Genomic DNA, 1,153,433 nt, shown 5'->3' with positions numbered 1-1,153,433 from the left:
TCGGGCACATGATTGTCGACACCCCACTTATGACAGTCTGTCACATGGTGGCGCTGCTAATCTAATTTAGAAATGAGCAAAACAACGGTTGTTTATGATTACAATAAACATTGAGAATGACTAACCCCTTCTGTGCCACGCCCATTCCCCCTCCTGTGCCGGGCGTTACATTAGTGGGTGGGGTTCATGACGAGATAGTCTCGTCATGGGCACAGCGCGACCGTGCTCCATGACGAGACTATCTCGTCATGGGCACTGAAGAGGCTAATACAAGCCTCCCAAGCCATTCCTTTAGCTTTGGGGACCTGGAATAATCTGAACTGCCGCACTTGCAGGAGAGAGAGAGATGGTTAGTAGTTGTTTTGGTACCCACATTTGCAGCCATGACAGGGGCAATGGGTGCTGAAGCTGCAGAGGCCTCCGGGCCAGGGTCCCGGGCACTTATTATTTAACAAATTAAGCTGTAATGTGTGATCCAGCCTAGGCACCCTTGATATCTGAAAAGCTTGGCATTGGCTGTGCTGGCAAGCATCTCCTCAAAAAAGCTTTGGGCCCCTCCACTTAATATGCACCTGGGAAATTAGGAAGTGATGTGACCTTTTTGAAATGTGTGTACCAGAATGGCTTTGAAAACAGAATACCAGGTGACTTTCGACAGATGTTCACCAAGGGAAACAGATGTAGCGTGCACCATGGGATCCTTCAACAGGTGTAGGCCGGAGTGACTTGGGGGCATATTATCAAGGTCTTGCTCCAGACTTATCGCCACTTTAAGGGTCTGTTTTCGGGCGAATAGCGGCGATAATTCTATCGCACTATTATCAAATAAGCACTAAACTGCTTTAGCGCTTGCTTGATAATGTTAGCGACCGTTTTCAATTATGCCTTGCATGTCATCACTAATGACATGCAAGGTAGGCGTTCCTGACTTAAAGTCCATGAAAACGGTCGGTAACACAACATTGCCCTATTACCAATGCGGCCCGAATCGAGCGACGCGATATAAAAAGTGCGCTAAGCGCGTTTATCGCATTTCCCCAACGCCTAAATGAAATATGACTTAGCCATACATTACATGGGAGGTGGATAGTCAGGTTACGACCACGCTTGCCTATTAGCAAGCTTTTTTTTATTGCTCTGGGTTTATCGCAGGATTTCTCCCGCTAAAACCGCTATCGCTGGCTTTCACATTGCATCTTAGCAGCGCCTTGATAATAGACCGCTAATGATGCGATGTGAACCAGCGATAAAAAAAAATGTGCCTAACGCGCTTTGCGATATTTATCGCATTTTGTTGATAATATCCCCCTTGGTGTTTATGTAACTGATGTCTTGTAATGCAACTGGTAATACATACACATCAATAAGAGAAATTCACCAGCATCCATGTTTCACAATTTTCTAACGCCACTTCATTCATGATTTCTCATGCATAGTTCAACTCATTACTCATCTAATTTTCAATATCCCTTTTATTTGATGGAGTATTGAAAAGCAAGAGGCTTCTGGCACGCCAAATAATGCTTTAGTGGCTGCTTCCATCCTATAGCCCCTCAAATCTATTCTGTCATACATTATAGAATCAGATTAGTCATTCTGTGCATTAGGGGCCATACTGACCCAGATATATAGCGGCCCAACATCCAGTGGTTGCTCTTCCTGGCATTTGTTCCTTGCAAAACTATCCAACCTATAATCTTGAACTTCAGGCTATTCACATCCGATTTCTGCATTGGAGACATTATCTGGAGGGAGCAGCACACCTTACCACCATAGGGACTGATCATAAGAACTTAGAGTTTCTTAAATCACTGGCTTATACCAATGCTAGGCTTCCCTTGAGTTGTTTTTCTCCAGTTTAAAAACAAACTGAACCTATCGACCTGGAATGAGGTTTGGTAAAGCTGATGCCTTTTCAGGACAAGAAGCCCCCGACCCACAGGAAGAAAAGGCCACTTGCATCGTGGCCCTCGACCAAGATAGGATGGAAGATGTTGATCAGTTTCCAAAAGTTAGGACAAGATGTTCAGTCATTGCACCAGCAAGAATGAATCCTGGGAATTCCACCAGACAGGACTCCATTTTTAGCGGCTTCTCTGTATAACTGAGGGTTCAGCACGATATCAAGTTTTATTTTTGTATCATGAACTGCCTGGCAAGTCACCCTGGCGTAAAGGAGACCCAAGACGCGGTTGCAAGACAGTTTTGGTGGCTTGAGTACAAAACACATGCACAAGAGTATAAAACAGCATGTAAAATTTGATAACTCATGAAGACAGTGCATGTAAAATTGGTTGGTTACTGAATCTGTAGGTCTATCGAGAATTTGCGCTAGTGCGTCCTTCAACTCGTCTCTTATACCCCTGTAGAAGATTGCAGCTCTTTTTTCTTCCGGCCACTCCGTTTCAACTATTAGCTTATTGAATTGGGCCAGGTAAGAAATTAAATCTCGATTTCCCTGCTTCAAGTCAAGCAGCTCGTTATCCGTAGCCTGTGAAATTGCTCGACGGTCAAAAATACGAAGAAATTCCTTTTTAAAATCCTCAAAGTTATATAGCACTGGGTCATTGCGGGAGGCAATAGGCAATGACCAGGATGCTGCGTCACCACTCAAGTAAGACAATACAAAAGCTGTTTTAGACTGGTCATCGGCAAAAATAACCGGCCTACAAAGAAAATGCAATGAACATTGGGTCAGGAATATTTGCGCCTTTTGAGGGTCCCCTATGAAGCGTTCAGGATGGGCTAAAGGAATTACTGGGGAAATAGAGTGTACTACTTGTGTAGCTATTTCAGAATTTGAACTAGGAAACTCCTTTCGTTCTGGTCCTCTTGCCTGGAATGAGGAACTCGAAGTTAGGATGTTTATTTTCTGTATTAGTTGTTGGTTCTCTACTTGGGATCTTTTCATACCCTCTTTTAATTCTTTATTCTCCTCCATTGCAAGCGTTAATTTACCCTGCATGTTATGAACTAGGAGTGCTAAAGCGTTAAGATCTAGCCCTTCTGCCATCCTGCTTGGGTGGAAATAAACGGCACTTCAATCTGTCAGGATTCTTACCTTGGTGCCAAGATTTCTTCCACAGAAGCAGATGACAAGTCCCAAATCTCCAGCGCTGTTGCCGAGACAGAATAATTCTGTATCGACACCCACGGGAGGGAAAGGGGAATGGGAAAAGAAAGAGAGACTGCCTGCGACCTCAGGAGCTGCCACCTTCTCTATTCTGAATCTTCTGTATTACGTTTTCTCCTCAGTTTTCTAGATTCTGGAAGGATCTGGCTGGCCTGCAGAAGGGGGGAAAAGAATAACTTACAATTCTAAATCCTCCCTATTATCTGGGATTCCTCTCTCCCTCCCATATTCGAACATTGTCTACCTGATGTAGACACAGTTTTGCCTCTCTCTTGATGGTAGTGAGGTTGGTGTTCCTGTAGTGCTGCGATTCTAAGTTTACAACCTGGAGTGAGAAGAGAAAAATTATGTCATTGAACTAAACCTTAACCCCCACTCTAACTCCCTCACAGGGATTTGACTTTAATACCTGGAGTAGCTGCACTAAGCCTAACTCACTTGGAATGCTGAAGAACAATGGAGCTCTTTTCAGTAGTCTAAGAAAGGTGATGCTCTTGCTCTCAGATAAACTGTAAAAGTATATGTATATCTCTTCTGTCTCCTGAACCAATAACGAGAAGTATCTGCCTTACTTGGTCTCGTTGTGTGCTTGGATGCTCTCTGGACTCACGGTCATGAACTCTGACTGGGATCGGAAAAACTGCCACAGAAGTCGACGAAGTCTCTTCACTTGAAATTCTCACTCTGGAACTCTGGCGGAAAACTATTAGACGTACGCTCAACCCAGCACGTCTAATAACATCTGAACTCAGGACACGGAAAAACACTAGAGTACTCTATACTGGGGAACGAGTTCCCGGTGTGCACACCCTATGAAAACTAACGGAAAAAATTAAGGGGGAACTCTGACTGGAATTAAGTCTCTTCAATGTAACTGCTGAGAGAAGCAGCTGTCGACGCGGATTTCCTCAATTGAATTGCGCGGCTCACCGGGCGCTCGCGCAGCAGATCGGCTTGAGCTCGAGCCTTTCTCCAGAAGACTAGAGCGTGTCACATTGAATAAACGGCGGCTGCCATCTTGGATGGAGTTCGAGCCGGTTTGCGCAATTAACAGGAGCAATTTGTTAAACAGAAGCCACAGATGGGGATGCAACCTTCTAAGCTTAAGGTGCCGAATCAACATAGTCTTTTTTGGAACAGACGCGGTAAGTGTGCAAGCAATTGAGTTCCTGACACTTTCACTAATAGTATTTTCAGGGCTCTCTGTGTCACTGTTGCTGTGCGCTCATTTTTACATTGCGCTGGATGCTTTTTCACTGCGATAGATGCTTTTTCTGCTTCTATCATTTATTTGCCTGCTACACATGGACAATTGTCACCGTTCTTGAGAGGATAATTTTTGGTACCATTGGCCTCGTTCATCAGAAGGGTCCTTTGCTTATTCTACTAACTGAAGATCTTATTCTCTATGGGCAAATTGCGTCATCCGAAGTTCATTTTTATACCTTCGAAGAGCGCTCCTACGTCAACATCTTCCTTCTCCTCTACTTCAGGTTCTCCTCCTAACACAAGCCAAATGGCGTGAGCTGCTCCTAATCTCTCTTCTTCCACACAGCTCACTTCAAGTAAACCTTCTCCACCTACTGCGTCAACTAAACGCCTGAAACACGACCCGCCATCTCCAGACAAAACACCATCTCCCATCTCCATGGAACTACTTTTAAAGGAGATTCGCGCTTTACGCCTGTTTAAAGAGAAGGACCAATAACAAAATGCAGTTTCTTGAGGAGAAATGGTCATCAATGGATAACAGAGTGAAGTCTGTAGAGCAGCAAGTTTCAGACCAACAAGTTAATTCTCAACGCATCTCCTCTTTGGAAAAGTCGGTCCTTGCTCTTCAGCAGCACACTGAGGACTTAGAAAACAGGAATAGGAGGAATAATCTACGCATTTATGGACTACCGGAGTCTGTGGAAGGTGACGACCCTGTGACGTTCTTTTCCTCTTTTCTTCCGAAACTTCTAGACATGCCAACTACCACTTCTCTCAACATCCAGAGGGCGCACCGGCTCGGTCCCCGTTCATCTGCCTCAACTAAACCACGTGGTGTCATCATTCTCTTCTTGAGATTCACGGATCTTTATTCAGTTCTTTCTGCAGCTAGATCTAAGCGTCAAGTTTCCTGGATGGGTCAGAGAGTGTTTCTGTCTCAAGATGTTTCCAATGCTACTGCCTCTAGTCTAGAAGAAAAGAATTTCTGAACCTCCGTGCTCCTTTACGTTCTATTGGTGCTAGATATGGTTTATTTCACCCATGTATTTTCAAAGTTACTCACCAGAACCAAACATGGACTTTTCTAGATCCAACAGAACTTAAAAACTTTATTCATATTCAAACTAACAGTGGCATGGATACTTCCACTTCTCCTTGTGGTTGATTGCTTAATTTTCTTCTTCCTTACAGGATTTCTTTTTGGGACTATTTTGCATTTATTTTTATCTGTTATATATCTGTTATATTGTAGTTCTCGACTTTTGTTGTTCTTTTAAACATATTTACTATGGTTCCTTTCTTTATATACTTCTTCTTTTATGTTTGTTCTCCCTGACATCTCAGTCTTTTCCAGACCTTGTATTTCTTTAAGTTGCTTGTTGCTTGGTTTGTTTTATATACCCTTATATATTTCGCTGCTGTTAACTGCTTTTTGTATTTATTTATATAGATTGGTCGATATGCTTACCTTCTACTCATATGGTTCCCCTTCTGCGTCTTCCCATTATGCCCCATCTCATTGGCAAGGAACAATGTGGCTTTGTTAAAGGTAGGCTTACATCTGATAACTCTCGCCTTTTTCTTAATGTTTTGAATAAAGCCTCATCTCTTTCAATTCCTTTAGCCGCTATCTCTGTTGATCCAGAAAATGCTTTTGACAGGGTTGATTGGTCTTTTTTGGTTGCTTCATTACGTTGGCATGGCTTTGGTCCCAAATTCATATCCCTTATCTCTCTGTTATATTCTACACCCAAGGCCTTAGTGCTCTCTTCGCCCTTTACTCTTCGGCGGGGTGTTCGTCAGGGCTGGCCTTTATCCCCACTTCTTTTTGTCCTGGCACTTGAACCATTTTTATCCTCTATTCGTAGCAATAAATCTATTTCTGGTTTTCCGTATGGTAACAATCAATTGAAACTTTCTGCATATGCAGACGATATTCTCTTGTTTATTTCCGATCCAGAAGTATCTGTTCCCCCCTTATTATCTGAATTCGATTCATTCTCTCTGGTCTCAGGATATAAGGTTAATTCAGATAAGACTGAAATCCTTCCTCTCACCAAAACCTGTCTTCCTCATCTTTTCTCCTCTACTGGCTTTGCTTGGAATAGCTCAAAGATTAAATATCTAGGTATTTGGTTCTCTAACTCTATTTCTTCTTCAATTAAATTAAATATGTCCGCAGTTTTATCCAGAATTGAACAATTGTCCTCCGCCTGGAATCCTCTTTTTCTTTCCTGGTGGGGTCGATTGGACTCAATTAAGATGATAGCCCCTATTCTAATTTATATCTTTTCCATGTTACCTGTTCATGTTCCTGCACTCTACTTTAACTGTATCGATTCATTCCTTTCGAAATTTCTCTGGAAAAATAAAAATCTAGAATTTCTCTTGCAACTCTTCATAAGCCCAAACCTAATGGTGAAGTTAACTTTCCAGATTTCCGTCTCTACCATAAGTCCTTTTCTTTATGTCAGGCCTCGAGATTACTTTTATCAGGTCCTTCCCCTTTTACTCCTCTTTGGCTCCTCATTGAACAAACATTATTATTACCCTTTTCCTTCGGTGAAGTGGTACGCTTCTCTGCCAAGACTCCCTATACTTAATTTCCCTTATTCAAACATACTTCTTCTCTTTTAAGACCCTTGGTTCACCCTACTACCAATACACGTGAATCCTTTTTAAATACCCCCATTTGGTATAATTCACTTATCCTTTTAAATAATAGGCCCATCTTTTGGAACTCTTGGAGATTAAGGGGTATCATGCGGGTTAACCAACTCTTTGATGGATCATTACCTTGCTCCTTTCCCCAATTTCAACTCTTATTTCAATGTCCCCGATCTTCTTTGCAGAAATTTACTACTCTCATGGCAATAATTCTTGACCATTATTATTCTCTTCCCTCTTCATCATCATTATTGCCTCCATCTCCTCTTCTTAGAATTCTTACTACCCTCCCTAAAGCATCTCTTATCTATAAATGTTTCGCCTCTTCTAATCCAGATCGCGCCAAAACTAAATTGGAGCTTTCCTGGGAAGCGGATTTTGGCTGTACTTGGTCTGCTGCTCTCTGGGATAAGCTTTGGTCCTGATCCTTAAAAATTTCTCGTTCTGCTTCTCTTACTCAATCTTTATTTTATCTGTATCATAGACTTTATCTTTCTCCTCTTTCCTTGTGTCGTTTCATACCCTCTTCTGATTCTAAATGTTAGACGTGTGGTACTTCTAATGCTGATCTTCTTCATCTGTTCTTTTTCTGTCCTGTTGTTTCTGCTTTCTGGGGAAAAGTTTGGTTATACCTTTCTCGCATTTTTACACTTTCTGCTACTTTCTCAATCACTTTTCTCTTTCTGGGTAGTCTTTCTGATTCTTTAAAACTACCTGCACACTCACATGGTCTTTTCGATCTCATGCTTGCTCTTGCATTCCTGCACATCTCATCTAATTGGAAATCCCTCACAAACATCTCCATACAAGGCTGGTGGAACACTTTATGTCACTTTCACAGACTTGATGTTGCCTTTGCCTCCTCCTGAAAACCAATACATAATGCTGAACTTTTCTGGTTACCCCTCACTACATACCTGGATCGATTGGCTCTGAAGAAATCTACACATATCAATTCAGCAAATTTTAAACCTCCTTGAAGGACTTCAACTCTCTCTTTCTTGTTATTTTTTACAGGTTTCTCATGTTATATCACTTTTTATGCTGATCATTTTGTATTGTTCATTTATATCATTTGATTATATGCCGTAATTATTTTTAGTATTTATATTTTGTAATGTTACTTTCTTTCCCCTCCTCCTTCCTTCCATTCCTATCTTTCTCCTTTTCTCTCCTTCTCCTTATCTTTAAAATTCCAATAAAATGCTTTTTGTCTCTTTAACATCGATATTAGCATTGTTAATGATCTATACTATTTTTGAGCATATTTCCTGTTTATGCTGATTTATCAATAAAGCTTTTCAAACACAAACAAAAATTAATTACATGGATCGCATCGTGGATTTACCCAACTCACAGGGAAATATCACTATTTTGACATAGTAGATTATGTCATAAATATGCTTATTTCTCATACACATTTCTGCATTAGCCCTGTTGTTTAGAAGTAGTAAGATTGCATGTGCTCCAGTCCATCATCATCATCACTGACAAGGGGTTGGGATTTTGTAATTCAACTCTAGATTCTGGACTCTATTGTTGAAGCAAATCCATGAGTCATAATCCACAGGCCGATGGTCCGACAGGATGCATGAATCAGGCTTTGAAAGACAGCGACACTGTTCCCACCGTGTTCCTACTATGAATAGTCATGAACAATGAGCATCCTGGAACCATCGAGTACAACTTGCAAATAATAAGTTCCTGTAAGCAAAACAGCAGTAAAAACTCAAATGTAGCTCATCATAACGGTGAACCTAGTATGAGGTGGGTACCAAAATATAATAATGCAGTTTTTTCAATGTATCTGTTCCCATGACTACCATTTGCAGCAGCTGCATGCGTTGACCCCAGTCTCTACATTGCCATCTGTCGCTGCTAACTATTCACTATTACTAAGTTCTAGAAGGTCTACTTGTCCCAACTTCGCAGGGTTATATCGGAAGATAAGTGTTAGGGAGATTAATACCATTCTCAAGCTTCAGTATACTAAGGGGGCAGGGAATATGTTTTGGCTATCAACAAAATGTTTATTCTTGCCCGGGTTCCAAGTTAATTCCTCGGCATCTGGGTCAATTTCCAATATATCTGCTATTGGGCTTTGGGGCAGTTCATTTGGCCTTACTCCAGTCTTGAAGTATTCAGTCTGTTTTTCACTATTCATGGGGCAAACTGCACTATCTTTTAGTCCAGCTCCCCTTCCACCAGCTCTTGTGGGTAGATTTCCAGAACGTATAGAGAAGGCCATTGCTGAGTCTAAGGGGTCCATTAGGATAACGGGCAGATCGCCACCGCCCGTATGGCGGTGGCGATCTGCCCGCCAAAAACCTCCGCCCGCTGCAAATTTCCCCCCGCCACATTACCATGGCGGGGGGTCCTCGGCGGAAAGACCGTCTGCCGGTTTTCTGCCGGTAGGCAATCCTCCTGATTGCCTACCGACGGAAAAGCATTTTATATGGTGGCGGTGTCTGGTAGACACCGCCATCCATATTATTATGCAGGCAGGCGGTGTTTGCCATTGGGGTCCCATAGCGGGCCCCCAGGGGTCCTGGGGTGTGGGGGGTGCCCATGGGGGGTACCTATGGTACCCCCTTGCAGTTCCATGCACAACATGGCAGGCACCACACGGTGCCTGCCATGTTGTGCATGGAAGTGCACAACATGCCTCCTTGGCATTGTGGCGGGCGGTGCTGAGAGCACCGCCCGCCGCAATGTCAAATATGCAGGATGCACCCGCCAGTGTGGCGGGCACATCCTAATGTCTGCAACGGGACCGCCTCACCAATGGCGGGCGGTCCCATTCTCCGAGAGGATGGTGGCTGGACAAAGTCCACCCGCCATCCTAATGACCCTCTATGTGTTCAGGGTTCCTCTGAAGTATTTGGTGCCCAGAAAGGGTCATGATGCCTCTAAATGTTTGTGATCCTGCCTTCTTTTTCCATGCTCCTCAAATGTTGGCCTATTTTCACAGTTAGTTCCCTGCCAGGCCTTGGCCAGGAGAGTTGCACTGGGAAGTACATTTTCCAAGAGGGGGAAGGAGTACTGTTAGGATTCTATATCTGAGATGACAAATGACATGCCTTGACCAGCAGAGGTGGAGTGTCGGTTATTGATGATAGCATTGGCAGACTGGCCTGTGGTCATTAGGGGATTGGCAATGCCTTGCCTGTTTCCTGGATCACCGCAATGTTTTCCGGGCAACTTTAGAAAGGCAGATTCAGGACACAGCCTCCTTCAGCATTTTGCCTCACAGCTCTTAGTCTTTATTGTTTTAATTCTTTTTCAATCCCTCTGTATTTCTAGGGTTCGAGTTTGGGCTCAAAGACAGGCTTTCCATTTCAAGTAAGTCTCTTACCCCAGTCCCAACCAACTTCACGTCTTCTGAAAGCCTCGTTCCATCAAATGAAACCAGAGGTTAGGTCCACACTCCAATATCTCAAGAAACTGTTTAGTGCTGAATGCAAAGTAACCTGTGTTTATTAAAGCGATTCTCATTTTCTGTGTTTCCTCCCTGTGTTAATCACGGTAACTAGTCACAATATAGAGAAAAAAAATATTGACTGGACAGAATATCGAGTTTTTTTATATAGAATGGACAGAATATCGAATTGCCAAAATCTAGTGGTGCAGAATATCGAAATTCAGATAAGAAATATCGATTGTCATACTATCGAAGTTAGTAATATCGACAGTCATAATATAGTTGTTAAAAGTATCGAATTTGTTTATAGTGTTTTAAGTGTTAGTATATGTGTTAAACGTATTTATAGGGGAATTGAGTGTGTAGTAATTTAATTAAAGTAAATTAAGTATACATTTTTAGGAATTATTAATTATTTTTAATTTAATTTTGCGTTTTAGTTCTGTAGCGGGCTGTGGGTTTATAGGGGAATAAGGTGGGAAGTAATTTAATTGTAATTAAGTAATTATTTATTTTATTTATTGGTATTGATAAATAATATATTGTTAATTAATTATTAATTGGTAATTCATTTTTATTAATTTATTAATTGATAATTATATAAATTGTATTAATTTATTATTCGGAGCGGGTTGTGGGTTTATAGGGGAATAGGGTGGGAAGTAATTTAATTAATTTAATTAGAACATTGGAATGTTGGGAGCTCCATTGAAAACAATGGAGTGCTCCGGGCTTATAATGGCTGGTATAAGCCCGGAGCACCAACATTCCAATGTGTCTTTGTTCACAGCTCTGGCTGTGAACAAAGGCTTCAGGGAGCCTGAGGGGTTTTGAATCCCCTCGCGTTCCCTGAAGGCTTGTTTTATTAGTTAGAACATTCTGCCCTCTAGTGGCAGAATGTTCTAATAGCCTCATAGTCCTTCGTAGCAGGGCTATACCGGCTTTTAAAGTCCCTCTGCTTTGTTAAAGTCCCTCGCCTTCGGCTCGGGCCTTTAATGATGCAGCGGGCCTTTAACAGCCGGTATAGCCCGCTACGGCGGGCTATAAGGCTATAGTAAGTAATTATTTATTTTTATTTATTGGTATTGATAATTAATTTATTGTTAATTATTTATTAATTGTTAATTATTGTTATTCATTGTTGATTAACATATGGGCAGATCTCTTTTGCGCCCCTTGGGGTAGGCTTCTCATACAGTCTCTCAGAAGAGGAACAACCACTGCCCTAAGTAGAGTCGCTAAGCATTTGGAACACCGGTTAAAGGCCCTATGCAAAAAAGAGGTGCATGGCTTAATAGTGTTTCTAGTAAGCAAAATGGCAATGGCAACTAAATTTAGCTAGTTGTAACAGGGAACCAAGTGTAGGGTGGGTACCAAAATATGATAATGCAACCTTCGCAGACAATCTCATATCAATTGCAGCCTCCACAGAAAACCTCAGACCAACAGCAGCTTCCACCGACGCTCTCATCCCGACTGCTTACCTCTGTCACCCCTAGATTCAAAGATCTCCTGTATTCACTACTAGGCTGTGAAAATAATGTTATATATATAGTTGATTCCATGTACATGTGTACAGATTGGACAGGCATATGTTGCTAGTTGTGAAGTCCACATTTTGTGGGCCCAATGTAAATATTGAGTACAGTGTTGGCTGCAATACACACAAAAATATATTTATAAAATCCTCAACATTCAGGGCCAAAACCAACCCTTGCAAAAAATCATGACATACCTAAACTGCAGCGAGTGAGCATAGTGAGTAATCTTGGCCCTCTCCATGAGAAATGTATTTGGGAGTGGCGGAAGTGGGTATTGATTAGGAGTCAATGTGATCCTCGGACAAACAACAAACTATGCATTCTGGACCCCACAAAAATTGTGAGTGTCTTATGCCTGAAGTCCTCCCCTCTGATAAACTGGAAAGGCCGCAGCTAGAACATCCACCATTTGAGGGTCAGGAATACAAACTCTCTGACTGGAAAATGACCTCCTTCTGTCCCCCAAATCAACAACTAAAAACCATGTCCTTTGATGGACTGAAATAGTCTGATCCCATGAGACACAGGAAGTTCCAACCACAGAAGAACTCTAAAAATCGTACCCCAACTATCCTATCTCTGAGTTACATAAATAATAACTTTATTTCGATCACCAAGGATCATAAAAGTACAGATAAAAACATAATAAAATCACAACATCAATCTACATAAGAAGAAACTATTTAAAACATTGAGGAGTATGATCCTCTTACACTATGGGCAAATTGTTCAGATGCAAATAACTCATTAATTTCCTTTTCAATTACTTCTGTGACCATGACCCAATAGGCAATACATACATTTTTGTCACAGATCCCTGACTTACAAAAACTGAAACCCTCTGAAAAATCAAATAAATTCCCACTAAAAGGAGTGTAAAGATATGTCTCTGAGATCCATCCGATTGGGAGTAAGGAAATGTTCTACCAAGGAAGTCCCACCACAAAAGGGATCAAAAATATTTCAGCTTTTTTTGAAACGCTGACTACCTGAATTCAACTTCAGACCATTGACAGAGGTAATAGCTTTCCCTTTTATATAGAGCATGCAGATAGACATGCAGTATTCATGCACACATTGATTGACGCGTGAGAAGCAACAAACAGACATACGTGCAAATAGTAACATATTTACAGACATTCACACATCTATCAGGATAAGAATGTTGTTCTACTGTGCTAATTTTCTTCATAAATCCTGCCTGAAGATGTAAGGCGACATTATTTTCTGCGATTCATGTTTCAGTCTGGTAAGGACTAATTTTCTAATGACCTGGTGCATGCCATCAATAAGACTGATTGAGTGATAGTTCATTGGGTCTTTCCAAAATCCTTTTTAAAGGTTGGTATGATTTCAGCGATTTCAACCGCCAACCGGGTGAAAGGTATTTTGTCTCCACGCAGAACGGCTTTAGCAAGGATCAGAAAAAAGTGATTTATGTAGATCTACTTGCATTTTATTGTGTCCTGGATCATACCAACATTTTTGTAGCTGGATCACACTTAAAACTTCATCTAAATTAAATGAATCAATGTTAGAGTCAGTAACTTAACAGATTGATACTTTACTATACAATACTATAAAATATTGTAAACAATTTGTTGGGGAAAATTCAGTAATTTATGGATTCACACAATGTAGCAGAATAAGTGTACCTCAGGGCACAGTGTGTTGTCCTTATTACTTCAAGCGATTTTTGTCTAGTCTTTCTGCTGCTATGAGGTTTTTGAAACCCTCTGCTGCTTTTCCTTCCATGCCTTTTTCATATTTTCTATTAACACCTTATGTTCCCAGGGTACTGTGGGCATGGCGTCCCGCCTACCCATTTTAATTGAACAGAGAAGCTTTTCTTTGAGAGCTCTGCAATCCTGAAATGGGAAGTTTCACAGGTGGTATTGCCACTAACTTGGATTTGATGACCGTGGGCACGATTTATATCAGGAAGTCTGTTTTTCTGGCAGGGGGATGGAGTATACTACTCTATCCCCCTGGTGGAGGGACCTTCCAGTGAATTCATAAATGACTGCCCAAGGTAGCCGCCATTTATAATGCATTGGCAGGAACCGCTGTCATGGCCGTTCCTGTCAATGCTCTTCGATGCTTGGTGCAGGGCTTCATCAATACGATGGAGCCCTGCACCTGTTTTCTTTTCAAAAAGAATGGGTGTTCTTTTGCTCATAATGAGATTGCACAATCGGAATTATGCAAAAATAAGACTGGGACAAAATGAAGAGATAGCAAACCCCTTTGAAGTGACACAGAGTGCTAGACAAGGGTATGTGTGTTGGCCCCTCCCTTTTTGTAAATCAGCGGTGTTAGGGCACATTTGGAGAGTTGTAATAATGATGCGCCTTCACCAACTTGGCAAAAGATAAGCGCCGTATTTTTCTCTGATGACGCAGCACTAGTATTGTGCCCTTCAATGGTTATACAAAATCTGTTAAATGGCTTTTTGGAATTATGTTTTTCAGTTCATGGTGTACAATCCACATAACGGGTTCAGAAATAAGCCTTAGTTCAACAAGTGCTGGCTCGAATGGGTTACAAAGAGAAATGATCAGGGTGTCAGGTTAAGCTTGGATGCTCCCGCAGCAAACAACTCACCAAAAGTAGCATCTTTTTACCACAGTTAACTGTGGCTATTGTCAGGATCTTTAAGTATTTATGGTGGACTGTTTCCATAGTCTAAGAAGTATATTTGGTCTTTGCGCAGTCGGTGGCCTCTTGTGTTCTGAACTTTGGGGTTTCTTAAATGTTTCTACTCTCAAGAACACTGATATGCAACTTTTCCAAGATCTTTTAGGAATTCCCCTGGGTACCCCTAATATAACTCTGTTATTGGATGTGAGCATCAGGGATATGGAATCCATCTAGAGCTGAAGCCCTCCCTTCATTAGGTAAGAAGTGGGGCATTGATGAGCTGGATCCTTGCTGAGCTGCCATGCTGGAAGTCCTAGGGCTTGAAGAAGGACGAAAAACTATGATATCTTCAATATGTCCAGCATCAGGACCATGTTTGGTGTTGAGTGGGAAATATTTGTATAAAAGAGAACGTCACGATTGCTTTTCATATATGTGGTGACACAACAAGCTTTGAAATCGAAAAATGTTTATTGTTTAAACGTGTTCTCTTTGTGAATCTTTTTAGACCTCATTGAATCTGAAGATGCTAATAAATTGTATATCACATTTAGATATGCTATTTTTACCATTAGAAACTTTTACTGAAACATGGGAAACAGCTTCTTCCCCAGATTTGCATTGTTATATGTAGGACTGGGCCTTTTTGGCTAAAGTTCCCTAAACATTTTGCTTTCCCCCTAGACCGTTTTCCTGACATTGAGTTGCCAATTTAGATGCTTTGGATACTTTGCCACTGCTGATCAGTGTCAAAGTACAAGTGTTCCCTATGTAAAGTGTAATGGTAATTGGTTGGCCATGATTGGGATGTTTGCCTTACTAGTAAAGTCCTTAGTGATGTGCACTGTGTGTGCCAGGGCTAGTAATGCAAAGGGGCGCGGAGAAGGGAATTCAGGCCTGCAGTATAAGGCCTGCGCGCAGAGTGCTAAGTTAGCATGTTGTCCTGACAAGTGCAACCACTTGTCAGGCCTTACTTTCCCTTTTGCATACACATAGGGAACACCTCTGGTAGGTCCCAGGTAACCCCTGGGCAGGGTGCAGTGTAGGTAAAAGGCAGGACATCTACTGAGGTGTGTGTTATGTCCTGACAGAGAAAAACACTCCCATTTCGTTTTTCACTGGTGAAAGGCCACTCTGCCCATAGGATAGAATGGGGGAGGCTGGGTATTGTGTTTGTTAGCCTAGTTTCCTGTAAATTTATAATGGAGAGGTGAAGTTTAGTATGTATAAACTCACAGTGTCATAACACATCTTTCTATGAAAGTGGTTTTGTCACTGTGGGTTCATAAGCCATTCTTTTAGAACGTGGCTGAGTTTGTGCTTTAGGCATTTCTGTGTGTCTCTGCTGAATGTGGATTGACTGTCTGGATCTGTGAGGTGAGAGGAGCTGGGAGAGGTCTTCACCCAGAGAGGGGTGAAGATGGCACCAGGCTGCCCTGTATCTGGAGAGTAGGGGGAGGAGAAGTCTGGGAGGTGAAAAGGCCTGGGCTGGTGCTATAAACCAATTGACCCATCTCCTGCTGAGTGATTAAGGATCCAGACCCCCAGTATCAAAGGGAAAAGGGTGACACTGGGAGGGAGACACCCAGAACTGAGTTAGGGAGTTGTCAGGGACCCCTGAGCACAAACGAACTTCACAGACATTAAGGGGTATAACTATGAGAGCTGAAACCCCTGAACGTTGGAGTGAAACAGAAATGGATTGAGACTGAAAAGGTTTAGACCCATTCTGAGGTCAAGAGGAACCTCTGCTAAAGAAGGAACAACTGAAGAGAGTGCTGTGGAAAGACCAATCCTTCCTTCATGATCTGGGGCTGGTCTGCAGTTTGCTGTTCTAACCAAGGGAAAGGCTGTTGGGACGGTGCTTGGAGGCGCTGGGTCCCCCTGCTTGAATAACACTGTGCTTTGTGCTGTGTCTTGAACCCCAAGGGCCCAAGGTGAGCTGGCTCCCCTTTTGGAAACACAGGTACATAAATGTTTCCGGAGAAGTCCCAAGCAACGTGGTGTGCGCGTGCTTTTGCAGCTTGAGACCCTCAGAAGTTGTGCCTTGTGATCGTGGGCACGCAGGAGTAAGCTGAGTCTTGGACGTGCAGGGTGCGTGTCATGGGTGCAGGCCAAGGCATTGGTCAGGAGCCCCTGGTCGTTGTGTGCACGGGGAGACGAGGTGAAACACGGACGCGCAGGGTGCCTGTCGTGGTGGAGGCCAGGGCATTGGTGAGGAGCTCCTGGTCGTTGTGTGCACCGAACGAAGAAGTGAGTCTCGGACGCACAGAGTGCGTGTCGTGGTGCAGCCAGGGCATTGGTGAAGAGCGCCTGGTCATCGTGTGCACCGGGAGGAAAGGTGAGACTCGGACACGCAGAGTGCGTGTCGAGGTGCAACCAGAGGTGCTGGTGTGGAGTGCCTGGGTAGTATGTGCACCGAATTCGAAGTAAGTCTCCACAGTGCTGAGGGCGGGTCTCGGTGTTCACTGAGACCGCCAAAAGCTGGGCCAGGTCATTGGGCTCACAGAGTGAAACAGCAGCGGCCTGGACCGGCAGCCCCGGAGGAGCTGAGCCTCCGGCCCGAGCCCGCCGTACCCATTGATGGAGTTTTGGATCAAGGCCCAAGTCACTGAAGTAGGAGAGGAGACTGGGGTTGCGCCCCCCCCCAAGTAACGTGGATCACCACCTGGGGTGGGGTGCGGGCCCGGAGGGACACTCTCTTTGCCTCCCGCTTCTGTCAGCTGACAGATCTAGGCCTGTGCTGGCCCAAGGAGGGGCAGAACTGGGGCTGGAGTGAGAAGCAGTACTTTTGTGTCATCATTGATCCATATTGGGGGCACTGTTAACGGAGCACCTAAACTGTCGTATTACACTTTACCTTATTGCTGCTAACAAACTATCGAAATGTCGTATGACGCCTGACCTCATTTGTGCCTGACAAACTACATGCTTGGTGCGCTATGCACTGCGTTATTTTCCCTTGCAGAGTACGGGATTGTAACGTGGCGCACAGCATTATTTCTTCATCACACAGTATCTGATTATAACGTGGCGCAGTTCATTATGTCTTCATTGCACAATGCACAGTACATGATTGTAGTGTGACACATTGCTTTGTTTCTTCCTGGTACAGGGCATGCTGGTAGTGATACGCATTGCATTATTCCTTCTATTGCAATGTACATGAATGTGGCGCTACGCATGGCATTGTTTCTCTGTTGCATAGTACAAGAGAATATCGTTACGCATTGCAGTATTTCTTATCTTTTGCAACGTTTGTGATTCTAGCAATACGACTTGCCTAAACTTTTGGAAACGGTTAGAAGTGAGCTTCACTGTTGGTTAGAAGTGGTAGTTGGGGATTAGAACCTACCAACTAACCGGAAGGAATTCCACCCATTCTTATATGTTGGTTTTGTATCCCGTGGTCATATCGTATAACGTATTATATAAATATTATACTCATGTTATAAAAACTCGGGTGGAGTCTATTTGTGGTGACATCATTGGGTTGCTGTGAGTGTGGTTGCACATATTGCACACTCGTACCTTGGAGATAAGCCTGGCTGCTCGTGCCAAGCTACTAATGGGGTGAGCAGGGCTATCTCAGACTGTGTCCTTACTTAGTCTAATGTTGAAACGAGGGGTCAGGGACTCCCGCCTCCAGCATTTGGTGGCGGCGGTGGGGGATAAGGGCCCCCACTTCTAATATTATCATTGTGAGAACTTTGTTTTATCTGAAACCCCTTTGTTTTTCTGCCCACTTAACCAAGGCCCTAGAAACAAATGGCCACTCTAGTACTGGGAAAGGAATTGAGGCTTCCTATGATGTTCTTAAAGTCTGCGCATTTTAGGTATCTCAATGACCAGGGAGTTTCATCTCTCCAGATTCTTGCTCGCTGCATGGTTTATCTGAGACAAGTTAATTAAAAAGAGTTTGCAATAGAATCTATGTGTACCACTGTAATGTAGACAAAAATGTAAATATCATAGCAAATATTTTGAGTGGACCCCTCATCTGTGTGATGCCACACCAGCAAAATTTACTCATAGATTTTGCCATGGGTTGACCCATCGGGTATCCAGCACTGATGGTGCTGTGGTGCAGTATAGAGCCAGAGCTTTTGAGGTATAGACAGTACAAATATAAGGTTGTATTCAAATTTTTCACTGGACAGCATGAGGTATTTACCGATCAGTGGATAGTTTTTTCCTTTGGGAAATAAATGCACTTTATGAGAGTTTCTTGAATAATTGATGTTTTAAATATATATGTTTTATGTTGCTCAGATGTGGAAAACTGTACAGTCATTGGTATTGTATATGTTCTTGTTTTTATAAAGGTTTGATGGATTAAGGAATGTGAAATAAATGTATTTGTACCAAAGCATTCACATATATTCACTGCAAAACACACACATCACCAGACCTATGTGCACCCATGCACACAGCTCAGCAGGTATGCAGGCAGTCATTCACACAGATTACCAAACAGCTGCTATTGCATCTCTGGAATACTCCTATAAATGTAGCGCTGCAATGCAGAACCCATGTCGCTATCACTAACCCATGTCACATTTGCCGGATCTCTCCATGTACACAGTACGACTGGACAATAAACGTCTTACAATATTTTTAAATAAATAGACAAAACGTGTTTTTTCACTGTGATAGGCTATGGGATGCTTGCATTATCTAGTGCCTGTCTACATTCACTTATGAGGATGGGCTGCATGGCCCAAATCTTCGTAATTAGAATATGGGGGATGAAAGAGAGCTTTGAAATGCATCACTCGTTACTATGCTCAAGCAAGTGCACTGATATATCAAGACAGAACCTGGATTCTAGGTGTTCTGGACCAAAGGAAACAGCAGATGCCTTAAGAATGAGGTGCACTTGCCAACCTCCAGCCAAGGCATGATGGCTACCTACCTCTTTGGCTTAGACAATTGCATAGCCATACATTCCACATACATTACCCAAGTTCCCTATTCTCATTATCACCAAACCAATGGATTTTGTGTGTGAATGCGGAAAGTGGCTTTCATAAAAGAGGTTCGAGCGCGGTAATTATTTCAGCAGCCTGTTGTATGGGTAAAGCGCGGTAATTATTTCAGCTGCCTGTTGTATGGGTTAGAGTCAGCTTGTGTGGTCTTTTCAGTCATTATGCTTTTATCATTTGCGCTCGAGCTGCCTTGTATATGGTATTTCTGTCTAACGCTGGGTTAAAAGTTATCCAAAGGCACAGTTCTTGTTTTCAGCATAAACAGCTGGTACTGGGCTCCTTCGCACATTCTGGGGTGTGTCAGGTCTGTCTTTGATGAAGGGAGGAGCTATGGACGCTGAGCCTGGCAGCTGTGGAAGCATTACATTTCTCCAGATACCTGCAAGCAGTGCTTAATTTGAGCCGGTGTTTGCAGGTGGGGTCAACTTGCAATCATATATAGGTACCAGCACTTAGTTTTACTCCTCAGGCTTAGAGCAAGAGAGAGCCAACCACAAAAGAGGGAAAGGAGAAGAAGGAGAAAGACAGAACAGTAGCAAAGGCAGAATGCAGCACCGTAAAGAACCTGCAATAGTGAGAGAAAGGGACAAGGAGTGTCTGGTGGTAATGAAAGCAGCATGAGATGGAATCAAGACTAAGCAACCTTGGCATTCACACCCCTTAATCAATCAATCAGGTATTTGTGAAGCGCACTACTCACCCGTGAGAGTCTCAAGGCGCTGGGGGAAGAGGGGGTTTGCACAGGTCCGCCTGACATTCTGTTACACTGGCTGAGGGCCTCCCAGGCAAACTCTGGGCCCTGGCACCCCATCGGCTGTGGTGCATTTTGGTTTTACTGATTCCATATTCATGATATCTAAGGCAGGACAGCATCAAACTTTACATAACTGCAGGATTGTTCAATTTTCTTTCCTTTCATCTGCCTAAGAAAATTCCTATCACTTTTTCCAAATGACATAGGGCTTCATTTAGAGTTTTGCAGAGCTGGAACCCCTACGTAAACCAGCCTGCTCCCGCCCCACCAAACTCCTGTCTCCATTTCAAGGTGAGGGTAGCACCTGGCTTCAAGTGTGGGAGCCTCTGTTGGTTTACTGCTGTAAATGCCTGCCTGGGCATGCCTCAGTCTTCTGGCTGCCAAGTCACAGTGACAGTCACCCCACTCTATTTAGGGTGTGGTGACAATTCAGTTGATTTCGCTGCTCGGAACAGCGATATGAGGTGGACCGACCAGGGAATCAAACAATGATCCTGACGCGCTTCACCTCAGGTGCTATCACCATTAGCGCCCTCATATTGTTGATTAATTCATGACTTGCCTTGATACCTGTTTGCAACAAATGGATAATTTCAAGTTCTTGAGCACTCAGCTAAAATGTTCTCCTCAGAATTGAGCAAGGCGATGAGACGTATGGGCATATTTACAATAAACTGGCGGAGCGCGGTGTAGCTCCAAAATTGCTAAAGCCACGCTCCGTCAGTTTAGAAACGCAGATATCCGCCGGATTCACAAGGATGCGATGCACCCCTGCGTTTCCCCTAGCGTTGGCGTTAAATCTAGCTTCCTATTGCCAGGACAGGAACCCTTCCACCATAGTGCAAGGGTGCCTGTGTTGCAGGGAATGATTGTTCATGTGCAGGAAGGTGTCCATTCCTGCACATAGACAATCCATAATGGCGATCTGTAACTTCTATGTGTGTTGCTTTGTGCAGCACACATAGAATTTGCAACTTGTCATTTTTAAATGATTGTTTATGTGCAGGAAGGGACACCTTCCTGCACATGAAGAATCCCTAATGGTGATTTGCTGTTTCTATTTATGCGGCATAAGACAGCACATACAGAAACAACAAAAACAAGAAGAAATCAATAATATCTCCTCGTTTCGCCAGGTTAAGACCAGCTTTTCCCTGGTCTTATTCTTGGTGCTGCCCCATATTTACGCAACCCTTGTAAATAGGGGGCAATGTTAAAAGCAATGGGTGTTCTGGCAGAACACCCACAGCAACACCCATTGCCCGCTTCTTTCATGCTAAGTGCTGCGTGTAAAGGGGCCTTATTGACAAGGCTGCGTTAGGCCACATTAAAGGGGTTAATGCCACCTTGTAAAAGGTGAGGGGCTTATCGCCACCAGAACGCCATCAAAAGTGATGTTCTGGTGGCGATAAGCCCTTGTAAATAATGTCTTTGGGTCCGATTTCCACCACTTTTTTAAATATAAGTGGCCAGCATTATCTCAGCCACTCTTCTGGTGTGCAAGCAGTTCGTAAAATATAATTTAAAAAGGAATCAGATATCCGTGCCCAGAGCTGTGGATTCAATTTGAATGTTAATTGGGATTCTGTTTGTCCCCGGGGCCCTTGAAGACAGAACATTGCGAATTACATTTTCTATATCCATCTTAGATAATAAATGATTCTTTTTTTTTTACAAGATAAAATGCGACAAGCTCACAGTTTCCGATTCTTAACCCATGTACTGAATTGAGGTGGTTCAGCGTCGCTGCCTCTTTTATATCTAGCACACAAGAACTGCTTTCTCTCATTTGTTCACTGTAACACAGGATTATTTCTCAGAGATTACTCATTCAGACGCAGTTTCCTTTCCTCAGTGTGGGGTGTGCCAAACTTGATGCACAGTTCCAAGTAGATTCTAATTCATTTTCTCAGTGTGGGGCATAATAACATAACCCATCTTTAGTGCATTTATCTTGCATCCATATGGGACCTAGAAGTCAGACAGTTCCAGTGTTGCTCTATGCAGTAAGAAGGTTTTCTGGCACTATCTTCAAAGTCTCCCACTCAAAAGCGCATATTAGAACGCTACCTTTCTTTTTCTTTAGATATAATCGTTAAAATTGTTTTGTCTTCGAAGTTCTTAAAAAGCATCATGTGGGGGGGTGAGGAGCAGTGACATCTTAATGATTGATTATGTGGCCCCCTTCAGAAAAAAGAGATGCATTTTATTACCCACTTTCTGCTAATTCAACCCTCATGATTCCAAACAATATTGAATAATATGATAGAGGCGGGATAGAAAATAAGACCGGTAATTCAGAAAAATGTCACTTTGCCAGGGGCCCCTTGGAAGGTGGAGTCCCTCGGCAACTGCCCACTTTGCCCATGTCTTAAAACGTCTCTGGTAGGTGCCAGAATGATTCTGATTCTGGTTACCCCCCAATGGAACTGTTTCTGTATGATGTAAGCAATGGTCAGTTTATGATGGTGTAAAGGCCTCTTCTACGTCCTCGCTATTGCTTACTTGACCAATGGCCATTGCCTTGAATAGTCATACACAAATCTATATACCAGTAGAAGGTCCATCATCAATAAATCTGTGGTTGAGGATTTGTGGAATATCTCGTAGTAGCTCTTTGCTCAGAAATAATGAAGTCCTACAATGCTAGAATGTCCAGACTGAGTTTTTTGGTGTGACATCCGCTTCTGTGCCATGAAGACCTGAGCACACATATTGTGCGCTATACGAGTATACCACGCTGACCCTGAGGTTCCAAGTAAGAAAAGGTATTCTCCTACACCTCCACTTAGTATATTCTTGAAACGTTTTCTTGCATGTCCAATATTAATAGAATGTGTATTCATTTATAGGTGTACATCTTCCCCGGTGACACGTTTTCACTCTGGCAGATCAGCCAATAACCTTTCTCAAAGCTGTACAGAAAGATAACATTGAACATGAACTTAGTGCCTGATTTAGGGAAACCTGTCACAAATGTGATGGATATCCCGTCTGCCTTATTACACGTGCCTTATATCCTAATACCCATCTGCCACACTCCAAATGAGGCCCTTCATTCTTAGTCAGTGTTAAGTACAATGTAATGGTATCAGTGCTCACGCGAAGGGCCTCGTGATGAATATGCAGCGGGCGAGTCTGTAGTGATATTATCCAGCCCAGGTATGGCATTGATGAAGTAAGAGAGGGCTAGCAAAGTAGACAGATGCAGAGAGTGAAGAGGCGTGGCCTGTGTCTACTTGGGGGGCATGGACACGTAGAGAAAGAGGTAAACCGACATTAAAAGAGACAAAAACGACACTGTGTAATAATAGGTGTTCTGTAAAAGATAATGGCTAATTGCCATACTAATATTGGTCTGTGTAATGGGCCCAGATGTTACTCTCAAATAAATACCTGGAACCACGATGCAACCAGTAATTAAATTAGCAGTTTAGTGTGGCATGGTGGTGCGAATGCAAACAGTAATATGTGAAGAGTGCTAATTTGTCAAAGTTAGGTGTATATATATAGATGAATTCTCTTTGAGGTTCCACCTACTTAGACCAACGAGCAAAAACAGTTTTTGTGGAAGTCACACTGGCTTATATTGAGCATGTTATATCAAAATCTAAACATATTTTCTTTGGTGAATTTAACATTGATGCAGCATTGAGAGAAATAACCATTGCCTACACTGAGTTGCAAACACTGACCAGGCGATTATCACCCTCAGTGGTCATCTAGCCTGTATTGCACGTACATAGGAAAGATTCAATGTTAGTGACATGCCACAGTTTTCAGCCTTCTCATGTGGATCTCCTTTACACTAAGGTTGGTCGATATACTCGCCTCAGGTGGCGAAATTGGCGGAATTTGGGCCACTGCGCATTACACTTATAACCCAGAGTTTTGGCCAAATTCCACCAACGGCCGCATGGCTGGTTATTTTTTCTCAATCACAGATCGAAAACAGTACGTTGGTGAGCGTTAGTGATATTTGGCATCCCCAAGCATGATTTTCGGTCCTAACAGTGCACCCAATGGGATTTCTTTGAAGCGGGCAGTTGGAGGTGGTCACGACTGTTCGCTGTTAGAAAGCTGCTGCTCGACTAGAAAATCTACTCGAGCGGTAGCAAAAATCATCTCGAGAAACAGTGCTCTCTGGCGCACGCCATTCTCGCTGATTTTCCAGCACAGATAGACCTCCCAGTGCTAAATCACAGCACGAGCACCACAACAAGTCTATTTCTGACCATTTTCAGAATTCTGTGGAATCTCTGTCACGACATAGCTGAATGTGTTGAGAGTGAAGAGGAGAGTGGAGATACCTTACCCCTTTTATCTCTCCTAACGTCTGTTTCCAGTCTTTAGACACGACGCTGGATAACGTTGACGATATCTTGAAGAATACAAACTTCCGGAAGACAGAGGCACATCACTTGATGACATCACGTGAACCTAGCAGGATTCCAGAGAGAACAACGGAGGCCTATTTAGCCTGTTCTCTGCTGAATAGACGGCGTTCAGGAAACCCGGAAGACGACACGAGGGAGGCTGATGAAGAACTGGCACTTGAAGGTCCTGCTGCTGTCGCTGTCCTGGTCACATCCGTACCTGAGAAGGCCGAGGAACAAGACGGAAGATCCAGCGGTCGCAAAGAAGAAACAAAGCAGGAGCCGGACCGATTCCGGCAAAATGAGGATTCCAGCCACGGTCCAGGAGGAGCGTGACTTACTAAGGTGCGTACTCATTTTCATACCCTATTTTCCAAACGAGACCCGCATCCTGGGATCCCCCGATCCAAATATAAAGAAAGGAAGGGAAGAGGGCATTCGCGGTGATAACACCCTGACGTAGCATGACTTAAAAAAACAAGCATTTGCAATGCAATAGGTCTTGCATTATAAAAGTGTGAGCAGTTGGCATTGCTAATAATAATGCAACCCTAGCCATTGTAAATGATGCCATTTATATATGTGTTTAAAATAGATAAAAAGGCATTGTCATGAACAATGACAATAGCTGAAACTTTAGCAAATGCGAGACCTATTGCATTGCAAATGCTTGTTTTGAGAGGGGGGTTGAAAGAGCCCCATACGTACTTTCACTTTAATGGTAGCCGAGCCCCTTTCTGTATATGCGGCTCGTTGTAACCTGTAAACAGCAAGCAGCGTCTAAAGAAAGGGGCACGGACACCATTAAACTGGTCCCACATTTGCGAGAGTTTGAGCTATTGGCATTATAAATGACAATGCCTTTTATATGAGTGTTGGTTTTCAAAACACAAATAAAAGGTATTGTCACTTATAATGCCAATAGCTTAAATTCTAGAAAATTGAAGACCTATTGTATTCCAAATGCTTGTTGTGTAATGGGATCAGTGTTCTCCACTGTCTCGGAGAGTAACATCTGTTGCGTATTTTGTGACTCCAGTCAGAAATGACTAATAATAATAAGCAGCGAAATAGGCTTGACTATTCAACCGGACGAGTAATTCTGCAATTGTTATGGTTCTCTAAACCACAACGCTCCGGAAGTACTGTTCCTGACGTTGGGCTACCAGCCCTCTGACGTCTTGATAGGTGGGCTGCCTGAATATCGACCCCTTTCACCACCTCACTGCCAGAGTACTGGCCCAACACAGACCTGCAACCTGATCTGTAGTCCCCTGCTCGAAAACGGCTGACATGAATAAACGCCGGTGACCCCACCAGAGTGTTTTTTTGCCATTAGATCGTGTCAGACTGTGAAGAAGCTTCTCTGTAGGGCTTGTTTTCATGCCCTCGTCTCAATTTTATTCAGATCTCTAGCGTCACAGGGAGAGACCCCAATCTGTTACACAGATGAGCTGGTAAGGAAGATAGGCCCATGGGGAAAATCAGCTCGCCCTGTGCTTCTTAAGGCCAGAGTGCAGAGGGCAGCGTAACTCGTACAAACAGCCGATAGGGAAAGCAGGAAATAATGATCTGAAAGGCAATGGTCACTGAATGCTTGGAAGGGCTGGAAAATGGGGAATTTCACACACACAAGCCACTATACAAAGCCCAAAAGTTCCCATCAGATCTATGCCTCTGAAATGCTGCGGGAAAATGAAGGTGGGCATTAAATCTTACTGCAGGAAGTCACTTGCAAATTACTAGGGAAACCTCTCAAAGTAAAACAAGCATTGGCCGCACGCGCGCCTCGCGCTTAAAGTTAAAAAAAAAATAACTCTCAAACAAGTCTGTTTTTTATAAGCACCCTAGACGAGAAAGGGAGGCTATTTCCGTCATTTGTGAGTGGAATGTCACTCTGCAGGAACCTCCATCGCTTTACCAGAAGCTGCACGAATATCATCTTTGTCACCAAGCCCTTCAGCGAGCTTCATGCTGGCAGGGAAGGACAAGCACGCAAACAGCACACACAGCAGAAAGGAATGAAGGTGGGCAACTCGCGCTGAATAACGCAAAACGATGAGGGAATGTACAATCAGAGACGCTGACGGGAACGAAACACTGAGAGAAGAGAGAAGAGAGAAGAGAGAAAAAAAACATAAAAAAGGAGTCACATAGTGTGGAGGACTGACTGTCAATGTAACACGAGGAAGTAAGATAACATGCAAACACTGAGTAGACAAGACAAGCCCGGCGGAGCGTGGCGCGCGTGCGCTTGGGGGCGGGGGAGCGCATTCCAGACGGGGGAGCGGACCCTTTGAAGTGCTCCCAAAAGGCGGATTGCATGGCGGCACGATGCGCGTGATTGTGCGCGTGCTAGCCATGCAATCCGCTTTTTGGGAGCACTTTTCAAACCCCCTTACAATAGTCTCGCTTTGCGATCGCATACGAGATAGCAAGGTCGAGACCTAAAAAGAGAAAATAAAAACAAAAGCGCTGAATATACCTATGCGACACTGGTGGTGGTACATTTGGGTATTTGTAGCCAACCCCCTCACCCCTATACCCACAAAAATCGTGTCCTCAAAAGGCTGTAATCCTAAAGCCTGGTTTTCTTTTCCTTTCTTGTTTTCTTCCTTTCTTGTTTTCTTTTGAGAACGGTTTTCGTCAAGGATCAAGAGGCGGAGTGAGCAAACTGGAAACATCTTAAGAATCCTTTATTGGCCCGAAGACTCCCGAACTCGTACAGCCAAAAGAGTAAAGACCTAAGAAGAGGACAATATTGTATGTCTATAACCCTTGGATAAATAAATTAAGAACTAAATACAGTATCCCGCCTAATCATTTGTGGTCTATATCACACGTGGTGGAGAATGCGGGCAAACTCTCCATAGAAAGACTAAATGTAGACCATGATACAGCAATTAGTCAGGGGGAAAGGAAAATTAGAATGGGCTATAGAGCGGCAAATGACAGCAGCCCAGGAGCACCGGGATCTGTTTAGGGACACCGTAGCACAACAGCTGGAATGTATCCATAAAGTCACTGAAGAACAGGGTCGGGTAACTTCCCATATCCCCACCCGACAAGGAAACCTGCTTTCATACCCCAACGTAGCCCTACAGAAATATTCTCCAGGAGACGACCCGGATGCTTTCTTGTTGAATTTTGAAAGGGCAGCCAGGGCATCTGGTTGGCCAGGACAGAAATGGCCTTTCTTTTAAGCCCCCTTATTAACAGGAGAAGCACAGGCAGCCTATCAAGTGGCAAATCCTTCAGGGAACACTCCCTATAATGAAATTAAAGAAATAATATTGGACCATTTGGGTATGGATGCTGAAGCCTACCGGATAAAGTTCAGAAAAGAAAAAGGGGCACCCAGAGATAACCCCAAGACCCTCTTCTTTAAATTAAAAACAGCAGCAGATAAGTGGTTGAAACCACAAGAACGAACCAAAGAGGAAATTATGTCCTTAATATATATGTAGCAATATATGGAGGCACTAACCCTCTCAACACAGCGCTGGTTAAGACAGCATACAGGACTTACAGTCGAACAAGCCATAGAAGTGGCCACTACCTTTTCCATAGTGCAACCCAGACCCCTAATCTAGGAAAACAACAAAGCCTACCGACCTCAAATAAAGCCTGAAAAAAATACAGCAGAACCGTGGTGGATCCTATAAAAACACGCTCCCTAAAACCCAAAACGGTCCCGTCAAGAGGACCTTAATACTTTGACTGTGGGGAGTGGGGACACATCACACGGGTTTGCCCCCACAAAAAGACCGGCGAAGAGCCAATGAATGTCAGCTACCTCCCCAAAACTGTACTTTATACAAAAGAACTAGGATTGTGCTTTTATGTAAGACTGGAGGTAAATGGCGGCCTAGTAAAAGCATTGCTAGATTATGGCTCACGCCAGTCAGTGATACAAAAACCCCTTGTAAAGTAGGGACAGATCCTTAAAAACCAAAAGGTACCCATAAGATGTGTACATGGGGATGTGAAATCTTATCCTATGGCGCTTATACCAGTACAAACACCTAGTGGGGAGACACTGACAGGTAAGGTAGCAGTATTGCCCACCCTGCCAGAGAAGCTCATACTAGGTCTCGATAACCCCAACTTCCTTGAGCTTCTGAAAAGAGGTATAGGAATTATATGGGAAATACCCTCTCAAGATGATATCCTCCTAACACAGGCTCCCTGGCTTGGTGATAAGAACTTTCAATATGCTCAAACCCACAATCCCACCCTCCAGTTTGCCTGGAACGTGTTTAACCCCCCCTTCCTCTAATCTCTCCTCCCCCATTTTCACAGTGGAGAAAGGTCTGCTTTATAGAATGAGAAAACCGTCTGCCCCTCCACAGATATTGGTACCGCAAAGCTTTCGGGAGCAGGTACTTTCCTTTGCACATTTCCACTTACTAGCCAGACACATAAAACTAGTCAATCCATTTTAGAACAGTTCTATTGGCCATATATATATACATAGACGCAGACCAGCAAGTATTGCCAAGAGTGTGACATCTGCCGAAAAAAGAATCCGTACAGACACCCTCCAGTCGCGCTTCAACCCCTTCCCGTCATCGGAAAACCGCTCGAAAGAGTGGGGATGGACGTAATTGGCCCTCTTCCAAAGACTAGAAATGGGAACCAGTATGCCTTGTTTGTGGTGGATTATGCTACCCAGTATTCGGAAGCATTTCCCCTACGGACACCTACCACCTCCAATATTAGTGATAAACTACTAGAGTTGTTCTCCCTTGTAGGGTTTTCTCGTGAAATCCTGACCGACCAAGGCACCCCATTTGTAGCCCGTTTGATGAGCCAAATCTGTAAGACCCTGGATATTTCTCATATAAAAACCTCAGTGTACCATCCCCAGACGGATGGATTGTGTGGGAGGTATAATGGCACACTCAAGTTAACTCTGCAGAAGATGATGACAGCAGAAGGCAGGGATTGGGACATGCTACTCCCCTTAGCACTCTTCCTTATCAGGTGTCAAAAACAAAGTAGCCTAGGCTGTTCCCCTTTTGAACTGCTCTATAGGAGACAGCCCCGTACCGTGTTAGAGATGACAAAAGAGACATGGGAACGGGAACAACCAGACAAATGTAAAACCTTCTATAAATACTCCAAGAATTTGAAGTTCTGTATAGCCAAATTAAGCCCCCTCATCCCTATACCCACAAAAACTGTGTCCTCAAAAGGCTGTAATCCTAAAGTCATGTTTATTTTCCTTTTCTTTGTTTTCTTTTGAGAACTGTTGTCGTAAAGGATCAAGAGGTAGAGTGAGGAAACTGGAAACATCTTAAGAATCCTTTATTGGCCCGAAGTCTCCTGAACTCGCACAGCCAAAAGAGTAAAGACCTAAGAAGAGGACAATATTGTCTGTCTACAACCCTTGGATAAATAAAATAAGAACTGAATTACAGTATCCAGCCTAATCATTTGTGGTCTATATCACATAACATTGAGGTTTTTTGTAAGTCCGCTGAGTGAAACTCTGTGAGTTCTCACCAGGCATACTTTACACCACAAAAAGACATCATTGATTGGGACGAACACAGCTTGAAGAAGAGCCCTCCAAGGGTTTACAGAGACATACCTTCAGTCCCAAACCCTTAAACTAACAGGCGATCTGAGTTCGACTTGCAAGAAAAACCTCATGGTACTAAGACTGAACACTGAAAAGAAGTATGAGGCGAGGAAAACATTAGACAGGCCCCCACTAACCTACAGAAAATGCTGAAGACAACTTCCTTTCAGTGAATGTGTACAAGACCTCTTCTTCTCTCTGTCTATCTGAGTGGTCAAATTACCCCTTATGCCAATAGATATCTAATGTGTAGGAATTTGTATCAAAACAGAAAACATGGCATAGCACACTGAGATCTCCTCCAGCCTTCAGATTGCACCTCAATGCTCTAGGATACCCAATCAGGTAGAATGATTCTGAGGAACAGGAAACACAACAGCATCTCAAGAAGGGGAGGCCATTTTCCAGAGCTCCCAGAGGGCCATTAGATCTCCACTCTGGGACCCTCAGCTAGTAGAATGCTGTTAAGAACACTGAGCAAAGCATAGGGCAGCTTCTCTAGAAAGAGAGGAAGTTCTCAAGAGCTCAGTGAAAGACCTCAGTTCTCGATCAAACACTTGAATACTCAAGGGCTAGGGTGCTGATGTATAAAAACAGGAGATACGAATAAAATGATAAATGGTACGCTTGAATTGATCTTAGCCGTTGGTAATTACTCACAGCCGCATTCTAGTCCATCGTTTTTTGTTCACAATGCTGCCTCATATTAGACACAGACATATTCAAATCAGCTTTGATCCTGCTCCTATAGGACCAGCCCAGCCCAAACTGCCAAGCCAGGTCCTCTCTGAACCAGAATACAAGCAACCCAAGACCTGTTTAGCCCAAGTTGGGGCTTATCAGTCAGCTGCAGCTTGGTTCCAGTGGCAAAGTGAGCACAGCACCCACATCTTGGCATACCCGTTCACTTGGGGCATCACACTGAACTTTGAAAGAAATGATGGTTGGTATGTTGTGCAAAATAACAATGGACTGGGAAGTGTAATTAACAGTGGTTGAGATTAATTTAAGAATTCCATCCATCACTTTTCTGTATAATTTTTTGTATACTTCAGTGTGACACCCTAAGTGTGACAGGTGTGCTCCGGCATAGGTCCTGTGTTCACTATGACACTGGAACCAGACTGCACCCGACTAATGAGACCTAATCAGAGAGAAACAGGTCTTGGGTTGCAGAGGGAGGACTTGACCTGGCAGTTCGGGCTGGACTGTTTATTTTGGTGCAAGGTCAAGCCTGATTTGAATATGGCTTGGTCCAAACTGAGGCGGCATGATGTACAAAATAACGATGGAGAGTCAGTGTGGAAAAGTGGTCCCCCTAGGGCCAGAATCTAGGAAGCATCATGGTTGACTCTCTGTAGGGGGCCAGGGGAGAGAAGTAGATGCCTTCTCGAAAGCAAGGAGGGGACACATTTTCAGGGCCTCTTGGGCAGAGTGACAAAGTAGTAATGAAGTCGAAAAGAACACAAGTCAAGCAGATGCCGATGTAAACTTGTTGGGTTAAAGCAGTCACTACAGAGATCAATGTGCCAATGTGGAGGGTATTTGTTCATTCCTGGTGGGTTACATTAGTTTTTACCATTCATTGTTTCAAGGTCAATAAAATAAGTGTCTTTGAACTGAGTAATGTAACATAACAATTGTTCACCAGTTGGTACCCTTCAAGAGAAACCTACCCTTCTGTGTCTAGCTTTCCCTTGTAGCGATCGTCCTTACGACATTTGAACATGATGGTCCAGAACAGTCTTTTGACTTGATAATGATCTTTTGTCCACGCAAGATCCTAAGCTGCTGCATAATGAGGGATATGATATTGCCACGGTCAACGGAGGATGTTTTTACTGAGTACCTCTAAGATGGGTCTTAGTAACACCCGTTTCTGTTCAAAGCCATACAAAACTGCCACACTATGGCATCAAGTACTACATATGATAAGCCCACAACTCTGCTCCCGATGATATGTTAGGTAGGGTGACCACCTCACACTTGTCATTATAGGCTGTTTCTAGTCCAGGACTTTTCACCTGCAAATAATTGCCACCAGGTGTGGTAGTCAAATTAGTCCAATGGATGAAAACCAAGACTGCAATTGAAAGATTGTATTAGGTGGTAACACAAAAGCCCAGGAAAGGAAAGTCACTAACCATGTACGCCACAAATACTCTTCTCTTCCATTCATATTCAGCATTCCCTCAGTAAAGTGAGGGATCCTGGAATTTTTAGACCCATCTGCAATTCAACTACAGGGCCTTGCTAGGGGTTTGAAACGCTACATACAATGAAAATACAAAACATTACAACAAAAACAGCTATAATAAATCAGATCACATCTCATGTTCAAGAAGTCCTTCTCAGCGGAACCATGTAATCTGCTGCGATGAACAATTAGAATGAGAAAACACAGAACCCAACACCCTTTCGTCCAGCCACCACTAAAGGCTAAAGGCAAAACACGTCTCATTGGTAACAGCAGCCACAGGGTGATTCCTGGCCCCCAGGGCCGGGTCTAGGGTGGTGTGACGGGTGCTGGTGTCACCACACCGGGGGTGCCGTGTTTACAAGTTTATTTTGGTTTTAAAAGTACCTGCTGCTGTGTTCCTTGCCTCCAGCACTTTCCAGGCAACAATAACAATGTCAACATAACTCCTGTGATTAAAGTTCTTCTTGGAGAGAATTTTGCCTAGTTGAGGTTTTGACTGATCATAAAATAGCACAGAGGATTAATATGCCTGCTGCAATGAACGTGCACCTTGCAGATCCCGAAGTGCATATAATGTAAATAGGTCAGTGGGTTGCTGCTTTTATAAAAGACATCCTTTTGGTACTTGCACTTTATAAGTTAAAAGCCTAATATAGAACAGGGAATTATTAACTGTGTTCAAAGAACTGCATGCACACTGCAAAGTATAGATTAGAGCAAAGATTAATGTTGCAAAAAGGGTTCATTTGGGTAGAAATTGATTCCTATTGTTAAAGAGAACAGCCTAACTATAGTGTTCCGTTTTCAGTTCTGAGTTGGGGCTTCTCCAGACTGAGCACTCTTAAACTATACTACCTTCCAGTATGGATGATATGTCACTCCCACACCTTTGAGTCCTCTGGCTTATGTAACATTTCCTATACGCTGATTCACACACCTATGATTGATTGTCTCTGTGTAATATGTGTGTGATTAAAAGTGCTCTGACACCCTACACTTATCTGAGTGGCGCTGTATAATGAATACAATGCATCTGAAAGTGAGTGGTTTTGGAGACTTGAGGGTCGCTGTTAAAAGGTGGTGGTGAGGGAATCCGTGGTGGAGGTGGTCACCATCACCACCTTCACCATGGATGGGGGGCGCCAACACACATTGTCGCACTGGGTGCCACCAGCACTAAAGCTCGCCCTGCTGGCTCCTTAGCAGTTGAGATCAGCGGACACCATAAAATGGACATTTACAGGGTTGGAAAACAGAAGTCGGGAGGAAAATAGCAAGTTGCCCTGGTCTTCCTGCTCTGGATTCCACTACTTCCTGTTCTTGGGCTAACAAAAGACCCAGGTAAAGAAACGTGATTAAACTATGAAGTACAAAAGAGAAGGCATCAAGAGTGTCCTAAACAGAGGGTGCAAAAGCTGACATGCATATAACTATAATGTCAGTACAGAAAATATTACACATAACGATGCACATAGCTAGAATTTTAGGACTATTCCTGACACTTTCAGAGCAAGCAAATTATCTTGTGCATATTTTTTTCTGAACAGGGCAAAAAATGTGTAAAACGTGTTTGTTTCCCCAAGGGTATCCCGAGTAAGTCCTACTCTGTAACACTCACCCTCTCTTTGTGTCTACAGTAAAGCGCTGGGCCTGGGCCTGCGCCACTTGCGGCTTGCTACAAACCACGGGCAATGCAACTTAACATGGCTTCAGGTGAGGCAGGCTGTAGTGTTCGGAACTATGTACGAATCATTTCTGTCGGCCAGTTTGTCAAATGGTTTTTTGGGGATTCCTTTGCGGGTTCCTTGGTTTTATAATGGCTAACACATAACCAATGGAATTAAGGAATTTAGCTGGTAAATTAAAAGACGAATTAAAACCAATACACACCAATAGAGACAATTAGAAAAGTAAAAATCTATGATAACTGAAGACAGATACATGATGCAAATAGAATCGAAACTAAATTCTACAGGGGTGTAGCAGGAGAGCTCTTGGACCGAGTCCTGAGAACGTACGCTGAGGTGAAAACCAGAAAATCTGAGGGTAGAGCACATTGGTATACAGGAGTGCAGTTTGCTGAGGAAAAACCTTATTCCTGCTCTGAGATATGAGCAGAGCAGGTAGAAGTCCCTCTCAGGGATAGTGCAACATCCATTAAATATTTATAAGACTCTGCCTCATAATCACTGGCTCAGATGCGGACCTGCATTGCGGTGACGGCGCGCGCCTCCAAATGCAGGGTCTATTAAAGGGCCATGTAAGCTGATTGCAGGACAGACGTCTGTGCAGTGTCAGTCTCTATAGGCTGCAGGAAGTGCAGTGTCAGCCCCCTAAAGCAGCAGAAATTAGGATAGCCTTTATAGCTATACCATATCTGACCACAGTCATCCTTATTCGGTGCCATCTCATGCCATCGCCAAAATCTCCATCCTTCGACATGCCCACCTTCTGCCATCTCTAACACCTCCATCCTTCACCACTGCTTTTCCATGGTGTCCTCCGGCATTGCCATTGTTCAACAAGCCCTTTCACAGGGCCATCCCTTTTTTACCAACAGCACTGCCGTCATTCAGCATTACAATCCTTCCACAAACCCACCTTGACCCCTACAACACAGCATTCTTCAACACTGCCTTTCTTCAACACTGTCACTCCCCAAAACAGGCATCCTTGAAGCGTGCACCGCTCTGCCATCTTTCAATGCCTCTGCCATGGACGTCGAATCATCAAAATGCCATGGGAAGGGAAAGTGACATCACATGCCATGTAACCCACCCCGATGATGTCACAGGAAGTGACATCACGCAAATGTTGACCTGATGACATCACAGGAAGTGACATAACCTGCCCTTTGACCCACCCGTTGATATCACAGGACGTGACATCACGCAAACTTTGACCTGGTAACGTCAGAAGAAGTGACATCACCTGCCCTTTGGACCCCCATGAAATTAAAGGAAGCGACATTGCATAACCTTTGACTTGGTGCTATCACAGGAAGTGATGCATCTAACTTTTTGTTACTTACACACAGATACAACAGAAGTACCCTATAAACAGAAATACGTCACATCCTATTGAAAATGCAGCTGCATACATTGTTGCAGGTAGTATCTTCAGATGTATAATTAAGATAATGCAGCATTGATTAAGAACCTATCAAATAGTGCACGACATTTGAGAATACACTAGTCAAGTTCAAATCAGCCATTATCAATATCAAATAACTTACAAAACGAGAAGCTTGATGGGCCTATTATGTTCAAAACAAGTACACTTTATCATTTCTTTTAGAAACTAAGAGTACCATGTAATTAAATCTAAGTCTTGGGACGTATATAACAGTGCTATTTAATGCAGGTCAAGTTCTCCCAGCAACCTTCCTTTCCATGACATGGTATACATACGTCTAAACCTGTGGAGCCATTGAACCTTTCCAGGTTTACTATCATTTGTTTCTTCCTCAGTAGAAATGCACATCACTGGTACAATACGTGGGTTTTTCAATAATATACTTGTTCTGCATTAACATGTTTAAAAAGTGTTAAGAAAATGTTGGCAGATTTTACTCACATGGACGAAGATACTGGCTTTCATGTTGATACTGCACTACTGATAAGAAGAAAAGCTGCTGGTCAGTTTCCTTGAAAAGAAGAAGGCACTGACTGGGCGGATAGAAAGAGGCCAACAGTTCACATGTCCCCATCTAGAATTGTATCTGCTGGTATAAGCAGCAGCTGGTGCTAGTGATGGTTGGGGCATCATCCTATGTAGAGGCTGACTTGAGGGTAAGTTGATGAGCCCTCTAATAGAAATCCAGAATCAGCTGACAGTGTCACAGATATTGTAACCAGATCCCGGAATAGGATACTGGCTGGTACAAAGAATAGTTGCTGTACTGATAATTGCCAGTCTTGATGAGAGAACAAATAGGTGGACAGGTAGTGCGTGGCTGCTGGAAATCAAGATGGCTAACAGGGATTTATAATACTGTTTCCATATTGCTACTCATGACAAGCTGATAAGATGAGGCTGCATATCCACTGTAACAGAAAGAAACTAAATGGACAGGAAGTTTGTGCTTTTTCCAATAATGCTTAGAAGCGTGGTGGGTGCTCTCTTCTTGCCCCTGCATAGGTTACTGACTTCTGCGACCACTGGCAGGTATCTTCAAGTGGCATAGACCTCAGAGGGAATAGAGACTGATTGAGGAGTAACTGTTGTTTGCATGGCCATCAGGAGAAGGCTGATACTGTTTGGCGGAGTCGTAGCTTCTATCTGTTTGATCCTGCACAGGGAACAGGCTCCTGAGATTTTACTGGCAGATTTCTTCAGGTGATATAGGCCTCAAGGGGGATAGAGACTGATTGAGGAGTAACTGTTGTTTGCCTGGCCATCAGGACAAGGCCGATACTGCATGACAGCATGCTATATCTTCCGAAAACCAATACAAATTTGATAAAAAAATAAAAATGACAGGATGGTATATGCTGTCTTCTTGCCCCTGCAGAGGGTACTTTCTTCTGTGATCACTGGCTGATGTTGTTTCACAGCAAATGGGCTCGCAAATTGCAAAAGGCTCATTAATATTAATGAGCCTCGCAATTTGCGACCCCATTGTGAATCGCAAAGCAGTGTAATAACACTGTTGTACATTTCATTTAGTGCCTCGCAATTTGCGAGGCGCTAAATGAAAGGGTCGTACATCTGGCCCTGAGTCTATTGTCTCCACCTTAATTGCACAAATCATATTTTACCCTTTTCATAGAGGAGAAGAATCTCTTATTTGTAGCAGTAGTAAGCAATAAGTAATGAAAGAACTAGATGTAAAAGATCAAAATCCTGAGGAAATATTCCTGGTAGACACATGAGATAGTGCCTGACAGAATGACTACCTGGTACATTTTTGTCTGAAAGTTACGATTTTGCAGTTTCTAGTTCGGACTGTAGAGGACTTCGGTCTACTGCAGCCTCTTGATATTTGTCAACAATAACTGGTGCAGAGGAAAAGTCCAAACAATTTGAAGCTTTTGAATTGAACATTCTGACATCAGCCCATGTTGTTTGTAAATCGAGCATCAACCTCCTTTACAAATCTATCCAAAGTAGAGAAATACATTTCCTGCTTAAATCACTCAGAGAGTGGAGTTTGACTTTCTGAGACATCAACATGACTGGATCTTTTCCCTACAGAGGTACTGAGAAAATAATCTGTCAGTTTGTGACTCAATATTCAATTTACAGTGTCTCAAAGGTGGAGCCCTTAAATTGGATTTTTCTTGCATCTCAATTCCACACTGCTCTGCTAAGTCCTTTGCCTGACTTAACAATTCGGTCCACAGTCTGTCGTGATGGAGTTTTACTTAATCACTTCTTGTTGACTTAATTAGATCACATGCTCTCTGCAAGTCATTGTCTTTGCTCTGTAGTACTTCGAATAAACTGTGAATCTTTCAGAGAATGAGTTCCATACACTGCAATGTGAGCAAGAAGCCAAAGTTTTCAATGTTATTAAGTAGTCCTTTTTCTGTCTGAACTACGCTCCTTGTCACATTGTTGTGATTTTATTACACGGAGAACAACAATAATAGACTCATATCACATCTGTACTTTTCTAACACAGTGGTACCAGTAAAACCACATTGTACCTGAGAGTCTTTATAGCTCCATGACATACAGGTTACTCTATTTCTGAGCTTTCACAAAGAGCTCATGATTTGGTGAACTTTGTAAAAGAAAAACATAAACTACTTGCAATATTGAAATTAAATGTTTGAATGTTTTTATGTTAGTTACGGTTTAGACGATGGGCATGGCAGTGTATATAAACGGCTTGTCATGCTATCGCTCTTATTTTTGCTTGGACACAATTAAAACAGCCACTCATAACAGATGCTCCATTGTAGCACTGTGCAACATATTTCTTCCAGTCAAGTCCAGCTTTCTGTACTGCTTCAACAATGGCTGCAGCAAGGCTAGAGTCCTATAAATTCCCCATATGGTATCACCCTAGTGCATTTCAATCACCATCAACAAAGCAGACAATAAAACTTAGTTGCTCTTTATGCGAGACATCTTTGGTTTAATAAACTAGCACCACCAAATATTTTGTCACTTTTTTGACAATACGCTCATAGTTAAGCACCGCCACCACAGATATCATGTCATTTTGGGAATTAGGGAAGGTATAGTGATGTACCTCCTGGACATTTTTTCCTTTTAACCTCTCATCTTTATCAGAAATCATCTCTAACAATTCAAAGAAATGTCTCCTATTGTGAGAATGCTCAGTTTCATCCGTGGCACGGAATGCAAGCCCTTGACAACCCAAGAAACATACAACCTTAAGCAGCTGCTCCACGTTATCTATTCTCCTCAATTTCCTGCTCTGCACCTCTTACTATCATGGAAGAAACTGACTGATGATGGTTTGTAGGCTGCTGTAATCTTTTGAAGTTGATCTAAGCAATAACTGCTGATTTATGCTTCTCTGACTGTGAATGTTTGGAGAAAGAATGAGTAAGCTTTTCCCACTTACGGAAGCCAATATCAACCAATGCAGCATTGCAGGTTCATGTCTTCCTCCTTCCACAGAAACAGCACTAAAATACCTGTATGCAAAACAATAAATAGCATCTTTAAGGACTGAATACTCAGCCCAAGGATGGGCATTGTAATCTCCATCAAACCTATGGCATGCAGTTAAGGGGATTGTTTGAAGTTTTGGTTGCACTGGGCCAATATAATGATTCAGTGAAAAAGTGTCTGTCAAGAATTCACTTGCCGGATGACATTTTGATGTTGGTGTCTGACTAGTTTCTTTGATTTGAGGTGTCTCCATTACGTCACTCCTCAAAAAGAGCTGGCTCTATTGTCATCACAGGATGATGAACAGTCAGCAAGGCCAGCCAGGGAAGTACTACCGTCTAAGCTGCCATTATAAGAAGATTAATCTTTAACCTCAGTGTGAAATGAACACTCAGCGCTGATAACATGTGAAGAAATATCAGTAGTTTAAAAAAAGGCAGGACTATCATCAACACAGGGAGAAGCGGCTGCAAAGGGAGCAGATGATGCTTCTGGGATGTCAGAAGAATGTGAGCATATGCCTGCTCTGATAGACAGAGCAGCATCAGACAACTATTTTGTTCTCTTGCCTCCATTAGTACCTGTAGGAGGGTCTTCAGTAAACAAATCCAATTGATCTTTGTTTTGTATCTTTGGGTTTTCAAGTAGGGAAACACATATTTTATTTTGTTCCTTTGTTTGTAGCTGAACTCAGCAATCCTACTGCTAAAATGTCAAACATACAGGAAAAATGGTTAGGGCATGGCATGGTACACTGCATGTAACAGTGAGGAAGCACAGACAGCCTTTCACACTCATGCATGTGATTTTTTTATCGGCCATTTTGTAAATAAACAGTATACAAGAGATGTTTTATTGCAGAGATATTATTTTCCGTATGTTAACATTGTTTATTATTGTATACACAACCATGAGAATTAACCTTTACTACAATAAATTACTAATCACACACCTTGAGAGGGATTGATAAAAGAAATGAGATCAGCTATAGAAAATACCTAGAAAACGCTTGCACTGGTAGGGATGGGGAGTTTAAGGATGATGGATTGATTATGGTGGACACAGATGGTTTAAGGTAATCAAGGGTGAGTATTTCATATGACCAATACAAAACAGTTTCAGTAAAAAGCTTTCGGGTTGCTCTAGCATGTCCTTCACAACATGTGGGATTATGCAGCACCTACAACACCAGGTACCCTGGGGGAAAAGAAGTCTCATGTGGGGGGCTGCCTAGTGGAACATGAACTCTCTTTCATTCAGTTATGTAGGTAAAAAGAACTGTTCCTCTGAAAATGTAATCCTCTGTCATCAACATTCAGTATTTATATAGTCTATTATGTGGAATTATTTTACAGTCTTTACTATAAGTAGGGGATGGGTGTACACGTTGTGTGCTTCAAAGCTGCAGACACTTTGTAATGTTCTATATAGGAAAAAGAGCAACTTTTTAGAACTCTTAAATTGTCCAACGGTAGAACAAACAAGGCCGGACAATGTTAAAACATGGGAGAAAAAGCATTGCTAAGCCCTGGGACGTTTTCACGTTCTCTTTTCGTGTTCCACTAATCAGCTGCTGATTCTCTCCCTCTCTCTATCTCCCTTGCTTAATTTCTCTTGTCCGCTCTTTTTTCTATCTTCCTTTTGCGGCTCTTATTTTCCTCTGATATATTTCTTCTCTCTTCTCTCTGCCTCTCTTTATCTTGATCTATTTTAGTCTAGTTTTCTCTTTTGCTGTCCATCGCTGTCTCTGACTCTTTCACGTCACTCTTCTGTTTATTTCCTTCTGTAATGATGTCTTCCCCTTTTTAATTTTACAATTAAACACCCTTCACTTGAGTTGAGATGGCTTGCTTATTAATTTGTTTTCTGGGCTGATGAAGTTTTACAGTTTCTCCTTTTTACTCCTATTTATCCTCTCTGTCACATTCTATTCTCTCTCTCTCGCGATCTCTATGTCTTTCATTCTCCTTCTGTGTTTCTCTGCAACACAGGGTCATGAATTTAAGTTAAACTGTAGCTCATGGTAATCTACAACTTAACGTGTATGACATTGTGTTAGACTCAGACAATTTACATTTATATTTTATCTAGCTAATCCAATTGTGAACAAAGGGTACATTTAATGGTGAATGTTGTGAGCAGATTGCTGGTCACTCTGAGACAGTCTGACCAAAGGGATGACCATTTAGGACAGCACTCCATCTTGGTCTTTTCAGTTAGGCAGCAGACTGGGAAGCCTAAAAAGTCAAATGAGCCATGCTCTGTTTCCATGACCATAGGATTCATTCATGTAATAGTGGCCAGAACTGCAGAACTTGTCTAGTGTTTCACTGCAACCCTCCGTGTTTACAAATAGTATAGATTTATTTGGGTGACCCCTGTGAAACACTCCATGGCATGTTAGTGGGGTGAGAGGGAAACGGCATAGTTAGTATCCCCTATACTCTGACTCTACTCACCTCTCACTGATGTCATGCATAATTGATGATCAATTTACAGCAAGGCAGTGTTGTATGCCACCCAAGGTGCCATCAGCAGTGTGATGTCAGATTGTCCCAGTGGTGGCTGTTATTACTGCTTAGTGGTGAGGCGGGGGAAGAAATAAAATCAAAATGAAATGAACAAATACAAAATATTTAAAATCCCACTTACCTGCAGCTCCGACGTCCACCGCCTTCCTACTCACCTCAAATCCTGGACTCCAACTGCGCAGGCTCCCAGATGCAAACTCTCATGCTGGGAACACTATTCCCAGCATGAGAGAAGCGCTGGGATTGGTCTGAGCGGCTTTGTTTGTCACTTAGACAGTGCATTGGAGCCTGGGGTGTTTTTCCAAACTGGCAGTGCAACACAGTTGGAGAAAATTAAGTGTGCATTTGTGTTTGGCTGGCCTAGGCCGGCCGGCCAAACACACATGCACACTTAAAAGTACCCATCACGCCTCCCCCTGCCATGCCTCTCCAACAGGATTGCCTGGCCCCGCTCCGCCCTGCCCCGGTGAAGACTCTGCCATCAGCAGTTAGTAAAAAAACAAAATAATAATAAAATGCTTTTATTATCATTTTATTTTTCCTCTTTTAGCAGGGGGGTGGCGCTCCTCCATCATTACGGAACAGCCGCCCCTGGATTGTCCCCTGAACACACCGAATAGGACTCACTTACATGGAGAAACAGGCAGAAAAATGACTCTTTCCATAGGGTGACAAAAAACCTAGGAGCTTATGTACTAGCCCCTTACTTATTGTGATTCACCAGTGGCGCATTTTGGTGCCCTATATTTATAAGGACATGAAAAGTCACCCTGAGTGGCGTTTCCTGCCCTTGTAAATACGGCACCTTTACTCTCAGCACTTTCCGTGAAAGGGGCTTTCCATGGGTGTTCCTGTTGGTGTTCCCATCCAACACCCATGGAACCTGACACATTCCCAGATTTACGAGAAATCGTAAACCTAGGAATATCTCTGAATGCTACGCCTCCCCAATGTTTTAATTTCTCCTTGTTTGTTTCCTCTTTCTATGAGTGCTGCATTCTGCAGCACACATAGGAAGAAAAAATCACCTCTTGTGATTGTTTTTGTGCAGGAAGGTGTCCCTTGAAAAAATGCAGTCTTTCAATTCCTATGTGTGCTGCATTAAGCAGCACACATAGAAGGTTAAAAACACAATTTCAGATTGTTTATGTGCAAGAAGGGACACCTTCCTGCACATACACAATCATTCCCCTCAACGTAGGCATCTTTGCACTATGATGCAAGGGTTTCTGCATCAGTGTATGGTAGCAAATTGTGTGACAGCACAGGGGAGAACAAAGGGATCCGTCATATTGTTGCAGATATGATGCATCCTTGTGTTTCGGAATTAACACAGCGCGGCACAGCCAAATGGCTTGCGGCACCACGGTGCGTTAATTCCTTGTAAATGAGGCCCTAAGTATGGGTCAATGCAGGTGAATCCATCTGTTATAGACGTTATCTGACCTGACCTATCGTTCTCTGGTTCTCAGCCTCTTTCGTTCTTACTCACACTCAACTGTGCCATTTTAATTTTTCTCTTTAAGGCACAGGCTGGATGTGTTTGGTCGTGAGCCACAGGGGTGGTTGCTGCAGTTTGAAAGCATTGCACAGAAAGCATGATTTGTTTCCCAATCTGCTCTAGCACAGATGCATTGAGTGCACACACTAATAGGGAAAAAGAACATTGTGCACTTGCACAGATTGTGCTGCAATGGTTTCAAAAGCTTTGCACACAAAGATCTACTCCAGTGCAAATTCTGCAGTCAGGGACGTAACAGTGGGTGGGTATAGCTGGTTAAGATTTCACCCCGTTCCTCATTAGTAGTTTACAGAAATCTGCGCCCGTAGGGAGGAATATAACAGATGAGACATAAGTTGCCTCTGCTCTGGTAATAATGGTGCCATCCGTGTGATGACACTTCTGGTATAAAAGGTAAATGGGCCTTGGGTGCGTTAGCCAATAACACAACGATGTCTGTCTCATATGTGTTCAGCATATGATTTCTGTCACTGGAATCCTGGGCACAATCCACTCTAAACGGTGCCCATAGCTCTTGCCCCACTGCCACCTCTGTCAGTCCACGAGAACAGCCCAGCCATCGCTCATTGGCCACGCCCACCTGCCTTGGCCTTATAGTGCATCCTCTGATTCTCAGTAGAAAAGACAGCAAGCAGCTGCCTCCAGGACCCTTGAAACCCCGCCCGCCTCACCCATTCCGGGCACCCTGGATGATGGCACACCAGTGAGTAGAGCTACTGACAGTGGGCACTAAAAAGGATCCTGCAGGTCTGCCCTCAACACGCCAGTGCAAGGGCTCTCTGCACAGACATCAAATCGGCAGCATTTGAAACCAGCTCTGGATTTACTGAGAGCTTGACTTAATACGAATTTCTTACAGCAGTATGCTGAAATGCATAAGAATGGTGTCAGGGCTTTCAGTGGACTGAAAAAACAGGGCTGTCTCATAAAGGGGCGTGGCCAATGTAATTAAGGGCGTGGCTTAAGACACAAGTTGAAAATCTGTGTTTAGCATAGTGTGCGGTCCGACTTGTATTTTGAGGTTTATGTCAGTGCATCCGGATATGATACAACAAGTAACATCATATCTACAAGTCAGGACTATTGCTTTGTCAATGGTTGTTAGTTGCATAAGATAAATAAGCAGCAACTATGGCTTCTACATAATATTGAAGAAGCTTCCACTTATAGCCCTGGTGACACCAGGACAATGTTGCTCCTCCTGGGTTTCAAAAAGAGAAGGAAATTCCAGAGGAAATGACTCATTTTAAAGGATTCCCCTTCCCCTAGAACGCTCACCTGGCATGACGTCATGCCGTAACTTCTCCACTGTGAGAAGTAAGCAGTGTGAGCACGCGCACATGATGTTCCTGCTGTCATTGCAGTCCGGCAAAAAGACGGACCTCCTGTGCCAGGGCACAAAACAGAGCCCAATAGAGACCCATTTCGAGGCCCCTTTAAAAATCTGCCGGTGCTCAGCACCAGTGAGACCCGGCCCACTGAAAGCCCTGAATGGTGTTCAACTTTACTGTGAAGCAGAGGCGTCAACCTGTGTGCGCATTAGCAGTGCGATGCCGACCTCTGGGGCTGGATGGGCACTCTTACAAGTCAGGATGGGACACACATGCCACATCAGGGTTGCGACTGTGCTCCAGCTCTAACAGAGAGCAAATAAAAAATGCAGGGCCTTGGGCAACAGCTTGGTGCACACTTGATGAAGTCGGTCCGACGTCCACCATGCCCGTGCAGGTACATGCCCACAAGTAAGCACATTCGTCAAAGCCAGTCCATGGTGCAGGCGCCACTGAATTCATGCAGGCAAGACTGCTGCCCTCCGAGTCCCAGGCCATCCCACCATCAACTATTTTGTTTACGCAAAGAAGCGTAATGCAGATTTTTTTAAGGAAGCCAGTACATTTCTCAGTATTCTTCTAAAGGTAATTTTGGAGCTAGGTGTCGCAAGCAGGGCATCGGGTTGCTAATTAGGTGTCCCCTAATTGACGTCCATGGCCTCTGCCCATCAACACTGACATTATCTTCCAACCCTACCATCCTTCAGTCCTTCCATCCTTCAGCACCACAGTTCTTCAACACTGCTGTCCTTCAACACACCCGTCCTTCAACCATGCCATCTTAGGCCATCTTATAGAGCTTCCATCCTTCAATACTGCCGTTATCTGCCGTCCTACAACCCTGCTACCCTCCAGCCATTCTCCAACCTTGCCTTCTTGTACCACCAAGATTCTTCACGCTGCAGTCCTCCATAGCACCAGCAGGAGGCATCACTCCCCACCCCCCCACAATTGCAGCATGTTCTACACATAAATAAAATACATCACACAAATTTTGTTTGGGTAAAAAACTGCTGCAGGTTTATTACATACACCTTTATGTAATATGGTGGGTTATCTTACGGGCGATCCAAGGGCAGGCAACCATCTGGGCCGCCTGCCCGCCTGATGAGCCAAGCAGCACCGGGGCGAACCCCATCTGTGCTGCCCCTTCGGTGATCCTCTTCCCGGATCACAGTCCCTTATTACTCACGCCCCTTTCAGGGCAGAGCGTAGCAAGGCAAGCCCCTGGTTGTTCAGGCTCACAACCGCCCGAAGGACTAACGGGGCGCCAACACGGTTTTCCAGGAACCTCTCATGAGGCTCCTGGCCTCTGGCTCTGGCACCCTCTATGGTGCCGCGCAGAGGTACCCTTCGGTACCCATTTGCTTCCAGATCGCCCTGTAACTCCGCCACAGCTCTGGAGGCGGCCACCGTCACCGCCAGAGCCCCCCACCAAAATAGCTATAGTCTTGCCCGCTAACTCTCCTGTCTAGAGCCTCCTGCAAATCTAGATGGAAGGGAACATCCCTATTGGTTATCGATACCCCATCCATATCCCAATAGCCCTAGACGTTAGCTTAGGTCAGCTAGTGTCTGAAGAAACAAACACGCCCTATATGCCTGTGAAGTTGTGCCAAGCACATACACCTCACGCCGCAAAGTTCCACTGCATCACATGACTCAGCCCCATCCCACTCAGGGCGGGACAGTTTCAGACACCCTGGCTCACGATGCCTCACCTATTTTCTTCTAGCACCGTGTGTGACTGGACACCAGTGTCTCCCATCTCTGGGACAGCAGCTCACTTGTTAGGAGACCGTTCCTACCCCCGCTAGCCAACTAGGCTATTAGGGCGAGAAGGATTGTACTTGACCTTGACACCGTCCCTTTACTTGCTAAATCAATGCGCACAGAGATAACAGGCGTATGAACATTGAGCACGGCTGCACCCCAACACTTGCCCTGCATCCCATATTCTTTATAGGAATTTCGACCCGCTCAGCTCCCTCTGGTGAAGCCCCCTAGGCATACCCGCTTAGAGAATCTGTCTGATTCGATACAGCGCGCACTGTCTGTAATCTAGTGCCTAACATTTGATGTGGGAGATGCCACACGCCGCTTAGGTCATGGGAACCTAAAGGAGCACACCATTTTTCCCCAGGCGTACCTCTAAATGGGACTGGCTCCACCCAGCTGTAACGCCAGAGACACACCTCTTAAACCTCTTTACTGGTTATGCCACTTGGCACCCTTTTGGTTGCAGCTTTGTGTATTTGTAAAGCGTGCATCCCCCCGGGGTACGAAGTCGCTGACTAGCCAGTATATGTTACCCACTTGCTGATACTCATCTGTCGCTAACTGCCCTTACTTGGATTGAAGGGTTGCTGGATGCTACCCCAGGACTGAAGACTTAATGCTCCCACCCAGTTTGACCCCAGAACATGGGGGCAACCCCAGTAGTGACCATGACTTTCATGGTACATCTACCCCAGCGCTTGACTATCCATGTGTTAGGGACCCCAGTCCCAAAAGATGCCCCTTCTATTGTCTGGTTCTAGCCCGCAGAAGGATAACCCAGGGGGGGCAGACAAGTCTGTGGAAACAGAGGGGAAAGATGTGTGCAAATACCTGCCCTTTCCTGAATTTTGGGACGCCCAAAGGTCAAAAATACCCTGTCGCCATTGGCACTAATGCAGTGTTTACCAAACTTTTTCGCGCCACAGCACACTTGTTAGCTGACAACTACCACCACCCACCTGCTGCCCTGGTTAAAGCGCGGGTGGATATGTCTTAACTGAAGCTACCTGATACCGGCCCTTGGCTGCAGGGGAATGCCCACCCAATGTACATGGTACCTGCTTCTATATTGTCCCCGGAGGTGGTCCCCATGAAGGCCCTCGTAGCCAATTGCACAATGCAGTCTCGGTATTTCGCAGTGCCTCTCTTTGCGTTGGAATTCCTTGAGTAAGTGTAAAATCATACTTTCTCACCATTGGGCCGTTAACCAGTGGCAAAGGCAGACTGTTATTTTGCGGCTTCTGACATTGCCTCCGGATATATACTACAAAACCACAGTACCAACTGCACGCCAGTACCCTTGGCTTTAACAATGCTTGTTAGTTGTATAAGATAACTGAAGCCGCAATTCTGGCTTTCCTGCGTAGCATATTAAAAATGCTTCCATTCTGAACTGGTGGGACTGTCACCTTAACGTGTTGAACATTCATTAAATGTCTTCCTTCGATGAATAGCAAGCTCAAACGCAAATGGGACCATTACACTAACCAACTTCTGCAATAGCCAGACAGGTCACCTGCACATAATCCAGGTGCCGAAAGCGGAAAGCGGGAGCCCTTTGGAAACGGAATAGTGGCGCACAATCCCCGCGTTGGAGACAAAACTGACCTCGCTGTACTGCGAAAGAGGCACATGCGGAAACAAAATAACTATTCTTTGCAAAACAGAGCCTGTCCGTAACTTTTGATTATATATGGACAAAGGATGAACCATGATAATATCACTGATCACGTCTGTGATGTCATATACGCTACCTCTGGCATATTTCTCAGAGTTCGCCATATATGACTGACACCGCACTCTCCTCCTGTGCATTGTGTGATCTTGGCCCTTTTCGGTGTGAGCAGAGCCCTGTGAAGTATACTTGGCTTCTAAGCCGATAATGCACAAGTGTTAGCTGAGAAAGATGAAACCATACTTGCCAAGCCCCGGCCAAAACTGACCACCATTTTACCATTTGTCATCAGTAGCACATACATCAATAAGACATTGATTAGGGCCACATGCATAACTCCTGGTGGCCAAAGGACCTTGCTGGCCAAGCAGCAAAATATTCGCTCAATGCAATAATACGAAACAAAATTGTCACGGCGCACGCCAACCAGGCGCCAAATAGGACATCGAGGTATACACCGAACATCCCAACTCCAAAGGAAAGGCCCCACAAACCCAACCCCCTGCGCAAGTCATTCACCAAGGCACCGCTGAAGGATCCACCCCTGAACAACGACTTCAATGAATAGCAAGCTCAACCGCAAGTGGGACCATTACACTAAGCAACACCACCAATCAACGGAAATCAACCATACCCCCCTGTAAAACAGGTAAGTGTGTGTGAAACCCAGCCATAGCCAGACAAAACCATAGAAGCTGTTTATCTGGGGCTTTGTAGAGACGTAACCGATACTAGACAACCTGCCACTTCTATCTGAAACTCGATAATCATGACAGAATGCCAAGTGACTTAAAAGGAGGCATATCAACTGTAACAGCTCCCTGCAGTGCAAAGGCTCTTGCTATAAGAGGGAACCTCAAATAAGGGGCTTTCTTTACCTGCCTTTGCATAATCTGCGGTAATGTGACCTTAAATGGTGGCGTGCTATAGCTTAACTTAACGGAAAATGAAAACTCTGGAACTGCAGCCATGAAAGTTAATTAAATGAGGACCAATGAACCGAGGCAACTCCTCAGGAGTTTATACTCGCAAAGCTGAAGTCATGGGACAATCGACACCTTTAGGGGTACCAGAGCATGTTGAAAATGATCCCTTAATAGCCTTCTTGAATGCTTTAACCAAGAACTATTTTCTTTTTATTCCTCTCAACCTGTGGGAGCGAAACTAACATCAACGGTCGCACTACCGACCCACAGCGCTCTGGCTACCGACCCCGGTATGCCTACCTGCAAAGCTGCACCATGCGCTGCTTGGGCCAGGTGTTCCACACTTACAACATCACTAAAAGGTTTCTTTTTGCTCAAAAAAGAACCTCCTATATGCTAAGTGGAAGAGTCACCAATTATTTTCAGTAATAATAGTGAGCTGCTGCTGTGTTGTAGTGTTGAAAACATGCCACCATCCCTGAATATTGTATGCAAACTCATTTAGAAATTGGAAGGGTGTGTCCGTGCACTGTCAGTAACCTCCCCAAAGTGGGCATAAAAGAGCTGGACTGTATCAAATTCAACGCTGTTCCAAACAGGGGCCCCCAAAGAAGTTTCTACCAAGGGCAGCTGCTAATACTACCGCATGTGCTGTTGTGCCCGAGTAGGCTCTCCTGACCTCAAACCTTCAAAATGCTGTGTTAAACGCGCCAGAGCCCCCCACGCATCCTAAAGAAGGCTGTGCATTGCCCACAGAGAGAAGGTGTTAATCAAAGATTGTGCCCCCCGGCACCATCAGGCGCGTCTGTGTTTCCCCAGCCGACCATCAACCTTTGCTGTGCTACGATAACTAAACATCAAAAGCCCCTCGGAGGCAGTAACTGCAAAAACCTTCTCTCCTCTGAACGAGGGTAAAGGGTATGGCTAACCCGTGCAAGCAAAAATCTTTGCATAGCAGCTGTGTCGCCCGACTAGTATGCTGCTGTTTCTGCCCTTGCATTCCAGGTATATGATAAAGCCAGAACATCGATAAAGCAAGAATATCATACCTGCACATGTCAGGGTTCTTGGCTTTGTCGCAAGTTGCTGGTTGCCTAAGGTAAATAGGCAGCACTGTGGATTGTGTATAATATTGAAAAGCTTTCACTTAACCCGCCGACACCATGACAGTGTTGCTGCACTGCCCTAAACATCATTCTCAACAGAACAATGCAACGGAGGACTCGATATGTAGGACATATCTGGGGAGGCGCTCGGGTGAACAGTGCAGCTTGCCAGTTGTAATTCCTAAACAGATTAGGAAACACTTTCCTTCCTCGATACACCTGTTTAATAAATACCAAATTGTGTTCTAATGATCAAGTCCTCTGTTTTAAGGAATCAAAGTGATTCCCAACCTGGACCCAATCCTACATACTATCCGACTCATAACTATGCAGCAGAGCAAGCCAAATCAAACGAACACATACACAAGCTCACATACACGGAATCGAGTGGTGTGAAACAAGCATGCCTATTCACACATAAGTGAAATTGTGAATCGTAGACCAGCCGTGTGGCTGTTCACACGAGTCTGTGAAGGGCTACAGACCTGATGTCAGCACCTGATTTCTGTATTCGCACGCCGGCGCCTGCCTGAATAATAGGAGAGTTCAAAGACAAAAAAGGCTGGAGATCAGACTGCTATCGGTGTGTCTCACTCGGATGCTACCCATAACCTCCTCGTTAGTCTTCCTCGCCACATGACTAACAAAGTGAGCTTCAGTTCCACACCAGAACCCTCCAAAGTCAGCCTTCCATGCCTCCAATCCCTTCCCAATATGGCCGACCCAGTACACCCATGACCTCTAAAAGAGGTGGGCCGGCCCAACCCATCAGCCTGTTTTTTTAGTTCTGCGCTGCAGATTCTCCAGAGCGTCTGATCAGGTAAGTTGGGCTGAGGTCCTGCTCCAGCAGGTCCCAGTGCCAGTTCCCTGGGGGGAGGCCCTGCTCCAGCAGGCTCGCTCTCTGGTTCCCCTACCTTCTAGCCCTCGCACTGTCCCTTTGGGTTCGCCGCTCTGCTCTAGCGGGCTTCTGGTGCTTGCGGGCTCTTGGGAGTTTTTGCCCTGCGCCCTCTCCATTCCTTGCTTTGTGCCCTGCTTTAGCGGGCTTTGTTTTGGGCCCTGCTGTCACGGAGTCGCTGTGGCCTAATGGTTAGGGCCTGTGACTCTTACTCTCATGGTTATATGTACGGCTGCCGGGGTTCCTCACTTGAGGGCCTTCCTGCCTCTCATGCCTCGCGGGGCTTCCTCATAACCTACGACCGGCTTCGAAGCATGTGTGTCGCCTTGGCCGGCCTGCCCATTGGGTTTTCTTTCCCTGGCATGCTCTACCCCGACCCGTCTCAGTTGGATGCGGCAGGGGGGGGGGTGGGGTTGCTGCCTGCTGTCGGGCTTGGATGCCCTGCGCTTTCCCTCACTTTGCTTTTCGCTGCATGCGATCGAAACTCATTGGGGGGAGGAGTTGGCCTAACGCTAGGGGTATCCCCCTCAATCCCATGGACCCGGGTCCTCTCCACCTGTGGGCCTCCGTCCGTTCTTGCGGACGCGCCCCCGTGTCCCGGTCTCCCCCATTATGATTCACGTGTTTGTTTGTCCGGGGCTGCTGCCCCAGGCTGGGCTTACCTTCGGGTGCCGGGGCTGGTGCATTCCTCGGCGCTTCGGGGTCTGCTCGGGGTTTCGCGGGGGTCTGCGACTCCGTTGGTTGGGTCCGGGCTGCTGCCTTCTCCTCCTAGTTTCCGGCGGGCGTTCTCTGGTCCGCCTCCACGGGGCAGGTCCTAGCTCCCCCGACTTCAGTCTCTGTGCGCTATGTTTCGGGCTGTTTTCATCTGGTGCGGCGGGTCCGGCTGCCGGGCTACCTCCTTTGTGGCTGCTGTGGTGGTGTGCGGGGACCCCACGGTTACGTTGTTATTCGGGTCGTTGTGGCCCTGTGTTGGACGGGGGGAACATTTCCTCTGATGAGTGTTCTGTGTTGGTTCCTCCTTTCCCTCCGGGGTTTCCGGTTGCCTTTTTTGTCTTTGTGTAGTGGCGCTCGTCCTCTTGTGGTTCAGGGCATTTCGCTGCTTCGCCCTGGGCTGGTGTGCTGCGCTTGTTGCCTTCGGATGGCTGTCCTCTGTTTTCCGGTTCGCGCTGTTTGGCACTGCTGGACGGGAGTGGTTCACTGCTCTTTTTTCCGGTGACTGAGCCTCGCTCATTTATTGTGTGGGAGCCGCTCTGGCCTGATGGTTCATGTGTTCGACTCTTACTCTGTGGTTTAGGTGTTTCGGTCCCTGGTCTTTCAATGTCACTGTTTGCTAACTCTATTGTAGCCTATGTTGGTGGGAAGTATTTTATGGCTGCATTGGACGTCCTTATCGCTGTGTGTTAAGAGTCACTCTGGCCTCATGGTTGGGGTCTTGGACTCTTACTCTGCAGATTGGTCTTGCAGTGTGACTGGGTGCCTTCATCTATAGTGTAGGCAATGGTCTATCCTTCAGTGAGGTTGGGAAATATTTTTCCTGTTTGGGTGGCTGAGGTTTTCTGTGGCAGCGTCTCTCTGGCCTACCTACTGGTTGGGGTCTTTGACTCTTACTCTGTGGATGGGGTGTTCGATCCCTGGTCTTTCATTGTCACTGTTTGCTCGGTCTACAGTGTAGGGATTGGTATTCCCTTTGGGACGGTTGGGGCCTATTTCGACGTCGGTTCCCGGTTTCCTTTTGGGTGTCTGTGCTCGTTGGGTCCCTGGGTTCTCTACTTGTCGCGGTGTTTGTCCCTTCCAGGGCGGTCTGTCTCTCCTCCGTGGCCCTGCGGCCATTCCTCCCTGTAGCCCCTGCTCTCGTCTTTTCTCAGGTGTTGATCGTAGTCGGGGCTGGTTGGTTCCTGGATGGCTGACCGCCTGGGTGTGCCTGGTGCTGTGGACAAGGTGTTGGGCCTTTCGCCCGGTGGGGTGTGTGTTCCCGTTCCCGGGTTTCGCTTCGGGTTTTGGCAAGGTGGTCCTTCCTTCCTATGTTCTCTTGTTCCCGCCTGCTCCCCGCTGTTGTCCTTGGCCGGTCCTGGTTGGTGTGGCCTTCGGGGTTTTCGGGAGCTGTGGGCGCCGGCTTGTCTGCTGGGGACGGTCCTCTGTTTGCCCCTGTTCTTCATTCTCGGGCTGCTTCTCTGGTCTCCGAGTGGGCTTTTTGGCTTCTGCTCCGGTTGTTGCAGTTTGGCTTGTCTTCCTTGGGCCTCAGCGGTGGTGTCCCCTCCTCCTCCTGCTCCATGGCCCGGTGGGCGTCCCTTGCGCCTTCCTCCTCGTCGTTGCCTGTGTGTGCGGTGTTGGGTTCCCTCCGCGCTCCCGTGCTCAAGTTGTGGCAGGAGTCACGGTTCTCGGTTGGTGCCTGTGGTGCGTGTTGACTTCTCCTGCATCCCTCTGTGGGCTCTGGTGGTGGTGTTTTTACAGTTCCTCGCTGGAGTGGCGTGGTGTGCTATGGTGTCCAGTGGATGGGTTTCATTCTGCTTTCTGCCCGTCATCCGTGCGCTCCTTGCCGCTGGTTTCCTGCTTTCTTGGCTGTATGGGTCTGGTCCCACGTGCTGTGGCTCTGTGGTTGATCTCCTACCTTGGGTGGCTGTCCCCCTTCGTCTGGTTTGGTGTGGCCCCCCGGCTGTTCACGTCTGGGTTGTCTACCCGGCTGCTGTTCTTCCGTGGGGTCGGTTTTGGGCTCCTTGTGCCTTGTCTGTCGGTGCTTGCCTGGTCTGTCCGTTGGGGGTCCTCCCCGTCTGGTTGGTCCTGGTGCTCTGTGGGGTTTCCCACTTTCGCCTGTTCCCGTGGGTGTCCCTTCTGGTAGGGCGTTTGGCTGCGGATCCGGGTATCCCCGGTTCGGTTCCGGGTGTCCCCTGCCTCTGGGGATGGCTCCCCTTCCGCCCTGTCTGCCTGTGTGGCCGGGGGTCATTGTGTTCTGGTCTCCCCTTCCCAGGTGTTGGCGTCCTCTCCGCCTATGGGGCGTGCTTTGGTCTCTGCTGGGTCGATTGTTCCATTTTTGGCAGTGTCTCGTCTGCCTTCTGTTGGCCGTTTCCTGGCTTGGTTTTGCCCCTGCCTCGCGGGGGGGCTTCTTGGGGCTCTTGCCTCAGTCACTCTCTGCCTGTGTCCCGGGTGCTGGCTTTTCCTTCCTTCTTGTCCGGCCTCCCTGCTTCGCGCCTGGGCTTGTTGGCCTGGCCGGGATGTTTCTCCTGTTGGTGGGGCGCGCCTGGGTGCTTCCCGATTCTGCTCCTGCGGCTTGTGGTTTCATATCCTGCCTCGGTTTTTTTTGTTGCCCCTTGGGGTTTTTTTCCTCACGCTATGCTTGTGATTGTCCGAGGCTGCTGGTTTTCCCGGTTCTCTTCCCTGGTTGGGGCCCGACGCTCCCTGTGCGGATTGGATCCTGTTCTTCTTTGTCCCTGGTGGGGGTGCTGGGTCCTTCCGGCTCGGGTTTTATCCCTGGGGGTATGACCATTCTCGGGCTCGTTCCGCCCGGCTCTTCTGTCTTTCTCGCCTTTGGTGGCTTGCTGCCTGTGGCCTTGCCCCTGTGTTCGCTCCAGTCCCTGTTGGGTCTCCGCTTTTTGGCTGGGGCGGTCCTCGGGGTTGGTATTTGTTGCTGTGGCCTTGTGGGCTCTTCCTCCTATGGTCTTGAGTTTGTGTCCCGGGGTTGGTTGGTTTTGCCTCCTGGGTGCTCGCCTCGGCGGCCCCTTTGTTGCGTGTGGACTGTTGCTGGGGCATTTTGCTTGTCCTCTACGCTGGGCTGTTTTGCTCGTTCGTTCTGCATTCCCCTTCCTTCTGGGTCCGTGGTGCTTTCTTGTGCTTGGGTCCCCTGGTGGGTGTTTGCCTTCATGTTTGGGGTTTGGCCTTGGTCTTCTTTGGTGGCCTTGATAACGGGGATGCTTTGCTGTGGTTTCCTGTGGCCCCCCGGGGTCTGTTTTGCCTTGCACCTGCCTGGGCTCTCTCGTTGCTGTCGCGCTCCCGTCCGGGGATCCTTTGGGCGGCTGTGGTCCATGTCCCTCCTGCCTCTCCTTGCAGGTGGGGCTTGGGTGCCCTTCATTTTGTTGTTCGGGTGGGGTGCTGGTTTCCTTTTCTGTGCCTCCATCCGTTCTTGCGGCTCCAGCTGGTCTGGGTTCCCCCTGGTTCCTTTTGCTTCTGTCCCTGATTGCCGCCGGGTCTGGTGGCTTTTGTTTTCTTCTCCCCTCCGGTCCTTGGTTTGGGGTGGTTCGTCTCTCTCACTGTTGGTGGTCCACCATGCTTGTGGCTGGGCTTTGGTTGGCCTGGGTCTCTTGCTGCTGTGGCCTTTTTTGTTGGGTCTCTGTGGTGTGGCTGCCCTCTGTTTCTACGATCCCTGTGGGGCTCCGGTGGCTCATGGGCTGTTTGGGTCCCCTCTCGCTTTGGGCTGTCCGTTTTGCGGTCTTGGCGTTTTGGACCGGCTTGCTGCTTTCTGTTTGAGGGTCTGTTTTCGGTTGCCTTTTGGATCCGTGTGGTCTGGTGCCGTGCCTTCTCTGTCCTCCTTCGGTCTTGGTTGGGCGGATTTTCTGGTGGCACTTCTTGTCTGGGTGGGTCCGGGGTTTTCGGCCCTTCCGGTGTTTTTCTGTCCCGGGCTGGTTCTTCCTGCCCGTGGTTGCCTCTCTCTTGGGTGGTTTTCTCCGCTCGTTTGGTCTGTTGGGTTTGCCCTCTCTCGTGGGTTTCCCTTCTGGTCCATTGGTTTCTTGTGAGTTTCCATGAAGCCGCTTGGCTTTGGTATGTGCTCACTTTGTTAGTCATGTGGCGAGGAAGACTAACAAGGAGGTAATGCCCCGATTACTTACCGGTAATCTTCATTACTCCGAGTATAGTCTTCCTTGCCACATGAGTTCCCATCCCTCCCTCCCTGTCTGGCTATCGGCTTCATGTTTATGCTTGGTAGTTTCAGGCTGATGGGTTGGGCCGGCCCGCCTCTTATAGAGGTCATGGGTGTACTGGGTCGGCCATATTGGGAAGGGATGGGAGGCATGGGAGGCTGACTTTTTTTGCTTTGGAGGGTTCTGGTGTGGAGCTGAAGCTCACTTTGTTAGTCATGTGGCGAGGAAGACTATACTCGGAGTAATGAAGATTACCGGTAAGCAATCGGGGCATGTACCGATACCAGATGTAACACAACATACCACGCAGTTTGTTTCACTGTAGAAGCAACGTGTAAACTTTAACAAGACGCAACAGGATGTGTTTCCGCTCAGCAGTCTGTTATATTTTAATATTTGCATCATGCTTTCGAAAAGAAAATATAAGCACACAGAAGGGCTGGATTATGTTCGCTTAACAGGGCATTTAAGCATGGCTAGGGAAAAGAACAGGTACAATTATCGACTCCTTGTTAATATCCATGTTAACCTTATTAACATTCCAGGTGCCCGTGACCAAGCCTGCAGCTCGCCGGGTAACTTCTCAAGATGGCGCTCCCATCCCGCAGATGTTCATAGTGCTAAAATGTCTGTGCAAATAGCTCTGTGGCAATGGGAAATATAAGCTAGTAGCTGTGACACCGGCAGAAAGCCAGGAAGTAGTACAGCAGCATAACCTCGATGTTTACTAAAGGAGGTAAACAGCCAAAGTTTAGATGCAACTTCCAGTTGAGTGAGATTGGAGATACCCAGGCAGTTTTTATGTTTGCCAAAAAAGCTCCCAGGAGGCGCTGTAAAAGGAGAAATTAGTTCGCCATTTCCTTTTAAGCGCTGGTGGGGGTCTCAATAAAGATAGGATGCCGGGCATATACTGCCCAGTGGGAAGCAAACAGACTCTTAGGAAAACTGGAATTATGCAGCAGGGGAGGACACAATTATGTGGCAAGGTTTTCCATCGTATTCGGAAAGAAAAGGCAATATACGCTGCATTTTATGATAGTATTAACTCTATTTTGTTATTTTTAGACATGTTAACACTTTAAGGACAAAATGTTTTACCCTCACTAGTACCAGACTGACACAAATACAGCAATAAACAACAGAAAGATGACCGGTCAACTTTAAGGAGGGTGTTTTAATACCTTTTGATCTATTTGAGCTAGAAACAACATGTTTGTTTAAATCTATTGATTATGCAGAAGATGATGGATTATGGGGTAATTACATAATTAAGTAGAAAATACCACTACGCAAAGTCAGCTAATACCAGTGGCCCTGGTAATTCTCTGTTCTCCTACCAAGATACACTGTGATGCCTCCTCGGGGGTCCAGCGCAGGGCTGGGAGTGACTGCGTTGCCTTTTTTTTGTTTATTTTTGTAAATTCTACCAGGCCTACTGGAAAAAGCCTCGCCGGCGCACCACGTGGTGACTGGGGGAGTCTAAGGCCAGCCATTGGCCCGGGTGACTCCGGAGGGGGAGGGGCACGCCGCGCGAGCTCCAACCCGGGGCGCGCGCTCGCCTACCTTCGATGCGAGCAGGTACCAAGGCTGCTTGCGCAAGATACGGCCTCCCGCCCAGCAAACCCCACAGGACGTGTCCCCCCACGCAGCATCTCCGGGGGGTGGCGCATGCCCCTGTCACACAGCGCCCTGCCGCACGGCCACGGGAGCACCACCGGGATCCCGCGGTGCATGGCGGACCCCCCGGTGCTGGAGGCGCACCGCGCGGGCCCCGCCTCCTGACCGCCGCACCCACGAGCCACCACCGCGGCGTCAGCACCAGCAGCGGCAGCCCGGAGAGCGAGGGGCCCTGGGCAGCGGCAATTGCCCCGACCTTGGTGAGTATTCGAACGTGAAGCTTGGACGAGAGGGCCCAGGGGGGAGGGGGTGCACACAGGCACCTCGATAAGGTGGGCAGGCGGGGGGCGCCACGCGCAAACATGATGCATTCAGGCACGGGGAAAAGTTACAAGCCGGATATGAACCAGCGACGTAAGGATGTCCGTCACTCCACAAAAATACTCCATTTAGCCAACTGAGCTGCTGAAGGCTCAAAATATTTCCCAACCTTACTGATGAAAATACCATTGACTTCACTTTTGACTGAGCACACAGTGACATTGAAAGACCATGGGTAAACACCTAGGGGCTGATTCACAGAATTAACTTAAGACAAAATCCTAAACTTACTACTTTTGGTATTCACAGAAGTTAGGATTTTGTCTTAAGTTTGTCTTAAGACAAACTTAAGACAGACTTAAGACAGACTTAAGACAGACTTAAGACAAACTTAAGACAAAATCCTAACTTAAGTCTGTCTTAAGTCTGTCTTAAGTCTGTCTTAAGTCTGTCTTAAGTTTGTCTTAAGTCTGTCTTAAGTCTGTCTTAAGTTTGTCTTAAGTCTGTCTTAAGTCTGTCTTAAGACAAACTTAAGACAAAATCCTAACTTCTGTGAATACCAAAAGTAGTAAGTTTAGGATTTTGTCTTAAGTTAGTTCTGTGAATCGGGCCCCTAATCCTCAGAGTGAGAGTCTAACACCTTAACCATTAGGCCAGAGTGACGCTTTAGATTCAGTGCTTTGCCCAGCATCACAAGATGTGGACGCGACCCCGCACATATAACTACGCAATCTAGCCTTCCGTGCAGCAATCTAGATCACAGGATGGGCGCAGGCTGAGTGCCCCGGCGGACACCCGCCCCCACCCCCGAGGCTGCACCCAGCTCCCCCCCATCTCAGGCAGCCACCAGCCTAGGCTGGGCCACCCCGCCATATGTGAAACCCCAGATGGGGAGCTCAGGCATGGGGGGAGCAAAGCAGGCACTCACCGTGCAAAATGGTGAACAGGAAATGATCAGGGATTCCGCCCGGCTGACTAAGACTAGGGCCGTGCAGAGCTACACGTCTCCATTCCAGCCAGACATGTCGCATTAACCAATGTGGCTAAAAACTTTCAAGGCCCATATGACCACGGCACCCGCCTCTGCTCCCCGCCAGCCTCCAAGCCCCCGTCATACCCACTACCGCCGGGGTATCAAGTCGAACACTGCCCATAAACCGACCCCCGCACAACATGGGGCAAGGTCTGGGGGAGGGGAGAACCCTGAGGGGCACCCACATCATCACAAAACTGCAACTAAAAGCTCAAAGAACTTCCTCAATGTGCCCTGACTCACCGCTGAAAACACCGACTCGACCTGCGACAACCCACGCCAGACCAGAGACAAGACGGCGGGAACCGCGTGTCCAGCAGAGGACAAAACGGCAGCAACTTGGTGCGACCAGATGACGGCTTGACCAGGGCGCAAAAGAGGAAGGACAAAGTGTGGGGGAGGCCTATATAGCCCCCCCGTTCCTCGCGCCCCAGAAGTGACGCGCCCTGCGCGCCGCAGCCCCTGGCTGCCAGAGTAGGGGGACTCCTCCCCGAGGGGTCCCCATGCTTAGAAGAAGGGGGGGTGGGCTGGTGCCTTGCTGGCACTAGAGGCCCGCCCTTCTAGGGCACCCTGGGGGCACCAGGGCAGCCGCAATACCACCATTCTTCAACATTGGCATCCTCTGCAGTTCACCCACAGCCCATCCTTCAACACTGTCTTCTGCACAGACAATACTCAAGCAATGACTTTCTTCCACTTTCAGGTATGTGGTTCTTCTGCCATGCTTCCAATCTCTGTTCCAGGTCATGAACATGAACTTGTATTGGGCATTGCCTCCGACTGCTACCAACAAACACCGTCTCACAGTGCACACCACAGGCACTAGGTTCCTGCTACCTCTGGGCGCTCTCTATGCCAAGTAAGAGATTTAATGCAAAGGCTCCCATAAGCATGTTGGGCAGATGGTCCTGGCTATGCGTATGGAACTGGTGTGGAACGTTTGGTTGCCTTGTTGGTGTACTTTAGGAATACATATTTCAAATAAGGTTCCTTATGTTAACCCCAAAGCTCTACTGTTAGAATCCGGGTTCTCTGGTTGGCACAGGTAGGTACTTGTGTCAAGCAGGGAACCTTTCCTCTAGTCAGGGAAGGGGGGTGCACTCCAACAGTAACCCCTGCTCACCCTCTAGGTAGCTTGGCGCGAGCAGACAAGGCTTATCTCAGAGCGTTATAGGTTCAGCATTTGTGAACACATACAGTAACCCAGTAACAACACTACAAATGGACACCACACAGGTTTTATATTAAAAATAAGGATTTTTTATATAGAGTTACCACAAGACCATTAAACGACAAATATACACAATACTGCTACTTTAGACGGTAGAATTTTGCTTAGTTCTCTTGAGTTCTTAAATGCGACACATTAAGTCAATGTACCTTTTAGATGCGACACGCAGGGCAACGAACGTGTTGCAACGATGTTGATGCGATGAAGTTTTTGGTACAAAGAAATGAAGAGTGAAGATCTTCCAGATGCGTTACGCTTCTCCGATGTTGCGAGAAGACTCGACTCGATGCGTCAGCAACAGCGGCGTCACCCTTTACGCGATGCGATGACAGTGGCCTTGGCAGCAGCACTCTTCTCCGATGTTTGCGAGACGCTTCCGCTCGATGCGATGTTGCAGCTGCGACACCCCTTTACGTGATGTGTCGACAACAGCTCCGACGGCGGCACACTTCTCAGTGAATGCGCGGCGCTTTTCTTGATGCGCTGCGATGTGACAGCTGCGATGGCTGCGATGGTGACACGCTTCTTCCTCGATGCGAGACTCTTCTCTTGAAGCGGTGCGATGCGTCAGCTATGATGGCTGCGATGGCGACACGCTTCTTCAGCGTTGCGAGACACTTCCTGGATGATGCGAGACGCTTCTGTTCGATGCGATGCTGCAGCAGCGACACACTTTACGAGATGCGACGACAGCAGCTCCGAGGGCGGCACGCAGCTCCGAGGGCGGCACGCTTCCAGCTCCTTGCGACACGCAGTCCCTCAGAAGGCCCAACAACAGCAGCAGGCACTTCCAAAGACTCTGGGGAGCTGGGGGGTGAAGTTTGTTGTTCCTCAGACTTCAGCAGAAGGCAAGCTCTATTCCAAGCCCTTGGAGATCTTTTTAAGCACAAGTTGAAATAAAGTCTTTTGTAGTCTTTCTCCTCTCCTTCAGCAGCAAGGCAACCACTGCAGGCCAATCCCCCAGGTCAGGGACAGTACTCCTCCTTACAGCTTTCCCAGTTCCTTCTCCTCAGGCAGAGGTTCTTCTTGTCAAGCAGGATCTAATTTCTTGGGAGCAGGGTCCCAATACTTATACCCATAATTCCTTTGTTCCTCTGGGGTAGAGGGGCCTTTGCCCAGTCCAAACCAGTTCCTGAGCACTTTGTTGACATGACTCTGACTTTCTATTCAGGGTGCAGGGCAGAGACATCAGCCGCTCAACAGGAGGTGGAGCCATCATTGTGGTGGCAGAGCACAGCCATATTCAGAGTCCAGGTGCACTCCTCCCACCCATCGGGATGTCAATCTCTCTATTCACCACCAGGCTACCTAGCCCTGCCCCTCTGGGTTTCCCCAGCCCTGTCACTCACACAAACCAAGCAAAACCAAAGGAAATGATGGACGGAGTGTTGAACATTGCAAGCACTCACCCCCAGTCAACTGATCTGGGTTTAATCCATCACCGTTCTTTAGCCCACTCTGCCACCCCAGTCCATATGCAAATCAGTCTGACCCTGTGCCTCATGGGAACAGTCCAGCCCGAACTGCCAAGCCATGTCTTCCCTGGACCGGAAACAAGCTTCCTAGGACCGGTTTCTGGCATTTCAGCCGTCTTTAGCCAGGCTTGCTTGAATCCAGTGGCAAAGTGAGCAAGGGACTCACGTCTGAGCATACCCTGCCAACTTTTTGCGAGCAAAGCAAAACCAAAGGAAATGATGGACGGAGTGTTGAACATTGCAAGCACTCACCCCCAGTCAACTGATCTGGGTTTAATCCATCACCGTTCTTTAGCCCACTCTGCCACCCCAGTTCAGACATGGCCATATGCAAATCAGTCTGACCCTGTGCCTCATGGGAACAGTCCAGCCCGAACTGCCAAGCCATGTCTTCCCTGGACCGGAAACAAGCTTCCTAGGACTGGTTTCTGGCATTTCAGCCGTCTTCAGCCAGGCTTGCTTGAATCCAGTGGCAAAGTGAGCAAGGGACTCACGTCTGAGCATACCCTGCCAACTTATGGTGAACAAAGCAAAACCAAAGGAAATGATGGACGGAATGTTGAACATTGCAAGCACTCACCCCCAGTCAACTCACACAAACCAGACAGGCAGATACACATCATAGCAGAGGCGGGCTGAAATGGTTAGGCAAGCAAATACCAACTTTCTAAAAGTGGTATTTGCAAACACAGAACATTAAAATAAACTTTACTAAAAGATGTATTTTATTATTCTGAGTTCAGGCATACTAAACTCGATGTTCTACCATGTTCCTTGGGTCTGGTAGGATCATAGGATGTAACAATTCTAACAGCCCATTCTGGCCTATGGGAACAGGTAGCCTTGCAATAGTGAAAAACGAAAATGGCTGTAATGCCACACACATCAGGGCTTGTCCTGCCTTATGCTTACAACGCACCCTGCCCTTGGGCCTACCATAGGGGTGACTTATATGGAGTTAAGGGGAGGTTTAGTGACTGGGAAGTGGGTGCACTTGCCCAGTCAGCATGACAGTACCAGACTGCACGCAGGTTCTGCAATGGCAGACCTTAGACACATGTTTCTAGGCCACTTCTGTGGGTGACACAACCAGTGCTGCAAGCCCACCAGCAGCATTTGTATTTACAAGCCCTGGGCACTCCTGGTGCACTTTACTGGGGTCTGACAGTAAACCAAATAATCCAAACATGGAATCCAACCAACATATACATTTTAAATAGGGAGCACTTGCACGGTGGCACTGGTTGGCAGTGGTACAGTGCTCTAAGCAGCTAACACCAGCAAAACACATGAGGCACAGCGACAAAAAGCGGAAGGGAGACTCACGTCAAGGTGCTAGGTCTAACACATGTCCCCTCCAGCTGAAAAGTGGGGAGAACTACCCTACCCCAGGGAGTTCCTCATCACTAAGGCGGAAAAATCTGGACAGACCGTCAGCATTGGCATGATCTGTACCAGTGCGATGTTCCACCGTGAAATCCATACCCTGTAGGGAAATGGACCACCTCAACAGCTTCGGGTTCTCACCCCTCATATGCATCAACCATCTGAGGGGCCTGTGGTCTGTCTGAACCCGGAAGTGAGACCCAAACAGGTAGGGTCTTAGCTTCTTCATCACCCAGACCACAGCAAATGCTCACGCTCAATAGCACTCCATCTCTGTTCCCGGGGAAGTAACCTCCTGCTAAGGAAGGCTACAGGTTGATCTAGGCCCTATTCATTAATCTGTAAAAGAACAGCCCCCACACCATGCTCTGAAGCGTCTGTCTGAACGATAAACTCTTTGGAGAAGTTGGGAGCCAAGAGCACGGGCGCCGTGCACATAGCAGCTTTCAGGGCCTCAAAAGCTTTCTGACAGGTGTCAGTCCAAATCACTTTCCTGGGCTGCTTCCTAGAAGTCAGCGCTGTCGAGGGGGCAACAATGTTGCCATACCCCTTGACAAACATCCTGTAGTACCCGGTGAGACCTAGGAAGGCTCTCACCTCTGTCGCGGTTTTGGGCGACTCCCAATTCAGGATGGTTTCTATCTTGGGTTGAAGGGGTGCCACCTGGCCGCTCCCAACCTGGTGCCCCAACTACACCACGGAACCCTGCCCGATCTGGCACTTACTCGCCTTGATCGTGAGGCCTGCCCTCCGCAGCGCCATCAACACTTCCCAGAGGTGGCGCAGGTGTTCTTCCCAAGTGGAGCTGAACACTGCGATGTCATCCAGGTAGGCTGCACTGAACGAGTTCAGTCCAACCAACACCTGGTTGATCAACCTCTGGAAGGTGGCAGGGGCATTCTTCATCCCAAAGGGCATAACCCGGAACTGGTAGTGCCCATCTGGGGTGGAAAATGCTGACCTCTCTTTGGCCCCCTCGGTCAAGGCGATCTGCCAGTACCCAGACGTTAAATCAAACGTGCTGAGGTAGTTGGCAGCCCCTAGCCGATCTATGAGCTCATCGGGTGTGGCTCCCGGCGCTGCAGCCTTTGGGACCAAGACCACTGGGCTGGCCCAAGGACTGCTGGAGGACTCAATTACCCCGAGTGCAAACATCTTGGAGACCTCCTCCTTGATGCAGGCCCTCACCCTGTCAGTCACCCTGTAGGCCTTGTGCCTCACAGGTGTACTAGCCCCAGTTTCCACATCATGGACGCACCAATCAGTGACACCGGGAACCAGGGAAAACAGATCAGAAAATTGTCCCGGCAGCTGGCGACAATCATTCTGTTGCTCAGGGGTCAGGGCGGAAGAGAGGATGACACCATCCACTGACCCATCTTGCTCCTGGGCTGACAGGAGGTCAGGAGGAGGCTCGGTCTCCTCTTCCATCCCAGCATCTGTTGCCAAGAGCATGCCTATTTGAGACCTCCCCAAGTGGGGCTTGTGGCGGTTGACATGAAGGACCCTTTAGGGGTTCCTTGGAGACCGCAAGTCCACCAAATAGGTAACTGGACTCTTGCGCTCCACAACCTCAAAGGGACCGGTCCACTTATCCTGGAGCACACAAGGCTCCACGGGGGCCAAGACCCACACCTTTTGTCCAGGCTGAAGCTCTACCAGAGTGGCATTCTGGTCGTACCACCGCTTCATCTCCTCCTGGCTGGCTTCCAGATTTGCCTCAGCAAGTTGCCTGAATCGCCCAGTCTGATTCCTGAAGGCCAGCATGGGAGCACTTGCACTGTGGCACTGGTTGGCAGTGGCACAGTGCTCTGAGCAGCTAACACCAGCAAATCACATGAGGCACAGCGACAAAAAGCGGAAGGGAGACTCACGCCAAGGTGCCAGGTCTAACATCTACTAATTATAGAGCTCGCACTGTAAGTTTCCCTCTGAACTATCTCGCTGTCAATAGATTCCGTGACCTATAAGTTACGCTCAAATGTCTGCAGTAAGTGCATTAATATTGGGATCAGAAACTGTGATCTGCATTCTGCGTGCAAATCTCTGCAGCAGGTGCATTTATACACAATTTTACCATTGAGATTGCAGCACATAACCTGCAGGATGCACACAAACAACCACACATACTGTTCATATCTGCTGTAAGAATATATCCATCTGAACCATCTTACAAGAAGCTCTGCAGTAGGGGTGTTATGTCATGGGCATCTGTAAAGCTTTCCATTCAAATGGTCCATATTCCATGCGATATCCCACTTTCTTTTTAACTTACAAAATACAGCTTTTAAAAAATATTTCTGCTACTTTTTATGTTGTAACACCCTTTCTGTTTTGCATTTCCTCACGTTTCAAACTCTGGATACTTTCACTTATTTTGCTTTTTTAGGCTTTGCAAATTTTTCTCTTTTCTCAAAATGCGTCTTTCACTAAATTATTGTCTGTTTCACATTTCGGCCCAGATTCTGAAAGGATTAGCTTTACTTTTTAACGCTAACCCAATACTAAACCCGTTTTGGGAATCACAAACCAATGCAAATAAATATTTGAGTTGGTTTGCACTGGATAAGTAACGCAAAGCAGCGAGAAACGGTGCTTTGCATTACTGTCCGTTATGGGGTGTTGCATGAGTGGTACATGGGCGTTCCCATGCAACCACCCATTCTTTTTGACGCTAAACCCGATTCACTAACTTTAGTGGAAAGGGTTTAGTGCCAAAATATAACACAGCTGAAAAGCAGGAGTTAAATGTAGAAATCCTTTCCAACTTTGCATGTGCGCTGCACTGTGCAGCACACATACAACATAGGAAATGCTTTTGGACATGTCTAGGCATAGAGGTTTATTTACAAGCCCCTTGTGCCGCCTGTGTGTCACTTTTTTGACGCACAGGCTACGCTGTGTGGTGCTCAACATTTACAAGGCACGTAAAGCCACGCTGGGGGCTTTTCATGGCTTTGTAAATACGGCCCCTTTTCACGCAGCACTTTAAATGAAAGGAGCATTCCATGAGTGTTGCTGTGGGTGTTCCCACGCAACACTCATTGATTCCGCTGCATTCCCAGATATACAACCTTTTGTAAACCTGGGAATGCAGCAGAATCCTACGCCTCCCCAGGGGAGGAGTAAGGAGGCGCAACGAGGAGAAATAATTGTATTTCTCCCCATTGTTTCTTCTTTCTATGCGTGCTCCATTTTGTAGGATGCATAGAAAGAGGAAAACACTTCTTGTGATTGTTTTTGTGCAGAAAGGTGTCCGTTCCTGCACAAAAACTGGTATCTCTGCAATGCAGGCACCCTTGCATGTGTTGACGCATGGCAGCCAATTGTGCGCCAGCACAGGAGAGAGCTCAGGGATACGTCATATTTTTGTAAATATGACGCATCCCTGTGCTTTGAAAGTGACGCAGCATGGCACAGCCAAATGGCTTGTGGCACCGCACTGCATTACATTCTGGTAATTAAGGCCCATGGTATTTTGTATCCCCGTGCTTTGAAAGTGACGCAGCATGGCACAGCCAAATGGCTTGTGGCACAGCGCTACATTACTTTCTGGTAAATAAGGCCCATGGTATTTTGTACCGGTACAAAACCTATTCTAGATCTAGCATCTTGGCGGTAAGGTGTGTACTTGGCACTTGGCAACTGAAATCAGCACCGGTGCTAGGGAGAGGGGAGGAGAGGGCCATTTGTCTGTGAATATGGCGCTCTCCTTCTCTCTCCCTGTCACTCAACGCAGTGCAGCCTCTTATGAGACTACACTGCGTTGCATGACAGTGTTCAGAATCTGGGCCCTCATCTCTTTGACTTTGTATGTGCTTCTGCTGTTTTCTGTCTTGTCTCGTTGTTTTCCTCTTCTCCTTTTTTGTACCCCTATCTAGCTGGATCGTTTTCCTAAAGTTTAATAAACTTTCTCCTAGCACATGTACATGCACACACTCACCTTATTTAACATATATCTTGTACCTGTAGCTAGGATAATTAACAGTAATACATTTTACAATATACTTGCAGACTTCATAGCTCTTTATAAGTAAAACAGAAAAGGCAGCTGTGACCCTCCCTTATAGTTGGACATACCTGCCATGTCGTAATGAAACAGAAATTAAGGAATGAAGAGATTGTGTTAGGAAGCTATATACTCATGTTATTATTGTTTTCCTTCTAAATTCATCAAGTTGAAATCCAGAATACATTTTAAAAAGTGGCTTTGCCATAGCATTCGAGTTTTGCGATCACGTTTGTATTAGCGCTTTTACGCAGCCTCCTTATTCCGCGAACTCTACAAAAAGCAAAAAAACACTAAATAATGCCAGCAATTTTTTTGTTCTTCAAAAACAAATCCTTATAGAAGATTTTGATTTCTGACAAACTAAAAACAAATGGCTGTAATGTTCTTGGGGGCCTATTCTCAAGGAGTTATTGGCACTTTATCGCAGCCAAAGTCGCGATACATTTTTCGCCCCATTCACAAGCTGGTGCTAACAGCCCATATCACCAGTTTACCCGCAATAGCAGCCGCAAAAAACATCACCACAGATGACCCCGGCAACTAACGCTAATGAGATGCAGAGTAGGCGTTCCTGTGCAAAAAGCTGCGACAACACCACTTCACAACATTCTCAACGACCAGCCAGATCTGCGAGAAGATCACAAAACAGGTGATAAGGCGCGTTAGCAGCAGGAATTTAACACCTGCTCTGACCTGGTGCAAAGTTGGACGGCTACCGGCACCAGAAAAGGGAGCCCAGCCCAGAGCCACACCTGAAGAACAACAGATGCCATGGAGCCAACGATCATGCAGCTCGGACCCCCAAGAGGGCCACAACACTCCGCATCCCCCCTGGGAGATGTGCAAGAGATTGCACATCAACGTCCCAAAATCATGAACAAAATCATTCGCCTGATGTCACTCAATTAAAACAAATAACATTCATGTGAGTACAGGAAAAGCAGAATCAATCATTCACCATTGAAAGTCCAAACAAAATATCAAAATCAAATTTGTCTCCAAACAACTATTTGGAAGAGTCATGGCAGGTCATCCCTGGACAATCTGTAAGTGACAGCCTGCAAGACAATATCCAAGATAAGAAGGTGTGTCAGGCACTCAACAAAGGACAGAGTGAGAGAGAAAGAGAGAGAGAGATAGAAAGAAAGAGAGAAAGAAAGAAAGAGAGAGAAAGAGAGAGACTGAACAAGGAGCGCAAGGCCAATCGGACCCTTGGCTCATACATGCCAACTGTTGCTTGTGTTTCGCAATTGGTGAACCCTAAATCTAAGGCCTGGCATCAATTTCAGCGCGAAGGCCACATCACATTTCAGAAATGCAAGCAGTAGTCAGACTAAAATTAGGCATGAAAGCTCCTTTGTCTCAATGCACAAGGCGGAAGGACATCCAAACCTCTGACCTTGGTCTTAAAAGCGGCCGGCAACCCCTGAGTGGGATACCAGACCAGACTCTGACGACTCCCAAACCACGAATTGCGCTAATGAAAGACCAACACCCCACACACACTTGTCCCTGCTCGAGGTACACCTGCATGGCATGCCCCTGACACATTGATAAAAAACAACCCATACGTCCAAACGTTGAACACATATACGACTCATTGCTCCGTGCTGTGGCATATCGTCCAGAGAACTGACGCTGGTCTGAGGAGTGCCGGTGGTACGAGAACAACAAACGCAATGGCATGCAATCCCGGGCACATGCACAACCCCTGTCACATGGAACTGTACCGTGCACGAATGCCGCATCTGTTGGGATCACTGCCACTGGCAGTTTTGCAAATAAGTTACCGTCTGAGTTTCCGTCTTGCGTACGTCACATGTGTCCAGCACTGGTTCCACTGTCAATCATGCACATTCGAGTGGCCCATGGGGGTCTGCCTCTCCAACACACAGGTAGCTGAACTGGATTATGACTTGTGTGTGTGCCCCCTGTTGGCCCACGAACAGGAGTGCAACCGGAATACCCGTGCATGGGATGCCTTGATCTGTGGCTTATGTGCTGGCAATAGTGGATGGGGGATTGCATAAGTCATCGTGTGCAGTGACCACATCGAGGTGCCCCCCTATTGGGCTGTACTGCGGATTGGTGAAACTGTGTGAACGGAGCACATCTGTTCGGACCACTTAATGGATTGGCTCTCCATCGTGTTCCTTGAACTCGAGAATGACGTACTTCTGGAACTGATTGCCTATGAAGCTGCGCTCACATTCATGGACGAGTAATTACGTTCCTGCAGCCACAACTGATTTACATCCAGAGCACAGGTCCCAACACCTTGTTGCATCGTGAAGGAATGGTCACATATCCCAGAACAACAGTGGACATGTCTTCATTCGCCCGGACTCAGAATGCATGTGCGTGCACCTACGCCTGTGGTTACACACCTGTGCAAGGTGATGCAGCCCCATGGGCGGAGCTGCACAGCGTCTTTTAGCAACGTTCCTAAATCTGACATACTGCTGGAGGGAGACTACACACATGGCAATGTAGCACGACAAGTGACCTTGTTGGTCCCTTTCACCTGCTCACTGTCAGCAGAGCACACAGTCGGCGCAGTCTGGTGGTACAACTCCATGCAGATTCCATGGGCTGTGAGACATGTCCCCTGACACGGGGCACTGAGCAGAAGCCTAACATCACATGACTCATCCAGCAAGGCAAGGTGGGCTGAGACCGTTGCCATCCGTAATGATTTGTGTTCATTTTTGCCTCCCCATTTCTTGCACCTCGACATGTTCCCATGCTGCAGGTAAGTGTCTTAAGCATTTGTCTGCATGTTGTGGCCCTTTCCTTGCCCATACTGACATGCACATGCTAATAAAGTCTACGCAACTTCACTAGTGTACAAATGTGATGACTGTTGATTAGTATGACAAATCGTGTGCCTCGATGAGCATTGTCCATACACAGGGAGGGACAGACTGCCGCAAGTACATTGGTGGTGAGTCTCTATTGGCAGCTTCACCTCTGTGAGCCAGACATTATGTTTGGGATAGTTGCTGGTGGACCTGTGCTCTTACGTGTCTTCAGCAATGTGAGAATGGTGTCCAACTTCTTGCCATGTGGATCAATGTGATCCATCAAAACAGGCTGTGTCCACCCTGATGTGTGTGAGTAGGTCATGCAAAGAGAGGTTCTGTAGCCACATGCAATGGGGGACACTACTTCAGGCATGCTACCGATTTTGACATTTCTACAAACAGCACTAATTAATACATGGACTTGGGGCTACGTTGGGGGGTTGCGAAATAGTTGTTCATGTGCAATGAGGTCACAGCTAGTTCACAGCTTCACAGTCATCTAATTGGCCATGTGGGTCAGGGTCAAACATGCGCATCAATGACATTAACCAGGGTGTACCTTTCTATGCAATCAATGTCCCTACATTCATCCATACCTTTATACGTGAGTGAACATAGACATGAGTCATGACACATCTGTGTGATTTGGAATGTTTTATTCACATTCTGGGAAGTGTCGGAGCTGGAGCAGTACAAGGCCATTTCAAGCCCAAATAACATGGTTGCCCAGTGGTGGGCCAACCAGAGTCCTTGGGAGAATGCAAAGTTAATCTTAAGAGGAAGAGCCCAGTCGGCAACCGGATTGCTGTGTCATTGGTACCAGAGCAGATATGGCAGGCCATGTCGGGGTCTAGGTGAATCTCGCAGAGTGTTTCGGGGGACAGTGGGAGGTGTTGTTCCAGGGCATGATGCATAGAGTGAACCAGGCAGGGACAGGCCATGTGGCGGGGGTGGATGCTACTACTTCCTACCTCACACAGTCATTACCCTACACGTCTTACTCCTCTGAGACGTCTTCTGTGTTCGGTGTGTCAGGTTTGTGTGGTGGTGTTATGACTGCATCACTGGGTGCCACTGACACATCAGGGTGCAAAGGTGATAGGGCTGCATCACTGTGTGCCAATGACATGTCAGAGGGCGGAGATGTGTGTGTCGATGTTCCTGCAGCACTCATCTGGTACCGGCTCAGTGGCAGCAATGGCAAGATGAGGATCTGCAAGGCTTGGAAGATCCCAGCTACATCTCGCTGGTGTTCAGCCATGGCAGCCATACTTCCAGGCTGCATGGGCTCCATGGTCTCCATTGTCCTCCGCATCTGTGCCTACTCTTTGCTCCAATCGCTGTAGCCTGTCTGACTAGACACTTCTTGTATCTGAGTAATGGCCCCAGCGAGGTCAGCCAAGGATTGTTGGTGAGCATGGTGCGGACAGTGGGTGTCCATTAGGAACTGTAGGTGGTCCCTGACGGAACTCAGATACCCACGTATGGCATTGGGTTTGGCTGCCATGAGGTCGAACCCCACCCGCAGCTGATCAGCCATCTTCTCCTGGCACCCTAACACACGGCGTTGGAATTCCATGTGTTCGTCGTGGGGGTCCTGGGAGCCAGCCGTGGTGGCGTGTGCTTCCTGCTGTGTGGTCTGTGCAGGGTGTGGGTTAACTGCGATGCAGCTAGGCTGCCCTTCTCCTGGGGTGGGGTGCGGAGGCTGTCCATTAGCCGTTGGAGGGTGTCTGAGCAAATGTGAAGGGTGTCCTCTTCATCATCACTGTAGAGATGTGTGGTCTAATCTGCAGGAGGTTTTGATTGTCCCTCTGCAATGTAACGGGGAGACGCAGGTTAACAGTGTGTTTCATGTATGTTGACGCATTGTAGCTGTTTACATTCAGACTGCATGATAATGTACATTGTGATTGTTTTGGTGAAGCTGCCTATTTGATGTGAGACAGTGGACATTTCAAGTACATGATGGATGTGTGGTTGTACTCGTACATTATCATCTCACAGTGTCATGCAATGCAAGATGTGATTGGCCAGTTTCTATGCACGAGCGGCACTAGTTGTGTCCCCTGTCCTGTGGTGTAAGGGATGCACTTTGTACCACATTGTCGTCAATGTTCATTTACTGTGATTGCAATGTGTGTTTTCTGCATTGTTGGCGTGTCGCCCCTGCAGCTCTGATTTGGCGGCCCCTTATCCCTTTGAGTCAGTGTGCCTTTGACTTGTGTGCTTTTTGGGTGCTGGGATGTTTGCGATTTGGGTAATTTGTGCTCTTGGACAAATGTTGTACTCTTGTGCATTGTTTGTCTGCAGGTGTGTTTTTGACGTCATGGTTTGTAGGTGCACGTGGATGTGTCAGAGTGTCACCTGCTCCGGTGCGGATGTGGTCCATACTCAACCACCTCAATGTCATCTTGTGCACCATGTAATGTATTGTGACTGCAGCCATGCTATCTGTCATGCAGTGTCACTTGCATTGTCAGTGTGGCTCACAGAGCGACTGCTTTTCTGGATTCAGCACATGTGCATGGGTAGGTTGTGGCATTGGTGATATGGAGGGGGCCCATTTGTGCACATTGTGGACGGAGGTCTACTTGGTGTTTCTATGTGTGCTGCAGTGTGCCAAGGGTATCAGGGACATGTTCCACACACATTGTGGGTGTGTAGTGTGCTGCACATGATTGTGCATGTGTGCCATTGTCCCCATCTCCCTCCGTCCCCCCAGTCTCTGGTCATTATTCACCCTTTTGCTGTTGGGTCTGGTCATATCGAGCTGTGTCCAGACCCCCAACTCCTTGCACCATCTCCACACTGATGACTGTGGCCACCATTTCCTCCAGCTCATCCAGCTACTCCTGTGATGCAGGACTCCCACCTCCAGTCGCTTTTGCTGCTTTCCTGTTGGCAGCGAGGTTCTCCTTGGTTTGGCTGTGCACTTCATGCCAGCGCCTCTTGACCTCCTCCATTGACCTTGTCGATACTCTGACTGTATTCAAGTTGATGACGATGGACTGCCATTTTTCTGTTTGTGTTGAAAATGACGCAGTGGGGGTGACGAACAGTTGTTGGTAGTGTTCATATCACTTCCGTGACGATGATCCGGTCTTCCTGCTGACTAAACCCCGTCTTCCTCTTCTCCTTGCTCTTCCCCGAACACGGGGTTCCTGACTGGTCGTCGATGGGGTTTGTGGGGTTCGGCTTGTCCTCTGCACTCGGTCTGGGTGCTTCCATGGTGCTATGCAGTTTGATTTGGTTTTGGTGCATTTTATTTTTTGCTTTTATAGTGCATTTTCCCGCAAGACGTGTGGGAATTGCAGGCCTGTAGCTTGTTGTCGCTGATTTTTGTATTGCGATTTGGGGCATTGCAACTTTGTTCACGTTGGTGTTTCGCATTTTTGCGGCGTCACGTTGATTTTAGCGCGGTCATTTGAGGCGTTATAATGGGTCTATCGCAGGGTGCCGCCAGGTTGAGAATACAACGTTAACACAGTGTTATTTTCCGGCGATAGACTGCAATATGCAAAGTTGCGGTAAGCTAATTTTGCGATGATTATCACACGTTCTTGAGAATATCCCTCTTGAAGTCTTTTCCCGACGACCAGGGTAGTTTATGTTTATTTTCCTGAGCAGGCCTGGTTAGGGTTCAAAGCATAGGCGTAGCCTCCATCCATATGCACCACACCAGTGTCATGCAGGGATGTGGCTAATAGGAACCACAGAGATTTTTTAGGCCATTCACAGTGGCCTACAACGCTGCCTACTTCCATGACGATGCCAAAAGTTAATAAGACAAACATCCCCGCCAAGCATCAGAGGTTAGACTAACTCATTTTAATACTGGTGTCCTCATCACCACTCACAAATGCTAAGGTTGCATACAAATTCTAGCTCCTCTTTGTGCGACGAGGTGCTATAGTTCGGTGGGGTTAGATAAAATCATCAGTCACTTTCTCTCCTGAGGCACAGCCGGGAGCCACGCTACTCTGTTCGATTTTAAACTGCTTATTTCTGTGATTTTAATACATTGTTTACCTACCTGTGTGTAACGAAGGATTCATCTTGGCCACTCCCAGACCCCCTAAACAGCCGATTCAGCGCTGCAGCGGGCGGGCGAGACCAGCCTTGATTGTAATTGCCGCCTCTCTCGCCTGAGCAGGCCATGCCCACTTATTTAGGCCACGCCCCCTTTGCCAAGCGTATTTAAGCGCTGAGAGCTAGCGCTCGCTTGAATCACTTTCTCTCCTGAGGCACAGCCGGGAGCCACGCTACTCTGTTCGATTTTAAACTGCTTATTTGTGTGATTTTAATACACTGTTTACCTACCTGTGTGTAACGAAGGATTCATCTTGGCCACTCCCAGACCCCCTAAACAGCCGATTCAGCGCTGCAGCGGGCGGGCGAGACCAGCCTTGATTGTAATTGCCGCCTCTCTCGCCTGAGCAGGCCACGTCCACTTATTTAGGCCACGCCCCCTTCGCCAAGCGTATTTAAGCACTGAGAGCTAGCGCTCGCTTGAATCACTTTCTCTCCTGAGGCACAGCCGGAAGCCACGCTACTCTGTTCGATTTTAAACTGCTTATTTGTGTGATTTTAATACACTGTTTACCTACCTGTGTGTAACGAAGGATTCATCTTGGCCACTCCCAGACCCCCTAAACAGCCGATTCAGCGCTGCAGCGGGCGGGCGAGACCAGCCTTGATTGTAATTGCCGCCTCTCTCGCCTGAGCAGGCCACGCCCACTTATTTAGGCCACGCCCCTTTCCAAGCTCCCTTTCACCTGTATATAGGATGTGTCCATACCGGAAGCGCAGCGGACGTGCGCAGCGGGCGCGCCGTTTGCGCGCAGAAGGCGCGCCGTTTGCGCGCAGAAGGCGCGCCTAAGGCAAGCCCGTCTGCGCCCGTCCGCGGCCGGATGGGGCCCGGGCCATGTCACTCTGCCCAAACTACTACTTTCACTCCCAGGGACCTGATTGCTCTACACTCACTGAGGTCACTGGACACCACCAGCTCCACATGCCTGCAACAACTAGGTATTTATCAACCTCGGAGTACCTTTCCTGAGTTACAGTCCCTCCCGTCCCTTCTCACTTCTGAACCCTCAGTTCTTCCTCCTCCTCCTAAACCCCCACTCGCTGAGGTACCCGCTAATATGGAATTAGCGGTTATCTACCTTAATACTCGTTCACTTGTCAGACACCAACTTGACATCTTCCACCTCCTAGACTCGGACCGACCCGACGTTCTTCTCCTAACCGAGACTTGGCTGAATGAGGATTCCTCCCCCGACATTCTAGCAGCCATCCCTCCGGGGTATTATATACTCCACGCCAATAGGCCCGCTGGCAAACTAGGAGGCGGCGTAGCCGCCATTATCAATCTCTCCCTCAGGTTCACTTCCCTCTCCCTCCTCACCATCCCTCAGGTGGACTGTCTGGGAATTAGACTAGAATCTTCTGTCTCCCCTCTTACCTGTGTTCTGGTATACCGTCCCCCACAATCTATGCCTAATTTCTATTCGAATTTTGGTGACCTACTCTCTCAGCTTACCATCAACAATTCTAAACTCCTAGTCCTGGGAGACTTCAATTGCTGGCTGTCAGATACCCATGAAAGCCCCCAATCCCTGGCTTTCACTGATCTTCTAACTGGGCTTAATGGTATCCAACACATTCATCTACCCACTCACCCCAAGGGCCATATCCTTGACCAGGTGTGGACCTACAACCTCGAAATCAAGTCGCTCATGATCTCACCCTGCCACTGGTCCGACCACCATTTAATTTCTTTTCTCCTTCTGGTCCCTCCCCCGCCCCCTCGCAGCCGAGGCCCCAGCCTCCATGCTCGCAACTGGAACAAAGCCGACCTTGATTTATTCATCACTTCTTTAACATCTTCGGTCTCGGCCACTCTTGGCCCCATCGATTCCCAAGAAGCTGCACTAGTCGACTGGCTAGAACATGCCAGCGACAAGGTTGCCCCCCTTAAATTAATATGATCCAAGCGCCACTACGACGCACACCGATGGTTTTCTGATAGTCTCAAAACCTTAAAACTAGGTCTCCGCCAGGCCGAGCGTCGCTGGCGCAGAAGCTACGATTCTGCAAAGAAACTACTCTTTCTAAAATTATTGGGAGAGTACAAACTAGCTAAATCAGCTGCTAAAACCGCCTACTTTTCCACCAAAATCCTCAACTCTGCGCAGAAATCTAAAGATATCTTTGCAATCGTAGACGAGCTCTCACACCCGGACAGGGTAACTCTTAAACCTCTTCCGTCTCAAGCACTCTGCGACTCCCTCAACTGTTTTTTTATAGAAAAAATTATCAAAATCAAAAATAGCATCTCCTCCACTCCCCCGGCTATACCCTTCACTGAGGCTGCACCTTCTGTCAACCCTCATCTTCTGATTCAGTTCCCCCGATATCAGAAGAAGTCTTCATCAGTCTGCTTAACAAAGTCTCCTCTGGTTCCCCCACAGTTTGCTGCCCCCCGCGATTCTCCGGGCTGCCTTCTCAGCCTGCCCCTTCCCTTCACTGGCCCTCCTGAACAACTCCCTTCTGCTCGGTGAGGTTCCCAGTCAGTTTAAGAACGCGGAAGTAGTACCTATCTTGAAGAAACCCAGCGCCGACCCTACGATCATGGCCAACTTCCGTCCCATTTCCCTCCTTCCCTACCTTAGCAAAGTACTTGAGTCATATGTCACCAGCATCCTCAGTTCCTTTATTGAGGACTCCAACTTCCTGGACCCTCAACAGGCTGGGTTTAGACCAGCCCACTCAACCGAGGCGGTCATTCTCTCTGTAATGGAGGAACTCCGCAGAGGCGCTGACTCTAACACCAGCCAAGCCTTAATCCTTTTGGACTTGTCGGCAGCCTTTGACACGGTCGACCATTCCATCTTGGTCGACCGTATCAAGGAGGCTGGTATTGGAGGGACGGCCCTTGACTGGGTTCGCTCCTTCCTGACGAACCGCCACCAATCTGTTCGAATCTCCCAATTCTCGGCGGATAGGATGAAACTCACCTGCGGAGTCCCGCAGGGCTCGTCTCTGTCTCCGCTCCTTTTTAATTTATACCTTACCCCCCTGATCCGCTCCCTCCGGGGAAGGAATGTCACTGCATTTAACTATGCAGATGACATTCAGCTCATCTTCAACCTTGACTCGCAGGAAGCGGCCCAGGACTTCCAGTTCACCCTTTGTCATATCAGCGACTGGATGGGCGCTCACCACCTCAAGCTTAACCCCGACAAGACGGAGCTCGTTCTTGCCGGAGGCCCAGCCAATCCCTGGAACTCCACCTTCTGGCCCCTTTCCCTTGGCCCCCCCCCTAGTCCCGCTGATAAAGTAAAAAGCCTAGGGGTCTACATCTCACAGGATCTTTCCATGAATCATCAGATCAGCGCCACAGTTTCCTCCTGCTTCCATCAGCTCAGAAAAATCCGAAAAATAGCTCACTTCCTGACCACTGAAGCTCTCACCTTGACGTTGTTGGCGCTAGTCATCTCCCGGATTGACTACGCCAACGCCCTATACGCAGGCATTCCGCAATACCAAATAAAGAGACTTCAGTTAATCCAGAATCAGGCCGCCCGTCTAATCTACCGTCAGCCAAAACATCACCACGTCCGTCCCCTCCTCAAAGCCCTTCATTGGCTTCCTGTGTCGGAACGCTGCAAGTTCAAACTTGGCTGCCTAACCCATAAATCCCTGGTCGGCATCGGCCCCTCTTTCATCTCCTCTCTTCTCCATCCGTACGCCCCCCCCAGACACCTCCGTTCCTCCCGTCACGCCCTCCTCCAGACACCTAGGTTCAGGCGTAAAAAGCACGGAGGCCTTAGATTCTCCTTTCTGGCCCCCTCACTCTGGAACTCTCTACCTTTGGACCTCAGACTCTCCTCTTCCTACCCTCACTTTAGGTCTCTCCTAAAAACTCACCTTTTCCGCGGTGTCTATACATAAAGTTCCTCTTTCTCCCCTCTCTGCCTCCTCCTGGGTTAGTGATCAGCGCCAAGAAACCGTCCGGTGAACGCAGCGCTCTACAAATCCTTTTTACATTACATTACATTACATTACATTACATTACAGTGCGGTGGCAATGCTGCCCCAGGCAGCTATTATGAGCCGGCCCCAGGTTGAAGAAAGGTGGTGCTTTTCTATGGAAGTCTGCCTGGGCCCGGCTAAGTTGTTTACTTTACTTTCACTGAAGTCAGTAAGAGTTTCTCACATTATCTTTCGCAGGGTAATTGAGCTGTTTCCATTAATTGCTCATCCAATCTGTAGCCTCTTGGTAGAGCGCGGGGAACAGTTCTAACGCATATGCCACTTGTAATTACCCTTTCGTGTGAAGGAGGTAAACCACTGTCAAAATACTGAAAACACCAAACTAAGGAAAAGGAAATTATGTATTTACAGGTGAGGAGAGAGAGAGAGAGAGAGCTAGAAAGAAAGCACAGTGAAGGGGGAACTTCAGGAAGTACATGCAGAGAGTGAAAAAACAGTAACAATAATATTTTATTGTACTTAGACGATCAAAACTACTTTAAATATGCAACTGAATATGTGTTAACAATGAGAAACAGTAGCATAGCCATTTCAATTCCCAGTTAGGTAATAAAGTTTTAAAAGCAGCCCTGGGCGTAGTGGGCGTAGTGAGGCTACGTGAAGCATTACGGAGTGGGGGCAAATCTACGCCCACCCGCACACTTCGCGTAGTCCCACTACGCGCCGCCCGCATCCCTCCCGCCCTAATTTTACAATTACTCAGAAACTTTAGATAAAGAAATTTACTTACCTGAGCTGCCGCGTCCCGGGGCTCCATCTTGCTGCTTTCTGGATAACTTCTTCCTCATGAATGCGCATGCACGGACGCCCGTGCATGCACATTCGTGAGGAAGAAGTTATCCAGGAAGCAGCAAGATGGAGCCCCGGGACGTGGCAGCTCAGGTAAGTAATTTTCTTTATCTAATGTTTCTGAGTAATTGTAAAATGAGGGCGGGAGGGAGGCGGGTGGCGGGCAACTCTGCTCCGCCGTGGGGTGTACGTAGTCTGCCCCTGCTATGCCTACTTTGCGCAGCGTGAAGTGGGCAGTACTACGCACACTCCGTGGGCGGAGCGGAGCACTGCGCCCACCCTTATTTAAAAGTTTCAAAATACACTACTTTTTACTGCAATTACAAAAAAATTCATGATCTCTCTTTAATGCTTTTTAACACTCTGGGTAGTTCCCAAGTTTGGGTGGAGAGTAGCGCCTGTATAGAGCACCCGACAACACCAGCGACAAAAAAGCATTTTGATATGTATCAAACTCTAACTGCAATTCGGTAGAACACGTCCCTTCCAAATACCAAATCGGAATGGTATATATTTAAGGAAATGGGTTGAATTTTAAATAAAAGACTGCTTTATTTAAAAGCAATCACTGACATGGTGGTCTGTTGTCCTCAGTGGTTCCGTTGGGTGAAAGAATTACTTTACACATTAGGCATAGTCAAGCGGTATTCAGAAAATATACGATATTCCACTATAAGCAACACACAAGACAGTTCATTATGCAAATCAAATTCTTTATATATAAATTACGTCATTCATATATGTATGCATTGATATTTCATGAAAGGCCGTCAAGCAATAGTGTGATGATACAAGTGACACAGTGAATAAGTGCTCGGTGACAGTGTGCGTGATATGTACAGTTGTTTAAAATCGAGGATATTCGAAAGTGGCCAGAAGGTTCAATAGTAAAGCTGCGTAATGGAAGAGTTCCTTTTTGGCGCAGATCCTATGTAAAGGTCCACATAATAGTCGACGTTTCAACCCTAGTACTGCACTCTTGATAGGTCAGTGCGGGTCTTCATCAGGACTTGGATAAAGGGTGACGGCCTGTTAGTGACAAAAGGGACTTGGTCAGGTGTGTTGACATAAGTGAAAGGACAAAAGTACTAAGGGTGGCAGGTGACTCACCTTAGTAAGAGAGAAACTCAATTCAAAATAGTCTGGGCCTGTGGAGTAGACGATCACCGGATGGGGTCCACTTAGTTGTCAAGGGGCCTGTAAATAATTCGGGGTAAATTAAATTCATCCCAAACAAAGAGGTGAACGATGATCAACGTGAAGGGGGAGCCTGACTTTGCTCACCTTTGTTGATACAATGGTCCCGTCGCATTCGGGGCTCCACAGTAGTATTTAAAAGGTCGCATCTAGAGAACAAAAATTAGTGCGTTTGAGTAAAAGACCACTGCAAATCGACCGGTAACTGGAACGAATATTATAGGGTTGGCACTCACCTAAGTTTATGCGCAGTGCTGTCTAAAATCCAGGCGCTTCTAATCCCTTAGTGTGGGTGATGTTGGCTCCTCAAACAAAGTTAACTGTAAAGAAGCCAAAATCAGGTTTAAAATTTAAAAGCCTGAGACCCAATTGGGAATATAGACTAAAAGTATATACGGGTCGCTTGGGGAATCCAAATTACCTCATTCGGAAGATCGAACGGCAGGCCTGGGGGTCCTGGCTCATCTGATTGAATCGGCAGTAACGTCTGCAGTGAGTCTGCATAAAAAGCCGAGAGTAACGTGCGCGTGTACGCCAAACTTTGTGGGTTGCTAGGCAACGAGTTGTGCTGGCGCCAACGAACGTAACTAATCATCATGTGTTACCATGGTAACGAAGTAAACAAATACGTCATGTGGGAAGAACGGCTCCGTGGAGATTCATGCACCAATTGCTGTGCAACGAGTGACGCGTGGCGCGGGCGCCAACGAAAGTGACTAGTCATCATATGTTACTAAGGTAACGAAGTAAACAGTTACGTAGCAAGAGGGGAAGAATCGATGATACCCAGTGCAGGAAACCTGATTTAGTGAGAGCTCCATAACTTGCAAGAATGGTACCAAACGAACACATATTATAGAGGTCAGCATAAGATTCAGGTTCAAGGTTTTCAATGTGCTCGGGTAGCCGAGGTACAAGTAACAAGATAACAATAATTCGTGCTACATGGTACAGGTTCACAACAGTAATTCATATAACATAAAAAACGTAATATTCATATAAAAAAATAGAGATTAGAAAATTCAGATAGTGCAAATTCGTACATAAGTGAAAGATTGTTCTATGTTAATCAAAAGCTCATGTATGCTAGAGAAGGGGGTCTGACTGAGTGGGCATCGGGGGGCTCATCAAAGTAGACCCAGAGTAGGATTCAGAAAGTGCAAGTTCATACTCAAGTAATGTATTTCAGACATATCGGTGTTTATAGTCAAAAAACCGTATACTGCAATGGGTCTATCTGGGGGCTGATCAAAGTAGGCCCATTTGTTTCGAGATCTCCTCCATCTCGTTCAACCCGTTCTGGACCGAGTTAAGTAAATGGATCCATCTACACTCCTTGTAGTTCAGTATCCTCGCAATCGACCCACCTCTGCTACTAGGGATGATTTTCTCTAGTACCCACCATGTGATGTTGTTGGGAGAGTGATTGTGTGATGCATAATGGTCAACCATAGGTGCTCCGTGTACCTTACATCTTATCCTACTCATGTGCTGCAAAATTCTGACTTTCACTTTCTGAGTAGTTTGTCCGACATATGTGAGTCCACAGGGACATTGGATAGCATATATAACATTCATGCTATTGCAATTAGTAAACTGGGAAAGTTTGAATGTTCTACCAGTATAAGTGAATGTAGTTCCTTCATAGCATAAGTCACATGCCTTGCATTGACCACATTTGTGGTGTCCAGATACAGGTGCCAAACCCAGGAGATCCCTAAGGTCAGGTTGTTTAGGTGTGTCCAGGTATGCATTAACCACCGAATCCTTAATGTTCTTGCCTCTTTTGAAAGCGAATGTGGGATTCTGCGATATCTGTAGTTCGCTCGCGACTAGGTTCCAGTATTTTTTAACGACTTTCTTTATTTCATTGCTTTTGCTGTTGAATGTAGTCACACAGACTATCTTGTCTGTCTCCAGTTGTTTTTGGTTAATCTCTAACAATTGTTCCCGGGGGCAATACCATGCCCGTTTCTTTGCCCGCTTGAGTAGACCTGTAGGGTAGCCTCTCTCTCTGAGTCTAGAAACGAATATTTCAGATTCCCTGAAATAGTCTGTCCTTCTTGTCACTTTCGTTGGCGCCCGCGCCACGCGTCACTCGTTGCACAGCAATTGGTGCATGAATCTCCACGGAGCCGTTCTTCCCACATGACGTATTTGTTTACTTCGTTACCATGGTAACTCATGATGATTAGTTACGTTCGTTGGCGCCAGCACAACTCGTTGCCTAGCAACCCACAAAGTTTGGCGTACACGCGCACGTTACTCTCGGCTTTTTATGCAGACTCACTGCAGACGTTACTGCCGATTCAATCAGATGAGCCAGGACCCCCAGGCCTGCCGTTCGATCCTCCGAATGAGGTAATTTGGAATTCCCCAAGCGACCTGTATATACTTTTAGTCTATATTCCCAATTGGGTCTCAGGCTTTTAAATTTTAAACCTGGTTTTGGCTTCTTTACAGTTAACTTCGTTTGAGGAGCCAACATCACCCACACTAAGGGATTAGAAGCGCCTGGATTTTAGACAGCACTGCGCATAAACTTAGGTGAGCGCCAACCCTATAATATTCGTTCCAGTTACCGGTCGATTTGCAGTGGTCTTTTACTCAAACGCACTAATTTTTGTTCTCTAGATGCGACCTTTTAAATACTACTGTGGAGCCCCGAATGCGACGGGACCATTGTATCAACATAGGTGAGCAAAGTCAGGCTCCCCCTTCACGTTGATCATCGTTCACCTCTTTGTTTGGGATGAATTTAATTTACCCCGAATTATTTACAGGCCCCTTGACAACTAAGTGGACCCCATCCGGTGATCGTCTACTCCACAGGCCCAGACTATTTTGAATTGAGTTTCTCTCTTACTAAGGTGAGTCACCTGCCACCCTTAGTACTTTTGTCCTTTCACTTATGTCAACACACCTGACCAAGTCCCTTTTGTCACTAACAGGCCGTCACCCTTTATCCAAGTCCTGATGAAGACCCGCACTGACCTATCAAGAGTGCAGTACTAGGGTTGAAACGTCGACTATTATGTGGACCTTTACATAGGATCTGCGCCAAAAAGGAGCTCTTCCATTACGCAGCTTTACTATTGAACCTTCTGGCCACTTTCGAATATCCTCGATTTTAAACAACTGTACATATCACGCACACTGTCACCGAGCACTTATTCACTGTGTCACTTGTATCATCACACTATTGCTTGACGGCCTTTCATGAAATATCAATGCATACATATATGAATGACGTAATTTATATATAAAGAATTTGATTTGCATAATGAACTGTCTTGTGTGTTGCTTACAGTGGAATATCGTATATTTTCTGAATAACGCTTGACTATGCCTAATGTGTAAAGTAATTCTTTCACCCAACGGAACCACTGTTTACCTTATAACTTACTGCCCAGGTTCTGAGGGATACTGGGTTACCCCATTATTTGTTTAACTATGGTCTGTTGTCCTCAGCAGGCCACCATCCCCGTGATTACTTAGATTCCTAGTAGGTATATGTATAGATATGCTAAAAAAAAGGGGACAACTCTGGGTAGTTCCCAAATTAGGTGGAGAGTAGCTCTTGTATGGAGCACACTACAACACCAGCGACATTCTGAATCTGCTCACCTCAAATGTCTATTTTTCTAGAAATGTTTTTATGCATAGGATTAGCACTGTGCCATCCACACCAAGCTAGAAAGGGACTTTAGGGCACCTGTCTCAAGCTATTTTTGTGGTCGCAAACAGGCCGATTCGATGAATTGGCCCGTTTGCGACTGCAAAAAGGCATTTTGGTATGTTTCAAACCTAAACTGCGATTCGGTAGCACGCATGCCTTCAAATACCAAATCAGAATAGTATGTATTGAAGTTTTTCAACCTTATTCAGGTTGTAAAGCATTAATATACTACCGACTACCAAAGTATAGTGGTAATGCATTTGCAAATGGGAAGAGGGTCCCCTCGTGACCCCTTTCCATTTGTAAATATAAAAAAAGTTTGTTTGAGAAGGCAGTGGTAGTGCTTCTTTTTTAACAAACACAGTTAATAAAAAAGAAGCTTTTCTTTTTAAATGCATCTCATTTTCCTTTAAGGAAAACAGGTTGCATCTAAAAAAAAAAAGACTGCTTTATTTAAAAGGAATTGGACAACATCACTATGATGGCATAGATTTCTAGGGGGTCGTAAATTGCGATCTACCTCATTAATATTCGTGGGGCAGGTTGATTTGTGACCCACTAGTAATCAATAAATTAAACTCCATGTGCCGTATTATGAGACTGGTGATCCACGGACTGCCAGACTCACGGTGGCGGTCTCCTGACTGCCCTATTATTACTAGTGTGGTCGAGCTGCCCTGGGACCACAGCAACCACCGCAACCAACAGGGAACCACAATTCCGTGGCGGTTGAGCGGTGTTCCTTAGACCGCAATATGCTTGGCGGAGCCACTGCGGCCACACTAAGCATATTACAAGTTTCCTCACTGCTACACTTTTCATGGCGGTGTGACTGCCACGGAAAGTGTGGTGGTGAGTAAACAGAGGAGGCCCTATAGGGCCCGCTGGTGCCTCACACCATGTGGATGCACACAGGGGGCACAACATGTGCCTCCTATGTGCATGCACACCAGCACCGGCACATCATGGACTGCAGCACTCCATGTGTGCAGGTACTGATTTTGATGTTTCCATGTCGGTGCCTATTTCATAGGCACTGCCAAATAACCACCCGCCAGGCAGGAGAAAATTCCTAATCTGGCAGGCACTTCAGACATGGGTTTGGCAGTGCGGTCCTGCACTGCCAATCTCATAAAAAGACCGTATGAGTTTCATACATTAGGAATAGGAATTTCCTAATTGCAATTGGCACAAAATATGGAAACATCTGGCCAAAAGTCTTTTGCCATTCTACAGCGAAGTCTTTATGCATAGATTTAGCAAGTGCCATCCACAGCGAGCTGTAAAATGACAAAAACCTTTTACCACTCCAGGTCTCTGAGTGGGTGCCTGAGTGTCTGAGAGGGTCTGTGACTAGGTGCATGAGTGAGTGGGTCTGTGAGTGGTTGCATGAGAGTCTGAGTGGGCCTTTGAGTGGTTGTGTGAGTGTCTGATTGTGTCTGTGAGTGGGTGTGTCAGTCTCTGAGTGGGTTGGGGAGCATGTGCAGGAGTCTCTGAGTGGGTCTGTGAGTGGGTGTATGAGTGCCTGAGTGGGTCTGTGAGTGTGTGCATGAGTGTCTGAGAGGGTCTGTGGGTGGGTACATGAGTGTCTGAGTGGGTCTGTAACTGTGTGTGGAGTTTCTGAGTGGGTCTGTAAGTGAGTGAATATGTCTCTTATTGGGTGCATGAGTGGGTATAAGAGTGTGAGTGACTCTATGAGTGAATACTTACTGTTTGAGTGAGTATCTGAATGTATTTTTAAAAGAAATCGGTGATATTTATGAATACAATGCAATGTTACATGGCGGCTGCATTGAGCATTGCTATGAATTTGCGAATAGTGCATGTGTGAAAAAAACTTTTTTGACATCTTGTACACATAAGGGGTTCCACAAAAACCCTATATTCCGTCCATGGGGTAAGTATACCTCTACCCTGCCCCCTTCTCTCACTCTCAAGGTTTATTTACAGCCCAGGGGACCGTGTCCCGTTACATCAAATGGTGGCCAACATTTTCTACACAGGTTGCAGCCATCAAATCCCAACATTCCTGCTGGCGCGCATAGTCATGACTCATTGCAAAGTATTTGTGAAGGCTTTGCCCCTCTAGATATACAAATTTGTTTTCCCATTAATATCTAAAAAAATAACAAATGGATTTACACCAAATCACAAAAGGGCTCTTTCTGGACCAAGAGCTACCTTTCTGCTAAATTTGGTGTAAATCTGTCCAACATTTCAAAGTGTAGTCATGTTCAAAATCCATATGGGAATTAAGGTTGGAAACACACATTTTTTGACTCCCATCCCCATTTCTCGGCCCCTGCTTGACGGATCACCCCAAAACTTACCATGCACAGTAAGAGTCAGAAGCACACCTTTTTAGAGAAAATTTCATGTTGATTTGAGAGTGTGCATGTGAGTGGCTGTATAAGTCAGTGAGTGGGTGTTTGAGTATCTGTATGAGGCTGTGAGTGTGTGTGAGTAGTTTTGTGGATGTGAATGGCTGCATATGTCTGTGAGTGGGTGTGTGAGTGATTGTATGGGTCTGTGAGTGGCTGTATGGGTTAGTGACTGGGTGTGTAGGTGCTGTATTTATGTGTGAGTGTTTTTGTTGGTGTGTGAGTGGGCAGGGCCAAACAGGCAAAGCCTCCAGGTGATTCTGCACTTTTGCATACTCGTAATCATTTAATGGGGAAAACATGGACTCTGCTCTTCCCAGGAGAGGCCAAGAAAGAATGTATTTGTCACAGTCACTACAGATTTCGCTCTGCTAGACCAACAATGCAGTCAGCTTTACCAGGGATATCAGATTGCTTTTCAATGTGTAACTTCTAAAAAAAAAGTCAAAACTTTTTTTCCTTCACCAAGACCAAGAAATAAGGATAATTTGTCCTTCACGGAAGTGGAGCATCAACTGGGGCACCTGCAATGCTTATATTTGTAAGTGCTTCCTGTTGAGGTTTATTTTCTGTGAAATGAGTATCAGGGCCAGAAAGGAACCTCACCTGCCTGTTTATCCAACAAGATTCCGCAGTGTTGCACAAAATATTTACCCAACTGAAGTTGTTTCTACTGGTTAATTAGTATGTGCTACCTCGTTGGGTAAATACCAGGTGCGTATTCTACACTAGAGCTGCATAATGGATCATGAGGAAATTTCTCCAGCGACCTTCTTTGCATTTCGGCAATGTGATTGTTCCTCATATGTTTTCATCCAGAAATCTGTGATAACATGAATCCTCCTATAGAGAAGACAACAAGACTACAAAGAGGTAAATCTCCAGCAAACAAGGGAAAATTCTCAATTTTAAGGTCTTGCCTATGCAGTGTGCATGTGCTGCATAGGAGGAGACCTTTAGGAAACGATTCAGTTTTACGGCCAAAAACGTGCACGCTTTGCATTGCTTTCAATGGCAAAGCGTGCACGTTTGGCGATTCCCTTGCGGGAGCGAACTTTGAAACCATCTGTTTGTAATTACCTTGCAAACAGATGGTGCCCTTGCTCGCTCCCACAAGGGAAACGCTGTGTGTGCTCTGAGCCGCACCCCCCCACCCCTCCCACTTGTTAACCCGCGGGCTACGTCGCGTGCGCGAGTTTGTACTTGTTAAAGAAATGAATGGGGTAAAACTGTAATTCATGATAATGTAATCAATTAAATGAGAACTGACTCCTCAGACATACCCTACAATTCATGGCCTGGTGCATTTTATGCTCAGGCAGATATCCCTACATTTCATGCCTAACGCTTGATTCCCTTCATTTCGTGACTGGGTTCCACTACAATTTATACCAGCTGCCATGCAAGTTATGTCCAGATAAAGCATTATTTCCTAATCGTCCGCCCCATAATCATGACCAGGCCGACCATAGTTCACCCCTGAACCGCACATTACAGTTTATCCCCATATGTCTAGGGATCTTATGCCAGGATCGCTCGCAGGTTAGGTCGCTTTGTATTTGATGCCTGGACCCACTACGTGTTGATCTCTCATCAGTTACATTTCATAAATAATTCTCAGGGTTTCATTCCCAGCTGTAGCTCCCCACATCTCACTCTCGGATGAGCAGTTAACGCTCAGGTGACTTTCATATCCAGATCCCCTGTATTTGATGTCACCCGCGGATTCGCCTGAATAGGATTACACTACATGTCTTTGCCTGGCTCCTGAGTGTTTAGCTAATGCGTCTACATTTTACAGCTAGGAAAGGCCAAGTACTAGCAAGCACATCCCATCGTTTGAGGAAGTGCTAGTGTTACAACGTGGAATGTCAAATCCTCCCTTCCCCACAGACCAAATATCGCAATAACACATTAACTCAAATACATTCATTGGTGGGGCCCATAACACCAACACTCACACCTCATTGATCTGCGTTCCCGGGAGGGATAAGTTTCCAAACGCTGACATGAAAGGAATATCTTTTTACCTAAACCCTAATGTGCATTGAATATTAACTTTAAACCTCGTGATATTCCCCTCATTTGGCGATGAATTAGTTAGTTGTTTTTATAGTTTGGTAATTCAATTCATTTATTTATACTCTTCTCTTAATCTAATTTCTTCAAATAATCGACACAACACGTTTAATCAAAACATCGTTTATCTAATTAAATTGCAAATTTTTTAAAATCATCGTCCAAACCACAGAACATCATATTTACCTAATCTGGCTATTAGTCGTCCTCTAAGACAGTCAAGTCGTGGAAAAATCTTTAAATTCATCAAAGTCAGGCCGCAATTCAGTCTCTCAAAGATTCAGGATAACAGCTGTCCAGCAGTGTCACCGTCCTCTCCGTCAGCATAACGTCAGGAAATACGCAGCAAGACAAATCAAACAACAGGACCTTTTAACTCCCTATTCTACCGTCTTTTATAATGATTTTAATGTCAAAATGTATCAACAAGGAGTTTTAGACAGTCCTGATTGGTGGATTTGGTGTCACTCTGTAAAGTTCTCACATAGTCCGTTAGATTAAGTCATCGCACTTGCTGGTTCCGGTTGTAAAGATGGTTTATTGTTTGAGGTCCTGGCAACTCTCCCAGTATTACCTTGGTGGGTACATCTTTCCTGGGGTCAGGACGAGGCCATTGTTGCTGGCGGTGTTGCAGGCGTACTTCACCCAAAACCTCCTGGGACAGTAGCAGTCACGTCGTGCGTCTCAGTCGGCCATCTTTACGAAGGCCCAAATGGTCAACTTAAGCAAAACAAACACAAAAACATAATTAAACATTGAAATGGCTAATAAAATGTTAAATCCTCACTAATTCCCCTATGTGTAAGTAATTATCTAGCATAAGAGCAACATTCAAAGCGTTTATAGTCACCCAGTGATGTCATCTGGTGCAACTTACAATTACGTCACAAAAGCAATATATATCATGCAATATTCTAATTGTCTACCATTAGTATGCGTACATATATTATTATACAATTAGTTTAGCCATGCAAAATGCAAATCCTACGTGTAATTCTTTTGTTAATATAATTGGTGAGTTATCACTTCAAACGGATTAATAATATTACCATTAATTGATTATTCGGATTAATATAAACATGCAGAATGGGGGGGGGTATACAAAATTTTGTACTACCCGCTCCAGCACTAGGCTGCTGGATGGGAGGCCGGGGCTCATTGTCCTTTCCCGCGCACGCAGCCTTTGCCCTCCCGGGGAGTACACAGGGGCCAGGGCGGACTGCGGAGTGCTGATTGTAGCAAGGGCTAGGCGCCAGCACCTTCACGTTCACAACCATGCAACACGCGGAGCTTCCGTGCTCTTTGTCCCCAGGCACACGCCGTGCACAGGGTCGACTTTGTTAGGCCAGTCATTGCAGCGCACTCACCCCTTGATGATAGGTTTATGGCCACTAGCCGAAGCAATCCTGAATGTTACTAATATTGAATGTAAGAGAGGACTAATGAGCAACTAATTATTTTTTAAGTGTTACGCTGAAGCCCAGCAACCGAATAGGAAAACAAAATCAGACAGGCAAAAAATGGAAATGTTTAGGAGCCTAGTTTGATCAGCGCAGAAAATAATCAGTCGTTATTCATACTAAGAGTGCCGTTTATAATTGAACTTGTTAGAGCTATACGGTTAACCATGAAAGACGAGACACAGATATACCCATGAGAGATGAGACGTAGAGCTTCTGTGTGACGAGGAAACAAACATTCTGACCTCTCTGTAGTAAATTTGATTACTTTGTGTTGTGTAAGCTTGCGCATCTTTTTATGCTTTGTCTTCATTTTAAAGATTTATTTTTAATTAGTTGATAAAAATTTAAAAGTGCCACGTACAGTGCTAGCGATATTCGTCAGAGTTGTTTTACAACTGGAAACGAGAAATATAGAGCTGAACAGAACACAATGAATGGCTTGGGGCGTGACTGCTGGGTCGGACATGGCAACCTCGACGCGACCCTTTTTGCTATGTGTGTGTGTTTACTCACCATTCTCATTTTATCAGAGTGTTTTTAGTTAGTATATCAGTCATGTCTCTGTCAATCTCACAAACTGCTTTCATTTTTTTTTAATCGTTTTTTTCTTTTCTGCATTGACGTACTTGCTTTTCCATTCATGTAAATGTGCCGCCTTAAGTGACAGAATAATTGTCTGGCAGCCCAAGTGCAAGAACAGATAAACAGACACAATTGATATCCTGTGGATGTTCTGAGAAGCTGCGGGGGCTGCAGCGGGTGAGAAGCGCCGGAGCTCAGCAGCAGCTCGCCACCTTCTGTCTGTCTTTTCACTTGAGCCACTCTGCCCCCTCCCTGGCTCTTCTTCGGCCTTTTGTTCTCCTAATCAAATTGTAAGCATTCTCTCCCCCTCCGTGGATGGGTGTTTACTACGGTCTTCTAAATGCAGAAAAGCCCATTAACGGCTCATCGAACAGTGATATATGGGGCGGAGGGAGGGCTAGGACTCCTGGGGGTAGAGGAGAGTGAGAGAGAAGCACTTCTTTAACACTTATGATTAAGTTACAGCAATGAAAACACGTCACGGAGGGGTGGACTCCTTTACCTTTCTGTGCACAGAGACTGTGGACATGTTGCAATGCCTAGCATCCATTGGGCCCATAGCTACGCCCCGGAGCCACTGGCCTCAAACTGCCACCCACCAGAAAATAGTAGTTCAACAAGTCTTCTTTTTCTGGGTATTTTTATTCATGGTACATGGTTGTTTAGTGGAGCATTAACCAATTTATTTGCCTCTTGGCGCTTTGCGGTTTAGTGGCAGATTGATGTGTTCGCGATTTTTCGCGATATCCAAAACGAAGTACCCTTTCACCATGCTATCCAAGAAAATGGAGGCCATGAGCTACTGCACATTTGTACCCTCCCTGTATGTAAATTAACGGCAGTGCAATGCAGAATTAAAGGTCTGGTTCAGAAGCACATTGAAACGATGTAGAATTTATCAACAGTTACTTTGTTATTAACAACATCACTGCCATTCACCAGTGAGCAGAAGATTGATATTAATGTCTGCGAAATTTAGCAACATTTCGGAAATGTAACTATTTGCTCCTTTTAAAACACAGCTCGTATTGACACTTTTATTTCTAAAGAACAAAACAGAGGTGTGGCAATTATTGTAGGGAAACACTAAATAAAAGTGCTTTGGTACCTGTAAATTCCTTTTTTAATGTAGTTCTGTTCTTACACTGGGTAACTGGAACTTCCGCATTCACTAGAAGTTAGCAATCTTAACTTTACTACTCCTAAATGCCTTTTGTGAATACCGAAAGTCATAAAGTTAGGTTTTTCTCAGTTTAGGAGTAGTAAAGTTAGGAATGTGGCTCAATGGTTAGAGCAGCAGACCCTGAAGCAGAGTTCTGGCCAGGGACCAGGGTTCGATTCCTGCCTCGGCGGGGCTCGGGCTCAATTTCCTCGGACTTGTCTATTCTCGCCTCGGTGCCTATTCTAATCATGGGCCCCACGCTGCAACTCTGGGCAATAGCTTGCTTAGCCTCCACACCGGCCCCAACAGCGCTAAGGATGCCTGGCTTCACCCTGGGGGTGCCCAGGAGTGGACACTTCACAGGGAAAGCCAGGAGGGGTTCCACAGCGGTATGAGTATCAGCGCCAGGAAACCGCAAAGGCGACACCGCAAGGTGTCTGTCTGGTGACAGTGCGCTCTATAAGTACCTTGACATTTACATTTACATTTAAATGCCTTTTGTGAATACCGAAAGTCGTAAAGTTAGGATTTTGTCTCAGATTACTTTTGTGAATTTGGCCCGTTAACATGATTTAGTACTACTTTTTACAAAATTCCACAATAAACTTTCAGTTCTTGCAATGCATAAGTTCATATTTTATTTTTGTATTTGTATTTTGAGAGATTTGAAAGGGCATTATACCTGAGGATGTCAAAGCGCTAGTTGAAGAAGAGACACTACCGGAGAGATGACCATAACTAGCATCATAGAAGGGAAAAGAAAGAGCCAGATTTTCAGCTGCTTCCGGAAGGCAGTGTGGGAGGAAAGACTAGCAATATGGGTGGAAAGAGTATTCCATATCTTGGCAGCAGTGACCCCAAAGGATCAGCCCCCCACCTGGCTTTACGAGATCTCGATATCTCAACCTTCCTGAGAGAGGGGGACTTTAGCTGCCTATTAAGGGTGTACCAGTGGGAAGCTGTTTGAAGGTGCATTGGGCACTGATGGAAGAGAGCAGTATGAACTAGACAGAGAGCTTTGAAAATCACACGCTTCCTGACCGGCAGCCAGTGCAGGGAGCGAATGCCCTTTCTGACTGACAAGCTTTTAGGAATATCCAGGACAATCCAAGCAGCCGCATTCTGGATAGTCTGAAGTTTGATAAGCCTGTATATATCAATATTTAAGTACAGATAATTGCTGTAGTCAATGCGTGAAATAATAAGTGTGATGACCACTGCAACTCTGAGCTCAGTTGGAATAAAAAGAAAGACCTTTCTTAGAATTTTGAGGATGTAAAAACAAGATCTCACTGTCCTTTTCACCTGAATGTCGAAGGAAAGAGAGGTATCAAAGTACACCTCTAAATATTTGCCTCTGCAACAAAACAGTAGATATGCTGTAGTATTCACATTATAGTAAAACATTTCCTTTGCCCTTTTAATTGTTCTCAGCTTTTGTACTTGTACACCATAAACAATGTACTATATCAAGTTTCATCTCTGCACAGTGGGGAAGAAACACTCACAAATATTGTAGAACCCCCCCCCATTTCTTATTTAGCACCTGCTCTTTTGTTTTTGGAAATTCATTTTGGTAAGTTTTTGAGAAATTATTTCAAAATAAAATGGCATCTGGTGGCAATGAGGATCAGCAGCCATACCCTGTTGAACTCAGTTCTTCAGACGAGGAACCCCAGGGAAAACAGCAACCATTTGCATAGGAGATTTACACCACCCACTCCCTGGAAAAGAAAGGGGTGTTAAGAACATCAAGTGATTGTCGAGTCTGGCAGTGTGCAATCTCCCTTTACACTGCATAGCTGATGACACTGCACTAGCAGTGAGGGAGTGAAAATGGTAGCACTGCTGCCAAGAGAGCCGCCTGTTGGCCACTGTGTGTGTAAGCCAGATTCAATTAGCAATTCAGCACAGCAGGACTGACTGCAGCTTGTGAGATTAGAGTATTTGCTTCTGATGTTGCCAGTCACCATTGTTTGTTTTCTTGGGGAGCCTTCTGCCTCCTACTAAATCCTTCACACCTTCTCAAATAGTTTGGAAATACTGAAGACTGAATGCTGTATTTCACTGAATTGGAAGAATCTTTGTAGCAGTCATAGTTTCAGAATAATTCTGATTCAGAACACCAAGCCTTGAAGAGTTGTAAAAATGCTAAATAGGAAAACTCTCTTTTGTCTGGAGTTTGGCAAGTAAGGTTTTTTGTGGTTAATTAGATTTCCTTTTGTATGTCTGACCAAACAACCATTCTAGATGTGGACTCCTTCTTGGATAGTATGTGTCCAATTTATTTTATTTCACAATATTAGTACATTTCCGGGTCAAACTTTGCTAGGTACTGAATTTCCGGGAAAGACTTCAGCAGTCTGTTTAGTGTGCTAGCAAGGCCTAGACTTACCCAAACAATTCCCCTTGACTTTGAGTACAAACTGGCTGAGTTCAACCGATCACAGCACCAATTCAGAATCTTTATTCAACCTATGTAAAGGTCATAAAAGAAATTACAGTACAATAATACAAATAAATATATAAAAATACATGTAGATAAAAGGACAGCATCCAAATATCAATATGAATCTGTAAGATGAATGAGCTAAACAAATGTATTCCAGTGCAGTAAATTCATACGCACATTTTAGAAACTTCTAGTACGCTAAAATGTAAAACGTCTTAAAGTACTAAAGAAGGTAAGAAACTGATGTGCACATGCATCAACATAGGCAGTGGCAATTCCTTAATTGCAATTATTAAGGAATCGCAATTAAGGAATCGCAATTTCCTATGCATGTAGGAATCGCAAAATTAATTACTCTTCCCATACATTCCTTAATTGCAAGTTGCAATTAAAGAATGGCTTCCCATTCATTCCTATGGGTCTAGAGGCCCATAGGAATGAATGGGAATTGCATGTGCAATTTGCGAGTACCCAATAGGTACTCGCAAATTGCTCATGCAATTTCAAGGATGCAAGGGTGCCAAAAGGACATCCTGTTGCACCCCAGAAATCACAATTTATCCACATGTTGCGCATACACATGCCCCAAGGGCATGTTTGTGTGTACCATGCATTTTGTTTAATGCATTGTATTTAAGGAATTGCAATTTGTGATTCCTTAAATGCAATCACAATTTAAGTAATTGCAAATTTTGCGATTCCTTAAATTGTGGTTTTTGCATTTGGGATGATGGATCCCACATGCATAACTACCGGTCGCAAAGGGGCAGATTCTGAAAATCTGCCCGTTTGCGACCGGTTTTTAGATTAATGCATGTGGCCCTTTGTGCAGTGGATGTTCAGCTACCTTATCATAGTTCGTCTTGCTCTAATAGCTGATTTTAAAAAAGCACAGACACAAAAACAAATTTCGTGCGAACTTAAAAAATGCAAATGAAGCGAAGCTACTCATTCACTTTTGCCTTATCAGCCTTAGAGAGACTACTGGGCTCAGTAAATAAGGAAGACAATCCCAGGGATGCTAGTCTAACCCGAATATAGTTCAACTGATCACAGCATTCATAAGAGCCTATCTCTCTTTGGCAAAGCATTTTGAAGCTGAAGCTGTACAAATTCTTGGTTAGAGTCTTTATGGCAGAAATCTCCTCCCACATCTACTTCATCTCTGCCTTCTCTGATTTTGTAATACACGACTTGACGTAACGAGCTCCAGTGATGATTTTGCCTGCGTGTGGAACTGGCTCTGTTACTGCTGGATACATAAGTGCTGTATGGGCATGTGACTGAATGACTTTGTCTAACTGAGTGTGTGGGTAGCTCCATATTTTTGTTAACATGCATGTGAGTAATAGCAGGGGAGGACATTTGAATGTTTAACTGTACATATAGTTCTAGAACTGTGCATGTTACTCACTGAAGCTTTTAAGTACATATCTTACCTTTTAAACACATAGCACTCTGCCCTATGCCCTACATAAACCCTACCTTAGGGGTGACTTATATATAGTTGAAGGGAAGTTTAAACCTGGAAAGGAGTGTTAAATGTCAACCCAAACTGGCAGTAAAACTGCAAGCACAGGCCCTGCAATAAAAGGACTTACACATGTTTAAAGGACTATTAGTTTGGATGGCTGACTGGGAGACTGCATACTGCAGTACAACTCTGAATAAGTGTATCAGTCCATTTCTGGGTGTGTCACTGGATATGTAAGTAACTATAATGCTATATGACTAACTGGCCCATGTTCAAAGGATTACTCACGCACCAATTCTTAGACCCAGACAGACACACACACTCACTCATACACCCGAAGAGACACTCACATATCCATTCAGAAACCCACAAAACACTCACACACACCCACTCACAAGTCCCCACATACACTCCCAATAGTTTTGTATATATCAAACACACTTTCATCAACCTCGTGTACACACATCTTCTCAATCAATTCTTTTTATAAACTACACTCTAATACCTGTTAACTGAGTTTGTTGGTCAGTAAGTTATTTTGATGTTATCAGTCACATTGTACTCTCAGAGAAAATGTAAAACGAAAGCATAAGAAAGGTATTCCACTCTCATACAAAGTAACTATCAATGGCAACCTTTCCAATTTTACTGTCAGTGATACGTGGTAGTTCGCAAATCAAAACGTCAATGTCATATTTTACTTTCGGTATTCTACTTCTCAGTGGTCAGTGTTTCTTAACCCTTTCTTGTTTTTCTGTAAAGAAGCCCAATCTGGTATTGGTTTTGGGTGTATTCACAAATTTGTCGCAACACTAAGCACAAACCGCAGTGTAACTTCGCAACAAATTTGTTAATACTTACTGTAGTCCGAAAAAGTATGAAGCATTCTACACTTAATAATTTAAAGCTACAATGAACTTTATAACATAGTTCTGACTCAGAAAACAACCCTCCTTAGTTAGTAATACCTCTAAACCACTCTAATTTTGACTAGTACACTGCAGTATGTTTAATACCCCCCACAATCTTTCAGCTGAATTTCCATAGTAACCTTCTTTGGAACACTCTCTCTTGAACCAGTAGTTCAAAAGTTCACAACTCATTCTAGAAGGAGCAAACTAGCTTTAAGTGCAGCCGGTGTGGTTGACTGTTTGAATGAAAAGCATATGCAACATTCCGTAAAACATTTTTTTTACCAGAGCCTATGACCGATCTACTTACTTTTCCTTAAAAATCACTACCTAATTTTAGTTACCTGCATATTTACACCATCCAATCAAATATGTATTTTATTAACCAAATCCTGTCCTCCATTTGAACTACCTTTTATTTTGAAAGCTGTCTCATTCATCTACAAGTTTCTCCTGTTTGCTACTCCTCCTTGCCTTCAAAATGGTTAGAGTGTGGATTGTGAGTCATAGCTTTGTGTTTTGGGCTAGAGAGTGTGCTAGAAAGAGTGGCATTGACCGGGAGTTGGGTTTGCCTAATGTGGAAATTACTTGGGTTGGCTGGAGAGGGTTAAAATGGCATCAATGGCTGCCTTTGGTTGAAACATTATGGAATGCCGACATCCAGACATCATTATTGTGCACTGTGGTGGCAAAGACCTTGGCACACTTACTGGGGTAGGACCGGAAATCCTAATGAAGGGTACTTTTGCTCAGTTAATGGTACTTTTCCCTCAAACTGCCTTGGTATTCTCCAACATATGCCAAAGGCAGAAATGGAAGTGGTCAAACGAATTCTGTTCACAGATAGACAAATCCATGAAACATGTTAATAAAACAGTTTCTGCATTCCTAAAAAAACCATAACATGGGCTCTATCTCCAACAACAGCTTACGCTTTGACATGGATGGTATCTATAGAAGTGATGGTAACTGTGATAGGCAACATGGTGTTCCTCAACAACTTGAAACACTGCATTCTGTTTTATGTGTAATTATCATCTACACAGAATATACACAAAGGCTCTTTTCAGAGCCACCCCTTTTCCCAAACACTGCTTCATTTTCTTTTCAAATCCCTTTTAAACATTTTTTTTACTTCACAAACATGCACAACAAAAGCAGGCATTCAATAGACACCAGCACATTTTAATCTCACAACTATATAAGTCATTTAGCGCATCTGACTGGGGGCATCAGTGTCTGAATGGGTCTATGAGTGGATGCAAGAGTTTCTAAGTGGATGGGTGACTGGGTGTGTGAGTGTCTTAGTGTATCTGTGAGTGGGTGCATAAGTGTCTGAGTGGGTGTGTAAGTGCACGTGTCAATGTCTGAATGGGTCTAGGAGTGGGTGTGAGAGTGTCTGAGTGTTTCTGTGAGTGGGTGCATAAGTGTCTGAGTGGGTCTGTGAGTGGGTGTGGTGAGTATCTGAGTGGGTCTATGAGTGGATGTGTGAGTGTCTGAGTTGGTCTGTGAGTTGATTTATGAATGATTGAGTGGGTCTGTGAGTGGGTGCATGAGTGTCTGAGTGGGCCTGTGAATGGATGCATGAGTAAGTGTGTCTCTCAGTGAGTGCATGAGTGTCTGAATGCATCTGTGAGTGGATGCATGAGTCTCAAAGTGGGTGAGCGGATAGGCGTGTGAGTATCTGAGTGGGTATGTAAGTGTCTGAAGGGATCTGTGAGTAGCTGTGTGACTGTCAGATTAGACCCCTGAGTGCATTTGAGAGTGCCTGAGTAGGTGAGTGGGTGGGTGCGTTAGTGTATAAGTAGGTCTGTGAGTGGTTAGATAAGTGTCTGAGTTGGTCAGACAGTGTGTGGGTGTAAGTGTCTGTGTGGGTCTGTGAGTGGGTGTGTGTGAGTATTTGAGTGGCTCTGTGAGTGGGTGCATAAATGTCTGAGTGAGTTTGTGAGTGGGTGTGTTGAGTATCTGAGTGGGTCTGTGAGTGGATGTGTGAGTGTCTGAGTTGATCTGTGAGTGGGTTTGTGAATGTCTGAGTGGGTCTGTGATTGGGTGCATTAGTGTTTGAACGGGTGTGTGAATGGATTCATGTGTGAGTGTGTTTCTCAGTGAGTACAGGAGTGTCTGAATGAATCTGTGAGAGGCTGCATGAGCCTCAAAGTGGGTGATTGAGTAGGTGTGTGGGTGTCTTAGTGGGTCTGTTAGTGGGTATGTAAGTGTCTGAGGGGATCTGTGAGTGGCTATGTGACTGTCAGAGTGGATATCTGAGTACATGTGTGAGTGTCTGAGTGGGTGAGTGGGTGGGTGCCTGACTTTATAAGTAGGTCCGTAAGTGGTTGGATCAGTGTCTGAGTGGGTCTGACAGTGTGTGGGTATCAGTGTCTGAATGGGTCTGTGAGTGGGTGTGTGAGTGCCTAAGTGGGTATGTGAGTAGGTGCTTATGTCTCTGAGGATGTCTATGAATGGGTACATGAGTGTTTGAGTGGGTCTGTGAGTGTGTGCATGACTGTCTGAGTGGGTCTGTGAGTGGGTACATGAGTCTCCGAGTGAGTTCATGAGTGGATGCATCAGTGTTTGAGTGGATCTGTGAGTGGATGTATGAGTGTCTGCCAGGGTCTGTCAATGGATGCATATGTCTTTGAGTGGGTGAGTTAGAGGGGAATGAGTCTCTTACTGGGACTGTTAGTGGGTGTCTAAGTAGGTCTGTGAGTGGCTGTGTGAGTATTAGAGAGGATCTCTGAGTACATTTGTGATGGTCTTAGTGGGTGAATGAGTGCATGAGTGTCTGAGTAGGTCTGTGAATGGGTGCACCAGTAAATGAGTAGGTTTGTGAGTGGGTGTGTCAGTGTCTGTGAGGGTCTCTGAGTGGGTGTGTGAGTGAGTGGGTCTGTGAGTATCTTAAGGGGTATGTGAGTGGGTACATGTGTCTGTTCATGGGTGCTTGAGTGTCTGAGTGAGTCTGTGCATGTGTGCATGAGTGTCTGAGTGAGTCTGTGAGTGGGTGCATGAGTCTCTGGGTAGGTCTGTGAGTAGATGTGTCAGTGTCTGAGTGGGGGCATGATTGGGTGTGTGAGTGTCTGAGTAGGTCTGTGAGTGGGTGCATAAGTGTCTGAGTGGGTCTGTGAGTGGGTGAATGAGTGGGTGAATGAGTGTCTGAGTGGGTCAGTGAGTGGGTGCATGAGTGTCCCAGTAGATGTGTGAGTGGGTGTGTGAGTGTCTGAGTGGGTCTGTGAGTGGGTGCTTGAGTGGCCCAGTGGGTCTGGGAGTGGGTGCATAAGTGTCTGAGAGGGTCTGCCAGTGGGCGTTTGAGTAGGTTTTTGAAAGGGTACATGTGCATCTGAGTAGTTATGTAAGTGGGTGTGCCAGTGTTTGTGTGGGCCTATGAGTGAGTGCATGAGTATCTGACTCAGTCTGTGAGTGAGTGCGTGAGTGTGTGAGTGTGAGTGGGTAGATAGATGTATGAGTATCTCAGCGCCTCTAGATATACAACTTTGTTTTCCTTTAATATCTCAAAAACTACTGAATAAATTTATAATAAATAACAAAAAGGGCTGTTTCTGGGGCCAAGGACTGCCTTTCTGCCAAATTTGGTGTAATTCCATCCAGCGGTTTGGGCCATACAGGAATAAACATGGGAAGTGTGCTTTTTTAACCCCCCCTCTTTTTCTCAGCCCCCCACTTAACTAACCACCCCGAAACCTTCCATGGAGAACTCTGTGTGAATATTTGTCAAACAGCGCCAAAGAGATAGGCAAGAAAAAAAATGCTTTGCCTTTCCTATGCAAACTAGGTCTTAACTATAACTACCTACTGGCGACTGGAGTAGATATATGTATATATATATACAAATATATGGCCAAGCTATGAGAAATGATCACAACTATCGCATCAAGGATAATCTCATGAAGAAATAGAGAGGCACTTAAAAGGTTACAGGGAGATTCCACCATAACGATCAAACCATCAGATAAAGATGGAAATGTTGTATTAATGAATACAGAGGACTATAACAAGGAGTTCTACGCCAATTGAATGACTCAAATTGTTATGAAGTTATCAGTTAGAAAGAGTACGAAGACACAATAGTGAAATATCACAATCTCTTGAATGAATGGTGGAAAAATGGGCTTCTGGATGATGATCAACTTACATTTTTTAAAAACAACAAACCTAGAATACCGTGTTTATAGCTGTTACCTAAGGTGCACAAACATGCCACCAAACCACCAGGGAGGCCGATTGTGTCATCAAATATTTGGCTTCTTGAAAACACATCTATCTTTCTGGATTAATTTTTATCCCCGTATGTATTAGATCTTAGATCATACTGTAAAGATACAACTGAATTTCTGAAGAGAATCCACGATATCAAGTGGGAATCTAGCTATGTGATGATCTCTCTTGACATATGTTCATTATATACCTGTATTGATCAACAACAAGGGGTTGAAGCCTGCATGGATTATGTACAACGGCAATCATTAGACAGGTCAAGTCACACACTCATACTTAAACACATGATGCTCTTCTGCTTGCAGGAAAACATTTTTTTGTTTAACAAGACTCTATACCGTCAACTATCGGGCACGGCCATTGGCACCTGCTTCGCCCCCAGCCTGGCGAACCTGTCCCTCGGCTGGTGGGAGGAGCAGATGGTATGGACTGATGTCCTGGAGAAATACACAGATCATATCCCTTTATGGTTGAGATACATCGATGATCTCTTCATTATTTGAGACGGAGGTTTGAGTTTGGCTGAGGAGTTCATCGATGTATTATCAACCATTGACCTGAATCTCAGTTTCACACACTGCATGAGTGAAATTTCCTGTGACTTTCTGGATATTAGAGTAACGGTAGATCAAAATAAACTTACCACTGCCCTGCATCGAAAGGATACTGCAAGGAATGCCCTATTGCATGTACATAGCCACCATCCCTGGTTTCTGATCAACATCATTCCGTACAGGGAGCTATTACGTGCACGCAGAAACTGCAGTACTGACAAGGGCTACCGTGCAGAAAGCGCGACCATAATTGACAGATTTAAACAGCGTGGGTACACAGACAGGATACTAAAACAGGCCACTGAGAAATTGCGGAAAATCAAACAAACTGAGGTCCTTTTTGGGAAATCTAACATTTCACCAGTCAGGGACACACCTGCCAGTAGCTCACGCATGATCACAACCTACAATGCGAAATCAAACAACTTAAGATTTCTATTGAAGAAACATTGAGGCCTTATCAAGGCGGACCCCATAATTGGCTCACTAGTAGAGGAGTTGCCTACCATAACATACAGACGATCAATGTCCCTTAAGGACAAGTTGGTCCATAGTTACCAACACACTCAATCAACCGACACTTGGCTACAATTGAAGGAGGGTTTCCATAAGTGCAGCTCCTGCAAAGCCTGTAAGTACACCACCAGTTGTAGGACCTTCGAAACCCATGATGGCAGAGAAAGAACCATTAAAACGTTTATCACATGTACCACTGACCACGTAGTATACCAACTAGAATGTCTCTGTGGTATGAGATACAAATGCAGCACAAAATACCAGCTAAATAAATGAATTCTAGAACACCAAAGGGCGATAGCCAATATGGATTTCAGCTACCCGGTAGCATGACATTTCTATAATTCACATAACAGCAACAACAGACTTCTCACTTTATGTGGCATTGATAGAATATTCAAACACATACGAGGAGGGGACAGAGAGAGACAACTGCGTGTTTTGGAATCAAGGTACATTATTGGCCTTAACACGAGAATGCCCTTTGGTATGAATAGGGAAGAAGAATTGAATACACACATTGGTCTCTAATTCACTGCCCACCATTATGTCTGTCCGTGATCCCTTTCCATTCTGAATTTGGACCTATGTCCTTTTAGTACACTCCATTCCCCTTTTCCCCATTATAAATTATTTATTTATTTGACAATATATATACTTTTAATTAATAGCACATTCACTGTGGTACCAACTTGACTCAGGTACAGCCACCTTCAGACACTTGTCTTTTATCATATGTGGCAGGATTTGTGTTCCCATGCTTGGGTCCATTTGCAATGGTGCTGGAGTGTAGGACATTGTTATATATTGAATGGTGTCTACTTGGATTCCTCAAATTCAGCCTATTTAGGACCTGAATGCCCATGCGCACTGCGTCTCCAATCAGATAGGAACACCTGCCTCTGTACCTTAGGTACATTTACCCTATAGGGTAGCTCGCAAATCATATCAATACCTGTAAACTCAGGTCGTTACTGTAATTTTGTCACCACTTTATTCACTTTTTATTAAGTCGATTTTCCCTTTTTTTCTATTTCATGCATATTCCAGAGTGTACCTTGGTTTGGTGACTTGATTTTTTTCTAAGAAGGTGATTAGATGTTAACACAGTTAACCCTGGCATGGTAGCTTTGTTGCAATAACTCCATTTAGAATTGTGTAGCAGTTAACCTTGTGATATTTGCTATTTATGAATTTGAAACCAATCTTGTATTCTAGGATTGTTTTTGATTTCCATATTTCCCTAGGGATTCACAATTAGTGTATTCGCGATTTTGCTATTATTTTAAATCAACTGATGAATTCACCCGTTCGGGATAATGGGATACGAATTTACGTAGTTTCATTTTCAAATAATTATTATCGTTCATACAAGGGCATTTATCATTACTGCGAATTCCATTGACAAATATATGCCACCAGAGGTTATAGACCTACAGCATGAGTGTATATACTTTCAACCTTTGTGTCGTATTTCAGGACAATTACCCCATTTGGGCTGTTATTTATTTATTCATGTTTATGTTGAAATATAATCATTGCCTGAGCGATAAATTGTATTTTGAAATGATACACCACTATTTTGGGTTCAAATCGGCAGAATGCAATATGTCTTCCATGTCTATGATGACGTCATTATATTTAACCAATTTGGTTGTTTTTTATTTATTCATGTTTATGTTGAAATATAATCATTGCCTGTGCGATAAATTGTATTTTGAGATGATATACCACTATTTTGGGTTGAAACCGGCATGATGCAGTATGTCTTCCATGTCTATGATGATGTCATAGTATTTAACTAATTGCTGTGTTAGACTCTGGTAACTTGACAAAGGCCTTTACGGCTGAAACGCGTTGTTTTGGAAGCGAATAAACCACTCGCATCACCAGGACTGTGTGCCGCTTCATTCCTTCTTGGCTTGAACTTTTTCAGAATTATTGTGGCTTCCGCTACCACGGCTGGCACCGGCATCCAAGCAGGTGTGAGGCTTTTGGCGGTCACTTCCCCTTGAATATATATATACATATATATATATATATATATATATATATATATATATATATATATATATATATATATATATATATATATATATATATATATATATATATATATATATATATTCTCCTTCCTTTGCCAGTGTTTCAGGATACTTGCAGACAGACGAATGCAGACCCGAGATTAGGTGCTATTGTTTTATTTTATTTTCGAATGCCCTGCACCTCTGCCATTATGCGTTTCGGCCTCCAAGAGGCCTTGATCACATGACGCGCTAGTGGAGTGCTTTCACTCATCTAAAGTGCAAATGCTTGATCACATGACTAAATTGTGAGGTAATCAGAGACATAGACAAATCACATGTATATGCTCTGCTTTTTACATCTCATGCATAAAATCACTGTGTAATACACAATATGTTTTGGGTAAAATACATCTAATGTGCAAGAGATTTCTCAAATATTCATAAATATATAAATATATGAATAAATACTTAAAATAGGCCTAATATCACTAAACTTTTCGTAAAACCGATAAAAACGATTAAAATACCATCACTGAAATGACCTAATTTTCATATTAATGTAATATTTACACATAAAACATGGCCAAAAAGACTCAGTTGGTTCAATTGTTCAAGTCTATATATCACAGCTAGTTCATGTCTATAATGTCAATCATTGCTGGGCACTAATAACCTCTAAGAACTACTACACAAAGTGCTAGTGCTAAATGTGCAAATGGTGATGATCCAATAAATCACGGCCGTGATTTATAAAGTGCATGTGTGAAAAAGTGTTGATCTATAATATGTGAAAGCTTAAAAACAATGTCGACAGCAGCAATTTACCAATTATATGATAAACAATATGCTAAAAGAATGATGCAGATCACAACTCATTAGAGGCATGTAAATAAATCCTCACTGGAATTAAGGCCATTGGGCATTTTGCTATCTAGTTCAAGAATGTACCTAGTTTCCAAACTTCATAGCAGAGCTTCCCGATTGCCACCCCTTCTCAAAGGGAGGACTGTATCCACAACAAAATATTTTAAATTTTCTAAATCATTGCCGTGGAAATCTTTAAAGTGTCTGGCAACCGGGTAAGTCGCATCGTTGTTAGTGATAGCTTGTATGTGCTGGAGGATTCGTTTGTTGACCTGCAACTTATTACTTCCCACGTACTGCAGGCCACAAGAACACTCCAGCACATACACAGCAAACTCTGTCTTACAAGTAAGTACCTTAGTGATTTGCAATGGATTAGACTTGAAGGGTGTTGTATATAAGGACTTGTTAATCCCATATTTACAAGCCTTGCATAAGGTACATTTGAAAAATTCAGTTCTGGCACTAAGCCAAGTTTTAACGTGCCTCACTTCAGGACTGCTGCTCACTAATACGTTGTTCATGGAGCGCGCTTTCCTAAAAGTGATGTTCATAGAATTACTCAGTTTACTTCCCAGGACTGGATCATTCTGAATCAATGGCCAATTCTTGTTTATGATTTTCTGCAGGGTCTTATGTTGCTTACTAAATGTTAGAATCAGGCGGGTTGGCTGTATAGGTGGCTCATTTTTGGATGTTGCTTATGCTGATTTATTTAATAGTGCAACTGATCTATCGATTTTACGGGTTTTATTAATGGCCCTGTTAAGTGTCACTTCTGAATACCCTTGTGCTCTTAGCCTGTCCCTGCTTTCACATTGGGCCTTGAAACAATCCGAAACTCTACGGCAGATCCTGTGCATCCGCAGCATTTCCCCATAGGGGGTGCTGTGGATAAGATGCTTGGGGTGATGGCTAGATGCATGCAGCACAGAATTCCCTGCAGTGGGTTTTCTGTGTAATTTTGTTTCCAATTTGTTATGCATTACATATACCTACACATCTAAAAAGCAGATTGATTCCTTACTCATTTGTGCCATGAATTCAAGATTGAGACTGTTGATGTTAATCTGTTCAATAAAATGTCTTGCTCTACTCTCTTCGCCTTTCCAAATTAAGAACAGATTGTCGATATATCTATACCAACACACAACATGGTTCTGAACTGTTTCACCATAGGTTGCCATGAGCACCTGCTCCTCCCAGTACCCCATATATAGACAGGCGTAACTTGGTGAGAAGCATGCCCCCATGGCAACTCCTCTTGGTTTTGAAACAAGAAAAAATTGTTTTCCAGACATGTAATAATCATGGTACTCAACATTTTGTTATGTATGTATAAATACATGGGCCTGGTGTTCAAATAATGTTCAACAGCTTTAACTCCATCATGATGATGTATACTGGTGTATAAGGCTGAAACATCAAGGGAGATAAGTATGTAATCCTCTTCCCACTTCATCTCACAAATCTTTCTTAAAAAGTCATCAGTATCCTGGAAATATGAAGGTAGTTTTTTCACGTGCACTTGCAGGAAGAAATCAACATAGCGGGAAGTACTTTCCATCAAGCTACCCCTAGCTGAAATGATTGGCCTGCCCGGTGGTTTGGATAGCCCTTTATGAATTTTCGGTATAAAGTAAATCACAGGGATCACAGGGTGTTCAATTTTCAAAAACTTGAATTCATCAATGCTCAGTAAACCTGCAGTTTTCCATGCTAGCAATTTATTGTAAAATTAATTCCATGAACCCTTTACAGCCTGCATGGTGTTCCTTTTATAACAATCCCTATTGTTAAGATGTATGAGGGCTTCCTCCATATATAGATCCCATGGCCACAATACCACGCTGCCCCCTTTGTCAGATTGCCGTATTATGATGTTGTCATCAGCTTGCAATTTATTCATTAGCTGATAATAGAGATTGTCCTGTTTGTTGTATTTTTTGGGAGCTCTCACTCTTGCAGTATATAGTTTCTTTATTTCATATGTTACTTTATCATTGAATAAATCCAGATTATCTCTCAACATGATTGGACAGAAGGTTGATTTGGTTCCAAATTGAGGTTTTATTGTGCCTTCTAGTTGTAGATTTACACCACTGGCTCCAACCTCGCCTTGACTGTGTTCATTGCGGAGTTGTTCAAGGTCTCTCAAGATTTCCACATCCCCTGCAGTTAAGATTGAGGGACTGTCAGTATCCATTCGTAGCACTACATTTGTATTACGCTTGTCAACACCTTGTGTAAGGGGGTACTTGTGCAGTTTAAGTTTGCGCATAAATTTATAGATATCCACACGTGTTTTAGCATAATCAAAATCAGATTTTGGGCTAAATGATAATCCCAGAGCCAATATAATTCTCTCATCCTCATTCAATGTTGTTTTTGTCAAGTTGATCACCGTTTGTGAGTCTATGCCTGATATTCCAATGTTAACTTGCGCCTCCATCCCCTGTTGGCTGTTTTTTTGTTGTTTCTTTTGCCGTTTGCGGCATTGTCGGCGTCTTGCCCTTCGCTTGTGATTCCTGTCTTGTTTGTTTTTACATTTTGCGCACGAGGATGCACCATTTGTCTCTGATCTTGATGGAGGTAATCCACTTCTTGTGCAAGGGACGGTTTCTGAAACCCCAACCTGCCCTCTGGTCTGGGCTGTTCATTTTCCGATTCGCTCTCCACGGCCGAGCTGATGCTGACGTGGAGCCTGTCTCTTTTTCACTTGTATTTGCTTGAAATGTGGAGGGGATACCATTTTTATTTGTAATTGCTGCTTTCACTGAATCATATTTCTTTGTGAAAGTGAACACATGCCCTTGCTCATAATCACACTTTTCGCTCTGGAATTTGAAAGCCTTGCATTTTTTTTATTATTTCCTCCTCCTTCTGTAAACGTACAGTCATGTCATCACGTAATTTTTGGATACCAGCCGTGCCTTCCATTTTGCCGATTTCTTCATTCAATTCGGCAATTTCATTCTGAAGAGCCTCCTGGTCACTAACTGCATACCTGTACACAAAAGGCAGGGTGGATAAGCTATATCGATTTGCACATCATCATATGTACATGAGTTTTGAAACGCAATTCATAAAATATAATGTTAGATTAATTTAGGTACATCTTTGAGTATTGACAGTGCTTTTAGACATAAATCGAGATTCACTCCTCAGTTGACAGGATTCAATTTGATTGATAAATTCCAGTGAAATGTTTTTCGTGATCTGTATGAATTAGGGGATAAAAATTAAATCAAACATTTCCGTTGGAAACAGAATATCTCTATAGAAGAAAGAAAGGCACTGGCAAGTCTAAAAAATGATCACTCCCTTGTCATCCGGGAGGCTGACAAGGGAGGAAATGTAGTGCTAATGGACAAATTGGACTACATGGCTGAGATAGATAGACAATTAGTGGATACAACTACATACATTCATCTGGATAATAATCCATTAGATACAACAAAGTTAACAATATATAACAAATTAAGATATTGGAAAGACAGATGTCTTATTTCAGACATGGAATTCAAATATCTATATAATGACACCCCGACCATCCCCTGTATATATTGTTTGCCAAAAATACACAAAGAGGGAACATTCCCCCCTGGGAGACAGATTATTTCGGCTATTGGGTCCCCTACGGAAAGGATTTCCAAATACATTGACACCTTTTTACAACCTTTGGCGATTAATTTACCTTCATTCATTAAAGATACTTCTGAGGTGTTAAATATAATCTCAGCTGTAGAATGGATAGAGGGTCACTATTTAGTGACCCTGGACGTACGCTCCCTTTACACGAGTATACCAGGTAATCTGGGACTCAAAGCTGTACAACATTTTCTAGATACCAGACCAATTCAGCTTTATGAACATACTATAATGCTATTGGAACTTATTGAGATGGTTCTAAACAACAACATCTTTTTACATAATTGAAACTGGTATCGTCAAATTAGAGGTGTGGCAATTGGGGCGAAATTTTCGCCTTCATTTGCCAACCTCTATATGGGTCTTTTTGACTTACTCATCTCTGGAGAAAGGGTCCTAGTGCCCTTATGGAAAATGTACTTTATTTAGGACGTTACATTGATGACATCCTAATGTTCTGGGCTGGGACAAAGGAGACTCTGGAAGAGTTCTTCCTTTACATTAATGATAACCCATTTAATTTAACTTTCACAAAAGAACAGAGTACCTCTCGAATTAATTTTTTAGACATTACAATTGTAGTTGATAAGGATAAATTACAGTCAATACCATTTAGGAAAAAGACGGCATGTAATGCGACACTTCATGCCAACAGTGCTCATCCTCCTTCACAAATAAGATCCATTCCATTGGGGGAGATGATAAGAACAAAAAGACACTGTAGTGACATCAATAAATTGAATGAGGAATTGAATGCTGTAGAAAAGAGATTCATTGCTAGAGGCTATAACAATGCAGACATTAAAAGGGCACGCAACAAGACTAATAAGATTGATAGAAAAAACCTATTAGCAGGACATTTGAATAAGAAACATAAGACACGTACAAACAGGAAAATTCGATTCATTACACCGTATTCTACAGTCAGTACAGATTTGTTTAAAATATTAAACAAACACTGGCAGCTGTTAACTGATGATACGGATATATTAGAAGTGATTGGATGTAAACCAAACATCACTTTTGAAAGAGGAAAAACTTTGAGACAAACATTATGCCCTGGTTTTATTCCAGTGACGACTAATAGTACTTGGTTGTCTACAAAACCAAAAGGTTTTTTCAAATGTGGTTCTTGCAGTGTCTGTTGCTTTGCAATGAATAAAACTACGACTTTTAAATACAACACAGAGAGAACATATATAGTGAATTAATTTATCAACTGCAACACCAAATATGTGCTTTATTGTATAAAATGAATTTGTGGTAAAATCTACATAGGAAGTACTATAAGATCATTACAGGAAAGGATACAGGACCACATTAGGGCGATATGTAATAATAATGCCCAGTATCCCCTGGCGTCGCATTTTAATACGATGCACAGTATGACAGAAATGATCAATATAGGCTTTCATGGATTAGAAATAGCACTTGCTAATACAAGAGGGGGAAACAGAACCACCAGATTACGTCAAATGGAAAGTAAATGGATCATCAATCTGAGGGCGGTAGAACAGGGAATCAACATTGATAAGGAAACGTTTGAATTTCTGTGATGTGAATCATTATTTCCCTATTTGTGATATTCATGAATTTACTGTGATGGTATACAACTTAATTGGCTGGTTCACAGACCAATATACTTTCATGGTGCTTTGCTATTATGCTCATGTGGTTTGACGAATTCACAAATACTAACATTGTCTGTTGCATGCTTGAACATCATTAACACTGTTTGGACATAAGGTACATCGAGTTACATCAGGAGATGATTTCTTAATATAATTCATTATATGGATATTCAGTGACAACATGGCCATTTATACTATTTAAAAAAAGATATATTTGTAAAAGGCGGCTGCCTTACAAATTGTGATATTAGTAGTCTATCTTTTAATCAGTGATGGAAGAAAAAGTACAGATGATTAAGAATAGGTACTGATTAAGATCGTATGGAGCCTATATATATATAAATATGAGGCTGTTTTGGGCATGTGGACTGATATAATCAAACAGTCAATGTGTGTAGTAATCAATGCCTTTAATTTGATAATAGTTAGAGCCAGATTCATCTAATTTGCTCTTTTGTATAAAAACTAACGATCGTTTTAGATCACTATTTAATATGCACGTTTTTAGTTCCAACATGACTTGATTGGTTGGAGATGTATTTTATTGCAAAACATTTGCTGATTTTTACTTTGAAGGTTGTTGATTTCTCAAGATATATAACCGTATCAGTGAGGTCGAGGTAAACAAAATACCGTTTTGTGACCATTCCAATATGGCTGCGGTTTTCAAGTAACTTTACAGAGTAAATCTAACGTAGTCCTATTTTGATGACTAATAATGTGGTAGCGCCTTTAAAACCGCAATGGCGCGACGGGACGACGTGAGCACTTGCAAGTTCGGACGCTATGCTGTCTTAATACTGAACAGCAGGTAAGAGAGAAACCGCACGTATATATATTAAATTCAATTGGGCTTTTTTATCTCACATGAGGGCCGGCTTAACGTCGGGTGTTCATCTTGTAGGAATACAATGTTAGTTCATAATGTACAAACTAATTGAATATGTCGATACAAAGGATCTTACTATTTTAAAGCACATTACGTTTCATGTCTTTTATAAATAGACGTGTGATTTGAGAGCACGTTTCCCAACATGTATTAAATATGATACAGTTGAGAGCTTATATTATACATTTAATTAAATCATCGAGAACATGGATTGTTTATGACACTAGCTTTCAACGGTTTTCACGCATTCTCACTTATTCGTATTTGCTTAGCCTTGTATACATGGTGTGGTTATTTGACAATTTATAGAGTAGCGCTCTATCTATTTATTCCAACAGTGAGGACGTAACATGGTCCCAGGAATGAAGTATATTGTATACCAATTGATTTGGATTCTGCACACTTAGAATGACTGTTAGAAATGGGATTTCCGGTTGGCTAGGGCGTGCGCCAAAGCCAGGCAGAAACCACCACTCTAGTCAGGGCTGGGGAGTTACACGCCAAAGATAGCCCCTGCTCACCCCCTTGGTAGCTTTGCACGAGCAGTCAGGCTTATCCCGGAGGCAATGTGTAAAGCGTTTGCGCGCGCACCCAGCAACAACACCCAAGGCCCACCACAAAGGAAACTCCACACAAGGTATTATATAAAAATAGCCTTTGTATTATACCAAAACACATTAGATAATATTCACACAATTTACACTGTGCCAACTAGCACTGGGCAGAATTTTACAAGGGACTATTTACACGGGACAGGGCCACATGGGCCACTGTCATAATTAGCGCAAATCACCAAGTGTACATGTAGAACATAACACAAATTAGCACGGTAGAACACAACCAGTAACTACTGGCGCAATAATGACCTCAGCGTCATCACACTAGCATCAGGTATAAAACCTATCCTGCATCCATCACAGGGGCATAACACATTATGCAGTTTCTCATTGGTCCAACGCATTAGACCTACCCACCTAAGTATAACTACTCTAGGGGCGTACATAACACAGGGAAGTACCCAGAGACGATTTAAGGCATGGGCAAAGTGGGCTCTGGCCCAGGGCTCCAGCTATTCAGGGGGCCCATGATAGAGCCAGCCCTGTTCTGCAGAGAATCTTACCCTTGTGACCTCGAATAATTCTTAAACAGTTTGTTTTAAATACGGTTTTCCTTTCATTTATTTTTAATGTGGGTGATGTGCGAGAGGCTATTACAAACATTTTGCAGAGAAATGTGTGTTTATGTTTAATGCAACATCCAGAACGTTTATTTTAGCTCAAAACAGGACCTCTCATATAAGAAATAGGAGGGCGTCACAGAGATTATTTGCAGCAATATTACACATCTGTGTCCTTGCATTTTAGATGTAAACACATTTAAAATGTGATGAGTTTGCCTGTGCACTGTCAGTGACCAGGCCAAAGAGTGCATGAAATAACTGAAATTAGATCATAAATTCAAAGCTATCCCGAGCAGGGGCCCCCAAAATACGTTTGGCCCAGTTCCCCCAAAATCCTTAAAATGTCCCTGGAAGTACCATCTCCCTAACACCAACCTAACCAGGTAAAACAACCTCCTAGGCAGAAATAACCACATTTAGAGGTATAAGACACAGGGTGCGCAAAACATGCTATACACAGTACATTTCCTAGCACCAAAAGCATGAACACAGGGTGCGCAAAACATACTACACTGTACATTTCCTAGCACCAAAATCATATTAGAGTCCAGGTTGCGCCAGAACCTAAACGTAGCAGCTGCCCACTACTTGCTGGGCAGCTGGGGACAAGGCAGGGCCTAAACGCTGCAGCTGGAACTAAGTGCTGCGCAGCTGTGGAAGTCACATGAGGCAGGGGCTCTCAATAGCCCCTGAAACAATAGGCCAAAACGTGGGAGCCATCTGGCTCAGAAAGTAACATGTCCCCATGGAGCGCACTGGCTCCTGAAATCATCATGCCCCCAGCGTTGGAGCCACTTAGGCTCATAGGATACTGTCGCCCAGCGTTGGAGCCATCTGGCTCTGGGAATAATTGGCCCCCAAGTCCCCCAGGGACTTCTAAATATCTAATGGCCCCCAAAGCTGGAGCGCACTAGCGCTCTAAAATAAACACTGCCCCCATACGTACGAGTCCCTCTGGACCCAACAATGTGAAATGCTGCCCCTTCGTTGGAGCGCACCAGCGCTCTAAACAAACAAAGCTGGCGTACGTTGGAGCCCTCTTCCACCTCCGTCCCCACTCACCGGCAGGCTAGGGACTCCAGTCTTCTCCTCGGGGAGGCGGTGCTTCGCCCGGTCCCTCACTTGGGACCGGGGCTTCTGCAAGGAGCCTGCAAGGCTCCGGACGTCCTGGGCTGCTCTGGGTTCATGGGGCTCCCTCAACACCATGGGAGCCCCTCTCGGCCTGCAAACCCTCCTCCTCGCTTCCGCTGGTCACCCGGGGCTCTCCCTCGCTCTCGGGAGCCCCGGAGGGAGACACCAGCTTCTTCCGCTTCCCAGCTCACGGGCCGGAACTTCCTTCGCGCTGGGCCAAGCCCCGCCTACGTCTTGGTGTGGGCTGCCTGGCTTCTGGTTCTCCCGCGACTCGGGCCACAGCGGTGATCTTGGAGACAGTTAAGTCGCGGGGTGGGCACCCGCGACGTAAGAGAAATTAAGAAGGCGGCCATGACGCGGGGTGGGCACCCGCGATCATCACGGGCAAAGTCGCGGGGTGGGCACCCGCATGAATTAGGAAGTCAAAACAAAGACGCAGGGTGGGCACCTGCTTATACTTAACATAATGTGGAGTAGGCTCCCGCTATTAACGACCAAATAAGCGGGGTGGGCACCCGCGAAAGCACGCATCATGGGGGAATCCCTACGCTGGGGATTCCCTCTCTCTTGCTCGTCGTGCAGTGCCGTGCTGCGAGGCCCACGCGCTCCCAGGGCGCTTGACAGGCTGTAACAAGCCTTGGCAAAGGGAAAGGTTCTAAGCAGTCCTGGGCATCAGAAGATGGAGCAAAGCAGCTCCCAGCAAGGGAAAGTCCTCCAGGTATCCAGGGGCTGGGCAGGACCCAGGGAGGCAAGCTTTCCCCTGGGCCCCAGCAGCAGCACGCCCCTGGTAGATTCGAGTCAGAACAAGAACATTTTCATGGGGTCACAGACCCTCTTTTATACACCAAATCCCTTTGTCTCAAGGGTGCAGGGAAGGGGCGAACCAGATACAACTGGTTCCTGAGCACTTTGTTTTGCTCAGCCCCTCTCCCTATTCACAGAGCAGGCCAGGGTCATCAGTCGCACCACAGGGGGCGGAGCCAGCATTGTGTGGGGAAAGCCCAGCCCTATTCAGGACCCAGGTGTACTCCTCCCACCCATCTAGCTGCTGATCTCCCTATTCACCAGTGGGTGACTCCTCCTGACTCTGGGGATTCCCTAGCCCGTCACCTGACCTCAGCCAGCCAATCACGTGACAGGCAGTCACTGCACATTTATGCCAGCATCTAGAAGTGGCACTTCCACACTAGACACAGCCACGCCGCACACATCATCGCGCAGCATTTAATCACACGAGTCCGCACATACCAAACTCGCACCTGCACTCCCCACGCATCAGGAACTAACATGGTCACTCAGATCCCCCATGCATTCCTATGGGAGGGCAGGTCAGTCTCACCAAACCATACATAGAGCGCACGCGCTTTCCACTGGGACACAGTGTGAAAGCGCCTAGAGGCCTAAATCCACTAATACACCATAGGGAAAAAGCTAATATACTGCAAAAAGTTCTGGGGTTGAACTTGCCAGAAGGGCCAAGTCCAACAATGACGATGACTGGACTTATTATTATGCACTTTGCAGTTGGACAGCGGATGAAATTTATTATTCAGAAATCATAAGGTACTTGTCGCTCTAGCTCTTCTAGACTTGCGCTTTCTGCTCTTCCCCTATGGGGTTTTTCATTGGTATTTTTTACATAAATTTGGATTGCTTTGCCGAATTGTTGCAATAGGACTTGAAAGGGAACCGATATCTAATGCGATACAACATATGCAAGAATACCTTATTTTGGAGGTGAGAATTAATATTTCTCCCCATTGGAATTTATATTTAAATTGTACATTCTTGGTATGATTAACAAAATGGGTGATATACACATTCTGTGACATTGGTATATTTTTATTTTCACTTTATGGGTTATACATGGAGATTGTTGGAGCTCTTGGGGACTACTAAACCGATTTTTATCACTACTCTTGGTGGTTTCAATCTAATTCTAAGGAGACAATAAAACTTTATTTTCATTTTATGTGTTGTATTTGTGTCGTGTTCTGTGCTAATGGGTCTTGACACGGGTGTTCCTGTAATAACATCACCTATATAAATATGTCAATAAAATACAGGTTATCTTATGGTATGTATTAATGATAGTAAGGAACAAGTTGTTGAATATTATGTGTAATTCTTGCAGCCTTGAGGAAGCCCTTTGGGCGAAACGTGCGTCGGCTGCCTGTGAATTGGAAATGGCTGTCTTTGTGAATTTGGAATAAAGGCCAATCATTAACAACTCGACGTGGAATTGGATTAATATTTGAACTTTTTTGTGATATTTAGTGCTATGGAATGGATTTAAGGATATTGAATTGAAAATTGAATAACTCTTTTCGGTGTGCTACAGTGCATTTGGTGTGAAACTAACTGCATACCTGACAATGATCTGCACCAGCTTTGTTGAGGATTCTAGATTACAGTCTTCCCAATCAGCCAACATTCGTGGGTCAGGTTTTTCGTAACAGGGAGCTAACATAATTCTCAAACCTCGGGAGACCCTTCCCACCTCGAGGTATTGTGACAATGATTTTTGATCCCACCATTTGGACTGTTCAGATCGCATCTACTTTTCTAGTTTTTTAGCAGGAAATACTCGAACGCTCTTGCATGCTTCAATAAAGTTTTTTAACGGCTCCAAACGACGCGTTTCGGCTTGCTCACGTTCATACACAAACAATTGTATCTTCAGTCATTATAAACAGTGCTTTAAAAATAGAAAGAGGACTTCACCCATATAAAGTATACACAACAATGAATACTGTGGCAGCCATTTTGACAAGATGTAAAATACATTGTTTTTATTCCAATAATGTGTATATAGTTTTATGACTCACAGATAGCCAGTTGATGGTGCCCAGATTGATATGAGAGCATAATTTAAACAGATTACACGAAATAGCTTGCATATTTTTCAATCTAATATGGCAATTCTGATATCCGCTAGAGTGCAATGGAATAATTCATTAAATCTATTAATGCACAAATATAACAGTATGTACTGCTGCATATCTCAATATAAATGCGCAAACATAAATGCATAATATTAGAACAGCGCTCTATTAAAAATTGCATCAAATAGATAAAGCTTGGGGAAATTGTCTCTTCAATTTGGTCACTGCTAGAAAATACTTCGAGATTTATTGACCACTATCTTAGACCTTTTGTTGTAGGGTTACCTGCCTATCTTAGGGATACTACTCACTTTCTTACTATCATTGATGGTATCCATTGGGAAGATAATTACACCTCGGTCACCTTAGATGTGAATAGTTTATACACTAGTATTGTACACCAACTAGGATTGCAGGCCATCAGACTTTTCCTAAGGACACACTCGATCTCATTGTTCTTTCATTCAGAAATGATTTTGGAGATGATTGAATTTTGCTTAACAAACATTTTTTTCATTTTTGATGATATCATCTATCTGCAGTCACAGTGCACAGCCATGGGCACCTGCTTCGCCCCCAGCTATGCGAATTTATTGATGGGCTGGTGGGAGGAGCAGGTGGCCGCACAGCTAGCGGAATTTGAGAACTGTGTTGTCCTGTGGCTGTGCTACATTGATGATATTTTTTTCATTTGGTATGGGGACTGTTAGAACTGGGGGTCTCTAGTTAGCAATAGTATACACCATTGTCCACATAGGGACCCTTGTGTCTAAGTCAGGGAAAGGGGATTACACTACTGGATAACCCCTGCTCATCCCCTTGGTAGCTTGGCACGAGCAGGAAGGCTGATCTCAGAGGCAGTATGTTAAGCATTTGTGAACACATACAGTAATACAGTGAAAACACTACAGATGGACAATAATTATTCTTTATATAGACTTATCACAAGACCACAGATGACAAAAATCCACAATATTGTAATCAAAATTAATACTTCACGAGGGTAGAAGTAATTCAAAAATAGGTTCTTCACTTAAAGCAGTCTTTAGCAACAGATAACCCCAACTGGAGTTATCACGACGTCGAGGTCAAAGAGTTCCCAAAGTACGACGCCGACCGCAAGGTGCGCAGTGTCGGGCCCGGAGCCAAAACAGACCCCCACAGAACAGTACCTTGGAAAGCAAAAACAAAGTCTCATGGCCTCGGGGAGATGCAGTGTCGTTGGCGCGTTGCAGCGTCGGTTCCTTGCTTCAGGAGAGATGCTGCGTCGGTGTCCTGGATGCTTGCCCAGGCAGGGGAGGCGTCGGTCCCTGACCGGAGAGGAGGTAACATTGCATTGGCGCTGAAACCACGGTTCCTTGCGACGTCATGGTGTCGATGAGTTCTTGGGCACCTTCGTCGAGGATCGGCTCCGCGATGATGTCGGTCTCTGTGTTGATACGGCACAGCAGCAGGCGTTGGTCTATGTGTACAAGTCAGAGCAGTGCTCACGACTTCGAGGCAGATTACGGCGACGTTCGCTGGCGTTCGTGTTGCAGATTCCTTCCGTAGTGACTGAAACAGCAAGTTCCAGAAGCAAGCAAATAGAAGGGGTGACATCTTTTGTATCCCTGAGACTTCAGACAGGAGGCAAGCTCAGTTCAAGCCCTTGGAGAAATATTCTGCAAGATGATGAAAGTTCTGTAAAAGTTCCTTCTCCTTTCCTCGGCAATGAAGACACCACTGCAGGCCAACCCAACAACAGCACACTGGCAGAGAGGCAGTCCAAACTCCTGCAGCTTCCTTCGGTTCTTCTCCTCGGCAAAGGTTTGTCTTGTGTTCCCAGAAGTGATCTAACTTCTTGGGGTCTGGGTCCCCATATTTATACTCAGAAATCCTTTGTCCTCTGAAGGCAAAGGGTCTTGTACCTAGTCCAAACCAGTTTTGGGTGCATTCTGTTAGTGCACAATTTCTCCCTTTGTCAGAGTAGGCCAGGGTTATCAGAGGCACCACAGGAGGTGGAGCCAGCATTGTGGAAGGCAGGCACAGCTCTATTGAGGCCCAGGTGCTACTCCTCCCACCACTCCTCAGGTAGATCGGCCTATTCAGCCTAGTGCTGACTCACCCTGTCTCCTGGAGCCCCCCCAGACTCTGTCACGCACAAAACCAGACATACAATACACACGCTAGCAGAGGCAGGTTGGATGGTTAGGTAAGAAAATACCTTCTTTATAAAAGTAGTATTTTCAAACACAGAATGTTAAAACCAACTTCACTAAAAGATGCATTTTATCATTCTGAGTTCAGGCATACTAAACTCGAATTTCTACCTCGTCCTGCGGGTCAGTTAGGATTATAAGATGTTATAATCAAACCGGCTGTTCTGGCCTGTGGGGACAGGTCGCCTTGCAATAGTAAATAACTAAATAGGCTGTAATTCACTATCAGGTCATGCCACACACATCAGGGCATGTCCTACCTTTTACATACAATGCACCCTGCCTTTAGCCCTACCTTAGGGGTGTTTGATATGTAGAAAAGGGAAGGTTTAGGGACTGGTAAGTGGGTGTAAGTCAACATGGCAGTACTAGACTGCACACTGGCTCTGCAATGGCAGGCCCGAGACACACTTTCCAAGCTGCTTTTGTGGGTGGCACAAACAGTGCTGTAAGCCCACCAGCAGCATTTGATTTACAGGCCCTGGGCACACATGTTAGAATCTACTAAGGTCTGAGAAGTAAATCAAATAAGCCAATCATGGAGTCACTAATCCATACATCAGTTTACAATAGGGAGAGCATATGCACTTTAGCACTGATCAGCGGTGGTAAAGTGCCCAGAGTCGTAAAACCAACAAAACCAGGTCAGAGAAAATGCAGGAGGAAGACAAAAAGTTCAGGGATCACCCTGCTAAAAGGGCCAAGTCCAACAGGGACGAAGAATCTGCTAGGGGGTTTGTAAAGAAGCTCAAGGTTAACAATCACAATTTGACTTTTACTGAACACATCAGCAAAGCCTCCATTGAGTTTCTGGATGTGCAAGTTGAGATAAAGGGTGAAACATTACAAACCAAATTGTTCCGGGACAAAAACGGCAGGGAACAGTATACTTAGTGCTACCAGTTCTCATCCCCGCAATCTCATTTACAGTATCCACTATGGGGAGCTGTGCGTGCTAAACGCAATTGCAGCACCGAATCAACATACAGAGCTGAAAAAGAGATTATGTGTAAACGCTTTAGTGAGCGGGGTTATAGCCAGAAAACCATTGCGGAAGCTAGCAGAAGAGTAGATGAGGTTACTTGGAACGAGCTACTACACCCAGCAAGACGAGAGGTTGAGTCTGAGACTCTGAGATTTATAACTACGTTCTCTGGTCAGGCACAGGATGTGCGTCAAATACTTAGCAAACATTGGCATGTCCTTATGACAGATGATCGCCTGAAGAAAACTTTAAAGAGCAATCCTCAGATTACTTTCAAGAAAAGCCGCTCACTACGTGACGAATTGAGCTACAATTTAATAACCAGTTGTGAGAGGGTGAGCAGTGTTGGCTGCCCGGGATTTCATTGCTGCAAAAACTGCAAAGCTTGCAGCAACAGAGTAGATTGCACCAAACTCACAATTTCTAACTCTAGCAGAGAATTAATGATTAAGAAACCATTAACATGTAACTCCATGTATTGCGTATACGCTCTCATTTGCCCTTGTAATAAGTTATACATAGGGAGCACGAGACATCGTGCTAAAAAAAGTGTTGGAACATGTCCGTGCTATACGGCACAATAACAGGCAATATCCAGTAGCACACCACTGTTATTATTACCACTTCCAAGATGAAAAATTACTGAGAATGGTTGTAATTGACGCAGTGTTCAACAGTGTGAGGGGTGGTAATCGTGAGCTGTCATTGCAGAAGCTTGAATCAAGATACATTGTTGATTTTGAAACTATGGTACCTAGTGGTCCGAATTCAAGTGAAGAATTGGCTATTCATTTGAACAATTAACTGTTTGTTGTAATATAGAGTGCAGAATCGTTTGTTGGTGATTTCCTTTTTAACTGGATTTTAAAATTTAATTTTTCTATTTTTTGTAGGTGAGGGCACTTTTTCCTTCAACTATGGCAGCTACCTATTGGGAGTATGTTTGAAATATACTCATATAACTGGCTGTGCTAATATCTTGGAGCCTATGCCCACTGAGGCAGTATTGGGAGCAAATTTTGGTCATTCAGAACATTGCCAATTCGCTTTGTCAACTGAATTGATTTTTTTACTATATTCGGAAATGTATGCCCACTGGGGCAGGAATGGGGGCATTTGTGTTTGCTTACTATACTACAGAGCAGTGGGATTGCCCATGGGGACACAATTTCCCCAACCTTTATCTATTTGGTGCAATTTTTTAATAGAATGCTGGTCTAATTTTATGCATTTATGTTCGCGCATTTATATTGAAATATGCGGCAGTACGTACTGTTATATATGTGCATTAATAGATTTAATGAATGATTACATTGCGCTCTAGCGGCTATAAGAATCACCATATTAGATTGCTTGTAATCTGTTTAGATTATGCTCTCATATCAATCTGGGCACCATCAACTGGCTATCTGTGAGTCATAAAACTATATACACATTATTGGTATAAAAACAATGTATTTTACATCTTGTCAAAATGGCTGCCACAGTATTCATTGTTGCGTATACTTTATGTGGGTGAAGTCTTCTTTCTATTTTTAAAGCACTATTTATAATCACTGAAGATACAATTGTTTGTGTATGAGCTTGAGCAAGGCGCAAGCCAAAACGTGTCATTTGGAGCCATTAAAAAACTTTATTGAAGCATGCAAGAGCGTTCGAGTATTTCCTGCTAAAGCGGAGAAGAAAGTGTGTAATTGTGAGGTTTCCGGTAACCCGAGCTTGGACCGCCTGTCTTGACAGCCTCATAACCAAACTGGGATTGCTGTGGCATATATAAGCACTATAGATCATAAGGGACACTGTTCCAAATGATGGTTGCAGATTATCACCCAGTCAGTGTGTGAAAAGATGCGGGGTAGAGTAGAAGATCAGAGAAGGAATACTGGGGATGCACCTCTGCCTCTCTCTTTTTCCTCTTCTCTGATCTTCTACTCTACCCCGCATCTTTTCACACACTGACAGGGTGACAATCTGCACCCATCATTTGGAACAGTGTCCCTTATGATCTATATTGTCATTTGTGGAGCACAGACACTGGACCTTAACAGACAGACTCCCGGTCCCCCCTTCTCTTTTGTTGACCTAGCATATATAAGCATGCCATAAATCGTGGTCCGGACCTGTTATTTGTGGAATTGAACATATTACGGGTATAACTGTATATATATATATATATATATATATATATATATATATATATATATATATATATATATATATATATATATATATATATATATATATATATATAGATCTTAATCTTCACTTCACTGCCTCTTTCAGTCAAACCAACATCACATTCTTAGATACAGAGATATATATTCATGAGGGCAACATTGAGACCAGACTTTACCGTAAAGCAACTGCCGGTAACTCTACTCTGCATGCGACCAGCGCACATCCCTCCCATCTCATTAGAAGCATCCCTTATGGTGAAATGCTGCGCTTAAGTAGGGTGTGCAGCAATGATTGTGACCTTGAGAAAGCACAGGCATCTAGCAAACAGAGGTTCAGGGAAAGGGGGTACTCTCTCAATATTATAGACAGCGCTATCATCAAATCCATGAACTTCAGCAGAGAGCAGCTATTAGGACCAAACATTAAAATACCTAGGACATTATTGCCACAAGGTAGTCCAGAGGCAGGTACAAAAAATTCCACTAGTCCTTTCAGAATCATTATGGGCTATAGTCGTCAACACACGAGCCTCCGCAAAATTATCAACCAGAATTGGCCGATTGTTCTCAATGATCCAGTCATCGGTTCAATGCTCCCTCTACGGGCCTCAATAACACACAGTAGGGCCCCGACTATGAGGGACTTCTTGGTAAACACCAATCCGGAGGTGATTGAGAAAACCTCTTGGCTACAAACCAATAGTGGCTTCTATAAATGCAAGACTTGTAAGGCTTGTATCCATGGTATAAACACAAAAACCTAATGGATCCCTTTAGCAGTAGGCAGCACAAAATCAACAAACTGCTAACATGTCAAACAGATTATGCCATTTATGTCCTCACATGTCCGTGTGACCTCAGGTATGTAGGTAGCACAAAACTACCTGTACACAAGCGTATATTACAACACTTACGTGCTATCTCCAATCAAGATAATACCTATCCTGTCACAAGACACTTCAGGGAAGCTCACAATAGCGATATCAGTGGCCTTAAATACTATGTCATTGACACCATTGTGCCCAGCAGGAGAGGTGGAGATAGAGAGTCCTGTTTACGTAGACTTGAGACACGCTATATTCTACAACTAGACACTAAGTCTCCATCAGGCCTCAATATCACAGAAGACCTACATACATGCTTGGGGTAATTACATGACCAATGCACTCTGATAGCCATTTCTTTCTTAAAACTACCATGGTTGGCCTATGTCCGTTTTCTTACGATAAACATGATTTTATAGCTAGTGGGAACCCATAAGTGTACCTGTAACAAGACACAGTTGACAAGGGGAGATTCAAAATTACCAATCCCCTTGAAACTGTGGACAAAATTCCATATAGATAGCAAATTATAGTTTTATAGGTATTCATCTTAAATCTATTTATTCTCCTATTTTATGGCTATCTATTTAATATTTATAAGTATTTATTATGCTATTTATTTCAAATGTTGTACTGTATGCAGGAGTTTTGCACATTGTGAGTCTTTCCATAACCTATTGTTAAGATTCTGTGGTATTTTGTCCAAGGTACCCCAGGGACCCAACTATGAAATGAAGTGTAGCACTATACCACCATGCTCTGGCTTTATGTACTCCGTATCAATTATTGAGTTTACTACTGTATGAACGCACAAACAGGATTTTTTTGGGAAACGCAATCTCGTGCGATTCATAAGTATGCAACGACACCCCAGAGTTATATTCCCAAAATAATTTGTTATTTTTCTTTCGTGATAGGCACTATCACAAACCCTTTTTTTGAACACTATAATACTTTTTTCATCCAATAGGGGAACGTGTTTTTTAGACTAGAGGGTATTTTACCCAGACCTTGATCTTGTTCCACAGTCAGCAGATTTATCACTTAGCTGTTACAAGTTTCTTATATTTAACTTTATTTTACAATTGTCCATGATGATCTATTTGGCATTTATGCCTTAATTGTATGTTATTTAAAACAATTTTTCTGTCTATGGTACATACATTAGTAGCAGAGACATGACTAGTGATTTATAACAAAACTTTATTTCAGCTTTGTTAAACATGTACAATTGATTGTTGTATTACGTTGGGATACATGCAGGAATCAACTCGTTTTGAACTACCCACCATGGTGTAGTATTTCTATAGTAGCTATGAAAACTGTTCCCCATGTGATGTCAATTGAATCAGCACTTCCACTTTAAAAATCTGGCACATTGTCTGTGATGTTGTCATGTGAGCAAGGCTCTGAGGAGCCGAAACGTTATGGCCGTCGCTTTGGGCAAATAAATACTGATTGCACTCTACCTTGGTCCGTGTACCCTGCTTTTCGACGTCCGGAAGATTACCGAATTCAACAAGCACGGTAATCAGGATATATATATATATATATATTATCTACTGGCGGTCGCCAGTAGATAGTTATAGTTAGGATCGTGTTTCCATAGGAAATCCGCAACATTCTATTTTGAATAACTTTGGCGCCGATTGACGAATCCTCGCGAAATTTTCAAAATAGGTGGGGCGCTCCGCTCCGCTCCTTCCCTGAAAGTCTCGGGGGGATTCGTCAAGCGGGGGCTGAGAAAAAGAGGGGGGTCCCAAAACGCGTTTTCCCCATGCATTTTTCCATAGGACCTTTAGTCCAAGCTACAGCCTGAACGGCTAAACAGAATTACTTGAAATTTGGCAAAGAGGTAGTCCTCACGTCAGGGATGTGCCTTTTGCAGGTCTGGTGTAAATCTGTTCAGTATTTCCTGAGAAAATAGCATTTAAATCAATATATATATCTATAGGCGCGCTCCGAGCGCGAACGGTAAGCTTACCGTACGCGCACGGCAGCTTAATTCTGATTGGTAGTTACATGACTGTAAACATTCGAATCGGTCGAAATCAGGAAGTGTCGTCCGCCATTTTGTGTGTCTCACACTGATAAACAAAGGTGGAGAACGTGAAAAGGGGGCAACGAAGAGAGTTGCAGACACCCTAGCGTTTGTCAGGGGGTCCAAGAAGGACCCAAAAGTATGAAAAATACATTTTATATATTTTTTTTAAATCGCGGGGTGCGCGTACGGTAAGCTTACCGTACGCGCACGGCGGAAAAAAATCATTTAAAAAAATAGTTTATCTTAAATGTGAAAAAGGCTGGACACTGTAATGATTCTCAATTGGTTTTTAAGCAACGTTTGCCTTTTGATTTAGCAAATTCCTATTTAATTTTTCTGAAACCAAAATTTTAGATAGAAATTGCAACATCTGTACAAATCATTTTTGCAATTTTATTGGATTACCATTGGAAATTTCATCAAAAAAGAATTTAAAAATTACCATTTGGCCTAAAGGAAAGGTAACAATTTGTATTGTGGACTTCTTTGACACATATTATTTTGGTGATTATGCTTATGCAACAAAATTTTCAGACGATATTTATTGGAAATAGTTATTGTTCTTAGATGATATTTTTATTGAATATGTTACATTTCTATAAAGGTATGTTTTAGTGAGAAGAGATTCTGGGCTTTTTTTAAACAATCTTTCAGATTGTTATTTTTTTTTGCCCGCTGTTAAGTGATGAATGCATTTGCTTTCACGATTTACAGTGAAATGCAATATATTCTGAAAACAGCAAAAAAAGGGCAAAAAATTGTTTTTTAAATATGAAAATATGTGTACTGTATTCTAAAATGTATTATTAAATATTAATACTTTTTTCTTTTTTTTCAGATTGAGAAAGAAAATTTTGGAAAAAATAAACCTTTTTTCTAGCAATTTAAATAAACCATTTATTGATAAATAAGTTATTTTGTTGGTCAGGTAAGTGTGAAATTTCTGTATTTATCACACATTTAGTTTCATGCTCCCTTTTTTTCACTTCTCCTCTCTCTGCTTTTCTCATTTCCATTGTAGTCCCTCAAGGACCTTGTAGGGTGAAAACATTTTTTTTTTAAAAAACAAATGCGCGTACGGTAAAAAAAAAAATGAATTAAAAAAATGTAAAAAAAGTTGTGAGGTAAGGTTGGCTCTTAAAAGAGCCGTTGTGTTAATACAGGGACAGAGGAAAGAAAGAATGGGAATATTAACAAGGACCACAGATGTGCTGGTCTATCTTATTGTTTATTAGGGAAATACTGGTCTCCCCATGAACAATTAGACCATAACATCTGGTGCACCTCATTTGTACCCTCTGAAATCGAGGGTTCCTTTCCACAGGAGCAGAAGAGGGTGATGCTCCCACCACAGAGGAAGGGCTCAGCTGAGCTGCCGATGATGTACTCGGCTGAGCTTCTGAGGATGTGCTCGGGTGACTTACTGGAGAGTTTGCTCCAGTATGTCGAGCAAAAGTCCCGGGATGTACATCCCTAATGTGTCTAAACATAGAGAAATTTCCAAAGGAATACTTCTTCCTTGGATTCCCTCTAGATAACACACGGTCACAAAGTGTGCAGGTGACTAATGGAGCATTCACCTTTTTCTGCCCCTCTGGAAATGTGAAATATTCCCAAACAAAAGAATTCTTTTGTTTCCTCCTTCTCTGTCTGATGATGCTGCTGCCCTGCTCACTCTCAGAAGAGGACTGCTGCTCTGCCATTGTATCCCAAAGACAATTCAGCTCCTTCTCCTAGGGAATCACAAGCAGTAATGAGGGGAATGGGTGTGGTGTAGGAAGATTCTGGAACTGAAAGTAGTTTAAACCAATCAAAAGTGTTGTTTCTTGATCACATGACCAACCGTACGCGCACGTTAAGCTTACTGAGCGCGTACGGTAAAAGTACGCATGCGCGTACGAAAGACACACGCACGCGCATGCGCATTACAGGCACGCTCGTACGCTTACGTGTAACGTGCGCGCGCGTGCGTGTATGAAGCATGCGCTTACGCGTCGCGTAGGAAGTACGGACGCGTCCGTAAATTGCGTAAGCATGCGCACACGGAGTATAAATATTACGTACGCTCACCGTACATAAAGCAAAGCGTGCGCTTACGGTACGCTTACCGTACGCGCACGGTAAAAAAATTTAAAAAAAAAAAGATAAAGGTTTGTTGAAGATATTAACTATGTTATACAACTATATCTAACCATTTATTTAAAAAAGGTGAATCTTTCTATATTGAAGAATGCATTAAATCCATGAATATATACATAGGTAGCATAGTGTTTAAAGGAAAAAAGAAAAAGAAAAAAAAAAGATGTAAAAAACCAAGCAATTTCAATGAAAAAACCATAGGTTTCACACACATTATAGTTAGGAATTAGGATTTAAAAAACCATGCAAATTCACAGAAAAAACCATAGGTTTCACACACGTTATAGTTAGGAATTAGCATTTAAAAAACCTTGCAAATTCACTGAAAAAACCATAGGTTTCACACACGTTATAGTTAGCTGGACATTTCTCTCGTAAAAAACCATTGAAATTCCCCCGTTATGATTAGTTCAGCTAACTATAACTCGCGCACCCGCAATCCACTGCTGATGACGTCACATATTACATCACTCATGACATGGTCAGTGACATCACTCATGACATCACTGATGACATCTCAAATGACATCACTGATGACATCACTGATGACGCCATCCAGTGAATGTGTGATTTTCTTAAAATTTTCAATATCTTTTATATATATATAGGGAAAGGCCTGTTAAAGAATGAGTGGGTGTACAAGTGTGTAAAGGGATGATTTTCTGTGTTGCGTAACTGACTCGATAAATGAGTCGTTTAACTGCATCTTACTTCAGACTAGTGACTAAACTGTATAAATGTTTGTATGTGTCTGTGTGTTGGTGTATAAGTGGCGGCATGGTTTTGTGAATAGCTATATAAGTGTCTATATGAGTTATTGATTGCTTGTCTCAGTATCTGTATGTGTTCCTGAGTGTTTGTGTGGGTAAGGTGTGTGTGACTCTGTGCATAGATGAGTGAGTGGGTGATTCTATGAGTGGACGTTTTTAAAAGTGCATCTGTGATGGACTGTATGGTTCAGTGAGTGTATGTATGGCTGTGTTATGGATTGAATGTATATCTCCGTGGTACATTTGTGACTAACTACATATGTGAAAGGCAGTATATATGTGTGTAAGAGTATATAAGTGGCTAGATGTGAGAGTGTGTGATTGTGACAGTGATTGTATGGATGAGTGTGTGCTTGTGTCAATGATTCTAATAGAGCATAAGAATGTGATACTATTTTTGTGAGCAAGGGAACTTGAGTGTGTATAACTGCATAGGTGAGTAAATGGCAGTGCGATTATTTGTATGAATGACTAGGTGTGAGAGTACCTCTATGGATGATTGGTGGTGTGTGAGTGTCTATATAGGTGTGTGTATAAATTCATATGATACTTTTTTATGGAGTGACTGTAACTATGAGTGACTGTACTGGTGAGTGTGTGGAGGTGTATGAAGACCTAAAAGTTAATATGTGGGTATGCAGTTATTGGTATTGCATTATTTATGGATTTGAGAATGGAACTCTGTAATTTTGAGTTGGTATATCAAAGGTTTTATAAGGGTGTGAGAAGATGTGGTAATTTATCACATTGATGACGTCATCAGTGATGTCATCAGTGATGTCATTTGAGATATCATCAGTGATGTCATGAGTGATGTCACTGACCATGTCATGAGTGATGTAATATGTGACGTCATCAGCAGTGGATTGCGGGTGCGCGAGTTATAGTTAGCTGAACTAACTATAACGGGGGAATTTCAATGTTTTTTTACGAGAGAAATGTCCAGCTAACTATAATGTGTGTGAAACCTATGTTTTTTTCAGTGAATATATATATATATATATATACATATATATATATATATATACATATATATATATATATATATATATACACCCCGTTGTCAGGTGGCGCGTGGTATGCCGGTAACCCAAACCGGCGTGCCTAATATATTTCCAAGGATAAATAGATACGCACTCTCAGGAATCCAGTAAACCAACCAATTATTTATTTTCAACCGCTACGCGTTTCGACACTTGTGGTGTCTTGATCACACGATCATGCTGCTGTAAACCAACATGCCTTAATACACTAAATGGTAAACACAGAGGCAGGACTCACATAGTATGTCTAAGAACTTGCGTGATTAACACAGTGGCCATTTTGTAACATTAGAGTACATATATGCATGTTATACACAATGGTACATTCTGATCCTTGTGGTACTTTTAAACATCAGAAAAAACGGGTTTTATACGTATTTACAAGGACTAGTGCCCGTGTTATTAAGCCACAGAAAAAAACAGATTTTATGCGTATGCATACAGATTCTCAGTGTTTGTTGCATTTAAAATTAATGGCAACGTGTACCAATGTTCTCGTGGCATGATTTCCGATTTTGTAACATTGGAATACATATATGTATGTTATACACAGTGGTACATTCTAATTGCTGTAGTACTCTTAAGCAACTGAAAAAAACTGAATTGTAGTTTTTAAACGGACTAGTTCCTGTGTTACTCTTAACCTCCAGAGAAAACAGGATTTTATGCGTATGCATCTAAATACTCAGTGCATGTCACATTAATGACTTATAGCAACGTATAACAATGTTATCTTGACACGATCCCTGGTTCACCATACAATCTTTGCACTGGACTAGTGCTACATTATTCTGACCAAGATACACATTTCATAATAATAATTGCTTAATCCTGTTCGATTTGCAAGGGATATCCAAATTAACGTGTTTGATGGGCAAGTGTCCATACTATTAGGTCACATTCATAAAGGTGATAACAGACCGGGATCTGGTCATTAAAGGCTGCTTATTCTATTCTTTCACCACCAAGTGGTGATGCATTAAGTGAGTCACTGCTAATTCTGTGCATATATAAGGAAAAGTGATAAAAGGAAAAGAAAGAGAAACAGAAGAATCGTAATGACTACATAATTTCATCTCATAGTGAAAATAAGTGCAATAGAGAAATCTCTTATCTTGCAATCAGTGCTGGTGACAGTTATGGCGAGGAAAAGGGTAGGGAGCCTGTGATGTGATTAATAACGTGATGGTTCACTTCCTTTCCTCCTGTAAAAAAAACAGATAAGAGAGCATTAAAATCAGGTCAATATATCCTTTGATCAGGTAAAAACAGTTTTTTACATTGCTGAACAGATTATTACATCTAAAGGTTATATTCCAGAGAACTTAAAAGAAGACCATAGGAAGTCATAATTACTCATTCCTCATGCAAATGTGTTGCTAACTCCTCATCGAGGTTATGGCCACCAGGGAATCGGGTTTCTAATTCCAATATCCATTTGGATTCTTTTTTTCTTAGTGCTAACTCCCTATTGCCTCCTCTGCTTCCTAGGTTTACCTGTTCAATAGCAAAGAATTGGAGAGATGAGTTTTTAGACTGATGTTTTTCCTGAAAATGTCGTGCAATGGGGTAGTGTATGTCAATGTTGGTAATTGCCCTGAGATGTTCTAGGATACGTTTCTTAAGCATGCAGGTAGTACTTCCTACGTATCGGAGTTTGCATGGGCATTCCAGGACATAAATAACGTAACTTGTACTGCATGTGAGGAATTGAGTTATCACTCTATTCTTTTTTGTACCTGGTATTTGGAATTCTTTTACCATTTACCATGCTTAAGAAACGTATCCTAGAATATCTATTGAACAGGTAAACCTAGGAAGCAGAGGAGGCAATAGGGAGTTAGCACTAAGCAAAAAAGAATCCAAATGGATATTGGAATTAGAAACCCGATTCCCTGGTTTAAAAGTACCACAAGGATCAGAATGTACCATTGTGTATAACATGCATATATGTACTCTAATGTTACAAAATGGCCACTGTGTTAATCACGCAAGTTCTTAGACATACTATGTGAGTCCTGCCTCTGTGTTTACCATTTAGTGTATTAAGGCACGTTGGTTTACAGCAGCATGATCGTGATATCAAGACACCACGAGTGTCGAAACGCGTAGCGGTTGAAAATAAGTAATTGGTTGGTTTACTGGATCCCTGAGAGTGCGTATCTATTTATCCTTGGAAATATATATATATATATATATATATATATATATATATATATATATATATATATATATATATATACATATATATATATATGTATATATATTATCTACTGGCGTTCGCCAGTAGATAGTTATAGTTAGGACCCTCTTACCATAGGAAATCCGCAACATTCTATTTTGAATAACTTTGGCGCCGGTCGACGAATCCTCGCAAAATTTTCAAAATAGGTGGGGCGTTGAGCTCCGCTCCTACCCTGAAAGTCTCGGGGGGATTCGTCAAGCGGGGGCTGAGATAAAAGGGGGGTCCCAAAACGCGTTTTTCCCATGCATTTTTCCATAGGACCTTTAGACACAGCTACAGCCCGAACGGCTGAACAGAATTTAATGAAATTTGGCAGAGAGGTAGTCCTCAGGTCAAGGAAGTGCCTTTTGTAGGTTTAGTGTAAATCTGTTCAGTAGATTCTGAGAAAATAGCCTTTAAATCAATATATATATCTGAGCCAGCTTACGGTGCGCTTACGGTGCGCTTACCGTACGCGTACGGTGACGTGCGCGAGCGCGATTCTGATTGGCCGTTAGATCTTAGTAAACATTCGAATCGGTCGAAACCAGGAAGCGGCGGCCGCCATTTTCTCTCTCGCACTCTGACAGGGGGTTGAAAAACAAAGTGCAAAAACATGTAAAGGGGCTGTTTAGACAGCTCCCAAGCACCTAGCCATGTCGAGGGAGTCCCCAACGATCCCCCAAGTGAAAAAAGGCAATTTTAATTTTTTCGAAAATTTTCGCCGATTACGCTTACCGTACGCGTACGGTAATAAATAATAATAAAAAAAAAAATATCCACATTCTCCCCACCCCGTGTGCAAAAGGTGCCCGTAGGGCACCCTTTGTGCATGGCTTTTTACAGCAAAACAAAACATATATTTTACCTGTCACAACGATGCTCATCATATGTCCTCCATGTGCGCACGGTGCGCGAAGCGCATCGTGCGTTCATGGCCCATCTAGCGTAACGTGGGCACGCGGTGCGCATGGAACGAACTGCGTTAAGTGGGCGCGCACGCCACAAATGGCGTAAAGTAACTTAGCATTTAAAAAACCGTACAAATTCACTGAAAAAACCATAGGTTTCACACACGTTATAGTTAGGAATTAGCATTTAAAAAACCTTGCAAATTCACTGAAAAAACCATAGGTTTCACACATGTTATAGTTAGCTGGACATTTTACTGATAAAAAACCAATGAAATTCCCCCGTTATAGTTAGTGCAGGCAACTATAACTCACGCGACCGCAATCTGAATATCACTGTGTGAACAAGCCACCACGGTGGCGAAACGCGTCACGGTGGGTTTATGAAGAGAATAAACCCCCACTTGGATATGATCTAGTACCTGGTTTACTGTGTCAGAAGTTTCTTGAGAGCACGAGTGGAATCCCATTTTTTCGACATATTGATTTACCGGTTCTCCGCCGGTCTCGCGCCACCCCTCTACGGATTGGGAACGCTAAAGGAGGAACTTGGATTGATATATATATATATATATATATATTACCTAATGGCAGTTGCCAGTAGGTAGTTATAGTTAGGACCTATTATCCATAGGAAATCCGCAACATTATATTTGGAATAACTTTGTCGCTGGTTGATGAATCTTCGCGAAATTTTCAAAACTTGTAGCCCACTCTGGTCCGCTCCTATCCTGAAAGTCTCGGGGGGATTCGTCAAGCGGGGGCCGAGAAAAAAAGGGGGTCCCAAAATGTGTTATCCCCATGCAATTTTCCATAGGGACCTTTAGTCGCAGCTACAGCCCAAACTGCTGAACGGAATTACACCAAATTTGGCAGAAAGGTAGACCTTGGTTAAGAGTTGTGCCTTTTGCTTAAATGGTGTAAATCCATTCAGTAGTTCTTAAGAAAATCAAAATCAAAATCACATATATATGGGGGCGGAGCCTGACCACACATCTCATCGTGAGATCTGATTGGCTGTCAGCACTTCATCCAAGAAGTGTTGGCAGCCATCTTGGGACCAATATACATGATAGCACCTCATTAAAAAGCATTGCAGTTAATAGAAGGTTTTAAGACTTTAGTTACATTATAAATCATTTGTTGATGGTACCATGCTAATTTGTGGTGTGTTCTAAGGTGATTTTACCATGTGGAAAAGCCTTCTACTGGGATATCATGAATCATGTTTGAGAGAAAAATATTTTCTCAGGCTTCTCCCACAGAGGTTTGGAAGGTGATCTATAAGCCAGTGCTTAATTTGTAAAATATGAAGTGCAGGTGCTCAAATGTTTGTCGGAGGCCACACCCACTTTTTTCTGGCTCCACCCACTTACTCTATTAGCTCCACCCACATCTTCAACTGGCACTGAGAAAACTCAAATATAATACCCGAGTAAGGTTTTGATAGGAGGTTCCCCGTGAACCATTTTGAAAAAGATTAAAGCAAAAGTGCATTTAAAGAACAATTTTGGAATTAATTAGCTAAAACCACTAATGCATTGAAAATGGAAAATGTCAGTGCTCTGTGTGCTGATTTGGGGAAAGGACAATAATGGGGGTAGGGCATGCCATTTTTAAGAGAGTCTATGAGTTCAAAGATACAACTTTGACATAGCTTAAGTTCTGTGACAAAATAAAACAAAATGTTGTGAAAACACTAGTCCAAACAGATAAACTGAATAAAATCATGCAATACACTTGAATGAGTCAGCCACTGTCACTTTCAGTGGCTGAAAGGGTATGGGGTTAATCAGTATAGTAGAGTATTCTGTTAAAGCGATTACTTTTAGAGAGGAACCATAGTGCCATACAAAATGTAATTATATAAAGACAAAATAACTAAAAATAAAATATATAAATACATGTTCTAAAATGAAAAACAAAAAAACAAGTTAAGTCTTATAAACAAAATAAATAAAATATATTAAATAGAACAATAAATATAACATCCAAAGAAGGAAGAGACATAAATATAACAAAATATTAAATAAATTGACACTGTCAACAAAGTGTTCTAAATGCAAATGAATAACCTATATAAACTAGAACAATTAAATATCAAAACACAGTAAAGCCTAACTTTTACAAAACATTGCAATGACACATTTTTTCAGTTGGAATGGGCTACATCTATTTTTCTAGAAAAGCCCAGAAACAGTCTAAATTGCTAGTGCATTCCAAGTCTTCACCTTTGCTTGCTTTACTCCTAGTGTCAACCCTGGCAAGTTTTGTTAGACTAGCCCCCTTACGGTGTGTAGCAAGCGAGCGCAGCAAGCTTAATGACTGCTAGAGGTGTTTGCATGGGGGAATTCTCCCTTCAAGAACATTTTGTAAAAAGAAAATCCAATGGTGCACAACACATTTTTTATTACATATTTAGCTGTATTAACTTTCAAAGCAAAGTAAATCGTAAATGAAGACCTGACATAATCACCCAGGCCAGAAAGCCTGGAAATCTCACACATAAATACTCAGACTAGGAAGCATGGAAACGTCACACAAAGGTACTCAAGCCAGAAAGCATGGAAATGTCACACAAGCACCCATGCGATAAACCATGGAAATGTGTGTGTCACACATAAGCATCCATTCCAGGCCATAAACCGTGGAAATGTCACACATAAACACCCATGCCAGAAAGCATGGAAATCTCACACATAAATACTCAGACAAGGAAGCATGGAAACGTCACACAAAGGCCCCCAGGACAGAAATCATGAAAACGTCACACAAAGGCACCCAGGCCAGAAAGCATGAAAATGTTAAAGAAAGGCACTCAAGCCATTATCCATGTCCTTCTACATTTCAGAAAATAGAAGGCCCAAAAACATTGTTTTATATCTCAATGGTTTGCCCTATAATATTTAATGTATCTCTATTTTGTGGAATTGCTTCAAAAGTGGTAACACATCGCAGTTTTCATTGTGTTCTAATCTAAAACTTTTGCTGACTGATTGACATATATATGTCATATAGAGGGGCTCATTAGGGCATAAATATGAATTTCAACATAGCGCCACCTTCCGGTCCGGTGCAAGTTTTCTTGTATTTTTGGTTTCTATAATGGGGATATTTTCTTATTAGAGAGGGGACTTATCAGAGGGAATTTACAGTGCCCAATCCTTTCTGAGTACTAAAAACACCCAAATTAATTTCCCCTCGCTAATTTCCATGCCACCTCATTAATATGCATGTTTTATCATAAGCATATTGGAATGACTGTCATGCCCATTATCCATACATTTGCAGGGTATACTGAGAAACAACATATGGTAGGAATCGGATTGAAGGATTCCCTGAACCAGCATTTCCCTTTTAGCTGCGCTTGAAAATTCCGGATCTCACTGCACTGCCGCCCATCTGTACGACCGACCACCACTCCCTCTATGAGAGCCAGGCCAGCCAATAAGCCAAATGCACCCGAGGCCTGCTGAGTTAAAGCGTACCACTAGGGCCGGCGGGCGTGGCGGCTTCCGGTTACTGCTAGGCCAGGCACCAGGCAGGCAGGCACTGGTCTGGCATTCAGACAGTGAAAATGAATGAATCACAGACATCGGACTCTGACTATGAGGATCCTATAATCGTTGTATTCGTATATATTTGGGAGTCGCCAGAGCCGGGTGAGCTGCCTGCAGCCTGCCTGCTTCCAGTCTCACTGTCCACGCCGGTGATCTACAAGTTAGAACCGCCATGCCCGGCTTCAGGAATTTTTATTTGGGTGGGCCAAGGGTGCATTTGGGTGGGCCACTGCGGGCTCGATTTGTCGCATATATGTCTAGCCAGGCCTGCTACAGGGCCCTCCTTTATCTCTTCTTAGTCTTACAAGGCCCAGTAAAACGCACTCTTTTCCAGATCTCTTTCTAAATGTTATCACTCTCAAAAAGTGTTTTTTCCATGTAATGTTCCTTTGATGGGAAGAGGAGGTTTCTGAGGTGGGAGTATCGAGTATTAGTCAAGTGACACTTCTCGGGCTCCCTCTGTGCGAGCCTTCAGGGAGAATCTATCTTCATTACAACCTCCACTACCTGACCCGACTCTGCAACGCACCCCCTTACAGGCTTGATTATTCACTACTCCTCTCCAGTGCACCTTATCTCACAGCTGACCCTGGGCATCAGCCCCATATCAAGCCCCATTGGGCCCCACTTCCATTTTTCCCGGTAAAAACATTAGTAAAATCACCTTCAAACTTAAAACATTGAATATAGCAGTAAATATATTTAGCACGCACTTTAATGTTCCACAGTAGCCCATATGACCCGACTTCTAATTAAATAAACAAAAACAGAAGGGCCATGACAGGGCCGGTTTCAGCGCTGATGCGAAAGTCTTTTTTCGTGCCGCACCAATAACCTCTTTCTCTGTAAATACGTTGACTACCACCTTCCAACAGTGCCCCTGACCACCGCCTCGGATTCCCTCTCTGCCACATGCCACAAGTGCCCCTCATCTCCCCTTAACCCCTCCCCCTAATGACCTCCTCCTCGGATTCCCTCGCTGCCACCCTCCATCAGTGCACCTCATCTCTCTGTAGCCCCTCCCCCTCATGACCTCCTCCTCAGACTCCCTCACTACCACCCTCCAACAGTGCCCCTCATCTCTCCCTAGCTTCCCCCTCCACCTCATGACCTCCTCCTCGGATTCCCTCACTGCCACTGTCCAACAGTGCTCCTCATCGCTCCATTGCCCCTCCCACTACCTCCTCCTTGGATTCCCTCACTGCCACACTCCAACAGTGCCCCTCATCTTTACGTAGCCCCTCTCTCATATGCATTTCATTTGTTGTATAGCGCTACTCATATCAGTGTAGTGTGTGTCACTACTTTACACCACGCTCACATTATACAGAGACAATGAATCATACAAGTATGTAACTCAGTCTACAGGGAATGTCAAATAAGACAATGAGGATTACAAGGTGTAGGAATCACATGTCATCCATACTGGTGTGCATTTTAAGAGGATTTGGTCTGGGGAAACACAACCTTAGGATTTAAAGAGTATTCCATGGGGGTCAGCTTTACAGATAAAAATGTATATCTGCCCAAACATACTCATTTTAGCAACATTAGAATAATGAAAGACTGGGGAAGTCCTAACTATATCACAAAACAAAAAAAGCGAAGTTCTAACCATACCATTCATGTTTGTATGCAGCTCTTTGGTGACAGTTCATTGGTCACTGTCCTATGTTAGGATTGTAACTTCTGAACTGCAAGTAACACAAGAATCTCTGTCACAATGAGAGTAACCCACTGAGCTTCCACATAAAATACAGTTCATCTGCATTTAAAAACTACTAACAGACAAATGAATGCTCTCCAGCAGGATCATTAATCACCAGCGTTATCTGGGCATTTTGTATTGTCTTATTGTTGCCCTGCATCGGCCACGATAATGATAAAAACTGTTTAAATGAAGCACTTACGAAGTATGTGTCCTGCTGGGCCTGTGCAGATTTTAAAAGGAAAAACTAATAGTAACACATTCTCTTACCGACACAATTAGTCAAATTTAGTGTCGCAGCCTGATGTGATAAGCTGCTGCAGGGGTCAGGAGAGGTGATGGGAATAAACAAACTTATTTTCTCCTGCGCTGCATAGGAAAATAAATATCCACGCAGCAAAACAGTAGGCAGAGGTTACCAGGGCTGAAGAAAGGATTTGTCCCTTTCGCCATGTGGAGATGAAGGGGTGAAAAAATAAACAAAGCCTCTTTAACATGTAAATGGTCTTATAAAGACCTGTGAAGTACTCGGGTGCGGCTGCGATCATCTCTAAAACTGCGTGTGTGCATGCCCGGGAAGCTGTCTCAGACCGGGCGCACACACATAAGGGCGGCGGGGGAGGGCTAATTTCCATGACACCTCATTGATATGCATGTTTTATCATAAGCATATTGGAATGACTGTCATGCCCATTATCCATACATTTGCAAGGTATACTGAGAAACAACATATGGTAGGAATCGGATTGAAGGATTCCCTGAACCAGCATTTCCCTTTTAGCTGCGCTTGAAAATTCCGGATCTCACTGCACTGCCGCCCATCTGTATGACCGACCACCACTCCCTCTATGAGAGCCAGGCCAGCCAATAAGCCAAATGCACCCGAGGCCTGCTGATTGCTATCTTGAGTTAAAGCGTACCACTAGGGCCGGCGGACGTGGCGGCTTCCGGTTACTGCTAGGCCAGGCACCAGGCAGGCAGGCACTGGTCTGGCATTCAGACAGTGAAAATGAATGAATCACAGACATCGGACTCTGACTATGAGAATCCTATAATCGTCGTATTCGTATATATTTGGGAGTCGCCAGAGCCGGGTGAGCTGCCTGCAGCCTGCCTGCTTCCAGTCTCACTGTCCACGCCGGTGATCTACAAGTTAGAACCGCCATGCCCGGCTTCAGGAATTTTTATTTGGGTGGGCCAAGGGTGCATTTGGGTGGGCCACTGCGGGCTCGATTTGTCGCATATATGTCTAGCCAGGCCTGCTACAGGGCCCTCCTTTATCTCTTCTTAGTCTTACAAGGCCCAGTAAAATGCACTCTTTTCCAGATCTCTTTCTAAATGTTATCACTCTCAAAAAATGTTTTTTCCATGTAATGTTCCTTTGATGGGAAGAGGAGGTTTCTGAGGTGGGAGTATCGAGTATTAGTCAAGTGACACTTCTCGGGCTCCCTCTGTGCGAGCCTTCAGGGAGAATCTATCTTCATTACAACCTCCACTACCTGACCCCGGACTCTGCAACGCATCCCCTTACAGGCTTGATTATTCACTACTCCTCTCCAGTGCACCTTATCTCACAGCTGACCCTGGGCATCAGCCCCATATCAAGCACCATTGGGCCCCACTTTCATTTTTCCCGGTAAAAACATTAGTAAAATCACCTTCAAACTTAAAACATTGAATTTAGCAGTAAATATATTTAGCACGCACTTTAATGTTCCACAGTAGCCCATATGACCCGACTTCTAATTAAATAAACAAAAACAGAAAGGCCTTGATAGGGCCGGTTTCAGCGCTGATGCGAAAGTCTTTTTTCGTGCCGCACCAATAACCTCTTTCTCTGTAAATACGTTGACTACCACCTTCCAACAGTGCCCCTGACCACCTCCTCGGATTCCCTCACTGCCACACGCCACAAGTGCCCCTCATCTCCCCATAACCCCTCCCCCTAATGACCTCCTCCTCGGATTCCCTCGCTGCCACCCTCCATCAGTGCACCTCATCTCTCTGTAGCCCCTCCCCCTCATGACCTCCTCCTCAGACTCCCTCACTACCACCCTCCAACAGTGCCCCTCATCTCTCCCTAGCTTCTCCCTCCACCTCATGACCTCCTCCTCGGATTCCCTCACTGCCACTGTCCAACAGTGCCCCTCATCGCTCCATTGCCCCTCCCACTACCTCCTCCTCGGATTCCCTCACTGCCCCACTCCAACAGTGCTCCTCATCTTTACGTAGCCCCTCTCTCATATGCATTTCATTTGTTGTATAGCGCTACTCATATCAGTGTAGTGTGTGTCAGTACTTTACACCACGCTCTCATTATACAGAGACAATGAATCATACAAGTATGTAACTCGGTCTACAGGGAATGTCACATAAGCCAATGAGGATTACAAGGTGTAGGAATCACATGTCATCCATACTGGTGTGCATTTTAAGAGGATTTGGTCTGGGGAAACACAACCTTAGGATTTAAAGAGTATTCCATGGGGGTCAGCTTTACTGATAAAAATGTATATCTGCCCAAACATACTCATTTTAGCAACATTAGAATAATGAAAGACTGGGGAAGTCCTAACTATATCACAAAACAAAAAAAGCGAAGTTCGAACCATACCATTCATGTTTGTATGCAGCTCTTTGGTGACAGTTCGTTGGTCACTGCCCTATGTTAGGATTGTAACTTCTGAACTGCAAGTAACACAAGAATCTCTGTCACAATGAGAGTAACCCACTGAGCTTCCACATAAAATACAGTTCATCTGCATTTAAAAACTACTAACAGACAAATGAATGCTCTCCAGCAGGATCATTAATCACCAGCGTTATCTGGGCATTTTGTATTGTCTTATTGTTGCCCTGCATCGGCCACGATAATGATAAAAACTGTTTAAATGAAGCATTTACGAAGTATGTGTCCTGCTGGGCCTGTGCAGATTTTAAAAGGAAAAACTAATAGTAACACATTCTCTTACCGACACAATTAGTCAAATTTAGTGTTGCAGCCTGATGTGATAAGCTGCTGCAGGGGTCAGGAGAGGTGATGGGAATAAACAAACTTATTTTCTCCTGCACTGCATAGGAAAATAAATATCCACGCAGCAGAACAGTAGGCAGAGGTTACCAGGGCTGAAGAAAGGATTTGTCCCTTTCGCCATGTGGAGATGAAGGGGTGAAAAAACTAAACAAAGCCTCTTTAACATGTAAATGGTCTTATAAAGACCTGTGAAGTACTCGGGTGCGGCTGCGATCAACTCTAAAACTGCGTGTGTGCATGACCGGGAAGCTATCTCAGACCGGGCGCACACACATAAGGGCGGCGGGGGGGAGGGGGAGGTGGAAATGGGGCACGGAGGGGAGGGTGCTTGAAGCACTTTGTTTGACCGTAGAACCTGGCCTGCATCACGCTACCAAAAAAAACAACACAGCGTTGGTGAAGGCACCGCATAGCATTACTGCTGAACTTAAAAGTGCTTAAAGTTAAAACTTCTAAGTTCTAATCTTACCGTTACTCGCGTGGGGCCGGTCGGCTGGGTCACACACACACTCAGTGCTGGCTGCACTGCCACTGCTTGTGCCTTTGTTTTTATTAGTACGTAGGTAACGTACTACGATGGATTAGGCCATTGTGGCCTGCTGCTGCTGCTTGCTACAGTACCACCAGTCCAGACCGTCACTACTGTGGTGGTACTGGCTGCAGTTGATCGATGGATGCCTGCTGCTGCCCAGCCGGTTCTGCCCTTATCGTCGTCGGTTGGACCGGGACTGCCGGACTGACTCAGTCCACGATGATGCTACGCTGCTTCTGCTGGGCGTGGCAAAGTGAAAAAAATGTGCGCGCGCTACCGCGCGCACAGAACCTCCAGCCCACCCAAATACATGTGTGTGTGTTCCGAACTTCCGCGGCCTGCCCACACTGGCAAGTCAACACTGCATCTACAATCTGATCATCTGCATCCCTGCACTGAAGGGCCGTTCGGGCCCGCGGCCGCCATGATGATGATGATGACGACGACAAATTATTTATATTTATTACGCGAGTGCAATAAGCCAAGGTAATTATTAATAGTGCTGCAGAAAGAAAAATTAGGGCACAATTTGACTTCTCAAATCCTCTATTTCACAAAAAAATTCTGACATGCAGACTGAAACATGCACTTTGAATACCAGCAGCAGACTTCCCTGGCGAGCAGTAGCTTTACTACAGTGATCTAATGAGTAACTAGAGTGCTAACATTCAGAAGTTATGGCAAATGTGTGACACATCTGAATGCCTTCTTGATGGAACCAAGGTAAACAAGAATTGAAAATGCAATAGGTCTCGCCCTCGTTTAAGTTAAAGCAATTCTGTTTGTAATTAGGTGGCTTTTTAGCTTTGCTTGTATTAGTGTTTTTCAAACTTTCATGTACATAACATGCATATGTATGCATATATCTATATGTATATGTATGCATGCATTTATATTTGTATTTATATAGATATGCAGATTATATATATGTTTATATATGTAGGTATATATATATATATACACATACTTATATATAAATGCATATGCATATATATGCATATATATATGTGCATATGTGTGCGTCTAGAGAGAGGTAGAGATGTAGAGGTATAGAGGTAGAGGTTGAGAAGTAGAGAGGTAGAGGTAGAGAGGTAGAGAGGTAGAGAGGTAGAGAGTAGTAGAGAGAGAGGTAGAGAGAGGTAGAGAGGTAGAGAGTAGAGGATGAGTAATAGAGAGTAGAGAGTGAGTAGTAGAGAGTAGTAGAGAGTAGTAGAGAGTAGCAGAGAGTGAGTAGTAGAGAGTAGTAGAGTGAGTAGTAGATAGTGGGTAGTAGAGAGTGGGTAGTAGAGAGTGAGTAGTAGAGAGTAGTAGAGAGTAGTAGAGAGTGAGTAGTAGAGTGAGTAGTAGAGAGTAGTAGAGAGAGATTAGTAGAGAGTGAGTAGTAGAGAGTAGTAGAGAGTGAGTAGTAGAGAGTGAGTAGTAGAGTGAGTAGTAGAGAGTAGTAGAGAGTAGTAGAGAGAGAGTAGTAGAGAGTGAGTAGTAGAGAGAGAGTAATAGAGAGAGAGTAGTAGAGAGTGAGTAGTAGAGAGTAGTAAAAAGTGAGTAGCAGAGAGTGAGTAGTAGAGGGTAGTTGAGTAGTAGATTGTGAGTAGTAGGGAGTAGTAGAGAGTGAGTAGTAGAGTGAGTAGTAGGGAGTAGTAGAGAGTGAGTAGTAGAGTGAGTAGTAGAGAGTAGTAGAGAGCGAGTAGTAGAGAGCAAGTAGAGAGTGTGTAGTAGAGAGTGAGTAGTAGTGAGAGAGTAGTAGAGAGTGAGTAGTAGAGTAGTAGAGAGTAGTAGAGTGAGTAGTAGAGAGTAGCAGAGAGTGAGAAGTAGAGAGTGAGTAGTAGAGAGTAGTACTAGAGAGAAGTAGTGAGTAGTAGAGAGTGAGTAGTAGAGAGTGAGTAGTAGAGAGTAGTAGCGAGTGAGTAGTAGAGAGTGAATAGTAGAGAGTAGTAGAGAGTGAGTAGTAGAGAGTAGTAGAGTGTGAGTAGTAGAGAGTGAGTAGTAGAGTAGTAGAGAGTGAGTAGTAGAGAGTAGTAGAGAGTGAGTAATAGAGGGTGAGGAGTAGTAGAGAGTAGTAGAGAGTGAGTAGTAGAGTAGTAGAGTGGTAGAGAGTAGTAGAGAGTAGTCAGTGTCAGTCAATCAATGTCAGTCAGTGAGTCAGTCAGTGTCAGTCAGTTAGTGTCAGTCAATCAGTGTCAGTCATTGTCAGGCAGTCAGTGTCAGTCAGTCAGTGTCAGCTAGAGCATCTCTGCTGGCCTGGTTCTCTGGCTCTAAAGCAGCTCTGCTGACCTGGTTCTCTCCCTCTAAAGCACCTCTGCTGACCTGGTTTCTCCGGCTCTACAGCAGGTCTGCTGACCTGGTTCTCTGGCTCTAGAGCAGCTCTGCTGACCTAGTTCTTAGGCTACAGAGCAGCTCTGCTGATCTGGTTCTCTGGCTCTACAACAGCTCTGCTGACCTGGTTCTCCAGCTCTAAAGCATGTCTGGTGACCCAGTTCTATGGCTCTAAAGCAGTTCTGCTGACATGGTTCTCTGGCTCTGGAGCCGCTCTGCTGGCCTGGTTCTCTCATTCTAGAGCAGCTCTGCTGACCTGGTACTCTCCCTCTAAAGCAGCTCTACTGACCTGGTTTCTCTGGCTCTACAGCAGCTCTGCTGACCTGGTTCTCTGGCTCTAGAGCAGCTCTGCTGACCTGATTCTTAGGCTCTAGAGCAGCTCTGCTGACCTGGTTCTCTGGCTCTAAAGCAGCTCTGCTGCCTTGGTTCTATGGCTCTAAAGCAGCTCTGCTGATTTGGTTCTCTGGTTCTAAAGCAGCTCTGCTGACCTGGTTCTCTGGCTCTAAAGCAGCTCTGCTGACCTGGTTCTCTCCCTCTAAAGCACCTCTGCTGACCTGGTTTCTCCGGCTCTACAGCAGGTCTGCTGACCTGGTTCTCTGGCTCTAGAGCAGCTCTGCTGACCTAGTTCTTAGGCTACAGCGCAGCTCTGCTGATCTGGTTCTCTGGCTCTACAACAGCTCTGCTGACCTGGTTCTCCGGCTCTAAAGCAAGTCTGCTGACCCAGTTCTATGGCTCTAAAGCAGCTCTGCTGGCCTGGTTCTCTGGCTCTAGAGCAGCTCTGCTGACCTGGTTCTCTGTCTCTAAAGCAGCTCTGCTGACCTGGTTCTCTCCCTCTAAAACAGCTCTGCTGACCTGGTTCTCTGCCTCTAGAGCAGCTCTGCTGACCTGGTTCTATGACTCTAAAGCAGCTCTGCTGACCTGGTTCTCTGGCTCTAGAGCAGCTCTGCTGACCTGGTTCTCTGGCTCTAAAGCAGTTCTGCTGACCTGGTTCTCTCCCTCTAAAGCAGCTCTGCTGACTTGGTTTCTCTGGCTCTGCAACGGCTCTCCTGACCTGGTTTCTCTGGCTCTTCAGCACCTCTGCTGACCTGGTTCTCTGCACTCACGATGCACGCACCCGTCTTCGCGAAAATATATTTAAAAATAATATAAGTTTATTATAAGTACAAATATTTTATTTTTATGACTATCTTAGATAATCTCTTGCCCTAATATGTATATTAAAGACACATACATATCATTTTGGAACATAATTTATTTTTCGGGAGTCGCGCACCCAGCACGCCCCAGCACATATATGACGTCACTCGGGATCCGCCACCGCGCAAGCATCTCGTACCGTAATGTGCATGTGTCCCGAATGCACGGGAAAAGGAGTCGCGGACTGGTCGCATACCAATCGCGCACATCATGTAATATTAAATGTATATGATGTAACACACAGCCGTCTCACACCATACGCAGATCCTTCACGGCTTTTCCAAAATAGCAGCTAGAATCCACGCACCCACCGTGATGTGTGCGCTTTGAAATTGGATTGTTTTTTAAAGAAAATAATATAAATATATTAAATAAAAAATGAAAACAAAAAATGTTATCAATATTTCAGTTTGAATTCATTTTTTAATTTTTTTTTGCAATTTTCAAAAAAATATATAATGTTATTTAATGAATAAAATATTCATAAATAAACAGTTAAAAAACTTGTAGAAAATCAGTACAAAAAAATAGGTATAACTACTATCACACTTAAAAATTAGCATTTAAAAAACCTTTGAAATTCACTGAAAAAAACTATAGGTTTCAGAGACGTTATAGTTAGAAATTAGTATTTGAAAAAGCTTTGAAATTCACTGAATAAACCATAGGTTTCAGAGACGTTATAGTTAGAAATTAGCATTTAAAAAACCTTAGAAATTCACAGAAAAAAACATAGGTTTCAGGGGTGTTATAGTTAGCTGGCCATTTCACTCATACAAAACCATAGAAATTCCTCCGTTATAGTTAGTTCTGCTAACTATAACTCGTGCGCCCGCAATGCACTGCTGATGATGTCACATATTGCATCATTCATGACATGGTCAGTGACATCGCGGATGACATCACTGATGACATCTCAAATGACATCACTGATGACATCACTGATGACATCATCCACTTGACAATCTGATACACCTCATTATACACTAGTATAACATTTCATCACTCACTGTAAAATAAAGAGTACCATATTTGAAACCATTGACACACCAATGCCAGTTACTACATACTCACTCACTAATTCCTAAGTTTCCACACACAACTACCCATTCAACAACAGAATCATTTATACATGCAGTCACTAATTAATAGAACACTATCAAGTGCACTTATACACATATATAGACATTGACACATCAGCAGTAATCTTAGTCGGTTATGCAGTCATCCTACTCACTCACTCATTCATATAGTTACTCTCACAATCACTGACTCTTATACATACTTATTTATATACACCATCTCTCACATACAATGCCTTTTATTTTTTTATTTTGTTAAATATGTACAACTAAAACATATATTCGCTCACCAACACCCAAATAAATACACTCTGTCACCTAAACAACTGTTTCCACATGCACTCTTAAACCTATACACCTACTCAATCAACCATTCACACATCTATGCATAGAGTTACACACACCCCATCCAACCACACACAAACTCAGTGTCCCATACAAATACTCACCCAACTAATCAATAACTAATATACACACTCATGTAGTTAGTGACCAACTGATGCAGCATGTCATACAACAACAGAGACAGTGATGCACACATTCACATAGTTTAGTTACTAATCCATGCATTAAGTGAGACACTTTTAATTACTCACTTAAACAGACAGTCAGACAGCTACTAAATCCTCCATCCAGACAGTTATATATCCACCCGATCTTCAATACAGATTGGTATATATATAATACATATTTAAATTTCAAACTAAACCACATGCACTGGATGATGTCATCAGTGATGTCATCAGTGATGTCATTTGAGATTTCATCAGTGATGTCATCAGTGATGTCACTGACCATGTCATGAATGATGCAATATGTGACATCATCAGCAGTGCATTGCGGGCGCGCGAGTTATAGTTAGCAGAACTAACTATAACAGAGGAATTTCTATGGTTTTGTACGAGTGAAATGGCCAGCTAACTATAACACCCCTGAAACCCATGTTTTTTTCAGTGAATATATATATATAACGAAAAGTCCAGCATTAGCAATGATCCACCTCGATTTATTTTAACTTACAACAGGCAACATTTGCCCTTACGAAAGTTGATCAACAGAAATTGGGTTGTAGCTCGTAACGATCCAGTTATAGGGGAATCTCTCCCTAAAACACAAGCCATTACATTCAGCAAGGCACGCTGTATGAGCGACATGCTGGTCAAAAGTAGTCCTGAGATTACATCTACTAAATCATGGCTCCACAACATAAAAGGCTTCTACAAATGTGTTACTTGTAAAGCTTGCAAGTATGGTAAAAACAAAACAGCTTTTACCATTCCATTCAATGAGACGCCCATCACTATATCGAGGAGATTAACTTGTAAAACAGAATATGCCGTATATGTGCTGGAGTGTTCATGTGGCCTGCAATATGTTGGTAGCACCAAGTTGCAGGTTCACAAACGGATACTCCAGCACATAAGGGCAATCAGCAATAGTGATGCGGCATACCCTGTGCTCGTCATTTTAAAGAAAGTCATGATAACTGTCTTGACCATCTCAGTTATTATGTGATTGACACGGTGCCACCACTCAGACGAGGTGGTAACCGTGAAGCATTACTCAGAAAACTAGAGACCAAATATATCCTGGAGTTGGATTCTAAAGTGCCCAATGGGCTCAATTCCAGTGATGATCTTTATACATGATTATAAAGCAATAGATAGCGCTTTCTGTATAGGTTATCTATTGGATTTAGCAAGATCTTGTTCTATAGTCAAACACCTCCTCTGCATTGTAATTTTTAAAGTTCAAAAAAGAATTGTTATAAATATGAAGAAATGTGTTATTATGTTTATAACACATGTTGATACACGGCAAATCTTTGCACTTTTTGCACTCATTTCGTTTTTCAATTGTAAATACGGGTTCGTTTGATATAACATGATGGATTAAGTAAAGCCATAGGGACAAAATACATTAAATTTTTTGCTAATGCTAGATATATTTACTATTCAGCAGCAACACATTTAGTATGAGGGTATTGCACACATGACATATGAAATAAGGGATGTTGTAGTGTTCTTTAAAATAATCCATAACAGCCATCTGTATGTGACAATGAGAATGATAGCCCACATGGGCTTAATTGGTGAGGCATTGGATTGGGGCAACATTATATTTTAGACATGTCCGTTACACTAAAAGATTAACAACATTCCCTAAACACATTGTGCAGCAATGGCCTACATTGATTTTTTGCAATATTTCTTTTTAACATAATTCATAAAAGAATTTTAGCTAATAACAATGTTCTCTCCATTAATGGAGATAAGATACAATATAAACTTTTATTGGTGTATTTATTGAACGTTATTTGCACTTTATGAATTGCATTACTTGCTTGGTGTAGGTCATGATTATCGACTAATGTGGGCTGAATTAATGTTTACAGTAATTATGAAAGATAGGTTTTAACTTGTTTGTGAATATAATAGACATGTTTTTAAACGTATGCGAATTTGCACAAAGAAAGCAGCAATTTACACATTTGTGAAGTTCTGTTTGCACCAGCCAAAAATATTTTGTCCATGTCTATTTTGAAGAATAGGTTTTAACTTGTTTATGAATGTAATAGACATGTTTTTAAACTTATGCAAATTTGCACAAAGAAAGCAGCATTTTGCACATTTGTGAAGTTTCGTTTCCACTAGTCAAAGTATGTTGTTTATGTCTATTTGATAGACTACGAACCCGTAGTCACATGTTTATTGCACTGGCACTTTAAATTCAATGGTCACTCCTCATGGCGTCATGTGATCAAGGCTTCTCTGAAGCTGAAACGCCTCATGGCGGCAGTGCGGGTTTAAAGAAATAAAGAAATCAGCAGTTATACCTGGGTCCGTACCGTCCTTTGTGCAGAACTTGAGAAGTGGAGTACTGCGGCGGATTGCGTGTGCATACATGCGGCGCACTCAAGGCTCGATCAAAAAAAATTCCTTTATTTATTTATTTATTGTTCTAACAAACTAACACTGACGAAGGCCAGGGTGCCGGAACGCGTGTGTTAGCTTTCACGGAAAACAACCAATAAAGGAATTTTATTTGATCGAGCCTTGAGTGCGCCGCACGTTGTCTTTATTGGAGACGTGGTGTCTTTGGAATATTTGATTGCGACATCGCCTGCGCAATCGGCGCACCCACACTGTTGAGAGCAAGGGAGATGGGCGGTTTTGTTTTGTATATATATATATATATATATATATATATCTCGATATATCAATATATATATTATCTACTGGCGGTCGCCAGTAGATAGTTATAATTAGGACCGAGTTTCCATAGGAAATCTGAAAATTCTATTTTGAATAACTTTGGCGCCGGTTGACGAATCCTCGCGAAATTTTCAAAACTAATGGGGCGCTCCGTTCAGCTCCTACCATGAAAGTTTCGGGGTGATTCGTCAAGTGGGGGCCGAGAAAAAAGGGGGGTCCCAAAACGCGTTTTCCCCATGCATTTTTCCATAGGACCTTTAGTCGAAGGTACAGCCCGAACGGCTGAACAGAATTACTTGAAATTTGGCAGAGAGGTAGTCCTCAGGTCAGGGAAGTGCCTTTTGCAGGTCTGGTGTCAATCTGTTCAGTAGTTCCTGAGAAAATAGCATTTAAAAGCATATAAATATCTATAGGTGTGCACCGTGCGCGCACCGTGCGATCACCCTAACGTGCGCGAGCGTAATTCTGATTGGTGGTTACATGTTAGTCAACGTTCGAATCGGTCGAAATCAGGAAGTGTCGGCCACCATTTTGTTTGTTTTCAGTGCGAGAGTGAAAAAGGAAGGTGGCGAACGTGAAAAGGGGGCAGGGTAGAGAGTTTCTGACCCCCTAGCCTTTGTCAGTTGGTCCCTGAAGGACCCCGAACGGCGAAATTTTTTTAAAATTTTTTTTTTAAAAATCGCGGGAGTGCGTGCGCGCACGGTGAAAAACCCAAAAATAATAAAATACATTTTAATACGTAGTTTATTGTAAAATAAATATATAAAAAAATAATAATACATAAATAAATTAGCAGTTAAAAAAACGTACAAATTCACTGAAAAACCATAGGTTTCACACACGTTATAGTTAGGAATTAGCATTTAAAAAACCTTGCAAATTCACTTAAAAAACCATAGGTTTCACACATGTTATAGTTAGGTGGATATTTCACTCGTAAAAAACCAATGAAATTCCCCCGTTATAGTTAGTTCAGATAGCTATAACTCGCGCGACCGCCACTCTATCACAAGGATGATGTCATCAGTGATGTCATGAGTGATGCCACTGACCTTGTCATGAGTGATGTAATATGTGACGTCATGAGCAGGGTTGCGGGCGCGGGAGTTATAGTTATCTGAACTAACTATAACGGGGGAATTTCATAGTATTTTTACGAGTGAAATATCCACCTAACTATAACATGTGTGAAACCTATGGTTTTTTAAGTGAATATATAAATATATATATATATAGATACCAGTTGCAGCTCCTGCAGATAAGCGCGGTGGGACGGGGTCGAGGCATGTCGACAAACGACAGAATTGGGAGAATTAAGTAAAAAATAAATCCTAATTAATTGTCTGTCGACATCCCTACCGCGCTTACCTGCAAGAGCCGTAACTGAGCATTCTATCTATCTATCTATCTATCTATCTATCTATCTATCTATCTATCTATCTATCTATCTATCTATCTATCTATCTATCTATCTATCTATCTATCTATCTATCTATCTATCTATCTATCTATCTATCTATCTATCTATCTATCTATCTATCTATCTATCTATCTATCTATCTATCTATCTATCTATCTATCTATCTATCTATCTATCTATCTACTCACCAATAGGATATATATATATATTACCTGCTGGCGGTCGACAGTAGGTAGTTATAGTTAGGACCTATTTTCCATAGGAAATCCGCAACATTCTATTACCAATAACTTTGGCGCCGATTGATGAATCTTCGTGAAATTTTCAAAACTTTTGGCCAGCTCGGGTCTGCTCCTATCCTGAAAGTCTCGGGATGATTCCTGTAGCGGGGGCCGAGAAAAAAGGGGAGTCCCAAAACATGTTTTCCCTATGCAATTTCCCATAGGACTTTTAGCCGCAGCTACAGCCCGAACTGCTGAACAGAATTACACCAAATTTGGCAGAAAGGTAGTCCTCAGTTCAGACTTGTGCCTATTGCTTAAATGGTGTAAATCCGTTCAGCAGTTCCTGAGAGAATCAAAAGTAAAATCACATATATATGTGGGCGGAGCCTAACCACACATCTCATCGTGAGATCTGATTGGCTGTCAGCACTTCATCCAAGAAGTGTTGGTAGCCATCTTGGGACCAATATATATGATAGCACCTCATTAAAAAGCATTGCAGTTAATAGAAGCTTTTAAGACTTTAGTTACATTATAAATCATTTGTTGATTGTACCATACTCATTTTAGGAATTGTGGTATGTTCTAAGGTGATTTTACCATGTGAAAAAGTCTTCTGCTGGGATATCATTAATCATGTTTGAGAGAAAACAATTTTCTCATGCTTTTTCCACAGAGCTTTGGAAGGTGATCTATAAGCTAAACTGAGAGCATATTTTCTGTAAATTCACATTATCTTTCTCAGTCATGTGAGAATGAAGTCTGAGATTCTCAGTAAAACATGTACATCCAACAAGGTCAGAGACTGTCAGTTGATTCCTTTGTATTCTACTGCATCTTCCCAGAGTGTTCCAAAGAACAACTAGAACGCTAACAGTCCTACTTATGATAAATGTATGGCACACCTGAAGCCATCTTGATTGGAATAAAGTGGTAACTCTTAAAACATTTAATTTAAAAAGGAACAAAATGAGGGGGTTCATTTTGCTATAGAAAGTATGATTACTGCTGCAGAAAGAAAAATTAGGGCACATTTTGAGTGACTTCTCAAATCCTCTTCTATTTCATTAAAAAATTCTGACAGACTGAAACATGTACTTTGAATACCAGCAGCAGACTTCCCTGGTGAGCAGCAGCTTTACTACAGTGATCTAATGAGCAACTAGAGTGCTACCACTCAGAATTTGTGGCAAATGTGTGACACATCTGAATGCCTTCTTGATGGAACCAAAGTAAACAAGCATTGAAAATGCAATAGTTCTCTTCCTCGTTTAAGTTAAAGCAATTCTGTTTTTATTTAGGTGGCTTTTTAGCTTTGCTTTTATTAGTGTTTTTCAAACTTTCATGTACATAACAGGCATATGCATGCATATATGTATATGTATATGTATATGTTTGCATGCATTTATATTAGTATTGATATAGATATGCAGATTATATATATGTTTATATATGTATGTATGTATATATATATACACATACATATATAAATGCATATGCATATATATGCATATATATGTGCATATGTGTGCGTGTAGAAAGAGGTAGAGAGGTAAAGGTGTAGAGGTAGAGAGGTAGAGGTAGAGAGGTAGAGGTAGAGAGGTATAGAGTACTAGAGAGAGAGGTAGAGAGAGGTAGAGAGTAAAGGATGAGTAATAGAAAGTAGAGAGTGAGTAGTAGAGAGTAGTAGAGAGAGTAGCAGAGAATGAGTAGTAGAGAGCAGTAGAGTGAGTAGTAGAGAGTGAGTAGTAGAGAGTGAGTATTAGAGAGTAGTAGAGAGTGAGTAGTAGAGAGTAGTAGAGAGTGGGTAGTAGAGAGTAAGTAGTAGAGAGTAGTGGAGAGTGAGTAGTAAAGCGTAGTAGAGAGTGAGTAGTAGAGAGTGAGTAGTAGAGAGTGAGTAGTACAGAGTGAGTAGTAGAGAGTGAGCAGCAGAGAGAGAGAGTAGTAGAGAGTAGTAGAGAGTGAATAGTAGAGTGAGTAGTAGAGAGTAGTAGAGAGAGAGTAGTAGAGAGTGAGTAGTAGAGAGTGAGTAGTAGAGAGTGAGTAGTAGAGTGAGTAGTGGAGAGTAGTAGAGAGTAGTGTAGAGAGAGTAGTAGAGAGTGAGTAGTAGAGAGTAGTAGAGAGTGAGTAGTAGAGAGTGAGTAGTAGAGAGTAGTAGAGAGTGAGTTGTAGAGAGTGAGTAGTAGAGAGTGAGTAGTAGAGAGAGAGTAGTAGGGAGTAGTAGAGTAGTAGAGAGTGAGTAGTAGAGAGTGAGTAGTAGAGTGAGTAGTAGGGAGTAGTAGAGAGTGAGTAGTAGAGTGATTAGTAGTGAGTAGTAGATAGCGAGTAGTAGAGAGCAAGTAGTAGAGAGTGTGTAGTAGAGAGAGTAGTAGAGAGTAGTAGAGAGTGAGTAGTAGAGTGAGTAGTAGAGAGCGAGTAGTAGATTGTGAGTAGTGGAGAGTGAGTAGTAGAGAGTAGTGGAGAGTGAGTACTAGAGAGTGAGTAGTAGAGACTGAGTAGTAGAGAGTAATAGAGAGTGAGTAGTAGAGAGAGAGTAGTAGAGAGTGAGTAGTAGAGAGTAGTAGAGTGAGTAGTAGAGAGTGTGTAGTATAGAGAGAGTAGTAGAGAGTAGTGATCTAATGAGCAACTAGAGTGCTACCATTCAGAATGTATGGCAAATGTGTGACACATCTGAATGCCTTCTTGATGGAACCAAAGTAAACAAGCATTGAAAATGCAATAGGTTTAAAGCAATTCTGTTTGCAATTAGGTGGCTTTTGAGCTTTGCTTGTATTAGTGTTTTTCAAACTTTCATGTACATAACATGCATATGTATGCATATATGTATATGTATGCATGCATTTATATTTGTATTTATATAGATATGCAGATTATATATATATGTTTATATATGTATGTATATATGTATTCACTGAAAAAACCATAGGTTTCACACACGTTATAGTTAGGAATTAGCATTTAAAAAACCTTGCAAATTCACTGAAAAAAACATAGGTTTCACACATGTTATAGTTAGCTGGACATTTCGCTCGTAAAAAACCAATGAAATTCCCCTGTTATAGTTAGTTCAGCTAACTATAACTCGCGCGCCCGCAATCCACTGCTGATGACGTCACGTATTACATCACTCATGACATGGTCAGTGACATCACTCATGACATCACTGATGACATCTCAAATGGCATCACTGATAACATCACTGATGACATCATCCATTGAGTATGTGTTTCTGAACAATTTTATTATGTTTAATATATATAGGGAAAGGCCTGTTAAAGAATGAGTGGGTGTACAAGTGTGTAAATGTATGATTTTCTTTCATGCGTAACTGACTCTATAAGTGAGTCATTAAATGTATCTTACTGCAGACTAGTGACTAAACTGTGTAAATGTTTGTATGTGTCTGTATGTTGGTGTATAAGTGGTGGCATGGTTTTGTGAATACCTATATAAGTGTCTATATGAGTTATTGATTGCTTGTCTCAGTATCTGTATGGGTTCCTGAGTGTTTGTGTGGGTAGGGTGTGTGTGACTCTATGCATAGATGTGTGAGTGGGTGATTCTATGGGTGCATGGTTTTAAGAGTGCATCTGTGATGGACTGTATGGTTGAGTGAGTGTATGTAGGGTGTGTTAGGGATTGAATGTATATGTCAGTGTTACATTTGTGACTAACTACATATGTGTAAGGCAGTATATATGCGTGTAAGAGTATATAAGTGGGTATATGTGAGAGTGTGTGATTGTGAGAGTGACTGTATGGATGAGTGTGTGCTTGTATCAATGATTCTATAAGAGCGTAAGAATGTGATACTATTTTTATGAGTAAGTGAACTTGAGTGTGTATAACCACATAGGTGAGTACAAGGGAGTGTGATTTTTTGCATGACTGAGTAGGTGTGAGAGTACCTCTATGGATGATTGGTAGTGTGTGAGTGTCTATATAGGTGTATAAATGCATATGATAGTTTTGTATGGAGTGACTGTAAGTATGAGTGACTGTACAGGTGAATGAGTGGAGGTGTATGTAGACCTAAGAGTTAATAAGTGGGTATGTAGTTATTGGTGTTGCAGTATGTATGGTTTTGAGAATGAAACTCTTAAATTTTGAGTCGGTGTTTTAAAGGTTATATTAGGGTGTGAGAAGATGTGGTAACTTATCACATGGATGACGTCATCAGTGATGTCATGAGTGATGTCATTTGAGATGTCATCAGTGATGTCATGAGTGATGTCACTGACCATGTCATGAGTGATGTAATATGTGATGTCATCAGCAGTGGATTGCGGGCGCGCGAGTTATAGTTAGCTGAACTAACTATAACGGGGGAATTTCATTGGTTTTTTACGAGCTAAATGTCCAGCTAACTATAACATGTGTGAAACCTATGGTTTTTTCAGTGAATTTGCAAGGTTTTTTAAATGCTAATTCCTAACTATAACGTGTGTGAAACCTATGGTTTTTTCAGTGAATTTGCAAAAATTTTTATTTATTATTTCTTTTGAGATTTTTTTTTAAAACAATATGCTACCTATGTATATAATCATAGATTTACTGTATCCTGCAATATGGAATGGTTCACCTTTTTTAAATAAATGTTTAGATATAGTTGAACAACATAGTTAATATCTTCTACAAACCTTTATACTTTTTGTTGTTGTTTTTTTTAGGATTTTTTACCGTGCGCGTACGGTAAGCTTACGGTACGCGCACGGTACGCGTACGTAATATGTATGCTCCGTGTGCGCATGCGTACACGATTTACGTGCTCATGCGTACTTCGTATGCAACGCATACGCGCTGGCTTCCTACGCGCATGCGCGCGTTTTAGTTTTGCGCATGCGCGCGTGCTCCTTACGCAGAACCGCCGTACGCGCATGCGCGCGTGCCTCTAATGTGCATGTGCGCGTGCATCGTACGCACGTGCTCCTTACGCGCATGTGCGCGTCTTACGTACGCGCATGCGTACTTTTACCGTGCGCGTACGGTAAGCGTACGGAGCGCGCACGGTAGGTCATGTGATCCAGAAACAACACTTTTCATTGGTTTAAACTTCTTTCATTTCCAGAAACTTCCAACACCACACCCATTCCCCTCATTATTGCTTGTGATTCCCTAGGAGAAGGAGCTGAAGTGTCTTTCTGATACAATGGCAGAGCAGCAGTCCTCTTCTGGGAGTGAGCAGGACAGCATTATCACAGAGACAGAGGAAACAGAAGGATTCTTTTGTCTGGGAATATTTTACATTTCCAGAGGGGCAGAAGAAAGTCAATGCTCCAAAAGTCACCTGCAAACTTTGTGGGCGTGTCTTGTCTAGAGGAGATCCAAAGAAGAAGTACTCTTTTGGAATCTTCACTATGTTCAGACACATTATGGATGTACATCCCAAGACTTTTGCTCGAGCTACTGCAGCAACCCCTCCAGCAGCTTAGCCGAGCACATCCGCAGCTGCTCAGCCGAGTACATCTTCGGCAGCTCAGCCGAGAACTTCCTCTGCGGTGGGAGCATCACCCTCTTCTGCTCCTCTGGACATTTACCCTCGGTTTCAGAGGGTACATATAAGGTGCAATACTTACTATGCTCTTATTGCTTTTGGGGAGTCTAGTATTCCCCTAATAGATAATAAGATACAGCAGCACAAGTGCGGTACCTTATAATATTGCCAGTCTTTCCTTCCTCTGTCCCTGTATTAACACAACAGCTCTTTTAAGAGCCACCTTAACTCACAATTTTTTTAAATTTTTTTTATCACTTTTTTTTTATTTTAAAATCTTTTTTTCACCCTTCAAGGTACTTGAGGGACCAGAAGGGAAATGAGAAAAGCAGAGTGAGGAGAAGTGAAAAAAAGGGAGCATGAAAGTAAATGTGTGATAAATACAGATATTTCAAACTTACCTGACCAACAAAATAACTTAATTATCAATAAATGGTTTTTTTAATTGCTAGAAAAAAGGATTAATTTTCCTAAATTTTCTTTCTCAATCTGTAAAAAAAGAAAAAAAGTATTAATATTTAACAATACATTTTAGAATACAGTACACATATTTTCATATTTAAAAAAGCAATATTTTGCCCTTTTTTTGCTGTTTTCAGAATATATTGAATTTCACTGTAAATCGTGAAACCAATTGCATTCATCACTTAACAGCGGGCAAAAAAATTAACAATCTGAAAGATTGTTTGAAAAAAGCCCTGAATCTCTTCTCAGTAAAACATACCTTTATAGAAATGTAACATATTTAATAAAAACATCATCTAAGAACAATAACTATTTGCAATAAATATTGTCTGTAAATCTTGTTGCTTAAGCACATACACCAAAATAATATCTATCGAAGAAGTCCACAATAGAAATTTTTACCTTTCCATGAGGCCAAATGGTAATTTTTAAATTCTTTTTTGATGAAATATCCAATGGTAATCCAATAAAATAGCAAAAATGATTTGTTCAGATGTTGCAATTTGTATCTAAAATTTTGGTTTCAGAAAAATTAAATAGTAATTTGGTAATTCTGGAGGCAAACGTTGCTTGAAAATCAATTGAGAATCATTACACAGTGTCCAGCCTTTTTCACGTTTAAGATAAACTGTGTAATGACCAGAAGTTATAGAAGGTCCATCATGGAAAATTATTGCAACTGCAACAAAAGTTTTTTCCAGATATTGATAATTGATGTACTGTAAAATTCTTTATTAAAGTGTCCAATTTTGAACCATCAGCTCTACAACGTTACATCATTAAAATTACATACTGTCTATATTTCTTTAAAAATAACGTTGAAAACATGTCTGATTTACATTTAGAACATTCCATGCTGTGATTGGCATCTGTAACTAATTTACTAAAAGTCACTGATTTAGTCTCTGGTAATGTTAAATATATAAACCTTTCTGAATCAACATTAGAGCTGCATGTGTTGAAACAGTTTTCACAACTATGTTCCCATTTATAAGAGAGACCAAACATATTTTCTATTTCTACCCCTTCTTCTTCCAGTACCATAAGGATATACATCAAGAATTCCTGAGCATCTTGCTGGACATTTTGAGTAAACTGTGTACATCCTGAACATACATCTAAAAGTTTTCTAACATCAGAAGCACTTTCTATTTTAGTTTTATCAATACTCAGCTTCCCAAAAAGAAAACTCATCAGAGGACAAAATCTTTTTGCATGATTTACTATTATCTGCTCTTGCAAACATTCAAGATAAAATACAACATTCAGCACTACATTAGCGTAGCAGTTGACACCAGAGCTATTTTCAAAATGACAACCAACAACCTCTTGAACATTGTCCTTTTTCTTTTTGCTTGCAATCACATCACTCTCCTTTTGTTTTCTCTTCTGTACATCCTCATTACAGATATTCTCAATTCTCCTTTTCCGAGAAACAACACGTTTTTCAAACACAGGATACTGACCTAAATGAGGAGCATAGGTTCTTCTTAATCTATTATACTCCTTTACACAATTTGCATCAGCACTAACATTTGAGTCATCAAAGTCTATCATGAATAAACCAGATAATGTTTTCACTTGTGACAAAGCAACATATGCCATACCTTCTTTGAACACAGTAGAACCAATGTTTACAAAAGCACTATCTACAGTTAATCCTTGAGATTTGTGAATAGTTACAGCATATGCTAGAGCAAACGGAAACTGCTTCCTACGTACATATAAGTCTTTTACAAGCAAAAAACGGACTGAACAACGACTAATGTCTTTAACCTCTTCAATCTGAGCAATTTTATTTTTAAAAATTCAATCCCATCTTTTTTCTGGTATTTCACAAAACCCACAACTTTACCCATAGCTCCATTCACTAAACCTTTTTCTACATCCAAATTTCTTCTTAAAAATACTCGACAGTTCATACAAACATAAAGATTTTTTCTAATCCAGCTGTTTTCGAAATGTTCTTCTCTAGAGAATCCAATTTATTTTTCAATTTGCCTGTTAATGTAATAGTAATTCCTTCATGCTGAATTTTGTCCACTGCTTCCATTTTCTTAATCTCTTCCTTTTCCAATTTCAAAAGTTCCTCATTGAATATCGAGCATTCACGTAGTGTTGGCATTAAGCAGATTACAGTATTTTTTTCTGCAATGTTCTTGTATATTTTCTCTGCAACTATTTCTTCACTTGGAAATAAATTATGTAGCAACCGACTCTGTAATGCTTTTCTGCCAACCTCTGTGAGTAGTCCAATTCTGATATCTTTCAGAATACTTACATAATCTTCATCATTTGCTTGCCTCATATTTGTAGTGAGTTCTTTGTACTCAAGGAATGACCAAATATTCGCATTACCAATACTTCCTAATGACTTCTTTGTGTCTTCATGTGTCACAGTATTAAACACTGGTTGTCCTTTAACTGGAGTGAGCTGCAGAAGATCCCCAAAAACTATAACATGTTTTCCACTAAATAACACGTCATAGTCTCTCTTTAGAATTTGCTGCATTCTTAAATGCACAAAGTCAAGCATTACGTTTGATACCATGCCTACCTCATCAATAATGAGAACTTGCATCTTCTTCAACACTCTTGAAACTTCGAAGCATGCTTCTCCTGTTAGCTTGTGATATTCTATTTTGTTCTCATGCTCTACTGGTAACATTAGCAAGCGATGTAAGGTAATTCCTTTTATGTTATATGCTGCTAACCCAGTTGGAGCAGAAACAACACAAGACAAAGTTGAATCTGTTTTTTTGCTGTAGGTAGCTTCTGATTACTTTAATTAAGAAACTTTTTCCAATTCCAGCTTGTCCACTCACATACATCCTGATTGGTTCAAATGATGTGCATGAGCACTCTTTCTTTTCATGTAGTAATCCATGATAAAAAAATTTTGTGACTTCTTCATAAATTTGTTGTTGTTCTTCATTCAGTTGCTGTTCCAAATTTGGTAAGTCTATTAAATCTTCCTGAGCTTGATTCATAGCTGTTTCCACTTCAGTCATGGCTATTGCAGCTTCATTTTCTATGATTGGTTGTCCTAGGGGATCTTGACTGAGCGTTCCAGAACTTTGGCTGTCTTGAGAACTGTCTCTAGCTACTTCAGCTGCAATTGTAGCTTCCTGTTCAATTTCTTCATTTAACATTTGTACATAATTTGTGAAAGTACTGCATTCAATCGTATCTTTACATGCATTAAAGGAATCTTCATAGCTGTGAAAATCTCCAAGTAATTCATCCTCTGAACGTCATGGTTTAAACAGCTGCAAAAGTGCTAAGTAGTAAAATTCCTTTTTGTGATTAATCAAACTTCCTTTTGTTTGCTTCACCAAACATCCTTCCTCACCAATGACTTTAAATTTTCCATTGTTGATGTCTTCTGTGGCTTTCCGTGTAAAAATGTAGTTCTGCAGCACTTCATAAAGACACATGTTCTCAAGATGACGACTTCTTTTTGGGTAATATGTGTCCAACATGTTTGATTTCAAAATATCTGTACTTTCCGGGTCGTTCTCTGCCAAATATTCAATTTCTCCAACAGATTTCAGTACCCGATTTCGCATTCCTGCAAGGCCTAAACTTACCCAAATTATTCTTCTGGATTTGGAGTACAGACTTGCAGATGATAACCTATCTGAGCATTTGTAGGATCCAATTTCTCGATGCGATAACATCTTTAAACTGAAACTGTATAGCTTCTTACTGACAGTCTTCTCGTGAGAAATCTCTTCCCACATTTCCTTCAATTCCGTTTTCTCAGATTTAGTGATGTAAGATGTGACATACCGAGCAACAGCAATAGAATTGTCAGCAACATACTGAATATCCATGTTAGCATTCCACATGGATAAAATGACTGGGTTGTAGTAATTTATATATTTTGACTCTTCTTTTCTTCTTAGGTTGTACGTATTTTTGGGAGATTTTCTTGAAATAGTATGTCGCACAGCTGACATAAAACTGTTGACTCTTCCTTTTGAAAGAACAGGTCATGGAAATCCAAATCGACATTTTGTGTAGAATTTTTCTTTACTCTTGTACTTTCATCGACAGTATTTTCCACACCGATGACTTTGGAAAGGTAAAACTTGCTCTTTTAAGTTTTTCTCTTCTGTGCTTTTAGGTATAGCACATGTTGCATATTCTTCGATGAAACTTAAAACTGCATCATCAGAATCTGTTCCAAATTTTGGGGCATCCTTGATCCACAACAGCATATGAATATGAGGAGCACCTCTTGCTTGGTACTCTTTTCTCCAAAAGAAATCCACAACTTCTCCAAGAGGTGGATTTTTTTTATTGCAGCTGAAGGACATCATAGCCTCAAATCTATGATTGAAATATCTGCAAACATTAACCGGATCCAATGAGCACAATTCTCCTGCTGTCTTGTATTGGATGTTTTCAATATTTGAATTTGCCTCTCGAAGAAAATCCAGAAGATCATCCCAAGCGTACTCAACACACCTTAGGGTGAGAAACCATGTAGGAGTTCCTAAATTCCGTAACATACATTTCAATTCTCCATGGCGTCGGTACCAATATTCATTAGTTCCTCGCTGACAAGCCATCAGATTTATCAATTGTGATTCCAAATGATCATCTCGCTGTTGCACTTTGTTCATAAAATCCTTTGCAGACACATTATGTAGATGTACTCCACTTTTTAAAATGTGATTTACTGCATAAGATAGTGCAGACAAGTCACTTTCAAATAAAAGATGGAACAAATAAGGAATACTTTGACGAAATCTTGGATCTTCTCCATATAATCTTGTAGTCCGATACTCAGAAGCAGGAATCTGTACTGGGCGTTCATCATATCGTCCACCTTTTCCTGTAGGAAACAGCTGGGGAAAACATCGAGCTTCCAAGCTCTCCTCCCATACACTCACAGGAGTTCCTTTTGCTTTTTTCATCTGAAACAGATCAATAGTGTTTGCCATAACTTCTTTTGAATGAAGAGGATGTATGCTGAAATGTTCATAAATTTATTCTTCTTTTGACTTATCCACTTTTTCAATTTGCCCAGCTGGTATTCCTGAGTCTGGAAGTAAAACTTCTTCATCTTCATCCATATAAATTGTTTCATACCATTTATTATTTCTTTTCAAATATAAATTTGCTCTTTGTACTTTTCGTACATCTACCAGCTCCTGCCAAATTTGCTTATTCTTTGTTGATACTCCATTAACCAGAATAACTAATGGTTCAGTTTCCAATCTATCTGCATCAATTGTTTCCATATTTTTTTCAAATCCAATGGCAAATAGACAACTCTTCCTTTTAAACCTCTTTGTAAATCCGAAGGAGGTAATTTACCTGTTTTGGGCTCCATACGCACTATGGTCTGAAACGGATGGACACATTGAATGAGTATAGACTCATACGTATTTAAATCAGAAAGTTCTTCAGGAATATCAACCAATTCTAAATTATTATGTACAGCTCTGGCTGGCATTCTATATTCTTCTAACTTGTTCTAACAGTATTTACAAATACGCTGATCTTCACCCAAATCAAAACTATTTTCCAGAAATATATATGTTGCAAAATCCTTCCACTTATAATTATCTTCATTTTCACTTTTTTTATACAGATCAACATTTCTTGTTTGAATTTTATAATGGCTTCTCCGGCAACAAATACAAGTAATATTTGGTCTTTCATTAGAGATGATAGTAAATTTTGTCATTTGATCTTCAAAATTTTTACTAACAGTGGGTTCTACATTCTCTTCCACATTTTCTTCAATAACTGTGTCATTACCTGCACTTTCTTGTTCCGGACCAAAGTAACAAAACTGAATTTCATCAGTAACCTTCTCTACATCTGATACAGATCCACGGAACAGAGCCCTATTCAACTCATTTAACTTTAGTGCTGGACTTTTAGCAAAATACAATCTTCTCACAAACTTTCTCATTTCAGTATGATGAACTGCCAGCATCCTAAAATGGTGAAAAACACTTTGGCAAACTTTCCTAGAAAGACAAGCCAGAGAATGTCCTTGCAAACCAGTATTCTCTCTCACTCTACATGGATCTAGTCTTTGAAGCACCTTAATCTTCTGTTTAACACTCTTTTTACTATATTCTCTTAGAAAGTCACGTAATTTATCAATAGATTCCTGTCGCACAGTGCAAATACTACTACAATTCCAAGTGTACACTGGGGCTTTAGGACGTCTCCCCATAACCTCATCAGCTATCACTCATTTCTTGGAACCATTTTCTCCTTTTCCATTACACAACCATCTTTCACTTCATAAGCACGACCTCTGGTGTCAACTGCATGCAGCAAACTATTACTTTGAAGATAACTCTCTTCATTAAAAAATGGTTCAGTACTTGAACTATGCATCCATTCTCCTAAAAACACTTTACAAAAGTTATTTCTTTTCACTACTCTTTTCGTTTTGCTTTGTGACTTCATTACATTGACCATTTTATCTAATGTACGGATCCTGTTCAAAATTAAAATGAATAGTTTTCTTTTTCATTCTAAAGCCTTAGCTACAATTGATTCATTATCTTTCTTTCTCTTATACAATTTCGCTTTCTTCTTATATTTTTTCACATCCTTTAGCAAATTGGACATCACTCTTCTCTGAAACATTTTTCTACGAATGTCTTTAAATGCTGTTTTTCTTTTTAAGTCAATCTTTATTGCTTCTGATTGTACATTAGCATTTAGTAATTTCTCACTTTTGTCCTGTTGTTTTCTACTTGAAACACTATTTGCAGTGGGGCCATTTTTTTAATTTTTTCTTTTTTTGAAGATATTTTAAAAAAAATCCTTAGTCTGCTTACCAGAAGAGTTTTGCTTTTTTACAACATGAGGATCTTCAACTAATTTGGGTCCTCCAGTTGTCTTCAAATATAAATGTTTTTTCTGTTCTTTTCTCTTTCTTGATTTTATAGGCATCTTTAATTTATTTCACTGTTGTTCAGCAATACCTGAAAGAAACTAAAAAAAAATACCTTTATGTAATTTAAATATATTACTATATTTTTTTTGAGCTTTTCAAATCTTATAATACTATCTACCCCTTTCCTACGAGTGAAAAACACAATAAAACCAACACGAATTAAATCTCTGAGAACAATTCCTGTGTGCACAGAGACTCATGGTGTGATTCTAGACAGAAAACGAAATTTGATTTGCAATTTGAAACCACATTTACTACTGTTTTTTTGCAAGTAATAATTACTGTAACAGTCTGACACATTTTCCTTATAGTTTTCAGAAGCAGAAAAGAGCACATGTCCTAACAGGTAGTTGAGACTATGACCATGTGTAACCTGGGTGCGTGACTACACTACAGCAAAGGAAATGAGCCTTGGTGATGTTGAATGTATTAGCGTTACTCACTCCTATCTGAAACACCACACAGTGCTGATTAGTAAGCATGACTGTACAGGAGAAACAGCTTGCTCTCTGCTAAGAGTGTGCTTCTGGAGACTGTCTACTGTCAGGTGCAAGAGAGATCTGCATGGACGCTTGCACAACTGCATAAACACTGGAGACATGTATGTAAGACTACATGTGTGGTAAGGGTTAATAGGACTTTTGAACATGTAGGAACTACATGACCCATTGCACGAGTTGAAGGAAAATCTGCCATGTTGATTTCAAATGTGTTAGCATTGCCCTCTCAATTGTGACATATTAATTTGGGCTGAATGCTAACCAACACAGTTCATGAAAACAAGCTTCCCCTTTCCTACGAATGCAATTCTAAAAGAACCAGAGTAACACGAATTGAATCTCTGACAACAATTCCTGTGTGCGCACAGACTCATGGTGTTATTCTAGGCAGAAAACGAAATTTGATTTGCAATTTGAAAGCACACTTACTACTGTGGTAGAGCAAGTGATAATTACTCTAACAGTCTGACACATTTTCATTATAGTTTTCAGAAACAGAAAAGAGCACATGTCCAAACAGCTTTTTGAGACCATGAACATGTGTAACCTGGATGACGTACTACACTCCAGCAAAGAAAATGAGCCTTGGTGATGTTGAATGTATTCGCGTTACTCACTGCTATCTGAAACACCACACAGTGCTGAATAGTATGCATGACTGTACAGGAGAAACAGCTTGCTCTCTGCTAAGAGTGTGCTTCTGGAGACTGTCTACTGTCAGGTGCAAGAGAGATCTGCATGGACGCTTGCACAACTGCATAAACACTGGAGACATGTATGTAAGACTATATGTGTGGTAAGGGTTAGTAGGACTTTTGAACATGTACAAACTACATGACCCATTGCACGAGTGGAAGGAAAATCTACCATGTTGATTTCAAATGTGTTAGCATTGCCCTCTCATATGTGACATATTCATTTGGGCTGAATGCTAACCAACACAGTTCATGAAAACAAGCTTCCCCTTTCCTACGAATGCAATTCTAAAAGAACCAGAGTAACACGAATTAGATCTCTGACAACAATTCCTGTGTGCGCACAGACTCATGGTGTGATTCTAGGCAGAAAACAAAATTTGATTTGCAACTTGAAAGCACACTTACTACTGTGGTAGAGCAAGTGATAATTACTCTAACAGTCTGACACATTTTCATTATAGTTTTCAGAAACAGAAAAGAGCACATGTCCAAACAGCTTTTTGAGACCATGAACATGTGTAACCTGGGTGACTGACTACACTCCAGCAAAGGAAATGAGCCTTGGTGATGTTGAATGTATTAGCGTTACTCACTGCTATCTGAAACACCACACAGTGCTGAATAGTAAGCATGACTGTACAGGAGAAACAGCTTGCTCTCTGCCAAGAGTGTGCTTCTGGAGACTGTCTACTATCAGGTGCAAGAGAGATCTGCATTGACGCTTGCACAACTGCATAAACACTGGAGACATGTATGTAAGACTACATGTGTGGTAAGGGTTAATAGGACTTTTGAACATGTACAAACTACATGACCCATTGCACGAGTGGAAGGAAAATCTACCATGTTGATTTCAAATGTGTTAGCATTGCCCTCTCATTTGTGGCATATTAATTTGGGCTGAATGCTAACCAACACAGTTCATGAATACAAGCTTCCCCTTTCCTACGAATGCAATTCTAAAAGAACCAGAGTAACACGAATTGAATCTCTGACAACAATTCCTGTGTGCGCACAGACTCATGGTGTGATTCTAGGCAGAAAACTAAATTTGATTTGCAATTTGAAAGCACACTTACTACTGTGGTAGACCAAGTGATAATTACTCTAACAGTCTGACACATTTTCATTATAGTTTTCAAAAGCAGAAAAGAGCACATGCCCAAACATCTTTTTGAGACCATGAACATGTGTAACCTGGGTGACTGACTACACTCCAGCAAAGGAAATGAGCCTTGGTGATGTTGAATGTATTAGCGTTACTCACTCTATCTGAAACACCACACAGTTGTGAATACTAAGCGTGATAGTACAGGATAAGCAGCTGGGTGTGTGCTAAGAGTCTGCATCTGCAGACTGTGTATTTTCAGTTACAATAGACATGTGCATGGACGCTTCCTCAACAGCATAAACATTGGAGTGATGTCTGTAAAAGTTCATGTGTGGTAAGGGTTAATTGGAGTTTTGTACATGTAGGAACAACCTCACCCATTGCATCATTGCAAGTAAAATCTACCATATCAATTTCAAATGTGTTACCATTTGCCTCCCATTTGTGAGATACTGTTTTATGCTGAATGCAAACCATCACAGTTTTAAAAAACAAGCTGCCCCTTTCCTACGAATGCCATTCTTACAGAACCAGACCAACACAAATTAAATCTCTGACAACAATTCCTGTGTGCACACAGACTCATGGTTTGATTCTAGGCACAAAACAGTATTCCTCAGTGATACCAGCACACCTTAACTTATGGTGAAGACATACTCCATAATATCTTACAAGTTCAAGACAGTTAAATATCTCCCAAAACACAAAATATGAAACACAACTTTAAAAGAAGAATCACATTTCTAATATTTATATCAAAATGCACCACATACATCCCCTCTCAAATTCATAACTCACCTTTAAAAGTAGTTAGTTGAGAAAGAAATGTGGCACTCAAACAGCAGATTATCAGAGCCACAATCTCTGAGCTGTACACCTCTCTCCTCTCACCAGAACCAGTTAATGGCAATGTCTTTTTTTTCACACATATACATGTTAACTCCAAATCACAGTGCTTCCCACATTTTTTTCAAATGGAAACACACATTTCTATTGATTGGAAATTTCAACCCTTTTCAAATGATCCCTACCCCCAACTTTACTTCTGCCTGCTACCATAGCAACAGGTCATGGAACACTGGTGTGAGCAGAGAGGTCAGAAGTTCAGCACACAATGTTTCTAATCCTTAGAGCAAGAGTGCTTGACTTTTCAAACCTAACAGCAAATCCAAAGTGATGTTCTGTAGGTACACATTTTTCTGAACCAATACAAAACATGCTTGTAAAATCTAAACATACAGCCTAGTTTTAACTGTAAAATGGTTTGAATCAGCCAAGAGTTCTTTTTTTTTAAAAAAGTATGTTAGCCTCCATTTTACAACTATCTTTCTTTTCATATTGCCATTCTACTGAAAGACACCTTCTGAGTGCATCCAGATCTCCTTTAAAGATGTTCACAGTGTGGATTGTAGGTCATAGCTATGTCTTCTGGAGTGAAAAGTATGCAGAAAAAAGAGGTATTGTGAAAGACCTTGCTTTGCCAAATGTAGACATTAAATGGATTGGTCAGAGAGGGTTAAAGTGGCACCAATTAATGCCTTTGGTGAAAACCTTTCTACATCTCCCACAGCCTAACCTTATTATTGTGCACTGTGGTGGAAATGACCTAGGCACTTTAACTGGGGTAGGTCTGGAAATGCTTATTAAGGACACCTTTGTGCAATTGATGTCACTTTTTCCACAAACTGCCTTTGTATATTCTAATATATGCCAAAGGCAAAAGTGGAACTGGTCCAACCAATTTTGTCCGCAGATTGACAAAGCAAGAAAGCACGTCAATAAGTCTGTTTCTGCTTTCCTCAGAGACTATGGTATGGGTTCTATATACCACAACAACTTGTGTTACAACATGCAAGACATTTATAGAGGAGACGGTGTACATTTCAATGATGAAGGGAACAGAGTCTTCCTCTTGAACTTTAGACTCTGCATCGGTACTTACTTGTAGGTACCAAAAAACACTTCATAAACACAACGGCTCTTTTTAGAGCCACCTAACATCTAAACATTTAATTTTGATTTTTAATTCTATTTTTTTTATGGTTTTTTTCACCGCCGTACGCGTACCGTACGCGCACAGTGCGCGCACCCCGTGATTTAAAAAAAAACTTCTGGGTCCTTCTTGGACCCGCGGCTATAGATATGTATGTACTTTTAACTGCAATTTTCTCAGGAACTACTGAACAGATTAACTCCAGATATGCAAAAGGCACATCCCTGACCTGAGGACTTTACTTTGCCAAATTTCAAATAATTCTGTTCAGCCGTTTGGGCTGTACCTTGGACTAAAGGTCCCTATGGAAAATTGCATGGGAAAAACGCGTTTGGGACCCCCCTTTTTCTCAGCCCCCACTTGACGAATCCCCCCGAGACTTTTAGGGTACGAGCGGAGCGCCCCACCCATTTTGAAAATTTTGCGAGGATTCGTCAACCAGCGCCAAAGTTATTCCAAATAGAATGTTGCGGATTTCCTATGGAAACACGGTCCTAACTATAACTATCTACTGGCGACCGCCAGTAGATAATATATATACACATACATATATATATAAATGCATATGCATATATATGCATATATATATGTTCATATGTGTGCGTGTAGAGAGAGGTAGAGAGGTAGAGGTGTAGAGGTCGAGGTGTAGAGGTAGAGAGGTAGAGGTAGAGAGGTAGAGAGTAGTAGAGAGAGAGGTAGAGAGGTAGAGAGTAGAGAGTGAGTAATAGAGAGTAGAGAGTGAGTAGTAGAGAGTAGTAGAGAGAGTAGCAGAGCGTGAGTAGTAGAGAGTAGTAGAGTGAGAAGTAGAGAGTGAGTAGTAGAGAGTAGTAGAGCGTGAGTATTAGAGAGTGAGTAGTAGAGAGTGAGTAGTAGAGAGAGTGTAGTAGAGAGTGAGTAGTAGAGAGTAGTAGAGTGAGTAGTAGAGAGTGAGTAGTAGAGAGAGAGTAGTAGAGAGTAGTAGAGAGTGAGTAGTACAGTAGTTGAGAATGAGTGGTAGAGAGTAGTAGAGAGTAGTAGAGTGAGTAGTAGAGAGTAGTAGAGAGTGAGTAGTAGAGAGTGAATAGTAGAGAGTAGTAGAGAGAGAGTAGTAGAGAGTGAGTAGTAGAGAGTAGTAGCAAGTGAGTAGTGGAGAGTGAGTAGTAGAGAGTGAGTAGTAGAGAGTAGTAGAGAGTGAGTAGTAGAGAGAGAGTAGTAGAGAGTAGTAGAGTGAGTAGCAGAGAGTAGTAGATAGTGAATAGTAGAGAGTAGAAGAGAGTGAGTAGTAGAGAGAGAGTAGTAGAGAGTGAGTAGTAGAGAGTGAGTAGTAGAGAGAGTAGTAGAGAGTTCTGGAGAGTGAGTAGTAGAGAGAGAGTAGTAGAGAGTAGTAGAGAGTGAGTAGTAGAGAGTAGTCAGTCAGTGTCAGTCAGTGCCAGTCAGTCAGTGTCAGTCAGTCAGTGTCAGTGTCAGTCAGTCAGTGTCAGTCAGTCAGTCAGTCAGTGTCAGTCAATCAGTGTCAGTAAGTGTCAGTCAATCAGTGTCTGTCAGTCAGTCAGTGTCAGTCAATCAGTGTCAGTCAGTCAGTCAGTGTCAGTCAGTCAGTGTCAGTCAGTCAGTGTCAGTCAGTAAGTGCCAGTCAATCAGTTGCAGTCATTGTTAGTCAGTCAGTTCCAGTCAATCAGTGTCAGTGTCAGTCAGTGTCAGTCAATCAGTGTCAGTCAGTGTCAATCAGTCAGTGTCAGTCAGTCAGTGTCAGCTAGTCAGTGTCAGCTAGAGCAGCTCTGCTGACCTGGTTCTCTGCCTCTAAAGCAGCTCGGCTGACGTGGTTCTCTCCCTCTAAAGCAGCGCTCCTGACCTGGTTTCTCTGGCTCTACAGCAGGTCTGCTGACCTGGTTCCCTGGCTCTAGAGCAGCTCTGCTGACCTAGTTCTTAGGCTACAGAGCAGCACTGCTAATCTGGTTATCCAGCTCTAAAGCAGCTCTGCTGACCCGGTTCTATGGCTCTAAAGCAGTTCTGCTGACATGGTTCTCTGGCTCTATAGCCGCTCTGCTGACCTGGTTCTCTCCCTCTAGAGCAGCTCTGCTGACCTGGTTCTCTGGCTCTAAAGCAGCTCTGCTGACCTAGTTCTATGGCTCTAAAGCATCCCTGCTGACTTGGTTCTCTGGCTCTAGAGCAGCTCTGCTGACCTGGTTCTCTGGCTCTAAAGCAGCTCTGTTGGCCTGGTTCTCTGGCTCTAAAGCAGCTCTGCTGACCTGGTTCTCTCCCTCTAAAGCAGCTCTGCTGACCTGGTTTCTCTGGCTCTAAAGCAGCTCTGCTGACTTTGTTCTCTGGCTCTAGAGCAGCTCTGCTGACCTGGTTCTCTGGCTCTAAAGCAGCTCTGCTGGCCTGGTTCTCTGGCTCTACAGCAGCTCTGCTGACCTGGTTCTATGGCTCTAAAGCAACTCTGCTGACCCAGTTCTCTGGCTCTACAGCAGCTCTGCTGGCCTGGTTCTCTGGCTCTAAAGCAGCTCTGCTGACCTGGTTCTCTCCCTCAAAATCAGCTCTACTGACCTGGTTCTCTGACTCTAGAACAGCTCTGCTGACCTGGTTCTATGGCTCTAAAGCAGCTCTGCTGACCTGGTTCTCTGGCTCTAAGCAGCTCTGCTGACCTGGTTCTCTGGCCCTAGAGCAACTCTGCTGACCTGGTTCTCTGGCTCTAAAGCAGCTCTGATGACCTGGTTCTCTCCCTCTACAGAGGTCTGCTGACCTGGTTCTCTGGTTCTAAAGCAGTTCTGCTGACCTGGTTCTCTGCCTCTAGAGCGGCTCTGCTGACCTGGTTCTATGGCTCTAAAGCAGCTCTGCTGACCTGGTTCTCTGGCTCTAGAGCAGCTGTGCTGACCTGGTTCTCTGGCTCTAAAGCAGCTCTTCTGACCTGGTTATCTCCCTCTAAATCAGCTCTACTGACCTGGTTCTCTGCCTCTAGAGCAGCTCTGCTGACCTGGTTCTATGGCTCTAAAGCAGCTCTGCTGACCTGGTTCTCCCCCTCTAAAGCAGCTCAGCTGACCTGGTTTCTCTGGCTCTACAGCATCTCTGCTGACCTGGTTCTCTGGCTCTAAAGCAGCTCTGCTGACTTGGTTCTCTGGCTCTAGAGCAGCTCTGCTGACCTGGTTCTCTGGCTCTAAAGGAGCTCTGCTGACCTGGTTCTATGGCTCTGAAGCAGCTCTGCTGCCCTGGTTCTCTGGCTCTAAAGCAGCTCTGCTGACCTGGTTCTCTGGCTCTAAAGCAGCTCTGCTGACCTGGTTCTCTCCCTCTAAAGAGGTCTGCTGACCTGGTTCTCTGGCTCTAAAGCAGTTCTGCTGACCTGGTTCTCTCCCTCTAAAGCAGCTCTGCTGACCTGGTTTCTCTGGCGCTACAGCAGCTCTGCTGACCTGGTTCTCGGCCTCTAGAGCAGCTCTGCTGACCTGGGTCTCTGGCTCTAGAGCAGCTCTGATGGCCTGAGTCTCTGGCTCTAAAGCAGCTCTGCTGACCTGGTTCTCTGGCTCTAAAGCAGCTCTGCTGACCTGGTTCTATGGCTCTAAAGCAGCTCTGCTGACCTGGTTCTCTGGCTCTAGAGCAGCTCTGCTGACCTGCTTCTTAGGCTCTAGAGCAGCTCTACTGACCTGGTTCTCTGGCTCTACAACGGCTCTGCTGACCTGGTTTCTCTGGCTCTACAGCAGCTCTGCTGACCTGGTTCTCTGCACTCACGATGCACATACCCGACTTTGCGAAAATATATTTAAAAATATTATATGTTTATTATAAGTAAAAATATATTATTTTTATGAATTTCTTAGATAATCTCTTGCCCTAATATGTATATTAAAGACACATACATATCATTTTGGAACATAATTTTTTTTGCGGGAGTCGTGCACCCAGCACGCCCTAGCACGTATAGGACGTCACGTGGGACCCACAACCGCGCAAGCATCTCGTCCCGTAATGCGCATGTGTCACGAATGCGTGGGAGCAGGAGTCGCGGACTGGTCGCATACCAATCGCGCACATCACGTAATATTAAATGTATATGATGTAACTGAAAAAACACGCAGCCAACGCACACCGTACGTGGATCCTTCATGACTTTTCTAAAATGGCAGCTAGAAGGCATGCACCCACCGTGATGTGTACGCTTTGAGTGCGCGACTCCGAAAAAAAATTGATTTTTTTAAAAGAAAATAATATAAATATATTAAAATAAAAAATGAAAACAAGAAAATTAATCAACATTTCAGTTTGAATTTTTTAGAAAAAAATTCGCAATTTTCAGAAAAATATATAATGTTATTTAATGAATAAAAAATGTATAAATAAACAGTTGAAAAACTGTAGAAAATCCGTACAAAAAAATAGGTATAACTACTATCACACTTAAAAATTAGCATTTAAAAAACCTTTGAAATTGACTGAAAAAAAACATAGGTTCCAGAGATGTTTTAGTTAGAAATTAGCATTTAAAAAAGCTTTGAAATTCACTGAGAAAACCATAGGTTTCAGAGACGTTATAGTTAGAAATTAGCATTTAAAAAACCTTAGAAATTCACAGAAAAAACCATAGGTTTCAGGGGTGTTATAGTTAGCTGGCCATTTCACTTGCACAAAACCATAGAAATTCCTCCGTTATAGTTAGTTCTGCTAACTATAGCTCGCGCTCCCTCAATGCATTGCTGATGATGTCACATATTGCATAATTCATCACATGGTCAGTGACATCACTGATGACATCACTGATGACATTTCAAATGACATCACTGATGACATCATTCACATGACAATCTGATACACCTCATCATACACTAGTATAACCTTTCATCACTCACTGTAAAATACATTGTACCATATTTGAAACAATTGACACACCAATACCAGTTACTACATAACGACTCACTGATTCTTAAGTCTACACACACAACTACCCATTCAACAACAGAATCATTTATACATGCAGTCACTAATTAATAGAATACTATCAAATGCACTTATACACATATATAGACATTGACACATCAGCAGTCATCTTAGTCGGTTATGCAGTCATCCTACTCACTCATGAAAAAAATTAATCACATTTACATTCACTCACTTACACAATTATCCAACAACACCTCATTTATTCAAACACATAGTAACTGATAGTTAATATGTTAAAAATTACCATTACAATTATACACTCATTCATATAGTTACTCTCGCAATCACTTACACATACTTATTTATATATACCAACTCTCACATACAATGCCTTTTATTTTTTTACTTTGTTGAAGATGTACAACTAAAACATATATTCACTCACCAACACACAAATAAATACACTCATTCACCCAAACAACTGTTTCCACCTGCACTCTTAAACCTAAACACCTAGTCAATCAACCATTCACACATCTATGCATAGAGTTACACACACACCATCCAACCACACACAAACTCAGTGTCCCATACAAATACTCACCCAACTAATCAATAACTAATATACACACTCATGTAGTTAGTGACGAATTGATGCAGCATGTTACAACAACAGAGACAGTGATGCTCACATTCACATAGTTTAGTTACTAATCCATGTATTGAGTGAGACACTTTTAATTACTCACTTAAACAGACCGTCAGACAGCTACTAAATCCTCCATCCAGATAGTTATATATCCACTCAATCTTCAATACAGATTGGTATATATATAATACATATTTAAATTTCAAACTAAACCACATTCACTGGATGATGTCATCAGTGATGTCATCAGTGATGTCATTTGAGATGTCATCAGTGATATCATCAGTGATGTCACTGACCATGTCATGAATGATGCAATATGTGACATCTTCAGCAGTGCATTGCGGGCGCGCGTGTTATAGATAGCAGAACTAACTATAACGGAGGAATTTCTATGGTTTTGTATGAGTGAAATGGCCAGCTAACTATAACACCCCTGAAACCTATGGTTTTTTCTGTGTATATATATATATATATATATATATTCACTTAAAAAATCATAGGTTTCACACACGTTATAGTTAGGAATTAGCATTTATAAAACCTTGCAAATTCACTTAAAAAACCATAGGTTTCATACAGGTTATATTTAGGTGGATATTTCTCTCGTAAAAAACCAATGAAACTCCCCCGTTATAGTTAGTTCAGATAACTATAACTCGCGTGCCCGCAATCCACTGCTGATGACGTCACATATTACATCACTCAAGACATGGTCAGTGGCATCACTCATGACATCACTGATGACATCATCCTTGTGATAGAGTGGCGGTCGGGCGAGTTATAGTTATCTGAACTAACTATAACGGGGGAGTTTCATTGGTTTTTTACGAGAGAAATATCCGCCTAACTAAAACCTGTGTGAAACCTATGGTTTTTTAAGTGAATTTGCAAGGTTTTTTAAATGCTAATTCCTAACTATAACGTGTGTGAAACCTATGGTTTTTTAAGTGAATTTGTACGGTTTTTTAAATGCTAAGTTATGTATTTCTTAATATTTTTTTATTTTTTTTATTTTACCATGCGCACCCCGCGATTTAAAAAAAAAAAATTTAATGTTTTTTTCCCCCTGGGGGGTCCTTCTGTGACCCCCTGACAAAGGCTAGGGGGTCAGGAACTCTCTTCCCTGCCCCCTTTTCACGTTTTCCACCTTTTTTCCCCCTTTCCTTTTCAGTGCGAGAGACAAAATGGCGGCCGACACTTCCTGATTTCGACCGATTCGAATGTTGACTGACATCTAACAACCAATCAGAATTTCGCTCGCGCACAGCACCGTGCACGCACGGTGCGCTCACGGTGCACGCGTATAGATATGTATATGCTTTTAAATGCTATTTTCTCAGGAAATACTGAACAGATTGACACCAGACCTGCAAAAGGCACTTCCCTGACCTGAGGACTACCTCTCTGCCAAATTTCAAGTAATTCTGTTCAGCCGTTCGGGCTGTACCTTTGACTAAAGGTCCTATGGAAAAATGCATGGGGAGAACACGTTTTGGGACCCCCCTTTTTTCTCGGCCCCCGCTTGACGAATCACCCCGAGACTTTCAGGGTAGGAGCTGAGCGGAGCGCCCCATTAGTTTTGAAAATTTCGCGAGGATTCGTCAACCGGCGCAAAAGTTATTCAAAATAGAATTTTCAGATTTCCTATGGAAACACGGTCCTAACTATACCTATCTACTGGCGACCGCCAGTAGATTATATATATATATATATATATATATATATATATATATATATATATATATAAAATCTCTGTTGGTTTTTCTTTAAGGCTCATATACATCCTTTATCCTATACTGGCACTCACCAATATATATATATTATCTACTGGTGGTCGCCAGTAGATAGTTATAGTTAGGACTTATTTTCCATAGGAAATCCGCAACATTCTATTTCCAATATGTCTGGCGCCGGTTGATGAATCCTCGCGAAATTTTCCAAACTTTTGGCCATCTCCGCTCCTACCCTGAAAGTTTTGTGGTGATTCGTAAAGCGGGGGCCGAGAAAAAAGGGGGTCCCAAAACACGTTTTCCCCATGCAATTTCCCATAGGATCTGTTGTCGCAGCTACAGCCCGAACCGCTGAACAGAATGACACCAAATTTGGCAAAGAGGTAGTCCTCAGTTCAGACTCGTGCCTTTTGAATAAATGGTGTGAATCTGTTCATTATTTCCTGAGAAAATTAGGGTAAAAAAGTTAGTGATCCGCGGACCCTACCCGCACCGTAAGCGTACCCTCCCTGAATCGAGCGCGCACCCTCCCGATCGCGCGCTGAAAGCTAATTGGCTGTCGAGTGTCTGTCTACATTCAAAACCAGGAACTGTTGGCGGACATTTTCTGCCTCAGTAGAAGCGAGGCTGAAGAAGCAAGGGGAATAAGTGTGTAAAACATATAAAGGGGCAGAGTGGAAATACTCTGACCCTCTAGAGGTGCTTAGGGGATCCCAGAAGGACCCCCTGGGGCCCCCTTTAAAAAAAAAAAAAGAATGGCGAAATGCGCGCAGGGTGCACGCATCCTATTGCATTTGGTGCACCGATCCTCTCATTGGGTGCGTGGATCCAAGGAATTTGTTTTTGAAAAAAGACAAGAAATCATTGGTTGTATGACAACCTTCTACACTGAAAGGTAGGGTGCATGTTTCTGTTTTTTAAACGTATGATTCTTATTGGTTAACAAAAAGTGTGTGAAAGGAACATTATATATGATAAGCTGATATGTTGGAAAGTCAAGCACACTTGCTGTCTTGATTAGCAAGATTGTGTGCTGAACTTGTGACCTGTGTGCTCAGTGCAGTGTTCCATGACCTGTTTCTATGGTAACAGGCAGAAGGCAGATTGGGGGAAGGGTTGAAATGTATTTCATTTGGAAAGGGGCGAAATGTTTAACCAATAGAAATGTGTGTTTGCTTTTGAATTTATGTGTGAAGGATTGTGATTTGATGTTTACATGTATATGTGTGGAAAATGAAAGGGAAACTTTGCCATTCTTTGTTTTTGCTGAGAGGTGCACAGTGCAGAGATTCTGTATAAGAAAATCTGGTTTTCGACTGATATCTGGTGTGTGACTGATATATTTCTTAATCTACAAAACAACTTGAAAGGTGAGTTATTTAATTGTGAGGGGATGTATGTAAACTATTTTCATTTTAATCAGACTAATGTATTTCTCCTGCTAAAGTGTAGGGAGTACTTTTTTTCTCTACAATCTTATTGACAGTGTGTGTACATGTAGAAACCATTCTGTTATAAGCATTTGTGTTTTTCATGTGTTTGCAGACAGATAACTGTGCTGTTTTTATATTTTGGTAGAATTAGAAACCAGTCATTGTTTATGAATTTCTGAAATGAGTTATGTTTCTATACTAAAATGTAGTACTCCTTCTAGATGAAGAAATGTGTTTTGGTATAGTGCAAGGGATAGTGCTGTTTGTCTAGAATCACACAGTGAGTATGTGTGCATTTGGGAACCACTGTGAGAGAAGCATTTGGTGACATTGTGTATTTGCTGACAGATAACTGTTTTAAAACCTGTCATTCTGTCAAGTTTTAGTAGCATTAGAAGCTTTGACACTAATGTGCTGTATTTTAATATATAGATTGTGTGTAGTCTCCTTACCCCTTGCACAGTAGTGGATGAGTTTTTGTAAGCTGCTAGGGATAGTGTTGTTTGTCTAGAATCACACTGTGAGTCTGTGTGCATTTGGGAACCACTGTGAGAGAAGTATTTGGTAACATTGTGTATTTGCTGACAGATAACTGTTTTAAAACCTGTCTTGTTGTCAAGTTTTAGTAGCATTGGAAGGCAGTTTTTGCTTATGCTTTGATTAAATGAGTCAGGCTTTGACACAAAAGTGCAGTCCTGAAATATGTAGATTGTGTGCAGTTCCCTTACCACTTCCACAGTAGTACATGATTTTTTGCAAACTCCTAGGTATAGTGGTTGTTGTCTAGAATCACACTGTGAGTCTGTGTGCATTTGGGAACCACTGTGAGAGAAGCATTTGGTAACATCGTGTATTTTCTAGCAGATAACTCTTTTAAAACCTGTCATGTTGTCAAGTTTTAGTAGCATTAGAAGCCAGTCTTTGCTTATGCGTTGATTAAATGAGTCATGCTTTGACACTAAGGTGCTGTACTTAAATATGTACATTGTGTGCAGTATTAAATATATGAACGAGAGCGACCCCTTGTATCTTCCAAGGGAATGGGGTACTAATACCACTACATAAGATGCAATCCCTCTGCTGGGACACAATGGTACAATGCTAGTATCACGTAACACCACAATCAATCCTATTCCACTCAAAAAGTCATGATATATTAATCACATTTATTATATAAAAAAATTACATACATGTATTTCATAAAAACAAATTATACATTTACATGAATATTTAAAAACACAGAATTTCACACCATATACTGATTGACAAATATTGATTCAAATACATATGACAACCTGTTATGAGCCCGCATAACAGAGAACAACGAGAGACAGTATACTTTGTCATTTGTTACACATCCTATTGGGTAATGAGTCAATATCCGTAGTTTGTGATATATTGCACAATTATATCTACTCCTGAAACCACGGTTCTCCCAAGATTGTGTAGTTCAGAAGCGTCGACGCGTTTCGATGGTAAGTTTTATTAATCCATCTTTGTCAAGACAAGTTTATAGGCTTTAAGTCCTCATAATTTGATCTGGGACCTATTGAAAGAATTTTTTTTTATTTATATTGCTATTGTGGAATTCATACTCAGTTCTCTGATTTTTATCTGAGCCGGTGTCTCTCTATTTATCGAACCTAGCTCATAATACTCTCATAAATACATTGTTGGGCACTATTGTATTCTTATATAGTTATTAATGCTCCTAACATGAGCAGAATAAAATGTATTCCCGGGAGAGAACTATCCCCTTAGCTCGTAAAAAGCCAGCACAGTACATATTATTATCAGAGAGAACCACTTACTTCTCTATATTTCAAGATGATTTTCCTGATTTATATTATCATCAATAATCCTGATTTCTATTATACGTCGAGGTAACGGAGATCCGAGCTGTCTCTCCTCCCGTGCACCTCACCTAATGTGAAAGACATTGTAATACGCACACATGTTAGCACTGCTTACATCAAACCAATGTTTCTCATCTTGCAAAAGCATCATATACTGCTCCCATCTACCTGGTGGCCCTTAGAGTACTGCCCCTACAATCTTATCTTATTATGAGTAGTGCTACAAATAGTCCGAAAGACTACTTACTTGTCTGTTTCACGGACGGATATCTTAGTATATATTAAAATCGACGTGACGGGGATCCGTGATAACTCTCCCTCAATGTACGTCACCTGTTCTGAAAAACGTGCGCGAATATTAGCGCCACGTACAAACTCACACATATCACATTTCCTACTAGTGGGGCATAATGTCCCCATAAGTACGTTCTATCATTAGCAACTCTGTTCTTATGCTCTCACCTCTATGCTCGATGTTATCAGCTTCGAGTGCGGAAATGCTCCTGTCTAATCTCGCCTCGACTTCGCCTAAAGCGTCTGCTTATTTGTTGGTACTACCGTTGGCTGTGATAGGTCAGAATACACACATGACCCTATCACGTGTCATATATTTGTTGCCCAGGAGATGTGTCGAGGTAAAAAAACACTGTTTTTATTAAGCATGCGATGCATGCAAATATATGAGTAGGTATACGGAATATGCAATGACGCGACCCCACACACAGTCATAACGTCATTAGATTAGCTTAGAAGTCCTGTTTACATAATAAGTAGTCGTTGATTTTGTCTCGTAATTTCGAACGAAATATCTTCAAACAGCTGCCAACTTTATTGTCCCATTTGTATAATGATCCTAAGGACATACACAAGTTCTCTTACATATCGTGTACAGATATTATCCTATATACTCCCTATTAACCTTCTGTATGCCAAAGACACAATATTACAAATCGAAAACTTTCCACATATTTCGACATATTTTAGGGATACAGTATTCGGTGGATATAATGACAGGGAGGGAACTAGGATGGATATGTGAGAATGAATATAAATTCTTATTGAACTCCCACCCCATGACACCGGCCATCTATGGACTTCCCAAAATCTATAAAAGTACCACTGATCCACCTATGAGGCCTATTGTCAGTAGTGTGGGATCATTATTGGAGCCCTTGAGTAACTATGTAGACCATTTTCTCAAACCGATTGTCCTGAAACAAAGATCTTACTTGAAGGATACAGCACACGCTATCTCTGTTTTTGAGGGGCAGGGCTTCAACAGGGTTACCCAGTTTCTGGTGACCCTGGATATTGAAGCCCTGTATACGAATATCCCCCAGAATGACACCATAAGAGTAATTTCTAATATTTTAGAACGATATGTAAGAGAACTTGTGTATGTCCTTAGGATCATTATACAAATGGGACAATAAAGTTGGCAGCTGTTTGAAGATATTTCGTTCGAAATTACGAGACAAAATCAACGACTACTTATTATGTAAACAGGACTTCTAAGCTAATCTAATGACGTTATGACTGTGTGTGGGGTCGCGTCATTGCATATTCCGTATAACTACTCATATATTTGCATGCATCGCATGCTTAATAAAAACAGTGTTTTTTTACCTCGACACATCTCCTGGGCAACAAATATATGACACGTGATAGGGTCATGTGTGTATTCTGACCTATCACAGCCAACGGTAGTACCAACAAATAAGCAGACGCTTTAGGCGAAGTCGAGGCGAGATTAGACAGGAGCATTTCCGCACTCGAAGCTGATAACATCGAGCATAGAGGTGAGAGCATAAGAACAGAGTTGCTAATGATAGAACGTACTTATGGGGACATTATGCCCCACTAGTAGGAAATGTGATATGTGTGAGTTTGTACGTGGCACTAATATTCGCGCACGTTTTTCAGAACAGGTGACGTACATTGAGGGAGAGTTATCACGGATCCCCGTCACGTCGATTTTAATATATACTAAGATATCCGTCCGTGAAACAGACAAGTAAGTAGTCTTTCGGACTATTTGTAGCACTACTCATAATAAGATAAGATAAGATTGTAGGGGCAGTACTCTAAGGGCCACCAGGTAGATGGGAGCAGTATATGTTGCTTTTGCAAGATGAGAAACATTGGTTTGATGTAAGCAGTGCTAACATGTGTGCGTATTACAATGTCTTTCACATTAGGTGAGGTGCACGGGAGGAGAGACAGCTCGGATCTCCGTTACCTCGACGTATAATAGAAATCAGGATTACTGATTATAATATAAATCAGGAAAATCATCTTGAAATACAGAGAAGTAAGTGGTTCTCTCTGATAATAACATGTACTGTGCTGGCTTTTTACGAGCTAAGGGGATAGTTCTCTCCCGGGAATAAATTTTATTCTGCTCATGTTAGGAGCATTAATAACTATATAAGAATACAATAGTGCCCAACAATGTATTTATGAGAGTATTATGAGCTAGGTTCGATAAATAGAGAGACACCGGCTCAGATAAAAATCAGAGAACTGAGTATGAATTCCACAATAGCAATATAAATAAAAAAAAATTCTTTCAATAGGTCCCAGATCAAATTATGAGGACTTAAAGCCTATAAACTTGTCTTGACAAAGATGGATTAATAAGACTTACCATCGAAACGCGTCGACGCTTCTGAACTACACAATCTTGGGAGAACCGTGGTTTCAGGAGTAGATATAATTGTGCAATATATCACAAACTACGGATATTGACTCATTACCCAATAGGATGTGTAACAAATGACAAAGTATACTGTCTCTCGTTGTTCTCTGTTATGCGGGCTCATAACAGGTTGTCATATGTATTTGAATCAATATTTGTCAATCAGTATATGGTGTGAAATTCTGTGTTTTTAAATATTCATGTAAATGTATAATTTGTTTTTATGAAATACATGTATGTAATTTTTTTATATAATAAATGTGATTAATATATCATGACTTTTTGAGTGGAATAGGATTGATTGTGGTGTTACGTGATACTAGCATTGTACCATTGTGTCCCAGCAGAGGGATTGCATCTTACATTGTGTGCAGTACCCTTACCTCTTCTAGACAAGTGAATGAGTTTTGGTAAACTCCTAGGATAGTGCTGCTTGTCTAAAATCACACTGTGAGTCTGTGTGCATTTGGGTAAGGATTGTGATAGAAGCATTTGGTAACATCGTGTATTTGCTGACAGATAACTGTTTTAAAACCGGTCATGTTGTCAAGTTTTAGTAGCTTTAGAAGCCAGTCTTTGCTTATGCATTAATAAAATGAGTCATGCTTTGACACTAATGTGCTGTACTTAAATATGTAGATTGTGTGCAGTACCCTTACCTCTTCTAGACTAGTGAATGAGTTTTGGTAAACTCCTAGGATAGTGTTGCTTGTCTAAAATCACATTGTGAGCCTGTGTGCATTTGGGTAAGGATTGTGATAAAAGCATTTGGTAACATCGTGTATTTGCTGACAGATAACTGTTTTAAAACCGGTCATGTTGTTAAGTTTTAGTAGCTTTAGAAGCTATTCTTTGCTTATGCATTGAAAAAATGATTCAGGGTTTGACACTAAAGTGCAGTACCATGTACTATTCTCTTCACTGTGCCAGAACTGAAAATGTAAATGTTTTACCCAGGCACTGTCCTACCAGTAGTCTGATGATTTAGTCAGTTTCCAAGTACTCATGTTGTGAACCATACATTACCACATAGACTGCTTCAAATGTCTATGCAGTATGCATGCAGTCTTCTAACATACTATACACTTGTCTTTCACACCTTCAGTTCCCTAGTCAGTATCCATACAATCCAGCAAACATCCTGCCACTCCCTTTGCACTCCTCTAGTGACCCATTCAGTACTAAGTACGAATCCATTCACTATGTCAAAAGCCAACTACTTATAAATTCACCCAGGCACTCTCCTTGCTGTACGCTAATCATTCCGTCAGTTCCCAAGTACTCATGCAGTGAGCCAGGCCTTAGCACATAGACTGCTTCAAATGCCTATTCACTATGCATGCAGGCCTCTAGCCACCTACACAGTTGTCTTTCACACCTTGACTTCCCCAGTCAGTATTCATACACTTCTAGCAAACACCCTGTTACTCACCCAGTGTGTCTCCTTATAGTACTGTAATCATTCAGTCAGTTAGCATGTAGTCTTTTAGTGAGGTAGGTTTTAGGGCATGAACTGCTTCAAAGTAGTATGCACTATGCATGTAGTGTTTTAACCATCGTCACACTTGTGGTTCAGGGCTATAGTTTCTTAGTCAGTTTTTATATAAAATGTGTTTGTACAGTAATGGAATAGTATAAATTTGAAAGTTATTAATATACATTTATTTGTGATTATTTTTTACAGATACTGTTTTTCAACGTAAAAATAGAGAAATCATGCCAGAAAAAAAAAGAAAAAGAAAAGAAACTCAAAAAGGCGCAGGAGCAGGAGTGTTTCTCATCCGTTTGCACTCTTCTCGTGCAAGATTGTTTGGATGAAGGGTCTTTAGGTGTTTCATCATACTTGCCGTGCCGTATGAGTATTTCTTGTTAGGATCCCCTCGCGACAGAACTCCATTGCAAATCTTGCACGTGACCAAGGTGGCATTGGTCTTTGTTTGCCCCTCGGGAAAAGTAAAAAATGTCCACACCACTGAAGAAAAACGTTGTGGGCGTGGTGCCTCCTCCAAAAATTCATCCTTAGATTCAGTGAATATTTTTAAGCAACAACATTTACAGTTTTTGTAAGTTAAACTTATAAAATGTTGTTAGCCGTAAGCATTTTATATATGTGTGATTTGTATCTTGTGATATTTTACTGAGAATAGCATGTTGTTGTTTTTTTAACAATCTTTCTGGTTGTTTTTTTTTTACCCGCTGTTAAGTGATGAGTACGATTGAAATCACTATTTTTAGTGAAATTCAATATATTCTGAGAACAGCAAAAAAGGCAAACAAATTACTTTGTGGAAATTATGCTGTGTTGTAAAAAATTTATTATTACATGTTATAATTTTTATTTCCTTGTCTTTCACAGATCCAAATTTTAAAATAAGCAATTTATATGCATTTAGATTGCAATGAAAATCTGAAAAAAATGTATACCATTTTTTATTCCTATTACTGTGAAGGTAAGTTCAACTAAGTCTCAATATGCAGAATGAGGAGGTCTGCAAGAAGCTACAAAGTTGAAACACGTTTCTAAAAACACTCTGTTTATACCTATGTAGTTTTAAAATCTGACCATAATCAGATATCATGTGACCTGCAAAAAAAGAGATTTGAGGGGTTCATAATATTTCCCATTGTACCTATTGAAGGACCACAATCATTCCAATCATTCTTCTTTGAACATCTTTGCAGACAAAACTCTGTGCTTACCTTCTATCATTCGCAAGGAATTTTAAAACCCGGAAATATGTCACTTTTTGTAACATAGTTATTGCGCAAGACACTCTTTCATATTTACAAAGAGAGGAAAAGGCACTCTGTGCACTTTTTATACTCCATGTAAATACAACCTCATTACGCACACCAGTTTGCGTTGAAAGGGTGTTCTATAAGTGCTGTTGTGCATGATTGCACTGAATACTCATAGAACAAGACACATGTCTAGATTTATCATAAATCATAAATCTCAATATGTGTGTGAATGCTGCACCATTCTAAAATTGGTGTAGGAAAGCACAACAAGGAGACTTGTTTTCATTTCTCCACATTTTTATATCTTCAATGCATGCTACAATGCTCAGCATACATTGAAAGAGAAAAATGCCTTTACTAATTGTTTTTGTGCAGGAAGGTGTGTCTTCCTGCACAAAAACAAACAGCACATGACACAGATATCCTTGCACTATGGTGCAAGGGTGCCTGTGTCATCACATGGCTGCAGTTTAAGCAGCCGTGCAGAGAGAAGCATAGCTTTGCAACATATTTATGTACATATGTTGCATCCCTGTGCTTTGGAAGTACTACAACACACTGCAGTTAAAGAGATTACTGTGTGATGCTGCAGCACTTCCTCATAGTTCTGCACTTATACATTCACCATACGCTACTAATGCATTCATTCAGTCAATTACGTACTACACATATATTCTAAACTTTTACACTCTAACAAAGAAATTTAGCTCTTTTTTTAAACCAGGAAAGTTAGTTCTTACAAGAACTTTTTTTTTCTTCTTTTTGTTTTTTATTTTTTGGGGGGTTTTCTGAACAATTTTTAATTTTTGGGGGTTTTTCTGCAAAAGAACCCAAAAAAAAAAAAACAGGAGGAACCAAACAATGAACTTCAGGGAACAATAAAAAAAACAAAAAAATACCTAGCAGATATGACTTTCTTGCCGGTGGCAGATCAGATCGATCGACTGCTCACCGTAGCACAAAGTCGCATTGCACTTAATGCAGAGCACTTTTAAAAATTTAAATTGAGGACGGATGTCCAAATTTTGGGCTGATGGATGCACTCTTGAAGTGCTCGGCTGCGATGAGGTGGAAGGCGCAGGAGCAGGAGTGTTTCTCATCCGTTTGCACTCTTCTCGTGCAAGATTGTTTGGATGAAGGGTCCTTAGGTGCTTCATCATACTAGCCATGCCGCACGAGTATTTCTTGTTAGGATCCTCTCGCGACAGCACTCTTTTGCAAATCTTGCATGGGACCAAGGTGGCATTGGTCTTATTCTGCCCCTCGGGAAAAGTAAAACATTTCCACACCACTGAAGTAAAGCTTTCTTTGCATGGTGCCTCCTCCAAAAATTCATCCTCAGATGTATGATGAGATGCAGGTGATGCCTGCTGCCCTGAAGCCATTTTTAGTTGAAAAAAGTTAGAGCTAAGTGTAAACTTAGTCTAAAAAAATCTTCTTCTCTGCAAAGAGATGCTCCTTCAAAGAAGGTCAAAGAAGAATGATTGAATTGGGTGGGGTCTTTCAATAGTTAGAAGAGGAAGTGTAATGAACCAATCAAATCTCTTTTTTGCAGGTCACTTGGGATCCGCGCACCTTGCGCATACGCAGCACGCAACCAGCGCGCATCCGCGAAATTGAATTAAAAAAAATTATAGGATTAGATGTAAAAATATATATTCGTTTTAAGACTAGTTTAGAATTTGTCATCAATTAATATTCACATGAAATACATATACATATGTTTTTTTAAATGTTAAATATTTCGTGGGATCCACGCACCTACCGCGTCATAGACACAGATGACGCATCGCGGAAGCGTGTAAACGTCGCGTTACGTACATTGAACGTGTCGCGTATAGGCTGGGAGTCGCGTACCTGTCGCATTGCAATCGCGCACTAAACACGTACCCAACGCATACCATGCACGGATGCTATTGCGTAGGGATCGAGAACGGTGTGCATAGGGTGCCCGGATCCAAAAAGATGGAAAAAATATATATAAAATAAAGTTTTGAACATATAGTTAAAGAAATATTTTTTAAAATATGTTTGAAAAACCCAATAAAACAAATATTATTTTTTAATTTTTAAAATAATTAATTAAAAAAATACATTTAAAAAATGGTGATTAAAAAAGAATTTCAAAAAAACATAATTAATGAAATTGACACACTGAATTTGAAAAATATAGAAATCCAATGAAAATCATTAAACATGATATCTTTAGAGATAAGTTATAGATAGGAATTAGCATTTAAAAAACCTTTGAAATTCACTGAAAAAACCATTGGTTTTCATGCACGTTATAGTTAGGAAATGGCATTTAAAAAACCTTAGAAATTCACTAAAAAAACCATAGGTTTCAGGGGCGTTATAGTTAGCTGGACATTTCCCTCGTACAAAACCCTAGAAATTCCCCTGTTATAGTTAGTTCAGCTAACTATAACTCGCGCCCCCGCAATGCACTGCTGATGACGTCACATATTACATCACTCATGACATGGTCAGTGACATCACTGATGACATCTCAAATGACATCACTGATGACATCACTGATGACATCATCCACGTGATAAATTAGTGCATCTTCTCACACCCTAATATAACCTTTGAAACACCGACTCAAAATTTAAGACGGCCATTCTCAAAACCATAGATACTCCAATACCAATAACTACATACCCACTCATTGACTCTTAGGTCTACATACATTTCCACTCACTCACCTGTACAGACACTCATACTTACAGTCACTCTGTACAAGACTATCATATGCATTTATACACCTATATAGACACTCACACACCGCTAATTATCCATTGAGGTACTGACACACCTAGTCAGTCATGCTAATAATTAAACACAGTCCAATTTACTCACCTATACAGTTAAACACACTCAAGTTCACTTACTCATAAAAATACTAACAATTTCTGACGCTCTTATACAATTACTAATACAAGCACACACTCATCCATACAGCCACTCCCGCAATCACACACTCTCACATATAGATAGTTATATACTCTTACACACATATACACTGCGTTTCACATATGTAGTTACTGACACATGTACAACTGAGATATATATTCAATCACTAACACACCCATACATACACTCACCCAACCATACAGTCCATCACAATTGCACTCTTAAAACCATGCACCCACTGAATCACCCTCTCACACATCTATGCACAGAGTCACACACACCCTACCCACACAAACACTCAGGCACCCATACAGATACTCAGACAACCAATCAATAACCCATATAGACACTCATATAGATATTCACAAAACCATACAGCCACTCATACACCAACACACAGACACATACAGACATTCACACAGTTTAGTCACTAGTCTGCAGTAAGATACATTTAATGACTCATGTATAGAGTCAGTTACGCACCTAGAAAATCACCCATTCACACACTTATACACCCACTCATTCTTCCATAGGCCTTTCACTATAAATATATAAAACATATTTAAACTTTTCAGAAAAACACACATTCACTGGATGATGTCATCAGTGATGTCATTTGAGATGTCATCAGTGATGTCATCAGTGATGTCACTGACTATGTCATGAGTGATGTAATATGTGACGTCATCAGCAGTGCATTGCGGGGGCGCGAGTTATAGTTAGCTGAACTAACTATAACAGGGGAATTTCTAGGGTTTTGTACGAGGGAAATGTCCAGCTAACTATAACGCCCCTGAAACCTATGGTTTTTTAGTGAATATATATAAAGGATGTATATGAGCCTTAAAGAAAAACCAACAGAGATTATAGATTAATTGAAATTGACATTGTAGAGATTAAGAGTGCAAAAATCAATTAAAGAACAAGTCAGTCTATAAGTGCCATTCCTTTTTAACATTTCCATTAAACAGATTACTTAAAATGGACTCTCAGTGATAGTATTCCATTAACTCACTTTTCTATGAAACCACATACAACTATTAAGGGGAGAACAAGAGTGACTGAGGCACTCTGAACACCAAAGACCCTTCCACATGCCTAATAATATGTAGTTCACATTTTAATATTCTGAGAATGGAAACATTTTCAGTTCAAATTATTCACAGCAAAATCATTGTTATTACTCAGGGATCTGATATTGTTCTCAAGCAATGACAATGCCAGAAGGGCGGGCTTGTTTTAAGGTGTCTCTTCATTGTTATGGGATATGTCTGGATAAAGGTAACCAAAGAGTCAATGCTTTCACTTACTCGCAGGAAAGTATCACTCAAAATATCACACATTTGACAGTAGAATGTCACATAATCATCAACTGAAACCACAGAAATGTCATACATAAGCAACCTGAAAACTTGGCAGCTATGGACAGCCTCTTGATGTGTTGGACACAGCACACGGGCAGCTAAGGTCACGTGGTGAGAGGTGCGGCTGCATCTCTTTTTTAAAGCTTATAAGATGCAACATGACAGGATCACCGAGCATGGAAGACTCCGCTGCGGGTGCTAAAAGCTTGTTACATCTCTTCCCAGGCCTGCTATGTTCTCATGAATTATTGAGTAAGATGTTTCTTCCATTAACCGCGCCTCCCCTGGGAGTGGCTCAGAAGAGGGAGCGTTACATCCTACCCTGGTTGCCAAGCTCCCAGCGCACTCTGGGTCCTGCAGCCCTGGCGCCTTTCAATCATACATCAATGGGATAACATTGAATATGAGGACAGCATCAAGGGATTTGGATGAGATTTTGAAGTGTGAATATTTAAGTGCTTCATTGAACCTGTGCAAGTTGGGGACAGACGCCTGTTCATTTAGCATGATTATGTGTTTGCAATCATCATACCTCTATTCCTAGAAGATATTATTGGAAAATTGTCTATTTATATTAGGATATTTGTTACATCTGGGCAGTAATTTAAGAAGCAATGGGCCGTTGGCACTGGTGGCCAAATAGGCTGATTTATCCACTCGTGGATCTGTATTTGATCTCATTGTCATGCATTTAAGTTCTGGTGAGTCCATTCAGCACTTCATGGTTCTGACTCAAGGGTGAGGATGTGCTCACTGAAGAGACAAATGGGGAGGTGACATAAGAAATGCTCACTGGTTTTCAGGCAGCTTTTGAAAGGTTACATTGCTACAGTGTGTAGGAAGCTGTCTCTCTATATAGTTCACTAAAACGCAGTACACTATGCAGAGAGTCAAGTGACACCCAGAAGACCCAGATTGGTATACAAAGGCAAAAGTAGATAATACTACTGGTAGTATGGGTGAGCAGTTAGGTTTATCAGAGGGTAGTGCTAAGCATTTGCTGTACTCACAGAGGCAATAAAAGATACACACACTCAAAAATAAATCCATGACCAATTTGCAAATATAACATTGATTTTTATATCATTTCTCAGACCAAGAACTTCTTTCGACAGTAAGTATTTTTCAAGATATACATTTTTCAAGTTCACAAAATCGATCACTTTTCTGTGCAATTACGCACCATTGAATTCAATAGGGAAAAATATGAAAATGCATACAGTTGGATTTTGAGGTTCGCCATGGGGATTTAGGTAATAGCAAGGCCATGTCCAATGTTTCACCAGCTGGTTTAAGGGAGCATCCCGGATTCTGGGTGCTGAGGTTGTTGATAGCTGGTGTGCTACGAAGAAGGGGGCCACCTGAAAATACTCTGCACAAGGGGATTTAAAGGTAAGTCCGATGAGTCCCATTCAGGGAGCAGGTCACAAGGGCCTCAGGACCATGGGAGCACAGCTGGTTAGTTGGTACCCAGGCCAAGCAGGCTGGATGCAGTGTAGATAGGTCAGCTGGGTGGCGTGCGTCAATGTGTTTTGGCGGTCAGGAGCAGGCAGGTTGCAGGGATGATTTTGGGACAGCTGGGCCACTCACGAAGTGGATCTCAAGGGTCTTGATGTCCTTCGAAAGGGGTTTGCTTCCTGGGCAATTAGAAACTGGAATGGACTCTTCATCTGGGTGTAGGTTGCAGGGGTCTGGTACCCCGGGTAATGGTGCAGCTCCTGTAGGTCCTGGTGTCACCAAACATGATGGTGAGACAAATCTGATGCTCCAGAGCTGATGTACCTAGTTTTGCTGGGATGCTGTGTCCGGGGAGCAGCAAGTCGGTAAACCAGACTCTGCAGGTTTGGTGACAGCGGTCTGCAGGGGAGTAGCTCCTCTACCCCAAGGGAGTTCTCTGGAAATTAGTGATAGGGTGGGGATGCTCTGGGGTACTTGGAGTCCTCACAGCAGCAGGACTAGTCAGCACAGCACGATTGTCAAGTCCTAGAAGCAGCAGGCAGGGGTTTGTGCCAAAGTTCTGCAGCAGGTCTTCTGTTCTCGGGTCAGCAGCTCTTCTTTGTCCGTATCTTCTTTGTGTCCATTGAATCTAAAGTTCATGGTCCAGAGATGCCACCTAAATACTAAATGCAGAGGTGTTAAAGTGGGTGAAAGGTAGTAGCCAAGGGGATACCTATCTTTAGTGTGTCTACTCCCTTTAAGTGACCACTTCCTGTGCAAAGGGGCACTACCCAGCCCTGATATGCTAATTCCTGCCATCCCAAGATGGAGGAATTGGAAAAGGTGTGCTCACATCGCCTTCCCCACCTTAGGGATGGTGCTGGCTGGATGTGGACACACCTCCTAATTTAATTTCTCACCTGTCCTCCCACCAAATGTGGAACAGAAAAGGGGGGTAGACATCCTCCACTAAATGGAGCTACCTGGGTCACATTTCAAAGGCAGCATTGCCTTTGAAGCTTCCTGGCCTGGGGAAGGTGTAAAGCACCTCTGCCCAGAGCACATTTTGTTCCTGGCCTCTGAGAGCACTGACTCTCACCCCATGAGGTCAGAAGCATGTCTGGTGGTTGCAGGATGGCTAAGACTAGTCAGAGATCACACCAGTGCTTGGTAGGTTTTCGGGAGACGCCCTAAGGTGTCTCCTGTGGTCATTTATTAGTAAAAACAACATTGGAATCAGGGAGGATTTATTAAGACAAATTGTTTGCTACCAAACATCTTAGGGTACAGTGAAGCCATTGTGGAGATAGGAAACTCGTAATGACAATGATCCAGCTCATGTACTCTCTATGGCTTCACTGTGCATTTACAATATTCAAATATGGACTTAGATATTATAGGGTCATATTTGCTCAAGCAGATATGTCCTCACAGGGGATATGGTGCACATTTCAAAAGAAAGAGTATGCAGTTCCTCAGAGAAAAGGGGGAGTGAAAGTGTGGAGAAGAGACCGTTAGGAAGAGGAATTCCTCTATTCGGAACTAGGGTCCTCACACACCCAGCAAGCTAGGTGTCATGCTTCATCATATGGACCTGCTCCTCGTCGGGCCGGCACTGCAATGCCCGACGGGCACCCTAAAAGGGGCTCTTTAGCGGAGATCTTTAGTTCCTGGCCGTATGGTGCAGTGTGTGTGAGAGGGACCTAGTGGTGTAGATGTGAATGCATGTGTGTGGTTAAAACAAGTTGGAGAGTCCAAAAATCGGATTTTATTAGGAGTGGCACTCAACCCGGGTTGAGTGGCGCGAGGGTAGGTTGACGGCCCATTCCAGCAACAACCTTCAAGACACCAGAATCTTGGTGTCCCGGTGGCGCCACGGCCACGGACAGGAGCAGGGATACACACCACAATAGGTCCCCTTAGACATATGGCGAGATCGTTTTCCATATAACGTGTGGCAGGTAACAATTGTACTCACCACGTTGTGTAGATAATTGACAGTTCAGTAGGTCCTGAAGAATTGCCACGGATCATTAGGACCACCGGGCAAGAAACATGTTGACCACCACAGAAGAGCATAGCCAAGCTGAATCATAATATCAGCCAGCTGCCACTCTGTTTTCGTTTTAATCAAGTGGAGAGCCACTCCTAATAAAATCCGATTTTTGGACTCTCCAACTTGTTTTAACCACACACATGCATTCACATCTACACCACTAGGTCCCTCTCACACACACTGCACCATACGGCCAGGAACTAAAGATCTCCGCTAAAGAGCCCCTTTTAGGGTGCCCGTCGGGCATTACAGCGCCGGCCCGACGAGGAGCAGGCCCATATGATGAAGCATGACGCCTAGCTTGCTGGGTGTGTGAGGACCCTAGTTCCGAATAGAGGAATTCCTCTTCCTAACGGTCTCTTCTCCACACTTTCACTCCCCCTTTTCTCTGAGGAACTGCATACTCTTTCTTTTGATATGATTAACTGGGCACGTATGCTGGACCTCCTGTAAACAAAAGCCCGCCAGTCCCCCTTTTTGATAACATAGATATGGTGCACATTGCCTTAGGGCTATAAGACCTGCAGTATGGGTGGCTTACCTATACCGCATGCAATGTAAGCGGGCATGGCACACAGGGCTGTGTGCCATGTCGACTCTTTGGTTTTCTCTGCACCAAGACACGCAGCTTGCAATTGCAGTTTGCATAATGTTGGTGAGGGGTCTCTGGGGTGGTACAATTTGTGCTGAAGCTTGAGTTGACCCTCTTCAGTCCCAATGACCTAGGTACCAAGAGGTACTATTTACTAGGGACTTACAGAGGTGGCTGAAGTTGTGCCAATTGTGGTGCAGTTTTTCAATCTGTGACTATTGTACATGTACATACAAACATATTTTAGAAATGATCTGCAAGTCTTTTATATCTGCCTGAATTTACAGGCAGAACGAAAGAGTATAGAAGCATTAAAAGGAAGAAAGCACTGGCACCAGGGAAACGGCCACTACAATGCGGCTGTTTCCACGCATGACAATAACCACGCATACCTTTACTACGAGCTGCGTAGTAAAGGCATGTGTGATAAAGGTAAAAAAAAAAAAGGGGGGGGCTTGGGAGTGGTCTCCCCCCCCCAAAAAATAAAAATAAATAAAGCGTGGGTTTAAAAAAACGCACCAGTTTCAGTCGTTATAAGTTAATGAAGAGAAACGATGTGTAGGCAATCGGCGTCGTTAGAGGTAACGGAAAGACACTTCCGCTTCCTCTTAACGATGTAATATGAAAATCAGAAGTGCTTGGAGTGGAGAGGTAAGGGGGAACGGAGATGGTGTCACGCAGGGGTGAATTTTAAGGGTATATTAGGGTTAATTTGTAGGGATAGGAGATATCCTTTAACATGAAAATGCGATTAACATGCATAGTTTAACAACGAAAAACGTTGTAAAAATATGCTTGTTAAAGGCATTTTCGTGATAAAAGATATGCGTGGTGATGGTATTCCCGTTGTAACGCATGCGTGGTTAAGGTATGCGTTGCAACGGAATGCGTTGTAACGTCATACAACCCTGGCACCAAGGCTGTAGTGTCCACTGTTAACAGAGACTGACAACAATGAAGGCCCGAACAGAGAGAGGTACACATTAATTTTAAAAGGCGTCCAGCTTGAGACCAGGCTGGGCTGATTATTAGGCAGCTGCTGAGTGAATTGTTGCAGAAAAGCCATTAAACAGTCCCCAATCGAAGGCTTTTTTCTATCGATAATAACTGCATGTAGAATGCACGTGTGTACTAAGCAGGCCCGGCTCCAGGATTTTTTTTTGGGTGGGCCAAGGGTACATTTTGGTGGGCCACTGCGGGCTCGATTTGTCACATATATGTCTAGGCAGGCCTGCTTCAGGGCCTTCCTTTATCTCTTCTTAGTCTTACAAGGCCCAGTAAATCGCACTCTTTTCCAAATCTCTTTCTAAATATTATCACTCTCAAAAAGTGTTTTTTCCATGTAATGTTCCTTTGATGGGAAGAGGAGGTTACTGAGGTGGGAGTATCAGGCAAGTGACACTACTCAGGCTCCTTCTGTGCGAGTCTTCAGGGGGAATCCCTCTTCATTACTACCTCCACCTGACCCCGGACTCTGCAACGCACTCCCTTACAGGCTTGATTATCCACTACTCCTCTCCAGTGCACCTTATCTCACAGCTGACCTTGGGCCCCAGCCCCATATCAGGCACCATCTGGCTCCACTTTCATTTTCCTGGTAAAAACATTAGTAAAATCACCTTCAAACTTAAAACAGTGAATATAGTGGTACATAAAATTAGCACGCCCTTTAAAGTATGTTCCACAGTAGCCCTTATGACCCGACTGCTAATTAAATAAACAAAAACAGAAAGGCCATGACAGGGCAGGCTTCAGCGCTGATGCGAAAGTCTTTTTTTTTGGTGCCACACTAATAACCTCTTTCTCCGTAAATAACCTTTACTACCGCCTTCCAACAGTGCCCCTCATCCCTCCATGGCCTCCCCTATTGACCTCCTCCTCGGATTCCTTCACTGCCACCCTCCACTAGTGCCCATCATCTCTCTGTAGCCCATCCCCCTCATGACCTCCTCCTCGGATTCCTTCACTGTCACCCTCCACTAGTGCCCCTCATCTCTCTGTAGCCCCTCCACCTCATGACCTCTTCCTCGGATTCCCTCACTGCCACCCTCCAACAGTGCCCCATATCGCTCCATAGCCCCTCCCCCTATTGAACTCCTCCTCGGATTCCCTCACTGCCACCCTCCAACAGTGCCCCTCATCTTTACATAGCCCCTCTCTCATATGCATTTCATGTGTTGTACAGTGCTACTCATATCAGTGTAGTGTGTGTCAGTACTTTACTCCATGCACACATTATACAGAGAGAATGAATCATACAAGTATGTAAATCAGTCTACAGGGAATGTCACATAAGCCAATGAGGATTACAAGGTGTATGAATCACATGTCATCCATACTGGTGGGCAGTATATTTTAAGAGGGTTTGGTCTGGGGAAACACAACCTTAGGATTTAAAGAGTATTCCATGGGGGTCAGCTTTACTGATAAAAATGTATATCTGCCCAAACATACTCATTTTAGCAACATTAGAATAATGAAAGACAGGGGAAGTTCTAACTATATCACAAAAAAAGAAAGCGAAGTTCGAACTATACCATTCATGTTTGTATGCAGCCCTTTGATGACAGTTCATCGGTCACTGTCCTATGTTAGGATTGTAACTTCTGAACTGCAAGTAGCACAAGGATTTCTGTGACAAAGGCAGTAACCCACTGACCTATCCACATAAAATACAGTTCATCTGCATTTAAAAACTACTAACAGACAAATGATTGCTCTCCAGCAGGATCATTTATCACCAGCGTTATCTGGGCATTTTGTATTGTCTTATTGTTGTCCTGCATCGGCCATGAAAATGCTAAAAACTGTTTAAATGAAGCACTCACGAAGTATGTGTCCTGCTGGGCCTGTGTAGAATTTAAAAAGAAAAACAAATAGTAACACATTCTCTTACCTACTCCATTAGTCAAACTGTGTGTCACAGCCTGATGTGATAAGCAGCTGCAGGGGTCAGGAAATGTGAATAGGAATAAACAAAACTTCTTTTCTCCTGCACTGCATAGAAAAAGAAATATCCACGTAGCAGAACATTGTTGCCTTTGCCATGTGGAGATTAAGGGTTGAAAAAATAAACAACGCCTCGTTAACACGAAATGGTCTTTTAAAGACCTGTGAAGCACTCGGGTGCGGCTGCGATCATCTCTAAAACTGTCTGTGTGTGTGTGTGCGCGCCCAGGAAGCTGTCTCGGCCCGGGCTGACACACACAACGTGTGCTTTGCGCGCCTGCCTTCAAGCCCTCACTGCGAGGGCCAGGGCTCCTGTTTGGGTGGGCCTGGCCCACCCGGCCCACCCGCTAGAACCGGGCCTGGTACTAAGAGATGTACAATCTGGAAAGGGCGAGGGCTTGCAGAAGTAGTGTGAGGAAGAAGGTTAAGAACAATACACCTTGATATCCGGACACAGAAAAGCTGCTCAGAGAAATGTGGCGGCAGATCCTTGTGGAGGTTTTACACCTTTCGAACAGGGCTCACTAACTGTAGCCAAAGGCAGACATGCTAAAGCGGACTTTACATATTTCAGGTAACTTCCTTTGTAAACCTTCTGGAATTTTGAAAATAAATACAGTGAGGCTGGCCGATGTACTGATACCCGGGGCGGGGCGTCAGAAACTCCGAATAGCGGACTTGCTGGGTAATAGTGTGGGAACCCTGAGGGCCTCGTGAGACTTGAAGAATTATCAGGGAAACCATTATTTCCGGTCCGATTGTCTTGGATATTCCTCTTTGCCCCCTCTCCCTGGAAGTTCCCCCAAACGACGTCTGATCTGAGGTGTTGATCTCACAATTCCCATAACCAGCCCCATTGGAATTCCAAGGGTGGGGGCGGGGGGCGCTCATAATAAGGACCTTAATCGTAACCTGATTAGCAACAAAAACTTCTTATTAGCACAGAGTGAGAAACAGATTTTTTCTCATTGCATTTGTATATCCAGGGGCCTGTAGCCGGAGGGGGTTACAAGAGCGCAGCTGGTCTGCCCGAAGGAGGATGTAGCACAGCTGGCCAGTCGGAGACAGGATGTACGACTTTCTTGGCTCAAGTAGACGGTTTCTCCGCAGGTGGCTGGAGGCCGGAAGGTGTCACAAATGCACATGGAAATCTGCAAGAACGTGGTCCGGCTGACCGGGTTTTCAATGGCCTGGGAGCATTACTGCAGACGGCTTGCTTGCAAGTCCTGTCCTTGCTGCAGCAAGAGAATTCTAGCTCTGATGTACGTGAGTTTAAGGGGTGTGGCTGTCATTAATGCAAACCATAAAGTGGAAGCGGGTCCCTGGGCCCCTGGGCTGTGAGGGCCCGACAGCACCCCAACTACAGTCATGTCTGACTAACCAACTAGTGAGGCTAGAAGCCTATTTTGAATGCTTGCGTTAGGGCCCAGACGCTGCGCTAGTGATGGGTTTGTTGACAAAAGAATCGGGGATTATCAGGCAGTCTTCAGGCATCCGCCCGGATGGAATTGTATACACCCCAACACCTAGATTTCCTGGAGAAAAACATATCACAGCCCAGCCAGCCTTACAAGGAGGTCGGGCATGAGTATGGGATCACATTTGCAACCTCACCTGTGTTCCAGTGAGGAACCGAATGGTGCTTGGATTTCTTCTGAGCCTAAAAAAATATACAGGGGCTGATTTACAACAAAGTAACGCAGCACGGTGCAGCAAGTCATTTTGCTGCGCCGTGCTGCATTAGTTTGGAAAGCACAGAGCTGCTATATATTTACAAGAATATGTCGCATCTCTGTCCTTCCCCTGCGCTGGCGTACAAACTGCAGCCATGCGCCAGCGCAGGCACCCTTGCACCATGGTGCAAGGATGCCTGCATCCTGGGGAGATTGTTTTTGTGCAGGAAGGGACACCTTCCTGCACAAAATCAATCACAAGAGGTTTTTTCCTCTTTTAATGCGTGCTGTAGAATGCAGCACACGTTGAAAGAGGTCAAAAACGAGGAGAAATGAAAACATTTCTCCTCGTTGTGCCTCGCTACGCCACCAGGGGCAATATTTACGAGGAGCGGAAAAGTCACGCAGGGTGGCTTTTCCTCTCTTTGTAAATATGGAGGAGCCCCCTGCGCCACCAGTACATCACAAAAAGTGACGTAGTCGTGGCGTAGGGGGCTTGTAGATCTGCCCCACAGTGTCCACCATCTTGCTGAGACACAGACACAATCAAACAATCATAGATTTACAGAGCGCACAACTCCCCACAAGCTGTCCCGGTGCTAAGCAGGTGTGGAACTAACACAGAAACCTGTCACTGGCTAAAATGCGAAGTCTGCAGTTGTTTCCTAAACTCATTAGAAACTATCCAAAGAGATTGGGGTTGCAAAGCTCAAGCGTTGTTGGTAAGATAGTAAAAGGAATGGCCTCCTAGTGTCATTAAATGAAACCACAGGTGTTAGAAATTAGGTTTCTGGTTGACTAGGGTGTGAGCTTGGTTGTATGACGTTACAACGCATTCCGTTGCAACGCATTCCTTTACCACGCATGCGTTACAACGGGAATGCCATCACCACGCAGCAACCACAGTCCTAGTCAATGTAAGGCACAAGCAAACCCCAATTTTAACCTGTGTTCAACCCCAAGTAGCTTGACAGAGAGCAGTCAAGCTTAACTTAGAGGCAATGTGAAAAGTATCTGTGGAACACTTCAAACAGTATTACAGTGAAAACCCCACACAAATAGATCCCACACCAGGTTAAAATGATAGAGTTTAATTTAATAAATAAACCAGGACAAGACCAACAAGCATCCAATCAGTAGAACTAGAGTTATGCATTTTAAAAAATAAAGTGAAAAATAGTGCCTAAAAGCATACAGCGCCAACTGCAGCTACCTGATTGCACTGGACCGGGCCAAATTCAAAAGTTCAGGCCGACCGTGATGGAGTGTGGGTCAGATACAGTTCCAGATTAGTCCAGCTGAAATTGTACTTTTACAAACTTTGTGCCAGGAATTTTGCCATATTGAAGAGGCTCACAGGAAGCAGGGGGAGCGTTGCAGGCAGTTGTCAGTGAGCCACGTAGAGCAGGCTGGACATTGCAGATGGAAGGGCTGGAGCTTCGAGTTGGCAGTCGATGCTGCTGTGTGAAGAGATGGGCTGGCAGCAGCTCGCACTGGATTTCGGTGCCGGCTGCACAGTCTCGGTGTGAACTGGCTCGTTTGCTGTCACAAAGAGCCTAAATGCTGGATTTCAGGAGTGCTGAGCCACACAAAGGGTCAAGGATCTTAGGGGCACCACTTGGGGGTGAGGAACTCATGGCAGTTGAGTCCAGGAGTTGGTTGGGGAGCCTTTTATGTCCCTGAGGCTCAGATCAGGAGGGCAGCAGACTAACCCTTCGAGTCAATCTCGGGTCCTGGGTTCAAGTTGAAGTTGCAGGTCCAGTTCTTCTACCCCAGGCAAAAGGGCATCAGGCAGCAAGTAAGCATGGCAGGGCAGCAGTTCCTGTAGAGCAGCAGTCCAGCAGAGTGGCAGTCTTTTCAGCAGCACAGTAGTCCTTCTTCCTGGCAGAGTATCCTCAGGGCAAGAATTGTACTGAAGAGTTGGTGTCTGAGGTCCTTCTTTTATACACAGTTGTGCCTTTGAAGTGCAGAGAAGCTTCCACAGGCATGTCTTTGATGTGCACAGATATCCTGTCTTCCATGCCCTGGCTCCAAACTAACTACAGGGGTTATACAGCTCTTTGTGTGGAGGGGGAACACAGCCTATTCAGGTGTAAGTGGGGCTGTGCCCAGCACCTTCCTTCCACCCTGCCAGTGATGGCCTATGCAGTCACAGCTAATTTTCCAATGTGTGTGCGTGGCTGTCTAGGAGAAATACACAAAGCACAACTGTCAGATACACCAAAACATGTGACCAGTCAGGCTGCAGGCACCAAATGGCTATGGCAAGAAAATGAAAAGTGGCATTTCAGAATTGCAATTAAAAATCCGACTTCACCATGAATTAGGAGTTTAAATTGTGATTCCATAGGTACGAAACATGAACTGGTTATCACTTTCCATTTGTAAATTACACTTATAAAAGGCAATAAAGCAACTCCAATATTATCCTATATGAGAGATAGTCTTTGCAGTACCAAAAACCAAATGTAGGAGTTTTTCACTACCAAGAGATGTCAAACTTAGAAGTACACATCCAACTTTTAAAATATACTGCACCCTGCCCTTAGGGCTGTCCAGGGCCTACCTTAGGGATGACTTTAAAGTATTAAAAAAGAAGGTTAGGGCCTGGAAAAGCTTAATTTTGCCAGGTCGAAATGGCATTTTAGAGTGCACACACAAGCTCTGAAAGGGCAGGCCTGAGACATGTTTAAAGTGCTTCTTAAGTGGACGGCAAAACCGGCGCTGCAAGTCCACTAGCAGCATTGAATGAATAGCCCTGGGCACATGTAGAGCCCTCTTTCTAAGGACTTATGTGTAAATTGAATATCTCAATTGGATATAAGCCAATGTTACCATGTTTTAGGGAAAGAGCACAAGCACTTTAGCACTGGTTAGCAGTGGTAAATTGTGCAGAGTCCTAAAGCCAGCAAAAATGAAGTCCGTAAAAACATGAGGTCTGATGACAAAACTCTAGGGGAAACCAAGCCAAGGATGCCAGGTCTGACAATAGGCACTTCAGAAAAAAGGCCTGCTCTGATTTTAGAGGACAACCTGGTGTAGGAAAAGGCCTCTATTAGACATGGTCGCCCCCAATTTTTGCCCACCGGTACTAATGCTTTTGATAAGAAGTGCACTGGGTCCCTGATAACCAGGCCCCAGTGCCAGTGCTCTTTTCCTAAAATGATACAAATGTTGATTGTAACCGAATTGGCGGGGACTGTAGCCCCCCTGTAAAACTCTGGTAAATGGTGCCCCTGGTAACCAGGGCATGTGTACTAAAGAGGGTCCCTAAGGGCTGCAGCATGTATTATGCCACCCAAAAGGACCCACACACAAACTGCATGCAGACTGCCATTGCAGGTTGCGTGAAATGGCACAAGCCATTCTGAAAACATGACATTACCCACTCCCTGTGTGCAATGCCAAATTACGCTAAATGCACTATATGTAAGTCACCCCTACAGCAGGCCTTTAGAGCCCGAAGACAGGGTGAATTATAGTTCATGTGAGGGCACATCCGCATGAGCAGATATGCCCCTATGATGCCTAGTTTCATTGCTAGTCATTGCAAGTGACAAGGAAGCCATTTTAAAGGTATGTACTGGGCACTGGTCATTACGAGTATCCCAGCTACATAATGGCTTCACTGAAAATAATGGTGTTTGGTATCAAACACTTTGTCTTAATAAATGTTTACTGATGCCAGTATCAGATTTATGAAGACATGCACCCAGAGGGCACCTTAGAGGTGCCCCCTGTAGTAAGCCTATGAGTCACTTGGTGTGTTGGCTGACTAATATCTTCCAGCCTGCCACCACAGACTGGTTACTGGCCCCCTGAAAGGGAGAGCCCGGGCTTTCAGAGGCCAGGAACAATGCCTACTCAGCAGAAGGTGTTCTCACATCCTTCAGCAGGATGGCTAGCAATTTTGAATATGAAGGCCAGAGGCTTGGAAGCCTATGCTGCCTTTGACATGCAACCCCAGCTTTATCCCCGGACCTCGGAATACCACTGTTATAAATGGGATTTCAGGTTGGCTAAGGCTTGAGCCAAAGCCAGGCAGAAACCACCACTCTAATCAGGGCAAGGGAGTTACACGCTGAAGATAACCCCTGCTCACCCCCTCGGTAGCTTGGCTCGAGCAGTCAGGCTTATCCCAGAGGCAATGTGTAAAGCATTTGCGCAATACACACACACCACAGAAACACCCTAGGCACACCACAAAAGGAACTCCACACAAGGTTATATATAAAAAAGCCTTTGTATTATCATAAACACATTAGAAACATAATTACACATTTACACTGTGCCAAATGGCACTAGGCAATATTCACAGGGGATTATATACAGGACTAGGCCAATCGGGCCATGGTCAGAACCATCAGAACAGGTAAGTAAATATAAACCACAACCAGTAACTACTGGTACAATAATGACCTATGCATTATCACAGTCACATTAGGCACCATCCTAAAATATCATAGCATGACATTAGGCAATAAATCACATCAGGCCCAAACCTCATTAGCATAAACACATTACGCACTAGGCCACCAGCATAAACACATTATGCATAAACCTCCTAAACATAAACACATTATGCCATAGGCATCACATTAGCATAACCACATTATGCAACAAAACAGCAGTGCACCATAGCAACACTTAAAAGGGCCTTGCGCTCTCCTAGTAACACAGGTACCACACCTGACCCCAGGACAACTGGCCTTACACTGGAACTCCAATGCCCTATGTCCAGACAGTCAGGGCTCTAAGGGGGACCTCTCAAATGACCCCCCAGCTGCCTCAGCAGCAAATACAAAGTGTGCAAATGTGCTGGGGCCTGGGATGCACCTCACCCCTTTCTCTCCCCTCAAAAGGAATGCCCAACAACGTTGCAGCTGCCCGCTCTCTCTCGCGGTGCTGCTGGAGAATTAGGCTTGGAAACACTATGCCTTCTGAGCCCCCACTTGGACTCTAATCATCCAAATTGCCCCAAACGCTGCAGCTGCCCGCTAACTGGGGGTGCAGCTAAGAAGAAATGGCCACTGTCAACACAGAGCACAAATGGTAGCCCCACTTCGGGACTATTGAAGAAAAATTGCCCCCACGTTGCAGCTGCCCGCTAACTGCGGTGCAGCTGGGTAGAATAAATCAACATGGGCACTCAACGTGCCTAGGGAGCACTAAAAACAACAAAAGGCTCTCAGCTCAGCCCCACTCACTGGGGCTGTCCGGGGGCTCCTTTGGACTCCTCCGGTGCTGCTCTCGGCCTCTGGCGACTTCTCTCTCGGCTCTACTTTCTCTTGCGGGGCTTTCTCCACTCACGGGAGCCCCGCTCACCAATCAGGCCTTGCTTTTGCCTTGCTTCACTTCATCCGGTCCCCCTTCCTGGGACCGGGACTTCGACGGGGACTCGAGGAGCCCATGAGGCTCCAGATGGCTTCCCCAAGGCAGGGGGAGGCGGAAGTGGAGCCCGTGAGGCTCCGATCAGCTGCCTCAAGGCCCCGCCCACAGTCAAGCGGTGCTGGCCTGACTTCCGTTTTCACCGCCTCTTCGGTGACGGCTTCACTCGACTGCGTGGTGGGCTCCCGCTTCGTCAGCGAAACGCGGGGTAGGCTCCCTTCCTATATTAGCATAAACGTGGGATGGGCTCCCGCTCTCCGGAATGCACACAATGCGGGGTGGGCTCCCGCTCCAGCTTGGAGCACGGGGGAATCCCTACGCCGGGGTTCCACCTGGAATGCAGCGCACACTGCCTGGCACACAACAGCGGGGTGGGCTCCCGCTTCACTCCTGCAGACACCGCAATGTGGGGTGGGCTCCCACTTCTCCAGTAATGCGGGGGAATCCCCACGGAAGACGTCGCAGACCAGCGCTGCAGGCTTACACGCCCCCTCTTGCTGGCAATAACAGGATAGCGCTCACAAGGCGCTAGAAGACCAATGGTCAGGGGGCACAACTGGGCCCAGGCAGGCCAGCACACAGGGCCCTCCAGCAGGGAGGCAGTCCCTCGTGGCGGTTCCTCCTGGAGCCCAGCAACAGTCCCCCCAGTAAGTCAGGAACAGCTCAAAAAACATGGGATCACAGCCCCTACATTTATACTTAGTTTTCCTTTGTCTGCCCTGGCACAGGGCTTGGGGAAACCCGTCTCAACTGGTTCTGGTGGGTTTTGGAGCACTCTGCTTCCAGTGCTCACACCCTCCTTTCAGAGGTGGGGCTCTGCCATCACACACACCACAGGGGGGCAAAGCCAGCATTGTACAGGCCAGGCACTGACCTATTCAGGGAACAGGGACATCTTCTCCCACGACTCCAAATGCAGATGTCTCTATTCAGCCTAGCGCTGACTCACCATGCCCCTCCTGGAGCCACACACACCTCACCAGCCCCTGTCACTCAAAAGCCAGACATGCAATTCACATCAGACAGGCAGACACATAACACACAGAAATGCCAGATTCTAAAAGTGGCATTTCTAAAATAGTTATAATAAATCTGAGCACACCATTGCGTAGCATTTATTAGCACTATTCCAAACATACCAAACTTGACCACGCTACGCCGCCCATATTAGGGATTACCACTGAAACACTTATCAGGGAATCCCCAATGTATTCCTATGGGAGGGCAGCCCCACAGTAATGAGAAACGAAAATGGCTGTTTGTCACTACCAGGACAAGTCACACACTTAAGGTACATGTCCTAACTTTTACCTACAATGCACCCTGCCCACAGGGCTAGCTAGGGCCTACCTTAGGGGTGACTGATATGCAGTAAAAATGGGGGTCACAGACATGGCACACACTTTAGGTGCCACGTCACAGCAGCAGTAACACTGCGCGCACAGGCCCTGCAATGGCAGAGGGCTGAGATAGGTTTGAAAGGCTACTTTGGTGGGTGGCGCAATCAGCGCTGCAAGTCCACCAGTAGCATTTAATTTACCAGCCCTGGGTATATGAGATTTCACTTCACAAGGGACTGACAGGTAAATTAAATAGGCCAAAACAGGTGTAGACCAATCCTTATCATATTTAACACAGAGAGCACACACACTTTACACTGGACAGCAGTGCTAAAGTGCCCAGAGTTCTAGAACCACCAACACCATGTCAGAAAAAAAGGCCAGGAGAAAGGAAAAAAGTTTAGGGATGACCCTGCAAACAGGGCCAAGCCCAACAACCATCACCTGCCCTGGGGCCCCTTTGGCAGCAGAGCAGGAGGGAAATTAGATATTCAGTAGGCGTGTTTCACTCACAGGCTAGTCACACCCCTAAAGGTGGGCTACCTGAAGTGAACAGCTAAAGAAGGGTTTCACCATCTTGATTTTTGGTGAAATAGGGACTTCTGGGTCAGGATTATGTTCACTGTCCACAGAAAGTGAGCATATAGGTGGCGTAGTCGCCCTAGTAGCATGTAGCCTATTGGCTACTATAATAAGCTCCCCTAAACACCACAAAATTGAGTATTTAGGGATCCCCACAACACCAGGTTCTCTGATTTGGCTTCCTGCAAACTGAAAAAGGATAAAAAAGAGACAACACCGCAAGAACCAAGGATCTGCACAGAAACTGGCATCAAACCCTGCCTGGCTGCTTGCTCCTTAATAATTGCAAAGACCCAACTCATCCTGTAGCTGTGCATACTCCCAACACTTGTAGGGCTGCCCAGCACTTTAACAGCCAGATAGCTTCTCCCTTGGGTTGCAAGAGCTATCTCCCTGCATTTGCAGGTGCTGACCCCACCTGTCTGGTTCACTGTGTTGCAACCCACCAGGCCCACTGAGGGAGCATCACTTTAGGGAGAAGGTCTTCGTGGCTCTGGGAGGTCAGCCCCATCTCTTTGCAGAGTTTCGAGACACTAGACCCTCCAGGAGCTCCCTTGCACCAATACCCTGAGTACAGGGGCACTTGCACCAGCCAAAGCTTGTTTTCCATCCTGCATGGACACCACCACCTTGAAAGCCTTGCTTCACATTGAAGGACTTTAGGACCAATGAGACCCAAAACTGGAGTGGCCATGCTCACATGGTTTTCCCTCCTCTGCAGATCTACCGCCATCCGGGAGAGCCTCAAACGCAAGTGGCCAGCCAGCCAAGCACCTCTGCACAGACACCCCATCCTGGGTTCACAACTTCTGACTGTGCCCCATTGGCCGAGGGGTCTCCATGACCTGAGCACCCTTTGTGTTCAGTGGGACTTGTCATCAAGTTCCCCATTGCAGCCTCTTTGTTTGAGGTCCGCTTGTCTTTACCAGTGTAGCGCTCAAGGCTACCATCCCAACCAGCACCTCTGCACCCAGACACACCAGTTTGCGCCACTAACACATAGCTGATATTTGACTCCTAGGTTGCCCCTTTCCATCCTGAAGAAGGCTAGCAAGCCGAGGTTTTAAGTTAACCTCTACGCACTAGTCAGGTCGAAACGTCGATGCTCCCCACCCGCCAAGGGCCTGTACCGCGCTTCATACCTACCATCTATGTTGCATCCATGCACCCACAAAATACTGAAAAATATGTTGTAAATAATTTGTTTTGGACAGGCCGCTCTGTACTGGTCTGCTTAACCAGTTTCTTGTTGAAACAATGAACAGTTTGTAAATTCTGAACCCAGTGACTTTCACTTCTCTTTACCCACCATGAGCACACCCTTCCCCCTTTCTTGAGCAACCTTTTATTTGCTTTGATGACAAAGGATTCACGTTTATATTTAACCTTGAGCAAACTTATATATATAAAATGAATATACTAAACTAAAGTGTTGGCAAATTTTTTATTTTCTTTTGCATATATTGTATGTTCTGAGTTATTTCCCTTCCCTTCCAGGGTATGAAGTTGCATTCAAATTGTATTGATTACTAGGGTGTGACTGGTATGGTGACACATATATGACAAATTCTTCTTTGGTTTTCTAAAGTCAGTCACCGACCATATATCTTCATATCGTACTGTGTCCAGGTCTTGTGGTGATTATTGGGTTACCTCATTATTTTGTAATGGCCCAGACACACCAGGGCAGGTAAAGTAAAACTGCTGGTGTTACTTTGGACCTTTGCCCCCTAGCACTTTAAGTCCTAAAAGACACCTCAAATGCAAGTACCGTTTTACCACATGTGTTTTTCCTCTCATAGGTTAGCATTGTACGGTTTGAGGCGTATGCCTCAAAACTGTTATTAGAGTGTTTTTACTGGTGTCTTCTGAAATCAATATCTCCGAAAATACTTAAGTTATTCTAAAGATCTTGGTGTCCAAATTCATACAATATTCTACTTTATTTTTATAAATCGGTCTCAGATTTCTTATTGAGTATGTGAACCATTTATTGAATGCTTAACACTACCCTCTGATAAGCCTAAGCTGCTTGACCAAGCTGCCGCAAATAGAGAACTTGGGATTATTAAAGTAAGCCCTGTAAACCAAAAAGGGTTGTCTGGACTTTTTGCATGATGTTCCCTTACATTGGCGTCACTACATAAAAAGCCAGCTTCCTACATTTGGTAGATCCGCAGTGGAATACAAGATTAGAATTTGCTGATTCCTCTTGGCCAATAGGTGATTCCACTAAGAAATCCACAATTGACACCAGGTAAAAAATATTATTACAATTTGTCAATTTTCAAATTTTTGCTAAAATTTCTATTTGGAACTGTTAAGACATTGTGTTAATTCCTCCATTCCACTGCATTAGAAATTTAAAAAGAGTGCTAGTCAGTTAGGCCTTAAAAGTCTTTTAGAATATTTTGCAGGATTTTCTAAAAAGGTCCCTACTTTACTAAATACGTCTGGTCCAGAGGATACAGTGCAGGAAATCAACTTGATCGCTTATTTGCAGATTAATATACAGCAGTTAAGGACACTCTATAAAGCCAATGCAATTGCTACTGGCTCAAATCCTACCAAGGTAAGCCTCCAGGAGGCCTTTGCAGACTTTGATGCAGCCCAGTTGACAAATGATCCTGTCACCTGTGAGGAGGAGAATGCCAATGAAAATGGGATTGTAGTCAGTCACCAAGGGAGCAGCCCCCCTAACTTAAAAAGAGAGGATGAGGACCAAAACCTCTATCCTATCCGTGTACCTCGAGGGCCTTCCCTTTCTGGGTGTAGGTCAGGCAACTAAAAGCACAAAGAAATATAATAACTAGATGAGGACAATATATACCTTGCAAGAATAGCCACAAAAAAATGCCCTTGAAGCCAAAATCCTGGCTATAGAAAAAGAAATGGCTGCGATGGTTCTAGCACCCATAATTTCTGGCAGCAACAAAATAAATAGGGAGAAGGAGGAAACGTTTGATCCCAAAATCCTCAAAGGCATTGTCCCTACATAAATTGAGGGTGGTGACATTACTCAATGGTTTACTGCCTTTTAGAGGGCTTGTAAAATGAGAAATGTACACAGAGACACAGATGCTCTCTACTGTGGCAGGTATACTCTGGAAAGTGCATGGATAGACTCCTGACACTTGATGAGGAAGAAGCTGAGACCAATGACCTCATAAAGGATACCATGATTAAGGGCTTTGGTCTCACAACTGAAGAGTAGATAGTTAAGAGTCAATCCTAGGTAGACTTTGTTGACTTCTCAATCAAAACACTAGGTGACTGGTTGAAGGACAGTAATGTGCAAGATTATGATGGGTGTTAGATCTGCAACCCTTAGTGTGGTGTTCCCCCAAACGTTTTGCCTGCTTACCTCCTCTGTTTGCTGTATCTTTTTGATGACCTTAGGACTATGAGAACTTTACCACTGCTGACCAGGGCTTAAGTGCATGTGCTTCTCCCCAACACATGCTGACAGTAGTGTTTACATGGTTGGCATATTTTGTTTACTTGTAAGTCCCTTATAAAGTGGTAATACTTATACCAAGGACTTGTAAAGTAAATGCTGCACTGATTGTGCCTCCCACAAAAGTAGCCTTTCAAACCTGTTTCAGGCCTGCAATTGCAGTGCCTGTATGTGCAATTTACTGCCATGTTGACTTGACATTTAAAACTACTCGCCAATACATAAACTCCCCTTCTATTACTCATAAGTCACTTCTAAGATAGGCCCTAGGTAGCCCTACGGGACGGGTGCTGTGTAAGTAAAAGGTAAGACATAGACTTTTAAGACCTACATGTCCTGGTAGTGACAAACAGCTAAATTGTTTTTTACTACTGTGAGGGCTGCTCCTCTTATAGGCTAGCATTGGGAATTCCTTAATACATTTTTAATCTGCAATTCCTAATTAGAAAGGAGTAGATGCATCATGTCTCAAATCTTTGAAATGGTAATGATAAATCCTCTTTACTGATAAAGTTGGATTTAGCATTACTATTTTAGAAGTGCCTCCTTTAGACTGTGGACATTCCTCTGTACTTTATGCCTTGTGGCCTGTCTCCAATACACATCTGGGGTGGGTGACAGCTACACTTTGTGCATTCCCTCTAGGCAGCCACAAACACAGGAATGGTGGGATAAAAGAGAACTCATCTGCATTCATCTGCATTCTGATAACTCTTCCTGGACAGGAATAGAGGGGGAGCTGACACTTACACCTGAATAGGCAGTGTTCTGTTTCCCACACAAAGGTCTGATTTCCCCTTACCAATAGTCTGGAGCCTGGGCTGGGAAGAAAGGAGAATCATGTGCACTTCTAGGGCCTGCTGTGAAGTCATCCCCACTTCAAAAGCACAACTGGATATATGTACTTGTCCTCAGACCCTACCAAAGACAATACACTACTGGACCTGTGAAGAACTCTACTAGGAGTAAAAACTACTGTGCTACAAGGATTGCCACTCTACTTGACTGCTGCTCTGGAAGAACTGCTTTTCTGCTTTGCTATGCTGCCCTGATGCTTGCTGATTTCTGCCCAGTGTAGGCCAATGCCTGTACCCATTCCACTTGAACCCAGAGTGACTCCAAGGGCTTGCTGGCTTTCCCCCTGTTCTGAAGGGCATCAGAGACTTCCTTCAACCCTGCAATAGGACCTGGACTCTGTCATCTGTGAGTCCTGCCCTGCCAATTGGTGCCAATCCAGTCCTGGGTCCTTTAAAGGTGACTTTTGCTGTCCTTCCACACTGATGCAGGACCTGATCAATGACACTGCTTCGATGAACTGTGCGGCTTGACGACAACGAACAGCCCGACTCGACAACTATGCAGTGCCTGCATCATAAAAAGGTTAATCAAGGTAGCCTTCTGCACCTGTGCAGATTGGAACCGACGCATCGAGTCTTCAACGTCGATGCTTGCTACATCTAAGGTACTTTTTCGACGGGATCTATGTGAGTCCTGTAGCCATCTTGCCCTCCATCGCAGTCGGCCTGAACTTTGGATTTACCCCTGTACAGCGCAACCTCAATTAACACCTTAGCTCTATTTGACTCTAAGCACTAGATTTTGATTTAATCTTTAAAATGTAATAACTCCGGTGCTACTTGTTGGAATTTTGTTGATTTGGTCTTGTTTTACTCATAAAAGCATAATCTATTTTCTAACCATTTGTGAAGTATTTTGTGGTATTTTCATCATTTTACTGTGTGTCTGTGTTCTACAAATACTTTACACATTGCTTCTTTAGATAAACCTGACTGCTCTGTGGAAGCTACCAGGGGGAGAGCACGGGCTATCTTTTAGTGTGTATCTAGCTTATCCTGACTAGAGTGTTGGTTCCTGCTTATACAGGGTGCATACTCTGACAAAAAGAACCAGCAGTTCTAACATTGTTGATCAGTGATGACAATAGGACTTATTTTTCTTTTCTTTTTTTATTTGTTTTTATTAGTTTTCAATGACACAACATTGCAACATGAAAATCATTCAGAGACAGACATCGCAGTTTGATTTCACACACGGTCCTCAGTACATGTAGAAGAAGTTCAAAGTGAAAGTGGAGCAATCACCCTGGTTCAAATGTGTTCATGAACCTCACCCAAACAGGCAAGTAACGTGGTCATCCTGTCCTTGTTCACGGTGATAGTTGGGTAAGGATTGAGGGGGCAAGTATCGCCAATGTAAGGAGAGTCCAGGCCCCAATGTCCACCGACCAACACTAGATCCCACGGCAGTGCACATGTCTAGGGTGAGGGCTGAGTGTAGACAAAAAGTGTACAAAAAGAATATTTCAAACAATTGTACTCATAAACTACTTTGTTACTGGATCACCGTTGGTGCGATCAGGAGATGTCGAGGGATTTGTATTAAGGTATTGTTTTAGGGGATCCCAGATGTCCCTGGGTCGGGACCTCAAGGGGAGCAGTTCTGCGTAATTACTCAATTGCTCTTGACAATATTTTAGATCGGAGAGCCAATCTTTAAACTTCGGCGCTCTGCCTCTGCCCCATCTGCAGGCGATCCGGCGTTTACCTATCAGCAAGGCAATAGATAGGAAGCGACAATGGGATTTTGATATTAATGCAGTGTAGCCCAATAAGGCCACTAATGGGGAAGGTTCCAATAAGATTGCTTTCATCTGTTCTAGAGCCTCATAGACCTGTCTCCAATAATCATTAACTGCGGGGCAGTCCCAGGCCAGGTGGAGAAAATCTGCTCCAGCAGAACCACATCTGTCACAGCGATCCGAGTCCCTCAATTTATATTTATACATTTTGACAGGGGTATAATATAAACGATGCAGGAATTTGAAGTGAGTGATGCGGAGTCAGCTACTGGCAGATATTTGCTCAGTTTGGAGGCAAGTGTTCGTCAGTGAGCTCGGAGCCCAGCTCTGTGTTCCAGTGATCCCGAGAGGGGCAGGGAGCTACCGCCTGCTGTGTGTGACTGGTGTGGTAGTGTCTGGATATGACATGTCCTGGAGAAGTGGCCTGCAGAACTAAGTGTAAGGGGAGCCAGTGTAGGGGGCTTCTGAGGGAAAGTAGGGGGTATGTGACAGACACCCTGCCTAAGATGCAGAAATAGGAATACGTCTAATGGAGAGGGCTGAAGATTGAGGGAGATCTGCTCTAGTGATTTGAATTCTCCATTGAGATAAAGATCACCCCAAGTGGCGATTTTTGTCTGTTCCAGTAGTTTAAGAAGTCCCATCTCTTGCAGCAGTGGCATGTGGGGATGTAGTGGGGAGTAAAGCAAGGCGCCACGTAGTAACGTAAGAATATGGCGCCAGGTGTCAACCGTGCATGTAGTCGTTGTAGATGTTTTGTCTCTTGGCTGATAGGTGGCATAAATCATACCTGTAAGGGGAACTGGGTCTGCTAGCCACTGTTCTGCTGCTATCTGCGGCATGTATGCAGGTGGGTGGAACCAAAAATAAGCATAGTGTGCCTGAGCGCAAGTTTAATATAGTTCAAAGTCTGGGACGTCGAAGCCTCCCATGGCGTAGGGTCTAGTCAGTATTTTCAACTGCAGTCTCGGCTGTTTGCCCCCCCCATATCAATCTGATCATTTCGGATCGCAGCGCCTGTAAGAAATGCCTGCCTGGGTGGTATGGGATATTAAGAAATAAGTACAGTAACTGTGGGAGAACAACCATTTTTATTAAGGAAACCCGTCCTGCCATTGATAATGGGAGAGAAATCCAACGGGTTACACAACTCGTGATACGCTCTAGTGCGACACCGTTGTTGAGGCGCATTAGTTCCTCCCTATCTCTAGTGATGCATACCACCAGGTAGCGTAAGTCGGAGTTACACCATTCGAGTGGGAAGTCCAGGGGGAATTGTGTAGCTGCAGGCGTAAGGGAAAGCACCTCCGATTTCTCCCAATTAATGTGAATCCCAGAAAGTTTCCCAAAGTCAATAAATTCACAAAGTAGTGGATTTATGTTGTGCTGTGGATCCCGAACATATTGGGTGATGTCGTCGACATATAGGGAAATGAGTATTTGGCGCACGCTACAGCGTAGTGCATTGTCCTGGTGATGCTGTCGAATCTTAGCCGCCAAAGGCTCAGTCACAAGGGCGAAGAGCAGGGGGGAAAGCGGACACCCCTGCCTGGTGCCTCTGGTTATAGGGAAAGCCGGAGACAGTCAACCAATGATCATGACTTTAGCTGTAGGGAGATGGTAAAGTAAACAAATCCATGAAAGGAAAAGTGGAGGGAAACCCATTCGCTGCAATAGACAATCCCACTTAACAGAATCGAACGCCTTGGTGGCGTCTAAAAAGACAGCTGCCAGGGCCACGCTAGGGTCAACATTGTGCAATATGGAGAAAAAAGTGCAGAAGTTATGTGTAGTTGAACGCCCAGGGATTAAATCCCGACTGGTCGGGGAGGACGAGCATTTCCATGAGCAGATTTAGCCTGTTGGCGAGGACCTTGGCCAGAATTTTGGTGTGGCAGTTGATGAGGGACAATGGCCTGTACGAGTCGCAGTGGGTGGCCGACTTCCCAGGTTGAAGTAAGGAGATGATGAGCGCCTCTCTCATTGACGGGGGGAGCGTACCTTGCTCTAGGGCATCTTTGTATACCTCCCGGAGGATGGGGGCTAATTGGTCAATAACAGCCTTATAGAAGTCAATTGGGAGTCCGTCTAGGCCAGGGGCCTTTCCAGACTTCATTCGCATGATTGCTTCCCGTATCTCATCCAGTTCAAATGGGGCACACAGGAACTCCCATTGCGAGTCACCCAGCCAACCCAGGGCCACATCAGCAAGAAAGCCATCGAGGTCAAGGGTATCCCGCCTGCCCGAGGTATATAACTTGGAGTAGTGTGTGATAAATGTGTTAAGTATGTCCTCCGAGTTTCTGCATGTCACCACCCCCGGACCCTCAACTTCCAGGATACAGTTAGAGAAGCAAGGTTTTCTTATGGTCTCCGCCAAAGCCCTACCACGGCTTTCTCCCTCACCATACCGCCGGGCAACCCAATACTTCCCTCTGAATTTCATCTCCCTGTCTGCTGTGGTGGTATATTCTGAGAGCTTGCCTTGGAACTTGCTTTGAGCCCGTCCGCTAGCTCCTCCAGAGGGACTAGTCTCTTTGCTTTTTAGCTCCTTCTCTAGTTTCTGTAAGGTATGCTGGATGTCCTGTAAGGCTCCAAAGCTTTTGGAGATGCAAAATCCCCGAACTGTGACCTTGAAGGCCTCCCATATCATTTCAACACTCTCGACAGAGCCGTGATTCCTCTGAAAGAAGTCAGCGATTTCTTGCTCAAGTTCTTCGTGAAAGGTTGCGTCCAGCAGCGTGAGGGGTGATAATCTCCAGATACTATGTGGGAGATCATGTCCCGGAGGGGTAAACGATAATATCACGGGTGAGTGATCGGAATATGTACACGCAATCGATGAGCCGAGACCCCGGGAGATGAGACAATAATCCAATCTGGCTCACGAAGCAGAGTGTGCTGTGAAGTGTGTTCCTTCGGCGGTGTGTGGATATGTATGGCACCATGCATCTATCAACTCATTGTCGGTTAATATGTCTTGCAGCGTTTTTTGAGACCTGTTGTAGTGGTGCGGCGCAGGATTGGACCTGTCTGCAGCAGGGTTAAGGGCAACATTGAAGTCCCCGCATAAAATGTGAGTAGAGACGATCTCAGTAATTTCCCCCCACAGTGCAGCAAAAAATTCCAGGGAGTCTGTATTAGGGCCATGACAGCAAGCTAAAATGACTGATACGGGACCCAATCTGCCCCATACAATGCAGTAACGCCCCTGCTGATCTTGTGTTGTCCCAGCCACTACAAAGTGGGGTTTTCTTTTGATGAGTATGGTCGTCCCTCTGGAGTATGAAGACTATGATGAGAATGTTCTATGATCTGCCCACTTGGATGCAAAGGAGTTGGGGTGATGGGGATTGAGATGGGTTTCTTGTAGCATTACGACCTGTGCCTGGTGCCGGTCTAGGTAGGCCAGGAACTTACGCCTCTTCCTCGGGTCTCCCAGCCCTCTGACGTTCCAGGTGAGGACATTTAAGTGTTGAGGAGGTGTCGAATTAGCCATGTGGTAATGTGCAATCTGATGTTCTTTGGTGTGTTGTACCTACTTCTGCAATGAAGATATATGCGCTAGATTTTGTCTGTCTATCAATGTATGTTGCGTGCGTTAAAGAAACATTCATAAACAGTCCCATTCCCCCTCCCACTGAAGCATCCCAAACATGCCAAAAATTGCAGTCCCTCCCCCTTCTCGAAAGAAAATCATGAACCAAAGAAAACACCTGCAGACCATTTTGCAGTATGAGTCAAAGGGGGAACGCCCTCTGTGGGGAACTTCTAGGTGCTTGCACTGTTCCTCCCTGCCCCAGAGTAACAGGACAATGGGAAGGCAATACTCTTCAAGAGCGCTCAGTACAAGAGTTAGTGAGCCCTCATTCATCACTTACCTGGCTGGTGGCTTCAAGTTTCTCACTCGGTCGGAGCTGAGCATCAAGGTAGAAGAATGCTGTGACAAAACATCTACTCAGGTGCCATTGGATGTATGAGGCCAGGGCCCTGGAAGCAGTCAGTCCGCAGCCGAAGAGGACCTTCCAGGAGAGGAGTTCGGAGAAGGAGATGTGTTGTTGTGTCGCTTTAGGTGTTTTAGGAAGTCGTCCACCTGCTGCGGGTTGGTGAAAAACGATTGCTTGCCTTGATGCGTGACCCTCAGGAGTGCCGGGTAGAGCAGGGCGTAGTCGATCTGGGCCTGTCGTAGCTTCTGCTTTGCGGGGTTGAACTTGTGCCTTTCCTCCTGCACCGCGGTAGTGAAGTCTGGATAGACTGTGAACTTGGTGCCCTCATAAACCAGTTGGCGTTTCTCCCGGGCCATCTTGAGAGCGACATCGCGGTCACGATAATTTAGGAGCCGTGCTATTATGGATCATGGTGTACCTCCTAGGGGTGGCCTAGGACCAAGGGTGCGATGTGCCCTTTCGACTATAAATTTGGGGGAGAAAGATTCGGCCCCCATAGTGTTTTTCAGAAGTTTTTCGATGTATTCCTCCATCCTGCCGGTGTTGGTGCTCTCGGGAATACCAAAAACGCGGATATTGTTCCTCCAGCTTCTCGCTTCGAGATCTTCATTCTTCACGGCAATGACTTTGAGTAACTTGTCTATTTGCGCCACATGTGTTTGAATGTTGGAGGTGTTGTCTTCTATGTCGGATATGCTGCACTCGGTTTCTTTGATGCGCTCATTGTGTCCCTCCAGCTTGTGGACGATGGCATCCATTTGATTGATCATTGCGTCCATTTTTTCTGCAAAGGCTGTTAGACTCTGTCGCACTTCCAAAAGTAGGGATCGCATGTCTTCCTCCTGAGAGGGGACCACATTTTGCGTGTTTTCCTCCCGGGCACTCTCTGCCTCCTCCTGCTGAATATGACCAGTCCTTTTGGCCTCAAAGGTCAGCCAGGGTTGTTTGGTGTCTGCTTTCCCCATGGTGTATATGAGGTGACTGAAGGCTCGATGGAAGGAACTACAGAGGCTTTAATAAGCAGGTCTTGGAAAGGAAAAGTGCCAGTCCGCTCTGAATGGAGCAATGAAGTAGGGATATGTATTGAACTGCGCCAAGTCTTCCTCACGTGTCCCCCACAGCAAGAGTGGGAAGTTAAGACAGATCAGCCAACCTCTCCGGAGATGCAGTGCCACTGGGGCCCACACGCCTGTTAGCACAGACCCTCTTGTTGCACAGCTGATCAATGACCAGGCCACACAGCACGTAGAATAGGCGGCCTCGGGACCTTTAGAGCAGTCCGCACCGCAGGGGAAAGGTCAGGGCGGCCAAAAGTGCCAAGGAGGCTGCACTCCACCACTCGAGCCCCGCGCAGATCAGGGGATGGCAGCAGTTCTTGTCGTGGAGGAGCAGTGCACCCTCTAGTCTACGGTCGCTTTAGTAAATGAGAGTCAGGCCCCTGATTTTGTTATCCTGTGAGGCGGCATGGGATATGATGTGATGGAAATAACTCTCCCCGGGCCGACAGTGCAGGTTGGCGGCAGGAGCACTATGTCCCCTAGTGCAGATGGAGCAGATATACGCCGGATGAGCTGAGTCACCTGCCAGTCACCACACACACCCCGCCGGGGCTCATGCCTGGACTGCTGTAGAGACGTTAGCGCAGTGCCTCTAGGAGTCGGTGAGCGCACCCTCCGCGTTGGGACAGCAATGGAGCAGTGGAGTGGCGCAGGAGCTGCAAGGTGTTGCGTGCCGATCCTCTCTGGGATTAGGAGGCTACAATCCTCGCTGTGCACTACACCGCCACACTGCCGGCAGGGTCTATGACCGCACGGTTGTACAGTAGCTCAGTGCAGCATAGCGGGAAGTCTGGTCACCAGGAGCCGCCGTAGGGATTCGCTGTCCTTGGCCAGTCATCAGCACTTCAGGTAGGGGAGGATGCCATGCAGCGCACGTCAGGGGCAGAATAAGGAAACACTCACCCCTGTGGAGTTGGTCGGCCTCGTTTTACACCGCCGCCAGGTCAGGGCCCAGTCGCCACGGGGGCGCCGCGGTGCTCGAGTGCTGGAGCGATCCCGGCAGGGACTCCAGGCGAGGCAGGGCTCTCCAGCTGCAGCACCAGATCTGCGTCATAGGGAGCTTCAGCAGTGCGCCACCAGCCTCAAATTATCACCGGCCAGGCACCGGGTCTCAGCCTTCACGGCCACGTCGCAGGAAACCAGTTAGGAATGAATGGGCAGGATTAATGGCAGGATCAAAGTTCCGAGCAGCAAGAGACTCACATGAGTGCAGCCATTTTGCTTGTGCGCCACCTAGCACCCCCCGAGGATAGGACTTATGTGCTTGTAATACCATATAGTAACTCATTGTTCACTACATCTCTATACTAAGAAAAATTAAAAAAAAATTCAATTCTCCCTAAATTAGCAACTTTGATTTTTCCAAAAGTCTTTGTTCCCAATACTCCTTTTTCCTGCAATGTCAGTGTCCTTATCTGGCAATATGGAAATCAGGCTTACCAATTTGGAGACCTACAGAGTGGCCCTGCTCAAAGGATTCTGCCAAGAAAGGAGGGTGTTCACTAAGGGAAGTGCAAGAAGGCAGAGATTCAAAAAGCCTTAAAAGCATGGGTAGCAGCCCACCAGACCAACACAGAGGATGAAGAGGAGGGATCAGAGTCTGAGAAGGAATTTGAGCAGGACCTGTCTGTAGGTCTTGTTATGCAGTCTACTGATGTGGGGGGTAACATCCTCCCAGGACAGGAAGTCTGCAGTAGAACAGGCAGCAGTGTGTCTTCAAGGAACCTGTCCCAAGAAGAGCTAGAAGGCAAGAGGGAGGAGAAAAAGCTGAAATTAGAGCTTGCACAATTGAAATTGGAGAAGGAGTAGGCCCTTGCGAAGCTAGAGAAGGAGCAGGCCCTTGTGAAAATGATGAAAGAGCAAGCTCTAGAGGAGAACAGCTGGCAATGGAAGAGAGAACAAGCATTGGCATAGCCAATAGGTCTCGCCTTTGGGACCTTATAAGTGTTTAGCCATGCAACAGTTGCGTAACTAAATACTTATAAGGTCCCGAAAGCGAGACCTATTGGCTATGCCAAGCGGCCTTGCGGCCGCGAAAGTGAAAGTGATCGCGATCGTGATCAACATCAAAGCGGCCTTACGGCCGCGAAAGTGAAAGTAATTGCGGTAAAACGCGGTGCGCGCGCCCGCCCACATGCACTGTAGCTCTATGCTGGCCTGGTAGCACTTTTTGGAGCCCTCTCAATAAGTCTCGCCAGACCAGCGCATGCGCTGGGTCAGGCGAGACCTAAAAATGGCCCATGAGATCAGCATAAGAGTCCTACAAGTGGGTTCCAGCGACAGCAATGGTGACAGCATACCTGCAGTGTCCAATGGTGAGTCCAGAGCCAGGATACCTAAGGATTTGGTGCCAGGTTATGTGGTGGGGAATGGCATAGACAAAGGGTTTGAGGCCTATGAAGTTGCCCTAAGAGTGCACAAGGTTACAGAGGAGTTCTGGAATGGTAGTTTATGGGGGTATATGCCGTCAGTGGGGAGGGACACACTCCCTACACTTGAGGTAGAAGACCATACATGCTATGAAGGCCATCCTAGTCAGTAACTATGGATTGATCCCTGACAGGTAGAGGCTTCAGGGGCATCCACAATCCTCATCATAAACATGGGTGGATTTCTTGCATTATGCCAGCAAGGCACTGAAGGGCTAAGAGAGGGGCAGCAAGGGTGATGATTAGTCAGGGCTGTACAACTTAATTTTAAAGGAGCACATGCTTGATATTTGTTTTCCAGAGCTGCTTCAACACCTGGCTGAGAAAACAAGTTAACTGACCCCAGTAAACTTGCTGAGGAGGCGAACAGCTTGGTCAGCACCAGAGTGTCCAAGAAGGTATCTGAGGGGGACTACCTCAAAGGCGGTCATGGTTTCCACCAGAAGAAGGAGGGGGAAATAAGAGAGAGTTCTTTAAAGGCCCCAAAACAACTCATGGGGGAAAGGGTCTGGTTCTCATTTGCAATCTGGCCACCAGAAGAAAAACTACCATGACAAAAGTCAGGCAGCAAAAGACTCCCAAGTGCTGTGAGTGCTTTGAGTATGGACACTACAAAGGGGATGCCAAGTGTCCAAAAAGAGCACCACCTCCCACTGGAGGAGACTCCAGGGGTGGGTAGTGTAGTGCTGGGGGAGGGGTTTGTCCTAGTTAATGGCGGAGTTTAGTGGGGTTACGGCTCACTGAGATAAAGGAAGACACAGACACAGGTAGATATGACAAGGAAGACATGGAAAATTGCAAAGACATGGAGAGACACGAACTTAGGAGACAAAAACAAAAACCACTGAAAGTACGGGAGTACTGGCAAAACATGAAGGGCCACATTTATGAGTATTTGGCATAGGGCAGGACCACAAGGCTTGCTGCGCTGTCTTATTCCAATGTGAAAGGGCAGGAATGCACTGCAATTATAAAGTACAGGGCATCCCTGTCCTTTCCCCCTGAGCTGGCACATAATTTGCTGCCTAGCACAAATGTAGGCACCCTGGCAACATGGTGCAAGGGTGCCTCTGTTGCAGGCAGGATTGTTTTTGTGCAGGAAGGGGCACCTTGCACTTCAACAACCCCAAGAGGCATTTTCCTCTTTCTATGTGTGATGCAGCACACATGGAAAGAAGAAAAAACAAGGAAAAAGATTTCACCTCGTTACACCTGCTCTCAGGATGCGTAAGGTTTTGGTGCTGCCCCAGGTTTACGGGATTAGGTAAATCTGGGGCAGCGTCAACATCCATGGCTGTTGCGTGGGAAAACCCACCACAATGCCCATGGAACGCCTCACTGGCACAGAGTAAGGCAACACAGCGACTTTCGCAGCTTGGCCTTACTCAATATCTATGAGTCCGTACAAAGCCATGCAAAATGTTTTTGTGTGACCTCATAGATATAATTGAAAGGCAATCCGTACCGGAGCATCAAAAAAGTGACGCTCTAGCGGCACAAGCCTCTCATAAATAAGCCCTGAAATCTCAGATGAGAAAGACACTGACAATATGAGATAGACATTGGAAGACAGACATAAAGATATCAATGTGAAAGACACACAACCAGGGAACATAGACAGTAGGAGACATGGACAGTGCACGGGTACTGCCAGAAATGGACCCATCGAGGAACGGGCGCTGGGAAATGCAGTGTTGGAGACATTGGGATGTCACATGCACTGAGCGTAGTTGAACTCCGGTAAAGCAATGTGAGACATAGGCACTGGAAGACAAAAACAAACTTGGAAAATCTCTGGAACACATGCACGCGGTCAGACCTGGTCCTACGAAGATTCAGACTTTGGCAAACATGACGCAGACACGAGCAGACAAAGTCGCCAGAGAAATGGATATTGGAGAGAGACACACGCTGGATGAGACAAACACGGAAAAGACAGGGAAAACATAGAAAGCAGAAGCCATATATAAGCATGCTGGATAGGGGCAAAGAACAAGATCCATGTGGAAAGACACACTCCAGCATGCCGAACAAGTCTGGCCTGCATGAAATCCCACTCAAAAGCAGAAATTATCCACCTTAAAAAAACACAGCTCTAGGAGGCCATAGAAATGTGGGAAGTGTGCGATGCAAATGCAAAGTGAGACACTATAATGGCAAATTATTGATTTCCCAAAAGTTTGGCTTGCTTTTATGCCAAAATATCGTTAACAAAACTACTTTCCACTGTAGATGAGAAATTGAGAAAAGTGAACCTGCCTGGTGGCCAATGCCATCTCCACGATTGACCATTTCTTTAATGTAGTACACTCCTGCCACCAAGAGTGGCATGAAACTGAGACCTGGCCCAGTGTCTCGGCGTCAGACCTCCGCCCAGCTTGGCCGTGAGGGCCAGAACCTGCCAGCCGTGCAGCGAATCCAGTATCCGCCAAGTGTGATTGGTCCTTACATACAAGCATCGTTCATCCGCCCTATAGAGTCCCTTAACGTAAACATATTACACCGGAAGAAAGCAGACACTCTCTTGAGGAAGAAAAATTCTTCCGCCGATGGTCGTTTTGGACATATCATTTTATTTTAACATTCAGTTAGTTTCAACTAATAAACATTAATGCTTTGGGGCACTGGTGTGCATTATAAAACGTTAATAATATTTACGTATTGAAACTTTGTGGTTTGTCGTCTCTGATCAAAACCACAGCAGCAGAACTCCATCCGTCAGTTTAAGCTGTCACTGTTTCACATACTGCAAACAACTTTCAGAATGTGAATGATGCACGCGACCAACCTTGACGCGCGTATCCAGAGACTTCACCTTTCTTCTTTGGCTCGGGAATAAACAAGTTTGATAGTTACCCAAGAGTTTCCCCTTAAAAGATGCTCCCCGTGCTTTGGAAACATCTCTCTCCGCTCCATGCCCATCTGGCTCCTGCTGCAGTGCCCGCGTCATACCGCGCACGCACTCCGGGCTCGCATCAGCGCACATGCTAAAAGCTCGCTTGTCTCAAGAATAACTCACTTCATAGCAGCTCCTATTTTTATCTATTTGCTCGGAAAGACTCGTGAAGCCCGTCAACTTTGGCATTTAATTATGTGTCGTCAGAGACCAATCCAACGTACTAGAGGGGTAAGCCAGGAACTACATAGGGGCTTATTTACAAGCCCTTGCGCCGCCGGTACCTCACATTTAGAGGCTTATTTACAAGCCCCTTGTGCCGTTGCTGCGTCACTTTTTTTGTTGTTGTTGCAGATTTATATAGTGCGAACTCGACCCGAAGGTATTTGCTTTACATTAGCACCGGTTACGTTACACAAGGACTCATTCTTTTTTAGGTCTCACCTGACCCAGCGCATGCGCTGGTCTGGCGAGACTTTTTGTGAGGGCTCAAAAAAGTGCTACACTAGGCTACAGTGCATGTGCGCGGGCGCGCGTGCCTCACTTTCGTGGCCGCACGGCCGCTTTGATGCTTGATCGCGATCACTTTCACTTTCGGGGCCGCACGGCCGCTTTGATGTTCTCTGTGAGCCAGTTTTTTTTTCTCCTGTTTATTACTTCTATGTAGTAATGGTGGCACCCGTGCACCACCATTACTACAGAGCAGTAATAAACAGAAACAAGCATTGGCATACCCAATAGGTCTCGCTTTTGGGACCTTATAAGTATTTAGTTATGCAACTGTTGCATGGCTAAACACTTATAAGGTCCCAAAAGCGAGACCTATTGGCTATGCCAATGGTTGTTTTTGGTAGGCATGGGGAGATTAAGTGATTAGCCCAGAATCACAGGATGTGGACGCAACCCCGAGGCTCGAACCTTGGTTTCCAGCACCAAAGTTGGGAATCTAGTCCTCAGACCACATCCTTTCCGTCAGACCACATGACTCTTTTCGCAATGTAAAAAGTGACCCACCAGCAGCGCAATGGGCTTGTAAACGAGCCACTTAATACGGTAAAAAGTGATGTACTGGCGGCGCAAGGGGCTTGTAAATACACCCCAAAAGGAGAGCTAGGCCTGCGCCGCGCCGAGCATGATGTCCAAGAGTCAAAGCACTAACAGAGCCAAAATATTTAGCATGTGGACAAGCCGTAGCAGGGGGAGATTTTTTTTTATAGGGTAGGACAGGGTGGGCAGGGTGAGGGGAAGCATAACAAAGTGAGATTTGAAAAATGCCACAGATTTGCGGTATTTTTAAAAAGTATTGCTACTCTACATTCACCACTATTTGGGATAACTAATAGGAAATTATGCTTTAAATCATAGTGAGCCAGGCACTTAAAGAATTTTTCAGGAAATTTGTGTCTATTGATATTTTGGAAACATAGTTGGGCTGTAAAATCGATGGAAACTGAATAGAACATGAATGCAATTAAACATGGAGTTGCATACTCTCCCTCAAAGCATCTTTAGGGAAATGTGCAGCAAATGCTCCAGTTAAGGGCACTTGTTACTAACAACGATTGATAAAAATTGCATATGTTTTAAAGATAGTTTTAAACACATTCTTACCTAGTTATTAGTACAGAGGCTAGGCACATAGAATGGCATGGCCCCACTGGCAGTCAGCCCTGCAGGGACTACACCTGGCTCCTGCAGGAGAGATCTTGATGCAGGGCACGAGTCGGGGGTACACGTGGGTACACGGCGTCCAGCCACTCTTTTCACAGGGTGGACGCCGTCCCCCCTGCTAAGAAGTTGGGCCCAACAGAAATATGTTGATCTAGTCCTAGTGTAATTTTGAAACACAGGGACACGTTCATCAGCTCTTGCACGTTGTCTGCTTTCAATTCTATTACAGGACCGGAGGCTTCGGATTATGCTTCTCTTTCTTATATTTGCTTACTCACAGCAGCCAATGAAAAACGTTTTGTATGCAAATAAAACTACATTTCCCATGATGCTCATCCATACATCACATCCTGTATAGCCCCATAAGAGCCACAGTATCCTGTTTCTCCTCCTCTTTCTTTGCTGCTCACGCAGACAGTTAAGTGCTCAGAACGTTATGTCGTGATTCTGTTTTATTTGACTGTTGAATTAGATTTGACGAGGTTGTGGTTATGTTTGCGCTTATATTGCACTAGGGGGAATAATTGTGTTTACACATTTCTCGATTTAGCGCTCGCAGGCGCGCTTGTTGTCAGCTTACCGGCATCTTAAGAGGTTCCTGCTTGGAACAGCGTGATCTGTGGGGCACTCCCGCGGAAGCGTTGTGCATAATCACCTGGGCGTCCCCTTTGGACGTGTTCTTTCCTCTCACGATTGGTAATGCGCTCCCGCTCGGAGCAGAATACTGCACTGACAGCCCGTTCGGCCTTCGCTTCACTCCCTGCTGAGTACCGCGCTGTTTTCACGCGCATAGCTCGATTACAATTTAAACAGGCATGCAGCGCCATTACTTTTGAAGGCGAGTATGGCGGGGCGTTCCCCGTCAGGAGCGGGGAATCTTTACTGCGGGCGGCCTGATCAGGCTTAATGGTACTCCCGCTGACCTAAAAAATGCCACGCTGCCCTCGGCAGCTTCCGTTGACGGTTATACGCCACAGGTTCCCTCAGGTTTACGCATTTCAGGTTTGCAGCGAGTCTATGTGGCCTAGGGGCAAGGATTTTGCCTCCAACCTCAGAGGTTCGGGGTTCGCACTCGGGGTCTCCGGGTTGTGTTTTTTCGCATGACAAGATTCTATTTAGATTTATTTTATTAAAAGTTGAACTCTTATTACAATCTAGGCGTGATTTGGTCTCTGATGAATGTTCAGTCTTAATACTGCACTGGCTTGTGTGCGCGTGGTAGCGCTCTTGGTTTAGTCCGCCGTATGGGTGAGATATGTAAGGAGGATGTGATCTTTGTGAACGGAGCGCACAAGGCTCCTGAGATAATTATGTTGACGCTCCGGTTCTACACGTCCGTGAGTAGGTCAACCAGGCCCCAGATGTACCAGCCCCTGGCTTGGGGACGCAAGGCTTGATTAACGCCCATCATTCTTGAGTCACTTTTTCCTTGGGCATGTTTTTCTCTATATCACTCGACATGACAAATATTAGGACAGCTGCGCGTGCTCGACGGGACTTAGATAAGGACACACTAGTTGTAGTTCGGGAACTGTGGTCGGGTACACCGGTTGCGGTGGAAGAGTCGTCCGGCGTCAACGCCGGTCTCCTTCTTACTGGCTCGTTGTACAAGAAATCTCAGGAAAAGTTTTTCCTGGAGCTGGCAGGTTGCCAGGACAACCTCCTGGTCAGGGCCGGACACAAGTAGCGATGGACACCTTTCAGGTCCTAACTGCGCGGATCCATGGCGACGGACCCCATCTGGGACAGCTTCGTTACGGGTCGCGTCTATACTATGTAGACATAGTTAACCTTTGGTCACACCCTTTGGATTTCGGAGGGTCTTTCACAAGGCCGGTCCTTAGTAGACCGTTAAGGATTCTGTTTGTTTTAGCAATTGCTTTCCCTCCTTGTTCCACAAGCTTCTACTATATGGCTTTCGGGAGAGCATCTCGTGGTCACCAGATTTTTCCTTCCCGTCATTGGCGGCTGCTCCAATGCCGAACTCGAGGGTTACTTATATACTCTTCTCCAAATTTCTACTTAGGTGATTGCTCCCTCAAGGGAACAGGGCGTCCTCCCGTTCGGGTTTAACGAGATGTGTATGTAGGGGTGCATGTATGTGTGTGTGTATATATATATATATATATATCATAGATACCACATTCACCAGCCTCGATAATCCTTCCGGAGCTTTGCGAAGTAAGTACACGAACCAATTTACAGTGCAAGTCGATTTATTTGCCCAGAGCGACGGCCATAACGTTTCGGCTCCCCAGAGCCTTGCTCACATGACAGCGTTTAACCAATAGTGTCACATATTTAAAGTGCCAGTGTTGATTGCGTATATCGTCACATGGGGGAGTCATCATAGACATAGAAAAAACATATATACACACAATGGATATCTACACAGTAATGGCATATAAACCACACGGAAATAAGCTTATATTATATAAGACGTATTGGATACTGAGAAATAAGGAACATGCTCGAACCTAACGGCATGAATACCGAATTGTCCCACTAAATAATACTCAAATAGTTAGACAGCATCATGTTCATATTCTACAGTGTACCGTCAACAAGGTCAATAATGTAACCTGGTGACAATTACTGTTGGTAGACCAACAACCTCCCCATGTTAAATGTGACGAAAACAGTTTAAAGTGCAATTTAAAGTGTATTAGTGCCTGTGTTAATAAAAAATCCATAGAGTATCATGGATGCTCATATTTCAAAATAGTCATAACCAACAGTGCATCACATGAAGTCAAAATGACCCGTAAAATAACATCAAAATAATCACAAATACAAAAATTCATAAATTTCAGGAGTCAGAGTCAGATGGGGCTCTTTAAATTACCACAATGATGTTAGTGATAATAGGTTATACGGTTTTGGCCAATTGGGTATCATCATTATCTACCCTAAAACAATACATTTGTTTAACGGAATGGTTGGTGAGTATAGATGTGCAAATACGCAGAATATTCCTATACAGTACAATTAGTCCATAATAAATAGTAAAATACTACTTAAATAGCCATAAAATAAAACGATTGAATAGGTTTCAGACAAATGACTAAAAAGATAAAAATTGCCGTAGATACATCAGATTCCAATTCATGTTAAAAATAATGTGGATAAAATCCAATACAAAATAACAAAGTAAGCAATCATCACCAAATAGTATCATTATACATAAAGGTTCAACCAAACAGTGTAGATGAATTTAGCCTAAGCATGTATGTAAATCTTCCGTCATATTCAGACCTGATGGTGCCTTGGTATTAAGTTGTAAAATGTAGCGTGTTTCCAATCTACGCAAGCTAGTCTCACGGTCCCCTCCCCTGCGGCTAGGCTCAATAGTATCAATTACGTAATAATTAAGTCCCCTAGTGTCACTTTTATGGGCTTCCTTGAAGTGTCTCGCAACAGGGTAGGTGTTGTCTTGGTTGGAAATAGCACGTAAGTGTTGCAATATACGTTTGTGTACTGGTAATTTTGTGCTACCCACATAGCTGAGGTTGCATGGGCAAGTGAGGACATAAATCGCATATTCGGTTTTACAAGTCAACAACTTATTAATCTTGTGTTGTCTGTTACTGAATGGATCAGTGAATACTTTAGTATTGGTACCATGGGTACATGCCGTACATGTCTTACACTTGTAGAATCCGCTATTAAGTTGTAACCAGGAAGTCTTATCAATAGTTTCTGGATTTGTGTTAACCAAGGCCTCTCTCATGGTGGGGGCCCTACTGTAAGTGATCAATGCTCGATGAGGGAGCAAAGGACCAATAATAGGATCACTCCGTACAATGGGCCAATTTCTGTTTATGATCCTGCGTAAATCTGCTTGTTGTTTACTATAGCCCATGATAATTCTAAAGGCATCAACTGGATTTTTGTCCTTCCTCACTTGATTATTTTGTATTGTTGCAACACATGTAGTACTAATAGTGGGTTTTAACAATTCATCACGATTGAGGTTATTAGTTCTTGCTATGGCACTGTCAATAATACCAATAGAATAGCCTCTTTCCCTGAACCTTTGTTTACTCAGACCCTGTGCTGCTTTGAGATCAGTAACATTGCTGCATACTCTCTTGAGACGCAGCATCTCCCCATAGGGTATACTTCTAATAAGGTGGGGCGGGTGAGCACTAGTAGCGTGTAGAGTAGAGTTACCAGCTGTCGGTTTACGAAATAATCTAGTCTCTATACTGCCTGCTTGAATGTAAACTTCTGTGTCAAGAAATGTGACACTAGTTTGGCTACATGTTGCCGTGAAATGAAGATTGAGATTGTTTACATTTAAAATTTCAATAAAACCGTTGGCCTCATCCAAAGAACCATTCCATATTACAAATAAGTCGTCAATAAACCGTAGCCAAACAATCACTTTGTCCTTGAGGTATTGGGCATGCTCTTTCTGAAGAACCATCTCCTCTCAAAAACCCATATGAAGACAGGCGTAGCTAGGGGAAAAACTAGCCCCCATAGCTACGCCTCTCAACTGTCGGTACAATAAGTTGTTAAACATGAAATTATTGTTGAGGAGGCAAAATTCCAACATCTCGAACAACATATCATTATGGACCCTAAACTGCACAGGTTTCCGTGACAGAAAGTATCTAGTTGCCTGGATGCCATCACTATGTCCAATACTCGTATAAAGTGAGGTCACATCCAATGCTAACATCCAGTACCCATCTTGCCATTTAGTTTTAATAATCTTGCGCAAAAAATCTCCAGTGTCCTGTACAAATGAATCTAAAGATTTAACAAAGTCCTGTAAAAACAAGTCAATATATTGTGACGTTTTTTCGTACATCCCATCCCGGGCCGAAATGATGGGTCTGCCCGGGGGTTTATCCGAGTCCTTATGCACCTTAGGAATAAAATACAGGGTGGGGATAACAGGATTGTCCTTCTTTAAAAAATTGTGTATATATATATATATATATATATATATGTATGTGTATGTGTATATATATATGTATATGTGTGTGTGTAGGTATATCTATATATATGTGTGTGTGTTCTTTCTTAACACAGACATAGGCCTTCGCCTCTCATTTTTCCCGACGTCAGATTTCCTCTTCGGACTCCAATTTGCCTTCGGGGTTACAATTTGTAATGACCTTTTTCGGCTATTCACTTCGATACACTTGTGTCGCTGGGCTGAGAGTTTTTCCAGAGTTATCTCCTTCCTCACAGATCAACTGTGTCTTGCAAGCCCCTAATTGGGAGCTTCAATGGGCCCATTCTGACGTTACCCATGCAGAGGGTGCCATTTCGGGCAGTTGCCGGAGTAGCGGGGCGCTTAGCATAGTCTGTCAAGCTGTTTTTCCTGCCCTCCAGTCATTTCGAGTCTTTTTCCACATAGGTCTCTTGACACGTACTTCTCACCACGTCTAATATCTCGGTGGTGAGAGCTATCGACAACCCAGAGGGTACGAGGTCATGTTCCTAACGGATTTGGTCACGGACTTTTGGCATTCGGCCGGAAGTAGCAGATTTACGTCATTCCGGAATAGAATCCATAGCGACAGGGTGCAGTGTGCTCAGCAGACCTTTTAGTGGCAGGACAGATCCATCACAGACGTTCGGCTGGAGATAAAATCCATGGGGTAAAGGATGTATGCCTTGTCTCACGACTGTCGGTGGGACTGAACTATATTTTCCTCCTTCCATCCACATTTCGGTGAAGGGGATGCAAAATTGCATTGATTAGCGGAAGTGATCGTTACAAATCTGGTAGCAAAGTCTCCATTTTGTTTTTTCCAGTACTCCTTGAGTCGGCGGCGCCCGACTCCGAGTTCTCCGTGACCCCCTTTGTACAACATTCCATTTCTTGTAGAGGCGTGCATGGTGAATTGGGGCAGTGGCCCTTATGATATACCAAGGAACTATAGCTCAAAGGTTTGTCTGGTGCCTTTTGGTGGCACAGAGTCAGGGTTCGAAACATGTCAGGGCTGTGCATTCAGCTTCCCCAGGTAGTATATATTCTTCAAACATTTTTTTTGTTATGATCTACGTTTTCGGACACATTGTCGGTGTTCATTTAATAGCCTGGGTCCTTACACGCAACCACAATATTTTTTCGGCGTCGGAAGGTCGCGTTTGTTGGTACATTCACGTCGTGTTATCTCTGTGAGGGCTGATTTTTCCTACTTTGTGTATATTTTATCAGGTGATGTAATTCAGATTTGCGTGGCGTTCACTTCGCAGCGGCCATTTCGGCCATTTATGCAGGTTATTTTAGATACAGGCAAGTTGGTGGGCTTGCGTCGGTTTTTTTTTTCTGGGATTTGTTGAAAGGCAATGGGTAGCATGAACACCCAGACCAGAATAATCCTCTGTGGGAGGTTCTCTCGTTTTTTCTTCCTTGAAAGGTGGCCAACAAAAATATGTCGACACAGACTAGACTATCGTCAGGCTGTGTTACAAGGCCTTCTACCTTTCGGTGTCCCGACGTCGGGACAGGTCCCCGGTTTACAGGTACAGTATCTACTCCAGGAAGTTTCATTTTAATTAATGTCAGAATTACATCTGGTCAAGGTCTGTTCACATTATGTTTTCCAAATAATGCAACTTACGTGTGGTTTCCATACCTCAAGGTTTACCAGGGAGATTACTTGAGGTTACTACTTAAAGTTGTGATATAATTGTTGTGCTATGACTATGGATTACATTATAGAACCTTTACATGTGTCTACGGCTATTAGAGCCTGTGGTTGATGGCAGTGATGCCAGAATACGGTGTCCATAACCAAAGGTTCGAGATAGTCTGTTAGTTTGACCATATCTCTCAATATGGTTTGTTGATTCCCATAGTACAGGATATTTTAAGATCTACTGATCAATTTTCTTACTCTATATTTAAACAATTATTAAACCGGTGGGTGATATGACTGTAGTTGGGTCGGATAAGCGTTAAACTAGCATAATCCGAAGCCTCCGGTCCTGTAATAGAATAAAAAATTAGCTAGCATTCGCGCCAAGAATTTTCAATTCTATTAAGGACACGGAGGCGAGGATTATCCCACCCGGTTTATTACAATATTGGTAATAATTACCCACCCGCATGTACTTGATATTCTGTGTAAACAGAAGTTACGGGTTTCCCTGTCTCATTCCTTTCAGGTTCTGGGAAAAGAAGACGGAGCAGGGGTACTTCGGGTTTGGAAGACGGACAATTCCAGTTTGGATGGTTCTGCCACGTTGGAGGATGATTATTGGACTCATATTCCTTATTTTGGACTAAAGTATTAATGTTGATTATTAAGGATCGAGCAAAGAAAGAGGAGGAGAAACAGGATACTGTGGCTCTTATGGGGCTATACAGGATGTGATGTATGGATGAGCATCATGGGAAATGTAGTTTTATTTGCATACAAAACGTTTTTCATTGGCTGCTGTGAGTAAGCAAATATAAGAAAGAGAAGCATAATCCTCGCCTCCGTGTCCTTAATAGAATTGAAAATTCTTGGCGCGAATGCTAGCTAATTTTTTATTCCCAGTAGCTGAGTGCAGGCAGGGAGGGGGCTTTTGTTTCCACCTCCAGCTGGGCAATGATAAAGACAGAAGTTAAGGGGCCATCAGGCCTCCTTTTGATCGAGTATGGGACTGGAGGCGTCCTGGAACCTCGCAAATGCACTAGCAAGAAAACAAAAACACACAACTTGTTATCTCTTCGCAGGTACTTAAGATAAGAGATGCATGCTTTATACTTTGTTGTATATAAGTGCATGCACTGGAAGAATGTTAGATGGGTTGGTCTGTCTCAGTATTTACACAAATAACAATTTAAATAGAACTTTTTTTATTTCTTTTATAGCGCTACTCATCCCAGTGTAGAGTGTTAGAGCACTTTACATAACATACACATTATCCATTCCAAATAAATCATGTAAGTGTGTAAATTAATGTACAAGATGTGTTACATGAGACAGTCAGGGTTACATGGTGTAGGAGTTAAATACATTTCATAGCTCACTGTGGTCTACTAGAAGGATTACTATTTATTGACTGCAAGTAACAAAAGGATCTCTGTGCTCATAGCAGTAATCCACTTACCTATCTACATAAAATAAAAATCTGTGATCTGCATGTTACATGATATGCTTTACAGGAGACAACTTAAAAAAATATATTTTTTATTGCATTTTCAGTTGGCATATGTAATAACGAACAAGTTACTTACCTTCGGTAACAATATATTTGTAAGGGACATAGATTAGTTATAGATTCCTTACCTTGTGAATTACCCCCAGGTGCCAAACTGGATCCGGAGAAATTTTCTGTCAGCATTACCCCTATGCGTCGAAAGGTGGTGTCGGTCGGCTCTGCGTTCGTCGTTGGTGTCGAGGTCGCCGGTTTGACGTCGCAGCAGCTACTTAGATGCCGCCCTCGCGTGCTGACGTCAGTTCTGTACATGACTTTCCTCACCAGAAGCGCAGAGCCATGCAAGACACTGACCACTGGTGCGCAAAACTAGGGCCCTGAAAGGAAATCCTTAACCCAAGAAGTCAGTTCGCAGAACGGGGAGGATGTGTGGGGCAGTAAGGAATCTATAACTGATCTATGTCTCTTACAGATATATTGTTACCAAAGGTAAGTAACTTGTTCATCTGGAAGAGACAATCAGCTATAGATTCCTTTCCTTGTGAATAGATACCCCAGCAATACCAACCCAGGAGGTGGGTCTGCAAACGAAGTTCACACCAGAAAGTCCTGGAGAACAGAAGGCCCAAAAAAGCAGTCTCCACGGACTAGGATGTCCAGGCATTAGTGCTTTGAGAATGTGTGCAGAGATGCCCACTTCGCTGCCTGACAGATATCGTTGAGGGGGACTCCCCGTCCCAAAGCAGTGGTAGCTGCCGTCGCCCTGGAGGAATGGGCACGAAGCCCCACAGGAAGCTCCTTCTTTGCCGAAGAATAGCAAACTTTAATACACAAAATGATCCATCTAGAGATGGTCAGTTTGTGTACGGCCTGAACATTTTTAGTACCCACGTAGCCAACAAAGAGTTGGTCATCCACCCAGAATTGCTTTGTGCGATCCAAGTAAAAGGAAAGCGCATGTTTTGGATCCAGACGGTGGAGCCTCTCTTCCTCCTTAGAAGGATGCGGAGACAGAAAGAAGGTGGGCAAAGTGATGGTCTGACCAATATGGAAAGAAGTAACCACTTTGGTAAGAAAGGATGGATGAGTTTGAAGGACAACCTTGTCCGGATGAACAGCCAGAAAAGGAGGTTTAGAAGAAAGAGCTTGGAGCTCACTCACCATGCGCGCAGAGGTGATGGCAACCAGAAAAGCATTATTTAAGGTCAGAAGCCTAAGAGGACAGTTATGTAGCAGCTCAAAGGAGCGCACATAAGATAGTTTAAAACTAGTTTCAAGTCCCACTGGGGCACTACAAAGGGAACAGGAGGAAACAGATGAGTAATGCCCTTAAGGAAGAGATTTACAACAGGGACTTGAAAAGAGAAGGCTGATAAGGAAGCATAAGAAAGGCTGAAATGGCCGAGAGGCAGCATTTTAGAGTGCCCAGAGCAGAGCCCTGCTGGGCCAAAGAAAGGAGGAACAAGAGAACCTTTGAAATAGGGGCAGAAAGGGAATCCACAGCCTTTGCTGTGCACCATGCCACAAACTTGTTCCATCTGCAGGCGTATACCGTCTTAGTGGAGGGATGCCTGGATGGCAAGATAACATCACAGACTTCGGGAGGAAGGTCAAAGGCCATCAACTGTCACCGCTCAATCTCCACGCAAGGAGGTGGAGACTGGACAGGTTTGGGTGGAGGACCCTCCCCTGCTGCTGTGACAGAAGATCCTCCTGAAGAGGCAGTTGGATCAGAGGATCGAGGACCAGGTGTAGGAGGTCGGGATACCAAACTCTTTGTGCCCAATCTGGAGCCACCAGGATGACTTGGGGCCATTCGCGCCTGGTCTTCTTCAGCACTCTGGGCAGAAGTGGTATATGCGGAAAGGCGTATAGAAGACCGCAACTCCACTCGCGATGAAAAGCGTCGCCTAGCGAGTGCCACCTTGGAAATTCCAATGCGCAGAATTGCTGACATTGAGCGCTCTCTTCGGTGGCGAATAGATCTAACCAAGGCTCTCCCCACTGCTGAAAGAGACCTTGCACCACCTCAGAGTGAAGATGCCATTAGTTATCCATCATGCACCTGCGGCAGAGTTCGTCCACCCTGGCGTTCAGGGAACCTGCCAGGTGTTCAACCACCAGGGATATGCCCTGATGTTCCAGCCATGTCCAGAGATGGAGAGCCTTTTGACATAGGGTCCATGACCCCTCCCTGCAGTACCACATGGCCGTGGTGTTGTCCGTGAACACCTGCACTACTCTTCCCCGGATAGAGGGAAGGAATGCTTTGAGTGCAAGAAGAATCGCCCGAAGCTCCAGAAGGTTGAGCTGGAGCTCGGACTCCGCCGGAGACCAGAGGCCTCTGATATCCACCTCCCATGTGTGGCCACCCCATCCGAGAAGTGATGCATCGGTCACCACTGTGAACTCTGGTTGGGGAAGGGGGAGGGATTTGCCACTGAATGAATCCCGGTTCGTTAGCCACCACTGCAATTGGCGTGCAGTGCCCTTCAAGATCTGGACACAATCAAACAGGTGCCCCTGATGCTGTGCCCACTGATACTTCAGGTCCCACTGCAGAGCCCGCATATGCCATCTGGCATGATCGACCAGCAGGATGCAGGAGGCTATCAGGCCCAGTAGCCGCAGGGTCAACCTGACCGAAACCCTGGATAGAGACTGAAAGATCGGAATCATAGCCAGAATATCCCAGACTCACTGCTCAGGATGATAGACCCAAAACTGCGTTGTGTCCCAAACCATTCCGATGAAGAGGAGCTTCTGAGAGGGAGTCAGGTGTGACTTTTGCATGTTGATAGAGAACCTCAGCGAATGCAGGAGGTCCGCTGTAGTCTGAAAGTGGGAGACGATAGCCTGGGGCGAGCCCACTTCAACAGCCAGTCTTCGAGATAGGGGAAGACTGGAACCCCTGATCTGCGCAGATGAGCTGCGACCACCGCCATCACCTTTCTGAACACCCAAGGGGTGCTGGTAAGACCAAAGGGGAGCACGGTAAACAGAAAGTGCTCGTGGCCTACCGTGAACTGCAAGTAGCGCTGGTGGGCCGGCAGGACGGGGATGTGAAAATAGGCATCCTGCAAGCCCAGTGCTACCATCAAGTCTCTAGGGTCGAGGGCATAAAGGACCTGAGCTAGCGTCAACATTTTGAACTTCTCCTTTCGGAGGAAGTGGTTGATGTCCCTGAGGTCCAAGATAGGAAGCAGGCCTTTGTCGTTCTTGGGCCCCAGAAAGTAGAGGGAATAGCAACCACAACCTGCTTTTGGGGCAGTAACTTGCTCGATTGCTCCTTTGGCCAAGGGAACCTTAACTTCCTGTTGGAGAAGGGCCAGATGATCCTCTGACATGCGATGGTACTGAGGTGGCATGGCTGAGGGGGTAGTCTCGAATGGGAGGGAGTGGCCCCTTTAGGCTATTTGCAAAACCCACCTTTCTGATGTAATGGTGCGCCAGTGGGGGAGGTGATGGCGAATCCTGCAGCCCACTGGCGATTGGTGGCCCTGAAAGGTCAGACTAGGAAGGTGTGGAGGCTGCAGCAGAGGGGGCGGTGGTGGAATGACCCGCTCGCTGGCCCCCAGACCCACGTACCCGGCCGCACAGTGGCTGAACAGCTTGCGCTGGCCTGTGGCTCTGGGCAGAACGTGACGGGGCACCCCTTCTGTAGCCGTGAAAGGGGCGAAAAGCAGACTGCGCAGGGCAGGTGGAGAGGCCCAGGGACTTGGCCGTAGCCTGAGAGTCCTTGAAGTGCTCTAGCGCGTTGTCTGCTTTGTCGCCGAACAGGCGATGGCCATCAAAAGGCATGTCCATAAGGGTAGCTTGGACATACCCTGAAAAGCCAGTCGACCTCAGCCAGGTGTAGCGTCAAAGGGCTACCGACATTGAAATTGTCCTGCCTAGCGAGTCAGCAGTGTCCAGCCCACATCGGATGGTAAACTTGGCTGCATCTCTCCCCTCCGCGACTACACGTGAGAGCACGGCCCAGGCCTCCTCCGGGCACTGGGGCAGCACCTGTGCTAAGGTATCCCACACAGACTGGGTGTAACAGCCCAAGAGACATGCAGGGCCCGATTCACAGAACTAACTTAAGACAAAATCCTAAACTTACTACCATTTTGGTATTCACAGAAGGCACTTACTCATTTCGGTATTCACAGAAGGCACTTACTCATTTCGGTATTCACAGAAGTTAGGAGTCCTAAGTTTAGGACTCCTAAATGCCTTCTGTGAATACCGAAAGTCTTAAAATTAGGATTTTTCTCAGTTTAGTGGTAGTATAGTTAGGACTCCTAAGTTTAGGACTCCTAAATGCCTTCTGTGAATACCAAAAGTCTTAAAATAAGGATTTTTCTCAATTTAGTAGTAGTAAAGTTAGGACTCCTAACTTTAGGACTCCTAAATGCCTTCTGTGAATACCGAAAGCCTTAAAATTAGGATTTTTCTCAGTTTAGTAGTAGTATAGTTAGGACTCCTAAGTTTAGGACTCCTAAACTGAGAAAAATCCTAATTTTAAGACGTTCGGTATTCACAGAAGGCATTTAGGAGCCCTAAACTTAGGACTCCTAACTTCTGTGAATACCGAAATGAGTAAGTCTCTTCTGTGAATACCAAAATGAGTAAGTACCTTCTGTGAATACGAAAATGGTAGTAAGTTTAGGATTTTGTCTTAAGTTAGTTCTGTGAATCGGGCCCACAGTGTTTACCAACCGCAGTCCCAAGCTGGAGGAAGAAAGCATCTTCTTCCCAAGGTGGTGCAGCTTTTTGGATTCACTATTAGGTGATGCGTTAGGGAATGTGCTTTTGGATGTTGAGGTTTGGACCACCAAGCTCTCAGGGGTGGGAGAGGAAAGTGTGGTAGCCCGGGGTCGGGCGGTGGTGTCAGGCAATTATCCTACCCACAGGAGCCCCTCTGTTGGACATGGACCAGGTGCCCAATAGGATGTCGGTTAGGGCTTCATTAAATGGCAGCAGGGGTTCCGAAGAGCGCGCTGCCAGTTGAAACACCTCTGTCAGGAGGTTAGTCCTGACCGCCACCATATGTAGCTTGAGGTTGAGAGCCTCGGCTGCCCTAAGCAACAACACTGCGTAAGATGCTCCCTCCTCCGTAGCCACGGTAGGAGGAGACAACATGGCAAGGTCTGGGGAGGTATCCAGACCACTGGCTTCCCCCAGCTACTCTCTCCAGTACGGTTCGTAATTCAACTGGTCAGTCAAAGGGTCTCCAGACCCCTTCCCGTCCTCCTCACCCTCCTCTGGTTGCCAATCTGGCCTGAAAGAACCAGGGTAGAACAGGGGCACAAAAATACATGTCGGCGCCTGATCCGTCCGGTTCTGTGTCTATGTCGAGGTGGAGGCCGGGGTCGACGCCAGCTGGGGACACAACCGGCGCCGGCTGTGGATGTGGTGCCAATGGAATCGGAGCCGGTAGAGGTGTTATGAGGTCGCTCGGCGCTGATCCAGAACCAGGCCTAGATCCAAAGGGGACCCTGCAGCGCCGGGGCTGAAGCCATTGGCATCGAAGGCCAAGCACCCCCAGCCGGTTAAGTCGGGCTGCCCACAGATGGCATGCATCGCTTCCTAGAAACTCTGAAGCTGGGCAGGGGTCACTCCGGGTACCCAAAAGGGAGGGAAACTCGGAGTCGACCCTTCAAGCTCTGCACGTGGAGCCACGGGATGGGCACCACCCACATCCCTCGTCAGGTTGGCCGGCGGACGGGGAGAAGTCGAAGAGCAACTATACCTCTTCGACTTCTTCTTATGCTTCGACTTACCTGAGGAGTACAAAGACTTCGAAGAGGACCCATGGTGGTGGCTCCGCGACCGGTACCGTGACCGCATGCACGACCGGGTCCTTGAACAGCACGGAGCCGACTGCCGGGCCTCAAGAAGTTTTCTGGAACGCCGCGCAAATACTTGGGATTCATGGTCCGGCAGTCGGAACAATACTTGGATTTGTGGTTGTGTTCCAGGCAAAACTGGCACATGTGGTGAGTATCCGTCACCAACATCAACCGTCGGCAAGAGCCGCAAGCCTTGAAACCGGGCATCCCTATGCACACCAGGAGACAAGGACTCAAAACGGTGTTGACAAAAGTCGATCAAAAAAGTCAGTCAAAAAGTGACTGGAGGTACTGCTCTCTCCGGATCTGCGCTGGCTGGCGTGGAAAAAGAAAGAACTGACGTCAGCGTGCGAGGGCGGCATCTAAGTAGCTGCCGCAACGTCATCTCTGCAACCACGATGCCAACGACGAACGCGGAGCCGACCTAAGCCACCTTTCAACGTGCAGGGGTACTCCTGATGAAAAAATTCTCTGGATCCAGTCTGACACCCTGCGGGTAATTCACAAGGAAGGGAATCTATAACTAATCGTCTCTTTCAGATATACACATATCAGAGCATCACTTCCAGTGAGGTCCCTTCCTGTGATGCCACGTGGAATGTGACGTGTCGTGACATCATGTGGTTTGATAGCACGCGTCATGATGTCACTTGCATACTGCCTGGCTTGGTCAGTCCCCCCACTTCTTTTTTTAGGACTTGTGCCTTGCCTTGATGGAACAGAGAGCAGGAAGTAGGGCAGTAGATAATCAAGGCATAAGGTGATGTGGGAGCATAGGCACAGTTCGGAGAGTCAGTATGGCAATTGGCCCACTTCCCCTAGTCAAAGGAGCAAAAAGTTGCTAGGTGGCCACCAAGGTATAGTTTTGAAGCCTTGGACCCAGTGCTTAATTTGTGCAGGTGGGAGTCACCAAAAACTTATTGTTGGGAAGCTGGACCTTTTTGTCACAGTTAGACTTTGATCCAGACCAAAAGAGGTAAAAACAGCTAAGGGAGAACGAATAAGGAAGAGTAAAAAGAGAAACTGAGACAATTTGAAGAAAGCAGGCAGAAAAGAGAATATGCAAGAGTAAGAGAAAGAGATGGGAATTGTAGGGTGGGGAAATAAAGAGGCACGGGGTAGGATCTAAACTAGGAACAGTTGATATGCCCAGGCATTCAGTAATTCTGGTAATGCATTCCTTTGGGCCTCTGCACTAATTTGGACCCAGTAGTGGGAATGGCCATGTAGGACAAGACGGGGAACAACCTTTACAACGCAACTTTTACAACGCACTACCATTACAACGCATTTTTTACAACGCATAATCCATTACAACGCATGACATTACAACGCATGACACTACAACGCATTTTTAAAAACTACCTTTACAACGCATTCCATTACAACGCATACTACCATTACAACGCATACCATTACAACGCATAATATTACACTATACTATCCAACACTTACCCTACTGATGCACCCCCTGGAGTTAGAATAGTAATTTTTACCCCTATACTATCCAACACTTACCCTACTGATGCACCCCCTGGAGTTAGAATAGTAATTTTTACCCCTATACTATCCAACACTTACCCTACTGATGCACCCCCTGGAGTTAGAATAGTAATTTTTACCCCTATACTATCCAACACTTACCCTACTGATGCACCCCCTGGAGTTAGAATAGTAATTTTTACCCCTATACTATCCAACACTTACCCTACTGATGCACCCCCTGGAGTTAGAATAGTAATTTTTACCCCTATACTATCCAACACTTACCCTACTGTTGCACCCCCTGGAGTTAGAATAGTAATTTTTACCCCTATACTATCCAACACTTACTCTACTGTTGCACCCCCTGGAGTTAGAATAGTAATTTTTACCCCTATACTATCCAACACTTACCCTACTGTTGCACCCCCTGGAGTTAGAATAGTAATTTTTACCCCTACACTATCCAACACTTACCCTACTGTTGCACCCCCTGGAGTTAGAATAGTAATTTTTACCCCTACACTATCCAACACTTACCCTACTGTTGCACCCCCTGGAGTTAGAATAGTAATTTTTACCCCTATACTATCCAACACTTACCCTACTGTTGCACCCCCTGGAGTTAGAATAGTAATTTTTACCCCTATACTATCTAATACTTACCTTAAATGTAATTTAATATTATGCGTTGTAATGGTATGCGTTGTAAAGGTAGTATGCGTTGTAATGGTAATGCGTTGTAAAGGTATTTTTTAAAAATGTGTTGTAGTGTCATGCGTTGTAATGTCATGCGTTGTAATGGATTATGCGTTGTAAAAAATGCGTTGTAAGTGCATGCGTTGTAAAAGTGTGCTTTGTAACGTCATACATCCAGGACAAGACACTACTACATCTCCTTTGTTTATAGGTATCGGCAGCCTCCGTGGGCCACTCCCATGCCTTCTTCATCACCAGCATCCTCCGAATAGAAAAGAGCATAGGTCATGTAACTAAGGGTTCCCACCAGTCTTCAAATGTTCCCTCTTTTGTCCACTTTCCCTTTCTGCTTCCCACTATTCTGTTTTTCTGCCTCTAATCCATATAAGTTATTGGGCTTTCCTTAAAGGAGCCTTTTTCCTTTATTAGGTCACATTGTAATGGTATTCCCTGAGTCTGGACGTCTTATCCCCTCCGTTTCTACTGGAATGGATTATTAATATTGGTGATTAAAAAAATATTTACATTTTTTTTGCCCACTATCAAAAAACCATGACGCTGCTTCCTCCTGCCCTGGTTGCCTCAGGGTTAAGGTTTCAGGTTCTCCTCCCCTAGTTCAGACCCCCTGCCACCCTAGTTCAGCACCACCGCATCCATGTCACACACCTGTCAAGGCAGCAATCCTTTTGGGTCACACCTGGGATGACAAGCTTCCTCAGGAAGGCTGGGATGCTTCTGTCTAGAGTGAGGCTGCTTCCTCACTGCGTACCATTCCTCCAATGACGATGTTGGGCTACTGCCTGGTGCTGATTGGACCTCACCTTTCAGCACTCCCATGCCGCCAGGTTCCTAATCACCTCCCAGTGTCCTCCTACAGGTTTCCAACCTGCGGGTATCTTCCTTTTATTGTCTAGACATCCATGGCATTCACTGTGCCATCTAGTTCCAAACTTGGGGGAGAGGGCAAGAGTGTCAGATCTGCCTTCTCATCACACATGGATGGCACTCATGTGCCAGGCCATAAGTGACTCAATCCGATACACGGGGGCCGGACACAGGTTGAAGAGTTACCGGCGCCCAATGGCAGATATTTTCAGACATGGCAATTACAGAAGTTGCCTCCATCAATATTTTAGTGCCTGCTATTAATAAATATTTACCTGCTATTTGGACCCTGGGAAACCATTCTTTGGTACCAGCTCCTTCAAGAGTTTTCCTGCACTGCTGGCTTCTGCTCTGGGCCAAATGAAGAAACTCTTTGACAAGCATACTTTATGTAGCCATGGATATGGAATTATTACATTCAAAACAAGGTATTAAAAACCTTTTTAGCTAGTTGACCACCTTTAATTGGTTGGTTACCAAATCAGAATGGCTTGAGAATAAAAGAGCCTCACTTTTGTATCGAGGGTTATGTGATTACTTAAAAGATTTGTTGGCCCAATTTGTCAATCCTCCAGAAGACTCTGAAGAGTTAAAAGATTAGGTACTCAAACTGAACGACAGTCTTTCCAAACTTAAGTCAGATTGTGGCAAGAGTGACTAGAAAGTAATGATAAGTAGAGAAAAGAAATGTGAGCCCAAGGGTATAGATGAAGGCAAGGCCTTGTAGGTTGTGAAAGTTCAGAACCACTCTCCAAAGAAGAGAGACAGAGACAGGGGGACCAAAAAATGTTGGGCCTGATTTAGATTTTGGAGGTTGGATTACTCCATCGCAGTGGTGACGGATATCCCGTCTGCCAAAATATAAATCCCATAATAGCCTATGGGATTTATATTTCGGTGGAAAGGATATCCGTCACTGTTGTGATGGAGCAACTCATCTGCTGAAATCTAAATCAGGCCATTAGCCTTTATTTTGGTAAGGCCAGACACTTCCTAAAATACTGTATGAACAAACCAAATTGGAAACATCAGGTGGTTCCTGCCTATACTGATTAGGGGTGGGTGTTAAACTCTGAGCCACCGGCAAAGTTAATAAAGTTTTGCAGCTCCGCACTCCTCTTTGAACGCAGAGTTTGGAAAAACTCTCCCAACCTGCCGGCGGAGCCGAGTTTACCGGCGTACTCCCCCCTAGTCTCAGCAAACCTGCTGTGGGGGACTTACTTGTGGCAACAATAGGGGTTCTTGGCCCCCAATGACTGTCAACAATCAAGGGGACTTGATTCCCCAACCAGTGGTCCACCAGGAGACCCATTTACAGAGTGGTAGAGAAGGGGTCGGGCCTCTAACGATGTCTCAGCAGTCCCGCTTTGGAGGACTTACATGTGTCAACAATAGGGGTTCTTGGCCCCCAACGGCCCTCAGCAGCCAAGGGGACTTCATCCCCCAACCAGTAGTGCGTCAGGAGGCCCCTTTGCAGAGTGGGTGAGGAAGGGGGCAAGGCCTCCAATGACTTCTCAGCAATCCTGCTGATGTGGACTTACTTGTGGGAACAATAGGGTTCTTGGCCCCCAATGACCCTCAGCAGCCAAGGAGACTTCATGCCCCAACCAGTAGTGTGTCAGGAGGCCCCTTGGCAGAGTGGTTGAGAAAGGGCGCAGGATCTCTGATGACATCTCAGCAATCCCGCTGTGGGGGACTCACTTGTAGCAACAATAGGGGATCTTGGCCCCCAACGACCATGAGCATCCAAGGGTATTTCATTAGGGGTGGCCCAGCAATACTCCGCCAGCTTACAGAACTCCGTGAAATTTGGTGACGTTTTTCTACCCAGGCCTACCACTGATGAGAAGGGCCCAGTTATCACACAGATCCAACTTCTGGGTGTGCAGATATTGTGGGTCTCCAATAGACTTGCCAACACTAATATGGAGGGTTCAGTGCAAAATGTTCATATTCCTGTGGAATTGGAGCGTTTGCCCAATAAAAAGATCTCAGTTGATATAATATTTGATTCTAGGCAACTGAAAATTTTATGGATTCCTCTTTTGAAAACAATTTAAGTGTCCCCATCATTGAACAGGCTAAAGAAGACACAATCTGTACTATTGATGGAAGATACATTTTGTCACGTGCTGTAGTTAATCAAACTATTCTCCTAACCATGATAGTATTCATAGACCACAAAGAGCAGATCCAATTTGATGTGATTTCAGCACCACAGTTTAGATACATACTTGGAATTCCTTGGTTATATCTACATAACCCTAATATAGACGTGACTTCTAGGAGTTTGACCTGATTGTGAAAAACATTGTTTACAGAAAGCTAATGTTCAACAAGAATTCAGTCAATGCACTTTGGGAGAGCGGGGTGCTATTTTACCTCAAGACTTTGCTGATGTCTTTGTCAAAGGGAAGGCTAGTATTTTACCATTGCATCACTTCTTTAACCGCAGGATAGATGTACAACTTGGAGCTCAACACTTCCTTATAGTAGCATTTATGCTCTTAGCAAACTTGAAAATCAACACTTTTTTTTTTGTCCTCATGTCATACAAAGGTGAGATATAGAAAGACAAGGATCCTATTCAGGCAACTTTACCAACCCGGATCATTCTCACCTTTTCTGGAACTATGGAAACCTTCTTGGTCTGAGGTAGAGTACTGTCTTTAATCTCCAAATTCGTTGGGAAAATCACTAGTGGTGCCACCACTGTGCCTGATCCGGAATTTGTTATTGCAAAGCGAGTAATCATAGGAATCCCCTTCCTGTCGTAAATTTTTCTCTTTCTCTTTACCTACTCTAAGAGTTGTTCCCATCCCATACCTCCCAGAAATTCACCCGCTTTCTTCCCTCTCTACTTAAATCCAACTTTTTAATCTTACACACCGATGTCAACCATTCATTTAATGTGGAGGGAGCTGCTAGAATCCATTTTATGCATATCTCCCGTCTGGCAAGTAAGATTAATACAAACAGAAGGACTTTTTGCTTATTATTTAAGTGTAAAGTGCCCCCGTTATCATTCATCACTCCAAAAATAGTTAAGTCCACGCTTACCTCTATGTTTTGTCTCATTACTTCATTTATGACCTTACCCACTTTGGACCAGAATTGATGTAATTGAGGGCACTCCCGGAACATGTGGATGTCGTTTGCTTTTGTCTCTCCATACCTTGGACAACTTTTCACCACTTGCTTATTTATCTTGGTTAGCTTTTCCGGCGTCAAGTATGCCCTGTGTAGTGTAAAAAGATGTTTTTTCCTAAGGGGTGCAGATTGTGTAACACGCCATAAAGTAATCATAGATACTTGCCATAAATGTTTGAGATTCTGCGTTGGCAAATACTTCTCCCAGAGCTCTTTTGGTAGTGTGAAGTCTTCTTCCCCTGTTTGAATTAGAAGCCAGTACCATTTAGATACCTCCTTCCTCAGTGGGTTCATTCGTACCTCTTCCTCTGCAGTCATCTTTTCTCCCTGTCCGTTCTCCAAGCTTTTAATCCAACTCGTCAATTGATAGTACTTGAACCATGACAGTTTCCCATCCATGCTTTGTTCTAGAGATTCCCAACTAACCAATCTTCCTGTTTGTATCAGCTGACCCCATTTTGTTATACCTGCTTGTTTTATGGGAACCGATAACGTGTCTTTCAAGTATTCTGGTGTGCCTGGAGAGTCCCAGATTGGTGGAAAGGTGCTGTAGTACGGTATTTGTAATATTCTTCTAATCTGGTACCAGATAGTGCAAGCGGAGCATAGGACCTTTAACTTAACTTAAAAATATTTTGGATGGCCAAATTTGTATAAGCAGAAGTCAACTTGACTTGTAATAGGAGGGATAGGAGGAATAGTCTTTAAGTGGAACTCTACATGTTTTTAATTGGAAGGCTCTGAAGTAAAACAAAAGGTAATGACTGACGATGCCCCCGTGTTCCTTTTTACAATGCAGTTTCTTCCATGCTATACGAACACCTTTTGATGCTCAGATGAAACCGTTCAAATCACTTTGTATTCTCTTGAACCATTGCATCTTGAATTCCAGTGGGATACTATTAAAGATAAAATTAATTTGTGTAAAATCATCATTTTTATTGCGTAGAATCTTCCCAAGAAAGACAAGGGTAATCCACTCCAAGTTTTCAAGAGTTTCCTAGTCTCTTTCACCCTTATGTCAAAATTTGTTTTTGCGATCTCATCTATGTTCTGTAGTATCTCTATGCCTAGATACCTAATTCTGTTTTTTGCTAAAGGGTGTGGGAGTGGGGAGTTCCATTCCATGATTTCAGTTCTTTGATGGTTAAATTGGTATCCTGAGACTTCCCCAAAGTCATCTAACATTTTAGTAATATTAGGTAAAGATGTTGTATGATTACCTGTAAAAACCATTAGGTCGTCTGCATATAACGCCACTTTTTTCCCCACTCTTGAAAACTAAACGGCATACCTCCCTGTAATGTTCTTATGGACTGGGCTAATGGCTCGATATACAAATTGAATAAAGAGGGGGAGAGTGGGCATCCTTGACGCGTACCTCTTTCAATCCTAATTTCTTTGGTCAGGATTCCGTTTACCCGTATTTTCACCACTGGTGACTCATAGATATTCATAATCGCCTTCAGAAATTTGTCACCTAGCTCGTATTTGCTTATTACTTTACAGAGGAAAACCCAATTCACTCGATCAAAGGCCTTAACAGCGTCGAATGTGAGAATTGCAAGGGGAGTATTTTCTTGCGATTCTATGTCAATTGTTTCCATCAATTCATGTGTTAGCTCATGTAGTTGTCTGCCCTTAATAAATCCCTTTTGGTTACTGTGAACCAGCTGATTTGACACCTGCCCCAATCTTGGTGCTAAAATCTGTGAGTAGATTTTACATTCATTATTCCAGAGAGAAATGGGTCTGTATGGCTCACATCTCAGAGGGTCCTTCTCTGGTTTCAAAAGTATGCTAATAGTAGCGTCATTCCAGAATTTAGGTAGTTTTCACTCATTAAAAAAGATCTGATTTAGCAGAGTCACTAATATGAGGCCCAGTAAGTCTTTCAGGTAGATGTACAACTCATTTGGTAGGGCATCTGGGCCGGATGCCTTCCCTTTTCTTTGCTTCGACAGAACACTGTTTACCTCTTCAAGTGTTATTTCAGAGTTAAGTAATTCCCTGTCTTCTTCTTCTAGGCTAGGGACCGCTAGTTTTCTCAGGTAGAAATTCACCTGATCCTCAGAGGTCTCTAGGTCTTCTGCGTATAAAGACTGAAAGAAATCAGAGAAGGCGTTCTCAATCTCCTCCTTGTCTACTTCCTGCTCAGCTTGATTTCCTCTCTGTATTGCTGCTATTCTATTTCTATTCTGTTTGGTCTTGAATTTCCAAGCGAGCAAGTTCCTCGTATTCGTAATTGGATAGCTTGCTAGCTTCCAATTTTTTCCTGATTTTGGTGTCTAGTATGTTGGTTAGCTCCGCTTTCTTTTTCTGTATTTCTTTTTCAATTCTTTCTTGGGCTTGATTAGACTCAGCAACCTCTAATTTTCTGTTCTGTTTTAGGATTTCTGATTCTAAATGGCTAATTCTAGTGCTTGTGATTTTGTTCCTAAACGTGGATAGGTTGATTAAAGCCCCCCTGATTACTGCTTTATAAGCGTCCCAGACTATCTGAATCGGTGTTTCCTTACTACTACTATCCTTAAAGTATTCCTTTGTTATTACTTTAAGCTTATCTATGATCTCCTGGTCTAGAAGAAAGGTACGTCTAGAGTCCATCTGGGTATTGCCTGGTGTCTATTGATTTCTTATTGTCAGGGTGACAGGGGAGTGGTCTGACAGGTGGGCTGGGATGTGGTCTATGTTGACTACGTTGTTGTTTAAGGTCTTGTCTATCAGATAAAAATAAATTCTGGATCCATGGACATATTTTTTGTTTTTGTAAGTAAACCAATTCCCTGATTTACCTATACTATTCCATACATCCACAATCCCCAGATCTTCTATGTACTTTTTTAACCATACCCTCATTTTTGGTAAGTTCAAACCTTTACCTATCTTGTCTAGGATCTATTAGTATGTTAAAATCCCCCCCAGTATAATTGGAGACAACGCTTCTATTAGCTGAGAATAAAGTGCTTGGAGGGGAGCAGGATCATCTGTATTTGGACCATAATATCCCACAATTGTGTATAAATTCTTTTCTATATGTATTTTGGCTATTGCCCACCTTCTCCCTAGGTCAGTTAGCTCTTCTCTAATTGTCACCTTCACGGATTTTGTTAATATAATTGCCACATCTTTGAAACCAGAAGACTAGTTTGTACAAACATTGCAATCTACCCATTTTCGGTGTTTCATAATTCTATCCCACTCTTGTTTCAGAAGGTGTGTCTCTTGACAAAATTATCACATCACTATTTATAATTTTTAAATATTCCAAGATTTCCTCCCTTCTCTTCTTTACTCTGAGGCCATTTATGTTCCAAGACATGAAATTCAATGTATTATTTACCATATCTTTCCTTTACAATTGCAATAAAGATCACATTACTTCCCAAGTTCGTTAGGACCTAGTCTTCCTATGTATATTGCATGATGGACAAAATTCTTTTTTTCATTTTTTACCTGTATGCTCCCACACCTCGTGTACTTGTTTATGCTGCGTATCCCCCCTCCCCTCCCTGGAGAATCCTCCCTGCTTCTTTTGGGCGGATCAGATTTGCCCTCTTCGAGAGTCACCCACTGCGAGACAAAATCAATTTTATTTCCTATTTCCCCAAAAATCTCATTATTTCTGTGTTGATTTGAACTGATCTATACGTTGTACAACCTCATAAGGCTCCAGAGTGTTATACATTTGATTTCTCCACATGATTTTAAGTGAGGCCGGGAATCTCATCTGGACTGTTGCTCCCAGAGATCTGAGTTCTTGGATATGGTGCCCGAGTTCCCATTGCCTGTCCTGCGTAGCTTTTGATATATCAGAGAGAATTCTGAACTTGTATTCTCCTTTGGTGAATGCACCAGCTTTCAGCGCTTCACTCAAAATCTTCTCCTTGATTGTATAGGTTTTAACATTAACTAGGATTCTCCTCTGGTTTTTTCTCGGCTTCCCTAGTTTGAAGGGATCTCTATGGACTCTTTGAATATCTTCTTCTAGTGTCTTAACCTCCATTCCGGGTATAAAGTCTTTAAAAAGGTTAGTCATCTAGGGGCATATTAACAAGGCGGCGATAAAAAATTATCAACGCTTTTGCATCCGTTTTCGGCCGAAAAGCGGCGACAATTTTATTGCCTAATCAACAAGGTCACGCTATCGTGTGAACCCTTACATTAGCACCTGAAATCTGAACGCCCAGCTTTGCATCTGTAATGAGATGCAAAGTGGGCGTTCCTGCCCTGACATGACTGGAGAAATGTCGCTAAGTGACATTTCTTCTATCATCAAGCCCCACGCTATGAGGCATAGTGGCAAGAAAAGTAGCGATAACCGCTGTTATCGCTACTTTCCTTACGCCTGCTTCAAGACTGACTTAGCCATGATATCCTATGGAAGGTGGATATCATGGCTAAGTTTGCCTTGCCCTATCAACAAGCTAATGCCAAACTTCGTGAGATTATCGCTGGATTTCCAGCGATAATCTCCCGTTTGGCAGTTAGCGCTAGGATTTTTATCGCTTTTGAGATAAGCGTTGCAAAGAGCACGTTATCTCAGCGATACAAATCAACGTTAGCCGGCGATAATTATCCTAGCGCTAAGTGCGCTTAGCGATAATTATCACCGGTCCTTGATGATATGCCCCGAAGTTCTTAATATTTTGTCTTTCCTCTCCTGGTATATTTAGGATTTGGAGATTATTACGTCTTGCGTTATTCTCTAATTACTCAATTTTATCTCTAAGCTCCCTCTCAAGGTGAGGATCTCCCTTGATTCTCCATTGTGTCTCTTCTGAGTTTTTCTACTGTTGCTTCTACCACTTGTACGAGATCCATTAGGGAGTTCACTTATACTTCAAGACCCTCACAAGTTGCTTGAATCTTTTAGTGTTTTTTTCTGATTTGGCAAAATTTGCTCTCATTTCAACAATTAGAGTGCCCATAAGTTCCTCTGACTGAGCTGTTTGATCTAGTGGTTGGTTTGGTCCTACCTCTATGCTCTCCTCAGTTGCTGGGCCTTCCAATGACCCCCTCCCTGAGGACGACATACCTACCTCTGTCTCTTCCATCGCTACGGCTTGGAATCTATTACTGGTAACAATCTCCCTGCTTTTGGGGGTATGAGCAGCTCCTTGCGTTTTTGTTATATTGCTCCACTTAATCCCTTCCTCCATATTTGACTCTCCAAGGGGTAGATTTTGAGGTAGTTGTTTGTTTTGGTTCTTGAAATTGGAGCGAAGAGAGGGAGTAATTGTAATTTTCCCTCCTTGTTGCATTAACCCGGATTAGGCAGTGAGGAGGTAGTATTTCTCCCCTGACTTTGGTTTAACCCCTGTTTGTCCTCCGTAATGCTCCTTTTGGTGCTAATTTTGAGGATTGTAAGTGTTATGATCAGGTTTTTCTGCGTGCTGCCAAGACCGGAGTTTTCTATATCAAAATGCCTACTTCTAAGGCAATAGCTAGCACCATAGACCCTTGTCTCTCCCTTAGTTGAATCTGTGGACAGATTTTGTCTCTTCCTCCCCTTCTGCACTGTATTTGCTGGTGTTATACTGTCTTTGGGGTCTCTGGGGGCCTTTCTGCTTCTCTCACCCCTCAACCTGCCTCTTACTGGTGTCATTCAGGGTCTCCTTCTCTCCTTCTCCTTTTCAGCTTAGTTCCGTTTGCCTTCCGTGTGTTCTGTGTCCTTTAGCTCGCACCCAATGCAGCCTACTGAGCCTCTGCCGGCTGCCCGGGGTCCACGAAGGAGACCCGCTAAGAGGGCGGCCGCCCTAGTGCCACAAGAGGGCACAGGAGGCAGCCTCCCAGCATTTGGGACCCTCAGGGGTCCGGTGTGCTGCGTCACTTCCGGGTAGAGGGGGCGGGGTGAGGTACTTATACCTCTCCCCGCCCCCTGGGCGCCCTCTTTGCCCACTACCCTGGATTCTCCCCTGGTTTTTTCTCAGCTTCCCTAGTTTGAAGGGATCTCTATGGACTCTTTGAATATCCTCTTCTAGTGTCTTAACCTCCATTCGGGGTATAAAGTCTTTAAAAAGGTTAGTCACGAAGTTCTTAATATTTTGTCCTTTCTCTCCTTGTGATATATTTAGGGTTTGGAGATTATTGCGTCTTGCGTTATTCTCTAATTACTCAATTTTATCTCTAAGCTCCCTCTCATTTGCTCTCAAGGTGAGGATCTCCCTTGGTTCTCCATTGTGTCTCTTCTGAGTTTTTCTACTGTTGCTTCTACCACTTGTACGAGATCCATTAGGGAGTTCACTATTACTTCAAGAGCCTCACAAGTTGCTTGAATCTTTTACTGTTTTTTTCTGATTTGGCAAAATTTGCTCTCATTTCAACAATTAGAGTGCCCATAAGTTCCTCTGACTGAGCAGTTTGATCTAGTGGTTGGTTTGGTCCGACCTCTATGCTCTCCTCAGTCGCTGGGCCTTCCACTGACCCCCTCCCTGAGGACGACATACCTACCTCTGTCTCTTCCATCGCTATGGCTTGGAATCTATTACTGGTAACAATCTCCCCGCTCTTGGGGGTATGAGGAGCTCCTTGCGGTTTAGTTATATTGCTCCGCTTATCCCTTCCTCCATGTTTGACTCTCCAAGGGGTAGATTTTGAGGTAGTTGTTTGTTTTGGATTTTGAAATTGGAGCGAAGATAGGGAGTAATTTAAATTTTCCCTCCTTGTTTTGGGGGGCATGAAAGTTAAGGGGTCAGGGATAACCCCTTGCTTAATTGGGGCAAGGAGCCCGGTCAGGGGAGGCCGGGAAGCTGCGTGCCATGCGTAAATTCACGGAACAGAGTAGGCATTATTTGGAAAGGATACCCAGGCACGCGCTGGACCTAAATGTAGTCCGCCAGGTATAAGTAGCACCCATGTGGGGGCATATGAGTTAGGGGAGCAGAAATACCCCTCGTTGAGGGTGGTGATAAGCCCGGTCTGTGGAGGTGGTGGTCACCTCGCGCAAAAGAGCTAACAGTGACTGGTGTAAATACCCTGTTCAGTGGGGTTTGGCTTTTCAGGCATGGCTTGCTGCATTCCAAGTCCACAGGGTGAGCTGAAAGCAGGAAATGGAGGCACGGCCTCACGGCCACAGACATCTGGCTATGATACCCAGGCATGCGCTGGACCTGCTTGCTGAAGAAGCTGCAGCAGAGACTGGGGGGGTGGATTCCTCCTCCTAATGTGTTGGTCTTACACCTGGGAGGGAATGACGTCGCAACATCTGGGAAGAAGGGCACTACTTTAAAAAATGACGGTCACAATGTGTGAGTTGAGCAGCCAGCTGGGGACTAGTGAAATATGGTGGTCTGAGATAAACCCCCGGCAGATGAGAAAATTCACTAAGCAAAGGGGATTTGGCTTAATCCGTCATGGGTTACTGCATACTAAGGCCACAGGGTGTTTTGATGAAGATGGGGTACACCTGTCCAGAGTGGGTACGTACCTATTCTTACTTGATCTGGGGGAGGCCTTGGAGACAGCAGGGTGTAGGAAAGGAGGCTATCTTGGTGGGGGGCACTGGAGTGACGGTGGCCACACCCAGAGCTGTGGCGGAGTTACAGGGCGATCTAGAGGCTGTAAGGGACATTCGGGTACCCTCTGCAGGAGCACAACAAGGGTGCAAAGGCCAAATATCCACAGGGAGGTCCTCGCGTTGGACCCTGGAGGAGCGACGGCGCCCCGTTAGTCCTATGGACAGTTGTGGACTTGAGCAACCAGAGGTTGCCTGGCAGGCTCTGCCCCCTTTTGGGGCGTGAGCAGTGGGATGGTCTGGTAGTCCACCGGTGGGAGGGGTTTCCCCTCCCCCAAATCTGGCAAACACCTGATGGGCCACGGTGTAGTTTGGCCCATCAGGTGGCAGGTGGCGAGGGGCTGCCTGCCTTGGGATCGCCCGTAAGATAACCCACCATGTTGGCATATTTGTAATGCTAATAAACCTGCAGCAGTTTTCTCCACAAAGAAGGTGTCTTGTCTGGTTATTCTCTAGGAGATTGCTGTATGGGTGGATGGTGAGTGTTGCCGATATTGGCACTATGAACCAGATTCTGGCAGCTGCCTTCTGCGATGATTGCTGCCCCTCAGCTGCCTCCGCCCACACATTGTGATCGAGCTCGCACACTTCCTTGATCTCCACTGTCTGCTCCCGGCCCCAGAAACTCGGTTCCCACTGAACCATGAGTGTGCGGCGAACTCGCAGGTCTGTAAAGTTTGAATGTGCCTAATGTGCCTTACAGAGTATCCGTATCATTCAGGAAACGTTTGGGGAAAGTTATAATTATGGTATACGCATCCGTTTCACTCGGAACTGGTGAGCGCTCCCGACCGGACTCGTCAGCCAGCCGCCACACAGTAACTATTTTAACTGACCATCTTATTCAACATTTTTTTTTTAAGTTGGTGTGTGCTTTTCTGTCAGACAAAAATATAGAGCACAATTTTTCAGTGATTACAATTTTTGCAATCACCTTCCAGCCATGAAGAAAAAATTGTAAGGTAAACGCCTTGTCCCATTTTGGCTACACTTCAATGGAGCATCCCACCGATCCACCTGTTGATCAATTAGTGGCGGTTGTGTGAGTCACTGAATTCATGACTTGGCTATAGAAGGAAGGTAATGAGTCATTATGTAGGAATTCAAAATAACTTTTACTACATCAAAGAGGACGTATATCTTTCTACAAATACCTTGCAAGTGCAAACCTTACACTAGAGTCATTCAAGTCAATTAGTAGGGCAGCCAGGGAAAATAAATACATTGCAAAAGCCACGTTCATGAATATTACAGTACCTGCTATTATTAAATACTTACCTACTCTTTGGACCCTGCAAAACCCATCTTTGGTGCCAGCTTCTTCGAGGGTTTTCCTGCACGCCGCAAATTGCTCTGCCCTGCTGTTCCCACAGCCTCCTGCTCCATGGCTCCTGTAGCCGTCTGCTCCACAGCTCCTGCTGCTTAAGGCTCCATAACTCCTACCTCCATCTGCTTCTCGGCAACTCCATAGTGGAGTGAACTTTAAGTAACCTGTAAGGAAAAAGGGGTAAAACAATTCACCAACAGGAGCCTACTTTATACATGTGCATATACATTGGTTTAAGAGACTTTTGCTTACCGTCCTGGGATTCCACTGCGTTTTCTGCATTTGTACCTTAGTTTCATAGAAAAAAGAGCAGAAACAAGATTAGTTATTGTGATGAAGAGATGACCAATCTCTATAAAAATTGCAGCTTTCTATCAATGATATGGTCTAAAGACTTTTTTTTAATCAATTGCCTGATGGTAGACATGTCTCTGCTCACTCACCCATTTCTTCTCCTGTACTATTGTGAAAAGTAGCTGGAGACTGGAAGGAAATTCTTAAGGAATTAATGTAATTCCTGAATTTAGAGCCTAGGACTGTCCTGTTGAATCAGAATTCAGGAAACACTCTGCAGAATAACACTAGTTTTGAAATTCAGGATACTCCTTCAGGAAAAGGGAATTATTAGTTAAGATTACGGAAGGTAGGTGTCATTAGGAAAGTACGCGTTTTTTTTTACTTGCTTATAACTTTCGAAACGTTTGACTAATCTTCACATACACAACAAACAAAGACAATACTTTACATTGGTGACATACATAAGTGATAAGATTGTGACTGTACGAGTGAAAAGTCCACCTAACTATAACGCCCCTGAAACCGATGTTTTTTTCAGTGAATATATATATATAGAGCATGCACACGAAGAGTGCTAAGTTTCAAAGGCACTTTTTATTGCATTAGGCCTCCTCTGACCTGGCAACACAGAGAACGCGTTTTCGGCTGTCACAGCAGCCTTATTCCGTATAATGAGCGCCATTTTCTAAAAAACTTTTATAGTCTGCCCTCAATGCATAGACACAGAAAACATACTGCTAGCAATTTACAAAGACACACTGCTAATCAGTACGGTCATGCAGGTGCATATTCAATTAATGCAATAAATAAGAAAAGGTGGTCGAAGGGGTGACTTCAACATGTAATCATGTTGGCTTGAATGCATAGTGCATGGTAGAAAATTATATATATATATATGTAGCCCGCATAGTGCATCCCAGGACCCACTCTAATCGCCTGCAATCTTGGCTATAACTCAAATGCTTTCAATAAATCTTAAATAATGATTATTAAACAGTTGTTAAAAGACATGTAAATGACAATTGGCACTTACATTGTTGTCATAACACACTTAAAAACCAATCAGAAATGCTGCATTATTTTAGTGCACCAGAAAAATAAATATGAAAATATATATAAATGTATAATTGTCCCTTTAATCCTTTAGGGAACCGCACAAAGCACTGCCGGTAGCTTTCATTCAAAGTTGTGAAGCAGAGCGTATTGAAATACCGGGTCGTGACTAAGTGACTTTCTCATTACACTAATCACCCCCAAAAATTGTGATGAAGAGCGTCACTGCAGTCCCACACTTAATCAGCAATACTCCACAGGACTACCCATCCCACAATGCCTCATCTCAGTCACGTGCAGACTGCAATCACCAGCCTGCCAAGAGCTTCGAGAACAAACAATCACATCCTAATGGACCCTTAAACCCTTGCCAATCCATCAAGAAGGCAATAGGCATGATTTAATGCTTGACTGGTACGTGTAGATATAAACACAGTTATGCCACCGTGCTTGTATTGGCTCCCACATGGATTCCTTTACATCAAAAGGGTATACGTAGGAACACTGCCATTGTTACAAATGTCAGGCCAAATCCATCAAGTGCACACATCTGCAGTTAGTAAAATATCATTTAGTGCAGGGTCGGGGGAGAGCAATGTTCAAAAAAATCAATTTTGCCAAACAAACCTCACCGTATCATCATTGGCTGAGACGGTGCCCAGTCACCAGAGATCCAACAGTCGAAGTGTGAGGTATTTCAGGCCAGGGGAAAGCTGAAGACCCCGCGCTGAATACCAAAAGACCTCCCTGCGTCGAGAGCTCCGCCATCCACACTGTTGTCAACTATTTTCCTTGTTCCGACTGAATCCCTGGGGGCTAATCAGATAGCACAATCGTACTCATCCTCCTCCAAACTGCGGTCGCTGAGAAGTCCAAAATAACAACTGTTGGTGCGTGTAAAATGCCGACCGCTGGCATTTAAAGTTATCCAATCCAACACTACTCCACATAGAATAGAGTTCGCACACGAAGAGTGCTAAGTTTCAAAGGCACTTTTTATTGCATTAGGCCTCCTCCGACCTGGCAACACAAGGAGAACGCGTTTTCGGCTGTCACAGCAGCCTTCTTCCGTCTAATGAGCGCAATTTTCTAAAAAACATTTATAGTATGCCCCAAATGCATAGACACAGAAAACATATATATCTAGTTATAGTTATAGTTGGGACCTTGTTTCTATTCAAAAAGCATATTTGTTTGCCAATATCTTTGGCACCGTTTGAAGAATCTTTGCGAAACTAATGGGGCGGTCAGGTCAGCTCCTGTGTTGAAAGTTTTGGGGTGATTTGTCAAGCAGGAGCCGAGAAAAAGGGGGGCCCCAAAACTCTTTTTCTCCATGTCAATTTCCATAGAAAAATGTTGACGCAGCTCTAGCCTGAACTGCTGAACAGAATTACACTACATTTAGCAGAAAGGTAGCTCTTGGTACAGAGTGCACTCTTTTTGTTATATGGTGTAAATCCGTAGTTCCGGAGAAATTTAAAGATTGTATGTTGGCAGCCATCTCAGTTGAACCTAGTCAGAAGAAAAAAGGTGAACAAAAGTTACAAATTAAGAAAAGGGTTCAGGGTAGAAACACCCATACCCCCTAGGCCTGCAGGGCCACAAAAAGCATTTTTAAAAACATTTTTGGCGGTATTCATGTTGGATCCGCGAATCCGGCCAAAAAAAAGAAAACGAATAATCGGTTCCCGCACTTTGTTTTCTTAAGCCCCCAGGTGGTGCTGGTCCCGGGGGCAATGATTAAAATTGATGCGGGGGCCCACCCTGGCCCCTGAAGCCACAGGGACTGCCACCTTCGCTGGGCTATGTTTATTAAATGCAGGGGGGCCACATGGGCCCCGCAGCCCCAGGGACTGCCACCTCCCTGGAGCTAATTATGTTAAATGCAGGGGCCACACAGCCCCTCCACTGACCCGGGGACCGCCACCTCCCCGGGGCTTTATTTTTAAAATAAATGTGTGGGGGGGTCTACTGCTTTCCCAAGCAGCCCGGGGACTGCCACCTCCCTGGGGCTAATTATGTTATATGCGGACCGCCACCTCTCCGGGGCTAAATTGAAAAGATGCATGGTGTGCTCCATCCCCCCATGGAGCCCCGGGGACTACCACCTCCACGGTGATATATTAAAAAATAAAGTGTGGGGTGGCTCTACCCCCCACACACAGCCCCAAGACCACCACCTCCCCAGGGCTTTAATATTGTTGAAGGGGGTCTGCACAGCCTCATTTCATAAGTGATGCCATTTGAGATGTCATCAGTGATGTCACTCACTGACCATGTCATGAGTGATGTAATATGTGACATCATCAGCAGTGCATTGCGGTGGCGTGATTTCTAGTTAGCTCAGCTAACAATAACGGCTGAATTTCTCAGGTTTTGTACAAGTGATATGTCAGCCTAACTATAACGTTTTAAATGCTAGCTTCTAACCATAACATCCCTGAAACCTTTGGTTTTTTTCAGTGAACAAGGGTTTTTTAAATGCTAATTTCTAACTATAACGTCCCTACTCATTTCAGGTTGGCTTGGTTCGTATTTTACCAATTCAAAGCTGTAATACTGTGCCTGGAGTGGTAATTGGCTTTTGTCATTTTACAGCTCGGCACGGACAGCCCTGTGCTAGTCCTATGCTTAAAGACTTTGCTGTAGAAATGGCAAAATAATTTGTCCCTTTCTATCTCAGCGTGGATGGCAATGTGCTAATCGTATGCTTAAAGACTTTGATAGAAAAGCAGACATTTGAGGTCAGCAGATCTAGAGTGTCGCTGGTGTTGAGAGTGCTCTATACAGGAGCTGCTTTCCAACTAAACTTGAGAACTACCCAGAGCTCTTTGCTTCTTTTTTTGTATATATATATATATATATATATATATATATATATATATATATATATATATATATATATATATATATATATATATATATATAAACGACAGGCCCCAAATTACCTACCGCAGAGGTAGAAACCTCAGAGATATCCTCATCAAAGGTGATATATCGGAAACCAGCAGTCGCAATGTCCACAATTTAAAAGGTTTATTCCCATGTGGACACTGCAGAGCATGCAAATCTAGTCAGATGATGAAAGATATAATGGTTCCAGGGAGAAGAAACTATATTTTAACACAGTTTCTTACATGTAGTACCAACTTTGCCATATATGTACTTGAATGCCCTTGCAAGTTACGGTATGTGGGCAGCACTGTCTGTATGGTTAAAAAACGGGTACAAGAACATCTTCGGGCTATCACCAATGGTGATTTACACAATCCCATTGCCCGCCACTTCCAAGAAAAACACCAGTCCAATAATGCTCTATTGAAATTCTATGCCATTGAACAGGTAAATACAGGGAAGAGGGGTGGCAATAGAGAATTAGCGCTGAGAAAGAAAGAATCCAAATGGATCATTGAATTGGAACCCCGTTTCCCTGGGGGACACAACTTAGATGAAGAACTGGCAACCCATCTTCATGAAAATTGAGAATTGAAAATTGAAAGCAATATGCAAATTCGTAGTCTATCCATTGTTCTGTATTGTGTGTAAGATGAAAATGAAAATTTAGATCTACAAGTATATGTTTTTTAACAAGGTTTTTAATTTGTTTTGTTACAGGGTAAAAGAAGAGACCCCTTATCCACAGGGTTTGAGATAGCTCATGGGTTCCTTATTTCCCCGGTTCACTATTAAGATAAGAGATTTTTTTTCATTATGGTGTTGGCACTTTTTCACTAAATTTCCATTATTATTATTTCATTTTATAAATGTATATTGAAGTGATACATCAATGTGACTATATATTATGAATATCCATCTGGAATTTACAAATGTTTGAGACGACAAAAATAATGTTTCACATTTTCATGTTTAATTAAATAGTACAGGAAGGCACTAGTCCGCTTGCACTTGAATATATTCTTAGGAAGTCATGTATAAAAATACTTATTGGCACTAGACCCTTTTCATTAGTTTAAACCAATTGTAAACTCTGTTACTTTCAAGCACTGTTCTGAAATATCAGGGTTTTATATCATCATTCGTGAAATATAGTTCATTAATGTTTAAATTGAAGAAATCTTTCTCAAACAAATGGTGCAGCAAATGAATTCTGAAAATAGTATGAATCAAATATGCATCTTTTCATGTACACGCTAACAGTAGTGCAATTACGGCAAAAGATATACAAATATCTCTTTGTATTTATCATTCCAAGATGGCGCTCGTTTGTTAGGTCAGACTAATGTAAAAACTGCAAGTACATCATTTGTGTCTATGTATGGTTTATTTAAACACGTCTGATTCCCATTGTAACTATCGTGTGAGCAAGACACCATTGTGTGTTGAAACACGTTACGAAGGAATAAAAGCCTGGTGAAATTCATTCTCCTGAGTGCGCATTCTATTTCTTCTGGATATATATATATATATTACCTACTTGCGGTTGCCAGTAGGTAGTTATAGTAAGGACGTTGTTTCCATAGGAATAGCATTTTTTTTGCCAATAACTTTGGTGCTGTTTGGCCAATCCTTACAAAAAAAAATCTAAACTAATAGGATGCTCACTTCAGCTGCTGTCTTGCAAGTTTCGTGGTAATGCATCAAGCTGGGGCAGAGAAAAAGGGGGCTCACAAAATGCATTTTCCCCATGTTAATACCTGCAGCCATTTTAAATACGACTACTGCTGAACGGAATTACACAAAATTTGGCAGAAAGGTAGCTGTTGGTCCAAAAGCAACCTTTGCTCAAATTGGTGAAAATCCATTCAGTAGTTTTGGAAATATTAAGGGAAATCCAAATATTTATATAGAGGGACGAAGATCATCTGAGGATCCTACAATCCCTGTGATCAACTCTGATTTGCTGCAAGCACTTCAAACCAGGAAGTGTTGGCAGCCATCTTGGGACTCGGCCTTCAGCCGAGTCCCCCAAAAAAGTAAAACAAATATAGAAGGGAGCAGGGGACAAATACCTTAAATCCCTAGTTCTCTTAGGGAGGTTCCAGAGGGACTCCGCCAGGGAAAAAAAAGTTTTAAAAATAAATAAATATCAGCAGGAGCCAGCTGCAGCCACAGCTCACACTGATACATTTTAAAAAAAACAAAGCGTGGGCTCCAGCTCTTCTCTAATATTAAGCCCCCAGGTGAGCCAGGTTCTCGGGTCATGCAACCATAAATGTTGAAAACAAATGGGGAGGTCTGGTGGACCCCCCAATCCCTGGGACTGCCACCTCCTTGGGGCTACTGCAATATAAATCTGGGGGGCCTTATGGACCCCTGTTCACTGGGACCACCATCTCCCAGGGGCTGTTTAATGTGTAGTGGGCGCCTCATGGACACCCCGGGCCCCGAGGCCAAATCAATTTTTTGAAATGGGAGGTGGGGCCATGCTCCCCGTCTCCTGGGCCGTTCTCGACCCCGGCGATCATCACTTCTATGGGGCAGGCCCTACTACAACAAAGAAGTGGGGCTGCATGGCCCCCCTCCTAGAGCCATAAATTGCCCGGGGGATCATCACCCCCCAGGCCCGACTCCTTCTATGTCCCGGGGTGCCCATCCTTGGGACATAGCTGTTTGCTATGGCTTGGTGGCCGCTTTAATCACTCCTGCCAAGCCACAGCAAACACTGCACTTGCAGAATGCGAGAGCAGTGAAAATGCTCTTGCTTGCTGGAACCAAAGCATTCGTCTGTTTCCCTGCTTGCTGTCAGTCAAGCAAGCTGGGAAACAGACAAATTGATTTCAGACACAAGGAGCTGCATGTTTAGCAGCTCCCTGTGTCTGAACGCAATGCCGGCTCCCGAAAAAAGCAGGGAGCCGAAAGGGACCGCGGGGACCTTAAGGCTCCCCCTGCAGTCCCAAAGCAGACTGGGTGCCCTAGGGACGGGCACCCAGGACAAATGGGCTGGTCCCGGGGGACCGGTTCCCCAGGGCCAAAATCAGCCCAGGGAAGGGGGCCCTGGGGTAAGCGGTTCTCAGGGACAAATCAGACCTGGGAGGAGGAGCCGTACGGCCCCCCATCCCTATTTCTTTTTTTTTTTTTAAAAGGCCAGCCCTGGGGGAAGTCTTTATAAGACCTGCCCCCTTTCCCAACAACTCTGCAAAGGGGCCTCCTGGCGCACAACTGGTTGGGGGATGAAGTCCTCTTAGATGCTGAATGTCCTTGAGGGCCAAGAACCCCTCCTGTCACCTCCAGTAAGTTCTATACATCGGGATTGCTGAGACCTTGTGAAGACCCTGCTCCCTTTCTCCACCACTCTGCAAAGGCATCTCCTGGCACACTACTGGTTGGGGGTTGAAGTCCCCTTGGCTGCTGAGGGTTCTTGGGGGGCAACAGACCCTCCTGTTAACTCTAGTAAGTCCTACACAGCTGGATTGCTGAGAGCTGTTTGGAGGCCTTTCTCCACTACTCTGCAAATGTGCCTAGCAGTTAACGAAACATAGAAATTCACTTAAGAGACCAAAGGTTACAGTGAAGGTTTAGTTAGGAAATAGAATTTTTTTAAACCGTAGAAAATCACTGAAAAAAACAAATGCTACAGGGACATTATAGTCAGGAAATAGAATTAAAAAAAACATAGAAATTCCATGAAAAAAATAAAGGGGCGTTATTATAGTTAGGCTCAGATTTCACTCATACAAAACCATTTAAATTCAACAGTTATAGTTACAAAGGCTAACTATAACTTCTGCCCCAGTAATGCACTGCTTATGACCTCACATATTACATAACTCATGACATGGTCTGTGACATCACTGATGACATCTCAAATGACACCACTAATGACATCATCCACAGAAACACTCATACACCTACTCATATCCCCATAAACCTCTCATACACCCACTCAGACACTCACCCACACAACACCTCACATTCAAATTCACAGGCCCAGTCAATTTCTCACACAACCACCCACTCATCCATAGAGCCACTCAGACTCCCACCCCACGGACCACGCACGCAACTTCGGAATCATCCTGGACTCTGAACTCAAAATGGACCGCCAGATCAACGCTGTCACCTCTTCCTGCTACCACACCCTTCGTCTACTCCGTAAGATCTTCAACTGGATCCCCCTCGAACACAGGAAAACCGTCACCCATGCCCTCACCAGCAGCAGACTGGACTACGGCAACACACTCTATGCCGGGATCAACTTGAACCTCATTAGCAAACTCAAGAATGTCCAGAATGCCGCTGCCAGACTAGTCCTCAACCTACCGTGCCACTGCCACATCGGCCGTCACCTACAAACACTACACTGCCTCCTGTCGAGAAGAGAATCAAAGTCAAAGTCAAAATCAACTTTATTCGGCTGGTTAGAGCCATAAAAGTACACCGCAAAACAGTATATAGTATCATATGAGCCAATAAAGAGTTCATGTCCTAATGATCTTAAAAACCTTTAAAATATTAAACAAACAAAAAAAAAACAGTGTTCCGCCTTTTTGACTGTTATAGACAGAGATACTACAAAAAGGTCAGATAAACAATACTCCATGGCACAGTGAGTTAATTGATCTAAAATTCATATCAACCCGAAATTGATAGACAACACATCACTTTAAAAAAAAAGAAAAAACAACCGGATAAAAATGCAGACTGTCATAAAAGGGACGAGAGATTCAGTTTAAACATCATTATTAAATTCATAAAAGAAGTATTCATATAAAAAGATCAGCCCTTTATGACACACCTCATATTAGTAGTAAAAATTACAACAATACATGGTCAAAAATAGCCCTGCATTAGCTTTCCATGGTGTCAGGTAAATTTAAAACAAACATATTAATAATAAAGCGGAATACTGGGAGCGAGTATATAGTCTCATTAAGATTATATTACATTATTTGGGAAATAAACATATTTATACTGCCACGGTGTCCACAAGGCTAGCTCAACGACAACCTATTCCTATGTATAATAGCCCCAATTAAAAGACTTGCTACCCCAACACAGACTATAGGAGAGGCTAGCATTTGTTAATAGACCAGCGCTGGCCTTACTTGCACAAAATTACGGCCTCTTAGCAGAGAGAGAATGAACTTCCTGCGCAGGGAGTCGTAATGAGTGCAGAAAAACATTATATGAAGAGTGTCTTGCTCGGAGAAGTTCTCACAAGGACAAGGGTTTGTTGAATCTGGTTTAGAGTAGCCTTTAGGAAAGGCCAGTAACCAGGGAACCATATTCAATCGGAATCTCGTCAGGACAAAGAGATGGCAAGCTTTTTTTACATATGATAAATATGGTTGCATCTGCTGGCCCAGGCTCAATGTGACAAACTTTCTCACCGAGGGTTTGATTAGTTCTTTTTCCTCCCTTGGGCCTTGACGTCTGTCTAGAAAACTGCTGTTTAACCGCTCTGATAGCAGACTTACCCAAAGAAATAGGGGACAAAAACAGCTCTGATAGCAGACTTACCCAAAGGAATAAGGGACAAAAACAGCCCAGCTATGTTCCATGAGAGAACTTTCACCCTAGCTTTGTCAGTTATAATCTGGCTGGGACCAGATTTTGTTCGGTTAGCCCACAGTGATTGAGTTGGAGAGCAAGGTGCAATGGAATTAGTGGGATTAGTCTCAGAAACAAGTGTTTCTGCATCCGTTAAATGAGGAAGGCTATCTGTAGGGGCAGGTGCTACCGCAAAAGAAGGTAGTCAATCTTGCATATCCAGACCTGAAAGAGCCTAAAACCTATTTGCGGTGTGGACAGGAGGAGACACGTTGGGACAGGGCCCTTGGTATGGCTTATGAAAATAACCAAGAGATAATGAGCAAATGTTGGTACTCCTAAAGGTTTCAAGCTCACGAGGCCTCAATAGGTATCTCACCAAGGCTGGCCTGCGAAAATTAATTACGATGCAGTCCCCTTCGATGTTTTTTATGGACGCGCCAACCCACCTAACTCTGCGTACCATGATAATGTCCTTTGGATCAGATACTTGTAACCTCCTATACCTTGACAGCCAATCAACACATTTATTGCCCAGTTGTTCCCATGTCTCGGTCTGATCCTTGATATATTTCAGCCAGGGAATATTTAATACCTTCTCCAGAGCTAAACAATCTAGGATAATAAGTTGATTTAGATTTGGGGTTGGTTGAGCCCAAATCCTCAACCAATGTAGGAGTGGCGCAGCCGCAATCAGGTCTGAGATATAACCTATTCCCAGCTCCTCATATAAAATAAAAATTGGGGTGGATACAGGGACCAAAAGAAGTTTGCGCATAAAATTGTTCTCGGTCACTTGAATTTCTTTCACATCTTTGTAACCCCAAATGTCGCTGCCGTAGGTGGTCATAGGAACACACTTCGCGTTATAGATCTTCAGGAGCGCAGGGAATGGCTTCGACCCTATTCTTTTCACAAAATCTAATGTTGCCCCTGCTGCTCTGGCTAAAACATTCTTCTTAAGTGCGCGTTGCGAGCACCATGAGCATTGGTCATCGAAAAGTACCCCTAGGTATGGGAAGGTGGACACTTTAGTTAGCTCGGCCCCCTTGCAGTAGAATTTGGCCTTTGCCGTCCTCCTAGAGCCTATGGTCATAGCGTGCGATCTTTTAAAATTAGTAATTAAATCCAAAGAGTCCATGAAGTCTATGAAACAATTTAAAAGTAGTTGCAGCCCCCTGGCTGTTCTGGACACTAGAACCGCATCATCGGAGTACAGAAGTGCGGGGATCATTTTGGTGCCAGCTCTTGGTATAGCTTTACAACAGGTTACTAAAGAATCCCCTAGTTTATTAATGTAGAGGGCAAACAGCAGAGGGGCCAATATGCACCCCTGCCAAACCCCTCTTTTTACTGCCCAGGAGTCGGTCAAGCTCCCATCTTCATTAAAGCATACTGCAGCCGTTGTATAGTCATGGACGGTAGCCAGGAAGGAGATCAGATCAGCATCTAGCCCCATGTCACGAAGGATCAACCACAGCTTAGATCTATTAACAAGGTCGAAGGCTGAGGTTAAATCCATGAAAGTCAGATGTAGGTCCCCTCCCTTGGCGACAGTCTACTTCCCTATCACCAAGTGAAGGTTAAGGCATTGGTCCAGAGTCCCTTTCTCCTGCCTAAAATCATATTGGAGGTCAGAGACGATGTTCGCTCGATCAAGCCAAGCTGTTAGACGCTCCAAGACTACTTTTCCCATGATTTTAGCCACAGAGTCAAGGAGCGAAATGGGCCTATAACAGGCCAGGTCATCCCTAACACCCTTTTTAAAAATGGGGATGATAACCGCCTTTGCCCATGATAAGGGAGAACCAGACATACAGGCTGCGTTAAAGACATGTGTTAAGATCTTAGCCCAGACTTTTGGGTCTGCCTTATAAAGGTCAGCCGGTACTCCATCAGGGCCGGGCACTTTTCCCCCTGAAGTTGTGATAATGGCTTTATAAACCTCGTCCGTGTTAAAAACAAGAGGGGAACCTGCTAATCCGGGAACAGTTTGTCCCACGGAGTCCCCAAGGTAGTTTTCACTGTAAATTTTGCCAAAGTGCTGGACTCATTTCTCTGCGGGAACTAAACAATCTCTACAGGAATTTGGTGTCTCATCCAAGAGAGGACTATTAACAACAGACCAAAATTTGGAGCTGTTGGCCAGCACACTGGCTTGGCTAAGCTCCTCCCAGGCCATCTCCCTTAATTGTTTTTTCCTGCTCTGTACTGCAAGTTTATATGCCTTTCTGCTGTTTTTGACTAATAATGCCACCCTCGGTTTTTGCTTGAGAGCCTGCATGAGCTCCTTATAGGTAGTCATGCAGGTATTATCAAACCACCTATTTGGTTTTAGACACCTTACTCTGGTCGTGATAGATAGATTTGAGGCAACCTTTTTCATGATTAATTTGAGGGCATCCAAAATAGATCTGGCATGAGATTCCTGGTCTAGGCACACCTTAAACTCCATGGCACAAATAGTAAACAGATTATCAATAAAGCTTTCGGGGGTGATCCTTTCCCAACTCACTCTGCGTGCTTGGTCTTTAGAATTATTATTTGTATTAGTAAGTTGGCTAGTGATCCTGCCCTTGAAGACAGCTTGTAGGTGAAGATCCAAAGTCAAAGGGTTATGATCACTAAAACAATTCTGGGTAACACTTAGAGTTTCTACGGCCGATATCAGCTGAGAGGATACCGGAATATGGTCAATTATACTTTGACAGCCGTGACCAACGTAGGTAGATACAAATGCAGACCTATCTGATTGTTGTAAGCAATTCAAGTTATGAGCTGATAGGATACCTTCTAAGAAGGTACCAGAAGGAGAATGTTCAAAGTGATTTTGCCCCTGCGGCCGTCTTCCTCCTCCAGAATTGCTAAACAATTAATGGGGCAAGTATGAGTATTAAAATCTCCCAGAATTAGTGTATCGTAATAGGCTTCTGTTCTTTCACCATAACTTACCAAGAAGCCCTCTTGTGCCATTAGGTGCTCGGTCTCGTGTGTTCTGGTGAAGGAATTGTAAAAATTAACCACTAGGAGTGCTGGTAAATTCTTCCCTGACAGTTCTGCAGCTAGCACATGGGGCGAACAGGAGTCAGTCAATCAGCTTAATATTATAAGAAAGTTTGAGACTAAACATCAAAAGGAGACCCCCCCCAGCTCTACCCATGTTTGACGGTATAGCAGGTTTACAGAATGATATGAAACCATCCAAATAAAAGTTGTCAGTGGGCTCCCATGTTTCTTGTAGAGCTATAATGTGGTGAGTTGCAAGGAAGTGTACCCAGGAAATATCACCCTTTTTTTTTACCTTAGCCCAGCTATGTTCCATGAGAGAACTTTCACCCTAGCTTTGTCAGTTATAATCTGGCTGGGACCAGATTTTGTTCGGTTAGCCCACAGTGATTGAGTTGGAGAGCAAGGTGCAATGGAATTAGTGGGATTAGTCTCAGAAACAAGTGTTTCTGCATCCGTTAAATGAGGAAGGCTATCTGTAGGGGCAGGTGCTACCGCAAAAGAAGGTAGTCAATCTTGCATATCCAGACCTGAAAGAGCCTAAAACCTATTTGCGGTGTGGACAGGAGGAGACACGTTGGGACAGGGCCCTTGGTATGGCTTATGAAAATAACCAAGAGATAATGAGCAAATGTTGGTACTCCTAAAGGTTTCAAGCTCACGAGGCCTCAATAGGTATCTCACCAAGGCTGGCCTGCGAAAATTAATTACGATGCAGTCCCCTTCGATGTTTTTTATGGACGCGCCAACCCACCTAACTCTGCGTACCATGATAATGTCCTTTGGATCAGATACTTGTAACCTCCTATACCTTGACAGCCAATCAACACATTTATTGCCCAGTTGTTCCCATGTCTCGTGCTGGTCCTTTTTAGTGCTGGTACCCCTGCCAGGACCAGCACGTAGGGACATGCAGCAGGCGGCAAGCTCAAAATGTCTTGATTGGCTGCCAGGAAATTGCTATTTGTGTGGGATAGAATATTGCTAATCGAACTGCCGGTCAATGGGTTCTGAGCTGCTCTACTGGGGCCGCTTACATTCTCCTGTTGGCAATGAGTGTGTGTAATAGTGGCTTGATTGCTGATGGATTCAGTGCCAATGCCCTGTCTAACTGAATTGAAGTCAGGACAGGACAAGGTTTGATCTAATGACACTCAAGACTTACTTACAGAAGTAATAACACTAGCAGTGGAGGGTTGATTTCCAAGTGGGGTGTGAGTCGATGTACTCGATATACTTGTTGTTACACCTTTAGAGCCCCCCCCTCCTCCCTTGGTAATAGTGGGCATTTGTACATTCCCTACTGGATGACCGGTCCCCCCTATAATCACAGCCAGGTTATCTATAGATGCCTTAAGTAAGGCAAATTTTTCCTCCAAACGTACATTAACTTGTTTGTTCACTGGGGCCGCAATAGTATCTCTGCTGCTCCCAAGGCAGGATGATGGCTCAGTGTGTGTGCCGATTGAGCAATTCAACCTCGTAGTCAAAGTTGTTGATGATGCCGCTGGAGCATCAGAGACTTCAGGGTTATCTATAACGTTAGTTAAAGATGGTTGTATCCAAGCGGTGAGACAAGTTCAAGCGGGGATGGTGCGAGTGGGCTGTTTCCTTTTAATGCTGATGGGTTTCCCAGTCTTTCTCTTCCGTTTGACCGCAGGGATTCCAACAGGCGAGGTAGTGTTGTTGTCTGAGTGTAGCTCTGCAGTCTGAATTATTTCCGGAACACTGATGCTCCTATTAGTAGTAGGGGATTGGTCAGGTTCAAGCCCACGGAGTAAGGATAGAGGTAGCTCTGGAGTGTAGTCTGATAGAGCACCTCTATGATGTAAGACAGCCGCTCGCCCTTCGGTATCCAGGGACAAGCGCCTTTCTGTGAGTTCAATTTCACCTGAGACAATATTAACCACCCTCTCGAGCATGCTGTCAATACTAGCTGTAATTGGGCATGCTGGTGGTAGCGTGGTGTGTTTTCCCCGGGTAGCTAGACTTTGTGGGCTTACGTAGATATCAAGACAATATGTCCTCAATAAAGTTGTGAATAATTGATGGGGCACTCACCTGACTTATCCCAATACCGCTTCGAAGAGGGGTGGCCCAGCCCAGCCTCGACCGGTCTCGGATGGCGCAGACGGGCCTGCCCGCACACGTCCCGCTCTGCGGGAGCCCGGCCGAGGATTTAAAGTGCCTCCGGGCGCGTGGTGCGGGCGTCGGCGGCATCAGGAGACGCAAGGGATCCTGGGACCTGAAGTCCTGTCCCGCTCCCCCTCTGGACCCGTATGGCACTGTGGCAAGTGCAGGGTTCTCTCGGGCTTCCAGCGCTGAGAGACCCCGGCTGAGGGTTTAAAGCGCCTCCGGGCGCATGGTGCGGGCGTCGGCGGTGTCAGGAGCCGCAAGGGAGCCTGGGACCTGAAGTCCTGTCCTGCTCCCCCTCTGGACCCGAATGGCGCTGTGGCAAGCGGAGGGTTCTCTCGGGCTTCCCGCGCTGCGGGAGCCCGGCCGAGGATTTAAAGTGCCTCCGGGGGCGTGGTGCGGGCGTCGGCGGCGTCAGGTGCCGCAAGGGAGCCTGGGACCTGAAGTCCTGTCCCGCTCCCCCTCTGGACCCGTATGGCGCTGTGGCAAGTGCAGGGTTCTCTCGGGCTTCCAGCGCTGTGAGACCCCGGCCGAGGGTTTAAAGCGCCTCCGAGCGCATGGTGCGGGCATCGGCGGCGTCAGGAGCCGCAAGGGAGCCTGGGACCTGAAGTCCTGTCCCGCTCCCCCTCTGGACCCGAATGGCGCTGTGGCAAGTGCAGGGTTCTCATGGGCGTCCCGCGCTGCGGGAGCCCGGCCGAGGATTTAAAGCGCCTCCGGGCGCATGGTGCGGGTGTCGGCGGCATCAGGAGCAGTAAGGGAGCCTGGGACCTGAAGTCCTGTCCCACTCCTCCTCTGGACCCGTATGGCGCTGTGGCAAGTGCAGGGTTCTCTCGGGCTTCCTGCGCTGCGGGAGCCCGGCTGAGGATTTAAAGCACCTCCAGGCGCGTGGTGCAGGCGTCGGCAGCGTCAGGAGCCGCAAGGGAGCCTGGGACCTGAAGTCCTGTCCCGCTCCCCCTTTGGACCTGTAAGGTGCTGTGGCAAGTGCAGGGTTTTCTCGGTAAGAGAATCACTTTCAAGCTTCTTTCCCATGCCCACAATGCCCTCCACAACACAGGACCTGCCTACATGAACCACTGCCTCTCATTCCACGTACCCCAAAGATCCCTCCGTCCAGCCCAGCTCTCCCTTGCTGCCAAGGCATGGAACTCCCTCCCTCTGCACCTAAGACAGACACCAACACTCCTAGAGTTCTTTAAGGACCTTAAGACATGGCTCTTTGACGAAACTCCGTAAACTGCCAAGAGCTGAGTGCCCCTCTCCCCCCTCAGCACCTTGAAACCCTTTTGGGTGAATAGTTATACTTTACCAATCCCCTGAGTGATTGATTTATTGATTGATACAGGCACTCACACAACCACTCACTCACACATGCAGAAACTCATACAACCAGTCACTCACCCACACAATCACTCACACAACCATACACTTACCCATACAGCTACTCACACAGACTGATTCAGCTATACATACACTCACACACACTCACCACCTCTAAACACAGCCACTCACTCTCCCATACAAGCACTCGCACACTCACCCAGACACCTACACAACCACTTACATACCCATTCACTCATCTGTACAAGCACTCTCATATCTGCTCACTCACCCATACAGTCAATCACCTAGACACTCACTCTCTAATACAACCACTCACACACCAAATCACTCAACCAAGCAATCACTCAAACAGCCACTCACGTACTCACCCATATAGCCACTTACACACCTAGTCACTCACCCATGCAGCCATTCAGACACCCACTCACTTGCCCACAGTCACATACTAGGCCTGGGCCAAAATTCCGTTCCGTTCGCGAAAATTGCGATAATTTGGCATTTTCGCGTTCCGCGGAAAGCGCGAAAATGTCAAAATTTCCACATTCCGCAGCTTAGCAATAATTTGTTTCTTGCTCGCGCTGTAAAATAATACATTCTCACGTGCACGCGATCGCCTTACCTGAATCCCCGCGTTCGCCAACAAGTTTTCCCGATCCGGTCGCGTTCTCCATGAGATGTTGGATTGTTGGTAGCCATTTGCGCTGTCTCGCGACAGTTCGCGCCCGCAGTAACGTCATGCATCGCGCGATCACGTCTTTCTTCTCGCGATCATGCACCGCGAGACAAGTGAAAACAAGATGGCCGCGCCCGCGAGCAACCGCATGGGTAAGTTGGCGAGCCGCGACCACGCAGAAAATACCGCGAACGGGCGGGGAAAAAACTTCCGCATCTTCGCGATATTTCCGCGTGTTTGCGGAGATTTTTAATATTTTCGCGATAATTTGCAAAAGTGAATTTCGCAAATTCCGCCCACACCTATCACATACACATACACAACCACTCACCCATCCATATAGCCACTGACATACCCACTCATTCATCAACAGTCACTCACATACACACTCCCTCACCCACACAGAGATTCAAATCCATATAACTCAGATACCCACTCACACACCCATACAACCACTGACACACCTACAGACCTTGTCAGAAATCCACTCACTCACCCATACAGTCACCCATGCATGCACTCACACACCCACACAGCCACTCACACACTCACTCACACACTGATACAGTCACACACCCACTCAGATCTCATTTGTTAGAGATAGTATAACTCATTAGTAATACAGCTAGTATACTAATCTAACTTTTGTAGTGGGTTAGTATATATGTGTAATACTGATAAACTCTTAAGAACACTTACACTCACTGAATTATGTCATCAGTGATGTCTGATGAACTAACTATAACGTGCACCTCTGCAGTGCACTGCTTATGACCTCACATATTACATCACTCATGACTTGATGATGTAATCAGTGATGCTACTGACCAGGTCATCAGTGATGTAATGTATCTGGTCATAAGCAGTGCACTGCAGAAACGCAAGTTATCATTAGCTCAGCTAACTATAACTGCTGATTTTCTCTGGTTTTATACCAGTGAAATCTAAGCCTAACTATAACATCCCTGTAACCTTAGTTTTTATCAAATGAATTTCTATGAGTTTTCTTATCGCAGCAGGGTGTTGGCCGCAGGGCCTGACCTGTGCTAAGGCCCTGTGGCCGACCCCCGCATGCACCTAACCCCGTGCTGTGCACAGCCTTTGGTGGTGCAGTGCGGGTGTTGGTCACAGCAAACCCCCAACAGGCATTCAACTCCACACCACGCATGGCCTTTGGCCTTGCGTGGCTATGTTTGGACACAACCCCGCATGATGTCTGAGTGGCTCTGTGAGTGGCTGTGTTATCTGACCTCAATGTTATGGCGACATCAATAAGCATTCCTTCAATATGTGCGCCATAAACAATTAAGACAGCAGTTGGTTCAGTTTTGATCACTTTTGTGTGCGTGAATGTCTCTATTGGTAGCTAAAGTTTTTTTCAACCTGGGACAACTTTATTATTCTCAGTTGTAACCACAATTCATTCATGGCATTTAATCATTCAATGTCTCCAATCCTGATATTACTTGGTATCTATTTGACATTAGTCCTGGTATCAGATACCTTTGTGGTAAACCATTTTTTTAACCTTAGTTTACAAGTAAATTGTAAGAGGTCAATTCTGCTTTGGGTATAGTTAAAATCAACAGTGAGACAAAACGATAACCCTAAGGAGAGCACTTCAGTTTCAGCAGTGTTAGAGTCCCGACAAGATAGGTTGATTACAGTTTTTTTGTCCATAATTTTGATTTCTTTTGCCCACTTGTTCTGCTTCCCACTGAGCTTTCCGAATCTTCTGTTAATGTTGCTTTTCCATCTCCTTTCTTTCCGCCACCGCGACCACGTCCTCCGTAGCTTGTGGCACCCTGTTTGTGTTGGGCAGACATTATTCTCTGTGCCATTAGTGTAAAGTATTTAAAATTTGGGTTTTTACTACAGTCTGTTCAAAGATGACAGACACATTGCTTTCATTGTTATCACTTTCTCCCAATTCACTTTGCTTATCATTGGGCTCTTGGTCTTTTGAGCTCATGGCAGTTGTTTTTGCCCTGTTAGGTTGTTTTTTCGTCTTATTGTCCTGTGCCAAATTCCGCAGATGGTCATACCTTTTCGCAAAGGTTAAGATCTGACCTTTGTCATAATCCACTTGATCATGGTAGAATTTCCTTTGTTACTTTATTTTAATGTCCTCTTCAATTTTTTCCAATCTTGTTTCCATTTTAGTCCTATCCGTTTGGAATTCCTTTTGGGTGCACAAAGCTTTAAGCTTTGTTGTCAGCGTTTCAATTTCAGGTGCCAGTTTGTCACAGTCTTTCCTGGTGAACTTGACCAGTAATCCCACCATGATTGTGGAGCAGATACGGCTGTTGCCTGCCCATTCATTACTTAACTCCAGATCCGGATTATTGAATGTTGAGGTGATAAAAATCCTTAGGCCTCGTGGGACACGTCCCACGTCGATGTATTTTTGCCGGGTTGTGGCCTCCCACCACTTACTCTGTTCTTGTTTTAAAACTTTCCACAAGGCATCCCATATTTGTTTTTTACTCTGAGTAGTAGTCCTAGTGCTTGCCAGTTCAGATTGCTCAGTGGCATCTATTGCTGAGCTCGCCTCGAACATTTTTGTCGCTGACTCACAGCGTTTGGCATTTCTTTTCATTGCCATAATTTTGTAGTATGTTCTAAACGCTAATTGTTGCGTCCCTACTTGAAAGCTGGCCTCAGGTTGATTGTATCATTCAGCCCTGAGGCTCCGTCTGCCCCCTTTTTTTTTTTTTTTTTTGATAGTCTTAAACCAATGCGTTTCGCAAAGATGTGGCTTGTTGCGTTTACCCCATGTCTTCGAGTCCGTCTTAGAGTTCAAATCAGCTTCCCCTTTGCACCAGACATCCGACTTGCCTCCAGAACTTGCGCAGTTACAGGAGGCTGGGTGCGGGTCTTTAAACTTAAATGCCAATTCAATTCAGTTGTAGTAAACCCATGCCCCTTAGTGATGGCGGGCTGTGGTGGTGTGGTGGGTTAGCGAACCCCTCAAATCAAAAACTTTGTTGTCTCCTCAGTCTTCAAAACAGCACACCAAAGCCCTCAAATGCTTTCAAGCAGGTTTATTCAGCCAAAGCGACCATATATATATATATATATATATATATATATATATATATATATAATATATATATATATATATATATATATATATATATATATATATATATATATATATATATATATTACCTACTGGCGGTCGCCAGTAGGTAGTTACAGTTAGGACCTATTATCCATAGGAAATCCGCAACATTCTATTTGGAATAACTTTGGCGCCGGTTGACGAATCTTTGCGATATTTTCAAAACTGGTGGGGCGCTCCAGTTTGCTCCTATCCTGAAAGTCTCTGGGTGATTCATAAAGCAGGGGCCAAGAAAAAGGGGGGTCCCAAAATGTGTTTTCCCCATGCAATTTTCCATAGGAACCGTTAATCGCAGCTGCAGCCCGAACTGCTGAACGGAATTACACCAAATTTGGCAGAAAGGTAGACCTTGGTTCTGAGTCGTGCCTTTTGCTTAAATGGTGTAAATCCGTTCAGTAGTTCCTGAGAAAATCAAAATCAAAATCATAGATATATCTATGGCCTCAGAGGATCCGCGCACCCTATGCGCACCCAGCGCGCACCCTCCCGATCTCGAGCTGCATGCTAATTGGCTGTCAACACTCCAAATCAGGAAGTGCTGGCAGCCATCTTGTGCCCCGGTAGAACCGAGGCACAAGAAACCTAATTAAAAAACGCGCAACAGGGCAGGGTAGAAACACCCTGACCCCCTAGGCCTGCTCAGGGGGTCCCACAAGGACCCCCAATACCCCCACTGGGAGCGTGGATCCTGCTGATCAAACAAAAAAATGAAGTGCGGGCTCCCGTGCTTCAATGCTAATTAGCCCCTGGGGGGGCCAAATCCCGGGGACATGTTAATAATAAAGTGTGAGGGGGGCCCAATCCCCCCACACTGCCCCGGGGACTGCCACACCCTGGGGCAAAGTATGAATAATTGCAGGGGGCACACGGCTCCCCCGCAACCCCAGGGACCGCCACCCTCGGGGCGTAATAGTTTAATGTGGGAGGGCCTCTAAGGCACCCTGAGCCCCAGGGACTGCCACCACCCCAGGGCTCGACTTTATTAACATTGCGGGGGCGGCACACAGCCCCCACGCAGCCCCGGGGACCACCACCCCGGGGCTTTTTAAAAATAAATAAATACCCTGTGTGTGGGGCTCAAGCCCCCCCACACTCCCCGGGGACTGCCACCTCCCCGGGGCACTAAAGATTCAAATTGGGGGGTCCATGACGGACCCCCCAGCCCCGGGGACCACCACCCCCGGGGCTTTGTAAAATATGGGAGGAGTGCCGCGCGGCCCCCCTCCTGGAGCCTTGTTGTGGCCCTGGGGACTGCCACCCCCCAGGGCCGGCTCCTGCAGTGTCCCAGGGTGCCCACCCCCGGGACACTGTAGTTTGCTATTTGGAAGAGAGAGCAGGAAACCTTTTAAAAAAAGGGCCATGCCCCAGGGGATGGGGTCCCCGGGGCCAATTATGGCGCATTCTTTCAACTGTTTACAGGAGATGCACCAGTGCTGGATCCAGGATCCAACACTGAGTAAGAAAAAGTAACGATAACACTACTTACCTGCTAAGTGAATTTTCTCCCATAGAATAACATTGGTGATTCTATGTGAAAAAGTTTCCCGAATTTTAAATTAAAAAAAATAAATTAGGGGGCAGGCCCTGGGGAATGGGGTCCCCAGGGCCAAAATATTAGGAAAAGAAGGGGGGCCACACAGCCCCACTTTTCAACAAAAAAAAAAGAAAAAGACCGGCATACGCCAGAGGCCACACCCCCTTCTTATAGCACATGGGGCACTTTGCAGAGGGGGAACGAATTCCCCTTGAATACTGGGGGTCCCTAGGGGCCAACTAGCCCACCAGAAACCTCCAGTATGCACCAGGGGGCTGCGTTGCAGAGAGGTGGTCTGAGGCCACGCCCCTTTTTACACCACTCTGCTACGCAGCTCTGTGGCACTTACTGGAGGTAGCTGGTGGGCTAGTTGCACCCCAGGGACCCTCAGTATTCAAGGGGAGTTAATCCCCCAACTTAAATCGCGCCACAGGGCGCATTTGCACAGTGATGAAGGGAGGAGGCGGGGCCTGAGTTCACATGAGTGCAAACACATCCTGTGGCGCGGTTTAAGTTGGGGAATTAATTCCTTGTCAATCCTGAGGGTCCCTGGGAGCCAACTAGCCCACCAGGTATCTCCAGTAAGCGCCACGGAGCTGCATTGCAGAGTGTTGTAAAAATGGGCGTGGCCTCTGAATACCTCTCTGCAACGCAGCCCCCTGGGGCATACTGGAGGTTCCTGGAGGGCTAATTGGCCCCCAGGGACCCACAGGATTGAGGAGGAATTAATTCTCTAACTTAAAACGCACCACAGGGCGTGTTTGCAGACATGTCACCTCAGGCCACGCCCCCTTCCTTCACCACTGTGTAAACACGCCCTGTGGCGCGTTTTAAGTTGGGGAATTAACTCTCTTTCAATACTGAGGGTCCCTGAGGGCCAAATAGCCCAACAGGTATCTCCAGTATGCGCCAGGGAGCTGCGTTGCAGACAGGTGTTCAGAGGCCACGCGCGTTTTTACACCTCTCTGCAACGCAGCTCTGTGGCGCTTATTGGAGGTACCTAGTGGGCTAGTTTGACCCTAGGGACCCTTAGGATTCAATAGGACTTAATCTCTCAACTTAGAATGGCCACAGGGAGTGTTTACACAGTGGTGAAGAGAGGGGACGGGCCCAAGGTGATGTGTGCAAACACGCCCTGTGGCGCGTTTTAAGTTGGGGAAAAAATTCCCCTTCATTCCTGAGGGACCATGGAGGCCAAGTAGCCAACTAGGTGCTTCCAGGAAGCACCACTACGCTGCGTTGCAGAGAGGTGGTGCAGGCTGTGCCCCTTTTTACATCTCTCTGCTACGCAGCTCTGTGGCGCTTACTGGATGTACCTACTGGGCTAGTTGGACTCTAGGGACCCTCAGGATTGAAGGGGAATAATTTCCCCAACTTAAAACGCGCCACAGGGCGTGTTTGCACAGTGGTGAAGGGAGGTGATGGTGTAGGAAAGTGGCTTTATATATACTGGACTGAAGTAAAATCAGCCGAACTACGAATTCCGATTTACTCACCTGTTATCAGGAGAGACCTAAGTGCTGCATCTGCGAGCCCAGTACTGATCCTGAAAAGTAATTCTAACTGTACTTACCAGTAACTTGAATTTCCTTCCATAGGCTAACATTGATTTGTTTCACTTGGAAATTCTTTTAAGTGTGAAAGTTTGGAACTTTAAAATATTCCTCTAAAATCAGCCGAACTACGAATTCCGATTTACTCACCTGTTATCAGGAGAGAACCCAGTGCTGCATCTTTCACTGACCCTGAAAAGTAATTCTAACCGTACTTACCAGTAACTTGAATTTCCTTCCATAGGATATCATTGCCTTCTTTTTGCTGAAAAAGTTTCTGTGTCGATTTTTGAAACTTATAAATATTCCTCTAAAATCAGTCGAACTACGAATTCCGATTTACTCACCTGTTATCAGGAGAGACCTCAGTGCTGCATCTTTGAGCTCAGTACTGATCCTGAAAAGTAATTCTAACCGTACTTACCAGTAACTTGAATTTCCTTCCATAGGCTGACATTGACTGGTTTCACTTGGAAATTCTTCTAAGTGTAGAGTTTTGAAAATTTAAAATATTCACCTAAAATCATCCGAACAACGAATTACGATTTACTCACCTGTTATCAGGAGAGAACCCAGTGCTGTATCTTTTAGCCCAGCACTGACCCTGAAAAGTAATTCTGACCATACTTACCAGTAACTTGTATTTCCTTCCATAGGAATCCATTGTCTGGTTTTCACCAGAAAAGTTTCTGTGTCGATTTTCACAAACTACAAATATTCCTTAAAACTCGCCTGAATTACTTAAACGCATTCTTTCAACTGTTTACAAGAGATGCACCAGTGCTGGATCCAGGATCCACCACTGAGTAAGAAAGAGTAACGATAACACTACTTACCTGCTAAGTGAATTTTCTCCCATAGAATAACATTGGTGATTCTATGTGAAAAAGTTTCCAAGTGTCAACTTTTAAAATACAATAATATTCCTTAAAAATTACTACTGTAACCAAAACGCTTTTACTCAACTGTTTACAGGAGATGTCCCAGGACTGAATCTAGGATCCAGTCCTGTGGTTAGAAAAGTAATCCATAAAGTAACTAATTGCATTTTACTAGAAATTTCCAAAGAGCTCAATGTTGCATTGTGTTTGAAATTGTGTTGCCTATTGCAACAAACTGTAACTATTGCATTCAAAAAGTCTATTGCCTATTTGAAAAGTATTTAACTAAAGTAATTCATTCTGAGAAAGTATATTTTGTAATGTAATGTATAATATAATTATAATGTCATTTAAAAAATAAAATATCTAAAAATAAATAGTTTAAAAAAAGGGAGTAAATCAGTATCAAAAAAATAAATATAACAATTAATACATTTAAAAATTGTCATTTACAAAACATTTGAAATTCACTGAAAAAACCATTGGTTTCAGTTACGTTAAAGATAGAAATTAGCATTGAAAAAACCTTTGAAATTCACTGAAAAAAAACATAGGTTTCAGGCACGTTATAGTTAGGAATTAGCATTTAAAAAACCTTAGACATTCACAGAAAAAACCATAGGTTTCAGGGGTGTTATAGTTAGCTGGACATTTCACTCGTACAAAACCATTGAAATTCCACCTTTATAGTTAGTTCAGCTAACTATAACTTGCGCACCCGCAATGTACTGATGATGACGTCACATATTACATCACTCATGACATGGTGAGTGACATCACTCATGACATCACTGATGACATCTCAAATGACATCACTGATGACATCATCCAGTGAATGTGTCTTTCTGAAAATTAAATATTTTTTATATATGTATATGTTAAGTGGGTAATTAAAAGTGTCTCACTTAATACATGGATTAGTAACTAAACTATGCGAATGTGTGCAGCACTGTCTCTGTTGTTGTATAACATGCTGCATCAGTTGGTCACTAACTACATGAGTGTGTATATTAGTTATTGATTAGTTGGGTGAGTATTTGTATGGGACACTGAGTTTGTGTGTGGTTGGATGGGATGTGTGTAACTCTATGCATAGATGTGTGAATGGTTGATTGACTTGGTGTATAGGTTTAAGAGTGCATGTGGAAACAGTTGTTTGGGTGACTGAGCGTATTCATTTGTGTGTTGGTGAGCGAATATATGTTTTAGTTGTACATCTTCAACAAAGTAAAAAAATAAAAGGCATTGTATGTGAGAGTTGGTGTATATAAATAAGTATGTGTAAGAGTCAGTGATTGTGAGTGTAACTATATGAATGAGTGTATAATTGTAATGGTGATTTTTTAACATATTAACTATGAGTTACTATGTGTTTGAATAAATTAGGTGTTGTTGGATAATTGTGTAAGTGAGTAAATGTAAGTGTGATTAATTTTTTTCATGAGTGAGTAGGATAACTGCATAACCGACTGAGATGACTGCTGATGTGTCAATGTCTATATATGTGTATAAGTGCATTTGATAGTATTCTATTAATTAGTGACTGCATATATGAATGATTCTGTTGTTGAATGGGTAGTTGTGTGTGTAGACTTAGGAATCAGTGAGTGGTTATGTAGTAACTGGTATTGGTGTGTCAATGGATTCAAATATGGTACTCTGTATTTTACAGTGAGTGATGAAAGATTATACTAGTGTATGATGAGGTGTATCAGATTGTCACATGGATGATGTCATCAGTGATGTCATTTGAGATGTCATCAGTGATGTTATCAGTGATGGCACTGACCATGTCATGAATGATGCAATATATGACATCATCATCAGTGCATTGCGGGCGCGCAAGTTATAGTTAGCAGAACTAACTTTAACAGAGGACTTTCTATGGTTTTGTACGAGTGAAATGGCTAGCTAACTATAACACCCCTGAAACCTATGGTTTTTTCAGTGAATATATATATATATATATATATATATATATATATATATATATATATATATATATATATATATGAATTTCAAGGTTTTTTTAAATGCTAATTTCTACCTATAACGTCTCTGAAACCTATGGTTCTTTTAGTGAATTTCAAACCATTTTTAAATGCTAATTTCTAACTATAACATCTCTGAAGCCTATGTTTTTTTTCAGTGAATTTCAAAGGTTTTTTAAATGCTAATTTTTAAGTGTGATAGTAGTTATACCTATTTTTTTGTACTGATTTTCTACAGTTTTTTTAACTGTTTGTTTATAAATATTTTATTCATTAAATAATATTATATATTTTTCTGAAAGTTGTAAAAAAAAAATCAAACTGAAATATTGATTAATGTTCTTGTTTTCTTTTTTTATTTCAATATATTTATATTATTTTCTTTATTAAAAAAATACAATTTTTTTTCGGAGTCGCGCACTCAAAGCGTACACATCATGGTGGGTGCGCGCATTCTAGCTGCCATTTTAGAAAAGTCGTGAAGGATCCGCGTACGGTGTGCGACTGCTGCATATTTTTCAGTTACATCATATACATTTAATATTACGTGATGTGCGCGATTGGTGTGCAACCAGCCCGCAACTCCTGCTCCCGCACATTCGCGACACATGCACATTACGGTACGAGATGCTTGCGCAGTTGCGGGTCCCGCATGACGTCATATACGTGATGGGGCGCGCTGGATGTGCGACTCCCGCAAAAAGATTTTATCTTCCAAAATGATATGTATGTGTCTTTAATATACATATTAGGGCAAGAGATATTCATAAAAATAAAAATAATATATTTGTACTTATAATAAACTTATGTTATTTTTAAATATGTTTTTGCGAAGTCGGGTGTGTGCATCGTGAGTGCAGAGAACCAGGTCAGCAGAGCTACTACTCTCTACTACTATCTCTCTACTGCTCACCCTCTACTACTCTCTCTCTACTGCTCACCCTCTACTACTCACTGTCTACTACTCTCTACTACTCACTCTCTACTACTCTCTACTATTCACTCTCTACTACTCACTCTCTACTACTCACACTCTACTACCCTCTCTCTACTACTCTCTACTACTCACTCTCTACTACTCCCTCTACTACTCACTCTACTACTCACTCTACTACTCACTCTACTACTCACTCTCTACTACTCTCTCTCTACTACTCTCTACTACTCACTCTACTACTCACTCTCTACTACTCTCTAATACTCTCTCTCTGCTACTCACTCTCTACTACTCTCTACTACTCACTCTCTACTACTCTCTACTACTCACTCTACTACTCACTCTCTACTACTCTCTACTACTCTCTACTACTCACTATCTGCTACTTTCCCTACTACTCTCTACTACTCACTCTCTACTACTCTCTACTACTCACTCTCTATTACTCACTCTCTACGCTCTATCTCTCTACCTCTCTCAACCTCTCTCTCTACTACTCTCTACCGCTCTACCTCTACCTCTCTACCTCTACACCTCTACCTCTACACCTCTACCTCTACACCTCTACCTCTCTGCTTCTCTCTACCTCTCTCTGCACGCATACATATGCACATATATATATGCATATATATGAATTTATATATATGTATGTGTATATATATATATACATACATATATAAACATATATAATCTGCATATCTATATAAATACAACTATAAATGCATGCATATATATATACATATACATATATGCATGCATATGCATGTTATGTACATGAAAGTTTGAAAAACACTAATAAAAGCAAAGCTAAAAAGCCACCTAATTACAAACAGAATTGCTTTAACTTAAACGAGAGCGAGACCTATTGCATTTTCAATGCTTGTGTACTCTATACTACTCACTCTCTACTACTCTCTACTACTCTCTCTCTACTACTCACTCTCTACAACTCTCTACTACTCTCTCTACTACTCACTCTCTACTACTCACTCTCTACTACTCTCTCTCTACTACTCACTCTCTTCTACTCTCTACTATTCACTCTCTACTATTCACTATCTACTACTCTCTGCTACTCACTCTACTACTCTCTACCACTCATGCTCTACTACTCTACTACTTACTCTCTACTACTCTCTCTCTACTACTCACTCTCTACTACTCTACTACTCTCTACTACTCTCTCTCTACTACTCACTCTCTACTACTCTACTACTCTCTACTACTCACTCTCTACTACTCACTCTCTACTACTCACTCTCTACTACTCACTTGCTACTACTCTCTACTACTCACTCTCTACTACTCTCTCTCTACTATTCACTCTCTACTACTCACTCTCTACTACTCTCTACTACTCACTCTACTACTCTCTACTACTCTACTACTCACTCTCAACTACTCTACTACTCACTCTCTACTACTCTCTACTACTCTCTCTCTACTACTCACTCTCTACTACTCACTCTACTACTCTCTACTACTCTCTCTCTCTCTACTACTCACTTTTTACTATTCACTCTACTACTCACTCTCTACTACTCACTCTCTAATACTCACGCTCTACTACTCTCTACTACTCACTCTCTACTACTCACTCTACTACTCTCTACTACTCACTCTCTGCTACTCTCTCTACTACTCTCTACTGCTCACTCTCTACTCTCTATTACTCACTCTCTACTCTCTACCTCTCTACCTCTCTCTCTACTAATCTCTACCTCTCTACCTCTACCTCTCTACCTCTACACCTCGACCTCTACACCTCTACCTCTCTACCTCTCTCTACCTCTCTCTACACGCACACATATGAACATATATATATGCATATGCATTTATATAAATTCACTGAAAAAACCATAGGTTTCACACAAGTTATAGTTAGCTGTACATTTCACTCGTAAAAAACCAATGAAATTCCCCCGTTATAGTTAGTGCAGGCAACTATAACTCACGCGACCGCAATCCTCTGCTGATGCTAATACTGTATTTAGACACTTATTTGCCCATGTCTTCTTCCATTAAATTTTAGCTATACATATATTACAAATATTTTTTTTTCATAAAGACACATATGTCATCAGCAGAGGATTGCGGTCGCGTGAGTTATAGTTGCCTGCACTAACTATAACGGGGGAATTTCATTGGTTTTTTACGAGTGAAATGTACAGCTAACTATAACTTGTGTGAAACCTATGGTTTTTTCAGTGAATTTGCAAGGTTTTTTAAATGCTAATTCCTAACTATATCGTGTGTGAAACCTATGGTTTTTTCAGTGAATTTGTACGGTTTTTTAAATGCTAAGTTACTTTACGCCATTCGTGGCGTGCGCGCCCAGTTAACGCAGTTCGTTCCGTGTGCGCACGGTGCGCTTCGCACACCGTGCATGCACAGTGAGCACGCGGTGCGCTTCGCGCACCGCGCGCCCACTTTACGCAGTTAGTGCCGTGCACGCACGGTGGTCACGCGGTGCGCTGCGCACACCGCGTGCCCACGTTATGCGGGATGGGCCATGTACGCACGATGCGCTTCGCGCACCGTGCGCACATGGGGGACATGTTATGCGCTTCGTTGTGAAAAGGTATTCATTTGTACTATTTCGTGAACATATAAGCCATGCACAAATGGTGTCCTTCGGGCACCATTTGCACACGGGGTGTGGAGAGTGTGGATAATTTTTTTTTTTTATATAATTTTAACCGTACGCGTACGGTAAGCGTAATCGGCGATTTTTCGAAAAAAAAAAAAATTGTTTTTTTGGCCTTGGGGGTTGTTTGGGGACACCTATATCGATGCTGGGTGGTTAAGAACTGAATATACTGCCCCTTTAGATGGTTTTTGTCTTTGTTTTTGCTGCCCCCCTCAGAGTGCGAGAGAGAAAATGGCGGCCGCCGCTTCCTGGTTTCGACCGATTCGAATGTTTACTTAGATCGAACAGCCAATCAGAATCGCGCTCGCGCACGTCACCGTACGCGTACGGTAAGCGCACCGTAAGCGCACCGTAAGCTGGCTCAGATATATATATTGATTTAAAGGCTATTTTCTCAGAATCTACTTAACAGATTTACACCAAACCTACAAAAGGCACTTCCTTGACCTGTAGACTACCTCTCTGCCAAATTTCAAGGAACTCTGTTCAGCCGTTCGGGCTGTAGCTGTGTCTAAAGGTCCTATGGAAAAATGCATGGGAAAAACGCGTTTTGGGACCCCCCTTTTATCTCAGCCCCCGCATGACGAATCCCCCCGAGACTTTCAGGGTAGGAGCGGAGCGCAGCGCCCCACCTATTTTGAAAATTTCGTGAGGATTCGTCGACCGGCGCCAAAGTTATTCAAAATAGAATGTTGCGGTTTTCCTATGGAAACAGGGTCCTAACTATAACTACCTACTGGCGACCGCCAGTAGGTAATATATGTATGTGTATATATATATATATACATACATATATAAACATATATATAATCTGCATATCTATAAAAATACAAATATAAATGCATGCATACATATACATATACATATATGCATACATATGCATGTTATGTACATGAAAGTTTGAAAAACACTAATACAAGCAAAGCTCAAAAGCCACCTAATTAGAAACAGAATTGCTTTAAACCAATTGCATTTTCAATGCTTGTTTACTTTGGTTCCATCAAGAAGGCAGTCAGATGTGTCACACATTTGCCATTAATTCTGAATGGTAGCACTCTAGTTGCTCATTAGATCACTGTAGTAAAGCTACTGCTCACCAGGGAAGTCTGCTGCTGGTATTCAAATTGCATGTTTCGGTCTGCATGTCAGATTTGTTTAATGAAATAGAAGAGGATTTGAGAAGTCAAAATGTGCCCTAATTTTTCTTTCTGCAGCACTAATCATAATTTCTATGGCTAAATGAACCCCCTCATTTTGTTCCTTTGCAAATTAAATGTTTTAAGTGTTACCACTTTATTCCAATCAAGATGGCTTCAGGTGTGCCATACTTTTGTCATAAGTAAGACTGTTAGCGCTCTAGTTGTTCTTTAGAACACTCTGGGACATTCTGTCATTGGGCTATACTTGAGCTACATCTGGGTGATATTTGTGCTACATTTGGGCTCTTTTGTCTCTGGTGGCCATCTTTTCCTCATTTACTGCAGTCTCCTCAGTAGGAATACTTTCAGTTTTTTACTTTGATTCCATCAAGAAGGGATTCAGATGTGTCACACAATTGTCATAAATTCAGAATGTTAGCACTCTAGTTGCTCATTAGATCACTGTAGTAAAGCTACTGCTCACCAGGGAAGTCTGCTGCTGGTATTGAAAGTGCATGTTTCAGTCTGCATGTCAGAATTTTTTAATGAAATAGAAGAGGATTTGAGAAGTCACTCAAAATGTGCCCTAATTTTTCTTTCTGCAGCCCAGCCCGCCCAGATATATATGTGATTTTACTTTTGATTTTCTCAGGAACTACTGAAGGGATTTACACCATTTAAGCAAAAGACACGACTCTGAACCAAGGTCTACCTTTCTGCCAAATTTGGTGTAATTCCGTTCAGCAGTTCGGGCTGTAGCTGCGACTAAAGGTCCCTATGGAAAATTGCATGGGGAAAACACATTTTGGGACCCCCATTTTTTTCAGCCCCCGCTTGACGAATCACCCCGAGACTTTTAGGATAGGAGTGGACCGGAGGGGGCCACGAGTTTCGAAATGTTTGCGAAGATTCGTCAACCGGCGCCAAAGTTATTCTAAATAGAATGTTGCGTATTTCCTATGGATAATAGGTAGGGCTCCCGGTTTTCCGTTTTTACGGATTTTTACATATAAATACAGATGGAAAACTATATTTCCTTTGTCTGTATTTATATTGAGAAACGGCAAAATACTAGCACATTTTGCCGTGCTCCAGTGCAGAGTTTCCTTGCCACACCCCTGTTCCCGGAAATTCCTTTCAATCCCTTCCAATCAGGGTCTTTTAGTGCCCTCATGTGGACTTATGGACTCCTGCCCCCCGTATGAACCAGTAGCACCAGTGGATCGTATACTCATGTTGTTCAGAAAGTGAAAAAACACAAGACAGTGTACATCACGCGTGATGCTAGACACAGAGAATGTGCACAATGCTGAGATGCGGGTCTTTAACAGAATCATCCCGGAGCGTGCTGTGGCCAAGGGGCTGTGAAGGAAGGTTTGAGGGCAGGGAAGAGGTGCTCGTTGCCAGGTATATGGGGGTCGCTAGCTTGATGCAGGGCAGGATGGAGACAGAACAGAAACGCATCTGAGGTGACAGCATCACGGTAATGCGCTCAGTGCTGGATTACATTTTGGAACTTCATTTTTAATAGTTAATGTAGGAAGTTCACGCAGAATCTCAACAACTGAAATAACAATTGCACACAATTAAAATAAGGTAGAAAACAGTTAAGCTAGCAATCTGCTTTGGTTTGGAGCTTGTTTAATTAAAGTTTAGAAAATCGATTCTTGACTGACCCAATAAAAGGTGGTATTCTGTTTTTCAAAGTACAAGGCACACGAGAGGGAATGTAAACAGCTAAATACAATGTTGAGCTGCAGTGGCGTGAGTGTCTGGGTGGTTATGGATTCAAAGAGCAATCATCTTATTTTGTATAAATGCGCCTACACCTGCCTCGAATCTGTTCATGTTTTCTTTGAGATTTCCACCCATGTGAGAGCAGTGCAAGCTTTTGAAAGAGAGTGCATACACTTTTACACTTAATGTAGTGTTTTCACTGTGGCATTAACTTGCATGTAGAGGTGGGGCAGACGATTCCTTTTCAACAGAGGTTTACTTGGTTTATTCACCAAAGGTTTACTTGGTACACTCACGTGTGAATTTATGGCTTAGGGCATGCTAAAGGGCTGCTTCATTAACACTCATTAACAAGTGAATGCTTTTTTAAAGACCTGTGAAGTACTCGGGTGCGGCTGGCAGCTCAAAAACTGTCTGTGTGTGTGTACCTGGAAAGCTGTCTCAGCCCTGGCTGACACAAACGACAGGGAAGGGGGGGGTCTGAAGCCCTTTGAGCCCAATGGGTGTTGCGCGCCTACTGGGAGAGATAGCTCCACTATGCAAACCGGGAACCTGTACAATCCATGCTATGACGTCTGATCACTTGGAAACTAGTCAGCGCAATGTGAGTGCTTGGCATGGATGTTTTGACTGGTTTGTAAAACAATGCAGGGGATACAGCTACCTACAGATCTGTACATTCATCCTCACAGTTTGACCAAATAGAACACTAATCCCCTCCAGCAGAATCAATTTAAATAAATGTGGAAAAATACTATCTGTAGCGTCGTCTTTCGCTTGTGGCAAAGATAAATGTGGATAAATACAGACGGAAATGCCCAAAAAATAAATATGGATAAATACAGACGGAAATGGCAAAAAAATAAATACCATAAAACTGGGAGCCCTATAATAGGTCCTAAGTATAACTACCTACTGGCGACCGCCAGTAGGTAATATATATATATATATTCACTGAAAAAACCATAGGTTTCAGGCACGTTATAGTTAGGAATTAGCATTTAAAAAACCTTAAAAATTCACTGAAAAAACCATAGGTTTCAGGGGCGTTATAGTTAGCTGGACTTTTCACTCGTACAAAACCATTGAAATTCCCCTGTTATAGTTAGTTCAGCTAACTATAACTCGCGCGCCTGCAATGCACTGCTGATGACGTCACATATTACATCACTCATGACATGGTCAGTGACATCACTCATGACATCACTGATGACATCTCAAATGACATCACTGATGACATCACTGATGACATCATCCAGTGAATGTGTGTTTTTCTGAAAATTACATATGTTTTATATATGTATATCTCAAGGCCAATGGAAGAATAAATGGGTATATAAGTGTCTAAATGGATGATTTGTTTTTGAAAAATTGATTGTATAACTGACTGATTAAGTGTATATAGCTGAACTAACTATAACGGGAGAATTTCAATGGTTTTGTACGAGTGAAAAGTCCAGCTAACTATAACGCCCCTGAAACCTATGGTTTTTTCAGTGAATTTTTAAGGTTTTTTAAATGCTAATTCCTAACTATAACGTGCCTGAAACCTATGGTTTTTTCAGTGAATATATATATATATATATGTATATACGCTCCTTCTTCCACTCGAAAAGCGGGGCACTCGCGGGCGGGTGCGATTTTTACGGCTGTGGACTCCGCAACAATATTTTGCTCCACTCCTTTTAATCCAAAAAGGAAGATATCACACTCCCGGGGGCGTTATCAAGAAAATGTATTCAGATGACCAGCAACAGACGCGTTTTGGCAAAAATGCCTTTCTCGATGTCAATGACACATCGGAAACGCCATGTTTTTCAACTTTGCTATTTTCATAAACACAAAGAAAGGACTAGCGCATTCAGTCTAACAAAGGCGCCATTTTGTAGTGAGTATATATACGCATATTATCTACATACTACAAATTCATTTATGAATTATTTCACAAGTACCTTACTCAAATATGTATATGGTTTACATAAACTCATATTTACACATTATTTGATCATCAACCGTGTATCGGTTTACAGATATGCATTATGTCATGGTACACAAATTTCATTTCGCCGTGGATCGGCTAATATCCTTTCCTTGAATACTTTTCTAAGAAACTTTTTTGTACATTCTACTTTGTTATAATTTTTGTACTTTGTTATAATTTTTTACAATTTTTTAACTATTTTTTAAACAATTCTTTACATCGCAAGGCATGCTCTAATGTCATTTTTCATAATTCAAATCTCATATTCATATGAAAAAACATTTCTATACCAAGAAACATTGTATAGTTCCAACATCCATTAAAACTGTTTCAGCAGGGCTCCTAATATTCAATCACCAATGAAATTACCCCAAATCTAGGTCTCAATCATGAACCTATGTGTACAGATAACTCTTCTCCACTATTTAAACCACGAGGACATTTAGTGAGTAAATTTATTATGAAATGTGACTCAAGTCTTCGTAATTTTCTTACTCTGTCACCTCCACGGACATTTAAAGGAACATAATCCAAGCCATACAATTGTAGTAGACTACGGTCACTCCGATGTTTTTCTGCGAAGTGACTTGCTACAGGATACGTCTGATCATTTTTGTCAATAGCCCTTAGATGTTCCAGTATTCTGATCTTCAATTAGTGGACCGTGCTACCTACGTAGCATAGCCCACACGGGCATACCAGGCAATAAACTGCATATGGCGTACTGCATGTAATGAATTTAGTAATTTTCTTTACCTTTCCTATGTCTGGGATTGTATATGATACGACTCTTTTACTATTGGCGCAAGCTTTGCACCTACTCAAGGGTAGAAGCCCATCATTTCTTTCAAGATTCTCACTTTATGTGGTATTTTTTCTAGATGACTCCTAACCAGCATGTCACAAAGTGACCTTGCTTTCCTAAAAGTAACTAGTGGAAAAGGAGTAATATCATCACATATAGTGCTATCAGTTTTTAAAATATGCCAATTCTTTTTGAGCATGTGTTTTAAGTGATTGGCTTCCACAGAGTAAGGGGTAATCATCTGAAATGTAACCTTATCCACTGCGGATTTCTCTTTATCCATCAGCAATTTGTCCCTCGGGATGCCTCTCACTCTCTGTAAAGCAGCACTTAGTGCCATGGGATTATATCCCCTCAACGTAAACCTGGCTAAGCTTTCTGAAGCAGCCGCTTCGAAGTCTTCTTCCTTAGTGCTATTTCTTTTTAGCCTAAGTAATTCGCCATATGGTATACTGTTGATAAGCTTCGGGGGATGGCTGCTGGTGGCAAATAGTGTTGAATTTCCAGCAGTAGATTTGCGGTAAAGAGCTGTCTGAATGTTGCCTTCTTCTACAAACACCTTCAGGTCTAGGTAGTCCACTGCCATCGGACTCACTGTACACTAAAAGTGCAAATTTACATCATTCTGGTTAAGAAGGTCGATATACCCATGAGCCGAATCTGCTGTTCCCTGCCACACAATGAACAGATCGTCGATATATCGATACCACTCTATTACCCTGCCATTTTTGTTTTCACCTTGGTAGGCTCTGGGCACCCGCTCCTCCCACCAGCCAACGAGCAGGTTCGCATAGCTGGGGGCGAAGTAGGTGCCCATCGCCGCACCAGACAGCTGTTTGTAATGTTGTTCTTCAAACAGATTTTTTTTATTTCTCAGACAGAACTCCATAAATTCTATCAACATTTCATTGTGTTCTGAATACCGCAGCTGGCGTTTTTCCAAATAAAACCTAGCAGCTTTCACCCCGTCTTCATGTCGTACAATTACCAGGGGGCGCAGTGTCAGCCAAGCCCACTGAGGTGGGGTGATTTGAATATAAATGTTGCCACCAACAAATGCCTCACCATTGACTTTTGAACTTTTATCCCCTGAGGAAGTGTTTAACATGAAACGCGTTGGTCTTGAGGAAAATATCATGTTGGCTGGGGCCTGTTTGCTGTGCTGCTTCCTGCAATAAAAAAGATGGTTGTTTATACTCACCCGATGTGTGGTTGTAATAATCAAAGATGTCTCGTAGACAGGCCGCTTAGAACAGATTGTAGGTTTATTGGTTAGTCATAAAGTCCATGTAGATCTCATGTAAGGCCTCAGCTAGGCCCCTGTAAAGCCCCTGTAAAGCCCCTGTAAAGCCCCTGTAAAGCCCCACCAGGAGCAGCCTCCCTGCTGCTCAGCCCATCTCCTCCAACTGCCAACTCCTCCAGTCCCCCACACTCAACATTCCAAGTGACATCACTCATGGCTGAGCAGCAAGGAACAGGACAGCAATGAGGAAGATGTACAAACAACAACAATAGATTATAGCACATCTCCCTTCCTTAGAAAAACTAAGCAAAAGATATAAATGCATTGAATCAAGATAGCACAAAATACCTTTGCCTAAATAAAGTAGAAATAAAAAGAAAGTACATTATGCAAATAATTATACATCAAATCAGCAAACAGTCGCAAGAAAATATCTAAAACAAAAGAATAATGAACCCCATCCCCCTCCCTAGGGAAACTAATTAGATGGGTACACTCTAGAACATAGAACACAGAAATAGGGAAACGCACCTCCCTATGAAACTCCAATACTGTAATAGGGGAAAACACCTCCCTATAGGGGAAAACACCTCCCTTAGACACATAGAACATTGAAATAGGGAAACGCACCTCCCTATGAAACTCCAATTACTGTAATAGGGGAAAACACCTCCCTATAGGGGAAAACACCTCCCTTAGACACATAGAACATAGAAATAGGGAAACGCACCTCCCTATGAAACTCCAAATCCTGTAATAGGGGAAAACACCTCCCTATAGGGGAAAACACCTCCCTTAGACACATAGAACATAGAAATAGGGAAACGCACCTCCCTATGAAACTCCAAATCCTGTAATAGGGGAAAACACCTCCCTATAGGGGAAAACACCTCCCTTGACTGAGAAATAGGGGAACAACGTCACCCTATAGGGGAAAAACACCTCCCTTAGACGTCACCTCCCTTAGACTCTCCGAACTTGCAATAGGGAAAAATACACCTCCCTATGATACACTGACCACTGTAATAAGGAAGAAAACACTTCCCAAAACACACAGAACACACTGTGATAGGGAAAAACGTCACCCTCTACACCTCCTTTAGAAACCTAACATCTAAATCCTTTCATAAGAAACTCTATATTATGTTAGGAGATCGTACGTTAAACATTTCTAGCATAAGTATTAACACTGCAAAAAGGGGGGAAAAAAAAACAATGAACACAAAAGCAAGAGATGAACACCGGTGAGCGAACTCTCACCCGAGGTCTTGACACGGAAAGAACTGCATGCAACTGCCACCCTCCGATTTGCTGCAATTGTGCACTATGTACCCAAAAGCTCAGAAGCTGAGAAGAACAAAGAACCATGTCTGTTTGCATTATCACCGCATTTTACTCCTCTCGTGCACAGTGCAGAAAACGAAAATAAATAATTCCTTATGAAGAATGTGCCACATCAGTAGACCTGTGGGTACATCGCGTCTCAAATGCGCTTCCACGAACACGCAGCGAGAATGCAAGAGATCCTTCTGAAATCTCCCAACCCAAAATGGATACCAAAAGTACGCGAGAGTTGACGCGTGAGCTGACGTCTCGCAGATCAACATGAAGCTGACGAAAGTAGAACAGTGTAGCGCGCACCATGCGCATCGCATCACGTCCCGGCCGCTGAGTCAGGAAGAGGATTCCATTGCGTCATCATTCCCAGGATGGCAACGAAGAAGGAACATCTCTCGCACCAACGAACACCTCCTGCACCAATGGCCCCGTCACAGCGTGGCAACAGACAAAGGTAAGCGACGTGGCTTCATGCTTCAAGCTTCATGCTGAAGAGCGTGTAACAGGCTAGTTGATAGTTTTTTGTATACGCGCCTCATTGTTTTAAACTGCAAAACGGCAGTTGTCGAACGGACACAGTCTTACAGTACAATTCGACTTTCCTTTACACGAAATTCACAGTTATCTTGTCAGTCAGTGCCTCACGAAATACAAACGTGCCAAGCATTGTACACAGGGAAGTCAGACTTGAACTAAAGTTCGTTTTTAGTGCAAATTTCTTTTAGATCGCGTCGCTCCTTTTCCACTCGAGCGCCAAGGCTCACATTCACAGCACTTCACCAGTCTTGTGTAACATTACATGGGATGTCCAACGCCTCTCACAAAACAGATAGCTGGGGCAAAGTACCTTCATAATAAATGGATGTCAGCAATTTCCACAGTACCTTTCCGCTCTTCGCTGACTAGTAAAAGAAGGTGTATTCACAACCAACCCTTCTCAACATGCAGAGTTACAAAATGAACTGGCACTCACTTATTAGGGCGACCGATGGAGTGGTCACTGGTGGGGCTCTTGAGTGTCAGCTTCCTCAAAACACGCAATTTCTCTTGAAGTTCCTTTAAGCTTCATAAAGCATAATCCAGCACACGCGTTAGTTCCTCCAAATCGTCGCCAGTGTAATAATCAAAGATGTCTCGTAGACAGGCCGCTTAGAACAGATTGTAGGTTTATTGGTTAGTCATAAAGTCCATGTAGATCTCATGTAAGGCCTCAGCTAGGCCCCTGTAAAGCCCCTGTAAAGCCCCTGTAAAGCCCCTGTAAAGCCCCACCAGGAGCAGCCTCCCTGCTGCTCAGCCCATCTCCTCCAACTGCCATCTCCTCCAGTCCCCCACACTCAACATTCCAAGTGACATCACTCATGGCTGAGCAGCAAGGAACAGGACAGCAATGAGGAAGATGTACAAACAACAACAATAGATTATAGCACAGGTGTCTTCTACAGCAGGCACATCTCTGTGGTTGATGTTTAGCGGCTTGGTGCCTGAGCCGCGGACGATTGCCCTGGTGCTGCCTTAGCATCCCAGTGAGTACGTCAAACAGCGAACACGCATATAGCACGGGTGCCATTATTCCAGGAAAGTAAGCAGCATATAGTGACTGTGCCCAGCCGCAATCCACTTGGAAATACTTGCAATGTGTGATGCTGCTAACTTGAGAAATATGACTACAATTACCAGGGGGCCGCAGTGTCGACTGCGCCCACTGAGGCGGGGTGATTTGAATATAAATGTTGCCGCCAAAAAATGCCTCACCATTGACTTTTGAACTTTTAGCCCCTGAGGAAGTGTTTAACATGAAACGCGTTGGGCTTTTGTGGGAAAATATCGTGTTGGCTGGGGCCTGTTTGCTGTGCTGCTTCCTGCAATAAAAAGATGGTTGGTTAGACTCACCCGATGTGTGGCGTCTTCTACAGCAGGCACATCTTTGTGGTTGATGCTTAGCGGCTTGGTGCCTGAGCGGCGGAAGATTGCCCTGGTGCTGCCTTAGCATCCCAACGAGAACGTTAAAACGGCGAACACGCATATGGCACGGGTGCCATTATTCCAGGAAAGTAAGCCACATATAGTGACTCTGCCCGGCCGAAATCCACTTGGAAATACTTGCAAATATGAAGCAATGGGTGATGCTGGTAACTTGAGAAATACGACGAGCACTACAATTCCCAGGGGGCCGCAGTGTCGGCCACGCCCACTGAGACGGGGTGATTTGAATAGAAATGTTGGCGCCAACAAATGCCTCACCATTGACTTTTGAACTTGTAGCCCCTGAGGAATTGTTTAACATGAAACGCGTTGGGCTTGAGGAAAATATTGTGTTGGCTGGGGCCTGTTTGCTGTGCTGCTTCCTGCAATAAAAAGATGGTTGGTTATACTCACCCGATGTGTGGCGTCTTCTATAGCAGGCACATCTTTGTGGTTGATGTTTAGCGGCTTGCATATATATATATAATAATGTGTAAATAAATACATGCATACATAGGCATATAAATGCATACATATGCATGTATAGACAAATGTTTAAAGATATATATGCACATATATACATGCTTACATATATATACATATATATGCATATATATATATATATATAAAACATATAAATAAATGCATATATGTTATAGAAATATACATACATATAATATAAACTCAAAACGCGTCAGGCGTACTCTGTGGTCGTGGTACTGGCAGCGCCCTCGGATGATTTTGACCTCCCGAGTGCGTCCTCGCAGGCTGAGCCTTTTGTTTGATGTTGTATATAAATATGTATAAATATATACAGGCGTATATCCATCCACATGTAATATATATATAGATACATAAATACATATATATGCATATGTATCAATATGTATATGTACAAAATAAGTAAATATATATATATTAGCATTTAAAGTACAACATAGATCCATATATATGAACATATATACATATATATGTATATATATATATATATATATGTATATACATGCACAAAATGCTATTATATCTCTATATACAGACATATATATGCACATATATACACAGATAAAATACATCTGCATATCTAAATAAATACACATATAAATGCATGCATACATATGCATATTATGTACATAAACAATTGCAAACACAATACCACATCACAAGCAACACCATTTACATGCAAAATTTCTTTAACTTTTACTAAGGCGAGACCTGTTTCATTTTAAATGCTTGTTTAGGACTTGTGCCCTGCCTCAGCTCACCAGAGAAATGTACTCCTCGGTGGAGAACCCCGGCCGGGCACACTTTAAATTTGCCACTCTGTCTCAGTAGAACACCACACACTGAAGCTTTAAGTTCGGGGAACGTAGTTGCAATGTTGTGTAGCTTAACTAGAGCAGTTATGGTTTTGTCCCTAGTAATTGTAGTTTAGACTTGTGTATATTGCAGTTTCTTCCTTTAGATTCGTCTGTATTTTATGCTGTGCTGCAGCTTTATCTCTGACTGGGGGTGCCCTGCGCTGTGATAGGCATGCAGGATTTCTGGCATTTGTTTTTTCGTGTTTTATAAAGTTGCACGCTGTATTCTATGTGTTTTTTCTGAGTTGGTGGCGTTTCTATAATCCCATCTTCTGCCAGGCATTTGGCAGCTGCAACACCGAACTTTTCGTGATTAGTTCTCTGAGCTTTGGCTCTTTTATACTGTCTCTTGCTACCAGGTATTTTGCACGTCGTTCACCGAGTTCTATTTGTTTTATTCTGTCACATCTTGCCAGGTGTTCTGTAGGATTTTTTTACTGGTTTTTGGTATTTTACTCTTAGTGTGGGTGTTTTTTTTGCTACAGCATATTTTTTTTTTTATTGAGCAGAGCAAGAGGTTCGAAATACATTACAGAATACATTTTACAATCATATCATGGATAATATGGCATTAAAGTGCAATAGTATAAGAAGAAAAAAAGGAAGAAAAAAAAAAGCACTAATTGAAAGTGCAATGTGCCATGTGCAAAACAGCATTGACCACATATTTTAAGATCAAAAACGAAAAAAATACAAGTACTCAAAACCACTAAAGTGCAAATGCAAGGCTTAAATAATCACAGTAATGTTAAGATAAAGGGAATTCATTAGCAAACAAACATCGATAAAAAACATACTTCGAAACAATTCACCACTTCCAGTATTTAAAATGTAATGTCTATAAAGTGCTAGTGCATTCTTGACAAAAAACAATCAGAAAGGAGGTTCACTTCCATACAGAGACCATGTAGGGAGAAGACTTCTGGGTATATCACTTCCAATATTTCATTTACTATTGAGTCTTCTCCAACATTTCAAAAAACTTCCAGTTTCGCTCGAACTTTTATACAGCTCCTACCCTCCTAGCGTAGGCCTCCTCAAATTTGTTTACCCTTTTCATTTTGTTAATCCATTTAAGATGCGAGGGAGCTTCTGTAGATCTCCAATTTTGCAAGATTAATGAGCGTGTAACCGCACTTGCAATAAATATAAAAACTCTTTCTGGTGTAGACTGTTGTATCCCTCCCTTAGAATAGCCAAATAGGACAGCCTCAGCTTCAACCGGGATTCTATTTCCGATTGCACGCTCCATATCTGAAAAAACGGCTTCTCAGAAAGACCTGAGACCGGGACATACAAAAAAAATATGGTGCCAGCCACCTTCCCCAGGTTTAGAACACCGAAAGCACTTATCTTCCACCTCTGGAAACCTTTTACTTAGAGTAGAAGGTGTTAGATAAGCCAGCCACCTTGATAAAAAGGCCATCCTCTTATAATTCACAGCACGCAATGTTCTTCCTCCTAAGTGGCTGATCCACTCCCACTCCCTTTCGGATAATCTGCAGTCAGTCTCCCGATTTATTTTTTCCAAAGGATTCTGAATCACCAAAGGATATTTCGTTTTATGTAGCAACTTATACCAGTTGCCTATTCCTCGTAATTTGGCCCCATAGAGGGCCACTGCCAAATGATTAGGGGATTCAATTATACCACCGGTGCTTCTAAACCAGGAGACTAACCGCAGATATTCGAAAAAGGCCGGTTTCCGATGGGTCCCTATCCTGGCCAATATTTCCTGTCAGGAAATCAGCCTATTCTGTACTATGAAATGTCTCAATTCGGTTACCCCAGAATTCTCCCAGACATTGATATGGCTCGCTTGTATCTGAAAACCGAGGCTGGCACATTCTCTTATGTGCAGATACTGAAAGCCTGTCAGATTCATTTCCTTAGAGACAGCTTGAAGTCTAAAAAGGAAGTCTTTTAAAGTTTTATATCGAGTTTTCTTAGGAAGTTTAGCAGTTTTTAAAAACACTGGAGTGGATGAACCGATTTCTAGCAGTATTCTATCGATAAAAAAAGTATCTCTACAAGAGCTAGATCCTAACAGCCCGGATACTAAATCAAGAAGGGCAGCTTCATAGTTTAATCTTATATGTGGGAGCGCAAGCCCCCCCGAATCTATAGACAATTGTAAAGTATTCAATTTAACTCTGGGGGCTTTCTTCTCCCAAATAAATTGTCTGAAAAGCGTATCCATTTCCCTAAAAAATACCTGATTAATTTTAATTGGAACATTGGAAAATAAAAAAATCAATGAGGGTAATATAGACATTTTAATTAATGATACTCGCCCTACTATTGATAATGGGAGCAATGACCATTGCTCCAATAATTTACTTATTTTAGTCTTCATTCTTAAATAATTTAACTCAAATAGTTGAGAAAACTGTGAGGAAACATGTATCCCAAGGTATCTTATAGGGTCAGTTCTTAATGCTTGTAATTTCAAAGAACAGGGAAATGCATCGATATCAGCGTTCATGGCAAGAACTTCTGTTTTATTTGCGTTAATTTTATAACCGCCTATTCTCTCAAACTGAGAAAATTCTCCCAAGACCTCCTCGAAATTATATAAAAACTATTTGGGGCCAAGTATAAAATAATGTCGTTTGCAAATAATTTAAGTTTAGGCATATCAGAAATTGGGGGATGGATAGCGGCATTATTTCGAATTTTTAAAACCAAGGGTTCAATAAAAAAGGTAAAAAGTAAAGGAGAAAGCGGACAGCCTTGTCTCGTTCCGCGCCTAATTTTTATTGTTCCTGCGCAGCTGGCATTTATTACGAGCTTGGCTGTAGCATCCTGATAAATATTGTTTAACATCCTTACAACATTCAAAGGGAAACCAAATTGAGCCAAAGTAATTAATAAAGTTTTGAATCCAAGTCCTGAAACTTTGTTGGTGGAACTTTGCTGGCGCCCTCACCTACCTGCTGTCCCGCTGCCGCTCCTGGGTTTACTACACAGCGTGTCTCCCCCGCTGCCGCCACCTTACCTTGCGGCCGAAGAGCGGGGAGACTACATCTCCCAGGCGCCTTAGCGCCCGCTTGACGCCAATCACGCGCCCGGAGACGTACTAAAGCCCGCGGCTCCCTCGGGGGAGCGGGAAGCTTTGAATCCAAGTCCTGAAACTTTGTTGGTGGAACTTTGCTGGCGCCCTAACCTACCTGCTGTCCCGCTGCCGCTCCTGGGTTTACTACACAGCGTGTTTCCCCCGCTGCCGCCACCTTACCTTGCGGCCGAAGAGCGGGGAGACTACATCTCCCAGGCGCCTTAGCGCCCGCTTGACGCCAATCACGCGCCCGGAGACGTACTAAAGCCCGCGCCTCCCTCGGGGGAGCGGGAAGCTTTGAATCCAAGTCCTGAAACTTTGTTGTTGGAACTTTGCTGGCGCCCTCACCTACCTGCTGTCCCGCTGCCGCTCCTGGGTTTACTACACAGCGTGTCTCCCCCGCTGCCGCCACCTTACCTTGCGGCCGAAGAGCGGGGAGACTACATCTCCCAGGCGCCTTAGCGCCCGCTTGACGCCAATCACGCGCCCGGAGACGTACTAAAGCCCGCCGCTCCCTCCGCGTCACGGGACGCGCGCGGGCGGCGCCGGGCTAAGCCCGGGCAAAGGGCGGGCCCTCTTAGGCCCTCAGAGGCCGATTGAGGCTGGGCTGGGGCCACCCCCCTTTATTCCAAGGCTGAGGACGTTACTCGCTGTTCCATATCGGACTACATGGGGCTGGTATCGTACTGTTTAACTATTGTTTTGTGAGGATAAGTGTTTGGTTGTTGTTTTACGGTTTCTACCTCACATTATCTCTCTTGAATATGAACACTAAATCAAGTAAAAGAACTGTGGGTCTGGGGACATTAGATAGTTATCTGAAACATGCTGAGTCTGCCATAGTTAAAGAAATTGCATCGGTGGAACGCAGAATATCTCTTGAACCTCCCAGGCAAACTTTGTCTCTCACCCACCCAACAAATATTGTTGTCAGTGACGAGAATGTTGTGGACCTCAGTACTTCTCAAAATAGGTTAGGCACTGAGGGCACCCCTACCGTTTTACCCACAAGCACCAAAACGAGTTCTGTTCCTTCTCCTGTGGCCATTAGAACAAGACAATCAAGAGCTAGTTCAAACCAATCATTACATGGGGGTAAAATTATCCCAGGTAAAAGAAAGGCTAAAAAAACCTCCAGGGAAATCGAAAACAGGCAAAAATTTTGAAAATTATTAATTCTGCTTCTGGGCTGACCCAGGGTAAAACTAGTGTTCCTGAGTTACGTGGAGACTTAACGTGCGAAAGATCAAATGATAGTTTGACCCAGGGTCCAGAGATTGTCACTGAAGGCCTGGGGCTAGAACTAGCGACAATTTTAGATGCCCGCCTTAAGTTATTCACTGCACCATTAATGGCCACCTTGAAGCGCATAGAGGATCGCATTACCAAAATTGAGTCACAACTTAACATGAAAGGCTTAAATGTGGAGCCAAGTACCTCGGTTGTTGACTCACTAAATGTATGCACGACCACAGTTGATACAATGCTGGACTCTATGATTACCACACATCAACAACCTGTATTTCCTTGTATCGCCCCGGGTGTAGGCACTAGTAGCATATCACGACCACTAAATGCTGTAGAAACAACTCGGACTAAAGACGCACGCACACAGGACACAAGGGGAAGGGTTTCTCCTCCAGCCCGGCCTCTTGGGTGGGACTCGTCATTACATTTACCGGTAGAGGCTTGCCCCTATTCAATTATCTTAGCTAATGTTCCTAAGCTAGTGGATGGGAACCGGGAGGATTGGACCTCTCTAAAAAACAAGGCCCTCCACTATTTATCGAACAAAACAGTTCTGGGGCAATACTTATATAGTAATTTTTTGATGATAAGAAGAGTCGCGTGGGTGGGTAAGACAAATAAGTGCCTTGACGGCGATTGTATCGTCATAAGTTTTAGATCCCCCAGGTTGGTTGAGGATATTTTGAGGCAGGCTGGTTCAGTTAGAATCCATCATGACTATGTTAACGTCCTTCCTTTGGGGTTTTTTTATCCCCCAGATTTTATTAGAAGGACGTTTAATGACTACCCAAAGAGTCGTCCTTCATACGACTATGTTGTCCCTGTCTCAAATAGATATTCTGCCCTCTCCACCTTAGATGAAAATGAGTGACTAGGGCCACAAGAAGCAACTATTGTCCCTGAAACTCGGCTCGTGGTTCCCGATGTAGTGATACCGGTAACCAATGGCCCCGTTCACGGACCTATGGGCCCCTTAACCAAATTGGTCACATGGAACATAGCTGGCTTAAGAAACAAAATAGATGATCCAGCTTGGCGAAATCTTATATGTTCTGGAGAAGTGATTTGTATACAAGAAAGCTGGGATACCGATAACACTCTGTCCTTAGATGGTTATACCAGCTTTTATGTGCCTGCGGTTCCCTCTAACATGGGGAGGGCTAAGGGGGGGTTGGTTACTTTGATTTCAGCAAATATTTCTGGCTCATTGATTCAACTTGATACGGGTTCATGTAATTGTCTGGCTGTTCAAATTTCCCGGAATGGGGGCAGTGATTTTTTAATTGTTAATTTTTATAACTCTTATTACAGAGATGCCGCGGTTGAGCATCTTACCGCACTAAATCACTTTTTGGTAAAATTTAAGGAGGATTACGAGAACAATTGCTCTATCATTATTTTGGGTGATTTTAATATTCACAGATGCCCAGAAAACTGTTTACTGGTAGATCCCTTAGGGCCAGCAGAGTCAATGGAGGCTCACTTTGAGCATACTCCACAGGGTGACCTTTTGGAAATAATTCTTGCTGACCATGGCTTGATACTTCCACCTAAGGTGGATGAAAACATTCCCACGTTTAAAGGGAATGGCAAACATTCTGTGATCGATTATATCTTTGTCAGTACAGCATTGGGGGACAGGATCAATGGATATTTAGCAGTTTGGACACATTTTAGTGACCATAACCCTGTGGCACTCACTTTGTCTGACTCTCTCTTAAAAACTGTTATTACTCATGATAAAACGGACAAATCCAACATCCATCTCACAGACCAAGGTCGCAGGATCAGATGGAATAAAGTTATTCCTACAGATTTCTTTGCCAACTTAAAAAGGAAGGTTGGCCCAGAGTTGACTATGTGCCTTGACCTGGAAGCAGGGAATGCGGAAGTACTTGGGGCGTACTCTGTAATCTGCTCCCAGATTTCAGCAGATCTTCGGTGTCCCGCTAAAATAATGGATAAGACTGAATGGGGATGGTTTGACAAAAATTGCTCACAGGCCAACAGAAAGTTGAGGGCGGCTTTGAGTTGCAAACCAGTGAATCGGTCCACCGTAGCGCAGCTAAGGAAAGAATATAATAAAACTCTAGAAATAATGAAAAAGGAGATCAGGGAGGACGCGTGGGAAGAATTATCTTCCGTTGACGTCCTTCGAAATAGCGCGAGGTTCTGGTCTGTGGTAAATAAACCTTTTTTTCGCGACCCCAGCAATGACCAATTAGATTGCGGTATTGGAGAACATCAGTGGCGCTCTCATTTTAAATCAGTCGATGAAGTGGGTACAAACGGAGGGTTGAATTCCCCCCTTCCCACTTTGAATCAATATACTTTATCGGTTACCAAGGGCGAGGTGGCTAAGGCCATCGGTAAGATGACAAGCAACAAGGCTCCAGGCCCCGATGGCGTCCCATCAGACCTTTTTAAATCAGATATTGAGACTTGGTCTATAGTTCTAATGAATATTTTTAACAGGGTCTGTGTCGCAGGAATCCCGGACACTTGGTCCGAGTCTGTGATCATACCCATTTTTAAAAAGGGTAATCGAGGGGACCCTAGTTGTTACCGCCCTATCTCCCTCATTGATTCCGCAGTAAAAGTCCTGGGGCGAGTAGTCTTGGGTAAAATCACAGAATGGCTGGAAGATACAAACACCCTCTCCTGCTTACAATACGGGTTTCGAAAGGGACGAGGCACAATAGATCAAAGCCTAAATCTCCACCTATTAATACCTTAGCCAAAAAAGGGACGTTATATCTTGCCTTTATGGACCTATCATCGGCTTTCGACCGAGTGAATCGATCGAAACTGTGGGAACTTCTTCTCAAGTGTGGCGTTGATGGAAACATTGTCTACTTTTTAGCAGATCTACAAAGAGACCTTTCTGCCACCGTTAGATTTGACCGTTTGGGCAACTGTACTGGCAAGATCGGAATCTCTAATGGGGTTAGGCAGGGCTGTATTTTAGCTCCCCTGCTTTTTACACTTTATATTAACGACCTGGCCACTGCCTTAATTGAGTCATGCAAGGATATTCCCAGGGTAGGGAAGCATTGTATTCCCGCATTACTATATGCAGATGATGCAGCGTTGTTAGCGCGTACGGCAGTAGGGCTGCAAAGACTCTTAGACACATTCGCTGATTTCATGAAAAGGCTTGATTTAAGCGTGAATTTCGCTAAATCTCATGTTATGACTGTAGGTCGCAAACCCATGAAAGCTAAGACCATGCTTTGTGAGGGTCATGTTTTATCCAAAATTACCAGTTTTCCATATTTGGGGGTCATTTTTGATGACAAGTCCACATGGGCCCCTCAATTGGTGGCAAAACGCAATGTTTTTGCCAGGTCAATTTTAGGTGTCCTGGACTTTGCTCGCAAACTGGGGGTGAAGCCTCTGCAGGCTATACTGAACATTTATACAGCCAAATGTATTTCTATAGCCATGTATGGGGCGGACCTGTGGGGAATTAAAAATGTAAAGGATCTTCAGGTGGTAGAGGATAAGTTTCTTAAATCAATCCTGTCACTTCCCCAGGCAACCGCCAGTTATATCGTTCATCAAGAATGTGGAGTTGATTATTTAATTGATCGGATAGAATTAGCCCCTTTATTAAAATGGCTATCAATCTGGCTAAATCCGGCACTTGAGCTAAACCGTGAAATTATAAAAGATTGTTTATCTCTTGAGCACGGTAAAGCTATCCCCTGGTTGAGTTATATTAAGAATCTAACCAACGAACTAGGTCGCCCAGAATTATTTGATCACCCTAATAATCTGATAAAGGGGGACATAAAATGGGTGAAAGACACTCACAAGCTTCGGACAACATTAGCCAGAGAAGAAACGGAGTTAGCCAAACCTACAGTAAAGGCCCATCAGCTAATCATTACCTCTAATAGTATTGAACCATATCTAACTACAGTGACCAATATGAATCATCGTTTTTTATTGACCAGGTTTAGACTGAATAAATATCATCTGTTGTTGATTGATTCGGTAGGGTGGATGAAGGACAGGGACTTGGAGATCTGTTCTTGTGACGGATTCTCCCTTAAGGACACTGTCCATTTTCTCTTTTTTTGTAAACATTTGTCCCCTCTTCGTAAAAAGTTCATCATCCCCCTTATCAAAAATAAAGGATTTAGACAAGTCAAACCTGCTCTTTTGTATCTCCAGCTATTAGGTACAACTTGGGAGATTTTTAACATAGCAAATTTTTTGGCTATTGCGATGAGGTTAAGGAAAAAAATTAAGTGGACATAGTGTTGTATATAATTAATTTTGAACTCTGATTAAATTTGACTCAGTCTTATTCTTATTATTGTTTAAAATATTCTGTAAATGTCAATTTTAAAGTTATTTATAATGTATGTATTTGATGTTTCACACTTTTATGGTTCCCGAATAAAGTAATTTTGACTGACTGACTGAATAAAGTTTTCCAATTTACAAGGTCAAATGCTTTTTCTGCATCGACCATTACAATGCTTGCAGGGATACGATTTGTATTGATATAATCTAAAGCCTGTATTAAAAATTGGGTATTGGCTGCCATTGGTCTACCCGCAATAAAACCAGTTTGATCCCTATGAATTACTTCCTGAGCAACAGGTAACAAACGCTCAGCCCAAACCTTCATTAATAGTTTATAATCAGAATTTAAAAGACTTATGGGCCGATACGAATTGATATCATCGGGATTCTTATCTTTTTTAACGAATGAAACAATAATCGCCTCTTTAAAATCGCCCGGGACCTGGCCCCCTTCTCTAATAAAGTTAAACAGATTTCTCAAAGGAACAAGTAATTCCCTTGAAAAAACTTTAAAAAACTCGATTGGGAAGCCATCTTGCCCACAAGCTTTAGCACCCGCAGTTGATTTAATAGCCGCTAAAATTTCCCCTGCCTCAACTTCTCTTTCTAAATTATGGGCCCGCTCCGAAGATAGTTGAGGGAGATTCAAAGTTGAAAAATACTCTTTGATCGAGTTTTCCTGTATTACATATTCAGTGGAGTATAACCGGGCATAATGATCCAAAAAGAGTTGGGAAATATTGCTGCTATCAACTACTTCTAATCCAGTTGAGGGATCCGATATTTTTATTATTGAGGCAGATTCCTGTTTCTTCCTCGTGGAATTTGCCAGGAGTTTGCCAATTAATTGACTCTCCTCGTAGACCCTCTGTTGAAACCGCATGTTGTTACGTAATCTTTGCTTTATTCTTTGGATTTTTGTGTGTTTCTTATTGCTACAGTCTGCTAGGTATTCTGTAGCTTTTTCCCGCAGTTCAAACTGTCCTATGCTTCCGTGTGTTCCTTTAATGGGGTTTTTGGCGCTTTATATTATCATGGAATGTTATACTGCCGAATACAAGTAGGCACCCAGCAGCTTACCCTCCTTGTTTTGGATGTTCTATACTACAGTGTGCTGCCCGGTGTTCTGTAGATTTTTCTCTGATTGTTTGGTGTTTTATATATTCAAATTTTGCAGCGCATTAATTCAGCAGCTGTATCTTTTTTCTTTGTGTATTGTACTATAAATGATTGCCAGTCATTTTTGCAGATTTTGCTCTGGTTTACCTTTTGCTTTATGCTGTTGAATGCTACCTGTTGGTATGCATTTTGGATGTTTTCTGTTATTGTAACCTGCCAGGTGTTCAGCAGCTTTTCTCTGGGTTTTGTTTTTTGTACACTCCATCATGTTGTACTTTGCACAGTATGAGGGAGAGTGCCTTTACAGAGCTTGGGTCCCAGGTAAAGGGCTGCAGTCTCTGGGGGCAGATACTAGGTGTATAGCGAAGGGAAGTGGGGGGAAGAAATGGACATAGGCAGGAAAACAAAGATACTGGTATACACAGCGCGGTAGGAGTAGGAAGCAGAGACTGTGGGGTGGCGGTGAGGAAGATGAGGGTAGCTGAGGGAGGGGCGGACCACAGTACAAGACTGAAAACTGCGTGGATACGGTGGGGAGGCTAAATTAAGTCCCTGTCGGGAGGAGCTATACCTGCCTCTCGGGTGCAAGCGGACCATTATTACCTCTCGCCCCTTGTCCATGTTCCCCACCCCTCCCGGTTTTTTTGGCTTCGCAAAGAAGTGGGTCAGAAGGTAACCATGGCGACGCCTCGGCACCGCGGAGGATCGGCGATGCCACTGTCTCCTGGAAGCCTTCAAGATTAGTTCAAGCCGTCCTTGCGTCCGTCAGTCCAGCCATCCTCCTCGCACCGAGCTAGACTGGGACTGCCCGGCAGCACTGGACACCCCACTGCCCCACGCCCTCGTGAGCACCCACAGCCTGTCCGTCAACCATCCACGCGCACAGCGAGCCTGAGGGCATCCGCCGCTCCCGCGTGCGCAGCAGAACTGAGCTCATCCAGCAGGACTGACAGACCCTCGTGAGCCCCGTGCATCATTCTGTCAGTCCCCCCGTCTAAGACTGAGCTCCTTCACTCTTCTTCTACTCAGCCAGCTGACCCATCCATACGTGCGCAAAACTGGAGCATTCGCGCCGTCTGGGCGCCCCCTGCGAGAACGGTCCAGCCTTTGGTAGCCATCCAGCCTGGGTCTCTCCAAGCTTACCGTGCCGCGACCACTGCAAGTAAACTGCCGCCTCCATCACTCCCCCAGCCCAGCCTTGCGCCCGCTTACCCGTGTGCCAAGCAGCCTGCAAGCTCTAACAGCCTTTGTCCACCCGTCTATCCATCAAGCAAGACTGACAGACTGGACACAACCGCGCAATCTCCACAGCCTTTGCCCATGCAACATTTTGTCCTTTGCCATTTCCTTGGGGGGCAAGGAGTGTTGTTCTTCCCGTTCCTGTCCTCCCTTCCTCGGAAGCCTTCATCGTGCCCCCCGGAGCAGTCCTCGTTACACGGTAAGACCCGCGCGACCTGTTGTGTGCTCTCCAACACCTGGCATGATCTGTTACTCACAATCCTAGACATGCAGCTGTCTTTCACCTACTGTCTAGCACGTGGCACGAACTGTTACTCACAATTCATGACCTGCAGTGGTCTATTGCGTACTATCAAAAACCTGGCATGAGTACTACGTACGATCCATGACCTGATGCCATCTACTGTATACTTTATAAGACCTGGCGCAGACTGTTACATACTACCTGAGCCATGCTAACTTTCAAGCCCTGGTGCAATCTATTTTGCACCTCAAAGATGGCTGTACTATGGAATATCGAGTAGGGAATATCATTATACCGAAATATTGAAGCCAGAATATTGAGGACAAAAATATTGAAAAGTAAGTGCATATAGGGAGGTATAGATTTACTGTTCTTAACTCCATATCTGCATACCTTGAATATATACCTGTCGTCAATGTACAAATATGCAGATTTAGGTATTGAAAATCTACACATACTTAACTGTCGATAAATTTGCCATCAGTATTTTGTGTATGATATTAAGAGAAAATTATATTCCCTACTTCAACCAAGACCTGCTACAATGAGTTAGCCTAGCAAAATTTACTGCATACTCCCCAAAACCTGGCACACATTATTATGTGCTTCCCGGGCCTGCAACATCTGTTAAGACCCTAGCCCAAGATATGATGTAATATCAAAGACATTGCAGGATCTATACCATAACTTTCCAAGACCTGGCAGAAAGTATTATGTACTTAGGCCCCACCAAGTATATTATTTACTAAATAACGCCTTGTGCAATCTCTAATGTTCTATCCCCTTACTTTATAGACTTTTCAAGTTCAAGTCCCATGAGTTTTACACTACTGAAGATCGGCACTATCCCTTATGCACAATGAAATATCTGTGCGCTATATTATTTATTTTGCAAGACCTGTTGCGATCTACTAATCACTGTCCAATTACTGACAGGCGCTATTGTGCAGTATCAGAGTGCTGGCATGATTTATTACATTCTGTCCAACTCCTGACAAGATCTATTCTGCAGCTTCATAGTTCTAGCAAGATTTTATACATACAGGCCAAGTCTCGGTATGTTCTAGTTAGAATGTGCGGTCCAAGTCTTAGCACAATTCATTACATAGTGTCCAAATCCTGGCAGATCTGTTGTTTGTAATTAAAGTCCTGGCACGACTTATTACACACTGTCCAAGTCCTGGCACGATCTATTAGATACTCTTCAAGTCCCAGCACGATCTATTGTATGGAATTAGAGTACTGGCACGATGTATTACACACAGTCCAAGCCCCGGCACGAATTACTACGTACTTTTCAAGTCCCAGCACGATCTATTGCATGGAATTAGAGTCCTAGCACTTAGTACTTACTCTCCTGGTACGCTCTACTTAGAACATACTGTCCAAGGCCTGGAAGGTCTATTACATACTGTCCAAATCCTGGCACGATTTACATAAGTAAGCAAAAGGGGCACACACTGTCATTTACTACTCAAGAGCTATATATTCTTTTTTGTGTTATGCAAGACTCTAAGGTATGTGTGATTTATTCTGTACTATGTAAAACCTGTGTGACCTTTTCTGTATTGCAAAATACCTGCACGATCCAAGATATATGTGATAAAAGGCATGCATGATCCTGTTGACTATTTACACATGTCTGGCCTTAGATCTGTGGCAGGTAAGGCCTGTGCCATGGAAGACTTGTGTAATACAATACCAGCCTTGCCAAATGTAAGACTTGCATGATGCTATCAGTGGGTGGTTAAAAACATGAGCTGACGAAACAAGACTTGCCTAGTGCAAAACCTGTCCATAACAAGACCTGCACAATCCATGGCCTGAATGATCAAGACAACTGAAATCAAGACCTTCTGTGGGTTCAAGTTGCGCCTAATCCATGATGTGCTCAATACAAGACTGGCATAATGCCATGTAAACCTGCCTGAACGGGCACAGGCTGATGTGAGGAGCTGCGTGACCAAACACCTGTTTGATCATGCACATGTGCAATACAACACCTGTGGGATACAACACCTTTGCAATCCAGATGATTTGGCACCCAGAACCTGTGGTATCTAACGCCTGTGGAATTAACACCTGCAGGATTCAACACCTGCATAATACAAGCCCTGCATTTTCCTGGACATGCAAAAACAAACTTGCACATGACCCAAGATCTATCCGACCCCAGTCCTGTATGATACAAGACATGCTTAATCAAATATCTGTGTTACACTACAACTGCAAATTCTATGAATTGTTCAATTCAAGTTGAACTTAGTCCAAATCCTATGCAATTCAAGAGAATCATGGTCCACGACCTGTAATCTACAAGAATTACGGCATGCAAGACCTTTGCCATTTAAGGTGTGTGTGTTCCAAGATTTGGGATATCCAGCAAGATCAAAAACCTGCACCATTCAAGACATGCTCGATCCAGACCTGCGCTGATCCAAGATGTGAGCGAATAGAGATCTCTGGAATCCTTGGTCTGTGAGATCCAAAACCTGCATGATTCAAGACCTGTGCAATCCGAAACTTGTGAGATACAACAACTGTGGGTACTAAAATGCAAAATACTATTTATTTTTGCAGTTTTATACAGTGCACACTTGATTAAAAGGTGTTGGAGCAATTTACATGAGCACCAGTTACATAACAGAATGTCACTTTTTTTTAGGCACAGAGAAATTAAGTGATTTGCCTATAATCACAGGATATTGACCTGACTGCAAAATTCAAAACGAGTTCTTCAATTCCAAAGTAGGCAGGTCTGGTTGTAATGTCATATCCTCCCCTCTCCCCAAGGCGACCAAGTTGTTGAATCGCCTTTGTGAGCAACTTGGTCTCCTGAGTTCTGCTCAATCCAAGAGCGAGCCCTCAACAGAAGATATGTGCAACACAGGACATGCATGGCGTACACGTTTCAAGATCTGGCTAGGACACACATAAAACAGAAACAACCAAACAACTGCATATTCCAAGGCCTGCCAAACCGATAACCTCACTAAATCTACCAAACCAAGGCCTGCAGGAATCCAGACCTGCACACCCCAAGACCTGCATGAACCAATCCCTGCTCAATCCAAGGCTGTTTGATACAAACTCACACAACTCATCATAAGTCTGCACCAGTTCAGCATCAAAGACGACTCTCTCAGATGGATGGCATCTTTCCTCACAGGACGCACACAAAGAATCTGTCTCCCCTCTTCACTTCGCAACCCATGAGCACCATCTGTGGTGTCCCTCAAGGTTCATCACTCAGTCCCACCCTCTTCAACTCCTACATGGCGCCGCTAGCCGACATGGTCAGAACCCATGAAATTAACATCCTATCCTACGCAGATGACATGCAGCTCATCCTCTTGCTCTCAGCAGACCCTACCACAGTGAAGAACAACTTTCACAACTGCATGAAGAACATCACAGCCTGGATGAAGGACAACTGCCTGAAGCTCCACACAGACACAACTGAAGTGCTATTCTTCCGCAGCCATGCCTCCATTTGGAACGACACCTGGTGGCCAGCGGAATTCGGACTCACCCGTTTACCAAAAGACCACATCCACAACCTCAGCATCATCCTGGACAGAAACCTCTCCATGAAACAACAGATTAACGCTGTCTCCCCAGCCTGATTCCACACCCTCCACAAGTTCTGTAGAATCTTCAAATGGCTCCCCTCAAACAACAGGAAAAGTCACGCATGCCCTAGTCACCAGCTGCCTGGACTACTGCAACGCACTCTACACAGGTACCACCAGCGAACTCATGAGAAGACTCCAGACAATACCTACTCAACCTCAACCTGCCCAAAAGGACCCACCTCACCCAGCACCAGAGAAACCTCCACCAGCTTCAGCTCCCAATCAAAAAAAGCAAAAGATGGCAATACAATCTGCTGAGTCATGCCTACAAAGCCCTCCACGACCAAGGACCGGCATACTTGAACCAACATCTCAACTTCCACCAACCATCCAGGAGCCTCTGCTCCGCCCACCTCGCCCTCGCACAGACACCACGCATCTGCCGCAGCCTCACCTGAGGCCGCTCCTTTTCCCACCTCACCGCCAAGTCCTGGAACGCCTCCCATCCCCCTCCACCTCTGAACTTCCCCCTCGCTGACAGACTTCAGGAAGAAACTCAAGACCTGCCTCTTCGACTGAACCCATCAGCCCACAACCTGGATACCCTAACGGGTAATAAGTCACGCTTTACAAGTACCAAGTGATTGATTGAAAGGCTCACACACCCAAGACCCGTACACCCCCAGACTGCCACAATCACTTCTGTTTGGGGTACAAACACTGTTTTAACTGAGCGTACTGTGGCCAGCAGGATAGAAGCTTGGGACACCCAAGAGCCCTTCAGCATTCCCCCATCTCAAAACCACAGCTTGATGTTGCTCCTTACACACAACTTCATCATTTTCTACGACCCCTCACATTCTTTGCCCCACTCGCAGATCCACCGTAAACACTGGTGTTTAGTAGCCCTGGGGTAATTGGCGAGCCTGATTGTCCAAAGTGTGTCATCTTAAACCACGAGACAAACCTTTGTCATCAGAATACATTGTCTGCCAGACCATTATGGAGAGGTGACGACTGAGCCACCTATCAGTAAGGACAAGAGGAGATGGAGGGCTGCTTGTGCGGGTTGGAAGGAAACGATATCTCGGGAAATAAACTACCGTGCCAGCCCTAGTCGAAAGAGCAGCCTGCAGAAGTCTAATTATGTGGGTTGCGTAAGTCGCACCAAACACATATGCTGCGCAACTCCAAGTCCGCGGTGTTTCCGTCTTCTCTGGTACCCGTACTCCTTCGTGCCGCATCCACTGGCTGCTATTGCACGCGCCGGAGCCTCCCAGGCTTGGACCCTTCCAATCTGCGGTCGCTCCGACGCTCCCGCACCGGCCGCCTCACGGCCACGCAGGCGTTACGTGTACACAAGCCACGCTCAACCGGAGCGAACAGTAGCCAGCTTGGCCACCCCATGATGGGCTTTCCGGGACCAGAGGCATGATCGATGCTGTATCGATTGGACACTGGAAATGACCATTAGGACTGGGACTAGAAATATTAATTGTATGCTTGGTTCACTACACCCTGACGACCATCATTGAGAGGACCTTTTATGCTCTGAATACGTTTCTTTGTAGAGAGATAGATGCGCGTTTACAAGAGAATTTATGTGCGTTCTGTGGGATGGGTCTCTGTATCATGATGCTGTTACAGACATTACGGTAGTATAGCAGTGTTGCTTATTAGGTTCGGTTCCTGTCGTAACAATATCTTCAAAACCCGCGATCGATACATAGACGTATGGCCAGGGCCTCTCCGTCGTATATCCTGCGGAGGCTCTTTAATCGAGCGCCACAAATGGTTGAGCAGTAGTAACAGCTGTATTGACGTGCTAGTAGCGATTTACATCTGCAGTGCGTGGAATTAATTAGCCAGTGTTGTTAAGACCAAGAAAGATGAGTGGCCTGAATCAGCCAAACAGTGGGAGAAAACACGGTCCCAAACGAAAATGACTTAGATCGACGGACTCGACCGATCAGATCTTAATCAGAGCATGACGGGGAAACAAAAGCAGCCGAGGCAAAAATACTCAAACCATCTCCGCTCCCTTCGTCTCTCTACCTCCCTCCCTCTCGTCCTCTCCCTTGAAGCCTCCCGGTGCCTGTTGCCAATACCCTCGGCAGCGGGAGAACGTGCCGGAGGCACCATGAGCGGCCCTGGGCTCTTAAAACCTGGCTCCAAGGGCTCACGAGGGAGACGGCCCAACACAAGCCTCTCCAGCCCTGAACTTAATTGCAGCATATTTTCGTTTCTGAAACATTCTCTTCACTTCACTAAGTTTGTAGTTTTTTTGGGGGGAATTGAATAACTCCTTTAATTCTGGTTGACACCTGCTTATTATTATTATTTTTTTTTTAAACCTTCAAAACGAATTCCTGCAGTTGCGTTCGATATTTCTATATGTTGACAGTAATTTTATGGTAAGCACTGTACAAAACATGTACACTCGCGCACGCGCACACGAGGATCCTCATCCACTCATAATGCATGACAGCGAGAGAGAAGCGAGCCACCCAGGGCATGCTTTGGTAGATCTATTTTAAAATAGCATGACGCATTTCGACAAGTAGGGTCTTGTTCACATGAATTCGGAGAGATCGTTTAATTCAGGATTCACGAATTCAATAAAAAAAAAAAATTAGGAGCACTCCATTGTAAGGAGATTTTCTCAGTTACCTATTGTGGCTTTGCAAATCTGGCTGCGTAAATCTGCCACACCACACTCTGATTGGTATGCTGGCAGAAAAGTTTCCCCCCCGCCCCCCACTTTTTTTTAAAGCGCGAGCTCGACCCGAAGGTATTGGAGCGCTTTACACGAATACCAACCACCTTACACGTGGAGACATTCGCGATTTGCCCAGAATCACAGGATGGTGAGCCGGCGCGGAAGCTTGAACCTGTGTCCAAAGTCGGCAGCTCCGGCCGTTAGGCCACCCCTTCTCCCCTGTTGCTGCTGCCATTATTACGCAACATCGAGCACCTTGTAAGGAAAAAGAAAAGGATCATAACGGGGCAGGAGGAACCTACCCAGAAGCTCAGTACTATGTAAGGTGGTCAAAAGGAATTTACTAAAAAATATTTTTATCACAGGATGTGCAAATGGCTATGCTGGATTGTGAATCCTGAACCCTCCCTGGGACCGCCGGGTCCACGATTCCCAGTCCAGCATTGAATTTGTGATTCCTGTTCAAACAAATAGAAAAGAAAGCATTTACTGCACTAGAACTGGACTTAGCCAATGGCCACAAGCAGTGCGTTGAGAGTTGGCCCGGCCCCCGTGGCATGTTAGAGCGCTCCAGCCAACCCCTTCCGTGCATAGCTGAAGGGCTTGTGTTGTAGGGGTTGGATGCATGATGTGATTGGATGAAGGGTCGGGCACCTGTTGCCAAGCCCCTCAGCAAATGGCCAAAGTCAGTGTTCAGAGCTGGTTAGCCTCTGGCAGTGGGTTGTGGACTAGGTCTGGCCAGGCAGCTCACCCCTGCTATGCACAGTGGGGTTGACAGACTGCCTGCTAAAGGATAGGCGTGGGGTCGCCAACTCACATTGTGCACAACAAAAAACCATGCAGAGTAGGGACTGGCTGCTTATCGCTGGTTTGATGCAGAGATCTGCTGCTTGTGTTATAATATGATCAAAAAGACCAAACATTAACTGAAAATGCTCATGGCAAGCTTTGGTTATAGCGTATTAACATATGTTTAAAGAAGCAGCAGAATACACTCAAAACCCACACTTAAAGTGCACATATGGTTACAAATTAAAAGAAAAACACCGACTTTCACATTTGAGGCACCCAAAGCATACATTTCACACCAAATGCAATGTTCATGACATTACAATATTTGTAACAATAAATATTAGCACCTAAGAGAAAATGTAATTAAATACCAACACATACTCCCCCTAATAAATGAGACAACTTTCATAGTTGTCGCTGCCAAAGTGGTAAAGGTAATGTGACATGCAATCTCATCTGTAACATGATTTACAACATTTGTAATTGCATCTGTTTCATCAGGGGGAAGGTCGTGCAATGCATTTGATGTGAGAGTTATGGTTTGCATAGCTGTTGTGCGAGCCAACCCACTGTGCACTGTCGGAGGGAGTTTCAAGCTATATGCTTTGTAAGAAAAATAATGAAATCCCTTGGGGGGAAAAAAACCAGTTAATGTTCTGGCTTAAATGCAACAAACCACCGAGATTCACTAGTAATGGTTACTAAAGCACACAACAAATGTCATAATTTGCGTAGAGCACCGTGCTCAAATACCAATTTGCAAGCAGTCCAGAAACAAAGGGAAGAGCAAACAATTACTGGGGTGCAGGGTATGGTGTGTGCGGTGTGCTTTGGTAACCATTGTTGGTGAATTTCAGATCCAAGCCTGATTTTCAGGACATTCCAATGGGAGGAATTTACTTAAATTTAATCTAAATGGAGAACAATTATTTTGCCAGTAGTTACACTGTATAGAAGCAAACCCGACCATTCTGCAGCTACACTAGTCCCGCTCAATACCATAAAGTTAACTGCTCCATGGCGCTTCAGTGACATATACAATTATAAACTGTAACAGAGAATTATGGGGATGCTTTTCACTCAGGGGTTCTGAGTGATCTCAAACAGACAACAAGAGCGAAGCTTGAGTTGTCTATAATGTAACACAGAACCCCAAGGTGGAAAAAATCTCAATAATTCACTTTAATTGTATGTTATATTTGCCCCCCACATCATTTGCCCCTGCTATCAACTGCAATGCAGAGGCATAGTAGTAATAGGTGAGACAAACATAACATGGCCTCTGTTATGTATCCCTGTCCAAAAGGTAAACAAATTAAAACTTACTTGCCACCCTTGACCAACACCATCATCTTTCTTGCCTTCCTTCCCCCTCCTGCAGCTGTGCTTTCTGCTTTCATTCAAAGCCGACAAGCGGAGCTGTACTGACAGGCTCTCAGAGAGCCCTGGCAGCCTATATGACGTATTAACGAGTTTTGTTATCAATTGTTGCTACGTCATAGCAGTGAGTTATGAAATTTAGAAACTGAAATAAATGATAGAGGTTCTCTATAAGAGACACATATAACAAGTATTGTTACTGGGGCCTAACATAAAATGACAGGGGCCCCTGAGCAGAAGTGATGAGGGGCCAAATCTCTCATATTTCACAGATATTATTGGCTTTAGCCTGAATAGCCCTCCCTGAAGGGTTGCGGGCTCACCTGTGCCACAGGGGCTGCACGGGCCTGTGTTACGCCCTTGTTTTGTTATTTTTTGTTTATCTGAAGGGCTTATAGAGCTCAAGGCTTCACATTAAACCATGTCTATGCACTCTTATGTACGTGATATTCCCAATTGAATGGAAACTGTCCCATGGCGTCATTGTGCTCCATCTCAATAGTATTTATTTTCATATCCCAGAAGGATAAAACGCTGAGTTCACTATGCCAGGGCTCAGACCTGAACTTGCAGGTTGCACATGGATCTCTGCAGCAGGTGCTCAATCCACTTAATTGTTTGACAGTTTGATTGTTCGGAATGCCAATTGTAGCACTTTCATGTTGCTGCCACAAACAAAAAGTAATTCTGAAATGTATCTAGCACACACTGCATAAACTACTGAAGGGTTAATCCCCAGGCAACCTCCCATCAATGCTACTCATAGCACCAGAGACCAGACTATATAAAAATATCTCTGTCTGCCTTTTTCCACCCTTATCTCTTTCTATCTTTCCCTCCCTCCACCCCCATAAATGAGTCTCAGAACTCTCATTTCCATATGAAACAGGCTCTTTTCCTGTCTCTCATTGTACCTTAATTTACTACGCACACTTAAACGGGCGGAAAAAGCCCAATGTGAAGATGGTTTGTCTTTACCTACTCAGTTCTATGTCCATCATCAGCAGCAGCATGTAATGTACTACTTCAGGGTGCCATGTTAGGGGCTTGTTTAACACAGCCCACTGATGGTGACACACGCTTAACAACGGCTGCCCCAATCAAGGGAGGAGGGTCACATGCAACCACAGTAAATGTTCATATTCATGCGGATCCTGAGTACTGTGTTTCATTCTCATTCTCCTTCAATGCATCTTTAGGTTTAACAGCGACACCAGTTCAACAAAGCTGTCTATCTAAGGCAGCTGGCGCAGCACAGGTCAGATTAAAACAGCATAGCTTTTTGAGTGATGATTCTGTCATATGGCTGCACGATATTAAATCAAACCAAAGGCTACCTAAGCCACCCAAGTTCATAAAAAAACTAAAGGATTGTGACAATTCTGTCATATTTCTGGATGATACACTGTCAAACTAAAGGCTACTCAAATCACCCAAGCCCTGCAAGAAATTAAAGGATTGTGGCAAATCTGCCATATGTCTGGACAATAACCGACCAAACACAAGCCTATCTAAGCCACCCAAGTCCATTAAGATATTACAGAAACTGCAATTGGATTCTAGTTTTAGTCAAAAGAATAGCCCTGTTATATGTATGGATGATAGCCTAGAAAATCAAAAGGATAGTATCTCCAAAGTTAATTAATAACATAAAATGCTATCAAAACCCAAACTCTGGTGAGTCAATTAATCAGCCATTAAAAGCAAACACTGGTATGAATCCTTTTAGTTCTGTGCCTTTGGAGAGCTGTCAATATACTAACCCCGGCAACTGCTGAGACCCCGCTCCCACGACCACCACCCGCACCAACCGCCTGCTCTCCTGGACCAACATCAACAACGACGACACCATCAAGATCATGAACACCATCCACTCCGGATCCCCGGAAGACCCCTGCCCACACCACATCTTCAACAAAGCCAGCAGCACCATTGCACCCCATCTCCGGAAAACCATCAACATCTCCTTCAAGACAGCGATCTTCCCGGAGAGCTGGAAGCACGCAGAGATCAACGCCTTACTCAAGAAACCCAAGACGGATCCCAAGGACCTCAAGAACTTCTGACCCATCTCCCTGCTCCCGTTCCCGGCGATGGTAATCGAAAAAGCCGTCAACAAACAACTGACCAGCTTCCTTCGAGGAGAACAGCATCCTGGACCCATCCCAGTCCGGGCTCCGCAGCAACCACAGCACCGAAACTGCCCTCATTGCCGCCACCGATGACATCAGGACTCTGCTTGACAATGAAGAAACCACGGCCCTCATCCTCCTGGACCTGTCAGCCGCCTTCGACACAGTCTGCCACTGCACACTACGAACACGCCTCTACGACGCCGGAATCCAAGAGAAGGCCCTGGACTGGACCACCTCCTTCCTCTCCGGCAGAACACAGAGTGTCCGCCTCCCCCCCTTCCGCTCTGAAGCCACCGGGATCATCTGCGGCGTACCCCAAGGCTCATCCCTCAGCCCAACGTTGTTCAACGTCTACATGGCACCGCTCGCCCAAGTCGCACGGCGGCACAACCTCAACATCATCTCCTACGCTGACGACACCCAGCTGATCCTCTCCCTCACCAAAGAACCCCACACCGCCAAAACTAACCTCCACGAAGGAATGACGGCCGTCGCCGACTGGATGAGAAACAGCCAGCTGAGTCTGAACTCGGACAAGACGGAGGTCCTCATCCTCGGATCCACCTCCTCAGCGTGGGACGACTCCTGGTGGCCGACTGCACTACACCCACCGACCATGCACGCAACATAGGGGTCATCCTCGACTCCACCCTTTCCATGACGAAGCAGGTCAACGCCGTCTCCTCCTCCTGCTTCAGCACCCTCCGCATGCTTCGCAGGATCTTCAAGTGGAGCCTCACCGAAACAAGAAGGACAGTCACCCAGGCCCTCGCCAGCAGTAGACTGGACTACGGAAACGCAATCTACGCGGGAGCCCCACCCAAACTCCTGAAATGGCTCCAACGCATCCAGAACACCTCCGCACGCCTGATCCTCGACATCCCTCGCCGCAGTCACATCACACCCCACCTGAGAGACCTGCACTGGCTCCCTATCAACAAGAGGATAACCTTCAAACTCCTCACCCACGCACACAAGGCACTCCACAACAACGGACCAGAGTACCCCAACAGCCGACTGAGCCTCTACACCCCCACCCGCCATCTCCGCTCCGCATACAGCGCCCTCGCTGCCGTCCCCCGCATCCGAAGAGTGACCGCCGGCGGCAGATCATTCTCCCACCACGCTGCCAAGACATAGAACACCCTCCCCATCCGTCTGCGGCAAACCAAAGACCTTCTAACCTTCAGGAGACTTCTCAAGACCTGGCTCTTCGAACAGTAGCAGCTCCCCCCCCCTAGCGCCTTGAGACCCTCACGGGTATGTAGTGCGCTTTATAAATGTTATGATTGTTTGATTGATAATTTGAAACCAACATTAACACCACAAAAGATTAATCTTATGGAGTCAAGCCAAGGCCCCATGACAGTTGTTCAAATGAATAACTCATTACATTCTGCTGATCTTTCCTTCTTGGATAAATATTATGTACCGAATTCTGTGGAAGCAAAATCGTCCAAATTTCAAAGTACATTAAGTGTAATGGGGCGACCCAGTATCCCTCAAAACCTGGGAAATCTAGTAATATGCAACAACACTTTGGTCTGTAGAGGAGATTATATTTCTTTTACAAAAACATGAATAAATCCTAAACATTCTTTGAGATGTGGAAAATCAATTGTGCCTCAATACGAACAAAATAATACTTTAAGACACCATAGAGAGAGAGTTTGTAAGAACGGTATATTATCAATCATATATTGTGAAGTGATGCAAAATAATAACATGTCACAGAAACACACAGGATTGTTAAGAAACATACACAATAATGGAAATGAAACTACAGGAATGAACAAAAATGAAGACTAAAACACATAAACACATACAATGATACGAAGGTTACATAAATAATTCTTTTTAGGGTGTCCCACAGAAACAGGTGACTGCACAAGCAGATGCCCTTTTTAACTTGGATATGAAAATGGCTTGACAGTAATGAGGATCACCAATAATTATCGTTTTAGCAGAATGGGCAACATCACAAGAAATAATCCCAATTAATCAATCAGGATTTCGTAAGGGTCAACCCACAATCACCAACTTATTAACCCTCATCGTACTGGCAGAGTGCGCTGTTTAAAAAAAACCGAAACGTATATATTTGTTTTAGTGACTTAAAAGTTGCATTCGATTTGGTTCCACGATCCATATTATGCTGAAAACCTGCTGGATGGGAAACACCCCAAAAGCGTCTCAATGCTTTTATACTCTTGTACACAAAAACTTGGGTTCAGGTTAAGTTAGGCGATGGATTTAGCCGGTCTCGGAGAATCAAAACCTGCAATGGTCTTGAACAAGGCTGTGTATTGGCTTCATGCCTTCTTAATGTCAGATCTGTCACAGCATTTTGAAACTATTAATGCCCACCCTCCCAAACCTGCCAATGATCATCTTAAATATCTTCAGTATGCTAATGATATGATTCTACTTAGTCAAACCCATATAGGATTACAATGACTAATCACTTCTTTTGATGAATATATTACCGCCAATTGTTTGGAGATGAATATCAAGAAAACCAAGATTGTGAAAATTATCCAGTGAACCCTAAGACATGACCCTGGAAAGTGAGAGGAGGGCCAGTTGAGGCTGGGACGACATACAAATAATTGGGAATTTTTTTCGATAATAAAGTGTTGTTGAAAAGTCATTTTAACGGGGTCTCTTGAGATGATTAAGCTTAGTTTTAAACAGCTTTTAAACGGAAAGATACAAATTAATTCATTCCTGGTGGATAAAAAGGCGCTAGTTTCAAAGAAGAACACCCGGTCAATGATCAATTTGCATCAGAGTTTGTGAATTCAGCCCCATCCGACTACCTACTTTCCATCACGTATGAGGGACACAATTTTAAAAGTAGAACTTGGCAGGTATCCCACTAAGGACGGCACGCCAAAATGGACCCAACATTGGACAATTAGGTCACTGTAGACTGTGTGGACTTTCACAAGAAACTCTATTGCATATTGTTTGTGTCTGCCCAAACTTGCTCAATGCACATTGTATTCTGTCAAAACCCTCTTTTTCAATGTAGGAGTGAGATCTGCTCGTCAGCCCCTCATTTGATGTTTGTCTGGTGATTCAATTTCATCAACCTGTCAGTTGATAACATTTCTAACTATTGCAGAAAGAATGCTTGCATCTGTAGTTCAAAATGTGTTTTTAAAGTATTATTTAAAACAAGTGCTATATTTTTCTACTAAGAGGCTTAGGCTGTTTTCCTCTCTCGTGTTTTTGCACTTTGCACTTTCTTGGCTACTGCCTGAATACATTATATGACAGGATACTTACAGTTAAATCTTGTACCAAAGCACATGGCGCCTTTCTATTAGGATCCCAGTATTTTTCTGCCCATAGTTGCAGTATTTATTTATGCTCACAGGATTTATTTGCATTGCCCCTTTGCACTGAAAAATGTAATTGTGTGGTGTTTTTATTGACCAAATAATAATTAGGTTATTTGTTCATAGGCATATGGCACTTTCAAATCTTATATGGTTTCTTGCTGGTCACTCTAATTTTAATGTGGCTGAAATGACTTTGTTTAGAGAATTTATGAATAGTAGTGTGATCCCTGCTATAAGTACTTTGCATATTTATGGAACCTGTATATTTTTTCCATGTTAGGATAAATTAATTTCTATGTTTATCTTCAAGGTATTTAATGTACAAAAGTGTATAATTCGCTTTGTTTTGTGTACTGTACTGTATCATTTTTTGATGATTTTTATTAATCAGACAATAACTCCTACTTACAACACACACTTAGGACAGGTCTATCTATTTATGTGTGTAGTTTTCTGCCCCGACTGTGGAGTCTCCTTAGTCATAAAGTTACTGTTAAATCATAGATTGTGAATACTGAAAAATAATCCATTTACACGAAAGTGTAAGTTTACCTTCGTGAATCACGCCCTTAGTTGTTATTGCCAAAAGGTTCTGTTTTTAATGCCCTCGCACGCATGAAACGTTGGGAGGGACATGGAATTTGAAGTGCTGCATTATACACAGTCATCTGCGGGACTAAGTTAACCTACTGAGTTATTTGCTTGAGTGCTTCACAGTGCAACATAGCATTGCTAGGAACACTTCAGAGCACTTCGAGACCTGTGGGAGAGAATGAGGAGAGACTAGCAGGTGAGTTAAGAGGAGGAACACCGTGAGAAGGCCAGAAGAGGAGGTTGACACACAGTTAGAGTACTGTGACAATAGGAGAAGAGTTTAGAGGAACGAGAAGGACAGTGGGTGGTTGTGACTGTAACACACACATTACCCCTATTAGTGTTGATGCATGGTTAGGATGTTTGATGTGCATTTATTTATGTAATTTGCTTTTGTGTAATTAAGAGAGATGTTGCCATAATTATGCAAATATATGCACAGTTATTCAAAATGGAAATCTATCATTTCATGCAATATTTTAGCGCAAAAATGTGTCCACGTGTCAATTTTTTGGGTTCAAGGACGTATTTAAACAAAAGCGCAACAAACCACAGCTACTCTTGTTCTGTTGATCCTGTGCATTCGAGGTAAATTTGTACCGTGAATGGCACATTGTATCACACAGAGTGGCATAATAGCATAATTTCGTGAATTTCATATAAGAAGCGTAACAGGAAATTCCAGAAATTGCGTAAAATATACTTGAGTATATGACTTGTGTCTTGCTGTTCTTTCATGTGTAGTAGATATAAACTTGTTTTAACTAAAATCAGGAAACAAGGGGTCAAGTCCATGCAGTAAAATAAATTCCAATAATTAGGCCTTGTATAGTGTGTCCTCCATTTTCCTTTGTGAGATAATTTCAGAATATAATCTTGAGGTATTAAGCATTGTTTTCTCTCGCCACTTAAACTGCTCTGCGGTAATAGGATGGAATTTGACCTTTGCACTGTGGTAAAAATGCGTGAATGTGTATTTATTAGTACACACATATGAAGAGAGACAGAGAGCAATACATAATTGTTTCATTGTAATATCATCCAATATTGCATCTAGGGATCAAAACCATGAAGCCGAAAGCTGAATTGTTTGCAAATGTCATCAAAACCCAAGCGGGGAATGTAGGACCATATTACATATTACTCATTATGTTTAAACGTATTTATTTTGGAGTAATTACTTGAAAAGGCTGTTCAGAGTGCAGCTACTAATGAACTCTACTTGGAATTTTAATGTTTAGGATTGTTACTTTTCATGAATAAATCATTGATAAAACAGTAGACTATGATCATGACCAGTGGATTTATGTGATTATGTGGCTGCAATATTTACTGCTTAAATATGGATTTTTCACATTCACCTCATAATTTACCACATCTGCAAATTTCAACAAAAATGTTTTTTCTAGCTTAACCCCTTCGCTGCTGCGGACATTCCGCTGCAGCGCTGGGGGGGGCAGGGGGGCAGCGCGGTGGGCCTGTGCTCATGACGGAGCCGCTCCGTCATGAGCCACAGTTGAGCTGTGCTCATGACGGAACGGTTCCGTCATGACTCCGCCCATTTGCGTTGTCCCCCCGCACAGGCGGGGAAACAGCGCCGCGTAGGCGGAGCGGCCGCCAACGGGAGTGTCATGACGGAACCGTTCCGTCATGAGCACACGGCAACCGTGGCTCATGACGGAACGGTTCCGTCATGAGCGGGGAAGGGGTTAAATGGATGAAAATAATACCACCAGAGAATATGCTGCATAATTTTCCTTATCTTGCATCACAATTTAGATAACCATGCCACATAATCTGGTACTCCAATGCTGCATAGCCTCGTAGCCCCGACAATGATAATATTCTGCAGAGTGTGTTGGGGTTTGTCATTATGATGATAAAACACATATAGCACAGGAAACTGTGAAATATTTTAAATTTTTCATGTTTCCCTGTGAAATATGAGTTCTATACTATTGCATTTTGTGCAAGAAAAGCATCCCAACATGTATTATAAACATATGTCTGTGTTAGGTGTATGTGGATTTTGTGTAATTTGCTTGTGCATAATTATGCAAAATTTCAATAAAATTACACAAAATGCAAATCTGTTATTTTGCGCTTTGTTTTAGCATAAGATGCACCCTCACGTCCATTTTTTAAGTGAGAACACATTTCATGACAACAAAAGTGGTGGAAAATAGCCGCTTTCATTCTGTAGTTCACATGCGTTCACCGTACATTTTTACCACAAATGGTGAGTAATTATGGGAAGTCACCTAATGGCGTAATTTCGAGAATTTGCCTTTACATACAAGTATAACACGAAATTTCTAAAAATGGCTACATTTTGCTGGCATAATTAGCTCTCTCTCTCTCTCTCTCTCTCTCTCTCTCTCTCTCTCTCTATGTGTGTGTGTGTGTATATATATATATACATACATATATATATATACTTCATTAATCCAATCGGTTCCCAAAAAACAGCGCGTTCATTCAAAAGGGTGCAGGCATTCAGGACAGAACCTTGTCCTGCCAATATTAATCATCCAAGAAAATACGCTGCACTCCAGGAGTCTATTGCAAAGTTTTCTTTATTGAGTGGCTATCCATTGCACGTTAGAACACCAACAACAACACGTTTTGGCTACCAAATCTTGTTCACGGTTGAGTCCCTTTTCAGTTTCTCTATATATACAGATCTCCCACTTTTGCTCATAATGAAGCATTGTGGGACATGTAGTTTAGTATTAAATCATTACTGACAGAAATTACTGTAAAAAGAAGGTCCTGACAACACGTTCCCGACACCACAATCACAATGTGACCGCACATACTCCCATTTCTCAATGGGAGCTTGTGCTGCGGGCAGTTTCCACCCACAGCACATGCTCCCATAGAGAAATTGAAGTTTTTGTAAATCCCTGCACCGCGTGGCAGGCACCTCAAGGTGCCTGCCACGCGGTGCAGGGATTAACAGGTGGTGCCCCCTTGGCCCCAAACCAGAGGCCACAGGGCCATGTCGGAAAGCCCGGCATGGAGAGCCTGTCAGAAACCAAGCATTGTGTTACAAAGGTGAATTGTAGAAATTCCAGACGTAGCCATGAGGTATAAAAATAAGTAAAGATTTATTTGAGCTTGGATGGAAGATGGTAGTTACAGGATGGTAGTTAAGATAATACAAGGCCCCACCAGGAGCAGCATCCTTGCTGCTCAGCCCACTGTCTCCAACTGTCTCTCTCTTTCACACGACCAGGCACTCCAACATTCTGCTCTCTCATCAACATTCTAACATTCCACATCCACATCACATTCATACTGGCTGAGCAGCAGGGAAAGGAAATCAAGGTACAACACATTGTAATTCCAACAGCTAAAATGGCTGGAGTGGCAAAGAGTGGAATAGTGTAGAGTGGAGTGGTGTAGAGTGGAGTGGAGTAATGTACAGTAGAGTGGGTTAGAGTGGAGTAGCGTACAATGGAGTCGTGTAGTGTAGAGTGGCATAGAGTGGAATGATGTAGAGTGGAGTTTCGTAGAGCAGAATTGTGTAGACTGGAATAGTGTAAAGTGGAGTGGTGTAGAGTTTAGTGGCATACAGTAAATTGATGTCGAGTGGTGTGGTGTACAGTAGAATAGCCAGAGTGGAGTGGCATAAAGAGGAGTGGCATAGAATGGAATAACGTAGAATGGAGTGGGGTAGGGTCGCATGCCATAGAGTGGAATACTGTTCAGTGGAATGGCACAGAGTGCAGTGGCTTAGAGTAGAGTGGCATGGAGTGGGGTGGTGTAGAGTGGAGTGGCACATAGTGGAGTGGAGTAGAATGGCGTGGTGCATAGTGGAGTGGAGTGGTGCAGAGTGGAGTAGTATACAGTGGAGTGGTGTAGAGTGGAGTGGTGGAGCGTAGAGCTGAGTGTTGGAGTGTCATAGAGCAGAGTGGCATGTGATAGAATGGAGTGCATTGGCTTGTGGAAGAGTGGAGTGGTGTGTCATAGAGTGGAGTGTGATACAGTGGAGTTGAATGTCGTAGAGTGGCATGGCATATTATACAGTGGAGTGACATGTCATAGAGTGGAGTAGATTGTCATACAGTGGAGTGGAGTGGAGTGGTGTATTATATAGTTTAGCGCAGTTTAAAGAGACCTACTGAGAAAATGGCTTAACGGATGTAGATAAAATTTTACAGGAATGTAGAATATGGGGTGGAAAAGGTCCTTTTTTGGTAATAGATCTAAATTGGTTTAGTAGTGTGAAAATTATAAGACATAAAAACGTAATTATATACTTAGCCACAGTAACATCCTGGTATACTGCAGCACATCATGATTAAAAAAACAGTATATCATTGGGTAATGAAACTCTCCTAACATTAAAATGTAGCCATATTGTTTAGACACACTTGATCTGAGTTCTATGTGTTAAGTGGAAATATAGTGTAGTACTATGTAATAAGTGCATAGGAAGGAATGTTTAGGTAAGTATGTAAAAGTAAGAAAAAGTAGTTTTATTATATAATACAATTAAAAAAATGTTTATGAAGTACTGCAGGTAGTTACAGCAAAAAATAAATTAAATATGTAAAAAGAAAATATACTGTAGTACACTATACATGTGAAATATAGTGAAGTACAGTGTTTTTTAAATTTACTTACAAAAACATTTTCTAAAAATCTTTTTTGAAAGTAGCACCTCAGCCATGTACACTTTTCTCATCAATAAATGTCACTACAAATGTTGCAATTATATTATCAATGACGTCATAGACGATGTCATGAGTAATGCAATATGTGGGGTAATTAGCAGTGAATGGCGAGGGTGAGAGCTATAGTTACCCTAGGGCACGAGTTATGGTTACTTGGGATAACCTTAACTGGTGATTGTCTATGTTTTTTTGTGTATAAAATCTAAACCTAACTATAATGTACCAGTAACCTTTGATTTTTTCAGTGAATTCCTAAGTTTTTTTAAATTCTATTTCCTAACTATAATGTACCTGTATCCTTTGGTTTTTCAGTGAATTTCTACAGCTTGTTAATGCTATTAAGTGAATTGTGCCATTTTTTAAATATACATGTTACTACATTTTGACCCATGAATTCAGTTTACTAATATATATTTCCACAAGATTATAAATACATTTTATTCACACATTGATTCTTATTATATATTTTAAAACTAAAAATGTTAAAATAAATTTAAAGGTAACTTATGTGTTTTTTCACTAAGTGCAATACACAAAATCTTTCGTTTAAAAAAAAAATCATTTTATGGATCTGCGAATCCGTTACGAATCTTTAGACAAATATTGGGTCTATTGCAGTGTTTCCCAAACTGGGGTCCGAGGACCCCCAGGGGTCCGTGGCACATTCCCAGGGGGTCCGCAGGCAGCAGTTTTAAAAGCACTGCAAAGTTCCTTGTAAAATTAGCAGTTTGAGCAACTATAAAAGTGTCAAGAAAATGCCAGTGATTAATGTACCTGCTGGAGAGAGATGAGAGTTTTGTCTAGTGGCAGCTTTGACTTATCTAATGTGACACAGAGGGTTAATATGCCTACTGCAAAGAACGTGTACAATGCATTTTAAAAAACAGTATTTTATGTACATAGGTCAGTGGGCTACTGATTTTGTCACAGAGATTCTTTTGTCACAGTGCAATTCATAAGGGACAATTGTAATCTAGCACAGTGTCCTATACACTGTCAAAGAGCTGCTTGCAAACTGCATGGTAAAAGTTAGCAACATATGTTTATTCCCAGTCTATCATTATCCTGATGCTGCTATGTTCCCACTTCCTGCACATGAACAATTTTGTAATGCCTTTTTGTCACTTCTATGTGTGCTGCCTAATGCAGCACACATGGAAATTACAAAACGAATTTTGTATTAAAGATTGTTTATGTGCAGGAAGGTTCACCATCCTGCACATAAATAATCAAAGGTGTTTTGCTTTTTCCGTTGGGAAAAGCAAAAACGAGGAGAAATTAGGCATTTCTCCTCATTTCTCCAAGTTAAGACCAGGTTTTTCATGGTCTTAATTCTGGTGCGGTCTCCTATTTAAGTTGACCTTGTAAATAGAGGGCAGCGTCAAAATCAATGAGTGTTGGAGTGAAACGCCCACTGCAACTCTCACTGCCCACCTTTTTCACGCTAAGCATTGCGTGAAAGGGGTCCTTATTTACAAGGCAGCGTTAAGCCACAATAAGTGGCTTAACACTGCCTTGTAAATAAGGCAAAGCCCCTATTGCCACAGGAACATCGCAAAAAGTGACGTTCCCAGGGCGATAGGGACTTGTAAATATGCCCCTAAAATCATTAGTAATTTGAGTATTTGTTTTGTGTGCACACGTTTGTTTATTTTTTCGAATTACTGTTTTAATGTTTGAAATTTAAATCCTACAAATTGCTTGGGGGTCCCCGGCTTCCAGTGGTGACTCAATGGGGGTCCTCAGGAGTCAAAAGTTTGGGAACCACTGGTCTATTGGTTATAATGCACATTCAATACTAAAACAACAACACATTTAATACAAGAATGTACTATTCCAATTTCAGTAAGTTGATCACTGCCACTGTGTGGGTGTATGAGTGGATGTGTGAGTGACTGTGTGGATGTATAAGTAGGTGTTAGAGTTGCTGTGTGGGTGTGTGAGTAGGTGTGGGAGTGGCTGTGTGGGTATGTAAGTGCTTTTGTGGGTCTATGAGTGGGTGTGTGAGTAGGTATTTGAGTGGCTGTATGGGTGTGTAAGTGGTTGTGTGGGTATGTAAGTGCGTGTGTGAGTGAGTGTGTGAGTAGGTGAGAGAGTCTGCTAGTGGGAGTATGTGTTTTTTTTAACTGGAGTCTGGATCCGAGAATCCATCTGAATCTGCCCAGATCAGTTAGGATACAGGTGGATACCCAGATCCTCGCACGCAAAATAAAAAACATTTTTGGGCAATTTCTTGTCCATGAGGGGTCCCTCACAGACCCCTCCATCAGTTCCATGAGGTAAGGGTACCTCTACCCTGATCCCTTCTATCACTTTTACATTTTACATCCCCCCCTAAGAACCATGTCCCAATACACAAAATGGCAACCATAACTTTCTTCTCAGGTTGTGGTTCAGCAAATCATGGCATTGCTGTTGGCGCTTGGATCTGCAGATCCACCCGGATCCACGGAGGATCTGTTATATACATAAATCTTTTTACTTTTTGGTCCAAAATCTAGCTTTATGCTATATGAGGTGTAATTCCATTCAGCAGTTGGGATTGTAGTCATGTCTATGATCTCTATGGGAAATTGCCCCTGCTGGACAGATCACCCAGAAACTTTCCAGACAGCAGCTAAAGTGACTGGCAAACTAGTTCTGAAACTTTTGTGAAGATTCGGCAAACGGCCCCTAAGTTATTAGCAAAACCAAAACGTTCTTCCTATGGAAACCAGGTCCTAACTGTAACTACCATTAGGTTTTAGAATTCCTGTATGTAAATAGTAAATATATGTGTGTGTATATATATATACACACACACAGAGGTTATAGTTACCTAAGTTAACTATAACTTATGCCCCCACAATGCATTGTATACTCAAAATAATACAGAGGCAAAATTCAAATTAGAGTTCAGGTCAAAATTAACCATGACAGTAAGAGAAAACCATAATTGTGCCCCATTGGGCATAAAATGAAAGATATCTTAGCTCTCCTGCTTTCTTAAGGTTCTTCCAATACAGCAATATTCATTGTCGCAATGCCTGTAAAATTAAGAAAAAACAGTAAGCTCACCTTAAAAAGAGTGTGAATAAAATCTTAAACAGTATTGAATGTTCACTGTATGCATAAGTAAAAAGAACACATAATCAGACTGTTAGCACTGAGGCTACATTGTCAACCATTACATGTGTGTATACATTTCTTCATCTGAATTCAGGCCCATCAGTTCCATTGTGCCTATTTTATACCGAATGGGGCTCAATTATGGTTTTGTCATACTGTCATGTTTAATTTTGACCTTTACTTTAATTTGAATTTTGGCTTTGTAATATTTTGAGTATGGTATTATGCAGTTATTCTTGGCAATTAAGATATGCCTTGAAAATGTGTAGTACAGATATGGCCCACTTGGGCAGACAACATTGTAATACAACAGTTTTCAGACTTACTTCAAATTTAAATGGTTTAAATGTCAAGTTGATTTGTCTAAAACAATTTCAAATCAATGATATCTTGAGAAATGAGACATATTTAATGTTTGATTGCACACTCCAATATGGCCGCTGTTATTAAATACACTGTGTTGTCTATTGTTTGTGTCGTAAGACCTATTGAAAATAGGAAATGCTCTAGTACGCAGACGTCGTGACAAAGGCTTTGTAAGTCAAAACGCACCTGACGTCAAGCGCGATTTATGTTCTGCCAAGCTGATTAAATTCAAGCAAATCAACTCAGAGTGCCATTCTGTGATTTAAAATTGCGTAAGCATTTGACATTTGTACACGTCCGGGCTCATGCATCTTACAAGCACCCTCAGCAATTAGGCTGCTCACCATTTACACACATTGAACTGAGGATGTCTATCTATCTATCTATCTATCTATCTATCTATCTATCTATCTATCTATCTATCTATCTATCTATCTATCTATCTATCTATCTATCTATCTATCTATCTATCTATCTATCTATCTATCTATCTATCCATCCATCCATCCATCCATCCATCCATCCATCCATCCATCCATCCATCCATCCATCCATCCATCCATCCATCCATCCATCCATCCATCCATCCATCCATCCATCCATCCATCCATCCATCCATCCATCCATCCATCCATCTATCTATCTATCTATCTATCTATCTATCTATCTATCTATCTATCTATCTATCTATCTATCTATCTATCTATCTATCTATCTATCTATCTATCTATCTATCTATCTATCTATTATCTATCTATCTATCTATCCATCTATAGATAGACAAATAGATAGATAGATAGATAGATAGATAGATAGATAGATAGATAGATAGATAGATAGATAGATAGATAGATAGATAGATAGATAGATAGATAGATAGATAGATATAGATAGATAGATATATATAGATATAGATATATAGATAGATAGATAGATATATACTGCCTTTCAGAAAACAACCGGAACTCGCGCGGTGCAAGACTGATTTTTTTTTCACGAACAAACCAAACAGACACCTTTTGTCTGTCTGTGTGCCTTCCTCAATGTTACCATGTTCAGTAAAAAGCACGTCATTACAAAACATAAATTCTTTGGATAATTGTTACATTGTTCCAAGTAATCAATGACGAACTGTTTCTGTATGTCCTTTTGGATTTGTGATTTCAGTAGCAGCCATCTTAACACTATTAACTTTCATAACATTACTGTACATTTGCATTTCCTAAAGAAATAACTCTCAAATCATTCTGAAATCATAAAACGCTTAGATCCATGTTCAGTGAAAAACAATATAGAATATGAATTCATCGAATAATTGTTGCAGGTAATCAATGACGGACTAGTCCCATATGTCATGTCAGATTCATGATTTCAGTGATGGTCAACTTAACACTATTATATTGAATAGCAATAATGTACATTTGCTTTTCCAAAATAAATCACAAATCATTCTGTAATCATAAAGCTCTTAAATCCACAAAAAGTAATCTAGTGTTAAGTATGGTCTTGTAGCTGATTATTCATTTCCATGATTATTATTTTTTGCAGTCATCTTATACTGTTCTTGATCATAGTGGTATTTCATCATAATGCAGAAAATTCTCGGCACACTATATAACAGCATTATGACCTGATAGTGGGCCAATCACGCCCTGAATGGGCCTAAGTATCGATTTAATGATGCACTGGTCAGAAGGCATATTTCACATATATATGATGTCTTATGGCACTCAAAATATCATAATCGTCTTCTTTAAAAAAAAATCCTTAAAAAGTGCTTTTTTAATGAACATTGACATTAGTCCAATCACGCCCTGAATGGGCCCACGTAATGTCAATTATCGACCAGTCACCATTTTCTAATATAATTATGCTATCATATAGCATCAAAACTTTATTCATAATGCCCTGTATGTCTGACCAATTTAACCGCTGAAGAAATACCAAAATATATAACTAAAATATGACTCTCTATACCATTGGACATAGAGGGTTAGTACCATTGTAACTGTGCTATTCTTCGAGATGCAATGCAAGTTCCTCATCACTGTTCAGGCCTTTGGGAAGTTGGTCTCAAGGTTAATTATGTACCTCGATTCAAGACTCCTTAATTTCAAGACCCTATCTCCTCCTCTTTCCCTACTGGGTACTCGATCAAGGCAGAAGTAACCTAATAGATTTTAGTTACTATTGTGATGCAATTCGAAATGTCTGGCAACTGGGTAGGAGGGATCTCAGTCTGTTATGGCTCTCATGTGTTCTAAGACATGTTTCTTTGCGGGATGTACTGTACTCACTATGTATTGTTTGTTGAATGGGCACAGTAAGCAGTGTATTTTGTGATCGGTATTAAAGCTCATCATGTACCTAATGTTTTTGGGAGTTTTTTGACCTGGTATTTGATGTGTTGACTTTGAAACTATACAGGCTTTACACTTAGTGCAAAGGAAAAAGCCTCCTATTATGTTCTGGCTCAGTGTATTGCCTGCCCTACTGAAATGACTATGCACCAGTAGTTCTCTTAAAGATGTACTGCATATATATAACCTAGTGGCGTTTGCCACTAGACAGTTATAGTTAGGTCAGCTGTTCCATAGGAAAAGTGTTTTTGTATTGCTAATAACTATGGCACAGTTTTACTAATCTCCACAAAACTTTCCAAAAAGGTGCAACTTTTTAGCTAGTTTGTGCATGGAAAGTTTTGGGGTGATCTTTCAAACAGAAGCTGAGTAAAAAGGGAGGTTCCAAAATGCAAAATCTCCATGCATTTTCTATTGACTTCTTTAAGACATGCTATAGCAAAAACTGCTGAGCGGAATTACACCAAATTTGTCAGGAAGCTAAATCTTGGCCTGCATATTGTGTGTTTTTATGATTTTGTGTAAATACTCTTTGAGAATTAAGGTAAAAAAAATATTGCATATCTATACGGTTGGGACTCTCGCAGGTGTGCCAGTTAAAAAATTGAGCGTTCTGATTGACCCAAGGAGCTTTATTTTCCTTGGACCATTTCACTCCTGTGGGGAGTCAGACACTGGGGCAAGCGCTCTGATTTGCTGCCAGCAACATTTTACAGGACTTGGGATTTAGTCCCCTGTCCTGAAGTTAAAAAAATGATGATAATATAAAGGAGAAGAATAGGGATAAGCTGACCCGCTACGCCCCATGAGGATGGACCCAGAAGCACCCCCCAGAGCTAAGAAGCAAATAAATTGGTAAAAAATGCTGCAATCCCCTGGGACTCCCTCTGAAAGGCTTGGGGAGCCCCTGAATGGTTGGGGGCTCCCTGCGCCATAGGGGCTGTATCACGCATAGTGGTCTGTATCACACATAGTGGTCTGTATCACGCACCTGCCAGTTGAGGCTGCCTCTGGCAATTGTCAATCCCAAATGACCTGTCCTAGAGTCGCCCCTCATACATGAGAACTTTAGCGACCTTAATATGAGTTTGGTGGTCTTCGTCTGGAACCACCAATGCGGCTGTCCCAGGAGGACCGCCAAGCCAGTGGTGCAACTGCCCACTGGCTTCTGAGTTGAATCCAGGTTAGGCGGGCGGTGCGGCAGCGGCATCATGGCAGCAGTCTGTTAGGCTCATAGAAGAGCCTAACAAGCAGACCGCTGCTGTGACAGTGCCTACTGCACATTCCAGTAAGGTGTGGCATGCACCATGTTGTGCATGCCTCACCATGCATGAACAAAAGGGCAATTACCGGGAGGCGCACATTTGTGCCCCCCGCATGCACTCCCAGGGCTAGATGCACCCGGGGAGCCTGTTACCTTACCTGCATTTCTGCCACCCTTTTCATGGCAGGCTCCCAGTTATGAAATGAGCGGTGAAAAAGCAGGTCGTAATATGCTTGGCGGTGCCGGCATCGGCACCGCTAGCATTTACTGCACTTTTCTACAATGCCATGGGATCCCGGCGGAGGCGGCGGTCTTGTGGTGGTCCCACCGCCACCATCGTTATACAGCGGTCATACCCCCATGGTGTTCAGACCACCACTGCGAGTTCAGTGGTCCAGGACCGCTGTACTCGTATTAAGGCCCTAAGTGTTGTTTACAGATATCTAGATGCATGACCCACATTTGCCCTAAAAAGAGAAATCTGTATCCCTGGCCCACACTTGGGTAACCCTTCTATAAACATCTGTACATGCCCTGAGATGAGGATAAAAGAATTCTGTAGTAACCAGGAAGGAACAGCAGGTAGTTAACTGGTTATTTATTTGTCTACAAAACCACAGAGCCATCAAGCTGACTCTGCCAACAGCTGTTCTCCCAAGCATAGAATACAGTAGTCACTAGGAGACCAAACATTCCAAATACAACTACATCATAAGATCTATTTAAAGGAACATCAGAATAGATAAAGAGATACAGCACAACATATTCTACTAGCTTGTCCAACAAATCTGCCCTCTCACATGACAAAAAGTAGGAAATACAACATGATTCAAACCTATGACCTTCAAGTTGCACAAAGATATTTCAATATATATTCTACCCATTGGGGTATCTTAGTAGTTAATCAATCAAAGACGTTGTTATTATATCGAATTGTGCAATTAGAGCATCAGGACCCAGCATCAGGGGTGGATTTGAATTTAATTACGCTCGATTCAGGGAACTTCACACCCCGCAAATGTATTTATTAAATACCTTATATATTTATTCCTTTGTTTGTAGAGGTGGGCGAGCCAACAAATGAACAGGAAGAGCCAACCCAGCGTAAAGCCACGGGTCAGCTCTTGCTATAAGATCCTGTGCATGAGCCTTGAAAGATCAAGTTAGAATATAAACAGGTGTCTTCAAAATGTAAGATACTGTGTTTCAGGTTATTTGAGTAGGATTTATTAAAAGTGAGAGTTATTAAACATGAACTCCGTCCTGATGACAATGCTTTTAGTGAACTGAGAGGCAAGTCAGGGATCATGTTTACCCTATTCGTGGCCTAGAATCATATTATGGGTGGAGCAACATTGTGTGCTGGTAAATGAAACACAAGAGAGGTTTTTGTACAGCACATCCTGAAATCATGCGTATGAAGGTGCTCTTGTATGTGAAAAAAGAGTAATGAAGTAAAATGTCTGCCTACTATCAGACACCTATAACACAGTTTGATCATGTAGGGAAGCTTGGATTGAGCCCAGATTTTTCAGTTTCACATTGCGCAATTCAGGCACTCAGGCGTGCAACGCCAATTGGGCTCAAAGGGCTTCAGCCCCACCCCCAACCTGTGCTCTAGCCTGGGCTCAGCTTTGTGGGTGCTTGTCTCAGGGAATGCCGGGGCAGGGCAGGATTTGGGAATCGGGTGTCAGCGAAAACATTTTGTTTTCTTTAGAGAGACACTTCAGCTTCTCATGCTCCTAGAAAGCGTCTTCAAAGAAGGCGTGGAGGTCAGTGGTGATTCTAAATATGCTTATTCATAGAGCTATGTGAGGGCTCTCGCTGTGCTGGGCCATGTGCTTTAGCATTCCTCGTTGTTTTAAAGGCAAGACGATGATTGTCCATTAACAATGCAAGACTGAGGCAGCATCTGCAATTGGAGGCGATCCCTGCCCTGCTTCCAACTGGACTGTTAGCCCGAGTCTATCCAAGCAAAAAAGGTACAAAGCCAAATGACATTGTATGTAATTGCATTTATATGGCGCTTAGTACCCGTGTCAATAGGTTGCAAGTGCTATATAATGCAAAAAAGGGGAGAACGTTTTTTTCCTCTTTGGAATGGAAATACTGTTGCAGTGATTCAGTGTCCATCAGGCAGTCCCGAATTTTTACCAACAGCATTTTGCATTTGGGGCATGGGGGGAGGGAATTCGTTTGTTTCTAAATATTTCAATACTGGCTGAAAACTAAGGGGCCAATTTAATATTCTTTCACGCAATGCAGAGCAGCAAGACCACTTTCTACACTGCACTGCATATATGGGAGAACGCAGAAGTGTGCCATATTTGCAATGATATGATATGGCACATTTCTGCTGTCTCCTAGTGCTGGATCATTTGTGGCTGCCTAGCGCCAACGCAGTCATCTTTGCACCTTGGTGCTAGGGTGCCTGTGCTACGGGCACAATTGTTTTTGTAGAGGAAGGGATACCTTCCTGCACAAAACCAATCTTTAAAGGCATTTTCCTCTTTGTATGTGTGCTGCACAATGCAGCACACATACAAATAGGAGGTAACGAGGAGAAATAAAGATATTTCACCTCGTTTCACCGTGGTGAGGAGGCGCACCATTTTGGTGGAATCCCAGTCTACAGACCTTTGTAAATCTGGAATTGCGTCAAAATGCATGGGTGGATGTGTGGGAACGCCCATATTCTACCCATGGAATGCCTCTCTGCCTTAAGGTAACGCAAGGCAGCGATATACTTTGGATTTACTCAACATTGCAGAGGCATGCAAGGTGGCATTGTGTGACTTAGTAAATCTCATTAAAGGTCTTGCTTTGCCTCGTGACAGCTTTCATTACACAAGGGCAATGCAAATCCTTAGTAAATCGGGCACTATGAATGTGCAAAGTGATATTGGCATAGAGGGGTCTGGGTAGCAGTTAGTTTGTTTCAGTGGTTGATGGTAAGTGGCACCAGCACTTATCAGTGGGGACTAGGACTTTTAAAAGATGGTCCCTCGGGTAGTTTTTGAGTAAACTGTTCCTGGCTGTCTGTTCCATCCCAGAAGTAAGGCCAGCCATGACCTAACAGGCAGTATTTGCATCAGGGTGATGGCTTGATATCATGTCACACCATTACTTTAACAGTCATGCATTTACTCGAACAGTCCGTAAACATGCTGTGGATGAGAGCTGCCCATGATTGTTCACCTCTACCTCATGATTGCTATGTAGCTCAGTTTGGATAGGGCGGAACATGTGCTCTACAGTAGGAAAACACGTGGGGTACAATATTTCACAATGCTTCATCGCAGGCTGCTGGGTGTTGACCTCTCACAGTCCACCTCACAGAAAGCTTTGTGAGCCCTGGGTATTTGGTAGCTGAACATGTAATAGGCTGATTGAGAGGAACAGCATGTCATTGTGCATGGACAGTGCCTGGCACTGCGCCCACCAGAGCTTTCTGCCACAGCAGCATGGTGTGCCTCAGACTGCTCTGCTCTTGTGTGGTTTATCAATCAGGCGGTACTTGTATAGCTCTGCTTATCACCCAGAACGGTATCCAGGTGCTGAGCTAGGTCTTGAGTCCGTTCCTGAATGGTTCAGCGAGGGTGAAGTACAAAAGGGGAGGGTGTTCCAGGTCTTGGCAGCTAGGTGGGAGAAGAAGCGTCCTCTGGTCCAGTGGCAGATGTGTGGTATCTGTGCGAGGGTAAGGTGAGTGATGCAGAGGTTCCTGAGAGGTAGGTGGAAGTTCAGGTGGTGGTTCATGTAGATGGGTGCTTGGTCGTGGAGGACTTTGTAAGAGTGGGTCAGGAGCTTGAATTGGCATCTTTTCTGGAAGGGGAGCCAGTAGAGGTCTTTCAGGTGCTGGGTAATGTGGGTCATCTTAGGCACGTTGAGGATCAGTCTGGCTGCTGCGTTCTGGATCATCTGGCACCTTCTCATAAGTTCTGTGGTGGTGCCACCATAGAGTGCGTTCCTGTACTCCAGCCGGCTGGTGATGAGGGCCAGAGTCACAGTTTTAATGTTGCTGATGCAGAGCCACCTGAGGACTTTGTAGAGCATGAGGAGAGTGTGGAAACAGGCTGAGGAGACAGCGCTGACCTGGTGTTTCATGGAGAGTTTGCTGACCAGGATGATGGCGAGGTTGCGGGCGTGGTCTTTTGGAGTGGGGGTTGGTCTGAGTTCTGCTGGCCACCAGGAGTCGTTCCAGAGGGAGGTGTGTCTGTCGAAGACCTGTACTTATGTTTTGTCCATGTTGCTCTTCAGGCAGTTCTTCTTCATCTAGGCTGAGAAGTCTTTCATCCAGTTGTGGAAGTTGGTCTGCATTGTGGAGGGGTCCGAAGAGAGCAAGAAGATGAGCTGGTTGTTGTTGGCTTAGGAGACGATGTTGAAGTTGTGGGTTCTGACAATGTCCGCGAGTGGTGTCATGTAGATGTTTAGGAGGGTGGGACAGAGGGATGAGCCTTGGGGAATGCCGCAGATGATGCGCTTGGATTGAAAGGTGAAGGGAGGGAGACGGATTCTCTGGGTGCACCCCATGCGAAAGGATGATATCCATTTGAGCGCGTCATCTGTAATTCCGATCTCGTGCAGTCAGTCGATAAGTGTGTGGTGGGACACGGCGTGGAAGGCTGCAGAGAGGTCGAGCAGGATCAGGGCAGTTGACTCTTCTCTGTGGAGTAGGGTGCGGATGTCATCTGTTGCAGTGATCAGGGCCATCTCTGTGCTGTGATTGGCTCTGAATTCAGCCTGAGTGGAGCTCGCGGTATTACACTCCATGGAATTCTGTGGAGTTACTGAAAAACTCCTTTGAATTCCACAGAGTTCCACGAGCAGGCAGAGTATGCTTAGCCATTTCTAATTTTGTTATCAATAGTATACATGCCCTTCAAAGCGTTGGCAGCAACTGCGAGCGATGGCTTGGGCGGGCGCAGTTCCCGCTCAATTCATTTCTGTCACTCAGGTAGCAAGTAACAATGGGGCAGGGAGGGGATGTAGGAGCCCCCACAAGGATGAGGAAGGAACTGCACTGATGCCAATAAAGTGTAGTGAGCGGGGGCCCTGGGGATGCAGGGACTGCCCACGGCATGACAGGTAACAAGTTTGGGGCTGTGCCACCCGGAAGGCTGCGGGCAGGGTACAGATGGCCTGGGGCTACGGAAAGCAGGTGGGTAGTGGCTGTGTCTGCACCATGCTAACGAGAACCATAACGGATGGTCTAGAAGAGGGAGATGCTAGGCAGAGAGGGAGCATGTAACAGTAGAGCAGCAGCACTTTGGGAGGAGATGTCACTTTATGTTCACTTTCCCTCACTCTGGCCAAGCCGGAACCTCAAAGCGGCACCTGAGCCCCCCAGTTGCCCTCGACCCATCAACCCACCCGCCATTATTCCTGCCTGGGGTTCGCCTGCTTTCTCTACTTACACCTGAGGCCATCCGCAATGATCCTCTCACTGGTGTCTAATGTGGCCAGAGTCACCTCCCTTCTTCCCTCCATCCCCTCTCCTCCTCCCACCACCGCACCTGGTTTATGACAGTCATTTTACAACATCACCTTCTCTACACCGTCATGTAGCTAGACATGCCTGCCTGGGAAGCCTGTTGCCAGGGGAGATGTGTGTTTGTGGCAGTGGTTCTGATAGTGAGGGCCAAGGGACGCTGTCCATGTGGGGCTGTCAGGGGTCGGCAACAGCAGTACCACAGCATTAGTGCCTTTAGCCTGTGACCGACACACATTAATCTTAGGGCAGGATGATACATGGACAAGATATGTAAATGGCACGCCGTTAACCTCCTCTCCGCCGGCGGTCGGCAGAGCTCTGCTGAACTCTGCGCTCCAAGTTGACAAAAGTGGGTGGGCAAAACTCCACAAATTCTGTTGGCGGAGCAGAGTTCACCACCCACCCCTACTCTGAATCCTGACTGGGAAGGGTCCAGCAGGTTGTTTCTCTCTAGGTGTTTGGTGAGTTGAAGGTTGATGGCCTTCGCCAGGAATTTCGTGGGAAATGGGAACAATGAGAAGGGACTGTAGTTCTGGAGCTCTCTGGGGTCTGCAGGAGGTTTCTTGAGGAGGGTCCTGATCTATGTGTGTTTCCAGGCATTGGGAAAGTTGGCTTTCGCTATGGAGGTGTTGAGGGTGATGGTGAGTTGAGGGCTGATTTCATCTCTTCTGAGGTTGAAAAGTCAATGAGGGCATAGGTCAGTGGGTGCTCCTGAGTGGATGGCGTTCATTAGAGTATTTGTGTTTGGTGTACTGAGCTGTTCCCATGTTGTGAGCGGGTGGTTGGCAGCATTGGTCAATGGGATGCTGTGGGGGTTGGTAGGTTGGGAATCGAAGTTTCTGTAGATTGCTATTTTGTTGTGGAAGTGGTTGTCGAGGGCATCACAGAGTTACTGTGAGAAGGGGATCACATTTTCGGTGGCTGACAGGCATGTGAACTCCCGGACAATTGTGAAGAGTTTCTTGGTTTGGTTGGCACTGGTCTTGATCCAGTGTGTCAGTATCTCCTTTTTCAGGGCGTTGAGCTGGCTGTGGTAGTTGTTGAGGGCCGACTTGAAGGTGACTTAGTTCGTGTTGTTCCTGGTGGTTCACCAATTTCTTTCCATCTGCCTTTCAATGTGCTAAGTTCCAGGGTGTACCAGCTGGTGCATTTGGTGGATCAGTGGGTTCTGGCTGGGTTGGTGGGAGCAAATCGGTCAGCGGCATTAGTGATCCAGGCATTGAAGTTCTCTGCAGCTTGATCCAGATTGGTGGAGATATCGGGCTGGGAGATGCTGAGGGTGTCGGTCCATTGGGCACTGTGGTGTTCAGAGGTGGTGCGGAGAGGTTCAGCGATAGTGAGGTGTACTATGATGGTGTCTGACCAGGTGAATTCTGTGGTGTGGCTGTACCTGATTCTGTTATTAGACTTGAAGATGGGATCCAGGGTGTGTCCTAGTTTGTGCATGGGGTCTGTGACAAGTTGCTTGAGGTCGATGTTGCAATCGCTACAGGAGCTCGGTTGAGTTGGTGTCAGTGGGGTCGTCCAGGTGGAAGTTGAGGTCTCCCAGAAATATTAAGTGTTCAGATTTGACGGCGAGCAGAGTGATGAATTCGGCAATGCTGTTGCTTAGGCCAGCTTGTGGTCCTGGGGGTCTAGAGGTGAGAGTACCTTTAATGGTGTCTTTGTCGTCTGTTTGGAGCTGGAAGTTTATGTGTTCCATGATCAGCATGGTTTCGTAATCTGTGGACAATTGATTCTTCGTGTATGATGGTGATGCCTCCTCCATGTCTGTTGGCGCAGTCATGGTGTTTCATCTTGTAGCCGATGGGCGTTGCGGTGGTCATGTCTGGGGCAGATGCAGGGGTGAGACAGGTCTCTGTGATGAAGGTCACGTCTGGGGCAAGGGTGGAGATGGTATCCCAGACTTCGGTGGTTCTTTTCAGAGTGACCTGGCATTGATCAGGAGGCAGCGGAGTTGTTCCAGGTGGGTCGCAGCCAGTGGGGGTGGCATTGTGCTGGCTGCTGCGATGGCAGTTTGTCCTAAGGTGGTGGTGAACTGGCAGAAGGAGAAAGGACCCACTATGGAGAGAGGCGATCCAAGGCAGCAGTTGTTGTTGCGTCTGGGGTACAGGGCGCAGAGATCTGTGACAGAGTATCTGTGAGAGTGTGGGGGCCCAGGGTTCCTGGTGATAGGTGCAGTTCAGGCTCAGACAGGCTTGCCTTTGGCCACTGAGTGTGGCCTTAAAGCAGCCTCCATAAATAGTCCTGGGAGGTGGGCGGAGCTGTCCAGGAGGCAGGAGGGCAGGGAGCAGGTGGGGGCGGTAAAGACATGCAACAAGGCAGAAACTAACACAAGAAATAAAGTAAAAATCACTGAGTATCTAAGTTAACAAAAACCAGAAACCATAAAAACAATTGTCTTTTACCACACTAGAGGGTAAAATAGACTGGGACCAGAAGGAATGTGGTGGCAAGTGGTCAACCAACAGAGGGCAGAGAACAGGAGGCCTCGTGGGATGGGGGTGAAACCCTTCCTCATCGAGCTAGGCAGCAGTGTGGAGGGAGCGGCACATAGGACCAGTGGTCAGGGCTACTCACTGTAACCACGCAGCGGCCTCCATAATTAGTTCTGGGAGGTGGGTGGAACTGTCCAGCAGGAAGGGTGGCAGGGAGCGGGAAAACAGCAGGAGTGGATGAGAGCGGTAAAGTACTACAACAAAGCAGAAACTAACACACGAAATTAAGTAAAAGTCAACAATTCACCAAATTAACAAAAACTAGAAGCCATAAAAATAAAAGCCTTTTACCACAATAGAGGGTAAAATACACTGGGTCCAGAAGGAATGTGGCGGCAAGCGGTCACTCGACAGCAGGAAATGACAGGAGGCCTCGATGGCTGAGGACAAAGTCCTTCCTTGTCGAGATAGGCAGCAGCGCGCGTGGAGCGGCCCATAGGACCTGGGGTCAAGGGCAACTCCGTTTATGTATTCGGCCTCCTTCTCATCTCTGCGATTGATAGTTGGTGGTTGGAAAACATGGTGAAAAGGGTACCCTGCTCAAAATCCAAAATACAGACACATTTATTTCAAAGGATCAAATGAAACACATCCTTAGTGCACAATGTCTGGGCCTTGCTTTCTCTTAAGCTTACCCACTTTGGAGCCAGCTGGTGGCGACCCTTCCTTCTACTTTCATATGTCAACTTCAAACTGGCAACTGTAGTCTTGTGAGTTAATACACCTTCTTCTGAGACACAGAGACATTCCAAATGCCTCCCCTCTTTTGAATGTCTGCCTGAAGAAAGAATTTTAATGCTCAAGCTTTGAACCAGCGTCAAGAGTTCAAATTTTACCATGGCGAGGGACTCACAGAGGTTGAGTGAAGGTGACATCAGGGTGCATATATTAAACCAACCGCATTCCCCATCCCATCATCAAAGCAATGAAATAGCATGAGACCACCAAACTTGGGGGCATATTAACAAGGCGGCGCTATAAAATTATCGCCGCTTTTACGGCCGTTTTTGGGATGAAAAGCGGCGATAATTTTATCGCCTTATCAGCAAAGACACACTATCGCGTGTTTTGCTGACTTAGCACCCGTTTCTAGCACGCCTAACTTTGCATCGCTAATGAGATGCAAAGTAGGGGTGGCTGTGAAACCAACCAGGGAGAATATCGCAAAGGCAGCTTCGTGATATTAACAAGGAAGGGTAGCGATTATTTAAATTGCGTTAAGTATGCCTTAATGCAGGAATTTAACGTCTGTTAAATTCCTGACTAAGGTATACTTAACATGCGGGGTGGATTCTGTGGCTAAGACCACAGGCTCTATCATCTAGGATATCGCTGTTTTCCACCATGGAAAACGGCGATATCCACACTATCTCTGGAATTTTTATCGGCTTGGCGATGCGTGTTGTTGATAATGCGCTAACCGGGTGATAAATTCCAGAGACAGCCAGCGATAAATATGCAAGCGCTAAGCGCACTTTTCGAAATTTATCGCCGGCGCTTGTTAATATGCTCCTTGGTTGTTCTCGGGCCATATTTACTTGACAAAAAAACCACAAATAAAATGTTCTGTCTGAAACTTCTCAAAATCACGGTTGCTTGCTGGGCTGGCCCTTCAAGCACCATCCCCATGAAAATGTGATTTGGTGCCCACGGACTTCTATTATGGCCCCTACTTAGTACTTGACAAGGTGAACTCAGGCAAAGCATGACTTATTTGAGTGTTGTTGTGCAACATAATAATCAAAGGGTCAAGAGTGCTTGGGATCCAGAACCATATTTCAGTGCTTGTTTGATTAAGTAGAGGAACCCAAAATGAATTTGGTTGTGCTTCTAGAGATGTTGTTGAATACCTAGAATACATAAATGAGTTCCTGCACATATAAAATCAGTTCCTGCACATGAAGGCAGAGTGGGACTCTGTCATAAACAGAGCCCATCCGCTTGTAGAGTAAAGCTCATTCACAGATCAAGTTGAGATTTTTAGTTTTTGAAGTTTTATATAGCACAAACTTGACCTGAAGATAATGGGGTGCCTTACATGAGCACCAGTTACATTACACAAGGTCACAATCGTTTTTAGGCACGGGAGATTACAGGGCATGTTTATCATGGTTGATGTCTCCCTTGCACCACGCAAGGGAGCACAAGGGTGACGCAAAACCTAGAATGACATTTACCAAGCAACGCACAGCCACCTTGCGTGGCCCAGGTGGATTGAGCCACTGCGTTGCGTTACTCAGCCCCAGGGAGGTGTTCCATGGGTGCAGTGTGAGTGCTCCCATGCATCCATACATGGATTTTTTAGCATTCCCAGATTTACCATTAGTGATAGACCTGGGAATGAGTCACAATGCTATATGGAGAAATATGCTTATTTCTCCCCATTTTTTCCTCTTTCTAGGTGTGCTGCATTCTGCACATTCTGCAGCACACTTCGAAAGAGGAAAAGGCCTTGGGATTGTTTCTGTGCAGGAAGGTGTCCCTTCCTGCACAAAACAATCCTGCATACAATGCAGGCACCCTTCCAACATGGTGTAAAGGTGCCTGCATTGGAGCTATATCATCTATGTCTATGTACCTTGAGGGTTTATTCAACCTCACATTCATTTTTTTAATAAGTCATAGAAATGAACAATGAAACAAATCAAACCAGGGATAAATTCATGAAATGTTGTATTTGCAAAAAATTATTTTCAATTCAATCAACTACCTAGCAACACTGTCACTACTAAAATTCTTTTACATTTCATTAGCAGTGCAACACCCTCTTGTAACCATAGCTGAGTCACAGTTTGCAAGTAATTGTCACTCAACACCTTAGCATAGTTATAACAATTATATACATGTAAATGTCACGCCAAATCTGACAAACATATACAAGACGGGTGTAAGAAAGTCGATGTTTCGGTCTTTAGTTGGTCAGTCCGATCCATGCATTGGACCTAGGCAGCAGTTTGTGCGCCAGTGCAGGCAGAGAGCAGGCATCCATTATATAATGTTAAATACTGTGCATTCCTGCTCTTTCACGCAGCGTAGCAAGGTGGCTTGCTGCATTGCGGTGCAGTAATATTTGATAAATATATCCCTAAGTGATTTGCCCAGGATTACAGGATGTTGAGCTGACATCGAGGCTCAAACCTAGTTGCCCAGTTCCAAAGTCAGCATCTCTGGATGTAACGCCACAGCTGAGTCATTGCATACATAGTGCTGAACCCCTGCAGAGATAGAGCATGGTTTATGCACAGATGATGCTGAGCTCCTACAGATATTCTGTTGAGTTTCTTTATAGACAGTTTATTTCTTGTACTGAACCAGAGCAGAGTCCCTGTATACATAAAGCTCAGCCCCTGCACAACATGAATCGTGTTGATTCATAGATTGTGTTGAGGTAGTTCACAGGCAGAGTTCAGCTCTTTCAGCTACTACAGTGTAAAAGTTGAACTTCTGTGGGGACTGAGATACCAGCTCCTGGCTACTAATCTGTGGGAGTACCATAGGCCTCTAACCCAGGTTAGTCTCTGAAATGGCCTGTCTCTGATACAGAGTCAGTAGGAAAAGGTGGGTGAGGATGTGTGTGAGAGAGAAGGAATTAAGGAAAGAAATTATGGAGAAAGAGCGAAAGGGAGACAGACAGACGAGATAGAGAATAGTAACAGAGAAGAGAGAGAACATTTGAAAGAATGTGGAGGAAAGAAAGAGGAAAAAGAAATGAGAGGAAAATATGACTGAGATGTGAAAGAGAGAAAGTGTTGGAAATGGGAGATGGCAGAGTGAGTAACGTGGAAACAAGTGGCTAGCAATGATGCGCAAACGTTACTGCACATTTCATCAATTATATTTCCTCTACTCTTCACCAGATGCCTGACTGTCACCTTGTGTATGGCCGATGCTACTGCTGGTTGTGGATGCTGTAGGTACCAAGAAACATTTTGGATAACAGCACTTATGTTATTTTGTTGGAAACTAAGCACTGGGCATAGTGACTTGGCAGCCATGCTTTAGAATTGTAGAAGGTAGTATAATCACTTTTTAAAAACTGTTACACATGGGACCTCAAGCATTAAGCTTTCGCATATGTTGGTTAGTTTTGTCTTTTATGAACATCAAGTATCAAAATAAACACTGACAAATCCATTTTTTGGCTTCTGTAAAGGTACATTGCTTATTAGAAGGATCACTAAACCATACCACAGGCACATTATGACATTGGCAGCATCCCTGGCACAAAGAATAGGATAGGTACTGGGCACATAGCAGCAGAAGTAGAAGCAGCAAAAGGTGTTGTCAAACAGAAGAGGTACAAAAAGGACAGCTATTGTGAAAGCTTCCCTGCAGAACAGGTAGAAGACGAGCATCAGGAGAAACACACATTAATCTCTCTCTCTCTCTCTCTCACACACACACACACACAGAACAAGAACAAATGGGACAGTAGCAGTGCACGTTTTGCTTCATTATAGAACAGGTGCAACTTAGATGTCAGCAGTGAGAGCTTCCCTCTCTTACAGAACATGTATATCCTGGGCAGCAGCAATGTACACTTTACTAGATATCGGGCCCTACAGTGCAAGCTTTATTTCTTCAAAGAACAGGTACTCCTTGACAGCAACAAGCATGCTTCCCTTGCTCGCTGTTACCCGAACATCCATTTAGAACAGGCACAACATGGCAGCTGTAGTGCAAACTTGTATTGCTGACTGAACATGTACAGCAGAGGCTGTAGGTTACACACTGTTTGGAAGGGCTATATTGGTGAAATTGTGAATGCTACTGTCCCTCTCACTGTGGTGGCATTCTGACAGTAGCTGTGTAGTCACCCTCATTTACTAAAGATGCTGTCAGAGATGCTTCTGACATATCCTGAAACTTCTGAGGCTGTCACATTGGATCCTGCTGTTATCAACAACTCCTGTTTTTTCATACCAGGGAGCCTTCTTGCTGTCACTGAGTCTTGCTGTCAGTGCCTGCAGTTCTTAGTGCTGCCATGCACTGCAATGCTTGCTCTGGTCACCGCAAGTAAGTGCAACCGCTATCATATACTTTCAGCTACTACTGCTGTCACTCTCAATACTTCTGTCAATCAATATAACTCATACTGTGGCCCTGCGTCTTCAGGCCATCATGCACAATACTGTCATTCACTGGGGATCCAGATGTCAGTCCTTCTGCTATCAACTCTCCGGGCTTGTTTGCAGCAGGGAAATTCTAAACTGAGCTGATAGATGTGTGAAGAATAAAGCCTTTGAGATAAGGTCAATTTCAAGGGGAAAGGACGAGAGATTTTCTTCAGCAGCCTCAGACTCCAAGCATGGATCCCTCAAAAGGTACAAGCACTCACCTTGACTGATATCTGTTCCTTCCATCTTACTGTGAGAAATCATCAGGCATCTGTGCAGGTGGAGGAACATGAGTTCATCACTGGCTGATGGTTCAGGTGTTGGCCACCAGCTGGAGCACAGAATCCTAGGGCCAGATTACGATCTCGCTAGCAAAGCCCTCCGTATGACTCTGGTCCGAGGGCTTTCCTAGGGAATTGCGCTGCGCGAGTCTGACCAAACGAATACGATGAAGCCGTATGTTGACAGACTCGGGTCGCTGGGACTCCCATTGAACTCTATGGGAGCCCGTGTACCGATGCGTACACAGGCACCCATAGAAAAAAGGGGTGGGTGGGGAAAGGCGTACACCCTGTGGCGGGCACCCATGTTGCCTGCCACACTGTGCATGCATGGATCAGGGGACCCATGGGCACCCCCCGTGACTGATTCGGATGGCTTCTGGTGAAGGGGGGCCTGCTACGGCCCCCAGAAGTCCGATTCCAACAGCCGTTTCGTCTTGCTGACACTAAGGCGAATACAGCTGACCAAATCGTGCATCGTACTTGCTCTTTCGGAATCCGGCTCCATTGCGCGGCACAATTCATCTGCAAACATGTCAGTCGGACAGGATTGAGTTCCAGAAACGATTTAGTCGATATGGACGAGATCTTCGCATCGTACTTGGCCGTTCAGAGCGGGTGACGACTCGGTCAGAAACATAGGAGCTGAATCGGATTCGCAGGAGGCCTTCCTAACGAGATCTTAATCTGGCCCTTAGTGTGAGGGGGCAGCAGGTTCATGGGCGTGCTCACACTTTCCCAACTACATGGTTTATGCCCATGTCTCCATCTGGTTATCCTCATGTCCTTCAGTCTAGAACTACAGCAGTGTCTTGCGCTGTTAATGCTCACCATAACAAAATACAATGTAATTTTTACTCTACTCCAGCTCCTTCACAAACATGGCTGACAAGATTATTTGAAGTTATGGGATAGGGGAGTACTCCTGTAGTAATCTGTTTTTATTCCTTTTCTTTCAATAAATTTAAACTGTGGTGCAGCAGTTATGTAGAAGTTTGTCCACTTCTACCAAGCAGCTCAGAGTTAATGACAGGGTGAGAACCTGTGTATAACTGCGCACTATTCACATAGTGTCAAGACTGACACTGAATAATTGTCCTTGCAACAATTTGTACTTTTATTTCTCAAAAATACAACACAATTTGTTTTTCATGTGCAGACAAATATATACATTTCAATGATCTCAAAATGGTGCTTCTAAATAAAGTTGTGACATATTGAATGTTCGCAATACACTTTGTCCATTTTACTTTCATAAACATACAAACAAATATATGTGACATTCACATATTTATAACATCATGTGTACACGTGCCCAATGCATTTCGGAACCTGTCGGTTCCTTCGTCAGGGGAAAATCTGAAACACAAACGAACATATGCATGAGACCATGCATATGTTCGTTTGTGTTTCAGATTTGCCCCTGACGAAGGAACCGACAGGTTCCGAAATGCATTGGGCACGTGTACACATGATGTTATAAATATGTGAATGTCACATATATTTGTTTGTATGTTTATGAAAGTAAAATGGACAAAGTGTATTGCGAACATTCAATATGTCACAACTTTATTTAGAAGCACCATTTTGAGATCATTGAAATGTATATATTTGTCTGCACATGAAAAACAAATTGTGTTGTATTTTTGAGAAATAAAAGTACAAATTGTTGCAAGGACAATTATTCAGTGTCAGTCTTGACACTATGTGAATAGTGCGCAGTTATACACAGGTTCTCACCCTGTCATTAACTCTGACAAGATTATTTACCATAATAAATTTCTGGTGCAGCATTCGCAAATTTACATTTTGACATCTTTAGCCAACTCTCTTTCCTTTGGAAAAAAAGGTAAATGTGACTAAGTGCAAGTCTGGCATAGGCATGTCTGTATTTTTTTTTTTAATGTACCTGCAGCTCAAAACAGAAACTGTCTTTATAGATTTAATTTGCAATATTGGCATTTTCCTGTTACACCGCTGCATAGCCATTTCTAGAAAGTATTGAAGGGACAAAGTCTGAAAAAAAAATTAAACTTTGCATACTATTTTAAGTGATAGAAAATACCACAGTAAAAAACAGAGATATACTCGTCCTCTGGATCATGAACTCTGTTCCACCCTAATAAGTACACTTAAGATACATCACTATTAATTTGCATTCTGCCAACTCACTAGACAGAATAGGAAACACAGTATACTGCCTATGGTGAAAATATCAAAAGAATATAAGTGTTCCCAAAGATTGGTGATAGTGAACGTATGGAGCATTTTCAACTCTTAACCTTTTTTCAATCTTTTAACACATTAACTAAGGAAGATGTGGTGTAGTTTCTAAATCAACCTGGGGACCTGGCTTTGAATCAAGTGTGGAACTTGACTGAAAATTGTGCAGTTCTGAGCAAATCACGTATTCTGTGGTGATGGTGTAATTGTTTGTAGCTGGGTGTAATTCAAAGACTTAATCCCACACTTGATGTGTGCAATCTTGCTTTGTCTCCATCACTCCCCATAATATACACCACTCTGTTGATCCCCAGCCAAGTTTTTGCTATTACAATATAGACACATACCAAACATGTTTTTACATTGTTAAGTTATCCTGCTTATTCCGCTCTGTGAATGCCCCTTCCTTTTGAGCTGTTTGTGAACCCACTCATTTAGTGACATTCACATAGGCGCACCATATATTTTTCTTTAGCCCAGTACATGTGCCACACTTTTCATAGGGTCCACACAAGTCTACGTCTCAGTGTCTATGGGTGCACTTTCTTCTGTTTATTGGGAGATCCGCAAATACACATCTTCTTGTTCCCTGAAGCATTTGTTTATTAGAACATTGGAATGTTGAGCCCTCCGGTGAAGACAATGGAGTGCTTCGGGCTTCTAATGGCTGGTCGAAGCCAGGAGCATCAACATTCGAATGTTTGTTCACAGTTGTAGCTGTGAACAAAGGCCTCACAGAGCCTTGGGGGATTTCAACCCCCTCAGGCTCCCTGAGGCCTTTGTTTTACAAATTAGAACATTCCGCCCTCTAGTGATGGAATGTTCTAATAGTCTTAAAGCCCTCGGTAGCAGGCTCTACTGGCAATTAAAGGCCCGCTCCCTTGTTACCACTACAGCGGTCTCTAAGGCTATATGATCTGTCTTATGTTGCTTTACGTAAGAAAAGACACCTTTACAACAAGACTTTCTTTTCTGTGTGTCAGACATGCACACAGGCACAAGATTGGCTTGGAATGGAACATCTTGCAGACACCTGATGCTCGCAGGTCTGGTGGATTCTCTTGAAGCTCCCGCAGTGCCTAGTGTCTGAGTGTAAATTATTGGCAAGCCAATAGATCTGACTTTAATGTGCAGATGCATGAAAATACAGGCATGCACAAATGCTCTTTGCATGTCTTAGCTCATTAAAGCCAGACATATCGGCAATGTGTACTCTGATACTGGCTCTGAGAATGTCTCTGCCCGCCTGGTATAAAGTGGTAGCCTCACCCCTGCCGCTTGAAGTACTATCCCCCCATCGAGGTTCGGGTCTAGTTGCGCCCCTGCAGCCACTCCATAGCTGTCACTTTCTGACATCCATGTTAATGCTTTGCAGTGGTGGCTCTTCCGCTAAGAAGAAGGGGCGTCGCCCCCTGCTCTGTGAGCAGCGGATCCTGCGGCGCAGGGTCTCACTTTAGCCCCAAATTATATTTTTTAAAACTTCACCAGCCTCACGACTGCATTTTGGCGCCTCTTAAATTTTTTTACAAATTTGCATAATTGAACGCTTAGTTTTCACTCACCCATGCGATCTCAGCAGCATGCGAAGCTGCGGTTTGGGCAGTGGAAACTCACTGCTGATGAACAGGGAGTGAGATGTGGAAACGGGCGCTGCACACAAGAGCAAGGAAGGAACAGCGCAACGGAAGACAAGCTCTCGAGGAACAATGTATCTGTAACCCCGGTGCCCTCAGTCAGGGACTGCCCGTCTCTGTGTCTGTGATCCCATAGCCAGGGTGACTGCAAGTGAGCTAAGAAAATGAACACATAATCCGCGAAGCCACTGCCATGTTATCCGGCTACTAACCCTCCCGGCCGGATTAACATGTCATGTGCTGTAAACCTCTGGAAGGGGCACCGGGACGTCTGATGTCATTCCACCCGTCTAATGGCCTAGAAGGTGCCTGGACTGACAGGGCTTCCCCTGAGCCAGGAGGACGAGCCATTGACCGCTCCAGGGGAGGGGTGCCGGCACGGCAGACTGGTCATCCGGTAAACGGGCACATTTCCCGCTAGGGCGACGTTTGTAAAAGAAGCGCACGTTCCCCTCATCGCCTGTTACTTTATACACAACTCATGCTAACTACTCTGTAAAAACACGGAAAAATAACAATAAAATATACAGGCACATGACATGTTCTTGTTTTACGATCATGTTTGCATGCTGCGACCAGGGCAATACAAAAGATATACACAGGCACACACACACAAAGCGAAAAAATGCCAAGCTGCTCAGACTGCGGTGTTCAATGAGGCACTCCTCCTAGCATTACAGACTGAAATGGTGTGCCCTTTACACCGGACCCCAAAAGTGCTATGCGAGTGATTCACAGAAAAACACAACCAGAAATCTGCACACATAAGTTTAGGGACTTCCATAGGTAGATACACCATCCTGTATTTCAGGAAGTTACAAAGGTGCAACAGCGGATCCTTCGAAACCTACAACAGTCCAAGCTTTTGGGACGTACTCCTGGAAAACCTTTGTGAATCCTCGGGTACTCCTGCCCTGAGACGAGTAGATCTTTGACCTGTCCAGGTTGGGAAGGAGTCGTTAAAACCACTGTTCCCAGCTTTTCTCCCGCATTTCTGCCCTAATATCCACTCCCTGCCCTTGAAGTGGCATTTACTTATGTGTAATATGACACCGTTGTGGGGATAATAATGTATGTGGTTCTCGTCCAATGCGTTATGTCACCGATTATTTACTACTGTATTTCTCACGTATGCTCCAATGCCTTGATCATCTGCAATGAGTCTCCAGGCGGATTCCGTTATTTGGATCTGGCTACTGGGATTAGGACATTTCTTAATTGCCTTCAAGAAAGAATGTGTTTTAATTTAAAGGTTGTGAAGAAATGTGTTCTTGTGTGTTTTAAGACCTGTAATTCCATTGCATTGTCTCCATAAATTATATTTCAAATCTGAACTGCTTTACATCATCAATGGTCATTCTGCAAATCTTGCAGTGTTCCGGCCCTTGTGGGCCAGCATTGCTCACCCCTGGTGTAAGTGACTTCTGAGAACGAACAGGATGAGTTCCTTCCAAGGTACTCCACGCCGTGTGCGTGTCCCTGTGCAGCTCTGTATACCTTGTGGGTATCTATGCACCATTCTATGTGAATGTGTGGGTGGAGGATGGGGCATTTGTATCCCTTGTAACAGTGTCCAATACTACCTGGGTACGCTTGGGCAGAGGGATCAAACCAAGGCCACAAGAGGTGGGTGGGTCGCCCTTGCCTTCGGGGGATGGACCGTCTTTGGCCCATGGGTGCAGCTTTTCTTAGTGCAGCGGGTGCACTGGCACTGGGTTGTCACGTATTCCAAACAACACACTTATGGCTATTCTTTACTACCCAGCTAGGTGGTATGGGCCATTTTCATTCCTTGCATCAGGACCCCTAGAACCTTTGCTACGTCACTGTATTGGCGCTCAAGGGCAGCGCGTGTATCAAACCGCGCCCTTCATGGGCAGCAGGCTGGTGACCCGGGACGGTCACCACACTTCCATTGTTTGAACTTCAGGCGCCTGGGGACGTCTTCCCCGCCTCGTCTGACAAAGCGGGGGTTGAGCCGAGACTGTGCGTGGGATTCATCGCGCCAAGGCCCCAGCCTAGGGAACTCTCCTACAATGAGACGCCAGGACGTAATTATTGAATGAGATGTCGATCAGCCTAGAAATATATCACAATATTATGACTAATTCGGCTGCCGAGAGCTTTTGCGGCTCGTGAATGCCTACGTGCCAGGATGTGAGGCCGACGACGGATTTGCATCGCCTCCTAGAAGCATCCTGGGGTCTTCTGGCAAACAGACAGGATGACAGGCTGTCAGATTGACAGCGATGCCAGCGCTCACGCGGGCGTCCAAATCTGGTTCCACGCAGCCTGCGATTACCACGTTTGACGATGATATGATATGGAATTCGTCGGCGCAGAAGGAAGCGCGCGTTTCTACTTATTTATGTCAGCATGGAAAGCGCTGTATAACCAGGCAACCGTTGTGCGTGCAAGTTTGTATAAATTAGACTCTTTGGTGCTACTTTAATTTTTGTACCATTACATGGTACAAAATCAACAGGTTACAGGGAAAGGTGAAGCTTAGACTATTTCATTGTTCATCGTGATATATGAATGTAATTATCACGTTCGCCCCAAGCCATTCTGCAGAGTTTACTGCTGTCAGTTAAACAAAACCTATACCAATTACCAATTTCAACAAGGACGTATTGTTGGCTGCGTTGTCTGTCTTTCTTTGCACATCTTCAACAATCCTTCCAAAGACAGATGTATTTCTTAAACAAGTAAAAGGCGTTTTTTCTAAAATGTCACATTTGTAACTTTGTTTTCCTTTTTTTGGGGTATATTTACAAGGCCCATATCTCCGCTTTTTTGGTTTTTAAAACCAAAAAAGTGGAGATAAAAATATCGCCCTATTTACAAGAGGTTGATAACATGCATTAGCGCATGTTAGCACCTTTTTACCCGACACCTCCCTTTGCATCTCTAATGAGATGCAAAGTGGACGTCACTGGGCAGTACAACCTTGTAAATATCGCTGATGTATACATCGCAATATTTACAAGGCTGCCCACGCATTTTAGCAGACGTTAGTTTTTGGAGAAAACAGCTGTTTTCCCAAAAACTAACGTCTGCTAAAATGCAGACGTAGCTATACTTATCATTGGGGGTGGATTTTGCTGATACGACCACAGGGTCGTATCAGCAAGGTTATCGCCGTTTTCCATGGAACATCGCTGGAAAACCAGCGATGTTCCATTGAAAACATCGCTATCGCTGGGAAATTATCGCCATTGCGCTATGCGTTGTCAATACAACGCTAGCATGGCGATAATTTCCTGCGATAGCCAGCGAAAAATTTTTTCTCTCGCTAGGAGCGGCCAGCAATAATTATCGCTGCCGCTTGTTAATATGCCCCTTTGTTTTTTACTATAGACAAGCAGCATAATCCAGCATTTAATTTACTGCTTTTAATACTTATTCCAGATATGGGAACATGTTTATTTGATAAATATGTCAGTGTTTTAAAAAACTCAAGCTAAATGCTGTAAACTAAACAGGCATTATGATAAATACATGACCCGTAATGTGTCACAATTTGGTCCTATATGGTGGCATTTGCAAACCACACTCAGGGAAAGATTTACAAGCCCCTTGCGCCGCCATTGTGTCACTTTTTTGATGCAACATGGCGCAAACAAAGCGGCCAATTTACAACGTGACGCATCTATGGAGATGCGTCACGTTGTAAAGCCCTGCGTCACATTATACCTGCGCCAGGTATAATATATGCAGGCTCCATGGCAAAAAGCCATGGAGAACTCACCAGTGAAATTTACAACATTTCACTGCCTCACTCTAAACCTTCACGGCGTAAAAATCCCTACGCCTGGTCAGACCAGGCGTAAGGAATGAGGCAGGGCTTTTTGTTTGGGACTAACCTATCTGTTGTGGCACATTGCAGGAGTTGCGTCACTTTCATGAGTAACTCCAGCAATGCGTCACTTTTGTGCCAACAGATGCGTTAATCTTTGCACCATGGAGCACTGTATTGTAAATAGTGCGCACCCGTGGTGGCACAAGGACATTTGGCACTGGCGCAAGGAAACTGACATATCTAGGTAGATGCGTCAGTTTCTTGTAAATCCGCCCCTCAGTATATATAACAATTTGGATATAAATTGATATATCTGTCTGTCTCTCTCTATATATATTTTTTTTTAGTGTGGGTTTATATATGTGTGTATATAGATGTATGTGTGTATATAGATGTATGTGTGTGTATATATATATATATATATATATATATATATATATCGTTCCACAGAATGGCTTCCTTTCAGGCACACAGCGCTCTCTTGACGGTGCATTTGTGTAGCCGTTTTAAAATCACCACGAGTTTCCCAAGAAATTTCTACTCGCACTCACGGGTTAAATCGTTGTTAATTTATTCAGGCAACAACGTTTTCAGTGACAAGCTCAACAGCCCTACGCGTTTCGGTCTGACCTCAGACCTTGATCACGGGGGTATATATATATATATATATATATATATATATATATATATATATTAAAAAAACAAAGGTTAAGATGACACTATAGTTAGGTTAAAATTTCAGTAGCAATGTAACAATTTAAAATAAAAAAAACACTGAAATTCACAAGGTACATTTATCTCTAGTATCTTTAACTTGTTCCCAAAGATAACTATAACTCACACCCCTGCAATGCAGTATTATCAATGATGTTATTTCAAATGTTGCAGTGATTTTATCAATGATGTCAAAGAACATGTCATAAGTGTTGTAATATGTGGGTTAATTAACTGTGCATGGCAAGGGCGCAATTATAGTAACCTTGGAGCATGAGTAAATAATGCTGGGTGGGAACACACTTCTTTCGCTGCTCATGACCCTACAGGGAGGGAAGACCACTGTGACCCGAGAGTGGGTTCCCTGGGACACAGTTAAAGAGCTGGGCCCAGGGCCTTTATAGGCTCAGGGAGGAGGGGCGTGCGCATCTCTCCCCTCTACTTATTGTTTGGCCCTGGGGGATGGCCCCTGGGACCCATTTGGCCTTGGGAGGGTGGTTCCACGCCTCCCTCCCCTATAAATGACATCTTTGCAGTGGGGAATGGAGCCTCTGGGGCCTGACAGGTTTGTGGAGGAAGGCCTTGCACACCCTACCCTAAAAATAAATAATTTGGCCCTGGGTGGAGGGGTGCCCAGGGATACAACAGGCTGTGGAAGGGGACCACATGCCCCCCTTTTCTTTTACCAGTTGATCCCACGGATGGGGTCCCCGGGGCTCAAATCTGAAGATAAGAAAAAGCATCAAAAGAAACAGGGGTTGACCTTCATCATGGTGGAGAAAACTGTTCTCTTGCTGGAGCATCACTTGGCCTAGCGTGCCCTGCATCAAGTTTTTTGCCTTCATTTTGCTAATGCATATGTTTTTCAAAAACTCTGCATCGGTGCCCTGCTGCTGTAATATAGTGTAACTCACTTAAACTGTGTTAATGGTGCTTCAAACAGTCTTTGAATTACAGTCATTTGCTCCCTGACTCAGTCAAGCTCTGCTCCAGAATTCTACAAACCCTGCTGAAATATGCTTTTGTACTCCCTCCAGCTATGAGTGTTTTCTAATCTTTATTAATGTCAAACAATTTCAATGTTGAGTAAAGAAAATGACAGATTTCTCTGGTATGTTTTGCGTGCTTTGATTTTTTTAACTGCGTTCTTTCAGTGCTGTAAATTATATATACCACTAGATTATCTATCTATCTATCTATCTATCTATCTATCTATCTATCTATCTATCTATCTATCTATCTATCTATCTATCTATCTATCTATCTATCTATCTATCTATCTATCTATCTATCTATCTATCTATCTGTCTGTCTGTCTGTCTGTCTGTCTGTCTGTCTGTCTGTCTGTCTGTCTGTCTGTCTGTCTGTCTGTCTGTCTGTCTGTCTGTCTGTCTGACTGTCTGTCTGTCTGTCTGTCTGTCTGTCTGTCTGTCTGTCTGCCTGCCTGCCTGTCTGTCTGTCTGTCTGTCTGTCTGTCTGCCTGTCTGTCTGTCTGAACCGCCACTGGGTAGGGTTGTGTGTCCATATCTTCACTGAAAAAAAGCAAAGGTTACAGGGGCGTTATAGTTAGGCTGACATTTCACTTATACAAAACCAGAGAAATTCAGCAGTTACAGTAAGCTGCGCTAACTTTAACTTGCGCCCCTGGGGTTTTTTAGAGCCCCAGGGAGGGTGGGTCCACCTGGCCCCTTCCATATTCCACTACAAGCCCAGGGGCTCAAAAGACCCTGTGAAGGGTGGTCCGCATGCCCACCTGCAAAATATTAAATAAAGCCTGTGGCTGTGGTGGTCCCCCGGGCTCAAAAGATCCTTAGGAGAGTGTCCTCATGCACCCCCTCCTATTTTTTTAATATACTCCCACATGTCCCCGGGACCTGGCCTACCCATGCGCTATACTGTGAACAAGCGCAGGAGACTTTTTGCCGCAGATTTGTGACTCCGTCATGATTTCTCTGCAAAAGTTTTATTAAGAAAAATGCATTTTTAGCCCTGGGGGTCACTGGGAGACCCCAGGACAAGGGCTAGGGGCTATGGGGTCAGGGTATTCTTACCCCGCCACCTTTTCTTTTTTTAACTTTATTTTTGGGACTCGGCTGAGTCCCAGCTCCAAGATGGCTACCAACTCTTCCTGGTTGAAGTGTTGGCAGCGAATCAGATCTCTGCACAAGATAAGGCAGCATTGTGGAGGGGTCACATCCCTATATAAATAAATATCTATATATATCTATATATCTATATATATATATATATTCACTGAAAAAACCATAGGTTTCACACAAGTTATAGTTAGCTGTATATTTCACTCGTAAAAAACCAATGAAATTCCCCCGTTATAGTTAGTGCAGGCAACTATAACTCACGCGACCGCAATCCTCTGCTGATGCTAATACTGTATTTAGACACTTATTTGCCCATGTCTTCTTCCATTTTATTTTAGCTATACATATATTACAAATATTTTTTTTTCATAAAGACACATATGTCATCAGCAGAGGATTGCGGTCGCGTGAGTTATAGTTGCCTGCACTAACTATAACGGGGGAATTTCATTGGTTTTTTACGAGTGAAATGTACAGCTAACTATAACTTGTGTGAAACCTATGGTTTTTTCAGTGAATTTGCAAGGTTTTTTAAATGCTAATTCCTAACTATAACGTGTGTGAAACCTATGGTTTTTTCAGTGAATTTGTACGTTTTTTTAAATGCTAAGTTACTTTACGCCATTCGTGGCGTGCGCGCCCAGTTAACGCAGTTCGTTCCGTGCGCGCACCGTGCGCGCACAGTGAGCACACGGTGCGCTTCGCGCACCGCGCGCCCACTTTACGCAGTTAGTGCCGTGCACGCACGGTGGTCACGCGGTGCGCGCCCACGTTACGCGGGATGGGCCATGTACACACGATGCGCTTCGCGCACCGTGTGCACATGGGGGACATATTATGCGCTTCGTTGTGAATGGTATTCATTTATACTTTCAATGATTAAACATGCCATGCACAAATGGTGCCCTTGGGGCACCATTTGCACACGGGGTGGGGATAGTGTGGATAATTTTTTTTTTGTAATAATTTTAACCGTACGCGTACGGTAAGCGTAATCGGCGATTTTTCGAAAAAAAAATAAAAAAAACTTTTGGGCCTTGGGGGTTGTTTGGGGACACCTATATCGATGCTGGGTGGTTAAGAACTGAATATACTGCCCCTTTAGATGTTTTTTGTCTTTGTTTTTGCTGCCCCCCTCAGAGTGCGAGAGAGAAAATGGCGGCCGCCGCTTCCTGGTTTCGACCGATTCGAATGTTTACTTAGATCGAACAGCCAATCAGAATCGCGCTCGCGCACGTCACCGTACGCGTACGGTAAGCGCACCGTAAGCGCACCGTAAGCTGGCTCAGATATATATATTGATTTAAAGGCTATTTTCTCAGAATCTACTGAACAGATTTACACCAAACCTACAAAAGGCACTTCCTTGACCTGTAGACTACCTCTCTGCCAAATTTCAAGGAACTCTGTTCAGCCGTTCGGGCTGTAGCTGTGTCTAAAGGTCCTATGGAAAAATGCATGGGAAAAACGCGTTTTGGGACCCCCCTTTTATCTCAGCCCCCGCTTGACGAATCCCCCCGAGACTTTCAGGGTAGGAGCGGAGCGTAGCGCCCCACCTATTTTGAAAATTTGGCGAGGATTCGTCGACCGGCGCCAAAGTTATTCAAAATAGAATGTTGCGGTTTTCCTATGGAAACAGGGTCCTAACTATAACTACCTACTGGCGACCACCAGTAGGTAATATATATATATATATATATATATATATATATATATATATATATATATATATATATATACAAACGTTTTTTTTCTTTAATATCTCCAAAACTACTAAATGGATTTATACTGAATAACAAAAAAGGCACTTTCTGGACCACAAGCTACCTTTCTGCCAAATTTGGAATAATTTCGGTCAGCGATTCGGGCTGTAGTTGTGTCTAAAATTCCTATGGGGATCAACATGAGAAAACACTTCTTTTGAACTCCCCCTTATTCTCAGCCCTTGCTTGAAGGATCACCCTGAAACTTTCCATGCAGAACAAGACCCAACTTTACACTTTTTTTTGGAAACTTTTGTGAAGATTCGTCAAATGACGACAAAGATATAGGCAAGACAAAAACATGCTTCCTGTTGAAACTAGGTCCTAACTATAACTACCTACTGGTGACTGCCAGCAGGTAATATATTTATATTCTAGTCCACAGTATCCTCAGTCCACAGGCCCCCGGCCCTCGCGGTAGCAGTGTGCACATGAACGTGAGTTCACTTGCAATAAAGAACACTCTTCTCCAGGCAACACGGAAAAGAAGACAAAATGCACATTGCAATGTTGCTTGCTTAAAGTTTAATTCATTAAAGTAAGGTACATGAAGTAAAGCGGTCAGCCCAACGCCTTCATTTTGCTAATGCACATGTTTTTCAAAAACTCTGCATCGGTGCCCTGCTTCTGTAATATAGTGTAACTCACTTAAACTGTGTTAATGGTGCTTCAAACAGTCTTTGAATTACAGTCATTTGCTCCCTGACTCAGTCAAGCTCTGCTCCAGAGATCTGAAAACCCAGCTTAAGTATGCTTTTGTACTCCAGCTATGATTGTTTTCTAATCTTTATTAAGGTCAGAGGTGGGAGACTCCCTTCTTGTGAATGGTTAAATACTAATAGTTATGACATCATGGCAACAGCATAGACAAAGGGCAACATGCTGGAGGAATACGTTAACTATTAGGGGTGGGCGGAATTTGCATAGTGGCGCTACGCTAAGCTCCGCGAAATGGTAACAAATCTCTGCGATGGTTTTTTCTTGTTTGCGAACGCTGTTTGCGTGCTTGGGGGGAAATATCTCACGAACACACATTTTGAAAGTGCGAACTAGTAAAAAATTCCGCAAAGCCGCGGATTGTGGAAGTTTTGGCAATTACGCGTTCTCCGCGGAACGCGAAATTATCCAAATTCTGCAAATTCGGCGAGCGGAACGGAATTTACCACCCAGTCCTATTAACTACCACTCACCATTTTGGAATGTTATAGGAATGCCCAATGTACAATAGTACTGGTATGTTAAGCAGTTGCATAGATCTTGTTTGAAGCATCATCACATATATTCAGGTATACATTACATCTGGATTGGTCAGGACCTTAATAGCATTGGTGCTCATCACAAGCATATGAAAATCTTAACAGTATCTAACTACGGAGTCCCGATATGTATGGCCTCTGGTCAACTACCCCTGACACTTGAAGCCGTTAGTCATGAAAATACCGTTGGACAAAGAGGAAATGCATTGGTTAGATGTGCCTAGAATCTCCACTTGTATTTCAGGCCGTCATCCGAATTACTGTCATATTACTGAAAATAACAATAATTTCTTTATGTTAACAGTCTCTCAACCCAGGGGCTGCCCAGTGTTGATAGTTGGTGGTCCAACACAAACTATTGGCATTAAATAGTCCAACATACCCCAGTCCGGTTAGCAAACCCCAATTCGCACATGGTGTCATCATACTTTGTGTGAATTAATTATTTTTACTTTATCATTAAATATATATAAGTTCTGTTTGTGCCAAAAGATTACATCAAACATTTACTCATTTATATTTTTTTAAATAAATAATTAACTTGATTAAAAAATGTATTCAAATTAAATATTTTGGAGGCAATTTCCTGAAGAGAATGTTAAGAAAAGCTTAAGAGTGTTTTTAACTTAAGACTGATGTTGCAATGCACAAACATGTTTACGCCATTTAGAATAGTTATAAAATAATCTTAAGAAATGCACTTTTCCTCAAACAATTCACAAAAATGTGTAACTTTTAATAATTTGCCTGACTGGCTAGTGGCATAGGATATATGACTGGTGCAACCTTCATCAGTTGATTCAATATTGTTTTTTACACATCTAAAGAAATCTAAAATGTTTTTTTTCTATCAAGAAAAAATATTTTTATATGACACTTCCATTTTTACTCCATCCACCCTGTGAAATGTGGGGTGATTGGATTTTCTTCACACATGAGCTACCACAGTTATTCCACTGGTTTGCATACTCAATTTAGGACTGACATAACCAAGAAGGAATGAATTTAAGATTTGTCGTGGCTTTCATTAACTTTAATAGAATTAAGGTGTTATCTAAAAATCTGGCAACATGAAATATATACTCTCTTATAATTAGCATGTCATGGCCAGTATTATTCATGACTATTGGGTGTGTTCATTGGAATCCTGTTATGCCTAATTTTTAACAACTTGAATTTGTCTAGCCCTCATGAGCAGCTTACATGATGTAGCTTCTTCATAAGTAACTTACTCACTCATGCATATTTTATACTCATGAGTATGTCTGGGAAATATTTTAATTACGCTAGCGTAATTGAGGTAATTGTGGTAATTATGTGTAAGCAAATTTACTTGAAATTACCAAAAATATGCCATTGTGTCACATTGTGTAATTTTCAGGAGATATTCTAATGCAAGATGTACCGTTTGAGTCAGTTTTTGAAAAAAGCACCCTTCCAAGTAGATTTTTTTACCCAAGCAGACTGTTTTGTTAACTTTTGGGTGCAAAATTAGAAATCTGAAAGCATATGGCAATGTTTTGAATGTGAGAGGCACAGGGGCGGCCCCTCCGTTAAGGCAGAGGAGTGTCGCCCCCCGCTGGAAGCCAGCAGAGGCTAAGGACAAAATTAAAATGATAATAAAACGTTTTGATTATCATTTTATTTTTAGTTGTGCAGGCTGTGAGCCGAGGAAGGGGCGTGGCTTCCCATCCTGACGCTGCAGCTGCAGCACCAGGGATGAGGGGTGAGTGGTGGGCACCGCCAAGTGCTCATGAGGGTATGGCTGGCCCTCTGGGGCTGGCCAAACCGTTAAGTGCACTTAGTCTTTCTCCACCTAGCTGTGTTGTACAGCTGGGTGGAGAAACCAACTCAGGCTCCCAGTCTATATCTGAGCACTGAACCGAGGTGCTCAGACCAATCCCAGCGTTGCTCACATGCTGTGAATATTATTCCTAGAATGTGAGCAGCGCTTGGATTGGGAGCAGGGAGCCTGCACAGTGTGCAGCAGGCTCCTGACAAGGTCGAGAGGATCCGGAGCAAGGCTGTGGCCGCCAGACCCGGTAAGTATTATTTTTTTTAATTTATACTTGTTCTTTTTGGTGTGTGTTTTACCCCTCCCCCACCACTTCCTAGTACGAGTGGCCACTACTGGAGAGGCAACTCCTTTAATGTGGGAAGTCAGCAAATATTTCAAGTAGAATATTTACCCGAGTGGATTATTCAGGTAATTTTTTAGCACGACTACAAATCTAAACATGAGTGACAGTGTTTTGAATATGTGCAACTGAATACTAATTCAAAATGACATTATTGAGTTGAATTATTTTACGTGAATGGACTGTTCAGGTGATTTGTTTGTGTGAGAGATGTTTTTTGTGAAGGAAGACGCATTTTCACAGCAATTTTGCAGTAATTTCACTTACTACACTACAGCAAATTACTGGAGTTTTGCACACCTCTACTCATGAGTATGATATGCCATAATCAACCTTGTAATTTCGTTAAATATACATGCATTAGTAATATCAACATAATTTAATAAAATACATTTAAAAAAAACTAGATATTTGTATTTTAAATAAATTTCAGTGTTGATTAAATAATTCATACTACCCTAAAATTACATATTGTCTGTAATTTAAAAAAGAAAATGTAAGTTTTGACATACATAACTTCCATATTTATTGCAATAGAAACAGATCATGTTTGATATAATTTAATTTCTATAGTATCAATTGTGTATTTATTTAATTTAAAATTTAAAGGTGCAGTAAGTTACACAATGATGCATAAGTTACGCCTTCCTTCATAACTATTGACAAAACTTAAAGACTGGATCTACAAGCTTCTATAAATACAAAACCATGTAACAAATGTAAAAGAGGGTCTTTTTCAAAATTAAGTAACTCTTACGTCTGTTCTTAAGTTTAGTAAATCATTTCGTGTAACTTTTAATAAACAAATTGAAATAATTTAAATTCTTTAAGCAAATATCATTCAATTACATTTAGGAAATAATAATTAAATATGATCATGCTAGTGTAGTTGTGATTTTTTTATATTGGGTTTACAAAATAACATTTTTAAAATAAATTATTATGTTTTACTTATTTCAATAATTAAAGGTTTAATATGATCAGTGAATGTGCTGTAACATGTTATTTTATTAGTTCTAGATTATTAATAATTATCTTTAATTCATTTTTAATTTTATCATATTTTAGTTTTTTAAACATATTTCTAAATCAATACACTTTAATATTTTTTGCCTAGATTTTGCCATTGGGATATCTTCACCCCGGTGGTGGAGAGCTCCACCTACGTGTGAAAAGTTACTAATAGTAACTTTAAACATATAATTTACTCTTGGATGTCTCCACACGCTAGTTTCAAGGTATGGGGACATATAAATCTACACATAGGTGTAAATCTATACTCATAAATGGTAACTAGCATAAAACAATTTTCATGGCTAGCATTAGAGTGTGAATTTACACCTAAGTGAAAGAGTACATTTACACATGAGTAAATCTACATGTGTAAATTTACCTTTCTGAATGGGGCCCATAATGTTTAGGTTTATCTATCCTGAAAAAATTGTTGACAAAGCAGAAGACAATGGTGGGGGGCAGTGGATGTGTGCAATTCTGTTGCTGCATCCATTACCACATGATTATGGCTTAATGGTACTTGTAAAATACTTAGCAAAATAATTTTCAGCTTTCACGAAAAATGTTTCTAGTTCAAATGGATGACAATAATTTTGCCAGGGAAGGGGCAACAAAATAGCCTTGCCTTATAATTAGGGCTCCCGGTTTTCAGTTTTTACGGATCTTTACATATAAATACAGACGGAAAACTATATTTCATTTGTCTGTATTTATATTGAGAAACGGCAAAATACTAGTAGATTTTGCCGTGCTCCAGTGCAGAGTTTCCTTGCCACACCCCTGTTCCCGGAAATTCCTTTCAATCCCTTCCAATCAGGGTCTTTTAGTGCCCTCATGTCGACCTATGGACTCCTGCCCCCCGTATGAACCAGTAGCACCAGGGGATCGTATACTCATGTTGTTCAGAAAGTGAAAAAACACAAGACAGTGTACATCACGCGTAATGCCAGACACAGAGAATGTGCACAATGCTGAGATGCGGGTCTTTAACAGAATCATCCCGGAGCGTGCTGTGGCCAAGGGGCTGTGAAGGAAGGTTTGAGGGCAGGGAAGAGGTGCTCGTTGCCAGGTATATGGGGGTCGCTAGCTTGATGCAGGGCAGGATGGAGACAGAACAGAAACGCATCTGAGGTGACAGCATCGCGGAAATGCGCTCAGTGCTGGATTACATTTTGGAACTTCATTTTTAATAGTTAATGTAGGAAATTCACGCAGAATCTCAACAACTGAAATAACAATTGCACACAATTAAAATAAGGTTGAAAACAGTTAAGCTACCAATCTGCTTTGGTTTGGAGCTTGTTTAATTAAAGTTCAGAAAATCGATTCTTGACTGACCCAATAAAAGGTGGTATTCTGTTTTTCAAAGTACAAGGCACACGAGAGGGAATGTAAACAGCTAAATACAATGTTGAGCTGCAGTGGCGTGAGTGTCTGGGTGGTTATGGATTCAAAGAGCAATCATCTTATTTTGTATAAATGCGCCTACACCTGCCTCGAATCTGTTCATGTTCTCTTTGAGATTTCCACCCATGTGAGAGCAGTGCAAGCTTTTGAAAGAGAGTGCATCAGGGCCGGACTGGCCGTGGCGGGCACCGGGCAATCCCCCGGTGCGCCGCACGGATGGGGGCCGGTTTTGGGCCCATGTGGGCCGTTTTTTTACAGGGCCATTTTCGCAGCATAGCTGCAAAATCGGCCCTCTAACAAAATCGGCCGAAAACAGACCCTGGCAAAGAGCCGGGGGGGCCAGCCGAGCACTTTGCCAGGGCCTGTTTTGATTCCCAGTCCGGCCCTGGAGTGCATACACTTTTACACTTAATGTAGTGTTTTCACTGTGGCATTAACTTGCATGTAGAGGTGGGGCAGACGATTCCTTTTCAACAGAGGTTTACTTGGTTTATTCACCAAAGGTTTACTTGGTACACTCACGTGTGAATTTATGGCTTAGGGCATGCTAAAGGGCTGCTTCATTAACACTCATTAACAAGTGAATGCTTTTTTAAAGACCTGTGAAGTACTCGGGTGCGGCTGGCAGCTCAAAAACTGTCTGTGTGTGTGTGCCTGGAAAGCTGTCTCAGCCCTGGCTGACACACACGACAGGGAAGGGGGGGGGTCTGAAGCCCTTTGAGCCCTGCTGGGAGAGATAGCTCCACTGTGCAAACCGGGAACCTGTACAATCCATGCTATGACGTCTGATCACTTGGAAACTAGTCAGCGCAATGTGAGTGCTTGGCATGGATGTTTTGACTGGTTTGTAAAACAATGCAGGGGATACAGCTACCTACAGATCTGTACATTCATCCTCACAGTTCGACCAAATAGAACACTAATCCCCTCCAGCAGAGTCAATTTAAATAAATGTGGAAAAATACTATCTGTAGCGTCGTCTTTTGCTTGTGGCAAAGATAAGTGTGGATAAATACAGACGGAAATGCCCAAAAAATAAATACCATAAAACCGGGAGCCCTACTTATAATCTAGTAAATCTTGCCACATAACCCAGATTTTCCTGACAATGTTAAAACTCTGCAGAGTGGTTTAATGGTGGTTTTGATTATGAAACTCATATTTCACTGGAAGCTATGAATTATTTTCCATCTTTTATGGATCCCTATAAAATTAAGGTATTTATACCATGACATTTTGTTCAATGAAAGTACCCAAACATGTATGCATATATAAAAATGGAAAAAACATGAAACTGACCAATTATACATATCACAATACTTCCACCCTATCACTCGTGAAATATATACGTCTTTCTGTTATATTTTGGCCAATGGTTTGCTATGGGATTGTGCCACTAACTAAAACTGACCAATTTCAGAGTTTATTTTTAGTTCTTATATAGCAACCATAATGTCCCATAGTATAAGTTTATTTCTGTGTTTTGTTATTAATTAGATCTTCATATTATTTTTTAAAGGTTCTTTAAATAGTATTAGCAGTTTGAAAAACTCATCTCTTTAAATGACGCTCCAGGTTCTATAAATTGTTTTTTAAAGTTTGTCAACTGTAAGTGATCAAGATCACTTATAAGGATGACATCAGTGGTGGCTCAAGTGGTTTGTGAACCTCATTTTATCACTATCAGTATTTGATTTATGAGCTGCTGAATGTTTGTGAACCCTATTTGGTCTCGGCCATGGTTTGCAAAATTTTTTGAGTTCCTAAGATGTATTCTTCTCGTGTTCATAGGCTGAGACCTGAGTTTCTGTACCTTATGCTATCTCCTGACAGTATTTCTTTAGCAATTATTTGATGACAAGCCCTTTATCGGGGTGCCCTAAGTCTTCTTGAGCCAGTCTGTGACCATCCTGATATTAAATTAGATGTTGTCATTAAGTGAGCTATCTACAAATGTTCTGCAGAATGTGTTGGAGGTAGATCCGACTATAGAAGATCGAGGGGCCACAATATCCTGACCAAAACAGAGTGGACCAAAATATCAACAGGCAAGTATGTATAGAATTTCTATACCCAACTCTACCTAGATGTACTTTGAAGGATATACATATCTGCAAGGTATATAGATGAGAAGATAAGGATAGCAAATCTATACTTTCGATATGCAATTGCCTCCTTGATATTTCGTTTTTCGATATTTTGGTCACAATATTGTGGCCACTTGGTATTCTATGCTCGGATCTACATCTACTCAATATTCTAGACTACAAGCTTAAAAAAATCTGTTTCCTCCTTGTCCAGTTAGGCTGATTTTTAAACCGCCAATGTACGTTTTCAAAGCCAAGGTCTTCTATGCTAGGGAAAGATTTTTGCTCAAATAGGTCTGTGAACCTATCATAACAGATACGCAAAAGACTAAGGGGCTGATTCAGATCTTGGCAGATGGGATACCGCAACGGCCGCTCCTCGTGGCAGTGCTGCGGGGCAGTGCGGTGGGGCGGGGTAGGGCCAGGGTGGGGGTAGTAAACTCCAGCTCACGGCCGGACGTAGTTAAGTAAATAAATAAATAAATAAAACAAATTACATTGCGTGCGCTGCTTCGCCGATGGCAATGAGGCGCAGAATGTAATTCGTCTTATTAATTTATTTATTTACTTAACTCCGTGAGCCGGAGTTTACTACCCCCCACCCTGCCCCTCTCCCACCCCACTGCCCCAGAGCACTCCCACAAGGAGCCGCCACTGGGATACCCTCGCCGTTGTGATGGAGTAGCCCATCTGTCAAGATCTAAATCAGGCCCTAATGGTTTCAAGCATGAGTTTTGAATTTTGAAATCTGAAATATTTCACTCTGTACTGAAGGTGAGTTTCACCACACCATGGAAATGATCATTTTTGCCATAAGCTTGGTCGTCCTGCCTATTTGTTATAAATCCTTCTAGTATTTTTTGCTGTAATAGCGAGCACAAATTAACACAGTTATTTTGCACTTACAACACCCAAGATAATTTTCATGAATAACTATTGAACCACTCAACCAGTCTCTGCCAACTTTCAAACTAACAACCCAAAAAACGAAACCAGTTAATCAAATGGCTCAGATGTTATTAATGACAACAAAAACAATAAATCCTGCGGACTACTTCAAGAAATAATAATAACTACTAGTGACCACTCTGTGTGTGTGCTTTCAAATGTATTTGTGAGACAAATTTGGGGGCATATTATCAAGGAACGGCGTTAAAATTATCGCCGCTTTAGCGGCAGGAAACTGCCGCTAATGCGGTTATAATGGGCTTGATAATATGCCGCAGAGAATTCCCATAGAAGCCCATGTTCACGCCAGAACATGGGCTTCTATTGGAATTCTCAAGAGCATATTATCAAGCCCATGATCGCTGCTTTAGCAGCAGTTTTCTGCTGATAAAGCGGCGATAATTTTAACGCCGGACGTTGATAATATGCCCCTATGTTCTCTGAGTGAGTACTCAGGTTTAGTGGAAACATTAAGGGGCATATTAACAAGGGCTTTATCTCCGCTTTTTTGGCTTTAAAAGCCAAAGAAGCGGAGATAAAAATATTGCCCTATCAACAACAGGGTGCTAACATGCAAAATCTCATGTTAGCACCCATTTTCATACGCTTCCCTTTGCATCTCTAATGAGATGCAAAGTGGGCGTTCCAGAGCAAACTAATAGGAGAAATGTCACTAAGCGACATTTCTCCTATTATCAAGCTTCCCTCTAACCCTGTTAGTGACAAAAAAAAGCAGCACTAACCAAGGTTAACGCTGCTTTTTTACGTCTGCTAATTTTCAGACTTAGCCATGTAATCCAATGGGAGGTGGATTACATGGCTAAGTCCACCATGGGCTATCAACAAGGATATCCCTATCCTTGTAGTTTTATCGCTGCATTACCAGCAATAACCTCCCAAAATGCCGCTATCGCTGGATTTTTTATCGCCTAGGTGGTTAACGTTGTTAATAACGCAATAACCAGGAGATATTATCCAGCGATAGCGGGCGTTAAAAAAATTAACGCTAAGCGCCCTTAGCATTAATTTTCCCTGTTCCTTGTTAATATGCCCCCGTATTGCTGTAAAAGCATGCTTTACCAGCAGGCTTACTCGTTTTCTAACGACTCTGAAATGTTCAACTAAGAAAAGACAGCTGCAATGCACAGGATGTTGGTGCCTTGTTTACCCTTTCAATAAAATGGATTGATTCAATTACATAGGTTGTTTTTATTATAACAGAAGGCGTGTTGTGCCTGGATAACAAAATATAATCGACTTGTTGTGATCGGCAAATCACGCTGAGGGACTCGTTTTCCAGGCTTGCCAATGGCAGAAATCTGTACTCTACGCAGTGACGTAATTCCGTTGGTTTACGGAAAAGAATACATGGGCATGAGATAATTCCAGTGAATATTTGTTCTAACAGCTGCCTGTGCATCACAAATCTGCTCTGTGGTTTAGGTTTTGACATCACTTCCATAGGTACCTTTATTTTTTCGGGTACATAAAACAGTGGCCACCGATGAACAGTCTGCCTCGACTGTTTTTCCCGAAAACCTTAGGCCACTGACATTTTTTCCAAATTTGGTCAACCTTGGATAGGAAAGGGAACATGTTTTGTAAAGGCCCTAATATGAAAACGAAAAACAGTACACTCTCCCATCAAACAACCCAGATTGAATTTTTGGGTACAGTAATATTATTACAGTTAAGTTGAACACTTTTCATTGAAAAGGTCTTTTTTGATTCATCAATAATTTTGGTTCTATTTGACAAGTCAACACAAAGTTGGAATGACAGCTCGCTCACCTCAGTTTCTCGAACTCAAGTCTCTTTCCACATTTGAAATCACATACACGAAGATTGTTTTGAACTAGAGCAAGAGCTGCTGAACAAAGCGAAATGTTTCAAATAAAAAGTGTCATAGTTTCATCGACCGTTTGAAGCAGCAGGAAATCAGCTGGAAGAGTTGGCAGGCAGCAACCTGTGAACTGCTGAAACTCATGGCAGTATCCCTTCAGAGCACTTTTTGCTTGTTCACATCGGGCCATATTATCAAGGAATGGCGATAACATTATCGCCGCTTTAGCAGCAGGAAACTGCCGCTAAAGCGGCAATAATGAGTTTGATAATATGCCCTTGCGAATTCCCATAGAAACCCAGGTTCTGCTGTGAACCTGGGCTTCTATGGGAATTCACAAGGGGATATTATCAAGTCCATTATCGCTGCTTTAGCGTCAGTTTCCTGCCGCTAAAGCGGCTATAATGTTATCACTATTCCTTGATAATATGGCCCTTCGCTCGCATTGTCCCTCGTTCCCCCTTCCCAGCAGGATCCCCATAAGCCAGTACCACTTATACAAATTTACAGAGCATTAGCCACTCCCATCACCAATGTACAGCCTCGTTTAAGGCCCTTTCCCATCATCCACCATACCTTCACGTCTGTGGCTGTGTTCCAGGTGATGGATGTGCCTTCCTTCACAGGATGGGCATCCTGTGGCTGGAAAACGGACAGTTGTTTAGGAGGATGGAATACAAATTTGTGTAGGAGACAGGATAAAAAATTTAGAATTGCAGAGTTGGACAAAGTTGTAAAGCTTCACCAGACTCTGATTACAATGCTTTACTGGGGTTCTGGATAACAAATATTTGGCTAAGTTGCTCGAGCACACCACTTAGGGCCAGAAGTATTAGTGCACTGGTTGGAAAAGGTTGCGCACAATGGATTTCTGCTGAGTTACCCAAAAACTCCAAAAGATTCTGCAGTGTTCGCCGAGAGGCAGATTTGCAGTACGTTGTGCTGCTTGCACTGATTTCTATTGATGGGAGGTTTTCCTGCTCTGTAAAAACAATAGAACGGCTCCACGCAGTGCGCCAGAGGGCGCTGCTTCTTTCTGCTGCTCGAGTAGATTTACTACTGCGCAGTACCTTTCACACCGCAAGCGGCAGCTTTCTCAATGCAAGCAGTAGCAATCTGCTGTGACCGCCCACATTGAGAAATCTCACAGAGAGGTGGTTAAGCACTTGATTTTCTCACTCGCGCTCACCAACCTCCGTTGGCGATCTGTGTGCGAGAAAAAACTCCACCACGCATCGGTTGGCAGAGTTTTTCTGAAACTCCCCACTCCAGGCAAAACTCCACGAACTCTGCCGGAGGAGCGGAGTCTACCGTCCACCCCTAATTTTTGCAACCAGTGTGGAGTTTTATTTACGAATAGCTCGGCTTACAAAATTTCAAATCCGACTGAGTTGCAATCCACCCTACCTAATTCATATTCATGAGGTACATTGCAAATTGTGTCACAATCCTGTTGGTCACAATCACAGGGCTGTTGGCCAGCAAGGGTCAGCAGACCACCAGGTTTATGATTACTTTTTAAATAACTTATTTTTAAAAGCAGCCTAGTTCCCAAAAGCAAATAGGACTCTTTTAAACAATAGAAAATAAAAAATCATCTTTAAAAAAGTTTACCTGAGAGTTGGCAGTGAGCCTCTGGACCAGCGCCTGCTTCCTCAGAAAGTTTTTCACAATGCCAAAGGGGTTCCAGGGAGACCCCTTCACTTTTGTGAATGTTTTACCAGCTCAATGTGGGAGCCAGTAACTCTACCATGTTTTGCATCCAGAATTCTGCCTGGAAACCATTGATATATATGGTACCAAATCGCAATTTGGAAGGGACACCTACAACACACCCAAACCAGACTGTGAATTGGTATCTATTTGCAGTCCCTTTTCAGGTGTGTTTAATGTTTACTGGCTCCTAAAATGGTTTTCCTATGTAAGAAATAAAATACCTTACAGTTGGAAATGCCCTTATTTTGCAAATCGAAGCATTTGTGACCACAAAGTAGGTTATTACACACGGCACATACTCAATACTGATATTCTCTTGTGTCCTCTGCATGTATGTGTGTATATATGTTTGTATGTATGAATATTAGCACTTGAAAAGCACAAACCTGGTTCGAGAGCAACATGAGCTTTGACCTGGGGGGAAAAGTCCCCCCAGTAAGGTACACACAATGGGGGAAAGGCAAGGGTAGACTGTCGAGTCAAGAAGTGTCTCTTCAGATTTTTATGAAGTGTAAGGGAGTCGATGTTGATCTGATGCCAATAGGGATGCTGTTCCAGATCCTGAGAGCATGAACAGAGATGGCTTTCATTCAGTTTATTTTCCTTCTTGTCTTAATTTGTCCGTAGTCTGGTGCTATCCAGGTTTCTGATCTGACACTGTCCCCCAGGTAAGCTAGGGTTTTGTTATTGAAGTCTTCATAACGGATACAGCTGGTCTTGAAGAAGATCCAGGCCGAATGGGGAGCAAGTGGAGATCTTTTAACATTTGGGTGATGTGGTTGAATACCTTCGAGGCATTGATGAGCCATGCTGCTGTGTGTAGGATATCCCTGAGGTATTCTAGTGTGGTATGGGAAAGACCACTGAGCAGGGTGTTGGCTCCATCCAGATGAATGAGGAATAAAGGATGCACAGTTGTTTTTAAGTTGTCTTCTTGTGAGAAATGTCTCCACTTTCTTAAGGAGGGAGGGTTGGAATCAAGCTCTCCTGGTCTCTTTCCTTTTGCCTGACTGAGAGTTCTGAGCCAAGGGTGAATGCAAGAGATTTTGCATGGTCTCTCAGCTTTGGGGTGTGAAGCCTGGTAGATGGAAAGCTAGGCTTGAATCTGGGGTTGTTTGGTGTGTGAAAACGTGAAATTAAGCCTTTGTAGTGTTTAACTGCAGGTAGTTAGTTGGAATCCAAGACAGGATGAGTTTGAGGCAGGATTTGAGTCTCTGTATGTCATTGTTTGAGGATTTTTTTAGGTTGGTTTAGGTATTATCTGCACATTAATGCTTCTTGTTTGCACCAATGGATCTGAGGGGTTCATTCCATGTAGAGGTTAAAGATGAAGGAAAAGAGAATGGACCCATGCAGTACTCCATAGGGGGCAGTGCATTCTGTGATTTGTGGAACCTATTTGCATGAGCCGATGATGGTTGGTGACATAGTATGTGAGCCATTTCAAGAAAACACCTGAAAATCCCCTGCAATATTTCAGGGTGTTGATCAGAGCTGGATGGTCATCTCTCTTGAAAGCGGTAGAGAGGTCAAAAAGAGGACCAAGAGGCATAGGTCTTTCCTATCTCTGAATAGGGCATCATCGATGACTTGGAGTGTGATTGTATCAGTTCTACAGTGTGGTCTATACCCTGGTTGGCAGTTCTGCAGAATGTTCCTTGCTGATGCACTCCTGTAGCTGGGTGGGGACTGCTTTTTCATTGATTTTCCCTGTGAATGGAAACTGGGCAATTGGGAGGAACTTGGTGAGATCATCTGGTTCCAGGGATGGCCTCCAGGTGCAGGATATTACCTGTCTTCCAGGCATCTAGGAATGCTTCTTTGGTTTGGGTGGCATTATCAATGTGGAGAAGGGGTGTGACGGTCTCTCCTTGGAATGATTTGATGATAGAAGAAGGATGAGTGTCATCTTCATAGAATGTTTGCCTCGGTCAGCAGGATATTGCAGAAATTCTTGTGTGATACTCGATTAAAGGAGATCCATTAGGTGGTGCGGCGATGGGGGTTGGATTCGATATTGTCGATTTGCTTAGTGAAGGATAGATTGACGGCATTGAATTTGTTGACTAAAAGAAAGAGTTTGAGTTTTGGGAGAAGACTGGTACAATTTTCAAAAAGCTTGAAGAGGTTTTTGCTTATGTTGGCGCATCAGCGATGGTGATAGTGTTGTAGTAATAGACTTTAGCTGTTATGATGAGGGATTGGAGATTAAAGCAAAGTGTTTGTGTGTCTATTTCTGAGATCTTCTTCAGTTCTGAGCTTCTCCATTTCTTCTTCTGTTTCATCAAGCTTTTGAGAGTACCAGATTTCTGAGGGTTTTGGCTTGGTGGAGTGGGTTTTCAGTGGACCATAGTATTTGACATGAGTTCTCATAGTTGTGTTGTGGGTGCTGCAGGCTAGAATTATTGTGGCAGATTGCTTAGTTTGTCTTCGATCTTTTCTAGATGGATGCCTTTGATGGGATGGGAGGTTATTTTTCCTCTTTTCAGTTGTCCTTCAATCTGATAAGTAGTATATGTGATAGATAAGGAGATGCAAAGCACTCGGTCCAGTCCAATGCTATGGATAGATGGCAGTGGATATTAGGGGATGCTGTAAGGATGAGGTTCTGTGCTTTGCCTTTTGAGCGGCTTGGATTATTGATTAATTATTATATTTTCAGTGCGTTGAGAAGTGTGTAGGGCTTCCTTCATGCATTTTTTGTTGGAGTTGCCGGGGAGGTTGAAATCTCCAAGAATATGGGTAGGTTCCTGCAAAGCACTTTAATGTACACTAGAATCAGCATCACAGCTAAACAAGAGCATTATATTAAAAAACATACATTTGCTTACTATCAACTGATTTTATAAATCATTTAATATTCGCTCCATTTATTTGCATCTATTCCTCTGCTTCGCTCACTACATGCAATTTATTTGGACATTCTGAATCTTAATTTATCTACAAACACAACGTCTTTGAAGTATTTTTCCAAACTTCATTCCGGTGACAGTAAACATTATAACTGATGGCTCAATAATAAGGTTTTGTTAATGAGTTAAGTGATGAATGGAATTCATTAAGTGATGTTCCTAGCACAGCATTTTCCTTTAAAACATCCTGAGATTGATATCTATTGAAGGAGGAAGTGACAATATCATTGAAACCCCTGCCATGAGTAAGCAGTGTGCCAAGCAAGACTTCGCTGAGAATGATCTACCTGCTACCACTGTGGCTGCATCTTTTCTCTACCGATGCGTCCCTGCCATATAGGACTAAACGTTGGGGTTTGAGACACGCTCCCATATCTGATCCCTTCCTTAATGCTTTCTCCATTGAGTGCAGCTTTGATTAAAATCTGAAAGGTGTAGGATATTTGTGTTGCAAGAAGAGGAGGAAGAGCAGTGATCACTCGACTGGTTGAATGTCGCGGTTAACAGATTGAACGATAAGTTGATCTTTCCCTCTACTGCAGATGAGTAGAGCTTTCTTCCCCTAAACCCACCAATATATCAAAGTCTACTTCCAATTTTCTAAACGAGGATGTGACGCTATTCTATTCCAGAGCCATTGTTCAGCACAATTCACAGCTGATCACAGAGGAAAAAACGTGTGGCAACCGATGACCAATATGTTGCATTGGCATGGCTATCATGCCATCCATTAAAGATGCCAAGCTGCAGTGATTTCGGCTGCACTTTAAGTGGCCTACAGTCACCCCTCCCGGAAACTGTATTCTCAACAATGATACCAAAGATGTTACAAAAGCAAATGTACCAACTGGAAAAATAAAGGAAAGAAGCACAGGAAATCCCAGATCACCACAGAGCAAACCCACCTCAGTATTTACAAAATCCACAGCCGCGGAGAATCCTGGCAGCTCCATGCCATTAGGAAACAAAACCTCATACTCTAGCTGAGACGGGTAATTGGACAAAGGACTACTGTAACCAGATGCTAGTATGCAGAAATGGACAAACAAATTAATCAATTGAATAAATGTTGACTAGAAACTTTGAAGTAGTCAGACATTAGAAGAACGACCGATGCCATAAACAAAGATGTAATAAAGGTCACAATTACACATTCACTAAGACACTAGAACTCCTACAACTGTGGGGAACCTTTAAATTGACTTAAATCTGATGAAAATGTGACACATGTTGCTGTTATGTTGATTCTTTCCTAACAGAAATAGGGAGCAGATAAATTAGACAATTTCCTTGGATGAGACTTGCCTTCTGCATCTAAAATCGAGTTAAAAGCCAAGGATTGTAAAAAGAGGCAAAGCATGGGTGATAGAATGAAAATGTTCAACTAAGGGGCTGATTTTAAAATAACTGATGAATGTAGAAAAAGATATTGGATATTGAGTTATCGCTCGTTTCGAACCGCATGTCCACCACTGTTACCAGCCATCACAAATTATCAAGCATGTGGGACTCAGAAATACTGTGCCCATTAAAATAATGGATAAATGAATGAATGCATATATTTATATAGCCCAACAGCTACTCAAAAAGAGTGCCCCGGCGCTGCAACAGGGTGAGTGGGGGCGGGAGAGGGCACTACTGACTAAAAAGATAAGTCTTAAGCAGGGCAATTGGAATTATGTGGCAGGAGAGGGCCAAATTATGTGGCAGTGTTGAGTAACTTATGCGACAAGAAAGGCAAATTATGCAGCCCATTTTGTGACAGTATTACTTAATTATTTCATCATTTTTAAACTTGGTAACAATATCTGAGCATTGGTTGCTCCTCATTAGTACTAGTTTAACACTCAAATATAAGAATAAGCAACAGAAAGTTGGCCAGTACAGCTTAGCAAAGGGCCTTCCACTGAGCAGCAACACGTGTTTCTGCATTTTTAGTAACTTTTGAGCCGTTTGAGCTAGAAACAAAATTGTTTTTTTTGTTAAATTCTGTTTATTGTGTGTCAGATGATGAATTATGTGGCAAATGCAGCAAATCTATAACTATGTGATAATCGCCACAGCCACACAATCACATAATTCTAGTGGCCCTGGTATTAAGTAATTTGCGGATGGCAGTTGTGTTAGGAGGTAGTTCCAGATTTTGGCTGTGCGAACTGGGTGACATAAAAGTTGACTTTCCTTGAGCCAGCTTAAGATTGTTCTTATGCCGTTAGAAGAGGACTCTTTGCTGGTGTCTGAGTTGTCCTCATAGGAGAAGACCAGCTGAGTGCCTTTGAGATTTGAGACAATAGTGATGCCGAAGGACTCTGCCAGGAAGGCAAGGAGAGTCGTGTTAACATTAAACAATGTTAGGCGTAGTGAGGAGCCCTGAGGTACTCCATATGTAAGTGGCTTAGCATTGGGGAAGTGTGGCCTTGTCCATGCTGCCTGCTCTCTTTCATTTAGGAAGGAGGTCGGCAATTCTAAGGCCCACTCTTATACCACAGTTAAAGGCGTTGTAGAAGAATGTTGTGGGCCACAATGTTGAAAGCCACCAATAAGCCTAATAGAATGAGGGCAGCATTGTGTCCTTTATCCAGTGAAATTTTTAGTGACTCAGAGATTTCCAGCAACTCTGTTTCAGTACTGTGTCGCATTGGATTGGGAAAGGTGCAGCAGGAGATTGAATTCTAGAAATCAGAGAGTTGTTTATTTACTACTGGTTGCCTTTTTTTTTTCGTGGCGGCTAGAAGGAAGGAGATGAAATTGGATAGGATCATACTGTCTGCGGTGGGTTTCTTCAGTAGCAGGATGACACTGGCTTTTTCCCCATTTTATGGACACTGAGCCTGCCTGGAGGCAAGCTTTTAACCCTTCTGCGTAGACGAGGCATATAATCTCTGTTATTTCTGTCCGGATTTGGGAGGGGGCATGGGTCTAGAGGTGAGCCAGACTTACAGGTTAGAAGAAGACATTTCAGTTCTTCTTCGCTAGGTGCACAGAATGACATCAGATGGTTGGTTTGGATAGTGGAATGTGGCATGGAGAGTGGGGAGTGAAGCAAAGGTAGGGGGAGCCCTGGGAGAGCAGAGGCTGGCTTATATTTTGATGGTTTTGCTTTCAAAGAAATCGCTTAACTCCTGTCAGAACTTAGGGGTACACATGCTTTTGCATCCATAAAGAAAGCTACAATATTAAAAATGTCTTTTGGCCTGTTGTCGGCCTCAGCAATGTAGTAGCATAGAAACTAGTGCGTGTTTTTTTATATTTCTGTGGTAGTTTCTGAGGGCAAGTGTATAGGCTGTTTTATCTGCGTCCAGATATTCTCTCCTCCACGATCTCGTGAGGTTTTTAAAGTTTTTCCTTTCTGGGCCTAATTCAAAGGAGAACCAGGGTGCAGTAGGGCTGGATCTCCGCTTTTTGGAAGAGTAGGCTTGTTTCCGGCCAATGCAGTCGGCGGCATCCATGAGCCATTGATTAACTGAGGCCGCATCCTTATTGGCATCACCCAAAAAATGTAGATTCCGAGAGTGCTTGGGTTTTCTGCAACACCGACAAATTAACTGTGTGCCACAGCCTTGTGGAAGAGCTCCTAGGTTTGGACTGAGTGTCTCCCTTAAATCTCGGGGTGTCCCAGGTAAACTTTAATAAGAAGTGTTCAGACCAGGTTATTTCAACCGGTGTCTCTAGGCCAATCGGTGTGCTACATAGTATTTGATCAATGGCATGTCCTGCCTTATGTGTGGGACCTGATGGGGTTAGAGTGAGGTGCAGGGCTGATGTGGCCTCTAGGAAGGCTCTGGTCAGTTTGTCATCCGATTTATCTATACGAAGGTTAAAATCTCCAAGGATGATGACATTGGAGGATTTTGGTACTACGGGGACTAGGGCCGTATCTAGTGTCTATCAAAGCATGGTATTCTTGATTCACGTTTGCATGAAAAAGGATTAGGTTTTACTAAGTTTAATTCCAGCACCTGGTAAAACTCCTAATGCTGTGACACTCTGCACAACTTGGATTCAGCCCCTCGATCTGTGTGCAGGGGCAGGAAAACTGTGCTGCCACAGTGCCAACACTCCAGTTTTGGGGGAAACGAGACCACTGAGAAATAATGGATGTCCAAAGTATGCGCACCAATATTTCTTGAAAAACATTCTGAAACGCTCAGAGGGGCTTATTAGAGCTCCCACTAGGAAATTTGCTTATGGAACCAAATTCTTCACAAAGTCAGCAACAAATGGAAACCCCGAAAACCCCTACATTTCAACTGTAAGAACAGGACCCAAAAAACAAAACATGGGCTAAACTACAAGCACACAAGATAAGATTACCATAATATTCTTAGACTGGTATGTTAGTTAATCAAGACACAAAATATTTTTTTTTTGTTTTGTGGATATAAAAATTGACCTAATAATGGGAAGAGTGTCTGAAAGAAGCTTCACACAGTGCCTCCAGCTTACGCGTGAATGATGCATTGACTTATTTGATGATATATCTTCTAAAGAGTTACAGAAGCAATACAGAATCAAGTGGGGCGGATAACCATTACCTGAGACAATAAGCTCTTATGAGAAATCTAAGTAATGAGCAATCACTAAAGGTGAAGCCATATTGTTGTTATGGGCACTGAACAACATGTACAGGAATTCATGAGGAAATTACTGCTAGATACAGTAACTTCCCACCCCGACAGTTGCCTTGACAATTGCGATCTGGGTTCACATTCCGACAAGATCACCTCTGCCTTCCATCCTTGCAAGGTCATTAAATTGAGTATTCCTAATCTGTGTACTGGTAACATCTGCTATTTACAATGTTTAGAAATTATAGAAGTGTGGTATGGCACACTATATAAAACGTGATTATTATAAAATCTAGCTATTAAAATTATTGGCTGTTCCCTGCTGAGAGCAGCTTGACAGTAACAAACCACCTTAAGTTAAACAATGCTTGGACACTGTGCAATTAGTCTGGCACAGGCTTATTCTGATTAATGCAGAGAAATGTCAATTTCTGGAGCAAGAGTCTCCTGTTACCCCAAACTCCCTGAGGAGTCACTTGTGAGCTTATTAGGAGAACTGATGCAATGCAAGTGATGTCAAAACACATTGATCATTATAATTCCATAAAGGACTGACTCAAATGTGACATGGATGGTACAGAGTTGCCTAGAAACAAGATTGGCAATAAGCTGTGCTTCTCTTCACAACACAGGCATTGGCTGTATGAGGGCCGGGAGTGCTGCAAAACAATCATGCTGGAGTTCAGAACGTGAAAGAGCAATAAAGATGCATTTACATTTCATTTATATCTTGCCACATTTGTTGTGCATTAAGAGAGAGAGGTCAAATATAAGGCTATGTGTTCTGACAAACTGCTGCTTATTCTTTTAAAAGAGAGGTTGGTGTTTACTTTTTTTCTCTGGCTAGAAGATTTTGTAAAGTGCACTATGCTACAGTCTTGCTCGGTACAGTGAGCGTGGAAAAAGGCTATATGATGTCATTTTTTTCTAACAAACAACAAAATTAAAATAGCTGTAAATAAACTGTACCAATATTTGAGAAAATGTCAGGAGGTAGGAAAGCACAAACAAAGTACATGTTTTGCTGTAATTCTGAAGTGTGATGGAAAAAAGGTTTTAGTAGGATTTAAAAAAATCAATACGCACTGTGATGTGCAAATGGAATATTCACTGAAACCTGATTATCATTTGTGATTTTTCTAGTTTGATCAGCAAAACTGTATGTCTGTGCAAATGTAGTGGCCATTTCAATAGAGACTGTGCTGTATATAAATGATAATACTCTGCCATACCATGCTTTATTAATATAATTGCAACAGTGGGTTCCAAAATGCAACAATAACTATATACTACACCATTATCACTCTTCTGCTGAATACATTTGCTACACTTGTTCTTTATATAACACTTGGATTGTTTACAATCCTTTTGGCTTCAGTGAAGTCACATTAATGGCAGCACCCCTCTCTGAAAATTGTTCTAAGCAACTATAGAACAAGAGCTGCCCTTATACCGATGCAACCTGAGCTATCAACAATTCTTCATATACAATCCTTCTCATTGGTTCTGTTGAACACTCATTACAATGATTAGCCAAGATGGCTTCCTGCAATTATTACCAAACGTGTTTTAAAAAGTTACTGGCCAGCACTTCTTATTCGAACAAGCTTTATGTACAACAATAATCAATGTTCCATACTGCTATGATCTCCAGAGAAATATATGAGTACAGTGTGTCCCACTGAGCTAGTAAACCACAACCAAATGTATCAAGAAGAAGTGACCATGAAGTGATATGTCCCTGTGAGCCTTTTTCATAAAGGGCCTTTACCATTGTGGCGGAGGCACTGCTGTTGTGGGGAGTCTCTACACTCGGCGCATAATCTCCTCAACGAGAATCCTCATTGCAAAGATTCCACACCGAGTGCGGGACACCCCAATTACTGCGAGGACCCCGCTACAAGTGCGGACGCCCTTTGTGAACCAGGCCCTGTGTGTTTATGACACACATTAAACATATTTTCAACACGATGGACCAATGTCACAATGCAGTTTGTTTATTATGCATGTCAGTGATGTTTCAACCCTCAGCGGGACAAAGGTGTCTCATCAGGACAAGAAGAAGAATGGGACATCTGTATTGGCCAAAAAGTGAAGAATGGGATTGGTTCAAAAAGTGGGTGACACATGTGATAGTGATCTCCTGTGGAGAAATATCAAGTACTTACTCAGAGGGTGTAATGTAATACAACCAGTGAACTAACTTCCTAGGTTAATCTGTGCCAGTAGTTACAGGTGGTGGGCACAAGAAGTAATTTGTGGGGACCTGGCCTCATTTTTTTGTCAAACGACTTTGACCCACAACAAGAGAGAGAAAGGCAGCAGAAAAGAGAGAAGGAAGGAGGAAGAGAAAGAGGATAACTGAAACAAAGGAAGACTGCAAGAATTAAAAACAACCTGCAAGAGTGAGATAAAGTTACAAAAAATGTAGTGTCATGGGAGAAAGTAGCATGGGGTGGAATCAAAACTAGGCAGCCATGGAATTCAACAACCTTGATGTTTAGCGGCATCAATCATTGACTCCTAATAAAAGGTTTTAACCCCTGCACTTTAAAAAAAAATAGGCACTTGTCAGATTCTGTTTTTAGTAATGAAGTTAGATGTTTATCGTATGGGAAAAACTAACTATTATGAGGGAGTATGTAACTACTTTAAATGAAATAAAGTACAACTGCAATTTATCTACAAGGTCAGCAACACCCAGATTCACTACCTGGATCTGTTCATTAAAGTTGAATTGACATGAATCTCTTGGTACAATGCAGACAACAACCAGTAGTGTGTGATGCACATCCAGCCACAGGCATAGCTTGCATTGGTGTAGCAGGCATGTTGGACAGGCCACCCGAAGGGCGTGCTCCCTCCCCGCATGGCAGGGCCCGAGCCCCGGCCCGCCAGGCGTGACCCACAAGAATCACCCGCACCCCGTCTCCCGACGGAACTCCTGCCCCCGGACCTCCATGTATCACGGGACCGAGCCACCACCGGCTCCCCCGGCCGGATCAAGCCGCCATCTTGGGCCCTGCGCCACGAGGCCGCGTGGCCTCCACCCGACCCTAACCCTGGGCCGGGCCGGCCCCGACATCCCGGCACCACCATCCACCCAGGAGGTGAGCGGACCACTTGGCAGGTCAATGGGAGAACGAAGCGTCAAAGGCTCTCCCCCGCCATGTGCCGATCACCTCCAGCTCCCCCAGGCGCTGGCTCCACCCGCTGCTGGGTGTCTGGACACCTTCATCCCGGACCCTCCGACCTCCAAGTGCGAGGGTCCGGACATCAAAGGGCGCCAGACCTATAACTAGGGCAGCTCCGGAGCAGGACGGTAGTTGTATCCTGGAGTCGAGAGACACCGAGAGAACTCAGCCTTGACGGACTACTGGCGCTGCCGTAGCCCTACCTTGTGAACTATCGTCCTGCCTGCTGCCGCTGGCGCTGCCGCGGCCTTCTGCAACATCCATCCTCGTCGGGACCTGCTGGCGCTGCCGCGGTCCGTTGTAACGACCATCTTCACCGGGACCTGCTGGCGCTGCCGCGGACCGTGTATCGACCATCTTCCCGGGACCTGCTGGCGCTGCCGCGGACCGTGTATCGACCATCTTCCCGGGACCTGCTGGCGCTGCCGCGGACCGTGTATCGACCATCTTCACCGGGACCTGCTGGCGCTGCCGCGGCCCGTCCCAGCTAGAACACCAAGCTCGAGGATTGTGAGCTATCCACCATACCACCGCAACTACCAGACTGATAACCAGACTGACCCGCTACCCCCTTTTCCCCATCTTGAGAGACTTGAATCGAGGGGACCCCTGAGTCCAGACCTCCTTGTACCATTTCATCGTACCTTAAGAAATCACCTATAAAGAACGTTAAATCCTATCCTTGTGTGGTGTCTGTCTGTGGGGGGGAAGTTATTTATCTGTACGATCGCTGGAGACGGCTCTCCCCGGAGACCTCTCCCCTTGTCCTCGGCCGACCCTCCCGGTCCGTCTAACATTGGTGGCCAGCGGCGCGATCCGAATCAACGCGTAATCGTACAGAGAGTAGCTCACCCCACGACAAAACCACGATGTCAGCCAAAGATAGCGGTTCCACTGAAAAGTTCCAAATGGATAAGTTGGAAGAATATAGCCACCGCGAACTTAAACAATTCTGCATGGAACTAGGCATTGCTACCACCGGCCTGAGTACCAAAGACGATTTGAAGCACGCCCTTGAGTCGTGGGCAGAAACTGGGGTCACCGGATCCCCCGACCAAAACAGTGTCGCACCAGAGGGGAACGCCACGGCTCCCGAGGAGCGGAGAACTGGCCTCTCGCAGGAGGAGATCCAAGAAAGAGAAAGAACCAGATTACATGAGTTAGAAATGGCACGACTCAAGATGGACGGTGAACTAAAGTTAGCCGAGCAGAAACTAAATCTAGAACATCTGCGGCTCCGAGAAGAGCGAGAAGAAAAACAGAGACAAAGAGAGCTCGAGGAAAAAAGAATAACACTTGAACACGAGCGCAAACTGGCGGAAATAGAACTTCGGAAACAGAATAAAGAACCGGGGGTGCCTGAGCGACCGCACACCCCGGGAGCAACCGAGAAAAAAGTCCACATCCCCAAGGATGTTGTCCGAGAGTATGTCCGAGAAGACGACATACAACAGTGGTTCAAAGCCTACGAGATCGCCATGACCTCCCACCGGATCGACCGGAGTGATTGGGGAGCCGGACTATGGGGGAGGTTCGTCAACGAAGGCCGCGATGCCCTATTGCAGCTCCCAGATCACCAGATGTCGTCCTACGACCACATGAAGGCTGCCCTCCTCACCCGCTACGGCCTCACACCCGAGATGTACCGCCAGAGGTTCAGAGACTGCACCCGGATCCCGGGTACAACTTGGGTGGAGTACGTCAACTATTTCAGCCGAGCCTTCGAGGGTTGGATCAAGGGGAGCCATGTAACGACCTACGAACAACTCTTTAACCTTATGGTATGGGAGCACCTGTCGAACAACTGTTTCGTCGAGCTCAGGCAGCACCTCCTCGACAGTAAATTGACTGACCCCCGGCAACTCGCCGCCGAAGCTGACCAATGGGAAAGCACCCGAGTGGGCCGGAGAGGACCACCCGAGCAAAACCGAAACAACCAAGGCCAGCACCGTCCCCGGGGAGGAGGAGGAGGCCAGGGGCGGGGGAGAGACACCATCCCGGCAACCCCCGTGGCCAGCACCCCGCCCCCGGCCGGCCGGGGCAACCCCCCGATGCGCCCGGGGTTCCGAGCCAACGTCACGTGCCACCGATGCCAGCGAGTCGGCCACTACGCCAATGACCCGAGCTGCCCGCAGAACCAAACACCAAAGCCCCGCCAGGTAGCTGCCGCCGCCCTGGGGGAAGAACGACTATCAGAGGAACAGGAAGAATATGAGCCGGCCCAGCAAGAGTGGGAACCGGCCGCCATGGTTCTAGCGTGCCTAGGGGGAAAAGACATGGTCCCGCGGGCTCCCCTACCCGCCAACACCCGGAAATACGGCCAGTGGGTGACCATTAATGGGCGTCGGGCCGAGGCCTTACGTGACACAGGCGCCAGTGTGACGGCCGTCCGCTGTCACCTGGTGAAGCCCGAGCAGATCCTACCGAACATTCTCTGCCCCGTCCGCTCAGCCGACAATTCCGAAAGTCTGTGTCAAATGGCCTGCGTCCCCTTCGAATGGGGAGGGGTCTCCGGCCTGTTGAAAGTGACGGTCCGGGATGATGCCCCCGTGGACTGCCTCCTGGGGAATGACCTTGAGAGTTCCCCGTGGGCCACCGTCGAAAGAAGAGAGCACCTGGGGATGCTGGGCCTCCCGGACTGGGCCTGCGTAACCACCCGGTCCATGGCCGCCCGTGCCGTCCCCCGATCAGAAGAACCAGAATGGCCAGCACCTCCACCCCCGGTCGCCCCAGTAGAGGACAACGACGAGGCCAACCCCCCAGAACCAACGGCCGAAGGGGTCGCGCAACCACAGGACCTTCCCGGCCTGGCTCAGTGGCGTCAAGAAGGGGGGCCCACCCAAGAACAGTTCCGCCAGGAGCAAAAGACCTGCCCCTCCCTCGAGGGACTCCGCCAGCAAGCCAGCGCCCAGAGCGCAGGGGACTCCACCGGAACTCATTGGGTCTATTGGGATAACGACCTGCTATACAGCGAACAAAGAATCGCAGAGCTAGGGGCCAGTCGAGTGCTGGTGGTACCTCTCCGCTTCAGAGACTTCCTACTAACTCTGGCCCACGATGTCCCCCTGGCTGGACACCTGGGCCAGGACAAAACCTACAGTCGCCTCGTGACTCACTTTTTTTGGCCGAAGATGCGGAACGACGTCCTTAACCACTGCCGGTCCTGCCCCACGTGCCAGGCCAGTGGGAAGAGCGGCCGTAAGCTGAAAGCCCCTCTGCAACCCTTCCCAGTGGTCACCACCCCGTTCGAGAGGGTAGGAATAGACATTGTGGGGCCCCTGGACCCCCGCACGGCACAAGGACATAGGTTCATCCTGGTACTGGTGGACCACGCCACCCGCTACCCCGAGGCGGTACCCCTACGAACTGTAACAGCTCCGGTGGTTGGCCGGGCCCTAATGGGGATCTTCTCCCGGGTGGGCTTCCCCCGGGACGTCGTCAGCGACCGAGGCACGAACTTTATCTCAAAATATATGAAGTCCCTCTGGCAACAGTGCGGGGTCACCTACCGATTCACGACCCCCTATCACCCCCAGGGGAACGGACTAGTGGAGCGATTCAACCGCACCCTCAAGGGGATGATTGGGGGATTAGAAGAACCCCTCCGTCGCCAGTGGGATGTACTACTCCCATGCCTCCTCTTCGCCTATCGAGAAGTTCCCCAGAAGTCCCTCGGCTTTAGCCCTTTCGAACTCCTGTACGGGCACCCTGTGCGAGGGCCCCTCAGCCTCGTCAAAGAAGGTTGGGAGATGGCCCCGCTAAAGACCCCTCCAGACATCTTCAAGTACCTCCTGGCCCTACGCAATCAGACCCGGCGCTTCAGGGAGATGGCCAAGGCGAACCTCGAGGCCAGTCAGGAGGACATGAAAAAATGGTACGATCACAATGCCTCCTCCGTCGAGTTCGAACCTGGTCAACAAGTGTGGGTGATGTCCCCCACCGAACCATGTGCCTTGCAAGATAAATGGACGGGGCCCTTCAAAGTGGTCGAGCGCAAAAGCCCCGTCACTTACCTCATCGACATGGGGACCCCCCGGAACCCCCTCCGGGTCCTCCACACCAACAGACTCAAACCACACTTTGTGCGCTCAGAACTCAGCCTCCTGATGGCTACGGACAGTGGGGCGGAGGAGGACTCCGAACCCCTCCCGGATCTCCTGAAGACTCAGGAGAACGACGGTTCCGTGGACGGGGTCCGGCTCTCCGATGCCCTCACCCCAGAGCAACGCCAGGGCTGCCGGGACCTCCTGCTGCGGTTCGCTACACTGTTCTCCCTCACCCCCGGGATCAACCCTTGGTGCTTGCACGACGTGGACACCGGGGACAGTCCCCCTATCCGACACCGGGCCTACCGCGTGCCAGATCGGGCACGGGCCTGCATCCAGGAGGAAGTGGCCAAAATGCTCACGATCGGGGTCATCGAGCCCTCGGACAGCCCCTGGGCCAGCCCGGTTGTACTGGTCCCCAAAGCCGCCGCCCCCGGCACCACACCTGAACTGAGATTCTGCGTCGACTACCGGGGCTTGAACGCTGTCACCCGGACCGACGCTCATCCTATCCCCCGAGCGGATGAATTGATCGACCGGCTGGGGGCCGCCCGCTACCTCAGCATCTTCGACCTAACAGCGGGCTACTGGCAGATCGGTCTCACACCCCGGGCTCAGGAACGGTCCGCCTTCTCTACCCCCGATGGCCACTACCACTTCAAGGTCATGCCCTTCGGCATGAAGAATGCCCCCGCTACTTTTCAACGTCTAGTGAACCAGGTCTTGGTGGGGCTCGAAGAGTTCAGCGCCGCCTACCTGGACGATATCGGTGTGTACAGCCGCCACTGGTCCGACCACCTCCTCCACCTCCAAGAGGTCCTGCAGGCCCTCCAGCGGGCCGGCCTCACGATTAAGGCCGGCAAATGCCAAATTGGTCAAGGGTCCGTGACCTACCTCGGGCACCAGGTGGGAAGCGGGCTGGTGGCCCCGCTGCAACTTAAAATTGCTGCCATCCAGTCCTGGCAGCCCCCCGTCACCCAGACCGAGGTCCGAGCCTTCTTGGGGCTCACCGGCTACTACCGGCGGTTCGTGAGGGACTACGGCAGCATTGTGGGGCCCCTCACGGGTCTCACGTCCAAAAACCAGCCGAAGCGGATCAACTGGACCCCCGACTGTCAAGCGGCCTTCGAAAAGCTGAAGGCCGCCCTGTGCACCGCCCCTGTGCTCCAGGCCCCCGATTACAGTCGGGAATTCATTGTACAGACGGACGCCTCCGATCACGGCATCGGAGCGGTTCTTTCCCAACTGAACCCCGAGGGTCATGACCAGCCGGTGGCCTTCATCAGCAGACGTCTCCTGGCCCGAGAACAGCGCTGGAGCACAATCGAGAGGGAGGCCTTCGCAGTGGTGTGGGCCCTCAAAAAGCTCCGGCCCTATCTCTTCGGTACCCACTTCCGGGTACAAACCGACCATCGACCCCTGCAGTGGCTGATGCAGATGCGGGGGGAGAACCCAAAACTATTGCGCTGGTCCATCTCCCTGCAGGGAATGGACTTCACCGTGGAACATCGACCGGGCCAAGACCACGCCAACGCAGATGGCCTGTCACGCTTTTTCCGCCTCGACGAGGAGAGTCCCCAGGAAGATGGGTGACTCTCCCCGCCTTCAGCTGGGGGGGACGCATGTTGGACAGGCCACCCGAAGGGCGTGCTCCCTCCCCGCAGTGCAGGGCCCGAGCCCCGGCCCGCCAGGCGTGACCCACAAGAATCACCCGCACCCCGTCTCCCGACGGAACTCCTGCCCCCGGACCTCCATGTATCACGGGACCGAGCCACCACCGGCTCCCCCGGCCGGATCAAGCCGCCATCTTGGGCCCTGCGCCACGAGGCCGCGTGGCCTCCACCCGACCCTAACCATGGGCCGGGCCGGCCCCGACATCCCGGCACCACCATCCACCCAGGAGGTGAGCGGACCACTTGGCAGGTCAATGGGAGAACGAAGCGTCAAAGGCTCTCCCCCGCCATGTGCCGATCACCTCCAGCTCCCCCAGGCGCTGGCTCCACCCCTGCTGGGTGTCTGGACACCTTCATCCCGGACCCTCCGACCTCCAAGTGCGAGGGTCCGGACATCAAAGGGCGCCAGACCTATAACTAGGGCAGCTCCGGAGCAGGACGGTAGTTGTATCCTGGAGTCGAGAGACACCGAGAGAACTCAGCCTTGACGGACTACTGGCGCTGCCGTAGCCCTACCTTGTGAACTATCGTCCTGCCTGCTGGCGCTGCCGCGGCCTTCTGCAACATCCATCCTCGTCGGGACCTGCTGGCGCTGCCGCGGTCCGTTGTAACGGCCATCTTCACCGGGACCTGCTGGCGCTGCCGCGGACCGTGTATCGACCATCTTCCCGGGACCTGCTGGCGCTGCCGCGGACCGTGTATCGACCATCTTCCCGGGACCTGCTGGCGCTGCCGCGGACCGTGTATCGACCATCTTCACCGGGACCTGCTGGCGCTGCCGCGGCCCGTCCCAGCTAGAACACCAAGCTCGAGGATTGTGAGCTATCCACCATACCACCGCAACTACCAGACTGATAACCAGACTGACCCGCTACCCCCTTTTCCCCATCTTGAGAGACTTGAATCGAGGGGACCCCTGAGTCCAGACCTCCTTGTACCATTTCATCGTACCTTAAGAAATCACCTATAAAGAACGTTAAATCCTATCCTTGTGTGGTGTCTGTCTGTGGGGGGGGAAGTTATTTATCTGTACGATCGCTGGAGACGGCTCTCCCCGGAGACCTCTCCCCTTGTCCTCGGCCGACCCTCCCGGTCCGTCTAACAAGGCACAATACAAAGGAGCACAGAGGTCTAGTGGGCCACACAGAAACCTCAATATTGCTGTATTCCACAGTTTAAACAGCGACGAGGGGGCCCATTTCCTTTCTTGCACTAGGGATGGTGCCACACTGGCTACACTAGTGCATACAGCGAGAAACCCAAACCATTGACATGAAAAGTGACATGCATAAAAAAGCTCTGCATGCAGCAAAGTTGGTCAGGACACATTTTTATTTCAAGGAAACCAAGGGCAGCAACTGAACGTTTTATAGGACAAAGGGCCTCATTATGAAGGCGAGCGGACATCAGTCCGCCCGCCATCGTTGCAGTGCTGGGACCGCCCGCCAGACATGTGGCGGTCCCACCACACATATTAGGCCATACTGGCGGGCGCATCCCGGGCCCTTAACATTGCGGACGGTGTTGCTGGATGCAGCACCATTCGCAATGTCAAATTGGCATGCACTGCATTTCCCTGCACTGCATGGCAGGCACCACGTGGTTGCAGTGCAGAGAAATGCAGGAGGGTACCATGGGTACCCCCCCCCAGTGCAGCAACATCCCCCCCAAACCCAATCCCCGCCAGCCTTTCCATGGCGGCATCGCTGCCATGGAAAGGCCTTTTTCTACCCACATCCTAATTTAGTGGACGGTGCCTGCTAGGCACCGCCACCATTTTAGGAGACCTGCACTGTCCGCCAGGCAATAGGTACGATTGCCTTTAGCAGTGAAGCGGCGGACGGACTTTGCGTCCACCGCGGTACTCACCGCCATCCTAATTGTGCAGTGGGTAATACGCTTAGTGATGGCGGAAGGACCACCACCGCCGTCCCGGCGGTGGCGGTCCTTCCGCAATCCTAGTGACCCCCAAAGTTTCCAAAGATTTAGAATTGAGAAAACACAAACGAAATAGCATTTGTTAAGATCTCATCTCTTCTTATGGCTAAAAACAAATACAAACTCTGTGGAGTACCTTATATGGTTATTATAAACTCAATAAATGTATCACAGGTTTCAATTTTACAGCCAAGCACATCAGACGGATCATAAAGAAACAAAGGAAAAAGTGAAATATCTTGCCATCTGAAATCACACTTTTAACATTTCTGTCCCGTTGAGGTTTTACTGACAATAAACCTAGTAACCCAACCTTGTTACCAGGACCTGCAGCAGGATTTTTTAGCAGTCACGGATGCAAGTCATGTGAACTGTCCATTGCTAACACCAAGAATCAATATAAGGTGAAAGGTTTAACAAATTAAAAGTCATTACCTCTGGAACTACATTCTGTAAATATGTGCTTAGCTGTCCATAGACATACTTTCACAGGAACATCTCGTGCTGTTTGAAATACGCTATTTGTTAAATTTGGGTAGTATTATAATGCAATACAAGCTGTTCAATGGCCAGAATTTTGTCTTTTAACACAAGTCTAAACTAATAATTTAAATTTTACATAGTTTTATACTTATTTATTAACCACAGTGATGGTGACTTAATGAAAAAGCTCCGGCCATTACACAAAACATTAAATTGCAACACTTAGCAACCAAGTGAACAAAATATAAAGGAAGAAATATGAATACACTTGAGATGAATTTGTCATAAGTATCCAGAATTTTGGATATTTGTTAATTCAACATACTTAAGTAACACATTTTGAGGTATATCCATATTGGTCTCCATTCTTCAAAGGTTGCTTTAAGATTAGAAGAAAAACTTTGTACTGCATTTTTATATGTGCCTGTGCCGAATAGTATGTCTGCCACAGGGTGATGTGAATGAACCATGAAAATATGATGAATGACGAGGCAATGCCTGATCATCAATTCTTTCTCTGTATTGGCATCTACCTATTTTTACTTCTTCTCATTTTCTTTTTTTATGGCTTTAATGTCCACTTCTTACACAACACCATCACGATAGAGAAGATGTTTTAGTTGCAAGACCTCTGTGGTATTATTGCTCACTTCATCTAAATTCTTACTAATATTCATAGGAGGACACATCTTGTTTAAGTAGATGTCCCAAAACCTATTTTTGCACACATTTTTAAAACTAAATGCAAAAATGCATTGACTATTCCGTACCTAGGCATTTGCGTGGCTAAAACGCGAGTTGTAAAATGTGTGTTGGACCTTTCTCCAGACATACGGTTTGTCACAGCAGTGATGATCTTCTTTTAGTGCCTTTTCAGGTAATTACCTGAAAGGTAGTGAAGCAGAGTGTTGCCGCCTCATTGAAGTGGGTCCTGGCACGACACCGCTCGGCTTACATGCAGGGTGCTCGGTGTGCGATGTCGTTAAGAGCTGCCTTACTCTGCTGCTTGATCTTCCCAGTGCAGATATACCTCCAGGCCTCCTCTACTAGGCCGGTGGTAGGGGAGTAGAAAGATGGGGACAGAGGTGTCTTCCCTCACCCACATTGCTTTATTCTCACACCAATAACTTGGGAGCATGGGCAGAGCTCCTCTTCTATGGGTCATATTGGTTTCCTGGGAGGTGCAGGTTGGTGGCAGCCAGTGTCTGAGGCCTGTGCAAACATACTCTGCAGGTACACTATGTTAGCTTACCTGCCACTGCCTTGCCAAACGCCAGGGCAGAGATTGCCGCTCATCCATAGTAAACGATCCAAGATGGTTGCATTCATCATTATAATAATAAATGAGGTTTTACCAATGCATCATGACTATCCACTTCTGTGCTCTCTTTCTGTTTCCTGGCTCTACAGTTACAAAGGTTCAGGTTTTCTGGCAGGTTCGTAATCTCTCTGTTTTTTTTTCCCTGTTGCGTTTTTGTACCTTGACAGACCTCAGTGCTTTAATGATCTTTGCTTTCCATCCGCACTGTATCTTTTCAGTGTAATTCTGTGCCTGGCGTCTTTCCTGAGCCTTTGTTTTAATTCTTTTCTTCGACTATTCATCTTGGCTGCGTAGTTTTTCCTGCCATTACAGCTTTTTCTCCAGTTCTGCGACCGTTCTCTGCAGATCCTGTCCTATAGACCCGCATCACGTTTTGTGTATGGGCCGAGAGCTCCAGAGTTGTCGCAATTACCTCAGGAATACCAAACCAATCGTTGAGGAACCATTGCTGCATCAAGCAGTTAACACAGAGATGCACTCCTAAAACCATGAACATTCCGGTAACAGATGCTCCTTCACCTGTCAGGTAAAGGATTGTGGTTAATGTGGGTGGAAAAGGTAGAGACCATACTGCGAAGCAAAATGGCCGTTTCGTTTGGTTCGGTTGAGCCTGTAAGCCTCTCCCTGTGGGCCATATTAACAAGAACAGCGATAACTGCCGCTAAAGCGGCGATAAGGGGCCTGATAATGAAGGACCATAAACCTGGGCTTCTATTGGAATTCTCAAGGGCATATTATCAAGCCCCTTATCGCCGCTTTAGCGGCAGTTTCCTGCCGCTAAAGCAGCGATAATGTTATCGCCGTTCTAGATAATATGGCCCAAGTCTTTCATGGCCCGTTAGTTGCAGGTAAAAGACCTGTCAAGACCTGCTCTTCCAGGTGGCCACATCTCACTTTCCCTCCCGCCATGGTTTTCTCATTCCACGAGGGGCTGAATGTAAAACATGCAGTAGGGTTGATGTTCTTTCACTGCAGCAATATTCTCTCAGATTCTTGGGTGAAACCATGCTGTCAAGATGAAGCACATCCATGATCAATAGCTCCAGCTTGGCCACCGGAAGATGGGCTCGTATGCAAATATGTCATACCAATGGATATCAACAACATAGAGGATAAACGTGGAATCTGCATACGCACGGGGATCTCCTAATCCATCCCTTTTACATTTATAAGAACCTATCCAAATACACACTACAAGGATTACAGAAGAAAAAGGACCATCGTACTGCTTACAATATTATATATTTAATTCATAAGAAATTACTGTAATCATCATCAGTTCAGTACACATATACACATACATTAGCACATACAGCAGAAACATAAGCCGGGGGATTCAGGCCTTAGGCCACTGGATGAAAAGTGGGCCAAAATAATTATAGAAAAAAGGGAGAGTAAAGAGGGTGATGGATTTGCCACAATTCTTTTTCTGGGAGGTGGGGGGATGGTACAACCCTACACTACCATTTAGAGTCTCATCTGTGTGAGTGGTATTTATCTGCAGCAGTCTCTGGATATGGGATGCTTACTGGTTGGGGGCACACACTGTTAAAAGGACCAGCTTTTCACAGGCGTTCTCCTATTCCAACTCCGTTTACAAAGATCACCACCTCTTTTGGGAGAGGCCCTGCCGGCTGATTTAAGAGGTCTTTGAATGTGAGCTGCACAGAAGGCACTTTTCCAGCGTTAAAAATTATAGGGCTAGATGTATGAAGCATTTTTGCCATCTCCAACGGCCTTAATCTCAAATTGCAATTCAGTAACAATTTCCATCCGCAAATAGATACCAATTCAGTATTTGGAAGGAGTGTGTTTAGGGCGTCCGTTCCAAATGGCGAACAACTATTACCGTGCCGGCAACACTACGCATGGCTTTACTTCGCAAGCGTTACAACGCATGCGACGTTACCATGCGTGGACATTGCGACACATACCATTACATTGCATGCGCTTGCGCGTGCAATGTATTGGCGATGCTGGAACCGAGAGCAGAGACAGCGACGCTGCACAGGAACCACGAGGAAACAAAGGTAAGGGTATGTTTTAGGGTTTAGGGCTTAGGATTTGGGGTAGTGTCAGGGGGTGATAGTGTATATTACTGTTTTACAGATTAGGGTTTTTAGGGCTTAGGGTTTGGGGTAGTGTCAGGGGGTGGTAGTGTCTGCTATTGTTAGGGCTTAGGGGCAGAGGGTTGTAGTGTATGGTCATGTTTGAGTGTTTAGGGTCAGGTTTTTTTATTTAGGATGCGGGGAAATGGGGTCCGTTGTAAAGGCATTTACTATGCATTTCTAAGGAGATGCGAACTAATGCCATCCATTGTAATTGCATGTGTTGTAACGTACATCGCAAACTAAAAATCGCGTTGTAAAGGCACGCGTTGTTTTGGTTCGCGATGTATCATCATACATCCGTTCCAAATATCGAACCTGAATTGAATGTTTTGTGACCAAAATGAGGTCACAAAACATTCGCACTTTGCAACCAGCTCATAGTTGGTGCTAGCCCATTCGCAAATGAGAAGGGGTCCATTTGGACCCTTTCCCGTTTGAGAATGTTTAAAAATATATTTTTAAGAGCAAGCAGTGGTCTCAAACGCATCCTGTTTTACTTTAAGGAGAGCATTTAAAAAATAAATGATTGCTTTATTTAAAAGCTCTCACAAACATGATGGTCTGCTGACCCTAGCAGGCCACCATCTCTGTGATTACAGCGAATCCTTGTGGGTCACAAATTGTGACCTACCTCATTAATAATCATGAGGTATATCTAAATCACTAATGGGACAGATATTACTTTTGTACATGGGTAATAGCAATTATCAAATAGCGAGTCGCAAAAAACGCTATTCGGTAATCGCTATTACTAATCTACACACATCTGTCCCCAAATTCTGTAGACAATTCTTTTTCTAGAGTACATCACTGATATGGCACTAAGTGTCCATAAGGAGTGAGCCCTCCTTGCCCCACCCCCTTATGATCCTCCAAGCCTGGACACCAGGACGAGGTCAATGGATTGCGTGCAAGTGGGAAACAAAACACTATATTAAATGGCTTCTTGTGTTCAAAGGATAGAAACAGATCAGTTCTATTATTAAAAATGTACATAAAGGTGTCTTACAGTTAGTCAATAGGTGAGATTTGTGCTGTTAATAAGAACTTGTTTTCTTTTTAGGTTGCTAGTGTCAATAAGGTTTTGCTTGTAGCAATAGCAGGCTTTGACATATGTTGTTAATAGTTCGGAAGCAACAAGATATTAAGCTAATAAAGAAAATGTAATCAGCGTGTAATGCTCGGAAAGAGAAACAAGTTGTTGTATATAGCTTATGTCTCAAAAGCATGAGAATGGGCTTGCCCTTGTCTTGTACCCTCATTGTAATGGAATCCTGGCACTGCAGGATTCCACATAAGGGATCTTGAGCCAGCGTTCCGTTGTGGGCAGTTGGACACTGGCCAGCAAGGGAGCTGCTCAGGGCCGGACTGGCTGTAGCGGGCACCTGGCATTTCCCGGTGGGCCGCCAGGCTGGGGGCCGGTTTTGGGTCCCTGGGGGGCTGGTTTTGTTACAGGCCTGTTATTCGACGCCTGTAACAAAATCAGCCGAAACCGGCCCTGGCAAACAGCTCGACCACACTCCCAACCCCCAGGGGGGCCAGTCGAGCACTTTGCCAGGGCCGGTTTTGGTTCCCAGTCCAGCCCTAGAGCTGCTGCTCTTAACCATTGCTGCCAAATAAAGTCACTTACCTTCATCAACCTGGTGTTTGCCTGTGTTTCTTCACAACAATTTTGGTGACGATCATGAGGCCAGTGCGGTGAAGGAGTAGTACACTAGAAGTTATGAGAAGTGGTGCTGCGCAATAACAACAGCAGCAGAACGGACTAAAATCCATTGGAATGGTGGAGATCTCCCGGATTCTATGTGCTGGTGCAGGATAAAGTTTTGTCCAGCTGCCTGACTTGTATGTAAGGGAGCGGCATAGGGGCACATCTCAGGCCCCACTTCTCTGGACTGTAGCGGAGGTGGTGTGGCGTAGAATGCCAACTACGCACGCAGCTGCCATACTTAGACTTTAGTTTAAAGTCCAGCGGGTGCAGTTTAGTACTGTTGATGCGCACCCCAGCACTACCTCTGTCGTAGGATGTGGTGGCCATCTTGGGACTCTATATCAAAGAGGAAACCCAGTGACACCAAAATAAAGTAGCCGCCATCTTGGGCAAAGCTGAAGAAGTTTACTTTGGGCGCATTTTAGAATGGTAATGTGCACACCACGTTAACACACTCGCACACCAAAGGCAGCATGCTTGTTTGAACGGTGATGCGCACACCTTGTGATTGAACTTCGACTCAGTGCGCACACTACTGATGAGGCATAATAATAGCAATATGGGCTTCATTGTAAAGATACATTTTTTACAACTCTACATACAGTGTGTTTCACTGTGATAAGCACACTATTATTGGCGCTTTTGTGGTTTAGAGGCACGCTGTACTCTGTGTTACAGTGCGCTTCTCAGTGGTACGCACACTTTTGATTTCAACACAGTTGCTTTATCAGTGGTTTTTTTCTATGGAGTGGGTCCTAATGTTTGATAACTATTTAGAAGCGTTAGATGGGGAAGGGTTTCAATAGGCAAAGAAAAAGTCATTGATGTTGAGTGCTCTAGGCAAAGAGGGGCAACGGGTGTTTCCATACTTGCCCCAGCAACTGAGGTGAATGGTCAGTCTATCCCTGATGTCTTTAAAGAAGCCAGGCACAGGTTAGAAATTATTTATGCCAAAGAGAAGAATCTTGTTATGACTATATATAAGTTCTAAACGCAACATCGAAAGGTGGAGGAGACTATAGAAGTGTTTGTAGATAGGTTGTGTGAGTTATCTACCAAATGTAGTTTTGGAGCACTGACAGATGAACTCATTAGACACCAAATTATTGTGCAGTGTAAAAACAAAAAATGCAGTAGAGGCTATAGGCGGCTAAGAACCCAACATCATGTGATGCCATAGAGATAGCCAAAGTGCTGGAGCACTCAGATTTCTGCATGAAGGAACTGGAAAAGAAGAATCAGGGTAATGTGGCTTTGGAAATTGGAGCTGTTGTGTGAGAAGCTGGCTTAGTTTATGGTGCACACTTATGTAAGTGGGCACCCTGCACTTATCCAGACAACCCCTATGGTGACTTTAGTGGTCTTAGACAACCTTAGAAAGCTCTCTAAGTGGTAGCTGTTGAGAGTCATGACTATACCCAGGAGATGTAGAAAGACCCAAATAACTACCCGAGGTAAGTAACCAGGAACCCCGCAGAGGCCATGTGCAGTGTGAGAACACAACAGCGGGCTCAATACAAGTCAATGGGTAAGTTGCAGTTGCAATTTTGAAGAAGAAGGACCCTTCCCAGTGGACCCTGAAGAAACCCCATGAAGGAAAGGAGGTTGGAGACCAACCCCACCCGTGGATACCCTAGGAACCAGGATACCTACACCAGGGAAGCCGGGTGCATAGGTGTGAAGTGGCATCAGAAACCGGCATCAAACTCAATGGAGGACTTCAGGAAGATGCCGCTGCTGGGGAAGGCGAGTGTCTGGTGGATCCCAAAGGTGGATTCAAGTTTAGAAGCACCTGCAAGCTGAAGGACAGAGTCAATGCCACTAAGGGGTGACCAGGAGGCATGGAAGACGCTGGAGGTTGGGGCTGCATGGAGACCGAAGATCTTGGAGGAATGAAGCCAACAAGCCTTTGCCACAGTAAGTCGAGGCGGTGCACAGGGTTTGGTTCCTGTGGCTCCTATGAGGGATACTGGCCTCAGACTTGGTGAGAGGAGAGGGCAGGCCTCAAGGGATGTGAAGAACCACAATCTGTGTTGCAGAGCCTTTTGGAGTCCGTGGGAGCTCGGGATTAGCAGACCAGTTTGTTTCGTTGGGGTGCCTGCAGATGCAGGGAAGTGACTCCTTCACTTCAAGGGAGATTCCTTCAGGTGTCTTGGATGTCCACAGGCCTTGGCAGGTTCCTGCATGTTGCAGCAGATGAGCAGGGCGACAAGACCAGGAGTAGCAAGAGTCTTCCTAGTTGCAGTCTTGATGCCCAGAGTGCAGTCCAGCGAAGTCCAGAGAGCCAGATGGTTGAAGTGGTGTCTTGAAATGAATCTTGTCCCACGACGAATCTAGGAACCCAACTACAGGTAAGCCCTTAAGTACCCTAAGGAAAGGGTTGGGGCAATTCAGGGTTCCCTCCCAAGGGATGGATCGGACAGTGGGGAAGATACTCCCATGTCCTTTGTCCTGTTTCGCACCAGAGCAGGAGCCAATGGCTCCCCGAGCTGCTTTGAACTGGACTATGCATGGAAGGCACCAAATGTACCCTTCAAGCAGACTGGGTGGTGCTGGAAATTGCTCCCACACCGGCCCCAATACACTAAATCCTGTCTAGAAGGTGGTCACACCTCCCTGCGACAGGATATCTATTGTTCTGCCTTCCCCTGCTCGAGCTTGGCTAGGCAGCAGGAGGGCAGAATCATGTCCCTGGTCAGTAGCAGCCATGTTGTGCTGTCCAGGTCTGGAAGACTAGTACTGGGAGCACTGAGGGCCTCCCGGGGAGCGTTACAGTGCAAACATGCCAGGGTTCTTTACAGCCAGTTTAGCGATGGGCATCGCGTAATGACGCATGGCCACTCTATGTATCGTAATGGATGATGCACTTAGAACCCGGTAGAATGGACTCCAAAGGTTGTAGGGGTGTTCTTCTCATGCAGGGGTACACTTAGAACCGAGCACCCTGCCTTGAGGATTGAAAGGCCTGCTTTAGGGGTGACATAGGTTTTAAGTGCAGTTACCTCAGATATAGGGAAACCTATATCTGTTGTAAGTGGGGCTAGCACCAGCTTACACAGGCTGCAATGGCAGGCCTGTAGCTACAGTTTGAGAGATCCCCAAGGGTGGCATAATATATGCTTCAGGCCATGGGGGACCCCTGGTGTACTTATGCCCTGGGTACCTCAGTACCATATACTAGAGACTGATAAGGGTACACCAGTGTGCAATCTGGGATGTACCTAAGTACTTACCATAAACAATTTAGGGGAGAAAGCAGATAGACTGGAGTCCTGGTTAGCAGGATCCCAGTCAGACTAGTCAGAAACGATCACAGCCCCAGGCGGCAAAAAGTAGGGGTAACCATGCAGAAGGATCCTATCTTCCTACATGAAGCTAGATCAGGCAGTGAGTCTTCGATCACAGTTAAACCCAACAATACTAGGGGGAAGAGTTATGTGCCATCCTGACAAGGAAAAAAAGGCTGCATTAGGTGTGGGAGTGTGAGTCATGCTTCCGACTCTAAGTTAAGAGAATGTAAGAAATGTGGCCGTCTTGGCCACTTTGTAAGAATATGTATAGGAGTAGGTCATGGAAGGGTGAACTGTGTCTCTGACACACCTACAAAATCAGCTGAAATGCCTGAGAGGATCTTGAGTGTTGAGGGGGAAGCAGAGGATTTAGATGAGAACCAGAAGAGGAATAGGCCCAGAGCATTGTTCAGAATAAGTGAGCATGATGTTCAACTTATGGTTGACACAGGTTCAGTGTACACTATTGTGCCCAAGGCCAAGTTTGAGCAACTATGGGGCGGTACATCATTATAAAAATTAATTTTGCCTGTGGGTTACCAAAGTGAGATTATTTAAATTTGTGGGCTATATCAATGTTGACAAATAATTTGGAGGAAGGAATAAACGGGGATTTTTTTTATAGCAGTTATAGCAGAACAGAGTCCCACAATTTTTTGGGTGGGTACACCAATAAGACTTACACATCATTGTGAATCCCAGGGCACCTTCCTAGGTAATAGTGATTGCGGGTGAATCGATATCTGATCATTTGAGTTAAATGGGTCAAGTGCTTGACAGCAAACTGGGAATGTTGAAGGGCTATGTACATAAAATAGTTCTTAAAAGAAATGCTGTTCCTGCTCAGCATAAGCTCACGAGGGCACCCAGTTACTGTCAGAGGAGGGGTGAAAGAACTGATAAGGGAGATGCTACAACCTGTAGAAGCTTCCAACTCAGTGTCTCCGGTGGTCATTACACTCAAAGCTGATGGACGTTTAAGGTTCTGTGTGGATTTGGAATCAATGAATCAGAAAATTGTGGCTGATACTTACTCCCCACCTAATATGAATAAGCTGATCCTAATGCTGAATGGGGGAAGTATTTTTCAAAATTGGATTAGAGAAACGCATGCATCAGATTAAGCTCCGTGAAAATTCAAAACCGCTCTCTGTTTTTATAACAATGGAAGAGACTTTTTAAGTTCACACGCATGCCTTTCAGTTTGTCACCACCGGCAAGCATTTTTCAATTCATAATTTCTGAAGTTTTCCAGGGAATGGACAATATTCTCAATTTTCAAGATGATAAATAGATTTTTGGGAAAACCATTGACAAGCACAACACAGTTTTACAACAGGCATTGCAGCGAATTGTAGAGGTGGGACTCACTTTGCGTAAGGACAATTGTTGTTTCCTGACAGAACAGGTGGAATACTTGGGGTGCAATCTGTCAGCTGATAGAGTTAAGCTGAATCAAAATTTCTTGAAAGGTATTGAACTGACCCCGAGACCCAGAGACAAGGAGCAATTGAGGTCCTTTATGGGCCTTATTGAATATTAAGCAAAGTTTGTAAAGTGGTTTGCTTGTAAGACAGAACTGTTCCGATTGCTAACAAGGGAGGGCCATTGTGTGGGAGCAGAAACAAAGAGGAATGTTTTAAGTTGATCAAAAAATAAGTTTGTCAGGTAGGAATTCTTGTGCTATTTGACATTGGCCCCAAGTCTGTTATAACTGTAGATCCAAGTGTGACAGGTGTAGGTGCCACTTTATCACAAAGACATTCTAGCTGAGAACAAATAATGGCATTTGCATCAAGGACATTAACAGATGCTGAAAGAAACTACTTTGTAATAGAGAGGGAAGCCCTAGCTGCAGCATAGGGTGTTGAATACTACAGATACGTACAAATGGGGCACAGGGTTTGTGTAAAGATCAGATCATAAGTCCCTGGTTAAGGTCCTTCTACCTGGTTGAGCTGGCAAAGCTTCGCCCAGATTGGCCAGACTGGCTGCTAGACTTCAAGAATATCAATATGTACTAGAACGCATACAGCGTGGGCAGAATACACAAGCTGATTGGCTGTCTTGGTTGGCAGGCAATTCTAAGATAATGAATGAAACAGTTGAGTGAGGTGGCAAACATGAAGAACCTTTAGCCTCTGTGCCAGATGCAGTGTTGCAAGGGGCTGATGCATTTACAATGGAAGAATGGTGTCAAGAAATGGACAGTCACAGCACCGTCAAGGAAGTCATGTGGATGGTGGTTTCTGGGGTAAAGAGAGAGAGCTGTGTTGCAATATCAGCCTGCTCTTTCATAAAAAGTCTTGAAGAAATGACCATGTGTGGTGATATGGTTTTGATGAGGGGTGATAGATTTATGCCCCAGTGGATTTGAGAAGTAAACTAATAAACATGGTGCATGAGGGACATTTGGGACAGAATTTAACACAGCGTCATCTCAAGGTGCAGTTCTGGTGGCCTGATATGGATGATCAGGTTGCAGCATGGGTAGTGAAGTGTAGTGTATGCAATGAAGGAGAGAAGGGACTTAAAGTGGGTAAAGAGTCTGTTACGGGGCACATAACGAACCCGGTATAAGTTTGGCATTGTGTTTGTATTGATTTTATTGGTCCTATGTCTGACTTGAATAACAAATGTAGGTTTGCTTTGGTGGCTGTGGATGTGTTTTTCAGGTGGTTGAGTGTATTATTTTTTAAAGAAATCATCACTGAAGCTAGCTACCATCACCACATTAAGGAAGATGTTCTTAGAGGAGGGGGTGCCATCTAACCTCATAACCAACAATAGCACACAACTAGGTTCTCTCTATATGAAGGTGTTTCTCCTAAGCCATGGCATCAAGCACCTCTCCACTTCTTTTCACAAACTACAAGCGAATGGTATTGCAGAGAGCCTACAGGACGGTTAAGGGTGTGACTCAAATGGCTGATGTGGTTGGACACGATATCAGCAGAGCTGTGGAGGAGTTATTATGAGATTACCAAACTACTAAACAAGAGGCCACGGGTAAATCCCCCTCCAAACTTCTGAGAGGGAGAATTCCTAGTTCTAAAATGGTACCCTCATGGATGAAAGAGTGGGTAGCAAGAAGGGGTGTGCAAAAGCACAAATCCGGGTAAACAGATGCAGATTTCAGGTGTGAAATTGAGAAGGGTGATTGTGTTAATATCAGAATTGGACAGGTGATGAGAGGGTTGTCGAAGTTTAAAGATATATGTAAGATGGATCACTGACAGAATATCGACAACAGAAATGTCAACCTACAAAAATATCGTGACAAAAATATCGTTGTCAAAAATATCGACCTCCTATCTACTATGGGGCCGATTCCGATCCGGGTCGGAAGGGCACCGAACGCGATCCGGCTGGAAAAACTACGAGCCGTATGCGTCTTTTCCGCCCGACTCGTACAGCTGTACGAGCGAGCCAGTACGATGCGAGCTATATGAAAATCACCGACCGAGTCGTTTCCGGGTCCGAACCGATCCGTTCGTCTCGGTCGTAAGCTAACCGTGGCGTGCAATGGATGCGATTCACGAGCCAGTACGATGCACGCGTCGGACAGCCTGTGCGAGCCGGAGTGTCTGGCTCTCAAAAGCTCCCGGAGTCGGACTTTGGGGGTCCGCGTCGGACCCCCCGACACCCGCAGCCGTACGACTCTCACACAGGGGGAGATACATGGGACTTCCCCACACAGGCATGTACAGTGCGGATGGCACCGACGCGTACCCACTGTAGGGGGCGCACTTGTTCAAGATGTACCCATTCAGTCAATGGGAGCGCATGTACGCGTCGTACAACTGGCTCCCATTGACTTCTATGGGAGTCCGACCAAACCGAGTCCGACAGCATGCGTGCGCATCGTACTCGCTCGGTCGGACTGTAGGGGTCCGGCTCAGTCGGAAAACACTCCGGATCCGACTCGGTCGGAGTGCTTTCCGACCCGGATAGAAATCGGCCCCATAATGGTAAGTACAAAAATATTGAGAAAAAAAATATAGGGGTCGATTCCGATCCTGGAGAAATATTCCCCGTACGAATCGTATCCGGATTTTTTTACGTACGAACCACACAAGTCCCGTACAAACTGGCAAATACGACTCGTATGTAAAAAACACCATACGAATCGCATTGGGAATATACCCCGACACGTCCTCGGGTCGGAAAAAGTGTCCGACACATCCCCGGACGTTTTTACGTACGACTCAGTAAACCGACATCCGAACGCGCAAGTACGATCCGTCCCGTCCGTCCGAATCCACACACGTATGGTAAAAACACCGTTCGGAGCGAACCTCCACAGCAACCATGGAGACGTCCAAACATGTGCCCGCATACGCGCCGAACACCCCCCCCATGTCCGCGCCGTACCCCCATCCCCCCGGCATGTCCGCGCCGTACCCCCAGCCCCCCCGTAGGTCCACAACATCCCCCCAGCCCCCTGTATGTATGGTGAGGACCCCCACCCCACCCCCCGTATGTACGGTGCGGACCCCCAGCGCTATGCGCTGGGGGTCCGCTACGTACATACGGGGGGTGGGGTGGGGGTCCGCACCGTACATATGGGGGGGTGGGGTGGGGGTCCGCACCGTACATACGGGGGTGGGGTGGGGGTCCGCACCGTACATACGGGGGGCTGGGGGTACGGTGCGGACGTACGGGGGGCTGGGGGTACGGCGCAGACATACGGGGGGGCTGGGGGTACAGCGCGGACCTACGGGGGGGCTGGGGGATGTTGCGGACATACGGGGGGGCTGGGGGGGTGTCCGGCACGTACCGGGCCCCCTTTACCTCACGCTTCGCGGCGTACCTAGCTTTACCGGCACTTTATGTGTGCCGTAAAAATATAGCCGTCCGGAGTGCTGTCGGTACGAATCGTACTTGCTGGTACGTAAAAAGCTGCCTAACTCCATCCACATGTCGCGTACGCGCCGTCCCGGATCACATTTGTATGTGTTTTTGTGTCGGTCGGTGTTTTGTACGAATCGTACGGAAATGGTGTTTCCGTACGAATCGTACTTGCATGTTTGTATGGTGATTTACCGGGTACGAGTCGGACGGAGAAAACGCTCCGACCGACGGTTCGTACCCAGTTTCTCCAGGATCGGAATCGACCCCATAGTTGTTAAAAATATTGTTTTTTTAAAAAGTTTAAGAAATAATGTAAAATAAATTAAATAATATAATAAAAAAACATAGTTAGAATGTTTTTTTAAAATTATAAATAATAATTAAAATGTAAAAATAAATTAAACATACATATATATAACATATAATATATTTACTTAAGAATATTAATAAATCATTATTTTAATAAATTATAAAATGTTATAAACATATTAAAAATTATAAATACATATATATACATACACCTGTAAAATAAAAATGTAAATAAAATATATATATAAAAAATTAAAATATTAAAATATGTTTGTTTTTTTTAAACCACATTTTACACTTCATTAACTGCAACAGTAGGGAAAATGTTGGATAGCAAAGGGGATAAAATTACTATTCTCACTACAGGAAATGCACAGTTCGGAAAGTGTTGGATAGCGTAGGGGAATAATTTACTATTCCCACTCTAGGAAGTACAACAGTAGGGAAAGTGTTGGATAGCGGAGGGGAATAATTTACTATTCCCACTCCAACTCCAAGGAGTGCAACAGTAGGGAAAGTGTTGGATAGCGTAGGGGTAAAAATTACTATTCCCACTCCAGAGACTGCAACAGTAGGGAAAGTGTTGGATAGCGGAGGGGATAAAATTACTATTCCCACTCCAGCGAGTGCACCAGTAGGGAAAGTTTTGGATAGCGAAGGAGTAGAAATTACTATTCCCACTCCAGGGAGTGCAAGAGTAGGGAAAGTCTTGGGTAGCGTCGGGGTAACAATTACTATTCCCACTCCAGCAAGTGCAACAGTGGGTAAAGTGTTGGATAGCAAAGGGGAATAATTTACTATTCCCACTCCACCAAGTGCAACAGTAGGGAAGGTTATGGATAGCGGAGGGCAATAATTTACTATTTTCACTCCAGGGAGTGCGGCAGTAGGGAAAGTGTTGGATAGCCTAGGGGTAAAAATTACTATTCCCACTCCAGGGATAGCAACAGTTGGGAAAGTGTTGGATAGCGTAAGGGTAAAAATTGCCCTTCTCACTCCAGGGAGTACAACAGTTGGGAAAGTGATGGATAGGGAAGGGCAATAATTTACTATTGCCACTCCAGCAATTGCAACAGTAGGGAAAATGTTGGATAGCATAGGGAATAAAATGTACTATTCCCACTCCAGAGAGGGCAACAGTAGGGAAAGTATTGGATAGCGAAGGGGATAAAATTACTATTCCCACTCCAGAGATTGCAACAGTAGGGGAAGTGTTGGATATCGAAGGAGTAAAAATTACTATTCCCACTCCAGGGAGTGCAACAGTAGGGAAAGTCTTGGATAGCGTAGGGGTAACAATTACTATTCCCACTCCAGCAAGTGCAACAGTACAGAAAGTGTTGGATAGTGAAGGGGAATAATTTACTATTGCCTTCCCACTCCAGCAAGTGCAACAGTAGGGAAAGTTTTGGATAGCGGAGGGGAATAATTTACTATTTCCACTCCAGGGAGAGCAATAGTAGAGAAAGTGTTGGATAGCGTAAGGGTAAAAACTACTATTCCCACTCCAGGGAGTGGAACAGTAGGGAAAGTGTTGGATAAGGGAGGGGAATAATTTACTATTCCCACTCCAGCAATTTCAACAGTAGGGAAAATGTTGGATAGCATAGGGAATAACATTTACTATTCCCACTCCGGAGAGTACAACAGTAGGGAAAGTGTTGGATAGCGAAGGGGATAAATTGACTATTCCCACTCCAGCAAGTGCAACACTAGGAAAAGTTTGGGATACCTGAGGGGAATAATTTATTATTTCCACTCCAGGGAGTGCAACAGTAGGGAAAGTGTTGGATAGCGTAAGGGTAAAAATGACTATTCCCACTCCAGAGAGAGTGTTGGATAGGGGAGGGGAATAATTTACTATTCACACTCCAGCAATTGCAACAGTAGGGAAAATGTTGGATAGCATAGGGAATAAAATGTACTATTCCCACTCCGGAGAGTGCAACAGTAGGGAAAGTGTTGGATAGCGAAGGGGATAAAATTACTATTCCCACTCCAGCAAGTGCAACAGTAGAGAAAGTGTTAGATAGCGGAGGGGATAAAATTACTATTCCCACTCCAGGGAGTGCAACAGTAGGGAAAGTGTTGGATAGCAGAGGGGTAAAAATTACTATTCCCACTCCAGCAAGTGCAACAATAGGGAAAGTGTTGGATAGCGGAGGGGAATAATTTACTATTCCCACTCCAGCAAGTGCAACAGTAGGGAAGGTTATGGATAGCGGAGGGCAATAATTTACTATTTTCACTCCAGGGAGTGCGGCAGTAGGGAAAGTGTTGGATAGCCTAGGGGTAAAAATTACTATTCCCACTCCAGGGATAGCAACAGTTGGGAAAGTGTTGGATAGCGTAAGGGTAAAAATTGCCCTTCTCACTCCAGGGAGTACAACAGTTGGGAAAGTGATGGATAGGGAAGGGCAATAATTTACTATTGCCACTCCAGCAATTGCAACAGTAGGGAAAATGTTGGATAGCATAGGGAATAAAATGTACTATTCCCACTCCAGAGAGGGCAACAGTAGGGAAAGTATTGGATAGCGAAGGGGATAAAATTACTATTCCCACTCCAGAGATTGCAACAGTAGGGGAAGTGTTGGATATCGAAGGAGTAAAAATTACTATTCCCACTCCAGGGAGTGCAACAGTAGGGAAAGTCTTGGATAGCGTAGGGGTAACAATTACTATTCCCACTCCAGCAAGTGCAACAGTACAGAAAGTGTTGGATAGTGAAGGGGAATAATTTACTATTGCCTTCCCACTCCAGCAAGTGCAACAGTAGGGAAAGTTTTGGATAGCGGAGGGGAATAATTTACTATTTCCACTCCAGGGAGAGCAATAGTAGGGAAAGTGTTGGATAGCGTAAGGGTAAAAACTACTATTCCCACTCCAGGGAGTGGAACAGTAGGGAAAGTGTTGGATAAGGGAGGGGAATAATTTACTATTCCCACTCCAGCAATTTCAACAGTAGGGAAAATGTTGGATAGCATAGGGAATAACATTTACTATTCCCACTCCGGAGAGTGCAACAGTAGGGAAAGTGTTGGATAGCGAAGGGGATAAATTGACTATTCCCACTCCAGCAAGTGCAACACTAGGAAAAGTTTGGGATACCTGAGGGGAATAATTTATTATTTCCACTCCAGGGAGTGCAACAGTAGGGAAAGTGTTGGATAGCGTAAGGGTAAAAATGACTATTCCCACTCCAGAGAGAGTGTTGGATAGGGGAGGGGAATAATTTACTATTCACACTCCAGCAATTGCAACAGTAGGGAAAATGTTGGATAGCATAGGGAATAAAATGTACTATTCCCACTCCGGAGAGTGCAACAGTAGGGAAAGTGTTGGATAGCGAAGGGGATAAAATTACTATTCCCACTCCAGCAAGTGCAACAGTAGAGAAAGTGTTAGATAGCGGAGGGGATAAAATTACTATTCCCACTCCAGGGAGTGCAACAGTAGGGAAAGTGATGGATAGCAGAGGGGTAAAAATTACTATTCCCACTCCAGCAAGTGCAACAATAGGGAAAGTGTTGGATAGCGGAGGGGGAATAATTTACTATTTCCACTCCAGCAAGTGCAACAGTAGGGAAAGTGTTGGATAGCGGAGGGGAATAATTTACTATTCCCACTCCAGCAAATTAATTAGCATTAATTAACAAACAATTAATTAATTAAAAATAATTTACCTCCCACCATATTCCTCTATAAATGACACCACCAATGTCATAAAACATGACACAATTAACATAGTTATTTAACAATTAATTACTCAATTAATAACAATTAACAAGCAAATAAAAAAATATTAATAAATTAATTCACACAATTAACACTATAAAACAACATTAAATAAATATTATGTAAAAAATATTTTAAAAGTATTCAAATTAAATTACTTTCCACCTCACTCCCCTATCAACCCACAACCCGCTCCTAAAAAAATGACACAATTAACATAATTAACAATTAATTATTAATAATTAACAACCAATTCACAACTAATTAATGAATTAATTTCCACAATTGACAAAATATAATATGAAATAAATAAATATGATTTAATAAAAAAAAAATCATTATAATTAAATTACTTCCCATCCTGTTCCCCTATAAACCCACAACCCGCTATGGAACTAAAACGCAAAATGTAATTACATTTTTTTAATAACTTCTAAAATATTATTAATACATTTATTATAATTAATATACTTCCCACCCCATTCTCCTATAAACCCACAACCCGCTACGGAACTAAAACGCAAAGTTTACTTAAAAAAATAATAATAATAATAACTTCCAAAAATGTAACACATATATTAAAAAACAAATGCAATACTCACACAAAAAATAGAACACTTACATTTAAAATACACACTAAAATACATAACACTAACTAAAACAACAATATTTTTAACAACGATATTTTTGCAAACGATATTGATGACTTCGTTATTTTTAAAAGCGATTTTACTTACCTTAAGCTCGATATTCTTGACAACGATATTCTGACAGTCGATATTTTTGTATTACGATATTTTGCACTTGATATTAGTGCAAGTCGACATTTACAACTCGATATTATGTCTGTTTACCATGTAAGATGGAGCCTTTATACAAGTATTATTTTGTCTTGGAGAATGGTGAACGGTGGAATCAATGCAGAGTTGCATCGTATCAGAGGGGTGGAAATTGTGTGGTGAAGAACATTGAGGATAGTAGTGGGTGCATGTTGATGAAAGATGGAGAACTTGGAACTGCGTTGACAGAAAGGAGGATGAGTGGTATAATACCTTTTTCACTCTCAGAAGACACGGAGGTTGGGAGTGCCAAAGTAAGGAGGGAAAGGGACCGCATACCCCCAGAATATTTGAAAGATTACATTTGTTAGAAGTGGTACTACTACCTGGTTTAAGCTGCAACTTGTGAAATACTTTAATGTATTCTTTATTCATGGCTTGCATTCATTTTGTGTTGTATTTTATTTCTCTTATCTTATTTTTGTATTAGCTTTCATTCTGTTCTATAACACCATATGGAATGGAAAGAGCATGAGACAGGGCTTGCCCTTGTCTGATTCCCTCAGTGTAATGGAATCCTGGCACTGCAGGATTCCACATAAGGGTTCTACAGCCATCATTCCTTTGTGGGCAGTTGGACACTGGCCAGCAATGGAGTCTCTGCTTTTAACCATTGTTATCAAATAAAGGGGCATATTATCAAGCCATGCGATAAAATTATCGCCGCTTTAGCGGCAGAAACTGCCGCTAAAACGGCGATAATGGGCTTGATAATATGCTCTATGGAATTCCAATTGAAGCACATGTTAGATGTCCTTCACATTTAACATGGGCTTCAATTGGAATTCCATAGAGCATATTATCAAGCACATTATCGCCGTTTTAGCGGTAGTTTCTGCCGCTAAAGCGGCGATAATTTTATCGCCTGGCTTGATAATATGCCCCAAAACCCCTTACCTTCATCAACCTGGTGTTTGCCTGCGTTCCTACACAAGACCAGTCTTGAGGTGAGCTACAACCAACTAGAGCTAAATTTCGGGTGGGGGGGGGGGATGGGGAATGGCGGCTACTAAAAATTTCGGGGGGTGTGGGACTGACTCTTCCAGCAATAGGCAGAGTGGAGATGCAGAGGATCTAAGAAGGGGTGAAAAACAACAAAGCCTCGTTAACACGTAATTGGTTTAAAGACCTGTGAAATACTCGGGTGCGGGTGTGTGTGTCTGTTTGCCCAGGAAGCTGCCTCAGCCCGGGCTGCCACACACGAGGGGGGGGGGGGGTACTGGGGGATGAGTGAAACCCCTTCAGGCCGGTGTATGTGAAACAAGTTGCCAAACATGGCATGTAAAGTGGTACTGTAAAGGTGTTTTTATTAATAGTTTATCTGCTACATTTCTTGCAATTTGGTGCTTCTTTAAAGAGTTTTTTTTTAATTCTGGTATTGTTTTCGTGAAAACTATACAAACGGTGGTGTGAGTGGAATGCCTTCTTAGCATGTGGCACTTTTAAGTACTGGCCAAAAATAATTTGTTTGATAAAGATATAACCATAAACAATTCAACATTAAGGCACGAGTGACATGAGAAAGACTGCACAAGTCTTTCTGGAGTCAGGCAAATGAAAATATTCGTAGGGTTCATATTTAAGACTTTTTAGAACTAAGAAACAACTGCTTTCTGTGTTAAATCTCTTCATCCGTCAGTCAGATCATAGCCCTTCATTACCAGTGACTCTTTATTCCAGTTTGGGCAGCAGCAGAATTTACCACAAGCATTATTACCATCTGCGGTGCCAGGGAGAAATCCACCAGGTCAAACCTGCCGGAATATGCCGGAAAAAGTCCTAGATTTGTTAATTTCATGTGGAAATCGGCTCGGAAACGACCATTTTTGCATACATTCAAGGTATTGCACTCCTGATGGCCCTTTAACGGTGGCTAAATAATGTGAGTTGTCAATAAACCTGGGTGCTGTGTCACTGCACCTTTATACGGACCAGCGGTAAAGGCCCCGGGGGCTTCATTCCAGATGCATGTGAGGGTCATTTAACATTGTAAGCTTTTTGGTCACTTTCCTTCTTAGCTTTGGAACATCTTTAGCAGTCTTTACCACACTTGGGGGCATATTTACAAGCTGGCGATAAAAAATTATCGCCGCTTTTGCAGACGTTTTCGACTGAAAAGCGGCGATAATTTAATCGCCTAATTAGCAAGGCCACGCTAACGCGTGAAACCTTGCTTTAGCGTGGGGATTCCTAACGCCCAGCTTTGCAGCTGTAATGAGATGCAAAGTGGGCGTTCCTGACCTAACATGACAGGAGAAATGTCGCTAAGCGACATTTCTCCTATCATCAAGCCCCACGCTCTGAAGCATAGCGGCAGGAAAAGTAGCGATAACCCCTGTTATCAGCGATAACCCCTGTTATTGCTACTTTCCTTACGCCTGCTTCAGGACTGACTTAGCCATGATATCCTATGGAAGGTGGATATCATGGCTAAGTTTGTGAGTCCCTATCAGCAAGCTAACGGCACACTACGTGGGTTTCCAGCGATAATCTCACGTTAGGCAGTTAGTGTGAGGATTTTTATCGCTGAGGAGATAAGCGTTGCTAATAGCACGCTTTCTCAGCGATAAAAATCCACGTTACCCGGCGATAATTATCCTCACGCAAAGAGCGCTGAGCAATAATTATCGCCGGGTGTTGCTGATATGCCCCTTGGCTTTTTTAACGTGACGGCCAAATTTGTAATTCCTAACTACAGTGGTTGGAGTTGACTGCTACATTTCTATAATGTTCCAGGTTTAGCAGCTCAGCCTCAACAGAAACCAGCTGTGTGGGTAGCAATATACAAAGATGATAACGATGGCAGTAAATGTCGACATAACCTAGCAAGCACATTTATAAGATATTTTGTGACATTTTGGTGGGAACAATACATGAAAATATATATATAGCAAAGTCATTCCAATGTGCAATTCCGTAAAGGAGAAGCAAATAATTAATAAGCTTTGATTCCAGAGGAAATATAAAGTCGAACACAGGTTCATTTACAGATACACAATCAAATCACGAGTATCACCTCTAGATTAAGACATCCGCGCAGCGAGAGAAGATTGAAATACTTTCACAGACACCGTTCCTACAGTTTTTTTCTGAAGGTTGTGGAGAACGGCTCTTGCATGTGTGATGTGGTTTGATACACTACAACCACATCAACCCGTAAACGCTTATGCCACGCAAACAGAAAAAAGTGTGTGTACGCCAGATAAAGTTGAAATGCACAACAAGAGTATTGGGATGTTACTCCCATTTTTTTTCAATTGAGTTATTCCTTATAATCGGCTAGTTGTGACGCACCAAGTCACCGATTATAAGGGAAAGACGTCTATGGCTGCTGCAACAGCCATTCCGTGCTACTGCAGCTTTTTGTTCTTTTCTTTTTTTTTAACTGACTTGCATTGAACTGTTTCTAATATCTGTTTACAAAAAATATCTAACATGTTTTTGATGTGTTGAATTTTGCACTAGAGGTTTTATTTGTATTCTTCATGTTTGCAAGCATGCTCGCTCTTTAATATGAAAGAGCTACGCACCAAAGTTTTAGGTGGTTTTTGGGAAAGGTGATGGTGTGACTATGTATTATATGGAATAAAGTACCCCATGGCACACATGATAGGGAGATTGCAAGTCACCTTGGAATTCTTCAACCTTATAAAGGAACTTTGCCTTCAGCCTCATTCTTGTAAATGGTTATGCAACTCCTCAATGACTTGCAAAATCCTTATCATGTACGGCACGGAGTACTTTATCCCTATATAATGGAGAGAAGAGGAGTGAGGGATAGAACACATGTTCTTACATTAATGTATAGCTATGCTCGAAAGGGTGTGGGTTATGAGTGTGGCCTATGTGAGAAGTGTTTTGATGATATGCATGATGAATAGATGAATGAACCTCTTGTATCACTGCAACAGTGTAGCTGCGCTTGTACCTGGAGTAGAAAGATGTCTATTGAGAGATAGCTGTAAACGTGGACTACCTATCATCCCAGATGGAACAATGTTTTTATTCTTGGTTAGGTTTGAGGGGCAGAGAATCAACCCACGGGAATGTACTAATTAACAGCAGCCAAGGTAGATGGTCTTTAGACTCCATCCGGGAGTAACAGCAATGGTTATAAGCAGCCATGTTAAATGCACTGAAGAGTCCTCTCAAGAGAGAGGGAGCAATCCATGGCAGATCATCTCTGCAGTCCATCCAGGAGCGAGAGGTGATCAACCAGAGGAATGCACTGGACATAGGCAGCCAATTGCCCAGGAGGGGTAGGGAATCATCCCACAGGCATGTACTGAATGTAGGCACCCATGAAAAATTATATGAGGAGTCCACTCACGATTTCTAGATGAGCAACCCCCAGCGTGTGCTGAATATAGGCACTCATAGTGCAGGATGTAAAGATTCAACCAAAAAATAACAAGTGAGCAGCCCACTCCTGCACTGGATAAGGGCAATCATGGCAGATGATTTAAGCAATCCACCCAGAAGTACCTTGCACTCAGAGCTGTAGCTTTGGTACCAAGGTAATGCTGCTGGAAGGAATTCATGGTATTTGAAGAGGTGGCCTAGTCGTGAAGGCAATGGAGCACTATACATACCTTTTAAAGATGTCACAGTTACATCATCATAACATTAAATGAAGAAACAGTGAGTTAGGTGCAAGCACAGTGGGCTAGTGAGTTCCATCGCCGTACCGGGAAACCTGCTCTTTTCACAAAAGTATCTTAAGTAATGAGGATCTTGGAAGTTCTAAGTAAATTAGGACATTGGGAAGGGGTTAAAGATGTTCCAGATAAGACCTTCATTTAAACAAACATGAGTCTTGCGCTTGTCATCGACATAGCGATGGTTCTTTGTCATTGTATGTGGGGCCGTGTAGAACTTTTCATTGATAGTCACTGAACTGGATGGGAATTTGGGAATTTCACAATCTGATAGTGGCTTTTCCTTCCTACAAATTCAAGCTTTAAGTAAGTCCCAGACCCTCCAAATGTTTGCCCTTTGAATGTTATAAATGAGCAACTGCCTTACTGTTGTGTAACAGAATCCAATGTCCACACAACGTAAGTATTAATCTTCTTTTAATGAAGTATCCATGCACAGGAAACAGGTGTGCCTGGTCCAGCAGCAGCAGCAGTACTAAGCTGGAACCTTGCACAAGAACATCAGTAGACAAGGCTAGAACCTGACTGTGTCACTGCAAGAGAATGCAGACACAACACTTACTTGACAACCAATACTACGGGTTTTGGCACTTTAAAGGTAACCTGTGTAATGATTGATTGAGTTCACAAAGCAAATGTATTGCATCTGGCTAACTAGCTGGTCTTGCAAAATATGAGTACAAGGTAGGACGAGATGCCTGGGTTGCTCTGAATGTCCTAATAAAGGCTCATTTAAAGTTGTTCTCCAATTCGATAGCTGAGTAGGTCATAATATTCAGGAGTATTTCTTTCTCACTGGACGTACATGGTTTGCAGGTAAGCTTCCTTCCGCGCAGCACAAGCATGGGGTTTGAAGCATGTCAATCCTCCAGTTATGAAGAAATTTAACATTACAAGTCAGAAATATGACAGGACAGAGCAACAACAAGCTGAACCACACAGACACAGGGATGGCGAGGGCTTGCTTGCCGAGGATGCCTAAGGAGCAAACAAAGGACTGAAAACAAGAGGACTCAAAGTAGGAGTACAACGAATCAGGACACGGACAGAGCAGGTTCCGCAATTCATAGTAAACCTGTGTATATCATGTGTAGACATGGAAACACTGCCGAACTGACACTCACAGGCAGACAATGACAACACTGGGAAAAATAGCGCTAAAGGGAGGAAACACTGGAAAGGGAAGGCAGGAGGGGATAGAACCAAGGTCCCTGGAATACTAGGAGACTGAAGGGGACATGTACAAAGAAGTGGTGGAGAGAGGCATTACCCTTGCTGGTTTAATGCCTCTCTCCTCCACTTCTGAAACGCAAGGCTGCACCATATTTACATGAATGTGGTGCAGCCTTGCGTTTTCCCCTGCGATGGCGCTAGGTTTAGCAACTTACCACCAATGCAGGCACCCTTGCACCAGAGTGTCTGCGTGCAGGAGAGAATTGTTTGTGTGAGGAAAGGTGCCCCTTCCTGCACATAAACAATCCTAGAAATGCCATTCTGTCGCTTTCATGTGTGCTGCTTCATGCAGCACACATGATAGTGACAAAATGGCATTTTTAAAAAAAAGTTTGTTTATGTACAGGAAGGGACACCTTCATACACATAAACAAACAATGGGATTTTGCTTTTTCCATGAGTGCTGCATAAGGCAGCACACATAGAAAAATCAAAAACGAGGAGAGAGGAGAAACAATGCATTTCTCCTCGTTTAGCCATCTTAAAACCAGTTTTTACCTGGTCTTAATTTTGGTGCTGCCTCCTATGGCCCACCCTTGTACATAGGGGGTAGCGTCAAAATGAATGGGTGTTGTGGTGAAACGCCCACCGCAACACCCACTGCCCATACCTGGGCCTTATGTACAAGGCAGTGTTAAGCCATGTTAATTGGCTTAACACTGCCTTGTACATAAGGTGCCGCCCCAAGCCCCACCACAACGTCACTATAGGTGATGTTGTGGTGCCGATAGGGGCTTGTACATATGCCCCTGAGTTTTAGGTCTGCAAATTAAACTTAGGAATAGGAAAAAAGCAGGTAAAGGGGTAAAGGCGAGGGAGCAGGATCAGACACAAGGACACAGGCAAGCCAGGAGAGTGCACAAACCAACAATACTGCAGAATACAGGACAGGAATCCTCAGTCAATGCAGTCGATACAACACTAGCTGCAGGTGGAAGTCAAACATAACGCCTACACAAGGCTGAGTTGCCTCAGACAAAGAGCAGCTTAGCATAATGAAGAACCCTGCTGATGTTCCCAGTCAATAGAAAAGCATTCAAGAAACAGAAAGCAAAAGAGGAAGTGGCAGCTAAAGATGAACTGAAAATATCTTGGGTTTGTGTCACAAATTATAACAGAAAGCATGTGAAGCACTGAAGGATGCTGCAAGAATGGAAATAGGAAAGGTAGCAGGTATTTACATAGCACTAACCCAGCTGAAGGCTTCAGAACACTGTGCAGGGCTAAAGTGTGAAACGTTCGAAATACTTGCGTGAATGAAGCATTGAATCAATAACACATGTTTGTGTGAATCGGCCACTTGGTTCCACTAGTGTCCTGCTTTCTCCCTCTGGGATTCAGCACTCCAAACATTAGGCTACTGCTGAGCCCGATGGCGCCAAGGTTACAAAAGTTCACTGGATTGTACAGTGTGGCCAGGGTTGGAAATCCCCATGGGGCACTTAGGCATGTTACCATCATTTATTATTAAACATTCTGAAGGAAATAACTATCTGTGTCACATTTTGCGTTTCTACATGTTCAGTTATATATGTAGTGCCTCTACATAGCATTATAGTTTTGGCCCATGAGAAATAAAATTAAATGAATGAAATGAAAAATGAAATGAAAAAAAGACTTATATTGTGCTCTAAACCCAGAAGAACAACTCGCTGGGTTCGAAGCAATACAAACCCCATCAGGGAAAAGCCCATCCAGGGAACATTAGAAAAAAAGGAAGAGGGGAGGTTTCAAATCTAAGGATGGGAAAACAGAGGAAAACCTTAGTCAAATGGGCCAGGAGAACAGGAAGAGGCCTACAGAGTAGAAAGCGAAGTATTTAGGCTTTTCCTAAAAGAGGACTAAGAGTTCATCTCTGCAATGTAGATTGGCTTGTGCTCCATAGCCTGGCAGCAGCCACTGAAAAGGAGCGTGCTCCCCATCTCAACCTATGAAATTTCAGAGCAATGACTTTCCCACTTGAAGTGGACCTTAAAGACCTGGTTGGTCTGTACCAATGAAAGGATGACCTGATAGCGAATGAGCCCTTATGATGTAAGGCCAGATGGCCTGTGCTTAGTGCCTTAAACATTGCCCGTTTCCTGACAGGAAGCCAGTGGAGGCTACGAAGACCTTCCCTCACTGACAGAAATTTCAGGATATTCAGTATGAGGCGCGCAGCCGCATTTTTAACATTTCTGGAGTTTTTTCAAAGAGATGTTGTTCATATATACTGTAAGTGTGTTACATCAGTCTAATCGAGAGGTGATCAATGCAATAGCCACTGACTTGTGCAATTCCTCTAGAATAAACGAAAAGATCCTCTTGAAGGATTTGAAAATGAAGAAGCAAGTATTCGTAGTATGGTTTACCTGCAGATTGAAGTTAAGAGAGGTGTCAAACAGAATCCCAAGGTTCTTTACCAACTCTACTGATATAGGAAGGGGCCTACAGGATTCCACCAACAGATCTCTAACCAGATAGGGTGCTGGGCTCCAAAGACGCCGACTTAGGTCTTTTGAGCGTTAAGCTTAAGGAAGTTATCCTTCATCCAGCAACTCACACCAGTCAGGCAAAGTTTACATTTTGGTGCCATCTCAGATAGATTGTTGGTGAACCACACAATGATTTGTGTGTCATCGGCATAAGACAGGACCTTGAATCCAAAGGATCTCACTAAGGCTGCCAATGGAGAAACGTACAAGTTGAAAAGGGTAGGACTAAGTGAAGAGCCCTGCGACACCACACAAAGTAAGCTGAATGCCTTAGCCCTAATCTGGCCACAGCTTGCTATCTGATCCATTTCAAACAGAAACAAGCATTGGCATAGCCAATAGGTCTCGCCTTTGGGACCTTATAAGTGTTTAGCCATGCAACAGTTGCATAACTAAACACTTATAAGGTCCCAAAAGCGAGATCTATTGGCTATGCCAAGCGGCCGTGCGGCCGCAAAAGTGAAAGTGATCGCGATCAAACATCAAAGCGTCCTTGCGGCCGCAAAAGTGAAAGTAATCGCAGTAAAAGTGGCGCGCGCGCCCGCGCACATGCACTGTAGCTCTAGGCTGGCCTGGTAGCACTTTTTGGAGCCCTCTCAACAAGTCTCGCCAGACCAGCGCATGCGCTGGGTCAGGCGAGACCTAAAAAATGAAGTAGGTCTAGCACCTTAACTTAGCCCCTACCCCTACTTGCTGTAGTCTTTTGACCATGGGTGTGGGCGAGATAGTATCAAAGGCTGCCAATAGGTCCAATAGGATCAAGACAGCTGTCCTGTCCTGATCCACCTGCATTCTGATAGATCAGTTGCCATTATAAGTGCAGACTCTGTGCTATGGCTGCTCCTGAAGCCGTTTTGAGAGGGGTCCGGAAGGTCATGGTTATTTATAAACTTGACTAACTCTTGATAAAGGTGTTTTTCGAGAAGTTTTGCCAGGGTAGGCAGTGAAGAAATCAGACGGTAGTTCTTCAGCTCTTCAGGATCAATGTTGGGATTTTTAGGCAGGGGAACAATAATAGCTTCCTTCCAGATGCTGGGGAAGACTCCAGTTGTCGGAATATGGTGGAACATTGTTTCCAAAATCTCTGCTACTGGATCACGGGCCAGCTACAGAATATTTTTAGAAGTATTATTTTTTAATAATATCAGTATTTTTTTAATTATTAAGGTTCATTTGATAATTGTTGTTATTTTTTTCTTATGTTTATTATTTGGAAAGCTACAAAATATAATTTCATATTTTTATGTTATATGTATTTAAATGTATTTTTTAAGCAAGCATATTTTTATTGTTCATATACTATTTAATATAAAAAATTCGATATACCTACCTACTTTGTGATGATAATTTGATCTTCTATATTTTTGTAGTAGAAATTTTGACCTTGCATACAATGTATGGAAATCACTCAATTTTGTACTCAATATTTTTTGTCAACATTTTTTCTCAATATTTTTTCCTCTGATGTTTCGTCATACAATTATGCTACACGTGATATCAAATTCTTATCACCACGCATATATTGAAGTGATCTCCATGTCTCCTTCATGAACCAACCACTCCCTCACCCCACGCTTTCCCACAACAGCTGCTTTTTGCATATCTTTCATAACTCACAATTGTACTTCTGTTTGTATATTTGTTTAATCATTACAGACTAGAAATGTATATGTCTTTTAAATGCTCTTGGGCTGTGCTGGTGCCAATCACAAATTAACGTAGCTCTCACTTGCCTCACTAATATATTTAACGTATGTTTTCTCTTCCACTTTCAAATGTTGTGCAAGTTCCTATCTTATTACCCATTTCTGTAAAGCTCTATGGGGCATATTAGCAAGGGCTTTATCACCGCTTTAGCGGCACTTTTTGCTGCTAAAGCGGCGATTTTTTTATCGCCCTATCAGCAAGCTGTCGCTAACAGGCGTTAGCGACAGCTTTCTGGCGATAGCGGACGGTTTTCCTATCACCTTGCATGCCAGCGAAAATTATCGCTCATGACATGCAAGGTAGGTGTTCCCAACTAAAAGCGACTGAAAACAGTTGCTAACACAACTACCTCCTCTTAGGAACGCAGGCGAAGTTGCGCTAAGCGTGATTATCGCTGGATTTTAACACCTGCTAAAATCCTGACTTAGCCATTGTTTTCTATGGTAGGTGGATTCTACGGCTGAATCCTCACCTGCCTATTAGCAACCTTTGCCTTAGCGATGGGAATTCATTGCTGGTACTCACACGTTATTGAAGAAGGATCGCCGCTATCGCTGGTTTATTATCGCCTTGGAGATAACGTTGATAATAACGCGTTATCTCCGCGATCTAAACCAGCGATAGCTGGCGATAAAAAATACAGCGCTAAGAGCGCTTTGCGATGTTTATCGCGAGTCCTTGCTAATATGGCCCTATGTCACTTTTTTGGGCCTAACAGTACTATGTAACTCTAATATAAAAATACATCGAAAATACAAATAAACTACAACCATGAAACCCTCAGACTGGTGAGCCAAACAATCCTGGATTCGTTTTCACCAACACTGATGTCAGAACCCAGTATCAAATCTGATGCATCTTTCACCAACCAGACATACATGACCCCGCTGCATAATTAGGAGAACCAACAGGTACTGCATCTCAACACTCATGATTTATAATAGATACATGTAGCGTTCTCACAACCTCAGAATCGAAATGAAGATGGCACGGATGGAGGAATCCCCAACCTCACGAATTAGATATAGCACAAGGAGATATCTCACAAGATACTTGCAGCTAATTGACGCTTTTCATTGGCCACATGAATTGTTATTATGATGCATGGGCTCGGTCCCTGCCGTAAAGATCTGTGAGCAATGTCTGACAACAGACTCAGACCCTAGTGGGTTATACCTGGTCTTTCAGCCTTACAAGGTACCATGTGATTGGGGAAGGATAATACCTACTTTTTTAGTGTCAAAGTAGAATTCTGTTTAGGGTATGTGCTAAGTAAGCGACTGATATGTTATTCTTACATATATTAAGCCCCACCTCCTAGATGTTGCTTTCAGGGTTTTTTTCTGTCATTGAATAGAATGATCACCAGTTAAAGCTTCTAACCTACTTATTTAAACCTCATTTCTTTCCTTTTTCACATTAATAATTTACATATCTGACAGATGGAATCATCTTCCCTTAGGGGAAAGGTAAAAGATTCAGTTGATTTGCGAATACTTGCAGGAAAGCGAGCAGCACTGTCTGGATGTGCAGCAAAACCCAGACTGGGCGCCTCCCAGCAAGAAGCCAGGCAGAGCCTGAAACACGTCAAGGTCGGCTGTTATAGTCAGTGTACTGGCCCTACAGAGGCCACTTTAATTGCAGGGAACTCTGTTCATTTTCAGTGATTTTCTGATGAGCGCAATTGAGAGCGAGGAACCTGAACCCACTGTCTGATAAAATGCAGCTTGTTCGGGAGTAATTGTGAAGATTTTCAGCACAGATTTTTGAAAGAAGTCAAGTAGGTGTTATAAATGACATAGGGCCCCATTTACAAAAAAAGTATGCACCGCGGTGCCGCAAACCATTTTGCTGCGCCGAGCGGCGGCTTTTTAAAAGCACAGGGATGCTACTCATTATTAGCGGTAATTAAAAAAAATGTGATTTCAATAAAATTATTAACATTAAAACTGGTATTATTAAAAAATATTTCTAAAAAAAATATATACGTAAAAAAAGAATTAAACTATCTCTTGCAGGTAAATCACAAAATAAATCTTTACAAAAATTAACATAAAATACCTTGCCTAAATAAATAGATTACGATTTCCACACCAACAATAGAGAAAGTGTTGGCCTTTGGGGGAAGGGGTGACTGATTTTCTATTCCCACTCCAACTTGAGCAGCAGTGAGGGAAGTTTTGGAATTTGAAGGGGGTCAGAATTACTATTCCCATTCCAGGATAGGCAAGAGTGGGGAAATGTTGGACTTTAGGTGGGTCAGATTAACAATCCACACTCCAACCTAAAAAACAGCTGGGAAATTGTTTGACTTTGAAAGAGTCCGTCTTACTATCACCACTCCACCGTAGGTAAAGGTTGTACATTTGAGGGATTAGATTTATTCTTCAAACTCCAATATAATTAACAGTAGGGAAAGCGTTAGATTTTAGAGGAGTCAGATTTCCCATTCTCACTCCAAACCAATCAACAGTAGTGAAAATGAGGGCATTGGAAGGATCAGATTGCTATTTTTACTCAAAACTCAGCAACAGTAGTTAAAGCTTGAAGTGATCAGATTTACTACTCATACTTCAATGTGAGCAATAATAGGGAAAGTGTTGGACTTTGGAAGGGTCAATGTAAAGAAATGCTTCTCCAATGTTCTGGATTGATGCTGCTGGTTTTTCGATTCTTGAGAGTGCACTGAGACCTGCTAACCAGAACTCAGTTCCAGTGTTCTAACTCCTTACAAAATGTATGTCGAATTGGCTACTGTCAATTGGCATAAGTTGACTTACTTAAAAGTCCCTATTATATGTTACCAAGAGTACCCAGGGCAGAGAGTCAGTCCCTCCAGGATTGCAACACTTGTTGGGCCACCTTGTGTGAGACAAAGTACATAATGGCTACCAGCCTGCCACTGCAGCCTACAAGAGCAGTCTTAAACTGCTAGTTCGACTTTGCCATTTAAACTAATGGCATACCCCCCACTTACCTCAATTATTTATGTAAGTCTCCCTTAAGGAAGGCCTTTGGACCCCTGAGGCAGAGAGCTGTATGTTATTAAGTAGGACATGTACTTTTGATATGTCCTAACAGCAAAACTTCCAAATTGTTGTTTTTGTTGTGGAAAAGTTAGTAGCTCCTTTGGCTACCACAGAGTTGCTGGCTGACTGCTAAGCCTGGCTAACCTCTGAATAGGACTGCTAAAATGGGTACTTCAAGGTATCAAATTGATTGTGGCATTAATCCCTACTTGATGCCCACGTTACGTTTAAGGAAAGACAGCTTTCAGAAAGTTGCTACTCTATTACCCAGTCTGTCCAGTGGCCTTGCACAGTTGCTGGCCACCAGTCATCACAAAGCGGGAGGGATCATGGTAGCCCATCGACTAGTGACTGCATCATCCCTCCAGGGCCCTTTATGGGCATAAATATTGCACCCCTTGCACCCTGGACTTAAGATAATGATATAACTGGAGAAAGGAGCAAAGACAAATTGTCCTAATGACCCCTAGACCTGGCAAGAGACGCTGCACCTTCTGCTGGATTGCACCTGTTGCTCCTTGGGCTAGCAAAGACAGGACTATGCCTGTAGCTCCTGTATCATGGAAAAGACCCTCTCGAGCCGCAGACCAAAGAAGTTGCTCCAAGGGTCAGTCTGCTGACATCCCCCTGGAACCAGCACCAGGGCCTTCAAAGCTGAAGAAGCCCATACCGGCAAGTCAGTGGCCACTTTCTGTGAATCACTGCTGACTACAGCCGGGCATCCCAAGAAACCAATCCTCCATTGCCAAAAGTTGCACCTGAGTCTGCCCAATCTAGGAGTGATGTCTGGGTATAGATTGGTTACCACTGGACCCACTGTGTATGGAGATTGGTAGCCCAGCCGCAGCTGGCCTTCTACTTCCTCAAAGAGGACTTCGAGAGACACTGAACCCAGTAGCCAAAGTTTCTCCCCTTACTAGTGGACTGAGGAATAACCACAGGGACACCCCCATTGACCGCACAGCGCCCACAGTATCTTTCAGCATTCTCATCATCTTGCATTCCCAGCATCAGGACCACTCCATTGAAGACCATGGCAGTCTTGATGTAAAGTATGGAACTGGACTTTGAGACTGCTTTGGTGGCAAGGTAACTGTCAAAATTTTCCCTAGTGGCCCCCCTAATCTTTAATCTGTTGGATTTGGTCACTCTACTTGGGCCGGAGTAGCCGAACACAACTCTTTCAAACTTTTCAACAGTTTCTGAATGTTATGCTTACTGATGTTTGTTTGTGCTTTAGAATTAAAAAGCTGAGATTTAAGTTTTACTTAAAAATCTATATCTCCAGAACCCCTCAAGTGGATTTTGCTGATCTTGGTGTCTAAAAATGTATAAACATATAATCTATTTTTAAAAATTGGTGTCGGATTTCTTTCATGTTTGTTGATTGGTGCTTCAAAATGCTTTACTATAGTTCCTTTGTTTAGACCTTGCTGCTCGAAGCCACAGCTACCCAGGGTTGAGCTAAAGCAGAGGTCTTTAAACTTTTGGATGCCGAGACCCCCCTGTCAACATTTTGAGGCATAAGGACCCCCTCCTGACAAAAATGTCTAAACCTGTAGGCAGGGCTACTAGAATTATGAGGCAGGTGAGGACCAAATTACGCGGCAGGCTTGACTAAATTGTGTGGGAAGAAAATGTAAATGAGGTTATGTGATGCCGCGTATTTTGGGATAGCATTACTTCATCATTTTGAAATTTTTTACACACAGTAACACTGAGGAAAGATTTCACCCCATCAGTACCCGTTTATAACCAAAATACAGCAATTAACATCAGAAAGATTTTTAGTCAACCTTTGTGTAGGGTCTTCGACTCCGCAGGAATACGTGCTGCCATATTAGAAGCTCACCTGGCCCTGGCCGGGAGAAGCAGGAGTCCCTTAAAACCCTGGCGGTTTTGTGCAGTTAGGCAGTTTACCCATGCAGCTTTCCTCTCACCCCCTCCCTTCCATCCCTCTCTCCTCTCCTAACCCTGGATCCCTCTCTCACTTTGCAGGCAATTTTCTTTCACCCCTTTTTACAACTTCTGAACTCTCCCCATTCAACCTCTCACTTCACCTTTAATCACCTCTTGCCATTCTGTCCTTTCACTGCCCTCATCTCTAACAGTCTCTCGCATTTATCTCATGGCCTCTCTGGCCCTGTCACTTCCCGTGCCCCTCAGCACTTCTCATTCACCTCGTCTCTCCATTCACATTTTTGTCTATTTGTATCTTACACCTCTCCAGTCCCCCCATTCATCTTTCACTTCTCCCCTTTGTTCTAACAGAAGCCATCACCTTTGGCTCACACTCACTTCTTGCGTGTCCACACTTCTCTTCGGCAATTCACATTTCTCCTCATCCCTGACCTCTTCAATCAAATTCTCTCACTCCCTTGCTGTCCCCTCTCATCCTCTCATCTGTCCTCATCAAGCACACAGGTCGGGCCCGTATGCTCCTCTCGGCCTGTGCCACTCTGCTTATTGTTCCCTAATTCAAGAAGGCATGAGTTGTCTGTCTCGTAGTTTTGGTGCAGGCCGCGCAGTTATGGAACTTGCACCCTCCTTTGCTTTGCTCCACCAAGAATCTATTATCCTTTAGGAAGATATAAAAACCTTTCTCTATGCTCTGTAGGTTACCCCATTTGGCTGGTTCTCCTGTGTTTTTCTCACTTGCCTTCAGGCAGAAGATGGTTATTAGCCCCAGGACATCTTTTGGTAACAGTAGCGCACTACAAATGTAAATAATAATAATAGACAGAAGCAGGGGAGTCACTAGACCAGAACTTCGGAGGGGGGGCTAACACTCCCAGCCAGGGCTGGTCCTAACACTGGTCACACACGGTGCAACAGTCTTTTTTGGTGCTTCACCCCAGTTTCCTCCTTCTCCATGAATTCCTTCACTGTCACTCACCAACAATGCACCTCATCTCTCTATAGCACCTTTCTGACAAACATTTCATTTTTTTATAGCGCTACTCATAGTTTACTCACACTCATTTCTGTGATCTGCATGGTACATATTCTTTGTAGCAGGCACATTAACCCTCTGCACTGTGTAGGTGACAAGAGTGTCCATGTGAGTGCACGGTGAGCGATGCAACAGTGTGAGAGTAGAGTAAGAGGAGTGACTGCAGGGTGAGTGAGGTAGCGTATGTATTTGGGTGCGGATGCAAGTTCAGAATGAGATTAAAGGAATGTATGATTACTGATGGGCTTGTTTGAGTGAGTTGCATATTGAGCAGTGAGGGGGGACAGGTGAGCGAAGTGTCACATGAGTGGAGGATGAGTAGTGTACTCGTGTGACTGCAGGGTGAGGTATAGGGTGAACAGCGCCAGTGCATTGTGAGTGCAGAGTGATCACTGAGTGCAGGGTGAATGTTGTGAGTGCATGGTGATCAGTGTGAGAGCATTGTGATCGCTGTGAGTACAGGGCGAGCGTGAAAGTGAAGGGCGAGAATGAGGAATGAGTTGTCTGAATGCAGGGTGCATTCCCAGACACATGAAGTAGCATGATATTGACGGCGGCGTAGTGTTTCAGATATAAGTTAAACTATTGCGACATTAATCGGGGATAGAGGGTGAAGGAAATAAATAATGTGCTGATCCTGCAACAAACTTACAGTCCTATGGTTAGGGTTGTCAGCAGATTATTTTGATGGCCCAGTCGCTACAAAAATAAGCAGTCACCTAAAGCTGTATTTTCAGCACTTATCTGTGCATACTTCAAACAGCAAATATAAATAGAAAGCACTTTTAATTGTGTTCTAGGGCAGCCTCAATGATACATGACTGATAATTAAAGAGAACAAAGACAGAAAAGTCACATAAAGAATGCATACATACTTTTTTATTTACAAGTCTATTTAGTGTCAAGACTAGGTCTTTGCAGGCTCTTTAAACAAAACACGGTAGGCATTTTTCTTTTGGCAACCCTACTTAATATTCCTTTACATGAAAGGTATTCTCACACTAGGGCAGTGAATGTAAAATCCAAATGTAAGGAATAGGCACAGTGGGGACCCATGGGGTACTGGAACCAGGAAAAAACACTAAGCCTCTGTAACCAGTTTACAAAGGCATGCAAATATGCAAATGGTCTTTAAAGACCTGTGAAAAACTGGGGCGTGCCCGGAAATAAGACTCCAGACACTGCCCAGCTGAGCCCCCATCAGCTCGAGTTGCACTGCAGCAGCCCGGGCTGAGACACAGGAAGGGGGAAGAGTGGGGGCTGAAACCCTTGGGCCTGGGCAGAAGTGTGACTGAGAAGGCGCGACCCCCTTTGCATCGCTCTACGGCCCCCTGGGGGTCGCGCCCCACAGTTTGAAGACCCCTGCGCTAAAGGTTTTACAAATGAGCCAGACTCGACCAAAGACAGTTTCGCAAGTGTATTACATGGTAAGGTCCCCCAACCATACTATATAATATACCACAATTCTCACAGTCAGATTTACTATTCCCACTCCAACATAAGCAACAGTTGGAAAAGTGTTGGACTTTGGAGGGGTCAGGTTTGCTATTCATTTACTGTTCCCACTTCAACATGAACAACAGTAGGGGCAGCGTTGAACTTGGAAGAGTCAGATTTACTATTCCAACTCCAAAGTAACCAACAAACGGAAAAGTGTTTGTTTTTGGAGGTGTAATTTTTAACATCGCCACTTCAACCTGAGCAACAGTAAGGAAAGTATTGAACTTTGGAGGGGTCACATCTACTATTCCCAATGTAAGCAACAGTAGGGAAAGTACTGGAGATTGAAAAAATTAAATCTGCTATTCCCTCCAAATACACTTACAAATTTTAGCATAAAATATATTTTAACAAATATATAAATATATATGCCCTGATTCACAAAGAACCCTGGCACAAGTGGCAGAGGCTCCGCAGTCGTGGCAGGATCTCAGCACTGCAGTTTCCCATTGCGGAGAGATCCTGCCACGATGGAGGGCCATCTACCACGAGTGAGGAGGCTCTTTGTGAATCATGGCCTAAATGTACATATTTGTACATTACAATTTTTTTTATTACAAATTAAAATTAATACATTACCAATTAAAAATAGAAAAAAGTATGAATATTTACCAATTACAAATACAAAATATATATATTTAAAATACTTCCCAACCTACTAGCTCAAAATGCCAATAAAATAAATTAAAATAATTAACAATTGTCATTAATTTATCAAATATTGCTAAAAATAATAAACATATTACAATCAATATATATACTAATTGTTGAAATCAATTAAATAATTTACATAATTTGTAATCTAATTAACCAATTAACAACTACACGAATTAATTACCATTTTAGCTTATTATATATTACATAACTTACAAACAATTTTTTTATAAGTAATAAAAACCAAAATTCCAAATTATAAACATTTAAAAATAAATTTTAAAAATCCCATAATTTAAACCCAAAAATATGCAAATAAAGGTAAGAAATATAAAAAATGATTCTTTAAATATATTGCCAAATCAAAAATCTATCTGTACTAAAAGATATTTTACGCACTTAACATTAATACAATAACTTGCAAAACAAAAAGTAATGAAACGCAACAGAATTTAAGAAACAAGATCATATGCAACTATATTAAAAAAATATATGAAGTACCTAAAATTCAATAATCTTACCTTCAATACTCTTTCCCACCATATTTTTGACACAATATTTGTGTCAATCAATATTTTTTAAACAATATTTTGTCGGATCACTGTGTCTAGCAGAGATGGTTTTGTATATTTAAAGTCATAAGTAGCAGAATGGTAGTGCAACAGTGGAATATCCATATCATCAGCAGACATAAACAAAATGAGCAATGTTAGGGCAGGTTTAAGAGGCAATCCTTTAGTTTGGTTCCGAAGAGTTGCAATGAGAAGGTAAGTCTTATACATTAAAAGGGCATTCCAGATTCTCATTGAATTCTTTAAGAAGGTGTGCTTGATGCTGGACATTTTTTTTAAACAGTGTTTTGAGAAGAAGTTTAGATTTGCTTCTGAGGTTGCATTTTTTTATTGAGCAATTCCAGTTTTTGTACAAGGCTGACGGAAAGGGGGAATTTAGGTGTATCACTTTGTATATGAAACAAAATGTTCATAGGTGGAGTAAAGTTGAATTATTAACTATTTTGGGTAGTAGAACAGAGGAAATTATGTTGAATTTTCTGGTTTAAGTGATCAGCCTGGCAGCAGAGCGAAGGATGGCCTTAATAGGACTGAGATGGGATTTAAGTATTCCTGGTACTAGAGACTTCCCGTATTCTAAGCAATGTATCACCAGTTACTGCAAAGCAACTTTGAAGTGATGTCTGGAGTTAAGGACTCTGAAGATCAGCAGCAGCTTTCAGTTTAAATCTAGGGCACAAAGGGCTCGATTACGATGTCGCTTCCTGGTCTCTGGACCGACCGACTTCTAAACTCTGGTCGGCGGTCCCGACATCATAATTACAATGCGACCGCACATGGTGCTGCTGCATACTCCCATTTCTCTATGGGAGCTTGTGCTGCGGCCATAACCAGCCATTGCACAAGCTTCCAAAGAGAAATAGGAGCTTGTGCAAATCCCTGCACTGTGTGGCAGGCACCATAGGTGCCCCCTCGCCCCCAACCGGGGGCCGTAGGGAGTAGGGGCCCTGCTAGGGGCTCCCAAAGTAGCTTTCTGACAGGCTTCCCATGTCGGAAATCCTGTTGGAAACCGACATCGTAATCCCAACGGCGGAAACACCGTCATATGGGATTACGTTGTGGTCTCTGACTGCCCGGCGGGCTCCTGGAGTCCATCGGAATCCAGCCAGAATGACCGGCCAGTTTCAATTTCGACTGCCTAGATTGTAATTAGGCAGTCAGAAGCAAAATCGACATGTGAGTTGGAAAGCCTCCAACCTCTGAATCACATCATAATAGGGCCCATAGTGTTTTCTTTGTTATGGAGTTAAAGGCTGCATGACCTATCCAACATGATTCCTGGGAATTTGAAGGATTTTACTATTGTGGGGAATATGATTATTACCTGGAGCTTAGCTATCCAGTTAAGGGGTAGGACATCATAGCTGTTAGGTGGTTGTAGAAGAATTCAGTCTTTTGAGGTTTGAGTTTAAGTTTCATCTTAAACATCCATGAACTTCTGTCAGATATGTGTTGCACTGAACTGTCAATATCATCTTTGCTATCAATCCTGAGCTACAGGTGCATTCTGGTGGACATCAACACCTGCCTTGGAGAATAACTTGGCTAGTTGTGGAATATACATGTTTGAATAATGGGAGACTAGGGTGTCTTGTGGTACTCCCAATGGAATGGCTGCAGGAGCTGATCGAGAATCCCCCGTTTTAATGTATTGGGTTGTTTTACGCATGTATACTTTGAACCAATTCAATGCCTTGCCTTCATTGTCCATTCTTTTGTATATAGAGGTATATGTGTTTGAGGTATTTTGTGACTGGTATTGAAAGCTGTAGATAGGCCAATGAGTACTATTATGCAATGTTTCCCTTCATTAGAGATCTTGGGCAGAGAGGCTTCTCTGTCGTGACCAGGTTTAAAGACAAAGTGGTGCAGTCCCAGTAACTTTTTTTCTTATGTATATTTCTGCAACTGGGCAGCTATGCATTTCTTTGTGACCTTAGCAATGAGATATATAGGTATGTCGTTTTAAAGGGAATTCGAGTCAATGTTTTTTGTCACATAGGGCGAATATGACCCATTTTTAGCACATCAGTAAAAATGCATTGTGCAGAACAATGGAATTTATGATTTCCACTCATAAAGGCAGGAGGGCATCAGCATGTTTCTTGGCTATGGAAGGTGGCAGGAGTCAAGAGATTAGGGCAAAGGCTTACTGCTTGCAATGCCTTTTGGAAGCCAGGTTCTGAAATGGAACTAAAGGAAGGCAATTAAGATAATGGTGCTTTAACATAATGGTGCTTTTCTGATGAGATGCATTTGTTCAGGTTCTGGTTGGCAAGTTTTCTCTGATGTTCTCTTGTTCTCTTGTTTTTGTGTAAAGTGTTTGACAATGTGATTGTAGTTTGGGGCCTTGTGGGGGTTCATTACTTCATGTGTCTGGTCATGTACGATTTGTAAAGCTCTCTGGGCCCACATTCACTATTCTGAAATTCATGGCTGAAAAGTTAGGACTTTGACTGGAAATTGAGTTTTTTGTATGTTTCCCTTTCCTTACACGAGGAATTGAGTTTGATAGGAGTGGGGAATGAGGGCTCCTCCATCTCCACTCATTGAGATGTAAAATCTTTCTCTGACTGTTAATCTCATTGTTGGACCACTGAACTAACCTTTTTTTTTTTATATTTGAGCATGCTCTTGACAGGAGGAAGAGTATTGGATATGGTGGGCATTTCACCATTGCATTGTTTCATTGCTTCAGTAGTGTCAATAGAGGGAGGACTATCCAGTGTGAGAGGGCGGATCATAGAGTCTAATTTAATATGATAGATTACCTTAACACCTTTGATTGATGTTAGTACCTTCTCGTTCTTGTTTCTGCAAGGCAGGTATTTTATCAACAGTGTTGAATGGGATGGTCGGACCTGTGAAGAAGTATAGGGTTGAATGTAGTAATGTTGCCCGGTTCAGAAATAACTAGATAGATGGTGACACCTTTTTTGTGTGTAGGAAGGTTGCTGCGTTGTTTCAGGTTATTCTCTTGGAGGAAAGAATGTAATTGCTTAGTATGAGTCTCTGTTACAAGGGAGGTTAAAATGTCAGACTAACATGTGTTTACACTTTGACAGTAACTGAGTTGGCATGACTTGTACACATTCTTCTAGAAATAGTTTATTCCTTTTAGGGGATATTACATTATCCTTTTAGGGGATATTACATTATATGTATTCTAGCTTTAAATAGTGTGGTGTAACCAGTGTCAACAGTAAGAGATTGGAAGGTCTTGGCTGCGCAGGTATCTATACGTGTGCAGGGTAATGATTCTTTACAAATATTAGCATCCCCATCACCACCGGTTTTATCAGTTCAGTCTCTATTCTGATTATCTTGTAGTTTAAGTTTAAGTTTAAGGTATTTATAAAGCGCATGGCTACCCACAGGAATCCCAGCGCCGGTGGTTAGAGTTGGAAGTTTCTGCCACCATGGCCATAAGTTGGTATCATCCACATATGATACGATGGACAGCCCAAATTCCTGCACTATGTGAGCTAGTGAGCTCAAATAAATGTTGAAAAGAGTCGTGCTCAGAGACGATCCCTGAAGTACTCCGCACGGGGCCGAGAAGGTGTCCGACAGAATACCTGCTTCCATGCATTGAAAGGATCTTTTGCTTAGGAACGACGCCAGCCATTGGTTGGCCGTGTCTCTAATCCGGATATCTTTGAGCCTGTGAATGAGAATCTCGTGATCAACCGTGCCAAAGGCCGCGCTTAGATCTAAGCACAAGATAGCGGCTGCACTTCCTTGATCAAGTATCGATTTTTATTTTTTTGTGACCACGAGTAGGGCTGACTCTGTGCTGTGTTCCGGACGTAACACCATCTGGGACTGGTGCAAGATGCCATTGTCCTCCAGGAATTGAAAGATAGAACTGTTCACATGTTTCTCAGCAATCTTTCCCAAGATGGGCAGCAATGAAATGGGGCGATAGTATCCCATGGATGCGGGGTCCAATTGTTTTTTTTTAGCAGAGACTTTACAATCGCACACTTCCATTCTTTGGGTACGAGGCCTTTCTCCAGGGATAGAGAGATAAGATTGGTAAGTTTAGCCCGGATGTGGTCACCCCCTTGAAGAAGGATCTGGGATGGGGGCGGGATCTATTGGAGACCCTCATTTAATCTTGCTTAGGAGTAAGCCAACACGCTCTTTGTCCAGCTTAGGAAAGGTGAGTAAAGATCGGAAAAGGGGTAGGCTTGAGCAGTTCAGAGCCTGGAGGAAGCTCTGGCTTGTTTGTAACGTCCTTTGTCTCTACAGAGGTCGCACCTGTGATTGAGTGAAGTGAATTATAGATGTTTTCCACTTTACTCTTGAAAAAGGTGGCTAAATGATTGCATCTCTCCTTTGAAGGTTGGGAGATATGGGTGCCTGAATCAATTATAGTGAGGGATTTTACTATCTTGAACAGTTCTTTGGAAGAGTTAGAGGATCTCTCAATCCTTTCTTCAAAGAAAACTGCCTGTGCTTTCCTAATATCCTTGTGATATTGCTGGATGGCTGCTTTTTATGCTGATTTGAGATCAGGGGCATACGTTTTCCTCCAGCTCCTCTCTAGCTTTTCACAGTGTTTCTTTTGGATTACTAGTTCGGGGCTGAACCAGGTCGATCTATTAAGGTTTCTTTGCTTTATCGGTCCGAGCTTCTTAAAGTTTCTATCCACGGACCCGATAATCCAGTCTGACCACCTTTTATGTGCCTCATCAAGATCTACTGTGTCTGTTGGAGTAGTAGCCTCCAAATCCTAGTTTGGTGGCAGAGGAGGGTCAAGGGGAGACATGAATGAGAGTGTGAGTCATATTTCTGTCAATCAAGCAAACAAAATTGAACGATTACCATGCTTTGACCATGTACTTTTATTTGGTTATCGGGGTCCACTGGTAGATGAGGCAACTGGCCCCAGTTTTTGCACCCACGGTGGGGAGCATTGTGAACCAATCCGTGGATGAGGGTACGGGGTCTGCCAAACTGGTACCTGCAGTAGTTGCCCCCTTCTGAAAAAAAGGGACACTCACCAACGAGTTTGTTAATTTTAGGCCTGTCTCCAACATTCCTGGTCTGGCCAAGATCCTGGTGGGTTTGGCTCAGGAACAACTCAATCAACTATAAACACTACCTGATACTGGGTGAATGTCAGAGTTGCTTCCGCCCAAGTCATTAAATGGAGTCAGCGTCGACTCAAGACATTTGATTAGTAAATTGTCATTTTGGTACCAAGCTCTTCCAAAAGAAAAGCATTTAGAGCTGTCCTGAAATGCGATACATTTAGAGATGGGAGGCCAAATGAATAATATGCAGTTTTTTATTTTTATTTTGAGCCACTTGGAAATATTGCCGTGGGCCTCTTGATTTGTGACAGATCCTGTTCCAGAACGATCAGTGTTTTAGAGGCATTAACATGCTGGTCAATCTCTTGATTGATAGCATTTATAGAGTGCCACTACCCCTGTGGGGTCTCTTTGTTGCTGGTCTAATATTTGCTAATCAAACAGTCGTGTTTTCACCAGCCAGAAGTCTATCAATACGGGGTGATAGCCTATTAATCAGCACTGAGTTCCATAGCTTAGGGTCTTGCACTGAGTAGGAACGGCCTCTATTGGGTTCTTCGTGTACTAGGCAAGTCCCTCCTCCACAACACTGCCAGCCAGGAAGATGTATTAGTCTGTCGTGAAATCTCATTTTCCCAGAAGCCTGTCTGTACTGTAGATGCAGGCAGTGAAATGGGGTAGAGTGTTTGTTGTAGAGCAGGGGGTACATGTGGGTAGACGGTGCCCATTCACTAGTTTCACAGTGTGGACACTGTTCACCCTACCAAGAAATTGGACCCCATGAAATATATTGAACTCGTCCTGGTGTCATTTTCAGACACTGGGACACATTCAACAGTGCCTGCACGTTGTCTACTTTCATGCCGAGCAGCAACCTGCAGGTGGTGTAGGGGCTTTGGTATTCTAAATTCCAGATGGACCCTCAACAAGGCAGAAGTTAAGGTGCCATCAGGCCTCCTTTTTGTTTGAGTATCCTAACGGGTACCTATCTGGAACATCACACCTAGTTGTAATGCAATGGAGGGGAAACAAAGGCACCCATTTTGTTATTACTTCACAAGTACTTATGAGAGGCATGCTTTTGACTCTGCTTAGTCTCTATATATGAGATATGCATGCACTGCAAGAATGTCTGATGTGTTGATCCGTCCCAGTATTTACACAAATAACAATTTAAATACCACTATTTTGTTTTTATTTCTTTTATGGCGTTACTTATGTCAATGCAGGTGACAGAGTGATTTATTTCACATTTAAACATTATAAATTGACAATAAATCATTGTGTATAAATTAATGTACAGGATGTGTTACATAAGGCAGTGAGGGTTGCAACGTGTAGCAGGCACATGTCCGTCATAGCTCACTGTGCTATATTAGAATGATTACAATTTATGAACTGCAAGTAACAAAAGGATATTTGTGTTAAAAGCAGTAGCTCACTTACCTAGCTACATAAAATAAAATAAAAATCTGGCATCTGCATGTTACAAGGTGTGCTTTGCAGGAGACACATTAACCATCCATGCTACTTTGATTCAAAACTAGGGCTAGACAAAACACAGATGTCCCCAGCAGATGGGTTAACCTCCAGAATTATCTCACCAATATTACTATTCCCTGAGATTTTCGGGGAACACAAATATCTCTGCAGCAGGTGTCTTAACCCCATAAGATATTTTAAAATGCAAACTTTGCAACCAACTACGCAGAACAGATGCACTGCCACATTTCTCCTAGCTGTCAATTTCTTTGCGGCAGAATTCCAAAAAGAAATGTTTACGTTGAGCTCCAGATTTTGGGTTGGGGTTGTGTCACTTTTTTGGCACAACCTCAACACAAAATCTAATTTGTTAAATCTTGCAACACGCTCAAATGTGGTCATGATAGACCTCCTAAACATATGTGGGAGGTCTTAAGATCGAATGTCACTTCTTGTCATGTCAGTTCCTGTGAGGTCATGGGTGGTGATGCCACTGCTTGTGATGTCACATCCTGTAATATCCCGTGCAATGTCACACACTTTGATGTCAGGCGCCATGGTGTCACTTGCATGCTGCCTAACTTGGTTAGTCTCTCCACACTTCTTTTGTTAGGAGTTATGCCTGTTTTAGAGTAAATCTGCAATTGTGTGGTCATCAAATAGCTCCATTTTGTATGAGCTCTGTTTGTGTGAAAATGTTTAAACCGCTACCTGTCTGACTGATCCCAACGTCTCTTCCCATGCAGCATCACCGACTCCTTAAGACTGCCAGAGAGCACGACCACCTCCTGCCACCATGTTGAATGGGGAGACAAGTGCTGCCGCTCGAAACGTAATCCGCAGCTCCAGCATCAGTGGGGAGATGTATAACATTGAGAAGAGTAATGCAACACCGCCGGATGCGGCCACCCTCAGCACCAATAAGAAGAGACGCTCAAGCCTTGGGGCCAAGATGGTGGCCATCGTGGGACTATCTCAGTGGAGCCGCAGCACGCTTCAGCTGAACCAACCAGGTAGGACCATCTCCAGCATCAAAACGCCTTCCTGTCATCAGACTGGAATAAGAATATCTTTTACAGAACAGGCTCAGTACCACCACGGCGAGCTTCCCTAACACACACGGAAAACGTGCCACATAGCAAGTCGAGGCCCGAGCTTCCCCAAACTGGTATACATTGTGGAGCGACTTTGTATAATTCCTTCACACACGTAACAGGTGCATGGTGTGGGCGGAATCAGTGGATGGTTATGTCACCCAATGAGCAAGTACAAATGAGACGGCAAAAATGGAGCCTAGCAAGATCACTTCATTCACAGGACTGGCACAGCCCGGGGAGCAGGAGAGTAATCACACTTCAAATACTAAGGGCCTCATTACAATGTTTTTTGGAGTTGCCTCCGACTGACACCGTCGCGGAATCGGACCAACCGACCTCCGGTCGGCGGTCCTGACCGCCTAATTACAATGCGACCGCACATGGTGCGGTCGCATACTCCCATTTCCCTATGAAAGCTTGTGTTACGGCCGTAAACTGTCCATAACACAAGCTCCTATAGAGAAATTGGAGATTGTGTTAATCCCTGCACACTGTGGCAGGCACCTCAAGGTGCCTGCCACAAGATGCAGGGATCAACAAGGGGGCACCTATGCGGCCTCCAACCGAAGGCTGCACACAGAAGGGTGTCCTGCTAGGGGCCCCCAAACATGCTTTCTGACAGGCTTTCCATGTCAGAAAGCCCGACATGGCAAGCCTGTTGGAAACTGTGCATCGTAATCGGGACAGCGTAAAATGCCATCCATTTGGATTACAGGCTGGCTTCCAACAGTCCGACGGGCTCCTTGAGCCTGTCGGAATCCAGCCAGAATGGCCGACTGGTTTCAATTCTGACCGGCTGTATTGTATTCAGACGGTCGAGATTGAAACCAACGATGTCGTTCTGAAAGTCTCTGACCTGTCATTGTAACCGGCCCCTAAGAAGTAAAGCGGCACATCAGCATAGCATGTTTACCTCACTCGCAACGGGTACGGATCAGGCAGCAGGAGAATAATCACACTTCACACACTGGAGTGGAAAAGTAGGCCCAGCAGCCTTGTAGGTTTACTTCACACACAGAACAGGTACAGCCCGGACAGCAGGAGAGGAATCACACTTCATATACTGAATAAGTAAAGCAGGCACACTAGCATAGCAGGTTTATTTCCCACACAGAAGAGGTACAGCCCAGGTAACAGGAGAACAATTACACATCACACATCAAAGAAGTAAAGCAGGCAAAGCAGCATAGCATGTTTATCTTCACATACAACAGGTACAGATCAGGCAGCAGGAGAACAATCACACTGTGTGCACTGGTCTGGTAAAGTAGGCTCAGCAGCCTAGCAGGCGTACTTCACACACAGAACAGGTACAGGTACAATTTAGGCAGTGGGAGAGCAAGCACATTTCAGGTAAAGCAGGCACCGCAGCCTTGTAGGTTTACTTCTCACACAGAACAGGTACAACTCAAGCAACAGGAGAACAATCACACTTCACGCAGTAAAGAGGCAAAGCAGGCACAGCAGCATTGTAGGTTTGCCTCACACACAACATGTACAGACTGGGCATCAGGAGGGTAATCTGCTACACACCCTGAAGAGGTAAAGCGGGTACAGCACATTAGCCAGTTTACTAAACACCCAACATGTACAGATCAGGCCGCAAGAGAGCAATCACACTTCACACACTAAATAAGGAAAACAGACACAGCAGCCTACCAGGTATACTTCCCAAGCAGAACAGGTACAGGTACAACTGTGGCACCAGGAAACAGTCACACTTCACATACTAAAGAGGTAAAGCAGGCCCAGCGGCCTACCAAGATCACTTCACACACACAACAGGTACAGCCTGGGCAACAGGAGTGAAATCACACTTCACATACTGAAGAAGTAAAGCAAACACAGCTGCATAGTAGGTTTAACTCACACGTAGCTGGTACAGCGGCCCAGGAAGCAGGAGAGCAATCACTCTTCACACGCTGAACTGGTGGAGCAGGCACAGCAGCCTTGCAGGTTTACTTCACACACAGAACAGAAACAGGTATAGCCCAGGCAGCAGGAGAGCAATCACACATCATATATTGAACAAGTAAACAGCCACAGCAGCCTAGCAGCCTAGCAGGTTTGCTTCACACACAGAACAGGTACAACTCGGGCATCAGGAGACCAATCACACCTCACAAACTGAAGAGGCAAAGCAGGCCCAGCAGCCTGGCAGGTTTACTGCACACACAGAACAGGTACAGCCTGGGCAACAGGAGAGCAAATACACTTCACACACTGAAGGGGTAAAGCAGGCCCAGCAGCCTCGCAGCGTTTACTTCACACAAGTCAAACCTGGACAGCAGCTGAGCAGGTTTGCTTCACACACAGCAGCAGTGCAATCACACTTCACACAAGGGGCAGGTAAACCAGGTGCAGCAGCAAGAGCCCCCTGTAACGCACAGCACAAGTAGAGCGCGTGCACAGCTGCATAAGTCACCTTCATACACAGGCAGCAGCAGTGCTAGGGAGGGGGTGGACATGACAGGCCCTGAGACAGAAGAAGGTGCAGTGCGGGTTCATGTTGGACATGCGTCAATGCGCTTCTCTATAAGATCCAAGCCTACTTTGCAGACCTGACTACCTTACACGTTTCATGTGCAATAGATTTGGAATTATTAGCACTAAAACACCATAGAAGGTCAATCTAAAAAGCGCTGCTATGTGTTATTTATTAAACTTCTATGAATTCCGTCATAATTATGTAGGAACTAACACACAAAAGCTTTTTTTTTAAGTGTTGCTTTAATATTAAACCAGGCTTTGATGGTGAATGGAAAGGCTGTGCTTCAAAATGAACCCATTAACATCCCCGGAAAGCTGTGCACACTCGCTGCTCTGGATAATGCAGTCAATGGAGTCCCTTTAAACAAGGCACGTGACACTGCGAAGACCAGGAAAAGCACGAAGAGCAGCAGTGCATGCTGCACGCAAACATCTGCATCAGATACAACACAAGTAACATCAGTGCACGCTTGCCTCGCGCACCAGCTACTGCACATGTAGCAACAGTACACGCTTCCTCTACACACAGAACAGGCACGGCCTCTCCCATTCACCCACATGCAAATTCATACACCAGGTACAGCAAAGGTAGTGAAGTTACCCTAAAACAAAACCATCATAACACAGGTATCGCAAGTGCAAGCTTCCCACACATAGATCAGGAACAGCGCAGGTAGCAACACCACCTGCTTCTTCCTTCACACTGAGAAGAGGTACAGAAAAGGAAGCATCGGTGCACATTACCAGCACACACACACCTCTGGTACCGCACAGGTTGAGGCCATTCAAGAGATATACACAAAACAGGTACAGCACGTGTACAGAAGTGCAAGCTTCCACACGTGAATCAGGAAGAGCACCAATAGCAGCACTGCATGCTTCTTCCTTCACTTGCAGAAGAGGTACAGAAAAGAAAGCATCAATTCACATAACAAGCACACACACACCTCAGATACCGCACAGGGTGAAGCAATGCAAGATACAAACTCACAAAACGGGTACAGCACAGGTATCTGAAGTGCAAGCTTCCCACACATAATTCAGAACAGCACAGGTAGCAGCGCCACGTGCTTCGCACGCAGAAGAGGTACAGAAAAGGAAGCATCGGTGCACATTACCAGCACACACACACACCTCTGGTACCGCACAGGTTGAGGCCATTCAAGAGATATACACAAAACAGGTACAGCACGTGTACAGAAGTGCAAGCTTCCACACGTGAATCAGGAAGAGCACCAATAGCAGCACTGCATGCTTCTTCCTTCACTTGCAGAAGAGGTACAGAAAAGGAAGCATCAATGAACATAACACGCACACACACAACTCAGATACCGCACAGGGTGAAGCAATGCAAGATACAAACTCACAAAACGGGTACAGCACAGGTATCTGAAGTGCAAGCTTCCCACACATAATTCAGAACAGCACAGGTAGCAGCGCCACGTGCTTCGCACGCAGAAGAGGTACAGAAAAGGAAGCATCGGTGCACATTACCAGCACACACACACACCTCTGGTACCGCACAGGTTGAGGCCATTCAAGAGATATACACAAAACAGGTACAGCACGTGTATCAGAAGTACAAGCTTTCCACGCGTGAATCAGAACAGCACAGGTAGCAGCACCACGTGCTTCTTCCTTCGCACGCAGAAGAGGTACGGAAAAGGAAGCATCGGTGCACATTACCAGCACACACGCACCTCAGGTACCGCACAGGTTGAGGCCATTCAAGAGATATACACAAAACAGGTATAGCACAGGTATCAGTGGAGCAAGTTTTAATCCCACGCGGACTAGGTACAGCACACGTAGCAACAGTGAACGTTTCCTCGCACAGATGGCGCAGGAACAGCATAGCCAGTAGTACTGAAAGCTTCCTTTACTCGCAGAGCAGTCACAGCAGCGACATCAACAGTCAAAGCTTCATTCTCACAAATACGCCACAAACAGCGGTGCGTGCTTCCTTCAACACGGACCAGCAGCACTGATGTCAGCGGTGAAGGTCTCGTTACACAAGCACAGGACAGGAACAAAAGGAGCGGTAGGGGAGCAAGCTTCCTTACACGCAGGGCTTTAAGTGGGCCGGGTCTCACCGGGTCTGAGAACCGGCAGTTTTTTTTAAGGAGGCCTCGAAACGGGTCTCTATCGGGCTCTGTTTTGTGCCCTGGCACAGGCGGTCAGTTTTTTTCCGAGCGTTATAGGGGAAGGGGAATCCTTTAAAGAGAGTCATTTTCTCTCTGGATTTCTCGTCTCTTTTCGGAACTCAGGAGCAGCAACATTGTCGTGGTGACACCAGGGCTTTATGTGGAAGCTTTTTCAATATTATATCCAAGCCACAGTAGCTGCTTATTTATCTTATGCAACTAACAACCATTGACAAAGCCAATAGTCCTGACTTGTTGTAGGTATGGTGTTACTTGTTGTATCATATATCTGGATGCAATGACAGAAACAGCAAAATACCAGTCGGGCGGCACACTATGCTAAGCACAGATTTTTAGCTTGCGTGTTTTTAAGCCAGGCCCTTAATTACATTGGCCACGCCCCCTTGAGAGACACCCCACCCCCAGTTTTTTCATCCCACTTAAGGCCCTGTTTACACGCCAAACTAGCTGAGAACAAGCTTCGGCACATAAAGTTCCTCTCACGCAGAACATATGCAAGAACTGGCAACAGGAATGCCACAATCTCTGACGCTGAAAATGCACAACACGGACAGCAGGGGCACAAGCCTGTCTCGCCCAGAATAGCGAAGGCACAGGAAAACACTCAAGCAGGCTCAACAGCAACACAAACCTCCGTCAGTACACATAACAGCAGAACACTAAGGAGCTCATTTATGAGCCCCTGCGTCACTTTTGCGCCGCCGGTGCGTCACTTTTTGTGACGCACCAGTGGCGTAAAACATGTGCCATGTTGCGCCATATTTACAAAGTGACGCATCTAGGTAGATGCGTCACTTTGTAAACCCCTGCGCCACATTATACCTGCGCCAGGTATAATGTATGCAAGGGGGGCGTTTTGACGCAACAAAGGGTCGTAGAAGTGACGCAGTGAAATCTACGAGATTTCACTGCGCCACTTCTAGGGTGCAAATGCGTCAATTTCTTGCGCCTGCCTCAAGGCAGGCGTAAGACTGACGCAGGCCCTTTCACATGGGGCTTGCCCCATGTGAAAGGACACATTGCTGGAGTTGCGTCACTTTTGTGACACACTCCAGCGATGCGTCACTTTTGCGCCTACAGATACGTCAGAAATACTGACGTATCTGTGACTCCTTGCGAAATGATGCGTCATACTGTAAATATGACGCATCACTGGAGTCGCAGGGAGGGCGCAGTGAAAAGTGGCGCATCACTGTTTTCACGCAGTGATGCGTCACTTTTCATAAATGAGGCCCTAACAGTGGCAGCGCAAGCTGGAAAACAAGCGCAGCACGAGGAACAGTGCAACTGTGCAAGGCTCAGGCACACGAGGGGCAGGTGCAGAACGGGCAGCGTCAGCGTCGTCCACGCTCTCACCCGCAGCAGCAGCGCAACTTCCGGTGGCACCGCCTTACTTGGGGCAGTAATGCCAGCCTGCTCCCTTCTTCCAAGCACATCAAAGCGCGTGCCCACCCACAGCTCCTGCTGAGCAGTGCACCTGGTGGGGGCGCCCACACGTCCTCACGGGGATCCCTCTCCCGGCCTCCCTCCCTCCCTGCCCGTCTTGTCATCCTGCCATCAGTCTGTTTATTCTTTGATTACCGCCTTGGCATTCACTTGAACCCGGGAGCCGGGGGCTCTGTTTCCTGACAGGGCCATCATTACCGGGCAGCGCTGCATCCGGCCGCGCAGATTACCCCCTGTCATCCGCGAGACGCTCCCAGCATTCATTATGGACATTATTCCTCTGAGCATCAGCTCCCAGAGCGCTGTCGGTAAAATAGCACAGTGGGTGCAGGCGCCTATTGTAGAGCTCTTCGCGTAACACACAGGCGATATGCTTTAATATCGGTAAGACAGCTCAGTGGGCTAAAGTGCCTATTTTCAGACCACCGCTATAATAGCTTACTTGGTTAGATCGTCTACCAAAGACGTGTGTGAGTAACATGCAACTCATGGGATTGCGTTTCATTAAGAAAGTGAAATATGTTGACGTGTCTGCTGTATAGATGTTCATGATGTTCAGCTGTGAAACGAATCTACCTCAATTTCTGCTTCTTTCATGCTTCTGTGATGAAGCCCAAAGAAAGGGCTGGAGTAGCCAGGAGGTGTGTGGGTGCTTCTGGCACACGTATTCTTACTGGGTGCGTCCAGTCAATGACGTCATTTGACCCCATGTCCACAGACAGAGGTAGCCTCGGCAACCCTTATTGATTGCGACTGGGGTCGATGCACGACGAGGGAAGGAGGGCGAATTGTCTATTTACTGGAGGGCTCCTTCACGGAGGAGACAACAGGCGTTGCAGACTATCAGGTTCAGTAAGCAGGCATGATTAGACTCATTGGATTAACTCTTTGTAATTAACAATTGCCCGATTGCTTCCGATTATGTTTTTGTGCGCTCGTGCCCTGGAGCTTAATGCAGTTAGTTCTGCACATGGACGTAGCTGCTGCTCACATGGCCGTAGGATTGGGCCTCGAGCTGTACATAACGAGACCGCTTATTTCTTTCCCTCTTCTTGTTTTTTCCTTTGTGACTTCCATAAGAAGGTGCCAGGAGCTCTAATTAGGGAAATTTGTATTCATTTTTAAGTCCAGGTTTTGATAACCCAGCTGTCATAAAGACCTATTAATAACAATGCACCTTGAATGGGTTATTATGGGGTCTGGCCTTTTCATCCACTGCCTTTCTCCAAGCACTCTCTTTCAGTCGTTGGCTTGCGAGCTTGTCAATCCTCAGTCGAGGGGGGTACTCATCTCCTACCTAGAGATAGTAGTGCTTGGAAGTGTATCCTTCCACTTCATCACTTCATCTCAGGGGCTTTCATTGAACTTGAAGGACTGCTTTACAACTTGAACCCCCTATTGCTGCTTTTGCTGGCTCGCTCCCTTGTGCCTTTCTCTGATGCGTTTACACTGGCTCCTTTAGCACAATAAAACAAGACCTATTGGCTTTGCCAGTGCTTGTTTAGTCGGAGACATTACTAGTAAATGGGGTGATGGTGCTGAATGCCATGAAAGGGTTTAGATACAAACCAGGAATGCTTTGCACACAGTAGGCAATGAAACGCCTCCTGCAGCTTGGGTTTTAGCGCATGTGCAAGATGAACAGAGCGTGCTGAGAGGGCGGGAGGTTAAGGTTTGTGTCGATCTATTTGCCTCACACACAAATTCCAGGGCAGTTTGTATTAGTGCACTAATGCTGTTTAATCAGGTGCTTCAGTCTCCCCACACCGTCAGTCCATGAGCCCCCAGCTGCTCGCACCGCTCCCCACACTGTCCATGAGAGCCTTGGTCCACACACTGCGTCTCGCCCTGTGCAGCGAACATGTCTGTGTCCATGTGCCCCGGGCCTTTCTTAACTCTGTCCCTGGCCCAATCTCACCACAATGTCCATCTATGTGCCCCAAGCTCCTCGAGGTCTCTCCATGCACCTCCCGCGTCCCGTAGAGTCTGTCCACGTGCTGCTTATGCTTTACAAAGAGGCTGCCCATGGGCTTCGATCTCCTTACACAGGTTCCTCACACTGTCTGGGGGCTCAAGCTCTTCACACAGTCTAAGGGCTCCAAGCTCTTCGCACGGTCCAGCGCCCCTAAATCCTCACACATTGCAATGATCCCGAGCTCATTGCACAGGTGTGTCTGTATGCCCAAGTTCCGCTGTACAGTGCGGAAGCAAAGCGTGATGGGGACTCTCAGGAAACAGGATGTCTCTTCTAATTATCTATGGTAGTAGAAGCATTCCCACTCCTGGCCCAGAAGAGAGCAGTGTAAGGCTTCATACACTCTTCCTTCTCAGAAGAGAGTAGTGTAAGGCTTCATACACTCTTCCGTCTCAGAAGAGAGTAGTGTAAGGCTTCATACACTCTTCCGTCTCAGAAGAGAGTAGTGTGAGTCAACCTCTCCCTAAAGAGAGCAGTGCAAAACATGGTACTCTCTCCCTTCACACTTTTCAGGAGCGAGCAGCACAAGGCATCGTATTCTGTACCGTCTCAGAAGAGTGGCGAAAGACACTCAATCTCTCTCTGCTAAAAAGAGACTAGTATAAAGCATCAAACTCTCCCCGTTTCTGAGGAGAGCAGAGTAGAGTAAGGCGTCATATTCTCCCTTTCGCAGAAGAGAGCAGAGTAACACAAAATAGTCTCTTCCTTCTGAGAAGAGAGCAGTGTAAGGCATCGTATTCTCCCCCTTCCCAGTAGACAGCAGTGTAAGAAATGATCTTGTTCTTCTCAGAAGAGAGCAGTATAAGATATCATGTTCTCTCCCTTCAGAGAAGAGAGCAGCGTAAGGCATCATATTGTTTAACTTCTCAGAAGAGAGCAGTGTAAGGCATCACATTCACTCCCTACTCACAAGAGAGCATTGTAAGGCATCATACTCTCTCCCTGCTCAGAAGAGAGCAGTGTAAGGCATCATACTCTCCCCCTTCACACCAGAGAGCAGTGTAAGACATTCTCTTCTCTTCCTTCTCAGAAGAGAGCAGTGTAAGGCATCATACTTTCCCCCTCCTCAGAAGAGAGCAGTGTAAGACATCTTCTCTTCCTTCTCAGAAGAGAGCAGTGTAGGACATCATATTCTCTCCCTTCTCAGAAGAGAGCAATGTAAGACATCATATTGTTTAACTTCTCAGAAGAGAGCAGTGTAAGGCATCACATTCACCCCCTGCTCACAAGAGAGCATTGTAAGGCATTATATTCTCTCCCTGCTCAGAAGTGAGCAGTGTAAGGCATCACATTCACCCCCTGCTCACAAGAGAGCATTGTAAGGCATTATATTCTCTCCCTGCTCAGAAGTGAGCAGTGTAAGGCATCACATTCACCCCCTGCTCACAAGAGAGCATTGTAAGGCATCATATTCTCTCCCTGCTCAGAAGAGAGCAATGTAAGGCATCACATTCACCCCCTTCTCACAAGAGAGCATTGTAAAACATCATATTCTCTCCCTTCTCAGAAGAGAGCCTTGTAAGGCATCATACTTTTCCCCTTCTCAGAAGAGAGAGAGAAGTGTAAGACATCATCTTCTCTTCCTTCTCAGAAGAGAGCAGTGTAGGACATCATATTCTCTCCCTTCTCAGAAGAGAGCAATGTAAGACATCTTATTCTCTCCCTTCTGAGAAGAGAGCTGTGTAAGGCATCATATGCTACCCCTTTTCAGAAGAGAGCAGTGTAAGAGATCATCTTCTCTCCGTTCTCAGAGGAGAGCAATGTAAGACATCATACTCTCCCCCTTCTCAGAAGAGAGCAGTGTAAGACATCATCTTCTCTGCCTTCTTAGAAGTGAGCAGTGTAAGACATCATACTTTCCCCCTCCTCAGAAGAGAGCAGTGTAAGGCATCACACTCGCTCCCTTCTCAGAAGAGAGCAGTGTAAGACATCCTATTCTCTCCCTTCTCAGAAAAGAGCAGTGTAAGGCATCATACTCTCCCACCTTCTCAGAAGAGGGCAGTGTTTTGCATCATCTTCTCTTCCTTCTCAGAAGAGAGCAATGTAAGGCATCATATTCTCTCCCTTCTGAGAAGAGAGCAATGTAAGACATCATATTGTTTAACTTCTCAGAAGAGAGCAGTGTAAGGCATCACATTCACCCCCTGCTCACAAGAGAGCATTGTAAGGCATCATATTCTCTCCCTGCTCAGAAGTGAGCCGTGTAAGGCATCACATTCACCCCCTGCTCACAAGAGAGCATTGTATGGCATCATATTCTCTCCCTGCTCAGAAGAGAGCAGTGTAAGGCATCACATTCACCCCCTTCTCACAAGAGAGCATTGTAAAACATTATTCTCTCCCTTCTCAGAAGAGAGCCGTGTAAGGCATCATACTTTTCCCCTTCTCAGAAGAGAGAGAGAAGTGTAAGACATCATCTTCTCTTCCTTCTCAGAAGAGAGCAGTGTAAGGCATCATACTTTCCCCCTCTTCAGAAGAGAGCAGTGTAAGGCATCATACTCTCTCCCTTCTCAGAAGAGAGCAATGTAAGACATCCTATTCTCTCCCTTCTCAGAAGAGAGCAGTCTAAGGCATCATACTCTCCCCCTTCTCAGAAGAGAGCAGTGTTTTGCATCATCTTCTCTTCCTTCTCAGAAGAGAGCAATGTAAGGCATCATATTCTCTCCCTTCTCAGAAGAGAGCAGGGCTATGCATCATACTCTTTCCCTTCTCAGAAGAGAGCAGTGTAAGGCAGTATACTCTCTCCCTTCTCAGAAGAGAGCAGTGTAAGACATCGTATTCTCTCCCTTCTCAGAAGAGAGCAGTGTAAGGCATCATACTCTCCCCTTCCTCAGAAGAGAGCAGTGTAAGGCATCATACTCTCTCCCTTCTCAGAAAGGAGCAGTGTAAGACATCATACTCTTCCCCCTTCTCAGAAGAGAGCAGTGTTTTGCATCATCTTCTCTTCCTTCTCAGAAGAGAGCAGTGTAAGGCATCATACTCTCTCCCTTCTCAGAAGAGAGCAGTGTAAGGAATCATACTCTCTCCCTTCTCAGAAGAGAACAGTGTAAGGCATCATACTCTCCCCCTTCTCAGAAGAGAGCAGTGTAAGGCATCATACTCTCTCCCTTCTCAGAAGAGAGCAGTGTAAGGCATCATACTCTCTCCCTTCTCAGAAGAGAGCAGTGTAAGGCATCATACTCTCCGCTTCTTAGAAGAGATCAGTGTAAGGCATCCTATTCCCTCTCTTCTCAGAAGAGAGCAGTCAGATGCATCATATGCTCTCCTTTCTTTCAAGTGAAAGGTGTAAGGCATTTTACTCTCTCAATTATTAGAAGAGAGCATTGTAAGACAATGTACTCTCGTTTCTCAGAAGAAGGTGGAGTAAGGCATTGTACTCTCTTCCTTCTCAGAAGAGTGGTGAAAGACACCCACCCTCTCTCTGCTCAGAAGAGGGCAGTGTAAGGCATTCCAGTTACTCCCTTCTTGGATGAGAGCACTCTAGTGGCATCCTGCTCGCTCCCTTCTCAGAAGAGAGCAGCGTGAGTCACTGCACTTGCTTCCTTCTCAGAGGAGCGGGGAAAGACATCTATTCGCCCCCTCCTCAGGAGAGAGCAATGTAACACACCGTACTCTCTCCTTCTCGGCAGGGTGCAGTGTGGGGCACTGTGCTCTCTTCTTTCTCAGAAGCGTGGTGAAAGATACTCACTCTCTCCAGTCTCAGAAGAGAGCAGCGTAAGGCATCATGCACTCTCTTTGCTCAGAGGAGATCAATGAACGTCATTATTCTGTGTCCCTTCTCAAGACTGCAGTGTAAGGCTTTGTAATCTCTCTATTCTCAGAATCTAGCAATGTAAAGCGTTGTACTATCTCCATGTTCAGAACAGAGGAATAACAGGCACCGTTTTGTCTCCCTTCTCAAGGGAGAGCAGTACCTGCCACTGTACTCTCTGACTTCACAGGAAAAAGCAGAGTAAGGCATTATGCTCTTCCCATTTTGAGCAGAGATGTGTGTAAGGCGCTCTACTGCCTCCCTTCTTAGAAGGGAGTACTGTAAGGCATGGGACTCTCTTCTACCTCAGAAGAGAGCAGTGTTAGGTATTGTATTCTTTCCTTGCTCAGAACAGTGCAATGCAAGGCACTGTATTCTCTCCTTGCTCTGAAGAGAGCAGTGTAAGGCATCATAGTTGCTCCTATCTTGGATCAGCACACTGTAAGTCTTCATACTCTCTCCTGTTGAGCAAAAAGCAGTGTAAAGCGCTGTACTGTCTCCCTTCATAGAAGAGTGATTTGAGGCACATACTTTAAAAAAAACATATTTTCTTTCCTGTTCATGTTAAGTATGCACTCTCACATATAACAATTCTCTTGACTGATGTCCAATGGTTAACATTTACATACTCAGATTGACGTACATCACATCAGCATAATATTTATCTGCGCCATGAAAAAAATCCCCCATCAACTCCCCCCTCCCATACTCCAGCTGCAGGTCACTATTAGTGTTCCGTTGTACATGTGTGGGGCGCCGCTTTTCTATTATAGTGTTGATTCTTGTCCCCCGCTGTTGCTATCCGTCCCTATTGACCCCCGAATGCACTCCCGACTTGTTTTATTTTACTCAGCTGGTGGCATCTGCGTTAAATCCCTTTCCAAGTTTTGTCCTATCGGGCTACCCTGTCAGGATTGTACCACAGGTGTCGATTCGCCTCATTCCAACTGGGGATGTCGTATGCTCTCCACCAGGGCTTACCAGACTCTGGTCCTTTTGATTTTGCCTACCCCCCTTCGTTCATTTCTAAGTAGGATCCTACTCTCGCAGCCCACCCATTTCTCCAGTTCCTGTTTCCATCTTGCAAGACAGGACCCCCGTACTTTCCATCGGCTGGTGATTTCATGCTTGGCCAGAATGTAGGCCAAATCCTGAAATTTGTCAGTGACCCCCAATTTAGATGTGTGGGGGAACAGGCTGAGGAGGCAGTGTGCTGGCGCGCATGGAACCTCCTGGTCAGTTATTTTTGCTACTTGAGCTGTCACCTCCTGCCAGTATGTAAATAAAATTGGGCACCCCCAGAATATGTGCAATATGTCTGCCCCCAACTCCCCACACCTATGGCAACCCACATCTCTCCTGTGAAAATATCGGTTGATGCGTTCTGGAGTGAGATATGCCCGATGTAGGACATAGAAATTAATTAGTCTGAAGCGGGCATTCCTCGAAATTTTGGAAGACCTATCAAGTATGTTCTCTTAATCTTTATCTTCCAAAGGGAAGCCCAGGTCTACTGTCCAGTGATCTCTTAGTGCCATCAAGGGTTGGAGGGAATCTTTACAAATCGCTCTGCAAAGGCATGCGACTGCCTTTATAGAGCCTCCAGCAGTTCCTATCTAACCACATGTGGAGTGGTGGTTGGGTTCCAGGATGCCCACCCCCCCAGTGCCTTCGCATAGCCGCCGTATTCGCTCTGTAGAGCAAGAACTGGCCTTTGAGGATGTCCCAGTCTGCTCTAAATGTTTCAAACTGCAGGAGCTCCCCATCTCTATATAGGTCTCCAAATGTGGTGGCCCCGCCTGTATCCAGTACTCCAGGCCCCTCCATTGTCCCTCATGCGGCAGCTTCCGGGATCACTATCATTGGGCGGTCCAGTGAATAGGGTCGTCGGGTCCGTGTTTTCTGGAGGCACCTACTTCGACACCGCCATATCACGTTAAATTCATTTGTGCACCCCCGTAGTTCTCCCTCAATCCTCAGGAGGGCACGTTGGAGCTCGCCTCGCTGAGGGGTGAAAGGCCTTATTTCCCTTCCTTGCATCAACCTCCCCGCTATCCGTTGCGTGAACCTCTGCAGCTGCCTCACCAGATAGTATGATTCAAAGTTTGGGACAGCTAATCCCCCCTCTTCAGTTGGTCATTTCAGTGTCGCCAGGGCCAATCCCCCATATAAAAGATGTCATGTATGAGTGTAGTTCTGCGAACCATGCTCTCGGTATCCATACAGGCAGTGTGGTGAAAAAGTACAGTAATCTCAGGAGAGCCACCATCTTTAGTAGGGTAACCCTGCCAGCCACAGATATAGGGTGGCTCCCCCAGAAAGTCACACTGTCCTTTAAGGATCTCATCATCCCTCCTATGTTCTCTTCTTGATTGTCTGATTGGAAAATGATACATTTTGACTCCCAAGTATTTGAAGCAGCGAGGTTCTCACACAAGGTCCCCCATTCCATCTTGTGGGACTCTGTCTACCATCAGCGGGAAGAGGCGGGACTTCTGCCAGTTTACTCTGAGCCCTGATAGGGCCTCAAACTCTGCCATCATGTCCCAGGCTCCTCGCAGTCCCCCCCTAGATCATTCAGGAATAAGAGGAGATCATCGGCCTACAGTGTTTTGTGATGCGTATGTTCTCTCAGCCGCAGGCCTCCGTATCTATTGCCGGTTCTGGTTACGCACGCCAGAGGTTCCATCGCTAAGGCGAACAGCAGGGTGGAGAGGGGACACCCCTGTCATGTTCCCCTCTCCACCCGATACTGCTTCCAAATTGTGCGACCCGTTCGCACCCTAGCAAGAGGTTTCGCATACAGCAGCTGTATCTGTCGTATAAAGCTGTGCCCAACCTGCATCCGCTCCAGCATGGCATACAGAAACCCCCATTCAAGGCTATCAAAAGCCTTCTCTATGTTGAAAGCCGAGACTGCTACTTACCCCGCATCTCGCCCACTTGCCTCTAGTATAGATAACAGTTGTCTAATGTTAAGGGTCATGTTTCTTCCAGGGATAAACCCACGCCTGATCTGGGTGGGCAAGAGTAGTCATGAAGGGGAGGAGTCTCATCACCAACAACTTATATAATATTTTAAAGTCCATATTGAGCATAGATAACGGCCTATAAGCTGTACAGTCTAGGGGTGATTTACCTGGTTTAAGCAGTGGGACTACTAGTACCTCGTGTGCAGTCTTAGGGAGGGCCCCCTCCTCTCTGGCCGCAGCGTACATCCTTGCCAGTCTTGAGCTAGCTCCTCTACGTATGTGGCATATAACTCAGTGGGGGTCCGTCCATTCCTGGAGTTTTGACTCTGGCAAGACCTTTAATGGCTGCTCTTATTTCATGCTTCATGATATCTGCCCACAGAAAGTCTACATTCTCTTCAGCCAAGGTGGGGAGGGGGAGCGGAGCTAGGAAGCTCATCGTCTCCCCCCTCATGGGTCTTCAAGCTTTTGTACAAACTCCGATAAAATTCATTTACCTCTGCCTGTTTATTCAGGGGGGTGTCCTGTTTGGTCAACTATTTCCACTATGGTGTTACCTCTGCAGTCCGGGTTGGCCAGCCAGCCAGGCCAAGAGACTACCTACCTTATCTCTTTCCGCATGAGTGCGTTCCATGTATTTTTTATAATCGAAACACCCCTGCCTTTCCTCCTGTGCAGCTACCGCCTCCTTTGCATCTAAGAGCTTCTGTCGAATCTCCGGGGTCTCTGGCCTCCGTTTCTCTATTTTGTGTAGCTCCCTGTCTGCCCTTTCCACGTTTGCTACCAGTGTTTGGCGTACCCCTATGGATATTGCCATGCACCAGCCCCGAATTACAGCCTTAGAGGCGTCCCACTCCGTCAGCCTAGATTCTGTTGAGTCAGCGTTTTCAGAAAAGTAGTGTACTATGTGACCCCCTGACCCCCTAGTGTCCTCCAGGAAGACCTGGTCCTCCAGCGCCTCGGGTTTTAATCGCAGGTGGGAATGGGCTGTTGTCTCATCCCCCATTTTAGTCTTATCATGACTGGATTGTGGTTTGATATTGTGTGGGTCAAGTATTCCCCCCCTGTACTAGGGCATGTGTGTCTGGAGGACACAGGAAGGTATCCAACTGTACATGTAACTCGTGTATGTGTGAGAAGTGAGAGTATTCCTTATCCAGTGGATGTGTGCGTCTCCAAGTGTCCACCAGCTCCCACCTGGGCTGCCATTCATTGAAGCCCCGAAGTTGGGGATGGGAAGGGTCAACTGCTGGGTCCGCTATGCAGTTAAACTCTCCCCCCAAGATAATGGAGTGTATCATGTAGGGTGCCAAGATGCCAAACATTTTGTCCAGGGAAGCGGTGTGATCTGTATTAGGTCTGAATAAATTAACTATTGTTACATCCTGAACATCCAGCCTGCCCGTGACTATTAGGTACCAGCCTGTATGCTGGAAGGGGACTCCTGCTCTTATCCAGATCAGCACCCCCTAGCAAATGCTGAATATGAGCTGTAGTATACCTGCTCCCGCCATCTATGGTGTAACGCAGCTCCCTTCGAAGCCAGGGTATGTGTTTCCTGCAACAGGGCGATGTGAACCCCCCTCCTGTTTAGATAGGAGAATATTTTATGTGCTTTTGCATAGTATGCATTTCCCTGACATTCCAGTACAAAAGGTTATATGTCATGCCAATACCCATTGCTGCAGTTCACCCCCTCTACAAGCCCCCTCCCTGCATGCGGATGCTCCTCGAGCGGTAATCAGTGCGACCCCTATTAGCACTGAGCCCCATCGTGCTTAACAAAAGTTCCCTGCAGTGTCCCCAACTCCAAACGTTATAACCGCCACAACTCTCCCACCCCAGGACAAGCGAGTAACTGTCCCCATCCAAACTTTGCGTATTTATGCAACAGATAACAAGAAGTAAAACTCTAGCGGGCCCAGCCAAGACACGTAATCCGAAGGTGAACAATGTCCTCCCGACCCCCACCGGGCTCCCCTCAAATCCAGCGTGTTATTAGTTCGTAAAATATGGCGGGTCTATTCATTGCAGCCTTGCCATAGACCACCCTCCATTGTCCCCCCTTCTATACTAGCATGTCAGCCATTGTTCATATAATTTCATCTACTGATCCGGGGGTCACCACTGGTAGTTCCTGGCTGGATCTCCCCAACGTGCTGGAGCTGTGGTCCGAGTCTGAGTCTCTGGATTCCTCTCCAGTCAGTGAGGATGTTTCTCTGGTCACAGACGCACTGAGAGACGCTATCGCCACCACCGCCCTGTCCCTTTTTCGCTGTGTCTCTGCGTTAGAGGGGGCAGCTAGAGTCTTTCCTCCTCTTTCTCTCTGACGGTCTGTTTTCCTTTCCCACCTGTCCTGCATGGTCTTGTCATGTCTGTAGGGTGCCTGCTGATCGATCCAACACCAAACCTCCTATGGTGTGTTAAAGAACCGTAACCCTGCGGGAAGATTCTGATTGTGCTGATTGTGCTGTTGTCCACTACCAGTTGACCCTTCAATCGGGCCCGGCAGAGCATGTGATCCCTGTCTTTGTAAAACAGTAGTCATGCCACAACTGGTTGTGGGGGCCCCTCAGGCGGAGAGGGGGCTCACTGGCACCGTATGGGCTCTTTCCAGAGCGAAGTAAGGAGAGATACCCTCTTTGGCCACATTTGTACGGATTCACCTCTCTAGGTACCCGATCATGTCAGCTCTCTCGACTTTTTCGGGGAGGCCCATGCCTCTCAGGTTATTGCGAAGCGATCTATTTTCAACGTCCTCCGCTCTGAGCTCCTAGGTGTGCACCCGTTTCTCCTGCTCTGCCAGTCTGTCTGTTGCGGTGGACAATTTAGGCCTCATTTCGTTAATGTCACTCTTATTGGTGGTGACCCGTTCTACCAGCCGTCTGAGATCTGCTCTCAGTAGCCCCAGGTCTTCTCTGAGGGTGTCTATTTTTGTTTCCACAGCCAACCTTGAAGTCTCGATGGCTTGGAGCATGCCTTGGACTGTAGGCTCATCAGCGGCCACCGCTAAGCTATGTGGCCATCATTCCTTTTCTTTGTGTCTCCCAGGTTGTTGACCACCAGGTCCTGCAGTTCCGGATCTTTTTTTCTGGTGACTTTTCCCATGTTGGTGCCCCACCATGTACGTGGTTACCTCCCTCAGTATCAGCTTCTTCGTTAATTACTGTGCTCATATTTCCCAGCGCCAAGCAGTGTTGGAGTTGAGGTGTTAGGCATTACTGCAGCCTCAGCATCAGCCAGCCACCGTCCGGGGAGATCCCCGGTAGGGTGAGACTCATTGGGTTGCACCCCTTTAGTCGAGGTATGCAGTCTTCTCTCGGCCGGCCACCTTATGCAGTCCTCCCAGTTAAGTGTTGAGGTTCATTGGAGCCCTCGTGACAGCTATGCCCCCACTTGTCTAGCTCTCTCACTCCTCTGCCTCTTAGCCGTTTCTTCGCAAGGGAGCCTCTCAGCCACGCCCACCTCCCGTAAAGCAGTTTCCCCGTGTGCTTCAGGGTTTGCGCCTTGGCTGGAGTCCCCAAACATAGATGCTTAAACCCTGATCAGGGATCAGGGCCTCCATCCCCGAATCGTCGCTGGAGTGCCCAGGGAGGAGTCTCTTGTCTCAAGAGACCACCACTCCCTCTTCTTGTCTGTGCTTCATTTGCAAGCCATAACCTCGGTGCAGGCCCTACCAGGGGGTTACCTCCATTGGTTTCCCGCCTTTCAAGGATCCTTTGAGCTGCTCCCCCCTCGTACCACAGAGCTTCAGCCCGGCGGGGTCCAACGACCAATTACAGACTCCTCCTGCTTCACTAGGACTCGCCGGTCGCAGCTCAGGCAGGAGCCGCGAAGGCCATTTTCTTCTCGCCCGGAACTTGGCAGAAAGAATGCTCTGCTGCCGTCTACACAGCGACTCTGTCTCCTCATTTGTGGTGCTCGAACCTCTCGCTCTGCTGGGGTCCTGGCACGTCAGGCTCCCAACTCTCCGGTGCTTTGAGGGCGGCCCGGAGCTCCGAAATCTCCCGGTGCAGTTTACTGAGCAGCCGCGGGCGCCATCTTGCCTCTCCGTGTGCCCACTTGGTTGTGGTGAGTTGCTGCAGTCCCTCCAGCAGTCCTCGTGACCATTCGAACGGATCCTTTTCCTCCTTAGGGGTTGTATACATCTCTTGGGACTCCCCGGGGCTCGCTGATTAATTCAGGATAACACTGTATGGGGGTTCGCCGACGGGAGTGCAGACCAGAGCTCCCTACTCCATTGGTGTCAAGCCACGCCCCTTGAAAGGCACCCACTTTCCCCCTGCTCAGAGGAGAGAATTGTAATGCATGGAACTCTCTCCCACCTCAGAAGAGCACAGAGTAAGGCGTTGTACTCTCTTTTTGCTCAGAAGAGAGCAATATAAGTAATCATACTCCTTTTTTGGAATAGAGCAGTGTAAGACAGCATACTCTCTCCCTTCTCAGAAGAGAGCAGTGTAAGGCATCATAGTCTCTCAGTTCTAAGAAGGGATCAGTGTAAGGGGAGAGAGTATGGTGCATACTCTCTCCATTCTCAGAAGAGTGGTGGTAGACACCCACCCTCTCTCAGCTCAGAAAAGAGGAGTGTAAGGCATCATAGTTGCTACCATCCGGGCTGAGAGCACTATAAGGAATAATACTTTCTCCTTTCTCAGAAGAGAGCAGAGTGAGTCGCCATGCTCTCGCCCTTGCCAAAGGAATGGTAGAAGGCACCTGTTCTCTCCCTGCTCAGAAGACAACAGTGTAAGGCATTTGTTGGAAAATGAGCCAGTATCTGTGAGGCCTGCACATATAACATGTCACATTTGTCCTTCACTGGGAACCAAACACTCTAGTGTAGCGCCTGACTCTCAGAGGGTAGCGTTGCAGAGCAGTCTGAGGCTTACTCAAGGGAGGTGGTGTGGGCTAGTAATCGCCATTTACAGGTACGCAGAAATAACACTCAATAATTGATTGTCCAGTCTGTACTTTGCTTTATAAAAGTAAGAGTACATTTATTAAACACACACACTACTCAATACTATGCACCAATTTACAAATATTCATAAGCTGTCGGAATTACTTTGTGACATTGCATGACATCTCCACCCCTCCCGCAGGGAGTTGGTTCTAGCACCACCACTCCCATGTATGCACATCATCTTGCTCCCTAATACAGTTAGCTGAACATAAACTGGAGCGAGGGCCCTGCGCACTGGCACCATCCCAGTGGCGACCCAACCCATTACCTCAACAAGTATTTAAAATAGGCACACCTGACCTGGTGACGCATAACCCTGACTGAGCATCTCCTACTGACCATGAAGTATACACCTCTATATCTGAGGGGCTAACAGTCTGGGTTGTTCTTCACCTAAGCGCTGCAGCAAGAATACATGTTTAAGCATCACTTTAGAATGACAGTACTCATCACATTTGTTCATCATTAGAATGCATTACAATTACAGCCCCTAAAGGCCTCACAGATGAAATCACAGGATTAAGCATATACAACCAGACACCCTAACAGGAATGTGAGCAACATAACCCCATTTGGCTTATGACATCACCTTACACAGGTACTTCCCACAACACATAGGACTTTCAATTCCTCTAAAAGAAATAACGTTAGTAAATGCATTTCCAGTGCCATTACACCTCTTCACCTCCAGGGGATGCCCTTCTCCAGACGTCCCCAACTCAGCCTATCACTCCTTGAGGCAGTCCCTAAGGCATCCCCAGCTGTAGAACAAAAGTTACAGCCATCGGGATGCAAATCACTCCTGGCTGAGCCCTTGAGGGGCTATTCTTTTGAGACCCCATGAGACTTAGGATGGACTGTTCTCTTCATGTTGGGGGAGACTGCCTTGCTCCTGCAGCTCCCCCCGCACCTTGTCACATGGTTAGTGGTGACCCCATCCACCTGGGGCCACCACGAGTAGAGAAAACGCTGTTTGCCCTTGCAGGTCGGTCCGGGCCTGCAAGGCATTATGGGGCACTTCCTTGTCTTCCTGCATATTGTAGCAGCGGCTCCCCTGCAGCTTCGGGAAGATCCGCAATCGCTGCGGGAGGCCTCCCGCCGCATCTTCTGCCCTCGATGGGGGCCCGGTCACACCCGGACCCCCAGGTAAGTGCTTCCATGCGGCTCGGGGAGCCCACCTCCGGCTGCCCCTGACGATTTTGGGGGGCCCGGTCCCACCCGGGACCCCCACAGGTGCTCCATGTTGGAGGGAGGCCAGGGGAGCCCACGCCCGGCTGCCCCCGCTGGCTCCCCGCCCGGCCAGAATCCTCGCGTGCTGCCGCGGGAGCCAGCACCACAGTTCTGGTCTGCTTGCTCCGGCGGGCAGACACGGAGGCCAGCGCTGATCCAGCTGGACTCGGGGGACTGCGGCGGCACTCCCCCCTCCTTCCTGCAGCCGCGGGGGAGTGCGACCCCGGAGATGAGGTCCGCCCCCTGGGCATATCTTCACGGGGAGCGCGATGGCATTCCCCGGCTTCCCTTCCTCTTCCCACCTTAGCAGGGAGCGCGCCGGTGCTCCCCGTCTTTGCTTCTTCTCCGGGGGCCAGGGCACCCCGTGGGGGGACATCTTCAGGGGGAGCGTGGCGGTGCTCCCTGGTTTTGCTTGGGCCCCAGAGATGGGGTTCTGGACCCCCAAAGATCTCTTTGCGGTGGGTGCGATGGTGCTCCCCACTTTTGCCTCCTCACACGGGCCCGGGACCCTCCCGCCAATCTTTACAGGGAGCACAACCGTTTCATTTTCGACAGGGGCCAGGGTGGGCTCCTGGCACCCCACAGGGCCACTTCAAGGGGTGCGCGATGGCGCACCCCGACTTCACTTCTTCTGGGGGCAGCCCTCGGGACCTGACCCACCCCGGGGGCACATTCAAGACCGGCGGCGGAGCCCGCGTGCTTCGTCGTCAGTCTTCTTGGAGGTCAAAGATCACCTACCTTCTGGGGGGCATTTCTCAACCCCCGGGATACCGATCTGCGCCATTTTCGACTCCTCTTGCTCCAGCCACTGGGAGCACTCTCCTTTGCCCTCTGGGTCTCACAGAGGGTGGATTCCGCAGGGAGCGGTCTTCACTGGCTCCCTGCGCCAGCCTTCCGCCTGGCTCTCCTCCTGGGCCTCTCTTCTCCCTGCGCAAAGGCTCAGGCTTCTGCTCACTGGTCCTGGTCTTCACCTGTGGCTCCCGGCAGGGTCCTGGGCCAGTCTGGAGGTTCTTCCTTCCAGCTGCCCATGGCACCAGGCTCCAGCACCAGTCTTCCTCAGAAGACCACTCCCCAGAGAGAGCTTCTCTTCCTGTGCAAACCCTTTTTAAAGAATGGGGAGGGGCCTGGCAGGAAGTCTCTGTTTGTTCTATCAAACAGCGACACATCACTTCACTGCCCCTGCTCCCTCCTTCCTTCCCAGGCCTCGGGGTTGGATCAAGATGGCGTCGTCCAGGGGTCTCCTGCCACATGGACTCTGAAAGCCCCTTCCCCCGTGCTGCCTTCTCCCTTGTGCAGCTTGGTGCCTGGCACCAGGTGACAGCTGCTGTTGGATTAGCCTGTAGCTCCACCCATCTTCTCTTCTTGGAGAGGAGGCCTTCACTCTTGGAAGGTCATTAATCCAGTCTGCCAGAGTCAGCCACCAACCAGGCCCTGGTTGAGTTGAGCTGACTCAGAGAATTATGAAATTTCTGGATGACCCAAAAGCAGTACAAATATGACTTTGGACTCTGCAGAATACTTCTTCTCACACCAATTACAGTGGACTTTAGTGTGTGTCTGGAATGTGTAGGCCTTAGGAAAATGAAACTAGTCCATGGGCTCCACATCCCCATAGGAGAATAATGAAGTGAAAAACAGTAAAACACACTGACTTTCCCTGACATGTTTCTTCCCACTGTATAAAGCCTATTCCATGTCATCACCCAATTCTGCATAAGTCCTGCCACACCAGTCTATCTGCACCTTGGCTGCGCACACCAGGAATCTCCTCTGCGCAGCCCCTACACGTGTGCACACGCACGTACACATGTGTCTGCATGTAACCAGCCCGATGCCCCTTACTCCAGCTGCAGCACAGCGGCCTAGTCAAGCTAGGGGGACACCAGTAAAATCCACATGCAGTCTCTTTCATCATGAGTTCACTGAAAAGAGCAATGTAAAGAGTCATGCTCTCTCCCTTTTGAGCAGAGAGTGGTGTTAAGGCACTGCACTCTCTCTCTTCTTTTGAAGAGTGGTGAAAGACACCCACTCTCCCTTTACAGAAGAAAGCTTTGTAAGGCGTGGTACTCTCTCTCACCTCAGAAGAGAGCAGTGTAAGGCTTTGTATTCTCTCCCACCTCATCAGAGAGCAATGTAAGTCATCTAAGTTACTGACTGCCTTTTCAAAAGGGAGCAGTGTAAGGCATTGATTGAACTCTCTCCCTGCTCAAAAGAGAGCAGTTCCAGGCATCATATTATTTCCCTGCTCATAAGAGAGCTGTGTAAGGCACAGTACTCTATCCCTTTGCAGAAGAGTGCAGTGTAAGGAAAGGATCTCTCTCCTGTCTCAAAGAGGAGTAGTGAAAGATACACAATCTTTCATTGCCAAAAGAAAGCAGGGTAAGCCTTCATACTCCCTTCCTGCTCAGAAGAGACTACTAGTACTCTGCGTGCTCAAAAGAGAGCAGGTAAAGAGATGCCAGTATCTCACTGCAGTTAAGAGTGCTGTAAGCTATCCTTCTCTTCTTGAGCCCATAAGAGTTTACTGAAAGCATCCTCCACTTACCTCATCGATTAGAGTAGTCAAAGCCACCTGCTAGCTCCCTTCCCAGTACAATACACGGCATGCCAAGTCAGCAGAGTAGGGGAAGGTCTACTACTCTCTCTCTGTCTAGTAGAGTCTACTGAAAGCCACTTGAGACTGTCAGCCATCAAGAGAGTAGTGACCGACCTCAAACTCTGTCCTAACAGAAGACTAATACAACTCATGCTACTTTCTTCCTATTTTGAAAAGAGTAGGTTGAGTCATACCCCTTTTTTGGACCAATAGAGAGCACTCTGAGCCTCCCATTGTCTCCCGACCCAGCTGAGAGTACTTGGAGACCCCCAATAAGAAACAGCAAAACCCATACCGCTCTCTGGAAGTTACTAAGAGGTGTAGGGCAGCATTCTTTTATATTGGCCATTGTAACTGGGAAAGTGGGTTGAGTTACTCTTATGTGAGGGCAAACTTCAGTCTGTGGGTGTGAGTGCCTGTCCCCCGTGCAAGTGGTCATCTGGAGTTGGGAAGTTACTCAACATGGATAGATATTCAAAGTTTCCATAGGTCGATTAGCCTGCTGGTAGATTTCCTGAAAGGTCAGTACTTTTTTCCACTAAGCAGTTGGGGCTGAGGTAGAGTCAGTCACATGATAGAAAGTATTTAATTACAGGAAGAATGTGCAGTTCAAGAATCACCCTTGTTTGCCTCACACCACCTTCCAAGTATATTGTATTGTTGGTTCTTTCATGATACACAAACCATGCAGGCATGTTACACTCAGTAGCAACATCCTGTAGCTTTGAGGTAGGGGGTCTTCATTTGCGGGCACCTCTCAGCATTAACGACAAGGTGCTAGGTTTCCGGTAGACTTGACAAGGCCTTGGCGTGAAGAAAAGGCCTAAAAAAACCGGACAGAATTCTAGATTCCTCATGCGAATCAGGTGTGCAGCAATGGGTATAGGTCAGGCACTACAAATGTGCCTCTAGCAAGCCAGTAGGGGTGGGTCAGAGTGACTAGTCTGCATGAGGCTGACATTGAGTTGACTCTACACCACCCCTTAGGTGCGTTTGAGAAGCCAACCTTCTTGGGAGCACCTCTTCATTTTTTTTTTTTTACAGTTTTATATAGCGCAAACTCGACCCGATGGTATTGGAGAGCTTTACCAGTTACATTACACAAGGCCACATTAATTTATCAGTAGTCACGGGGCGATTACGTGATTTGCCTAAAACCATGGGATTTTGAGCCGACGCCGAGACTCGAACCTAGTTCCCCAGCTCCAAAGTCGGCACGGCCCACTCAGCCCTGTGTATAAACCTTGCCCTGGCTTTCTGGAGACAGGGGGCACGAGGGAGAGGAAAACACCGGCCTGGAGGGCGCGTGGAGCTCTGCCTCTGTAAAAGGGTTAACACAGCCTGTGATTATCCTTCAGCAACAGACAAAGAAGCCAACCTCCTAGGCTTGAATTCCTGTCAGCGAGCCGGTTCTACGTGCACTTCCGCCTGTCTCCGGCTAATGGCCCTGCTTCGATACTGTAATATTGAAGACCCCCTATGCTTCACATCAAACGCCCCCATTGCTAGTTAATGTCTCTCCCGAATTAGGGCAGCGTGACGGCGGCGGCTGGTGTTTATGTATAGGAGAGCGTGTGTTAATGCCGGCACACGCGCCTTGTGTTCCTGCTATGACACTAATATTACCCCGGCTGGACTTTTCGACTCGGCGCATTTGTAGGGAAAAGTGGGCGAGTGACTGATGGATCCCGCTAATGCGCATTTTTTAACCAGACGCTTAGAAATGCAAACAGTGGAGGTGGAAGAGGTGATCTCACTGCCTGTTTACAGCTAACAACAGACCAGCTGGTAATCAAAATTGTGAGTAAAAGATAGGCGTGCAAGCTGAAGATTTGAGGCGTGAGCTATGGCAGGGTCGATGTTCTGTCCATCCAGCCACCCAGCCACCCACCCACCCATCCATCCACCCACCCATCCATCCATCCATCCATCCATCCATCCATCCATCCATCCATCCATCCATCCATCTATCTATCTATCTATCTATCTATCTATCTATCTATCTATCTATCTATCTATCTATCTATCTATCTATCTATCTATCTATCTATCTATCTATCTATCCATCCATCCATCCATCCATCCATCCATCCATCCATCCATCCATCCATCCATCCATCCATCTATCTATCTATCTATCTATCTATCTATCTATCTATCTATCTATCTATCTATCTATCTATCTATCTATCTATCTATCTATCTATCTGTCTATCTGTCTGTCTATCATTCTATATATCATTCTGTCTATACATGTGCTATATGTGTATGTGTGAGGGGGGCACATCTTGGTGGTAATGCAACATCTCTTGTGGCACTTTGAGCATGCCAACCTGTAGCAGTAATCGCCACATGAATACTATGGTATGATGCATTTATGGCACCCCTGGGCCATATGGTGTGTATATTTTTTTGTGGGAGGATGTGTATTTTGTATAACGCATTTCGATGTATTGTTTCCCCTTTGAGTACTTTTGACGTGCTTGACGTTGGCTACATCTACGCCGTCATTATCTTCGAAGCATATCAGCTACATAACACAGAATGCCCAACATCATCTGTCAATGTTGAACACCTTTGAGGGATGACTCTCCCAGCACAAAAGTGATGGATGAAAAAGCTCTGATCTGTCTGGAGTAGCAATACTCTGGGCGCTAATCGTTGCTTGCCTGAGCCACAGGCAAGAAGCAATCGTATGCAGAGTTCTCTAATACCCACTCTATGCTGCGGAGGGAGTTGGGTCTTAGTGGGCCCTACTTGGTGAGATGAGGCTTATGGCCCTGTGGCACAGTGAGCGTAGTACCCTTGTACAAGAATTTTTTATACAGAGGAAACACGAAGTATTTTCTATACCATTTAAATTTCAGGGTACAGATTACTTCACAAAATAATCACACAAATTATTATTTTTTCAATACCTATAAGAGGAGGGAGCCAAACAATTTCCAGTAACAACATCTATATTCGAGTTGCATCAATATTCAGTACATATCAGCAGAACCCCTGAATCTTACAAGCATCTGACTGACAAACTCACGTAAAAAATGACGCAGTCTTTAGCCTGTGACATTCTGATATTATTTAGCTGAATCTGACACTGAAAGGTGGACACCCCATTACCCCACCTTTTTTCACTTCACGTGTGATAGAGAGAATGCAAGGAAGGTTGCATATTAGGTCTGATTCATGTGAAGCATATTGTTTTCTATATATACTTACTTTAATGGGCTTTGAGTCAGCCTCCTTTAGCAATTGGCTTGTTTATTTCTGAACCATCAGTAATTGGCTAGAGACATTGTCAATTACAACTTGGCTCAGCCCACATAGGTATTCCAGTCTCATAATTTTTAGGTTGAGCCTGGGCAGCGCATGCGCTGCTCTGCGAGGCATGCTGTATTGAGGTATGGCATAGAAGCTCCACCCATTTCCCGTCCATCTGTTCAATTGGCTCCTGTTACTGTCCTTTCAAAATCAATGCTTTTCATTCATGAAAAGTCTTAGTAGTCCCTCCTTGGTACCGCCTTCTCTGCATTTGTAACCTCCCATAATGACAGGACTTTTTACTTGTGTTGTTACTCGGTCTGCTTTATCTAGTTCGTGAGCACTATTTTCTTTAATGATATTCCCTATTCCACCCACGACGTCCCTGCAGGCCACCACCTTTAACCCCTTGAACGCGCGTGGAATTCTCCCACTGTGCGGGCGAATTAATTAGTGGGTGGGGTTTGGACGGCCCCCGGTCGTCCTCTGCACACGCCCACCGTGATGTCGGACGGCCCATGGAAATGGTTAAAATTGTTATTAGTCATTTATTTTTTCATTTCCAGCACGGTCCGCTTTAACTATAGCGGACACACTTATTAAATTACGTAAATTACGTTGCGGACCGCTTTCACTTTGGCTGCCGAGCTTATTTATTTAATTAATTTACAGCGTGACTACTTCCACGTTAGAGGCCGCGCTACAGAAGCTTTCTTTCTTTATTTTTTGCACTTTGTGTAAAAGCACCCAATACCTGCCTTCACTTTAATCTTGACTGCGTCCCTTTCTTCAGATGCTGCTCACTGTAACCTGAATATGGCGAGCAGCGTCTAGACTAGAGACCCATTATAATGGCCACCATTATAGTGGTTTTGCATTTGTGAGAGTTTGAGCTATTAGCCTTAGAAATTACAATGCCTTTTATATTTGTGTTGCTATGAAAAACACAAAAATATAAGACATGCTCATTTACAATGCCAATAGCTTAAAATCTCGCAATTGCGAGACCTAGTGAATAGAAAATGCTTTTTCTTTTGGATGTCCTTCCACAACCAATGTAAACGCACGATGAACTGCCATACAGTCAGCAAGCAGCCTGAAAGCATTAATGAGCAAGCACTGACAAAAAATATCTCGGAAAAATGGATGCAAGAGGAAGGAAAGCACTTTTTTCAGATGCCTTTGTCTGCGTTCACTGCTTAGTAAACATATAAGCATAAGTAAGGCCAATGGCACACATAGAACCTTCTCAACTATTGGCTTTACCAATCCTTGTTTCAGCACCATGGACAAGAGAAATGAATACAGAGGACGGCGCGTTCTTAGGCAGGCGCCGGGTGGCAACATTTAAACAGGGCCACTCATGTCTCATATCACGGTTTATTCAGGGAGCCACTACGTCAAACTGAAGTCGGCCATTGAAATCCCTTCCCCGCCTCTAAACATTCGTCCCGCATGACACCCTCAAGGAACACCCACAGGAACATCTCAGACCCCATTTTAGTATGGTACGATGCTCGGCTTACAAGCGGGGAGAAGGCGCGAGGCTTTAGCGAGAATGTTCCTCGGGTAAGTCCCTTCTTAGCGCTCGCTGCACAAGCGCCTCGATAGCTTGAAGTTTGGCGCTGCATGAGAACGTGGCCATAAGGCCATTGGCATCTCCAGAAGTGCGGGGGCTGTGGTGAAATACTGGGTTTCCATGTGCCTCAAATCTCGTGTGAAAGTAGGGGCTGTGCAGGGGATCGCGTTCTTGTGGTGGCCATGGAGAAGACTGACTCTTCCAGCCACACATCTGTGTGCAATTAGCATAGTCCTGTGAACCGGATGAGCTATCTTTTCTATCCTATAACTATTGTGGGATCGCAGTGCCAGGAAAGAGGATGTGAAACTTCAGGACCCAAAAACAAACGAAGTCAAACTCATTTAATGTCACTTCTTGCTGGATAGGGGTTTCCTTTGAAGAGTGTTGCACCAGAGGCCTACATTGTTTGACCCCACCCTAGCGTCGCCCATCCGTGCTCGAAGGAGACTTTACTGTAGAAACATCAGACTCACCGAAGTAAACAAAAGGCGATGTGAGGCACTTGATGAAACCAGAAATGCCTTAATAAACAGGACCTATGATTCTCAAGCTGTGTATCAGGCCTCCTTTCAGCTCAGTTAACCTCTTCTTAAAGTGAAAGCTGTAGTTTTGAAACATTTACATGTTATTTTGTTAGAAAGTAAGGACCACATGACTTGATCCAATTAAAGTACGAACCTGTGAAACAAGGCCCTGTCTCCGTGGATACTCATAGCTGAACCCCAATACACCCAGGCAGCCACAAACAGAAGTCACCCCTATCCTCTGCCCAGTGGTCGATGTGGGCTGGATCGGCAGGACACGGCGTGCCCCTGCTTCTTTAATTCCATAGATTCCGTTCCCCTACTTTTTAGGTCTCGCCTGACCCAGCGCATGCGCTGGACTGGCGAGACATTTTGTGAGGGCTCCAAAAAGTGCTACCAGGCCAGCCTAGAGCTACAGTGCATGTGTGCGGGCGCGCGCGTCGCGCTTTACCGCGATTACTTTCACTTTTGCGGCCGCCTTGATGTTTGATCGCGACCGCGATCACTTTCACGGCCACACGGCCGCTTTGATGTTCTCTGTGAGGCTTCAATAGATTGCAGCAGTTAAAACAAGCATTGGCATAGCCAATAGGTCTCTCTTTTGGGACCTTATAAGTGTTTAGTTATGCAACTGTTGCATGGCTAAACACTTTAAAGGTCCCAAACGCGAGACCTATTGGCTATGCCAATGCTTGTTTACTTTGAACAAGCGTCCCAAGACTGCAGAAATAGCCAAGGCCTGTAGATAAGGCTTGGCTCATGGCTGTTCTGGGACAGGCGGCGGGCAGAGAAGGAAAAGGACTTTGGGGCATATCAAAAGGGCAGCGATAAAAAACTTATCGCTGCTTTTGCGGCCGTTTTCGGCCGAAAGGCGGCGATAATTTTATCGTTATATCAGCAAGGTCACGCTATCGCGTGAATCCTTGCCTTAGCGTCCTTTCCCGTAACGCTCACCTTTGCATCTCTAATGAGATGCAAAGCGGGCATTCCAGCTCAAAATAACTGGAGAAATGTCGCTAACCGACATTTCTCCAATTATCAATGGGCATGCTAACAAGCAAAGCGATAAGAAAAGTAGTGCTAACCTTGATTATCGCTACTTTCCTTACGCCTGCTTTTAGTTTGACTTAGCCATGATATCCAATGGAAGGTGGATATCATGGCTGAGTCTGCCCTGCCCTATCAGCAAGCTATCGCCAAACGTTGTGCGATTATCGCTGGATATCCAGCGATAATCGCACAATTGGCAGCTTGCGCCTGGAATTTTATCGCTTCTGAGATTAGCGTTGCCAATAGCACGCTATCTCAGCGACAAAATTCGGCGATAGCCGGCGATAATTATCCTAGCGCTAAGTGCGCTTAGCGATAATTATCGCCGGTTGTTGCTGATATGCCCCATAGTCTTTTCCTTCTTGCCCAGAGAAGACGAGGAAAGTGTCTACTCCTGCTCTGCCGCTTCAGATGTCCCCCCTTTCTTTCTTCCTCTTATTCCCTCTCTTTCTCTCTAGCTCCTCCTTACTTACTGAAAACTATGACTTCAAGAAAGGATTCTCACCCTCTCTTTCCTCCTTTCGTATATTTGTTCCAATGTGATCCAAAAAAGAAAAACACTTTTGCTGGAAATGTCTTTATTATTCTGACATTTTTCTGTTCCAAAGTGCAGCCCCTAGAATAAAAGGTTAAAAATAAGCAAAACAAATAAATAAAAGCTAGACAGAGTGGTAGCAAAGTGTCCAGATTGATTTTATTCACACCCAAACATATTAGCGCCGCTCTACAGAGTTTGTCAGTGAAGCACTAATTTTGTGTTCTTGTCTTTCTTTGAATAGCATTTTTCTCCCCAGCGGGGAAGTGCACCAATCCTGGAGGTACTGCAATGCCTGATTGATGGGTAGGGTAGAAAACAAAATGTGTATTGTGGCTCTGTGTTTAGGGATGTGGGCTTTTTACCATACTGCTTACGTTTTGTAAATATATAAGCAAAGGACATTGAAATGGGTCCATTCAGGGCCCTGTAGTCATGTCCTTAACTTTTCAGGCAAAAGCAATCACTGATTTCTGAATAGTGAGTGTAAAGGCATTAAGGTAACCATGTTGTTCCTGATTACATTTCACATGCGTTATTTAATTTTGCATTACCTATGAGTGTTTTCCAGGATGTTGTTACTTTTTTCACAAATGCAAAAAGAACTATTGATGGACAGAATGCAGAACAATGTCATACATTCACCCCCGTACAGAGATCTGGGCCGAAATCCATTGTTTCTTTGCTCACCATGCCATTCCAGTTTAAACCCAGCCATATGGAAATCAGTCTTGACCCTGTGCCCAATGGGAACAGTCCAGCCCGAACTGCCATGCCAGGTCCTCCTTTGGACTGGAAACAAGCATCCTAGGAACCGGTTTTGGGGTTTCAGCCCTCTTCAGCCAGGATAGCTTGAATCCAGTGGCATGGAGAGCACGGAACTCACATCTGAGCATACCCGTCCCACTCGGGGTGACAAATGCAAAAAGAACTATTGATGGACAGAATGCAGAACAATGTCATACATTCACCCCAGTACAGAGATCTGGGCCTAAATCCATCGTTTTTTGCTCACCATGCCATTCGAGTTTGGACCCAGCCATATGCAAATCAATCTTGACCCTGTGCCCAATGGGAACAGTCCAGCCCGACTTGCCAGGCCAGGTCCTCCCTGGACTGGAAACAAGCTTCACTTCACTTTGATAGCTTTATTTCGGTCAATGACCATAAAAGCACAGATAAAATATATACATACAGATAAAATACATAAATAGGTCAGCACTTGAGATAAAAAGTTATTAAACAAAAGTTATCAAAGAAGCAGTAATAAGCAATTGAATTTCATTGATATTAAAAGCAATTGGTTAAATAATTTATCAGGGCAGACCTTCTTCGCCACATACCATATAAAAAACGAGAAACAGAGAACACAATTGGGGGGGAAGTGTCATAGCGTAGAATCCTGCAGGCTTGGGCACATTGTTTTAGACCCAGATTTCTGCACAATGGCACAAGCCAGGTTCTGCGTATTTCGTTGTAGGCGGTACAAAAAAATAGAACATGAGCAAGGTCTTCTTTGGTTTTGTTACAGACAGGGCAAACCCCCTCTCCTCTTCCCGTCCACTTACAAGTCAATTCCCCAATCGGGAGACAACCATACCTTAATTGGATATATAATTTCTTTGCCCTGGGGGGCTGGATCAAGTCTAAGAACTCCTCCCTGCTAGGTGCCAATTTTATTTGGAGGAATTCCATGGTCAGCCTACCCATAGATGATAGGCGGTGTAACCGATCCAAATTATACTGTCTAAATAGGGCTAGCAACTCTGTTCTCTTTACCGCTGTGCAACTTTCCTCAGGAGTCTCCCATAATTGGGGTAGACCTATCTGATATAATACAGCCTTAATATGAGATAGCCAAGGCATATTTCTACTCTTCTGCTGATCCCAGATTGCTGAGAACTCGGCTCTATAATCATCGAGCTCTGGTGCTGTCCACAACCTTCTCCAATACAGGAGGGGTCTGCTCGACAGGAGTTCAGAGATAGGCTCTAAGTCTAGGTCTAGTCTCAGAGGTATCAACGGGGTACTCTGGGGGAGCCCTATCGAGTTTCTAATAAATGCGTGTTCGACCTTGGAAAGGGTCAATACACGGGCATGGCCCCAGAGCTCTGCACCGTACATTGCAGCGGGTCTAGCTTGGGCTTTATATATTTCGAGACCTGGGGAGACTGGTTTGAATAGCGTTTTCCTTTGAAATTTGTTTATACCCCCCGCTATCTGTGCGAGCCTCAAGGCAGATTTAACTACCTGAGGGCCCCAGCCAAAATCTTCAGTCAGGGTAACACCCAGGTAAACAAAAGTGCCAACCCTTTCTAGTGGGATGCCATTTAGAACTGGGCAGGGGCGGGTGCGTTTCGGGGGGCCGAAGATCATAAACTTTGTCTTTTCTAGATTGATCTCAAGCCCCCGCGAAGCGCAGAATGTTACAAAGCCGTCCAATACCCTCTGGATGCCTGTAGAGGTTCGAGACAGCAGTAGAGTGTCATCTGCGAACATCAAAGCAGGCACCCGTCCAGATGACAACCGAGGGACATCGCTATTCATAACATTATCCAGCTCACCCACCAGACCGTTGATATAGAGGCTAAAAAGCGTGGGAGCCAGGGCACAGCCCTGGCGTACTCCTCGAGTAACGGGGAAGCGGTCCGAGAGTTCTCCATTTTTCCCACAGCGTACCTGGGCGTAGTTCCCTTTGTGAAAATGCTTCAAGACATCTAGCAAATAAGGCGGGAGATTTAGATCTTCCAGGACCCTCCATAGACTGTCTCTAGGCACGAGGTCAAAAGCAGCCCGTAAGTCTACAAAAACCAAATAAAGGCTACCACCCCCCAAGCTTACGGTCTTCCAGAACAGGACCTGTAATCTAAAAAGCTGGTCCAGAGTCGAGATCCCAGCTCTAAACCCTGCCTGAAAGGTACTTAATATCTTATTCTCCTCCGCCCACCCAAGTATTCTATCTAGTATAATCCGGCCCATCAGTTTCTGCATAGTATCCAGGAGACTTATTGGCCTATAATTTGAGGGAACTAAGGGGCAGCCTTTTTTATAGATAGGAACAATTTCAGCCACGGCCCAGGTGTCTGGTAGATTTGCTCCTAACAGAACCGCATTAAATAATACAGCTAAGTAGGGTCCCCAGATTTTAGGTTGGGAACGAAAAAGATCCCCTGGCACTTTATCGAGTCCTGGAGCTTTATTAGGGGGCTGTCTAGCAATTGCAGATTCTACTTCCTTGATTGAGATACTCTCAACACTTTCAGAAGTCAACCGCATCCCGGTGCCTAGATGGCCAAGCTGGTCTCCACAGTCTGGAAACTCCTGTGGACAATGCTCGTGTGTGGGATCTAGATCCGGTGGGGCACAGAATTGATCATCTAATTGCATTGTCAGAGCCCTATTCGGACGCTCCAAAATTGCGACCGGGGGGGAAGAGTACAGTGTGGCAAAGTGCGTTTCCCACACTGAGGGAGCAATATTTGGCAGAAAAGATTCCCCGCTACCTCCTATAGTGGAATTCACTAATGCCCAGAAAGGTTTAGCATCTTTTGTCACTAAGGCATCCCTCAGCGTTTCCCACCTCTCTTCTTCCCATTCCGACCTACTACTGGACAGTTCCTCCTTATATGCTTGTCTAGCATCTCTGATATTAAGCTTATTTTTTAATTTGATTGCTGTAAGAAGGTTCTTTTTTAGTTTTCTACAGACGCTGTTAAACCAAGGATAAGCTTTAGGCACATACCTCTTTGCTCTAGCTATTGGATAAAAGACATCTCCCAGTACCATCACTAGCTGTTTATGTATTTCCACTGCCTGTATAGGCGCTGTTTCGGCAGCCATCTGGGTTATCAGGGGTATCGCTGTTTGATAAATTTTTGCGAGTTGTAAGGGTGACATTGCCAAGTGGGGCCATTTCACCCTTCTGCGGTTATTAGTTAATACAAGGGAATTGTCACAGTTAGTTTAGTCTCAGGGTTTTTTAACCCGAAAGACCCTGGCTTCAAAGTTAAGATCAGAGCGTTATGATCACTATGCTGCCTTTTTTCAACTTTGAAGTCCTTCAGCTTGTCCCAATTTTTAGCTTCTATCATTACATAGTCAATGATAGAGACTCTATCCATCCGATTGAACGTCCCTATTGCTGGGCGGTCAGAGTCCGTTCTCCCATTGCATGCCCGCAGGGACGTTGCAAGGGAGAGGGATTTTACTTGTAGCACCAAAGGTGTCCAAGCTCTGACTGGGGAAATATCGGGATCTGGAATACGCCATAGCGCATCTACCTCGTCCTGTTCACCCTGATCCACCCCACCCAGTGGTTCGAATTGACAGTTAAAGTCCCCACCAAGAACTATAGAAATACAAGGATCTAGCCCTGAGATAAATGATGCCAACTCATTCAATGTGGCTGATTCTTTACCATTTGTAGTTGGTCTCGAATAGACGTTTATTAATGCTACTGGAGGATTATCTGGGGGTTTTAATAGAACACATTGGAAATCCAGGGATTTTGTTGGTATTTGCACAGCCTGGGTTCCCAAATGTGTAGCTATCCATATCGATAATCCACCAGAGGGGCGGCCTTTACCTGTGGATGTTGCAAAAATATTGTAGGTAGCAAAAGTCGAACTACTGCTATCCTCCAATGCCCAGGTCTCTTGCATTAGGCAAATATCAAATTTAGCCATAAATGCAGCCCAATCTGGGGTACCCAACTTATTTTTTAGGCCAGCTATATTCCATGAAACCAATTTTATACAACCTTGTTTCAAATCATCAGAACTCTCAGCGGCCAAGCTACTTATATTAATTTCCCTACCCACAGGTATCTGATCAATTTGTGAGTTGCTTGTAAGGTCTACTAACGGTATTTCTTCCTCTGGGACCCTTGCCCGGCTAGGGGCTTTACTAATAACTTGTTGGTCTAGTTTTACGTCTAAGCTAAGTCAATTTACCTCTTCCAATACACTGAATCTATTCCAATGTGGTTGTATCGGGAAGAGGGGAGTACGAATAGGCCAACCTTCTCTATATATTCCTCTATTTTCCGGGTTACAAGATGGAAGGTAATGCCCCCTGTTGGGAAACCTGGCTCTAGGGCGGTGTGGTTCCAAGCTAGGGGTAGGATAAAAATATGAGAGATGTAGAGCAGATATTTGGGTATTTTGTCTGTAAGTGTCACTACTACATATATTTTGTACAGCAGTGGCGTCCCTAAAATTTAAAATTATTACATCGGGGGGCGTGGCCAAGATGGCGGGGTGAGCAGACGCTTCCTCCCGTAGCTCCTCCGGCCCGGCCAAGCTAGAGCCCTTTTCTTATGCTTTTCTCCCCCCGCTGAGGCTCAGCGCGGGAGAGGAGCGTGGCGGAGCATCAGGGGTGCACATTGGTGCTGTTTTGGTTCGGATCGCCTCGGGGGAACCCCCCAAAAAGTTCGATCGAGACCAAGGAACGACGACGGCGAGCCCGAGGGGCGGAGCGCATTGGAGAGCTGTCCGGGCGCCTCGGCTGGGCCTGGTGCTGAAAGTTGCGATCTGGAGGGGATCTGGCCCGCCGTTCGACGGTGACTGAAGGAGCCTTGCGGGAAGGGACCCTTCGGTGTGGAAGGCTTGGGACGGGTGCCCCGGCACTCAGACTGGTGACGGCGACACCTCGCACTGCGGAGGCCCTAACCCCTAGCCGAGGTACAGCGTACCCCCTGATGGGGTTGGACCATCTGGGCCCCTGTGCGTGACAGACGGGGGCCGGTGGTGGAACTTATTTTACTGTGGGGTACCTCGGGGGCTCCGGTGGTGTCGTTGGGCCTGGTCGTTTTGGCCTGCTCCGCCCGGCCGCCATTTTGTCCCCGAAGGAGCAGTGGTGGCAGCCTTCGCCGGAGTCCTGGCTGCTGGATGCAAGTGACCCCCGCTGCTGCTGGGCTGATTACCGGAGGGATGTGCTGGTGAGACCCCTCTGCGGCGGCCCCCTTGGTTGTCTCACACAAGCTCTTGCGGCTGACGGTGACCGGACTGGGCCGCCATTTTGTCACCTGTGACGCAGCGACTTCGCTCGTGGGGGATACCCAGGTCGAGTGCTAGCCGACGGCTGAGCATCCCTGGAGCGCCTGGATCGGTGCCCGACTGCGGAGCTAGCGATGTCTGGAAGAGGAGGCCCGAAGAAAGGGGACCGTACCCTGCCGGACATGCTTGGCAGGGCCCAGCACTTGCGGGACAGGACGCAGCCCTCGCCGGGGCCCTCCCGGGCTCCGGCGGATGTGACTGGAGGGGAGCCACCCGTCACGAGGGCCTTTATGGAGGAACTGTTCAGCTCCCTCAGGGAGGACTTCCAGACACTGAAGCGGGAGGTGGCCAGCGAGGTCCGAGAAGTGCGCAGGGAGGTGGAGGGCCTTGGCGAGCGTGTGGAAGCGGTGGAGACGGAGGGCCAACAGCGAGCGGAGGAGATAGTCCACCTCCAGCAGGACGTTCTTCGCCTCCGGGAACAGTGTGTGGAGCTCCAGGCCCACTCCGAGGACCTTGAGAACAGATCTCGGAGGAACAACATCCGAGTGCGTGGCGTGCCGACTGCGGACGAGGGGTCCGATCTGGGGAGCTACCTGCGGGCCCTGTTCCGAGAGATCCTGGGGGAAGCTGCGGACTTTCCCATCAGCATTGACAGGGCGCATAGGGTTGGCCGGCAGCGCCAGTCATCGGCACCTCCACCGGACATTCTGGCCTTCCTGCCCGACTTTCCACTAAAGGAACGCATCATGGCTGAAGCCCGCAGGAAACAGCCCCTGACTTTCCGGGATCGGCCGGTGGCGCTTTACCAGGACCTCTCCGCCATCACTCTGCAGAAACGCAGGTCCTTTAGGATTGCCACTGACTTTTTGCGCGAGCATGAGACGCCGTACTCTTGGGGTCACCCCTTCCGCCTGATTTTTCGGTGGAACGGAGTGTTACACCAGCTACGCTCCTTGCAAGACATTTGTGGTGTCCTGGGGCTCACGGCGGCGGAGGAGGAGGGAGCTACGCCGTCGTGGAGGTCCTCGGAGAGACGGAACCGGCGGAGGTCAACGAGGCGGCGCTCAGCGACCAGTGTGGGGCGCCCGGACTCCCCTACCATCAGAGCGGACATGGCCGACGCCCTGAGGGCGGCGGCCGGGGACTCGACCGGCTCCTCTAGCGTGGCCTTGACGGCCTAACACACACTCCGGGGGGAGATGTCTTTAGCTTCTTTACATGCTTGGTACGGGGCGGGGGGGTTGGGGGGAGCGGTTGGAGGTGAGTGGCTGGACGTCCACTTCGCTCTTTTCTACGGACTTGCCCGTTTTGGGGCTTGACTGAGACTATGGGGTGTTTGAGTTTGTGGGTGGCTAGTTGCCAGGGTTGTGTTTTGGGTGGGGGAGGGGGTTGTTTTGGGGTTGGGAAGGTCCCGTCCGATGTTGTCTATGCCCGCTTTGTTTTGGCTTGTCCTGCGCTGCGGCCCCGCGCGCCCCACCCGCTGATTCCCTGCCCATTGCATGGCGCTCCCGACCCCCGCGAGGAATGCCGGGCCTAAAGGTAGTGACCCTTAATGTTCAGGGCCTGAACAACCCGGTGAAGCGCAGAGCGATCCTGTCGTTGCTGGAGGGGACGCAGGCGGACATTTGCCTTTTGCAGGAGACACACTTATTGCCCCGAGATTGCCATAGGATGCGCTCTGCTAAGTTCCCTACCCAGTTCTTTTCCTCGGCAGCGAACAAGACGGCGGGGGTAGCCATTCTCCTAGCGAGCTCCTTTCGGGGGGAGGTGTTGCATAAGTGTGCTGAACAGAAGGGGAGGCTCCTTGCGTATCGCATGCGCCTGGGAGGCATAGCATTTACGGTCGGCTCCGTTTATAGCCCAAACGATCACCAAGAGCGCTTCCTAGATTCCGCGCTGGTGGATGTCACTGCTTCCCCCGACCGCCACATTATCTTGGGGGGAGATCTCAACATTGTCTTTGACTCTGTGATGGACAGATCGGCGCAGCGCTTCCCGCAGACGGGGGAACTGTCCCAGGCTGGGAGGGCCCGGATTGCGGAAATGGATCTGCACGACCTCTGGCGCTCCATGCACCCCACGGATAGGGACTACTCTTACTTCTCGCACGCACACCGAACCTACTCACGGCTGGACTACCTCCTGGTGAGTGGACCGATGCGTGCCGCTGCCACGGCGGCGGACATCGGGGTCCTCACCCTGTCTGACCACTCCCCGGTCACCGGCGTTTTCCAGTGGCCGGTGGCCTCCCCCTCTCGGGGGGTGTGGCGCCTCCGGGATACACTTCTACACAAAAGGTCGGTGGTGCAACGCATCGGAGAGGTCATACAGGACTATCTCACCCACAATGACAACACTGACACCTCGCAGGCGACACAGTGGGCGGCATTGAAGGCCGTCCTACGGGGGGAATTCATCTCTATCTCTGCAGCTGAGAATAAGGAGCGGCAACTGAAGAGGGATGAGCTGACAGCTCAAGTCCGGGAGCTTGAGCAGGTCCACCGCCGTACGGGGGCGCCGAGGGTGTGGAGGCAGTTGAAGGCAGCGAGGAAGCTCCTGTCGGCTCTGGATCTTGACAGGGCGGAGTACGCCGCCCTACGCTTGAAACATGCCTACTACACTGGGGGGGACAGATGTGGCAAGCTCCTAGCACACCGGCTCCGGGTCGCGCAACAGCGCAGCGTTGTGAAAGAATTGGTGGGCGCGGACGGGGGGGCTGTCTCCGGGGACGCGGAGGTAGCGGAGTCTTTCCGCGGCTTCTACGAGGCGCTGTATGCTGAGGAGCCCTCCCCGCCACGGGATGCCGACGGCTATTTGGAGTCGGTGACCCTCCCGGTACTGGATCCGGCTCAGGCTGACCACCTGGAGCGGGACATCCATGTTGAGGAAGTGATTTCAGCTATCGCGCGGCTGAAACATGGCAAGGCCCCGGGCCCGGACGGGTACACGTCGCTATTTTACAAGACTTTTTGCACGGCCGTGGCCCCTGTCCTTACTCGGCTCTTTAACTCTTTCTTCGAACCGGGAGCCATCCCTCCGGATCTCCTGAGGGCGACGGTCGCGGTAATCCCGAAACCTGGGAAGGACTGGGCCCTCTGCGGCTCGTACCGACCCATCTCGCTTTTAAATGTCGACCTCAAGTTGTACACGGGGATTCTCGCGTCCAGGCTGAGTCCACACCTCCCCGACCTGGTGGAGGCGGACCAGGCTGGTTTTGTGCCCGGCAGACAGACGGTTGACAACACCAAGAGGGTGACGCATGTTCTGGAGAAGGCCTCAAGGATCTCGGGGGAGCGGATGTTGCTGTCCGTTGATGCGGAGAAGGCCTTCGACAGAGTTCACTGGCCGTATCTTGAGCTGGTCCTCAAGAAACTGGGAATCGGCGATAAGTTCCGCACCATGGTCTTTAACTGCTATAAGCATCCTTCAGCGTCGGTGCGGGTCAACGGGTGTAGCTCCGGTGGCTTTGCCATCGAGCGCGGCACGCGGCAGGGCTGCCCTCTTTCGCCGCTCTTGTTTGCCCTCTACATGGAGCCGTTTGCTCAGAGGGTTCGTAATAATCCGGATGCTGTCGGGGTCCGGATGGGCCAGTACGTCCACACCGTCAGTCTCTACGCGGACGATGTCCTGCTGACTTTGGACGACCCTAGGAGGTCGCTGCCTGCTTGCCTTCGAGAGCTGGACGCCTTTGCGGGGGTGGCCGGCTTCAAAATGAATATGAGCAAGTCGATGGCATTAGACGTGTCCCTGGCTGCGGAAACCAGGAGGGATCTTCAGCGGCTCTTCCCCATGCAGTGGTCCTCGTCCACGGTGCCGTATCTGGGGATTCTGCTGGCGCCTACATTACCGGAGATGGTTACGGCCAATTATGCCTCCCTCAGCAGGAAGATCAAGGACGAGCTTGGCCGCTGGAACAAAGGCCTGCTGTCCTGGCTGGGGCGAATCGCGGCGGTCAAGATGACGGTGTTGCCCCAGATACTATATCTTTTCCGGGCCCTTCCGCTCCAACCCCCGGTGGGCTGGATACGACAAATGCAGGCTGACATCTCCCGCTTTGTCTGGCAGGGCCGCAGGCCACGCATGAAGAGGGTCCTCTCCACGCTTGCTCCGGAAGCGGGGGGTCTCGGCATTCCGGACCTCCGTAAGTACTTTCAGGCGGCACAGCTCCGCTATCTGGTGGAGTGGAGCAGGTGGGAGTCCGACAAACATTGGCTCTTCCAAGACCAGGCAGTGGCGGGCCGCACCTTACAAGAGGTTCCATTCCTGCGCCGCGCGCATCGCCCCCCTAATCTTTACGCTTCCTTTGTAACGCGGGTCCCCCTGCGTGTGTGGGACGCGGTCTGTGAGGCCCGGGGCCTTACCACCTTCCCTTCGCCGCTCACGCCCATTGTGGGCAACCCGGACTTCTCCCCAGGGATGGAGCCGGGGGTTTTCTCCCACTGGGTGCAGGCGGGCTGCAGGGCACTCTTCCAGATCTATGGCCCGGAAGGAGTGGTTCCTTTTCAGCAACTCCGCCAGGAGTTCGGCCTGACGGAGCTGGACAGATTGCGCTACATGCAAGTTCGGCATTGGGCCCTCCAGCCCCAGGTGCGTGCCACCGCCGCCCGTCCAATTACACCGTATGAGAGGTGGTTGGCTACTCGGACCTCCGACGCTAAACTGATCACCGATCTGTACAAATACCTACAACCCCCGCCGTTTCACTATTACAACCCGGGGAGGGAGCGTTGGCACAGGGAATTGGGTAGGACACTCAGCCACAAGGAATGGGACAAAATTGCGTATCGGGCGCGGCACTCTGCATATCACACGGGCCTTACGGAGACCTTTACTAAGGTGTCCACATACTGGTACTACACCCCGGAGAGACTGTATGAAATGCATAAACACACTGACAGGGGGTGCTGGCGGAGCTGCGGGCAGGAAGGTACCCTTACACACATTCTTTGGGATTGCCCAGTGCTGACCGCCTACTGGAAGGAAGTCTTGGACGAGGTGGATAAGCACTTTGGGATAGAGCTGCCGCGACTCCCGGCGTATGTCCTGTTGGGCCTCCCCAATGACCTAATGTACCCACTGAAGTCCCGTAGGGGTAGGCAGATCGCAATCGCGCTGGGGTCTGCGGTTCAGAACATTCTAATCCACTGGTGCACAACCACCGTCCCCTCCATCACCGGTTGGTTGCATCGGCTCTGGCATGTGCTGGGGATGGAGAAGCTGTCGCTTACGGTTGCGGGGGAGATAGACCAATTTGAAGAGCTATGGCAACCCTTTCTAGCGCTGCTGTCCACTGAATTCCGGGAGCTCACCTGCCCGAGGTATCTTAGATTTCTCAGGCTGACGCCGCCGGTGACCCCGGCGGACTAGCTTACATGTGAGACGGGGACCCCCCGGGGAGGGGGGGGGTGCGGGGCTTCCTGGTTAGGATTACTCTGATGCGGGACCATAGGACGGGGGGGGGGGGAGTGTTGTTGTTTCGTTACTGGGAGGATGGGGGATGGAAGGTGGGGGATTGTGTTCTATTGAGGTGTTGATGGGGGGGGTTTTTATTGCTTAGATTTGGGGTGTCGGATACGCGTGCGGGGATTTCACAGCTTGTATTTCTAGCTTTCATTTACTGTGTTTTTCCCCCTGACCCACCGCGCTACCTATTGCCAACCCTCTGGAGTTGCACCCTTTTTCTTTGACTGTATTCCATGTATCCTGCCCTCCTATCCCCCTCCCCCATGGTTTGTTTTGTCTCAATAAAAACGTTTTAAACATAAAATTATTACATCCCCTACCACAGTCTTTGGATTCCTCCCAATCCAGCCCACTCTTCTAGCTAGCAAAATTTCACCTGAGATATTTCCTGGTAGGGGTCTGTTTACTGTGAGCCACTGGATGCACTTATTTTTTAGCTCACCCTCATTTTCTCTTTTACCCTCACTTAAGGGTGGTACACCCACAAGTGCGACGACAAAAGGTTGGGCTTCGGGGGGTAGATTTATTGTTGGCAACTGCTGGGGAGTGGTTTCTAATATCATATTCCCTTTCGTGGGCATGTTAGTGTTATTCCTCAGTTCACCTGGCTTTGCTTTAGTCAGAACTTTATCGGCTGTACTTGCCAGATTTTTTGTAGATTGACTACTCTTTTGCTGAGAACCAGTACTAGGGAGGTCTCGGGGTGGGGTGGATGTAAGTCTTTGGGTGTCTAAAATTGCTCCCATATTTACAATCTGTGCAGATGAGCTATTGGTTCCAGCTACTGGGTTACAGGAAACTTTATATTGTTGGGCTTCTGTAACAAGGGGCACAGGAATTCTTTGGGAGTTAGCTACCTCAATTTTCCCTCCGCCTCTGGTATTCAACATAGAAATCAATTTATCAAGTTTTGATACCAGGGGCTTAAGTTGCGTAATAATTGTCCGTTCCAGGGAAGTTTGTAAGTCCGAAACCATATTAGCAACCCAACATGGTATTCCTGGCGTAGAATCGAGTAGATTATCAGATGGAGTCACCAGGTCATGATTTGTATGAGTATTTTTATTTGATTTAGTTGGGGCACTATTTTTCTTATTTCTCGGACAAGGCTCACATGTATCCACCCTTTTTCTGCAACAAGAGGAGAGGTCAGAGTAATAGATCTGCCATGAAGATCTTTAGAATTTTCTGTAGGCGCCTGACTGCAGGGCAGATCTATATAAGATGATGTCATATAGGAACTGGCCTCCAACGCTTCAGTCATAGTGACTGAAGTGTCTCTTTCCTGTCTTGAGATGTATAATGATGGCGTAATAGAGAGCCGTCTCTCAGTGTTCTCAATAGCGTTAGCCACAACACCAATGGTCTGCTGCAACATCTTGTCAATAGCAGTCAGCGTAGGTAATGGTTGGGGATCTGTAGCTAATGACTTGGTGTGTGACCGTGTAACAGGGGTTTTAGCTTTGACTTTCCTTCCCCGTTTCATCATTTCCTCAGTTAACAGATGGAGCGAGTAAAGTACTATATAGAGGTAGATCTATCACTATCAAGCAGTAGATAAGAGTATCCGTCCAAACTGTTGATAGTCTCTATTCCATCAATAGAGCGTCTTATACATAAATAGGTAGTTAACTTATCCAAATGCCAATGATTAATACAGTCCAGTTAGAAGCCAATATGGAGAACACCATACTAACCCACAGTCAAGAACCGAGAGAGATGTGTCCCAGCCCGGCCTCTTCCGGCCCCGGACGGCCACAGACGGTCCCGCCCTTGTCCCGGGCTTCTCCCGGCGCCGTCCGCGCGCGTCCCGCGACGCGGGAGTCAGAGCTGTCTCTTAAGCGCCTCCAGGCGCGAAAGATGGCATTGGCGGTGGCTTCCTGCCGCTAGGGACTCTGGGGAATGGAGTCCGGTGTCCGCTCCGCGGCCGCAGTAGGTGTGGAAGCAGCGGCGAGAGACCGGACACGCAGGGAGCCAAACACTGTGCCAGGAAGAGGAGCAAACAGTCACCACCACGGCCCAAGGGTAGGAAAAGCAGCCCACTCTGCCGAAGTCAGAGCTGTCTCTTAAGCGCCTCCTGGCGCGAAAGACGGCGTCGGCGGCGGCTTCCTGCCGCTAGGGACTCTGGGGAATGGAGTCCGGTGTCTGCTCCGCGGCCGCAGTAGGTGTGGAAGCGGCGGCGAGAGACCGGACATGCAGGGAACCAAACACTGTGCCAGGAAGAGGAGCAAACAGTCACCACCACGGCCCAAGGGTAGGAAAAGCAGCCCACTCTGTCGAAGTCAGAGCTGTCTCTTAAGCGCCTCCTGGCGTGAAAGACGGCGTCGGCGGCGGCTTCCTGCCGCTAGGGACTCTGGGGAATGGAGTCCGGTGTCCGCTCCGCGGCCGCAGTAGGTGTGGAAGCGGCGGTGAGAGACCGGACACGCAGGGAGCCAAACACTGTGCCAGGAAGAGGAGCAAACAGTCACCACCACGGCCCAAGGGTAGGAAAACCAGCCCACTCTGCCGAAGTCAGAGCTGTCTCTTAAGCGCCTCCTGACGCGAAAGACGGCGTCGGCGGCGGCTTCCTGCCGCTAGGGACTCTGGGGAATGGAGTCCGGTGTCCGCTCCACGGCCGCAGTAGGTGTGGAAGCGGCGGCGAGAGACCGGACACGCAGGGAGCCAAACACTGTGCCAGGAAGAGGAGCAAACAGTCACCACCACGGCCCAAGGGTAGGAAAAGCAGCCCACTCTGCCGAAGTCAGAGCTGTCTCTTAAGCGCCTCCTGGCGCGAAAGACGGCGTCGGCGGCGGCTTCCTGCCACTAGGGACTCTGGGGAATGGAGTCCGGTGTCCGCTCCGCGGCCGCAGTAGGTGTGGAAGCGGCGGCGAGAGACCGGACACGCAGGGAGCCAAACACTGTGCCAGGAAGAGGAGCAAACAGTCACCACCACGGCCCAAGGGTAGGAAAAGCAGCCCACTCTGCCGAAGTCAGAGCTGTCTCTTAAGCGCCTCCTGGCGCGAAAGACGGCGTCGGCGGCGGCTTCCTGCCGCTAGGGACTCTGGGGAATGGAGTCCGGTGTCCGCTCCGCGGCCGCAGTAGGTGTGGAAGCGGCGGCGAGAGACCGGACACGCAGGGAGCCAAACACTGTGCCAGGAAGAGGAGCAAACAGTCACCACCACGGCCCAAGGGTAGGAAAAGCAGCCCACTCTGCCGAAGTCAGAGCTGTCTCTTAAGCGCCTCCTGGCGCGAAAGACGGCGTCGGCGGTGGCTTCCTGCCGCTAGGGACTCTGGGGAATGGAGTCCAGTGTCCGCTCCGCGGCCGCAGTAGGTGTGGAAGCGGCGGCGAGAGACCGGACACGCAGGGAGCCAAACACTGTGCCAGGAAGAGGAGCAAACAGTCACCACCACGGCCCAAGGGTAGGAAACAAGCTTCCTAGGACCGGTTTCGGAGTTTCACCCCTCTTCAGCCAGGATAACTTGATTCCAGTGGCATGAAGATCACGGGACTCACGTCTGAGCATAACCGTCCCACTCGGGGTGACAAATGCAAAAAGAACTATTGATGGACAGAATGAAGAACAATGTCATACATTCACCCCAGTACAGAGATCTGGGCCTAAATCCATAGTTTTTTTGCTCATGATGCCATTCCAGTTAGGACCCAGCCATATGCAAATCAGTCTTGACCCTGTGCCCAATGTGAACAGTCCAGCCCGAACTGCCAGGCCAGGTCCTCACTAGACTGGAAACAAGCATCCAAGGGACCGGTTTCGGGGTTTCACCCCTCTTCAGCCAGGATAGCTTGATTCCAGTGTCATGGAGAGCACGGTACTCACGTCTGATCATACCCGTCCCACTCGGGGTGGCAAATGCAAAAAGAACTATTGATGGACAGAATGCAGAACAATGTCATACATTCACCCCAGTACAGAGATTTGGGCCTAAATCCATCGTTTTTTTGCTCACCATGCCATTCCAGTTTGGATCCAGCCATATGAAAATCAGTCTTGACCTTGTGCCCAATGGGAACAGTCCAGCCCGAACTGCCAGGCCAGGTCCTCCCTGGAGGCATGGAGAGCACGGGACTCAGATCTGAGCATACCCGTCCCACTCGAGTTGACAAATGCAAAAAGAACTATTGAAGGACAGAATGCAGAACAATGTCATACATTCACCCCAGTACAGTGATCTGGGCTGAAATCCATCGTTTTTTTGCTCACCATGCCATTCCAGTTTGGACCCAGCCATATGCAAATCAGTCTTGAGCCTGTGCCCAATGGGAACAGTCCAGCCCGACTTGCCAGGCCATGTCCTCCCTGGACTGGAAACAAGCATCCTAGGACCGGTTTCGGAGTTTCACCCCTCTTCAGCCAGGATAACTTGATTCCAGTGGCATGAAGATCACGGGACTCACGTCTGAGCATACCCGTCCCACTCGGGGTGACAAATGCAAAAAGAGCTATTGATGGACAGAATGCAGAACAATGTCATACATTCACCCCAGTACAGAGATCTGGGCCTAAATCCATCGTTCTTTTGCTCACCATGCCATTCCAGTGTGGACCAGTTTTGACCCTGTGCCCAATGGGAACAGTCTAGCCCGAACTGCCAGGCCAGGTCCTCCCTGGACTGGAAACAAGCATCCTAGGACCGATTTCGGTGTTTCACCCCTCTTCAGCCAGGATAGCTTGATTCCAGTGGCATGGAGAGCACGGGACTCACGTCTGAGCATACCCGTCCCAATCGGGGTGACAAATGCAAAAAGAATTATTGATGGACAGAATGCAGAACAATGTCATACATTCACCCCAGTACAGAGATCTGGGCCTAAATCCATCGTTTTTGTGCTCACCATGCCATTCCAGTTTGGTCCCAGCCATATGCAAATCAGTCTTGACCCTGTGCCCAATGGGAACAGTCCAGCCCGAACTTTCCCAGGCAACATATTACTCATGTCTAGTGCGTAATTTAAATTGAGCCACATCCAGGTATTTTTAGCGAGGTACAATTGGGTTATAGGTGAAGGCAGTGCAAGTTTCTCTTAGTGGGGCAGTATGGTGAGAGGATGTGGCACTCTGGTCAGAGCTGCCGAATTTGAAACTCGGGAACCAGGTTCAGCCTTCATGACGAGTCCCCCAGACGACTCTCCTCAGGGAGCACAGTCCCATGTTAAACCTTAGAAGGCACCGCAAGACCGTAGAAGCCCTGGTGTCTTAGCACCAGCAGGTCGACCCTAGCGGTGGCAAGTGTGGGTTAGCCTTGAAGGCTTGTCCACAACAATCCATGCTGAAGTTCACCTCCAGTCTTGTGGGTAGATCTATAAAGCAGCACACACTAGAGCAACAGTGACTCTGTCTCTGAGGTAACTGGACCCTTGAGCAGGGCGGCTCTAGGGCGGTGCGAGCGGTGCGAACTGACTTTGGGTGGGGGTGTCATGTTTGCAAGTATATTATGTTTCTAAAAGCACTTACTGCCTCCTTCCTGGCCTCCAGCAATTTTTGGCAACAATAAAAAATGTCATGATAATTCTGGTGATTAATGTTCTTCCTAGAGAGAGATCCAGTGGAAGTTTTGAATCATGGAAAGGTAGAACAGTCCGTTAATGTGCCTGCTGCAAAAAACATGTATCATGCAGATCACAAAGTGCACATAATGTAAATAGGTCAGTGGATTACTGATTTTGTCAGGGAGATACTTTTGTTACTTGCAGTTAATAAGTTAAAATCCTAACATAGAACAGTGAGCTATTAATTGTCATCTAAGAGCTGCATACAAACTGCAAGGAATAAATTAGAGCGTTATGTTTTTTATCCCCAGTCTGTGATTATCCTAATGTTGCCAAAAGTGTTTTTTTGGATAGAAATCAATTCTGATTATTAAAGAGAATCCCCAACCATGGTATTAAGTTTTAAATTCTGAGTTTGTGCTTCTCCAGACCAATCACTATTAAACAATACTGTTTGTCATGCGACTCCTACACCTTGTGGTCCTTAGAAATTATACAGTGATTTGCACACGTATATTTGATTTTGTGTAATATGTGTGATGTAAAGTGCTCTGACACCCTACACTGGTATGAGTGGCGCTGTAAATCAAAAATTAAATGCATCTGAGAGAGAGTGTGGTTATGGAGACTTGAGGGGCACTGTTAAATGTTGGTAGTGAGGGAATCTGTGGTGGAGGGAGTCATTCGAGGGCACCAACAAACATTGTTGCACAGGGCGCCACCAGCGCTAAAGCCAGCCCTGCCCTTGAGGCCACTCCTCCTCATCCATTTGTACCTCCATTGGCCTTGTTTCAGCAGTAGTGGCAGCAGATCACCAGGGATCGACAATGCAGGATTTGCACGCACACCAAACTAAGGGACATATTATCAAGACAGGCAATAAAATTATTGCCGCTTTAGCGGCAGAAAACTGCCGCTAAAACGGCGATAATGGGCTTGATAATATGCTCTATGGAATTCCAATTGAAGCCCATGTTAGATGTGAAGGACATCTAACCTAAGCTTCAATTGGAATTCCATAGAGCATATTATCAAGCCCATTATCGCCGTTTTAGCGGCAGTTTTCTGCCGCTAAAGCGGAAATAATTTTATTGCCTGTCTTGATAATATGCCCCCATGTTTATAAACTTCAAAGTCTCTCTGCTTCATTCATAAGCACTTTTACCATGTGCTGCCTGCTTTGGTGCACTGGAATTATGCAGCTAAGGAGGACAAAATGAAGCTGCAATGTTGACGAAATTATGCAGGAAAAAAAAAGGCTGCAACGTAATGGAATATATTGTTTGATATTTTATTGGTTTGACATTTGTACACATGCTAACAGTCTCTGGAAAGATTTTGCCTTATTAGTACCAGAGTAACATACAAATGCAGCAGTGAGAAAGGTGATCAGTCAACCTTTTGCAAAGGGCCGTCCACTTCGCAGCAACACAACTTTCGATCCGTTTGAGCTACAAACAATTTATTAGTTACAATTGTCAGATTATGCAGCAGATCTTGTATTATGTGGAAATATGGCAGAGCTCTAATTAAATAGAAAACATTTGCAAACTAGGATATTATTCCATTTATGTTGAAACTGCTCTTGTGGAAAAAGGGAGAAGTGGCGGTGACAGAGACTCCATGTCTGAGACAAATGGCTTGTGCTTCCACTTTTAAGGGTATTGCGGACATTGTGTGATTGGAAACATAGCCCACTTTTTGAATTTATTTTAATCTCAATAACTCATATTAAAGCTTAAATAATCATGTGTATCCATTGATTGAATTAAATAACATAATAAGCTGTAACTGGGCCGTGAAATGCTAAATACTAAAAATGTGAACGTTTTGCGCATTCTGCCCACACCTCTGACTCCGCCCACTGATCCAATCCATGGGTTATTCCTGCCCTCTGATTCTCCGCCCACAGTTCCCCTACTTTTTCCCCCCACTTCGACCACTACCTCTGCCCCATTCAAATCCGCTCTTTCTCCCTATCTTTGCGCCTGTCTCTCCCCCTCCCTCCATCAGACAGATGTCTCAGTCTATCCAGATGTGTCAGCGGGGAGCACTCGTGCCCGGGGCGTCGCTAATGACTGTGGGCACATGGCCCTGGCGGGGCCTGCCTCGCGCTCCCCAGTGAGGTTCTCTGTGCGCGCAGTTCCTCCCGAGGCCCACAGGCCATCCCAGGAAGGAAGGATCTCTTTCCCCTCGGCCACGGAGGCCGATAATGAAGCCTGTTCGTTTTATTTCATTTACATTTACAAAATGCCACTTAGCAATGACAGGCGCTGGCTGGTACCTACCCGCGGGGGAGTGCGCGCGCTGCGTCTGTGCCACGTGACACGAGGAGGCCGCCCGAGCAGTGCTGTGTGAGACGGAGGCGGGCAGTGTGTGTGTGTTTGAGGTGAGAGTGTAGGAGGGTGAGAGAGAGGTCTGGCAGGTGCGGGTCTCTCAGTCTGATCGTCGCACCTGGGTGCCCGCACCAGAGGTGCTGTTGCTGTCTACATTGCGCCACGTAGCAACGTCAGGTTTAAGGCAAAAGGTCAAATGGGCATACATTTTAAAAGGCCGTAAATGTGGCAGTGTGGAGTAACGCGGTAAGTCGAGGGATCAGCAGTGCGTGGGTCAACTTAAGTGCGACGAAATTAAACTGAAAGAAAACAAAATATGCTTCTTTATCGTGTTGCTAACTGGCTTTTCAGACGCAGAGTTTGTGCTGTCGGTGCACTCATGGACGAGAGCTCTCTGACTAGGAATGAAATTTGCTAACTCAAGGTTGCAAGACGATCCCTGCTGAAGATAGGTGCGTAAACCCACTGACTCATTCCACGAGCTGTGCTACCTTAAAACCGGGCGCAAACAAGTGCTTGCGGTAGATTTTAAATCCTGGGTTGGCTTCGTTCGCTGTTTTTGCCCGGAGTAATTTCTGTCAGATGGTTCCTGCGAAATATCGCAGGCATAAATAAGAGTGCAGTTACAGGAAGCATACCTATCACAAAGATAGCTCCAGCACGGTAATCCCCGTACCCAGGGAAAACTCGAAAGCCAGTGCACAGAAGAGAGCCAGGTGCATACTGTACCCGTGTCTCCCCGGACACCCTGGCGCACAGAAGTGCGCGTGAGAGCTTTCTCGGAGACGAGAACATGTGATCTGCAGACTCCAGGTTACAGACATCTATATATCTCTGAAAGAGGTATGCAGCAGGAGGGAGCGAAATTGGTTTAACACCCGTGAAATCTTGTGAAATTTGTTACATTTCACAATATTTCAGGGGCGCCAAATTTTACGCTCGGTTTGGCCTCAGAAGATAATGTTTTGTGGCAACAGGGAAACTGACCGAGAGACAATTTCTCTTCAAACTAGTCTCCCGCTGGTATGTTTGTGACTTTTGTATACCTCCTTGTCTTCTATTTTCACTCCTATGCCATCACTTTTCTTTACATTTTGTATTGTAATTGCATTTCTAAAGCACTCACTACCCCTGAGGAGAAGTCGAAGACCTTTTGGGCGAGTAGCACGATACTCCGGAACTCAAAAAGGATTAGTGGTGAATTAGTATAGTGAAATATGACAGTAATTTGAGCGGTGGACATGTGAGTCTGTAATTTGATTTGAGAAGTATAGTTGAGCGATAGAAGAGCGAGGGTGTTAAAATACATTATACAACAAGCAGGGTGCAGGAGAGGGGCTTAGAGGGAAAGGGAGCGGAATGCGGATTGGCAGGAGTGCTAAGTGAAAAACACAATATTTCGTAAAATAATAATTTTGTAGGACTTTCAAAACAGAGATGAGAGTGTATGCTTTTGTCACTGTATTCACGCACATATATTTTCCTAAATATTTGTGGAAAACAGTCAGATGTATTTGCACTAAAATCCGGGGCTCAGATATTGTTTTCACGGCCCATTTCCTACTTATAGACCGAGGGGAGGCAGGTTTCAGCACCGTGAGTTCTCTCTGTCTCATACTTAAGGGCACTCAGAGGATCACTTACCTCTGAGACCTCTAATCCTTTACATATTTGAGGCACCAAAAGCCCCTTCCCCTCTACCTCTCCACCTGTTTGACATGGCACCCAGCGGGGGCATGCTCCCTCCTCACATTACACAAGACACTCCTCGAAACGACTTGCTAGGGACAGACCCTCTTGATACTTTCATTGACTTTCCAGTGGTAGCTACGCTAAGCAGCTAAAACTTACTCAGCAGTGCTGATGGGAAGAATGGTTTCAAAAACAGTATAAAACATTTGGTGTCACACCGTAAAAAGATGTAAAAAGATCAATCTAAGGCCATAGGTGTTTTGTTCAAAAGGAATACTTGTTTAACATACTCCTAGGTCAATGTAGCAGTTAGTGTGAAATAACTGGCTAAAATGGTGGAAGAGATATGACCAGAGATAGAGTTTACATATAATAACATAACAAAGGTAGAGGCCACCACCTATACTTGCCATGGAGCAATGTTATCTTTTTGGACTAATTTTATGAGCAGTCTCAAGTACCCTGATCTGCATGTATTACTACTATGTTTACTTCCTGAAGGTCAGCTAGTTGGGGTTCCTCCTGTGCACGCTGTCGCCCGACCTACATTAATGGGTGTCTCAGTTGATTACTCTAATATCGTAAGAATTCTGGGGACGTCCATCAAGCAAGGTTGTGCCGAGCACTCTTAGCACCAATATATATATTTAATCTTTATTTCGGCCAATTTGGCCATAAAAGATATACAAAAGAAGCACATATGAACATATAAAACCATCAGAGAAAATAATCAGGAAACACATCAGATAAAAGACCATACAATTAAAATTAGAACTTAAAATTAGGTGGGAGCCTGCGACTTTAAAATACGGGTGCGAATATGCCAGACATTAGTAAGAAATTTGGCTAGTGCAAACACAATTGGACCTGAAACGTCAGTTTTTAAAATTCTATACACCGGGAGGTACTCCCTAGAACCAAGGTTTCTAATGAGTGGTAGGAGCCAATATTTCCTGGCGGCCTTGTAAGTTGGACAAAACAAGACCACGTGCAGATCGCTTTCCTCTGCTCCCACACATGCCGGACAAAGCTTAGTAGATGGCAGTGTTGACCAGGAGCAGGTGTAAGATCGCAGAGGCAATGTGCCATACCTCCATTGGAGAAATAGCTTCCTGGCCAACACAGGAGACATAGCGTCCAGAACCCTCTCCAGCCGGTATGAGTCCTTGCTTTGCGCGAATACAAATGTTAATGACCCCTCATCCTTGCAGTCTAGGGCCATAGATAATTTCTGCTCGTGGTAAGCATTAACCAAAGCTCTTCGTGGGATCCTTAGTGAGGCGTTAGCTGGATCCGACCACAGGTCGGGGAGCCCCAATCCCGTACAGGACTTTTTTATATATTTTATCCACGGGATCTGTAGAGCCTTAGGGTGGGTTAGAAACTCCCTCAGTTCCGCCCTATAAGAAGAAAGTTCTTCGCTGCTCCATAGCCTTCGCCAGAAGACTATGGGTCTGAGACCTAGTTCATCTGCTATTGGTCTCAGCCCCAGGTCCATCCTCAGGGGGAGGAGCGGGGTACTGGACGGGAGTGCTACTATCTGTCTAATGAAGTTGTTCTCAGTAATAGACAAGCTGCAGGAAGCTGTGTGACCCCACATTTCCGCCCCGTACATCAGAGCTCCTCTTGCCTGAGCCTTATATATCTGAATAAGCGGCCCCAGCGGTCGATATGTCGAGCTTTTCATCAACCGGACGATGCCGCCAGTGGCCTGCACTAATTTAAGATTAGCCCTAGTCTGGTGAGTTCCCCACGACATGGTTTCATTCAACGTTACACCTAGATATTCAAAGGTGGAGACTCTCTCTGAACGTGATGCTCCCAGTAAAGGGTTCGGGCGTGATCTTGGGGTTGGGTTCAGGACCATAAACTTGGTTTTGGTAGAATTGATTTCTAACCCCCTATCTGTGCAGAAAGCCACAAAAGAATCAAGGATCCTCTGTATCCCCATAGGGGTTTTGGACAGCAGCAGGGTGTCATCTGCAAACATGATTGCAGGCACCCTGCTGCCATTCAATTTTGGGGCATCAGTGTATTCAGTTCCATTGAGATGGGCGATTACCCCGTTGACGAAGAGGCAGAACAGGGTCGGTGCCAATACACAGCCCTGTCTAACCCCCCTGTCAACGGGGAATCTGTCCGTTAGTTCCCCAAGTTTCCCGCACCTTACCCGGGCATAGTTATTATGGTGCAATCTCTTTAAAATTATCAGGATGTCTGGGGGGACCCCCATCTCAGCCAGAACACTCCAGAGTTTTCCTCTGGGCACGAGGTCAAAGGCAGCCCTCAGATCCACAAATATGGTGTATAAGCTACCCCCTTCCAATATTGCTGCCCTCCAGTAGATAACGTTCAGACGAAAAACCTGATCCACTGTGGAAACTCCCTTTCTAAATCCCGCCTGGTACGGACTGAGGGCGCCTGTTTCCTCCACCCAGTCCTGAAGCCGATTCAGCAGTATCCTGCCAAACAGCTTCTGTGACACGTCAATTAAACTGATTGGTCTGTAGTTGGCTGGGAGCAGGGGCGAGCCCTTTTTAAATATAGGAACCACCTCTGCCCCCAGCCAAGTACTCGGGATTTCCATGCCACGCAAAACTCCATTAAACACAGCAGCCAGATAGGGGGCCCAGACACCGGGCTCCTGCTTGAACAGGTCCCCGGGCAGGCCATCCAGTCCTGGCGCCTTTCCGCCTTTGAGTCCCAATAATGCTACCTTCACCTCGCCCACTGTTATCAAATCCCCGCCATACTCTGCCAGTCCAGTACCGATGTCAATCTTAGTTACTCCCAGCTCAGAACTGTAGAGAGACTGGAAGTGTGCCTGCCACACCCCTGCTGCAATATTTGGCTCTATTGCCGAAAGGAGGTTCCCGACCCCCCGTTTACTACTCTCCAAAACATTCGGTGGTCTCTAGCTGCGAGGGAAGTGGTGAGCTCCTCCCACTACTTCTCCTCCCATTCGGTTTTAGCATGGGTAACCAGTTTTTTATAAGCCCGTCTATTTTCTCTCAGCTTCTCTCTGCCTGTACCCTCCTTGATGCTTCTAAGGAGTTCTCCCTTTGCCTTCCTGCAGGCTGCATTATACCATAGGGACTTGTGTTGCTGGGTCCTCCTCTGATTCTGAACCCTGCTAAAAAGCTCAGAGGCCGCTCCCTTTATAAGGTCCTCATGAGCCTGATATAATTTCTCATGGTGGTCTATATTGCCCACGTCATTGGCTAGCTCTCCCACTTTTTCCAAAATAGGGATTAAACCTGCGTAGAGCTTCGAAAGTTTCACTTGGCTCGAAGCTAGTTTATCCCACCTGATTCTTCTCCTGTTATTATCTAATAGTAGTTCAGGTTTGAACTCCTCCATAGTTGTTGTGGAGGCCTTTAGCCCAGGATGGCTAAGATCGAGTTCAAGGGCGTTATGGTCACTATCCAATCTCTCCACAACCCTAAAGTCCAAGATAGAAGACCAGTTCACTATCTGCACAAGGGCATAATCCAAGCGGGACTCTCTTCCCACTCTGTTGTACGTGGTTTTGCTTGGTACATCAGACTTAATACGTCCATTGCAGGCTCTAATTCCATACTTTAAGGTAAGGGCAGTAATCTGCAATGCCACAGGCGTCCATACCTTTGGGGAAGGTGCTACAACAGAGGGTACTGACCACCTGGACTCTTCTTCCATGGGGAATCCCTCTACGAGGCCGACCAGCGGCTCGAAATGGGAATTTAAATCCCCTCCCACTATGTAAGGAATGTCTCTTGGCATTTCCGCTAAGTATACTGAAAGCTCCTCTATAGTGGGAGATTCACGCGAAGCTCCCACTGGCCTGGAGTAAATATTTATCAGGGCAAGTTTCGCTAGGTTTGGCCAGGCTAATAAAACCACTAGGATATCATCTGATGGCACCGGTAGGCGTGAAGCCTGGCATCCTAAGTGGGATGCCACCCAAGTTGTAAGTCCACCAGAGGGGCGGCCCTTACCCTCCCACCTAGCCGGGATGGAAAATGACTCGTAACCTTGATGGTTGTAATCTTCCCTTGCCCAAGTCTCTTGGAGCATACAAACATCCCCGGACTCGATGTAAGTTATCCAGTCTTGAGTGCCCAGTTTGCTGGCTAGGCCAGCCACATTCCACCAAATTAGTCTCATGTGCGCTGGAGAAGCCACAGAACAGATTGCAGAGGTGGAAGAGCCAGCGCCAGAGCCAGAAACTACGCCAATTGCTCTAACAGGGTCATTTTCAGAAGTGGGTTCAGCCGGATCAGGAAGTTTACTGGGACCGTTACCCAAGGTCACAGGATTTGAGTCCGGGTTTGGGGGCAGTCAGTCCACACCATCCAAACCGTTCAGGCAGTTAAAACGATTGTGGTCCAAAAAGGGAGTCTCCGGAGGTCGATAAACTGGACGTGGAGCATATCCCCTATGTCTAGATCTTCGTTCCACCCTTGACCAGTTACCTTGTGACAAATCATGGTGCATGCGAATGGGAGGGAAAAAGAAGGAAACTGGCAAAGTCTGTATGGTAGAATCCAGTGATCTATTTGACCCAGCACAAATGTGTAATACTGTTCCAGGGTCTCAAAAAGACACAATGATACAGTCCCCTGCTATTGATTTCCCCGACTTCCCTAACCAAGGTACCCTTCTTACCATAATGATCTCATTGTTGAGGTGGACTGGGAGAGGTCTGTTCCAATTCAACCATTTAATGGTTTTCCTCTTGAGTGAGTGAAAGTTCTCATTTTCACCCAGTTCTAAAGAAGGAACACCAGCCAAAACCACCATGAGGCTGTTAGCCTCTGGTGGTAGGTCTGGTCCCCGTGGTCTAGGGGCAGGCTTACCAGGGAATAGAGGGGCAGTACCAGCATTAGGTAAGACCCGAGGGTTTGAACCAGTATCTGTACGTTGGAAAGCTGGGCCATCTGTCTGTGGTGGTAGGATGTTAGGAATGCTAGAAGGAATTGGAACTGAGATAGCCATAAGTGGCTGTAAAAGAGGAGCGGCAGTGTAGCCCAGAGGAGGCCCCGTGTGGATCGGTGCGTTTTGAATATTGGGGAAGGTTCCTATTGGTAGGTTGGACTCGGTGGTTCTACTCTGTTTGTTGTCTGAGGTTTTCAGGGTGGTTAAGGTTGCCTCCAGAGTGGTCAGCCTGAGTTCTATTTTCTGCAAGCTCTTGCTAATGGGCAACAGGAGTGATCTAATTAGGGATTCAATGCTCCCCAAAGAGATGCCAGGAAGTAATGTGTTAAGTGGGCTCTTCCCTTTGTCGCTGGTAGACGCAGTGGTGATAGTGTTAGTACCCTTAAGGGGAGTAGCCTTGTGCACATTAGCTAATGGCCTATCCAACATAGGTACGGACTTAAGTGACTTTCCAAAATCAGAGTGGGGAGTCTTGGTCTTCCCCTGACCACCCCTCAACTTACTTCTGCGCTTATTTGGTGGTGGGTCATGCACCTCTGCCACCACAGTTTGCTTTGGCTTGTTAGTCCTGGTTTTAGCTCTGGTGTGCGTTTGGGTGAGTAAATCAACTACCGTACTACTGGCAACTAGTAGTGGAGTGGTGTCCGTAGTTTGTTTAGGAAGTGGGCCAGGAATGGAAGAACTATCCCGTAGTAATAGGGGAACATCTTCTTGGGATAAAAGATCCTGGCTAGCATTAAGGGAACCTTCCTCTTGAGAGATAGGATAGGGAGTTATATCACTGAGGGGCCTATTTTTCAGGTGTTCAATCGAGCGACGTCGCTCTGCCCTGCGCGTCTCCAGAGAAGTTTCGTTACCCCCGTCACCCTTTACCGATTTAAAATAATTGTCCAGAGTCCCGGTGTTGCCTCCCCCCTCCTTCGCTGGTGTTCCACCTAGGGCCGATGATAGCATACCCAGAACCTATTTCGCAAACCAAATAGAATCAAGGAAATGCAGGTGAAAGAGAGTGGGCCCAGCCCAGCCTCCTGCGGCCCCTGACGGCCACAGACGGTCCCGCCCTTGTCCCGGGCTTATCCCCGGGCGCTCCCGCGCGCTCCCGCTACGCGGAAGTAGCTGTTTAAATTTGTAGGGGGAGGGTTAAGCTGTAAGTGGGGCGGGGCTTGCAGGGAGAGCGGCCAGGTGGCAGGAGGCGCGGGTTAACAGGACTGCTGGGAGACGTAGTCCTGTCCCGCCGCTCGCAGCCCTGCACTCGTCCAGTCCCTCACTGAAACAATCCGCAGGTTTTGCACAAACGGCTCTCACGCCGCAGCGGGACCCGCGAAGCGGGTTCCGCAAGGAGTGGTAGAGGGTCCAAAGAAAACGCCAGCAGCAAACAGCAAGTCCACAGGTATTCCGGGGCAGTGGAGCTCAGAAGGGCTTTTTCAGGCTGTGAGTGGGGCGGGGCTTGCAGGGAGAGCGGCCAGGTGGCAGGAGGCGCGGGTTAACAGGACTGCTGGGAGACGTAGTCCTGTCCCGCCGCTCGCAGCCCTGCACTCGTCCAGTCCCTCACTGAAACAATCCGCAGGTTTTGCACAAACGGTTCTCACGCCGCAGCGGGACCCGCGAAGCGGGTTCCGCAAGGAGTGGTAGAGGGTCCAAAGAAAACGCCAGCAGCAAACAGCAAGTCCACAGGTATCCCGGGGCAGTGGAGCTCAGAAGGGCTTTTTCAGGCTGTGAGTGGGGCGGGGCTTGCAGGGAGAGCGGCCAGGTGGCAGGAGGCGCGGGTTAACAGGACTGCTGGGAGACGTAGTCCTGTCCCGCCGCTCGCAGCCCTGCACTCGTCCAGTCCCTCACTGAAACAATCCGCAGGTTTTGCACAAACGGCTCTCACGCCGCAGCGGGACCCGCAAAGCGGGTTCCGCAAGGAGTGGTAGAGGGTCCAAAGAAAACGCCAGCAGCAAACAGCAAGTCCACAGGTATCCCCAATAAGTCAATAGCATAGAGGCACGTGTCCTACTAAAATGTTCCTATCTTCTTCATTGGTAATCACAACAACAGTAAAAAGAAAAAGCCAATGCTTGTTGCACAAAACAATGAAGAGGATTCTGTGACTGGAAAGCAAAACTGTGTTTTCCTTTTTTATCTCCCATGGTTTATATCTTCAGTACAATTTTATTATATGCACATGGGCATTGAGTTGATCAGCATAACACTATAACCATAGTGTTGATACTAAGTGCTACACGTGTATTTATAATTCCTTTTTGTTGTTACCAATTTTGCCACGTCATTCAGTTTGGCCTCGACAACAGCCATCTTTCAAAGACTTATGGCAAGATTATTAGTGAAATGCCAGGGATCGTCTGTTTTCAAGGTGATATCTTGATCAATGGTAGGAGCAAAAATGAATATGACACCAGAATGTTCAAGGTTGTGGAGACATCACAAGCCAAAGGACTTACGGCAGACATTGGTAAATGAAAGATTTCTGAACAGCAAGTCTCTTATTTAGGACAGATAATAATTAAGTATGGTATTAGGACTAAAACAAAATTGGTTGAAGGAATCAAAAATGCTTCACCTCATCAATCATAAGATGGCCTTGGATTTTTTCTGAGAGAGGCAGAATTCGATGGGAAATGTATGAAGAATTTTTCAAGCTAAACATTTCATCTGTGACCTTTGGGCCAAAAAGGGGGGCAGCACAGACCACAGACTAGCTTGTTGGTTTGATGAAGGCCGCTTTATTGGAAACAGGTGCACCTTACATACAAAATCCCTTGGCCTGTGCTGTACAAAACTATACCTCACTAAATATTGTCTTCCTACTTCACCCCCCACCCCCTCCCCTAAACATGTTCCCCCCTGCAACAATTATAAACACAACTTGCAATTTCCTGACCTTTCTACACCTACCTAACTAGGTAAACTTCTTATGTTCTTTCATAAATGTAACTATACATCAGTATACCACCAAATGACCTAGGAAAACGCCCCCAAAGAAACATAGCGAGCCACACGAGCACCTGCTCCAGCGACAACCCCAATATAACCTTCCCCCCCCCCGATGCACCTGCTCCCAAGAAAACTACCTAACGGAAAAAGTAATAGACAACCCAGAACAAAACCCCCAGAAAAACAGACTAAAGAAAACATTCTACAGGGTGGAAGGGCGGGAAAAGCTAAAATGCCCAATATCCTCCCAGACCGGCTGTCGTGTCACAAACCACCAAAATGGTGGCCCGTGACATAAGATGGCCGGTTATAAATCCCTCAAGCCCAAAAATAGCCCAGCCCGAGCCCAGCAAGCCCAAAGCCAGCCCAATGGAGCCCAACCAGCCCACTGGGCACTGGCTGCCCTCCGGCCCAAAACCCCCCGGGAGCGGCAGGCCTCCCGCTGGTTGGCTGCCCCCCCATAGCCCTATTGGGCCAAAAAGGGAGGCACCACAGACCACAGACTAGCTTGTTGGTGTGAAAAAGGCCGCTTTATTGGAAACAGGTGCACCTTACATACAAAGTCCCTTGGCCTGTGCCGTAAAAAACTATACCTCAATAAATATTGTCTTCCTACTTTACCCCCCTCCCCTAAACATGTTCCCCCCTGCAACAATTATAAACACAACTCGCAATTTCCTGACCTTTCTACACCTACCTAACTAGGTAAACTTCTTATGTTCTTTCATAACTGTAACTATACATCATTATACCACCAAATGACCTAGGAAAAATGCCCCCAAAGAAACATAGCGAGCCACACCAGCACCTGCTCCAGCGACAACCTCAATACAATCTTCCCCCCGATGCACATGCTCCCATGAAAACTACCTAACAGAAAACGTAATAGTCTACCCAGAACAAACCCCCAGAAAAACAGACTAAAGAAAACATTCTACAGGGTGGGAGGGCGGGAAAAGCTAAAATGCCCAATATCCTCCCAGACCAGCTGTCGTGTCACAATCCCCCAAAATGGTGGCCCGTGACATAAGATGGCCGGTTATAAATCCCCCAAGCCCAAAAATAGCTCAACCCAAGCCCAGCAAGCCCAAAGCCAGCCCAATGGAGCCCAACCAGCCCACTGGGCACTGGCTGACCCCCGGCCCAAAAACCCCCGGGAGGGGCAGGCCTCCCGCTGGTCAGCCGCTCCCCCCCAAAGCCCTATTGGGCTAAAAAGGGGGGCAGCACAGACCACAGACTAGCTTGTTGGTGTGAAAAAGGCCGCTTTATTAGAAACAGGTGCACCTTACATACAAAATCCCTTGGCCTGTGCCATACAAAACTATACCTCACTAAATATTGTCTTCCTACTTTACCCCCCACCCCTTCGCCTAAACATGTTCCCCCCTGCAACAATTATAAACACAACTTGCAATTTCCTAACCTTTCTACACCTACCTAACTAGATAAACTTCTTATGTTCTTTCATAACTGTAACTATACATCATTATACCACCAAATGACCTAGGAAAAACGCCACTCGAAAAGTCGTCACCGAACGCTTTCCGACCTCCCACCTAGGAATCTTGACGCTTCGGGTATCTGCACACGCCTATCGCCCTGTCCAAAACCTTCTTCAGCTGCACTATGTGCAATTCCATGCCATACCGGGACAGATGAACCCCATCTTCTCTAAAGAAATACACTGCTGCATGATGCAGCTCCGGGTGTTCCATCCTTCCAAACGCCTCCTTGTCGCAGAAATCTCTCATGTCCCTATTAATCTTCCTTCGCGCCCTATCTATGGCCACCGGCCGTTCAGCCCCTCTCCAACATGTCCTAGGTATAAACTCGGATCATAATATATGTCAACCTGACCACTGCCGCTGAATCTCCAGCAAATCCCACTTCATTTGTTTCAACAACGCCAGGCCCTTGCATTATACCAGATCATTCTCTCCTAAGTGAATAACTAAAACATCCGGGCAAATACCCCCCCTAACCACCTTATTCAGTGCCAGACATAACTCATGCCACCTCATGCCCCCCTTCCTTTGCCAATGACAATGGAACAGCCTAGGATCCAATTCTAAATTAAAACTCCTGTTCTTGTCCCATTTGTAACGCTCCGCTTGCTTCACAAAAGAGTGTCCTAAGATGAGGATGGACAATCCTGCCACGGCCAGCCACGCCACCGCACCTGAAAAGACACATATGTGAGACAAGTGAACAGCAAGGCAGGCCTCCTCCTCCCCGAAGCCCCTCATCCTGATGTATGCCTTGTAACAGTCCGATTTCCAATGCCCCAATCGCATCAGTTCCTCCCTCCCCCACCCCTTCCTCGCTGCATCCGTTGCCACACCTATGCGGAAAGAGTACGTTCCGAACAGTCTGGGGTTCTCACCCATAACGTGCAGGGCATGCCGCAGAACCCAAAGCAGCTGAGCCGCTGTCACCCCTCCACCTTCGGCCCGGCGAAAGACCTCTCCCACCACCTCACTCGCCCTGGATGCCAAAATCTCCCCCCACACCGCTGGGCACACCGCTCGATCCACCACAGGTCCCATGACAACCCACTTTCCCACCCCCGTTGGTCAGTCTTCGAGCGCTGCAAGAGAACCGCCACCTCCCTTGACAGCAATTTCTTCTCCCCCCACCATAGCCCTTGTTTTCCCCTTGCCCCCAGAAGCTCCGACACCCGAAAGGCACCGAAATACATCCACGACATTAGCGTGGAAAACAAAGTGGCCTCCTCCCGGTTGCGGGAGATCTTCGGCATGAGCCGTATCAAGCCGACGCGAATACCCGCCGTGATGGGACGGCGCTGCAGGGCCTTGGCGCCCCTTTCCCGCGCCCATCCTTCCAATAAACGTGCACCCAGTTCACCCGCTGACGGTGCATAGCCCCACCACAACTTCCCCATAAATGCTATGGCTGACAACTTGCCTGCAATGACCACTTTGGACATTCCCCTGTCCATCATCGCCAGAATAAACTGCACCACTTGTTCGCCCCTTGCCCATTGACTGTCATGTCGCGCCGCCCCACTGTCCAAAAAGTCCCACCAAGCCTGCTCATACACCCTCCAGGTGGAAGCGGCCACTGACCCTCTTACCAGTGTACAACCCTTCCTCTCCTACTGACCACATCCCTGTTGGCACTGGTGTCTTGCATTCGTCTGCCTCCATGGCTAGCCCATGGAACCTCTGCCACTGTGAACGAGACAAAGCATCCGCAATGTCATTGTCCACCCGCGGCACATGCCGGGCTTGAAACAAAATGTAATGTTCCAAACATTGCAGCACAAATACCCTCAACAACTTGAGCACCTGTGGGTCCCTGACCGACTGTCTATTGACGACATGTACCACAGACATGTTATCCAGCTTGAAAATCACCTTTTTGTGTGCCAGCTCCCGCGCCCACACCGTCACCACCACCACTAGGAGGAACAGTTCCAAAAATGCAATGCTCCTCCCCCATTCTGCCAATGTGGTGGCCAAACCTCCGCGCACCACCTCCCCCGCCAATACAGTCCAAAACCGCCCACCCCCGCCGCGTCCGAGGAGATGGTCACGTCCCATTCCCACTCTTCCAGAGGAGCCATAGGGATACCAATAAATCGCTCCAAGAAAGCCTGCCACATGCGCAGGTCCTCCTTCGTACCCACTGACCAGCGCAGATGATGTGCAGCAGTGTTTAACCGGACAGGGACAATCCCAGTCATCTGCAAAAAGTGCGCTCTGTCCGCACCTCCCGGCACGCAAAGTTCAAATGCCCTAAGAGAACCTGCACCTCCCGTACCATCACCTTCTGTTTTGCCAACATGGTGTCAACCAACAGCAGCGTGTGCACCTTCTTATCTCCCGGCAAGCGTGCGTCCATGGCCACCGAGTCTAGCTCTATTCCCAGGAATGACAGCACCGTGCTGGGACCTTGTGTTTTCTCTGGCACCAGGGGCACACCCAGGTAGCCCATGAGCTCCGCCGAACCGGGCAGTCCCACCAGGAAAAAATCATCCAGGTAGTGCATCACCGTTTCTTTGCTTGTGCACCACGAAGGTAATGAAGCATTCAAAAAAAGCGCACGAGATGAAACACCCCATGGGCAACGCTTAGTCCACAAAGATGGACCCGTCGAACTGTATTCCCAACAGATGGTAATCCTCCGAGTGTACCGGGAGCAGCCGAAAAGCTGACTTGATGTCACATTTCGCCATGAGGGCACCCGTCTCCACCGTCGCCACCAGCCACCGTGCCACATCCACAGAGGAGTAAGATACAGACGACAGTTCGGCCGCTATGTAGTCATTGACCGATGCCCCCTCCGGCCATGACAGATGCTGAATCAGTCGATACTATCCAGGTTCCTTCTTTGGCACCACTCCTATGGGGAAGATGATCAGTTCCCAAATAGGGGTCTCTCGAAAAGGCCCTGCCATCTGCCCTTCCCGTACCTCCTTGCCCAGTTTGTCCCGGACCCCCGCCTTGTGTGTGGTGGCAGATTTCAAATTTTCGGACCACCTGGCATCTCTTGGACCTTCGTACCCCAGCCGGAAACCCTCCTGAAACCCTTGCCGCAGAAGCCCTGCATCTTCAGTCCGTGGATAAGACTCCAAGAAGGTTTCCAGCCGGTCCTGCTTAACTGGCGTATGAGCCTTTCCCCAGATTCCCCTGTCCTCCCCTCCCTCCCCTGCCCCGACTGCTGCCCCGCCGGCATGGACTGCTGACCCTGGCCGCTGCCTCCCATCCCTCAGCATTGCACCACCGGGTGGCGCCCTGCGCATTTGGAGCATTCGTGACAGAAATTGCAATATTGTCGCTCACAAGCGCCCTTGTTGTAATCCCAGCACTCTCCCACTGTGGCACCGACGGTATTCCCTCCTTGCCCCACCCCACCGCGGGTGGGGCGGGTTTGAAAGGGGCGAGGCGCGAGCGGTAGACCGCTGGCCGTGTATATCGTTTTGCCGAACTTCACCCCTCCCATGGTCTGCTGGTATAGATCCGAATCGATTTCCCCCCATTTCGCCTCCGGGTCCCAGGCCAAACGCGCCCTGAACTCTTTGTCATAGTGCGACCAAGCTTAACCCCCGTACATGACCTGTGGCCACCGGAACATGTCCATGTATTTAAAGAGTGCGACAGACCTGTCCGGGTACTTTTCAAAGTACACACTGGCGAAGATCAAGAAACCCGCCGACCAATTCTCGATGTTCAGGGGCACCCTTGGCCGTATGGACAACTCCAGCTCCTCCTCCTTGGACCCTTCCTTTGCCATCAGCTCGCGATGCAGGAGCTTTAAGATATCTACGTACTCGCCCTTCCATATCTTCTCCTTGGTGGCCAACAACAAGTGTTCCCCCAAAGGTTTCGTAATGCCCATCTACGGCAGCTTGCCCACCAAGACATCATGGCTCTCCTTACCTTCCTTGGGTGTCCCCCCATCTGCCTTTCCTCCCGAGGCCCGCTCGTGCCTGAACCCGCCTCTTCCGGCCCCATCCCTGTGTCCCGCACGTACGTTCCTTTATTCAAACCACCCCCCGTCCTCCCCCCGCTCGCATCCGTGCCGACCGAGACCCTGTCCTGTGGGGCCCCGCCCGACCCGCTCTCCACTCTGTGCCGCGCCTTACCTGGTGTCAAGATCGGCATCCGCACTGGATCCCGCCGCCTAACCAGTCGTGCAGGTGGGGCCGTCAATCTCTCAGCCTTGGGTCCTTGTTGCACACCCTGTAAAAAACTAAGAACAACATTACTCCGAACCCCCCCATCCTGACCCTCCCACCGCCTTTGCTCTCCTATTTCCCCCTCTTCCACACTCTCCTCATCGTAATCCAACTGGGCCGGGCCGTCCTCCTCGGACTCCAGCCCTGTCAGCCCTATGCATTCCTGCCATAGGCCGCCCACAGCGGGCTCCAGCCTGCTTAATCCTGCCCGCTCCCTACATATGCAGAGCAGGTCGCTCAAGTCCACACTCCCTCACCTCTGCCCTGCGCACCACTCCTCTGGGTCCCGATCTGTCCTGGCAGACCTCCGCCCCCGTCCCCCGGTGGCCGCATCAACCCGTCGGGGTGGGGCTGGCGGGGACTTACCGCCCGCCTCTCGTAGGATGCTACTGTCAGGTCCCTCGTGGGAGCGCGACTGCCCGCATAAGGCAGAGTCGGCCCATCCTCTTGGTGGATTGGAGCCGTATGCTGCTCTCCTGAGCACCTCGCCATGGTGTTCTGCCAAAAGAAAGAAGTGGCGTCCAACATGCCGGGGTGAAACCTGTCTCCTAAGCTGCTACACCCCCAAGCGTCCCCCTGGGATCCCCTCCATCCCCACCCCGCCCCCACTACACCGGACGAATGGCCCCGTGCCGTGACGGGGTGGACCGCCAGGCCCCGGTCCCCACTCCCCTACCCTGAGTGCCCCACCCCCCCTAACCCCCCAACCGCCTGCACCTTCCTCCCCGTCACTCCATACCAAAGACTCCAGCTCCCGGCAGACAGCACCACCCCCCGGGCGCTCCCGGTACCCCAGCACCCCCCCGACACCGGACGATCCCGCCGACTCACCCCAGGCCCCAGCAGACGACCACTGATTGCGCCAGCCCACAGACACCCTCCCGTGCCACTCCCCCGAGTCCAAAGCCGGCATGGACCCCCAGCATGGAAAATCCCCACCCGCCCCCTCCCGGCCTCTCCCCCGCCCCTCGCCCGGTATCTTCCTCCCCCCGAGACTCTTGGGTGACCCACCGCCTCCCTCCCACTTGGCCCCCCACACCCGGACTCTGTGGCCTGGCCTGTATCCCCGCGCCCCTGGAATCCCCCCTCGGACCCTCTGGCACCCCATGTACCCCCTTTGCCCACTCCCCTGCCCCTTTCCCCTCATCCGCGCTGTCAATAAGCAAAGGGCAGGACCCCCGCTGTTCCCCTGGGCGGAAGCGTCCCCCCCACCGCTCCACTCCTGCCCTGGAACCACCACTACTTCCTTACAGCCCTGCTTCTGCTTCTGGGCGCCACCCCCACTCACCAGCTTCACTCCCCGCGTCTCCTGCTCCTCCCTGGGCCGTGCCGCCTCCCCAGCCCCCTCCTTAAAGACCAAGGTAGGCCGCGGAGCCGCACCCCGCCTCCCACCTCGCGGGCATTTTACAGGCACCGCCACTTGCACTGTGCAGCTGTTTTCCCCCACCTCCGCTGTCACCCGCTTCTTGGCTCGCGGCGGCTCGCAGGCGAGTACCGCCGCTGCGACGCCACTCGCTGCCCGCCTAGGGGGCCTCACCTGAACGTCGGGCCGCAGCATGTCCGTGCGGCCCGCGTCTTCCAAGAGGCAGATCGCATCTAAAACTCACGGATCCTCCAAGCGCGCCATATTCCTTGGCCGCGGAGTGCTTCAATGGAAATGCTAAAATGCCCAATATCCTCCTAGACCGGCTGTCGTGTCACAAACCACCAAAATGGTGGCCCGTGACATAAGATGACCGGTTATAATTCCCCAAGCCCAAAAATAGCCCAGCCCAAGCCCAGCAAACTCAAAGCCAGACCAATGGAGCCCAACCAGCCCACTGGGCACTGGCTGCCCTCCGGCCCAAAAACCCCCCGGAGGGGCAGGCCTCCCGCTGGTCGGCCGCCCCCACCAATGCCCTATTCTTCAAAAACAAGTCCAAATTTGATTTGTCAAAGGAACATGAGAAATGTTTTCAGGATATTAAAGAACCTATTAGAAGTGCACCAAATGCACAGGGTTATAATTTTCCACACTTACTTTCGTCACCACAGATGCAAGTGGGAAATGCCTTGGTGCTGTCCTCAATTAGACGTTGGTGGTAACAAGGTGGTAATAGCCAATGCGTTGTGTTCTCTTTTACCCTGTGAAGAGTTCTGTGATTGAGAGGGAAACATTAGTGTGTGTGTGGAATATGGAATATTTTCGCAAATACATTATAGGAGCAAAAGTTCACATTACGTAGTGATCATAAGCCTTTAACCAAGCTACTTACTACTGATGGGTTGGTATCAGCTTCACCTAGGATTCCCAGCCTTTCCAATGCGAACTCAAAATTGCGTTTATAATGTGAAGTATGTTCCTGGAGTTAAAAATGCCACTACTCTTTTTTTGAGTAGGGTGTGCATACCTTTGGTTGAAGTGGATGACAATAAATGGAATGAGTATAGTGTTGCGCATGTTTTTAATCTTCAGGATGATAAAAATGCAATTACTGAGCGAGAATGGAGTGCAGTTTGCAACTCGGATCAAGTATTAGGAAAGGCTAAGGGGCATATTATCAAGAACGGCGGTAAAATTATGCCCTTGAGAATTCCAAGAGACGCCCAGGTTCTGGCGTGAACCTGGGCTTCTATGGGAATTCACAAGGGCATATTATCAAGCCCATTATCGCAACTTTAGCGGCTGTTTTCTGCAGCTAAAGCGGCGATAATTTTAACGCCGTTCTTGATAATATGCCCCTAAGATGTGTCTGCGATCGGGGGGGGGTAGAGAATGTAAGTGGACCTTAGGGAGATCGGAAATGAGTTGAGTGAAGGAACCTTGGGGCATATTATCAAGTATCGGTGTTAAGATTATCGCCGCTTTAGCGGCAGAAAACTGCAGCTAAAGCGGCGATAATGGGCTTGGTAATATGCCCTTGAGAATTCCCATAGAAGCCCATGTTCTGGTGTCAACATGGGCTTCTATTGGAATTCTCTGCGACATATTATCAAGCCCATCATCGCCGCTTTAGCGGAAGTTTTCTGCCGCTAAAACAGCGATAATTTTAACGCCATGCTTGATAATATGCCCCTTTGTTTTTGATAAGACTAAGAGGCGACAGAGTTATTCCTCCCACTGGAGTAAGGAAGAAATGTGTTGAATTGTTCCATGAAGGCCATTTGGGGATTGTTAAAACTAAAAGAAGAATTAACCAGTGTTATTAGTGGCAAGCATTTGATGGGAGATGAAATGCTTGGTGAACCCATGGCTGGTACTTTTGAGACACCACAAACTGCTACTGGACAGACACCGCAGGATTCTTCTGAACAAAGTCATGTGTCTAGTACATTAGAGTCAGAGAATTCTGCAAGAGTTAACAGTTTTGGTTGAAGAAACAAATTCCCAGGAAAATGTGGTGACTTCATTACAGAATGTTAATTGTCATTTTTACACCCTTAGCAATATTATCATAATGTTTTTTTTATTGTCTTTATGTTTTATGTCTGGTTATAAAAATGTTCTCAAAAGACTATGAAATTGTGCAGTATCTGCTGTAAGCATGTGTATGTCACTCATGCATACGTCACCCCGAAAGCTTGCTTGGACGGTTCCAGAAGGCATCGGGACGCTTAGCTGGATGGTGGTCGTAGGGAGACGGGACGTAGAAGCTTTTTTTGTGTGTGTCTTCTTCGTGAAGAAAGTGATTCTAGCTTCAGTGCCAGGTAGCTACGGCTCTCCTATGCGTGTTCATTATGGCAGCACCACACCCTCAGAAAAGGGGGTTAATGCACCTGCAGTCAACATTCATGCGCAACCTGCAGGCCACATGCCTGAATTCCTGCAGAGCTCTGCCTATCTGACTTTCATCCTTCTAAGATAGGAAAAACACTATTGATTTAGACTAAAACAATATATTTATTTACAGCGCCTAGATGCAAATCAGTGTGACATGTGCACTCTATGATTAATCAATGGTAGCAGCATTCTAGCAAATATACATCATGAAATATATGGAGAGCTGCTGCCAAGAAGCGAAAAATTGCCGTCCCTTCGAATGTATCTGAAGAGAAGAGACACCCCCTTCCCTTCACAGGGCCCTCCTCCCCCAGTCCATAACACGGATCGATACAAAGTGCGTTAGAAGTGGCCTCGTGGGAGGGGGCGTCTCAGACCTGGCTCTCTGCTCTTCAGTGGTCGGCTTTTTTTTAGTTATTTTTTTCCTGTAATTTGACTGGTCTCACAGCATCTTTCCGGAGCCGGTTGCCATGGTAATTTCTTCTGCAATGCAGTGGACCCCCACCGCCATCTCCCAGTCCACCAGCTGCTAGAGTTGTGTTTCCAGCTGATAATGCGACTTGATGCCGCGGCCCCGTGCTGCTGGGACACAAGCAGCCAGGCCTTCAAACAGGGGGTGGTGGGATGGTGGGGGTGAGGGTGAGGGTGGGGGGCTAGGGGGAGGTGAGTTGTCGCGAGGGAGACAGGTGGACGAAGCGAAATGGGAGATAACAAGAAGATAGAGCGGGGGTGAGGGGGGAGGTGGGCGGTCGCGAGGGAAACAGGTAACAAAAAAAGGAGAGAAGGAGGAAGATTTGGGGACAGTAGAAACATGGAAGCGAGGGAGAAAGATGGAAAAATCGAAAAGGTAAAACAGTGTGAGGGGAGAGTATGGAAGAGAGGAGAATACAAGTGATGGAGACTGGTGGAAGAAGCAAGAAGGCGATAGAGGAAGAAAAGTAGAATAACGGAAAAGAGGGAGAAGTGGAAGGAGGGAGAGAAGGCTAAAGAGGGTGGGGGAAAACAGGCGAGAGGTAAGAGGGAAAGTGAGGGCAACGAGTGAGAAAGGGGTTTAAAGGGAAGGGGGGACGGGTAAGTATAGAAATGGGGCAGAGACTCCAGAGAAGGCAGGAGGGATTGGCGGACGCATTGCATGCTCCTGGGGTGCAGGCGTCTTTCCGGTGCCCCCTGTTGTCCCTTCTCAAAGTTTACAGCTGGAACAAATCATTTCGCATTAGGCCACAGGGGAGAAAAAGACAAAACATATAGTGGGAATGTGAATAGATAGAGGACACAAGGCGAAAGAAGGGAGTGGAGGGCTGGGGAAAAAAGGGAAGAGAGAGGCCCAGCAGAAAGAGAAGACAGACAGTGGTTCTGGAGATAGGGCAAGAAAGTCTGAAACACGAAATGGAAAAGGCACCTGTAATGCTCATTACCCCGGGGCCTCGGGGTATTTGGTGGGCTAGATGTCGCGGCGCCGGGTACAGAGCGGGCGGCTCCTTTTATTACCTCCCCGCAGGCCACGCCTGGCCCACGGATGTAGTGGGGCGGTCTCGAACAACTAGACCGTGAAATACTACATCCCTATCCAACTTGGTCAATGAAAACAAAAAACCCACAACTCAAATAGTTCAGACAGTTCAACCACATAGGTGGTGGTACTTGCGTGTCTTCTGCCCGCAGCATCTGGATGTTCTCAGCAGGCGAAGTCCTTCAACCGCTGGCTTGGGCGAGGATTCGGCCTCAGACTATACCGTTGCGGAGAGCCTCGCAGCCGCGTACTGGTGGGAGGTCCGCTCTCTGGGGCTGGGCTGGACAGTTGCACGGTGATGGTCTCAGTGGTCTCTGGTGTTTGGATGGATGCACCATCTGGTGGTCCCTCGGTGTGCCTCCCGGGGTGTTCTGGGGGTACTTCCTTAAACCATGACACATTTCAGGACACCTCCTCTGCTCCTTTTTGGGCGGTTATCATGGTCCCGCGGTTCGCGGTGACTGTCCAGGTCCCTGGTTCGTAGTTCGTTTTGAATTTGCCTCTAGGGCGGCAGTCCCACAGGAGGACGGTGGCCCCCGTGTGGAGTGTCCTCTGTGTGGCCCGGCGACAGAAGTTGGCTCATTGGTTTCGGCGGACTCTCCGATCTTGCACGTCCTCAGCCTCCAGTGGGGGTGGTGACCACCCCGGGCAGGTGGGAAGCAGATCTCTCCTTGGGCCATGAAGCATCAGTGCCCACGGACTCCTCTGGGTGGTGCATTGTGGCGAGCTCCGATATTCCCGCAAGAATTCATGGAGCCATTTCTCCGGGTCCGCTTGTTCTACTCCAGCTATGCGAAACATCTTGTTTAGCGTGCGCATAAAACGTTCAACATCGCCATTGGCTTGCGGCCACTGAGGGGTTATCCGCCGGTGATGTATTCCTCTTTGTCTCAGAAAAGTGGTAAACTCGGCTCCCTGAAATGGTGGTCCATTGTCGCTGAGGATTTCGTGTGGGAACCCGAACATGGCGAATACTTTCTCTAGGATGGGCTCTACGTGGGCGAACACCCTGGATGCCACTGGCTCTACTATGGGGTACTTCGAGAATGCATCCATGAGCACCAGCGTGTGTTTCCCTCCTGGGAAACTCCCGAAGCCTATGCTTACTCTTGACCATGGGACGGTGCACGCGTCTTCGGTGATCACCGGAGCCGGTCTTTCTAGGCTGCTGGTCATCTGGCACGACGGGCAACGCTGGACATATTCCTCCACCCTCTTTTCTAGTTCCGGGAACCAGACTTTCTCCCTCATTCTTGCTTTCATTTTGGTGATTCCTTGATGCCCTCCATGGGCCAACTGTGTCGCTTTGTGTCTCAGGGCTCACGGTATCACCAGCCTGGGCCCTCTGAGCAGGACCCCATCGCTTGTGGCGCAGAGTTCGTTTCGTATTTGCCACATTTTTGCTATGTGTTCCCGCTTTTCCGGACTTCAAGAGTTAGCTTGTGGCAGATAGTTTGTCCACGACCCTTCCTGGACTGCTTTCAGAGTCTTGTTGTATACCGCATCCGTGGTGGCCGCCTCTTTAACATCCTCCAGGGTCATGTTCAGGGGACAGGCTGTGGATACTAGGTGAACGTAATATTCTACGTCTTCTGTGTCCTCCTGTGCTTCGATCGGAACGGGGTGCCTGGACAGGAAATCTGCGGGGTTTTTGGCTCCTGGCCGGTATACCACCTCCATTTCATACAGTTGCAGCTGAACTGCCCATCTCTCAATACGCGGAGGGGGGTGAGGCACCGTCCCTCTGAAGAGTGGAACGAGTGGTTGGTGGTTTGTGACCATCATGAAGGGTTGCCCTTTTAGGTATAGATGGAAGTGGTTGCAGGCCCACTTGATGGCCAACGCTTCTCGCTCGATTTGAGCGTATCTGGTTTCTGTAGGTGTTAGGGACTTACTGGCGAATTATAGTGCTGCCCAAGGACCCGGTTCGTGTTCTTGGGCCAGGACAGCGGCGAGCCCTACTGGGCTTGCGTCCACGAGTACTTCTGTTGGTTTTGTTGGATCAAAGTATGCCAACGTGGCTTCTCCCAGAAGGGCATCCTTTATACCTTGGAACACCTCTTCTTCTTTCTGCCCCCATTGCAACTTTGCGTCTGTGCTTGTGAGGGCCCGTAGGGGTTCCGCTTGGGTGGCTAGTCCTGGGATGAATCTCCCGCAGTATGTTGCCATGCCTAGAAAACTACGCACTTCCGTCAGTGTTGTCGGTGCGGACGCTTCCTTGATGGCCTGTGATTTCTTTGGGTCTACCTGGATACCTTCTTGGTTGAACATGTACCCAAAGAATTCAAGGGAAGACTGGAAGAACTGGCATTTGTCCTTGTGTAGAGTCGCCCCATGTCCTTTGAGGCATGTTAGCGTGTTGCGGAGATGTTTGTAGTGATCCGCGGCCGTCGCTGAGTGGATTAAGATATCGTCGCTGACGTTTTACACACCGAACATTTCCCGTATTGTATTTTGGAACACTTCAGCCGCTGAAGATATCCCGAAGTTGAGTCTTTTATATCTTCGTAGCCCGAGATGGGTGCTGAATGTGGTGATGTAACGGCTTTCCTTTGATAATGGGAGCTGGTGGTATCCTGCATTCAAGTCGATCTTTGAGAACCATTTTGACCCGTTCACATCTGCGATGATATCATCCATTGTTGGCGTGATGTGATGTTCCCTCCGTATGGCTTTATTTGGCAGCTTCATATTGATACAGAGTCGTATGGCTTCGGCTGCTTATGCTTTTCCGCGATAACCACCGGGGACACCCAGGGCGTTGGTCCTGACACTTTTTCAATGACGCCTTGCTCTTCCAGAGTGTCTAGCTCTTTTTCTACCAGCGGCCGCAGGTGAAATGGGACTCTCCTGTGTTGCAAAGTGACTGGGACGACTGTTTTGTCGATGTGTAGTTTGACAGGATCGCACCTGATGCGTCCGAGTCCTTGGAACAGCTCAGGGAACTGATTGAGTAGCTCCTCTACTTGGTGAGTCTGGATTCTCCTTGCGAAAGAAATTAGTCCAAGGTCCTCTACAGTGTGGCTGCTCAGTAAGGTGTCTGCCTCCCTGTCGATGACGTGAATTGTCGTTGTCACTTCCAGGTCGTCTGCCTTGATGGGAACTATGATTTTTCCTTTTAGTGGAAGGGGGGTGTCCGCTCCATAGGCGTAGATTCTGGTTTTGGATGGCTTCACTGGAGGGCATGGCCGTAGGCGTCGATATTGCTGAAGGCCCATAACGTTAACTGTGGCACCAGTGTCGATGACTGCTTTTACCTCCGTTCCCGCCACGTGGATCATGCACGTTGGCTGAGGCCTGCGGCGTTGTTTGAGTTCCCGCGCAAATGAGATCAGGTACGCCTCTCCGTCCTCATCGTCTGACGAGTCTTCACTCGATTCTTGGTATCTCCTGCCTTTCCTTTTCGTGTCCTCTGGTGGCGTCACCTCTGTCACCGACAGTTGTCATACTGCCCTTGTCGGGGGCCTTCGGTTCCGGAACTCACCACCTCTGGTGCGCCTTCGGCATACGGAGGCAAAGTGGTTGGCTATCCCGCAGTTGGTGCACGTTTTTCCTTGTGCGGGGCAGTCTTTTGCAGCATGTGGTTCATGTCCACAGTATCCACACCTTGGCTGTGCCATTTCCGGCTTTGGACTTCTGAATGAGTCTCCTTTTGGCTTGGCTCGGAGAGCGTCTGCACGTTCCGTTTTAATGTTGTCGGACCGTCCCTGGGGTTTGATAAGCGCTTGGTCCATCTCGTTTGCCCTGGCTGCCGACAGGTCGTGTGACCTTGCCAGTACTAGCATGTCTTCGAGCGCGATCTTCAGTTGGCGCAGGAGGAGCCCTCTCAACGTCTTATCTCGACACCCTTGAATCAGTTGTGCACGGATCTCCTTTGGCTGGTCATCTTCTGTGCATGTGCTGGCGAGTTCACGAAGCTGGGCATAGAATACGTCCATTGACTCCCCCTCTCTCTGCCGGGCTTGGCGCAATTTGAACCGTTCGAAATCTGGGTTCAACTGTGGATAAAAATGGGCGTCGAGCGCGGCCACCACCGCGTTATAGTCGGCTGCTGCACCTGTGTTGGGCAAATGCTTGAATAGTTTGAAGATTTCGTCTCCCGCATAATGCAGGAGCAGGTATCTTTTCACTGCTTCGTCTGTCTCCCGGGTTGCAATAAAGTAGTTATTGAGTCGTTCTATCCAGATTTTCCATCGGGGAGAGGCTGCCACGGGGTCTTCTAGTTCACTGAATGGGGGTAGGACTCCAGATGCCGCGTGTTGGAATGGCGCGTGGGCCGGTGCTGCCACTTGGCCTGGTGCTGCCGCCTGGTCGTTGTCTCCCATTGCGCATAGTGTCAGCCGCTAACTTGTCCTCCTGGGGCAGGTGGTTTGCTCCTCACTTGCCTGCTGACTATATTGGCGGTGATGGCCCAGAGTGAGTGACTAGGCCTCTTGCCGTGTGACTCTGTGGGCCTGGTGCAGTAGAGGCGGCAGTAGCTCTTCAGTGGGGGGTGCTGTGGGCATCTGTGTTTGTCAGCAGCTCCCCTGGGACCTGAATCACTATGTATAGCCTTGCACAGGGGCTGGTTTTGGCCCTATCCTCGCTTGCAGCTCTCTTATTTGTTCTGCTGGCTGCCCTCGTGGTGTGAGCGCGTGAGGTTGCACTCACCGTGTTCCCCTTGATGATTTCAGTGATGCTGCCCGGCCGGGTTCACTCTGCCGGGCCTGGTACACGTGCACGCGCGCGCGCCGATCCACGACGCTCCGATTTTCTTTCCGGTGCGTGGCAGGTGCGCGGCATCTGGTACGCGGGTCTTAGATCTCCTGCTCATCGCCAGTGTAATGCTCATTACCCCGGGGCCTCGGGGTATTTGGCGGGCTGGGTGTCGCGGCGCCGGGAACAGATTCAGGCCACACGAGTACTGTGATTGGAGACCTCGCCCCCGAGCGGGCGGCTCCTTTTATTACCTCCCCGCAGGCCACGCCTGGCCCGCAGATGTAATGGGGCGGTCTCGAACAACTAGACCATGAAATACTACAGCACCCATAGCGAATGAGCCCGACATGAGAGCACTGGATAAGTTGGGAGTGGCTTGACAGACGAGGAAGGCAGTGATTGCAGTTTGTTGAACAGTGAAGCCAACAAGTGGGGGAGGAGATCGAAAGAGTAAGAAGTAAGACCGACCGTATAAACAACATAGGGGTTTATGTACAAGCCCCTTGCGCCGCCGTGCGTCACTTTTAATATGGGAAAAGTGACGCACCGGAGGCGCAAGGTTACAAATAAGCCAAATAAGGAATAGAGGTCAGTGAGCCAACACATTATCAGGGAGAGCTAAGCCAGCTCCGAGCCAAGGGCCTGGTATGGCTGTTAGAGCCGGGGCACGAGCCCACCCAGAAAATATTTGCTCTGTACATCATGTAAAGTATGATAACGCCTCTTAAAAAATTAAACAAAATCGTATTTATTTACCATGTGGAATTCTTTGACATTACTATGTAATTATATAGCACTGCACTCAGAAGTACTTTTTAAAACTGACAGTTTTTAACCTTAGGGCTTAGAACCATTGCTGCCCCTGCTCCCACCCTGGTTACACTGCGATTAGTGAACTGAGGCAATACAGTTGTCACATGAACTCTGTATGTGCCCAGACTCTCATTGGGGCATATCAGCAACAACCTGCGATAATTATCGCTAAGCGCACTTAGCGCTAGGATAATTATCGCTGGCTAGCGTGGATTTTTAACGCTGAGATAGCGTGCTATTAGCAACGCTTATCTCAAAAGCGATAAAAATCCTAGCGCTAACTGCCTACCGTGAGATTATCGCTGGAAACCCAGCGATAATCTCACGAAATGTGGCGTTAGCTTGTTGATAGGAACTCACAAATTTAGCCATGATATCCACCTTCCATAGGATATCATGGCTAAGTCAGTCCTGAAGCAGGCGTAAGGAAAGTAGCGATAACAGGGGTTATAGCTACTTTTCCTGACGCTATGCTTCATAGCGTGGGGCTTGATGATAGAAGAAATGTCGCTTAGCGACATTTCTCCTGTCATGTCAGGTCAGGAACACCCACTTTGCATCTCATTAGAGATGCAAAGCTTGGTGTTAAGAATAGGTGCGCTAATGCAAGGTTTCACGTGTTAATTAGGCGACAAAATTATCGCCGCTTTTCATCCGAAAACGGCCGCAAAAGCGGCGATAATTTTCTATCGCCGCCTTGTAAATATGCCCCATAGATAGAGCAACAATAATCACAACACATTTTTGGTATTCTGAACTCACCTATTTCAAAGTGCTTTCCTATGCGATTATGTAGTTTTGGTGAAACAAAAAATGTGGCTAAATTCACAATTTAAGCAAGGACGCTGCGATTTTTTCAGGTTTTCCGGTTTCTCTTGGTAAAAACCATTCACTAAGGGGCATATTTACAAGGGCCATATCTCCGCTTTTTTGGCTTTTAAAGCCAAAAAAGCGGAGATAAAAATATCGCCCTATAAATATCGCCCTATTTACAAGAGGGAGATAACATGCATTAGCGCATGTTAGCACCCTTTTACCCAACACCTCCCTTTGCATCTCTAATGAGATGCAAAGTGGGCATCACTGGGCAGTACAGCCTTGTAAATATCGCTGATGTACACATCGCAATATTTACAAGGCAGCCCACGCATTTTAGCAGACGTTAGTTTTTGGAGAAAACAGCTGTTTTCTCCAAAAACAAACGTCTGCTACAATGCAGACTTAGCTATACTTATCATTGGGGGTGGATTATGCTGATACAACCACAGAGTCGTATCAGCAAGGTTATCGCCGTTTTCCATAGAACATCGCTGGAAAACCAGCGATGTTCCATGGAAAACATCACTATCGCTGGGAAATTATCGCCATTGCGCTACGCGTTGTTAATACAACATTAGCATGGCGATAATTTCCTGCGATAGCCAGCGATAACATTTTTCTCGCTAAGAGCGGCCAGCGATAATTATCGCTGCCACTTGTTAATATGCCCCTAAATTAGTATCTGGCTCTGCTTTTTATGTTAATACTTTTCACCTCTTTGTGCATTTTTCTGCAGTTTTAATATAGAGTGAACTCGACAGAAGGTAGTGGAGTGCTTTGCATGAGCACCAGTTACATAGCACAAGATTGTCTTAGACACAAGGAGATTAAGCGATTTGCCCAGAATCACAGGTTGTAGAACTGATTCCGAGACTCGAATCCGGTTTGCCAGTTCCAAACTCAGCAGCTCAGGTGTAACGCCAAATACTGGGTAGAATAGAGGGAGGGAGGCAGGCTGAGCGGCAGTGGCCATATGAAAGCTGAGGCTCGTTGTGGGCTTGAGGTTTGAACAGGATATGGAGCCGAGTCAGAGCCAGAGCCAAACTTCAGGATGGAGCTTGTCTCGAGCTTTCAACGGCTCGCCCACGTCTAATAAGGAAGTCTGCAATAAACACAGAGCGATTGACATTGTAAATAACAATGCCTTTTATTTAGGGTTTTAAAAAGAAAACAAAAATAAAAGCCATTATTATTTGCAAATGTCAATAGTTCAAACTCGCGTCAATGCGAGACCTATGGCATTGCAATTGCTTGTTAACTTCTAGTCTTCAAGCCGGAAGTCAGGCGCCCTTGCCTGGGACGTGGGCGGGGCCTGCTCCGGCAAAAACAGAAACCAGCGTGCCGTGCTAACACGGGGCCTCCCATGCTGAAGGAGAGCCCCGTGGTGGCGGCCGGAGTGGAGAGAAGCCCCGGGTCCCAGGAGGGGGCCCGGGTGAAGAATGCGGCGGCCGAGGCTGCCCACAGCAGCGCAGGGCTCCCAGGAGTGCAGGGAAGCCCCGCAAGAGAAGTGCTGCAGCCGCGAGGAGGAGCCCCCCCCAGAAGAGCAGCCCGGTGAGTGAAGAAGGGCTGGGGAGCTCTGTGTGGGCTATTGTTGGTGCAAAGTGTACTTTTGCAATTCTGAGCGGCCCCGTCTTGCAGCGGGCTGCTCCAACAGGGCTGGCATGTGGTCGGAAGGGGGACAGGAGATGTGCACATCGCGTGTGTGCACGTGCGCGTACACCGGCTCAAATCCGCCAAAAGCCTTGCGCGTGCCCATCTCCTGTCCCACTTCCGAGGCAAGTCAGCAACAATAGATCTCGCTGGCAACAGCGCTTTCGCGCTGTGTTCGCCAGGCGAGACTTAAAAAGGAGAGAGGCAGCGATCGTTGGGTGTAATCCAATTTTTGCATAGCTTTTATTGTGACATTATTTGTTTGCAAATTATTTTATGTGAAAAGTGCAGAGGTTGTAGAGTTTAATTAATACTGTTTAGTCAACATTTGTCAGTTCTAAAAGATATATACTAACGTTTATTAACTATAAACGTGCGTACCAAAATATATGAAACACCTGAATGAAAAGTAATAGAAAAAGAGGAAAAATGAGCAGCTCATCTTTTCTTTTATGTCACATTTCTTAGTAGAATTCGACCACATTTTGGAATTCTTCATTTTCGAGAGGAAAATGTATAGCAGCGGGATTTCGCACTAATCCTTTTCAACATATAAGGAGTAGGGGGACCAACCGTCCGTAAATTTCATGGACAGTCCGTAATTTCGGCCGTCTGTCCGTTGTCCGTGAAGGATTATTTAACGGACGCCATTTGTCCGTAATTTTAACCGGGCAGCGGTCGCACCACCCTAAAGCCGGCACAGCTTCCACCCACCTCCCTTCTTGACTCCGATGCTGTTGAGGTCGGATGTAACAGACTCCGATGCAGTACCAAAGCTCAGATACCCGGCAGCATTGGAGAGGCACAGTGGGATGGCAACCCTCACACCTTCAGCCCTTGATGAGCTGTTAAGAGGTGCTTGAAGGGGACTGAGAGGGAGGGGCTGCAGCTTCAGGAGCAGGGGCATCTATTCAGATGCAAACAGCCCTGAATGCGTCATGTCTCTGCTATTTAGAGGCGCCTCACACATTCCCTTTCTGCCCAGGGCCCCAAACATCCTAGAACCGGCCCTGATTACCCCGAGGCAGAACGTGGTTCTCTTCACAGAGCTTAACTACTGTCACTAAATTGCAAGCAAACCTCGGTTCTTCAAACATGCAGTCTATAATGTAATAAAATAAAGAAATGGCACAGTCGCACCCACACTCACTAACAAAGTATGGAGGACAATCAGTGAAATCAGTTCTCTTGGAGTATCTCCTTTATGTACTGTACATCACAGTGGGGGATGGCAAAACTAACATTTTGGAAAGAGAGCCTGTCTTCTTGTTGTCTTGTCCAGGAGGGGGTGAGGAGCCCTACCCCACCCTGGAAGAGACCAAGATGATACTAGAATACTGCATGCCCACCCCTGTGCCCAACCTGGTGGATCCTGTTCCTCCTTCTGTGATGGCTCCTGCCGCCCCCCAGTGATGGCTCCTGTCCCTGCCCCCCCCCTGCCTGTGATGGCTCCTGTCCCCCCGCTTGTGATGGCTCCTGTCCTCCCCTGTGGTGGATCCTGTTCCCTTTCCTGTGATGGCTCCTGCCCCCCCAGTGATGGCTCCTGTCCCCCCATGTGGTGGCTCCTGTCCCCCCGCCTGTGATGGCTCCTGCTCCCCCCCCCCCTGTGGTGGATCCTGTCTCCATCCTGGGTGGCTTCTGTCCCAGCCCTGGAATAGCTCCTACAGCGAGGGTGAAGTTCTTGATGGGCCTCTTTTCAAAAAGGCTCACCTCAAAATTAATATGAAAAGGTGGGCGAGTGAGTAAGTGAAGGGATGGGTGGATTGCTGGATGAATTAGTGAAAGGGTGAATGGATGAATGAACGATTGAATAGATGGATAACGAGAGAGGATGGATGGATTGATGAGTGAGTGGAAGGATGGATGGGTGAGAGAAAAGGTAAATAGCTGGATGTATGGGAGGAAGGCTAGCTGGATGGGTAAAAGGGTGGATGGATGAGTGAAAGGATGGATGAGTGAAAAGGTGGATGATGAGTGAGTGAGTGGATGGATGGATGAGTGAAATGATGTATGGATTGATGAATTGATAAGTGCAAGGGTGAATGGATGGACGGATGAGTAAAAGGGTGAATGTAAGGATGGATGAGTGAGTGAAAGGGAGGGTAGGTGGACAAAAGGATGAATAGATGAGTGAAGGAGTAAAGGATAGATGGATGAGAGAAAGGATGGATGAGTCATAGGGTCAATGGATGGATTCATGAGTGGATGAGTAGATGGATTGGTGGGTGGATGGATGGAAGGAAGGATGGCTAAGTGAAAGGGTCGATGGAGAGAGAAAGGGAGGATGGATGGATGACTGAAAGGGTGGATGGGTGGAAGAATGAGTGACTGGGTGGATGGATGAGTAAGTGAAAGGATGGCTGGATGGGTGAAAGGGTAAATGGCTGGATGGATGAGTGAATGGATGGATGGGTGGAAGAGTGGATGGATGAGTGTACAGATGGATAGGGCGAATGGGTGGATGGATGGATGGATGGATAATGGATGGATGCGTGAAATGATGGATGAAGGGGTGGATGAGTGAAATGATAGATGGAAGGATACAAGATGGATAGGTTTGCAAATGGCTGAATATATTTGGATATGGCTGGGCTTACTTATATACTATTGCGCGACCTCCTCTGATGTGTCTGTAAAACTAACCTTTTGTCCTGAAGTTTTGTCCTGATTTTTTACACTCACCGTCCTGAATTTGCACCAATGCCAGTTGGCCACCCTAATAAGGAGAGATATATATGGGTGGGGGATCGGGGCGAGATGAAGCGGAAGAAGAGATATAGTTTAAAGGCTAGGCGAAAGGGGGAGTGAAAAAAGAGACGAGGTATGAATCAGGTAGACGCACGGCAAGAATCGGATTCCATAACGAGAAAATGAGGGTGCGGGTGAGAGGACGCGGGGGGGGGGGCAGTGCAGAGAACGGGAAACTGAAAAGGGCAGGTGGTAAGAGAGACAATGGAAAGGGAGGGCGAGGTGCGTGAGGGGTGAGGCACTGAGACAGGAGAAAAGGGAAGAGAGCCGTAGGGAGGGTGGGAAAAATGAGAGAGAAAACAAAGGAAAGAGTCCATAGATGCGAAGGGAAAAGGAGGAACATAGTATAGTCAGAAGGAATGCAGGGAATGACGGGGTGAGGATGCTCTCACCATCCTGAAGTACGGCCGGTATCCATTTTACATTTCTCAAACGTTGCCAAGAGCGGGTAGAATCCTCGTGGATATATGTTCAAGCACCTTAGCGCCGCACCTCACCGGTCTAGGCGCACATCCCAGAACTCCACCAACTGCAGGAGGCTGGCTATCATCTCTAGGATGCTCTGCAGCAGGTTGGCTACTATCCCTAGGAATATGGCACACACAGCACTGTAACTGCTGGCTAATATCTCTAGGAATATGGTACAGCACTGCCTTAGATTGTCTGTGATCTCTAGGAATATGGCAGAGCACTGCATTCGTCTGGAGTGGACCATGCACAGCACAGCATTGCTAGAAATATTTCACAGCACTTATTTCAGTTTGATGGACTGTCTAGGAAAATGGGGCAACATTGTATCAGGTTGGCTAGCATCTCTAGGGTTTATGGTACCGCACTGCAGCAGGTTGGCTGGCATCTGTAGGATTAAGGTACAGCACAGCATCATGTCGGCTGGCATCTATAGGAATATGCCACAGTACTGCAGCAGGTTGGCTAGCTTTGCTAGTACTATGGTACAGCACTTCAGTAGGTTGGCTAGCATCTCTAGTACTATGGTACAGCACTGCACCAGGTTGGCTAGCATCTCCAGTACTATGGTACAGCACTTCAGTAGGATGGCTATAATCTCTAGTACAGGGGTCTCCAACCTTTTCTGTAGTGAGGGCTACTTCTGCTCAAGGAAAGTCTTCCTGAGCTACTAGCAAATTTTATACCTGTAAAATAGTGACTACAACTACACTATGACCACCCAAAGCAAGATTTTCAGTAATTACCACCCAAGTATACCAAGTGCGGTTACCAGCAGAAATGCTGGGATAAAGTTCTTCAGGACGGTTAGAGGGGAGGCAACCTAGGGTGAGGTATAGTCAGGATACAGCCCCAGGGGAAGACCCACCTGCAGAGGATATAAATTACCCTCATTGCACCAGGGTCGAAACGTCGATACTCTCCCCCAGTGGGCCTGTACCGGATATCATCCCAGCCTGCCTTTTCACAGATGAATGCTCTCTGTGCATCATCAGAAAATCATGAAATGAATATTTGTAATCCCATAAGGGACTGGCCTATCTGTAAAACTGGTGCCACTATGAACCACGTCCAGTTTTACTAAGGATACCAGAATGTGTAATTGATTGGTTATTTGAATTTGCCTTTTGGATTCCCCTCCTTTATATCTGTCCTACCTCACGAACACTTTCCTTTTTCACACTCTCCTTGGAGCAACCTCTTTCTCTATTTGGAGCATTGAATATGGTGATCTGTTATACAAGTAACTAAATAATAAACAGTCACTATTGGAGCGATATTTTGTGTCTTTGTGTCTCTTGAGGATATACTTGTTTGCATTGTAAAGAAAATGGTGGTACATTAATGATACAATGCTAATTCTATATGTACTGGATGCCCTTTGACTAATGAATGTTTTTCATAACTGAATTGTAGCTTTAAAGAAGTCTAGGACCGTTGTTTCCTATACCAATCTATATCCAGGTCTGTTGACAATTGTGGGTTACCCCATTATATCATAATGGATGCTCACCATAGCACCACGGATGCCTGGATTATGCCAGTAATGCCCACCATTATACTGGGGCCACAATTGTGCCAAGGCTGGAAACCAGAAGGATAAGGGATAACACCACATATCAGTCATGACCATTAAGATGCCAGGAATAGGTACATATAGGCCAGTCATGCTCAGAGTAGGTCTATGATGGCTGCCAGCAAACCACAACTAGACCAAAACTACCAAAATAGTCAAGGATGACCATAATTATGACATTGGCACTATTATGTCAGCAATGGACACAATTATGCCAAATATAACACTTTTATCATGGGGCTAGCATATATATTTGGCGGTTCTTGGCACCATGCATAGTTTCAGGAAGCAATAGTGTTTATTATGGGCACACACCTAAATGTTTATGAATCTCTTAATTTTCTCTGGTCTGGATCATACCCTGTTCTCCTCAGGTCTTGAGCTGATCATGCATCTAGCTGACACATTTTCACTCTGACTCCTGCAGTCCCGCACGTTGGTGGGTCAGCACCGATTACAGCTCGGGCTATTGCTGCCATACTTTTTTGATGGTGCACTGTTCACACACGTTGTGACTGATAAAGGAGGGACTACAACATGGTCAATCTCCTTGTGGCTTAATTATATTGAGATTGGATACAGACTTTCATGTAGCAGGTCCTATTAGCTGGCACAGTGTGTGTTTGAGTATTAGTATGAGTTACTGTGACAAGTTTGGCTGGCTGGCACTCTTAGGGTCTTGAGATGATCAGTGCTGCCTTCTTTAATAAGCACCTACTCTGAAATTGATGCTGGGCTTGACTTCACCTCAGAGAGCTACTTTGAAGGTACTGGCGAGCTACCAGTAGCTCCCGAGCTACTCGTTGGAGACCCCTGCTCTAGTACAATGGTACAGCACTGCACCAGGTTGGCTAGTATCTCTAGGAATATGGTACAACACTGCAGCAGGTTGAATGGCATCTGTAACATTAAGGTACAGCACTGCATCAGGTCTGATGGCATCTCTAGGAATGTGGCACAGCACTAGACCAAGTTGGCTAGCATCTCTAGCAATATGGTACAGCGCTGCAGCAGGTTGGCTAGCTTCTCTAATGCTATGTACAGCACTGAAGTAGGCTGGCTAACATTTCTAGTACTATGGTACAGCCTTGCAGCAGATTGGCTGTCATCTGGAGGATTGTGGCACATCACTTCAGTAGGTTGGCTAGCTTCTCTAGTGCTATGGTACAGCACTGCAACAGGTTGGGTAGCATCTCTAGTACTATGGTACAGCACTGCAGCAGGTTGGCTGTCACCGGGAGGATTATGGCATAGCACTGCGGTAGGTTGGCTAGCATCTCTAAGAATACAGCACAGAACTGCACGAGGATATTTAGGATCGCTATGAATGTGGCACAGTTCTGAAGATTACTGAAAACACCCATGCAGGTGGGCACAGATCTCTAGGAATACGGCCCTACTCTACAGGAGTATGGCTAGGATCTCAAAAAATATGACTCAACACTGCAGCCAGCTGGTTAGAATCTGTAGCAATATGTCTTAAACCACAGCCACCAGAAGAGGGAGTCAGAGGGCGTGTTATTCCCCATGCCACGCTATTTTTCGCAGCCGTGCTGCAAAATCTATAGATGTTAAAGGAAGCCTGCACTGCTTATAGATGCAGTGTTGTACCACAGCTAGCATGCCCGAAGGCACTAACTGGCACCAGATACTGATAGGTGGGCCAGGCATGATGCTTTTGACCAATGCTCCTCAAATCCCCTTGTCATGCCTGAGTCAACCCTGGGGCTTGGCTTAGATCTCTCAGAATATGGTTCAACTCTGCAGCATTTTGACTGGGGTCTCAACAGATATGGCTCAACAATGCAACACACTGCATTGGCCCTTCAGAGCTATTGCTCACCGCAGCAGACTTGCTAAATTATTTAGCTATGTGGACCATACTGAAGCAGGTTGGCTAGGATTTAAGAAGTTTGACTCAAACAAGCAATAGGGTGGAAAGGATCCGTAGATACGAATCAACTCAGCCTTAGACTGACTAAAAGCTCTTCAAATGGAGAATACACTGAAACAGACTGGCTATGAATTGTAAGAATATGGCTCAGTACTTCTGGCTAGGATCTATTGAGATGAGATTCAATGGGGTGGCAGGCTGGCTTCAATCTCTAGACAAAGACAATACTCAAGCAAGTTGACTAGAAACAGAACGTGGCACAACATTGCAGCGCCAAGGTCTGGGGTCTGTGGCGCTGTGGCCCTGCTGCCCACCAGCTTTTTGGTGTTTTTAACCAACATGCAAGAAACAATTTAATGTGTTTTTATATCTGCAGGGAATATTTCATAGAGTTTATGTACAAGATGGTAGAGGTAACAGAAAAGAGAGTGAGAGGAAGGCAGCGTGAAACACCACATTAAAAATAGGCACAGTTTTTTCCACACCCGGGTGAAATATGGGTGTGTAAACACTTTTCGGAGTCTGTGTCTCAGAGAGGGTGGGCCTCAATCTGAGGATCAGAGTGCAGTGACCTGGAGGAAAGGAGCAGCTCATTGAGGGAACTCTCTAAGCCTTTGACAAGTAAGACAGACCCTGGCCTACTTAGAATCTCCAGCTTAGCCAGATCATTTCCTCTGTCATTTCTATTTCCTGGGCTACAGTTGCATTTTCAGCCTCATGGTGGCAGTAAAGTGACCCCCCATACACAGAAATATAAACTAGGGTTGTGAAAGCATCCTTTGTCGAAAAACTCAATAAGTCAAGTGCAAGCACATAGGGGGTATTCTTTGTTTCGTTTTTGCAGTGTCAAAAGCAGCAGGAAGGGCCATTCTGTTAGAGATGTTAACCAATCTAACATTTCTGGTGAGGTAATATTAGGAAAATATATCATGGAAGCTGATCGGCAGTATACCTTGGTCTGCTGTCTCTACTTGTCACATCATTTTTTGTTGTTGTACATTAAGGTGCTAAAACCAAAGCAAACCACAACTTCACTTTAATTATTCGTTGCCATATACCACATTAAATAGTTCCCTGTGCGCAACCCACCATAAGCGGCCAACCTGTGTTGCGTGTAACTGAAGGCAGTGTGTGTGGGGGCAGGGGTGCAGGGGCTTGGCAGAAGGATGTTACCTTTGTCCAGTCCCTTTTCTCAGCCTTCTGCAGACACCAACCTGCTGCTCCCAGCCATCTCTCACGACACACAGCCAAAGGCTTTGTTCAGCATTGGTCGACCAGGCTTTTTGCCCAACCATCCATGGAGAGCAAACCCCACTGTGTAGGGCCAAAGACGGGTCCCTAGTGGGGGGACAGTCACAGGGCCTAACCTGTGGCCAGACCCGGGCTGTTTTTTTTTTGAGTTTCCAATTCCAATTGTAGCTCAGGTTAGATGTCCTTCACATGTAACATGGGCTCCAATTGGAATTCCATAGAGTATATTATCAAGCCCATTATCGCCGTTTTAGCGGCAGTTTTCTGCCGCTAAAGCTGCGATAATTTTATCGCCTGGCTTGATAATATGCCCCTAAGAAAGTGGCACGCCAATGTCATGTTGTGCTTCAATATACACAACAAATAAGTAAGGTCTTTCATTGGCTCGGATCTGTTCAGAAGCAGCTTTCCTAATGACTGGGGTCATGTGCAGGTCTTGGCTCCTGGCAGAGCCTGGCTAATGACAGCTTTGCTGTTTTAACCATAAGCTCTACTCTCTTCCTATTTCTTGAAATTCCTTTATTGGAATTACATGAAAGTAGATGACATGCAATTATATTATTACCAGCAAATTTGTCTATACAAGTGCATCAAAGGATGCTGTTGGCCTGGATTATTAAAAACAGAAGGCCTTTATTTCCTGCCTCAACTTGCAACCATTAACAACCATTTGAGATATTATCATTGATATCTCCGCTCTTTTTCTCAAGAGACTTCCAGAATTTGCCTTTCAGCCTTTATCCCAGAGTTGCTTTTCAGAAGTATGCAAAACATTCAGTTTATGTGATATCTCCCTAAGCCAGCAACCTGTAGGATAGTCTTTTCTCAGAGGGAGCTTCTACCAGTGGCGTAAGGAAACCTGAGGGGGCCCGCCGCCTGTTCACAGTGCCAGAGGGGGCCCCCTGGAACTCAGGGCCTCCCCCACACAGCAGGGGTTGCACGGGCTATTCTAACACCAAATGGCTAATAGTGGACCTTTTTATAGTTATGCACATTCTGGAAGGAAGAAGAAAATGCTTCTGTCTGGTAACTACCCGGGTCTGCTGCTCTCCTCCCAACCCCTTTCCTGTTCTGTGTTTATATATTCTGCCTATGGTCTGCCTGCTCCCTCCATACACTGTCCCTGATAGGGTTCTGGTATGGAATAGGTGCGCGCTGTGATTCTTATTACTAAGGGATAGGAGGGCATTTGTGACCATGTTCTGTGGCCACGTCTCCTTTAAACAAGCATTTGCAATGCAATAGGTCTCGCATTTGGGAGAGTTTAAGTTATTGGCATTGTAAATGACAATGCCTTTCATTTGTGTTATAAAAAAAAACACATAAATAAATGGAATTTTCTTTTACAATGCCAATAGCTGAAACTCTCGCAAATACGAGACCTATTGCATTGCAAATGCTTGTAGAAGTGCCCCATGCCGTGCTTTCACTTTAATAGCAGCATCGCCCCTTTCTTGAGACAAGGTTCATCTTAAGAAAGGTGCGCGGCCACCATTAAAGTGAAAGCGGGGTGTGGGGCACTTTTACAAACAAAAAGCATTTGTTTGTCAAGTTTCTTTCAATTTAATGGTGACCACGCCCCTTTCTTTAGATGCAGCTCATCTAGAAAAGGTGTACGGCAGCCATTAAAGTGTAAGCGCAGTATGGGGTGATTTTACAAAAGAAAACATTTGTTTGTCAAGTTGGACCCACTGGTAATATAAATGTAAATGTGGGCGCTGTGCTGAAACCGTAGCGCGGCTCCCAGATGCAAAGCGGGCACCCTTCCAGGAAAGCACTTCGTGCCTGCAATAGGGGAAAATCATTAAAGAAAACAGTGCTCACAGACTGTAGATAAGACAAACTGTGTAACAACACAAGTAAAAGTCCAGCCTTCATGGGAGGCTACAAATGCAGACAAGGTGGTACTAAGGAGAGACTACAGAGCCTATTCATGAATCAAAAGCAATCATTTAGAAGCGACAGTAACAGGAGCCAATTGAAAAGATGGGCAGGAAATGGGCAGAGCTTCACGTCCATACCTGAATACAGCATGCCTCGCAGAGCAGCGCATGCACTGCCCAGGCTCGACCAAAAAATCGATGCTTCTGAAAAAATAGTTGCTTTCTTGTATGTAGCATTCATTTTTTAGATGCTGTTGTCTGCACTTGATCCCAGTTGCTGTTGGACCTCTCGCAGACCATAGATTTGTCTTTTATGCATTCAAATGTAGATGAAAGGGAGACCTAACCAGCCAATGGGGAAAAATGACATCAATACTCCAATAGGCTGATCCAAGAGAATTACATTGTCACAAACCAACAGCTGAGTGTTCCAAGATAAAAAAAAAGCCATAGAGTGAAGGACGCAAAAACAAAGCCCCGTAAAGGTAGTATAGCATACAGTAAGTTTGTTATGAATGGTGAAAGTGGCAAATACCTCAAACCAAAAATAAAATCACTATCTGATTAAGGTAGCACTTAGAAGCAAAAATGATTGGTGATATACAAGATAGTGCTTTTGAACATTGACTGAATATTTACTATAATCTGTTTTAAATAAAACATTGAAATTGGTGTATTTGAAAACACAATCAGTGATCACATTCTTGTAGTCCACATCAAGTCTTGTTTGAAAGCTAATTAAATTTGCACGTTGAGGGAGGCGTGGCTAAGATGGCGGAGTGAGCGGACGTCTTGCTCAACTGCTCCCGCCGACGGCCCGCTACCGCACCGGCGTTTGGCGGAACCAGCACCCACTGACCTTAGCATCAGTGCCGCCTGGGTCGCAGGACCCGGAGAGGGTGATTTTCTTGACGGACGAGGCGCCGGAGCACGCAGCTGAGGCTACAGAGGGCGAGCTGCCTTGTATGCGCCCTTCCCTCGGAACAGCGAGGTGAGGCCCTGAGTCGTCCAACGCAGTGTGGCGTACTCTAGATGAAGCGACGGCGGCCCGCAACACCCAACCGGAGTGGCGATCACAGCTGCAGGCTTCACACCAGTAGGGAAGCAGCGGATGGCGGTTGCGCCGGAAGAGAGCGCCAGCACTAGCCCGGCAGCGGCGAGGGAGAGGTGCCGAGCCGCCATCTTGCGGGTGGTCCCAGGCAGCGGAGCTGCTCGCGTATACGGTTGAGGGCCCGGCAGTGGAGCCGGCGCCCTCCCGTGGTGGCTCTGCTGCGGGGGCGCCCAAAGACATTACCTATGAGGTGCGGCAGGGCCCCGGAGCAGAGTTTAGCGGAGCAATTGAGGCCCACCGGGGTTGCACCATAGGGGCCTCGGTGGGTGAGAGAGGCCCGACTGGAGTGCGCATCCCGGGGGCCCTTTAAGACTCAGCCGCCTTACATAAGTCACCCTCTGGGCCTCGTGTGGGTGACGGAGTGCAGGTCGCTGGCGCTGCTGCACGGACAACGGAGATAGCAGGGGGCTTGCGGAGCAGGTGCGGCCCGGGAAGTACATGGCGGCCTAGTCCGGCTGTGGACACCTTTGGGCACGGACCTGGGGCAGCCCACTTCGACCGCTGCGGCACTGGCGCTGGGGTGGGGGCCCTCAAAGGAGACTTGCTGGACCTACCTGCTGCTGGCTTCTGGCATCAGGATTGGTGTGGTGTGGACAGTCTTCGGGTGCACAGAGGTCCCGGGAGTCCACGGGAGGACCCCGTCCTCGATACTACAGCTACTGAGCCCTGGCGGAGAGTGACCTGGCCCACCCTACGGACCATCAGGCGGAGCGGTGGTATCTCCCGAAAGCTTCAGGCAAGTGACACTCGGTGAGCGTGGGTTTCGGATGGGAAAGAACGGTGAGGGAAGCACCGCCACAGACGCTGGGACACGGGCAGATTGGGCAGTACAGCAACGCAGGGTCGGGAGGTTGGGTCTCTTAGGGGCGCCCTGCAGGAGGGAGTCGCAACACTTCCTGCTGGTGGACACGGGGTCACCCCCACTTTGGCCCACTTACTCTTGGACCCTGGGACCAACGAGCATCACGGGCAGCGAGGAGGTCGGACACTCTACAGCATTACGTTCCCTAGAGTTCTATCATAGGTACTCCGGGGGGAACGCAGTTAGCTTAACGCCCTCCTGTGACTTGGTTGGCAACGAGATATGTCATCCTCCCGACAGGGCAAAGACAAGAACTTAAAAGACTTGTTCGCCAAAGCACAGGCCGTTCAACAGACTGCGGCCATGGTGACAGGCGCTGCCTGCCCTGCACCTGGGCGAGATGAAGGAGCGGAACCCATCACGAAAGCGTCCTTGGAGTCCATGTTTGCTGCGCTGCGAGAGGATATCCAAACGTTCAAGCAGGAATTCACTGCCGAGCTTTGAGAGGTCCGCAGAGATGTAGACGGTATCGGCAAATGCATTGCCGATCTAGAAGAGAAAAGTGATGGCAGGGATACGGAATTGGCAACGCTGCAGCAGGAGGTGCTTAGGATACATGATCAGCAGGTTGATCTCCAGACCCACCTTGATGATCTAAAAAAATCGCTCCTGGCGCCACAATATCCGAATCCGAGGGGTGAAATTAGATGAGGACACGAAAGACCTTTTCACATACACGAGGAAGCTTTTCAACCACATCCTGGGCAGACCTTTAGAGATGGCGTTGCGACTGGACCGAGCACATAGGGTAGGCCCCCCCACGGGCCCCATCAGCTCCACCATCCGATATTTTGGTCTGCGTCCAAGATTACCGCACCAAGGAGGAAATCCTACAAAGAGCATGCCAGTTACATCCCCTGACATTTCGCGATCAGATGCCGATCCTCTATCAAGACTTATCTACCCTCACCCTGCAAAAATGCAGATCCTTCCGTCCATCACGGCGCATCTACAGCAGCGCAACATTCCTTACAGATGGGGCCATCCGTTTCGCCTGGTGTTCCGCATAGACAATACACTGTACCAGTTGGAGTCCCTGTCGGAGGCCTGTCGCTTACTGGGCATAGATCTCCCAGCAGAGAGGGATAGCGAGGAAGGCCCCAAAACTGATTTGGAGGACTCTAGGCCCCGGTGGCGCCAGCAGGGCCGAAGACGGCGCTCTTAAAATCCTCCTGCTGCAGAAATTGCAAAAGGCCAACAGTCCGCTCTTGCTGCGGCCTCGGCAGAACTGGCCAAGTCCCCACCCAGCGGAACCCTTCGGTACCAAATGGCCGACTGAATACCTGACTTGTGCCCTGGGCCGTTAGCGGGAGGGGCATACTGATCCTTGGTCAACCACCTATTTCGACACATTTCCGATCATCTGCAGATGACGGACGATATGTTCTTGCTTTCCATTTTCCTAATTTTTTTCTTGGGGAGGGTTTCTATGGAGGAGGATCCAATGTTCCTTGTCCACCTTCCTTTTAGGATTAGCGCAGCTCCCCGATACCAAGGAGTTCCACAGCCAGAGACCGCCCCGTACCTCAGTAGTCTCCGCACCGACACGTCACCATTGCCCTGTGTCTTACTGTCTCTGTGAATGCCCCCCCACACGCTTAAAATACTTACCCTCAATGTGAGGGGTCTTAATAACCCAGTGAAGCGCGCAGCTGTTCTGTCGTGTCTAAAGCAGGCCCAGGCAGATATCTGCCTACTGAAGGAAATGCACCTTTTAGCTAAAGACTGTCACCGCCTCCGATCCCAGAAATTGCCCACTCAATTTTTTTCCTCAAGCCCAACTAAAACAGCCGGGGTAGCCATCTTAGTAGCCCAGCAGTTTCGGGGGAGGTCCTTCAGATGGAAGCCGACATAAGGGGTAGACTATTGGCTTATAGATTTGCCTTAAGTCATTTAACATTCACCATAGGTTCATTGTACGCCCCGAATGAGGGTCAGGAACGGTTCTTGCACTCTGTCCTTACTGACATAACAGCCACCGTGGATCGCCACATACTCCTGGGGGGGGACCTGAACCTTGTACTTGATAATACACTAGACAGGTCTTGTCAATGCACACACCAAGCAGGAGTCCTTTCCACTGAGGAGTTGACTCGTCTGCACGACCTAGGCCTCCCAGACTTATGGCGTAGCTTCCATCCCCATAGTCGCGAATACTCATACTACTCTAGGGCGCACAAAACGTACGCCAGGTTAGATTACCTTTTGGCATCCACACCCGTACATGCGTTAACAACAGGGGTAGAAATAGGAGCTGCTTCCCTTTCAGATCACGCACCAGTAACAGATGTTTTCACTCTTCCACCCATGCATCAGCCACCCAGGACCTGGCACCTCCGGGATACTCTTTTGCATCGCGAAGAAGTGGTTAAGCGGATACGGCAATCCATCACTGACTATCTCTCACACAACGCCAACACCGACACCACCCTTGCAACACAATGGGCAGCACTAAAAGCGGTCATTCAGGGGGAGCTAATAGCCATCTCCGCTGTGGGTAATGTAGAACGTAGACGCAAGCGAGAAGAACTCACCCAACAAACTAGAGAGTTGGAACGGATGCACCAGAGAACGGGAGCCCCCCGGGTGTGGAGACAACTTAAGGCGGTGCGCCAACAACTTGCTGCACTCGTTCTCGACAGGGCGGAATATGCAGCACTACGATTACATCATGCCTACTACACAGGGAGGGATAGATGCGGGTGCCTTCTTGCACATAAACTACGCAAGACCAGGCAAAAGCAGAGGGTACAAGAAATTCATTGAAGGGATGGCGGACGAGCCACAGAGGATGGAGATATTGCGGAGGCATTTAGCGATTTCTATGCCGATCTTTATGCCAGCTCTCCCTTAGAGAGCTCAAATGGGGCTGCCTTTCTAGACTCCATCACTTTGCCAGCTCTGACAAAAGCTCAAGCTGACTATCTAGACAGAGACATTCGTCCAGAAGAAGTTATTGCCGCCATTGCCCGCCTTAAACCAGCAAAAGCCCCCGTGCCGGATGGCTTCTCTGCCGTTTTTTATAAAACGTTCTGTGCCCAAATTGCTCCTCTCCTCGCCTACCTTTTTAATTCCTTCGCCAAGCCCGGTGCGATCCCGAGGGATCTCCTGGAGGCCTCCATTGCGGTGATTCCCAAACCAGGGAAAGACAGGACACGGTGTGGTGCGTACCGTCCTATCTCCCTGTTGAATGTAGATCTTAAGTTGTACACAGGGATTCTAGCTGCCAGCCTTGCACCCTATATGTCTGGTCTTATCGATCCGGATCAGGCCGGTTTTATCCCAGAACGCGAAACCTCGGATAATACAAAACGAGCCCTACACCTCATCGAGAAAGCCACGCGTATACAGGGGGAATATACGATGCTCGCTATCGATGCTGAAAAAGCGTTTGATAGCGTCCACTGGCCCTATTTAGAGCAAGTTCTGGAGCGCGTCGGAATAAGCGAGAAGTTCCGCACATACATCTTTAATTGCTATAGATCCCCGACGGCCACAGTCCGCGTGAATGGACACACATCCTCACGATTTACCTTCGAGAGAGGTATAAGGCAGGGGTGCCCTTTGTCACCCCTTCTCTTCGCCTTTTATATGAAACCATTGGCCCAAAAGATGCGGCACAATCCCATGATCACCGGGATCAAATTTGGCGGTTATACTCACACGATCAGCTTATACGCCGATGATGTGTTGATTTCCTTATCTCACCCGCGAGACGAGCTACCATGCCTAACAGACCTGGACCTTTTTGCACGGGTTTCAGGGTTTAAAGTGAATATGGATAAGTCGATCGCTCTGGACCTCTCCCTATCACGATCCACTCGTGACTATCTTCAAGGGCTACGTCCACTTCAGTGGGCGACAGACTCGGTCCTGTATTTAGGAATTCAATTGGCCCCCTCCCTTTTGAGAACAGTTGCCATTAATTATTCGAGCCTGCGACAGAAAATCCGTCGAGAGTTGGGACGGTGGAAGCACTACACCCTATCGTGGCTAGGTAAAATAGCTGCAGTCAAGATGACCATTCTCCCTCAGATTCTCTATTTATTTCGCACCATCCCACTTCGACCGCCTCCAGGATGGATACGACAGATGCAATCAGATCTTGCTCAACTCATCTGGAACGGTCGAAAGCCGCGACTGAAACATAGGCTGGCGATACTCCCTCCGGAGGGTGGCGGACTCGGACTCCCCGATCTACAACTCTACTTCCAGGCGGCGAGCTGTGCCATCTGGTCGAGTGGAGTCGCTGGAAGTCAGAGAAACACTGGTTATTTCAAGACCAGGCAGTAGCTGCCAGGCCCTTGCAGGAAATCCCTTTCCTCCACAAATGCCACAGGCCCCCTAATTTATACGATTCCTACATAACGCGGGTTCCCCTGGAGATATGGGATCAATCAAATATCAAACACGAATTCACTACTTTCCCATCTCCGCACACCCCGTTGATAGATAACCCCGATTTTACCCCGGGTATGGATGCGGTAGCCTTTGCTAGGTGGCGACCCTCTGGGTACCGAGTCCTCCACCAAATGTATGCCGAGGAGGGAGTCATTCCGTTCCACCAGTTTAAACAGGAATATGGGTTGCCTGAGGTGGAGAGACTTCGGTATTTGCAGGTACGACACTGGGCACTCCATGAACAAGTCCGCTCCGTGGCTGACAGACACCTCCTTCCTTATGAGAGATGGCTTATTACACGCACGTCTGACAAAAAGCTTATATCAGATCTATACAAGATGCTACAGGCTCGACATGCCCACACTTATAGCTCAGGGCGAGCACGTTGGGAAAAAGACTTAGGCCGGACACTCAGTCATAAAGAATGGGAAGGGATCTACTGCAGGGCCAGCCACTCAGCCTACCACATGGGCCTCACTGAAACCCTCACAAAAATTGTGACTTACTGGTATTATACCCCAGAACGCCTTCACTTCATAGATCGTACTAGGGAGGCAACGTGCTGGCGGGGCTGTGATCAAGTAGGAACCTTGGTACATCTATTATGGGAGTGTGATCATATTCAACCTTTATTGGAAACAAGTGTTAGACAAAGTGAACAAACACTTTGAGACAGAAATTCCACGTTTCCCAGCATATGTTCTCTTGGGCCTCCCGAACCCCCTGACTTACCCACTGTGCTCCCATAGGGGCCGTCAAATAGCTATTGCGCTGGGCTCAGCGATACAAAACCTGCTCGCACACTGGCGTACTCCGCACATTCCGACGTTCACGGGGTGGTTACACCGCCTTTGGTATGTACTGGGCATGGAGAAACTGACATTAATGATCGCAGGGGAGGGATCCAAATATATCGAGTTGTGACAACCTTTTCTGTCCCTACTAGCCTCTGAATTTCGGGAAGTTACCTGTCCCCGATACCTCCGTTTATTACGCCTTTCTGACGCACAAAAGGGGGAGCGATGATCGAGACTAGTATAGTTTTAATAGCTTTCGTGGTGGACAAGGAACAGGGGTGGGGGGAAGGGAATGAGGGGGTTTTGTAATGGTTACGTACTTTTGTCATTTTATTTTAATTTAGGTAGGTTTTCCTACCCTGCAAGAAACCCACAGCTGTACTGGCGGATCTCGCCTGACCCTTTCAGGGCATGTGTCTAGCAATGTCAATGGCATGGTGTCTAAGCCTATATGATTCCTTTTTTTCCCTTTTTTTCATTATTGTGGTATACGTTGGAAACTTCAATAAAGAGATTTAAACATAAATTGGCATGTTGAAAAGTAAGCACGTCATTAGAACAATATTATTGAAATAGCGAGTAGTCCATGAATTTTTAATATTTACAAAAAAAGCGAAATAAACTGAATTATGGTACCTAAAATTAGGAAATTTTAGAAAACAAATGAACCTGTTCACAAAAGGTATAACTTGTGTAAAAGTATTTGCACATGTGATTGATGTGATATGATTAATACTGCATTTTGTCTGCTTTTCTACGTGGCAATAAAAATTAGTTTAAAAAAAATCAACCAGCTATGGGACCGACAAGAAACATTACAAATCCACCCATTAATAATCAACATTTCTGCTTCATTACAATCCCATAGATTAATCTAAGTTTCTGCTTCCAAAATGTGTACTTGAGCACTGCAGTTTATGTGTCTATCAACCTCAAAAAACAGCTGTGCCTAAAACGTTTACAGGCGCCGGGACACTGTTCTGAGTAGCCGTGCGCGTTGTAAATCACTAATAAATAAATTAATAAATGAATGTGTAAAATTAAGTAATGCATACCATCAATAAGTGCACATTAGATCAATGAATATCAATTGGTTATCACCTAAAAATTTTGAAGACGAAGCTGATAACAGTCCAGGGGCCCCATCTTGAGGGTCTGTGTCAGAGCAGTGGAGAACCGAACGCCTCTTTTGTGTGCATGCAGTGCATAAAATGTGATACACGTCACCTAATATTACTCAGATACTACAGCTCGGATAAGTGAGCACGGTTTGCCTCTTTCTGATTCTGAACTGTGCTTTGCTGTCTTAATTAAAATGAAGCACTAACTCCGAGGAAATGGAGTTAAATTAATCAACGTTATGCACTGCAGGCGCATAAAACAGGACTAGGCTCTAAACTGCGCCAGGAAAACGCCCCTAGGCGCGCGCGCGCAGCTCACACACACATATATTTGGTTTCCAGGGCACCATTATTTATTCCGAATCGCTCAAAGCAACTTTATTGATTTAGTCTGAATATACAATGAAAGCGTTTCTGCAAGCGGTTCATTTTTCCAACTTTCTAAACCTAGTCGCGAGCAGTACATGGTGATAAGATCTATGAACATATCAGTACATTTTCTGGGTAGGCTACTCTACCAATTTAGGAGTATTACAGTACAAAGTCACTAATATAACAGCCCAGACGTCAATCATTTTTTGCGCAATCTCTGTATGGAAATCCCCGTTTTACCTGATATATGCCTACAATGGTACTATACCTAGACGCCGAGTCATATAACTTCTTGGCACCTGCTCTCAAGATGCCTTAACAAAAGAAATCCAAAAGGCTGATATACATAAACATAGGCACAGCGAGTGTGTATTTTGCGTAAAAAGGGGGAGTTAGCGCACAAAAGTCCCAGTTCCAATTTGAAGGAACTGTATTCATATCATCTGTGTCATTACATACTTACATACTGCCTGTGTTTGCCGCTTGGAAAGCCAACGGATCTTTCGGTGTACAGCTCCTTCCAGAATGGTTTGTAACATCCTTGTCTTTTACATTTTTGGCAGCCATGTTACTAGTGCACCTGAAACTACTCGGTATGACATTAGTAAGGGTTATATGCTTTCCGATAATGTCTACTGATTCACAACATCACAAATACTGTGTACAATTTAAATTGCAAACTTAACTGACCATGCCCTCCCACTTTCACCACTGCACCACACTCTGAACTTTGGCAAACTCACCTGAGGAAGGCCTCCTTGGAGTATTCTTTCCTGGATGGCCACTCACTCCTGGACTTACACCGTTTCTTTTGCAGCATCCACCCTTGTGCAGGTCAAATATTCCAGTCCATTCTTTTGTTCCTGTTACAGCTCCCTCAGGTAAAGTACAGATGTGCACACTCTCGCAAAGCGTGTCAACAGGTTGCCATGCTGCAGGTGGTCTGTAGATGAACACTCTAACCCGGCAGCTTTCAGAAACGTCACTGTTTGTTTTGGTGGCATTGGTCTCGCGGGCAGCCCAGTTAAACTGGCTGTGTTTACTGTATTGGCGCGAATAGTACAGCTTCATGCAAGCACAGGAATGGCCGTCAGCTTGAGCTCGGTGTTAGAGGAAATGGCCCGTTGTTAACACAAACCTGGGTCTGTGTGCACTGGAAACAATAACCCCTGCTCTGATTGTTTATACGCACAGATAACTGCTATCTGAATCCCCCGTGCTAGCTGCACACTCGATCACAAACCGTTTTTTCAAGGCAGAGACCAAACACGACAACAGTATATATTTTTTCACCATATATATATATATATATATATATATATATATATATATTTTTTTTTTTTTCATATGTATAAAATAATGCTTTCACCACCCTTGAACAGAAAGTAATTGTAAATGCTCCAAAACTGTTTTAAAAATTAATCGAGACACATTTTACCAGTTTATGTTCTTCCCCACAGGAAATAATGGGCATTCCTGTGAGCCCAGTGGACAGTACTGGAACAATGGCAGTGGGAGATAACGCGCTGCAGCTTACTCTTCCTCATAGAGGACATTCCAGATGTGCTTATCAAGAATAAAATGCTTCAGTTTACTCTAACTGGAATCAAGCACTGCATAAACATTACACCAGTCGATTTTGTGATTTTCCAAGTGGGTAACATACAAAATGTGATTTTACTAACTAAAGTGAAGTGAAGTGAATGTTGCATTTGCTGTGAGATGGCAGCAAAACATGATAAGTTATAACATACTACAACTCTCATAAACAATACAAAACAAGTTGTTAACATGAAGATAAGTGTTAGAACATAATGTGTGGCAGAGGGACAGGCACAGGGAGGCAAGTGCGCGGTGGGAGCGTGCGGGAAAGCTAAATCAAGTGCGCGGTGGGAGCCAAGAGGAGACGCCATGCGCGTGCACATCGCCTGTCCGTGCGCGCACATGGTTTGTCTCCCTTCGTGCACCAAACCGACAACAATAGTCTCACCAAGGCGAGCAACGCAAGCGCTGCATTCGCTAGGCGAGACCTAAAAAAGGTCCTGCACTTCCTTGCGTGCTGCGCAGCTGTTTCATCACCGGCCGGAGATTTCTCTATCAAACCAAACTGTGACTGCAAGCATACCTTCCACTGCAGCCAGGACCGGACTGGGAACCCAAAGCAGCCCCAGCGAATTTTGTCAGACAAGCCCCCATACGGTGTATAGCACGCGAGCGAGCCTGACCACTACAAGGAGGCTTGGGGAGCAAGGTGGGGTTACCATAATAAAATATGCAAAAAATTGCAAAAAAGGGCATTCTACAGCACATTTTTCACTAAATATTCTATTGTATTAGTTTTTGAGCATTGTAAATGGTGACCTTACAGTGCACCAGGATACAGCAATCTTTAGTGAGGCTCTTCAATGATTCCCTTACTATCACCCTCCAACAGAGTCCAGCATCTCTCCATAGCCCCTCTCTCACGTGTATTTCATTTGTTTTATAGCGCCTCTCTTACCAGTGTAGGGTGTTGGAGAATTTTACTCCAGACAATCATTTTTATGTGTGTAAATCAGTGTATAGAAAATGTTACCTAAATCAAAGGGGATTACAAAGTGGAGGATTCACGTCATCCATACTGGTAAGAATTTTTTAAGAGTGCTTAGTCTGGGGAGGCACAAACACATGATTGAGAATGTACCACAGTGGTTAGGGTTAACTTTACTAATAAGAATTTATTTCTACCCAAACAAACCCTTTTTAGCAAAATTTGGATAATGAAAGACTGGGGGAAAAACATAACTTTCTAACCTAGATTATTATTGTACTGTTCTCTAATCTGCATAGTACACGCTCTTTGCAGCAGGCATATTAACCCTCTGTGCTACCTTAGATGAGCTAAAACTGCCACTGGACAAAACTCTGATCTCTCTCCAGCAGGCACATTGAACACCAGTGTTATCTTGGCACTTTTATTGTTGCCTGAAAACTGTTAGGTATACAAGAACTCTGCAGTGCCTTTAAAACTGATGCACTGCTACAAAACCGGCCCCCAGTGACAAAAGCGGTCACTCACCCTTCCAGCCTCCTGGAGAAAAACCTGATGCCCACTACACCCAGCCTGGCCTTGGCTGCAGCCTACTAGGAGCATGCTACAAATCGTAAGCATTCGTGGTTTAAGATACAGTTTTAATATGATTGCAGTCTACTATCGCGTCCTCCTTTCTGCACTAGGTCTCCGTCGGTTATCTGTGATAATAATAAATGTCTCTGCAGTGAAGGTCAAATCTCTGTTAAACCCCCCTGCTCTATCCTTCACTTTGTTGAAGTAAGTTTGTGTACTTTTCTCAAATAATGACTACAACTTCCTATTCTAAGACCCACCTGCAGTGACGTAGCAAGAGGACCGCCGACACCCCCGCTCTCACCTTGCGGCTGTCGAGGGGCGGTAAACAACCCGACCTCCACAGGTGGCAAAATGTCTAGCTACGCCACTGCCCACCCAAGACCACCCTACAAATTGCCAGACCCTGAACAGTGACATTGATTGTTGAGGCCGTCTTAATCAGCAGAGATCTTCCTTGAATCTGAACTTCTCTCATATCACTCACTTTCTTTTGCTAAAGCACCTTGCTTCCAATGGTGACTGGTGAACTTTGAAAGTGGTGGGGCTTAAGAATTTAAATCAGGATTTAAGATGTGCGAACAATCACAGAAAGTGAGCTCGATTGTACCAATGGGGTCTGGGAAGGGGGTGTTTTTCAGTGCCTGCCCGAGCTCAATTGAAAAAAAGAAAATACGTAAAAGAGTGATATTTCCTGCAGATGCCCCCACTTTTAGTTATGTCACAATGTATATCCGATGTTCTCTTAAAGCACTGCAACAGATCACCAAAGTCTCCCTAAAATGCATCCTCTGACTTAAATGTCACTAAAATTGTTAAAAAGTCAGCAGACATCCAAATTCTGTAACATTGATTCACACGTCTGCATTGATGCATTTTTTGGAAGTTGGGGACTACTTACACTTTAAAGTGTACAAAAGTAAAGGAAGTCACTGTTGAAGGGAGGTGGTGTCAGATTTACTGCAATGTTATCATTAGTACAATGTTTGTGTGATAGTACTTTTCAATTATGTCATCATCATGCAAATTAGTGGTTTGAAATTTGAAAATTTCTCTAACTTTATTCCTCCATAACTGAACACAATGAGTAAAAACAGGCGGCTCGATATAATGTACCCCCAGTCAAATTACGGAGTCCCTCAGTAATGCACCATCTCTCTCACACTCTTCAGCCTTTACATGGAATGATGCAGAACTTGCGTATCAGATATGTGCTGATGGCACCCAGCTTTACCTACAAAATGTCCTCCATGGAGGGCACCATCTGACCAAATGGCACCCTCACAAAAACCTAAACATGGCCTGCACAATATTACCATAATTAACTCCCTGAAAACGGAATTCCTACTCATCTCTCCCCACCAAACAGCTCCTCCCCCATTTCAGATTGGATCACCCACCTAGACACCCTCAATTACAAACCAGCCATCATCAAATTAACAATATTCATCAGAATAACCCTGGATAAAAACCTTAACATGCAAGCTCACATAAGCACATCCACTCGCTGTGCAGTCAATCACCTCCAACTACTCAGGAGTGTGAAGCTGTTCCTCCTGCATCCAGATTTTAAGATTACAGTGCAATTCCTAGTCATATTGAGACTGGACTGTGGAAGTAGAACCCTGATGGGATTACCAAAACCACAAACAGCTCCACTCAAGGCGACTCTCAAAGCCAAGGTGAGACTAACACCTGGAACCAGAAGCTTGGACCATATTACACCATCTTTCAAGTCTCTCCTCTGGCTGCTCTTTGAAGACAGGATCCAGCTGAAAATTCCATGCCCAACACACAAAGCCCTGCATAACTAGTCACCAATGTACCTTAAACAAAACACCACAATCTCATGTAGCTGCTCCCTAAGGAATGCCAACTTCTTACTGCTGGAACCCTCGAGATTTTAAAAAAACCATGCTCCTGCACCTTCTTCGGGTCTTCCCTAAGAATCTAGAACTCTCTTCCACCCAAGATTCGTCCTTCGACCGTAGCCTTCAGAAAAGAGATTAAAAGGTTGCTACTAAACAGATTCCTACTGTAACGACCGAAACCAGGGCCAACCCTAGTGCCACCTGACACCCTCTTACTGAAATGCAGAAGTCTGGAGCTTCGCAACCACACCAACGATTACCGTCATAGATGGCATACAGTTGTCGTCTGACTATATTGTTGTGTAACAGGGTGGATTTCTTTCTGTGTACATCGCTCGGATACCCTTGGCTCATGTTTGTGCTTTATAAAACTATTTAAATAAAATAAATAAAAGTATCTTCCTAGAAAGCAATGATGAGAGTTAGTGTGAGGTAGTATGTTGCACATACCATGACATGCAATGCCATTAAAATGAAATCAAACAATTTATTGAATAATAAAAACATACTTTGAATCCTGTTTCTGCTGTACAACTTCATCGGCATTAGTAAAAGCTAGCAAACTCATTAGAGCAGGTTGCATCCAGCTTCATAGCTTGGATTTATCTTGGATATATTAAAACTTTTGGTAGTGCATGAGCTACCAGAAGACTTAATTACACCCCTGATCATACCCAAGAAGATTGGCGCTGATAAACCTGCTGACATTTACTGAAAAAAAATCTGGTTCTTTCTTGCAGTGTAGAAGAAGATTTCCCTTGGTAGAGATTTATCAGATCACTAAGTGCAATGCTTGGGCATCCAACAAAAATTAGTACCACCCCTGCATTACACCTTCTCACCACAGTTAATGTAGCCCATATGGTAGAACCTAACAAATGCAAATACGACAATTATATATCATTAATACAAAAGTTTTTTTATTTTGAATTAAAATGTCACGTTAAACACAATATCATAAAATCCTATAAAAATCACAATAGTACAAATATCTAATTCATGTGCAACTAACTTTCATTCCATCACCCCCGCAATCCATACATTAGAGAGAAACATGTAAGACAATACACTTTGTCATAAGAAACATATCCGATAGGAACAATTCTCTAGCTACTCCTGGATGCACTGTATTGTCTTCTGTCTGCAGGATAAGCTTGTTCCACAGATTATGCAATAATAGCGCCGACGCGTTTCGATGGTTCTATTATTTTACCATCTTTTTCAAGACAAACTTTTTAGCTCTCTCCCTTAAAGGCTCTGTGTGGTTGCCATTAATACCAAATCCTCATTTCATTTCAATTATTTATGCCAGTTCTTACTGTCTGCATAGCATGTTATCTCGGCTCTCAGTCCCACAAATCTGCTAGGGTCAAGAGGTCCACTTGCTCACTCGGAGATTACTCTTCTAGGAATTCTTCCTTTTTTTCTTTTATATTAGTCCTCCTTATTTCTATTCCTTTTGGAATCTTACTGTTTCTTTTCAATGATCGTCCTGAAATCCGTCTGTTCTTTCTAAAATCTCGTGTACATCGGACTCCCTTTTCTGTTTTAGGCACTTATGGCGTCACTTTTCACTGATCTCCCGGTAACTCCTTATGTCTGCAGTATGTCAACACATTCTTCAGACATACTGCAGACATAAGGAGTTACCGGGAGATCGGTGAAAAGTGACTCCATAAGTGCCTAAAATGGAAAAGGAAGTTTTATGTCCACGAGATTTTAGAAAGAACAGACAGATTTCAGGACGATCATTGAAAAGAAGCAGTAAGATTCCAAAAGGCATAGAAATAAGGAGGACTAATATAAAATAAAAAAAGGAAGAATTCCTAGAAGAGTAATCTCAGAGTGAGCAAGTGGACCTCTTGACCCTAGCAGATTTGTGGGACTGAGAGCCGAGATAACATGCTATGCAGACAGTAAGAACTGGCATAAATAATTGAAATGAAATGAGGATTTGGTATTAATGGCAACCACACAGTGCCTTTAAGAGAGAGCTAAAAGGTTTGTCTTGAAAAAGATGGAAAAATAATAGAACCATCGAAACACGTCGACGCTATTATTGCATAATCTGTGGAACAAGCTTATCCTGCAGACAAAAGACAATACAGTGTATCCAGGAGTAGCTAGAGAATTGTTCCTAACGGATATGTTTCTTATGACAAAGTGTATTGTCTTACATGTTTCTCTCTAATGTATGGATTGTGGGGGTGATGGAATGAAAGTTAGTTGCACATGAATTAGATATTTGTACTATTGTGATTTTGATATGATTTTATGATATTGTGTTTAACGTGATATTTTAATTCAAAATAAAAAAAACGTTTTTATTAATGATATATAATTGTCGTATTTGCAATTGTTAGGTTCTACCATATGGGCTACGTTAGCTGTGTTGAGAAGGTGTAATGCAGGGGTGGTACTAATTTTTGTTGGATGCCCAAGCATGCACTTAGTGATCGGATAAATCTCTACCAAGGGAAATCTTCTTCTACCTGTAAGTAGTACCCTATTCCCCTGGTTTGGCTTAAGGGGTCGCTCTCTATTGTTTCAGTCTTCCTTGCAGTGGCAAGGCCCACAAGCACTACCTGCCCGCGTTGGCTATGCACAGGGTAGCGGTGCCTTCACCTCAGTCTTAAGTTTTATGAACCGTTTAGAAGAGACTGAACACTTGTTACTAGAATTAAAAGTGTTCAATGTCTTATGGTACATGGGAACCTGCAGACCTTGTATAAAAGCTTGTCTCTAATTTCCTTATTTTGTGAAATCTTTAGTGGCCTGTGATTAAGAAATGATGTAACTGTTCAACTGTAATCCGATATTGCAGTTGAGTTCTGCTCCCAGTATCTGCTGCCAGCAGCCAAGGTGAAAGGCAGGTCCAGGACATCCTTACAGCTGGGGTTTAAAGAGGAAAACAGAAACTCACTTTTCTTTTTCTGATGTATTTTTCTGAAATGAAAAGTAATATGCAGAAAGGTGTTTTTCGTAGCTTTAGGTAATTATAGGAAAAATGGAATCTGCATGTTTCTACACATCCTGAGCTACATTGTTTTCTAAAAAAAATGACAAATGTAACTGATGTTAATATCTTTTTGTTACAAGCAAGTAAATGCTTTCTGTTGGATTTAATTTAGCACTACCAATTCTACTTGTATTCTTCATGTTTGCAAACGTCATACCTCATTCAAATGAAGGAGCAACACATCAAGGATGTAAGCAGTTTCAGGAATGGGTGATGGCATGAGAATGTTTTAGAAGCAATAACGCACCTCCTGCCCTACATTATGAGCATTTTGCTTCCCTCTGCCCGATTTGAGCCAGGGGGGCACAGGTCACTGCTCTCCTGATGCACCTGTAGCAGAATTATTTAGTTACAGGGGATCAACAGCCCATCTATCACTGCTGTGGGCACATTTAGAAAACTAGTATAAACTAGTGGGAGCTCACCAGGTAACCCATGCCAGACAAGTAACATGCAGTGACGTGTTACGTGGTGCTTATTGTTTGTTTTGTCTTATAAATGATAGACTACAAATACAGAAATTAAAAATGAGCACAAGATAAGACACCTTAACACAACAATTTACAGTACAGGATGAATACATCACTATATACTACTATTAGTTCGAAACAAATGGAAAATTACATTAGAAACATTGATTTTTCTAAACTGGTGCGTGCACACCTCATTATGGGATCACTGTATGTTGCAATAGCCTGACTTACATCTGGGAAGGATAATTAGAGAGGGTGACAGCAGGCAGCACCAGCCTACAGCTACCATCTTAAAATCTATTTCTGCCCCCGCACTCATATTTCATACAAATTAGGCAGTTATAACTGTAAAACAGGAGTCCGTGTCAGGAATTAACTACCTCAGAAAGCACCTTTTGAGCTCAGTTACCCACTTTAAAGTGACCTTCAACGTGTGCAAACAAGCCCTCCAGCGGTTTGCACGTATCATGAACTCAAATCCAGATGTGTACATGCATTGTTTGCAACTTTGTTCTTGCTTACCTTGGGGCTCTTACACTTGTTGGTTGAATGTTAGATGTGGTGCCAAGTTGGGTGGAACATAGGATAGCACTGTTTCCAGAAACTATGCATTTTTGTCTACTTTTCGTCTATGTGTGGATACAAATTCAAACTCTTCCAGGAACCTGTGTGCACACAGTGACATGGCCCCTCCACGCAGTGGTCAGTGTGATCCTATTGTATTTGGCTGGGACCACGTTGTAGAGTCATGATACTATTTAGATATGCTGATTTGCCTGTACATGTTTTTTTGGGAGTTTTATATAGCGCCAACCTGATCCAAATGTATCAAATTGCTTTCCATGAGCACACTGGGAAGTTTGGTATTGTGAAGGAAAAATCTGTAGAGTGCGACACTCACCAAAACGAAGATATCAAAAGATCCAAGTTTTAATTGGCACCGTACCTCAGAAAAGTGTACATGAAGCAGTGTTGTAGCTCATACACCAGGGTACTGCTAAATTTGCTAATCATGGGTGCCACATTGGAAAGTGAAACTTAAATTTACTGACCGACATCATTACTTTTCCTTGTAGCCACTTAAATGAAAGAACAATCGGAGGCCATCTGAAACTAGAAGTAATCACAATCATTTGAGAAATGGATTTCAATCAGTTTCAGCTTCATGCAGTAAATGGTCTGGTGCCGCCTCCTTTTTGGTTCGTCCCAGAGTACACAGGAGTCTTCAGTGAGGCATTCTGAAGCAGATAGTTTCCCTGATTAATGTATAGCCCTGGGCACTGCAGAGCTTCACGTCAAAGTGACCATGGCAGTGGCGGCTGGCAAGGATCCGGAGGGGAGGTAGAGGGGAGATTGCGGGAGAGGGGAGCTGCGTCTTGTCTCTCCTCCACCATCTCTCTGCGTCGTCCCTCGCTGGGCTGGACAGGAAGCACCCAGGTTCCCCTGACCAATCACAACGCTGCAATGCAGCGTTGTGATTGGTCTGAGCACTATGGTTCGGAGCTCAGCCAGTGAATGGAAGCCTGGGCATGTTCTCCACCCAGGCTGTAATGCAGCCTGGGTGGAGAACATGCAAAGTGCGCATGACTGTTTCCGGCCAAACAGTCATTGCACACTTACAGAGTGCCCACCACTCATACCTCCTCCTCTGAGAGTAGAGCAGCCCTGACCCACAAAGACGCCACAACAGGAACAAATAAAATGATAATAACAACAAGTTATTATCATTTTTTTCCTTTACTTACACTTCTGAAAGCAGTGGGGCGAAGCTCCTCCGCCTTTGGGGAGGAGCCGCCACTGGCCCATGGCAAGGTTAACTTTACAGATGACGTTGAAGACAGAGGCAGGCCACAGGCCCTGCAGCCTCTGTGGGACAAGCAGATCCCTAAACTCTTCAGGGCCCCCATCACATTAGAGGGCCCAATTCAACGGAAATCCGTGAGATATGGGAGACACAGGCTACGCTCTTCAGATTCTGAAGGCGGTGGCATCACTTGGCATTACACCACTGGCTGCAGATTGTTATCATCGGCAGGCCTTTCACCACGGAAGGCAAAGGCATTTATTAAGCTGATGTTTTCACAGGTTTCAGGGTTGTGAGGCTGTGAGGCTGTCAGTCTGGCGAATGTTGCTGGCTGACACATGCTCAGAGGGCATGAAATGTGCTAACCTGAAGTGAAGGTCTGCATGATCTGTCTATCGGTGGCATTCTTACTGTAAAAGATCAGACTAGCAGGGCAGAGCCCCAAAGCGCACATTAAGGAGACATTAGTGCTTACTTCAATGCATTCCCTCTCTTCTTTGACATGTATCTGCTTGTCCTCTCCTTTTTTAACACTCTGTCCTCTCATCATGATTTAGTCACCCATCCCTTTCCTCCTCTTGACCTTTGCCATCACTCTTCTGTTTTCTTTCCCTCTTTCATGTCTCTACTTGATTCTATATTTTTCTGCTTTGTGATCTTTTTTCTCTCCTCTTCTGCATCCTATTCCTCTTTTTCGTTTTCTCTCATTGTCTCTATGTATGCTACTTTCTTCTCTTCTTTTCCTCTTCATGTTCATTTTCTAATTCCCTCTGCCTTTGTAGTCATTCTTTTCCTTTTCCATCTCCTCTGTAATTCTTCTCGGTACTTATCTACCGTGTCATCTTCCTCACACTTGTCGGTGCTCTAGTTAGAACAATTAAAAGGATAGAGGCAAAGGATAAGGGCTTTCTGTGTCTTTGTAAGACTAAGCCCAATGCCATTAAATGAAACCTCCACAAGACAAGACTTCAAGGCAAAACCAGAAGGAATTATTTAAGTTCATTACAGAAGGCAAAACAAATACTAGTTAAATCATGGGGGCTCAGCAATCATAAGTCAAAATCAAATAATGCCAGAGAATCAACATAAGGTAAATCTCTAAAGCAAGCAGAAGCCAGAACCAAAGTATAGTTAAGCAAGAGGACCAACATAGAATCTGCCTCAAAAGCATATGCAAAAACCTTCAGCTATAAAGTAATTGAACAAGCTAGCGTGGAGTCTGCCCAGTTTAAAAGGTATAGAGAAACATATCCCAAAAACATTATCTTTTATAGGGTTTATGGCACAAAACCACACAAATGTAATAGTTACTTCTAATGGCCTGATAGAGTTGGCCCAGCAAAATTACAAGACACAGACCAATGAATATTCAAATGAATTAGATACATTGAATAAGATACATCTAGAAACACCTACTTTGTCGCATAGAAAAGGAAGTAGATGATGATGTCTTTATGTAACTTATCAAAACAATAACACTTTAGTGAATGAAAGGCTCTTTCATTCATTCCTAGGCAAAGGGCCTTGAAAACTGCAAAATACAAGAACATCTTAGACATGGCTTTTTTGTGAGGAAGGCACATTAATACAATTTATTAATATAATAACACCATGAACAAAACTTCTATTTTGCTGATTTTCTGAAATGGAAAAGCACACAAAGAAACAAGTGCACTTGGAGAATGCTCATTTACAAAAAAGAAAAGTGCACTTTCTTTCTGCAAATGGTAAATGATGTCCATGCCAGCTGCTTGAAGCCTAGTCAAACTAGCTTAAACACATAAATTAAGTACAAGTTTCTAATTACTAAAATGCTTTCACAACTTTGACAGGAATGAGAACTCTTCTCCTCGGTCTTCCTCTCCTCTTTCCTTTCCACTCCTTCACAGGTATTATTCTTTTCTTCCTTGCCTCTAACAGCCCTCTTATTCTTCTTACCTCTCTCAACTTTCTCCTTTTCCTAAACTCCTTCTCTCTCCAAATCATTCATTTTTTCCCATCCCTGTGCATCTGCCTTCTCCTTGTTTTCATTTCCTCAATATCCCATTTTTAGGTCTCGCCTAGCGTTGCAATGCATGCGCTGTTCGCTCTGCGAGATCTATTGTCGTCGAGGAGACTTCGGAAGGGTACTTGAAGCCCCGCCCATCCTTCCCATTGGCCGGCATCATTATTTATGTTAAACGCTGGCCTCCGATTGGAAACGAGGCTTCTTGGTGAACGCCCTGTCTCCTTCTCGGCCAGCCCATCCGGACTGGATCGTGTGCTGGCACCATTACACGGTGTCCTTTAAAACTCCGTACACACTATGTTTTTCCAGTCAGTCCCGTGTTCTCTACCGACCACCAGTATCTCCAACACACAGCTGTCTCTGCCACAAAGGCACCGCAGCCACGCAGCCCACCGAGACACCGACCCTTCTGACACAGCTATGCGTGTACAGAACCCTCTATGAGATACAGACCCCTCCAGCGCACAGAACTGTAACACGCAGCCTTTTCTGACATACAGAGCTTTGCGGTCCACAGTGAAGGTGCCCAATTAACTCTGGACACCATACCACACTACAGTTATTCGTCATGTTACACCCCCACCTTTCACAGGCACTAGGACTAAGCGCCTGAAAGCAGCGCACAGCAGCTTGAATTGAACATGAATACTTCACTGAGTTGTTGGTTGTATTTATTTTCTTTCATACTACAAAGCGTGGTGACACTGTTTCGTGGTAAAAATGGTATAAAAAACCAAATATACATCGCCTATAAAACCCCCACCTCATGCCAACCTGCGCGTTCTACTGTTTCTGAGCCATACAGTACCTCGAAGCAACTTTTCGTGACATAACATGTAGTGATATGCTAACACGTATAGCTAAAACACAGCATAACAAGCTGCTTCGCGCCAGTATGTTCACTTTTGAAATGCACTTCAAGCACTTAAAAGATGCCTGGGCACTATCCAAGCAGCCTGTACCGTTATGGTGTCTCCCGCATCCAGCTCCAGCGAACAGTGCCTGATTCTAAGCAGGCTGCCTTACCCGTCAGCAGGCTGAGCGCCCATGTCATGGGAAGCCCCGTGAAGCAGTCCATGGGGGGTCTTGTGGGGCCAAAGAGGCTGCTTGGGGTCAGTCCTTTCTCCTGCAGAGGCTTTCCAGCTCTGTACTCTGCGTTCCCCCGGCTTCTACATACCAAACTCCTCATCACAGGAAGTGGGAGGGACAGGCATCTTTTGGGGGAGGTGGAGTGACGGGTCTGCAGACGACTGGAAAATGTGCTGAATGAAGTCAGTCTCATATAAAGCCAAATTCGTATGGGTCTGGGAAGCGGCTGCGAGGTCGGGAAGCGGCTGCAAGTTAGCTCAGTGAGTTAATGTCGCTGTTCTACAGATGTAACTGCAATCTGCCCGGAGGAGTGGAGTCAGTCAGGCTTCATGAACAAGACAACTGAAAACGAGCACCACAGCCACTGTTTCTGTATAAAACTCCATTCAGATGATAACGTGCCATTCATTTACTTTTCCAGACTTAAAAGCGGACAATAGTCACAAAAGAATAGACTCCTTGGCAACAGTACACTTCACTCACCAAACAACTTACAGTCGTAGGATGAGAATGGACAACAGGAGTATGGTCAAAGGGGAGACAACAAAATAGATTGTACAAATTTATTTAAAAATTCATCGATAATCACAAATATCAAACAATACACATTGTCGTATAGCTATTTATGAGGCAATGACAATGTCACATGATACAATACAGAAATAATCATCAAATATTCATAAAAAACTATCACTTTTTAAAAAAAAACATTTACAGTTGCAATGAAATAAGCAGCATAAAACATAAGATTGGGAACAAAAAGAAAAAGAACAAAATAAGTCCTATTGAAACAAAGAGAACCACCAAATCAAAGATTCATCAATTGTGACCCTACTAGATATCACTTTCGTTATATATGTCACAAAAACAATCATAGGTTTTGTGTGGTTTCCTTTTTTAGGGGCATCGACGCGTTTCGGTGGGCACTGATTCACAGCCAACACCTTCTTCAGGAAATGTTATAAAAGGTCCCAATATCAGTTACACTTAAAAGCAATAATCTGGAAAAAAGCCACATACAATAATTTTAGTGACAGCCAGGATAAATTCATTGTCTCAGTGTTTGACTCATCCTACTGTCCAACAACTCATCCCACACCTTAAGAGGTGAGACTAGCATTCATACATATCACACACTCTTGGAGTTATACATTGTATTGGGGTTCTATAAACTATTAGAAACCACTTAGCACTATAGTCGAATGTCTTTATAATGTGCGCACAGAACATGTTTATAAACTATGAGATAGTCCAAGTGTTGCTTAGATACTCCTCATGTTTGAATCTCATCTACGGCTATAACATCTACGCTACCACTTATATACAACAGTTGGTAGGTGTTTCCTCATACTGACAAATAGCCAAAGAACCACAATTCACATACTCTCCTATTTATTAGGCAGTGATTATCAATCTTATTGTGTAACTCACATTTCTTATTCTGCAAAATATGTCCTTATGTGTCCTGCCGAGGTTTTATCCATATATCTGGTCCATAAAATTTCTTCATATAGTTTTAGAGGAAGTCCTATGTGGACAAAACGTGTACGCTGTAATAGTAACACGAAGTTAAATTGAAATCAAAATTCAAAGTATTGCAAGTTAATAATGTATGGAAACTATTTGTCTTTTATACCTTGATTATATCAACTCCGGGTTAAAGAGAACCTCAGGACGCTAGTCTGTTTGTCCGAGTACAGTCCTTATTAGTATTCTAATCATGAATAGTCAAAAGACCTATAGATAGAAAATAAGGCATTGTATTAATGCTAATTTCTGGGTTCCTTTTAGTAGTCTTACGAAAGAACGATATAAGTATTACAGCCATCCTGGGTACAAGTGAACCAACTAAGACATTATTTCATGATTGACTCGAACAGAAACTATGGTCACACAGTGATAGGTTTCACTCGAAATGTGAGGTTCTCACAGCACCTTTTTGGATAGATAGTTAGTAGTTCACACCCACTATGCATATGTAGTCTTATAAAATTATATAACCATTGATAGCTTTCCCTGCAACAACCATTGTCTAAGCCTCAGAAAAAGACCGCCGAGCAGTCAGTCAGAGCCACTACATAATGTATCTGATATATCACAGTGAGATTAAAAGTAAAGCCGAACTCGGGTGTCATTACAATAAATTATTTGTTTACTTCCGCACGTTTTTAACCAGAGATACACAGCCCGTTTCTTCATCGGGTGTCAGAAAATAAGAACGTCCCAAACCTGGGATCTATACAAATGGAGCACTGTAAAACAATTGCAGAAACGTCATCCAACCTTGTGAGAAATGTCTCAACTACACCGCGACATCTTGAACATAGCGTCCAGCAGCCAGTACCTACCTTTATGCCGCCTAATATGATACGCACGGTCAAGCCTCCTGGGTCGATGGAACAAGACTCACAGAGGACGGAAGGCTTAAATAAGGAATCACTAATCTTCACGCACTCGGAAGTATACACACCATTTCCGGGGTACATAGGGCTTAATGTCGTCCATATCCAAATGGCCGCAAATTTGGCCGCCATCTTAGACGTACTCTCAGCTATTTGAAATAGGATAACGGTCTATATTTTACGAACTAGATAGTCCCTACTCTTAAAATCCCAAGTATGATTGTCAATATTGGTAAAGATATAGCTACGGAATATCTTTACCAATATTGACAAGTGCGTGATGATTAGTGATTCCTTATTTAAGCCTTCCGTCCTCTGTGAGTCTTGTTCAAGATGTCGCGGTGTAGTTGAGACATTTCTCACAAGGTTGGATGACGTTTCTGCAATTGTTTTACAGTGCTCCATTTGTATAGATCCCAGGTTTGGGACGTTCTTATTTTCTGACACCCGATGAAGAAACGGGCTGTGTATCTCTGGATAAAAACGTGCGGAGGTAAACAAATAATTTATTGTAATGACACCCGAGTTCGGCTTTACTTTTAATCTCACTGTGATATATCAGATACATCATGTAGTGACTCTGACTGACTGCTCGGCGGTCTTTTTCTGTGGCTTAGACAATGGTTGTTGCAGGGAAAGCTATCAATGGTTATATAATTTTATAAGACTACATACGCATAGTGGGTGTGAACTACTAACTATCTATCCAAAAAGGTGCTGTGAGAACCTCACATTTCGAGTGAAACCTATCACTGTGTGACCATAGTTTCTGTTCGAGTCAATCATGAAATAATGTCTTAGTTGGGACACTTGTACCCAGGATGGCTGTAATACTTATATCGTTCTTTCGTAAGACTACTAAAAGGAACCCAGAAATTAGCATTAATACAATGCCTTATTTTCTATCTATAGGTCTTTTGACTATTCATGATTAGAATACTAATAAGGACTGTACTCGGACAAACAGACTAGCGTCCTGAGGTTCTCTTTAACCCGGAGTTGATATAATCAAGGTATAAAAGACAAATAGTTTCCATACATTATTAACTTGCAATACTTTGAATTTTGATTTCAATTTAACTTCGTGTTACTATTACAGCGTACACGTTTTGTCCACATAGGACTTCCTCTAAAACTATATGAAGAAATTTTATGGACCAGATATATGGATAAAACCTTGGCAGGACACATAAGGACATATTTTGCAGAATAAGAAATGTGAGTTACACAATAAGATTGATAATCACTGCCTAATAAATAGGAGAGTATGTGAATTGTGGTTCTTTGGCTATTTGTCAGTATGAGGAAACACCTACCAACTGTTGTATATAAGTGGTAGCGTAGATGTTATAGCCGTAGATGAGATTCAAACATGAGGAGTATCTAAGCAACACTTGGACTATCTCATAGTTTATAAACATGTTCTGTGCGCACATTATAAAGACATTCGACTATAGTGCTAAGTGATTTCTAATAGTTTATAGAACCCCAATACAATGTATAACTCCAAGAGTGTGTGATATGTATGAATGCTAGTCTCACCTCTTAAGGTGTGGGATGAGTTGGTGGACAGTAGGATGAGTCAAATCCTGAGACAATGAATTTATCCTGGCTGTCACTAAAATGATTGTATATGTCTTTTTTTCAGATTATTGCTTTTAAGTGTAACTGATATTGGGACCTTTTATAACATTTCCTGAAGAAGGTGTTGGCTGTGAATCAGTGCCCACCGAAACGCGTCGATGCCCCTAAAAAAGGAAACCACACAAAACCTATGATTGTTTTTGTGACATATATAACGGAAGTGATATCTAGTAGGGTCACAATTGATGAATCTTTGATTTGGTGGTTCTCTTTGTTTCAATAGGACTTATTTTGTTATTTTTCTTTTTGTTCCCAATCTTATGTTTTATGCTGCTTATTTCATTGCAACTGTAAATGTTTTTTTTTAAAAAGTGGTAGTTTTTTATGAATATTTGATGATTATTTCTGTATTGTATCATGTGACATTGTCATTGCCTCATAAATAGCTATACGACAATGTGTATTGTTTGATATTTGTGATTATCGATGAATTTTTTAATACATTTGTACAATCTATAATTTGTTGTCTCCCCTTTGACCATACTCCTGTTGTCCATTCTCATCCTACGACTGTAAGTTGTTTGGTGAGTGAAGTGTACTGTTGCCAAGGAGTCTATTCTTTTGTGACTAAGGTCCTTTCTGATGCCCCTCTCCTTTGGCCTAGGGGTCCCTCTCTCCTCTTTTTCATATATTAAAAGCGGATAACACAGTCCATGGGATCACAGTAGCACTGTAGATGCTGCAGAGATACATGTGCCACCTGCAGATGAAATAAACATACCCCTGAGAAGGGTCAGAGAAACAACTGTTATCACTGCGCTTGGGGAGCGTTCCGATAAAACTACATTTTAATTCGGAGTGCATGTTCTTGATTTGGATTCTTATCACGTCAAGGTTTTCGTTAGTCTCAGAGACCGTAGGATAGCTCAGTCTGAAAATGTACTCACTACAAAGCTCTCTATGTGATCTAAAAAAAAACGATTGAATCCCAGCAGCGCCGCCCATGTTTTTATTTAAAACAAGCATTTGCAATGCAATAGGTTTCGCATTTTCAAAATTTTGACCCATCGGTATTGTAAATGACAATGCCTTTTATCATTGCATGTTTTTTAAACACATAAATAAAACGCTTTGCCATTTACAATGCCAATAGCTCAAAATCTCACAAATGCGAGACCTATTGCATTGCAAATGCTTGTTAATTTCTTCTCTCCGTCTCCTCTTCAAAGTCCCTTCATTCGAACCATTGTCTCTCCTCCATGCAGTTGTCTCCATACATGGCCCTCTCCTTGCTTATTTATTTCCTGGCTCTCAATTCCCATCAGCAAATGGTGTAGTAGACACATAGGGCATCTCAAGGAAACTTTGCACACTCTTTTAAACATTTGCAAGGCCTTTTCAAATAAAAATAATGCCATTTTCACCAGCAGCTGACAGTCATTTCCTTTGATATGAGTGGCATCAGTTTAAGTCCTGTGGTTTGGTGGAGACCCCCTCACAGTCCCTATCTTGTACCTAGAATTGCTCCTTGCCCCCTTCCCTCCTGACCAAGGTTCCCCCTACAAGGTACCCCCTAGGCTAGCCCCCTTTTCTTTAGTGTGCACGGTCCCACCCAGACCCCAGTATTAACTTCATCCACAGCCATGATGATGCCCCTTCCCTCCCTCTCTGCCAAGATCCCTGTAGTCTATTCCCCCACCTCAACTTCCCATACTCCACACCGACCTCCTGTCCACCCACAATTACCCTGTCCCCTTCCACACATGCAGTGCTTAATTTGTAAAAATAAATAAAATAAGTGCAAGTGCTCTCAATAGGAGGCCACTGCATCTTGTACCACACATTGCCCCTGCCATGCTGCCAGTAACATTAACGCACAACTACTAACCATCACACTCCTACAAGTGTTACAATTCGGACTATTTAAGGCCCCCAAAGCTATAAAAATGTTTTGGGCGGCAGGTAATAGTCATTTATAATGTATTTTTAATGAATAATTAACTGTAATTGTGGGCATCTCTAAATTAGCCAGACAGCGCCACCGTGTGGCAGACTGTCACAGGCGCCGGTGCTTACAATTATGTGCTGGTGCCAAGCACCGGAAACCACCGACTCAAATTCAGCACCGCACCCATGTAGGTCTAGCTTTTCACATGTCTCTCAAAGCCTCGCCATTCACCAGAAGGACATCCTGCAGCTGAAAACAGCCCACTTGTGCAGGGTGAAAGCTTTGCAGCGCAGAAGTCGCAAACCTCCAATGATAAAAGCTAGGTAGGCACATCACAAACTGAGATACACCACAGTTTAACAGCTGATGCAGAACAAGATCAGCGTTTCAGCAATTAAAGTAATACGTTAATCTTTGTTGAGTTATATGGGGGCAATATGAGAAATATTCATGTGTCAGCAACAAAAGGATATAGCAGTTTAAGTAGATGAAACAAGTACACACACTTTAGGAACACTTCAGAATGGGACAGGTCTCCCGCAGCGAGAACAACCATGGCGTGGCCGTGGCTCCCCAGCAGATGGCACTCTAGGGGACTGCCTAATATTGCCATTACTTTCAGATGTCCCCCATACACCTTGCCCCCAGAGCTGCACAGTGCAAAGAGATAGCCAGGCAGCACCATTGCTGTGCAGCCTGCACCCCCCCCCTACGAGCAGCTCTGCATTGAGAAGCCGAGCATATGATCAATGCACCTGTGCTGGTATATGTGGTGTACATTTATCTATTTTTGATTTCCTAGTGAGGCATACATGAAGAACCCCAATGTAATAATTCCTTTATCCTTCGTATTTTTATAACACTTGCTAGCAGTGTGGCTTGTAGTCATTTGCCAGGAAATACAGGAGGAAATACTTGGTTTTCGTTTTTTATTCTGCCATAGGAAGCGGTCACATTAATTATTTACTTTTATTACTCTCTTTTGTTAAATAGGAAATAGGCCAGTTCAAACCCTGGAGTAGTGAAGAAACAGAGCAGCAAAACCTCACACATTTATACTTTGTGTTATTATTGTTCTCTATCTGATCATGTGTCTTCATGAGTAGCATTGCACAGTTTTGACATTTAGGTGCATATGTACAAGGAAGTGGCAGAGTGAGGCGTTACCCGTCATGACCTACCGCCTAACTCCGCCATTTCAGAAACGCAAGGCTGCATAATATTTACAAGGATTTGGTGCAGCCTTGCGTTTCTCCCTGCGGTTTGCGCTAAGTTTAGCAACTTAGGGTCAATGCAGGGGAAGGTTGTTTATGTGTAGGAAGGTGTCCCTTCCTGCGCATAAAAAATCTTTAAATGGCATTTAAAAAAATAAATAAAATTTGTGCAGGAAGGGGGACCTCCTTCTTCTGAATGAAGCAATCTAACTTTCGTCCCGTCTCACTGCTTCCGGCTTTCTCTAAAATTCTGGAAAAGCATATAAATGGTCAGCTGAATGTGGAATCTCAAAACTTTCTCCACACCTCTCAATCAGGTTTTAGAGCTGGGTTCTCTACCGAATCAACTCTTCTTGGAGTTACGGCAATGATTAGGCATAGGTTAGATGAGGGTGAAACAGTGGCCCTTATCTTGCTGGACCTTAGCGACGCATTCAACACAGTGTCTCTCTCTTGTTGAGAGCCTTGCAGGCTGTGGGTTTAACCACTTTAGCCTTGCAGTGGATCGGATCTTTTCTAGCTGGTCGAACCTTCCAGGTTTTCTCAGCATCAGCTAATTCAAACTCTTATCCGTCCCCTTATGGAGTTCCTCAACGTTCTGTGCTGAGACCACTGCTGTTTAATGTGTATGTCCGTCCTATAGCGGATGTTGTGGAAGAGGCTGATCTCTCCCTCTTTTCTTATGCTGATGGCAATCAGATCATTTTTTCCCTTACCTATGTTAAGGGGTCCGACCCTTCTGCTCTTCAGTCAGGTCTGAGTAAAGTTGCGTCTTGGATGCAAAACAATCTACTCAAACTGAACGGTGAAAAGACTTAAGTTATGATTTTAGTGAAAAAACATAATCTTTGGGGTCCTCAGCATTCCCCTCTGAAATGGGTGTGCTGCCCTCATCAGTACACCACATTCGCAATTTGGGTTTCATCATTGACGAGCATCTTTTTATGAAATAACAAGTCACCAAGATATCCGCCATCTGTTTTACTATTTAAAAATGGCAGAATTGTTTTTCATGGATGATCCCCCTCTCTACCCAGAAAACGGTAGTCCATGCCCTAGTCACTTCTAGGCTGGACTACGGCAATGTTCTTTATCTGGGCTCCAATAAAGCTATAATCCAAAAACTTAAAGTGGTGCAGAATGTGTCTGCTAGACTACTGTGTCAAATCTTCTTCAGTCACCGGCTTCCTTCATAGCCTTCATTGGCTGACCGTGGGGAACCGAATAAAATTTAAAGCCCTATGCTACAAGTTTAAAATTAAAACTGGAGTGGCCCCCAAATATTTGCAAAAGCTAGTTCAACCCTACCAACACTCTCGCCTTCTGCGCTCTGCCCACCAGATGGGGTTCTCTGTCCCGAAATTCAAACATTCTCGCATGCGTGGCCTGTCCTTTTCTTATTTAGGACCAACCCTGTAGAATTCTTTACCTATCTCACTACGCGAGGAAACCGTGTATGGTGTATTCCGCAGAAGCTAGAAGACTTGGTTCTTTAATTCTTAGATTCCTCCTTGCTAGACCTCAGTTTTCCTACCGGGCCAGCGCCGGGAAACTCCTCAGGGTAGCTGTGCGCCCTACAAATTCAAATTCAAATTTCTGCATGTTAGACTTGGCATCTTTTGGCTTGTTTCCCCCTTCTTTTTGCCTTCTGACCTCACGGTTTTGACTCTGTTTTTGCAGGTTTAGTGTCTCTGTGCACTTTCTCACTGCTGTCCAGTGTTAAAGTGCAAGTGCTCCTGTTGCTAATATGGAGTGGTGTTTCCATGATTGGAATGTTTGATTTACTGGTGAGGCCCTAGTAAAGAACACTGAGAGTGCCAGGGCTGGTAAATCAAATGCTACTAGTGGGCTTGCCGCACTGGTTGTGCCACCCACAGAAGTAGCCCTGAAAAGGTAACTCAGGCCTGCCACCGCAGAACTTTAGAACTGTTTTGGGCTAAGAAGACTGTCAAGAAGAAGAGCTGGAGATACTGTGAGGAGGAACTACCACTTTGCTGTGTGCTTTGCTGTGTTGGCCTGCAGTGGCTGCTTCTGTCTTGGACAGTGAAAGGACTGGACTTGAACTTTCTGCAATCTCTTTTTGTGAGTTTCTCCAAGTGCTTGAGGTAGAACTTGCCCTCTGTTCAAGAAGTCTCAGAAACGGTAAATACTTTTTTTTTTTTGTTTAATGAAATTTTGATAAACAGAAAAACATAGAATGCATCGTCTAGTAAACATGTTAAGAACCATTGTTCTATCCCATATAATTTCTTGGTCCTCTACTGGTAACCTTATACATAGAACAGGAGCGGTCATGTAAAGATCGAGGTTTGCATGTTTACATAAAGGTCAAAATTACTATAAAAAGCAAAAAGAAAGGCATTAACTAAAAACACACTCAAAATAAACCCCAACTAATTGGTTGTGATGAAATGGAGAGTCACAGCTTTGTATTCATTGTCAGCGATACACTTATTAAAGGGAAAGCATACATTAAGGAAAAGAACCATACGGTGACCTCACAACACTGACCCTCCAGTGGCTATAAGTACAACAGTGTCATATCCCCACCCAGTCTCTACTTACGCATCTGAGTGTCAAGGCCCTAGGGTCCCTCTGCACCATCCCCTGTCATGGCCCAGGTCCGAACCCAATCTTGGAATGGGCCTCAGATGTCCCAGGGTCTGGATGCTGCCGGCATTAGTTCCCAAAATATATTCAGTTGTTCCTGGCAGAGTGTGATGTCTGCTATCCAGCATTTGGTTTGTGGGATCCCGGACCTCCCCCAGGACATGGCTACATGTCTCTTTGCCAGGAATAGCAACATGGCCAGTAAGCGCCTGGACTTCACTGGTATGGCTTTCGTGTACCCCAAGAGACCCAGCAAGGGCGATTGGCTCCAGTCTTAGGTCAAGTATCTCATTTATGAAGGCAAAGATCAAGCACCAGTATTGCTCTATCTTGGGACAATGCCAGGCCAAGTGAAGGAAGGGAGCCTGCAAAGCGTTACATCTCCACCATCTGGCATTTTCCCGGAGACCCATACGCAGGTGCTCTATAGTACGTATGCAGGAATTTAAAATGGATCAAGCGTAGTTTATAGTTCAGGGAGAGCAGCTCTAGCTGCCCACAGCAAAACCTCCACTGTTCCTCAGTCAGGGGTGTGGGTAGTTCCTCATTCCAGCCCTCGAACGACATATGTTTGGCTATAGGGAAGTTGGGTTTGCATCGTAGTGTAGAGACGAGTGATCAACTTATGTTGGGCATTATTCGATATCAACTGCTCCAATCCATTCAAGGTTGGTGGGGGTGAGGGAAAAGAATCGTGCAGTTTGCGACAGGTGGCCCTGATTCTATAATACAAAAGCAAGTCTGAAAAGTGCGTGGTGCACGTCTCCGCATCATCTGGGGGGGAGTGGAAGGTGTCCCCTGGAGACAGATCAGCTAAGGTCAATCAGACCAATCTCACAGCCCTGAGCACTTCTCCTCCCTCTGCCATTGCCGGTATTGGGATTATATGCAAAGGGAGCAGATGGAGCAAATAACACATCATGTCCAGCTCTTAGACACAGTTGATGCCAAGCCCATCTAAGCGTCTCTGTAGTATCTATACTGTTTCTCGGTCTCTGGAATTTAGAAAAGATTGCCACATTCAGCGGAACCTGTGCAGCCCTATCTAATTCGATCGCTATATGTGGTTGGAACGGGCAGGGAAAACCCAGTGATGCAGAAACTAAGCCTGCGCACAGTAGGCATATAGAGAGATGTCTGGCGCACCCAGCCTACCCTGGTTGAGGGGGAGAGTTAAAAGCTCCCAAGCAAAACGAGCCTGCCCTCCATCTCACATGAGCGTAATGAACAGGGATCTGAGTTTATGTAAAAAGGCCTTAGTGAGAATAATGGGAAGATTGATGAAGTGATACAAAAATTTAAGCAGCACGAGTATCTTTGCGATGGCTATTCTACCCGCGAGTGAGAGCGGAAGATGCGCCCATGTCTCAAGTTTACTTTCAAACCAACTCACTGCTCGACTGAAATTCATCGTCCAGAGTTCCTGCACATCCCGACTGAGCCAAATCCACAAGTACTTAACTGGGTCCTCTGCCCATGTTAGTGGATAATCCAGTGTAAATGGGATCGTGTTATAGGTCAGAGGAAGGATTGTGGATTTTTTCCAGTTAATCTGGATCCCGGACAGGCCACCAAATTCGATTAATTCCCTCAGCAAGGTATGTGTGTTATTCACTGGATCTATGAGATAGAGCATGATGTCGTCCACGTACAGCGATATGGTCAGGCTGAGAGATGAAAACCCCACTCCCCTGTTTGTGTGATGTTGTAGAATCCTGGCAGCCAGGGGTTCCATTGCTACAGCAAAGAGGAGTGGGGACAAAGCGCACCCCTTTCTAGTGCCTCTGGATACAGTGAAACTCTCCGAAAGAAGGCCGTTGACTCTCAGCCTGGTTGTAGGACCTGTGTACAAAAGTCTGATTTGGGCAATAAAGGTGGGGCTGAGGCCCATCCTGTCCAATACAGCAAAGAGATAAGACCATTCAAGGGTGTCAAATGCTTTGGTGGCATCTAATAGTATAGTCGCCGCCAGAGTTTATTGATGTAAATAGCGCAGCAGAGCAAAGAATGTGAGCAAGTTATGTGCCGTTGACCAGCCAGGTATGAAACTGGATTGGTCTGGCCTCGCTATCAATGGAAGCAATGGCTGTAATCTCTGAGCAGTGAGCTTAGACAAGATTTTATTATCCAAATTAATTAGTGATAATGGGCGATAAGTGTCCTGGCAGGTAGGGTCATGATCAGGCTTCAATAATGTAAGTATGACTGCTTCGCGCATCAAGGGAGGGAGGGAGCCGGTTTCCAACAATTCTTGGTAAGTGTCTAAGAGTCTTGGGGCAAGTATGTCAGTATATGTCTTGTAAAAGGAGGCTGGTAGGCCATCAAGCCCGGGGGCCTTGTCATTAGGAAGACTGTTGATTACTTTTGTTACATCTTCCTGGGTATAGGGTTCATCCAGGTACTCCCTATGCGTGTTACTAAGTCAAAGCAACTCTAATGAGTCAAAATATTGGCATAGCTCCTCCTACATATCAGGAATGGTAGACATGTAAAGGTTTGCGTAAAAATTAGTTAAGTGATAAAGAATTTGTTGCGACCCTCGGATGGAGTCCCCCCATTCTGTTTGAGTTCAGTGATAATGTGAGTGGTTCTTGACGGCCTTAGCATACATGCAAGTGTCCTCCCAGGTCTATCGCCTTCCCCATACCTTCTAGCTGCGCTATATTTTCCACAAAACGTTACCTTGTGGTTAGCCTCCTCTGTATATTCAGAGAGCAGTTCTCTAGCTGCAGTCAGGTGTGTCCCAGTGTCAGATGTAAAGAACCTCTTCTCATTCTCCTTCAGTTGACTCTCAAGCATGCAGAGCCTCTATCTAATCGATTTTAGAACTCCGGCCTGTTTCGCTATACAAAAACCCTGTATAATCACTTTGAACACCTCTCACAGTGCATCCGCTGTTTCAACTGAGCCTTAATTTTCACTGAAATAGTTACTTATAGCTTGTAGAATCTCCTTGCGGAATTCTTGGTCTATCAGCGCCGTACTGGGAAGCCTCCACAAGAAGGGACGCTTCAGTACTTTGGGGTGATCTAGCTGTAATAAGCATGGGGTGTGGTAAGAGAAAGTTCTGGGGGGAAGGGAGACATCCGAGGTCCACGCCGCAATGTCATGGGACACAACCCAGAAGTCTAGCCTGGACCATGTACTATGCTGTGTGGTCACGCATGATCCCTCTAATTTATCTGAATTTCGGTGTCTCCATATATCTACCAGATCGTTAATTTGGATCAGAGGATTCAGTGCTTCACTCGCCCTGGGATGCAAGCTGTGGGACGCTCAAAATAGCATTAAAATCGCCCCCCCAAATGACTGTGTCACAGTCCAAGCCAGCAATGAGTGCCCAAATCATGTGAAAGAAATCAGCGTCGTCTATGTTTGGCCTGTATATTGCCTCGAATACTACCTCCGTTTCATAGAGGGAGCCTTTGAGAACAATAAACCTGCCCTCTATGTCAATGTGTGTATGTGTTGTTATCCAGTTCAACCCCTTACACGTCAATATGGCAACTCCACGTGAATAATTAGAATAGCCTGTGGAGTACGTCCTGCCCCAGTGGCAATGTTGTAGTTTAGCACTTGACGCATCCAGGAGATGCGTCTCCTGCAGGAAGCAGCAGTGTATCTTGTGGTGGATAAAGTATGCGTGTTTTATCCTGGCCTTCCTGTGGTCATTCAGACCTCTGATATTCCAAGTTAAAAGCATCAGGGATGTAATTGTACGTCATTACAGTGCATTCTGTGTATATCTCATTCCTCCCTTTATCGGCTAAGTAGGTGTTGAGTGACAAGAAAAACAAGCATTGCTCTGTTGCAATCCCCCGCTCTCCCACCCACCCACACCAACCCTCCAAATAGGTTGAGTCACATTATCCCACCCTCCCCCCAACTTCAAACAAACCAAAAACATGAATAATCTGAATAAGAGTGGGAGATATCCTTTGGGGCGAGATTTCGCCGGCTAACACCTTGGTAAAATACCAGGTGGTTGAGAGTCTCCATGAGAACGTGACTCAAACAAACAGAACCATAGTATTCCGACCCTCCATCCAATCCGGGGGACAGAGGCTAGTAAGACGGCAAAGTCTAGCATAAGGTACAGCGGTAATGAGGTGTTCTTTTACACCCCCACAGCACATTAAATGCAGATCAATACAGAGCGAGCTCAATTTAATCGTTGTCGCTCAGTGTTCCCTATGTGCGCTCTGTGGATTTCACCTGCTGTTTGTTTCCCGCGGCGTGTTTGGTAAATTTTAAAGATGATTTTGCATCCGTGAAAAAGTGCTGGTTTCCTCATGAGTAACTCTCAGCTTGGCCGGGTATATAAGGGCGTATGTGATACCTGTCTGTCTGAGGAGACGTTTGGCGGGGACAAATTCACGCCTCGCCGATTGTACCGCTGGGGTAAAGTCCAGAAAGATGGAGATCTGGTTTCCCTGGTGTGAGAAAGTGGCTCTGTATATACTGTTCCCAAATAGGTACAGGGTGTACAGAGTCCACAGTCCCCAGAGGTTTGGCAGAGGCTAAAGTTAGATATAACCTTACTATCTAAAGTGGTAGCTTGGTCGAGCAGTAAGGCAGTATCAGAGGACAGTGTAAAGCATTTGTTGCACACACTCAGCCAGCAAAGGGTCTCACACATTCAATAACTGAACTCTAGGCCAATGGTTTATATATAAAAAATATATGCTTGTTTTATTTTAGAATCAACAATAGGCATTAAAATATACTTTCTCAGAATGAGATGCCTTATATAAATACTTTTGCAATATGCAATTGACTTTTGTTGAAAGTTACAAGTGGTTGCAATAATAACACACTTCTAAACACAATAATGCATTGAGTTCAATGGAAGTTTCAAGTTATTTGCCACAGATTTCTTTTAGGATTACTTTTGGAATTCCAGGACTAGATCCTAGATTCAGTCCTGGGTCAGTACTTGGAATCAAGTGATAAAAGTCGACTTAATTACTGTGATGATTTTTAGACAATATTTTGCTATTTTAAAAGATGAGACAGAAAATATTTCATAGAAAACAGTCAATGATTCCCTATGCCAGAAAATTCAAGTTGTATGTATAGTATGTTCTCGTTACTTTTGTAATCCAGTACTGGGTGCCTAGACTCAGTACTGGGACCTTTATCCAAAACAGGTAAGTAATTAGGTTTTCAGATATTATACGATTTTTAAAGAATATTCAAAGATTGCAGAAATTAACACTTAGAAGAAATTTCACAGAAAAACAGTCAATGATTTCCTACGGAAGAATATTGGGTTACTGGTAAGTACCGTTGTAAGTATTTTTCAGAGTCAGTGCTGGGCACCAAGATCCAGCACTGGGAGCTCACCTAAGAGCAGGTGAGTATTTTCGTTTTCGTTACTCGGCTGATTTTTGGTGAATATTTTAAGTTTTGAAAATTTCAGGAAAAGCCAGTCAATGTTATCCTATGGAGAAAATTGAGTTATCGGTTTAAAGGTAAGTACTCGACTGGCAGAGTTAAGGTTCTGGGCATAGACTCAGGGGTCTCCCAGGGTCAGGTAGGTACAGTTGGTTCACCCTCAGCGGCACAAGGGCGGCCGGGTGCAGAGAGAGTTGGGCCCAATGTTATACTATGAGAGGTAGGGGGCCTTGTTTGGTGGCTGCTGACTAGCAGGCCACGCGGCTGTGGGAGCTGGGCTCCTGGTCACTTACTCAGGGCAAGTGGGGAAGTAGGTATGTGTAGAGATTGCACTGCCAGGGCCACTCGGGCGGCTGGGTGCAGGGTGCTTTTGAGCCTTCGGGTGCTCAATGGATTTCAATGGGAAATCTTCGGTTTAGAAAAAGACTGCAAGCTCGGGGACGAAGATTCTTCAGGTGCCACCACCACTTCGAGAGGTAAGTTGGGTAGTTGGATGGTAGGTAGGTACCCCGGGATTGGGCACAGGGGGCCGCGGGGCGCCTGGAGCCGGGGTGCCTTTTGGTATCGGGAACTCTTACCCTCTGTTGATCGTGGTTGGGCGGGCACCTTGTTCTGAGACTGCAGGCTTCTTCAGGAGTGTTGAGGGAGGTCCTTGGGGGCCAGACTCGGGGTCACAGTCGCCGTGGGGTCATCCTTGTGGTCTTTGTTCACTCCGGCACAGGCCAGGTTTGGCTGGTGCAGAGTGTGCTGGGTTCGCGGTTCCTGGTTGCTGCCAGGGATTAGAAGTAGATTTTGAGTAGAGTCTCTACTCATGGGAGTCCCGGGGGTTTAGAGTCAAAAGGTAGCCAGGTCCTCCGGGGTTTGTGAGGTTGCTGGCCACAAGAGATGCCGGGTTGGAGCAGGAGCAGGTTCGAGGGTCGACAGGCCGGTAGGGCTGGGGCCAAAGCAGTTGGTGTCTTGCTCTTCTTAGCAGCTGCAGGGCAGGTCTTCTTTCTTCTAGCTCCTCTTCGGATTTTGGAATCTGAAATCTGGGGAAGGAAGGTTCAGGGTGCCCCTAAATACTAGATTTAGGGGCTTTACAGGTAGGTGAAGGGCAGGGACCAATGGGTCCCTGTCCTAGGGTGGGTACATCCCCTATCCTGCCTCTCTCCCGTGGGAGGGGGCAGTAGCCTAGTCCTGATTGGGCAAGCCTTCCCATCTTCAAGATGGCGAGAGCCCGGAGACGTGCGTCACCTCGCCTCCCCCACCTGAGGGGTGGGGTTGGCAGGCTGGCACATCCCCTGTCCTTATTTGGGATTTCCGGCCAAGCTTCCCACCGGAGTGGGGGGTTGCAGTGGCCTGGGGAAGCTCACAGAGACAGCATGCCTTTGAAGCTTCCCCCTGCCCATCCTGGGGGAAGAGATTTAGCACCTCGCCCAGGATGTGCATTGTTGCAGACCCAGGAGAGCAGGGGCTCTCCTACCCAGGGGTCCGGCAACATGTCAGCTGTGTGGCAGCCTAGGCAGCCTCAGAACAGACTTGGATTGTAGGTTTAGGTTTCAGGGGGCCTCTCTAAGATACCCTCTGTGGTGCTTGGTACATTAAATCCCACACTGGCATCAGTGTGGGTTTAATGTGCTGAGCAGTTTGATACCAAACTTCTCAGTCTTCAGTGCTGCCATTATGGTGCTGTGGAGTTCGTGTTTGACAAGCTCCCAGCACCATGTACTCTTAGATGGCAGCACTGCCCTTACAGGACCCAGGAATGGACCTGGGTACTGTAGGGGCACAGGGCTCCTGCCTCTGTGCCCACACCCCTGGCATAGGGCACCCAGCTAGAGGGGTGGCTGATGTATGCCAGGGTAGTGTAGGTTGTGGGCATGGCACACAGGGATGTGTGCCATGTCGACTCTCTGTTTTGTCTTGTACCCAGACACTCAGCCTGCAAGGGCAGTGTGTGTGTTAGGGTACAGGGCCTCTAAGGATGGCACAATGAGTGCTGCAGCCCTTAGAGGCCTTCCCTGGTCACAAGGCCCTGGGTACCTAGGGTACCATTTACCAGGGGCTGACATGTGGCCAGGGTTCGCCAATTTGGGTTTTGGCTGTTAGGAAGTTTTTAGGGAAGGAACACAGGCCTCGGGCACCTGATTGGCAGGAGCCCAGGGCACAACAAGGAAAAGTGCATCAACTATTAGGCAAAAAAGGGGGGGTTACTGCAACAGAAACCCACTTTCTTACACCTGGTGCGTGATCTGGCCCATTTCTCTGGCTACCCGCAATATGGTGTCTCTGTCCCGGTAGTTCAAAATACAGCCCAGGAGAGGCCTTGGTGTGCCCCCCACTGGTGGTTTGGGGGCCAGGGATCTATGGGCCCTTTCCACTATGAACATCAGTGAGAGAGAAGTCGCAAAAAGATCGCGAAGGAGATTTTCAACAAAGTCCTCCACCTTGCCCATGGCTGTTGTCTCAGGGATTCCAGTTATGCGAACATTATTGCTGCGGGATCTAGCCTCTAAGTCCTCATTCTTGGCTTTGATAACTTCCAGCACTTTCTCCATATTCAGTAATTGTTCTCGGGACTCCATGTGGAACTCATGCGTGTCGGAGACCCGGTTCTCAAGTTGATCTATCCGAAGCTTGTGTGAATTCACTTGTTTCTTAACTTGATCTAAACGATCCGTGAGCTTATCAATTTTAGTATCGCTAGTTTTTAGGCTGGAGCCCACCTCAAGAAGAATAGAGTGCATATCGTCGCTTCCCCCCGCCGCAACCGATCCATGCTCATTTTCGGGTTCAGTCTCTGATTCAGCGGTTCTGATATTACTTTTATTTTCGAAGGGGAGCTTGGTTTGTCTATTATGTGTCTTACCCATTTCCTTGTTAGGCCATGCTACCAGTTCACAAGGGTACGTTCCATGCAGCTGCTGAATAGTTTGCTGCTCGGGCGTGGCGCGCTCTTTGGCCTCTCCACACGAGGGACCCAGCAATGGGACTGTTGGAGAACAGAGCGTCTAATTTGCAAAGCCGTCGAGAATTGTGCAAACCAAATAAGGGGACCCGGAGCCTCCCCCCGACTACTGAGCAGGGATCAGTAGCACAGAAAGCCGCCTCGCCCCCAGGTTTGAGGTACTGTATGGGCACAGGGAGCCGTCGCTGCCTTTTCAGTCACCCCGTGCAGTTGATGCTATGCACCCTCTGATCCTGCTTTGCCTGTAGGCATGTATATAAGCAGCTTCTCCAGCACAATGACGGTCAAAGGTGTGCTCAGTGTTAATTAAGTGGCTCAGCAGACTCCCCTTGCCATGTGTGGTGGATTCTCCTTATGCGCAATTTGGCTTCCGATTCTCCCGGATGCCCGGGCCTTTCCCACGCTCCTCGGCAAGGGCCACTGCACACGCCCACAGCTATGGCGCATAGCGGGTCCCGGAGGCCGTCCGTCCAGCCGATTTTGCCAAAGGAGCCTACAGCACAATATCTGTCAGCAAGGGGACGCCGTCCCACAGGGCAGACTCCAGCACCTGGAACATATCCGGCCATGCCTGTGTAGTCTGAGCTGCCCCGCGAGTTCTCCCCCACCTCTCACCTTCAGATCGGCACGCCCTCTGCGCTCAGGGGCCAGCCGCGGAGCCCCAGTCCGGTCTCTAGGCTCGATGTTGCATCCTTCGTCCAGGTGCAGGCAGGCCGCAAACCTCAAGCCCCGGGGCTCCAGCAATGCCGCGTGTCGATGCACATGCTGATGCGCTCCGGGCCCGCAGCAAGCACACGCAGATCCGAGTGCAGCTTGGAGCAGCTCGTAACAGTCCAATGGCGCCTGACCCAGCCTCCAGACCGAGGTTGATCGGCTCCCCAGTGGACGGAGACTCGTTCACTGGTAAACTTCGGCAGTCACGCTCACTTCGCACTGCAGCACCTGATGCCTGCCAACGGCAATACTCCTGACTTCAACCCCAAGGAGTTCGATCTGCAACGCGTGTGACTTCATGGACTCGATGACTCCTGCACCAACCTCCGGAACCAACGCCTGCAGACACCGTGCTTTCGGAGCTCAACGAGAGGTCGCCGATGCCCTGCACTTCGAAAGGGACTGTTTTGCGGGTTTTCCTGACACCGTAGCTGGCCCGCGACGCCACGGTCAGCCAGAACTGTTTGGAATTTGTTGTTCACAACACCGTGATAGCCCCAGGTGGAGCTATTGACTTCAAGGAATTTTATTTCAAGTTTATTCGGATAACTGAAGAGTTCTAAGTACTGTATTGTGGATTTGTTATTGTTTTTGGTCTTGTCTTAAGTATATAAAAATACTGGTGTGGTGTCCTTTTGTAGTGCTTTCACTGTGTTACTGTTGGTTATGTGCAAATGCTTTACACACTGCCTCTAAGATAAGCCTGACTGCTCATGCCAAGCTACCAAGAGGGTGAGCAGGGGTTATTTTAGGAGTGTAACTCTCTTATCCTGACTAGAAGGAAGGGTCCCTACTTGAAAAAAGGTGCAAACCCTTGCCAACCAGAGACCCCCATTTCTAACACTGCACATAAATAATCCAAGGCTTTTTGCTTTTTCCATGTGTGCTGCACAAGACAGCACACATGGGAAAAGCAAAAACGAGGAGAAATAAAGCATTTCTCCTCATTTCACCAACTTAAGACCAGGTTTTTCCTGGTCTTAATTTTGACGCTGTCTCCTATTTATGCTGGCCTTGTAAATAGAGGGCAGTGTCAGAATCAATGGGTGTTGCGGTGGAATGCCCATGGCAACACCGATTGCTCGCCCCTTTCACGCAATAGCGCATTAAGTGGCTTAACGCTGCCTTGTAAATAAGGCGAGGCCCCTATCGCCATGGAAACGTCACAGAAAGTGACATTCCCGTGGCAATATGGGCTTGTACATATGCCCCTTATTTTTATTGTTAGCTCTGCCTGAAGAGTCTGGAGTTAGGATGACAGACAGGAGGGTGGGACAAAAGCAGCCCTGGCGAATTCTGTCATAGCAGCCTCCATATTGTATGAAGAGAGCAAATGCAGCGAGCAAGCTTGAACTCTGTAAGGAAGGGCTGCAGAAAGTGTTTCCCCCAAGAAACCTTTGGAAAAAGGGAGTAAAAGGTCCATTTTACAACACACTGTTCATAATGTACTCTCTTTCTCACCATCACCTTTTCCCCTTATTAATCCTTTCTTTTGCTCTCTTTTATCAATCGCTCTTCTCTTTTCAGTGATCATAACAACTCTATCATTTTCTCCTCATTTCCCCTTTTTTTTCGCTACTCCTGTCCTACAATCCCTCACTCCTTCTTCACCATTACTTCTCGATCCTTCCACCTCCTTCGTATCAATCCTTAACTCTTTAGGTCGAGGACTACCGGTCTGCCGAAGGCAGAACCGGAAGTCGGAGATTTTATGTTTTCTAGAGTGGCTATTTAGCCCGCCTCTCTTTTTGCTTCTCCTCCATTGGCTGGCTTCCTAAATGGAGGCCCGCCATTGGAGGAGAGAGCCGTCCCTCCAAATAGGCTCCGTCTTTTTCAGATTCGGGGGCGTGTTCCGTGCTGTTCTTTCCACTTTTTAGCCACGCCCTTTTTCGAACAGCAGGAACACGCCCCCGAATCCGAAAAAGTTTGGAAGCTCCCATCCGCCATTTTTTCACGGATCGTCTGGCCGTGAGGGTCTTCTTGCTGTTGCTCTCTCGCGCTGCCCGCCTAGTTAGGCCCTGTATCTTAATTAGTAACCACGTTTCACATTTCCATCTACTACTCGTGTGTCGCCCCAGCGCTGCGTCCTCCTCGCTGCCCTGCACACCTGGTTTTCACGCCGTGCCTTTTGTTTGCGGTGAGTGTAGTTTCTTTTGGGCACCAAAGACCCCCTCCACCCCCCACATGCATCTCGTACAAGGTGCAGCATTGAATAGTCCTCCCTATTTCGCCCCGGGCTCTCCCGGTTTAGCCGTGCGGCTGCTGGCAACGGGCTGTGGGTGTTCCTTCCTCCCTCCCTCCTAGCGGCAGGGGAGGAGTGCGCAGGACTCTGTCTCTCCCCTCTTCGTTTCTTCGGTATCTACCCACGTCCGGTTGTTTCTTTCTCGCCCTCACTCTCTTAAACGAATCTCTCTCAAACTCCCCTCTTCATTATTTTCTTCTTTCCAATAGCTGACCTAATTCATCTCCCACTCTTGCCGTCTTTCTCACCTTGACTCCGTTCTCTCTTTCTTTACAACTTGACTTGTTAATCATCGTGCCTGCGCTTGTCTTACGTGGGACTGAACTGCTTCCGTCACACGTGATCAGCTCCCTGCATTCCAACCCTTGCCACTGGCATGGCCCCCCTTTCTGCTCCCCAGAACAGACCCGACTCCTACCCAGCCTGCCCTGCTTAAGTCTCTGGAGCAGAAAAGTTGAGTTAGTGAATGGGTGGGCTGGGTCATGCCATCTCATGCTCAACGGCTCTCACTGACATTGCCCGGCCTGGCTCTGAGAAGAAAAGCAGCTTTTTTCACTCTCCCTACTTGAGGAAAAGCAGCCGATCTGCATACTCACAGCAGCTGGGAAACAAACAGTTCTTGCAGGGAAACAACGACCTGCAAAAAGTAACACCTACCCATGCCCCAGCTGAAGAGGTAATCCAGACGTGCCGGGCAAAATTCCATTGGAAATGGTTGAGAGAATTCTTTTTTATTTACAAACGTTAAAATAACAGAAACGGGGGCATTTTCATCCTTATTGCTACATACATGTAAACAAGGTTTTATTTAAAATGGTGCTTGATAACTTGTTATGTATCTTTATTCACTTGGAGCATAGTCCCATACCCCCCATAGAATGCTCTGCACAGGGGGCGTATCCCCCAGCAAACGACGGAGGGCTGTCTGTTAAACGCATGTTGGGAATGAGATGAACAGAGACCCCGGTCATGAGCCAGAGCACCCCCCCCCCACACACACACACACTCCTTTGGAATCAGGGTACATATGCAAAAGCCCTCTCTCTGTTAAAGGGTGAAGGATGTAAGGCGCCTGAGAGGGGGGCATGTCCCCCTCCCCCAAGTCTGTCTATCCAGACATCAAGTCTGGACATATGTACTTCAAACACGCAGAAAACAATATTTAGCAAAATGTCGGCATTTTCTATCTCTTCTAATTAACAGGGTTGGTATCTCTTGCTTGTTTTCTATTTTCTTGGGGAGAGCTTTGAAGTCGCCAGTAATGAGGCCAGGAGCTCTGACACACATCTTGGGGAGCATGGAGGAGGAGCTTGAAGTGGTGGGGGCCCGACTGGGGTGGCGGACGGGAAAGACAAGGTACTGGTGCTAGATGCTGGAGAAGAGGAAACAGACTTTTTTGCTGGGCGGGAGAATATGAGGTCTTTATTCAGAGTACAGCATATGCTGTGAACTGATGGCAAAGAACTCTGTACTTTAGACCTGGCAGAAGCAGAAAGAACAAGAACAGTGCTTCGATGTGAGTACAAAGAAGTGGAGAGTAGGCAGTGCAAGCTTCCATCGCCACGTTATATATACAGCGCAGGCACAGCACCGCAAGCTTCCCTCTCAGACAGAACAGACACTATAGTCAGCAGCAGTGCAAGCTTCCCTCACATAGAGCATAGTACAGCAGCTCTACCAGACCAGGGGAGGGGGGTGCGGGGGGGGGCGCAGGCGGGACACACACACACACACACACACACACACCCACAGCATCAGTGCAAGCTTCCTTAACGTAAATAACAGGTACAGCACTGGCGGCTCTCTATCTCACTACCTCACTCTCTATTTCAATACCTCACTCTCTCTCTCTATCTCACTACCTCACTCTCTCTCTGCTAATGCAATAGGTATCACATATGCAAAAAAAAAAGCTAATGCCAATAGAAATGACAATGCCTTTTATTTAGGGATACAAAAATGATAAAAAAATAATGAGCAATACCAATCGCTCTACCTATAATATTGCCGAGACCGTTGCATTGTAAATGCTTGTTTTTCTTGTTCTCCCTTACGTACTTTTCAAATCTTTGTAATCCTCTTTCTACCATAACTGCCCTGCCTCGTCCTCATCCTTGTATCTCTCCACTTTTCTGTCTGTCTTCGATTTTCCTTCACATTCCTCATTACACTTGCCTTATAGTACCCCTTTCTCAGCTGAGTCCTTTGTCTCCCTTCTCGATTCTATCAGTCTCCTTTCGCCCCTACTTCTTTCTATCTCTCCTCTATACTCTTAAAGGAACAGCTGAATAACAATAAAGGTACTACCTGTAAACCTATACTTGAGCAAGAAAGGTTTGAAGATGCAAATCATATGGAGTCAAATAGTATTGATCAGATTGGAAATGTGGAAAATGCATGGTCCCACAATGCATTAACATGCTGTCCATTCCCAGCCCTCAGCTTTGCATCGATTAAGGAACAGTGCCCTCACCTGACCCTAAGTGGCTGAAGTGTTCTGAAGAGCTGGTAATTAAAGTAGGCAGTGGCAGAGCGAGCAGGTTTCGCCTTTGGGATCAATTTTCAATGCCTTTTGGTGATGCTGTACAGCACTAGGGAAAAGACAAAGGGGCAGATTTACAATAACTGGCGCATCTCTGCATATCAACAGGGATGCGCCAGTTATTTTGCGTCACGGCAGACACCTCTTACGCCACCATGGATGCGCCGCATTTACAATGCGGCGCACCATGGGGCAAGAATAGACAGATGCGTGACGCATCTGCTGCCGTAAAGGTGATGCATTGCTGGAGTCTCATCGCAAGCGCGATGTAGCTCCAGCAAGGCTTGGGGTGCACCTATGCCTAACATGCTGTGTCAATCCTTACGCCTGCGTCAAGCAGGTGCAGGGTTTTGACGCAGCATGGCGTAAAAGTTTTTACTCAGCCACTTTTAGGAGGCGTTCCTGCGCCGGAACCCCCCCCCACCGGTACGCCCACATGTGGCGCAGGGCTTTACAACGTGACGCATCTCCCTAGATGCGTCACGTTGTAAATACCCCGCAGAATGGCGCAGGCTTTGCGCTGCCGCTGCATCACAAAAGTGACGCAACGGCGGCGCAAATGTGGCGTGCGGTGCTTGTAAATCTGCCCCAAAATGCTTTTTCCAGATGCAGTGCAGCATCGTCAAAAAAAAAGACAAAAAAAGAAAGGTGAGAAGAAGTGACCACTGCCGGCAACCACACAATTTTGTTTGCGTAGGCATGCATGGTATGGGATGCGTGCACATGCGCAACAACTCGCAACAGCGTAATGACGTGGAAGACTTTCCATTGTTTTTTTTTTGTTTACTGAATCAAGATGGCAGACACTATTTGGATCAGTAAATTTTAAAAAAAGGCAACACAGAAGGGCAGGATGAAAAGCACACGATGGAGAGAATAATGTCAGAGGGGAAGCACAGGTGAAAGAGAATGAGAGAAACATGGGGGTGGCTTAGAATCAAACAAAGGTGCGAGCAACGGAGGCGGGTAAGCACAGAAGGGAGAGAGCAACCCGGAGCATGGGTTGTAGGAGGGAGAAGTACAAGAGAGAGAGCAGCACAGAGCGCAGCGGTGGGCATTTGCGGAGAGCCCAAAAGGAAGAGAGAAGGAAAACACATGCACCCTCATGGAGAGCTTAACCAGAAAGAAAAAAACGTTCACTAGAAGTGAGCGATGGAAGGATACAAGTCAGCTAATCAAAGCACTGGCAGACAACCTCTGCTCTTTGGGGGGACACATATAAGATGGAAAAGCTGGGGCACGGAAGCCCACCAGATAAGAAGCAAGGAAATAAGAGTGACAATAAAGGCAACCCATTGTAAGCTATGGGTGGGCTGTACGTTTTCGGTAAGCTCACTATAGGTCTTTCACAATAATGTTCTAATAAACCAAGGGTACTAAAGTTAATGCTGAGAGCCGGAGGAGAAGGGTTGCATTTCCTTTTTAGGTCTCGCCTGACCCAGCGCATGCGCTGGTCTGGCGAGACATTTTGTGAGGGCTCCAAAAAGTGCTACCATGGCCAGCCTAGAACTACAGTGCATGTGCGCGGGCGCGCGCGCCGTGCTTAATCGCGATTACTTTCACTTTCGCTTTGATGTTTGATCGCGATTACTTTCACTTTTGCGGCCGCATGGCCGCTTTGATGTTCTCCGTGAGCCAATGCTTCAACAGATTGCAGCAGTTAAAACAAGCATTGGCATAGCCAATAGGTCTCGCTTTTGGGACCTTATAAGTATTTAGTTATGCAACTGTTGCATGGCTAAACACTTATAAGGTCCCAAAGGCGAGACCTATTGGCTATGCCAATGCTTGTTCCATCTTCCCTTGTTCCTCTCTGTGACCTGTAGAATAGGCACATTCTTTCCCTTCAAACCTGTGATGAATGCAGGTTTTTTACCATCACTGACCTCCATTGTGTATCCTTCACCTACCTCATGTGGAATCTACAGCCTTAGACATCTCAATGCCCAGCAGACCTTGATGCTTGTCTTTCTCTCTGCCCCTCTTCTAATCCCATTGTCTCTGTCCCTTTACTAACCTTACACTCCAGTCAGTTTCTCGGCTTCTCTTCTGCCTCATTTTCTGACACCCCCTCTTTTTACGCTTTCTCCCTACATTTTCCTTTCTCTTACACATTTTATTGGCATCATTTTCATTTCTTTTTAGTTCATGTGCTGCTTGGAATTTTAGCTAGTTTCCACTGCACAGTTTTAGCCACCAGACACAAACAATGAATAAGAACGCAGAAGCTTCAAATAAGCCGCTCATTCTCAACCAATTCGATCTGTGCATGAAAAATTTATTAGGGCATTTGTCTTTTGCTGCTCGCAGGGCAATCAATGCTGCTCCCTTTTCAAGCGGGACAAATGTTTCTGTAACACTCTCAGGTTAAATCTCTTTGTTTTATTCGAAGATGAATCCTCAACAAAAGTTTGCCAGACTTGTCCAAAAATATTATGTACATTTACATAATTCAAAGACTTCTAGTATATTGTTACATTTATATAGTGCTTCCTACTTCTGAGGATTTCCACATATGGCCTAACTTGTCAAATGCCTTCATTTTGAACCGTCTCACCACCTGTTCATTTTTTCACTACTGCCCATAAAAAAACAAGCATTTATAATGCAATAGGTCTCACATTTGCGAGAGTTTAAGCTATTGGCATTATAAATGACAATGCTTTCTTTTATCTGTTTTGATAATTAACACATAAATAAACGCATTGTCAATCAATCAATCGGGGTTGGGAAAGCGCAGCTACTCAACGGTGAGAGTCTCAAGGCGCTAGGGGGAGGAGGGGCTGCTCCATTGAGCGCTGGGGTCATCCGAAGAGCCAGGTCTTGAGGTCCTTCCTGAACTGGAGCAGCGTAGGGGCTCGCTGGAGGTGGAGGGGGAGGTAATTCCAGGCCTTGACTGCGAGGTAGGAGAAGGACTTTCCTCCCGTTCTGGTCTTGTAGATGCGTGGGATAGTGGCCAGAGAGTGGCCAGCTAATCGGAGGTGTCTCTTGGGTGCGTGGAAGGAGAGCCAGTGGTTTCAGTAAGCTGGTCCGATGTTGTGGAGGGCCTTGTATGCATGAGTGAGGATCTTGAAGGTTAATCTTCTTTCAACAGGGAGCACGTGGAGATTGCCGAGTTGTTGGTTGATGTGGTTGTTAGGGGGGATGTCTAGGATCAGTATGGCTGCAGTGTTCTGGACGGTCTGGAGTTTGAGAAGTAGTTTCTTGTTGATTCTGGCATAGAGAGCGTTGCCGTAGTCCAGTCTGCTACTGATGAGGGCGTGTGTGACCGGTTTTCTGGATTCGGATGGGATCCATCTGAACGTTTTTTGGAGTATGCGGAGGGTGTTGAAGCCGGCCGAGGATACAGCGTTGATCTGGCGGTTCATGAAGAGTGATGAGTCAAGTATGATGCCAAGGTTTCATGCGTGGTCTTTCGGGGTGGAGGGGTTTTTGAGGGCAGGGGGCCACCAGGTGATGTCCCAAGGGGAGGGCCAGAGCCAAGGTTGAGTGCTTCTGTTTTCTCAGAGTTGAGTTTCAGGCACCTTTTCTTCATCCAGCTGGCGACGGCTTTCATCCCCTCTTGGAAGTTGTGCCTGGTGATGTTGGGTTCTTTGGTGAGGGAGAGGATGAGCTGGGTGTCGTCGGTGTAGGAGACGATGTTGAGCCCATGGTTTTTGATGATGGTTGCGAGGGGCCATGTAGATGTAGAAGAGGGTAGGGCTCAGGGAGGACCCCTGGGGCACTCCACATCTGGTCTCTGTTGGTTCCGAGAGGTAGGGCGGGAGTCTGACTCCCTCAGTTTTGTCTGTGTGAAATGAGCATATCCCTTCAAGGGCCTTTCCGCAGATGCCGGCGTCATTGAGTCTGGTGGCTAGTGAGTGGTGGGAGATGGTGCGAAGGCAGCTGAGAGGTCCAGGAGGATGAGGGCCCTAATTGGCCCTGGTTAAGGAGGGAGCAGATGTCATCAGTGACAGCTAGTAGGGCAGTATCAGTGCCTTGGTTGCTGCGGAATCTGGATTGGGAGATGTCCAGGACATTGTTGGCTTCGGTGAAGTTTGCTAGCTGGGTGTTGATGTCCTTTTCGATGACCTTGGCTGCAAATGGAAAGAGAAAGATGGGCCTGAAGTTCTTGAGGCCCGTTGGGTCTGCAGAGGGTTTCTTCAGGAGGGGATTGACTTTGGCGTGTTTCCAGTCATCGGGGAATGTGGTGGTTTCGAGGGAGCAGTTGCTTATCCGGCGTAGTTTGGGTGTGATAGCCGTGGCGGCTCTGTGGAAGATGTGGGCTGGGCAGGGGTCTGAGGGTGCTCCTGAGTGGATGCTATTCATGGTCTTTAGGGTGTCTTCTGTAACCCTGGGCGGACAACTACACTACGCTCGCGAAGTTTGCGCAGTTTGTGCTACTTCGCGCTACGTGAATTGCACGTAGCACAGTGCAAAATTGTGTAGCGTAGCGTAGTTGACATTTTTTGCTCGCTCGCGGTCCTCAACATCAAGTTGGCGACCGCGAGCGAGCAAAATGACATCCCGGCGAGACTTTTTCCTCGTTCGTGATCAGCAACATCAAGTTGTCGATCGCGAGCGTGGAAAATAAACCTCCCGGCCAGATTCTCAACGAGGGGAGGTCAGGTTTCTCATTGCGAGTGGTCGCGTATGCTCACGACCGCTCGTGATGAGAAACGGCCAGTCCGAATTGAGAAAGCTGTCGCTCGAGTAAAAATCTATTAGAGCGGCAGAAAACGACCGCTTGCACTGTGCAAGATGCTGTTTGCAATGATTGCGCAGTGCGGACAAGCATCCGGCACTGTGCAATCATCGCGAACAGCGTACTACGCAGTATCCCGCATAGTGCGAAATGCACCTCACCTAGCTACGTGTAGCGCTACTACGCGAACTACGCCCAGGGTCAGTCTTCTGTCGTGAGCGGGGTCCAAGTGATCAGGGTCTGTTGAGTGGCGTCGCTGGGGGTGGGAGCTGGAGCAGTGCAAAGTTCTTGGATGTCAAAGTTGTTGTAGATCATCTTAATCTTGAGGTGAAAGAAGGTGCTGAGTCTATTGCAGAGGTCTTGGGAGAGTGGGATGTCTGTTGTTTTGCTGTTGGGTTTGGCAAATTCCTTGATGATGTAGAAGAGTTCTTTGGTGTTGTGGGTAATGGTGAGGATTCTGTCTTGGAGGAATTTCCTCTTTGTGAATTTGATGAGTTGGTGGATTGCGATGGGGGCTGCTCTGTAGGTGGTGCATGTTTCTCGGGTTCTGTTGTTCCTCCACGTCTTTTCGAGTAGTTGACAGGAGCGCTTGGATTCTTGGAGGGCAGGGGTGCACCAGCTTGCTTTCCTGATGTGTCGTCCTGTGGCATTCTTGAGGGGGTTGAGTGTGTCGGCGCAGTTCGTGATCCAGCGGTGGAGGTTGCGTGCCATAGTTTTAGCAGCTGGCGTCATTGGTGGTGGGGTGCTGATGAGGCCAGAGGTGAGCTAGTCTTCGGTCACTTTGTCCAGCTTCTGCAGTGGGTATGCTTGTGTTCAGTAGGTTTTCTGAAGGAGAAGTGGATGCAGTGCTGGTCTGTCCAGAGGAGTTCCGTGGCGTGGCTGTAAGAGACGCTGTTTCCTTCTGCGAAGAAGGGGTCAAGTGTGTGTCCCGCAGTGTGCTTGGGGGCAGTTACCAGTTGCTTCAGTCCTATGTTGGTGAGGTTCTCTAGGAGGGTGGTGGTGTTGGGGTCGTCGTGATTGTCCAGGTGGAAGTTTAGGTCTCAGAGTAGGTTGTAGCCAATGCAGGCGAGGGCATGGGTGCAATGAGGTCGGCGATGTTGTCGGTGAAAGGAGCACAGGGTCCGGGTGGCCTGTAGAGAAGGGTTCCATGGGGAGTCATTTTGGAGTTGGTCTGGATCTGGAAGTGGAGATGTTCCATGAGGGTCGTAGTGTCGTCCGGGCCGGTGGTTGTCATTTACAATGCCAATAGCTCAAACTCCTGTAAATGCGAAACCAATTTAATTTCAAAGAAGCGGCCGCCATTGTCCCGGGCTGCTTGGAAAGTGAAAGCGCGCATGGGTTGCTGAATGTTGCAGGAAAGCCAGCCATGCCTGCAGTAGGAGAAACTCATTAAAGAAATTAGTGCTGACAGACTAAATAAAACCTACTGTGTAGCAACAGAAATTAAAGGGCCAGTTCTAATGGGAGGTTACAAATGAAGACAAGGCGGTACTAAGGAAGGACTAACAAGCCTATTAACGAATGAGAAGCCAGCATTTACGAAGGACGATGACACAAGCCAATGAAAAATATGGGCGAAGAGTGAGCAGGGCTTCAAGCACATACTCGAATACAACATGCCTCGCAGAGCAGCACATGCGCTGCCCAGGCTTGACCTAATGAACGAACCCATCACAATTCAAAAGGGTCGGTGTGGAATTCAATAAAAATAGGATAACTCTGTTGTAGCTGTATCCAAGTTCCAGGTTTATTCTTGGGTAGATGTTACAGGAGTTGGTGCAGGATAATCAGCATAATAGTCCAAGTAATAAGATGCAGCATAGTAAGCCCCACTGGGAGCAGTAACACTGCTGCTCAACCTACATAGATAAACTGACAGATTCACTTGAACATACACAGAGACAACATTCCATGACATCACAGAGACTGACTGAACAGCAAAGTACAGGACACAAAGAAAGGACAGAGTAGAGAAGAAGGCAAGATACCAGTCGGGTTCCATAAACACACATACCAGCATATGCCCATATTTTTTTAAGTATTTGAACAATTCTACAGTATCATTTTGAGTGGTTGTGTAGCCATCTACAGCTGTGGGACTTCGAGGGAATATCGCAAATTAGAATAAATGTTCCACATTTTTTAAGTTTTTGTAAAAGATGCCCCCAGGTAAACTGTTCGAGGGCTACCTTCCATGAAACTGGAAGTAAGTCGAAATCCAAATTACACAGAAGTGCCAGATCCCTCAGCCACAAGGATAATCCCAATAATGGCCCCATTGTCAGCTACACATCCAACATTCCAAGAGGCCCACAAGTGTTTCAAGCCATTAGAGTAGAACACAGAAAAAAAGAGATGGGATGCAAAGCAATATTCCTTGTGAAACTACTAGCTTCAGAAAGCATGAAACACATAGAGTGCAACAATTCAGACAAAATGCCAGCCAGTTAATCTAAGCTATATAGTGCCACAACTCACTGTTCACGTGTCATGGGACTGGAATACCTTCATTTTCCATATCCAGGCCATGAATATTTGGGGACAAATTCAAGGGAAATGTGTGCAGATCCATATTTTCAGCAAGATATTTTTATTGCCTTTATGTCTGGTATTTATATTTTTGAGGCCATATGTTTGCACAATATAATTTCACAGACTGACGCCCAAAAGAATAACGTATCACAACCAATGACTAGCAGTGAACACTTAGGCAAGACACATTGCCCAGAGAAAATGGTAGGACAGAGCAGTGAAATGAAAAAAACTGGGGGTTTCTCCAAGGGACGTGTCCGATGTAATTAGGGGCGTGGCTTAAAACGCTTCAGCTAAAAATCTGTGCATAGCATAGTGTCCCTCCGACTTTTATATTGCTGCTTCTGTCATTGCATCCAGATATATAATGCAACAAGTAAAAATGCACCTACAAAAAGCCAGAACTAATGGCTTTGACAATGGTTGTTAGTTGCCTAAGATAAATAAGTTGTAGTAACAATGTGGTAACCCTGTGTCTTTAGAACCTGGGTATCTATACATAAGGCTACAATTGGTTCTGTCGGGTAGGAGCAATTGCTTCAAAAACTCATGAGCTTAATCATAACACATACATTTACATAGGTAGCAATGATACTTAAGAAGTCAGACTGGAACATAAGAGACAAACAATTTGCGCTCAGTCGAAAGTATTTACTTTTTGTTGTTCTGAGAAAAGATATTTTTTATGCATTTTTTGATGACGATGTCACCAATTCAGTAAACATGGAGTGACAATAATTAAAGTGAAAAAAGTGCTCAGTGACAGGGTGAAATTAGTGGCATTTATACATGGGTGAAACACAGACGAAAACTGTATTTACAATTTATACAATTGAGAAATTATTAATATGGTCAGTATAGCGAGGATTCAAATGTCTCTGATAGACAATACAGCTGCTTGTTACTTTAAAACCAGAGGACCTGATGGGACTGGACCAAGAACGAACGTCAACGTTTCGACCCTGACGTGTGTGTGATTTAAGAAAGTGTCATAGCGGGACTTCTTCAGGACAAGGTAACAAGGGTAAAGGACAGCCAACTCAATGTGGACAATTAATGTCCTACACTGCCTTAAAGGATGCCGCAGACCAACCGGTGATCTGAATGATTCAGGTAAAATTCCCAGCAATATTCAGGTACATGATCCAACTGGGAGGGTGTTGAATCCAACTTGTGTGTGACCTCAAAGTTATTCAGAGGTGGTGCAGTTTGTGATCTGGTTTGAAAAATGTATTGATGAGCTGTAGGGCTGCAGCAGCGATCAATCTGCCCTGAGGCTGAAACTTTGATAGTTTATATGTAGCCCTCAGCAATTGGAACCGATTCCTGTGAGTCGGGGAAGCTCACGAGTCGTGTCTAGCAGGTAATTACACCTCAAGAATTTCCAGTCTCTCCCCAGATTTTAGCATATCAACTAGGGGAAGAAAATAAAGTGTTTTTGTCCCACTATCTTGATATTTTTAATGTTTCTTCCATATAGTTTAAAACCCACTCCATCTCTTAAAACCACATAGGTGTATAGGTGTACAGGAACACCATTATTTTCTATTAAGTACTCCTGCGTCCCCGTAGGTAGAAGCATGCCCCTGTCCGTAGAGGGCAGGGATGGACCCTATGATGATGCATGACACCAAGGGGAAACAGTGTGGGTGAGGGTTATTTGAAAGAACACGCTTTTCTTTCCTTTCAGTCCTAGCAAGAGGTTAATTTTTTCCTTCTTTGATAGAAGGGACTTTCTTTTTGGTTATTTGATAGATTCTTGGAGGACGAGTCCCCATTGCGCCTAACTCTACTATCCCCCCTTTTGATTTGATATGATTAGGAGACAGACATTGGTGGCAGTAGGTAGCAAAGATACTATGGGCCCTGGTGCAAGCAGGAAAACGCCCCCTTTGACTGCTGTTGTGGTAGTAAAATACAGCATTTTTTAGTGTTCAATGGTACCCTCAGGGCTCTGGGTCCCAGTGCAACTGCACCTGCTGCACCAATGGTAGATACACCTATGTGTGAAGTAAGAGTGCCCGTGTGCTGCTGATCTATCTCCTGGACCCAGCCTTGCCCAGCTCAGAATGGGTGCTCGAGGGGGCTCGTCCTGTCAGACCTCATGGGACCTTGCAGAATGAACTGCACCACGGCATCCTAGACCTGCCAACTTACTCAGTGCTACTGTGGGTCAGTCCTTAGAGGCTCCCTTCAATTGGTCAGCCGGCAAAGAAATGATGACACACGGGGAGTTGTAAACTCTTGCAAAGAATGGGGCTCTCATGTTTTCAAGCTCCTCGTTTGAGGCCTCACACAGCATCTTCATGTGTGTTCAAACCTCCCTGGGACATTGGCATTTTTTGGGAGTGCAGGGGGGGAAGGAGGCGAAGGGTCTAAGTGATCCTTCGGCAGTGCTCTCCACAAAGCTCTCTCAACTCCAAGATGCCGCCCCCTCCTCACAGGTCTGCCATTCATTTTAAAATACAAAAAAATTATAAGGGCCACACAACATGTCATCTGAGAACCATGTAGAACATTATAAACCTAGACGTTCACTGTGGACTGATTTGACAAAGCAATAAATACCTAATAAAACTGGATGAACCAGTACTCCACTGTGTAATCAATACAAACAGGAGTCAAATGAGCCAGCCAGTTCCAAACTAGCATACATAATAGATGTGAGATAAATATACTGTTATTTGTAAATCATAAACAATTTAGCCCTCAAATTGTGATCACACAGAGGAAGAAAAGTAAACCAGTGGAAAACGAGTGCATTCAAACCAACAGTCTTCTCAAGACCCAATGGAAGTAGCTGAGAACGCTTGTTGCAGGAATCTAGCTGTGTGCATATTAACAGCGTTTCGACCTCCTGCAGAATGTGGAGGTCATCATCAGGACTAGGCAAGTTAAGCTCACTAGAAGAAGAGTTCAAAGATCATATTTGTTGTACCAGTAAGCATTGATGAAAGTAACTGGGAACCACATTTGAAAGTCAAGGTGTCCTTATTCAATTAAGCAGAGGGTTGCGTCCAGGTGATACCATGATATCATAGCCAGCGTAGTTCCAAAAAAGACACTAGAAATGATCAACAAGCAAAAGTAGTAGAGGAGAAAGGTATAGATATGTGTGCTTTTCTGATAATCTCAAACACAATGGGAGGTCGAGGGTACTTCACCAAGGGGAATAGCGCAAAGCCCGTAGTGTTCAGTGCTATCAGAGTTAATTAGCAGAACTTTCTGTATATAATGATCTACTATAACACCATAATGTAAAAAATGTTTACATATTGTTTTAAAGTGGTCAGACAGGAGATGAAAACGCAGTACGGACCATCATATCACGCAAGGCCCACCTCCAGCTTCGTCTACTCGCTTACGTAGATCTCGGTGCGGGATCTGAGGAACAGCAAATGCGCTGATGTGCACTGGTCTGCTTGAAAATCAGTGATGCACCAATGCAACGTCATCTCTTTGTCTTTTCTGACTGTGTGGCCGGGGCCCAGTGGAGGCAGCCCTAAGCCTTACAAAAGTGACCTCCATGATCCCCCAGCCTCGCGAGGATTTGACCAGTGCACTTAACCGCCAGGCTAGCACCGCTGAGGGAAGGTAAAACCCCATTACATTGCATGCATTATATAATGTGTGACTATAATATTGCATCTACTCCATCGATTTAAACACTACATCACAAGGTAAGTCTAGCTTAGTAGATATGGAAGTATGAATAATGATTATATATTTACCATGAAAACGTAGTGGTAGGTGATGTGCTGGATGCAATATTACTGTAGGTCAGTTTTATTGACCTCGATGTAGTGTCACATGACCCAAGGAAAGCAGAACAGACAGCAGAGTCTTAGATATTTGTGGACACAGCTGATGAGGTTTGATTTAATGGTGTTTCTTCAACATGTAAACCATCCAATTATTGGCTCTTGAGTCTTATAACTACTGATTTGCATGTTGGGGGTAATGCTCAGTCTTTCAGCACTATATATAAAATTAGTTTGAGTCCTAAGGGGCAGAGCAGAGAACCATTTATGAACTCTTGGTTGCTGCTTGGAGGTCGGTGGTTTTGGTCATGAGGTATGTCTTCTGCGTAGTGAGTGCGAGCCACCAAACCGGGTGAGCTTTTTCACCAGGCATTACTCGCATAGATAAAGAGCGGAGTTTTGGGCCAGGGCCCTCCATATTTCCACATCGCCAGTCTTCTGGTGGCATAGCGAGCATTGGACCCACGTCTGGGCATACTCTTCCCACTAAGGGCGACTGCGGGTGAGTGTCTGCAAAGTTTCAGCGCTCCGTTCATCCTTTCCTTGTGTTTGCTTTGGTCACCCTACGTTGGCAGGGTATGCCCAGACGTAGGCTCCTTGCTCACTTTGACTGGATTCAAGCTAGCCTGGCTGATGATGGGTGTTACCCCGAAACCGGTCCCAGGATGCTTGTTTCCTGTCCAGGGGAGACCTTGCTTGGCAGTTCGGGCTGGACTGTTCCCATGAGGGACAGGGTCAATCCTGATTTGCATATGGCTGGGCATGAACTGGGGTGGCGAAGTGAGGTAAAGAATGATGATGGATTCAACCCAGATCTGTGACTGGGGGTGAGTGTCTGAAAAGTTTTCACGCTCCGTCCATCATCTCTCTGTGTTTGCTTTTATTCGCCCTAAGTTAGCAGGGTATGCCCAGACGTGGGTCCCTTGTTCACTTTGCCACTGGATTCAAGCTAGCCTGGCTGATGAGGGGTATTCCCTCGATACCGGTCTCAGGATGTTTGTTCCCGGTCCAGGGAAGTCCTGGCTTGGCAGTTCAGGCTCGACTGTTCCCATGAGGGACAGGGTCAAGACTGATTTGCATGTGGCTGGGTCTGAACTGGGGATGTTGAAGTGAGCTAAAGAATGATGATGGATTCAACCCAGATCTGTGACTGAGGGTGAGTGTCTGAAAAGATTCAGCGCGGTCCATCATCTCCTTGTATTTACTTTTATAAAATGGGGTTCCCTTTGAATTGGATTGGTGATGGAGATTTCTAGGTATAGGAATTCATTTGTTTGTATAGCTTGGAGCTATGAAATCTTTGCGCCACTTTTTTAGCAAGGAGAATATGTCTGGATCTTTAAGGTGGCAGAGTTTAGATATCTTGGCCTTTTAGATTTAGGAAGTAGAAGAAGTCCAGGCTGGACCAAGAATTGTCTTGTTGGAATTCTGTGAATGGTACTGGCCTGAATTCAGAGTATAGGTCTTTGATACGGCTGATATATTTCATTGCCCAGAACGGTGGCTATTGAGGAGAATGTTCAAATGTTATTTTTTCTGTTGTTCCACAGGGATAAGTAGCTGGATGTAGATATATGGGTGGACGTTTTCCTGTCAACCAGAAGGATAGCTCTGGCGGTATCCCAAAGAATTTGTTGGATTTTGTAAGGGGACATAGTTAAGACTGAAGTGATGTGGAAGGGGTGGGTAAGCTACAGTTCAATGCAGTGCCAAAAAGGTTGGGGTGCAGGTATCAAGGAACCAGTGCTTGCCCTAGCTCGCCAGCTACGCTGATAGTTAAAGAAGTTGAGGAGTTTACAACCACCCTGCCTTTGATTTAAATGTAGTTTTTTATGTGAGATTCTGGATTTATTATCTTTCCATAGGAAATCTGATCTTATAATGCCCAACGAGGAGAAGAAATTCTTAGAGAGTAATAGGTAGAATGTGGGAGGTGACGTCAACTGATGGAATGATCAATATTTTTAGTGCTTCCAGTCTGCCCCACCATGATATGTGTTTGTTTGGGGGGCCTGGGGTCTACCGTCATTTCTCGTCGGTGTAAAACACATTTCAGAACCTGAGATGAGTGGACGCCTTACTCTTAGTTTTCCAGTGCACACGCTTTTCTCACTAAGGTAAACTGTCCATGGGCAGGAAGAGAGGGCAAAAGCCAGCAGGCACTCCAGGGCTGTTTAGAATCAGAAGAAATGTCAGGTGCAGCCCCGCAGGATTAACCACGCAGTTTTATTTCGTGAGCTTCTCCTGCAGCACGCACTGAGTCACCGCCTGAACCCTCGGTGAACCCTCGGCCCCCTCTTTCTCTCCTGCCTGGCATGAAACATCGCAGTGAAGACAGCAGAGCCAGTTTGGGACACGCACATCTAGCTTCGAATTCATGTTATGTGCGTGGCTGGCCTGGCTGTGCTCTGGTTGGTTTTGAATAATATAAAACAGTTACCAGGAGAGCGATGTTTATTTGTTTTGTCAGATAGTCATAACAGTTTGTCTCCCATAATTCTTGCTTTGAACACATTTACTAGTTCAGGGATATGTGACTGGCGGCGAGGGTAAAATGATTGATCAGACAATAATTTCGTTTTCAGCATTTGCATAAGGGAAGCTGAGCAAATTATGTACCTCTATATATTGTATCTAAACAATTTATTCGCTTTCCGCACTTAGCCATAATTTTGTATAGCGCTTACTCAGAACCTTGGTTTCTTCATGGAGCGCGTAAAGAAGCACACAGGGAGAATAAGAAACAATTTTATTGAGAGGGTTAGAGTCTGGCTCAATGGAGGATGTGGGCCCGAATTTGGCATTCTTCAATCAGCCCCCAAGATACATATGGCTTAACAGTGAGGAAGCCACTGTTGATACATGTCCTGGATGATAGTGAGGCAGGTTTTGGTGTTGAGCAGGCCCTTTGCCCCAGTATGCTTCATGCATGATGCAGACTATTTTAATTTCATTCTGGAAACCCCTTGGAGCCATTGGAGTGGTTTCGAGGCTGGCTTGATATGTTTTTGTTTTTCGAGGTTTAATATTTTACTGAAGAAAAAATTCAGTATATCATAGCACAGACCAATAAATATTTCGGAATATGAAATACATATGTAATTATATAAACATATTAATGAAATAAATCAGATGCATCTAAAAATGAATGGATTATCAAAGAGATGTTATAATTGAACAACACTGATGATTGAAAGAGAGAGGAAAAGAGAAAGCAGAGGCACAGTGAATGAAAAAAGAAATATGCAAAAAATAGGAGAACAATATAGGATAAATAGTACAAAAGAGGCTAAAATTATAGCATACATGAGAAGAGATACCAATAATAGAGGAAAATCATATCAACTACTGATTATGAGATACAGACATGTTTTGATGGTTGTGTGAGATGCTTGACATGCTCTTGTCTCTGTAACTGATATCCAAATTCTGGATTTCTGGTGTTGGCTGACATTTTGTGATGGTGTTTATAGCCCACATGCTACCTACACAATTCGTGCTCTTCAGTGATTAAGTTGCAGGAGCTGTGGATCTTCTAAGGAAGTAACAGTTGAAATTTTGCTCTCTTGCTGGCAGCATTAATTTGAGGAATGAAGTTAAGGTCTAAATCGATAATGACTATCAGATTTCTGACCTGTTGTTTGGGGCTCGGTGTGGGATCCAAGACGAGAAGCCTGAAAGAAAGGGAAGGGGGTCTTAAGCCTAACTCCTGCTATTAAGACATCCGTCTTTGAAGCGTTCAAACATTCTCTGATTTGGTCCAGGCACTTCATGATACAAAGTGCTCCTCGACCGCTGCGTTCTCAGACAAATGTGACTCTGAGTATCATTATTATTATTATTATTATTATTATATATAGACTTATTAAGCGCACAGCTACCCGTAGGTTTCCCGGCGCTGGAGGCACAAAAAAATGGCACGGGCCAGCAACAATGTCAAAGCAGGTTACAAGGAAAACAACCAGGTTTTAACTCCTTTGCGGAATTTAAGATAGCAAGTTTCCGTCCGCAAAGGGATGGGAAGCGAATTCCAAAGCGTGGGCGCCAGATAGGCAAAGGAGCGGCCACCAACTCTAGTACGCTTGAAACGGGGAACTGAGAATCTACACTGGGAGGCGGATCTGAGAGTACGGGAAGGACAATACTGATGGACTAAGGTGGATAAATAATGAGGGGATTTGCCAGCTTTAATACGATGCATAAAGCATAAAGCTTTGAATTTGGACCTCGATTCAATACGTAGCCAATGCAGGTCGCGAAGAGAAGAGGAAACAGACATAGTTCTAGACAAATTACAAAGTAAGCGGGCGGCCATGTTCTGAACCACTTGAAGTTTGCGAGAAACCACCTTGTTGGCACCCAGAAGTAAAACATTACCGTAGTCCAGCCGTGAGGTCACTAAGGCATGGACCACTGATTTCTGCGTGTCGAGAGGAAGCATCCATGTGATCTTCTTCAGCCACCTGATGATGGTAGTACAGGTGGCTGCGACTTTCACCACATGTTGCCTCAAGGATAGTTGGTTATCAAGGAGGATCCCGAGATTACGCACAGTAGTTGCTGGAGCCGGCACAGGACCCATTTGCTGAGGCCAATGTTTAGGGCCCCAGAGAGACGAGTCTGGTCCGAACAGAAGCAGCTCCGTTTTATCGCCATTGAGCTTCAATTTGTGCGTTAGCATCCAATTGGCGATAGCAGTAAGGCCAGAGCGCAGAGAGGAGGAGGAAGAATGTTGATTAGAAGAAAGAGAGAAGATGATTTGAGTATCATCTGCGTATGAGAAAATAGACAGTCCAAATTGTTCAGCGAGGAAAGAGAGGGGCCTGACGTAAAGATTAAAGAACAGCGGACTAAGAATAGAACCCTGTAGAGGAGAAGACCTGAAAAGTGCGATCCGAGAGAAAATTAGAAATCCAAGCAAGTGCAGAACCACATAACCCAACGGTTAGAGTTGTACCTGCTGGAGGTCAAGAAGTTGCATCAGGGAACACATGTAGATGTTGATGAGAAGAGGGGATGCTTTTGGTACTCACACTGCAGTTTGCGGGAGCATTAAGCAGAATTTCTTATTTGTATTCATTGGTTCCATTTTAGGGGGAATGATGAAATATTCTAAAGTTAATGGTTCTACATGAATGATAGTGTTATGTTGTGGTCCTTGCTCATATTTTCTCAAATGCACTTGATGTATCCTAGAATCATGGTATGGCTAGAATCATAATCCACAACGATTACTAGTAGTAGTGGTACAGGCAACCTTGTCTTGTGTGACATTACAGGCAACATCATCCAAACAACATTATTTTGGAACGCAAAAAGAAATGATCACTTACCTGCCTTGTTTGAAATGACCTATTTCCTAAGTAAAGAATAATTACAAATTCAGTTTAAGGAAGAGGTCACTGGGCACCCTTTGGAGATTAGTCAATTGGGTGTACCCAAGACTGAGTTATTTGTTGTGGCTTCCTGGTAGACATAAGTGGTTAGAAAAAGTGTCTTCCACCTTTTCTACCAAAATATGTTTGACTGAAACTGTAGTGAATGCCTGACACGGAAAAACACTTCCGGGTGAAGGGGAGAGAAAAAGTTGGTCATAGTCATCATCATCATCAAAATACTTTATTTCGGTTTTATCATAAAATCATAAGAGTACACAGCACAATTTATAACTTCAGCATAAACATCCGATAAAAATAAAACCTCATTCGGTGCGAACAAACAGTGACGAGGATGGCTACAGAGAACCACGCCTCCGTGTAGCCACAGGTGATGCTGCTCCGCCCTCAGTAATGGAGCTTCGGCGTTCTCGGCATGCCTGAGCAAGGTGCGGTATGGAAATTGGAGGTCCTGCTGGCGAAAACGCTTTTCTCCCCTTCACGGCCGGCGCTGCGCGACTGGCAGTCGAGTGGCCTTTTTTCTTTCACCGCCTAGCAGGTAGCAACATTTGCAGCTTTGGGACAGCAAGGTAACTGTTGAAGATGCAGTAAACAGTGGAACAACGACGGAGGCTGGCTGTGGCTGACAGGCTGTGAAGCTCAGAGTCCAGGAGGATGGAGGATTTTTTCAATGAGGTCAATTGGAACTAATCAATCAACGCTCCACCCGGGACATTGAAGCAGCTTGGAGTAGTCTGTGATGTGTCTAAAATATAGTGACTGAGACCGAGAAATATATATATTTTTTATTTATTGATAAATAATCAAGGAACAACAAGACGAACCAACAACCGAGAGCAACAAGGACGAGTTGAAAGGTTTGTAGGACTTTCCTTTATTTTTTAAAAAAACACTGGTGCCGGCACTCCCTAAACCAACAGCCAAACCACAGGTAGTGCCGGAAGAAGCACTTGATAGCCCTCTGCTGGTGTCTCTTTTATCACCACGAGCCAGAAAGCAGGAACAGGCTCTATTTCCTCCTGCAACAGGTGGGCTGACCGCACAAGATCTTGATAAATCCTTAGATGAACAGACCATATCCATACCCCAATAACATTAATGGCACAGAATCAGACCCAGCCAGTGCTTTCACTTTCCGAAGATACTACAACGCCGCTATCAGAGGTTCAAAGTCAGCCGCAGCCCCAGTTTCAGTTGCAGTCTCAGCCGCAGTCGCAGATGTCTAGTGGAACTGGCTTGGAAATTGAGGGCCAATCGGCAGGAAATCAAACGCCAGACGGGAAGGCTTCACAGGATAACCCCGTCTCTTCGATTTCAGGATCCACCACACAACAAATTTAAATAAAGGACATGCTGAACCTCATTTTGGAGGAGATAATGGAGATGAAAAAATCACAAGAACATGAGATTGCCTCCCTTCATCTGCGTTTGGGCAAAATTGAAGAGACAGTAGCCTGTTTTCCCGTTACAATGCAGGAAGCCAAATCAAGGATCGCTCTATTAGAAGACCAGATGAGCGAAATGCTTCTGAAGGTGATCAAAGCGGCAAAGAATAAAACCTCTTTGGAGAATAAACTGGAGGATCTTGAGAACCATTCTCGGAGGTCGAATCTACGTATAGTGGGTGTTCCCGAAGGGAGTGAGGGATCCCAAACTATTCAATGGGTCGACGTGTTCATCAAGCAAAAGGTTCTGCCTGACTTTGCGGGAGATCTAACCATTACTAGGGCACACCGAGTTCCTTCTCACACATTGCCCAATTCCAAGATAACAGGTACCATCCTGATAAACTTTGCTGATTTCCGAATTAAGGAGAGAATCTTGGCGAAGGTGATACAGCAAAGACAATTCTCTATAAATGAAACTACCAAATGTCGCATATTTTCTGATATGTCAGCTGTAGCTGCGCAAAGGAGAAAGTAATTTGTTAAGCTGCTGTATCTTTTTAAAGCTCAGGGTGCTCATGCCTCAATAGCGCACAATCCAAACTCCTTTTTTTAGTGAGGGGGAAGTTCCGTTTATTTTCGAACTTAGAAGAGGCTCAGGACCTATTGAAAGAGATATCTGTTAAGATCTGAAAACTACACTTGTTTACAACAAGATGTTAAAAAATCTTCCATTTCTGGGGAGAGGAGTGTCACCAAGGGTGTAGTTCCATGACACCCATTAGGAAAACTTTCCAGGAGGGAAGGTGGTGGGGGTAAAGGGAGGACACTTAGAAGTAAAAAGAGCAGTGGTAAAGAGAACAAAGGGTGGAGAAAACAGGATCTTGCATCTGATTGAATTTTATGCTTACTCAAATATTAGATATGGCTAGTAAATGTAGCATTTTGTCTGTAAATGTGAATGGCATCCCTAACAAACAGAAATATGGTGTACTTATAAGATGGCTTGCCTCCTTTTCGCTCCAAGTTCTTTTTCTTCAGGAAACACACCTTAAGTCCAATTCACCCAAGCTTTATTTGCCGAGAATATTCTCTGATGCTTTTTTTGCATCAGCTGGGCTAGAGATGAGAGGTGTAGCCATTTATTTTTCTCGTGGGTTATCTTGGGAATTTGAGCAAGTTCGCAGAGATCCCCAACAAAGGGTATATGAGGAAAGCCAAATGGTGGGTAAATTGTTAGCTGGCTCCACTAAAACTAGACAAGAAGCTGCTTTAATTTTAAAGATAGTAGATCCCAAGACTGGAGTTACAGTGTCAAATAGCGACGAGATCACTTTGGCCTTCATGGAACACTACCAACACCTTCATACTACGGAATATTCAGCTGGGCAAGATAGTATACAGAATTATTTTGACGGCGTAGACCTCCGAAAACTGTCTGATTCCCATGTGCAACAGCTAACATTAGATATATCAATTACAGAAATTCAGGCAGCATTCAAATCTACTGCTGGAGCCAAAGCTTGTGGAGAAGATGGGCTCCCTATAGGATTCTATTAGGTATTTGCACAGGAATTGACTCCACCCCTGACCAAGTTATTCAGTTATATAAAAAATGGTGGTGTGGTGCTCTTGCCCTTTAAGGAAGCAATCGTTGTCAGCTTTGTGAAAAAAGGCAAGAATCCTAAAGATGTCAATTCTTACGGACCCATTAGTCTCCTCAACGCTTATTACAAGATCCTAATGAAGACCTGGGCGCAGCGTTTTATACCTGTTGCACAGGAAATAATCCATAAGAATCAGTTTGGGTTTATAGGTGGGAGATCTATGTCGTCAAACAAGGAATTTTTAATACAGACTCTTGATTATTGTAATAATAACTTAACTCCGGCTTGTATTATGATGGTCGACGACAAAAAGACGTTCGATTTGGTAAATTGGAATACCCTCTTTTTTGGCCTTAGCAGGTTTGGTATTCCTCCCAAGATTATCTCAATGCTTTGGAACATTTACTATGGAGCCCAGGCTCAGGTGGTAATTAATGCTAATCGGGTGGGAACAGTAAAAATAAATCGGGGGACAAGACAAGGGTGCCCGCTCTCCCCTTTACTGTTTACGTTTTTTATCGAACCATTAGCCATCCGAATTCGAGAAAATGTTGCAATCAGCGCTCCAATTCTGGGTATGCCAACATTAAAGCTATTTTCGGATGATATTATTTTATATCTTAAACCCGATAGCCAGAATCTGGAATCGGCCGCAATAGAATTCAGTAAATTTGAATTATCCGGGGGATATAACATAAACCAAAATAAAACGGTAATCCTCGTATTGAATTCGGACACAACATTTCTTCCAGTTAATCTTAGATACCAAGTCGCTAAGCCTGATCCAATACGCTACCTGGGGATATATGTTTCTGATCAACATTAACAGTTATACAAGCTGAATTATGTAGTAATGCAGGATAAAATCAAGACACTGTTGGATAACTGGCTGCTATTACCTTTAACTTTGATAGGTCGAGTATCCCTATTCAAAATGTCCATACTTCCGTTACTTGTTTTCCTCTTTACTAATATACCTATTAAAATTAACATAAAGTATTTTAAGGAGTTGGAAGCTATGTTTAGACAGTTTGTTTGGGGGAAAAAGACATCAAGGGTTAAGCTTCCTTCATTACAATTAGACATCGATCAGGGTGGACTGGCCTTACCTCATGTTCGTTCATACTATGAAGCAGCCTTTTTAGATTTAGCAGTTCGTTTACTGGCTCTTAATGGTTTAAATGATAATTGTTTTGTGGATAAAATGGTGCTGGAAGCGGGTTCACAGACTTCAATATTTTTTTAAATCTCAAAACTCCCCAAAAGGACAAGATATAAGACGCTGAAGGATTACTCTGTCAGACTTCAATCCTTTTTTAAAAATGCTGGCTCTTCCGGGTACCACTATTTAAAATGGGGAGAATGCAAACATCTCGACCTCCAAATCACATTTAGCCATCTAAGAATTTGGAAGGATTGTGGGTTTGAAGAACTAAGGCATTTGTAATTCAGAACAGTATAATTACCTGGCAAGAAGTACTGACGAGGTGTAGGGACTGGAGGAAGCCAGCTTTTTTTGAATATCTACAGATTTTATACTTCTTAAATAGACAAAAGGTCTTTTTTAGTACGCTCACCAAATTGATGACAGCCCTTTTTGGAGCAAACCTAAGAGGGGTGGTTAACTGGTATCGTCTCCTGCGTAAAAATGATCAACCTCTACTGGTTGAGAAACATCTAGAAAGAGTAATTCGGGAAATGCAATGTACCCTCTCTAGTCAAGAATGGCAAGTTATATGCCAGTTAGGGAGTAAGGTCCTGAGAGCTGCCGATTTTAAAAGAATGGCCTTTTAATTCCGTTGGCTAGCATACATTACACCTAAAGCACTGAATAACAAGCATTGGCATAGCCAATAGGTCTCGCCTTTGGGACCTTATAAGTGTTTAGTTATCCAGCACAATATCCTTGGTGCAACAACATCAAGTCTTGCATGGCTAAACACTTATATGGTCCCAAAGGCGAGACCTATTGACCTAGAGATGTGTGAGAAGAGAGGCAGCTGTGCTAGAGATGTGCGAGAAGAGAGGCAGCTGTGCTAGAGATATGGGAGGAGAGGCAGCTGTGCTAGAGATGTGCGGGAGGAGAGATAGCTGTGCTAGAGATATGGGAGGAGGCAGCTGTGCTAGAGGTGTGCGGGAGGAGAGATAGCTGTGCTAGAGATGTCAGAGAGGAGAGGCAGCTGTGTGGGAGGCAGCTGTGCTAGAGATGTGCAAGAGGGGGCAGCTGTGCTACAGATGTGGGAGGAGAGGCAGCTGTGCGAGAGATGTGCAGGAGGAGGGGCAGCTGTGCGAGAGGAGAGACAGCGGTGCAAAGCAGAAAACACCTATGCTGTAGGTGTACAAGATGAGGAAGCTGTGATGCTGATGTGCAGTGAACTAAAAAAACAGAATAAAATGCTGGAATTAATCTCAGCCTCCGGTAATTACTTGGGCCACACTGCAACCCACTGGACAGGGAAAGAAAAGAATATGGAGAAGCACATATAAAGGAAGAGGTAGGAGAAAGAACGACCAAGAGAACAGTGGGAGAGGAAGAGAAAAATCAAGGAAGGGGAGAAAAAAAAGGAAAGAACGCAAGAAAGGGTCGAGAGACAGAGGGCATGAAGAGGAGAGGGTACAGGTAAGGTGGGACGGAGCAGGAGAGGGAGAAAGAGCGTGGGGAGAGAGCCTGCAAGAGAATCGGAAGAGAGAAAACAGGAGGTAAGAGAGAAAACGGGAGGTAAGAGGAAAGATAAAGAAAGGAATTATAACGTAAACAGACTCAGAAGGTAGAGGGAGAACGAGAAAAATGGAAGAGAAAGAAAACACGAAAAGGAGAATAGAACAAAGAAAAGGAGAGACAGACAGAGAAAGGGAGGGACAGAGAGAGAGAGAGCGGGAGGGAGAGAGAAAAAGATGGGTGAGGAAAGAGACGTAGGAGAGGTTGGTTTCTGTGACTTCACAGTGTGTGCAGCTGGACGCTGTGGTGTGGTCAGTGCATCGTGGATCCTAGTGCAAGGCAGGCAAAGGGCCTCCTGGATGCTGTGGCGTGGTCAGTGCTTCGTGGGTCCTAGTGCAAGGCAGGAAATGAGCCAGTTGGCTTTTGTTTGAACTTTTTTTAAATACAGGAACCTTCAAGAATCAGTGGCCCCTCAGGTGTCTGGGGCCCGGTGTCACTGCACCTCCTGCACTCATGGAAGCTACGCCCCTGGCTGGGTGTCCACTCTGTCTGCCGTGTCCTGTGCAGAACTGTGAAGGCGTGGGTTGTGTGTTTCCGTGCCCGCTGGGGGGGTGGGTGCTGTGTGTGTTCTATACACGACTGCTTCTGCCTCGTTTGGAAGTGCCAAGAAGCACAGGTGCGCTATAATCAATCTTTAAATGCAGTGCGCGCATCAGAGTGCGCGAGTCCTCATAAGGATTGTACACGCCTCTGAGAGGCCTAAGAAACAGTACATTTTCTTCATGCAGCTCTTTCTAACCACGTCTGAGGTTTCCTAGCGCTATGAGTGACTGACAATGGCGATGAGACGTAAGATGTATTTGTAAAGCACACGATCACACATGGGGTTTTCTGGTGCCGTATGACAGATGTTTGTCATCCCATAGCTAGAGGCATTGCTGCGGCGAAAGTGAAAGTAATCGAGCAGAGCATCAAAGGGCTGGGGGAGAAGGGAGGGGGGAATGCAAGGGTCAAAGCGGCTAAAGTGAAAGTAATCGAGCAGAGCATCAAAGGGCTGGGTGAGAAGGGAGGGGGGAATGCAAGGAGCAGCTGTGCACGTGCACGCCATCGTGCACTCAAGCCCTAGGCCAGCAAAACCATGTGGGTAGCACTTTTGAAAGCCCACTTACAAAATGTCTCAAAGAGACAGCTATCGCTGTCTCAGCGAGACCTAAAAAATGGGGCCTGGCTACATATCTTCTTTACGTGTCCTAGACTAGGGCCCTTTTGGAGAGAGATTTTCCTGCCTTTAAATAGGGCAATTAAGAAGAGGGTCCAGCCAGAGGCCGAGGTGGTCCTTTTTGGATTAAGTAAAGATAGGGCTAATTTGATAAAAGCAGAGGAGGCTTTTCTTTCAATCTCCTCCCTAGTTGCCCGCTTTCTAATTCTCTAGAACTAGAGGTCGACGGAAGTACCCACTTATGAGAAGTGGGTAAACAAAATGAAGCGGACTAGAGCTTTTGAGGAAGCTTATGCAAGGCGAGTGGGTGCTTTCAAAAAGTTTAATGAAATCTGGAAGTATTTTAGGAGTCTGGATAATCAGATAGGTTAATAACCATATCTCGATAAAGTATTTAGGTCCTTTTGAATTTTAAAGGTTGGTGGAATAGGGGGTATATGCCCAAGGGTTTGGAGGTTGATTCTCTGGGCAATTTCTGCAACCTAGCACTTTGGCACTATTATATATTAGCACTTTAAGTATCTCTATAAGAATGAACGTTTGATATTTCTAAGGCTGCTTTATTATTGATATTTATGTGAATGATGCTGTTCTTGAATTTCTGAGGCTTTGTTTTTATGAACTGATTTTATCCATATGTTGATATTCAGATGTTTTCCTTTTTTACATTCCTTTTCTGAAAAGTCATTTTCTCGATGCTCTGTTCAATAAAAAAAAACCTCATTCACCAATATTCGAATGAAGTACATAAAATACTTGCCAATGTATAAATTCTTCTGATTCTCCCAAAAACGTAATGACACTGAAAGGTAAAATATTTAAAAAGACAGGGTAGATTTAAAATCCTATATCAAAGTTCATCTTCATAGCACCACGTAAAAAAGAAAGCAATGGCAATACAGATACGAGCACAGGGTAATGTTTACAAATATAGCCAAGCCAGTGTAGGTTTCACAAAGTTCAAAGCCTTTAGAACATGAAAAATGAAATTATGACCAGCCGCGGCAGGTAAGAGCGGTGGGGCAGGCTGGGGGAAATTTCGAGAGACGACCACGAGGAAAAATGTATTATTTATTTAATTTTCCCTCATGGTCGTCTCTCGAAACCCCCACCCAGCCAGCCCCACTACCCCACCAATCTTACCTGCAGCAGCCGCAGCTACTTATGACTCAAAAAGGCATAATAGATTGCAAGTTAAAAGTATCTGCTATCCCCAGTATATCGCTGCCATAAAAGTCTATTGATACACATTCAGCCTGATATATTGTGAACAAATTTTTTAATGGGCTAATGCCCAGTCTCAAAGCAGACTCAAAAAATTGAAAAATGGTCCTCAAAAGAGGTTTTTTTTAGAAACCAGAAGCAGAGCCCAGGACCCTATTTCATTGAATTGCACCAACTAATAAGAAAAGAAAAATCAGGACAATAGTTAATTAATGACCTTGAATGAAATAACACCAGGTCTTAGTTGATTTTGGGCCACTGAAATGTGATTTCATAAAATGAGTGGAAAAAGGTCCAGAAAATCCATAAAAGAAACAAATGAGTCAATAAGATTCTTAAGGCCTAGTACGAGCTATCAGAACAGCATCATCCATGTAAATGAGTGCCAGAATTGGTCTATGACCTACAAGCTGTAGATCCTTACCACCCTTGCAAAGTGCCACTTCGAGCTGATAGATATATGATGCAATTGAAAATGGGGCTAGGATACAACCTTGTCTCACGCCCCTCTCAACACTACATGGCACATTGGCCCTCAGGTCCATATCTTACTGAGGCCATTTTATCCTTTTGTAGGTCCCTTTATCTTAAACGAAAGACAATATCAAGATCCACTCCCATCGAGTTCACTAAGGACCAAAATGTTTCTCTATTAACCTTATCAAACATGGAAGTAAGATCCATAAAAGCTAAATCTACACTACCCTGCTTTCCATTTATTTATAAGAAGATGTAAGTTCAGTCACTGATCAAGCATGCTATGACTGGCCCTAAAATGATATTGTAAATCCATGATGACATGATTACCACCCGCCCACTCTAACACTCTTGTTAAAACTACCCATCCCATTACTTTTATGATCGAATAAATTAAAAAAAATTGGTCTGTAGCAGCAGGAATCACTCTTGTCCCCTTTTTTTTTTTTTTTTTAAACTGGGATAATAGACAATTGAGATCATGAGGGTGGAATACCTTCTCTCGCCGCCGAATTATGAATCTGAGTTATTATAAAATCCAATAACTTAGGAGCCATTTTATATGTCAGGAGATACCCCGGCAGGTCCTAGGGCTTTATTTTTGAACAACCAGGTTAGGGTATCCTCAGCTTCTCTCATTTTGAAAGAAATATATGGGTGATCCTCCATAAACATGCTTCAGTCTCTTCACTGAAGTCAACGGCAGCATTAGAGACCCTTACAAAATGCTTCACCCATCTGTCAGGAGAGATATGCGAACAGAACAAGTTCCCTGCAGACTGGGAGAATATTAGACGGTTCATTATGTCGCAAAATAACTTACTCTGAGGGAGCGTGCTGGCCATAGCTCGTTGTTTCCAAGCCTGAGCCTTTGCCTATTTGTTATAACAGATTAATACCTCTGTCGAGAGGCCCTGACAGCGTCTCTATCCCGTAGTGACTTTTTCAGTTCACTACGGAGAACTCTATGAGCCCTGGAGCATTCCTTATCAAATCATTTGCGCTTGGGGTCAAATCTATAAGATCCATGAGTAGTCAAACCACATCTGACCGTACTACACATTACTTTGAATGCATCCAAAACTGCCCCATTGTAGGAAGTCTCTGAGACACACACACAAAGACCTCCTTATTTTAAAAATAAATTAAATTACAAAGGAAATCCTCAGGAGTGACTTTAGCCCTCCTTATTCTACATCCTTGATCCTCAGGATCTAATAGATTCTTGGCAAGATAGCCACAAATGTGAGGTTTAGGCTGGCCTTTTTCCCGTGGTTTAGTAAGAATTATGAGCTTATGATCACTAAATACACTGAACATGATTTTAAACTCTTTTAATAGCAGTGCAAAAGAAGCTGAAATAAATGTATAATAAATAACTGTGGCCGACCAACTTCCAGTGAATGTTGGACATCTGTGGAATAACTAGGTTGAATCATCTTTGTACATTGTGGACAGTTGGACACACAATTGAGCTAATTCAAAATTATATTAAGAAGATTCACCCTCAGTAGAGTGTTCTAAATAAGGAGTACCTCCAACTTTCTTGTCCCACCATAACCCTTGAGGTTTTTCGGTAGATGCACACAGATGTAGGTTAGAATCACCCAAATTGTGTAAGGGGGGCAAAAAAGGGATTTGCCACACTGAGTGCTCAAAAAAACTATTAAGGTCTGCAGGTGAGCATTACTTAGTTGCTCAGAAGGAAAGTTGTACAAATTCACCACAAGAAATAAATTACTAATAGAAAAATTCAAAAGGACCAATAAATTGGGAAATCCACTGTCTAGATGAGAAACCATTCAATCAGGTTCTAAGGAAATGAACGTAATAAATGTGTGTTCACCTCTTACAGAGACAGCAAGGATGGTTGGGGAGACAAACAATCTAACACACTCTAAAAAGAAGGAACTATTCACAGCACAGGTTTCTTGGAAGTAAATAATACTTAATCTACCAATGAACTCCAACCACTCACTATTATATTTCTAAGGGTCAAGCCCAGCTATATTCCAACATAAAAATTCCATGGTGTTAACATCCTTAGAAGGGACAACTATGGGAACATATTCTAAAGAGTTCTCGTCATTAGTAATTGCAGAGATGGACTTATCTAGTCAGTCTTTGCCAACCTGATAGCTAAGAGGCTTAAATGATCTGAAATCGGAATAGTAAAGGATGAAGGAGTCACATGACCCATTTTGGTGCTGATCTCAAGCAGGCCTGGTGCCCTTTGAGGAGGGGAGGGGGGATAAAATAAACCCAAGGGCCTCACCTTTATTGAAGAGTTGGGAGTATGAACAGTTGTGAATTGCAATAGCGTATGCCGACACGGCGGGAGCAGGCGAGCAGCTGACGGGAGGAGCACCACCCTTGGAGTAAGTGTAACTAAAGGTGGTCTCTCCTTGCCTACCGCCATTTTTAACATGATTTAGGGTGAAACTCGTAAATCCACGACTTTTCTGTAGGAACTACCTCTGATTAAGGACGAGGGTTTCTGACACCCTCTCATCTCGAAGGGGGGTGAGAGAATTACACAGATATACTGGCACCGGCAGAGTCCTGAAGAAGGCCGGCATGACCCCAATCGAGGGGCACAGACACACGGCTGAAACATGTCGACTACCTGGCAGAAATGAGGTGTGTAAAGAGCACATTACATCTCCAAATCACCACCATCCTTCACGATTTTAATCCTGGCCGGAGGGTCCAGGAATAAAGTATAGGCAAAGTGACACCTTCGAGCTAGTTTTAACTTACACCACACTGCACTTTCACTTCCGGCGTTCCCAGTCATTATTGAAATCATTGTTTTCTCTCTTTTGTGTTGTGTTTGTCTTCCCCCACCCTCTTGCTCAACCCCAGGCATTGGCTGCACCAGGGTGTTTTGCAGCAGCCCTATGATGAAGCATGTCACACAACTGTGTGAGTGAGGGCAGTATTGGAACACACAGCACATGCCACCACTAGACTAAGACACTTTTATTATTACTCCCTACTCCTTTTGGTGTGTATAGTGTATAAGTATTGACTGGGGGTTCAGAATAGGTGAGTCCATTACCCTCTCCCCTTGACTTTTGTGTGGACTAATTGCAAAAACAACCTGCTGCTGTTCCAGGCTTGTCAGAATTAACAACCACATAATCACCTGCACAAAGCTTCAGACCCTCCCCCAACCAATCAACACGCCTTGCCACCTTGACATGATTAAACAAATACAACCCCTCATCCAACTGCCTATCAAACCAATTAACCATTTTGTTTATTAATTACTGGGTGCTTTCCACAACCCCCATTTCAACAGTGGCACAGTCATCAGAATAACCACATAGGGAGTGGCTCCTGGAAGCAAATTCAATGTCTTCAAAGGAGCAAGCGATTAACAGGGCTTTGTAGTGTTCACAGGAGCCAACATACCAGCTGGTGTAACAAACTCAGAAGTGGGGTTTGGCACCAAAGCATTTTGAGGTTGATGGGGAGGAACAGAACTTGTGAAACCAGAGGACTCTATAGATCCACATGAACTATTAGATTGAACACAATGCAAACAAATATCCCCAACTCCCATCCCTTCTTAGCCCTCCACACTTTGAAGGGCAGGACCATGGGAAAAAACCCCAAATCCCCGCCAAGCTTTCCGGTCTTAGGTGCTGGAGAGAGACTGTCACTCGGTGCCGCAATAAATGTTTCAATAGTCAAAAGTCTGGAATAAATAGGGTCCAAGGAGCCCTCAAGTAAAAGTTCAACTTTTGTGAAGACATCCTCTACCATCAGGGCTAGGGAATAACACTCAATGAAGCTGTGAGCTTGACTTTATCAAATGTGTTACCATTAACTCTATGTTTATTATTTTGCCCTACAGGTCCCATGCTACCAACACCATCTGTCCCCCCACTAAGGGGGTCATTAGGGTTCTTCTAATAAAGGTATCTCTTTTCCTCTTGCATGCTGCAGCTGAGGTCAATGGTTCAGATAATAAAGACACTGGAGAGTGATGAACGTCTGCTGTTACACCAATTTACTTGGGAACTCTGTTGCAATGGGGGTTTCATCAGTGACATAACGAAGCCTGAGGGGGCCCTGATGCAAGGTACATGGAGTAGCACCTACTCCAGATTTAATCAGGAGCTCCTGGGTCAGAGTACTGTGCTGAATGGGTCCCCTGCAGCTCGGGCTCCCCCGCACCACGGGGGCCTGTGTTACGCCACTGGGTTTTTATTTCCTAAAGATAAAAGTGCCAGGCTACTGCCCTTAGAGTGCATAGGACCTTCTTTAGGAGTAGCAGCAAGAAATCCTTTGCCCCTCCCCCCAATGCCAAGCACCTCCTCTATGGTGGTGATCTTCTCTGTCGGAGCGCACTCAGCCGAAGTTAAGAACGACAAAATTGAGGGACAACTATTATGATTACTCCACTGGGTTCTCTTGGGAGCAGTATTCCCTAAAAATGTGGGTTTACCCATGTCGTCTAGTAAAAGCCTCCGCAACAAACAGGAGTAGAGACACGACCAAAGAGATGGGTCCTGACCTCAAACGGCCATTGAGAGGCTTCCATAACCATATAGAGGAATGAGGCCGAAGGCCAAGTTCCTTTATAAGTTTATGGAATCCCGCAGTGACTCGCAGTTTCTTTATCATGTACACCAGTGGGTGCTGTACATCACCTTTCCCACAAACCACTTAAAACCTTGGTGCCTGGTTCTTTCATATGCAAGAGCGAGCATGTTTGGAAACATGAAGAATAAAAATAAAACATCTACCGCAAAATTAAACACATCAAAAACCTGTTAGATATTTGTTGCAAGCAGATATTAGAAACAGTTCAAGACAAGTCAGTTAAAAAAAAGCAGTAACTCGGAATGTGTAGAAACATGCAAAATGATTCTAGCCTTTCTCTAAGGTGTGCAAAAAATAAACACATTCTCTCTGCTTGTCATTGTAAGCTACTAAAATAGAGCATAAGAGAGAAAATCAACGTCTGTGTTCGTTGCTTTAAACAGCTGCTTCAATTATGCTCCGTGACCTGAACTGTCTTTCACCTCAGCTGCTGGCTTGGGCAGCAGGCATTGTGACATCGGAACTCAAATGTAAAAACGTATAATACTTGTGTTCTGACGTCTTTTCTTTATAATTGGCAACTGAGCGCGTCACTAGTCACAGATAATAAAGAAATTAAAGATGTGCATTTTTATAGGGATTACCGAATCCTATGTATTATAGTGATATAAACTTAATGGCACATTCTACTATACAACTCACATTATATCCTAATACAGCTGACAATACAAGCTCATACATAATGAATGCTGTACATATTTGACTAATAAATCGCACAGTACATAGTGATATACTGCTCACAGACTATAGTAAAATAAAGATCACAGGACAAATTAATATACAACTAATATGCAGATCATAGTATGTACTTCCATGCAGAACAAAGTACATCCCTATATACAGCTCTTTGAACATGCAATCATACATCTCACAGTGTACATCTTTATATAACTCATGCTCCATATTGAAATATGGTTCACTGAACACACATATATACAGCTCACAGTACATACTTGTATACATGTCACAGTGCATACTGATATATAGTTCACAATACACACTCGGATACATCTGAGTTGGTCATACTAATATAACGAACACAGTACATACTGTACTTATATACATCTTATAGCACATACTAATATGCAGGCCACAGTATTTCATGTACTAATCGAAAACTGTTTGAACAGATTAATATACTGTTCACCGTACATACAGATACACAGTTTATGGTACACCCTAATAAACAGCTCACGGAACATACTAATATACAGCTCACAATGCATACTCATATACAATTGAGGGTGCATACTTATATAGTGAGCTGAGGGAATACTGATATAAAGCTCTAACGACATACTGATAAACAGCTTGCAGTATATTCTAATAAACTAATATTATTGACATAGTACATAAAAATATACATCTCATCATACATACTAGCGGTCCACTCACTAATTTGTATGTACTAATGTACAGCTAAAATGAATAGTAATATACAGCTAGTGGTATATGCTAATATACATCTGAAGACAGAGGGGGCAGATTTACAAGCCCAGTACGCCACATTTGCGCCGCCGTTGCGTCACTTTTGTGACGCAGCGGCGGTGCAAAGCCAGCTCCATGCTGTGGGGTATTTACAACGTGACGCATCTCGGGAGATGCGTCACGTTGTAAAGCCCTGCGCCACATGTGGGCGTTCCGGCGCAGGGGGGGCGTTCCGGCGCAGGAACGCCTACTAAAAGTGGCTGAGTGAAATCTACGAGATTTCACTCAGTCACTTTTACGGCCATGCAGCGTCGAAACCCTGCGCCTGCTTGAAGCAGGCGTAAGGATTGACACAGCATGTTAGGCATAGGGGCACCCTGAGCCTTGTTGGAGCTGCGTCGCGCTCGCGACGCGACTCCAGCAATGTTTCATCTTTACGGCAGCAGATGCATCACGCATCTGTCTATTCTTCCCAATGGTGCGCCGCATTGTAAATGCAAAAACAACAATTGATGGACAGAATGCAGAACAATGTCATACATTCACCCCAGTACAGAGATCTGGGCCTAAATCCATCGTTTTTTTGCTCACCATGGCTTTCCAGTTTGAACCCAGCCATATGCAAATCAGTCTTGACCCTGTGCCTCATGGGAACAGTCCAGCCCGAACTGCCAAGCCAGGTCCTCCCTGGACTGGAAACAAGCATCCTAGGACCGGTTTCGGGGTTTCACCCCTCTTCAGCCAGGATAGCTTGATTCCAGTGGCATGGAGAGCACGGGACCCACGTCTGGGCATACCCTTCCCACTCGGGGTGACAAATGCAAAAACAACAATTGATGGACAGAATGCAGAACAATGTCATACATTCACCCCAGTACAGAGATCTGGGCCTAAATCCATCGTTTTTTTGCTCACCATGCCTTTCCAGTTTGAACCCAGCCATATGCAAATCAGTCTTGACCCTGTGCCTCATGGGAACAGTCCAGCCCGAACTGCCAAGCCAGGTCCTCCCTGGACTGGAAACAAGCATCCTAGGACCGGTTTCGGGGTTTCACCCCTCTTCAGCCAGGATAGCTTGATTCCAGTGGCATGGAGAGCACGGGACCCACGTCTGGGCATACCCTTCCCACTCGGGGTGACAAATGCAAAAACAACAATTGATGGACATTGTAAATGCGGCGCAACCATGGTGGCGCAAGAGGTGTCTGCTGTGACGTAAAATAACTGGCGCATCCCTGCTGATATGCAGGGATGCGCCAGTGATTGTAAATCTGCCCCACCCCCACAGCTTTTATTAAATGCTAAAATATAGCTCAGGGTACATACTGATTTATAACTCTTGTACATAGTGGTATCCTTATAAAACTTTACACTCTTCTATACAGCTCATAGTACAAACAAATATGCACCTGATAGAACACATTATTTTATATATTTTACAGAGGGCGGTACATACCAATATATATCTCTCATTACATGCTAGTATACAATTTATTGTATACAATTGCCCACAGTTCATACTGACATATGAAATACAACAAGGGTGCATATATTCATATGTAGCTTATTATGGTACATTCTGGTGTAAAGCTCAGGGTATATGTGAATATGCTGAGAGTACATACACATGTACAGCTCACAGTATGTATTGATATATGGTATCAATACAGTATGTATTGATATATGGTTAGAGTACAAATTAATATCCAGCTCACATACCCACATACAGTTCTCAAAACAAACTAATTTACAGCTCAGGGTACACAGCAAAATGCAGTGTGCAGTATTAAATAATATACAACTCAGAATGCATACTTAAATAAATGGTATAACATAATGCACAGCTCAGTACACATCATTATATAGCTCAGATATTTCAGTATCCATAATACGCCCTAATATAGGGCACATAGCACTCTGTTCTGCAGCTTGTAATACATACTGACATCCAGCTCAAGGTACATCCTTTTATACAGCTCACATTAAATAATAGTAGACAACACATAGCGAGGAGCAGACGACAGCAGTATGAGCAGTTATAAATGCATTTGAACACTCTGTAGAGTAAGGCACGACGTGCATTCCCTTTTGTTTTGGGGCCAGGTAAATAGGGAAGTGGGTGTGGCTATGAAGCAAGCGCTCTTGATATTAAAACGCTATTCTGTGTGTCAGTTTTTTAATTGATAATGCTTTATGGGGTTGGTGGCCTGATGCTTGGATCAGGGCGCGGGAGTTGGCCGGCCTTGGATCACCGAAAGGTCTGCTGTGTCTGACTTTGACCACAAGAAGCAACGCCTCGTCCGATGTAAATGTCAGGATCTTGCAGAGAAATATCAGGAAATGTCTCAAGTCTCCTGCCTCAGACAGTGTGAAAAGGGGAAGCTTCAGCACGAATAAATGGAGGAAATTACCTCAGTTATCATAGTTTATTTTTGTGCTAAAACACCCCCTATACAAACTGGAACTTGAGGTACTCCCTTTAGACTGGAGAGTCTTGGGAAAAGTTGCTCTTGCAATTTATTTCACTGAATGCATTTACCACATTCCATCCGTGCCAGAGATGTCTTACACAAGAGCAAACACTGTACAGAGGGAGACACTTTGAAGGAAGAAGCTTCTTTTCCAGTGGTGAGACTGCATGGCGCTGAATGGAGTGAGGAGCAGGCTGAGACCTTCGAGGGCAGTGGGCTCTGGTAATGGGGCTCTGGAAGGTGGTGAGACCGAGTTCTGGCTGATGCTCTAGGAGGTGCAGTGTGACCAGCAGGTGTTTGTCAATGGATGGTAAGTTTCTGGTGTGATCATAGCAGGTCAAGGATATCGAGGAAGATACCTTAAACCATTGCAGAGGCGCAACTAGAGCCACATTTCGGGGGTGGGGGGGAAGAAAAGATTTCGGGGGGGGCTAAATATTTCAGCAATAGGCAGAATGGAGATGCAGGGGCTCTAAGGAGGGGTGAAAAAACAACAAAGCCTCATTAAAAAGTGAATGGTCTTTTAAAGACCTGTGAAATACTTGGGTGCGGCTGTGTGTGTGCCCGGGAAGCTGTCTCAGCCCGGGCTGCCTCACACGACAGGGGGGGCTGAAGCCATTTGAGCCCAATGGGCGTTGCGCACCTGAACCATTGTACACAAATGTCAAAGGTTTATTGAGGACGTGTGTTTAGTTTTGAGCCACCCATCTTGAAGACAAAATGAAAATGTGGCTGTGTGCTTGGCAAAGCTGCATAAGTTTCTGGTGGCAAAGTCGAAAACTTTGTCCAGCGGGGTGAAAGAATATTGAGGGAGGCCATCAAGGAGAGTCTAATTTGCTAATTCCGCCTGAATTAATTATTGACATGTCAGTTTGGAATGGGAGACAAGGACCTATTTTTCTTCTATGAAGTACCGGGCAGCATTCCACATTATAAGTGCCAGCGATAATCAGTTCCATGAGTGCGGAAGGGTTGAAGAGTATCCTGAGATTTTTTGTAGTCGAGGTGGAGAGAGTCAGGATATCAGGGAGAGCATGAGCAGAGCTGGGTGAACAGATCACAGCTGAAGAAGAGGGGTATTAGAAGGCCTCTGTTTTGGAGGAGTTTGACATCAGAGACCGAAGGGCTATCAAATGTCAGACAGCAGTAAGACAGTCAGTGACGCGTGATTGGAGGTTGGGGAGCGAGTAGGAAGGGAGAAGAAATTTGTGAGCAGTAGCTCAAAGCTGGTTGGAAAAGTGGAAGGGGTTGATGATATCCTCCAGTGAAAGGGTGTATTGAAAAATATTAGTGGGCCAGGAAGGGACCCTTGAGGACCCCTCCCTGGAAGAGTGGTTGGTGATGATCACTTGGCTTCCCAGGATACAGATACAAATCTGAATACATACAAGCAGAACTTTAGCGGAGCAGAGCCCTTAATACCCATGGGTGTGAGAGAGGAAACAAAAGCAGGTTGATCTTCAGTATCAAATGCAGAAGACAGAGCAAAGGGGATGAGGATGGAAGATTTGTGGTTGTGATGAACAGATAGGGTGAAGTTGGCAGCATGAAAGAAAGAGGTTTCTGTTGAGTGATGGGCCCAGAAGTCTGACTGAAAGGTGTCTAGGTGCTTCTTAGAGAAGAGTACATCGGCTGAAGACGAAGTGCTCATAGAAGAATGTTAGGTGGGATACTAGGAAATAGTTGGAGGAAAAGACTGGTTGTGTACTGTTTTTCCAGTATGAGAAGAACAACAGGTTTGAAGCATTGTAAGTTCCAGATGTGAGGGAGAGAGGCATTGAATAGGGAAATTAGGCAAAGAAGCACATAGGAAGATTGAGCCTATATAGTAAATGTTTACGGACTGAAGGTATCAGATGAGGAGCATAAAATATTTGTGGATTGGAGTATTCGACTATGCTTTTAAGTCGAAGTAGGAGAGAAGTCTGAGAGAATGGTGTGCTTGTGTTGGGGTCTGGTGGGCGAGTAAGATTGGGAGGAGAGGTGATCAGCAAAGATGTGTAAAAGTCATTGACTGAGATTGAGTGGAGAGTGTACAGAGTGCGGAGAGTAGATTATTAATTTGCAGGCGAGAAGTTGAGGGAGTGTTCCATTTCCGAGCTGCAGACATAGAGGAAATTATTCACCCCAGCCATTTCCTCCCCCTCTCTCCCTCAGAGTATCAGGATAAAGTAATGGATCAGTGACTTAACTACCCAACAGATTCCTATAGTTTTCCAGTGCTTAATTTGTAAACATAGAATCTGCAAAGGCCCTTGTCAGGAGGCCATTGCAGCTTGCACCCCCCATTGCCCCTGCCAGCGCTGCCAATGACAGAACCAACACAAGTAGTAAGCATTACACTCCTGCAGGTGTGATAATTCAGACTACCAATCAAAAAAGAGGTGGGGGGACTAGGAGCTAGTTGAGGTCCAGTACCCGTGCTCTATGTAGCAATATAAATCCAAGAAATAGGTTACTGTTCCTGTGGGGACACGATTAGTATCCACATAGAAAATAAGGTAAAGTGGGGAAGAGGAGAATCTAGGTTCTGATCTCACGAACAGAGACAATCACAGATTTTGTCTCTTGTTGCACTCACACATCCCAAAGGATGTCACGATTCATCATCGGGCGTTGCTCCTCGTAGGGACGGTGCTAGAATGCTCTACAGGTCCCCCGAAGAGTCTCTTTGGTTGAGATCTTTTTATTACGCCGTAAGATGAGTGGGGTGTGAGATTTATTCATAGAGGGGTTGTAGAAGGTGGGTGGGTTAGTGAGAATTTAAAACTGGCTAGGGGATACCTTAAAGGTTTTTAATATGTTGGCTCCCCTGTCAGAGTAAATAACCCGTAGGTTATTGTTACAAATGGATTGATAATGTACCCTAGTAACTTGAAGGTCGACATGTTTTGTACCCTACGATGGGCAAAACGATCCATGGAACTTCTTCAGGACCAAAAAAAGGTTAATATGTAGTTGTGAGATTCAAAACAATAATAAGTAACCCCTGTATTTGAAGTGGTAGAGTGGTCCTCGTTGCGTAATGTATAGGGTGGCGCCAGCTCGTAGTAACCACTCGTGTTCAGACCTAGAAGAATCAAGAAGAGATAAAAAACACAAACGATACATAGACAGACAAGGAACATGAAAACATAGTTATTGTTTTGTTCTCAGTGACGAGATGATTGATGGCATCTCATACAAACTGTGTACTCTCTTGCGAGGCAGGAGAGAGGTGCTGTTGGTGCCAGGTTAGTCTACCAAATACGTTCGCCATACATTCACTCTGTGCACAAACTCTCTCTGTTGTGGCCTAGCGTAGTGCACTAGATCAAAGCGCAGGCTCACTTAATCAGTTAGACGCCTGTATAGTCTTAATCATCATTTATCGTTACAGTGGACTGCAAATATCTTAAAACATTAAAATCAGTGGATTCTTACCTATTAGAAACGGTAAATAGGCTCCATAAGCTATCGCATGGCCGCCCATACTGTAACGGGCTGTGATTATCAATAGGGGAACAGAACCGAACAGTTTTTAGGAGATTATGCGGAGTAAAGGTACTTAATGTTGGTATGAGCTGCATAACCCAGTAGCTGTTGCTGAGGGGGGGTGAAAGATATCTTACTTATGGTTTGTGCCGGGTGCGCAAGTCTGCAACACCTACCCTCGCATGCGTGCCTGAATGTTGGCTGGGAGGTCTGCCGGTTCCCGTAAAATAGTGGTTCTACCATTGCCTGTCGCCTGGCTGCCTAGCTTCCAGTGGGCTTATCCCCACTCCATGGAGCATGCGCGGGCGCCATCTTGGAGTGTGAAAAGTGCCTAATGCAGAATACATATAAGCTTGAAGCTTGTTGGGAGACATCTTGTAGTGTTGTATCGTGCAGAGTGCATTATGGAGCCTGCACCTAAGTGTATTATATTGGTGGTGGCAAGTCTGTTGTTGCCCTTGTGTGGGCAATTGAAAGAAGGGTTATGTGCACCAGGAGGGGTCATGGAGTGCACGATTAGATTACTAGATGGGTGTCAATGTCCACAGTAGTGGAAATCTGCAGAGAGGGAGGAGCATCTTGAATTGTACCACATTTATTGGCTGGTCAAGTGATCTTGTGGAGCGTGAAGAATAATGGGTATCAAGTGAGGTGTCCATGTCAAATGTAAAGGTGTGGAGAGAGCGCACCAGCTTCTGTGCTAATTGTGCATGTGTGCTCATCCTCAAGTGGTGAATGGGGACTGATTTGTGCTGATGTACTGTGTATCACAGAGCACCTGGATGGAAGAGCCCATGTTTCTCTGGTTTTCATGTCATTGGAGAAGTGAGATGAAAGACTCTAAGTAATGTTTTGTGGCGTCAGAGAGGCTGATGAGGCAGGGCCCATGGCACAGATCCTAATGTGGTGGATCATAGTTCGATCCACGGGATATACTCATTAAGTCCCTTTTTGTGAGCTTGAAGACGATGGACCCATCGTTGTTCACGTCTTAGTAGCGCTGTTGTGCTCCAAGTAGGATTAGCTTCTATGATAGTCCATCTGATGTCATCAGCCGAATATTTGCTTTCAATAAAGTAGTTACACATTCTGGTTGAGATACTTCAACAATGTATTGTGCTCTTGTGTTCTCCAGTCCTGACTTTGGTTGGTCTGGTGGTCATCTGGTCATCCCTATGTAGAGGAGTTCTCATGGGCATGATATTAGATATATGCCATTTTTGGTGTTACAGTTTGTGCGTTGTCTCTGTTCTCAGGTGAACTCCCCCAGTTGCAGTGTCTTGGTGTGTTTGGTTGATGCACAGGTGCTGCAGGTTCTGCATGGGTGATGTCTTGTTACTGGTGGCAGTTTCCAAAGAGTGTTTTCTCCCAGGTTTTTACAGGGACGTGGTCTTGAGTGTAGCAGTTGGTCTCTTATGTTGGTCGTCCTCTTGAAGGCGAACCTAGGTTGTGTGACTTTTAGGGTATCTGTGTTCAGGATCCTCCACTTTCTCAGTATGCTGTTTTTTATCTTGTTAGACAGAGGGATAAAGGTGGTAACGCAGGTCATCACATCTTCCTCTGTTTGGACTTTGTTCTCCAGTAGGCACTCACAATTGTTGTTCCGTGCTCTCTTCTTGGCTATCTTTATCACGCCTGTTGGGTGGTTCCTGTTCTCCAGGTTGGTAGTTAGTGACACTGCTTGGGAATCATAGTCAGTTAGGGAGCTGCAGTTCCTCCGGATGCTGAGAAATTGACCACAGGGGAGATATTCCTGAGGGCCTTTGGGTGGTGGCTATCGAAAGGGAGAAGACTGTTGCAGTCTGTTTCTTTTTGTAGGTTTTTGTGTGTAAACGTCCCTGTTTGATGGAGATCAATAGGAGTTCCTTGTTAGACTGTGATTTTGTGAAGTGTTGAATCTATGGCAACTTTCTTCAATTCCCTTCAAGAAGATGAGGATATCATCAATGTAACGTTTCCACGTTAGAATATTCTCCTGGAAGGGGTTGGAGTCAACGAAGATGTGTTGAGACTCAAAGTGTGCCATATATAGGCATGCCAGACATGGGGCAAAGGTGCTTCTCATGGAAGTACCTTGTATTTGATGGTATAGGTTGGCCTTGCACATGAAGAAGTTGTTCCCGAGAGCCAGGGTGATGCATTCCATTATGAACTCAACTGGAGTATTATTGGGGAACTCAGTTGTCTGTAGTAGGTTTTCCACTACTTTGATTGTGGCATCTTGGGGAATGTTTGTGTAAATGGCTTCCATGTCCAAGGTCATCAGGAGATCAAGTTCTTCAATGTTAGTTGTATTGATTTCAGTGATAAGGTTAAGGACGTCCCTCGTGTCTTTCAGGTAAGATGGAGTCATCTGGACCAAAGGGCCTAGAAAGAAGTCACTAAATTGACTCAGAGGTTCCAGTAAGGAGCAAATCCCTGAGACAATCGGGTGTCCTGGTGGTGGAAGGATACCTTTGTGTATCTTCGGTAACATGTTGAAGTATGGTATCTAAGGAGCGGTATTTATGAGAAAGCCAGACTCATGTGTGGTGATCCATCCTTGTGTTTCTGCCTCATTCACTGCAATCTTGATCCGAGTTAGGAGGGTCTCAGTGGGGTCGGTTTCAAGTTTCTTGTAGTACTTGGTATTGGCTAACTGGCGTAGACATTCTAGCCCGTAAGTGATCATTATTACAGTGGCACTCCCTGTGTCAGCTGGTTTTATGACAATATGTTAATCTTCTCTTAGTGTAGATATGGCTGTTCTCAATTTAGCTGATAAGTTCTTATACGGTTTCTTCGGTTCTAGTCCGTTTACCTCTTTTAAGACCGCCTTCTTGAAAGTGAGTACTTCGCTTGTTACCATGGCGGCCGGAGGTGTAAATTTAGATGGTGTTCTGAATCCAGTGTCTCCTCTTTCAGGCATCACCTTGTCCTTGAAATAGGATTTTAGTCTTATTGTCCTGAAAAGTTGATGTAGTTCACCGTTTAGTTTGAAGTTGTACTCCTTGGGGGTGGGGACAAAACCTAATCCTTTCTGGAGTATATAGACTTCCTTATTAAAGAGGGTTCTGGTCAGATATGTTGACGATCAGTTTTATTTGGTTGTCTGACTCCTGGTTTGTCGTTGTATCTTGGCGTCCTGCCATTGGACCTGTTTTTTGTCTCTCTTCTTCTTCCTCTGCCTCTGCCCCTGCCTCTGTTCCAAAAAGGAGGGGGAGTGGGGTGTTGAAAGAAGGAGGGTTAAAATCCTTGTTGAGGTCCTGCATATCCTGGGTACCACATGGGTGCATGTGTCAGTTATGGTTGATTGGGATATCCATACAGAGTCGGGGGAGGAGGGAGGAATCCCTATCAGCCTCCACTGTTGCCCCAACTGTCATTGCTTGACTCACTGTGGGATAAGCGGTTTGATCGTAGTGACGTCGTTGAGCCTTCTTCGTAGGACATGTCGATTTCGGGTGGTTGGTTGTCCTTCTTGATATGGGGTAGACTTTCTCCTTATTGCACCTTCTGTTGCCCTTCTGTAGTTTTTGGATTTTCTGCTGCATCACATAGTCTCTTTGCTCATTCATCTCTGCATCGATTTCTGCCAGGTGTGGTTTGTGTGCGGTGATACTGATTTCTGTCTTCAATCAGTTTTCTGCTATATTGATTTTGATGATTAGGGCATCAAGCGTTTGGCAGTGTTAATGATGAGGACCAACCAATCTCGGGTACATTTCCAGGCTATCTGGCTCCATTCTCACCTGAAAATGAGGTCCTCTAAAAAATGCCTGGTGCCATTGTCACTAATAGGCAATTCGGAGCCAAGTGGGCCCGGAGTTATTCTGTCATTACTGCTCCATGTACAGCTATCTTTACTTGTCGTTTCTTGAGGGAAGCAATGGAATTCTAGTCCCCGTGGCTGCTCATATAGTTGCCATATTCCCCTCTGTATCGAGTAGTGAGGGAATTTTCAAGATTTCTGCCACAATGTCTTCTCCAAAATTGAGTCCTAGATTTTCAGACTATTCCAGGGCACCAAAGCTACAAAATTGGCTTTGATGGCCGCTATTAGTCATTTTAATGTATATTCAATTAACAAATAACAGTTGTGGAGCTTATCTCTAAATTAGACAAACATTTTGTTTTCAGATTTTCTATCACACATCAAACAGCAGCTCTGAGTAGGAGACACAGTGGGGTGGTACAAGAGGGGCCCTGATCATGAGCAATGCCCATGACAAAGCTAGGCAAAAATATGGAAAGAAACATGGCAACAAATGAAGTAAACATTAAGGGGGTGATTCCTACAGTGGGCGGAACGCCACCGACCATATGGCGGTGGCGATCCGCCCACAAAAAGTCACCACCAGCAACCCATTTCCCCCCGCCATATTACTATGGCGGGGGGACCACGGCGGACAGGAAAACCGTCCGCCGGTTTTCCGCCTGGAGTCAATCCGCCCGATTGCTTACCAGGCGGATAAGCAAGGCACCGCCATCCATATTAATATAATGGCGGAGATGTGCCTTTCCATGGTGGAGACTCTGCCATGGAAAGGCATGCAGTTTTTTATTTGCGGGCCCCCAGTGTGTTGAGGGGGTGGGGGTTGCACATGGCGGTATCCATAGGCACCCCCCTGCATTTGCATGCACAAGGTGGCAGACACCGTGCGGTGCCTGCCACGTTGTGCATGCAAATGCACAACATGCATTTCTGACATTGCGGAGGGTGCTGCTGAAAGCACCGCCCACCGCAATGTCAGGAATGCGGGATGCACCCGCCAGTATGGCGGAGGCATCCTCATGCCTAATGCGGAACTGCCGCATACATAGCGGGCGGTCCCATTTCGGGGGCCTATGGCGGGCGGACAAAGTCTGCCCACCATACTAATGAGCCCCGAAGAGTCCTAACCAAGCTTCCTGTTTTTAGTTTTGTCTTCAGATTGACCAGTAAAATAATGGGTCAATTAATCTGCAATAAGACTTGACTGTCCACTGTCAAATATATGTTCCTAATAGGTTTTCAGGACTTTACTACCACTTTGTTATGTCTACTTATGTTAAGGATAATTCTCACAGGAGTATATCCTTTCAAACCAGAGTACAGACTTGTTTTGCAGCTATATTGATTTACTAAGGCTTATAGTTTTGATACTGTCACATTAACGGAACTGTGAGAGTTAATCAATGGAAAACATATTAGTTGGGAGGTCTCCTCATTTATTCATATTCAGCGTAAGCATGGTATCGCCTTCATTTGCTGAATCCATATCATGGGATTGCCATGAATATATATACCTATACACATATGTAAATACACGCACATATCAGTGTTTATATACACATGAGATACGCACAGTTTTTATATACACGTGTGAGATATATGCACATCTCGTAAACAGGGAGTTTGGTTCCATTCAGGATTGCTGAATAGCTAAGTCTGGAACATGAAAACAAGTGCGTTTGTAGACATGAATGATTAAAAAAAATATGATTTACTCTTGCTTTAGTTTTGGTTTACCTTGAACTGTTCTAAAAATACTACCTATAGTTAGTACACCCATTTACCTTTTTAGGTCTCGCGCCCAGCGTTGCAGTGAGCAGCACTGCTCGCGCAGCGAGAGACCTCTTGTAGGGGGTTTGGAAACTGACCTAGGAATCCCACACGCTTGTGCGTGTGCTTTTCCTTTTGGGCCACGCTATTGGCCTTTGCGTGCGTCTTTTTAATAAAGACAGCACACAATTGGCCAAAGGCTGGCGCATTGCTCCACAAATAGCCTATTGGTGTCTGTTACGCACAGCAGCAGCATATGTTTCCAATTATCGTGCCCAGACACGGGCGCGATAATTGGAAACATATGCTGCTGCTCGCAACCGCGCGCACACACCAGCAGCTCCTGCATCTTGCGTGCACCATTCGCGGGCTTGTTGCTTTACAGTCAATGGGTCCGACAATAGCTCAGAGGTTTGAACATACCGTTCGTCCTTTTGAGATTTGGGTGTTCGATCCCCGCTTCTCCCCCCCCCCCCTCCCCCCCCCCCCCCCACCTGGGTGATTGTTATTTTTTTTTATTTGCATTTTGTCCTGTCTTTCCCCACCTCCCTTCCATGCATTGCAGACTCTGTCCCTTCCTCTCCCACTGCCCCTCAATTCATACGAAGACTCTGCCCCTTCTTCTCCCACTGGCCTCCATTAATCGCTTTCTCTCTAGCCCTCATCCTCGCACTTTTGATTTGTTCATCGCTGTACTCTGTCCTGCCACATACTGTCCCTCCTTCCACTGTCCATCAGTCATCACAGGTTGTCTGTCACACCCCTGCGGTATAGCACTTATCATGGACTATCTGTCACTCTCGCATTCCGCTCTGTCTCGCCCCCATCAACACTGGGTTTGCTTCACTCTTTCTCCCTCATAGACGAAGCGCCTCGACACTGACAGTTCTACCGGAGCGCTGTGCGGCTCCTGATAGTGATGCGCCTGCTCCAGCTCTGGCAGTGATGTATTTCAGTTTGACTCGGGCGTTGCTTCAGGCTGGACAGGTTGCTCTGGAGCCTTTGTTTAAAGTTATGTTCAGTTTCGATTCTCATCAGAGACCCGGGTCACATGATCCTCAGCGGGTTCTTGAAGACAGCCACAACCTACACGTCATTTCACACCCCTGTCAGAAGTGAGGGAAGGGGAGCCCTCGTGAAGAAGATGGGGAGAAACACAGAAGAGCAGCCCTATGAGTTTAACTTTATTTTGAAAGTTGTTTTCGTTGTTTTGCAGTGGTGTAACTGGGCTGGGCCCCAGATCAGTTGATAATTACCATCGGGCGTTGTAACGGATACACAACGGGACCAGTTTACTGGCAAATAACACTGATCAATTTTTTAACATTAGATGCAAATGCTTAAAGGTAATCAATATCTGCCATTTAGTTCCTGTTTATATTTCACATGTTACATGAATGTGGCCGTCGGCTCTCGCCTTATAACTATAAAGTGGGCTTGTGTCCATTCCTGGGCACTCAGAAGGTTCTGTCACTGGGATCCAAACAATTGTAAGGGGGGAGAGGCTTGGATAGGACAATTAGGAATTGAGTGAATGCATTACACAATTGCAAAATAATTCCATAATTGTGGAAAAGTCCTTCTGGAAATCAGCTGCTGGTGCGATTCATGCATCATGTACAATTTTTCAGTCCACGGTTTTGGTTAGGTAGCAGCTGTAACTCGATGGTGGTGTTCATGATTGCAACCACATGGTTAAAATCAATAAAACGTCTATATTACTAGACGCATTACTTAATAAGCATTGGCAAAGTCAATAGGTCTCGCTTTGTGACCTATTTACTTTGCCAATGTATTCTAAACATGCTGCAAAGAATCCCTGACCCTGTGCAAGGTGGATAAAGTTAAACAAGCATTTGTAATGCTATAGGTCTCGCATTTTCGAAACTTTCACCTATTGGCATTGTAAATGACAATGCTTTGTATTTATGTGCACTTTGTACTCATAATCATTGTTTGCAGAATTTCAAAACACATAAATAAGAGACATTGTCATCTACAATGCTAATAGATCAAAGTCTCGCAAATGCGAGACCTATTACATTGCAAATGCTTGTTCTGTTATTTTGTCCTCAAATTCTGAAAACCAATAAGGTGCCCTGATGTGTTTTCTATTCTGGGAGTAGGTCAGCCTCCATCTTACTTGGAAAACAGTTTCTATTTTCTTTGAAGATGCTATGGAAACCCAGACAGTGCTATGCCGTGGAGTGACATCCTGAACTCACGATTAAACTGCAAGCATTTCTATCATATTAACTTTAATACACACTGTTGGAGCTGGAATTATTGAGACCGAAGGCACCAGACATGCTATGAGTTCATGTGCACTCACTGTGCTGCCTTGTGCAGCTGTGGTCTGCTTAATCTAAGGTATAAATAAAACAAGCACAGCTTGGTCTGTTTTCTAGTTATCTTAGCTTGCATATTACATCAATCAGCAATAACGCAGTCTAGAGGAATAATCTAATTACCCACGAAAAACAGTTTTTATATACCCTTTTTATAACTTTTAGTGTTTAAACAATTACAGTCAAGTAGCAAAGCATACATTGTTTTGTCCACACCAGCATAATGACATGCCAAAGTGAAGTGACCGTAAAGACCCCACATGAGCATAGGTCTGTAAACTTTACTTGTACCATAGGATCAATGCATAGGATCCTAATGAATAGATTCCTCTCATAGACTCTCGGAGAGCCTACCCCCTGGGCTCAGCGAATGCCACAATGTCTGCAATATCTCAATAGGTCAGAAGCAGATCCTTCACAGGAGAAGCCCACTCAGGCCTTGCAACCCCTGGGTACTTGGAACTGGATGATTTCAGAGCAGCCTCAGAAAATCCACCACTAAGAATCCAGACCGTTGCCTAATAATTGAATGACAAAGTGTATTTTCATATCTGTTTCAACAGTCCATTGTGTCTTTTACTCTTGATTACTTGTCTATGTTTATTTATGTTCAGTCAATCATATGTACAGCACTCTGATACCCTTAGGTCATGTTTCCGCTGTATAAAACACTCTAAATAAAATAAAATAAATAAATCGAGTTCAACAAATCTCTCGTCTGGACATCGAGGAGAAGGGACAGAAAGCAAAATGAATCCGATTCTTTCAAGAGTGCATCTAAAATCAGTAATCTTTAATTACCACTTCTGAAGGAGAAGAGAGAGGCTTTGTTTTGCAAATACATGGTCAGTGTACTCCAGATCTCCTTAAGCTTAGACCTAGGGGGCAGATATCAAATAGGTCTCGGGTGATTCATTGCACCATGCTATGAGTCAACTGTCTGCCAGGGACGCTTCATCCATGAACAGGCAATTTAACCTTTTGCTAGACTAATAATAGTGCTGCCAGTATCCTAGAATCCTTAACTGTTTAACATATCCCGATGAAGCAGGCAATGCGTCACTGTCCGTCTTCTCCAGTGCTATTTCTTGTATTGTTTAGAATATCTGCCCCCCCAAATTCAGCGATGGTTTGGCAGGAACGAGCCATGTGTGGGAAGCCTAACTGAGGCGCCCCACAATGATGATAGTGGTCTGACCGCGCGGGGTCAATTTCATGTAATGTTTTAGGAGTGAAATATCGTCAATGAGGAAATTGAAATGCAATTCCATCAGCCCCTTCTGTAGGCTCCATCTCCTGGGCTGAGTCAGTTTCCTTATGTTGCTTTTTGTATTCAAACATGAGTTTGGATTGCCATTGCTTAGTGCTCCCCATGGGAAGATATGGAGTCGTGTTCAGTCACCAGCACTCCTAGTAAAAACCTAGGTTTTACTTCAGTGGGTCAACATCATGGTAGTCAATAACGCTGCCACAGAGCAGCTTTGCTTATTCACTTGATTTTGTAAAGGAGTACCCAAAAGAGTAAAGCAAGGCGATAGGGGGAGTCTGGAAACACTCACCTCCCAACTGCAGTGAACCAGGCCCACCTCTATGACTGCCAAAGCTCAGCCCGCCAGCCCCAGGGGCCTGGGCGCAAACCAGGAGGATGGATCAGTGTATGCTTAGCTGCCGCAGCTCAGCAGCCATCACAGAGATTAAAACACAAACAAGCCTGCTAAAGGAAGATCCCCTCACATTTCCCGCCGGCCACAGGATTCAGGCGGTATAGACGGTAACGGAGTTCTGGTATAGAGACCTGACATTTCTGCATGTCTCGCTCTAAACCCGCAAGAAGGTGTAGAGTTGAGATGTCCAGTCACTGTGGATCCTGGTCGGTTGCTCACTTCAGCTCAGCCTCTGTGGTGCTGTTCTCCTGGTTCAGGAAGATCAGAGTACGCGAGCCGAACATATCGGCTTCGGAGGGGACCTCTTGGGTGTGCGTACCTCATACCACACCCAGCAGCTCTGCAGGTTATGGGCAGCAAGATATGGTACTTTAGCTTGGAATCCCCTTATCTGCTGAATATCCTGAACAGAAATGCTGAACACAGGATCCACTGATCAGGACATGGGACCATAGGTGTGTATTTTTATTTATATGTATTATTGAAATCAGATGGTGGCGAGTGAAATGGTAAGAGGATGAATACAGCATTTACAAAACATATGTCGTTAGAGTTAGAATGGGATTATAAGTAGAAGGAGTTACACCACTCAGATTACTTTATAGACGAGAAAGGAGTGATCGTAATGCTGCCTTTGTCAAAGGTATGGCTTGTGGTGTGGTACAAATGGGTAATTCCTCGAGAAGAATATTTAAGAGTTCTTTTGAAGGTATTCTTAGGTTGAAGTGAAGGGAATTCCAGTGGATGGGTTGCATTATGGAAAGAGTTGTGAATCTTGAGTAGTCGCAAAAGCTTGGTTGATGAGATGATAGTCTGTTTGTGATCAGAGGAGGAGGCCATGGAAACAGAGGAAGATCCAAGGTTGATCATGGGAGGTGCGCTGAAGAGAACAGAATAATGAGAGTCTTTTAGAGGGGATCCTAGTGCACTGTGGGTCCTCCTGCCTGGTTTCTACTGTGGAGAGGACTTTGGAGGTACAACTGGGGACAACATTAAATGCTCTTTAAAGACGTTTGAGAAGAGCTGCTTGATAGACAGAGGGCCAGAGGTGACAATTGCAGAAGGCAATTGTTTTTGGCGGGGCAATTTTGTATGGCAGTTGTTTTAAAACTAGAAAGTCAGGAAACTTTACAGTGAGTGAAGTTGTTAGAGTTTTCTCATCTTTGCCCAACCTCAACAGAGGCTATATAACACTTATGCAGCTGATGCAGGTAGTGATTCCCATTTGCAGAATGTTTTGTGAGTGAGGAAGATGGCAGACATTATATGGTGGCTTGCAAGCCTCCCTGCCCAGATACACAATGCAGTGAAGTGATGCAGCAGCTTGGGGTGGGACTCAGTGTCCCCCCGCATCACTACATTGCCCTATCACCCTTGACCCTTCGCCCTCTTTCAAACATCCCTGGACTCCCGCTGTGAGCTTGGGGGGCAGGGGCTGCCCCATGTTTGGACAGGTACTTAACTGGAGTTTTCTCAGTAAATTGTCATTGCGTTTTGAATATGAAATGTTCAACTGTACATATTTTAATGGATTGTTCATTTTATGAAGTAGAAAGCTGTAAAAAAATTTAAACAATTTTTATTAAGTATGGTATAAATTCACGTCAACGCACACTGTGTTTTTTATTTGCTAAGCATTCTCTGAATTTAATATGTGATGTTGGGAATATTTTACAGACGATAATAAATAAAAAGATTATTGTTAGCTAGATTTTATGAGAATTTTAAGCTAGCATAATGATTGGCCTTGAAGAATTTTATAGTATTTTATATTAATATGTCTCACGAATGAATTGTTAAACGTACAAAGCAATGATTTTAACAAATTTTACATGCATAACATTAGTACATTTTCCTAGTCTTTTATCATGTTTTGTATTATTTTAATGGCCAAATGTCCCAATAAACTGAATTTTGACTGACTAGAATGTTCTCAGATTTTTTTTAATTTAAAAAATAGAGGGGGGCCTTGAAATGCACGTCCGCACTCTTAAATGAAAAGGTGGCCGCGCGATCTTCAATGCTGGACACCGAACAGCATTGTATTTGTAGTTGACAATCATAAGGGAGATTGGGGACACCTTACATCCAATAATCAATCGTATGCAATTGTCGCCAAGCAGAACACTGCTTGCTTTACTCCCAGCATGCCCCGCGGCCCTCTGCTGGTGCTGTTGCTGAGTAGATTTTCAGGGATGCTTCTCAGAGAGGCTGCCTGGGTAGGAAGGTTTGTGTTTTCCATCAAGGCAGCGTGGAGGAGGAAAATATGGGGATCCCAGCGTAGCATTATGTTGTTCTGGCAGGTACTCATTCACCACCTTTTCACAGAGAGCTTTATTGTACTGGGCACACCTAAACCACAGTGACAAAAAACCACACACTCCAGGTGGGTGGGAAAAGGGCATTTGTTACAGTGCTCTTGGATTGTGGTATCAGCAGTCCTGGCCCTGAAGTTCAACCATGGGTAACCACTATACATAATGCACTGGCTGTCACCAGAAGCTGCCTTTCAGCAAGGGAATTGAGAAGAACAGTTAGCAATGCGCCCCCTCTTGGGTCATCCATTTCCCTGTAGGATCCTAGGACTCTACTAGGAGCACCAGTATAGAGAGAGAGGATGGGGGAGGTGGGAGTGTGGGGAGGAGGAGAGGAGGGGGTGACTAGCAGGGAAAATAAAAACATTGCCTGGATTTGGCAACTGGTACAAATAGCAGTGTGTCGTGATTTTCTCTCCCCGCTCTTGTGTCCGGTACCACGCGTGTGCTTCATGCACATTTTCTAGTGCTGGCTCAATTCCCTGACCTTGAGCTATGTCCATGCACTGACTTCTAGCAAGCTGGACAATATTCTAAAGTTGCCTTTCATTTCAGACCCATGCCGGGCTATGAAACTGTCAAAATGCTGGAAAACGTTCAGAGCCCCATTTTCATTCCGGATCAATGCAAGGTTTTATGGCACCCTGTATGCTTTTTCTTCCAAAGCCTACATTTCCCAGAATTCCCTGCTCACTGTTTTGCCTCCATCATTGCATGGCAAGCATGAGTGGAAGAATCAGTACACCTGTGGCTGTCAGGTGCTAGCCTGATCACACCTGAGGCATGTGATCACTAGTGAGCTCTTTTACAGCTTCTGTTTTCTCGCTTTCCTCATTGATGCAGTATTCCTGTTTGTCTGACCCTCTTTCTCCAGAGAATCCTGAGCTTTAAACATGTATTGTTTCCTGAACCTGCTTATCAAAGTATCCTTGCTTCCTGAACTAGCACAGTCATGCAGTGCATCCTTGCTTCCTAAACCTGCACTGTTTTGCAGTATAACCTTGCTTCCGGAGCAAGAACTTTAAGCATTGTTTTAGTTTTCTACAGAAGCAAATATTCAGTACACCCATTATTTTTAACATATAGCAAGCAGCACAGTACTTAATTTGAGCTGGTGGTTTCTGGTGCGCGGCACCGGCATTTAATCGTCAACACCGGGGCTTGTGACAGTCTGCCGCAAGGTGGTGCTAACTGGCTAATTTATAGATGCCCACAACAACATTCTGTTATGAATTCAGCATACATCAAAAATGACTATCACCTGCCGCCCAAACCATTCTTATAGCTTTGGGGGTCTGGAACTGTCCGCATTGTCACACCTGCAGGAGTGTGATGGTTAGTAGTTGTGTTGTTACTATCATCGGCAGCTTGGCCGGGGCAATGTGTGGTGCAAGGTGTAGTGGCCTCCAGCAGCAGCAGTCACTTCTTTTGCAGTCCTTGCTTTCCTTTCCCTACTCCCTTAGTTCGCAGGGTGCAGCCGTAGCTCCCAGTTTCCTAGAATAATATGTTTGCTTGCTTTCTGCCAAGTCTGACCTATGTTTCCCTTCTTTCCTGTTAAGTACTATTCCTCTTTATCTCCTTGCATTGTGGCTGTGCATTAAGCCCCCCCCCACGCTTGCTGTTTCGACATTGTGCGTTTCAGTGTGATCTCCAGAATTCATGGGCACCGCTGGCAATCTAAGCGGTATTATCGTCCACGGTGAGTACTGTCTTGACATTACTTTTCTAACTTCACTGAATTTGTCAGGTCCATAAATCCTACATTCAGTGGCGTAACAATAGGCCCGACGGTGCCAAGGGGGCCCGTCCACTCTGTATGGGTGAGGGGCCCCTGGCGTGAGGGCTTCAGACTGGGTCAGGAGCATGGGGGGCCCGCTCCATCTACTTTGTAGGGGGGCCCCATCAAGCTTCGTAACACCACTGCCTACCTTTGCATGTTGTCTTGCATGTGGATACTTTGCAGACCATATTGTAACAGCGATTGTGGGTGTACTAGGCCCCAGATACTGGAATTCCTTGCCCTTATAAATTAGATCCTGCACGGATCTCATGAGCTTTAGGAGACTTCTAAAAACATGGCTATTTAGACAGGCATACGAGTAACATCCAGGACTATGGCATCCCTTAGAGTAGCGCCACGAAACCAATCTGGTGTACGTGCGCTGTATAAGTAATATATATCATAACATAACAACTGATTGAGCTCCAGTCTTACCGATCGCTTCCACATCCACTTTGCTATGAATGTTGTTATTTGTATGTCTTGTTCACCCTGGATGTTGTTCTGAATGTTAACTTGTCTCTTGGGTGCCTGTTCTTTAGGAGCTTTGACTTTCTTAATTAACACACGCAGAGCTTCCCATTTCTCCTTTGAATACCTGTGTGATTTTAGGGCACTTCCGTCACCAATGTTTCCTTCCATTTTCCTCCATTTTCACAAGACACGTGCCAGGCCATTGATGCTGTAGATTTTGTCGCTATAAATGTATGAACGTGGGATACGTTGAAGGCTGTGTCACAGGCCACAGTTTCAATTCAGAATACAAGCTTGCTCTATCCCTTACTCTTGCTGTAGGGCACATACAAAGCGCAGCATCTGGTACCACTCTCTAACCGAGATTCAGGGGCATACTTACAAGCCCTCAGTGCCACCGAAGCATCACAGTTTTTGACACTCCAGAGGCACAGCGCCATTTTTCGAGGTGGCGCTAAGCCACTTTGCATGGCTTAGCGCCACCTTGTAAATATGCCCCTTTCCTCCGCAGTCCTCTGTGGCAAAGGGGCGTGCAATGGGTGTTGCTGTGGGCGTTTCACCACAAAACCCATTGCTTTTTGATGCTGCCCTAGATTTACAAGGCTGAGGCGGCGCCAAACACCAATGCCATGGAATACCAGGCGTTAGAAGGGCGCAACAAGGAGAACTTATTAATTTCTCCACGTTTTTTGCTCTTTCCATGTGTGCTGCAGCACACATAGAAGGTGCAAATCACCATTATTGATTATATATGGGCAGGAGGGTGTCCCTTCCTGTACATAAACAATTGTCCCTGCAGCGCAAGCAGCCTTGTCACACGGTGGCAGAGTGCCTGCGCTTTCGCTAGGCAGATTTTTTTGCGCCAGCGCTATGGGAAACACAGGGGTGCACGGTATTCTAAAGAGAGATTTAAAGGTTGCATAGACTAGGGAACAGACACCACCACGTTTGCCCTAAGGACACGGCTTTTGTGCGATGTGTATAGGAATATGTTCATCTACTCTGCTCTCTGCGTTGCCGCAAACCACTGGACTGCAGTGAACACTTATTGATTTCTACTTAGAGAGGATTATGTTTTGTAGTTGCCAACATACTGTTTACAGTAATCACCATATTTGTATCCCAACGCTTTGGAACATTGCAAAACATATGGTCAAAAAGGTTATTTCTCCCACAATATCGTTTTTTAAAAATTACAAATAACACCCAATTTTAACCCAAGGCAACTCATACTACGATTTCTGCATATTTATTTCATCTTTCCAGCCGAAGATGGATGGAGTAATCATAAAACTAATTAAATATGATAATTCCTTTTGAGGATTTACATAATTAATATGGGATTACACAGTTTTCCTACGGGTTCCAGGGTGTCCCTGTATACTACAGTAAAAACCTCTGCATTGAGACAGGAGATTTCAGTCTTGAGACAGGAGATTGAAATGGGAGGAAGTGTCGCTCAATGATTGAAGCTGGAACACTGCAGATCCAGGCGCCAGGGTCAAAGGAAGGTCAGTGCTGAGCCTTCATGAGATTATGGCCTCTTGGTCTAGGTCACTTTTTATATTTCATATCTCTGACTTGATGGGTTAGATAGCTCTGTTCATCTACGTCTTTACAGTTCTTTACGTACACATGCACATGGCAGGCGCGGCTTTGATGTCAGAGACCTGCAGAGAATGATCCTTCATCTATCAGCTCTTATGGGCTTGGTGTGATCCCTGGGATTGATGGGAACGTCTTAATCTTACGTGAAAGATCTGACCATTTGTAATTGAGCGACTCTATGTTCTAGGTCTGCTGTGTTTTGGCTCCCTTGTTATCAGGGAACCTTCACCTTGCTGAGACTGCTCCATAACTGATTAGGATGCCTGGGTAAATTTCTAGACCAGCTGGATGATACACTCAGAGAAGACAAGAAAATGTAAGCGTCTCATGATTGGATGTTGATGCAAGTCTGGGGTCCCTGAGCACAGAGATGAAGCGCAGGAGTAGGCAGTAGGCAAATTTAATGAAGTTAGATCTTCTAGCATCTGTAGGTAGAGGCTTTGTGAACTGGACAAAGTCAGTACTTGAGTAACTGACACTAAATGAAGACTTCTCTAAGTGCAGGGTCAAGAATGAAGATTTGGAGAAGAGCTTACAAAGGAAGAACAAGGGCACTGCGGGTGCCTCAGAAAGCAGAGTGAATTGGGAAATTGTGATCAATGGAAAAATGCTGTCTCAGCTCTCTAGATCGGGTTTGTCAAATGCAAATCCAGGAGGGTTAGATACAATGCCAGATTTTCAGAATAACAAAAGACTATGGAAATGAGTTGCATTAAGATTCATTGACTCTCACTATGAGTTGAGGTTTTCTGCCCTGTACATTAACCCATCGTGGGAAACCGTTCTTGGCCATTACAGTCACCTGGTATCTTAGGTGCGATAATTCCAGCTCTAAAGACACAGGACCTGGTGTGCAGATCCTCACGTCTCCATACACCTAACTCAGCACCTTCTCCCCCTCCCCCTCCGGCCATTCAAATGTTATCTTTCACCTCCTCTGAGACGGCCAAAAATGTCAAACCAATTTGTCATTAGAATCAAGCATAAGCATGTGGCATAGAAAAGGCCCGGTATTCCTGGATCTTTGTGACTGTTCCCTATTCCATTGTTTGGAAGGTGTCCTGCATGTGCACAAATCCAGTGCTTGAAATGGAAAAATAGAAGTGCAGGTACTCTAAACCAGAGTACCTGCTTGTTTCTGAGAAGTGTCGGGAATCTCCAGTTATAAGTATAGCATTTCTCTTGAGAAGTGCCGGTACTCTCCCTCTCAAAATAAAAAAGTGCCGGTACTCCATACCGGACAGTACTGAAGCATTTAAAGCACTGACCAAAACTAAATACTAGGCCTGGGTGGGAAATTTTGTTCCGCTCGTGGAATTTGCGATATTTTGACATTTTCGCGTTCCGCAGAGAGCGCGAAAATGTCAAAAATTTCGCAATCTGCCGCGAAACTGAAGTATTTTTCTTGTTCGAGCTTTAAAAATGCGTTCTCGCGTGCACGGTCGCGACTTACCGGGTCCCTGCGTTTGCCGACGAGTTTTCCTATCCGGTCGCGTGCGCCACGAGATGTTGGATTGTTGGAAGCCGGTCGCGCTAGTTTGCGAACACGTAATTCGACCCGGAACAGGAAATAAGCATCGCAAGCAAGATGGCTGCGCCCATTAGCGACCGCATGGGCAAGCTGGAGATATATTTCCCCCCGAGCACGCAAAAGCACATCGCGAACAGGCGGGAAAAGCAATTTCCGTATCTTTACAAAAGTTCCGTGTGCTCGCGGAGATTTTGAGCAATTTCGCAAATTCCGCCCACCCCTACTAAATACACCTCCCACCAGCCCCAGTACTTTTCTCTCATTTTTAGTTTATCTGTCCAATCAGATTTCCCCCATTCAATTCCATAGGATAAAACACAGTACTCAAAGTTTGCAAGCAGAATTTACATTTGCATAGTACATGCATTTTAGCACCTAAATTGAAATGCTGGGCAGCTTATCATATGCATTAACACATGTATATGAGAACTTGACATGCTATGAGGAATGTTTCAATTTGAGGGTCTGCATTATACGTCATGACGGACCCATTTCTGTTGTCTAATTCTATTTCCAAGATGTAGAATAAACATCATGGTGGATTCATATTTACTAAGTCTGATGTGGATGCCACATGCGTCAGTCATTGTGAATGTATTGCGTTCTTTGCATTCCGACACTGGCCTACATATATATATATATATATTTTTTTTTTCAGCATAAATTTGTCTTCCAGAGATTTGTCTTCAGTGTATAAGTGAGAATATATGTATATTATTGTAATCTTGGGAGGTTTGAGAGGGATTTACATTAGTGTAGAAATTATTTTGTTCCAAAAGCATTTTGCATACAGACCGTTGCTGGGCTTTTATCTTTTGATGTGGAAGCATTCTACTTGCATTATCCTGTGACTATTCTAAGATGGCGCCCGTTTTAACACATGTTTTTTCAACTTTCTATGTCATTGGGGTTTATACCCATTCTGGTTCATCTGGTACTGTCATGAGATCAAAGTCGCTTGTCGGCTGAAACGCGTCAGAGGTGCTTGTTCAATAAACTTATGTTACTGCAATTCTGCCCTGAGGGAGCATCCTACTGTGGGGTTTCAAAAGGATTTATGGCTGGTTTGCTCTACCAACACAGGGCTTCACCACTCTCAGGATTAGGAGTCCATTCTGGTGGGAAATTAATATATTCACTGAAAAAAACAAGGGTTACAGGGACATTATAGTTAGCAAATAGAATTAAAAACCCTTAGAAATTCCCTGAAAAAAACATAGGTTACACGGACGTTATAGTTTGGCTGGCATTTCACTTGTACAAAACCATAGAAATTCAGCCGTTATAGTTACCTGAGTTAGCTATAACTTGCGCCCCACAATGCACTGCTTATGACCACACATGTTATATCACTCATGACATGGTCAGTGACATCACTCATAACATCTCAAATTGGCTGCATCTTATGAGAGGCGCCAATTGTCCTGTTATAGGCTATTTTAATTTTGTAAGGATGCAGGTACCAAACCCGGTATCCTCAGTGAGTAGATGAAACAGGAATATTACACTTGTGGCCAGTCCAGGAACGAGGACCAGGGTTTGGGTCTCCATAATCCCATTGGACGACAGAAAAAATGTTTATTTGTACAATGGAAAATGTTGGGTTTTTAAAAACATTTGTTCTGTGGGCAGTTCGTAAACCTGGGCTCATTAACATCTTAAAATTTCAGCTTGTTTATAAAGCGCACATTACTACATGCGTGCAAACAGCCAGCACAAAGTAAAGCTGGGCATGGCACTACCCGCTCATTGCTCACCGTGGTACGACAAACCTCCCTGTCCTTGGATTTGCACCTTACCAATAAGCATTGTTTTTATTAAACTTTGCTTTAACCAATTAGATCATCTAGCTATTAACATGGTTTGGAATGAGGATCTGACCTCGGAAAGATGCCGCTGATTGTGCTACTTCGACCTGTAAAATGCGGTTCATGCAATCATTATCTGTCCAGGATTGTGAAGACTGAGAAAAACGAAACTGAAAAGGAAACAATAGAAACGAAACTGAAAAGGAAAAGGAAACCATAATCTCTATCTTTCAACTAGATATTCTGTGTGTAGCTTCTGGCCTTGTAATATTTACTTAGAGGGCCCACTGTGGTGGTAAATATATTAAACCTACAGTATTTTGTATGTGTGTCCATACTTGAGGAGTTTAAGTTTGGTGGATGTAGCACCACCGAAAAGTGGTGGATATGCCGACCGCTGTGTTACATAAGTAACAAAAGAATTACCAGTACTGAGAAAAACGTTATTGTCCGCCTTTCTTTAGCGGAGGATTATATTGAATAGAAACAACATAAGCCTTTAAACTATTTTTTCATCTGTTTAATATATTTGTTTCTTCAATTATTTCATGTTAAATTTTATTTTTCAGTTTTTTTAAAGTGGGTTTTTTTAAGAGAATAAATTGCAAACATATAACTCAAGACAAACATTAGCTGTGAACATATAAAACTTTATCACTTCAGACACACACAATATTTTCAAATCTATTGTAACCTACATTCATTCACATACCATACTGCGCAGTTTCACACATACACATTACCCCACACCAATCGACAAATGTTTTAAATTCTTCTAAGGAATATTTTCATAAGGGCCATAGAGGCATTTTTTATCAAAATTAAACACAAAAAATGCGAGTTTTGAAAAGGATTATTTTAAACTCTTTTGGCCCAAAAGCTATGGTCGACGCGTTTCAAGCCCCGTCTATTCTTGGGACTCTCATCAGGACCTCGAAGCTAAAAAGACAGGGAGAAACTTAGAACTACTCGACACCTCTGCACTTAAATGCAACTATGCAACATGTCTATTTTTTACCTTTTTCAAAAAGGGGGAACATAACATCCAGGGTACTCTTAAGACCTACGACAAAAAAGGAGGAACCAATTACGATGAGCACGGCTAGAACACTATTCGTACAGTCATGCATTCAGTTGGATTTTTCAAACGCACATGCTTACTTTTTGTGTGTCTTGTCTCGTCTTGGAGGTATGATTATTTAGCTGTGAAGAACGGGAATGAGGGGATTAGTTTAGATGAAATCACCTCTTGTCTGAGAGTTAGAAAGCTGCACTTAGTAACTTACTGATTGTTGCTCGAAATCTCCTCACTGGGAGCGACGTGTCGTAAGAGAATGTTTCTACGAGCTGAAACAAAGAAATTCCGAAATAAACACCCACTTCTATGGACAGGATTCTTATGGTGGTTTAGAAAGTGGAGTACAAAGTACCTTCGTGTTTGCAGCGGTCACGACGCTTAAATGTCCGTGTCCTCGTAAAGTATCTATAACTTCGTTTCACTCTGTTACTGCAAAAAGGAGGGAGGGATACTTAGTAACACTCCGCGTACTGTTAGATTGTTCTATGTTCAACTACAAAAGAGAATTCCAGCTTATTTACCTTAGAGTCTTAAACACTTCTTTCCGCGGTGGAGACAAATCCTTCTGTGTTCCGCATTTGGACAGGAAGTCTCGTGAGATTTAATCCAGCTCAGTAGTTCGAGTATTCATGGGACTTGTAGTTCGAGTCTCGCGGACTCACGATTTCTCTTATGGGATTCATAGTTGAAGGCCCATTTTCATTTTGCACGAATGTAAAAGATCGTAGTGTATATCTTCGAGGGGGATGACCATGGGAGTAGCAGCGTAGGCAGGAACTTCCTTTATCTTAAGTTGTATATTTCGGAAAGTTCGTTCAAGCCATTCACAGCCGTATTTAATTTTATAATTAACACGGCTTCTCTCTTTGACAATTTTATGTCGATATCTCCTCCTCTTGAATCCTGTTCTACTTTAGAGATCACCGTCCATTTAAGATCTTTAATCTGATGGTTGTGTGTTTTCCAGTGATTAACTAGTGGTGCATTGGGTACATTCTTGTTAATTCTTGATTTGTGCTGGGAGATCCGGGCTCTGATTTCTTGACTTGTTTCTCCAATGTACAGTAAGTTACATGGACATCTTACTCCATAGATTACGGATCTACTTTTACAATTTGTATAGGATTCGTGTTTCCAATGGATTGAATTATGAGTGAAAAATGTCCCTTCTTCCGTCGAATCACAGCATAAGCAGGTCTCACATCTATGGTGGCCTGCTATTGGTGGAAGTCCTACATAATCTCTTAACGAGATTTGTTTGGTCGTTGGCATTGCTGCTCTTATCACTTGGTTCGCAATACTACGATCTTTTTTGAATGCAAAAAGTGGGTTTTCATTCAATGACTGATCCAGGTATTTAATCAAATGCCAATTTTGATTGATTACTTTTTTTAGGTTGTTGGAATTAGGACAGAAAGTGTAGACACACACTATCCTTTCAGAAGGAGGCTTGACTTTCTTATCCAACAAAGTTTCGCGTGGGGTCCACCATGCTCTTTTCATTGACTTTTTGAGTAATTTTTTGGGGTAGCCTCTTTTCTTTAAGTTGTCTAATAGCTTCCCAGCGTGATGTATATATTCATCTTTGTAAAAACAATTCCGTCTAATTCTAAGGAATTGACCAAAAGGAAGATTCTCTTTTAGATTCCTTGGGTGGCTACTTGAAAAGTGTAATGCTTTATTACGATCGGTTGGTTTTTTTAATAGTGTAGTGACCAGTCTATTTTCAGCTGGGTAGACCTCCACATCTAGGAATGGAATTTTTATCTGGGAGTGGTTCATGCTGAATTTTATTTCTTGGGTTTGATTGTTTAGCCAGTTGAAGAATTGTTTTAAACTGTTTTCCGTACTTGTCCAAGTCATGAAGACGTCGTCAATGTAGCGCATCCAATTGCCAATCCAGGTGGAAAATGGGTTGGCATTGTAGACAAATTTCTCTTCATACTTAGCCATAAACAATATGGCTAATTCTGGGGCGAAAGGACAGCCCATCGCGACTCCTCGAATTTGGAAATAAAAATCACCATTAAAGTTGAAATAATTTTTCTTTAGGGCAAAACTTGCTAGTTCCATAATAAATTCTGTTGGCACTCTTGTTGGTCTTGGTCTGCTTTCCAGGAATTGATTAATCACTGCCAGGCCTTCATCCTGGGGTATTTGTGTATAGAGGGAAACTACGTCTAGTGTCACTAGATAGTTTGTCTCCGCATTGAAAGAAAGTGGCTCCAATTTATTAATAAAATCTGTTGTGTCTTGCAGAAATGAGGGTACATCCTGAATGAATGGTTTAAGGAAGTGATCTACGAATTTAGAGATGGGTTCTAACAATGAATCGCAGCCTGAGACAATAGGTCTACCTGGAGGTGTAGACTCATTTTTGTGAATCTTTGGAAGGACATAAAACAATGGAGTCCGTGGATTTTTATTCTGTAGGAATTCGAGTTTTTTTTTATTCAGAAATCCTTGTTCCAAGCCTTTTTCCAACAATGGGAACAGAGTATTTTGTAACTCCACTGTTGGATCTTTGTTAATCTTTCGGTAGCAGTTCTTATCTTCTAGCTGTCTCATTACTTCAGAGGTATAGTCTGCACTATCCCACACACTAATTGATCCGCCCTTGTCGGCCTGTTTAATTATTATGGAAGTGTCTTTTTGGAGATTAGCTAGAGCTTGCATTTGGTTTTTAGTGGTGTTGAACTTAACCCATCTTTTTTTCTTCTCCATTTCGGAGATGGTTGACAAGATTGTTTTTTCAAAAATAACGACTTCCTTCGGAATTTTGTTATTGGGGGGACAAAACGAGGATTTTTTCTTCAGGCCTGTGTTTTCAACTATCTCTGTGTGGGGATTTAATGCAAAAAAGGTTTTCAATCTGATCTTACGACAGAATTCGATTGCTTCCATCTTCAGTCTGACAAAGTTGGTGTTTTTTGAAGGAACAAAGGATAGACCTTTTTCCAAGATACTTTGCTCCTCTTGCGTCAAAATTTTCTTTGATATATTGTACACCAATGATGGTTCTAGTTTTTGTAGTTCTGCCTTCTTGTGGACATCTCCCATGGTTGGGTGTTGAATCTGACTCTTCCGCGAGCTCTCTGTTGGCCTCTGCCTAAAAAAGGAATTAATTGTTGTTGTTGTTGAGGATTGCCTCTTCTATTATTGTTTCTGAATCCTTCGGTTGTCTCTCCCTCACTGCCACTTGAGGATGATGAGGTTTCTGAAAAATGTATGAAGTTTTTTGAAGATCTCCCTTGGTATTCTGGGAGGAATCTCCGTGAATCCACACGAAGGTAGAAGTCAGGCTGAAGGTACGGGTAAACTCGGTCTAAGGAAAAGTTCTTTTTGTCCTTCTCAAATTTGTTTTCTTTTTGATTAACCGTATAGTCTTTAAACTCAGAGATCTCTTTCTCTACTTTCTCCAATAGTGTTTTTGAGTCCGTAATGATCTGATTTGTTTTTATGTCAGATTCTAGTGAGGCTATCTCTTCCAGTTGTTGTTTTGAAATGCGTTGCGCCGTTTCAACTGTTAAGACCATCAAATCTCTGCTGCACTTTGTCTCTATTAGACTATATCCTTGTTTGTATTGGGGATCCTCTATGAAAATTACTGGGACATTTTTAATTTGAAGTCCACCTGGAATAGTTCCTGCTTTCAGGTGTTGAATTAGAAAGTGCCCGTGTAAATCAGTTCTTATTTGTTTTTTCTTTAGCCGCAATAGTTTATCTGCCTCATTTTGATTTTTTGCTGAGGAGCTTAATGTTGCTGATGCAAAGAGTGGGGGGGCGTCCAGCAGTTTTCTTATGTGTTCTTCGCTATAAGCGAAGGTGTCATTTTCTGTCATACTCTCATTCACTCGTAAAATCTATCTTTTTTCAAGGCTTATGTTGTTTCTATTCAATATAATCCTCCGCTAAAGAAAGGCGGACAATAAAGTTTTTCTCAGTACTGGTAATTCTTTTGTTACTTATGTTTTCAGGCTAGTCCTTACTGATGTATGCCTAAACCCAGTTTTTGTTGACTCGGATTTAGCAGAGTGTTCTCTGCGAGGTTTTCTGTGTAAGGTGTCTCAGACACATTTTTGCGCCGAACAAAGTTTAATAAATTAGTATTTGGTAAGATTACCTTTGTAGTTTAAGAAGGATATCCATTCTTGTATGAGAGCTGTGTTCTTTGAAAAAAGATAGATTTTACGAGTGAATGAGAGTATGACAGAAAATGACACCTTCGCTTATAGCGAAGAACACATAAGAAAACTACTGGACGCCCCCCCACTCTTTGCATCAGCAACAACTGGAAGAGATAGCCTCACTAGAATCTGACATAAAAACAAATCAGATCATTACGGACTCAAAAACACTATTGGAGAAAGTAGAGAAAGAGATCTCTGAGTTTAAAGACTATACGGTTAATCAAAAAGAAAACAAATTTGAGAAGGACAAAAAGAACTTTTCCTTAGACCGAGTTTACCCGTACCTTCAGCCTGACTTCTACCTTCGTGTGGATTCACGGAGATTCCTCCCAGAATACCAAGGGAGATCTTCAAAAAACTTCATACATTTTTCAGAAACCTCATCATCCTCAAGTGGCAGTGAGGGAGAGACAACCGAAGGATTCAGAAACAATAATAGAAGAGGCAATCCTCAACAACAACAACAATTAATTCCTTTTTTAGGCAGAGGCCAACAGAGAGCTCGCGGAAAAGTCAGATTCAACACCCAACCATGGGAGATGTCCACAAGAAGGCAGAACTACAAAAACTAGAACCATCATTGGTGTACAATCTATCAAAGAAAATTTTGACGCAAGAGGAGCAAAGTATCTTGGAAAAAGGTCTATCCTTTGTCCCTTCAAAAAACACCAACTTTGTCAGACTGAAGATGGAAGCAATCGAATTCTGTCGTAAGATCAGATTGAAAACCTTTTTTGCATTAAATCCCCACACAGAGATAGTTGAAAACACAGGCCTGAAGAAAAAATCCTCGTTTTGTCCCCCCAATAACAAAATTCCGAAGGAAGTCGTTATTTTTGAAAAACAATCTTGTCATCCATCTCCGAAATGGAGAAGAAAAAAAGATGGGTTAAGTTCAACACCACAAAAAACCAAATGCAAGCTCTAGCTAATCTCCAAAAAGACACTTCCATAATAATTAAACAGGCCGACAAGGGCGGATCAATTAGTGTGTGGGATAGTGCAGACTATACCTCTGAAGTAATGAGACAGCTAGAAGATAAGAACTGCTACCGAAAGATTAACAAAGATCCAACAGTGGAGTTACAAAATACTCTGTTCCCATTGTTGGAAAAAGGCTTGGAACAAGGATTTCTGAATAAAAAAGAACTCGAATTCCTACAGAATAAAAATCCACGGACTCCATTGTTTTATGTCCTTCCAAAGATTCACAAAAATGAGTCTACACCTCCAGGTAGACCTATTGTCTCAGGCTGCGATTCATTGTTAGAACCCATCTCTAAATTCGTAGATCACTTCCTTAAACCATTCATTCAGGATGTACCCTCATTTCTGCAAGACACGACAGATTTTATTAATAAATTGAAGCCACTTTCTTTCAATGCGGAGACAAACTATCTAGTGACATTAGACGTAGTTTCCCTCTATACACAAATACCCCAGGATGAAGGCCTGGCAGTGATTAATCAATTCCTGGAAAGCAGACCAAGACCAACAAGAGTGCCAACAGAATTTATTATGGAACTAGCAAGTTTTGCCCTAAAGAAAAATTATTTCAACTTTAATGGTGATTTTTATTTCCAAATTCGAGGAGTCGCGATGGGCTGTCCTTTCGCCCCAGAATTAGCCATATTGTTTATGGCTAAGTATGAAGAGAAATTTGTCTACAATGCCAACCCATTTTCCACCTGGATTGGCAATTGGATGCGCTACATTGACGACGTCTTCATGACTTGGACAAGTACGGAAAACAGTAACAATTCTTCAACTGGCTAAACAATCAAACCCAAGAAATAAAATTCAGCATGAACCACTCCCAGATAAAATTCCATTCCTAGATGTGGAGGTCTACCCAGCTGAAAATAGACTGGTCACTACACTATTCAAAAAACCAACCGATCGTAATAAAGCATTACACTTTTCAAGTAGCCACCCAAGGAATCTAAAAGAGAATCTTCCTTTTGGTCAATTCCTTAGAATTAGACGGAATTGTTTTTACAAAGATAAATATATACATCACGCTGGGAAGCTATTAGACAACTTAAAGAAAAGAGGCTACCCCAAAAAATTACTCAAAAAGTCAATGAAAAGAGCATGGTGGACCCCACGCGAAACTTTGTTGGAAAAGAAAGTCAAGGCTCCTTCTGAAAGGATAGTGTGTGTCTCCACTTTCTGTCCTAATTCCAACAACCTAAAAAAAGTAATCAATCAAAATTGGCATTTGATTAAATACCTGGATCAGTCATTGAATGAAAACCCACTTTTTGCATTAAAAAAAGATCGTAGTATTGCGAACCAAGTGATAAGAGCAGCAATGCCAATGACCAAACAAATCTCGTTAAGAGATTATGTAGGACTTCCACCAATAGCAGGCCACCATAGATGTGGGACCTGCTTATGCTGTGATTCGACGGAAGAAGGGACATTGTTCACTCATAATTCAATCCATTGGAAACACAAATCCTTTACAAATTGTAAAAGTAGATCCGTAATCTATGGAGTAAGATGTCCATGTAACTTACTGTACATTGGAAAAACAAGTCAAAAAATCAGAGCCCGGATCTCCCAGCACAAATCAAGAATTAACAAGAATGTACCCAATGCACCACTAGTTAATCACTGGAAAACACACAACCATCAGATTAAAGATCTTAAATGGACGGTGATCTCTAAAGTAGAACAGGATTCAAGAGGAGGAGATATCGACATAAAATTGTCAAAGAGAGAAGCCGTGTTAATTATAAAATTCAATACGGCTGTGAATGGCTTGAACGAACTTTCCGAAATATACAACTTAAGATAAAGGAAGTTCCTGCCTACGCTGCTACTACCATGGTCATCCCCCTCGAAGATATACACTACGATCTTGTCCATTCGTGCAAAATGAAAATGGGCCTTCAACTATGAATCCCATAAGAGAAATCGTGAGTCCGCGAGACTCGAACTACAAGTCCCATGAATACTCGGACTACTGAGCAGGATTAAATCTCACGAGACTTCCTGTCCAAATGCGGAACACAGAAGGATTTGTCTCCACCGCGGAAAGAAGTGTTTAAGACTCTAAGGTAAATAAGCTGGAATTCTCTTTTGTAGTTGAACATAGAACAATCTAACAGTACGCGGAGTGTTACTAAGTATCCCTCCCTCCTTTTTGCAGTAACAGAGTGAAACGAAGTTATAGATACTTTACGAGGACACGGACATTTAAGCGTCGTGACCGCTGCAAACACGAAGGTACTTTGTACTCCACTTTCTAAACCACCATAAGAATCCTGTCCATAGAAGTGAGTGTTTATTTCGGAATTTCTTTGTTTCAGCTCTTAGAAACATTCTCTTACGACACGTCGCTCCCAGCGAGGAGATTTCGAGCAACAATCAGTAAGTTACTAAGTGCAGCTTTCTAACTCTCAGACAAGAGGTGATTTCATCTAAACTAATCCCCTCATTCCCGTTCTTCACAGCTAAATAATCATACCTCCAAGACGAGACAAGACAAACAAAAAGTAAGCATGTGCGTTTGAAAAATCCAACTGAATGCATGACTGTACGAATAGTGTTCTAGCTGTGCTCATCGTAATTGGTTCCTCCTTTTTTGTCGTAGGTCTTAAGAGTACCCTGGATGTTATGTTCCCCCTTTTTGAAAAAGGTAAAAAATAGACATGTTGCATAGTTGCATTTAAGTGCAGAGGTGTCGAGTAGTTCTAAGTTTCTCCCTGTCTTTTTAGCTTCTAGGTCCTGATGAGAGTCCCAAGAATAGACGGGGCTTGAAACGCGTCGACCATAGCTTTTGGGCCAAAAGAGTTTAAAATAATCCTTTTCAAAACTCGCATTTTTTGTGTTTAATTTTGATAAAAAATGCCTCTATGGCCCTTATGAAAATATTCCTTAGAAGAATTTAAAACATTTGTCGATTGGTGTGTGGTAATGTGTATGTGTGAAACTGCGCAGTATGGTATGTGAATGAATGTAGGTTACAATAGATTTGAAAATATTGTGTGTGTCTGAAGTGATAAAGTTGTATATGTTCACAGCTAATGTTTGTCTTGAGTTATATGTTTGCAATTTATTCTCTTAAAAAAAACCACTTTAAAAAAACTGAAAAATAAAATTTAACATGAAATAATTGAAGAAACAAATATATTAAACAGATGAAAAAATAGTTTAAAGGCTTATCTTTTTTCTATTCAATATAATCCTCCGCTAAAGAAAGGCGGACAATAAAGTTTTTCTCAGTACTTGTAATTCTTTTGTTACTTATGTTTTCAGGCTAGTCCTTACTGATGTATGCCTAAACCCAGTTTTTGTTGACCGCTGTGTTACAAGCACATTAATGACAATGGCTCCAAGCTTTCGGGCAGGTGGCTCGTTCCACTTAAGTCTTAATATACCCCTTAATTTTGTTTATATTTTAGATTGATGAAAAGTGTTGATATTGCACTAATGGTTGTTCTGCCAAAAGCTAATGAAATACTCTTGGCTTACTGCAACATACCAGTTACACCTTTTAAATAAGACACGACCATTCATTCACAGCATAGTTCAAGCAGTAGTGCATTAACCTATTGGTGTGAACTTGGCCTGATGAGTGGGTTGCCTAAAGCTAACCTCTAGCCTTTGAAATGGGCACTCGTGAAGCGTTCTGCACATGGTGATAGAGCTAAAAATATGAATCTATTGCCAACGTTTTCTATCCCTTCACTTACTCCTTACAAGACCTTTTTAATGTAAGCTGTCTTTTGTTATGTCTTTGTTCAGATAATGAACAGACATGATGCTCAGTTACCAAGTTTTTCATTATTTGTTGTTTGCTTTCACACTCTGTGTGTCCTGATTTGTTTAGTAGAATTAATAAAGGTCTAAGTTAGAGTTTGGTGTAGAAGTTACTCTGTCATCAGATGTGGGAGATATCCGGTCCACCGTATTAGAAGTGCATTGTATCCTGTGGCACTTGTGATAAGGCAGATGGGACATCAGTCAAGTTTGTGAAGGAGTAACCCTCCACCAAACTCAAAACCAGGCCTTAAATGTGGATTATTGTAAGGCTGGTATTTTGGAAACAGTTCTGTATGTTTCCCTGTGTTGCTCAGGTGTATCTGAGCACTCTGTGAAAGAAAAACAAATAAATGAAACACGGGCCCTTCTTCCCTTCCTTTCTTCCTGGCCATCCTTTGTAAGGGAGGGGAGGTGTGATCTGCGCTGGTGTCAAGCAGGAGAAAGAGATACTGCTTTGATCCACAGCAGACGTTCAAAATGCAGCTGTCTGCATTGCCTAGAAGGCAGCCCTTCTTGAAAGGTTCTATACCAACACGACCAAACAATGGGCTTCCCTGGCATACAATTTAAATGATTTGTCTATCGAAGGCTTCATCTGTGCTATAAAACAATGGATGGAATCTGTGCGGGTTTCATAATCACAGCTGCTCATGCAACTATGCTTCATTTTCTCTTCCGCCACGGACCCTGGCGGTCAGAAAACTAATGACTACCCCTGCTCTGGGGCAAGGGTCGGTGCGCCAATACATTGGATATAAAATAGAGTGCAGGCTCTCGTTTCCTACGGCCCTCTCCAGTTAATTTGTATTTATGAATGTGTGCAATTTTATGTAGCGCGTTCATAGCCAGAAGACATCAGAGTGCTTAACAACAGTAGCTTGATACATGGGTTACAGCGAGCTCTAGTTACAGCTATTGACCTCGGAAGTTTACATCGGAAGGTGCGTGCAGGAGTTACAATTTCAGCAATTGGTCAAAGGTTATACACAGTTAAGGCATCGATTTAGATAGTGGGGGCACATAATAAAGGTAATTCAGATCCTAGTGGAGAGAGTCCTTAAGTATGGTTGAGGGTGATTAACCAAGGTGTCTGTCAAATAGGAGGCGCTTGAGGTTCTCTTTGAAAGTGACTAGGCAGGTGGTTAGTTTTAAGACCACACAAAAAAGGGTGGTTGAATTGTTTATTGCAGAGATGAAGTCCATACAACCAACCCCCAGGCAGGCAGAGACCAACTTACCTGTCCTGTAATCCCAAGTTTCTCCAGTAAAACTCAGAATGCCATTAAACAGAATGGTACATTTACAATCTAGTCTCTAGTGTAATAGAACACAACAGTTAGGTGGAGGGAGGGAGGCAGAGAGTCCTAGAGACATATTTACTAGGAAGTGGCGGAACGGCGCGTTAGCTAGCTTGGCTTAACACAATGCTTCACCAGTTCCAAAACACAGAGCTGCACCGTATTTACAAGGACATGGTACAGCCCTGCATTGCCACCTGAGCTGGAGCTAATTTTCGCTGCCTAGAACCAACGCAGACACCCTTGCACCATGGTGCAAGGGTGCCTGCATTGTATGGGAAGATTGTTTATGTGCAGGAAGGTGTCCCTTCCTACACATAAGCAATCTGAAATGGCATTTTGAAACTTCTATGTGTGCTGCTTAAAGCAGCACTGATAGAATTTGCAAAACGTCTTTTTTTATTGATTGTTTATGTGTAGGAAGGGTCATCTTCCTGCACATGAACAATCAATGGCTGTTAGTCCTGGCATCCTTGGTGTGGTTTTCCCGTCTTTTTGCCTATGCCTCCTGTATTTTTGCTGAGTGCTGGATTTAGTTTTTGCTGGTCTAGATCCTTTGGGCACTTTGCCACTGCTGATCAGTGCCCAAGTGCAAGTGTTCCCTCTGTAAATTGTGAATATGGATTGGTGGTTTCATGATTGGCTTGTTTGACTTACTACTAAGTCCCTAGCACAGTGCGCTGTGTGTACCCAGGGCCTGTAAGTCAAATGCAGCTACTAGACCTGCAGCACTGATTGTGCCACCCACACAAACAGCCGTTAAAAGCGGTCTCAGACCTGCCACTACAGTGTCTGTGCGCAGTATCTACTGCCATGTCGTGGCCCAATCCTTTCCTTTTATCACATGTGAGTCACCCCTAAGGTAGACCCAAGGTACCCCTGTGGGCAGGGTGCAGTGTATGTGAAAGGTAAGACATATACTGATGTGTGTGACATGTTCTGATAGCGAAGTACAGTGTATTTCATTTTTCACTATTGAAAGGCTATCTGTCCCATAGGATAGAATGGGAGTTTACTTATAACATATTATAAATATAACTTCCCATTGAGAGAAGATAGGAAGATAGAGTTTAGTATGCCTGGACTCAGAATTTAAAATGCATCTTTTAGTAGAGATGATTTTTATATTGTGTGTTTGCAAATACCTCTTTTAGAAAGTGGGTATGTTCTTGCTTAGCCATCCTGTGTGCCTCTGCTGGTTTGTGGATTGAATGTCTGGATTTGGAGTGACAGGGGGTGGGAATGTGCATTCACTCTAGACAGCCCCTGGGGGAGGGGTTTGAGGTGTGTCCTGCCTTTCCTGGATGAGTCAGGGCTGGGCTGAATAGACCTGTGCTGCATTTAGAGTAGGGGAGGAGATTTCCTTGCACTTGAATGGGCCTGGTCTGCCTTACACAATGTTGTCTCCATCCCCTGCCGGTAAGCTGGACCAGAGAGAACAGAACAGGTTTTGACTGCGCACAGAGCCTCGCTGCCACCAGAGAACAAAGGAAAATGCTGCAAAAATATTGGGGCCCAGACCCTAGAAATTTAGATTACTTCTGGACTCAAGAGGAACCTTTGCCAAGGAGAAGAGCAGAGAAAACTGGAGGAGAAGTACTGCCCTTTTGCTATGTGCTGTGTGGGGTTGGCCTGCAGTGGCTGTTTCAGCCAAGGAGAGGACCAAGACTTTGCTGTGTGCTGTGTATCCTGCTTGAAGAAGATCTCCAAGGGCTTGGTGTAGAGCTTGCCTCCTTGTTTGAGGTCTCAGGGACACAAAGGCTTAGTTTCCTCTGTCCTCCTGCATCTGGAACTGCTGTTTAAGCTGCCACAGAGGGAAATTGCAACACTGATTCTAGCAAGCGACCTACCACCTGCAAAGAAGCTGTGGGCACTGCTCCTGAAATGCAGGACGCACCACCCCAACTTGCACCCCAGCCCTGATGCCTGCTAATGCCGTACCATATCGACTCTGACGCCGTCACCGAGGCCGCTGCCTGCACTGGAGATGAGGGCACCACTTGTGATGCTCACGACGCATCACCCCGACTCGCACCGCAGCCCCGACCTCACTGATGCCGGTGCTTCATCATCGCAGAGCCGATACTAGATGTGGGTGACTTCCTGAATCTATCAACACCACACCGTCATAAGGAACTGCCGCCTCACCGTTACCGTGACCTCACCTCCCCTGCAACAGTAAGGAACCAATGCCTCCCCTCTATGACCACAGTAAGGAACCGACGCCTAACCTTACCTGCATCACAGTAAGGAACGAGGCCTCCACTATCCTGGGGTCGTAAGGAACCGACACATCCCCTCCCCTGTGGTCAAAAGGAACTGAAGCCACGCGGCACCAACAAAGCATCACCTCTCTGATGCTGTGCACAGTCTTTGCTTTAATTGTTTCACAAGGTACTGTTCTTTGGGGGTCTGTGTGACTCCGCACCCGACACGTGCCCCTCATCGTCGTCGCCGTACTTTGGATTTTCATCTGTCACAACATCGTAATAATTCCAGGTGGAGTTATTTGTTGCTACAAGCTTTATTTGTGTGAATAACTTATTTTTGGTGATATCTGAACATATGTATAGTGGACTTTTGTCGTATTTATCTTGTTTGGTTTAGATAAAGATTACTAAACTGGTGTGGTGTCTATTCGTAGTGTTTTCACTGTATTACTGTATGAGTGCACAAATGCTTTGCACCAAACCTGTCTGCTCGTACCAAGCAACCAAGGGGGTGAGCAGGGGTTGTCTAAGGGCATAACTCCCTAACCCTGACTAGAAGCAAGGGTCCCTACCTGGACAAAGGGACCCCCACTTCTAACAATGACCTTTTGCTGTTTCTATGTGTGCTGCACAATGCAGCACACATAAAAACAGCAAAAACGAGGAAAAAAGAAAACATTTCTCCTTGTTGCGCCTGTTTAAGACCAGGTTTTCCCTGGTCTTAATTTTGGTGCTGCCCCATATTTACGCTGCCCTTGTAAATATGGGGCAGTGTCAAAATCAATGGGTGTTGCGGTGGAACACCCACCGCAACACCCATAGCCCGCCCCTTTCACGCTAAGTATTGCGTGAAAGGGGGTCCTATTCACACGTGGTGTTAAGCCACATTAAGTGGCTTAACGCCGCCTTGTGAATAAGCGAAATCCCTATCGCCACCACAACGTCAGAAAAAGTGACGTTGTGGTTGTGATAGGGGCTTGTTAATATGCCCTCCAGATTCTCATTACATCACCACGGGGATAAACTAACTGTATTACAGCAGTTTTAAAGGCTCTTTACATCCTGTCTCAGTGACGCAGCACAGCGGGATATAAAGAGGGGCACAACAGCTTCTCAGAAGACCCTCCGCAGACACCCAAGCTTTCCAGTTAGCTACAGCACAACTTGTGCGAGAGAGGAAGATGACTTATTTAATGAAAGCACTTGTTTGCACTCTTTTCATTTGGTATATAACAGATGTTGGTGTACCTTTAATGCTGCATCATGTCTCAAATAGAAGCCCAAAAAGAGACTGCCATGTCTCGCTCAGTGGTCCAATGCAGGGAAATACAGCGACTATCTTCTCACTTAAGGCTAGGGTACCGTACATTTTATGATGATGGAGCAATGCATATTTACAGCAGGGTTCCCACTCTGTCAAACTCTAAATGATTCTTTGAGTCTTAATCATAACTACACAAAATGGGGGGGCAGCCATGTCCCGCACATGGAGGATGGACAGTTATCAATGAGTGGTGAGATCCCCCCCTCCTACCACCTCCACTGACCAAATGACATTGAATTGTGGGCGGACTCCGGCTCCAAATAAATGCACTAAAGATATGATAAACATACTTTGAAGAGAAATACCGTCACTTGTCACTGCTGCGAATTGTTATTGGGTAGTTTATTCTTTGTTGAAGTAGCCCTTTTTTTCTTTTTTTTCCTGCCATATTCGTATTCTGATAATATTGTATCATGATGCACACACCTATGCCTGGGTGAGTAAACCCAGACACATCACTTATGCCGGAATGTAATCTTGCTGGAATCCCGACGGGCAGATCAGGGGAAATGTAAACTGCATAGTGTGCAAATTGTTGTGTTAAATAACGCAGTATTATAATAAAAATGCGTTTTAAAAAATCATAACTACAGAATGGCTATCTGCAATTTACACCAGCTTTTGGTGGCCCGGTCATGATTGTGTCATAGTGTTGTTGGTGAAGGAGCCAACATCGGGTTGCATGTGACACACAAGACAGGCGGCCACTTGACAGCTCTGCAACCAGTGCAAGGCAGTTAAGGTTGTCAAATTCAGGGAAGCGCAATCTGGCAGGAGTTAAACATATGTGTGACATAAAAACTCTGCCTTTATCTGTAGCCCCTGAACCCCTGCATCATGTGTGCGTCAGAAGCACCAAGCCTTTCTCTGCTGCCGGTGCTGTCCTGGGGCGTGGGTGACAGGAATACTCAGCCTTTTCCACAGTCTCTTCTATCATTGTGATGTACCATAGGAACTCTTGACTCTTCTCCACACAGTCTCTGATATCACTGAGTAGAGAATAGGAAGAAAGCACTCAGCTCAGCCACACCACCCTGTTACCCCAGAGAAGATATGAGAGAGGCTAATTATAGCATTTGACAAGTTGCATTCTGGACTCCCAGGGACCTTCTCTGTTAGCCTCTTAAAGTGTGTTGGTTGATTAGGTGTGCAAGCACTAAGCATAGATTCCTGGTTGAGGTTCTGTGAGCATTACAGAAGACCTTTACTTAATCCAGGCACCTTCCCGGAGCCAATGGGGTTCTTTTAGGGCTGGTGTGGCGTGGTGACGCTCGCAATGATTCACACACATTCGAGCTGCCTCATTGTCTAACATTGGCAATGTGTCAATTATTTCCTTAGGAAGAACTGTTTAGGTGATGTTGCAGTGGCCGAGGTGGGCCCAGGATCAGAGCTCTAATGCCTTCCATGAGTTTTTTTTTTTTATAAAGGGCGATAAAGGCTGTAAAAACTCACAAAGACAGAAATATGAAGTGCCTGACTGTCTGCACGTCGATATCTTCAAAACAAACAAGCATCTGTGCTGGAGAAGTTGGATTAAAGCAAAAGCAGGATCAAAAGCGGCATCACACATGTGGATTGATGACATGATGCAAAGAGATCATTTCTTAAAATATTAATTGCGGAGCACTACAAAAAATAGTAGGAAAAGTAGAAGCAGCACCTGTAGAAGTACCAATTAGTAACATCATCAAATGTAGCACCGATATGATCACCTTATAGTCGTGGCCATAGTACTATTAGAATTAGTACAATAATGCTAGTACTATTACAAAAAATAGCAGTATAGACAGTAGTAACAATAGTAGCAGGGCAGACAATAGCTGTATTCAGACAAGTACAGGCACTACAAGTAATTGTGAGGTGTATACGTCTGGGCCCCGATTGATGTCTGTGGTGGTCGAATAAAGGGTGGCGTTGGATCCCTAGGGGATATGGTAGCAGAATGAATGAAAATATACAGAAGGTAAGAGGATAAAATCTGAATCCAAGCATTTTGAGGCTTCCGGTCGAAAGTGGAACAGGGGTATCCTAAAAGGGAAGCAACAAGTGCATCATTGGGTGAAACAATCACTAGTAAAGGCTTTTGTGTATCTTCTCAACACAGGTAGGAAGAGATCTGGTGTAAACTGTTGTGGCCTTGGAATACTGTTCAGTACCGATGGTGAAAACAGCAGAAGATAGGAAAGGTGGAACATTAGTTTCAGTTTACAAAAATGGGAAAGAGGGTGATCCCTGCATTTATAGGCCCTTGGGCATGTTGTTGCCTATTTGCCAAGTTGTTTGCCATGGTCATGAAAATATGTTTACAGGAGTGAGTTACTCGGTAATATATAATAGCCAAGATGCAGACTGAATTTCAGCTGGGGATGTCCACTCTGCACAATACAGCAGCCCTGATTTGATTTGGTCGCTAAGTCATGCCTCCTGGATAGATTCTTGTATCTTTGCGGTCATCTCTGTTGCTTGTGATAAAGATCATCAAATTGAATTCTGGACTCGGTATGTGGAAGGCCTCAAGCTGGGTTGTGAATATTTTAGCAGAACATCTTGTAGAAACATGCTCACAGGATAAGATCTCTATTGAAAATGAGCTGACAGAACCAATTCGTAGAAAAAGTGATATCTGTCAGGGAATGAAATGAGTTCTCTGCCTTTCTTACTTAACAGGTATATTAGAAATAGAATTTTTCCACCTAAATTGGGGTTGAGCATATATCCAATGTGATTTTCTTTTGCAGATTGCATTATATTTTTGAAAAGATCCTTGGAAACAACTTGAAGAATTTTGAAGCTGTGCACTTTGCTCATGTAATGGGGGGGAAGGGGAGCAATTGGAACGCAGATACCTACAATGGGTTGTAAAAGTCCATCAGTATTTAGGATTTTGTCTTTTTTTAACTCATAAGGTGCCAATATTTGAAGCAAAAATTATTTGCTTTTACATCTACGCATGGGTTTGAAAGTTTTAATAGAAAATATTGTGGAAACTTAGTAGCAGCCCTCATGAAGGCCTACCATCCCAAGTACTTCCCTGGATTCCTGGACTCAACTTTGGGTTAGTTTCCTGTTCTCCATTTTTGGGTGAGGCTGTTGAAGCCTAGGTGCTAGGTACGCTAGAATCCACGAAGCACTGAACTTTGAGCTGCTCATATAGTGGGCTTGAGGAGCTGTTCCTGTTAAATTTCTTGTCATTTCAGTGTACATTGAAACATGCTTGCGAACAGTCTAATAACACTAATCAAGAAGTAACAAAGTTCATTCAACATAGCATCTGGGTTCTTGATGTAATTCACCAGCTGCAACTCAGCACCTGCATTTATGGTGCTTCTACAATTCTAAAACAAACGAAAACCCACCTGTGGATATCCACCTCTGAGTACTTACAAGTTGCAGACTTTCAGTCATTGTTATGGGAAAAACGGGTTTGGCCTCGTCCTTGAAATTTGACTATAGTGAGTATTTAATTATTCAAAGTAAGCCAAATCTAAGACAATTATTTACAATGGTTGTAGAACAATTTAGAGTGGGGGGTGCTGGCAAACTACATCAACTTACTGAAGATATAGAACTGTGAAAAATCCAAATGTATTTATTGAGGGATTCCAATTGAGTGCAAGGGGTGGAGAAGTGTGAGTCCCAATAGTGTGTTATGAAGCTCATGTTAACAAATATATGGGTAAAATGTGAAGCGTTGACTACTGTTTTGGCTTGGGCGGAAAATGTAATTCTGCTTGCGGAATTGGCTGAATTTGTGCGACTCCACATTGCTCTTGTAATGCGGAGTTCTAACCGCTTTCTGCCAACTGCTGCAAGACTGAATTTTTACTCCCATAAGACTCTAAAAATGGGAGCTGGTGAGGGAGATTTAACGTCCCCTACTGCTATTTCCAGTCGCTAGGAGGATTTCCGGTAAGATTTTCTAACACAGGCGGTTGCAAGACTGTTACAGTCAAAGTGCTGCTTCCCGAGCAGATTTTCTACTCGAGCTGCAGCAAAATCAACTCGAATGGCTGCGTGCTCTTGCACACTGCATGGTGCTGTTCACTATGATTTTTTCATCATCGAACATGCTACTGGTGCAAAATCACAGCACAACGTGCATATTTCTGCCTGTTAGCAGAACTTTGCAGAATTTCAGAGTTTTTATCTAACTCTGCGGAATGAAATTCCACGTGTTCCGTCCACCCCTACTATTGTCTGGAAATTTATTCGTTGATCATGATTCCAACATATGCAAAAATACTACACTTTTTCCAAAAAAGCAAAAATTTGTAAAGTAAAACCTAGCACATTTTGTGTGGGGAAATGATGCAATATTCTGAAATTTGCAGCTTGGAACAGGGGAAAACGTGTATTACCATGTTATTCCTCATTTTGAGTGTAGAAATCGGAATGGGTAGATAATACCACACCACAGCTGTATTTACTGGGTTCGATGTTACATCCTCACACACCATGCATTTTTTAATGAGCCCACTGTTTTTCAACATTGCTAATATTTTTCGAAATTCGTGAACATTTTTGTTTGTAAACTATGTATATCTTTCTGTTTCCGTGGATATTACAAAAGCTGCAGCGTTCTCCTTTCACACTCCCCAGTATCCCAGCAAGAGTGTCAGAAATGCCTTCATTTTTGCCTCAAAGAAGGAAAAGTAAACAATGTGTTAAAAGAATTATCAGCAGGCTAGTCAGGAGAAGCCATCACATTTGATGTTCTTTCAGTTAAAAACATTATATGTTCCAATGCAAATATGCAAAGGCCTCTATTATATATTTTCAGAGTGAACCCCTTAACGGTTTTCTGGGGTGCTCCAGGTGCTACAGCATTTCCAGCACCCCAAATTCAAGTGCCACTGATTCTTTAAGGTGTTTAGGGAATGGACCTGTTGAAAACCACTATACCATGGTGTGGTCTGTGAGAGCACGACACAATGTGCGCGCTGTGGCTCGTGGTTAAGAAAATATAAAACATGTTGTTCTTGCCTCCCAGTGGGCACCGAGTATGGATTTTTTTTATATCACGTTATTTGCTTCTGTGACCGGAAGAGCTGGAAGAGATTGTTGACCTGTTGATTAATTTAAAGGATGTGAGTGATGGGCAAGCACTTAGTAAACAGTTGACATGTACGCATACATTTGACATAAGATTGTCTTTGTGGTGGATTTTAAGCATTTGCGTTGTTTTGCCATTTTATAAGGCTTTGGGGGTGCATGTATTTTTCTGCTAGTAACATAGTTAAATAACATTTTTTTAAAACGATGACATTGTGTTAATTTTGTTAAGGAGTGAGTGAGTTAAGGTCATCAACTGCAGGAGTCTATGTGATGGGGTTGGGTGTACCCGCAAACTTGTAGGTGAACAGTAAAGAAAACGCATTGTCTTGCTTTTTTAATTTTTAATTTTTAATTTCCAGTTTCAAGGGTTGAATGATATTCGCAAAGAGAAGGGCAAGTCAAGCAAGAAACGCGTACAAAGTTAAATGTACGACAGGTGTTGTTAATAGGATTTGACTGCGAAATTCATTAGAAGTGCAAATATTAATAGAAGCAATAAGCATTTAGACGAATAAGTCCCCTTCTGGTATAATTTGGTGTTGACAGCAGATTTGAAAATGACCGTAAACTGTTCCGCATGTCCCAAAGTGAAAGCAAGTTCAACACATATGACGTCTCTGTCTGCTGCCTCTTCTGGATCTGTTTTTGGGAATGGAGAAGACACTTCATAAGAATCAACCAGACACCTTGCTACACAAACACGAGAACACCTATAATGGTGTTGGTGTTTTTAGGGTATAGGTATAAGATGCTAAGTGTACCCAAAGGAATGCAGGGCTTTACCCATGGACCACGGATTGTGACTAAATACATGAAAACTGAAACCGAGGTTTCAGTAGGTAAACAGCTTTAAAGAATCAGTCATATTACAACATATATGGTTAGTATGAAAATATTGCAATTACTTGAAACAGTTTTATGGAACTGCAGAACTGAAATACATTAGATACATGGGCTGCTGCAGAGCTATGTATATATAGCTTCATTTTGAACAAAAAGATGTAAGAATTTGGATCCACAATTTCACGTTGTCGGTATGAAATGTTGCCCGTAATGTGTTGTGTGCATTTGAACACATTGAAAAAAGAAATTTTTGAATCTATGAGTAGGAAACACGAAGAAGGACTCAAAAAGAAACTAGAGTGTAAAGCAAGTTTAAAAACATTTTAGATGAAAAAGGTGCAATAAATACGTTTTTTTTTTTAATGTACATTCGTGGATTAAAGAATTAATTTCAATAAAATAATAAAATGCAGGTCTACATAAGAAAACACAAAGGGCCATATTCTGAAGAACATGTGATAAACATTGCAAAAGTTACTTAACGCAACCTCCAACATCGCAGTCTATCGCGGGAAACTTACGCTGTGTTAACAAAGTATTCACAACACAGCAGTAACATGCGATAGTCACCAGATAACGTGTCAAATGGCTGCGTTAAAACCAATGCCACACCGCAAAAATGAGAAACACGAACGCAAAAAAAGCTGCGATGAGGACAAGCGCGATAGAAAAAGCTGCGAAAATCAGCGGCACGCCTGCAAACCCCTCGAGTCTGGCTGGAAAATGCACTATAAAAGCAGAACAAGAAAAACACACCAGAAACAATCCAAAGTGTGCAGCAACATGGATGCACTCTGACCCAGCGCGGAGGCCAACGCAGACCACCAGCAAGGAACAACGGGGTCGGGGAAGGCCAAGGAGAAGAGGGAGAGGAAGACGGGCTGCAGTCCACAGGAAAACAAGACCAGTGTCACAGAGGTGACAGAACACAACCAGCAACTGACCCACAATCAGACTACCTGGAATGCAGCCGGAGTGTCGAGGAGGTCAATGGAGGAGGCCAAGAGGCGCTGGCATGATGTGAAAACCTAAACCAGGCACAAAGACGCCGCCAACAGGAAGGCAGCAACGGCGACAGAAGGTGGGAGTCCTGCGCCACAGGAGGAGCTGGAGGAAACGGAGGCCACAGTCAACAGTGCGGAGACGGTGCAAGGAGTCGGGAGTGCGGACACAGCTCGGGAGGACCAGACACAACATCAACAGGGTGAGTAAAGACCAGGGACTGGGGGTACGGGGGGGGAGATGGGCACAATCGCCCACATGCACAAATAAGCAGAGTACACTGCACACCCACAATGACCCTGGATCATGTCCCTCATCCCCGTGGCACACTGCAGCACACACACATAGCAATAACAGCACATCCATATTGACAACAATGTGTTACAATGTGCAACCCCTTCACTGCAGAACAGAGGACACAACTGGCTCCGCACACGCGCAGAAACAGGCCCACCACATCTGACAGAGCTGTAAACTGTGAAATGGAAATGTATGCGTAAAACCTCATATCCGTCATGTAGTCGAAATGTACACTGTCCCGCATCTAAATCCTGCACCTCCAAAACAGTCACAATGTACACTGTCATACAGTCTGCAAGTAAACAATAACAATGCACCAACACACATGTCAACACAATGTCAACATGCATCTCCCCTCCACATTGCAGAGGGACACACAACACCTCCAGCAGAGCACAGAAGACCACACATCAGTGATGCCGGAGAGGACCACCACACCTTCGACACAGACGCCCTACAACAGCCCATGGACATCCCATGCAACCCACTACCAGAACCAGGGCATCCAGGCTACTTAGAGGAGAACCCAGGCCCTGAAACAGACCAAACAACAGGAAGCACCCGCAAGCACGGCAGGCTCACAACACTTCACCGAACCACACATGGCCACCCAATACCAGGTGTCAGAACGCCAAAAGGAGGTGGCCCAACTGGTGTGGGTGTGTTCTGAACCCATGGAAGGCGAACTAGAGCACATACGTGGGTGTCTATTACCTTTCAGGGACCACCTACACCCCACAAAGGAGACCCACACTGCCATAGAGGCACATGCAGATGCACATTCCCAGTACAGAACCACGCCCAGGGGCACGCACATATGAGCCACACAACCACGTTGGCTCTGCGTACAACGGCACAGTCCACTGCCCTTACAAATTGTTTGGGTGACAACAAAGCTACATGTCCAAGCTCTAACCCGCTGCCTGCGGTGACATGTCTGCATCGGCTGTGCACTGCACAATGTAATGTCCCAGGGCCCTCATGCATACAACAAGACGACAGGGACACACGCAGATATCACCTTGAACTGGCTACGGGCCTGTTTGCCCGGCCCCTTTATTGGCAGGGACACATGTACAGTGAGGCCTGTGCTGGATGTGTGTAGGGTATAAGGCAGCCCGCACAGAGTGCTTGGTGCTGGCAACAACTTGAACAGTGGACACTAGTGCAATGGAAACAGAAAACACCTGCATTACAGAGTCAGCTGCTGAGCAACATGGAGGAAGCGGAGCAAGTACAGAAGTCGCCCAACATACAAACAGAAGTGTCCGTGAGTTGCAGTGCGCTGCGGTTGGGGCCCCAGAGCTGAGCGTGCTTATGTGAAAAAAATGCCTAGGATTGTGTCCCTTCTGGACATTCCTGATGCAGCTGCAGTGGGGGGGTGTCACACCTGCATCATCTTCCTCATCGCCGTCCCAGGTCTCCCACACTGCCTGAGATGACATTGCTGCATGAGCTCTCCACAGCACATAACCAAAACAGTAATGGACGATGATTCATGGTGCACAGAGCTAGTGGCAACTGGAGTGCTGAGCAGGGGATCAGGCAGAAGATGGCATCCACGACAGGTGCGGGCAACTCTGTCAGTCTGCCAGTACGACTGTTTCGACACTGGTTGGCGGTTGGAGTTCGCCCTGGCGGTGGTGGCGTGTGCCTCCTGCGGTGATGCCACGTCCAGGCCGGTCTGGACTCGGTTTGATGTGTGAGACCTGATGGGCCACATTTGAGGCCGGAGTCAGCGGACAGAGCAGGGCAACATTCACATGGCGTTGAGTCCCGCAAGGCCATTGCCTCAGAGGCCATCCAACATCTCAGAAGAAGGGGTCCCTGACCTGACCAGCACAGAGTTAGTGGCCCCGGATGCACTGCAGCTGGCACAGGCACACCGCCGCAGCACAGTGACTTGTGATGCAGTGAAATAGGGGCACATGAAGTGCTGAGAAGGTCCTCGTCAATGTCCAAGGTGGACATGGCAGAGGCTTGCGTGGGACAGTGGAAAGTGTCCTCCAGGGCATGATGCAGAGGGTGGAAGCTGTCCGGAAGCAGCAAATGGAGGAGTGGAATGCCACTGCATCATTCTAGCCACAAAGTCAGTATCACCGACATGATGGCAACGACAACCCCAAGTCTATGTACTCAGTCGCCACCAAAGTTCAACCAGAAAGTGTCCATGGGTCTCGGGGGACAGACTTAGTGGCACCGGTTCTGAAAGGGGATGCAGTCTGCTTTGAGGCCTGTACAATGACATCAAGTCAGCCATAAATAAATTAAGACTGAATTTGAATAGTGTGTGACCTACTCGACCGCAGTGGAGGCCTGAGGCAGCGGTCAGCACGGTTCAGCGAGCTCCTCCTGGAAGTCTAACACACAACGTTGAAATGACATTTGGGTGTGACTTGTGGTTGACGGAGGCAAAAGCACCAGAGCAGAGCGGGTGTTCAGTCAGCGACGATGACGTGTCCTGCCTGGTACGGACTGGATTGGATTGGCGTGAGGCCTGCTGGACCACAGTGTAGGCCGAAGGCGTAGTCATCAATGGCCCACAGACACGTGTGGTTGGGATGCCAGGCACAGACTTGGTGTGACCACATCGTAGGGAGTATGGTGAGTTAAATCTGCCATTCCTGATGTTCTCGGCCATAGTGTAATCAAGACTCAGTTACAACTGTGTGACCTACTTGACCACAGTGTAGGCCGGAGGCAGCTGTCAGCAGTGATCCACAGCCACATGTCGTTGGCTCGTGATGCACAGAGTTGCTGACACCAGGGCAGTTGTCGGTAGTGTCTGATCACCTCCGTAACGATGATCCTTTTACCCTCCGGACTTAAAGGCGTCATCCTCTTCCACCTCTCCTTGCTTGCAATGATATGTACTCTGCCATTGACAAATCAAGACTCAGTCCCACATGTGCGAACGACTCGAATGCAGCGTGGCCCGAGGGCAGTAGTCCACGTGGGCCCACTGACACCTGCAGATGGACTGCTATGCACAGACTTGGTGGCACCACATCGATGAGAGTTTAGTGAGATAAAATATGCCATAATTGATGTTCTCTGCCATAGTGTAATCAAGACTCAGTTCCAAATGTATGACCTACTTTTCCACTGTGCATGCAGGTAGAGTACTTCAACAAGAAGGGAGTACAGCGTGCTGGTGTCGCGGAGGCCGTGATGGTTTGAGGAGGCTGCCAGGTTCGCGGCACTCTGGCTTGGAGCTTGCACTGGCACGTGGTGGGCCCTCATTGACACACGCCTGTGTCGGCAGGTGCGCATTGAGGCCAGGGTGCGCAGGGCTTGGCAGGACTGGTACGTACGGGGCCCTGCGGCCCGGGGTTCAGCAGGGGCACAAAAACGCAGGCAACACCGCTCACGGCGACGGCCTCGTGGCAGGGTGATGGGCGCCGCCCTGACAGAGTCGTTGGGCATTCCGGAAGAGGCCCACACCCAGAGCTAAGTGCTTTTTATTCACACCCCTACGTGTGCCCGGCCAGCCCACTCTGCTCATGCTTACAGGGGGCACATAACAAGCTACATTTCCAGGGATATTCCCCACTGGCTGGGGTGACATGGTTGCGTCCACTGTCCCCTGTACTCCATACACCAGCGGTGTATGTCGACATGGATATTTGTGTGGTCTGCATACTGCAGTCTGGCCATCGCTTCGACGCCACACTTGGCATTGTGTACATTGTCATTCATCGGTCAGTTGCCTCCTTCGCACATGCCTGGTCCCCACCTCTTCCCACAATCTGCTATCGTGTGGCTAAGGTGCCATGCAGTTGATGGCTTATGTGCATGACTGGTCCAGGTTGCCAGAGTGAGTTGTGCTGTCGTGTCTGGTGGGTGGGCATGTTGTTTTGAGTTTGTGACATGTGCATTCCCAGTGTTGTGAGTTGCTTGGTTGCGGAGTTGAGGTGTGTGGTGTGTTCATTTGGTACTTGCCAACGAGCAGCACATTTCCATAGGTGCCGGCCAGAAAGCGTCGGGTGATGATGGGCTATTGGAAGATGTAGGACTCATGCACTAGAATGGGTGGTTGGCGTCAAGGTTGGTGGAGATTCCCAGGTGTTCCACTATTTCCCGCACAGTGATGGTATGCATGCGCTTTCGGTTGCGGATATTGTGTGCAGTGTCACCAGGGGGCACAAGTAGGACATGTGTGCATTCAATTGCCCCCTGACATGTGAGGGCAGCCAGATATGGCGTAGACGCCTTGATTGGTCTCTAGCTGTTCCTGCGCAGTGTGAGGGAAGGATAGGTAGTGTGGTACCAAGCTGATGATGGCATCCAAGACAGTTGGAGGGGGCTTGGATGTGGCTGGCTGCGAGACTCCTCGGACTGTGGCGGTAGTTGGTTGGGGGGTACCAGAGGCCAACAGGTGCGGCACAGCCAGCAGCTTTGTGTGGGGTGGGATGTTGGTTGTCCGCTGTGTTGGAGCCGTCGGCCTGTTGGGCTATGATGGTCAGGATGGTTGTCCTTTTGAGCCTGTGATGGGCAATGAAATCCTCTAGTTTTAAGTCTGTGAGGCTGGTGCGTTTCCTGTGGGTCTGCTGTCTTTGTCTGTGCTGCCTCTATGGTGGTCTGGGGGAGTTCTGCAGGGGGGGTGATGGTCCTGGGTGTGGTGGCGGTGGGTGTTGTTGCCCTCTTGGGTGTCCGGCATGCCTGTTCAGTGGCTCCATGGCATCTGTTGTGCTTCACGTGTGGCTGTGGGCTGGGCTCCCTTTTCTGTTGCAGGCTGCCGTCCGACTCTGCACCATGTCAGAGCAGGTGTTCGTTTTCTGCTGCTAACGCGCCTTATCGCATGTTTCATGGTCTTTTCGCAGATGTGGCTGGTAGTTGAGAATATTGCGGAGTAGTGTTGTCGCTGCTTTTTGCACGGGAACGTCTACTCTGCATCTCATTGGCGATAGTTGCCGGGGTCATCTGTGGCGATGTTTTTTGCGGCTGCTGTCGTAGGTAAACTGGTGCTATGGGCTGTTTACACCAGCTTGTGAATGGGGTGATAAATTTATCGCAACTTTGGCTGGGATAAAGTGCCGTTAACTTGGCGATAGCTCCTTGAGAATATGGCCCAAAGCTTTTTAAGTACAGAATTTTGTACAGAGAAACATTTCCGAAGATTATACAGTACAGGCCATAGAGAGAAGCTAATAAGCAGGGTGTGGGTGGAAGGTGGGTAAGGGCAGGATGTAGAGGAAATAAAGATGATTATTGTTCAGACTAATAAGTGTTTCCACATTATGTGAAAAGTAATCATGTTTTACACCTCTGTAACAACTGCGAATGTGTGGAAAGAGCTGGAATCTTTTTAAGTGTATTCCAAATCTGCAGGCCCTCAGCCACTGTCGTACAGCCTCTGTGGTGCCATTTCACAAGGGCGCATTTCATGCTAACATATAGAACTAAAGGATGAATGCACATTTCGTATATATCTAAAATTAATTTTGTATAATGTTCCCAAAATTTCTCGTAATCATACAAAGCAAATTAAACAAATTTCGCACACACCACCAAATATTGGTGGAACGATTTAAGTATTACTGAGTATTACTGTAGTTGGTCACTTTTCCATTGAATACACTGACTAATATATTTCAAGGAAAGCTCAGCACCCAAGGCCTGGGGTTTGAGTCTGGCAGCATGGTTTTCGGCATCCTTTTCTTTCTTTATCAACTGAAATCTTAGCCCTGCATACATTGTATATATTGCTGCAGCATAACACTGTAATTAGGATGAGCAAATGAGCCAGTATTAATATGGGAGAAACTTTTCATTTACCTGTGGTTTAGCCATGGTTCGGGTTGCTGCTTTGTTGGTGTAACTAGTTTGAATCAGTTCAAAGCCCAATTGTCCCGCTTCCTGACTTGGGTGCCGGTGCTGATAGTTCATCAAGGAGAGCTGTCCATACATACCTTGAATAGGATAATGTACATAACCAGTGGCTGCACATCCAGATCTAAATTACTTAGAAGCCCAACTCAAGATGGCCGTACCCTGCACCTAATCTGTTCACTTGGAATTAGATCGGAGTACAGTCAGTCAACACCTGGCATTTGAGCATGAGAACCCTGATCAGACGTTCCAGCAATTTCAAATAAATATTGTACAACAAGGGGGAAGGAATGATATCAAGCAACGAGTGTATAAAGTAATGTCCTCTTCTTGGTTACCGTTTATGGTTGCAAAGTAAAAAGCAAACCAATGCATTGGAGTACCCCCCACGCCTGCCAATATGTAGAGTTAGTCTAGGCAGAGTTTGTCTTCAATCGTATCAAAATTGATAATCACAGAAGTATCAGAGACCTCCAAGGTCCACAATTTGCAAAGAGTTGTTTTTGATGTCTATTGTGGTTCTCAAGCCTATTGCAAGCGGAAACTCTTTGACAATTGTTAAATTGACATTGGTGTTAAGCTGGTGCTGCAGTTGATGTAAGCCACATTTTCGCAGTGCTTAGAATTGTGATGGGTTGACAACTTCCCACGATTACTGAGCTGCAGAATGTTTGTTTAAATGTCTTCTGACTATAGTTATCTTAATGGTGATGGGGAGTATCTTCCAGTGCAGATATCTGGATGATCTTGTGCAGATTTGATGGCACAGCAATGGCATGCGTTTTGTTGATGAATAAAGCAAGTGCTTTATGTGCAAAGCTAAAGTTTGGTCGAGATGGCTGGTACATACAAGCATGGAAAGTCACAATTTTGCTTGGAAAATGGTGCATACAGGAAAGGAGACATATCTGATTTGTGACTCAGTTGTTTTTGTCTCTTTCACAAGTATAAATAGTTCAGCAATTATATTTTTACAAAAATGGTTTAGTTTAAAATAGTCATATGATGGCCCGAGGATTCTGTTCATAAGATAAAACTTTTGCAAGGTCTTAACCTTCCTTTTTAATACCCTACATAGCCCATATGGCAGGGTGCAGTGCATTTCAAATGCTGGACCTGTACTTTTAACTTGTACATGTCCTGGTAGTCAAAAACTCACATTTGTTGTTCACTACTGCAAGGCCTGCCTCTCCCATAGGATATCATTGGGTTAACTAATTATATTCAATAAGTGATAACTTTCATTTGGGAACAGATACGAATGTCGAGTTTGGTGTCTAAAGAATTGTAATTAAAAACCCTCTCTAATGGTAAAGTCAGATTTCTGAAAATGCCACTTTTAGAAAGTTGCCATTTTCTTATCCTAACCATTTGGTGCCTTCATCCTGTACCCTGGGTTACATGACTAGGTGTAGTTGGCAGTTGGTTTTTGTGCATTGCTCTCAGATAATGAGACAAAGGATGGTATAGATGTTTACAGGATGGGCCAGCTCTGACGTGATGGGGGACAGAGCTGTCACATAACACACTTGCACATCACAAAGGCTCTACCTGAGCACACTCAAAAAGTATTTGACACTAGCTTTTGTGTCCCGAGACAAGCTGGGGGCAGGGCAGGGAGGCAGGAAATTCCAAGAACTTCGCTGGGTAGAAGTCTCTAGAAACTTCCCTTACTTCAAAGTGGGCACCAGGTATAGATAATGGACCCTCGGACCCAACTCTTCAGTACACCTCTGGACCAGTGGAAGGCTTAGTACTGCTGTGCAGCTTCTAAAGAAGGACTGCTACTTTGCTGCCATGCTGCCTGAGTGAGAAGGACAGGCCCTGCATTTTGAACCTAGGATCACTAGGCTAGGCTGGTTGGCTGGCCTCCTGATCAGAGCCTCAGGGACAGAAATGGGTCCAAACACCTAGAACCCAGCACCTGGACTCCGCCTGCTGTGAATCCTCCCCATAAGTTGAGCCAGTCCTGGACCCTTGAAAGTGGACCTGAAGGTGCTCTGCCATGCCATATGTGGTCCTGTGGGCAGTACCAATGCCGCCTGAGGCATTTCCTTGCAGCTCTACATCAGAACCGCTGCAGCATGATACATCCCTGATGCCAGGCTTACGAACGTAGCCCATAATCTCCTCGGAACCGCCTCTGTGTGATGATTCCTTGATGCAAGATTTCACAGCGCATACCCCTTGTTGGCACCATCCTCAACAACAACGCATGACTCTACATCACAGCCCCGTTGCTTCTTCAGAACTGCCGCTGAACTACACATCTTCGATGCAGGGCTTCTCATAGAAAGCTTCTTGTTGACGCCATCATTGACAATAATATCCGACTCTGCATCACAGCCCCGCAGATTCCTCAGAACAACCACTGCATGACGCATCATCAACGGTGGATCTTGCAATGCTCTGCGAACCAGGATTTACTTTGTTCAGCAGACCTAATTTGGTCCCTGAACTTGCGACTTTGTCCGGATCTAGCTTAACCAGATAACCACAACAGGCGCTTTGTGCTTCTAGGGACTATTTTCATTTTAAATTTGAAATTGCAAATCACCTTTCCTACTGATTGGATTTTTGTCGTTATGGTCTCAAATAATTTATTACATTTTACTCTATTTTTCTAACTTGGTGTGGGATTTGTCTTGTGTGGTGTTTTCACTCAATTACATTGTTAGAGTGATGCTTAAATACTTTCCACATTGCCTTTAAATTAAGCCTGACTACTTTTGTGCCAAGCTACCAGAGAGTTAAGTGCAGGTTATTTTAGGGTTTGCTTGTTTTTCACTCTAACAGAGATTGTGGTTGCTGCGGGAGTAGCGTTTCACCACCCTCAACCAATTATCCAATTTCCTACACCCTGTTAAATTGTGACAGATATCCCATCTGTTGTACTGCAAGTGCCATAGGTTACAATATACTTGTAATAGGCAGGACTTTCACCACGTTTGTGACAGAATGTACCATTCACCTAACTCTTAATAAGGCCCTTAGTTTAATCTGGTGTGGTTTGTGATACTCAAATGGTTAACATTTTGATTTTTTAGAAGGCCCTGAGTAAGCCAAGGGTTGCATTTTTTGGAGAGATTTGGTCTTACAGCATACATTGTGTTAACAACAAATATAGTAAAATGGTTTGTAAACACTATGGATCCTACTCACAAAGGTAAATTTACACATATAGATTTAGACATGTGTAAATTTACTTTCACACTTTGTAGTAACTTTACTACTTCTGGTTATTCGCAATTTCTGAATGAAAAGTTACCACAGAGTTTTGACTTACATGTTCCTTCCTCTCAAACCAGGAGGTGGTACCAAATTTATGAGCGTAACATTACTACTAATGACTTTTCTCATGTAGGTGAGGTCTCCTCCACCAGGGTGGAGATCTCACTATGGTGAAGTATAAAGAAATGTAAAACAGTTTATTAAACTTTAAAAAAAAGTATATTTTAAAGCTAAATATTAATGAAAAATGTTTTTTTAATTTAAAAATAGAACATAAAAAGATACAGCATTACTATTTTAAAGTGTATTAACAATTAAATAATTTAAATATTTTTTATTAAAGTTTTATTATAACATAAATGAATTATTTATTTAAAGACTCATTTAAAAAATGCCACCTCCTGTGAAATGTTTGTTTTTATTTAATCTGTATTAATATTGCTAAAACTTATGTATAGAATTAATTTTGTCAGAAATTTTACAATAAATTACATTTATTGTTAAATTTAAAAAAGTGTATTACAAATTATGATATATTTTTTAATTAGATCTACTTTTTAAACATAAAATAATGCACATATTTTTTTTAAGTCAAAATAAGTACATTTTTGGACATTATTTCCTATGTGGTTCCTGCTTCCATTATCTATGGAAGGGTGTTACAGTTCCAGTGGTTGGCTATGAATGGTGCTGGACTTACAGCAGGTCTGAGCTGGAGTGCATTTACCACTGTTTAGTACCGTTTTGACTGTAGTAACTATAGAAGTACAGTTCGTAAATAGCAATGAGCTAAATCTTTTCTGTGTGGTTGACTGTCCCTCCATAAACTCCTCCTCAACCCTCCTTTATCCCATCCTTACTCCTCCACAAGCCTCTCTCGTTCTGTAGTAAGCATCCTTATTTTCCAGTAAGCCCCCTGACCCTTCCACATTTACAAAAAAAAACATAGGTGTACTCTCCTGGAGGTCTGCAAAATCTGGGCAGTGATCTTAAAATACTAAAAGACAGAAAGAGCAGAGGCAGAGGACTCCGCATGTAGGTTGGTGGATAGCATTTTTTAGTTTCTCATTGTACTATTGTAGTACCGCTAAACATACTGCAAAGTGCAGTATGTGAATCACCCCCTGTATTTTAGCTGCACTATGTGATTGTCATGCTATCCTCATTGTGCTGGGAGTTGGCAAACCAGCAAATTAATAGGGAGAACCGAGCCAGAGTTGAGCCAAGAGTCTAGTTGGCTCTAAGAGCCATAAAAGAAGCTGAGCTATCAATATATGTGTCATGTAAAACGTAAATTAGGGTGAAAACGTCGTGTAAAAATGTGGTAAAGACACTTCAAAATTGCGAAAAGTGTTTTCCTTTAATGGTGAAGAATTTTAGGGGCGGGCGGAATTGGTAGAGTTTCATTCCACGGAATTGCATTGAAATTCCATGGAATTCCGCAGAGTACCACAAGGGGACAAAGCCAGTAGGCACTGCTATTCACCCCTTCAAGGTCGGGCTATTCACACAGCGTTATTGCAAATTAAAAGCCTGGGCTTGGGTCAGTGGCGGCTCCCCCATTGGGGCGTGGGGGCGTTGCCCCTCTGCTTTCTCGCAGTGCGAGAAGGTAGAAACATGAATGGTAATAATAACTAACAACCATGTTATGTTTCTGCCTTCTCGCACGGCAAGAAAGCAGAAGTGCCTGGTTGGGGGTGGGCGGTCCTGCTCCAGGGCAGGGGAGGGGAGTGGCTTGCCCACTGTTGTGCATACTGACTGTTTGGTTGGCCCCAGGGCCGACCAAACAGTCAGTATGCACAACAGTGGGCAAGCCACTCCCCCCCTGCCCTGGAGCAGGACCGCCTACTCTCCCTTTTTAGGTCTCGCCTGAGCCAGCGCTTTAGCGCTGCTCTGGCGAGAGTTTTAGTAAACAGGGGATTTGGAAGTGCAAACTAGTGCTTTTCAGGCCTCCAAATACAGTGCATGTGCGCTGGGCGCGCGCACCATTTGGCAGCCTGCGTGATCATTTTGCGGCCGCTTTGGTGTTCTCAGTGAGCCGCGCGGCCACTGAGAACATCAAAGCGGCCATGAAAGTGCACACCATTCGCCAGCCTGCGTGCCTCTCTCCCCTTAGAGGGCGCAACGTGCCCTACCCCCTCCCTTATCCCACTTCCTGCTTGTCCCTGTGTTTCTCTTCTGCATGCTACTTTGTCACCATTCAGAACACGCTGTACAGCCTTGCGTTTCCTTTTTTTTTATTATTATAAATATTACATTCCCACAATTTGACAGAGCAGTGCCGGGATTCTCTGAATAACTCTTGCCTATGTTGACATGAAGGCCTTATTCGGTAGTGCCTTGGTTTCTAGTACACACACGCTCCCGCCACAGGGCTGGTTTCCTCATACACATCCTCAGCTTGAGGGCAGACCAAGGCTAGAAGCGTCATTTTTTTGCCGAATGTAGTTTACCTAGTGTCTATTGGTGTTGGCCACAGCATATTTATGTTATGTTTTTTTCTGTAGAACGCCCCCTGTTCCAAGCGATGGTTGAACACTATAAAAGAGTGGCACAAGGTGATGTGTTCATCACGTTAGCTTATGAAGAGTATAGCACATATTCAAATATTTCCAGTGGAGGTTGGGGTTGTCTTCTATGTGGTTTTTTTTTCCTTTCTTTGTGCAACTGTTTACCGTTTCAGTAATTAAAAGTCAATAGTACCCTTTGTGCCAAAGGGAATTCGATTTTCCTGTGATGTGCATTCACCTGCCTGCTACGAAGCACCTGTACTGTGCTACACAAACTATATGCAATTGTGTATTTTTATTTTTTCTCTTTTTATTGTAAGCATATGACTGCCCTGTTTGGGTGGCGGCATGTTTTCACTTCATTTTTTACGGCACACGCATGCCAAAATAATAGAAAATAAACGTTGCACTGGCTTGCCAACGCCATCCCTATTGACTTGGCAGATGTTTGCCTCACATCTGGCTAATGGTCTGAGTTCACACAGCATCAGAAGTTACGAACTGCCACTGTGACGGTTCCTTATTTCCCCACACAATGTATTTCTTGAAATCTTCCGGCTGATGTTGGGGCAGCCTTCCTCCCTGATTATTCTGCACCATGAAATATTTCAGTAAGGTCATTGGAAATGTTTGCATTCTTTGCTTCTACTCGGTGGTTCCTCTCCTCACAAGGCCAAGCTAGGATGCTAACAGACTTCCCTCATGCTGCAGCGTTCACGTAGTTTTACGAATTGCTCTTTGCTGCTGGTTCTTGTTGACATAGCAGATGCCTGTTAGTGGGAAGGAGAGCGTTGTCTCTTCTTGGACTGCCGCAGCCGCCTCCGCTTGTCACGGTCTGTCTCAGAAAGAGGAATTTGGCTCTGCTGGAAGAACTAGAACACGCACACCTCTGGTATCTACTATCCATGCCGTCCCTGCGTCCAAAGCTTATAGAGCGCAAATGCAAACATCTTCTGCCCATCCAAACACATGACAGAGGCTTTCCCGGCCAGTGGTCCCCTAAAACATGCCTTTCAAACCAGTGCAAGTGGAGTGGGGTATTTTTACCATTGGGCAACAAAAGGCACACGGCATTGGAAATAGAAAATGGAAGGTATGGCTTCTGAACAGAAAGGTTGCCATATATGTGGCCACCCTAGATGCGAGGAAAAGCCCCCCTCCCCCACCTGGTGGTAACAAGAATTGGCATAGCCAATAGGTCTCGCCTTTGGCACCGTATAAGTATTTAGCCATGCAACATTTGATGTTGTTGCACCAAGGATATTGTGCTGCATATCTCAAAACTTATAAGGTCCCAAAGGCGAGACCTATTGGCTATGCCAATACTTGTTCTCTATGTAGGCTGCAGCAGCCTACATAGAGAAAATGGCCCGGGTGGGGCGCGCTCAAATGTGCCTCACCCGTTGTGATTGGTGGAGCCTGGAGGGGAGGGAGGGACACTGCCTTTGCTGATGACGAGAGCTGCAGGCAGTTAAAACGCAGGACGGCGGAAGCCGGGAAGGGTAAGTTTTATGTAATTTTTTTTTTTAATGAAATGAACCCCTCCTGCCTCCCCCCATCCCCCTCGCGACGACCCCATTTCCACCCCCCCCCCCCCCCCCCACCCCACCCGTCCATCATGCCGGCCGGGAGAGTTGAAGATAAAATGTCTTTGCAAAAAAAAGGTAGAAGCAGACCAGGCGTTTAAATAGCCAGGGAGCAGGAAGCGTGCAACATCCTACAGAAGAGAGAACCTGGACGAGAATATAATGTGCCTCCCAGAGGGAAAGGCGCTACATCCGAGAACGTTCTCTACACCTTCAAAACTTTAGAACTCGGCGGCCTTTTATGTCCATGAAACAAAGACAAGCTCAGATCAAATGATTAGGGGAGGGGCGCGTTTAACACACATGGGGGTGGGCTGCAAAAAGAAGGGGGGGTCTTCTCTGAGGCCACACACAGCTCGCAAAGCAGAACATTTTCAGAGGTTAACATCTTCCGGCCTAAGAACAGCGGCCTAAAACCTCACTGAACCGACTTCGATGTGCTTATTTTGCCCCATAAAGGGGCTCATTATTAATCCCTAACCATAGCTGTCTAGTGCCCCCTCCAAACAGACTCGATGTCCCGTCCTCTCGTAATGGTGTTTATTTATGGCGGGGCAGTGGGGATGCAGAGATTTCACGGGTCGGGCTCTGAAGACACAACACCTGTTCACACGCGTTAGGATGGCACGGGTGGAGGGAGCCGGGAACAAGTATGTTGTGCGTTCACTGAATGCGTAAAACTGGGCCTACATGCAGAGCTTGGACCCTACTAAAATATTCATGTGATGTACTGCATAGTTCTAAATTCACTCAACCTCTTAAAGATGGAAGACAGAATTTATCCCACCTGTAATTTAAACTGGTTTACTATAGCGCCTACAGAACAATTGCTAATAAAAACTTCACAGTTACCAATCACAATATGGAGGATGTAGGCCTGAGCTGCCAGTCACAGGATCTGAAGCTGAGACCTGCACGTTGCACAGAGATCTCTACCAATTAGCACTTACATCGAGGAGCTATCTTACAAGACCAACCCATACTCCATGCATCAGAAATCCCAGCAGCTCCTCCCCAGCCGCGCTCATAGACTGACTTTTACAGGGCACCGGGCCCCCGCAGAACCCTATAAGTTAAATACCAAAGTCCAGTTAGCCCACTTGCAGAGAGATGTAGAAAGTGCAGCAGCTGCTGAGTGCTGCAGGTCACCCCAAGTCTATCTAGTTCGAGGAGCCGTGAAAATCTCTTTTCACACTCCTGGGTCTGAAGGTTCTCACATTCCTGGCGTGAAGTGATCAGCTAACACATGCCATTAACATCGGCTGAGGCAGTGGCTGCTATTAGCTCACGTCAGGCCCAGCCGTCCTCCTGGGAGGGACCATAGTCTCCACTGGGAGGGGGGTTGGGAGACAGTAATGGCAGGCCCAACCTTTACAAGAGCTTTTAACTACCTGCTGTCTGCTGACTCACGTGATCTCTCCCATGTGTGGCCTGAGGTATCACGGATGCTAGCCGGTTATAACTTTGGGACTACGAGTCCCAGGGTGCAAAGGGAAAATAGGGTGCAAAGGGAAAACAGGATTGCATTAGATATTAGTCTAGCACATGCATTCAGAAACGTAGAGGGGACATCAAGATTAACAGTACACTTTCCCCAGTCACCAATAACATACATTCTAGAATGCCTCTTTGCTCGATGACGTTTGTTTGGCTTTTGAGATACATGACATAATTCACTGGCAGGCCCCTTTAAGATTTCCCCAGGAGTGAATGAATTATTCGATAATGTGGCCTCTTACAGGCAATGTTTGCTTCTCAGTCAACACATCTCTGGATTTTTTCAATTGATACTGTTTTTTAGGTCTTGCCTGACCCAGCGCATGCGCTGGTCTGGCGAGACTTATTGAGAGGGCTCCAAAAAGTGCTATCAGGCCAGCCTAGAGCTACAGTGCATGTGCGCGGGCGTGCGCGCCGCGCTTTACCAGTATTACTTTCGGTTTCGCGGCCGCATGGCCGCTTTGATGTTTGATCGTGATCGTGATCTGCGTCACTGTCACTTTCGCGGCCGCTTTGCATAGCCAATAGGTCTCGCTTTTGGGACCTTATAAGTATTTAGTTATGCAACTGTTGCATGGCTAAACACTTATAAGGTCCCAAAGGTGATACCTATTGGCTATGCCAATGCTTGTTTGTTTCTTGTTGTCTGCTCTCAATTTAGTAGTTATGTTTCTAGGTCACTAGAAGTATTGTTTGCTTTTGCCCTGATTCTTTGAAAGAAAGAGTATAGTTGTAGGTGGTTGAGGCTCGCTCGCTCGCCACAGTGAAGTACGACAATTGTTTTACGGCTCACCAGTTTCAAATGTCACCAGCCGCCACTGGCTTGGGTTCCACGCCTTCAGGTGAGGCTGTGCGCGCAATGTGCCCTGCGCCTGGTTGGCCATCTCCTATAACTTTGAACTTCTTTATTTAGCCGAAGGTCAGGCCACAGCTGCCGCTTATCTCTGGCTCGGGATTTACCTCCGATGAGCGACCTGCCAGGTGAAGAAAGGAAAGGATGAGGTAGGAGAGGGCTCCCGCCATCAAATCAAGACCCCCAGAACATGCCTTACACAAAAGGAGGGCAAATTCCACACAGCCGTGTGTCTGACAGACTGGTTGGGTTGGGTCAGCCACATGTTGGACTCAGTCTGACTTTACTATAGCAGACATCCCTTTGTGGAAACAGCAGCTTTGCTTTTTTCACTATGAATTTGTGTTTAGAAGTAGAACCAGTTGCTGGTTTTTCAGGAAGATGGACAGCGTTGGGAAGCGTTACCATAATATTGGAGAACTGAACAGCTAACCAACCTCGCACTAATCAATAAACAACTAAAGACCCCCACGCATGCAAAAAGCATTTGGCACGCCACAATAAATTCCATATATCAAAACTACCAATGCTCCAATAACTTTGCTTAGTGAGCATGGAAACATTTTGCCGCATAAATATGTTCTCCATGTCTTTCGACACCAAAGCACGTGTACTGAAAAACTGACACTGAGAATCACCTTAAAATTTGGCGCTAACTTGTAATTCAGTCTCAATCTACTCCCAAGAGCTCGAGATAAAAGATGTCCTTTTACCCAAAACGATTGGACACTGCAGACTAGAGTAGATTTGTTTGCGAGCTGCGCTATAGGCGGGGGTGGGCCAAGCAGGAGGGGCAGCGCAGGCTTCCATTGGCTGACAACGTACTGCCTCCCATTGGTTGCTTCTGACAGTACTAGCTACTTTCCAAACACGCCCATTGCTTCCTTGCTTGGGCAACCAGGTAGAAACTTTTCTAAGATGCTAAACAGTTTCAGTTTTTATTAATTCTTGTACATTTGTGAAGGCGTTACCTGTCGACCTCAGGAAGCCAGTAAATAGCTTCAGAGCAGTGTTGAGGCCCTAATTTAACTCCGCTGATAGAACGGCAAAATTAATTAGTAATTCCGCTTTACAGGACTACTGAATTACTGTTCACAGTGGTTTCAGCTCGTTTTCTCTCCCACTGTGTGATATTGTCTCTTCACCGGCAGATCATGTGATGGGAGCCGATAAGGTGTGAGTCGACGGGTATGCAATATTAGAAGTAATAGGATTTGGATTAACGCAGAACATGCTCCAAAAAGGTGCAGATGTCCATTCTTCTATATTAAGACTACATTGGTGTCAATGTCAAGCTTAATGTGGCAGTGAACATCTGCCACTTTCCAGTTGATTTCTCATGGTGCCAAATGCTAAATAATGCCATAGGTTCTAAACATGAACTTACAAACATTCATGCCCCAACCCCACAACCGTGACGAGGATACTATTAGTGAACTGAGAGTTAAGTGAGTTGTCATGTGTATCCATACCATTCCAACCCCATCCACCCTACTCCTACCTAATCCACCTCCCTCCTTTCCAATCCACTCAAATCCACTCCACTTCAATACAATCACTCTAATCCATTCCACCACATTCCAATTCAATCCACCTGAATCCACCCCACTCCAATCCAATCCATTCACCCCAATACACCCCACTCCAATCTACTCCAATACAATTCACTATAATCCATTCTACAACATGCCAATCCATTCTACGCCCCTCCACTCTAAAACACTCTATGACATGCCACTCGAGTCCATGCCCCTCCACTCTGCGCCACTCACTCCATGACACAACACTCCTCTCTATGCCCCTCCACTGCACAACACTTACCCCACTTCACTTCAATCTACCCCACTCCTCTCCTATCTACCCCACTCCACTCCAATCTACCCCAATCCATCCCACACCAGTCTTCCCAAACCACTCCAGTCTATCCCATTCTACTCCATTCCAATTTATTCCAATCTACCCCATTCCACTTCACTACAATCTGCCTGAATCTACTCCACTACATTTCACCCACTCCACTCTAATCTACCCCACTCCACTCCACCTAATCTACCCCCACTCTGCTCAATCTACCCCACTCCACTCCAATCTACCCCACTCCACTCCAACCCAATCTAACTGTCTACGACAATCCACTGCACTTAAATCTACCCCACTCCACTTCAATCTATCCCAGTCTACACCACTCCACTCCAATCTATCCCAATCCACTTCACTGTGATACAATCTAACCCACTTTGATCCAGTCTACCCCAATCTACCCCACTCTCATTCCCCACTCCAACACAATCATCCACACTTCAATCACCTAATCCACCATACTCCAATTCAATGTACTCCACTTCAATCCAATCCACCCCACTCCAGCCCAATCCACCTCACCTCACCTCACTCCATTCCAATCCACCCCATCTACTCAACTCCAATCCACCCCAGTTAATTCCAACCCATCCCAGTCCAATCCACCCCACTCAACCCATCCCACTCCAAACCACCACGCTCCATTCCAGTATACCCACGTCACTCTAATCCACCCCACTCCAGTCCACCTCACTCCAATTCAATCCACCCCACTCCAATCTACCCCACTTCAATCCACCCAACTCCACCCCACCCCACCCCACTCCAATCCACCCCACTTCATTCTACTTCACTCCAACCCCCTCCAATACAATCCACCACAACCCACCACACACCAATCCAATCCATCCCAAAAACAGCAGCTTCAGCAGCACTCAGCTGCAGTGGAAAACCATTCTTGCAACTGTAAAGGGTTGAAAAGGGCAACGGCTCAACCCCCTCCCTCAGGTTCACACTGGCAACCCCAGAAAAACGTTCGGTACTGATGCCCTGTCCTCTGCACTATTCCTGCATCGCATTCTAGTGCCCGCTCTCTACATCTGAGCTGCCCTTTGCTGCAACAGCAAACCCTACTTACCTTTGACAGTCACAGTATCCTCCACTCCCATCCCCTTACACCCCCCCTCCATCATCACCATCACTGGTTGCTGTGGCCTCCACCACAGGAGTTATTGGTGCAAGACATTCAGCACACAAGGTAGTCTGTGCCAGGTGCAATATCTGGGGCTGGGCCATGTTGCTAGTCGGCAATAGTGTTCTAGCCACCAATTTAGTGGGCAAACTCATCTCAATAATCATCAAATGTCATCCCATCAGTATTTATATTCGCCCATATTTCATAGATTAAGCACTTCAACAACCCTAATGTGTGGTGTAAGGGGACACACTCCTTTGCTCAAATGTACCTTAAAAACACACCCACCTTTACACTAGGAGATCTGGCAGTCACTGGGGCTAACTGAGTTTAACCTCAACTCAAGCAATCATGCAAAGTTTGTAAACTTCACCCAGGTTGACCAAAGCACAATTTCCCAATCGTGCAGTGAAGTCTAAGCTTTGACCAATGCTATCTGTACCTGCTTGAGAGGCCGTACTCCCCTGCAGGACTTTAAAATGGTAAATTTGGCAAAGTTTCTGAATCGATCTGTGAGGTTTTGGCAGGATTGTGAGGGTCTTATTGACCCACAAAATCCGAGGGACTAGCAAGGTTTCTTCGGGTTACCCCGTGAACAGTGGGTAATTCTCTGCAAGTTATCTCAGGTCTAGGTAAGACTGTGTGAAAGTGTGAGCAGGCTGGCCCACTGACAGGTTTATTTTAGTTACTTCTTTTTAGGTCTCGCCTGGCGAACACAGCGCGAAAGCACTGTCGCCAGCGAGATCTATTGTTGCTGACTTGCCTCGGAAGTGGGACAGGAGATGGGCACGCGCAGGCTTTTGGCGGATTTGAGTTGGTGTACGTGCACGTGAACACGCACTTCCACACACGCGATGTGCACATCTCCTGTCCCCCTTCCGAGGCAAGTTGGAGCGGCCTGCTGCAAGACGGGGCCACTCAGAATGCCAAAAGGACACTGTGCCTCGATCAGGCACCAACAATAGCCCACACGGAGCCCGGCAGCCCTTCTTCACTCACCGGGCTGCTCTTCTGGGGGGGCTCCTCCTCGCGGCTGCAGCACTTCTCTTGCGGGGCTTCCCTGCACTCCTGGGAACCCGCGCTGCCGTGGGCAGCCTCGGCCGCCGCACTCTTCACCCGGGCCCCCTCCTGGGACCCGGGGCTTCTCTCCACTCCGGCCGCCACCGCGGGCTCTCCCTTCAGCATGGGAGCCCCGGGTTAGCACGGCACGCCGGTTTCTGTTTTTGCCGGAGCAGGCCCCGCCCACATCCCGGCCAACGGCGCCTGACTTCCGGCTTGTTTATGTCAGAGCCTCTAAGGGTGGTGTGCACCTCTATCTGGATCCGTTTTTGTGTCAGAGCCCTCAAGAGTCACTTGTTCAGGCTTGCTGTTAAAATGTCTACCCCACAGTCAAGAAACCCATAGCCTCTCGAAAATAACCACGCATAACAGGAGCACATTCTTTTTTGTTTTGAGTGGACTCGATGGGTCACTTCGACGGCCCTTTGTACCAACAGAGGAGATTGCGTGTTAGCGGCCATTCTTACAGGTAGCCCATACCATAGAGTGCAAAGCTGGGTCCCCACTGTCTGGCCTGACGGAGATCACTTTACCCCGCACTCTCAGGTCATTTCCGGTTCATCGCGTTTGTACTTGTAGAGATTCTCGTAGGCTGTTTTGTCCTTTCTTGTTTACTGAGGCTGTGGGTTCGACCAGGTTGCGCTAATGTGTTTTTCGAACGGGCCTTTTTCCCCTCATTGAGCTGCGGAGTTACTATGCGCGTAACGCAGACCCCTTTTAACCCTTGTTCCGTGCATCACGTTATCTCTCCTACCAGTCAATCGTGACTCTCCTCAAAACAGATGTTTCGGGAAGGGGCCTGGTTGCTAGGCAGCGGGCGTGAGTGCGTGGCTCCAGAGGCACAGCTTCAGCACACAGAGCTGCCTTTTCACTTACCGTAGTGCCGTGTAATGCATAGCGCATCCACAATGTTCGCTTTTTGTTAGCACATGCAGTGTGTGTATTAATAGCACCTTAAATCATACTATTGATTTCATAATGCCGGAGAAGCTCCAGGGCTGTTTTTCCACACTGCTTAAGAGAACGCTGAAGCGCAGAACCAGTTGTATTCTTTTTTTAGTATCACATGATTTTATGTGCAAGTGCAGCACGCCGTAAACAGGCCCGTATTTGCCAACTCACACAGTGCCACTGTGTGACACACAATAGGTTTCCCTCGCATGATCACCCGGTGAGGTGCCTATATCACATGTTGACAGGGAAAATGAGCTGAAACTCACTGTAATAGTGGTTTTCCAGCTCATTTCCCGAGGCTTTGAACAGTTGACGTCCATTAAGGTGTGTTCCGGGACATTGGCACCAGCCTCGGAAAACTTTTTTTGGGGATGGGGTCAGGGGCTTGGGGGCAGGGTAGGGTTCTAAAGTGCCTCTTAGGTACTTCTTGCCTTTGATGTCCCGCCCCCTCTCGCTGTAAGATTTTTGTTCAGGTTGGCAGGTATGCAGGTCCCACAAGGAGATCTGGTCTAATGAACAAAAATACAAATTTTGGAAGGTCCGCAACTGTCACCCTTAAGGGTACTCTGTGGTGCTGGAAACAATTTTCAGGGTGGATTGCTGACATTATGTTACTTCACTGACGTCCGGGGTAGTGAAAAATCGAAGCATCACACAAAGAACAAAGTGTACCAAATGAGCCTCGTCCATTCAGCATGCGAGGTAAGGGTGTGGTGTGTAGCTGGTGGTGCATTTTAAGAGCACAGGGTCTCACAAATTAATAAAGCATGGTGTGGGAGTTCAGTCATTTACAGACAGCACATTCTGCATTAAAACACCCATGACATTTGTACAGACATGCAGTTTTACCGATGATACTTTGCAGCGCACAAACAGTAATTTGTGGAAATTGGGTTTCTGCAAATATTTATCATTTACACATAAAGTAACAGTTAAGTATCTTGCTTTCTTTTGATCCTATTACATTTTTGTTTGTTTCGACCGCACTTCTGAATGACAAAAAAGTGCTTAATTTGTGCTGTCTTAACTGCTGATACTTTGAATTTTTAGAAAAGTACATTTATAGGTATTTACATTTTGTTATGTGTTAAGAAGAACATTAACACTATACAGCCTTTAATTTCACACCAATAAGAGTGTCACATAGTTTACTTTCCAAAATCCTCTCGCTCTGCAGTCAGAGAAAGAAAAATGAACATCAATCCTCATTTAAAAGAATAATTAGCAATTTGTTAGTAGCTATCGCCTGGCATTTGACCTATGTGACAGGATAAACAAGCATTTGCAATGCAATAGGTCTCGCATTTACATGAGTTTGAGCTATCTGCATTGTAAATGACAATGCCTTTTATTTATGTTTTGGTTTTTGAAGCATAAATAAAACACATTCTCATTTACAATGCCAATAGCTCAAACTACCGTAAATGCGAGACCTATTGCATTGCAAATGCTTGTTCTTTATGTCAGGGTTCAGTCAAATTGTCATGAGCTTGGACCTCTAAAACCTAGAGCTTCTACAGTGAGCACTTATGCACAACATAAGTGTATGTTGTGTGTTTGAGCAGACTGTACAGAAATGCAAACATAAGAGAGTGTCATACCATCTATGTCATAACTGCAAAAAGCTTGTGGATTGGCTGGAGGGGGATGTGGCAGGTTATATTCCCTGAAGGTCTGATACAGTCAAGATTCAGACCTGACAGCGTGAGTGCCACCTCGTGTCACACAATATTGACTCCCTTCACACGGTCACCTGGTGAGGAGCTGATATCACACCGTGGCAGGAGAGAAAAGATGGAACCGCTGAATAAAGTGGGCTTCCAGACCGTCTTCTGAGGCTCGGAACAGCTGATGTCCATATAGGGTTGTGAAAACACCTCGGGAGATGAGGGGCAGTCTCAGCAAGCTTTGTATGTTATTTGTTTTGGATCTGGGAGGTTGGGGCCGGGTTGGGCAGGAGTGCCTCTGAGGTAGCACAGACCCCTGCCCCCTCCTCACACAGTGATGTATATATTTTTTAATTTGCAGGTCTCAAGAGTATATGCGATGATGTGTAAATTGCTGTCGTGCATTTCAATTTCAGGTTCATAAATGTGAAATGGTAAATAAGGGGGATTTTGAGTTTCATCTGAGCAGGCTTGATATCGCCAGTGTTCTAAGGGGGCTTAGGAGAGCTCTTCTTGACGAAGCTGCCAGTCTCTTGTCTCAGCCAGCTACTTTGCGTCAAGCCAAAGAGCAGGCTTAATTCTTATATACGGCTTTCTCGTTCTCTGATTCTGAAACACTATTTCATTTCTCTTCCAAAGCCTGGGTAGTGCCCGTCAAAGAGGCAGCTATGGAGATTGCGGAAGCACTAATCTGTGAGCTTTTGACAAAAAGAGGGGCTACCCAACATCCTGCCAGCAAGGGTGGGCTAGAGAGTTTGGCTTGCCATCTCTCCGAGGTGGCAAGTATTTGCTCCCTTTCTCTCACCAACTTGGTGTGAATAGCTTAGTGCAAATATCTCATAGCCAGGCACACACACACTTAATAAATGCACACAAATGAAAAGCCTACAGGTGAATAATTGAGACCACACAAGTTTTTTGGGGGGGAGAAAGTTATGTTGCAGGTTTATTTGATAAGGTAATGGGATGACTTCTGGGTACTCCAAGAGCAGCCAGGACGATATGACCTAAGCCAATGAGAAGCAGGAACTTCCCAACATATGATGCTGAGCCTTTGAGGTTGACCCCACATCCAGACCCCATATTCCAGGAAACAAACTCACACACATGAAGAACATTACCAGGCAAGCCCCCTGTTGCTCAGGCTTACAACTGCCCATGGGAATAAAAGGGTCCCATCGCTTTCATCCAGGGGTCCTACCGTAAGGACTCCGCGGGCATTGGCATGCAGCCCCTATGGGCTCTTTCTTGTGGTTGCTTTTCTCACCAAATACCTTTGAATCACCCTGTAACTCCGCCAAGCCCTGCACTGAGGCCCCCCCCACCATTGCTGTTGTCCTTACATGACCTGCATTTGCCAAGCACCTTCTTGCTCAATCACCCTTCAGCAGCCAATTCCTTTTTAGGTCGAGCCTAGCGCAGCGTGCATGTGCGCTCTAGGAAATCGGCTTCTTGGAACACCTTCAGCTTTTGTTGAAGCTCGTGTGTGTGGTGCTCACACGCTATTGGCCTTTGTGTCTGGCTTCAGCACGCTATTGGCCAAAGGCGTGTGGATGTCCCAGCTTTTTGGGAAATGTTTACTCCCAGAGCGTTTTGCTTTCGGGAGCCAGCAGCGGCGCACAGGGGCCCTCTGTTTTCTGTCAGGTTTCCTTGCCACTTTTATTAGAAGGCGCGTCCCCTCCAACCCACCTCCACAAGCGTGCGCGTCGCTTTCACTTTGGCGGCCGTGCTTGTTTGGGAAAGCAGCCTATCACGCTGCGCTTTATTTTTGTTGATTTCTATGATTAAAGCAGCTACGTATAAGCTGCGCTGATTGCAATTATTATCTCACGTGCTACTTGTATTCTTTCTAGCTATATGCTTTAAAAACCCATTCATCATCTCTCTACGGCTACAGGTGTTCAAATATGACCCTGTTGCAGGCCGTGAGGCCCAATATCACTACGCCAGGGGTGAGAAATGTCTTGCACGGGCTGTACGCCGAAGCCAGTAAGGAGCTGGATTTATGGCTGAGATGGGTTCAACGGTTTAAAAAGGCCAGGATTGCTTGCAGTCGGTGAGCAGTGGAACACTCTCATGCCATTCGTCATCGTCATACACACGCAGACAGCAGACATTGAGGCTCGCTTACTGCGTTCCAATGTGCATCATTCAACAGAAGCAGGCAATGAGCATCGAGCTCTATTAGCGCATGCGTCCCTGCTCTCCCTTCTCGTGCAGGTGCAGCCTCACTCTTGAGCGGGCACTCCACTTCCGCTTTGATGCACTGTGGCTCTTTCCTGTGCATGGATTTACCTTTTGTGCAATCATCCATGTACGCCGATGCGGCTGTTCTCTAACTCCTTTCTGTGCTGGTGAACTCAGGCTCGTCCCTCTTGTGAATAACACATTGATTATATACATCCCTCTCCTGCATGAAATCCAGGGTGCTACAATTCTGCACATGCACTCGCCTCTTGTGCTCATTTGCTGTACCATTTCTCACACATGCAAAAACACCCAAGCCCCCCATGCAAATGCAGCAAGAGTTTTGCAACTCTTGTGCCCGGAATCCAGTCCCTCCCCTTTAAAGCTTGTGCATTCTGGCTCTCTACTCTAATGCACAAGCTGGTAATAACTATCTGACTGGTGGTGTTTGTTGCGTACAGCAGTCGAAGTGCTTTAAAAAAATAAATATATATCTATCTGACGTGGGCTGCAAATGGCACGACAAAGGTCATGAGTGTGTTTGACGGGGGAGTCACCATTCTAAACTTTTGTCTAGTGTTCTGATGTTCATAGATGTTGTAGCACCCAGGATAATGTGTTGCAAGGCTAAAAACTTCTAAGGTCCGTAAGGCGAGACCTATTGGCTATGCCAATGCTTGTTTATATGGTTGTCCAAGCCCAGCTATTCCTCCTTTTTGGTTGGGACCGAATTCAGCTTGGCATGCTCCCCATATGACCCTGGAGCCACTGGGCGCTTGTATCGCCAAAGAGGTTTTCTTAAAAAAGTGGAACCGGGAGAGTGCACGAATATAACTTTTTTTTTTAACCATCCTCCGTGTGGCTCTATGGACCTCAAAAGCTGCAAAATACTAAGGTGGCTCTGTTGCATGGCCTTACTCTGGAGCTGGGCTGCATATAAAGGGGAACCCCCACTCTGGAAATGACCTTGCTGAAGGGGTATTGGCCTTCCTGTCCCGTTGTAACCACTCCCCAAGCAGCCCGATCACTCAGTGATAAAGGTAAAGTGGGTGGAAGGGTGTACAGCCTGGCAGGGGAAATCTGCACTAAGCTGCTGCCTGTCCAAACTGTCGCCCCGCAGTGACGCAGACAGCTACATTCCATCTACAGGGCTGGATCCTCCTTGTTACATCTTGCATGTACTTTTCCCTTGGGTGGGGTTAGTCGATTTCTTGTCTAGATAGGTAATGAGAGACCATTTATTTTTCCAACTCACAATGGTGTGGCTAACTCTAGCAAAATCAACAGCATTGGTTAGTGGGATCCTGTTGTATAGTTTATTCCTTTCAGCGAGGTGAAAGTCTTTGCTAGCTCACCTTCTTCATAAGTGTCATGCCCACCACTAATAATCAACATTCCACTGAAATTACCCATTCACCAAAATCTCATTAAAAGTATTGCATATCTCCTCAAAAGTGAAAACACAGTGACATTTTAGAACCACTAAGAATTTTAGAAAATTATAAAATGCAAAAATATCAAACGCAATAATATTTCACACACACACACAATATTGCCTCCTGGGTCAACCTGCCAGCTGGTAGATCATGTAGTTATTCCTGAATGGTGCAGCCCTGTGGCACATTTCAACCTGCAAACAGTCATGAGTATAAGTCATCAAAGGAATGTTTTTCCCCCCTTGTGGGTACAGGCGGGCGCCGTCTGGTGTCACCAACTCCAGGGTTGGCGTACTACATCGAGAAGGATTGACCAACCAAGCCAACAGGGAGCCAGTCCTGTCCCATTCAGCGTGTGTCCTGACCATGTAGGCCTTATGGTCGAAACTGCGGAGTTGCTCCACATGCTCTGCTACAGGTTCTTTTGCCTCTAGTAGCTCTTACTGCTGGTACGGCCTCTGGCCGCAGGTGCTCTAGATCCCAAAGGGTCTATTAATGAACAACAATGTCCCTCAATAGGGTCTTTCAGACTCCCACAGATTCCGACAGGCATTGCCCCTGGATGGCAATCCTGAAGGATTCCCATTCCGCAAAGTGAATCAGTGTTCTCATCAAAGTAATGCTGGGTGCCCACCCTAATTGTCTCACAGAATGCAGGGTCCTCCAGGTTCCCTGCCTTCAGGCATCCACTAGGATTACAGATGTTCATCCCACACCATTTTAGAGACAACACTACAGGGTAGTGGTCAGAGATGGTTCTGGTTAAGTATTCATTGGATGTGATGGCCACAAGAATGTCAGGTAAGCATAAAAAGGTGTCAAGGCATACATGAAGGTCATGCATTACCGAGTGGAAGGAGTAATTCCGGTCTGGTGGGTGTCACTAATGCCAACCATCCACCAGACGCCTGTGGCATTGCCAAGTGGTGGATTTCCGGGCCAAGTGGAAAGTAGGGGAGTACCGGAGTGGGTGGTGAGAGTCATCTAAATCAGTGTAGGCCAAACAGTTAAAATCACCACCACTAATGAGCGCCTGCGGTAGCAAAGGAGCCAGCACCCGGGACACCTCATCAAAAAACATAGCCTAGTTAGTATTAGGGGCATAAACATTAACAAAGGTAATATTCTGACCCCCTAACCAGCCCCCTCAGATAGAGTATTGTACTACTAGTAAGTTGAAATGGGACACCCGGCATCACCCATATCAAAGTCCCCCTGGCAAAAGCAGAGTATGTGGTGTACACACCCTGACCCCCCTATCTCTTGAAGAGGGCAGCCTCCTCCTTAGCATTCAAGTGAGTTTCCTGCAGTAGCTCCACATGGATTCCCCTCCACTTCAAATACGCCAATACCTTATGGAGCTTGACCATGCTTTTCAGTCCCGGACCTTCCAGGAGATAAGCTTGTATGCACATGTATCATCCCTCATTGAGCAATGCCACTACCCATACACAGCGTTCCTGAAGGAAGAGCAGCAGGAGGGAGCCACATATCCATGCCCAGGGGAGAGAGAAGTAGGAGCAGCGAACCACAGGACGTGAATAACCCCAAACAATGGAAAAAAACAATCCATCATCCCTTCCCCAGAAAATCAAGGCAACATCTCCCCATCGAAACTTAACAACACAACTAAATAAGTCTGTAGTTCAAAGACACACCCACAGTCCTTCCTGAGGGTTGGTGGAAATGAGTTACAGTCCTCACAAAGGTGAAAGGGAGCCCCTGCAAGGTAGCTCTGCCCTCCAACATGGACAGATAGAGAGGAACCATCTTGCCATAGAGGGAACCCCCAGTGGTCAGCGGGGAGAGGGCTACAACACCCCTACATAAAAAGGAAAGAGAAGGGCCAGGTTGTGCATCTCACATCCGGATAGCTCCAAATGGTCAAAGTGTCAGTGTATTACTTCCGCTGTTTGTGGGGAGACCACAGATGGGTCCTAACTCTGGTCGGTATGCAGTGTGGAATCAAATTTTGAGCCCATGTCAGCACCACCGGAGGCAGCTCCCTCCTTAGGCCGGTGCCATTCAGGGCTGGAGGTCATGAATTTAGCTGCTGTGTCAACAGCACGTAGATGATCCCTGTGTACCTGGTACAATGTGGGTACCCGAGTCTTTGGGCTCAAGTCTAGCCAGTCCCACGCCTTGTTGGGTTCGGTAAAGAATTTTGTACAGTGGACCATGATAACCCACAAGCGTGTGAAGTACAGCATGGTGGCATATTTGATGCCAAAGTCCCAGAAACCAGGCCCTCTGCCGCTGAAATGCCAGTGTGAAATCTGGGAAAAACATTTCTTTACTGTTGTCAACCAGCAACTCCCCCAGGTCTCTGGTGCATTTAAGGGTGTGATCTCTGTACCTGAAATGTCGAAGGTACGCCACAATAGGTCAAGGTGTGCTCCCTGGGGTGAGCGATGTGCTGGCACTCTATGGGCCCTTTCTAACGCCACGAAGGGGAACAAATCCTCCGGGGCCACCTTCTCCTGTAGCCATACTTCAAAGAGGCTACCATGTTCACTCCTTCCGACTTCTCAGGCATGCCCACCACCCTAATATTGTTTCTGTGGGCCCGGTCCTCCGACTTCTCCACTCGGATCTAAAGAACATGAACTTGGTCTGCCACCTCATCCATCCAGGTTTTTTAGTCCTCTGTTGCAGAGATCTTCTCCTGCAGAGTAAATTCAGGGGTTTGGTTATGCGTTCCCGCAATTTACAGTCATCCACACTCAGGAGATCGTGATCCACCACCAATTCATCTATTTTGTGTTTTAGGGTTTCCTTAGATTTCCTAATAGCCAGAAGGATAGAGTCCAATTTTTCCTGATAGATCATCACCACATCCGTGTGCGAATTGGCTGAATCACTGATCGTAAGTGAGGTTTTGGGTCCAAACCCCTGGACCCGCAATTGTCTTATGGGCCCCACCCAGTTCTCCACTGGACGTCGGGGGGTCTGGGCACTGTTGCCCCTGCATCTCTGGTCAGGCCGGGAAACCCAAGGTGCAGTCACGACCGCCAGGCAACCCGCATATGTCCGTCTCCTGGAGCCCACACGCCTATGTCTCAGGGGCCGGTAGTGGGGACTCCGACCAGTCACTCTACTGCCAGCAGTCACCAGGGCCCCAGGGTAGGGCTTGTCGCTCTCCGGCACCTCACCCGGTTCAGTTGCGGAAGTCAGCCGGCACTAAATTTTAGGTGCCGTTGCTATGATCTTGCTTCTGTCGCATTATGGCCCTTGTCCAGGAATGTGTACCTCTCCATCTCAGGCTGCCTCTGCACAAGCCCCTTACAAACTGGGTGTCTTCCAACACCCCTGTCTGTAGTGTCTGGGGTCACCGTCCCGAGGGGGTGACTACTGCTGCCAGGATGGAACTGGCTGCAGGGAACTCGCTGGGAGCTCCTGCAGGCCACATCTCACCCCATTGGCAGTTAGCCACACGACCCAAGAAGAGTAGACCTGTTGGTAATTAGAACTGGAAGTATTCAGGTGTGCCAATGGCCTTCGATGGAGTAGCGAACTAAAGAAATTGATTAATTGCCGATTCTGTGATGGGGTGTCACTGTGTTACATGAAAAAAAGGAACCTGGTGGTCAGAAGGAGATTCCCTTGTGGTTGAGTCAAAGAACTTGTGAGTGGGTAGATTAGCAGCCTGTCAAGAAGATGGCTACTGATGAACAAAAGAAATCAGTAAAGTATTACAATATCAGAAAAGGAGTGAGAGATGCCCACAATGACATAAGTGATTGGGTTGTTGTCATGAGAGGTGGAATGATCAGGTTGGGAAAGAGTGCGCTTGATATATGATATATTAATGTCAGGGGACAGGAGGAAGTGGAGTATGTGAAAGTTGGTAAGTTTTCCGAAGGGTGACAATTGTGTTGGTGGATGTCACATGGAGGTGTGTGGAAACACTCAAAGAAGCATGTTTTCCCCCTGTTTAATTGTATATGTTTATTGTCAGGATAGCAGATATGCTAATTATATCCTCTGATTATTAAGGGGGAAGAAGTGCAGAGTTGCTTCGTCATGCTGCCAGTGCTCTTGGTAGACCTTCCAGGATTTCGTGATTCGCAAATAAATAGCAAATCAGAACTTGTGTAAAAATGCAGTGATTTGCAAAATCTCAATTAAACCCTTTCTTTAAGGCTCCTTTTATTGCCCTGCGCTGCCGCACTGGGCCAGATAAAGGAGGCATTACAGGAGAGAGAAGTTTTCCTACTGTTTCTACCTCCATAGCAAAGTAACACCAAAGACTGCAGAAAACTGGGATTAACAGTCTTTGGCCCCTACACCCCCACCATGCCACTTATCTGTGCTCACCCCCACCTCTGGATAACTACTCCTCCCACCCCCACCCCAAAGCACCAATCACACACAATAGCTGTGAAATACATGATACGGGTGGGGAGATTTTACTTTAGCTCCCTCCGCCCTCCTCACACCTTTAACTTAAGGAGGAAGGTGAGTGGAAGGGCTTAAGAAACAGCTCCCCTCCAGCACTATACTTTTGCAGTTGAAAAGCATGATGGTAGGGGGATTACAGAGAGAGTGCAACTTTAAAATTGAAATCTGCGCTCTCTCTGGCACCAAACTGCTCTGTGCAGTGCTGGTTTGCTAGCCCCACATCTGGGCCGACTTATTTTTGTGACAGGCATGTGTAGTGCCTGTTGCAAAAATGGCACAAAAAGTTTTCTTTTTTGGGCCACAATGTTTAGGTCGAGCCTAGCAACGCGCATGCGCTGCTCTGCGAGGTATGCTGTATTTCCTCTATGGGTATTGATCCCGCATTTCGCTTCCCATTGGTTACTTTGTGTGTTTGCCTAGGTTCCCTTCCTTTCTGTGGCTAATTTTCACATTGTCCCTCCTTTCAGTGGGTGATTCCTGTCCCTGGCGACTGGCCCTGTTACATGTGTAATTGCTCTTCTGTCTATTTGATTTTATTTTTGCACTTCTTTTTCTGTTTCCTAATTGGGAAGGATATTGGTTAGGGTATACGGTTTTTCATCATTGTGGTCGCTTTGAGAGGACACGCACCTTTCTTTTTAGTATATGAAATTATTTGATGTTTGTTGTATTTGAAGGTATAAATGATAAAATAATGTACTTATTCATGTTGCATTAATAGAGGGGGAATTGCGGTTGGAAGAAAGATTTACATATTTATTTTAAGCATACAACAGTTAAGGTTTTGTTTGCGAAAAACACCAATATTTAACTCCTTCAAAATGGACTGCGAACATAGTGAAGCACAGCCATTGGTCTCTCTCCATACCGACCCCATCGCTCCAAAGTTGTAACTGTTAAGCAGGCCACATGCTTAACAGCTGCCTCGCTTCTTTTAAAACAATGCTTTTTGGGGATGAAATTCTGAACAAGCACTTTTCACGCAGAGTGGCACCTACTTCACGGCTGCCGCAAAGCTGACGGGATTTAGGCCCCTATCCTAAGTCTCCAGGTTTCAAAGTCCACACCCGCACTAGATGAAAGCTAGAATGCTTCTGAAAGAAAGCCACACAGATCGTGCTAATGTTAACACATTCAGTTAAAAACTTGTTTTATTTGTTTTATATAGTTTTTGTGTTTGTTTGCGGAAAACACAGCTATTTACTTTTTATGCGATAGGACAGTTAATGTACTCTTGCTATACCGATTCCATCGCTCAAGTTGTGATCGCAATTACAGGCAAAGCCACAATTATATTTGCATTGTGTATAGATGCAATTTTAAATAAGTAGAATTGGAGTCAGTTCATATAAATAAATGCTTATCTAAGGTTTTTGGTTTCTATGAAAGAATCTTATATTTTTGGGTACTTTGGAAGTGAGGTGCATTGTGCTCTTCCCTTTTAAAGAAATAAAAAAAAATAGCTCTTTACTCAAAATGGTAACTTACCAATATTTACTTTTGTGAACTATTACTTATTTGAAAGGAAAATCACAATTAGAAACAGGAGAGGCGCCTTTCTTGCTACTGCGACCGACTTTCATTCTTGAGAGCCAGGGTCTTGGATCGGTTGGCGGTTTAACATCCTGTGAGTTATGCTAATTTACTCTATGGCTTCTTGCCTAAAAAGAACACACATGCAGCTTGTAACCACGATGATAATCTTAACTGGCATGGTAATGTAGTGCCTCATATATTTCAAGTAGGCCCCTTTGAAAGCAAAGCCAGCACGTACTCTAGAATCTATCCTGACACTGCTTTGATTGAAAAGGAGCGAGGCAGCCACATTCTTCAAAAGTGCTAAAGGTTCTGCAAAGGATGAAAGGTAAAGTACCAAAAGCTGCTGCTGCCAATCTGACTTGAGGGGGCAGCAGGGGCAGCGCGGGGAAAAAATAATGTAAAAAAATAATGTGAAAAACACTTACCTCTCGCTGCCGGCCCCGCAAAATTCTGCTCTCTCGCCATTTGCGCCTCGCTGCTGCAGGCACTACAATCCCCAGGAGCATATTCTGCCTGACTCCCCACGCAATACCAGCGCTTCTCTCATGCAATTACTCCCAGCATGAGAGAAGCGCAGGGATTGGGCGAGGCAGGCCAGTTCAACGCTCCAGCAGGGACTGGGAGCCTATGCCCCTGAGCACTTATGATAACAACAGGAACAGCCTGGAGATATCAAAGTGCGCATGTCAGTTTGGCTGGCCGTGGCATGCTAAGACATAGCCCCTCCCTGCCCCAGACATGCAGACTGGAAGTGAAAAATAAAATGACACTAAAATAGTTTTATTGTCATTTTATTTTTCTTCTGTCTGCTGGCATTTCACCAGTGGGGCAACGCTCCTCCACCATAGTGGAGGAGCCTCCCCTGAACACTACAGTGATTGCAAAACACAAAATTGTACAAATAATGTCTAGTAATTTTTTATTTTTTTAAATCTTTATGCCTGTACTTCACCTGTAATTATTATTTAGCTCCTGATGTTTCTGTATGGCAGTTACGAATGTTATGTACAGTGCTTGAAATAGAAAAATAGAAGTACAGGCACTATCTCCCAGAGTACCTGCTAACTTCTAAGACGGGTCTGTACTCCCCAATTAAAAGTATTGCACCTCTGCTGAGAAGTGCAGGTACTCTCCTCCTCCAAATAACAAAGTGTAGGTAGTCAGTGTCGGACAGTACTGGCCCTTTTCAAGCACTGTATGTATATATATATATATATATATATATATATATATATATATATATATACATATATATATATGTATATGTATATATACACACACACATATATATATATAATATATATATATATATATATATATATATATAATATACTTTTTGATTAAATATATCACAGCCTTGAAGAAAACGACGCCTGCGTGGCACATAAGTGGTGACACACGTGTTGGCTGCTCTGACCTCCGACTCTTATATCCTATTTAAATAAACTACTACGGATGCAACATCGGTTATGAGTTTATTCATTCAATTACATTTTTTGTTTTAATTCACTTCTTTTTTTTATTGTATGCTTAATTACCTACATTCTTGCCCTAGCCCCTTTAAACTGATTTTGCTTTTGTGGGCTTAGGGGTATTGCCCACCGGAGCAACAGTTTGACCAATATATTAAGCCAATTTAGGTTAGCGTAGTCCCAGGTCTTGTACCCTACAGGCATATACATCTTCACTCTGCACTCTATCGCTCTCTGGTGTGATAGATGTTCTATTCACATGGCTCCTGCCTCATTTCCTCTGTGTAGTGCTAGCTGTCTCTTTCCCCTACTCTATCTTTGCTGTCTCTCTTGTCTACCTGTGAGTGCTTTCAGGTGACCCTATGGTGCCATTTTGTCTCATACAAAAAAAATGGTGACATTATAAATCTCTCCTTAAGACATTCTGAGGAATAATATGTTGAATACTCGGGGACAGAGGGTTCCTGGAGGCTCAATGATTTATTTATGATGTTGTATACAGCAAGTGCTATGTGCATGGGTATCAGAACACCTCTGCTACGACCAGAGGTCAAATGGGGAGCGAGTGGCATATATAAATAAATATAACAGAAGGGTCGGTATAAAATAAACAGTGATCATGAGTGTATGTACAGAGGTAATGCAATAAAGATGACTGTTTTTTAGTGGAAAGAAATTAGAGAGGTATATACAAATATATAAGAGGTAAAGCTTGAAACAGCAATCACAATTTTTATATTAAAAACTTTACTGTCATTCAGTACATAAAAGTCATAATCCGGATGTCCACCGTACACAATGTTCACGTTTAACATAATATTATCAGAACAATTACCTATTTCGTCAACATATAGCAACCGTAACAAGAAACAGATACGTAAATTTAGAAACAGGTACCTAGTGATTTCCATTTTGAGATATATGAAGGGGGCAAGAGAAGTTTTGCATGAAAGAGAGTTTTGATGTTGCGAAAGGAAGTTAGGAGCAGTGCTTTATTTGAGCCCTTGGTTGAAGGAGGAGCGCATGGTCATTTATTTTTGGGGACTGGTACTTATATTTCCACCACAGACTAATCCGGCGCAAAAGAACGAAAAACAAAAAAGAGAAAGGAGAAAGACGGAGAACAGTGGCAAAGAGAAAGTATGGACGAGAAAACCCAGCAAGAGTGAGATAAAGAGGTAGAGAGTCACCAGGGGTGGATTAAAGAGGTATCAGAATGTAGCAAGACTATGTAGCCTTGGTATTTGGCACCCCGACCTTCGATAGTGCTGACAGCTGGCTTCTACACAAAACTCTGGGCTCCAACACTTGTTCTTTTACAACTTAAGTATTGGGTAGGATGTTGTGGAATGAAGTTATTTGTTGAATATAAGTTTACTTTCGTTCCAATTTGAAAGCAGTAATGAGGGGGGATTGTTGTTTTTTTTAAAGAAGGGAGTGCTAGGAGGAACCACACACAAAAGGTGCTCATCTTTGCCTGCATTATAAAGCATAGCAGAGGCAGATTTCTTAAGGTGTGCTTGAATTTATCAAAATAATTTTGATTGAAGATCAGCAGATTCCAAACTTTGGGTCACCCAAGGACTATACAAAGTGACATAGATAATCCCTTGGTGGGCAGGAAGCCAGTAAAATGATATAACAACTATGGAGATGTTGTCCTATTCACCAGTGTAGGTGAGTAGATGGACAGCTACGTTCTATGTGCCAAGGGCCGGCACTAGGCATGGGTACTGTGGGCAGCTGCCCAGGGCCCCGCGTCTGTTAACATGCATGAGGGTCCTCACAGCAGTGCCTTTTAAGAGACTCTGTTATGATGGTGGGGCAGTGCTGGCTGGGAGGGCCAAGGGAGATTGGAAGTATGTACAGGTAAGGGTTAAAAATACGGGCATTAGGACCAGTAGAAAACCGGCCTTGTGGCAACTTTGTTCACCTAGGATAAATGCCCAGGGTGAAAGAAGCACAGAGAATGGAGGTGCAGTGCATATAAAGGAGACACGACAAAGGAAATAACTGAAATAAGAGGTGGGTGAGAGATGATAGAGTAAAATTACAGCAGAGAGGTGACTGGCGCATGTAAAGGGGGCAGAACAGCAACAAAGAGCAAGGAGCTTCAGGAAACAGAAAGAGACAGAGGAGCAGCGCATGTGACAGCCTGAACCAGTGAGAGAAGGGAAGAGTCTGGTCAGGATCGAGGTTAAGCATGGGCAAAGTAGGCAGCTACCCAGGGCTCTACAGGGTTGAAAAGATGAGTTCCTGCTTCTGTGTGAAATGCTGCCCTGTCATCCAGTCCACCTGCTCCTCCAGCACTCCCTCCCCAATTCGATCACATCACAACTGTATTTTTCAAGGGAGGTGTCTTGACTTCCCTCATCAAAGGGCATGGCGGTATTCCTGGGGTTGCAGGGCTGGGGAAAGGAAATCAGTGGGTGGGGAAGTGGGCAGCAGTAAAGCCAACAATTGTGCAGGGCGTCAGGAGCAGGGCAGCACCTCACTTAAAAACCTGCCCTGAAGCCTTGCCTGCCTTTTCTGTTTTGTGTTTCTGGGCCTCTTTGCTCCAAGGACAAGCCGGACATTATCAGGTGAGGAGAGGTGGGTTGTGAAGGAAGGAGAAGCCACAAAAGACTGACATGGCAGGGCAGGGTTTAGCAAAGCTGTCCCCTTGGTCTTGAAGCGCTGCAGCAGACTCCGAGCTCCATGGATGGGGCCCCCTTCCCTGGGCCTTGCTGCCCTTATCCAGTGCTGTGTGGCCCAGGACAGGGGGCCGCCCTCTCCTTGGCCTCAGAACTGTGAAGCCCATGTGATAAAACTCCCCCACCTGGGCCCTGCAGCACATGGAGTAGTTTAATGGAAGTAGGGGAACCAGGTACAGGTCCTGGCGTCTGCTCTTAATCCTGTGATTCCGGGTAAATCATTAAACTTCCCCATGTGAAAAAAACCCTGAACTTTTGTAATGGGATGGGTACTTTTGTAAATCCCTTCAAAGACCTTGGCCTGAGTTCATGCTATATAAAGTGCAAAAAAGGAACCACCGTGCCATGTGACAGTCACCTCACATCCCGGCACTATCCATCATGCATGATACGTGAACCCCCTGCTGAATGGATGGATGGAAGGGTGGGTGGAAGAGTGAAAGGGATGATGGATGGATGGAGTGAAAGGGTGAATAGATGGATAAGGGGATGGATGGATGAGTAAAAGGATGGATAAGTGAAAGGATGGACAAATGGGTAAGGATGGATAAGTGAAAGGATGGACAAATGGAGTGAAAGAGTGGATGGGTGGAGTGAAAGGGTGGATGGACAGATGAGGGAAAGCATAGATGAATGTGTGAAAGGATGGATGGATCGATGGATGAGTGAAAGGATTGGTGTAAGGTTGGATGAGTGAAAGAATGGATAGGTGAGTGAAAGTGAGGGTGGAAGAATTAAAGAAAGGATGAATGGAAGAATGAAAGTGTAAATGGATAGACGGATGAGTGAATGGATGGATGGATGAGTAAGTGAAAGAATGGGTGGATGGGTAAATGGATGGATGAGGGAAAGGATGGAATGAAAGTGTGGCTGAATGGATGATTTATGGGATGGATTGATGATCCCCAAAAAAAGGTGGTTGGATGGATGAGTGAAAGGGTGGATGGAGGGATGGATGAGTGAAATTATGTATGGATAGGTTTGGATATGGATGGGAACATCGATGAACGGGCATACAGAATGGTGAAAGACTGAATGATGGATGGGAGGATGAACGCATGAATGGATAGATGCTTAAATGAAAGCGACAAGAGAGCTCTTCTGGAGAGGGTTGCAATGACTTGCTTGGTGCCATAAAAGCTTTGGTACAAAGTGGGGGGTATTTAATTTAACTTTCTGGCTATTCCTTGCCTATGTGGGGCTTTTCTGGATTTTCCCTGTATTTACTTATAGCATATCTACATCATATGCATGACACTGTGAGTGCCACTCAACTGCATCTTGAATGTTACACTAGTAATTGTAAATTATAGCATGTTTTGTTTTAAGTGTAGGGTTCTACGGAGAGCCTAATAGTGGTATGAGCTGTGCTTGAGGTGTATATTGTGCTTGTAGCAATAGGCAAGGTGAACTTGCATGAACACAGTCACACCAAACCTGACCTCTGCCTTATCCTCACAGCTGGCTGCACTGATGGTTCCAAAATAAATATGTCAAACTTTTTTTCAATTCACAGTAAAAGGGATTTACATGAAAACTGTAACTCTCACTAGCAATGACTTCCACTAGTGGAGGACTCAAGTTGCTTCTTTACACCATATGTAAGTAGTTCTGCTGGTATTTTTTCCATTTTGGAACTTGAGTTTTCACTTTTCTGTCATAAATGCAGCAGTACAAGATCCAAATGAAAGAAAGAAAATAAATGATATAAAAACTCACAATTTAAACAGCCTTTTCAGTACAGAGGTGATTTTAACCCTTCTTTGATGCAACTTCACATGGAGGCTTGGCGCTTGTCTGCAATACATGCTTTGCCCTACAGAACTCTACTGCCCTCTTAGTTCTGACCTGTGATTTATAAAGCTTTCAAATAAAAAAGACAAGGTACATGTATTTGAACTCAACTTTATTTCCACTATATCCGGTTGCATAATTATTACCATAGTGATGCCATTCAAATAATATTCCGCGGTGTCGTGGGCCTTTTATCATGCACCAAACTAGGAACAATAAGTTAACATTGAGTAAAGAAGTCCATCTTTGTGAGACCTGTGCGTAGCTTTTCCATTCAATGTGACTAATGTAATTCACTTAATATAGCGCTAAAATAGACAGACATTTCATTTTGGGTATTTTTTTTTATCCATGTTACTGATATGCACACATAAGGCCCCTTGGTGATGCCAAATAAGATTACAAGTCCTGTACTGTCACTTTGTGTGATGTCACTTCTTGTGATGTCACATGCAAATTAGAGGGGCCGCACATCTTCCCTTCCGCTTGGGGCCCCAAAAATCCTAGGACTGGCTCTGAAAGTAAACTGTAGTCTCTATGCCACGTACAATGGAGGGCAAGAACATTTTCAAGAGGAATTTCAGACAGAAAACCGAAACCAGAGTTTTTCACAAATTATTCTGGGCAGTCGATGAGTTGAGAGACAGACAGGCAACGGATACTGACCCAATTATGCTGCATGAAGGTGAAAAAAAGGGGTGTGATTCCACATACATTTATGAGTCTTACCAGCAAAATGAAATCAGGGATATGTTGCTAGAGGAGGACAAAGCTGCTGAGTGATAAAGTGATATTGGTTTTCAAAGGGAATGCTTGGGCCTGTAGAGAGAGACAGCTAAATAGTGTAGATCACGATCAGAGAGTAATCCTTGTATTCTGGTTAAACTATCACCAACTAATCAACCGGGAGAGACACATGAGGACTCCCTGTGGCAAGGCATGCTTACTATAAGCATTCTACATGGAAAGGGTTGAAGAAAATAGACTGAAAAGGAAGAACAGACAGAACTTGCAAAACAGAGAGCTGCTTAGGGAGACCAAGAGAAGTAGCTGAGGAGGTAAGTTGCCCAGGACCAAGCTCATCATTCTTGTGGACCTCTTCCAGGTGTGGCTGTCTTCTATATTTCACGTTGCCGAGGATCTGAGCAGCAAACAGATCTTAGGGCTCAGTTCCCTGTCCTGTACAAAATGTAAAAAATACATTAAACAAACACATATGGGGCAGGGTAGGAACACACAGTGATCACGGCTTTTGCTGCAACGCATCTGTTTGCTGCAGCATGGCAAATAAATCAGCAGTTTAACACCCCATGACTGCCTGTTTTGGATGTTTTTTTCCACAAGAATATATATATATATTTATATATATACCGACTACAACTACGTGGCTAAAGGTTCGGAGGGTGCCTGAAAATGTGCGTATTAGCTTCACGGGTTTCCAATGGTATATTGGTATATATGGAGCTGCAGATGTAGGATGACTGGGGGTTTCCAGTGTAGGGGAGGTGGCACACCAAACAGGATTTTCCCAACTTGTGCTCACCCCTCTTTTCGGTTTGTCTTTTTCTCCAAGGTCAAGACCTCCTCCATGCACTTCATTCTTATGTTGCTGCACTATCTTCTCCTTTGCACCCAGTCAATAAGAACTCCAACCAGCTTCCTTGCCTCAAGGATGTTTAGGGCAGTACACACAGAATGGGACACAAGAGATATGCCAGCACAATGCAGTGCAAGAGACATCCAACTCCAACCCTCTAGTTGCCCTACCTGTTTTTATTATGGACCAGCTACTGCCAGCAGTGACTTTTGATATGTCAGCACTGACCCACTGCCTATTCCTATTTTATGCTTATTAATCAGGGCTACTGGGATTATGCGTCAGGAGTAGGCTAAATTATGCGGCAAGGTTGAGTAAATCATGTGTCAAGAAAAGGCAAAATATGCGGCATAATGTAACACATTTTTAATAGTATTACATCATTATTTTGCACTTTTTACACTTGTTAACAATGTCTGGGCATTGGCTGCACCTCATTAGTACCATTTTAATACCCAAATGTAGCAATAAGCAACAGAAAAGTGACCAGTCAACCTTTGCAAAAAACCTTCAACTGTGCGGTAACATGTGCTGCTGAGTTTTTATTAACTTTTGGACCGTTTTATCTAGAAACACATTTTTGGGTTAAAATCTTCAGATTATACAGCAGATGATGGATTATGTGGCAAATGTGGTAAATCTATAATTATGCGACAATCGACACAGCCGCACAATGGCATAATTCCAGTGGCCCTGTCATTAATGCAGACTAACCCTTTTGGGGTGCTGGCTCACCTTTTGGTGGTTACTGACTTTAGTTGCATGCTTCCAACACACCTCGTTAAGCTAGCGGCTCTGGGCTTCTTGCTTTTCCCCTATCCTGTAACATCTAGCTCTAGCATCCCATTCCAGGATTAAGCCCTCATCTGCTCTATCACGTCCATACTGATGATTTAACAGCCCCTGCCCGAATTTCAGTCCTAAACAAAGTCTTCAAATAGGCTACACACGGAAGGAAAATATTCATCTATCAGGTTGCTGGAAGACGAGGCAGTCCATCCATCTTGGAGAACTAGGCAGTCGTTGAGTTTCGCAGGATGCCAAAATCGAGGATGAAATCAAATGTAACAAAGTTATAGGGAAATGTCCTAGCATTGGCCCACTACTGGCTTGAAGAAGGCTGGAAACTTGGAATTGATCCCTTTGCCTATCTCCCCGCATCACCCACCACTGTCCCGAACATTACTTAGGCCAAGCCCGGAGAGAGGGAGGACGTTTTTAGCCCCTCTGGGTATCTGCCCGAAAGATGTGTCGCATCAGACCACCTTTAATGTACGTTTTTCCGCTTCTCTGAAGCATTTTCATTGTAGCTCTCATCTGTAATGCATGCCCCCTTTATGCTCTGCTCAGCATTGTCCTGTAACTAACGCCTCGCTTTCATGCTGGTGAGAGGTGGTAAACCAGTTCACTAGGCACACTAGAAACAACTGGTAAATCCAAGAATCACAGTTTCTCAAATGCTTTTATATTAAAATTAAATATGTAAGAGAGTCTGCAGCCAGAAGACCAGATGGAGATGCAAGTCACTGGCAAATCTGGCGAGCTTCAAGTCAGTCACTGAAAAGAGCAGTATGACTAACTACTTAACAAGAAGACAAAGGTGGGTCATGTTTGTCACATCACCAAAATTATATGGGTACGGAAATGATAGTATAGACACACACACTCTTTGACATCTCAGGCCTGATTCCTTGACCCACACATTGGCTCTCATTAGTCTTCTGATTGCAGATGAAGGGCTGTAGTGGGCATTGGGGCATTTCCCCAGTGGGCTGCCAGGGTGGGGGATGGTCCTGTTACCAGAAGCCTGCAATATCGGCCCCCTGTAACAAAAGCGGCCTCCCCCCCACACCACCCCCCGGGGATCGGCCAAGCAGTTTGCCAGGGCCGGTTTCGGTTCCCAGTCCGACCCTGTTTCTCCCCTGCAGCCCAGTCCGAGCGGTGCTACTGAGCCCCTTTCCCCGACCATAATGGACATATTTGCACTTTTGACCTTGTGATTCACCATTGTTTACATTTATTTGTTAGGAGTTTAATTATTTTTATTAAAATCTGCATCTTTTTTGTATAGCCCACGCGGAGACTCGAATCCGGTTCCCCAGGCACAAAGTCGGCAGCTCTGTATGTTATGCCGCATTGTGAATTTGAAAAGCAAACTTGTTTTTATTTTTAACTTGTCTCAGAATGTGGGGTTTCAGTGCTTTTAGAGCTTCAGCTGATAATAAGCACACCGGAGCAAATACTGTGTTGAACAAAGTAAACATAGCGGCCATGTTGAAGTTGTGTGTGTATTTGTCGGTCGGAATGGGCAAGGAAGCATGTCTGCACATTTGAAAACTTTTCCCGCACTTCCCCTCTCCCATCTATGCTTGTTTACTGTGTTCTCAGTGGAGTATTTAGTATTATGCCAAGACCTTGAAGTAGCACATAAGCTTGATACACACAATGAATGCTTCTTTTATTGTCGTATCTTGTTTCAATACAGAAGTGGTTATTTTGTTTTCATCACCAACTTTGAGCCAAGTGGAGGAGGGCACGACACCTCCCACTGCTTCCCTCCCCCTGGTTTTCCCACTCTGCCTCGGTGCGCTGGGTGTAAGCAGGATCAATCAGCAGACTGTCTCCTCCTCCTAACCCACAGGTAAACTCCATTCTCCCTTATCAAATGCCACAGCAACTTCCCGGGCCAGGCAGCGGCGAGCCGCTCTCAGACTCAACCTCCTCTGCTCCTCAGACCCACCACTGCCCACAGTGGGTGTTTCTGAGACACCTTGAGTACTGGATCAAACCACGCTTCTGCTACTGCATTCATGCTCGAGGTGGCCCACCTAATCCCCTCACTCAGACCAGCTTCCCTCCATTTTATCATTGATCAATTAATATGCTCTGGTGGCCTGGGCAGAGGCAACTCACTGTATGCAGTAGTCACCCAGAAACTCCTCAGGAAACTACAGAACGTTCAGAACACCTCAGCCAGACTGGTCCTCAACATCCCCCGCCAAATCCACATCTCCGAACACCTGCGAGAACTCTACTGGCTCCCAGGCGCCAATAGAGTCATGTTCAAGCTCCTCATACATGCCTACAAAGCCCTCCATGACGCTGGACCAGAATACCTGAACCACCGCCTCTCATTCCACATACCCACTAGACAGCTTTGCTCTACGGAACTGGCCTTCACCACTGTCCTTCAGATCCGCAAGACCAGGACTGGAGGAAGATCCTTCTCCTACCTCGCAGCCAAAACCTGGAACATCCTATCTCTCCACCTCAGGCTATCCCCATCGCTAACCCAATTCAGGAAGGATCTCAAGACCTGGCTCTTCGACTGAACATCAGCGCCCTGTAGGACCTACAGACCCCCTCTCCCCAGTGCCTTGAGACCCTAGTGAGTGGGTAGTAGCACGTAACAAATACTGATTGATTGATTACACTAGACCTGACCCCTGTTGTGTGGATTTACCTCAGGCAGAAAGAGGTCAGTGGAATATACCACCTCTTGGTCTCTATTCAGCTCTCTTTGCCACTGGTGTTTACTTCTCCAGGTGGGCACCAGAATGGTGTGTTTTCAGAGGCACACAGCACATTACAAGGTACTGGCGGGGAATACCTGCCAGGAAGAGTGATGCAAAGACAGGCTGCCTGTCATTTCACCGAGACACACCTTGCAACCTAAACAGCATTGGCTGTGTGTCTGCAATAAATGACACTGAGATGGTAGAATGTGAACCGGTTGCGGGTCGGAGCACAAGCACCCTCTTTCTTTCGGTGACGTAGCATAGGTTCCACAGGCCCCAGGCAAAGCAAGGCACATGGACTCCATGACTGGTATTTCGGTAGTGAAATACAACAGAGCACATGGTTCTCGTGTTCAGTCACCTCTCCTCATGTTAAAGTTGGCATTCTGCTCCTTTGCTGAAAGTAGGATATTGCTACATTTAGGGTTCAATGCTTCTCACTTAAATTAGTGCAATTATCCTCAGATGCTTTAGTAAAGGACTTCAGCAATATTATTGAAGGTAGAGGATCTACTTTCTCTTTTTAGGCTATAATTGGTGCACAGTTTGCATAACTAGCTGGGCCCAGGTGTTCTTTAGACTTTACCTCTATTTTATGTAAATAGAGGAGCGTTTTTACAGGCGAGTAATAGTGGCAGATTGTCTTAATCCAGACAGTCTTACTCCCAGAATTAATTTTACCTGCCTTGTATGTAATGGCTCAGGCCGTGTGAAATGTGGTTTCACAAGGTTGTGATATCAGAGCGCTATGCTTTCAAGTTGATAACACATTGAGCAGTAGTATGTGCTGCTAACTGTGTTTCTATCCTACTTCTTTAGACCTGGAAAAGATGGTAGTTATCATCACCGTGTTGCCTTAGTATGCTTTTGCCTAGGCGGCGAATATAACCCTCCTCTGTCCCTTCTTGCTTCCTATGACCCTCCTCTGTCAATTCTTGCTTTCTCTGCCTTTTCTGCCCTGCTTGCTTCAACTGTATGCTGCATGCATATCTCTGCTTGCCATCTCCCGCTCCTATCCTATTTTCTACTGTTCTTCATTGGAATGCCACCCCTTACAATTCCCTAGTCTGTGTTCTTTCATGACTCAATACTCTCCCAACTTCTACATGCCTACAACCCCCTTCCTTGCTTGTTCTTTCTTGTCCTTGCTCTCTCTGTTCCCAGGTGCCTCCTGTCCCTTTCTAGTCCCTCTTTCTTGCTCTACCTTGCCTCTTCTTTCCCATCATCCTCTGCTTGTCCTCCCATTTCCGAGCACTTCTGCTCTTTCCCTTGCTCTCCCTTTGTTGCTTTTCTCACTCACCCTGTAATTGTTGCCCACCGTCTCCCTACCTGTAGCTACCTGTTTTCATTAACCTGCCAACTTTTTCTGACCCCTGGAAAATTTGATGCCAGCCAGTCATCTTATGGCACTCCTTTCATTCTTTTGTTCCGTCTAATTCTGACCAATAACAGGGATGCGCTGGTAAACAAGGAAGGCCTGTTGTAATTGTGCCTACTTTCTTGTGGTATTAGGCACCTATGACCCCACATAGCTGATACAGTCCCCTTGAAACATGTGAATGAAATGCAAAGATGCCTAGGGGCTTATTTACAAGCCCATTGTGCACTGGCGTGTCAATTTTATTGATGCACAAGCAGTACAATGGGCTTCCCCATATTTACAAGGCCATGTAAAGTCACCCTGAGTGACTTTCCATGGCCTTGTAAATATGTTTCCTTTTCACTCATAACTCTGCGTGAAAGGGGCATTACATGGGTGTTGCTGTGGATGGAACTTGACGCATTCCCAGATTTACAACATTTGCAACCGTGTGCATATCTACTGCTGTTAAAGCCTCTTTACAAAAATTCAGTTCTTTTTTTACCCTGTTACCTATCAATCCACAGCTATTGGCCTGGCATTCATGACAGACAGTATTTAGAATTACTCAAAAAGCAGCCGCATTTCCGTTTTTATCCACATTTAAAAATGAATACAGACTAGAAAGTAAATGTTTTCTGTGTGGATTTTTCTGTAAAAATCAGTAAAAACAGAAAACAGGCAACCTCAACCATAAACATATCAGCAACTGAAAGAGGTGTGCCTCATGGACAATGGCAGCTCATTGATTTATCACCTTTAAAAGCCAAATCATGCGTTCATTATTTTTACCAAAACATTTTATTTTGACACACTACCGATCTTACCTTTATTCATAGTAACTTTGTAATAAATCAAGAGCTTTTCATCAAATTTGTGAGATGAATCTTTGTCCCTAGTGGCTCTGGCATTTGCTGGAAGATAAATTGCTTGTTAATAGATGTTCTTTGCAGTCAAATGGTGAATATTTCCTCAATTTTAGACACCTTGAGAAGACCAGGAATTAAGGGGCATATCAGCAATAACCGGCGATAATTATCGCTAAGCGCACTTAGCGCTAGGATAATTATCGCCGGCTAGCGTGGATTTTTATAGATGAGATAGCGTGCTATTAGCAACGCTTATCTCAAAAGCGATAAAAATCCTCACGCTAACTGCCTAACGTGAGATTATCGCTGGAAACCCAGCGATAATCTCACACAATGTGGCGTTAGCTTGCTGATAGGGACTCACAAACTTAGCCATGATATCCACCTTCCATAGGATATCATGGCTAAGTCAGTCCTGAAGCAGGCGTAAGGAAAGTAGCGATAACAGGGGTTATCGCTACTTTTCTTGCCGCTATGCTTCATAGCGTGGGGCTTGATGATAGGAGAAATGTCGCTTAGCGACATTTCTCCTGTCATGTCAGGTCAGGAATGCCCACTTTGCATCTCATTAGAGATGCAAAGCTGAGCGTTAAGAATTCCTACGCTAATGCAAGTTTTCACGCGTTAGCGTGAGCTTGCTAATTAGGCGATAAAATGATCGCCGCTTTTTGGCCGAAAACGACCGCAAAAGCGGCGATAATTCTATCGCCTCGCCTTGCTGATATGCCCCTAAATATTTTTATTGAGAGGTAGGAGGACAGCCTGTGGCGTGGAAATCAAAGTGTTCTCCACATCTATTGAGTGCTCCTGGAAATAAGAGTAGTTGTTTCAGACTTTTCTGTTGGCTTGGTAATTGCGCCCTGTAATTGGATTTTCATGCTCAGTGCAACGCTCTCAGAAATTGGTTTCTAGTAAAAGTAAGACATGCAGCAGAACACAATACCTGCATTCCAGAACACAAATCGAGAGTGGCAGTGGCATGTGGATTCAAACTACACAGCCAAGTGGTTCTGATAACACAATCTCAACTATAAAGTGTGCATTCTCCAAAAATGGGCAGGTGGTATTGTGGGCCTGCATAGAGTCAATATATCACATGCAGCTCTTGTTGTTCAATTTATAATGAGCCAAATTCCATTTTGTTTACCTCAGAGGAAACTTCTGCTAATCAACCATTTGTAGTTCTAGAGTACTGGACAGTGCATGCACTGGCGGTTGCAAGACATATCTTGGGCGTACCAAGAACATAGAGGGGATTGGAGCCCCTTGGTTCCTTAGTATGGATTAGCTTTCCTGTCACTCAAATGTGTCTGCTTCTCATTCATGTCCCAGTTTGTCAATCTTGTGTTTGTCCTTCCTAAGGAGCATAGCCTCTTTACCATCTCTTTTGATTGGCTGGCTGCTTTCCCTGCTTGCTTTTCAAGCACTGCTCTTTTCTTTTGGGTTAAGTACTCCACAGGACTGCATGTGTTTTCCAACTGTCTTCCTTGTGTACTTCTCTCCCCTGCCCTTTTTGTTGCTCTCTGTCACCTGTGTGCTTATCCCTGATCCACTCAATATTGTGCTCACCTACATATAATTCCCCCATTGCTTTCTCACCCATGTGCTTCTCCTCTCATTCAACATTGCTATCTCGCCCATTGTTTCTCCTCCCCAACCCATACCTATGTTGCTTACCCCCAACCCACCCTCCTTTCTCATCCATTATTCCTTCTCTCAATCCCCGCCCTGTGTTGCTTCCCCCACCCATACCGCCTTCTCTCTCGTCTGTTTTATCTCCTAGTCACCCCTGCCCGCTGTGTTGCTTCCATTGCGCCCAACCCCGGGGCCCTCTGTATTGCACTGCATTGCCCCGGTATATGTATTATTGAAAAAAATGGCTTGTGTCACTTTGTAAGCATGCACATGTGCCTACAAATTGACTTTGCTGCGTGTGTCATTGCCCTTTCTCTCACTTTGTTTTCTTAAATTAGACAGTACAGCATCTGTGGTGCTATGCAGGATGGCTAAAAACCATTGGTAAAGCCAATAGGTCCCAAAGGCGAGACCTACTGGTGTTGCCAATGCTTGTTTCATTTAGAGCGCATTCCTCCATGATAAACAACGCTCCCTAGTAACCAAGCTTGTCCTTTCTATAGAAGTAGGCTCCTCTGATATGAGAAATTCATTGTAGCCTCAGCGGACACAACGCTTGAGAAGTAATTCCAATTATAAGAACATTTCCTTTGAAGAATACATGCCTCCAGAGTTCACGCGTGTCCCCGCCACTGAAGAAAACCCTGTTATAAGATCTTTAATGAAAAGAACATTTCTCCATAGCCCCATTGTGCCCTTCACTAGAGCCATAGTAAATAGGAACATTCCACATGTTATACCAGTTCTCGACAGCCCCAGGGGGTCCCTCATTAGAGGAATCTGATAGAACATGCCCCCATGACATCTCTCCGTGGCCCTTGCAAGTCCCCCAGAAAGATTTGTTTTCATTATTGGAACATTCCCTGTATGAGACCAGCTCTGCAAAGGAACATCCTCTCCCTCGTACTGAAGAGATGACTACCACAGGACATTATGCTGAGAGACTCATTTTACGCTCATCCATGCATCTCTGCTGATAGAAGTCATTCCCGTTATGAGAACTGTCTCACTACGGGAGCATCTCTCTTCTTGTGATGAAAAGGAGCTCCCTGTTGAAGTAGTCTTCGGTGATCCAATTTCTCTGGGATGGGTGAAGCAGAAGGCTGATGCTTTGGCAGAGACGTTTGGAGCAATGTCTAGGACAGCAGCGTCACTGGGCTCGTATTAGTGATAGGGCGCACTGTCTTTGCTTGTGCCAATGCGCACCTTTAAACAGGTGCGCTGGGCGCAAACAGGGACAGTGGCCTCTATTACGATGAATATGAAGCCACCAAGGCAGTGCATTCAGTGTAATATGGAGTGCCTGCTTCAATGCCACTCCATGTTTCACAGTGCAGGTGGCAACCTGCCTGCACTTTGAAGAGGAGAGCGAGATATTATCTCACAGCGGCTGCAGTGAAAGACTGCATCTACTTGAAGGGGGAATTCTGGGGTCCAAAGGACCCCATGTACCACTTCCAGAGAGCTGCCCTCAGGGAACTCATTGACAGGGCACCACATTCCTGTGGTGCGCTGTCAGTGCGCCTACTATTTGCTTCTGAGCCTGTGTCCATAATACTGTGTGGGTGCAGAGTCAAGGTGATTTCCTCGTCTGCAATGGGCCACATCCCCACACAAATGAGGGAACACCTTCAGAAGATACAGCTTCGGCTACATGTGTGCCACCACTATCAGTATTACAGAAGGGACAGAACAAGCAGCTGCTGCCCCTTCTGTAATACCATATTGCCCAGGGGGTGAAAAATGTGGGCACACACGCCTGTTCTATCCCTGGGACACTATCTGTAATGCAGCCCTTGGGGATCTATTATGCATAGTGCGCGCCTTCACAGTTTGCGCCACATCGCACCTTCCAAAAGATGCACCAGACACAAATAGGGAAAGTGTGCCCTATTACAATGAATGTGCTGCTCTGAGGGCAGCTGCAAACTAGCGCTGCCCTGGGGTTAGTGGATTTAGTGAAATACATAGCAGCTGCTTCAAAGTTGCTCCACGGAATCTTGCCTGCACTTTGAAGAAGGATTAGAAGTGCCACTGCAGACTGGTGCAGTATATGACTGCACCTGCCTGCAGGGGGATATCAAGTGGGGCCCATGGTACCCCCTTTAACCCCTTCAGAAGGTTGCCTTTAGGAGGTGCATTAACAGTATACCACCTTTTGTGGTACACTGTGAGTACACCTCCTAAGGGCCTGTTTGTGTCTGCATCATCTGTCTATCACAGAGCACAGGTGCATAGGCAAAGAGATTCCCTCATTTGCATGGGGCCACACCCCTATGCAAATGAGGGAATGCCCTCTCATGATAGCCCTGGCGCTAGATGTACAACAGTGCTATCAGGGGCTGCACAAGCATTGTGCCCTGGTAGAGCAAAAAGCAGGCTCACAAGCCCATTGAACCCCCAGGACACGGTCTGTATTACGACCCCTGGCGTCCATCTCTGGTATTGGATTTGTATAGTCTGGCAACACCCTAAAAGAATCACAAAGCAATTAGGATTTGTATTGGTTTGGTCAGATTAATGACTGAGTGCAACACTTGACAATTATTGACTCAGTTACTTACCGGTAATCTTCACTACTCCGAGTCACAGTCTTCCTCGCCACAGTCCTACATTCTCTCCCATCCCTCCCTATATCAAGGACACAAGAGGGAAATTGATTGACATGTTTTTTAGTCTTTTCTTGGTACTATCAGGAAATATTCCAACAGAGGCTCCGCCTATATGCTGACAGCCATATTCACTTCCTGTGATGGCATATATGTAGGACTATGTGTGTGTTCCTTTTTATCAAGATTGTTGAATTCTGCCCGTGAGTCACAGAGTACCTCATTTAGCAAGGACTGCAGTGAGGAAAACTATGACTCGGAGTAATGAAGATTACTGATAAGTAACTATCAGTACCTACCTTGTTGGACTTCCTCGCCACAGCCCTTATGAAATGAGTATATATCAAAGCTGATTACAAAAGGAAATTGATGAGTCCTCAAAGATTGAAGCAACACAGAGTGAATTTCATTCCAATACAAATAAAAAATGTTTAAAAAATCCAGCATTTACACAGTGGCGTAGCTAGGCCTTATGCTGCCTGTGGCGGCCCCTGCGTTTGTTGTGACCTGCGGCGGCTGAATGTAAGAGCGCGTGGTGGTACTGGCGATTCCTGACTTTGCCGCCCTGCAATGGCCGCAGGTGAGAGCAGGCGGGGGAGAGGTCGCCGCCACCAAAACTCATGCCACCCGGGGCTGACCACCCCATTGCTACGCCGCTGCATATACATCACTCTACAGAAGAGAGAACAACAGCCCCAAAATGTGAAGAAAATATATCACTCATTCTCTAATTATAATGAGATATGAAAGTGTAAGGATTAGACTATGTTGCTGCAGCACAAATGTCTTTGAGTGGAGCCACCTTGAAACCCTCCCAGAAAGACAACACTCCCATCGTTGAATAACCCTGTACCCCAGAAGGGAGGGAAATGCCCACCCTTTGTTCATCTAAATCTATTACAATCTGAATCCAATGACTGAGAGTAGAAACTGGAGGGTGTTGAGCTCTGTTGCCCATGCTAAAAGAAACAACCAAAAAATCCTCTTTTGGAAAGGAAGCAGTTTTTTCTAAATAAATAATCTGGCTCTGACTAAATCCAGAGAATGCAACTAAACCTCCTGCTCTGAGTATGGAGAGGGTAAAAAAGCAGTAAGGAACCAATCTTGAGATGCATGAAAGTACGAGGAGACCTCTGGTATGAAAGTCGGGTCTGGATGAAGAACCAACTTAGCAAACACAAGGAGATGATGGGCGGAACGCTGAATCTTTTCAGAAACTCACCCCCAATCACAGATCTGGGTTGAAGCCATCATTGTTCTTTAGCTCACTTTGCCACCCCAGTTCAGACCCAGCCATATGCAAATCAGTCTTGACCCTGTTCTTCATAGGAGCAGTCCAGCCCAAACTGCCAAGCCAGGTTTTCCCTGGACCAGAAACAAGCATTTATTTATTTATTTATTTGAAGAGTTTTATATAGCGCTGGCTAGACCCGGAGGTATCAGAGCGCTTTACAAGAGGATCAACAAGTTACATATTACACATTACATCTGCTACATGAGCATAGAAAAGCAAAGAGAAAATAAAGAAAAACAATATTATGGAAATTCGTTGGAGGGAGGGGGAGGAAAGGAGACACAGCGGAGAGACAAGGAGAACTGTGCCCAATGTCCGTCTGGGTAGGTGACGCTTAGGGGGTGAAACCATGGCCGTTCTCCTCTATAGCTGTATGGCAACTCCACCGGGCATCGGCCATATTGCTCAGTCTCCACAGTCAGGATAATGATCAGGGTAACTCTTGGAATGTCAAAGTCCAACGCAGGAATTTGAGAGATGCGAACCGCAGTCAAGTCTAACCCCGGACAGAGCACTGAAACTTTTCAGAAACACCCCTAGTCACAGTTCTGGGTTGAATTCATCATCATTCTTTAGCACACTTCGCCACCCCGTTTAGATCCAGCGATATGCAAATCAGTCTTGACCCTGTCCTCATGGGAACAGTCCAGCCCAAACTGCCACGCTTTGTTGTGTTTGCTATGTTCGCCCTAAGTGGCCAAGGGTGTGCCCAGACGTGAGTCCCTTGCTCTCTGTCCCACTGGATTCAAGCTAGCCTGGCTGATGAGGGGTGAAATCCCCAACCCAGTCCCAGGATGCTTGTTTCTGTTACAGGTAGGACCTTGCCTTGCAGTTCGGGCTGGACTGTTCCCATGAGGAACAGGGTCAAGGCTGATTTGCATATTTCTGGGTCCAAACTGGGGTGGAATAGTGAGGAAAGGAATGATGGATTAAACCCTGATTTGTGACTGGGGGTGAATGGTTGAAAGATTTTAGCACTCCATCCATCATCTTTTGTTTGTGAAGAAACACCTTATCCTGAATAATTTCAGAAATGGTTCATGAAAAAGGAGTACAACAAGTTCTCCCAATCTTCACACAGAATCTATGGCGACTTGAAAAAGAAATCTCAGAGTGAGACATTTTAAAGAAACTGATGAGGATGGCTCAAAGGGAGAATTCTGAAGGTAGGTCATCACTAGGAAAAGGTCTCAAGGAGGAACAGGGGAATGGGTTGCTGGCATCTTAAGGTGAAAACTCTATAACAGATGAGAAGCTAATGGCTCAAGCCGGGCAAGAGAAGAGACTTTATTTGCTTTAATCACCACCCACTGAATACTGAGGGTTTCTACAGAGAGACCCAACAAAAACCCACAGGGCAGAAACTCCAGATTATTACCCTCTTCACAGGAGACCCAAATAGTGATCTCTCAAGTAGCACCATTTAGAAAAATGTCCTCAATGCCTCTTGAAAACCTTAAGGTTGTTGCTCCTTCTAGAATTATGAATAGATTCTTCAATCTCTGAAGAACTACCTAAGGACCGTAGCCTCTGCTTTTCATACTCCAGACCTCCAGACCTCGCCATTACATAGACGTTTCCGGAAGGCTAGGGGATCAGAGGAGAGAAGGAACTACAGGGATGATCCAAGGGTGTTGGACTGCTAGAAGGACTAACCAAGGAAACCAGAACTGTCTTGTCCAGTATTGGGTTACCAGAAGAATCTCAACTCCTTCTCTCAGGATCTTCATGAGAGCCCTGCTGAATATGGGAAATGGGGGAATACAGGAGGCCCAAGGGATACTCATCGCATTCACTCCCCACGCCTCCTGGAACAGGAGAAGATGGCAAATGTTGAGGAGAAGAGCCTTTCTGGAAGCTGCAAACGGGTCGACCCAAGGAGTGCTGAACCGATCCGATAGCTCCTGAAAAGTTGAAGGGGTTCGGTACAGGGAGACTGGGTAAGGGTGTGTGACTTAAGAGGTTGGCATGCCAATTCACTCTCCCTGGAACATAAGCCACTGTCAGAGAGACCAGACCTAAGCCCCTATTGGCTCTGGTGGAGATGCCAGGAGAGGAGAGAGGGTACCCCCCTTGATGATTTACATAACCACTCATCATCTCGCTGTCTGCCCTGATCTGAACAGAACTGTGCAGGGTGTGAGGAGCAAAAGACAAGAGCGATTTGTGCACTGTCGCCATTTCCTTCGAGTTTAATGACATTTTGGATTCTGGAATTGTGCAAAGACCCTGAGCTGAAAAGTTGCCAAATTTAGCGCCCTGGCCCAGATTGCTGACATCTTTTGTGACTGTCAAAAGACAAGGTGTGGACAGGAGAATCCTGTTCATGATTGACACAGTCAGACACTATTGCAACTTCAGGACTATTGCCAGGGATACCTGGACTGGGGTCTTGAAGGTATAAGAGCTGGGATCCCAGAGTGAGAGGAGATGGGTCACCAGATGGAATAGGTGGAGGCGAGCCCAAGAGACTGAAAATAGCAAAGCTGACTTGTTGACCTGAACTCTCAAACATGATCTCACAGGGGTTTGATGAGAATTTAGCTGATTTTTGAGCTGGGTCATGAACTTCTGCTGGTAGGCTGGAGGCGGGAAGAGTTTGCCCAGATGAGTGTTGAGTAGAGCGCTGATGAACTGAATCTCCTGAGAAAACACCAGCTTGTTATTTATGAGAAATCTGTTTTCTCTCAGACACTCACAGACAAGATGGATGGCTTGTACTACTTTGGAAAAAGAATCAGGATAGATTAGCCAATCATCCAAGCATGTAAACACCAGCAATCTCGAGGAATGCAGGTTGCCAATTAAGGGAGCCAGAGTTTTGGTAAACACGCTAGGTGCTCAAGAGAGCCCAAAGGAAAGAACACAGATTTGGAAATGATTCCCCAATGCAAAAAATCTGAGCAACCTTTGTGAAGTCAGGACACAGATGGAAAAACAGGAAGTATTCCTACAGAGGCTCAGCCTATTTGGTGACATCCATACCCACTTCCTATGTATCCATATTGGTGGCAATATATGTGCGTTCTTTTTTATTTAGATGGGTTAATTCTGTATGTGAACCACAGAGTAGTTCATTTCGTAAGGACTGTGACGAGGAAGACAGACGAGGTAGGTAATGGCGTCTACTTTGCTTTTCAAGATGGTGGCCTGTGGTGCACTGGCAAACAAAGGGTTATCAGCAGAGTTCCCAACAGTCCTGTGTATGCGAAAGTCCATTAAATTATTGGCCATGCATACAACCGACTCTGCCCCAGCCCTACTGAACTTTGTAGGAAGTCTTCCCATTTCCCTCATTGGCCAATTCGCCTTGGTGGGTATTGGCAAATATGCCCTGTGCTAGTGGTATACTTCTTTAAGCACTGCACTGGCCAGGCTCGAGGATCGTTGTCACGTGGCGCCCCATGAAGCCGCTGGTCCTTGTATCTTCGAACTGCGGTGAGAAATAATAATTACCTGAACTGGACGCGACCCAGCCGCACACAGCCAGAGGGTTTCGGTATCCATGGCGACAAGAGAGCGCGCTCCCACTGGCTGCCGGGCTGGCTGAAGATGCTCTCGGAGTCATGAGTGTTAAAAATAGACTCTTTTATGTTGTTTTTTTCCCCTATAACGGGGTAAATTAGTTGTAGACCCATCAGGTGGCTATTGAATACTTGGCTCGCCCACGGAGAGAGAAAATTGAAGTTATGGGCCAGTCATTTTTGATTAGCATGTTCCGCGGAGTTCAACCTTGGCGACTCTTCAATCTGGAAATGTATGTACCTTTAGTCTACGAATGCGTATTTCGGTAGCACAGTGAAGCCTTGTATATACATCGATGCCTTTTAGAACTGACTGGTCAACTGAGTCTAAGAAAGTAATCTAAATCTACAATTAAGTTACCCAGCTGCAGCAAGATTTCTAACAGCAGGTCATGTTTAAAAATGAAATAACCCTGTTTTCTGCAGAAAAAGTAGTCAAAGATCTTCCATTCCCTCCCTCTATCTAAAAAAGGAACAGTAGGGTGACAGTTTGAGAGTCAGTGCAACGTTCCCAGCATCATTTTAAATACTTTCTTAAGCTAATGGCGTGCAGCCTTTTTATTAAACGAGGGTGTATAATTTCCACTGGGGTAGTGATCGGAAAAATTGTAAACTCGATCTGAAAGGGAAAATAAAATGTCAGCGAAATTCAATTCCTCTGCTAGGGGACGGCTGTACTCACTTTCCTTCATGCTTAGGAATCGCTGGAGGAAAACATATTGTTCAAGTCCTCGCAGACACTGTACGTCTGGTTTTACGACTGACTACGAACAATGACATTTGTGTACAGCAGTCATTGCCCTGCAGGTAATCTTGAGACGATGTTTGAGATGGGTCTTTCCAAAAAGCCACGAGGCTGGTTACGAGTCCTGTTGAAGTGTATGAGTGTTTTCATCATTCGTGTCATTGCTGATGTCATGTATGATGTCATCCGTAAAACACTGAGAAAGGTAAGTATGAGATATTAACTGGCAGTGCCCAGCCCTGCGTTCTATTATATATTGCGTTATCTATTTGAAAATAGGACGGATGGTCAGACCATCAAATCTGTCCTCAGAAGATGACGCCAAAGTGAAAGCTTCTACAAGTGACCAATGGGGCATATTATCAAGACAAGCGATAAAATTATCGCTGCTTTAGCGGCAGTTGCACAGCGGCGATAATGGGCTTGATAATATGCTCTATGGAGTTCCAATTGAAGCTCAGATTAGATGTCCTTCACATCTAACATGGGCTTCAATTGAAATTCCATAGAGCATATTATCAAGCCCATTATCGCCGTTTTAGCTGCAGTATTCTGCTGCTAAAGCGGCGATAATTTTATCGCCTGTCTTGATAATATGCCCCTTTGAGTAGTACATCTCTTTGGAGAAGACAAGCCCTCCACCCACAGCCTTTCGGAGTTTGCCTCTTCTTTTGAAGAAGACTACAACTACAGCCCTCGACTGTAGTAAATATGCAACTACAGCTTACACCAGTGGACATATTCACGGACTCAGTGGCGTAACGAAACTGGAGTCCCCCCCTTCAAATTACACGAAGGGGGCCGCTCACGCTCCCGAACCAGTCAGGAGCTCTAAGGCCCGGGGTCGCTGCCCATGCACAATGCGGAGGGGGGGGGCCTCCCATACTGCAGGGGCTGCAGGGGCTTTTGTTATATCACCACACTGAACGAGGAAAGACAAGAATTCTAGACCTGGTCAGTATGAAGTACCTTATCCCATAAGGGTAGGGCACACTAAAGTCATCATCTGTTACAGCAAACTCCACGACCTCTAACCTGCTTTTTTAGGAAAGTCTGAATGGTTTACTGCCAGATTAGCAAGACTAAAATGTCAACCTGTCAAAAATTATATATATATAACCCAGTGGCGATTGCCACTGGGTATAGTTAGGTCTGTGTTTCCATAAGAAATTTAACGAATCTACACAAAACTTTACAAAAAGTCCTCTTTTTTTTCTTAGTCTCTTCATGAAAAGTTTTGGTGTGATCCATCATGCGGGAGCTGAAAAAGGGAGTACCAAAACACAAAATCCCAATGCAATATTCATACGGATTTTTGAAAAGGGCTACAGCCAAAACGGCGAAACAGAATTGCAACAAATTTGGCAAGAAGCTAGATTTTGGTCCATAAAGTGTGCTTTTTCTGATTTCGTGTAACTCTGTTCAGTAGCTTTGTAAAATTGAGGTTAAAAAATATTTGCATATCTTGACAGTTGGCTTTGAGGGACTCTCTAGAGAGTTCCATGAGCACAACTTCGAAAAATAGAGAGTTCTGATTGGTCTAAGGGTTTTTCTCTTGGGGCCATCTCGCTTCCCGGAAGCTAGCTCTCGGATTGGCTAGCTCTAAAAGGAAGAAAATGTTGCAGCTGCCATTACGGGACATGGGGACTTAATCCCCTGTCCTCAAAATTAGTAAAACGGATATACAGGGCAGGGTAGGAATACCCCACACCTTAGCCCTTGTAGGCCAAGTAAATACAAAAATTGTGGGTTTTTTCCATGTTACTGCTGGACTCCTGTGGGACTGCAGAAAATAAAATAGCGGCCAACATATATTTTTTACATTTAAATGAGCCCCAGGATGGGCTTGGTCCCAGGGGGTCAATTAATATTATTATTTGGGGAGGAGGGAATGTGTTGGGACACCCTCCCCAAGACGATTTCATCCCTGGAGACTGCATCCCCTGTGGCACACTGTGCAAAAGAAAGGGGAGGAGGGGTGTAACCCTAGGCCCTAGGGACCTCTTCCTCAGGGGAAAAAACATAATAATAGAGGAGGGGGTGTGGGGTTCCTATACCTGAGCCTAAAAGGCCCCGGGCACTCTATCTCCGAAGTACTTTTTTATGGGGTGGGTGGTACACGCCCCCCAGAGCCAGCTCAGTGTGGTGTCCCAGGCAGCCCACCCCGAAGACCCTGTTTCCCTTCCTGGAAAACCTGTCTCCTTCCACCCTGCGGGAGGCACAGAAATGCTCCAGCCATGCATTTGTGTCCCTGTACACACTCTTGCAGGCAGAGAAACTCAGATTGCACCTGCCCAGCGGGAGCATGCAAAAACACTTGCTCCCATCAGGCGGGAGCAATGCCAGGTCCATATGCACCCAGGATGGGTGCATGCAGGGGAGGCGGAGAGACCTTGATGACACTGGGGCACCTGCAGCCCCCATCGTTGTTTGTTGTGGTAGCCACGGGTGGGTACAGAGGCACCCACATTAGGCCCCAAGGACTGGGGCCCCCGGGTCCTGTAGAGGCTCAGGAAGGGGGACTGTGCACCCCTTCCCAATAAAAAAGATCACAGCCCTAGGGAATGAGGTCCCCATCTGATCAAGCCTTACTGATTTATTAAGGGGAGGAGGGGAGTGGGGCCCCACCTCCCCAAGCTTCTATGGGCGCCAGGGACCTCATTCCCTAGGGCTGTATTCTTTTTCAGCTGGAGTGCAAGGCACTTTTGTTATTATTTTTAGGATTGAGTTTTGTGGGATGAAAAATGTTAAAATAAAGACATGTTGATTATATTAACAAAAAACAAAAAAATGTCTCTGAGTCTTTGCGGCAACATTTTTCAGCCCACAAAATGCAATAGTAAAAACTATGTTAAAAGACAGATTCAAAGACATGTTAATCTTATTCAACAAAAAGAAAAAATGCCTCTGACCCTTTGTTTTAACACTTTTCAGCCCTCAAAATGCAATAATAAATACTCTGTTAAAAGAAAGACTCACAGACAGGTGATTTTAATTTCCAATGCTGCATATCGCCGAAGACCATGCATGGCGTGGGTTTGGCTGCCCGTGAGGGGTTGGACACAAGGCCTGCCGCAGGATGTGCGTGATGTGGGGTTGATGTTACATATGGTAATAAAATATAACTTTACATTTTAAAAAAACATAGAAATTCACTGAAAAAACAAAGGTTAAAGTGACATTAATGTTAGGAATTGTAATTATATATTACTTTCTGTTAAAAAAAAAAAACTAAGAAATTCCCTGAAAAAAACATTGGTTAAAGTAATGTCATAGTTAGGGAATTCCATGCACTGCTAATCAAACCACATATTACATCACTCATCACATGATCCATGACATCATTGATAACATGACTGCAACATTGAAATTGCATCAATGATGACAAGACTGTGCATAGTCTGGGCGTGAGTTATATTTACTTTAGGGAACAGGTGATAGTGTCTTACATTTCCAAGAAGTAGGCAATCAATGTATACATCGCATATAAAAGAAGAGCCAGGGCCACATGAATTATGCAGCAGTTGAGGACCAAATTATGTGGCAAGAAAATGCAAATCATGCAGCAATTATGTGGCAAAAGTATCCATTAAAAACAGCTTTTCAGAATAGTACAGTACATTTCATGTTTATTATAGAAGTTTCATACAGCAGGGTACCTTAGAAATCAAAACATGACTTTAAACCTATTTGCGATTCTTCTAAAGTTTGAATACCTTTTTGAAATAACCGCGGCTTTGATAATGGTGTCTATGACGTGAACATGAATTTATGCTAATAGTGAAATAAGAAATCACCACCATGTCTGAGGTATAGCTAAATACATCTGTTTTTATTTCTTTCTGCAGACGAAAGTCCCTTCCCTAGTTCAACAAATAGGGATATTGATACCATCTGGGTAACATTATCACCTCTTCAAATGGACTTGTACAGTAAATATCAGAGCCCTGCCTGGCAAGTTCATTCATGTAAAGTGTGTAGCATTGTATCAGTGGTGGCTACTTCTGAACGGGGTGGTGAGGCGGGGGTTGTAAATGGTTAAACATTTCTTTATATAAAACATACCTTTTTCACCGCCGCTGCCGCACGCCTCTCCTCCGTGCTCACTCTGCAGCACCAGAAGCACCCAGGCTTCCAGCCTCTTCCAACCAATCATAACGCCGCATGAGCGTGGTCGCTTAGGCATTACTTGGGAGCCTGGGCATGTTCTCCTCCAGGCTATGCAACACAGCCAGGTGGAGAACATGTTAAGTGCGCATGATTATTTGGCCAGCCCGAGCCGGCCAAACAATCATGCGCACTAGTGGGAGAGCAAAAAACACTCCTCACTGTGTTCAGCCCCGCTCCAACCTGGCTCCAGTCCCTCACAGAAAAAATGAAATGATAACAGCTTGTTATCATTTTCTTTTTCTTTTTTGCACTTCTCAAATAACAGTGGGGCGATGCTCCTCCGCCTTAGCGAGGGAGCCGCCCTGCATTGTTGCACTCCATGTGTAGTAAAGTAATAATGAAGATAGATCTGTTTGACCTAGAAATAATTTGATTGTAACAATCTGCAAATAATGCAGCAGATGGTGAATTATACGGCGAGTGCAGCAAATTCATATTTATGCACAATCTTGTTTTTCCCCTTGGTCCTGAGTGTAACCTATTGCCGGGAGTACAGACACACTGCAGCCCTCAGCTGCTTCAAACTAGAACCCAATGTATATGAGTAATGATGTGTTTGGGGTGCTTTTTGCAATAGGTCGCAGCAGAAAGTAGAGTGAGTTAACCACAAAGAAGGAGAAGTAAAATGGCGCTCACAAAGGATTAAACTCCTCGGATGTGAGTGAAAGGGTAAAGTGCCAGTCAGCGCTGCGGTACTTCTCGGCCGCTCCCAAAACCATGGCAACCTAGGCAGCCAGACCTGTGAAAAGGATGCTAGGATGGATTTTGAAAGCAGCTTGCTGGGCATCTGCCTGAATAATTTATCAAAGGCTGAGCAGAAACAGTGGGAAAGCAGCCTGCGGATCAGAGACATACAGAACATCTTGAGAGTGCAAGGATGAGAGGCTCCCAGGATGCCCTCTCGGCAGGGATTCAAGGCGAGAGGCTTGTGTTCAGCAGGGATGAGAAGGCCAAGGGACCAGTGAGCTCTGCTCGCTAGGGAGGTCGCGATTATAGCTAAGAAGTGAAAGGTCACTAGTAAAGGACACATATAGAGACGATATAATGCCTTCTTTACAAGATACATCAAGAGAATATTACTGGAGCAGTCGCCCGTCATTAGTGTTTGTACCATGAAGATTTTAGTGGCGCCTATAAGTTGACATAGATGCCCACTGGGCTGCTGTAATGTCTTGTGTGTATCCATCCGGAATGCGCAGCACAACTTGACAATGAGCATTGGTATTGTAGACAATATCCCACAAAGGTGGTAAGAGGCATTCACATATTTGCGTGTTTCTTAGGGGCCTAAATTGTGTGAATTTTGTGACACTGACATCTGTCAATTAGAAATGAACTTTGGAGCCATGTTCTAACAATTAGGGTGGGAATGTGACCATTTAATGAGATCAGAAATCTAAGCCTTATCCACCAACCCAACCTATCTCGACCAATTAGATATCCCCCATAACCAACAACTCCAACTACCTTGACCAATAAAACATCTCATATCAGAAACATTGTTGCACTATAAATTTGCTTTTGCATGCTTCCCATGGCTAAGTCTTTTCATGACAATTGTTTCACAAGCAAGACCCCTGAGAAAGCAATGGTCAAATAGAAAAACATGAAGAGATTCTGTAGTTGCAACAATGTAGCTATAAAAGACTGCAGTGAAGAGAACTTCCTGTGCTAAGGAGTATTTTGCCTACTTGTTGGTGCCACGTTCTTGAGGGCACAATGACTCCTAGCCATCTTTGCTCTTCTGCCTATTCCGAAAGCATGTAGATGTCTAAACCTCACAGCTCCAGAAATCAGAAAAGGACGCAATGCATTTAACCAAAGGAGTCACAGTTTGGGGGCGTGTCTGTCTAGCAGCAAGAACCCCCAACTGGATTCTCGAACAGAATGTAATTTAAGTATTTTTGCCCCTCGATATCATGATGCCATAAGCTATTACCCAGAACAAGACCAGGCTGGTCCATTTGTAGCCAATGTTCATAGGTCGGAGTCTCCTTAAAAAATGTGTCATTTTTGTGGCATTGTGTAAAGGCAGGGCAAAACTGTCTGTCTGTCTGGAGTGGGCCCTATCAATGTTCTCATGTACCCACCTTCTTTAGAAAAAAAATAGTTTTAAAAGGTTCTTTTTTTATATAATTCCATTTCACACTTGGACCCAAAGTCACTGGGACCAAGCTATTCCTGGCTGGTGAGCCCTGACGAGGGCAAAACCGATCCTAGGTTGCATGTGTTCCACTTCACGGAGGACCAGGTCTGAAAATTCAGGCTGGAGAGTTTCCATTGGAGCTGGGTCAAGACTTATTTGCATATGGCTGGGTCCAAACTGAGGTGGTATGGTTTGCAAAATAATGGACTGGGAAGGAGCCTGAGTAATTACCAGTGGCTGAGATTATTTTGTATACCAGTACAATTACCAGTGGCGTGTATTTTGTATAGTTTAGTGTGCCACCCTAAATGGGACAGGTATGGTCAGTCATGAGTCATGTGCACACTATGTCTCTGGAACCATACTATAGCTGGCTGATGAGACCAAACTAGGGCGAAACCCAGTGGCGTAGCTAGGGGGGCCGGTCTGCCTCAGACGGCACAAGTTTTGGGGCAGCGGTTGTCTCTGAGCGGCAACAGCCCCCCCGCTCCTAAATTCGTTTGCCGCGAGGGGGCAGCAAACAGAGAACATACTCGCCAGCACCTTCCCCCCCCACTCTTCACTGTGTCCACGGCAAATGCAGAGACCGCCACGGGCGCCCACAGGGCTAGCTATGCCACTGGCGAAACCAGTTGTAAGTTGCTTGTGTTCCCTTTCAAGGAGAACCTGACCTGGCAGTTCGGACTGGACTTTTTCCATTGGAACAGGGTCAACAATGATTTGCATATGGCTGGGTCCAAACTGGAATGGCATGGTTTGCAAAAAACACGATGGATTTAGGCCCAGATCGCTGTACTGGGATGGTCGTATGACATTGTTCTACATTCTGTCCATCAATTGTTCTTTTTGCATTTGTCACCCCAAGTGGGATGGGTATGGCCAGACATGGGTCCCGTGCTCTCCATGACACTGGAGTCAAGCTATCCTGGCTGATGAGGGGCGAAACCCCAATACTGGTCATGGGATGCTTGTTTCCAGTCCAGGGAGGACCTGGACTGGCAGTTCGGGCTGGACTTTTCCCATTGGGCACAGGGTCAAGACTGATTTGCAAATTGCTGGGTTCAAACTAGAATGGCATGGTGAGCAAAAAAACGATGGATTTAGGCCCAGAACTCTGTACTGGGATGATCGTATGACATTGTTCTACATTCTGTCCATCAATTGTTCTTTTTGCATTTGTCACCCCAAGTTGGACGGGTATGCCCACACATGGGTCCCGTGCTCTCCATGCCACTGGAGTCAAGCTATCCTGGCTGATGAGAGGTGTAACCCCAATACTGGTCATAGGATGCTTGTTTCCAGTCCTGGGAGGACCAGGCCTGGCAGTTCGGGCTGGACTGTTCCCATTGGGCGCAGTGTCAAGACTGATTTGCATGTGGCTGTGTCCAAACTGAAGTGGCATGGTGTGTAAAATAACAATGGACTGGGATGAAGCCCACAATAGTTACCAGTGGCTAAGATTAATTCACACATTTTATCCCTTGTTTTTGTATACTTTAGTGCGCCCTAGGAGGGACAGGTATGCCCAGATGTGGGTCCTGTGCCCACTGTGTCACTGGAAACGATCTACAACTGACTGATGAGCCCTAACTAGGGTGAAATTAGTCCTAGGTTGCTTGTGTTCTGCTTCAGGGAAGACCAGGCCTGGCAGTTCAGGCTGGTCTGTCCCTATTGAAGCAGGGTCAAGACTGATTTGCATATGGCTGGGTCCAAACTGAAGTGGTATGGTGTGCAAAATAACGATGGACTGGCATGTGGGCCCCAAGTAGTTACCAGTGGCTAAGATTAATTCAAGCATTTTATCCGTCACTTTTTTGTATACTTTAGTGTGTCGCCCCTTTAGAGGGATAGGTATGCCCACACGCTGGTCCCATGCACACCGTGTCACTGGAACCATACTATACCTGGCTGATGCGACCAAAGTAGGGCGAAACCGGTCCTCGGGTGTTTGTGTTCCCATTCAGGGCGGACCTACCCTAGCTGTTCAGACTTTTTTTCTATTGGGACAGGGTCAAGAACGATTTGCATATGGCTGGGTCAAACCTGAACTGACATGGTGTGCAAAATAACAATGGACTGGGATGCAGCCCGAGAAATTACCAGTGGCTGAGATTAATTCAAGCATTTCAATCATCACTTTTTTGTATACTTCATTATGTAACGGACATCATTATCTAGTAGATAAAGCTGCCACATCTTCTGCTTCATTATTTTGTAAGCATTGACCCATGGCGCCATCATGTGTCCAAACTATCTATTAGAAGGAAGCCATGCAAGTTGCATTTCCAATTCTTGTCCGGAGAATACTAGCACTTGGGGCCTAATTTATATCTTGGAGGTATGTATACTCCGTCGCAACGGCAACAGTTCATACATACTGCCAGGACGATGGTCAGTCTGTCAAATTTAAAAGCTGGTGGATCTTAAGTTTAATCACAGTGGACACTACTCCATCTCAGCTGTGGTCAAACCCCTCCAACAGCCCTGTGGAGTAAGGGCCTCTAATTTCACCCACCTAATTTTGATGAGTGGAATTACCCTGGCAGTAAGGGGCAGTGAAAACTGGTAAATGCTCCCCTCACCATGGAAGGCAAATCCCATGAAAGGGGGAGCATTTTCTTTTTGAAAATAAAAAACAGAAACCGGTTTGGTGCAGGTTACTAATCCCTGCACCAAACTGTAAACAACATTGAGAGGAACCACAGTGACAGCGGTTTTAGCCAATGCTTTAGAAATGACCTCCAGCTTGGTGGTCATTTCTAAATTTGGTGAGTGAACCTCTATCAGGATGATGGGGTAATTTACTCCATCTTTCTGACAGAGCAATGGAACACCCGCTATTATATAAATTATGTCTTCAGTGCTTTATGAGAAAGTCTCCCATCCAAATCATTGGGACACCCAGATGTGGTAGCAATAATGCTTGGAACGTGGGAAAGAAAGAGTCATCATCAGTGCTGGGGCCATAGACACTGAGCAAACAGTGTGGTGCACCATCTAAGGTACACGTATTCATGAGCCAGCGACCCCCTGGGCCCCAAAACACAACAGTAGATGTAAAGGGCACCCCATCATTTATCCAGTGACCACCTATGCGAAAGATGAGTGGACTGCCGAATACAGCTGTCCCTCCCTTTTGTGGATGATTTAGCGTACTCCTGCAGGGAAAATGGTGTTTCTTGAAGACAGACTATACCAGTGTGGTGGTACTTTATGTAGGAGAAGATTCTGGGTCTCTATGAGTAGTTTTTTTAAACCAAACCCTTCTTGGTAAGCATTTTCATATTGTCTTAACAGTGAGATTTTGTCAAGAGGCTCTTCGACCCAGACCTCATCTTGTATGAGTTCGACTAGATATGGTTGACAGTCGATTAGTCACTTGTAGTGTGAAACCAGGCAATAATAAGAAGTCCATATACATTTTTTAGGTCCTGGCCCAGAAACCCTTCTCTTACCCAAACATACCCCCACAAAAAAAATAACCAACAATAACAATAGCAAAAACAAATGGCATAACTTCATCTAGACCTAGCTGTACAAAACTACTGCAGAACACCTACTTCACCAGTCTCAGTGGTCCTGCATCTGAACGGTCACTGGGGCATCCAGCAGGGGTGCAATTGCAAGCCAAGGGGGTAGGCACTGCTCCTTCTTGCCCAATGTACTGCAATAATCTTACCAAAAATGCAATATAAAAAGGATACTGAGTACCACAATCGTCACCATTCATTGTTTATTCCAAGCCATAGACTAATTCAGTTCAGGTTACCTTTTTCTTTCACTTAGAAGTCAATGTACCTTCAGGGATTGACCTCGATGGGCCGCTTGGAACATTCCAGTGTTGTGGTTGCTTGCCTGTCCGATGACTGTGTTCTGGTGTCATTCGAGAGATGTGAGCCAGTATGTCTTATTGCTCTGAGGAAGCACCAGCTGTCCAGCCAGTACCAAGCCAGTTCAGGAGAGGAGAACAGGTATATTTTTAACACCTTTCAATCTGGCTGGGCTGATGGCAAAAAAGCGTCCCGATCACAGAAATTAATGAAGAACACCATGACTGTCTACTGGGAGCTTCAGGCTTCGGTGGCAGTGCAACACTCTATATGCACTTTCTCCCAAAACGTTTTAGCACATTTAGTACCCAGTCTTCCGGGAAAAGCTTCACTGATGTTCCACTGATGAGCCCTCTGAGATCTCTGGAAAGCCCAAAATGTTCAAATTGTTCTGCCTAGATCTTCCTTCTGCTCCCTTTGCCCTCTCCTGCAGTATTAATGTTGACTCTAGCCAATGTTGCAAATTTGAGAATTGTTGCAAACCTCTCCTGCAAGTTCATTTGGCTCTTAAACACCGTGTCCTCCATGACCTTAGTCCTGTCCGAGAGCTTCTGGAGGTCTGTTCGCAGTAAAGCCATTTCAATTGCTATAGTGTCTATTTTATTTTCCAGGACCTGACCCAAATTATTGATTTCTGCTTGCAGCAGGGCTGATGATGACGGCTCCAGAGTCCCATCACAGTCCTCCATCAAGGGCGGGGCAGCTCCAGATGCCGTCAAAATGTATAGCACTATCTTGTTACTTTGTGCGGTTTTACTGGGTTTCTCTTTCACCATAGTGGAGTCGGGGTGGTGAATCATCACCCCCAGTGCAGGACTTTAATGTTTCCACTGCCACAATCGCAGTCAAGTAGACCCCTGGGTAGTTACAGTCACTTACAGCTATATGTCTGTGGGACTCCACAATGGAAGGCAGATCACATGTAACAAGGGCACACATGCCCTTTGACAGGTCCACACACCAATTCATTCTCCCTGTCAGCTTTTCCTGGGAGTCATCACACCTCAGCTTCCAATCATATCAGTGGTCGCCAGTGCTTTCCTTCCCGCCTTGTTAGTTCAATGGCCCCAAAGACCATCGCCCACACAGTGGTTGCACAGGGAACAAATACCCCAATCAGCAGCTTTGCATTACCACTTTTGATGGGATACTGGTACTTCTACACCACCAAAGTTTGAACTGGTGCTCATCCAGGGCACTCCTCCAGTGCAGTCCTCTGCACAGCAGCAGTCAAGGGCCCTGGCGGGCAGGCATGCCTTATTACCCACAAGGCTCCAATCCTGGGCCACCTACATGCTGCTCATGTAGCACAACTCTCTGCCCCATAGGAGGCCTCTTTCAAGTATCCCGTGGTGGGCAGGATGCACTCTTCAACCTCACAGCAGTCCCTCCCAGAGCCGTTGGAGACAGTCACACCACACACATCCCCTCTTCTGTGCCCATGCAATGCAACAACTTCTCAGGCACAAGGTGCGGCACAGCAGGAATTACTCACAGCAGGCCACAGGCAAAGATCTAGGCGAGAGTAGGAACTGTTTCTCCAATACCGTGGTACTGACTATCAGCACTGCTAGATCAAGTCATGCAACGCTGCACCCCTTTCTGAGGGCCCTCACAGTGTAGTAGCCGCACCCCTTTCTCTGGGCAAACACAGTGTGTCAGACTCTCAGACACCAACTAGGGCAAGCCGACAATCCACAGTGTCAGTCCCTGCCACTTTGAGCCCTGGACAGAGGGAGGCTTGCCTGGTCTGGTCAGCCACAGTTGCAGACATCTAAGGGGCCGCCATGTTGAACCACCTGGTGGGCTCACCGAGTCTCCAATATTCGCCATGTTTGAGTGCAGCAGCAAGTTCTAGGAACTCATAAAATGGATTGAAAGTCCCTCCACAGAGATAGACACCAATTTAATGGCAGAGGGTGGCTTCAGAAAAGAATTAAGCGGGACCTCTGGAGACAGTCAGTCTGGCTGGCTCTATGAAATTTGGGCAGGAGTTACAACCACTCCCCCACATACACCTTTTAAAGTTCACCAGCTGCCACCGGAGGCTTGTCCCTATTGTTAGACTGGGGGATTGCTGACTGTATTGCATGGAAGGAGATGCTTGGCTTAGAATGTAAAGAAAAAAACCTTAGGGAATCAATGGCAGTAGGCCTATATGCTACACTGCAACTAATATACACACTCTGAAGCAAGTACATAAAATACAAGCTGGATGGGTCTGCTGTCAACCATTGAAGAATTCCATGAGCCACTAACAGCAATTACTAGACAAGCATTTGCAATGCAATTGGTCTTGCAATTGCGAGATTTTGAGCTATTGGCATTGTAAATGACAATGCATTTTATTTATGTGTTTGAAAAACCTGCAATAATAAAAGGCATTGTGATTTACAATACCAATAGGTCAAAGTTTCTAAAAAGCGATACCTATAGCATTGCAAATGCTTGTTGTTTACAAGGGCCCCATGCTGCGCTTTCATGTTAATAGAGGCCTCGCCCCTTTCTTTAGACCAGCCGTGTCTAAAGAAAGATCTGCTGCTTCTATTAAAGTGAAAGGGAGGTATGGGGCGCTTTTCCCAAAAAAGCCTTTGTTTGTTAAGTTGACAAACAAATGCTTTTTTAGGTCTCGCCTTGCTATCGCGTAAGCGATCGCAAGGCGAGACTATAGTAAGGGGCATTTAAAAGTGCTCCGAAAAGCGGATTGAATGGCGAGCACGCGCACAATCACGCGCATCGTGCTGCCATGCAATCCGTTTGGCATCGCACTTCAAAGGGTCCGCTTCCCCGCCTGGAATGCGCTCCCCCGCCAAGCGTGCGCGCCACGCTCCGCCGGGCTTGTCCTACTTGTCTGCACACGACTGGAATTCCATGCCCTCTGCTTTCAACCCTGTCTCTGACTTTCCGTAAACAGCCCAGAACTTGGCTCTTCTCGCTGCCGGTTTAACGAGGCTCTATGTTGATTTCCTCTTTAGGCTTCAGAGGGCAGTACAACCATGTTGGGTAACAATTGAACTAAAAAACATAATTTTGTTCACCATCGCATTCAGTTCAAAAACTCCTCATTCCTAGTCGGCTGCTGTTATTTTTCACTCTCTGCATTCCACCCAAGCGCCATCCTCCTCATCCAGCAGTGACGCCCTCTTTTCCCAATGTTTGTACAAGAGAGCTCTCTGCAGTGGCCGGGCCTGCACATAGCCCCGTGCACTGACAGGACTGCACGTTAACAGCAGTGTGTGTGCGCGCCGTTTTACACACGCACTAAGGAAAGGTTGTCACATTAACAGATGTATGCCCTGCATAAAGAGCTTACGTCCATCCCTGCACAGGATGCCCTGTGAGTGGGTGCCGTGTGCACTTCAAGCCCTGTGCAATGGCAGCCTTACAAATAAAGATGTCCTCTGAGAATGCTCTGTTGGCAGTCCTACACACAGAGAAAGAACCCTGTGCGTCGGCAGCCCTAGGGGGGGCAGATCTTGCGCAGTCAGCCCTCCTAGTACACGTGCGCTCTGACTGGCACGTGCACAGGTAAACTGGGCACCAACCGCCAAGCTGATTCGCTGCGCATACAGTCCTAGTGAGCAGCCGTGCCTTTTTTTTTTTTAAGGCAGATTTATATAGCGCTAACTCGACCCAAAGGTATTGGAGCACTTTACATGAGCACCGGTTGCGTTACACATTCAGGCACGGGGAGATTAAGTGATTTGCCCAGAATCATAGGATGTGGACGCGACCCCGAGGCTCGAACCCTGGTTTCCAGCGTCAAAGTCAGCAATCTAGCCGATGGACCACACCCTCTTCTGTAGCCATGGAGAACTTCATTATGCAGCAGAGAAGCCCCATGCTGTCCACCAAGGCCTGAATCCGCTCTGTTCTGTAGGTGTGAACACTGCCAGTTCGGTCTACTGCCAACCCTGAACACTGGCAACCACAAAGTAGCCCATTTCTCAGCCCGGTATGCAGTGCTCTGCCGCCTACCTGACACTCCTCACTTTTGCATACTACCAGGCTTTTTTTTTTTTTGCATATTTATTTAGCGCGAACTTGACCCGAAGGTATTGGAGCGCTTTACATAGCACCGTATTTACATTACACATTCAGGCACGGGGAGATTAAGTGATTTGCCCAGAATCACAGGATATGGACGCGACCTCGAGGCTCGAACCCTGGTTTCCTGCACCAGAGGCGACCAGCCCTGTGCTCTGCATGTTATCTATATATGGTACCAGTCCCACAGTGTCAGACCAGAATTCAGCCCAGTGCCTGCTTCCGATGTGCACTGCCAGCCCTGTGTTTCCCCTCACCATGCACTGCCACCTTTCCCTCTGCCAGCTCAACGTCTAGACTCTAGAGTGGCTGTATCAGGCACGCGCAGAACTGCACTAAACATGATATTGTCAAAGTGAATAGTATAGAAGTGTCAAGAGAAACAACACATCGGGTGCTGCAGCACAATGATGAGCTACGCGATTCAAACAACTATGGTCATGCAAATAAGGCATTTATGCACTGTCTGTGTGCTTGTAAAAAGAGGCAGCTCCAAAGGTAATCTGTGGAAGTCTTTAATGAGCATCAAAGAGCGGCCAGTAGCCCTGGCAGGGATCAGCAACTGCCACCGTTCCAAAGGAAACATTCGAATACCACTTTTCTAATTCAAAAACGTTCTAACATTCTATTCCCCTGGCATTAAGAACCCAGCACCTTGGATGGGAGGGCACGAGAAGCGGCAGCCGGAAGGTGTTGGAGCAGCTGGCAGATCAGTGAATGGTCTGATCAGAGGAGTGGCTTCCCTCCCCTGCCCTGGACCCGGGCTACCGATCCTTTCCTTGCCTCTCAGGAGCCAGGCAGGGTCAGATTGGGATCACAATTTGGCCCGGGCACTGTCAAAACAAGCATTTGCAATGCAATAGGTCTCACATTTACGCAGGTTTAAGCTATTGGCATTGTAAATGACAATGCCTTTTATTTATGTTTTGAAAACCAAAACATAAATAAAGGGCATTCTCATTTACAATGCCAATAGCTCAAACTGCATAAATGCGAGACCTATTGCATTGCAAATGCTTGTTTTGTTTTGTAAAATTGCCCTATGAAAGCACCCATGGCGTGCTGAATGCGCTGAATGTTGCATGAAAGCATGTAGTGCCTGCAGTAGGAGAAACTCATTAAAGGAAATAATGCTTACAGACTAAATAAGACGTACTGTGTAACGACCAAAGTAAAAGGGCCAGTCCTCATGGGAGGTTACAAATGAAGACCAGGCGGTACTGAGGGACTAACAAGCCTATTAACGAATCAGAATCCAGCATTTAGGAAGGACAATGACACAAGCCAATGACAAATATGGGCGGAGAGTGGGTGTGGCTTCAAGTCCATACTCCAATACAGCATGCCTGGCAGAGCAGCACATGCACTGCCCAGGCTCGACCTAAAAAATGGGTGGGTTAGGGTGGATTTCCTTTCATAGAAAGATCAGTGAGAAAGGAAACCCTGAACTACTTCTGAAGATTATTTACTGTTCATTCCAAACAACCCACAGCGCTGCAGTGCTGTACTAACAGCAGACGCATGCTATGCAAATACTGACAAAGTAAAGTGGACAGGGACTGGAATATTTTGCCCAAGTTCCTTACAATGTTTGAGAATATTGCTTCACCTAAAAGATACCCAGACCGGAAAAATGTTTCCGTCATTTAAATCATGTAATTTATTGTATGGTGATTATTCTAATCAGCAACTCTTAACCTGGGGTCCATGTATCCTAGGGGGTCCTCAACACCTACTTAGGGGGTCCACGACTGTTTGAAAAAAGTAATATTAGCAGATTAAGCAAGTATATATACATAAAAAAGCAACATTGAAAATTTGTTTTAAAACACGCTCTGTAATTGTAACCCAATTTGAAACTGAGGGTTAAAAATGTTGTTGGTATCCTCATCTTGATTCATGGCAGCAACAAAGCACAGCTAGAAGAATCAAGTATGAATAATTGGTAGCCTCCATTGAAGCACTGGTATCATCGACAAACAGAGAGCGTGCATTAAGAGTAACAAGCATTTGCAATGCAATCGGTCTCTCCTTTGGGACCTTATATGTATTTAGCTATGCAGCACATTAGCCTGGGTGCTGAAACATCTACTGTTCATTAACATGGAGGGAAAGTGAGCACCAAACTGCGTGACACGCCAGGTATGGAAACACATGGAGAGAAATATTGCCTTTCAGCGGGAAATGGTATAGTCCAAAGCTCTGTTTTTAATATAAAATCAGGGCCTTCAGTGGTCATATCACCTAAAATACAAGATTTGAAAAAAATATTATTGTCTACGGGTGCTCGTGGAAGACAATTTCAATGGACTGGAATCTAGAGAATGCTAAAGTGATTCTGGTATTTTACTGACCTCTGCTGGTCGTTTTCTATCAAGAAAGTAAAATAGAGGCAGTTGCCAGAAAAATTAAAAAAAGAAAGTCCCTCAGCAGAAAGCAATTCTGGTATTTTACTGACCTCTACTGGTTGTTTTCTATCAAGACAGTTAAATAGAACAAGTTGAAAAAGCAGAAAGCAATTCTGGTATTTTACTGACCTCTACTGGTCGTTTTCTATCAGGACAGTTAAATAGAGGCAGTTGAACAAAAAAAGAAATTCCCTAAGTGGAAACAGACAAGTCCTAGGGCTGATCTCCAGAGCCCACAAAGTACATATACATATAAATATATACTAAAGTATATACAAGAGGTCTCGAATGCTCGACCTAAAAAGACTAGGTGAAATGCTGGAGTCTAGCATATCATGTCATCTTTTAGAAGTAAAACAACATTTTGAAAAGTTACAATGTTCCCATTAAAATTTCTATGTTTTCACATGTTTTGTTTGTGAATTAAATAAAAGATTTAACCCCTTCGCTGCTGCGGACATTCCGCTGCAGCGCTGGGGGGGGCAGGGGGGCAGCGCGGTGGGCCTGTGCTCATGACGGAGCCGCTCCGTCATGAGCCACAGTTGAGCTGTGCTCATGACGGAACGGTTCCGTCATGACTCCGCCCATTTGCGTTGTCGCCCCGCACAGGCGGGGAAACAGCGCCGCGCAGGCGGAGCGGCCGCCGACAGGATTGTCATGACGGAACCGTTCCGTCATGAGCACACGCCAACCGTGGCTCATGACGGAACGGTTCCGTCATGAGCAGGGAAGGGGTTAATAGTTTATGTATTTATTTGTTGTACACTTCTTTGTTTATTTTTGGAAGGTCAACCCATACAGATTGCTTAGGTAGGGATCCCTGGCTTCTGCTAGTGATTCAGTGGGAGTCCACAGAAGTAAAAAATTTAAGAATCCCTGTTTCTGCATGAATTATACTTCTGGAGAAAGACGTCATAGCATGTCACGAAACAGCATGAAAACATGACTTGGAGCAGTGGGAAGGTAAAGAAGCATGCTTTTTCCATAGATGCACACACTAATGGGCAGGCGGCACTCTTGTACCTTGTAAGTACAGCACCGAAGCATTGCTAGCCATTCTTAAACGTATAGGCCTTCCAGCATACATGATGATGGGGAGAGATGCTGGTCCAGTCTGCTTTTTTGTGCCTTTGCTCACTCAGTCAAACACCCCTGCAATCACTCGGACCTAGTGGTGCTAATGTGGCACTACATGCCAAGACATTAAAACACGATGGCCCCCATTACAAGGAATGCCCATTTGTTTGTGGGGAGAACATTCCTAAAAAGCATCCCGCACCTAAATCCAGCTATTACACGTTAATCCGCACAGAGTGGGGGTAACTCTGTGGACATGTTTTTTTTAGACAATATTCAGCAGAAAATTCCCTGTTCCACATTGGGATTAATATTCCCTTTTACTGCCTTCTCGCAGCAGTTCGTAAATGGGCGTAAGGGGCCAGTGCCAGGGGCGTAACACAGGCCCTTCAGCCACCAACCCTTGAGGGCCCTCCCCAACCCTTCAAGGGCCCCCACTCAACACCCAGGTCAATATGTGAGAAATGGTATACAGGGGGGTGAGGGGGCATACCAAAATTGGTTACGGGGTCACTTCATTTTGCGTTATACCTCTGGCCAGAGCAGGGTGTGGGGAGGGTGACCAGAAGGATGGAGAGAATGTGGCATCGCAGTATAGCCTTCCCTTGTTGTGGGAGCGGTTGCGCCGGGGCCAGGCGATATTTGCACCCCAAGCCTTCGGCGATTGCATCTAATGAATTTTCCATTCAGAAAAATTTGGTCCAGTGTCCCACACCCGACCCGAAAATGCCAGAAAGTTCCCCGTTGTTCACCATCTCTGCCACCCCCAAATTTCATGCAACATACGTCCTGATTTTCAAAGAGGGACATTTAAAGACAGAGGGGGTCAAGTTTTTAGGCGTTATAGTGCAGGCTTATTTATCAGCCATTAGCAGAAAGCAATTTAATAAACACAGATGAAGCTGACTGTCGAAGTTGCAGTCAATTCCTGGTGCGTACATTGTTGTCGGGGGTGTTTACATTGTTTATGAGTATGAAAAGAAACAGAGTCGCCCTATTAAAGCCGAAAGGGACCGGGTAGAGAGATCAACTCCAAAAACCTTAACAAAGTTTCCCTTTTGTGCTCACACTTTTAAAACCCCGTATTTTATGTTTTACATTCTATGTTTTATATTTTACATCTGCCAATGTATAAATTGTGGATCGAATGATTTGTATTCCAATTATTATAATAAAAAAGTATATATTTTTATAACAGGAGACAGCTAAAATTAGTGGTTTTATTGCCAATCATCGCTTTATATATATATTTAAAAAAAAGTAGACTGGCTCAATGCATTCTGAATGATTTGCTGACTGGTGGTTTTAAAAGTGTGAGCACAAAAGGGAAAATGTTTCAAGATTTTTACATTGTTTATGAATACTGTCACTAAAGTCATTCCGTGCCTTGCGGTCGCTGCAAATTCGTATTCTTACTTTTACGTTTGTAGACTGTCTCGGATTTTGGTTTTCAAAATTTGGTCACCTGGTTCAGTCGGCGGTGGTGGGGCTGAAGTACTTGGGGGTGTTCTTGACGGATGTGCCGGCGGTCTCTTGGGAGCGGAATGTGGCTCCAGTGTGGGAGCGCATCCGCTCCGACATTAAAATTTGGTCTCGTATGCCTTAGACTCTGTATGGGAGATCGGAGATCTTTAAGATGGTGGCGCTCCCTCGGCTCCTATATCAGCTACAGAACCACCCATACAAGATCCAGCCCGGTTGGTTTCGTCAGGTGAACTCGGTGCTGGGGCAATTCTTGTGGGACAGAGGTAGAGTGCGCGTGGCTATACGAACGTGCTTCCTGTCCACATACTGTGAAGGGCTGGCGACTTCGGACATTCTATCATATTACCAAGCTTCGCATCTTCTAGTCCTTAACGAATGGTGGTATGGGGACAGGGGAGATCTGGCGTATGCTTTGGAATGGCAACTTATGGGGCGCCACACGCTGCATACGCTCCTCTACTCGGCGTCGTTGTGGGGTGCGCTGCCATCGGTCACACAGGTAGTGTTTCAAATCTGGAGGCAGGCTCTGCGCCGTATGGGATGGTGGCAAACCCTGACTCGGGAGACTCCCCTGTGGCATAATGGGCGCCTACCCCAGTTGGCGGCATTACAGGGCTTCAAGGGATGGGATGATATTGGTATCTCAACACTGGGTGATGTAATGAGAGGCACGACGCTAAAATCTTTTCATGAGTTACAGAGGGAGTTCCATATGCCGCGAGAGCAATTTTTTAGATATCTCCAGCTTCGGCACGCCCTATCGCCCGACTTGGTGGGACTGGAGTCGATTCCGGACTTCAGCCCATTGGAGGCGAAAGTCTTCATGGGGGATCTACCGGATAAAAAGATCTCTAGGATCTATCAATCCCTGGTTATACACAGCTCCCCCACGCTGAGCAAACTCCGGGGGGATTGGGAAGCAGACGTGGGCGCCCTAGAGAAGGAGGAGGACTGGAGGGAGGCGCTGGCCGCCCCGCGAGGTGCAGCAATAGCCATGAGGCTCCGGTTGGTTCAATTTAAATATCTACACAGGGTGTATTTTACGAGAACGCGGTTGTGGCGGGCGGGACTGATTGCATCCCCGGAGTCTTTGAGGTGTGGCAGGGAGGAGGGCACATTCTTCCACACGATATGGCAGTGCGTATCTCTAGATAAGTTTTGGAGGGGAGTGTTGGCGTGCCTCTCGGAGGTGCTGGGGTAGGAGCTCCCCCGATCGCCGCGGCTGGCTCTACTCCACGTCATGGAGGATATAGGGGGTAACATATACAAACGTCATCTTATGTTGCTGGGACTTACCCTGGCCAAGCGGGATATTGCAAGGGAGTGGAAGGCGGCACGAGCCCCTTCCATGACGAGATGGAAGAATGGCTTGGATTTTTGTATGTGGCTAGAGCAGCCCGTATTTGTGGCCCGGGGGTGCCCACGCAAGCACTATAAGATCTGGAAACAGTGGGCAGACTATCGTGGACTTTGGCTGGAGCCCCCCATAGAGTGGGAGATCAATTCATAGGAGTGGCTGTACATGGGAGTCAGTGGCCCTGGGGGGGGGGGCACGCGGGGGCACAAACGATGCAAGGGGAGAGCGTGATGGATGGAAGTGGGAGAGTAGGACTAGGTGGAGGAAGTGCGATCACAGGGGGTTGGGAGGAGGGGGGATTCGGAAAGGGAAGTTGAGGGTTTTTGGTTATACAATTGTCTATTGCCTGTATGTACATGTATGAAGGATTTGGCAGACGTCTCTGGATTGCAGGGCTCTGCATGGTGATGGCTAATTTGACATAATAGAATTTGTTTAAAACAAAAAAGATTTGGTCACCTGGGAAATCAGGGTGCACGAGCACTGGGCTAGTAACAATTGAGCTCTACCCAATGTGTAATCTTTCCCTGTCTCAGAGAGCTTCTCTTCCAGCTCCAGCAGGTGCCAACCAACAGGCATTTTAATATTAAGGCAGCCTCTGCAACTGACCTCAAAACAAAACCTATAGGAACGTTTTAGAAGGATCTTTAATGATCTCACTTAAAGACGGAGAGCGCCGTATCTGGAACAGTCTTTCCTCAAAACAGGAGTTTCAATCTCAGGATAACTCTTGGGGGTGGATCTCTGGCTCTTTAAACAGAAATAAATTGGGCAAAGTTCATAAACTCCCTTTTTAGCAGTAACCTAAAAATAGTCTCTTGGAATATTGCTGGAAAAATCGAGAAAAGTTAGCCCTGTCACTGGAAAATTGCCCTTCAATATTGATGTTGCAAGAAACATGGTCTTTGGCCCCTTTTTCTCAAAAAGATTATTTCACGTTGGTTATTGCTGCAGAGCCTACAAGATGGGGGCATGCAAGAGGAAGCCTCGCAATTCTCCTAAAGGAAGAAATCCATTGGGACATTGAAGAAATTCAGCTTTCCCTTCGGAATGTGCAATGCGTTAAAATCAAGTGTCGGAAAGAAAGGTCAGAGCCAGTTCAAGATCTGCTGCTCTTCAATGTATATATTCCCCCCAGATCATCACAAGAGCGCCTTCTGGAAAAATCTTTCGAGAAAATAACCTCAACTGTAGAATCAAGGGGGTCCCCTCCGATGATAATTGCCGGGGACTTCAATGGCAACATCTCAAATGCCCTTCAGGATAACAGGAGAAACTTAGCACAAGAGGCAGCTTTCTCAATTCCTTTCTCCATTTTTCCAGCTAAGATAATAGCGGACAGATGGGGGAAATCACTTCTGTCTTACATTTCGGCAATGAACGTGTCATCTTCAACGGAAGGGTAGAAGAAGACATTCCGGCTGCATTCACAAGAATAGGTTCTCGTAGCTCCTCCATTCTGGACTATGTAATTTGCAGTATCGAGCTCTTCGCGAAAGTACAATTGTTAAAAATTAGCGCAAAGGGATATCCATAGCTTAATGTATGCTGATGATATTGTTACACTAGATCTCACTCCAATCGGCCTACAAAAAAATCTAAATGTTCTAAATCGATAAGCAAAAGAGAACTTTTTGTTCCCTAATATCTCAAAAACGAAAGTCCTACCCTTTAGCAGGAAAAGGCATTTTCACCCTTCCACTTGGTGGCAATAAGATCGAGACGGTGAGAGAATACACTTATCTGGGTCGAATTTTCTCTCAAAATTTGCAAAATGCTTCTCACTTCAAACTTATAGGGAGAAAGGCTGACGCCCACGTGGGGATTGCAGAGATTATATTTTTCTACTGGGAATAGACATTTCCAATCCCTGCTTGAGGTTTACCGTATGACAATTCCTCCTATTTTATCTTTTATTTTGGAATACACACAGATTAAAACCTGGCAACCAATAAAAGTGAAAGAAATGCGTATCTTACGGAAATTGCTAAATGTCTCCTAATCAGTTCCGGTCCAAGCATTACATCTTGAGTGATCTTTGGGGAGCATATATGCTAGAGCTATCTCTAACATAATAAGGTGGGCATACCATTTCTTACACGCACTCCCTGGAACTTTGAGATAGTTATTAACACTGGAGAATTTTTTTAATGAATCGGTATAGTATACCTTTACTAAGAACCTTTAATATAGCTCCTAATGCGTCCCAATGCACTGTAGCACTTTTGCGAGACTGGACTCCAGCGCGTTTGAAACTCTTTCTAAAAAACTTGACACCAAGACTGAGTTTCGAACTAGATATTGAACATTGTAGTCAACTAAAGCATTACAATTTATTCGTGAAAAGTATAGTATATAAGTCCCCTGAGCATTATCACTACTTTCAATTAGAACATAGAGTGAGGCGCTGTATTCTCCTCTTGCATCTGGGAATTCTTCCATTAAAAACGTTTACTTCTAAATGAAATACTATAGAAAACTGCTATGGTATATGTGATTTATGTAATCGAGGAGCACAAAATCTTACTCATGTGTTGCTAATTTGTCGAAATCCGACTTTGATAGAGGCCCAGTGCCGGTTTATAAAGCTCATTCAATTCAGATATAATACCATTTTAATCCAAGATTTAATCAAGCTGTGTATGTCTCCCCCAAATGAATTTGTCTGCTACAACTTGTTCAAGTTTTTTAAAAGTTTTTTAAAATTGTTTTAAAGTGTATAAAAATAATTGTTTTATTTATGTATTTGTTGACCTCAGTTGAGGTCTGAATCAAATAAAACTATTTAATGATTGATTGGTAGCTGGACCAGCCTTAGGGTGGTGTGATCGGTGCGCCCGCACTGGGTGCTGACCTGGAGGGGGGACACTTACCTCAGGGGGTGTGCTGTGTTTAGCAATACCTTGCAATTTAAAAGCACCTGCTGCAGAGTTTCAGACAGCAATATAAATGCCAGGTAACTCTTGTGATTAATGGTCCTGCTAGAGAGAGAGATCGTAGTTTTGCCTAGTGAAAGTTTTGACTTGCCAGAAAGTAGTGCAGAGGGCTAATTTGTCTGCTGCAAAGAACAGATCTTTATTTTATGTAGATAGCTGAGTGGATTAGAAAAGACAGCCTTTACCAGCGCTTCAAAACAAAGGAAATGAATGAGAGAGAGATTGTCTATGGAAAGGGCACGTTTGCCGGGACGAAGTGAGGGAATTCGGGGAGTAGGTCTGTGCGTGTGCAGGGAGCGGGGAGGGCAAAATGGCTTGTCGCACCAGTCACCACCACTGCTAAAGCCTGCCCTGACTGGTAGGGCTATTAAAGGTATCACAGTCCTACAGTTCCTTGGCCAGAAAGCTGGCTAGGAAAGGGACAGTGAATGCCTGGAAAAGTCACCGCCAAGACCTTTGATTCTTTTCATGATGAACATTGTATCAATCCCCAGTGCTTTCCGGACCTATATTGGTCCATCATGAGGGGGTTATTCATTCAAAAAAATACATAAATAAAATCAATGAAAGGAACGATAAAGAGCAAACTCAATATTGTCATTCACCAACCTTTTGATAATCATGTATATAAAAACATGCAAATGGAAATATGTAAAAATATATGGACTATGGAAACCAATATCACTGGTAGTTGTTTTTTTATATTTGTGGTACGCTTCCACTTCTTGTGTACATAGTAATCATATGCAACGTGGTTCCCTAGATAGTGGTGAGTGGTTGTTTCTTTAACATGGGTTGACCCCTTACATGTCAAGATTCCAACTACCCCAACTATGCAACATAATCCTAATCAAGTAAACAAGCTCTGGATTGTAGTGTCTCGATACCTTCCCTCCCCTGACATAATGGATACATTGTAATAATATCCCCACCATATTCAAACTCATGACCAGTCTCCTTGGCAAGACCTGTCTGACAGGGTATATCCTCAATTCACCTGCGCTCTAACTTGGAGAGAAGCGCCGACATCTTGGAGACTAAATAAAAAAGAACGTCATAACGAGTCTCTGCAATCTTATACATAATCAAAACAGCAAACAGAGAGGTGTCTTAAAACATACCCATCCTGGCACACGCAAATACATGCATTGCATTCCAGTTCCTCAAATACTGACATCCAAGAACTTGCATTGTAATTGCATTTATATAGCACTTACTACCCCTGACGAGGCCTCAAAGTGCTTTTTCAGCAAGTGGCACACTACCCCGTAACCCAGAAAGGATTAGTGGTGAAATTAGTATAGTGAAATATGAAATTAATTTGAGCAGTGAATATGTTAGTCTGTTGTTTATATTGAGAAGGATGGTGGAGGGATAGAAGAGTGAAAAGGTTTGATTTATATAGCGCTTGCTACCACTGAAGAGGTGTTGAAGTGCTTTTAGGCGAGTAGCACACTACTCCGGAACCTAAAAAGGATTAGTGGAGAACTAGTCTGGGGAAATATGAAATTAATTTGAGCAGTGGACATGTTAGTCTGTTATTTGTATTGAAAAGGAATAGTGGAGGGATAGAAGAGGGAAGGGTCTAGAAAGATAAAAAGTTTTTTTTGGAGTCTATAGCAGTAGGAGTTGGTTTGGGATGAGTAGAGGGGAGGTGGAGGGGGAAGAGTCAGAGGGAAGGGTTTAGAACGTCTTGTTTTGGGAGATCTTACTCGTAAAAGAGGTATGAGATGATGCAAGGAGAGGAAGAGGAGGGTTGAGTCTAGAAAGAGTTCTTTTTGGGATCATAGTGTTGATATGGGATTTGAGGAGAATGAGAGAGTTGAGGTAGAGGATATATTGATAGAGATATAGGGTGCAAATAGGGTAGTACATTGAAAAGAGTAGTAGAATGAGGTTTGAGATGAGTCAGAGAGTTGTGGTAGAGGATATATTGAGAGCGGTATAGGGTGAGAAATAGGGTAGTGCATTGGATATGCTGAATTAGAAGATAAGTAATAAATATGAAGATACATAAGTACATGGACGGTATATATATATATATGCATAAGGAAGGTAATATATGTAGATTAAAGTTGCATTTAATAAACTCATCTTTCAAGTGTTGTTGTACTTTAAATTAATGTATTTGTTTTTATTTTTGTAATTCAATAGTGAAGCAATTATAGATAAATTGTTATGATAAAATATTTACTTATTTAAGCAGTCACTTATATATATGTTAAACATAGAATAATGTAACTATAAGTAATATGTACATTTTTTAAGCAGAACTAACGAATACCTATATCTTTAAAAACTTTATTATTATTATACATGATTATATAAAGCAATACACATATGTAGGCACACATCTATAGTCCAAATAAATGCTTATATACAGAGGGATATGCTGTATATTTTTGTTTGAGTATGGTGGTTATGTGGGGAAGAGCCAATTCTTTTTAGTCTTCTGAAGATAAGGTGTTTATCCGTGGATCTTATATTCAGGGGTAAAGAGTTCCATAATTTGGCTGCTTGAACAGAGAAGGAGGAGCCACCCATGTTTTTTTTCATGTACGTGGGACTTTGAGTTGTGTTTCTTTATCTCTGTTCACAGCATGATAACCGTGTATAACTATGTCTCTCTAGATGGAGGCACGAAAAAGCTACGTAGCAACATCAGAAGGAGCACTGAAACCGGCATAGCCGTGGAGATGAGGAATAGGGTGACCCGACAAGGAAGCCGAGAATCCACTGACGGCAGCAGCACCAACAGCAACAGCTCAGACGGCACGTAAGTAACACATGTAGAAACTATCCTATGTCGCACATGTCCCACGCTGTGTCCTGAGTCTTCGAGGTCCTGCCTTATATATCACAATATTTGCTGGCCAGGTTACAGAAGTTCCTTTATTGAAGTGTAAGGCACTAAGTGGTGGAAAATAGCAGGGCTGGACGGCCGTAGCGGGCATCGGGGGGTGCTGGAAGGGTGGGGGCCGGTCTTGGAGCTCTAGGTTGTTTTTTTTTACTGAGGACCGGTTTCACAGCAGTGCTGCAATATCGGCCCCAATTAACAAAAGCAGCAGTGCTTCCCACTAGCACCCTCGTGCCCCTGCCTGTGGATGATCCGGTAGAATTGCCAGGGCTGCTTTGTGTTCTCAGTCCGGCCCTGGAAAATAGTCCAGCAGCATTCTGGATCTGGCAGCTATTACTGAGCTAGATCTAGGATCCGGACCGGCCCTAGTGGAATGTGCCAAAAGCAAGGCACATTCAACAGTACCCGCACTGTGTTTTCAGACCTGCTATCTGCTCAGGGTGAGGGAGACCCATATTGTTACCTCCAACTGGACCCAATACACATACCTCTCTTAAAAGGAAATTAGCACTCCTTTTCTCCAAATCTCACCAGGGCTGGAAGCCAGCTGGAGCCTAGCACCTTGATGCCAATCCAATGCTTGGAAATAAAGGCACAGTGGTGGCTACTGCCATATACAGAGGGGGTGGGGGAATAATACAAATTTAAAAGACTTACCTGACTCTGCTGCCAGCCATGGTGCTCCTCTGCCTCGCAACATACAGAACAGGGTTGCAGACTCCCCTACCCAATCCTGACACTGCTCTCATACTATACCAATTTGGGATTGGGCTGAGCCGGCTGGTTTGATGCTTGCTCTGGCACAGAGAGTGTGTGCTGTTTCTCCACCTGGCTGTAGAATACAGCTGGGTTGGAGAAACCTAAGTGTGTATGTCTGTTTGGCCGGCCGAAGTCAGCCGGCCAAACCGACATGGTCATTTATAAGTGCCCACCACTCCTCCTCCCTGCCATGGCCTGTTTGGCATTGGCTTAGTCATTCAAATAAAATGATAATAAAATAATTTTATTATCATTTTATTTTTGCTGGCTTGCAGTAGGGCGACGCTCCTCCGCCATTATGGAGGAGTCGCCGCTGTAAAGGCACTCAACTTGTCACTTTAATGGTACTGAAGAGATAAACTATGATTTAGAGGCAGGTTTTAGACTTTTACAAGCCCTATATGTAAAAGATATACATGCTCTATAAGAATGTCAGATGTATCTGTCTATATATAGGAATTGCACTAATAACTCTACATATTTAAACATGTTTATTACTACCAAAAATACCCATTGTAGCAATCTTAGAATAATGAAAAATGCAAAAGAAACAGTAAGGTTTTAAACTTATGCCTTGACATTTGCTTGTATCTTCTTGATGCAAGTTCAGACATCACTAAGATTTACTACAACGATTGTAACTTGTGTCCTGCAGCTAATAAAAAGATATCGGCAACAGAACATAAATCCAAAGTGCTATACACATAAAATACAAATATGTGCCCTGAAGAGTACATTCAGTGCTTTGCAAGAGGTCTATCATCCACATATGCTATTTTTATGAGTCAAAAATGTAACTAGTTTGCACACAGATCACTACAGCAAGTGCATTAACCAATAGAGTTATCTTGCTTACTGCTTTTATACCCTAGAACATGCTGGGTACGCAAAGATCTTAGCAGCAGATGCCTTGACTCATTAAAATATTGTAAAATGTAATCAATTTGTGACCAATTAAGTAAGCCAGAACAGATGTACTTAAACATTTGTTCTTGTTTTCAATTTTTTGGAAACAGAGTTCTTTTAAAAAAAAAAACAAATATGGAAGTTGTCTAGCATACTATTTTCTCAGGACTCCATCCCATTTCTGCCACCACCCTTTGACTACCAATTTATGGGATTCCTGAGGGATGTTTTCTATTTCCAACACTGCCTGTACCTAGATGTCATGTGCGAAGTATCAAATATGGCATGTATTCCATGGCCAAGGTATCCAAAAAGCTACTATTTTTAACGATCCCTGAGCTTGCATCTTTTTCAGTGATACCTAAATTGTTCATCATTTTCACTAATGGAGTCCTACACTCTGACTAAGTCACAGAGAGCAAAGCAATTATCTCTACCATCAGAACCTCAGCCATCACCAATAGTAAATACCCGCCATAGGCTGAAGAATGAGGCCTACTGCTTTTGACTCCCGCCCTACAACACTGCCATCTTTGGCAATAAGGGTACAACGTGAAAACAATTCAAACTGCATAATGAACACTGCTGAAATGCTTGAGAGAGTCAGGATGCACCAGACCTGCTAAACTTAAGAGTAATTTTCATGGTGTTATCATACGGGAAGAGAGCGACAGAGCACACAGACAGTGGAGCTTTGAAATCCATGCACTGCCCAAACTGTCACACCTACCCTACCCCACAGCAAGAAGTACATCATCTGGGGTTACCTCCTGTTTCCAGGAGAGGCTTTAATTGGAGCCCAGATGTGCAGAGAATTCACACCTGAGCTAAACACCTATTATGTGCAAGGGATTCTAGCTCTGTGTGTAATAGTGATGAATGAGGGAACTGTTTTGGTATAGGCCACTGACATGGCTACAGCAGAGTGTCCCTTACAGGTGCACCATGATTGTTTCTATAAAAAGAATAAAAAGGCCTGGAAGCAATAAGACTTCCATTTTCATTTTAGAGCTTTTGAAGTAGAAAGACAGCAAAAGGTAGGAAAATGTTTTGTATCACAAGATGTTCTACAGTGGTTGAGATTCCAAAGATGACTTACATGGACTGTTAGACCTGCGGTCTTTTGGCGCGGTTTCCCCAGCATTTTTGCCTTTTAACCTCCTGTTTTTGACTGTGTGCTTAACTTCATTTTTGCTGGCAGTAGGAATCTGTGCACCTTTTCACTGTTGACCAGTGCTAAAATGCATGTGCTTTGTATATAAAATGTAATGGCATTTGGTCTCTCCATGATTGGCATATTTGATTTACTCATAAGTCCCTACTACAGTGCATTACATGTGCCCATAGCCTGTAAATCAAAATATACTAGTGGGCCTGCAGCACTGATTGTGCTACCCACATGAGTAACCCTTCAAACCTGTCTCAAGCCTGCCACTGCAGAGCTTGTATGTGCAGTTTTGAACTGCCATTTCGACCTGGCAAGTTAACCTACTTACCAAGCCCAAACCTTCCCTTTTACCACATATAAGTCACCCTTAAGGTATGCCCTAGGTGGCCCCATGGGCAGGGTGCATTACATTGAAAAGGAAGGATACGTATGTTGGAGCTTTACATGTCCTGGTAGTGAAAACAGCTAAATTCATTTTTCATTACAACAAGGCCTATCTCTCCTATACGTTAGTAATGGAGCTGCCTTGTAACACTTTACAATTGTAACTTCCAATTAGGAAAATATAGGAAGAGTGAGTTTGGTGTCTCTGAAGTCACAATTTAAAAACACATCATTTAGTGAAGTTGGTTTTTAAATTACAGGTCTGAAAATGCCACTTTTAGAATGTTACAATGTTCTTACTTTAACCATTCTGTGCCTCTGCATGTCCCTGGAATACATGTCTGCCTTGGGTGACAGCTGGGCTTTGTGCATTCCCTCTAGACAGTCACACAAATAGGAGGCTGTGTTATGCTCTACATATCCTGATGGCCCATTACCAGGCTGATGGGTCTTCCTGAGCTAGAGTGCGAGGGGGGATCTGACACTTGCACCTAAATAGGGCTGTGCCTGTCTCCACAAAAAGAGCTGCATACCCCCTGTACTGTGTCTGGATCCAGGACTAGGAAGGGCAGAGTCTTGTGCACTTCAAAGACCTTTCTTGGAAGTGTTCCTACTTAAAAGGCTAAAATGGATATAATTAATGGACCTCTGACACCATATACTCAGAACATTTCTGGAACTGAAGACATTTTACCAGGAAGAAGAGCTGTTGTGCTTCAAGGAGGGACTGCCACTTTGCTGTGTGCTGGCCTGCTGCTTCCTGCCTGGGAGCGAGAGGACTAGACTATACTCTCTACAATCTGCATCTCCAAAGCTTATCCAAGGGCTTGTTTGACCTTGCCTCCTGTTTCTGGAACTTCAGAGATATCAAAGACTTCACCTGCATCTTGCTACCAACACCTTGGCTCCTCTGCTGTTGGTCCTGCTCTGCCAAGTGGTGCCAAATTCAGTCCCGGCACCTCAGAAGTGTGTTTGCTGCTGCAACACAAGAAACAAACGCATCGACACGAAGCATCATACGGAACTGGCACATTCCCTGCAAAATCAGTGCATTGCCGCTGCCTCCACTGAAGACTGGCTACCACTCGGCTAATGTGCGATGCAAAGACCTCGAACTACAACACAGTCCCGACTTTGCCAAATCAGCACCTCCAAATCACCACTGCTGTTTGAGTCTCGGACAATGCATAGCAAACATCTGTGACACCCCATCACAACTCTGATGCATCCCTGGCCCTGCAAGGCTTTGCGCCCACACATCACAATAGTTCAAGGTTTTGACATCGACCCCTTCAGAGCTGACACACGGCGCTCTTGAAACTGACGCATCAACAACTTTGCCCAACTTTGGAACTGTTACATCCGTTACAACAGTGATGCATCTCCTTTATTTTCCAACTCATCTGCTCAAGCATCGACACATCCAAGGTACTGTCAGCGGGTCTGTGTGACTCCTATTTCCAGCCCATGTTTCAATGCAGTCGGACTGATCATTTGGATTTGCACCAGGCAAGCGTGACAGATGGAGCTACTGATTTCTAAGCACTGCATTTTAATTTAATCTTGCAAAATTCATATCTTTACTTGTGTAGGTTGGATTCTGTCATTTTGGCTTTGTTTTACTCAGGTAAATATAGGTATTTTTCTAAACTGGTGTGGAGAACTTTTGTGGTGTTTTCACTGTGTTGTTGGGTGTACACAAATACTTTACTCATTGCCTCTTTAGTTTAGTATGACTGCTCTGTGCTATGCTACCAGAGGGTGAGCACAGGTAAACATTTAGTGTGTACTACTACTGGATTAGGAATGTGGTTCCTGCTTGGACAGGGTGTTTACCTCTGCCAACCTGAGCCTATTGAGTGAGGGACCGGTAGTGCTGAAAATCCCACCTGTTGCAGTAGCCATCTTGTATTAGTACTAAAAGTCAGCCTGAACAAATATTTTCTAGAATCCTCACTTGTTATTACCACTTCAGTTTCATGCCATTAAGCAGCATAAAAACGCCTCCTTCCAGATAGTCAACAATGCCTTTCCGATCCCTAACAAGAATGACCCATGCCTTTTAATCCCACTCTACCTCTCTGCAGCCTTGGAAACAGTTGCCCACCAAACACTGATCCTCTTACTGGCAACATGTATGGGCTTTTCCAACACAGTTCAGCAGTGGTTCTCATCTTACCTCACCAAATATAACCAATTTAAATGGCATCATCTATATCCATCAATACGCAGATGACACTTTACTCTACCTGACAATCTCTATTGTTCATGACTTTTCAGCAACTCAAAACCTTCCTTGACCTCATTCAGAATTGTATGTTTAGCCTCCAACTTAAAACTCACCATACCAAGACAGTATTTCTCATGTTCACTGATAAAAAAGAGATCATAAATTCAAATACAGCACTGTGAAATAAACATGAATGGCTTCACTCCTTAGCTCAGCTGATATTCAACACAACAACATATGGATTCACTCTGAACACCAAACTTTCCTTTAGAAAAACGCATTACCAAGAAAACCAAGACAGCATATTATCAGCTCTGACTCCTACAGAAAGGTAAACCTTCCTTCCCGAAACTGACTTCAGAGCAAGAGTCAAGCATTTTCTCTTGTACCTGTACAGAGGCAAAAAACTGCTCCACAGTGTCCTTTTTGCTGCAGCACATCTCATCAAAGGCCTAACAAAGTTCATATTTGTCCAACTATGAAAGAACTATTGTTACGATTTACAAAACATTTTTTTTCTGTAACAAGCTCTATAATTCAGAAAATCACAGGGTTTGCAACTGCCTTAGATTCATTTGAAATGTACAAAACCCCTACTATGAGTTGGAAAATCATTCAGATTTGAAAAATGGGTTTTACGACCCGTGAGTGGGAAAGGCCATGAAAGGGGGGGGGGGTTCCTGTTTGGCAGTCACCATTGAATGACCGGTTACTTACCAGTAACATTCATTACTCTGAGTCGTAGACCTCCCAGTCATAGTCCTTAACCCATGAGCGATAGCTCCTCCCCACAGAAATCCCAAGCGAAAAAACTCCTTTGGTCCCACCCCTACCCTCCAGGTCACTCCCACATCCTGTGGCACAGAACCCCTGTGTTGCTGAACCACATCTTGTACCACCAAGCACAAGAAGCCGAACACGGAGGGAGGGATGGGGACCAGGACTGTGACGGGGAGATCTATGACTCAGAGTAATGAATATTACCAGTCATTAACTCTTCATCAGACCTCTCCGCCACAGTCCTTAACCTATGAGCAGATACCAAAGCAAGAGTAGGATTCACCACAGAGCAGTAAACAGACTTTATTAGCACAAAAAAGCAGAAAGCCACACCACCTGCACAGAACGCAACACTGCATCCCCAAAACCAGCAGACCCAGTTCCACCCACCACCAAATGATAATGGGACATAAAGGTGTGTTGAGAACTCATAGTAGCGGTCTTGAAGATCTCAGCCATAGAGGGCCCCAGAAAACAAACCCAGAAAGCAGCCATGGCCCAAGTCGATCTCCCCTGAACCGACCCAGGCACCAGCACACCACTGGACTCATAAGCTGCCTCAACAGCCCACCTCAGCCACCGACTAAGAGTAGCATCAGGAGGCTTCAGACCCTGTCCCACCAGGCCAAAAGTCACAAAAAGAGAATACACCTTACAAAACGGACCCGTACGAACCAGGTACACCCCAAGAGCCCTTTTAACATCCAAACAGTGCAGCCGCACCTCATCCTCAGACTGAGGACCAGGACACAACACGGGCAGAACCAGATCCTCTGAGGAGTGAAACGAGGATGGAATCTTGGGAATGAGGGAAGGATCAGGCCGGAGAATGACCCAATCCAGAAAGAACCTCAAAAAGGGTTCAGAACAAAGCAACAAGGCCAACTCTCCAACCCTCCGGGCCAAGGTAATAGCTACAAGGAAAACAACCTTGATCGTCAGGAAATGCAGAGACACCTCCGCCAGAGGCTCAAAAGAAGCAGACTACAAAGACCTCAGCACCAACGGAAGATCCCTCCCCGGCGCAAAGGACTTAACCACTGGCTTCTGGGGAACACAACTCCTCAACAGCAAGGACACCAGAGGCACAACAGACTCACAGACCTGACCCCGAAAGGTCCTCACCGCAGTCCACTGAGCCTGTACAGAGGAAACAGCTAGACCAAATTCAGAACGATCCTTCAGGAAATCCAAGACACTCACAGGATCCACCTCCAAAGCAGACCAGCCCTTGTCCCCACACCAACCTTGAAAAGAGATCCAATGCTGAGCATAGCACTTGAGTGTTGAAGAGGGACAGGACTGTTGAATAAACTGAGCCACCTCAGGAGAACGCCCCAGAGCCACAAGGTTCATCCTTTCAACAGCTAGCCTGCCATATGTAACCTGACCAGACAATCCGAGGACAGAGGAGGAAACGACAGGGGTCCCCCGGCAACAGCCAGCAAGTCCCCGCCGCCAACTGCAACAACAGAGGATACCAAGACCTCCGGCACCAGGCAGGTGCCACCAGGATCACTGATGCCTGGTCCAAGTTGACCTTCTGCAGGAACCTCGGAATCAAGACAATCGGAGGAAAGGCATACATCAAGCCCCCCTCCCACCGAAAGGACAGAGCATCCACCCTCCAAACCTAGTACGACTGAAACACAGAGCAATACCTCTCCCTCAAGGGGTTCCCCGGGGCCACAAACAGGTCAACCACAGGGACCCAAACTTCCTCATGAGCACCCCAAACACCCCCTGCTCCAAACACATGTCTGACAGGGAGGGAAACAACATGCTCAAACGATCTGCCTACGAGCTCAATACCCCCAGTAGAAGCAACACCCTCAGAGACAACAAGTTCAACTCTGCCAGCAAGCAAATCTGCTGCGCTAACAAGTTGAGGGAAGCCACTTTCGCACTCCCCTGGCAGTTGACATAACACACCACCACTGTGTTGTCCGTTCGCACCAGCACATCCTGCTGCAGGACTCCAGGAAGAAAATACGCCAAGGCCAACAAACTGCGTTCAACTCCGTCCAGTTGGAAGACATCCCCGCTTCCAGGACTGACCAGATCCCCTGAACGGACTCCTGAGCTATCACAGCCCCCCAACCAAGCCCGCTGGCATCCATAGTCAGCACCAACAGCTCCTGGGACACAAACGGAGAACCCTTCAAGACATTCTGATCCTCCAATGACCAAGACAACTCCTAGGAAATCTCCACACCCCCCTGAAACAACTGATCGTAATCCTGAGACCCCGACACCAATGACCCAGAACATGATTCACAAGAGGGTACAAGTGCAACGTGGCCCAGGGAACAGTCATTACCATTGCAGATATCAATCCCTGCACCCTCAACCACTGTCGAGCCGTGGAAGATGAGGAGCCCAACACCTTCCTCAGTTCGTGCACCAGAGTAAGTCTGCGAGGCTCTGACAGGAACACCTTCTCCACCCTTGTGTTGAAGACCAAATGGGACTTCCACAAGTTCACAATTCACCCGAACTTCCATAGGAGACGGCAGACATCCTGGGTATGAGACCAAGCCTTAAGGAAAGAAGAGGAAGATAACAACCAGTCATCCAAGTAAGGAAACACCTGGATCCCCTGAGCATGCAACAATCCAACCAAGGGTGCCAACTCTTTAATAAACACCCTAGGAGAAGCAGAGGGACCAAATGGCAATACCTGAAACTGGTAATGATAGAGGTCCAGACAAAACCACTGTGAAGCCTTGTGAACCAGTACATAAAAAAAGGCATCCTTGAGATCCAGAGAAGTGAGGAAATGCCCCTCCGACAGAAAGGGCAGAATTAAGTGCAGAGATACCATCTTGAAGGACCGGTGAGGGATGCACAAATTCACTACCTTCAAATCCAGAACAGGATGGTATTCTCTATTGGGCTTCTGGATCAGAAACAGGATCGAGTAAACCCCTCTTCCTTGTTGACTCACAGGCACCCTCACCATGGCACCTTTGGAAATCAGGTCCTGAACCCCTTCCAAAAGAGCCCAACACTTGACTTGAGACCTAAGAACAGGGGTAGCCCAAAACACCTCCCTAGGGGGCTCTCCAAATTTGATCTGATACCCCAGTCTGACAACACAAAGGACCCATTGATCCCTGACAAACTCCTCTGAAACTGGAAAAAAGACCTGAGCCGACCCCCAACCGGACCCCTCTATGGACACCTCGCATAGTCTGACTAGGAGCCCCGGAGAGACCTTGCTGACACCCACCCACATCCACTATCACAAAAGGGCTAGGAGGCCATGTTAGACTGCAAGGCCTGCCCAAAAGCTCACTTACATCTATCAAACTTTACCTTCTGTGATGAGCGGACCAGAGCCAACAACCTTTTGTCCTCCGCCGTCTTCTTTATCAAAGCCTCCAATGGTTCCCCAAACAGTTTGGAGCCCGTGAAAGGAATCTTCATGAGTGCAGCCTTCTGCGCCACCTCAGCTTACCAAGGCTTAAGCCACAATTGTCTTCTGGCCACCACCGAAGCACCAGCCACGGCAGCTGAAGCAATAAGGGAATAAAAGGATAAGTTAGCCAAGAAATGCAACTGCTGTTTCAACATTGTCAAGGACTCAGAGGATCCTCCTCCTGCAACATTTGGTCTGAAATACACTGACAGTCCTTCAGAAGAGACTGACTGAACCAGATGACTAGTGTAAGCTGCAGAACAAACACCTAGGTTGGAAGCCGCAGAGGACCCTTTCAAAGCCCATTCAAACTCTCTTGTCCCCAAGATCAGAAGGAACGGCATCTTCGGAAACCACCAGGCTCTGTGACACCAGTCCAGCCTACAGGGAATCTACCTTCACCACAAAAGGGAAATCTTCCAAAAACCGTTGCAAAGGATATCTTTTACTTAGAAACCTGGGAAAGGTATGTTTATCAATATCCTTCCATTCCCCTTCCAGCACATTCCATACTGATTTATGATTAGGAAGGCACTCAGGCTTCCGCCTCTGATAACTGGCGAAGAAGTCCTCCGACTCTTCACCCTCCAAGGGATCAGGGAACCCCAAATAGTCCCGCACATGCTGCAGAATATGGTGAAGATCCACTCCCTGGACAAACCAACCCGTCACCTCCTCATCTGACTCCTCGTCAGAAATAGGGGCCACCAGGGCATCCAACTCCTGCCTTTTAGGCCCTTTGGACTCCCTAGCCAGAAAGTCTGCTGCTACCGCGGCCTCAATCATCTTTTGTACTTCAGCCAAGGAAGGATATGTGGAAGACCCAACCACCACCTCCGCCCAGTGCTTACACTACTCTGAACGTTTAACACCATCCATGATAAACCAAGGTTAGAGGCAGTACAAACCACATATATAGACAGACCACTCATCATCAGCCACCTTAGGACCAATCACAACTAGCCACCTAGAAAATCCAACCAATCACAAGAAGGCAGGAGCAAACACCTGATGGCAGCCAATTACAAACTCCAACATTATCATAAATCAAGGGACACAACCAAGCACCCTGCCCTTACGTGCGTGAGCCAGAGCACAAGAAGAATACCAATGTGCAGTCACAGCAACAATTAAGTAGACTGCTCACTCTATAAGTCAGCCAAGAAACGCAAACCAGACAGAATACTCAATATCCTTCCATTCCTGCCTATCAGGGACACTCAGCCTCACATCAGCCCGAGAGAGAGGCCAATAAAGTTTGTGAACCGGCCCCTTCCTTACACCGTAGTGACAAAAAGAGCTTCGATGCTCCCAGAAGCCAGAGTGCAATAGACCAGCCGCAGACCATAGCAGCCGTGAACAACTGAACTGGAGCCCAAATGAGACTCCAGCCCCACATGGAGCACACAGCAATCCCGCTCCGACAGGACCCGTGCCTCCCACCACCACCATGTGCGGCCGACGCTGACCCCCCCCCCTCTTGAAGAGGTGCCTTACCACCATGCTCCAGGCGTGCCAGTCTAACACCGTCAAACACCACCTCACCACACCACACCAGGAGGTCCAGCTGAAGCAGGGACTTCCTCAGCAAGCGTGACAGTCAAAAAAACCTGGGAAAGCCAGGGTAGAGAAACACCTCCCCTTCCCAGGAACACCCCAGGCGACTGGAAGAGTAGGGCAAGCCAACCCAGAGGAACGAAAAGACCTTCTATGGCAGGGGTTCTGAACAACCCAGCTAATTAACAGTTGCTATAGCAGACCGCCCACACTTACCTCTATGAACCGGTTCCAGAAGAGAGTTTTGCTCGTCTAACTGCAGAAAAAAACAACAGGATGTGGTTCAGTAGGTATGGGGTAAAGTGCCACAGGATTTAGGAGTGGCCTGGAGGGTATGGATGGGACCAAGGGAGTTTTTGCGCTTGGGATTTCTGTGGGGAGGAGCTATCACTCATGGGTTAGGACTATGACGAGGAGGTCTGACGAGGAGGTAATGTATCAATGCCTTGTGAATACAGTTGTAATTCCAAACCGCTGGTATGGATACAACGCCGTAAAGAAGTGGAGGTGAGAAGGCAGTGCTTCACAGTTTGCACCCCTCTATGTCTTCCCAATTGGAAAATATCTTTTTTAAGGCAGCACCTTTTTCTTTAATGGACACAGGCTGCTTTTAAAAAATGTTTCTCATGTGGGAAAGCAAATACAGAGTTGGTGGTCCCTTACAGGGTACCACTGATGCTTTTGCAACCGTTGCTGAGGGGAGTGGGGGAGGTAGAAAAATTGTGACCTGCCCGAAAAATATAAATTAGGAAAGTTGTTTTGAGACCCCCTGCGAATATTAAATATCTAATGCATCTGGTACTACATAGGTTATATAGCAAACTCTTTTGGAAACCAATTGGTGTGTAAATTGCACATCCTGGTTTGCAAAAGGGATTTTGTACATCAGCCCTTATATTTGCTCCCCTCCAAACTCACATCATCTTCAAGGCCACCTCCATGAGATAAAAGGCCATGAGACATGGCCTTGGTGTATAGCTGTATGAGAAAATAACTTTCTCAAGTGGAAAGAGCCATATTAGAAGGCATGCCACTGTCAGACTAGAAAATGATAATTGAAAAAAAAGATAAAACCAGCAGTCAAGCCTTCTCCATCTACACTCCTAGGATCTGGATCAACATTCTATCAACACCGGGGCCGTATCATGTTTTGATGACAGCAGTGCTCAGAAACATATATAGGCAATTAGTGCCAGGTATTTCCAAGCTATCCTGTCTGCAGCCTCTGCGCTAATGGAGAGATTTTACTTAATGTATGCACTGAAAACATCAAAAACAAATTCAAAGATTCCTTCTGTGCCAGGGCAGCAGAGAAAACAGGATCATCATACAGCAGAAGCGGCTGCTACCGATCGGGAGTAGTGAGGCGGGGGTGCGGTGTGGGAACAAAATGAAAAAAAAACACATACCTGGGCCGGCCGGCTATCGCCTCTCCTCCGTCTTTTTCTTCCTGTTTCCGCCAGCAGCAGGAAGCAGCAGGGCTCCCAGGCTCCCCATAGCCAATCAAAAAGCTGCAATGCAGTGTTGTGATTGGTCTGAGAGCAGTGGTTCAGAACTCAGACTAGGACTGGTAGGCTTTGTATGTTCCTCACCAGGCTGTGTGAAGCAAGCCTGGTAGGGGAAGATGCAAAGTGCGCAGGAAAGTTTGGCCGGCCCAAGAGGGTCAGCCAAGCAGTCATGAGCACTTAAGGATTGCAAACCACTCCTCTCCCTGCCTCGGCCAGCCCTGCCCTGCCCCGAAAGCCAATGACTTCAATAGGAAAAATAAAGTTATACTAACAATATATTATATCATTTTATTTTTACTTTTGAGCAGAGGGGCGACACTGCTCCGCGTTAGTGGAGAAGCTGCCATTGTTATACAGCCCCACAACTGCTATAACCCTCCTGTAGTTCACAATCTAAATACTTACCTCTTCAGAGAACATTGCATTTCTAACCAACAGGTAACCCCATCCATAAATATTTGGCTTCTTGTAAACAATATTGCATCATGTTCCAGGCTCTTTACCATACATTGCTTTCTAGCTAAGTCTGTGCTATAAAAATACACACGCATAAATACAACAATAAGCTTTCCAAGTCATTCACTTTTTTTGGAAGGCACACCCCAAAATGTAAAAAAAACAAATCTGCCCTTACTTCTTTATGACCTGAAGTCATGGGTCAGTTCTTTTGAAGACCAACACTACTTATCAGTCAACCAGCGATACATCCAATCTTAATTGTTTTAACTCATAATTCCGTCCCGTTCGTAAACAGCGGTTTACGCACAGGACGGTTTTTAGCAGACCACTTATAATTAGGCCCTCAGTGTTTTAATGAAACATATTGTTTTTACGTTTCATACAAGCCCATCAGCCTCTTCTTTGTAACATAATTTAATTCTTTCACTTTGGTACATTCCATTTCCTTGAGACACGCACGTTGGGTCCCTCTCCCTTCTCTAAGTGCGGCACGTGGCCAGCATCCATTCTTAATAATGGAGGCCTTTTCGCAGATTTATGGTAGTGATGGGAAACATACTAAGAAATTCTGACAATGTACTCTTTTTCTATATTTATTCTCTCTTCAATGCGGCCAGTTTGTTGCTGCCTGTTTTCACATGTGTCATTCAAGGACACTCCAAAACATACTTTTGAAGTTCTACATTATTACGTTTTCTTTTTGTTAGACCTGGCATTTTTGGCGTGGTCTGTCATTTTGCCTCTACCGCCTGTATTTTTGACTGTATGTTGGACTTCGTTTTAGCTGGTTTTTTAACTCTGGGCACGTAACCTCTGCTGTTCAGGGCTAAAGTGCAAGTGCTCCCTGAGTAAATTGTGATTGTTTGGTTATCCATGATTGGCATATTTGATTTACTGGTAAGTCCCTAGTAAAGTGCACTGTGTGTGCCCAGGGTGTAAAAATCAAATGCTACTAGTAGGCCTGCAGCACTGATTGTGCTACCCACATGAGTGGCCCTGCAAACATGTCTCAGGCCTGCCACTGCAGTGTCTGCAAGGGCAGTTTAACTTTCATGTTGACCTGGCAAGTGCACCCACATGCCAGGCCCAAACCTTCCCTTTTATTACATGTAAGACAGTCCTATGATAGGCCCAAGGTAGCCCAATAGGAAGGGTACAGTGTATGTGAAAGGTAGGACATGTACTGGTGTGTTTTACATGTCCTGATAGTGAAATACTGCTAATTTCGTTTTTCACTATTACGAGGACTATCTGTCCCATAGGTTATCATTGGAGTGTAACTTCCAATTGGGAAGAGATAGAGATTTGGAGTTTGGGTTCTCTGAACTCAGAATTTAAAAACACATCTTTCTGTTAAGGTGGTCTTTATATTGCGTGTTTGAAAATGCCACTTGTAGAAAGTGGGCATTGTCTTGCTTTACAATTCTGTGCCTCTGCCTGGCTCGCACCTGTGTGCCAATTTTCCTGTGCATCGCTCCGCAGTAATGAGACGCTTTCGGAATTTGATGCATCGCTTCTCCTCGCAGTAAAGAGTCGATGTAACACTTCTTCTGCGTACGTGCAGCAGAACTGACGCTTCCATTCCCCTGGGACTCAAGAATCTACTCATCGCTTGTGTTTTCTGACGCTTCACTCCTTTGACGCTGTTTTTCGTTTTGGATTTTGACACATCAAAGGTACTTTGTGCTAAAATCAATGCATCCATATACAGTTCTATGGACTGAATTGCCTAAACATTTACAAAGTGATCTCTTTGCTTATGTATATTGAACTTTTGTTGTTTTAGTCTTGTTTGGTTTAGATAAAGATTGGTTATGTTTCTGAACTGGTGTCCATTTGTAGTGTTTTCACTGTGTTACTGTGTGTTCTATGTACAAATGCTTTACACATTGCCTCTGAGATAGGCCTGACTGCTAGTGCCAAGCTACTAAATGGGTGAGCTGGGGTTATCTTGGCTGTGTAACTCCCTTACCCTAACTAGAAGGAAGGGTTCCTACTTGGATAGGGTGCATACCACTGCCAAGACTCCCATGTCTAACATTTTTCATAACTTATTATTCAGAGATCTGTTTCTTTACTCAAGTTTATGTTTCACTGTTAATCTACATTAATGTTGTTGGTAACAAGCCTTGAACTGATGGTGTAGCAAAATTCGGACTCCTCTTATTACCAAAACCAACTTTACTCGCTGGTCATATCCCCATTTGTTGAACTGAAATTAAATGTATTGAAATTAAAATAACTGCCTGGATGCTTCCATTGTAAGTGTGGGGACCACTGCATGCCCAAATGAATCCAACATTAAATCGAAGATCTGGGGTGGGAGGAAACTCAAATTGAAACTTCCAAAACTAGAAGCATACACCTCATCGGGGAGCCTCCGGCTACCCCATATGTCAACATATCACCTTGCGCACCATGTCTCACAACTGTTGGCTTCCTGTCAGGGTACCCATGACCCACCCCAATAGGTGGCTCTCCTGTGGAATGTTCTCGGAGAGCCTAAGGTGTCTTTCTGATTTATATACATAAATCACTTTTAAAAGGTAGATCTCGCTAGCCCAATACTTTGGCCAGTACTGCCTGGAAATTGGCACCCAGGCCGTTGAAAATACACCTACTGTTACAGCATTCTGAACTTTTTTGTCATAATGTAGTCCAGATGTTTCTTGACTGGCCCGGTGGTCGGAGAAAGGGATACTCAATCTGGCAGTTATACAGTGACTCAAGTCTTTCCATGATCTTCTTTGGGGATTTAATTTGCATGACTCCTCCTACTGGCAGTTATGTCACTTTTCCACTGCTTAAGAAGCTGCCACAGCCCGCTACCAACCAGACTTCAAACTTGTAGGATTGCAGAATACTTTTGTAAACAGGGTATATTTCGGCGTTTGGTGTTGGGCATGTGCATGTCCTTCACTGCAGAACTATTCTCCCCTCAACTATGGATGCCTCTTGCCTATTCTGGGCAAGGAATGTGTACCGGACGTCTGGGCCTCTCTACTCCTGGTTCATGATAAGGTCTTGAGTGGATCCTACTTGAAATTCCTACACATTAAAATAACATACAATTGGTATTGGGCCCCTCTGAAATGACTGAGTGGTGTGGCCGTGGAAAGAGTGGTCTGATGTGCATTGATGTAAGTTGCTTTCGAGACTGCGTTCCCAGACCCAGAGCACTAACAGCAAATTAGCTGTGACCAGTCCACAGATTTCTAGACTTGGGATCTTATTAATGAATAGAACCCAATTCATAGAACAGGGAGTATCGGTATAGAATCTGCAGTTAGTTAGAGTCTCAAGTCACAAATAGCGTTATCGAAGGTGAGTAACTTATTCTTCTGAGAGATATTTCTAACCGTAGATTCCTCACCATTTCACAAGATACCAAAGCAACACATATTAAGAGATGGGTCAGTATATGCTATCTGACTGTCAAATTGGTTTAATAAAAAGAATTTAAAAAAAAAAGAGATGGGTCAGTGAATTGGCTCAAACCAAAAATTCCTGTAGGACCTAGCGGACAAAATGCTCTTTTCAGCAAATATTACTGTCCAGACAGTAGTGCTTTGTGAACGTATGGAGGGATGCCCACATTGCTACCTGACAGATACCAATGCAGTGGTAGGAGTCTTGGCCTTGGTGGTTAGGCTTGCAGTCCTTCTGGAGGCTACCTTTTCACCAGTGCGTTGCAGATCTTGATGTAGAGCACGATCCAGCTGGAGATGTTCCGTTTCTGTACAGGTTTGCCTTTGTTCACTCCAACAAACCACAGAAAGAGCTGATTGTCCACCCAGCAGGGTGATGGTTTGACAGATGTGGAATGCCATCCCAACATTTGGCAAGAAGGATGCTCGCGTACGCAGAACCGGTTTATCTGAGAAGAAGGTGGTATACTGTGGGTTAACACAGAGAGCCTGAAGCTCATTCATTCGCCATGCTGAGATGATGACAATGAGTAACACTTCAAGAAGCCACAAAAGACAGCTCAAAGGGAGTGCACATCAAATATGTGAGGACCAAGTTAAGGTCCCACAGTGGCTTGAGAAAAAGAGGGGCGAGAAAACAAGTGTTAAAGGTATTTAAAAAACACATCTCAAACAATGATGTAAACAATGAGCACTGGCCAGGCAACAGTAAAAAAGCCAAAAGAGCTGATAAGTACCCTTCAACAGTGCCCAAAGCAAAGCCTTGCAGAGCGAGAGACAAAACAACCAGATCCCTGCCCTTTTTGTGCAACAGCATGTCCTCCAGGAAGGCCAGCCGGATCTGAAGTGTTCCAGTCAACGAGCGCCGGATACCATACTCTCTGTGCCCAATCTGAGACCACTAGGATGACTCACTCTTGGTCGGTCCTGATCTTCTTCAGGAAGATCAGGTGGTATTGTCCATGAGCACCTGTACCAGCCTCCCCTTCATGAATAAAAGGAAGGCTTTCAACACCAAGCAGATGGCCCGCAGCCAAAGGAGGTTGATATGGAGCCGGGCCTCCACTGGAGACCAAAGAACTCTGATCTCTACCTCTACAAGGTGGCCTCCTCAATCCAGAAATGAAGCATCGGCCACTACTGTCAGCTCTGCGTGGGGTAGGTGAGGGGTTTGCTGTTGACACAATTGTGGTCCAATAACAACTGCTGCAGATTTTTTGCAGTTTCCTCTAAAATCTGGATGTGGTCCGAGAGTTCCTCTTGATGTTGGGCCTACTGAGACTTCGGATTTCACTGCAGAGTCTTCATATGCCCCTGGAATGCTTGACCAGCAGGGTGCAGGAGGTCATCAGTCATCAGTCTCCAAAGGCCTCAGAATCAACCTCACTGAGATATAAGATAGAGTCTGAAAGATTGGGATAATAGTCTGAATGTCCAAGACTCTCCTTTCTGGGGGAAAGGCATGAAACACAGCTATGTCCAGAATGGCTCTGATGAAGGGGAGATCTAAAAAGGAGTCAGGTGTGACATCGGCACACTGATAGTCAACACCAAAAATGACAAGAGGTTTATGACAAGCTCACCTTCAACAGCCCAATCATCGAGGTAGTGGAAGACTGATGCCCTCGACCACCCCCATCACTTTTGTGAACACTTGAGGTGTGCTGGTTAGACCAAAGAAGAGCACAGTCAACAGAAAATGCTCTTGTCCCACTATGAACAGCAGGTAGTGCCAGTGACCCTGCAGGATGGATACATGGAAATTTTCCATACTGCAAGTCTGAAGACACCATCCAGTTCTCATGGTTGAGGGCAGACAAAACCTGGGCCGGTGAGATCATCTTAAATTTTTCATTCTGGAGAAAGGCACTGAGAGGGCGCAGGTATAAAATAGGACGAAGGCCTTCCTGGAGAGAGGCTCATTGATGGTAAGTTCCTGAAGTCCCAGGCCTTGAGCAAAACCTCGTATTGGCAATATGGTTGTCATCAGCCCAAAGATAACTTCATGTTGGTGGGAAACACGGACCACTGCTGTCGATGCAAACAGATTTCAAGTGTTGAATTCTGACGTCTGTATTCAAGGTCTACTCGGCAGTCAGATACAGGTCTTGCGCAGGCCTCACTGAAGTACCGTCCAATCCGCAAGGAGACCAGGGATGGTTCTTTTCAAGCAAAGAGCTTAGAGATTCTGTTTTTTCACCTGGAGTCCAGGTCTTGTAGTTTTGAGGATGGAGGAGTACACTTTACCATTAGCCAGTGGGCCAGAACCTGGAGGGTCAGCTCTTGGGTGTTAGCACTCACAACAGCAGAGGCCAGCAGAAAGGTCCAGGCAGGACCCTGGTGGGCTGGGCAGTTACAGGGTAAGGTCTCCAGAAGGTTGTTGTGTCCCTGTAGATCAAACAGGAGGTCAGCTCTTGGAGACACCTATGGGGTCCCAGGTTCAAGGCAAGCAGGTTCAGTCATCCTTCAGGCTTCAGACAGCAGGGCAGTCTTTCTTCTGAGTATCCACAGGCCCAGAAGTGTTCTGATGAGAGGTTCTGAGGGTGCTACTTTTTTACCCAGTGCAAACCTGTGTGTGAGGTACACACCCTAAACCGTTTGTGGTCAGTTCTTCCCTTTGGTTTGGCTCAAATTTGCCCAGGGAAACAAAAGGCCAGCAGGCCACAGGGTGGGCTATATTTTCTAGGCCCTGGAGGTAAACTCTGCTCCATAAATTGGTGAGAGCAGGCTTGTAAAATCAGCTTCCCAGTAAGATTTCTCAATGCAGGCGGTCGCTACCGCTTGTGTTGAGATACCTTCCATTAAGGAATGTGCCGCTCGAATAGAATTTCTACTCGAGCGGCAGAAAGATAAAGTTTCACCATTGATGATAAATGCCGAGGGTGCTGTCATTAAAGATTTAATGACACAGACACATCGCTTTGAAAAAAATCTCTAATTTAGAGGGAGTCTATGCAGCTTAGCTAGAGCCAGACCCGAAGGCACGCATTTGGGTAGATTCAACACCAACTGTACCACAGCGTTTTGCACTCTCTGCAATTTTTACATTCTCCCCCAGGTTTCCCCAATGTTGAGAATATTACAATAGTCCATCTTAGCTGTCACCAATGCTTGGACTAAGGTAAAAAATCCACAATCTTCTTCAAGATTTTTAAAGTGCCAAAGCATTTCCCTGCAACATAACCTATCTGAGAATCAAAAGTCAACTTGGGGTCAAACCAGACTCCTAAGTCCTTTACTTTTTGTTTAGGAACTGGAACAGGACCAGGGACATCAGACCAGGCAGAGGACCAAACAGAATGAGCTTTACGAACAATGAAGACATCTGCCTTATTTTTACTGAGTCTGAGGCAGCTCCTCCCCATCCACTCTGCCAACTCCACCAAGCACAACGGGCCCGATTCACAGAAGTAATCTGAGACAATATCCTAAACTTACTACTTTTGATATTCACAGATGGCATTTAGTAGTAGTAAAGTTAGGATTTTGTCTTAAGTCTGTCTTAAATCTGTCTTAAATCTGTCTTAAGTCTGTCTTAAGTCTGTCTTAAGTCTGTCTTAAGTCTGTCTTAAGTCTGTCTTAAGTCTGTCCTAAGTCTGTCTTAAGTCTGTCTTAAGCCTGTCTTAAGCCTGTCTTAAGCCTGTCTTAAGCCTGTCTTAAGCCTGTCTTAAGCCTGTCTTAAGTCTGTCTTAAGTCAAACTTAAGACAAAATCCTAACTTTACTACTACTAAATGCCTTCTGTGAATACCAAAAGTAGTAAGTTTAGGATTTTGTCTCAGGTTAGTTCTGTGAATCAGCCCCAACATGAATTGTGCAGCCGCACCTTCCGTTTCCTGGGAAAGAGAAACAATCAGTTGCATATCGTCTGCATAAGACACAATTGTAACATTGTGTGGCTCGGTGATTTCTACCAGAGGGCGCATGTATAGATTAAATAAAGTAATGCTCAATGTGGAGCCCTGAGGCACCCCCTGACGCAGAGGCAACGTTTCTGAGGAAAAAGGCCTTTGGACAACTTGGAAGGTGCAGTTATGGAGGAAGAGGGCCAAACATTCAGGGCCAGACCCCCGACACCACAACTCCACAGCAATTCTAAAATAAGGCTCTGGAATACAGTGTCGAAGGCCGCACTGAGGGGCAACATTATTAGCACTGCAGTCTGTCCCCTGTCTGTGTAGAGACTAGGGGCCAGATGTAGGTGGCTAAATACCGGTCGGTAACCCCGAAATTCGGTAAGTTTCAGGGTTACCGACCGGTATTTAGCCATTCCTAATGTAGGTGATGATTCGGTAAATACCGAATCGGTATTTACCGATTCGGTAAATGCAATGTAGAAAGCACATAAAAGAGTGCTTATGTGCTTTAAGAATTTGTTAATTACCACCAACTTCATGTTGGTGGTAATTAACGAATTTCTTTAAAAATTCACTTTTAAATTTTGTTTTAAGTGCCATGTGGCACACATCCATGCCCTTAGGGCATGTATGTGCACCACATGTGCACACAGGCACATTTCAGGGGTGCAACAGTGCGTCCTTTGGACACCCTGGCACCCTTGAAATACCTCTGGTATTACTGATTCGGTAATACCGAATCGCTAATACAGAATGGCTTTAGATTCATTCCTATGGGCCTTCAAGCCCATAGGAATGAATGGGTAGGTATTCCTTTTTACCGAATCGGTATTACTGATTCGATAATAAGGAATATTAAGGAATCGGTATTTTTTACCGATTCATTACCTACATAAGAAATACCGATTTCTTAATACTGAATCGGTAAAATTCAGTATTGAGAATTCGGTATTTGTGGATTACCGACATCTGGCCTGATTTGGAGGTCAACAAAAGAGCTGATTCTGCCGAGTGCTGCGCCCTAAAACCTGACTGGGATGGATGAAACAAATTATTGATCTCAGTAAAGTTGTTTTTCTGCCACTTTTGCAAATTCTCAGGCTGAGCTGGGTCTAAAGTAGGTGTTTTAAGAAGGGGCACAACAGTGGCATGCTTCTATTTCACTGGTAATTGACCCATATCAAATGATTTAGTTACCAAGTTGCGCAAATGGGGTAAAATAGCTTCCATACTCAGGGCTAAAATTGTGGGCAGAGCCGAGTCCAGAGGTGACCCAGATTTTATTTTTATTTTGAGTCCTCTAAGCTGCTCAAGGGAAGGGACAGCAAAACTAAAAAGCCCATTCCCAGAGGCTGGGGCAGCCAACCAGGATTCCAAACACTGAAAGTCTCTAATGTTCTGCAGGAATGAGTCATAAATGTTGGCTATTTTATTAGCAAAAAAACAAGCAATCGCATTACAGCACTTTATGGATGGAATGTTCCAAGCCGATACCCATTCCAGGGAGGATAGGGATTTAACAACAGAGGAAGGTTCTCGCGAAGAGTTTGCCAAACCCTCAATCTTTTAAGTATAAAATTGTCTGCACGTGCTACAGATTTGCCTATAATAACCTTTAAGCGCTGTAATATAATTAGCTTTACTTTCAGTGCTTTAGTCCTTTCGCCACAACCGTTCCAGGCGTCACAGACATTTGTTTGTGACAGACCTCACAGGGCTTACTCCTCATTTTGGGAGGTGACATTTCCCTTGTACACAGACATTCTTATTGAAGTAGTGTCTCAAAGATACGAAAGGTAGCTCCAGATCCGGATTTGGTGCTGTGGAAAGAAAGGAACTGACACAAGCTTGTGGGAGGGATGCCTACATAGCCTTTGGTAATGCGCTTTCTCGTAGAGACTGGGTCAGATGTATGACCATTGGCAATAGCAACTCTCAAATTGTGCCAAATTGCATTTCGCAATTTGAGAGTCGCAATTGCCAATATACAACAGGGTTTGATACACTGTTAGCGGTTCCCAATGGGGTCGCAAATTGCATGCCTCATGCATATTAATGAGGCTTTCGCAATTTGCGACCCCATTGGGAATGGCTGGCAGTCCCAGTGATGGTGGCCTGCTGGGGTCAGCAGACCTCCGTGTCTGGGACCGCTTTTAAATAAAGCAGTTTTTTTTTTAATGCAGCCTTAAAGGCAAACGGGATGCATTTTTTTAAAAAAATGAAACGTTTTTGTTTTTAAGGGCAGGGCTCTTCCCAGGAGGCAAGATGGCGTCTGAGTAGCAGCCGCTCAGCTCAGCTCCGCCAATCCGACTCTAAAAGACATTAAAAGCCCTTTTTATGGCACCGGAACCGAATCCTGAAATACCTGCAAAATCCCCCGAGACATGGACCAGCTGCATTGCCTACAGATTACGTTGATATCCGCTCGTAGCAGGGGTCAGAATGGGCTTCGTACTGCAGCGAGGCATCCGACCGGAGCATCGGCGTCAGCAGACTGTTCTGCTCCAGCATCCTCGACCAGTGCTGCCCTGCGGAGGTTCCCTATGATGTGCTTCTTGGGGAAAACTCTATCGGCCCTCCACAGCCTCCTGACAGCTCGAGAGACACGAACAGAGTTTTCAAGCGCTACTGTGGATTTCAACACACTAGCTGGGAACGAAGGATACATTGTTTCCAGGACTTAGGAAACAGACAAGTAAGGATGACGGGCCGAGAGGCGAAATCACTGAAAGTTAAAAATATGCACTTGGCAGCCCCCACCTCAAACAAAGTATCACAGCCCAATCCTGCAATAACATCTAAAATCTCTCAGAAACGCCCTGAGACACGGGAGAGAAAAATCGGGAGCAAGTTGAAAGAACTAAGGGGCATATCAACAAGGGCTTTATCTCTGCTTTTTTGGCTTTAAAAGCCAAAAAAGCAGAGATAAAACTAGCACCCTATCAACAACAGGGTGCTAACACGCAAATTTGCATGTTAGCACCCTTTTACTCTACGCTTCCCCTTGCATCTCTAATGAGATGCAAAGGGGGCGTTCCAAGGTAAAATAATAGGAGAAATGTCGCAAAGCGACATTTCTCCTATTATCAAGAATGTCGCTAACCCTGTTGGAGACAAAAAAAGCAGCGCTAACCGCGGTTAACGCTGCTTTTTTACGTCTGGTATTTTTCTGACTTAGCCATGATATCCTATGGAAGGAGGATATCATGGCTAAGTTTGCCTGTCCCTATCAACAAGGTAACGTGTGACTATCGCTGGGTTTCCAGCGATAATCTCACGTTAGCCTGTTAGCGTGTAGATTTTTATCGCTATTGAGATAAGCGTTGCTAATAGCACGCTATCTCAGCGATAAAAATTCACGCTAGCCGGCGATAATTATCCTCACGCTAAGAGCGCTGAGCGATAATTATCGCCGGTTGTTGTTGATATGCCCCAAATTCCGCAGATAACAATGACCGGGCGGTAAAACATGGGTAAAAAACACAACCAAAAAATGCCAAATTTATGGATACTAACCAACTCCATAACACTCAGCCCCTAATCTCTAAAATATTTGGCCTGATTGAGGAAACAACGCATAATGTTGAAACAGCTGAGGGGGCCAATCCGGAGGGACAAAGCACTCCAACTGATGTTGTTGTTTCCCCTGAAGACGTTGTAGAGTTACCGATGGTCCCTGTAGCCCCTAGGCCACAAATAATTCCAGCCACAGTCACAAGCCTTGAAATGAGCCAAGATGAGAGTGGCTCCAAGTCTCCAACCACTGGTCCCTCAGCAGATTTACCAAACCCTGATATTAAAGCAACTGAGACTGAAACTATTACCAAAGAGATTGCCAGCCTTGGAGAGAACGAAGTGAGGAATCCATCAAAGACAATATGCCCTCAGCCAAAAACGCCGGATAACATGGAAAAGCCTCACTCATTAACAGATGAATCAGAAATATCTGAAACTGGCACATCTACATCTGGTGATGGAGGGAGGCATGACTGGGATAGAAGAAAAAACCCAGCAGGCATAAGAGGGGTGGGGGCCTCGGACAAAGGAAGCATGGTCGAGCTCAGGTGGGACTACTTGTCTTCACAGCTAATGACTCCATCTGATTCAATGGTATGCTCAGGCGGTAATCACTTAGCCATGGGCGATCAGGGAGATGGAAACTCTGGAAGTAAGAAAGAACCTACCCTCTCGGAAGTGCTACATTCAATTAAAAGTTGTCAAGAAGAGGTCAAGCTGGAAAATCGAAGGTCACACCATGCCACGTAAAAACTACAAGGAACAATAAGGGAAGTGGGCCGAACATGTTTTGAAATCGCTGATAGAATGGCTTCAGCTGAAGTACGCACGGGGAACCTTGAAAAAGGTGTTTCCACCCTGAAGGCGCAAAGAGATGAACATGGAGGCATAGTCAAACACTTAATGTTGAATGTTGAGGAGCAGGAGAACAGACTACGATGTAATAATCTTCGTGTTCTTGGGATTCCGGAGGGAGTGGAAGGGAGCAATCCTAGGGCTTTTATGATCACGCTCCTCAAAGGTGCCTTCCCTGAACTGCACTCCCGGGACTGGTACAAGAAGATACAGCGTGCTCACCGTTTTCCATTAACACCATCCACCCTATGTCTTCAGCACAATACCCACGTGCTATGTTATTATACTTTGGCAACTTCCTTCTGCGCCAGCTACTTTACGATCTAGCAAGGCCAACAAGCAAGAGGGAATTCAATGGTGTTACTTTTTTCACGAGGCCTGACTTTACTCATGCCACCGTCTAACGCAGATGGAGGTTGAGACAACTTTTTGCTCCTTTACAACAACTAGGTGCAACTGTTTATCTGCAGAATCCAGCCCGCCTAAAAGTTATATATAAGGGGCTCACGCAAAGCTTTACATCCGAAATTCAGGCCCAGTCTTATCTACAAGAGATCACGGATTCAAGAAGGAACAAAACTAAAGACTAAAGAGTGCAAAACCCAAAAATCGATTTTTCATTTCTTTTTGGGGCTTAGGCAGGGTACAATAGCAATAGAATGATGATTGAATAGATTTAGATAGTTGGAAGGGCGGGCTTACAAGGTTAAACTGGTATGGGTGGGGGTCGGACCGGGGAGGGGGCACGGAATTCTGATTGCTCAGATGCCCTCTGGCTCTTGCAGAGCCAGGTAGCCTCAGTGGTTGGTGGTGGGTGGGATTTAAGGGGGGAAGGGTAGGGTCAGGGCGGGGGAAGGGGTTGGCACCCAGGGGGTTAGCTCTTTTTTTTCTTTCTCTTTTTTGCTTTGGTACCGGTTACATGCGTCTGAGTAACTTCGCTATCTGTAATGAGTAAATTACGTAGAGCAACAATCAATATCTGTGGCCTTAACGACCCATAAAACGGCGGAATACTGCTGCAGCACTTAAGCTACTTAAAGCTGATATCATCTGTATGCAGGAAACGCATATCGAAAGAGCCCAGAATCACCTATTAGATACACTTGGCTATACAGTGGCAGGAGCCACGACACAAAACGCAAGAACATGTGGGGTAGCAATTTTGTCGGCCAATCGATTGGTTCAATTTACACGTACAGCAAGTTGATCAAAATGGAAGGTGGGTTATAACAGAATGTCGTAGAGAGAATGGAGACTTACTTACTGTATGCACTATATATGGAAGTACCTTAGATGATCCTGCAGTCTTTGATCATATGAATAATGAATTGGCCGCATGGCCGTTACCCATAATCATCTGTGGAGATTTTAATATAAATTTGCCCGCCAACAAGAATATAATCCTTGATAAAAATTGGATTTATAGCAGTCGGAAACCAAAGGTATTTAGAGCTTTGAGGACACTGTGTCGCGAACAGGCACTTACTGACATCTGGCATTCACAACACCTCCTAGATCCTGGACACACTTTTTATTCCTTTCCACACAGCAAGCTTGCGAGATTAGATTTTATATCCGCATCCCATTCCATTCTTCATGTTTGTTCAATAGAGAAGTCACCGCGCATAGTTGCGGACCACAATCCCTTAGTAGTAGAATTTAGAGGGGCAATGTCTGAAAATAGAGGTATGACCAATTGGAGTTTTGAACGATCCTTATAATAATGAATACTGCAAACACATAAGGTCATGGATTCCCCAATTTATTAAAGAGAATTTAGGGAGTACAGGGATCGAGGTAGTGTGGGATACACTGAAAGCAGCGATACGAGGAGAGACACTTAGCTTTTCGCTATCCCTGAACAAAGAAAAACATTGACTACTAAATGATATGCAGAGCCGATTGACTGCTGCAGAAGAAGATTTGATCACAGTACTCCAGGTTCGGGGGGATCCTGCGGACGCACTTGCAAAAATAATGGTAGCTAAGTCGTCTATTATGGAGATAATAGCTAAAAGGGCCGCAGATAGATTAGCTGCATGGAGGGAGGAAGCATACGAATATAGCGAGCAAGTTGGACACCACCTAGCGATTAGGGCAAGACAAAAAGATACACGGAATACAATCGCAGCAATTAATGATTCCACACAAGGCCAAATTACAGATCCAGAAGGAATTTGGAAGGTGTTCGATTTATATTACCAAGATGTATATCATGAGGCCACCTCTGGTCACTTGAAAGATATCACGATATATCTTAATCAAAATCCAGCGGTACAACTATCTCAAGAAGATCAGTTACAACTTGAGGAGCCCCCCCAGTGAGTTGATACTTTACTATGCATTAATAGTCTCCCTAGTGGCAAAGCTACTGGCTTATCTAGCATCCCATTAGAATGTTATAAGAAGTTTTCGCCCGAATTGAAAGAGGGTATGCATCAACTATTTGCACATGTATTTAAGGGGGGGGGGCCACCTGAATCGTGGTCTCAAGCAAAAATAATAGTCTTCCTGAAAAAGCATAAAACAGCGCTAGAACCTGGCTCCTATTGTCCTATAACTCTGATAAATGCTGATAGCAAGATTTATTCTAATATTTTAGCTGTTCGCTTAGCTGGGGTAATCCACAAAGTGGTATCACCTAGACAACATGGATTTATCCCAGGACGCGGCACCACAGATCACATCAGAAGAGCTATCTCACTCTTTGATGCTGCCAATATTTCTAGGAATCCAATAGCACTTATTCTCCTTGATGCCGAAAAGGCCTTTGACAGGGTTTCTTGGCCTTTCTTTTGGGAGACCCTGTCAAGGTTCGGAATAGGCCAGGGATTCATACAGGCATTCAAGATGCTCTATTTTCAGACCACCGCAAGACTATATTTAAATGGAGTACTCACAGATTCATTTAAAATAACTAGAGGTACCTGGCAGGGATGCCCGTGCTCGCTGCTTCTGTTCGCACTTTGTATAGATCCTTTCCTACGGCAACTGGAGGCTAATTTAAATATCAGCCCCATTGTTACCCATGGCTGGGAAACTAAAGTGTTGGCTTATGGCGACGATATTGCTTTAGTAAACTTCTATCCTGGAACATCTATGTTTGTGGTCGAAGCAGAGGTGGCAAGATTTGGACAATTATCAGGATATTCCCTTAATAGTACTAAAACTCAAATCATCTGTAAGAATGTCAGTATGGGCAATGATACTAGACAGGTTGAAAATGCTACGTATCTTGGAGTAGATATTATGGCCAATGTAGAAAATATAGTGGATGGTAATATTGATCCCTTGATAGCTAAAACCAAAACTGAGTTAGTAAGATTACATAATTTACACTTATCGATAATAGGCAATGTAAATAATTAAAATGCTTTTTCCCCCCAATTTTTTAAGGACAATTCCACTAGAATTTACTACCAACTGTCTGAAGAAAATTGAAAACCTGTTTTCTCGCTTTATCTGGGCATATGAAAAGCCCAGAAGAGCATATAAATATCTTTCTCTGCCAAAAGAAAGGGGTGGGTTGGCTCTACCAAATGTAAGATTTTATTACTGGGCAACTACTCTTTTGTGCAACCTAACTGTCATTTCTGATAAGCCAATAGCTAATCCTCTAGAAGACATATCTAATAGAAGATATAATGGGCAAAGACGCATGGGGATGGGTTTGGAGATTCTTAAACGATTGTCATTATAAGAAATTACGTTTTAAGACGTTGGTCGGAGGATATAGAATTATGAAGTCGGTTCGTAAAATGTTAGGATTGGGCCGTCTGAACTATTACACACCAATTAGTAATAATCCTAACCGCCGGGAATTTTTAAAGATTTAATAGTCAAAAAGTGGTAAGACAAAGGTCTATCCAAGCTCGGCAGTTTTTACTCTTTAACTGATATAGATTCTTTTGATAATCTCAAGGAGCAGTATGAATTAGATCGGAGGGATTTTTATAAATAGCTCCATATACGTGATTTTCTAAGTAAAAAAGGTGGTGGCCTATCTGGATTTCATATTAATCATATCATAGACAGCCTGAGAAAGAATGGACCACTATCTATTGGAGCCATGTATAATTCTTTTAATTCGTTAATGCCGGATGATTTGGATGAACGAGCCATAAAATAGCAAGAAGAGCTAGGAATTTCGGAAGACCTATTTTTCTATTCAACTGAGCTAGCACAAAGATTGTTAATTTCGGCGCGGCTCCAAGCCAAGTATTAAAAATCCTGTTTCTCACTCTATTTTACTCCGAAAAATATTGCTAAATGGGGGACAGGGAGAGGGACTTTATGCCCCATGTGTTCACTATATCAGGCGGATCTAAACCACATGTTGGCCTCCTGCAATGCTCTAAGCAATCTAAAACAAGAGATTTCAAACTTTTTTAAGGAGGTGCTAGGGAGCGATGTTTCTCTCTCTCCATCCCTGATTTGACTTGGGGTGGACCAGGAATTGCAAGGGAAGACAGGAGAAAAACTGGTTTTAATAGGCATGGCGATACTTCGACTATGTCTGGCTTCAGCCTGGCTAGATCAAACTCCACCAGGCTTTCACCAATGGTTGTCTTGTCTATTGGATAATTATAACTTTGAAAAAGCTATTTATGAAAAAAGTGGTTTACGGTCCTGATCGAAAGGTCTTAAAATTTGGGAAATGTAAATGTAAATGTAAATGTGCAGGAATTTATATAGCGCAAATCACCAAGCGGTCTCTAAGCGCTTGCTTAGGGAACCCGTCCTGGTATTCCCCTGTGAGATAACCCGGCAGGGCATCCGCAAGGTGAAAGCCAGGCATCCCGCCGCGAGGGGCCCATGTGGAGATTAAGCAAGCTATTGCCCAGAGTCGCAGAGTGTGAACCCATGAGTCGAGTATGCACTGGAGCGAGAATTATCGAGTCCATGGACATTAATGGACTCAAGACCCAGCTGAGCCGGGAATTGAACCCTGGTCCTGGGCTGACCTCTGCTTCCAGGTCTGCCTCCTCTAACCAGTGAGCCACACTTCTCCACAAAAAGGAACCACTGACTAGATGGCTCGAGAGGTAGAGGAAGCCCCAAATCCCTCTATGATTATTTTTTTTCTACAAACCAAAGATAAGCATGCATGTCCAACTCCTGGTGGGTGGGACGGGTGGGAGTGGCTGGGAATAAACTAATAAAATTGTGCATAATGATTTTCTAATTCTCCTTTTGTAGCATTAATATTTGTTTTTTTTTGTTGTAATTCTAAGCTGATAGTTGACACATGTAGTTGAGAATTAGATGTCTTGATATATGCTTTTTCTTCTTAACTGCAAAATTGCTAAAGAAAGATGAAATTTGATATATGTAACTTTGAAGTCATGCACTAATAAAAAAAAATGTAAAATATTTGTTAAGGGCAGATAGTGGTCCCTGGGACCACTGCCTGCTCTGAAATTTTTTTTGTGCACCCATTCACAAAGGGGAAGGGGTCCACTGGGCACCCCTTCTCATTTGCGAATGGTTTACCACTCTCTTGAAGAGGGTCAAAGCCAGTTTGCTGTTGGGGTTCTGCATCTGGGGATGCAGACAGTCTCGAAAGCAGTTGACGTCTGCATGAGAGAGTGGCACCGAATCAGGCTCTGCACGTCATGTCCAGAGCTAAACGGCATCAGTGTGTAGCCACATGGCACCACCTACCGGCATGCAGAGGTTCTGCTGAAAAATGTTTCTGGATCCTGTCTGACGCCTGGTTAATATTCAAAAGTTGTTTTGCCCCAGAGAATTCCAAAAAGAGCTGATCATCCACCCGATTGTCACTGATATGATCAATGTAAAAGCTCATTGCTCTTTTGATGTCCAAACAATGGAGATTCTCAGTGCTTAATTTGAGCCGGTGGTTTCTGGGACTTGGTACCAGCACTTAATTGTTAACGCCGGCACTTATGACAGTAGGCCACATTGTGGTGCTTTGTCTCATTTAGAGATGAGCATATGTACATTAAAAATGACTAATACCTACCGCCAAAGTCATTCTTAAAGCTTTGGGGGCCAGGAATAGTCAGTATTGTCATGCCTGTAGGAGTATGATAGTGAATAGTTGTGTTGTTACCTTATTTGGCAGAGCTGACAGCGGCAATGGGTGGAGCAAACGGAAGTGGCCTCCTGAAGAGGGCCCTGGCACTTCTACTTTTACAAATTAAACACTGGAGATTCTCCTTTGAGTAATGAGGTGAGGCAAACAACGTTGGAAGTGTGATCTGCTTTTCGATGTGAAAGGGAGTCACAACATTTGATTGAAAGTCTGCTATCTTTAGTCCTAAGCACCAGTGTGTCTGAAAGAAGGTGTGCAGGCAGCCACGGCCGCTGCAGGTAAGTATAGATAATTAATTTTCCCTCAAGGTCGTCTCCCTAAATCCCCCCCTGATCAGGCCCCACCACCCCACTGCTCTTACCTGCAGCAGCCACGGCTGGGTGCAGGGCAGTTGGAATGAAAGAGCCTGAAGTTCACTCATGCAACAGGTTGGAGTCGTCGCAGTGAGAATGACCATCTTCAGGGTCAGGAGATGTAGAGGACAGTTGTGCATTAGCCCAAAAGAGGTGCTTATAAGAAAGGTAAAGACCACATTAAGCCCACAGTGGCATCAGGAAAGGTATTGGAGGAAACATTGATTAATCCTTTGAGAAATCACATTGCAACAGGTGATTGGAACAAGGACAGTTGGTCCAGTAAACGCAAGAGGAAAGAAAGGCCAGACAAATAACATTTTACAGTGCTCTAATGCAAGTCCTTGCTGGGTCAAAGACAAAACAACCAACAATACTTTCCATAGATTGACTGGCAATAGGTCTGATATTTCAGGTGCAATACCAAACCTCAAATTTATCCCAATGTAAACAGACTTTGTAAAAGTAGGCCTGGCAACAAGATCCACTATTTCTTGAGGGAGATCAAATGCAGTCAACTGCAACCACTCAATCTTCACACATAAAGGTGTAGAATGCATTTGTCAGAGTGCACGACCCCACCCTGCTGCTGTGACAGAAGTTTCTCCCGAAGTGGCAGCCCGGTGGGAGGACAGATCCTCATACCCAGAAGTTCTGAGAACTACAGTCTCTTGGCCCACTCTGTAGCCACCAGGTTGACTTGGGACCATTCATTCTTGATCTTCTTTAGAACTCAGGGCAGAAGAGGTTAGCAGTGTTGGAATGCATACAGAAGCCCCATGCTCCACTCTAGGGGATATGAGTCTCTGGGAGCCATCAGGGAAACTCCATTGTGCAAGTTATGACACTGCACATTCTCGACTGTGGCAAAGAGATTGAGCCAGGCTTCCCCCACTGCTAAAAGATGCCGCTCACCAGCTCCCGGTGTAACTGCCATTTGTGATCCACTAAGCGTCCCCAGCTGTGTCTGTCTCTCCTGGTGTTTAAAGATCCTGCAAGAAGGTGCACAATCAGGGAAATGCCCTGACGATTCAGCCAGTTACAGAAGCACAATGTCTCCTGGCACAGGGCCCAGGACCACACTCTGCCTTGTTTATTGCAATACCACACATCAGTGGTGTTGTGCAAGAGGACCTGAGCTTAAGGCTTTCAAGGCCAATCAGATGGCCCTTAGCTCTAGAAGGTTGATGTAAAACTAGGACTTTGCTGTGCAGCAGAGGCCTATGATCTCCACCTCTCCTAGAAGGCTGCCCCAACCTAGACGCAATCCATTGGGCATCACTGTCAGCTCTTGATGAACAGCAGGAAGTCTTTCATAGCCAAGCGAATGGCCCGCAACTTCAAAAGACTGATGTGGAGAGGGTTCCTGACCAGAGAGCAGAGTCCTCTGATTGCCACATCTCCCAGATAACCTCTCAGACCCAGCAGTGATGTATCTGTCACCACTGTCAGCCTTGGGAGGGGAAGTGATAGGGGTCTGTCACTGGTCCAATAACAGTTCAGCAGCCACCGCTGCAGAGGTTTTACAATCTCCTCCAAAAACTGGATGGAATATTACAGGTTCTCTTGATGGTGTGCCCACTGAGATTTCAGGTCCCACTGCAGAGCCTGCATATGCCATCTGGCATGGTCAACAAGCAGGATTGAGAAGGCCAATAGGCCCAGAAGCCTCAGAGCCACCCTCACTGAGACCTAGGACCAAGGCTGGAAAGTTGGGATCATATTCAGAGTGTCCGGGACCTGCTGATCCAGAGACAAGGCCCACTGTACCCAGGAAGGCTCCAATGGAAGGGAGCTTCTGTGAAGGAGTCATGTGTGACTTTGGCATGTTGATAGTGAACCCCAAGGATGTCAGGAGGTTGGCCCTCAAATCTGGAGGTGGTCCACAATTGACGGTGGCAAGCCTAACCTCTGAAGATATGTTGCAACCTCCACCATCAATTTCGTGAACAGCCAAGAGGCACTGGTGAGGCCGAAGAGGAGCACAGCAAAATTAATATGCTCCTGGCTAACCTGGAACTGCAAGTAGCACTTGTGGTCCTGCAGGATGGGAACATGGAAATAGGCGTCCTGCAGATCAAACGCTACTATCTAGACTATTGGATCCAGTTCAGATAGAACATGGGCCAGAGTGAGCATCTTAAATTGGCCGTGATCTAAAATAGGACAAAGGCCTCCTTTTTTTCGGCTCTAGGGAATGATAGGAATAACATTCAGTTCTAAATTCTGAGGCCGGGACTAGCTCTTTGGCTCCTTTCACCAAAACTAAACTTTTTGCAGTAAGATGGACAAATTGTCCTCTAAAAGCTGCTCTGATGTGGATTGAAGATGCAGCAGGCTGGAGAGGAATGGCAGGGTATAGCCCCACTGCACTATCTGCAGGACCAACCTGCTGGATGTTATGGCATACCACCTCCCTGGGGAAAATGACTGAATCTGCCTCCCATCGTGTGGTCATGTGCCTAAAGGGTAAATTAAAGTGGCTTGTACGTAGCTGCAGGAGGTATGGTATACTGGGAGTTTCGCTATTCCTGCATGCGTTGATATTGCCTGCTGGATTCCCATCCCTGACCCAAAGTGACTGGTGTGTCCGTTGGTTGGCTTGTCAGCCTTGGTGTTACCTACAATTAAAGCCCCTGGCAATGCCACAAACGGAGCAAAAGTGTTGGAGATACTGTCTAGGGTGTGTGGAAAGATTAAAGAAGTGTGCTGTGGCTCGGCTTTCTTGGAAGTGCTCTAGTTCAGAATTGGCCTTCTCATCAAATAGGTAAGACCTGTTAAACGGCATATCCATGAGTGACACCTAAGTGCCACCTGAGAAGCCAGTGGATCTCATCCATGTGTAGAGTCATAGCATGTTAGTTCCGACTGCTCTGCCTAAGCAGTCAGTAGTGTCTCTGGGACTACAGGCATCATCTCCAGGACCATGTCCCATAACTCTTGTAAGTACTTACCCAGCAAGCAGCTGGTATTGACTGATCGAAAGACGAGGCTAGCTGGGAACACAATTCATTTTCTGAATACCTCAATCCTCTTTGATTCTCTGTCTGGTAAGGTCATAGGGAACAGATTGGGATTAACCCTGAAAGTAGATGTCTAAACTACCAGGCTCTCAGGAGTAGGGTGCTACGTTAAGAAGGCAGGATCACCCAGTGCAGGTCTTTGGCGTCATGCTACCTGTCCGTTCACAGGTGGGCAGTAACAAGGTTTAGTCCAAGTACCCATAAGAGTGTCACTTAGGGCTTCATTGAACGGCAGCAAGGGCTTGGACGAGGTCTGTCCAGGCTGTAAGACTTCAGTGAGGATGATGGTTTTCATCTCAACAGACAGTAATTTTTAAGTCTAGGGCTTTAGCTGGTCGACTGATGACTACAGTGAATGAAGCTGTCTCTTCTGTCGAAGGGCCAGGGGGAGAACACCACCCTATGTCTTTGGAAGTGTCTGCTAGGTCTAGATAAAAGTTGTCTTCATCATATTTTGGGGGAAATTCATCCCCATCCCCATTATCACCTAAAACTGGTTGACTTTGGTCAGACTTCGATACGAAAAGTTGTAGGCATGCTGGGGGGTGGCTCCTAGGTAAAAGTGCTGTTTTGTCAGAGTTAGAATCAACAGGGGAAGGTGCATCATAACTGTTCTGAGGTGCAACCTCACAGAGATCAAAACTGAATCGGTTCGAAGTTGGGCAGGACAATAGGATCTGTGTCCTCCTCCATCATTGGTGGTGTTGTGGCCAGCATCAATGTGGCAGGAACTAGAATAGATTTTTTTACCTCACATGGAGTCAGCTCCAGAGGCAGAGCTGACCCTGAAGCAGGTTCAGTAGTCATAGAAGGCACCTGCTGATGGTAACCCGACTGGAGACCACTGTAGATCTGCATGCCAGAAGGAGCCGGCAAAGTGCTGAAGATTTGCAACATGGCTTCCCTGAATGCCTCAATCTGTTGCGGTGTCGTGGAGGGTCCTAAAAATTCAGGGTGCCTCAGGATCAGCTGCGGAATCAGCTCCTCAATGGAGGACCAGGAGTGAGACTGAGGAGCAGCTTGACATCCTTGTTACTTCTCAGTTGGAGAGTGGCAAGGCTGGTATGAATCCCACTTGAACTCCTTATGTTTCTTTTCGGATTTCGACTTACCTGAGGACATGAACCTCAATGAAGACCTGTCACGTCAGGGGCCCTGAGAGTAGGAACAGGCCTGTGTTCTTGATATCAAACAGGAGCTGGCTTACACGATTTTCTGTAGTGTTCAGGAATGTACAATTTGGCATTATGATCCTTGATTTCTTTCAGGTGCATAATGGTACACCCTTGAACGATTTGGAGTTAGGCCCAAACCCAAACACAAGACCCACTCCTCATGGGGATCTGTCACAGACATCTGCTTGCTACCCCTAGCATGCCTGTTAACCCGATATAGCATAGAATTTCACTTTGATTGCATTATATGTATATGTATCAAGGGAAAATATGATGTGCTATCCTTTGATGTTGAGCAACCCTCCTGTCACCAGGTTGAGTGTCTTGGAAAACTTGGGGTGAAACACTGAATGCATCACAGACACTATGGGGCAGATTTACAAGAAAGTGACGCATCTGTACAGATGCTTCACTTTTCCTTCGCCACCCTTAGAAATCCTTGCACCACCATAGTTGCGCCATATTTACAATACGGCGCACTATAGCGCACGGATTGACTGATGCATCAGAAATTCTGACGCATCTGTTGGCAGAAAAGTCACGCATTGCTGAAGTCGTGTCGCAAGCATGACACAACTCCAGCAATGCGTGTTGAGGCCTATTCCCACTTCACTGCGTCACTACTTACGCCTGCTTGAAGCAGGCGTAAGGTTTTGACGCAGTGGCGTCCTAAAAGTGGCGCAGTGAAATCTTGTAGATTTCACTGAGTCACTTTTATGAGGCCTTCCTGCGTGGGAATGCCCACCCTGCATACATTATACCTGACGCAGGTATAATGTGACGCAGGGCTTTACAACGTGACGCATCTTCCTAGATGCGTCACGTTGTAAATAGGCCGCATTGTTTGCGCCGCTTTTGCGTAAAAAAAGTGACTCAACTGCAGGGCAAAAGTCACGCAAGGGGCTTGTAAATCTGCCCCTATGTGTTTCATGCAACCTGTTGCAAGGAATTCAAGGACTGCCAACAATTTCAGGAGTGGAGGTATGGGAGCCCTTAGGGCAATGTTGGGCTCCATGAAGGCTCCTAGAATGTAAAAGATGTGTTGTATGGTGTCCCTATCAAGTCTGTAGGTGTTAAGTACCTCTGCTTATGTCATGTTGAGTGGGTCTAGCCACATCTTCTAAATCCTGGGTCCTCTTCTGTGACTTCTCATACTTGGACATTGCAGTGCTGCCAAGGTCTGTGTACACTGCATGCTGCTGCAAAATGGCTATTTGGCACAGCATCATGAAGAGTCTCTATGGTGGTGCATCAATGGTGGCGTTGAGCAAAATGCTGTTTTCCTGCAGGTTTTTATAGGCATCTGATGTGTTTCATCTGTGTTGTTGCTTATCGGTGTTTATGCACTAAGTGTGTGTTTGGCATGTGGTGGTAGTTGTAGGATGTTATTTTTCACATTTGCATCTTCAGTGCCCTTATTTCTCTTTCAATTATTTGTTATTGTTAATTGTTGCTGTGATGCATCACCTGCTAAGTGCTGGTAGACATTTTCAGGGCTAGGGTCTGCTGCCTTTCTGATGGAAAGCAGGGTTGTGAATGCTTTATGTTTTCAGCATTCGGTAACAATTGCATTCTTTCAATAAGTCTAGCAATATTTTATCAAAGAATTTACTTTTCACATGCAGTAAGTTTCAATGCCACATTTTTATTGCAGGCGATTTCTACCACATGAGGTTTTCCAGCTTGTGATGAAGTGGAATGGCATCCGGTTCCATTTTTTTCCATATATATGCCATAAGTGAATTACCACACTACTCATAATAAGGGCCTAAATCAAATGTTACATAACACACTGGGAGGAATCAACCCTATGATATGCAATCGAAAAGGAACACACTCGTCCCACAATATATAACCCAACTTGCAGGTACAAATTCCACAGAGTCCTTCCTGAGTCTGCTTTTTGCCCAGTGCATAGCAGATCTTAATGCAGAGCACAATCCAAGAGGAGATGGTTCTCTTCTGCACTACTATGCCCTTTCTTGCTTCAGAGAACCCCACAAAAAACTGATCGTCAACCTGGTGGTCTTTGGTACGATCTATGTAGAAGCTCAACGATCTTGTTATGGTCCAAGTAATGGAGTCTCTCCTCCTCCTTAGAGGGGCGAGGTGAAACATAGATTACCAGCAGGATGATAGTTTGACCGACGTGGAACAACATCACAACTTTCAGCAGGAAGTGTATGGTGGACTGGCACAAAGAGCCTGAAGTTCATTCACACGCTGTGGCAAGGTGATGGGGATGAGGAACACAGCCTTGATAAAAATGTTTCATAGAGGACGGCTGTGAAGTGGCTTGAATGGTGTGCACATCGGATAAATAAAGACCTGATTAAAGTCCCATGCATGACAAAGGTAGCAGTCACAACCGGTGACTTAAACAACGAGGGCTGATTTGGCTACCGTAAGATGGCCGAAAGATAACCCTTAACTGTTCACAAAGCAAAGCCTTGCCAGGCAAGAGACAGAATAAATAACAGAACATCAGATAACTTGGCCTGGAGGGAGGACAATCCAGCTTGTGCCACACCAAGCCTTAAATCTGTCCAAAAGATAGGTGTATACAGTTTTTGTTGAAGGATGCGTGGCTACCAAGATCAACCACCTCCAGAGGAAGGTCAAAGTTGTTCAGCTGTCACCGCTCAGTGTCCAAGCATGAAGTTGGAGAGTGTGAAGGCCGACATGCAGAACCCTGCCCTGTTGCTGCAACAGCAGGTCTTCCCTAAAGGGGCAGCCTGATTGGAGGACGTATTCTCAAGCCTAAATCGGAGCCACTAGGATGACTTTGGCTCAGTCTGTCCTGATGTTCTTGTGAATTTGGGGTAGGAGTGGTATCAGCAGAAGGCATACAGGAGTCGCAAGTTCCACTCGAGACGTAAGACGTTTCTGAGTGAGAGACGGTTTGGAAACTCCAATGTGCAAAAGTGCTGACATTGCACGTTCTTGTGGTGGCGGAAACAGGGAGCCAAGCTTCTTTGCTTTTGCAGAAGAGACCTTGCAGCACCTTTTGGGATAACTGCATGTGTGATCCCATAGGCGTCGACAGCTGAGCTCGTCCGCCCTAGAATTTAATGATCCTGTCAGGTGGCTCACCACCAGGAAAATTCCCTGGTGATCCAAGCTTTTCCCAGAGGTACAATGCCTCCTGGCACAGGGTCTATGACCCCACGACACCCTGTTTGTTCGAGGTTTGTTGAAGCACCACATGGTGGTGTTGCCCATGAGAACTTATACCAGCCTCCCCTTGATGGACAGAAGGAAGGCTTTCAAGGCCAATCGGATGGCCCTTAGCTCCAGAGGTTGATGTAAAACCTGGACTTTGCTGTGCAGGAGAGGCCTATGATCTCCACCTTTCCTAGAAGGCTGCCCTAACCTAGACGCAATCCATTGGGCACCACTGTCGGCTCCGAGTGGGAAAGGGAGAGGGGTTTGCCGCTGACCCAATTGCAGTCCAACAACCATCACTGCAGATCTCTTGCTGTCTTATCTGAAATCTGAACGTGGTCGCAGAGGTCCCCTTGATGTTGAGCCCACTGGGACTTCAAATCTGTTGTGCTCAACCGGCAGGATACAGGAGGCCATCAGTCCCAGCAGCCTTAAAGTCAAACTCACTGAAATCCAGGACTGAGGCTGAAAGATCAGGACCATAGCCTGAATTTCCGGGACTCTTTCCCTAGGAAAAGGCACAAACCACGTCTAGAACAGCTTCAATGAAGGGGATAGTGATCATTGATAGTGAACCCCAAAGATGGCCGTAGGTTCTCTATAGTCTGGAGGTGGTTAACGACTGCCTGGGGTGAGCCATCCTTCACAGGCAGTCATCGATGTAGAGGAAGACTTGCGCCCCTGCTCACTGAAGATGTGCTGTCACCACTATCATTAATTTCATGAGGATGTACGATGTTACAACGCGAGTTTTTACAACGCGTACCGTTACATCGCGGTCGTTACAACGACTGCGATGTTACCACGCCATGCCTTTACAACGCAAGTCTTTACATCGACTTGCACTAGATGGCGTGCTAACATTAGAAAAGCTTAATTTACTATTCCAACTCCAGTCCACTTAACAGTAGGGAAGGTGTTGGGATAGTAAACTACACTATTTGTAATGTTAGCACGCCATCTAGCGCAAGTCGATGTAAAGACTTGCGTTGTAATGGCATGGCGTGGTAACATCGCAGTCGTTGTAACGATTGCGATGTAACTGCATCGCGGTGTACTAACCGCGATGTAAAGGATGTTCCCCATTTCATGAACCCCCAAGGGGCGCTTGTGAGATCAAAGGGGACCACAGCAAACTGGAAATGCTTGTGTCCAATCATGAACCGCAGGTAGCGCAGGTGGCTGGCAGGACGAATATAAGGAAATAGGTATATTTATTCTGCCAGAGGAAGGCATTGAGAGGGTGTAATTCTAAAAAGACCTCAATCCTGCTTGGGCACCAGAAAGTAACAGAAATAACAGCCACGTCCTACTTCTGGTGCTGGCACCCTCTCAACAGCCCCTTTGGACAAAAGTGCTTGCACTTCCAGCCACAACATAGAGAGATGGTCCTCTGTCAGTCACTGGGGGGACGGTGGAAGGTGTGTCGAAAAAGAAACAAAGGGAAAGGCATCCCCCTTGCCAATATTCCGTAGGACCCATCTTTCTGACACGATTCCTAGCCAGTCCGGTAAGAATCGGTAGTACAATTTATAATAAAAAAAACTAAAAATGTCATACTCCTGCCTTTTTAAGAAAAGCAAAAACTAGGGCCCGAGGGTGCTACATATTTTGAATGGGGAGGCGGTGTGTGGCCCTCCCCTCCCTGAGCCTTTTGTAGGCCCCAGGGACCACATCCCTCAGGCTCAATTGATTTATAAAGGGGAGGGGGATATGAAGCCCCCATCCATGGGCCATTTCCAAGCCCCAGGGACCCCATCCTTGCGGTCGATTGATTTATACAGCACGGGGGGGTGGCTTCCTTCCTAGGCCATTTCCAGGCCCTGTTGACCACCATCCCACGGGACAAAATTAAACTTTACTGGGAGGGAGAGTGCCCCCCTCCCCAAGCCACATTGAGGTCCCGGGGGCCCTATTCCCCAGGGCAGTGTACACCATTTGCGGGGGTGCAGCCCCCCTCCCCAAGCCATGGTATGGCCCTGGGATCCAATCGTCTGGGGCCAGCTCAATGACAATGTGCGTGACGTGACAAGATAGTGTAGTAGACATTTCTACCAGGGCTCCCATCAACATGGACTGAATCCGCCAAATATCTTGCAGTGCCCTGGCAGAACATCCCCCATCGCTGATTTAGCATACTAGTGCTTTCAACCTGAGGTCCGCCAAGGGATTAATATTACCGACCGGAGCGAATAGTGTGCTCTGACAGGACAGCGGCCTGTGAGACAACCGTCGCCATTTTCTCTGCTCCATGGGGGTTGGGTTGAGAGGCATCCAGTAACTGAATTCGGGACGAGTAGCTGAGACCCAGATGGGTGGGTGTAATGAAAGGTCTCAGATGCCCCTTGGACCAAGGTTTGGACCGTCACTTTCCGAGGGAGAGAATATCAGTTCCAAACTTATGGAATATAACATATACACAGCACTTCCTAAGGTGGCCAAACTTTCAACACTCCCCCAAAGGCAAGGCAAGAAAACAATATCACATGAGTCTCCTCTAGACCAAGGTAACACACACAACACTTCTCTAGAGCGAGATATACTTTGCACATCGCTTGCCAGGAGTAGAACAACTTCCTATAACACAATTACCTGCTAGAAGGGAATTCACCCATCCTTCTACAACAGAATACTTGGCCAAGAAGAGTCCACACCTCCTGCTACAAGGAAAAGACTAATTTGTATATCTGGGATATATTTATTAGTAAATAGCACCACACGGTAAGCCAAATGCACCTATCATAGCAGACTCTAACATATCAATAGTATGATTGAAACACAATCAAGGCAAACATATATGTAGAAATATATATATGTATATAAATGTATGGAACCTGAAAATAAAGTTATAGTGAGCAAGAACAGTAGGAAAACTAGAAATGAGTGGAACACCTCACCAACTGTCTGTCCATCCCGTTTCTACTTCGCCAAAGGGGAGTCCGGTTCTTCGGCCGAAACAGGAGACAGTAGTGACACTATACGCCCCATCACCACAGCTGCACGTCTGCCCGGTGATGAACTTCCACCGAACAGAACCCAGACACCTCATTTAGTACAAGTGGAGACGTAAGACGAAGCTCCTGGTGAGCCTCGCCCCCTTTTCTCATCAGTATCCGTACCACTCCGCACCAAGGCCACAGCTTCAGCTGGCCAGGCGTCTGTTATGGCTACAGAGCAGAGCGAGCACATTCCTCTGACAAGATCCAGTTCTTTATGGTCAGTAAAGTGCGAAAAACAAGTGAAAAGGAAAACATGCCCTTCTCACCTAGTGAAGCTCAGAAAATGGCGACAGCTCAGAAAATGGAGTCACTCAAGCATAAGCCTCTATTCACGCAAAAGAGCAAAAATAGTATGCAAGATGACATAAGATAAGGCCAAAGCCAATAGCAAGCACTGCCGTTAAGCAAGATAAAGTCAGAATCTGAAAAGGACATAATCAAGCCCTACTCCATAGCTTATTCTTACTAGGCAGGCCTACACATCACTATATTATGTTATAATATGCTAAATAAGACTGAGATGGTGATGAGCGACCGTCATTATCAGGCTATTTATCCACATAAATGGCACATTCATTACATCGGGTGTGCTAACAGACCCTGCCAAAACAGATGGCCCAATGAGTGACGGTGAACTTACTGCCTACCTGTGATTCTAGCGTGTGTGATGAGGAACTAGCTCTGGTGTGGAGAAAGGGTGCTGAGATGACTGGGCTGCAGCGGTGGTGCAACGGAGATGTGAGCCCTGCGCTAAAGGGGTTGGCTCGGGAGAGGAGTGGGGGCCAGAGCGTCTGCTGGAGTGGAGAGCCCTCGTCCGCTGCATTTCCATGGGGAGGGAGCAGTCTTGGGAGTGTGGGACTGCGATCGAATGTCCTCCACGGCCGCCTTGTGGTTGTCTGCATCAGGCCCGTGGCTCCTTGGGAGGCAGCAGTCGGCGGTCCAGAGCGGAGGACACAAGCTGTCAGAATTGTGGATCCTGGAGTGGCCTCTGCCACGTACACTGGCCAGCCCTGGTGGACTGAGTGACGCCCTAGAGTGAAGACGAGGAGCAGGCTGGAAGCCTGGTGAGGAGGACTAGTGGGCCCTGACGTGAAGATGGCCCAGGCGGGGGCAACTAGCCGACTGCCTCCGAGAGTCCCCCAGGGACCTGGAGAGTGGTGGTGTTGACCGCGACTCCGGGTTAACTGGCCCGCGAGACCAAGACCGGTGAAATCGTCGGAAGGTGAGCCAGGCCCATGTTTGTGAGGCTGGTGTGGAGGTATTCGTATATTGGAGGAGCCTGGCGGGAACTGCCTGGACGCCAGGAGAAACGGGACCACCTTTTTCTTGCTGGGAGTCTTGGGGCTGGCGTCCCAACTAGACAGGGGAGCTGCAGGCATGATCCTGCACATGGAGATCCCCTGAGTGATTGAGAGGCCCTGACTCATGATGGGGCTCACTCCCTGTGGTTCGGAGGGGGCCCCGTCATCTGCATTGTACTGAACGTGCCCCCGGGAGACCGAGAGGAGGCCTAGGGCTGAGCAGGTTGCCCGCTGCGGTCATGTCCCCTAGATTGTGGGAGCAGCAATTGACTGAAATGAGGGAGGACACCTTGGTAACTGTTTGACCCCGGCTGTGGAGCACAACCCCCGGGAGTGACGGTTGGGGCACGTACACTCCATATTTACCCTGAGGTGCATCTGGTAATCCCTGGGATACTCTCTGTGGGGGTCAATGATGGTGAAAGAGAAGGGAAACCAGGCGGCCCAGGCCAACAAAATCCTGAACTATGCATAGCCCTTGCCCCTAGGCCCCGGAGCACAGGAGATGACTATGACTGACCACGGTGAAGGGATACAGAGATAGCCAACCCTCTTTTAGTAGATGTGCTGGCTGTGATTCAAACTACACGAGATGAGATGGTCCATAAGATTGACTCTGTTGCCATTGTGGTCAACTTGCTGCGATGTGATCTATGTAAAGTATCTGGCCGGGTGACCTCTACTGAGCAAAACATGGATACTTTACAAATGGAGATCCATACACTTCGAGACACTGTCCTTGACCTCCAGAAGTGAGTGGTGCAGTTGGATGACCGAGCAGAGGACTCTGAAAGGGGGTCACTCAGAGTAATTTACGTTTTGTAGATTTGCCTGAGAAAGCGGAAGGACCTTCTGCCGAATTATTCCTGGAAGACAGGATTGCAACTGATCTGGCCCCCAAGAGGCTCTCAAACTTTTTTACCATTGAGCGGGCGCACAGAGCACTTTTCCCTCCGTATAAACCTGGTGTGCCGCCAAGACCTATTATTGCACGTTTTTTCTATTTCCGGTACTGAGACGTTTTCTTAAAAACTATCCAAACCTGAGGGCCTTTGTTGTTTGAAGGGCACCCTATTTCAATCTACCCTGACGACATGCAGCGAGTACAGGACCAGCGGAAAACGTTTCTGGAGGTAAAAAGACATCTCCATGACCTTAATCTTAATTACAGCCTCCTCTTCCCAGCCAAACTGTGAGTTCGAAAGCCACGGAAAAGCCTTGTTTTTATTCTCGCCTGCGGGGGCGAGTGACTGGCTGGACTGCCAGGGGCATCTGGGTGCCTGTTTGGTACCCTCTATGGAGTCATACCAATTGTCAACGTCGAGCAGATCCGCCCAAGATCGGAAGTGGCTGAATCAGTGGAGGTCCTGTGATAAGACAAGGAGCCCAGGTTGAATCCGAGCCTGCCCTGATGGAACGTTGCAGGCCACGGAAGCTGTGCCTGATTCGGATAGGACATCCCAGGATCAATTGATAGACCGGAGCCAGAATGAGGATATTGCCATTTAAGGCTTGGACCATTTGCAGCCAGACACGGATATACTTGAATGGGCCAGATAAGTGAAATATGTCTCTGTGATAATATAATAATGGCTGTATATTGTGATAATATGGGGAAGTGGGGAAGTGTTGGAGCTCTGATATGGTGGGATGTTTGCATGAGGTACTGTATGCGGAGTTATTCGTCCAGGATGTATCTAAGTGATGTCAGCGAGGGGCTTAACCCCCAAAAGGTTGGCACCTGGGTGGGGGCTCGAGGACCCAACCTCGCCCCACCAGCTATCCAACCACTAGCGCTGCACAAATATCTGTGGACAGTTAAGACATAGACAATACAAACGGAAAAAGAAATGGAAAACAGAATGAGGATTATGAAAATGTGGTTCTTTATTCTTTGGGGAGACCTCCTACCATGCCTGAGCGATGGAGAGGGCAGCTTTACACTACCTCATATTCAGGCTTTGCATGAGGGGTCCTCTTATGGTTGTCTCCGGGGGCCCCATTCAATATTTACATCTGGTCGAGGATCCCAAAGGGAGGTATGTCATTTTACATGGAAAGCTGGAGGGGAGGGAGATCTGTTTCATCAACATATATGCAGCTAATGTTGACTGCCCTGCTTTCTTCCCCACCGTGATCACAACAGCCAATCCCTACCTGGGTGCAGCGATAATATTGGCAGGCGATGTTAATTGTGTTGTAGATGGATCGCTGGACCGCTAGCCCCTTCAGGTCCATACTAAACCCGGCCTGACTGGGACACTAAGAGATATTGTGGTTGGTTTGCAGTTATGTGACATCTGGAGGGCCCTCACCCTGTGAAGAGATTATTCTCATGTCACTCCCCGGCGTCTGGGACTTTTAGTCGCCTAGACTACTGTTTCCTCTTGATTGAGCTCGCACCTGAGGTGGAAGGGATCACCTACTTGCCCAGATACCTTTTGGATCACTTGCCTGTTCTGTTGAGTCTTGAGGGGTCCATGATCGCCTGGCGATACCCTTGTGGTGTCTTAGGGTGGAGGCACTAACAGATCCTCCCTGTGGTCTCGGACACTATGACACGTTACTTAAAGGAAACTGGGGGTCTGCATCGAGCCAAGCGCTCAAATGGGAGGCCATGAAGGCCGTCCTTAGAGGGGTGTGTATTAAGACGTCATATAGGGTCTGGCGCCAGTTGGAACAGGACATAAACACTCAGGAAGAAAACAGGGTAGATTGGAGACAGAGCTTCCCACAGCCCCCCATACTATGGTGGAGTGGTGTGCAACCCAGGAGGCCATGCAGTAGGATTGGCGCAGTTTAGAAAAATGTATGTATGCTGCACACCGGCAGTGCCTGCACATGGAGGGAGACAAAACAGGAGCTTTGCTGGCCTGACTGCTGAAGTGGAGTTGCCTATGACACCTATATTAGAGCTCCAAGTTAGCAACAATGAGAGAGTGTATACGCAACGTGCGATTACTGAAGTCCTGGCTGTATATCTCGGTAGTGTCTATGCGAAACAAATATCCCCCTCCCCCCATGGGAGGCTGTTCAGGACTTTCTGATCTCGGTCAAACTACCTAGATTAGAACTAGAGACAGCTGGTGCGCTGAATGCTCCTATTAGTAGAGGAGATCCTTGCGGCAAATAGGCGTCTCAAGCTGTCGAAAAGCCCACGGAGTGAGGGGCTGCCAGCTGAGCTTTACCATATGTTTGCCTCACTGTTGGTTGACCACAACGAAGCACTTGAGGCACATTCTCTGCCAGCCTCCATGCATGAGGCCTTGGTGGCTATGATACCAAAACCTGACAGGGACCCTTTAGTGGCTAGCTCCTACAGTCCGATCTTGCTCTTAAACTAGGTTTTGAAAGTTCTTAGTGGGAATCTGGCAGCCGCCTTCTTCCGCACATGCCTCTTCTATTACATACAGATCAAGCGGGATTTATCCCGAAGCGTAGTACCACTCATAACTTATGGCGCCTGGAGCATGAGCCGCACGCCCATGCCTCATGGAAGATGATTATGCTCTAGTGCTTCTAGACAGAGCAAGCCTTCAATTCAGTTGAACTGGTCTTATGGCTGGCAGGTTCTTCAACAAGTTGGAGTGGGCCTGGGTTTCCTTAAATGGGTCCAATTGCTTTATACCGCTCACTCTGCCTAAATATGAGCAGGAAGACTGGTATCAAACCCATTTGAGCTGTGGGGGGAGTGGCCAACTGCCAGGCATGGAGGACGTGAGCTGAGAGAGCTCCGTCCTTACCCTGACAATAAGCTGAATATCCTGCATTTCTCTGGACCGGCGTGGCTGGGTCACCCATATTCCTGTGGCGGAACACTTCTGGACCCGGTGGCTGCGTTTTTTAGCGCCGTAGACCTGGCAGATTCTGCATAATTGTGTGCTGCTCCTGGATGACACCGGGGCTGTGGAGAGACGAGGGGCGGAGCTGCGTCTGATGTGAGGTGAGCCCGCTAGACATCGCAGTTCCTGCCGTGACTATGGTGATTGTGAGAGGCATCGGTGGAGGAGCTGCAGACACTGTTCCGGCTTGGCGGTGAGAAGGGGGGCACCCGCGGCAGACAATCGCTGGCCTGTTTGCTGCGCAGCGACAACGGCCGCGGGATCCAAAATGGCGGATGCGGCCGACTGCGACTCTGGGTGAAAACGCGAGGCGCCGCGTTGAGTTTATGTGCGACTGGAGAGAGTGTTGACACGGCAGAGCGCTGGTCCTGCGGGTGCCTAATTGAGTCATTAACTGGCAGCCTGTGAGGGGCCTCCCCTGCTCCTACACTGGATGCGGCGGTGTTCTCCAATGACGGCGGAAGGTCGCAATCTACGGGGAGATTCTTTGGGGCATTCTGCACACATTGTGCCGACCTCGAGGCATGTTTTGAGCATCTGCTGTATAGACCAACGTGCTGTGCTAATGTAAGGGCTACTTCTGAACATTTGCACCCCCCGCCCCCATGATTGGCGACCACACGTGCCGGCGATAGTGACGCTCTCCACCAGTGGAGGAATGCCCAAAAGTAGACTGGGAGTGCAGTGATACTACCACCGTTGGGACTGCTCTGATACCTACTGTGGTGTGGTGACCAGCTTTCCTAAAGGCGAACACTAGGAGTGGAGGTCCGGTACAGGACTGGGGGTGCTGTGAATTGCGGAACTCGCATCTGCAGACACAATTTGTTCATGCAGATGTCCTGAGCCTCCTGGGGAGCATAATACTATACGCTGAAGGGACCTGGTGGCCTCCCAAGTGAACATCCTGGAGCAGAAACGGACGGGTGGATGCCGTGGCACGATGGGGCGCAACAAAAACAAACACACAGATGCGGCCGCGGATTGCGAAGGGCAGCTTGCATTTGGTAGTGACCCCTCCAATGCTTTGGACAATGATGTGATACCTCCCACTGGGACGGATCCCCATGATGCTAAGCTTAATCCTGAAGGAAATACGTGACTCACGGACGGCACTGGAGGCACGAATGGGAACAATGTCTACCAATCTCGGTTTATTGCAAGCGGACCACAAGAATCTTGCTGACAAGGTCAAACCGAATAAACTGGCGCTGGACGATCTCATACCCCAGCAGACCATGCATTCCACCCAACTGGAACAATTTCAACGTCAACTTAGGGGTTTGCAGGATAGAGTGGACGATTTGAAGGGAGGTCCCGCCTCAATAATGTCCGCATACTTGGAATACCGGAGCGCAGTGAGGGGTCTAACCCCAAGCAGTTTGTGGAGGACTGGCTAAGGGATTATGTGGCGAAGGTGGGCCTCACATCCCTGTACAGTGTGGAAAGAGCACACCGGGTGCCTCCCAGACCTCCTCAGCCAGCTGCACCACCCCGCCCGCTGATAGCACGCATACTACATTACAAGGACCGTGACACGATCCTGCGGGCAGCTAGGGAGAATGCTCCCATACGTTTTGAGAACAGGACAATTTCTCTCTACCCAGATTTTACCCCGGCAGTCCAGAAAGCCAGAGCTACTTTTCTAGGAGTCAAGAAGAACCTATGCGCACGTAACTTGAAATATGCACTGCTTTTCCCAGCTCGGCTGAAAGTAGTCTACGGACAAAAATCATACTTTTTTAAAAACCCAGAGGTAGCAGCGGACTAGCTTTGAATAACTTTTACTCCGGAGACTTCTCAGACCTCACTTCCATCGGGACAACTACGACGGGTCTCTCCGATACGGTCTACTGGACTACCCAGACCGGGACATGACAGTCGTGTGGACACTATGGACACTGGCCCAATGTCGGAACAGATCATGAACAGCCAGATGGATGCACTACTGACAGCGGCGGCTTTGGCTGCTCACGATGCCCAGGCTGCGGCGACCTCGGTGCACTCATCGGATGTGGACACAGTGCGCTCTGACTCTGAGACTAGTATAACACTGTTCCCTTTGATTACAGCACAGATTGCCAGAGACTTCTAATGCTGCATTACGGGATGTCCGGGAGCGGTAACGTATACTTGGGTTATGCAATATATATTACTGTTGGTAGCTGCTTTAGTGGGTCTAGAGTAACTAAGTTGTATAGGGAAGTATACTAATGTAACAAGGACAGTTTCAAAAGGGCAATGTGTTGTTTATACAAACTGTCACAGTTCTGGCCTTCACCCCCCAGGCGATTGCGATAAGGCATTTATTGTTCAAAATCCATGTTGGACTTCTGTTTCAGGTTTGGTCCTCTGATATTTTCTAGGTGAACCTAGTATTGGGGTATTCATATGTTTTTGCACACTTGGCTTATAGGCAGTTCATGTTTACAGGGATTCTGTCTCCACATGTCACATGGCAACTACATTATCTGCACCACGATGGCAGTACATAATAAATACACCTACCTGGAACGTGAGGGGCATGGGTTCTATTCATAAAAGACACCGTATCCTGGCGCAACTCAATAGAAGGAAGGTTGATATCGCTTACCTGCAAGAAACTCATCTTAATGCTGATGAGGCAGCCAAGCTGCAGAAGAAATGAAGGGGCAACTGTTTGCCACAACATACTCAGGTTTTTTCCAGGGTAGCGGCGGTGTTGGTGAGAAATAATGTTCCTTTCAGGCTTCTAGAGCAGAAAATAGATGTCAACGGCAGATATGTGATACGTCATGGCTTGTTGGACGGAGCTCATGTGGTTATGGGTTGTATATATGCACCGAACGACGATCAGAATAAATATCTGGCTACACTGGGTGTAGCATTGACAGACTGAGCCGAATACCCTTGGGTGTTGGGGGGTGACTTTAATGCGGGATTAGACATTGACTTAGAAAGGTCTCACCCCCCACTACACGCTACGGAAAGCAAAAAACAAGCTGAAGCACTTAAGGGTTGAACAGAGGGATGGGAAATTCATGGTGCATGGCAAGCAAGACATCTAGGACACAGGGAATATTCTTTTTAATCACCATCACACAGACTGCACACTCGGATAGATCGGTTTCTCTGTTCCGGAACCTTGATGGGGTCCATTGCTTCTGTGCTCCATATGGGCAAAACCCTATCGGATCACAATCCGGTGGAATTAACTCTATAGTGGGGCAAGGTTCCAACTCCGATAGTGACTTGGAAGTTGAAGCCAACGATGCTAGAGGATCCGGTCTTCCGTGATGCCCTCTCAGAGGCAATTGTACATTATTTCTCAGAGAACGCGGGGACTGCTAGTACTCACCAGATGGAATGGGATGCCTTTAAAACGGTCATCAGGGGAGTGGCAATTAGTACTAAGACAGGAGTTCGGCTTGCTCTGATGGAACGACTAGCGGAGATAGAGGGTAGCTTGGCTGCGTTGGAGGGGGAGGCTTCAGGGACAAATGAGCAATTGACACAATTATGAGAGGCTAACATTCAATACGCAGAATTACTTGAGGATTTACGCGTTGTCGATCACTGGCTGTACACGCAGAAACAACACACACAGGCTGACAGGTCGGGCCGTTACTAGCACGGTTGGTCCGAAACGCTCCTTTGCCCACACCCATATTGGAAATTCGTAACAGGGAGGATGTTGTGGTAAACACACAATTAGACATTAATACCGCGTTTAGGGACTACTATGAGCACCTCTATGGTCCATTGCCTGGATTTACCGACACTGCTTTTGAACCCTTCTTCAACGGATTAGGCTTACCGCAGCTCACACAACAACAGCACGATGAGTTAGCACGACCAATAATGGGGGCGGAAATCTGGCAGGCGATTAAAGCTTTACCACGTAACAAAACCCCAGGGAACGATGGCCTACCCGGTTGAATTTTACGCTGTATATTCCGATTTTTTGATTCCTTATTTACAATGCATACATCACGAGTAGTTAGACAAAGGTGGGCTCCCCGCTACTTCACTGCAAGCGCAAGTGGTTTCGTTGCTAAAGCCTGGGAGGGATGGATTGCTCATCTTGAGTTATAGGCCCTTATCACTCCTTAACACGGATTATAAAATCCTGAGCAAGTTATTGCCCACTCGCCTTTGTCAGTTTATCCCCACACTAATACACACTGATCAATGTGGGTTTGTGCCTGGTAGGAACACGGCACTCAACATCAGACGCCTACACCAGGTCATGTTGGACACACTTGACACGGGTACTAAGGAAGGTTGCATATCACTTGATTTGAGGCAGGCATTCGACTCCTTACGTTGGGACTACATGGTCTATGACCTTGCACGATTTGGTTTACTTGATGAATATATAGTGTGGGTACGTTTTCTATACACGAACCCTACTGCGCGGGCGTGCACGGGTCAGCATATTTCGAGGCAATATCCAGGGCCTGGGGAACCAGACAGGGCTGACCCTGGTCACCGTTGTTGTTTATCCTAGCACTGGAACCACTTCTGCACAAATTCCGTTCTTTTGCAAGCTGTAGGGAAATAACGTGAGGTCGTGCATCTCACACTGTCTCCGCATATGCGGATGATCTTATTCTTTATATCAAAGACATGGACGCAGACCCACACCCAATGCCCTCCATCTTTAAGTCATTCCAGGAACTTTCTGGCCTGACTATTAATGCTGCCAAGTCGTATGCATTATTTCTTTGATAGCTCGGCGAGAAGCGGTCACTTTACGTTCGGCCCCTGGACCTTCCACATAACACCTGATACTTTTAAATATCTCGGAATACAGATCTACCGCACTGCCACGGACCTCCTAGATGGCAACTTGACGCGTGCAATCAAATCTCAAATCCAATTCTGGGTTTCGCTGCCCCTGTTGGTGGCGGACAGAGTAACCATCACTAAAATGATGCTGCTGCCGCCGCTCCTTTATTTTTTACCAATCTACATATAGTTGTCCCCTCAAGAATTTTTAAAGTATTGAACTCTCTGGTGATAGTCCTAATATGGGGCACGGGGCGCAGACGCATAAGCCTAGCGAAATTACAATTAACTACGAAGCAAGGGCGGATGGGGATGCCGGATTTACGCATGTATTGCTACGCTAGCCAATTGCAGTGGCTAGCATAGAGCTGGACATGTCACTATGGGATAGGGGCAAGGGGGTCGTCCACAGGCTATTACTACCTCAGGCCCCCCTATCGGCATCGACACCCCACTTGCTAAAGATAGCCATTACGTACTGGAGAAATGCAGTGGGATATACTGGACGGATGACACCGAATGCTCCCACTATTCCTTAACTGGGTGTCCCTACACGATCGGGACTGATCACTAACCGTGATTTGCAGGCATCGACTGAAGCGGGCGTCACCATGATAGGAGAGTTCTATTCAGAGGGTGTATTAATGACACATGCAACATTTGTAAGCGCACATGGTGCCCCCGATACACTGTTCCTGCTACATGCACATATATCCAGATATATCACCATAAACTCCTTCAAGAAAGAGATGAGGCCACAGTAGGGGAGACCACGGGGTAATAACTCCAACACCGCCTTCTCTTCTTCCGGACATGAAGGTGGATACTGGTTCATCCAATCACTTGGACACAAGAGAATTCCGCCGCAGCAGAGACCAGCGAGAACCAGACCACTTGACGATGCGGGGACCCCAGAAGCGCGTTGCTGGAGAGCGCGCTCAATTATCACCATAAACTCCTTCAAGAAAGAGATGAGGCCACAGTAGGGGAGACCACGGGGGCATCTTTATTCAAGAGCACAACACGGCGAATGCATTTCGGCTGGAACAGCCTTCTTCAGCGCCAACAAAGTTCAGGAGGTGTGACTGACAACGTGCATTTCAGTGTCCTGCCGCAAGGTGATTGGTTGCGGTCCGCTCCACCCATAAAGTAATTGCCTTTTGATCACCTGCAGTAGCTCACATGATGCCTGTGAACCACAGTTCCCAGAATGCTGTTGTTTATCCAGGTAGGTAAAGGGTGGGAAATCCGGTGATTGCGCGGAATAGGGCACCACGATGTCGCCAAAACCAATTTCCTGCTTGAAATGTACTGGAAGTAAAGCGTCCCCCTGGGTCCCCATCCGCATCAACCCCCAAGGGTTTAGGAATACAATCGGCGAGGATAGGAATGGCGATCCATACCACCCAGAGTGGAGTAATAACTCCAACACCGCCTTCTCTTCTTCCGGACCTGGAGGTGGATACTGGTTCATCCAATCACTTGGACACAAGAGAATTCCGCCGCAGCAGAGACCAGCGAGAACCAGACCACTTGACGATGCGGGGACCCCAGAAGCGCGTTGCTGGAGAGCGCGCTCAATTATCACCATAAACTCCTTCAAGAAAGAGATGAGGCCACAGTAGGGGAGACCACGGGGGCATCTTTATTCAAGAGCACAACACGGCGAATGCATTTCGGCTGGAACAGCCTTCTTCAGCGCCAAAATAGTTCAGGAGGTGTGACTGACAACGTGCATTTCAGTGTCCTGTCGCAAGGTGATTGGTTGCGGTCCGCTCCACCCATAAAGTAATTGCCTTTTGATCACCTGCAGTAGCTCACACGATGCCTGTGAACCACAGTTCCCAGAATGCTGTTGTTTATCCAGGTAGGTAAAGGGTGGGAAATCCGGTGATTGCGCGGAATAGGGCACCACGATGTCGCCAAAACCAATTTCCTGCTTGAAATGTACTGGAAGTAAAGCGTCCCCCTGGGTCCCCATCCGCATCAACCCCCAAGGGTTTAGGAATCCAATCGGCGGGGATAGGAATGGCGATCCATACCACCCAGAGTGGAGTAATAACTCCAACACCGCCTTCTCTTCTTCCGGACCTGGAGGTGGATACTGGTTCATCCAATCACTTGGACACAAGAGAATTCCGCCGCAGCAGAGACCAGCGAGAACCAGACCACTTGACGATGCGGGGACCCCAGAAGCGCGTTGCTGGAGAGCGCGCTCAATTATCACCATAAACTCCTTCAAGAAAGAGATGAGGCCACAGTAGGGGAGACCACGGGGGCATCTTTATTCAAGAGCACAACACGGCGAATGCATTTCGGCTGGAACAGCCTTCTTCAGCGCCAACAAAGTTCAGGAGGTGTGACTGACAACGTGCATTTCAGTGTCCTGCCGCAAGGTGATTGGTTGCGGTCCGCTCCACCCATAAAGTAATTGCCTTTTGATCACCTGCAGTAGCTCACACGATGCCTGTAAACCACAGTTCCCAGAATGCTGTTGTTTATCCAGGTAGGTAAAGGGTGGGAAATCCGGTGATTGCGCGGAATAGGGCACCACGATGTCGCCAAAACCAATTTCCTGCTTGAAATGTACTGGAAGTAAAGCGTCCCCCTGGGTCCCCATCCGCATCAACCCCCAAGGGTTTAGGAATCCAATCGGCGGGGATAGGAATGGCGATCCATACCACCCAGAGTGGAGTAATAACTCCAACACCGCCTTCTCTTCTTCCGGACATGAAGGTGGATACTGGTTCATCCAATCACTTGGACACAAGAGAATTCCGCCGCAGCAGAGACCAGCGAGAACCAGACCACTTGACGATGCGGGGACCCCAGAAGCGCGTTGCTGGAGAGCGCGCTCAATTATCACCATAAACTCCTTCAAGAAAGAGATGAGGCCACAGTAGGGGAGACCACGGGGGCATCTTTATTCAAGAGCACAACACGGCGAATGCATTTCGGCTGGAACAGCCTTCTTCAGCGCCAACAAAGTTCAGGAGGTGTGACTGACAACGTGCATTTCAGTGTCCTGCCGCAAGGTGATTGGTTGCGGTCCGCTCCACCCATAAAGTAATTGCCTTTTGATCACCTGCAGTAGCTCACATGATGCCTGTGAACCACAGTTCCCAGAATGCTGTTGTTTATCCAGGTAGGTAAAGGGTGGGAAATCCGGTGATTGCGCGGAATAGGGCACCACGATGTCGCCAAAACCAATTTCCTGCTTGAAATGTACTGGAAGTAAAGCGTCCCCCTGGGTCCCCATCCGCATCAACCCCCAAGGGTTTAGGAATACAATCGGCGAGGATAGGAATGGCGATCCATACCACCCAGAGTGGAGTAATAACTCCAACACCGCCTTCTCTTCTTCCGGACCTGGAGGTGGATACTGGTTCATCCAATCACTTGGACACAAGAGAATTCCGCCGCAGCAGAGACCAGCGAGAACCAGACCACTTGACGATGCGGGGACCCCAGAAGCGCGTTGCTGGAGAGCGCGCTCAATTATCACCATAAACTCCTTCAAGAAAGAGATGAGGCCACAGTAGGGGAGACCACGGGGGCATCTTTATTCAAGAGCACAACACGGCGAATGCATTTCGGCTGGAACAGCCTTCTTCAGCGCCAACATAGTTCAGGAGGTGTGACTGACAACGTGCATTTCAGTGTCCTGTCGCAAGGTGATTGGTTGCGGTCCGCTCCACCCATAAAGTAATTGCCTTTTGATCACCTGCAGTAGCTCACACGATGCCTGTGAACCACAGTTCCCAGAATGCTGTTGTTTATCCAGGTAGGTAAAGGGTGGGAAATCCGGTGATTGCGCGGAATAGGGCACCACGATGTCGCCAAAACCAATTTCCTGCTTGAAATGTACTGGAAGTAAAGCGTCCCCCTGGGTCCCCATCCGCATCAACCCCCAAGGGTTTAGGAATCCAATCGGCGGGGATAGGAATGGCGATCCATACCACCCAGAGTGGAGTAATAACTCCAACACCGCCTTCTCTTCTTCCGGACCTGGAGGTGGATACTGGTTCATCCAATCACTTGGACACAAGAGAATTCCGCCGCAGCAGAGACCAGCGAGAACCAGACCACTTGACGATGCGGGGACCCCAGAAGCGCGTTGCTGGAGAGCGCGCTCAATTATCACCATAAACTCCTTCAAGAAAGAGATGAGGCCACAGTAGGGGAGACCACGGGGGCATCTTTATTCAAGAGCACAACACGGCGAATGCATTTCGGCTGGAACAGCCTTCTTCAGCGCCAACAAAGTTCAGGAGGTGTGACTGACAACGTGCATTTCAGTGTCCTGCCGCAAGGTGATTGGTTGCGGTCCGCTCCACCCATAAAGTAATTGCCTTTTGATCACCTGCAGTAGCTCACACGATGCCTGTGAACCACAGTTCCCAGAATGCTGTTGTTTATCCAGGTAGGTAAAGGGTGGGAAATCCGGTGATTGCGCGGAATAGGGCACCACGATGTCGCCAAAACCAATTTCCTGCTTGAAATGTACTGGAAGTAAAGCGTCCCCCTGGGTCCCCATCCGCATCAACCCCCAAGGGTTTAGGAATCCAATCGGCGGGGATAGGAATGGCGATCCATACCACCCAGAGTGGAGTAATAACTCCAACACCGCCTTCTCTTCTTCCGGACCTGGAGGTGGATACTGGTTCATCCAATCACTTGGACACAAGAGAATTCCGCCGCAGCAGAGACCAGCGAGAACCAGACCACTTGACGATGCGGGGACCCCAGAAGCGCGTTGCTGGAGAGCGCGCTCAATTATCACCATAAACTCCTTCAAGAAAGAGATGAGGCCACAGTAGGGGAGACCACGGGGGCATCTTTATTCAAGAGCACAACACGGCGAATGCATTTCGGCTGGAACAGCCTTCTTCAGCGCCAACAAAGTTCAGGAGGTGTGACTGACAACGTGCATTTCAGTGTCCTGCCGCAAGGTGATTGGTTGCGGTCCGCTCCACCCATAAAGTAATTGCCTTTTGATCACCTGCAGTAGCTCACACGATGCCTGTAAACCACAGTTCCCAGAATGCTGTTGTTTATCCAGGTAGGTAAAGGGTGGGAAATCCGGTGATTGCGCGGAATAGGGCACCACGATGTCGCCAAAACCAATTTCCTGCTTGAAATGTACTGGAAGTAAAGCGTCCCCCTGGGTCCCCATCCGCATCAACCCCCAAGGGTTTAGGAATCCAATCGGCGGGGATAGGAATGGCGATCCATACCACCCAGAGTGGAGTAATAACTCCAACACCGCCTTCTCTTCTTCCGGACATGAAGGTGGATACTGGTTCATCCAATCACTTGGACACAAGAGAATTCCGCCGCAGCAGAGACCAGCGAGAACCAGACCACTTGACGATGCGGGGACCCCAGAAGCGCGTTGCTGGAGAGCGCGCTCAATTATCACCATAAACTCCTTCAAGAAAGAGATGAGGCCACAGTAGGGGAGACCACGGGGGCATCTTTATTCAAGAGCACAACACGGCGAATGCATTTCGGCTGGAACAGCCTTCTTCAGCGCCAACAAAGTTCAGGAGGTGTGACTGACAACGTGCATTTCAGTGTCCTGCCGCAAGGTGATTGGTTGCGGTCCGCTCCACCCATAAAGTAATTGCCTTTTGATCACCTGCAGTAGCTCACACGATGCCTGTGAACCACAGTTCCCAGAATGCTGTTGTTTATCCAGGTAGGTAAAGGGTGGGAAATCCGGTGATTGCGCGGAATAGGGCACCACGATGTCGCCAAAACCAATTTCCTGCTTGAAATGTACTGGAAGTAAAGCGTCCCCCTGGGTCCCCATCCGCATCCACCCCCAAGGGTTTAGGAATCCAATCGGCGGGGATAGGAATGGCGATCCATACCACCCAGAGTGGAGTAATAACTCCAACACCGCCTTCTCTTCTTCCGGACCTGGAGGTGGATACTGGTTCATCCAATCACTTGGACACAAGAGAATTCCGCCGCAGCAGAGACCAGCGAGAACCAGACCACTTGACGATGCGGGGACCCCAGAAGCGCGTTGCTGGAGAGCGTGCTCAATTATCACCATAAACTCCTTCAAGAAAGAGATGAGGCCACAGTAGGGGAGACCACGGGGGCATCTTTATTCAAGAGCACAACACGGCGAATGCATTTCGGCTGGAACAGCCTTCTTCAGCGCCAACAAAGTTCAGGAGGTGTGACTGACAACGTGCATTTCAGTGTCCTGCCGCAAGGTGATCGGTTGCGGTCCGCTCCACCCATAAAGTAATTGCCTTTTGATCACCTGCAGTAGCTCACACGATGCCTGTGAACCACAGTTCCCAGAATGCTGTTGTTTATCCAGGTAGGTAAAGGGTGGGAAATCCGGTGATTGCGCGGAATAGGGCACCACGATGTCGCCAAAACCAATTTCCTGCTTGAAATGTACTGGAAGTAAAGCGTCCCCCTGGGTCCCCATCCGCATCAACCCCCAAGGGTTTAGGAATCCAATCGGCGGGGATAGGAATGGCGATCCATACCACCCAGAGTGGAGTAATAACTCCAACACCGCCTTCTCTTCTTCCGGACCTGAAAGTGGATACTGGTTCATCCAATCACTTTGACACAAGAGAATTCCGCCGCAGCAGAGACCAGCGAGAACCAGACCACTTGACGATGCGGGGACCCCAGAAGCGCGTTGCTGGAGAGCGCGCTCAATTATCACCATAAACTCCTTCAAGAAAGAGATGAGGCCACAGTAGGGGAGACCACGGGGGCATCTTTATTCAAGAGCACAACACGGCGAATGCATTTCGGCTGGAACAGCCTTCTTCAGCGCCAACAAAGTTCAGGAGGTATGACTGACAACGTGCATTTCAGTGTCCTGCCGCAAGGTGATTGGTTGCGGTCCGCTCCACCCATAAAGTAATTGCCTTTTGATCACCTGCAGTAGCTCACACGATGCCTGTGAACCACAGTTCCCAGAATGCTGTTGTTTATCCAGGTAGGTAAAGGGTGGGAAATCCGGTGATTGCGCGGAATAGGGCACCACGATGTCGCCAAAACCAATTTCCTGCTTGAAATGTACTGGAAGTAAAGCGTCCCCCTGGGTCCCCATCCGCATCAACCCCCAAGGGTTTAGGAATCCAATCGGCGGGGATAGGAATGGCGATCCATACCACCCAGAGTGGAGTAATAACTCCAACACCGCCTTCTCTTCTTCCGGACCTGGAGGTGGATACTGGTTCATCCAATCACTTGGACACAAGAGAATTCCGCCGCAGCAGAGACCAGCGAGAACCAGACCACTTGACGATGCGGGGACCCCAGAAGCGCGTTGCTGGAGAGCGCGCTCAATTATCACCATAAACTCCTTCAAGAAAGAGATGAGGCCACAGTAGGGGAGACCACGGGGGCATCTTTATTCAAGAGCACAACACGGCGAATGCATTTCGGCTGGAACAGCCTTCTTCAGCGCCAACAAAGTTCAGGAGGTGTGACTGACAATGTGCATTTCAGTGTCCTGCCGCAAGGTGATCGGTTGCGGTCCGCTCCACCCATAAAGTAATTGCCTTTTGATCACCTGCAGTAGCTCACACGATGCCTGTGAACCACAGTTCCCAGAATGCTGTTGTTTATCCAGGTAGGTAAAGGGTGGGAAATCCGGTGATTGCGCGGAATAGGGCACCACGATGTCGCCAAAAACAATTTCCTGCTTGAAATGTACTGGAAGTAAAGCGTCCCCCTGGGTCCCCATCCGCATCAACCCCCAAGGGTTTAGGAATCCAATCGGCGGGGATAGGAATGGCGATCCATACCACCCAGAGTGGAGTAATAACTCCAACACCGCCTTCTCTTCTTCCGGACCTGGAGGTGGATACTGGTTCATCCAATCACTTGGACACAAGAGAATTCCGCCGCAGCAGAGACCAGCGAGAACCAGACCACTTGACGATGCGGGGACCCCAGAAGCGCGTTGCTGGAGAGCGCGCTCAATTATCACCATAAACTCCTTCAAGAAAGAGATGAGGCCACAGTAGGGGAGACCACGGGGGCATCTTTATTCAAGAGCACAACACGGCGAATGCATTTCGGCTGGAACAGCCTTCTTCAGCGCCAACAAAGTTCAGGAGGTGTGACTGACAACGTGCATTTCAGTGTCCTGCCGCAAGGTGATTGGTTGCGGTCCGCTCCACCCATAAAGTAATTGCCTTTTGATCACCTGCAGTAGCTCACACGATGCCTGTGAACCACAGTTCCCAGAATGCTGTTGTTTATCCAGGTAGGTAAAGGGTGGGAAATCCGGTGATTGCGCGGAATAGGGCACCACGATGTCGCCAAAACCAATTTCCTGCTTGAAATGTACTGGAAGTAAAGCGTCCCCCTGGATCCCCATCCGCATCAACCCCCAAGGGTTTAGGAATCCAATCGGCGGGGATAGGAATGGCGATCCATACCACCCAGAGTGGAGTAATAACTCCAACACCGCCTTCTCTTCTTCCGGACCTGGAGGTGGATACTGGTTCATCCAATCACTTGGACACAAGAGAATTCCGCCGCAGCAGAGACCAGCGAGAACCAGACCACTTGACGATGCGGGGACCCCAGAAGCGCGTTGCTGGAGAGCGCGCTCAATTATCACCATAAACTCCTTCAAGAAAGAGATGAGGCCACAGTAGGGGAGACCACGGGGGCATCTTTATTCAAGAGCACAACACGGCGAATGCATTTCGGCTGGAACAGCCTTCTTCAGCGCCAACAAAGTTCAGGAGGTATGACTGACAACGTGCATTTCAGTGTCCTGCCGCAAGGTGATTGGTTGCGGTCCGCTCCACCCATAAAGTAATTGCCTTTTGATCACCTGCAGTAGCTCACACGATGCCTGTGAACCACAGTTCCCAGAATGCTGTTGTTTATCCAGGTAGGTAAAGGGTGGGAAATCCGGTGATTGCGCGGAATAGGGCACCACGATGTCGCCAAAACCAATTTCCTGCTTGAAATGTACTGGAAGTAAAGCGTCCCCCTGGGTCCCCATCCAGATATATCCAGATATATACGCACTACATGGTCACCCGAAGGCACTGAACCGAACACGAATACGCTACTTACCATGCAATACCTCATGGGTAACGGGGCACGCCTGACAAAATGGCTGACTCACGGAATTCGGACTGAGAAGGCGATCTCATTAAGACCGTTGCGTGACAAGTGGGAAGAGGACGTAGGCCGCGAATTTACAGTCAAGGAATGGAACACTATACTGGGATACCCCAAGAAAGTATCTCGTAATCCAAAATTTAAATTTATTCAATTGATGCTATTACACAGAGCTTATTTAACCCCACGCAGATTGTCTGCTATGGCTCAAGGAGCGAATTATTCCAGCCCACGCTGCCACGCACCAAATGCAGGGCTGATACACATGATATGGGACTGCCCTCGACTGGGACACTACTGAGCGACGATATGCAAAATACTGTCGGATATAGCCCCGGTGCGTCCTAACGACACCTTGGAATACTGCATACTGGGATTAGGGCCCCGTGAATAGAAGGGAAATTTCACCTGTCGATTTGCTAATCTTGCGCTCCTTTTAGCTAAAAGAGCCATAACCACACGATGGAAGGCCACTAGGGCCCTGTCCCTACAGGACTGGCATACGGAAGTGATGAGATGGGGTAGAGCTGAGGGGGCTGAACTTAAAAGAGAGGAGTATAGGGGCCTACGAAAAACACCGATCTCTTTGAGCTGGAATGCAATGTTGGAGGAATATGCTGCAATAGATATATTATCCTACTAGGAAGTGCTGTCACTATTGAGGGGGAGCTTGGACCATTACTACGAGGCACATGGGCTCCTCACAGCATCCATGGGCTATATTATTATCTTCTTTAGCGGGATTGCATAGTACATCTAAGACAGACCGCGGAGCCGAGATATACACGAATTTCAGATATAGATATGTGTAACTGCTACTATAGCTATTTATTGCTGAGTGTGAGGGGGGTAGGGATGGTGGGTGAGTTTTGTTAGGTTGATGTAGATGTAATTGATATTGATAGATCTAATTGATCATGATATGTTATGCTGCACTCCTAATGTAGACGAAAATGTCAAAAATTACCCGTACTGGCTGGCTGCTAATGACTTTTTCACCGTTTTAGACTTCTATGCATTGATATGCAGGGACTCTCATAGACCTTCGGCAATCTCAATGTGTACTTTTCTAATCTGGTTGTAAATATGTGTAGCTAAGTCATGTACTAATGTGATCGTGTAGCGCTCTACAATGTCTAGCTGATTGTTGTGTAAAATCAATAAAAACTAATAAAAAAATTAAAAAAACATTTGAGCTGTGTCGGGGCACCCATTGGAGCTGCCCTCTATCGCCACTCCTATTTGCGGCCGCTATGGAGCCTCTTGTGGCTGAATTGCGTGGTGGGGTGGGTGCATGGGGGATAACTCTTGGGGAGACCAACCACATGGTCTCCCTATATGCCAAGAATAAGCTGGTGTATTTCCGGCAACCAACACGCTTGGTGCCTATCCTCCTTACGGTGCTGCAGACGTTTGGTGACATCTCAGGTCTCCGTATTAATACGGGGAAATCTAAATTGATCCCCATAGGAAGGCTGGCAGGGAGGTCAACAGATAAGTTACCCTGGGTGGGGTTTCCATGGGACTAAATACTTGGTGATCTGTCTGGCGACTTCAGTCTCCTCATACTTGGATCTTAATATGGGGAGAGTGGTGAATGGAATATGCGGCTCCATACGGTTCTAGAGAGGCTTGCCTCTGTCCCTTATGGGCCCAGCAAGCAATCATTAAAATTATCAATTTGCCACGGTGTCTACATGCACTACAACACTAGCTATACGTTATCCCAAGATGTTGTTTTCAGACCCTGGATGGTTTGTTGGTGGACATCCTGTGGGGTCCCAAACGCAAGATAGTATGCCTTAAAACACTACAGAGAACATGGGGTAGAAGAGGGCTTGAGTTTCCATGCCTGAAATTTTAGTACATTGCTTCCCAACTACAACACGCGGTTCACTGTTTGGATAGTGATTATAATTGGGAGAAGCAACTCCTAGTGGGCATGTACGGTAACTGCACTCTGCTGGATCTTCTGATGCACGGTTACGGGGTCTCCCCCATCACTTTCCCATATTATACAACATGTGGCTATTACCAGGGAGACCGCGGTTAGTAGGGCAGTACGACATGCCCCTATGCCCCGGATATGCCTCTGTGGGCGATAAGACCTCATGTATCGCTGACTCCATGTCTGTGCAGTGCTGGGGGGAGGGAAGATGCCAACTGCTGGGGGATCTCTATGTTAACGGGCAATTTATGACGTGGGAGGAGGCAATGATTACCTTCAATCTGGGGGCGGGACAGTTTTTACAGTATGAAAAGATATCAAGTGTTGCGCAGGAGGTCTGGCCGTCTTTCCCTGAGGAACCTCCCAGTACTATTGTACTGAAGGTAATGTTGTATATGGCCCAAGGCCTTACAGGACGACCTACCGGGTGGGACTCTTCCTGTGCAGACAAAGTGAGGTGCACTGGTTGGGGAACCTCAAACAGAGGGGGAATGGCTGAGGGTCCATAAGGGAGTCTGGGGTGTAAGCTCCAATGCACGTTTTAAACTCTTCCATATAATTTTGTATATCAGACATACCTTACCCCATGGACACTATGTACGATCTATTCGACTCATCCTGGAACATGCCCATGATGTGGGTCGCCAGAGGTGGACTTCCTCCATATGACATGGCCCTGTCCGTCCCTTGCGTCCTACTGGGCAGCTATACTCGCAAGCCTGAGGGAGGCTACAGGTTGGGTTGTTCCCATGGACATCCAACAGGTGCTACTGGGATTACTTCCTGCCCTAAAAAGCAAGAAATGGAGCAGAAGGTTTGTTCTTTTTGTATTGGTATTAGCAAAAAGATGCATTGCCATAGCGGAGCTTCAGCCTGCACCCCCACTGGTTGAGACATGAGTGAGAGACATGTGTGAGTGGGTGACTGCAGAGGCGGTACGAATAAAATGCATCAGTAAAGATGAAAAACTTGAAGACGATCTTCAGGCATGGTACTCTATGCTGTCTGATTTAAGGGAACCGAGGACCCAGAGGGGCATGATACTGCGAGCAAGGGAGGGTCCCTAGAAGCCCCGATAAGTTGACCGTTGGATGGTAGGTGATGGGCGGCCATCGAGAGCCCATTGGGACACCTAGGATGCATATGTACAGTTTACTCTTTCAGTTACACGATGCCCTGACACAGGGAGGGGGGAGTGAAGGGGGGGAGGGAGGGAGGGGGAGTTAATTTGTTAAATATTGGCATGGAGCTCCAAGGACAGGGTGGTGGGGTTCTTGTATCTACTGTATAACACAACTGCAGTGGATCCTATTTAATGATTTTTCATGTTTTAAAATGAGGATTGGGACCTTTTATATGCATAGGAGTGCTGTGCTGCTGCCCTCCTCTTTTCCACATATTTGGATAATACGGGAATTACCAATGATGCTGTATTTTTGTCCATTTACAACTGTGTGGGGGGCGGATGGAAGGGGGACGATAGATATCCCTTAGTTGACTTCCAATAAAAACACTGTCTATGTGATTCCCAAATGCCACTAAAGTGATATTTAAAAAAAAGAATAGAAAGAAAGAAAAGCTACTCCTACAGAGTGGGATCAATTCTGGCTCCCAATTTGGGTACAGGATATGTAAGCAAACAAAGCAACACCAATTTAATATTACTTCACGGTTTTCAAATCTAAGTTATTTTCAACATGTTGGGATCTAATATAAGTTCAACTTCCAGGCATACATTTTTTGTGGAGTTTTGGCCTTTTCTGAACTAAAAAGCCATAAAATAGATGAGGAGAACAAAATTGTTAGAAGCTGGTATTAATAGGTGCATTACAAGCAATGCAGGCAGATAGCATGCACCTCCACTAGCAGAGATTCACAAAGCCTTTACAACAGTCACACAACACGACAATGAGTATGCCTCATGTGCTATCTTTGCTGTTGTGTATCTAATTAGTGGCTCTCTTTACATTCTATGGGGCATATTTACAAGGGCTTATCGCCACAGGAAAGTCACTTTTTGCGGCGGTCCTGTGGTGATAATCCCTTTGCCTTATTTAACCCTTTCCGTGCTCATGACGGAACCACTCCGTCATGAGCCACGGGTGCCGTGTGCTCATGACGGAGTGGTTCCGTCATGCTGCGGCCGTTGGCGGCCGCTCCGCCCACGCGGCGCTAAATCCCCGCCTGTGCGGGCGATTAGCGCAGTGGGTGGAGACGTGAGAGAACCACTCTGTCATGAGCACAGCTCACCCGTGACTCGTGACGGAGTGGTTCCATCACGAGCACAGCGGCACCGCAACTGCCTCCAAACCCCCCCATCGCCGCGGTGGAATTCCTGCCGCGGCGAAGGGGTTGAAAGGCAGAGTTAAGTGGCTTAAGACCTTGTAAATAAGGCCCCCTTTCACACTACACTTAGCTTGAAAGGGGCAGGCAATGAGTGTTGCATGGGTGCTCTGCCGCAAGACCCATTGATTTTGATGCTGCCCACTATTTACAAGGGTGGCATAAATATGGGCAGCGCCAAAATTAAGAACATGGCGAAACGAGGAGAAATGTTTAATTTCTCCTTGTTTTTGCTGTTCCTATGTGTGCGGCATTCTGCAGCACACATAGAAACATCAAATTGCCATGAACGATTGTTATGTGCAGGAAGGTGTCCCTTCTTGCACATAAACAATCATTTTAAAAATGACAATGTGCAACTTCTATGTGTGCTGCGCAATGCAGCACACATAGGAGTTACAAATCACCATTAGTGATTGTTTATGTGCAGGAAGGGATAAACAATCATTCACTCAACGCAGGCACCCTTGCACTATGGTGCAAGGGTGCCTGAGTTGGCACTAGGCAGGTGAATTTACCGTTAGCACTAGGGAAAATGCAGGGATGTGCTGTACCATTGTAAATACGGCCAGCGGGGGCTGCCATAAACAAAGGGTGGTGAGTGAGCAGGAAAGTCACCCTGCTCAGACCCGGGAGTCTGTGGGGTTTCTCAAGCCTGGCTGCTCAATGAAGCTGGGCTGGAGAAAACCTAAGTGCTCATGTGTGTTTTGGTGGGCCTGAGACGTCCGGCCAAACACACATTAGCACTTAGGGAGTGGAGTGCATGTAGCACTCTTCCTCCCCCCTCCCATGCCTATGCCCAGCTCCTCCCTACAGCGCTGGTTAAGAGCCGGCAAATGTAAAATAAAACAATGCCTGAATATCGTTTTATTTTACATTTGCTGGCTTTGAGCCAGGCAGTGCGGCGACGCTCCTCCGTCATTGCGGAGGAGCCGCCACTGAATACGGCGCCTCACTGCATTTTCAGATTGGCGGAGCGTGGCGTTAGCAGTTTTTACTTAACGCCACGCTTCGCCATTCACTTGTAAATATACCCCCAAATGTGGCCAGGTGAAGGTGCTTTCTTTTAGTTCTAAAGCAAAAAAAGAGATGCATTTGCTATACCCACACTATCCATTGTTTCTGAATTCTCTCACACTTGGAACATCTTTTCACTTAACAGTACGGAGGATTTACCTGAAGGCTAATCTTCATATTTTTCAAGATACACAGTGCAATCTGATCAATGCATCCATAGTTCAAGGCATAATCTAGATTCTGGTCAAAGGCATGGCATTCCTACTCATGCTGCTCCACTTATTGGTAGCCTTCAGTACAGTATATCAGTTAAGTCTGGTGACAAACTATCAGATTTCACTGCGCCACTTCTAGGACACCACTGCGTCAAAATCTTGCGCCTGCCTCACAGCAGGCATAAGACTGACGCAGGCATATTTAACATGGAACTTGCCCATGTGTAATGTAACATTGCTGGAGTTACGTCACTTTTGCGACACACTTGAGCAATGCGCCATTACTGCACCTACAGATAAGTCAGAAATACTGATGTATCTGCAACTCCTTGCGACATGGAGTGCCGTACATTAAACACGGCGCATCCATCGTGTCACAAGGAGGGTGCTGTGAAAACTGTTGCATCACTATTTTCACAGAGCAATGCAACAGTTTACATAAATGTGGCCCTAAGTCCGCAAGGGATATCTGGATTTTACATTAAGTATGCATTTGTTATGAAATATTGAAAAAATGACAAATCCTTTCTCCTTATTGGTGCAATTCTGCTTATGTTAAATGTGTTACAATGTAAGCAAAATTCCGTTCCGGAGCAGAAAACAAATTTATATCATCAGGAAGTCAATCCAAGGAAATATTAGTCCAAATCTTGTATGTCAATATTCTTCTTTATTTTCTCATCCTGTTCAAAGCCATAGGTATTTTACAAGTGGCTCATGACAGCAAATAGGCATAGCTGGTATAGCCGAGATGTAGCCAACACGTGTTTCGTCTTGGGTATATCGCCCATCGACTTCATCAGGGCAAACATGAATTTAAGAGCAGGTCCGCCAGAATCCAGGCAAAGCCTGTAAATAGTCCCATTGAGCATGGGTCTTAGCAGAACTTGTATCCCAGGAAATACAGTCAGGCGTATAAACAAATATCTCGAAATTACTAGTATTCCAGGTAGAAACGTTTGTATATGTATATCGGATTTCGGAGAGTACTCCCGTTGTGATTGAGGACTGGATTAGAGAACAATTCCGGCAGCCGATTCAATTCGGGCAAACCGAATCAGAAAGGCTGTCCAAATCAGTCATCGTACTCGCTCATTCGGAAACAAAGTCTATAGAGCTGTGCGAATCGGATCCAGAAAGGCTTGACCTGTCCGAATGCCTTCTGGAACCTATTCGGTCAGTCCTAATGGTTTCCAGGCATCATACTTGGTCGTTCCGGACTGGGAACGAGTCAGTCGGAAACAGGGGCTCCGGATCGGATTCGGCAAACCGGAATCCAATTCAGAGCCCTTCCAAAGGACATCGGAATCAAACCCTGAGTGCGAGTTAACTAGGAGAATCCCTTAAAAAATGCATGTCAGAGAGGGATTATGGGGTGATAAGGGGTACTGTTGGAGAGTGGTAATGAGGGAATTTGAGGAGAGTAGCTCGTGCGTGGGTGCCATAAAAGACTTACACTAGGCGTCACCAGCGCTAAAGCTGGCCCTGCAGTCTATGTTTGGTGGGAGGTGACTATCTGAATTTGTAATTAATTTCTATTGTGTAGCCATTTGTAGGTGATACCATAACAAAACATTTACCTGCCTGGTGTCCACTGTAAAACACCACTGTGCCAGTCTACAATATAAAGAATCACCAACCAAAACAGCCCATCATGATTAATTGACCTGAAAGGGAGCAGTCTTTCAAATACCTATTTTCTCTTGTAACGAGGTTACACACCCTCCCCCCACAATCTTCTTCAGCCCTCCCTCAAGCACAAGTTATGTATACCTAGCAGTGTATATTAATGATGCGAACACAAGTTGGTTTCCTGTTTTGTAAAGGCTGTTTTTTTCCCCCTCTTAGGTTCATCTTTCCTACCACCAGGCTGGGAGCAGAGAGCCAGTTTAGTGACTTTCTGGATGGGCTTGGGCCTGCGCAAATTGTGGGGAGACAGACATTAGCTACACCGCCGATGGGTGAGTTCTTGCAAGTGGCTAAGTGTAAACAAGCCTTGACAAAATCAATAGGTTTGCCCTTGTGTTTATGGGGAAACACTTGAGCATTAAGCATGAAGATATCATTTGTGGGTTTTACAATTTTTATGAAACTAATTGCATTTTGGTGAAATTGCATAGACCGAGAGAGACAATAAAAGAGTCATTTAGAGGAGGGACAGCCATTACATCGCAGCTGTTACCCGCATGCCATTGCAATGCAAGCGTTACCACGCAGGCGTTGTAACAACGCGTAGTCTTTACTACACATATTTTTACAACCCATGTGCTTTTACCACGCATGCCCTTTACAACGAATTTCGTTGTAAAGGTTTGTATGGTAAAAGCACATATGTTGTAAAAAATAAAAATAGGCGATCCACGTCGTGAGGAAACAGAGGCTCTTCTGCTTCCACACAACAATGTGCACCGCCCCTCAGATGACTGCAGGAACCACGAGGAGAGAGAGGAACCCTGAGGAGAGAGAGGTAAGGGGGATCGGGCCTGGGGTGGGGGTTACTATTTTGGGGTAAAAGGGGGTGGAGGGGTTGTGTAGGGGTAGTGGTTTAGGGTAGGGAAAGAATTGGGGGTCGGGGGGTAATGCAGGGGTAGTATTTTAGGGTTTAAGGTGGGGAGAGGACTGGGAGTCAGGAGGTCGTGCAGGGTAGTGTTTTAGGGTAGGGAGAGGACTGGGGGTCGGGGGAGGGTCGTTCAGGGGTAGTGTTTTAGTGTTTTTGGTAGAGAGAGGACTGGGGGTCGGGGGTCATGTAGGGGTAGTGTTTTAGGGTTTAGGGTAAGGAGAGGATTGGGGTTTGGGGGATCATGCAGAGGTAGTTTTTTAGGGTTTAGCGTAGGGCAGGGTAGTGTTACTTACACACTTTTACCAAGTGTATGCCTTTACCACGCATGCCTTTGCGTTGTAATGGCATGCGTGGTAAAGGCATATGCGTGGTAAAAGAGTGCGCTGTAATGGTAGATCGTTGTAAACGTACTAGCGTAGTAATACCCGCGTTCTAATGGCACGCGTGACATTAGGATGCGTAGAAACGCCACACAACCATTTAGAGACTTGAAGAGGACTGGATGATAGGACTCCCAGGTTAGCAATACTATGGCCTCCACTCCCTTGGTGGTGGACCACCCTTCATAGGTAGAGGTCCCTGCATGCCTGGTGGGGATCTCCGTACCGTCAGTGGAGCTGTTGCCGCAAGAGGTCCATTTAAGCCTCCGATCCCTTGGCATAGGAGGGGCCATTTATTTTCAGTGTGCCGACTCTTCAAAGTTTTTTGTTTTCTAAATACAAGGTCCCAAAGCATGAGTTTGTTTTCAGAAAATAAACAAACAATGGCCATGACTCACTCGGTATTTGCTCCCTGCTGTGTAATTTTCCGGTATGAGTGTGTAGAAATACATATTTATAAACCTCATGCAAGTACAGTGGGCAGAACAAGGCGTGGTTTGCCCTGTAAATGTCTAAATGCTCACAAACGCGTGCGTTTGTGGGCCACTACTGAGTCCAATCCAACATTTTCCCAGTCTGAAATGATCTACGTTTTACTCAAGCAAAGGCTTGGGGTAAATCCCCTCAAGGTGGAAACCTGGTGACGTAGGGGAAGGGTTTTCTCCCCAGAAAAATGTTTTCCCCGTGCAGGAAAGAAAAAAAATGTGCATTTGCATATCTGACTGCATTTCCTCAGTTCTTAATTGCACAGAATGTGCAGTTACAGGCTGAGGGAAATGGAAGCCCGTGGAATAAAACACATGAAAGTCCTAGTAACACGAGTGGAAATCTGCACCTGGCGAACTAATGGGAATGTCTGAAGTGTAAAGAAGTGTAAAATGATATTCAAATGGAGAATGTAATTCTCATATTCATATAAACTAGTTTTCTGTGGACCTTGCCCTCTCCGCTTCTACCCTTCTGATTTAATCTTTAGAGCTTGTCTTCATTATCATCATTGGCTCATCCATCTCCCTGATAGGCTGAGACCCAAGAATGACGCACATTTCTGCTTCTGATGCTACACTGAAGATGACAAAAGTTTTTCTCTGTTCCTCTGGAAGGCAGGTCCAGGGAGAATTAAAGAACTAGATGGGAATCACTCAAACAAGTGGCCCTCATGAGACAGGAAAGACTATGCATAAGACACGAGTCCAGAAGGATCCAAGTGCAGCAGCACACATTAAAAGGGGTCACATTTTAGCAATGATGTACAATCTTGTAAATTTCTCTCATTTATATTTTCAAGAACTATTTCCAGTACTGTGCATTCCATCCCACTCTAAAATTCTCACTTCAGCCCTTTTTTAATCCTTCTACTTAAAAACTGTTTGTTATATAACGCTGCCTACACAGAAGGGCCTAGGGAAAGTATTTGCTATGACCAAATGCACACTTATTCCCCAAAAGCAATCATATACAACACATAAAAGTAGACTTGGTCAAAACAAAAAACTGTTCAGTCTCAATCATATATCCCTTATCTAGAGGATATGTAGTTCTTTAGGATGAAGACCCTCACCCATCTTGAGGTGGCATGCTTCATCATCAGCCCCCTCCTTTCACCTTGAAACCTAGTTCAATGGTGAAGGCTACAACTTCCTTGCCTCGCCCAACAGGGAGGTGATGGAAGGAGCTCTCAGGAGCATTTTTTGGGTCTGAGTGGTATCGCTTTGAAAGGTAGATGTGTGTGGGATTTGCAGTCATGGGACTAGGGAAATAACATTATCTTCTGGTGGACTAAGTACTTTATTAGGTGGCCCCAATAAGCAGTCAGAAAAAGGGGGAAGTGAAAACCTTCAACCCTATTTAAAATAAAACGGGTAAACATGTTTCTGCTTATATCTAAGAAATGTCCAGAGCACCACCACAATCAAAAGTAGAGGGTCCGTCACCTTAGCGGGTCCATTCACGTAGAGTCAACTTCGATGAGCAAAAGATAAACACAGAAAAGTTGATGATTCCATTCGTCCAACTAGATTGGTACGCGCAACCCAGGGCGTCCAGCGTTCGCTACACTTAGCTTCAGAAATGCCTTGGACTTCTCAAGGTCCCGGCAATCTATTTTCTTATTGTATCGTGCTCTGACCTTGCTTGTCTCTCTAACTGTGATTGAGATTATCTTACTCTTAGTCCTCGGGGCTCCAGGCTCCTTTGCAATTCCCATTTGGATGAATCGTCTTTACGTCTAGTGCGACGAAACACATGTCGGCTGTTAGTTTTCTTGTACACGGAATAAAAACTAATGGAATCACCAGCTTTTCTGTGTTTATCTTTTGCTCATCGAAGTTGACTCTATGTGAACGGACCTGCTAAAGTGACGGACCCTCTACTTTTGATTGTGGTGGTGCTCTGGACATTTCTTAGATATTCTATGTATATGGGAATTTTCCCTGTACTTGACTCTATCTGGATGACAGTGTTTTTTGTCTTCATTGAGCACACCTGTACTTATATATGTTACAAGTACTTTCTCGAAATTGTGTATGTGCCAGCATTGCTCTAGACCATTGTCATCCTACTATATTTTTAATGTTTCTGCTTATCTTATGACCCTATCAAGGGTTTTGGGGCATTCATCAGGACATTTATAAGTAATCGTTCTGATGAGTACCAGTGAAAGAAAAACGATTTTTAAACTTATGGTATCCGTGAAGGTGGCCCACAATTAGATAATGTAGGTCCACCACTTACAGCCCCCACAATCGAGTAGAGCAAGGCTTCAAATCAAGCCCAATGTGACAAACATGTGAAAGGAGGAAGCCGATGATGAAGCATGCCACCTCAAGGTCGGTGAGGCTTTAGTCCTACTTTTATTTCTGGAGTGTCCCAGTTTTTGGTTCTTAAAATCTGGCCACCCTACCCTAGAAGAAAGCAGTGTATTTGACACAGATGATAGTGTGTATGTACAAGTTGCATTTAGTTCCCTTTAGTGTCTCCTTATCTGTGTTTTCTGTATTTTACCGCTGTTAATTACGTTATTCTGTGTCCCTCAGTGGATTCAAAAGTGTAGTCCTATTTTTGTATTTGAGGACTGTCCCGGTTTCCTCGAGATGTTGTGGTTCCACAAGCCAAGTCGATAGCTTTGGCATAAAGTAGAGGTTGAAGTGGGTGGGATATATGGGAAATGACGTTCCCAAGCTTTTTTTTACTTTTATCAAAACCGTTCCCATACTTTTTGGGCAAGAATAATCACACTGTGCAGATCAATTTAACTTGCATTTGTATTTCACTTAAGATGTGTGCAATATATTCTACATACAGTTGCCTCTACGTGAAAGTCCAACAATATAGTTGCAAAATACTTTTTCTTTTTAGTTATTCATCTAACTCCACCCCAACACTCACTGACCATGCCACTATGTGTGCTCAGGACCACAGTTCCCATACTTTTTTAAAATTCACTTCGACCACTGGCTAAAGCACATTTTTTGTTGACCAGATGAAATCGATTCATTTGCAGTGTGAATGAAATTTTCACTCTACCTCAAATGGATCCCGCCTGTAGAGAGCGGCTGGTCACGTTTTAGTGTTTAGAAGTGATGTGCTTCCACCAGCTACTCCCTGAGCGCTGGATTCCACGCTCTCCCCACACCCATCCATCACAGGTGGCACAGGACATGTGTCATGGCCGATAAAAGGGGCCAGGCGCATGTACCCTGGGCCAGTTCTAGATACCGTACCCAGAGTGTTTGTGTGGACATTGATATTGCATGGGGATCTAGGGCTCCAACCCCTACCCTGGTGACTAGGGGTTCGAGTCCCGCGTGTGGCGTGTCAGCCATTCGATGATTTGTCATGGGGAGGAGTGTGCAGGCCAGGAATAAGGCTACCCCAGGCATGCAGCCAGTAAGAAGGTGGCTGAGGCAGCGCAAGGCAAGAAGAAGGCCACCCTGAGCAGACACCGTGATCCCCCGGTGAGGCCTTGCAGCCGCCTGCATGCAGATGCCCCGGCATGATGATGCCCCACGGGCAGCAGAAGTATGAACCGGCCTCGTAGTGTCAATGCAGTAAAAGAATGTGTCGTCGCAGCCACGGCCAAGCTCAAGGCACTTCCATTCCATCGATCAATGCTGCTAGAGGTGAGCGGTGCCCTCCACTATAGTGGTAGCGTGAGAAGACAGGGCGCCGTCCAAGAGTCAGGCGTTTGGACGTGGGCTATCTGCAGAGGAGCGAAAGATCCCTGTTTTGCACATCTGATGTGCTCCAAATAAGTGTCGAGAAGGGGTAGTGCGATCAGGTGGGCAGGAGGCCCAGAACATTGCTACCCTTGTGAAAAGGTCGAGGGCGAAGTGAACATAGAGCAGCACCAGCGCAGTGAGAGTATCGCTACCCCCATATCTGTGTGGGCGTCTGTGGGATGCCCTGGGATGCCACCATCTGTCCTGGCGAGTGAGGAGGAGAGCCGTTTGCCAATGTGACAACTCTTGGTGCTTGCTGGAGAGGCGGCATGTGATGGCCCCAACGGGGGCTACAGTTGTGACTTCACCACCGTACGGTGCTTGGAGGAGGCGCAGTGACATGGTGAGAAGCTATCTTGCCCGTGGCCATCTGCAGCCTCTCACTGGCTGAAACAGGAGGTGTGGCCAGCAGGATCTGAGAGATTGCCACGGTTTGGGAAGAGAAGAGGAGATTGGCTCTGCCGCCCCTACGAGTGCATGTCGCCTCCCAGCACCATACCTCGGCTAGAGAAGCCTGCATCAGCTTGAGCAGTGTGGCTGGTACCCGTGAAAAGAGCAGGCAGGGCAAGAAAAGTGGTGGCTGCATCACCTAGAGGCACCCTGACCTGCCAAGACAGTGGCAAGGGTCCTGTGCAAAGTGAAACGGCCCGACATGCAGTTTTGTGCGACATGTGGTTTTGTGTGGAACCGCCACGCACCTGGGAGGTGCCTGTTACAAAGAAAATATGAACGAGACCTATGATGAAGAAGAAAAGCTGTGGGGCTTCTAGATGGTAATGTAGTGCCACCTAATGGTCATGGGTGGTTACTGCACCCATATAGAGAATGGCCCGCAGCGCAAAGAAGGCTGCCGTGGTCTGCAGTGGACTTAGGGGCAGCACCCACAGCAAGAGTTGACATGAATAAAGACTGGACATGTCTCCCAGGCACCACACAAAAAAAACTAGCCTAGACAGTGCCACATGCCTCCAGTGACCTGCTCATCGTTTGGGGGGGGGGGGGCATCTGTTCCCCCACAAAGAACCCCAAGAAGCTCAAGGCTGTCAGTCAAGGATGCTGCCAAGAGTCCACTGATGGCAAAGAGAGTTAAGTAGCAAAGCCTCAGGCAGCAAGTCCACGAAGAATAGAAGAATGTGCGCTGCATGCACGCCCCATGGTGAAAGGATGCCACCCCAAGAGGAGGAACCCGGTGAGCAAGACACCAGCAGAAGGAGCACCCTCAAGTGAAGGACAGAGGGTGCAAAGTCAAAAACGCACCGAAAATCGCACTAGAAGATGACAGTACGGGCATGAGCGCAGGAGAGCCCTGCGAGGAAGAGGGCACATGTTGTCACAAGGTGTGACAGAACCTGCGAAGCCTGCCTGAGTCGAGAAAGAAGAAAGTGCCATGACGGTGTAGCCAGGAGGCACAAGGGGTGCATCATCAAGTGAAGAGGAGACCTGTGAGAAGTCGACGAAGAAACCTGTGGGTGGTCGATGCAGAGACCTGTGAGAGGTCAACAAAGAGACCTGTGAGAGATCGACGAGGAGACCTGTGAGAGGTCAACAAAGAGACCTGTAAGAGATTGACAAAGAGACCTGTGAGAGGTCGACAAAGAGACCTGTGCGAGGTCAAAGAAGTGACCTGTGAGAGGTTGATGAGGAGACCTGTGAGAGGTCGACGAGGAGACCTGTGAGAGGTCGACAAAGATAAGGCCAGTGAAAGTCCCAAGAAGAAGACCTGTGAGAGGTCGTGAAAAGAAGAAGGTCACGACGAGAGGTCTGGTCAGTGGACAAGAAGAAGGCTCAGTCCTAGGGGTAGGACACAGCCATGGAGACCCGTGTGAAGTGCGTGTCACATTGAGAGGCCTGGTCAAAAGAAAGAAGAGTACATCAAGATGGCATCAGACCGCATCGCGAAGAAGAAGAAGATGAAAGCGTAGAAGTGGCACAAGGCCACAAGTTTACAAAACGAGGAAGAAGAAAAGAAGAAGATAATGACGTATAGTAGACACCTGGCACACCACAAAGTACGAAATAAGAACTGTGAGTGTTATTGAAATGAAGTTCATCCCCAAGACCATAGCAGGAGCTTTGGACATCTAGAGTGGAGCACTCTACCTATGAAACACCCAGAGGGCAGTGAGGCATCTTTAGCACTGTTTGAGGCTGGCCGCCTAGAAATCTTAAGTTAGACCAAGTGAACCTAAAGCCTGAGGTATAGAGCAAGTTGGACCATTTGTACCATCCACCTTTGCGGTTGCACATGAGACTTGGTGGTGGTCCTGTTTGCACTTCCTAAGTGACCGTGGTTGTGGGGCCAAAAAGAGGAGCCGAGCAATCCACACCAGCCAGTGGCAATCCACGGGCCAGGGCCCCAGGGATTTCCGGTGAAAGAGGAATCCCAACACGAGAGATGCATCTGCAGCAGAAGATCCCCAGTTGGTACCAGGAAGCATGAAAGTGTCGGACCTAGTCTGGCTACCCCAAAGACAGCCCAGTCAATTCCGGCGCACCAGAGTCTGGATGGCAGGAGTACCTCGACCTGGAAACAACTACCCGTGAGGCAGAGCGAGTGACTTGAAGGTGGGACTCGTAGCGATTCCTCCATGGGCCTATAGTATGGCGTTGGAGACACAGAGCGTAGTCCACACAATCCTGTGGAAGCCCAGTGAAGAGGACCTCAGGGGATTTCCGTGAGAGGGGATTCTTGGTAAGTAAGGGGAATCCTGGTGAGAGATGGAAGCTAGGAGTTGCTCCACCATCGAGCAGCTGGAAGCACAGCAGCATCTGAGGTGGAATCTTCTACAGTTGCTGGTACGTCATCTATCTTTGGAGAATTACAAGCCATGGAGTCAGGGCGCCTTTGAAGACGTTTCAATAACAGACTTTGCTATTGCTCCAAATGCACCCTCACAGCGAACATTGTAAAAAGTCTTCCACACAGAGAGACCAGGTGGGACAGGACCCACAGTGCCCAGGTAGACTGTAACAAATTGGACTGGCGAGCGACAAATCCAGACTTCATTTATACTGCTATTCGTGCCTAGAGTAGTCTGGATAAAACGGCAGAGGCGTGCCCTGATGACTTTTGCTCCCAGCTGCAATTGTTGACATATCTTGTCCTACCAGCAACTTTAATGGACTCAGTGGAGTTGTTGTTTTGTTATTTTGATCTCTCCCACAGGTTGGACTTGTCCCATTTTTAATAAAGTTTGGGTGGGATGTAGTGATTGGCTAGTCGCGTTGTAGTGTTTAGAAGTGATGTGCTTCCGTCAGCCACTCCCTCAGGGCTGGCTTCCACACTCATCCCAAACCCATCCATCACAGGTGTCACAGGACATCTGACTCTGTCAATACAAGGGGCCGGGCGCAAGTTCCCTGGGCCAGTTCTTGACACCGTTCATACTGTGTCTGTGTGGTCACTGATATTGCATAGTGGCCTTGGGCCCCGACCCCTACACCGCCATGGATACTGTAATTTGCAAGAAATTCGGGTTCTCTCTTTTTTGCTACTGCCATTTGTGGCATTGTAGTTCAGAAGAGATATTTTTGCGGATCCCTGGGTGTTGGATATTATTGTATGGATGTGTGCTTAAAGTCGCATTGGCTTCTTGCCTTCTTCGTGCACTCTGTACACAGGCCATGCTTCAGTAGCAAGTGCGGGCCTTCAACAGTACAGTGACTCGGTCACGTCAAAGAATAATGAAAATACGAAATCGGTGTGTGTGAAAGATGTAGCCTGTGCACTGCAGGACTAGCTGAGTCGATGGTTGGCACCAGCTTCACTTTATCAACTGTAGCAATTTCTTACGAGTCTTTAAGCCGCCTGGAGAAAAATGGAGCTATACACCCCTCTGGTGGCTGCTATTAGAAATGAAAGCTGTGTTATACTGTGCATAAATGAAAGCAGCTCCAGGTGAAGCTCGTCCTGCAAGAGTGAGGGATTTTAAATCTCGTGCACACTCAGCCTTTTAGGATAACATATTGTGTGAAAAAACAACACTCCGAGTGGGCTTTGCGTCAGCCAATTGCTCATCATTGGTCTCTTTTGTTTGCTTCTTATACAATGGTTTTTCTTCATCTTCTTGTGTTTGTCCCTCCCGTGGAGCATAGCTCCTTTACCTTTCTTTTGAGTCAACGACTTGTGTTGTTCCCCAGCTTCAGGACATAAGTCTTAAAAAAGAAATGGAGGGACTGACCTAGTTTGGCAGTATGCAAGTGATATCGCAGCACGCAACATCATTGCGCACAACTTCACGGCGCACAACATCACGGTGCACATCACGACTCACGACATACGGCGCACACCATCACACATGGCATCACAGGAATTGACATTATAGAAAGTGGCATCACAAGCCACAAATTTACAGGAAGTGGCATCATAAGAAGTGACATTAGATCTAAAGCCATCACATATATGTTTAGCAGGTCTATCATGAGTACGTTTGAGCGCATTGTGAAGATACAAGCACAGCGAGCTATGGAAGATGATATGTGACTTCTACACCTTGCAATCCCCCAGTTTTGTATAACACATCCTGTACATTAATTTACAAACGTATATACTTTATTGTACATGTAATATGCACGTGTTGATGTAAAGCACTCTGACACCCTGCCTTGGAATGAGTAGGGCTATGCAAGAAAAATAGTGGTACTTAAATTATTTCAACGCCTCCTCAGGGGAAGTAAGCGCTATATAAATGCAATTTGCTTTGTGTAAATACTGGGAAAGGCCAACACATCTGATATTCTTACAGTGCATGCATTTCTCCTAAACAGGGACTGAACAAAGTGAAAAACTGCCTCTCTTAAGTAAGTGTGAAGAGCTAACAAGGTGTGAGCCTTTGTTTCCCCTCCGCTTCATTTGCATCAGGTGTGAGGCTCCAGACTGCTCCCAGCCAAGAGACTCTAACAAAAGGAGGCCTGATGACCCCTCAAATTTGGCCTTTGTTTTGGGCCCAGCTGGAGTCTTAAATAAGAAAGCCCAGTCCCCACCTGCACATTGTTGCTTGTTGCAGATGGAAAGCAGACAACGTGCAGGCACTGCTGAAAGTGTCCCGGTGTTTGGAAATTACACCAGGACGAGTTCAGCACATTATTCAGTGGGGCCCAAAATCTTGGCAAGGTGGACGGCGTTCACCCTGTGAAAAAAGTGGGGGGACGCCGTCCACCCGCGTGTCCCCCAACTCGTGCCCTACCCAGCTTACATCAGAGAATTATGTTTTTCTTTTAGTCCTCCATACGACTGCACGTGTTCTTGCACTTTTTTTTTGCATTATCTTAAATATTGTTCACATTCTTTCTTTTAATAGTCGTTTCACTTATAAGGCACACAAAGAGACAGCCAACGTGTTTCATCCCACACCATACGGAACAAACGTTACTTTATTAGAAAGGGAGTCCTTAGCATTCACTATTACGTATCTATCAGAATTGTATTAGCAATCTGTAGCTCCAAAAAAAGACTTCAAGAGCGTCCTCAAGCCAAATTTAACTTGTGGTTTGATGTTAGAGCCGCATCTGCAGGAACTAATAAATTCGCACCTTCAGAGGTTAATCTCTAAGACTATATTCAAATCGGACAGCCAAAGTCCCGGCGTAATCAATGATGTTTTATGCAGCGCTCACATTAAAATGTAGTAACTCTAGCTGCAAAGGAGAGGAGGAAGATATGCAGGGTGGCACCTGACTGTGAATAAACAAAATGTGCAAAGTGAGGGGCCTGCAAAGATTTTTTTGGGGGGAGGGGACCACTTAACACCTACAAAACTTACAACTCATAACACCTCAGCTCCCTTATCTAGCAACATTTCCATTTCTCGCCTTGCCTTGCAGCGTGCACTAATGCTGGTAAATTGGGTGAGAAAGAATTCAGACCCTACGTCCAATAATCTTTGATGCCTCCGCTGCGACTCCAAAGTAGGAAGTAAAGTAATGACAATGCTTAGAGGAAAGGCAACAAGTATATGTTGCACAACATACAGCTGTCAACCTTTCAAGTGTTTGTATTTATGTCATTTTACCCAGGGAGATGGTGTTATTTTATCCATCAGGGGCAAAAGGAAGATGACATTTTCTTAGCTTGGGCAATGCTTTTTATTGCAATGTGACCCTCAAACTTAACTGACTCTTTGAACTTTAAACCTCGATGCGAATCTTACTACATTTAAGGGTACGTATTTTTTCAGCTTTGGAAGGATGAAAGACTGTCCATCCAGTCGGAGTATGAATCAGTGACCCACACACAAACCCTCATTACTGTCTTTCCTGGTACCCCATCCCCTTCTGGGGGCTAATGCTCCCCACCTTCAGCCGAACTCATCCAGACTTCACTAAATTGAAAACAGAAGTCAAAACACATTTTTGTGAAGCTTTAATTGCATAGTTCTAATCACCTTTACAAAAAAATTCTTTCCTTAATGTGCAAATCAGAATTTAATAAAAAGTGCCACTACCCCTAATTAAGCACCAACATCTTTGTTCTGATATATCTTACTACTTTTTGATTTCTGTTTTCATTTACTTTGAAAGTATCTGTTTCCAATTCTTGCATATTTAATTAACATTATAATTCTATATACAAAAACAACACAATGGTCAAATGTGTTCAGCATTTTGAGGTGGCGGTTTACCTTTAAATATACTGCATAATGCAAAGTGATGCCAGTTTTCATTCAACTCCTTAAACACGATGGAGCAGATTTACAAGCCCCCTGCGCCACCAGTACGTCACTTTTTGTGACGTACTGGAGGCGCATTTCAGTTCTCCATATTTACAAGGAGAGGAAAAGAAACCCTGCGTGACTTTTCCTCCCCTTGTAAATATGGCACCTTCACACGCAGCACTTTGCTTGGAAGGGGCGTTCCGTGTGTGTTACTGTTGGTGTTCCCACGCAACACCCATGGAATGAGACACATTTCCAGATTTACGAGTAATCGTAAATTGCGATTCTCCTATTAACATGACTAGAGAATCTGGATTTCATTAAAGACACGGAGGCTATCATTATGCATTAATCCTTTTAATGCAGTCACAGACAGCCGCACTACATCACAAAGAAAGAAAACAGTTCTAGAATGTAGTGCCCAGGATACAAATGGCATGAGACACAAACAGACTGCCTCTTTTAAATGCAAATAAGAAAAATAAGTTCAGAAGTGTGGTCCAACTTGGTCTTGAAATTGTAGGTAGCGACGAGTCCGAAGAAAGGAAGGCTGAAGGATAGATGATTATGAAGAAATATCTGAAAGGAAAGAGAGATCGGATGTAGAAAGGGTAATATAATACAAAGGTCACAGTTGATATGCAAAACAGGTAAACATCATCAAAAAAACATAGCTTCAAGAACATCATGAAAGTACATAGCTTAAAGTACATAGTTCAACAAATATACCAACCAAGGGAGTGGAGCAAAAGGGAGGGATAATGATAGCCTCCGTGTCTTTAATGAAATCCAGATTCTCTAGTCATGTTAATAGGAGAATCGCAATTTCATTACAAGACCGGAGGCTACATTATGCATGTTGGTAGCCATGAAGTACTACATCCGACATGTGTTCAATAGGTTTACAGTAGTGGTGAGCGAAGGTTGAGGCATTAGACCAATCTGCTGCTTTAAGAATATCATCCAACTTTCCTCCGGACCAGAAGGATTTGCTTGCCATAGCACCTCTGAGAGAATGAGCTTGGAACTTAGAAAGATCAATTCCAGCTAGATTCATTACACATTTGACCCATCTAGAGATGGAGGAGGAAGCAACTGGTTTAAAGGGTTTAACAAAAGAGATAAGGAGTTGATTGGCATCTGGAGGACGAAGGTCTTTCGTTCTCAAGTCATATTCCCTGGCACTGTCGAGGTCTCCCATGCCAGAATTCCAGCCCACCTGAATCCTTTTAACATCCTGAGAAAGACGGTGGCCTGCTCTACACCAAACAACGGCTCCAAGATGACACATACCCTCAGGTAAATGGGTAGTTAGATGACTCTGGGGCATTCTGGCAGATCTGCACACCCTATGCTTTATAGGCTAGGCAGCACTAGGTAGGAGTGCAATTATATGTATCCATATAATCCAATGCAAAAGCACAATGGTTGAATTATTAATTCTGTTCACCATTCTTGTAATGTTGGCAACATTGTTTTGCTCCATTCTATTTATTATCGCAGTGCACATATTTTACATAAGAGTACAATTGCTTCAATAAATGTTTGACATGCCAATTTGACTACTTCTTGTGTCTCCCTTTGGGCATGCCTGAGTTATTAAGGAAAGGGTAGAATCTGAATCAAGTTGTAAGGCTGCAGTAACCATCCGGTACCTAGTAAGGTTTAGAGGGCTCATTGTGAGCTAACCAGGATTCAGATAAACATATTCTGATGGTATGCACGGACTCAGTCTTACATAGTTTTGATGCTTATGTTGCTCAAATGAACAATATTACTGAAATAGTAGGAATCGTACAAACCTACTTATCAGCCCTTCTCTTCCTCAAGGCAGACCATCACTGTAAGCTCATGTTATGAAATCATGACACTGTTCATCTGCAGAGAGGCAGTGTTACCACTGTTCTCCAACAAGAAGCAAATGTTACCCATAAGTGAAAATACACATTAGGACCAGGAGGCAAAAGCAGGGATACACGGATATACAGATAGCTTATCTAACATTAAGGGGTCTAGGCACCACGAGAGCTGACTTCTCAACAAAATGCACATCTACTCAAAACATGTGTGGTAAGGGAGACAACTAAAGCCTTGCTGGCTGTGACCAAGTCACATCAAAAAGGACAATTTCGAAGGAAAAAAAAGACATCAGTATAGCGTGACCAAATGTGTTGTTATAAAATCATCCCAAAACATAAGAAATCAACAAGAATATCACCTTCTGGTCTTTCTGACTTAATCCTGGCTGGATCATATTCTCTAGTGTAGAGATCTGAGAGAAATCAAGACTGAGGACAGCAACTACACGTCATTAGGAACCTAAACCACCTCATTTGAAACTAAAGGGCAGCATCGTTCATTGACATGGAAATATACACCAGCCACAGGATATTCAACACCACGCCCAACATAATGCAATGCTTCGCTCGCCGACCAGTCACACCTACCTTCTGTTGAGCAAGTCCTTTAAAACCAGTGCAGATGAAGCAATGGGGTGTCGGCTCCTTTCCAAGCCATGATAGAAACAAAACAGGCTTTTGATTTATAATACGAAATAGTATTACCTTGAGCCACTTAGTTTTATTCAACCTGAAGCTGCTATTAAAGGTTCAACATTTATCTTTTTGTAAAATATTTAATAGGATAATGAAAATTAAATGCATACACATTCAAACGGTCTTGAGCGACTGTGGGCAAGTTGTTCCCCTTTTCCCCCTAATTGATATGTGCTACTTGTTAAACATACGTAAAAAGGTCAATTAGTAGATCGGTTGCTTTCTGAAGTAAAGATCCAGTGTTGTATGACAGCTTTCCCTTGTATTGTATCTTGCATCTGAATTGATTATGCAAGATGGGATCAGTCTAACTTGATCTCAAAGCCCATCTTCATTTAATTGCCATGCTCCCATGTCCCAGAAAGCATGGAGCATATTGTGCAACATTTTGCATTATTTTGGATGCTGACAGCGATTGAGGGAATTTAAGGTGAGTGTACTGTACTAACGTTACCTGAAATTGAGACACACAATGGCTGCCTCCATGGGCATCTTCTGGAGACTTTGTGAGTAGAATTGTGGTTTTTTTGTTGGAATGGTCATGCAAATCAAATTTACTACTATTCATAATTTTAAAATATGTAATTTCATTGATTAATACTGATGGAATCTTTTTGATCACAGGAGATGTACACATCGGGATGATTGACCGGAATGGACAACTGGAGGTAGAAGTGATTGAGGCTAGAGGCCTAACATCAAAGCCAGGGTCCAAATCTATACCTGGTGAGTACTGATGTATAACTTGACATTTAAAATGTGAATTTAATAGAACCCCAGCACGAGTAGAGCATGAGCAGAGGGAGGCATATAATGGATATAAAAGGCAGAAGAACATGATTGTGGGACACATCCAAGTTGAATTCTAGTGGAGAGCCAAGGGAGAGGGCGTGAGATCTGAGACTTCATTTTGCTGAATAGGAAGAGGGCTGGACAGGGCATCCATGGGAAGGAGTTAAGAGTTAGGCTGGAGGTCTAAGGAAAGGCACTTGGGTTTCAACAATAGATTCAGTGGAAGAAACCTTAGGATCAAAAGGGAGATCTATAGGAAAAGGTTTAAAGGATCTATAGTAGATATAGACAATACAGACTTGTGTTGCAGATGAAAGTCTTGTACAACCCAAAGAACCATCCTATAAAAAGGAGATTTAGAGGTTGGTTTTTTAGGTTATACAAGAGTCTTAATTGACAGGAATTTGGTTTGGAGAAGAAAACAATTTACTAGGACACAGGTTGGACAGAAGAGATAGTAAAAGGAAAAAGCCAGTCAAAGAGAGCCTCTGGAGATGGAACTTGAAAAGGAAGTCTTCTACATAAGTGATTGTGAGGGGAGTTCAGGGGAGATGCCTAGGATTGAGGAAGAATTTGTGGAACTGCTAGTGAGAAAGGCACATTCAGAGTTGGAGCGCGGTGGTTTAGGTAATGTGATTCCTGGGGAAACAGTTCCGTTTTGTGGCTTGATATGGGTTAAGGTAATTTACAACTGGAGGCATCAGTAGAACTAAGGCATTCAGTGGTGATGCCAAGGATTGAGGAGAAATTTGTGGAACTCCTAGAAAGATAGGCACGTTTAGAGTTGGAGCTAATCATTGAAGAGGACTCCAGATTCAATGTTGGTTTAGGTAATGAGATTCCTGGGGCTAGAGATTAGTTTTGTGGCTGCCGCTTGATATGGGTTAAGAGCATTTACACTGGTGGTATCAGTGAAACTAAGGTGAGAATAAGTATGGGGATTACCCCGTAGGATAGAGTTGAGGCTGAAGGAGGTCTACTGAAAGGATAGTTTCATTGGTAAAGAATCCATTGAACAGGATGTGCAGATTCTGAAGAGGGGCCTTAGTGATGAAAGCATACACAGGGACGATGGTAGAGTTTGGAGGGATTCAGGTTACAATGTAGAACTGGAAATACTTGGAGTGAAGGAGAGAAAGAGTTTAGGTTGGATTGAAGGGGAAGCAAAAGAAGGGAAGATGGTCCTGGAGAGGATAAGAGGGGTACAATTGCGCATGTTTCCTCTTCCAGGATAAGTTATGTGATGAAGGATACATATGGGATGAAGGTATCGTATATCTTAAATGGAAGCCAAGTATAAGTGGGGAAAGATATCCACTGGTTTATATTAGGAGACAAATGGAGTTTCCTGAGAGTGGGACAAGTGATCAGATAGTGACATAGTAGTTAATGCTACAGAGCACAGCCATAGTATCAATTTGCATAAATATATACAAAGTATTTAATACGTTGTGTTTCACTTGTTTAGCTCCCTACATTAAAGTTTACCTGCTCGAGAACGGTGCCTGCTTAGCCAAAAAGAAGACCAAAACCGCTAAGAAGACCTGGGATCCACTATACCAGCAGCCACTGCTTTTTGAGGAAGGACCACAGGGCAAGGTGTTACAAGTGAGTAATCTCAAACTCTAGCACCAGGATTGTGGGAAGTGCTTGAAAAAAATGTGTGTTGTCCTGAAGTAAAAACAAGGACCATCTCTGAAAATCACCTTCAGGAAGAGAAATATTAATTCAGTGCTAGAGGGCTTTTACTGAAAGGGCAAGTAATATCCTTCCATGCCTTCAGAAAATCCATTTAATAGACCTTTACTTCTGGAGGAATACTTTTTCAAATCCCCTGCAGCCTCAAACACCATATTTCTACATACCCACATTTTCAACATGAAATCCATACAATGCACCCCTACATTTGCAAAATTCCAAATAATTCTAAGCAGACCCTAGTTTACCAATACCTTAAACCTTGACATCCACAGGACAAAATTAAGTAGCTCTACATCCTCTAAGACAAACATAAACGTACTGCCACATATCAAACATTCTTTCAGAAGCCCTTACCCCAGACAAAAACACCACAACAACAGCACCTTCATGTAAATTAACTCCACAGAATCAGAACATCGGCATGCGATGTACCTCCACACCCTAAGGACACCTCATACAATATAGTTCTGCATTTCAAGGACTTCAATTCAAATTCCCAGGATATCCAAATTATTCCACAGATTAGCAAAGTGGCATTTAATCAAGCCACCTCCACATCCACAGGACCTCATTTACTTTTACATCCCAATGTCGAATCAAGTTGGCTCCACATCTACAAGGCAGCTGTGCAGTCTACTTGAACATTCCTAATACACCAATGCAGCACACATGATAACGCAACAATGGTTCAATTAACCTGCAAAGCCCAGAGTCACCCATGCAATGTACTGCTGCATTCCTAGATTCCCCATACAATGTTTGTCTATACCCCAGAATACTAGCGCAGCATGCAATGTAGGACAAGAATGATTGGATCCATGTCAACCTTTTCGAATATATAATAAATGTGTTTAGATTTAGGTCAATTATATTTATCCTATGCGGATATCCTGAAAATCTGGACCTGTATTTGACACATGGATTACAGCATCAATGGCTGTAACTAGGTTACTTAAGCTCCTTAGGGTGCACAACCACAAGACCATGTGCATAGGCATAGAGTGATTCAGGAACCCAGACACACAATGGAAGTAGGTGCGGAATGCAATTCTTTATTGATGATGGGACTTTGTACAGCAAACATAATGGAATGCTTGGCTTCCTGAATTGAACTAGATCTTATTGAACCAGGCTGTGGAATAAAAAATTACAATCACAGTTCTCACCAGCTCGACCAATTGGATTCTAGTGTAGTGCCAGCTTCCCAAGCCAGCATCAGGTCTTAACGTTGTCCATGCTCATGTGCGGCACAGGGAAAAAGAGAAGAAAAACATTATTAGAAGTTTTCTTAAATCTCAAATTGGCATTAGTCTTCTATGTCAAAATGAAAATCATCACATTCTTTTTTTAAAACATTTTAAACATCTCTCACTTGTCAATTCTTGGGTTATACATCAGCCCTACTCTTTCAACGAATGTTTCGGCAGTAAGGTCTTCTATTCATCAGGTGAGACTGAAAACACAGAAGTGCTAAAATTATCCTGAATTAATATTACTACAATGGTGAAGAAAAACAACATCAATTTGAATATTAGGAACACTTCTTTTGAATTTATTCACACAGCATGTGCCAAAGATTCATCAGTATTTTTCAAACTATTATCTTCATTGACCCTGGACCAAGAGTTTCATTTTAGACTAATATCTTAATTTGAATTACATGTGTAAAAAACACATTATTTATTGGACTAACAGCTGTACATTCATTATGTCAACCTTCCCATCAAGTGCCAAAGTGGGTCTTAACTTTTATTTCAGCAATAGCCAGTCCGTGGCAACATATGGTAGTATCATGTCTAGTACTGCAACGATACCAGGAATTACATCAGTGCAGCGAACAAAGCTCCTAGGGAGCTGGAACATCAGTTCATTTTGTTTACTCAAGGTCTCTTTGGAGTCCTCTTTCAGGGAAACAGCAAATACTGACGAACAGCGCATTGCCTTTGCAATGTGGGAAAAACAACGAATGCATCTGAACCACACATTCCATTTACAACACAAGTCGTTACAAAAACATGTGTTAGGTAAAGCGGCGTTGAACTTTAAAGTCCAACAATTTCCCAAGTGCTGCGGGGACTGGAGTTGTTATTGTAAATTATACTATTCCAAAGTCCAGCACCCCCCTAAGGCAAGTCATTGTAATAACCTGTGCTGTAAATCGAATGCGTGGTTCAGACACATTCGTTGTTATGCCTGCGTTGTTAAGAAACGTGTGGGAAAGGAAAGCGTGGTTGTCTCATATAACCCCTCTTGGAGTCTAAGAAGCAGAGGACTGAGATAAAACCTATATTCATAAGCACATATTTAATAACCTTGTTAACTTAAAAGGGGAGTTTGGAGAGCAGTAAGGAATCTGTGAATAATCCATTTGAAAGAATATTACCAAAAGAGGGTAACTGTTTATTCTAACGGATGCTTTTCCTGTAGATTTCTAACGTGTACTACTCCAAAGACATTCTTTTCTCTGAGAATGTGGAAAAAAGCAGAGGCTGAGCATGTCTGCCTCTCACTGACACTTCTGGCAAATGTAATCCAATGCCAAAACACCCTAAAAAAAATATTGGACAAAAATGTTGTGGTTCAAGTAGAAGTACCTTCAAAGTAGTGAAAAACAAGTTCAAAGACCTACACAGGGGCTTAAAGGGGGACTGGAGGAAATGTATTCTTTAAGCTTTGAAAGCAAATAGAAGTGTCTGAAAGTTTAAACGTGGAGCCTTCATTAACATATGCAGGCAGAAGCTAGTAACAAATAACCCGTAACAATATTTAGGGTGGTCAATTAGGAATTGGTGGAAGAGGATATCTGTCAGAAATCAACGGATGTTCCTTTTGTAAATCCCACAGTTCTGCAACTTATATATTAATAGTGAGAAATCGCTTACTTTTGTCAGCTAGCTCCACAGTCTGAAAGCTTTAGTGGGTGGTCCATCTGGTGGAGAATTTTGAGCACCAGAAGGCCTGCCTTCACAACTCCCATGTATCAAAGTAAACTAGAAAAAAAAAAGAATAAAAAAAGCCTGCTTTGCGAAGGCAGAAGACACACTGTGTGCTACAAGTGTTTTTTTTTTTTTTTTTAGAAAAACACAACTTTTGAAATTAATGTCAGGAAATGAAAAACATGGCAGCTGACTAGCATGATAATTCTGACAGCAGAATTGCCGCTGTGCTGGCAGGAGCAATCTGGGCAAGGACCACTAGATATGGTGGCCTCTTTGTCCGTGAGTCGGCTGATAGAGCTTCCAATACATCGATTGGTTGGTGGGCTGATCAATGTGTCATCTAAATGTCCCTATTAGTTCTTTACCTAATAGAACGCCACAAACAGATATCGGATTTCCCACAAAATGGATTGATACAGGCACCGCAACACCAAGCCACAAACATTGTTCACCTGTTTCAATAGTCACTTCTGAGGGAGGGAGTTGGACAGCAGCAATACCTGCAATACTTCAGTTGGAACCTCATGCGAGGATAAGACTTGTCTTTCAATTCCCAGGCATAACGCCGTAAGGTCAGAAGGTTTGGATGAAATAATCTACACATGTACTGTGTAAGATAAGTTTCCATCTTCAGAAAATGATTTGGAGAAGGCCAACTCAGTTGAAGAGGATCAAGCTATATTGGAGCGCCCAATCCAATCCAACGCTGCCAGAATCACATGAGCTTTGTAGGGCCAGAGCCTTTGGGCAGCTTTCAAAAGAAGAGGGATAGTAGAAAATGTGTAATGAAGTGAAAAGGTATACAGCAGGGAAAGTAAGTCTCCTAGCGACCACCTCCTGGGAAACTCAAGGGGACAAACCAGCCTACATTTCTTGTTTCTCTTGGTGGCAAAGATATGTGGCATGCCCCCAAAAAGTGAGCAAGTGGCCCGACAATCTTGTTGTAGCCACATCTGTGATTGATGGAGGACAGTCTGCTGAAGATGGCTGATGTTTTCTCCTCCCCACTGACTAAGCAGATGACAGGCCACTTCCTCCTTTCTATGGTCCAGTCCCACAACTCCGTTGCTTCTTTTTTGTTGCTATTATGAGCATGCTCTTCTGAAGTACTGTCTATCATTATCTGGACTTGAGCATTCTGATGTTATGGAAAAAATACTGAGCACTAACTTGATTATTCTTCATTCCAGTTTCAAGTCCTAATGTTGTAAGAGGACCCCAGAGGGGTCAACAAGGAATTGAATCTCAGAGTTTCCCTATGAGCATCCAGCCTGGAGAAACAATTCGGTGCCCATTGTTACCTAATGCTAAGGGGGAATGAAGGAGTGACGCAAACACACTTGCTGGCTCTGTTCACCAGAAAATGAGCTTGATCAGTGGCACCTACAGTAATATCAAATCTCAGACTTGCATGTGGGACTACAAAGATGCACAAAGGCAAAATCCCTAGTGATCTGGTGAATTTCAAGACCATCTAGTTTATATGGAGCATCTTCCCTCGGAGAATATGGGCGCAGCTGGAATGTGACCAGAATATCCCCTCAAAGCTAGAAACCCTGAAAGGGTCCAAGGCACGATTTTGTATCGTTCATCGATACGATGAGCTTATAAAAGGCATGGTTGTAGCCGAGAGACTCCACAGTGAATGAGCTACAAGTGAATCCCTCAGAGGTCAATCACCTAGAAAGGGATAAATGAAGGGAACACACTTTCCCCACGCCATCACCTTTGTGTGGGGACAGAGGTCAGAGAAAACAGAAAAAGTGGAAGGTGATCTCCGTTACTTCCTGCCTTGCACAGAAATCAGGATATGGGAGTAAACACCTTGTATACATAAATAAACTACCTCATCTCGTTTCGGCAATGACTGCAACGCCTGTGAATTATCTTCCTTGTGTCTTTCTTGAGAGACTTGTTCACTTGTCTCAGGCCCAGATTTGGGCACAATCCTTCCCCTTTCTTAGAGAAGACAAAATCCAGGAAAATGACTGTCCCGATCTCTAATACGGAACCAGGTTTAATCACTCTTTTATGTAAAAACATGCAATGGTATCTCTTTCATCGAGATAGTTGTTAATAGGAGGTTGGAAAGGTTGTGTGTGTGGGGAGGGGGCCTGGGTGCCTCCTTTAAATGGAAAGAGAATCTTGTTTTAGAATGTGAAGGACCCAGTAGTCCAAAGATATTTATGATTATTTTCGAAAGAAGGCTGCCCCCATCCACTAACTGGAGATCTGTACACTGGTAAGATCAAGGTTTTAGTGAAGATTTAGTGTTGGGGATGTTGACAATGAGGAGAAAGTTGATAGAGCTTACTTTCTTCGCCCACTAACTTTGCCTCTGTGCACACTTTTTTTTATTGGGGTTCCTGTAGAGAAGGTCAATACCTTACATATAAGTGCCTCTAGCCTCTAAATTGGCCATCAAATTGAATATCTAGAAGCTTTATCTGCAATGCCATTGAAAAGCGTATGGTCTGTATCCATTTCTGTCTTTGAAGAACCACATAAAACCCAACATACCTTAGTACTGCATCTGCTGTTTCCTGGCTAGAATACATAGCAGGACTTAATGCTGCCATGTCAGCCTGCAGCAGCTCTGGAACAGACTGACTGTCTTATTAAAAAAGACTCTGGCAGGTGTGGGGTCACCAAGGTGACTATCTCCCACAATGCATGTGTTCACCTTGCCAAAAGGCAAGTAGTGTTAGACCCAGACACAGCTACCTACACTTCTTCTCCAAAGAATAGATTCTCTTCAATTGTGTAAGACGGAATCATAGCAGCGGTATTTTGCTTTCGAGCACATTAGTAAGCGTGAATATCCAGGCTCTCTAATGCAGTGTCAGATGGACGGGAAGTAGGTTGGTTCTGAAGGGGCTGTTCTGTATTTGTGGGAGTATAAAAGGGCAACCCCTGCAGCCGACTGTGGCTTTTCCCATGCTTAACATGCTCTGTTTGACTCTGGTTCCAATAAAGAATCCCTTCTGACGTTTGTTGTCCCAGTAATGTCTCTGTCATAAGAGAAGACTTCAGTTGTTCTGTGTGGAATGGTGCTATCAAGGTCTCTGCATCTTCTTTGGTCGACGCAACAAAGTATGTTTGCTCAGAAGTGCAAGGATCTTCAGGCATTGAAACTAGGAAACCCTGGTGTTCTACAAATCCGAGTTTAAATTGGGCATAGTGCACCCCTCGGTAGGATATTGTTCCCTTCACTACCATCTTCATATTTTTGATGTAATAGGACCAGGATGCTAATGGCATCCAAACTGGATACAAAGACGCCATGAAATATTTGAAATTCATTTTCAATTCCATTTTTTAATATAAAAATGTTGGCTATTGTTACAAATTACTGGATATGTGATGGGTTTGTGCATGGCTCCCATACACGCCGTTTTGTTAATGCATCAATAAGAAACTGTACATACATTATCCGATAATAAGTGCTTGTATCATTTAGCTCCGGTTTTTTATATATGTTTGCTATTTATTTCATTGGGAAAGGTGGTCAACAGCTTCTGGGAAGTAATGTTTATGATTTAAATCAGATGCATGAAATAATCAAAGTCAATTCTACTATTTGTTGAACAGACCTGAACTGAACTTTTGGATGACCATGTAACGGTGTCTGAAAGAAGTCTTTCCAAACCTGCGTTCAGAGCACTGATAGAAGCAGCACACTAGAACATTACAATAGCACATAGAAGAGTCAAGGCACACAAGTCCTACACTCATCGACACAGAATGATCGTAGTGAGAGTTTATCTAGAGCGTGGTGCAATGAACCAGAGACGTGATACCCTACGTCTCCATATGGGGAAAAAAAAAAAAACCAAAACACACAGCGTGGTTCAGCACTCAACTGCACAGTCAAATATACAAGTAACAAAGATTATAGTCCACAGTCCACAAATAGGGAAAACAAAGTGATGTCTTCTCAATAAATCATTGTGTGAATCGTTCTTCCTTTGAAAATGTATTCTTTATTCATTAGTTGTTCTTAAAAACACAGCATGCAATTGATAGCCAAAGCGTTTCATCCCCCTGGGACTTCTTCAGGGCTTAGCATGCAAATGGTGCTTCCTGCATGTTCTCCATGTTGTGCTTTCTAGTAAAGATACAGTGATGTATTGAATAAATGGAGTACAATTGCTCCACATTTTTCGTATTTATTCTCCAACATTTCCTGCACTTACATCTATTAAGGGTTAGAAGAATTTCCTCAGGTATGAAGGGAACAAAGAGAAATGGAAGAATATATTTTAGGAAAGAGGTTACCTTAAGCTCATGCTTTGTGAAATAATTCATATTCAAATATTTAGAAGAGAGTATATATTAAAGTACAAATAAAGAACATCTTAATAGAGGCTTGCTTTAATTTCAAAATTCTCAATTAAGTAGCTCATGGTAAAAATAACTTCAGTGAAACATTGGACTATAATGCAAAATGTTAAGAAACTGAAGATGTTATTTCCAGATCCTCCAGTATGTGCATATACATGACGGAAAATATTAAGAAAATTATTTCAGGAACTGAGGTAGGCAACATTTTGAAAATAGGAAACATTACAACAAAAGAATGCAGAGATATTCCCGTGGCTTAACTGTATCAACTGTTCAAATATATTAAATATATATATATGAAAATCAAATTAAAAAACACATATAGCAAATTGTCAAAATAGAAGTTAAGGTACTGTGCTACTTGTGAAACAAGCCTTTGTGTATGCTGCAGTAAATGCTTGTGCGTGATATTGTATATTGGACAGACACAGAGGAAAGTAAAGGGTCGCTAAAACTAACATTGTACTGATATCAGATCGGGCAGTTGGGATTCTGAAGTTGCTAGACATTTTATCACAAATGGCCATGCTGTACACCAAATAAAATTTCAAAATGTTGTTTTGAACCTGAAAGACTGCATTAACTCTGCACTAATTGTAGTAAAAAAGGAAGAAAAATGAATTAAGAGATTAGACACTAAGGGCTTGAATGAGAAAACTAACTGTCGACCATTTATGTATTTCAATAGTTAATATAAATATATATATATTACATATTTATGTGTGTGTACATATGTGTATGCATATATATATATATATCACAGAAAAGGTTACAAGGACGTTATAGTTAGGTTTACATTTTACCCACACAAAACCTCAGAAATTCAGCAGTTATAGTTATTCTTATGTTAAAAAATGAAAACTCGTGGCCTAAAGTTACTTGCTACGCCACCAGATTCAAGCTAACCTGGCTGATAATAATAATAATAATAATACTGGAGTTTGTATAGCGCAAACAGCTACCTCAATGACAGAGGTGTCCCGGCGCTCTAGTAGCAAGTAACGCATGCAGGGAAGTTTGGGTACTGGAGCCAGACCTAGTCATTGCTGAAAAGCCATGTCTTCAACGCTTTTCTAAAACAGGTCTCTGTGTTAGCTTGGCAGAGGTACTCAGGCAGGGCATTCCACATTTTGGCTGTTCTTGCTGAGAATGCCCTACCACCCAGACGGGCTTTCGCAAAGCGGGGAACACAGAGCAGATTCTGAGAATTTGACCGCAGAGATCGATTTTGCTTATAGCAGCAAAGTCTTTGTTTAAAGTAGCTGGGACATTTCCCCTTAAGAGCCCGATAGGCCAGAGTGAAGGCCTTGAATTCTATTCTTTTAGCTACTGGGAGCCAGTGTAGCTCCTGTAGGTGCGGAGAGACATGATGCCGAGAGGGAATACGTCTAATCAGTCTCGCAGCCGCATTCTGCACCATCTGCAAACGTCTAATCGAATATTTAGGCAGGCCGAGATATAAGCCGTTTGCGTAGTCCAGCCTGGATGTCACAGTGGCATGGACTACGGATTTGCGGCAGTCTTCTGGCACAAATGTAGAAATTTATGGAGGTTTTTTAATTTGCTAAAACACCTAGCGGAGCCCTGTTGGATTTGGGCCGAGCAAGAGAGGTCAGCCTCCCATTTCACCCCCTGATTTTTGATACTAGAGCTGGGAGAAGGCGGAGGGCCCATTTCCGATGGCCACCACAGATCTGGAGCAGGCACTGGGCTCTTTCCAAAAAACAGCACGTCTGTTTTTCCCGCATTGAGCTTTAGTTTGTTTATATTCATCCAGAGGGCTATGTCTCGCACACAGCCTTTAAAATTCTTAAAAGTCTCTGCCGTCTGCTCTTGAATGAGGGGTGTTACCCCGAAACCAGTCCCAAGATTCTTGTTTCTGGACCAGGGAAGACCTGGCTTGTCAGTTTCGTTCTGGACCGTTCCCATGGGGTACAGGGTTAAGACTGATTTGCATATGGCTGGGTCTAAACTGGATTGACGTGGCGTGCAAAAAAATGATGGATTGAACACAGATCTGGGACTGTGGGTGAATGTTTGATTAATTCATCATTCCGTCCATCATCTGTACTTTTTGCAATTGTCACCCAAAGTGGGAAGGGGATCCTCAGATTTGGGTCCCGTGCTCACTACACCACCAGATTCTAGCTAGCCTGGCTGATGAGGGGTGTTACCCCGACACTGCTCCCATGATGCTTTTTTGTGGTCATGGGAAGGCCTGGCCTGTCGGTTCAGGGTGTGACTTCGGCTCGTTAATAGTGAACCCCAGTGAATGCAGGAGTATTGCCGTAGTTTGGAGGTGGGAGACAGCATGGGGTAGGAACGATCTGCGTCGTCGTCCACACAGAGGTTACTGAACTTGTGCTGTCTTGTGGCTGGGATATGGCTAGCACGGCTGAAAGCACCTTATTTAGACACAAAAGGAGCGAAAGGCAGATGAGGGAGGTGTGTCCACTGAGAGGCCCAAGTACCTGGCCGTAGTCCGTGAGTCCTCTAAGCGCTCCAGCGTGATGTCTGCTGTGTCTGAAGAGATGGGTGCCATCAAATGGCATGTCCATGAGAGAGGCCTGGATAGCTCCTGAAAAGCCAGCCGGCCTCATCCAGGCACAGCGTTGAACAGCCACCATCGATGAAATCGCTCTGCCCAGTGATTCGGTTGTGTACTTTGCAGCATCTCTCCCGTCCTATACTGCTTGGGAGAGGAAGGCCCGGGTCTCCTCTGGAACTGTGGCAGCACTTGCGCAACCTTTTCACACAGGGAGTGAGAGTAACAGCCCAATATGCATGCATGGGTGCAAGAAGAAAACATTGCCCTGCCCCAACTGTCCAGCCTCTTGGATTCCCTGCCTGGGGGTGCAGAAGGGAATGCACCGTAGAAGGTAGAGGCTTAGACCACCAAGCTCACGGGGGTAGATTGGTTGGTGAGGAAATTTGGGTCGCCCGGTGCAGGATGATGGTGGTGGGCAATTGTCCTATTCACAGGAGCCCCTAAATGACATCTTTTATGGCCTCATTGAAGGGCAGCAAGGGCTCAGACGAGGAGACACCTGGCTGCAGGACCTATGTCAAGATATTAGTCTTGAATGCCATGAAAAGGAGCTGAAGCTCCAGGACCTCAGCTGCCCTTTGCTCCACCGTGGCGTATGATGCTCCCTCCTCCATAGCCATGGTAGAGGGAGAAGCAGACTAGATTCTAGAGCAGTATCCAGTCAGCTGACCCCACCCAATTCCTTGTACCAGTCCATGTCCTCTTAAGACTGGTCTTGTAAAGGGTCCAGCGACCCCTCCCAATCTTCCTACATTCCTAGCCCTTCAGATTAAGGCTGAAGAATTGACCTAGGACCTAAGGGTTCTTGCGGCGCTGATGAGGTTCCAGCCCAGGTCATTGGGAATGAGAATAGGACTGGCACCGGGAGTCTCGGTGTCAGGGATGGTGATGGGGAAGGTCGCAATGGCACAACCGGCATCATTCCAGATCCAATGCCGGAACCCGATGGCTCTCCCTCTGAGCCTCTGGGGCCCAAAGACATGACGGTAGGGTCAGACCGTCCAAATATGAGGCACATGGCTTCATAAAATTCTGTGAACAGGGCGGGGTTCACTCCAGCTCCCAGGAAGGAAGGGAAGCATGGAGCCGACTCAGGCCCAGGTTCAGAGAAACGAGGCCTAGGACGCCGAGTCTCCTCCGTTGCGTCGGCCGATGGATGTCGAAAAGTCGACGTACGCTTTGACTTCTTCTGTTTTTTGTGCTTTTACCTGAGCAACTAGATAACTGAGTGGTAGGACGAAGACTCAGGATTCTCAGAGCTGTGCCCAGACCTTCCCCTTGACCAGGACCGAGAACGAGACCTCCTAGGAGAACAAAAAGGTGCCGGGCGCTGGGCCGCAAGCAGATTTAGGGGCTGCTCCCTCAGAGCTTTTGGAGTCATGGACCAGCAGTCAGAGCACGACTTTGAGTCATGGTCGCACTCCAGGCACCAGAGACAAACCAGGTTGGGGTCCGTCACCGACATGGTGCTGTGACAGGCCCCGCATGGCTTGAACCCAGAAGTCTTATTGGACATGTTAGAAAAAACCTACTCACTAAAAAAGGGGTCAAAAAATATTGAAATAAACTTGTCAATAAGTGACAGAGCAAAAAACACACAATTGATGGAGGGAATGCAAAACAAATCAAAACATTCAACCCAGTCAAGGGATCTGGGTTAAATCCATGATTCTTTTTCTCACCATGGCACCTCAGTTTAGACCTCCCCTCATCAGCCAGGATAGCTTGAATCCAGTGGCACAGTGAGCCCAGGGCCCACGTCTGGACATAACCAGCAAACTTAGGGTGACAAAGCATAAGACACACAATTGAATCCAGAGGCACAGTGTGCCCAGGACCCACATCTGGGCATACCCAGCGCACTTAGGGCGAGAAAGCAAAAGACGCACAATTGACAGAGGGTAGCTCTCTTTACAGATCTGCGCTGGCTGGCACAGAAATGAAAGAACTGATTTGCGCACCGAGGTGGTGCCTATATAAGTGATGCAGACGTCACAATGGCGCAGACGCCGTCGACGCCAACAACGTCATGTGGATCCGGCCGATACCACCTACCGGCATGCAGGGGTATTGCTCAAAGAAAAATCTTCCTGATCTAGTCTGATGCATGGGAAATTGATAGGTATGGAATCTGAGGATAGATGTCTCTATCAGATTATTGGGTATTATTATGTTGGCCAGCAGACTTGAAAAATAAAGAAGGACTCAGAAAGTTGACTGTGTACAACCTTATGGGAAGTGATATCAGATGGTTAGGTTTAATAACACACTAGACCGGTTTCATGAGTTAGGGGTGTTAGCATAATGGTAAAGGTGTTCCAGTCATTTTAATGTATGTGAATTGAGTCTGGGTAAACCTTACGTTTTTAACCGTTTGCAGTGTACATAATTTATATTTAATGTTGTGTTGAATGTTGCTATTTCAGTTTCATTTATTGGTTATGCATGTAGATGAGGCTCTTGAGGATGGGCAGCTAGCTCGAAAATGGATTGAGAGTTTTTGTTATAATACGTCTAATAAATATGTGAAGAGAATTCATTCAAGACATAAATATATTACAATGAAAATCAAATAACGATTAAGAACAAAGAGCAGTTCCAGGGGAGTGCAGACTAGATAAGTGGAAGAACTATCTCCAACAGATGATGTGTTTGTTACTCCTAGGGCCTGGCAACTCAGTGCGACACAGTGAAGAGACAAACTTAAAACAGACCGGAATAAAATAATGAATGCGGTGGATGTGCAGACAATAATACACAATTGAGATTTAGAAAATCACCAAACAAATGTAGATGGTACTGGTGAAGATACCATTTCTTGATTGCCCACCAAAACTTATAATTAGCCAAATCACACAATTAGAAGTGGAGATTTATCCAGTGGAAAGAATGTGCAAGAAACAGGCATAGATAGCTAAAGCACCTTTGGGAAATGTACAAAATATAGATGCCTGAAAGCCTCTAGATTTTAGTGGCTCTTGGTGAAACAACCATGAAAGGCCCTCACCAATTTGAAATCTACAAAAACAAATGTGCTTGGAAATAGGAAAATGCCATGTGTGAGACCAGTGACAGTTGTTATGCTGCAAGCCTGTTGTGCTGGGAGGAAAGCTTTTGGCCAGTGATGTGGTGAATGAGTAAGAAATACAGGCAATGTGAATGTCCATAGTAGTTAAACAAAATGGATGAGGTAATTCAATTTCAATAGTAAGTGAGACTCGATTGATGGATATTATACCAATGAGGTTAAGGATGTATTAAACTCCTTTTAAACATATTAGGTTTGAGGTGTGGGGAAAGTTTGACAATCCATGAAAGGATTCTATCAGAAAACATGAAAAAACAGACAGAAAAACAATCTCGAAAATGCAGATTGCCAGAATGGTGAACTCACAAACATCTCCCTACAAACATTTCGACCCATGATAAAGTCCTACGTCCAGCCACACATTCCTCAAATATTGTAGGCCTCAGTTAAATTGCTATTCAATCGTCAGTAATGGTATATTTCGAACATAGTGCTTGTCAGCAGATCAAGGAAGATGTCAAAATATTTGTAGGGAAATATTTATGTTTGGTAGATATATGAGGAGTGTGTTATCAGATGCTACCAACTGAAGTGCATTAAATTGACAGTACTTCTCATAAGGAAGGATTCTTTCACATGCATGTTTTATTAAAATGAGTAATACATAACCACCAAAGGTAGAATAAATAGTGCTCTACCAGCAGTGACTAACCAATGACTTTATCATTCCTTGTCCCTTGACCACAGGTGATCGTGTGGGGAGATTACGGGCGCATGGATCACAAGTACTTCATGGGGATGGCACAGATCCACCTGGAAGAGCTGGACCTGACGAGCATGGTCACTGGATGGTATAAACTCTTCCCCACCTCCTCCATGGCAGACTCCAGCATCGCTCCCCTCACCCGCCGCCTCTCCCAGTCCTCCTTGGAGAGCTCCACAAGCCCATCCTGCCCTTAAATTCCTCTTGGTGGGAGTTCAGGAGAAGCGGGGGTGAAAATTACAGAGAGCACGGAGCACACTATGCTGCTGATCCAAAAGCGCCAATATTTAGAAAGAATACAAGACCCACCAGAGAACTCAGCAATCAAAAGCATCCACAGAGTGCCACTCTTCCCCGCCCTCTCCTTTGCTCTGCCAGTTTACCCGCTGCCCACAGAAGACCCCACCACAAGCGTTCCTTGGGAAACTTCTCAAGAAGATCACACAGCCACCAAGAAATGTATAAGACTGTTATTGCAACCACCACAATCGCAGGTGGGAGTGAGATAAGACATGGCAAGCGCTCAGCCTGGTTGACTACAATCAGGAAACATTCACGCCCGCGCCACTGCCATGAGCATGTTATCCCATTCAAGCACACTTTTTTATCCTTTCTCCTTATTCACAATGAGAAAGGATAGGGAAACAATCCTGGAATATGCATTGTATGTAAAGATATATAGAATGATATGTGCATTTGACAGAATTCTGGGTTAAATTGTTTATTTTTCAGACAACCCAATTTTGTTTTTTATTTTTAAGGAATGTAGCAACTGATGTAGCCTGCCACATGTTAATTTTTTATGTACAACCTGCTGCACAATCTGTGTGGGAATCCTCCATTGTTGGGCAAGAAGTTGACAATAGTTCCTCTCTGCTCTTGTAGCTCCCGCAGCACGGATTTAGCAGTGCCAACAAGCAATTATGTTTACTCTTAATTTTTTTTTGTATTTATGTACGAGAGTGTACGCGCAGCATGTAGCCAACCACTCCCCCAGTGACTACCACTGGGCAAGGTGGGAAGAGGGGTCAAAGAAGCAGCACAATAGCCCCACCCCTAATTTTCACTTAAGTGCATTCTGGAATAGTCAAACTCAACATATAAGAAATGCTTTGCACACACAGCAGAGGATACCTTGCATGGCAAAAGGGATCAAAGTTCGAACTGTTGTACAAAAACAAAATGGCAGCATTTTTAACTGGGATCTGCAGGTTTTACCTCCCTTCGAATGTGGGACACTCTCTTCACACAGCATCTGCAGTTTCCACTGACCGCCCCTCCATCACAAGATCCCCAAGATCTGTTTAATGACTGGTGGTGACAGACGTCAAATGAACACAAGAGTTCGCATTCATGTAGCATTGTATGATGGGACAAGGTTTTTATTCGCGAAGGTGCCTACGAACTTCTGCGGAACACTCAGGGGTGACACCACTTGGAACTGCAGTTCCTTTGTAGATACTATGGCGACTGTTTTCAAAGTATGCAACGGTAAGAATCACAGATGAGTTGCATTAAAAGAACTGTAATATTGGTTTGGAGTCTAAGAAAAACTCAATTCAACATCAAGAAAATAGAGCAAAGGTAATTTCCAGGAGGGAAATATCTATTTAGTAAAAGATTTAGCAAATACCCTGTGATAGAGATGTCTGCCTACCGTGAGATGAAACAGACTTCTCGAAAGAATGATTTATGGACCAGGAGATTAAATAAAGTGTCCAGGAGAGAACAGCCAGTGAATTAAAAGGACTACCGATAGATACTCAAAGGCTAAAGACTGGTGCACCAAGGGGTGAAAGAGAAGCCCCAGGAAAGGATGACTGGTCTTCCAAGAGATCAAACAATCGCAAAGACAGAAATATCTGTCCAACAAATGACCAAAGGGCATCTGCAGCACCAGAAGGACCTTTTGGGATAATAGTCTTTGGCTGGAAGAATTCATGCTTTGAAAGATCAAATGGGATGTTGGTGATAAAAGTACAGATCTGCCAAAAGATTTCATAGACACTCATATTCCTATTTTTTCTTCTAACGGATCAAGGTTACCCCGATGACGAAAGAATTGTCAGTAGATAAAATTGAATATGCCCAATTGAATGCTGTGATTTGCCAAGATAGCCAAGCGAGACTCTAGGATAGGAGCATCGGTGTTTCAAGGATAAGCTGGGAGATCAAATGCAACCTCAAGGACAAAAGAATCGAATTTCTGATGACTGAACAGTTTTTAGAAGACGTGATCTTTTGCAATGATAACATTTTAAATTAATAATGTGGCGCCCTTCGCTAGAGTCATCAATGACTGGCCTGGAAAGGATGCACCTTATTGTTTAATCTGGGTGTAGTACAATTATTGGGGATGCCGCTCAAGAAAAAGACAGTTCTATTGCAAAAAGCACAACAATTTCTACATGCAGTAAATATGATCCCCACAAAAGTGATCACCAATAAGCACACAGACGATTGCCAAGAAGGCCAAACATGAACTTGTACACAAGTGTTTCGCTTCTCCTGCACTTGTCATGATGCTTCACATGCAAAGAGCTTCAGATGGAACAAAGGAATATCGGATATCATTTTAGGTAGTGATGAATCTCATCAAATTAGAAAAGTGATAGCAACAAGAAAGAACACTTCTTTATTGCTAGACTGCACAGACCCTCCACCTTAGGCAACAGCTACCTACCTGCACAAAACAAAGAGTACCCACTTGAAGTCCACCACCACGGCGAAGCGGTTTATTGAATGTGGCAAACGAGCTGACACCTACGCTGTGCAAGCGATATGCAGTATTGTTGAAAACGTAGAGGTTAACGAAATCCTTGTGAGGTGCTATGCTGAAGACATCCCTGACTCCTAAATTATATAAAGTCACTCCTAAAAGAACTATCAAAGTGGTGAAAATGTAAAGCTGGAGAGCCAAATACAATTTTATATTCAGGGTGATACCAATTTGAATGTTGTTCAAACAGCCAAGGTGCTAAGACAAAACTGGAAACAGTGGCACATTGTAAAAAGAAAACCCACTAACCCTAGTAGGGACCTGAGTCATGTAAGGCAAGAAACATAATGGGTCCTATCGGGAGCTAGAACAGTTGCAAATCAAACTAGAAATCTTTGGGCGAGACAAAAGAAATGCTTCACCTTGTAGCCTTGTGACATTCATAAATGCAAAATCTGCAATCAGAGTGGAAAACTAACAAGGCAAACAATAGTTAGATGTATGTTATGTAGAGTTTGTTATATCACTATTGGGCTACTGTTTGCCTTGCACAAAATTGAGTTCTTAAGGTGTTCTTCTAGCCCCACATAGGATCCAATATTTGATCAACATAAAAAGATCAAATGGCTGAAATTGTTGGAAGATTTTTCCAAAATGCTCTGCTATATCTCACTGCCTGAAAAGTGCTCTAAAAATCATGCATTCCCAGAGGAGCAAAAGTGTACGGAGCATGCATGAGAACGTGGCTACTGCATGCAAAGCCGACATTGACTCGGCTTTAATTTGTAGGCAGCCCAGACCTCTTCGGACTCCTCAGACATGGACTGCAATTCTTACATGACTGGGCAGAATAAGGTGTTGTTTCTCTCAAAAGCACCGAAGAACACGTTTGTCTAACAACTCATCGCTTTAGTACAATGAGCCTGGACATCCATCAGTTCCCTTGATTTCTCATAGTACACAGACCAAGTGGAAAACACTCTGTAGAACAACATTTCATGGCTACGTCACGGACAATGCTTCTGCAAAGACGACGAAGCAATACAATATTTACTTCCACAGTTTGTAAGCAAGGTGCGCAGAAGGAATTGACAGTAGTGTTACGTAATGCCCGATCAACAGTACTGCTACCAACCTATGTACAGAAGATAGCATGCTGATGCTTGTGCAGCCCGAAGGTCCACCCTCTCTGCTGATCTTCTCAAAAGGTCACCATAGTTTGTGTCATTGTTCTGAAACTCATACATCCTTTTTGTAAGGGTAACAGCAAGAGAATCCTACAGCCCGACAGTCGACGGAGAAACATCTCTGTGCTCAAAAACATGTCACTTTTCTTTCACATTGATCACAACTGAATGAGCAACATTTTCATTGTAGCAACCACGAGCACGCTGTTTCAGTACATTTGTGTACATTTGTGGGTTTTCAAAGCTAACATTGATGTTTTACCCGTTGAGTCCACTCATTGAATGGGGACAAAGGGTCTGCAAATAAACCCTATGCTATGTTGAGGTCCCAGCCATACGACACAAGTTTCTGGATGCAAAACATACATCAATCTCAAGCAGCAAGCTGCAGGGTTTTTACAGAGCATTGCTATAGTTTCCTCTGTTGCTCAGGCATGGAGGAACATCTTGGTACTGAAATGAAATAGTAGGGCTTAGGTAGGTGACAAGGGAAGCTTAAGTTTCCTCTGTCCAAAGGTATCACTCCCTTGCCTTTACAATTGTAGGTATTTGCAAGTAGATGGGTGACAACAAGTTGCAGCTAACTCCGGCAACATTTACGTGTAATTTGGTTACAGGTGGCTTCTTGGCAATATGGAAGTCTTGAAACTGGCCCTGGGGAGAAAGATCGCGTGAAGCACATGAATGTGTTCGGTAAGACATAACCCGTGGGGAGAAGTTAGGACACATGATGTGTGCCTACTAAGTAATATTTAGCATATGCTTATATGTGCTGTTTGCTTGTTACTTAGCACGTGCTACGCTTGGCTTTGCAATCACTACCCATTTCATTGTCGGGGGCCTGTCCGGTATATGGAGCGAATAGTCAAGTTCCAGTGTCAATCAATAATACCAGCAGCACATTTGCTCCCCTGCGATGACCTCCTTCTCAGAAACCTCACCCAACAAACTGTTAAAGATATATTGTTTAGTGTGTTGTGTGTATTTTAGTTAAAGAATTATAATGATCCTTTTTACTTTTTCTTTTGCACCAGCAAGTTATCCTTGGAGATTTCTGTATTCACATTTTCCTCATCTCAGTTGGAAAGTATGAATGTGAGTGGGGTGATAAAAGAGACGTGTATATATATTTATGTGTCCAATATGCTTTGCATCCTGATGCAAATTTTCAAAAAAGGAAAATATACCTTTATGTGACTGGCAGACCGAACATTTAGAAATTAGGAGAAGCAAACGTTTATTGTTATAGTTAGATGTGATAAAAGATGATTCAAATGAGTTAGGAAAGAAACCAAAGAGTACGTAAAGGGCTTAAAAAGGAAGTTTCTCATGAAGTGGAGAGTGAGTGGGAAAGCCAGTAAGAAAATGAAAATGTAGCTCTGTCTCTGCTGAAACACTTTACAAATCGAAATCACTAGTTCCAGATTTCTAAATACACTTCTTGTGAGTTTCTTTAACTTTCAGAAGTCAAAGTATGAAGCAGCTCAGCTCGAAGCCAATTTGAGCAGATCCATGTACTCTGCAAGCAAAGCTCATGAGTCTATAGGGTTTTCGGTCTGAAGGACCTGGGTATCTCACCTGCTCAAGACAGGACTGGCCATATTGGATTTAGGGAAAGACCCCGATAGGTTGAGCACTGGAAGTCTGCTTTTAGGGAAGGATGGTTGGAGGGATCATCAACCCTGAGAGAGCTCACAGTTTTGTTGTAGATCCAAATATAGTACGCCTCACCAAATGTGATAATTGGACTCGCTTGCTTACCACACTAGAGAGTTGGAAAGACATTTTCCAGACACACATTTAGATCCCAGTGCACCTATTCAGGCTGTGCCTCCAGCCACATACACTAATCTGCAAGCGCTCTTGTAGGTAGGTTTTATGAATTGTCAATACAAATCTGACAATTTCTACTCTGATTAACCCTACCTAAAGTGTCCAGCTTGATAAAAACGTGAACTTAATAAGCAGTCAGCTTCACAAACTCAACTTAACAAATGCCTATTTCACCTGAATCAACTCATCTTGCCAGCCTTTTTCAGTCGTCCCAGCCTCCTCACTTGCTCTTCAGCATTATTTTCTCCAATACGTTCCTGTTTTAATCCCTCCACTTACTGCATTATTTTTGATGGTGACCCTGCTGCTTATTCTCCAGGCAATTGTGCTGCACAATCATCTCCCACCATTCCCACATCCCAACTCCTGGCTGGAATCCTGTCCTGCTACACTTTTTGACATTCTTTTGGAGCTCATGTTATTCCCCATTCTACTAATGCCCCTTGTCCCAGGCCTGATTATTTTTCACCTCTCTTCTCTCGTGGTCGTATCATGAGCCTGGCTCCCACTTGTGTTCCTGCTTGGATTACTATAAAAAAGACAAAGGACTACCACAACTTTTAAACAAATTTCTCTTTTAGATTTTGTATAGAGAGGACTGAAATGAACAAGCAAAATAATAATCATAATTTCAGTTTACAATAATATTAATACATAACATTAAACGATGTCACCTCATGAGCAAGATTTGTATATCTGTAAAATATATTTATAATGTTCACAAGGAGAACAGGTTCAGCTAGAATGGCGATAAATTGTGTAAAAGGTATTATTTTAAGTACTGACCATTCTCCTTAACTAACAGTAATCATTTAAATGCTAACCTTAGCTTTAGACGTTCTATTCCTGATACGTTTCCCAAATTCTATTAAAAGCACTCTTTAACTCTAGACGAGTTTCACACTAGAGCAGAGGGTTCTGAGATTCCCATGACGCAATCCTCAATGTCAGCAAAGTTTGGTCTTTTTGCCTTACTTATGACCTTTTTTTTAGCTCCCATTACTGCTTTTTGGATCCATAGTCCACATTGAACCCTAAAATCAGTGTTCCCAGAAATAACAATAAAGAAAATGAATTTTTCTGATGGTGAGTTGACACAGTTAGTTATTTCACTTATGTGCAATAAAACAAATGCGAGCTGTTTAGGAAGCATGAGTAGCTTTAGTTCATGTTTAGAGTATCTTAGGTTTGACAAACAATTGGATACTAGGTCCTGTTTTTGTTTGTTTTTTTCACGTTTTTTAACAAAATTAAGGTTCTATCACCTAATTTTGCACGTGGAATTCTTCAGATGAGGGTTGTACAATTTAGAAAGTCATCAAAATGAAAATCCCTACACTACTCATATGGCTGCAACAATTCACTATGGAGATTTCAAGAGAGCGTGTTTGGAAAAAAACTCGAAGACATAACATATTCTACTAATACACCTGTCAGATTAGGCAAGGCAAGAGGTTTCTTTCTGTGAAGACAGTCTTAACGAGCATGATGGTTTCAATTCACCAGACTTTCAGAAAAGAGAAATACCAGTGAGTGATACTGAAAGCCTACTAAGCAGGACCCAAAATAGGAACAGTTTTAGGTAGTCTGCTTGATGTCCTCTCCAGAAAAAAATGATTTGCACATTTTGTCACCTAGTTATTAAATCCAAAATAATCTCAAAAGTTTGGAGAAAAAAATTCAGATGCCACAGATTGAAGGGTGTGTGTTTCAAAACCTTGTGTGACACTGCTCCCTAGACCTAACGAGCCCACGACTGAACATCTGTCAAGATTTTTGTCAGCTGTACTCTGTCCAAGAATTGCAAGTGAATTACATTTTATAGTGAAAATTGCAACAGGATTCTGAAAGAATGCAGGTAAGAAGAAAAGTGACTTTTTTTTACACAGAGAAAGGACACTTTTGCGGTGTACACCAGGCTAAACACTCAAGTTTCTCCCAGTGCTATCAGCACAGTCGTGTGGGTAATGTCAGATTCTCATGTACGAAAGCCCTCAGAGCCTGATATATGCAGGCCATGCAAAGTAGCTATTCAACTATATAAAGGGGCAATGCTTTCTTGTATGATGTTGTTTACTGGGTTCTCTTCAGTATGGACAAGAATCAAAGCAAAAATAAATTCTCCAATAACGGATCTGGTGTTGTCCAGAAACAGGTGGTGGGTTTTTCACCAAGACGTCTTGGTGTGGTACATCATTTCAAAGCCCAGCTCCAGAATCTTGGCAGCTCCCGTTTTCGCAGAAAAAAACATCTGGATTGTCAAGAAAGACCACCTGTGGGCCTGTAGTCTCATTCAGTTAGCAGAAGCACATCTACTACAGGGCACATGGTACTCGCAAGCCTGGACACAATGTGTTAGGTTATGTTACTGTAGCTTATAGAACGCACTTCCACCAGACGGTCTCTTGGCGCTAAATTACTGACTCAGCACAGCTCGGGATACTTTTTAATAAGCTTGCTTAAAGAGCCAAGTCTTCAACATGTGTCTGAATTTTCCATAATTTGAGGTGGTCCTAAATTCCAGAGGCAGGGAGTTCCAGACACGGGGAGCAGTGACTGAGAACCTGATACCTCCGGTCCTATTCCTCTTAAACTGAGGGATGACTAAATAGTGTAGATGAGTGGATCTCAGATCTCTAGTGGGGAAATACTTAAGGATCCGAGATTTGATGAAAAATTTACTTTTCGTGTGCAAGGCATAAGTAAATCAATGAAAATAGAACAAAAAATTACTCCGGCTTGGCAAGGTTCAGTGAAGTGTTTGGCAACTTTGACATGATACAGTGAAATTCCACAAAAGGTGGAAAGCGCAAATGCCAAAATGAGCAAAGTTTTACCTCAAAGTTAGAAAATTGATAAGTCTAGGCACATGGCGTAACAATAGGGGTAGTTCCAAATTATAAAACAATTCGGTAGATAATGTTTTCTAATCAGGCATGGTATCTGAATGGCAGTCTTTAGTTCCACACCATCAAAAAGCAAATGTAAGTTCTACTATTACTGACAGCCTTTTATGGCACAAACTGAGAAATCTTTTGGCACTTACATAATAAGTATTATATTCGCTTAATTAAATACTACTCATTAAGTCAACTTCACAAGCTGGAAAGACCTAGGGGCAGATTTATATGCCCCTTGCGTCACTTTTGCGTCACTTTTCCCATGTTAAAAATTACGCAAAAGTGGAGCAAGGGCATTGTAAATAAACCCCCTAGTCTAGAAGGCCTACACCTTGACCTGCAATTCAGATACAGGTCCATGAAGCAGAAATTCATCCCACTGAGCTATCTTGATGGCACTATTGGGTTCAAAGACACTATAAGGAATTAAGGAATTTGTTATTTACACCACAGTGCCTAGGATACATATGGTTGTAAAATGTCCATTATTTTAAAACTAAGGTCTCTAAATATAGCTGGTAACTCAGAAAAACGGTAATTTTCCCCTAAAAAAAAATACATGATATAGGAAATAAAAGTAGAAAACAGTCCCCGAAAAATTGACAGTGTTCTAAAATAACCTTATATACCAAAGCAAATACAGTTAAAATATCCCTATTACTAATGAACATGGGGCATTTGCACCAACTATGGCACAAAGGGCACTATCTTTTTTTTCAAAAAGCCTGTAGCATAAATAAGTAAGACATTACGTTGTAACTCTCCTGAGCAAACTCCAGGTCCTTCAAAATACTGTAGCTAGATTGGCCCTGGATCTACCTGCCCGCACCCCTTCTGCCCCCTGTCTAAAAACGCTTCACTGGCTTCCCATAAAAAAGCGTATTAAGTTTAAAATTTGCTGTCTGGTTCATAAATCCCTAAATGGCAATGGCCCAGTCTATCTAGCAAATAAACTTATAGACTATCATCCAACGAGAACTCTGAGATCCTCTAGCTCGCACCTCTTAAGGGTGCCAAAAGTACGAACTGTCAAAAATGGGGACAGGTCCTTCTCTAAAATTGCACCTGAAAGCTGGAATGCTCTCCCCCTACACCTAAGACTGGAACCCAGCCATCAGAAATTCCGTAAACTCCTAAAAACATGGCTTTTCTAAATTCTGCCTATCTTACATCTTACCTCTGAGTGTCTGCTGGCGCTATGAGACCTTCGGGTGATATATGCGCCTTACAAATTCCAATACATAGACATAGACATAGACATAACATAAATTAAAATCACAACACAAACTGAATAGGGCTCTTCGTACTTAACGGACAGTAGTAAATGGTACCGATGTCAAGTAGCTTTCAGTTAATTGTCCAGAAGGATAAAATGCTAACACTGTTCTGCTAAGATTAAAATCTATGGTCGGAAGGTTACACCAGTTAATACTCTGATTACTAGATTCGATTCACTCATTTCTTTTGCCCAGTGGTGTGCCCCTCACTCCGTAAACAACCAGGGTCAAACATCCACAAGTGGCCTTGTGTTAAAGTTCTCCTTTTGCTAAAATTCAGTTTTAAGGACATTATATTCGTCCATTTGCATACCCCACAGTTCTAGCAATTTAAGGCACCTTTTTTCTCCTAAAAACTATAGGAGTATAGAAGGTGGAAGCAAGATTTTGTGGTGTTTGGTAACACTTCCAGATTGGACATAATTATATCAAAACCAAATTTTAATATAAATCAAACAGGACTTTCAGACACACCTTCAAAACACAACAGTAGCATTTGGAAAGGCAACATGTAATTTCTGTTCACTTACAATAGTTATGGAAGACAGGAAGCAGATAAAGGGCACTGGAGGTAGCCATCTTGAAGAGCTTGCTGTGCATGGTGGCTAATCTGAGGTGACCTTTGTCCTTTTACTTCTGCAGTGGAGACTGGAGAGTAGCATCAACTATCTACTGCCAGGAAGAGCTAATTTTCCCAGTTCCCGCACAGGACTGTGCACCTTAATCTGAAAAATGAGTCACATTTAATTAGATACTAGTAGATGATATTATAAGATTTGACAAGTTTATTTGTTTGCCACATTTTACGGAATGAATCAATCCCAGACTATTGGCTCACACTTACATCAATGGGGGGAAAAAAGGCGATAGGAATTTGTTTGCCAAAAAATGTGGATCAACATCCCTTCATATAAAAATATTTTAGGAGGAAAAATGCCCCAAGACATCCCATTTCACTATTTTGTAGTGTTGTTAACTGTCTCTTCGTAAAAGTTTGTAATGCTTTACTGCTCTTACTTGGTATGAACGCGGATGGCACTTTCTATGTCTGAATGTGCAAGTCAGGTCGTCAGGCTTGAGACCGAAATCACTTTGCCCACAAGCAAAGCTACTGGTCTTAAACTAGAAGTAGAGAGAAGAAAAAAAAAACTACGATCTGCATTTTCTACCTGTGCTATGTAATGTTTTATATGTGGTCTTTACTAATGTAAGATTCAGCTATTTTTGTGGTTTATATGCAGCAAGATTGACGCAGGGGGAGGGAGAAGCACGTAATATATTTTCCCTTTTGTAGAAATATCCTTGCCGATTTCCAAGAGGAAGCAAATGTCATCACTTTCCGAGATACGGCTTGTGACTGCATGCGTTTGGGCAGCAATCAAGAATATTAAAGTCCATTTGGAAACCGAAAACGGTCTTTTGTTTTATTCTCTTCCAAGTTGACATCACCACATTTAGTATTATTCCATTTCAAATGCGTAAAAACACGACATGCTCTTCATTTTTTTGTAGATTTCTAGAACTATTCTGAATTTTATTATTGGAAGTAAGGAGAGTGCGTGCGGGAAGAGTGTTAACGTGTGTGTGTGTTTTCCCCAACTTTCCCCACATGGAAAGAAAATGGCGCTCAGTGCTCAGTTTATTTGTTTATATTTATATACTAAAAAGTATCCCGTGATACAAATGTTCTGTCGCGTTTCGACTTCTGGTATGCATCATGACATTAATAAATGCATTTATGCAGTGATAAAGAACAAAAGGCTGGTTTCACAAGATATTTGAACGTACAACTATAACTAAAACAACTAAGTGCCTTACGGCAAGTGCAGACTTCTTTACAAGTGTTGAAAGGTGGAAACGTGATATGGGTTGGCATCCCCGATGGCCATCAGTGGGCTGTCAAACTTTGAGGGATAATGTAGGTGAGTGAGAGTGTAGTCTACGTATCGATAGAAAACACATAATGGGAAAAAATTTAATATTGTCCAATATTGCCACTGAGTGTTCCGGTGACACGAACAATGTGGCCGAATACGGCAATTTAGAACCACATTGCACATCACCCATTATGTAGTTTTTACATTATATGCTTATTTTGTGGTAGCTCGCACAAGAACACGTAATTTACCTTCAGTAATGCTCTTTCTGGTGGATACTTTATCTACTCGCAGATTCATCACCTGTAGAATGTCCCCCAGGTGCCAGACTGGATCCAGAGGTTCCCATCAGGCCTGGCTGTCAAGGCAGTTGCGCTTTGTGAACATTTGCACAGAAGCTCACGTCGTGGCCTGGCAGATGTCAAGAACAGGCACTCCATGTGCCACTGCAGTGGCAGTAGCCTTGGCCCTGGTAAAAAGAGACCTCAGTCCTTCTGCAGGCTGCGTCTTGGTCAATGCATAACAGATAATAATGCAGAGGAGATCCCACCATGACAAAGTCTGTTTCTGCAGCACCATACACCTTTTTTTGTTCCCGAGAAACCCACAAAAAACTGATTGTCTACGCGCTGGCCTTTAGGGCGATTGATGCAAAAGCTTAAGCCACTTATGGGGTCCAATCAATGGAGTCCCTCCTCCTCTTTCAAGGGATGAGGTGGAGCAAAGAACGTTGGGACGGTAGTGGATTGCCAAACGTGGTGACAAGATTTGGCGAAAAGGCCGCCCTGGCCCTCAAAACTACATTGTCTGGGAAAAAGGTGGTGTAGGTAGGCTGCACAGACAGAGCCTGGAGCTCAATCATGCGACAAGCAGAAGTGATCACAGTGATAAAGACAGTTTTGAGAGTAATCACAAACAGTTTGGAAGGAAACATGAGTCACACCTTTAATAAACCACATCACAACAGGTGACTTAAATAAGGATGGTTTGTCAGCAAACATAAAAGGCTGAAAGTGCTGACAAATACATTTTAATAATGCCCATGGCAAGGTCTTGCTGGGCCAAAGACAAAACAATTAAACATCCAACAGTTTGGCTTGTAAATGGTCTGTTTTTCGAATTCCACACCAATCCATACATTTGTCACAGTGCCCAGTGTACATTGAATGAGCAGATGTGCATCTGACATCAAGGATAATATACAAGTCATCCAGTGGTAGACAGAATGCAGTCAACATCTGTCACTCAATCTCCACGCATGGAGGTGTAGATTGGGCAGGTTCAGGTGCAAAACCCTGCCCTGCTGCTGCAACAGAAGATGCATCTGGAGCGCGAACTTAATTGGAGGACAGATGGTTATGTGCAGAAGTTGGGTATCACACTTTTTTCTGGTTGAATCGGAAGCCACTAGGATGACTGTGGTTCGGTTATTCCTGATCTGGTTCAGAACTCTGGGCAGGCAGAGGTGGGAAGGCATATATGAGTGCCGTGCTCCACACTAGCCTGAATGCATCTCGTGGAGCGTGCAGAATTTTGACACTCTGCGTTCTCAACAGAGGCAACATGATCCAGATAGGTTCTGCCTCACTTTTGAAAGATGCTCTGCATCACCTTGGAGTGTATTGCAATTTGTAGTCCTCAAGGCATCACTGGCTGAGCTATTCCACCTTGGTATTTATAGATACCAACAGGTGGTTTGCGATCAGGGAGATGCCCCAGTGCTCTGGCCATCTCAAGAGGCACAGTGCCTCTTGGCACAGAAGCCAGGATCCCACCTCACCCTGCTTGCTGCAGAATCACAAGGCAATGGTGTTGAACAGGAACACCTGCACCAGTATTTTCTTGATGTTTGGCAGCAAGGCCTTAGATGTTAGGCAGCTGGTCAGCATCTCACACTGACTTAAGGGGAGCCGGGTTACCGCCAGAGACCTTTGATCTCGATCTCTACCAGATGGCCTCCCCAACCCAACAGTGAAGCATCCATTGTCACATTACGCTCTGGGTGGAGAAGTGACGGTAGTTAAAGTGCGGTTGAGCAGTCACTGTAGCAAGTATTGTGCAGCTTTCTCAGACCACTGGATGAGGTACGCCAGGTTCCCTTAGTGCTGGGCCCACCAACACTTCAGATACCACTGGAGAGCCTGCAAATGGTGACGTGGGTAGGCAGAATGCACAAGGCCAACAGCCCAAGAAGTCTCAGAGCTTCTCTCGTTAAGATCGAGGTCCAAGGCTGAACCATCAGGATAATAGTCATGTACTGGACCCGCTGCAGCAGAGGAAAGGCCCTAAACTGCACTGAGTCTAAGGCTGCTTGTATGGAAGGAAGTTTTTGCGAAGGAGTCAGGTGCGACTTTGGCTGTTGATTGAGAACCCCAATGATATATGGATGTTCGCAGTCATGTGGAGGAGGTCTACGATTGACTGTGGTGAGCCTGCTTTCAGCAGCCTGGTAGCCTTTAAGAGCCTGTTCTCTCCATCCTCCACAGATGGGCAGCGGCCACCACCCTCACTTTCATGAATACCTAAGGTGGTGCTGGTAAGGGGAAGCACGGCAACCAAAAATGCTCCTGGCTGATCTTGAATTGCGGGTAACACCTGTGGCACTGCAGGACAGGCACATGAAAAAAAGCAGCCTGCAGGTCCAACGTTACTATCCAGTAGCAAAGTTTGAGGGCATACAGAACCTGGTCCAGAGTGAGCATTTTGAATGTGTTCTTCTGCAGGAAGGCATTAAGAGGGTGAAGCGTTAAAATAGGATAAAGGCCTCCCCCTTTTTTGCCACAAGGAAATAGCAGGAGTAACAAACTGCCCCTATTTCCAAGGTCAGCAGCCTCTTGGTGGCTCCTTTGGGAAATATACAGCTCACACCTCTTGCAGTAAGAAAGACAGGTGCACCTTTGAAATACACCCTCATGTGGGTGGGAGTTGCACAGGGTTGGAAAGAAACAGAGGGGCATAGCCCTGCTGGTTGATCTGGAGGACTCATTTGTCGGATTTGGCAGACTGCCACTCTGGGAGAAAAAGTTAGATTCTGCGTTCCACAGGGTAGGTGTGAGCCACTAAGGGCAGCTTTGAGTCTGATGCCTGATGGGAGAGGGAGTAGGAAGGCTGATGCGCCCGTTGACCTGCACGTTGTTTGCCTGATCCCAGTCCCCAGCTGCATAAGGGCTGAGGTGACTGTTGCAGGGGCTGAAGGGGCCTAGCGTTGCCTATACGCCAAGCCTCTGAAGTTGCCTCAGAATGAAACTGATGAGGGAAGTGTCTAGCAGTGGTCAAAAGGTTCAAAGACCACACTGTGGCTTGGCTTTCCTTGAAGAGCTCCATGGTGGAATAAGCTGTTTTGCCAAGCAGGTGGGATCCTTCAAAAGGCATGTTCACAAAGGATGCCTGTACATCTCCAGAGAAGCCTGTGGATCTTATCTATGCGTGGTGAGAGAGCACCACACTAGTGTCAACTGCTCATCCCAAGCATTCTGTAGTGTCCAGACCAGAAAGAATCACATATTTAGGTGCATCCTGATCATCTTGGATAGTTTGAGCCAAAAAGAATCCAAATTCTTCCAGGACAGCAGGCCAGATCTCACTGACAATGACTCAGAGGAAATGATTACATAATAGCATAGTAGGAATCAGCTACTGGACGACCTCAAGGCATGCTGGCTGAAGAGAGTGAGCATTTTCAATACCCTCAATCCTTTTCGACTCCCTGTCATGGAAGGTCATGTGGAACAAAGTAGAATTCACCTTGCTGGTGGAAGGTTTGACCACCAAACCCTCAGTAACAGGAGACAGGTGTGTGACACCTGGCCACCAGCCTGTTCACTGACTGGCAGGAATATGGTTTAGACCAAGTGCCCGAATAGGACATGTTACAATGCAAACTTTTACAACACATGCCTTTACAACACGGTTTTTACATCGCAACATCCATTACAACACATTATTTTACAACGCATGCCATCACAATGTATTTTTCAAACCTACCCTTACAACGCATTCCATTACAGCGCATACCATTACAACGCATACCATTACAACACATAATACTTTTAGGACAACAGTAGTGTAAGTGTTGGATAGTGTAGGGGTAAAAATTACTATTCCCTCTCCAGTGAGTGCAACAGTAAGGTAAGTGTTGGGTAGTGTAGGGGTAAAAATTACTATTCCCACTCCAGTGAGTGCAACAGTAGGGTAAGTGTTGGATAGTGTAAAAATTACTGTTTCCCATTAATTACCTTCTAATGCGTTGTAATGGCATGCGTTGTAGTGGCATGCGTTGTAATGGCATGCATTGTAGTGGCATGCGTTGTAATGGCTGCATTGTAATGGCATGCGATGTAAAGGATGTTGCATTGCAATGACTGCGTTGTAAATGTAGTGCGTTGTAATGACTGCGTTGTAATGGTTTTTTCCCCAAGTGCCCATAAGGGTGCCAGTTAGGGCTTCTTTAATAGCATTAAGAACTCAGAAGGAGTCAGCTCTAGCTGAAGGACTTCACTAAGTACATTTATTTTAGGCTCAACAGGTTTGTAAATCCAAGATCTCAGCAACACATTGATACCTACTGTAAGGGTAGCTCTCTCTTCCGTGGGAGTCTCAAGGGGATATCAGGGGAAGTGAAAAGCCCACTTCCGCTGGCCTCTTGTAGATCTATATACAGACTGTCATCATCATAATATGGGGGTAAATCATCTCCATCATATCCATGGTCATTTCCAGGTGGCTGAAAACTCCGGTCAGAACCAAAAGCTGGTGGAGCAACTGAGGGTTTCTTAGTAGTAGAGGGAAGATTTTGACTGAATTAAATTGTACGGAAACCAGTAGCACTGAGAGTGGAGTCAGAGTGTGATCTCTTTCAAGGTAATGGAAGATTCCGCTCTGGGTTAATGTCAGATCCACCTCTGGTGGCAGCAACATCAGAACCGATGTCAACTAGGAAAGGACTGGCACAGGACTTGGAGCAGGAGTAGACAACTGAAATGGATTCGATACAGAACCAGAAGCAGGTTCCAGAGGCTAAGATTATGCAACCACACTGGAGGTCCATAATAATCCTTGGAACCTGAAGGAGCCAGAGGGAACCATAAGAGTGTCAAAAATACACAGCATTGCTTGCTCAAAGGCCTTGACCTCCTGAGGCATCGCTGAAGGCTCAGGGAACTCAGGATGTCTCAGGATCAATTGTGCGATCAATTTCTCAATCGGGGATTAGGATCGAGATAGAGTGGCAAATTGAAGCTCTCGCAACTTTCTTTTATTTAGAGAGAGACAGGATTGGGTCGAGTCCAGCTTCGTCTTCCTGTGTTTCTGCTTCAATTTGGACTTTCGAATTAATGGATGACCTCAACCATGAAAACGACTTGTCTCGAGACTGGCCCCGAGAGCAGGAATGGGTCCGTGCCCTCGTCTTAGAGCAGGAGCTTGCATGGCTTCTTTTGGATTGCACTCAGATTCACTTCGCAGTCCTGGATTGACTTCAGGTGTGTGAGGGCCAGTGGCAGCTCGCTGAGGGAGTGCTGCAGGGCAGTGGGCGGGGCAGGGGAGGTGAGGGGCTAGGGTGGGGCGGTAGTAGAGTTGGACATACGGCAACATGTAGTAAGGTAAGTAAATAAATTAATAAACTTTATACCTTGCGCTCGCTGAATCGCCGAGTCTAGTCTCTTAGCTGCTAACGCCTGTTGGGCCACGCCATCACTAGTCTGTGTTATGTTGGCTTCATCTTTCAGAATCTCCCTCTCCAATTGCTCAATTTGCTTTGTCAGTTCTTTTTTGTGGCCCACCGTAAATGCCAGTGCACAACCTTTATTGACTGCACCGAATGCGCCCCCAAAGGACCTGGGCCGAAGCCACTGAGCCCTTGTTTTCCTGAAAATATAGGTCCACACTATGTATTAGTTCTGTCTTAATATGTGGAATTCGCAGTGCTCATGGGTTAATTGTGAGTGTGGTACATTGCGGTTGAAACCTCCCATGCATCCTAATCAATATCGAGAAGTGGTCTGAAATGCCTCGGGCCTCCGTAAAGTCATGACTGCCGGCCGCATGTGTTAACATATAGTAAATTCGGGATTGAGTGTTATGTGCTCCCGAATGAAAAGTAAATTGACTGGCAGTGGGATTAGGCAGTCTCCAAATATCGCTTAGTCCAAGAGCTGAAATAAAAATTGCTAGTGTAGACCCGGTACTTGGGTCACTGCGCGGAGGCAAGCAGTCCATCATTCCGCTTAGTGCCAAATTAAAATTGCCTCCGATCACTAAAGTACCAACGGGAAGGTCTAGAATGAACTTGCGGAGGTCCTGCAATGTGAATTGCTGTAGTGTTGGGGAAACGTATACAGATATTACTGTTAATGGTTTCCCTTCCCATGTTCCAGTGGCTGCAGCGTATTGGCCCTGATTATCTGCCCATGTTTTACTAATTATGTATGGGCAGCTCTTACGGAGAAGTATACCAGTCCCACAGAAACTAGATATGAACCCGGCATGCGTTACGTGTCGGTAGGCCCATCTGTTTAATGCCTTACATGTATTACCCACTAGATGTGTTTCCTGTACAAAGGCGACATCAGGTGCTTGCCGCTTCAGGTATTGGAGGACCACCCCCTCCCTTCAGTTAATCCCGAAGGCCGTTCACGTTCCATGTGAGGAACTTCAGGTCTCTACCTACTTTGTTTGCCCTAATTATGGGAGTGTTGTGCATATTGGAGCATAGTGTACTGCAAGTACCATCTGTGTTGTCCCCAGTGTGTATTGATCTCAGTGTAGTTTCTTCATTTGCCCGGGCCGGAGACCTCCCAACTCATTTCTCCACCGAAAGCCTTTGCACCGGCAGGAATACAGATGTGGCTCATTTCCTTATATGGGTTTTGGCTCTTTGTATATGTGCTGACCCACGCTCGGTCCTAACTGTGTTTCACATGATCTGTTTTTCTCCTGTGCTATCATAGAACAATAAACTAAACCACTGACCCATCCTACCCCAACACCCCCTCCCCCACCCTGCTACCCTGCTTAACAGGGGCCAATGGCCCAGTTCCCCAACTACACAGTGCCCATCGCCCTCCCATCCCTTTCTGGTGGTGCCGGGGCTCAACCTTCCCTCCGTCTCCCCTTTAGGCAATCAGACTTAGTGCCCATAAGTCATCACACATGTTAATAAGATACTCATCTATTTTCTTAAAAGTAGGCACCGGGAGTCTCTCTCGTTGTGTCTTGTGGTTTGGTTACCATAAGTTCTGGAGGGGCTCAGGGCTTTCGTCTCCTTTCTTCATTTCCATTTCACCCTTTTTTCCCCTTCCCCCTCATTTACTGTCAGTCTCGTGTATCTCCGTTCAATGATATTGAGCTCAAGTTAAGTTTTTCCCCCCACCCTGGGGTAATCATGGCCACTGTCTTGCTACCGTTCTTTTGGGCCATTCAGGATCCTCCCTCAACGTGCTGGTCTCCGTCGTCTTACACTTGATCTGATCGCTGCTGTTGCTTGGTCCCTCGTCGCTCCTGACGGTCCAAACTCCCTCTAGATACCACTTATCACCAGCTGCCTAGCCAGTCCATGGCCCCTTCTGGTTTAACAAAAAAACAGCTTTTGCCAGTTGTCTCTACTCACAGTTTTGCTGGGAACAGCATAGAATATTTAATTCCTTGTGACCTAAAAGCTTGTTTGGCCTCCATAAAGGAGTGGCTTTGTTTCTGCACAGTAAAGTCTGGGAAAAAAAGATATGGTGCTATTTTCATATTTAAGGGGGGGGGGGGGACACTACGGGCAATTTGAAGGATAGCATCTCGGTCACGAAAGTTAAACACCCTTGCAAGGATTGGTCGAGGTGGTTCCCCTGGTTTCGGCATTCCCCCGGTATTCAGTGAGCATGCTTGGGTTGCAAGTGTTTCAGCACTAACTCTTCAATGAACAAATCTGCTGCTAGCCCCTCCGCCCTTTCTGAAACACCCAAGATGCAAACATTATTCCTTCTTGAGCGCCCATCATAATCATCAAGTTGCATTGAGAGTAGTTTAGTACGATCTTGCAACTCTGCGACTTGATTCTTTAGTAGCGATGTGTCGACACCAAGATTTTAAGGGCATTCTTCCACTTCCAGCACTCGAGAGTCCATTTTCCTGAGGTCTGCTCTAAGTAAGGATATATCAGTGGAGGCTGAGTCTATACATCCTTCCAGCGAGGTACGAACTCCGTTGATCGCTGCCATGATATCTTGTAACATAGGAGAATCCTGCTCCTTTGATTTCAATTGGTTTTCTTGGTCGATGTTTGCGCTTGCTGATCCCCTTTCCCGTGATTTGTGACAGGTAAATGTGTCTGTCTTCGGGTGTTGTGCACCACGGCCCCCTTTACCAGACGCCATTTTGGGTTAGGCCCGCTGAGTTGCTATGGATGGGTACTCTCCGCCGCCTACTGTGATATGACTCACGTGGCCTGTCGGTTTTCCCCCTACCTCAAGACTCGGTATGAGGGCGGTGGCCTGTAAACGTTAAGTCCTATAGCGCTGAATCCGCCCTGTTATGGTTTGCTACTGTGATATAGTGCAGTAATCCCAGCCTTCTTGAAGTTGTTGTTGTGGGCTGTGACTGTGGAGTGCCAAGCCAACCAAAAGCACAATTGTCTAATTTTCCCGCTGAGCTCCTAGTCAGCTATAGTAGTAAGCAGCGCTCATTGTGCTCTAATGATGTCTGCTCTGCCCTATCCAAAACGTGTTAGTTATTGTAAGGGCTGGCGCTTGGCAGGATAGCTAGGATGGTGGCGTTCAGTGTGGCCCCGTGTATATTAGGTAGTAGTTATCTATCAGTGAAGTATGCGGGTTAGCTTCCCCATACCTCTGTTTCCTGCCTTCCGAAGCTTGTCTCTCTCTCTGTGCAGCTATGGGAGCTGGCTCACATACAGGCATCGAGTATCAGCGTGGGTGCAGTCGTAGATCGCACATTTGAGACAGTCCAATGGTTCCAACCACTACATACGGGATGAATAATGTGAAATCTCAACTTTGGTGGTTCAGACCGGCTTTTTCTATGTCTTTTCCCCCGGGGCAGCGGTCGTGTCCACTCGTCACTTGGTTTTGGAGCCCCACTACGCGCTGCATTGCAGTGTTCATTGTCATTTCCCCCATTAATTATTTCAGGAGCTGCGCCTGTAAGACGATGTCCTGGGGCGATCCAGTGCGCACTCCAGTGTGTCCAGTGCACTGCATCGAGAGCTAATTTATGAGTCACAACATCGGTTAATTGTGTGCATCTGCGTCGCCATTGTTTTAAAGTCTTACTTCAGCGGTTTTTCAATTTCAAGCGACTGCGGCTCGCCGCACTCAGCCGCCGCGTGTCTCTGTGGGACCTCAGATGAGCTTTGCGCTGAGTTTTATTCGGGTTGCCACTAGGGTGACCAACTGCCATTGGTGCAAATTCAGGACGGTGAGTGTAAAAATTCAGGACAAAGGGTCAAAATTCAGGACACAAATGCAGGACAGGAGGTCCAAATTCAGGACAAAACTTCAGGACAATAGGTACGTTTTACAGACACATCAGAGGAGGTCGCGCAATAGTATATAAGTAAGCCCAGCCATATCCAAACATGTTCAACCATTTGCAAACCTATCCATCATGTATCCTTCCATCTATCATTTCACTCATCCATCCCTTCACTCATCCATCCATTATCCATCCATCCTTTCACCCTATCCATCTATACACTCATCCATCCACTCTTCCACCCATCCATCCATTCACTCATCCATGCAGCCATTTACCGTTTCACCCATCCAGCCATCCTTTCACTTACTCATCCATCAACCCAGTCACTCATCCTTCCACCCATCCACCCTTTCAGTCATCCATCCATCCTTCCTTTCTCTCTCCATCGACCCTTTCAATTAGCCATCCCTCCTTCCATCCATCCACCCACCAATCCATCTACTCATCCACTCATGAATCCATCCATTGACCCTATCACTCATCCATCCTTTCTCTCATCCATTTATCCTTTCACTCCTTCTCTCATCTATTCAGCCTTCTGTCCACCTACCCTCCCTTTCACTCACTCATCCATCCTTACATCCACCCTTTCACTCATTCGTCCATCCATTTACCCTTGCACTTATCAATCCATCCATCATTTCACTCATCCATCCACCCACTCACTCATCATCCACCTTTTTACTCATCCATCCTTTCACTCATCCATCCACCCTTTTACCCATCCAGCTACCCTTCCACCCATACATCCAGCTATTTACCTTTTGTCTCATCCATCCTTCCCCTCACTCATCAATCCATCCATCCTCTCTCATTATCCATCTATTCAATCTTTCATTCATCCATTCACCCTTTCACTAATTCATCCAGCCATCCCTTCACTTACTCACTCGCTCACCTTTTCATATTATTTTGGAGCTGAGCCTTTTTGAGAAGAGGCCCATCAAGAACTTCACCCTCGCTGCCGGAGCCATGCCAGGACTGGGACAGAAGCCAGCCAGGGCGGAGACAGGATCCACCATGGAGGGGGGGGGGGCCAGGAGCCATCACAGGCAGGGGGAAGGGGGGCACAGGAGCCACCACATGGGGGGACAGGAGCCATCACCTGGGGGGGAGGGGGCAGGAGCCATCACATGAGGGGGAACAGGATCCACCAGGGTGGGCATGCAGTATTCTAGTATCATTTTGGTCTCTTCCAGGGTGGGGTAGGGCTCCTCACCCCCTCCTGGACAAGACAAGACAAGGAGAGGACAGGCCCTCTTTCTAAAATGTTAGTTTTGCCATCCCCCACTGTGATGTACAGTATTTAAAGGAGATTCTCCAAGAGAACTGATTTAACTGATTGGCCTCCATACTTTGTTAATCAGCGTGGGTGCGATTGTGCCATTTCTTTATTTTATTACATTATAGACTGCATGTTTGAAGAACCAAGGTTTGTTTACAAGTTTAGTGACAGTAATTAAGCTCTGTGAAGAGAACTAGGTGCTGCCTCGGGGTAATCAGGGCTGGTTCTAGGATGTTTGGGGCCCTGGGCAGAAAAAGAATGTGTGAGGCCCCTCTAAATTGCAGACATGACGCATTCAGGGCTGTTTGCATCTGAATAGATGCCCCCGCTCCTGACGCTGCAGCCCCTCCCTCTCAGTCACCTTCAAGCACCTCTTAACAGCTCATCAAGCGCTGAAGGTGTGAGGGTTGCCATCCCGCTGTGCCTCTCCAATGCTGCTGCGTATCTGAGCTTTGGTAGTGTATCGGAGTCTGTTACACCCAACCTCAACAGCATCGGAGTCAAGCAGGCAGGTGGGTGGAAGCTGTGGAATTACGGACAAATGGCGTCCGTTAAAGAATCCTTCACGGACAACGGACAGACGGCCGAAATTACGGACTGTCCGTGAAATTTACGGACGGTTGGTCACCCTAGTTGCCACACCCTCCATCACATCATTGCTGGCAGCCCGACCTTGGACCCTCCTGGGCAGGGCGTCCCGCTCACTCGATTCCGCTGCTTCCGAAGCCGACTCGGCATCCTTTTTGTCGGCCCTCGTTCTTCAGTCTGGAACCAGATTTAAGCGCCGGAGTCAGGTTTCCCGGTACCTCTCACCTTCACCTCACAGCGTGTGACTTTATGTGCCGGATAAAGGTCAGGTTATTTATCAGGCGAGACCGGTCGGGCCGGAGTTGCTCTAATGTGTGGTCATTGCTCCCGTCAGCTGGCAGGGCCCCCCGTTTTTATCTGCTTTTAAAAGTAAATGCAGACAGAAAACACATTGTTTTTCGTCTGTATTTATATGTATAACATCAGTGAAAATGGAAAACCAGGAGCCTTACTTATAATGTTCACAAACTTAGTAAACCAGCCTTCAAATGGGGGTAAGGTGGGGTCCATGGTAGAGTATCTATCAGAAAGATTGTTACCGAAGGTAAGTAACTTTTTCTTACCGTGGATACTTCGACCTTTTCAGAATACTGACCTTTGTATGTACTTCAAAAGCAGTATCCAACCAGTAGGTGGGTTTGAATGTCTGGTTAGCAAAGAAATCCTGAAGGACAGAGCGTGAAAGGCGACTTTCCCTCCGTGTCTCTGAATCTAAACAATAATGCTTTGCCCAAGTTGCTTCTTACCAGATGTCTGCGATAGGGGCTTCCCTTGTAAGGGCTGAAGTTGAAGATTTCACTCTGATGGACTGAGTTGTGTTGTGTTGTCCCCTGGGGTGTCCTCGTGAGACAAGACATAGCATATCATACTAAGATGATCCACCTTGACTGCGTTCGCTTTTGAATGGCTTTTCCTTTCGTCCTGCCTTTGAAAAGCTGATTGTCAATTCTAAAATTCTTGATACGGTCAATATAAAAACCAACAGCTTTTTTGGGTTCCAGTCCATGAAGTGTCTCTTCCTCATTAGCAGGGTGCAGAGGAGAAAGAATGCATGTGTAAAGGTAGACAATGTAGATAAGTAAACTTTTACTGTGCCCACTCTGCACTGCTAATGTTAGGAAGAAGCGTAATGTGTCTCATAGGTGGTCCTTAAGAGAGGCTACAAAGTTGTCGGTACACTATTTGACAAATCTACTCCAGCTCCCTGAATATACAGTTTGGCAGACTTTCTGCGGGCACTTAGGATAACATCTACCATAACATGAAGTAGAGAAAAAGTATTCCGGTTACCCGACCCAATCTCCAGGCATCAAGGTGGAGAGTCTGGAATTTGGGGTGCGGTACCTGCCCCTACGAGGGAGACAGACTAGGGGACACAATGAGGTGTGCATCAGGTCCACATATTACTTCCATCTTGGCAGTATAAAGCAATTAAGATGACTTGAGCCCAGTTGAAGTAAATCGTACTCCGCCCACTAATCAAAAGATATGAGGTGGAAACACAGTGAAGCAGAAAATTCCATTAGAACTAAAGCATGCACCCAAAACTTCCTCCAACGGATACGGGTGGGCACAGAACATTTGTGTTAGACCTGGCATCCTTTGCATTGTTTCCCCTGACTTTTTGCCTCCTGACCTCCTGGTTTGCTGGCTTCATTTTTGCTGGCTTTAGGATTCTAAGCACTTTTCCACTGCTAACCAGTGCTAAAGTGCATATGGTTTGCACTCTAAACCTGGTAACGTTGGCATATCCACAACTGGAATATTTAATTTACTTATAAGTCCCAGGTAAAGTACACTATATGTGCCCAGGGCCTGTAAAGTAAATGCTAATAGTGGGCCTGCAGCAATGATTGGGTCACCTACTCAGCTGTTCATTAAACATGGCTCAGGCCTGCCATGTGCAGTTTTAAACTGCCATTTTAACCTGGCAAGCTAATCTACTTGCAAGGCCCAAACCTTTCCCTTTCATTACATATAAGTCACCTCCAAGGTAGGCCCTAGATGGCCCAAAGGCAGGGTGCAGTGTATTTAAAAGGTAGGACATGTACTTTTGAGTTTTACATGTCCTGGTAGTGAAAAACAGCTACATTTGTTTTTGACTACTACAAGGTCTATCCCTCCCATAGGTTAACATAGGGATTGCCTTAAAATATCTTGTAAGTAAAATTTCCCATTAAGAGCAGATAGAAAGTGGAGTTTGGTTGCTCGCTACATCCTTGAACCCAAAATTTTCCAGGCTTGCTGGCTTGCCTCCTGTTCTCTGAAGTCTGAGGGTCTCAAAAGACTTATTACATTTCTGCTGGTGCTGCTGGGCTCTGCCATCTGTGAGTCCTACCCTTGCCTGTGGTGCCTCCTCCAGTCCTGGGCCTAAGAAGTAGTTTTTGGAGCTGTTTTAACCCTCGAGGTCAACGCACCAGCGACTTTGCACCAACCGGTGCCGACGCAACGCCCTTCAAAGCCAGCGCTGCACGATGACAGCATTTCCAGCGCCAACACGGCTCAGTGACGACAACGATCCGACCACTGAAACCGCTCGATGACGACAGCGTGACTTGACATTGAAGCAGTGCCTGCCTAGAAAAAGTGTTTGACATTGAAGCTTCCATCGAAAGCACAGATCGGCGCCAATGCTTGCCTTCTTCCACGGATAGGCGCGGCGCCTCCTTCACTCCTCGCCTTGAGTCTTCGATGTCGACAAAAGTTCCATCCAAGGAACTTTGTTAGCGGGAGCTGCCTAGGCCCTGTAGCCTGGCCTGCTCCCCATTGCAGTCCGTCTGAACTTTGGATTTGAACCGGTCCCTCACAACCTCAAGTAACCTTTTGACTGCTAGTGAATCTAAGCACTGTTTTCACATTTAATTTTTAAAAATTCATAGCTCGAGTTCTACTTATTGGATTATTGTCTTTTTGGTCTTATTTTAATCTAAACTCGTGTGGAGTCATTTTGTGGGGTTTTCACTGTGTCACTGTAATTAATGTCTTGCACAAATACTTTACACATAGCCTCTTAAGTTACGCCTGACTGATCTGTGCAAAGCTACCAGAGGGTGAACACAGGTTAATTTAGGTTGTGTGTCTGACTTACTCTGACTAGAGTGATGGTCCCTACTTGGACAGGGTGCATACGTCTGCCAACTAGCTACCCCATTTCTACCATTGGTGATCAGTGGTGAGGATAGGACTTGTGTTTGTGCAGTACCTTACAGTGGTTTGGTGTATACTACTATCCACATCTAGACCAATTCAAATCAACTATCCCTGATCCCCATTGGCCTTTTCTTCACTGCTCTTCTTAAATTTGCATTTTTTATTTTGCAATTCTTTCTGATTGGCAATTTTGCTTATTATTCTAAATCAGGTCTCTGATAGGAGGTCCCATAACAGCATCTGAACCTGTACTTGCACACCTGGTGTTTCAGCTGTTCAAATTGGAGAAGTACACAGTGCAACAACTCAAGGACTTTTGGAAGGAGTTTGAAGTTTCTACTTAAGGCTTCACCAAGAGGTGGAGCTGCAAAAGGTGCTGAGGGCATGGTTGGAATCAAGAGATGCATCACATGAGGCACCAAAAGAGGATGAGGAGTAAATAGAGGATGATGATGAGCTGGATCAGGATTCAGTGATGAACCGGAGTCTGCCTGTGGGACAGAGAACAGCCAGCCTGTATGGAGAGGATGCCTCCCAAGGCAGGGAGCAATGTGTAATCTAAATGCCTGTCTCCAGAGGAGGTGAAGGACAGGAGGGGGGGAGGGGGGGGAGAGGCAATTCAAATTACAACTTGCCAAACTAAAGCTAGAGGCAGAGCAAAAGAAACAAGCCTTAGAGGAGAAAAGGCTTGCCATGGAGATGGAGGAGACAAAAATGGCTTTTGAGGAGAAAAAGCTGATGTTGCCTTATAAGCCTGAGAGAGACGGATATTAAAGCCAGGCAGGTTGAGCCCAGCAGGGATTGTGGCAGCAATTCTTCCATGCTTTGAGAGAGGAGGGTCCATATGCCCAAAGGTATGGTGTCTGAGTTTGTAGTGGGAGATGACAGACAGCTGGTTTGATGTGTATGGAATTGCACTGCAAATACACAAGGTCCCTGAGGCAGATTGGGGTGGCTAGCTATTGAGGGGAATGATACTCTACTGGCCGTAAGAGGGAGTAACAGGATGCGGTATCCATCCATGAAGGAGGCTCCAATCAGGGAATTTGGTCTGACCCATGAGAAATACAGACAAAAATTTAGGGATAGCCAGAAGATTGCCTAACAGACCTGGATAGATTGTGTGGATTCCTTTTGCAAGGCACTGGATGGTTGTAGGAAGGGCAGTGAGGAGAAAGATTATCAGGGGCTATACCATTTGTTTGCAACAGAGCATTTGTTTAGTCTTTGTTTTTCAGGTCTGCACCAGCATCTTGTTGATTGTAAGCTCAGACACCAGAGAGCTTGCTAAGGAGGCTGACTGCTGGGTCAACACCAGGGTCCACAGGATGATATCAGAGGGGATCACAGCAAGGGTGAGCACAGCCTCCAACAGAAGAAGGAGGGGGAGACAAAACGATCAAGGAGTTTTCTAAAGGGCCCCAAACTAGTTCTGAGGGTCAGGGTCCCATCCTCTGCTGAGAAAAAGAAATGGTTCCCTGGTGGTAAGTCTACAGGCATGGCTCCCATGAAGTTCCAGCAGCTATGAGTGCCAACAGGAAGGCCACTACAAAGGGGATGCCAAGTGTCTCAAGCAGGCACAGCCCCCCACAAGTGGGCAGTCACTGCGGTTGGCTGGTGTAGCGTTTGAGGAAGAGCTGGCCTTAGATCGTGCTGAGAGATTGTACAGTTATCTCTAGTCACCCGCTGGTGATGGAGAGATGGTACAGAAAACTTACAAGCCTGAAAATACTAGGAAGTACAGTGAGCGGGTATTCCTCAATAGGCAGAGGGTTGAGGTTCTGAGAGACACAGGAGCCATAATGACTACCGCCAGATGTCATCTGGTGTTTTCAGAGCAGGTAGTCCCTAACACGTTCCACCAACTTGTTGCTGCTGACAACCGTGAGAGCCACTATCCTGTGGCTATGGTTCCCTTTGAATGGGGTTGGGGGTCTCCGGTCTGCTGAATCCACCCATACCTGTGGATTGTCTGCTGGGGAACGACCTAGGGCACACCTTCTGGAAGGAGGTGGAGCTCAAGTCACACTTGGAAATGATGGGATTGCCTGAGTGTGTGTGCCTGACCACACGGTCCATGGCATCTCGTGAGGGTGGTCAGAAGGACCTGGAGCCTAGGACAATGGGCCAGGTGTGTGCTAAAAAGAGGAAGGGCAAGGGACGCGGGAAACCTGCTCCCTAAATTCCCATGGGCCAGGAGGAGGCGGAACCTGAGGGGGACACCTCGGTATCTAAAGGGGAAGATGTGGCTAAACTGGGGAACTTGCCTGAGCTGACCTATTGGCAGCAGGAAGGGGGTCCCTCCAGGCAATAATTCTGCAAGGAGCAGAAAGAGTGCCCTATTCTTGAAGGTCTTCGGTGGCAAGCCAAAGCCCAGGCAGCTTGTGACACTGCTGGGCAGCACCTGATTCACTGGGAGAATGGACTTCTATATAGGGAGCCTAAGGGTCCTGATCCTGGTGTTACATGTGTGTTGGTGGTCCCCCAGTGCTTCTGGACTTTCCTACTGGGTCTGGCTCATGATGTGCCACTGGTAGGTAATTTGGGGAAAGACAATACCTTTGACAGGCTTATCGCCCACTTCTACTGGCCTCAAATGAGGAAGGCCTCAGATGCGCTCTGTGGGTTCTGTCCTACCTGCCATACAAGTGGCAAGTCACGGGGGAAGTGCAAGGCCCCTCTGCAACCTTTTCCTGTTGTTAGCACCTCTTTTGAGTGGGTTGTCATCAACATTGTGGGGCCTCTGGATCCCAAGACAGCCATGGGCAACAGATTTGTTCTGGTCTTGGTGGGTCATGCCGCCCGATACTTGGAAGCGATGTCTCTGGGTACAGTAACTGTGCCCATCGTGGCATGGGCACTCATGGGGCTCTTTACTCGTGTGGGGTTCCCCAAGGAGGCAGTATCTGACCGGGATACCAACTTCATGTCCAACTGCATGACGGTCATGTGGAAGGAGTGTGGTGTGACCTATAAGTTTACCACTCCTTACCCCCGCAAAACCAATTGGTTGGTTTAAAGGTTCAACCGTAACCTCAAAGGCATGATTATGGGTCTATCTGAACCCATGAAGCATAAGTGGTACGTCCTCCTGCCATGCCTTTTATTGCCTACAGGGAGGTTCCATAGAAGAGGGTTAGATTCACCCTTTGTAAATTCTTTATGGACACCCTGTGAAAGGACCTCCCAGTTTGGTTGAGGAAGGCTAAGAGCAAGCTCCCAGGAAGCCCCCTCCCCCCCAGGATGCAGTTAGCTATGCTGGTGTTTCACAATCAGACAGCCCGCTTCAGGACGCTCGCACAGGAGAACCTTGGGGTTAGCCAGGAGGACATGAAACAATGGTATGAACTACCATTCTGGTTGAGTTTAAGCCTGGTCAAAAAGTATGGGTTATGGAGCCAGTGGAGCCCCGTGCTCTCCAGGACCACTGGTCTGGTCCATATAAGGTAAAGGAGCACAAGAGCGATGTCACCTACCTGGTGGACTTGCAGACTCATAGGAACTCCTTGAGGGTCTTGCATGTGAACCGCCTCAAGCCCCACTTTGAGAAGAATGAGATTACTATGCTCTTGGGATCTGATGATCGGATGGGAGAGGAGAGTGAACCTCTCCCTGATCACCTATCTTCAAGGAGCAGGATAGATTAGTAAAGGGTGGAATCCTCTCTCCTACACTGGCCCTAGATTAACAGAAGGATTGCTGCCATTTGTTGGGGCTGTTTGCCCTTACCCCAGGACTCACTACATGGCGTACCCATGTTGTTGATACTGGGACCCAACTGGAAAGAACACAATTTACAGGTTGTTTGATGAGGCGATGGCTAGCATCAAGGAAGAGGTCATTAGGGGGTCATTGAGCCCTCAAACAGCCCATGGTCCAGCCCAGCAGTGTTGGTTCCCAAGGCTGCCCCTTCAGGTGTCACACCTAAACTTAAGTTCTGCATTGACTATTGTGGGCTAAATGCAGTCACCCAGACTGACGCACAGCCCATACCCAGAGCTGATAAGCTCGAAGATTGTCTGAGAGCTGCTAAGTTCCTAAGAACGTCTGACTTACCGTCTGGGTACTGGCAGATTGCCTTAACCGAAGGGGCCAAAGATAGGTCAGCGTTCTCAACACCAAAAGGTCACTTCTAGTTCTGGGTCATGCCTTTTGGGTTGAAGAATGCCAATTCAACCTTACAGAGGCTGGTCAATCAGGTCCTGGCTGGGTTGTAGGACACGTATTGCCTACCTAGACAACATTGTGGTTTTCAGTTCTAGTTGTGAGGACCATTTGAACCACATCCATATGTGCTTCAGGTTCTACAGAGTGCAGGCCACACTGTCAAGGCCAGTAAGTGCCAGACAGGGCAGGGGTCTGTGGTCAACTTGGAACATCAAGTAGAAGGAGGGAAGATACAGTCCTTACACCCAATAATTGACACCATTCTGGATTGGGAGCCCAAGACCCAGACAGAAGTGAGAGCCTTTTTAGGCCTTACTGGTTATTACACGAGATTCATCAAGGGGTATGGTGCCATTGTTGTCCCTTTGACAGAGCTGACTTCCAAGAAGCAGCCACATGATGATTTGGACAGTGGAGTGCCAGAAAGCTTTTGATGCCCTGAAAGAAGCCATGTGCATTGCACCTGTGCTCACGGCTAAATGAAGAGGGCCTGGATGAGCCTGTAGCTTTCATCAGTAGGAGGCTACTTCCCAGGGAACACAGGTGGAGTGCAATTGAAATGGAAGCCTGTGATGTGGTCTGGGCACCAAAGAAGATAAGGCCAGACCTGTTTGGCACTCCCTTCTGGGTTCAGACAGATCATAGGCCCCTCAGATGGTCAATGCAGATGAGGGGTGAGAATCCCAAACTGTCAAGGTGGTCCATTTCCCTACAGGGAATGGACTTTAGAGTGGAACACCGTCCTGGCACAGACCACACACATTCTAATGGTCTCTCCACGGTCTTAGTCAATAAAATGTCCAAGGAGTTGGATAGCTCTCCCCACCTTCCGCCAGAGGGCCATGTGTTAGACCGGACATCTGTGGCGTGGTTTGCGGACTTCGTTTTTGATGACTTTAGGGTTCTGGGCACTTTACCACTGCTAACCAGTGCTAAAGTGCATAGGCTCTGTACTCTAAACATGGTAACATTGGCTTATCCACATTTGGTATAATTAATGTACTTGAAAGTCCCTAGTAAAGTGCATTACATGTGCTCAGGGGCTGCAAAGTAAATGCTACTAGTGGGCCTGCAGCACTGATTGTGCCACCTACTCAGCAGCCCTTTAAACATGGCTCAGGCCGGCCGTGCAGGGCCTTTGCATGCAGATTTGAACTACCAATTTTGCCTGGCAAGCTAAACTACTTGCCAGACCCAAAACTTCCCTCCTATTAAATATGAGTCACCCCTAAGGTAGGCACTAGGTATCCCCAAAGGCAGGGCACAGTGTATTTAAAAGGTAGGACAATTACTTTTGAGTTTTACTTGTCCTGGTAGTGAAAAGCTACTAAATTCATGTTTTCATTTTGCAAGGCCTATGTCTCCCATATGTCAATAAGAGGCTTGCCTTAGAACATCTTTTGAGCGTATTTTCCCATTGGGTGCAGGAGGAAAATTGGAGTTTGGTGTCTCTAGACTCACAATTTAAAATGAGAACTTTTAGTAAAGTTGTAGGTCTGAAAATGACACTTTTAGAAAGTTGGTGACAACTGGGCTTTGTGCATTCCCTCTTGACAGTCACACAAATGGAGCTGGGGTATGACATTTGCATCCTGATGGTCCATCACCAGGCTGATGGGCCTTTCTGAGGTAGATTGGGATGGAGGAGCTGACAATTGCATCTGAATAGGGCTGTGCCTGTCCCCACACAAAGAGCTGGATACCCCCGTAGTGTGTCTAGAGCCAGGGCAGGAAATGCAGGAACTTTGCAATCTTCCAAGGCCTCATTGATGACTCCTTCACTTCAAAGGCACATTTGGGAACAAGTACTTGACACCCGACACCACCAAGTCAGAACTCTACTAGAACAAAGGACATTCTACTGGGAAGCCAGGAAGAAGAGCTGACACGTTGCTACTTGCTCTGCTGTGCTGGCCTGCTACCTGCTGATTTCTGTGCTACAGGAGAGACATCTACTTCACAAATTGCAATGCTGTGTTGGCCTGCTGCTTCTTGTCTAACAGAGAAAGGGACTGGACCTGCTCTCTACATTCTTGAACCCAAGATTCTCCAAAGGCTTGCCTCCTGTTCTCTGATGTCTCAGGGTCACAAAAGACTTCTGGCAACTCTGATGGTGCTGCTGAACTCTGCCATCTGTGAGCCCTACCCTTGCCTGAGATGCCTCCTCCAGTCCTGGGCCTCATAAGTGGGTTTTGCAGCGGTTTTAACCCTCGACGTTGACGCAGCAGCGACTTTGTGTGTCGACCGGCGCTGACGCATTGCCCTTCAATGCAGACGCTGCTCGACGACAGCGTTTTCAGCGCCAAAGCGGCTTGACAACAATAGTGATCAACTGCCAAAGCTGCTCGATGACGACAGCATGGCTCGACATCGACCCAGCGCCTGCCTCGAAAAAGGGTTCAAATTGAAGCTTCCATCGACGGCACGGATCGGCGCCGACTATTGCCTCCATCCACAGATCGACGACAATGCAGCGTCTCCTCACCTTCAGTCTGCGACGTAGACAAAAGCTCCATCCAAGGTACTTTTTTAGCAGGACCTGTCTGTGTCCAATAGCCAGCCTGCCCCTCCATTGCGGTCTGCCTGAATTTTGGATTAGCACCAGCCCCACAAGAACTCAAGTAACCTTTTGACTGCTAGTGATTTCTAAGCACTGTTTTCACATTTAGTCTTTAACAATTCATATCTCGAGTTCTACATATTGGATTTCTGCCTTTCTGATCTTGTTTAAGTCAGATAAATATTCTCAATTTTTTCTAAACTTGTGTGGCATTTTCACTGTTACTGTAAATAATGTGTTGCACAAATACCTTGCACATTGCCTTTTAAGTTAAGCCCGTCTGCTCTGTGCCAAGCTACCAGTGAATGGTAATTTAAGTTGTGTATCTGACTTACCCTGACTAGAGTTGTGGTCCTTATTGGATATGGTGCACACTTCTGCCAGAGACCCCATTTCTAACAATTTGACACTGAGCATTGTCATTAAAGGCAAAAAGATCCACCTGAGGTTTGCTACAAAGTTTGAAGCATTGTACCACCTATGGTTGAAATTTCCACTTGTGGTTGGCAAGGTGACATTGGCTGAAGCTGCATGCTCAATTAATCAAACTTCAGGCAGATGATTGGCAACCAGCAGATGTGATGCTCTCACGGCCAAGATGGAGCCACAGTACTTCTCAACAAAGGAAATGCAACCCTACGCCCCCCTGCTTGTACCACATCACAGTTGCTTTGTCCATCAAGATCTGGACAGATGGAATGGAAGGAAGGTATTAAGCACCAGTTGCCTGCAGCTCCAGAATACTGATATGCAGTATCTGCTCTTTCGGAAACCAAATGCCTCTTATTCCCAGGCCGCAAAGAAGAGCGCCCCACCACGGTCACTGCTGGTGGCGGTGGGAATGGCCTCCAGTGTACCACGCTCCAACACATCAAGTCTGCTGCTGTGTTCCTTGAGATAGTGTGAGGCCACCGTAGACATCTGCAGTTTTGAGACCACTGCCTGTGGAGGCACAAATGGAGGACCCTCATATGTCAGCATGAGTGACTATAAGAATGCAGGGAGCTAGCAGGCATAAGACCATCAGAACTGGAACATGTGCTATGTTCTTAAACATCAGAATCTTTGTGCGAATATCTTGTACCCTCTGAGCTGAGGGGAAAGGCTCAATTCAACTTAGTGTCCAGTACCTCCCCTATAAACAGGATGTGCTTTGAGCGCACTAGTTAAGGTTTGGCTTGTTGATGGAAGAGCCCAAAATGGCCTTGAGAGCCTATGCGACTTGCAGGTTCAATTCAACAGTCTCCAGTACCACCCCTATAAACAGGATGCGCTTTGAGGGCCCCAGGTGAGGTTTGGCTCATTGATGGAAGAGCCCAAGACAACTGGGAGAGCCTCTATGACTAGCAGGTGGCGCAACAGCACTCCGGGGATGCAGATTTGAGGAGCCAGCCATCCACCCAAGGAAACACCGAGATGCTTGAGCATATAAGATGGGTGGCAACCATCACTTTCATGAAAACACATGGAGCTGGCGTTAGAGCAAAGAGAAGGACTGAAAACTGGCAATTTGCTGAGCCTACTGTAAAGCATGGATACTTCCTTTGTAACTGCAGAATCGGTATATGAAAATACATGTTTTGCAGGTCAACAAACAGTATCCAGACTTCCGCTTACAGCAACAGCAACACCTGTGCCAGGGGCAGCATTTTCATTTTCCCCTTTTTCCAGAACCAGTTCAAACCCTGAATTCTAAGATCAAATATAGACTGCCGTTATTCAGAAACCAGAAAGTACCTGGAATAGCATGCCTGGCCTTGTTCCTACTCTGGCACCAGCTAGACCACCAATTTTTGAAGTAGGATCTCTAAATCCTGCTGAAGGGTAGGAAGGCGGTCTTCTGGAGGTGCAAGAGTAGCCGAAGGTACTGGGTAAAGGGCCCTTCTGGAAGGACAGGGCATATACCAGTTACACAATCTGCAAGACCTATAGGTCAAAAGTGATGCCCCTCAGTCTGCGAAAAAGGAGGATACCCATCCTTCAATCTGTGCCTTTGTACTGACAAGAAGAAACCAGGGCTTCTTCCCTGTGGTGGCTGGGTAGGAGGATGAGCAAGAGAAGGATGGGAAAGGCAAGGTAGAGGGTCTACCATTGCCACACCCTTGATACTCTTTGTACAGTGGGTTTGCTTCCTGTGTCTGCTGGGAGACCTGAGCTTGCTCTCCGTTTCGAAAAGAGAATTCTCTGGAAATTTCTCAACATTTTTGATAATGCTTATTGTGGTTCTGTTGAGTTTGAAGGCTACATGACCTTAGAGTGACCTTCCTCTGCTTGAACCGCTCGAGAGCCAAGGGGCATATGTATGAAGCCCATTTCCTGTTCGCAAACGGGTCGATTCTCGGAATCGGCCCGTTTGCGAACCGGAAAAAGCCTTTTGGGATGTATCATGCCAAAGCAACCAAGTTGTGCGATTTCTCCTTAAGAAATCGCAAATTACTACCAACTTCAAGTTGGTGGTAATTAACGATTTCTTTGAAAAAAGCACTTTTTTGCATTTTTCAAAGTGCCATGTGGCACACACATGAACATTTCAGGGGTGCAACAGGGTGTCCTTTTGACACCCTGGCACCCTTGAAATTGCATTCTCAATTTGCGATTCTCTAATTGAGAATCGCAAATTGAGAATGTCTTCCCATTCATTCCTATGGGCCTCCTAGTCCATAGGAATGAATGGGAAGGTATTCCTTACTTGCAAATCTCAATTTGAGATTCGCAAATAAGGACTATGTGGGATTCGCAAAATTATATGAAAATCCCACATACATTGCATTTTGCGATTCTCAAATTGCGATTCCCTAAAAATCGCATTTTGAGAATCGCAAAAGGCATTTATCATACATATGGCCCCAAGTCTGCTTCCATCCCAAAGAGGCACGATCTATGGAACCAGAGATGCATCAAAGTGTACTGTACATCCTGATAAAATCCCAAATTTCGTAGCCAGACATGGCAACTAAGATATGGACGGTGCCACAGAATGCGCAGTTTCAAGAGCTGACTGGGTCACTTGTTTTGCTGCTGTCTGGCCGTCCTTCAAAAGTTTAGTGAACTGTTTTTGGAGGTGCTCTGGCAAGTTCAGGACAAATAACTGTACCAAGTCTCACAAAGCCTGGGTATGACATCTCATTAGGCATGTCACAATAAGGGACTGGAGAGCCATGCTTCCAGCTGAAAAGGATATCTTGGTGAATTGTTTTCTTAGTCTCTCTATCCGAGAGTGTAGTGGGAACCTTGAACAAGGCTTTCTGGAGACGGGTGCATTGATAAGAAGGTGGGGGTGGCAGGAGCCAGATGTATCTTTTGGCAACTATCCTGATGACAAAGGAAGAGGTGGGATTCCCCCACACACAGCCATAATGGGCTGAGTGAGAACTTCATAAAAGGGCAGTATGGGCTCTACAATAAGCTTTAGGATTTAATACCTTGGTTAATAGTTTAGCTTTACCTTATTTGGAGGGGAGTTAGAGGTAAAGGACACCCGCTGCTTTTTAAAAATAATTTTTATAACTGTTTGGTATGAGGTGACCTCTGGAGGCGGAAGGCCAGTGGGGCAGTATACTTCCCACTGTGGCGGCGTGGTCAAGGTCACTCTTGTCCCTAAGCACTGCAAAGTCTGTGTCCATGGTGATGGACTGTACATCATCATTATATTGTCTGAGATGGGATCTCCAAGTGATCAGAGTACCCAAAAAAGCAGCGTTCCTCCTCTAGAAGATGTGAGCCTCTCTTCTAGACCTATGAGTTGGAGCAGGGAATTCCATTAGATTCAATGGGTCTAAGGCAAAACCCTGGTCTAGTGGAGCTGCAATGTCAGTGGCATTGACTGTAGTGCCAGAGATGTCGGTTGTGGAGAGGATTAGGCTGGCGCCGATGGTGAATTGCCAGCAGGAATGGTGAGAGGACACAGCGTCTGTAGCGGCATCGGCCATTCGACAGAGGCTTGTGTCATAGTGGAAGTGGGAGCCAGAGTTATTGGAGGCAAAGAGAGGTAGGAAGTGAAAGAAGCTGAGGTGTAGGACACCAGCATTGCACTGAATGTATAACCCTTAGGAACTATAGGGCCTGAATGTGCTCCAGAGGGGACCATGGCCCTGCGAAATACCTCAAACATTGTATTAAAAAAATAATGCCTTGTCCATTCCAGGGGCAGGTAATCTGGGATCAACATGGGGTCTGAAGGAGCCCTAGGGATCAGATCCTCTGGGGGAAGGTCAACAAGTTGCAGCTCCGATGAAGAGCACCGAAGAGCGGAAAAGAGTCTTGGCAACTTACCTTTTGAAGAGTAGCGGCGCTTGGAGTCATGGCATTACATTTTCTTGTTTTTCTTTTGGGTACCTGATGATGGCAGTGACTCTGGAGATCTCGTCATGGGTCTTGACTTCTACTTGGATAGATGGTCACCTCAAGCCTAAGCCATGAACAGCTTGAGGTCCTGCTTCATAGTACTTTGGGGCTCATGATTCTGCAAGAGTTGCAAGACTTGACATCACGATCTTACCCCAGGCCCCAGAGACAGATGTTGTGCGGGTCTGTGATGGACATTTGTCTATCACAGTAACTAAAAGGTTTGAAGCCTGAATGTTTGAAGGTGTGACATCCTTGTATTACATATACTGTATTAAAGTTTTTTTATTGAAAAGACAAGAATGTATGAGGATTCCCTTAGGAAAGCAAAGCTTTAGATTTGCGTAGATGGCGTGAAAAATGGGTACTGAAAACAATATACGGATTATACTAGAATTACATTGGTTATATTGACAAATATCAATAAATTATTGCGGTAACAAGGAGGAGTGATAAGTTCTAAAGATTGAAGAGAAGTTGTAGCCATCACAGTGAACATCCAGCAAGACCCGCTTGACCAGGCAACAGTGCTTCATGAACATGTGTAGGGACACCCACGCAGCATGACAGATGTCCACGACTTGCACACCCAGTGCCAACACAATAGCAGCAGTCTTTGCTCTGGTGGAATGAGCATGCAAACCTTCTGGGGTCTTAGTCATGACTAGCCCATTGTAGATCTTAATGCAGAATGCAATCCATAGGGAAATTGTTATCTTTTGTACCAGTTTCCCCTATTTGAATTCAGAGAAGCCCACAAATAGTCAATCAATTAATCTATGGTCTTTGGCCCGAATGATGTAAAAACTGAGGGCCACGTTAGGATCAAGATAGCGGAGCTAATCCTCTGCCATCATCAGATGAGGAGGAGCCCAAGACAGCACAATAATAGATTGCCCTATGTGGAAGGGCTTGACTACCTTCGGCAAGAAACACACTTTCGTCCAGAGGACCAGTTTTTCCTGAAAGAGATGTGTAAGTTTGCTGAATGGGCAAGGCCTGAAGTTAACCCATTCATCGTGCAGAGGTGATAGCAATGAGAAACACTGTCTTAAGGTCTAAAGGTGTACAGGACAGCTGTGCATTAGTTCAAAAGGAGTGCACATTAGATATGTGAGAACCAAGTTGTGGTCTCACTGCGTCATCATAAAAGGTGTTGGATTAGCCCTTTTTGAAGAAATGCACCACAACTGGTGAGTGGAAAAGGGACGGCTGATTGGTTAACTGTAGGAAGGCAGATGGGGCTGAAGGGTAAGCGAGAGAAAAGACAATAAAATCAATAAAATGTCAGACAACTTTGCATGTAACAGCTGAATGTCAAGGGAGGAACAGCAGACAAACCTCTCCTAGTGTCCTGCATATACAGTTTTGGTGGAAGGACGCCTGGCTTCCAGGATGACACCAACTACTTTGGGAGAAAGATTTAATGCCATCAACTGATACTGTTTAATCTTCCCCCATGGAGGTGTAGGTTGTGCTGACTCAGGTGGAAGACTCAGCCATGCTGTTGCAACGGGTGTTCCTCCCGAACGGGCAGTGGTATCTAAGAACATATGCTCATGGCTTGGTCTTTCTTGATCTTTTTCAATACTATGATCAGGAGAAGCAAGGGCTGAAAAGCTTATAGGAGTCCCGAGCCCCTGTTCTGGTAGAAGACATCTACAGGGGAGAACCACCTTGGGAGAATAAACTTGTGGAACTTCAATGCGCTAAAGCTTTGACACCTTACATTCTCTGCAGTGGCAAATAGATTGAACCAAGTTACTCCCCGTTGTTGAAAGACACACTGTGTAATAGCCATTCATGATCTGGTAGGCAACAACGCTGGCTGATCTGGTCTCTTCTAGTGTTTAAAGATCTTGCCAGGTGCTTCCATAGGCATAGTCTCTCCTGGCACATGACCTATGACCGCCACACCACCCTGTTTGTTGCAGTAACACATAGCGGTCGTATTGTCTGCGAGAACCTGTACCCATTAATCCCTGATATTTGGAAGGAACACCTTCAGTGCCAAGCGAATCGTCAGCACCTCCAAATTGATATGGAGATGGGTCTCTCTTCCCTGTTATTTCTGGGTGAAATAGGGGAAGGTACTTTTCAGTCTCCACAGTAAACTGGATGGATTATGAAAAGTGTCCTTGATTCTGAGCCCACTGAGCTTCAGATCCCACTGCAGAGCCCACTTATGCCACCTTGCAACAGACCACAAGCAGGATGCAAGTGGCCAAGATGCCTCAAAGCCACTCTCACTGAGACCCAGGTCACAGGTTGAAACATAAGGAACATAACCTGAATTTCCTGGATTCGCTGAGGCAGAAGAAAAGCTAGGAAAAGTACCATATTCAGGATGGCTCCAATGAAGGAGAGCTGTTGTACAGGGGTCAGGTTGACTTAGGCACATTGATGGAAAATCCTAACAATGTCAACCTGTCAGCCATCATCTGGAGGGGGTTCACAACTGTTTCAGATGAGCCCGCCTTCAGCAACCAGTTGTCGAGGTATGGGAAGACTGATATTCCCAACCTCTGCTAAAGGGCTGCGACCATCATCTTTGTGAACATCCGAGTTGCACTGGTAAGGCCAAAGGAGAGCACTGAGAACTAAAAGCGCCCTTGGCCGCCCTAAAAATGCAGGTCACACCGGTGGGACTCAAGGATGTGAATATGCAAAAAGGTGTCCTGAAAATCCAATGTCACCATCCAGTCCTATAGATCCAGGGCAGATAGAACATGGGACAGGGTGAGCATTTTTAACTTGTTCTTTCAAAGGAAAATGTTCATATGGCAAATATCTAGAATGGTGTGAAGGCCTCATTCCGGACATTTCCTGGCGCTGAAAAAGGGGGAACAGCCCAATCTGATCTCTGATGCTGGCATCCTTTCAATGTTTCCCTTGGCCACGACTCCCTCGGAGTATGGTCAAGTGGACCTCTATGCGGAGTGTTGTGGTATGGGTGGCAAATTCAAGGATGTGACAGGAAGGGTCTGGAGTAACCGTGTTCCACAATCTGGAGCACTGACCTGGTTCATATTCAGTCAGAGAGGTGAAAGATGATGAGACCTCCCATTGGCCATTGTGCACTGCCAAGGGTGACTAAAAAATTATTTGGCAACAGCTGCTTGATGAGGTGCTGGGGTATGAGTAGATCATTGCTCCTGGGGACCTAGATGCTCATAGCCTTGGGGCCTGAAGGCTCATCAGAGGGGTCATGTTGGGTAGTGAAAATTCAGTACATAGTCTCTTTAAACTCTAAAATCAGTTACGGCATCACCACGGGTTGGAACCTGTTTCGGGGTGGGGTCAGAACCTGTTTCAGGTGAGGCCGGAACCTGTTTTAGGTTGGGGTCGGAACTTGTTCCAGGGTTGGAACCTGTTTTGGGGTCAAACGACGGAGAGTGGTGAGACAAAGGCAAGCGATGTTTGGCCTACTTATGTTTTATTTTACTTTTCTTGGACTTACCTCGATTCGGAGACTCATAAGTCATGAGATGGGCAAAATCCTCACAATGAGATCGCTGGGGAGACCAATCATAAAAGTTACTTATCTTTGGTTCTGGTGGATACTCTACCTAACTGCAGACTCCTCACCTTTACATATTCCCCAGGAACCAAACTGGTCTGGGAAACCTTTGCAATAGCCCTCTGGTGTAGGCTGAGGGCACAGGCTCCAAAATGAAATCAGACACAGGATAGAGATGAGATCATTGGCACCATATAGCACCAGGACCGTTGCTCTGATGCCCATTCACCTCAGACTTTGCTGCTATTTCTGAAGCTTTATAGAAAAGACGGACAATCAAGCACTGGTGCAATACAACACTAATTTTGGCCTCAAATTAGGAAAGGCAATGAGGTTTATCCAGAACAGGGAAGGGAGTGTGGGACGGGTTGTTAGGGACAGTGAAGAGTCTGCAGGTGGATAAGTATCTACCAGATTTTTCCCAAAGGTAAGTAATTTTTACTTCTGGTCAATACTTCTACCTGCAGATTCCTCACCTATTGATAGACTTCAAAGCAATACCCTACTTGGGTGTCGGACTGGAGAGCTAAATGAGAAAGTCATGAAGGACAGATGGTAAAGTTTTCATCTCTCCTCACCTCTGAATCCAAGCAATAATTTTTGGTGAAAGTATGTACAGAGGACATGTACCTGTATTGTAAAAACCAGCCACTGGAACTCCTCTAGCCATAGCGGATGTGGAGGATTTTGCCGTGGCAAAATGAGCCCAGATTCCTTCACACAAGTCTTTCTTGGGTATAGAATGGCAAATATGGATGCAGAATATGATCCAGCAAGGTAGAATTTGCTTCTAAACTGAATAACAGGTTACTTACCTGCAGTAATTTCTGGTGGCTACTCTAACCACAGATTCCTCACCTTGGGAATACCCCCAGATGCCAGACTTGGTGCGGAGATTTTTTTCAGCATCGCACTCACGAGCCAGCAGATGGTATTGTGTGGTTCCAAATCTACTTCGTTCTCTCCCTGAAATTGACAGTGGAGCCATAAATATGCGCCACAATTGCATGCTGTCAGTTTCTTTCTGGACTCTGTCCACACTGTTGGATGCAGATCTTACTGACTAGATGTGACAGCGTGCAAATCTCCAAGTTGGGATCCTTTGTGTAGATGGTGAAAAGAATCCATTCCCGAGAATGCGGAGGTTGGAGAGCAGTGTAGACTCTCCAGTTAGCTATAGAATCCATCAGAAAAAGCATTATTGAAGTTAAGTAACTTGTGCTTAATAGATATTCCTCACATTGTGAATAGATACCAAAGCAGTACCACCTAAGGTGAAAGGTCAATGGATTGGCTCAAACCAGAAAGTCCTGCAGGACAGAACAGACAAAGTGTCTTTCCTACCTGACTTGACTATCAAGGCAGTAGTGCATTGTGAACATATGGTCTGACACCCAGGTTGTGGCCTGGCAGATGTCCATAACAGGCATTCAACGCACCAAAGCATTGGTAGCAGCCTTTGCTCTGATCGAAAAGGGCCCTCAGCCACTTGGCCAATATGTAGCAGATTTTTATAAAGAGGAATATCCAACTTGATATGGTAATTTTCTCTATTGTCCTACCCTTCTTTAGCCCCAGTGAACCGTACAATTGTCCACTCGATGGTCCTTTGCGCGATCGATGTAAAAACTCAAAAATCTCTCGAGTGACTCGAAATGTCGCTTATCCTTCTATTTAAAGGGCTGAGGTGGAGCAAAGAACGTTATATGGGTGATGGAATGTGCAACATGAAAAAGCATCACACTCTTTAGCAGAAATGTCATTCTTATCCTTAACACCAGTTAATCCAGGAGAAAAAGGTTATGTAAGGTGGATGAAGGGACAGAGCATGAAGCTCACATGACGAGCTGAGGTTATCGCTAGAAGGAAGACTGTTTTGAGTGTCAGTAGACGCAAAGGACAGCTGTGCATCGACTCAAATTGGGTGCACATGAGAAAAATGAGAAGCAGATTAAGGTCCCACTGTGGCATCCAAAACAGTGGCGGCTCCACCGCTAAGACAGAGGAGCGTCGCCCTACTGCGTTGCAGCAGTATTAGAAAGGAAAAACGCAAAGTTATTATCATTTTATTTGTTCCTGTTGCGGCAGCATGGGGGCGGGGTTGCTCTGCTCACACAGTAGGGCAGGGGCGAAGCGGATGGCACACTGAAATGCACACGACGCCTTGGCCGTCTATCTCGGGCAGGTCAAACAGTCATACGCACTTAGCATGTTCTCCACCAAGGCTGCATTACAGCTTGGGTGGAGAACATGCCCAAGCCCACAGTCCCCATCTGAGCAATGAATTATGGCTCTCAGACCAATCACAACACTGCATTGCAGTATTGTGATTGTCTCAGGGGAGTCTGTCTGCTTCCTGTTTGGCCGATGGAGGAGAGACGACGTGGGACAGAGCAGCAAGGAGGTAGGTGTTTTTTTAAAGTTTTTTTTTTTTACACTCCCTGACCCCCAGCTCCCTCCCCCACTACCCTAGATCCGTGCCGGCAGGCCATTGATCACAAATGGTTTGGGCAGAAACATGCAGACCAGCTTTTTAAGAAAACTAATGGCAACAGGAGAGTGGAAGGAGGCCTGCTGGCCCGGTAAACACAATAAGACCAAAAGGTCCAACAAATAACCTTTTACAGTGCCAACAGCAAGTTCTAAGTGGGCTAAATACAGCACAAAAAAATCTAACAACTTTGCCTGTGATCAGTCTCTATGGTGGGAGCCACAAGTTTTTCTTGAACACCTGGCTTCTAGAATGACATCCACTACTTCGGATGTAAGACTGAAAGCTGACAACTATTGGAGCATAATCTCCATGCATGGAGTAGTAGATTGCACAGGCCTGGGTGTAGTACTCTGGCTTGTGGCTGCAACAGAACATCCTGCTAGAGCCGCAGCCAGACCGGAGGAAAGATGCTCATGCCCAGAGGTTACTGGTAACAGACTATTCTGGCCAAATCAGGAGAAACTAGGGCCCAGTCATTCCTGAACGTACAATGGCAAAAACGACTGCAGTAAACCTTCAACAGTACCTAATACCAGTCCTTGCTGGGTCAAGGATAAAACAAACAATATGACATTCAAACAGATCTGACTTGCAATGGATCAGTACTGCAAGTAGACACACCAAGCAACAAACTTGTCCCAGTGTCGGATGTATGCAGATTTAGTAGAGGGATGTCTGGCAGCCAGGATATCCACAACCTCAGTAGGAAGATTCAATGTCATCAACTTCAGTCACTCAAGTTCGGGTGCAAAACCCTGCCCTGCTGTTGTGATAGGAAGTCTTCCTGAAGTGATAGCCTAATTGGATGTCAGATCCTTATGCCCAGAAGTTACGGGTAGCTCCTGGCCCAATCCGGAAACACTAGGATGACGTGGGCCCCTTGGTTACTGATCTTTAGACCTTCTGGCAGGAGAGATAGTGGTGAGAATGCGTACAAGAGTATGTACTCCACTCTAGGAGGAATGAGTCGCCGACAGCCTTCTTTGGAATGCCAGTGTGCAGAAGTGCCGACACTGAATGTTCATAGCAGCCGCAGACAGATCATGTCAGGGTTCCTCCCATCGCTGAAAGACTCCCTGCTTCACATCCCGGAGTAGCTGCCGATTGTGGTCTGCTAGTCGTTGCGGGGGGAGTTCATCCACCCTGGTGTTTAAAACTGCTGCCAGGTAATTCACGCAATAAAGATGCCTTGTAGACTTGGTCAGTTCCAGAGGCACAGAGTCTCCTTGCACAGGGCTCAGGACCCCACTGCACCCTATTTGCTGGAGTACTATATGGAAGTGGTATCTGAGAGAACCTCAACTAGCCTCCATTTGATGGATGGTAGTGATACATCGAAAAGCTCATAAAAAATAAAATCACTTTATCACAATAAAGTTATCTTTTTCTAGTCTTGGCCCATTTTCATAAACCCAATAATTTCATTTTACTCATAGATCCTCACCTTAGTTAACTCAATCCCGCTCCGCCAATGGATCTTTATGTGGAGCTAACAGGGACTAGAATACTTGGAGACGTGATGCAATTACTTTATGAGGACCTGGAATAAAGAATTGCCAGACATATACCCATTTCATCCCCTTTCTCAGGCGTTGAAATACAAGCCTGGAGACAGGAAATAGGACTAAAAGAATGAGACAAAAACGATAAAGATAACTCATGAAGAACATTTATGAACATGAAAATCACATTTCTAACCAGATTTAATAACCAATAAACAGTACAAGTAGCCTCACAATACATTTCAGAGAAATAATGAACATTTTTCAGGGTGCCTGTTGAGAAAACGAGAAAGAAACAATAGCAGTTCAAGACCCAGTTATCAGAATAATACAAACCAATGCAGGATGAGAGAGTTAACACAATCAGGCCAAGTCAGAACTGCAGCACAGCGGGCCACAGGAGTCGGTTAACCTTTCAGCCGAAAGGCAATTCCCTTCTTAATTTTACCAGCCGATAAGGTACTGGTTCTAGGAAATGTCGTTAGAAAAGTTCAGTTCAGGGCTTTAGCATTGAGCAAAATCAAGAGTCAGTCCGTCAGCATGCCAGCCAGGTGAATTGGAAATGAAAGCGAGCCCGAAAACCTCCTTCATGGGGCAATTATACTTCAAAAAGTTCACGGTTTACACCTACAAAGAATCCTTTTCATCAGCCCATATGATTTCCATTGGTTGCTCAGAGTGGGAAGCTCATGGGGTGATCAATACATCGCAAAAAATCCGGAAGAATTAAGTAATCCTTTTTTTGCAAGTACATTAGATTTATTAAGTTCAATTTGTATTATATTTCCGTCTCTTCCACAGAAGTAGGTGGAACTTCACTTTACTCACAGTTTGTCCATTCCTAAGCGCTCTTCCTAGGTTTGCAATAATAAAACACAAAAGTGTTGCCCAACTAGAAGTGAATCCATCGTTATCCAATACAGAAAAAGAAACTTCACGAAAAGTTCTCAAAGTGGCTAAAGTGACTGCCTCATAGAATTTTGCACTTGCATAGGAAAGAAAAGCATTTGAGACCTACAGAAAAAAAACTTGTTGAATCACGGTCATGTTATAATCATTATGAATCACACATTAAATGCATTTTCAACATCTCTTAATTAATTCAATTATTAGTATGCTTTTAGAGGTTACAGATCAATATTAGGTACTAATAACATTTTAAATCCGATAATCTTTTTCATAACATCAATTGAACAATATTGTTTTTCAAAGCATATTATCAACGTGCCACTCTAAAATTCACATTTACCACATAAATCCTAACAGAAAAGTGCAGGTTTGCATAACATCGATTATTACTAGTTAAGCATTTTAGCATTTTGGGAGCTTCGTTATGCAGATATTTATGTACATTTTAATGCATATTAGAAAATTTTCGTCACGACACTCTCTATGTTAACTATGCTTTGTTTTCTCAAATCGCGTAAATACATACATGTATACTTATCTTTGTTTCGTTCTTTGTTTGCGCTTTCATAGTAACATTTGTTTTTTAAACACTCTGCATGCTTTTAGGATGCAGTTTGAGATCTCACATTTTTCGACTTAGCCAGTTAAGATGTTTTCATCAAAAAAATAGTTATCGTAAATATCTTTTAATGGTGAGAATTGATAGAGGCAGCTGTCATTAAATATCTACGCTCCATCAGTAGAAAGGCCTTCAACACCAAGGGGAGGCGAGTCTCCGCCAGAGACCGCAGTCCTCTGATCTCCAACTCTCTCAGATGACATTTCCAACCTAATAGTGAAGCATCTGGGGAGAGGAGTTGGCCTAACGGCTATGGCGGTGGACCTCTAATCTGGGGAACTGGGTTCGAGTCTCAGCATTGACGCTGAACATCCCGTGATTGTGGCCAAATCCCTTAATCTCCCCGTGCCTAACAGAAAAATGAATGTGTCCTCATATAATGCAACTGGTGGTATGTACAGCTCTCTGATCCTCGATTCGGGTCAAGTTCGCACCACTGTCGGCCCTGGGTGGGATAGGGAGAGGGGTCTGCCACTGGCCCAATTCCGTTTAAACAGCAACCACTGCAGGTCTTTTGCAGTCTCCTCCATAACCTAGATGGAATGTGGAAGGTTAATTTGGTGTTGAGCCCACTGAGACTTCAGATTCCACTGCAGAGCCTACTTGTGCATCTAGCACAGTTGACAAGTAGGATGCAAGAAGCCCAGAGGCAAGAAAGTCTCAGAGGAAGGTTCAAACATCAGAATCATAGCCTGAAAATCATGGACTCTATGAACTAGAGAGAATGCTCGAAACTTCACCATACCCAGGATGGCTACAATTAATGGGAGTTCCCGAGAACAAATCAGGTGTGACTTCTGCATGTTGATAGAGGACCCCAAAGATGTTAATTGGTCTACCACTGTCTGGATGTGGTCTACAATTGACTGTTGGAGAGCCCGACTTCAGCACTATTGTCTGGATCCCTAAAGATGATTTTTGTTGTCATAGGCAAACACAGATCAAGTGTGTACACCATGACATAGGTCTGTTTCATGGATTGGGGTCCTGTTGGACTGGAATGGGGTGCCCATAGCACTACTCTTATAGTGGTGGAAGGCTATCTTTACCAAGAGTTAAGCAGCGCGAGCGTCGTGGTGGCAGCATACCGTGTAGTGATCAGTAAGAGAGAAGAGCTCCTTTTTAACTGGTGTCGCTGGAGTGAGGCCTACAGGCTCCATTACCATTTAAAGTTTCTGCTGCTGTGTACTTAATTCACCCCTTGGCCTACATCAGTTAGATGTAGAGTGCTGCGCAGCACAGGAGTACTGATTCTGCACTGCATGTATGTGTGCCTGGGAAGTATACAGTACAGGGATAGAGCAGTGCTGTGCTGTACATGCATGGTGAGTGTGTGTACAAGGTGTATGTATACCTGCAAGGGATAAATTATATGAGAGATGCAGTGTTGTGCAGTGTGTGTTCAGTGGAAGCATGTGCTGGATGTATGTGTGCTTGAAAGAAGTACAATACATGAAGGGTGAAGTGTTGTGCAGCGTGCACACAGTGTGTGTGTGCATTTGCAAATAGCACATCATGGCACAATATAGAAAGGTTACAGTTCTGAGCAGTGCACACAGAATTAATGTGTGGGCTGAATGTATGTGTGGGCTAAATGTATGTGAGCCTGGGTGGCACAATACAAGGAGGTGACAGTACGGCACAGCATGTGTGCTGTGAATGTACATTGAGTGCAAGTATGCCTGCAATGGAACTTTACATGGAAGACCTTGGCTTCCATTTTGGGAAGTCCCGGCCTGCCTGGTTTAGACATGAGAAGTAAAGGAAACCCCTGGACAGATTACTTTGAGCTCGGTAAGAAGCAATGGAGGAAGGGAGATAGAGACTGCCCCTGAACATTTCAAAAGGGTGCTCTTTCATCAGTGGTAGATCACAAGAAAAAGGCCTGACACATCTCAGGAAGGAGATGTGGCTGATAAAGGAATCAAAGAGTAGAACTGCGCACTGAGAAATAACCTTTTGATGCACATACCACTGTGAATTCAGAACCATGTGTGAACTCTAGTCATTTCCATGGCCTGTGTTGTGGAACTATCAGCCTTGTAGTCTCTCCTACTGTGACAGAGAGCCTTTCAAGAGGAAGAAGAAAGAAAAATGTAAACTTCAAAAGAAGCAGAACCCCACCATAAAACAATAAAGACCCGACCCTAAATCACATTTGATGAATGGAAATGGACTATAAGAAGGGGAGGTTTCAACCCCAAAATTCATCATCTTCCAAGCAGCCAGATGGGTTGTGTGAGGAAGGGAAGCTCTGCAAGACCTTTGCATGTGACGAAGCCTGGTGGACAAGTCCTGCTGGGTGAGGTGGCATCACACAGATAAACCAAGACCACCTGCTCTGAAGCCTGGAGCAAAATCACCTGCCTGCTTGGCAAGGCCAGTGTGCACTGTGAGAATGAGAAAAGTGTGTGAGGACGTGAGGTCCAGTGGGGAAGGGGGGGGGGGGGGGGGGGGGAGTAGGAGCCAAATGGAATTCTGGTGTGAGGAGATGGCTGCTGCACCACTGGCTGCTCGTGTGCAGATTCCAGTCATACACCATCGTATGCCAGGAGGGGCTGCCAAAAAGATAGCCAAGGGCAGAGTGTCATGCATGAGTGAAGCAGTGTGCACCTGTGGTGGAGACCTCGTATGCCAGGACGGACCGCTGTGAAAGTTATTGCGGAAGGGAAGGGCTGAAGATTGCGCAGAGCCTAGCAGCGACCCTGTATGCCAGGAGGAGCCGCAGTTGTACGGACTACCGTGTGGTGAGGGCCGGCGTCATGCCTTGTGGAGCTACAGCACCCCTGTATGCCAGGAGAGTCTGCAGATACTAATGTGGTTGTGCGGATTGTGTTGTCATCGAAGAAATGGAAGCCGTGACCCATGGGTCACCACAAAGCAAAGACAATTGTGCCAGAACTGCCTCCATCACAGGGACCCCACCCCAGGCGGGAGAGCTCAGGAATCCAATTCCACATCTCCCCACCCGCAGAGGAACAGAGCAGTGCCAGTGCCTGCTGTCACTTCCTGGGACAACTGCAGGCCTCATCACTGCTGGAGCAGGTAAAACTGGCTATGCCGTCATTGGGCCCAAGGGAAACTCGTTGCTCAGGGCACTGCGACACAAAAACACTTTTGACTATTTTACAACAGGTCAGAGTGGATTACTGAGTGATGGTCTGCTAGTGAGCATTCCCTAGATGCAGCCACCAGTGAATGGGGAATAACCACACAATGGTACGAAGAGCAGATGGGAGAGGGATTTGCTAGTGAAACACTAGAGCTCCGACCTCAAGGGGAAATGTGTTTTTGCTTATATATGTCATAATATTGTAAAACAATTTACTGGAGCACTCCAACAATTTGTTTAAATAACATGGGTTACAAATAACCAGAAACGTTAGCCGATAAGTTCCTAGGTCATGTGATATATGTTCTACATCGTTAGTGCGATTACGTGCTTCCAAGTAAGTACATGATCATGAGCAGACATGTTTTCGGTCTCCAATTGAAATTTTTCAAAATGTGTGACTACAAAACTGTATTTCTTATTCCTATAACAATAATAGATGAAGTAAGATGATATAGGTGCCAGGTTACGAGTTTGTTCTTGGTGGTCTCTCCTGTGGACTATTAGACTGATTCTTCCTAATAAACAATTTAGTCGTCCTCATCTGTTTATCACCAATAATATCAAGCTCACAATAAAGTAGTGTTGCTATTCAGTCATGGACGACACCGGCGTAAAAAGCCCTGATCAGCTCTGTCCTTTTATCTGCAAAATGAAATGTGCCCCTCCCCCTCCCAAATGATTTTTTTACTATTAAAATGAGTACTTGATTGAAAGTTACTTTTAGGATATAAATTGTGGTCACTGACCTGTATTCACACTTCCCCCTGAGGGAGTCTTGGACTGCTTGACCATAGCTACTATTGAGAGTTCAGTGCAGAAGGGGGTACTTGGCCCAGTTGGTCAGAATTCATAGTAGGTCGAGCCCCAGGACATCAAGAGTAAGAGGCCTCAACCCCCATGGTTGAGTCCAGAAACTCTTGCATGACCTGGGTCCCTCTGAAAAGAGTTTCGACAGGGAGGTACAGGGTACTAAACAGTGTGCATTGTTGGCCGCATCCCTGACCTCAAACATCCTGGAGAGGGTCTATTGGTGCTGAGATGGACCTTTGTGCCAAGCCCCTTCTGAAGCTTTGAAAGGGGATGCTACCCCATTGTGCAGAAAGGCTAAGGGAGCATGCTGTGGTACTGCTTTCATTGAATACAAGGCAAACTTGTACCTTGAGAGCTTCAAAGAGATGGGTGCCCTTAATGGCATGTCCATTAGTGTCACCTGAATGTCGCCCAAAAAGTCTGCGTATCTCATTCCCAGGTGGTGCTGAAGTACCCCACTGGTCGGGACTGCCCTGCCCTAGCAGTCAGTGGTGTCCAGACTAGAGTGGACGACGTACTTCGCTGCGTCCTAACCATTTTGAATGATCTGTGCAAAGTTTGCACAGTACTCATCAGGGACTGTCAGCAAGTTCCCACTAATCATATCCCCTAATGCATGAGGGTATTATCCCAAGAGGCAACTGGCATTAATTGAGCAAAGAACGAGGCTGGCTGAGGAAAACATTCTCTCCTCAGAAGGCTTCATGCTTTTTGACTCCATATGGGGCGGCATGGTAGGTAGGGAATGAGTTGGGGGTCAGTCTACTTTTGGATGCCTGGACAACCAGACTTTCAGCCATAGGGTATTGCACGAGGAAAGAATGATCACTAGAGGCAGGTCTATGTCTTTTGGTGACTTATCTATTTACTGGTGGGCAACAGCAAGGTTTGGCCCAAGCCCATTGGTATCCATCGGGCCTCATTAAAAGGTAGGAATGGTTCGGTGGAAGTCTGTTGAAGTTGGGGGACCTCTTTTAGGACATTAGTCGGAACTTTAATGGATGGAAGCTGCAGGTCTAAAGATTCTGCAGCCCATCTGATAACAACAGCAAAAAACACAAACCAGTTTGTAGGAAGGGTAGAGCAAGAGTTCAATCCAGTGTCTGAGGAGTTGTCTAATCTATCAGCATTCTGAAGGTCCGGAAAAAAAAAATAAAACAAGGTTGTGCTCATCATAATAATGGGATGCATCATCGCAGTCACCTCTAGTGCAATCATGTTGATTGCGTTTAGAGTCGGAGGCAAAAGTAATGCCCCAGTTACTTACCGGTAATCTTCATTAGTCCGAGTCCTGGACTTCCTTGATGCAGTCTTTCACATTTGAGATACCTCAAAAAAGTTCCCCCAGGATAGCCTCCGTTACCCAGAAGCCACCACAAAAGAGAGGAACTAATGATGCACTAACTGTAATATACCACGCAAAGGAAAAATGGCAAACATATAAAACTGAAAATAATCAACCGCCATGCCCAGGGGGGAGGATGAGACTCAGGACTGCATCAAGGAAGACCACGACTTGAAGTAATGAACTATACCGGTAATTAACCGGGTGATTACCTCCTCGTCTGTCTTCCTGGATGCAGTCCTTGCGCTTGAGACAATACCAAAGCAACCTATTGATTATTTACAGACATCAAAGCCAAAAAAAACACCAACACACCATAGAGTTGCTGAATCAAACTGATTTTATTACATCATACAAAATAATGATCATAATGAAACAAAACTAGCAGAAGTGCCCTCTTCTGCGGACAAGACATGACCCCCAAAAGAAGTCAAATAATGGCAACCTAACTACAAATGGTAGTGGAAAAGAAAAGTGTGATGGGATTTCCAAGAAGCAGTAGCACACATCCCTCAAAGAAGCTCCCCTAAAGACCACCCAAGAGGTAGGAACTCCCCTGGTAGAATGACCTTGCACCTGCAAGGGAGAGGTAGAACCTGAAACCTGAAAAAAGCTCTCATGGTCGTGGATTTAATTCAACTAGAAATGGTAGAAGTGGAAGGCCAAGAACCCTTACTGGGAGGGCCAAAGGTAAAAAAAAAAAGGGAATCGGTCTTCTGAAAAGCAGAAGTATGTTCAATATAAATGGACAAGGCCCTGCAAAGGTCAAGAGATTGCATATTCGCTTCCTCAGCCGAAGTAGGATCACAAACGAAAACTAGTAGAACAAGTCTTCTGAAAAGTGAAACTGGGAAGGAACTTTAGGAAGGACAGTAGGGCCTGGCCAAAGGACAACCTTACCTGGAAAGAAATAGATAAATGGAGAAATGGACAATAAGGCACCAATTTCACCCACTCATCTACCTGAGCACAACGACTCCAGAAACACCACCTTCTCTTTCAGAAAGTTGAAAAGAACTGAATCTAGTGGTTCACATGGAGGACAAGTCAAAGGCTAGAGAACCAAAGTGGGATACCAGAAAGGCACTGGAGAATGGGAAACCGGTCTCTGCATAAAGAGACCCCCAGGGAGCCAAGATGTTAAAGGAGCAAGCACAGAGAGATCATCCCCCCGGAATGCCTGAATAGCCGCCCAATTCTAATGGTAGAAACCACCAAGCACAAGCTGAAGCCATCCTGTAGAAAATCCAAAATTCTGAATGGAGCACAAGAAGCCATATCCAATCCCCTAGCATGACACCATTTATCAAAGTGTCCCCAGTGACAGTCGTACGATCTGCGAGATGAGGGGTTACGAGACGAGGGGTTACGAGACAACTGGGTGGAATTAGCTACAGCCTCTGACCATCCCTTAGCCAACAGTCACCGTTTAAGCAGCCAAACCCCCAAATTGAGATGCTGTAGGGAGGACAACGCCAGGATTGGCTGACTCGGAGGGGAAGGATAAAGAAAGAGGAACCACCCAAGGACAACTCATCGATAACTGAAGGAGCAGAGGAAACCATGTCTCCTCAGCCACCCGGAGCCACCAGTAAAATCTGAGCGTGGTTGGCGATTACATTTTGCAACACTCCGAGTATCAGGGGAATGGGAGTGAAACAATACAAGAGACCCCTTGGCCAAGGGTCTAAAAGAGCATCCATCGTCCAACCCCTCTTGGATGGAATCAAGGAGTACAAGCAGTGGAGTAGGGCACTGCATTCTGTTGCATACAGGCCACGGGCTCCCGAGCCTCTAACAAATATCCTGAGACACCCTGGGAGAGAGGCAGAGAGAGATTGAAGATAGAAATCTCCTGCTGAGTTGATCTGTAGGCCCATTCTTCTTCACTGGAAGATAAACTGCGGTCAGATAAAAAAAGATTCAGTTCTGACGACAACCCTATCTACCAAGAAAGGGGAAAGAGGGAAGGAATCATCCCGCCTTGATGACACAACTAAGACCTTGTCACTTGTATGCCTGTTAGTATACAGACCCTCTGATCGATGGGAGAAAATGCAACAGAGAGACCGAACTGCAGCCAATTCCTTCCAATTGGAAGGATGGAGAGACTCTCCCCTGTTCCATACTTCCTGGGTGGTAAGATTCTCCATGACTGCTCCCCACCCCAGTCCGCTGGAATCTGTGGAAATTTTCACAGAAGGGGGCAGACTCAACTGATGACCCTTGTTGAGATTGTCCCTTCGTGCATGGTCCAGAAAGAATTCTCCCAAGTCCATCCTGAATAGAAGAGACACTGAAGATTGTAGACTTTGCATAGTTGAGCAGAAACCCACAAGTGCGAAACATGAAACAAACTTCCTTGATGTCCTGAAAAGCCTTAGAGAGAGAAGTAGATGCAATTAACCAATTGTTGAGGTATGGGAACACGAGAATACCTCAAAAGTGCAAAATACCCACCAGTGGAGCTAGACGCTTGGTGAAAATGCTGGGAGCGGATGCCAAACCGAATGGGAGAGATCAAAATTGGTAATGCTGGCCATCCACTGAAAACCTCATGTACTGCTTTTGGAGATGAAAAATTGGAACATATAAACATGCGTACAGCATGTCAATGATGCCAGAAACTGCCCCTTTGTCAACAGGGGACAGATACTTTGCAGGATGTCCATCTCGAATGTCCTGGGAACCAGGAAACGATTCAGTGCCTTTAGGTCCAACATCAGTCGAATGTCTCCTAACACCTTCTGCACCAGAAGAGCATGAAATAAAACCAGTGTCCTTGCTCCACCCGAGGGACCTAAACAATTGCCTGTTTGTCCAGTAGTTGCTGAATTCCATTCAAAAGAGCCTGGTGATGGATTGAATGACTTTAAAGTAGGGTTTCCCTGATAAACACCCCTCGGGCTACTGAAACCTCAAAGAGATTCCCCTTGGAAACTACTTGTAATGCCCAGGCATCCGAGATGTCCTAGTGCCATTGCCCTTGGAATTCCAGCAGGTGCTTCCCCACTGGAGAGTTACCCAGGTAGTTACGCAGGTTTGACAGCAGAGGAAGAGGACTAGCACTGGGATTTGCCTGGATTCGGGTGCTATGGCTGCAACCCTCGCCTCGAAAGGATTGAGATGAACCCCTTGCCGAGCTGTAAGGGAAGGCTCTCTTAAATGCAAAACCCCTACCCTTATGAAATGGGTGGACTGGTACCAGCAATTTTTTGTTCTCTACAGATTTCTTAATCATCTCCTCCAGCTGTTGCCCAAAATGTGAGGTGCTTCAAAGTGCAGTCTCATCAAAATTGTTTCTGGAGCAGCATCTGCCGTCCAATTGCATATCCACAAATGCCAAAAGGCAGCAACAGCAGCCCCAGAAGTAGCCACTGATGCACCCAAATTGTCGAAGGACAAGTCAGATAGAAAACAGACCTGCTGTTCCGTACGGGACAAAAGATCTGAACAATCCAACCACTCAGACATGTGATCAGCCAAAGCTTGAAAGTCTTTTAGCAAGGACTGAATAGTATATGTAGTGTAAGTATTGGCACAAATGGAGAAGTTCGTTGCAGCATAACACTTTACTGCCCCATCAACCTTCCTATCCACCGAGTCTGGAAGGGAAGTGTCCTCTGAAACCACATTGTCCTGAGTGGAAATGCTAGCCATCAAATTACCCACCTTGACCACAGATGGAAACTTCTCTGCAAATTTGTCCATAGGTTAACGCCATGAAAGAAATCTCAGGAAAGAAGGCGTGTCCACTTTACTCCATTCATGGGACAGCACCAATCAAACAGCATTCATTATGTAAGGGCACCGTCTCAGGCACCACCTGCTGATAACTGCCCAAAAATTTCAAAAATCATCTTTGTCAGCCGATGTGCTTGTTGAGGTGAGACTCAAGTTTACTCTTAGATGTCACAGGAGCTCTGTCAGATCAGACCCCTGAACATACCAACCCATTTGGTTCTCACCCTCTGATCTTGCCTGGGGACTGTAGGTGGTGGTTGCCCCTCATGGGCCTTCAAAGCTGCCTCCACCGCAGTCTCAATCAAGGTCTGCAGTGACTGCAATGAAGGTTGAGAGAAGTGCCAGCTTCCTCCTCTGAGAGCCACAGCCCTGCCAAATACCACACATCAGGCCGTGCGCATTTTAATGTGGTGGTCTGCATCACCGCATTAAAATGCATTGCCATGCATTTTCAGCACTTTGACTGGCTGCATGCTGAGCCTGGGTGAACTAAAAACAGGTGGTAAAAATTTACAGCAACCGTGTCGCCACAGTTGCACTGCAGCAGCGCGTCCGAGACTATCAATGTGAGACAGCGTCACCGTCTGATCAGGTAGGGAGGGCTGGGGACTGCACAGTGTCAGACAGAGGCTAGAGCCTGCTCTCCGGTAGCCAGGTGGCTGTGACAGGACTGACAGAGCTTGATACTTTGTTTACAGTATCGGCATTGTGAGGTCGTCCGGCCAGACTCTCTGCGCCATGTGCATCCCGCGTGAAACTGACAACACTGAAAGGAGGTCCCAGCTTCATGTGGATCCTGGGTTTTCATATGGTATTGGCAGGCAGCAGTAGCATCATTCTTCTTCTCTGTGCCCGCACCCGATGAGACAAGGTGGAGCCACGGCACAGCAGACCGTGTGTGCCCCTCTGTAGGAGGCACTACGGGTGTGGTGCAGTATGTTTTTTGCAGCACCAGTTAACAGGAAGAGCATAAACACATGACACCCCCTTCGCTCCCATGCACGCACAGACATGCGTGTGCGCAAGGGGGTTGGGGTCTTGTGTAAGCGAAACGCACCACCCCAAAAAAAAAAAAAAAACACCACCATCCAGTCTTAGGAATTCAAATGCTGCTGACCGTATTGGAGGGATCATGACGCATAATGAGCTAATGCCATACGAGACAGCCAGTGTGATACTGGCTGGTTAAATTGTGAAGGATTATTGGCAAATCAAATAATAACATTATTTTTCTTGTTGTGGGCCCATCGCAGGCAGAGAGCGTGTGGGGCCGGCATCCTGTGGTCAACGCTGCACCTCATTGGCTGTGCACTCTCTGTATGGTAGCCAGCCTTGATAAGGATCTTTGGCGCGTGTGACTTAGTGCCACCATTGGCAACCTTCCCCACCCACAACACAATGCATGCATGCATGCTAAATAAATACACAAGACACTTTGTTTTGGGTAAATATTGCTGGAGGTTTATTTCATACAACAGTATGCAATATGGTGGGTTATCTTACAGGCCATACAAGGGCAAGCAGCTGGAACAGACTACGCTGCCTGCCCGCCTGATGAGCCGAGCAGCACTGGGGAGAACCTAATCTGTGCTACACCTTATGGTGTTATCCTCTTTCCGGATCACGTGACACATTGGTCTCTTATTACTCACGCCCCTTTCAGGGCGTAGCGTAGCAAGGCAAGCCCCCCGGTTGTTCAGGCCCAAAACCGCCCGAAGGTCTAACGGGACGCCAACACGGTTTTCCAGGAACCTCCCATGAGGCTCCTGGGATTTGGCTCTGGCACACCTATTGTGCCTTGCAGAGGTACCCTTCGGTACCCATTTGCTTCCAGATCGCCCTGTAACTCCACCTGCAACGAAAAAGAAAACATTACAACATTCTAAGTATCGTGCCTGTCTCCCCACGCTGGGTAAGCGGTAGGGTGGGAGACGGCGTGACCAGCGCGACAAAGAGGATGCCAAAATGGCAGGGGAGGCCTATATACCCCCCTTATCCTCGGCGCGCAGGAAGTGATGCCTAGCGTGCCACAGGCCAGTCTGGGGGGACTCCTCCCTAAGTCCCCACAACTAGGAAGGGGGTTGGTTAGTGCTCAGATGGCACTAGAGGGCCACCCTCTTGAGTGACCCCCTGTGTGGGCCACGGGCAGGCACATAGTGCCACCATTGCCCACCCACAACACAATGCATGTATGCTAAATAAAGAAATCCACAAGAGACTTTGTTTTGGATAAATATTGCTGCAGGTTTATTCCATACAACAGTGTGCAATATGGTGGGTTATATTATGGGTGATCGAAGGGCAAGCAGCTGGAACCGACTACACTGCCTGCCCGTCTGATGAGCCAGGTAGCACTGGGGAGAACCAAATCTGTGCTACACCTTATGGTGTGATCCTCTTTCCGGATCACGTGACACATTGGTCCCTTATTACTCACACCCCTTTCAGGGCGGAGCATAGCAAGGCAAGCCCCCGGTTGTTCAGGCCCACAACCGCCCGAAGGACTAACGGGACGCCGACGCGGTTTTCCGGGAACCTCCCATGAGGCTCCTGGGATTTGGCTCTGGCACCCCTATTGTGCCTTGCAGAGGTACCCTTCTGTACCCATTTGCTTCCAATTTGCCCTGTAACTCTGCCACAGCTCTGGAGGCGGCCTCTGTCACCGCCAGAGCCCCCTACCAAACAGCTATAGTCTTACCTGCAACCTCTCCTCTCTAGAGCCTCCTGTAAATCTAGAAGAAAGAGAACCATCCCTACTGTTGATAAATGAACCCCATCATTATCAAAGTATCCTTTAACCTTAGCTTGAATCATCTCATGTCTGATGAAGCCCAGCCCCCTCTGATCTGTGAACGTACGCATTGAACTATTCACCCTCTTCCGGGAATGTGCAACCGCCTCCTCTAATTTGGCACCGTGCCACATTCACTGCGTAGAATTATCTCAGACCACCAGAGCTCACATTGCCCCATATATTTACTGATTTCACTCAAATCAGCTTTCATGGCTTGTAAAAGAGACCTTCTCCCCATGGCAATGAGGTTGTTGCCCCCCAGGTGTATCACTAAGAAATTAAGGGGGAGCCCCCCCCTTGGGCTAGTCTCTGTTCCAATCTGTTAATGAGGCTGTTGCATCTCATTCCGGGGTAACCCATCCACACAAACTGCGTTTGCGAAAATCCCTGCATCCAATTCCGGCACGCAGCTCACTGCGCCACCCTGGAGACAAATGAATGCCCGATCACCCATACTCAGAATCCTAGTAAGGTAAAGGACACCCTTTTTACACTCTGTTTCTTTAATGTTCATTGTAATCACACATAATTTGACATTTAGTACACTCAAAAGTCACTGCACACTATAATTACTATATTCAAATTGACTTCAGGGGCGGATGTAACGCTTGTAACAGTGAGACTCCCAACGTCCCACCTTTTTTATACCTTCATGCTCCATGCCTGCCTTGAACACAGCCGTGGCTGCCCTGACTCTGAAGGAGTGACTAGAGTATTTTTTGTCAGGCTGGGCAAGGCCTGCCCGTGTTAAGCAAGCCCACATTATGCTCTCTATCTGGTATTTGGTCAGGGGACCCTGGTCGGCGTGAATCAGGAAGTAGCCAGGGATGTTGGGGCATGGCGCCAAGTACTCTTTTACCATGGCAACTGGGCAGTATCTCTGATCCACTAACAGTCTTAGTACCACCACAGCCCCTCGCCCTGTTTGATCAGTTTTGGACTTTCTGATCTGTATGGCCAAGGTACCATCCAGGGTGACGTCCTGTCTGCTTAAGGCACCGCCTGACCTATCTGCCTTAGACTTGGCAACCAATTCACTGATTCGAAAAGCCCCAAAGAACGCCAGGCAGAAGGCCGTTGAGAAGAGTCTAGCCTCAAACTGTGAGTATGTGACCTGTTCAATCGCATCCAACATGCCCTTGAGTGTGGGGAAATCAATCGGGGCGCTGTTGTCCAAGACCCTGACCTCCTCCCTGGCCCTACCTTTGAGGGCCGCCCTGATGACGAAGGACTTGGTTGGATCGTGCCCACCCCTTAGTTTGGCATCATGGCTTACTGCCGCCAAGTGGCCGCATACCCAGGAATGGCTCCTCTCCTGTTCCTTTGCCCAGAATATGAATACCTGTACTCTCTGTTCCAGGGGTAGTGAGGAGTCATCCTGAGGTTGTGAAACTACCAAGAATGTGGTAGGATGCGCCTTATATCTCTTCCTGGTACCTGGTGCCAGAGAGCATTCGCACAGTGCTCTCAATCGTTATTCCATTTCAAGATCAGCCAGAGGTGTGCTGGGAAGGGGGTCATCTCCGCTCTCGCTCGTGGGCAAGCCTCCCAGAAACTGAGCCACTGAAAGAGAGCGAGCACGTCAGCCGCCACGTTCTTGACCCCTTCAATATGTCTAGCCCTAAATTCAATATTGCAGCGCAGGCATGACCTGACTAACTCTCTTAGCAAACACAGTACCAACGGGCACTTGGCTGTCTGCTCATTGATAGCCTGCACCACTGCCGTATTATCGGACCAGAATAGGACCTTTCTGGCTGATAACGCATCGGGCCACAATGTAATGCAATGACAATGGGGAACAATTCTAGGACAGTGATGTTTGCTGTGATTTTACGCTTGCGCCAGGTGTTGGGCCATTCCTGGGCACACCATTCAGTACCCATTATTGCCCCAAAGCCCTCTCTGCCTGATGCGTCCGTGAAAAGGCAGAGCTCGGGACTTACTGCCCAGAGTGCTCTCCAGATCCCCATTCCATTAAAATGCATGAGGAATTTGTGCCACATTGCCAGGTCTTTCTTCAAGCACTTCCCCAGCCGAACCATGTGATGTTTCTTGCTGAACTTCGCTGTTGCCCTAGCTAGTCTTCTGGCAAACACCCTACCAGCAGGGATCACTTGAACTGCAAAATTCAGCTTTCCTAAGAGGCATTGGATGGCACACAGGGTGGCTTTGTCCTTCTCTAATAATGCCTGAATGTCCTGACGCAGAGCCTGCACCTGCGCCGGACCCTCAGTCTTACCAGGTGCTAACGGGACACCTAGGTGCCTCGCCAGGTCTTGAAAACACTGCAGGCCCCTGCTACAATCCTGCGTACCAGCGCCCCCTATGAACAGAAAGTCGTCCAGGTAGTGGGCGACTCCCTCGACGTATGTCCCAGAGAGCGCCCATTGAAGAAAAGAGCTGAAGGCCTCAAAGTAGGTGCATGACACGGTACACCCCATGGGCATGCATTTGTCAAAGAAGAACTTACCCTGCCACATGAAACCCAGAAGATGCTGGCTTCCCGGGTGAACAGGCAGGAGGTAGAATGCTGACTCAATGTCTGCCTTTGCCAGCCATGCCCCCCTGCCCGCTCTCCTCACCATAGCCACTGCCAGATCTAGGGAGTAGTAGGAAACCGAACACCCCCCCCCCCCCCCCTCTAACCAGTAGTTAACCGAGTTGCCTTCAGGGTAGGACAGGTGGTGGATCAACCGGAATGCCACAGGCTTTTTCTTGGGGACCACCCCAAGCGGGGAGATTACAAAATTCTGGAGGGGGGGGGGGGGCTGCGTAAAGGGACCCTCCACCCTACCCAGGGCACTTCCTTACAAACTTTCTCCGTTAACACCTCGGGCAGCTCCCTGGCAGACTTCAGGTTCTCTGCATCCCTGCACACTAAGGGACCTAGATATGGAATTTTGAACCCCTCCATAAAACCTTCTGTCAGGAGCTGTCTGTCCTTGTGGTTCGGGTAGTCTCGAATCAGGGGGAGGAGGTTAGGAATGATGATGGAAGAAGGGCCCTTCTCTTTGTGAGCCTTGGGGGACCCCACCCGGGCAGGTAAAGCCAGGGTGTCAGCGCTGAGTGATAAAGGAGGTGCCTGGGCGGAAGGAATCCGGGGAGGGCTGGACACAGAACCTGGGCTACTTCTCTTGCCGTCTGACAAGTGCTGGGGGGCCCTCTCGCTTGGTGCTACAAGAGGTGGCCTGATGGGTGTACCCAACCTTACTGCAGGTATGGGCAAACTTGCAAGCTTTACCCCAGGTGCAGGACCCAGCATTGTACAACCTAAAGGTACCAGCGTTTAATTTTTTACCCCCTTGCTGCTGACCACCTCCCTGACCTCCCCGAAAAGCTGATTGAACTGGCCTTTCCCCGCCTGCTTCTGCCTCTTGGGTTTGTCTCCATCGTATTCATACTTGCCTTATCCATACATCCAGACGTGCCCCTCCCCATATGCTGGACCTAGAGTCGAACTTCCATTTGGTCCCACCCTAGTTCAGGACACATTGCCATCTTTTTCTGGAATTCCCAGTCATAGTTGTACCAACCCATGCCCCAGTTTGTTTCCACCTCATTAGTTATGGTTAGGGCATACTGGAACAACCCCGGCCCCTGCTTTGGGTATTTCTCCATGATCACTGCCGCTAAAATGGCAAAAGCTTGCCCCCATGTTGCAATTGTTTTCTCAGGCCAAGCTTGGAATCGCACCTTCTTACCCTCCTCCTTTCACCCCATCTACCCCATGCATCAATAAGGTGAATATGTCGATGAACTCTCGCCTCCAGATCCCTTCCTTGGCTGCCAGAGGCACCTCCCATGCCAAGGAGCAATGCCCGGACACCAGTGGTGCCATCGTGATGAGTGGCAGGGGCACCGCAGCCGCTCTGGCTGGTTCAGCCATGGGTGTGTGAATGCTCACTGCCTGGGGAGCGGTCGGCGAGGGCACTACAATGGGAGGGACTATGCGGTTGGACACAATTGCCGCGTTCGTCTGCACAGCTCCCGCCCGCTGCTGCCACCCCAGCTCTGGGGGAATACTACTTGACACTGTGCTGCCACTGCCCCCACCCACTCAATCAGTTGCCACTCCAGGTTCCTGGTGTTGGCGGCTGCCTGGGGAGCTATGTGGCAGCTCTCGCTGCTAGCTTGCTGTCCCCAGACCAGTGTAATGGAGGGTGCCCAAACTCCGCCAACAATAGGGGGAGTTGCGATGGGATTGTCTAGACGGGATTGAAAACTGGCCATCAAGCTTAGCATAGAGTTCATCATCTTACCCATCTTCTCAATGTTCCCCTCGCCAACAGCGGAAATGTTCGGTGCACCCCCCTGGTGCAGACAACGCTGTCCCTGCATCATGCAGGTTGGCCACTACCCTGCCCTTTGGAGCCGGGTGATCTGAAGGGAAATACTTATTGGTGGGCCGGCAAGCCCGCTTCGGCCTGCCTTGTCCTACTTCAACTGGTCCTAAATTAGGGGCAACTGGTGAGTTCGCCACTACCCCCGAATCTTCTTGCTCTCAGGAGTTGAGCATTCCTTTAGCCCAATCAACTCCTTTGGCTTTAGCCATTGCCATAAAGTCCGCCCAGACTGCCTCCTGTGACATGCCGGGTTGGGATTGATCCACACAGCTGGTTTGTGAAAACAAGAGGGTGGGGGTTCATTGCTTATTCATGGCTCTAGACTTGTCGGACCGACGACTTCTATGCGAGTCCTAGGAGGAATAAATGAACGTAAATAGCTACTCCCACATTTGCTTGATTGCGCCACCACGTGACTGTCACGGGCGCCCCATGCCCCTATGCCCTGTTTCATGTCCAACCTTTATCCACACCCGTACTTACTTTGACTCTTGCTCTCCTGATACCTATCCTGGCGAGCGGTTCTGGGGAGGGGGGGGGGGGGGGGGGCTTCTAGTGTCCTTGATGGCCAGAGCGTGCATGGGAGCAGTGCGACCTTGCTTGTTAGCCCGCGGACCTGTGCTAGCTGTAATTGAAATTTGCACCTCAGAACACCTTATACAAGCAGTTACCTTCACCGAGTCGCGATAGCCTGAACATTTCCGCACCCACGTGCGCCCCAGCCATACCTGCTCCTGTCTCTGCAATCCCCTCTTTGTGGAATGCCTGAATGGTTGATCAAGTTGTTCCTGTAATTAGAAAAACTCCATCCTAGATATCCTGCCTCCTGATACCTTGCATCCTTGACCGCAACGTCACCGTGTGACCCTTTTGAACCTGTACCTGTTGCAGAGCCTTGGTCGGCCATTTCCTTTGGGCGCTTGACGGCGACTGTTAAACCGCGTGAATAACTGGAATGGAAAACAAACAGGCATTAACACAATGCCCCCCCATACTTGTACCTCCATCCCAGTCATAATTACTCCTTGAAATATTGCTTTATGCATAGCGTTTCTTCCTCTTAAATATGGCGAGAATCGGATCCTTCAGTGCAGCTTCCGGAGACACCGGTCTTAATCAATGTACTGTAGGCACCCCAAGCGTCCCTGCAACACAACAGGGACGCTTGGGGTGCCTACAGTACATTGATTAAGACCGGCGTCTCCGGAAGCTGCACTGAAGGGTCCGATTCTCGCCATATTTAAGAGGAAGAAACGCTAAGCATAAAGCAATATTTCAAGGAGTAATTATGACTGGGATGGAAGTACAAGTATGGGGGGGCATTGTGTTATTATACGCAAAAATATTCCATAAAGATGGCATGATTTGATCAAGCAGCGTTCAAGGCAGTGCATTGATTAATTTTGTACTTGTTCTGCAAGAAAAGCTATTCCGTCACGGTTCCTTTGCTAAAATGATGATCACGGAGTTACTCTGCGCTAATATCTGCTGAGCGGCGGGCTGCCCGCGAGCCTTCGCATGCCTCGACTATGCGGTGCAGCCCAGCTACCAATCGTTGGTTTCGCTAGGGTCGAGCAGGCATGAGGACGAGCCCGCAGCAGCAAGTCGCCCAAGTAGAACGGGCCTGCCCAGCCAACCCGTGCATGGCAGGGATGGGGGGTTAACGGGGGGGGGGGGCGGTTTGGAGTCGAGCGACGCTGAGGCCGTGGTCTAAACAGTGCACATGATTTCCCACGCTACCCCGGCAACTGCCATTGTGCCGCAGTGCCCACTGCCCCTGCCCCTTGTGCCCATGTGCACCTCAGATGGACACCGCTGGAGGATAAGGCTGTGGGAAAGAGGGGGAGACACATTTGCCTCACTGCCCCCGACCCCCAGCGAGCTACACCAATCCCCCCGCGGGCCTAGGTCATAACTTGAACTCAATCCATCAGCCAGGGGAAACTCGCGCTAGGATATCTGACATCAGGTGGTCCAGACAAGGTCTGCAGAGGGACTGGGGCTGTGACCCAGTGCTCACACACTTAGTCACTCCTCCCTGTCGGCAACCCAGCCGCTGGATGCACACTAGCTGTGCTGGGCACCACACGTAGGGAGCTGTGTCTGGACCCCCCCGCCATGACACCCAACGCAAAAAAAAACCGAGGCAGGGAGGGGGCGTGGCCAGGCGCCAAAGATGGCGGACGCGTTTTGATAGCGCTCCGTGCCGGATCCCCGGTTTATCCTGATATATCCCGCTGGCGCGGGGCTCCATCCGACCCCGGTGCCTGCCTACTCTGCTTGCCTCGTGGAGCGGCGTCCGTGGAGGGTTCCTGGGGCTCTGTGCTCGCCCCGTGGCGCTCCTGTGAGCTGCGGCCTGCTGGGCTACGGAGGCCTGAGCCAGCTGGCTGACAGCGTGGCTCGCTCGCACGGGCTGTCCCGGCTGCACCGGAGTGTGTGGTGGGCCCGCGGCGCTCTCCTGCCTGCCTGGGGCTGCCGTGGCCCACCCTGGTGCCATCGTGTGGAGAGTGAGGCGCTCTGTGGCTCCCCTGCATTGGACATCGCTGCCCGGTGACCTGCGGCGCGGGGACCCCGGACCTAGAGGCCTGTGCTGTGACTGAGGAGATCGCTGGCCTGGCGCTGCGGCTGGTCGTCGAGGCCTTCGGCCCAGGTAGGCCCGTGTGAAGTGCAGCGGAGTGCTTGCTGGCGGCAGGGGGGGCCACGGAGGTCGTTCGGGCCTAGGGCCCCCTGCTAGACTGGAGTGTGGAGGCCGGCTGGAGCCTGGGGCCCTACTGAGGCGGACCGGTGCAGTCCTCGGGCTGGGACGGGCCCGCGAAGAGCGCGTTTGCGTGCTTCCTGGAGGCGGTTGGGAGCCACGGGGGCCGGTCGGGTCTGGGGCTCCCTGCTGAGCTGAGACGCGGAGATCGGTTGGGCCTGGGGGCCCGGTGCAGATTACTGACTGGGTGTGAGTGGCGGACCCCGCGTTTATCCTTGCGGAGCGACGCCTGCGCGGGTAGGGACCCACGGGGGTCGGCCGGGCCTAGGGGCCCCTCGCCTGCGCAGGGGGCTAAGATTGTTACACGGCGCTCGCTGAGGACCTGGAGAGGTGGCCACGTTTGCTCCTACAGCGTCTGGAGTTGCCCCTTGCCGCCTGACCTCGCCGCCCCTCCTGGAGCGCTTACAGCCTGTGGTGCAGTCGGCAAAGATTCCTCCTGCGCCCTTGCGGCGTAGGTCTGCGTGGCCTGGACATACCCTGCGAGGCCCCGGATGAGACGCGGGGAGTGGTGGGCCACTCCACACTGGCGACTGGGCGTGTGACGCCAAATCCCATGCTAGAGCTGCACCTAATAGTTGCGCGACAGTTCGCGCGGAGCCTGGTTGAAGCGGACGGGGGCTGTCCTGGCGCGGGTCGAGGTTCGCGGGTACCTGGGGTCTGGTGTGCCTGGAATCTAACTCTTAGTGTAACGGCCCCCTCACTGTCACGCCGTCCGGACTGGTGACCGCCTGCGAATGCCCACGGTGCAGCAGCTCGTGATGGGGCGCATGAAAGCTAAGCTGCAGCAGGGACCCTCACGTGGAAACGACTTGGGCCCCCCGTCTCTGGACACTGGTGGCTCGTCGGAATATGCGCCCACGGCCCTAGCAGCCAAGATGAACTCCGTCCTCGCAGCAATGGAACGGACAGGCGCTGCGGTGGACCACACCAGAACCTCCCTGGAAACCAGAATGGATAAGATCGCCTCGGATTTTACCCTCTTACACGCGGATCATCGTAAGTTAGCCGACAAGGTTGCTATGCAGGGCCAAACACTCCAGGAACTCCAACCCATTACGCAAAATCATACTGCGGCGCTGCAGGACCTACTGGACCGGGTTCACGAGCTGGAGGACAAGGCGGACGATGCGGAAGGCCATTCCCGGTGCAGCAATGTCCGCGTGGTGGGCCTACCGGAAGGGGAAGAGGGTGGTCACGCAGAACAGTTTATGGAGCGGTGGCTTCGTGAGCTCATACCTCCGGCTCTCCTGTCGCAGCAGTTCGTCATTGAGAGAGCCCACCGAATCCCAACTCTGAGACCTCCGCCGGGGGCCAGGCCACGGCCATTTCTCTTTAAGCTGCTCAACTATAGGGACCGTGACGTGGTTCTCCGGGAAACGCGCAAGTTGGATGCTCGCAAGGTGGGCGGCAGCCCGGTCATGTTCTTCCCCGACTATACGGTTCGGGTACAGAAACGCAGGAGCAACTACATGACAGTGAAACAACAACTTCGTGCCCTTGCCATACCATACTCACTGCTATTCCCGGCCCGCCTGCGCGTCACGGCCAAAGAGAAGACACACTTTTTTGATTCCCCAGAGGAGGCATGGGACTGGCTCAAGGGGTCGGGCTGTGGTCGGGTGTGCGGCCGGCAACCTCAGACACTGGTGCGGCGGTGGTTGGGGGGGGGCCGTCGTCGCTGCCGTCGCGGAACCAGGAGGCCCTTCCAACCTGGGATCATTGCCCCGACCCCGGAGAACATGCGCAGGGAGAGATTGGAGGCACTTGAGGCGGTCACCACCCTCGGCTCCCCGTGGGCCCAGGATTACTTGGAGCACCAACTGCAGGCCACGCTGGTGCGGAGCAGCTCATCCTCGCCCTCCACTACCGCTTCAGATGACATTATCCTACCGGCGGTGACTCCGCAAACAGCTGACGATCTTATCTGAATAAGTCTTTCTGCTGTTTTTTCACCATTGTGGACACTGCACACAAGTAGCCCACTGACAGTCCTTGCTGAACCCTGAACGTGGCTGAGTGCGGGGGTGGTTCTATCATGCTTCTGATATTGTCTGGCCCTGCTGCTGTTGGAGTGGTGGTGCCTTGCCTGTTGTTGGCCGTGGTGCGGGGGGCCCACTCGGGGGGCTGGGGGGGGGGCCCGGGGTCGGCTGGCCCCGCATGCTGATGTCAGGGTTTCCACAAGCTGACATGCACACGTAGGAATGAGGGGGAAGGTTACGGCACGTCACAGCTGGCTCACGCACCCTCGCAGGTACCCTTCTACACTGGTTTACACTATTCCATTGTTATAGTAGTTTGGACGGACGCTACGCAATGTCTGCCCCTATGGTTGCGCTGTTCTTGGTTTCTTTGTTATGTTTCTTGTTGCAGCACTCTGACATGCTATCACCGGGCCTTGCCCCTTGCCCCACCTGCGCCCGCCCGGGCCCCGGCGCCCCTATCCTGCTGATCTTCTCACGATGGCGCACACTGACATAATCACGTGGAACATCCGTGGCATGTATACGCCCTCACGCCGATATTCTATCTTTGCGTATCTTCAGCGGCACTCTGTTGCTATTGCCCTTCTGCAAGAGACGCATATGACGCAGCCGGAACTGCGATAGGTTACGCAGGCGCTGGAGAGGCCAGCTATATGGCACAACTTATTCAGCGCGTGCTCGGGGTACGCTGATCTGGGTGCGGGCGGGCACCCCCTTTGTATGCGAGGGCACGGTAATAGACCCCGCAGGCAGGTACACCCTGGCTCGGGGAACGCTCAACGGCCAGCAAATACTACTAGGCTCCATTTATGCTCCGAACATCTACCAGCCATCGTTCCTGGCGCAGTTGTCCCAGTCCTTGGCCCCCTACGCTGGAATTCCGTGGATACTGGGTGGGGATTTTAATTCGGTGCTGGATACGCACCTGGACAGGTCTTTCCCACCCCTTCGCGCCGCGCAGGCTGGCTCGAATGCCCGGGCTCTCGCCGGATGGCTTTCGGATTGGGCGTTGCTGGATGTGTGGCGTTGCCTGCACCCGGACACTCGTACATACTCCTTCTATTCTGCGGTACACGATCTGCACGTACGTTTAGACAGGGTGGTGGGCTCCCAAACGCTATACTCGCTGATTGAGGTCGCCGAGTATTTGGGGCGCACGATTGAACTGGGATCCGGGTCGCCCCCCCCAGTGCCCACATGGCGTCTCCAGCCCACCGCGTTGGAGCACCCGGAATTCCGCGCCTCTCTGGGTACAGCTATCCTAGAATATTTTGAATTAAACGAAGGGACGGCGAGTAATGTGCTGGTGGAGTGGGATGCCTATAAAACGGCTATTAGGGGCCACTGCCTCGGCGCCACGTGGAATATACGCAAACGATTGGAGTCGTCGCTCACCCGCATTGAGCGGGACGGTGAAGGGGGACACCGCCACTCAACACAATTGGCATGCCTCCGGGCGCAGCATGCTGACCTTCTGGAGTGTCTGCGCTGTCACAATTACACGGCCCATACTGCGCGTAGTCATGCCAAGGCTGACAGGTCAGGTCGTTTGCTGGCTTGGCTGCTCAAGCTCGAAACCGCACATGCCCCGATCGGGGCCATACGTACGCCTGAAGGTCCCCTGGTCTACACACAGCGCGAAATACACCAGGTGATGACCGATCACTATGCGCAGCTGTATCGCTCCCTGGGGCGCTGTTCCGGGATCATACTCAACCGCTTCTTGGAAGCCGCCCACCTGCCCACGGTCCCCGTAGACCACCTGGAGTCGCTTGACGGACCCCTTACATTGGAGGAGATTGATGGGGCGATCAGCTCCATGGCTACTGGGAAGGCGCCAGGCCCGGATGGCCTCCCGGTGGAATACTACAAGGCCTACAGGGAATCCTTGGTACCGGAGCTGCACGCCCTTTATTCCGTGGCCCTAGAGGAGCACATTTTGCCCCCCTCAATGCGCGAGGCCTACCTGGTGTCCCTGCTTAAACCGAACAGGGATCCTGTGAGTTTAGGATCATATAGACCCTTGGCTCTACTTAATGTAGACTATAAAATTTTAGCCAAGGTACTGGCGGAACGCCTGGCGCCCCTATTGGTACACAGCGACCAGAACAGATTTGTGCCTAAGCAGAGTACCTCACTGAACCTGAGGCGTTTTTTCCGGGTGGCCTCGGAGTGTGGGCGGGGGTGGCCTGCGGCGGGTTGTCTCACCCTAGATTTGGAAAAAGCTTTCGACTGTCTGGAGTGGGGCTATCTTGCATCAGTGCTGACGAGATACGAACTGGGCTCGGAGTTCCTTCAGATGGTGGCACTCCTATACAGGAGCCCAACAGTGAGAGTAAAAACGGGGCCCTACATCTCAGCTGCGATACCAATCTACAGGGGCACCAGGCAGGGGTGCCCGCTCTCACCCCTCCTGTTTGCACTGGCAATGGAGCCCCTGGCCTCGGCACTGCGCTAGTCACTAGGTGACGGTATTCCTCTAGGGGACGCGACGCATCAGGTGTCACTATATGCTGACGACCTTCTGATATTCGTCAGGGACGTCAGAAATATTCCGGTCGCTCTAGAACGTATATTGATTGACTTCGTCGCCATCTCGGGGCTTAAGGTGAACACCGCGAAGTCCTGTTTGTACGCGTTTGGAGGGGACACCCCGGACCCAGGCTACGTCCTGGATGGTGTGCGCGTGCAGTGGAAGGCAGACACTTTCCGTTATCTGGGAGTCCAGATATATCGCCAGCCGGCGGACCTCATCGAGGGCAATCTGGGCAGGGCTGTGTTGGCAATCAGGTCCCAGATGCGTTTCTGGAACACGCTCCCACTCACGGTCACGGTCACCGGCAGGGTGGCCCTGGCCAAGATGGTGATACTTCCCCGTCTGCTGTAATACTTTGCCAATCTGCCAATATACGTCCCAACGGCCTTCTTTACCACGCTCACAAGGTCACTCCGGGATTTTATTTGGGGTAGCTCGCGCCATAGGTTGGCTTTGCCCAAGCTCTACCTGCCTACCGACCAGGGAGGCCTGGCTGCGCCGTGCTTTGAACATTATTACTTGGCAGCGCAGCTCCAGTGGGTAGCCCGTTGGTGGGTGGGTAGGGGCTTAGATGACACTACAACAACAGCGTCTCCCCTGTCTATAGCGGACGTTACTAAGCTCTTCCATCCGGCCACAAAAGCTCACATGCCGACACCGCTTCTTATGGTAGTGGCCTACAAATGCTACCGCCGCAGCTTGTATCTCACTAGAGCCCTGGTTCCTTATGCCCCGGCCATTCCACTGGAGGGCTCCCCGAGCGGGCGGGGGGTACTCACCGCCACGGAACTAACGGAGTGGCATACAGCGGACATACAGACCTTGGGTGATCTCTACCGAGAGGGTGCTCTCTTGGGCTACGAATCCCTGGTCGACGAGACGGGCCTGCCACCAGGGCAATTCCTCACACATAGTTCCCTGATCACGACATTGGCGGCTAAATGGGGGGACATGTCGGTGGAACCATGCCAACACCTCACAATACAGTATCTGCATGTGATGGGGCGGGGTAGCCACTTGATGCGATGGTTTGCGTCCTCCTTGCGCGCGCACGCGGCAATCAGCCTGGAACCACTTTGCCGTAAATGGGAAGCAGACCTGGGGAGGCCACTAGACGATAGGGAGTGGGGCAAGATACTGCGGAGCCCAACACGAGTGCCGCGCAACATGCGATTCCACCAGATACAGCTGTTCATACTTCACAGGGCGTACCTCACACCCGAAATGATTAATAGATATTTCCACCGCATGGATGCAGCTTGCCCCCGCTGTGCGGAGCCGGGAGTGGGGCTGGTGCACGCGCTGTGGAGTTGTCACGCGCTGCGTTCATACTGGGAATCAGTTCACGAAAGACTGCACATGTGTACAGGCCGCACCATACCTTTTGAGTGGCCCGTCTACCTATTGCACCTATTCCGTAAAACACCGGCCGTGAAGGTCACTTCCCGTTTCCTTGACTTGGGACTGGTGGTGGCTAAACGGCTGCTCACAAAACACTGGAAGGCATCAGGCCCGCCGCACGTGCGGGCGTGGTGGCTCTCACTTCAGGCATGGGCTAAGGCGGAGGGCATAGCTCTCCTGAGGGAGGAAACACTGGGACTTAGGAGGACACCTATCACAGCACAATGGGACGGTCTCCTACAGGCCTTGGTGCGGATCGAAGGGGACTCTACAGAGAGTATCACTGCCCAAGAGGGAGGGGTGCTCCCGGGCACGGTTGAGCGTGTACATGTGGTCAGTTAATCTGCCAATTAGTCAGCAATGTAATGTCTGATGCTCGGGGTAGTCGGTGTCATTTCTCCCATGTGGGACTAACTCGTTTGGGGGGTGCTGGGGAGGGGGTGGGGGGTGCTACTGTAAAATATCGTGGAATGTACATTTGTAGGTCGGACTCTGCTGCTGTTTCTTGGTTGATGGGGGGGGTCTTTGGACGTTCCGCCTCCTGTTAATGTTACGTTTCACTATCTGTGCCTGCAAGTATCCTGATGGATTTGTGTAGACAATGTGCATTATGCCGCTGGTCCTCTCATACCAAAGCATGACACAGTGTATCATACTGGGGTTCGTATCCTCATTGCCTGGCTGTTAAATCCTTTGACTGCGGAGCGAGTGCTCCTCCTGTCCCATGATTCGACTCCTTTGGTTAATCTATTGCTTCATGATTAGGTCGCTGTTAATCGAATTCTAGTGCTGGTCTATAACCTGTAAAACTTGCAAAATAATAAACCGATTTATAAAAATTAAAAAAACCCGAGGCGGGCCCACGGTCTCGCTGACCCAGGTACACCCCCAGCCTGATGCAGCAACCTGCCCGGTAACCCAGCCTGCGCCGTCACGCTAACCCCTGAAGACCCGGGCCATTCCCATGCATAACCTTTACCACGAATATTCCTTTACCATGCATACTTTTACAACGATTTTCGGTGTAAATTCATGCATGGTAAGGGCATACTCTTGTTAAAGGTTATTCCCCCACCCCTAAACCCTTCTTACAAATACCCCTCCCTTGCCCTTAACCCTAAAATTGAACCCCTGCATTATTTTTTTATATCTAAAATTCCCCTTACCTTTCCACGTCCATGATCTTCCGAGTTGAAGTTGCACGTCGTAAAGAGGAAACTGAAGTATCTTTCCGTTCCCTCTAACGACGCCGATTGCCTCCACATCACTACTTAAACAGGTGCGGTTTTTTGGGGGGGGGGGGGGGGGGATAGGAAACCCCCCCCCCCAAGCCCCCTTTTTTAATTTTAATTTTAGCCTTTAACATGCCTTTACTACGTATCTCGTAGTAAAGGTATGCGTGGTAAAGGCTATCCATGGTAACCACGCATGCATTGTAATGCATGCGTGGTTAAGTAATGCGTGGAAACAGCTGCATTGTAGTGGCCATTTCCCCCAGACAAGGATGTCCTCTTTCCCAGATTTTATTTGCGTTATTTATAGAGCCATTAGCAATTGCAATTAGACAAAAAAAGCACATGCGGTCCCTGTCCAAGGGATGACAAATATAAAACACTACGCCAACATTGGTTTTTTTTTAGATTCGAAAACGGACACCCAGGCGGAAATCATGAGGATATTTTCGGATTTTAAAAAGATAGGAGGTTATAAAATTAATAAGTCCAAAACAGAAATTATACTGTGTAATTGTTGTGCTAATTCCCTATTAACAGAATTTAGACGCGTATATAACCCTCGCCCAAAGAGATATTTAGGGATCTATGTGACGGAGAAAGTAGAAGATTTATTCCACTTAAATTACACCCCGTTGCTGAAAAAAGTGAAACATCTGTAACACGATGGAACCAGCTCCCACTCTCAATAATAGGCCGAGTTGCGCTAATTCGCATGTCTGTGCTCCCATTATTCAATTTTCTTTTGAGCGCAGCTCCATGTGTATTACAGGCAGCTTTTTTTAAAGCGATAGATAGTATGTTTTCCTCCGTTGTATGGTCAAATAAGATACCGAGACTGTCACTTAGCACTTTAAGTTATCCTGTTGCAGAAGGAGGATTGCCTCTTCCAAATATTAGGAATTATTATTATGCGACATTTGCACATTACAGTTTTAGATTATTTTTTTGGGACCCTCAAGAGGCAGATAATTTTTTTATGAAAAAGATCTTAAGGGAATATAATATCACGGTTCCAACAAGAATAACTAAGTACCCTAAGAAAGTACGTTATAAGATCCTTCAATGGGTACTTAATCAAAAAGCTCAACTTCTAGTATATTACACCATTCCAAGATTTAACAATTCGACTAGGCTCTCCCATATATATACGGGGTAAGATGCGTTTTTGAGTCCAGTAGTTCAAGGTTGTGGGAAGAAAATGGGTATGTGCAGATCCGGGATATTATCACAGGCAACTGCTGGAAACCTTGGATAGAGATTGAAATGGGGCTTCTTCACTCTAATACAATTCTGAAATGGTCATTCATTAGATTAAAACCCATGATGGAAACATTAGATATAAAAAACATGACCCTTAGAACAAGTATAGGTGAAGCTTTGGATTCCCCGGTCCAACAGAAGATCAGTGCTTGGGTTAAAATCTTTGACGAAAACAAGCCTCTTTCGTTATATGAAAAAGCTAGGGATAGATGGAGGAAAAGGGAAGATATGCAGGTCTCTGAATCAACCTGGAATAGAATCAATAAATTTAATGCAGTTATATTTAGAGGCGCAGATTTTAAGCGCATGCAATATTATTCAAAATGGTTGATTTATAGAACACCCTCCTTTCTTCATAAGATATACCCACAAATTGAAGAAAGGTGTTTCCGTTGTGCAAAGGAGGGCGGCGGCACTTGGACGCATATTGTTTGGGAATGTCCAAAAATCAGCAGCTTGTGGGAGGAAATTGAGATCTATCTTAGATCCATATTAGACCCCGCCGTTTCGATTGATGCATCTATTGCAGTTCTGGGTTGCTCCCCTGCTACCTCTACACAAGAAGAATGCCTATATATCGCAGAATTGATAGCAAGATCCTTAATCTTACAATCCTGAAGAACTGAGAAGGTACCTACCTTCCAAGCATGGAGAGCGAAATTGCGTAAAATTCAAGAATTAGAAAAAAAACATGCAATAAGATCAGGCTCAATAAAAAGGTATGAGAAATATTGGAGTCTATTTGAGATATAGGCTAGATATTTGGACCTATTGCTTATTCACTACTATTAAGGGGAAGACTAGATGGAAATATGCCGAATCTGGATTATCAATAGAATGCTGGGTTTTGTTTATTTGCTAAATCTTTATCAATATGCACTTTCTATTGCGATTCTCAACCGATTTATAAAATTGCTACGGATTTATACCATATTAAACAGGTAGAGAAATCGTTGCTATTTTGCTTATCCCTTATAGATTTTGCATTTTGCACGTTGCACATTATCTCATTGTGATCTTTAACTGTCTTACTTATGTACTTAAATTCATATTGTATATGGTTGACAGTGTAGATCGATAAAGCATATGTGTGCCTATTATGTGACATCTAGCACTTTACACTTTATTTCAATGTGATTGTTTACTGCCTCATATGATTGTCCTGCATTTACTCTGCAATATTCTGGAACATATATTTATATTTGACAGTGTTGTATGTTTGAAATTCCTATGAACTCTCAATAAAAAATAAAAATTAAAAAAGAAAGTCTAGAACGCCGGTTATATGTATGCTATTCCATTTCATTTTGGGGTCCAAATTACGCTAAAAAAACACTCCATTTCAATAAATTGGTGTCAGATTTCTCTTGTGTCAATTACTTATCGTCCATGTTAGTAATATGTGTTCCTCTAGTAAAGCGGGACTGCTCTTTGCCACACTACCAGGACTGAGCTAAAAATGTATTAGTGTGAATCAAAGGAGCATATTTGGGGTATCATGATAGCATTACACGGTGAGGTCTAACCTCCACACAACGTAACAGCCCACTTTCCTACAGCATGGCTGCTCTATCACCAACAGCCTATACATATCTATCCAAGAGACAGGCGGTGTTAAGGGAGAGAAGTGCTAAGCTGTCAGCCAAAAGTCTTAATTACTATGCCTTCCAGAGGCTTGGACTATCAGAAGGGTGTGTAGAGAAAGTTCAAGGGTAGAATTTGAATGTGGAGGAGCTCTGTATCACCAAGCTGTCTAGTAAGGGTACCCTGATGATGGTCTGTATCGGCTAGCAATGCACCCATTAACTGCGGATACAAGTTAGGCTATGACCAGAGCTCCCTCAAGGAGATGCCGAGAGCCTCGTTCAAGTTAGAGTTGCGCCGCAGAGTCAGTCACGTGTGTTGGGCTCGGTGTAGGGTCAGCTCTGACTAGAGCCGAAGTTTCCACCGACGCCTGTCCCAATGTAGGTGGAAGGGGCCCAAACGATCAGAACTGCACCCGATAGAATCTATATGGGGCCAAGGCCATTTCTTGAATGAGGCCATATAGGTCTGCGACCGGTCCTAGAAGGAAAGGCCGTCCCAATATAGACATCCATCATGGCTTGCATGAAGGCAAAAAGATCAGTCCCCGTCACCGGGTACCGAAGAAAAGAAGGCACTAACACCGTTGATGAAGGGAGGGCGGACAAAGCAGCACAGGTTCAGGGGCTGCAGGCAACATTGCTGGGGAAATCTCACTAACTTGGGGTCCAGAGACAGGGTAGTGATTTTTCTTCTTTTTGCATCTTCTCTTGTCCTTGTAAGATCTGGTCAATGGGACAACCAAGATGGCGATCTGGACCTGGGCCTTAACTAAGACCTCATCCCTTGGTTCCCCCCATTAACCCGCTTTAAAGCAACCCTTATAAAAAGCTTCACCCTATGTTCCTTAACAGCCTTCAGGTGCATTTGCTGGCAGGGGTCACATGACGAAGTGTTGTGCCTGTACCTGATGCACAAGAGCCAGACGTGCGAATCCGAGACAATGACGCTTCAATGACAGGGCTTGTAACCAGACCTCTTGAGAGAATAAATGTCCCTATCAACCACCACTAAATAACAGAACTGACATAAAGGAGCCGGTCCTGGCGCTACATGACTCCAATGACATAATCACTACTTCAAGCCCTACATTGGTGGCAGAGTCTGCATCCACTGCTAGCAAGGGAAACCTTTTGCAAAAGTTTTCCATACTAGGATGATGCTTGGGGAATATTCAAAGGGGAGGTGCAGGTAGAAATATCCATCAGAATGGCACTGCATGCCTGCCTTTAGTAGCACAAGCAGCGAACCACAGACATCCATTCTGCGGGTGGAGTGTGTTCTGTGCACATGGATCGATCTGCCTCCAAGTGTGTAAGCAAGTGTGTACGTGTTTTTTTGTGCCTGTTTTAACTGTTCTCTACATCCGTATATGGGCTTTTAATGCCAAATATCATTCATGTTTGTCGTAGGAGTATTTGCTTGTCTAACTGAATCTGGAGGCCGGTGCATTTATGCCTCTTTGCACTGTTTATTGCAACCTTGTGGTACATGCACCGAGCAGTCTTTATACACATATTCGTGCAAACTAGGCAACTATGTGCATTTGTATGACTTTTGACAGATGGGCAAATGAGGATCACAGTGAACAAGTAACTGTTTACAACACTGTAGAAACTAGGCACATCTGTACATTAAAATTGGCAAAATGTACCCATTATAGATACAGACAACGAATGTTAAACAGTGGTACACGCTGATGTGGGACACTGCAAACCAACAACTGCACTGTCAGGCCAGTCAGGAGATCACCGAAAAGTAGAGCTGGTTATTTTTTGACAAACTTGATTAAGCCCCATTCAGAGTTGCCTTTATTACATGCCAACCAATTAGCTTTGATGGCCTTGTGAAACGAAGTACAGTAGGAGTCAAGGTAAGTTTCTTATTTTTATTAACTTTTATAGTGATAGCCAGGAGGGAGCAGCCAGCCAGTAGGGAGCAGCCAGCCAGGATCCAACCACCCGCACAACCGCCTCCTGAGCCTTCCCTTCCGGTCACCACGCTCCATGGTATCATGGAATGTAGAAGGTTACGGAGACACGATGCGACACCTTGCCTAAAAGTTTAGCCCTATTTTCCCTAAACGAACCGGTAAGGGGGGGGGGGGGGGCCTCCTCTCCAAGTTTTATTTACACCCTAAATGCTGTGTTGAAAATTCATAATGCACCACTCATTTGCCTCAAACTTTCATCACCTAAACAGCCCCATGCATAACTGTTTTCAAATCCAATTCTCTATTTACTATGGACAGTGCCCAATGGCAACAATGTTCTCTTTGAGAAACCAGACAAATGGTCTTAATATATGGCTCACCTTTGGCCAATGGTGCAGGATTACGTAGCTTATAATAGCAACTTAACCATGAATGTACCTCCAGATTTATTTGGGGAAAAAAACAGAAACCATTTTTCTAAATGAGTCCTAAATCATGTGCAGTTTTACCAATGAATAGTGGACAAATATGCTACAAAATCGGCCATTTGCCATTTTACTCCCAAATTCATTTTCGATGATTTCACATCCTCTTTAAATCCTATCAAATGTGACCAGTTTTATTTGATCAATGAGCTGTGAAATGCCTCATTTGCCAAATGCTGCAGAAAATGGCCTGTGGCTTCTTAGTCCAATAGGCTTCTTAGTTCAATACGAGGTATTGCTCAGTGTGTCATGAAATGTACTGATACAGTTTCCCAAGCGGGCCCACTTGGCTTGCGTCAAAAGGTTGGCCCCAGTAAATAGAGTGTAAAGGTTACATGATGCCGAGACATCAGTGTCTTAAGAGTAAATGTATTTATGTATGCAAGCACACTCATCACGCATGCATCCAAAATGACGTGGGTGCCTTTTTTTCTTTTTACAATTTACTGATCTAACATTGAGTAGCAAACAGACACAAAGGTTAAAGCTTAGTTATAGTGAGGAAACCTTTTTTACTCTATACAAACCAAGCTCACACTACACACACTTTAAACAGTCTTACTTTCATTTACAATGTATCCACCACCTTCAAAATATTCTATGTAGCACACCTTATTACACACTATTTTGAGCTCGCTAACCAGGCAACACTATCTATAACTCACCACTGTACCATACACTATGTTATGACAAATTATGCAATTTGAGAAGCTGTAAGTGTTGATATGAATGCTATGCTTTCACACGCTATAAGTGATGTAGTATGCAAGGGTATAATCAGTGCATGGAAAAGGCATGAGTTGTTTGGTTCAGGAAGTGTGGCGAGTGAGGTGACAAGACTGTGTTCGGAGGTACGCAACGAACAAGTTACTTACATTCGGTAACGATGTATCTGTAAGAAACATAGGTTAGATATAGATTCCTTAACTTAGAATTATCCCCAGGCATCAGACTGGATTAGGAAAGTTTTTCGTCTGCAGTACCTCTGCCTGTCGGAAGGTGGAGTCGGTTGGCTGCGTGTCCGTTGTTGGCATCGTGGTCGCCAGGATGACATCGCGGTTGCTACTTAGACGCCGCCCTCGCTCGCTGACGTCTGTTCTGTACACGACTTTCCGTGCCAGAAACGCAGAGCCATGCAAGACACCACTGGTGCAGAAAACTAGGGTCCTGAAAGGATGTCCTTAACCCTAGAAATCAGTTCGCAGAACGGGGAGGATGGGTGGGGTGGTAAGGAATCTATAACTAACCCATGTTTCTTACAGATATATCGTAACCGAAGGTAAGTAACTTGTTCATCTGAAAGAAACAGTTAGTTATAGATTCCTTACCATAGATACCCCAGCAATACCAAACCCGGAGGTGGGTCTGGAAACCAAGATCATTCCAGAAAGTCCTGGAGAACAGAACAGCCAAAGAAGCAGTCTCTCCGGCCTTGGCTGTCCAGGCATTAGTGTTTTGTAAACGTGTGCAGCGATGCCCACATAGCTGCCTGACAGATGTCATTCACAGGGACTCCTCGTCCCAAAGCAGTAGTGGCTGCTGTCGCCCTGGTGGAATGGGCGCGTAGCCCCACTGGAGGCTCCTTTTCAGCTAGAGAATAGCAGGCTTTAATACACAAAACGACCCATCTAGAGATGGTCTGCTTGGGTACAGCCCGACCCTTCTTGGTGCCCAAGTAGCCAACAAAGAGCTGGTCATCCACCCGGAACTGTTTGGCTCGATCTAGATAGAAGGAAAGCGCACTTTTTGGGTCCAGTCGGTGGAGCCTCTCTTCCTCTTTAGAAGTCTGCAGAGGCAGAAAGAAGGTGGGCAAAGTGATGGTTTGCCCAATGTGAAAGAAGGTGACCACCTTGGGAAGAAAGGATGGATGAGTTCTTCGGACAACCTTGTCTGGCTGTACAGCCAGAAAAGGAGGCTTGGATGAAAGAGCCTGGAGCTCACTCTCTCTTCTGGCAGATGTGATGGCTACCAGGAATGCAGTCTTAAGAGTTAAGAGTCGTAGATGACAGCTGTGAAGCGGCTCAAAGGAAGCGCAAATTGTTAGAATCCAGGTTCTCTGGTTGGCACAGGTAGGTACTTGTGACAAGCAGGGAACCTTTCCTCTAGTCAGGGTAAGGGGTTACACTACTAAAACAACCCCTGCTCACCCTCTAGGTAGCTTGGCGCGAGCAGACAAGGCTTATCTCAGAGCGTTATAGGTTAAGCATTTGTGAACACATACAGTAACCCAGTGACAACACTACAAATGGACACCACACAGGTATTTATATTAAAAATAAGGATTCTTTATATAGGATTATCACAAGACCATTAAACGATTAAAAATACACAATACGGTTGCTTAGTTGGTAGAAGATTGCTTAGTTTCACTTAAGTTCTTAAATGCGACACTTTAAGTCAATGTACCTTAGATGCGACATGCAGGGCAACGAAAGCGATGCAGATGCGTTGAAGTTCTTTATGCAAAAGAAATAAAGACGGGATCTTCCAGATGCGTTACGCTTCTCCGATGTTGCGAGAAGGCTCGACTCGATGCGTCAGCTACAGCGGCGTCACCCTTGACGAGATGGGACAACAGCGGCCTTGGCAGCAGCACTCTTCTCAGACGTTGCGAGACGCTTCCGCTCGATGCGATGCTGCAGCGGCGACACCCCTTCTGCGAGATGCGATGACAGCGGCTCCGACGGCGGCATGCTTCTCCATGGATGCAAGGCGCTTTTCTGGTTGAGGCGCAATGCGACAACTACGATGGCTGCGAGGACGACACGCTTCCTCCTCGATGCGAGACTCTTCTCTCGATGCAGTGCAATTCGACAGCTACGATGGCGACACGCTTCTTCGGCGTTGCGAGACACTTCCGGAATGATGCGAGACGCTTCCGCTCGATGCGATGCTGCAGCGGTGACACCCTTTGCGAGATGCGACGACAGCGGCTCCGACGGCGGCACGCTTCTCTTCCTTGCGTCGCGCTTCCAGCTCCTTGCGACACGCAGTCCCTCAGAAGGCCCAATAACAGCAGCAGGCACTTCCAAAAGACTTTGGGGAGCTGGGGGTGAAGTCCACTGATCCTGGGACTTCGTTCAGGGGGCAAGCTCAGTTCAAGCCCTTGGAGATCTTTTCAAAGCACAAGTTGAAGCAAAGTCTTTAGTAGTCTTTCTCCTCTCCTTCAGCAGCAAGCCAACCACTGCAGGCCAATCCCCCAGGTCAGGGACAGTTACTCCTCCTACAGCTTTCCCAGTTCCTTCTCCTCTGGCAGAGGTTCTTCTTGTTTCAGCAGGATCTAATTTCTTGGGAGCAGGGTCCCAATACTTATACCCCTAATTCCTTTGTTCCTGTGGGGTTGAGGGGCCTTTGTCCAGTCCAAACCAGTTCTTGAGCACTCGGTTGACATGACTCTGCCTTTCTATTCAGGGTGCAGGGCAGAGCCATCAGCCGCTCCGCAGGAGGTGGAGCCAGCATTGTGGTAGCAGAGCACAACCCTATTCAGAGCCCAGGTGTACTCCTCCCACCCATCTGACTGCCAATCTTCCTATTCACCACCAGGCTACCTAGCCCTGCCCCTCTGGGTTTCCCCAGCCCTGTCACTCACACAACCAGACAGGCAGAAACACATCATAGCAGAGGCGGGCTGAAATGGTCAGGCAAGCAAATACCAACTTTCTAAAAGTGGTATTTGCAAACACAGAATATTAAAATAAACTTTACTAAAAGATGTATTTTATTATTCTGAGTTCAGGCATACTAAACTCGAATTTCTACCATGTTCCCTGGGTCTGTTAGGATCATAGGATGTAACAATTCTAACAGCCCATTCTGGCCTATGGAGAACAGGTAGCCTTACAATAGTGAAAAACGAAAATGGCTGTAATTCACTATTAGGACATGCCACACATCAGGGCTTGTCCTCCCTTATGCTTACAATGCACCCTGCCCTTGGGCCTACCATAGGGGTGACTAATATGAGGTTAAGGGAAGGTTTAGGGACTGGCAAGTGTGTGCACTTGCCCAGTCAGCATGAAAGTACCAGACTGCACGCAGGTTCTGCAATGGCAGACCTTAGATACAGTTTACCAGGGCGCTTTTGTGGGTGGCACAACCAGTGCTGCAAGCCCACCAGCAGCATTTATATTTACAAGCCCTGGCACTCCTGGTGCACTTTACTGGGGTCTGACAGTAAACCAAATAAGCCAATCATGGAATCCAACCAACATATACATTTTAAATAGGGAGCACTTGCACTGTGGCACTGGTTGGCAGTGGCACAGTGCTCTGAGCAGCTAACACCAGCAAAACACATGAGGCACAGCGACAAAAAGTGGAAGGAAGACTTACGCCAAGGTGCCAGGTCTAACACGTGTCCCCTCCAGCTGAAAAGTGGGGAGAACTACCCTAACCCAGGGAGTTCCTCATCACTAAGGCGGAAAAATCTGGACAGACCGTCTGCATTGGCGTGATCTGTACCAGGGCGATGTTCCACCGTGAAATCCATAGCCTGTAGGGAAATGGACCACCTCAACAGCTTTGGATTCTCACCCCTCATATGCATCAACCATCTGAGGGGCCTGTGGTCTGTCTGAACCCGGAAGTGAGACCCAAACAGGTATGGTCTTAGCTTCTTCAGCGCCCAGACCACAGCAAATGCCTCACGCTCAATAGCACTCCATCTCTGTTCCCGTGGAAGTAACCTCCTGCTAATAAAGGCTACAGGTTGATCTAGGCCCTCTTCATTAATCTGTGAAAGAACAGCCCCCACACCATGCTCTGAAGCGTCTGTCTGAACGATAAACTCTTTGGAGAAGTTGGGAGCCAAAAGCACGGGCGCCGTGCACATAGCAGTTTTCAGGGCCTCAAAAGATTTCTGACAGGTGTCAGCCCAGATCACCTTCCTGGGCTGCTTCCTTGAAGTCAGCGCTGTCAAGGGGGCAACAATGCTGCCATACCCCTTGACAAACCTCCTGTAGTACCCGGTGAGACCTAGGAAGGCTCTCACCTCCGTCTGGGTTTTGGGCGACTCCCAATTCAGGATGGTTTCTATCTTGGGTTGAAGGGGTGCCACCTGGCCACTCCCAACTTGGTGCCCCAAGTACACCACTGAACCCTGCCCGATCTGGCACTTACTCGCCTTGATCGTGAGGCCTGCCCTCCGCAGCGCCATCAACACTTCCCAGAGGTGGCGCAGGTGTTCCTCCCATGTGGAGCTGAACACTGTAATGTCATCCAGGTATGCTGCACTGAACGAATCCAGCCCAACCAACACCTGGTTGACCAACCTCTGGAAGGTGGCAGGGGCATTTTTCATCCCAAAGGGCATAACCCGGAACTGGTAATGCCCATCAGGGGTGGAAAATGCTGACCTCTCTTTGGCCCCATTGGTCAAGGTGATCTGCCAGTACCCAGATGTTAAATCAAATGTGCTGAGGTAGTTGGCAGCCCCTAGCCGATCTATGAGCTCATCAGCTCTGGGGATGGGGTGTGCGTCAGTCCTGGTGACCGAATTGAGTCCTCTGTAGTCCACACAGAACCGGAGTTCGGGTGTGGCTCCCGGCGCTGCAGCCTTTGGGACCAAGACCACTGGGCTGGCCCAAGAACTGCTTGAGGACTCAATTACCCCAAGGGCAAACATCTTGGAGACCTCCTCCTTGATGCAGGCCCTTACCCTGTCAGTCACCCTGTAGGCCTTGTGCCTCACAGGTGTACTATCCCCAGTGTCCACATCATGGACGCACCAATCAGTGACACCGGGAACCAGGGAAAACAGGTCAGAAAATTGTCCCAGCAGCGGGCGACAATCATTCTGTTGCTCAGGGGTCAGGGTGGAAGAGAGGATGACACCATCCACTGACCCATCTTGCTCCTTGGCTGACAGGAGGTCAGGAAGAGGATCGGTCTCCTCCTCCATCCCAGCATCTGTTGCCAAGAGCATGCCCACTTGGGACCTCTCCAAGTGGGGCTTGAGGCGGTTGACATGTAGGACCCTTAAGGGGTTCCTAGGAGACTTCAGGTCCACCAAATAGGTAACCGGACTCTTGCGCTCCACCACCTCAAAGGGACCGGCCCACTTATCCTGGAGCGCACAGGGCTCCACGGGGGCCAAGACCCATACCTTCTGTCCAGGCTGAAGCTCTACCAGAGTGGCATTCTGGTCGTACCACCGCTTCATCTCCTCCTGGCTGGCTTCCAGGTTTGCCTCAGCAAGTTTCCTGAAACACCTAGTCTGGTTTCTGAAGGCCAGCATGTAACTATATACATTCTGGGGAGGTTTCCTGGGAGATTGCTCCCAGCCTTCCTTGACCAGACTTAGAGGTCCTCTCACTGGGTGTCCGTACAGAAGCTCAAAGGGACTGAACCCTAGAGATTTCTGTGGCACCTCTCTGTAAGCAAAGAGGAGGCATGGTAAGAGGACGTCCCACTTACGCCTCATGGGTCCTTCCAGGCCCATTATCATGCCTTTGAGGGTTCGGTTGAATCTCTCAACCAACCCGTTTCCTTGGGGGTGGTAAGGTGTAGTGAACTTGTAGGTTACACCACACTCTTGCCAAAGGGATTTCATATATTTAGATATGAAATTGGTATCTCGGTCAGACACCACCTCTAGAGGGAATCCCACTCGGGAGAAAATTCCCATCAGTGCACGTCCCACCACGGGGGCCGTCACTGTCCTCAGACGGATGGCTTCCGGGTACCGGGTGGCATGGTCCACCAGGACCAGGATGAACCTATTGCCCATCGCTGTCCTGGGGTCCAGTGGCCCTACAAAGTCAAGCCCCACTCGCTGGAATGGGGTACCGACCACAGGGAATGGTTGGAGTGGAGCCTTCTACTTCCTTCCACTCTTCCCACTTGCCTGGCAAATTTGGCATGTTCTGCAGTCAGTATCTGAACTACTGCACATTTGGGGCCAAAAGAAGTGGGTGACAAGCCTTTCAAAGGTCTTGTCCTGCCCCAAATGTCCTGCTAAGGGTACATCGTGAGCCAGCCCCAGTAGGAAGGCTCTGAAGCGCTGGGGTACCACCAGCACACGGGCTGATCCAGGCTCAGCAACCTTAGGCTCAGAATAGAGGAGGTCGTTCTCCCAGTAAATGAAATGTGTTCCGGACTGATCACCGTTGGCCTGGTCTGCAGCCTGCTGCCGCATACCCACAAGAGAAGGGCATGCTCTCTGCTCCCTGCAGAACTCTTCCCTGGAGGGTCCTCCTTCCTGCTGCCAATGGGTCAGCTCAGGCAGGTCCCCCAGTTCAGCTATCTGTTCCCCTGTAGGTTCCAGGGCATCCCCCTCAAGGTCTGCTCCCTCCTGGACCGTGGGAACTTCAGGGGCCGGTTTCCCGAGCCCTCTGCTCCTTCTGTTTAAGGCCGGTCCCTGGGCCTCCCTCTCAGGCTCCAGGACCTCTTGAGTACCTCTACTGGCTGCCATGGACCGTGTGGTGACACACGCTCAATCCGCCATACCCAACATCTCCAGGTGAGCAAACCGCTCCACCTTAGCCCAAGGTGAGCTCTCCAAGTCATTCCCTTGCAGACAGTCTACAGGCATGGCGGGCCTCACAGCTACCTGAAGAGTACCAGAGACCCCCCCCCCCCCACTGAAAGGGAACCTGAGCCACTGGGCAGTGGCTCTGTGTTGTCGGCGGCAACAACCGGATAGAATGCTCCTGGGACAACCTGCTCCTGAGACACCAGGTGGCCCTTGACAGCTGTCACACTGGCTCCTGTGTCTCTGAGAGCTTCAACCCTATGGCCCTTTATGGTCACCCACTGCCTGTATTTTTTAGTGTTCTCAGGCAGCTGGGTTTGGGGGACCACTTCACTGTCTCCTAATGAGAACAGGGACATCTCTGTGGGACCCCACCCACCTTGGACACCCATCTCCTTCCCCAGGGCTACACTAGTCACCTGCCGGGATGGAGCACCAGTGGGTGCTGGTTTACCAAACAATGGACACTTCACATCAGAGGCAAAATGCCCCATGTTACCACACTTGTAACATCTGATGGGCCCCTTCTGAACAGGTGTACCTGTCGGGGCCCCTGTCGGTTTCTGTGGTGGGGGAGGCTGAGAACCTTTCCCTTGGTTCCCTTGGGGATTACTTTGGGGCCTCTTCTGGAACTCCCTCTGTTTACCCTTGTCCCCCCCCACTCTTCTGCTGGGGACCCTGCCCACCTTTGGCGAAGTCTCCCACTTGACCCTTGTGGACCCTGGTACTGACCCAGCGGTCCGCCACCTCAGCAAGCTTCCTAGGGTTAGTCAGCCTATCAATCAGGTTCTGGCGTAGCTCAGGAAAACAATTACTAGACAAGTGCTCCCATGCCATTAAATCAAGAAGCCCTTGAAAATCATTACCTTTGCTACCCTTCACCCAACCATCCAGTGCTCTGCAAAAAAAAGTCACATATTCAACATACGTACTGTTTGGAATCTTGGTGCAACCCCTGAACCTTTGCCTATACAACTCAGGGGTCAACCCATACCTAGACATCAAAGCAGCCTTCATATGGGGATAGGAATTATAATCATCTTAAGGCAAATCCAGCAGTGTATCCCGCCCCTCACTAAGGAACCGTCCCCACAACCCCGCTCCCCAATCTTTCTCAGGGACCCGGTGGGAAGACATGGCTACCTCATAGGCCTTAAACCACTGCCCTATGTCATCATTCTTGAAGAATTCCTTAACCACATCCTTGGGTATGTACACCCTTGATTCTGTCTGCACTGACGTTGTGCTGCCACCAGAGGGAGTAGACTCTAAACTCTTAGCTTTCAGATTTAATTCCCTCAACTTTGTTTCATGCTCCATTTGTATTCTTCTCTCTTCCAGAGCCAGCTTTTTGCTCTCTAGCTCCAGCTGCCGATTCAATTTGAGTTTTGCCATTTCCATTTCGTGCATCCTACTCTCTCTTCTATCTGCCAGCTCCTCTGGAGATATACTCTTACTAGACACACTGCTACCAGCAGAGGAAGGGCTTCTCCTTCCTCTTGAGCCCACTGGCCCATCCAGTTGCTCATCTGCATTATCATCATCAGTGGCCTTCCTTGCTTCTACCCAGGCCCTCAGCGCCTTGTAGAACTGTGCCTTGTTTTTACATCCAGTTGTAGAAACATAAAACTTCTTGCAAAAGAATTTCAGCTGTGATAACGTGTAGCTGTCTAGTTTCTCTTCTTCCCATTCAAATTCTGTATTGACAGACTATGGATGCTGCTTTCTCCACCATGGTAAAGCTTGGCAGTGCTCAAAAATAGACAGTCCCAAAAAGAAATCTACAAACAAGTATTGGTGGCGTTTAAGGTCTGCACTCACTAAGTAGTGTTCACCAATCACTGTACATGAGTCACAAATGCAAGTCCAGAATCCTCACCGCTGACCACCAATGTTAGAATCCGGGTTCTCTGGTTGGCACAGGTAGGTACTTGTGACAAGCAGGGAACCTTTCCTCTAGTCAGGGTAGGGAGTTACACTACTAAAACAACCCCTGCTCACCCTCTAGGTAGCTTGGCGCGAGCAGAAAAGGCTGATCTCAGAGCGTTATAGGTTAAGCATTTGTGAACACATACAGTAACCAAGTGACAAAACTACAAATGGACACCACACAGGTATTTATATTAAAAATAAGGATTCTTTATATAGGATTATCACAAGACCATTAAACGATAAAAAATACACAATACAGTTGCTTAGTTGGTAGAAGATTGCTTAGTTTCTCTTAAGTTCTTAAATGCGACACTTTAAGTCAATGTACCTTAGATGCGACACGCAGGGCAACGAAAGTGTTGCAGTGATGCAGATGCGTTGAAGTTCTTGGTGCAAAAGAAATAAAGACGGGATCTTCCAGATGCGTTCCGCTTCTCCGATGTTGCGAGAAGGCTCGACTTGATGCGTCAGCTACAGCTGCGTCACCCTTGACGAGATGCGACGACAGCGGCCTTGGCAGCGGCACTCTTCTCCGACGTTGCGAGACGCTTCCGCTCGATGCGATGCTGCAGCGGCGACACCCCTTCTGCGAGATGCGACAACAGCGGCTCCGACGGCGACACGCTTCTCCGTGGATGCGAGGCGCTTTTCTGGATGTGGTGCAATGCGACAGCTACGATGGCGACACGCTTCTTCGGCGTTGCGAGACACTTCGGAATGATGCGAGACGCTGCCGCTCGATGCGATGCTGCAGCGGCGACACCCTTTGCGAGATGCGACGACAGCGGCTCCGACGGCGGCACGCTTCTCTTCCTTGCGTCGCGCTTCCAGCTCCTTGCGACACGCAGTCCCTCAGAAGGCCCAACAACAGCAGCAGGCACTTCCAAAAGACTTTGGGGAGCTGGGGGTGAAGTCCACTGGTCCTGGGACTTCGTTCAGGGGGCAAGCTCAGTTGAAGCCCTTGGAGATCTTTTCAAAGCACAAGTTGAAGCAAAGTCTTTAGTAGTCTTTCTCCTCTCCTTCAGCAGCAAGGCAACCACTGCAGGCCAATCCCCCAGGTCAGGGACAGTTACTCCTCCTACAGCTTTCCCAGTTCCTTCTCCTCTGGCAGAGGTTCTTCTTGTTTCAACAGGATCCAATTTTTTGGGAGCAGGATCCCAATACTTATACCCCTAATTCCTTTGTTCCTGTGGGGTTGAGGGGCCTTTGCCCAGTCCAAACCAGTTCTTGAGCACTCGGTTGACATGACTCTGCCTTTCTATTCAGGGTGCAGGGCAGAGCCATCAGCCGCTCTGCAGGAGGTGGAGCCAGCATTGTGGTAGCAGAGCCCACCCCAATTCAGAGCCCAGGTGTACTCCTCCCACCCATCTGACTGCCAATCTTCCTATTCACCACCAGGCTACCTAGCCCTGCCCCTCTGGGTTTCCCCAGCCCTGTCACTCACACAACCAGACAGGCAGAAACACATCATAGCAGAGGCGGGCTGAAATGGTCAGGCAAGCAAAAACCAACTTTCTAAAAGTGGTATTTGCAAACACAGAATATTAAAATAAACTTTACTAAAAGATGTATTTTATTATTCTGAGTTCAGGCATACTAAACTCGAATTTCTACCATGTTCCCTGGGTCTGTTAGGATCATAGGATGTAACAATTCTAACAGCCCATTCTGGCCTATAGAGAACAGGTAGCCTTACAATAGTGAAAAACGAAAATGGCTGTAATTCACTATTAGGACATGCCACACACATCAGGGCTTGTCCTCCCTTATGCTTACAATGCACCCTGCCCTTGGGCCTACCATAGGGGTGACTAATATGAGGTTAAGGGAAGGTTTAGGGACTGGCAAGTGTGTGCACTTGCCCAGTCAGCATGACAGTACCAGACTGCACGCAGGTTCTGCAATGGCAGACCTTCGATACAGTTTACTAGGCCGCTTCTGTGGGTGGCACAACCAGTGCTGCAAGCCCACCAGCAGCATTTGTATTTACAAGCCCTGGCACTCCTGGTGCACTTTAATGGGGTCTGACAGTAAACCAAATAAGCCAATCATGGAATCCAACCAACATATACATTTTAAATAGGGAGCACTTGCACTGTAGCGCTGGTTGGCAGTGGCACAGTGCTCTGAGCAGCTAACACCAGCAAAACACATGAGGCACAGCGACAAAAAGTGGAAGGGAGACTCACGCCAAGGTGCCAGGTCTAACACAAATCAAATAGGTCAAGACCAAATTCAAGTTCCACTGAGGCATTACGAAGAGAATAGGAGGAAAGAGATGAGCAATGCCTTTTAAGAAACGATTTACAACCGAGGACTTGGAGAGAAGGCTGATCCGGAAGCCTTAGAAAGGCAGAAATGGCCGAAAGATGCCCTTGATAGTGCCCTGAGCAGAGCCCTGCTGGGCCAAAGAAAGGAGGAACAAGAGAACCTCAGAAAGAGGGGGAGAAAGGGGATCCAGGGCCTTTGCTGCGCACCATGCCACAAATTTGTTCCATTGGTAGGAGTATACCGTCTTAGTGGAGGGACGTCTGGCTGCCAAGATTACATCACAGACTTTGGGAGGCAAGTCAAATGACGTCAACTGCCGCTGCTCAATCTCAACGCAAGGAGGTGGAGGCTGGACAGGTTCGGGTGGAGGATCGCCACCCGGCTGCTGCGACAGTAGATCCTCCCAAAGAGGCAGTCTGTTCAGAGGATCAGTGGCCATGTTGAGCAGCTCGAGATACCAAACTCTTCATTCCCAATCTGTAGCCACGAGAATGACTTGGGCCCGGTCACGCTTGATCTTCTTCAGCACTCTGAGCAGAAGTGTTATAGGTAGAATGGCGTATAGAAGACTGCAACTCCACTCGCGACGAAAAGCGGTGCCTAGTAAGTACCGCCCTGGAAATTCCAACGCGCAGAATTGCTGACATTGCGCGTTCTCTTCGGTGGCATATAGATCTAACCAAGGCTCTCCCCACGGCTGAAAGAGACCTTGCACCACCTCAGAGTAAAGACGCCATTCGGGATCCATCATGCACCTGCAGCTGAGTGAGTTTGTCCGCCCTGGCGTTCAGGGAACCTGCCAGGTGTTGAACCACCAGGGGTATGCCCCGATGTTCCAGCCATGTCCAGAGGCAGAGGGTCTCCTGACTTAGGGTCCACGACCCCACCCCGCCTTGTTTGTTGCAGTACCACATGGCGGTGGTGTTGTCCGTGAACACCTGCACTACTCTTTCCCGAACAGAGAGAAGGAAGGCTTTGAGTGCAAGACGGATCACCCGATGCTCCAGAAGGTTGATGTGGAGCCCGGACTCTGCTAGAGACCACAGGCTTCTGATCTCTGCCTCTCCCATGTGGCCGCCTCATCCCAGAAGGGATGTGTCTGTCACCAATGTGTGTTCTGGTTGGGGAAGGGAGAGGGACTTGCCATTGACACAATCCTGGTTTGTGAGCAACCACTGCAATTGTTGTGCAGTGCCCTCTGAGATCTGAACGCAATTGGACAGATTTCCCTGATGCTGCGCCCACCGGAACTTCAGGTCCCACTGCAGAGCCAGCATATGCCACCTGGCATGATCGACCAGCAGGATGTAGGAGGCCATGAAGCCCAGAAGCCTCAGGATCATCCTGACCGAAACCTGGGATAGAGGCTGAAAGATCGGAATCATAGCCCAAATATCCGGGACTCGCTGCTCGGGAGGATAAACCCGAAACTGCGTTGTGTCCAGAACCTCTCCGATGAGGAGGAGCTCCTGAGACTAGGTCTGGTGTGACTTCGGAATATTGATGGAGAACCCCAGCGAATGCAGGAGGTCGATCATAGTCTGGAGGTGGGAGACAACAGCCTGGGGAGAGCCCACCTTCAACAGCCAGCCGTCAAGATAGGGGAAGACTGGAACCCCTGATCTGCGCAGATGACCTGCGACCAACGCCATCACTTTCGTGAACACACCCAGGGGGGCTGGTAGGGCCAAAGGGGAGCACGGTACACTGAAAATGCTCGTGGCCTACTGTGAACCGCAGGTAACGCTGGTGGGTCGACAGGACGGGGATGTGAAAATAAGCGTCCTGCAAGTCCAACGCTACCATCCAGTCTCCAGGGTCGAGGGCAGACAAGACCAGAGCGAGTGTCAACATCTTGAACTTCTCCTTCTGGAGGAAACGGTTGACGTTCCTGAGATCCAAGATAGGACGCAGGCCCTTGTCCTTCTTGGGTACCAGAAAGTAGTGGAAATAGCAACCACGACCTACTTCTGGGGTAGGAATGCACTCAATGGCTCCTTTTGCCAGGAGAGCCGTGACTTCCTGTTGGAGAAGGCCCCAGATGATCCTCCGACATGCGATGGTACTGAGGTGGCATGGCTGGAGGGGTAGCCTCGAAGGGGGAGGGAGTAGCCCCTTCAGACTATCTGCAAAACCCACCTGTCCGACGTGATGGTGCACCAGTGAGGGAGGTGATGGCGGATCCTGCCGCCCCCTGGCGATTGATGGGCCTGAAATGTCAGACTAGGAAGGTTTGGAGGTGAAAGCAGAGGGGGGGGGGAGGGGGGGGGGAGCGTTGGTGGACTGGCCCACCCGCTGGCTCTCAGAACCACAGCGGTGGTTCCCACGTCCCAGGCCGCGCAAAGGTTGGGGAACTTGCATCGGCCTGTGGGTCTGGGCAGAATGCGGTAGGGCACCCCTTCCGTAGCCACGAAAGGGGCGAAAAGCAGACTGCGCAGGGCAGCTGAAGAGGCCCAAGGACTTGTCCGTAGCCCGTGAGTCCCTGAAACTCTAGAGAGTGGTCTGCTTTGTCACCAAAAAGGCGACAGCCATCAAAGGGCATGTCCATAAGGGTATTCTGGACATCCCCAGAAAAGCCAGTCGATCTCATCCAGGCGTAGCGTCGAAGGGCTACCGACGTGGAAATCGTCCTGCCTAGAGAGTCGGCGGTATCCAGCCCACAACGGATGGTAAACTTTGATGCATCCCTCCTGGCGGCAACAGCCTGGGATAATACGGTCCGGGCCTCCTCCGGACACTGAGGCAGCACTTGCGCAACCGTGTCCCACAGAGAGTTGGAATAGCAGCCGAATAGACACGCGGTGTTTACCGACCGCAGTCCCAAGCTGGCGGAAGAAAAAATCTTCTTCCCAAGATGATCCACCTTCTTGGATTCCCTATCTGGTGGAGCGGTAGGGAATGCGCTCTTGGAAGTAGAAGCTTGGACCAACAAGCTCTCAGGGGTGGGGTGCTGGGAGAGGAGAGTGGGGTCGCCCGGGGCCGGGCGGTGGCGTCGGGCAATCATCCTATCCATGGGAGCCCCCGTGTTGGGCCTGGACCAGGTGCCCAAAATGACGTCGGTTAGGGCTTCATTAAACGGCAGCAGGGGCTCCGAAGAGCTCGCTTGCGAGTGAAGGACCTCTGTCAGGAGGTTAGTCCTGACCACCACTGTAGGGAGCTCGAGGTGGAGATCCTCGGCCGCCCTACGCAACACCACTGCATAGGAAGCTCCCTCCTCCGTAGCCATGGTAGGAGGAGACAACATGCCAAGGTCAGGGGAGGTATCAAGACCACTGGCATCCCCCAGGTTCTCTCTACAGTCCAGGTCATACTCCAACTGGTCGGTCAGAGGGTCACTTGACCCCTCCCAGTCCCCCCCCCCCCCTCGTCCTATGGGTGCCAATCTGGCCTGAAAGGGACCCCAGGAGTGAACAGGGGCACAAAAACCCCACTCTGTGCCGGATCCGTGTTGGGCGACGCCGGTCCGGCTTTGTGTCCACATCAGGATGGAGGCCATGGTCGACGCCAGCTGGGGGCATGACCAACATCGAGTGCGGGTGTGGTGCCGAAGGAAGCGGCACCGGTGGCGGTGTAATGAGGTCAACCGGCACCGATCCGGATCCAGCCCTGGATCCATGGGGGCCCTGCGGCGACGGGGCCAAAGCCACCGCCGGCAAAGGCCTAGGGCCCCCAACCAAGTCCACGGGCCCGAAGGCCAGCCGGTGGAGTCGGGCTGCCCAAAGATGGCATGCATCGCCTCGTAAAACTGACGAAGCTGGGCAGGGGTTGCTCCGGGTCCTGGGAGGGGAGGGAAACTATGAGTCGGCCCTTCAGGCTCCGCACGCGGGGCCGCGGGAGGGGCACTGCCCGCATCCCTCGTTGCAGCAGCTGACCGACGGGGAGAAGTCAAAGAGCGACAATGCTTCTTCGATTTCTTCTTGTGCTTCGACTTACCTGACCCAGAGTGCGAAGACTTGGATAACAAGTGGTGATGGCTCCGCGACCGGTCCCCCGACCTCCCTCGTGACCTTAAACAGCGCAAAGCCGACTGCCAGCGCTCAAGAAGCTTTCGGGACCACTGCCGCAAAGACTTCGGAGCCATGCTCCAGCAGTTGGAGCACGACTCGTGGTCACGCTCCAGGCAAAAGAGGCACACATGGTGTGGATCCGTCCGTCACCGAGATCAGTCAGGTACAGGAACCACAAGCCTTGAAGCCAGGCATCCCTACATGCACCAGGAGTCGGTAGGACTCAAAAAGATGTTGACAAAAGTCGCTCAAAAAGTTCAGTCAAAATATGACTGGAGTTACCGCTCTCTTCACATCTGTGCTGGCTGGCGCGGAAGAAACAAAGAACTGATGTTAGCGCAAGAGGGTGGCGTCTAAGTAGCTACCGCGATGTCATCCCGGCGACCACGATGCAAAGGACGGATGCGGAGCTGACCAACGCCACCTTCCGATGCGCAGAGGTACTGCTGATGAAAAACTTTCCGGATCCAGTCTGATGCCTGGGGGTAATTCTAAGGTAAGGAGTATATAATTAACTGTTTCTTTCAGATATAAAGTGATATGACGGTGGAGCATAAATGTAAGTTATAATCATAACACTTTTTTTAATGTTTGTGTATTTTAAGTTGGGTTTGTATAGAAATAATACATAAGGTATTTCTAACTATGAATTATCAATTACCTTTATTATTTTGATTGTATGTTAATGGTTTTCATCTTTTAAAAAAATGTGTTTCAAATTGCAGCGTGGAGCATCATTCATTGGAGTGTTGTAAAGTGAAGTGTAGTACAGCGCAGAGAAGCAGAATGTCAGAATCTTGTGTCATAGAGTGGAGTATTGAAGAGTGGGACAGAGTGGAGTGATGTAGGGTACAGTAGAGCAAAAAGTTATACAGTGGAGTTGTGTGGTATGCAGTATCATGGAGTAGTGTAGCATAGAGTGGAGCAGCTTGTTGTACCGTGTAGTGAAATGCGGAACAGTACACTTGAGTGTCTTACAGTGGAATGTGGTCGACTGAAGTGACGTGAAATAGAGCGTGGCGGAGTGGAGTGTCATGCAGTTCATGTTGTCAAGTGCAGTGTCATGCATTAGAGTGGTTGAGAGTCTCATGCAGTGCAGTGTTGTACAATAGAGTATCGTCAGGGACACTGGAATTATGTGATTGGGCGGTGATTGTCGCATAATTAGACTCGCAGCATTTGCTACATAATACATCATCTGCTGCATATTCTGAAGATTTTAGCACAAAAAAATTGTTTCTAGATCAAAAGCTTCAGAAGTTGGTAAAAAAAAAAACTCGTGTTGCAGCGCAGCGGAAGGTCCTTTGCGAAGGTGGAATGGTCACCTTTTCGTTGCTTACTGCTTATATTTGGGTGTTAAACTGGTGCTAAAGAAGTGCAACTGATGCAGTGTTAACAAGTTTAAAATTGACAAAATTATTTAGTAATACCATCATAAAATGTGTCGCATAGTTAGCCTTTTCTTGCCGCATTATTAACTTAACCCTGCCGCAAAAGTTTGGCCCTCCACTGCCGCATACTTCCAGTGGCCCAGAATATCATTAATTGCGAGAACACAGGGCATGGTAGAGTGGGGAGTTATTAGTATTTTCTGGTTAGCAAGCTGTAGAGTGGGTACGAGGTGCGCTACTTATAATAATTTGAAGGTGGTGGATAAATTGTAAATTAAAGTTAGGACTATAACTTTAGAATTTTTTAAGTTTGTGTAGTTTAAGCCTGGTTTGTATAGGGAAAAACTGTTTTCCTAACTATAACTAAGTTTTAACCTTTGTTTTTATTGAAATTCAATGCTTTTAAAAATTTGTGCTAAAAACAGGTTTTAAAATCGTAGAGTCCAGTGTCGTACAGTACAGTGGAGGAGTGTTGTAAGGTCTATTGTCAGAGCGGAGTGTTATAGATTGGAATAGAGTTGAGTGTAGTGGCCTATCGTACAGTGTAGTTAAGTGTTATATACTGTAGTGGCATGGCGTCTCATACAGTGGCGTCAAGTATCATAGAATGGAGCAGTGAGATGTACAGTGGACTGGCATGTGGAACAGTAGAGTACAGTGTTGTAGACTATCAGAGTAGAGTGTTTTAGAATGGAGCAGGGTGAAGTGTCGTGGAGTGGAATATCGTCAAGTTGAGTGTTGTAGAGTACAGTGGAGAAGAGTGTTGTAGAGTGCAGTGTCACAGCGGAGTGGCGTATCACAGAAGAAACAAGTTGAGTGGCGTGGCATTGCTTGTCATACAGAGTAGTACAGTGGTGTAGAGTGGATAGGCATGGAGTAGCGTGTCTGGCATACAGTGTAGTATAATGTTGAAGAGTGGAGTTGCATATAGTGGAGCAGAGTGTCAGACTGTGGAGCACCGTAGAGCAGAGTATGGTACAGTGGCATAGAGTAGTGTATAGTAGAGTATATGCGAGTACACTGGAGTGGCGTGCCTTAGACTATAGTGGTGTGGAGTGGCGTAACATACAGTATAAATAAATTGGAGTACCATGTTGTACAGTAGAGTGTAGGGGCTTGTCATACTTTATTGGAAAATTATGTAGACTACAGAAGAGTAGAGTGGCATACAGTCTAGTCGCGTTTTGAGAGTGTAGTGGTGTAAAGTACAGTGTTGTAGAGCGGTAGACTGGATTGGCAGTGGTATAGAGTACAATGGCACAGAGTGGGGTGGAGGGGCATACAGTGTCTGAGTGGAATGTGAAGCTGGGTGCAGTGGCATACAAATAGTTGCGTACAGTGTTGTATAGTGGGCTAGAGTATCGTAGAGTGGCATAGAGTGGAGTAGAGTGTTGTATAGTGGCATATAGTATAGTACAGTGTTGTACAGTGGAATGTAGGGGTACAGGCAGGATTAAAAGTGTTGGCAAGTGGCATACAGTGTAGTAGTGTTGTAGAGTGAAGCTGCCTATAGTAGTGTGTCAAACAGTTGAGCTACGTAGAGTGGATTGTTGTACAGTAGCATGGCGTGAGGTCAAGTCTCAGTGGAGTAGTTGAGTGGTGTAACGTGTGGAGTAAAGTACAATAGAGTGTATTGGTTTGTAGCAGAGTAAAGTGGTATGGAGTGAAATGTAGGGGCGCAGCATAGGTAGTAAACTGTTATAAATTGGAGTGGTATCTCATACAGCAGAGTTGAGTGATGTGCCGAATAGAAAAGTGTTGAATAGTTGAACAGAGTGTTGTACAATCGAGTGTACGGGCATAAAGTGGAGTATAGAGTTGGATTGGGGAGAATACAGGGATAGAGTGGAGTAGAATATCAGCGTGCCACAAAGTGTGGTAGACTTTTATAGAGTGGAGTTATATAGGGGTGAGGAGAGTGCCATACAGTGGAGTGGTATAGAGTGGAGTGGCGTACACTGTAGTGACAAAGTGGATTACCGTAAAGCGCAGTAGGATATATTGAAATAGCATACAGTGGAACACTGTATAGCAAAGTGTAGAAGAGTGAAGTGGCACAGCATAGAGTGGAGTGGTGTACAGTGGAGTGAGAATAGAGTGGGTGGAGTACAATGAAGTGGCACAGAGTTGAGAAAACGTATAATTTAGAGTGGGGTCTCGTACAGTAGAGTGAAGTGCTGTAACGTACAGTGTTGGAAACTGTCAGTAGAGTATTGTACAATAGTGTGTACGGGCTTAGAGTCTGGAACAAATTTGGACAGTGAAGTGTCTGGCGCATAGAGTGGAGTAAAGTTTAGTAGAGTGACAGTGTACTATAGTTCTGTAGAGTGGAGTTTTATAGAGTGGAGGAGAGTGGAGTGGCATAAAGTGGACTAGCGTAGAGTGGAACATCATTTAGTAGAGTGGCATACATCGGAATGGTGTAGAGTGCAATAGTGTATAGTGGAGGTGTGTACAGTGGAGTGGTGTATAGTGGAGTGTTGTAGACTGGAGAGGTGTACAGTGGAGTGAGGTCGAGTGCAACAGCATACAGTGGAGTAGCGTACATTGGAGTGGTGTCCAATGGAATAGCGGAGAAGGAAGTGGTATCGAGTGGAGCACCATAGACTGGAGTGGCATGTAGTGGAATAGTGTAGGAATCTGGCTCTTTATATAGAGTACTAAAATGATGTACCCTGTGCACAGAGTCCAGTGGATTCCCAAATGGTACACAGAGGTAAAAGCAGATAATTCTAATGATCCTTTTGTGGTAGTGTGGGTAAGCAGTTCGACTTCGAGGGTAGTGCTAAGCATTTGTTGTACTCACAGAAGCAATATATGAAACACACAAGAATAAATCAGAGACCGATTCATAAAAATAATATTGATTTTTATGTAATTTTTAAGACCAAGAACACAGTTCTAAGGTTAAAAACGTTGAGTAATGATTTTTCAAAGTTTGTAAAATATATTGCTTTTGTGTACAATTACGCACCTTAGGAAACAATGGGGAAAAAGCAGATAAATGCATAGACAATCAGGCAATTCTTTCACGAAGTTCACCTTCACCTTCTTGTTCTAGGTCAATGTCGGAACCAGGTCCACAGTTCCAGCAGGAGAAGTGCGGCAGTGTCCTAGATTGTGAGGGAGCAGAGCGCGGAGGGTCTTGGAAGCTGGTGCATAAAGACGCAGGGGGACACTTGAAAGTACACTGCACAGGAGGACTTGCAGGTAAGTCCAATGGGGCGCCTTCTAGGGAGGAGGTCACAAGGGCTAGGGAACCAAGAGAGCACAGCTGGTTACTCGGACGGAAGTAGAGCTAACAGGTCAGCCAGACGTTCTGTGTCTTGAGGCCCTTGAGGTCAGAAGCAGGAAACATGGAGAGGTGGTCTCAGGACAATTGAGCCACTCAGGAAGTGGGTCTCGGGTGCCTCATCGTCCCTCGACGAGAGCTTGCTTCTGGTGCTTTGGGAGTCCGGTGCGGACTCTTTTTTCCAGTGTTTGCCGTTGGGGGTCCGGTACCCTGGGTATTGGCACGCCACGGCTCCGGGAGGTCCTGGTGTCTCCAAACTTGGGGAGGAGACAGAGCTGTTGAACCTTTTCATGCTTCGGTGCTGCTTCAGGGTCGTTGGAGATCAGCAGGTCAACAAACCGGACTACAAGAGATCGGTGCCTGCAGAGTGCAGGGGAGTGATACCTTCATTCCAAGGGAGCTTCTTGGCGATTTCTTGAAGGCTGGAGGTGCTACAAGGTTCGACATGACTGCCAGCAATTGCAAAGTCCTTGGAGAGCAGGCAGGGTTTGGCAGCTTTTTCTTCAGCAGAAATTCTTTAGATCTCTTGCAATGGCTCTTTGTCCTGCTCTTCTCTTGTCCGAAGAATCTGATGTTCAGGTCACAGGGTGCCACCTAAATACTAAATTTAGGGGCATTACAAAGGGAGACATGTAGTAGACAATGGGCTATTTACCTTTATGGTGACTACACCCTCTAATAGCCACTTCCTGTGGGAAGGGGCGCTACACTAGTCCAAATAGGTTGTTTCTTCACCGTCCCAAGATGGTGGAATTTCAGGAGAGGGGTTTACCTTGCCTGTCCTGCCCTGGTTGGGGGGGGGGGGGGCTGTAGGCTCCTCCTCCCAATCTAACTAATTTTCCCACCATTCTTCCTGCCAAAAGGGGAGCAGGAAAGGGGGAGTGGATTCACCCACTATCTGGAGGTTCCTGGGTTGGATTTCAAAGGCGGCATCGCCTCTGAAGCTCCCACCCACGAAGCACCTCCACCTAGAGCAGGCTTTGGCTCTGGCCTCAAAGAGCTGGCTCTGACCCCATGAGGTTAGAAACATGTCTGGTGGTGGCAGACTGGCAAAAAGAAGCCAGAGACCACACCAGTGCTTGGTAGGTTTTCAGGGGACCCTCTAAAAGGGTCTTGTGTGAATGTAATAAATTAATAAACCTCACTGATACCAGTGTTGTATTTAGACAAGATGTTTGGTACCAAACAACTTCTAAATCAGTGAAGCCATCTTGGAGCTAGGAAACTCGTGTTGTCCAGTATTCAGCCCATGTACTCTTTATGGCTTTCTTGTCCACTTACAACATCTCAGAATAGACTGGACATTGTAGGGGCATATCTGCTCATGATGACATTCCCTCACATAGGGTATAGTGCACCTTGCCTTAGGCTAAAGGCCTGCAGTAGGGCTGACTTACCTATACCTTATGCACTGTATGGGAGACATGGCACACAGAGCTGTGGGTTATGTAGACTCTTTGGATTTTCTGCAGTGCAATGGCAGAGTGAATAGTCTTAGTGAGAGGTCCCTGGGGTGGCACAACCAGTGCTGCATACTCAGAGGACCCTCTTCAGTACCCATGCCAATGGGTACCATTGACTAGGGTAGGGACTTACAGAGGTAGGTGAAGTGGTGCCAATTATGGTATATTTTTAGGGAAATAACACTGGTACTAGGAACCTGGTTAGCAGGGACCCAGTACACCTCAAAGTTGCACCAAAAACAGGCAAAAGGTGTGTGTGGGCGGGGGGGGGGGGGGGGCTGCAACAGACACCCAGTGTCTCAAAAATAGCATACAGTGGAATGTTGTAGAGTGGAGTGGCATACAGTGGAACAGCAAAGAGTTAAGTGGTGTACAGTGAAATGATGTAGACTGGAGTGGCTTAAAGTGGAGGTGCATACAGTTTAACAGCATAAAGCGGAGTGGAGTTTCGTACAGGGGAGAGGTGTAGAGAGGAACAGTGTAGAGTGGCGTGCAGCGTCATGGCATACATATGTATGTGAAATTTAGCAGCAATACAGAATATGGTGTGCAGAGTGACCGTGAATTGCACAGCTTTGCGTTTCTCCAAGATTTACCAATCAACGCAGGTCCACGCATTGGTGGCCGTGCGCTGCTTTGTAAATCTGACTTAAGTATTGCGTTGTCCATGCGTAAACATGCCCGACACCAGGGTACCGCAATCCAATAATACAGCTAGGCCTTAGTTATATTTTAGGCCACGATATACCGCAGTAACTTTGTAGTATACTGTGGTACATGGCAATGACAAGTAAGTATTTAATTGGGTAATTGCAATTTTTAGAGAATGAAAAGGCAGCCATATTGTTTCTACTATACTTTAACTGTGTTCAGTGTTAGGGCCTTAGATAGAGGTAAGTAGTAGGTGTCTACCTGTTACTACTTTATTAAAAGTGATATTAGATAGGGAAATGTATTTATATTTTTTGTATATACTTTTTAATTAGTGGACAGGCCTTTACCATGGCAGTTTCACAAACATTTGTAAAATTCCGTGTAGGTACTACAGTGACTGATATCACCAAGTCTAAGTGGGTTATAACTTGGAACATACGTACCCTACTTAACTGCAGTACCCAACAAGCATTGGCATAGCCAATAGGTCTCGCCTTTAGGACATTATAAGTATTTAGCCATGCAGCACATTATCCTGAGTGCTGTGCCGCCAGGGATTGAAGAGCTATATAATTACTACAGACTGGGTTATGCAGCCTGATTTAGGAATGCATGCTAGCCTCAGGAAACATGTATGGGCACATTCCACAGCTTTTTAATGCACAGACAGAAAGACAAGTGCCTTGATGCAAGTCAACAGCACTATAACATTTCAGCACCATGTAAAGGAGGTTCTCGTTGTCTAAAATGCCTATTGCAGCTAACTAGGACCAGCTAATTAGGAAGGAAGATTTACTATCATGAGGGGGGGTTCACTAAAATCTTTAAGTTCTCCGGATCCAGACTCTTAAATGCCCAGAACCAGTAAATAAAATAGAATCCTCAACATCTTACTCATAATTTTACCCAAAACAAGGATCTTGTGACTAAGTAAAATATTTTATATGGTCTGTCTTGTGCCCTCACCCCTGGTACAGACAATGCTGCTCGCCAAGGAAGTTTACCATCACCCACAAACAAAGTGAACATCACCTAATCACAGATACATCAGCCAAAGCAAGCTACTTGCCAATATCCTATAAGCACTAGCAAAGCTAGTAGATCTGGAAAAGCACTAGTTTGCACTTCCAAATCCCGCTTTTTATAGCTCTCGTCAGAGCAGCGCTAAAGCGCTGGCTCAGGTGAGACCTAAAAAGCATCTTCTGTGAAATGCATTGGTGGACAAACGTATTTTGGGACAGTCTCACCCCCCCCCCCTTTTATCTTTGCACCCCCTTAACGATTCACGATAAAAATTTTACATCATATAAAAATGTAGAAAATACTATTGGTCTGGAAAGTTTTGTGGTGATCGGTCAAACTGGTGCAAAGTTATTAGGGAGCTAAAATCTGAGGAATTCCTTTCACTGGGAATATCAACTATAACTACAGCGAGGCAGTCAGACTTTAATGTGATTTCATTCTTTTTATCAATTGTATTTATTATGTATTTGTAAATTTATTTACATAATCATGAGAACATAAATGTGTCTTATATTTGTTCATGTAGAAATTCTGAAACTTTACATATGCATGTAGTCTAGTTTATTTTTTGGGCTTCCTTGCTTTTAGAAGGATTGTGCTACACATGCAGCCCAAAGTGAATGAAAGCCAATCGTTGTTGTCATAAAAAATGTGATGATTATTCTAGTCCTAGTAGTTTATTATCATGTCTTATGTCTTCTGAATAGTAATTTGTGTAGCTCACTGCTAGGACACTGTATTATTTTGTTGCAAAGGGATGCATATGGAAGATGGGTTTTTCTTTGGCTTATTGAGCACTGTTTTATTTTATGAGATAGAGCATGCAAATAAAACGTATGTAGATTAAGATGTATTCTATTTGTTATGTATTTGTTTATAGGTTTCCATTAGCATGTGACCATAAATGGGTCTTTCAGTTGTTCATGTAGTAAATCTGAAACTTGCAGTCTAGTTTATTTTTTGGGCTTCCTTGCTACTTTTAGTAGTATTGTGCTACACAGATCGTACTATGTTGTTGGCCCTTATAACTTCATAAACACTTTGCAATGTGCCATCTGTAGTGGATCATGTTTCTAATTAGCGCTGTCACTTTCGCAGCCGCACTTGTTGCATTTGGCACCCGCTACTTATCTGTATAGCCTGTCTTTCTGTGCGTCTGCCAGCGGCATGAAAACATGTTGCACTGCATTTGTGGACAGTGAATTTATCGTATATACTTTTGAACTGATCGTCATATATACCCTTATTAGTGTTTGCTTGTTTTTTATTCCCTCCAGTGCACTCACCACTGCCCCGCCTCCGCCGTGTTAGTCCCTCGTGTCTCCCACCGGTCTAGCCTACTGCTTTGCTTTGCCCCGGGACAGTATGGCACATGCCCCGGAGCCTGTGGTGCTGCAGCCCTGAGACTAGGGATACCGGGAGACACAAACCCCGTTCCAGTACCAAAGCCTCTCCCCGCCCCCCCCCCCCCCAAAGGACTTTGTCATCTGGTCCCTCTTCAATGCTATCTTTATCAACCGCTTCTGCTGTCTGGGCTTCATGGCCCTCGTCTTCTCGATCAAGGTAAGAGCATTAAATGGCCCCTCCGGCCAAAATACAATCGCAGCACATCCCTGAGTACATATAAAGTTACTTGAAGAGTCCAGTTCAATTGGAGCTCCATGTTCCATCCCGGGATTTAATTTATCAAAATACTGCACTCTGGGAGTTGTAGTCCTGATTCATCATAGAGGACAACAATTAAATGAGGAAGTGATTAACCAACAACTGATATGGGGTGTTTGTGATAGTTGTGAGCTGCAAGCACCTCAGGTTTGTTGACAGATTGGCTGTGGGGTTTGCTGCAAAGGGTAGCGGTCTGTACTCGTGGTACCCACGCCATGATATGCTCACTCCCAGTGGGTCGTGCAGTTGTCTTCTAGATGAAATGTGTTTTACTCGTTGCAAAGTCGCGCTGTAAGACTCCTCGTCGGAAATGCTGGCAGAGACCGACAGAAGACATTTTGTTTGTGACAAAGCGGGGTAGCACCCACAGCTGGGTGGCGTTCTTGTGTGTCCTCTTTGTATTTTACCAACTGCATGTCAGCTTACAGGGTGCTCACTTGTGAAGTTGCAGAATGTGTGCGCTCATTGTACAGACATGTGGCTCCAGTACTGCTGCACAAATGTTCGCAGTGCACCCTGCCATAGTTCGGGGGACGGGTGGAGCAGCAACACAGGTGTGTTTCACTCACTATTAAACCGCAGGTGCTCACAATATTGCAATCGTGTTCTCAGTGCTACAATTGTAACACATGCACTAGTACATTCGTGGTGCATGTTAGAATAATGATGGTATAGCTTAAGAGCCAAATTCACAAATTATCACAGCCCTAGTCAGTGGTGGAAGCGGGAGGGATCTGAGGGGCACACTTTAGGAAAACAGTCCCCCTGCTTTTTGTCAAGTCAACCTTTCCGGACTGTTCATTTCTACAGCTGAAGTGCTTTGACTGAAGAATAAGGCAAGGTGTCTCTTATGCTGCGAAACGAATATGCTACTTACCAGTAGGCATCTGTTCTTGGCATGTAGGGCTGCTGACATTCATATCTGTGCATAGATCGCCGCCTAGTGTTGGGTCCGGATGATTGCATATTGTTGTCCTGGAAGAGTCTTCGAAGTATCACAAGATAGGTGGCTCCTCCCCTGGACTACAGTGCGCATGGGCATCCTCTCAATCCTCAGATTGTTTTTCGCCATTGTGGCAGTGATGGAGTAGATACAGTAAGTGATGACCATGCTATAAGTAATTCTGAGTGCTGCAGCCGCTACAGGCGCCGGGGAGGAGGGTGGGCGATATGAATGTCAGCAGCTCTACATGCCAAGAACAGATGCATACCGGTAAGTAGCATATTCGGTTCGAGGCATGTGGGCTGCTGAATTCATATCTGTGCATAGATTACATAGCAGTCCCTCCATTAGCGGCGGCTGCCCGTGTCAGCTGCAGCAGTCTGAAAAAGGGTCTTGAGAACAGCCTGTCCTACAGCTGCCTGCTGTTTTGAATGTACATCTACACAGTAGTGTTTAGTAAATGTATGTATAGTGGACCATGTGGCTGCTCTACATATTTCCTCTAAAGGAATGTTCCCTAGGAAAGCCATGGACGCCCCTAACTTTCGTGTTGAGTGGGCTCTTGGAGGACTCGTTAACGTGCGTTTAGCTTTTTCATAGCAAATTTGAATACATTTAACGATCCATCTGGCTATACCTGCTTTGGAAATGGCGTTGCCCTTGTGTTGTGGGGAAAAGGCAACGAACAGTTGTTTTGTTTTCCTAAAATCCTTTGTTCTGTCTATATAGCACATGAGGGCCCTCTTTACATCTAGTGTATGGAGCATTCTCTCTGCGACATTTTCTGGATTTGGAAAGAAAACACGCAGTTCAATAGTCTGATTCATGTGGAACTGCGATATCACTTTAGGCAGGAATGTGGGGTTGGTACGTAGTACAACTCTGATTGCGTGAACCTGTATGAATGGCTTTTGAATGGTTAGTGCCTGGAGTTCACCAACTCTTCTCAACGAAGTGATTGCCACTAAGAAAGCTACTTTCCAGGTGAGGAATTGAATTTCACATGAATGTAGAGGTTCAAAAGGTGGACTCATCAATCTGGTGAGGACCACATTCAGGTTCCACACCGGTGCCGGTGGGTGTGTTGGAGGAATCACTCTTTTGAGTCCCTCTAAGAAGGCTTTGACGGCAGGCACTCTGAATAAAGAGAGGTGCTGCCTGTTCTGAAGATAGGCTGCTATTGCGGTTAGATGTATACGGATGGAGCTGTATGCCAGATTGCATCGGTATAAGTGTAACAGGTAACAGATGATGTTCTGAATGGATGCATCCAGCGGATTAATGTCATTGTTTTTACAGTAAATGACAAATCTTTTCCATTTAGCAGCATAGCAAGCTCTGGTCGTGGGTCTCCTGGCCTCCTTGATGATATTCATACATTCTGGAGGCAGGTTCAGGTAGCCAAACTCTAAGACTTCAGGAGCCAGATCGCCAGGTTCAGCTGTTGCGGATCTGGGTGCTGAATTTCGCCATGGTTCTGTGTTAAAAGTCTGGGTGTTAGCCGCAGTCTTTGATGCGGCACCACGGAAAGTTCTAGCAACGTGGTGTACCATGGCTGGCGTGCCCACATTGGAGCAACCAGGATGATTGTCATTGAGTGTTGCCTTAGTTTGCGTGCCACTAGCGGTATTAATGGCGCTGGGGGAAAAGCGTACGCAAATCTGCCTGACCAGTTCATCCATATCGCATTGCCCTGCGACTGTGGATGCGGGAACCTGGCGGCAAAGCTTTGGCATTTTGCGTTTTCCCTTGTGGCGAATAGGTCTATCTCTGGATGACCCCACTGCTGGAAGTACGGTTGGAGTACTGATGGATGTAGCTCCCACTCGTGCATTTGGTGGCTGTGTCTGCTGAGCAGATCCGCCATTTGGTTGTCCTTGCCCGGGAGGTGTTCTGCCATGAGGAACATGTCCCTCTGAATGGCCCACCTCCACATGCTCTGTGCCAGATGAGACAACTGTGGAGAGTGTGTTCCTCCCTGCTTCTGTATGTAGTACATGGCAGTCATTTTGTCCGTCCGGATCAACACGACTTTGTTGCACAAGTGTACTTTGAATGCCTTCATTGCCAGGAAGATTGCCATCAGTTCCAGAAGGTTGATGTGCATCTTCTTTTGCTGTGTCGTCCATTGTCCCTGCACTGTGTAATTGAGTACATGAGCTCCCCATCCCTGGAGAGACGCGTCCGCCGTCAGTATTATTTGTGGAACAGGCTCTTGGAACGGTCGGCCCTTGTAAAGGTTTTGTGGATTCCACCAATGCAGAGAGTTGTATGCCCGACCGCTCACCAGCACTAGGTCTTTCAACTGTCCTTGAGTCTGATTCCATTGACGTGCCAAGCACTGCTGAAGCGGGCGCATATGTAGTCTCGCGTGCGGGACTATGAAGATGCAGGAGGCCATCATGCCTATCAACTGCATGAACACTCGCGCTGGAAGGGAGTGTTGAGGTCTGAACTTCTTTATCAGCAGTTGCATGCTGTTGATCCTCACTAAATTTGGCTGAGCTTTGGCTGCCAGAGTGTCTATGGTCGCGCCCAGGTACTGCCGTACGTGGGCGGGTTGAAGATGTGACTTTGGATAATTCAGTGAGAATCCCAGACTGTGAAGAAGGTGAATGGTGTGGGGTATGTGGCTGGCACACTGCTGGGCTGACTTTGCCTGAACAAGCCAGTCGTCCAGGTAAGGGAAGATGTGAATGTGCTGTCTCCTTAAGTGTGCAGCCACTGTCGCTAGGCACTTGGTAAAGACTCTGGGCGCCGTTGTTACTCCGAAAGGGAGGACTTTGAACTGATAATGCTGATCCTGAATAGTGAACCTGAGATATTTTCTGTGTGATGGGTGTATGGGTATGTGGAAATACGCATCCTTCAAATCCAGTGTTGCTAGGAAGTCTCCCTGACTGAGTAACGGCAGAACCTGCTGGAGGGTGAGCATATGAAAATGCTCTGACAGAATGTATTGGTTGAGAGGTCTAAGGTCCAGTATAGGTCTCAGAGACCCGTCCTTTTTTGGGGATCAAGAAGTACAGAGAGTACACCCCTGACCCTCGTTCTACAGGCACGAGCTCTATGGCTCCTTTCTGCAGCATACTTAGTACTTCCTGCCGCAATAATGTCAAGTGCTCTGCGGACCTAGGACGGTGTCTTGGTGGTATGTTGGGTGGATTGGATGTTAATTCCAGACAATAACCGTACTGGACAATTTCTCTGACCCACCTGTCTGTGGTGATGGATCTCCAGACTGGCAGGAACTGCGGGAGTCTCCCCCCGACTGGTGTTATGTGGTCGGGGGGCAGTGACAAGACGTCACTGTTTGTTATTGGCGGAGGACCTGGTGCTGTTGTGTCCTCGTCCTCTGCCTTTGGTGCTGGATCCACGATATCCCCCCCTATTGTTCTTATTATAGGTACTCTGGGTACCTCCTTTATTGTACTGCTGCTGGGACCCCTGACCTCTAGCTGCTCCTCTATTCCCGGGGCGACGAAAAGAGCCACTCCGAAACTGCTGCGACTGTAGAGCCCCCATAGATTTCGCAGTTTGTGTCCTTTTTAATCTTTTCTAGTGTAGTGTCAACCTCGGGGCCAAATAAAAAGTCTGGGTTGACTGGTTGATTCAAGATATTAGATTGAATTTCAGGTTTGAAACCTGATATTCTCAACCATGCGTGCCTCCTCAACATCACACTAGTGTTGATTGCCCTTGCTGCAGTGTCAGCTGCATCTAGTGCGCATTTGATGGACGCATTTGTAATGAGTTGTCCCTCTCTGATGAGGAGCTCCGCTCCATCTTTGTAGTCATCTGGTAGGTGTTCTATCAGTGTTTCTAGGGTATCGTAGTGTGACCTGTCGTATCTGGCCAGGAGTGCCTGAGTGTTGGCAATGCGCCAGATGTTTGCCGCTTGTGCTGCTATCCTTTTTCCCGATGTTTCTAGCACTTTGGACTCCTTGTCCGGAGGAGGAGCATCACCGGTAGTTTGCGAGTTAGCTCTCTTGCGAGCATTAGAAACTACCATTGAGTCCAACGGCAATTGACCCTTAATGTACATTGGGTCTCCTGGGGCTGGTTTGTATTTTTTTTCTATTCTCAGGTTCAATAACCGTGCTCGGTTTGTCTCCTTAAAGATGTCCTTAGCATGTTTAATAACCCCTTTTAACATTGGTAGAGTCTTGACCGTTCTTTCTGTTGTTGAGAACGTGTCCACCAAGAAATCCTCTTCCAGAGTCAGAATGAAGTTCCACTCCGTGATTGGCAGCCGCTCTTTCAATGAGGGCGTTAAAAGCAGCAGTATCTTCAGTGGGAGATGGTTTTATATTATAAATATGAGTGTCAGGAGCATTTTGTGGGTCTTCTGGGTCATTAGGGCCTCCCCATGCTTGATCCTGGTCTTGCTGTTGTTCATCAGGGTCATTATCCACAGGATAAGTGGTATCCTCATTATAGCCCTCTCCTGCATCCGCCTCCGAGTGTGCGGGAGAAAAGGATTGTGGTTCCTGATCATATGTTTGGTAAGGTTCCACAAGCACTGGTGTCGAACCTGACGCCATTTTCCTTTTCAGTGGAATTTTGTATGATTCCAAAGCCTTTTCTGGAACAATTTTCCGCTTGCGGAACGACAGTCTATCAGTGTCTACGTCGATAAACTGGTCCTGTGAGTCTTCGACATCTGTTCTTTCTGTGGACACTGTTCTTGGTTGTTCGATACTCTTCCTAAGGTCGAACATCTTAGGTGCCCCCGGTGGTGGCAATCCAAACTTGATCGGTGCCGGCGCAGAGTGAGCCTTGGCGACCTTGTTCGGTTCGGGACCCGTTTTCGGTTCGAGAGTGTCCCGTTCCCTGATGCGCTTTATGGACTCCGATACCTGTTTCAACGTGAATGCAGACGGTGCTTTTGATCCGACAGGCTCTTTGGAGACAGGCCTCGACGCGGTCTCCGGTTTCTTTCCTGTCTCCGGGGCTTCAATCCGAAGTTTTGGATCGACGCCTTGTTGATCGGGTATTTTGGCAGTTTCAGCACTCCTCGGTGTTGATGTAGTCGGATCTACCACCTTGACCTGGGTCGTTGGCGCCCCAACCTTCGGTGCTATAGGCCTCTGCGTCTTCTCGGGACCGAGGGCCTTCTTTTGTTTCTCGGTGCCGAAGTCCTTTTTTGGTTTCTCGGTACCGAAGTCCTTCTTTGGTTGTTCGGCTCCGATGTCCTTCTTTTGTGTCGACGGATTGGAAGGGTTCGATGCCTTCGATCCGACCTGAACCAGTTGCACTTTCGGTTTCTATTTGACTGGTGCAGGTTTTGGTTTCGATTTCACGGAATCGACTCCAATCTTTTAAGATATTTCTGGCTCTTTTGAAATGTTCGAAGCCGGGCCTTCAGGCGGGGCTGTAGAACGATCCGACTGATCTTGGGTAAGGGCCGCAGGCGATCCCTCGACCCGAGCCTTATCAAGACTATCTCCCTCGGCCTCCGCATCGACGGATTGGCCTAGCTCCTCGCCTGAGCTATCTTCCTCGGCCCCAAGGGCCTCAGCGTCGTCTCCTACCTCGTTGACGACGTCTTCGTCCTCGAAGATCTCCTCATCTTCGTCGTCATATTGGGAGTCATGCTCCGAAGCAGGGTCCGATTGTTCATGAACATCCTGCTCTTCAACGTATTCGAATTGTTCTACCTCTTCGACGCTCTCGACTTCTTCATCCTCGGTACTGAATATGTTAACCGGGTTAGGCGCCGATTTTTTGGCCTCCAATCTAGCCGCTCGTCGATTCCGAAGGGTCTTTTTCGACCGGAACCGGGCGCAGGCCATACACTTGGTCTCATCATGATCCGGTGATAAACATTTGTTACACACCGGATGGACATCGACGTGTGGATATTTTGCGTGACATAGAGGACATCTCTTGAAGGGAGTCCTCGATTCCATCTTCGAACGTCGATCGATGTTCGGACCGAAACTCGGTCCGATAAGGGTGAATAAGTTCGAAAACAAGTATAATAATTTATCGATACAGAACGCAAACAATACCGACGATATCTAAAGGCTTTTGGCCTTAAATAAAGTTTTCCTAACTTGAGCTAAGATAAGCACATCCGAACCCAATGGTGGAAAAAAAACAATCTGAGGATGGAGAGGATGCCCATGAGCACTGTAGTCCAGGGGAGGAGCCACCTATCTCGTGATACTTCGAAGACTCTTCCAGGACAACAATATGCAATCATCCGGACCCAACACTAGGCGGCGATCTATGCACAGATATGAATTCAGCAGCCCACATGCCTCGAACCCGAGGGAGGGGCAGACAGCTAAAGTGGCCTTCTTGCCTGGGTATTGCTGACTGAAAGAAATGTAAATGTGCAAAACTGGTCAATCTGCATATGTGAAGGGAGCTGGGAACCGGGCATTGGCTTTAATTGATGGAATAACTTGAAGCTGCATAGTGACACACATGTATTCTTTTTGAGAGGTATTGTAAGAGACCTAGCTACAGCTAATTTGTGAAATGTGCTTTTAAAAGAGGGTTAAAAAACATAAAACTGCACTACATACAGGCTGCAAAATTCCTATATTTTGGAAGCATTTTTGTAATTGTAATTTTGATCTTAATTTTTTTGCACTTTTGTATCTATACTGTGTGTAATGCAAATTTAAAATAATGGCCTACATGTTTACAGTGCTTTCTGTCACAGATTGGGGCCTTGTAGCACTAAATATACACAAGTCACTATTCTCCACTGCACCAACCAGGATTTGGTGCGGTGCCTTAACTAATAGAGGATTCATAACGTACAATAGTGCATTTCCCACTAATTCACTATGAATATTCATTTAAACTGTGGGTTATTTGATATGTAGTTACCAGAAGGTAAAAGACACAGATGGGAGGAGGGAAGTTAGGCTGTTTGTATAGCTGTATTATAGTCTAAATGCTTATAAAGGTCCAAAAGGCGAGACCTATTGGCTATGCCAATGCTTGTTTTCTTTGCATCCGCTTGACCAAATGCCACCAAACTTCCAATCCTTCACTAATGCACCGGATGAAATCGGTCTGCAAAGTTTTGCAAAGATTCGTCAAACAAGTGCAGAGTTATTAAGGAACAGAAATCAGAGGAATTCCTATACAGAATGGTACCACTGCTCTGTAAAGGATGAATGTATGCATGATGTTTGGCTAATGCAAAAGTGTTTTTTTTTTTATAGCAGAGAAGACTGGCCGCAACTTGCTGCCTGACCCTCCCAGGTGGAGGGGGTGGGGAGGGTCAACGGAGGAGTGGGTGGGGGTAAAGCCTGGGGGAGTGGGCAGAGGGGAAGGAAGGAACATAGGCACTTGGGGTTGGGCCCGGGGAGGCCCAAACAAAAAAAAAAAAGCCAGGGGGAGTAAAGCAATGGATGAGCTTGGGGGGGTGGGTGGGTGGGGGGGGGGGAATGAGGGGTAACAGGGAACATGCGCACTCTCATGGAGTGCTAAAATAAAAAGAAGCAAAGTCGTTACATAAGTGTGAGCAGTGGAAGGATACAATTCATTCAATCAAGTGAATGGTAAAGAGGCAATGCTCCAGGGGAGGGTCAAGCAAATAAGAGTGACAATAAAGGCAAACAAGGGTAATCAACGGGTTTTGCCAAAGCCCACTCTAAAATTTTGGTATAGCCAACAATAGGCTTTCAACTAAAAGACCGCTAAAATGTCTGGTAGGTAAACCTTAAAAATACACATAATTTACATTTTGGCGAGGGTATCTGCCTTTTTTGCAATTTGAAAGTCTTTTGAATAGATGCACTGGTGCACAGCAAATAAGCCAGCACATTTTGGGAAAGGTGGTTATACAGCGAAAAGAAAATGACGGCTGTCAGTGGGCAGTTTTCTACTTTGGGTATTTCAAAGTTGATCATAAAATTGTCAAATTAGTATTGTAATGTACACTATTGCAGCATTTCTAGAGCACTGTCTCTATCTACCTCTTGTTTAAAATGCACGGTATGGCAGGCAAACATGATGCACAGATATTGTGGTACATAAATATGCACTCAATTAACAGATCACAAGCAAAGACACAATGGCTGGTATTAATGTGCTATCGCATGTACTGATTGGCATGAATAAATGCGCATTTACGCAGGTGTTGGCATCAAGAAGTAGACAGGAAGAGAGATGTAAAATATTCCTCATGCACAAATACACATGAACTCCACTGGAGGAGGAAGGATACTTAAACAGCCAATAACATTAGGCGAGACAGAATTACTTCTCTGCGCCGAGCCAAGATGTTATAAACTACTGCTGGCCAAAAAAAGTAATCGTTTGAAATAGTCAGACCATAAGCTCAGTGATGCATTTATACTTTAAACTATCTGACTGTTTAGATCGCTGTGCTGCCAAATCAAGACCAAAAAAATTGGGAGAGGAAATTCGGCAACAACTGTACCCTTTCAGTCCCCATTTCACAATATAGGTAGTAGAACGAATGAAATAAAATAAGAAATCTTTGGAAAAGCTATGCTATAAAAATTAGCAAAATAAGCACAGACACCAACAACACTAGTTAATATGCAATATTTATTTCTGGAATTTACATATTCACATTCCGCATCCGTAACAGACCAAATCTTCAATAAGAAGACTCGAGTGGAGTTTGTTTTGATTAAAAGAAATATAAAAGCATACAAGTTCTTCCCTCCATGTTTCTAGCAGGACACCCAACCACTCCAAAATACAAGAATATAAAATTTCACATTAAAAATGAGGCATAACTTAGAACATTGATGTATTGGACAGAAAATTCACTGTGCACCTTTTTTGCTTCAATAACTTAAGCTTACCTGTTTAAATTCTGTTCATTTAAAGAGATGGAACATCAATGTCACAGTCAAAGAAAAAAAAAAGTAAGTGCAAATTTAACATTCAGGGCATTGCCCGTTAGCAGCAGAAGTGAGAGTGTGCCCTTGCGGTATATTAAACAGAAAAGTGATGACATATGGATACAACACCTCACTAAGAGGCGACACTATATCAAAACAAAAGGCCGGCCTGGAAGCACACTGTGGTGCTCAGGCAGGATACTACCCCTCCTTCCACTCCAGCTCTGGCCTGCTGTCCTTTGGTTATGGATGTCTCCCTCGGATCATCAAGACACAAACGTTTTGGTGTATATTTGTTCCTGGTGCAGGCTACTCTGCCTCAGCGCCATTTTGGATTATCATGTACCAGCAAGACTGGTCATGCGCTTCAAAGGCATGAGCTTTCAGCCCGCTTGGCTACACTGCATGCCACAGTAACCCATCCCGACCTGTTCTTTGATGCCACATTACCATACATGAGATAGGTGTGATGCAGGTTTCAACCCTTAGTGAAATGCCATCATTGGATGATGCTCCTGGCACAGTGTTACTGGGGACAACAATGTAACTATTCTGCTATTGCAGAGAATTAAAGTAGCAGTCATCAGACCATTACACTTCTTACATGCAACTGTAAATCAATTTGGCACTAGAATGGCCAGCGAACCAAAATTGAATACTAAAGAAAGCTTGTTCACACAGGGTCAGATGCTAGTTAGCAAGGACAGCAAGCAGTGAGACTTTGGTCTTCTTTAAGGGATTTGGAAGCTGTGTTTGTTGGTGGCAGCTGCTGAAGGACAACAAACTTAAGTTTTCCAACCACTGGCTGAACCAAAACAAAATTTAAAATCACTGCCTATTGGCTACGCAAGCATGCTTATTGTTTTACTATTGGCTGTCAAAGGGTAGCCAACACTTTACCCATTTATCAAACAAGAAAGGACACCTGTGCGCATCGGGGACAAGATGAAATGAGCAACAAATGAGGTTTAACTGAACACAATACTGTATAAAACCTCATAAAAAGCAGGTTCCTAATCCTGTTAAAGATACTTCGGCTCAGAAACTGGGGAAAAGTCTCCAGAACACCAAGATCAAAGTGTCAATGGAATGATAACTAGCACAAGAAAAATCATACAGTGGATATAACAAAGGTGCTAAAAAACAAAAAAAGACAAACCCTGCCCCGATATTCTACACAAAAGTGTCTTTTGAAATATTTTGGGTCCCATAACTAAGCCGGAAGAAACAATTGTGGGCATATCAAAGTCATAGAGATGGATTGCGCTTTAAAAGAGATCGAGATAGGTTACTACAATTTACAGTGCTTTCAATAGGAAAGAGTGACGATGTGCAAAAAAAAACAAAAAAAAAAACACACAAACACACACACTGGCACAGTTAGCCTGAACAAGGCATCATAAAAAATCTGCTTGCAGCGCACTACGACCACAGCATGCTTCTACACTGAAATACAAACAAGGGTCAAAGGACATGCAGCAACAAAAGAGTTCAGAATATCAGTTTGAGCACCTTTAACTCTAGGCATAAATGTAACTTTCCAAGATGTTGCGATGATCTATTTGTTAAGCTTGGACCCAGTGGAATACTTAGCCAAATGCATTCCCTTGTCCTTCCTCACATAAATGTATGTTGTAATTTTAGTCTGAAAACATAAGCCAGTCTGTCAGACTAACAAATACAGAAAATAAAGCCCTCCCAACCTCATGGGTCCGTATTTAAAACAGCAATATCATCAGTCCAACTGGACATTTTGCTTTGTAAAACTTAGTCTCAGGGAAAAATCATATGCCAATATTTATAAAATGGAGAAAACTGCTGTAAAGAATTTATGAAAAAAATCTTGCTTGCTTCTTCACCATGCAGTACATCAAAGAATACCTTAAGGCTGAGCATGGCACATTAAGAGGTGCCACCTTGCGTGGCTTCCTAGACTCTTTCACTGCCTTATAAAGTGTATATATGATAACAAGTAATAAGGAGAAACGTGATCCCTAAACACTTCCAATGTCCTCGGATGTTTAAGTTTAAGATTGTCGTTGGTCAATCTTCATAATGCAAAAATGACCGGCTGTTGTCTATCATAAAGCCACTGTTAAGTGCCGAGTTAAACTTCTTAAATTCACCCTGTATTCCATATCTGTATCAATTTGGAATTTACAAAGTTAACAAATGCAATGTCCAAAATATCCCAGACTCTACCCTGCTAGCCCCCAACAAAAGTGAAGCAGATATGGTATGAGAGGTAACTGCTTCAGACTCTGCGGTTGGAGCAGGGGGCCTTTATAGAGTCCATAAAAAACACCTTCAACATTTGTCACAAGAAAACTAACCCTCTCTCATCATGTATGAATTCAAGTATCGCAGCTCAATGTGAGATATGTTACACGACAGGTGGCAAAGGAGGAATCACAGTACAGGTGCCCTGACAAAGCCAACGCGATGTGCACTTTTGACAGCATGCAACTCTGTTGGAGTGGATCACTCCATGCCCCTCTCCCATGAGAAGGTGACCATGAATGGACAGATCCAGAGGATTTCCTGTGTGCCAGGTCTAGAAAGGCACAATGGATCTCAGTTGTGAAAAACCGATCAGGCTTGAAACAAGCCACATGGCTCACAGTGCAATGTACAATAAAAAAGAAATATGTTGAAGGCGAAGAAAAAGGCTAATATATTTTATATAGATGTCACTCCGCCTCATTTCCACATCTGGGTGCCGAGCGTCTGACTGGTCGCGTGGGCACTTCCTCCACCTATAGGCTGTCCATAGGCCACCATTCCATTGGCTCCGTAAAAGTTCATGCTGGCCATTTGGTGATTTATCTGGGATACAGGGAGATAGAAAGCTGGTAAGAACTCCAACAAACTCGCACGTACAAAACATAAGATTCATTACAGCGTCAAAAATAAGGCCTAAATGGCACCTCTGATGAACGAGTCTTAAAAAGACATATCAAACATGCATGAATGAGCTTACTCCTGAAGGTGTTGCAGACACAGAATGAATGGCATATTAACACTGAAGGCTGCCTTCCTATCACGTCAAGTAATAAATACTATTGCCTCTAAAACCTGAGATACGATGGAATCCCCCATATCCTTCACCAAATTCGGGCTGTATATCCAGTCACAATCAAAAGATAGCAAGCATCAGTGCTGTTAAGATATCCAGGGACAGTATCTTCCCATTTACACTGTCATTCTCTGCCAGCAGATCCTGTCCATGTACTGTTTGATCTCCCAACATTTTCTACAATTCAGGCATCTCCTGGGACTCAATTTCTGGCTGTAATTACGATGTTGCCTTTTGGGCTTCTGTACTTTTTAAAGGGGCAGCTACATTTCTATGGAAGCATCAACACTGATGCCCACAGATTTGCTGTACTTCTGGGGTCACTTTATCATCTGTGTTTGAAATCTCTGCTCTTCCGCACCGATTCAGCAAAATTATTGAATGCAACAATGCTGACTTTCCTTGCATCTTTACCGGTTTAATGGATGTGTTGGTGGGTTCCTCTGCTCAGGAACATAACACTGTTTGGTGTTAGGAAAATTGTAATTGATGCCAAATTGTTAGCTGAAATTTCTAAGAACATATTGTTTTGTAGCATCTATAAAAATACTGCTTCCCATTCTGATTTTCCCCGACTTGGAAAATGGGCAAAGGTAACTGCGCATTAGATCAATCAAAAAAGCAGCAAATGCATTTCAATACGGTGTTCGAAGTCTGAACACAGTAGACGCACACATTCACCCTGATTGGGGAGAATTCATCACCTGGGTCCCTAATGCATGGAAATAAACCATATTCAATGATCCTGAAACCCTCACACTGCACTGGAGGTGGAGGAGGTGAGGAACTCATGATATTTCTTAACAGTAAATGTCTCTAGCCTAACGAGGGAAAATGAGTTCTTCAGATTAATCTGGAGAGGACAGCCATGAGGTGGAAATATATAAATGTTTTCACATTTAACTGCTTATTTGAAATTTCATGAACATTTTCAGTGCAATTTTACCACTGGCTACTGCATAGACATGCAGAGTCTAGAACGGCTGCTTCTTTCGATGTAGAGCTATTTGCGGTTGCAGGTATAAAAACAAGGTTGAAGAAAATGCCCATATATTTACCCTGAACGTTTATAGCATCTAATATATATCTATACTCATGAAATATTGTTAGGTGTTCCAAAAAAGTGACTTATTTACAGTGGCGTTAGGAACTAGAATTCCTGGAGGTGCTCTAGAACCAGCAGAGATTCTCAAGTGAGGTCAGCAGTCAAATGGGCAACTGAAGAGACATCGAAAGTATTATTCATTCTTTTTAGTATTTGCTGTGTGTTAAAAAATAGAATAGCAAATGGCAATTAATCTTGTACACTGCACAATTTCTGTTCGACGATATTTTCTTTGCCTTTCTGGCTATAAGGCAATGGCATCCTGTCAATGAGCCATGTGCTATTGATGCTGGGGTGAATTCAACAAAAACCTTTTCTTGCTCCCTTTATTATATGTATGATTTTTTTTTAAAATATATCACCCTCAACAGAATTACAAAGGAGGCATTTCACCTTTCTTACAATTTAGGCTTTTTCTAGGAATACTGTATATACAATCATGTAAAAACCTTCCAATTACATATATTACTTTAAAAACATGAAAAATGTTATGCAGTTGCAATTTATACAATGCAACTAGGATGATCTATTAAAAAACAACATCCTAATTAAAGGGAATAACCATAGAAATAAAAGGATTATGTTACTTACTCAGTAAGTTTCTGTTCTTGGCATGTAGAGCTGTAGATTCACATGCTTTGCATACTCCTGCCATCTAGTGTTGGGTCTGGATGTTTGCAAGTTATTTTTCTTCGAAGAAGTCTTTTCAGTCACAAGGTATGGGGACTTCTCCTTTCGATGATAGTGCGCATGGGCATCGACTGCATTGTTAGATTGTTTTTCCCACAAGATGGTGAGAATGGAGTGAGTGCAGTAAAGATGTCCATGCGTAAATAATGAGAACTGCAACAGCTAAAGCTGCCCGGGGAAGTGGGTGGGCGCATGTGAATCTACAGTACTACATGCAAAGAACAGATGCTTACTGGGTAAATAACAAACTGAGACGTGTGCTGTAGATACACATGCTTTGCATAGACTATATAGCAGTATTCTCCCAAAGCGGTGGCTAACTAGTAGATGTTGCAGTTGTCTGGAAAAGTGTCTTTAGCACTGCCTGCCCTACATGGGCTTGTTGGCGTGCTAGTACATCCACACAACAGTGTTTGGTAAATGTGTGTGGTGTAGACCATGTTGCTGCTTTACAAATGCCAGGAATAGGAATATTACCTTAAAGGTCCATAGATGCCCCTATTTTGCGAGTGGAATGCGCTCTAGGGGGTATAGATCAAGTTCTTTAAGCTTTTGCGTAGCAAGTTTGAATGCACTTAACAATCCATTTTGAAATGGTAGCTTTAGAGATAGGATTGCCTTTGAGAGGTGGTGGAAATGAAACAAACAGGTGCTTTGATTTACGAAAATCTTTTGTCCTCTCAATATAGTAAAATAAAGCTCTTCTGGCATCAAGTGTATGAAAAGCTCGTTCAGGTACTGAATCAGGTTGAAGATAGAACATACGTAACTCAACAGATTGGTTGATATGAAAAGCAGAAATTACTTTGGAAAGGAATCTGGGATTGGTGCGAAGAACTACCCTATCTTTATGTAGTTGAAAGAAGGGTTCTTCTAAGGTTAATGCCTGTAGATCACCAACGCTCCTTAATGAAGTGATTGCAATGAGGAAGGCAACCTTCCATGAAAGAAACTCTAAAGGACAATTGTGTAATGGTTCAAAGGGTGGACCGATAAGGCTTGTAAGTACAACGTTAAGATTCCATATTGGTGCCGGAGGGATTCTTGGTAGTATTACTCTTTTTAAGCACTGCATAAAGGTTTTAATGACTGGAACTTTCAATAAAGATAAATGCTGCCCATTCTGCAAATATGCAGCTACTGCTGCAAGATGCAAAAGAATAGATGTGTAAGCTAGCCCACATCGCTCTAAGTGTAGAAGGTAGCATACAATGTTCTGAACCGAAGCATCTGGGGCAATAATTTTATTGTTGTTACAGTAGATAAATTGTGTCCACTTTGCTGCATAACAAGCTCTGGTGGTAGATTTTCTTGCCTCTCTCAGAATAGTCATACAGCCTGGTGGCAAATTTAAATATCCAAACGCTATGACTTCAGGAGCCAAATCGCTTGGGATTTGGCTGCTTGATTTCTCCATGGTTCTTAGTAAGAAGACTTGAGGTGAGATGTAGCTTTTAATGTGGAACTACTGACAGTTCTAACAGGGTGGAGTGTCATGGTTGACAGGCCCATGTGGGAGCTACCAAAATCAGTGTGAGTGATGTTTGCCGGACTTTCCGAACCAAAAACGGAAGGAGAGGGAGAGGCATAAAAGCGTAGGCTAATATCCCGGACCAATTCATCCACGGGGCATTGCCTTTGGATAGAGAGTGTGGGAACCTGGATGTGAAGTTTGGGCACTGTGAGTTGTCAACTGTGGCAAACAGATCTATTTGCGGGTATCCCCAACGTTGAAAGTATGGAAGGAGAACTTGGGGAGAATGGACAGAGCGCTGAAAATTTTCAGACACTCACTGCCAGTCATATCTGGGTTGAATCCATCATTGTTCTTTAGCTCACTTCGCCACCCCAGTTCAGACACCGCTATATGCAAATCAGTCTTGACTGTGCCTCATGAGAACAGTCCAGACCGAACTGCCAAGCCATGTCTTCCCTGGACCGGAAACAAGCATCTGAAGACCGGTTTCTGTGTAACACCCCTCTTCAGCCAGGCTAGCTTGAATCCAGTGGCAAAGTGAGCAAGGGAACCACGTCTGGGCATACCCTGACATCTTAGGGCGAACAAAACGAACACAAGGAGAAGATGGACGGAGCACTGAAACTTTTCAGACATTCACACCCAGTCACAGATCTGGGTTGAATCCATCATCGTTCTTTAGCTCACTTCGCCACCCCAGTTCAGACACAGCTATATGCAAATTAGTCTTGACCCTGTGCCTGTCATGTTGTCAGTGCGAACTAGGACAACTTTGCCTGTGAGATGACACAGAAAAGCTTTCAGTGCTATAAATACTGCAAGAAGTTCTAGATAGTTGATGTGGAGACACTTGTGTTTGTCGACCCTGAATTGTGTAATGATGGAGATGTGCATCTCAACCTGTAAGAGATGCGTCTGCTGTTAGCACGATTTGTGGAACAGGGTTGATGAAAAGCTGCCCTTTTGATACATTTTTTGGGTTCTACCACTGCAGAGAGCAATGAAAATGGCTGTCTACCAACACTGTTAATTGACCGTGTGACTGATTCCATTGACGTGCTAAGCATTCTTGTAGTGGACGCATGTGTAGTCTTGAATGAGGCACTATTGCAATGCATGACGCCATCATTCCTAGTAGGCGCATTAAAGCCCTAGTTGGCAAGGATCGGTCGATGTGGAACTACAGCAATAGAGTATGGATACTGCAAAATCTGGCTGCATTGGCAGAGGCTAGATCCGTGTTAGGGTCGACAGTGGCTCCTAGATAGGATTGTACCTGTGAGGGCTGTAAGAGAGACTTTTGCATGTTGACCGTGAAACCCAATTGGTGGAGTAGGTGTAGCGTGGTCTGAGTGTGTTCCAAGAATATCTGGTGTGTGCTGGCTTTGATGAGTCAGTCGAAAAGGCATGAATTTGTTGTCTTCTGAGATGAGCTGCCACTCCCGCTAGACATTTGGTAAACATTCTGGGAGCTGTAGTTACTCCATTAATGAGAGTACTTTGAACTGGTAGTGTTTGCCTGCCATCACAAATCTGAGATACTTGTGGTGAGCTGGATGAATTGGGATGTGAAAATATGCATCTTTTAAGTCTAGCATAGACATAAAATTGCCTTGCTGTAGAAGTGGAAGGATTTGTTAAAGCGTTACTTTATGGAAGTGTTCTGACAGTATGTAGTATGTTAACACTCTGAGATCCAAAATTGGTCTGAAGGAACAGTCTTTTTTGGGGATTAGAAAATAAAAGGCGTAAACCACTGAACCTTGGTACTGTAATGGAACTGGTTCTATTGCTCCTTTCTCTAAGAGAGATTGCACCTCAAGAAAGATACTAATAAACTTTATGACATGTGTCCTAAAGGAGAGAATGCTCAGTGAAGCCCTAAAGGCAGGCTTCTTTAGCAAAGATGGTGGGTTATTTCGAATCAGATCTGATATTGCCAACGTGTTGTAAGATAGGCAATGGGAACTTGGCCATTTAATGCAACAACTAAGAACCTTCGGTGCGTCAGTCCAGATGCGATTCCCTGCATCACTGCAGATTATGTTGGAAAACAAAATGCACAATATTAGAGATCCTAAAGACGTGGAGTGCCTAATAAAAATGAATACTCAAAGTCAATTAAGCAGTAGGAGGTTGGGAGCTCGAAAGGGCAGCACCTTGCCTAGAAAAGAAATGGGAGGCTTCTCCTGGGAAGGAAAGGGTGAGGGGAAGGGAAAGGGGGAAGAAACACTAAAATGTTTTGAAAAAAAGAAATAAAAATAGCACGAGGTGGGGAGCAAGTTAGGGGGAAAAAATGAAAAACTTTCAATTTGTGCAAAGTTAAAGAGGAAGGCAAATTGGAAGAGGTAGTAGGTTCCCACAAACAAGGTAATAAGGGGGGAGAAAACCAAAAACAAAACTAAAAAAAGGATGAAAATTAACATACTTACAAGGAATGTAAATGGTCTAAGAATAAAAAGACGTAGACAGAAAATTTTGGAATATCTGAAAGCAGCAGACTGCGACATAATTTTACAAGAGACCCACCTCTTAAAAGAGGAATGGGCAGATATAATTAAATACCAAAAATGGGTAGACGCCTATATCTGCACAAACCAAGAATGCTGCACGAAAGGAGTGGCGATCCTGCTTAAAAGAATTCCTAAAGGCATGAATTGATTCAGCTGAGGTGGACCAAAAAGGGAGATGGGCAATAGCCAGAGTAAAAATATAACATTCATCATACACAATAGTGGGCTATTATGGGCCGAATATAGATGATGCCACTCCACTCCAGAAACTGTACGCTCAGCTACTGAATACCCAGTACCCCATTATAATGGGAGGCAATTTTAACAATTTTAAACCCAGAGGTGGACCGTCTCCCGGCTAAAAACAGAATGAATCTACCAAAAATGAGAGAATGGGTGGGTGTATGTATTAAAGACCTGGGGATCATAGACATCTGGAAAGAGAAGGGAGGGGGGGGGGGTTGTAAGAGCAGACATTTTACTTTTCAGAACAAGAAATATAAACACGCCTCAAGAATAGATTTTTTTTCTTATTGATAGTAGGCTGACTAGTATCACAGAAAGTGGAACATCTATCGGCTCATCTTTCAGACCATTCAGGAATTTTACTGCAGCTATCGCCTAGAATCTCTTCCCCCCCTCTTCAAGGTGGACGGTAAATTGTAGTATTTTTGTAGATCCCTTGACTATTGAAACATTACCTAATAAAACAGCCTTGTTTTTCCAAATGAATGAGGGCGGTACCTCCAAACAAATAGTGTGGGACACATACAAAGCAGTCATTAGGGGTAAAATAAAAAATCTTGCTACACGCAAACATAGGAGTACCAAGTCTCTTATAAGCTAAACAGAAAACGAAATAAAAGTTCTGGAGCAAAAACTGTTACAAGAGGAGAACCCTAATCAAGTAGCAAAGATAGAAGAGAAAAAAAAATTAAAGGCGGCGGCTCTCTCCGATATACTGGAAACAATATTAAGGAATAAATGGGAAGCAAGCAAACTCTTGCAGTAGGAATAAGGGGAAGGATGTAGCAAGATTTTAGCATGGAAACTAAAAACAGACCGAAAGGAAGGGGTACACTATGGTGGTGCACTCCGGGTTTACATCGGGTTCCAGGGGAGTGGGAGTTCTTCTTCGAAAAGGTTGTCCATACATAATACATGGACGGACACAATGGGCAGGTATTCAGCTGTCACGGGCACGTGGGAAGGACGCATGTTAAACAGTGTATGCCCCCCCCCCCGGACTACAACACTTGACACTACGGGACGTTGGGACGCTTTTATTGGAACTACCCACGGGAACATTGCAATTAGGGGGTGACTTAAACTTAACAATGGATGGCTCTAGGGATCGGGCCCCTCCTCCCAGAGGTACACATAGAGAACAGCGTGATCCCAATATACTACGGCAAGGGGGGAATGGTTCCGGTTCCAACATGTGCGCTAGATATACTGGGGATCCCCCGGAGGTAGCAAATGTAGGACTCACTTTATAAGCTGTATGTATTTAGATGATGCCAATATCTTGTCTTCAACTAAGGACATGTCAAAACAATTGTATGTTATTTGCACCGATGCTCTCTCATTAATAAAAAAAAAAAGTTTAAAATAAAAAACAGACAACCCGAAATAGGGTAACAAACATTCAAACTGATAATCAACCATCTTATAGCTCAGAGAACTCTAGGATTAAAGAGGCCTTCGTAAAAAATGTCGAAAAATTATATTGCGAAGAGTCTTCTGCCACCTCAGATGAAATATCTAGCTTTCTGGAAAACGTAACACTCCCAAACCTGAATCAAGAGCAGAAGGAAAAACTTAACCAGGAAATTACCAAAGAAGAAGTGGCAGAGGTGATCCGAGGCCTGAAAAAGGGTAAAGCAGCAGGTCCAGACGCACTGCCCAATAATCTGCATGTTAATATACTGGAAGTCTTAGTTCCACCATGATAGAGCTCCTGAATGAAATCTTTTTAAATCAAGGAGATCTCCCCGATTCATGGAATGAGGCTATCATAACCATCTTTTTAAAACAAGGGAAAGATCCAATCAAGTGCGAATCATATAGGACGATCTGTCTGTTAAACACAGACTATAAAATCTATACACAGATACTGGCTAAAAGGCTTGGTAAAGTTGCTGGTTTTAATTACTCCGAACCAGAAAGGTTTTTATCAAGGGGAGACAAATACAGGAACTAACACAAGAACTAATTGGTGCAATAGACATAGCCACTCAATATAACACTCCACTATCAATCATCACCTTTGACGCAGCTAAAGTATTTGACAGAGTCAGCTGGGCATTTCTGAACGAAGCGCTGGGGAAATTTAATCTGAGGGAAACCTTCCAAAAAGCCATAAAACGAATATATAAAAACCCCTCCGCAATAATTCTCGTCAACGATAGCCTCACTGATAGATAAAACAATTAAGAGAGAATGTACCTTAGGATGCATAACACTATACAACGAAAGTGTTGCAGGGAATGTGATGCGTCGGTTCCTTACATGCAAGAACGGTGATGCGTCGGGTCCCTACTGCTGCGTAGGGGATGCGTCGGTTTTTCTCTGCGAAGGGAGGTAATGCGTGGGATTCTTACTGTGCTTTTGTGGCGATGCGGGACGCAACGCCGTGATGCGATGAAGATCCGGTGCAATGAAACAAAGATGGCGTCTTTATCTTGATGCAACGCGATGCAGACCGCGACCGGCCCTGTGACATGCTTCTCGGTGATGCGGCGGCATCTGATGCGATGTCGATCCTCTTCTCCGGCGATGCGAGACACTTCGGCAACGATGCGAGCCGCGACAGGCCCTGCGACACGCTTCCCAGTGATGCGGCAGCATCTCATGCAACGTCGATCCTCTTCTCGGGCAATGCTAGGCACTTTCTCGTTGTGAAGCGACAGCTGCAGTTCGGCGACACGCTTCTTGCTCATGAGTCACGCTTCCAATTCCTTGTGACACGCAGTCCCTCAGAAAGCCTCGCAAAACAGCAGGCACTTCCAAAGAACTCTTCTTGGGGAGCTGGTTGGTGAAGTCTGTTGTCCCTGAGACTTCAGAAGGAGGCAAGCCCTTTTCTCAAGCCCTTGGAGATCCTTCACAAGTTGAATAAAGTATACACAAAGTTCCTTTCTCCTCTCCCATGTGACCAGTGTGGACCTGGGTGTTCACCCAGTGGTCCACCTCCTAGGATTAGTCCGCCTACTATCAATCAGGTGCTGGCGTAGCTCTGGAAAACAATTACTTAACAAGTGCTCCCATGCAATTAAATCAAAGAGCCCCTCAAAATCATTCACTTTGCTACCCTTCAACCAACAATCCAATGCTCTGCAAAAGAAAGTTACATATTCTTCCCAGGTACTTGACTCCACCTTCTTGCATTTTCTAAACCTTTGTCTATACAATTCAGGAGTCAACCCATACCTGGACATCAATGCTTGCTTCATGTGGCTATAAGAATTATGGCTTTCAGAGGGCAAGTCTAACAGTGTATCCAGCCTCTCACTAAGGAACTGCCCCCACAACCCCGCTCCCTAATCCTTCTCAGGGACCCGGTGTGAAGACATGGCTACCTCATAGGTCTTAAACCACTGCCAAATGCTATCATTCTTGTAAAAAAAAAAAAAAAAAATCACCACACCTTTGGGAATATACACTCTAGCTTCCACAGGCATTGGCGGTGTGCTGCCACCAGAGGGAGTAATCTCTAAGCTCCTGGCTTTCAATTCCAACTCCCTCAAACTTTTCTCATGATCCAACTGCATTTTTTTTTTCCACCAGGGCCAATTTCCTACTCTCCAACTCCAGTTGCCCACTCAACTTTATTTTGGCCAGCTCCATTTCACGCATCCTACAACTCTCCCTATCCTCCAACTCTTCTGGGGACAGGCATTTGGCAGAAACACTGCTACCTACTGGGGAAGTTGCTCTCCTCCCCCCTAGACCCAATGGCACACCCAGCTGCTCCTCTGCATTCTCAACACCTTCTACATCCTCAAGGGTACTCCTCGCTGCGACCCGGGCCCTCAGCGCCTTCTGGTACTCATCCTTCTTGGAAAGACCGGTCATTGCAACTTTGAATCTCCTGCAAAGGTGCTTCAGCTGCTTGACATTGAAGCATTCCAGTTTCTCCTCTTTCCAAACATAATCAACAGATGCTATGGATGCTGCTTTACTGATTGTGGTTAAACTTGGCAGTTCTTGGAAAAAATAGAAAATCCCAATCCTACAAAAGTATGTTTCTGTTGATGTTGTCCGCCTCTTCTTCTTTCTTCCCCTCTGCCCCAGCCTCTGCCTAAGAAAGGTTGGTGGAAGGGAGTGAAGGGCAATACCCAGGTTACCCACATGGCCCTCAGTACCCAACCCTAGCGGCGACCACCGGCATCCGTTGCAGTTGTTTGAAACAGTGTCTTTAGTACAGCTTGGCCCACACTAGCTTGTTGCTTGGTTTGCATATCTACACAGTAATGTTTTGTGAAGGTGTACGGTGTTGACCATGTCGCTGCTTTGCAGATGTCATCTAGTGGTATGTTCCCTAGGAAAGCCATAGAAGCCCCTATCTTCCTTGTAGAGTGGGCTTTAGGGGGAACAGATAGCGTTCGTTTTGCTTTGTGGTAGCAAATCAGTATGCATTTTACAATCCACCTAGCTATCCCTGATTTAGAAATAGGGTTGCCTTTGTGTGGTGGGGAGAAGGAGACAAATAGCTGTTTGGTTTTCCTGAAAGGTTGTGTTATTTGGATGTAGTAAAGTAAAGCCCTTTTAACATCCAGTGTGTGCAAGGCTCTTTCCGCAACTGTTTGGGGTTGCGAGAAAAAGACTGGTAATTCTACCGACTGGTTTAGATGGAATGGAGAAATGACCTTGGGTAGAAATTTGGGATTGGTGCGGAGTTCAACCTTGTTGTGATGCATCTGAAGAAAAGGTTCCTGTATAGTGAGTGCCTGTATTTCACTAACTCTTCTGAGGGAAGTGATGGCCACTAGGAAAGCTGTTTTCCATGTGAGAAATTGCAGCTCGCATTTATGTAATGGTTCGAAAGGGGGTCCCATTAACCGCGTGAGGACTATATTCAAGTTCCAAACCGGTGAGGGTGGCATTCTGGGTGGAATTACTCTTTTGAGGCCTTCCATAAAGGCTTTGATGGCAGGCACTTTGAAAAGTGAGAGGTGCTGCCTATTCTGTAAATAAGCAGCAATTGCAGCGAGGTGTAACCGAATGGAAGTATATGCTAGGTTACACCTTTGTAAATGGAGTAAATAGCAAATAATGTGCTGTATGGATACATTTAAAGGATTGATTGCGTTGTTGTGGCAGTAAACAACAAATCTTTTCCACTTTGCTGCATAGCACGCCCTAGTAGTAGGGCGTCTAGCTTCCCTGAAAATGTTCATGCAATCAGGGGGAAGGTTAGGGTATCCAAATTCTAGAACCTCAGGAGCCAGATCGCAAGGTTGAGTTGAGCTGGGTCCGGGTGCCAGATCTCTCCATGGTTCTGGGTTAGGAGGCATGGTGAGAGGCGCAGCTTTTGGCGTGGTACTACTGAGAGTTCCAGGAGTGTGGTGTACCACGGTTGTCTGGCCCATGTTGGAGCTACTAGGATCAAAGTTAGGGAATGCTGCTGTAGCTTTCGCACCACCAATGGAATTAGTGGGAGAGGTGGAAAAGCGTATGCAAATTTGTTTGACCAGTTCATCCATATCGCATTGCCTTTGGACAATGGGTGTGGATATCTGGCGGCGAAGCTTGGGCATTTTTTGTTTTAGTGGGTGGCGAATAGGTCTATGTGTAGATGCCCCACTTCTGAAAGAAAGGGTGAAGAACTTGTGGGTGAAGTTCCCACTCGTGGATCTGCTGTGTCTGTCTGCTGAGCAGATCTGCCACGGTCTTTTGTACGCCTGGGACGTGTTGGGCTAGGAGAAAAATCTTTTGTGGAATTGCCCATCTCCATATGCTCTGTGCTAACAGAGAGCTGTGGAGAGTGTGTGCCCCCTTGTTTTTGAATGTAGTACATGGCAGTCATGTTGTCTGTGCGGATGAGGACTGCCTTGCCTGAAATCTGCGCTTGGAAGGATTTTAGGGCGAGGAAGATCGCCAGTAACTCCAGATGGTTGATGTGGAGTAACTTCTGTTGCGGCGTCCATGTGCCCTGTGCTGTGAGATGTAACAGATGAGCTCCCCAGCCGGAGAGCGATGCATCTGCTGTTAGGATTATTTGTGGGACCGGGTCCAGGAACGGTCGACCTCTGGAAAGGTTTGTGGTGTTCCACCACTGCAGAGAGCGATGGGTGCGACAGTCTACCAACACCAGATCTGTCAGTTGTCCCTGGGCCTGGTTCCACTGGCACGCCAGGCGCTCTTGGAGTGGACGCATTTGGAGTCTTGCATGAGGCACTATAAAAGATGCAAGAGGCCATCATCCCTATGAGCTGCATAAACACTCTTGCTGGGAGAGAGTGTTGACATAGGAATTTTTGACGCAGAGCCTGTATTTTTGCAATCCTGACAGGATTGGGATAGGCTATGGCTTTTGAGGTGTCTATGGTGGCTCCGAGATATTGTTTTGTGTGTGATGGTACCAGGAGGGATTTTTGATGGTTCACCGTGAAACCTAGCTGGTGAAGTAGTTGGACCGTAGCGGTGGTATGTTGCACACATTGTTGGTAGGATGCGGCTTTTATCAGCCAATCGTCCAGATAGGGGAAGACGTGAATGTACTGTCTTCTGAGGTGTGCAGCCACTACTGCCAGGCACTTGGTGAAAACCCTTGGTGCTGTTACCCCGAACGGGAGCACCTTGAACTGGTAGTGTTGTCCGTCCACCACAAACCTGAGGTACTTTCTGTGAGACTGGTGTACTGGGATGTGAAAGTACGCGTCTTTCAAGTCCAGAGTGGTGAGAAAATCGTTCTGGGAGAGAAGTGGAAGAACCGGTTGAAGGGTTACCATGTGAAAATGGTCTGAATGAATGTAGGTGTTTAGAGGTCTGAGATCTAAGACAGGTCGTAGGGTCTTGTCCGTCTTTGGAATTAGAAAGTACAGGGAGTAGACCCCTACATTTTGTTGATTTATGGGGACCTGCTCTATTGCTCCTTTTTGCATGAGGGAGATCACCTCTTGTGTTAGTAGTGCAGTATGTTCTTGCGACATAGGGCGGTGCCTGGGTGGAATGTTGGGGGGTGTAGATGTTAATTCTAGGCAATACCCTGACTGAATAATTTGTGTCACCCATCTGTCTGAGGTGATGGTCTCCCAGATGTGAAGGAAATGTTGTAGTCTGCCTCCGACCGGAGTGGATGGTCTGGAGGGAGCGGGGGAAAGTCATTGGGCAGGAGGTGTGGCAGAGCGGGCGGTATTTGTTTTGCCTCTGCCCTTATTATTGCCTCTGTATCCGCCTCTTTGATAACCCTTCGTGAAGGTAGATTGAGGAGGGGATTTATAGGACGTGGATGCACTGTCCGAGGAGTAGCCTCTGCCAGTGCCCCGAAAGGAAGAACGGCAAAAGGAGCGCCTGGGAGTCTGTCTGTAGGGCTCCCAAAGGATTTCGCCGTGTCTGTATCTCTCTTCATTTTTTCGAGGGCTTCGTCTACTTTAGGGCCAAATAGATGATCTTGGTCGAAAGGGTGATTTAATATAGAGGCTTGTACCTCTGGTTTAAACCCTGAAACCCTGAGCCAGGCATGGCGACGGAGAAGGACACTGGTGTTTATGGCCCTGGAGGCTGTATCTGCTGCATCTAGGGCACATCGTATCTAGGTATTGGATATTGTTTTTCCCTCTTGAATAAGTTCATTAGCCCTAGTCTTGTACTTTTCAGGGAGATGGTGCATGATGGTCTCTAGCTCATCATAATGCGCCCGGTCGTATCGGGCCAACAGTGCTTGCGTATTGGCAATACGCCAGATATTGGCCGCTTGTGACGCAGTGCACTTCCCTGACGCATCTAGGAGCTTGGACTCTTTGTCAGGTGGGGGCGCCTCGCCTGACAATTTGAGCGCTTCCTAGCTGTAGATACCACTAGGGAGTCTAATGGTGTAAGAAGGGCCTGTGGGGGCGGCTTTGTATTTCTTCTCTATCCGAGGGCTTAGGACCCTGGCCCTGACTGGGTCTTTAAAAACCTCAGGGGCATGTTTAATTACGCCCTTTAACATAGGTACAATGGCAGTGGACCTATGTGTATCGTCAAAGGTGTCTAGGAGAAAGTCCTCCTCCACTGGGTCGGTATGTAACTCCACCCCGTGGTAGTGTGCCGCCCGTTGTAACAAATGGTGAAAACCCAAGGAATCTTCAGGAGGGGATGGCCTAGATGGATAAAGGTCATCATGTGGGACATCTGGGATGTCCGGATTGTTATAATCATCCCATGGGTCTGGAGATCCAGTAGGGGTGGGATCTTGTGGCACATCTGCTGGATCATAGTAAGGGTCCCCCAAATCGTCTGGGACAGGAGACAAGGTGGGGGAACGATGAGGTGGAGGGGGTGGAGGTGGAGAGGGTGGAGGAGGTGGAGGAGGTGGGGAAGGCACTCTGAAAGGAGAGGTAGCAATGTCCTTTCTCTTTGGAGGTGGAGGTGGAGCTGGCTTGTCCAAGTGTCTCTTTTTTGAAGACAATGTCAAGTGTCCTGTCTTTGGATCCTTGGGGAGGGTTTTTTGCAAAGGATCTGGTGTGAAAAGCTCCTGTGACACTGGTTGTTCGGTCGGCACCGAAGGTTTCGGGGCCGACGGCTTTTTAGGTTTGTCGAAGCCGTGCTTCCTTGGACCCTCCGTTTTTTTGGTCGGTGCCGAAGAAGGTCTCGGCACGGGAGTGTCGGTGCCGAGGGTCTTGTGATGTTTGGTCGGCACCGGAGGGGTAGGTTTCGACACCGAAGGCTTCGGTGCCGGGTTCGGTGTGGAGGTGGAGGCCGATTATTTCTTCGGTGCCGAAGGGTGTTTCTCGCCACCGGTGGTCGGCTGGCTCGAGCCCGAGCTGCCGGAAGGCTTAATAGGCTTCTTTACCAGGCCCGAAGGTGGGGTGTGAGAAGCAATGTACTTGGTCTTGCCTAGGCCCGGAGGCGAAGGTGTGACCGAAGCCTTTTTCGGTATCGGCGTGGGAGGGGGAATTGTACTCACGACCCGCGGCGCCGGGGTGATGTCCTCCACATCTGAGTCGTCGGCCTCGGAAGTGCTGACGAGGTAGTCGTCCTCCTGTTCGATGTCCTGCTGTCCCGGAGCTTCGACGTCGTACCCGAAGATGTCGACTGGAGCGGAGGTCGAGGAGTGCGCCATGTTGCGTCTAGCCAGTCGATCTTGAATGGTCTTCTTTGAGCGTAAAGACTTGCAGGCGGGACAGTCTCGGGCCTCGTGTTCTGGGGAGAGGCAGAGGTTGCACACCTCATGGAGATCGGTGTGGGGAAACTTGGACCCACATCGAGGGCACTTCTTGAAGGGAGTTCTTTCCATCAGCCGAGACCGGAGCCGGAATAGGCCAGAAGGCTGCCGTCGACCACCGGAATAGAAGAAGTGCCGAAGAGAAGATGAGTAAGATGATTTATATCTTTGAAGAAGCTCGATGAGTGAGGATTTATGCGTCGATCGGTGAACTGGGAAGTTCGGAACCGGAGCGCGAAGTATTACATCCGAGCCCGATGGCGGAAAAAACACAATCTGAGGATGGAGCCGAAGCCCATGCGCAATACGAACCAGAGGAGGAGTCACCGAACTCGTGACTTCCAAAGACTTTCCAACAGGAAAAACAAACTGCAAACATCCGGGCCCAACACCAGATGGCGATCTATGCACAGTGTTTAATCTGCAGCTCATATGCCTCGAACATAGGTATTCTTTATATAGATTTAACACAAGACCATAAACGACAAAAATCCACAATACTGTACTTAAAATGGTAGAATTAGCCAAGTTCTCTTTAGATGGTACAATGCAACACTTTGAGTTAAGTGTACCTTCGGATGCGTAACGCTATACAACGAAAGTGTTGCAGGGAAGGTGATGCGTCGGTTTCTTACACGCAAGAACGGTGATGCGTCGGGCCCCTACTGCTGCGTAGGGGATGCGTCGGTTCCTCTCTGCGAGGGGAGGTGATGTGTCGGTTCCTTACTACGCTTCCGTGGCGATGAGGCACGCAACGCCGTGATGCGATGAAGATCCGGTGCAATGAAACAAAGATGGCGTCTTTTTCTTGATACAACGCGATGCGAACCGCGACAAGCCCTGCGACATGCTTCTTGGTGATGCGGCGGCGTCTGATGCGACGTCGATCCTCTTCTCCGATGATGCGAGTCGCTTTCTCGTTGTGAAGCGACAGCGGCAGTTCGGCAACACTCTTCTTGCTCGTGAGTCGCGCTTCCAGCTCCTTGCGACACGCAGCCCCTCAGAAAGCCTTGCAAAACAGCAGGCACTTCCAAAGAACTCTTCTTGGGGAGGTGGTTGGTGAAGTCTGTTGTCCCTGAGACTTCAGCAGGAGGCAAGCTCTTTTCTCAAGCCCTTGGAGATCCTTCACAAGTTGAATAAAGTATACACAAATTTGTTTTCTCCTCTCTTTGGCAGTCAGGCAACCACTGCAGGCCAATCCCTCAAGCTTAGGGATAGTCTCTCCTCAGTCTCTCTGGTTCCTCTCCTCCGCAAAGGTTGTTTCTTGTTTCCCAAAGTGATCTAAAGTTCTTGGGTTTGGGTCCCAATATTTATACTCAGTTTCTCTTTGTTCTCTGAAGGCAGAGAGGCCTTTGCCTAGTCCAAACCAGTTCTGGTCAGTCCTGGAGCACTCTGTTTACATGAATCCTCCTTTCCTTTCACAGTGCATGGCAGACATCAGACGCACCACAGGAGGTGGAGCTAGCATTGTGGAGGGAAGGTACAGTCCTATTCAGGTCCCAGGTGCCCCACCCACCTCCCACCCATCTACATGCAGATCTTTCTATTCAGCCCTGTGCTGACTCACCCTGTCTCCTGGAATCCCCCAGCCCCTGTCACTCAGACTACAGACAAGGAATACACAACCTAGCAGAGGCAGGCTTGGATGGTTAGACAAGAAAATACCTACTTTCTAAAAGTGGTATTTTCAAATACAGAATGTTAAAACCAACTTCACTAAAAGATGCATTTTATCATTCTGAGTTCAGGAATACTAAATTCGAATTTCTACCTAGTTCCCCGAGTCAGTTAGGATTATAAGATGTAATAATCAAACTGTCCATTCTGGCCTATGGGGAACAGGTAGCCTTGCAATAGTGAAAAACGAAAATGGCTGTAATTCACTATTAGGACGTGCCACACACACCAGGGCATGTCCTCTCTTATACTTACGATGCACCCTGCCCTTGGGCCTACCATAGGGGTGACTAATATGCAGAAAAGGGAAGGTTTAGGGACTGGCAAGTGGGTGCACTTGTCCAGTCAGCATGGCAGTACCAGACTGCACAAAGGCTCTACAATGGCATGCCTTAGACACACTTTAACAGGCTGCTTCTGTGGGTGGCATAACCAGTACTGCAAGCCCACTAGCAGCATTTGGATTACCAACCCTAGGCACTCCTGGTGCACTGTACTAGGGTCTGACAAGTAAACAAAACCAGCCAATCTTGGAATCACTAATCCATACATCAATTTACAATAGGGAGCACTTGCCCTGTGGCACTGGATAGCAGTGGCACAGTGCCCAAAGCATCTAACACCAGCAAAAACACATGACTAACACCCTAAAATAAGGAGGAATAAACAAATGGGGCAAACTTATTGAACAGATTTCAATCATCAGCTGGTTAGTCCTTGTAATCAAAACCAAAGATTCCACTGCCAAATTTAAATATTACCAGTTACAGAACTGGGTCAAGGGCCTTGGGGAAGAGGAAACTGGTACCAGGGAAATCGAAATGTTATTTCAGAAAAATAAGTCTGCTAAAAAAGAAGTATCCTGCTGGTACTGGGCTCTCATTCAGGCTCGGGAAGAAGATTGTTTGATTCCAAACTAGGTATGGGGAAAGAGCTGCCGATGCTGGATCTACCACACATGTCAAGTATCTATGGCTACATGCTGGCGCATAGTTAAATCCGCCCCTTTGAGAAAAAAATCACCTGTTTACCATCCACAGAGCATACTGGTCACCGAGAAAGCTATCCAAGATCAACAAGCAAACGGTGAGATGTTCCCCAAAGTGCGGGAAGGAAAGAGAAGACTACTTCCATATGTTTCACCAGTGCCCCCACCTCGAACAGTTTTGGAAACAATGTGGACAAGCTTCTCTCTAGTCTCCTGGGACGACCAGTAGAGGTAAGCATAGAACTTGTTATTTTTGGAATAGGCCATAACAGCACAAATTTCCTGAATCTAGACAAAAAGCGAGTACATTTTTATTAATACTATTGGCCAGGAGAGAAATTTGCATAAAGTGGGTGAACCCTATACCTCCAGCACTTAGAGAATGGCTATCCTCAATATTGAGAGTGTATAACGTAGACAGACGCGGGAGGGTAAGCAAGAGACATAGATTTTGGGGTATTTGGGAAAAATGTAATAATCCTACCTGAATACAGTTTTTGATTTACAAGTCCGATGAGTAAAGAAATGGCCTTCAAGCAATGGGCTTGAACGAGTAGTCATTCTGACTAGCTGCCCCCCCCCCACCCCCAATTTTGCGCCACGGTATGGTGGGGAAACATGCCCCCCCCCCTAGGGAAAGGTCGGAAACTCCTCTTCAACCCCAGAGGCAAATCACAAAGGAGTAACAAACCAGACCCGACAGGACAAGACGGTGGCCTCCGATACACCCCTTTCGTTAACATTGCACAATAAGAGAGAGATTGCACCTTTTGTATGAGTAACTGTAAGTGGTCTGACAACAGTTTGTGAATGCGAGATGGCATGTTTGGAGGATTGGTGGTAAGCTCCAGGCAAAAACTATGTTGGATAGCGTCGATCACTAATTTGTCGGATGTTATGGATTGCCAAATGGGGAGAAATTGTTGGAGTCTTCCCCCCCCCAACAGGTGTTAAGTGATCGGGGGGGGGGGGGGGGGGAGAAGTGTGGGCAAGTCACTGTTAGTTAGGGGAATGTGTGTTCTGGGGTGTGGCACCTTTACCCCTACCCTTGGAATTGGTTCCTCTACACAAACCTCTAGAGGGAGAGAATTGGGTATTGCTTTTATAAGAGGAAGAATTTGGGTCTGAGGATGTTGTTTTACACCCTGCTCTGTAAAAAGAGCGACAAAAGCAGCCTCTATTTGATGGGGACTGGAGCGCTCCCATGGACTTTGCCACTTCAGTATGTTTTTTCATTTTTTCTAGGGATTGGTCAACTACATGACCAAACAGGTTTTGTTAGTCAAAGGGGGTGTTTAAGATGGATTGCTGGACCTCAGGCATAAACTCAGAAATCCTAAGCCATGTATGCCTTCTAAGGAGAATGCGGGTATTGATCTCCCTAGCTGCGGTGTCAGCTGCATCAAGAGCACATCTGATTGAGAAGTTCGAGATGAGTTTTCCCCTCTTCCACAAACTGTAGTGCTTTAGCTTTGTGTTCTTCTGAAAAGTATTGGAGCAGCTGCTCCATTTCATCCCAGTGTACCCTGTCGTACCTGGCTAGTAGGCCCGGTGTGTTCACGATGCGCCAGTGGTTAGCATCTTAAACAGCCACTTGTTTTCCTGATGCATCAATGAGCTTGTATTCTTTGTCTGGGGGAGGTGCCATCACCATAGGTTTGTGAATTGGCTCTTTTGCAAGCACTGGACACTACTAGGGAGTCGAGAGGTAATTGTTCCCGGATAAACAGGATCTGATGGTGAGGGCTTTTATTTTTTTTTATCTACTCTTGGAGTTAGAATACGTGCCTGTATAGGGTCTTTAAAGACATCCTCTGCATGCCCCATCATGCCTTTAAGCATGGGGAGTGATTGACTGGACCTGTGCGTGGACTCAAGTGTCTCAAATAAAAAAGCTTCTTTTAAGGACTCTTTATGTAAGGCCAACCCATGATACTCTGCTGCTCTAGCAATGAGCTGTTAAGACATATTATTGTCTGGGCGTGATGGCTTTGCGGGATAAAGGTCTGTGTTATTATCTATTGGAGGGTCAATGCTGCATGTATTCCATGGGGCTACAGGCAAAACAGTGTCCTCAGCAATATGATCCCCATCTGATCTGTATGTGGAGATTCCGGAGGAGTTATATGTACAGGATCCTCAATTATTAAGTGAGGAGAAGATGGTGGCGGTGGAGAGGGTTGTGGGGCAGGATAAGCAGGGCTAGTAGCCATGTCTTTGTTCTTCAAGGAATCTTGTAGGGCGAGTCCTCTGAAAGAAGTTTGCGCTTTGATGGATTTTTAGCCAAAATATGTCCTGTGTCAGGATTAATATAAATCTTTTTCTGCTTAGGCTCTAATTTGGCCTTAAGAATGTCTAAAATTGGTTCTGGAGGTTCAGGGAGGCTGTCCTTGGATTTCGGCGTCAAAATTAACTTGTTCTTGGGAGTGAAGGTTTCGGTTCTGAAGCATGTTTTTGTTTCGGATGGGAGGGTTTCGGCTTCAAACTAGATTTGCCCTTCGCTCCTGATGGTTTCGGATCCTCAAATAATTTTGTTCGACTCGGTCCCGAGCTGGAAGGCTTGACGGTCTGTTTCGGTGCTGAGCCGGTAGGCGGGAAGTCAGAAACAATATCTCGGTGCCGACCTTGGCCAGAAGGCAGAGATGGTCCTGAAGCCTAATGCGTTTTGGAAGAGGTTTAGCGGGGCAAGGGGTCTTCGGTACTCACGACACTTTGTCCCGGAAGCACATCTTCAGACTCCAGATCGATATCCAGCTCAGGATCGGACTCTGAAATGGAGAAGGCGTGTTGTTCTTCTGCAGCTGACGCTTCGATCTCCTCTTGCTCGGATTGTTCCCAATAACCCAAAACGATTTACAAGCATCGCTGTCTTCCTCCTTGTGGCCTGGAGAGAAGCACAAGTTACAAACTTGATGTTGTTCGGTGCGATGGTGCGTGGCATTGCACAGAGGACAGAATTGGAATGAAGTCCGTTCCACTGAGGTTTTCAATCTTCGATGGAGAAATTGTTGACCGATTTGTTATGCGTAGAACAAGGAAATGCGTACGAAAACATTACCGTCAAGGGTACAGTGGATTGCGCACCGAGGGGAATCCGAAGAATGGTTTTGAACGGGAGCTCAGCAATAGAAGTCTAAACCCGAAGGCAGAAAAAAAACAATCTAACAATGGAGTCAATGGCGATGTACAATATGACCGAAAGGAGGAGTCACCTTTCCTCATGACTGGAAAGACTTATTCGAAGAAAAACAACTTGCAAACATCTGGACCCAACACTAGATGGCAGGAGTACGCAAAGCATGTGTATCTACAGCACACATGCCTCAAACATATGTTTTAGCAAACTCTGGACGTTAAATTGGGACAATGTGTTGGTAGCTACTTAAAAGTCATATACTTAGCCAGAGGGAGCTGAGTGAAACCTTATGATCGCGACGTGGGGAAACTTGACCTTTCAAGAAAAAGGGCGAAGTTAGGACACTTCCATTGAGACAAAGTCTCACTTTAACCCATTCAGTGTGCCTAGAAATGGTGGCCAACATGTACAGGACTTCAAGGTGCAGGCCACAGTGTTTCCAAGCCACCACTGGAGACTCTAGGAGCCCTGAGGAGGTAGAAGGAAAATAAAATAGTTTCCACTTGATAGCTGCATTACATGTAGCTGGACTTCCCACCCTGAAACATCAGGCGGCGGGACATGAGACAGATAGATAGTGCCATGGCAAGCAAACTAAAAGTTGCTGCTGAGGGGTGTCCTCATTGCCATGAGCATCATCAGGAACATTCTCTTTTCCAGTTAGTTTGCCAGCTTTGTGAGGTATTTGACTTCATAATATCTCCTAACCCCTTGTGCTCACCTAGTGAAAAGTGCAACCTCATCAGATCCAACTTAGGAATTGGCTTGTCCTTGTCGTTTACACATAGTTAAGTCATGGAGTCGCTTTGGTAGTTTACACCACTAACTGAGGTTTGTGTTAAACAATGCTTTTTCACCCTTCCCTCAATTACTAAATTGGAGTCATCAACAGTGTTTCAAATATTTACAAACACCGAGGAAGATTCTAGCCATTCCTGCATTCAATCAACACCGTATACTGCAATTTAAGGAATATGCTACTTACCAGTATGCATCTGTTCTTGGCATGTAGAGCTGCAGATCTACACACTTGTGCATAGATCGCCATCTGGTGTTGGGCCCGGATGTTTGCAGTTGTTTTTCCTTTTGGAAAGTCTTTGGAAGTCACGAGGTCGGTGACTTCTCCTTTGGATCGTATTGCGCATGGGCTTCGGCTCCATCCTCAGATTGTTTTTCGCCAGCAGGGAAAAATGGAGCGTAGTAATAACAGTGAAGAGGCCCATGTGTGTAGTATCCAAATAAGATAAACTGGAACAGATAAAGGTAGCCAGGGAGACGGGTGGGCATGTGTAGATCGGCAGCTCTACATGACAAGAACAGATGCATACTGGTAAGTAGCATATTCCGTTCGAGGCATATGAGCTGCAGATTACACACTTGTGCATAGATTATATAGCAGTACCCATCCTTCGCGGCGGCCACCCGTATCGGTTGCAGTGGTTTGAAATAATGCATTGAGTACAGCCTGGCCCACACTAGCCTGTTGCTTAGTTTGCACATCTACACAATAGTGTTTAGTGAAAGTGTGCGGTGTTGACCATGTAGCTGCTTTGCAGATATCATCCAAAGGGATGTTTCCTAGAAAAGCCATTGAAGCCCCCATTTTACGTGTAGAATGGGCTTTAGGGGGAACGGATAGCGTTTGTTTTGCTTTGTGGTAGCAAATCTGAATGCATTTGACAATCCACCTAGCTATCCCCGACTTGGAGATGGGGTTGCCCTTGTTTGGTGGAGAGAAAGAGAAACAGTTGTTTGGTCTTACGGAAAGGTTGTGTTCTCTTGATGTAGTAGAGTAAGGCTCGTTTGACATCTAGTGTGTGGACAGCTCTTTCTGCAACGGTCTGTGGTTGCGAGAAGAATACTGGTAGTTCTACAGATTGGTTTAGGTTAAAGGGAGAAATGACTTTAGGGAGAAATTTTTGGTTGGTACGGAGAACAACTTTGTTATGGTGCATTTGTAGAAAAGGTTCTTGAATGGTAAGTGCTTGTATCTCAATGACCCTTCTGAGGGAAGTGATGGCTACAAGAAAAGCGGTTTTCCACGTTAAAAATATGAGTTCACATTTGTGTAGTGGTTCGAAGGGAGGCCCCATTAGTCTGGTGAGAACGAGGGTGGCACTCTGGGGGGAATTATTCTTTTAAGTCCTTCCATGAAGGCTTTAATGGCAGGTGCAAGAGTGATAGATGTTGCCTGTTTTGTAGGTAAGCTGCCATGGCTGCGAGGTGCAGGCGAATGGACGTATAGGCTAGATTGCACCTTTGTAGGTGGAGTAAGTAGCCTATGATGTGTGGAATGGAGACATCTAGGGGATTGATGGTGGTGTTGGACAATAGACAACAAAAGGTTTCCACTTGGCGGCGTAGCACGCCCTAGTGGTGGGTCGTCTAGCTTCTTTGATGACGTTCATACAGTCAGGGGGAAGATTTAGATAACCGAATTCTAGGATTTCAGGAGCCAGATCGCAAGGTTGAGCTGAGCTGGGTCCGGGTGTCTGATCTCTCCATGGTTCTGGGTTAAGAGGTGTGGAGAGAGGCGTAATTTTTGGTGCGGTACTACAGATAGTTCCAGCAGTGTGGTGTACCACGGTTGTCTGGCCCAAGTTGGAGCTACTGGGATTAGTGTGAGGGAGTGTTGCTGTAGTTTGCGCACCACTAGTGGAATGAGTGGGAGAGGCGGAAAAGCGTACGCAAATCTGCCAGACCAGTTCATCCATATCGCATTTCCTTTGGACAATGGGTGTGGATATCTGGCGGCGAAGCTTGGGCATTTGGTGTTTTCGTGGGTGGTGAAGAGGTCTACTGTGGATGCCCCCACATTTGAAAGTACGGGTGTAGATCTTGTGGGTGGAGTTCCCTCTCGTGGATTTGTTGGGTTTGTCTGCTGAGCAGATCTGCCATAGTGTTTTGGACTCCTGGGACATGCTGAGCTAGGAGAAAGATTTTCTGGGGTATAGCCCATCTCCATATATTCTGTGCTAGCTGTGGAGAGTGTGTGCCGCCTTGTTTTTGAATATAGTACATGGCTGTCATGCGGTCTGTGCGGATTAGGACTGCCTTGCCTGAAATCTGTGTTTGAAAAGATTTTAGGGCTAATAAGATTGCTAGTAACTCCAGATGGCTGATATGGAGTAACTTCTGTTGAGGTGTCCATGTGCCCTGCATGGTGAGATGTAATAGATGAGCTCCCCAGCCGGAGAGCGATGTGTCTGTTAGTATTATCTGGGGAACCGGGTCCAGGAACGGTCGACCTTTGAGAAGGTTTGTGGTGGTCCACCACTGCAGAGAGCGATGGGTACGACAGTCTACCAACACCAGATCTGTTAATTGACCTTGGGCCTGGTTCCATTGGCGCACTAAGCACTCTTGGAGAGGACGCATCTGGAGTCTTGCGTGAGGTACTATGAAGATGCAAGAGGCCATCATCCCTATTAGTTGCATAAACACTCGAGCTGGAAGGGAGTGTTGTGCCATGAATTTTGCGCGTAGAGCCTGAATGCTTGTAATCCTGGCAGGACTGGGGTAGGCTATCGCTTTTGAGGTGTCTATGGTGGCACCAAGGTATTGTTTTATGTGGGATGGTTGTAGATGGGACTTTGCGTGGTTTACTGTGAAGCCCAGTTGGTGAAGTAGCTGGATAGTGGTATGCGTGTGTTGTATGCACTGGCTGTATGAACTGGCTTTTATTAGCCAGTCCTCTAGATATGGGAAGACATGGATGTGTTGTCTCCTGAGGTGTGCTGCCACTACTGCTAGGCACTTGGTGAATACTCGTGGTGCTGTTGCGACTCCGAACGGGAGTACTTTGAATTGGTAGTGTTGGCCGTCCACTACAAATCTGAGGAACTTCTTGTGAGCGTTGTGCACTGGAATGTGGAAATAAGCGTCTTTTAGGTCTAAAGTGGTCAGAAAGTCGTTTTGGGAAAGCAGTGGAAGTACCTGCTGAAGCGTTACCATGTGAAAATGGTCTATGTGTATGTATCTGTTCAGGGGCCTGAGGTCTAGGATGGGTCGCAGAGTCTCGTCCCTTTTTGGTATGAGAAAATATAGGGAATAGACCCCCATATTCCGTTGGTTGGTAGGAACGTGTTCTATCGCCCTTTTCTGTAGGAGGGAGATTACCTCCTGCTTTAGTAGTGTTAGATGTTCTTGTGACATTGGGCGTTGTCTGGGTGGAATGTTTGGGGGGGGAGGGGGGGTAGATATTAGTTCTAGGCATTAGCCTGACCGAATTATTTGTGTTACCCATTTGTCTGAGGTGATGGTAGCCCAGACAGGGGGGACATTTTGGAGTCTGCCCCCGACCGGAGTGAGATGGTCTGGGGGGAGTGGAGGGAAGTCATTGGGTAGGTGCGGTGGCAGAGCGGGCGGTGTTTGTATTGCCTCTGCCTTTGTTATTGTTGCCCCTGTAGCCGCCTCTTTGGTGGCCCCTTGTAAAGGTGGACTGGGTAGGGGCCTTATATGGGGTGGAAGCGGTGTCGGAGGAGTAGCCTCTGGATGTGCTCCGAAAGGAAGAGCAGCGAAAGGAGCGCCTGGGAGGGTGCGATTGTAAGGCTCCCATGGATTCTGCTGTGTCTGTGTCCTTTTTCATCTTTTCTAGGGCCTCATCCACTTTTGGGCCAAACAGATGTTCCTGGTCAAAGGGATGGTTGAGGATGGAGGCTTGTACCTCCGGTTTAAAACCTGAGATCCTTAGCCAGGCAAGGCAACGAAGGAGGACACTAGTATTGATGGCCCTGGAGGCTGTGTCTGCTGCATCTAGGGCACAACGTATGGAGTATTAATAATGGTTTTGCCCTCCTGAATTAGCTCGTTGGCCCTAGGTTTGTATTTATCAGGGAGGTGTTGCATTATGGCTTCCAATTCGTCATAATGGGCCCTGTCATACCTGGCTAGTAGCGCTTGTGTATTAGCGATGCGCCATATGTTGGCAGCTTGGGATGCAGTACGCTTGCCTGATGCGTCCAAGAGTTTAGACTCTTTGTCAGGTGGGGGTGCTTCGCCGGACCCTTGGGAGTTGGCCCTTTTACGTGCTGTGGACACTACCAGAGAATCTAGTGGTGCTGCCCTCTGATGTAGGAGGGATCTGTAGGGGCGGATTTTTATTTCTTTTCAATGCGCGGGTTAATGACCCTGGCTCTGACTGGGTCTTTAAAGACCTCGGGCGCATGTTTTATAACTCCCTTGAGCATAGGCAATATGGAGGTAGTCCTGTGTGTGGTGTCAAACATATCGAGGAGGAAATCCTCCTCCACGGGGTCAGTATGGAGATCTACCCCGTGATAGTGTGCCGCCGTTTGTAGTAGATGGTTGAACCCCATTGAGTCTTCTGGTGGGGAAGGTCTGGAAGGGTAGAGATCATCCTGTGGGACGTTAGGGATGTCAGGGATATTATAATCGTCTGGGGAGCCTGTGGGAGTGGGGTCCCCTGTAGGTAAATCTTGGGGCACGTCTCCTATGTCATCATATGGATCCCCCTGATCATCATCATCCGGAGAGGGTGTTGGGGGAATGATGAGGTGGGGGCGGAGAGGGGGGAGGAGGGGAAGGTGGAGGGGGCGGTGGAGGTGGGGGAAGGTATTCTGAAAGGGGAGGTAGCAGAGTCCTTCCTCTTTGGAGGTGAAGCAGGTTTTTCCAGCGGTCTCTTTTTGATGGAGAGCATCAAATGTCCGGTCTTAGGATCTTTGGTTAGTGTTTTTTGTAATGGATCCGGAGTAAAGAGTTCTGGTGAGGTTGGTTGGTCCGTCGGCGCCGAAGGCGATGGGCCGTTGGTTTTTTGGATTTATCCGTGCAGGTTCGTTGTTTGGAACTATGCTTGGAAAGGTCTGATTGTTTGGTAGGCGCCGAGATGGATTTCGGCTTCGAAGTGTCGGTGCCGGTGGCCTTGTGTGCTTTTGTCGGTGCCGAAGATGTTGTCGGTACCGAGGAGCTGGAGCTGGGTTTTGACACCGAATGTTTCGGTGCGGGGCTCCGTGTCGAAGCGGAGGCCATTTTCTTTTTCGGTGCCGAAGAGTGTTCATCGGCACCGACGGTGGGCTGGCTCGAGCCTGAGCCGCCGGAAGGCTTAATCGGCTTCTTTACCGGTCCCGAAGGTGCAGTGTGGGAAGCAGTGTCTTTGGTCTTGCTTAGGGCCGGAGGCGAAGGCGTGACCGAAGCCTTTTTCGGTGCCGGTGAGTGTGGGGGGGGGGGCAGGGGGGAGGAGGGGTAGATTAGTACTCACGACCCTCTGTGCCGGAGTGATGTCCTCCACATCTGAATCGTCGGCTTCGGAGGCGCTGATGAGTCCCTCATCGGTGTGGTGTTCTTCTGGAGCGTCGACGCCTTCCCCGAAGATGTCGTCCGGAATCACCGTCGACGAGTGTGGCATGGTTCTTCTGGCCCTTCGGTCTCAAATGGTTTTCTTGGACCGGAAGGACTTGCACGCCGGACAGTCTCGAGCCTCGTGTTCAGGGGAGAGGCAGAGATGACATACTTCGGGGAGATCGGTGTGGGGGAATTTGGACCCACATTGAGGGCACTTCTTGAAGGGAGTCCTTTCCATTAGCCAGGACCGGAGCTTGGGTAGGCCCGAAGGCAGTCGTCGACGACTGGAATCGAAGGTTCTTGTCGATGAGAGCCGCGTCGAGTGGGGAGATCGCGAAAGAAAACAATACTGCGAATTGGGGTGAGGATTGCGCGTCGATCGTCTAACTGGAAGCTGTTCGGAACCGGAGCGCGAAGATCACATCCGAGCCCGATGGCGGAAAAAAACAATCTGAGGATGGAGCCGAAGCCCATGCGCAAACGATCCAAAGGAGGAGTCACCGACCTCGTGACTTCCAAAGACGTTCCAAAAGGAAAAACAACTGCAAACATCCGGGCCCAACACCAGATGGCGATCTATGCACAAGTGTGTAATCTGCAGCTCATATGCCTCGAACATAAGGGTTGTTGAAAACATTTTATATACAACTTCCCTCATTAAATACTGGGTTTGGTTTGAAATCTTCTCAATATTTTGCTTCTCCCATTCAATATTTTACGTGGATCACAACGTTGCTGCACACTATTTTTGACATCTTTATTACTATACAAGTAAAAACAATTTAATTCTAGAACTTACCAGACCCTTTTTTGCCATTTTTCCTGAAATATTTAAGCTACAGTAATACAGACCGCGTTGTGACTGCTGCGTGAGACATTACCATCATTGTATGAATACAGTCTTGAACAAATCCTTAGGGAACATAGTCTTTTCTCACTGTTCATCCACATTCACATGGAATACTGGATAGCCCAAAAGAGATCATCAAAATAATGGTCACACAACAATGCAGTGCTCTTTCCTGGTCATTTAGCCGCACAGAAAGGCCGTTTTGATGAAGACCATATTCCCTATGTATAGACATACCATACTACATTAAATCCATATACTTGAGGAAATATAATTCGAAATGCATCTCTGACTACCATCATGGTAAGAATTGCCTTCAACAAGGGTGTAGATGTCACTAATGCTCAGGCCTATAATCCAGCAGAGAATGTTTGACCTATTTGCCTCTTTTGAAAATGATTTTTTTACAGTCCCTATTTATTTGATGAGATTAGGTTACTTACCTGCACCCCCAATCTCAAAACTCTTCCAACACTGCTGCTCATTTACTTCTTACAAGAGTCTGTCATTTGGCAAGAATAAATGGTAATAGCACCCTAACAGGGTCTCAAAAATGTTTGACAACCAGCATAACAAAGGCCCTTTCTGGCAGTACCTACTATTGCAAATGTGCATGGTCTGAACAAAATAGTACAAAGCCTGTGTTACCAACTACAGCAAACACTTTAATATACTCTGGCAGCTACATAAGTAAAGGCAAACATGAGTTTATTGCTTAATCCTTAACCATAAAACACACTGTGCAGCTGCCAATGGCATGTCTTTGTTAATTTCCAGTTTTGTGGAATATCGTCCGCAGGTTCTTAAAAAACGTGCAGTTGTCTGCCATCTAAAACAATGCTTAGGGCTAATCTACCTCAATCGCATTCAAACGATCAGCAAGGAAACAATCCCTAGCAAAAGCTTGAAAACAAGAGGGCTTAAAAATTTAGAAAATGACAACCTAAATAAAAAACTATTAATAATAAAAAAATAACATCATCTTACAAAGAACAAACAGGCGGTGTCAATGAGCTAGCATAATGTGTAGAACAACTGCCCAGATTTATTCACCAAAATTTGGCCAAATGATATAGTATGTAAATATATAATAAATCTTTTTTGACGTTTTCACCTACGGACTATTTGGTTGTACGTGAATTAGAGGTATAAAAATTAGAAAGGATATACAGACACTCTTAGGAGATGGCCAACAGTGGCGAAAGACAAAATCTATAGTCTCTTCTTTCTCTAAAAACTCACATTGGGCGAGTATCTGGTTTTTAGTATGCCGTGAATACTAGTAAGTTGCAAACAAGAGAACAGAAGAAAACAGTCTCACCTGAGCAACATTCCATGGCATTGGTTGAGTTGGCTGCACCCCATAGACAGGTTGCGGTATCCCAATGCCGAAACTGGCTTGCTGTCCCATCATTCCATTTGGGTGGCCCATCATGGTGGGTTGAATATTGCTCATGTACCCTGCTGGAATACCCATGGAAGCAACCATGCCAGGATTTGGAGCCATCATGCCGCCAATTAATCCTCCTGCCTGAGCCACACCTGGAAAGCCACTGTAGGCTGTGGGATACGCCATAGGCGGAGTAGGTGTCATGTACATTGCACCTGAAAAAATGCACAAAGAAAAATTATAGAGAAAAAGAGAAACCAGGTGGTACCTGATGTGATGATGAGTGTGTTTAGAACAGATGGTTTAAAAAAAAAAAACTGTACATCAGCAGCAAGTGGTTTGCACAATGCGTTACTTGAAACATACCCCTAGAACACAAAGACACAGATCCTGTTTCCATGGATTACCCATTGTTTAAAAGTTAGTGCTTCATTGAGTACACTGTATTTTCAATAATGTAAGAAACCCAAAAAATAATTCTCTAGGACTTACCTTAAAATAAGGTTATTATTTTGCAGCTATTTACAATCGAGACACTTTTTGCATTACAGACATAGATGCTTTACATGAACATATTCCAAACAGATGAGAACGGACCTCAGACGGTGTGAAGGTGGGAAGGGAAGTATTGACCAACCACACATAGCTGCCTATGTGTCCATTTGTAGAACATATTTTCTGTATTAGACACAGAAACTTGCCATTCGCTTCAAGTGCTTTGGAAGACAGGCAACAGTGTATCCCCCAAAAAGGACACAGATATATAGGGTAACTCCATAGAATGCACCCAGCACTGAGAAGGAACACAGCTGTCACCGTTTTGCAGAACGTGCCGACTACAAAAGCTTCAGAGAAAAATCTCATCATATAAATGCAACACAGCCATAGAATGAATCCATCACTCTGACGCATACCACAAGCCTGTGAAAACTAAACACCATCATGACAACAAAACACAGCATTTGTCAGAGAACAGGACCTTCATTGCAACACGTTTACAGGGAACACTTTTCATGGTCATGGATAAACATATATTTGCGCTACTAAAAGAAAGAAAATACAAAACTATGCATAATGGTGAAGCTGTGGGAGCAGAGAAGATGCCAAGTGAGACTGAAGCATGGACTAGATGCTCTTTGGACTAATGGCTCCTCATGGTAGTAATGCTTTCTTTGGTGGAGCAGATTTGTGGTTCATTTTTTTACCTGTGCAAAGTTGCTTTCGATTTTTATAAGCATTTTGTTGGTGCTTCAGAACTGTACAAGACCAAATGCATGGTGCACTTGTAACGAAATAGTACTGCATGAACTGGCCTGACAGACACCAGCAGTGAAACAATGACCCCTACATTTTGAAGAAACACCTTCACAGGGTAATTTTCCATCATTGTGCAACAAGCTAAATTTGACTAATACATGAGTTTTATTGTTTGCAGTGTCTACTTGTGCAGTCATTGACTTATGAAGTGCACCTCTAAAATATTTGGTTGTCCTCTGTCCTTGGATGTAGCAGTGGATGGTGTAAAGGAATTCTCATCAACAGCAAAGATTACTTGACTTTTTTCTTTACAAATCTGTAAGCCTCAGTCTGAGGGTGACCTCCCCAATTACACGAAATAGAAATCTCTAAACCAGCCCACTACCGGTGAAACATACTGTTGGTGCTTTATGAAAGTGTTTCTGCCTGTCCACAGAGCAAGCATTAGCTGCAGTTTGAGATGCTGTCTTCCATGTACTTTTACCTGTAGCAGGCATACATTTTCCATAAGTGCCAGACAAAAGTAAGGCCCATGCCAAACTTAGGCTGCGGGAGTCAAGGCATCAACCTATATCGCTGGGTGGTATAAAAGGGTTTAAGCATACCTTTTCAAACGCACGATCGATTTCTTCTGCTTCTCTATCTGAAGGCATGTCTAAAACCTTGACTGGTTTTTCACCATTAACCAGTACAGTCTCAGCAAGGAGTGAATTTTCATGGTAAAAATAAATAACCCTTTCTCTTGCAACAGTAAAAAAAAAAAAAAAACACAGAATCAAGAGCAGATTATATAGTATGCTTGAATAAATCCAAGCCAGCTGCTACCTCCTAACTCAGCCAGATGATCCACTCCCTTCTTCGCTAGATGCTGCAACAAATAAGGGTAGCTGTCCAAATAAACAGCAGAGTTCAGGGTCCTCCATGCCAGAGAAGCAGAGCACAAACTGTCTCTGAAAAGACAATGCTGCAGTGAAGACTAAGTAAAAAAGCATTAGCCTCTTTCTCTTGAGGAGGGATTCATTTAAAGACACATGAAGCAAGAAGTCAGCTAGTGGGGGATTATTGAGAAAGATGGAATTCCTATAGCCTTATATTTCTAAATTAGAATTACACAACAAGAGACAGTTTTTTCTACAACCTTCGCACATCCTCCCAAATACAACTAATTCTACACACAAATGTGTGGAGGCCCTGGAAAGCTTAGTTATGTGTATACCCTGGATATTTCCTTTTATTTAATGAGTATGCATATCATGGTTAAAAACAGTGATGGCATGTTCAATGAAGACACGATGGTTCGACATATTTCAGCTGAATAAAGTTTTGCCCATACTTGTCACTCTGCTTTCATCAGGGCTTCTATACCTCCCTGCAGATCTCTTCCTAATTGCAGAAGAGGGTGTTCGAAAGGAGGCATAAGGCTTTAACTTCGATATTATGATAGCAAACCGGTAGGATAAATTGAAATAGAATAAGCATTAAGTAACAATGGGTAATCTCATAACGCCCTCTGCTATTGTGAAGCCCTTTGCATTCATGTGGAGATACATGTACAATACATGCCCCGAAATAGGCACAAAACTCAATATATACAGGGTACTCACGGCATATGCGAGACACTGCTATATATGGTATAAAGATGTGACTATACTTTAATAACATTCTAACTCACCTTATTTGAATTTTATTTTAACCTAATTTGTGGTGATGAAGTGCATTTCAAGAAAGCCATAGCATATGAGAACTTGAAGGAATGGCTGGCACATTATCATTCATATAAAACACATAAAAGGTGATGGGAGGCACTCTTGCAATAAGTTTAACCACTACAGGCAATCGCTCGGGTAGCATTGCAACCCATTGTTCTTTTGCCCATTACTGCATCGTGGTTAGGACCTAACCATATGGAAAACAGTTGTGACCCTGCTACAACAGGAACTGTCCAGACCTTCAATTATAATCTTTCTAGTGAATACGCCATCTACCCACAGACTCCTCACTTTTTGAATATTCTCCCAGTCATCAGACTAGTCTGGAAAACTTCTCAAAAGATCTTCCCAGAAAGTAGTGGGCGTTGGGTCCATTAGACCCTGGAAATGAAGTAGCCGACCCCATTCAGCACCGCCATGCTCATACAAATGTCAGTTTGTCATCTTTTCTTTGCACTGCTGAGACAGGGGGATAAGAAGGATATCAGATAAGCTATGTAGGGCAACATCAGAAAACTGGAAACGTATTATGCCGGTCCATAATGATCCAACAACAGGGGAAGTTGAAGGGGTGAGTGAAGAATCTGTAAATAGAAGGTATTTATCAGAAAAAACGATACAAAAAGGTAAGTAACTCTTTCTTCTGATGGATACTTCTACCTACAGATTTCTCACTAGCATAATAGATCACTAAACAATATCTACCTGCGGGATATAGGGCCTTGATGAATGTTTATACCAGGGAGTCCTGTAGCACAAATCAGAAAACGTGCATGTCCCTCTTCACTTCAGAACCCAGGCAATAGTGCTTGGCCAAGGTATGAATGAAAAAGTGTGTGGCGCCTCTGCAAATGTCAGCTCCAGGAACTTTACTAGCCAAAACAGATGTTGAGGATTTGGCACTTGTACAGTGTGTTCGAATAGCCTCATGGAGATCTCTATGAGCCATGGCATATCAGATACATAAAATAATCCATCCAGGTAAAGCCATTTTCTGTTGCCTAAATAACTCATGAAACGCGGATCAGCCTCACGGATGTACTTTGTGCAGCCAATGCAAAAACAAACTCCATTTTTAATCCAGCCTGGTCAGTCTCTCCTTCTCCTAGGTAGGCTGCAGGGGTGTAACACAGGCCCCTGCAGTGTGAGGGGCCCCCTAACCTCCAGAAGGCCCCCTCAGCACTGCACTTCGGACAGAGAGCTCCAGATTGAGTCTGGAGGGGGCCACTCCATGTACCCTGCAGGGGGCCCCCTCAAGTTTCGTTACGATACTGGTAGGCTGAGGGAGTGTAGGGGGTGAGAGATAGAAGGATGACAGTGTTATGGATTGACCCAGATGGAAGGGGGTCACCACCATCGGAAGAAAAGCAGCTCTGGTTCTGAGACCTTGTTGGGATAAAAATGGTGAAGGGACGACGGGCGCTCACTGTTTGCAACTAACTCACACTACTGGCCAAAGTAACGGCAACTAGGGAAACTATCTTAAGAGTTAAATGTCTTAAGGAACAACTATGATGTAAGAACCAGATTTAAATTCCCATGTGAATTAACAAAAGGAGTGGAAGGAAACATATTGATCAGACCTATCAAGACTTGCAAAATAATGGGGGTGGGGACTTGAAAAGGGATGGCTAATCTGGTATGCAAATGAAAGTCGACAAAGCCGCTAGATACCCCTTCATTTTACCCAGAGCACAGCCTTCCAGAGCCAAAGAAAGTACTAACTTGAGGATGTCAGATCAACCTGCTTTCAAGGAGTCAATCTGATTATCTGTGCCAGAGTACAACAAGTTACTTATCTTCGGTAATGCCTTAATCTGCTACAGACTCTATCTAGCCCCAGATTCCCACCTTAGAATTATCCCAAGGCATTAGACTAGATCTGGTAATTTTTCGTGAGCAGTACCCCTGCACGCTGGTAGGTGGCACCGATTGGTGCTGCGTGACGTCATCCGTGTCGGATGTGAAGTGGTTTCCATACCAGGAGCGTGGAGCCACAAAGAACACTGACCACTGGTGTGGAAACTTGGGCCCTGAAAGGGGAACAACCCAGTCCCTAGCAATCTGCTCGTGGAGCGGGGACGATGGGTGGGTCAGTAAGGAATCTGCAGCTAGATAGGCTCTACCATAAGAGGTGTTACCGAAGGTAAGTAACTTGCTCAGCTGATGGAGACTTCTAAATGCAGATTCCTCACTTTAGAATAGATAACCAAGCAATACTCCCCAGAGGTGGGTTCGCAAAACAATTTCAAACCAAACAGACTTGCAAGACCAAATGGGCAAAGAGCCCATCGTGACAGACTGGACTGTACTGTACAGGCAGTAGTGTTTAGTAAACATGTTCAGAGAGACCCATGTTGCTGCCAGGCAGAGGTCCAGGACCGGGACTCCGCGTGCGAACGCAGTGGTCATATCCTTGGCTCTGGAGGAAGGAGCTTGCAAACCCTCAGGGGGCTGCTTCTTGGCCAGTGTGTAGCAGATCTTAATGCAGAACACCCTTCATCGGGAGATGGTGCGCTTCTGCAAAGCCCTTTCCTTCTTCGCTCTAACTTACCCCACGAAGTTGGTCATCCACCCAGAATTCTTTCATGTGGTCGTGAAGGTAGAAAGACAATGCTCTTTTTGGGTCCAGTCAGTGAAGTTGCCCCTCTTCTTTAGAGGGATGTGGCAGAGCGAATAAAGTAGGCAGGGTGATCGACTGGCCTACATGAAAGGGAGGGACAACTTTCGGCAGAAAGGAAGCTCTGGTTCGAAGAATCAGCTCATCTGGGTAGACGTTCAAATTCAAAGGCTTCAATGACAAACCCTAAAGCTCATTGACACTCCAGGCAGACGTTATTGGCACCAGGAAGGATGTCTTAATGGTAAGGGGCCTGAGAGGACAGTTGTGCAAAGGCTCAAAGGGTGCGCAAATCAGGAACGTCAGGGCTAGGTGAAGGCTCCACTGAGGCATGATGAAAGGAAGAGGAGGAAACATTTGTTGAAAACCTTTCAAGAACCTATGTACAATTGGGGATTGGAAGACAGATTGCTGGTCAGGCAACAGCAGAAAGGACGATATAGCCGTAAGGTAACCCTTTAAGGTGCCCAGAGCAGAGCCCTGCTGGGCCATGGAAAGAATAAAGAAAATAACCTGAGCAAGAGGAGCAGAAAGGGGGTCAGTCTGTTTTTCTGCACACCATGCCACAATCTTGCCCCAGTGGCAGGCGTATACCGTTTTAGTGAAGAGACGCCTGGCTGCCCGAATAACATCGCAGACTACTGGTGGAAGGTCGAAAGCTGTCAACTGTTGCCTCTCAATCTCCACGCAAGAAGGCAGAGTGTTGACAGGCTTGGGTGGAGAAACCTCCCCTGCTGCTGCAACAGAAGATCCTCCGGAAGAGGTAGCCTTATCAGAGGACTGATTGCCAAGCTCAACAGCTCGGGATACAAAACTCTAAGCACAGGCCGGAACCAGATGGATGGCTGGGGCCTGGTCGGCCTGACCTTCTTGAGAACTTTGGGCAGGAGTGGTATGGACAAGAAGGTATACAGGAGGCCTGAGCTCCACTCGAGGCAAAAAGTGTCTGCGAGCAAGAGCTGCCTTGGAAACTCCAGTGCACAGAACTGCTGACATTGCGCATTCTCAGTAGTGGCGAACAGATCTAACCAAGTATCTCCCCACTGCTGAAAGACCCCTGCGGATGGAGATGCCATTGGCGATCCACTACGCATCTTGAGCTAAGTTTTTCCACCCTGATGTTCAGAGAGCTCGCCAGGTGTTGAACCCTCAGGGATATGCCGCGACCCTCCAGCCATGTCCAGAGACACAGGGCCTCTTGACAAACGACCCATGAGCTGATCTCACATCACCCTGTTTGTTGCAGTAACACATAGCAGTGGTGTTGTCCATGAACACCAGCACTAGCCTTCCCTTGATGGAGGGTAGAAAGGCTTTCAATGCCAGCCGGATCACCCGGAGCTCCAGGTGGTTGATCTGGAGTTAGGATTTCACCGAAGATCAGAGGCCTTCTATCTCCACCTCTACCAGATGGCTGCCCCATCCCAGGAGTAACACATCTGTCACCAATGTCAGATCTAGATGGGGTAGGGAGAGGGGTTTGTCGATGACCCTTTGTGGTTTGTTAACCACCACTGCAGATCTTTTGCAGTTGCCTCCGAGATAGGGACCATGTCAGATAGATTTCTCTGATGCTGCGCCCACTGGAACTCCAGGTCACATTGCTAAGCCCACTTATGGCAGCGGGAATGCATCATAAGCAGGATGTAGTAGGCCATTAGGCCCAGCAGCTTCAGAGTCCATCTCACCCAAACCCAGGCGAGAGGCTGAAAAATCAGTATCATAGCCTGAATATCCTGGACTCGCCGCTCGTGAGGATAGGTCCGAAACTTAGCTGTCTACAGAACAGCTTTGATCAAGGGAGCGTCTGATAGGAAGTCAGGTGGGACTTCGGCATGTTGATAGTGAACCCCGGCGAGAGCAAGAGGTTCACCGTAGTCTGAAGGTGGGAGATGACTACTGGGTGCGAACCCACCTTTCACAGCCAGTCGTCGAGGTAGGTGAAGACTGAAATCCCCAACCTCAGCAGATGAGCTGCGACCATTGCCATCACCTTGGTGAACACCCGAGGGGAGCTGATAAGGCAGTAGAGGAGCACAGCAAACTGAAAATGCTTGTGGCACACCGTGTATCGCAGATAGCGTCTGTAGTCAGCAGGAAAAGGATGTGGAAATAAGCGTACTTCAAGTCCAATGTTACTATCCAGTCTCCCGGGTCCAGTGCAGGAACACCTGTGAAAGCATGAGCATTCTGAATTTCTCCTTCTTCAAGAAGAGGTTGAAAATGCATAGATCGATAACAGGACCTCGCCTTTTTTGGTGCCAGAAAGTAGAGGGAATAATAACCACGACCTACTTCTGACGCGAGCACTCTGTCTTTGTCTACCTTGGCCATGAGAGCCTGCAATTCTTGATGGAGTATGAAGAGGTGGTCCTTCGTCTGCCAGTCGTTGGTGGGTAGGATGGGCTGAGGGGGAGAGTAGTCCCTTTGGAAAACTTGAGGTACCCATCGATCTGATGTTACTGACCGCTAGTGGGAGAGGTGATAGCGTATCCTCCCTCCTACTTGGTGCCCATCATGATCTGAGGGAGAACTAAAGAGGCTTGGAGGCAACAGCTGCTGGGAGGTTGTAGATGACCTGACCGCTGGCCACCTGTCATACATGGTCGCTGGGACTTGCGCCCTTGGCCACGAAAAGGCTGGCAAGCCTGTTGGCTGTGGTGGCTGGGAGGGTAAGAGCGCAGTTAGGAGATCCCTTCCGAAGCCACAAAAATGAGGAAGGCGGATTGAGGTGGATGAGGGGCCATAGACCACCCCAAGTACCTGGCCGTATCTCTGCTGTCCTTTAAGTGCACGAGCGTTGAATTTGCCTTCTCTCCAAATAGGCGAGAGTCATCAAAGGGCATGTCCATGAGGTACATCCCCTGAAAAGACAGATGTTCTCAGCCAGACGTGGCACTGCAATGCTATCAATCATAAATTCACTTACCTAGCAAGTTGGCCGTGTCAAATCCACATCCGATAGAGAACTTTGTAACATCTCTCCCATCTGCAACTACCTGACAGAGTATGGCCCAGGCCTCCTCCGGACCATAGGCAGCACTTGCGCAACAGACTCCCAAAGAGTATGGGAATAAAAGCCCAATAGACACGCAGTGTTCCCAACCGCAATGTCAGGCTGGTGGAAGAGCAGATTCTCTGACCGAAGGTATCTAGCATCTTGGATTCCATATTCAGTAGAGTGATAGGGAACGAACCAAAGTGACTATTGGATGAGGAAGCTTGGACCACAAAGATCTCCAGGGTGGGGTGCTGGGTAGGAAAACTGGGATCCTCAGGAGCAGGGCGATGAAAGCGGGCAATCACCCTATTCACAGGAGCCCTTGTGCAGGGCTTGGACCAGGCCCAAGGAGGACATTTGTAAGGGCTTCATTAAAAGGGACTAAGGGTTCTGAGGGGGAAACTCCAGACTGAAAAACTTCAGTCACATTAGTTTTGACTGCTACTGAGGGCAAGTTAAGGTTTAAGACCTCAGCCGCCCTACGCACCACCATAGCAAAAGAGGCTCCCTCTTCTGAAGTTAAATTAGGCGGGGAAATCACACTAGTCTTAGGTGAGGTATCTAACTCACTGGCCTGTCTCAGATCTTCATACCAGTTGTCCTCCTACACTGGTTCTTCTTGATTAAGGTCCAAAGACCACTCCCAAACGTCTCCGGGGATGCAAATTAAATAAGGTACTGGCTCTGCTCCGGGGAGAAAGTTCTCGGTTGGTATCAGACAACGCCCATCCGCCTCCGTGTCGGAGTCTGTCTGACAATGGAAATGGCGCCACCCAGGGAATTGGCACTGGAGTAGCCGCCGAGGAAGGTCTCACTGGCGACTCATCTCTAGATCCAGCAAGGGCTCCTTGGGGTCCGACTGGCGCTGAGGGCGAACCAGCAGGCGTATTCCCAGTAGGGGCCCCTCCCACACCCATGGAGCCCTAAAGTGCTCCAGAGTGGCCGGGCTGCCCAAAAATGAGATGCATGGCCTCATAAAATTCCTTCAATTGGGTTGGGGTGCACCGGGAAAATCTGGGAAGCAGGGAGTTAACCTAGGATCATGCACCATCGACTTGCAAGCCTAGAGTGCAGATGCTCCTGTGTCTCATCGGATGAATTCCACAGCCGAGGGGAAGTCAAAGAGCGTTTGGATTTCTTTAACTACTTATGCTTGCGGGACTTCCAACTTCCCTGAAGACTTTGAATGTGAGGATGAACATCGAGACAGGCTTTGTGAACAGTCCCAGGACCTCCCAGGCTGACGGGACCTCTAGAGTTGAGCAAGTGCCTTGGGGTGCATGGCACAGCACTCCGAACATGCCTTGGTGTCGAGTCCCGGCTCCAGGTATCACACCAAGTAGGATCTGTCACGGACATTTGCCAATGATAGACTCCACATTGTTTGAAATCAGCCAATTTCTTGGGTGACATCCTCATATTAGGAAATAAATCTCACAAACACTGACTAAGTTGAAAAATTCAGTCAAAACGTGATTGAGGGGTAGTTCAATTCAGATCAACGTTAACTGGGGCAGAAAGAAAAGAACTGACATCAGCACACCAAAGTGGTACCTATGTGGGTACCGCGGACATCACTTGTGGCATGGACAACTTCTCATACCGGTGCGAGGGGCACTGCTAGTAGATCTTCCGCATCCAGCCTGACATCTGGGGATATTTAAAGGTAAGGGATCTGAGGCTAGAAGTCCCTATCAGATCCATAACTACTGAAGAGTTCTTAGCTTACTCAATATTTTTAATCCAAAAAGCCTTACTTTTGTTAAGCAAGAAAATAATTTTTTTAACATTTTGGTAAAGAGACTTTTTCTATAGTCTGGGTGTTTGTGTTTCCACCAAAATATGTCTGCCAGGAACTTTGTTTTTCCCCGTTTAGTCAAAAGGCTGTATAGTGATCCAAGTTTAAGGCACAGCAGCTACAAGTCTTATAAAAGAAAGAAGGGCCGCCCTCAAGAGGTGGAGGATGCAGAGTATGTGAGAAATTAAAGTGTACCTTGAGCTGGCAATGAAGGCGCCTGGGACCCATAGAGGGACAGGATGGAATCTTTGGACATCTTCTTTCCAGACTCTTCAGCTTTACTGCCAGACTCAGGAAACAGATTCAGGTTCTCAGGGACGGAGCAGGAGCTTCCAGTGATGGGTGCAGAAGGAAGTACCTAGGAAAAGTGACAAATTATACAGAAGGATGTCAGATACTTTCAATGTATTTGCATAACACTCAAACCTTGTGCCAGTAGGTTGCAGATAATGGAATCACAAGGCTGTTTCTTTCCAAGAAGCTGAAATCCGCAGAGAAACTCAGAGTAAATTAATGAACTCTAATATTTTTCCACTTTAAATGGTTTTACACCCCTCATCTGAGTTTCGCACTCAAAGCAGTTAGAAATAAAGGTGCTAAGCGTACAGGCACAGGGTACTATGAACCTCCAATAGTAGATTGTGCTACACAATTCTAAAAACAAATCAAAATGAAAATGGAGGATATGTATCTTGAACTAGATAGAACTAGCTGTGGATATACTGACAATACAAGCTGATAATCTAGATATAGTTGTGATAAATGAAACAGTGAAAACACTAACTCATTTAGCTATGATTATATGGACAGATGTACAGGTATGTATTTTGTCTCTCTTGCTGTATCTGAACATCCATATTAGATAGATACATAATGAGAAACTGTAATATGGCCCCATTTTGCTTTTGAGCGATTCTGATGACATTATAAACCAAAACGGCAAGTAGTTTGTAAGTGCCACCAGAACATGGCAATAAAGGACCATATTACAGGCTAAGTATGTATTTTTATATTACATGTTTCTTGTGAGGGAGGTAGCTTGAAAAGGTATATTTCAAAGAGAAAAAAATAACTAAAATGCTGGACTATAGTGCTTTGCTGTCTCTAGGAAAAAGAGAAGAAAAGTACTGACCTATGGGGTTAATCATGTAGTAAAGAACGTAGAATGTAAAAAAGAAAACACCCTTTGGTGTGTTAAAAAAAGCATTGTCTGTAGAAGTTGAAAGACTTTTAACCATGTTCCCTGGAAGGTGACTGGAACAAGAATGTTCAGGTTTGGGCCATCATTTGTGAAAAAAAATCTTGATTAAACAATAGACAGCAGTAAAGCTGCGGAGAGCGTTTTGGGACTGTTCTATGGCAGCAAAACACATATTTCACAACGAACTGCGAAAATGTTCAGTCCCTAAAATGTTCAGTCCCTGTGAAATTTAGGGTTTTTAATACTACTGCATTGTGTGCAATAAAAAGGACCTACAAGCTATAAATGTTTACAGTATGTATCTAATTAGGTTTAGAGTTTAATATGCATGTATTACCGTTGTGCGAGTGGGGGTCATGATTCAAAAGAGGTGAAAACTCGAGTAGGTCAAGATGCCCCTTCCAGTCTCTCAACAATTGTAATAAAAGGCATATTACACTCAGTGGATCTGCATATATGAGAACAAGGGTTTAGCCCTATGCACTCACAAAATACTGTATTAATTTAGCTGAATTGTGGAAAGAACATAGAATTTGCTTCACACAGCAGTAGCAAATGAGTAAACTTGTGTTTACAATATACTGGATAAAGTACACACTGCAGTACATAATAAGAATATTGCAAGTCACCGAGGAGTTTCGTTGACAATGTAGAGCAGGGGTCTCCAACCTTTTCTGTAGTGAGGGCTACTTCTGCTCAAGGAAAGTCTTCCTGAGCTACTAGCAAATTTTATACCTGTAAAATAGTGACTACAACTACACTATGACCACCCAAAGCAAGATTTTCAGTAATTACCACCCAAGTATACCAAGTGCGGTTACCAGCAGAAATGCTGGGATAAAGTTCTTCAGGACGGTTAGAGGGGAGGCAACCTAGGGTGAGGTACAGTCAGGATACAGCCCCAGGGGAAGACCCACCTGCAGAGGATATAAATTACCCTCATTGCACCAGGGTCGAAACGTCGATACTCTCCCCCAGTGGGCCTGTACCAGATATCATCCCAGCCTGCCTTTTCACAGATGAATGCTCTCTGTGCATCATCAGAAAATCATGAAATGAATATTTGTAAATCCATAAGGGACTGGCCTATCTGTAAAACTGGTGCCACTATGAACCATGTCCAGTTTTACTAAGGATACCAGAATGTGTAATTGATTGGTTATTTGAATTTGCCTTTTGGATTCCCCTCCTTTATACCTGTCCTACCTCACGAACACTTTCCTTTTTCACACTCTCCTTGGAGCAACCTCTTTCTCTATTTGGAGCATTGAATATGGTGATCTGTTATACAAGTAACTAAATAATAAACAGTCACTATTGGAGCGATATTTTGTGCCTTTGTGTCTCTTGAGGATATACTTGTTTGCATTGTAAAGAAAATGGTGGTACATTAATGATACAATGCTAATTCTATATGTACTGGATGCCCTTTGACTAATGAATGTTTTTCATAACTGAATTGTAGCTTTAAAGAAGTCTAGGACCGTTGTTTCCTATACCAATCTATATCCAGGTCTGTTGACAATTGTGGGTTACCCCATTATATCATAATGGATGCTCACCATAGCACCACGGATGCCTGGATTATGCCAGTAATGCCCACCATTATACTGGGGCCACAATTGTGCCAAGGCTGGAAACCAGAAGGATAAGGGATAAGACCACATATCAGTCATGACCATTAAGATGCCAGGAATAGGTACATATAGGCCAGTCATGCTCAGAGTAGGTCTATGATGGCTGCCAGCAAACCACAACTAGACCAAAAATACCAAAATAGTCAAGGATGACCATAATTATGCCATTGGCACTATTATGTCAGCAATGGACACAATTATGCCAAATATAACACTTTTATCATGGGGCTAGCATATATATTTGGCGGTTCTTGGCACCAGGCATAGTTTCAGGAAGCAATAGTGTTTATTATGGGCACACACCTAAATGTTGATGAATCTCTTAATTTTCTCTGGTCTGGATCATACCCTGTTCTCCTCAGGTCTTGAGCTGATCATGCATCTAACTGACACATTTTCACTCTGACTCCTGCAGTCCCGCACGTTGGTGGGTCAGCACCGATTACAGCTCGGGCTATTGCTGCCATACTTTTTTGATGGTGCACTGTTCACACACGTGACTGATAAAGGAGGGACTACAACATGGTCAATCTCCTTGTGGCTCAATTATATTGAGATTGGATACAAACTTTCATGTAGCAGGTCCTATTAGCTGGCACAGTGTGTGTTCGAGTATTAGTATGAGTTACTGTGACAAGTTTGGCTGGCTGTCACTCTTAGGGTCTTGAGATGATCAGTGCTGCCTTCTTTAATAAGCACCTACTCTGAAATTGATGCTGGGCTTGACTTCACCTCAGAGAGCTACTTTGAAGGTACTGGCGAGCTACCAGTAGCTCCTGAGCTACTCGTTGGAGACCCCTGATGTAGAGGAATGAGTTGCTAAAAGGTCATGGAATCCTAAGGTGACTTGCAATTTCCTTATAATATATGACAGAGAAACGTTATTCCTTATAATACATGGTTACACCAACACCCTTCCCACTCACTGCTTAACTCCTTAGTGTGTTGCTCTTTCATATGAAATATGGGAAGACTAAACAATAAAAAGCAGTTAGATATTTGTTGCAAAAAGATTTTACAATCAGTTTGCCAGATTTCTTTTTTTTTTTTTTAAACGCTCTAGCTCAGAACAAGTATAAACCTGCATAGAGATTTCTCGCATAAATATGTTGCCATAAATAGCTCCTTTCTGCTAGTCGCTGTTCATTTTAAAAAAACAGATCAAAAGAAGAAAAGGCAGGTTTTGCTTTTGTTGTCTAAACTGCAGCTTTAATTATGTTGTGTTCCCTCCCTTTTCTCTTGGATGCTGGGTGTGGCAGGAGACATTATTATTATGAGGTCAGAACTCCATTGTAATGCCTTATTACAGATTAGGCGCTATGTCATTTATTTCCTACAGGGGACTAGAGAGGTCACAAAGTGCCTGTAATAAAGAAATTAGAGATAGGCTTTAGGGCCGGACTGGCAGTAGCGGGCACCGGGCATTTTCCTGGTGGGCTGGAAGGGTGGGGGCTGGTTTACAAGCAGTGGAGACCAGTTTTGCAGCAGTGCTGAAATATAGGCCCCCTGTAACAAACGGTAGCAGTGCTTCTCACTACCACTACCACACCACCTCCACACCCCACCCCCGGGGCAGGTCCAGCTGTATTGGGTTCCCAGTCCAGCCCTGATAGGCTTCTATACAGCAATTACAGGATCCCATGTATTAGAATATGGTTTGAAATATAGAATGTTTAACACCGCTAAAGGCATATGATGGAGATCTAATTGTACACCAATACAACATCTAGATGCAAACATTTCAATAAATAGGATGTGCATTCATAAAACATTCAATCTCTGAGAGCATTTTACCCCTCTTTGCTGGTGTGAAGATTCCACTATTCAACAAACCAGGTTAATCTCATAAGCTTTTGGCAACTACAAAACAAATACCTAAATCTCTCATTGGAGGTCTGCCATATTTAACATCATGATAAATAATTCTGCCATGTGTAAATAATCTTGTCATAACATTAGGCCTATGCACAACGAAGAGGTGAACGATCTGTGACAATTCTACTCTACAGGAAGAAGGTCCACTGTCTTCACTATTGAAACAGGATATTTAAACACAAGTTTCATTATAGTAAGTTCCTTATTTTTCTCTCCCATCTTAATATAACTTTTTTACCACTGCATTCCATATATGGCACTTTCAGAGCAAAGTTGTAAAAGATTTTCAGATCTGCAATCAAAGGCTACACAGACAGACAGATAAAGGTGTGAGGATATTTCTATGAAATAATTCAAGCTCTGGACACCACAGAACCTTAATTTTGTCAGTGATTCCTTCCTTTTAAAGCTATTTACCCAAAGGCACCAGGTATATTAGACATGAGGTTAAGGTCTTTGATACCCATATTTCTGTTAGAGCTGCAAAACCCCCCTCCAACACGGCCTCTGCAGTTAAAAGGGTGGCAAAATAGAAATTAATTAATAAACTTGACCGATTAAACAAAGGATAAGAGATGAATGTGATACGATGCTAATGAAATTCCATTTTGATTAAGGTAGTAGTTTCCTATTATCACACACTGGAGTTTGATACCGCTAAAGAAATCGGAGTCGCGCGTCTTGACAAATATTTTTACAAACAGGGAGCAGACCCATGTATGACATTAATACAGTAAAAACACATTAAGAAGTAAAAGAAAATGTGAAAAATGCCATTAATTGGGGTGCAGAGGAGTTAGAGGTTCAGTAAATCATAACAGTGGGGCAACATGATAATAAACATCCATGGGTGGAAGACTTGCAATCCGGATATGCAATCGCCTTGCTGGGCCCCAGGTTGCTCTTCCAGGACAAACAATTCTGAGAAGGTAGACCGGCCAGGTAGGTCATCGAGTCATTATGATAAATTATTCCTGCTCGCTATTCACACCCCCAACTCACTCAAACTCCTACAGCCTTGTTTGAAATTCTCACTGAGCAAAGTACAGTCACTGCTCTGGCGGCAACCCAAAGGAGGACTCAATAACTCCCGCCCTCTGCAAGTTACGGAAAAGAAGCAAATAACTCAAAGAGAATTACAGTAAGTTCAGAGACACACAAAGACTTCAACAAGCAAGCATCCAAGGATCTGTTCTACCATGCTACAACAATTGCTTTTATTTACCATACTAGTCCACACACGATCCCCACCTTACTAGAGTCCGAGAAAGAGATAGACGAGGGAGGACCAAAAAGATCTAATTCGTTTTGCAGCTTGTTGCTGGGCTTTCCATTTGGGACGCTGTTGTTGACTGGTGTGTCTAAGGAAGTAAGAAAAGAGAGAAGTTAGAAGTTGCTACTGAAAACACACTCTGCAGAGGCCAATTAAGAGGCGCAAAGGATCTCGGGACACTGAGCATCCATCTGTGTATCTGTGTAACACTTACAGTGGAGCATTTTCTTTTTTTTTTTTTTTTTTTTTTTACTTACCATAATGATGGTTACCCTTTTGAGTACAATAAAAATGTTTACCATCTTTGGGAGGTTTGAGAGGAGGGGCACTTTTCACTAGTTATAGGTTTAGCAGTCTTTAGTGATCTTTCTACTAAAATATGACAAATAGTATGAACATTAGCCTCAGAGGAGGCTCCCCTGCGGGAATAAAAACCCTGCCAGCCCGCGCTCTAGATGAAAGTGGTTCTCTCGAAGTCATGCATTGCAAGTCATCAACTCACACTGTGGGTGCATGGGTTCTCCATGGCTGCATCACAACACTGATTGTGAGCTACACTTAAAACCAAAACGGAGAACTAAGTCTGTTATGTGTTTTGTTAGGTTTAAAAGATTGACCTCGGACCAGAGATCTGAAGCAGTTATCTTTCATAGTAACATGTTCTGATTATTCCCAATCTGTAAATCTTCATCACTCTTGGCATCTTCCATAGATTGACATATTTAGACAACTCCCAGTCAGTAAATCTTCAGCACATTATATTGTAGTATTAACAGAACTGAATGCAGTAACAACCCTTGCTTTAGGACCAACTGTGCTTCTGCCTATTAGTGGGGACCCTAAACACTACTCACGAAGATCTTCTGCAGGCTGTAGGCAACTACTGTGCTATATCTCACCAGGAGAACTCTTTGTCACATTTTTAATGTATGAAAGATACCAACATGGAGAACTGTAGTTAAGGGCAAAGAACCTTTTTTTCCTCCAGCCTAGTTTCTTTCGTATAGATCTTTGTATAGAGTAAAAAGCATCACATAAAGCAGCAAATAAACAGTAGTAAGGGTCATATGTCTGGAATACACTCTGCAACTATTGTTTCTCTACAGTGCTTGACATTCTAGTAGTAGTGCTTATGAAATGTGTGGCAGCTGTCGTGCTGCTGTTTTGCAACGGTCTTGCAGAAGGAACTACTGCTGCTGTTCTGCTTGCAGAAAGGGCAGATACACTTACAAGCAGCAGTTAGGTTGCCTAAAAACAATGTTGTTTTTAGGCAATTCTGCTTCTATGCGCTTACCCAGACCTTAGCGCCAACATTCCAAGTCTAGGTTGAGTGTATTTGTGTGTGTGGCATGCATTATGCGTGCGAGCGACCCAGAGTAATGGAGAACTGTGGGATTCATTTTGGGGTATTTAGCTCGTGTGAAGAATAAAAATACGTGTCGTTAATGAAGTTAAGTACTAGGCTGAACAACCTTTTATTTAAAGGTGTGTATTTTGAGTGGTGAACTTGAGAACCTCTACTCTCCCTCCCCGAGAAGCCGGTTACATCTCGCCATCACTACCAGAGAGTTAAATGCTGAACGGGCTATACTTCACCCAGTATGCAAAGTTGGACAGACCTCGGGAGAGGGAAATTACCTCAGCCCCAGTGGCTGTGGCCCAGTTTTACCCTGCTTGGCCATGACCTCCCGAACTGGGTCTGACATATGCATTCTGGTTCATCTTGATGTTCATAGTTCCTGTCCGAAGATCCTTTCTACCTGGGCGACCAGGCTGTATTACTGCTGTATTCTCTATTATTTTGCTTCCAATAAAGAATTGCAAAAACAAAAAGAAAAATGCATAGTCTAGAGCTTGCATGGTCATAAATGGATCAATAAAGGGCAACGTCATAAGTACCTTCAATTACACTAGATATTTTACTCAATACTGGAGTAGCAAGGCTTCAAACAAGCTTTGTTTCACTGGTCTGCTTTAATCTGCAACACATTCCTGGACAGTAAACCCATGCCAGTCAACACAGCACACCTCTAAGATCAGTTACAAATGTTGATCTTTCAGCACTTGTCAAGTAGTTCACAGGCAAACCATAACAAAAAGCAGGTGGCTTACCTAAACCCAGCAAGTCCATGACTGGTTGGGCTGCTTTGAGGGGAACAGATTTGGATGGAGCAGGGTCCTCCTTCTTAAGAGTCTAGAGAAAAACACATAAACATGCCTAATTAACCATTTTCTCAGTCTCCGAGAATCCCATTTTGAAAATTCTGCAATGAACAAAAATCGAGCAAGGAATGCAGTTATAAACACACCAATGAGAATTTAAAAAAAGTGTCCTTACATGTATACCACACCCATCAAAAGGCCCACATTCAATTACCATTTTCACTTTTTCAAAGACTACTGGCGCCTTCCTGGTCTCTGGTGGTGGTTCGGCACTCTGTGAATCCGTTGGCTCTTTCTACGATGGGATGAGGGGAAAAAAGATTTAAAAGAATTAAATCAAGTATGCAAGATTTAAACCAATAATCATAAAAAAAAAAAAAAAAAAAAACAGAGGCAGGAATTAAAGTTCTATGTGATATTGGAGAGACGTTCACACTGGCCTCTGAAATAATGAAGGGCGAACTTGCGCGAACCAAGTGCACCCGGACCTTCTCCACACTGTTCAGGTCTGACCATGTTTGCATGGGGGTGTTGGGGAAGGGAATATAAAGGCTTGGGGTGGCAGTTAGTTCAAAGGCATGGGGATACTGAACGGCAGATGGAGACTGGATGGTGAAAGAGTGCAGATAAGCAGAAGAAGAGTGGGTAGACTGAGCCGCAGCTAAAGAGGGAGGTATTTAGGGTCACGCAAGGTTTGTGAGAAGCAGAGATGGTTGACATTACAAGCACAGAGTGAGGAGAGAAATTGCCATGGAGCTGTGGAAGGAGTTTGAGTAGCTGGAGGAGGTTTATTTTATTTAAAACTTTTATCCATTAAAGAAAACCAAGATACTGGCCTCGATCACTTCTGTAAAGTACATGTACAGCTATCAATCAAAGATCGCCTCCATCGCTTTGCAAAATTTGTTTTTACCTCAACAGGATGTTTAATTCTTTCTTACAATCTCTGCAAAACCTGCTGCAGTATACTTCCAGGGGTGAGGAAGTTCTGAATTTGCCAACAACCACATCCCTCTCAACTCATCTTTAGCCAATAAACCAAACAGCAGTCATAGTACCAAAATAACAATCCCAATCGAGGAACACCTTGAACATTCCTGCTCCAGTGTGAAGCCAGCTTCTCGCCTTTCTCCTCACTAACATAACATGCAACAACGTGTCTTTGGAAAGCGCACAGTCACCCGGGACGGCGCTTTGGCACAGTATTATAAATTATCGTTACCCAACTGAACGTTACTCATTTTATCGACCTCGGAAAATGATACAGTGGACCAGCAGGAATTTCCACCTGTGACCACTCAGCCAAACACACGTTCCTTCAGGGGAGGAGTTTGATTCCCGTGCCACCAGACCGACTCATTAACATGCTCATACTGTCTTTTTAATTGGGTCACTTTCTGATGTCCATTCTTTTATCAATCAAATATATTGCCTATCTACATCATTCAGATATATGGTTTCAAAGCCTCCAAAGTCTCCATTAGCACTAAACAGGGGTCTCCTAAATGCCACACTCCAAAAAATTCAGCAATATATCTCATCATCATGCCAACAGGTTAATGGTACTTTTCCATTTTAGTTGAAATGCCATCCACCTGCTCCAGCCCCACTTGACATAGCTGAAGCTTGTTATCTACTCTTTTCGTCAGAACAAAGCACATGGCAGAGGGGGCAGCTGAGTGACCGAGGATTTTTTGATGCAGTATTACAATACTTCTGCAATGGAGTTGACAAAGTGCAAAAAAAGAGGCTGGATGCTAGAATTTGTAAGGGTTTAGAGGGATGTATGGAGGTGAGATGCAGTGTGAAACCAGGGTTTGTAGGAAAGCGACCAATAAACGGCAGCTTCAGTAACACTCACCCGATAAGCGTTTATGTCCACACTTCTATCCAGGTATTTCTTCTTCTCATATTTCTCTCGGATGAATGATTCTACTGATCTGAGAATGTGTGATTAAGGTTAAATCATAAACAGACTGGAAGCCATTCCAGAATGGCAAACTAAGACAAGAATGGATTCAAACAAGTCAGAAGAACAAACCAAGTTAAAAGCAAGACCTAGAAACATCACATGTTGAATTACAATAGCATCCTAAGATAAGAAATACTGCATACAATTTAACCGATGTTCACATACACTAACCATACTGGGGGATGCTGGCAACCATTAGCTCCCTCCCCAGGACAAGGGGAATGAAACTGAAGACTGACTGGATATCTCTATAAGAGGGGCCGGATCACAGAAATACATGCAAAACTGCATCTTCAGGTGTACTTTACAGTGCGCAATGAATAAAATTTAAAAAGAAAACGCTAAAGGTAGAATGTGGCACAAGTGTTTTAAATTTTCTGTGGGGTGCACTGGCATTTTGAAGTACAAAGGTGGTAGCAATCCCAAAGGTATACAGAAATGTACTCAAAGGACTGCTGTTTTGCAGTTCCCTGATAAACAGTCTAGCAAGGAACACTGTTCACATCTGTAACTGACTGCCTCAACTTTCATGGTGCTGGGAACACATGGGTGCTAGTCATTCATAGGAGCTTCACACATGCAGTGTTCATATAAACTTTGGTGAGGTGTCAGAGCATGGCTGTGAGGTTCAGTCTTATAAGGCTATGGGGTTTCCACAGTCAGAAAGCTCGACTTTCGCCTTGCTAGACTTCGCACCCAATAGAGGGAGTCAACTTAAACCCTTACCTACCTGCTCTCCACAGTTACATTGTCAAGTGCAAACACTTCTGAAATCAAAGCATGATACATTCAATTCACTTTGTAAAACTACTCCATATAGGATTACCTTTGGCATCCGCATTTATCATGGTTTCCGTTCATTATTCCACCCACACCATCTTGTCAATTCACAACAACCTCCAAACCGACATCATTTTATTCCAATACATGCACCAATGTAAAGGTCCCCTGTGAACCTTTGAGGGAGGACCCAGATTCATATGCATTTATCAGTAACTACCATAAAGTAAAGAGTTTATGCAACTCTATACCTGTATTTTATTAATCTATGTGGACAGTGTTTTGTAGTCATCTGCAGAGCTCTATGCACATAAATATCACCTCAATTCACATTTAATTTATTAGCCCTCCACCCCCCGCAAGTGCAACAAAAAAATAATTCTGAAAGTAACAACTAGGTGGCCTGCGTCCAATATGTCCTCACATTGTAACCCAAGTACTCCACATGCATTTTCTTTTTGTGTTTCATAAATGGACTAAAAAACACAAAGTACTCTGGGCTACAAAAGAAAGCCTATCAAGAGGTGGGCAACTTGACAGATGTTCAGAACAGAGATTGCTCTCCCAAATACCAGTGCTGCTTCTTGTCCAAATGTAGACATACTGGACACCTAAAACATAATGTACAAATAGGTCATACAAATCAAAAGGATGCTGGTCCGTCTGTGGTCGCCTGAAGCTCTCCGGCAGATAAGCTTCATATAGTCTGTTGGCTTTTCTGTTGCCCATTTCTTGCATGCACTGATGAAGAGACTTCTGTTACAAACACTTGCACATAACGACCTGGATAGGTCACTTAAAAGCACAACTCCCCAGAAGTGTCCCATTACATTAAGGTGAACTCTGCTTTCTTCCACAATCAAACTTGTTGACATCCCATGATCAGCCACATTAAATGAACATTTTACACTCACTGTTATACAAAGCCACTTTTTATGTAGTATATTCATTGCAAGTATCCAGTAATATATAATGAAAGATTTTCAAAGTGTTGGTTAACCAGGCTGTAAGAACTTCAATTGTGGTGCTTAATGAAATAAGAAGACAGGAGGTTTTCCCAGACAAGAGTAAGAAACAAGGGGAAAATAGGATTGTAAATCAGGCCGCAAATCTCCACAATCAGCAAGAAACCAACTAAATAACATGTACACAATAAGATCCACGAGTTTAAAAAAAGTGCGACAAGGGGTCTACGAGCGAAAGTAGTGAGACTGGTTAAACAGTGAAAGCAATTGGTCCCATGCTCACCGTTATCTGTTCTTGTGTCCACTGGTCGAGGTTGACAGACTTCACCCTTGATATGTGAACCCCCAGATTGCGGTGGATTCCAGCGCATCGAATGCAGACAAAGACCCCAATGTTCCAAGATGCCCATCTTGGCCCTAAAGAAAAATGCACACAACAAATGAGGACTATATGTCACAGATAAGAAATGGCAACAGTATACAACCCATGAATTTGCATATTTGAAAACACCAATCTAAGTCTAGCTGCTAATCAATTTAGGCTGACTGTAAGAGTTTGCAGACTACAGAATTAATTGAATCCAATGGAGCATGGAATGTTTCAAGAACTGTTTTACTGATTAACTCATAAACAATTAGACATCCTGAGGCAAAATGTGCTCAAAGTTATGTTGTGCATATGTAGGACATGCCAGTGAACAACAAGTTACTTACCTTCGGTAATGCACTTTCTGGTGAATACTCTATTTAACCACAAATTCCTCAACATTTGATTATCCACAAGCACCAGACTGGATCCGAAAGACTGAACAATAATGCTCATGTACACTGGTAGGTGGGGTTGTGTGAATCTGCACCAATGTCCTTCTGCCTTGTAAATGACAAACTGTGTAGCATATAAGTGCCACTACGGTGTGTTGATGTCAGTTTTTATCTTAACCCTGGCCACACCCTCAGAAATGAGCTCAATAATGATCAGCAATTCCAGTGTGGAGATTTCTAGATTAGGACCATTTTAGATTGGGAAGAAGACAATTCATGCGAACGGGGAGGAGGAAGGGCAATAAAGAGCATTACCAAAAGTCAGTAACTTGTTCATCTGAGAGATTATTCCAACCTTATATTCCTCACCTTTAGAACAGACACCAAAGCAGTACCTCCCAAGGTGGTGGGTCTGTGGAATGGCTCAGATAAAGTCCTGCAGGACTAAGCGGACGACATGCCCTTCTCGTAGGACCTGGCTGTCAAGGCAGTAGCACTTCGTGAACGTGCAGTGTTTAATTTGTGCTGGTGCTTTCCGATGCTCACCACCAGCAGTTAATTGCCAGCACCGGGGCTAATGACTGTCTGCCACATGGTAGTGGTGTCTGCCAATTTAGGTACGAGCACAACAACTTCTGTTTATTATTTCAATTTACATTTCCCATTATTAGTATTTTTCTCCACAGCCATTCTTATAGCTTTGGAGCCCAGTAATAGTAGGAATTATCACACTTTTAAGAGTGTGATGATTAGTAGTGTGTTGGGGCTGTCATTGGCAGCGCTTCCAAGGGCAATGGATGGTGCAAGCTCTAGTGTCCTTCTGTCGAGGGCCCCGGCACTATATTTTTGACAAATTAAGCACTGTGAATGTGTGTACTGACGCACAAGTAGCAACCTCACAGATGCCAAGGACAAGCGCTCCGACTGTAAGCGCAGTAGTTGCAATCTTGGTCTTTGTGAAATGGGCCCTCGGTCCTTCTTGGCCAATGCGTAGCAGATGCAGAGGACTATCTACCTCAATAAAGTCCTTTTCTCCTTGCCCCATAGAATCCTACAAAGAGCTGAGCATTCACCTGATGTTCTTTAGTGCAATCGATATGGAAACTCAAAAGCTCATTTATGGGCAAGATGATGCAGTCTCTGCTCCTCTTTCGAGAGATGAGGTGTGGCAAGAACGTTGAAAGAGTGATGAATTGCTCAACATGAAAAGCAATAATCATTTTAGGCAAGAAGGTAGTCTTGGTCCACAGTACCACTTTGTCTGGAAAGAAGATGGCAAAAGGTGGCTGCACCAAGAGAGCCTGGAGTCCGCACATATGACGAGCTGAAGTCGCAACAACCAGAAATACAGTCTTCAAAGTCAGAATGGGAAGCTATGTATGGGATTGAATGGGGTGCAATTGAGGAAAGCAAGAACCAAATTAAGAACCTACTGTGGCATCGCAAATGGTTTTGGAGGAAATAAATCATTCAAATCTTGCAAAAACCTCATCACAGGTGCTTTAAATAGGGACAGTAAGTCAAATAAACCTAAAAAGGCTGAAAGAGCTAACACAGGACATCAACAGTGCTCGAATTAAGTCCTTGCTTGGTTCAAGATAAAACAAACAATAGGACATGAGACAGTTTTGCCTGTAATGGATCAGTATTGAGAGTGCCACACCAGGCTACCAACTTATCCCAGTGTTGGGTGTATACAGACTTAGTAGAGGGACACTTCGCATCCAAGATATCATCCACAAGCTCGGCAAGAAGATCGAATGTCATCAATTCCTGCTTCTCAAGTTTGTGTGCAAGACCCTGCCCTGCCGCTGCGATAGTCCTTACCTAAGGAGTAGCCTGATTAGAGGACAGATTCTAATGCCCAGAAGTTCTGTATACCACACTCTCCTTGCCAAATCCAAAGCCACTAAGATGACTTGAGCCCTGTCATTCAAGATATTCTTCAGAACTCAGGGCAGGAGAGCTAGTAGCAGAAGGGCGTACAGGAGTCCCTTCCCGTTCTCTATCCCAAATGTGTCTCAGAGAGAGCGCCTTTTTTTGAAACTCCAACATGCATATGTTTAGATATTGTGTGTTCTCTTCTGTGGTGAAAAGATCTAGCCAGAGTTCTCACGACTGAATGAATAACCTGTGCCACCTCAGAGTGTAATCATCACTCGTGAAATGCCAGGTACTGTTGGCTGAGCCCATCCGCCCTGGCATTCAAAGATCCCGCCCAGTGGTTCACGATCAGGCAATTACCCCATCCAGCTCCAGAAGGGAAGCATCTCCTGACACAGGAGCCAGAACCCCACTACGCTCTGCTTGTTGTACTACCAGATGGCGTGGTGTTGTCCGTGAGAACCTAAACCAGACTCCCTTTGATGGATGCAGGAAGTCTTTCTGTGCCAGGTAAATGGGCAATAACAGTATTAAGGCAGCACTCTGCAAAAAAATAAATAAAAAAAAAAAAAAAAAAAAAAAAAAAAAGATTCCTCTGATCTCGATCTCTCCCAGATAACCTCCCCAACCCAGCAGTGATGCCGATGTCAGAGGGGTGGGGGACTGCGAAGTTCGCGGTGCATTATGGACTGGACGTTACCTGCTTGATCCCAACCCTCAACCATCACCCATCACCCTGGAAGGACTGGGGTGCCTGTTATGGGCTAAGGGGACTGCAATTCCTTGATAGGGACAAAACTGATGAGGATACTGTCTCGCTGGGGTAGAAAGGATTAAAGAAAGAGCTATAGCAAGTCTTTATTTTAAATATTCTAGCAATGAACCGCCTTCTTGCCAAACATGGGTGACCCATCAAATGGCATGTCCATAAAAGAGCCTCACAGATCTCCAGAGAAGCCAGTGAATCACATCCAAGCATGTAGGCGAAGCACAACACTGGTTCCAACTGCTCTGCCCAAGCAGTTAATAGTGGGCGAATGTACTTTTGCTGTGTCCTGCCCATTTTGGATGGTTTGAGCCACATTGGCTCAAAATTCTTTGGGATGGCAAGATCTCACCAAGCATGCCCTACAAAGCATGGGTATACCTTCCTAGCAAGAAGCTGGCACTGACCGATTGGAGGACATCCACTTCCCAAAGGTCTCAAATCATTTTGACTCAGTCTGGTGTCGTTATGGGGAAAGAGTTGGGGTTGAGATAAAGGCATGATTTACCTGAATCAGAATAGACTACAGTTGGAACGGCATTGACATGAGACCTCGGCCAAGGATAAAATCAAAAGGTCTTAGCTAATGCCAGACCTAAAAAGATAAAGCACTTATGCATAATCATGGTAACTGGGCAGGCTTTTTAGCTCAAGATAATCATAAAATGCATTTACAATTACATGAATTGGTATGAAAGAGTGAACAAAAAATGCTTAAATATACAATATAGGTTATGAGATGCATATGTGACCCCAAAACCCTCCAAAAGGAAAACGACACGATTACAAAACCATCCATATTAAAAGAAATTGACAAACTGTGGAACGCAGCATCTCACACTACTGCTACATGGCATCTTGTGTTCTCTGTAGGCAACAAATCCAAATAGAGGACATCTTGTTCAAACACAGCATTATTTGAAGAGGTTTTATCAGATCAGTGAGGTCAGGGACTAGCTCTTGCTGACAAATTTTTAAAAAACAAACTGCATGCCTATTCAGAAGTTTCCTGTTGCAGACGGACTCTGACATTCAAATATTATATTCAGTGATAATTAAGGAAGCTGTGATGAACTCAGCAAGTTTGGGAAACAGTGAAGCAGGGGAAGGCCTTGCGAAGAGGAAAAGGGCAAAGTCAGATGGATACAATACATCACGGTGTCAGGTGGACAGAGAAAAAACCTTCCACTGTCATACTAGGCTCTCATGGGGGCAGGCACTCTTCACTATAGTTCAAAGCTCATCCTAGAATTAAAATGCCAACATTAATTTACAGAGACTTTGAAAAAGAGATTGTTCTGAAGAAGAAAAAAATAAAATAAAGACGTTCTTCACATTTTTTTCTATAAATTAGGGGCTTGTATTGTAATAGGGAACCTTATGAGTAAATATACATACATATCTCTATATATCCATCCATCCATCTATCCATCCATCCATCTATATATTCACTGAAAAAACCATAGGTTTCAGGCCTGATATAGTTAGGAATTAGCATTTAAAAAATCTTAGAAATTCACTGAAAAAACAATAGGTTTTAGGGGTGTTATAGTTAGCTGGACATTTCACTCGTACAAAACGATTGAAATGCCTCCGATATAGTCAGTGTGACTGACCAAAGATGTGTGAATAGTTGATTCAGTAGGTATCTGAAGTTAAAACTACACGTTATAACAGTTGTATGGGTGAGAGAATATCTTTATGGGTGTGGCGATGAGCAAATATATGTCTCAATGGTACATGTCCAACAAACTAGAAAAATAAAAGCCAGTGTATGTGTCAGTTGTTGTAAAATCACTTAGCAGGTAAGTAGTGTTATCGTTACTTTTTCTTACTCAGTGGTGGATCCTGGATCCAGCACAGGTGAATCTCCTGTAAACAGTTGAAAGAATGTGTTTAAGTCATACAGACGATTTTTTAGGAACATTTTTAGTTTGTGAAAATAGACACTTAGAAACTTTTCTACTTAAAAGCACACAATTGATTCCTATGGAAGGAAATGCAAGTTACTTGTAACTACGCTTAGAATTACTTTTGAGGGTCAGTGCTGGAATAAAAGATGCAGCCCTGGGTTCTCTACTGATAACAGGCGAGTAAATCGGAATAGTTCGGCTGATTTTAGAGGAATATTTGTACAATGGTAAAGGAAGGGGGCGGGGCCTGAGGTGACTTGTGCAAACACGCCCTGTGGCGCGTTTTAAGTTGGGGAATTGATTCCTCTTCAATCCTGCGGTCCCCTGGGGGCCAACTAGCCCACCAGGTACCTCCAGTATGCGTCAGGGAGCTGCGTTACAGAGCGGTGTTCAGAGGCCATGCCCCTTTTTACAACACTCTGCAACGCAGCTCTGTGGCGCTTACTGGAGGTACCTGGTGGGCTAGTTGGCCCCAAGGGGACCTCTCGATTGAAGAGGAATCAATTCCCCAACTTAAAACGCGCCACAGGGTGTGTTTGCACTGTATCACCTCAGGCACCGCCCCCTACCTTCACCACTGTGCAAACGCGCCCCGTGGCGCGTTTTAAGTTGGGGGATTAAGTCCCCTTGAATCCTGAGGTCCCCTAGCGGCCAACTAGGCCACCAGGTACCTCCAAGTAAGCGCCACGGGGCTGCATTGCAGAGAGGTGTAAAAAGGGATGTGGCCTCATTACACCTCTCTGCAACACAGCCCCCTGGCACATACTGGAGGTTCCTGGTGGGCTAGTTGGACCCCAGGGACCCCCAGTATTCAAGGGGAATTAGTTCCCCCGCTGCAAACACGCCAGGGGTCGCGTTTGCAGAGTGGTGTAAGGAGGGGGCGTGGCCGATACCGGTCTTTCTTATTTATTTTTTTGAAGGGGGGCTGTGTAGCCCCACTTCTTTTTCCATTTTTTTGGCCCTGGGGACCCCATCCCCCAGGGTCTGCCCCCAATTTTGGTGTTAAAAAATAAATAATTAAAATCGGGCCGCGTGGCCCCCCTCCTGAGGCCATAATTTGCCACGGGGACCCCATCCCCCGGGGCATGGGCTTTTTTTTTTTCATGGAGGGGGGCTGCATAGCCCCCCTCCTCTGGCCACTTTAAGTCCCCGGGGACCCCATACCCGGGGCGGCCATTTTTTATTTTCTAATTAAGGAGGGGGGCCACGTGGCCCCCTTCCCAGGCTACTTATGGCCCCGGGAACCGCATCCCCCAGGGCATGGCCTCTGTTTGGGGCGGTGGGGGTGGTCCCCAATCCCCCCACGGTCCCAGCCGGCTCCACGTGTACTGCGGGAGCCGGCATTGCTTTTCCACATGGGGAGCAGCTAACATGCTGCTCCCCATGTGGAGAAGCAATCAGCTTTGCTTCATTGAAGCGAGAGCAGTTTTCCCTGCTCTCGCTTCAATGAAGCAAAGCAGTTTGCAATGACAGGGCGTGAGCCGCGAGGCTCCCGCACTGTCATTGCAAACTACATTGTCCCGGGGGTGGGCACCCCGGGACACTGCAGGAGCCGGCCTTGGGGGGAGGCGGTCCCCAGGGCCTATTCAAGGCTCCAGGAGGAGGGCCGCGTGGCCCCCCTCCCACACTGACAAGTTGCCCCGGGGGTGGCGGTCCCGGGGGCTGCGGGGGGCCCCGTGAGCCAGTGTGGGGGGGGACTGGGTCCCCCCCACACTTTTTTTTTTTAATTCTGCCCCCGGGATTTGGTACCCCCGGGGGCCAATTCCCGTGCTTTTGTCTTTTTTTTTCCCCTCGGCCGAAATTCGCGCTGGGTGCGCGAATCTCGACCATTTTTTTTTTTTTTTTTTTAAATGCTTTTTTGGGCCCTGGGGGTCCTTGTGGGACCCCCTGAGCAGGCCTAGGGGGTCAGGGTGTTTCTACCCTGCCCCCTGGTCGCGTATATAGTTCCACCGAGGCACAAGATGGCTGGCAAAACTTCCTGATCTGGAGTGTTGACAGCCAATTAGAATACAGCTCATGCACAGCAGGGTGCGCGCTGGGTGCAGGGAGGGTGCGCGGATCCTCCGAGGCCATAGATATATCTATGATTTTACTTTTGATTTTCTCAGCAACTACTGAACAGATTTACACCATTTAATCAAAAGGCACAAGTCTGAACTGAGGACTACCTCTTTGCCAAATTTGGTGTAATTCCGTTCAGCAGTTCGGGCTGTAGCTGCGGCTAAAGGTCCTATGGTAAATTGCATGGGGAAAACGCGTTTTGGGACCCCCCTTTTTCTCGGCCCTCGCTTGACGAATCACCACGAAACTTTCAGGATAGGAGCGGACCGGAACTGGCCAAAAGTTTGGAAAATTTTGTGACGATTCGTCAATCGGCGCCAACGTTATTCCAAATAGAATGTTGCGGATTTCCTATGGAAAATAGGTCCTAACTATATCTACCTACTGGCGACTGCCAGTAGGTAATTTTATATACATACATACATACATACATACATACACACACACACACACACACACACACACACACACACACACACACACACACTTTAGTCTTTTGCTATTCATTTTTATCAATAGCTTGAGGTGGTTTTATAAATGCAGCTTCATGATATCCATGTATGTATCGTATACACAGCCTAGGCATCTTTAAAATTTTCTAATTTTGCAATTTTTCCACTTTTCAAGTTTTCAATCTTTCATGATTTTAATCGTTGAGTCTTTGGCTCTTATCTCTGATTAATTGTAAGTTAGAGAGATCCCTAGAGAGTACATTTTACCTATATCATTCAGGATGATGTGCCTGTAGATAATATACAAACAGTTTTCAGGCACCGTTTCTCAAAGATAGTTCATGTCATCCGCTGCTTTTTCATATACCTTCTAAATCTTCACTTTTTGTACCTATGCACTTTATTCAACATTGCACTTTTTGCACATTGTATTTTGCACTGATTTCTGCACTTTGGCATTTGCACTTCAAATTGGATGTGTATTAGATGTAGCACATTGTTGCCATCTTTTCCAATTGAAGACAATTTCTTTCAGGTTAATATCTCAGTATTTGTACAAATGAATATTCTTTGGGTTTGACATGATTACATGGGATTGAGAAAAGAATATATTATCCAACATGACCTTTGTTAACAAAAAACAATAAAAACTTGTGTTGTTAAAATAATCATTTCAGATTCCCGCCACATATTGCCATATCTTACTTAGTATATTACTGCATTTGTGCATTTAATACAATATAGTGATGTTTTTTTATGACCTAAATTGAATTATTTATTAATGTGATCTTATGAATTCATGTAACAGTTTTATGTGGGACTGTTGGACTTGGCCCTTTTCCCCCGATTAATTTTCCGCTTTTTATGGGAAACCACATGTGATGTGAATGCATGTTAAATGCAAATGTTGAATGCTGTGCAATGGTGTATGCAGATTGAGTTTCCCTATTTAAACATGCTACTTCTAAATGGATGCCATGGCTGTGTGATTGTGCCGCCTGACTGAGCTGGGTTGCCAGTCTAGCTGTTATTTCCCAGCAACCCCAGCTTTTGGAGGAAAGCCTGGCACCCAGGGTGCTGGACACCTCCCCCTGTGCCAGTTAGAACCAGTTTTCCCCAGACGCTTCAAGAAGTTGCTGGCACTGTCTGGTAGGCGGAGCTGGGGGGATACCACCACATGGGCCGGTGTGCTGGGCCCTGAGCCTATCTGCACCCCTCTGCTGTCCACAGGGCCAGGGAGAGCCATACATAGGGCACCACTGGACCAGGGGAACTTCTATTGGAGTATAGGCGGTTGGAGCTAGTAGGAGACTACACTACTGTGGATGACTGAGCTGAGGCTCTGCTGTTCCCAAGCTAGCTGAGTAATCCTGCCTGCCTGTCTGACCTTGCCCATGGGAGGGGATCCAGGGAGACCAACTCCCGAGTGCCTGCTGCTCTGCTGACCGGCACCTGAGGAAGATTAGTGCTACACTGGACTGGCCTGCGCTCCCTGCCTGCGCCCTAGCGCCTCTTGGGACCCTGACCGCATGCTCTGCGCAAGGTGAGCGCTATATTTGGTGGGCGCTACGCTGGAGTGACTGTATCCCGCCTGCTATCTAGCGCCTGGTGTGGGTGGCGCTATGTGCTGAGTGCCCAGGAGAAGAGGAGCACCGTCTTATGCCCCTGGAGCTGATGGGGCTGCCTAGCGCCGGTGGAGCGCTATACTCAATGACCCAGTAGCGCTGTGTTGAGAGAAGAACTGGTCCATTTGCAAGCGCCGCGTGAGTGCCTCCTCTGAACGTTTAGAAACCAGCCGGAGCCCACCTCGTGGTCCTGGCACCTTGAAATTATTTAAAACGGAGCGGGAGCCCACCCCACTATCTATTAAAGAAGCGGGAGCCCACCCCGCGTGTGTGCTTTAACGTCGGAGGGAGCCTACCCCTCACTGCGGGACGGAGGAACTGCCGGGACTCACCGCCGCCGGCCCGAGTCCCAGCGCACCAGAAGCGGGCGCCCAGGATCACCACCGCAGCCGGTGTTCACCGAGAAAGGAAGCGCTGTGCCCCAGTGCACCGCCGCGGCCCCCCGAGACCAAGGGAGGGCCGCCGCGGCTTCAGCGAGGGCCGTGCTAGGCCTGGGACGCGCGAGCAAGTGTTGCTCGCCAACCGAGGCGCTGGCCGCATCATCGGCCACGCCCCCCTGGAAGCCGCGCCGGGATTGGCTTCCGGGTCCTGAGCCCATGGAGAGAGACCGAAGCGGGAGCCCACCCTGCTGGTCAGGGCTCCACAAGTGAAACCGCACCAGAGGTGAGAGAAGGGAGGCCCCAGAAGTCGTCTAGAGCCTCGTGCCCTCCCTATTGAAGTCCCGGGTCACAGGAGGGGGCCCAGGTGAAGACGGGAGGGGCGCAGTTGTTGGCGGGGCCCTCGTGAGTCAAAGAGAGCCCCGCGGGTGTGGTAGCTGCTGCCTAAGGCCGAAGGAAGAAGCCCGGTGAGTGGGGGCTCGGGTGGAGCGGCAACGGGTGGGACCTTATGTACTTTCTGAGTCCCATAGGAGGGGGCACCAATGTCCCAGTACTAGTTACTCACCCCAGCTGCCACGTGTCGGGGCATTCGTGAATTTAGAGGCCCCTTGTGACTGCGCAGTGGTGCCAGAAACTCATCGGCAGCGTCGGAAGCAAGGACTGTGGGCGTTACCATGCGTGCACTGCGATGATGAGATTAGGTATAATGGTTTCCTGCCAATGTTAATATGATTAGGCCTAACGCCATGTGCCTTCGCTTAATGTCATGCAACAATGGTTTCCTCCCATGCCTACGGCTAACGTGTGGGGGGGTGAATCTATTTACACGAATGTGAGTTAGGCTCATGGTTTAGGCCCCCTTCTAATGTGTTCATGCGCATAGGTTTTAGGCCCCCGTCTGATAGGGGTTGGCACACAGAGTGTTTATATGCCCGACTGGGTGTGTTAATTTTAGGCTTCATGTTTATTCCCACAAGGATGTCTAGTGCATATGATGATGCTACTGAACATGCTCATGCCTAAAGCGAATGGTTTCTTTTCCCCTTAAACCTACATCATTGGTGTTCTGCCTAACTTGTTTTCAATGCGAAATAGGCCTAAGGTTCACATGTTTATGCCACAGGTGGAGGCCTAATGTTTTCCTCTTACAGATTTCCGGCCTCAGGGGTTAGTCGTGATGTTTACGCTTATGGTGATGCCATGAGGTTTCCATTGCAGGTGTTCCGGCCTAATGTTACGCCCTGATGTTTTTATTGCAGGATTGAGGCTGATGGACTTATCTTTATTGTTTGGTATGTCGCAATGGTTCTGGCAGGGGCCCGATTGGCCCTGCCATGTATATAATTCACCGCTGTAAATATTGACCTGGCGCCGGTTGGCGCAGTATAGAGATTACTGGAATTTACCCTGTGTTCTCCAATACAAAAGTTATTCTTACACAATCTTGTGTAGCGTCTCTTTTTGGAGTGTGCCTTGTGTGTCGCCTGTGTGTACTGCGTGGATGCTTTGCACATTTCCTCTGGAGTTTGGCCCACCCGTTCTGCACCACGCTACCCGTTTCCAACAGGGACTATATGAATTAATCTCAGGCTTTTTATAGTAATGTGTTTGTTATATTGCGTCATGAAATTCTAAGAATTTTTGTGAACCCATATGCAAACATTAGGTATTTTTTCTATGTTTATGCCACTAGCAGATTTGAATATTAAACGTCATACCGGCAGGCAACTGAGCTGATTAAGTCGTCCGTCTCTCTTTTTGGTGCTTGGAAGCACTCTGGCGTGGTAATATATATATAGCATTTCCCTGGTACAAAACCCTAGAAATTCCCCTGTTATAGTTAGTTCAGCTAACTATAACTCGCGCCCCCGCAATGCACTGCTGATGACGTCACATATTACATCACTCATGACATGGTCAGTGACATCACTCATGACATCACTGATGACATCTCAAATGACATCACTGATGACATCATCCAGTAGGTATGTGTTTCTGTACAGTTTTAATATGTATATTATATATAGGGAAAGGTCTGTTGAAGAATGAGTGGGTGTACAACTGTGTGAATGGATGATTTTCTGTGGTGCGTAACGGACTATAAGTGAGTCATTAAATGTATCTTACTGCAGACTAGTGACTAAACTGTGTGAATGTCTGTATGTGTCTGTGTGTAGGTGTATAAGTGGCTGCATGGTTTTGTGAATAGCTATATGAGTGTCTATATGGGTTATTGATTGGTTGTCTGAGTATCTGTATGGGTTCCTGAGTGTTTGTGTGGGTAGGGTGTGTGTGTGACATATTGCCATATCTTACTTAGTATATTACTGCATTTGTGCATTTAATACAATATAGTGATGTTTTTTTTATGACCTAAATTGAATTATTTATTAATGTAATCTTATGAATTCATGTAACAGTTTTATGTGGGACTGTTGGACTTGGCCCTTTTCCCCGATTAATTTTCCGCTTTTTATGGGAAACCACATGTGATGTGAATGCATGTTAAATGCAAATGTTGAATGCTGTGCAATGGTGTATGCAGACTGAGTTTCCCTATTTAAACATGCTACTTCTAAATGGATGCCATGGCTGTGTGATTGTGCCGCCTGACTGAGCTGGGTTGCCAGTCTAGCTGTTATTTCCCAGCAACCCCAGCTTTTGGAGGAAAGCCTGGCACCCAGGGTGCTGGACACCTCCCCCTGTGCCAGTTAGAACCAGTTTTCCCCAGACGCTTCTAGAAGTTGCTGGCACTGTCTGGTAGGCGGAGCTGGGGGGATACCGCCACATGGGCCGGTGTGCTGGGCCCTGAGCCTATCTGCACCCCTCTGCTGTCCACAGGGCCAGGGAGAGCCATAGCTAGGGCACCACTGGACCAGGGGAACTTCTATTGGAGTATAGGCGGTTGGAGCTAGGAGGAGACTACACTACTGTGGATGACTGAGCTGAGGCTCTGCTGTTCCCAAGCTAGCTGAGTAATCCTGCCTGCCTGTCTGACCTTGCCCATGGGAGGGGATCCAGGGAGACCAACTCCCGAGTGCCTGCTGCTCTGCTGACCGGCGCCTGAGGAAGATTAGTGCTACACTGGACTGGCCTGCGCTCCATGCCTGCGCCCTAGCGCCTCGTGGGACCCTGACCGCATGCTCTGCGCAAGGTGAGCGCTATATTTGGTAGGCGCTACGCTGGAGTGACTGTATCCCGCCTGCTATCTAGCGCCTGGTGTGGGTGGCGCTATGTGCTGAGTGCCCAGGAGAAGAGGAGCACCGTCTTATGCCCCTGGAGCTGATGGGGCTGCCTAGCGCCGGTGGAGCGCTATACTCAATGACCCAGTAGCGCTGTGTTGAGAGAAGAACTGGTCCACTGGTGCATAGATGTGTGAGTGGGTGATTCTATGGGTGCATGGTTTTAAGAGTGCATCTGTGATGGACTGTATGGTTGAGTGAGTGTATGTATGGGTGTGTTAGGGATTGAATGTATATCTCAGTGGTACATGTGTGACTAACTACATATGGGACAGGCAGTATAAATGTGTGTAAGAGTATATAAGTGGGTATATGTGAGAGTGTGTGATTGTGAGAGTGGCTGTATGGATGAGTGTGTGCTTGTATAAAGAGCGTAAGAATGTGGTACTATGAGTAAGTGAACCATGAGTGTGTTTAACTGCATAGGTGAGTAAATTGGACTGTGTTTAATTACTTGCACGACTGACTTGGTGTGTCAGTACCTCAATGGATGATTGGCAGTGTGTGTGTGTGTCTATATAGATGTATAAATGCATATGATAGTCTTGTACGGAGTGACTGTAAGTATGAGTGACTGTACAGGTGAGTGAGTGGAGGTGTATGTAGACCTAAGAGTTAATGAGTGGGTATGTAGTTATTGGTATTGGAGTATCTATGATTTTCAAAATGGCCGTCTGAAATTTTGAGTCGGTGTATCAAAGGTTATATTAGGGAGTGAGAAGATGCACTAATTTATCACATGGATGATGTCATCAGTGATGTCATGAGTGATGTCATTTGAGATGTCATCAGTGATGTCACTGACCATGTCATGAGTGATGTAATATGTGACGTCATCAGCAGTGCATTGCGGGGGCGCGAGTTATAGTTAGCTGAACTAACTATAACAGGGGAATTTCTAGGGTTTTGTACGAGGGAAATGTCCAGCTAACTAGAACGCCCCTGAAACATTTGGTTTTTTCAGTGAATTTCTAAGGTTTTTTTAAATGTCAATTCCTAACTATAACGCCCCTGAAACCTATGGTTTTTTCAGTGAATTTCAAAGGTTTTTTAAATGCTAATTCCTATCTATAACTTATCTCTGAAGATATCATGAAAAGCATTCTTTTGTAAAAAGTAGGGTGCATATTAGTTTTGTGGAAAAGCATCTTTGTGATTGGTTAAGAAAAAGAAGTTTCAACATGGAGTACATATAAAAGGATAAAATTTGCTCAGATCAACCACACCTGCTACTTGCATTTGAAAGGCACTGTTCGAACTTAAAACAATCCAACTTTTAACCTGCACGGGTCGTTAAATATTCAAGAAAATGTTACAAAAAAAATCGTTAAGTTTAAAAAAATTGATGAGCTTTTAACCTGCACGTGTTGTAGAATGTTCTAGAAAGTGTGTTGATAGAATACGTTGCACTTCTGACTTCTATGTGTTTTTCAATATTTAAAAAACGGTTCATATGGAAAATTAAAAAGAAACCAATAGAGAAGTTTTGAAACCTAAAAGAATCAAGGAACTATTCTAATTTATTCTTTACATGTATTTATGTGTGCAGCAACAAAATTATAGACACAACAGCAGTAGGAAGAGGAAGAAGCAGGGAGTAGGGGAGGGGGGGGGGGGAGATGGGCAGAATGGCACACATGCACAATTAAGTACAACACACATATAGACTAACAATGGCCAAAATTAAACACACCAACAAGCAGCACAAGCCACACAACCCGCCAAAATCCCACCACTGAACGAGCATAGAAGTGAAAACCACGCTGCATTCATACAGAATGTGTACAAAGGCCAGTCGTTGGTGTTGTGGGATGTCTGCGACCGTGGTCATCATGGATGAGATGCCCAGCATGTGGCAGATGGTCGAGTTCACTGTGTGTTATGTTGCCAAACGGCTGCACCTCCCTCCCACGAGCCCCCACACTTTTGTACGGTGCGCCGTTGTGTCTCGTGCACTTGTACAGCACACCATTGTAATGCCTATTTGCACATGTCCTGCTACATTCCAACTACAACACCACAGTGCCGTTTGGAGTTGGTGCATGCCAGTTTACAACATCAACTGCTAGGGCTCTTGTAGCAGGCCACACCAGAACACAGACACACTTACCGCACTTCCTGTACACGGACATGTCCGAGACACCCCGTTCCCCTTGCCGGATAGGCACACCCCTGCACTGACCTGTGAACCCCAGACCAGCACACGCCAGTTGTGCATGCAGGAGGATGCGTGCGTAGCTACACATCCAGGCTCACTGCCAACGCTGAGGTGACAGCACACTGTGATGTTGCAGGGCTCGTGCCTATCATGCTAAGACAATGACCACAGGGACACACTTAGTAAGATGTGGGTTTGGGGGGCATTGGCGGTCCTGGAGTTGTTGAGATGAGTCTTCTGTCCCTCATGGGTATCCCTGTATCATGCTCATTGACTATGGTACCTGTGGGTGTTCTGGTGTGGCTCTTGACTGTGTTCCCTTTCATGGTGCAGGTAGTTGTCCTGCTTAACACCAGCAGAAAACAGGTGTAAAATCCCTGGTGCTAACGTATCTTATCACCGGAATTTGTTTCGCATTGCAATTGGTGTGAAAGTTGTGATGGGACTTTGTTCGTGTGCAGAACAATATACAAACTGAGCAGTGTATCTCATCAAGATCCAGCACCTGACGCACTATTCCCAATCAATATAAATACAATGAGAATCCTCAATAGATTTTGTGTGTACACTGTTGCCTGCAGCCAATACCTCAGTGCAATTCAATACAGGATTTTAGTATTTAGAATAAATCGGAAAGGTGCACCTCGTGTCTTTTTGCACGGGAACGGCTACTCTCCATTTCATTATCAGCACTTTAACGGAAGTAAAGTTGAGATAAATCTACCACACTATTCAGACGTTAGTGCAAACTGCAGATATCACCAGTATTCCAGCGATAAGTCCCCCAAAATTTAACACCATGGTGGACTCCATCAAATAACAGTAATAAGAACAAGAAAGAGTCACACAGCAGTTAGGAGAACAACCAAAAACGTTATTAATTTTTTTTTCAAACTTTATTTTTATAATAATAAATATATAAACGAAAAACTATTTTCAAACTTTATTTTTTTATTAACATATATATGAACAATAAACTAATAAACAAAATGTAACAACAATAATAAAAAAACAACAAGGCGGAACACTACTGTGGGGACAATGGATGTCGACAGACCTGGAAAATAAGAAAGATTGTTAAAAAAAAAAACATGGTATTCTCAACAAAATACCACAAGAAACAAATCACAGATATATAAAATGCATACAGCTAACAACATTTTATAAGTTTAACTTACAAAAACTGTAAATGTTGCCGCTTTAAAATATTTACCGAATCTGAAGAAAATGTTTTGCAGAAGGCACCACACAAACAACTTTTTTCTTCAGTGGTGAGGACCTTTTTTACTTTTTCCAAGGAGCAAACAAAGACCAATGCCACCTTCGTCACTCGCAAGATTTGCCAAAGAGTTCTGTTACGAGGAGATCCTAACAAAAAATACTCGTGCGGCACAGCAAGTATGATGAAACACCTAAGGACCCTTCATCCAAACAATCTTGCACGAGAACAGTGCAAACAGATGAGAAACACTCCTGTTATGTATCTGTAAAAAAGAATCACAAATAAATGTATATTAATAACTTTCAAATTTATACTATTCCATTACTGTACAAACACATTTTATATAAAAACTGACTAAGAAACTATAGCCCTGAACCACAAGTGTGACGATCATTAAAACACTACATGCATAGTGCATACTACTTTGAAGCAGTTCATGCCCTAAAGCCTCCCTCACTAAAACACTACATGCTAACTGACTAAATGATTACAGTAGTATAAGGAGACACACTTGGTGACTCACAGGGTGTTTGCTATAAGAGTATGAATACTAACTAGGGAATAGAAGGTGTGAAACACAACTGTGTAGGTGATTAGAGGACTGCATCCATACTGCATAGGCATTTAAAGCAGTCCATGTGCTAAGGCCTGGCTCACTGCATGACTACTTGGGTACTGACTGAATGATTAGAGTACAGCAAAGAGAGTGCCTAGGTGAATTTATTAGTGCTAGGCTTTTCGCACAGGGAATGGATTAGTACTTGGTAATGAATGACTCGCTAGAGGAGTGCAAAGGCAGTCACAAGTGCTGGACTGTATAGATACCGACTAGGAAATTGAAAGTGTGAAAGACAAGTGTCTAGGTGGTTAGAAGACTGCATGCATAGTGGATAACGGTTTGAAGCAGTCCATATACTAAGGCCTGGGTCACTGAATGAGTACTTGGGTACTGACTGAATGATTAGAGTACTGCGAGGAGAGTGCCTGGGTGAATTTATAAGTGTTTGGGTTTTAGCACAGTGAATGGATTAGTACATGATGCTGAATGGGTCACTAGAGGAGTGCAAATGGAGTGACAGGGTGTTTGCTGGAAGTGAACGGATACTGACTGGGGAATTGAAGGAGTGAAAGACAAGTGTGTAGGTGCTTAGAGGACTGCATGCATAGTGGATAGGGGTTTGAAGAAGTCCATATGCAAAGACCTGGCTCTGTGCATGAATACTTAGGCAGTGACTGAATCATTAGAGTACTGGAAAGAGAGTGTCTGGGTGAATTTATAAGTGTTTGGGTTTTGGCACAGTGAATGGATTAGTACATGCTGTTGAATGGGTCTCTAGAGGACTGCAAAGGAAGTGACAGGATGTTTCCTTGAAGTGTATGGATACTGACTAGGGAATTGAAGGTGTAAAAGACAAGGTGTATATAGTATGTTAGAACACTACATGCATACCGCATAGACATTTGAAGAAGTCTATTTGGTACTTAGATTCTGACTAAATAATCAGACTACTTCTAGGACAGTGCTTAGGTAAAACTTTTAAATTTTCAGTTCTGCCACAGTGAACAGAATAGTACATGGTACTACACCTTAGTGTCAAACCCGGACTCATTTTATCAATGCATAAGCAAAGACTAGCTTCTAATGCTACTAAAACTTGACAACATAACAGGTTTTAAATTAGTTATCTGTCAGCAAATACACGAGGTTACCAAATGCCTCTCTCACAGTGGTTCTCAAATGCACACAGACTCACAGTGTGATTCTACACAACAACCACTATACCTAGAAGTTTACCAAAAATCATTCACTACTGTGGAAGTGGTAAGCGAACTGCACACAATCTTCATATTTCAGGACCGCACTTTTATGTCAAAGCCTGACTCATATAATCAAAGCATAAGCAAAGACTGGCTTCTAATTCTACTAAAACTTGACAACATAACATGTTTTAAGACACTTATCTGTCAGCAAATACACAATGTCACCAAACACTTCTCTCATAGTGGTTCCCAAATGCACACAGACTCACAGTGTGATTCTAGACAAACAACACTATCCCTAGGAGTTTACCAAGACTCATTCACTACAGTGGAAGTGGTAAAGGAACTGCATACAATCTGCATATTTCACGACTACACTTTAATGTCAATGCCTGACTAATTTAATCAACGCATAAGCAAAGACTGGCTTCTAATGCTACTAAAACTTCACAACCATACAGGTTTTAAAACAGTTTTCTGTCAGCAAATACACGATTTTACCAAATGCTTCTCTCACAATCCTTACCCAAATGCACACAGACTCTGTGTTATTTTAGACAATCAACACTATCCCTTGCACTATATCAAAACACATTTCTTCATCTAGAAGTAATACTACATTTTAGTATAGAAATATAACATAACTCATTTCACAAATTCATAAACAATGACTGGTTTCTAATTCTACCAAAATATAAAAACAGCACAGTTATCCGTCTACAAACACATGAAAAACACAAATGCCTATCACAGAATGGTTTCTACATGCACACACATTGTAGAGAAAAAAAGTACTCCCTACACTTTAGCAGGAAAAATACATTAGTCTGATTAAAATCAAAATAGTCTACATACATCCCCTCACAATTAAATAACTCATCTTTCAAGTTCTTTTGTAGATTAAGGAGTATATCAATCACTCACCATATTTTCTTGTACAGAATCTCTGCACTGTGCAACTCTCAGCAAAAGCAAAGAATGAAAAAGTTTCCCTTTCATTTTCCACACATATACATGTAAACATCAAATCACAATCCTTCGCACATAAACTCAAAAGCAAACACACATTTCTATTGGTTAAACCTTTCAACCCTTTCCAACTGAAATACATTTCAACCCTTCCCCCAATCTGCCTTCTGCCTGTTACCATAGAAACAGGTCATGGAACACTGCACTGAGCTCACAAGTTCAGCACACAATGTTCCTACACAAGACAGGAAGTGTGCTTGACTTTTCAACATATCAGCTTATCATATATAATGTTCCTTACAATATGTTTTTGTTAACCAATAACAATCATACCTTTAAAAAACAAAAATATACATCCTACCTTTCAGTGTAGAAAGTTGTTAAACAACCAATGATTTCTTGTTGTTTTTCAAAAAACGTTGCAGTGGATCCGCGCACCCACCGCGAGAGAATCCGTGCATCCAACGCGATAGGATGAGCGCACCGTGCACGCATTTTTTTTTTTTTAAAAGGGGGGCCTTCTTTTTTTTTCCCCCCCCCATTATTCCCCTTGCTTCTTCAGCCTCGCTTCTACCGAGGCAGAAAATGGCCGCCAACAGTTCCTGGTTTCGAATGTATAGAGACGCTCGACAGCCAATTAGCATTCAGCGCGCGATCAGGAGGGTGCGCGCTCCGGTCGGGGAGGGTTCGCTAACGGTGCGGGTAGGGTCCGCGGATCCTCCGCGGCCCTAGATATCCCTAACTTTTTTACCCTAATTTTCTCAGGAACTACTGAACAGATTCACACCAAATATGCGAAAGGCACGAGTCCGAACTGAGGACTACCTCTTTGCCAAATTTGGTGTGATTCCATTCAGCGGTTCGGGCTAAAGCTGCGACAACAGATACTATGGGAAATTGCATGGGGAAAACGCGTTTCGGGACCCCCCTTTTTTCTCGGCCCCCGCTTGACGATTCACCACAAAACTTTCAGGGTAGGAGCCGAGCAGAGCTGGCCAAAAGTTTGGAGAATTTCACGAAGATTCGGCAATCGGCGCCAAAGAAATTCCCAATAGAATGTTGTGGATTTCCTACGGAAAATAGGTCCTAACTATAACTATCTACTGGCGACCGCCAGTAGATTATATATATTAACATATTATCTACTGGCGGTTGTCAGTAGATAGTTATAGTTAGGACCGAGCTCCCATAGGAAATCTGAAAATTCTATTTTGAATAACTTTGGCGCCGGTTGACTTATCTTCGTGAAATTTTCAAAACTAATGGGGCGCTCTGCTCAGCTCCTACCCTGAAAGTCTCGGGGTGATTCGTCAAGCGGGGGCTAAGAAAAAAGGGGGGTCCCACAACGCGTTTTCCCCATGCATTTTCCCATAGGACCTTTAGTCGAAGGTACAGCCCGAACGGCTGAACAGAATTACTTGAAATTTGGCAAAGAGGTAGTCCTCAGGTCAGGCATGTGCCTTTTGCTTAAATGGTGTAAATCCGTTCAGTAGTTCCTGAGAAATCAAAAGTGAAATAACATATATATATCTGGGCGGAGCCTAACCACACATCTCATCGTGAGATCTGATTGGCTGTCAGCACTTCATCCAACAAGTGTTGGCAGCCATCTCGGGACCAATACACATGATAGCACCTCATTAAAAAGCATTGCAGTTAATATCATGAATCATGTTTGAGAGAAAACTATTTTCTCATGCTTTTCCCACAGAGGTTTGGAAGGTGATCTATAAGCTAACTGAGAGCATATTTTCTGTAAATTCACATTATCTTTCTCAGTCATGTGAGAATGAAGTCTGACATTCTCAGTAAAACATGTACATCCAACAAGGGCAGAGACTATCAGTTGATTCCTTTGTGTTCTACTGCAGCTTCCCAGAGTGTTCTAAAGAACAACTAGAGCGCTTACTGTCTTACTTACGCCAAAAGTATGGCACACCTGAAGCCATCTTGATTGGAATAAACTGGTAACACTTAAAACATTTAATTTAAAAAGGAACACAACGAGGGGGTTCATTTTGCCATAGAAATTATGATTAGTGCTGAAGAAAGAAAAATTAGGGCACATTTTGAGTGACTTCTCAAATCCTCTTCTATTTCATTAAAAAATTCTGATATGCAGACTGAAACATGCACTTTTAATACCAGCAGCAGACTTCCGTGGTGAGCAGTAGCTTTACTACAGTGATCTAATGAGCAACTAGAGCAGAGGTCTTCAAACTTTTGGATGCCGAGACCCCCCTGTCAACATTTTGAGGCGTAAGGACCCCCTCGACAAAAATGTCTAAACCTGTTGACTAAATTGCGTGGGATGAAAATGTAAATAAGGTTATGTGATGCCGCGTATTTTGGGATAGCATTGCTTCATTATTTTGATATTTGTTACACACAGTAACGCTGAGGAAAGATTTCACCCAATCAGTACCCATTTATAACCAAAATACAGCAATTATCATCAGAAAGATTTCAAGTCAACCTTTGTGAAGGGCCTTCCACTCTGCAGCAATACGTGCTGCCACATTAGAAGCTCACCTGGCCCTGACCGGAAGAAGCAGGGGTCCCTTAAAACCCTGGCGGTTTTGTGTAGAGTTAAGCCGTTCACCCATGCAGCTTTCCTCTCACCCCCTCCCTTCCATCCCTCTCTCCTCTCCTAACCCCGGATCCCTCTCTCACTTTGCAGGTCATTTTCTTTCACCCCTTTTTACAACTTCTGAACTCTCCCCATTCAACCTCTCACTTCACCTTTAATCACCTCTTGCCATTCTGTCCTTTCACTGCCCTCATCTCTAACAGTCTCTCACATTTATCTCATGGCCTCTCTGGCCCTGTCACCTCCCGTGCCCCTCAGCACTTCTCATTCACCTCGTCTCTTCATTCAAATTTTTGTCTATTTGTATCTTACACCTCTCCAGTCCCCCCATTCCTCTTTCTCATCTCCCCTTTGTTCTAACAGAAGCCCTCACCTTTGGATCACGCTCACTTCTTGCGTGTCCACGCTTCTCTTCGGCAATTCACATTTCTCCTCATCCCTGACCTCTTCAATCAAATTCTCTCACTCCCTTGCTGTCCTCTCTCATTTTGGGTGCGGATGCAAGTTCAGAATGGGATGAATGAATGTATGATTACTGATGGGCTTGTTTGAGTGAGTTGCATATTGAGTAGTGAGGGGGACAGGTGAGTGAAGTGTCACACGAGTGCAGGATGAGTAGTGTACTCGTGTGACTGCAGGTTGAGGTATAGTGTGAGCAGGACATGTGCATTTTGAGAGCAGAGTGATCACTGTGAGTGCAGGGTGAGCGGGTGAATGGTGCAAGTGCATGGTGATCAGTGTGAGTGCATTGTGATCGCTGTGAGTGCAAGGTGAGCGGGTGAATGGTGCAAGTGCATGGTGATCAGTGTGAGTGCATTGTGATCACTGTGAGTGCAGGGTGAGCGGGTGAATGGTGCAAGTGCATGGTGATCAGTGTGAGTGCATTGTGATCACTGTGAGTGCAGGGTGAGCGGGTGAATGGTGCAAGTGCATGGTGATCAGTGTGAGTGCATTGTGATCACTGTGAGTGCAGGGTGAGCGGGTGAATGGTGCAAGTGCATGGTGATCAGTGTGAGTGCATTGTGATCACTGTGAGTGCAGGGTGAGCGGGTGAATGGTGCAAGTGCATGGTGATCAGTGTGAGTGCATTGTGATCACTGTGAGTGCAGGGTGAGCGTGACAATGAAGGGCGAGAATGAGGAATGAGTTGTCTGAATGCAGGGTGCATTCCCAGACCCATGAAGTAACTCAGCATGTTATTGACGGGGCGTAGACTTTAAGATCTAAGTTAAACTATTGCAGCATTAATCGGGGATCGAGGGTGAAGGAAATAAATAATGTGCTGATCCTGCAACAAACTTCCAGTCCTATGGTTAGGGTTGCCAGCAGATTATTTTGGTGGCCCAGTCGGTACAAAAAAAAAACAGTCACCTAAAGCGGTATTTTCAGCGCTTATCTGTGCATACTTCCCAGGGCCGGCTTTAGTGCTGGTGGTGCCCTGTGCGACCATGTTTGTTGGTGCCCCCCACAATGACCACCCCCACCACGGATTCTCTCACTAGCACCCTTTAACAGTGACCAAGTCTCCATAACCCCACACTCTCAGATGCATTGAATTAGTTATATAGTGCCACTCATACCAGTGTAGGGTGTCCAAGCACTTTGCATCACACACACATTACACAGAGACAATCAATCATAAGCGTGTAAATCAGTTTATAGGAAATGTTACATAAGCCAAAGGACTAAAAGTATAGGAGTCACATGTCATCCATACTGGTAGGCAGTATAGTTCAAGAGTGCTTGGTGTGGAGAAGCACAAACTCAGAGTCGAAAAAGAAACAGCATAGTTGGGAGTTTCCTTTAATAATAAGAATTGATTTCTAGCCAAATTAACCCTTTTTGCAACATTAATCAATGGTCTAATAATGTATTCTTTGTAGTGTGCATGCTGTTCTAGGATGAAAGTTAATAGCTCACTATTCTCTATTAGGACTTTAAGTTATAAATTGCAAGTAACAAAAGGATGTCTCTTTTGAAAGCAGTAACCTGCTGATCTCTTCACATCATACGCACTCTGTAATCTACTTGGTACACGTTCTTTGCAGCAGGCATATTAACCCTCTTCACTAACATCACCCAAGTCAAAACCTCAACTATACAACATTCTGATCACTCTCCAGGAAGATAATTAATCACACAAGTTATCTTGACATTTATGTGAGGCCTGGTATTTGCCGGGGAAAGAAACGCTGCAGCAGGTGCTTCAAAAGCACAATAAACTTTCACACACGGCGCCCCCAGGAAGCCAACTTTGTATTCCTTTCCATGAAATGCATTCTCACACTACAGCAGTGAATGTAAAATCCAAATGTAAGGAATAGGCACAGTGGGGACCCAGGGGGTACTGGAACCAGCAAACAAGCATTTACAATGCAATGGTCTCGGCATTGGTAAAGTTAGAGCTATTGGCATTGCTCATGACATTATTGTTGTTTATGTTTTTCAAACATTTAAAGAAACGGCATTGTCATGAGCAATGCCAATAGCTCTAACTTTACCAATGCCGAGACTGTTGCATTGTAAATGCTTGTTTATTCTTCTAATGTTGTTAAAAAGAGTGTGTTTGGGCAGATATACATTTTTGTCAGTAAAGCCAACCCCCAACCACTGAAGTTTTCTTAAATCCTGAGTTTGTGCTACTCCAGACCAAATCCTCTTAAAATATACTGCCCACCAGTATGGATGGAATGTGATTCCTACACTTTGTAATCCTCGTCGGCTTATGCAACATTTCCTATACAATTATTTACATACTTATATGATTCATTGTCTCTGTATAATGTGTGCGTGATGTAAAGTACTGTGAGTCTGTACACTGATATAAGTAGTGCTATACAACAAAAGTAATGCATATGAGAGAGAGCCAAATTTCGGGGGGGGGGCTGAAAAAGATTTGGGGGGGTGGCTAAGTCTTCCAGCCGTAGGCAGAGTGGCTGTAAGGAGGGGCGAAAACGCAACAAAAGCCTCATTAACGAGTCTTTTAAAGACCTGTGAAGTACCCGGGTCCGTCTGCAATTAGACGGACGCCAGCCCGCGAGGCTGTCTCAGCCGGGCTGACACACATGACGGGGGGGGGGCTGAAGCCCGGTGCGCCCAATGGGTGTTGTGCGCCTGCTATGAACACAGAAGTGTCGGACAGCGTGTGGCAATCCACGGAAGGCCAAATGTCTAAACGAACAATCTCGGCCGCCAAGCCCACTCTCAAAAGCAAAAGGTAGTCTCGGTAGGGATCGAAAGTATTTACACAAGGCTCCCGTTTATGAGCGTCTCTCACGAGCTGCAAAATGTTATACATAAAACAAGTTATACAGTGGAACGAAATCACTGAAGAGTAAAGTAAAATAAACACTCTCTCACAAGGGATTTCTGATATAGTCATTTAGTACAAGTGTGCTCTCTGGGTTTATACTCTGCCTCACACCTGCCTGGAACGATAAAGTCAACAAACCGCATATCGTAGGGTAAAACAGGCCTGCAGACAGCGTGATCAGACAGATCAGAACAACCAAGAACTCCATGGCTTGTAAATCCCCAACTAGTCATATGACTACAGACAGAAGTATCATCCAACTAAGAAACGTGACACGCAGCGTGTCAAGCCTCTCTCTGACACAGACCATTTTATTGAAACAAGGCGACCATCTTCATATGTCCAAATACTGAAGGGACAAAAAACTAAAATAGAAGTTAAACAACGTAACTTTTCGTCAACTACAGTTACAGTGAATTTTCACTAGAAAATATTTCATTGCTGTTTTAGACTTTCTATAATAATTTGTAAAAACTGCTCAAGAAAGACGATGCCCCAGTTGCACAGTTTCGGGGCGGAAAATCTGTCGCCTGTGCCTCCTCATTCACTTTCACTGAAAGGGTCAGCTATGACCTGTGTAGACACCACGGTTTACTCGTACTGGCTACACAGCATTTGGCGAAATCATCATGGCAACTGGGGCAAAACGCTTCCATACTCTGAAGGACAGGAGCAGAAATATATGCTTGTACTTGCATTTTTATAGCGCTTTATACTCCAGACGAGGCATCGAAGCACATTTGTAGATGGGAAGCGCCCGCTCCTCTCCCTCTCTGATCTTCTCCCCTACAGGCTCTCATCTTCATTCTGTTATGCACTCCTCCTCCTCGCCCCCTCCTTCATCTGCAGCCCCTTTCCTGTCTTGTTCTTTACCCTGCTGTCTCCAGTTTACTCCTCTCCTGCCTTTCTTCTTTCTTTACCTGAGGGCTCCCTCTCTATTCTCACGCGGCTGCCCACGCCCCTCCCTTGTGCCGCTGCCCTTTGAAGTCCCCCTCAGAGGTCTCCTCCCCTTGGGTTGGCCCTCTATTCTGGCATCTCTCCACCCCGTGTTCACTTGTACCATAGCTGCCAAGGTTTCAAATTGCTCATGTGTGACCTTTTCATTTCATTGTAATTATGAGTGACATTCAGCGATTATGAGTGACACTTTCTCGCGAACAGTAAAATGCCACCAACACTCAGTAGAATAATGTACCCCTGCAGTACACCCCTCCCCCTGTTATAGTCTCTCTCCACTCTCTCTCACTTCCTCGTGAAGTCTACATCCGTGACATGGCACGGGTGCCTTGGTCCCTAATGCAAGCAATCAGATTGGACTCCACGCCCTGTTTTGGTAGTAAAAACGCAGCTAGTAACTGGGGTGAGGTTGGCCGCTAACATACCTGGGGCTTGGTGCCACTACGCCTGCTGCTCTGTTGGAAGCTACGCCCCTGTTCTGAAACACAAACAGCAGCCCGTGCCTCCCCTGGAGCTTGCCACCTCCCTCCGTTCCCCACTGTGGTCTCTTCCCAGCTCTCCTCCCGGTCTCTCCTTCCTGCAGCCCCCCTGCTCTAGTCTGTCACCTCTCTCCATCTTCCTCTCAGGTCAACCCCGTCCTTCGTGCAGCCTGCACCCACCCTTCCCCTGTGAGGTCGCCTCTTCCTTCCACCTTAGTTTCCCTCTCAGCCCCTGCAGACTTCCACCTCCCCTACTCCCTTTCACTCTCACCCTACCTCCTTCCTCCGGCAGTCTCCCTCTTGGCGGCTCTCGTTCTTCGCGCACCTCTGCCCTGTAACCTTCCACCTCCCTGCACTCTCACTTCCAGCTCGCCTCCATCAGTCTTCCCCCCTCCCTCTGCCCTCCCGTACCCAGCAGTGTCTCTCATATCTACCCATTCCTCTCCAACGTGCAGCGTACCACTCACTCCCAGCTCTCCGCCCTCTCTCCTCTCTCTGCCTTCATTCTCCCCTCCCGTACCCTGTAGTCTCTGTCGCCGGTCTCCAGTCGCCTCCTCCCCGCAGCGCCCCGCCCTCCCCGTCAGCCGGTTGGTGGAGGAGGCGGGCCCGGCATGTTCGAGGGATGATGCTGGGCTCCGGACAGCAGCAGGTTCCCGCTGCATCACCTGGTCTGGAGGAACCGACCCCTGGAGCTGGAGAAAGAGCTCAGCGCGCGGCAGGTGGGTGAGCGCGAGGGGAGGGTGGGGCGCGGCCATAAGGAATATTGGGGGGGGGGGGGGGAAATGTAAAAAGTTTCTTGGAGTCTCCACAAACTTTTTCCTCGGTCACGTCCTGGGCCCCTGTGACGCTTAGAAGGAGGAGTTTAGCGCGGTATGCTCCAGTGGGGGTTGGGGGTGGTTTGTCCGGAGTAGGTGCTCCAAGTGCCCGATGAATGGCGGCTGTGTTGTTTGGAGCTGGACTTAGGAGACTGTGGTACGGTCTGGTCCGGTGTGACCAAAACCGGCGGCGCGCGGTTTGAAGAGGCCTCTGGTGGATCGTCCCACAGCCTGCAACCCAGGAGATTAGTTTAAACTAGTCCTTAAAAGGTCAAGGGAGGGCCCGGGGAGGCCAGAACAAGCACACCGCTGCCTTTCTCCGAGGCAGGCAGAGCAGAAATGCCTCGGAGAAACGCAGCGTAGTTTTCGGATTCGGGGGCGTGTTTTGCTGTTGTCTCCTCCCTGAGACTTCTCGCAAAAAACACGCCCCCCGATCCGAAAAGGACGGGGCATGAGTGGAGTGACTGGACCTCTTCTCCAGTGGCTGGCCAGCATTCAAGAGGCCAGCCAATGGAGAACAGGGTAGAAGAGGGGCGGGTTCAAGCCCCTCTTCTCAAAGACATTAAATCTCCGGACTTCCGGTCTGCCGACCGGATGGTCCCGAGACCTAAAAAACCTAAGCCTCTGTAAGCAGTTTACTAAGGCATGTTAAATGGTCTTTAAAGACCTCTGAAAAAACACGGGGGGTGCCGGAGATAGGAATCCAGACACTGCCCAGCTGAGCCCCCAGCAGCTCAAGTTTCACTGCAGCAGCCCGGGCTGAGATACAGGACGGGGGAAGGGGGGGGGGGGGGGGGGGGGGCTGAAGCCCTTGGGCCTGGGCAGAAGTGTGACTGGGAAGGCGCGACCCCCTTTGCATCACTCCACGGCCCCCCTGGGGGTCGCGCCCCACAGTTTGAAGACCCCTGAACTAGAGTGCTAACATTCAGAATTTATGGCAAATGTGTGACATATCTAAATACCTTCTTGATGGAATCAAAGTAAAAAACTGAAAGCATTTCCTACTGAGGAGACTGCAGTAAATGAGGAAATTAGGAAACTTCATAACAAATAAATCTCCCAAGATGGCCACCAGACACAAAAGAGCCTAAATGCAGCACAAATATCACCCAGATGTAGCCCACATGTAGCCCAATGACAGAAGTGTGCAAAACACTTATTTCTTGTGTATTTGCAGTTTTATATAGTGCAGACTTGTCAGGTATTGGATGCTTTACATGAGCATTGGTTACATCCCACAAGATCAAATTCATTTTGGTTGTAGACTTGGTGAGATTAAGTGATTTGACCACAATCACAGAATGTTGAGCTGAAGCAGAAACTCCAACCTGGTTCCCCGGTTGCAACGTCTGCAGCTCTGGAAGAAACACCACATCCTCTTGCCAAGGTGCAACATTTAATCAAGTGGTCAACTGGATAAAAAAAACAAAGATTACAAATAATTTAAAAGTTCTTTGTCGCTATTTCGAGCACTAACCATAATTTTGATGCAAATAAGACCCTCTCATATATGTAATTTCTAAAGGAAATACTCTAGGTATTACAGTTTTGATTACATCAAGATGACGTCAGGCGTTCCACACTTTTGTAATAAATATAGAATGTTAGCCATCTAGTTGTTCATTTGGATACTGTTGAGAGGCAGAGGCCAGGGGCACGGACTCTGAAAATTGAAGGCAGGTAGGAGAGTGCAGAGGCAACAATTTGACCCCACTGGGCAGGCAGGAAGGGCAGTGGCAGCACAACAGACTATGGAGGGCAGTGGAAAGGGGGGCAGGGGCAACAAACCAACAATACAGGACTGGCAAGAGAGGCTGTGGCAATATAATAGACCATTGTGGGCAGAAGGAAGAGGCAGTGGTAGTACAACCATACATGCCAACAGACCCGTTTCAGCCAGGAAACGTCCAATGTTTTTAAGCTCAAATGGGCTTTATTTGATCTGTCTCCTGTCTACAATCTCCTCTTTTTAAATGTAACTCAAAGGGGAAAATCAATACACCAGTTTTTTTCAAAATATCCCTCTTACCAAGTTCAAAATGTTCGCAAGTATGGTACATTGAATCATGGTAGGCAGGAGGAATTGGGGTAGGGACATGGACTCGGATAACAGAGGACAGGAGGGACATGGAGAGGTGCACCAAACTGACCCTACAGGGCAGGCATCAGGGTTTGCAGCAGCACAATACACCACACAGCGCATGTGGGACGGGAGTGCAGCACAACAATCCATAGAAAGCAATAGGGAGGGGACAGGACCATGCACATGGACAACAGAGAACAGATGGGAAAGAGGCAATGGTAGCTAGCTGACCATAATGGACATACAGGAGAGAAAGTTGCAGCATAACAGAGCATAAAGGGCAGGAGGGACGGATCAGGGGCATTACAATGGAACAGACAAGCCAGAAGGGAGGGAATAGGGGGTCTGCACATGGAAACAGAGGGCTGGGGGCAAGGTGGCAGGGCAGGAGCAGCAAGATGACCATGGAGGTCAGGCAGGATGGGCACTAGAAACAAGACACACCATGGAGAGCAACAATGAGACTATGGTGGCATACACACAGACCATGGAGGGAAGGTGGAAGGGGGTCAGGAGCAGCTAGCTGACCACACTGGGAAGGTGGGAGGGGCCATGGCAGCACAGAAGACCATGCATGGCAAGCGGGAGGGTTAGTGGCAGCACAATGGCTATGATGGGCAAGAAGGAGGGTGCAGGGGCATGCACAAAGGACCATGGAGGATAGAAGGGAGGGTCAGGACCTGGGCACAGACAAGAGAGTTCAGGGGAAGGGGCCTCACAACAGACCGCGCGGGGCAGGCAGGAGGAGCAGTTGCAGCATAACAGATCAGGGAGGGCAGAAGGGTGTGGCAGTAAAATGGACCATGGAGGACAGGAGGAAGGGGATAGGGGCATGGCATGTGGACAGGCAGGGTGGAGATGGCAGGGACAGGTTACAGTCATCTGACAATGCTAGGCAGGTGGGAGGGGAGTGGCAGCTCAACAGAACACTCAGAGTAGATAGGAGTGGCAGGTCCATGGAACATAGTGGGCAAAAAGGACGGAGCAGGGGCATGCACAAAGACATCAGGGGGAAGGAGAATAGGGGCAGCAAGCTAAGCACAGAGGCTAAACAGGAGGTCAATGATGGGCCATAGAATTGGGCAATGGAGGGCAGGAGGAGTGGACTGGTACATCATGCTAAATGGAGGGCAGTGGCAGCACATCAGACCATGCATGGCAGGAGGGAGGAGGCTAGTCCATGGATTCAGACAACAGAGGATAGGTAGGAGGTGGATGGGGCAGCAAGCTAACTGTTCAGAGAAGGCGGGTATTAGGAACTTTATTGTTTTTAAAACGTGTGTCTGTGCGAACTACTTAAAATATGAACAAGTATGCAGCATAATCTCACTTTTATTCAGGAAGAAGAGGACGTTTGTGACGGACTCCGGGCTCACTTGGCAGAAACACCCCCTGACCCTCCACCCCCATCACAAACTGTAATGCCCGTGAAAAGGGTAGGTGGACGCAGTGTTATATAGAACATAGTCCTGAGAGCACGATTTAAAATGAAAACTAGATGTAGTATATGGTATGAACTATGCACCAAAAAGTGTGATATAAGATGAACCGGGGCGTGAAAAATAATATGCAATACATTGTGCGCAATGACGGATTCATTGGAGAGCACGAGATAGCACAGGCACTAGCGCGTGCTATGCGATATGCGCCTTGGAGTGTAATATGCACAGGGTAGTGTTGTGTAACATAACTAGTCTCTAAAGTTGTAATATAAAATATGTGCTGGGGAGTGTAACGTTGCATATGCACTGTGACAAAGATATGGATCCCAGATTGTAATATGTATGGCATAGCGCTGTGCGTTATAACATAGGCTTCGAGGAAGGCACGTTAGATGGGGCAATATAACCCGTGCGAAGGCAAGTGTGGCATGACATATTCACGGGGTGGTGTTACAGTGCACATGGGCTAGAGAGTGTCATAGCATACGCACTAGCTGGTGGAATACAACACAGAGGTGTGAGGCAATCTGTGGGCGCTGGTGGGTGTAACACAGCATTGTGCTCAGCCAGGAGCACCCTGTGACTCTCAATGAGGTTCGTCTCCTTTCCAGAGAGTAAAATAAAAAGTATTACACATCCGGCGGTGGATGTGTTTTTTGTTAACCGTGAGGGGGTTTCTTGCATAGCTTGGTCGAATTTTTGTTGAATCCCCTTTGAATGGCTTGGTGTGCGTGTATATTAAATGTGCCCGTCAATAGCTACCCATGTTTGTATAAATAAACGACAAGGGTGTCTACTTGGAGAGTACCCACCGGCGGGGGCGCCGGGATTAGGCACGGTAGGGCGTCAGACGTTTCAGAGCTTCACTAGCGGTGTAAATACATTCCATGTGGATTCATTCTATGCATAGTCGCCTTTTAATGAATATCACGCAAATCGTCATGGTGATAGGTACATACGGTTTGTCCAGCATGTCCTAGGGGTTTCTATAAATATATATATATATTTTTAAAATAATAGAAAACAAAGGCCGGCCCCGGGGGATGGGATCCCCGGAGCCATAAGTGGCCTGAAGAGGGGGGCAACGCAGCCCCCTCCTAAAGAATTTAAATTAAAAAAAAGGCCATGACCCGGGGGTTGGGGTCCCCGGGGCCGATTATGGCCTTGAGAGGGCCAAATTAATTTTTTTCAACAAAAAAAATTAGGGTGCAGGCCCTGGGGGATGGGGTCCCCAGGGCCAGTAAATTAGAAAAAGAAGGGGGGCCACACAGCCCTCCTTCTTAAAAAAATAAAAGACCGGCATCGCGCTGGAGGCCACGCCCCCTCCTTGCAGCACTCTGCAAACGCGCCCCCTGGCCAGTTGTAAGTTGGTGAATTAATTCCCCTTCAATACTGAGAGTCCCTGAGGGCCAACTAGCCCAACAGGTATCTCCAGTGTGCGCCAGGGAGCTGCGTTGCAGACAGGTGTTCTGAGGCCACGCCCCTTTTTACACCTCTATGCAACGCAGCTCTGTGGCGCTTACTGGAGGTACCTAGTGGGCTAGTTGGACCCTAGGGACCCTCAGGATTCAAGGGGACTTAATCTCCCAACTAAAAACGGCCACAGGGCGTGTTTACACAGTGGTGAAGGGAGGGGACGGGGCCTGAGTTAACGTGTGCAAACAAGCCCTGTGGCGCGTTTTAAGTTGGGGAAATAATTCCCCTTCAATCCTGAGGGCCCCTGGGGGCTAACTAGCCCACCAGGTGCTTCCAGTAAGCGCCACTGAGCTGCGTTGCAGAGAGGTGGTCCAGGCCGTGCCACTTTTTACACCTCTCTGCAACGCAGCTCTGTGGCGCATACTGGAGGTACCTAGTGGGCTAGTTGGACCCTAGGGACCCTCAGGATTCAAGGGGACTTAATCTCCCAACTTAAAACGGCCACAGGGCGTGTTTACACAGTGGGGAAGTGAGGGGACGGGGCCTGAGGTGACGTGTGCAAACACGCCCTGTGGCGCGTTTTAAGAGGTAGTTTTAATCCCCTGCCCTATTATATACTAGGGGCTTACAGAGGAGGTCACGCTGATCACAGGGGGACCCCAACGCATAGTGTTCCCTAGTGTATGTAGGTGTTTTCACTTAACATAGCACTGGCTCTAGGACTGGTTAGTCAGACTCAGTTACCACCAGTATCCGTCTGAAAAAGTTGAGGGTACAGGATGATTTTGCAACAAGGCTTCTTTCTGCTCTTCTGTTTGTTCTTTCTGCACGTTACCCTTCTTCCTGCACTTTTCTTCGTCTTTGAGGACTTCTGTTGCTTCTTTCTGCATTTCTTTTTTTCTTTCTGTGCATTTTTTCTTCTTTCTTCACATGTCCTATCTCTGTAGGCATAGTTAGAAATTACTGAAAAAACCATAGGTTTCAGGGGCGTTATGGTTAGCTGGACTTTTCACTCGTACAAAACCATTGAAATTCCCCCGTTATAGTTAGTTCAGCTAACTATAACTCGCGCGCCAGCAATGCACTGCTGATGACGTCACATATTACATCACTCATGACATGGTCAGTGACATCACTCATGACATCACTCATGACATCATCCTTGTGATAGAGTGGCAGACCTCCTCTTCCCCTAATATAACCTTTGATACACACATTCAAAAATAGAAACTACAATGTTCAAAACAATGGACATACCAATACCAGTTACAACAACCTATTCAGTAATTCTAAGATCCACATACACATCCACTCATTCACCAACAGTCCTATACAGTCACTCATGCATGTACTCACTCATCATATGTACTCACACAGCTATACAACCTGTTACACAACGCCACTCATCCATAGAGTTACACACACAGTCACTCATGCTAATAAAGTGTCACAATGCACAGTCATTCACTCACTAACACACCCATGCACACACTCATCCACCCATACAGTCCTGCACACATGCTGTCAACACATACAAACAGCGAGTCACTCATTCATGCACCTATGCACTACGTAAAACCCCCCACCGAACCATACAGACACTCATACCGATACTCAAAAAACCAACTAATAACCTTTATAGACACTAATGTAGCTACTCACCAACCCATGCAGCCACTTATACACAAAGTGAGAGACTGATACAGATATTTACACATTTAAACATTACTCACTAAGCCATGTATTCACTAAGATACACTTAATCAGTCAGTTATACAATCAATTTTTCAAAAACAAATCATCCATTTAGACACTTATATACCCATTTATTCTTCCATCGACCTTGAGATATACATATATAAAACATATGCAATTTTCAGAAAAACACACAATCACTTGATGATGTCATCAGTGATGTCATTTGAGATGTCATCAGTGATGTCATGAGTGATGTCACTGACCATGTCATGAGTGATGTAATATGTGACGTCATCAGCAGTGCATTGCGGGCGCGCGAGTTATAGTTAGCTGAACTAACTATAACAGGGGAATTTCAATGGTTTTGTACGAGTGAAAAGTCCAGCTAACTATAATGCCCCTGAAACCTATGGTTTTTTCAGTGAATTTCTAAGGTTTTTTAAATGCTAATTCCTAACTATAACGTGCCTGAAACCTATGGTTTTTTCAGTGAATATATATATATATATATATATATATGACTGCTCCAAATGCACCAAAAAACGAGTCACTCGCGGTCGGGTGCTGTAATACGGCGGTGCCTGCCGTATAAGATTAACGCTCCAAATTCTTAACTTGTAAAGAATATAAGCACTCACGGATAGCGTGGCAACAGGTCTTTTATTCCCGGAACAGACGCGTTTCGGCGGTCTGCCTTCCTCGGTGTTAACAACACACCGGGAAGCGCCATATTTTATACATTACATCTCCGCGTGGCATGGTATAATAGACATAGGACAGCGTAAAGTGTTGGTGGAGTCACCAGCGCCATCTTGTAATGTGTCAATATACATATATACAGTGCAAATCAACAGTATATACATTATGTACAAATTAATGCATAGCGTTCCATGTGTTATTCACTAGAAATACACGCCGACATCAAATATAAATCAAACATCTAATTAATGCATCACTGAAAGATGGCTGCCATTCCACCTCTATTCATGATTGAGCCGTGTATCGGCAATGCTCGTGATGATGCCGTGTATCGGCTTACACTGCCTGTCAAGAACTCCATAATTTATTGTATAATACAATTAATCTAGTCTTGACACAAATAGCAAATTGGTAATCGAAGCGGCCACAACAGCAGCAGGTCGCCGCAGCCAGAGGACAAAATCCATCACACTTACATTGGATATCCTGATAAACATATTATTCTAGATAACATATTAATTTCCCAAATGTACTGACAGCTCTTCATTACTGTTAAGACCTGACGGAAATTTTGACTGAAGGTCAATAATGTAACGTGATTCTAACCTCCGCAGTTTCTGCAGGCGGTCGCCGCCTCTGATGTTTTCTGGGACAGAATCTAGACCGAAAAACTGTAAAACATTCTTGCTACTTGGATGTTTTTCTTGATAATGTCTCGCTACAGGGTAAGAAGCATCCCCTTTCAATATTGCCCTCCTGTGTTCTAGTATTCTGATTTTCAACGAGTGAATAGTGCTGCCTATGTACAATAGGCCGCATGGGCAAACGAGACAGTAGACAGCATAGGGGGTACTGCAAGTCAAAAACTTTCTAATGGGCTTTTTTAAATTCACATTAGGTATTGTATAGTTAAGTACTCTATGGCTGTTAGAACAAGCCTTACACTTGCCACATGGAAAAAACCCTTGCATATCTTTCAGGGTGCCCTGTTGTAATATTGGTTTGGTTAAATGACTGCTAACCAATCTATCTTTTAAAGATCTTGCCTTTTTATAGGTAATCATCGGATGATCAGGAATATCATCCCCTATGATGGCATCACTTTTCAAAATATGCCAATTTTTTTATTAACATCCTCTTCAAGAAATTAGACTCTGCAGAGTATGTCGTAATCATTCTGAATTTGCCTTCATGTGTATCGACCAAATCTTTCCTTGTAACTGTCTTCTCTTCTAACAGATGTTGTCTAGGAATACCTCTAACTTTATTGAGTGTTGTCTCCAGTAATGTCTGTCCATATCCTCTGATACGAAATCTATTTACACATTGATTAGCTGCCAATTCAAAATCACAGGTTCTGGAGCTATTGCGTTTTAATCGTAATAGCTCCCCATATGGTATACTCTGTATCAGTTTGGGGGGATGATTACTAGTTGCAAAGAGGATCGAATTCCCCGCTGTGGCCTTACGGTACAAGGATGTTTCTAATTTCCCCTCAGAGATAAATACCTTTAGGTCCAGATAGTCCACTGCCACTGGACTTACTGTACCTGAAAAGTGTAAATTAAGGTTATTAGTGTTAAGATCCTCAATGTATCCTTCCGCTGATTCCATAGTACCCTCCCAAACAATGAACAGGTCATCGATATAACGATACCATGCTTTTACCTGGCCTGTCACTTCTCCTTTTACAAAGGTTCGGGACACTTGCTCCTCCCACCAGCCCACCAACAAGTTGGCGTAGCTGGGGGCGAAACAAGTGCCCATCGCAGTCCCTGAGATTTGTTTATAGTACTGGTCACCAAATAGAAAAATATTATTTGAAAGGCAAAAACTTGTAAATTCAATCAACATGGAATTATGTTCCGCAAATCTCAATTGTCGTCTATTGAGGAAAAACTGTACGGCTTGAATCCCATCTTCATGTTTTATACATGTGTACAGACTAGTAATGTCCAATACCATTAAAACATACTTGGAGTCCCAGTTTAGACTATTCACTTTCCTCAAAAAGTCTTTCGTATCTCTCACATAAGATTTTAATTGTGACACGAATGGGAACAAAAAATGGTCGATAAACATGGACATATGTTCTGTTAAACTCCCTTGTGAGGAGACTATGGGTCTACCTGGTGGATTAACATTATCCTTATGAATTTTAGGAATATGATAAAATGTTGCCACCAGTGGAGTAGTTTTTCTCAAAAATAGATACTCATCAGTCCCCAACATGGATTTATCATACCATTTTTTAATTAACAGATCATAACTCTGGACACTAGTTAGATAGAGTTCACGAGAGGATTTGATGTAATAGTTGTTATCCGATAATTGTCTGAGTGCTTCAGCACAATATTGCTCCCTAGTTTGTAGCACTACATTGCCGCCTTTATCTGAAGGCTTGATTATGATTGACGTGTCCTGCAATAAGCCATCAAGTGCTTGCTTCTCCTCCTTTGTCAAATTTTCACCGGAATTGCGTTTTTGAGTCCTGCATCTGAATTTCACAAGATCTTTCACCATTGTATCAGAAAATGTATCTATAGAATCAAAAGGCATTTGAGGTACTGACTTGCAATGATCTATCTGGAGTGGAACTTCTGCAGAATCTGCATTCTGGCACACCCATTCAACGAAGTGTATCGGAAGACATGGCTGTAAGAGCAAGAGCGGTGGGCATTGAGCAAGAACTGGAAGTAAGTCCCTTCAAATTAAAATCAACTTTTGTACCTCAAATGCCTTTTGATTCTATAGATACATTTTCTGATACAATGGTGAAAGATCTTGTGAAATTCAGATGCACGTCAATCATAATCAAGCCTTCAGATAAAGGCGGCAATGTAGTGCTACAAACTAGGGAGCAATATTGTGCTGAAGCACTCAGACAATTATCGGATAACAACTATTACATCAAATCCTCTCGTGAACTCTATCTAACTAGTGTCCAGAGTTATGATCTGTTAATTAAAAAATGGTATGATAAATCCATGTTGGGGACTGATGAGTATCTATTTTTGAGAAAAACTACTCCACTGGTGGCAACATTTTATCATATTCCTAAAATTCATAAGGAGAATGTTAATCCACCAGGTAGACCCATAGTCTCCTCACAAGGGAGTTTAACAGAACATATGTCCATGTTTATCGACCATTTTTTGTTCCCATTCGTGTCACAATTAAAATCTTATGTGAGAGATACGAAAGACTTTTTGAGGAAAGTGAATAGTCTAAACTGGGACTCCAAGTATGTTTTAATGGTATTGGACATTACTAGTCTGTACACATGTATAAAACATGAAGATGGGATTCAAGCCGTACAGTTTTTCCTCAATAGACGACAATTGAGATTTGCGGAACATAATTCCATGTTGATTGAATTTACAAGTTTTTGCCTTTCAAATAATATTTTTCTATTTGGTGACCAGTACTATAAACAAATCTCAGGGACTGCGATGGGCACTTGTTTCGCCCCCAGCTACGCCAACTTGTTGGTGGGCTGGTGGGAGGAGCAAGTGTCCCGAACCTTTGTAAAAGGAGAAGTGACAGGCCAGGTAAAAGCATGGTATCGTTATATCGATGACCTGTTCATTGTTTGGGAGGGTACTATGGAATCAGCGGAAGGATACATTGAGGATCTTAACACTAATAACCTTAATTTACACTTTTCAGGTACAGTAAGTCCAGTGGCAGTGGACTATCTGGACCTAAAGGTATTTATCTCTGAGGGGAAATTAGAAACATCCTTGTACCGTAAGGCCACAGCGGGGAATTCGATCCTCTTTGCAACTAGTAATCATCCCCCCAAACTGATACAGAGTATACCATATGGGGAGCTATTACGATTAAAACGCAATAGCTCCAGAACCTGTGATTTTGAATTGGCAGCTAATCAATGTGTAAATAGATTTCGTATCAGAGGATATGGACAGACATTACTGGAGACAACACTCAATAAAGTTAGAGGTATTCCTAGACAACATCTGTTAGAAGAGAAGACAGTTACAAGGAAAGATTTGGTCGATACACATGAAGGCAAATTCAGAATGATTACGACATACTCTGCAGAGTCTAATTTCTTGAAGAGGATGTTAATAAAAAATTGGCATATTTTGAAAAGTGATGCCATCATAGGGGATGATATTCCTGATCATCCGATGATTACCTATAAAAAGGCAAGATCTTTAAAAGATAGATTGGTTAGCAGTCATTTAACCAAACCAATATTACAACAGGGCACCCTGAAAGATATGCAAGGGTTTTTTCCATGTGGCAAGTGTAAGGCTTGTTCTAACAGCCATAGAGTACTTAACTATACAATACCTAATGTGAATTTAAAAAAGCCCATTAGAAAGTTTTTGACTTGCAGTACCCCCTATGCTGTCTACTGTCTCGTTTGCCCATGCGGCCTATTGTACATAGGCAGCACTATTCACTCGTTGAAAATCAGAATACTAGAACACAGGAGGGCAATATTGAAAGGGGATGCTTCTTACCCTGTAGCGAGACATTATCAAGAAAAACATCCAAGTAGCAAGAATGTTTTACAGTTTTTCGGTCTAGATTCTGTCCCAGAAAACATCAGAGGCGGCGACCGCCTGCAGAAACTGCGGAGGTTAGAATCACGTTACATTATTGACCTTCAGTCAAAATTTCCGTCAGGTCTTAACAGTAATGAAGAGCTGTCAGTACATTTGGGAAATTAATATGTTATCTAGAATAATATGTTTATCAGGATATCCAATGTAAGTGTGATGGATTTTGTCCTCTGGCTGCGGCGACCTGCTGCTGTTGTGGCCGCTTCGATTACCAATTTGCTATTTGTGTCAAGACTAGATTAATTGTATTATACAATAAATTATGGAGTTCTTGACAGGCAGTGTAAGCCGATACACGGCATCATCACGAGCATTGCCGATACACGGCTCAATCATGAATAGAGGTGGAATGGCAGCCATCTTTCAGTGATGCATTAATTAGATGTTTGATTTATATTTGATGTCGGCGTGTATTTCTAGTGAATAACACATGGAACGCTATGCATTAATTTGTACATAATGTATATACTGTTGATTTGCACTGTATATATGTATATTGACACATTACAAGATGGCGCTGGTGACTCCACCAACACTTTACGCTGTCCTATGTCTATGTCTATTATACCATGCCACGCGGAGATGTAATGTATAAAATATGGCGCTTCCCGGTGTGTTAACACCGAGGAAGGCAGACCGCCGAAACGCGTCTGTTCCGGGAATAAAAGACCTGTTGCCACGCTATCCGTGAGTGCTTATATTCTTTACAAGTTAAGAATTTGGAGCGTTATATATATATATATATATATATATATATATTCACTGAAAAAACCATAGGTTTCACGCATGTTATAGTTAGCTGGACATTTTACTGATAAAAAACCAATGAAATTCCCCCGTTATAGTTACTGTAGGCAACTATAACTCACGCGACCGCAATCCTCTGCTGATGCTAATACTGTATTTAGACACTTATTTGCCCATATCTTCTTCCATTAAATTTTAGCTATACATATATTACAAATATTTTTTTTTCATAAAGACACATATGTCATCAGCAGAGGATTACGGTCGCGTGAGTTATAGTTGCCTACAGTAACTATAACGGGGGAATTTCATTGGTTTTTTATCAGTAAAATGTCCAGCTAACTATAACATGCGTGAAACCTATGGTTTTTTCAGTGAATTAGCAAGGTTTTTTAAATGCTATTTCCTAACTATAACGTGTGTGAAACCTATGGTTTTTTCAGTGAATTTGTACGGTTTTTTAAATGCTAAGTTACTTTACGCCATTTGTGGCGTGCGCGCCCACTTAACGCAGTTCGTTCCGTGCACGGTTTTTATCAACTTTAATAAGCCCTGTACATTTGGTGGCCTTCGGCCACCAAAAGCACAGGGGGTGAGGTCAATGTGGATAGTGTTTTTTTTATTTCGATTTTATAATTTCATGTTGCCAAAATTACGTTTTTTTTCTCTATTAATAAGCACTGCACATTTGGTGGCCTGCGGCCACCAAAAGCACAGGGGGTGGGGTAAGTGTGGATAGTGTTTTTTTTATTTTTATTTTTTTACCGTAAGCGTACGGTAAGCTTACGGTAAGCGTACGGTAAGCGTACCCCGCGAAATTGCCGAAAAAAAAATAAAACCGTTTTTGCTCTTGGGGGATGTTTGGGGACTCCCTCAACATGACTATGTGGGAGGGAGTTGTCAAAACAGCCCCGTAACATGTTTTTGGCCATCATGTTTGATAAACAACACTCAGTGCGAGAGACAAAATGGCGGACGCCGCTTCCTGGTTTCGGCCGATTCGAATGTTTACTAAGATCTAAGAGCCAATCAGAATCGCGCTCGCGCACGCCACCGTAAGCTTACGGTAAGCGTACGGTAAGCGTACGGTAAGCGTACCGTAAGCGGGCTCAGATATATATATTGATTTAAAGGCTATTTTCTCAGAATCTACTGAACAGATTTACACCAAACCTACAAAAGGCACTTCCTTGACCTAGGGACTACCTCTCTGCCAAATTTCTAGTAATTCTGTTCAGCCGTTCGGGCTGTAGCTCGTTCTAAAGGTCCTATGGAAAAATGCATGGGAAAAACGCGTTTTGGGACCCCCCTTTTATCTCAGCCCCCGCTTGACGAATCCCCCCGAGACTTTCAGGGTAGGAGCGGAGCGTAGCGCCCCACCTATTTTGAGAAATTCGCGAGGATTCGTCGACCGGCGCCAAAGTTATTCAAAATAGAATGTTGAGGTTTTCCTATGGAAACGTGGTCCTAACTATAACTACCTACTGGCGACCGCCAGTAGGTAATATATATATATACAAACAAAAATCAAAAAAAGAAGAAAACGCAGTGGCACAAGAAGTAACCAATGTCGATAACTCCATTGTCAATCTATCTTCAGTGACTCTCACCAAAGCTGAAGAACAATTATTGACTCTTGGATTAAACTTTTGCCCGGGCCAAAATTTCAATTATGCCTCTACTCGTATTGACGTTTTCTGCTTTATTAGGAAATTAAAGCTAAAAAAGTTTTTTGCAATGAAAAACAAAAATATAAATAAAAATGACTTAGAAAATGGCAATACCGTCAGTGATGACACTTCATTAACCGTTGCTGATATTCCTCGGTTACTAACTGTACATGACCTTGATGAGTCCAATGAATCACCTTCCTCTGAGTTGGATGTAGATATGAACACGCAAAACAGATTGCGTAAGATCAATTTAATACAGAAGGGGGCTGGTTTAAGCCCATTTAAACCTAAATCCAACTTTATTCCACTTATGCCCAAGGACGCTGTGGATGTCTTTCATGACTGTGTTGTTGAAGATATCAAGAAACTACATCTGCAAGCATTAAGTAAGAAAAAGAACAACAGAAAAACTCATTATAAACAACGGGAGTATGTCAATCTCATGTCCAAGCTAGGCGAAAACAACGAAATAATAATCAAAAAATCAGATAAAGGAGGCAATGTGGTTATCTGGCCTAAATCTGACTATGTGAATGAAGCTAACAAACAGCTGAACAACTTAAATTGTTACGAAAGATCTACCCATAAAGAATATATCAAGGCCAATGAAACTCTATACAAACTCTTAGCGCAAAATAGAAGGGAAGGACTGATTTCCTTTGATGAATTTAAATTCCTCCACAACGAGTTTCCTGTCTTGCCTATACTTTATCTTATTCCCAAGATTCACAAAGGTACTTTTCCAGTGCCAGGGAGACCGATTATCTCTGCCATCAAGAGTGTTTCCGAACAAGTGGGACAATACATCGATTACTTTTTACAGGACATGGTCAAGGCACTACCTAGCTATGTACAAGACACCGGAGATTTCCTGCTAAAAACGAAAGACTTAACTTGGTCGGATGATATGTTATTAATGACTCTAGACATCGAGTCTTTATATACTAGCATAGACCATACTACTGGTTTGGCTGCTGTTAAGTATTTTTTGGACAAGAGATCATGCGAACTGTGTCAACATAACAAAGTTATTCTCAACCTCGTTGATTGGTGCCTTAATAACAACTTCTTTTTATTTGGCAAGGAAGTGTTTAAACAACTTCGCGGAGTAGCGATGGGAGCCTGTTTCTCCCCCAGCTACGCATGTTTACATGTAGGCTGGTGGGAGGAACAGGTTCTGAAATCAAACCATAGGGCATATTTCAATAATCATGTGGCTTGTTACTTAAGATATATTGATGACATCTTTATATTGTGGCAAGGTGAAGAAAGAGAAGCTTTAAGTTTCATAGAAGCGATCAATCACAATTCTATGAACCTTCATTTCACTTCCCACATAGATAAGGCCAGCATTGAGTTTCTAGACGTCAGAGTCTACATTTTAAACAATCAAATTGAAACGACCTTATTTAGGAAACCCACCGCCGGTAATGTCACACTCCACGCCAAAAGTGCTCATCCCAAACATCTTATCGCCAGCATTCCGTACGGCGAAATCCTTAGACTCAAAAGAATTTGTAGTCTAGAATCTGATTTTGACACCTGTTTGAATAATACCATCATCAGATTAAAGGCGAGGGGGTATTCCAACACTATTCTTAATAATGCCATGACAAAAGCCAATGCTCGGCCAAGATCAAGTTTATTCAAGCCTAAACTGTGTCCAGCCCCTTTAACTGAGATGGCTACACAGAATCCACCAGTAAATGAATCAGGGCCCAGATTGATTACAACCTCCAGCAGAGAAGAAAGGAAAATAAGATCCATCGTTAAAAAGCATTGGCCTATTATTCTGACCGATGCTGTACTCCGTACCAGAGTACCAGCCACTCCCACGGTCACCTTCAGGAGAGCCAAAAACATGGGAACTTGTCTAGATAAAAGCAGCCCTGAAATCAGACATAAAGTTATGTGGTTAAAATCTGCTCCTGGTTTCCGCAAATGCTCTTCTTGCAGGGCGTGTAAGTTTGGTATGAATAAAACCCACTACCTCACCCCTTTTGGCACTAAAGAAGTAGCCATCACAGGGAGCTTCTCATGTAGAACTGATTTTGCCGTGTATGTCCTGACGTGCACCTGCGGCCTTAACTACATTGGTAGTACGAAGCTGCAGGTGCATGTTAGAATTTTGCAGCATTTGAGAGCCATCTTACATAATGACCCTGCATATCCGGTGGCACGCCACTTCAATTCAATGCACAACAATGATGTCAACTGCCTTAAATACTATGTAATAGCAGCTATTCCCAAACCCCGAAGGGGCGGTAATAGGGAACTTTTATTAAGGCAGTTGGAAACTCGTAAGATCTTAGAGTTTGACAGCAAGTGGCCTAATGGCCTCAATAATACTGAGGACATGCATAACTTTGTGTAATGATGTCTTGACTTTATGACTTAACCTTTGAGAGATTACACATGTGTTTACACACCTTTATATACCTCAGTAGTCTCCTTATTTCATTCCAGCACCTTTATAATGAGTTCTGTCTGTGTAAACACACACGCACACGCATATATATTTTAGTACATATATTTATATATCTTGATATCTATATTTATATTTATTCTTATTTTTTACTGTGTGCTGTGGTATTACACATCTTCTTGGGTGGTTATCTCTTGCACTTGCACTTTAGCTATCTGGTCACACCGCAGATTTCTTTCCCAATACCTCTTTTGTCATATACATAAATACACATCATTTTATGAATTATCAGCACTTTCCAGTAAGATGATGAAATTTTTAGAAATGAAATTTATATGATTTTAACAATAACTATCAGAAATGTATTTTTTATTGTTATTAATATTTATTCATTCCTATTTTTATCTTACTGTATTTTCTTGCTATATCTGCACACATTCCCAAAAAAATTTTGCACATTCCGCACGATTTTGCACTATTATGGAAAATGCTGCTACCTACCTTTTTGTATTGGTACAGATTTTGAGTGTCTATATATGATGATATTTTACGGTAAAAGTTTTTTATGGCATTGTTTTTACTTTTCTTGTCAGTTGGGTGTTCAATATGGATTTATCCTGTTATATCTACACTCTCGTACTTGAACAAGTTCAGTATCTTGTATATGCTTTATGCTGGCTGCCTATGACAATGGCTATCATTACATTTCCGTATTTTAAATTGCACAAATTACCAACTATACGTATTTTACATTTGTATTACGTTTTTCTATAATTATCGTGCAATTTGATTCCATTGATTTAAAATATATCACACAAAGTCTGTTTTCCTGGTCTATGAGCACGTGATCAGGAAGTGGGTGTACACGTTGCAGCGCATATATAAAAATCTTTCAGTGCAACTTGTCTTTGCATGTGAACAAGGGCTTTCGAGCCCGAAACGCGTCATGGTTTGCTGAGCAATGGTCGAATAAATACTCTTGCCTGAAGTTTCCTGTATATATATATATATATATATATATATATATATATATATATATATATATATATATATATAAATAATTTTTTTCTCCTTCACGGTACCTTCACTTGCTGTCATTTAGGACCGTGCCTGGGAAGGGAAATAAATATGGCACCTGCAGTTGCGTGTCCAAGAACCCACCTATGGTGGAGTGAATAAATTCCATTAGTGTTTAGGTGTTCCAGTGGTTGGCTGCTCTTGAAATTCGGAAGGGGCAATCTAGCTGCTCTTCAGTTGGTTTCCAATCTGTTCCCGCTGTCTTGGAAAACAGTCAGTGACTCCCCACTTCTAGAACACCGTGGGAACAACAGAGCCTTTTTAGGTCTCGCCTTGCTATTGCGTAAGCGATCACAAAGCGAGACTATTGTAAGGGGCTCCCAAAAGTGCTCCGAAAAGCTGAATGCATGGCGAGCACGCATACAATCACGCGCATCGTGCCGCCATGCAATCCGTTTGGCATCGCACTTCAAAGGGTCCGCTCCCCCGCCTGGAATGCGCTCCCCCGCCAAGCGCGCACGCCACGCTCCGCCGGGCTTGTCTTGTTAACCTGTGCTGCCTTGGCCTTCTTCCTTGCTCCTCCATCTGTCCTGGCGCCTCCGTTTCTCACCCAGCTTGGCTGTACCTCTTGACACCTTCCAGCTCCTGCTCATATCTCGGCTGTGACACCATTAGGCCCATAATGAGCATTCGCCGATTCATCGCTTTCCTAGACTTCTAGTTCCAGCGCTTAAATGCCTCTTTTTCCCCCCAACACCGTCTTGTCGGGCCTCCATCTCGGTCTTCTTAATGTCACTGGAGGACTCCGCCGCGTCTTTCCACTGAGGTGTCCTTTTACAGACAGGATCTCTGCCTCCAGTGTTTCCCCATCCTTGGAGTCTATTTTACGGATTCCAAAACTCACCGAACGTAATTTTGTTTTCCAGCCATATCGAGAATGCTATGCAGACAGCGCATCATGCCAGCTTTACTGGCTTCTGTGCACTACCCTTCCAATATCAAACTGTGGAACCCTGACCCATGAATGTGTTGCATCTCGTTTGCCTCCTTTCGTCTTTGTTTAGCTTATTTGTGAGCCCGGGCACTGCTTTTGGCTGCCCCCGAATGACAATGTAAATGTGGTGCCTGTAAGGTGACACCCTCACTACAGATCACTGCAGACACTGTCTCCCTACAAATCATTGATTTCCGGTTCCTGGTCTAATTAGTTGCAGTCTCAGCACTCGTTCCAGGATGAAAGGCCAACTCGGCCCTTCCGCGCTATTTTATGAACCAGAAGGGAGTGAAGGGCTCCAGCTGCGCACTGTTTCAAAGGCCATAAACCACCCGACTATCAGCTGGATGATCCACATTTAAACGCTCACCACTAACATCTGCTATACCTGGAGGTAACGACTTTCAATCCTGCGAAAGGTCTTCTCTGCCGCTCGTCCTTTTATAGGAAAGCTATAAGCTGCCATACAGTTGGAGTTGAGGAACACTTATTGTTTACAGCGCTTGGAGACATCAAGTCTTTGATTTGAAGCGCTGTATAAAACAAGTTATTTTCGCTATAAACCTTGGCCCGCTCTGCGCACACGAACACTCCTCATTCACAGGTGACTGGAAGAGATGGTGACCCTGGGTCTTTAAATAAATAATGCTGAATGTGGGCAGGCAAGGTGTCACTTTCACGCATTGGCAGTGGAGGGCGAGTGTTGAGCTGGTTAAAATTCATATTAGGGGCTCGGGACCCTGAGGGTCGCCTGAGAGGCGAGGGAGGTTTAGATATTCTTCTAATGGAAAATCATCCAATTTACTTTATATCGCACTCCACTACACACAAAACAAGCATTTGCAATGCAATAAGTCTCGTATTATTAAAGTTTGAGCTATTGGTGTTGCATTATTTATCAATGCCATTAGCTCAAACTTAAATAATGCGAGACCTATTGCATTGCAAATGCTTGTTTGCTAATGTTACCAAACTATGGAATGCTCTACTAAAGCCTTATAATTCCAGTTCATGCGCTTGGCTTTTAAAAATACTTGAGTCCATGAGGATGATTTGCGCACTCAAGACGGAAAAAAGACCCCACAGACCACTTACAGTGAGCGCTGAGAAACAGAATGCAGTGGCAGAACACTAACAGGAGACAACCTACTAGCCATGGTGTCAAATACTGACTACAGTACCTTAAGAAACATACGGTTAAACAACGTTTTGAATACTTGAAAAAATGTTTTATAGATGTAAAATCTCACATGGCTCATTGGGAGAAATGCAGATTACAGTTTCTAGGAAATGAAAGCTGGGTTAGGTTGATGAAATTAACCAGGATGGGGAGAAATAGAAAAAAAAAAAGTAGAACAAGCAGATATGGATGGTAAAAAGCAAACATACATTTAAATAAAAAAAAAATAGGCAGGAGTGCCCCAGCAATGACATTTCCATTTTTTAAACAAAGATCCGGAACAAATAAAACGCGGGGAAAAAAAATTTGAGGTATAAAATGTCAAACCAGTTATGAATTTATTTATTCAAATATATTCTAATTTCCTAACTCCGTTATTGGATCTTTGTCATTTTTGTGTTGTTTTTAAGTTTAAATATAAAAATAGTGCAATAAAGCGCCAACTGCAGACAACTGGCTGCGCTTGACCAGTACCTAGAAGAAAGTTATGGCTGATCGTGTTGGGAGCATGTGTCGGATGCAGAAACCAGGTTCAACCTGGTCAAAAGTTTAACCTTCAGACTTCATCTCTGAAAAGGAAGCAAAAATCCTCAGAGGGGCATGGCAGCATGCTGCAGCTGAAGAGAGCTCCACAATGTCGGCTAGCCGCTGGATGAGGGCAGGGTGAAGGTGTTAACTTTTCATGAAAAAGCTCTGAGCCGGAAAAATCAGAATTTCACCCCCAAGGCTGTAGGTTGTAGCCAAAGCACACTCCACAAGGCTGGATAACTTATCTGCGTGGTCCCACTAAAACAGATTTGCTGCTGCAGAAAAGCTCAGAGCGGGAGCAACCCGAATCTTTGGCTCACGCTGAACACACCTTCACATGACTAGCTCTGCAGGTTGGTCCTTGTCTTTTGGAAGTTCTTGAAGCCAAAATGTTTCTAAGTCTCAGGTTTCAGGAGAGGTTAGGAGGAATACACTTTGACAGCAGTCAAAGGTTCAGGACATTGGGGACAGCACACTGGGGTCAGCACACTGGGGTCCAGACTCACTCCAGAAGGAGTCATTAGCAGGGTCCAAGGAAAGTACAGTTGGAACTGGACAGATGGGTTGTTGCAGAAAAGATACTTTTGTAGCTTGCTGCATCCTTTTAGGTTGAACATGAGATCAGCATTATGACACCTGCAATCCCCTTCTTTGTCCTGGGTACAAGAGGGAGACTAGGTCAAGTCTTCCAGGCTCTTCTCAGGTTACAGACAGCAGGTCCAGTCCTCTTCTGTTCTCCCACAGGCCCAGATAGTAGGGTATTGGGGTGGAATCATTTATGCCTGGCACCAGCCTGTGGATTGGAGTGACACCTCGCTTTTCTCTAACCAATGGGGCAAATGTTTCTAGGGATAATCCTACCCACTTTTGTAGAATTTCCAGTGTGACATACCGCAAACAATCTCGCAGAGCCCCTCTCTACCTAAAAACAAGATCGCAGAACCCTTCTTTCTCTGTGCAGAGCTCGGGTGCTCAACCCAGAGGTGCGGCCAGGAAAATGAGTAACTCCTCCTCTGTGATCACTCTAGACCAGTTCTAAGGGCAGCTCCTTTCCCAATGCGATTAGTGCCTGAGTGAATTGGGGGTGAGGGTAGGAGGGGCATGCCTAGGTTTCGGTTAACATTGACCTGTGACAGGGCAGGCCTATTTAAAGTTAATCAAGTTCTTGTTTACAGCCCAGGTGGCCATCCTGCTAGAGGAACAGAAGTCTTCTCACACCCAAGGCCTTCGTGCTGCTCTAGGGGCAAGTTCACACCTCACCAAGGGGGCTATTCAGGTGAGTTGGAGCTCACGTAAACAGGCCTCCACAAGGCTTCAGGCAAGGAAAATGTAGGTTTATAAAAGTACCTTTTTCAAAATATTTAATAAACATTTGACTTCACCAGTGGTTGGGTTTTTAATAAATATTTCAGAAAGTACTAGAATGAAACGTAGTTGTGTCCCAGTCGGAGATAACATTATCATATTTAATATTGCATCCCCTAATACTTTCCTATGGAACACCTAGCCTTGCTACAATGAAATAGCTTTTGGAGCTATTCCACTGTAAGGGCAATTATAACCTTAAACTTCTACATTCCCTACTTTTAAATATTATGCACCCTACCTTATGAATAATAGAATCAATCGAAGTTTTCTTTTTGATGTGTAGACCTCCAGGCTACTCGACCTGTAGAAGGTGTTGAAGCGATCTAGCAACAGTTGGAGATCACTGGGGGTCTTTGAGACCAACAGTGTATCGTCTGCAAATAGTAGAGTTGCTACTTTGACGCTACCCAAAGAGGGGACATCGGCTGGAACATCCGCTAGATAGTTAACCACTCCATTAATGAAGAGGGAGAACAGGGCAGGAGTCAGCACACAGCCCTGCCTAACCCCTTTATCGACGCTAATTGGATCTGTCAGCTGCCCTTGTCCCCCCCCCAGCAGACCCTCGCAAATCTGTCATCGTGAAGGCGAATAACCAACGCGAGGAGCGATGACGGAAGGCCCAGCTCCTGCAACACTTGCCATAACTTTTATCTGGGGAGAACATCAAAGGCCGACTTGAAGTCGGTAAATGCTATATAGAGACTGCCCTTCTCAATTGCGACTGTTTTCCATGCCAGTAGTGAAAATCGGAAAACCTGATTGATGGTGCTGACTTTCTTTCTGAATCCAGCTTGGAAGAGGGATAAGATGTTAGTCCCCTCCATCCAATCCGTTATCTTCGTGAGAAGTGCACGAGAGAAAACCTTTTGAGCCCCATCGATCAGGCTGATGGGGCTACAGTTAGATGGTAATGAACGATCGCCATTTTTAAATACCGGGATAACCTCAGCTACCTTCCACGAAGGTGGTATTGCAGCTCCAGTGGCAATTCCGTTGGCAAGTGCCCATATATACTTGGACCCATAATCAGTGTTGTGAAGGAAAACGTCACCGGTGATGCCATCAGGCCCCGAAGCCTGTTTCCTGACTACTGATTTTATACTTAGTGTGATTTCCTCCAAAGTAAAATGTTCAGGAGTCAGAGAGTGAAGGTGGAAATGGCGGACAGGCCCTCGCTACCAGATGCTCCCGAATTGGTATACACTGCAGAGAAATGTTCATGCCAGGTGAAAATGGCGATATCATTTGTGAGGGTTCTTGGTCTATCAATATCACCCCTGGTCACCAAAAGCCCAAATTGTTGTGAACCCTTATTTTGGCAAGCATCCTTAATCTGGAGCCATCTCTTTTCCTCCCTGTCTTTTTTGGCTTTGGCCTGGGCTTTCTTATAGGATCTCCTTGCTTCTTTCAAGTCTGTTGCATTGTTTGCTCTAATGGCCGTAGCAAATTGTAATCTTGTTTTTCTACATTCTTGGTTAAACCAAGAGGAATGTGGTCAAACTGGTTTCGGTTTACTCTGGGGCCTAAGAGAGATGATGAAAAATGATGCTAGTCGGCAAAAAAAAAACAAAATGGGTGTGGCACAGCGTGATTTTTGAGAGCCAGTCATACTGCTCAAGTAGGCTAAGTAGCTCACTAGTGCTCTCTAGCAATATGCCCTTCATGGCTTCTAGTTTTGGTACGTCGGTGGCTACACGTACCCACTTAAGTCTCCTATTGTTTGTTGGGCATAACTCCTTGGTGGAAAGTCTTGTGTATGGTTGGCCAAACTTTTTGTCCCACAGAGGTGACATATCAAGTTCGAAAGGGTTGTGCTCACTATATATAGTTGACCTGACTACCATGTCCAACACCCCATTCCACAATCTGACAAGTTGTAGTCGATGCGACTCATGTTGATGGTTCTGGTGCACGTGTTGGCCCCCATCCTATCGGACACAGGCTGGCCATTGGCGGCCCTGGGGCCGTACTCAAGTGTTGCTGTTAATAGTTGTAGCGCTGTATGGGTCAATTTTTTGATGGGTGGGAGATCTAATGAAGGAATGTGCCACATCTCATCCACCATGTCTCGGTCAGTTACATCTTGGCGGTCCAGGGGTTCAAAGGTGGTGTTAAAGTCCTCTGCTACTGTTTCGTGGTGTCTGGGGTCTCTTTCCTCTAGGCAATTTTCCAAATCCAAAATGGTGGGGAAGCCACAGCCAGCCTTGGAACCCCGAGCATAGACATTAAAAAGGTCAAGACCTGTGCCATTCCTACCCCTGATATGAATGGCAAAAATGTCTGGGCTTTTGATCTTCAGTTCTCAGTGATGCAATGTAAATCGATTTTTACCCAGATCAATAATCCCCCAGCAGGTCGTCCTGATTTACTGGCGACTGCTGGGCGGCAATAAGTGATATCCGGGGATAAAGACATGGGTCATAGAACAAGTTGCCTGCAAAAGACAAATGTCAAATTGCTCTATGTACTGGGTCCAATGGGTAAGTACCAACTTGGGCCTCACTACAGCAACATTCCAAGATAGTATACGAAATTTGGGGGGTGTGCTTCCAGGAACTAAATGGGTTGGTAAAATCTCAGTCAGTGCATGAGCTGCTTGATGCCCTACGATTAAATCTGGGTGAATTTGAGCCCCCTCTCTGGCGATAATGCTGCTATACGGTTGTAAAGCAGGCAACCCTGTATTACGGGGTTTTGGAAGAGGTAGTGTTGGGTCATTGTAATGCCACAGTTTAGTCCCTAAATGCTTAGTCAATAAGCAGTACTAGTTCGGCTTGACAGTCAGTCGTTGATAGCTAAGGTTGAGTCTGAACCCGAGTGGATGCCTTGTCTGGTCGGTCCTAGCTGCTGTAGGGTGCTGAAAGGGGTGTATTTTAATCTAATGCCCGTTTGAGTGGGCGGACATGATCTTGCCTCTAGGGCTATAAGATTTTGGACTAGGTAGGCATCCCTAAAATGTAATTCTATAGAATCAATTGGAGAGGCCTGATGTGAAAGCCTCTTTGTCCATAAAATGTCCTCCCTAATGATAGATCTGCACTCCCCTCACCTTTCGAATCCAATGTATGGATTTGTTTACCAAGGATTCGTTGCCCTCATGCTTTGTGAGTAAAGAAATGTTGTCATAAATAGACCTTGCGCAACTTTGGGCCTGTTCGTTCCTGCAGCTTGTTTGGTGACCAATACCTACTTGTGTGCAGACTCTACTATATGTCATCTCAAATCTACTCTTGTCAATAGATATTTTGGGGGGGGGGGGGGGGGGGAGGGGGCAGGGGGGAGTGGGAATAGACAGTAGAGGGACTATATTATTCAATATGGGTGGTGGTTCCTGCGTTTGTCCCTTTGTATGCACTGAATGCCGCACTTCAGAGGTGCCTCCTACAGAGGCGCCTCTATCAATCAGGAGTTTGACTTGGTCATTGAGTGCTAAAATTAATGTTTTTTAGGGAAGTTACTTCTGCCCTCAATTCAGAGATAACCCTGGCGGTATCCTCGGACTGCGCGGTTGGCACCCCCAGTTCCCACCCCCAGCACCCCCACAGAGGCTCCCAGTCCATTGGACATTAGCGGCTTTATCAACTGGTTCCATTATGGCCCTTGGTGAGGAAGGATCTACTTCTAGCTCCAGTACTTCCCCCTGTAGAGTGCTAGTCAGATCTTGGAGCTGTAGAAATTATTTGATTGGGTAATGTTAGTAATACCGTCAGTATCTCTGCCTACTAAGGAGTTTTCTGCAGGTACAGAGGGAAGTGGGGATATACCTGCCTCCGAATTACTAGTGGTGTCAGTGGGTGGTGCGGCACTGGCCGTGCAAGACTGCAAGTTTTTTCTACTCTGAGTGTTTCGCTTGGTAAACATAGGGATGTGTTTTGCAGAATTAGAAATGAGGCTAGGGGATGAGAATGCTCATCTGAGGGATGTGGAAAACCTGATGCGGCCTCATAGGTATCAGGAGATAGAATTCCCTGGCATTCCACTATTAGATCATCAGTGCAATCGAGGACGCAGTTATTAGAGGCGGTCTTTCGAGCCAGCTTACTTCTGCTCGTTTTAGGGATCCCACCTCCTCCCTCGCAGTTGGACAATTTTCTTTTCCCCATGTCAATGACCGAAATAAAAGAGTGATCGTGTCTGCAACAATGTAGATGAAGGGGATGTCACAGAAGTGTTTGGTATGCACCTGCAGATATTAGACAGCCGCAATTATCACACGAAAGCGTAGTTGGTGGGTACAATGCACACGTTCCGCTTATTGGATGTAGAAATTGGTGCAAGGGGAGCTTAAGAAAGATAGTGGAAACACCCTGTGACTTGGGTTTTTTGAGACTTAAGAAATGATGCTGATCAATGCGTCTATATCTCGCATGTAACTTGTGTGTGTTTTGCTTAGTGTACAGTCAGATATATTACAAATAATGACTGGTCCTCTCAAAGGATAGATTGCGCATGGACCTAAGGTAGCGAACACAAGCAACAGAACAAATAACAGTCTGAAAAGAGGGTCTCCCAATAAAATTAAACAGCAATTGTTTAAAACCCGAGTGATCGCCTGGGGCTGATTGTTAATGCCAAAGTCTCAATTTCTTACTAGTCCGTTAACAATAGTAGTAAGCTAGTATCGAACGCGGACCCAGACAAAATCAATGAAGCAAAAATCGCGTAAACAGCATAAATCTTCTGGTCTATTCAAACGAGATGAAGTGGAAGATGACAATAATGGGTAGCCCAACCCTGATTTATCCTTCGTCAACCCAAGTCCAAATGCAGCTGTGTCAAGAGCTCCATTGCGTTGATGCGCTATACATGCTTAGCCCATTTCCTACTTATTGCGTAGGAGATATACTTATTGGCCCCAAAACTAAAGTCCTCCAAGGACTGGGGCAGGGTCAGCCCAGCGACAGCACCTGCACGAGAGGGGGGCATGCAAGACTCACCCAGCTAGTCAAAATGAAAGACCTCAGGTGGATCCAGATCGAGAGGGGGGCCCAGCCTAGCCTCTTCCGGGCTCTGACGGGCATGGACGGGCGCGTCCGGCGCAGCAGGAGCCCTGGCGCGATATTAAGAGCCTCTTGGCGCGCTCGTGCAGTGGTGGCGGCGGCTCCTGAGCCACGACGGATTTTGGGGACTGTGGTCAGTGTCTCTCCCCCACCAGGTCAGCACAGTGGAGCAAGGCTGAAATAACAGGTGTCCCGTGCTGAGGGAGCCCTGGCGCGATATGTAGCGCCTCCTGGCGCACTCGTGCAGCAATGGCGGCGGCTCCTGCGTCACAACGGATTCTGGGAGTTCTGGTCCGTGTCTCTCCCCCACCAGGTCAGCACAGTGGAGCAAGGCTGAAACGCCGGGCGTGTTATCAAATAATACCGATGCAGTGGTGTGTAGAAAGAAGAGCTACATCCCTTAACTTCCACAACTTACCAAACACTCTCATATCTTAATGAGAATTGATTCCAAGCACTTCACAATACATAAAGCCACTTGATGGATTTACTTCAAAGAGCTGGTCATATTAAAGTGGTATTCTCTTCCAGAGAGAGGCCTACCACTTTTTAGCAGGAATACTCTTAATAAGGAGCATACCTGGAGGGCCTCCGGCCGGTGCCGTGAGCGAGCTGCAGCTCGCTAAGGGCATGGCTAGCTTGTGTGACCTGCAGAGGATCCCCGGTACTGGGGGCGCTCCCTTTCTTGCTGGCTTGACTGGGCTGATAGATCTCAGACCCGCATTGAGCCCGGGGGCCTGTGCGTTGGCAGGAGAAGACAATGACGCAGGAACCACACCTCTGTCCGGCAAAAGAGTAAACTGGATATGTAAGGTGGGGGCAGGGAACCATTTTATGATGCACAGGCTGGGTGGAAGATCAGAGGAACGCAGAGGGACAACTGAGGGATAGCAGAGGGACCTTTGTTAGCATGCAGGCTCACTCGAACCCAAACTGGACTCGGCGGTGGCAAAGATGTCGCTGATGAGTGCTGAGCTCAATAAAGAAAAGGGCTGCCTATGTGACACAGTACAGACTGTAGCAGGTATCTCTAGGGCCACAACACAGATCCAGAAACAGGTCATCTCAAATCAGAAAGAGAATGCAACCATGCAGGCACAGCTGGAAGATGTGGAGGGTAGATCCAGACGTAACAACATCCGCCTGGTGGGGGTGCCTGAGCGAGCGGAAGAATCATGACTGGACCGTTCTTGAAAATGTTATTATGAATGTTTTACAGCCCAAAAGCCTCTCATACTTTTTCTCTGTTGAAAGAGCCCATAGGTTACACATTCCTGCTCCCAGACCAGGTGCGCTTGCTCGCACAATCATCGCAGAGATATTCAATCACAGAGACAGACGCAATACTTCAGGTGTCGAGGCGCACATCGGACTCGAGAATTGCGAGCGCGACAGCCTGTACCCCGACTTCACCCTACGGGTTCAGCATCTACATCGGGGCTTTTTGAAGGTCAAACGAGAGCTCCGCAACCGAGACATCAAATATATGATGCTTTTCCCAGAAAAACTCCCAAGTGATGGCTGAGGGGAAAATGTTTTTTTTTTAATCCCCAGAGGTTGGCTGGGAATGGCTGGCGGGATAGCACACAGCCACGGGCGGCAGGAGAAGAGGCGCCCCACGATAGCAGCGATGGGATAAAGAAGGAGCAGTGACCAGTCACGGAGGAGTGATAAAGATGACCCACACAGAGTGGACATGCAGACAGACCTAACCACATCTACAGCGGGCTCCTGATTCACACCAGGCTTAGCCTGGATCTTGTCTGTGATTATGAAACTGGCTTGATGAACTGGAACTGTAAGCAAACACATTTTGAGGCATTCCAGTTCCAGAGAGGGGAGGCCAAATGTTTTTGACTCTTATTGTGGGAGGTAGTCATGGGGGCTGCGAGGGCAGGTTATCACCCCCAGTTATAAGTTAACTACAATGTTTAAGGGCTACAGGCACCTTGCTAGCTGGGGTTGGGTGGGTAGTTTGCAGCCCACCATGCAGGGTGGCGGGGGGGGGGGGAGATTACGGTTGATAAAGGGATGTTACAGCTTAAGTCACAATGCAGCAGCTATCTAGCGATCAGTGACGTCATTTGGGGACCCATCGACATTCCGAACATACGCACTATATTCCATTGTGTGCCCATGACACCCAAGCCGGACTAAAAATGCTCTCCTGGAATGTAAATGGATTGGGTAACAGGATAAATAGGGGAAAAGTCCTCCAATACCTTAAAATGCACAGCCCAGAACAGTTTTATTGCAAGAGACACCCCTCTGGGTAACTCGTGCAGATCTATGTCGAAAGGGGGCTACACTATGACCGCACATGCAGGATGCACATCGGTCTCACTGGGAGTGGGTATTTTAATTAGAAATTCAGTACAGTTCTTTTTACACAAGACTTGGACCGATCCCCAAGGGAAATATGTGGCCCAGTCCGGCATATGGGAGGGAATCTCCATTAACCTATGCTAGATGTATGTTCTGCCCTGACATACACTACCGGGATTGGGAGAACTCCCGCTTCAAATGCCAGACGGGGTTTTGAATATTAGGGGGGCATGGCAGGGGGGAGGGGGTAGACTTCAATGTTACTTTATCTGCCGATATGGACAGACACTCTCAGGGTCAATCCTTTCACTGGGACCCTACACTGGCCAACTTCATCGGTGCAATAGAACTAGCAGACATTTGGCGACTACGCCACCTGAAAGAGCGCCAATACACTTTCCTGTCCAGGGTGCACCATAGTGTCTCCAGACTGGACTATGTCTTTAACCAATCTGCCAATATGGCTTGGTGACAGATATATGCCACCTGGGTAGGGGGGAATCGAAGGCCACTCTCCAGTGTGGGTGGAGATATGGGGACAATCCACTAAGCTCTGGGACTCTGGCCCATCAACGCATGGCACCTTATAGAAAGAGGTGGGGGCGTGGCTAAGACTACACTACCAGCGTGTAAGCTATTAAAACTAGGGGACAAATAAAGTCCACAAACTGGAGCCCAGCCTCTTCTACTCCAAATAGGAGACACAATTTGTAATGGGATACAGTAGAAAAGTAATAGTTGCTTAAAAACGCATAATAAATCACAAACAAAATAAAACCATTCGATAGGCATAACAAGATGACAGTTCTTCTGGAGGTTGCCTAGTGGAGCCAGTCACATCTGGAATACGAGGAAAGAAAGTGGTTGGGATAGGTAGACCGATTAAAAGGTCATAATGGCATTAAAAATCAGTAAGGAGCCACTCCCACAATCCATGCTGCATCCTCCCATCTCCAGTTGGGGGCAAGTTGGATGACTATCACACCAGACCTGGTTCTTCCTGCATACCAAACAAGCATTGGCATAGCCAATAGGTCTCGCCTTTGGGACCTTATAAGTGTTTAGCCATGCAACAGTTGCATAAGTAAATACTTATAAGGTCCCAAAAGCGAGACCTATTGGCTATGCAAAGCGGCCGTGCGGCCGCGAAAGTGAAAGTGATTGCGGTCGCGGTCAAACATTAAAGCGGCCGCGAAAGTGAAAGTAATCGCGGTAAAGCGTGGCGCGCGCGCCCGCACACATGCACTGTAGCTCCAGGCTGGCCTGGTAGCACTTTTTGGAGCCCTCTCAATAAGTCTCGCCAGACCAGCGCATGCGCTGGGTCAGGCGAGACCTAAAAATCAAGTGGTTGGATAGATTTAGGCATTTACTTCAAATTCTCTCATTATTTTCTTACTCCTTGGAGAGAAAGGCAATAAACAGGAAGGGGTGACTGATTTACAGGCTACGTGACATGTTAGAATTTGCATGCCTGCAGCCTGTTCAGTATTAGGATGTTTTATTTTTGACCCAAAGTTTACTTTAAGTTACACAAGTGAGGGCTGATGACCTTCAACATCAGAGCATGGAAAGCCCCACAGCCTTACTACTTTTAAGGGCCTCATTTTCCACAGCCTGATGTGGACCTTACCATCACTTAATTCCCATCAATAGATAGAGTTATGGAAATATTATAGCAATTGATGCAAAGGCGATGATATGGGAAATTCCACATTTCACAAACTCTAGTAAATCCAGATCTTCTTGTTTTACAAATGTAGCAAATATAAGTTCTCCAGCCATGACTGCAGACACCTCTTCAATTGTGTAAACAAACACAAGTTTTTATAGAAATATGCAAATTATCTACTGAAATCTCGACATTAATTTAAGCCCATCGTGTTCTGAGAGGGCCCCGTGCCTTTATGCGAAATCCTAAAATACACCCGATAATATAAATGTTTTGGGAACATAGGTGTGTGTGCTTTCATTCTTGATTCCATCTCCTATCCACAGTAAATAACGTTCCTCCCAAAGGAAATGATTTAGCTCGGACGGGGCACCAAAGCCTGACACCAAGCGGAATGGTACCTTCACATTATTTACCTCTAAGAGTGTGCAAACAGATTTGAGAGACTTGTGAATTCACATCTCCACGTACCAAATGTATTGTGAAAATATTTATGTTAGTAAGGCAGCTGCAAATCAGCTAGACCTGGTGATGTTGAAACTACCATTTCCTTCCTCAAACTGAAGGAAAATACCATAAAACTGCCTGAACTTGCAGATGCAACTTCCTGTCCCAGCTGTAACCACAGTATTGCGCTCTCTCAAAATACAAATCTAATCAACACTTGGATCTGTAGAAGTCTTTGTTTTCCCAACAAAGATCAGTGTGTACTAAAAACAGAACAGAAAACGTAGAATGATCAGTAAAGAAATTTGAGACAAGGAATACATGAAATACAAAACAATGCATGTTCTGCCAAAAACACGTATTATAACAAGTTGCATTCCATTCAAAATAGCTGGCAAGAGCGAGCAATTTTTTTTTAACCACGCTACAGAATTTTTCGGAGCACCCAAAGTCCGGTAATCAAAGATTGACAAAAAAAGGTCATTTAATAAGTTTGCAAAGTGATACAAGTTTAAATAGAGTTGATCAAGGGATCTGGAGTATACTAAACTAACTAACCAAGGTTTCATCAGTTTACATGTCATTACAGAAAGGAGTTTGCATCCTCACGTCAGAGGCATGTGGAAGCATGAGCCACAAGACTCACAATCGTTGCAGTTTTTTAGCATGTAGATACAACTGTTTCGCCACTACAATCCATGACAACTAAGTTAATCAATTAACAGAAGTGAACCAACTAAATGCTCGAACCGGGGGAAGCACAGACTACTTATCGAGCTCTATCTCACTCAGATAGCTGTGACATCCAGCCAGTCAACAGAAGAGTTCTTTTTAGCACATCAATCAAAATGAGACCCTACAATAAATGTGTTTAGCACTATGCAATATATTAAAGAACTTCTATATATCTGAAATCTGAGTTGTATGGCCACCTAAGGTTTGATACGGAGATTCTTTTATCAGGGGTGAAGACCTGCAATATTACAAAGGAAAGAGTAAGGAAAATTAAGCCATATTGTAATCTTGTGCACTGACTTCGGTAACTGATCTCAGACCCATAAAGAAAGGTGCTCTGCTCTGACCTGTCAAAAGTCAATTACAGTGCTGTTCTTACCACTATTTGCAACATGGATTAGGCTCCCATTATCCCCATTTCGATGAGTTTTCGTCTTTGCATTAAGGTCTGGATATAAAGAGCACCTGTAGCCAATGTGCTTGATGAATGTGGTTCATACCATTTATAAACAGCTTTGAGATGGTGCATCTGGACCCTGGAGCACTCATAACAGCAGCAGGGTATATATACAAAGCGGGACAGGGAAGAGGGCAGGACACAGGAGGATGCAATACACTGGTGTGGAAGGAGCAGCCAGACTGAAGGTATATAGCCTGCAGAGAAGACAAGGAAAGGTTTGGTGTGGCACAACTGCAGAGAAGGTGGCAGCAAGGTTTGGGCTCAGCACCGGGTGTGATGTAGTGGATCAGAGGAGAGATATCATCAGGGACGACGGGAACAGGCATGGTGAGGGCAATGTTACACAGTGATGAGCCGGGTCCTGCGCTGCTCTCTGACATGAAGCATGGATGCTGCGAGTCATAACAGGGATGAAGTCCACACCCATGAAGCATGGCTCGACAAAGGGAGGGGGAACTTGGGCTGCATAAGAAAAAATACTGTTGCTTGTCAAAACATTTCGGGCTTTTCTTAACAAGCTTTTTAAACTGAAGAAGGCTGTCAGCGGCTTTGAACCCACGTACCAGTGATTAAATTAAAATGCACACTTCAAAATCACTATCCCAGAAGTAGCAGCTGTTAGGCCTGACTAGTGTCAGGTGACTCACTTTACCAATGTTTACCAGGGTGAAACATTGTTTGCATGTATTCAGTTGGAATTTATATATATGGGCCTTAGATCACAACGGAAATTTATTTTAAAAAAAATAAATAAATAAAAAAAGTACAGGGTAATGCTTTCCCCACCACTTTGAATCGTTAGTTTTGGAATGCTGTGTTTATTTCAACATTGGTTTCTGTCTTGTACCGGTTTTCTTCCGGGTTCCATTGATCAGGGAGAAGAGAAAGAGAAATTAAATCTTACAGAATGTTTTGGGATCCCTGATTGCATTCGATTTGTATTATCTACTGCTTGAATTTACTCTGCCATTTAATTCTACAAATAAATAAACAGCAAAAAAAACGTTTAATCTCCGACAAACTAATTATTGAGTCGCTGTGTTCCAGGGTCCATAGCTACGAGTATATTCAAAAGTTAATTCAGAAATATCTTGGCAGCTACTGCATCTTTCATCTGCACTTCAAAGCCGGCGATAAAAGTCCCCACATTTTGGTGTGTTATGTCGTTCAGGCAAGGAGCGTCACACAGGGCCCTGCAGCCTCCATTAAACCAAATTCCAATTATTATCTGTGATATACAGGAGACTGAAGTGCAGATTACGCAGGGGGTGGAGGCATCATTTTGTGGTAGCCACTGATATAGATGCACAAACAAAATAATGGGTCTTGTGGCAACGTCGGGTCTTTTTGGCGATCAGCATTAACCACCAACTCTCACAAAAACTTCATTATCGTCTCGGCAACGACGCTCAACATCCTGTGATTCTGGGCAAATAACTTAATCTCCCCGTGCGTAACAAAAATTAATGTGTCCTTGTGTAACGAAACTGGTGCTATGTAAAGTGCTCTGATACCCGATATCTTCGGGTCTAGTTCGCGCTATATAAAACTCAAAAAAAAAAAAAAAAAAAAAAATTATATATATATATATATATATATATATATATATATATATTTTTTTTTTTTTTTTTACTTAAAAATGGAAGTACCAGTTATCATTGCAAGGTGGAGTTACAGGGTGATCCTAAAGCTTTGTTCAATTAAAAAGGCCTCCAGATAGTGGATCTTGGAGGCAAAAGCAATCCCTCAGGTCACTGGGAGTCATTACGGCGGGGCCTAGGATGACCTGACAGAGCTTCTTAATCCCTCAAGTGACAGTTGAAATCCTGAGTAACTGTGTAGACTGGCTGGGGTCTCATTCTGACTTGTCAGGAGCATGACACAAAAGTAAAGAGTACGGTGGCAACCCACTGTAAAGGAATAAGCTGTAAAGAATCAAAGTGTGTTGGTGCTGAAAACACCAACAGGACAGCTCTAACTTTCTCAGGATGGGTGTCGGCCACCGACACCTGGATCTCTCGTAAGGTAACCGAACCTATGTAATCAATGAACTTGCGACATTTTATCCACAACGCGTGTCAGTGTCTTTATTATGCTGTTACTTTACGGGTACTCACATCCTCAAAGGGCTAGCAATGCTAGGTGGGTTCAGGGGCTTTCACAATTGGAAAACTTACTTGCACTGACTATGTGTAATGAAATGCATAAACTGCCCTAGTTTGCAGGGGTGGGCGTTCTGCATACTACAGAAGTAGAATTAACTACAAAAGCCACAATAAATCCCATTCTAAAATATTCTTCATATAAAGTTTGAGCTTCACTGGCCTATCATTGTTGCGGAGTAAGAGACTTTACTAATACCAAGTAATTGAAATGCTTTACCTCAGACACCAGGTGACAGGCGTTGTTGCATCTCTTCTGAACTAGAACACGTGAACTCTACATAGGTCACTGCAGATGAGCCATTAACCCGCTGAGTTATCTTAGCATCCTAACGACTGCCTGAAGCATCCCTTAAATATGTGAACAACGCTCCCAACGAAGAATTTGTTGAATTTACCTATTTAAAGACATCATAGCATATAGACATGCCAGTTTAAAAAAAAAAAAAAAAAAAATCTTTTCTTCCTGAACAGAACGAGTCTCTGTTACTATGGTAACATGATCTTCTCTACGGAGGAAACATGTGGGAACTTTTCTACCAGCTTGAGTATTTAACATTATGCAAATAGATTTTAACTATATGCCTTCTTTGCATGCACAGATCAATCTTGGTAGTCTGGTAAACTTATAATTAACTAAGACCTACAAAAGTCTTTAAGGGTACGGAAATCAGTCAGAAGAGCAACCTGTCAAATACTCCCTGCACCACACGAACTAGCAAAAAAAAGCTAAATTATTCATGGTAATCTCATCAAGCATACATCACAAATGCTTTGTCATAAAAGCAAATGACAAAGCTATGAATTAATCTTTTGAAATGAAGCCCATATCCTGGAGGAAGAGGAGGGAAAGAAACTGGCAACAGGTAGACAATATATCAGATGGCAAGTGCTGGCTTCAGGAATGCGAGGGGCAGGTGGACAGCTGCAGAAGAAAGTCAGTCAGCAGAGGGTCACACCTGAGAGGCACCATTACATCGCTTAAACATACAGAAAACTGCTATGTGCCTTCTGTGAAGCAGTACAGCTCCAAGCAGTACCCCTGCACTTGGAGCAACATGTGGCCACTTTGCTGGAAATAAATGACAGAGGCATGGCTGGGATTATCCGGCCGCAGATTTAATAACCTTTGTCCATTCCCAGGTGGAAATCAACTTTAGGTGTAATTTTATCCTCATTTCCCATCATGTTTATCACCAGAAACCAGGAATTCATTTCATTCACCCCTTAGACTTTCCACAATGGCGACTGCCTGTGGGATTCCAGTCTCCATTTGCTACCCGCCTCATGGCTGACCCACACCAAGCCTGGGCTGCAAGGGCCGTGCCCATGCCTGCACCTGCACCTGCACCATGGCCACCACGAAAATCACTTTGGTACCCCTTCACTTGTTCTGGTGTTCGGCATATTCCCAGCCCATAGATAAGGGAGGACTGTGCTACCTGGCCACCCTTGCAGTGATGCCCATTGTTTTCGTGCTTGCCTCCCTGCATCTGTAGTCCACCATCTCTAGAATTCCCATTATGTTTTGGGATGAACACGGTTATAACCTGGGCCAACTCATCTCGGTACCTGAATCATTTTACCTCGGTGGGTTCCTGCCCACACGCCCCCATGTTTTCCACTTACTGGCCCACAGCTGAGCTCACAAGATGTACGAGTGTGCCATGATCCATGCCACTTTCTTCTTGGTTCATTACTCATGGCGCTGCTGAAACAAATACAGGATTTTTTTTAGTTGTTTTTCCTTCCTTTCCCCTAATGAATGGTCTAAATGCCCCGTACTCCCATCTTCTGATCCCTTCATCATTAAGTCTGCATCCCTTCGTGGTGGTGGCCGCCCAAGTACCATACTCTGTTGCTGGGAGACCCATAGCTCGGAGTGCCCTCTTCATTATTTGCCTAAACCGTACTATGCTTAAATACTCTCCGTTGGGATGCTTTAACAGTGGGTCCTCGCCCCCTGGACGTATCTTGAGGTATTCTCACAGACGACACACAGGCCAAGCCTGAAGGGTCCCTATCCAGTCCAGGCAATTGATTAAACCCTGGTCTATCTAGTTGGTCTTTTTTTCCGATTATCTAAGCCTCGGTAACGTGCAGATCTTGTAGCCTCACATCTTCCGGCCCAGGTTTTGAAAGTGGCAGAGCACCACGTAGCTGAACTTGTAAGGCCCGAAGAAAGCTACTGCAAATGTCACATGGAACACATCTCTCTGCATAACCGGCACACTGTTTCTAGCACCCCCTAGTAACAGGCCCAGTTTCTCAAAAGCAATGTGTCAACTGTTGTCTTTTTTCTCACCTGAATTGTACCCCAGCCTTTCATTTCTTCCCCGATATAGCGACTTTGCGACATCCTCACCTTCTTGTCTTGTGAAGTGCGTACCTGACACTCCACATGCAACTGTGCTCATCTCCTGCTTTTCTCATTATTGAATGCCCATTTAACGAAGCACTCTAGACTCCTCTGTTCTGCCCTGTATCTTGCAAGTTTCCATCTCCTCTTATCTCTTGGAACCTGTCCATGTGTTTCCGATATCCAACCGCTGCCTTTGGTGCCAAGGCATTGTTAATGAGGTAAAGTTACCCAGTTTCCATAACTCTTTGGGGATGGGAATAATCTGATCTGTGTGCGGTGCTATCTCGCTGAATTTGGCTCACTGTAATCGAGAAAGAACACATGCCACAGAGTTAAACTCGAGTGCGATATGGCTCACCTTCATGTTATTTTGCAGCTAGCACTGCACTAGCTCTCTCAAGTGGACTAATACCCTTGGACAGTTTACTGAACCATCACTTATGAACTGTACCACCATTTTGCTGTCCGACCGCTTGTTGCTTAATATCTATGTACCACAACCACTATCGGGAACAGCTGTAGGGCCAAGTTTCTTAAGATCCCTTGGGTTCACCAACTTGCTGCTCACTCTGCCACCCACCATGCTCTGTTTATTACAATGCCGAAAGCCAAGCTACCTGCGGAGTCTGTGCACAGTCAGTTTCTTGGAAGGTACCCACGTGTCGCTCCATATCAGAGTTCCATTATATCTGGCAAGAAATTCCTGCCTCAGTCATTTGTATGTTGTGGCACTTCGCTTGTGCCCCTCTTGTCATCTACATCAGCAGTTACTTTAGTCTCACCAAGCTCGCCACCATGTCTTCCAGCTCCACCAGTTTGTCTTTCGGTAGCCTGCACACCCCTTCTTCGAAATCTATTTTGATACCTAGAAAAGTGATTTCTGGCACTGGTCCTACTATATTATCAGTAGCCAGAAGCACCTCCAGTTCTCTGGTCACTCGCATGAATGCTTCTGACAGTGTCCGGCAGTGGCTAGACCATTTCTACCACCAAATAAGTAGTAGTTGAGGTAGTGTACCTTATCCCTGTCAGGGTGCGTTTTGTGCACTGCCCATTCAATAAACGTGCTGAACATTTCTAAGTATGAACAAGATACTGAACAGACCATATCGAGACATCGGTCATAGTAAAGGTGGCTTCAAAATTGGTAATAGAAGAGCATAAAGCTATACGGGTACACTGGTAGGAGGCAAAAGCAGACTATATCAGCCCAGGCCAACTCTTCGTCTTTTTCCACAGCCTTTACAAAGTCAATGGATTGGTCTAGGTTTGTGTATTTGAGATCTATACCATCATTCACTGCCCCACCCCCTCAGGATACCAGAGGCAGTGTACAAGTCCAATCGGACGCTTTTTCTTTGGGACCAAACCTAACGGAGATTATGAATTCTGGGAACAACATTGCCTTAAAAGACCTGGGGTGACTGCCTATTTACTACAATTTCACTACCTTCTTCGTCACTACTTCTAGATTGTCTCCTGCTGATTTAATTTAAATGTTTTTACATGTGATTGAGCTACATTACCCGGTGTAGGGAAGCCTGAAACCCAGCTTAAAACCAGTTTCTATGCTTAGTCTTTCTTGTGGTAACCACTCAGATGCCTCCTTAATTGCGGATCCTGAAATTGAGTTTTTTGTTTTAACTGCTCACTTTGCCTCTTCTAGTGTCCCACCTCACCATGGCGGTCTCACGCCCCCAGGGTGTTTGTGGCGGGGGTGGGTTTCCCAGGGCTAGAGTTTCTTTCCCATAGCTGTTACATGTGTGCCTGAACTTGCAGACAGGCACCCAGGTGCACTCACCCTTTTCAAATATCCATTATATGGCCTCCACTCCCTTCTCCGTCCTCTTATGTGTAAGAACCGCCTCTTGCTGACGGTTTGACAACGCTGGGATTGGTCAAGTGTTCCCTTCCCTGAGCAACGGACAGTGAAGGCTTCACTACCCCTTCTTTTGCTGGCATCAATTTGAGAGCACAACCGATGATGACCCACTCCATCACTGGCCACTTCTGCATTTTTAGCAAGACACGCTCATCGTAGTTCAGCCAAACTTCTTGATTAGAAATCACGTGTGCCTCCTGAACCGTAGACTGAAATCCAGAGTGCTGGGATGCTGCACGGGGACTTCTCTACAAATATACAGACTGGTATCCTTACTGCATCCTGCAAGTTCTCTCTTTCTTGACCCAATCCCTCTTTTCCTCCTCATCCTATTCCTGGACCAAGTCTAAGCCTCATTGCTGAATTTCCAAAAGAGTGACTTGGACTATATACTCTTTTCATCATATTCGTTCTTTCACTGACGGTGGAACAAGGAAACTAGGCCTGTCTCCCCAGCTATCATTGGGGGTTCTCCTGGTGATGGCATGACAAACATCCCAGCACCTCATTCCTGGAAAAGTCTTCAATATGGTTCCCGAAACAGGACCAATGCATTGGAATGCATGTTTGCTGCTGTGTGTGTCGAGGGCAGGGGCCATCCAGATGGGATAAAGTCCCACTCCCACAAGCCAGGAAGTTTGGTTACTTGCCTGACTATATCCAAGCGATTTCTCCTGCTGTCTTGTTGGTGCACTTGTGAGCTGCTGCACTGTGCTTTTGCGGCTGCAGAAACTATCCTACTCTCGCTATGTCCCTACAGCTTTCTCTTGCTCACACCATCACTCCACTTCTCGATGCTGCTTTCTTGGCCTCATCCACTTGTTTTCTTCTTCCGGATGGCAGGAAAGAAACAAATCTATTCCCGGTGCCACCCTTTAACATCCCGCTGCCTGTTATGATAGGACAGCTTGAATGGTGAGCGGTCCTTTGATTGGCCCTTTTTCTCATGCATATCTTGCAGGCTTCATTTCGTGAGCTTTTGAACTTTGTTGCCTGTTCCTTCTCTTTCCGTGACCCAAAAAGTAGGGCACTGCTTTTTGGCCCGTCGGAACCTAAGAGGATTACCGCCTAGCATCTCCATATCACTTAATTCCACCACAGCATCCGGCATATCGGTGGAACATGGGTGCAAAGATGCTTATGGCACAGGTTGTGGTAAGAGGACTGTGGACGGCTCAGCAGAATGGGCTATGCTTGAGAGCTGCTAAAATGCACTGCCAAGGAGACAGTGACCAAATGTCATTAGTATGCAGTGTGTTGGCGTAAGGCAGATGGTTAACGAGTCATTCTGAGAAGAGGGGGTCTTGGTCAAATTATGAAACCATAATAACAAAAAATACCACAACACGGTCCAAGCGGCACTGACTAGCAGCCTCAGGGAAACTAACAAGCATGGAGTCAGAGGTACGCTAGCAGACTATTCGGGGAAAGTCTGCGATGCCCAATTAAAATAGCAGCATTTAATGTAGCACCGACTTTGCCAGAAAGTAGCTAGCACAGAAACTGTGGACAATTTGCGACCCATTGGGAATGGCTACAATCACAGGAATGCTGTCCTGCTGGTGTTAGCGGCCGCCCAGTCCTGGTAGAACGGGGTAGGTGTATACGAGACACGGACTCGGCGTGTCAAACGCGAGGAACTCCTTGCGTTCATCTACCAGGAACTGCAGTGGGATATCCTTAAGAATTATTAGGGTAGACCGAGCTGCAGGTAATACCAATTTGTGACAGAGATTGCATACTGTTTATTTTAATATTAGTTTAGATGTAGATAGACAAACATCTTTTTGGTCCTGAAGAATCGCCAGAGTACTTCTCTAAATGGAGCGAGAAACATGTCGACCTAACTGAGACAGTGTATATGACTTAGTTAATTACTCCTAGTTAATAACACTAAACCTCAGAATCTTTTAACTAGGGGAGAAGACTTCCTAATAAATTAGTTGAGTAAGTATTTCGACCCCTATTTTAAATACCCACGCATCTTTCATCTACATCACTTTAGAGCCCCATACACGCACGCATCCACCGGCTTCATTGGATTTAAAAGATCTCCATCAAAGTGCTCCTTGAACAAGAGCCCGTCGGGTATTGCACCAGCCGACTCGACGTAGGAGCAGCCCGATGATGATGCAATACATTCAAGGGGGTAACGTAAATTACGATAGCCCTGAGTTTGTGTGAGGGCCTCAAAATCCAACATTTTAAGTGTCCGTGAACACAGTTTTCCCTCCCCTTTCTCATATCTGACTTTCAGGAACAGCTTTGTTTTCGTTGTTGTATGGTGTTAGCAGACCCCCATGTCTGTGATTGTTTTTCAAATAAAGCAATGTTTTTTGGTAATGCAGCCCTTTGTTCTTTAAGGAAAACAAACTGCATTACAAAAATAAAAGGTTCTCCGTTTATTTTTTAAGAGCAGACCGTGTTCCGTGAGATCACTGCCTGCTTTTAAAAAACGTTTTCACCCACATTCACAAAGGGGAAGGGGTCTCCTGGGGACCCCTTCCCGTTTACAAATGGGTTACCGCCTCCTCTTTGGAGTTGGTAAATTATAAATGTTTTGCAACCACATTCCGGTCGCAAACATTCATACATACCAGTGCTATTTGGTATTAAAAAGGGACGCCCTAAACATGCCACTTCCGAATGCCTTATCAAAAAAGCAAAATGTGATTCGGTAACAAGTTACCAAGTTGCATTTTGCCTTTTGTACATTGCAAAATGCATTTGACCAGTCGCAACAGCCCATCGACCAGTAAAATGTGTTGTATATCTGGCCCTAGATCTCTACAAGTTAGCAATCATTTCTACAGTAAGTTTCAATTAGTGTTCGAGACCTGCACCAACAGTGACATGTACTTGTGTGAAGGTAAACTGCTGCGGCCTGAAGTGCTCCATGAGTTTTCCTTTCTCTGAGATCTTTATAAAATATGTACTTTCTCAATGAGGGGGTTGCTTCATAATTCTGCTTGTACTGTAGAAGGTCCTTTAGAGCCATGCAGTGAGGTGACAGATCATGGCAGCATTCTCATGAGTGCTCTGAAACACCCTCTCGGATTATGTCAGGGTGCATCTCAGCATCAGGATTTGTATTCTTGCAAGGTTCCAATTTTGACACCTACCTTCCCTCAAATCTACAAACGGACTGGAAGTAGGTAGGAAGGGGTGGTTCCGGGATAGAATAAACTGCAAGTCTGTGTACCCCTACAAACTTACATGTTTAAGGGTGTTCACCAACTCCCATGCAATCTCTTCCCACACTGGAAAAGGGGGGCAATTTACTCCTCACATGGGCACGAGAATTTTTTCCACGATGCAGGGAAAGTGAACTGTCAATCACTCGGAATATTGTTGCATGAGCAAATAAGTGTTTGTATATTTGCTCATGCGAAAATGGAATTCATAAACGTTTGCACGGAGTAACGTTTCCAGGCCGACTTCTGAAACTCTTGTGAATTCCTGAAATCTGTAATTCTGATGACATACACCTGAAGGTGCAATTTTGTGCCTTTATTTAAATATTGGGCAACACGTTTATTTGTATGTAGCCCATAATGTCTAGACTCATTCATGATTATTACTTTTTAAAATGTTAGCATGTATCGAACATGCTTAGTAAAATGATGCTTCAAATAAATAGTTTCTAAAGTTGCACAATAGGTTAGCACAATGGCTTTTTCAAGTTAAAAAAATTGCAAGTACATGCTATACTGAAAGCAAACCATTACCAATCGTGCTTTCAAGCTTCTCCGTGTATTTGGATATAATCGCGGAGCATTCTGGAGCGTTATATGTAGTCTCACGGTTACATTTTGCAACCATGTCTGTACATTTTTTTTTAAACTAGAACCACTATCAGTAATGTAAACTGAGCTCACAGCTCACAGTAATGTAAACTGAGCTCACAGCTCACTGCATTTCCATAGTGTGTTCACCCTATTAGTAAACTCTTTGACTAATGAACCATATTCAAGTTTGAACAAGTTATAGATATGGATACAATCTTGCCTTAATTTCACGGATACACACTGGTATTGTAAACTGGCAGCCAAAGAATTTGTTATGCCGGGCAGGTGTTGGGCCTACTTGCGTAGTGGCCAAAATAAACATTTGCCATGTTATTTTGCTACCTACTCTGAATTACCATTTTGTAATGCAAATTACTTGAACATCGGTTGCATTTATAGGCAGGTCGCATAAAAAAACAAAAATGGAAATTCCAGAAAACTCTCAAGTCAATAATCTTTTGAAACATTTATAGGAAAGACAATTCTGGTGCATGCATACATGTAAAAACTGGCAAGTGATGTATGAAAATCTTGGGGCAGCCACAGAATTCAGCAGGTTCTCAGGGCACGTATCCATATTCATAACGACTTTCTGACCCACTTTACTTGTATGAGCAACCTCTTCTTTCTCTCACTTTTCCATCTCCTGTTTCCCTTATTATGCTGCTCTCAATTCTACACCTCTGCTAATGCATCTAGTGGTTAGAAACCTTTAGTGTACATATGTACATATATATGTTTTATCTTATGAACCAAACATTACACAATATGAAAGAATATACATACAATAGGGTGGTCGAACATCCAACAGTATTCCTTTAATACAGGTTTTGGAGTCACTCAGAACCTATCTCAGAATTTACTTTCCAAAGACATTAAGGGTGGCGCACAATAACTTGGGAAGCTTTAGACATCGTCAAAAGGAAGGAAGGACTCGGGAAACATCAAAATGAGGACTATGACATTTGCAAGTAAGACATAAAATGACTGAACTGTGAATCCACCGACACTCTTCCACACTGCTCTACAATCCGATCCCTCTCACTCCCCCCCGCTCCGTAGTCTGTGTGTCGTACAACTCATTTGAATGCAGGCAAGGTCTCTCACCACACTACAGGTAAATAGTGTGACACCTTATATAATTAACAATAAAAGGAACATAAAACAAACTAAATCCGGCTGTCCTGCAGCATATCTAGAGCTAGCATCTGCCACTGCGAAGACAATAAGGTAACAGCAGTCTGCAGGCAGGTTTCCATGGCAGGCAAGTGTGTCACCCTTGGCGATGACACCACAAACAAAAGCAGTGAAGCGGAGCATACCCTTTCATCGCCCAGCTTTTCCCACAACAGTTTAGAAACCAAGGAAGAAAAAAAAACATATCACACGCGGTCGATAGAGCCGATACAGTAGAAATCCAACAGCTCTTTACAACACTTTCAGTATGCACTACCAGCAGTCACACGACTCTTTCCTTTCCAATCAGTGTAACTGATTTTCTATTTAGTCTTCAACGTTATAACTTTCATAGCAGAGGCACAGGTGTGCAGGTAGGTAGATTATATATCCCCCACTCCTTAGGCAAATCTACATAGGGATCAGAGAGTCCGATATTGGCGGTGTTGAGAAATCGAAGATCTAAGGAAGCCCAGGTCAGACTAGCATCACGCATGGCCTGCCTGGACACTGACCCAGGCCCACACAGACACGAGAATGACCATACATCCAGAGCCGACCAAGCTCTCTCTAGCTTCTTCCCTTTCTCAATGCAACCCCCCACCCCCCGCAATCAACCCCTTTTCGCATCCCTGATGTTCTCCATATGCTCTCCTCCCTTCTTCTACCCTCTATACCACAAGGACGATCTTTATTTATACTACCTCGGTTTTCCTTCTTTTCTCTTTTCCCATAGATTATCAACTTTCATGCTCTGCCTCTGCATCTATCCTCTCTGTTGCTCATATGCATCTTTATATTATAACACTGGCCTCACTTTCCTGCTGCTCCTTCTTTTAATTTATTATTCTAAATCTACACCTTCCATTCTTTTTAGGTCTCGCTGGCGTTGCAGCGCGAAGCGCTGCCGCCAACGAGAACTATTGTTGCCCTGATGCCTCTCAAGGGAGACAGACCGGGGCACGCGCAGCGATCGGGGTCTGTGGACGAGCTTCTGAGAAGCGCACACGCCCCCAAGTGCGCGCGCGCCACGCTCCGCCGGGCTTGTTTTACTTGTAACCGGTGGGCGCAGACGTGCTGCAACCAATCAGGGCTTCCGCTGTCCTCTGAGCATAGCAAAGGCGCCATTTGTGCAGGTAATTTTAACTATTTTCGATTCCGCAGGAGTGCGTGTTAAACAAGGAAAGGCTTCATGGTGTAGTAAACAAAGGCTGTGTATGAATGAAGATGGGAAGCGACACTATTGGGGAGTTCACTTTTAGCTAAAAAAAACTTCCCTTCGTTGTTGTTGATAAATTGCCAATTGCCCAGGACGTACCGTGACGTATTGAGATGGACCTAGCTTTTGTAGACAGCAGTATTGTGCATGCCAGGGTCCGCTAGCCCTTCCTGCTATTTGTGACAAGAAATTGAAAGTTCCAGAGTGAAATATGTAGTACAGCGTGACCGGATTGGCGACATCACATGTGATGCAGGGACATTTCTCAGATAACAAATAAAGAAACCTCAGGCTGCTGGTGTTTTAGTGCACACGCGCGCGCATTTTCTTTGTCCAAACGCGTGCTTTCCATTGTGATGGCAACTCGTCACGCTGCCTTGTTTAGGTTTGGCCGCGCTTGTTTCACTTATGGGTCACCTTTTAAATTTAGAAGCATTAATATATTTGTGGTTTACTTTAAAAAAGTTGTCATTAATGTACTCGCGGTTTACTGATGTTACTGAATCTGCTGTACACATGTGCAGCTTTCCCTTGTGAGTACTGGCTCCAGTAACTGTGGGCTTTTTGTATTCGAATGGACTTCCTCTTTGTTTTTTTCTTTCTTCCAGTAAATCACGTTGCAGCAATTACTCTATCATTTTGTGCGCAACTGCATAAGTTGCTTAGTGTTTCTTATGAGTGACTCAAGACAGAATTGACTTGAATACAGAAGGTCCCCTTTTCATAAAGAGGCGCCCCTAGCTCTGAGTGAAGGTGCTTTGAAAACGCCGTATAGTTTTTGCATACGATCCGTGACACAGGCCAAGGGGCAGCTTACAGATCCAGCCAGGGCTGATGTTTAGGGTTGTAGATCTGGCCAGGTCGTGAAATTGAAAGTGCTATCATTCAAAGTGCTGTTGGTTGAAAACCAGGACTGCTGATGGTCACTCACACGTATGGAATGTGAGTCGACCACCATTTCATTGCGGGTCCTTTGTAGGAGGTTTGTGATTGCCATTCATGGGTACAGACAACAGAGTACGCAAAGTACGGGTCCGCAGCAGGTCAGTTCATGTGTTTTGGTAATCCTTCCCCTTGCCAATGATTGATAACCCGCCTCTATGCGAGGGTGACAATGGCTCCCTCCTCCTGCCCTCAGTTCTACGGTTGTGCTTCTTACACGCTGCCTGTGGCCGTGAACCCGTGTCACCTGCTCACCTTCAGCCATCCCGACTTTGAGCCCACGGCACTTTCGATGCTCCAGCTGCAGTTTAAGTATGGTTCAACTACTGCGCTCAAACCAAGTGGTGTGTGTTTAAGTTGTGTTTAAGAGTCGGGACTTATGAAGGCGTAACATTCTTTTTTAAATTGTGTATTTAATATTTTCCAATTAACAGTATAGAAACACAGGTACCAAAAAGATCAAAATCACAGGCAGCTTGTTCAGTTGGTGGTTGGTGGGGGTAGGGTGGTTGAACAGGAGCCGAGATAACAATATCTTTTGCAAGCTGTTTGCACAATTCACCTCATGAGATTAAGTCATTGCCACACAACGGTGTGGATCCATCAGACGCCTGTTAACCATTAAGAATGATCGCGGACCAGTGTAGGAGATATACATTGTAATGTATTTCTATGGCACTCATGCTGCCTTATTGGCCGTTTCAAGGCGCTGGAAGTCTGTTTTTGCCTCATGTACCAGATAATTCATTTGTTTACGTTTAAGTGGGCCAGACTTCCACACTATGCAATAGAGGCACACCACAGAATAAGACCACTTAACAACAGCACTATATAAATAAATATTTATTGCCATCATGTCATTTCCCTGTACAGTCAAGAGTAGACTGTAAATACTTTCTAGATGAGATGTACAAATGAGTGTACATTTGTAGTTTCCCCCACAACGGTGCCTGGTTATTAGCACTTCTCACAGGTTAGCTGTTCCTCATATAACAAGAGGCCACATCACAAACCATTTTTGTGTCTATGGTGGTAAGGTATTGCTTGTTGCAAACACATTTTACTAATGAGTCATAAGAACAGACTTCTAGAAGTGGTAATGTGTGACAAGAATGCCTGCACGACAAGTGTCATGATGGGGATAAAGTTGTTTATGCTGCTGCATTATTGTCTTGTGTTGCTGAAGTGTACTGTGGTTGTTGTGCTGCATTATTTTTTTGCCTGTTTTATTCTACTGCGCCATTTATGTTTCAGTTGTATTGGTATGACGCTTTGTGTTAAGGCCTTATGTTATGCTCTGGTGTTTACTTTAGAGGCGTCAATACATGCTGCTACATTTCCAGCCAAAAGCCGTGCATGTCCTTAAAATGATTATTTATTTTTCACTGTTAAATGTGGTAAGATACAACTCTGACAGCTCTCATGAACTAGTGACACTCGGCAGCCTAAAATGTGGCAGATACTGTTTTAAGTTACACTTTCAGGGCTTGCTTTATGTGATGTGGCCCATCTACATTTCACTAGTAAACGAGCCCTGAGAGGCCATGTCAGCCTTTCAACATTCTAGAGTTGATAAATAGGGCGGAGTGCATTTGTGGTAATAATGAAAGATATTACTAAACAATCCGAAGACTATAGAAGAATGAGTGACGCATCATTTGTAAATTATCACACATTCTTACAAAGTCAACTTACTACTTATAAGCGCCCGTAAGTCACGCCTTTGACATGTCAGCTATACCATAACTTAGCACGCGTGCTCACCTTAATAATACTACAGGTGGGAGAGTTTCCAATGTTTCTACTAGTCACGCCCCGGCCTCTAAAACACGCCTCCGGTTGCAGACAGCGCATTCCACAGCTCTGTTACACCGTCGAGCAGCGCCCATGGAACCTGCAGGCGAGCGCCAGCCACCAAGAAGACCTTTGTTTTCGTTGAGGCGATTGGCAGAGTATTGACCCAGTTGGCGGAACCCTGGCAGGACGGTGGGGCACACTTGCAGCCGACATAGGGGGCAGACAGACACCGAGCGCTTACCTGGCCAAGGTATGGTTTGTGATGATTCTACACACAAAGCTCGCAGCCTCTGTGGACACGGGTAATGCGGTCCGTCTGATATGCTTTGGTTATAAATAAACGACGACGTCCAAAATCTAACGACCAAGTGTACAGTAAGCCGGTAGCATAGATTAGTTGGTTCAGGTCCTGTTGCCCAGAAATGCATGTAACATGTAGGTCGGGGCTCTGGCGAGGGGTTGAGTCAACTTTCTCCTTTTCTATGATTGAAGAATGCAGAAGCTGTATTTACAGTACAACAACATTAAGAAGGTTGTGATAGCAAGAACAATATAACAAGCACTGAAAATGCAATAGGTCTCGCCTTTAATTAAGTTAAAGCCATTTGCTTTGCTAATGGTATTGTATAGCAATGCAAATGGCTTTAACTTTATAAAAGGCGAGACCTATTGCCTTTTTAATGCTTGTTTTCTCCCGCATTCCATCTTTTTAACAGCTACTGCAGAACAGAAAGGAACGTTTTTTTACTAAAAGCAGACCAGTAGAGTTAATTGAGGCACAATTAAATTAATCCGTTTGCCCAGGATCAAACAAATTAATCTAGCTGGGATTCAAATTCAGGTATTGCAGTTCTGACTTCTGCAATTTAGCCACTACATCACATCCCTTCCCCTCCTCATAATGCTCATCTTTCCCCAAAAGAATGGCTGATGCGAACTCACAGCTTTCGGCATTTGCACAAGTTGGGGACCCCTTCGAAATTCAACGAGGCAAAGATGAATCTGCTTTGTATTGTAAGTGCAAAATGCTTCTCTGCTGATATTCAAATGTGTGTTAATCTACCACTGTGACATTGCAATGGTTTAACAAAATGTCCACAAAGAACTCTGAACAGGTATAGTAATTAGAATTGTGGTATATTCCAGCAGCAAATGATAAAAGGAAGTTTTTTTTTTTTTACTTTGTGCTTCCTTATTTGGTTTGATATTTAGAAATTTCAGAGCTCTTACGCTTCCACGGACTGTACATTAGTAACACCTTAAGTTTACAATTTTTTGGGGCATTCTGGTGTTTGTGATCTAGTTTTACAATTATAAAATCAGGACTGCAACTACTAGAAAGGAGAGGTAAAAACCAGGACTCCTCACGCAGGGACCTTGGAAACCAGAGAGCTATGCTACTATTTACAGCTAGGTCTAGCAGTTTATTACCCGTTAAGTTTAAGGGCTTGTTGGTCCGGTAGGTATAATCTCTTATGTAAAGCTTGTCTTCCCGATCATTCTTGGCTGATATTTTCTTGATAACAAAAGTACCCGGCTTTATTCAGAGAAGTAGAATTCTGAAAAGAAAATCCATCAACTAAAATTCTGTAGGAATCCTTCAAACTAAGTGTTGAGTGATCTATTGTTGCATCTCAATGTTGTAATGATGTACCACATGGTCACTTCATTCTAGGGAGCCGAGCTGCTTATAGTGAATCTTTCAGACCATAATCAACAAAAGGAATGGTTCACTGTGATTTTACTAACCATGCATCTCCCACGAGCCACCAAATAACTAATATCGGTGGAAGAACCTTAGAAGATAGTACCTATGAATATGAATGACGTGACAATGCGACTTCTCACCAGGCATGTTAAATTGTATCAAAAACACTAATGAGAAGATGTGTTCCTTTCCTCAGTCATATCAACAAGGACAAGGAGGAATACGCTCCTTGACAGCTACTCAACAATTCGATGTCGGACTCGAAAAGTAAACTCAACTAGTCAATTTCCTTTCTGTGTCCAATTCCACCCAGCCCTTAAATTTCTTGCTTAGGTTGAGATGGAATCCAGTGAAGGGGTTTGGGGCGGTACTCTGTAGAACCCACTCATTTCCCTTACCACTCAAGTAAATATCTAAGCGAGGGATTGGCACCCTAGCATAGTGCCCAGAGATCTACCGATTGCAAGCAAGTCAGACAATTCTCAGTGAGTTCATGGAGGTACTAAAATCTGGAAAAAAAATACATTCTCAGTCCCTATGGTAATCAGACATAAAACTGATCTAATGGTTTCATATAACAAATTAGACTACTGTCCATTAAGCACTTTCCATTCCAAAACCTGTAAACAAAAAAAAAAGCGCTCAAATATGAGTTGTGTGTAAAATATGTACGGTTATCTTAAGAGTGGCTTCTTACATTGAACTATTTATTCTTTTTTAAATGTACAAATTAATTTAGATTTCAGGAACAGAGGAAGATCTGCACAGGAGATATGTTACAGGAGAACCACGGCACCAATTAGGATCCGTAAAACCAGTAGTGTAAACCGAGTGGGTTGGCACGATCAATACTTTGAGCTCCTCTTTCGTGCCCACTCTCGCTTTCAAGCTCTATTTTCTTTCTCGAGGGGAGAGGTTGGGATCGAATTAGGGAAGAGAAATGTTCACCCTTGCATCTTCTACAGCCAGGAGGGTGGCAAGTGGACGCAATAGAAAGGGAAAATAGTCATTAATTTAGCAGGATAATTAAAACTAGAAGAACTATAGCAAATACTTAATGGCTGGCCACCTACCCACTTAGTGACATTTAATTGCAAGTTACCACTTTCCAGCTTGCGAATGTGACCAACGGCAAATGTTTCTAAAACTGCATTACACTTTGGAGCTTTCTCCCTTCCAATGATCAGGTAAACAAATATTGCCCACTCACAGGCATTTCTGCGAAGCTCATGTTTACTGTGCATGGCTGCACATGGGACTCTCAGTTCACGCAACCACAGGCATCCAAGGCTTCCAGCTGCCCGTTTAGAGAAGGCAGAGGGCATTTTCCGTTAGTTCATTTGCCAGTTTCATGTCATACATATTACATTTGGGGAATTGACAACATTTCAAAATATGGACTTTGCATTGCAAAGACTAAATGAAATAGGCTGGGAATTTGCAGGTTACTTTTGCAATGGGCAACTGTTTGATGAGTGGGAAGTCAAGGGGTATTCATATTATATGGTGCAGACTTGTTATGACAGCAAAATGGTTGGGCACGAATGGTCACTGAATGAGGGGAAACAGAAGTATGTGGTGATAGGAGTAAAGAATGACTCTGATGGCCAGTCACTAGAAATCGCGAGGTAAGGGGAAATAAGGAGAAACTCTGTGGATGGTAAGAAGAGGTTGGTAATAGGCCACAATTCAAATTGTTTGGTGCCAAAAACTAAAGTCAATTAAATGCAAGATGCAGGAGCACCAGTCATTCAAATGCTGAATGAGTATTAAAAAAAGAAAAATTGAGGGCCACGGTAAACTCCAAAGATCAATGGGGGCAGAGGCGCCGACCATTCAAAAGTACAACATTTGTGATGCAAGGGTATGAAGAACTGAGCAATTAGCCTTAAAGCTGTAGCCTTCAATGGCCCTGATCATGACTTAACATTGATGCCATGCACACAATAAGTACTAGGAACTGTCGTTGATATAATACAATGGGCTTTGGTCAAATAGCCACAGGCCATATATCTTGTGAACCCTCGAAGTTAAATAACTCAAAATTGCAAGGGAAATCATCTTGCTTAGGGTGAATAATCTACCCCAAATCGCATGATGGAATGGAAAAGAAGGTTTGCCATAGTTCTATCGAGTTGGTTGTGGCTGAAATGTAATTGTCTTACTGGAAACAAGTTTGACAGTCTTAGTCCAGGACACACACTAACATGCTGCTCACCAAGGTTTAGTACAACATGATACATTTCCAGAAGAATGTTTGATTTCCGTAGGGGAACTTAATTACCCTTTTCATCTTTATATTATAATATCTGATACTGAGAAAAAGAAGTGCAAAAGAACTTCAGCCACTACTGATGATTATATGATCTTATTGGTACAGAGGATCTGTGCATTTATGTTCAGATGCACAACATTTCTAGGCGAACAACAAAACAGGGCAGAGAAACTTTGATTCCCTACACTGGTGCTGTAAAAAATATGCACGCATAAAAACGCATCAATGTAAAACCAAGAACAGTACTCTTACTGCTCTTTTGGGACGACCTTCAAATATGCAGTAGACAATGACTTAGCTACAGCAATGCACCAAGACAGGTGCTCCTTTTCTGCCCTAACAACGAACTGTCAAATGCTGCAGAACCAGTCATGTGTATAGCCTGGACAATGCTTCAGAGCGGATAAGCATCTTATAAGCAAACGCTCACTCTTTGTGGGAGTGCAAGGACACGGGCAACTACTTTCTGTGATAGTTGCTTAGTAAGGAAGATGAGGAAGGGTGTGTTCCATTAGTAGACCATGCATCTCCAACAAAGCATATAAAACCCAAAAAACGAAAACCAATATGCAAGTAGTTCAGCCCAATGCTAACCCTTCACACTTAACAAAAGATTAGTTATGAAGTTTTCTTTTGATCGCACTTTTACGGCGAACTTGGTTTTGTGATGTTAGGTAAGCTTCAGACAGCACCAAAGTCTGCTACTGAGCAGATAAGACAGTGATGACAAAAATGAGGTATTATTCAAGTGGTTAACTGTTACTACATGAATTTCGTTGGCTTGCTTGGCTCTATTCAGTCAAACTTTTTATGCATGGCTGGTGCCATCAGACGGTGTTAGAGGGGCTAACTCTAGTCGAGGAAACTACATGGAGTATACATATATAAATAGTGCTGTCAAGTGTAGAAAATGTTGTAGGCAATTTTTAAAGCTGAGAGCTGCTGTCATAACCTAGATCCATTTTTCAACTTGAGGGAAGACAGTATCGGTCCATAAGAAGTTACTTCAAATACTTGAGTTCTGATGACAATAACGATATGTGTGTGGCTTTAATTCCCCTGGTCAGAGTTGCAAAACACTGGGCAACACTAAGATCCCTGTACCAAAGATATAATGGAAAATAGGACTATGGAATATGGCTGGTCCGGGCTCCAAAAGGAGTAATTTGCAATGGTTAGATCACATATATAGGTACGACATCATCACTCTCCAAGAGGCATGGGCTATTAGCCTGTGCCATGTACAAGGCTATATGTTGTCTTTTACACCAGCCACTCCGGAGTTCTAACATAGGGCCAACGTTGGGCTATTACCTTGGATATCTACAACATTTCCTGGTCATTAGAGCGGATTTAGACTTTTGTCATTTCCAACTTTTTTGGCTGGAGTATTGAACTAGGAAGCTTTTGTTAATCAACTATTATAATAAATGTTTGGACACAAAGAACTGCAGCATCATCAAGGCCGTGAGTAGGGGGTTAGAGAAATTTGCCATCTATTCCGGGGAGTTTTCTTTACTTTATTAGGGTTGATGATTTGAACATTAATTGCTGTGACCAGGCAGCGGGCTGGCATGGCAATTTGTGATTTCAAGTGATACTCATGGTGAATCTTTAACGCACTTTAGCCACAATCCTTATGGGGATGCACTCAATGAGCTGGTTGTTAAATACCTATTCAACTTTGCTTTTGACTCAGTTGCCGATTCCCCTGTCCTAACACCAACATACACGGATAGGAAATGAGGCAACATCATCAACTTCCTTCTGTTCAGAGTATTTCTATGGTCTTTTTCTGGTTTCAAAGTTCAGGACAATGCACTTAGTGACCACAACTTACTTTCAAAATTCAAACTACCCATGACAATGTACAGGGCACCCTACACCTAGTTGCTACAAAAAACAAAGGTGTATTACGGAAATGGCAAAGAATAGACAAACAGAAGTTGTTAAGCAGCAATGTCACACACAATATGGAGGCACTCCTCATGTGTTTGAATGTAGACGGGAGCCCCACAGAGATTATACCAAGCCTCAACTCTTTGTGTAATTTGATTGGGGAGATGCTTAGCCTCCAGATTGTGAACTGCCCGCAGAAAGCTTCTAGGTGGCTCGATTCTAACTGCTCTTAAGCACTTGCAGCCTTGTTAAAATCTAAATCTATCAGAATGGTTCATCAAGATGTTGAACTTGTTGGGAAGTGTCGTAGGTCCTATAGATCAGCACTTCCGACTAGGAAAAGTGAGATCAGATCTGAGGACTGCAAGTTTTTGGAAGCGGCTAGTAACCTAAAGGATCTCCAGCTGGGTAGAATACTTTAAAGAGGTGTACGGAAATTCTGAGTTACCTAATTATCCTGGTGTCTCATTCGCAGATAATCCAATGGCACAGGCCACAGGAATGTCAACTGAAAAGCATGAAGATATAGCGGCTATAAATAGCTGCCCTGTAGGGAAGGCACCTAATAGGGTCCCTGCGGATTTATTTAAAGATGATGTTGATTTTCTGGCACTCCTGCTGACTAATCTTTTTAATGCCTACTGTCTGTAAAACAGGACCACCAAAATCCTGGTCACATTCTGTAATAGTGCCCATATCCAAGAAAGGAGATGGAAGTAACTCAAAATGTTATCACCCCAATTAATTGATCATTCAACAACAAAGATTATGTGCAGAGTAATATTAGTCTGTCTAGAGGTTTGGGGCCAGGAAAACAACATTGTGTTAGATTTGCAGTACGGGTTTCGGGCGGAGTTAGGTGCTGTTGAGCAGTGCCTGAAACTACAACTATTAATGAATAATTATACACTTGCTAAGCCAGGGAATGTTTATCTAGCTTTTATGGTTTAAAATTCGCCTTTGAAAATGTAAATCGTACTAAACTTTGGGGCATGATGACCGATATGGGAGTCGATGCCATGACTGTTAATTTTTTAAGGGAATTACACGAATGTCAGCTAGTGTGATGTATGGCTCGATGGGGGAAACTACTGATCCATTTAGGCTTTCCCAGGGTGTGTGACAGTGCTTTTTATATGCTTGGTCAGTTTTCCTCAAGAACAGATCGAGTGTACAATATATTGTTCAATACTGTATATAGCACACTCAGAAGCATAGTCTCTGTTCCTAATGTCGGAGCACATGGTATAGACCATAGTACTCCTTATATAAATAGGTGTTTTTTCTGGGGTTAAGATTAAATCGCAATACATTCTCTTCTCACTCATGGATCAGGAACTGAAGAATTGAGTGGGTTTCAATGTTTGCCTCCTGCTTGTGCCTTTGTTGTTCACGCGTCAGATTTGGAGTGGACTATGAAACAGCAGAACGGGTATGCCCACAGCATTATTATTCCAGTCCTTAGCTTCTATGGCATTCGTGTCTGGCGAGGATGCAGGCTTCAAGTCAAAGAACGGAAACTATGGGTCTGCGAGTTCCATGTAAAAAGCATCCTCTCTTATTGCAGCATTTGCAAACCTTGATGCAGTGCTGCATGGTGGCACAGTCTATATTAGATATGCATTTGAAAATTGTCTGCAACCATATCCTATACCCTTGCGGTCAACTCGCCCCGTTAGCCATTGACCACTCCAATCCAAAAACCAAATCGACATGTACCCTGAAAAAAAACTTGATGGCATGAAAACTTATAAAACTTACATTTAAAAAAAAAGGAATTATGCAGGCACACATTACCTTACTGTTCAAACTTCGGGACAATACAAATAATCAGTAAAGCCATGCCTCAGCAACATCAAGAACTCTCTGCAATCCTACAGTTGTGAAACACAATTCCGAGCATGTCAAAACATTTACTACAAGGCTATCTAATCACTGGCCCCATCACTCCATCGCATAAGTACTAAATAACTCCTGTTGCTCACGGGAAAAAAATGCAAAGAGGACGCTGCCATGTCCGGTTAGGAAATGACATTGCCCTCAAAGTGCAGTGTCAGAATTGCTAAACAGAGGAAACCAAACAAGGAGTTGTGCGACATAAACTGGGCCAGATCAGCAAGCTGACCAAGATAGGGAAGCACAATCAGGGACTTCCTGGACATGATGTCGGCAGTGGCGCCATCACCTTGCATAACAACTGCAGTTTACTGGTGACTTACAGACAGGGTGTGCATATCGTTCGTGCCACTAAAATGTTGCATTTCGATTAAGACTGCGGTTCTGTATTGCAATCTTTGACACATGAAACACAGAGACTTACTGGTGTGGTTACCCCTACAAATTTATCAGGCTTATTCAATTGTACTTTAGAGAGAAGGGATCGAAAAGTACCTTAGTAAGATATTTCGACTGTAAAGTACTCCTTGCAACAAGATGACTACTTCTGCACATTTTAAAATACAAAGCACGCACTGTGCAGGTGAATTGTGTGCACGTTTTTTTAAATCATTAAACACATTATTATGCAACAGTGTAGTATAAGACGAGTGTCCAATGTTGGGTCACGATGCCCATTTTCACTCCAGGCTTGCAGGACAATCTTGTATGCAAAGGAGGGGCACCTCACCCTACTTATGAGCTGCCCGAGAATTGTGATGCTGCCAGTAACTCGTTGCCAACACCATCATAATTCAGGTTTCGTAGGAATGCTGCACGTCTGACACTTCAACCCTAGGTTGCTTCATCTGCCACCTGGGGTTCACATTTGAGAGCAAATTAATTTGCTTATTACAAGTTGTCAAACGTGGCTCCTCTTGTTTTCTTCTGCTAAACACCCACACAAATGGGAAAATAATTATTCTATTGTCTACTGAACATGGATTCACAATGATCCAATCCACGGTGGGGCCATGGCTGGAATACTACAATTACCTGTATTTAGTCTTTCCAAAACATAGTATACACAAACTTCCGACTATCCAAATGATGGGAATTAGAGTTATGGTGACTCTGCCTCGAAGATAATCGGTCTAGAACCACCTTGATTACCTGCACTGGCTGCCTATCTAGAAAAGAGTTCAGTTTAAAGCTTTCACCATTTGTAACGAGATCGTTTATTGCCCGGCCCAAATTCATCAACAATCTTGTTCAGAGTCAAACCCCAGCTGGGAATTTGCGATCTTCATTTGCATGTCTTCTCACTTCTAAAATAAGAAGGATTGGGCGGGGAGGACATTGCCTTTCTTAGGGTCTTCTCTGGTGTGAATGCACTTCTGGACCTCCACAAATGATCCTTCTGTATTCAGGACAGGAAATTACTAAAACCGAACTGTAAAAATAAGCATTTAAGAGGGGCACCAGGACACTTTACTGGTAATCACGCACTTATAAACTTCCTAACATATATCTGTGATTTTCACTGATTTTTCCGACTGGAATCAGACGATGTCTACAGGCAAATTACCTGGGGAAAACATGCAGGAAGCAGCCTAGAAAATCTGATTTCCGCATTCCCAAAAAAGCAGAACACCCATCCATCCACTCTCCCCCAAAATAACCTAAAGCTAGGTATCAGTAATTTTGTTTTGGGGTCTAGTTCGGCAAAAGCCTTTGCTGCAATCTGCTTTAACATGCATTCCACTAGACACAAACTTGGTCATCATACACGTCACCAACTGACAATCAAGTGAAACATGTATAGTGGTGCTAGTATTAGCGATTAAAGTGTTTTCAAAACTACTCTCATTAACACCAGAAGTGACAAAATCTACCTTTCCTGCAAGGTTGGTGGGTTCCCTTTATAGCACAAAGAATGACGAAAGCCGTAGCTATTTGTGAGAGATTTAAGAAGCCATTAAGGCGTTGAGTTTCTTCACGGATGTGCCATACTAACATTAGTAAAAATAGCGTCAAGCTCAACCATATTATTAAGGGACACTATAATACGATCCCCAGAGTAAGAGTCACAATATGTGTAACCAGAGTTTAAAATGTACCAAATCTGGTCTGCACTTAATCCTTTCGCATGAACGGTTAGAGATAGTATTTGAAAAGGATGCTACTACATAAGGGGCCACATGTACGACCATTTCCTTTTGTGATTAGCAATTTGCACATTTTAGCGTCTCGCAATTTGAGAGTCACAAAAGGAAATGTACTGTGTCTCAGACACATTTTGCGATTTTAATGGGGGGGGGGGGGGGGTTGAAGAGGTCGCAAATGACCTGAGCTGGGAAGAGGATGTGGCCTACTGCCTACAGTGGTCGACCTTGAAGCTGGGGAATCATATACAACCATTTCCTTTTGCGTCTCGCAATTTGCACATTTTAGCGACTAGCAATTTGAAAATGTATCATCTCAGACACATTTTGCGATTCTTAATGGGGTCGCAAATTACCTGACCTGGGGAAGAGGATGTTGCCCAATGGCTAGAGTGGTCAAACTCGAAACTGGGGAACTAGGTTTGAGTCTCGGCAGGAATGCTCAACATCCTGTGATTCTGCCCCGAATTTCTGTTAGCGACTGCTAAAAAAAGTCATACATGTGGCCTACGGTTTGCTACAGTCCTTCAATTTTGGATTAACATGATTACTGCATGTTCATGATTCCAGTTAACTGACTAGGCTTGAAAAAAGCGACCTTTGCCGGAGTCTATTTTGGTCTCGTTACGTTCTATACCCGATGCTCAACCAATACACAGAGAAGATAAAACTTAAGAACAATCACATTTCTGAAGTTATGAAAGTAATTTTAATTGATGTAACTGGTGCCTCCAAGTTCAGGTTTTCCACAATGTGTCAGGTTATATGACGTGGACATGGCATAACCAGAACTACTGCCGTAAACAAATGTATGCACCTGCACTTTCTTAAGGTGGCTTTCCATTCATGTCATTAGTTTCTCATCTTTAATATGCATCGGTATTGGAAATTCTACCTTCGGGAGGGAGGGCACCAAATGGCATGACAATCGCCTTAGAGTTTTAAATAATCCACTAGCTGACGCAACACTTTCCTGCACTTTAAACGTATCATGTGGTCCTTTACCTGTGCCATCAAATATGCAAACATCATTACTAACTCCACTATGAATTTACACTTATAGTGTGTACACTATGTGTAGTGTAACGAGTTATCAAGATCTATTACAAATGTGTGCACATGCCGCTTTCTGCAAATACCTACGCAAAAATACTTTCGAATTGCCATTCAGTGGACTAACTGGAATCTTTTCAAAACCTTCATATTACAACACCAACATTAAGCAGGATTTTGTTTTATTTATGTTAACTTTGTTTTAGAGAGTCAGAACTATCGCCTTCAGCATACTATGTGCAAAAGAGCACACAGAAACATTTTGGCGAGTTGGGTAATAGGTCGGAATCTGAATCACATGACTCCAAGAGAGTTAAACAGGTTTGGGTTTAGTGAGTCAAAGGTTTATATGTAGGAGACATGGCACAAACAGGAGAAACGTGTTATTCATGCCTGCACTACTTTAAGCCATGAAAACTTCAGTTACCAGCAGATATTATTCTATGAATGTTTGAGGGTCAAGTTATTAACTAGTAGATTCGCTCTGTCTAAACATTACAGATAATTTTTATAAAATGGGGGTTATTTGTACCCAAAAATGTATGTCATTCGAAAGTACAACAAGAAGTTACAAATCTGGTAGTTGTGGCGCTAAGAGACATTTATACATGCATACGGGAGAGGCCTGTGCTACTCAGGAAGAATACTGTTACTTGCTGATCTTCAACCCTTTCCAGATACACACCAAGGCATCACCACTACCAGCGATGAAAACAGGTATACACACAGGCACACACAAAAGAAGTTTAACAGGCCGGAGACGACCAAGCACTGGGTCAGAGTAAAGTTGCAGAAGGTAACAAGCATTGGCACAGTCAATAGGTCTCGCCTTTGGGACCTTATAAGTGTTTAGCCATGCAACAGTTGATGTTGTTGCACCAAGGATATTGTGCTGGATAACTAAATACTTATAAGATCCCAAAGACGAGACCTGTTGGCTATGCCAATGCTTGTTCATTAAAGCAATCGAGTGGCCAACATCGTGAAACAAGTACTGAGTGTAATGTAGGGCAGCAATGAAAGAGGAAGAAGGCGAGGCTGTTAAAAGAAATATTATTGTCAGCATATTGGTTTGTGCCTCGCCCCCACCCTGTCTGTCCAGTAAGGACAAGTAGGGTTCAGCCCGGTTTGCCTCCACCAGATCACCCTCCCCCCCCCCCCCCCCCCACTCAGTAGCTGGTGGTCAACACAAGTTAGGCAGCGCCTGGCCGGATGTTGATGGAATCCAGTTGGCACAAATGGATTTCTTCAGAGCATGCCTTTTAGATCCCAGTTGCAGGCTCGTATTGTAGGACGTGACCCATGGGCAGACAGCATTTCGAGTAACAGCGGTCAGTCGAAGCTGAGAGGGTCATACAATGGGTCGATGGAACCTGACAGTGATTGATGCTCCGGTTTGCAGTCAGAGGCCACTAAACCAATTAATGACGCTCTCTTCCGTAGCTGTAAATTCATTTTTAAACAAGCATTGGCATAGTCAGTAGGTCTCGCCTTTGGGACCTTATAAGTGTTTAGCTATGCAACAGTTGATGTTGTTGCACCAAGGATATTGTGCTGCATAACTAAATACTTATAAGGTCCCAAAAGCGAGACCTATTGGCTATGCCAATGCTTGTTATGGTAATGGTTGAGTAACTGGGGTAGGTTTGGTTATTGAATTTGAGTGGGTGCCAACTCCCTGATCCCCGTGCTCTCTCTAAAGTGGCACTGCGTCACTTTTTGAGGGGGGCCTTCTTCTCATTGGTCCCTCTCCCCTTTCTGCACTCGCTGGCAGGTTGGCACCCCTTCAATTGCTGCATGTGTGATTACATTTGCAGGCCAACCTCCATTTGCACTCTCCTTACTCAAACTTCTAGCAGGTCGCGGCTGTGACCTTGCATGTCTGCTCCCTGAATACTGTTTGCCTTTGCTGCTCTGTTGGTGACACTCTGTCCTCCGCTTCTCCCCGTACGCCTGAAAGAACTGCTCATGTGAATTTTGGTGGCAACAATGTTGAGGACCGCTCATCAAGTTTGCATTTTTAGCCATGTTCCTGGCCATGCCCCCTTCACCTCATTGGAGTTTTTGAATGCACACCACACCAGTGTTTGACTTGCTTACATTTCGCACCTCCTGGCTAGGTAACCCCTTTGTTTCTGTCCACAGGGTGTAGCCGCTGTCCCTCTAGGGTTGGATACCGCCTCTTGGTCCAGCAGGAATTTTCCCTATTTGCTACAGATTTCACCTCAGTTCTGCACTGCAAGACGTTAAGTAAATTTGAGCCCACAAGAGATGATGTTGTGAGCAGGGGAAGGGGTACTTATGAAGTTGGGAAAGTAGAAGATTGGGGAAATAAAAGGGAGGAAGAGTAGTATTCTGAAGACTAAACAACAGTTTGGGGTACTTCAATCTATCTAGGCATTTGCGTACCTGTCTGTTATACTAAAAATCAGCCAACTACCCACCAGTTACAAAACAGAGGCGAGGGTGGGGCAGTCAGACAGCTGCATTCTTGGCACCACTATCACTCCTGCCATCTGCCCACAAAGCCCAATAAATAAGACTTATATAGCAGTATTCTCCACAAAATGTTTACATGGCCTATTGGGAAGATGGTGCGAGGGTCATCCCAGAGCTGGTGGAAGTTCCCAATTTGGCCCTCACCAAGGTTCAGGTATCCCCCATAATTTCCCAAGCCTGCTGCACATGGTTGCTTCACCAGTAGATCATTTCCACGGATGCCTTGAAACCTGGTATGGGGGGGATGTGGGGGGTAGGAGGAGAATAGAAATTGCTATTGCGACTCCACCAACCCAAGGATCACGGGGAATCCTTAAGATTACCTTTCTTGGGGTGTGCATGAAAACAAAATTTTACATTATTCTCTTGCTGATACAGTGGGAATGTGCAGTTTTAGCAAAGTAATCTACTGGATTCTCATTCTACCTGAGGGGGGGGGGGTGTACTTGCACAACGAGGACAGGGTAATCCTAAGGATACATAAGGTTCCTTGAAACCAGTGCCTGGTGGAATCCTGGGAATATCCTATTGCCCAAAGGGCCCGGAGATTCTTGCAAGGTACCTTTTCTGCCAAGTGGCCTTCAGGGCAGCTAAACAGAAAAAACATCTTAGAATTTCATGCGGATACCTACCACTATTGAAAATGCTACTGGGAACCATGCTATGGCTGCGTACACTTGGATGTGTACATTCTTATTCTTTAGACAGGCATCATCAGCTAGGCAACCTGCATCCTAAACTCTGTGCACCCTGATGCTGAGATGCAACCTATTAGAACCCAGTGCAGATGCTAGATTAGACTGATGAGAGTGGGTGAAGTCCATGCCTGATCCATCTGTTCTTCACAGCTGAGTTTGAGGTCCATGTTTCGTGTGTTTTGCGCCACTGTCAAATTGCACAATGAGGTTATGGGAATTCCAGGGCCTATGTGCCGTGACTCGTCACTAGCGAGCTTCCCAACTCCTCCCAGGCAGATTTCCTCTCGCTGTGGCTACAAAGGGTTAACATATTTCCAGTTATGTCATGTAGCATCTAGGCAATATTGAAAAACAAACATCTGGAAATAATACTTTCTTAATAGCTCTCCCAGTCTGAGGGGGAGAGTCGGCTTAAATTATTCAAGAAAGAGAATTTATAGTAAGGAAAAAAATGAAGCAGGGAGGCCAAAGTGAGAGAGAGGGGACGGACCCAGTGGTGGGACGTGGAATTATAAAGAATAAATGGCGGTCTTGAAAACATAAGGGGAAGACGAACAAGAAACGCGAGTGGTGCGTGCGCGAAAAGTGACAGTAGGCTGCGCGCGCAAGTGAAAGTGATCAGGAAAAAAAAGAAGCAGGGAGGCCAAAGTGAGAGGGAGGGAGCGGACACAGTGGTGGGACGTGGAATTATAAAGAATAAATGGCGGTCTGGAAAACATAAGGGGAAGACGAACAAGAAAACGCGAGTGGTGCGCGAAAAGTGAAAGTAGGCTGCGCGCGCAAGTGAAAGGGATCGCGGCTGCACAAATTGCAAAGCTGCGCGCGTGCACGCTCGCGTGAATGCAAGCGCTAGGCCAGCCAGCAGCACTTTGAAAACTCACCTACTAAAGTCTCTCCAAGCAGCGCATGCACGCTGACTCAGCGAGAACTATAAATCAAGTAATAAAAACGCATTGCTGAGAAAGTAAGTAATGAAAACCCATTTAGAGAAAAAAGCAAGAGAATAGAAATACAGCTTTTTTGGAGAATAATAGAAAAATAAACTAATCAGTTAAACAGTAAAAAAAAAAAAAAAAACGGACCGTTTTAAAAAAGAAAACCAAACTGTGGACCACATAGAGAATGTCATCTAGAAGACGTATTTTAAAATTGAAGTGAAAAACGAAGTAAGGATACAGGGGTATGTGGAGGCTGGGTAGGGAAAGGGTTAAGAGGCTAAATGGGATAGGGAAAGGGCCCCCCTGGGAAAAAAAGAACAGGGAATGGGCAATACACTAATTTTACAAATGGGTGAAAGCTGTTCGGGAATACACCCACTTCCCTCCCCACCCCCAAAAAGGAGGTAAAAAGGAGGGAAGAAGGAGAAGAAACGTGGGAGGGATAAAAAATAAAAAGCAGCTTTCCTCATGCTTTTAGAATTGTGAGCTGAAATTCGAAGTATTGACTTCGGCACTGTTTGTTTTCCAAAAGCTTTAGCACGCCATACTGAAACGGTATTTTTTATGCAACATTATGGTTGTACCATTCAAAGATGGCATCACAGTGCGCTGGACACCACATAACCTCAGTAAGACCTGTTATAGCTCTTACACATGGTGCAGCTTGATGTGCATTATGAAAAAGAAGCTATTACTACATATTTACGTGAGCCATGAACCTGTTTAGCGATCAAAGCCCACTCCGAGTGAGAAGAGAATTACTGATAACCCTCAAAATTGTGCTGTGTTTTTAAATGCATGGCTGGCACTGCAATCGTGTGTTTGCTGGCCCAGGAGTGGTGCGTGTGTGCGCAGTCTGCTCTTTTTGGAAGCACATACTCGTGCTTGTGGCGCGCTCACTGCTCGCTCCCGCAAGGTGGATGCCGCCACAAGCACGAGTATGTGCTTCCAAAAAGAGCAGAGCGACGGCTGAAGGTCCTATTATGCAGCGCATGCGCACTGCGTAGGCGAGACGTAAAAAGCATGCAGCCACGAAAAGCCATGAAATAAAAATACGGAAGAGAATAAGAAAGTCGACTGAAAACAAGAGGTGGAAAGCGGTTGGAATTGGTAGATATTAAGGACAAATCAAAAACACTAATTTCTTGCGTTTAAAATTACAAATCGGGTGAAAATATAAAACGCCCTACGTAGCCAAAAACGTAACCAGGCTCTCAAATCCCCGGGAAGAGCACTTCAGCCACAAAAAAGAGCCACCTACTTTTAAACTGTTTAGATGGCTCTACTATTTCAGAAATGCTAAATTGCCATCATTTAGCTGCGAGAAATAAATACGTGGAACAGAAGGTGAAATAATTTGCCGTAACAAAATGTTAGTCTCTGTACACTAAGTCGGAGTAGCGTTTAAAGATTGTCTAAGATGACAATTCAACGCAATGAGAACTAAATTATTCTTAAATCTATAAAATACATTGATGAAGACAATTACTGGCGGGTCGTACCAAGATTGGAGTTGTGACCCAATAATCAAAATAATATAGCACATAGCTGTGACATTTTGAGGGTGAGATGAGTGCATAACAAGCATTTGCAAAGCATCAGGTCTCACCTTTTGATTTGCCAATACCTTTCAGCCAGGCTGTACATGATCCACCGATGCTGAGCAGCATGGCTATTAGGAAAAGAAAAGGTTGGGGGGGGGGGGGGTGCTATTGCATCATTCTGTAAGCATGAGCATCACTCGTGCATGCTTACAAAATGAAGTTACTACTTTTTTTCTTTTTATTGATCGATCCAACTCAGATCAGCAAATTAAAAACAAACAAAAAAAAAGAAAAAAGTAGAATGGGGAGTGTGGAGAAGCATAGAGGCAAGAAAGCAAAGCGGGGCAGGAAATGGGTAAGAGAATCACAGAGGGCATGAGGGGAGTACCACACTGGCTACAGAGAGCAGCACAGAGAGGGGAAGAGAAGCACACTAAGAAGACAGCTGGAAAACACATGCACAGGTGTGGAGTGCTTAAAAGAAAAAAAAGTGCCTGAAAAATTGAGTAGTACAAGTACAAAGTAAGTATAAGAATGCAGTAATTAATCCACGGTCCAGGCGAGTTGACAAACACAAGAGGAGGAAGGAAAGACCATACACTAACGAATAATCAAGCAAGCAACTGAAAGTGACAATGAAGCTAACCAATAGAAAGCAATGGATGGGCTATAAGCCCACTGCAAAATAACAATACATCACACAACAGACAGCACATGCACTGTCTAATACACAGGACAGAAAAATGATGACCTTCTCGAGTCAATGAGTAGAGTAGTGGAAGTTCAGGCCAACTGACAACACGGGAATAAGACCGTTTCATCTATTAGAATTACACACACACAATTTGAGGTGGTGTCAGTTGCCTGACAAACTAGCAGAAAGTTTAAAAAAAAGCAAGGGACAGATAGAATAAGGAAAGTACGAAGAACCAAGAAAGGTGTCAAACTAAAATATTTGGACAACAACTGTCACAATATACATCATAAAGTATGTCCTTTTGAACATAGATGAAGATGACTTCTGCCTCCTGATATTGCTTGACCTCTCTGCTTCCTTCAACACAGTCTACCACATCAACCTCATTCACTGCTGAATGAGATTCACTGACAATGTCCTTCACTGGTTCTCTTCCGATTTTTTCAACCAACATCAGTTTGTTCACATGAGCATATCCAGGTCACAAAAAATGCCCATCATCCATAGAGTCTTGCAGGTCTCCATACTTTCTCCTGTCAACTTGAACCTACACATGGAGCTGCTTGGTGTTCTACTCACAGGTAACAGATATCAATATTCACCAATATGCTGGTGATGCACAACTCTCTTTGAAAGTCCCCTATGCTTCAGATATCCAACATCTCAAACAGTGCTTCTGCATCTTCCTGATCTGAATATCCTGTGGCTGCCAGAAGGTCAACCCAATCAAGATAAAATTCCTGTTATTTGCCAAGAACAATGGACCTCATAGAGTACAAACCTAAATCAATGACATGAACCTTGATTACGCCAAACCCCAACTTTCACTGAAAGCCAAGTCATTTGCATTCGCTCTGGACACAAACCCAACCCTCAAGGAACACACTGTCAAAAAGCATAGACAGCCTGCATCCAGCTCTCTCTTCTAATGAAATGTAAACCATTTCTTCCAGAAAATGACTTCAGAATTGCTGGTTAAGTCCTCAAACTCTTGCATGTGGATAAAGGGGAATGTCTTACTCGATGTCCTCCCAGTCAGCATGCTGGCGCCTCTAACAGCTGTCCATCATGCTGCAGCACGTCTCATCCAGGGCCTGAAGAAATATGATCTCATCACCCCAGTCCTGATGGAACGCTATTGGCTTTCCTTGTTGGCCCACACAATCTTCAAACCAAGCTGCATCATTTACAAAGCTGTCACAACCAGCACCCTCACTTACCTTGCAAACAAGCCCACTACCTCTGGTGCAAGACTTCTGGAGGTCAACATATAAAAGAAAGATATGAGATGAAAATATAGATGTCTGTGAATTAGATGATATTCAAGGAGATTAAAAAGTGTACAGGTATATATACAAATCCACCATGCCCTGGCCTCAGTTGTGACCAGTGGAGAGGCTATACCAGAGTCATCCCCATTGGAGGACCGCCTCCTAACGGATCCCTTGACACATAAGGCCATTTCACTCGCTGGTGCGCCTCCGGCAGCTGTGGGAGTCAGACCTGGGGTACCTAGAGGACGATTGGCAAGAAGCCCTCTCCTCTCCCAAAGAGGTTGCAATTCCAATGCGATTACGATTGATTAACTTAAGACCCTACACAGAGTTTATTTAGCAGCCCACACACTGGTCAAAATGGGGCGTCATTCGGACCCTGGATGTCTTAGAGGGTGCACGGCTGAGGGTACCTTCTTCCATACAATCTGGGAGTGTCCAGCCCTTCAGCCATATTGGGGGAGGATTGTCACTACACTTACCCATATTGGGGGAGGATTGTCACTACACTTACCAAGGTGTGCGAGAAGAACATTATTCACTTCCCGAAATTATGTTTGCTAAATGTGTGGCAAGCCACTGATCTGACACACACTGAGCGCACATGGGCGTCACTGGGGTTTGCTCTCGCCAAGAGGAATATTGCTAAACTGTGGGGGGGACCAGGGATATACCTACATATCGAAAATGGGCCAATGCTATGGATACTGTGATGATTGCAGAAAAGGATGTCTTTAAACGTAGGGGCTGCCCCAAAAAGCAGGACCATAAATGGAATGTCTCCCATGGTGAATTATGCGTTTGTCCAACTGTCGAATTACGCTGGACTAATTTGGACACTGATCCCTTTCCTCCCGAGTAATACGTACTGCAGTAACCCATGTGTCTTATTGTATACACTCCCTTTGGTAATGAATGTTGAAAACTATGTGGCCTCACGGCCTACCACTGTACTATTGCGACGTTCAATAAAATAAAAAGAGGTTATAAAATAAAAAGATGTTAAAAAAAAAAAAAAAAAGGGAAGACAGGTGACACGAGAGTACAGTTATGTAATGAAAGTAAGCAATGGAGTATCTTCTTTATGTGAGTGGAGACTGGTGTCCTTATTCATGGCACCTGCCTTAGCCTTCTCCCATGCAGGTTGATTATTACCTCACAGAATATAATATGCTGAAGTGTAGGTGATGAGGGTGGGGCTTGGGCGCCATGGACAATGTTCACAGATCCTCTTGTACAGTTCCAGGAGTTGTGGGCCTACATACTGGTATCAGGAGATATGCTCACAGTAATAATGGCTTGCTCTATAGTTCTCGAGTGGCTAGGTCAAAAGTGAATAATTGGAGCAGAATCAGGGCTGAAACCAATCAAAGGATTTCATGCACAAATCGATAGGATCAAGGCAACGTATTCTTTCTGAGTAAAATTGTCAATTCATTTGTGAAGGGAAGGGTAGGCTTTGTTGCATCATGGGTACAAAGAATTTACATCAGTAGTTCTTAACCCATGGTCCGAGGAACCTAGGGGTCTGTGACGCCCACGCTTAGAAAAATAAATATTACCAGATTAATAAAGTGTATATAAGCAAACAAACAAAATGTAAAATTGAAAATGTTACAATGTTCTGTAAATGTGCAGGAACTTGAAATTGGAGGCTAATAATTAAGTTGGTGTCCTAAGATTGATTTTTGAGAGCTGTGCAAGCACATCAAACAGAATAGGATGGACAGTGGGTAGCCCCAACTGAATTTAGAAAAGCCACAATGTTCCCTTTAATCCCTGTAAATAAAATTTAGACATGTTCATATTTGTTTGTGATTCAAATAAAATATTTCATAATTTGTGTATTTGTTTGATGAATGCTTGTTTCTGAATTTGTGTGTAATGTTTTATGGTTCAAATCATTGAGGCCAGGTTCCCCGGCTTCAAGTAATGACTCAGTGGGTGTCCCCCGATTGCAATAATGATTCAGTGGGGGTCTACTGGATCCAATAATGATTCAGTGGGGGTTCACAGAAGTTAAAACCTTAAGAACCACTGCTGTACATCATTCATGAAATGGCAGCAGTGTGGTAAACCCTAATCTACGGTGCCATGTTGGACAAGAAGGATCAGGTCCTTTGGGGGCCCAAGAGCTGACAGCAGGCACCAATCCTAGTTGCGATATTGGAATGCAAACACCCTCAAACTCTTGATGTCGTGGAGTCCATCGGCAAGAAATATACGTTAGAGGGCCCCTGAACAGCTAGATAATAGGGGAGGAGGGCAGGGGAAAAGAGTCCATCGGCACCAGGCGTGAAGTTGCAGGAGATGGAGCATAGTTGGTGGACTTGAAGCTCACGGGTCACCATTAAGTGATTAAAGTGTAATGAGTTACCAAGAGCTACCAAACCCAAGGGAGAGTTACAGGGCAATAAGGGCTAAACCTCCCTTCCAAATAGGATGTTCTCTTTCAACACAAACAGAAACCCACAGCCACTATTTCACATCTCTGTAGACTCAGGTTGGGGTCACTGGCATCAGTAAACGCATAGGTGAAACAGCGAGGGGAATTATGGAACATTATTCCCGACATCTGTTGCTTTGTTGTTTTCACCATTTACAGTGCACTACACAGTGAACGTGTAGTACATTTCTGTGTCACGAAAGATTATCAGGACTCATGAAAGGTTGAAGTGCCCCTGGCTGACTAAGATGAGTAGAGGGAATGTATTTACCCAGCTAGTGCAACTGAACCACTAGCTAATGCGAGAGTGTAAATGAACTTATTATGGCTTAGTATGTCTTTCTACTGTTGAGCACGAACCCATCTTTGGGAGAGTCGAACCCATCTTTGGGAGAGTGGTGTGGTAATATTTCCTATTATTTCACCCTGATGTGACAGGGGATACGGTGAAGAAACTATCGGCATAGCATCTAAAGTATGTCTTTTATTGAAACATAAGAACGATGTATATTTCTTCCCCACAATACAGAACGGAGAACGCCCTCACTATCAGAAGAGCTTATGGAGCAAGTAGTGCGCTTACTCGTGTGAATGTAATATCAAGCTATCCTTAAATCCACATGCAAAAGTGACACCCAAAAGAACAGTACAGTGGCCATAGTGAGAAAACCGGTCACCTGTGTGCAAAGCCGGCGCCGTAGTTAGGGTTTCGCATTTAGTCCTATACACGGGGCACTGCTATTGCTTCTTGACAACGGAGTCTGCTACTTCGGGTTAGGAAGGCAAATAAACTGTGGTGCCACTAGCACCTTAGTGTAGCCTAGATGAACTGTGGTGCCACTAGCACCTTAATGTAGCATATCTCTGTAGATAGATGGTGCCATGAGGATTCAGTGTTGATGAGAAAGCTATCTGTTTTGAGTCTGTTTAGTTGCGGTTTTCCACTAGGAACTGTTCAAGACCTTTTAGGAGGACAGGGTGATACGGTGGTCTCCGTGCCAGATATGGAGTACTTTTTTACATATTCCATTGGGATCTTTGGGTGGATCGATAACAGGAGGCTATGGAAGGGGTTTCTGAAGAGTGAGGTGATGGGGGCGGAGGGAGGGTAGTTGTGGATCCGGTAATTCGGGTTAATAGAAGATCTAAGGGAGCATCGGTTCTCTGTTTCAAACGAGAAGACTTGGGTCACGGCCGGAAGGAAATCTAAACTACGGGCAAAATGTCAAAGGCTGGACAAGTTGTACAGCTTACACTTACCTTTTGCTCCGCAGTCGGCACACGTCCGATTTTCTTCTTCCTGAAGTAGGGTGCTGAGAAGAGCCTGGTAACGCTCCACGTCCCGCACGCATTTTCCAGTCATGGCTGTACAAATAGGACACTGCTGCCTCCAGTCACGAGTGTCCTTTCACCACGTTACGTCTTTAAACTGGTGCCTTCCGACGAACTGCGCCTAAAGTCCTCCCGGTGCTCTTGTCCTCAAACGATAAAGGATTGAGCTCCACTCCAGCAGCTGACACCTCTACTTCCTGCATCCGGGTCCCGTTCCCCTCTGCTCACTGACTGCGGGAAGGCAGGTACCGCTTCCGTCCTCGAGACAGGGACATTGACGTCACGAAATACGCACCCACCACGGACAGCCAATAAGAAAAGAGCAGAGCTGAGTTTAAGAAACCACAAGTAACATTGATGCTGAGTACGCGCATCACTCTACGTCCATGCACGTAACCGCGTCCTCTAAGGCAGCCAAGTTGGGGTCAGGCAGGCTTCTCGCATCTCATATTAGGGAACAAATCTTTCCTACTGATATTCAGCATACTACTATTAATATGACGTAGTTGCCTGTCCTTAAGATGAACGTAAGTAGTGCGCGTTCGAAGCCCGTGGGAGGTATCGACATTGAAAATCATGAATGAAACGCGTAATATAGGGGGGAGGACCGGAAGTTGTTCTTAAAGAGCCGGGAGTATCTATTACACAACACCAGCATTGAAACGTTTATGATCAACTAGTAATAGGAGGAATATGAATACTATCTATGCACATTGAAAATAGCTGCAAACGTTTATAACTGCTTATGTGTTAAAGTTTCATAATTTCAGTGTAATTATAAATGACATTCAACAACTACGAGTGACACTCTAACGAGCAAAATTCAAGCAATGAAGACGGGGAAAGATATACATTTCTGAAATTACACCTATTTGAGCAACGAAGAACTCTAAAAAGATCTTAAAACTGCTGCAATGCACCAGAAATAGGGCAATAACCGACATGACACACAGTCCACAGTTTCCAAGTTTTCAAATTGCTTGTGTGAAATTTTTATGGTTTCAGTGCACTTAGGAGTGATATTAAGCTGCCAAACGTGTGACAGAGTGGCACTTCCTCGTGGGTAAAACTAAGCAATGAACTGCACAGACAGATATAAGTATCAGAAATGATACTTGTGAGCATTGAGAAGCCCTATAAATATCTTAAAACTGCTGCAAGAGCACCGAAATAAGAAGGTTATCACATGCTTTACAATGAGCACTACATTTCTGTGGGAACCTATCTCAGACTGTGTAATACATATATAAAACAATGTGGATATTCCATAGTGCTTTCAATTGCAGGTTGCAACCTCTTAGCACTATAATAGAGCGGTCACTATTCACCACTGCTCCAACCAGTTTTCTACGGTGTAGGCTATTGTCATTTGTTGGAATGCTGAAACTAATGTTTTTTTGACAACGCACCATAATGAAGCCTACGGACAATCCTCGTTTAAAGAAAGCCAAATTATTTGTTAAAATGCGGTCTACTCCAAACACCAGATGGACTCAGGTAGGAGAACAGCAATTCTTTATTCAATTAAGTTGTCCTGCATGGAAAGCGAAGCTCTCCCTTGGCCAGCCAGTTATCAACTGCCAGGCTCAGAATCCTATCCTCCTAGGTCGAACGTGGAATGCACTGAACACAGCGCTCCACACTCCACACTAGGGGTTCCTTAACAGATCAAACCTAGAAGAAGATTACAACACATCCTCTTCTCTTATACAAATAAATGAACAATGAATGAATGAAGTACAGGGAAAAAAGAATAAACAAAGTACATAACATTTTTCTTCCCTAATTTGCATGGTGCACGTCATGCAACAATTACTTAACATTTTAAAGAAGAACATAAAGAAACACTTACACCAATAGGTCCTATCAGTTACATATGTAATCTCTCAAATAACCTGGAGGATGGCGACCCCTCACATGCTTCTCTTCTCTTGCAACCGGAACTATTGAAACAGCCCCATCCAAAGAGACAGAGGCATCACCACCACCTTGTCTTCCCACATGAGTGGAACCACTGTCAAGAGAACTTTTCAACAAATCAAGATCAGACATAGATAGAAAAGTGTTACCACCATCTGTGACTTTACCTTCTTTCTTGACATCACCACTAACACTACTTTTCTGGTACAGTGCCACGCGTCTATAGTTCCACTTGTCCCCATTGTCCAGAATCACACCATAAGGTAAGATGTGTTTAACCTTGTAAGGACCTAAAAACCTTGAAACCCGAGCACCAGGTCTGCCACTGCGTACTTTTACCAAATCACCTGGAGAAATGTGTTTCCCAGATTTCTTCTCCGTACACCCCCCATGTTGAGAAGAGAAGGATAAACTACTACTGGGTGCAGAATCTCTCAACACCATCTCTTTAAACCAAGTGGGAACCAGTTTGGTGTTGGGCAGTCTACCACGCATCAGTTCAAACTGTGTCTTGCCTGTCACTCCATGCGCACTCGAGCGATACGCCCACAGCATTTCAGACACCAACCCCTCAACTCCAATTCCGCTAGACCGGGCCATCTGAATAGTACCTTTAACAAGCCGGTTCGCCCTCTCAACCATCCCATTGCCCTGCGGATTATAAAGAGAGGTGCGAACATGTTTGATGCCAAAGGACCCCAGAAATTTCTGCATCTCATCAGACGTCAGCTGAGTACCATTGTCCGTTATCAAGACTGAGGGTATGCCTTCCTCCCGACATATTTCCTTTAGGACACCAATAGTGGATGATGTGGTGATATCCTTCAGAAACTTAACTATCAACCACTTTGAATGGACATCCACCACTACCAAGCCAAAACGTAAACTCTCCCTCAGTTCATTCATGGGTCCAATGAAGTCTAAGCAAACACTATGCCATGGTTGACCTGGATCTGTTATATGTCCTAAGGAAGCTTGGACCCCTACTTTCAACCGTTTGTCACTCTCCTTACAAACCTCGCAATTAGCAACTACAGAATCTACATCTGAATCCATTCCAGGCCACCACCAATTTGCTCTCAACCTTTTTTTAGTCCTAGTTTGGCGCAGATGCCCTTCGTGAGCCAAGCTTATTAGGTTATGCCTTAACGCCACAGGTGGAATAAACAGTTCCCCTCGCATGATTACAACATCCCCACATACAGACAGTTCATCAAGGATCTTAACATACGGCCTAGTGGCGTGAGAGACTGAGCTTTCTCTTCTACCCCCCAAGAGAATCAAACGTTTAAGTTCTAACATAGAATTGTCAGAAGACATTTCCCTTAACCAATCTGCCTTTGTAATGGCTTGGGATTCAACCACACTCAATGCATCTTGTACTGATGCTACAGCTCCTTCACTTTGTTTCTTCAAGACAGCAATTTTATCAACTATCTCCCAATCAAGAGATAATCTTGATAAGCAATCGGCTTGTACATTCCTCCAATCTTGAATATAAACCACATCATAGCAATACTCTTGAAGGCGAGAGGCTAATCTAGCCAATCTTGCTGAACACTTGTTTGTACCCCCTGGTAACAACACCTTGATGAGAGGTTTGTGATCTGATTTGAGTGTGAATCTTGAACCCCACAAATAGGTTCTAAAGTATTCACACCCCCAAGCAGCAGCCAAAGTTTCCCGTTCTATCACCGAATAATTTTTCTCGGAATCAGTCAGCGTCCTGGATGCAAATGCCACCGTCTTCTCATGACCATTATGTAACTGAGCCAAAACTGCTCCAAGACCTGTGGCACTGGCATCAACAGTGAGTACTGATTGACGCTTGGTGTTAAAAGGAGTGAGAATACCTGCTTCACAAATACTTTTCTTGATCTCCTCAAAGCATATCTGATGAGAAGTGCTCCACGCAAAAGCAACTCCCTTCTTTAAGAGGGATATTAACGCCACAGTTGTGGTTGAAAAATCCTTAACAAACTTAGAGTAATACTCTATAAGTCCTAAGAAGGACCTCAGCTTGTCCTTATCCGAGGGAACAGGAGCCAAGCGAATAGCATCTAACAAATTTTGTTTGGGTTTTACTCCCTGGTCCGAAATTTCATACCCTAGGTAGTCAACTTTATCTACAAAGAATTTGCATTTCTCACGTCTGAGAGTTAAGCCAGAGTCTCTAATTTTAAGTAATGCTTCTCTGAGTGTATGATTGTGTTGATCCATTGTGTCTCCAAAAACAAGGATATCGTCTTGGAAAAAAACAATATTATTCACATCCTTAAACAATACATTCATTACTCTCTGAAAGATGCTGGCAGCCGAACATAGGCCAAACGGCATCCTAGTACACTGAAAAATGCCATCCATGGTGATAAAGGCTGTGAGTGGCTTGGACTCATCATGTAGTTTGATTTGATGATACGCATTTTTTAGATCCAATTTTAAAAAAAACTTACCGCCACTCAAAGCCAGAATCAACTCATTGATGTTCGGTAGCGGAAAGGTGTCTACAATTACATTTTGGTTAAGCGACCTGAGGTCTATGCAAAATCTAAATTTTCCGTCAGATTTTTCAGTGATAACAACCGGAGAAACCCACATTGAGCTCTCTACAGGTTCTATCACCCCCGAAGAAACCATATCTTTCAACATATCCTTAACTGCATCCCTAGCCACTAAGGGTGTCCTGCGCACCTTGTGTTGAACAGGAATAGCATTGGATTTTAGAATTATTTTATGTACATAACCCTTAAAGCAGCCTAATTCTTCTCTGAATACATCCTTCATCTCATCTAAAATTTTCCCAAGAGATGGGTTGTCAATCACCATCACCTGAGAGGAAGCTCTGGGATTAACTATGATCGAAAGATCATATTGATGCATCCACCCTAAAATAGGTGGTCCCTCAGTGGCAACATATACTTTTCCTTGTATAGATCTGCCCTCAAATTCTATCGTGGAGTTCATATATCCTAACAAACTTATTGTTTCACCTTGGTAACCTCCCGGATTAATATCCTTGGGTAATAACACCACATTTGCCCATGACATTTCGAATATATCTTTTGGAATAATCGTGTACATGGATCCACAGTCTACCATCAATTGCACTGGTTTCCCATTAATCAGAAAATCTGCTTTGGGTCTATTCTTCCTGCCTATATGGTCATCGACACTTAAAATGTTGTCAGCAGGATCATCTACACTTAATATCTTATCCACCTGCTGAATTGGTGTAGTGACTATGCATGAAGGATCTGTATCCTGAGAAAAAATGTTAGAATTACTATCAATTGTGGCCACTCTCTGTTTAAAAGATTGCCTACACATATTAGCAAAGTGACCCTTACGCCCACATTTTTTACAACCTTTCCCTATTGCTGGACATCTAGTGTAATCCGCATTGTGAAATGAACTACCACATCTGTAACACAATCTAATTTGCTGTCTACCTCTTTGCGGCATTTTGCCTGACCTAAACACAGCTGCAACATCTGAATCCTCTTTAGATACACTCGAAACACTATCTGAAAAGTTTTCTTGTTTTTTCTTTAGCTCTCGCATACAGTATTGAGACTGTTCAAGAACTTTTGCTATATCAATAGCATCTTTCAATGAGGGATTCTTTGCAGCCCAAAGACGTTCCTGTGTTTTTTTACATTTACATTGCACTATCAACTGATCACGAACAAGTTCATCAGTCATTGCGCCAAATTTGCACTTCAAGGAAAGTTCGCGAAGTTTGGATACAAAATCATCAACCGATTGATTTTCTTCCTGTCTGTGCGTGTAGAAGTGATAACGATTCATGACAATATTGACTTCTTTAGCAAACCTTGTTTCAAGACGTTTCTTAGCTTCCACATATACATCTTCGATGGCATTTCCATTGGGTAGAGTAGCAGGTGGAAGGTATTTAAAGATACGTTGACCCTCTTTGCCTAAATTATTTAACAAAAGTGCTCTTTTCCTAGCTGCACTAAACTTGGAACCATCAAGAGCATCAATGTAATTTTCAAACATAGGTAACCAATCTTCCCATTCGATGGATAAGGGGCCTGACGATGCTAGGAAAACAGGAGGTGAAAGGATTGAGCTCTGTGACTCCATTGCCATTGCGATTGCGTGAAATAAATGTAAAAACTTAGACAGTCACAAAGGGTTCCAAGTACAAGCACACTGCACTGTCACAGAACAAAATAAACAAAGTGTCGAAAATTTTTAAATATACTTTCGCAAATTATGAAAGCAACGTGTACCTTGCACAACGGTCTTTACTTGCGCATTGAACAATTGGGTGCCAAGTCCGTGTAGCAGTCAACAGGAGACAGCCGTGAAGACAGCTGATGCGAAGTTGTGAAAAATACTTAACTAAAATGGCCGCCAACGTCGTAGTAACGTGCTATTTAGAGGAAATAGGGCTTGTCCGATGAACGCGAGCAGCGTACCAGCCTTCGTTCTTTCTAAAGTTGGTTGGGCACACGGTGTTCGTCGGGTCTCGCGCGCTGTTAGGCTCGTGAGCACGTAATGGCTCGAGCGTCAGCCTCGCATCCAAACCAACCGTTCAGCAACCCAAAGCCAACAAGGAATTTACTCCATCCACATACGGCACCTCATCGTGGAGAGAAGTCGAAGGTCGTCGAGAAAAGATGTCGAAGACGAAGTCGGAGCCAGTCAAAGCCAGAAACGGCAATCCACTCCACAGCTCACCGCGTGAGTCTTGAGCCGCCACCACTGCAGGACGCTGGCCAACTCGTCGCCAATGTTAAAATGCGGTCTACTCCAAACACCAGATGGACTCAGGTAGGAGAACAGCAATTCTTTATTCAATTAAGTTGTCCTGCATGGAAAGCGAAGCTCTCCCTTGGCCAGCCAGTTATCAACTGCCAGGCTCAGAATCCTATCCTCCTAGGTCGAACGTGGAATGCACTGAACACAGCGCTCCACACTCCACACTAGGGGTTCCTTAACAGATCAAACCTAGAAGAAGATTACAACATTATTACTCTCACCTTTCAATGGAAAACACAGTCAAATTACCTGTTTTTTGCACTCAACATTTGCATAGCGCACTACTGCCACTTTTGTGTCCTCGAAGCGCTCAATTGTGTTTTGTTTTACATACTGGAGTAGACGTGCGCAGTTAAAAGCGTGCATGGTTGTAATTTGGCCAGGCAGCATGGGAAGGTTACGGTGGCCTGTAGAACATTCTACTTCAAAGCGTTTAGATTGATGGTGCGCTCAGACTTCGTGGCCTACGTAAGGCTTAATCAATTCAAATATATATACACTATGGGCTCGATTACTGCAGCAGACCTGCAAATTCCATGTGTAAATTGTGCACCCACTAATTATCATTAGCACTGGGTGGGCTAATTAGCAGATGCTCATTTAAAACTCAATTCCTTGGAATGCAGAATAATATGCTATGCCCATTCCGATGTGCGCAAAAAGCTTATGTATACTATTTTCTTCTGTCATTTGCACAAGGTTTGACATGTTGCTAGTTACAAGAGCAATAAACTACTTTCAATGCAAGGTAAAAGGCAAAACAGGCATTCGTAAGTTCCAAAGCCAGAGGTTAAAAAGTAAGCATTAATAAATAAGGGTATGGTTATAACTCAAATTTTTTTCGTATGAGAGATGTAAACTTGATTCTTAAACTTCATTGCGAGGGAGGCCAATCTCGGACCTTTTCACTTGTGTACGCGACCTCCTCTGATGATCGAGCAACAGCAAGAAAATACAGAACTGCCGCTTACTGCTCATTGCATGCTCTGGTGGGCATTGGGGCCACTCAGACACTGTGTAGTCACAATGAGGCAGGCCACTTGCCCTAAAATAAAAACAAGCAAGGCGCCGCCCACCCGAATGTTGTCCATGACCATGAGCTACTCTGAAAGAAAGAGACTATGTGGTCCACTCACTCGGAGCAAGGCAGAACAGCTCGGTTTCATTGAACTGCCGGGTAATAATTAATGCCCCTGCCTCAGCACAGCGCGGCACCCAACATAGTGTTGTTGACCGGATATTGATTCATTAAACAAGAGAGAGGCACTGAGAAAAGCACAAAGTTCTCTCCTTTGGAAAGCACAGTGTGGTTTAAACACTGGGCGCATCTTAGGGTGGTCTTTTGGGCGCTGTAATGGGTGACTCTACACATTTTAATGATGGGAGCATAGATAGAGAGCAGTGCAAGAGGCATGCCATCTGGACGACCCTCCAGTCACATATCTCCTCAAGCTATCCAGATGAGAGGCAGTGGTGCCATAAACCTGTCCTCTCCATTTTACGTGGAGTTTGCGCAGTTCTGTCTGCTTCAAGTGCATCTCCTGCATGAAAGCTATATGTGTTGCATCTTTTAAGGTAAGTAAGAACTCAGAACTATTTAGTAGGAGTGGCCTTGCCCCGCGCGTTCCATGTCAATAAGGTGTACTATGGGGTCTTAGCTCACTCAGGTTTGCGGGTTTGCCCATTCAGTGCGTGTAGTGTCAGACAGAGATCAAAAGCCCGCCTGTGTGGCTTCCCCCGGAGTTGATCCCTCTCACCTCCCCTCCCAATGTATGAGAGAGTGACAATGGTGGTAGTGACAGCTAGGTAGGTGTGTAAGTACCATATCAACAGTAGAAAGCCATCTCCCACCCCTGACTGTGCAAACCCCTAGCTGTACAAATGCAACAAATTCATTATAACACTATCAGACTTCACTGCAGAGCTCAAGTCCATTACGGTGAACTGATGTGTGGCAAACTGTATACAGTGTTATCCTGCCTTCGAGCCCTCCACAGTGAACTTGGTGCCCACCCCATGCTGCAGCTCACCCCCAAGTCCCCAAAAATGTTTGTCTGGCTCACAGAGGTAGGCGTGGGTCTTACCACCCAAGAGTGACATAGGACATCATAACAAACTCGACAGTCAGTCGAGGTGTCAGTTCCTGGCCATGCAATCCCTCGCTGGTGGAGACCAATGTGTCACTGATGTTCGATCCGGTGTCAGATGCACGGTACAACTTCAGGACTGCAAAGGGGATTGCAGCTCTGTTGCCGTACCCCCGCCACAAATTGTGCACGCTTGTTCGGTCGTGGGCCGGTTGCATCGTTTCCAGGCCATGTAACCGGCCCATCCAGAGGGCAGTGAGATCTCTTTTTACTCACTAGTGCAAACCATTCACACTCGTCTGGACCTCTGTCTGTGTAGTGACTTAGTCCTCCATATGGAATACTTGGCGTGCACACGTTCTCTGAACACTGCCCGTTGCAGATGTTGCTGCGGTGGGGTAAGGCTCGCCCCGCATACTTACTTGACGACTTTAAAAGGAATTGCTCCAGGACGCACCCTTCCTTGAGGCCCTGTTCACGCACCTTGTTCTGTATTTCAAACTCAGTGAGGGTTCTGCAAACTCCGGGGCGATAGACTAGGATGCACACAGGGTGGTGGTGCGGGGACACTGCATCACCACTACTTGGGGGAGTCCAGCAGACCACGCGAAGGGTGCAGGAATGGGAATTGTGACAACTGGAGATTGAGATGCTGCTGGATGCTGAAAAGACTGAGCAATTACAAAAGTTGTAGCTGGAACACGAGCATGTGACCCACCTGGGGAGGCTTGATTAATTGCAATACCTCTCCCGCCTCCGCATCCGTGGTGAGGGTGATGGTGCCAGCAGAATGTTAGCATGGTTGGTCTGCACTGACCAGCCGTGGCCGGCAAGTGGGACTATTTGGCTGGACAGTGGCGAGGTACTCAACACTCAAGAGGACATCAATGCTGCTTTTGTGGGATTGTTTTTTATTCCCTCTATGTGGCGGTGGCATGCCGCTCCAAGGATGTTCTGTGTGGTTATCTGCGGGTACTCCGCCTCGGGTTACTTAATTAATCTTCGTTAATCATTCAGCTGTAAGTGGTTCCCAAAAGAAAAAGCTAGTAGTTCCTGTGATCTGTGCAATGGCGGCGTGCAAGACTTGGAACATGTGGTATTCGTTTGTCCAAATTTGTCTGTTGTAGAAGCTAGAAAGAGGTTTATACAACCAATTAGAACAAAATGTAAAATTAATTCAGTTCAGAACCTGATTTCTCTTTGTAAGGCACCGCCTAATGAATTTGTGTGTTACAATATGTTTACATTTTTAAAATCCATTTTAATTTTGTACTAGAATGACATTTTATTGTTTTAAATGTAATTTTATTCTTTAAATATTTATTGTTCTCAGTCGAGAACTAAATCAAATAAACATAAACTTGAAACTTGAAACTTGAAACTTACTCCCAATTCCCCACCTGAATCCACTCCAACGGGCAGTATGGATGCTTGTCTCCAGCTTGAGGAGATCCGTACAGCCCTCTCTCAAATAACTCGTAATAAGTCCCTGGGAACGGATGCCCTTCCCATAGAATATTACTCTACTTTTAGCACGTCCCTTTCCCCAAAGCTACTATAATGAAGTGTGGGAGTGTGGGCACCATACGGACACGCTCCTCGATGACCTAATAGTGGTGCTTCCCAAACCGGGCAGGATCCAATAGATGTTTGCTCTTACCCACTGTTATCGTTATTGAACCTTGACTACAAGATCCTGCTCTAATACACCCGGATTAAAACAGGTTAATCTCTGGTCGTAATACATTCATTAATAGCCGCCGGTTCCTCCACCTGATGAGGGCTACTCTGGAGGATCTATCGCTCAATATCGAAAAAGCTTTTGATACCCCGGGGTGGGACTACTTGTTCGCTATGCTGGAGGAGGTGCACATAGGATACCTTAGCTGGATCTGTGCCTTCTATAGGCGGCCAGTGGTAATAGTTGAGACAGCGCAGTTGACATCAGACTGGTTCGCTGTGCAGTGGGGCACCAGACAGGGATACCCTCTGTCCCCATTGATCTTTGCCTTGGCCATGACGCAGTTGATCTGCAGATTGCACATGCAGGCACAGCAGTGGGGGATTGAGGCATATGGAACACATCATATGGTTTCCTAATATGCTGATGACACCCTGATCTATCTGTGTGACATCGGTGCCTTGCTCCCGGTGCAGATGGCATTGCTGAATTAGTTTGGGGCAGTGTCGGGTCTCAGGATGAACTGGGCCAAGTCCTGTCTGTTCCCTTTACACCTGATTCCAGAGCACAATAGGGGAGGGTTGCCCCAGTGTCGGCTTCTGTGGCTGTCTAATACATTTAAATGCCTAGGCATACAAATTTATTATTCAAATGGTGATTTCTTGGAGGGGAATGTCCATAAGACGTTGGGCTCGGTTCACAGATCCATACGGTTCTGGACGTCGCTTCCGCTATCTCCTCTGGGCGGGGTGGCATTTTCTAAGATACTTGTGCTTCCACTGCTATTATACTTTTTTGCGTCCTTTCAATTGCTCTTCCTGCACATTTTGTGGATGATTTGAACAAACCCCTACTGGAGCTGATCTAGGGTACTGTCAGGAGACGAGCGTCACTTGACAAATTATACGGGCTGCTACAGGAGGGTGGACTGGGGGCCCCTCATTTAGAGCTATACTACGCAGCGGCACAGTTCCAGTGGCAGCTGCGTTGGCTCAGGACAGCCTCGTACTCAGAGCAGGCAGATGTTCATAGCACCTTGTGCAGGATACATATGTATATCCGGCTGTCGACTCCTGGGCCCCGCCTCCCATGCGAGACACACTAGATGTGGATCTCCCGGCACTGTTGGCAGAAATATGTTCATGGTATGGGTAACCTCCCCCATACTTGCCTTTGATCCCTGTTTGGAATATGGCGGCTCTGCAGAGAGTTGGCAATGACCACGACTTAGCAAGTTGAAGGGCGGCGGGTATAGAGTAAACTAGGGACCTTTTTTGCAGAGGGTACTCTTTAATCCTTCCAAGAGCTCACTGACATGGGCTACCGGGGTGACATTTTCTGACATATAACACTGACCATCATGCAATCACCACATACTGGGGTCAGGGGTGCACTGAGCCAACCATAGCACAACCACTCCACATGCTGCTGTCAAACAAAGGCACACGGAAAGTCATAATGGCCCTCCGCATAGCCTTGCTGGGTTACTGCTACACGCCGCACATTAGGGTCCTCGAAACGCTGGATGCTGGCCCTTCCAATGTGCTTCTCAGACACACAGCTGGCCCAGTCCCTGCAGCAGGTTGAGAGGATCTCTAGCAACTCGCACTTTCACTTTACCCAATTTAATTAACTGCACCAAATGTATCTCACACCGCATCGCACCGCATTGCATGCATGTAGCCATGGGGGTGGGGGGAGATTATGAGGACAACCTATACACTGGTTGAACACACAGTTTAAGCCATTCCAGAATCTTGTATGTTGGGCATCCGACCCAAGGGTGATAAATATTACCATAGGTTCATTGATTTGGTGTTTATACTATACAAGCATGAAATTGCTATGTCTCTGGCTGCAGCGGATGTGCATAGCTGGCTCCGCAAAGGCTGTTTCAGATGTTCTTGCGGAGTCCCACAGGCAGGGTGGCACCGGACATGGGGAGTTGTTATGGGTTTTCTATATCAGGAACCTGGAGGTGAAGAACTACATGACACTCCCTTAAGCAACGAGTAACTGTAGGAAAGTAGGATCTGCTTTCATGGTCACCCCCACTTTTTGGTGGTGTTATTATGTTTTACTGACTAGTCTGACTGGGATCCAGCTAATCAAGACCCCAGTCTCTGTGGTTCTTCCCTAAATTGGACATGGGGAGTACTGAGGCATGTATTATGCCACCCATGGGAGACCACCCAAATTGAGAGTACAGGCCTGCCCTTGTAGCCTATGTAATCTGGTGTTGCACAACTTACAACAGATATAAGTTTCCTTATATCTGAGGTCACTACACTTAAATCATATAAATCACCCCTAAGGTAGGCCTTTCAATCCTGAAGGCAGGGTGCTCGGTCATAAGTGTGAGGGTGACCCTGCATGAGCAGGACTCCCCTCCAATCCACAAAATCCATTCTCCCGGGTTATAAGTGCTTCAGCCATTACGATATATAGAGTGTCCATTCGTCATTATGCGATGGCTATCTCAAAAACTGGCTGTAACGAACCCTGCCATGTATGGTATGAAACATGTTGGAATCACTATAAACGGTGTTGGAGGTATGATTCCATGCACTGTAAAGCTCCTCCTGGAGGCCCTCCATGCTCCTGGTACCAGCCTTCTATACCCGGACAACAAACTATGGCTGCTGCTGACCAGAGACACAATACTGCCCTCTTGCTGCTGAGCCAAGCTAGAGCAGTGGAAGGCAGGACAATAGGTTTCCTGTCACAGGGAGTTGTGGCCACCTCCCAGACAGGACTTAGTGTATTGGGACAGGGTGGGGGCACTTGCCAGCGCCACTAGAGAGCTTTGAAGGGTACATTTGGTGCCCTCTTTGCATACTCTAGTTGAAACCAGTTCAGGGAGCAGTTGGCTCCCACTCTGGTGCAAAACTGGACAAAGGACATGTGTGTATCCTCCCCACTCTGTGAGGGACCCCTGAATCGCCCAACCCTTTTCTTAGGATTCTTAGGGGCTTACCTGTGGGTGGGTCCCTAGATTCATCGTGGGACAACATACAGATCCAAACCACTTCATCTTCATCCATCTGGGCACTTTGGACTTCGCTTGGGAACCCAGACTGCTACTGGGAGACTCCTTCTTCTTCTAGTCTCGTTGTACTGCCAGTCTTCTGCGTCATCTGTACCTGTGCTCCATACAGGTTTTTCTACAGGCCTGTGGACATCCACCACACTTGAAGGAATCTCCCTTGAAGTGAAGGAGTCACTTCCCTGTATCTGCAGGCACCGCAATGGAGCTGAGCAGTTTGCTGTTCCTGAGCTCTCACGGACTCTGAAAGGTTCAGTTACACAAGTGGTGGTTCTGCAACTCCCTCGAGGCCTGCACTGCTTTCACAGCAAGTTTGAAGCCAGTATCCCTCGTCGGAACCGCTGGAGCAGTACCCATGTGCACCATGTCGACTTGCCATTGCCAAGGGTTGTTGACTCTTTTCATCAGAGATCTTCAGGCTCTAAGAAGCTCCAGCCTCAAGCATCTCCTGCAACCAAGATCTTCGCCTGAACAGCAGCTTCTGCACCGTGGGCCTTCATCCTTTTGTGAGCTGCTCGAGGTTCTCTATTGCGACTCCTGTGACTTTGGCCTGTGGGTCCTCTTGAGGGTCTTCTTTGGCTCCAGTGGGCTCCCCTGCTTGCTCGGGGCCTGCTCAGACTTACCGGCTCATGGCGAGTCACTTGAACCTTGCTGGTACCGACAATGCACCTTTTTTGACTACTAAGTTGGTTGCCGTTGCCAAGCTTGTTGTTGCCCCTGCCGGACACTAACCCCCTGGCTCAAGACATCCGACATGGGACAGCTCGTGAACGGCTCCTGGTCATCCACAGCTTTGCCTGGTCCGCACAGCTGCAACTTCAAGGGCACAGTCAACTCTCCTGCATCCCCGACATCGGTGGGAATTTGTCTTCTGTGACTCCTGGTCACTCCTGAGTGGTATAGACTCTGTCCCCTCTGCTTGCAGGTACCTCTCATCTTGAATCAACCTATGGGTTCCACTGGACTCTTTCGCCTTCTTTGCCATCAACATTTTCACTGAAGTCCTCCATTGTGGCCTGGCAGTTTCTGACATCAATTCGCACCTATGCACCCGGCTTCCCTGGTGTAGGTATCCTGGTTCCTGGGGTATCCACAAGTGGGGTGACTCTCCAACCTTCCATCTTCCACAGGGTTTCTTCAGGGTCCGCTGGCAGGGGTCCTTCTTCTTTAAAACTACAACCGTGACTTACCCATTGACTTGTATTGAGTCCGCGGTCGTGTTCTCACTCTGCACACGCCTCTCTGGGGTTCCTGGGTACTTACCTTGGGTGGTTCCTTGGGTCCCCGAATCTTCTACATCTTCTGGGTCCAGTCCCAACTGAAGACATGGTTGGCATTCCACTCTTTTAGTTTATGGTTTGGTCTCCCCCTGGAGACCACTGTGTATTTGTGCTACTTACGTGTTCTATTGTCAAAGTATTGTGTGTATTGTGGTTATATCCCTGGAAATATTGCAATGTGTTAGTGAGTGTTTATAATAAATACATAATTTTATAACTACACTGTATGGTTCTTTTTCACTTAACCTACATCATAAAGATTAAGTACTGGTAAAACAAGCTCATTTACACTCCTTCTGGACTAAGCCTCAAGGCTGCTTTCCACAGCTACCACTTAGAGAGCTTTCTAAGTTTGACTAAGACCACCAAAATCATCATAAGGGTTTTCTGTATTAGTGCAGGGTACTACACGTACATAAGTGTGCACCTTATAATAAGCCAGCCTCCTACAGTAACACATCTCTTCATATATCTCTTTCTATGAGTTAATGTTGTGACTCTTGGTATGGGGACAGTGCACTTCAAACTGTGACTGGGTGGGAACGACACAACATGCTGCATTATCAGTCATCATTTGCGAAGGTGGTCCGCTAGCGGCTGAAAGGCAGTTGTGTACCATTGCTCTAGTCACCCCCTACAGGGTACTTGTTGATTAAAGATATGATGGCCAATGTTGGGGGTTGATGATGTGTATGTTTTCTGCAATATTGCTTTTTGGATTAAGAAGGTGGGACGGGTGTGCTTCTGTAACTGCAAGTAGTTTGCTACGTGAGCCAGGCTGTGACCTGGCTCGCTTGTTCTTGCTGTTTGTTGTAAAACTGATAAAGAAATGGAAAGCAAAAAAGGTAGTTACAATGATCGTGTAGTGAATAAAGAGAATTACAAATATTTAAATTCTGAGAATATTAGACTGTTATGAAAACGTCTAGGACTCTGGATGGGATATTGGTCTTTAGAGTGTCTCAATCACTCCTGTTCTTTCCTTCACACACCCATGCCAATAAACCTGATTCAGACCGGAGATTTTTTAAGCCAACATGGTGTTATTTTGGCTGTCTCCCTCCTGAAATTGCCCCTGCTTCAATAGAAGTCAATGAGAGAAATACATTCTCCTGATTGTTTTTTAAAAAACCTCCCACTTTCCTCTTAAAAAATGTTGGCATGTATGTTCACACTGCTTTAATGTGCAGCTTCTCACTGTATAACCACTTATGCCATATTTTCCTCACATCTTTCAAAAGTCCTCCATCTGATTATCATTCGTCTCATCTGCTTCCTTTTCACTACTGTCCATTCACTCTGCCTTTCTGCACACACACACACACACACACACACACACACACACACACACACACACACACACACACACACACACACACACACACACACACACACACTCTCTCTCTCTCTCTCTCTCTCTCTCACACACACACACTCTCCTCATCTGTAAATAAATACAGCATTATCTCAACAGCTGTATACCTACATCACACAAAATGGTAATGTGTGACAATCAGTCTCTGCGCTCTGTAGAAGGTTATGGATTGGATGAGAATGTAGTCAAAGTAACTGAATGAACCATCGAGAGGTACTTGGATACATTTTCACTAACTTCAACCTCAATTCCAGAGTAATCAATCATGCACTGTCATTCACACACACCCATAACATGAACGTACCCAGATACCTAAAGGAAACTCTGTTCTCAGTATGCAGTATAAAAGAGTCTGACGCATGGAAAAAAACATAGAAACATAACATATAGAAAGGGGTGTTTTCTTAGGGAATGCAAAATCAAATAAAATGGGAAATTTAACCAGGGACTGCTTCACTGACATGGAAGAGAAGAGTTTACTGTCTTTCAGAGTGCTGTTTAGAGAAGCCAGTGATTCGATGCATTGTATAAAGCTCTCACTTCCTTAATCCTCACCACAAGCTTTTAGTCATGCTCCATAATGCACACCACCCCTAACATGAATTTACACAGACATTTAGAGGCAACTTAGTTCACCTTTTATGCCCTATGCAAGAGTCACACATTGCACGGAAAAAATCTACAGAAACCCAGTCACGGCCGGCATGACTCGCTGGTGGCAGGGGGGGTTTGGGGTGCTCATGTGCGGAGGGGGTCGCAGGGGATGAAGGGGGGAATTAATCAAATAAAAGAAATTAAAACTTACCTCGCCTGCCAGGTCCGGTGGCTCGTCGCGTCCCTCCGAGTCCCAGGAAGTAGGCAGCCTCCCTCTCCTCCCCTAAGCCAATCACAAGTTGCAATGGGAGCGCTGTGATTCGCTGGGCTGCCGGCCGTACAGGCATCTATGGCGAGGCCGTTTTCTCTATGTAGGAGAAAGCGGAGACTGCATATGACTGGTTTGGTTGGCCCTGGGGCCGACCAAACAGTCAGCGCCCACAACAGTGGGCAAGCCACTCCCACGGCTGCCCTGCAGCAGGACCGCCCACCCACCCACCCGCAACCAAACCCTTCTGCTTTGTCGCAGTACGAGAAGCAGAAACATAAAATGGTATTCATAATACCATTTTATGCTTCTGCTTCTCGCACTGCGACAAAGCAGTAGCAGCTGGCATGAAGTGGTGGCAGTGGGCTTGTGGCGGAGGGGGTCGCACTGTGGGAGTGGGGGGGAGTTAATTGAAAAACAAAAAATGATAATTACCTCGCCTGCCTGGTCCGGTCCTGCGTCACAACCCTCCGAGTACCAGGAAGTAGGCAGCCTCCCTCTCCTACCCTAAACCAATCACAATGCTGCAATGGCAGCATTGTGATTGGCTGGGACGCTGACCGTACAGGCGTCTATGGGGAGGCCGTTTTCTCCATGTAGGCTGCATGCAGCCTCCATGGAGAAAACGGAGAGTGCGTATGACTGGTTTGGTCGGGCCTGGGGCCGACCAAACAGTCAGCGCCTACAACAGTGGGCAAGCCACTCCTCCCCTGCCCTGCATCATGGAGGGGCAGGGATATCTGCTCTGCTCTCTGAACAGGGGAGGAGTGGTGGGTACTATGTAAGTGCACATGAATGTTTGGCCAGCCCTCTTGTACTTTGCATGTTCTCCACCCAGGCTGCATTACAGTCTGGGTGGAGCACATGCCCAGCCTCTCATTCCCTGGCTGAGTGACAAACCACAGCACTCAGAGTAATCACAAAATTGTGATTGGCTATGGGGAGCCTGGTAGCCCGGGTGCTTCCTGCTTCCTGTTTGCAGAGAAGTAGCCAGGAAGAGAACGGAGGACGGAGTGTGGGCGGCAGCCGGCCAGCTAGCTGGCCGGAAGCTAAGGGATATTATTTGTTTTTTTACCCTCCCCCACCGCTGCCTCCTCCCCCATTGCTGCTCGCCCCGGGAGCTGTCGCCACTGCGCCTAAGCGCCGAACCACAGCGCTCAGACCCATGACAACGCTGCTATCAGCAGCGTCGTGATTGGCTAGGGGAGTCTGGAAGCCTGGGTGCTTCCTGTTCCTGCTTCCTGCCCCTGGAGTTCTGGAAGCAGGCGAAGAGGACCGAGAGGCGATGTCTGGCAGGCAGGTAAGTGATTATTTTTTTCATTCCCCCTGCGACCTACCCCTGCACCGCCATTAAGTTGCTGCCACCACTGGAAAGATTGCCCTAAAAGCCAGCCCGTCCCTGGATTGGAGGACTGAGGAGAGCATCGAACACTTGCTCTCAAGAGTTGCATGCAGCTCCGAGTCTGTCTGTGTGTCTCTGCAGAGACACTTCGATTGTTGTTTCCCAGTGTGCGCCAGAAACAATGTATATAAAGGGTAACAAGCTGGACCTAGAGGAGCTTTCCATGGTAACCACAGTCAACTCTTTCCTGGACACATCCTCACTGCCTAGAGATAAGCAAATTAGCACTGGCTGTACTAAAGCAGCTGGAAGCAAAGCACTTTGATCACCATTCGTCACCCCTTCTCATCGCCCTTCATTGGCTCCCCATTAAGCAACGGGCCCTGTTCAAACTTGGCTGTCTTACCTTCCAAGCCCGGATGGGCCTTTATAAATTCCGCTATTATCAACTATTGCCCTTCCAGAGTTCTTCGTTCATCCACCAAATCCCAATTAGTCATTCCTCGCTTCAAGAAGCAAAGATCAGGAGGCCAGAAATTTGCGGTGCTTGCGCCCACTTTCTGGAACACCCTCCCTTTTTATATCAGACTTTCCCCCTCCTACATGGAGTTCCGCAAGGCCCTCAAGACTTTCCTGTTCAAGCAGGTCTTCAGCATATAGTCCTCCGCACTCTTCTTGCCCAGGAATCCCTATAGCGCCATGAAACTGCATTGTGAACGTGCGCTTTATAAATTAAAAAAAATTCAAATTAAAATGCTCCGAGGAGCTATACGTTTGTGACAATGGATTTTAGTGTGGGAATGTGTACCAAAATGCGTCACAATAAACCCTTGTGCGTGGTACTTGGCAAGGCTGGTCCTACCTCTTTCATCATCAATTCTCTGCATGCTCAACACTGATCTGAGAACAGTTTGTGGTCAGGGGTGCTGGAACTAGGGGTGGGGGATGTGCTGCAGCTCCCCAGAAACTTCCATGACTTCAAAAGTAGAATCATCAATAAAGAGGAGGAACATTTTGTTTGAATCTTGTAGCACGTAGAATGCGTTGTGCATTTAAAGACAGAGATCAACTGACAGGCAGCGTCTTTGGCAAATGCTATTTATCCTCATTTTTTCAACATTAAGACTGGTCTTTACTTATCTCTTATTGCCAAGTGAGTGCATTTTGGAACCAATTGACAATCCTTCTGGGTATAGAGAGTGTGAAAGGAGAAGGCTACAGGATGCCAACTATTTTCTAACACACAACAAAATGGTCTTTAAGAAGGTTGGGTCCCTCCGAGTCTAAGACCTGGTAGTAATTGCAAACTGACATTAAAACAGGTCCATATCTGGCCCTATATTGATGTCCTTAACATTGAAGTCAAAAGCACTGATTGAGTTCTGATCAATGGATGTAAAAAACTTTAATGTTGGTGATTTCATTCCTGTTTACATTCCACATGTTTTCATGTTTCCCCTTGGAGTGTTTATGAATTCCAGGATCATGTATTTCCATATATTTTTCTTTTGGCATATTTCTCTTGTACAGTACATACTTCGAACTGAGTCCCTCAAGGTTTTGATAATGCGCCATGAGGAGAGTTCTAGAGTTTGGGCTGAAGGTCTTTTTCTCACAGTTCATTTCAGTGAGTGAGAAAGGTGTTCACAATACATAGTCATTCAATCCATGGCCTCTCTGCAGAACACGCAAAGCAGTGGTCATGTGTTCCAGCTGCAATTGTTATTCTGTGCATATGGGTGTGAAGAAGAAACACAGCTGTCAAAATATTGACAAGGCCAAAGTAAAAGTAAAATGCAGTGCTTACATGTGAGTGGATGTATTGTGTGTTTGGGGTGGTGTAGTGAATGAGATGTGAGGAAGTGCACTAAGGAGAGAGTGAAAAGAAGGTTCTGAAGAGGAAAGAGATGAAGTGTAAGATATGCAGATGGCAGAGATGCGGAGAGAAAAAGGGCATACATGTCTAACAGAGTGAACATAACGGGAGTGATTGAAACGCCCTGGAGACCACTGTCCCTTCTAAAGGCCTCAGTAATATTTGATTCAGAGTCTCATCATTTCAGAATTAAAACAATCTCAATATTATTTACAACACAATTATTATTGTTACTCATTTATCTTAAACAACTAACAACCACTGACAAAAGCCAATAATCCTGGCTAGTGGTAGGTGTAATCAGTTGTATTAAATATCTGGATGTAGTAACAGAAAGCTCAGGGAGGAACCAAAATACTGGTCGGGAGGCACACTATGATAATCGCAAACATTTAGTTTGCATGTTAAAGCTACACCCTTAATTACATAAGTCACAACCCTTTTAGGGACCCACCACACTTTTTTCATCCCTCTTAAAGCCCTGAATACTTGTAAATGAACTTTTGAAGTATTGCAAAATATATCAGAAATAAGTAAAGAGTAATTACTACTGAAGATACATCAAGTCAAATATTTAAAAAAACATACAATTGCAAAGGTATTTTTTTCCTCATTCTAAAGCGTGATAGAAACAAACATTTTAATAGGATTTAAGCTAACCAGAACACTCTACTTGTATGCAGAAATGCACAGAAACCAATGTCCCATGCTTTCATTGTGCACCATACAGTTTGAACATTTAAAGTGCATGGCTGATGCGATCCAATTTTAATGGCCATTTGAAGAGGACATTTCAATGGAAATTTAGCTCTCTGTACATGGCAGCCGCACCCCTTTCATAGTTTACGCCTATATTTGGGACAATGTGCTGCAACATTCACCACTGGGTGCATATTGCAATCCTAGCATTCTCCTGCTGATTGGACGTGGCACATTTCCTACACTTCATGTAGAATTGCTTTGATTTCTAACGAACTTTGTGATATCAGTCACATAACGCAGATGGCAGTAACCCCTGCTCTGAAACTTGTTTTAGGACCACTGTTTGTGGTCTCTTTATCACTACATTTCTCGTCCTAGTCATTATTTTTGAAGTGGCTCTCACCCATTTCTGAAATTGGAAAAAGATTTACTCCAGTAACCCATAAATTGTTGGATAAGATGTGGCAGAGGAAAAGAAGTGGAGTCGCAAGGGGCGGAGTCATGAAAAGTGAGCCTGACTATTAATTTGTTTTAATCTGCTGTAGAGAAATTGACACCAAGCACAAATTTGACAGTAAGTCTGTTCTAGATTACATAATTAGTCACAAAGAAGCTACATTTAGAAATATTTTATTGGATTAATATACAGGCTGCGGGAATCTTTATGCACCCAGTATTATATTAAATGTAAGATAACTCCCGTGGCTAATGAAGTTACAGTTCCGGGTGAGTTCTCTGTTTTGACAAGTCACATTGTATAACATGGAGAACAAAGATTGCACTTTATATACATAGAGATGTGGGTAGCTCCTATTGACACATATATCCTTTTATTACCTCCAGTTCATAAGTTGCAATCTTTCCAAGACATCACAGTTAGCTATGAATTGGCATCAAAGGGCTGCTTTCAAACTGCAAATCATGGGATTTGATTCATTTTTTTTTCTCCCCAAAAACGTTTTTTTAGTTGGTATTCTAAGTTTGCAAAGAAAGGTTCCTTTGCTTAATAATACAGTCTTGTTACTACGGACATCCACAATCCACAATAAATGCATGTTTTAAATCCTGACTTCATGTTTTTCCAGACCATGCACTGTTAACGTATAATGTCTACTAGTATGGATAAATATAACTCCTACTCCTTATAAACCTCATGACTTTGTAAAATGTCTTGTACATTGATTTACATACTTGTATGCTGTATTGTTTCTCTTTGTGTATTGTAAAATACTCTGACACTCTACACTGGGATGAATAGGTCTATAAAAGTATTGAATAAAAACTAAATTAGTATGTGCTATTTCACTCGTTATTTTATTTGTGTAAGTACTCATGCGCACAGGCACATCTGGCATGTTAGTGCATGTGTGTCTCTTAAATAGCAGGGGTTGGGTTGGAAAAAGCCAACAACCTGCCTCCAAATCATAGTTTCTCTAAAGTTCTTGTGAAGTGATACATTTTGTGCTTTTTGTTTCCTTCCATTGCATTGGCATCTAAGTGTTAGGCTCTAGATTATGGGACTCCAACCTTTTCAGTAATGAGAGCTACGTATGGTCAAAGAAAACTATTCCAAGCTACTAATATTAATAGTGTTGTAATAATGACCACACTAGTTAATATAAATTAATAGCCACCCCATGCAAGATTAGAAACAATGATCACCATAGCTCAGTGTTGTCAGCAGTAATGTAAAAGGGCATTGGCAATATTAAGTGCCTCTACATTGGTAATACAATACAGCCAAACCTCAAATAACAGCTTTAAATAGGTTTTGGAATTATTAAATATGAAAATACACTAATTTGTGTCTCAAATTCATGTTTCAATTTTGGTATTCTTATATTAACTCAACCAAGGAAAAGCTTCCAATTTAATGGACTGTACTTCACACAGGAGATATACTTACAAGTAACTGGAGAGCTACCAGTAGCTCACAAGCTACTCATTGGAGAAGCCTGCTCTAGGTGGCTCCCAGCCAAAATGACACTTCAACAAATGAAGGGCTGAGGATCATTTTGAATCAGGCCTTTGCATTGGGCCCAACTGGAAGTGAAAATAAGAAAGCAGGGGCTTAGATTGGTAGGTAAGATTGGAGATGTGAGAGCTTCAGATTTTCCAACAATCACGCTGGCATATAATTTTAAAATACATCATTTGACAAACAAGGCACATAAGAGGGGCTAAAGTGGCAGTGGAAAGGGAGACAAATTCAAATTGGTAGGGATATTAAGTGATAGAAAACACAATATTTTGTAAAATAACCAACATTTTAGAAGGCTTTCAAAGCGGAGAGGGTGAGATTGTGCGTGTGTTTTTGTCTGTGTGTAGGTAAAAAGTCCTCACTAGACCCAACAGGAAGCACCTGTACTTGACTATTTACAAAAAAGACATTTATTAGGGGAGTGTAACATCCCAAACACCCCTCATGCAGCTACACCCCGGTAAGAAAGCCCCCTCACCTGCCTGCAGGTTGCCGCTCCAAACAGAAAGCAGACAACTTGCAGGCACTGTTGAATTCTGTCAAGGAATTTGCAAATTACACAAGAAAATATACAGCAGATATTGCGGGATCCCCCTCATATCCTGCACTGCTGTCACCACAGACAAGAGGAACAGCAGGAAGTAAAGGTGAACTCTGCCCACCCTTTCGGTGCTATTACAGTGTAGCTCACCCATAATGAGTGAGACGAGGGCCATACCTGTCAACTCACCCCAATTTGGTGTGTGTCGCCTTCCTTTAACTTCTGCTAACCCACCTGATATATAAAATGGCTTCATAGACTTTAATAGGGTCACCCCTATTTCAAACCTAGATCACCCTCCAGAAAAGTGTTCATTCTCGATTCACCTTAACAGGATCACCCTCTTAAATGCCTAACTTCACCCATGTTTTGAGTCAAGAGGTTGAAAGGTATGACAGACAGGAACAGTGGATTCCTGAAGGGCTTGGGCCTCCAGCGACATGCCTGTGATTTCTTTGTGCCTGGGAATGTGGGAGAGAAACTGTTAAAACACCGGTGTGGATAGCTTCTCCACCAAAGGACTGGTTATTTTGTGTAGTGGCGATAGTAAGTAATTCTACTTATTGCTAGGTTAGTATTCCTTAGCTCCCTGACATGTGCAGTGGTGGTGAGTCATACTCCATGATACCGGTAAGAGCGTTTGCACCGAAAAGCAAGGCAGGTAATTCCTGCACGCTCACAACTTTAAATTTCTGATGTATAGAAAAGGTGCCAGCAGGGGCAAGTATAGTGGTGTTATCATAGTGGATAGTTTATTCTTCCCAGAATTTTGGGAATCAGCAGTTTATGAGATAATATGGAACCATACAAAGAAGAGGCAATATATTGAGGAATCCTTCTCTTCCAGCTCTCCTTCACCACTACAGAAACCCCAAAAGAAAAAAGTGGGTTCTTCTCAGGAGAGCTTTGAGAATTGGATAAGGAGAATTATGTTGGATAATGTAGACCAGATGTACGAAGCATTTTTGTGGTTGCAATCGTCCTGATCCTCAGAATTGGGCCATATGTGACCGCAAAAGTGCTTTTTCAAATGTACAAAAGGCAAAATGTGATTCAGTATCTTGCTATCAAATTGCAGTTTGCATTTGCGCTTCACTAGTTGAAAGGGGCATGTTACATCCCTTCCAAATACCGAATCGTTATGGGATGTATTAGTCTTTTTGTGACCAAATTCCAGTCACAAACCAGTAATACTTTACCCCCAGTATAAAAGAAGAGGGGGTAACCTATTTGCAAATGGGACCAGGTCCCCTCGGGCCTTCTTTCCTTTTGAGAATGTTAACAAATGAAACTTAAATGATTAATTTTCTTTTTCCAATGCTTCCTGTTTTCTTTAAGGAAAACGAGTAATATTATAAAACAAAAAAAGATTGTTTTATTAAAAAGCAATCACAAACATGGTAGTCTGCTGACCCTAGCAGGCCACCATCCCTGTGATGACTGTGATTCCTAATGGGTCACAAATTGGAGCCTATCTCATTAATTTTCATGAGGTAGGACGATTTGCGACCCACTAGGAATTGTTATTCAATTGCAGTAAGATTTCTTACATTAGGAATTGCGATTCGGTAAGAATTGAAAATTAGTAAATCGCATTTCCTACTTTTTGTACAAATGGCCTCTATGTCTGCTATACAGACTTGCACTCTTCCTGGTCCTCAACTTGTACAATCTACTGCAATGTTTTCTGGGAAAGACATTGATGAAAATAATTGATAATTTACTCTCTGAGCAAGGATTCAAATACATTGATCAGGACATACTGCCTGAGATACTTTGCAGAGTGTGGCAGAATGTGAGATATATCCAGTGCAAGAATTCCCAATTACATGTTTAGAACCTATATTAAGACAGATTATGCATGTTCCTTCCTTGGGCCTCCCTATGCAGAAATAAGCATGTGTTGGATGTAGTATTATGAGAAAGGAACAACCCTGATAAACTGAATGTGCTTAGGGTAATGCCTAAAATGTATCCAATGGAAGACATGAATAATACTATGGCAGAGACTGAATGTTGACCTTTTGGTTGGTTGCCAGTTTGGTGAGACGGACATCAATGGCAGAAGAAAGCATACTCAAAAGATCAGACTGATAAGAAGATTGATTCAGCCGTTAAGAAGAGCTTAGCACTCATTTAGCTTTGAGGGCAGGAATTTAAGGGACCTTCATGAGCCAGTTTCTGATTGCAGACTTCAAGAGTCTTTTCAAGGCAATTCAAGAGAATCGGAGCGCCCTATGTTACTTGAGACAATAGAGAAATAATATATCTTTTAATATATCACAAGCTAAAGTATTAGGAGGGGGCGGTGGCTCCAATGCCTGCAAGACGGAATTTATTTTTAAAAGAATGGCATACTGATATGGCACAGAAATCTGCAGCTCTCCTGAAGCCATGTGAATGAGTGAAATTGAGTGGCAGTGAACTAGAGTAAACATTCCACCACCCTTTTCAAAGAAAATAAACATCCCTTCTCTTTTCTCTAAGCAATTGGTTCTTCAGGTTCCTCATCTCAATATTCTTCTAGCTGTACATTTCATTGTTGTTGAAGAAGATCTTCTCAGCAATATCAGTTGACCTTTGCAAACAGAGGGTGGAACATTAAAGTAGAACAAATGGGAAACCTGATTCACAATCAAAGACTCAATGCTCTTGAATATGCCAGGAATGGACTAGAGTGGCCAGTAGGAGGACGGACAAGGCAGGTCAAAGCAGCATGGGAAACATCTTCCTCTGACTCCTGGATGCTGAGGAGAATCAGGGAAGGTTAGAAGACACTTGGATCATACCTACACCAAGCCCAATCAATCCTGGCAGAAGGAAAGCTAGGATCAATCCCATACACATTCTTATCAAGACAGTTATTCCAGTTTCAAAGAAAGAACAACTCTTCTATCATTTTGCTCATTCCTAAGGCTTCAAGAGACTTTATTTTGGATATAGACCTTTGGAATGGGAAGAAATAGATAAAGGAAATTAAATTCAAGATGGTGTAGTTGCAGAAAATATTTCCTTCAAATTGTACATTTATGGTTACAAGGCATCTCATTGATGCATACTTTCATATCCCCATATCAAAAGGTCATCAGAAGTTCCTGAGAGTTGGTCTCCTAGGAAAGCACTTTCAGTTGCAGGTTCTGTCATTCGCACCAGGTCTTCCCCAAGAGTGTTCATGACAATGATGGCTTCCTCAGTCACACCCTTACACCTACAAGATTGTAACATCTGTTTTTGATTGAAAAGGATGACTTGCAATGCAGAATTGTCTTCAACAGAGGGGGTTGCTCATCAGTCTCGTAAAGTGCAAATTGGAGCCAGCTCAAGACAGACTCTTCATAGAAGCACACTTCAGAACAGACATTAGTAGAAAGAACAGTCAAATTGAAGTTGATGCTGTCTCAGCTAATTTCATTACCTCAGGCTCCAGCTGAGCTGCAGTTAAGACCACAGGTACCTATGATGTCTTGTATTTTCCAAGTAGCAGACTTTATCTACAAACTCTTTGCATGCGTCTTCCGAAGTACTGGAATCCTGCCTCAATGAGTGCTGAGAAAGACATTCCAGTAACTACACAGAACTAGTTCTCACTTTAGTGTTGGTTGAATCTTCTTTTTTTTTTAACAACAAATTTTTATTTGTCATTGCACATTATATGCAGGGTTCTGTACCCCAGAGGCCTCTGCAGCATCCAGTTATAAAGCAATAACACAGCAAAGGACATTTTCAATTTTAAAGAAAGGGAACCCCAAAGAAAAAACAATGCAAACCCGTTCTTTGATCTAAAGTGGAATCTCGGATCGCCACCCTCCCCCCCTGCCCCCTCCACCAAGTTGCGCTCTACCAACTGAGAACCACTCACCCGCCCACACCCATAGTCCCCTGAGAGAAACAGAAATGACGGCCTACTGGCTCTAATAGAGGCCTGCCCCACCCGCAACACCCCTGCACCGCCCGCAAACCCCCTACCCCCACATCGCAGGTCCCCCCACTCTAGCCCTGCCCTAATCCCACTGGGAGATCTTCCGTCCCTGCCAGTGGCTCCAGCCACAGACCCCGATAATCCGCCCACCGCTTCCATATCTTAAAATGTTTACGCGGACAGCCCCGAGCCACAAAAATAGGTCTAGGCCATTTTTCCAGGCAACCACCGAGGGGGCCCGCTCATCTTTCCACATCTTGGCAATATCACGTTTCACCAGCGTAAGACCAAGAAGCATGAGGTGCCGTTTATAAATATTGCCCCCCATGCCATCCAAAACGTGTGGCAACGCGAGCTGCGGCGTGCGCGGGATCAGCCATGCCAGGACTTCAGACAAACAGGAAAAGATCCCCCTCCAGAACCGATCCAGCGACGAACAATGCCAGACCGTATGTAGGAATGTGCCCTCCTCCCTACCACACCTGAGGCATTCCGGGGAAGCTATCAAGCCCGCTCGGTGCAGTCGCACCCGAGTATAGTATACCCGGTGTAGGTATTTGAATTGAACCAGGCGGAGGCGCATCGCAATGGCCGCTCCCCGGGGGCGGCCAGGGCCTGCCTCCAATCCTCCTCTTCCAACGGGCCAACGTCCTCCTCCCACACCCTCCGCAGTTTGTCCAAGGTGGGCGCACTATGGGTGACCAGGGACTGATAGATCTGCGATATCTTTTTGGTGACAAGATCACCCATAAAGACTTTCGCCTCCAATGGGCTAAAGTCGGGAATGTCAACAAGACCCTCCAGGCTAGGGGAAAGCGCATGGCGGAGCTGGAGGTAGCGGAAAAACTGTGTCCGGGGCATACCAAATTCTTGCTGTAGATCCCGAAACGATTTAAGGGGCCCATTCCTCATCACGTCGCCCAGGGTGGATATACCAATGTCATCCCACCCGCCAAACCCCTGCAGCGCCGCCATTTCCGGCAGTCGTCCATTGTGCCATAGCGGAGTCTCCCCCGTCAGTGTGTTCCACCACCCTATTCGCCTTAGGGACTGCCGCCAAATCTGCGCATTCGGCAGTGCTGCTGAGTATAGGATGGTGTGGAGAGTATGTCACCCCATGAGGTGTCTCTCTAGAGCATATGCCGGGTCCCCTCTGTCCCCATACCACCACTCATTAAGGACCAGCAGGTGCGATGCCTGATAATACGAGAGCATGTCGGAGGTCGCCAGCCCTCCACAATAGGTGGAGAGAAAGCACGTGCGCAACGCCACCCGCACCGCCCCCGGTCCCCACAGAAACTGGTCTAACATCGAGTTCACCAGTCGAAACCAGCGAGGCGCAATCGGATATGGGTGATTCTGAAGTTGATACACCAGTCGGGGAAGTGCCACCATCTTAAAGATCGCCGATCTACCGTATATCGTCAGCGGCATTCGGGACCAGGTCGCAACGTCTTCCCGGACGCGTTCCCAGACCGGCGCCACATTTCGTTCCCACGAAAACCGCCGGAACCTCCGACAGGAAGACCCCCAAATATTTGAGTCCTCCATCTGCCGTTTGCAGCATAGACGCCCACTCTCCCACTCCCACGCGGTCACCCAAGACCCACAAAGTGGACTTACGAGGATTCATATATAAACCAGATGTTTCCCCGAAGATTCGCATTATCTCCAGTATGCGTGGTCCCGACCTATCGAATGCTGTTAGGAAAAATAAAACGTCATCGGCATATAAGGCTATTATGTCCGACAGTCCGACAGTCCAGGGGCCCATTCAAAGCCCCGCAGCTGCGCATCTATACGCACCCATGCCGCTAATGGCTCCATGGCGATGGCGAATAGATATGGTGACGGGGAGCACCCCTGCCTAGTACCCCGACAAATAGGGAAACCGGGGGAGACCGAAGCCGTTAGGTCAGTATACAGAAGCTTCACATAAGACAGGAACCGAGGGCCCAGGTTAATCTGGCGAAGTAGAGCAAACAGGTAAACCCAGCTTAGGGAATCAAATGCCCTGTCCATATCCGCCAGTAAGAGCGCCCCCGGCTCCCCGGTTCCCCGCACCGCCGCCAACGCCGCATGGGCCCTCCGAATATTGTGCCGCGTGGCTCTATGAGGCATGAAAGGGTTGAATCTTCTTTTAATAGGAATTTCCCTCTTCATTTGGGTCCACTGACAGCAGCAAGGACAGATGCCAGCGCAAGTGGATGAAGAGAAACTTTAACATGTTAATTCAATTAAAATGTCCTTACAAGGAGATGGACAAGTCCTCGAACTGGAAGGAACTGTCTGCAATATATCAGGCCTCGATACAGTTACAGTCTTAAAAAAACTGTCTTAGTATGAACTGGTAACATGAAGCATTGCCCTATATAAACAGTTGAGGGAGAACCACACATATACATCTCAATCTGATAGCTCTGAGAACTGGAACATGGGCAGAACATCAACTCCTTTCTACGATGTAAAATGTAAATCCGTATTTGTAAAGCGTGAACTACTCACCCTTACGGGTCTCAAGGCGCTGGGGCCGACGTGGAAATTAAGTGAGCTATTGCCCAGAGTCACATGGTGCTGAGCTGAGCTGCCACAGCCGGGGATCAAACTGTGAACCCTGTGTTCCGAAGTCAGCTGCCCTGGCCGCTGCACCACACCTCTCCACATCAGTGAAAAGGACAATGTAAAAGCAGACAGACTGAGTGGAATCTTTCTTTCATCTCAACACCTATCTGTCTCCTAGGGTGTTCTTGGTAATTTGTTGGAAATTTGGGGAAGGTTTCCTAGACCTTTTTGCTTCCAACGAGATTACCCAGCTTCCCAAATTTTTCTCTCGATTTCCAGTGTTAGGGGAGAAAATTCCATCTCTTAACCTTGGTCTCAGCTGCTATTATAATAATAATGCACATTTGTAAAGCACCAGCACATCACCCCTTAAGGTTTCAAAGCACTGGGGGACATCAGGGAGATTAAGTGAGCTATTGCCCAGAGTCACATGATGCTGAGCTGAGCTGCCGCCAGCGATCGAACCGTGAGCCCCGCGCTCCAGAATCAGCCGCTCTGGCCGCTGCACCACACCTCTCCCCACACTTTATGCCTTTCCTCCCATTTTGTTTATCCCTCAGCTGCTTCACAGAATTTATGACAAAAGCAGCTTAGGTTACATACGTTTCTGGCCTTGCAGGACATGGGAATCCATTGCTCTGTATCAACTATGTAAATTTGCCTTGACCACATAGCCTCTGTGTGCACCAGGGTGTCTACCTCATTCACGGATTTCTCTGCCAGATTCGAGCTTGAGCAGGTTGGGCTTCAGAGTAGAAGGATCCCAAATAAATTAGCTCAGGTCATTCAAAGATGCAGGCACCTGTCAACTTTTGAAGTCATGCTCTAAACACTGGAAAAACTTTCATCACTTGTGTTCTTTAAGATTTATTTCTCCTATTAACTGTGAGATTCCAAGCATGCATGAAACTTGTTAGGTAGATTTGTTTTCCTCAATGAAGGTTCCTGCCTTTCCTTTTCTCCTCTCACATCACTTGTTCTTCCTTCTCGCTATAATGCTGCGCTTTACCATTAGAATAATGGGCTATCACTATTTTATCTTTATTCCACCATTTACCATCCTACAAATTTACCACATTTCTTCTTACTTCCAACACTTTTTTAGGGGAAACATCCTTTACCCCGCAGTTACAACAACGACCAGCCTTTACTATGGAGTCTCTACATTGACTGCGACATTACCACAAGTTACTTTAACTCACAAGTCATTACTGCTACTTGCTGCAGGAGGCACATTGTTGAACTGGTGTTGGATTTTTAAAAGTTAGAATTGTAATTTATACTATTTCAAAGTCCAGCACCCCCTAAAGCAAGACATTGTAATGAGTTAGCATTGTTTTTTCATAACAAAGTTAAGTCTATTCACGCTCAACTTGCGGTGGATGTTGTTCAACAAGGGAGCATAATGTTTCCGACTTGCTCTTTGCCAGGGTCTCATGAACTCTCTCCCCAGACCTCTGTGCCTGAGTACTCTGAATAGATCAGCCCTTGGCCTCTCCTGGATTTACCTTCCCTGAAGCTGTCATTGAGCTCTATGAAATCTGGCTTTCCTGCTTCCCCCCTCCATACTCAGTCGCCTAGGCGACACAGTCCTCTCTGTGATTCTTGACCTACTTAATAATTCCTTAAGTACTGGTTTGGTACCGAAGGTGTAGAAGCATACTCTTGTCCTTCCTTTATTAAAAAATGAAGGTCTTGACCGGCTTTGTTGGTCCAACGGAATATTAATACGGTACTTCCTGCTTATGTTTGAACCTTTAATTTGCTTCATCCATGTCAGTCTGGATTCAGACACAGTCATAGCACTGAGTCTACTCTCCTTGGGGTTACTGAACATCTTAGACTACAACTTGACTCAGGGGGAACCTCTGTGCTCATCCTGTTGGATTTGAGAGCTGCGTTTGATATGGTGTCTCATTCCATTCTGTTAGAACGCCTTGAAGCCTGTGGGATTATGGGCTTCGCTCTGAAATGGTTGAGGTCTTTTCTTATAGATCGTACATTTCAGGTTTTTTCTAATAATGTGAGATTGCACACGTTACAGCTAACCTCTGGAGTCCCTAAGGGCTCTATTCTGAGCCCTTTACTTTTAAATCTATATGTTCGCCCCTTGGCTGACATTGCCGAAAAGTCGGGTTTGACTATCTTCTCCTATGCGGATGATACTCAGATCGTCTTCTCCCTTTCTGCTGCTCGGCATCAAGATCCTTCCTTATTGCAGTGTGGCTTGAGGAATGTATCTGCCTTTCTGATAAATAATGCTTTGAAGCTTAATGGGTCTAAAACTGAGGTGCTTATTTTGGGTAATAACCCTGAGCTGTGGGGCATCCAACACTGTCCTGGTGACTTGGGCCCTGTACCTGCTCCTGTGTCCAAAGTCAAGAATTTGGGTTTTATTATTGATCAAAAGGTCTCTCTTAAACCTCTGCTTCTCCTATACTCCATCAACTTCACTGGCTTAGAGTCAGTAAGCGTATTGAGGTTAAGTCCCTCTGTTATATGTTTCACGTCAAATGGGGCCTTGCTCCCTCTTACATTCAAAGCCTACTTACACTTTATGTTCCAGCTCGACAATTGCGCTCTTCGAGGCTCTCACTGTTTTCCGTTCCTAGGTTTTGGTTGGCCCGTATGAAGGGTTGCTCCTTCTCTTGTCTTGGCCCCAGGCTCTGGAATGCCCTTCCGCTTGACCTCAGAAACTGTCAATCCTTGTTGGCCTTCTGTAAGAATTTAAAGACGCTGTTGTTTAGTGACCCTGTTTGACCTCCTTGTTTTTTATTCTTTCCTCTGTCGTTGTGTCTTTATTTCTGTTCAGCTGCTGCAGCCTCCACATGTCCAGCGCCGGGAGACCCTGTTGGGTAGCTGTGTGCTTTATAAATGTAAATACAAATACAAATACACTTGTGTGGTAAAGTAACATGTGGTAACGTCGCAGCAGGGTAGTAACTGTGTTGTAAAGGCATGTGGGGTAAATGCATGCAGGAAACAGTCATACTACCCTTTTTTTGTTCAGAAACTTTGGACTTACCCTTAGGTATGATTCTTGAGCATTTAACTCACAAATCTCCTACAGCCACCTTCAACCCATTCTTGCTCTTATCCACATACTTATTTTATGCTCGTACTCCTTTCTTCCCTACATCTTCAATTTTTCAACTAGAAACTGAGAATTCCCCCATGCATTCTCTCAACGTTTTGGAAGCTGACATACACCCTCTCAGCAATACAAAAGGTGATACTTCAGTGTCAGCATCCATGGTGGTGCAAACTGCCCATAACAATTCCCTTAATTCCAATTTACAATCTAAACCATTGGCCTTAACTGGATGGACATTTTCCTTAATAACCCTGTTAAATCTCTCAACGAGACCACTACTGCTTGGATGCTATAAGGACGTTTTGCTATGTCTGATCCCCTAGAACTTCAAAAGTTCCACAAATTGTGCAGATGTAAACTGGCACCTGTTATCCATCCTAATTTCATCAGGAATCCCTTCCTTGGCAAAAATAGATTCCAAGAATTCTATAATGTTTAAAGTATTCAGCTCCTTTACAAATTTTACTTCAGGCCAACAATTGTAACAGTCAATGGAAACAGTGCCATATTCAGGAATTCCCCCAGATAAAACCATTGGACCAATAATGTCAATAGTTAATTTGCTCCATGCCTTACTCAGAATTTTGACGGCTTCCACAGGACTCGGCACTGTCTCCTGCGACTTATCACTGATTGCGCAATTCATGCAATCACTTACATGATGCTCTACATTTCAATCTAATCCCAGCCACCAGAGGTTCTCTCTAATTCTCCTCTTAATAGCTTGCATGCCTAGATGTCCTTCATGGGCTAACATAAGCACTTTATCACTCTTTCACTCAGGCACTACAAGAATATTCAACATGAATAAAAGACCGTTAGCAATCGATAACTCCTCAAAAACATGTTTGTACTTCACTCCAGAATAATTCTCAAGATTCCACCTTGACCACCCTTGACAAATCCCCTTCATTACTTCCTTCATTTCTTGAACCAACTCACATGCAGCCACACATTCTTCCCTTGATATGGCCCATTCAGAATGAATTTTAACAGTGCACATTGTTTCTTTATTATCCTCCTCTGATTTATTGCCCTCTACATCTTGCTCGCTACTTGGCAACCAAGATAAGCAATCAGCTAGTAAATGTTTCTTCACTAGCACATACTCAACTCTATAGATATACTCTTAGAGCCTCTACTGCCATTTAGAAATTCTTGGTGTAGCACACTCTCCTCCTTTAGTGGTAAACAACTGCACCAAGTGTTTGTGGTTCACATGCACAGTGAAATGTGAACCCCACAAGTTTGGTTCAAAGTGGACAATACCCCACCAGTATGCTAAAGCTTCACTCTCTATCACGGAGTAGGATGAGTCAGCACCTCTCAAACTTCTAGATGTAAAGGCAACCACTTCACCCTTCCCATCTATGCATTTCATGAGAACTGACCCTAAACCTCTCTGACTAGCATCAGTCATAATATTTGTCTGATCTCTGGTGTCAAAAGGTTTTAACGGAATGACATGCACAACTTCCTTCTTAATCCAATTAAATTCTTGATCACATTCAATACATCATATACATTTTTAGTTATTTTGCAAAAGACGTCTCATGCTGCACATCTTCTCTGCACACTTGGGAACAAACCTGGTGTAAAATTCAATCAAACCCATGAATGATTCCAACTGATTTTTATTCTTGGGTGGACTAAAATCTTCAGTGGCCTTGACTAAGCTAGTTTTCAGTTCAAATCCATTGGCCGACAGTTTGTATCCTAAATACTCTATAATAGGTGTGTTCAGTTTGCATTTCTCTAGTCTGAGTGTCGCTCCTCTTCTTTTTAAAATAGACAGTACTTTATTTAGCCTTTCATCAAGTTGCTCTTGATCCTCCCTATACACTAACTAGCACATCATCTTGAAATGCCTTTACACCTACCATACCCTTTAACAAACTCTCTGTGGCTCTTTGAAAACAGCCGAAGCTGATGCTAGTCCTAAGGGCATACTTCTGAATTGATATAAACCCTCCGGGGTGATAAACCATGTCTAATGTCTGGATTACAGGTGTGGGTTAATCTGATGATAAGCAGATGTCATCTTAAGCAAACTGAAAATCTTACCACCCTCAAGTGTATTCAACATCTCTGTGATATTTGGCAATGCATACTGATCTACCCATATTTGATCATTTAGATCACGGAGATCCACTCACATCTGAATAGAACCATTAGCCTTACAAGCTAAAATGTTGGGCGCCACCCAATCAGATGATTCAATGGTTTCTATTACTCCATTTTTGCATAATTTATCTAGCTATTTCTTTAATTCTGCTCACAAGGATAAAGGTACTCTGCAGACCCTGTGTATGACCGTTTGAGTTCCATCTTTAATTCTTATTTTGTGCATAAATCCCTTAACTAATCCAAGCTTCTCTTGGAATACTTTTGGGTAAAGCGCCTCCAATGTATTTTTCTTTAGTGCTAAAACCTGCACATACTGATTCTTAAGTATCACTTGGTCAGGATTATTGGGGTTCAGCAATTATTCAGATCCAGTAGAATGCCCAAATTCCCTTGGCCATACCACCCCAACAAAAAAGCATCATGCTTAGCCACATACGCAATCCCCTGTGAAATGTGGTTTTTAAAACCTAGTTCGGTCTCAAACTCTCCCAACAGTTCAATGGGTTTACCCCCATAACCACTGGGTGACACCACACCTGTGACATTCCAACAGTTTAAAGTTTGATTATTTGTTCACTTTTTCACTTTTGCTCGACTTCTCTAATTCATTCTTCTTTTTCACCTTTTTAAATTTACTCTTAACAGACAAAACACCTTGTGATTGCGACTGTGACTTAATATGAGACATAGAAATCTGTTCCATATTTGATGTTGTACTTTTCTATTGCTTTCTGTAGAGGTAAATCAGGAGTGGATAAAAAAGGCTTCTTGCATGTCTATGTTGATATTTTTTCCACTAACTGGTCTTTAACCACTTCTTCTTAAGAAGCTTTATACTCGCAAGATACAGCTTGAATCATTAAGGCTCCAACAAAACTCGATGTAGTTTCACCAGTAACTTGTACTCTTTTGTGAAACTTATGTCTTTCCATTATGACATTCTTGCATGCCTTAAATCACACATCCAGAGACTTAACAGCAGATGCATAATCATCCTCTCCACCTTCTCTTTCACCTTCCCCTAGAGGTACCTTTTCTCTGGAAATCTGTTTTAAAAGTTTGCGACCCTTAGTGCCCAGACAAGGTATTAAAATGGCTATTTTTTTCTTGTGTGTAAATGATTCTGCATCTAGACCATTAAATAAGCTTCATATCTTTCTTTCCACTGCTCCCAATTAGCTTCAGGTGACGATGGATTAGGTTAAAACATGGAGGTAGTGCTATTGACTGTTGCATTGTTGATCTCTTGCAAATGGTATGAAATGCAACAGTTGCACTTGAAATGAGGTGTGTGCGTCACTGAAGATGCACAAAATTGATGATAAAACACACTAATTGCAAAATACACTTCTACCAATGATGGGGTGTGTACCACCAATTAATGTGCATTTCATGGCCTCGAAAAGATGAAGATCTTCCTAAGATGCAGCGTAAGGGTGGGAATATGACCAATTGAAATGCACTGGTTCCAATTTGTAGTGTAATATATATTCCAGCGTTATTTTAATTACAATGGTGTACACAGCACCGATTGAAGCACGCTGTATTTAACCCATCGTAGAATGGCGGCCAGTTAGTGCTGCACAGGACGTCAATGATGTGAATGCACAGCCACGATATCATCAGCACGTTGTAATTAACTTGACACAAAATAGCTGCCAGAACATGATGCCCGCCACATCAATGACATAACTGCACAGTCGCAAGGTTAGTGGTTGGAGAGCTCTACGCTCAGGTGGCGGAGTTCTCTAGCTGGGTCTCGTCGGCAGTGGCGACGGTGGCCCCTCTCCGTTCGGATAGACTGGCTAGAGAATCACCGTCTAAACCCTGGTTCAACTCTATGCTTAAAGGCCTGAAAGATGATTGTAAAATTCCTCGAACGGATTTGGAGGAGGGGTGGATAATGCTCAGCGGACAAGAGGAAGCTTAGAGATAAGCAGAAGTCCTACTATGCTTCGATTAAGTGGGCTAAAGGGCAATTCTATTCAACCTGTATCGAAGCTGCCAACAATAGCGCTAGAGAAATCTACGCGATTGTCCAGAGTTTTATGTCTCCCGTGGCCCAAGCTATTGTAATGCCATCTTCACCCTCCTGGTGTGACACTCTTTCTCGATCTTTTAGAGATAAGATCCTAGGAATTCAAGCAACCTTCATTCCTTGGATTGCCCACGCAGAGGATGCTCTGGTAGGCCCTTTAGGAGGCACTGGATGCTTATTATCTGAATTCTGTCCAGCCGCCCCGCAAGAATGTCTTAAAATTCTTAAGGCTTTAAAATCAGGCTCTCCGTCTGACCCGTGTCCGGCTAAGACGTTGGCAGCGGTCGCTGAGGCTGTTAATGTAGAAGTGACCGCCATTATCAATTTTTCCCTGCAGGAAGCGGTGGTTCCCCTGTCCTGGAAGGAGGCTAAGATTCGGCCTCTTCTTAAAAAGCAATCGTTAGACCCCCTTTGCCCAGGGAACTATCGGCCTATCTCTCTCCTCCCTGCATTAGCAAAGGTATATGAAAAGGTTGTAAATAAACAGCTGACCGACTTTGTGGAGAGGAGGCTCATTTACATCCAGTGCAGTCTGGGTTCCGGTTGTCACATAGCACTGAAACAGTGCTGGTTGAGGTGGCAGAGGCTATACGGGACTGTCTGGACGCGGGCGGAAGGGCGGCGCTTATCTTGCTCGACCTCTCGGCCGCGTTCGATACGGTCCCGCATCCATTGCTTCTGTCTCATCTGGCCAGGATTGGGCTGTCAGGTGCTGTATGGGAATGGCTCCCCTCCTTTTTGGAACCTCGGGCCAAGCAGATCTGGATCCCACCCATTTCTTCCTCCCCTCAGGGGGTTTCAACGGGTGTCCCGCAGGGGTCTGCCCTTAGCCCCCTTCTATTCAACATCTATATGACTCCTCTTATATATTTAGCAGAGGAGTTGGGGGCTAAGGTGATGGCATATGCAGATGACACTCAGTTGCTCTTCACCTGGGATAAAGGAGTGGGCTCTGTACCTCAGGCCCAACATTGCCTAGGCTTAGTTTTTAACTGGATGGCGGATGCATAGCTCAAATGCAATGAAGGGAAATCCGAGATTCTGCTATTTGGCACTTTTCCTCCGAATTTCCGAGAGCAGCTCTGGCCTCCCAACTACCCATGTCCGACCTCCTCGGGGAAACCGGCAAAAAACCTTGGGGTCTGGTTTGACGAACAGCTTTCATTTGTGGCACACATTAAGAAGCTGGCTAGTGGCTGCTTCGGCCTGCTTAAATCCTTTAGAAGCTTTTTTTCTCCTTCTGCCAGCAGCGGCGAGACAAACAATTACATGTGCACTGATTATGTCTCGGCTGGATTATGCCAATGCCCTCTCTGCTGGCATCCCGGGCTATCTATTGAAGAAGCTACAGGTGGTCCAGAACACCGCAGCCAGACTGCTGTTGGGGCTGTCAGCCAGGGACAGTGTACAGAACCAGCTGCGTCTATATCACTGGCTGCCGTTAGCAGCCAGAGTGAAATTTAAATGATTGATTATGGCCCATCGCGCTCTTCACGGATGCGGGCCTCTTTACCTACAGAGGCAGGTGTCTTTTTATGCCCCTGCGCGCTCTTTGCACTCCACATTTCTATACCTTGCCTGAGTCCCACGCTTTAAGCGGCAGAGGATAGGGGGTGGCTTCTTTTCAGTGAAGGCAACTACTGCTTGGAACGCTCTCCCGCTGGCTCTGTGTACTATTCAGGATCCAGTGACTTTAAAAAAAACCCTGAAAACTCATCTTTTTATCTGAAGTCCACTATGGCACCCCACTAGACTCGTGCCGGGACACTCCTGAGTAGCTGTGCGTGTAATAAATTCATGTAACATAACATAGGGGTCGCGCGGCCAATCCTCAGACGCGCTCACGCTAAGATCAATGACTGTACCTTATTGGAGTCACAAAGTAGCTTGATTCTCGATCAGGTCTTTTTCTTAAGTTGTTAAGGGGGGCTTTGAAACCGGCCCCCACCCTTGCGGCGCACCGGGGGATTGCCCGGTGCCCGCTAAGGCCAGTCCGGCCCTGCACTTGAGTGTGCATGTGAGTGTGTGTTTGTGTGTGTATGCAGAAATCAAATCACAGAAGCTGCTTTCAGTCTTTCATCCTCTGGGGTCAATGCAATGAGTATCAGCAATTTGGGTAGCAATAAACATCTGTTATTCAGCTCCAAGATACCCCAATGACGGAATATGTGCTTTTGCAAATACATGTTATGTGCTTGTGCAAAGGGCTTGCACACGTGACTGTCTGTGCGCGCACATGTGCATGAGTGCCTGTTTCTGTCACAATGGCTGGTGTAGAACCAGCATTTTAGGATTTAGAGCATTAACAAAACTGTTAGGGGCATATTATGAAGCACGGCGTTAAAATTATCGCCCCATGACACCAGAACATGGGCTTCTATGGGAATTCTCAAGGGCATATTATCAAGCCCATTATTGCCACTTTAGTGGCAGTTTTCTGCCGCTAAAGCGGCGATAATTTTAACGCAGTTTCTTGATAATATGCCCCTAAGTTTGCAAGTCATAAATGACTATGTAAATGGCTTCTACAATTAGGGAGCTAGGTTTGTTGGGGGAAGCAAACTTTACAGCGCAGTCATTACATCGCACTACCTTTACATCGTATGCCATTACAACGCAGCCATTACATCGCATGTCACTACAACGCATGTCATTGCAACGCATGTGACTACAACGCATGCCATTACAATGCAATATAAGGTAAGTAATGGGGAATAGTAATTTTTACCCCTACCCTATCCAACACTTACCCTACTGTTGCACTCACTGGAAAGGGAATAGTACTTTTTACCCCTACACTATCCAACACTTACCCTACGGTTGCACTCACTGGATTGGGAATAGTAATTATTACCCCTACACTATCCAACACCTACCCTACTGTTGCCCTAAAAGTAATATGTGTTGTAATGGTATGCGTTGTAATGGTATGCGTTGTAATGGAATGTGTTGTAAATGTAGTATCTAAAAATGCATTGTGATGGCATGCGATGTAAAATCATGTTTTGTAATGGATTTTGCGATTTAAAAACTGCGTTGTAAAGGCATGCGTTGTAAATGTTGGGTTGTATCTTCATACATTCATGTGTTGGCATAGATGTGTCTGTATATATATCAATCAGGATTTGAATGGTATGGGGCACTGCACATCAACTACTTTTGTCAACGCTCATTGTGAGCTAGTGAGGCATCGAACGCAGTCCAAATCAAGAGGAGCTTGTCTGAGTGCTATGACAGATGCATCCACAACATGAGGCACCATGTGAAGATTCTGGGGATGCATGCACACTGCACCTTACACCCTAGAGACTGCAGATGCTGCCTGAGTAAAGGGATATGATGGTGGTAGATCTGATCATGAGCTTTGATGATAAGCTCTAGAGCAGTTACTTTATCTGGAGAGCTTGAGTAGAAAGGATATCTGCCATTTTTTGGTGGATGTGCCCCCTTGCCCCAAACTGTAAATAAACCCTTTTCCCTTCCACCGACAAACAGATTACTATACTGAGCCACAGTATTCATACTTGCCTCCTGCATGCTCAGTATCATGTCTTGGTATTGAGATTTTCTACAGGATGGGCTTAGAGGGTGTCCAAAGGCACATAGTATTTTGTAAAGTCTTTAGAAGTGTAGAAAGTACAACACTAGTGACTCTTCCTGCACATCCTGAAAATTAAATGTATGATTCCTTTCTGGTGAATACACGCTCCTCTGCCTTTGAAGCTGCTAAACTTATGCAGAGGGGAGCTATAAACCACTACAGACAAAATAATTCTTCAGCCATGACCACTGGTTCCAAAATATCAGGCTCTGAATTTTTGCCAGCTGGTCCACTAGCAGCAACTGGCCAGCTGGGACTGCTAGACCCTCAGGACACTAAAATATTTTGACCAAAACCAGCCGCTTTTAAAGCATGAATAGGTGACCATTCCAGTACCCGAGGTGCACATGAAAAAACCCATTTGCTACTGACCACTTTCAAGTTGAATTCTAATGTGTATAAAATGCAGGATGGAAGTATATGTTCCATTTGCCTTGCACACAGTCTTCCAAAGGAAGGGACCAGAGGTTAACTTCCATAAAAGTAACAACAATGAACCTCAGAGGATATGCCCACCAGGGAGGCAAAAACATGAGTACATGTTCATCAAGAGTATAGGGTTTAAGGCTTTAGGATGCTCTTGAACCATCCCTGAGAGGACAGCCAAGCTGCCTTGCTCTTCAAGAAACTCCTTCGGACCAATGGCTGAAACAACTTTTTTATTCTTACCTAAAAAAACGGATCACATTCAGGGGAGCCCCCTGATGCTGGTCTGAAGGCTACCCTTTAGTACATCAAAAAAACATGTATCTACTCGAGATGAGAAGCTGATATTTCAGGTCAAAAGCAGTGATTTTTCTCACAAAATAATTAGATTTTGTTTAGGGGAATTTAGTTTATTTTGCCTGTTAGACCTGTCAGCCTTCGGTTGTCTTCCCCAAACCTTTTGCCTTCCTCCTTCATTTTTGCTGCTCTCGTTTTTCTGGTGTTCCTTTAAACAAGTATTCGGAATGCCATTGCAGCCTGGGTGTGCAGTGTTAAACTGACATTTCGATCTGGCAAAATAAATCTTTTGACAGGGCCAAACCTTCCTTTAATGTATATATGTCATCCCTAGAGTAAGCTCTGGGCGGCCCAGAATACAGGGTGCAATATATTTAAAAAGCTGGACATTTACCTTCAGGTTTTTCATGTCCTGGTAGTGAAAAACTCTTAAATTCATTTTTCACTACTGCAAGGCCTACCTCTCTCAAAGGATAACGATTGAGTTGCCTTACTACATTTAATCAGCTGTAATTTCCAAATAGGAACAGGTCATTAGTTCATGTTTGGCATCTTTTGAATTGTAATGAAAAATACTGTCTTATGGTAAAGTCAGATTTAGAATTACAATTTTGAAAATACCAGTTTTAGAAGTTGGCATTTTCATGCCTTAGCCATTTGGCGCATGTAGCCTGCCTCTGGGTCACATGACTGGGTGTAGCTGACAGAAAGGCTTTGTCTATTCCTCCTAGACAGCCACACAATAAAGAGAGCTTAGGTGTGCCTGGATGGGCTATCACTGGCAGGATGGGAGGGCACAGCTGGGCATAGCCCTACATACACTTGAATAGGCTGTCTTCTGCCTCCACACAAAGGGCTGAATACCCCCTGTATTTAATCTGGAGACAGGGCAGAGAAGGCAGGAAGCCTGTGGACTTCAAAGGGAAACCTCTAAAAGTTTCTCCCACTTCAAAGGCAGAACTAGGTATTAATATTGGCTCTCCGACACCAACTCTTCACTACACTTCTTGGCCTGTGGCTACTCTGTCAGGAAGAAGGACTGCTGTGCTGCTGAAAGAATTGCTACTCTCCTGGACTGCTGCTCTTAAAGACAGCTGCCCTTCTGTGCTGACCTGCTGTCTTCTGCCCTCCTGCCTCTGTGAGAATGACTGGAACTACATCTGTTGATCACAGGGCCCCGAAATGACTCCAGGACTAGTTGGCTGGTCTCCTGACTACAGCCTTAGGGACAGAAGACTCCAACAATCTTGAACCCATCACCTGGACACGGCCCTCTATGAGCCCTATCCTGCCAAGTGTTGTCACCTCAGTCCTGGACCTTTGGAAGTAGGCCTTTAGGTGCTCTGCCAGCCCATTTGTGGATCCAGCAGAACCGATGCATCACCTGTGCAGTGCAGCTCAATCCCAACCAGAACTGATGCATCGCCTCTGCTGCAAGTTTTCTCTCAGCGTAAGGACTACGCATCAACCTCGCAGCCGCATCGGTAACACTGTTGTGCGAAGCTTCAATGACGCAGGTCCTCATAACACAAATCTCTTGTTGACTGCAGCCTCAACGATGATCCAAATTCTCGCATTACAGCCAAGCATCTCTTTGGAACTGATGCATTGCCCCAGCTGCATGACGCATCCTCAGCTTGGGGCCTTGCAGCACTCTGCAACCAGGATTTAAGATGCTGTTGTTCAGTGGGACTAACTGGGTCCATGTACCTGGCCCACACTTCATCGTGGTTGGCCTAAACTTGTGACTTTGTCCCGGTCTGGCGCAATCATATATCCTCACTTGGTGCTTTGTGCTTTTTGGCTTTATTTTCACTGACATCTTTAAATTGTATATCTGTGTTTGTACTGATTGTCGTTTTGGTCTTTTTTCATTTAATAAAGGTTGCTCTATTACTGTAATCTGGTGTGTGATCCTTTTGTGGTGTGTTTTCACTGTGTTACTGTTTGAAGTGTTGCACAAATACTTCACACATTGCTTCTGAGTTAATCCTGACTGCTCTATGCCAAGTTACTCAAGGGTTGAGCACATGCTAATTTAGGGTTTGCTTTTGACTGACAAGGATTGTGGTTCCTGCTTGAGTAGGGTTTCACCCCCACGCCCACCCTCCAACCAGTAACCCAATTTCTTACACTGGTGTTCGGCGGTGAGGATTTTGACTTGTGTTTGTGCAGTGTCATATAGTAATTTTGTGTTACACCAAAATCCCATATAAATAATTTGATACTATTTTGAGTTTTTAAATTCTCCTTGATTGGCCTTTCTTGCTTTTTTCATATCTATTCTCATTACTACTACCTGCCTGTCTAGGACCCTACCTACAACAATGGATTTCAAGCTCGCCAGCTTGGAAAATTACACTGTGGTTGAGCTCAAAAAGTTCTACAAGGAGACAAAACTCTCTGTCAAGTAGGGTGTCAACAGGTTTGAACTACAGAAAGCTCTGAGGTCCTGGTGTGAGGGTCACCAGTCAATAACTGCCACAGAGGAGCAGGTTGATGAGGATGATATAGGAGTAGGATCAGGACTGGATATCAGCCCTAAAACATAGATTTCAGTGGAGGAGGATGACTTATCTCCTGAGCAGGAAGCAGAGTCTCTTCCCATGGCATGTCCCCAGAGTTGCTGGCCAACAGGAAGGCAGAGAATTATTTCAGGCTACAGATGGTCACGCTTAAAATAGAGGAAAAGTTGGTCCTGGAAGGGAAAAGGTTGGCTCATGAAAGTAGCCTCACGGATCTAGGCCTTAACGCTAGACAAGCAGAGTTCAGCAGCAATGGTGACGACATGCCTTCAGTGTCTGAAGAAGACAAGAATGCACATATACCCAAAGACTTGGTGCTGAGTGTGGTGGGAGATGACATTGACCAATGTTTTTCTGCTTATGAGGTGGCCCTGAGGGTGCACAAGATCCTAGAGGAGCACTGGGGGTGGCTTCTGGAAGCATAAGCCTCCAGTGGGGAGTAACACCCTTCTGAACTTAGTAGTATAGGAACAAACCAGGTACACTCCCATGAAAGCAATTCTTCTACCTAAATTTGCACTGACCCCTGAAAAGGGACAACCACAAACGTCCCAATCAGTCTTGTGTGGATTTCCTGGACTACTCTAACAAGGCACTGAATGGCTGGGTGTGGAGCAGCAAGGTTAATAATTACAATGGGCTGTACAACTTGATTCTCAGGGAGAACATGCTCAATATTTCTTTCACAGAGCTGCATCAGCACCTTGTGGACAGCAAGCTGACTGTCTCCAGGAAGCTTGCAGAGGAGGCGAATCTCTGAAGCAGCAAATAAGTGTTGAAAAAGGTATCTGGTGGGAACTCCTAAAAGGGTGATTAGAGGTTCCACTGTCGTACGGCTTGTACCTCCTCGGTATAACTATGCGTTTGGCGGACAACATACATTTCAGGATTGTGCCAGACTGATTCTGTACACACCATAAGGATATGTTGGCCTGAATCCCTGCTGGTCCACAGGGCGCCATCCGCACCCCTAACCTTACAGGGTAACACATATGTGTGCAACCTCAGAACATGATAACCCTGATCCTCTAAAGAAATTGCGGTAGCAGATCTAGAACCCTTTTGCTTGGCCTCTCATGCATACCCAAAGACATACAGAAGAAGTACTCAGCAAGGTGTCTCAATATTTATTGAAGCATTGTGATTCTTGCAATAGAATGAAACAGATTAGAGTAATTAGCATTACAAGAATACTGATAAAGATGATCATTTCCATCATTGTGCTAAGACAGTGAATATATGCGGGCATATACGTATTTTGTATAGTGTACTCCTACCTAGCGTTCCCTAACCTAGTCTTGCCTAGGGTGGGTTATCTGCCAATTCCCTACCAGGGTGGTCTAACTTCCCATTATCTACGGGTAAGTGTCATCAGGCTGTCCGTCCTGGTGTAGAGCTGATCATCCCTTGTGTTGGTACGCAGTAATCAGCTGAGCTGGAATTCCGGGATATAGTGACCTTACAGTGCCAGCTGAGTGCTCCTCTCTCTAAACCAGGCAGTGGATTCATATATATATAATAAACAGCACCCATGTGGCGAGACCACAATTGTTTATTCTTGTTGGATAGCATCATTGCCTACCAGACAATAACATAAATAACATTTGTGCAGTGAACTTGATCCCTTGTACTGAATGTTCAAGGTGTCGTGATAGAGTGTCTACGAAGTGGAAATGTAAGCAATGCAGATTCAGAGAATGATATCCTGCATGGTCAGGCACGCAAATGTATGTCAAAAGTCACAAAGTGAAGGTAGCTTAAGAAACGTGAGCATGTGAATGTTGGTGTTAATAACCGGTCCTATCCTGACCACATGACAACAACTCCTTGGACGTGAGTCAATGAAAGATATCCCAAGACAAATGCTAAAACATAAGGGTCAAGAAATGTAAAATCCTTACTAAAATCTAAAAGAGCATCACACTTCTTTCATAGAGAAAGTCATTCTAAAATCATAAATAATAATAAAAGCTGTTTTTAAATCAGATTTTAAAAAGCAAATTCGCAATTGAAAGAAAGCTGAATTAAAATGTCCCACAACTTGTAACTGCCAGATTGTTTATGTGTTCTGAGAGGTAGATGAAACATTGCTGTTCCCAGCAACCAAAGACGATGTTCCCAGAGGCACCCATCGGATCAGATCCATCGAGCAAACATGTTCCCATTCAACTCACTTGGCCCAAAGACACCGGACCTACCTCTAGGCACCACCGCACCCGGGATACCAACGCTGTTTGTTCCCCTCGCCGCCACTCACCACCGTTGGCCGCAGCTGGGGGGGAACTACAGCTCCCGGCATTCTCTATTTCCGCACCGGACTTCCTGGCGGACACCAGCGCGCCCGGAGGCGCTATTTAAGCAGAGGCTCCCTCGGTGAAGCGGGGGGGCAACTCACTTGGCCCAAAGACACCGGACCTACCTCTAGGCACCACCGCACCCGGGATACCGACGCTGTTTGTTCCCCTCGCCGCCACTCACCACCGTTGGCCGCAGCTGGGGGGGAACTACAGCTCCCGGCATTCTCTATTTCCGCACCGGACTTCCTGGCGGACACCAGCGCGCCCGGAGGCGCTATTTAAGCAGAGGCTCCCTCGGTGGAGCGGGGGGGCAACTCACTTGGCCCAAAGACACCGGACCTACCTCTAGGCACCACCGCACCCGGGATACCGACGCTGTTTGTTCCCCTCGCCGCCACTCACCACCGTTGGCCGCAGCTGGGGGGGAACTACAGCTCCCGGCAATCTCTATTTCCGCACCGGACTTCCTGGCGGACACCAGCGCGCCCGGAGGCGCTATTTAAGCAGAGGCTCTCTCCGCGTCGCGGGACGCGCGCGGACGGCGCCGGGCTAAGCCCGGGCAGAGGGCGGGCCGTCTGTGGCCGTCAGGGGCAGACAGAGGCAGGGCTGGGCCACCCCCCTTGCATCGCCAGGCTGTACAGGTATTTATACAAACCATGGGGAAACGTATGATGAAGCCCACATCTGCCACTACTGCTATCCCTATTGTACAGCCCACATCGATTGATACATTACTGGTTAACGCCCTCACTATGGTTACCAACGAGATTGCCGATACCGAACGCAGGATGTCTTTTGGATTCCCTACTACTACCCTGCCATGTTCCCAGTCTCCTAATGCTTTACCTACCTTGGGTCTCCCTCTCTCCCCTACAGTAACGGTCATCAAACCATCAGCCCAAGCTGACACTGTAACCCCCATTACTGATACAACCAGTTTGGTGACTGTACCAGCAACTGACCGACTAGTGGAACCTGCACTAGATAAAACACCATGTTATAACACAACAACAAGGGAGAAACGTAAGAGAGGCCCAGTGAAATGTACCATAAACAAAAGGAAACAATTAAGACACTGTAGAAACCAACCTACCCCACAAAGTTTATGGAACAAAAACAAAGGAAATGACTGTGAAATAGTGATATCAGGTACCACTGAGGACTTATCATCGCAATTTTCACCATTGGATGAAGGAACGGGAAGACCCACTGTCTCTATTTGTAGACCAGAGTCTTCAGCCCTGGATAAAGGTACTTGTGGGGTCCCTACATCATGTGATGAGAGCACTGACAATTCGGTCAGTACCCAGACTGAGCCCATTGACCGAAACATCCAACCCAAAGTCAATGGCAATTTGATTGAAACTATCGTTGATACCATTTTTAAGCAAGTCGAAATTCAAATAGCTAAACAATTTAATGTTGTTTTTAAGAGTCTGGACAAAATTGAAAACCTTGTCAAAAAAGAGGAAATTAAAAGGAAAGGTATCATTAGTGTGGATGCAGCCCGGGGTGAAAAAATTATGAATAAGTTAGAATCACTATGTAATGGTCTGAGGGAGGGGGGTTTGGCCACTGCTGATGATTCTGGCCATAGTAACACTAAAAGCTTAACAGCTGTTAAAGCTGTCTCATCTAGCAGCATTTTAGCTAATACCCCACCCGCACTGACCACGGGCCCAAATCATGAGAGTTTGGAGTAGCAGGAAGAGCTACAACTAATATTGTGAGCTCGAATGCTAATCCCACTATTACTCCATTAGTAACCCTAAAAGATAGGACAGGCAACACTTCGGATAGTGTAAGCACAAGCAGAGGTGCGTTAGTAAGAAATGGTACCACTAATAATTTAGGGCCATCACTCCACTTACCCCCAGAAGCCTGCCCATATGTTCTAGTGTTAGCAGGCGTACCAGCCCTTAATGAAAACCAAAGCGAGTCATGGCCACAACTGCATAACAAATGCATTGATTGGCTGACTAAACATAAAGGGGCAAGATGGAACATATCAAATGAGATTACATCAACTCGTCGGGTAAGCTGGGTGGGCCCACAACATAAAAATATTAGTGGGGACTGTATAGTGATCAACTTCCGACACCCGAGCTCTGTAAGATTCTTTTTAGATACACATAACACCTATGCTAGCACATCTACTGCCATAACTCTTCACCCATTGGGCCACTTTTACAGGCCCCCACACAGAATATTTCAAACGGCCTCCAATACCATTCCTTTATCCAACAGATTTTCTGCTCTATCCGAATTAGGAAGCCTAGATTGACCACTACTAACACCTACTATTACACTTGACAAGGTTATTAGCACAACGCCTTTGGAAACGGCAAAACCTATAAATACTCATAAGCCCTGTCCAGATGGATTAATTCCTCCCTATGTAGCACGCCCCGACTCTTCCATTGCCCTTCCCTCTCCCACCACTATTCCACTAACTGATACTTTTAGTGTCATTAGTTGGAATATTGCTGGGCTTTCAAGTAAGATGAAAATTAAAGAATGGGTTACCTGGATAAGTAACTTTGATGTGGTAATGTTGCAGGAAACGTGGTGCACATGCGCCCAATTATTGGAGGGTTTTTTCTGTCATAATCTTACTGCCTTGCCCTCTGTTTCGGGGCGACCAAGTGGTGGTCTATCCATCTGGGCAAAAATCTCTAAGGACGTGAAAATTGAACCTTTACATGTGGTCAGTAAATATTTGATAGCCGTGAAATATGTTGCAAGGTTAAAAATTTGTCTCATAAATTTTTATAATAACGATTTTATTAACCATCCAAATCCCATCTTCTTAGAATTGTTCAATTTTATTGATGAAGTTGCGAATGGAGAAAAGTTTGGCCAATTTGATGGTATTTGTGTTGGCGGAGATTTTAATGCCCACATTCACTATACATCCCCGCCTTGTAGACGACGTGTTGAATTATTGGATTTATTACATAGCAGGGATTTAGACGATGTAATGAGCTATAGCGGAACCCCTGAGGGAATTGAGCCGGCCCCTACTTATATTGGCCGTGGTAGTTCAACTACGATTGATTATATGTTTACCTCTTCCCTCCTTAGCGAAGTGTTACTCAGTTCCGAAGTTGTTAGTAGTTCATATAGCGATCATCTGCCCATAGTAATTCAACTTAAATCTATTAAAAAACCTATAGGCCCACATGAGACAGGAGCCGAAAATATTACTGTCTCCACAGACGGGCTCAGGATTGTCTGGAGAGGGATCGACAACCAAGAGATCCTATCTACTGTGATTAGGAATAATCCTCTGTTGATCTCTAACTGTTTAGCATTTGGTGGCCCCGATATAATTAAGTCTTTCTGTGATTTATGCATAGTTATAAAAAGGGCAATATCCAGACCGTCAAAAGAACATAATGTAACTAACCAAAGATGGTTCGATACTAATTGTTCGAGGGCCAATAGAGAACTTAGAAAGGCCTTGGCAGTTAAACCCCGAGATGTGTCCCTTGTCAGTTCACTACGCTCCAAATACAAACATACACTAAAAGTTAGAAGTGAGGAGCTTTTAATAAATCACTGGGATAACCTCACGAAATCCGCTGCCCTAAAAGATTCAACTGGGTTTTGGAGAGATGTAAAGAACTTGAGAGCCCTGGGAAGTAACATCACCCCGATTAATTGCAACATCACAGGAGACTCATGGGTCACCCACTTTTCAAAACTCTATGCGGAAGTTGGAGATCCCACCGAGGATAATTTCCCCGACAGTACCATAGTCATAACATTAGAGGAGGTGGAGGAAGCCATCGCAAATAGTGCTGGTAACAAGGCACCAGGCCCGGATGGCTTGTCTATTGACCAGATTAAATCCAACACAAGCTTCTGGGCCCCCTTACTCTGTAATCTTTTTAACAATTTGAGTAAGAAATCCATCCCCTCGACATGGTCCAGTAGTACCATCGTACCTATTTTTAAAAAGGGAAATAGGTTGGACCCGGGGTGTTATCGACCAATATCATTGATCGATAATACCCTGAAGGTCCTTGGTAGGGTCCTATTTGATAAAATTAGCACATGGGCAGATGATAATTCTATTATCCACCGTTGCCAGCTAGGCTTTAGGAGCAAACTTGGCACGGTGGAACAATGTCTGAACCTCAACCTTATAATGGCTAAATACATAAGAGCCAAACAATCCCCTCTGTATCTTGGGTTTATGGACCTAAGCTCAGCATTTGATTTTGTTAATCGCTCTCGCTTATGGTCCATTCTTTTAAACTACGGTTTAGACGAACCACTAGTCCATTTTTTGGCCACCCTCCATCGCAACCTGAAGGCCCGCGTCTGAATAAATAATGAAGGCGAGGTCTCAAACGAAATTTTAATAGGCAAGGGGGTGAGACAGGGCTGCGTTCTGGCCCCCTTGCTTTTTATATTATACATCAATGAATTAACCCATTCTTTATGTAACTTGACAAAAGACGTCCCTATCATTAATAAGAAACCAATCCCGGCGTTACTCTACGCGGATGATGCGGTACTCATGGGCCGCACTCCGAATGCCCTGCGTACTTTAATATCGGGATTTGTTGACTACATGTTTGACTTAGGTTTGTGAACTAATTTTAGTAAATCCTTTATAATGACCTGCGGCCCTAAAAATTATAAAATCCCAAAGATTGTGATAGGTCAAAATTCTTTAAAAAGCACTTGCACTTTCCCATATTTGGGTCTGCTATTTTCCAATAGCGGCTCGGGCAACCCCACGTTGCAATGGGGAGAAATAAACTCTCCAAATCGATTAACTCTGTTACCTCTCTCCGTCAACCGCGCCAGGCGGACGTGGTTTCCAGTTTACTACAAATTTACCGGACCCAATGCCTTCCAACTGGTACATACGGTGCTGAAGTCTGGGGGTTCTCGAACTGTTCCGAATTACAGAGAGAAGAGAATAGATTTTGTCGGAAAATCTTGGGGGGAGTCATTAGTGCACCAACCACCGTATGCCATAACGAATTAAAACTACACTATGTTGAGGATTTTATAAGAGCCAGACCCGCATTGTTCTGGTTAAGGGTCTGGAAAAACCCGGCAGCTTCCTTGTCCCGTGAGATTATTATGGACTGTCTGAATAGTGAGAATGTCGGTTTAATTCCATGGATTAATGCGGTAGAAAAGAGCCTCGGGAGTGTCAACTATGGTCATCTTTTCACACACCCCGATCAGATCGATGGCTCCCACAAAAACTTGGTGAGAAGGGCACTCTATCAGCATTTCCACAAAGAGAGGGAAAGAGTAGATTCTGCGAAACAATCTACAACCAATTACTTACAAATCCAGGAACCATCCCCCGAATTCCCGATGTTACCACAGCCCTATCTACGCAAAAAACTGGGCAGGTGGAACAGGTCCTTACTATTCAGATTTAGGGACCGGAGTATTGTAAATCTCATCTGCTTTCCACTGGGTTACATAAAAAATTTGGAAAAATTAAATTGCCCTTGTGACCATGGTGGAACCCAGAGTATGTTACATTTTATTTTTGGCTGTGGTTTCTACAAGAAATTTACAAGGCATTACTTAATCCCCTACTGTAGAAAGCACAACATGACCGATCACATTTATGCTTATAGACACTTTCTAATGTTGGGATCAGATGAATTAATTTTTAGAGTCAGTAATTTTCTTAATGCTATCGTACGCTCACGCAGGTCTATGAGAATTGATTAATTTTATATTGAGATATGCACTCTGCACTTTAATACACGATTTGCACTAACCTAATGTAATGTAACGTATTCGTCTTGTTTTCATAATACCTATAGTTATCCTTTTTCTATATACTGCCATATATTGTATCTAAGGTGGTTTTGTGCACTGTACAGTATAAAGGTCATTTGAGTTTTCATTGTTGCTTTTATAAATTATATTTGTAAATGATAAGTTGTGGCCCAAAACTGTAGTATTATATGTGTATTTTAAAAAATTTATTTTGTGCTTTTATGGATGGTTTTTGAAATCCGAATAAAGTCTATTTGAAATTGAAATTGAATGTTCCCATTCACCCACTTCAGCAACCACCGAAAGAGGAGCACCCAGTGCTGTATCTGCAGAAGCCAAGCCAAACTCCAAATCACTAGTAGCAGAAGCATCCCAGGAGGGCTCGTAGAATGCGTACAGAACCAACAGCAAGTGCAAGGGACAACAGATTAAGTGGGCCGTTAATGGGCATACCAGTAGGTCAATGTTCATGGGCTGAACCAGTTGCATTCCTTGGCCTATGTCCAGGGCACATTCGAAAATCCAGTGAAGACAGTGGAATACGGGCTGCACGCTGTGTAGCCACACAGGCTGAAAGGACAGAACCAGTGTTCATTAAGTTCCTGAAGTAAGGGTGCGCCAAAACACTGTAGCATTTGTTTGCGACACAGGAGCACATATGGAAGTGCCAGTTCCATTTGGTCTTTTAATGGGACATCCATTGCAAAGCAGAAAAGTAAAAGCAAAGTCCCAACAGTCAGGAGCAGGACCAGGGGAAAACCTCAAAAAATGCTTCCCAGGATAAAGTGTATGAATGATGGAATTACTCTAAAAGCTGTCTGGAAGGTACTACCCAAGCAGGAGCCTATTTTCTAAAAGAAGTGTGCCATTCCCACGGTACTAGATATATTAAAAATGCGGTACACAAGTTCCCCAAAATATAGTGGGAAATTAGTGCGAAGTGGCACTGTACCTCAGAAGAAGACCTTGCAACTTGAGATCACATGCCTCCTTTGCAGATGTTAAGTACACATCCTTCTGGAATAATAAGGCTTTCAGTCTGCTCAAAGCATCAAAGTGCACATTCGAAAGCTTTATCGAAGGCCAGAGCTTCACCTCCCTAACTGTGCAAACAGGTGGAAACAGTACTTGTGTGCAACAGGTCACAACTGCAGAAACTGTCACCACATAGGCGATGCCCAGTTTCATACCACAGCAGCCCTGATTGTCAAACCTCAAATAACTCCCATTTGAGAGTAATCTGAAAGCCATATGTAGCAAAGCAGCTGGAGAACCCTTCAGACAGCAGGACAAATTTGCCATGGACGCATTACATGCACCATGAAGCGAAACTTCCTTACACACCAAGGAATGACCCAAAATATTTTTTCAGTCAGTCCCGCTAAGAAATACTTCAGTCTCACCATTACTACAGTGATATCTAAAAGGTAAGTTCCATGACTCTTACAAATAACCTTCTCCTAGCAGTTCATATCTGCCTACTAGATGCTGTTGTAAACAGTATTGGAAGCGGAATGTCTGTGCAAAACGCACCTCAGTATTGGTGTTTAAATTCAATGTATATGCCATTGGTGCAGTGTCTCCTTCATTAAATGTAGGGTAGGTATATCCTGATGCACCCACAATGATACGGATAACCAGGTTAGTGGTGTTGACACATGTGTGTTGGTGTTTTGAAGCTAGCATGTCAGCTTTTACTGAATGCAAAATCTGTGTGTGTTCAGTTGTCCAATGTATACTTAAAAAGTCTGGATGAATCAAGTCGTAGAATGATTTAACACGTTCTGCATAATCTAGAATGTAAATTCTGCCAAAATTTAGGAATCCCAATATGTAATGTGTTTGGTGGTTGTAAAAGTGCACAATTCTCTAAGAAGTGTGTTGCAAGGTTTTTGCCTTCATTTGACAGCTCATACTCAAGAATAGGACATTGAGGTGGGTAATGTTTTAATTTTTTTATGTTGAATTTGAACTTGTAGCCAATGTGAGCAAATTCCAGAACAATGCGATCTGCTCTTGTCATGTGTGTAGAAAGGTCATCAAATAAATGCCATCGACATAGGAAAATGTATGGTCGTTAAATTCTTGTAAAAGTTCTGTAACTTGGGCTGAAAACAACCCTGGGCTGTTTTTATACCCCTATGGCAAACAAGAGTACTGTTTTTGAGAACCGAGAGCGCTGAAGCTTGTCAAATATCTGCTTTCGGGTGCTATATTTGGCAAAAAAAGTGGTCAAGATATCTAATGTTGCGTTTTATTTTTTATGCACTATATTGTTTATTAGTGCTCCTCTGTGTGCACTTTCTACTGAGAATATTTATGTAGGGATTATTCATAGGAGAGGGCCAACTTTCTATTACATCTTGGTATTCAAGTTGTGTCAGAATCTCTAACTTAAATTTTAGCCTCATTTTTAATAGGGTTTTTTTATTTTATTTTTTGGAAGTTTTATATAGCGCAAACTAGACCTGTACTAGGTATCAGAGCGCCTCACATGAGCACCCGTTGAATTGCAGACAGACGTTTTATTTTTGTGAGGCACGGGGAGATTAAGTAATTTTACCCGAAACCACAAGATGTTGAGCATCCCTGTCGAGACCCGAACCCAGTTCCCCAGCTTCAAAGTCGACGGGCTTAGCCGATAGGCCACATCCTCTCCCCATATTGTCTTTGATGTTGTGGGGTCGACCTCACTGATATTACAAGATAAAGGGAACCTTCATCCTACCCCACATGGTTGCAGTATAACGCAAGAGCCAGTGCTAATGCCCATTCCTTGGCTCATGAATGTTTAACTGATTCTGGGACGAGGTGGAAAAAAGCAGGTAAAATGACTGTCTCTTCCTCAGGGGATTCCATCACAATCCTTTTCGAGCAAGAGATTATCATAGCTAAATGACAAGTTCTCCCAAAAGAGAACATAAATGTATCTTGGTTTGTCCCCTCCAATTGGAGTTACATCTCACAGAAACAATGCGGGAAGCTTACCCTAGTATCTGGTGATTCTACTTAGATATAGTCACTTCACAGTACTGCCACCAGACAATCCAGCAAACTATCGTGACTTCTGCCGGGCTGTCAGGTATGCGAAAAGAACAGGTGATGGATGAAATGCTTAACAAATCAAACAATCACCCCCAGTCACAGGTCTGGGTTAAATCCATTGTTTTTTTGCACACCAAACCATTCCAGTTTAGACCAAGCTATATGCAAATCAATCTTGACTCTACTCCCAATGGGAACAATCCAGCCCGAACTGCCCGGCCAGGTCCTCCCTTGACCAGCAACAAGCATCCTTTGGCCAGTTTCGGGATATAACCCCTCATCAGCCAGGCTAGCTTGAATCTGGTGGTTTAGCAAGCCTGAAACTTCACATCTGGGCAGACCCGTCCCACTTAGGGCAACAAATGCAAAAAGAACAGATAATGGATGGAATGCTGAACAAATCAAACAACCACCAACTGACACAGATCTGGGTTAAATCAATTGGTGTCTTTGTACTCCACACCACTGTAGTTTAGACCCAGCCCTATGCAAATCAGTCTTGAACCTGCTCCCCATGGTATAACCCGGCCCGAACTGCCAGGACAGATCCTTCCTGGAGTAGAAACAAGCATCCTGTGACCGATTTCAGGGTATCACCCCTCATCAACCAGGCTAGCATGAATCTTGTGGTGTAGCAAGCACGGGACCCACTACTGGGCATACCCGTCACACTTAGGGCGACAAATGCAAAAAGCATAGATGATGGACGAAATGCTGAACAAATCAACCATTCCCCACCAGTCACAAAACTGGGTTAGATGTATTGTTTTGTGCATGCCACACCATTCCAATTTAGAACCAGTCATATGCAAATCAGTCTTGACTTTATTCCCCATGGGAACAATTCAGCCCAAACTGCCAGGCCAGGTCCTCCCTTGACAGAAACACGCATCCTGGGACCAGTTTCGCGATATCACCCCTCATCAGCCAGGCTAGCTTGAATCTGGTGGCGTAGCGAACCTTGAACTCACGTCTGGGCAGACCCGTCACACTTAGGGCAACAAATGCAAAAAGAACAGCTGATTGAGGGAATGCTGAAAAAAATCAAACGTTCACCCCGGTCACAGATCTGGGTTAAATCCATTGTTTGTTTGCATGCCACACCATTCCAGTTGAGACCCAGCCATATGCAAATCAGTATTGACCGTGCTTCTCATGGAAATAATCCATCCCGAAATGCCATGCACGGTACCCCCTGGATCAGAAACAATCATCCTTGGACAGGTTTTGGGAAATAACCCCTCACTAACCGGGGTAGGTTGAATCTGGTGGTGTCGCGTGCACAAGACCCACGTCTGGGCATACCCTTCACACTTAGGGAGACAAATGCAAAAAGGACAGATGATGGACGTAATGCTGAACAAATCACACATTCACCCCTAGTAACAGATGGTGGTTGACTCAATCATTTGTTTGCACGCCACACCATTCCAGTTTAGACACAGCCATTTGCAAATAAGTCTTGGCCCTTCTCCCCATGGGAAAAGTCCAGTCTGAACTGCCAGGCCCGGTCCTCCCTGGACCAGAAACAGCATACTGGGACCAGTTACAGGATATCACCCTTCATCTGCCAGGCTAGCTTGAATCTGGTGATGTAGTGAGCCTTGAACCCACGTCTGGGGAGACCCGTCCCACTTAGGGCAACAAATGCAAAAAGAACAGATGATGGACAGAATGCTGAACAAACCAAACAATCACCCCCAGCTAAAGTTAATTCATAAAAGCAAAGTGTAAAAGAGGGTACTTATCTTGACTGCAAGCCGCAAGAAAAGAGAGCTCTTCACAGTCGAGTTGGACGTTATACTGGGACCATCCACGTGATTGGTTAATGTTACTATGACACTGTGTTCTCCCATTCGCCAGCTTGTCGCTCAGCATTTTAGGATTTATAGTTTGTGTTTATCTTGACTACTGCTAATGCAAGATTAGAAAGCATAACAGGAGCCTCCGGTCTTGACATAAAATTACGTTACTATACAACAGTGACCTGCACGCCATTTTGCTCACAGACTGGTACAGTGCGTACTCTTCGTCGTTCTACAGTACCGATACACACACTTTTTTTTCCACAAAGCATTTAAAGTACATTACGCTACAATGGTGACACGTACACCTTCTTGCTTACAAACTGTTGTGTTTCGTTTTTTTTAAGTGGTAAATGTGTAATATGTGTCAGGTTGGGTACTTTTGTTTAGGTGCTGAAATTTGTGATGCTCGCAAACATTTATCAATTTCCTTCAAATGTTTTATAGAATAAGGGTGGGTGGGTACGGTGGTATGCAGTTTATCTACAAGTTTCAGTTTCTAGATATTCCATAGCTATATAACTATGCAGTCTGTTTGTCTCCCGCCACCATTTTTAAAGTCATCAGGAGAACCGCCCATTCCTTAGAGGCAACGGTACAATGCATTTGAGACTTATTTAGGTTCTATAGGTGCATCTAGATTTAAGACTAAAAGGGAAACTTTCTTACTATTACATTCCCTAGGATATGAGGATCGGTCTACGTACAAGCATTTGCCTAATGTTCAGGTGGTGGAGGGGTAAGAGCTTGATGAGTTCCAGGAAGCAGTAAAAAAAACTTGCAGATAGATTTGATGTGCTCCATAGTTTTGTAATGTTAAGGCACACATTATTTGAAAGAGAGCAGAAAGCAAGTGATGTTGTTGACACTTATCTATCAGTTTTACGCAAATTAATTCCTGAATGTCAATTTGAAATATTCCCAGTATGATTGATTCATGATCAGTTTATTTGTCACTGTACAGATAGAGCAATTAAGCGGATGCTACTTTCAATGGGGAATCCTTCATTAGCAGAATCAATTAGGGTTGCGAAAAGTATTGAGACTTCCGTCAAAGCGGCCAAAGAATTGGATGATAAATTTCAAGCACAGTTAATAGTATTAAGACTAAAGAGGGCCAGGTTAACACATTGTTCAGCCTCCTGTGAACAGTTTTGGTCAAGGAAATGCATTTTTCAAATAAGGAGATATGTGTTTCAGATTTGGAAATGCTTCACATGTTAAGGAAGGGAAATCTTGTCCAGCAAAGAGTGTTTAATGTCGTCTTTGTATGAAAGTTGGTCATTTTGCAAAAGTTTGACAGAGTACTAAACAAAAGTCCACTAATGTTACAGCAGCATATGTAGAGTGTGAAAGCAATGTAGATGATTTGATGGAGCAAATGCAAGACATGGTTCTTGTTGAGGCTGATAATGAGATCATGCTGGGGAATCCTGCGCACGTGTTGATCAGAGGAATCCTGAGCACTGTGTTGATCTCCATGTCTAAGTTCAAATAAGTGACAAAGTAGCAAGGTAGTTAGTAGACTCTGGTGCCAGCAGTTGCGGCTCCTCTGTTAAGGTGGAGGAGCATTGGCCACTGCTCTCTGAGCAGTGCAAAAAGGAAAAATAAAATGATCATAACAGAATGTTATGATAATTTTATTTTTCAGTACTGAACTAGGGCGGGCAGGTCTGTGCTATCCTGACGAACAGCAGCAGCCAGCAGGGAGGAGCAGTGGTGGGCACCATAAGTGCGCAAAATGGTTTGGCCGACCATCTTAAGACGGCCAAATAGGCATGCACACTGAGCATTTCTCCACCTAGTGGAGAACAGTCCCAGGCTTCCGGGCACTGTCTGAGTGGCAAACCAGGGTGCTCAGACAATCACAATGCTGCTGCATGACAGCAGCGTTGTGATTGGCTTAGGGGAGTCTTGGAGCCTGTGTGCTGCAGAGAGTCAGGAACAGAAGAGGACAGAGGAGAGACGGCGGCCATACACAGGGAAGTGATCTTTCCTTTTATCTTTTCAATCCCCCGACCTGCTGCCTCACCACTTCTGGTCCCTAGCAGCCACCACTGGGTGTCAGGATCAACAGTTATTCCAACAGAAGTGGGGTGAGCGTAAATTGTTGCAGCCAGATAGGTCTCCAGTGTCGTTTGAAGAAAGAAAGATTGAGTTGCAAGGATATTTGGAGGATATCATGATTTTCAGAAGGATCTTTGGTAAAGTCTATGTGGCAGTTAAAGGCCTTAACATGTTGGGATGGTTTCATCAAGGTCTGTTGGTCATGGTTTTACGGCCAGGTACTAGCGAACAGGTAAAAGTATGTGATAACAATGGTATAGAGGAGTTGAATCAGTTTCCTAAGGTGTCCTCTGGTGAGCTGGGAACAATAAATGGTTTAAAACACAAGATTAGAACCAAGGACAACACCATATCTATAAGGCATAAAATGAGAGGGGTGCCTTCAGTGGTATGGAGGATCTGGAGAAAGAGTTGGAAGGATTATGCAGCAAAGGGGTCATTGAATCAGTTGAATCCTCATTGTGGCTTTCACTCCTAGATGTGGATAGGAAGCAAAATGGGGAACTACAAGTGTGTGTGTGGATCAGAGAGCACTTAACAGAGAAATATGGATTGACGTACATCTTCTTCCCAAAATTAATTAAATGTTATTGACTATTTCGGGAGCTAAATATTTTACTAAGTTTGACCGGGTGTCAGATTACTACCAGGTGGAATTAGAACATGAATCCCATCACCTTACTGCATTTGTGTCCCCATGGGGAACTTATCAATATCGACAGATGCGTCTGCGGCTTCTGTGTTTTAGGGGGTGATGACCTTGATGCTTAAGGGTATATCTAATGTTTCTATCTTTTAAGATGATGTCTTATGCTAAGGAATGTAATGAACATGATGCCATTTTATAAAAGGTTCTTTCTATCTTTGATTGTGCTGGTGTTGTGATAAAAAGGGAGGAGCGTGAATTTTTAAAGGAGTTGGTGGAATATTTAAGACAAGTAATTGCTTGTGATGGAGTTCGTCCAAAACCAGGTTTGATTGATGCTATTGTAAAAGCATCAACTCCTGTTGACAAGTCCAGTGTCAAAATGTTTTTAGGACTTGGTAACTTCTACTCACGATTCATTCCTGATTTTGCCTCAAGAGTCAGGCCCACTTCTATGTTGTTTAAATCTTGTGTTGATTTCTTATGGTATTCAGATTATGCGGATGCATTCAGTGATAGCAAACAGCAAGTATCATTGGTGGAGGTGTTAAAATATTATGATCCAATCTTAAATGCACTATTACTGTTGATTTAAGCAATGTATGTTTGGGAGCTGTGCTCTCACAGAAATCTGGTGATCAAGAATTTACTATTGGTTTTGCATCCAGGGTACTCAGGGAGTCAGAGATACACTACTCTGTCATTGAAAAAGAACTTTTAGCGTGTTGATGGGCCATAGAAAACTTCAAGAGCTATCATTGAGATAGGCATTTCACTCTTCAAACTGACCATAATCCACTTGTCTCTAATCCTTAGTGGTATGAATGCCAAATCCAGTATGCCCAGATTAGCTAGGTTTGCAGTAAGGTTATTCCAATTTCATTTTCATGTTTTCCAAATTTCAGGAGGAAAGAATGTTAGAGCTGACTATTTGCCAAGGTCTCCCATCAAAGAGGAAATGACAGAGAATGATAACAATAAGGATGAGGCATGTTTGACTGTGGCTATTGAAGTTGAAAATGTCAGCTCATTTTCGGAAAAGATGTGGAAGGAGGCCACTGATAATGATTCTGTGCTAAAGACAGTTGCAAAATATATAGTTGATGGCTGGTCTATGGGAAAAGCGGTGAGTTTGGTGATTCAACTTTACTGTAGAAATGGCTGAAGATTTGACCATTGAAGATGGTATTATAATGAGGTTAGATAGATTAGTACCATCAGTTGGCTTTAGAATCAAGATCGTAGTAAAGGCTCATGAAGGACATTTAGGGGATACATTGACCAAACACAGAGTACGCACCTCATTTTGGTGGCCACAAAATGGATAGTGACATTGATGTTTTGATAAAGAAGTGTGTGGTATGTGCCACATGTGATAAATCATTAAAAACAATTACTCCACCTTTGAAATCTATAGAGTGCCCTACAGGTCCCTTGAGGAAATTGGGTATAGAATTGGTAGGACCTTTTAACTCACTTGCACACCATTCTGGGTATGATTCTGTTCTCATGGATTATTACTCTAAGTGGCCACATTTTGTAAGTGATACCAATTCAAAATCAGTGATAATATTTTATAAAAGATGTTTTCATGTGTGATGGTTTTCCAGAGGAATTGTTATCTGATAATGAAGTGCAGTTTGTCTCAGCTGAGGTGGAAGAACTTTTGACAATGAGTTCCATTAAACCTTTTAAAAGCTTGTTATATCATCCTCCAACCAATGGGCTCAATGAGCGCTTCAACAAAGTGTTAGGGGAATGTGTGAGATGGGCTTTGCTTAACAAGTGTCTTGTTACTACTGTTGTTTTACAGAACCTCACCCCATTTGTCCATGGGGGTATCTTCATTTGAAATCTGTATTATCCGCAGGAATTAGATTCCATTGTTCGATGTGGCTTGGCAAAAACTGAAAATGTATTATGATCAAAGGAATGGAGTGCTGGACAAACCTATTGTGGTTGGGGACCTGAATCTGATCCGTATAAAGAAGCCTTGCTTTGTTAACAAAGATGATCAAAAGTTTCATGAGCCTGCTGCTGTGGATAAACTCTGTGGTTCTCCTTTGAGGGTGTTGGGGCGCCATTAGTGGAATAAAACAAAGGTAATTAAGGTCACAAACAGGGAAGGAAGTGGAAATTCTGGCATTGTTTTAATAATATGGGTTCGCAAAGCCATAGAAATGGAAGTCCTGGGATTGTTTCTAATGATGTGGGTTTTCTAAACCAAGGCAATATAGTTCCTGTGCGCAGGAATGCAAGGTGTCATCAGGTACCCTTGAGGTATAGATAATTCCTGTAGGGATGTGTATATTTTTGAGTATCTGGGTTCAGTAAACTCGTGTAATACTGCATAATAATTGTAGGTGTAAGAATACATGTTTCTGTATGGAACTTGACTGACTTCAAGGTTCTGAGCATGTTGGGTGCGATAAGTTGGTGAGTTGCCTGCTAGCAGCCTGTGGTGATTAACGAAGTATCTTATGGCTCAATAATATATCTAAGTTTGAAGAATATACTTCTGTGGTTCTTACTTACCATAGATAGCTATTCGGTATATGGTTTTATAAAACCGCCTTGCATTAGATATTTTGCTGGCAAAGGAAGATGGAGGCTGTAAGATGCTTAAGGTTCAGCAATACTGCACCTACATTCTAGATAAGAGTAAGGAGATAAGAGGGTTTAGGGAAAGCATCACTGATAGGAAACAAAATTTGAAAGAAGTGGAAGCAACAGGTGCAAGGAAAGTGATTAGGAAAGGATTTGCCTCTGTAAGTAGTTGGTTTAGTAACATAGTTAGTGGGCTTTTGGGAGCTATATTGAGGCCTATTATTATCATTGTAATTTACCTAATTTGTTTGTTTGCTATGTTCAAAGGATTCAAATATATAGGATCAAAGAAAGTAGCAGTTGAGGGAAAGAGAGTTAAGAGAATGATAAGTAATATAGACCTAGGGAAGAGCCAGTATACGTTTTATGATGAAGGAGTTGGAAAATCCCAGACTCAAGATGTTGAAAATGACAAATATTTTCGATGGCCTCAAGAAAGATTAATTTGATTTTGTAATGGCCATTCTAGCTATCAGAAGGGGGAATGGAGTAGTGTAGATTTAGGCTCCACTTTCAAAACATCATGTATGTGTATTTACATGTAACCTATATATTCAGTGTGTGATTAACTTTATTAATTTGTGTTTCACTTAATGAAATTGTAGTAGACCATTGTTTTGAGCGCAATAAGAAATCTTATGTAGTTATACTGAGCTAAATAATAATCAATGCACCGAATTTAATAAAATTATTTGCATTTAATAATACTCATTTAAGTGCTAAAGAGTAACAATTCTGTAATGTGCTTCCATTTTGATTCTCGAGTTAACTTAGCTTGACGTTAGGCCTTAGCTGTGCATCGCACATCTTAAAGTTTGCCAGGATGCTGTGTTCCTTTTCTTTGCAGGTGTGTTATTGAATTCCAAGTTAGTTAGAGAAAGGTTTATTGTTATGCATTAGACTGATAATGAGGCCTGAGAAAGGAAAGCTGGCAACAGATTGAGAGGGATAACGATGAAAGAAGCCTCCTATTCTAGGCATGCTAGCAAGATAGAATTTTCAAGGACAAGCAGATGTGTACGTAATTGTGTAGGGCAGGAATTCAGGGGATTCCTTAACTCTCAGCAAATGCCATAATGGGAATGGCGCCTGACACTGGGAGCAAGATATGGATGTTCTGGAACCTTCAATTGTGCTTTTAATTAGTGTTCTATGGTTAGTTATGGTACACCTTTATCATGACATTGGAAACAGCAGACCTCACTGTTGAGTTTCCCCAAGTGGAAGGCTTAATCCTGGACACTCTTTCTTTTCCTCTGAACCTCTACTGAGGTTTGCATTATGCTGACACCTTCTTCTCTTCCACTTTAGTAATCCCCAACTTCTTTTCATTACTCAATTTAGACAGGACAAGGATAGAAGAAGTAGCACAGCAGAGGAGAGTGTAGAGAAGAACTGACTTGGCCCCAGCCCTACCGGCCCGACTGCAGTTTCCAGAGATTCTGCACCAAAAGTCGACTTGTCCTGCAGCCAGCAAACTCCAGAACCCCTGGGAGGACTGACTGCCTTTAACAAAGAACAGATCTCCTGCGAACAGCAGTTCTGTTCCAAAGAACCTCCAAAGAAAGACTCTTGTGCTGCTGAGGTTGAAGAAACTCGATGCCTTGAACCACCACTGGACCTGTCACCTACGGCCTGAGTGCAAGTGGCCCACCTATCCCAGCGACGTCCCCAAGCACTTCAGAGTCCGAGTTCACCGTGGGTTGACCCCTCCAGGACTCCCCGATGTCACCTCCAGCCTCTGCACGGAGACCCCCCACACCTGCGAGTGACCCTGTAAGGTGAAATCCAACCTCAAAAGGCACCCCTGCATCCGGCTGCCATGCCCCCAGGAAAAGAGGACATGAGATGCACCCACTTCCCGAGCCCTCCAACTTACCTGCCCTGCTGTTTGTTCCTCCCGGAAGACTTCCTGGACGAGTCTGCAGCCAAAATCGCCAACCACCATAGAATTGCATTGGGCTTCCAACAGCTCCTAGCACCCTGCACCTTGATGCCCCTGCGCTGCTGGTGGTGTGGATTTAGTGCCAACCTATTACACCCTTTGCCCTGACTTAACCCTAGGAGCTTGGCTCCCAAGACCGAGTGCCCTGCTCATGAGCAGCCCCCAACCAAGGCATCCCTTAGCCCGATTGTCTAAAACATTGGGCCCCTGCACTCGGCACCAGGCCGCCCTAGTGCCGCTGGTGGTGCAATCTGAGTACCTAACTAGACCTTTGGTTTTAACCCCCAAAAGTCATAGTTGCAGGTCGTTTACTTACCTGTAAACAGTTAACCCTCTATTCCCATAGGAACCAATGTTACAAGTTTTTGTTCCTAACAATGGCTGTTGACCCGTGTTTAGTATGGAAGAAAAGTAACTGTGTTTTAAATCAAAAAGTGCCTTACTTACCTTTGACCTATAGGATCAACGGTGTGATATCTAGGCATATCACCCTGAGTAGTCAATGTAATCCAAAAGTAATCAAAAGTATTCCAAAGTAATCTTTATGTAGTTTAAGCTGTTTTAAAAGCAAACAAAAAACTTTAATGATTGCAATTTCAACCACAACTGCATTTCCTTGTAAAGTATTACATTTGAGAGTATATTTAACTTACCAGTGCCAAGTCCTGCTTGGTTCCAGAAATAAAACATAAGTATTCCTTTTTTATACTTACCTAATTGGTCTGGATTCTGTCTCTGAGTGTGTTTAGTCAATCCTTGATTGAGTGACTAAAATAAATGCTTAACACGCCCCCCTGATAAGCCTAATTCCTCGACCACACTACCACAAAGAGAGCTGCTAGTGATTATCTAATTTAGCCTTTGGTATACCTTAGGATACCCTGGACTCTGTGCTCACTAAACCTTACCTTGGTATAGTATATACAGAGCCAGCTTCCTAAAAACGAGACTTGATTGAATAGTATGATATGGTATGTTCTGAGGTTGCACAGCATGGTATGGCATTGCATGGTATGGTCTGTCATTTTATAGTATGGGATGATAAGAGCTGTTATCGTACATTGTGTTATAGGATACCCTGTTATTATATAGCATGGTATAACATGGTGTGGACTGTCGTATTGTATTGTATGCTATGGTATGGTCTACAATTGTATTGTATAATGTGGTAGGTTATGGTAATGTTTGTTGTTGTCTAATAGGGTATTTCATTGTCTGTTATTATATATTATGATGTGGTGTGGTATGTCATGGTCTGTTATTTAATAGTATATTATTCTATGAGAATGGCCTGGTGTTCTATTGAGGGGTACAACATATGAACTACTAACAACTCCCATGCACATGCATTTAGATAAGCCCCAATATCACCAGTAGCTACAATTTAACAAATGTGACTTATGTTGCCTTTACCAAATTTGGGATGGAAAGTGGCTTTAGACGGAATGAAACTAAAACGAGGAGTCAGAAACAAACACACATTTAGTGAATGCTGCAGCATGTAACTTCATTAAATTTTAATAAATTGTAATGCTGTGTTGTTCGGCTTGGACAAGACTGGAGAGAAAAAAGAAGATTATTTGAAAGGGAAATTTTGAAAAGTCTGGAAAACAAACAACTTGGTAGGAGAGCGGCGGGCCCAAGATGAAAAAGCAAGGGCAAACAAGCATAAAAGCAGCTATAAAACAAGATAGAGCGGCATAGGAGTGTGTAAACAGAACATACAAACAAGCAATAGACACTCACAAAAAAAGTGCCACAATTCAGGAGCAACAAGTGCAGAAGAATACTACTCAAGAAATCAATCTGTACTTGGTCCATGCTCCAGTGAAGAAAACAAGCACGGAAACAAAGTTCAGCCAACATGTGCAGACTCGCTCACCAATGAAAAGTAAGAACATAGGAGTGACAATGAAGGAAACCTATGGTAAGTAATAGGCTAAAAGTCCCTTTTTAGACTTTTTTCTGTTATTATAAACAATAGATCGTCATAAGCAACAGTAGATGCGCACTGTCTCCAGCGAGCCCTAAAAAAGTGAAGTACAAGAAAGGAATCAAATTAACTGCCAGAAAATTAAATAAAAATAGCTGCTAAAGCTGTCTATAGCTGAGTCCTAAAAGGTGATGTTTGCTCATCATCCCAGCTTTCAGAATGTACTGCGCAAATGGCGATACTTTTTAAGGGCCCTTGCCTCCGTATGACAAGCTAGGGCAGGCTTTAGGGTGCTAGCTGCAGGTGACACCAATTTACAAGAAAAGGGTTTAAACAATATTATTAATGAATGCGGAGGAGTAATCCAGCAGCAGAATTATATTTTGCCCAGAGTTAGACTATTTATTCACCATTCCTGTACTTTTATACGATAAAAATGTACTAAATGTTCCAAGGAGGTAGTCCCTGGGTATGTTAACAATAGGCATGCCCTACTTAACTACTGCCACCCCCATACCGTGCTCACAGTGCCAGACATTCCTATGGGTATTAGGCAGGATTCAACACGGAGGCATGAAGGACCTCAGGCACACGTCAAAGCTCGGTGGGTTGAGTGCCTGCTGGCGGCTTCTTAAGTCTGAGCTCTCAGATGCTCAGCTTTTCACCCTTTAGAGGCGGATATATTTATACTATGGAATTTGGAAATTGAGCCAAAAATAATTCTGCTCGTGTTATGTGCTAACTATAAAGAAGATAGATATTATAATGAATGTGTACAATACAGCAAACCCTATTTAACATTCTCTCAGCAGCAGCCTATAATGATCTACAGCGTACTACACGCAAAGT

The 1,153,433-nt window shown here is 45.2% G+C and overlaps 2 protein-coding genes across 2 annotated transcripts; one reads left to right on the top strand and one right to left on the bottom strand.

Annotated features, from left to right (window-relative positions):
* The first annotated feature begins 301,043 nt into the window (after positions 1 to 301,043).
* On the top strand, positions 301,044 to 832,668 carry RIMS3 (regulating synaptic membrane exocytosis 3). The gene is made up of 7 exons (XM_085648027.1): positions 301,044 to 301,875; positions 429,311 to 429,577; positions 722,436 to 722,580; positions 790,677 to 790,789; positions 805,821 to 805,922; positions 807,457 to 807,596; positions 821,296 to 832,668. The coding sequence occupies exons 2-7, from the start codon at positions 429,361 to 429,363 to the stop codon at positions 821,506 to 821,508; spliced, it is 930 nt and encodes a 309-aa protein (XP_085504153.1). The 5' UTR covers positions 301,044 to 301,875; positions 429,311 to 429,360; the 3' UTR covers positions 821,509 to 832,668.
* Positions 832,669 to 933,683: 101,015 nt separating this feature from the next.
* Positions 933,684 to 1,086,663, bottom strand: SMAP2 (small ArfGAP2). Its single transcript, XM_085648026.1, has 10 exons — positions 1,086,332 to 1,086,663; positions 989,106 to 989,239; positions 988,513 to 988,598; positions 986,967 to 987,045; positions 985,320 to 985,400; positions 985,055 to 985,136; positions 982,921 to 983,030; positions 977,152 to 977,314; positions 966,503 to 966,786; positions 933,684 to 936,825 (listed from the first exon to the last, which is right to left on the bottom strand). The coding sequence occupies exons 1-10, from the start codon at positions 1,086,432 to 1,086,434 to the stop codon at positions 936,700 to 936,702; spliced, it is 1,248 nt and encodes a 415-aa protein (XP_085504152.1). The 5' UTR covers positions 1,086,435 to 1,086,663; the 3' UTR covers positions 933,684 to 936,699.
* Positions 1,086,664 to 1,153,433: the final 66,770 nt, after the last annotated feature.

The sequence above is a fragment of the Triturus cristatus genome, chromosome 3_2, assembly GCF_964204655.1.
Source record: "Triturus cristatus chromosome 3_2, aTriCri1.1, whole genome shotgun sequence".
Lineage (NCBI taxonomy): Eukaryota > Metazoa > Chordata > Amphibia > Caudata > Salamandridae > Triturus > Triturus cristatus.
This window is presented reverse-complemented; position numbering and strand designations above follow the sequence as displayed.

Bases quoted from the DNA above. Each gene is read 5' to 3' on its own strand.
- RIMS3 (XM_085648027.1), top strand. From the start codon at position 429,361: ATGTTGAATGGGGAGACAAGTGCTGCCGCTCGAAACGTAATCCGCAGC. The intron at 722,581-790,676 runs GTAAGTAACACA...TCCCCCTCTTAG, and splicing joins AGCAACAGCTCAGACGGCAC to GTTCATCTTTCCTACCACCA. The intron at 807,597-821,295 runs GTGAGTAATCTC...CCTTGACCACAG, and splicing joins CACAGGGCAAGGTGTTACAA to GTGATCGTGTGGGGAGATTA.
- SMAP2 (XM_085648026.1), bottom strand. From the start codon at position 1,086,434: ATGACTGGAAAATGCGTGCGGGACGTGGAGCGTTACCAGGCTCTTCTC. The intron at 987,046-988,512 runs GCATCCTTTTGA...ACACATTCTCAG, and splicing joins AGGCGACCACAGACGGACCA to ATCAGTAGAATCATTCATCC. The intron at 983,031-985,054 runs GTAAGCCACCTG...TTACTTCCTTAG, and splicing joins CATGGACTTGCTGGGTTTAG to ACACACCAGTCAACAACAGC.